Source organism: Triturus cristatus, chromosome 7 (assembly GCF_964204655.1).
Source record: "Triturus cristatus chromosome 7, aTriCri1.1, whole genome shotgun sequence".
In the NCBI taxonomy this organism is placed as follows: domain Eukaryota; kingdom Metazoa; phylum Chordata; class Amphibia; order Caudata; family Salamandridae; genus Triturus; species Triturus cristatus.
In genome coordinates, this window is record NC_140590.1 from 1,341,703,302 (window position 1) to 1,342,792,829 (window position 1,089,528).

The 1,089,528-nt window shown below is 47.6% G+C and overlaps 2 protein-coding genes, 1 non-coding gene and 19 pseudogenes across 10 annotated transcripts; 1 reads left to right on the forward strand and 21 right to left on the reverse strand.

The window, feature by feature from the left end:
- Positions 1-53,699: 53,699 nt before the first annotated feature.
- Positions 53,700-199,492, forward strand: PXMP4 (peroxisomal membrane protein 4). The gene is made up of 4 exons (XM_085618977.1): positions 53,700-53,869; positions 88,569-88,631; positions 120,353-120,551; positions 198,239-199,492. The coding sequence occupies exons 1-4, from the start codon at positions 53,757-53,759 to the stop codon at positions 198,500-198,502; spliced, it is 639 nt and encodes a 212-aa protein (XP_085475103.1). The 5' UTR covers positions 53,700-53,756; the 3' UTR covers positions 198,503-199,492.
- Positions 199,493-310,349: 110,857 nt separating this feature from the next.
- Positions 310,350-310,468, reverse strand: LOC146812003 (5S ribosomal RNA; annotated as a pseudogene).
- Positions 310,469-310,585: 117 nt separating this feature from the next.
- Positions 310,586-310,704, reverse strand: LOC146812004 (5S ribosomal RNA; annotated as a pseudogene).
- A 116-nt stretch (positions 310,705-310,820) lies between these two features.
- On the reverse strand, positions 310,821-310,939 carry LOC146812005 (5S ribosomal RNA; annotated as a pseudogene).
- A 115-nt stretch (positions 310,940-311,054) lies between these two features.
- On the reverse strand, positions 311,055-311,173 carry LOC146812006 (5S ribosomal RNA; annotated as a pseudogene).
- A 116-nt stretch (positions 311,174-311,289) lies between these two features.
- On the reverse strand, positions 311,290-311,398 carry LOC146812007 (5S ribosomal RNA; annotated as a pseudogene).
- Positions 311,399-311,514: 116 nt separating this feature from the next.
- LOC146812008 (5S ribosomal RNA) lies at positions 311,515-311,633 on the reverse strand (annotated as a pseudogene).
- A 116-nt stretch (positions 311,634-311,749) lies between these two features.
- Positions 311,750-311,868, reverse strand: LOC146812009 (5S ribosomal RNA; annotated as a pseudogene).
- Positions 311,869-312,005: 137 nt separating this feature from the next.
- LOC146812010 (5S ribosomal RNA) lies at positions 312,006-312,124 on the reverse strand (annotated as a pseudogene).
- Positions 312,125-312,240: 116 nt separating this feature from the next.
- On the reverse strand, positions 312,241-312,357 carry LOC146812011 (5S ribosomal RNA). Its single transcript, XR_014967151.1, has one exon. It is a non-coding gene; the product is annotated as a 5S ribosomal RNA (ribosomal RNA).
- A 1,335-nt stretch (positions 312,358-313,692) lies between these two features.
- Positions 313,693-313,812, reverse strand: LOC146812012 (5S ribosomal RNA; annotated as a pseudogene).
- A 116-nt stretch (positions 313,813-313,928) lies between these two features.
- On the reverse strand, positions 313,929-314,047 carry LOC146812013 (5S ribosomal RNA; annotated as a pseudogene).
- A 40-nt stretch (positions 314,048-314,087) lies between these two features.
- Positions 314,088-314,206, reverse strand: LOC146812014 (5S ribosomal RNA; annotated as a pseudogene).
- Positions 314,207-314,323: 117 nt separating this feature from the next.
- On the reverse strand, positions 314,324-314,442 carry LOC146812015 (5S ribosomal RNA; annotated as a pseudogene).
- A 116-nt stretch (positions 314,443-314,558) lies between these two features.
- On the reverse strand, positions 314,559-314,677 carry LOC146812016 (5S ribosomal RNA; annotated as a pseudogene).
- A 115-nt stretch (positions 314,678-314,792) lies between these two features.
- LOC146812017 (5S ribosomal RNA) lies at positions 314,793-314,911 on the reverse strand (annotated as a pseudogene).
- A 112-nt stretch (positions 314,912-315,023) lies between these two features.
- Positions 315,024-315,142, reverse strand: LOC146812018 (5S ribosomal RNA; annotated as a pseudogene).
- A 564-nt stretch (positions 315,143-315,706) lies between these two features.
- On the reverse strand, positions 315,707-315,825 carry LOC146812019 (5S ribosomal RNA; annotated as a pseudogene).
- A 116-nt stretch (positions 315,826-315,941) lies between these two features.
- LOC146812020 (5S ribosomal RNA) lies at positions 315,942-316,061 on the reverse strand (annotated as a pseudogene).
- A 116-nt stretch (positions 316,062-316,177) lies between these two features.
- Positions 316,178-316,296, reverse strand: LOC146812021 (5S ribosomal RNA; annotated as a pseudogene).
- A 113-nt stretch (positions 316,297-316,409) lies between these two features.
- On the reverse strand, positions 316,410-316,528 carry LOC146812022 (5S ribosomal RNA; annotated as a pseudogene).
- A 113,692-nt stretch (positions 316,529-430,220) lies between these two features.
- Positions 430,221-952,837, reverse strand: CBFA2T2 (CBFA2/RUNX1 partner transcriptional co-repressor 2). Of its 8 annotated transcripts, none has more exons than XM_085618982.1 (11): positions 952,224-952,837; positions 868,354-868,497; positions 796,946-797,187; positions 745,998-746,087; positions 709,323-709,498; positions 692,603-692,859; positions 631,373-631,458; positions 609,248-609,440; positions 593,860-593,928; positions 535,671-535,861; positions 430,221-431,448 (listed from the first exon to the last, which is right to left on the reverse strand). In XM_085618982.1, the coding sequence occupies exons 2-11, from the start codon at positions 868,469-868,471 to the stop codon at positions 431,170-431,172; spliced, it is 1,701 nt and encodes a 566-aa protein (XP_085475108.1). In that variant the 5' UTR covers positions 868,472-868,497; positions 952,224-952,837; the 3' UTR covers positions 430,221-431,169. The 8 variants fall into 8 exon arrangements, with proteins under 8 accessions (XP_085475108.1, XP_085475106.1, XP_085475109.1 ...); XM_085618980.1 differs by having other exon boundaries at positions 952,164-952,720; XM_085618983.1 differs by having other exon boundaries at positions 868,354-868,500; positions 952,224-952,655.
- Positions 952,838-1,089,528: the final 136,691 nt, after the last annotated feature.

The following is a 1,089,528-nucleotide window of genomic DNA, read 5'->3' on the forward strand; positions in this document are numbered from 1 at the left end:
ACGGAGAGAGTATCGCTCTCCGTGAATAAACCTCGTGAAATCTTTTCTTTGGTTCGCAATCTTGCTACTTCTGATCGCTCCACCCCCAGCCTGGTTCCCTCCCAACCCCTCTGTCTGTCACTTAATAACTTTTTTATTGACAAGATTGCGAAAATTAAAGCTGACATTCCTACTGTGCCTCAGCCTATCCTCACCAGCCCTGCTACCCTCCCTTCTTCTTCCCTCGACACTTTCCCCCCTATTTCCCTGGACTTGTTTCACAACTACCTGTCTAAAGTTAAATCTGGCTCTCCTTTGGACGGTGTCCCTGCACGGATCCTCAAAATCCTCTTCACTAATTGTTCTGGTCCCCCCCTCTCTTTTCTCAACTCCTCTCTGGCCTCCGGTGCTGTCCCTTCTTCCTTTAAATCTGCTGTTGTCCTCCCTATTCTGAAAAAACCTGGTCTAGATCCTTCCCTCCCAGCTAATTTCCGTCCCATTTCCCTTCTTCCCTACCTGGGTAAGATCCTAGAGACCCACGTTACCTCCTGCCTCTCCTCATACATCGAGGACAACGGCCTTTTAGCTTCTCACCAGGCGGGCTTCCGCCCTGGCCATTCTACAGAAGCGGTGGTTCTAGCGGTCTTGGATGAACTCAAGGGCAAGGCAGATGTTAACCTTCCCCAAGCCTTGGTGCTTCTCGATTTGTCCGCTGCGTTTGACACGGTCGACCATTCCATTCTTCTCGGCCGTGTCTGCGCAGCGGGCATTCGGGGCGCGGCCCTCTCCTGGCTAGCATCCTTCCTTCAGGATAGGCATCAGGCTGTTCATCTCTCCGGTTTCTCTGCCCCCTCCCGTTCGGTCACTTGTGGTGTTCCTCAGGGCTCTTCTCTTTCCCCTCTCCTCTTTAACCTGTATATCTGTCCTCTTGTTTCTTCCCTTCTCAAGCGGGGGGTCTCTGTATATAATTACGCAGATGACCTCCAGCTTGTCTTTGATCTGTCTTCTTCTCCTGATTCTATTCCCAAGTTCAGTTCCTCCCTTATCTTTATCTCGGAATGGATGAGCGCCAATCATCTTAAGCTTAACCCCGATAAGACGGAACTTGTCCTCACGGGTGGTCCCTCTAACCCCTGGTCCCCTGCACATTGGCCCCCCTCTTTTGGTCCCCCCCCCACGCCCTCTCCCTCTGTTCGTACCCTTGGCATCAAAGTCAGCTCTGACTTAACCATGCACAGCCAGATCAGCTCTGTTGTGTCTTCATGTTTCCTCTCCCTCCGTCTTATTCGGAAAATATCACGCTTTTTCACTACCGACGCGCTTAAATCCATAGTCTTGGCTTTAGTCATCTCACGCCTCGACTATGGCAATGGCCTGTACGTGGGTATCCCTTCCCACGAATCCCGACGTTTACAGGCCATCCAAAACCAGGCTGCCCGTCTCATTCTCTCCCTTCCCAAATCCTCGCACATTACCCCGGTTTTGAAATCCCTTCACTGGCTCCCCATCCGCTTCAGATCCCTTTTCAAACTTGCCTGCTTTGCTTTTCGCGCCCACTCCCGCTCTGCCCCTGCCTACATCACTTCCCTCATTTCTTCCTATGTTCCTAGTCGCACTCTCCGCTCTTCCTCTCTCTCCCTTCTTCATATTCCCCGCTTCCGCAAATCCAGATCCGGGGGCACTCGTCTGTCCGTCTTGGCTCCCCAGTTCTGGAATAGTCTCCCACTTCATCTTCGGTCCATTCCTATTTTCAGCCACTTTCGTAAAGCCTTAAAAACTTTTCTTTTCTCTTTGGCTTTCCCCCCCTAGGTTCCCTGTGTCTCCCTCTGTGATTTCTGCCCCAGGTCCCCCAGCGCCAGGAAGCCGCTTGGCAGCAGTGCGCTTTATTAAATATTGTTTTCATTTCATTTCATTTCATTTATCTTCTAAGTCAAAGGAGATTGGTGCTGATAAGGGGTTAGTGGAGGGCGTTCCATCGAAGCCTATTGAGGTTACATGTGAGCCAGACAAGGGTGCCCTAGGGATCAGTCGTTTTGATAACGCACTACGTGTCGCCCCAGTGTCTACCAGGAATGGAGATTTTGTGCCCAAGACCTTAGCAGTGACGTAAGGGCCTTGCTGGTCAACACGGAGTTCGACTGGATCCCTCCCTTGCCCCTGGCGGTCCTATGCGAAGTCATGGGTGCTTTCATAGTCGGACTGCTGACACTGGTTTTGTCGGGGGCGGTCAAAGGTGTTTGGTTTGCCCGGCCTGACGTTGGTTGCGTCGTTCGTGTGCCCTCGTCCCTGTCCTCTGTTTCTGGGGTCATATGCTGTGTCTCTGGGATCCCTATTTTTGTTTAGTTCCAGAAGGACCGGGCACTGGGATTTCCAGTGTCCGAACCCTCTACAGAACGCACATTGGTTCCCATCTAAGTCTCTCCGTCCGTTGTAGGGTGCAGGTGTATGGTCTCTAGGGGGTAGCTTTCTAGGGGCGGTTGGGTGGTAATTCTCTTTCGGGGGTTCCCTTCCTATGGTCACCCCTTGCAACTGTGCTATCATTACCCTCTCCTTCAGTTCCTTTTTCTTCTTCTCTGATGCCCTATCGTTCTCGTTTTTCTGATTTTCGTAGTATTGGGCCATCTGGAGAATCGCTGCGGGTTTGGAGGCTGCCCAGCTACTCTCGCTGGTCTGTAGTTTCTGGGAAATTTCTTGTGTCAGGCCCTTCACATAATTCTGGACAAAGAGGTGATGTCCGGTTGCGGTGGTCATGTCTTGGCCACTGTAATCGGAAAACACAGTCTTGAATCGGGAGAAGTATTCAGACACATCCTCCTGGGGTTTCTGGCGGCAAGCCGTTACTATCGACCAGTCTACCTTTCTTTCTGGGATTAGAGTCTTCAGTTTTAGTACAATCTTGTCTGGGAGCTCTAATATGGCTTTTGGGGGTTTCTGTCCTGGTTCTCGCTGCTTATCTATGGTATCGAGTTGTACCCAGGTATATCCGAACGGCTCAGCGTGGTCAACTTTCCGGATTTGTTTCCACACATCAGCCGGCAGACATAGCCCAAAGAACAAGTCGATATCTGCTAAAGTCATAATCGTAGAACCTAAGGCTGTACCCAGTTCAGTGTAGAAGGCAGTCGGGTTCTTTCTTAAGTCGGGTAGAGTTTTTCTAAAGGTCAAAATGTCTTGCCGGTCCCACGGCTGGTAGACCCAGTTATATACAACCCTTCCCTTCGCATCTTGGTGGTTGATGTCGTCATGTGTTCCCAGACCTCGTGGGGGGACCCAGTAGGGGGCAGCTTCTTTAATGGGCATCATGGCATCAGCCCTCCCTTCCTGGGGCTTAGTCGCTATGGGGGTTTCTGCTTTGGTGGTCTGTCCATGTTCTTTAAGGTGTCGGTAGACCTCGAGTGTACGAGTGAAGAGGTTCGTAACGTCGCCCTCTCTTTCCTCTCCGATGTCTACCTTCCTATATAGGGCTGCTAAGCCTTCGGGACCTTTATCGTGGTATCTTTCCTCATACGCATTCAGGGCGTGATAACAGAGCCGTACGACGAAGTGTCGTCTGCGGCTGTCGGCATACGAGTTATACACGTCTGTTATATACTCCTCACTTTCTTTTCGCTCCACCAGTGTCCCTACTATCTTATCAATTCCTGCTCGTTCATCCTTTGTTAATCGATTCATTCTGGTGGACTCTTTCTTTCCCATCTCATGGTCATCTAGCGTTGTAACCGACATTGGGTTCAGTACAAGAGGCTCAGCCGGCGCGGAGGCCGTGAGGACCGAGGCCCCTGTACTGCTTTCGCTCGTGTTCGGGGGTTGTAGGTGTTGCACTACTGACTGGGAGGGTGCATATGGAGGGGGCATGTAAATGATCGGGGGACCTAACAGTAATTCATCATTCGTTCGCTGCTTGGAGGACAACTCAGGGTAGAGCAAAGAAGGGGTCCTAACAGCGTACTGGCCTGAGGTTTCGGGCTCCTGTCTTAGTTTAGTTTCCCTTCTCTCCTTTATGTCTTCTTCTAACTTTCTAGCGGCAAGGTGAGCTGCCTTTCGTAATTCCTTTTCTGCTTTTACTTTTTCCCTCTTTTTCCGTTGCGTTGCTTCTTTGCGCCACATGCCAATACTGTCAAGCATAGTAGGCGTCGTCTTATTGCTACGCAGAGCTATTTCTAGCGCTTCTATCTTATGGTCGTCGAAGGATCCCATCAGTGGCCACTGACTCTCGGGGTCCTTCTTTGTATATTTATGCCATAGCTTGGTATAAGCTACGGCGACTAGTCCATATTTAGTGAACATGTCCTTATTAGGGGTGCCCTCCAGTGGAGCCGGATGGTTCACCTCTAATAAGCGGTCCGGGCAGAACCAACTACCAATCAGTGGGGAGAAGATAGGCATGACGGGTTTCAACGGGGACAAAAGTCAGCACTACCTATCTTTTCACTGCTTGCAAAGACTAGACAGAATATCTCTATTCCTCGTTATTTGTAAGCAGAGAATACCTCCAAAGAACCAATATCGAACAACTAGTGTTCGGACAATCAATCAATCAATCAATGGGAGATGAAGATAGGCATGACGGGTTTCAACGGGGACAAAAGTCAGCATTACCTACCCTTCCCTATTTGCAAAGACTAGACAGAATATTCCTATTCTACGTTATTTGCAAACAGAGAATATCTCAAAAAGCACTATTCTCCAAAACAATCAAAGTTCGGACAATCAATCAATGGGGAGATAAAGATAGGCACGACGGGTTTCAACGGGGACAAAAGTCTGCGTTACCTACCCTTCACTATCTGCAAAGGGAGAGAGAGAGAGTATTTCTACTCCTCCCCGTTTGTAGACAGCGAATATCTCAAAGAGAACAATCAATGAGCACAATCAATGAGCAATACTAGTATTTCCAAAGCTTTAAACAATCAATCAATTATTTCGCATTTTGTCGTGTATCACGACCTTACCCGGACCGCGTGGACAGTTTCTCGTCTTCCGCCTCCAGCGCCCGATCGTCCTCTACTCTCCGTATTTGCCGCGGCACTCCTGATGGTTCCCAGTCAGGACCGTAGATCACTCGAGAGAGGTCTGCTCGGAACCAGTGAAGTTCAGATGATCGGCTGCCAGACGAGGGTCTATTGGGCAGGAGCTCTCCCGATCGTTGCAGTCGTTCACTCTGTCGTCGGGACCTCTCCCACTGGATCCACGTGTCGCTGATGGGCCCCACGTTTGGGACGCCAATTGTTAAATGGTAGCGGCAGTTTCAGTCGATAACCTTTCAAGTATTTGCCCGGCGGTAATCGCCTCTTATACCACTCGATAATTTACCAATGAAAGAGGCAGGCGCCGGAGACTGGAAGGCAGGAAACAAAGTTTTATTCCGTCGGAGCAGAACACATCAGATCAGACAGCAAGGTATCGTCACGAGGTGCTCTAACTGCATCTCTGAGACCTGGTCTCTTATACACTGGTTTATTGCTTTATTACACATAGTACATTCTTGAGATTCCCTTGAAGTATGGGGGAATATCCCCTGAAGTCCTGGTTCAGATCCGATCCCACACATAGATACAGTAGAAGTTCCCACCCCACCCACAGTAGGAGATGGCTATTGCGCAGCAGAGTATTCCGTCAATTCCCGGGGGTGTGTGGGACCGGTCGGGTCTCAGGGGGTAGGGGCTTTGATCTACTGTAATCCCTTTGATGTGGGGTGTTTCCCTTACAGTAGGGGCAATAAACTGCATCCGCAGGGCTAGGTGATGGCCTGGGACCAGTTCAGACAATGGGGCGCAGAGGAAGGGGGTTATCAAAGGAGAGGCATGACCATGTATGGGTTGTCGGTCGGAAGTGGTTCCGTAGCAGGGTCGCGCAGAAGGAGAGGTTTTATGGCCTGTATGAGAGAGCGGGGGTGGCCAGCGCGCGGGGGATGCTCGCAGCGCCAGGGGAAAGCGCTGGCGATCGAGAGTGAGCGGGGAGAGAGAGTGGGGTGCCTAAAATGGCGGCCGTGCATTCGCTATGCGTGGCGCTGGGGAGAGGCAAGATGGCGCAGATAATGTTCAGTTTGCACGCTAAATTTCCACATACCCTGTCCAACTCTTTTTTCAATGGTTCTAGAAAAGCTCCCCTATCCTTGCGAAAATTATTATTGTAATGGTTTATTAGTACCAAATCCTTTTCGACAGGGAATGATAGTCGCAAAACTTGACTATGGATGTCAATAAAGGAGTAAGAAATAATTTTACATCCAATCAATTTAGTAGAAATTAGCAACAATAATCCACCCTTAGCTCTACCCATTAAAGAGGGTGTCGCATTAACACAATAAGAGGTGTAACCTTCCACTGCGACATAATCTGTACTCCATGTTTCTTGTAAACAAATTATGTCGCTTCCGCAGGTAATAAAATCTTGCCAAAAGGGTGTACCTAATTTATTCCCAAGACCTGCGATATTCCATGTTATTAGTGAATACCCTTCTTGTGTTTTAGCAGTTTTATCATTGTGCCAATTTGTAGGTACTTCTGTATTCATAGTAGGCTCTCTAGGTATACTAGCTGTTAAGTTGTCAGGCTCACTAGAGTCATTTGTGCCCAATAACCCATTCATCGTAGTGAGATCCTGATGATTATTAATTGCTTCACTATGCCTTATAATTATGTTGGAATTCGCCATATACCCTTTATCGATAATTCCCACTTTATTACCCACTATATTTCCATGTCAATCATTATCCTCCATTTGTGTCAGACATTGAAACCTATTGTAAAGTGGTAAGGGAGAGAACGCAGAACTGGCAGCCGGCTCCATAGGCAGCCAATTGTTCCTTACATGAGAAGCCCTATGCCCAATAACAGGGTTGTTAATCATAGGGTATTTGTAGAAATAGGCGAGTGGCAATAGGGTTGTGTTGTATTCCCAACAGGAGGGCGGGGGGGCTCTAGATAAAACTTTATGGACCCACGCTGGTGCGCCAAAATTAATTATGACGCAGTCCCCGTCAAAGCCTTTAGTTGTGGGACCTATCCAACCCACTCTTTGAGTAAGTAAGATCTGGTCTGCATCTAAAATTGAAAACCCACAATTTTTGCTTAACCAATAAAGGGTTTTATTTTTAAGAGAAACATTTGTTTCAAGTTGCCCTTTCCGTAATCTGGGGACATTACAAAGAACTGCAACATATGCTCCACATTCTGGTGGCAAGTTCATCACAGAAGGAACATTGTTGCTTTTAAAATCTTCAGATTGACATGTACCCCTTGGATGTTCTATCATTGGGCCTCCTTGCTTCCCAGTGCCTTCCTTTGAAATGGCAACTTTTTCCAGCAGAGCTATATCATTCCCCTCACGACTTCCCCCAGCAGTTGGATTACTACTGATATTATTGGCGTTATTAGGCAAAGTACTTGGAGCTGAATGATGTATGACTGGACCTCTTGACTTGTCCTTGGCACCCACAATCATGTGTGAATCAAATATAGACCCAGCATTATTTGGTATGGGTTCCGTTTGGGGGGCAACTAATAAAGATTGGGTAGGCTTGGTTAAATGGGGAATTTGTGTTATATATTGTTCAATAGAACCAACCCGCTCTTCTAAGTCACAAATATTCTCCATAATTGGCCCTATATGTGTCAATAAAAATGTTTCCATTTTCTCCCAGAAGCCATCCTTACCAACCACATGTACAGGATCATTACACTGAGCATCAGGAACATTAGACTGTACTTCACATAATTCCCCCTTGCGACCAAAAAGGTTAGCTGCCTTTTTATAATGAGTCCTACTGGTTTTTCCCTTATGTTTATATACAGTCTGCTCCTTATCAATATGCTTTTGCTTGCTTTTGGCCTTTTGCCCTCTTGTTCTGACCGGTGAGATAACAACATGAGTCATGGCCAGCTGTGGAACATTAGACGACAGATTAATATTATTGCCATCTAAATCAATAATGTCATTAGATAATTGAAGTCCTGTACTTGAGTCCTGCCCCTGGAGAACTGGTGTAGTCGAAAGTCTGCTTACCCGGGGCGACAAATCAGATTGTACAATGTGATTCAGTTTAGATGGCTCAGGAATTTTATCAGCACCTGGTAATCCGACGTATGATGTCAACAGCATGGAGTCGCAAGAATTAGCCATAGTAGTAGATGAATCAACCGACAATACAGGCAGGGCACAGCCAATAGGGAGTGAGAGGCGTCTTTCCGTGTTCTCTATTGCTGATGCGACAGCCCCAATGGTTTTTTGAAGCATGCGGTCTATGGCTGTTAGACTTGGAAGGGGAGTATTAATAGATGTATTCTGTCTGGTATTAGGACGAGAGGGTCCAGTAACAGTTACAGTTTTCCCCATCTTCCTTGCGAACTCAGAGGTCACGAACACAGTAGCAAATATGTATTTAACACGATGGGATTGACATTAACAGGTTTGTACCAATGAACGCAGCGCAACAACAGTTCTTACCTATATTACAAGTCCATGCGTTCAGGGGATCAAAGGTGGTGGGCCAGCCCAGCCTCGTACAGCCCCGGACAGCCACAGACGGCCCGCCCTTTGCCCGGGCTTAGCCCGGCGCTGCCCGCGCGCGTCCCGCGACGCGGGCAAATGAGCCGTTTTTCAAGCGCCACCAGGCGCGAAAGAGGTTGAGGCTGCTTCCGGTGTTAATGCGCCGGGGGACCTGGGTGTTGTAGTCCCTCCTCACTGCGGCCGCTAAGGACACAGACGCGGCGGCGGGACGGAGAATCACCAGGACAGAGGCACCGAGCACAATGGATCAGGAGGTATGCCACAAGCCAAATTAGGGCGCTAAAGCTGCTAACACCCGCTCCGCCGGGAAATGAGCCGTTTTTCAAGCGCCACCAGGCGCGAAAGAGGTTGAGGCTGCTTCCGGTGTTAATGCGCCGGGGGACCTGGGTGTTGTAGTCCCTCCTCACTGCGGCCGCTAAGGACACAGACGCGGCGGCGGGAGGGAGAATCACCAGGACAGAGGCACCGAGCACAATGGATCAGGAGGTATGCCACAAGCCAAATTAGGGCGCTAAAGCTGCTAACACCCGCTCCGCCGGGAAATGAGCCGTTTTTCAAGCGCCACCAGGCGCGAAAGAGGTTGAGGCTGCTTCCGGTGTTAATGCGCCGGGGGATCTGGGTGTTGTAGTCCCTCCTCACTGCGGCCGCTAAGGACACAGACGCGGCGGCGGGAGGGAGAATCACCAGGACAGAGGCACCGAGCACAATGGATCAGGAGGTATGCCACAAGCCAAATTAGGGCGCTAAAGCTGCTAACACCCGCTCCGCCGGGAAATGAGCCGTTTTTCAAGCGCCACCAGGCGCGAAAGAGGTTGAGGCTGCTTCCGGTGTTAATGCGCCGGGGGACCTGGGTGTTGTAGTCCCTCCTCACTGCGGCCGCTAAGGACACAGACGTGGCGGCGGGAGGGAGAATCACCAGGGCAGAGGCACCGAGCACAATGGATCAGGAGGTATGCCACAAGCCAAATTAGGGCGCTAAAGCTGCTAACACCCGCTCCGCCGGGAAATGAGCCGTTTTTCAAGTGCCACCAGGCGCGAAAGAGGTTGAGGCTGCTTCCGGTGTTAATGCGCCGGGGGACCTGGGTGTTGTAGTCCCTCCTCACTGCGGCCGCTAAGGACACAGACGCGGCGGCGGGAGGGAGAATCACCAGGACAGAGGCACCGAGCACAATGGATCAGGAGGTATGCCACAAGCCAAATTAGGGCGCTAAAGCTGCTAACACCCGCTCCGCCGGGAAATGAGCCGTTTTTCAAGCGCCACCAGGCACGAAAGAGGTTGAGGCTGCTTCCGGTGTTAATGCGCCGGGGGACCTGGGTGTTGTAGTCCCTCCTCACTGCGGCCGCTAAGGACACAGACGCGGCGGCGGGAGGGAGAATCACCAGGACAGAGGCACTGAGCACAATGGATCAGGAGGTATGCCACAAGCCAAATTAGGGTGCTAAAGCTGCTAACTTCATTTTGCTGGGGGACTTCAATTTTCATGGTGAAGTTGTGGATAACCCAGAAATGACCAACCTCTTAAATAGCCTAAATCAAATCGGGCTCTCCCTACTTTCAACGGCCCCCACACACAAGGCTGGCCACGCTCTTGACCTAATCTTTACCAATATTGGGCTTTTATTTGGGCTCTTACCCCTCCCCTTAACTTGGTCGGACCACTCCTTGGTCCCTTTCTCCTTACGACAACTGTCTACCGATCTATTACCGGGACCAAAAACTCACCCTTACCAACTTCACAGACCTTGGAACAACCTATCCTTAGAAGCCTTCGAGGCCACCTACAACGCTCTTCCACAGGCAGCCACACCGGCAGACCTTGACGTCTTGGGACGGTTGAAGACTTTCAACACCAGACTAACTTCAGTTTTTGATGTCCTAATTCCCGTCCTTCCAAACAGCGAAAATCAGCACTCTGGTATACGGGGGAGCTTAGCGTGGAGAAATCCAGATGTAAGGTTCTGGAGAGATGCTGGAGAACCAGTAAAACCTCTCTGGACCGATACACCTATAAACAATCCTTATCTAAATACCATCAAAACATAAAAACTGCAAGGAAATCCTTCATCCTAAAACAAATTGACCAAGCCACCAACTCGTCGAAAACATTATTTAATATAGTCAAAGACTTCGTCTCCCCTAAAGCCTGTCGACTGCCTCAAACAGAGTCACAGGAACTCTGCAACTCCCTTGCAGCCCACTTCGAGGAAAAAATCAGCTTAATTTACGCCAATTTTCCCTCTCCACCAGCTCAGTCCACAACCCCCCTCACGAATACTGGAGCAATCAACCAAAAGAGGCCTGGCAATTTCAAACACTTTGAGCCCCTTTCTATAACGGAAGTCAACACTTTGCTTCCATCGGCAAAATCGGGCTCCCCTAGTGATTTGTGCCCCCCGAGAACTATGGCTTCTTGCTGCGCCCCGGAAATTCGAGGGATCTTCAACAGCTCCATCAGGTCGGGCGTTATACCTTCCATCTGGAAGGAAGCATTTGTTCGCCCTATGCTGAAAAAACTTACGGCAGATCCCCACGTCCTCTGTAATTATCGTCCCATATCACTGCTACCGATGTTGGGTAAATTACTTGAATCCGCCATAAACAGGCATCTGAGTAATTACTTGGAATCTAACAATTTGCTAGATCCCTCGCAATCAGGCTTTCGTCCAGGATTCAGTACAGAAACTGCAATTCTGGCTGTAACCGACTCGTTGAGGCTAGAAATGGACGCAGGAGGATCAGCTATTCTGGTCCTCCTGGATCTCTCCGCAGCATTCGACACCATTTCCCACTCTAAGCTGTCGGAGAGACTGGGGTTCAGCGGCATCCAAGACCAAGCTTTGAATTGGTTACAAAATTTCCTATCGGATAGAAACCAAACAATTATGCTGGGACCTTATCGCTCAGACAAATGCCGTTTGGCCAAAGGCGTCCCACAGGGCTCATGTCTCAGCCCCACCTTGTTTAACTTGTACATGTCCCCTTTAGCAAAGATTGCAGAATCATGCGGGTTTTAGACAATCTCATATGCGGATGACACCCAGCTTATTTTCAAAATTAATCCTAACGCAACCACAGAACCTCTACGTTTCGCTTTCGGAATGATTGCCATTTCCAACTGGATGACAGATAACTTTCTCCAATTGAACCCCAGCAAATCGGAAATCCTGTTATTTGGGAAGGCTCCGCTTTTCTGGTCCGAGAAGTGGTGGCCGCCTGAGCTGGCACTGCACCAGTACCCAAACAAGTAGTGAAAAACCTGGGGTTTAAACTCGACCAGACCCTCTCCATGAAAGATCACGTTGCAGCAATCTCTAGCTCCTGTTTCTTTAGCCTTCGACTACTACGGAGGCTCCTCCCTTTTCTCCCCATCAAGCACCGTAGAACACTAGTCCAGGCCATGGTGATCTGCCGCCTCGATTATGGTAACGCTCTGCTGGCGGAACTTGGCCCGACACTGCTAAAAAAACTTCAGGTTATTCAAAATACCGCTGCCTGAATGAACCTAAATCACCCCGCAGGTACGCCATCAGCCCCGCTGCTTTTTGACCTACACTGGCTCCCTATTTCGAAACGAGCACACTTCAAGACCTGTTGCCTTACGTATAAGGCCTTAAACGGTAAAGGTCCCAAATACCTGGCAAATAAACTAATAAAAACTACCTCTACTCGTAACTTAAGATCAAATGCTCTGGAGCTCCTGAAGACCCCCCTCATCCGGCTTACCCGCTCTGGGGGCAGGGCCTTCTCATATCTTGCACCACGTTACTGGAACGCACTTCCCATCTGCATACGCACCTGCCCGTCCTTTGCTATTTTTAGGAAACAACTGAAAACCTTCCTATTCTGATCTCTTAGAGTTTCTACCTATTCTGACGTGTCTGTCCCCCTTCCCTTCTCAGTAGACCACTAGGTATAGCGCCGAGATGCCCCAGGGTGAGTCGCGCGCTCTATAAGTGCCCATAACATAACATAACATAAGTAGCGACAATCGGGAGATATGGGGACAGATAAAGATACTAGTGATATTGAAGTTACTATGAAACCCATGCGTGAAGCAGCACCTCTGTATGTTTCCCCAAAGGGAGATGGAAAGAATGATGATAAAGATTCAGATGATGCAAAGGGATATTTTGTTTATAATTGGGTCTACACTCCTTGGAGTAGAGCAGATGTGATGGCTCTTAAAGCTTCTTTGCCCGACCCACGGAAAAATCCGGCTGCTTTTTATGAAGAAGTGGAAGGAGCTATTAGCTCCTGTACTATGACTCTGCCAGATATTGACATGTTTTTTGGACTTATTTTGCCACCTGATATGTGGAGATCAATTCGGAAGGTAGATGATAATGTAGCCTATGGTGACACACTTGGGTGCATTTAGAGCGAATAGATGCAGCTAGAGAGCCTGCGCAGGAACCTCAACAGGAGATATTAGATCTTCCCAAAGCTATTGTGATTACATTGAAAACGCTTGTACCCCCTAAGAAAATAGATTGGACTACATTAGCGTCTTGTAAGCAGAAAGTGGATGAGTCCGTTTCTGATTTCTTTACATGATTCGAAGAGACATTCCATGACACGGGTACGCATCTGTTCGTCGACAAATTTGTCGCTAACATGTTGCCAGATATAGCTAGTCACCCAAAGGCCAGCGAGAGTTCATGGACTACGTCTTACCCCGTCTCCCTTTTGACTATGGCTCAGTATTATGAGCGACAGGAATTGGAAGAAAAAGGCAAGGAGGATAAATAGGTTAAGGATCTAAAAACAAAAGTTATGATGGCTCAAGTCTATGGTCCCTCATTTAGAGGTGGTGGTTGAGGTGGACGTGCAGTGTATCGCCCTGGTGTACCCCCTTTCCCTCGAGAAACTTTGTCTTCTGATCAGTGTGCTTATTGTAAAGAGATTGGACATTGGCGTTCTGAGTGCCCACTTTTGCAAGGTCAGCAGTATCAGCAAGGTAAAGGAAGCATGAGAGGCAGCCCAGGGAACTCAGAAAATAGGGGAGGCATGGATAATCGTACCAGATTTGAGGCAGTTGAACACAATCCAAATTCTTCTAATACCTTTGATAGACGAAACCAATACCAAATGTCTGAATATTCGGCTGATGGTCCTAAGGATTCTGATTATACATAGGAATGCCTAGGATGGGGTAAGGAACCGGTTGAGGTCCCAGTAGATTAGAGGGTCCCTATGTCGATGCAAACGTCTTGGGTTCTACTGATCAGTTTTTGGTTGATACAGGAGCTACTCGTTGTGCTCTGTCCAAACAATTGGTTCTTAGGGCTCCCCTGTCTGGCACAATGATAACATCAATAGGGTTCGAAGGGACACCTACACTTAGCCCACTGTCACAGCCACTTGCATTTAGTCTTGATAAATTCACTGCAGCATGTCCATTCCTGCTTTCCCCTAACACGCCGGATAACATTGTGGGTATTGATATCCTTAAACATTTTCGTGCTACAATACGTTGATCTCCAGAGGGTATGCGTGTTATCTTAAATGATAACTATCCAATGGTTGAGAGGTCGTGTCTCATTAAAGAGGATGTTGCTCTGGCATCGCTACCTAGTACTTTGTGGGCTACATCAGATACCGATGTGGGACAGATGGTTATCCCACCAGTACATATTCAAGTGAAGGAAGGTGTTTCGTTGCCTCGACTGCCCCAATATAAAATATCTCGTGAAGGCGAAGAAGCATTAATACATATTGTTCAGGATTTGATCAAGGTGGGGGTTGTGGAAGAAATCCCCTACAATACCTGTAATAGTCCTATTCTTTCTATTTTGAAAAAAGATACTGACACTAAAATTTACAGATTCATCATTGACTTACGAGAGGTCAACAAAATAGTGGTGCACCAATACCGGTAGTCTCTGACATCAAGACACTTCTTACTATGGTTCCTCCTACTGCCACTACATTTAGTGTGATCGATTTGAAGAATGCATTCTTTTCGATACCTATTCCTCCTGACAGCCGTTATTTGTTTGGCTTCACTTTGAATAATCAATCATTCAGATTTTGTAGAGCTCCACGGAGTATACAGAGAGTCCTAGCATTCATAGCCAGGCATTGAAAAGGCAGCTTGACTCTTTCCCTGTACCGAAAGGGGTGGTTCTTATTCAATATGTTGATGACATCTTGTTGGCTGCCAATACCCCTGATCAGTGTGAAGAAGAAACACTGTTATTGCTATCATTCCTTGCATCTCATCATCACAAAGTCTCTCTGAAGAAATTGCAATATTGTAGACAGCAGGTTACCTACTTAGGTCACCTCCTGTCTAAGGAGGGACGTGCACTCACACCAGACCGCATCCAAGCTATTTTAGACACGCCTGTGCCCCGTACTCAGAAGGATGTTCGTGCACCGATTGGCCTTACTTCTTTCTGTAGGCAGTGGATCACTAGCTTTTCTCACATTGTTAAACCCTTGTTGGCCCTTTTGACTAAAGACACACCGATGCCTCTCCCATGGACTACTGAATGCCAGCATACTTTCCAACAGTTACGTCAAGCTCTTTGTTCTGCACCAGTATTAGGAACTCCAGATTATATTAAGGCCTTTACACTCTATGTGTATGAGAGGGATGGTTGCGCTCTCTCAGTTTTAACACACGGTAATAAGCAGCGCCCTTGTGCATATTTCTCAGCTGTCCTTGATCCAGTCACTCGTGCGTTGCCCGGGTGTTTTCGAGCGGTGGCGGCGACGGCTGTGTCCATACGTCAAAGTGAGGGAATAGTCTTGTCACATAGATTTCTTGTGTTAGTACCCCATTCAGTTGATGCTCTTTTAAATCAAACGAAAACACAACTTTTGACAAGTGCCCGCTTGACAGGATATAAATTGACACTTTTGGCCTCTCATATCATACTGAAAAGATGTTCGACTCTGAATCCTGCTACGTTATTGCCATTTCCAGCCACTCAGTCCCAGTCACAAGAGTTACATGACTGTATATCCCTTACTGAAGAACAAACAAAGGGCCTTGTTGACCTACAAGATACACCCCTTTCTAGTGTTGATGAGGAACTCTGAGTTGATGGGGCCTGCTTGAAGTTGCCTGATGGTACGACATCTGCTGCTTATGCAATTGCAACACTTCAGACAGTAGTTGAGACAGATCGCATTTCACAGAAGTCAGCTCAAGCAGCCGAGTTGATATCACTGACAAGAGCATGCGAGCTTAGTACAGATCTACTTGTTAACATCTACATCGATAGCCGATATGCTTTTGGAGTTGCTCATGATTTTGGGCAACTCTGGAAGGAAAGAGCCTTTCTTACTTCACATGGGACACAAATAGTGCATGGGGAATTAGTACACAATCTCCTTACTGCCTTGACATATCCTAAGAAAGTGGAATTGTTAAGTGTAGTGCACACAAGAATGTGACTGATAAAATAGGAAAAGACTATGCCTTTGCAGATTGTACAGCTTGTGAGACTGCAATGCAGCGAAGTACTACACCCATGTATGTAGTTAAGTCACAGGCTAAACGTTGGCATGATGCCAGGCAAGAAGTACCGGATATCCAACGATCTGCTTCTGTTGATGAATTAGACCAATGGTCTAAGGAGGGAACACTGGATGATGAGGGCTGTTGGAGGAATAAAGAAATGCCAAAATCGAAGTTACCCACAGCCTATTTACATCCTATGATTTATATGGCACATGGGCCGGCACATATTGGAGCATCCTCAATGGCAAAGCAACTTATGCAAGTTTGGGATCATCCAGATATTGCCGGCACAGCTAAAAAGATAGTCCAGTCTTGTCTGCTCTGTCTCCAATATAATCCTGGAAAGGGAACACGAACTCCAGCAGGAAGGTTTGCCATACCTACTGCACCTTTTGAAGTCCTGCAAATGGATTATATCCAGCTTGAACGCTGTAATAATCTGAAGTATGTTCTGGTAGTGGTTTGTGCCTTTAGTAAATGGGTGGAGGCATACGCCCCGAAAGATAATACAGCTCTTACTACATCAAAGGTGCTCTTAAAGGAGTTCTTTCCCTAAATTGGCATTTGTCGAGTTTTGTGGAATGACAACGGACCCCATTTCATTGGGCAAGTTGTTGATTACCTCATGAAAGGATTGGGCACTAAGCAGAAGTTCCATGCTGCTTTTCACCCACAATCAGCAGGGCTAGTGGAACGATACAACTCTATCCTCAAACTAAAATTGGCCAAAATACAAGCTTCCACATCTTTGAAATGGCCTGATGCACTGCCATTAGCATTGATATCTATTAGATCGATACCACATACACGATCTGGCCTCACACCGTATGAGGTGGTTTTTGGAAGGCCAATGTTTATATGGGGGATTCCTAAGCCACACCCTATACATGATGTACCCTATGTATTGATGAACGACTATTTGTCTCAGTTGATTGACAGTTTGTCTTCTATTTATCAACAGGTTCGGGAGACTCTTCCAGACAGGTCACAGGGTGAGGGCCATAATCTATGGCTTGGGGACTTTGTCCTAACGAAGGCCTTCTAGAGAGCCAGCTCCCTGGCACTGAGGTGGCGTAGACCGGAGCAAGTCCTTCTTGCTACCAGGACTGCAGTGCAAGTGACCAACCGGAAGAACTGGGTGCACGCAACCCATTGTCGGAAGGTGTTGCAGGACCTAGTGAGCCCAGCTGTGTTGGCAGATCATCACGACATCCTGGACACAGAGAAAGGACAAGCTACGTCACCTGAAGGACCTGAGGAAGTCTTCCCGGACCACACGATCTTTGGTACATCTCGATATCAGCTGCGACCCCGGAATAAAGACACTTCGTTGCTGAAAAAGACTGTTTGAGCCACTGTCCTGGGTAGTGAAAGACTGAGTTACAAAGGGGGGTACTCTTTTTGTGGATGCTCGTCTCAACCTCAGCGAAGAAACCAACGTCTGCCCAGGACCTTAGGGCACCATCTGTTCTGTTGCTCAACGGCAAGATGAACATGTCTGCGGAGAAGAAATCAATTGCTGCACAAATCTGTGATCGAAAGAGTATGTTCATTATTGGACTTACTTCAATTATTGTTCTGATTGCTACAATAACATGGGTTGTAGAGGCTGTAACCAATCAGACATCCATGGCACTTGGAAACATCACGGAAGAACTACAAATTACGAGAAATGTGGTGCTCCAAAACAGGATGGTTTTGGATGTGATCCTGGCAGACCGAGGTGGAGCATGCCACATTATTGGGAGCAGCTGCTGTGTGTATATCCCTGACCCCGCCCCTTCAGTTTTTGAAGCAATTGCTAAGATACACAAGATAGCCACTGAAATCCATCAGGATCCAGGGACCTGGACTTTGACTGGATGGCTATGGACTATGTTTACTGTATGGGGCTGGAAAATATTGTCAGCCCTATGTATATTTTTTGCAATTCTTTTCACCTGTTGCCTATGTATCCAATGTGGTCCGATGCTCTGTTCCCTTTGTATTTCTACCTGTACCTCATGTATACCGACTAAACAAAATGCCAAGAATGTAAATACCCACCTAGCAATGGATCAGGAAATTAATAAATTTATGAGAATAGATGTGCAGGATAACTTCCATGCTCCTTCCAAATCGAAGAGATGTCTTTAGCTAATGCTAAAAGGGCCGTCTGTGGAAATCGAAGATAATTGCTGTTAGCATGAGCTGAAGCCATCTTGTTTGCAGCAACCATTATGTTAGCCTTGTGAGTCTGCCGTCTTCACTGTTGCCTGCTTTTGTATTCTACTTGAGCCATCAGCTGTAGTTAACTCCTTCTGTATTGAGCTGGAGCAATGTATGAGCTCAGAAAGGCCTGTAGCTGCAAAAATGCACCTGTTTGAGAATATAACTGTCCACCATGTCTTACTGATGTTAGCAGTTTTGTCTCCCCACCCACTTTGCTGACTAAGTGGTGTCCATCTGCCCATGTTAGTCGATAGCTATTCCTGTGTATGCTTGTACCTTCTATTTGAGTCTACATGCTTACTCTGCAACAAACTGTGTATAAAAGGCCCATGGTTTCTGTATTCCATGTACTATCTCCTACAGCGCCTGAGTGTGTTGTATTGGTGTAGTCCCACTCATGAGTGATTAATAAACTTGTTATTTTGAATTCCAGCTTCAGTGCCAATCTCTTCTTTGTTTGTTTAAGGACCCGTGGACAAGATAAGGGTGACACTCTGTACCGGTGTGCCCCTAGAAAGGCACATTTACACAATGGGAAGTGTAGTTTTTCTTAATGTAATATTTTGATTGGCTGCTGTGTTTTCTTTAGTAAAGAAAGAAAAGCATAATCCTTGCCTCCATGTCCTTAATAGAATTAAAAATTCTTGATGCAATAGCTAGAAAAAATGTTATTAACATATAAAGAGTGCGTGAAGCGCAAAAGCAGTCAACACAGTAAAACCATTAGACAACAAGCCACATTTACAAGCTTCAATGGCAATACATGAAGAGTGCACTTAACTGGCTGTGAAGAAAGAGGAAGTGCATGGTATGTTGAGGTGTTATATAGTGCTGGGTCTCTATGGTTGGCCATGGGACTGTATGGAGTCATGGGAAATGTAGTATTTAAAAAAACCTTATTGTGGTTGATCTTTTTGAAAGTAGTAAAAGAAAGAGAAGCACAATTGAAGCCTCCGGTCCTTACATAGAATGAAAATGTTCCTAGCTAACGAGAAGGAATGTTTCAATTCTATTAAGGACAAGGAGGCAAGGATTAATCATTTCTTTATTTCAACAGCAGCATTAAAATAACTCAACCAAAAACAGTAAAGCCTCACAACCTACAAATCCCATCAACCAGAGGGGAGGTAGTCCCCATGGTGGCCATAGTCCAGTTCAGTCCATCGCTAATAATCACATGACGTCCCTTACACTTTCTCATCTTCACTGGAGGATGTTAAGCTAGAGTCGCCATCCTATTCAAACTTCTGATCATTTCCTACAATATAGAGGTAACCCTGTTATCTTATTCTTCAAAATACTGATATGCCAACACTCTTCAAACCAACCTTATTCAGAAAACAATATTCAAAATGCATTTATGCCTTTGCAAATAATAACCTAACTAATAACCATTAATCATATTAGCATAATACTTTCTGTCAGCGAATCATCCGGAGAGGGATTAAGATAATAGGGATTTCTCAGGGCGGGATAATCCTCGGCTCCTTGTCCTTAATAGAATTGAAACTTTCCTTCTCGTTAGCTAGGATACTTGTCATTCTATGTCAGGACCGGAGGCGAGGATTATGCATGTTCAAAGCTTACTTACAACCAGGGGGCGCTAGGTGGAGCTGATCCAAGATGGCCGCACTACAGTGAGGCTCCTGCCCGACCGGGCACCTTCATCGTCCTTCATGCCATCCTGACCATACCACGCTTGAAACAAACCCCACCACTTGGTTCTGGAGAGGCTGCTGATTGCAGCGGTGTAAAAATCAACGCGCTCCTACGCTGGCGAGCGGCGCTTCCCACTGCGGCAATACCTTCCGAGGGCCGCTGCCTGTGCGAGACCCGACACCTGCCTGCTGTGCACACTAATTGACCCCCCGGCTCTGGGGCCTGCTCCGGACCGATGATACTGCGGCCTACGGGGGACTACGAGGCTCGGGGGTGAGTGCACCTGCCCTGCGATCGCTGGCGGACTGCGGGGGGGAGACAGACCTGGGACGGGGCGTGCCCCGAGGGCCCCCGGACGACCGATTCCTGCTGCCCATCGCTGAGGAGGCCTGATACTGTCGCCCCCCCCCCCCCGAGCTGCGGAAGCTGTGCGGGCCGGAGAGCCCCGTAGCCTGCCTCGCTGGGACCCCGGTGACTCTCGCTGCTCCTCCTTGCTCCGGGCTGCCCCTGGGCTCTGGGAGAACTGACCGCCCACCTGTCTTGACCTGGGGCCGGCTGTGGGGATGGCGGCATTACGGAGCTCCATGCGGGGTTGTGCCCGAGGCCTGAGGCGGACGCCGCGCTGCTGCTGCCATCTGGAGGTCCCACTGCCCGATTGGAGTCCTCTGTCGTCCTCTGTCACCCTCGATGTTGGGGGGGGATAGGTGCCATCCCTGCGACTGGAGGGTGGTTTGCGGCCTTCCCGGTGGCGGACTACGGGTGCACCTGGACCTGGCCTTGCTCCGGTGGTGGGGAAACTGTGGCGCCTACCACTGACCACTGCGGCCCCCCTCCCAGGCGTCTGGCGACCGGGCTGCCGCCCCCGCTGGGGTGCTTCTGCAACCTTTGGATCCCGGCCCTCTCCCCCCGCCGCCCTTGCTGCCTGTGCCGCTCGCGGCTTGCCTCTTGGCCTGCCACCAGAGATTGCTGAGGACAACGCTGGTCGATTCTGTGCCGCGTGTCCGGGGCGCCGAAGAGCCGGCTCCGCCGCGATCCTGTCGTCTGGCTGGTGGATGCCCCACTAGCCCCCACACCCCCACCTCCTTCCCGCGACCTCGCACTGCTCTACACCTTCCTGGTCGCCTGCTGGGGTGGCTACTGACCTGGGCTGGAGCCCGTCCTTTCGCCCGCCGGATATGGATTGGGGAGCGGAGTCCCTTCACACTCCGTCTGGTCATCCCTTCTGGTTGGTTTGCGGGCGTCGGGGTGGGCCCCCCCCCCTGGCCGCGCCATGGGTCGCAGCGACAACCGCCAGTCCAAGCTGCCATTTGAGACCAAGAAAACCCCCGCTCCCCCGCCGATGCCCGGTGCGGGTGGCGGACCTCCGGCCACCGAGACCCCTGATGAAGACTGGAAGTCCCTATTACTTGGCATGAAGCAAAGCCTCTCGACTATTGACTCCAAAATTGACACCATGAATGCCCGACTGGACGGGGTCGTCGCTAAACTAGATCAACACGACGTTCGGATTCAGGAGACTGAAGAGCGGATTTCTGCCCTGGAGGACGGCGCCACTTCCGCAGGCAAACAGATGACTCAAATGGACAGGCTCCTTAAAATAATTGCAGACAAAAACGAGGACCTAGAGGCCAGGTCCCGTCGCAATAACGTTCGCATTCTAGGCCTTGCGGAGTCCACCAATACGGGGAAAATGGAGGCCTTCATTGAGAAACTTGTGATTGAATTATTTGGGAGCGACTCCTTCTCCCCCCACCTAATCGTTGAAAGAGTGCACAGGTCCCTGGCTGCCCGCCCTCCTCCTGGGTCCCCACCAAGGCCCATCATTGCGTGATTCCTGAACTACAGGGATAGGGATGCTGTCCTACGTCGCGCACGCGAGATGGGTACAGTGTGACACGGCAATACAACGCTCTCCTTCTTCCCTGACTTCACTGCATCTGTACAGGAGTCTCGACGCAAATTCGCTGTCGTCAAAAAGAAATTACAAGCCCGGGAGATTCCTTATGCCATGCTCTACCCTGTGAAATTGAAAATATCTCACCAAGGCAAACAACTCTTTTTTTCAGCAGCCGCAGCAGGTGGAGGACTTCCTCAAACAGCATAGGAGGGAGGGGGCTCGAGAGACGGCGGCGTCTTCTCACTCTAGGCCGCCCTCACCGCTGGGACAGCAGGACTGACCGCACTTGCGATTGTTACATGGTCAAGAGCACATGCCGCTGCGGAACTTCGCCGATCAGGTTACTGCATTTTCCTGGTGAGGTAACCTTCTACTATTATGGATGTCTGAACTGGTAACTGTTTACTTCGGTGCTCAGTCACCCCTCTCCGTCCCACACTAAGAGGCCGGATGTGAAGTCTGGGCTCTGGTGGGTGAAAGAAAGGAGTTGGGTGGCAGGTTGGGCGCCCCTAGCTATTGTCCCCCCGATGGGTGAGCCCCTCTGCACCCCCCCCCTAGTGGGGTAGGGGTTGCTGTCTTACAGTTTTCAGGTTCTGGGTTGGTATTTATGGGGATGGGGAGGGACGGGTGGGATCAATATTCCCGGCCAGTTGGGGTAGCCGGTGTGGGAGGGCATAAGTTACATTGTTGTTATTCTCCAACCACTGAATATTACGTAACAAATGAGCGGAAAAGGACAATGGGACGGCTCCCCGGGGGGGTCCATCTGGGCTGCTACGCTGACTGCTTTGTACTGTACCATGCTGTTATTACCTGTAGAGCATTATTAGGTCGAGATCAATGGGAGACGTATGAGACACGGGTCCTGTGCAACAATTTCAGCTGGTCTCCTGGAATGTACGTGGGTTGAACGATCCGAGAAAGAGGCGACAGGTCTTGGGTTACCTAGAGAGGCATGGAGTTTCTATTGCCATGCTTCAGGAGACACATCTGCGGCCCGGGGGAGATCCCTCATTCGCATCACGCTGGGCCGCCTGCAGGGTGTTCTCGTCCTACTCAACTTATGCTAGGGGGGTGACTGTGCTGGTGCGGCGCGGGATGGGGTTTATACCGGCGGGAACCGAGGTGGGACCCTGTGGCAGATATTGCATGATCTGGGGGAAGCTTCACTCTCACATAATACTGTTTGCTCGCTATTATGGTCCCAATGTGGATGACCCGACAACTCTTCTGAACATGCGGGGGAAGATACAGACACTGGGCATCTCTCATGTCATCCTGGGAGGCGACTTCAACACCGCGCTTCGGCCGGGGGTGGACCGCTCGCATCCTCAGCCGTCTCATTACACTCATACCCAACGCACCCTGGTTAACATGACGGACGAGCATCAGCTGATCGATGCCTGGCGACATCTTCACCCCTCACTCAGGCAGGGCACACACCACTCCGCTGTACATTCCACATGGGCCCGCATCGACTATATATTTTTGTCAGGTGGCATTGCCCCATGGCTGGTCAAGGCGTGCCATGTGGCGCGCACATTTTCAGATCATTCCCCTGTGTTGCTGTCGCTGCGCGTTCCCCTTGATGTGTCCCCATACCTGAACTGGCGCCTCAACCCTGCGCACCTCACCGACTCAGTATTTCTGGCAGAATTGGAGGACGATATAACGGCCTTCTTTAACCGTAACACTGGCACAGTCTCCAAATTCACTACCGTATGGGAAGCCTTCAAAGTTACTGTGAGGGGGTTGTGCATAGCGAAAGGCGGGGGGGTCCTCAAATTCCTACGCGGGGACGTGCGCAGACGGGAGGCTGAACTGTTGTTATTAGAGCGCGAGCAGGCGCAACACACACATGATCGGGGGGTCGCAGCGTGTCTTCGGGAGAAATTGAATGAATATACAGACGCTGCCGCTAAGGAGTGCAAGTTCCTGGGGAAGCCTTATGTTGCGCGTCTATATGGCGAAGGTGACAGACCTGGAAAAGCATTGGCTTCGGCGGTACGGCCCCCTCGTTACCGAAATTATGTGTCCTCTCTGTTGGATGGACACGGAGTCCCACAGAGGGACACAGCGGCTCAGCTCCGAGTCCTTACTGATCATTACATCGATCTGTACACCTCCCGTAGGACGACTCCGCTGGCACTGCAGGAATATCTTGATGACACCGCAGTGGCCTGGTTGGGCCCATCCCAGCAAAAATTTCTGCATCACGAATTGGAACTTGATGAGATCAAAGACGCGATAATGTCAATGAAGTCGGGCAAGGCGCCGGGCTCAGACGGCTTGCCGATAGACTTCTATAAAGCCTTTATCCATGTCCTGGCCCCTATACTGAAGCAACTGTATTACTCTGCCCTGGAGGAAGGTATCCTGCCGGGGACGATGCGCGAGGCCCTCATCACATCTCTATTGAAGCCGGGTAAGCCCCCGGAGCACTGTGACTCGTACAGACCCCTCTCTCTGTTGAACACGGATAGTAAAATACTGGCGAAGGTCCTAGCGACGCGCCTTAATCTATTGATGGAGCGTCTCGTTCTTCCCGACCAGGCCGGGTTCATCCCGAATCGGGCGACTTCCCACAACCTGCGCACCCTTCAGGCCATGATCCAGGACATTGATCCCCGATGCGAGGCCGCGGCGGTTTTCCTGGACGCCACCAAGGCGTTCGACTCCCTTGAGTGGGATTACCTACTGGCCTTGTTGGAATGGATGGGACTACCCTTCAACTTCCTGGACTGGATCCGGCTGTTGTACTGCCGACCTCAAGCGGCGGTCCTGCTCAATGGGTCCCGCTCTGCCCCCTTTGTTATTCACAGGGGCACCCGTCAGGGATGTCCTCTCTCTCCAGTCCTATTCGCCCTCGCTATAGAGCCGCTTGCGGCCAAACTTCGGCAACACCACAAGCACCGATCCCTTATTTATCCGGAGCGCCAGCTTCTCATCGCGTTATATGCGGACGACATGACGCTGTACGTCCATAAGCCACAAGAGAATCTTAACCCCTTACTGCGGGAGGTGACTAAATTTGGCGCTATATCGGGCGTACAAATAAATTGGGCGAAGTCTGCTTTAGTCCCCCTGACTGACAATACTGCGCAGTTCCCACTAGATTACCCCTTGGTGTGGGAGGCGGACGAGATCACATACTTGGGGATCAGGGTGACCAGGAACCGGGAAGCTCTTATTAGAGCGAACAACGGGACTGTCATAGACAAGCTCTCCGAGAAAATCACGCAATGGAACCACCTTGCGCTGTCAATGGCGGGACGCATCTCCCTGATTAAGATGGTAGTACTTCCCAAATTGTTGTATCTCTTTACTAATATACCATACAGCCCAGGGGCATACTTCTTCCGGACCCTCGATTCCCAGCTGTCTCAACTTATATGGGGCGGAAAGCAAGCCAGGTTGGGACTACGGACGCTTATGCTGCCCTATCACCAGGGTGGGCTTGATGTCCCGAACTTTGGACGGTACTATGATTGCGCCCAGGGCCACTTTGCGGTGTACTGGTTCCCCCCCCCCCCCTTTATGGCTCACCTGGCAGTGGAAGATGGGTTTATGAGACCCGAGAGACCCTCCGGCTATCTGTACACAGCGGCTCGATTGGAGACCCGCGACCCCACTACGGTGGATTGCACCGTTCGAGCCTGGAAACGCATGGCAGATTGTATGGACGTGGGGTTTCTGTACTCTCCCCGCATGACGCTGGCACATGACCCCAGACTAAGTGTCACCCGCGAGGAGCTTGGACGCAAGCTGCTCGCGCGGCTAGCGGTCCACACATGGGGCGACCTGTATCACCAGGGGAGCTTTCGCGCTGCGTCCCACTTTTTTGGGGACACCGTCCCATCGGTGATGGATACCTTCCTTTACAATCGACTGTGGCAAAATATTAGGGCTATCACGCCTAACTTCCCTGGTGAGCCGGACACCATGGCACCTCTGCACGCCCTGCTCCAGACGCCCGCCCCGACGCATGTAGTATCGGTGTTATATAAACATGTGCAGGCGGCACCTTCCCCCCCCTCTCATAGGGCGCGGACTGACTGGGACAGCGATTTTGGTGCCCCAATGTCGGATGCCCAGTGGGAAGAAAGCTGCTGTCACACTACGGCAGTGACGGGCAATGCCCGCCTCCGCTTGGTACATTTTAAGTTCTTACATCGCCTTTACTTCACCCCGACTAAATTGTACCGCTTCGGACTCCGGGATGATGACCGCTGTCTGCGATGCCGTAGGCCGGGAGCGGACTTCATGCACTTGGCGTGGTCGTGTCGGGCGGTGGCGGAGTACTGGGTGGCGGTGTTCGCGGCCCTCTCTGTCATGGTCGGGGTGGACATACCTCCCTGCCCTATGATTGCCCTTCTGGGTCGCTCATGCCCCACGTTACAGGCGCATCGGAAATTCTTCGCGTTGGGGCTCTTACTGGCTAAGCGACATGTGGCGTGCCGGTGGGGGCGAGGGCGAGCGCCCAAGTTCAAGACCTGGTTAGCTACGATGACAACCTGGCAGGAACAACTTCACAGCTATGCTGACCTCTTGCCTCACAGATCCCACCCCAAAGACTTATGGGGTCCCCTCACTGCATACCTCCTGGGCTCTCCGGGCTCTGCGGAGGGAGGGAAGGAATTGCACGATGACTCGGAGAGGGACGGCCCGCCTGCTACACGCAGTCCTGCGGCTGCCCCCGCGGACGCCCACGCCTGAAGCATCTCCTAACCCCACTTGCACCTTCGCCTCTCAACGCATGCTGCGCACAGCGTTTCAGACTTGCCCTGACTTGCCGCACCCTTTCAGTTGTGCTTACACACCACGTGCCGGAGGCTCGAGTTGGGTGGCCGGTGGTTTCTTTGCTTCCCCCCTGACTCTCTAATGGCGCGTGCAGCGTAGCGTTCTAGATAGTAGCACCAAGTTCTAGGTCCCTGACGAGCTCATCTTACACCCTCCCAGCGCAATGGACTGGATGTCCGGGGCGGAGCTGTGCTGCCCCTTGCTCCTAATGCATACTACAGTGAGATTCGCCGTACGGCTGCTCCGCGCCGATCAATCCTTTCTGCCACATACTGTGTATGGTGGACGACTCCTGGGAGGGCTTCAATGTTTGATGTTCTGTGGTTCTCAGGTTGGTTAATACAGATAAACGAAACCTCAACTACCTGCTGTTGACTTTACGTTGCTCCGTCACTACGCATCGTAGCATATTTGTGCAGTTTGTGTTCTTACCCCGCTGCCGGCCCTTACGGGTTGTAGGCGTTTGAGCTGTGTTAATTGATGATCCTAGTTAGACACTGTTCATGGTACACGATACTGCATTGACGCTACCGGCCTGTTCACTCAGGTTGTAGGTGAAGAGCTGTGTAATAAATTGAGTATGACCAATAAAGGTTTTTAAAAAAAAAAAAAAAGCTTACTTACAACCAGAGAGGTAGCCTCCGAAATGGGTTTGAAGTAGAACTTCTTGAAGGTAGACTCAAGCGACCAATCAGCCTCACTCATAATATCTTCCTGCCTGCCACCTACCTGAATGGCCTTAGATACCATGGCCCCTCTTCTGGAGTGTGCACCAAATCTACGCACATCCACACCTGCTTCTGCCATAATCCACCGTACCCACCTGGAGATGGAAGGAGAAGAAACCGTTTTGAAAGGTTTCTGCATGGCGATAAGAAGCTGTCTTTCCCCAGGGGGTCTGATCTCTGAAGTCATATCCTGATATACATTAATAAACCTGACCACACATAACTTAGGATGCTCTGGAAAGGAAGGATAAGATACCGACCTGGTATTGGACTTAGTCCTTCTGAATAAAGTGAAAGTGACTCCCTCCGGAGTAAAAACTCTTGTGGAGATATCAAAGGTACTCCCATCCGAAATTCGTTTGGAGGAAATGAGACACAGCAGTTTAGCTAACTTTGCGTGAAGCTCCTTACGAGATAAATATTGGTTATCCTGCCAACCAAGAAGCAGTCTCTAAACCTCAGTAACATCACACAAACCAGAATATCTAGGCTCTGGAGGTTTAGATAGGCAGATACCCTTCATTAACTTACATACCCATGGGTGTTCCCCTGCTGGTTTACTGTCAATGTCACTGTGTCCCGCTGAAGTGGCTGACCGAAAAGATTTAACCGTTCGATAAGCTAGACCAGACTGAACTAATTCTGCTAGGAAGTTTAGGAAGTGAGTAACTTTTGCCCCCAGGAGATCCAAGTATTTCTCGAGACACCAATGATGACATTGTCTCCAAGCCAAGCGATACCTCTTGACTGTACCTGATGCTCATACCTGATGGATGAGGGTTGCAGCGTCTTTCGAAAGTTGTTCGTCCTCTCAGAATTCCCTGAAATCCTCCATGCCATGAGAGACAAGTGTCCCTGGAGGACCAGAGGATAAGAGCAGCCCAGAGGGTCCTTGAGAATTGAAGGGAATGAGGCCTGTTCCAAGATAGTTCCATCAGCGTTGGGAACCAAGCCTGGGATCTCCAAATCGGCATGATCATCACTAGGGAAACTATTGCCGCCGGACTTAAGCCACTACCCTGGGGATCCTCAAGAAAGGCAGAAAGGCATATGGGCGATCCTTCAACCAATCCTGGTGGATGGCATCCACTGCTTTGGTGTCTGGGTCCGGTCTCCAGCTCGCGTATCGTGGAAGTTGGCGGTTCAGTCAGGAGGTAAAGAGGTCCAAGTTGCAGGTGTCCCATCTGTCCATCAAAGTCAGGAGGAGTGCCCAATCCAGTTGCCAGCCACTGTAGTCTGAAAAGTTCCTGGATTTCCAATCCGCCACCATGTTTTGCAGGCCAGGAAGGTACTCCGTTGTCACTTAAATCTAACTCTGGAGGCAATAGTGCAAGAAGTCCTGTGCCAGGTTCGACAGTGTCTTTTAGCATGAGCATTTCTAGTTGGTTGATGTATTGGATCGCCGAGATGTTGGCCATCCAGGACGCAGTTTGCATTGCCAAGGAGGTATATTGCTGTCCGTGCCCCTACAGCGACTATGTCCATGGACATAGTGGTTTCTGAAGCCTTGGATCGCTCTGCTAGTTGTATGATCTGGGTTAGGGAGCCTACAACATCGAGGAGCTTACCCTGGCAATTTCTCCAGGACCGATCAATCCCCTTCTTGGGTCTCACATGTGTATGGAGAAAAAGGTGCACAGTTTCTAATCAATTTACGGCGTGATCACCAACTTCCCTCTTAGTGAAGGTCTGGGGCATTCATCCCGGAGCCTAGTCCTAACCTCTTTCTCTAAGGGTTGGTGGATTTTCCCCTCCACATATTACGGCAGGGTTGAACATGTCCGACTGGCCCCCATCCCTCACTGGGGTCTCCGAGGAATGGGAGCCCGAACTCCAGGGGTGGTCCGAGTCCCTGCCCTCGTCGGATGAGAAATCCTCCTCTGACTACCCTCCCCTCCAAAGAGAAACCTGCCATCAGGGTCTAAGTTTGGGGCGACTGTGTCGTACTCGTCTCCGGGTTCGCCTTCCTCCCGGCAGGGACATGTTTCAGCATTCAAGCACTTTTCTGGTAGGCTTTCCTGAGTCTATCAAGGCCTTTTAAGTGCCCCGCCTCATGCTTTGTGGCCTTTTTACTCTTTTACTCCCTACCTGGCAGCTGCTAGGTCCCATCTCCACCTGAGCAGGGTCCCTGAACACCCCCGGGATGCTCTTGGCCAACCTATCCATTTGTTCCCTTAGGTGGGCCAGTGCCCATGAAATGGCCAGTGATAGAGCCTGGCCTACCGCAGGCGGGAGGCGGTGGGAGGGGGGGGGCGCATTCCTCTTCTACCTCCTGGAAAGAGGAGTAAACGTGGTCCCCAGAAAAGGACATTTTAATTGAGGTGTGAGCACAGAAAACAAGCATTTGCAATGCAATAGGTCTCGCATTCGTTAAATAGAGAGCTATTGGCTTTGCAAATGGGATAGAAATGTGCAGTCCACCTGGTTTTGTTTTGAAATGTATTGACTCTTGTAGCAATAGCGGCACGCCTTAGATTTAGATGTTAAACGCTAAAGCGTGGTGTGTTGCCATTGCTATAAAAGTTACTAAATAGAAAGAAAGTTTGCGGCTAACGTATTTTTTTTCTATTTATTTACTATTGTAGCAATCATGGCACGCCGCGCTTTAGCTTAATATGTGTAAAGTAAAGCAATGCGTGCCGTGATTGCTATAAAAGTATATCAACGGACAACAATGCACCTTCCTCCCGCCTTTGTTTTTCTATTTATTGACTTTTGAAGCAATGACGGCATGCCGCGCTTTGGCTTCAGATGTTTAAAGCTAAAGGGCGGCGTGCCGCCATTGCCACAAAAGTCACTAAATAGAAAATAAAAGTTGTGCGCCTGCCATATTTATTTTTTATTTATTTACTTTTGTAGCGACCGCAGCAGATAATAGGAGGCATTGATGCGTCATGTTAAAAATTCATTTTGTGCTTTGGTCACGTCAGGTTTCAGCCGCAAAACGAATTTGCTGAACGATGTTGTCACGCAAGCTCCCAAGTTAAAGATAGGAAAGTAGACCTTATTTGGATATGCCATGGTGAGTGTTAGGAAATCTCACATGCTCCCCAATTTTACTGACCAGCTATGCCCGTTTGGATGTGAAGGCGGCAGTAGGGTTCTGAAGTTGAAGTAATGAAAGGGAGAAGGCTTTGGAGCAGGGTCAACATTGAGTTGAGGATTGTCTGGATGTATAAGGTGTAAGCCTGAAGCCATGGGAGCCGGTTTAGTTCAGGACACGAAAACACCTCTACGTGAACCATCCCGATGTGAAAAAAAACACACACACACCCCAGCAGATGTCAGAGTGCAATTTAAAAAAGCCTAGCAACCTGCATTGCCGAGGGTGTAAGAGTGGGAATAATATTCGCCTCTGCCTAAACAAGCACCACACACTTTATTCCCATTCAGTCACCCTGCTTCAGCCAGGACACCGGGGACAAACTTCCAGAGAGAGCTACAAAAGAGATGGGCCCCAAGTCAATTAGAGTGAACAACAGCACAGTCAGTCAGTATTGACAACTGTGGTTAAAGCGGTGCTAGGGACAAGATGGACAAGTGGCGCTGGCCTCTACAGGCCGGGAGGCTCTCGGTCACAAACGGCACAACTGACATTACTTCAGGGCGAAGTCCAGTCAATCAGACCGAAGTCCGCAAGTGTAGAAAACAGCTTACATCCCAGAATAGCCAACATATTATCCGCATATTGTGCCATCATAAGGAGGGTTGCTGACTCCAGAAACCTACCGGTGCCATCCACCAACATCGGAAGGGTCGGTGACATTGACCGAGCAAGAGACACCGAGAGGCCTGTATTCGTGGTGCATCCGGGAGCTAGTGATGAGTGCTCCCGCAGGCAATGTGCTAATGTCGGTAGCGCAGAGGAAATAGACCGCCACCCACATGGCGGCACCGGAACAAAGTGCCTCATCATCGGCTGCAAGCAGCGGGAACAGGGTCCCATTGGACAGGAACATGTCCTATAAGAGAGGGAGAGAGCCAGGTGTGGCTGACTCACTGGAGTGCCCGGCGATGTGGTGAGAAAAGTGAGAGACAGCTAATGTGGAGGTTTTTGAAGGCCGCCGGCAATGAAACTACATCGTAGCAGCCAGTGTGATCCGAGCGGCCAGAAGGAGAGCCCAAGCCACATCAGAAGGTAACCGAGGAGCGGCAGGGGCCTGCGCTGCTAGGGCCCGGGCAAGCAGGCCTCCTGGGTCATAGAGCGGCTGTGCAACATCTCCCCGGTGCGCCCATGACAATCCGCTCCACACCGACCCCAGATGCAGGCAGGGCTCGATAGACCCATATCCGACTACTGAGTGGAACAAGGAATAATACCAGCTCGCGCTTGGAGGATGCGGGCCTGTGTTCCAACCGAGGTCCCCATTCTCTGCCAGTTCTTTCCCCACAGGCTTCTCGAGCTCTCCTGCCTAGCCCAATTCGTCAAACCCCTGCTCAATCAGATGTTGGTATTTCTGGGCAGTGTCGTGACCTGTAGGACTCCTGTCCCATTCCTGCTGCTCCTCGTCTGTGGAAGGCTGACAGCCCGACCCCTGGGGGCGGGTGGGCGGGGATCCTACAGAAATCTCGTTCGAGCGACGGGGGGTCTGCTCATCACTGACAAATGGCGCAGTTAGAATAGGGGTGTGAGGAGGGAGAGGGGGTGTCTCCGTCCCAGGGAGAGAGACAGCATGGGCCTGTTAATTAATCGACGCTGCCAGGGTGTCAAGTCATTGACAACCTTTTCCAACCTAATGACAGGCAGCCCTGGGAGGGTGGGGGTCGGGGGTCATTGAGAGGAAGGGCCACCCGTTCAAACCTGTTGACAGAGGAGTCAAATGCTTCATCCTGCCGCCGCCAAATATTTCAGTCTGAGAGCACCGAAGACTTCACTGAGTGAGTGATAAACACTGCTCCCTGACAGCAGCAAATACTCTCCTTTAACAGCACATAATACTATTTTATGGCAGTGCTGCATTCTTCATGATGGCAGTTACAACAAGTAGTTCAGTAGTAGTTTCAAATACTGCTCTAGAGCAGCGCCGAATACTTCATCCTATCAGGCGCAAATGACCCTTCCCGCCAATGCCAAAAACCCATTCTGTATGCGACCAATACCTCACCTTCTCGGTGCCAGATAGCCCACCTTGTAGCGACAAATACCCCCGCCACCACCACGGTCGGTGGCAAATACGTCTTCCTGTCAGTGCCATTCACTTCATCAAATACCCATTCACGAGCGGGCCAGCCCTCTCTGCCAGCACCAAGTGCCCTGGAGCGAATTCGGCGCACTATCCTAACAGCAGCGAATCCTCCTCCACAACGGTGCCAGACATCTGTCCCCGAAACTGCTGAATTCACCCACAACTGGACTGCAACCCAAAATTCAGTCCAGGCAAAAACAAGACGTCAGCACTTCTTTCCTTCTGTTGCTTCCCTGAGAAATGGATCCAAAAATGAACCATCCCGCGAGTGGTGCGCGCGTGCCACAGCAAAGCGTGCTTTCAATTATCGCGCCCGTGTCTGGGCACGATAATTGAAACCACATGGCCTATTGTTGTCTATTACGTGCACCAAGCACGTAATAGACACCAATGGGCCGTGGGCGGAGCAACGTGCCCGCCTTTGGCCAATTGCATGCAGTCTTTTATAAAAAGACGCACGCCAAGGCAAGTGGGGTAGCACAAAAGGAATCGCACACGCACGAGCGTGTGCGATTCCTAGGTCAGTGCTAAATCCCCGTTTTTAACCTACTAAACGTCTCGCGCTGCGCGAGCAATGCTGCACAGTGCAATGCTAGGTGCGAGACCTAAAAATGAAACGCTCCTAGGAATTCACAGAGGGCAGACCCCTCGCCAGTGCTCGAAATCCAAAATGGCTGCAATATCAAAAAAGAAAAAAGTCCTGTTTCTCCAACCACATTGAGGGCTTCACTGCGTTGCAGTGTCAAGTCAGCAAGGGTTGGTCGGGTTAGGACCGAGTCACCTACTCAGGTTATGTGGTACTGTAAAAATCGGAACCGTGTAGGTGGCATGGTCCCACTATGCCAAGTTTGGTATCAGCGAACCGCAAATGAGCAATGCGGTATGTATGAGTGTTTTCGTCATGTTCCACTGATGAATTCACCGTGTATACGATACTACATATTGTATCCATGGGTTCCATTTTACAGTAGTAGCCATTTTGTGGTTGCCCTCACATAGGCTGCGCACTAAGGCCATGCCTAGGCTTAAAGGACACGTACACCTTCTGTGACTTCTCTCTGACCTGTGCAAGCCAACTCCGCTGCCCGAGGTCAATCCTGTTCGGCCGGTTCCTTTCTCGCAGCCTAATGTGATTAGCATCAGGGCTCGACCCATCATAAAACCCCTGTTCGCACACGATCCCTGACTAAGCTGTTTTCACACCTGACTCTGTTTCCTACTTTATGGCTTGTTTTACGAGCAGGAGGTGCCCGTTTTATTGGGGTCTGCTGCTATCTGATGAGGGTTCTGAGCCTTGCTGGGTACAATAACTGCATGCTTAATGAACTGAAATGTGGGATTGTCATTATGGCTCTGCTATTCCTTTGAAACTAAAATATGTGAATGACCACTTGTAAAACAGGGGCGGTGTTGCCCCCAAAGCGTAATTTTGTTTATATAAGTAAAGACTGTTTTTTGGTTCGGGAGCAGTCTCCTGAGAACATACATCGTGTTGTACTTCTCGGATATCTGTGATTGATCTGCAGCCAATAAAGACGTTCTTTGAACTCACCTAGAAGACTCTGTGTTTCTGTGGGTCTGAAACAGGAAGAATCCGAAGTCTTAGGGTGTGTTCCCCTGCACCGCTGGGTTCTAAAAACCAGGTACTTCAGTTGGCGCCCAACTCGGGGCGATTTCAGCGGTACCGGTCCAAGCCAGAGGTTCGTGAGGAGCTTCGTGTGGAAATTCTGGAGGAAGGCCGCCACTTCATCGACCCCTGCATGTCGACGTGGTCCGAAAGTCTTTTCTGCGAGGTTCTCCGCGTCCCGACGGCTACGAAGGACTGCTGCCCTGATTAATCGCCCTGTTTTGGACCCTTGACGATTTGGTAGAGCGAAACAATTGAGAGAGTCTTCTGGTGAAGTCATCGATACCTCAGTTAAGTATAAGTGGAGCGTCTCCCAGTTTGTTTGGTATCCTTCGGGATTTTGGTATCCTTCGGGATCGCTTTGATTTGGGTCTTGCAAGTGCCAAAGCCAGAGGACTCGTGTATTCACGAGACTATCGTATTCGATAATCCTTTGAAGTTTGAAACTAGACTAGTGAGCGAAGATGCCTGGTTCTAGTATATTTGGAAATTTGTTTTGTTTTGGTTGTAAAAGGGACTCCCGATTGGAGGATTCGTGTCCGGTTCCTCCAATTGGAACTCCAACTTATGAGCTTTATGTGAAACATGGCGTGGGCCCCATTACGTATAATGAAGTATGGGTCCGATACACCAGAAAGGATGGTGTTTTAAAATGGCCCCAAAATGGTAGTTTCGACACAGAGAGCCTAGATAATTTAGAAGTTAAATTGTTCAAGAAGAAAGCCCGGCCGGCGATGTTTGATTCCTTCCGCCTATGGCGAAAGGAAGCCAAACAAAAAGAAATTAAATTAGCGAAGAAAAATAAAAGAGAGAGAGGTATGTCGATAATGCAAGCAGCTTTGCAGTTTAAGGATAATGAAGAGGACCGAATGAATGAGCAGTCGCAAAGGCAACGCAAACTAGTCATTGATAAATGTTATCCAGTTTTGCCACCCCTTCACCAAGATGAGTCAAAAGAGAAAGAAAAAGATTCCCTGATGTCGCATTTGCTAAGTACGACACCCCCTTATGCGCAAAATGCTAGAGCGCCTCCACAACCCGTAAATGTGCGGCCTCCAGCTAATGCGCAGCAAGCTTTCCCGCAGCCGCCAGCTCCTCCTCAGCCGGCTCCTAACCTGGTAGCACAGCCTTCCCAAGGGCCGCCGATTCTGTTACCTACCACTTCTGCGTCCCCTGCGACTTTACTCAGCACATCAGCTGCCTCCCTTGGTGCCCTACTTGCTGCTACCCCTGTATCTGTATCTGCACCCGTTTTCCTTCCCTCTGTTTTTCCCCCGGTTCTTGCCTCGACTTCTCCTTCTGCACGACAGCGAATAGCTAGTGCAGTCACTAGTCTTATATCACCCCGCTTTGGGTCGTCTACTACGAACCCTGGTCCACAGCGTAAGCAGTTACGTCGCCAAATACCTGGTTCTAGAGAGAAAGAAGAACTGGACCGCATGGCACGTAGAGGGATTGTTTATCCTTCTAGATATGATGTAGAATCTGTTGTTAATGTTTTTCATCAGTGGGAAGCGCCACAACAGCGGTACGTTTTTGAGAAAATGTGTGAAATCCTATGTGAGGAATTGGAAGATAATGATTTAGACTCCAGTCCGCAAGAGTTCTGTCAAGTGCGATTTGAATTTGGAAAAGGTACGATTGTGGGCTCTGATGTTGAGAAAGCAGTTGTGACACTGCTGTCTTTCAGGAATGGGGATTGTCAGCAATCGCTGTTTGGACAGGAATTCCCTGAAGGGAAACAAGTAAAAGCGCGACAATATCCGATGCGTGAGGTTCCTCCAGTTTGGAGACCTGGTGATGCGAATGCTAATCCACCTGTTCTGCCACATTTTCAGCGTGTTTGGGTACATGTTCCCTGGAAACGATCTGAAGTTTTAGCCCTTAAGCAGACATTGCCTGACCCCCGTAAGAACCCTGCAGGATATTATAAGGAGTTATCACAGACTGCAGAATCATGTGTCATGAACCTGGCTGACATAGATATGTTGTTCGGAAATGTTGTTCCACAGCCTTTGTGGGGATTGATTCGTAATGCAGATCATGCTGCAGAACTAGGTGACACATGGGCTAATATCATTAATGTGGACAATGGACAGGTCGGTGGTGCCAAGCCTGAGCCCGTGGTAGCAGAACTCCCTGGTAGAATAATTAATTATATGAAAACTTTAATGCCCGCAATACGTGTAAATTGGGATAAATTATCCGCGTGCAAACAGAAGAAAGATGAAACAGTGTCCGATTTCTTCACTACGTTTGAAGAAACATTTATCGACCACAGTGGTCAGGACATGAGTACAGAAGGTGGCCAACGGTTATTTGTTGATAAATTTGTGCATAATTTGCTTCCAGAGTTGTGTAAGAAATTAAAAGATTCGGAGAGTTCTTGCGCCGTTTCCTCTTCAGCACAAATACTGGCTACTGCACAATATTATGAAAATAGGGATAAAGATGAGAAGGATAGTGCAGACAAGAAAACGAAAGAGTTGAAAACGAAGGTTCTTTTACAGCAGGCTTATCCGCCACGTGCAGGTCAGAATAATTATAGGCAAACCCAGGGTATCTATCAGCAACCCCAACAGTTCCAGAATAATCAGCAAATGTATGGGTATTATCAACCACGTGTCCCTATTGGTCCCAATCAATGTTCATATTGCAAGGAGGAGGGGCACCTTAAAAATAATTGTCTCAGATTGTTGGAACGCACAAATAATGCTTATGGCACAAGAGGTAGAGGTGGCCAGCAAACCCCAAGAGGTAGAGGGCGTGGAAATGTTCCCCAGAACGCGCGTCCTCTTCCGCCTCAAAATACGATGAATAGTTTTGATCAGCAAGCCAATGCGACTGGCAAGACAGCACAGTACTATAATAATGACTACTATGCAGAAGATGATAATACGGAAGGGAATGATTACTAGGGCAGCCATAGACAGAGAGAGGGAGTTGTTTCAGTGCCAGTGGATCAGAGCGGACCGTATGTTAAGGTGACTACAGCGGGTATAACAGAGCCCTTTCTGCTGGACACTGGTGCTGCAAAGAGTTCTATTATGCGCTCCAAACTCCCTGGCGCGCCTTTGTCTGGCGAAATGAATGTTTCCGTAGGTTTTTCTGGCGCCCCGGTTAGGAACCCGATCTCAAGTCCTATGGCCCTTTCTGTTGGACCTTGTGAGCTGAAAGCACCCCTCATCCTAACGACAGGATGTAATGAAAACTTGTTAGGATTGGACCTGTTGAAGAGATTACATGCGACATTATATTGTTCCCCCTCAGGAGTACAACTTACGCTGGGTAAGGAAGTGATTTCTCCCATGTATTTGTCAAAGAATGAACTACCAGCTGAATTGTCGTCTCTTCCTGATGCCCTTTGGGCCACTGGCCCTAATGATGTGGGCCTTTTGGAAATACCGCCTTATGTTGTCACTTTAAAAGCCAATGTTAAATTGCCCCGCATTCCCCAGTACAAGATCTCTAAGGAAGGTGAAAAAGCGTTGTTAGCAATTATCTATGATTTAATTGAGAAGGATTTCATTGAAGAGACAAGAGGCAACGTTTGCAATAGTCCGGTTCTGCCTGTTTTGAAATGTACTGACCCTTCGCAGCCACCTGTTTACAGATTGGTGATCGATCTTAGAGAGGTCAATAAGGTAGTTGTGCCACAGTTTCCAGTGGTCCCTGATATAACCTCCTTGTTGACTATGATCCCAGCTTCCGCTGCTTGGTTCTCAGTAATTGATTTAAAGAATGCTTTCTTAAGTATCCCGATTGCAGAGGAGAGCAGAGATATTTTTGGCTTTTGTTTAGGAGGTCGAAGCTTCCGTTTTAAACGCGCCCCACAGGGCTATTGTGAAAGCCCATCAATATACAGTCAGGCTTTAAAAGCACAGCTTGATGCCCTTGTTTTACCTAAAGGTGCTACCCTTATCCAGTATGTTGACGATTTACTAATCGCTGCAGATACTGAGGAGATTTGTAAAAGAGCCACATCATCATTGTTGCGTCATTTGTCTACCTTCCATCACAAAGTGTCTCTCTCCAAGCTGCAATATTGTCGACAAGAGGTGACCTATTTAGGTCATCTCTTCTCGAAGGAGGGAAGGAAGCTGACCCTAGAAAGAATCCAAGCCATTGCACAATTAAGCGTGCCAAAGACAAAGAGAGAAGTGCGTGCTTTCCTGGGCATCACTTCATATTGTAGGCACTGGATCCCGAGTTTTTCTTTATTGGCAAAACCATTGCTAGCATTAACATATAAAGATATACCAAATCCTGTCCCATGGTCTGAAAAGTGTCAGAAAAGTTTTGTGGAATTACGAGAGGCATTATGTTCAGCTCCTGTGTTGGGTACCCCCGACTATAGTAAGCCTTTTACCCTGTATGTTTATGAAAGAGACGGTTGTGCATTGTCAGTACTGACACAGCCTTTTGGAGACAGACCGCACCCATGCGCGTATTTTTCATCGACTTTGGACCCTGTAGCGAGGGCATTGCCAAGTTGTTTAAGAGCTACAGCGGCAGCAGCTGCGTCTATTCGACAGTCTGCTGGACTAGTGATGAATAACACATTGATTGTAATGGTTCCTCATGCAGTGGACACATTGTTAAATAGGACCAAGACACAGCATTTAACTAATGCTCGATTGTCAAGTTACGAGTTGATACTGCTAGCAAGTCATGTACACATAAAGAGGTGCAATACGTTGAATCCAGCCACATTACTGCCAATTTCAGCAGACACAGATGAGGTTGAACAGCATGATTGTCTGTTCAGAACAGAAGAAGAAACAAAAGGGAGAGTGGATCTTAAAGATACTCCCCTGGTTGAATGTGATGGTACCTTGTGGGTGGATGGTTCATGCTTCAAGCTTCCGAATGGTGATACGACTGCTGCGTATGCTGTCACGACTCTGCACACGATTGTTGAAACTGCACGCATACCACATAATTCAGCCCAAGCAGCAGAATTAATTGCACTCACAAGAGCATGTGTGTTGTCAAAAGGAATGAAAGTGAACATATATACTGACAGTCAGTACGCTTTTGGTGTGGCCCATAGTTTTGGGCGTTTGTGGAAAGAACGTGGGTTCCTGATTTCGCATGGAGCTAAGATTCAGAATGGTCAGTTAGTGAATGATCTCCTTGAGTTGCTGACCTTGCCATTACAAGTTGCGATTGTGAAATGCAGCGCACACAAGAAGGTTACCGATGATGTTGGGCGTGGTAATGCATTTGCTGACGAGACCGCGAAAGAAACAGCAAAAGATGTGACAACCCGAATGTATGTTGCAGGCCCTGCAAGATGGGTTGGTGATGTTGGAATGTGTGAAGACACGGTAGAGAGTGTGAAGTCCCTTCAAGCTGAAGCCACAGAGAAAGAATTGAGTATGTGGAAAGAGAGTAAGGGTAAATTAGATGAAAATGGTTGTTGGATTGATTTGTCAGAACACCGGCGATGGTTGTTACCTGATGCGTATGTGCTTCCAGTGGTTACGATGGCGCATGGAATGGCACATATCAGTGTGAAAGGGATTTGTAAGTTGTTGGCTCCAGTATGGCAGAATGCAGGAATCCCTAAATGTGCAGAGAATGTAGTCAAAAATTGTATGGTATGTCTGAAATACAATCCTGGTAGGGGAACCCCAACTCCACCTGGTCATTTTGCGCCTCCATCATATCCTTTTGAAGTTCTGCAACTAGACTTCATCCACATGGAAAGATGCAACAATTTGAAATATGTACTGGTTGTTGTTTGTGCCTTTTCAGAATGGATAGAAGCATATCCCCTAAAAGACAATACTGCCTTATCCACAGCTAAAGCCTTTGTCAAAGAATGTTTTTCTAGGTTCGGAATGCCAAGGATGGTATGGAGTGATAACAGGAGTGAATTTGTAGGCCAAGTGATGAAGAATGTGTGTGAGGGACTAGGCATTAAGCAAATGTTTCACGCTGCAAATCACCCCCAATCAGCTGGACTAGTAGAGTGCTACAATGGCACCTTGAAGCTTAAGTTGGCCAAAATTCAGGCGAGCTCAGGTCTTAAATGGCCTGACGCTCTGCCCTTAGCACTCCTATCAACAAGAATGACTGTACATTCACGAGTGGGACTTAGTCCATATGAGATAGTGTTTGGCCGTCCGGCCAATGTATGGGGAGTGCCAAGGCCGACAAAGTTCAGTGAAATCGAATATCCAGAACTGCTTGATTACCTGTATGAATTGACGGCTAAATTGCGTGTCTTACACCAACAGGTCCACGATACTCTGCCCCAGGCCTCTGAAGCTCCAGGACACCCTATTAATCCTGGAACGTGGGTGCTAGTTAAAAATTTTCAACGTGCAAAGAATGATGAGCCCCGTTGGATCGGCCCCTACCTAGTACTGCTATCGACAAGATCAGCAGTTCGAGTGAAAGGGAAAAAGAATTGGATTCACGGCATACAGTGTAAAAGGATCCCTTTTCCCCTACCGTATGACCGGTGGGCCCAGGAGGGGATCGCTGACTCCGAGGCTGAGACTGTGCCTCGTTTTGTGCCTTTTAGCGATGCCCGTGTAAAGGGGACAAATACAGAGCGAGAAAGTGACGACATTCTGCAGGAAGCTATATCGCCATCAATTCGATTGGATACCACAGAGCCTGAACTCTTGTTTCAAGACCAGACAGTGCCTGGCAGAAATAGGTATAATTTGAGACCAAGAACTATGGACAAATAAAAATTCTTCTTCTTTGATATCTTCAAAAGTGCAGCTCTATCACCTGAAGAACCTTTTTTGACTTTTTGTTTTTCGAACCACCATCCGGGTTCAGCTGCAGGGTCGCGGTGCCAAGACTTTGGGGTACAAGCCGAAGACGTTAGTTCAACGGTTCTGGTTGGTCTAGGGCGTTCCCTGAACTGACAGGTGTACTCCTTAGCAGAAGATACTCATCCGCCGCGAGCAGCACGATTAGAGGATGGAGTTTTTCAGGATGAAGAGGCCCACCGAGGAAATTAATTTCAAGAGCAGAATATGTAAAATAATGAATAGCAAATGTTTTGTAGTATTATGTCTGTTTGTACTCTCTAGCATAATAATGTTTTCTGTAGGTTGCGTATTATTGTCTTTCCAAGTGTCATTTGCACCCACTGTACAGCCCACACCTCTTCCTACTGTTTCTCAACATTCTTTCCACCATGTGCCAGAACACGAACAAGCTAGACGTGCTGAATTTGTAAACAATTCGTTCATTCAACTCCTGCACCAGCACCAACTAGTTATGAATACAACGAACTGCTGGGTGTGTGGTTTGATGCCGCACACCATTAATAAGGGCATCCCATATCTAGTACTGCCATTCAGCTATAATGGTTCATCATGGGCATTCCAGACCATGTTTCTTTTTGCGCTTGAAACCTACTCCCAGCGACCACCGCGCTCCATTAGACCTAACTCGAATAATAAAGCCTTGATGAAAGGAGTTGCAGATATGAGTAGGGATATCGATGCATATACATCTATTCCCAAGGATGAGTTGCGAGCTTACGTGGGTTGGAACGCGACTGGGTATAGCATCAGTTTGGGTGAAAAACAGCGCAAAAGTTAATCTCCGATTTGGGTCGTACCCCACATAGGTCGGTTCTGTCTACAAGGTAATGGTCAGAATCCAAGAGCTCAACCAGGGAAGAGTAACTGTACTGAGACATACACTTTTCCATCACAGTTTTCCCCTGCGTTTTTGGCTGCCAAGGGTACATACTTTGTCTGCAATGATCGAGCATATACATGGTTGCCCCCTGATTTCTCGGGCACATGCTATGTTGCGAATTTGCTACCGCCAACATTTACTGCCGCCTCTGATTACCACAAGACAAGAGTTGTGAGAGGCGTTGTTAGTAAGGAAGATACTGCCGGTCAGGAAGCGGGAGACTTTTTCCTGGGTTTCCTGCCATTTTGGGGACCAATGGTCAATAGTCGGAACCTGAGACAACTGACCCGTGTAGTTGAATGCACTGTTAATGTAACGGCCGGTGCCCTTGGTAACTTGACAGCTGAGCTTCAAGCGGATCGCCTGATGACGTTGCAGAACCGTATGGTTCTAAACGTCATACTTGCGGACCGTGGTGGGGTATGCAAGGTCATCCAATCAAGCTGTTGTATTTTCATACCGGATAACGCTCCGACAGTCTACCAGGCCATTTCCAAACTGCATAAGATTTCTGAATCCATTCACGTAGATAAAGGAGATTGGTCGCTGATGGGGTGGTTCTGGGGACTGATATCAGCTTGGGGATGGAAGATTTTAATAGTCATTGGAATGATCTTAGCCATTCTTTTCCTGTTCTGTTTATGTATACAGTGTGCCCCTGTAATGTGTAGCCTCTGTGTTACACCATGTGTAAGGAAACCTATATCGAAGGACGAGCTAAGCAATAGGATGATGCTACAGCAACATCTCCATGACTTCATGAATGTAGACTTGGACTCAGATTAGTATAGTTCTTGCCTATGTAAGGGCAAAAGGAAGGTCTGTGGTACTGTAAAAATCGGAACCGTGTAGGTGGCATGGTCCCACCATGCCAAGTTTGGTATCAGCGAACCGCAAATGAGCAACGCGGTATGTATGAGTGTTTTCGTCATGTTCCACTGATGAATTCACCGTGTATACGATACTACATATTGTATCCATGGGTTCCATTTTACAGTAGTAGCCATTTTGTGGTTGCCCTCACATAGGCTGCGCACTAAGGCCATGCCTAGGCTTAAAGGACACATACACCTTCTGTGACTTCTCTCTGACCTGTGCAAGCCGACTCCGCTGCCCGAGGTCAATCCTGTTCGGCCGGTTCCTTTCTCGCGGCCTAATGTGATTAGCATCAGGGCTCGACCCATCATAAAACCCCTGTTCGCACACGATCCCTGACTAAGCTGTTTTCACACCTGCCTCTGTTTCCTACTTTATGGCTTGTTTTACGAGCAGGAGGTGCCCGTTTTATTGGGGTCTGCTGCTATCTGATGAGGGTTCTGAGCCTTGCTGGGTACAATAACTGCATGCTTAATGAACTGAAATGTGGGATTGTCATTATGGCTCTGCTATTCCTTTGAAACTAAAATATGTGAATGACCACTTGTAAAACAGGGGCGGTGTTGCCCCCAAAGCGTAATTTTGTGTATATAAGTAAAGACTGGTTTTTGGTTCAGGAGCAGTCTCCTGAGAACATACATCGTGTTGTACTTCTCGGATATCTGTGATTGGTCTGCAGCCAATAAAGACGTTCTTTGAATTCACCTAGAAGACTCTGTGTTTCTGTGGGTCTGAAACAGGAAGAATCCGAAGTCTTAGGGTGTTTTCCCCTGCACCGCTGGGTTCTAAAAACCCGGTACTTCAGTTATCGGGGGGACAGAACAATGATCAAGTCAAAAAGCACAATAATCTCAATTGGCAAGTTAGATAAGACAGGAATGATAGGAATGCACTTAACTGACGAGCAGTGAAGAAAGAGCAAGCGGAAGGGACATCATGTGTTTATATGCGATGGACTGAACTGTGATTGGGCTATGGTTACCATGGTGACTACTCCCCCCCTATGATTGATGGGATTTGTAGTCTGTTACGCTTTATTGTTTTTGTTTAAGTTCTTTTAATGCTGTTGTTGAAATAAAGTGAAGACAGAAATGTATAATCCTAGCCTCCGGTCCTGACGTAGAATCTATGATATTGCTCGAATTTTCACAGGTAACCAATGGGAGGCAGGAGCCTATCAGCCAATCCCAGCCTTTGTCGCTTGGAAGGTGCAACACTGGGTAAACACACTCGAACCTGCGGTTATTTTCAGCTTTACTCAACTGTCACTTGACCGGTGTGCAGAGTCCTCAAGTAAGCTAAAACATCATTTTTTGAAGTTCAGCCTTTTATGCGCAGAGGCGACTCAGTCCTAGCTACCGATAAAGAGGCTGTGGTATGATGGCTTGTGACATCGCTGTTGGAATGTAGGTATATCAAGACTCGTCATGTAATTTATCTTTATTAGAATGTGGAACATGTCACCTGCTTTGTCATGTCGAATGTTGATGAGAGGAGACCGGTATCTGGTGACTGCTGGATGCGCTTTCATCTTTTGCGCCAGTAGGTCTTGACTTTGACACTTAAATAAAAACGTATTTATTTTATCGGCATTCGCTCTCGCTTCATTTCAATGGTGACGAGTTACTAGGGCCGGCCCACTGTGCATGGATTCTGTTTGGAGGAGAGTTCATGTATTTTGCCCTGACAATGTGGTTACTGATCGGAGAGGAAATTCCAGGAGTTGTGCCCTTCCAGCGTGATTACTCATCGTGCTGTACCAGTGAATGCCGTTCCAGGTTGCACTGATTTTATGGATGGTTTTGGTGTTTTCTATGGGGATTTCCGCTGGGCGCTTACCATTGGAGCCATTTAGCAGTGCACACGTGGATAGCCATTTGTGCTTTCTGGCTGATCCCTGAGACCCTTACGGGTGAGTAGTCGCGCTTTACAAACACCTGATTGATTGATTGATTGATTGATTGACCTTCATCTTCTCCATTTTCATGTGAAGTCTGAGGTTCCACGCCATCGCTTGGGGAAACAAGCTCCATCAACTATAAATGGAGCACGCAAACAACGCTCCTAGGTGCCCATCTTTAGTTCCCATCCGTTTGTGGCATATTACTTTGGTTTCGGCTGGATGCTTTGCGCGGAGTAGGTCATTGTGTGTAAGTGATACGCACACTTTTGGATTTCCTTTAAAATAAAATAAAAAAGCCTGTTTTGCTCTATTGAAGTTTGACACTTTGTGTTTCAGTTTGGTAAACTATTTACTTTCTGTTGTGATTACTCTGCGTGTCAGTGATACACACACTTCTTTCTCCACACAAGTCTGCAATTTTTGCTGTGATTACTTTGTGTCAGTGATACGTACACTTCTTTCTCCACACTAGTCAGCAATGTTAGTGCATATATTTTTTCTTTTTTTCTTTTTCATATCAGTGATGTACAAATTATATTTTTTATGTTATTCTCTCATGATTCAAGGTCGTTAACACTACATTTATATTTACATCTTGACTGTGCATGCTTAGGTGTAAATTATTATGTGCTAGTAGTTTGGCACACAATATATATTGTGCACCTTGGTTAGTTGTGGTGGAATTTTGCTGATGTATTCCCCATATGATTTCTTTTTTTTTTTAATTGTTATATTCAATACATAAGTTCTACATAATTGATTTTGATCCTGATATATGCGTACTAGACATTTTGGGTATTGTATTTCGTATTAGTCAGGATAATCCTGTCTTACATATAGCCTGTACAGCATGAGTATGAGGGAGACCAGAAGTAAAATCGTGACGGGGGGAAACAAGCTGACGGGAACATTAGATGATTTCATTGTACGTACTAATACCCTAATAGATCAAGGGATAGTACTAATGGAGAGAAGGGTATCCCAAGACCTAGCCCTTGCCAGGAGATCATCGATGGGTAACATAGCTATGGCACGTAGCCCTGAAAATACTCTGCTTGTTTCTTCTGTACTACAAGTACATCCGCAATTACATAACAGTGTTGATACTGATTCTCCTTCTCAAAACTCTACCATTATGGGTCTTGATCCATCTAATCCCCCGGGAGAATCTATACCAGCGGCTCACTCGGATACTGCGATTGAGATCGCAAACCCAACTCATACGGGAAAAAAGCAGGGAGCAATCCCAAAAAAGTGTACTAAAAATAAAAACTCAACCTGCAAAAAAGCTAAGATGAAAGTAAAAGTGTCTGAGAAGGGTGGTAGGAAAGATCCTATGATAAGAGAAATTGGGAATAGTCTTGAAAATGAAGCAGTTAACCAAAAGAAAGTCTCCCTGCCCATGATGGATGTTACTATATCAGATGAATCATTAGTTGATATCCTTCATGAGAGCATGATAACTAATGGTATAGATGGACATGCAGATAGGGAGGATTCTATGATATATACCTTGACAACATTAATAAAATCTTTACTCGCCCCTATACAAGATAGGCTATTTGGTATAGAAAGGCTACTTCAAACATTGCAGAAGGATATAAAGACTCATCCTCCTACCCTGGAAAAAAAGGCCAATAATGAGACCATATTGGTGGATAAATTGACGATTTTAAAAGATACCCGGCTGGAAGGGAAGAAAGGCACTCCTATGAATCCCTCATCTCAACCTATATTAAATACAAATGGCACCGCAGTGTGCATAAATACTCCCACACTAATCCCTGTTCCTGAAGTAACCACACCTATTACAATTCCGCCTCCTGCACTCACCCCTAATTCAGTTAAAATACAACAGGAGAAAATTGGAAAGCGCAGAATTATAAATTTGCCCCCAGATGCAAGTCCCTACGTGATAGTATTAACTGGGGTCCCTGAATTGGCTCCCCATATCATGGAACCCTTTGAAGCACTCAGAAATAAGGTGATTCACTGGTTAAACTTTAATTACCCTATACCTTCAAGTCTGGCCAGTAGAATCTTAATGGTCCAGAGGGTTCCATGGGTAGGCTATAATAGAAAGAAACTAAAGGGCGATTGTGTGGTTATAACTTTTGAAGACCCGCAAACAGTAGACTATATCTGTCAGGGGTCCCCCAGGAATCAGGATTTGTCGATCACAGCAAGATCCTTATCTTATTTTTATACTCCAATTGAACAACTAGAGGATAGATGGAGTGGGATTAGGAATGAAAACTGTGCTAGGGAAGGGAGGACATATTACGGAGATCCAACCTATAAAAGGCAAGGATGGAGGGAAGAAGACCACTGGACATTAGTACAGCGAAGAGCTGGGAGAAATCAAAAGGGAGGCTTGCAACACTGGGGAAATTGGCAAATGACACAGTTTGCTCCTTCCTCCCTCCCATGCTATAATAGATTCAGTCCACTGGATATGGTTGACTGACGCCTAGGGATTGAAGAATTTCCCGACTTGTCGTCATCTGTAAATACTACTTCAAACCTATTAGCGTTCAGTATTTCCAAGGAAAATTTTGACCTGATTAATGGTAATGAGTCTGATAAGATTATACCACTAAACCAAGAATCGAATAGTCTGATTAAACCTATGGTGCATGGGGACATAAAATGTAAAAAGGGATTACCCTATTATAGTAATCAAAACTTAACTAATGATAGAAAAGAACTTATGGGCGAACCCATAGTTGAAATAGCTAAGACGGATAGAGGTTATGCACCCATAGACGACGCAATAATATTTAGCCAAAACAAAAATTGTTCTGTGATGTTCTGGAACGTGGCAGGTTTAAAGAATAGAATTTCTAACCCATCATGGAAAACGGCCACGGATAGCATGGATATTATGGCCGTGCAAGAAACTTGGACCATAGACCCAATACATCTAACTGGCTATAAAACTTACTGTACTCCTGCAGTAGGAGGGACATATGGGAGACCGAAAGGTGGTATAATCACCTACCTTTCAAACACCTTAACATATGAGAGGGTCCGTTTTTATCAAAACTGTAGTTTCTATCATAAAGTAGTTATAGATACCAAATCGGGGATCAGCTTGGTCATTATTAATTTTTATAATAATATCCCATGCACTGCTGTTCAGAAGATTATGAAAAGCCTAAATGAGGATCTACAAGGGGAGATAGTCAGTAAGACAAGAGAAGTAATGGTTTTATGGGGGGGGGATTTTAATTGTCATCTTTGCAAAAAGGGTCAAAAAGGTTTCTGTGGTTTGATGTTAGAGCAAGACATTAACCTTACGCATTTTGACCATACTCTAACAGGTGATTCGCTGAACGAAATACTGTTCAACTGCGATTTGGGATATGCTAACGAACTGGCCACGCGCCCAACACCTTTTGTCCCAACCTTTATTGGGAGGGGTGCATCGACCACCATTGATTTTATTATCTGTTCAAATACCTCTGGTTTTAGGGACTCTAACTATAAGATTCTTGAATTACCACTGAGCGATCATTACCCACAAGTCCTTGAAATCGATATCCCATTCTCAGCATGCCAACAAAATAGCTTGCAGAGACAGGTAGCCCCGGATGTGCTGATGGGGAGACAAAATGGGTATTCCCTCAAGTGGAGCAAGGTGGTCCCGAATGAATTCTTAGCTAAACTAGTTGATATATGCACAGATAGTTTTAGAGTCTGTTTAGATGAAAACTCAAAGAGTGATAATATAATTGAACATTTTTATATCATAGCAGCCACCATTAAAGAAAACTTGAGGGTGGCTTCTAGAAAAAGACTCAAAAATGGTAGAAGATGGTTCGATAATGCATGTACTAAAGCCCTGACTGAGCTTAAACACGCTATACACCGGGAACCACGGAACCCCACCCAAATAAGAGATTTAAGGAACCGTTATAATCTTGCACTCCAAGAAAGAAAGAAAAACATAAAGAATTTGGCCTGGGAACAACTATGCGATGCCTCACAGGCTAAAGATTTATCGGCATTTTGGAGGGTGGTTAATGCCCCCCTTCTTTTTGATAATACTAAGGCTCGCATAGAAATTGCTATAAATGAGGATGACTGGGTTACACATTTTTCCACCCTATATATGTGCCTAGAACAGTCCCCACAAAAGGTTTCCCAGTCTTTATGCGAGAACGAGATAAATATACAAAATGTATCGGTTATACCATCGGAGGATTCTAGTGAGAAAGGGGGGGTCCGTGAAAAAATAGTGGTTACGCTGCCTGAAGTTTTATTGAGCTTAAAAGCCACAAAGGGTGGAAAAGCACCAGGACCGGATGGGATCCCAGCCGACCTGTATAAAGCTAACACTGACCTCTGGGGCCCCATTCTGGTTCAGCTTTTTAACGCAGCATTGGCCAAGGGCCTAAGCCCGTCATGGTTTACATCCATTATTGTTCCCATCTATAAAAAGGGAGACAGACAAAATTGCGCATGTTACAGGCCAATATCCCTACTTGATTCAACTATAAAAATCCTGGGTAGAGTTATTTTAGTTAAACTGCAAAACTGGGCGGAGGACAACGGGGTAATAAGTGACCTTCAGTTTGGTTTTCAAAGGGGTTTAGGAACTATAGAGCAATGCCTAAACCTATTTTTAATTCAGCAGAAGTATATAACGATAAAAAAAGAGCGCTTATACCTTGTATTTGTCGATCTAACTTCTGCTTTTGATTGCGTGTCTCATAGCAAATTATGGAAATTGATGCAAAGGTTGGGCGTGGACGATTCGATTCTTTGTTTTTTGAAGGAGTTGTATTCAGGGGCTACAGCAACTGTTCGTTATGGAAAAGGGGGGGAATGCAGTAGACCTTTTGGGATAGGGCGTGGAGTACGCCAGGGATGTGTCCTGGCCCCCTTCCTATTCCTGATTTACATAAATGGGCTGGAAGACCGTCTACTGCAGGAGGGCAGGGATGTCCCGGTTGTTGGTAATAGGCGTATCCCTACGCTCCTTTATGCGGACGACGCTGTTTTAATGGCGCGAACACCGAATGCCCTCCAAAACCTATTAACATCCTTCAATAAGTTCATGAACACTCTGGATTTAAAAATCAACTGTAGTAAAACTTTCACCATGAACTGTGGAACACGATCTAAAAACAAGATGAAAACTATTTTAATAAATAACGTTAGTTTAGAAAATACGCCTGCCTTCTCTTATTTAGGCATCCTATTTCATGAGACTGGTTCATGGACAAACGCGATCAAGGCAAGAACTCTTTTGTTCTCAAAGACAATAATGGCCTTAAAGAGTTTCATACAGAAACTGGGAAAAAAGCCTTTTAGGGAAATTTTAAGTGTTTATAACGCAACATGTATATCGGTGGCTGTCTATGGAGCAGGACTCTGGGGGTATGCAAATATTGATGCTATCCAAATAATTGAAAATAAATTTATGCGGTACATGCTGTCTGTGCCCGATAGCACTTCAACCGTTAATTGCCATGAGGAATTGGGGCAGCCGTACATTTCAGACATAATAAGAATTCAGCCCATATTACTATGGCATAGGGTCTGGACTGCTAATGAGTGTGTTATAAATCGTGCCACACTTCGGGATGTGTTATCACTTGAAAATGTAAATACATTTAAATGGTTAAATTATGTGAAGACCTCCTTAATAGAAATGTGCTTTCAACAATATTTTGAGGATCCACTATCCATGGTACACATCACAAGAAAATCATTGAAAAAAGCCTGTATGGAACATCTTAGGGAAAAAAGACTGTGTGTGGAAAAAAACAAAAAGACAGTGTGTTCCCACCAGTTGATATTAAATGGCGCTAGTCTACAACCATACTTACGCCTTTCCATGCCATCCTATGACAGGTTCTGCCTTACACGTTTTAGGTTTAATATTGTTTTTAGATTACTAACATTCCCAGTAATGAACTCTTGGTCTAATGAATTGTGTTTATGCCCATGTGACGAATTATCCACGCAATCTGATATTCATGTACTGTTCTTTTGTAGATTCTATACCCTGCCCCGCAGGAAATTTATAGTCCCACTTCTTAAAGAGTTGAAGGTAAACAGATGTCGCCCAGCATTTTTAGTATTGCAAAGAATGGACACTGTATTTATAGTTATTTCATTGATAGAATTTTTTAAAAATGTTTTTAAACTACGTAAATCAATGGACAGATAATTTTTAAAAATTCGATATAGAAATCCTGACATTTTCACTTGTAATAATAACTATGTATTGAACTATTTCTTCTTCTTAATTGTATATGTATTATTGATGCTTTTATGGTTACTGTTTTTTAACCGAATAAAGTACTTTTTGAACTTGAATGTGCTAGTATATTCACTTATTTTATATATACAATTATATATTATATTTTTTATTCATGTCTGTCTCCTTTTTTTCTTATTACTTTATCTTTCTTGTTTTTCCTCTCTTTTCTTTTACTTTTACAAGCTATTATGACAAATTCACAGTTACGCAATCAACCCGCAATATTATATTTTTACAAGTGCCAGGCAAGCCAGCATTAATTTGGAAAAAGTGGTTTAAGACCTTTCAGAACTATCTTCTTGCTACTGTTGGTAATGGCTTCTCCGCTAACAGGAAAAAGGCAATTTTGTTCAGTTTTTTAGGCACAGCAAGAATTGAAATCTTAGAAAACTTACCACCAGTGACGGCACCTAGGGGTCAAGGTGATGGTTGGAATATTTTCAAAGAAGCTGTGAAAAGACTTGAAAAGCAGTTTGTGGATGAACCAAATGTAATGATTGAATGGCATAGTTTTCACAAAAGGAAGCAATATCCTGAGGAATCGGTGGAAGAATATGTGGCAGCACTCGTAGCATCTAATTATGAATTTGGGGCTAATGCGGACAATTGCATTAGAGATCAATTTGTTTTCAATTGTGAATCTAAAAAGGTTCTAGAGAGGCTTTTAGCCTGTCGCAATCCAACCTGAGCTGAAGTGTTAGATCTGGCAAAAGGCATAGAAAGATCATTTCAGTCGGCTAAAGTGTTGACAGTGGAAGATGGTGCTTCTTATCCTGCGTTTTTAGTTCAATCAGTTAAGAAACATTTAAAATCTGGGGGATTTAAAGGTGGGAAACCTGCCTGCTATAGATGTGGATCTAAAATGCATCTTGCAAATTTTGTTGCTTGTCCTGCCTTAAGAAGAAAGTGCAATAAGTGCTGTAAGTATGGACACTTCCAACGTGTGTGCAAGGGAGTGAGGTCAGTATCCAATATATCTGTTAATGCTGTTACTGATGTGGGGAGTAGTTCAGAGAACTTGATAGTCACCTTGTATGATCCTGTGATACAATTTCATGTAAATAATATTGGGATGGCATTCAAAGCACCTTTGGGTGAAGTACACATTGGAAGTGTGGGTTTGGAAGCTATGGCAGACTCTGGCTCTTCTATCACAGTTATTTCAAAATTTGTTTTAGAGATAATTGGAGACAAATGGAGTTAACAATAACAATTTTTTATTTGTTGTCATTGACAATTTTTCCAAGTGGATGTATCACACCTTTGTGGAACATCCTAGTACTGAAGTGGTCATCACATGTTTGGGTGATATTTTTCAAGTAGAAGGTTTTCCCAGAGTACTTATGTCTGACAACGGAGTTCAATTTGTTTCTTCTAAAATGTTGTTGTTTCTCAAAAACTGTGGCATTGATTTAGAGAAAGCATGATTATATTGTCTGAAAGCAAATGCTTAAGTTAAGAGGGCAACAGATTCATTACGGAGGGCATTCAAACTGCATTGGAAAGTAAACTAGAAGTTTTTAAGTTCTTGAAAGAAAAATTGTGGAGTTATCACATCACTCCATATTCTGTTACGGGAGTGTCTCCCTGATTTCTGATGGGGGGTGAATGTATATCTGGAGTGACACCAAGCTTTGGGAGGCTCTCTGAGGAAATTACTCTTAGGGATGAAATTGTTAAAGCAAGAGTTAATTTAAGCAAAGATCAAGTTAAAGGAAAGGTGTATCATAATGCATGCCATAGAGCCAGATCCAAATTTATTAATGTTGGTAATTGGGTACGTATTGTAAAACCCACCTTGCGTACTAAAGGGAGGTCAACGTTTTCTAACTCAGTTCAGGTGGAAAGAGTTACTGATTCTGCTGTCTTGTTATGAAATAAGGGTTGGTGGAATAAAAGCTCTGTTGTAACACTCAAACCAGGTCAAAAGAGGATGTTTGCGGAGGAGGATGGTGGATGTGATGGTTTGGGTTTGAGTGATGTCACACATAAACAATTGGAACAGCAGGATCAGTCTAATGATGAACTGGATTTGGAAAGAACAAATGGTTCTGCGCAGAGAAGGGCAGTAAGATTACCCAAGAGATTAGAGGATTATATTTTGGAATAATTTAACTTTTTGCAGTATTTTCTCTACTCAATTATACTTGTATATACCTGTAAATGCATTCTGTTTGGTTATGTTAACTTTTGTTAACACACACACACAGACACACACTGTTGTGAATAATCAATGCTCCAACTCCAGAGTACCTTTAGGTAGTATATATTATGATGGTAAGTTAAAGAGTAGAAGTACAGAGAGCCCCACCAGGAGCAGCCTCCCTGCTGCTCAGCCCATACACCAACTGACAAGCTCACTCATCCCACATTCCACAGCATCTTCCACACCAACATTCCACACCACACTCACCATTGTTGAGTAGCAAGTATGACTGATAGACACACAAACGCACACACACACACACACTGTGGTATGATGGCTCATGAATTCGCTGTGGGAATCTAGGTATGTCATGAGTCGTCATGTAATGTATATGTATTAGAATGTGGAGAATTTCACCCGCTAAGTCATGTCGAATGTTGATAAGAAGCGACCGGTATCTGGTGACAGCTAGATGTTCTTCCATCTTCCGCACCAGTGGGCCTTCACTTTGACACTTAAATACAACTTATTTATTTTATCGGCTGTTGCTCTCGCTTCATTTCAGAGGCCTGTCCACATCTTAGTTGAAGTTGATAAACAACTCTTATTTCAATTGGACGTTTTCCATGTGTGACAGTTGTCGGGTCTATATGCCACAAATGTGTAATGTCAGTCTGTTTTCTTTGTCTATTACGTACGATTCTAGTCCATCCTCTGTGTCCATAATAACCTGCTCATTTACCATCTCTTCTATTATGCGCGCGCAGCCTACACCAGCTTCGTTCCGGACGGATTTGCAGCGGAGAAGTCATGTCTCTGCGGCAGCTCTGGAGTACATGTCTGTACACATTGAACACACTGCTGCAGCAGAAGAAATACCAAGCGGCGCTTGCTGTGATCAAGGGGTTCCGCAACGGAGCAGTGTAAGAACTGAGGGAGTGGAGAGCGAAGGACCGAGCAAGTCCCAATCATTTCCCCGCTGCCTCAGCACTGAACTTTATACCCCTTGAAACAGTGCTGCGTTTCAGCACAGCACTGTACCCCAGCGCTGCATTCAATATCGATTACAATTTGATCCTTTCAGTTTGTTCTGCGCCCTCCCAACTCCTTCGCCCAACAGTGCACACCCGCCTGAGCACAACTCCCTCGCCCAGCACTACACACCCAGCCTGACACAGCAATGAATTATGACTAGAATTGAGCGCAGCACCCATTTTTCTGCCCCATTGTTGCATTTTCCCCGAGGTTGTGTCGTCAATCCACCACTCCTGTCTAGCACACACCCCAGCGCTGCTTTAATTCGGACCTGCATCCTTTGTATTGCATCTCGGCTGTGCATATATTGCCAGCACTTGAGGTGACTGGGCGTCTCCGACTTTCTGGGACATTCCCTGTTTTCCTCCATCTGTTAGCACATTTAGCTCTTGTCTTTGTTTTAAGAGAGGATTGGCTGAAAACGAAGGGAGGTTGCTTTTTAGGTGCTCAAAGTCAGGAGGAGTTAGCAGCTCTTGTCAGAACACAATTTAACACCTATGAGGCAGCGTTTGAAAGGTGTTTTTGATCTTGTTTCTTAGTGCATTGCACTGTCATTTTAAGTCATTTAGGTGTCCCATGGCTGATGTAATAGCGTAGTGCTTATTGACGCTTTGCGAAATGTCCCTGTTTTTGGTTTTCAAAATCTGGTCACTCTACTAGAACGTCTAGGTATTCTGGCACTTTGCAGCAAGAATACACATTTGCATCTGAGCACTTGAAAACGCCCCCTTAAAACACAACTAACTAAATTAAATAGTGCCCCGTACTGCAGTTCTTTTAAAAATGTAAATCTTTTCTGTTTCTTAGTGTTTTATGTGGGCCTGTAGTCTTATTTATTTTTCTCAGCCTAATTGTTTTAACTTTCAAGAATAACACCAAACCCTTGGGATACATGAAGTCTGGGGATCAGTTAAAGTCCACTATTATCGTGCACATGTGAAACACAGGTGACCCATAGCTGCAAAGTTTTCATTTTGCATATGTTTGACATTTTGATGTTTTCAGGGTGCATATGTGAGACACGTCAACTTAAGTGTGACACTTTGAGTGACACTTTATTAGTGAGTAGATTTAAGTAGTTAAGTTCCTGTAATGATATAAATATCAGAAATTACCCCATTTACCGTATTGTAAGCGGTTTTAGATCGCTCAGCCCTCTAAATCTATTTGCCCACTAGCCATGGCGAGTCAGATAGCCAGATTTTATCAATCACACTATTTTTAGCACCCACTCGTCTGTTCTGGCGAGTGAACTTAAGCAGAAAGGAACAGGTGCTCTGTTCATTCTGAAAGTTAATGAGCAATAAAGATCTAGATCTTATTTTTATCTCAATGCATTTGCTGTCTGCTCAAGGACAGAGGTCAAATGTCAGTTTTTAGGTCTCGCTTAGTGTTGCTGCGCACATGCGCAGCTCACTCTGCGAGATTTAATGCAGATGAGTACTTTCTGAAAAGGGCTAGTAGCCCCACCCCTTATTCCCATTGGCTCGTGTCACTGTTAATGTTAAACGGTGTGCTGCCATTGGAAATGAGGATTCCGGGGTGCCCCCTTCTCGCTTTTTTGGCTAGCCCACCCGGACTGGCTCGCCTGCATTACTTCTGTTGTGACGAAGTTTCTAATCATAAGCTTTGTCACGCTGCCTTGCACGCGCCATTCCGGCTCTCTGATTGGGCTCGACAAAAAAGGAGACATGGCGCGGTGTGTTTACTTTTGCATCTCGCTTTCACTTTTGAAAGCGCAATGCAAAAATAAACGGCGGGAATGGCGATCGCTTTGTCATCATGACTGATTATATTAATAAAGCTGTGTGCGCCTCTCTGAGGGCGTGGCCGTGTCTGCAAACGCACGCAACAGTTGCACTTGCACCCCGAGTTTGCTTAGGATAATGTGTGCGTCGCCGCAGAGTGTGTCCGTGTGTACTCTGAGGGTGTGCCTGTCTGTCTGCGCCTGTGGTTTTTGACCACCTGGGTCTCTCGACAGCGGGCGTGAATGCTGGAATTGAACTCTCATAAGTCTGTGTGTGCAGAGTTCGTTTTCGTTGTGTCTGAAACTGTCTTCTCTAGGAGCTCCCTCCCGAGCACGTGAAACGCTTTAAAAACCTGCTGCTGTCTCTCAGCGCCCCAGGATGCCAAGAATATGAATGGGAGATCAGTCTGTCCAGCTAAAACTAACAGTTCAAGTCACAGAGCAAACACTTGGGAGTTCAGTCAGAGCTCATTTCGGAAACAAAGTCTGGGCGCTGCTGCCCTCCACTGTCTGATGTTCAAGAATAAAAATGCAAACCCCGGAGCTGATCCGGGTGCAGCCACCCCCTCTTCCTTTAACAAGCTACGCGCGCTGGCATCCTCGCACAGAGGTCCCTGCTTTCTCGACCACGACGCATTTTAAGCATGGCATACTCCGCCAGCACTCTTCATCGTGGCCCGAGATGCTCATGTGCCCAAGAAGACACAGTGCCTGTGAGAAGTTGGGATGGCATATGCTGTCTCTTAGTTATAGGGACACCTTGCACCAGTCCAATTCGACTCTTATTGATCATAGGTTTAAGACAACCTTTAAAGAAAGCTATCCTAGTGGTACCTGTGGAGAGCAGCCTTCAGGCTAAGTCTTGAAGGAGTGTTAAGGTTATTGTTTTACCATAATAACCTCTTGAATAACCAAATGAAAGAGTAGCCCACACAGGTGTGTGTATATATATATAAAATATATGTATTTATTCTAGACAGAATCCCACAGTCTCTTTGAGGCTAGTGGCAAAGTTACAATTCAAACAAGCATTTATAAACACAATAAATAGCACAGGAATCACTGGGCCCCAGGGGGGGACCAAACCATATATCAAAAAAGTGGTATAAGAACCACGACCATTCTACAGACAATGCCTAGGGCATTTAGGATCGCTGGCCCCTTAAGAATCCACCCCAGGTTATGAGGAAGGGGACCCACGGGAGGCGCGTGCAGTGGACGTAGCTGCTATCGGGATCTCTATTATAGTCTATGGAGAATGTCGCGGTTGAAATTACACGGATTAAAGTCACTTCTAGCAGGAGTACAAAGTTAAAACTTTAGACTTAAGCTTTTGAGGAGCCCACTTCCAAGAGAGTACCGAGGTACCACTGTTACCTGCCCCAGGGAAGCCGGGTGCATAGGTCGATTCTGGTGTCGGGTCGTGGGCGGATTTTCTATAGGAAAATGTTCAAAAGTGCTGCTAGCCAAAAGCGCTGATGGTGCCGTGAAGATCAAAGATGTGAAGATTGTAGAGAAGAACCTGAAAGCAGAGGAGACAGAGTCTGGGTCACGGCAAAGTGACCAGGAGGCTCAAAGCAAAGAGCCCTTAGATGTCGGGTGCTTCAGGTGCGAAGTGGTGTAGCTTGGATCTGCAGCCACGGGCTCCGGGAGGCTTCAAGGAAGGCCAGCTTCCGGAGGGCGACTGTCCCACGTCGGATGAGGGTCGCTGCGGTATTAGTGTCCGGATTGGATCCACTAAGCCTTGGCAACCGCAACTCACGAAGAATAAACAAATCGGCTACAGTGCAGACCCACGAGGTCTGGGAGAGGTCTCCTTTGGAGAGACTGTAGAGCAGGCCTGGAGCAACCAGAGGAACTCTTGATTGTAGAAAATAGACCTCCGCTAGGGCCCACAAGTCGAGAGACAAGGGAACGCTGGAGGCGGCAATTTGGAGTGCGTAAAAGGGCACCCACGGGCCACCGGAGGGGGCTAGGGCGCTGGTCTTTGGCACAATTGCTGTAGAGTGGTTGGCTCGAAAACGGGCCAAAGCACAACTTCCCCACTGGTCAGGGCCGTGTGCTGCGCAAGAGGTGGCCGGTGTCCTGGGGTATTGGGGATCTCGGCACCCACGCGGTCCACGGTGCCCAAACTCGTTGAGCACACTCACTGGCCTCTGGGATGCGCTGAAAACCCACCTCAAGGGTGCTGAAAGTCGTCGAAGTCCGGAGGAGCAGCGAGATTCCAACCGGGTCACTTGCAGTGTTTCAGGTGCCTGCCAAGCAGGGGGATAACTCCTTTATCCCAAGGGAGATTTCTTCCGTCAGCTGGGCAGCAGCAAGTCGAAGGTCAAGACTGTAAAGTTCAAGATTAATCTAAGGCTCTGGGGCCACGTTATTCACCTTTATCCCCAAGATTAGGGGAGTGTCCAGAGTAGCGTCCACCAATGAGTGGTGAGGCGGGAAAGGGTGGCTACACCCTCTCCCCTTTGTGTGTTTCCCGCCTGGGCGAGTGGCAGGATGCCCCTGAACCGGTTCCAAGCGGTGTATGCAGAATGAGGTCTCTGCAGCTGCCTACGTGCAACTCTGAAAGGACATTTGGTGCACCCACCCTGTTCCAATCCACAATATCCTGTCTGGGGAGATGCTAGCACCTCCCTGCCACAGGAGCCCGTCCTATTGTCCAGCTGGCGAGGCTGGGGTTTTCCCCAGCAACACCAGCCAGGGTCGTGTAGGTGGCGGGCAGTAGCCATTTTGTGATACTTGTGCACTTTTAAATTGGTGTGTCAATTCTGCCGCTTTTCCCATATCGCCCCTCTAGCAGGGGGGAATCGTACCCTCATGCCCATGGCTGGACTGGGGGTATGATTCCTACATGTTTGACACCAAACACGATATGGTTCTGTGTAGCCATTCTCAAGTTATCGCGATAGACTTATAATGCGGTTAAGAGTATATGGTAGGGCTACACTACAAACAACCCAGCAATGATTTTACAAGGGTTGCAGAGAGGCCCTACTCAGGTAGGGGTCCCCCCTCACACATATCTCAGCACCCTGCCCTGTAGGATTAGCAAGGCCTGCTATAGGGGCGACCTATGAGAATACATGTGTTGTAATGGGGTGGGATATAGGATACCAATATCCCTGTAAGGGGTGTTAGCACCACCTTACCCAGACTACAGTAGTGGTCTGGTGGTGTCAGTTTGTATGGCTGTCCCAGGGTGGCACAATAAGTGCTGCCTGGTAGGCCTACTGAGGGACCCATGCCCTGGGTACCATCTACAAGGGACTGTCAGGGCACCCTCAGCATCCAATTGGTTTGTACCTAGGGTACTTCACATTAGTTTTAGGGAGAAAGCAGATAGGCTGGGGTCCTGGATAGCAGGATCCCAGCCAGACTAGTCAAAAACCACTCAAATACCAGGCAAAAAGTTGGGGGCAACCATTAGTCAGATTCCACCTTCCTACAGTGCCATCGCAGCGTCATTTATTTGCCAGGTGGACTTGTTTTCCCAGATACAAATCTCTCGGCTGAGTCCAACCCCTTTATCCCTCCTTCCCTCTACAGCTCACCACAGCGCTTTGAAGGGGCCCTTGTGTGACGTGAGTGATACAAAGGTACCAAACATTACTTCTTTCTACTCTCTCTCGTCCGTGTCGGTCTCAGTCTCGCGCCTTTCCTCTTCCCTCCGTTTGGCGCTTTAAGGCAGCCTAGCCAACAAAGGCAAACAACCAACCACCGGCGGGTCCTCCACTCGACCAGGACCGACTGCCTCAGCACATCGGTGATTTGTCTGAAGATGGCACCAAGGTGGCACTAGTGCCAGATTCTAGGCACCCTCAGTATCACCACTGCCCTCATGTAGTACAAGGCCTAGCGCCTCCCACAGTGTAGGTCTGGGGTCTATGCCCACTGGGCCCTGTTACAAAAGACCTGTCCCATGCTTCGCGCATTGCAACAAGGCCCTGCACGTGCATAGTTACACGGCCTTGCCTACAGCTTCACAAAAGCGCCAATTCTAACATACACGACTGTGCTTTAAATGGAAGTAGAGGTGCTGGTACTTACTGTCCAGAGTACCTGCACAGTGCTTGCCACTCTCGCATTACACACATTGAAGCAGTGCTGAGAGGTGCAGGTGCTCTTTCTTCCAAATTAAAGAAGTGTGGGTACTCCGTACCGGACAGCACCTGCCCATTTAAAGCACGTGTAACACGGGCCACGATGCTGGATGCTTGTGAAACAGTGCGGTCTGGAGGGGGACTCATGGTGCCAGAGTAAGAATTTATAGAGAGTAAGAAATTGAGAGTAAATGTAAACATTCAAGAGCAAGATTTAAAATAGGATTCAGAGTAGGAATTTGAGACCGAGCATACAAAATCAAGAGTGAGTGCAAGAGACTAAAAAGCAAGACTCAAAAAAGTGAGAATTTGAAAGAGTGAGCAGAATAAATTGGCGCTGGGGAGCCGTCGGGGAGATTAAGTGAGCTATTGCCCAGAGTCACATGATGCTGAGCTGCTGCAGGGGAATGAACCGGAGCCCCGCGCTCCGGAGTCAGCCGCTCTGGCTGCTGCGCCACACCTCTCGCACAAACATGGACTCTTATTTGCCTAGCGGAGAGAGCGATCTATACATTGAGAGCATATATCCAGCAGACGCGTGTTGGCCCAACAGAAATAGGGATGTAATCCGATCCTGGATGCAAAATATTTACCAGCATTTACCAGATCCACTCAAAGTCACCTTAGTGAAAGAGGGAAGACAGAGCTTGATGCCAAGTAAACTATGCATGCGAGAGAGTGCCCAGTGTCGTCGAGTGACGGCTTGACCTGTACCAGATTTCAGGGGCATCGACATGGCCTACTTGTACATAAAATTAATCTGAAAGGGGTTCAGTCACATAGTTTGCTAATCTGGCATAGAGTCGACCTCGTAGACCAGCACGGGCAACCCTTTTCTGGGCCTGGAATTAAACCTGCTCCCCGGACATGCACTGACTTAGTCAATGCTGATATTGCAAACAAAAGGTGAAGTCATAAGCAGTAGAGTTTGACTACTAACTTTGTTTCAATTTATTTCTGTGTTTATGGGAGATCGTCACTAGAAGTTCTTTAAGTGCTCTGAGCATTCTGAACTAAAATGCTGTTCTACAAGTAAGCAAAACATTTCGTAAATTTTTTCAATTGTAACTTTATTGCACACACAGTCTTAGAACATTAAGACACTGTCTCGTTAATGCATCAGTAAGACGTTTAAATGGGTGCGTTTCACCGCGTCACCGACGATCGTTCGGAGTTAGGAAACACAAGAAAGCAATCCGGTAAGATCGCGAGTACCTTGCTGTATTTGCAAGTTTAAATCCCAAGCGCGTAGCGTCACCTAGCGTCTTGGCAGAGTTAGAAAACACCCATTAACTTTGTGTGCACCTCGCAATGTTTTGCATGTTTACGCCACTATCACCTAGTGCCTCGATAGCTCGGCTGGATTCTTTCCAGAGTTTGGTGGAAAGTTCAGTGTACCCTCGAGCCACGGCACGCCATTATCAGACACCGCTCATTTACACAGTTGCCTTTCACGTCACCGACTTTTATCACACGAATATCATGGCTCGTTTTTCCTTTTCTTCTACCTACATCTATCAGTGTCAATATCGACCGTGTAACTGCATGTTATTATTCAGTTGCTTCACTTTGCACAATGGGTTTATTCATTTTATTTCATTGGCAAGAATGGTTTCAGGCCTCTTTAATCTTTAAGAGTGACACTTTAAGCTATTTTTGTGTTATGGACTGGACGTTGAACTGCCTTCTGTTTCCTTTATATTATAGCATTGTAAGGAAGGACCCCTGGCTAAGGGTCACAGTTTGACCCGAAATGCATTGGGTTTTGGAAAATGTAATGGAGTAATACAGTCTACGAACACAATACTTGATGATTACATTGGACGGATTTGCATGGTGCTTAATGCATTTGAGTGACCAATAAATCATTTAACTAATGGACTAAACTCGCCTAAGAGTGGAAATTTTGGAAATTGCAAATCTAAATCAGTGGATAGCATTCATATGTTAATGAAATTATGCTCCCACCAGCCAGCAGGGTTGTCCTCTCTTGCACACTTGCCTGGCTTTCCTGTCTTTGCCTGGCTGTTGACTGTGCCTGCTATCTTTTGTCTCTTTGTACGACACACTCTACCTGCTGCTTTACCTGTCCCCCGTCTCTGCCTGCCACTATCCATCTGTCTCCTTTCCTGTCACTGCCTCTCTCCATGCGCTCTTCTGCTCTTCCTGTCAATTGTCTCCCTTTCACGTCCATTTGTCTCCCTCCCTGCTTCTGTCGCACTGCTATTGTCTCTTTTCATGGCTGTTGATTGCCTGGCGTGGATTGCTCCTTAACTTACTCTATTCATGACGCTAGTATTCCCCTATCTCATTTTATCTGTTTGTCTGTATCTCACTATCTTTCGTTCCTCGCGCTGTCGGCCCCATTCATCCCATTCGATCTCTGTCCTCCCCTCATCCCATCCCTGTCTTATCGTGTGGCTTTCGGTGATCTGATGCCTGCCTCTCTGCTCCACTGTCTCATCCTCTGGCTGCCTACAGTGGATGGCTCTCTTCTTCACTCACCTGTTAGTCCCCCAGTGCCTGTTGTTAGTATGCTGTGCTCTTCTCCTCTCTCCTAGGGCTCCATGGGATTAGCTGTCTGACACCCCCTCCCTTATGCGGCCTCTCCCCATCTCTCTCCCTGTATTAACATAGCTTTCTCCCCTTGCACTGTCCCTCCTTTCCCTACACAGATCTCATAATTTACTTTCATCAGTTGATCCCTTTCACCATCTTCCTCTCCCACGGTCTCCCTGTTAACATCCATTTCAACCCCGCCTCCATTAATGTGTGACTCATTTCTCTCAGCAATCTGCTCGATCCACTATTCCCTAGTCTCAACCACTCCCTTGGATCGCAGCGCACCCTCTAGTGTCCCTTCCCATGTCCTCTCCTCTGTTGAACCTCAAGCCTCCAGAGAGAAACGGGTCCTCTCCTTTATTCTCGCCCCTCGTCTCGGCCTCCCTCTTTGACGTTACTGTCCCTCTTCTTATGTTGCCGTTCCGACATGCTCGTTGTTGCTCCTTCCTTGGATCTAGTTGGAAAGCAAAATGCAGTTGTCAGATGTGAAAATGCAGCACGAATAAAAGTGTGAGGGGCCAAAGAAACAAAAAGCCTGAAATGCTCAGGAGTAATTGAAATTAGGTCAGAATAAACGTGCAGTTACAGATTAAGACACTCATTTAGACTCCAATGAAAACAAGCATTTGCAATGCAATAGCTCTCGCAGTTACGCGAGTTTGAGCTATTGAAATTGTAAATAACAAAGCCTTTTATTTATGTTTTTAAAAAGAAAACAAAAATAAAAGGCATTGCTATTTGCAATGTCAATAGCTCAAACTCGCGTCAATGCAAGACCTATTGCATTGCAAATGCTTGTTCTTTTTACTAATTGTTTCTCATCTTATCCTGGAGGTCTTTGTCAAGTGAGTTGTCTGACAATCATTGTGAAACAAAAGGCTGTAAGATGTCAGTTTTTTTCTAACACAACATTTAAACAGCTTGTAAATGACTAGTACAGGTATTTCAAAACATATCAGCAGGGCTTGAAAAATCATCCACGTTTTACCAGACCGGCAGGTCTAGTAACTAATAATCTACTCGACCTAACTGTATTGCACTTGACTCGTGAACTAGTCTAAAAATGTGTGATCTTAGGCACATTTTTTGTCTTATGGAGCCACCTTTTTCTTAGCAAATAAGAGTGCACCTTCAAATATGCAAGTTCACTATTTCTGCAGTACAAAAAACCTTTTTATTTACTAGACAAAATCTTTGCTCCGTGTAAAACAAGAATCGAGCCCATATATAGGGTACACACAATTCCTGGCTTGCCTCTTAGTTCACTAATAGCATTGTCATCTGGGCAGGAGCAGTAATTCCCAGTTCATGTTTAAAAACTCACTTTTCATAAATATATTACCAAAGCATGATGTGGTAGTGCATTGTCATTTACAGATAGCATATTTTTCATTGAAATGGCCATAACGCTTTCCCTCTAATATGTCGTTTTACTGATAATAGCACATAAACAACTTTTGGAAATTGGGTTTCAGCAAAAATATTTAAAATTTGTACATCACCAGTGTTCTAATTAGTTTTGATCCTATAAAATATTTTTTCACCACAGAATTACAAAAATGGGTCTTCATAACTAGTGAAATATATTTGAAATGTTGGAACAGTTCACTTAGCTATTTCAGTGTTAGAAAAAAGCCTGACATCGTACAGCCTTTCATTTAACATGCTTTGCACAGTTCAATTGTCACAGGGTTCACTTTACAAAATCTTTTAACTTAAGTCACAGAAGAAAAATAAATGTCATAAGATAAGCTGACTTTTGACCTCTGTTTCAGGATTACAAGATTTAATGGCATTTATATTGCTCTTCTACTTTGTGAGCAATAAAGATGCTTTTAAATCTTGTTATATTGTCACATTTGCCCTGCTTTCAGAGACAGAGGTCAAAAGTCAGTTTGACTTCCCTGAATTGGAGGATTTTCAACTTGCCTGAAAGGGTGAGTATTCCTTAAAATAGCTTGTCCTGAATAAATCTTGCTTGACAAGTGGATTTTTCAGCCCTGATCAGAAATTACATAAAACATTTTTTTGTATTTCAGAAGTCTGATGCAAACAAAGATTTAAGTAGGAGCAAAACAAATCAGAACGCTTTACTTGGTGATGTGCAAATGCCAAATATTTGCAGAAACTCATTCCAAACATTGTGCACTGTATCCTTTTATCAGTAAAACCACATCAGCGGGAAATGTGGCCATTTCAATGGAAAATCTGCTGATTGTAAATTAGTGCGCTACCACTTCATGCTTCTAGTATGTATTAAAAGTGACCGTTTTAAAACATGATTTGAGAAACATTCTTGCCCCCGCCCTGATGACAAGGTGATTAATGAACTAAGAGGCAAGCCAGTGGTCATATGTATACTGTATGTGGCTAGATTTGTAGTATATGAATTAAGTTTAGTCTAATAAATCAAACATGTTTTTTGTATAGCAGATATGCTGATCTCGTGTATTTGAAGGTGCTCTTCGAAGTGTTAAAGAAGAAAATGGCTCAGTGAATTAAAATATTTGCCCATGATCATATAATTTGAAACCAGTTTCTGGATCAAGAGCATTATAATAGGGTTGATTATTTAAGTCACTATACCTGCAGGTCTAGTAACATTTTATGATTTTTAGCAGCTTGTCACGGTAATGGTCTAGCAACTGCCACAGAAAATCTGCAACTCTACAAAAGTGCCTACCAGGCCACTAACCAATCCATTTTTAAACATGCACAAGACACATGGTGGCTACCATATCAAAATTTGTTCTTCCTGCTGTGTTACTCCAGCACTAGTGAAAGACTTAAGACCAAAATTGTGAATGTCAGTCACATTCTTTGCAAAATAAACGTACACATCTGCAGTAAACGACTTGACTGCTGTAGTGGGCCCTGGCATGTGCAGATGCACACCATTCCCCCATAGACTTTCAGCGGCTTGATGTCCGTGTTATGAGTACCTTCATCTCAACAGGCTTTCAAAGGTGATCCTTGGAGGTATGGGACATTATTTTGCTCCTGATGTAGGCAGGCCTAGGGTCTGATTTAGAACTGAACCTAAAAACAAAAAAAAACCTGGATGAAGCAACAAAACCAGAAGCCATAAACTCCCTAAGATGAAAGAAATTCCATTCCTTCAGATTAAGCACCTCCAGAAGAAGCTGGAGGATTCCCGACCACTGCACAGCTTCCAACCAGGTGCAAGATTGCTGGACTGCAAGAGCAATTGGGCAGCACTCTGACTTCACCAAGGTGGTAAGACAGGATTAGATGACTCTCTTGAAATGTATATTGACAAAATTGTGTGTATGAAGCCCTTTCACTCCCTCCCTTGTTACAGACCAGGAAGGATCTGATAGCTTCTTTCCCCCTTTTCTCTTCGATGTCCTTTAAACATCCCTCCCCACTTACGCTTCCCACCATCCTCCATTTACTTTCTCCCTCTCCGCACTTATGTCATGTTTCCACTCACCCCAATCTTTTTACTCTAGTTTTTTGCTAATTTTCCCTCTTTTCTTCCTCTCGCCATCAATGTGCTTGTCTCGATCTCTTCTCCCTTTCATCTTTCCAACCTTCTTCTGCTGTCCTTCTCTCAGCTTATCTTTTTGTAGCTATACTTTTCTCTCACTTTATTCCATTGCACCCCCTCTCAATCTCTTTCCTCCTCTCAGCTATCTCCTTTTTTAGATCGTGCCTGGGCAGTGCATGCCTTGCTCTGCGAGGCATGCTGTATTCAGGTAGGGACTTGAAGCTCCGCTCATTCTCTGCCCATATTTTTAATTGTCTTGTTTCATCGTCCACTGTAAACTGTGGCTGTTCATTGGTCTATATGCTTAACAGTCCCTCCTCGGTACCACCTTGTCTAATTTTGTAACCTCATATGGCGACACCCTGTTACGTGTGTTGTTACTCGGTAGGCTTTAATTACAGCCTCCGAGCACTATTTTCTCAAATCGCTTTGTCCATCCTGCAACGCTGTCTCCTAATGCTTTAAAAAAATAATTTTATAGCACGGGCACCAAACGCATTTACAATGCAATAGGTCTAGCATTTGCAAGAGTTTAAGCTTTTGGCATTGTAAATGACAATGTTTTATTTATTTGTTTTAAAAATAACACATAAATAAAAGGCATTGCCATTTATAATGGCAATAGCTCATACTCTCGTAAATGCGAGACCTATTGCATTGCAAATGCTGTTTTTCTTCGAGTGGATCTTTATTCGGTTTTATATCTTCGTAACGTTGAGATAATCTCCATCACTTACAGATTAAAATGGAACATATTTTACATCTCTAATTGTTTACACTGATCAATGTGAACCCTTATTGAACTTCAACTTGGCCAACGGGGCCCTACTTCGTGTATGATATTTCATTAAGCTGCTTAGCTGCTATGCCTGGCGGGTCCGATTTTGGAAGTTTTCTATGATGCTCGGGGGATCCTTTCGAGCTAATCCCCTGAAGAGAATGCATGTTCTGAGGTCTAATTTGTACGGCGCTCATCTGGTGTGCATCATCCAATAGGCTTTCACCTATCTCCTTCCTCCCCTTTTCTTTTTTTTTTTATTTTCTCTTTCTCCTTTCATTCTTCAAACTCACTCTGCCTTCCTCCCTTTGTCTCTCCCCATCAACGGTCCTTTTGTTTCTCCCTCTGTGTTCGAATTTCAATGTACTCCTTTACTGTCTCCCTTTCACTTTCCTTGAAATCTCTTATCCTCTTACCTCTGTTTGTCGCCTCCCTCTCTCCTCTAAAGCAAAACCAAAGGGGATTCTGGTCAGAGTGTTGAACATTGCAAGCACTCGCCCCCAGTCAACTGATCTGGTTTGAATCCATCATCATTCTTAAGCTCACTCCGCCACCCCAGTTCAGACATGGCCATATGCAAATCAGTCTGACCCTGTTCCTCATGGGAACAGTCCAGCCCGAACTGCCAAGCCATGTCTTCCCTGGACCGGAAATAAGCATCCTGGGACCGGTTTCTGTCTAATCAGCCGACATCAGCCAGGCTAGCTTGAATTCAGTGGCAAAGTGAGCAAGGGACCCACGTCTGGGCATACCCTGCCAACTTAGGGCGAACAAAGCAAAACCAAAAACAATGGATTTAGGCCCAGATCTCTGAACTGGCGTGAATGTATGACATTAATCTGCATTCTGTCCATCAACTGTTGTTTTTGCATTTGTCAACCCGAGTGGGATGGGTATGCCCAGACGTGGGTCCCGTGCTCTCCATGCCACTGGAATCAAGCTATCCTGGATGAAGAGGGGTGAAACCCCAAAACCGCTCCTAGGATGCTTGTTTCCAGTCCTGGGAGAGGACCTGGCTTGGCAGTTCGGGCTGGACTGTTCTCATGAGGCACAGGGACAAGACTGATTTGCATATGGCTTTGTTCAAACTGGAATGGCATGGTGAACAAAAAAAACCGATGGATTTAGGCCCAGATCTCTGTACTGGGGTGAATTTATGACATTGTTCTGCATTCTGTCCATCAACTGTTGTTTTTGCCACCCCTCTCTCCTCTATTCAGCTCCCCCATTGTCTTTCTTTTCTGTTGTTTCTATTCTTTTCCTCACCCCTCTCGCATCGCTCTCACTTCATTTCTCTTTCTAGTCTCCCTTCTTTGTTGGCAGCTAACTTCATATGACAACAAACATATTTGGACGGAGCGTTACTCATTTGAACTATTAATTTTGGTCAATTTTACTTCATAAATATAACTTGTTTGCACAAATAATGTTCATTTGTAAAAATAATTCTTGTTACTTCGAAAGAAATTTTTGGTATCCTTACCATATTAGTTTTGAAAAACTAAGGTCAGACCAAGAACGTTGCTGGTTTAGGACTGGAATACTTTTGAAAAAAAAGTCTTTATTTTGGTGTGTTATTTTAGCGACGGTTAGTGTTAAAGTGACTACTGTTATAATCCAGCTAGGCCCGCGTTTTCTCATGCCAGTAATAAATATACAACAGCCCTCTGAAAGCCTCCAGTGAGGCCACAGAGGAGGTTTAAATGCGTGACTAATGGATTACAGTGCGACTATGCAGGGACAAGCACTGAAATGCTTTGGTCTAACCCTTGATGTGTGCCACTTGGCAGGGTTGATGATGCTCTATGTCAAGCGGCCTTCGGCTCCCATTATACAGCACATGAGAGATGACATATCGCAGAAACATCTGATTTTACCATCTCAAGAAAAGTAACTGAAAAGCCATTCAACCAGAATATATACCTTAGTAGAGGTTTAATTTATTGTGTTTCTGCAGGAATGCTAGTCATAAATTTGGTGCGCAACATGCTAAAACACTGCAAGTGCCACACTTTTTCACATCTCTGAAGTGAAAAGACATGTGGCAAGTTTCAACAACGATACTGATATATCATAGACAGGGGCATCGAAAGTTCCCACGATACAAAAGGCAGCACTGGAGTCTCTCCTGTGGCAGTTTCCATGGTTCCGCCTACTCCCAGTCTCCTGAGGTGCTTGCAGAAGGCTTAGCCTGTTGCTATAATTACAAGGTATCAAACGAAGATCAAGAGGGCCCCTGTAATCCGATATACCAGCAGGTTCACAGGAAAAATACCAGTCAACAAAAACAGATCAAAAACCTGCCCGGTAACAAAATCATAGAATATATTGGATGATATGTTATAATGTGCAAAGCGTCACAAAAACAGCCCAAAGTAATTTTTTTTTTCTACTAGGATAGTTTGGCATTTTTTTTATTATTCATTAATTTTTTTTGAGTAACTTAGTAGCCTGTAATCAAAGTTGTCAGATAATACATGTCCAGTTGTCCTGGTCCATAAAGCGCCGACACACGTTTCGGTAGAGACCTCTCTCCGAGATCAACCTTCTTCAGCTGAGCTAAATAAAACTAAGCCCCACAAAGGGTAAAAGCTTTTTATCCAGGTGTAGCCAGGGGATACAGCGATAAAATAATAATAATAGCACTTATAAAGCGCATGGTTACACAAACTGGTGTGTCCCCGCGCTAAGGCAAAACTCTACAGGGAAAGAGGACAGATACCTAGAACAACTATGTTTTCAGTTTCTTCCGGAAGAGAGCCTCCGGAGATTTCGAGCAGAGGGAAAGAGGAAGGGTATTCTAATTTTTGGCTGCCAAATAGCTTTTTGTACTTTAGGGACCCTGACTAGATAGGTCCCAGTTGATCTGAGATGGCGTGTAGGATTATACAGAGTGAGTAAGCCATGCAGATAACTCTGACCTCAGCCCTGTAAGCTACGGTGACTAGTGCATAGAGCTCAAAACAGGACTCCTTTTATTTATTTATTTTTTATTTATTTTTTCCCCCAACTGGCAACCAGTCCAGGTCATCAAGAGACTTCCCTGTAGAGGCTCTCCTGGGCAGTTTCAGAACTAGGTGGCTGCCGTGTTCTGGATACATTGTAGTCTGTGAAGGCATTTTTTAGCTACCCCTAAGTAAAGAGCGTTTCCATAGTCCAGTTGAGATGTTGCCAAGGCATGGACCAGGGTTTTCCTAGCTGGGGCAGGATGAACTTCCAGAGTTTTTCGTAACATTCTCAAAATTCCGAAGCACTTCCCTGCCACCTTGCGGGTCTGTGCCTCAAGCGACAGATTGGAGTCCAACCACATTCCTAGGTTTTTAACCGGTTTATGTGGAGTAGGAGTAGGGCCCAATATCTGTGGCCACCATGCCAATGACCAAATGGAGGGGGATTTCCCCACCACCAAAATATGTTTTACTGCCATTAATTTTAAGGCAGTTGTTTAACATCCAGGAGGCCGAGTCCTTCAGGCACGAGGAGAACTTCATGGTTGCTCCGTCAGAGGTGTGTGACGTGACACCACCAATTGCGTGTCGTCTGCATATGACACAATGGTGATGCCCTGTCATTCCACAATCTCTGCCAGGGGTGCGACATACAGATTTAAAAGGGTAGGGCTCAAAATGGAGCCCTGAGGGACCCCTTGTGGCAGAGCTATGCTTTTGGAAATTTGTGGACGTTGTGCCACCTTAACACCGTTGTATATTTCTGTTTATTTAGGCGGCGAGGAGGTCCGGTCATTTGCGGTAAGGGAGGACAGTGGCAGTGTCTCCCGACTCCGCTTGGCGTCAGGTAAACCCTTGTCAGAGCGGAGCACTTGAGCAGTCAGCATATGTAGCGTGTTATTGGCATTGTTTAATACGATTTTAAAGTCACTTGCGGCGTTATTTTTAACTTGCACGCATAATTACAACCACTCTCATCTTGGGTTGTATTTTATCTAAGTTGACAGCCTATTGATCATTTCTGTACTGTAAGGGGCTCTGGGGGCCGGATTCTGTCTTAGCTCGGTGTTTCAGCCTGCCCACCCTGGTCCGACTCGGTAGCCAATACCGTTGAGCGGAGGGCGGGCAGACAAGAGCAAGACACGCCCAGGAACCCCGGAACAGTCGAGCGGTTAGCGCTCTAACAACACTCCACACAGGGCTATTTAGCCCCTCGGAGGTCATAGCGCGCAGCGGTTGCGCGCAGAGGGGCGCCATTGACGGCGCCATTGACGGCGCCATTGACGGCGCCATTGACGGCGCCGAAGACAAGCCAAAGACCTGCCCGTCTGCGCCCGTCCGCGACTGGACGGGGCTAGGGGCTATGGGGCCAAACAATATTGACCACCCATCTTCGCCTACTCCAAGGATGACCTATTCAGCACAGGTACTTCATGAGATAGGCGGAAAACAACATCAGTTACAAGAGTGTATGATGGGAAGGTGTCTCCAGTTAGACAGCCCATTTTCTTGCCGCTTTTGTCGAGCTCAGTTTGGCATATTTATTCATGAGACTTGTCCTAAAAAGAGCACCTACTCTGCTAGCGCTAATACGAATGGAAGTAAAACCGTTGTCGGAAGTAAAAACCTACTCTGTAATATTGGGTCTCTTCCCAAACACACGTCGGAAGTATGCGATTTAATTTCTACTAGTGAGCCGGATTTTTGTTTCCTCACAGAAACCTGGCTCAAACCCCATTCTAATCCAGCGATTACGTTAGCAATTCCCTCAGGCTACAAAATAATTAGGCTGGTTCGCCCTAGTAAAGCAGGAGGAGGGATAGCTATTGTCCATAAACAAGACATTCATTGTACCATCTTGGCTGAATTGAGCTCGCCAGTTCTTGAATTATTGGTTTTTAAATTTTATTATTCCCCTAAAAACATACAGATGGGTGCTTTAGTATATCGCCCCCCAGGACCATGCACTAATTTCTCTAATACGTTAATTGAGGTTCTTGCCCCTCATATTAGCATTGACAGGGACTTTTTAATGGTAGGGGATTTTAACATACACAGTGATCTGAAAGACTGCAAAGAGGCACAGTCTGTGCTAAATGATCTATCTCTACTTGGGCTAACCCAAAGGAACTCTGGGCCAACGCACCGGGCAGGACACACATTAGACCTGATTCTATCCAATTTTCCTGCAGTCACATGTTCTCCTCCCACTCAAGTAAGTTGGACTGACCATTCTATTATTGAATGTTATACTTCACACCCTAATAACACTTTGCACAGACCAATTTCTCTTCCTTGTCTTCGACGGCAGTGGCATAAAGTTAATAAAGAAGTCTTTACCAGTAATTTTATAGAGCCCTCTGTTACTATGTTAGAAAATGTTGAAAGTGCCCTAAAAAAGCTGGAAACAGCTACCATAGTAGCCATAGATAAGATAGCCCCCATAAAGAGTTTCAAATCTCGGCCTGCTAATAAACAGGAAATCTGGTTCTCTAAAGACCTTAAAACATTAAAACAAGCAGCCAGGAAGCTGGAGAAAATATGGAGGACCTCCCATTTGGAGAGTGATAGAAAGCACTATTGGGACTCACTATCCATCTATCATAAAGCAATCCGGAGTGCGAGAAAAATTCATATAACATCTCAAATTACGGCAGCAGGGAATTCTCCCAGGGTCCTTTACCAGGTGCTCAGCTCGTTTGTTAAACCAGTAGCATGTGAAAGCACCGAACTTGCGTCTCAACAGCTCTGTAATGGTATATCATCTTTTTTCTCCAATAAAATTGATACTATTTATGAGAAAATTGTGGAATCTAATAATGCCATGGCTACTGACACAGTTTCTGCCTTTCAAAACACAGAATTCAATCATGGCATAAATACTTTGGACACCTTTCCCCCCATTACTTATGAGGATCTATCTGTATTGGCCAAACAGATTAAAAGTGGTAGTCCAGACGATATTATTCCAGCCAGATTAATGCCCACTTTATTTGACACACTATGTCCTACGATCATAAAACTCGTTAATCTGTCCCTGAGCACAGGATCTGTCCCCAGAGAATGGAAACGTGCACTAGTCAGGCCTATCAGGAAAAATACCACCACTGCTTGGACCGAATTATCCAACCTAAGACCAATTTCACTGTTACCTTTTCTGGGAAAACTTACAGAAAAGTATGTTAATAGACTCCTTTCCAGCTTTATTGAAACTGTGGGCGGCCTTGACCATTCTCAATCTGGTTTCAGGCCAAAACACAGCACAGAGTCTACACTACTGTCTGTTATGGACGACCTGCACATGCTCCAAGATAAAGGCTATTCTGTGATCCTAGTCTTATTAGATCTATCAGCAGCGTTCGACACCGTGTCTCATAACATTCTTATTGACCGGTTGTCGAACGTGGGGGTTCAGAACAAAGCCCTGGCATGGCTGAGAAGCTTCCTTTCTGATCGCACCCAGACTGTCACCATGGGTACGTATCGCTCAGCAGAGGTAAAAGTCTTGAAAGGGGTACCACAGGGCTCTTGTCTAAGCCCAACGCTTTTCAACATCTATGTGGCTCCCCTGGCAAGAGTGATGCGTAAATTTGGCTTCATCCCCGTGTCATATGCTGATGACACGCAGCTCCTCTTCCCTTTTAAGACTCTTACCTCGGAATTGAGGAGCTCTTTCTCTGCAGGCATGGAAGCTGTAGCATGTTGGATGTCCACTAATTACTTACAGTGTAACGTTAGTAAAACGGAGGTCATGTTGTTCGGTGAAGCCAAAATACTCTGGACTCCAGACTGGTGGCCACCTGGTCTAGGCGTAGCACCTGAGCCCAAACAGATCGTTAAAAACTTGGGGATTCGCCTTGACCAGGATCTGTCACTAAAACAACATACGAACTATGTCGCAGGCGTATGTTTCCATACTATTAGCCTGCTACGTAAAGTCTTTCCATTACTGCCGGACCACTTCAGGAAGACGCTGGTGCAGGCCCTTGTTATGAGTCGGATCGACTACTGCAACGGTCTGTTGCTCTCTGCAAATGAGGGAGTATTGAATAGACTTCAGGTAATACAAAATACTGCGGCTCGCCTTGTTCTTAATGCCCCTCTAAGAACAGCATCAAAGCCACTTTTAGAAGAACTCCGCTGGCTCTCAATCCGCCAAAGGATACAATTTAAAACTTGCTGCCTAATACATAAGAGCCTAAATAGACAAGGTCCACTATATCTGGAAAAGAAATGTATTCCCTACATTCCATCCAGAATGCTCAGATCCAGCAATGGGCATTTACTGGTAGTACCGCGTGCCAAGAAGGCCAGGCACGGAAGTAAGGCACTATCAGTGTTGGGACCTAAATTGTGGAATTGTCTCCCTGTAGCTATTCGTTCCTGTTCCGAACACTTGATGTTTAGGAAACAACTTAAAACCTTGTTGTTCATAAATGCGATCTAGTGACTTCCGCTTGTTCTACTCTTGATAAAGGACTAACCCGCCAGAAGCGCAGAGATACTCCAGTTGGAGTCGATTCTAGCGCTATAAAAACCTGCAAATAAATAAATAAATAAGTCGTAATCCACACAGTCTCAAAACAAAGCAGACCGAAGGATTTTTTTCAATTCATGAGCAAGGTAAAGACTCCCAATGGTAATTAGTGAATCACCGCCTAATAGTCTCAAAATTGGGCCGAATCACCATGAAAAAGAGGATGTCGTGCTATGCTTCTTGATAAAGAGGAACACTCCTGTATCTGTTCTTAGGAGCATACAACTCTGACGTCCTTGCAAATCTGTAGATAGGCGTCCTCGCCGGAATCTTAAAGCACAGACACCACCCTTTGGGGCCCTGGTTGCAGTGCATTTAGTCTCCCAACAAATTCTCTCTTGATGTTACATGAGTAGATAAATAGATTATAGAGACGTGCGCTCCCTGTTTTCCTAAACTGATAATCTAGCAGGCTAGTGCCCCTGCTTCAGTCTGTGGCTGCGCAGGCTCAAATCTTGCAAATCAGCCTTTTCTTTCCGACATGAGTGGGACTGCAAGTGCCATCATAAAACTTTCATGTCCTGCAATTCATTGTAATAACTTTGAGCTGCTAGGTGTCCATGATCTGGATAGAAAACTTTATTTGGACTTCAGGTCTGTATGAGGTTTGGAGCATTTTGAAAGGTGAAATGCATTACTCACTTTAACTTGCACTTGTAAGTGTGCGTGTAGTAGTCTTTTTGCTTTAGAAGTTCTCAAAAACCAAGATCCACAGTTTTCACAATAGTGGCTCTAAAGGGCAACGAAAACAATAAAGAAAAGTCTATATTAACAAGAGAAAATAGGGATGGGGTACAGAGATGAAAAATGAAGGGTGTTCAGATAAGAGAATGAAGATTTAAAAAAGGATGAGGGAAAGGAAGAAGAGAAAGAAGGATAAGGTAAAAGAAAGTTAAGGATAGGTGTCTAAAACGAGAGTAAAAGAGCGAATGGAAAAGATGGGAATAAATATGACTATTAGCATTAGGAGGGTGATGGTTGTCATAATCGAGAACATGATGAAGATGGATTGTGAAGTGGGTGAAAGTAGTCTGAGAAAGTAGGATGATGGAGAAGGATGGTCAAAGTGGGTGATGGGAGTATGGCGAGTGGTAGAAGTGTCCTTAGAGGGAGCAAAAGAGGTATGTAGTGGTAGAGGAGTAGGTAAGAGTGGAGTATAATGATAAAGGAAGATAGTCAGAAAGGAGGGTGAGGGCCAAATCATAAGTGGTGTGGATGGGATATCGGAGTTTGAAGAGTCTAAAGGAGAGAGGTAGAACAGGAGAGCACAAAGAGAAATGGGTAGGGAAGGTAATGGTGATTGGGAGTAGGAGAGGCTACTGGGAGAGTGGGGAAAAAGAAGAAAACACACCAGCCACAATTTAGGAGAGAGTCCAGTTTTGGAGCACTCACTTAAGCTGTATTTTTGTTCCCCTTAAATACATCCTGCTCAAGGAACTGACCGCTAAATATTGGTTGAGAGACTAGCCAATTAATTAGAAGTCGAGTTGTCCATCTTGGAAGCTGAACTATTGGAAGACTGGGCAGCTAAGGGTATAAGCAGGCCGCATTTGTTATTTTGTCCATTCTGCTGGGTTTACAAACTTTGATTACTCTTGCAACTGCCCTACTAGGGCTGAATATACAATAGTAGGCACTGTCAACCAGTTTAGAAAGTTGCACAGCTTACTAATCACTCTTTAGAATGTGCATGCCACCAATGCCTTTTAGATCTAGTGTGTGCTCATGAGTATACTGTATAATCCAAACCTTGGTGCTGCCGCTGTCCAAAATGTTTGGAGCCACCAGTGAAAATAGGTGTAGGGCATCGTAGTGCAAGATCCGATTTTACGCACCCACATTTGCACAGCTACCTGTACGGTAGTAGTTCAAGCTTCCATTACATAGACAAAATTGCTACCCTGTAGGCAGCAGCAGTAAAGGTGATGCTCACAGAAAAGAGTCAGACGGAGAGTTGGGTAAGGTGAAGCAGAGAGGGATGAGAGCAATAGGTAGAAGAGTATGAGGGGGAGGGAAAAGGATGATACAGAGAGGGTGAATAGCACCAAATGGTGTGGGAGGACAATGAGGTGGAGACTAGGACGGCGAGACAGAGGGTGAATTGGAGTCAGATGGGTAAGTTGGAGAGAGATGGGTGAGGTTGGAGAAGAGTTAAAAAACATTTTTTTATACAAAGGATAATTAGATACAGCGATAGGCTGGTGAGGTGGAAAGAGAGGAGGGTGAGTTGAGAGAAAGATAACGTTGAGAAATAGAGAAGGTTGTGTCGGAGAGAGAGGAGTGTGAGGCGGAGAGAGAGAAGAGGGTGAGGCTGGAGAAAGCTGAGGGCTTGACGTATAGGAGAGCAGGATGAGGTGGAGCAAAAAGATGGGGGACTTGGAGAGAGAACAAGAGATAAAGTGCACAGGTACAAATCTCAGAAAGACTGAGTTAAAACTAGTAGGCACAACCTCAGCACTAGTTAGCTAATGCAGTTAATTCTCCTACAAGACTATTTTGCATGCCCAGACCCAGCTCTCAGACACCTGGGAGATGCTAAGCAACTCCATTCATCTTCATAGGTCCCTCCCAGCCTACCTTAAAATCAATCAATCAATCTGTCTGTCCTCTGCAGGAGTTTATATTTTAGTGGCAAGCATTACCTGATGGAACTCAAGGTTCAACAAATCCATATTGGTGGGAATATCTTCAGTTTGTCATGCCTGCTGCCTATAGGATACCCTGTCAATATAGATTTGTACTGTGGCCTTTTTGTTGTCCTGCAAGAAAATTTTAAAAGTGTAACTTGTTCAGCTTGTTATGCAGAGCTTGGATACTTACTGGTTGTCGGCTTTATAAGAGCTATAATGGTGACAGTGAAGGGCAATCTGGGATTCTCTAGTTGATGATTGCCTCCCTTTATCTGTTTTAGTAGAATTTTGATCCTGGTGTGTGTTGTTTTACTCTTCCTAGCAATCCCTCCCTTGAATTGATACTTGGCGCACTCAAAGCACCTGAATTTTAGTGTCATTTGAATTTTGGAAAAACTTGTTTCGAGGGCCGGTTTCCATGACCCATGTATCATTATCTGTAGAAATATATTTTTCTGCTACCGTGGATTTTTCAAGCCTTCCATGTTCATCGTGTGCTCACTGCTAAATGCAAGCGAAGTTAACATACAGATTGGCTGCTTATACATGATATTTAACTACTTTTATTTTGGTGAATATGATGGGCTATTTTAAGAGGGGAATGAATTTTATTTTTTCGCTTACTTGAACTGTTTTGGAAAAAGATGCATAAAATCAACACAAAGTGAGAATTTGTTTTCAGACTATTCTCTGCTATACACATTTTACAAATGGAGTCGCATACATCGATCTAAATAGTACTGGTTTGTATGTTTAATTAAAAAGGGGTGCAACACATGTTTTGCATATGTTATGGGCATACCATATTTTAATTTACTAGGACGGCAAGGACTTTGCAAAATCATTTACTTTGCAGAGTTCACATGAATTTTACATCTTCCCATATCAGGCTTGGACAGCTAATCTTGTCCTGATATTTTGGGTTTGCTTTATCTGACTTGCAATCCTGTTTTGTTTTATGAAAAGCAAACCAACAAGTATCATAATGCAAATAATTGCACAACTTGAAAAGGTTCTCACAAGTGTGATGCACTTGTCTAGTAGTGTTTTAAAGCCAAGATTACAACACAAGCTTACAGTTTCAAGCTCAAACCCATAATGAATCCCTCAGAACTAGAAGTTCCAAAATAAAAATTAGTATTGCTTCAAAAAGCCATTAGTCATGAGAGCAGTATCTGGTTTGTGGTTGAGGTCTGTGTGGCAGGGTGTGCTCCAGACAACCTGCCAAACATCTTTTCTTAGACTGCTGCCCATGTTGCCGGTTCCCTAGGTATTGCACTACTGGTCTGAGGAGCTTGCTCGTTTTTTGGCACTCCACTGACATAGATGGCTGCTACCAGAGCATGAGCTTCCTGTCTGAAGGCAGGATCATCAGGCTGAGCTTTGTCGGCGTGGAATCCACCTTTTATGAGAGGCCAGTGCTCCATTGGGGCTTGCACAGATTCTGTCTGCCATGACATCTAGATTGGGAGGGCAGTAGGAGGGACTGTAAAAGTTGTGCACAAAATCTATCGTTGGCACATAGGAAGGTTTGGGCCTACAGTAATGCCTTTTATGCACTTGCAATGGAAGGTTCATGGCTTAACCCACAGTGATTGAAGGCATCAAGAATGTTATGTATGTAATTGATGATAGAGTGGAGAAGTGTTAGACCTGCATTGACTAGGTGTAATCTGAATAGAACGATTTATGCTAGTCCTGAGAACTCGTAAGGCTCAATCTGCTCAGTAGTTACCACTTGCAAGAAACTTAACTGCTTCTAAAGAGACACCTGAATAAAATACCTGGTTGCAAGATGGGGACAAGGTGTAAGGACAATGAGCCATTCATCATGGGCTTTTTCTCCTCCATCCTAGGTGTGAAGACCCAGTGACGTGACTAGAAGGTTTGTGGGTAGAGTAAGTGAAGGGAGAGGGGCAAGGTCAAGCAGAGGTAACCAGCAATGTAAGGAAAGTCTTGCTAAATTTCATGATTTCAGAGTTAAAGAGAAGTGGCGCTGATCGAGGGACCAAAGGCTAAGGAAGTAAACGCTGAAGCATCTTCTGGATCCTTAGTATAGGATGTCTGTGGCAACTCTCAAGCAACAATGTTTTCCATATAATGGAGTTGCTGCACCAGGACATCACCCATTACAGAGGAATGTACTGGTTTAGAGTTAAGAGTCAAAATTGCTGTCATCAATGAGGCTACAAAACTACCGATTCCTCTCGAAGCTGATCATTCAGATGAAAGGAGTACAGACTGGGAATTCAAGGATCAGAAACTAAATACTTTATTGGAGGTTAGGTGAAGATGCCGGTGTGGAAATGGAAGAGATCGAGAGGCAATCGGTGACATTGTGGTGTTCAGTAAAAGACGATTTTATAGCATGGAAGAGAAATTGCTTTTGTATTCCTGAGAAAGCCGCATAGCCAAGACATGGGCTCCCATATATAGACGTTTACTGAATGGTTTTTCTTCAAACCATTTTGGAATCCAGAAGATTGTTTAGTCTACCTTGATTGCTTCACGTTGAACCATCAGGATAGTTTTAAGAGCCTTGCTTTGGTCATTGTACAATGAGCAGGGTTTAATGTAAAACATTTCATATAGGGTGTGTTTTTAGTTTGTTTAATTGTTCTTCTGACCTGGAAATTCGCTTAGAGCAAAGGGTTAATAAAGTGAAATTTGGACTCTACACATTGCAGTCTCTCTGCTCATATGGAGTGGTGAGCTTCCTTAGTCTTGTCCAGTGGTTTGAGGATTACAGCACTGGAGGTTTGCCCAATTCCTGTTTTTCAAATTACTGTAATAACCATAATGGCTTCAATCTCCTCCTCAACAAACTGCTGAAGGTGTGGAAGTGCCTTTTGGATTTCTAAACTGATATATATTTAGGGGGAGGCCACTTTAAATGCTATGATATTGGTAAATTTAGTACTTAAGCCCATCTTTTTCATACCCTCTCCGTTGCCCACAGAACGCAATGGATTGCTAACAGAAATACCCATTTCCTTGTTAAGGAGAAGTGGAAGAAACAAAATAGAAACTCTGAACAGCAGGGAAAGTATTGTTGCCATAATGTGTTGTCACAATGTTGTAATACAAATCAATATGTGCCGGCCGCACTCCGTGATAATCCAAGTTTCTGGTATTGAACAAATTAAATAGGTTAGGTGCTAGTGAGGGCCACCTCCTGATTGAGCGAGGTGTGTTGAGTATGCAGCAAAAACGTCCGACTACAAGGAAAAGACGAACTCGCGTCAGCACTCTGAGTGGGCGCCCTAGGCGCTTTGAAGTGTCTCTACGAAGTCAAAAGAAGATCAATAACTTGTTTTTCATTTTGCTTACATTAGCAATTTTAATGAGTTTTAATAAAGGTCTTCAGAAAACTGTTGCTCCTTCACATGATCAGCCTCATATTGAGCAACACATAGTGCCTAAGTCACCTTAAAGCAACAAAAAGTACCATCACTATGGTTTTTCATTGGTAACTGTAAACTAGCTCCTAATTAGGAAAGTTTCCACAAAACTTTCCTAATTAGGAATATATATAGATAAAGATATAGATATATAGATATTTTTACTGTTTCATGGAAAATGTGTTTCCTTCACCCACAAGAAGTAATACAAACTGGGTCCGCAAACAGAGCGCTCAGCTTCTTTCTTTGCTACTTACCTCTTAATGAATATATAGAGAATCAGTTTGAAGCATCGTACTTCTAGGCATCCCCCTATAAGGGGCAAGCCTGGATGGTATGGTGAAGCTGAGCTGATAAGCAATCTCTGAACCTCGTTTAAAAATAATAATAATAATAATTATATAAAATGAATGAATGGAAAGTACAAAAAAGAATTGATGCAGAGCTGCCATGAGCCTCTTAATGTCTCTTAACTACAAAACAAGCACTTTGACCCTTTACTACATATTGCGCCTCATCCAGAAAATGCAAAAATTAATTGAATACGAGCACGGTTCTTATATTATTTGGTAATGAGTAAATGGGTTTACTTGGGTTTTATTCGTGTGGCGCAGAGCTCTTTGTCCCACTAAGCCACTATTTCCATGATAATTGTCCCCAACTGAAACGGATCTTGTTGATGCCATCAAAGGTAATTATATAATGTCCTTTGATGCAATCCAAAATCACTAGTCCGTGGCATCGGAGGTTATATTGCCGCTGAATCCACCTGTCCCGTCTGCTATCTTGCGCCTCCTAACCCTCCCCCCCCCCCCCCCCCCCACACACATTTTTCTACCAACAGAAAATACCTATCAGACCGACGACCAAATATTGCTATATTACATGTGTAGTTCAAATATTCATTGTATGGCTTGTTAAAATTGTAAGGCTGCACTAATGTAGCGAGATGCAGTTGTGCTATAAAATAATATCTAATAATTCGGGAACTAATGCATGCTCAGTTGCAGATATAACCCGTTTTGAAATAATACAAAACAAGTCATATTTTGGATTTGGGGTTAAGGTTTTGGCTTAACGGCTAGGGCTGCCAACCTTGAAGCTGGGGAACCAGCTTCGAGTCTGGCAGGAGGCTCAAACATCCTGTGATTCTGGCCAAATCGCTTAATCTCCTTTTGCCTAAAAATGAATGCCTCTGTCTGCAATGCAACTGGTGTTTATGTAAAACGTCTGCCACCTTCGGGTCAAGTTCGCGCTTATAAAACTGCAAGAAAAAAGCCATAAGTTCCCATAAAGGCATGGTAATAATTACTTTAGCTTACTTCTGAGCTTGCTTACTGCTAGCTAATTATTCAATAACCATAAAATTACTGCCAAATATTTTAAACCAAAGAAAAACAAAATGAAAAGTCACACTAACTCTCTTAATGTTACTTCATAACTACTTCCAAGATGGTGAAATGCTTTAAAATTTTAAGCAAATAAAAAAATATTGTTTTCCATAACCTGGTTACACTGATTTCATTACAAGACCGGAGGCTACATTATGCATTAATCTTTTAATGCAGATCACAAGCAGCCACACTACATCACAAAGAAAACAGTTCTAGAATGCAGTGAGCACAAGGTATAAATGGCATGAGGGACAAACAGACTGCCTCTTTTAAATGCGGCTCGCAAGCAGATAAGTAACATCCCTTCTTCTTTAGACTTAGAAAAATGTTATGATCGATATGCCATACTTGTATATGCCATGTACTCATTGATTTGTTTCATACTTGTACCCTCTTAAACACGTCCGCGTTATCGGGCGCGGCATCCTTTCTTGCGGCATTAGCTTGGAGACTTGACTATGTCACCTTGTGCTGTGCCTGCCCTACATTACGTGAACACCCGCTGAGCTCTATTTTGGCTTCAGGGGTTTTTTAAGCAAGCTATGTGCATCTAAACGGACTTGTCTTGATCCTCAGCTTTTACAAATTACGATTTGGTTACATTACAAGCCTAACGGACTTATTATTGGCACGATTTGCCCAAACGGAAGACTCACTTATTGGATACGTTTTTATGGATCTTTAAATCATTAGCAACACTTATTGGATACTAGTTTATTTTGCATATACTCCACTCCTGCACATTGCCTTGAAAAAGTCGTTGTACTTACCTTGTACAGACGAAACACGTGTTGGCTGTTTCCCCTTTTTTCAACATGCCTTGAAGAACATTAAAATCAACAAATATACTCAGAATGTTGTTGGATCGTCATTTCATCATCCTTGAACTTTTCGGATATCCTGCAAGTTGCACAAGAACTTTGGATACAATAGCTATCATACTGCTACTGGTCTGTGACATATATGTAGTGTGAATGACCTAGCTTCTTATATATGGGAGTACTGTCTAAGCCAATTTTTCTAGATAATTTTCCGGCATTTTGTGGTCTCACTTTGCTTATGGCACTTTAAGGTAGTAAGTGTTTTTGGCTTATCAAGCACCCCTTGATACCTAGAGTTATGTTTTATAATATACGCCTTTACTTGACTGTTGTGACACTTGTTTGATGTGCGGTCCATTCCCAGCTTGGGAACACTACTACCTTTCTGCTTAATTTACCCTCTTAAACACGCTTTGCCTTCATGGCTTCTCGCTTTTATCTCGTGGGGTGATCCTGGGCTTACTCCCCCCCCCCCCCCCTTCTCAACCCCTCCCCACCGACTTCCTATTGTGGTCGTCGATCCTCACGCTCTCCCCTGCCCCTTAATTGGGAATTATCTTCAAAATTACGAGTTTAAGTATTTCGAGTTTACTTACCTTGACTCAGAAGCTTGGCTTCACTCGCGCTCTCCTTCCCTAATGTCAGTCTGTTCTCTCGAATCCCAATAATTTCTAACCCCGTTTTTGGGCATTTCAGCGACGCGCTCGCTCCGTCCTCGCGAGCGCGTCGAGTTATTAGACAAAGCACCTTAGCAACGGTGACGTTGCGTTGTGTTCCAGCCAATGAGCTTTCCTCTAATCCCCCTTCTCCGGCAGCAGCTGAGCTCGAGCTAGAGCTTCAGTTACTTCGCTCCCATCAGCTGCTGCAGGAGATCGCCTTTCTTTCCATAAAAAAAAAGAGAGAGTGAATTTTAAGAGATATTCACAAAGAACCTCAGGCGATAATTACAAGGAGCCCCAAACAATATATTAACCCTTGTTTTTTCAAGGAGAGTCAAATTAATATATTTACACTTGCCATCCACTGCATATTTATTTTGGGAGATTAGTTAAAAAACAAAAGGAGATATTAACCATTCCTTCAAGGGAAATTAACATTATTCCTTTCCAACATTAATAACTTCCCATTTACTGCTAACATGTCAGAATTTGACTCAGATGAAGCCACTGCCTGTTCCCCCAATCATAACAATGATTCATTTAAAGAATTTTTACAGAAAGAAATGAGATCTTGTATGTTATCTACTCTAAAAGAAGTCATGTCTTCTAAAAGATCTCTCTCCTTCGATCATGACGATCTCCACTACGAGCTCACACTTGGTGGCAAAAGGAGCAAAAAATCAAAAAATTGCGAACATCCTTCAGATTGCACTATGGGAGGTCCTAGCACCTCATTCATGATGGGAGGCCCTCGCGCCTCAAATGCTAGTGGTGTCCCTCGCGGCACAAATTTGATGGGTGTCCCTAGCGGCACAAATATGACCGGTGCCCCTCACGGCACAAATTCTAATAGTGCTCAGGATGACACAGACATTGATTCCGAGGAAGAACATTTTTATAATCCCTACGACGAATTTGTTCTGGATTTAGATGACCAAGACTTTAATAACCTTGGCGACTGAGAATCGCCTTCTTCCTCTGATAACGTTATCCTCAGCCCTTTAGGAGAAGAAATGTTCTCCCCCCTCAATATCTCCCACCCCAATAGCTCGAAATGTTTCCCTCAGGAACACGTTTCAAAATTTATGAAAAGATGGCTAAGAAACTCCCTCGAAAGAGAACCTAGGAACACTCTTAAATCAGAGTGCCCAAGACCCTCCATTCAAGATAAGGTTTCACAAACCCTTAACCTCGACCCTGATCTGATCAAATTTTTATTTAAACTGGGCAAAGACCCTAGAAAAGGTCTTAAGAGAGCGCTCAAGGGCTGCCAGGATCGTCTCCTTGACATCCTCGGCCCCCTCACCAGGATTCTGGACTTAGCTGAAGAATCCCACAAATCCGATACCCCCTCTTGACGTCAACCTCATTCGAGGATTGAGCCAAAGAGCCATCGTCCTCTGCGGAAATTCAAATTCAAGCCTCAACATTGAAAGAAGGAGAACCATCCTTACCAAGATCAACCCTAAACTGGGCGATCTAGCCGAGAAAGAACCATCTGATAACCCTAAGGGCCTCCTCTTTGGAGAAGACCTGATTAAATCAATAGGTAAATTTGTTGCCACCTTTACCGCCCTTGATAGGGCCCAAGCAAATATGAAGCGTGTCTTCAACACCAACCTTTTTGGACAGGCTGGAAGAAGGGGCCGATCTTCTGGCCGTGGTAACCAACGGCCCTTCTTATACTTCAGAGGTTCAGGTAGAGGCTTCTACCCATCCAACCAACAATTCTATCCTCAACGAGGCAGAGGACCACGTAACAGAGGCTACAGATCCCGTGGAAATCCCAACAACTCCAACCTTCCAAGTAAGTTTTCCTCTTCTTCTCAAGTAGGGGGCAGACTAAAAAACTTCTACCATATATGGGAATCCCTAACTCCAGACCCATGGGTTCTCGAGACCGTTCACGGTTTCAAAATAGACTTTATAGATATTCCCTTTCAATCTCATCTCCCAAAACCTCTAACACTTTCAGAAGATCATCAGAAGATTGTCGAAGAGGAAATCTCTTCAATGCTCCAAAAAGGAGCTATCATACAAGTACCATGGTCTTTAAAAACCTTTGTCAGGCAGTGATGGAGGAGGTTACAGGTGTGGCTCTGCTCCCTGAGGCTCGGCGATGTGTGTTGAATGTGTGGGAACCGACTGACTGCAATGCGGCACAAGAGCGCTGGGTGACTTTGGGCAACATGATCGCTAAAAGAGACATTGCACAACTCTGGGGTTCCGGTAGGCCTCCCGCAGTTTCGAAGTGGAAAGAGAATATGGATTGGTGCATGTTCCGAGAGAAGACTGTTTACGTGGCTAGACGCAAACCTAAGAAATGGAGTAAGATGTGGGGTCCGTGGAATTCCTACCGTGGGGATATATGCACTCCCCCCTTGGTGGTCGCACCAGACGTAACGATGTCCCCTTGACTTTGATGTTCCTGGTCTTTCTCCCTTTCGCATTGCAGAATTGATGACTGGTCTCTTCCCTGCCCCCCCCCCCCCCTGCCTTTCTTAACACGAGCTCATGTATAATGTGCTGCATTGTCGTTGTTGTCCCCCGCTCATGAGAGAGCAAGTTCCTGCTGATGGAGTTCCTATGCCTGGTCTAAGTTTCTTTTTGTTGTGCTTTTTTAAGAAAAAAAGTTAAATAAGAAACCTTTTTGTAGTGTTGGGTTAAGTTGTGGGCGTCTTCAGCCGTTACATGTGCAGTTTGCTCCTGTTCTCATGACGGCTGTATTATTGTTGTCCTCCTTCTTCTATGTTAGCGGCCGGCCCAGGCGGTTGTAGGCCCATGACTGTGAATATTTGATGTGTAAATAAAGGTTTTTAAAAAAAACAAAAAAAAAAAAACCTTTGTCAGCACTCTTTTCCTAGTTCAAAAAAAGAAAAAAAGGTGGAGACCGGTCATAATGGTTTTGTTGGTGCATGGAGAGGAACGTGGAGCCCTTGGAAGCTCCTATCGTCAATATAGTCAATTTCCTTGTCGAACAATTTGACAGGGGGTTATCTTATAGATCTATTAATTGCTACAGATCAGCAATCTCCGCTGGACATTCCCTTGTCAATGGTAAGACGGTAGGTAAGAACAATATTATAGAGTTATGAAAAGCATTAGACTAAAAAGACCTAGACCCAAATACCAGACCATGTGGGATGTTAAAGCTATCTTAGACCTTTTCTCTTCTTGGCCCGATAATGCTTATCTTAACAGAAAATGCCTCTCGCTTAAACTTGCTACTCTTTTATGTCTAATCTCTTGTCGTAGAGTTTCCGATGTCAAATGTCTGGATATTTCTTATAGATCTTATGATATGTTTGGGGTTAAATTTTATATTTTTAGACGGACTAAAACCACGTCAGACTCTATTTTTTATCCTCGTTTTGATCTTTGCAAAAGGCTGTGTCGTAGACTGTATGAGAGAATATGACTTGAGAATGAAGGATGTTTGCCCTTTTAGATGCTAAACAACTCCTTATCTCCTTTGTTAAACCCTTTAAACCAGTTGCTTCCTTCTCCATTGCTAGATGAGTCAAGTCAGTTATGAATCTAGCCGGAATTGACCTTTCTAAATTCCAAGCACATTTTCTCAGAGGTGCTATGGCAAGCAAATCCTTTTGGTCTGGCGGTAAGTTGAATGATATCCTTAAAGGGGCCGATTGGTCCAATGCTTCAACCTTCGCTCACCACTACTGGAAACCTATTGAGCATATGTCTGATTTTGTACTTCAGGGCTACCAACATGCATGATGTAGCCTCCGGTCTTGTAATGAAATTGCGATTCTCATATTAACATGACTAGAGAATCTGGATTTCATTAAAGACACGGAGTACTTCTTGCACTGTTATATTATACTACCGTATGCATTTGCTTATATTTTGCCTTTACTGGTAGCTCATGGCCTTCTTACCCTGTTCCTCTTTCTTTTCAGATAATCCCGCCTGATTACCTACTCTCATCTTTACCTCACTTCGGACTTCTCACTACCTTCAGTTTCAAGATCAAGTTGGATCTCATCTTTGTACTTTTATTGCTTCGTTTCATTTAAAAGAGGCAGTCTGTTTGTCCCTCATGCCGTTTATACCTTGTTCTCACTGCATTCTAGAACTGTGTTCTTTGTGATGTATGTGCGGCTGCTTGTGATCTGCATTAAAAGATAAATGCATAATGATAGCCTCCGTGTCTTTAATGAAATCCAGATTCTCTAGTCATGTTAATAGGAGAATCGAAATTTTCCATTATGAATATTTTTTGGAAATACTAGCATGCATAAACAGGTGTTACTAAATGATGCTGCAAAGGAATGGTACCTGAAATGTTACAGTAGTTTAGCAAAATGCTTTTTTCCTGCTTTCCTTTTGTTATGAACATTTTATTTTGAAAGCAAAGAATCCTTAATCTTCCTTTCAAGCTTCTGCAAATATTTGCATCAAATCGGAGAGCATTCTGGGAGCATTATACATAGCCTCATATTGCTAAACTTTGAAAACCTGTGTACACATTTTTATTCTGGAACCACGGTCAGTAGTGCAGTCCGAGCCTACAACTTTTACTTGGCGCGCGCACCCTAATAATAAAGGCTTTCAATTAATGAACCATAAATACAAGTTTGAACAGCATAAACATATGGGAAAAAATATTACCTTAACTAAAGACAGTGCCCTTCCCTGATCCATAATGTGGTCCTGCAAACTGGCAGCCAAAGGGTTTGTGCTGCAGGGGGTTGGGCCTACTTGTCCCAAGGAGAAAATACACATAAACTTGTTGCCCTTGACCCCAAACAATATGTCCAGGGCATCGGGCTATAGGAATTCCACAGCCCTTCTTAAGCTTGATTCCTGACCCAGAGACTAAGTGCCCTAAATACTCCATTATCTACCATTAAATGTGCACTTGTCTCCCCTCAGAGTGAGACCAGAATCAAGCAGCTTTCCCAACACTGCGGCCAATCTCTCATCATGTTCCTTGAGATTGACCCCATAAGCCAGGATATCATCTTGATAAACCTCAGAAATGAGACCAAAAGGCATCCTCCGAAATTTGAAGGTCCAAAATGTACGTTTATTGTATAGCATGTATTCGAGACCTCACCCACCGAGTAGCTACAACCAAATACTATGCTTCAATTGTAAACATTCTCCCTGAGGATGCCTACATTCTAGATGACTACCTCATTCCCTAGCAACAGGGATTCCTAGCTTAGATACATGCTTGGTAACACCACACAATCAATACAGAGTATAGGTATCAACATGTAGATGGCTTTTATTTTCATTTGTATGAGAGTTCCGTTTTGCTATGGGTAGGTTTTGAAAATTGATATTTGCTCCTTTTTTCTTGAGGCTTTATCGTGTTACAGATTTAATACAGTCAGAGCTGCACAACCAGGTCTATCCAGTTTGATTTATCCTAAGCTTAAGCAAGAATGAAAATCTAGCACTTTATTTACCCTTTTTCTTAAAAGTAACATTACTTGATGCTATTAACTGAAAATATTTTTGTTCTAGGTATGGAGCAAAAATTCGTGCACCCCATGCCCTGGTTATGACATTCCTGTTTAAAAGTGGAAGGTACAGTATTGTTCGTTATTTCGATCGAATATCTTCTCTCCAGTACTTTGGGCCCAATCACAAAGCTGTTTTCCACTGGTACTTGTGACTTGCTCCTCGATATTCAGGAGTAAGCAACACCTGCTCACCACCCAAAAATCTTTCAGACTTTGACCCTTTGTGTCTGCTTTGGTCTCTGCACTACTGCATATGCTTATAGTTCATACAGTCTGTACAGTGAACTAATTATTTGTATCAAGTTTATAGGCGCTTTTGTGAAATGACAATTATAAAGAATATAGTGCATTATAAAGTTAACTTACATTAATAGCAGAAGGATTTTTATTGATTTAGGGTTTTAGTAAAGCACTACAAGCCTCTGGGGTGGCCTCGAATGTGAACAAAAATGTGCTAATGGCAAGGGTAGCGTTGAACCAAGAGATCCAAGGTAGAATGTGTAAAAGCCTTGTGGAGCCAGCATATGGGCCTTGGGTGGGATGGCTGGTTTTAGGTTCATAACCAGTAACTCTGGTTACAAATGTCAAGCGGCTAATTGTCTGGGATTTTATGCAGCCTCCAGCTTGGCTCTTAGCCATAGGTTTGGCAGGAAAGATGAGTCTTTTTTTAAAAGCTTCCTGAATCTCAACATATTTATTGCCTGCCATTCTTGGATGAGATTTTTTTTATTTTCTTATTGTGCAGAGTTTTATATAGCACAAACTTGACCCGTATAGGGTATCGGAGCGCTTTACATAGCACCAGTTGCATTACATGAGGGCACATTCATTTTGTTAGGCACGATGGGAGAGGAGGTGCCTAATGGCTAGAACCGGAGACCTCGAAGCTGGGGAACCGGGTTAGAGTCTCGGTAGGGACGCTCAACGTCCTGTGATTCTGGGCATATCACTTAATCTTCCCATGCCTAACAAAAAATGAATGTGTCCGTCTGAAACGCAACTGGTGCTCATGAAAAGCATTCTGATACCTTTGGGATCTAGTTTGCTATATTAACCCACCCCCCCATACAAAAAAAAACAAGCATTTGCAATGCAATAGGTCTTGCAGTTAGAGTTTGAGCTATTGGCACTGTAAATGGCAATGCCTTTTATTTATGTGTTGGTTTTTAAAACGTAAATAAAAGGCATTGTCATTTACAATGCCAATAGGTTAAACTCTCGCAAATGCTTGACCTATTGCATTGCAAATGCTTGTTGTCTTTGCATTCTGGGATTTGTAGTCCTGTTGGCCCTGTGTTTAGATCCGGGCTGCAAGTGCCAGAATAGAAAAAAACACGACTGCATTAACTGTTCATGTAAACAAATGGAAAAGCTAAGAGCTCTGTGCGGGTACAATGAAAAGTCTGTATTTGACACCTTAAAAGAATCAGATTTTCCCTCAGCAAAGAGGAATCCTATGTATGTATGTAATCTCCCAGGTGCCTTCAGGCGGCAGGGATAACGTAATCAGCAAGGGTTTGCACTACACCTGGGTGCACAGCCGGGGCGCGCGCACTAGCACCACTTAAGAAGTCTGGCAGGAAAAGTATTTCTGGGTCATACACTTTCTCCCTCGCTCTGCGGGGAACCCAGACTCGGCCAAAAAAGTCATGCACGACAACAAAGACCAGTCCAAAACAAACCCACGAAACACACTTCGAGAAACCAAACAAAAGTACAAAAACATGTTAAAGGGTAAAACAATGACGAATCATTGCCTCACTGAATGTTTCTGTCCCATTTCATAGGACGACATTGATTTGAAACACATCACTGTATAAAATGCTATATGTGGCGAAGTAAATACAAAAAAAAAAAAAACATCGGCTCAGCTGTTTGAAGTGAGCATGAGAGCAGCCTGGTCAATTGGTAATAGAGTTCGAGCCTTGGCTCGCGCATCCATTCATCCTTCCGAGGTCGGAAAATAAGTACCAGTTTTTGTGGGTGGTAACTACTGTGCCACCGTATATCGCACAGACACCTATGACAAGGTATGAAGCGCTACAGAAGTAAAAGCCAACAAAGCAATAAAGAATAGTACGATTTTGCATCATGTCAGAAGTTTGTAGGGAGGGCTCTGTCTTTTTTGAGCCCTCCCGGTACTTATAGATTTACTTTCTTTGCTGCATAAGCAGGACTACATTACCCAGTATGCACCTCCACAAATATGACTGGATGATCTCTTCACACCTGTAAGGGTACATCTTGGGATCACTAATGCATTACGAATGTTATGAAAGTTCTCGGGTACAAACTGGTATGATTCAGATCTGCTGGGTCTTCTGTAATTTGTCCCCCAAGCTCCCCAGCGCTCTCCCATCCCCCAACCCTCACACAAACTCACCAGCATCCCCATCACATCGGTCCAGAGCCTGGAAATGCCATCGGACATGTCCGTCTCCTCCTGGGGCTCTGGACAGGCTGCTTGGTCCTCCTCCATAGCGGTACAAAAGGGGGTGGTGATGGACGGAGCATCAGAACCAATCAAACACTCGCACCCAGTCAACAGATCTGGGTTTGATCCATCACCGTTCTTTAGCCCACTCTGCCACCCCAGTTCAGACATGGCCATATGCAAATCAGTCTGACCCTGTGCCTCATGGGAACAGTCCAGCCCGAACTGCCAAGCCATGCCTTCCCTGGACCGGAAAAAAGCTTCCTAGGACCGGTTTCTGGCATTTCAGCCGTCTTCAGCCAGGCTTGCTTGAATCCAGTGGCAAAGTGAGCAAGGGACTCACGTCTGAGCATACCCTGCCAACTTATGGCAAACGAAGCGGTACAAAAGGGGGTGGTGATGGACGGAGCATCAGAACCAATCAAACACTCACACCCAGTCAACAGATCTGGGTTTGATCCATCACCGTTCTTTAGCCCACTCCATGGCTGCTCCCCCACCTCAGCAGTGCTTCAGCCCAGCTGGGTCAACAGCCCTTTGCCCCGGGCAGTACCCTGGGGTGCTTCGTTTTTTAAATACTTCCCCGCGGTCCCGGGCCAGCTTCGCCATGCTCTTCAATCTCTGCTTAACCTACCTCAAAGCGGAGCCCCTGAATTGTCCCTTGGGACGGTGGGTATTGGGCAGGTCAAGTCCCGTTTCCTCATTGCAAATCCCCCTGGGGTCTCCAGGTTCCTGCTGGCTGCCGAGCGCTGGACGGTGGAGTTGACATTCCTTCGAAAACTTTTCATAGCTAGACGAGGCTGCTACAGGCACACTCCAGCTGAAGCCTGCACTGCACCACAGAGGGGCGCACCAGGGGAGTCTTTAATGTTGCACACATGACTCATTCTCCTGGAAGGCTTTGCAGAACGCAACACCCCCCGAAAAAATATATATTTCACAACAGTCAGTTTTGCACAAGGAGTGCTGGCGAGATGAAAGCTAAGAGTTAGCAAGAAGCACAGAGGATCACTTAGAGATTCCCCTTTCTCCTGAAATGGACTCTCCCGAATTCACATGACTGCTCACACTGTCTGTCCACCAGCTAAGGCTTTCAGCAACAAAAGGTGCTGTGATGTCAGTCAGGCTCTGCGCATGGAAATGCGCTGCAGACAAGGGGAGTGATATACCTGTTGGAAGGGGGGACCCTAGCTGCTTTACCAGCATAAGGAGCCCCCGGCGGACACATGGTTTCAAACGTAGAGAACTGTTTACTGCAGAAATCGAGCTGAGTGAACAGAACAGGATGAAAGGGATCTCGTGAGGACATGTAATAGTTTGCCCCATGTCAGGTGCTAGTTGTTCGTTCACCCCCTCGTGCTTTTTTTATTGCATTTTGCATCTTTCTCGTTTTGATAGTTTAATTCAAAATGCACGAATACAAGTGCGGAACCCAAAAGTTAAAAAAAAAAAAAAAAAAGGAAATAAAATTAGTTACTCGAGCCTCTTCTGCCAGAAAGCAGCTCCACATCCGGGCTGGGGAGGAGACCTGGGAGGGCGAGGGCTGCCCGCACATGCGCTGTAACTGGTACTTTTGCGTGTTCTGCGGCTCGTGCCCGGTGGCGAGTGCGGCCTTCAAAAGCCGCCATACTTTAATGAGTGCTGCGTCGTGCGGCCCAGGGAGGGCGCCGCCAAAGCGCCCAAGGCAAAAAAAGAAAAGCAGAAGTCCGGCGGGAGCCCACCCCGCCTTCGTGAATGCCGCATGGTGCGGCCAAAGCAGGATTTCATGCGGGGCTCCTGTGAGCAAGACGGAGCCCCGCATAGTGCTGCAGTAAGCCGCTGAAGACACGAGACTAGCCGGAGTCTCCACAAGAGCTGGTAAGTGGGGCATGCTGTACATTTCAAGCGCACCACGCTTGGAGCGCGCGTGTGCATTTAAAAAAAAAAAGAAATTGCATGTTGTACATTTAAAGCGCCCCGCTCTAGGAGCTCGTGTGCGCACTTAAAAAAAAAAAAAAAAAAAGACATGAGGACGGAAGGGGGACAGGAGATGTGCACATCACGCGTGTTCACGGGCGCGTTCACAGGCTCCAATTGCCCTGCTCGTGCCCATCTCCTGTCCCACTTCCGAGGCAAGTCAGCAACAATAGATCTCGATGGCGACAGCGCTCTTGCGCTGCGTTCGCCAGGCGAGACCTAATAAGGATGATCCGTGTGTGTTAAGGAGTTGCTTTCAATCATCTTTAGGTAGAATGAGCGAATCAAGAGTATGTTCCGTTTCCTGGATTTTAGACTTCTGGGTGGATAGTATAGGGCAAATGTAGTAGACAAGTAGTTGTTACATGAGTGGCCTTATGAATGATGCAAAACAACTAGAGGTTTACTTTTTGTTGTAAAGCCAGTGGACTGCTTTCAAGGCAGGAATGATGTGGTCATTTTAATTAAGTCGAAATAGAAGGCAGGTTGAATGAGTTTGAACCACTTTTAGTTTAGTGGCTGGTTTGTTGGGCAGGCAGATGTGCACTCTGTTTTAGTAATCCATGCAGTAGACTACAAGACCTGTCATCCGGGAGGATTGCAGGAGTCATGTTGGTTGTATTGTTTTCATAATTTCCAGATTAATCTGCAACTTGGTCTTCATATTGCACCTCTTAAAATAGGCCGTTGTTAAGCAGGAAAGTAGGTTGCTTGAGGGTTATATAAGAAGTAGATTCTTGCTTCTAGTGGCATCAGTGTGAAACCATCAGTATGGACCCAGCTGATCTGGTTACTACATGTAGGGTAGCGTTAAATGAAAAACTGGAGCTTTTGGGGCAGACTGGTCAGGATAGAAATTTCAGTACAATGGCGAGACAGAACTAGCACTTTAATAACCCATCTAAAGTATTTCACATGATCATTGGTTTGATTAGTTGGTGCAACTTGTATTGTGCAAGTTTGGTTATTTTTGCAATAAAGGCCTATAGATTTAAGAGATGCTCTAGGTGAGCCAGTGGCTGAATAATTGGTGTTATTCATTTAGATTTTATCATTTCACACTTTTGTTTCGGATCTCTGCTGGATGCTCTGTCTCACAGAGTAGTGAAAATGCGGCCATTGCTTCCTTTAACTTCAACTATAATGAGACCATCCAGTTGTCTAGCATACGCCCGATTGTCACCACATCAAGTTTTTCCAGTAACATGGCCTTCACAGGGGTGTGGAATGTCACTGAGACGGGTTACTTCATAAATCTGTCTGTCCTGTTAAAAAAAATCAACAAAAAAGAAATCACTTGTCCTTTTGGTGCCACTTAGTGCCACAGCAGGTTATGGTAGCAATCTCATTATATATGAGAGCTCTGATTATAGTCTCTATGATTGTGCTGGGATTGAATACTAGCAGTTTCCTTATTTTGCCACATTTCCGCAGATCTACATACTGGGTCTGGAGGTATGGATAAGCAATAGTTCCAGGGTTGGAATGCCCTTGTGAGTCTGTGCAAACCTACTACCTTGCATGTTTTAGGGATTTTAACCAGCTCTTTTCTAATAGTTTCCCATACTGAGAGGTTGGAAATTTACTCCTGACTAGGGCAGAAATTAATCTTCTTCCAGGGTTGGGAAAAAGTAAATGGAGGGAAAATTAACTTGTATACGTTCAGCAGATGTTTGCATGAGCAACTCTACACACACCTCTCCTCTTGCTAAAATGCAGTTCACCAATATTTTCTAGGAGTACAATTTACTGGCCTACTTTCGTAAATGCTTGGCAATTCATGAAAGCCATAAATCTGCATTAATGCAAGGACATATTCCCAAAGGTGCGTTTTATTTGAGACTTTCTTAAAGAATTGGGTCCCTAATTGGGTCTGGCGTTAACAAGAAACTTCTGTGTATTAAAATTGTATCTATCAGCTGTCTTCATTGTAGTTGAGAGCATTCTTCACTTTCACAAAGAGCATATCGGCACACTAAGTAGTTTTGTTCAGTGCCAGTGACCACTGTGGCAATGGTGGGGTGTCTGAGTAGAGAAGCGAGGCCCTAATAAAGTTGGCCTCAGCTTCCTCAGATCACTGGTCACCATGGAGACCTTTCTTTCCATAACTGACTTGTATCTGGCGCTTAGGGTCAACCTCTGGCCGCCTACAGCTGGGGATTGGGTCCCTTTGGTTGGAACACTGGTGGGACATGGTAGGTTTGGAACCATTTGGTCCCAGGTTTGCCCTTGCCCAACAGAGTCCACCTGGGGGTGGTCCTTATTTAATGTTAAGAGGGATCCCTCTGTGTTGAGGAATTTTCACCTGGCTAGGGCTACTAGACTGGGTGCCCCTAATCTGTGGATGAGGGAGTTCCTCTGGACAGTGGGCCCTTGGGGGTCCACTGACCTCTGCAGCCCTAGGCTGATTGAGGTAGGGTAGAAAGGGGCAGGTTACCTGCTCCAGACTGGGTACCGCCTTGGAAGGGTCCCCTGCCATCCGGGGTGTTGCCAGGCCTGACCACCTCTGGGGCAGCTCCTTCACAAGGGGTAGGATCAGTTCCCTGAGGAAGCTGACCCTTACCTATAGTCTGGGGGGGGAGAAGACTTTTCTTCAACCCTTGTGCTCTCTTGTGGAGTAGAGTGGGCCATTCTTTGAAGCTCCATCACTCCAAAATTTCCCGGGGTTGGGCTATGGCCCTAAGAGCCCCACCAACTCTCCTGAAGAGCGGTTGGCAGAGGTTCCATAGCTATTGCAAACAGCAAAGGGAATCCCTGACTGGTACAAAAAGGGGGGAGGAACCGAGAGCTTTTTTCTTAGGTCCTGCACAATGCTCCAAACATATAATCAAACCGAAGGTGTGCAGTTCCTCAGGGAAGGGGAAGGGGGGGGAAGAGAAGAAAAGGGAGGGAGAGACGGGTCTCTTATAGAATGCCCTCACACCTTATAAGTGTTTAGCCATGCAACAGTTGATGTTGTTGCACCAAGGATATTGTGCTGGATAACTAAACACTTATAAGGTCCCAAAGGCGAGACCTATTGGCTATGCCACTGCTTGTTCTATTAGCCATTACCTCAGAAAGGTGTGTCAGTGAGTTGCAAGCATTGAGCGCTCATCCGCCTTTCACATCCTTATTCCTGGATAAATAATCCTTCAAAGTAAAGCAGCTTTGCTGCTGATGGTGGTGACCCTTTTCCATCTGGTGCAGTCAATTTCCCTTCCTATCTTCTATCCTCCCCTTCCTAAGTAGAAGGAGAGATTAAACAGCCTGGACCCCAAGTGGGCGGTCAGTGTTTTTATATTTACGGCACTAAAGAGATTCGGTCTGATGAGTTGTTCATGGGGTATGCTGGTAGCAAGAAAGGCGGGACATCTTCAAAAGACAATCTCCTATTGCTGACTAATACGCTGCATAAAGAAATGTTGTATCCTTGTCAAGAAGGCACCTCCGGATGGAATCCCTGCTCACTGTACGAGAGCAAAATCTTTGACATCTGCACTTGTCAGCGGTATTCCCATGGCTGTGATCTACCATGCTCTGTAATGTGCTTCCCTTCACTAAGTACTATTGCTTGGACTCTGAGGGGAAAAGGGACGGACGTTTTTTACACTCTGGGCAAGTTTTACTCATCTGACCGTGCCTTCAGACCCACTGCTATGGGAAAGTACTGCTTTAGAATCTATTAAACGGCAGAGGGAATCTACAGGTAGAAGGATCCATCAGCACAAAAAGTTACTTACCTTCTATAACAATCTTTGTAGTGGATACACCATCTACCTGCAGATCCTTCACTGTTCCCACCTGTTCTGAAGGATGTTGTTAGAACGGGCACGCTCAAATTGGCGGAGGCGAGGCCCTAGCCACGCAGAATCTACCACTCCCATCAGAGGTGGGTGATTACACTCCCTGCATAACCTGCGCTTACTCTAGAATAGCTTGTCACCGATTAGTCGGGCATATCGCAGAGGCAATGTGTAAAGCATTGGCACAGCACTCTCACACAATACACTGAGTCACAAAAGAGACTTCACACTTGGTGTATGTAAATAAAGTTTGTATTCCACACACACATTAAATAATACAACATGAACATCATGTATTTCTGACCATGAATCACATTCGCAAATATCACTAGCAGTACTAGGCTCAACCGTGTTAACATGACATCAATAATATGAACACTTGGGAAATAGCCTATCCCCCGCACCCTTCTGCGGTGTGAAACGTTATTAAAACAAGACCCACCCTGGCAATTATTATAAATCCATATCATACAGTTATAGGGTGCACCCCAGATCACAACGATATCAGAAATGTGTACACACATATAATTACTACCTTTTTAAACAGCACTGTGGGCTAAAGCCACACAGATAAAACCCAATCTCAAATATAGTATTCTTTTGGCAAGGAATCTGCGTGTAAAGCACCACCGATGTGCGGTGTAATTAATTAAAGGCAGTAACTCCCACACACTCACTCGTGCCACAGATATCAGGCGGGTCCGTATGGAGCGCACTCGCACGCATACTGCACCGTAATATGGTGCAACTGATATCCAGTAGGTCAGTTGATAATGCACATGCAGGCCCTGTGGCCCCAAGCCTTCCTCCACCCTTCAGCTAACCCCGACTACCCTACACGCCACATGCTGGCGATAAAGAAAACCTTCCCCCTAATACTAGGCTGATCGCGGCCGGAGTTGCACTTAGTCAGGGTTCCAGGGAAGAAGGTGGGGGTAGGCAGAAGGACTAATTGGGTGGCAGTCCACAAATTCGCCTTTTGCCACTACTCAGGAAGTTCACCCTCGGTATGTGGAGCAGAAGCAGGCTGAGGGCAATAGTCATTCAATCAAATTATTCCACACTGTGCCTTCCGGCACCAGCCCAGTTCTGCAAAGCACATGGGGGGGGGGGGGGGGGAGTTCACGCAGCATCTTCACCCAGCATCTTCACCCACTTCCGATTGCTCTTGGAAGCATTCTTTAGCCCAGTCAATTGCTCTTACCACCCAGGCCTGATCCAGGCAATACTCCCTTGCAACATGAAGTTGTCGGGCCGGGTAAGGAGAGGGCAGTTGGTCCGCTGCACTGAGGGCACAAAAATGAGCACTTGATGAATGGGGGATGAAGCAGGGAAGCTTCTCAGAAGAAGGAGGCCCCCGTTAAACGTTGATCAAAGTAGTGCCCAGGCAATCTGGGCACCTTGGAGTATGAATCCGCTCATTCTCGCCTCCCTGAAAAGGAGGCACAGTATCTGGTGCGTGTTGGTACAAGTCGCACCAGACTGGGTCGCACACAATCTAGAGTCGTAAACTCAGTACATTCCTGGAAAATGAGGCACATCGTCTGGCATGCATTGAGTTGTCGCACTAGACCATTCTGGTCACACACAACGAAACGTTGCAAATTCCGTACCTCCCGTAAATGAGACAATATTTGGTGTGCATGGATACAGGTCGCACCAGACAATTCTGATCACGCACACACGTGTCCAAGTTCAGCAGTGCCGCACTAGGTAGATTAAGGCACTACTACTGGTACGCCCTCACCTCCGAGGGTAGAAATCTGTGAATTGGACACCGCATGCAGTTAGCATGTAGTCGGTGTGTTGCATGGGAGAGATGTGGCATGATCAATGAAGGGGGCGATGCGGCGTCCCGCAACCGGTGAATCCGCTCACCACTAACATGACGCATATGCGTGTCGAGGCCCCACGATGCAGGGGCCGCACTCCTTGGATGCGGGCGGTACTTTTGGGGCTTTGCACCAGGCTATCCGGTCTTCAGGCACAATACGTAGTTCCACGCTCACACTACGTTACCAGTTGGGATCCAGCAGAAGATGTGGGTACCGCTCGCCAGGTGTTACAGGTAGACCATGGGGGTCCCTCACGGGAGGTCTTTGGTGTCCCTGAGATCTCAGAACAGGGTGCCTAGCAACAAGCCCTTCGAGAGCACACTTCAGGGTGCCACACAGAAGCAGGTAGTTAGCCCATTCCAGCCACTATTCAGGAAGGGTGCATGGTCCCTTTCAATGGCAGTAATTCTCCTTGTTCACAACAGATTCCTCTGGCAGTGTACATCACGCAATTCCAGGCTCTCCAGTCCCACGTCCCCACGAGTGTATCTCTACTCTGCTGAAGTATGGCACCAGTATTTGTACTGTAGTGTGCCTTTGAAGTTGGGGGTGGTTTAGAGGGTTTCCCTTTTAACCACAGATGTCTCCCCTAAATTTCAGTCCTGTCTGCTATGGGACTGTGGAGTGCAGATCTTAATCTTTAAGGGCATGATCTATTTCCCAGAGGCCAAGTGTCCAAACCCCTTCCTTCAATCTATCCAGCCAGGCCCTCAAATGGCAGAGGTCTGTCATTCCAGTTGCATGTGCAGTGTTTATAGCTGTCTCTGGGGAATGCGCATATGTGCTCCCCTAGCCTCCAGTATGGACTTAAGTGAAAATAAAAGGCACACAGAGTTTTAGAGCAGAGAAACTCCCACTTTCTAGAAGTGGCATTTCTAATCTATTGCTGCTTGCTGCCAGGGGCTGTTGTTGTCGTGCTGGGGAGAAGGAAGACAACACTCCCCAGCAACCCCCTACCACCTCAGGCGCAGGAGCGCCATAAAGTATCAGAAGGCGTCCCACAGCGCAGACTGGGCAGGCTAGTCTGCGCCTGTCTGCAGCCAAAGATGGCTAGGCTGGGCCATTCCTCTTGGTTTTTCAACGTGGATCTTTGGCTCTTTCTGCAAATTCCCCATACCCTCCTAAATACAAGGTAGGAACCATGGTGAAGAGGAAGTGTGCTATGCCTGCTATTAAGGATCGCCCATTGACTGCAACCATTACCCGCTTTCTCACCACGGCAGTGGGGGCAATTAATAATGAAATTGAATCTGTGGAAGAAAGGTTGGGGGCTACAAAAACGGCCCTGTTAATTAGACCCCATCGGGGGTAGCCAGTACTCAAGAAGTTTTATGCCCTGCAGGGGTTAACAAGCTCTCAGTGACTTCCTCAAACCCTTGTTTATCAGGGTAACCTAGAGATTGCCACTAACGAAGTGTGGGGGGGGCACACTGATTCATTATGCCCACCACCGTCAAAAAAGGCTATTGGATGTAGTAAACTTAACAGGAACCAAAAGCCACCTGTAGCTCGTAAAATAATAATTCCTGGCAAGGAGAATAAGGGAAAAGCCCTAGCAAAGGAACTAGTAAAGAAAACTATGGGGAAGCCCTTAACACCTACTCAGTTCCTTAGATAAAACTTTATAAACCTATTTGAATCCGCTTATGGGTATTCGTAATAGCATTGACACCTCATTGAAGACCTTTATTGCCTCAAGCTCGGCCAGTATAACTAGTGGTATCAAAAAGGCGGTTGCTCTGGAGCCTACATCAGTCTGGCAAAATCGTCCAGCCTCTCAGGGCTGGGAAAAGTTACAATCTCCGCAAGGGATTACTCAAAAACAATATTTTGGCCCATGATTCTCTGGCTTATCCCACTCAAAAGGGAGCAAATGGGGCCCAGAGCCTGGATCGCAGACCAGTGTCTGAGCACAAACTGACTTTGTATCTAATACTCCAGAGAAAGATGCCTTTCCTATCATCAGGCACCCAGTAATGAGAACAAGCTCTAACAGTCTCCTCCATCTTCTTCCAGAAGCCACCCTGCTACTCATAGTTTTGAGAAATGTTCCTGCACTACGGTCCAAGAGGGAAGAAGATGCATCACCGTTAAAAAAATTAAGTTGTTCATAGGCCATCAAGATAGATAAACCTGGGGCTGAATTGTGAGGGCTTATTTAGGAACATAAATAATGTGCAGAGTTTAATGGGTGAGCTCACAAGTAAAGGAGGACATTTGATTGTATCGTTATTAATTTTAAAAACGTGCATTTGGTCAGTTCTCTCTTCAAAAAAACTCTCTAGGCTTAGTACCTCAAGGGGGAATATCATGGCAGTACCCTTGGGCTATTTTTATAAGCAGAGTGTGCAATTAATTTCAAGGCCACTGTACTTTGACCACTGTGTATCTCAGCCTTTTGCTGTTTTAACTTTTAATTGTTTTTCTCCTCTTGAGCAAGTTGATTGACTGTATCTACAAGTGCTGACTGTTTTTCAGTCCTCTTTACCTGGGTGTATGGTGACAGATAACAATGAAAGTGTGTATACACCTGTGGTTAACTTTAACGTGGTTCCAGACAATATATCCCTACCAGGGCTAGAAATGATGGCAAATATTTCTCTCTTAAATACAGCTCCGGTACCCGCCGGTATCCTTAGAAACAGCGATTTCACAAGTAATGAAAGTGTGTATACCCCTGTGGGTGATGTCAATATGGTTCCAGAAAATATATCTTTATTAGGTCTAGAAACGGCAGTAAATATATTTCACTTAAACACAGCCCTGGGACCTGCCGGTAACCTTAGAAATAGTGATTCTACAAGCAGATATGTTGCATCTCTTAAAAATGTTTTTATTGTTTCTGATTGTCTGTTTTCGAATGTGGCAGGTCCATCGAACAAAGTGCAGAATGACGATTGGCTTGAGCTAGTGACGGGTTACACCGATATTTGTCTCCAAGTAACCTGGTCCAGGGAAGTTGTTTATGTTGATGGGTATGTCTCTATCCATACTGCAGCCAGGCAGGCACTAGGGGATCATCACAAGGGGGGGCTGCTTACCCTAATAGTGACCACTCTAGGAAATAAGGTCTGCAAGACACCGCTCGACTGTCCACATTTCCAAATTATTATTATGATCTGAAAGAAACACGTAGTGATAGATTCCTTACTATAGAATTACCCCCAGGCATCAGGCTGGATCCGGAAAGTTTTCGTCAGCAGTACTCCTGCGCGTCGGTAGGTGGAGTCGTGCGGCTCCGAGTTCGGCGTCGTGATCGCCGGGAGGACGTCGCGGGCAGAACTGAGACGCTCGCTGACGTCCGTTCTTTCTTTTTCCACGCCAGCAAGCGCAGATCCCGGAAGAGCTAGTACCCCCAGTCATTTTTCGACTGAGTTTTTTTTAGGCTTTTTGTCTCCTATTTTCAATCGACTCCTGGTGCTGTAGGGATGCTCTGGTTTAAGAACTGTGGGGACTGTCACCACATGGTGACGGACCCACACAGTGTGTGTCTCTACTGCCTGGGGCGCGACCACAACTCCAAGTCTTGGTTGCGCCCTTGGAGTCGTGGTTGCGCCCCGACTTCCAGACCATGGCGCCGAAAACTTGGCGGGAGTGGTCCAGAAAGTTGCTGGAAGTCCAGCAGTCGGCTCCGCGCTGTTCAAGGTCTCGGTCCCGTGGGAGGTCGAGGGACCGGTCGCGGAGTAGTCACCATCATTCTTCTGGATCTAAGTCTTCCCACTCTGGGTCAGGTAAGTCGAAGCATTCCAAGAAGAAGTCGAAGGGGCTCCTGTGGATAGGAACGTGGCCCAACTCCATCACCCGGCTCCGGGCGACCGCCTCTTTCTCTCTCAACACCCTACCCCTGAGAGCTTGGTTGTCCAGACCTCTGCGTCCCAGAGCGTTTGCCCTCCGCACCTCCGGATAGGCAATACAAGAAGCTGGAGCTGCTTGACAAGAAGCTGTTTTCATCAGCCAGCTTAGGGCTGCGGTAGGTGAACACCGCATGCCTCTTGGGCCGTTGTTCCCACTCTCTGTGGGACACGGTTGCGCAGGTGTTGCCTAGCTGTCCGGTGGAGGTCCAGACAGTATTCACCCAAGCTGTTTCTGCAAGGAGAGACGCAGCTAAGTTCACCATTCGTTGTGGGCTTGACACCGCCGACTCGCTGGGCAGGGCGATTTCCACGACGGTGGCGCTTAGGCACCCCGCCTGGCTGAGAACAACTGGCTTTTCGGGGGATGTTCAGAATACCCTGATGGACATGCCCTTTAATGGCATTCGCCTTTTTGGTAATAAGGCAGGACTCTCGGGCTACGGTGAAGTCCTTGGGCCTGTCGGCCACTCTGCCTCCTCCGCCTTCTGCCTTTCGCTCCTTTCGTGGCCGCGGAAGGGGTGCCCCACTACGTTCGCAGAGCCACAGGCCGGCACAGCCACAACCTTCGCGCGGACATGGGAACCGTCGAGGCGGTTCAGGGGGCCAGCAGGCGGATCAGTCCACCTCGACCCCCGCAGCATCCACTACTAAGCCTTCCTAGTCAGTCCTTTCAGGTCCATCAAACGCCAGTGGGTGGACGAATTGGCCTGGTGGTTCAACACCTGGCAGGTTCACTGAACACCAGGGCAGACGAGCTCAGCCGCAGGTGCATGATGGATCATGAATGGCATCTTCACTCGGAGGTGGCACAAGGTCTCTTTCAACAGTGGTGAGAGCCTTGGCTAGATCTATTCGCCAACGAAGAGAACGTGCAATGTCAGCAGTTCTGCGCGTTGGAATTTCCAAGGCGGCACTCGCTCGGAGACGCTATTTGTCGCGAGTGGAGTTGCGGTCTATTGTGCGCTTTTCCGTCTATACCACTTCTGCCCAGAGTGCTGAAGAAGATCAGACGTGACCGTTGCCAAGTCATTCTTTTGGCGCCGGACTGGGCTCGAAGAGTTTGGTATCCCTAGCTACTCAGTATGAGCATGGATCTCCCAGTTCGTCTGCCTCTTCGGCAGGATCTTCTGTCGCAGCAACAGGGGACGGTCCTGCATCTGAACCTGTCCAGGCTCCACCTCCTTGCGTGGAGATTGAGCGGCAGCAGTTGATTCCCTTTGACTTGCCTCCTGAAGTCTGTGATATCATTCTGGCAGCCAGGCGTCCCTCCACTAAAGTGGTATACGCCTGCAGGTGGAACAAATTTGTGGCATGGTGCACAGCAAAGGCTGTGGATCCCCTTTCTGCCCCTCTTTCCGAGGTCCTTTTGTTTGGCCCGGCAGGGCTCTGCTCTGGGCACTATTAAAGGCTAACTTTCCGCCATTTCGGCCTTTCTCAGACTACCTGATCACGCCCTCTCTTTTCAAGTCCCCTGTTGTAAATAGATTTCTCAAAGGCATTACACACCTTTTCCCTCCTATTCCGTTTGTGATGGCACAGTGGAACTTGAATCTAGTTCTAACTTATCTGATGTGCGCTCCTTTCGAGCCTCTTCACAACTGTCCTCTTCGTCTTTTGACTCTGAAGACTGCCTTCCTGGTTGCCATCACCTCCGCTAGGGGAGTGAGTGAGCTCCAGGCAGGCTCTTTCGTGTAAGCCTCCTTTCCTTTCCGTTCATCCGGACAAGGTGGTGCTCAGGCCCCGGCCTTCCTTATTGCTAAAAGTTGTCACTGCCTTTCATATTGGGCAGACTGTTACCTTGCCCACTTTCTTCCCGCCTCCACATCCTTCCAGAGAGGAAGAAATGCTCCACCATCTGAACCCAAACGTGCGCTTTTGTTTTACCTCAACCGCACACAACAGTTCCGGGTGGACGACCAACTCTTTGTTGGCTACGTTGGCACCAAGAAAGGTCGGGTGGTGCACAAGAGGACTATCTCCCGCTGGGTTGTCTTGTGCATCAAAGTCTGTTACTCATTGGCTAAAAAAGAGCCTCAGTTGGGGCTGCGTGCTCATTCCACTCGAGCAATTGCAGCCACTATTGCATTAGACTGGGTGTCCCCCTGCAAGACATCTGTCAGGCAGCTCCGTGGGCCTCGCTGCACACGTTTACGAAACATTATTGCCTGGACAGCCAAGTCCGGAGAGACGGCTTTTTTGGCCGTTCTGCTCTCCAGGACTTTCTGGTGTGATCTAGGTTCGCAGACCCACCACCGGGGTTTGTATTGCTGGGGTATCTATTCTAAGGTAAGGAACCTATCACTACGTGTTTCTTTCAGATGAACATGTTACTCCCCTTCGGTAACGATGTATCTGTAAGAAACATTAGTTGTGATAGATTCCTTACAGCCCCAACCATCCTCCCCGTTCTGCCAACTGATTTCTAGGGTTAAGGTCATCCCTTTCAGGGCCCTAGTTTCAAGGCACCAGTGGTCAGTATCTTGCATGGCTCTGCGTTCCTGGCGCGGAATGTCGTGTACAGAACGGACGTCAGCGCGCGTGGGCGGCGTAAGTACTGTCAGTGACTTCATCCCGGCGAGAGCCGCTTGATGCCACCTACTGATGTGCAGGGGTACTGCTGACAAACTTTCCGGATCCAGCCTGACACCTGGGGGCAATTCTAAGGTAAGGAATCTATCACTACTAATGTTTCTTACAGATACATCGTTACAGAAGGTGAGTAACTTGTTCTTTGAGCACAATGTCACATTGGTTGTTTATAATTTTTATTGTCATAATTCTGTTCATACAAACATTGAAATAGCTGAGAAGCTGAATTATTCCCTTCATGAACATATAAGTAACCTTAATACTGATTATATTCTCCTCTGGGGAAGAGATTTTAATTGTAGATTATACCCTTTATCCAAGTTGTCTGCTTGTAGCTTGGGGGCGGGAGAGTAAGGAAGTAAGTGCCATTTTGAACACAACTTTTTTAGGCAAATTTTTAACTCCTTTCTTTCCAAATTTTCCCTTTTCTTGACAGTTGACTTTTCATTGCAGTCGTCGCCAGACCAGATTAGAGGCCAAGGCAGTCTCATTAATTTTATTTCTCTCTCTGATTGTTATAAACCACAATCTGTGAGTTTTTCTATCCTCAAAGAATGTTTTAGCGATCACTTTCCATTATCCATTTTTTTTAAACCCTTTACAGAAAAACTATTGGGAAAATGTAACTACACCCCATATATCATCAGAATAATAAGGGTATGCTACGGAAATGGTCTACTGTAAACCCGGATATTATATTGGAACAGTTAATAAACACTAACAGGGCACAAATTCAGGAGTGCTTAAAGAGCCTTCTTGTTCCAAAATGTATGTTTGCAGCTTGTGCTGATATAACTCGGAAAATAAATGAAGCATTAACAGGGGGCCGAAGAGTAACACCCGAAGACCTTTTAAATGGTTCAACAGTAACTGCTCTCTGACCCACAATAATCTCATAATGGCTCTGTAACAAAAGCCCAGGGATAACCTTTTGGTAAGATCTTGTCGACATCAATACAAACAGGTACTCCTGACACGTAAGATGACTATTAAGATGCCTGGGAGAAACTCCAAGAATCTAGCGTTAACAAGGATCCCATTCTTTTCTGGAATACTGCTAATGCCCCTTTATTCCAAGAGAGCCAGAATAGCAGTATTGATGATGTAAGGCCTCCTGGGAAAGGGGTCGAGCATTTCTCCATGGTATTAAGGGGGGATGCTTCTTGGTCCCCAGAGTTTGTTGGTGATTATTTAGCTGTCACTATGCTGACGCTGGCGCATCCTACTTATGAGGAAGTCACAAAAGCGTGGATTAAAACCATAAGAAACAAAGCAGCTGGACCAGATGGTGTTCCTGACTATCTCTTCCTGGCCAATCCTGATCTTTGGATGATTCCAGTATTAACTAATATTTTAAGCTGTTTAGCACATTTGGGCCCGCTCTAATCCTGGTCCAATGTGATAATTGTACCCAGGGCCGGACTGGGACCCGAAACCGGCCTTGGCAAACTGCTCGTCCAGCCCCCGGGGAGGGGGAGGGGGGGGGGTGTGGCCGAACTGTTTGCTAGGGACGGTTTCGGACAATTGTGTTACAGGGGGACGATAGTGTCAGCCTCCGAAAACAAAAACTGGCCCTAGGGGCCCAAAACTGGCCCCCGACCTGGTGGCCCAGCGGGGAAACGCCCGGTGCCCGCTATGGCCAGTCCAGCCCTGATAGTATCTATTTTAAAAAAAGGAGATACAGCCGACCAAAAATGCTACCGCCAAATTTTGTTGATTGACTGCACATGCAAGTTAATGGGCGGTGTTCTATTGGATCGCTTAGAATCTTAATTAACCGAAAGAGGCAAACTCTGACATTCTGCTTAAGAAGAGTTTTGAGCACTGTTGAACAGAGCCTTTATCTTTACTTACTTATAAGCAAGTACACGCTAGCCAAGAATGGATCCCTCTACTTGGGATTTATGAATTTAACATCTGCTTTTGATTGGGTGAATAGAGGGAAACTGTGGCGGAAAATTTTAGACATGGGTATAGATGCATCCCTAGTTCACTTCGTAGCATAGATGCATCAAGATGTGAGTGGAAGAGTCGGATATAGAGCAGATGGCAAACTGTCCCCACCTATCAAAATTAATTGTGGAGTTCATCAAGGGTGTGTGCTAGCCCCTTTTTAAAATTTATTTTAAATATTAATAATCTGGAGAGCTATCTTAATCTGGGGCAGGCTGATGCCCCAAGGGTAGGTACCAGAAATCATTCAGCCTTGCTCAATGCTGATAATTGTGTGTAGTTTCCTAGAACTGGTGTGGGTCTGCAGATGCTTTTAAGTAGATTTCATTATTTTATGTGAGACCTTGGATTTAAGGCCAATACGGCCAAGCCTTATGCTATGGTGGTTGGGAACACCCCTCACCTCCTAAAATCCTGTTTTATCAATATTGATAAGCTGCTTTATGTCCCAACCGTCTCCTATTTAGCCATTCCTTTTGATCAGAAAGTAAGATGGCGACATCTTGTTGATATTAGGAAAGGTTGTTTGGATAAAAATTTGGAGGCACTGTGTCGGTTTGCGAAGAAGCTGGGTTCTAGACCAATTGCTCTGTTACCTTATACGGGGTGGGAGTGTGGGGCTTTTGAAATCCGACATGCCTACGGGCTGCAGACGTCTTTTGGCAGTCCCCACTAGCTTGCTGATCACACTATGCTACATGGAATTAGGCTTCACTCCTTTAATTCATCGCATAAAAACTGTACCAATAATGTTGTGGCACTCGTGGGTAAAAGAAGAGCCTGTGCTTAATCGTGCAATAATACTAGACTGTATGAGCTTAGACAATATTCAGAAAATACTGTGGCCCAGTTACATCAAAAGGCACCTCGAACAAGTTCGTCTTTATTTTCTTAGTCTGCACAATACACTTTATCCCTAACTTTGTGGTTTAAGTGCATCGTCACTGAACCAATATGATTATCTACTATTGGTAATCCCTGGTGGGTCTAATGAAATGTGTATACATATTATATACTGCTCCTTTTTTTTTATAGATTTTGATACAGAATGTACTTAACTGAACTTGAATTCTATTGGTAATATTTAATACACATCTGTGGTGTGCCTTATAGGAATTTATTAATGCTTGCACGTTGGCATGTTGGCACTTTGCTTCTTGACTCATTTTAACCATGTTGAGACTTATCTATAGTATCTATTTATTTTATTTGTATGTTCAATGTACTCTTTTATGGTTATGAAAATAAACCATGAATATTTGACTGACCGACTAACCCTTACTCGGGCCATTCTCAACTCACGAATAGGGAAACTCTTATCCCAGTTCAGCAAGGGTGCAAGCTTTCCAAACGCTGCTGCCTTTTTTTTTTTTTTTTTTTACCCTGATCATCAGGTAACCATCAGGGCTGTTATGCGCATGCTTTGCATGATGGCATCCTGCATTGCCATAGTTCTTCAAATGCGTCAGTTACAGCGGTGCCTAGCAGCACAGTCGTCTCAAGCAGAGAGTCATTGGAAAGGTCTATTGTTGATTGGGACCATACTCCTTGCTATCTGCAGTGGCAGAATGCAAATAATGCATTGCAGGAATGGCTCTTTCTCGTTCCAGTTACACGGACCATCACCATGGATGCCTCACTCACTGGCTGGGGGGCGCACCTACAGGACCCCACAATCCAAGAGGTGTGGACGCCTGCCCAGCAGAGTCTCCACATCAACCGCATATAGCTACTAGTTGTACAGCTGGTCCTCAGGGCGTTCCTGCCCCTCATCCAGCAGACTGTAGTTGGGGTCCGGTCGGACAGGACTTCTCTGTTTTACCCACAAAAGTGGGGGAGGGGGGCACACACTCACTCCCGTTGTCGGCTTTAGCCCAAAGCATTTGGTGATGTGCGATGCATCAAAGGGTACATCTGCTCATTCGGTACATTCCCAGAATAAACAATGACTTGGCAGACCACCTCAGCAGGATGCTTCAACAGGTCCACGAACGGGAACACCACTCCCAGGCACTACTCCCATTGTTGGAGGTTTCTGCAGATAGACCTGTTCCCCACTGCCAAAACGTAAAATATCAGAGCTTCGCCTCCAGGCTCCCAGACCCACGGTCCATGGGTAATGCACAACGGATGAATTGGTCCGGGATCTTTGCTTATGCTTTTCTGCCTCTCCCACTCCTCCCATGTGTGGTTTGGAAACTGAGGCAGACATCCCTCACTCTCATCCTAGTAGCTCCAACTTGGGCACGCCAGCCCTGGTTCACCCCCCCTGCTCCAACTCTAGTCCCTCACGAGAAGCTCCTCTACTGGCCGGACCGTCTTTCTCAAACCCAAGGTACTCAACATCCCAATCCCAACAGCTCAATCTTGCGATTGGCTCCTGGGTCTTAGAATTTGGCTACATTAACCTCCCTGTAGAGCGCAGGACCATTCTGAAGGAAGCACACAGGCCCACAACTAAATCCTACTGTGCGGCCAAGTGCAAACTACTTGTACACTACTATCTCCCGAGACGTATTGACCCTCTCACAGCCTCTGTGCAGGACATTGTCTGTTACTTTCTTCACCTAGAGAAGACGGGCCTTGCCTATACATCTATCAGACTCTGTTTAGCTGCTGTGGCTGCTTACCTACAACATTGACAACACACACTCACTTTTCAGAATCCCAGTCATTAAGGCTTTCATAGAGTGCCTCAATTGGGTTATCCCACCACGGATGCCGCATGCTCTTGTGTGGAACCTCAACATAGTACTCACTAGACTAATGGGCCCTCCTTTCGAATCACTTCACTTTTACCCATTCAAGTTTCTTTCTTAGAAGGTGGCTTTCCTTGTAGCCATAACTTCCCTCCATTGTGTCATTGAAATGCACTCTTACCTTGGAAGAACCTTTCTTCCAGGTGCATCAGGATAGGGTAGTCCTAAAAACCAACTTCAAATGTCTGCCTAAGGTAGTCTCTAGCTTTCATCTCAGCCAAACAATAGAACTTTAATTGTTTCCACATCCCCAGCGGAACACGCTTTGCATACTTTGTATGTCAAAAGAGAGCTCAAGTAACACATTGACAGAACAAAACCCTTCAGTAAGACACAATTATTTTTATCTTTCTCCAAACCACACAAAGGGCATGCTCTTTCTAAAGCAGGTGTTACACGCTGTTTTTTTTTAGGTGCATACAGACTTATTATGTAAAGTAACAACAAAAGAGGAAGGGTAATAACGCGACTAATCCCCTCAAGGGAAAGTATATAAACCAACGAAGTCAGTGTAGTCTCAAGAATGCACTAACCATCCAAGGAAGCACCGGTCTCCAAGGTCAGAACCTACCCAATCAATTACAGGGAGGAAAACAGACCTAAGGAGGTAATACAAGTTATGTATGGAAAGCCCTCACTCACCAACCTGGTTGGTGACATGCTTCATCATCGGGCTCCACCGGGCATGGCCGAATGCCATCTCAGTGTGCTGCAACGCCAGGTTACTGCGGAGCGGGGTTGTGTGTGGTGACAGTGAATTTAAAATTCCCAATTAAGTCAAAAAAGTAATTTATTCGTTTTGCTAATTGGAAAATTAAAACATAATAAAAAGGAGTGATGGTCAAAAAATAACAGACCGGGTTCACTCCATGGCGGTCAACATGTTTCTGCCTTTATGTGTGATCTACAGGCTTTCATCAGGACCAGAGTGGAAGTGTGGGTGCCCCGGTGGTGTGAACGCGCTAAGGTTCACCCTCCCGTGGGCTGCTGTGTAAAAAATAATATATAAACACAGGAAAAATACGCCAAAAAATATGATGGTGGAGAGAAACGAGTTTACTCTATAATGAAAAAAGAGACGTACATACACAAGACAAAACACAAAAGAATCGTAAATGTGCGTAGTCATGACATTATAAAGTGCCACAATTTTAGGCTCAAACATAGTGCATGGATGAGGACTGTGCCAATAATCAGTACCTCAGGTGCATAAAAGATGTGCTGTCAGTGCACCTAGAATTAGCCAGATACTGGTGTCAGGGAAGTAAAACAAGACTTCACCTGAATAGCGTGACTAGCGATGTATCACGGAATAAACGTGGAGTCTCAATGCTACGTGAGAGACTAAAACTAACGAGGGCCAGGAAACAAATGAACGCGGCCCGTGAAGCATTCCTGGTAGGTAGAAATGCCGAGGGGAGTAGAGAGGTTCTTACTGTGAGGCAAGACCGTTCGTCGCCTCAGGGATCCCGGGGTGGAGGTGCGAGCAAATATGGCACACCCTGGAAGGAAAAAGAAAGAAAGAACGGCCACGAGCGGCTAGATAGCAAAAACACAAGCCGAAAAGTACTGCAAACCTTACCATAAGGATACAGGAGCCAGAAGGTACACTTACGCCCTCGCTGCTCGGCACCCGTTAGGAACCTACACTGCCTCGAGCCACCGGGTCCAGGGAGAGAAGAGACCTGGGGCGAGGTACCTAAAAGCAAAAATGGGGAAAGGAAGCCCGTCAGTGATAGGGCAACACATCACATGCTGTGTGGTGATTGGATGAGCCCCAGCCAATAGGACGCGTGGAGGCAAAAGGCTCGTCCGCTTAATACCATTGACAGCTAGTCAGTAAAGGGACAAGACATCACATGCTGTGCAGTGATAGGTTGAGCCACAGCCAATAGGACGCGTGAATGAAGGGAGGCTCGTCCGCTGTTTTCATTGACAACTCGACAATGGAAACTTTATGCGGTACATAGCGAGTAAACATGAGCACGCTGGGCACATCAGAAACGTGTGTCTGGGTTGAGCACTAGATGCAGAATGGGAGGACGGTTTGTGAAACGCAAGTCCACAGGCTCATTCAGAGGAGAGTGCCAATGGTAATGTGGGAAACGATGTGTGAAGGGGACACTGCATGTCATGAACCCCTGGTTGTCGGTCAATGCTGATCGCGTAATGGGGTACAGCACAAGGGGGTCAGAACAGGACTATATACTGGGTGGACAATGGTAAAGTCACACAAGGTGACCCAACCCAGTAGATGTAAAGGTCACTGTTGGTTAGCGGTACCATAAAAGTAAATGCAAACATAAGAGCATACTTAGAGTATGTTGACCCAGGGTATATTGTCATTAAGACCCACAAGGTTGGTACCCAGACGGTACACCCATCTTTGTTCCTTCTCGAAAAGGATTTTTTGAGTGTTTCTGCGTGTTGTGACTTCTTCAATTACTGTCCAGTGCAGGTCATTGGTGGTATGGTTAACAGACAGGAAATGTTCACTAAGTTTAGTAGTGATTCTTTTGCACCTAATGTTGCTCCGATGTTCGCAAATGCGGAGTTTCACTTTCCTGGTGGTCATCCCTACATAGCGTAGACCACAGGGACAAGTGATGAGGTAGATAACATTAGGTGTGTTGCAGTTGGTGTGGCTATTTTGGGTCCAAATCTTGCCTGGTTCCAGATTAAGACTGGTAGTGTGAGAAGTCAGATGGCATATACTGCAATCCGAGCAAGGAAAATGACCCGTAACCTTGGGAAGACCCCATGCTTCTGTAATGGATCTCTGAGCAGTGTTAGGTCTGGTAATGGGACGTGTCTGTACTAGGCTGTTACGCAGGCTTTGAGCCCGTTTGAAGGAGAACAAAGGTTTTTCCCATCTCCGGTTATTACTGTTGATGATACGCCAATGTTTCGTGACAACTTTCTTCATGGCATTGGACAGGGTACTGTAAGTAGTGACGCATGTGAGTGGTATAGACATGACGTCTTTGACAGAGTCCTCCAGAAGGGCTTCTCTGGGTTGGTTTCTGGCCCGTTTGTAACTCCTTGAAAGGAGGGGGAGAGGGTACCCTCTAGCTGTCATTTTAGAAGTAAGATCACTAGACTGTGCCTTAAAATCTACCAGGGCGGTACAATTCCGTCGTAAACGGAGGAATTGCCCGTAAGGCAGATTCTCCCTCAGTGCACGAGGGTGGAAGCTTGTAAATTCAAGAAGGTTATTTCTAGAGGTAGGCTTGTAATGTGTCCTAGTGTGCAGAGATCCATGTTTGTTAGTGATAAAGACATCTAGGAATACGACTTCATGAAAGTCATAAGTGTAGGTGAATCTCAAATTTGGATCCAAGGTGTTGATCCACTGGAAGAAAGTTTCAAGGGCGTTGGTATCACCGTGCCATATGAGAAGCACGTCATCTATATATCGTCTCCATAGGCCTATGGAGAGAAGATGAGGATTGGTATCAGGGAGAATGTACTTCTGTTCGAAATCGTACACATATAGACCTGCTACACTCGGAGCAAAGGTACTCCCCATGGAAGTACCCATGGATTGCAGATATAGGTGTCCCTGATACTCGAAAAAGTTCCTTTTCAGTGCCAGAGTGGCACATTGGATAATGAAGTTCTTAGAAGTCCTATACTCCCAAGGATGGGAATTGAGAGATTCACCCAGGACCCGGATGGTCTCGTCCTGTGGGATACTGGTGTATAAGCTCTCAATATCCAATGTGACCAGGATTGTATTCTCTGAGCATTGAATACCATTCAGTAGTTTGAGCAGGTCCTTGGTATCTTTAAGATACGTCGATGATTGTTGGACCAGAGGCTTAAGGAAATGGTCGCAGAACCGTGATAATGGTTCCAGGAGGGAGCCAATCCCCGACACAATGGGGCGCCCAGGGGGAGGGAGTCTCCCCTTGTGGATTTTGGGGAGTGTATAGAAATATGGAATAGTCCCTTGGCTCTCGGTAAGGAAACGTGCTTCCGGTCTGGTGATGGTGCCTTCAGTTAGTGCTTCCTCGACTATCCTCTCGATCTGGATCTTAAGATCGTTAGAGGGGTCATTGGGAAGTGGTGTATAGTTCTTGCGGTCACTGAGGAGTCTACGGCACTCATGGTCGTAATCAGCAGTATTCATTAGGACCACTGCTCCGCCCTTGTCTGCCGGTTCCATACATAACTTGTATTACCTCCTTAGGTCTGTTTTCCTCCCTGTAATTGATTGGGTAGGTTCTGACCTTGGAGACCGGTGCTTCCTTGGATGGTTAGTGCATTCTTGAGACTACACTGACTTCGTTGGTTTATATACTTTCCCTTGAGGGGATTAGTCGTGTTATTACCCTTCCTCTTTTGTTGTTACTTTACATTTTGGCAGCGCACAGCTGTGAGAGCTCATTTGTCCTCCCTTATACTAAGGGGGCTCTTTTTTGATCTTGATTTGATCATTTCCCGGATACTGACAATATGGCCACTCTCGGTCTCACTTTTTCTGACTCTGAGGTCGATGCCATCCTAGCACGTCCTTCCCTATTTGCAGATCCCACTATCTCACAGACGGTTACATATGCCAGTGAATGGGAACAACTCTCGGAACTAAAGTAAAACCGTATACGCACGATACTACACGGCACAATCCTCACGGAATACTTGAGGACTAATACAGCCCCTAGGGGCCTACTAGTGACTAATGCGCCCCGTATCTTCCTCGAGGATGCCACCTTTAGAAAGGAATGGACCATGATTGCATGGCACTGCACTCGAGACTGGCTCGTCTTGATCATAAAAACAGCAGTACGATTATCAGAGGCAATCATGATTGAGATCACTCAAACAGAGACACAATTTAAGGCCACCTTAACGGGGTTCAAAAAACGGTTAGATGAACTTAACAAAGACATCAATGAATATAAGGAAAACCTAACTCAAAGTAAGGTGAACCAATTCCAAAAAGATCTTAAAAAGTTTGAATTCAATAAGATCTACCCTTACGCTGATCCCTCTTTCGTGGCATTGCGCAAAACTGAGACCTACACCTATGGCTCTGAGGATGAGTCATCAAATAGTAGCGGCTCAAGCAATAACAGCTTCAGGCAGGCAAGAAGGGGTAAACAAAGGGGTAGAACACGCCCCCCTTTCAATCAATCCCCTTGGCTGAACTTCCCTCCCCAACAAGGTATCATGGGGTCACATCCTATGCAGTTCCATTACCCATTCAATCCACAAATGGGTTGGAATCCTGCGTACACGGCCCCTATGTATCCACAAAACCACTTTACACCGCCTCCTTTTTTAGAGAGAGGCCAAAGGGGCAAAGGTCGGCGGAGAGGGCCCAATCAAAGGGTCCATTGGATACAAGACGACCCGGTGGGCAACCATACCCGGAGCAAACAACTACAGGACCAAGCGATCGCAGGCCCGAGCACCTCGACAGCCTAATTGTCAACCTATCTGACAAGATTCTAACTACCCAGGAGACAACAATACTGGAAAAAGGACTGGGGTTTATTCCGTCAGCCCGTCCCGACAAATTCCGTCTCCATTGTGAACTCTCGGCTTTCTTCAGAAAACTGAAATTGAAAGCCTTTTTTGAGGAACATTCTTCAGAGGTAGCAGACTCTGATGTAGGTGACACACCTCTACGACCCAAGTCAACGTTCACACCCCCCCCACACACTATACCAGTTGAGATCGTGACTTTTGAACGAGCTGTATTTACTGAGATTGAGAATATGGACCCCCCCTCCACTTTCAAAAATCTCAAAGCCGATGAATTCAGAGCCATCAATTCTTTACGACAGGACCCGAATCTCACCATCAAACCGGCAGACAAGGGCGGAGCAGTGGTCCTAATGAATACTGCTGATTACGACCATGAGTGCCGTAGACTCCTCAGTGACCGCAAGAACTATACACCACTTCCCAATGACCCCTCTAACGATCTTAAGATCCAGATCGAGAGGATAGTCGAGGAAGCACTAACTGAAGGCACCATCACCAGACCGGAAGCACGTTTCCTTACCGAGAGCCAAGGGACTATTCCATATTTCTATACACTCCCCAAAATCCACAAGGGGAGACTCCCTCCCCCTGGGCGCCCCATTGTGTCGGGGATTGGCTCCCTCCTGGAACCATTATCACGGTTCTGCGACCATTTCCTTAAGCCTCTGGTCCAACAATCATCGACGTATCTTAAAGATACCAAGGACCTGCTCAAACTACTGAATGGTATTCAATGCTCAGAGAATACAATCCTGGTCACATTGGATATTGAGAGCTTATACACCAGTATCCCACAGGACGAGACCATCCGGGTCCTGGGTGAATCTCTCAATTCCCATCCTTGGGAGTATAAGACTTCTAAGAACTTCATTATCCAATGTGCCACTCTGGCACTGAAAAGGAACTTTTTCGAGTATCAGGGACACCTATATCTGCAATCCATGGGTACTTCCATGGGGAGTACCTTTGCTCCGAGTGTAGCAGGTCTATATGTGTACGATTTCGAACAGAAGTACATTCTCCCTGATACCAATCCTCATCTTCTCTCCATAGGCCTATGGAGACGATATATAGATGACGTGCTTCTCATATGGCACGGTGATACCAACGCCCTTGAAACTTTCTTCCAGTGGATTAACACCTTGGATCCAAATTTGAGATTCACCTACACTTATGACTTTCATGAAGTCGTATTCCTAGATGTCTTGATCACTAACAAACATGGATCTCTGCACACTAGGACACATTACAAGCCTACCTCTAGAAATAACCTTCTTGAATTTACAAGCTTCCACCCTCGTGCACTGAGGGAGAATCTGCCTTACGGGCAATTCCTCCGTTTACGACGGAATTGTACCGCCCTGGTAGATTTTAAGGCACAGTCTAGTGATCTTACTTCTAAAATGACAGCTAGAGGGTACCCTCTCCCCCTCCTTTCAAGGAGTTACAAACGGGCCAGAAACCAACCCAGAGAAGCCCTTCTGGAGGACTCTGTCAAAGACGTCATGTCTATACCACTCACATGCGTCACTACTTACAGTACCCTGTCCAATGCCATGAAGAAAGTTGTCACGAAACATTGGCGTATCATCAACAGTAATAACCGGAGATGGGAAAAACCTTTGTTCTCCTTCAAACGGGCTCAAAGCCTGCGTAACAGCCTAGTACAGACACGTCCCATTACCAGACCTAACACTGCTCAGAGATCCATTACAGAAGCATGGGGTCTTCCCAAGGTTACGGGTCATTTTCCTTGCTCGGATTGCAGTATATGCCATCTGACTTCTCACACTACCAGTCTTAATCTGGAACCAGGCAAGATTTGGACCCAAAATAGCCACACCAACTGCAACACACCTAATGTTATCTACCTCATCACTTGTCCCTGTGGTCTACGCTATGTAGGGATGACCACCAGGAAAGTGAAACTCCGCATTTGCGAACATCGGAGCAACATTAGGTGCAAAAGAATCACTACTAAACTTAGTGAACATTTCCTGTCTGTTAACCATACCACCAATGACCTGCACTGGACAGTAATTGAAGAAGTCACAACACGCAGAAACACTCAAAAAATCCTTTTCGAGAAGGAACAAAGATGGGTGTACCGTCTGGGTACCAACCTTGTGGGTCTTAATGACAATATACCCTGGGTCAACATACTCTAAGTATGCTCTTATGTTTGCATTTACTTTTATGGTACCGCTAACCAACAGTGACCTTTACATCTACTGGGTTGGGTCACCTTGTGTGACTTTACCATTGTCCACCCAGTATATAGTCCTGTTCTGACCCCCTTGTGCTGTACCCCATTACGCGATCAGCATTGACCGACAACCAGGGGTTCATGACATGCAGTGTCCCCTTCACACATCGTTTCCCACATTACCATTGGCACTCTCCTCTGAATGAGCCTGTGGACTTGCGTTTCACAAACCGTCCTCCCATTCTGCATCTAGTGCTCAACCCAGACACACGTTTCTGATGTGCCCAGCGTGCTCATGTTTACTCGCTATGTACCGCATAAAGTTTCCATTGTCGAGTTGTCAATGAAAACAGCGGACGAGCCTCCCTTCATTCACGCGTCCTATTGGCTGTGGCTCAACCTATCACTGCACAGCATGTGATGTCTTGTCCCTTTACTGACTAGCTGTCAATGGTATTAAGCGGACGAGCCTTTTGCCTCCACGCGTCCTATTGGCTGGGGCTCATCCAATCACCACACAGCATGTGATGTGTTGCCCTATCACTGACGGGCTTCCTTTCCCCATTTTTGCTTTTAGGTACCTCGCCCCAGGTCTCTTCTCTCCCTGGACCCGGTGGCTCGAGGCAGTGTAGGTTCCTAACGGGTGCCGAGCAGCGAGGGCGTAAGTGTACCTTCTGGCTCCTGTATCCTTATGGTAAGGTTTGCAGTACTTTTCGGCTTGTGTTTTTGCTATCTAGCCGCTCGTGGCCGTTCTTTCTTTCTTTTTCCTTCCAGGGTGTGCCATATTTGCTCGCACCTCCACCCCGGGATCCCTGAGGCGACGAACGGTCTTGCCTCACAGTAAGAACCTCTCTACTCCCCTCGGCATTTCTACCTACCAGGAATGCTTCACGGGCCGCGTTCATTTGTTTCCTGGCCCTCGTTAGTTTTAGTCTCTCACGTAGCATTGAGACTCCACGTTTATTCCGTGATACATCGCTAGTCACGCTATTCAGGTGAAGTCTTGTTTTACTTCCCTGACACCAGTATCTGGCTAATTCTAGGTGCACTGACAGCACATCTTTTATGCACCTGAGGTACTGATTATTGGCACAGTCCTCATCCATGCACTATGTTTGAGCCTAAAATTGTGGCACTTTATAATGTCATGACTACGCACATTTACGATTCTTTTGTGTTTTGTCTTGTGTATGTACGTCTCTTTTTTCATTATAGAGTAAACTCGTTTCTCTCCACCATCATATTTTTTGGCGTATTTTTCCTGTGTTTATATATTATTTTTTACACAGCAGCCCACGGGAGGGTGAACCTTAGCGCGTTCACACCACCGGGGCACCCACACTTCCACTCTGGTCCTGATGAAAGCCTGTAGATCACACATAAAGGCAGAAACATGTTGACCGCCATGGAGTGAACCCGGTCTGTTATTTTTTGACCATCACTCCTTTTTATTATGTTTTAATTTTCCAATTAGCAAAACGAATAAATTACTTTTTTGACTTAATTGGGAATTTTAAATTCACTGTCACCACACACAACCCCGCTCCGCAGTAACCTGGCGTTGCAGCACACTGAGATGGCATTCGGCCATGCCCGGTGGAGCCCGATGATGAAGCATGTCACCAACCAGGTTGGTGAGTGAGGGCTTTCCATACATAACTTGTATTACCTCCTTAGGTCTGTTTTCCTCCCTGTAATTGATTGGGTAGGTTCTGACCTTGGAGACCGGTGCTTCCTTGGATGGTTAGTGCATTCTTGAGACTACACTGACTTCGTTGGTTTATATACAGACTTATTATGCCAAAGCCAAAAGACCCCTCCCTGTTCCTCCCAAACCCCACTCCACTTTTTTACGGAAAGGAACCTCCATGTCTTTTCTTGGTAACATTCCTTTAGCTGACCTCTACAAACCTACATGGTCATTTGTATCTACAGCTGCACATGTCACAAACGGGAAATGTTACCCTGTAAGCATCTGTTCGTAGCATGAAGTGCTGTAGATTCACATGCACCCACCCTCCTCCCTAGTCGCCTGAGACTGTTGCAGATGGTGTTCTCTTTTTACCTTTACTTTGCATGGTCATCGCTTCTGTATCTCAATGGTTCATCCTCACCCTTCGTGCAGAAAAAACAATCTAACAATGGATCGAATGGCCATGCGCAGTACCAGAGATGGGTGGAGTCAGTATACCTCATGACTCGAAGACCTCTTCGAACAAAAACAAGTAGTATACGTCCAAGTCCAACGTTAGAGGGCAAGAGTATGCACAGCATGTAAATCTACAGCACTTCATTCTACAAACAGATGCTTATAAGGTAAGTACACTTTTCCTTTAAAAGCAATAGCATTACATCAGTGTATACATGTAAAATCAAGTGAGAAATTCATTGTTAATAATGCACAAAAATATAAGCCAAAGTCCTGCCTTCTTACTCTTAATTCACTGAGTGCATAAAAACAGTGCCTCGTTGCTTTATTTAGTGTAGTTCCTATGTAAATATTTCCTAGGCATCATGTATTGATCAGACAAATACCCAGCCCAGAAGGCTGTTCTCGTTAAAAACATAACATTGGGCATGAAGTGGTAACTCGTGGGGTAGAGGCAACTTCATAGACATGAAATGTGCTTTCCAGCAGTAGTGCCTTTTTTATGATATTGTATTTTCTGAATATGCATTGTGATGTTTTCAATTAAATGCTTTTTTTCAATAGAGAGAAATAAGTATTTCAAGAGTGTTTACTGTCATTAGTCTAGACTGTCTACAGATGGGAATGGCCCCTTTACATACAGGTACCATGTGATGTACAAATACTGGGTTACCTCTCTAATACCTCCCCAGTATATAAAATTACGTTTCTGAAGTGGAAAGGTGAAAGCACGCACTTCAATTTCCTTTCGTGTTTATTTTTCTCTTTCTAGTTTGCAAGACAAACTGAAAGCCATTGCTCTGGCCACATATACCCATTCTCGAAACCTGGCTTATTTTGTCTTCACCTACAAGGGACTTCTTGCATTTCAGAAGTATTTGCAGGGGGAGCGTCTACAGATTCACTCATTTCTGGCGGCCTGTGTAGGTGGCTGGTTAGTGTTTGGAGAGAACAATCAGATCAACAGTCAGGTAAGTGAAACTTTAGCTGTCTGCACAACTCTATAAATTGGGGAGAGCATGTGGTGTAAAGGCCAGAGCTGCTGACTTTGGAGTTGGGGTAGCAGGTCCAGTCTCGGCATTAGCTCAACATTCTGTGATTCTTTCATCTCTCCATGCCTAACAAAAATAAATGTGTCCTTGTGTAATGTAACTGGTGCTCATGTAAAGCGCTTCAGTACCTTCAGGTCCAGTTCGTGCTATATAAAAAATGCAAAAACAAACAAACCACTGAGTCGCTCGTACAGCAGAAATTCTATTTTTAGTGTGTAAATCTTGGCATTTTTACTTTCATCATTGTGTTTATTTTATTTTCTCAGAAGACATTCTGAATCTGGTTTCTGCCTCCTATGTTATGCCGACCATCACCTGCTGCCTCTACAATTTGCTTGCGAGACAGCTGGCCAGTGAAGTGCACTTCTCCTCCATTCATGTAATTCAAATGCTTACCAGGCTGGGAAACCCCAAATTGAATTTATAGTAATTTTAGAGATCGCATTAAAATCGTAGGTCATCACCCTCCTTTTTTGGGTAGTTTTGTTTTCATACACTGGGTTTCGGTATCTGCCCTGAAGGTCTCGCGTATTATTTCAAATCCCGCTCAGCGAAAGACTATTTGAGAGCTCGCCCCACATTTATATACATAAATCTAAAAACATATTTTTTTTAGGTGGAGTCTAGGCAGCGCGCATGCTCTCTGCAAGACCTGCTGTATTCAGTAAAAAGGCTTTAATCCTGCCTGCTGCTTATCATAGTTTCACTCCTGAGTCGCTCTTCTTTGCGGTCTCCTAACTGGTTCTCAGAGCCTATATGTCACTTCCCTTCTTGGCTGAGGAGAACAGGCCACACAAAGTTTCCTTATATTGTTAATCTTTTGTTTGGGAGAAGTTATTTTTTTTTTTTTTTTTTTTTAACCTTTATAAAGATCTATATATTTTCTTGCCTCGGCTCCTGTTCTGATGGAGTCTCCCGTCCGCATTGGGAATGTTAATATGACAAAATTCAAAACAAAGAACACTTCACACAGCGATCAGTGCGGTGCCCGCTTCAGGGCCGCTGCGTTTCATCACAGTGACAGCACTTCATCCTGAATGTCTCTCCCGGTCCCCGCGGCCCGGGCATGTTGTCCCTTGGTGCATGCTGTATTTGTACAAACGCTGTCTCTACTGGTGCAGTTTTTCTTTGATGGCACAGCATCATATTATGGGGGCGACTCCTCCAATGATGCACATCACTGTATAAAAGGAAAGAATGATGGATGGAATGCTGAACAATGTAAACATTCACCACCAGTACATAGATCTCGGTTTAATCCATTGTTCTTTTGCTCACCACGCCACCCCAGGTTGGACCCAGCTATTTGCAAATCAGTCTTGACCCTGTACCTCATGAGAACATTCCGGCAGGAACTGCTAAACCAGGTCCTTCCTGGACCAGAAACCGGATAGACAGCGCTGTCTGTGTGTGTCTGAAAATCAAGTTTACCATGGCAGATGACACGCACATTCTAGAGCCCCGTTCTACTGTGGCGTTCTACAAAAGCTGCTACATATTTAATCTCTATTGCTGTCGCTGCGCTGTCCAATCTCCCTCCATTTCTCATTATTATAACAAAATGGAGCAACCCAATAAACCCTTGGAGGCTTGGGTGAATTACAATAATGAGTAAATGTGCCAACAAAGGGGATATTTTTATCTCTAGTTTTTGATGTTCTCATATATTTATAAAGTCCTAAAAAGTGACTTCCAACAAACAATTTTTTTAATTAAACATGTTATAAACCTGAATAGATCTCAAAACAAAAAGACGGGTGTATACTTTTTTCAGAAAAATATAAGTAATCAAAAGTGAAATGAGTTCAATTTTCATTATACACTAATCCATTTCTCATTGACACTTTGGTCAACACCTAATCCAAATCTTAGACAACATGGACAGCGTTGTTCAAAATACCATGAGTGCTACACAATTTATTTGTAAATGGGATTAGGTGAGCTTGGCGACGTTTCGTTCTATTTGTTCTCATCTTTTAGACCATCTTCAGGACTAGATTTCTATGTGGTGAACCAAAGACCCTATGTTATTTCCGCAAATCTAATCTGATTATTTGAAGACAGCAGGCTGAATGTTTATTTAAAATCAAATCCTTGACTGTGTGAGACCCGATCCGTGACGGCCTTCTCCTTCGATAGATGTCAAAGAAATGAGCAAAGGAGTGCATTAATCTGCACTACTACCAAGTGTGTGAAATCTTCAATGCGTCACCCAGGGACTTGCTATAAAAAAGGAAAATTGCTACGATTCACACAGTCATTGATTTTAAATAAACATTCAGGCTGCTGCCTTCAAATGTATAACAACACTCATGGTATTTCGAACAACGTTGTCCATGTTGTATAAGATTTGGACCCCAATAGGGGGTGTTTACATCTTTCCCGGAGTAGATGTATGCGTTACAGGCCAGTAGAGAGGGCGGATAATCCACTGCCTAGATCAACATTCCCTGTACTCTTAAGTCTCGACTGAAACACTACAGAAATTATTTCAGCAGCAAGGGCCTGCAAGATACTTTACAGATTTATTAGGCTAGCTGACAACATAATCACAAATAAAACTGCCAGATTATCAACATCATGATTACAAAACAGGGAGACAAGAAATACTCTGATGTATTTAAATAATACCACAAGTTCCCACAACCCTTCCCTCTGGCACCCCCAACAGCCCCCTTCTCCCCCTCCTCCATCTTGATTCAAGGAAGTCTGACCGAGCATGAAACTGGCTCCCTATTTGAGTTCTATTTTTATATGGAAAACAAGGATTGATTTCTCAACTGTGAACACTCGCAGCAATCCATGACTGCAATGGAGTCGCTGTTTACATAACATTTTGGCTCATCTTGCATTCCGTGATTTTTGTCTTTTTTCAAATGTTGGCTTTCCGTAGTTTTTAGGTCGAGCTTTCGTGGGTGCGTGTTCATCTTGAGCAGCAAGTAGCTGCTTGCATTTTATTGCAGCATTGTGTGCAGCCCTCACCCCTATCTGTTCCCCATGACACATAATTGCACTACACAAATGTACTCCACACAGTTCCATAATGAACAATTTCAATATGACCCACATAGTTCTTCTCCAATTCACATACACCCGCTACACTCCAAACTAAGACATATAGGTATAAGACATTGCTATTTACAGTGCCAATAGCTCTAACACTTGCAAACGTGAGCCCTATTGCAATGCAAATGCTTGTTTATTTTTTCTACTGTAGTTGCTGCAATCTTTTCTTTTTTCTTAGCTCTGCAGCTGGATTCGTTCCTAGGATTCTAACTGTGCTCTTATCTGAAGTTTTGTCTTGAGAAGATGACTGAGAAAATCACTTTTAGTCTAACATCATTATGGAGAAATTTGTTGAGTAACCACATATCGAGATTTCTGACGATTCTGGTGACACTTTCTTATATATAATGAGACCACTAAAAAAAGTAGCTTATATTTTCACAAGATCAATTGCAGAATGTGAAGCATATCATTTTAATTAATGATAATTGCTTTCCAGTCCCTCCTTCCATTCTGGGCAAAGTTTTTGTGCCATTTTTCTAGCCTGCTTGATTTGTGTGTAACCATTTGCACATTGGCGCCTGTCTCTTACAGCTCTGGAAAAATAGCCCACTCTTCAGCCTGCTCCGGAACATATATCTGGGAGAGCCAATCCGAAATACCCATGTTCTCCAAAGCTTCTGATGAAATCATTTCGTGAATTAATTGTATGTTCTTTGTGTCTTTTGAGACATACCACTCAAAAGAGGAGGGGCGTTATTAGAAGGAGATTAAGGCTGCAGGGATATGGCAGAAAAGTTTGCAGAAGGTGCAAAGGTTTGCAGAGCAGATAAATCAAATAAGGGTACGAACAATTAAACTTGTTGACAAAGTAGTAACATGCCTCAACTTGATGTCTAAGGCTACAGTAATTCCTGAACTTAACCAAAATGTAAGCATTTTTTAGGTCGAGCCTAGAGTCCACGTGCATGCTCTGCTCTGCGAGGCATGCTGTATCCCATACGAGGAGTTTGGTCACGCCCACTACTTCTAATTGGTTCCTTCCTGTGCCTTTGCAACTGCTTTACTTTTGTGTGGTGAACGGTGTCATTTGTCCTTCCTTTGGGTGTGCTTGTCACGCCCATGGCGACTGACCCTCTTAAATGGGTCATTTCGCTACAGACCATTGTTTTCTTGTGGCTCTCTTTTTTTTTTTTGTGTGTGTTTTTTTCAGTCACTATGCACTAGTGTTTTGTTTAACTTTTATTATGGGCCGGAACACTAGTGCTCGTAATTACCTTCTCCCTCCCTGTAATCCTTACATGCCCTCCACGGTTTGTCTGCGTCCTGTAGAAGACTAATGCATGTGGGTTATAGTGGCCCTAGACCTCAGAAGCTTCCTGGTAATATTACGGACACGCTCCTTCTATTGACCACTTCAAAGTCGATTTAAAGGGATGTTCAAAACTTCTCAATACATTTGTCTCTTTGACAAACCACTTCCTAAATAAAATTTTGGAGGCGACCAAAAAGGTAAAACTAATAAATCTTAACGTATAATGTATTTTTTAGGTCCGTTACGAAGCACAAGTTGGACTTAGAGCAGCGGGGACTGAAACACTGTGCCCATTGCACTAATTGTATTCTTTTTTTCTAAATTACTTCCTACTGGTTATTGGGCCACATGCACTTCATCTCTGCTTCGGCTTACTCATTCTTAGGAAATAAATCTACCTAATTAGGTTGAAATTAGACATTACACATTTGGTGTGCTAGAAACAAACAGACCGTTATTATAAAGGACTGGGAAAATCATTTTATTTCATAGGTAAGGCTTTATATTGTGAGGCTAATACAGCTCTGTTCCTACGCCAAGTCAAGACTGCCCGATGACCTGGAGTGGACATGCTTGTTAATTTGCAGCAGATATTTATCAAAAGGCTTTTGCAATCCAACAATTTACAAGGCAAACACAAATAATCGCTTTTGTTTGTTCAGTGCCTCTTATGATTATGCTAGAACTTGGTTGTTTTTTACTTGATGTTTTGAGTGTGTAGTAATTGTATAGCTCTTCAAACCCTGGCAGTCAGCAATCAGGATAATGTGCTGCACAGCTAAATGCTTCCAAGGGTGAGACCTATTGGCTATGCCAATGCTTGTGTGTGTGTGTGTGTGTGTATATGTATATATATATATATATATATAATCTCATCGGATGGAAGAAACTTTCAGAAATGGCCAGGTTTCATTCTGGGCTATAAAAATGCAATGTTTTGCCGCTTTTATCACGAAAGTCTCAGTCCAGACTAGGCATATGCGATCATTCAAAATGAGGTTGACTTCCCCCAGTTTCATTGCCATGTGTCTGAGGTTTGGCTGCACTTGATGTATGCGGTAGGAAGGGGAGAGGTGAAGTTTTTTTCTGACACAACATCCACTGCTCTGGCTTCAGTCATTAACTATCCCAAAAGGCTTCCTGGGCTAAATGTGAAGCAGGATAAATAAACTACTGCCTATCTTGCGTAGTGCCAAGAATAGAGAGCTATTGATCTTAAAACTGAGGGTCTACTAGTTGCTAATCCAGACAGTTATGGACATTTTGCTTTTGGTTTCAGGTTGCTAATCACTGTAGCATTCTTAACAAGCATTGGCAAATGCAATAGGGTTTGTTTATGTCTGTGGTTCCCAAACTGTGCACAGTTGATCCCTGGGGAGCCGTCGAACCTAGCCAGGGGAGCCGCACACCAAGCACTTTAATGCATTTAATGTTGGAGGGTCTGTTGGCTTCAGTTAAACTAATTAGACAATCGTATGATGTCGATGATTTGTAAGTGACATGCCTAAAGCTGTAAATGTAGTGCTTAATTGATAGCATGTCGAGGGAGATCACCGCCATATTTCAGTGGATCCCCATGTTCCAACATTCTCAAAGTAAGCGGAAGATGCCTGATTTATTTTGTTAGACTCGTTAATAGTTTTGTTTTTCAAAATGCATTTTACCCCAATGCAAGTTATCAGGAAAGTACAGTTGTCCTGTTTATTAAACACACTAAATATTATTACGTATTGACATTTGTACTTGAATCATAGGTACTTCCAGTACACATTCCTTTAAGTACACACACATTTCCAGACAGGCCTGCTCTCCCCTTGCGCACAAGGAAGTAAAACACCCTGGCATAATGCCAACATTTGGAAGCAAGAAAGAGGGACGTTTAAAAAAAAATCAATAAATAAAAATACAAAAAAACGAGGAATTTATTTCACTTGCATTGATTTGGAGGCAATTTTAGGGAGGAGACCTCAAAAAATGAAGCTGTATGTGGTTGAAAAAAATCGTGAGTCGCCCTGCTGAGAAAGGTGTGTTGGCACGTATGACATGGGTAGAAATGGACATGTATGTAAATATTCTTCAAGCACAAACACTTTGGCAATGGGGCCTACATGCATAGGGGTGTTATCTAGCACTGTAAGTAGGATAAAAAAGCTGGAGAGGGCACTCTAAAAAAGACATGGGCAAAGAAGTGTAACTAGGAATATTTTATTAGAGGCATCACCTTAGGAATTAATTCAAAACATCCTGCGTATGTGATTATAATACCTTCATCAGCTTCATCCCAATTATTTTCAGGGAGAAAAATACAAGTATTCCGGAGGCCGGACTTGCATCCACCCCACCCTTCAAAAAAACTAACAGTGGGGAGCCATGGGCAATGGCCAATGGGTCAAGGGAGCCGTGGGTCGAAAAGGTTTGGGAACCACTGGCCTATGTGATTAATCAGTTAATTTTTTTTTTCAAGTTTTAGCTTTGTGAGCAAAAATCAAATGCAGCCGACAACGTTCACCAACCATGTTGTAACCCTTTGATACATTTAAGCAAAGCGTGTTTTTGTGCAGTTGCGATTTGGAGGGTGGAAAGGATGTGTCCAATGTTATTTTAGCAATAGGAAATAGCATTCTGCGGAGGTAAACGTCCAACATACAGTAAATGTGTACCACCTCTGGGAAAGTAGATGAGCAGCGCAAGTCAAAACTTCAATCGTATGTAGCCATAAATAAAAAATCTCCGACGTACGGGAGTTCAACGGCCAATATTTAGTAAATATATTAGGTTAACGCAAAAAAATAAAAAGCAAATCTGTGCTTAAAATGTCCTTGTCGTTGCTGTACATGCCCACTGTGTAAGATTGTGATATACAGGAGTCAGATGTGCTACGTATGATAAGTACGGGCAGCCGTGTGTAGAATTGGTTATTTATCGATTTTTAGGTGTTCTTGTGTGAAGTAACTGGTGGTAAGGTGAAACATTTTAAAAGCTCAGGGTGGTGTTGTCAGTATATAAAACTGCACCAATGTTAAAAATATTGTGAAAAGCAGCGTTGTGAGGAGGGGATTTGACACTTGAATAAACATGTGACGAACATGTTTATATACTGTTATGATTTGGGGGGTAGAGCGGAAGTGTGCAATGTCCTATTACTTACCGGTAATCTTCATTACTCCGGGTCCCGTAGTCCTCGACACCGTCATGGACAAGTGAGATGTAACTATCTCACTGACAGAAAAAAGAACGCAGGAATGCTGGACCTATCCTCCCCCCTCCCCCCCCCCCTCCCACTGGGAGTACATAAGGAGTACCGGTCCCAGCATTCCTCCTGAAATACCAAGCCCCAATGAAGGCCGGCAGACAGGGAGGGAGGGAAGGAAGTCATGACGGTGTCGAGGACTACGGGACCCGGAGTAATGAAGATTACCGGTAAGTAATAGGACATTACCCCCAGGTCCCTCCGTCCTCGACACCGTCCTGGACAAGTGAGAAATACCAAAGCAAACACCGGCATTCATACCAGAAAACACAACAAACCACCAGGATAGCAAACAAACCCAGAGATTTATTGGAAATAAAGAAGAAAAAAACATCAGGAGCGAACAGAGCTCAACACCCCCAATGCAAAACCTCCATCATCCCCCCAACAGATTGAGGAGCCGATAATGCCTGATGAAAGTATTAGAAGAGGCCCACATGGCAGCTCTACAAATCTCAGAGAGAGGAACACCCTGAACCTCCGCCCAAGAGGCAGCCACCCCTCTCGTAGAACGAATCTGAACGCCCAAAGGAGGAGACCCAGACAGAGAGTAGGCCAAGGAAATGACTTGCTTCAGCCAACGGCCGATCGACACAGAAGAAGCCTTACTCCCAAGCGAAGCCGCCCCAAAGGAGACAAAAAGGGAGTCCGACTTGCGAAACACCGCCGTGCGGTCAAGATAAATGCGCAAAGCCCTGCACACATCCAACCAGGATCACTGGGGACCACCAGGAGAATCCAAAAGAGAGCCCAGGGCAGGCAACACCAACTCCTGGCACCTGAGAAATTGTGAAGAAACCTTCGGCACAAAAGAAGAATCAAGGCGGAGCACCACCCCACCCTCCGTGAAAGACAGAAAAGGAGCACGCGCCATCAAGGCCCCCAACTCCCCAAGACGACGAGCAGAGGTGACAGCCACCAGGAAAACCACCTTGAGAGTGAGAAATTTCAAATCCACCTTATCTAAAGGCTCAAAAGGAGGACCGATCAAAACCCGAAGGACTAAAGGCAAATCCCACAGGGGAAAAGAAGGACGAGGCACAGGCCGAGAAACAGTAAAACTGCGTAGAAGACGAGAGACCAAGTCCTCAATATCGGAAAGATTCCTCCACGGGGAACGAAATGCCCGAACAGCGGCCCACTGGGCACGCAGAGTAGACACAGCCAAACCCTTCTCGAAACCCTCCCACAAAAACTGAAGGACAACCTACAAGCAACAGAACAAAGGGGAGACGCCCAATGCCGAACACCAACGATCAAAATTACCCCAATGCCGATCATAAGCCTTGAGGGTAGAAGGCCGCCGGGAACGCTGAAGAGCCACCGCTAAATGTTCCAGGAAACCGTGCCGTCTCCAACCCTGCCTCTCAACTTCCACACCGACAACCGCAACCGGAGAAGAGACAGGGACGGGGAAGACCGAAGGGGAGACGGAGACAGGGGAAGAAACCAGTGACCCTGAACCGCCAAAAGGCGCACTGTCGGAAACCAGGACCTTCGAGGCCAAAACGGCAGGACCGCCACCACCTCCCGATCTTCCTGACACAGACGGGCCAGAAATCTGGTAACCAGAGCCAGGGGGGGAAAGGCATAGAGGAGACGCGACGGCCAAGGCATCGACAGCGCGTCCACCCCCCAGCAACCCTCCTGCAGAAACCGGGAGCAAAAATGGGGGAGCTGAGCATAGTGCCGGGAGGCAAAGAGGTCCAGAAAGTGACACCCAAACCTCCCGCACACAAGCCGAAACGCAACCGGGGTGAGAGACAACTCCAGAGAATCCGGAAAGCACCGACTCAGGACATCCGCCACACAGTTGTCCACAGTTGTCCACTCCCCGAAGATGAACCGCCATCAGAGACAGCAGATGGCTCTCCGCCCAACAAAACAGGGGGACCACCACCGCACGAATCCCCCTTGATGATTCAGATGCGCCACCGTCCCCATATTGTCGGACCGTACCAACACATTCCGATCGAGCAACAGTCCCCGAAAACCCATCACAGCCCGGGACACCGCCGTGAGCTCTCTCCAGTTGGATGACCTGCGACTCTCCAAGAGGGACCAACGACCCTGAAGGGTGCGAGACCCCAAGGCCGCACCCCAACCCAAGGCGCTGGCATCCGTCGTCAAGACCAGAGAAGGAGAAGACTGCAGGGGCAGACCCAATGACAGATGACCCCTCACAGACCACCAAAGAAGAACCGGGAGGACCACCAGAGACACAGGAACCAGAATATCCAAATCGTGGGACAGGGGATCCCAGCGAGATAAGAGGTACACCCAAAGGGGGCGCAGATGAAAACGCGCCCAGGCCACCGTAAAAACAGTCGCCGCCATCAGACCCATAAGACTCAACCAAAGGTGCACCGGAAAGGCACCCCCCACCCTGAAACGACGAGCAAGGGATACCAACGTCACAACCCGAGGCTCGGGGAGGAACACTCGGTTTAGATCCGAACAGAAGCGGGCCCCATTGAAAACCATGTCCTGAGACGGCGTCAGTTGACACTTGGGCAAGTTGATCAGGAAACCATGGGCCCGCAACGCCGAGCACACCACCTCCCTGGCCTCCAGCAACAGGACCCGAGATGGAGCATGGATCAACCAGTCGTCTAAGTATGGGTACACCATTACCCCTTGGAGATGAAGCCACGCGACCAAAGGCGCCACCACCTTTGTAAACACCCGCGGCGCCGACCGGAGACCGAATGGCAAAACCATGAATTGAAAATGACGCCTCAGAACACAAAACCGCAGAAACCTGCGGGACCGAGGATGGATCGGAACATGGTAATATGCATCTTGAAGATCCAGGGTACACATGAAGTGACCCGGCAGCACCAAAGGAATCACCCTTTGCAAAGTCTCCATGCGAAAGGGAATCCTGGTCACCCATTTGTTCATAACCCGTAGATCCAAAACCAAGCTGAAACCCCCCGTGTTTTTGGGAACCAGAAAGATCAGGGAATAAAAGCCCACCCCTCTCTCTGATGGAGGAACCTCCTGAATGGCACCCTTCCGAAGAAGTTCCAGAATCCCGTGGGAAAGATGAGACCGCTTCACATGACTCGAAGGCCAAGGAGTCGGACGAACACCGGAGTCCAGAGGAGGAGTCGTAAACTCCAGAACATAACCGTGGCGAATGATCTCCAACACCGAGACGTCGGAACAAGACTGAACCCAGGCATCCAGGAAGAAGCGCAGCCACCCTCCAACCAACAACCCGGGAACCACCGCCAGAGAATCATGAACGCGGCTTGGCAGGCGGAGGGAACTTAGCTTTACGGTCCCGACCACGGCCAGAAGCAAACCTACCCTGGCCCCTCACAAACTGTCTACGAGAAGCAGGGCGAAAGAAAGATTTGGATTTAGAAGGGACAGGAGCAGAAGCAGAGGCTTTGAAAGAAGAAGAATGCTTTTTCTCCTTAAATAACTTATGTAATTTGGTCTCCAACTCCCCCCCCCCCCCCCCACCCCAAAAACAACATAGTACCCTGAAAAGGCAACCTCAATGCGCAAGCCTTCTGCGCAGAGTCAGTTTTCCACTCCTTAAGGACAAGACTGCGACGTGCAGCCACACAAGCCCCTCCGGACAGAGCAGAAGCACGCACAACGTCAAAGGAGACATCAGACAGCAGCTCCACCTGACGCTCGATCTGCTCAAGCGAACCAGAACAGTCCGTGGCATTGTCCATAGACTGATAGAGCGACTTCAGGTCAGACAGCAGGGACTGCGAAACATAAGTCCCATAGATGCCAGCCCTCAAGGCCAGGTGGGACCCAGAATACACCTTATGGAGCGCAACATCCGCTTTCTTGTCAACAGGATCTTTCAGCACAGCGTCCTCAGCAAGGGGAGTGCGTCCCACCAAACTAGCCACAAAGGAGTCAATAGGAATCGAATCCGGAAGATCTGTAGCCATATCCTGCAGAGGATAAAGCCGAGCCATGAATCGCGGAATCAAAATGCGATCAGGATCAGCCCACTCGCGCTTCAAAACATCCTTAATGAAGGGATGGACAGGAACATAGACTGTGGCAGCACTCTGAAATTGTCGCAACAAAGGGCCCCTAGAGGTACTAGGTGCTTCCTCGTCAGGGAACCCCATGTTCTCCTTAACATGCTTCAGAATACTGGGCATAGCGTCTTTGTCCACATACTTGCCCTTCAACTCTCCGTCCCCCAACCACGCAGACTCATCGCCACTCGAGTCAGAAGAAACAGGAGCAGGGTACTTGCGACGGGACCCAACATCACCCATCTCGGTCAAAGTTTCCCTGATTAGGCGCTTAATGCGCGCATCACCACCAGCATCACGGCGCCTGGACCTGGCAGGGGAAGGAGACCTGGAAGCAGTGGATGAAGAGGAAAATGAAGACATCTCCCGGTGATGACGTTTCCTAGAATGCTTCCCGATCGCAGAGTAATACACCGAACACAGCCAAAACACAATAGCAAACAACCGCTATGCGGTACGCACCCCATCGGCTCGTTTAAACGAGCCTCCCACAGCCGGGAACCTCGAGGCGCCTGACTTCCGTCCCCACGTCCAAAAAACCGGAAGCCAGGCAGGACGAAACCCGGAAGGGAAAGGAGGCTGCAACCAATCACCGTGCAGCACACCGGCCGCGCCCCCTAGCAAGCCCGGCAGGCAGGAGGGGCGGCCATCGGGCAATGAATCAACCAACGCGGTATGACACCGCCGCGCGGCGAAGGATTCCAAGAAGCCCGCGCCACTCCCCCCAAGCCCGGCAGGGAGGGAGAGGCCAGCAACGAAGGGCCGCCGGCACCAGGTAGGAACCCGCAGCCACAACGTAAGATCCAGAAACAAGGCAGGAGCGCCCCCGCTCCTGCCGCGTCCTCACACTGTCAGGGTGACAGAAAAAAGAACAGGAGGAATGCTGGGACCGGTACTCCTTATGTACTCCCAGTGGGAGGGGGGAGGATCGGTCCAGCATTCCTGCGTTCTTTTTTCTGTCAGTGAGATAGTTACATCTCACTTGTCCATGACGGTGTCTAGGACGGAGGGACCTGGGGGTAATGGTAGTTTAGCAGTGGAAAACAGTAACCTGCGGGAGGAAGATGGGCAACATACAGTAAATGTGTGCAGCCATGCAGAGATTAGGTGAATTGTGGAGGACAGGAATTTTGTTATATGCAGAGCCCTAATTAACAAGTAATAAGTGTAGGAAGCTGGCTTTGTATATACTATACTAGTGATATATATTGTATGCACAGAGTCCAGTGGATCCCCAGAGGCTTACAGAGCCTTAAACAGATAATACTAAAAGCTCTATTTGTGGTAGTGTGGCGAGCAGTTGGGCTTATCAGAGGGCTGTGTTAAGCATTTGTTTAACACACTCTAGCAAGAAATGATTACACACATGCAAAGACTAAATCCAAGACCAATTATTTTGTATAAAAAGTTCATTACTTTGTTATTTTAGAACCAGAAAGAACTCAGTTGCCGGTAACAATTTTAAGAGTAGTAATACTTTTCAAAATGCAGTTGGGATGTTTTTGCAAGGCAGTAGATATGCTTTACAGTAATAGAATTCCTTTTTTATTGTCAATCAAAAACTGTAGGAATCTTAGCAGTTGTAAAATGTTGGATTGCATTTTCTCCTACTGCATTCTCCAATGGAAGGAAAACAGGTATATGCATTAACAGGTAAGTACACAACTTACTCTTCCAGTCTTCAGGAGGTTGGTCCAACACTGGGCAAGGTTCAGTTTAAGATGAGTACTGCACTACCAGCGGCACTGGGGTGTCGGGGTGTAGAGGTCAATAGGCCCAATGTTAGTCAATGGAGACCCGGGACACCCACAAGAGATGCTGGTTGCAGGTAGGTACCCACGGTTTCAGGGCACAGGGCCTTGGGTTAAAGTGAACCCAGGGAAGACCACAGGGCAGCACCAAAGTTACACCCACAGCGGCACAGGGGCGGCCTGGTGTAGGGTGCTAATCCGCGTTGGGGGCCCAATGCAAACTAATGTAGGATCTTGGTCGTACAAAGAGGCTGAAGTCTCGGACCAGGAGGCTGGATGAAGGTGCCCACTGGCTGGACAGGTAAATTGTTATGCAAGGCCTGGGCAGTCGGCTGGGCTCCCCAAGTGCGGGGGGGGGCTGAGGCTGCAGGGGTGGCTTTTGGTGTTGGATTTTCATTACCGGAGCCAGTCGCAGTCAGGACGACCCTTCATGTTGAGGCTGCAGGATACTTTGTGGGGTCCAGGAGAGGTTAACCACCGATAGTCGTGGTCTGGATTGCTGGGGAGAGGTCACTGGACAGGTAAACCACTCAGGCTCCGGCCGTGGGCATCTGGTGCAGAGTGGGTAGGAGTCCCAGATCCACCTGGATCCGGAGTCCTTGAAGTTTGATTTTCTGGACCGGCCGGTGTCCTTTGGAGATCTGGTCTTTGTTGAAGAGTGGCAGTCTTCCTGGGATTCTTGGAAGTCGCTGGCCACAGGACAGGCGTCTTCTTCACAGGCTCGTCAAGCTGGTGACAGACTGGTAGGGCTGGGGCGAAGTTCGTCGTAGTCTTCTAGCTTTGCTGCACGGCATCTTCTTCGTCCTCCTTAGGTTGCAGGAATCTTGAGGATCAAGGTCCAGGGGTTCCCCAAACTACTGAATTTAGGGATGTTACAGGTACTGGCAGCCAATAGGCTACTTGCCTTTAGGGTGACTACACCCTTTGTATGTCCCCTCCCTTAGGGAAGGCGGCATTCCCTAACCCAGTGGCCTTGAAACTTGTTAATGCCGAGCCCCTGGGGAACACATTTTTCACAGTTATTCTATTAAACTGCCAGTGTTAAGATATGTCTAGACTTATTTAAACATTGCAGTAAGTTCTATTACTGTTTTAAAAATGCAATCAAACACATGATTGCTAAACATACTATTCTGATTAGGCAGGCCTTACTAATAAGTATCCACACTCGGATCATTAGAAATGGTGGTGGGGGCGTTTTGAAGATAATTGGAGTCCCTTTCCTTTTGACACCTACTCCCAGCCTGGATATAAATGAAAAAAATATGTTGGTGATGGCCCATTACAGAGCAGCTTACTGCCGCTCATTTTTTTCAGCTGTAAACGAAGCACTGTTATCGGCATAATGCTTCTTTTGGCTAGAGCTCATGCAGCTATGCCTAACCTGTAGTATAGTGCACCCTGACCTAGGGCTGTGAGCCCTGCTAGAGGTGGGATGTGTGCGATATAGACATGTAAGTTTTGCTGTAACAAAACACGCATTCTGAATTGGCAGTGTGTATGTGTTAGGTGAGGGTTCTCTGGGGATGGCACAACACATGCTGTAGCCCTTTGAGGCCCTCTCTGATCATAATGCCCCTTGGTACCAGTGGTACCTTTTACAAGGGGCCTACATGTGGGCCAGAGGTGTGCAAGTTATAGAAACAAATGTACAATTTTGGGAAGGAAAACAGGCCCTAGGAACCTGATTGGGAAGGATCCAGGGCACATTTGGTCACCGTGCATCAGACATCTGGCAGAAGGTGTGTGTGTGTGTTTGTGTGTGGTGGGGGGTTAGTGGAACAGAAATCTACTTTCCTACAATGTCACTAACCATTCTCATAAGCATGTTCTACTGATTGAAAATTGTTTAACCCAAATTCGAAAGTTACCAATTATCTGTAAAGAACTAAGAATGTGTTTGTGGTTTGGATGGTCTTATTTTGAAGGAAAGGAGGTTGTTGTTGTGAAGGGCATGGTATCTGATTTTTAATTATGGAGGTTGACCAGAAGGCTTAAGTAAAGTATCCGTTACGGAAACGTTTGAGAGCGACAATTATATGGTCCTCTGACGTTGTGAAAACGCTATCATTATTTCTATATACTGATTGGTAAAATCAGTTGTATGTTTATTTCCCGTAGATTCCTGTGAAACTTCTGGGGGGGGGTCATAATTTGCTTTTATATTCTCTGTAAAATCTAGTGATTTAGAAAAATAAGCGTCCAGTCTGTGCTAAATGACAACACAATGAAATGTGGAAAAACGTGTACATTTGCATCACCATGTACGTCATTTTTCTAGTACTAAAAAAGTAAAGATTTGACCTTACCAGATGTAAAGTGGGCTCTAAATATACCTCTAAAGAAGAAACGCTCCTGGCACCTGCCTAATTACCGCTTTATCAAGAGAGGTAAATAGAGAAGTGCAATCAAGTACTGACTAATATATTTGTTTGTTTTTAGCATGCCTAGGGTGTCTCATGCACATAAATATGGCATCTCCGTATGCAACATGCACCTGCTCACATTGCGCATGCACGAGATGTTTGCATCCCCTCCACAAACATGCTACTTGAACGAATAGATACAAAAGTTCTCATGGAAGTGCTAGAAGAGTGGCGAAGGAGATGGAATGCAAGTGAGCTGTAGACTTGTGCGGCAGGCAGGCTGCCGGCATTTACCCATGTGCATATCTAAACTTGGATATGAGAGACTGAGGTGCAATCAATGAGACAGACCACCAGTAGATGCCCTTCTCCGCAGTTGTGTGTAGGAAGGAAAGATATTCTTTGGAATAGCATGCACCAGGCAGAGTACACATTTATATTTTTCAAATGCATTATTTTATAGCCATGTCGTGTAAGGGAAGTGGTAGAGGATTGGAAACCAGTGTGTGGTATATGTGACATCTCGGAACTGATGACTTTCTAGAGGGATAGGGCTGTGTGTGGATGCTGCTTTTCATATTGAAGTTATGGCCCATTGTACTGCTGCTATTTCTATAAAGGGCAATTGCGTTATTTAGGTGTAAAAAAAAACCACTACACTTCTTGTATCCGCAGATTACTCTAGAAATAGTCTAAAAATATGGCTTATATTTTATAAAGACTTCATCCTCTCACTGCATTATTAAAGGAAATATGGCGTTGGGCAGCCTACATGTTACCATACTAATCACACATGTAGAGGAGAAAAAGACCATGAATTCATCGCATGAAAGACAGTAAGCATATAAATATCATAAAATATACAGTAATACACTCTTGGTGGATCCCAGCCCAACAAAGAATCATATAAATAATGACATTCGAAGGCACATTTGAAGAGATTGTGTCTGAAACATTTGAAGTACATGCGCTGCTCAGTGCGTTCATATTACTACAACTTTAGGTATTTGCTCATATCATTTGCATCTAAATACATAGGACTCCTCCTGTGACAGCTGATAAGCGTGTTTGTCTCAGAGCAAAACAATAGAGTTTTTTTTTAGCTACCACTGTTTGAAGTCAAAGGAACGATCCCAGAGATTTCTTTAGGGCTTGTGCCACTTCCCAGACTGCTGTAAAATGAAAATTTGCCTGCCTGTAGTGAAGGTAAATTTCAATTCTATTATGGAGACCGAGGCAAGGATTATGCTTAATCCCACTTGGCTTTATTACAAAATTTCAAAACAGATGCCATTTTAAAAGTCAATAAGAAATCACGCCCAACTGGAGTCGTCATGTGTTTTGATCCATCATTTCGTAGGAAGAGAGGTAATCCGTAAATGACCATTTACAAGAAGTGTAAACATCTCTGACATACGTAGAGAACAAATTACCATAATCCGCATATAAACCATGTTTTTGAACTAAACAACGTAACTGCATTACTTGTGCACTTCATAATATGGAACGTAAGAGCATTACTTACTCTAAGTGGGGAGGGTAAGCATCCAATTTGACTGCCGGGTGGGATAATCCTCACCTCCGTGTCCTTAATAGAATTGAAGCTTACCTTTACTAGAGCTAGGCAAATTTTAATTCTATGTCCGGATCCGAGGCGAGGATTATGCTCATTTAAAGCTTGCTCACCACCAAATATGCCACATCCAGTACTGGCTTAAAGTAAAATCTCCTAAAGATGAAGTCTGAGGACAAATCAGCTGTACCTATTATGCACTCAAAGCGAGCTCCCAGGCAGGCCATCGCACCTCTCTCTAGATGTGCTCCAAGCTTCTTGGTATCAATACCGGTCTCCTGTATAGCTGTTTCCTTAAGGCCATAAGGAGTTGCCTTTCACATGCGGGACAAACCTCTTCCATCAATTCTTCATATGCCTTGAGGCATTGAACCACACACAATTTGGGTATGTCTGTAAAGGCTAGGTAGGAAATTACATGGGTATTAGACTTGGTCCGTCTAATTACTGTAAATGTCACCCCATGTGGGGAAAACTCTACCCGAGAGGTCCAGATCTCCCACATCTGACACCCGTTTGCATGAGACCAGACAAAGCAGCATTACCACTTGGCTGACAGTTCCTTCCAGGATAAAAAACCTATTCAGTTTCCAAGATAGAAAGGCGTTAAGGGCCTGATTGATGTCCCACAACTCTGAATAACAAGATTCCGGAGGAAGGGAGAGCCTTATTCCCCTAAGGAAGCTGCAGAAATAAGGATGCTCTCCTACCGGGCTGCTATCAACCGTAGCCAGCTCCGCTGAAATGGCGAACCTGAAGGCATTAATGGAACGGTAGGCCGACCCTCCTTCAGCCAGGTCAGTAAAAAACTTCAAGATATGGACTACTCCTGAACCCATGGGATCTAACCCCCGTCACAGAGCCGCGCGCACCCATCACGTTGTCCAAGCTTATCGGTAGCGCTTGGTTGTGCTATCTGCTCAGTCCTTAGAGAGGAGGAACTCTTCATGCTGCGAAAGCCCTGGAAAAGTCCAGCATTGTCTATAATCGGCCAGGCCATCAGCTGCATGGAACCCTCCTTCACCAACCTTTGTGGTGTATGATCCCGACTCTGCAGAATCTGAGGAAAGAGTGGGAGTCGGATTGGAGAATCCCAGGAAAGTTCCAGAAGAACCAGAAACCACACTTGAGATCTCCACAAGGATGTTACCAAGACCACCTCTGCCTTTGGATCATTGAAAATGGGAGAACTGCATATCCCTTCTCCTGGGACCAATCCTGGAGAAGAGCATCCGTTACCACTGCCTGAGGGTCTGGCCTCCAGCTGAAGAACCGGGGCAGCTGGGAATCAGGCCGAGATGCAAAAAGGTCGACCGAGAACTGGCCCCATCTGTCTGACAGTTGCAGGACACCTGCAGATCCAGTTTCAACAGACTTGCGTCATAGCAATTGAGAGTGCCTATCTGCAACCTAGTTTGATTGACCCAGAAGGTACTCTGCTGTCACGGAGACATGATTCTCCAGGCAAAAATGTCAAATGCTCTTCGCCAAGTCAGCCAACGCTCTGGTTCTGGTACTCACCAGGTGATTGTTATTTCTTACTATGGATACGTTGTCCACCTTCAAAGATCACAGGATAGAATCCTTACTTTTGTCTAACCGTGCACAGCAAACGAACCTGCTAGGAGCTCCAAACAGTTATAAAAACACGTTCATGTGGAGACCAACTTCCTCCTGTGGAGAATTCCACACACCAAGTGCCCCAACAGGACTGGCTTGTGTCGGACTCGATCACAAAATCGGAGTGGATCTGAAGATCGCGCTCCCATTCCAGGCATCCCTGTGTGCTAACCACCAATCGGTCTCTTCCTTTGTCTCGTCTGATAGTGAGACTGACACAGAATAGGTGAGACCCTTGCGCAGATCATGGGCCTTGAGGTTCTAGAGTGCTCTTTAGTGAAGAGTGTTGGGAAAGCTAGCTTGAATGGACTAAGATAGCAGACCTATCAGGTGCGCAATCTGTCTGAGAGGTCTGAGGCTTGGCCACGGTCTGGTGCAGTTCATGCCAAATCTTTGCCATCTTCCTAGATGGAAGGCTAAGGGTGGCTGTGATAGCCTATCTTGAAACCTAGAAAAAAATTTGTTAAGCCGGATACAGGAGTGACTTCTTTTCGTTTATCAAAAAGCCCAACCCCTGCAAGAGTTTTACTGTGGTTTGGAGCTGATGAGTAAACCTTTGAGGGCATTGGGCCAGTAGCATAATGTCGTCCAGGTAGATGAGCCTTGTTCCTTGGGCCTGAAGGAACTCGATCGCTGGTTTTAGCACCTTCATAAAACACGACAGGGCAGATGACAGCCCAAATGGAAGGGTGGTAAACTCGACCGTCTGAGCGTGCCAGACAAATTTGAGAACATGGTGGTGTGGCTGGAAGACGGGGATCGTTGGATAAGTGTCCTTCAAGTCGAGACGCACCATCCAGTCCATGGACAGAAGGACATCTTTGAGGAGGTCGATGTCCTCCATCTTGAAGTGAGGTTACACCAGCTACTCTTTGAAGTCTCTGAAATTTATCACTGGCCTCTGCCTGCCATCTTGTACACCTAAAGATGTTGCTGATGAAACCATTGGGGTGCGGAAGAGAACAGCAAATTACCTTTTTTGTAAGAGTTCCTCTACCTCCCTGTCTATGAGCCCCATGGCCTGCTGAAAGAAGCAAATGTGGTGAGGTTTGTTAGGGACCCTGTAGAACTCTATCTGGAATCCTTCCACTGTTTGCAACACCCATGCATCTGATGTAATGAAAGACCAAGCAAGCTGGGAGAAACTGTTCAGATGACCCCCCTACCCTGATCTGGGCAGAAGTAAGTACATGTTCGAGGCATATGAGCTGCAGATTGTACACTTAGCATAGGTCGCCATCTGGTGTTGGGCCCGGATGTTTGCAGTTTGTTTTTCTTCTTGGACAGTCTTTGGAAGTCACGAGTTTGGTGACTCCTCCTTCGGTCCGTACTGCGCATGGGCTTCGGCTCCATCCTCAGATTGTTTTTTTTCCGCCATCGGGCTCGGATGTGATACTTCGTGCTCCGGCTTCGAACTTCTACGGTTCCAGCCTCGACGGAAAATCCTCGATTCTTCGAGTTCCTTCATCATCTTCATCTCTCGAAGCGGCACTTTCTCCATCCCGTACATCGACACCGGCCTTCGGGCCCTCCGCGACTCCGGTCCCGGCCGATGGAAAGGACTCCGTTCAAAAAGTGCCCAAAATGTGGGTCTAAATTTCCCCACACCGACCTCCATCAGGTGTGTAACCTTTGCCTCTCTCCGGAACACGAGGCTAGAGACTGCCCCGCCTGCAAGTCTTTTCGATCGAAGAAGACCATCCGAGATCGAAGAGCTCGACGCACCATGGCGCACTCATCCTCTGCAGCTCCACCGGACATCTTCGGAGACGACGCCGAAGCTTCGGGGCAAACACACACCGAGCAGGAGGAAGACGTCGTCAGCGCTTCCGAGGCCGACGACTCCGACGTGGAGGACGTTACACCAGCGCAGCGGGCCGTGAGTACTATGCCCCCTCCCACCCCCGCGCCAAAAACCAAAGAGACTCAGGTTACTCCCTCGCCTGCCGGCCTGGGCAAAACCAAAACCAAAACTTCGATCACCCCACCTTCGGGCCCGGTGTCGAAGCCCCCAAAGTCTCATGGCAGCTCGGGATCGAGCCAGCCGACACCCGGTGCCGAAAAACAGCATCCGGCACCGAAGACTGCAAAATCCAGCTCGACTCCGAAACCACCGGTGCCGAAGCCTGGACACTCGGTGCCGACCAAACACAAACACAAATCTGTCGGCACCGACGCTCCGGCGCCGAAACATCATTCGACGCCGAAACACCCGGAGACCTCAAAAAAGCATGGCGCACACAGACCATCGAAACCCCCGGTTCCGAAATCACCGGTGCCGACAGACGACTCGACACCATTGGCTCTGTTTACACCAGACCCTTTACAAAAGACTTTGTCCAAAGATCCAAAGACTGGGCTTTTGACTTTAACTACCAAGAAAAGACGCCTTGATGCTCCGGCTCCTCCTCCTCCACCCAAAAGGAAGGACTCTGCTACTTCTCCCCTCAGAGTGCCCTCCCCACCACCGCCTCCCCTACCCCCTCCACCTCCTCCACCACCTCCACCTCACAGGTCTCCGCCACCTTTACCTCACTACGATCCGGCCCCATCCCCAGATCCGGATGATGGGGATCCGGACAATTACCCGGCGGACGCCCCAATGGATCCCACTCCACCAGGGACCCCAGATCCATGGGAGGATTACAATAACCCTGATATACCCAATGTACCTCAGGACGACCTATACCCATCAAGGCCGTCTCCTCCAGAGGACTCCTTAGGGTTTCATCATTTAGTGCAGAGAGCAGCACACTACCATGGGGTGGACATGCACAGTGAACCAGTAGAAGAAGACTTCCTACTGGATACATTTGATATACAAGACAAATCTACTTCCATTTTACCCATGCTTAAGGGTGTCACCAAGCACGCTACAGAGGTGTTCAAAGACCCTGTCAGAGCCAGAGTACTGAACCCTAGAATAGAGAAGAAGTACAAGGCGGCACCCACAGACCCTGCTTACATCAAGGGCCCTGCTCCCCTAGATTCCCTAGTTGTCTCCACAGCTAGAAAGCGGGCTAACTCCCAATCCTCAGGAGATGCCCCACCGCCAGACAAAGAATCTAAACTTCTGGACGCGTCTGGTAAACGCACCGCCTCCCAAGCTGCACACATGTGGCGCATTGCAAACACACAAGCACTGCTTGCGCGATATGATAGAGCACACTATGACGAACTAGAGGCTCTTATGCAGCACCTTCCAGAAAAATACAAGCACAAGGCTCATGACCTCATACAGGAGGGTAAACTAATTACAAACACCTCCATTAAGTGTGCCCTCGATGCAGCCGACACTGCTTCTAGGGCCATAAATACCAGTGTCCTGCTTCGTCGCCACGCCTGGCTCAGGATCTCAGGGTTCAAACCTGAAGTCCAGGCATCCATACTCAATCACCCCTTTCACCAGGAAACACTCTTTGGGCCAAAGGTAGACGAAGCGCTCGAAAAGATGAAGAAAGACACAGACACAGCAAAGTCTATGGGGCACTCCAAACACAAGCCTCCAAACGTTCCTTTCGACGCTCGTCCTTTCGTGGCACAGGCAGAGGCTCCTCCACCGATAACGCCTCTACCTCCTACAAGTCCCCTCCTCAAAATACCTTTTCAAAGGGCAATCGGAGAGGTGGTTACAGGGGTAACAACAATAAGGGCAGGGGCAAAACCAACAACACCCGTTCTGCCACCCCCCCCGCACAATGACTCCCCTCCGCTCCCCCCAGACCATTCCACTCCGGTCGGGGGCAGACTACAAAACTTTATCCACGTATGGGAGTCCATAACATCGGACAAATGGGTGACCCAAATCATTCGGTCAGGGTACTGTCTAGAGCTAACATCTACCCCACCCAATATCCCACCAAGGCACCGTCCAATGTCTCAAGAACATTCCACACTGCTCAAACAAGAGGTACTCTCACTCCTGCAAAAACACGCTATAGAGCAGGTCCCCGTCAATCAACGAAATCTAGGGGTCTACTCTCTATATTTCTTAATACCAAAGAAAGACGAGACCCTCAGACCCATTCTGGACCTACGGCCTCTAAATGCCTACATACATTCAGACCATTTTCACATGGTCACTCTACAACAAGTCCTCCCACTCCTCTGCCAGGGAGACTTTCTCACAACCTTGGATCTGAAAGACGCATACTTTCACATTCCAATACACCCCTCTCACAGGAAATACCTCAGGTTCGTGGTGGACGGGCAACATTACCAATTCACGGTTCTCCCCTTCGGGGTCACCACTGCACCACGAGTGTTTACCAAATGCCTAGCAGTAGTAGCAGCACACCTCAGACGTCAACACATTCACGTCTTCCCTTACTTAGACGACTGGCTGATAAAAGCCACGTCCTACCACCAATGTGTGCAACATACAAACAGCACCATCCAACTGCTCCACCAGCTAGGCTTCACGGTGAACTACCAAAAGTCCCACCTCATACCATCTCACACAAAGCAATATCTCGGGGCCACTATAGACACCTCCAAAGGTATTGCCTATCCAAACTCAGCCAGAATCACAAGCATTCAAGCCTTACGCAAAACATTCCTTCCCCAACACCCTCTTCCAGCAAGAGTGTTCATGAAGCTCATAGGAATGATGGCGTCTTGCATATTTATAGTGCCCCATGCAAGACTCCACATGCGTCCACTTCAAGAGTGCCTAGCACAACAGTGGAACCAGGCCCAGGGTCAGCTGACGGATCTGGTGTTGGTGGACGGCCGCACACATCACTCTCTGCAGTGGTGGAACACCACAAACCTTTCCAAAGGACGGCCGTTCCTGGACCCGGTTCCTCAGGTGATTCTAACAGCGGACGCATCGCTCTCCGGCTGGGGAGCGCACCTCCTACACCTCACAATGCAAGGTCTATGGACGCCACAGCAAAAATCGCTCCACATCAACCATCTGGAGCTCTTGGCGATCTTTCTAGCCCTAAAATCTTTCCAAAAACAAATTTCGGGCAAAGCAGTCCTCATTCGCACAGACAACATGACTGCGATGTATTATATACAAAAACAGGGGGGGACACACTCTCCCCAGCTCTCCCGCTTAGCCCAGAGCATATGGAGATGGGCAATTCCCCAAAACATCTTTCTCCTGGCACAGCACGTTCCAGGAGTACAAAACACCATAGCAGATCTGCTCAGCAGACAAACGCAACAACTACACGAATGGGAACTGCATCCACAAGTTCTTCACCCATTCTTCAAACAGTGGGGGCATCCTCAAATAGACCTCTTCGCCACCCACGAAAACAAAAAATGCCCAAGCTTCGCCGCCAGATACCCACACCCATTGTCCAAGGGCAATGCGATATGGATGAACTGGTCAGGCAGATTTGCATACGCCTTTCCACCTCTCCCACTAATTCCATTAGTGGTCAGGAAGCTACAACAGCACTCCCTCACACTCATTCTGGTAGCTCCAACGTGGGCCAGGCAGCCGTGGTACACCACGCTACTACAACTATCAGTGGTACCACATCAAAAACTGCACCTTTCCCCATGCCTCCTAACCCAGAACCATGGAGAAATCAGGCACCCGGACCCAGCTCAGCTCAACCTGGCGATCTGGCTCCTGAAATCTTAGAATTCGGATACCTTAACCTTCCCCCTGATTGCATGAACATCATCATGGAAGCCAGACGTCCTACCACTAGAGCATGCTATGCCGCAAAGTGGAAAAGATTTGTAATTTACTGCCGTAACAATACAATCAACCCCCTAGATGCATCCATACAGCACATCATATGCTATCTGCTCCATCTTCACAGGTGTAACCTGGCATATTCATCCATACGCCTACACCTAGCAGCGATCGCTGCTTATCTACAAAACAGGCAGCATTTATCACTCTTCAGAGTGCCCGCTATTAAAGCCTTCATGGAAGGCCTTAAACGAGTAATTCCTCCCAGGGCACCACCTTCCCCTGTATGGAATCTAAATTTAGTTCTTACACGACTAATGGGTCCGCCCTTCGAACCAATGCACAAATGTGAGCTACAGTTTCTCACCTGGAAAACAGCTTTCCTTGTAGCTATCACTTCCCTTAGAAGGGTTGGTGAAATACAAGCGTTCACCATACAGGAACCCTACATACAAATGCATCACAGCAAGGTCATACTTCGCACAAATCCGAAGTTTCTGCCCAAAGTCATTTCCCCCTTCCACCTCAATCAATCAGTGGAATTACCTGTCTTCTTTTCGCAACCCCAATCTGTTGCAGAAAGGGCCTTACACACACTTGATGTAAAAAGGGCGTTACTATACTACATACAAAGAACGCAACCCTTCAGGAAGACTAAACAATTGTTCGTTTCCTTCTCTCCACCACATAAAGGCAACCCCATTTCAAAATCAGGGATAGCTAGGTGGATTGTAAAATGCATACAAATTTGCTATCAAAAGGCAAAGAGAACATTATCTGTTCCCCCTAAAGCCCACTCTACAAGAAAGTTAGGGGCTTCTATGGCTTTTCTAGGGAATATACCCTTAGATGACATCTGCAAGGCAGCCACATGGTCTACACCGCACACCTTCACAAAACACTACTGTGTAGATGTGCATTCCAAGCAGCAAGCTAGGGTGGGCCAGGCTGTACTAAAGACACTTTTTCAAACAGCTGCAACGGATACCGGTGGTCGCCGCTAAGGTTGGGTACTGCTATATAATCTATGCTAAGTGTACAATCTGCAGCTCATATGCCTCGAACGGAATATGCTACTTACCAGTATGCATCTGTTCTTGGCATGTAGAGCTGCAGAGTTGTACACGCCGACCCGCCTCCCCGGCTACCTGTATCCGTTCCAGTACATCTTATTTAGATACAACACATGGGTTTCTCACTGTTATTACTACGCTCCATCATTTCCCTGTTGGCGAAAAACAATCTGAGGATGGAGCCGAAGCCCATGCGCAGTACGGACCGAAGGAGGAGTCACCAAACTTGTGACTTCCAAAGACTGTCCAAGAAGAAAAACAAACTGCAAACATCCGGGCCCAACACCAGATGGCGACCTATGCTAAGTGTACAACTCTGCAGCTCTACATGCCAAGAACAGATGCATACTGGTAAGTAGCATATTCCTTACTGTTGCTGGAGGCGTTGCCTGCCTGACCTCGTCCCCGGAATCGTTGACCTCTTGTGGGGTTGAAGTTTGTGTAGTGAGCATTCCCCCTTGGCCGACTGGCCCTGCCTCTGAGGAGGCTAGGTCGCCCACTTTAATAAGCAAAGAGCGGCGACGCTTGGTGGACATCGCTCAATTTGTATTTTCCAGAAATACGATTGCACGCTGGACCCATCCTGAGAGGACGACCGGAGGAATGAAGGAACTTGAGGGCTTATCCTCTTCCGCCATGTCAAGGGTTTTAGTCATGGCACCTATGGTGTCTAGGAGTTTGCCTTAGCATGACCGCCAAGAGCAGTCAGTACCCTTCTTGGGGTCTTTTATAAATTTGGCTCAAAAGGTGGCCATCGGCGGATCTATGTCTGGGGTAAGCGTAACTTTCCCCTCCAGCAAGGGTCGAGGGCACCCCGCTCGAAGGCGGTTGCGGGCATCTTTTTCCAAGGATTTACAGAGGCGTGCTGCCACGTATTTCACAACATTTTTCAACAGAACACAATTTGTTGACCTAGGGTGAAAGTCTTCTGGGTCAAGCATGTCTGAATCAACTTTATTATGAACTCCAGTGTACCCCAATATAGGCCTAGGTAGTTACACAACCTTTTACCTACATCTGTCCTACCATAATTCTACATACGGGTTTGACGCTGACCTTTTACCTAGTTAGGTGCTACATGACTGTCGTGTGGTTTTCTCAGAAAACTAGCTTCTTATATTACGCATGAAGATTCTCAGTATCACAGTAGGATTGTGGTAAATATTTCATTACCGGTACTATTTTTTATGCGGTAAAGTCTAGTAAGAATAACTCAGTAAATATAAGAGGCAGAATCCGTGGTATTAGAGGTTCTAAAAGGCTTTATTCCTCTACAAAGGAAATACAATTCGAATTGTAGGCTTCACACTCCATCACCATGAGGGTTCAGGAAGGAAGGGCCTACATTATTGACAGGTAATCACTTTTATAAGAAATGCATTATAGTGAAACAGATGCAGGAGGCGTAACATTTGATAAGAGAGATAAAATATGCATACGTAACCAAAAAGGCGGACATATAGGCGTAACTTAGAAAACGTCATTATACATGATGTCACAAGTGGGTGGATCCATAAGAGAATCCTGCAATGTCAGCAGAAATATTTGGCAGAGATGCGTGCGCAGCCACATGACGTGTGATTGACGTGCAACTAGAGGGTGAAGGGGACTTGACATTTAGCTCTACATGTGGAGACAGAAGTCTGAGGGGTCATGTCAACCTAATCCCAAATCATATCTAATATCTTATGTTTAAAGAACTGTATTATCCAAAAGGAAAGGTCTCTCGGACGGAATCTATTCTATACTGACTGTTAGTGCGTGTACGAGCGTCTAAGTGTCTACATGAGATGCGAGGGGGCAGGAATCTTCCATGGTAACAGGGGCTATGAATTACTTGCATGAGGACAGTGAGGCCTGGCCCCTTGCACGGTAGCTGGAGGAATGTTTACCTAAACTACTAGACAGGAATGCGTTAGATGAGGAGCGGAGCAGATAATCTTGAAGGTGAAATACAGTTTTTGGCAGGCAACCGGCTGGATCAGGCACCGTTAGCCGCTTAGGGAGTAGGACAAAGTTCATGGATACAGATGCAGGCTCGGACTGAAGCTTTCAGGGGCAGAAGGCAGGGAAAGGCTTGATGACAGAATTCAGGGCCTACTCGCCTGAATCTGTGAAATGTGGAAAGTGAACCTCATAAAGTCGGTGGCCTTTCATACCTAGGAATGGCAGATCTGACCCATTCATGGTGGATCTGATAGAGGACATGTTGACGGTGGACGCACATGTATTTGCGTCTTCAAAACTGGAACTGGAGGGAACATACATGTACTTATAGCATGCACATGGAGCCGTTGGGGTCTACGATAGGGGACATAACTGATCACAAAATTCATATTTCCTCAGGATTACCATCTTCTGCATAATAACTCTGTATGAGGGTCACCTCTTTCGTCATCCTTGCCCAACATGCCCACAGTACACTTCGTGGGAGAACCCCTGAGGGTACCTTTCAGGTATATAAGCACTATATCTTTGCTGGGCAAACCTAAGGAGAAAGACTTCCATGCCGACAAGAGACTCTGAGGTCCCTGCATGCAGACACTCCAGCACGCAGTGGTCTGACATCCCTTGCGGGGTGTCCTAATCGAGACTAAGACGGGGCCTTTGTTTTCTCACATCAGGTAATGGGGTTGGCTTTATGCTGAGGTGATTCTTGGCTATACACCTATATACATGCTAGGTACATCTAGGTAGGGTTTGCATCATAGGAGTACGCATTATTATTGTCATGTCTCTATATGCCTGCATATATCCATTGTTTGAGCACTTTGGTAGAATTCTACCTTTTCTTTACTCTGGTGGTGCTAATAACCGTATATATCCGTTTCTGTCTCATGGATGTTGCAGCACACACATTTTACACTAGAATGACGCAGGTTCAAGAAATGCTTATTGAAAAGTCCCCACCGTTTATTCTGTGTATCACTCCGAGACAAAGTGAGCACAAGTGAATGAGCGAAAAGTACTGTACTGTTTCCACAATCCCTGAGGGGTCAGGGTTGTCATGTTCAACAATTGCCAGAAACGATTTGCTCCTTAATAAGAGGGGCACATAGTGGCACTGTGAGCTAGCTGGACTAACATCCCTTGGGGGGTGTCTGGAATCAGTCTGGACACCAATCCCTCAGTTTATGTTGTCTAAACGCGCAGATCCTATATAGATTTGTAGGAACTACACAACCGTGTTTGTGTGCTGGTTCTGGGGAAGAGTGCTAGAGCCTGGAAGGGCTCGCCTCCTCCTTGTGTTCCTATGGGACTCCTCTAGGGCTGGTCGGCCATTACAACGCTGGCTAGTTGTCCGCTGGCTCCCCTAACTCATCAAGTGGGGACACCTGAGCGTGCAAACGGGTTGTGATCCACCTCTTCTTGACATTGCTTCTTTGGGGGAGGGGTGCCCTCAGAGAGGGCATCTCAGAGATAAGGGGAGGGGGTGGGGGGTTAGAATATGCCTGGGGTGGAGGCTGGTGAATTTTTGCACACTCAAACCCAGTTTTTCAAAGGCGCTGCTCAAGGGCCTCCATGGCTCCATTAACAGTCTACTAGATCGAGGTGTCTACAGCCTCTCAAAAATTGTTGTTCCATTGGAGGAAGGACAAGGAGTCCTCCTGGTAATGGTCTTCACAATCCATGGCACATAGGACTGTGTATTGCGCCCAGACTGCTATCAGGAGGCCCAAGGGAGGCCAGGTAAGTATATTGGGACATGCAAGGCATGAAATGTGGTTCTGGTAGTAGGCCCAGAGGTTATGGGTGGACAGAGGCTCACAATGGCTGGGTGCGAGCCCAGGGGGGGGGGGTGTAGGGGTAGGGGGGCACGTAGGGGTAGGGGGGCACTCCCAACTGATCGCTGGGGTCAGGAACTACCTGTAAAATGTTCCAGCCGGCCTTTATCTTCATAAAGCCATGTAAACTACAGACCCTGCATAGTGTTGCGAACAGGAGATATACGGAACCCAGTGGGGTTGTCTGAAGTACTTGTAGGGAAATACAGACCCTGAGGGTCATAGCAGGTGGCACCAACAGGCTGCGGTGTGACCAGGCTCCTGCGCGTGGGGGGTGACCTGACCTCAGGACACCGCCCCCCCACGCCGCACGGCTCGCCAGTGGTGCCCCCTCGCTGCTGCTCGTTGTCCCTGCTCCGTTTTTGGCCCCTTTTTCATGCTCACTGCTTCTTTTTCTGTACTTGCTCCCTTTTAGCCCGATTTTTCGTGCCCACTGTATCTTTCTTCCTGTACTTGTGTTTTTAACTCCTGCATTGTATTCATTTGTGCTTTTGTTTTGTTTAGCGTGCCTCGCTCATCCCTCTGGTGCCCCCACCCGCTTCCCGCCGCTGCTCCATCGCGGCCCCGCCCCCTTTTTCCTTCTGTACCCGATTGGCCGCCCCGCTCCCGCCTCCCAGCTGCTCCGCCCTCCCACTTTGCCTCATATGGAGCCCGCACAGCGGTCACGCCGATTGTGCGCCAAAGGCAAGCCCGTCTACGCCCATCCGCGCCTGGACCTCGCCCAGCGCCAGGACCCCTGGCCGCCGAAGATGCCAGCCCACATGACGGACTTACGACGCCGCCGCCACCCTCAACGCACTCCACGCCGGACGGAACCCCGCCTGCTACCGAGCCACCCCGAAACGCGCCCACGGACCCTTCACCTGCCAAACCTGCAAGTTCACCTGCCTCCGGACCTGCACCGCACCCGCCAAGCCGAACACCAGCAACAACCACCTCAAGTGCATCCTGCTCAACACCCGCTCCGTCCACAGACACACCGTCGAACTCTGGAACCTCCTCGACACAACATCGCCAGACGTCGCCTTCCTCACAGAAACCTGGATGAACGCCTCCTCAGCGCCCGACATCACCACAGCCATCCCGGACGGATCACCCGGAGGGACCGCGTCAACCAGACCGGAGGAGGCATCGCCATCGTACACAAGAACACCATCCGCATCACTGAGAGAGCAGTATTAAAAGATGAAGGATACAGAGAACATATGAGCATATGGATAGAGAGTTTCTGGGCAATAAATCGAGGAACAGCAGCCCCAGGAATGGTTTGGGATACGTTTAAAGCAGGTATTAGAGGGGAGACTCTTAGTTATACTGGTTATAAACGTAAGTTGGATAAAACGAGATTAGATGACTTGATTAAGGAGCTAGGGAATTTAGAGAATGAGCTGGTACAGGGAATTCGATTAAAATTACCTTTAGAGGATCTTCTGCTTAAAATCATGCTGATTAAATCCGAAACTATGGAGAGTATTGCAACAAAAACAGTAGTTAACTACTTAACAAGAAAAGAAAATTCATATGAATTAAGCGAGAAGGTGGGGCACATACTAGCTGTCCGTACAAGACAGAAAATAGCTGCGGCAGACATTAAGGAGATTATAGATGGGCAGGGTAATCTGGTCACAGATCCTGATGCCGTTAGAGAAGTCTTTAGGCAATTTTACTTAGATTTGTATTCACGAGAGGGTGGTACTCATTTAATTGATGTTGATGTTGAAGGGTATACTAGAAATATAGCTTCACCCAAACTACTGCTGGAAGAGAAAATGGCTTTAGACTTACCTTTACAGATGGATGAAGTGAAAATAGCACTGAATGAGCTACCTTCAGGTAAAGCAGCTGGTCCCGACCAAATCCCACTTGAGTTTTATAAGGTATTCCAACATATCATAATTAAGGATTTTTTTAATATTCTGAGGTTAGCACAGGGAGGGGAATCAATTCCGGATTCATGGGGGGGAGCAGATATTATAGTAATCCTGAAGAAAGGAAAGCCCTCGATACTCCCCGGTTCCTATAGACCAATCACGTTAATAAATGCAGACGTTAAGATATTTTCTAAGATTATGGCTAAAAGACTTGGTAGAGTTATTGAGAGTATAGTTAGTTCAACACAGCACGGGTTTATTCCGGGGAAAGGTACTACCCATCATATTAGGCGGTTGATCACACTATTTGATGCAACGGTCGTCCTGGGAAACCCTATGGCAGCCTTATTCTTAGACGCAGAGAAGGCGTTTGATAGGGTTTCCTGGGACTACCTTTGGGCAATCATGAGATGGTTTGATATAGGGGAGGGGTATATACGAGCAATACAGACATTATATAGGAACCCTAAAGCTAGGATAAGAGCCAATAGAGGGTACTCCTCAACATTTAGGATAAGCAGAGGGACGAGACAGGGTTGCCCGTCATCCCCATTATTATTTGCCCTTTTTATTGACCCATATTTACGTAAACTAGAGGCCAATGTTAAGATACCTGTAGTCTCAATAAATGGAAGAGCCTGTAAAATTTTGGCGTATGCAGACGATGTAGCCATCATAACATCTAATCCATCGGAGGCTATTAGGGAGGTGGACGCTGAGGCTCATTATTTTGGACAGCTGTCAGGATATAAAATTAACAGTACTAAGACACAGATTGTTAAAAATAAGTATACGCAATGTATGGACAATCGAGTTGTAAAATCAGCAGTATATCTTGGGGTTCAGATTTCTGCAGAGGTGGAGAATGTGGTAGAGCAGAATATGACCCCTCTTATGGCAACTGTACAAGTAGAACTGGAACGAATGAATAATCTTCATTTATCTTTGGTTGGGTGTACAAATGTTATTAAGATGTTAATATTGCCAAAATTTCTTTACTTTTTCAGATCCATACCTTTGTTTTTTGAAGTTAGGTGGTTTCATGCATTAGAGTTAATTTTGAATAGATTTATTTGGGCTCAGGGGAAAACACGTAGGGCTTATAAATTTATTTCTCTTCCTAGAGAAAGGGGCAGGTGGGGTGCACCAGATTTTAGGTTGTACTATTGGGCCGCAGCTTTACAATATATGCAGGGTCTAATTGGGGGTGGGTTACACGATTGTTGGGATATTAATAGCTCCATGGATATTTACGCAGTGGTTTTTGGCGAAGACGTTGGAAATTGTTTTTTGAACTGTATTGATTTTTCATATTACAAGAGGACTAGGTTTAAGACTGTTAGCGCAGTTATTAAGATTTGGAATGCATTTAGGAAAAAATTTGGTATGGGTAGGATAAACAGATATACTCGACTATATCGGAATAAATCGTTCCCGGAAATGATATTTGCAGATAATGTTATGGCAGAATGGACGAGTAAAGGGATAGTGCAGATAGGGGACATGATGGGACAAGAGGGCGTTGTACAGTTTGTGGTCTTAAGAACTAAGTACCAGTTGGATACTAGAATTTTTTTTAAATATCTCCAAATTAGGAGTTTTCTGAATACTAAGAAAGGGGGGCCAGCTGGGTTTGGGAATAATGTAATATTGGACAAAATAAGCAGGGGGCAGGGCTGTACAATACGTGGTTTTTATGCAACATTAGTAGAAACTAAAACAGATGATATCGATAAGTTTGCTAATAAATGGGTGGAGAAGCTCCCCATCGAGTCGGGATTTTTTCAGGAATCATTGACTTTGGGATATACCGTTTTGTGTTCAGCCCCACTTCAGGCCCAGCATTATAAAACAATATATGCTCTGTATTATACTCCTGCTAGAATTCAACAATGGGGAGGTACCAGTGGGACGAGCTGCGCAAGATGCAACTCCGTTGGAGCAGATATTATTCATATATTTGCATCTTGTCCTCAGCTATACACATTAAAACGGGATCTGGAAATGTTTTTAGCTACATACTTAGGCATCCGAGTTGCGCTTTCACCAACCTTAGTACTACTTGGGATTAGTACAGACCCATCGGTCCCACATCGGGAATTCCTCTTTATAGCAATGGCAGTATATAGATTAATGATTGCCAGGGCTTGGCTGGATGTAAGACCTCCGGACATGCGTCAGTGGTTGGCAAGTTTATTGTTTGCTTATAATATAGAAAAAGCAATCTATGCACGTAAGGGTAAAAAGAAGAGGCAGCTTGGATTAAAAATCTGGGAGCCTGTAAGAACATGGAAGCAGGGAATGGTGTTAATTTAAGGATGTTGGATTAATTGTTAGTTTAAATACCTTTATGATATAGTTGATCACATATATATGTAAAGAGATGTAATATAATGTGTTTATTGGTTGAATTAATATTGTTTGTAGGGTTACTTTTCAAAAAGTAATATACTGTATTATGCTGTGATAATGATGGATTATTGATGGATGTAAGGAAAAACTTTTGAAAAATTCAAAACACCATCCGCATCACGACCAACTCCGACTACACCTTCACCGCCGCCGAACACCTCCACTTCCAGATAAACACCGACCCCAAGACGACCCTCAGAGGCACCCTCATCTACAGACCCCACGTGACCACGCACACAATTCAGCGAAGACATCGCAGACTTCATCAGCCTGCACGCCCTCCCCTCCGCTGACTACATCCTCCTAGGGGACCTCAACTTCCACCTGGAGAACAACAAGGACTGCAACACCACCACCCTGCTGGCCAACCTCGGACTCAAGCAACTGGTGAACACCCCCACCCACTATGCCGGCCACACGCTTGACCCCGTCTTCTCTTCCAGCAAGCACATCTCCTTCAGCCACTCCACCCGACTTCATTGGACTGACCACAGCTGCGTCCACTTCAGCTTCAGAAGAACCACGACCCACCGCCACCCGCAACAGGTTCCTCGCCGGAGCTGGAGCAAGATCACCACTGAGCAGCTCACCACCTCCCTCATCCAGAACCCTCCTGCCAGCACAACGGACCCCAACGAAGCAGCCAGCAACCTCACACAGTGGCTGACCGCCTGCGCCGACGACCTTGCACCACTGAAGAACCCTCCCAGCAGACCCGGCAGCAAGAAAGCCCCCTGGTTCACCGACTAACTCAAGGACTCCAAGAACTGCCGCACCCTCGAGAAAGCCTGGCGCCACGACCAGACCACAGACAACATGACCGCCCTCAAGCACGCCACCCGCATGCACCACCAGCTGATCCGCACCACCAAGAAGACAGGTATTCAAAGAAAGACTGGACAACAACGCCCACAACAGCAAGGAACTCTTCAGCATCGTCAAAGAGCTCTCCAACCCCAGCGCCGGAAACAACGACATCACTCCTTTACAAGACCTCTGCGACTCACTCGCCTCGTTCTTCCACCGCAAGATCGCCGACATACACAACAGCGTCGGCGCACCAACCACGCACCCAACCGCCGAACCAACGCCCCCCCACCACCACCCTCTGCGCCTGGACCCCGGTCAGCACCGAAGACACCACCCGCACAATTAACACCATCCACTCCGGATCTCCAACTGACCCCTGCCCCCACCACGTCTTCAACAAGGCCGACTCCATCATTGCACCCCAACTCCGGGACATCATCAACACCTCCTTCCACGCCACCACCTTCCCGGAGAGCTGGAAGCACGCCGAGCTCAGCGCCCTCCTGAAGAAACCAACAGCAGACCCCACCGACCTCAAGAACTTCCGCCCAATCTCGCTCCTCCCTTTGCCAAAGTCATCAAGAAGACCGTCAACGGAGGAGCCTAGCGCGCATCCAAGATGGTCGAGTGAGCACAGGGCTCCCCGGACCCTCTCTGCTCCTCGGAATCTATCCTGAGAATATCCTGACGTGGCTTATGGAATCTGGGAGATAAAGACCAGCTGAGCATATATCTCTTTTCAAAACTCAAATCGGACCTGGGAATCCTGAGTAGTCGCCGTCGGAACTTTTGGGACCCACCCGACGGAGGTGACCGGGGTGAAGGTGACCCGAGGGGCCGGGCTGCAATTGAACAACAGCGGCTTCAGCGCGGTGCCAGCTGCCGATCCACCACTTTCGGTTTCGGTTTTGCACTTCAGGAGACCGGCAGGGGGGTGCGCTCGGGGTGGCGAGGTGCTTCCTGGGCCTCTGAATGAGGTTTTCTTTCACCTGCTACTAGCGTGCCTATCGCCTCGGACCCCCTATACCGACATTTTGTGGTCTTCTTGCTGGTGCCCTTACACCTCTTGATTGTGTGTCCCCTTGAGTGACCGTGTTCACATGGGGGGCAAAGGGGGCCCCGAGGGCCGCAAGACCAAGGCTTCCCTCCGCGGGGGAGCAGTCCAGAGCAATAACATGGACCGATACACCCAGGGCAGGGGGCCCTCTGGCGCTGCTGGCCCCCCCTCGGATACTGCGGAGGGAGGCGCGACCGTCTCTACGGAACTATCCTTGCAGGACATTATGGGCGCCATTGATGGCATTAGGGAAACCATCGCGACGCAATATGAGGCCCTGGCCCGTAAGATTGACACTGTCGCGATTGATGTCACCCTGATCCGGGCCGACCTCTCCAAAACTAACGAGAGGGTCCAGGCTCTCGACACACGGACCTCCACCCTCGGTGCGGAGGTGTCGGATCTGCGGGCCGCGCTTGGAGACATCAGGGTGGTCAACGATCATATGGCCCGGCGGCTTGAGGACTTCGAGGGACGGGCCCGACGCAACAACATCCGCGTCATAGGTGTACCGGAGTCCTCTGACGGCCGCCCGGTTGACCTCGTGGTCGAGGAACTTATCCTGAAACAGTTGTCCCCGGCTGGCCTAAGTAAGTTCTTTGCCGTGGAGCGGGCCCATCGAGTTCCGGGCGGTCGGCCACGGCCGGGGGCCCCCCCGAGGCCTATCGTGGCCAAACTGTTCTACTACAGGGACCGCGACGCTATTCTGCAGGCCTCACGGACCCACGGCCCGGTTCGCCATGAGAACTCGACCATCAATTTTTATCCGGACTTCACGCAACTGGTCCAGAAACAACGGATGGGATTCCAAGGGGTGAAGCGTCGTCTCCGCGAGCTGGGCCTAAAGTATTCGATGCTCTACCCTGCAAAACTCCGAGTGGAACATGGGGATCGGACAGCCTTTTTTGACTCTCCTGTGGCTGCAAGTGACTGGCTGGACTCTCTGCCGGACGGAGGTGGCCGTCCCGGACCCTCTGCGGGCACCGCGGGTGACGGGTCCCCTTTAGAATGACTTTTGGTCCTTGATTTTGCCGTTTTGCACTGTACAGTCGGGTCTTATTTCACTTGCATATTGTGTTTAACCAGGACCAGTGAGGGGGGCGGGCGGGGACGGGTCCCTTACCTCCTCTGGGGTCTTTTCGTAGAATGGGGTTAGAGGGGCGACAGGCACACTGCAAGTTGGGGGGGTTTTTTGGCCCGCAGGGGTGCAGGGTGGGGGGAGTTGGTCCTGGGGTGGGGTTGGGGGGGAGGTGGGGTTGTTTTGCTGTGTGTTTTTTGTTTACAGGGCGAGGTATTGATTTTTGTCCACATTGGGGAACTGTGCTGCAGGCTGGGGGACCCTTGATCTATTGGGGGGGATGGGGGGGACGGGTTGAGGCTTATGTCATGGAACGTCAATGGGTTGGGGGACCGTATCAAGCGGGGTGTAGTACTGCATTATTTGCGTCGTTTGACTCCTGATGTGGTGTTTCTCCAGGAGACGCATCTGGTTGGCAATGTTTGTCATGCAATGAACAGGGGGGGATACCGCCTCGTGGCCCATTCTGTTTTCACAACTGGTTCCAGGGGGGTGGGCATTCTCCTGCGAACCTCACTTCCGGTGGAGATCACTAAGATAGTCTCGGACGATAGAGGGCGCTATGTGTGCTTGATTGGGAGGTGGGAGGGGCAGCCCCTTGCCCTGGTTTCAGTTTACGTCCCCCCGGGCCTCCAGAACTCCACCTTCACTGACTTGGGTCGAATGCTGCTTGACCTTCCGGACAGCCTCCTGCTCATGGGCGGGGACTTTAATTCTGTGGTTTCGGGTGAACTGGATCGTCACCCACCAAGGACCCTCCCCGCTGCCCAGGCATGGCTGGGTGGGATGCTGGATACCTTCGGCCTGGTGGATAGTTGGAGATTAATGCATCCGACCCAATGTCAATTCACCTTTCACTCGGGGGCGCATGGGAGTCTCTCCAGGTTAGACTACTTCCTTATGCCCGCGGCGCAGACTGGTCGGATTCGTGAGGTCAGGCACCTGGCGCGGGGTATCTCCGACCATTCTCCGCTGTGGCTTCTTTTCGACACCGGGCCGCGGTCTGCAGGGCGGATCGCTCCCATTAACCCATGGTACCTGCGAGACCCTACGACTCGTGACAGCCTGGTCAAGGCTATGGACCAATACTTCCTGGATAACGAGGGGTCGGTGTCGTCTGCAATGTCCCTGTGGGAAGCCTTTAAAACCGTGATCCGCGGACACGCCCTTTCCCAGATAGTGGTGGCTAAGAGGGTCAAGAGTGAGGCAGTGGTGAGGCTGGAGACTGACATCTTGGGGCTGGAGTCGGCCTTGGAGGCGAATGTCACTCCGGACGGGCTCCATGCCCTCAGCCTGAAACAGTTTGAGTATAGGTCCCTGGTCACTGACGCGGCCAAAACTATGTATAGGGAGCAGCAGGGTCGACTGTACGATGCCGGGGACAAGGCGGGAAAGTTGATCGCGTGGCTGGACAGGAAGGAGAGAGTGAATCGTGTGGTCCCGGAGTTGCGTGCTGCGGATGGTGTGTGTGTGACGGAGCCTGACGAGATTGTGGAATGTTTTGCCGACCACCTCCGGGCTGTGTACTCCCCAGTGACTGACAGGGATGAGGACGACTCTCGCCTTCTTTTGAGGGATATCGCCTTGCCCGGCCTGTCCGTTGAGGACCGTGAGCGGCTGGACGCCCCCTTGTCGGCGGATGAAATAGCGACCGCGATCCGCTCCCTTCGCTCGGGCAAGGCTATGGGTCCCAACGGTCTGCCCATTGAGCTATATAAATTGCGCCCTGACAAGCTTGCGCCCTTCCTCAGTCGCATGTTCCGTGAGTCTCTGGCGGCGGGTTCCCTCCCGGCCGACCAGCGTTTGGCCACGATAGTCGTTATCCCCAAGGAGGACAAGCCGCGAGATCGCTGTACTTCTTACCGGCCTATTTCACTGCTAAATGCGGAGCCTAAGATCCTGGCGAAAGTCCTTGCCAATCGTCTGTTGAGCGTCGTGTGCGATCTTATTCATCCGGACCAATGCGGATTCATCCCGCATCGTAACACCGCTCTTAACTTGCGGCGTCTTCACGGCGCCCTTGCCAGGGCGGAGCTCCTCTCCGAACCGGCCGTGCTGGTTTCTTTGGATGCCACGATGGCTTTTGACACCATCGAGTGGCCATTCCTCTGGGCTGTCTTGGCTAAATTTGGCTTTGGGGAAGGATTTATTGGCTGGGTGAAGCTTCTTTACACGGGACCCATGGCTCAGGTGGTGGTGAATGGGCGGGTCTCTCGGCCCTTTGCCCTCGGCAGGGGCACGAGGCAGGGATGCCCGTTGTCCCCTTTGCTCTTTGCTCTCGCCCTGGAGCCACTCGCGGCTTGGCTCCGCTGGGAGCCCTCGCTTAGAGGGATCCGGTGGGCCCCGGGCTTTGAAGATCGGGTTTCGCTGTATGCGGACGATATTCTCCTATATCTCACCTCACCGCGGCAGTCGCTCAACGTCCTCTTTGACGTTTTGACTTCCTTTGGGAATAATTCGGGCCTCACGATCAATTGGTCTAAATCCTGCGTCTATCCGATCTCCGGTGGTCCTCCTCTCCTGCCGCCTCGGCTTCCGATCCAGGTATCTCTGAGCGGCTTTAAGTACCTGGGGATATACGTTTCGCTGGACCCGGTGGCTCGCTATGAGCAGAACCTCCTGCGTCCGCTCCGGCGATTGCGAGAGGACACGGCCCGGTGGTGCAGGCTGCCCCTGTCCCCGCTGGGTCGGGCCGCGCTGTTCAAAATGATGTCCCTTCCCAGGTTCCTCTATGCACTCCAGAATTCCTTCGACGTCATCCCAGTGGCCTACTTTCGGGAGGTGGAGAGCCTGCAGAGGAGACTGGTGTGGGACGGGCGGGCGCGTATTGCTCTTGCTAAGCTTACTCTCCCCTGGTACGACGGGGGCATCGCGCTTCCCGACATTCGCAGGTATTATTGGGCCGCGCAGCTTTCGGCCATCAACCATGCCACGTATGCGCCTGGCCTGAATCCGGCTTATGAGATGGACAAGTTCCTGCTTCCCGGCGGGGACTATAACAGGGCGCTTTACTCCCGCTCGGCTGGCCGGACCCTTACGGGTCCTACTAAGATTGCGGTGCGGACCTGGAGGGCTGCCACTGCGGCCACGGGCTGGAGTGAGCGACTGACATGTGCTACTCCTTTGTTTGCCTCCGATCGCCTGGGGAGCCTCTGGACTACGAAGGGGTTTGACCAGTGGGATACGATTGGTATCAGCAAAGTGGGAGACCTGTGGCATAAGGGCGCGGTTAAGACTTTCGCGGCTCTTCAGGCCGAATATGAGCTTACGGACAGGGAGTTCTTCCGCTATGCCCAAGTCCGACACGCCCTGCTTTCAGTCTTTGGAGAGGGGACCAAGATCCCGGTTTCTTCGCCCCTCGAGGACCGCATACTTGACGGACATGTCCCTGACAGTACTATTTCTTTAATTTATAAGAAACTGATTAATCATCGGGCTGACCTCTTGGTGCGCCTTCGGGAGGCTTGGACGGGGGATGGGGTGGAATTGGACGACGAGGACTGGCAGTCTGCACTGTCGTCCCCCAAGGAGGTCGCCATTCCGGCCCGTCTCCGGTTGGTACAGCTTAAGATTCTTCACCGGGTGTATGTGACGGGTCCTCGCTTAGTCTCGATGGGATATTCCGATGATGGGCTCTGTAAGCGGGGTTGTGGGCTCAGCGCCACCTTTCTCCATATCCTGTGGGAGTGCCGCGAGGTGGCGGACTACTGGCGCCGGGTACATACGGTTATGGGACAGGTCACTGGGGTTGTGCTGCTGCCGGAGGTGCGTCGCTGTGTCCTGAATGTGTGGGAGCCCAATGATTATAGCGCGGCTCAGACTCGGTGGGCGGCCCTGGGGAACATGATTGCCAAGAGAGATATAGCGCAGCTTTGGGGTGCCCAGCGGCCGCCCACCGTGTCAGTATGGAAGGAGAATATGGACTGGTGTATGTTCAGGGAGAAGACTGTGTATGTTGCCCGTGGTAAGCCGGGGGCATGGGGCAGAATCTGGGGGCAATGGAATGCATATCGCGGGGGTATCTGTACGCCCCCCCTGGTGGACACCGATATCGCCATGTCCCCCTGACCCTTGACGGTTCCGGGCACCTTTTGGAATGACTACATATGGGCGTTCATTTCCCTTGGCCCCCCCCCCCCCGTCCCCAGCCTCCCGGTACTCCTTCCTTTCGCGTGCTGCTTAATGGTCTGAACTGGAGTTCCCCGGAGGAAGCCTGACCTGCACTGTTTGTCTTTATGCCTCGCCTTTTGTTTTTCTTTTAGTTTTTTGTGTTTGTTGGACTTAAGTCTCCTGTTCCTTTAGAACTATCCGGAGTCACTACGGGGCCGAGCCCCGGGAACCGACTGCAGCTTTGATAAATGTGTATTTTATTCTGTACTTAGCGGCCGGCCCTGGTGGTTGTAGGCCCGTGCTTGTAATCGAATTATTGTGCAATAAAACTTTTAAAAAAAAAAAAAAAAAAAAAAAAGAAGACCGTCAACAGACAGCTCGGCGCCTTCCTCAAGACGAACGGATCCCTTGACCCCTCGCAGTCCGGTTTTCGAGCAAACCACAGCACCGAGACCGCACTGATCGCAGCCACCGATGACATCAGATCCCTGCTCGACAACGGAGAAACAGCGGCCCTCATCCTCCTGGACCTCTCTGCAGCGTTCGACACTGTCTGCCACCGCACCCTAGTACAGCGCCTCAGCAACATCGGGATCCAAGAGAAGGCACTGAAGTGGATCATCTCGTTCCTCACCGGAAGAACTCAGAGAGTCCGCCTCCCCCGTTCAGATCTGACGCCACCGAAGTCATCTGCGGCGTACCACAAGGATCAACACTCAGCCCAACCCTCTTCAACATCTACATGAGCCCCCTCGCAGCCATCGCACGCCAACACAACCTCAACATCATCTCCTACGCCGACGACACCCAGCAGATCCTCTCCCTCACCAACGATCCCGCCACCGCCAGAACCAGCCTCCAGGAAGGGATGAAAGACGTCGCTGAATGGATGAAGAACAGCCGCCTGAAACTGAACTCAGACAAGACGGAAGTCCTCATCCTGGGATCATCGCCCTCTGCCTGGGACGACTCCTGGTGGCCCCCTGCCCTGGGCACCACTCCCAAGCCAACGGACCACGCACGCAACCTGGGCTTCATCCTGGACTCCTCCCTCTCGATGACCAGACAAGTCAACGCCGTCTCATCATGCTTCAACACCCTGCGCATGCTCCGTAAGATCTCCCGATGGATCCCCACCGAAACCAGGAGGACGGTCACCCAGGCACTCGTCACCAGCCGACTGGACTACGGGAACACCCTCTACGGCGGAACCACAGCCAAACTTCAGAAAAGACTCCCAACGCATCCAGAACGCCTCCGCACGACACGTCCTGGACATCCCCCGACACAGCCACATCTCCGGCCACCTGAGAGACCTGCACTGGCTCCCCGTCAGCAAGAGGATCACGTTCAGGCTCCTCACCCACGCACACAAGGCTCTCCACGACCTGGGCCCCATGTACCTCAACAACCGCCTGACTTTCTACACGCCCACCCGCCAGCTACCATCGACCAGCCTCGCCCTCACCGCCGTACCACGCATCCGCAGAGCCACCGCCGGAAGAAGATCCTTCTCCTACCTGGAAGCCAAGACTTGGAACTCCCTCCCCATCCACCTTCGGCTGACCCAGGGCCATCTCTCCTTCAGGAAGCAACTCAAGACCTGGCTCTTCGAGCAGTAATGGACCCCTCTCCCCCAGCGCCTTGAGACCCTTCTGGGTGAGTAGCGCGCTATACAAATGCTATGATTGATTGATTGACAGTTCTGTGAGGAAACGTGATCCCGGAGCTGTTGATACACTCTGCATCCCCTAATGGGCGGCGGACCCCGACGTCCGTACTGGGAAACAGGTCACGTTAGCAGCACCAAGGCAGACCTGCAACAGAGAAGGGAACCTGCTATAAGAAATACAGGATTATCAGTGATAACAGCCAACAAACTGTATGTAACGACGCACATATGCCACAATCCAGTCAATCGTCACGGAGAAAGAGAAAAAGGCACTTAAATGGGCTGCTGAGCAGTGAAGAAAGAGGGAGCCCTGAAATAGAAAATGGACTATTATTGGCACCAGTTGTGTGGATTAAAAGAGGAACTTGACATGGTTCCCTAGTGTTTATGGGAACAGTAATTTTTTCTTGTTGACTTTGGAAATGGCTGCTGTTATGACATTTTGTGATGAAGCAAAATGAGAATAAGCATAATCCTCGCCTCTGGTTCTGACACAGAATCAAGCACAGTCATAAATACTAGGGCTAGGAGAGGCGTGTTTAAATTAATGTGGAAAACTCAAACTCCTTTATAGCAATTATTAAAATTAAATACTAGGTGTTAAAAATATACAGATAAATATGAATGCACTTTTTATCTGCGGAAAGATGAACGGCTAAATTCTCGCTATCAGGAAAGGACTCCAGCTTCAGTTTACAGCGTATCGTTCGGTTACCACGTTGCTTATTTGTACGCCAACCAGACAATACAGCAAACATTATGGCATGTTTTTCATGCCGGGATAATACAATCTGTACAGTAGAGGCCAATCCAGTGAAAAAGTGACACTTGCCACTATAACGCAAGCTGAATTGTTTTAGTGTTGGCGCATTGATGAGATGTTTTTGGTACTGGGACAATACAATATGTACAGTAAAGGTCCCTCTGGTAAACAAGTCGAACAGTGATGTCTTTCAAGGATTTCCAGCGGCCTCCATGGGATCCATTTTCCCCCCTTCCTTCGTGTCAGCCAGCAACATGTCTGAGCTTGGGATGAGTCTCCGGAGCCAGCTGGAAGTAAACCGTAATTAACGGAAGTGGAGCAGCCTGGCCCACAGATGTCCGAGTGGAGTACAGTGTGGCCAGCTTCACTCCATACGAGTTAAATGAATAAAAACAAGATGGCCTGCGCTGCTTTGGAACGCATAATGGTAATGAATTTTATTTGTGCATTCCAAAAGAGTGCCAGCCATCTTGTATGCTGGTCTTCTCCAGTCCTAATATAGAGCAGAGAACCTAGAGTAAGGGCTAGAGCGGCCGACCTTAACAGGGTTAGAGTCTCTGCAAAAGGCTTAGCGTATTGGGATTCTGGGCAAATCACTTTTAGTTAATATCTCTGTGCCTGTCTGTAATAGAACTGGTGCTTGTGTATCGCACCATGTAAAATTGCAACAACAACAAAAAAAACAAGCTCTGTGCAGGGGGAACCGGCAAAGAAAAGTTCTAAAAAAGCAGATGAACAGGTGTCCTTGGGCCATGGGACACTGATAAAAAGAACACACGAACAACCGGTAATGTGAATGCTACAACCAATATAAACGGAAGAAAAGTAAGTGGCAAGCACACAAATGAAAAGTAAGGGCAAGGATGTAAGCTCCTTTTAAGATTTATAATAAATACAATAGATTTCACAAACGGGTGAAACCTAAAAAGTCAAGGCTGGCTGAAATTCACCAGTATGTGCAAAAACTTTCCTAGAAAGATATTGCATCTCTAAACCAGAGGAGGCCTTTTAAACTATTTCAAGGGGCAAGACCGAGATTAAATAATGCACAAAGTATTTCCTCCACATAACTCAGTTACAATGGTGTGTGTTTAAAGTCATACTATTATTTGAGGGGACTACATCAGGATCACAAATTCCTCAGCAGAAAATGGCCACATTCTGATTCCACCAAACCTTATCCAAAAATCATGCATGACTTCTGACTTTACCCCATCCCCAGTCACAAGGAGTATCTTAAACTTTCAGTTAGTAGTAACTGATAACATGTTGGCCTTGTTATTGATGTTTGACTTGGCAAGTATCCAGCTAAAAAAAAACACTTACTTTAGAAAAAGTTAGCTATATTGAGGATTTATTTGAAATGTCTTCGAGCTTTTGAGTTGCTTTACTCACTTGGCTCAAATTTGGGTGTGCAGCGTTGTCCATATCACCAAAAGGGTTGGTCAGAAAAAGTCCTGAGACTATAGCCAAAAAATCTACCTGGCTACAACCTAGACAAGGCTTTTATAAATGTACCTCGTGTCGAGCCTGTAGATTTGGTGAAACAACTACCAAATATATGACCCCTTTCAGTCCCATTGAATACAAGATCAAAGGCAGCTATAACTGTAAAACCGAGTATGCAGTGTACATTCTGACATGCACCTGTGGCCTCAAATATGTAGGCAGCACAAAACTACAGGTGCATGTCAGGATCTTACAACACTTACGTGCCATTGTCAACAACGACGCAGCATACCCAGTCGCCCGGCATTTTAAAGCAGCACACGGAAATGATCTTAAATGTTTGAAATATTTTGTAATTGCTGCTATCCCAAACCTACCAAGAGGGGGGAATCGGGAAAGATTGCTGCGGCAATTAGAATCAAGACTGATTGTTGAACTTGATACAAAACATCCAAATGGGCTCAACAACACTGAAGATCTCCATAACTTTTTATAAATCTTTTGGCATGATGTTTTTATATGAAGATTTTTTTGTATTGACCTTTTATGATAATTCTTTTTATGAGAGTTTGTTATGGAGGGTCTTTATAGATGATTTTTATATTACATTCGCTTACGCCTTTTTGCACATACATATCCCCAGCTGCTAATACACATATCCTTCCCCCCCCCCCAGTTTTTAAATTTCCCCTTTTTTTTAGGCACCTATAATGTAATGATTTTATAAATAATTGCACTATTTGCACTACACTTTCAGCACCTTATATGACTTAGCGCCTATGCACTTTTTCAGCATACCCTAGATAATATGGGAGCTTCTAGTGGTTTACATATATGCGTAATTTTGCACAATTTTGACAGACAAGTGTTTTTTGCCCATGTCTTCATTTTATGAACTATATTTATACAAGTCATCCTCATATGCTATTGTTTGAGAATCAGCATTTATGCTGTTATAATCAATGCATTGATGGCCTAAATGGGCTTTTCTCGCAAGATATAGGATTTATCCTGTTTTCAGATATTTTAATGAGAAAAGAATATATAGAGGAACATACACAGCATTTATGCAATCATATAGCAATAATGTATGCAACTTGTAATTGTAATTTTTCACTGTCATACAATGTGTATTTGAATTTATATTCGCATATTGCACAAACCAAATGATAATGGAGTAGCGCTATCGAGGATGTTGTCTATGTCTATCATCACGTGACTTTGCACGCACACCTACACACACAAAAAAAAGCTATACGGGTATAAAAACTGTTGGCGGACTGCACTTCCGCATGTGAACAAGGATACTGTGATATCCGAAACGCGTCGAAAGCTGCAAACTTAAAATAAAGACCTGACTTTGCCACAAAGAAAACTGGTGTCCGTGACTCTCTCTTCGCTGTTTGCCGGATGGGAAGCGGGAAGAGTTGGGAAAGTGTTTCTGATCACCAAAAGGGTATGTACAAATGGGTTTATGTCAAGAGTGGTTTGGCACCACTGTTCTTCTCCATTTAAATTGCTAACAAGAACCCTTTTTGAGTCAACATAATGTCAAAATACGATGCTGTTGCTGTTTGTTGATACTTTAATCCTTATCCACACCTCAGTGGGCCTGCAGAGATCACTAGAGGTTTTATCAAATTGCACCACATAAAACCATTTAGTCGATGTAGGCAAAATGAAGATACAAGATCATGCATGGAGGAAAGTGAAACATTATTGGTGTGTGGCAGACGCCAAGGTTGAGGTATGGCAGGCATTTCTCGGTTTAATCTTATGCTACAAATTAAATGGATTCGTGTGACATGATCTGTATTTTATTAGGACTGTTCTAAATTCTGTTCTTGCAGGAAAGAAGATATGGCTTATTTAACATTTCGTAGCCACGACCTTCGCTTAAAAAACGAACCTCATTTATGCCCAAGTTATTCTGTTGAAAGAATATGTACAGAGTTATAAGTTTGGACCCTATAATTGTATAGCGTAGTAAAATATTTGATTTCTTTTATATTACTGATCCTATAAAAGAGTCGGCAATGTTGCATTCTTTTTGCACCACAGCATTAGTGCTGTAGGTAGTGGCTAGGCTGGCCAGCATGGTGACCGCCTATCCACTGTGCTCCAAGGACTGGGTTTATTAATCCATAATCATCGCCTGTGCTGGTCAAGCGAGAGGGCTCCCAGCTCTCACCCTGAGACACACAGCGAGGAGTGTGAGAGGCCTACCTCTGTCATCACTGGCTCTGTGAGGAGGGGCAGCCACTGATGGGGCCTGAGACTGCGCGCTGTGACTTTCTCTCCTGAACAGCCCCTGACGGGTACAGTGGATGAAGTCCTGCGTCGGAGGTAGAGTGCCTGGCAGGTTATCCCACGTGTCTGAGGCCTCCCCCCCCCCCCCCCCCCCCACACACACACACACACTCACACACTTCTACAGCGCAGAGTCAGGCCCCACTCGGAACACAGAAGTCGGTTTTGTTCGGCCACTCGTCCGGGCTCCCACCAATCATGATGAACATCCAGGTCGCAGTGGAGACGGAATAAGAGGTATGGGAATACACCCCGCCCCAAAAACGCCCCAACATACCTGATGTCCTTTGATCAGGGGAGCGCCAAGACGCATGGGGGCATCATAAGGAGGATTGAATAATCACCCACCATGCACTAATCCTGCCCCGCGGCTGCAATCGGATGTTGTAGAGCGAACCTCCTCATCTGACTCCACTTGAAACCCCTGCAGTGGAGACTAAGTAAGAGGTTGTTTGGGGTTTCTTGCCCCGGGGCCATCCACTACCTTCTTGTGTCAACATGCTTGAGAAACACCTAGTGGCCCACGAGAGGAGAAAGTCAAGCAAGTGAGGGCCTGAAGCATTGTCCGCCGTACACCACAGAGATGGAGAACAAAGTATGGGGAGAACCATTCTAGGGGCAACCAGGATGTCACTAAGATACTATGACCTAGAGAAGCCCACAGCCTGCGGGGGTTGACACCTCGGATTGAAGACCCAGGAGCTCCCCAGGTACATAACGCCTTCGCCCTCTGGCCGCCAGTCAGACATGAAGAAGTTGGTCTTTGTCTCCTGACCCTGAACACTGCCCCTGCTGCCTTCTACACCCGCGGTGATTGAAAGCCCCTGTGAGCCAGTGCTCTGTAGATGAATGAAGATACCACTTATGGAGAGCTGCTGGCCCCTGTGGCAAAGCTGAATACTGGCCCAACGCACCTAAAGGGGGTTGGGGTGCAGGTGCCTGGGGCTTTGCTGGTGCGGGGGCTCCATTTGGCTTCGCTCATAGGCCTATGCCGAACCCCTTAATTCAGCGAGCCCACAACGCCCAAACCCTTAATGGACTCTTGCACAATGATGTACTAAACCCCCTAAGCCTGACAAACCATCTCTCACCCCCATGGATCCAGCATATTCGACGACCGAATCAGCCAAACTGGATGCCATTCTCAAGGTGATCGAAATCTCTTCGCTCTCCCTCAAAGCTAAAATGGACCCAGTAGCAGTGGATTGGACCCTACTGCGGGATGTTAATTGCATGCTATCCGAACGAGTCACCGATAAGATAACCTTCTGGCCAACAACACCCCAAACCACTGACCTCAAAGCCCAGGTGACAGACTTCTGAGAGCGGGTTCTATTCTTGGAGACCCGAGCAGAGGATCTAAAGGCTGCTCCACCTGCAACTATATTAGAGTGGTGGGACTGGCGGAGTGCACCGCGTGCCAGTAAAAGGAGGACTTCTTGGAGACTTGGATCGGTGAGCTGGTCTGAAGTGAAGAGCTGATCCCATTCTTTTTGGTGGAATGAGCTCATAGAGTGTCCTCGCGGGCCCACCCACCCCGGTACCTATTGTGGTGAGGAACCTACACTACAAGGATCGGAACGATATCCTGTGATGTGCTAGGCAGCTGGACCATGTCCTTAAGGACAACCACTGACGTCTTGTTTTTTTTCCAGACTACGCTCTGGACCCAGAAGTCACTTAGGGATAGGGGAAAAAAACTGTGATGCTCCCTGGCACATCCTGAGACCTCTCCCCACGGTCACTTAGAGGCTGTGCACCAATACCCGAGGAACCCTGCGTGGATATCGTGGCTATCGGCTGCACCGCACCCAACCCAGGTATAGAATAGCCAATGCTTGGTCATGGATATTGCAGCAACATTCCATGACTCGCGATTGACTTCCTCTGGTCCTTCCGGAAAAGATTTTGGTAGTGGCTGACCATGGACGACAGCCTTCCCTGGCCCAGCTTTGTGAATGAGGTATTGGAGAGCACGTATTGCCTGGACTCCCAGGAATACATTGCTAGATCCCACTCAGACAGCCTTGTTGGCCAAAAATGAATTGCAACAACCCCCAATAAGGGACTTTGACAGACCGATGGCACCGTCCTCTACAATCAGGGGTACACTCATGAGGCCTTCGTAACCTTCCAAGCCTTAATTTACTCCCCACTCCAGAGTACCTTGGAGGCGGACGTACTGGGATACTTGGCTACGACTCCCTCCCAGCCCTCTCCACAATCAAGAGACTTGAGATTGATGCCCCTATGTGGACATCAAGGAGGCAAGAAGGGAAATGACGCCTGAGGAAAACCCCTGGGACTGACTGGCTCCCGGCAGAATTCTGTAAGCAATACGCCGATTAGTGAAACTGTTTGACTCTGTGTTGGACATCTCCTAGAGACTCTTCAAGAGGCATTACTGGTTTCTCTGCTGAAGCCAGGAAAAATCCATTAAACCAAATCTCCTGTCTTTATAAGATCCTCCGTAATATCCTAGCTTCTAGAATTCAGTGGGCTCGAAATCCACCCACCCCCCTAGCGGTTCACTTTGATCATTCAGTCGATCTGGTTTCTATAGTACAGATACTCATCCGTGAGGGTCTCAAGGCGCTGAGGGGGGGCTGCTGATTTGTCTGGGCTCAGGGCTTCAGTCGAAGAACCAGGTTTTGAGATCCTTCCTGAATTAGGTCAGCGACGGGGATTTCCTGAGGTGGAGAGACTGGGTGTTCCAGGTCTTGACGGCGAGGTGGGATAAGGATCTTCTCTGGTTTTGATCTTGTGATCTTCAAGAGCCAGTTGGGCGGGGCGAAGGTGTCTGGAGGGGGGGTACGTGGAATGAGGCGGTGGTTCAGATATGCTGGCCCTGCATCATGTAGAGTTTTGTAGGCGTGTGTGAGGAGCTTGAAGTGGATTCTTTTGTTGACCAAAAGCCAGTGGACTTCTTAAAGGTGTTCGATGATGTGGCTGCAGGGGGGGGGATTTTGAGGGCCAGTCTGGCTGCGGCATTTTGAACGTTCTGTAGTTTTCTGAGGAGTTTCTGGGTGACGCCGGCGTAGAGTCTGCTGCTGATGAGTGCGTGGGTGACCGTCCAGTATGATGCTGAGGTTACGTGTATAATCCGTGGGGGCAGGGAGGGGTTCCCAGTGCAGCGGGTCACCAGGAGTCGTCCCAGGATGAGTACTTCGGTCTTGTCAGAGTTGAGCTTGAGGCAGCTATCTTTCATCCAGGTGGCAATGGCCTTCATCCCGCTGTGGAAGTTGATTGACGGCTGTGGGTTCGTTGGTGAGGGAGAGGATCACCTGGGTGTCGTTGGTGTTGGAGACAACATTGAGTCTGTGGTACCTGAGGGTGGCAGTGAAGGGGGGGGGGCATGTATACGTTTAAGAGGGTGGGGCTCAGAGAGAAGCCCTGGGGCACTCCGCAGCTTATCTGTGTAGGTTCTGAAAGGAACGGAGGTCGTCTGACTCTCTGTGTTCGGCTGGTAAGAAGGGCGTGGATCCAGTACAGGGCCTTGTTGTGGTTGCTGGCGTCGTGGAGTCTCGTGATTAGGGTGCATTGGGAGACTGTATTGAAGGCGGACAAGAGGTCCAGTAGGATGAGGGCTGCGGTTTCACCTTTGAGGATGGTGAGGATGTCATTGGTGGTGGTGAGGGGTGTGGTCTCGGTGCTGTGGTTGCAGGATTGGGAAATGTCCAGGACGCGGTTCCCTTAAGTCATAGATCCTCATAAACCTTTTCTGAGGGGCCGCAAAGTATGGCCTTGTGGCTAGCCCGAGGGCTTCATTGATGCTAGCAGGATGGGTGTGGCTTTGTTGGTGGTTAAATGTTGCAGGATACTTTATTAGATTTATTTACAAGCTAACTGAAGGTAAGGAAAATAAAGGGTCCCCATATATTTAACTTCTTTCTGAATGTTAGTCCTCTCTGAAGTAAATTGCAGCCCAGTGCTGCTGTTACCCCAAGGCCTGCATGTGATGGTCAAGCAGGCCGCAGGCGACCCCCAGGCCGTACTTTGAGTATCACTGCCTTAAGTGAACTCGGGAGGATTGGGCGTTGATGGGCTTTTGAATGACCTTGGCTGGGAAGAGGAGTAGGGAGATGGGTCTGAAGTTCTTGAGGTCTTTCTGGTTCGGGGATGGCTTCTTTAGCACGGGGTTGATCTCGGCATGCTTCCAGTCGTCTGGGAAGGTGGCGGTCTCGATGGAGCAGTTGACGATGTGGCGTAACTCGGGGGGGCGATGGAGGTGGCTGCTGTATGGAAGATGTGATACGGGCAAGGGTTCGAGGGGGCTCCGGAAAAGAGGCTCTTCATGGTCGTGAGATCAGTGTGACTTCATCCCGAGCTGCAATATCGTGTTCAATATTTGACTCTCCTTTAGCATCATCGAAGGTGTGCAACCTCGTTTGCTCTTAGCGGCCCCCCTAGTCCTAGACCTGGAAAAGGTCTGCGATTCACTTGGTTGCAACTTCCTGGTTGCATTGCTGCGCGACTTCGGATTCGGAAACTGCACCTCGAAATCATTAAACTGCCCAAGGCGGCACCTATGATGCGGATTTGTACAGGAGGCCTTAAATCCCGGTGGGGAGAGGCGCCCGTCAGGTTAGACTGCTATCCCAGTTACTATTTTCCCTTTCATTGGACCCACTGGACACACACACACGCTCGGCAAGCAGGGAACCATTGGGGCAGCGCCCTGCCGGACCACACCCGCATAATTTCCCTCTGCGCTGATGACGTCTTGTTCTCTGTTAAGGATCTCTCAGCTGATCTCTTCAACATTGCTGATCTCCTGTCCATTTTTGGACATCTCTCGGGGCTCCAAGTGATCTGGGCGGAATCTTATGTTTATTCGCTGGCGCCCTATACCCCATTCATCATGGGTGGAATACCCCAATACAAATTGGGTTGAGTCCTTCAGTTTCCTTGGCTTCAACGTTTTTCATACCAACCCGGATCTTTTGGATGGCAGCCTGAAAATGGCAGTGTCCTCCCTTCAGGCCCTGGTCACCTTCTGGAAAACCCTTCCACTCTCTGAGAAAGGGTTCATAGCCCTTGTGAAGATAATGCTCCACACCTGTTATACTCTGTTAAGTTGTGTTAATTTATAACTCGCTCGTATCACCCTAGATCCCAGTAATTCATTGCTAGATGCTGTTTCAGGATCTACACCAACTGTTGGGGGATTTCATCTGGCAGCGCAATAGGTGAAGAGTGGCTCTTTGGGCAGAGGTTGAGGCTACAGCACTGCACAGGGAGGATGCCAGAAGCCTCCGTGGCCATCCTATAGCTCCACTATGGGCCAGGTGCTGTTACTTGGCTCTGACCATGAGAAATCCCCCCCCTTGACCTTGAATAGTGGATGTGCTCCCCCTGTCCCCCCAAAACTGCTTCCATATCTCCTTCCCAGCCTACTCTGGAGAACTCTTGCGCAAAGTCAGATTAGGCATGCTCCACTCGACTCCCATCGGACAGACTACTGCACCTCTCCAGCTAACGGCGCTGTAAGGGGGCATGGGCAAATGGAGGGTACTCACCTGAAGGAATTAAAGAGGATCCCCTAGAAAGGCCAAGCATTTGCAATGCAATAGGTCTTGAATTTGTGATAGATAGAGCTGTTGGCTTTGTAAATGACAATGTCTTTTATCCACGTGTTTGGTATGGGGTGTGGAGTGGAATTATCTGGGTTGGATTGGAATTGTGTGTGGGGGAATTGTGTGTGGGGGAATTGTGTGAGGGGGAATTGTGTGAAATGGGGATGTGTGTAGTGGAATTATGTGCTATAGTGTGCAGTGGAATTATGTGGATAGTAATAATGAGGTATTGAATGTACAGAAATTATGTGGAGTGGGATTGTGTGTCATGGAGTGTAATTATGTTTAATTGTATTTTGAGTTGGTGAGTGGTAAGTAGTGGAGTTCAATTATGTGGTGTACTGTTGAATTTTGTGACTATGTGGAATTATGTGTTGTGTAATTGGGTTGAGTTGAATTATGTGGTTTGTTGAATTATGTGGTTTGTTGAATTATGTGGTGTGGAATGGAAATGTGTACAGTGGAATTGTGTGGCGTGGAAGTGAGTGGTGTTCAGTTAAATTATGGTGATTGGCATTATGTGACATGGTGTGGAGTGTATTTGTGTGGATTGTTTTTTCAAAATTGCAGTCTGTAGTTCAGAGATGTAGAGTAAAAAAGAAACCACAGGGTGCAGTATTTAACTAGTCAGATAAACTCCGTATATTCCAGGTGAAATAGAGGAATTGCATGTTGAATTGCTGTTAGCAGAAAGGATGCAATGGAGTGTGTTGGCAACTCAGGTGGGGGTGCTTGAGCTTCGGGCAGTTCAGTGCCTTCAGAAAGAGCAGGTCCCCTGGTGGACACCTCCTGTAGGAGAGTGGCATAGACTGCATAGTTGCCCCCAACTTTTTGCTGATGTTTTGACTGTTTTTATGACTTTAGCCAGGCCGTGGCCCTGCTATCCAGGACCCCAGCCTATCTGCTTCCTCTGTTAAACGATGTGAGTACCCTAGGTACTAACCAATTGGATGCTGAGGGTCCCCTGACAGTCCCTTGTAGATTGTACTCCGGGCATGGGTCCCTCAGTAGGCCTACCAGGACTGCAGCACTTATTGTGCCACCCTGGGACAGCCATACAAACTGACACCACCAGACCACTACTGTAGTCTGGGTAAGGTGGTGCTAGCACCCCTTACAGGGATATAGGTACCCTATATCCCACCCCAATACAACACATGTACTCTCATGGGTCACCCCTATGGCAGGCCTTGCTAATCCTACAAGGCAGGGTGCTGAGGTATGTGTGAGGGGGGACCCCTACATGAGTAGGGCCTCCCTGCATCCTTCGTAAAATCATTGCTGGGTTGTTTGTAGTGTAGCCATACCATATACTCTTAACCGCATTATAAGTCTAACGTGATAACTTGAGAATGGCTACACAGAACCATATCGTGTTTGGTGTCAAACATGTAGGAATCATACCCCCAGTCCAGCCATGGGCATGAGTGTACGATTCCCCCCTGCTAGAGGGGCGATATGGGAAAAGCGGCAGAATTTAGACACCAGTTTAACAGTGCACATGTAGTACAAAATGGCTACTACCCGCCACCCACATGACTCTGGCTGGCTGTTGCTGGGGAAAACCCCAGCCTCGCCAGCTGGACAATAAGGCTCCTGTGGCAGGGAGGTGCTAGCATCTCCCCAGACAGGATAATGTGGATTGGAACAGGGTGGGTGCACCAAATGTCCTTTCAGAGTTGCACGTAGGCAGCTGCAGAGCCCTCATTCTGCATACACCGCTTGGAACCGGTTCAGGGGCATCCTGCCCCTCGCCCAGGCGGGAAACACACAAAGGGGAGAGGGTGTAGCCACCCTTTCCCGCCTCACCACTCATTGATGGACACTACTCTGGTCACTCCCCTAATCTTGGGGATAAAGGAGAATCACGTGGCCCCAGAGCCTCAGATTAATCTTGAATTTTACAGTCTTGACCTTCGACTTGCTGCTGCCCAGCTGACGGAAGAAATCTCCCTTGGGATAAAGGAGTTATCCCCCTGCTTGGCAGGTACCTGAGACACTGCAAGTGACCCGGTTGGAACCTCGCTGCTCCTACGGACTTCGACTTCCAGCACCCTTGAGGGGGGTTTCCTAAGCATCCCAGAGGCCAGTGAGTGTGCCCAGCAAACCTGTGTACCGTGGACCGCGTGGGTGCCGAGATTCCCAATACCCCAGGACACCGGCCACCTCTTGCGTAACACACGACCCTGACCAGTGGGGAAGTTGTGCTTAGGCCCATTATTGAGCCAACCACCAAGCAGCATCCGTGCCAAAGATCAGCGCCCTAGCCCCCTCCGGTGGCCCGTGGGCTCCCTTTTACGCACTCCATTTTGCTGCCTTCCGCGGTCCCTTGTCTCTCTACTTGTGGGCCCGAGCGGAGGACAATCTCGACAACTAAGAGTTCCCCTGGTTGCTCCAGGCCTGCTCTACAGTCTCTCCAAAGGAGACCTCTCGCAGACCTCGTGGGTCTGCACCAGTAGCTGATTTGTTCATCTTGCGTGGGTTGCGGTTGCCAAGGCTTAGTGGATCCAATCCGGACACTAACACCGCAGCGACCCTCATCCGACGTGGTACAGTCACCCTCCTGAAGCTGGCCTTCCTTGAAGCCTCCCGGAGCCCGTGGCTGCAGATCCAAGCTACACCTCTTTCCACTTGAAGCACCCGACATTGAAGGGCTCTTTGCTTTGAGCTCCCTGGTCACTGTGCCGTGACCCAGACTCTGTCCCCTCTGCTTTCAGGTTCTTCTCTTCAACTTCTACAACTTCAATCTGCACGGCATCATCAACGCTTTTGGCTAGCAGCACTTTTGAACATTTTCCCATTGAAAATCAGCCCGCGACCCGACATCGAAAACTACCTATGCACCCGGCTTCCCTGGGGCAGGTAACAGTGGTACCTCGGTACTCTCGTGGTAGTGGGCTCCTCAAAAGCTTAAGTCTAAAGTTTTAACTTTGTACCCCTGCTAGAAGTGACTTTAATCTGTGTAAATCAAACCGCGACATTCTCCATAGGCTTTAATAGAGATCCCGATAGCAGCTATTTCCACTGCACGCGCCTCCCGTGGGTCCCCTTCCTAATAACCTGGGGTGGATTCTTAAGGGGCCAGCGATCCTAAATGCCCTAGGCATTGTCTGTAGAATCCTCGTGGTTCTTATACCACTTTTTTGATATATGGTTTGGTCCCCCCCTGGGGCCCTGTGATTCCTGTGCTATTTATTGTGTTTATAAATGCTTGTTTGAATTGTAACTTTGCCACTAGCCTCATAAAGAGACTGTGGGATTCTGTCTAGAATAAATACATATATTTTATATATAGACCTGTGTGGGCTACTCTTTCATTCGGTTATTCAAGAGGTTATTATGGTAAACCAATAAGCTTAACACTCCTTCTAGACTTAGCCTGAAGGCTGCTCTCCACAGCTACCACTAGGATAGCTTTCTTTAAAGGTTGTATTAAACCTATCATCAATAAGAGTCGAATTGGACTGGTGCAAGGTGTCCCTATAACTAGGAGACAGCATATGCCAGGCCAACTTCTCACACCTCCCCACCACTTTGGGGCAGGTCTGGTGGCATGGTGCTGCCGACTGGTGTTGGGCAGAGAGGATGGAGGCTGAAAGGTCCACCCTCCCACGAAGATTGGTGAAAAACTAAATATCGGGAGAGATGGGCAGCGGAACTGAAGTGTCAAGTTGAACAGCTTAGACCTGTGGTCAGAACAGCACATGGATGGGCGAGGTGTTCGGCTGGTGCACAGGAAGGGTCATGAGCCTGGTGTTTGAGTAAAGCGCCTGGATCACAGGCCATCAGACAGTTGTTGGACTGTGTGGTGGACAGTGAAGATGGCGCTGAGAAACTGGGAGGGCCCTTTGATGGTCAAAAGTTTGAAGCCGGTGCTGGAGTCGAAACAGCACAAGTTGGAGGAGAGTTAGTTCACAGTGCCATTGGCGCAGAGAGCTGCCCCGCGGGGGAGCTAGCCTGGCTTCAGGGATGGAGCCGGAGCGAGGGTGGGCTGGCAGAGAAGTAAGGTCAGGCGCGGATCGTCCATTGGGGCGTTGGGGTGTAGCCCCCCCCCCCCCCCCCCCCGCGCACCCGCCCGCAGCTCCCTCGGTGTCTCTGAACTTAGTTTACTTAAGTTCAGAGACGCCGAGGGTGGGGAGAACTAACTGACAATGCATGTCAGCATGACGTCGGACCGTGGGCGGTCCGGCGTCATGTTGACTGACATGCATTGTCACAAGCCAGGGAAAGGCAGCACAAGCGCGCATGAGTGGGCATGGAGATTAATTTTTACTCCGTGCCCAGTCATGCGTACTTGTGTTTTTACTGCCTTGTGCATGCCCATTAGGAGCCCCTCGGTCTCCTAATGGGCAGGCGGCGGGCGTAGCGTAAGCTGTGCCCTCAGCCAATCCTGGCGCTGGCTGAGAGGGGTTGGCAGGCCCCTCCTCCAGTACCGTTAGTGTAGGCGCCCAGGGGATCAGAGGAGGTCTGAGAGCGAGGTGCCGTGGACCGGCTGTGAGGTAAGTTTTTTTAAAATAGATATTTCATGCCCCCCCCCCGTGCGTGAACCTCCAACCCCCCCCCCCCCCCCCTCCCCCCTGGCGAGCTGCGACTGAGCCCAAGTGCTGTGCCACGCTTCGAGGTTAATGCGGCGAGTGATCAGGAACAGTTATGAGACCAGCCCTGCAAAGACCACAATGTACAGGAAAAAGAGTTGGCAAATACTTGCACACCGATATACAAATTGCATGTTTTTAATGCGAAGTTTAAGCAGAATCCTTAAGATTCTACAAAATGTCTATTGTCAAAGTATTCATCAAGCAAAGTCCGAGTCCTCATGAGGCACGTTGTGGGTGGCAGGCATGCCCCCCCCCACCCCCCCCCCCCCATGTGGTGGGTGTCTCTGGGCAGGGCAGGGCACTACTCAGCTGTCACTCAGGCCATAAGTCAGGCTCGGGGTGAAGGCAGACTACGTTTTGCACTAATTGGATTTTACGAGTACACAGGGCCTGTGACAGGATGGGCAGTTTGTCAAGCAATCTGACTCTTCTTCTGAGCAGCTAACGATTAAAATGTTGCACACCCTGTCGAACCAGTCAGTGCTGTGCACAGTGTGGCACTTGAGAATGACACTTGCTTTGGTAGGCGCCTCCCACAGCATGCGGACCCTCTCAGTTTTGGTGAAAACTGTGCAAGGAAAAGGTAACATAAGAAACGCTCCAGCGCTTTTTGATTAGGTCACTTTTCTTAATGACAGTTTAAAGTACTAAATTTGTTGTGACCTTTAAAGTGAAGCGTAAATTAATACTTTGTTTGAAAGTTGTGCTCGGTAACATCATGGTATGTGTGCTACATGTGAATGAGCAAACTGACGCTTTGCAATTCAGTTAACAATTTAGTCAGTGGTGCCATCTAAAAACCTGGTTAATGCAACCCCCCCTCCTTGGTCATCTTTTCCACATCTTTGTACGTCATGCAGGCAGAACTTATGTTTTATTAATTTCCCCATATGCGTTTAATAGTTATTATTTTTCTGTTCCTTGTTTTGTTTAAACATCGTATGAAAAAAGATAGCACTGCCAGCTGGGCTGCGAGGTGCGTAAGTGGCCTCCTTTCATACCGACTTAGTTAATTGTGAACAAGGGGTGCCTTCCCCCCGATTTATGTACACTTATATCCCTGCCCTCAGTAGCACCAATTATTGTATTATTTTCCGTGTGTGTCTGTGTGTGTTTGTGAGTGTGGTGTGTGTGTTTGCATGTGTGTGTGAGAGAGAGAGAGAGTGTGGAGAGAGAGAAGTTATATTTTTTCAGTGATATGTATGCTCCGTCACAGTAGGGTTTCTGGTGACAAAGTTCACAAAGACTGCTTTTTGTATTTGTTATACTGCATGTTTATTTCAGGTGCTATTAGCTTTAATAACTTGTATGTGTCTTCTGGAGAATAATGTTTATTGAAAACACAGTATGTGAAACACTGCACAGTGCGGTTCGGTTGCAATTAGTAACAATACCAACAGTTATGTTAGTCACAAGGTGGATTTTTTCTGATAACTTTATGAGACACCCATCTGTAGAAGATGGAGCACTTCTGGCAGGCCTTTGTCACTGAGCAGGCACACTTGAAATGTTGTTCTTATGGGGGCAGTAAAACCACGGAAGACAGGATGCCTCCTCTGATTGCGTCGTTGTGCAGGTCAGGCGCAGCAATTTGTTCAGCCACTCATTGGTATTAACATTGGTGAGGTGAAAGTGGACATTTGCAAATTAGTCGAGAGGGGTTTCTGTGACCTCAAATTTGCTTGAAAATGAACCATTTGTCCACTCTTTTTTTCAAACTTTTCTCGCGGGGAGAACCCCCGAACCCTCCGGGGGTTGTTCGGGCTTGCACGCTTCGCACTCTCGCCACAGTGCAGTACCAAATTATTTTACGCCCCGCCACTTTCAAATGTCACCAGCCGCCCCTGAGTAAGGTAGACTGTAAACAACACTCCGGGGTGGGGGGCGGGGGGGGGTATTGGGGTGCTTGTCTGATGGAGATGAGAGCACTCCAAGAAACGAACTGGCGTAGCAGAAAAGATGAGAGGGGGTGGAATGCATTGGGAAGAAGTTAGCCCTGGGCCGTAAAGGGTTATGCTGGGCCAGGATCTAGAAATACTTCCAGATTAGTCTGATAAGGGTGGAGTGTGGGGCAGGCTTGGAAAGTTCGAGCCGATTTATGTGGGATTGAATAAAATAACGAGGGTAGGGGAGCTTAAAGCCTAGGGATGGCCAAGTAAATATATTAATGGGAGGGATACAGTTAATGTTAAAAAGCACAATAATAATTGTTTGTGCAGCTATCCTGACCCGTGTTTGTGAGCTTAACTTGCTCTCACGCCTTATCACATAACTCAAGTCAAGTCAAAAGAACTTTATTTCGGAGAATCTCTCCATAAAAGGTACATAAAATAAGGATATAAATACATTTAAAATCATACATTGAATAGTTAAAAAATGTTAAAAAGGTTGGAACATTCGAACACCAGGACAGCGATGTATCTGCTTATTACATACAATCATGTGCAATTTAACCCAGTACAAAGTTAATCAGGTTAGCATTTTCAGGTACCGCTTTCTCTTGTGCCAGAAAGCCCCCAGAAATTTGGCCACAGCAAACACAATGTAAGCAGCCATTTCACTCTTAAGAATTCTGAAGGCTTCGTGGCACCTGGTAAAGCCCAAATTTCTACAGACGGGAGTGATCCATTTTCTGCGCGCCTCACTATAGCCCGGACAAAAAAATATGATGTGCAGCTCAGTTTCATCGCATACTCTGCATGCCGGGCAGGTACTGGGTGCAGACACAGACCAGTGACTAGTGAGTGCACGTACTGGCAGGGACCCGTGCCTCCATTGTAGATAAAGCTTCCTAATTAGTACAGGGTAAATATTGTCCAGGATTAATTCAAAGCTGTAGGCATTTTTAATGCAAAGGAATTGGTGCGTTAGAGACCCTAGGGTTGTAGAAGGTCGGAATGTGGGAACCTTAGAATTATAATACTATTTGGTTAAAACTTTTTTAGGAAGCCTGGGGCAAGCATCCAGGGGGTCGTTCCAAAGAGCATCGAGACCTAGGCCCACCAGATTGTTCCTTACAAATTTAAACCAGGCAATGTTCCCCGAATTTGGAAGACTAAGAACTTCCTGCAAACCCTGTCTGTAATGGATCAATTCAGGTACAGCCCACAATCTACGCCAATAAATCAGTGGGTGAAGCGCCACTTCTTCTTCCAGGGGTCTGATGCCTAGGTCAAGTCTTAATGGCATTAAAGGTGTACTTTGAGGAAGGGCTACTAGGCACCTAAGAAACCTATTCTCCTCTTTAGTCAGACTAGCCAAGACTTTGTGACCCCACAATTCGCTGCCATAAATTACGGCTCCTCTGGCTTGCACCCTGTAGATGTGGAGCGGGGGGCCTATGGGTTTGAGGGTCGACCTATTCTTCCCCACCATCCTTAGTATCCCACCCACATGTTGCGCTAGTTTCAGCCTCGCTTTCTCCTGGTGCGAACCCCACCCCAATTCCTCGTTAAGGGTTACACCAAGATGTTCAAAGGTGTTGACTCGTTCTAGCATGTTGTTCCCTATGCGTGGGATACGGTGGAACCTGGGTGGCGGATTGAAGACCATAAATTTAGTCTTTAGAGTGTTAATCTCCAATCCGTGCTCTCTACAAAAGTCCCCAAAGCCGTCCAGCACACGCTGGATTCCCATCGGCGACTTGGAGAGAAGGAGGGTATCATCCGCGAACATAATTGCCGGAACCCTCCTTCCCGCCAGCTTTGGGACGTCGGAGTTGGGGACCCTATTGAGGTGATCGATAACCCCGTTGACAAAGAGGCAGAACAGGGTCGGTGCGAGTACACACCCCTGTCTTACCCCTCTGTCAACGGGGAACTTATTTGATAGGGCGCCATGCCTACCACACCTCACTTGAGCATAGGTGTTGGTGTGAAGGCGGATGATCATTGACAAAAGATCGCCAGGCACCCCTGCTCTAGCCAACACTTCCCACAGCTTACCACGTGGCACCAGGTCGAAGGCTGCCCTTAGGTCTACAAATACAGTATAGAGGCTGCCACCCTCCAACTGTATTGTTTTCCAGTATAAAAGGGACAGTCTAAAGACCTGGTCTATGGTGGAAGTCTTTTGCCGAAACCCCGCCTGGAGGGGGCTCAAAATATCCCTGTCTTCGATCCAGTCCAAGAGGCGATCCAACAGAAGCCTCGCAAAAAGCTTCTGAGGGACGTCTATCAGACTGATCGGTCTGTAATTAGCCGGGATTAAAGGTGAGCCCCTTTTAAAAATAGGCACGATCTCCGCCCCAAGCCAAGTGGGGGGAACCGCCATACCATGTACAATGGCGTTAAAGAGAACCAGAAGGTAGGGGGCCCAGATTCTGACCGCATGCTTTTAAAAGATCACCCGGAAGCTTATCGAGACCTGGCGCTTTTCCCGAGGAAAGGCGAGTAATTGCCATTTCCAATTCCTCCAAATTAAAGTCTCCCATCTCGGAAGAGTTATCAGTGGTTAGGGCGGCTAATGCCCCAACCTGGGTTCCTAGATGGTCCAGCCCAGCCGCACTGTAGAGCAATGAAAAATGTTCCTCCCACACTTCTGGCGCGATGTTTCCCTCTATAGCCAAAACAGGCTCAACTGAGCCATGTTTGACTATTTGCCAGAATTTCCTTGGGTCTCTGATTTTGAGTGCGGTTGTCATTTCTGACCAGTTCTCCCAGTCCCAGTCTATTTTGGCATTTTCAAGAAGGAGCTTATAAGCGGCCCGCTTTTCCCTAATTACCGATAAAGCCTCCTTATTTTTAAATGCCCGGAGAAGGTCTGCCTTGGCTTTCCTACAGCTGGCGTTGAACCATGAGGCTCTTTCTCTCCTCACTTTCCTGTCCCGAACCACAGGGTTCAATACCTCGGCAAGATTGTTACACAGGGTCTGGTGAATGTCCCCAAGGGAAATGCACCCGTCAGGCGAGGGCAATAGTGGGAGAAGTCTTCCCACCTTTTCGAGGGCTGATGCCACCAGCTCGTAGATTGTCCTGATACAGTTTGGTTTCTCTAGGAGCTTGTCCCACCTTATTCTTCGCCTATTGCTACATAAGGTTAAACTTGGGGCGCTTACTCTATTTTCTGGGACAGCAACATTCTGAAAGCCATCAACAGCCAGAGAGAGAATCAGGCCATTGTGGTCACTGTCGAACCTGGGGGCTATTTTAAAATCTAAAACTAGTTTCCAGTCCTGAAGTTTGATCATTATGTAGTCTATCCGGGACTCCTGACCTGGTCTATTAAAGGTTGGTTGCGGAGGTGTGTCCCCTTTAAACCTGCCATTGCAAGCTCTAAGTGAATTTGCAAGGGTCATTGTTATTACTTGGAGTAGGAGTGGTGAGGATGACCTAACTGGCGGACCCGCAATACTTGGAATATCCCAGAGATCATCCTCCTCACTACTAAGCCCATCCAGGTGATTCGGGAGTGGTTCGTACTGAATATTGAAGTCACCTCCAACCAAGAGTGTTGCTGAACCTGGGAGAGAGTCGAGGAATGTCACCAGGGCCTCCATTGTCCCTGAAGTGCCCGCGACTCCGACCGGTCTGGAGTATACGTTTACCAGAGTCAGGCCCATTCCAGTGGGCCAGCGTAGGACCACACACAGGATGTCGACTGAGTTGGTTTCTAGAATCTCGGCCTTGCATCCAAGGTGGGAGCCAATCCATATTGCCAAACCACCGGACGGACGACCCTTCCCTCCCCATCTGGCTAGAACATTAAAAGTTGCAAACCCAGGGTAACAATAGTTTTCTCTAGCCCACGTCTCCTGGAACATGCATATATCATGTTTCTTTATAAAGGTTGCCCATTCACTACAGTCTAACTTGTTGGGCAACCCAGCAATGTTCCAAGATAGGATTTCTAATGACCTCGAAACCGTGTCTGTACTTGTAACAATCTCATCGGGAGTACTTTGTGCTGGCACTGGGGGGGCGCGAACCCCGCTACCAGAGCGTTCCCTGGCTGGGACAACCTGTGTCGAGTGGATCTGTCTCAGCAAACCCCCACCCACCGCCTTTTTCCTCTCCGCCCCTAATACGGGACGGGGGGGGATGCGTAGCTGATTCCTCTACAGACACGAAAGTGTGTTCGTGGGGCGCTGCGTAGGGGTCAGACAAAGACGGGACTAACCCGAAAGGAGTGGTTTTTTTGCGGAAAACAAATCTGCGGTGGGGGAGTCAGATCAGGATCCACAACCTGGAACTCCACAGTATTGGGCCCTTTGTTAAGGAAACTCCTCTGTCAATCGCAATCATCAATGCGTGATAGGCCATCGAATCTATTTGCGACTTCCAGAGGGGTAAATGGCAATCTATAGTTCGCCCTCCTTAGGCCATGTCGGTGGCTCCCGGGGCGCACTGTAACCCAATCTAGTGCATTTTCATGAACCGCAGTAGTGGGTGCATAAGTGTGGCAGTGGTTATCAGTGGTTACAGGGAATGCAAAGGGATATGACGGCATTCGTGGTAGGGCCCTAGGGTATGCATTCGATAAGACTGGAGGTCTTGGATAAAAATATAACAATTCACGGGGATTAATGGACCCACTAGTGTTACCCAAAGGATAGTCGAGAATGTGGGTGACTGCTCTAGGGTCTCTAAAATTGATGATGATTATGTCCCCCTCAATATCCTTATTTCTACAGCCTAGCCAAGGGAGTCTCCGGACATGTAGAATCTCCCCGTTGACATTGAAGGGAAGGGGTCTATTTAACATGAGCCAGTGCATGGTTTTATTTTTAAGCTCATGAAAACCTTCTTTTTTACCCTTTTCCAGAATCGGGACTCTCGTAAGCACTACCACGTATGGGACTGCCTCTGGGGGTAGGTCAACTTGGTGCCTTGGTCGATCTCTTGCCCTAGCTAGGGAATGATTCCCACCCCTATCAATTGGAGTTATTCCTAGAGTAGGGTCTGGTACTTCCTTTATCGATTCACCCTCATCATTGTGTACTTTGCAGTGGTGGGCTATATTGGAAGATTTGACCAAAGACTGGCTATCAAGACCAGCCCTGTCGTTTTTCCTGGTATGAATAGGGGATGGGACTAGTGCCACAGGGGGGGGGCAAAACTGAATGTACATGGTCTTTAGGTACCCCCGCATATTTGGTGATAACTATTTCTAGATCCCCTAGGCGTTGCTCTATATTTTTTAATCTTTCGATTATGGGTAGAGCAAATGACCTTATCAATTGTTCGATGCCCTCGAGAGGGGCTGGGATCGGACCTTCATTAGGTAGGCACAGCGGGGGACAGATCGGGTCAGAAGAGGAGGGTTCGGAACGGGTGGCAGGTCTTGTGGCCATGGTGTTTACTATAGGTAAAGGAAGTGTTACCTTAGGCAAGGATACTTTTTCTAAGGTATGAATGGGTCCTTTGCCAAAGTCTGAGTGGTTAATCTTATCCCTTGGCAGATCGCCTAGCCTCTTTCTTCTTTTGGTGGGAGGGGGTCTTGGAGCTTTAGGCGCCGCAACCCTCCCCACCTTCTTAATAGTGGCTTTGACCTTAGATTGAGAAGGGATGGTAATCGTGTCAATTTCCTTAATAATAGTGCTGGAAGGGAGCAAATCAGCGGATTCATGCAAGCATTTGGATTTATCAGGCTCAGATTCTATGTCTCTTAGCAATACAGGAACATTGTCAGTGGCTAGTGCCTCCTGAGTAAAAGTAGGGGGACTTAGCTCAAAAGGGGTAATAGGAAGCGAGTTATCCATAAGCATCCTGTTTTTTATACATTCTATGGACCGGCGTCGCTCGGCCCTTCGTTCAGCTAGCATAGTCTCCTTTCCATTAGCCGCAGCAGCCTTAGTAAAATAATCAACCAATGTACCTTTGTTTGTACCACCAGTGGTTATGGGCGTGTTTGTGGAAAAAGTCTCAGCCATGATGAATAATGCAGTTCTCTGGGTCCAGACTTACGTTTGCTGGCAGGAAGACGGAATTCCCCCGGTCCGGTCGCCTCGGTCTCCTCGTGCCTCTGAGGGCCTCAGAGGGCCCGCTCTTTGCCCGGTCTTAGCCCTGTGCTGAGACCCGCGCGCGTCCCGCTAGCGCGTGTAGGCAGGGAGACGTACATATAATGAAGGGCAACGGTGTTGGGGGAGGAGTCAGGAAGAGGACCAGGTGCGGCTGATCTGCTTCCTGCACAGCACCCTGGTCCTCGCAGTCCTGAATACGCCGGTTCTTGCAGGGTCAGCACACCAACAAAGCCCCAAGTAAAAGCAGCAGAGTCCCGGTCCCTCGAGCGGCTCCCACAAAGCGGGGGCCGCGAGGCGCGGTGATAAATTCAAGGAAAAAAGCTGAAGTGGAAGTCCAAGGAATCCCTCCAATGGCCAGCAGCACCGGCCAAGTTCACAGACGGAGCCCACGATACGGGGGCTACACCGCCTGTTTAAGGTGTTGGGGGAGGAGTCAGAAAGAGGACCAGGTGCGGCTGATCTGCTTCGTGCACAGCACCCTGGTCCTCGCAGTCCTGAAAACGCCGGTTCTTGCAGGGTCAGCACACCAACAAAGCCCCAAGTAAAAGCAGAAGAGTCCCGGTCCCTCGAGCGGCTCCCGCAAAGCGGGGGCCGCGAGGCGCGGTGATAAATTCAAGGAAAAAAGCTGAAGTGGAAGTCCAAGGAATCCCTCCAATGGCCAGCAGCACCGGCCAAGTTCACAGACGGAGCCCACGATACGGGGGCTACACCGCCTGTTTAAGGTGTTGGGGGAGGAGTCAGGAAGAGGACCAGGTGCGGCTGATCTGCTTCGTGCACAGCACCCTGGTCCTCGCAGTCCTGAATACGCCGGTTCTTGCAGGGTCAGCACACCAACAAAGCCCCAAGTAAAAGCAGCAGAGTCCCGGTCCCTCGAGCGGCTCCCGCAAAGCGGGGGCCGCGAGGCGCGGTGATAAATTCAAGGAGAAAAGCTGAAGTGGAAGTCCAAGGAATCCCTCCAATGGCCAGCAGCACCGGCCAAGCTCACAGACGGAGCCCACAATACGGGGGCTACACCGCCTGTTTAAGGTGTTGGGGGAGGAGTCAGGAAGAGGACCAGGTGCGGCTGATCTGCTTCGTGCACAGCACCCTGGTCCTCGCAGTCCTGAATACGCCGGTTCTTGCAGGGTCAGCACACCAACAAAGCCCCAAGTAAAAGCAGCAGAGTCCCGGTCCCTCGAGCGGCTCCCGCGAAGCGGGGGCCGCGAGGCGCGGTGATAAATTCAAGGAAAAAAGCTGAAGTGGAAGTCCAAGGAATCCCTCCAATGGCCAGCAGCACCGGCCAAGTTCACAGACGGAGTAAAACGTGCCTTTTGTCTGTCCTTCCCCCAAACGTAACTGGTGCTCATGAAAAGCGCTCTGTAACTTTGAGGTCGATTTTGTGCTATATAAAACTCTAAAAAAATAAAAATTAAAAAAACCAATATGAATCTGACAACCGGGGTCTGCTTCAATGAAATAATGGGACATTGTTGAGCCTTTACGACTTTAAGAGGCACTTTCATTTCACTGCAAAAGGCATTTGTTTAGCTAATCTCCAGAGTAATGCCCTCCCTCATGGAAAATCAGATGGTACCTTCACACCTGGATCAACATACAGCTTTCATGCGCCTCCAAAGCAAACAGCCCAAGTTACATCATTTGCATAACTCTGGTTGAGTAATGTTCATGCCTCTGGGCTACTATTTTCCAGAATGCCCTTGTTGAGATACTGGTCTGCGAGGAGAGTCGCCATCTTCAGGTGACGCGGTTGCATCTGTTTCACAAAGTGAACATTGTGTAGCTGAAAGAGAAATGCGCACGGCCGCCATGAAGATCAAGCGTGGCGTTCCTCACTGTATAACAAAGTATAATTTTAATTCATAAATGATATGGCGAGCTGTGCTATAAGAAGGGCACGTGGCCGCCATTGTTCCAGCTCAAATGAGGAATGCAGTGTACTTCAAAAACTTTGGCTAGCCGACATTAGAAAACAAAAAAAAAAGGAGCAGGCACTATTGTTAAAGGTGAAGCAGGCGTGACCTTCTGCTTTGCTCGTATAAAGAAATTAGCAAAATAGTGCTTACAAATTGGAAAATAACTGACCTTGAGTAACAAAACATGCAACAGGGGCAGTCCCTATGGGAGTTTCAGCGAGAGAAAAGGCAGTAATAAGGGGAGACTAGTAAAGAGATTAACCAAAGAAACGCATTTGGAAAAGACAGTCAAAGGGGCCCATTAAAAACCTGGGCGGAGCTTAAAGCCCATATCCTGAACACAGCATGTCTCGAAGAGACCGCACAAGCGCTACCTTGGCGGTACCTAAAAAAACAGACACAGTCAGAAGGGTGGAGGAGGCAGGGAGGAGACAGCAAGAAAGTTGGAAAAGAAGGATGGACACACACAAGGGGAAATTGAGACAGAATGAGGAAGAGAGAGTAACGTCCCGATTCACGCAGGAGAGGAGCGGTGTGGTGTTGGGGCCCTAGGCCCTCATGCTGGTAATAACGGACGCAGACACATGGTATAAGGTAGTGGGTTAACTGGCCACGAGCACGTGCGCTCGGCCCTTTTATTAGCAGCGTCACCTGACCCAGTGACGTCTGTGGTGGGTGGGTGTATAGTGGGATACACACTGCTGAACACTAGAACGTGTCCATGCTAGGACACTACATTCCTCCCAATTTTTAATAACAAAACCCAGAGTCAATGTCCAACCAAGGGGAGAAAGAAATATGTATACAGATGTAATACAGTGACTAAACTTCTGCAGAGTCGCTCACGCTTCAGCAGCCTGGAGTCACAGACGATGTTCTTCCTGTCGCGGACGATGTTCTTCCTGTCGCGGACGATCACCAGTTCACTGTGGCACCAGTCATGCGTGCTCGATGGAGTTAGTCTGTTTGACGGCTCTGCCTTGAAGTTGCTCTCACAGTCTTTTCTTCGCTTTACTTTCTTGGCGACAAACGCAGTTGTTGAGTTCTTGTGGTTCACCGCTAGATGTTGCCGTTTATCTTTTAGTCCAGTCCTTTTCTTTATCTGTGGCGTGTGTTCTGTTTTGCAGAAAAGACGGGTCATTCGCAAGACACCCCTCTCACCAGGATGCCCCTCTCACAGGTGTTCCCCTGCCACGGGATATCCTTGAGGCCCTCTTCATCAGATCTGGCCTGGGTTAGGTGTCCTGTATCGTGTTACTCCCATGCCGATAAGTGCGGGTGCGGAGGAGACGACAGGTCTCACCTCAGATTCCGCAGTCAGACCTGGAGGGTGGCTGTTGGCTCCTGTCTTTAGCACGCGAAGCCTTCATCCTCCTGGGACCTTTGCTGAAGGGCGGCTGACGACCATCTCTCGTCGCGGGGATACTCTCTCTCACCGGCATCCCTGAGGCCTTTGCCCCTGAGTCACCACGGCTGGCATTGACCAGTGTCCGTGTAACCCCAAAGGTGGGTGTTTCGAATGGTCCGGCATGCTCACCTCTGCAGATCCCAGGTGTGCTGAAAGCATCATCAAACAGATGGTCTTTTCTCCGTGCCACGGGGGTTCTTCAGGACTTGCGCACTGTGTTCTGACGCTTGTCACCTTCTTTGTCTTTGAGGTGTGAGTAGTCTTGTCACCCTCTTCTCTCTGTCCTTTATTTCTTTCTCCGTGAGGATGTCATGTCACTCTGACTTCTTCTTTTGTTGCAGTGGCAACCGTGCCACTCAGATCTCTTCCTTTCCCCTTTTCTTTTGGTGGCAGACGTGCCACTCCGATGTCATCATTCTTCTTGTCTTGTAGTGGCAACCGTGCCACTGCGATATCTTCTTCCCTTCACGACCCACTCTGGACCATTTCTGTTCTCCTCTTGTCTGGCCAGGCTTCTCCATGCAGCGCGCGCACTCTGCACGTGTTGCCCCTGGTCTTGTCCTCGTCCGAGAACACTCTCTTCATCTTCCTCAGCATTCCGAGTTAGGGTCGTGACCTTCTCTTCATCTTCTCCTTTTCACCAGTTACTTTGGTTGAAGTTCGTGGGGCCGTACTCATGGTCCGCTTCGTTCTTCTCCTTTTCACCAGTTACTTTGGTTTTTCTTGAGCTTCTTGGACCACTTGACGGTCCGCGCTGCCGCTCACTGGCAGGATATCTTCGGTCTTGTCGTCAGACCTCTTGCTATGTAGCTTCATTGACCCGTGCGTCGGTCACCTCCTTTTGCAACTCCTGGCGAGTCGGCTTCTGCGGTGCGACCATTGGGCTGGTCGGCTTGACCGTTGTGGTGCGACCGTTTGGCGGGTCGGCTTGGCCTTTGTGGTGCGACCATTTGGCTGGTCGGCTTGACCTTTGTGGTGCGACCATTTGGCTGGTCGGCTTGGCCTTTGTGGTGCGACCATTTGGCTGGTCGGCTTGACCTTTGTGGTGCGACCGTTTGGCAGGTCGGCTTGGCCTTTGTGGTGCGACCGTTATTACCAGCATGAGGGCCTAGGGCCCCAACACACTACAGAGCGGAGTAAAATGGACAGAAAGCTGCAGGATGCTGAAGGAAACAGAGGAGGTGACTGGAGATGGGAGGGAGTAGCGAGAATTCTACGGAGGAGAAAAGGAGAGGACCGGAACAGCACTAGAGCCAAGTACCCAGAAAGTAGGAGAATCCATGGCAAGAAGGCGGCACAACGCGAAGAGGAGCCTAATGCTGAATTCCTGGAGGGAGCAGACGCTGAGTGTGACAGAAAGGAGGACGACCCTTGGACGGATGAATGGTAGATGCTACCAGTAGATGATGCCCACCACAACTCAGGAGAGTTGTGGCTACCCAAATGAGTAATTGTGAACCCGGTGGTGGGAGAAATTGTTTTTTTGTTTTCCCTTTTTCTTCTCTGCCCTTCTCTTTTCACTTTATGGCCAGTTTAAGTTTTTGTACACACTGGTGTGCTCGAGTGTTTACTTTTCACTCCCCTCTGGAGTTGGCACCATGGAGAGAACGGGCGTCATTGAAGACCAGATAAGGGAGGACTACACTCTGATACAGAAAGAGTGGCTTCTGGCCTCTCCCCCTTTTGTCCCCTTTAACCGGATGCTGTTAGTTCATTACTGCTATACCATGTTCCGGGAGATGCAATCATACTGCGATCCTCCGTCTTCTCGCACTCCCTTCACTATGCTTACTCCCCTCTGATCGGCTGCTATTCTTGGAACCAGTTTATTCGTACACTGGACTATTGCACATGTACTGTATCTCAAACATGTAACTTGTTCATCTATTTTTTGATCAAATCAATAAAAAAAATGTTTAAAAACAAATAGCAGTAGTGCTGTGATTAATTTTGCTTTCATATTCAGTGAAAATAGACCAAGACTGTACTGTCAGCTTTTCTTAAAACAAAATAAGACCAGAAATCAAAATGGTGTGTATCGTTACTTTTATAATATATTATTCATGTTGTCAAACATATGTGTTGCTTTACTGTTGTAAAGGATTTAACGTAATAATAAACATTTTGGCTTTGGCTCCTCAAAGAGAACATGACACATTCATTATTTTAATAGTGTTTGTGTAGTGCATTACGTGTTTTGTCCTGGTGGCTTTCCAGTATTGTTCCTGGTTTCCGTTCCAGACTGGAGATGATTCAGGTTACCACTGATTCCATTCTTGTATTTATTATTAACTCTAACCCGGAGCCAGGAGGAAGACTACACTCCACAAGTTCTGCTCCTTCCAGTCGTCCGCTACGCTCTCCCCGTTCTTCATGAGGATACAGTGTAAGACAAAACTAAGCCTGGGCAGAGTTCTGCTTTGCAGAACACCGCGAAGTGCAAGAAAAACCACCGCTGCGCTAGGCTGAGGTCCGCCAGCGGCGGAGTGCGTTTAGATAAATGCCGTTCACTGTGATTTTTCAGAACCAGGTATTTGTACGCACTGTGCAGTCAGTGCGAACAGCAGCATGGACAGCGCAAGTGGGCGCTGCTTCCTTTCTACAGCCCGAATAGATTTTTTTTTTTACACGAGCAGCTGCTCAACACGAACTGACGGTTTCTCAACGTAAGCTGTCGCAAGCATACACGACCACTCGCAATGAGAAATCTGACCACCAGTGTTGAGAAATCTGGCTGGGAGGTTGATTTTCCACGCTTGCGCTCACCAACTTGATGTTGACGAGCGCAAGCGAGGAAAAAAACTCTGCTTCGTGTAAAACGCGGAGTGCAGAAAACTCTGCGAGCGGAGCATAGTTCACCGTCCAGGGTTAGATGAAACCCAACATTCTACCAACTCCACACATCTCCACCCTTAAAACAAAAACAAAAAAACTCCTCACCCATCTTCCCCCTTTAAAACAAAGAACGTAACAAACAATATAAGGGTGGTATAATCACATTTTATGCTGATATAACATTTAGCATTGTATTTCCTTTTTATCCTTCTTTAATTGTATAATTCGACCTGCACACAGGTAATAAATCATTGAATTTCATCTGTGCCACTACTACCCTGCCGCCTCTCTTTTTTTGTGTGGCGTTTTACATTGCTCGAAGGTATCAGAGCGCTTTACATGAGCACCAGTTACGTTACAGACTGACACATTCATTTTTGTTAGGCACGGGGAAATTAAGTGATTTGCCCAGAATCACAGAAAGTTTAGCTTCCTTGCCGAGACTCGAACCCGGTTCCCCAGCTCCTAGTTCGACCACCCTAGTCGTTATGCCACACTCTCCCCAATCTTCTTGTAGATTTCCCTTCACCACCCTGTCTACTCTAACTGGTACTCTCCTCTGCGACACCCTTACTCACACAAGCTGAGCACCTGGTGCCACTCGTGGACGGTGCACAGTTCAGTTCTACAGTCTCTTCACTGTACCATTCATACAACTCTGCATCTTCAGTAGCGCTTCCATTCACACAAGAGCTTCTATCATCACTTCCGTCACACTCCCACAACCAATCCTTACTCCACACTACACTTCATTCTGCACACTAAGAAGTGTTGTATTTGGAAATTTTGCCCACATGCCACACTTCTCCATTACACAGCTCTACAGCGTTAGTGCTCAAATCCGCCAGCTTGAAGATGCCCCTGAATTTGGAACTACCATTACTTTGCAACCTTTGAACTTTGATCATGACAAAATCTTCGTTTTTTAGGTTAGAAGACTTTACGCCATGTTTAGCGTCATAGTACTTGTATGTACTCTGCGCCTTCATTATGTTTTTCTTTACCTCCTCCAGGGACCAGTTGTTTAACAATTTACTTTTAAGCTAAGTTGTCCTTCCCACACGGTTTTCTGCCTCTCAGAAACTTAAATGGGCAGTATCCAATATTCTTGTATCTATTAGCAACCCCAACCCGAAGCCAGGAGAAAGACAACTCTCCACAAGCTACGCTCCCTTCCAGCTGTCCTCTATGTTCTCCCAGTTCTACATATCTCGGCAAGGATGCAACATGAGGCTACCAACTCTGTTAGACTGCGTCGTTTGGACCTCAAATGTAACAACAGACAATTGTAACATGTTCAGTCTCTCTGGTGCTACTTCCTTTGAGGAGAGCGAGGGCTACTGTGGAACTTCACTTGGGCCAAAGAGCACAAAAAAGAGTAGGGGGGGGGGGGGTTCGGGCACCTTGAGAGGACAGTGACATGTATACAGGTGGATAGATAAAACAGGAATGGGAAGATATTTAGGCCATCTTACTTGTCTCCCTCCCCCCCCCCCCCCACATTCCTCCTCTCCCAAGACTCACACCAGACTGCAATCTAACTTTATTCGATCTAAAAGCAGTAGACCGTAAAAGTGCATAGAAAATATTACACATGGCAGTAAGCACTCCAGAAATTAAAATAATGTTACAGTAAAAACCAGTTAAAAATAAGTGCGAAAGAATTTACAAAGTTTAGGAACTCGCCGAGAAATGTGCCGGATATCCATACTTGGGATGAGCAAGGAGATACAAATTGAAAGTCAGGTTTCAATGTGCAGTATAATATTGTTGGCAGTAACTGCATTTAAAGCACATAAAGGGGAGATAGAAAGAGGACGAAAAACACAATATTGGGTCCGCCATGCACTCCCAATATCCCCCATTGATAAGCAGTATTTTTGCCTAAACTATATGAAAACCACACTATTCATAGCAATTCTGGCAAACTAGCCCAGCAGCATAACTCCCCTTTGCAATGCACTAAGCACAAAAAAAAACCTATGTAGTATGCTCGTATTAAGTTGTTTTTAAAAAAAAAAATTGAGAAATACAATCAGCTTGAATCATTAAGAGCTAAAACTAATTTATCAAAATAAAGTTTGACTATATGGAGAAGTATGACAGAAAAGAAATGCTTTTCTTTAATTTTTTGAAGTAACATGGTAATAAAAGTGCGTTAATAATGTGTCTACTTTGAATGGCACAGAATTAAAATAGTATAAATTGTTGCTCCTCTTTAAGTAATGCTCCGCTACACCCATGTTAATTAAATTATGGTTTCTTACACTGCCTTAAACATACCACAGGTTATTCCTCTTTGAAAATGTGTGGGAGCAGATGATGCAGACCGAATCATTGTTACTCATGACTGATGAGACCAAAGGTGCTGTATCACTAATAATTACTTGCATTTTTAATAAAGCTTGCTATTTTCGATGCAGTCTTCCAGTAGCTCTCCAAATCACATGTATTTTTATTTCCCAACTCTGTTATGGTTGGCTTACCGCCATCAGAAGGATGAAAAGCGGAGGCAGCCCTAGTTTTATGCGACACAATAGGCTTTCAAGCTACTGAGAAATCTTGACAGGTAGTACATTAACCCCGTGTGCTATCTAACAAGCTAGCTGTTGTAACAAAAAGCTATCAGAAGCTCTTACAGCTGAAGCAAGCTAGAAAACAGGTCCTGCTGTCTGTACCCAAACTTTGGCCAAGGCCTGCTAGAAGACGCATTCATATTTTTAGATCCTCCTGAGAAATGTGTGTCTGAGAAAAATAATATCTTTCCCTGCCACTGGTCTCAGCAAAGAGGCCAGGAACTTAAAGATCTTTAAGTCTGACATCCTGCCCACCAAAAAAAGTTATTAAAGATCACTATGTGAAGTTACAGTGACGTGCTCTGCTGCAGGGTATTTCATCTTCCGGTGCTCTCACAGTGGGGCCTTCGTTGGCCTTTAAATCCTTTTTTTGAATTCACCTGTAGGAGTATGAGCAGGAACCAGGCACATGGGGCAGGAAGCAAGCCCAGACTCTCAGAACTTGTGGGTCATGATTGTTGGCTTGCATTTTGCAATTGCAAAATATGTTAAAGTGGTTTCGTTCAAAGTGTGTGGCCCAGTTAAAACCGAACAAAAGCAATTCCCAGGGAAGGCATGGCTTGGCAGTTCGGGCTGGACTGTTCCCATGAGGCACAGGGTCAGACTGATTTGCATATGGCCGTGTCTGAACTGGGGTGGCAGAGTGGGCTAAAGAACGGTGATGGATCAAACCCAGATCTATTGACTGGGTGTGAGTGTTTGATTGGTTCTGATGCTCCGTCCATCACCACTCCCTTTTGTACCGATTTGTTCGCCATAGGTTGTAAACCGGTCCTAGGAAGCTTGTTTCCGGTCCAGGGAAGGCATGGCTTGGCAGTTCGGGCTGGACTGTTCCCATGAGGCACAGGGTCAGACTGATTTGCATATGGCCATGTCTGAACTGGGGTGGCAGAGTGGGCTAAAGAACGGTGATGGATCAAACCCAGATCTGTTGACTGGGTGTGAGTGTTTGATTGGTTCTGATGCTCCGTCCATCACCACTCCCTTTTGTACCGATTCATAACATGGGCTCGGCAGAAAGCAACTAAAATGTATCTCCTCTAATTCACGATGTGTGGATGTTGTGAGGGCTGGCATGGAGGGGCTCAGGAAGAGAGACTCTGGATCTAAGGCTCTTTAAATTTAGTGTGAAAGCGCTTGTTGTACACTTCTATGTAGTGAAGGGACCACACTTCCCATGCGCTCAGGGGGAGCTCAGGGAAGCAAAAGGGAGGAAGGGGTTAAGGGTACGTGCATGGTAGGAGGGTGACTTGGCGAGGGAAATGGAGATAAAGCCCCTAAAAATAAAGCATTTTGTCTTTAAGCTAGGAGGTGGCTTAACATCCAAAGCTGCTGACTTTAGAGCTGGGGAACTAGATTCGAGCCTCGGCGTCCGCTGTAATTATTAGCAAATCACTTAATCTCCTGCCTGGATCTATTAATTAAAAATAAATAAGTAAACCGCGATCTCAGAGGGGTGAGGAGAGACCAATGAAAAAACAAAAGCACACGATAGAGACGGCCACACGCTATAGCATCTGAAAAAAATAGTGCAGAGAACCATGCCGGAGCAATTCAAAGTAAACAAGCCGGTCACAAAGTAAGCATAACGCGGGAGGCGGAATTGCACGAACAGATAGATGCCCTTGTAATGCTGATGAGAATAAAACTAAGAAATACAAGTATAAAGTCTTAGGAAGCAGCCACTGCAATGGTGTCCCATGAGTGCTGTGAACATTAATTAAGTTAATAGTTATCTGAACTGCTAATGAAAGCTCCCGTGTTAGGACACAGGTAAAAGGGCCAGTCCTCATGGGAGGTAACAACAGAAGACAGGGAGGTACTAAGGAGGGACTAATAAGCCTATTAACGAATCAGAAGCCAACATTTACAATGCACAATTTCTCAAACCAATGGAAAATGTGGGCGGAGCTTCAAGTCCATACCTGAATACAGCATGTCTCGAAGAGACCGCGCAATCCCTGCCTAGGCAAGACCTTAAAAGAAAAGGGCATACTTTTTTTTTTTTAGAAGAGTTCCAGACCCAACCACTAGATGGTGGAATAATGCACAGCATGTGAATCTAAACATTCTTCAAGCTGCAAAACCACACCGACCGGTAAGAAGCTCTAATTTTCGAATCAGATCTGCCCCTTAGGCCATCCTTTTGTGTTACATCAAACAAATCTCAACAGTGCGTCCCGAGAGCAGGGTGTGCATGCTTTATTCAGCATTCTCTTTGAAGAAGGAACACCTAGCATTACCGGACTAGTGGGATTGCCAATTGGCTGATTTCAATACAAGCTGGGATCCCACTCAGCACTTTGAAGCCCTACTTCAACACAGACTTAACAGGACCTTGCTACAATGATTCCTGTATCTTAACCGGAGTGACCCAAGCTTCCTCAAACTGGGACTACTAAGCCTGATGCTCTCTGCTGGCCTGCCATGCTGCTGCTGACTTTGCGATGTGGAAGTCCCTGGCCAGCTCAGAGGTCCCGTAAATGGTGACCTAGAGTGTCAGGATGCCCTCTCTACTGCTTAACAGAGAATATGGATGGTGTCTCAATATCCATGTGTAAATACAAGTGAGTAAGCGCTGACTCTTCTGTTGAGTACTCTTTCCCCCTTTTTGTCCTTGTTTTGATTGCCCACCTATGTGGGGACCACCTTAAGCTCTGCACCCTTTCTGAGCACTTGATAGCCTGCCTTTGGCGCAGCTTTGAAAACAGGCCCATAACCACCCGTAGTGGCCTGAAAAAAATGTACTAGACACATTTGGAGAGCCCCTCGACCTTGTCTTGTAGAGCATAGGCAAAATATCCGAATGGCTTGCTCTCCAGCTAGACACAGAGCTTGTAGAAGGTTCAGATATTCTTGTGTGTGCCTGTGGGTCGACACCCCTATGTCCCCCATGTAGCATAGCCTTGGCTATCTCCCTTCAGTAGTAAGACCTGTCTCTTGTGCCTTTTAGAGATGGAGGTATTGACCCAATAGCACTAGTACTCTTGGGGTGGAATATATTCAACTTCATAGGTATTGGGAAATATAACCCAGGAGACACATTTCGTTCCTGCGTAAACATCTCTTAAGTGGCCACAGATGCTCTTTATTTTCACATGTTGGTCTTGTATTTCTCTTCAATCAGGTTTTGTTACATTGTGTTTTTCTTTTTTGCAGTTTTATACATCGTGGACTGAAGCAGATGGCATTGCATCACTTTATATGAGCACCAATTACATTATACAAAGAGTGTGTGTTTATTGAATTTTCAAAGCAGTAGTGATCAGCCAGCATAGCAGGAATACTGCATTACCACTGGAGAATTGATGCTCATTGTTTTGCAAATGTGTTATACTACACGTGGTCTCAAATTTCAGCAGGATGCAAGGAAGCCAAGCTTCCATTGCAACTCTTCAGTGCTCATCTTTCTGGGCACTAGAGAGCACCTGCAACTTTACATCAAACGTTGCTTAGTTGTTTCTGTAACTTTACGGACCAGGGGAAACGCCTGATGGATTCCCACAGGTATTTTGTATATATGCTTTAAAATATATCAAGCCAAATGGGGTATCTGAACAGCTTCCATTAGCCGTAGCTGTGCTCCACGCTTCCTCACTTCTATTCCAACCCCACTGTTATCCCCTTTACTCCCCTTCATTTTATCACGTTTTTACAACTTTGATGTTCTCTTTTTTGTGTGTCTCCTATGGGTTATAACGAATGGATTTACAGCTTTCCTATTGTCTTGTTTGTATTGTGCTTGCAGCATTCTTGCATAATCCATAATCCATCTGACTCTCCTCTTCCAGATAAACATGTACCTGCTGTCTCGTATCTTGTTTGGGTTGTCCCGGCTGGCAGTGCAGAAGGGCTACATCATGGAGCCTAAGCACGACCCCTTTCCCATCTTTTCGGCTGCTGTATGGGGCATCGTCCTGTGGCTTTTTGAGCACCACCGACAGACGCTGCAGCCCTCGCTACAGTCCTCCATGACATACCTGTATGACGATAGCAACGTGTGGCACGATGTCTCGGATTTCCTTATTCACAACAAATCCAGTGCGGGGAAGTAATGGTTCTTCCTGTTTCAACGAAAGGACTTTGTATTTGACACATTCCATGCTTAAGGGAAGGTGGTGGTGTGTCCTCCTTGGTTATCAATATACAAAAATGCCATTTTAAATGTTTATCAATTTTATTGCCTGTACTCGACCTTTCCTTTTTCCCATTCTTTTATTTAAGCAATGTCTACCTAGCTGTAGTTCGGTTTGCCTTTGTTTTATCTTTAGTTTGCTTTACATCTTTAACAATTTTCTCTTGCACACTTTTCTTCCTCGCCTTTTTCTCTGCCTCTTTTTCATGCTGTCCTGCCTCACTTCTTTTCTTTTCTTGCACACTTGTTAGCTGAGCATTCAGAAACGTTGTGAGATATTCCCAGATGCAAGCTTTTTCTTGTGCCAGCATAATCTCAGGTTGATCCTTGCACTACTGTCTCCACTTTATTAGTGGCTCTTCCAATCCAAGTAGCATCTCTGCAAAATGTGAAGAAGCCAAACAACATAGAGCAAGAATTGCATGTGATTGGCAATTACTTAATGATAAATCATGACCTATTTAATGGTCACTTCTGGGCAAAGGACTAAATGATGGCCCCATGGTAAATTAAGTAGGGCATTTACTGTTTCGACAATAATTGTTGTTACCTCTTATTTAGATGAAGGGCAATATTACTGTAATTTAACCTAAGAATGTGACAGGCTGTTAAATACGCTAAATTGATGTTTGACAGGAGATTACATTTATGGTGCAGGTTCCTGCTTTCTGCTGCCTGGAGTAGGTGTACACAAATGATTCTTAAACCTCCTTCGACCCATTCAGAAATTCAATTTAGTTGCGGTCTTGGGATGGCCGCCACATAGACAAAGAGTCAAGCAATCAATCAAAAATCTTTATTCGGCATCTAGAAAACACCATAAAAGCACATAGCAATAAAAAAATAAAAGATTTCATTAAAATCCATGCTGATATACATCAAATACAGTACTAATTTTTGCTTCAGCAAACCGCTCTTGTTTTCCTTATTTTTAAGGTCATCTTCAAGAAATTCACCACACAAAACAGAGTCTGAGAGTCATTTACCATTTGTAGGTGTAGCAAGGCGACCCTGGCCTGCTTGAATTTAGCCTGTTTTAAAATACCAACTAAAAATCGAAGTCTCGGCACTGAATAAAATGGGCATAACAATACAAAATGAAGGGTATCCTGAGGAGATCATAGATCGCAGCCACAGGGACCCTTCTGCTCAACCGAAACAGTAAAACCATGAGGCACAGATAACAAGTGATGTAAAAGATTGAGCCTAAAACGGATGATTAAAAACCTATCCTGAGCATTACACATAAGAGTCAAATACGGTTTCATCCCCACCACCGTTTTCAACATATTGTAAGCTATCACAGAGCTCTTTGTGCCCCTTCTTTTGTTTCTCTCTGCAATTGGACATAGTTAAAATATCTTTTCATCACCAATTTCCTGTCCAAACGGGTAATTACCATGGGGATACTAAAAACGTTTTTACAGCCAATAGACTCAAGAGAGGACTTTACATATCTCAGCCAAGGAATGGACAACCCTTTATCCCTACTGATGGTGTCTATAATTATTTGCCTGTTTAGTTCAGCCTCTGGGTTCGCTCATCTCCTAATCCAGGCCATAATCGGCTTCAAATCAACCACATCCTTTATATAAGCCAATCCTAGTTCCTCATGGGTGACATAAGACGAGGTACTTTGGGGGATGTTAAGTAGGGATCTGAGGTATTTATTCTACTCTGTCTGAAGCTGATGGACTTCTCTACAGCCCCAAAGTTCAGCTCCATATAACACCTTTGCACAGCAAATTGAGGTGTACAATCTTGCTATCTGCTCCGGGGACCACCGTCCCAGCCTACGTCCATAATTCATAATGGGACCTGTGGCCGAGACTAACTTTGTGCATCGTTCCTCTAGTAAAATTTTAAAATTTAAACGCCCATCAAATAAAATGCCTAGATATGAGAAATGTTGTACTTTCTCTATACTCTTGTCACCCATTTTATAAGTAAATTTCTTAATGGGTTTGCGTCCAACCTCCATGACAAAGGATTTAGAGAGATTGCCCGACAGATCCAACGTGTCCATGAAATTAACAAAACCGTCTATTAGACGCTGCAAGCCCCTGGGTGTGCGTGCTAGAAGTACCGCGTCATCTGCGTAAAGCAGAACCGGGATTGGCCTAGATCCTACCCTGGGGGAATGCACCTTTAGATCAAGTAATGCTTGCTCCAATCCATTAATATATAGGGAGAACAAAAAGGGGGCCAAAATGCACCCTTGTCTAACCCCACTGGTGTACGAGAACGATGCTGATAGGTTCCCCTCACGGTTATATCGGACTCTAGCAGCTGTGTTACAGTGTAGGTCCCTAAGTATATTTATAAGTCCCCCATCCACCCCCAGCCTACTTAAAAGGGCCCATAATTTCTCCCTGTTTACATGGTCAAATGCAGCCGTTAGGTCCATAAAGCCTAAATAAACCGACCCCTCACTTGCTAGTGTATATTTAGCCATTAGTAAATATAAATTTATACACTGGTCGGATGTAGATTTCCCCGGTCTAAAACCATATTGAACATCAGTAATGACCCGATTTTCCTCCGACCAATCCATCAATCGTGCTAAAATCACACGTCCCATAACTTTCGCTGTGACGTCGATCTAAGAGATCGGGCGATAACATTGAGGATTGTCCCTGTTCCCTTTTTTGAATATAGGGACAATTATCGCTGTGGACCACGAACTGGGACAACCAAACGTTACTGCAGCATTGATCACTCTTGTCAGTATGGGCGCCCACAACTCAATATTACTTAGAAAAAGATCCGGGGGAATGCCATCCGGTCCTGGCGCTTTATTAGGGGATAGACCCTGTATTCCCCCAATGATCTCCTCCAACGTAAACATAATTGCAGGTACCTCCCCTGCCTCCACCTCAGAGGGAATTGTACTATCCGCAACATTATTTTAAAGGCCTTTGAAATGAGCTACCCAATCTTCCGGCAAGATATTGGTGCCGAGTGCGGGAACACTGGCATCCTGGAAACATGGATAATTAATTATTTTCCAGAAAGCGGATGTGTCCCTCCTTAAGGCAGCCTCCCTTAGGTCTTCCCAGGCCTGTGTTTGAATGGCTCTTTTCCTGCATTTAACGGCCTGATTATATATCAGCCTTGACTCTTCTACTTTCAACTTATCCCTTGGTGAGATTTTTAAACAACTTTTTAAATTTTTAAGGGCTGAGGTGCAGGATTTGTGAAACCATCTTGGATTATCCATAGCTGGACCATGGTGGGTGGAGCATAACAACTTGTCCACTAAATGGGCAACTGCCTCAAAGCATTTAACTACTTCTGGACCCTCAACCACGGGGTCCAGGCACCTTTCTAGTTCTCTCTTGCCTTCTCTTATGAGTTTTTTATAAACAGTACATCCGTCCACTTTGGCCCATTTTAATCTTCTCCCCTGGTCTGTTATTTTCTCTATGCAAAGACAAAGAGTCTCTTCTGAAAGTTCACTGCATGTAAATTTGTGTTCCACAAATTCATTGTGGATGTACTGGAAACGTCACTGAGTATTACCGTTCTGTGGGTCAACAAGCCTGGTATTTACCCTGTAAATTGTTACAGATGTAGTAATAGCAGTCCTTATTGATATATGAATGATAGAAAGCACACCATCAGTTCAAATAGTTATACTTTACTAATGCTCAATGGCAAAGTATTTTTTAGTGTACTGGTGCATGTTCTGTCCAAGACATGCTAAACATTTACCTAAAGCTGGTGCCCACAGGGTGCATCAGTCCCAAGATGCACTACTTGTGCACATAGAGAAAAGCAGTCCAATTTAATCAGTTTAATCCCTACTCATCCGTGTTTTAAATGTCAATATTTTATTAGAAGAATGGTGATGCCATTTTTTACATTCACATAAACCATGACAAATGTTGCTCCCACATGTGATGTTTTGGAGATTCATAACCGCTATAATAGCATCAATCAACACAGTGCTTTTCAGGACGAAATTGTCAGGTGTAACTGATATGAAACCTAAATAGAGACCATAACATTGGGGCTGTTGCTATTTTCATTACACATAGAGTACGATTACCAAGCAGTATATTTAGCACTGAGCGCGAGTCACTGGGGGTTCTTTGTGGTTTAATGGGGGTTCATTATCCAATGAGGGTGCTATATGCATGTTATGTTCTTGGTTGGTTATTTTACAGGGCCATATTTATAGATCAATCTGGTGAATGACTGTGGTTCAGTGACGCTGGGCACTGAAATCGGATTATTCTTGCTGATTGACAACGCGTTTATTGCTCATGCTGCTGTGGTCTCTTTTTATGTTTCATATCAGTTACCCCTGACGAAGGAATTCATCCCAAAGTTAATTTGGTTGATGTCATTATCGCTGTTATGAATCTCCGAAATATCACATGTTGGAGCAACATTTGTCATGGTTTACGTGAATGTAAAATATGGAATCAACATGTTTCTAATAAAATATTGACGTTTAAAACCTGAATGAGTATGGACTAAACTGATTAAGTTGGACCGATTTTGTCTGTGTGCACAAGTAGTGCACCTTGAGACTGTTGCACCGTGTGCACACCAGCTTTAGGGAATAGTTGTCCTTGCTGCTTATGGGTCCTGTTAGTCTGAGCTTTGTGAGTTTTTTATATTGTTTGTATGTCACCACAATAGAAGAGCGCCTGCCTCATACTCTACTGCTAGGAGTGTGTTACCCCACTACTTTTCATGCTGGGGCCTCATCGTCCTCCACTGGAAATGACTCCAGCTCCTCCGTCTCCCCTCTACTCTTACTTGCCTTTATTGTTGTTTGCTTAAGTACTTGATCCAACATCTTTTTTGTGCTTTTACTATCTGTTGCGTCACAGCACGGCTTTCACTCTAGAAATATCAGTTCACAAATCGAGTGGCCTCTCAAGACTCTGAATGTATGCGCTGCCCGTTCATAGGGCCGTCAGAAAAGCTCAAAGTTCATTCACCAAGATCACATTGCGGAAAGCTGCATGTCTTGATCACATCTTTAAATCTCCGGAATAATGGTGAAGCATGTACCTCTGTGCTTATGACACCCTAACGTGAAGTTTTGGGAATCACCTATCGAAAGGCCTCTAAAGCCTATTTTGGTGCTACTGGGCATAGTAGTATTTGGTATCTTACACAGGTCACTTCAGACATGAAACTATACAGCATCACATTAGATTATAGATTGTTTTTGTTTTCTGCATCTTACTTTAATGTTATTGTGATAAACTAACCTAAAAGTATTGCTAGTTTAGAGATAAGTAAGTAACGATTTCAGGTTTGCGATCGTTTTCCCCTGAAAAGATGATAAAGAATCAGTCAATAGTGAGACAGAATAAGTGTAATCCAACGACAATAATGGGTACTGTATACATACATACATACATGTATGTACTATACGCAGAAAGGGAACGCGGTGGCAGAAGTCATGAATTGTTAGCAATACCTCAGAAGTCCTACATTTTGCAGTGGTTCGCTGTCGGTACATTAGACATCTCTGTCATGTACAGTGATTAATTCCAGGACAATATATTGGTATCACAGAGCACAGTTTATTGGCCTAGTGGAAGAAGGTATTTTTTTTGTGTGAGATGTATATTTTGTTTTTATAATTTAAAGACCATCAAACGCATACAATAAGCGTTGAGATGGATGCACGTATTCATAGCTGCCAAGTTTTCAGATTGCGGTTGTGTGACATTTCCTTTGTGTCAGTATACTTATGAGTGACATTCAACTGCCAATTGTGTGACACTTAAGAGTGTCACTTTTTCACGAATAAAACCAAGCATTTAAGTCTATGGAAAGAGCGAAATATCAGAAATAAGGCCCTTTTGGCCAATAAGAACCTATAAATGATCCAAACTGGTTCATTGTAAAGTGACTGGCCTACTGCCCCTTTCTAAGACAATAGACACAGGGAGGACTTCCAAGCAGTATTTCATGATGTCAAAAGACTTGACTTTTACAACTGCATAGGGCTTGAAACTGCCACACAGATGATCATTTGTCGCAATTGAAATGATTTACAATCATTAAATGCGAATTGTACTGCCCATGCTGCACACCAGGTTGCAGCTGCCCAGGGCAGTGATTATAGCTCGTTAGGTACGGCCTGCAGCTGATGATGAATCTTTATTTGCAGTGGGCCTTAATCTGCACCTTGGTGATCCTTCTATTCTCTATTCGTCTGCGGAGGGCCTCAATCGGCACCTTTGTGATCCTTCTATTCTTCTGCTGTGGGCCTCAATCGGCACCTTTGTGATCCTTTCATTCTTCTGCGGTGGGCCTCAATCGGCACCTTTGTGATCCTTCTATTCTTCTGCTGTGGGCCTCAATCGGCACCTTTGTCATCCTTCCATTCTTCTGCGGTGGGCCTCAATAGGCACCTTTGTCATCCTTCTATCCTTCTGTTGTGGGCCTCAATCGGCACCTTTGTGATCCTTCTATTCTTCTGCTGTGGGCCTCAATCGGCACCTTTGTGATCCTTCCATTTTTCTGCTGTGGGCCTCAATCGTCACCTTTGGGATCCTTACATTCTTCTGCGATGGGCCTTAATCGGCACCTTTGTGATCCTTCCATTCTTCTGCAGCCCGTGGTCCACTACTGTGGTCAGGGATAGCCGGGACTCCTTGCATTGTGCCAGTCTGTGGGGCGTATTTCATGCATGAGATGGCTGGCTCTGAGGGCGCTTTCCCAGAATATACAGCGTACCCGAGGGATGCCTTCTCATGGCGCACGTGGCAGTGCAGTTGTTGTTGGTTTAATTGGGGTGACAAAATGTCATTCCCAGGAGGCTGTAGGGTACACATTCTGCACTGTAAAGTGCCACGCAAACACTGCCGCTTCCTCCGACCACCACACATGACATCACTGAGGGCTTAACTGCGCCACTTGTCTGATGCCGCCCGAACCAATTATTAATCGGAAAACAGGAGGGCTCTGCCAGACCAAACGGAAGCTGGATAGACTCGCTGCACTCCTGTTATGGAGCAAAACAATGCTTAATTCTGTCACTGTGAGTGACTGATAACCCCTCTCCGAGGACCCAGATGAGGCATCCCAGAGAGCCTGTGTCTGTTAATAGATTTGTTTGCATGCTACCGTGGAAACAATATATTACCAGTCAAACTACTGGTGTGGCCACCGTAGCAACGAGTCCAGGCCAGCAGCGCCCAAGTAAATTCATTGTCTAGGGAAGGCTGCAGAACAGTGAAGCCGGGCTCCTTTTGTTCATTCCTGTAGTGCAGTCACAAGAGAACTGAAATGCCGGTCTCCTGCATTCTAGTGCGGTGATGCGAACACCAGCATTAAAATGTTATTCTAACTCCTGATGCGTAGTACTTGGTAGGGCTGCGTATTTATCAATTTATTCTGGAATTACTTTTGTTAAAATATAGATGTATGTCCTCTTATAACTTCTTCTGCCTCCGTCCTTCATAGTTGAGTTTATAATTTGGCTATCAAGCACTAGGAAGTGAACTGAGCAGGTAAGTGACTGCTCAAAACCTAACAGCCTCTCAAGGAAGAAGTATGCCCTTTTAGCTTACAAAGAGCACAGCAGTAGGGTACACCCTGTGTGCGACTGGCAGGTCTTAGCTAATGCCCATACCTTGTATTTCGGATGCTGCTGAACTCTGAAGACCCCTCCGTGTTATGATTGTGGAATAAGTAGGGCTTGGCCTCAGATATTTTTTTAAGTTTTGAGGCATAACAATAACATCACTGCAACTGGTTTTTATCTAGGAAATGTATAAGCTTTTTGTAGTTACATAACATGCATTGGTAAGGTATCTTAGTACAAAACCATAAAGTCCCTAAATTAGAGGTTTTCTTTAGTGTTTTTTATGATGTACAAAGTCTTCACTGAGGTTACGAGTATAAGCAATCCAAAAGAGCTCTTGCTGGGGCTTAACCAGTGGATGTGAGGTGCACTTTGATTTAGTGATGTAAGTAATTATTTATAAATAATCAATTCAAAGAAACTTTATTTGGTCAATAGACCATTGAAGTGCATATGCAGAATAACATTTCGTTAATACAGTAAAACACATCCTTAATAGCACCGGGTCGAACCCCCACAACCAAATGTATTAATACCGTCGTTTGGTGCCTGAGCCCCCAAACATTATACAACAATAAATACAAATTTAAATGTAAAAAAAATATGTGGCAAAACACAAATATTACAAAAGGATTTAAACCTTGGAAGTGGGGATAAATAAATGAAGCGAATCCAGTAAAAACATGGAAATATTGTCTTTAATCCATACATTGGCATTCAAAAACAACTTGTGTAGACACTACATGGAAAAACGTGACAACGCAAATGCAATAGGCAATTGTGTGTTGTATTTCAGCAGTCTGAATGCCTCTGCACAGTGCGGTGTGTCTAAGATTCTACATAGCTGTAGCAACCAGCGATGCCTAGTTTTCCTGTAACCAGCACAGAAAAAGAGTACATGGTATTCTGTCTCCTCTGCAGCACTGCATGCCAGGCAATCTAAAGAAATTGTGCCAGCCCATTTGTGTTTTTTTGATAATCAAGTTTTATTGGTTTTAAACACATAGAACAAATCAACAAGTACACAGAAGTCATTAAAAGAATTACATTCCCATGATCAATGCAACCCCCAATCACGACCCCCAAAAGTCCTACACAGGCATAATACAAAGGCAGGTTACCCAAAACCCTCAACATTACCCAACCACTTCCCCCATACTCTACAGTACTTCTTGCTTCACCCCTTGGCAATGTACAGGGCTTTCTCCTGGGTCGCGCACCAATCCACCCCCCTGCGCCACCTCCCCAGATCAGGTGGCTCGGGACTTATCCAAGCCGCCGCTATGTCTCGCTTGGCCACGACCAGGGCTGTATTAAAAAATAACGTATCATTCCTGGACCCATCCAGCCTGTCCGTGATTCCCAGCAGTGAGTGACGTGGGTCGTGCGGAACCTCCCAACCCAACACCTCTGCAAGATTCGACTCAATAGATCCCCAGAATTGCTCCAACCGGGGGCACGACCAAACCATATGGAAAAAGTCCACCGGGGTGTGGGCACATCTTGCGCAGGACGCATCCGGGCGCAAGCCCGCTCAGAAAAGGCGCAGGAGAGTGATATACGCAGCATGCAGGTAGTAGAGCTGAATCAATTTGAGTTTGGCGGAGACAGTGACTATCCTGGGGGCCATGAGAGCATCAAGCCAATCCACTTCATCGAGGGGGCCCACCCATTGCTCCATCAACTTATCTAAGGAGGCGGGTGTATTGTTAACTAAAGTGCGGTAAATACGAGAGACCCCTTACCCAAGTCCCCCATCATTATCTGGGCCTCAGTGGGGCTGTATTCGGGGAGCCTTGTGTCATCCGGGATGTGCGCGTGGACGGCGTGTCTCATCTGCAAATATTTATAAAATTGGGACGACTGTAGGGAATAGCCAGTCAGTCAGTCAGTCAAAGTTGGCTTTATTTCGATATAAAACATATCTTTAAAAGCAATACAATACATCTATTTTTAAAAAGAAAATAAAAGGCCAATTCATACGAAAACAATTATGCAGGTTCAAGATACGAATGGCATAGATAAATTACATAAAAATTCCAATTTTTAAAACCATAATTAAACAACATACAAAAGCCTTTTTGATCTGATCGACCATGCCCAATTTAAGAACTTCGCCATACCACAGGCGAATAAAGGGCGTGTGTCGGATTTTAAAATACGGAGAGCCTCACTACATTGTCTTGTGCCTAGCTCTTTACACAGGGGTTTCAGCCACCTGAGGCGAGGAGCTTTATATGCAGGACATTCAAATAAAAGGTGGGAAACCGACTCAATCTTGGTCTCACAGAAAGAGCAGAAAGGAGTAGTCTGTGCTGGTACCTTCCATCCTGCGGTCAACTCACACACAGGCAGCACACCTATCCTAAATTTAAAATATAAAGCCCTATCTCTAAATTTTGAAATGATATCGAGATAAGGCTCAAGTAGTGCCACCTCCTTTACTAATAGGAATTCAGCAGAACATCTACATAGATTGGGATTAGAGTTTCTGGAATCCATTACCCATTTCCAGTACAGTTTTTTCAGGACAGACTTGGATGGTGCGGTCCTGGACTGCCAGGCCCCTCCAAGACCCAACTCGCCCAGCAACCGCTTAACATCCCTCAACCATCCTATTTTATGCCAACCAGGCATTGATAAAACCTCATTTAGCCCCTCCGCATAACTAACAAGCTCCGGAACTCTCCATATGCGGGCCCAGAGGAGTAGAGGGCGCAACCTTGCCTGGTCTTTAATAGGACAGCAGCCCATGTCCAGGAGTAAGGGAAGGGTGGGGGTACTATAAGGGAGGCCCATTAAATCCTTCAAAAACGTATTTTCTGAACGGGTCAACTGATCCACATTCTGCGCCCCCCAAAGCTCTGCTCCGTAAAGCGCCGCACTCACCCCTCTTGCCTTGTAGATGTCAAGTACTGGGGCAATCGGTTTGAGGGTGGAGGACCGTTGTTCTTTGAGCAGTGCCCCCACCACCCTTTTATGACTTAACAGCATTTTGTGGAGATGACAATTCCACCTCATGGTGTCAGAGAGGCGGATTCCTAAATAGTCAAACTCCTTGACTCTTTCTAGGGACACTGAGTTCAGTGCAGGTGGCCTACCCCTTTTTTGGGGGGGATTCAAGACCAAATATTTGGTCTTTCCCGTGTTAATTTCTAATCCCCTCAAATTACAAAAAGTTTGGAACCTATCAAGGAGGCTCTGCAGTCCAACTGTGGTCTTGGAGATCAAGAGGGTGTCGTCTGCAAATAATAGAGTGGGTATTCTCCTGCCCGCCAGGGATGGAGCATCTGAAGGATTTTGTAAGAGATGCTCCACCACTCCATTGACGTACAATGAAAACAGAGTGGGGGCTAAAACACAGCCCTGACGGACACCTCTATTTACAGTTATTCGGGTGGTTTTTTGGCCCTGATTGCCCCACCGAACCTGTGCAAAGTTTTCTGCATGGAACTTAATTATCAAAGATAATAAGTACGGTGGCATACCTAAATCTGACAACACCCTCCATAGGCGGCTGCGGGGCACTAGGTCAAAGGCAGTCCGTAAATCTATAAAGGCAAGATACAGACTGCCTTTGCGAGTTTGGAGCTCCTGGAAGGTAAGTATATGGGCTTTAGCCCACACATCCCCAAGTTGTGAGATGCCAATAAGATCCCACGTTTTAAAACCTTGTAGTCCGCTAACCTCCCGGAGCCAGGTCCCATGCCAAAGGGGTGTACATTGAGTCAGTTTCTGGGTCCATCCGGTCTGACACGCCAGCCCATTTGTTAGTGAAGGCACGCAACGGGAGAACTCTGTGCCTGAATTACAAGTATAATTTCCTAGCTATGGCAGGTTGAATATCATCCAAGACAGGCTCTAAGCTGTACTGGTCTTTAACTCTCGGGAACACCGCAGTTAAAGAGCCTGTCTCTGGGCTCCCCTGTAGCTGTTTAAATTTACTCTCCGTATAGCTCCAGGCCAGTTCCTTCCTAGAAATCTGGGGACGGACTGCCTCTGCCTTATACCAAAGACTTGCTCTTCCCATGGCCAAAAGTGTGTCAAAGTAATTTTCCCGCACCATGTAGGCTCAGTACCTCCCTGAGCCTATTCTCCTCTCTGGACCCCATGGTCCATTAAAGATCACATGACTACAAATATTTTACCACAGCCTGATTTTTCAGTCAGTTGTACACTTTGCCGATCTACATATAATATTGCATCAGACCTCTCATGAGCCTTTGTGAGTTGTGCACTGAGCCTATTTAAATGAGCGATCACAGGAAAACACTCCCATCCCTCCAAAAAGGATTTTATTTTTCACGGTTCCTCATCTCATTTGGAGCATAAGGCAAAATGCCAGATATGATGCTGGAAACTTCATCTGCATCCCCATTGTAGCCATATATGCGGGTAAGGAACCAGCTGAAGCGGATTGAGAATTGGCTGCCCAATTTAGGTTAACCTGTCTGCCACCGTTTTGGTGCTTCACCTTTGTGACAGACCTTCATAAAAGCCTGTGGTGGCCTGTCATGGATGTGAGGCTAAGTTTATGGCATGCTGTTTGAAAAGAATTTACATTTAGTGCGGGGGCTGTCTGAGCAGGTGGCATCAAACACATACGTCCTGAGGGGCAGGACATGGAGGGAGTGTCTGGATGCTACAGACACCGGGGGGAGGGGTCTGGTGGCAAGGCGACAAAGTATCAGACTCGAGAAGTGTGAAAACGGTGACAAAAGAGAAGGAACCTGAAAAGCATCCAAAGGGGCAGGATAGGGTTGGTTACAAAAGCTAAAGCAAAGTTTCTTTCACCTACGTCCCTGCAAGCAGGTGACGGGAAAGGTACCAGCCAACGTGGTACATAGCTCCAGAGTCGGCTCCCTCCCCTTGGCCTGAACTGTTAAGGCAGGGCTGTCACTAGACCACCATAAGAGACAAATCTCCGTGGCGTCAGCCGTGTGCAGTGAGGGTTGGGTGCAGGGTGCCAACCCCTGCTTAGCATGCCCCTTGGCTGCCTGCATAACATTTCTCCTTTATTTTTCTTATTTTATGGGGAAACTATTTTCCATGTTTTCTCCTTTATTTTTTATTTAGTGGAAATTTGCGTTTTTAATTAAAAATGTGACTTTCTGCAAAAAAAGATGTATTTTTGTTGCTCACAAAATGGCAGCTACGAGATTGCAGTTTTCGTTAAAATCACAGTTTAATTGTAGTCAACCAGTTTTTTTGATAATTTTTTCCCCACGCCTCTGGGAGTCAACATGGGTGATAAAAAATCCTCTTGATCATCCAATCACATTTGAGAAAAAAGTATCTGGCGTAAATCCAACTAGAATTTTTGGCTGTAGGTTTGAGAAACATTTCCTATAGGAGATAAATTAGGAAAACTGTTTTTTTCACTGCCCCAGTAACGCTTTTCCTCTGCGCACACATACACACACTTTCATTTTTTTAAACATCTCTTTATTGGCATTTTATGGTATACATCACCATGACATGATCTCCGCACTTTACAGGATCCGCTTCAACAAGGTCCTAACATTGCAACAACTTGTGAAGAGTTGATATTGGGGCCACACATATGTACAGTGGGGTTAAAGTTACATTCCCCTATAAATCAAGTAATCATTCCATAATATCCACCCTGCCCTTCCCTACTGGAGTGGCCCGTTCACTTACCTGGATCATTTTGCATGTCGGCCCAAATACCCCTCTTGCTCAGCCGTCATGCCCTCACTGTCAACCTCACCTTCCACTACTGCTCCCAGGTCCTACCGCTGGGTATCTGCGGTGCGAGCAGGTCTCTCCCTGAACTCACAGTGCTTGTCAAAAGCTTTCAGATAGACATTTGTAGTGGCCATTATAAATGAACACAGAACAACAACCTAAACGTAACCGAACTGTCTTGGGAGTGTTGCCACTAATCAGTATAGGAGTCTGGCTCAAAGGCAGATCTCTCAGTCTCCCCCCCCCCCCACCTGCATAAGGGGATGTCCCTCAAAGGGGTGTGCCCAGGGACACATGGTGTACCATCAATGGGCGTGGGAGAGAACCCCAAGGTTATAGAAAGGGTGTTTTTTATCTCCCCAGGTACAAGGAAAGGCCCTCTGGTAAGTAGCTCCACGTCTCCTCTTTTTCGTATCCTCTGCAACCGTCGTGTGTTGCAGAGGATCTTCTCCCTTTATGCCGCCCCCCCTTAGTTTGCATGCCCTTCGGTGTCTTCAGCTGGGCTTTCCCGATTCCCAAGCACCTCTGACCACAATCCCGATATGGGGTGTATGTCCCTAGCAACTTTCCAAATGAGGGCCCTCTTCTCAGCTGTAGCCCAGATCGTGACATCTCTTACCCACACCTCTATCTTAGGCCCCATTTCCATGCTAGCACTATTAGTCGTTTGGCTAGGGTCAGTGCTAAATCTAGGAACTTGGTGCCTACCTTCTTCGCCTTAGGTCTAGGTAATAGTCCTAGAAGACCATATGCAGACAAGCGTGCGACTCAATGCAGTGTTCAGTGCATGTACTACTCCCTCCCAGAATGGCCTCAATCTGGGACAGCTCCAAGTCATATGCCAAAAAGTCTGCATTTGGAAGCTTGCATCTGGGACACGCCCACCATTAATGACCTGAATCCTGTGGGATGTTAAATAGGTCATATGTACATAAATACATTGGGTAAATTTCAGCCTCGTATTTGTTGATACCCATCTGGGATATGCTAGTACCCTAGCCCACTCTCTGTCCTATAGGTCTTGTTCCAGCAAAGCCCCTGCCCCCCGCTGTGCCATTTCTGATAGCGCTCTTAAAACTATTTCACCAGGTGGCGTGCAGTGCCCAGGATCAACAGGAGCTGAAGTATTGCAGGTGATTCGGGTCCTGTCTGCCACTGGACCACAAATCCCCGAATGATCGCGTCAATGCTTCATAAGTCAGGAACTGACCCGGATGTAGGTCATATTGTCCTCCAGTGGGATCAATGTTCCCAACTGCAAACAGTCACCCACTGTAATTAATTCTGTGTCCGTTTGTGAGAAGTTGGCCTGGCATATGCTGGTCACTAGTTATAGTGGCCACCTTGCACCAGTCCAATTTGACTCTTATGGTCGATAGGTTTAAGACAACCTTTTAAAGAAAGCTATCCTAGTGGTAGCTGTGGAGATCAGCCTTCAGGCTAAGTCTCAGAGGAATGTAAAGCAGCTTGTTTTACCTTATAATCTCTTGAATTACCAAATGTAAAGACACCACCCAGGTATATATATCAAATATATTTGATTTCCAAAGTCCTTGAAAATGCAAGATAATGCATAAAGCAGGAACAGACCACTCCGTGACTAGAAAATAAAGTGCTTTTTATTCTTCAAACAGCAGCATGACACGTTTCGACCGGGATATCAAAAATATATGTATTTATTTCTAGACACACTCTACTAATCTCTTTATGAGATTAGAAGACAGGAACACATTCAAATATCAACGTTTCACAATAACTTAAGCACAAATATGGCTGGGGCCCCAGGGGCGTACCAGACTATATACTAAAAAAGAGGTTTTGGAAAGTCGACTTGCGGAATGACAAGGACTAGGGCCTGTAGAATCGCTGGGGCTTCACTACTGCAGTGAAAGCAGGTAAGTAACAGACCCACGGGAGACGCATGCAGTGTGTGAACACAGCCGCGGGTTCCCTATTGATTATAATGGAGTAAGTCACGGTTTGATCTTTAAAGTTTTAGGGTACTTCGAGGAAGTCTACAAGCAAGCCACTTACAAGGTAAGTAATTCGAGGGCCAACACACACTAGGGCACTGGAGTGCACAAGTTACCTCACCCAGGGAAGCTGGGTGCATAGGTGTCATGGTGTCTGGTCGCGTCGCTATTTTCTATGGAGACCAAAGAAGATTTGCTGCTTGCGCCGACTGAAGAAGTGTCCGGTGGAATCCAAGGCTGGATTCGAGATGTAGATGACCTGAAAATTGAAGGGACAGTGTTCACAGTCACTTGCCAGTGACACGGGGCCAGGAAGATGGATGCCCACGGATGTCGGGTGATTTCAGGTGATCAAGGGTGTTTTGACTCTTCGCTCACGAGGTCCAGGAAGGATCGACGATGACCAGCAGCTGGATTCGGAGTGTCCCACGACGTCTGCAGCTGACTGCGGTGTTGGCAACCGGATTGGAGCCAACAAGCCTTGGCAACAGCAAGTCTTGTGAAGAAAGTCGATGGTGCAGACCAGCAAGGTCTGAGGGACTCACCCAGCGAGGGTGAGTGAGGGTAGGCCTGGAGCAACCAGGGGAGCGCTTTGAGTCAATAAGAAAGTCTTCGGGGGACCCACAAGCCAACGGGCAAGGGATCGCGAAGACGCCTCTTGAGGAAATGCTTCACAAGAGCCCACGGTCACTCGGGACGGGGTAGGCCTCTGATTTTCGCTGCAAAATCTGCTGGAGGCTTGGGCCACAAGTGGTCCAAAGCACAAGTTCGTAGATCGTCGTGAAGGGGTTGCACTCGACAATAGTGCGCGGTACCCGGGTATTGCTGTTCCTCGTCACTCGTGGGGTCCACTCGCCTCAGCTCTGCTGGGGACTCACAATGGCCGTCGAGAAGTCAGGAAATCCACTTCCGGGCTGCAGGGAGTTCAGACTCCGGCAGGAGCGGGAAAGTTTGCGACCGTTGATTCAAGTTTTTGGTGCCTGCCAAGCAGGGGAGTCACTCCTTGACTCCAAGGGAGATTCTTCTGTCTTCCAAAGGTAGTGGAACGTCGAAGGGCCAGGATTCTTCTTTGTAGAGCGTCGTCCAGGGTTATCTACTTAGCAATGGCAAGGTTTCCTGTCTTATACTGAAGATAGGGGAGGCACTAGCTCTAGGACCACTCCTCTGGGAGGGTCAGGGTAGGGGGTGGTTACACCCACTTCCCTTTGTCCAGTTTCATGCCAGAGCAGGGACAGGTAGCCCCTGAACCAGTTTGAGCTGGCATATGCACAGAGGAGCCTACTGCTCTCCCAGTGCAGAACTACAAAGCACTCTAGGAGTTCACCCACCCAGCCCCAATACACTAAATCCTGTCTGGAAGGTGGTGACGCCTCCCTGTGACAGGATGCCTATTGTTGGGCCTCCTCCACTGCGAGTTTCAGTCAGCAGCAGGAGGGCAGCCCAGTGTCTGTGCTGGTGGCATCCATTTTGTGATGCCAGGGCTCTTTCAGATTTCTACCGTGTTACCACAGTAGGTACATGTCGTCCGCTCTAGAAGGGTGGGTTCATACTCCCACACCAGTTACTGGTGTGGGGGTATGATTCCAAGTTGTTTGACACTAAACACGACATGTTTTGATGCAGTCATTCCAAAGTTAGCATTAACCGGGAGGTTATAATGCACTTAAGAGTATATGGTTTAACCGCATCCACAAACAGCCACAAGGAATAGACCCTGCCAGCTGCAGAGGGGCCCTGCTCAGGCAGAGGCACCCCCTCACATTGTAAACCAAGCACCCTGCCCCCAGGATTGATAGGGCCTGCCATAGGGGTGGCTGATAGGTTTATATGTGTGTGTATGGTGAGATATAGGAACCTATACCTCTGTGAGGAGTGCTAACACTACCTCACCCAGGCTGCAGTAGCAGGCCTGTGGTGTCAGATTTAGTCTGCTTCCCAGGGGTGGCATAATACATGCTTCAGCCCCTGGTAGGCCTGTGAGGTGCCTATGCCCTAGGTACCTAAGGTACCATATACTAGGGGCTCATAAGGTCCCACAGTATCCAATCACTAGTGCATCTAGTATGCACTCAAAGTTGTTTAGAGAGAACAGAGAGACTGGGGCCCTGATTAGCAGGGACCCAGCCAGACTATAGCCAGAAACCAGTGTATACATCAGGAAAAAAGTGGGGGCAACATAAGTGCAGATCCTACTCTCCTACACCGTTCATGCCGCAATCTGTGTGACTGTATAAAAGGTAAGCAGACCTCCATGGGGGAGTCCCACCAATGGCAATGCCGGAGCATAGAGTGGAGCCCCCGAAGTTCCTTGTAAGCATCTTCTCCAACACTTTAGTGCTACAGACAGCAGCACTCCTGGCCACAGAATCTCAACTTTCTGGGACAAGAGCTTTGCCAGCCAAACACCTTGATGGGCAGACCATTCCATATCACTCAGTTCCTCCTGATTGAGCTGTAGAGTAGAGCTCGAAATCAGAGGCCCCCAGGCCACCTTTATCAGGGGGATGCCTGAGAATCTCCAATGACACTCTGTGGTGGCAGCCATCCCACACAAGTTCCCTAAGCCGGGCAGCCGAGTGTTTAAACCAGGAGCCAGGAATTTTGACTGGGAGATTAGTAAAGAAATGTAACAACTGTGGCAACATGACCATCATAGACAGAGGAACCGGGCCATGACAGGTAATTTCAAGGAACGCCAAAAAGGTACACTAGATTTAAGCGACCAAAGAGCCCCCCGCCCCTCAAAATACCTAAATGCCGCCTTTGACCAACTCTGACCATGTGGCATATTAGCAGGTCTCAGGGCGTCAGCCATGACAGGAAATAGGCAGGTCTTAGTCTTATTGACTCAGAGGCCCGAATAGATTGTGAATTTCTCTAGTAAGGTCATCGCTTGCAGTGCCCCTGTCGAGCCGTCATCCAGGTAAAGCAGCAGGTTATCTGCATATAATCATATAATGTGTCCCCCACCCTCCACTTTCACTCCAGAGTCCGCACCCTCCTGACGTAAAAGTTCAGCTAAGTGGCTGTTTGGCAAAGGCAAACAAATGGGGCGACATCGGACATCTCGTGTCTAGTGCCTCTAAAAACAATATACTCTGCTGAGATGATGTGGCCCCTTCGCACACAATCAATCAATCAATCAGAATTTATAAAGTGCAGCTAATCACCCGATAGGTTATCCAGGCCCCGGAGGCTTATTTGAATAGCCAGTTCTTAAGGGCCATTCAAAATTCCAGAAGTGAGTTGATGGTCCAGAGGTACGTGGGGAGGCTTTTCAAGGTCTTTGCTGCAATGTGGGAGAAAGAGCGTCTTCCACTTCTGCTTCGGTAGATGCAGGAGTATGTTCAAGTGAAAGGGAGACGGAGCGTAGTGATGTGGGTGGAAGTGTAGGCGGTGGTTAATGTAGGTGGGTCCTTGGTTGTGTAGAGCCTTGTGTGCGTGGATCAGCAGCTTGAATTGGTATCTCTTCTTTAATGGGAGCCAGTGGAGTTTCCTGAGGTGGGGTGTGATGTGTGTTTCTCGGGGAAGGCCAAGGATGACTGGCTGTGGCATTCTGTATGGTCTGAAGTCGCTGTAGAAGGTGTGCGGCGATTCTAACGTGGAGGGCATTGCCATAGTCCAGTTGGCTGGTAATGAGGGCTTGCTACAGTGAGTGTTGTGTGTAGAGGAAGCCACTTGAAGATATTACATAGCATGTGCAGAGTGAGGAAGTAGGCAGAGGAGAGAGCGTTAATCTGTGATTTCAAGGTGAGATTGTTGTCAATGATGATTCTGAGATTGCTGGCGTGGTTGAAGGGAGTGGGTGCGGGTCTTAGGTCTGATGGCCACCAGGAGTCGTTCCATGTGTTGCTACTGTTGCCAAAGACCAGTATTTCCATCTTGTCTGTGTTCAGCTGCAGGTAGTTGTTCTTCATCCAGTCTGCAACATTTTTCCTGCATCTGTGGAATTTGGTTCTGGTTGTGGTGGGGTCGTTGGTGAGTGAGAGGATGAGTTGGGTGTCGTCTGCATAGGAAATTATGTTGAGACAGTGGGATCTGATGATGTTGGCCAGCTGAGTCATATATGCATTGAAGAGCGTGGGGCTGAGGGATGAGTCCTGGGGGAGCATTGGGTGAGGGATGAGCCCTGGCGGACACTGCAGGTGATCTCCTTGGGTTCAGAGGTGAAAGGTGAGAGGTGAATCCTCTGGGTTCTTCCGGTGAGGAAGGAGGTGATCCATCTCAGCGCATCCCCTTGGATGCTGATGTGGTGGATTCTTTCAATCAGTGTGTGGTGGGATACATTGTCAAAGGCTGGCGAGAGGTCAAGGATGATCAAAGCTACTGTTTCTCCTCGGTCAAGGAGGTTTCAGATGTCGTCGATGGCTGCGATTAGGGCGGTTTTGGTGCTGTGATCGCTGCAGAAGCCAGATTGGGAGGCGTTGAGTAGCTGGTTCTGCTTCAGGTGTGTCATGAGTTGATTGATGATCTTTTCCGGTACTTTCGCTGGGAATCGGAGCAGGGAGATTGGAAGGTAGTTTTTGTGTTTCCTGGGACCAGCAGAGGTTTTTTTTGAGTAGTTGTCTGACTTTGGCTTGTTTCCAGGTATAGGAAAATGTTGCAGTGGTGATAGAGGTGTTGAGTAGGGTGATGAGTTCTTGGCCAATCCTTTGGTTTCTGAGGTTGAAGATGTGCGGGCATGGGTCTGTGGGAGTGCCTGAGTCGATGGATTTCATGGTGGAGGTGGAGTCCAAGGTGGAGAGGATGTTCCAGGTGGTCAGTGTGTGGTTCGTGTTGGTTACAGTGGTGAGGAAGTCCATAGGTGTGGGTTGGGTTTCGAAGTTTCTGTATATGGTTGTGCTCTTGTCATGGAGTAAGTGGGCAAGGTTGTCGCACAGCTCCTGTGAGGGTGTGGTGTTTTCGCTGGCAGCCGGGTTGTAGAATTCCTTAACAATGTTGAAAAGTTCCTTGGGCTTGTTGGCTCTGGTTTCGATGTATGCGGCAATGGTTGTCGTCTTTGTTGCCCTCAGCAGGCAGTGATAGAGGATGAGGGAGGTCTTGAAGGCTGCTCTGTCGGAGGTGTCCTTGCTGGTACGCCATCTCCTCTCCAACTGTTTGCTGTCTCTTTTCACGGTCTTAAGTTCTGATCTTAAGTTCTTGGGTGCACCAGCCGGCCTTTTTAAAGGATTTTCTCTGGATGTTGATGGGGACGATGTCTGCGCAGTTGGTGATCAAGGCATTGACATTTTTCCTCCCTGTTCGGGGTTGGTGGCAGTAGCAGGGTTGGAGGTGTTGAGGGTGTTCGCCCAGCTGGTCTCTGAGATTTTAGTCTACCTCCGGTGTAGGGTCTTGTTAATCTTGGGGATGGCGGTCCAGGGGCTGGAGATGCTGAAGTGGACGATGGAGTGATCGGTCCGTGTGAGTTCTGTGACATGGCTGTATTTGACGCGGGTGCTGGAGGTGAAAATTGGGTCCAGCGTGTTTCCTGCAGTGTGTAGAGTTGTGAATGATCTGAGTCAATCCGAGTCTGCTCATACTGTTGAGGAGGTGTGCAGTGTTTTTGTCAGTGGGGGCGTCAATGTGGAAATTTAGGTCAGCGAGGAAGATGTAGCCCTTGGATTCTAAGGCTATGGGTGCAGTGAAGTATGCGATGGTGTTGCAGGAGCTGGAGCACAGGTCTGGGATTTCGGTAAGCAAAGGTCCCTCTGATGGTTATCTTGCCGTCCGTGTGGAGCTTGAAGTTGAGATGTTCCATGGGGGTGGTGGTACACTGTATGGTCTCTGTGGTTGATGGCTGTTTCTCCTCCCAGATTATTGCGGTCCTCATTAGTGATTTTATATCCGTCGGGGATTGCTGTGGGAATGTCTAGGGGGTTGAGCCAGATCTCAGTGAGGAAGACTGTCGGGTGCGAGGGTGGTGATGAGGTCTCATAACACACTATAATTATAGTCTTTAATTACACACTTTCATTATAGCCTTCTTGTAAATCCTTACATCTATTTTGCTACCTTGGAATTTTGGGGCCACTTATCCTCTTCCACCCCTCCTCTAGGCTGTGCTATATCATACTATCAGTTTTCTTTTCGTTAAGATTTTCCAACCCGTTTCATTTTTTTCTTTTCATTCTGGCACTAAACTGTTTTCAACGTGTGTGAGAAGACTGAGTCTCCAGGAGGGCGTTTTTATACCAAATACACTGGCTCTTCCCATTGCATAATGAGTTAGTTAAAGAGTTTATCAGTCTGGAAGTTAGGAAATCTACTTCCTGTTGTCCTTAAGAGTTTGATGTGTTATTTCTTGCAAGCAAATTTTAAAAATGTTTTCTTTTGCAGTAATTTTCCGTGTTAGAATCCACTGACACTGCTTTTGCTCAGCACTGCTGTAGCATACAATGAAATGGCAGGCCATACAGTTAAATAACATGTTGCCCTGGTAGAAAAGAGTATTGAAACATCACTCCAAAACATTGTAATTACTGTGTGTCTGAATCTCTCAGTGAGAGGATGACATGGGGGCAGAGGAAGACTTGTTGAATTGCCAAATGGTGGGTATGTCGTGTTGCATGTTTGTTAAAACTGGTGTAAAGATGTAAAAGACCCAGAAGAGTTTGTCTGTGTTCTAAACAGTCTTATAAGAGGGATAAGACTTGTTTCTTTTTCCGTATTCTATCCTATTTCTACACACACAAAATATAATACAGTGAGCTACAGCAACACAGCTAACTGTAGATCACAAATGAAGCCTTGTTTAAAACGGGTTGATGAAGGTCATCCGTGGTACCTCATGGGACATTCTACACGGAACCTTCTGCAGGTGTCTATCTAGAGCCAGCTGTCTTGGTGATGATGTGAATAGTTAATATTGCCTTTGAGATAGTTCCTCATTGAAAACAAACACCTAGATGTTTTCTGATTTTTGTGAAGACCTACCCGTGAAGTTCACCACCATTACCAGTAAATACAAGTTTTAGAAGTCGTAGGCAAGGTTTTGCATATATTCCCTTTGCAGATTGTTTGGTGGTATATTAAGCCATTCAGGTATTTTTTGTGAGGACTAAAGGCGTCTGGTACTGTGAATATAACCCCGTCTTTGCTAGACTAATGATTGTAGGACCCTTTCGGAACTGGTTGATGTATTAATATCTTGATTTATTACTATGGGCAAAATAATGGGACAACTGCAAGCGTATTTTGCACATTGCTGTACACTTAGAATGATCACTACATATGTAAATTAAAATAAAATTTGTACTGACTTACATTTTTCAGTTTTATTGTTGATGAATTTTTATTGATTTTTGAATTGTTACCAGGTTTATGAATTTTGAAATTCAGAATACATTTTTACTTGATATTGCGATCTAGTTTGAGGGGAATTATTGGATCATATTGCTTTTAGGTTAACACCCAACCCACTACAATGAGAATAGTTCTATGATCTCAAATGTTTTATCTGGTGTTAACATTTGGCACTAATTTTGTATTGTGTTTGTATTTGCATATAACCCCGTAAGATTATATAAAGTTCAGTCAATTTCTAAGATGCCATTAATATGCAGTCATTTCATGTAGCTCCTTCTTGAAGGTTAAGGTTCTCCATCTATTTATTGGACTTTTTTTTAATACTGTAAGATCATCTGCTCCAAAGAACTGAAAGTTGTATCTTCAACTTTAACCTCCTTCCCTTTGCCCCAAATAGTTTTTGTTTTTTTGTGTAAAATATTTGTATTTGTTTTTTCAGCAGCTCACAACTTTCCATCATCCATTGCGCATTAACATTATGCAATTGACCTTGTTGGCTAGAAAGAGTTGCACGCAGAGCAAATACAGGAGCAGCATTGTCAATCACTCGGACTCCCTTGCTGTGCTCCCCCCCCCCCCAGGGGTATCAAGAGTCAAATTCACATTCCCCAATCTGGGTGATCTACATGGGCATCTCTCAATCCCAAGGGTAACTCGGACAGTCTGGCCTCCCACTCCAGACCATAAAACTCCCTCTAGGCCCCCATATCTTCCCGAATTTCCCTGGGCAATCCCCTTGCTGCATACACTGCCCTTTCTGCCACTATGCAGTGGGTCATACCAATCGTCCACTGATCCTTGGTTGGAGGTGGGGGGATTCCCCATTTCCTGGCTATGTCTCACTTCGCCAGGATAAATCCCAATGAGCAGTAAAGTAATTGCTTCCTGGCCAGATCCATGTCACATGATATGCCCATTATGGCAAACTGCGGGTTGTCTGGGACCTGACCTCCAGGATCGTGGTAAGTTCTGCAATTAACCTTGCACCAATATGTTTTTACTTGGGAGCATTCCCATATCGTGTGTCAGAAGGAATTCTTCCCCTCTCCGCATCTAATGCAATTAGGAGTCTTGGACCTGCCCATCCGGAACAGCCTATTTCTTTTTTTTTTTTTTTTATTGTTTCCAAGACGGATTCACAAATGTAAACATACATGAATTGATGTAGCAGAGAGCAAAAAGAAAAAATAAAGAAAGAGAGCGAAGAAAAAAAACCAGATCGCACATACTACAATGTACCCATATCGTCGGACAGAAAATTCCTGAGGGTTCCCCAAATTAGAATACCTAAACGTTTCTTCCTGATTCCTTTTAGGGCATATAAATGCATTTCAATTTCATACATACGATACAACTTAGCTCTCCAAAATTCAAAAGTCGGAGCCTCAGGTGATAACCACTCTGTTGCAATACATAACCGGGCAACAGTCATTGCAAGAAAAAGAAAATAAGAATGTTCTTTTAAAACCTGATGGCTGTATATACTTTGACATCTTCCCAATATCATCAGTGACGGAGAAATCTTTAAGGGACAAACTAATACCAATGAAATAAATCTTTCAACCTCAGCAATAAAATGCGCCAGTTTTGTACAATTATAAAAGATATGTACCATGTCTGCTTCTTGTTCTCCACAACGAAAGCATTTACCATCGTATTTTTCGCCCCAAGTCGCCATGCGTTTAGAAGTATAGTATAACCTAAAAGTAGTTTTATAGACTTGGGCTTTTAAATTGGCTGCCAAGCAGATTTTCTTAGCGAGACATAGCGATTCCCCTATGTCAATTTGAGGGTCTTCCAATTGTATGGTCCAGTACTGGTTGTATTTTTGCATGTCATCACTTTTATATTCGTTTAAAATCGCATATAATGGACCAATCCTTTTCTGAAGCCGGATTCCCTCAATTAAGTCATTAGGAAGAGCCTCAATGTGATTTTTTAAACAAAAATCGCGAACTTGAAGATATTTAAAAAAAAAACACCGGTGAAAGCCGGAATTTGTCCGATAATTCTGCATATGTTGCAAATATAGCATTTTTATGATATAAATCCCCAATTCTTGAAATCCCTTTTTTAAGCCATATCTTAGCAATATCATCCCAGAACACCGAGGGGAGTATTTTGTATGCTTCAAAAGGAGTGTAATATGTAATTTTACCTAGTTTAATTATTCTCTTAACATTTCTCCACACTTTAAATGCTGAGGCAAGTATCTTAAATCGTGTATGTTTGTAATAATTGCCCTCTAATTCTTTTAATAAACAACCTTTTGCTTGTTCTCCTAGAAGTAAAAAGAAAATAGATGGGCTATCCGCCTCATTCTTTGGAGGTTCCCCTGTCAGTATATATCCCATTTTTTGTAAAAAACAGATATAATAATAAAAAAGAAAATCGGGTAGACCACGTCCTCCTCTTTCTTCCGGCAATGTAAGCCATTTCATGGCTCTGCGCGGTTTACCGGGAGCCCATACAAATTTCCCACAAATGTTTTGTAAATGCTGTATATGTTTAAGTGGAAATTCCAAGGGTATACTTCGAAATAAATACAAAATTTTGGCTAATATATTCATCTTGATTATATTCCCCCTTCCGATTATGGATAATTGAAGTCTACTCCATTTATCTAATGAGTGTTTAATTTGAGCTATGCTCGCTTCCCAATTACTCTCGACAATTTCTTGCATTTGGGTTTTGATTTGAATACCTAAATAGGTTACTTCGTTAGTAACCCGACAATCATTAAATTGTATATTCTTTGTACAAAGAATTTGGGTTTTTTCCGCGTTTAATTTGTATCCTGACATACTTCCAAAATCTTTGGCTAATGATTCGATCTCCACTATTGCCTCCCTGGGATCAGTAGTCACTATGGCTATATCATCTGCATATGCAAATACTGTAAATAAAATGTCAGCAACTGGAAAGGGTTTGATGCGTAAAGAATTCTGTAGGTTTATGATAAAAGGATGGATATATAAGGCAAAAAGTAAAGGGGAGCAAGGACACCCTTGTCTTGTTCCTCTAGTAATTTTGATCTCCTCTGACTTTAAGCCCATAGCTGAGATTCTGGCAGTTGGTGCACTATATAATACCTGAATTGCCTTTAAAAAAGCACTTCCAAAACCCATCCGTTTCATCACCTCCCACAGATAAACCCATTCCACACGATCAAAAGCTTTCTCAGCATCGAAGTATCAGAGCTAAGTCCTTTTTTTTCACATCAGCATAGTCAAATAAAGTAATGACTTTATTGATATGAGAGACCGTTCCTCTTTTAGGTATAAAGCCATGCTGATTTATAGTGACTAATGATGATATAACCTTAGACATACGATTGGCTAGCATTTTAGAGTATAGCTTACTGTCACAGTTAAGTAAAGATATTGGACGATATGATCCAGGTAATTCAGGAGGTTTCCCTTTTTTTACTAAAAACGATTATAGAAGCGTCGTTCCAAGTAACGGGTGCTATTCCCTTTTGTGCCATCCTAAATGTTGCTAACAGTACATTCTTTAGTGGTTCAAAGAAGCATTTATAGACTTCCCCCGGAACAAAGTCAGGGCCGGCAGCCTTCCCATTAGGTATTTGACTAACAGCCTCCTCTAATTCCTCCATAGTAAAGGGGCTATCTAAAATATCTGCTTCAATCTTATTTAATTGATTTATCACTGCACAATCAGGGATCTGAGCCGTAGTAAAGTTTGATTGCCGAGTATAAAGTTCCGAATAGAATTGATGAAATACTTCTAGGATCTCCGAGGGGGCTTCACGAACCACCCCGGCTTGATCCTGAACTCTTAAGATCACCCGAGAGGTGGACTTCATTTTTAATCTCAAAGCTAAAGAGCGGCCGATAGATTCCCCATATTCATAAATATGTCTTCTATTTGCTAAATATTTGCACGCTATCTCTTCGGCCCATACTCCTGTAATAGTAGCCTTACATTGTGCAATTTTTTCTTCCATAAGCAGTATCTGATTTAAGTTATTTTTTTTTGACAAAGCTGTAGCCAGACCCACTTCAGCTGCCTCTAATCGCTGATAGAACACTCTCATTTGTGCTCGTATTTTATTTTGATTGTATAATCCAAATTTTGTCGTTTCTCCTCTGAAGCAGGCCTTAAATGTATCCCAGACTATCGGGATATTAGCCGATTCTAAATCAGCCTATTTCTTTTGTAGTAAACTATGTGTAGGATTTTTAGTTGAATGAGCCTTGGGCTGGTTTTAATCGTTACCTCCCATGGGTGCATCAGTGCTGCCTCCAGGTTTATTTCTTCCTTGTGGCCCAAATCTGCCTTCCACGAGCTCGGAGTGGGCTCAGGTCATCTGGTATGTTTATTGAGTGTGTGGTGTGTATGAAGGACAGCCTGACAGATCATCTCACCCGTTAGTACTCAGGACAAACACATAAACAATTCTGGAAAAGGTCTTATAGCCTCACAGAAAAAAGAGTAATTCCTAGCTGTGGGGTGTTTAGTTCTCCACACATCCAGAAGGCCCAATGAGTATGTAAATTGTGCCAGTGGGGCCTGTGTGCAGGTGGGACTCACTCCTGGGAAGGATCTGTCCAGCATCCTGGCCATTATGTTTTTGAAGCCGCCACCTATGATATAAATATCAGCAGTGGAGTCTAGAAGCTTTGGACTCAGTGTGTCTATTATAGATTGTTGAAGTTTGGGTGGGGCATATAAACTAATGACCGCAACGACTTCCGTCCCCTTGATTCGAGCACCCCTGCAAAGTTGCTGATTAGATCCAACCACGTTTTCTTGATCTGAAGGGGGGGCGGGGGCGTTCTTCTTGCAGGTAGTGTAGCACCTCATCCCCGCGGTGCATAACTAGCATGTGCCAGGGCCACCTTTTGACCTCTGTTGAGGCAAGCGCAGTGGTTCCTGCCTACTTTTTCCTGCAGCAGTACCAAGTCTGGGGCTTGTCATCTAACGTATTGTATAACGACTCGCTTAAGCTTACTGACCAGGCCATTGAAATTCCATGACTGGGTGCTCAACTGGTCTGCATCAACAGGGGTGTCATGTATGCAGTATTTCACTGTGGTAGTTGTCCCCCTTTTTGCATTATTCGATGTTCATCCTCCCCAATTGATCGGGCAATGGCAAATCAATCCTATTTTAAACTGCCTAATCTGCATTACTCCATGACTCAGAAACTACTACAGTTGCCTTCCCCACCTGAAGGGGGCTCAACTTGCGGCCCACCCTTAAATTTACCCCCGCACCCCACTGTTCTGGAAAGGAAGCATCTGTCGCCTCTTAATTCAATAACCGTCAACGAATTTCAAGAAAAAAAAAGAAAAGCAGAGCAGTGTCTTACTCCCCAAGGCCCCAGTTACCAGTTACAGGCCTGAAATGGTGCAAGGGCACTGAGTGCTTCAGAGACCTGGATAAGGCCCCAGGCCATACTCTGCACACCATCCATTCATTTGTGGGTTGCGTGGCTGCGTCTTCCAGCATCAGAAGGCCACAGAGCATTTCAGTCCTCGAGGCCCTTGATGTGTCTGTCTTTGGAGAGGCCTCACTTTTAATTGGGGCCTCATGTTCGATGGACGAGGCAGAGCTAGTGGCATCTGAATGCTCTCCCTTGGATAAGGACAAGCTCCTCTTCCTGTCTGCTTCATCTGTAGGACACTGACCGGGTTCGACCATGATGTTTGTGGCATCTGGGCCTTGGTGTGGGAATCCAGGCGTCTGCTTCCCTGGCATGTTGGCTGCCTCCGGCGGCACTCAGTGGTGTCTCTTCTTGATCCATCTCCAGGTTGCTTCCACATCCTCAAAAAAGTGCTAAACTATTCAGAAAGAGACAATCCTTAAGGCAGCCCAGACTTGGCAAACAGTGATGCTGTAATCATTTAAAGGCATGAACTTCCCAGGTTATACATCGAGAGTCTAACAGAGATGAACATTTGCAGAGTTGAAAATTAAATTCAGAGCTACCAATGGGGGCATATTCTCAAGGGCTTATCGCCGAGTTATCGGCACTTTATCACAGCCAAAGTCGCAATAAATGTATTGCCCCATTCACAAGCTGGTGCTAACAGCCCATATCACCAGTTTACCCGCGATAGCGGCCGCAAAAAACATCGCCACAGATGACCCTGGCAACTAACGCTAATGAGATGCAGAGTATGCGTTCCCGTGCAAAAATGCTCAGCTCGTTGGTAAGTACCAACTGAACACACCACACCCCCCAACTCCACAATCATGCAACTTACAACTCTGGCAATGCACACGTTACAGACTCATACAACATGCCAAACAACATGCCCACCCACCAGACACGACAGCACAACTTACTGTGGCAACCTGGGCTAGCCATGTACATGAGCCATCAACGGCATGGCACCTCAGCCACACAATAGCGGAATGTGGGGAGAGTTGGGAACCAGGCATGTGCGAAGGAGGCAAGTGACCCATGAATGAGAATGTACACAATGCCAAGTGTGGCGGAGATGTGCCTGAAAGACATGCATACCACAGACATATCAATGTCTACATGTACTGCTGGTGTTTGGAGTGTAGTGGACAGGGCACACAACTATGTCACCCCAGCCAGTGGGGAAGATTGCGGAAATGTAGCTTGTGACGTTCCCCCACCTTGCAAGCATGTGCAGATTGGGCTGGCCTGGCATTCGCCAGGCCAGCGTAGGGATGTGAATAAAAAGCACGTAGCCCTGGGCATGGTTCTCTTTTGGAATGCCCAATGAGTCTGCCAGGGTGGCGCTTCCCACCCCGCAACGAGGCCGATGCCGTCGCCGTGAGCGGTGTTGTCTGCAATCCTGTGCGCCTACTGCACCCCGGGCCGCTGGTCCCCGAACCGGTCTTGCCCGGACCTGCGCACCCAGATCTCACTGCTGACACCGGCGTGTGTCAAAGAGGGCCCACCACGTGCCGGTGCAAGCTCCAAGCCCGAGGCCCGCGACCTTGGCAGCCTCCTCAGGCCATCACGGCCTCCGCAACATAGGCCCACAGTACTTCTTTCTCGTTGACGTACTCTACCGCTGCCTCCGGCCTACACTACGGTCAAGTTGGTCACACATTTGGAACTGAGTCTTGATATCCTGATGGCCGAGTTCATGTGTTCACGGGACATTTGATGTCACTGTACTCCCTTCGATGTGCTGCCACCAAGTCTGTGCATAGCATTCCAACCATACATGTCTGTGGTCCCTCGCTGACTACCACCTTTGGCCCCCACTGCGGGCTAGTAGGTCACACATTTGGAACTGAGTCTTGATTTCCCAATGGCAGAATTCATATCATTGTATGCCAGGAGAGGAGTAAGAAGAAGACGCGGTTCAGTCCTGAGCAAAAAAGGATCATCGTTACGGAGGTGTTCGAACACTACCGACAACTATTCTGGTGTCACTGACTCTGTTCCGCGTGAGCCAACGACACATGGCTGTGGGCCCCTGCTGACTGCTGCCTCGGGCCTACACTGCGGTCAAGTAGGTCACACTTTCGGCACTCAGTCTTGATTTATTTATGGCAGATTTGGTATCATTGTACAGGCCTCATCGCAGACTGCATACCCTTTCAGCTCCGGTGCCACTAAGTCTGTTCCCCGACATCCATGGACACTTTCTGGTTGAACTTTGGTGGCGACTTGAGCCTATGGACTGGGGGTTGTCTTCATCATCATGTCGGTGATACTGACTTGGTGGCAAAAACGAGGCTGTAGCATTCCACTCCTCCATTTGCCGCTTCCTGTCGGCTTCTGCCCTCTGCATCATGCCCTGGAGGGCAACTTCCACTGTCCCTTGCAACCCCTCCGCTACATTCACCTTCGATATCGACGAGGACCCGCTCAGCTCGCGTAGTCCTACCTCAGTGCACCGCAAGTCACCGTCCAAGGCGGGGTGCCTGTGCCGGCCGTAGTGCATCCGGGGCCACTAACTCTGTGCAGCTCAAGTCATGGACCCTGTCTGATAGAATATTGGATGGCCTCTGTGTCGATGGACTGGGGGTCATCAAGGCCATGTGCCTGTGGCCCTGCGCTGTCCGCTGCCTCCGGCCTCAACTGTAGCCCATCTGGACTCACACATCAAATCGAGTCCTGAACTGCCCGGAAGTCGCATCACCGCAGGATGCACACGCCACCACCGCCAGGACCAACTCCAAACAACAGGTGCCAGAGTCGGAAGTTTCTTACTGCCAGACTATCAGAGTTGCTCACACCTGTCGTGGGTGCCATCATCAGCTTGATACCCTGCTCAGCTCCTCAGATGCCACTAACTCAGTGCACCACAACTCATGGACCATTCTGGTTGCATATTGGGTGAACACTGTACTTTCTCCGGCTACCACCATGATGCTTCACAGTTGTTTCTGTTATGCTGGTGTTTACTGTTTCCGTTTTAATTGTGATCACTGTTCAAGTTGTTGCCAGCACCAACCACTCCGCGAGGGCTGGCTTACACTCACCCCACACACATCCAGCACAGGAGTCACTGTACATGTGACCCTGGTAATAAAGGTGTAGAGCGCACGTGCCCATAGCCAGTTCAACAAACCGAGTGTGTCCGTGTGCTCTTGATGTATGCATTCGGGCCCCGGGCCCTATAACATTACATTGTGCCATGTACAGCGGACGCAGCCATGTCACTGCAGGCAGCAGGTGAGACCTTGCACATGTAGCTTTGTCGTCCCCCACATGGGGGTGTGGATGATTGTCCCTTGGCTCTGAGCGTGGTTCAGTACTGGAAATGTGCATAGGCATGTGTCTCTGTCGCAGTGTGGGTCTCCGTTGGGGAGTGTAAGTGGTCCCTGATGGGACTTAGACATCCAAGTATGTGATCTAGTTCGGCTTCCATGAGGTCGAATACCACCGCACCTGTTCGGCCACGCCCTTCTAGCTTTCTGACACCTGGCCTTGGAATGCGATGTGTGCTTCGGTGGGCTGCTGGGAGCCAGCCGTGGTGGTGGGTGCGTCCAGCTGTGTGGTCTGTGCAGGGGGTGGGGTATCCTCGATGCAACTGGGCTGCCCTGCTCCTGGAGGTCGATTGCCTAAGATGTCCATGAACTGTTGTAGGGTGTCGAAAGTGTGGAGGTTCTCTTCAGCATCACTGTTGACTTGTCTGGTCTGCTTTGCTGGAGGTGTTGTTTGTCCTTCTGCAATATGAAGGGGAGATGCTTTTTGACATTGTGTTGGCATGTATGTTGACGCATTGTTCAAGTCTGCATACAGACTGCATGGCAATGTACATTGTGACTGTTTGGGAGGAGCGGACTATTTGATTCGGGACAGTGGACAGTTGGACTACATGACGTAGGTGAGGTTGTACACGTACATTTGCTTCTCACAGTTTCCTGCTATGTCAGATGTGATTGGCCATTTTCTACGCACAAGCGGACCCAGTTGTGTCCTCTGTTTTGCAGTGTAAGTGTTGCACTGTGTACCACATTGTCGTCAGTGTGGATGTGCTGTCATTGCTATGTGTGTGTGCTGGCTTGTGGGAGAGTCACCCCTGCAGCTGTGATTTTGCTGCCCCTTATCCCTTGTAGGCTTGTGCCTTTGACTTTTGTGCTTTTAAGGTGCTGTGATGTTGGCGACTTGGGTCATTTGTGCTCTTGGACGGTTTTTGTACACTTGTGCATTGCTTGTCTGCGGATGTATTGTTGACTTCAGTGGTTGTTTGTGCACGTGGATGTGTTCGTGTGTGACCTGCTCCTTTACGGATGTGGTCCACACTCAGCCACCTCAGTCTCGTGGCGTGCACAATGTCATGGTGATTGTACTCCAGCCATGCTGCTCGTCATGTAGTGTCACTTGCATTGTCAGTGTGGCTCACAAATACACATCTTTGCTGTTTGTGTTGTGGAATTGGTGATGTGTGGGGTGGGACCCCTTTGGGCACATGGTGTACGGGGGCCTACTTTATGCTTGTATGTGTGCTGCAGTGTGCCACGGGATGAGGGACATGATCCAGAGTTATTGTGGGTGTGCGGTGTACTACACATGTGTGCCATTGTGCCCGTCACCCCCGTCCCCCCAGTCCTTGGTTGTTACTCACCCTGTTGATGTTGTGTCAGGTCATGTCGGGCTGTGTCCGGACACCCGACTTCTTGCACACTGATGACTGTGGCCACCATTTGCTCCAGCTCCCCCTGTGGCGCAGGACTTCCACCTCCAGTCGCCGTTGCTGCCTTCCTGTTGGCAGCGGGTTTCTGCTTGGTTTGGCTTTTCCCATCATGCCAGTGCATCTTGACCTCCTCGACACTCCGACTGCATTCACGATGGAATGCCATTTTTCCATCTGTGTTGCCAATGACACGGTGTAGGTGATGGACAGTTGTTGTTAGTGTTCTGTCAACTCCGTGCCGACGATCTGGTTGTCATGCGGACTAAACCCAGTCTTCCTCTTCTCCATGGCCTTCCCCGACCCCGAGGTTCCTTGCTGGTGGTCTGTGGGGTTCGCGCTGGCCTGGGCACTCGGTCCGGGTGCATCCATGGGGCTACTCAGTTTATTTTTTTGCCTTTTTTTTGTTCTGCTTTTATAGTGCATTTTCCCCGCATGACGCGTGGGAATTGCAGGCCTGTCGCTGGTTATCGCTGATTTTTGTATCGTGATTGGCCTCATCGCAACTTTTTTGCGTCCGTGTTTCGCATTTTTGCGACGTTGCATTGATTTTAACGTGGTCATTTGACGCGTTATCGTCGCATGGTGCCACCGGGTTGAGAATACTGCGTTAACACGGCATTATTTTCCTGCGATAGACTGCGATATGCAAAGTTGCGTTAAGCTGATTGTGCGATGTTTATCACACGTTCTTGAGAATATCCCCCATGCAGTATAGTCTCTGTGGTGGAGGAGGACCAAACTGTTCACCGTACACAATACTATGAGTCTAATGGTAAACTTGCCAGATAACAGAAGTCCGGACAGTTTGTGTATATTTAGTCTTTCAGGGGATCTGTATACTCTGACACTATGGAACGCTGTCTAGGACCAGGAAGTGCCAATAATAGTAGCCAGAGTGCAGCCTTGTCTAACATTGTTCCACCAGATCATGTGGTACTGTAAATTTCGGAACCGTGTCGGAAGCATGGCCCTACCATGCCGACTTCAGTACCAGCGAACCGCAAATGTCAAATGCGGTATGTATAAGTGTTTTCGTCATGTTTCACTGATGAATTCACCGTGCATACGATACCACATATTGAACCCTTGGGTTCCATTTTAGAACAGTAGCCATTTTGTGGTTGCCCTCACATAGGCTGCGCACTAAGGCCATGCTTAGGCCTAAAGGACACCTACACCTTCTGTGACTTCTCTCTGTCCTGTGCAAACTGACTCCGCTGCCCGAGGTCAATCCTGTCCGGCCAGTTCCTTTTCTCGCGGCCTAATGTGATTAGCATCAGGGCTCGACCCATCATAAAGTCCTTGTTCGCACACGATCTCTGACTAAGCTATTTCACACCTGACTCTGTTTCCTACTTTATGGCTTGTTTTACGAGCAGGAGGTGCCCGTTTTATTGGGGTCCGCTGTTATCTGATGAGGGTTCTGAGCCTTGCTGGGTAAAATGACTGTATGCTTAATGAACTGAAATGTGGGATTGTCATTATGGCTCTGCTGTTTCTTTGAAACTAAAATATGTGAATGACCACTTGTAAAATAGGGGCGGTATTGCCCCCAAGCGTAGTTTTGTGTATATAAGTAAAGACTTGTTTTTGGTTCAGGAGCAGTCTCCTGAGAACATACATTGTGTTGTACTTCTCGGATACCTGTGATTGGTCTGCAGCCAATAAATACGATCTTTGATTTCATCTAGAAGACTCTATGTTTCTGTAGGTCTGAAACAGGAAGAACCCGAAGTCTTAGGGTGTGTTCCCCTGCACCGCTGTGTTCTAAAAACCCGGTACTTCAGTTGGCGCCCAACTCGGGGCGATTTCAGCGGTACTGGTCCAAGCCAGGGGTTCGTGGGGAGCTTCGTGTGGAAATTCTGGAGGATTGCCGCCACTTCATCGACCCCTGCATGTCGACGTGGTCCGAAAGTCTTTTCTGCGAGGTTCTCCGCGTCCCGACGGCTACGAAGGACTGCTGCCCTGACTATCGCCCTGTTTTGGACCCTTGACGATTTGGTAGAGCGAAACAATTGAGAGAGTCTTCTGGTGAAGTCATCCATACCTCAGTTAAGTATAAGTGGAGCGTCTCCCAGTTTGTTTGGTATCCTTCGGGATTTTGGTATCCTTCGGGATCGCTTTGATGTGGGACTTGCAAGTGCCAAAGCCAGAGGACTCGTGTATTCACGAGACTATCGTATTCGATAATCCTTTGAAGTTTGAAACTAGACTAGTGAGCTCCGCTGTGTGTCTGAGGCCGGGCTTGGCTCCGCCGACTTTCGTTGTGGCGTTGAGAGGGCCGGGCTTTGCTCCGCTGGTGGCCTGGCCGGGCTTGGCTCCGCCGGGCCACGTAGACTACAACCCCCAGCAGCCCCTTGCGGCAAGGACGCCACCGCGCAGGCAAACAGGAAGCGCCTGGGGCGCATAAAGGATCACTTGCTCCCTCGTCCCGCGGGACGCGCGCGGGAGCGCCCGGGAGAAGCCCGGGACAAGGGCGGGGCCGTCTGTGGCCGTCAGAGGCCATAGGAGGCTGGGCTGGGCCACGGACTTTGGCTCGCATTACTCGGATCCTGGACTTTTAGTAAGACACTACTTTTAATATTGGTTACTGTCTGTTTTATGTTTGTTGGCCCTATTGACATCATAGTTTTCTACAATAACTAGATAAGATACTGTTGTTCAAATTACTCTGTAGTTAGTACTTGCTGGTCCTATTATGTCCAAGCTTAGGTCTTCAAAACCAGCGGCAATCAATGACACAAGGACAATGGACAACTATCTTGTTAAGGTAGTCAGCAAGATTAATAAGGATAGGAGACTATCACTAAGCAGGGTAAGCCCAGAAATGTCACCTACAAGACTGAGTACGCCTACCACACCGTCGCCCCACCCAGACAGTGGCTTGGCTAACTCTAATAATGTTGACACAAATAACGATGTATCCATCATAGTGTCAACAGAAGAGCGGGAAATTTTAACTGAATCTATTCCAAGTCAGAGTCCGACACCCTCCTTAAGGCTCTCACCAACTCAATCTCCCGTACGGAGAATGGTGCGTGCATGTAGGAAGGCTCCTGTCAAAAGGGTGGTGGGACGGAAGACCAAAAAGGCAGGTACAACATTACTTAGCAGGGGAGACACTCCAGAGTCCATAAACAATGTCGAGGGAAGTACCCTGCATCCAGCCCATATTGAACTCTTGGCAACCATCCTTGAGTCCAAATTAGAGGCACTGATTAGACCATTGGTGGCAAAGTTAGAACTAGTTGCTCATGAGGTCACTAGACTGGAAGGTCTCCTAGATTCCCATATGACCCGGTCTTCCATCCTGACGAGCCCTCAACCTGGCCCATCGTGTCCTATGGGCAACAGTACAGCGGGACCCGTAGCATCTGTATCAGCTAGTACCAGGGTTAGTGGCACAGGGGCTATTGCTCAGGCTCCCTCAGTCGTAAACGCACTGAATATTCTACCTTCTAACCTACCACCAGTGGGAACTGCAATAGCACAAACATCAGTACAACCACAAATAGCACAAAAAGGCAGTCAGAATAACTTAGCAGGGGGGGATATTGCCGGGAGAAGTAGACCTAGGAGGAAAAACTTTGTCAACCTCCCACCGGAGTGTGTCCCATACACTGTGGTACTAACAAATGTCCCAGAGGTTGACTCTTGCCTGACTGATCCTAGGCTAGAAACCCATGCTGCCCTAAAAAATAAAACACTTGCCTGGCTGAATAGGAATTGTGGTTTTCCGCTTGCCTTTTCAAATGATATAATATCCACTCGTAGAGTCAGTTGGATTGGCAACGGAAGCAAAAATACAAGAGGGGATTGCATCATTGTAAATTTTAAACATCCACATGTTGCAACAGTCCTCCTTAGAGCCGCCTCTTTACCAACCCTGAAAAATTCTGTATGTGCTAGACCCCTTGGCTTCTTCTATAACCACCTGGATAACACCCAATACCGACCGCCTCATCAGCAAAGGTATCCTGTAAATGGGCATGGAAGGGGGATGGCTGGTTGTGTTCCGAATGTACCTCTGAATTTACCTCTGTATCAAAATAGTGGGGACTTATATCGTTATCAGTTAGCTAATAGGCAGTTTGATAATACTCTACCTCTTTACAATCGTTATACTGCTTTATCATCACTGGAGGAAAATGATTGACTGCCCGATGCCTCGGGGAATTCTATCCAGTTATCAGCATCGTTCCTTAAAATTGCTACATGGAACATTGCCGGTATAAAGAATAAAATTGGGAATGCTGAATGGCTAATGTCATTAAAATCTTTTGATATCATTGCCCTACAAGAGACTTGGGACCATACGAACAGCTTCTCTTTGGATGGCTATAGCCACTTTTGCAACCCAGCTATTAGTAGTGTGGCAGGAAGATCTAAGGGGGGCTTTCTAAGTCTATTTAAACTGGACATAAAAGGCACACTAACTCAGTGTTCTTCGGGTTCTGAAAACTGTTTGATTGTCGAACTTTCTTCTCAAGATAAGGCCAAGATTCTTTTTGTTAATTTTTATAATTCACATGCAAATGAGTGTACCAGTCAAAATTTGGAAGTACTGGATAAATGTTTGTCAGTATACAGTGTTAACGTAAATACTTTTGAATTAATATTATTAGGGGACTTCAATATACACCCATGCACCCTACCATGTATTAGCCAGGATGATGAAGGTCCCCCCCCCTCTCCTCATCTGTTCATCTGGAACATACCAGGCGTGGAGAGCATCTTGAAACCTTTCTTGCAAGATGGAACTTATATGAGTCAGGCTGCGGGGATGGAAAAAATAGGTCCCCTACGTTTAAGGGAAAAGATATGGGTACTATTATAGATTATATTTTTGTGTCTTCTTTTTTGTTAAATAATGTGATAAATTATTACACAGAGGTATCAGCTTTTAGCGATCATAATCCTGTTTTACTTGAAGTGAAGCATACAGATTTAATTTCCTTAAAAACAGTAAATGTTAGAGGGGGAGTAAACGTCACGGTAAAAGACCAGAACCGTAGGTTGAAATGGACAAAAATAGTCCCTGAAACCTTTCTTCAAGAGGTTTTGTCCAAAGTAGAGGATGAAGTTGTAATATGCTTAGCGAATAGAACACAATGCAAAGAGGTTATAGCGGCATTTGATAACATCTGCATAGAAATTAACCATAGTCTTCAGAATAAATCCAGGCAGAAGTCGCTAGTGGGCAAAAGATGGTTCGACAAGAAATGCTCAAAAGCGCATGGAGTACTACTAAAAGCCCTGAGAGCAACTCCCAAAATTCGTGCAGATATAGCTAGTGCAAGGATTGTGTACAAAAAAACTATCCTAGAAAGAAAGAGGGACCTGAAAGACAATGCTTTGGCCCAACTTCTTGAACCAGAAACTCTAAAAAATAGTGGCCTATTCTGGAAAATAATAAATCAGCCACTCTTTTCTGATGACCCAAACACCCCCTTAGAGGCATATATTTCAGATGAGGGCTGGATCAAACATTTTAGACAGATATATACAGAAACTAGCAGTGCTGCCACCTCTGCTGTCATTTCAGAAGTTGAGGTAGTGGAACTCTGTACTGCTGAGGCCGCCGTCACTTTTGTGGCAGCAGAGGTGGAAAGGGCAATAGATCTGACCCTGAAAAACAAAGCACTGGGCCCTGACGGGGTACCAGGGAATGTCTTCAAAAGTGCACCGAAATTTTGGTCTAAAGTCTTATGTAATGTTTTTAATGCTCTTACAAATGACAAAATCCCGGACTCCTGGAAAAAATCCATCATTATACCGGTCTTTAAAAAGGGTAACAGGCAAGACCCATCCTGTTACAGACCCATTTCATTGATTGACTCATCGGTGAAAATATTGGGCCGGGTTATTTTATCTAAACTGAATGATTGGAGGAGGAGCCTAGCGCGCATCCAAGATGGTCGCGTGAGCACAGGGCTCCCCGGACCCTCGCTGCTCCTCGGAATTTATCCTGACAATATCCTGATTTGGTTTATGGAATCTGGGAGATGACGACCGGCTGAGCACGTATCTCTTTTCAGAAATTTAATTGGACCCGGGAATCCTGAGCTATCGTTGTTTGAACTTTTGGGACCCACCCGACGGAGGTGCCCGGGGCGAAGGTGGGCCGTGGGGCCGTGTCGCAGTTGAACAACAACGGCTGCGGCGCGGTGCCAGGGGCCGATCGGCCACTTTCGGTTTCACTTTCAGACCTCAGGGGGCTGGCCGGTGGAGCGATTGAGGTGGCGGGGTGTTTCCCTGACCTCTGCACAAAGCTTTGTTACCACCTGCCACTAGAGTGCCTATCGCCTTGGGTCCCCCCGCACCGCCATATTGTGGCCTCGGGTGAGGCGCTGGTTTCCAGGGCCGGTATCCCAACTACTTTGATCGGCGGTCCCCCTCGGAGTCCGTGGCCGCATGGGGGGCAAGGGGGGCCCCGAGGGGCGCAAGACTAAATCCTCCCTCCGTGGAGGATCGGTCCAGACCAACAACATGGACCGCTACACTCAGGGCAGAGGCTCTCCTGGAACGGCCGGTCCCCCCTCCGACGTCTCCGGTGGTGGCACATCCGTCTCTTCGGAACTTTCCCTACAGGACATCATGGGCGCCATTGATGGCATCAGGGAGACCATCGCCACGCAATACGAGGCCCTGGCCCGCAAGATCGATACGGTGGCGATTGATGTCACCTTAATACGGGCGGACCTCTCCAAAACAAACGAGAGGGTTCAAACTCTCGATGCGCGGACCTCCACCCTGGGTGCGGATGTGTCGGACCTGCGGGCCGCGCTTGGCGACATCAAGGTGGTCAATGAGCAGATGGCCCGGCGGCTGGAGGACTTCGAGGGACGGGCCCGACGCAACAACATCCGTGTCATCGGCGTACCGGAGTCCTCCGACGACCGCCCGGTTGATCTCCTGGTCGAGGAACTCATCCTCCAACAGCTGACCCCTGCGGGCTTGAGTAAATTTTTTGCCGTTGAACGGGCTCATCGAGTTCCGGGCGGGCGGCCACGGCCAGGGGCCCCCCCGAGGCCTATCGTGGCCAAACTGTTCTACTACAGAGACCGGGATGCGATTCTGCAGGCCTCGCGGGTCCATGGCCCGGTTCGACATGAGAACTCATCCATTAACTTTTATCCGGACTTTACTCAACTTGTCCAGAAACAGCGGATGGGATTCCAGGGGGTGAAACGTCGTCTTCGTGAGCTGGGCCTAAAGTACTCTATGCTCTACCCTGCCAAACTCCGAGTGGAACATGAGGATCGGACTGCCTTCTTTGACTCTCCTGTGGCCGTGAGTGACTGGTTGGACTCGCTGCCGGACAGAGGTGGCCGTCCCGGGCCCTCTGCGGGTGCCAGCGGTGACGGGTCCCCTTTGGAGTGACTCTTGGTCCTTGATTTTGCCAATTTGCACTGCTCAGCTGGGTTGTACTTCTTTGGTTCAGTGTGTTTTGCTGGTACCTGTATGGGGGGCGGGCGGGGACGGGTCCCTTTCCTCCTCCGGGGTCTTTTTGTAGACTGGGGTTAGTTGGGCGACAGGCACACTGCAATTGGGGGGGGTTTTTTGGCCCGCAGGGGTGCAGGGTGGGGGGAGTTGGGTGTTGGGGGGGGTGGGGGGGAAGGAGGGGTTGTTTTGTAGTGTGGTTTTTGTTTGCAGGGCGAGGTATTGATTTTCTGCCACCTTTGGGACTTGTGCCACTTGCGGGGGGACCTCTGATCTATTGGAGGGGATGGGGGGGGACGGGTTGAAGCTGATGTCATGGAACGTCAATGGGTTGGGGGACCGTATCAAACGGGGTGTAGTTCTGCAGTATTTGCGTCGTCTGACTCCTGATGTGGTGTTTATCCAGGAGACGCATTTGGTTGGCAATGTCTGCCATGCAATGAACAGGGGGGGATACCGCCTCGTGGCTCACTCTGGTTTCACAACTGGCTCCAGGGGGGTGGGCATTCTCCTGCGATCCTCACTTCCGTTGGAGATCACGAGGGTGGTCTCAGATGACAGAGGGCGTTATGTTTGCCTGACTGGGAGGTGGGAGGGGCATCCCCTTGCCCTGGTCTCAATTTACGTCCCACCGGGCCTCCAGAACTCCACCTTCGCGGACTTGGGTCGAATGCTGCTTGAACTTCCGGATGGCCTTTTGCTTATGGGCGGGGATTTTAACTCGGTGGTTTCGGGTGACCTGGATCGTCACCCACCCAGGGCCCTCCCCGCTGCCCAGGCTTGGCTAGGTGGTCTGTTGGAGACCTTCGGCCTGGTGGATAGTTGGCGATTAATGCATCCGACCCAATGTCAGTACACCTTTCACTCTGGGGCACATGGGAGTCTTTCTAGGTTAGACTATTTCCTTATGCCCGCGGCGCAGACGGGTCGAATTCGAGAGGTCAGGCACCTGGCGAGGGGTATCTCCGATCATTCCCCGCTGTGGCTTCTCTTTGACACCGAGTCGCGGTCTGCAGGGCGGATCGCTCCCATTAACCCGTGGTACCTGCGAGACCCTACGACCCGCGAGAGTCTGGTTAAGGCTATGGACCAATACTTTCTTGAAAACGATGGGTCTGTGTTGTCTGCAATGTCCCTGTGGGAAGCCTTTAAAGCCGTAATCCGCGGGCACGCCCTCTCCCAGATAGTGGTGGCTAAGAAGCTCAGGAGTGAGGCGGTGGTGAAGCTGGAGACTGACATCTCGGGGCTGGAGTCGGCCTTGGAGGTGGGTGTCACTCCGGACGGGCTCCATGCCCTCAGCCTGAAACAGTTTGAATACAGATCTCTTGTCACCGACGCTGCCAAAACTATGTATAGGGAGCAGCAGGGTCGGTTGTATGATGCCGGGGACAAGGCGGGAAAGCTGCTTGCGTGGCTGGACAAGAAGGAGAGAGTGAATCGTGTGGTCCCGGAGTTGCGTGTCTCGGATGGAGTGTGTGTGACTGAGCCTGGTGAGATTGTGGAATGTTTTGCCGACCACCTCCGGACTGTGTACTCCCCGGTGACTGATAGGGATGAGGAAGATTCTCGCCTTCTCCTGAGGGACATTGCTTTGCCTGGCCTTTCTGCCGAGGACCGTGAGCAGCTGGACGCTCCCTTGTCGGTAGATGAAATCGCGACTGCGATTCGGTCCCTTCGCTCGGGCAAGGCCATGGGTCCCAACGGTCTACCTATCGAATTATATAAGTTGCGCCCGGATAAACTAGCGTCCTTCCTCCGTCGTATGTTTCAGGAGTCCCTTGAGGCTGGTTCCCTTCCGGTCGACCAGCGACTGGCCACGATAGTCGTGATCCCCAAGGACGGTAAGCCACGGGACCGCTGTGCCTCTTACAGGCCTATCTCACTGCTAAATGCAGAGCCTAAAATCCTGGCTAAAGTCCTTGCCAATCGTTTGTTGAGCGTCATCTGCGATCTGATTCATCCTGATCAATGCGGCTTCATCCCACATCGCAACACCGCCCTCAACTTGCGGCGTCTCCATGGCGCCCTCGCCAGGGCAGAGTACCTCTCCGAACCGGCCGTGCTGGTTTCTTTAGATGCCACGATGGCCTTTGACACCATCGAGTGGCCATTCCTCTGGGCTGTCTTGACCAAATTCGGCTTTGGGGAGGGATTTCTTGGCTGGGTGAAGCTTCTCTACACGGGACCCATGGCTCAGGTGGTGGTTAATGGGCGGGTCTCTCGGCCCTTCGCTCTCGGTAGGGGTACGAGGCAGGGGTGCCCGTTGTCCCCTCTGCTCTTTGCTCTCGCCCTGGAGCCACTCGCCGCTTGGCTCCGCTGGGAGCCCTCGATCAGGGGGATCCGGTGGGCCCCGGGCTTTGAGGATCGGGTCTCGTTATATGCTGACGATATCCTCCTGTATCTTACCTCGCCGCGGCAGTCGCTTAACGTTCTCTTCGATGTTCTGACTTCCTACGGGAGAAATTCGGGTCTCACGATTAACTGGTCTAAATCCTGTGTCTATCCTATCTCCGGTGGCCCCCCTCTCCTGCCGCCTCGGCTTCCGATCCAAATATCTCTGTCCGGCTTTAAATACCTGGGGATACACATCTCGTTGGACCCGGTAGCTCGATATGAGCACAATCTCCTGCTTCCACTTCGGCGTTTGAGGGAAGACACGGCTCGGTGGTGTAGGCTGCCCCTGTCCCCACTGGGTCGGGCCGCATTGTTTAAAATGATGTCCCTTCCCAGGTTCCTCTATGCACTTCAGAACTCCTTCGACATCATTCCAGTGGCCTACTTTCGGGAAGTAGAGAGCCTGCAGGGGAGACTGGTGTGGGACGGACGGGCGCGTATTGCCCTGGCCAAACTCACTCTCCCCTGGTACGACGGGGGCATCGCGCTTCCCGACATTCGCAGGTATTATTGGGCCTCACAGCTATCAGCCATTAACCATGCCACGTATGCGCCTGGCTTGAACCCGGCGTATGAGATGGATAAATTCCTGCTTCCCGGCGGTAACTATAACAGGGCGCTTTACTCCCGCTCGGCTGGACGGACCCTGACGGGCCCCACTAAGATCGCGGTACGGATTTGGAAGGCGGCCAATGTAGCCATGGGCTGGAGTGAGCGACTAACATGCGCTACTCCTTTATTTGCCTCCGACCGACTGGGAAGCCTCTGGACAACGAAGGGGTTTGACCGTTGGGACACGATTGGCATCAGTAGAGTGGGAGACTTATGGATGAAGGGCGCGGTTAAGACCTTCGCGGCGCTCCAGAGCGAATACGAACTCACGGAAAAGGAGTTCTTCCGATACGCCCAGGTTCGGCATGCCCTGCTCTCTGTCTTTGGGGAGGGGACCAAGATCCCGGCCTCTTCGCCCCTCGAGGACCGCATACTTGATGGTCATGTTCCCGACAGTACTATCTCCTTAATCTATAAAAAACTCATTAATAATCGGGCTGACCTATTGGTGCGCCTTCGGGAGATGTGGACGGGGGACGGGGTGGAATTAGACGACGAGGACTGGCAGTCCGCACTATCGTCCCCCAAGGAAGTCGCCATTCCAGCCCGTCTCCGCCTGGTCCAGTTAAAGATTCTCCACCGGGTGTATGTGACGGGCCCCCGTCTGGTCTCGATGGGATTCTCGGAAGATGGGCTCTGCAAGCGGGGGTGTGGGCTCAGTGCCACCTTTCTCCATATCCTTTGGGAGTGCCGGGAGGTGGCGGAATACTGGCGTCGGGTTCATGGGGTCATGGGACAAGTCACCGGGGTGGCGCTGCTGCCGGAGGTGCGTCGCTGTGTCTTGAATGTGTGGGAGCCCAATGATTATAACGCGGCGCAGACTCGGTGGGCGGCCCTGGGCTACATGATTGCTAAGAGGGATATAGCGCAGCTTTGGGGCTCCCAGCGGCCACCCACCGTGTCAGTATGGAAGGAAAACATGGACTGGTGTATGTTCAGGGAGAAGACTGTATATGTGGCCCGCGGTAAACCCGGGGCATGGGGTAGAATTTGGGGGCAATGGAACGTGTATCGTGGGAGTATCTGTACGCCCCCCCTAGTGGACACCGATATTGCCTTGTCCCCCTGACCCTTGATGGTTCCTTGCAACTGATTGTAATAATCGAATATAGATGTTCCTTTCCCGTTACCCCCCCCCCGATCTTTCAGTACTCCCTCCTGTTGATAGCTAATTGAAGGTTTAGAGTAAAGTCCCCCGGATGTGGCCTGACCCACGCTTTTTGCCCGTATGCCTCGCCTTTTGTTTTTTGTTGTTCTTTATGTTAAATGTATGTCTCCTGCTTCTCTCGAGCTATCCTGAGCCATTTCCGGGGCTGGGCCCCAGGTGTCGCCTACTGCTTTAACTAATGTACGATCCTTTCTGAGTCTAGCGGCCGGCCCTGGTGGTTGTAGGCCCATGCTTGTAACTGATTTATTGTTTTAATAAAATTTTTGAAAAAAAAAAAAAACAAAAAAAAAAATAAACTGAATGATTGGTTAACCGAGAAAGGGGTCCTATCAAACGTTCAGTATGGTTTTAGATCAAAAAGGAGCACAATAGATCAAGGCCTTAATTTGCACTTACTAGTAGAAAAATATACGAGGGCCAAGGAGGGGTCCATGTACTTGGGGTTCATGGACCTCTCGTCAGCTTTTGACCTTGTAAATCGTTCCAAACTATGGAAAATTTTGCTCGATATGGGACTGGACAGGGCCCTTGTTAGTCTTCTAGCAGACTTACATACCGATCTAATAGCTTCGGTTAGGGTTAACTCGGAGGGGCGTTGCACGAGTCATTTTAAATCAGAAAGGGGAGTTAGGCAGGGGTGCATTTTGGCACCCCTCCTATTTACTGTTTATATAAATGCCCTGGAACCTACCCTAAAAGAGGCAACCCTTGACATCCCACGTATAGGAGAACTTGGAATTCCAGTTCTTCTATACGCGGACGATGCCGTCTTGCTCTCACGTACTGGTGTTGGTCTTCAACGATTATTGGATGCTTTTGAGGACTTTATAGGTTCCTTGGACCTAAAGATTAATGTTAAAAAGTCTCAAATTATGATAATGGGCAAGGGCAAAAATAACAAGTTCTTAAAAATATTTACTTGTGGGAAACAAGAGCTTTGCAGAGTAGCTACTTTTCCCTACCTGGGGATCACTTTTGATGAGAGAGGCACCTGAGGTCCCCAGATAAAAAATAGAAACATCTCCCTTGCTAGATCATCTTCTGCACTCCAGGGTTTTACAAAAAAATTGGGAGCAAGGCCAATAGTAACTCTGCTAAAAATCTATAAAGCAAAATGTCTTGCTGTTGCTACATATGGAAGTGCTATTTGGGGTAACTGTTCTACGGAAAGTATACAGATCACTGAGAACAAATTTTTAAGATCTGTTCTCTCTGTACCACAGTCCACTTCAACATATATTGTTCACACTGAACTTGGTGTTGGATATATCTCAGACCTGATCAAAGTGGCCCCTGTTCTGGCTTGGCTAAAGACCTGGTTGAACCAAGAAATCCCCCTTAACCATATCATCCTAAAAGACTGCTTGCAGCTGGATAGAGTAAACAAAATACCGTGGCTAGTTTACATTAAAAACTGTCTTGTTAAGTTAGGGAGACCAGATCTCTTTTTTTCCCCGGCCTCGATAACTGCTAAAGACATTGTTCTGATTAAAGGTATGATGGGAGAATTGCTAAGTCTGGAAAGGGAACAAGTAGAACTTGAGAAACCAACGGTGCGGACTAGCATTATTTTGAGCACTCATGCAGGCCCTGAACTATACCTAACTACTGTAAACCAACTTTATCATCGTTTTCTTTTAACCCGTTTTCGGTTTAATTTGATCCATTTAACCCTTGGACACTTCCCAACCTGGTGTACTCCCGAAAATGCAATGCCGTGTAAGTGTGATAACTTTTCGACCCAGAACACATTGCACTTTTTGATGTTCTGTGATCACTACACGGCACTAAGAAGGAAATATTTGATCCCGATCCTAAAGGAGGCAGGGCTTATACAGGTTAAGCCAGCACTCCTGTTTTTACAGTTATTGCAGACCCCCAGGATTATGTTCCATGTTGCTAGTTTTCTAGTGGGGGCTGTTAGGATCAAGAAAAGGAAGTTGTCCAATAATCCAACTAATATGGTTCTATAATGGTTGAATTTTAATATTGTCCATATGAAATGCTTACTTCATGAAATTAATATACATACATGTAACATGCAAGTGATGTGAATAGATTGTTTTATCTAACTGACCTCTTTTTAATACATTTTTATAATTGAGTTTTTAAAAAGAACATATATTCTTTTTGTGTAAATAGATATAGTATGTAAATTTATCATGATTTGACTTTGTATTAATTATGAATTGATGATTGTGTGAAATTGTATTGTTCCTATGTCTTTTAATGATATTAATTTATCGAAATAAAGTGTTTTGACTGACTGACTGACTGACTAGTGAGCGAAGATGCCTGGTTCTAGTATATTTGGAAATTTGTTTTGTTTTGGTTGTAAAAGGGATTCCCGATTAGAGGATTCGTGTCCGGTTCCTCCAATTGGAACTCCAACTTATGAGCTTTATGTGAAACATGGCGTGGGCCCCATTACATATAATGAAGTATGGATCCGATACACCAGGAAGGATGGTGTTTTAAAATGGCCCCAAAATGGTAGTTTCGACACAGAAATCCTAGATAACCTAGAAGTTAAATTATTCAAGAAGAAAGCCCGGCCGGCGATGTTTGATTCTTTCCGCCTATGGCGAAAGGAAGCCAAACAAAAAGAAATTAAATTAGCAAAGAAAAATAAAAGAGAGAGAGGTATGTCGATAATGCAAGCAGCTTTGCAGTTTAAAGATAATGAAGAGGACCAAATGAATGAGCAGTTGCACAGGCAACGCAAACTAGTCATTGATAAATGTTACCCAGTTTTGCCGCCCCTTCAGCAAGATGCGTTAAAAGAAAAGGAGAAAGACCCCCTAATGTCGCATTTGCTAAGTTCGCCACCCCGTATGCGCAAAGTGCTACAGCACCTCCGCAACCCTTAAATATACAGCCTCCAGCTAATGCACCGCAAGCTTTCCCGCAGCCGCCAGCTCCTCCTCAGCCGGCTCCTATCCCTGCAGCGCAGCCTTCCCAAGGGACGCCGATTTTGCTACCTACCTTTTCTGCGCTCCCTACAACTTTACCTAGCACATCAGATGCCTCCCTTGGTGCCCTACCTGCTACTACTCCTGTATCTGTATCTACACCCGTTTTTCTTCCCTCTGTTTTTCCCCCGGTTCTTGCCTCAACTTCCCGTTCTGCACGACAACGAATAGCTAGTGCAGTAACTAGTCTTATATCACCCCTCTTTGGGCCATCTAGTACGACCCCTGGTTCACAACGTAAGCAGTTGCGTAGCCAGCTGCCTGGTTCTGGAGAGAAAGAAGTATTGGACCACATGGCACATAGGTGGATTATTTATCCTTCAAGATATGATGTAGAATCTGTTGTGAATGTTTTTCACCAGTGGGAAGCACCAAAACAGAGATACGTTTTTGAGAAAATGTGTGAATTCCTATGTGAGGAATTGGAAGATAATGATTTAGACCCAAGCCCGCAGGAGTTGTGTCAAGTGCGATTTGAATTTGGAAAAGGTACGATTGTGGGTCCCGATGTTAGGAAAGCAGTTGCGACATTGCTATCTTTTAGGATTGAGGATCCTTCTCAGTCACTGTTTGGGCTTGACTCCTCTGGTAAAAAGGTGAGACAGTACCCTATGAGAGAAGTCCCTCTGGTATGGAAGGAAGCTGTTGCGGCTGATGCCGCTAATGGTATTGCTGCTATGCCAGCTCATTTTCAGCGTGTTTGGGTACATGTTCCCTGGAAGCGATCTGAAGTTTTAGCGCTTAAGCAGACATTGCCTGACCCCCGTAAGAACCCCGCAGGATATTATAAGGAGTTATCACAGACTGCAGAATCATGTGTCATGAATCTAGCTGACATAGATATGTTGTTCGGGAATGTTGTTCCACAGCCTTTGTGGGGATTGATTCGTAATACAGATCATGTTGCAGAACTAGGTGACACATGGGCTAATATCATTAATGCAGACAATAGACAGGTTGGTGGTGCCAAGCCTGAACCCGCGGTAGCAGAACTCCCTGGTAGAATAATTAACTATATGAAAACTTTAATGCCCGCAATACGTGTACATTGGGATAAATTATCCGCATGCAAACAGAAGAAAGATGAAACAGTGTCCGATTTCTTCACCAGGTTTGAAGAAACATTTATCGACCACAGTGGTCAACACATGAGTACAGAAGGTGGTCAACGGTTATTTGTTGATAAATTTGTGCATAATTTGCTTCCAGAGTTGTGTAAAAAATTCAAAGATTCGGAGAGTTCTTGGGCCGTTTCCTCTTCAGCGCAAATACTGGCTACTGCACAGTATTACGAAAATAGGGATCAAGATGAGAAGGATAGAACAGACAAGAAAACGAAAGAATTGAAAACGAAGGTTCTTTTACAGCAGGCTTATCCGCCACATGGAGGTCAGAATAATTATAGGCAAACCCAGGGTATCTATCAGCAACCCCAACAGTTTCAGAATAATCAGCAAATGTATGGGTATTATCAACCACGTGTCCCTATAGGTCCCAATCAGTGTTCATATTGCAAGGAGGAAGGTCATTTTAAAAATAATTGTCTTAGATTGTTGCAGCGCACGAATAATGCTTATGGCGCACAAGGTAGAGGTGGCCAGCAAGCTCCAAGAGGTAGAGGGCGTGGAAATGTTCCCCAGAACGCGCGTCCTCTTCCGCCTCAGAATACGATAAATAGTTTTGATCAGCAAGCCAATGCAACTGGCAAGACAGCGCAGTACTATAATAATGACTATTATGTAGAAGACGATAATACGGAAGGTAATGATTACTAGGACAGCCATAGACAGAGAGAGGGAGTTGTTTCAGTGCCAGTGGATCAGAGCGGACCGTATGTTAAGGTGACTACAGCGGGTGTAACAGAGCCCTTTCTGCTGGATACTGGTGCTGCAAAGAGTTCTATTATGCGCTCAAAACTCCCTGGCGCGCCTTTGTCTGGCGAAATGAATGTTTCAGTAGGTTTTTCTGGCGCCCCGGTTAGGAACCCGATCACAAGTCCTATGGCCCTTTCTGTTGGACCTTGTGAGCTGAAAGCACCCCTTATCCTAACGACGGGATGTGGTGAAAACCTATTAGGATTGGATTTGTTAAAGAGATTACATGCGACATTATATTGTTCCCCCTCCGGAGTACAACTTACACTGGGTAGGGAAGTGATTTCTCCCATGTATTTGTCGAAGAATAAACTGCCAGCTGAATTGTCGTCTCTTCCTGATGCCCTTTGGGCCACTTGCCATAATGATGTGGGCCTTTTGGAAATACCGCCGTGTTGTCACTTTGAAAGCCAATGTTAAATTGCCACGCATTCCCCAGTACAAGATCTCTAATGAAGGTGAAAAAGCATTGTTAGCAATTATCTATGATTTAATTGAGAAGGATGTAATTGAAGAGACAAGAGGCAACTTTTGCAATAGTCCGGTTCTGCCCGTTTTAAAACGTACTGACCCTTCTCAGCCACCTGTTTACAGGTTTGTGATCGATCTTAGAGAGGTCAATAAGGTAGTTGTGCCACAATTTCCAGTCGTCCCTGATATAACTGCCTTGTTAACTATGATCCCAGCTTCCGCTGCTTGGTTCTCAGTGATCGATTTAAAGAATGCTTTCTTTAGTATCCCGATTGCAGAGGAGAGCAGGGATATTTTTGGCTTTTGTTTAGGAGGTCGAAGCTTCAGTTTTAAACGCGCTCCACAGGGCTACTGTGAAAGTCCATCAATATACAGTCAGGCTTTAAAAGCGCAGCTTGACGCACTTGTTTTACCTAGTGGTGCTACCCTTATTCAGTATGTTGACGACTTATTAATAGCCGCAGATACTGAGGAGATTTGTAAAGGAGCTACATCGTCATTGTTGCGTCACTTGTCTGCCTTTCATCACAAAGTGTCTCTCTCTAAACTGCAATATTGTCAACAAGAAGTGACCTATTTAGGTCATCTCTTATCGAAGGAGGGAAGGAAACTGACCCCAGAGAGAATTCAGGCCATTGCACAATTAAGCGTGCCAAGAACACAGAGAGAAGTGCGTGCTTTCTTAGGTATTACTTCATACTGTAGGCACTGGATCCCGAGTTTTTCTTTGCTGGCAAAACCGTTGATAGCATTAACATGTAAAGATACACCGAATCTTGTCCCATGGTCTGAAGAGTGTCAGAAAAGTTTTTGGGAATTACGCAAGGCATTATGTTTAGCTCCTGTGTTGGGTACCCCCGACTATAGTAAGCCTTTTACATTGTATGTTTATGAAAAGGACGGTTGCGCATTGTCAGTGTTAACACAGCCTTTTGGAGACAGACCGCGTCCATGCGCGTATTTTTCGTCGACTTTGGATCCGGTAGCGAGGGCATTGCCAAGTTGTTTAAGAGCCACAGCGGCAGCAGCTGTGTCTATTCGACAGTCTGCTGGATTAGTGATGAATAACACATTGATCGTAATGGTTCCCCATGCAGTGGAGACATTGTTAAACAGGACCAAGACACAGTACTTAACTAGTGCTCGATTGTCAGGGTATGAATTGACACTGTTAGCAAACCATGTGCACATAAAAAGGTGCAACACGCTGAATCCAGCTACATTATTGCCAATTTCAGCAGACACAGATGAGGTTGAACAGCATGATTGTCTGTTCAGAACAGAAGAAGAAACAAAAGGGAGAGTGGATCTTAAAGATACTCCCCTGGTTGAATGTGATGGTACTTTATGGGTGGATGGTTCGTGCTTCAAGCTTCCGAATGGTGATACAACTGCTGCATATGCTGTCACGACTTTGCACACGATTGTTGAAACTGCACGTGTACCACATAATGCAGCAGAATTGATTGCACTTACAAGAGCATGCGTGTTGTCGAAAGGAATGAAAGTGAACATATATACTGACAGTCAGTATGCCTTTGGCGTGGCCCATAGTTTTGGGCGTTTGTGGAAAGAACGTGGGTTCCTGACCTCGCATGGAGCTAAGATTCAGAATGGTCAGTTAGTGAATGATCTCCTTGAGTCACTGACCTTGCCGTTACAAGTCGCGATTGTGAAATGCAGCGCACACAAGAAGGTTACCGATGATGTTGGGCGTGGTAATGCATTTGCTGACGAAACCGCGAAAAGAAACAGCAAAAGATGTGACAACCCGACAGTATGTTGCAGGCCCTGCCAGATGGGTTGGTGATGTTGGAATGTGTGAAGACACGATAGAGAGTGTGAAGTCCCTTCAAGCTGAAGCCACAGAGAAAGAATTGAGTATGTGAAAAGAAAGTAAGGGTAAATTGGATGAAAATGGTTGTTGGGTTGATTTGTCAGAACACCGGCGATGGTTGTTACCTGATGCATATGTGCTTCCAGTGGTTACGATGGCACATGGAATGGCACATATCAGTGTGAAAGGGATTTGTAAGTTGTTGGCTCCAGTATGGCAGAATGCTGGAATTCCCAAGTGTTTGGAGAATGTGGTCAAAAATTGCATGGTATGTTTGAAATACAATCCTGGTAGGGGAACCCCAACTCCAGCTGGTCATTGTGCGCCTCCATCATATCCATTTGAGGTTCTGCAACTAGATTTCATCCACATGGAAAGGTGCTACAATTTGAAATATGTACTGGTTGTTGTTTGCCATTTTTCAAAATGGATAGAAGCATATCCCCTAAAAGACAATAAGGCCTTATTCACAGCTAAAGCCCTTGTCAAAGAATTTTTCCCTAGGTTCGGAATGCCAAGGATGGTATGGAGTGATAACGGGAGTGAATTTGTAGGTCGAGTGATGAAGGATGTGTGTGAGGGACTAGGCATTAAGCAGAAGTTCCACGCTGCAAATCACCCCCAATCAGCTGGATTAGTAGAGTGCTACAATGGCACTTTGAAACTTAAGTTGGCCAAAATTCGGGCGAGCTCCGGTCTTAAATGGCCTGACGCTCTGCCATTAGCACTCCTATCAACAAGAATGACTGTGCATTCGCGAGTGGGACTTAGTCCCTACGAAATAGTATTTGGCCGCCCGGCCAATGTATGGGGTGTGCCAAGACCATCAAAATTTAGTGAAATCGAACATCCAGTACTGCTTGATTATCTGTATGAATTGACGGCTAAATTGCGTGTCTTACACCAACAGGTTCACGATACTCTGCCCCAGGACTCTGAAGCTCCAGCACACCCTATTAATCCTGGATCGTGGGTGCTGATTAAAAATTTTCAACGTACGAAAAATGATGAGCCCCGTTGGATCGGCCCCCACCTCGTCCTTCTATCGACAAGATCAGCGGTTCGAGTGAAAGGGAAAAAGAATTGGATACACGGCATACATTGCAAGAGGATCCCTTTGCCCCTACCGTATGATCGGTGGGTCCAGGAGGGGATCGCTGACTCTGAGGCTGAGACTGTGCCTCGTTTTGTGCCTTTTAGCGATGCACGTGTAAAAGGAACAATTTCAGAGCAAGAAAGTGACGACATTCTGTAAGAAGCTATATCGCCATCAATTCGAGTGGACACCACAGAGCCTGAACTCTTGTTTCAAGACCAGACAGTACCTGGGAAAAACAGGTATAATTTGAGGCCAAGGACTATGGACAAATAAAAATTATTTTCCTTTGATATTTTTGGATAGCGCAGCTCTCTCATCTGAGAAACTTTTCTATTTTTTATTTTTTGAACCACCATCCGGGTTTAGCTGTAGGGTCGCGGCGCCAAGACTTTGGGGTACAAGCCGGAGACGTTAGGTCAACGGTTCTGGTTGGTCTAGGGCGTTCCCTGAACTGACAGGTGTACTCCTTAGCAGAAGATACTCATCCGCCGCGAACAGCACGATTAGAGGATGGAGTTTCTCGAGATGAAGAGACCCGCTGAGGAAATAAGTTTTAAGAGCAGAATATGTAAAATAATGAATAGCAAATGTTTTGTAGTATTATGTCTGTTTGTACTATCTAGCATAATGATGTTTTCTGTAGGTTGTGTATTATTGTCTTTCCAAGTGCCATTTGTACCCACTGTACAGCCCACACCTCCTCCTACTATTTTTCCACACTCTTTTCACCCTCTGCCTGAACACGAACAAGCTAGACGTTCTGAATTTGTAAACAATTCATTTGTTCAACTCCTGCACCAGCACCAACTAGTTATGAACACAACGAATTGCTGGGTGTGTGGTTTAATGCCGCATACCATTGATAAGGGTCCGCATACCATTGATAAGGGTATCCCATATCTAGTGCTGCCGTTTAGCTATAATGGTTCATCATGGGCATTCCAGACTGTTTCTTTTTGCGCTTGAAACCTACTCCCCGCGACCACCGCGTTCCACTAGACTTAACTCGAACAATAAAGCCTTGATGAGAGGAGTTGCAGATATGAGTAGCGATATCGATGCATATACATCTATTCCCAAGGATGAGTTGCGAGCTTATGTAGGTTGGAACGCGACGGGGTATAGCATTAGTTTGGGCGAAAAACAGCGCAAAAGTTCATCCCCAATTTGGGTTGTACCACACATGGGTCGCCTTTGTTTACAAGGCAATGGACAAAATCCAAGAGCTCAACTAGGGAAGAGTGACTGTACTGAAACGTACACTTTTCCATCACAGTTCTCCCCTGTGTTTTTGGCTGCCAAGGGTACATACTTTGTTTGCAATGATCGAGCATATACATGGTTGCCCCCTGATTTCTCGGACACGTGTTATGTTGCGAATTTCATACCGCCGACATTTACTGCTGCCTCTGATTATCACAAGACCAGAGTTGTGAGAGGCGTTGTTAGTAAGGAGGATACTGCCGGTCAGGAAGCAGGAGACTTTTTCTTGGGTTTCCTGCCGTTTTGGGGACCAATGGTCAATAGTAGGAACCTGAGACAACTGACTCGTGTAGTTGAATCCACTGTTAATGTAACGGCCGGTGCCCTTGGTAATTTGACAGCTGAGCTCCAAGCGGATTGCCTCATGACGTTGCAAAACCGTATGGTTCTAGATGTCATACTTGCAGATCGTGGTGGGGTATGTACTGTTATCCAATCAAGCTGTTGTATTTTCATACCAGATAACGCTCCGACAATCTATCTGGCCATCTCCAAACTGCATAAAATTTCCGAATCTATCCACGTGGATAAAGGAGATTGGTCGGTAATGGGGTGGTTCTGGGAACTGATATCAGCTTGGGGATGGAAGATTCTAATAGTCATTGGATCGATCTTAGCCATTCTTTTCCTGTTCTGTCTATGTATACAGTGTGCTCCTGTAATGTGTAGCCCCTGTATCAAGGGACGAGCTAAGCAATAGGATGATGCTACAGCAACATCTCCATGACTTTGTAGATATGGACCTGGACTCAGATTAATATGAGTATAGTTGTTGCCTATGTAAGGGCAAAAGGAGGGTCTGTGGTACTGTAAATTTCGGAACCGTGTTGGAAGCATGGCCCTACCATGCCGACTTCAGTACCAGCGAACCGCAAATGTCAAATGCGGTATGTATGAGTGTTTTCGTCATGTTTCACTGATGAATTCACCGTGCATACGATACCACATATTGAACCCTTGGGTTCCATTTTAGAACAGTAGCCATTTTGTGGTTGCCCTCACATAGGCTGCGCACTAAGGCCATGCTTAGGCCTAAAGGACACGTACACCTTCTGTGACTTCTCTCTGACCTGTGCAAACTGACTCCGCTGTCCGAGGTCAATCCTGTCCGGCCAGTTCCATTTCTCGCGGCCTAATGTGATTAGCATCAGGGCTCGACCCATCATAAAGTCCTTGTTCGCACACGATCTCTGACTAAGCTATTTCACAACTGACTCTGTTTCCTACTTTATGGCTTGTTTTACGAGCAGGAGGTGCCCGTTTTATTGGGGTCCGCTGTTATCTGATAAGGGTTCTGAGCCTTGCTGGGTAAAATGACTGTATGCTTAATGAACTGAAATGTGGGATTGTCATTATGGCTCTGCTGTTTCTTTGAAACTAAAATATGTGAATGACCACTTGTAAAATAGGGGCGGTATTGCCCCCAAGCGTAGTTTTGTGTATATAAGTAAAGACTTGTTTTTGGTTCAGGAGCAGTCTCCTGAGAACATACATCGTGTTGTACTTCTCGGATACCTGTGATTGGTCTGCAGCCAATAAATACGATCTTTGATTTCATCTAGAAGACTCTGTGTTTCTGTAGGTCTGAAACAGGAAGAACCCGAAGTCTTAAGGTGTGTTCCCCTGCACCGCTGGGTTCTAAAAACCCGGTACTTCAATCACCTCCGGGGTAATGCTCACTAGTGTGTGTATATAGGAATATAGTTGTTTAAGACCGAACCAGGGACCAGGACGAACACCCCCAGAAGACAAAAAAAAAAGAAGGAAACCGCGCAAAAGGAAAGCAAGGAGGGGCCAAGGAGGAAAAGGAAACAGAGAAGCCAGTGGGAAAGGAGTTCGGCAGAGCAAGAGAAAAAAATGATGGGTGAGCCAGCTTTAACGGTTATCAATCTATCTCCCCATACCCTTACTCGTGACGAACAATCACTATTGGAGTTAGGTCTCTCTTTTTGTCACATGAATGACTTTAATTATTCCCGAACACGCATCGACCTGTTTCTATTTGCTAGGAAACTACAATTGCTCAAAATCCATACTCTGAAAGGGCAAAGGGTTTTACCAGAAGTTTCCATGATGGGGTACGACTCTACCAACCTTGCATGCCCTCCAATCTGCTCTCTATTGGAGATATTGCCGATTTAGCTTATCTCAGGGAGTTGGAATTAGGCAATAGGGAAGTGGTCCACTGAGTGGGAACTATTGAGTCTCCTGGATCTGGAAACTGGTAAAAGAAGTCGTAGCAATTTTAAACCTAAATCAAGGTTAATCCAACACCCCACGCAACAACATTGACTCCTTCCAGGAAGCTGTGGTACGTGACATTTGTAAATTGGGTGTGAGCAATACGAAGCGTGCTGCTATGAATTTAACTAAAGCCCAACAAGCAGCACTGGCATCCCTGAAGCAAGCAAGTTCCTTTGTTATCATGCCCTCAGACAAAGGGGATAATGTTGTACTATGGGGCATCAAGAAGTATATGGCTGAAGCCAAGAGACCGCTTGACTTTTCTGGTAGCTATACCAAGATTAATGTTGGACAATATGTTGTCACTATTGATTGTGTTCATGATATGCTCTCTACATGGCACACTTTGGGGCTTCTAAATCAAGAGGAACTTTTGTTTTTAACAGCCAAGAAACCAGTGAGTCCCTGCTTTTATATGCTACCAAAAGTCCACGAGCACAGCACTAACCCACCGGTTAGGCCAATCATCTCAGCTAATGATAGTCTCTTGGAAAATGCTTCAATATATCTAGACCGTTTTCTATTCCCCTATGTCTGTAGCATACCCTCCTACTGCCACAATAGTATGGATTTCATATCCAAGGTCCCCGGCATACCATGGCAGTCTAACCACATTCTCAGTACGGTGCATATGGTCTCACTTTACACTTGCATCCAACATGATCTGGGGATTCAGGCTTGTAAAAAATATTTTAGGAACAGACCAATATCCACATATGACCACTCTAGCATGTTGCTCGAGATTCTCCAGTTTTGTCTGGAAAATACCTATTTTCTGTTCTACAAACTACAACTGACGGGGACTGCCATGGGCAGTTGCTTCGTGCCGAGCTACGCCTGTATGTTCATGGGGTGGTGGGAATCAGAATGTATGTGGTCTGAGGCCTAGTAAACCAAACATCTGGTCCTTTGGACCAGATACATCGATGATATTTTTCTCATCTGGGACGGGCCCCAACCCCTCTTAGATGAATTTCTGAATATCATTTCCAGCAATGACCTGAACCTCAAATTCACCAGCAAAACCAGCAGGATTGATTTCCTGGATGTTGTGGTTGAAGTGCTGTTTGGGGTTATAAAGACCTGTCCTCATAGGAAGGAGACTGCTGGTAACAGTTTTCTACATGCCAGAAGCCACCAACAACCCAAACTCAAATGCAGTATTCCCTATGGTGAACTCCTTAGAGCTAGGAGAAACTGCAGCACATTAGGGGCATATTATCAAGACAGGTGATAAAATTATCGCCGGTTTAGCGGCAGAAAACTGCCACTAAAACGGCGATAATGGGCTTGATAATATGCTCTATGGAATTCCAATTTAAGCCCATGTTAGAAACTGAGCTTCAATTGGAATTCCATAGAGCATATTATCAAGCCCATTATCGCCGTTTTAGCGGCAGTTTTCTGGCGATAATTTTATCACCTGTCTTGATAATATGCCCCTAGAAGCCTACTAGCTTGTAGAAATGGAGGATGGTTGAGAGATTCCTTCAGAAAGGATACACACGTAAGGTTCTGGAGCAAGCTAGACGCAAGGTAAGAAGAGTGGAGAGAGGAACTTTACTCAAACCAAAGCCACGTACGGATGTCAAACCTGATATCAGGCTCATAACTACATATAACTCGAGCTGTAGTGAGGTTCAGGCAATAGTGAGGAAACATTGGCAAGATGGACCATGCCATAGGCAAACTAGTCTATCCCAACCCACGAATCACATACCGCAGGAGTAACTCTTTGAAAGATATGCTGGTGCACACCTTGATTGAGCCAGGCCACTCCCAAAGCAGCACATGGTTGAGGGAACTCCCCGGCTTTTATAAATGTGGTACATGTAAGGCGTGCTCACACAGTACAAACATCAAGTCTGTTTCCTTACCCAGTGGCACACAACCTAAGATTAAGCCTTTAATTAATTGTAACAGTGACTGTGTTGTTTATGTGCTGATATGTGTGTGTGGCATGACATATGTGGGGAGCACAATCTTTCCCGTGAAGAAACAAGACCTAGAGCACCTCAGGGCAATTTGTAACAATGACAGGACAAATTCCATGGCTAGACACTGTAACACCTTTCATGTTTCCATTGATGCTGAGAATCTCAAAATGTCATTTTTTGAAATTGACAGGGTGCCGGACAATACCAGAGGAGGAGACAGGGAACGGGCCCTCAGAAGATTGGAATCCCGATACATAATCCGTCTCAGCAGTAAATGCCCAGGAGGCCTCGAGCAGGATGAGGAGCTTCATGTACATTTAGGATAGCTCTCCCCACCGTGATATTAGTCTTCTGTACCCCAGGGTCACCACTGCTGTTACACCGCCCACTAGATGTATTTCTCACTTACCTCACACTTTCAGTGGGTTGGAGCTCTGCTGTACCACAGTCCTGCACTTGCATAGAGAGTTGTTGGCTTGTGAGCCTTTACAGGGATGGGTGATTATAACCTCACTCAGGTTTCTACTGCCACTCTGAATAATCATCACCCCCCCTCCGCGAAGCAGTGCCCCCTCACCTCTCCCCCCCTCCCCCCACCCCCCACTGTCTTGTTCCCTAGGTCATTGGACCGTTACTCTCCTTCACTGGACTCAGGTCTGGGCACACCTGAGAGATACTGCTTTTCTAATGAGCACATGCACTTGCATGGGTTTGCATTTATTTTTTGAGTTTCAATTTGCTGCTTTCTCTTCTTTTTTTATAATTTGCTTTAACATCAATTTATACATGCATGATGAAATACCATGTTTATTTATTTTAAGGGAGGAAACATTGTTGTTTTTGTTGGACACATGAAGTCTGTTTCCTTAATACTGATGAGCACAACTTATGTAGGAGTGCTAAAGTATTTTTCCTATGTTTACTAATCATGCAACAGTGTCTCTGTGAGTATATAGAGAACACTGTCAGTAAAATAAAGAATTAGTTTGGACTAACCTGGAGTGGGGCTATTCATGCGTCACAGCGGCGTTAGCAAGGGATCTCTGGATGTATAATATATATATATATATCAGAGAAACTCCTTTTCTTTCACGGTTCAATTCTTGAGAAACTAGAAACAGGAACGGACTACTCTTATTTTGTGCAAATTATTTATTGCTTTGTGCGCTGGGCCGCCATGACACGTTTCGGCTTGTGCAGGCCTTGATCACATGTATGTATGTATATATATATATATATATATCTTGCGATATCCCTTGCTAAGGCCGCCGAGCCGCAAGAATAGCCCGCACTCCAGGTTAATCCAAATTAATTCTTTATTTTACTGATATACACCCTCCCGGACTTCAATGTATTTCATGTTTATTCAGCCACTTTTCACTAAGAGAACATGCAATTCATTCTTACCCACTGTGGGCATAGCATTGGCTCTCCAGGTGTAACTCCCACCATCAGCGCCCTCCAAAAATGCTTGTAGGAGCTGGCCACAGGCTTCTCTTGTTTCACCTGTTCTATTTAACGCATGTGCCCTATCCAATGTACAAACCTTGTAGGTATTGCAGTCTGTCAGGTTCCTGCATGTCGGAGATCAGTGTACATGAATGGGGCACCACACTTAGTCAGGGACTGCTGCTCCCTTTCACCACCCTACCGCGATAGTTCGGAACTGACCCTCATTCCAGACAGACGTGCCTTGCCTCTCGATGGTACAAGGAAGTGTGTGTGTGTGTGTGCACGTATATATGTGTGTGTCTGTGTGTGTGCATCCCTGTCTCTCCCCTGCAGTGGTAAGTTTCCACTACTGCCCAGGTCGGCCGGGGCGCTGTTGGGATAACCTCCTCACAGCATGGTGGTTAACTCTGTGCCCATCAACACACTACTTCTTATTGAATGTGGCGGAGAACAGCAATTGGCATTACCGCCCATCGGCTCACTGGCTCTACAATTTATGTTTAACTGTTGAAACGTAGATATGAACGTTGACACAAATCAACATTAAACATTATGAATCACCGGTGAAGTAATTGCTGTTCTTATAGAGACTGCTAGCCATATATTCCTCATCTATTGAAAATTCCCCAGGCGTCGGGCTTGATCTGAAAACTTTTCAGCAGTAGCTCTGTGCATCGGTGGGTGGTGCTGTGCAACTCCATCCGACGCTGTTCCGATCTGGAAATGATGTGCGAAGCCTATATTTAGGCGCCGCTTCCGTATGCTGACGTAAGTTCCTTTCTTTACATCCCTACTGACATGGGTCCCGAGCTTCCCCTGGTTTCTCAGAGACTTTTTACCTCGATATTTTGTATGAAATTCTGCAGTGTGCAAGTGATGTCTCCCCATAAAACAACAGGTGTTAAGCCTTTTATGGACTGTCTCAACCAGATGTCTGTGGCATATCTCCATCAAGTGGGCCCTGTGGTGTCTGGAGTCAAGTCACAACTCCAAGGCCTGTAACTATGCTTCAATAAATCCAAAGGTCATCCATTAAACTTTCACCAAGGTTAAGAAGACTCCTTGCAGAGACAGCTTTATGTCAAATTGCAAGTCCAAGGTTCGGTCCTGTTCATGCTCCAGGAGTCGCCAAAGCCACTATCGAGGCTGGTATTTATCACTATCCAAATCATCTGGTAAGTCTAAAAAGAAGCATAAGAAATCTCAATGCGACTCTGCCCACTCTCACCACTCACATTCACCATCAACTGGTTCTGGGACACAACCTGAGTTTCCGGGGCTGTCTGCCACCCTGCACCAAATCAAAGAGTTCCATTCAACCATGATCTGGCTCTTTACTGACTCATTCTGGTGCCTTCAGGCCCTAAGTCGCTGAGAGGCCCTCCATCTGGAGTACTGCCAGCAGGTAAGTCCTTGGCGCCAGCAAGACCCTCCAGGGCCGTCCTGACTCCTATGGCCCCAGTCTGGATCTCGCCTTGGATGCCATTGTCCATGCCAGTCCCTGACACCTCTGTGCCGATACAGAATCCATCGACACCGGATGAGGAGCTTCCAATAGTTCTGTCTGTCTCTAATATGTTACTAGTCTGACCTCACCTGATGATGTGCCCGGCAGCATTCAAAGTGTTGCTTGCTCCGCCACATTCACAAGGATGACAATACACTTAACATTCTCTTTTTGGTAGAGAATCAGACAATGAATATGATTCAGGTGATGAGTTCACTCAGCCTTTCACAATAAGTTGGTATGATCACTTGTAGGAGGCTAATGGCCTCAGCCTCCACTGCAATGGTCCTCCTGGATCAGCCACAGAGAAGTCCACTTCCTATGCCATTTTAATGCGTAGGGTGGCTGGAGTTCTTGACCTCCAACTCCACACCTTGGAGGTCAAGACTAACGTATTGACAGAAGTTCTCCAGTCAGGGGAAGCTTTTCCTAGCCCCTTCCGCCATTTAACAAGGCCTTAACAGACACCATTCTTGGGGCATGAGTCAAATCTTGCTCTGCACCACTGGTGAACCACCAAATTGTGTGAAGATTTGCTCTGCACTGGGTGATCCAACTTTCCTATCTCAGCACCCCTCCCCTGAAAGTTTGGTGGTGCAAAGTAAGACCAGTTCCAACACGTTACCAACTCCTCCCCACAGACAGAGAGACAAAACATATTGAAAACTTAGGCAAATGAGTCATCTTATCTACCAGCTTTGTGCTCGGGTCAGTGAATGCCAGCTGTCTTCTGAGGCACTATACCCATGGCCTTTGGGACTTGGTGGCTCAAATCCTCCCAGGTGTCCCCCAAAGACCTTTAACCAGTCCTTGCCTAAACCATTCAGGCACACTCCTAGGGCTTACCTGCCTGCCTTATCAGACACATCAGCCCTACCCGTCCTTTTGCAGTTTTGGCAGCGGTACCTCACACGGCCAGCCAATCCAGCTCCAACATAGCGCCCAGCAGGTTCACAGCCATGGTGCCCTCTGCTCCGGAGGCCAAGGTCAGCAGGCCGCCTAATCCGCTACCCCTCCTGCACCCCTACCCACAAAACCTCTTTAGCATGTACTTAGTGGTGCACAGCTACCTGGTGTGAAGGCAGGATCCAACGATTCTTGGCAGGTTGGCATGCCATTACAGAGAGACGGGCCCTACAGATTGTTTGGAAGGGCTATGACCTCCTCTTCCTTTTCATACTGCCGCACCTTCCACTGTTTCTTCAACGACTGACGGAAGGCCATCTTTTTGTTTTGTGGCAGGAAGTGCGGGCCCTTGTGCTCAAAGTATCTATGGAGAGGTTGCCTGTGCCAGAAATCGGGCGTGTTTGCTATTCCTGCTACTTCCGGGTGCCCTCTCATTGCCTTCCTCCAAAAGGAAAAAAAAATGCTCACATTGGCCCAGATATTGTCTGACCTTGGAGACTCGATGGTAGTGTTGGACCTGCAGGACGCATGTTTCCATATACCAGTCCTGCCAGCCCACCACTGTTACTTGTGGTTTGTGGTGGAGCTATAGTATTTTCAGTTTGTTTTACCCCCCCCCCCCCCCCCTCCCCCCCTTTGGTCTCACCAGTGTTCTTTGGGTGTTCATGAAAGTGATGATGGTGGTGGTGGCAGCACATCTTCGGAGGTCAAGAGTGCCAGCTCTCCCCTACCTGGATGAGAGGCTGCTGAAGGCCGGCTCCCTCTAGGCAGACATCAGCCACCTCCTGTCATCTTAGGGGTTCGCTATAAAGGTGCCAAAGTCACACCTCACTCATCAGGCTACCCCCTACATCGGAACCATTCTGGTTCAATTTTGTCCCTTTCCCCTTAAAATAAGAGAGTCTAGGACATTCAGGCTTTGATCCCAATCTTTCAGCCTCTATCCTGTTTTTCAGTTAGGTTACTGGGACTAATGGCCTCCTGCACCCTGGTGGTCAAGCACACCAGGTGGCATATGCTGGTTTTGCAGTGGGATCTGAAGTCTAAGTGGTCCCAACATCAAGGGAATCTCTCCGACCATGTTCAGATTTCAGAAGAGACTGCAAAGGATCTGCAGTGGTGATTACTGAACAGTGATTGAGTCAGCTGCAGACCTCTCTTCCTTTCTCCCACTTAAAGCTGACAGTATTGTCCGATGCCTCACTTCTGGGATGGGGCGCCCACCTAGGAGAGGTGGAGATCAGTGGCCTCTGGCCGCCAGCTGAGTCACAGCTCCATATCAAATGTCTAGAGATGAGGGCTATCCATTCAGCGCTGAGCCTTCCTTCTGTCCACCACCACAGCCATGTGCTACTGCAACAAACCGGGCGAGGTGGGGTCACGGACCCTTTGACAGGAGACATTGTGTCTCTGGAAGTGTCTGGACCTTCATAAAATTTTCATTATGGTGAGCCATGAGGCAGGATAATTGATCTAAGCCAGTGGCGCCTTGAAGATCATGCATGCCAGTACACCCAAAGCTGACATAAGGTCTCTTCTGCAAATGGGTAGAACCGTATCTCGATCTGTTTGCCACTGCCGAGAACGCACAATGTCAGCACTTCTGTTTTGGACATTCCAAGGTGTCTTTAGCTCAGAGATGCATTTCACCTCAAGTGGAACTTCAGCCTCCTGTATGCCTTTCTTACCCCCTTCTTCTGAGAACTTACTGTTGCAACAACAGGGGAGGATTCTGCATCTGGACCATCACAATCTCCACCTTCACGCATGGGGCTTGAGAAGCAATAGCTGAACACCTTTGATCTTCCACTGGATGCGGTTGATGTCATCTTTACAACCAGGTGTTCCTCAGCTAAAACTGTATATGCTTGTCGCTGAGACAAATTTTTGGCTTGGTGCAATTCTCAGCAGATTGACCCTCTTAAGGCCAACATCTTGTTTCTGTTGTCCTTAGCCCGGCAAGGCCTTGCACTGTGCACAGTTACAGGGTACCTTTTGGCTCTTTCAGTCATTCTGCTATTACTCGATAAGCCATCTTTGTTCCAAACCCAGGTGTTTATACCCTTTTGGAAATGGTTATATCACTTGTTTCCTCTTTCTCCCTTTGTCTTTCCTCAGTGGGACCTTAAACTTGGTCCTCATTTCTAATATGCACCCCATTTGAGTTGCTTCAGAGCTGTTCCTTGCATCTCCTCACCTTCAAGACTGTTCCTCATCACCATCACATCGGTGAAGCTCCTGAGTGAGCTTCAAGCTCTTTGTGGCAAACCACCATACAACAACTTTTTCCCAGACAAACTGGTTTTGCAGATGTGGGCATCCTTTCAGCTGAAAGTTGTGACAAAGTTCTGCGTCAATCAAACCATCACCTTGTCAGCTTCCTGTGCTCTGCCTCACCCCTCTAAGTAGGAGGAGAGACTCCACCTCTTGAACCACAAGAGAGTCGGGAGCTTCTACATAGATCGTACCAAAGAGCAATGGGTGGACTATACGCTCTTTGTGCAATTCTCATGAATGAAACAAACATTTTCAATGCATTAGGTCTCGCATTTAGGAGGGTTTGAGCTATTGGCATTGTAAATGACAATGACATTTATTTGTGTTTTGAAAAACTGCAAGTGGTGCATAACACACACTTTGTACTTATAGTCCTTGCTTACGAGAAGCAAAGCTGGCGTACCTTCACCTATTTTACTGCCTGCTTTGCTTCTCGTAAGCAAGGACTATAAGTACAAAGTGCGTGTTTACACACTGCTTGCAGGTTTTCAAAACATAAATAAAAGGCATTGTCATTTACAAGGCTAATGGCTCAAACTCTTGCAAATGTGAGAACTATTACATTGTAAATGCTTGTTGTAGGTTGCGACTTCTTGACACACATGCATAATGCAAACTAACTAGAGGTCACAGAATAAAAGAACTGGAATGTCTGAAGGCATCACGTGATGCGAAGCTGCTTCGCAGCGCTGGATGTTCACTCCACCTTTATTATGGCACGAGGTTCAGTAAGCAACCACTTCCAACATGTCTGCCTCGACAGCCCGCAGGACCGAGATACCTGCCTTCACAAACTGACTCCAGCAGCTGCCTATGGGTGCCACCGGTACAACATCTCTGTCAGCTGATAAACACCTGACTGTCTTTGAGTCACAAGTATTCTGTCTGACCCACAGGTGCCTGGGGATGTTTATCAGGTCGCAACAGAGGTTGCAGTCACCTGCCTCCCCCTGATGATCTCAGAACATCTTACTTCACCTGTGCCCCACCCCCCCCTTCTTGTGTACTCCGTACTCCACACCGCAGAGCACGATGCACACAGGAATAATAGGGTACATTATTCACCAGGAATCCTAGAGCCTTCAAAATATCAACAAAGCACTGAGTTCTAGCACAGCCAACTGTCGCCCAAGTACTTCAGAGTGAAGAACCCTCAAAACGTTACCCCTCCCCAGAAGAATCACAGGGTCCCCAGGTCCCCTCACTTGACCCCACCCCAAACTCCTCACATCAAACAGAGTATTGATGCTCTGCCTCTCACCCCGGTACCATATACCACTGTACCCTGAAAACATGCTTACCTATAGTGCTTTAAATGAGCCGTCACTCTCCGGCACGATTTAAGAGTCTTCCCACACTATAGTGCTTGGCTCATTGTATGCCCCCAATTCTGGGCAGGAGGCCTTCCTTAAGAGGGCTTTAACAGATGCACTGACTTCCCAGAATCGCATGACCCTCATCCGAGGGGACCTGAATCTAGTAATGGATTCGAGCAAAGATAGAACACAGTCCACATACTCCCAGAGCGGGGAGCTCTTGTGGATGGGAAACTTTGGCTGGGGGAGATGGGTCCAGTGGATCCCTGGTGAGAGACTCACCCGAATTCCTCCCAATACACCTTTTTCTCACATGCACATAAATCGAATGCGCGGCTTGACTACCTTCTCGGTACGAGGGAGATCGGTAGGGTGGTGGAGTCCGTGAACATTGAGCCGGCCGCATTATCGGACCATAAAGCAGTACCTGTGACCATGCTGTTGGAAATGGGGCCCCCGTCCGACTGGTCACTGGCGGCTCCGGGAAACGATGTTACATAGACAGGTGGTACAGCAACAACGTACTAAGTGCATACAGGACTATCTGGCCCTTAACGACACGCCAGATATAGCGCCCACGACTCTCTGGGCGGCGTTGAAAGTGGTAGTCCACGGTGAGCTGATCGCCATAGCGGCGGCTGACAACAAAGAGCGCAAGGAACTTCGTGCGGCGTTGTCCGATCAGGTGTGGGAGCTTGAACGGGTCCACAGCCGAGCTGGGGTGCCCCGAGTGTGGAGGCAACTGAAGGCCACCAGGGCACAACTGGCAGGGCTGGACCTCAATAGGACGGAGTATGCGGCAGTCAGATTGAAACACTCATATTATATTGGGGGAGATCGTACAGGTCGCCTTCTAATAGCCAGGCTCTGAGCCCAGAGACAGCGGACCCAGGTGCCTCGGGGGACCAAGACATCGCCAGGGCTTTTCGGGACTTTTATCAGACATTATACACGGCCGACACTGCCTCGGATCAGGCGTCATTGGAATACCTCAACTCAGTCGACTTATCCATACTCACGCCTGACCAGGCGGTGAAACTCGATGCCCCCATCTGGATTGAGGAGGTCGTCACAGCGATTTCACGACTTAAGTTGCTCAAGTCCCCCGTTCTGACGGGTTTCCCGCCCTTTACTATAAAAAATTCTGCCACATCCTGGCCCCGCTCCTGGTGAGACTGTTTAATTCCTTTGGAAAGGAAACTCCGATCCCCGCCACGATGCTGAGGGCGGCCATAGTGGTCTTGCCAAAGCCGGGCAAGGATCGCCAGCAATGTGGCTCATACCGCCCCCATATCGCTCCTCAACGTCGATTTTAAGATCTTTACCAGCATTCTTGCTGCTCGGCTGGGTCCGTGCATGCTCAGCCTGATAAAACCGGATCAGGCCGGGTTTAACCAATCTCGCCAATGCGGGGATAACACCAAGCGGATACTGCACCTCATTGATAAGGCCCACCAGATGAAAATGGATGCGATTCTACTGACGATAGACGCTGAAAAAGCGTTCGATCGTGTAGACTGGCGCTTTCTGGGACATACAATGACTAGCTTCGGCATGGGGGAGAGATTCAGGGAATGGGTGGGCTGCTGTCATAATGACCCTACTGCTGCCATCAGGGTAAATGGCTTATCATCACAGCCCTTTGCGATCCGGAGGGGAACCCGGCAGGAGTGCCCATTGTCCCCTCTTCTTTTCGCCTTGTACATCGAACCACTGGTGCAGAAAGTCCGAGCCATCAGGGGTATACCGTTTGGGGGAGAGACTCACCCAATCAGTCTCTACGCAGACGACGTTATAGCGGCGTTGGTGGAACCGAGGGTCTCTCTCCCGGCATTCAGGGAAGAGCTGGAGGCTTTTATAGGTGTGTCTGGCTTCCCGAGTCAATGTTGGGAAATCACTTATTTTAGATCTGAACCCGGCTTCTTCCTCGCTCCAACTACAGGATGGCTGCACGCACGGCATCCGCGTAGTGGACTCGATACCCTATCTAGTGTTGGATTTAGCGTCGTCAGTGAGCCAAACGGTCCGTCTGAACTACTCCAGACAGGCCCAGCAGGCGAAGCGGGACCTTGGCCCCTGGAGCAAACACCAGCTCTCCCTACTGGGGAGAATAGCAGCGGTCAAGATGTCCTTACTGCCCAAAGCGCTCTTTCTATTTCAGACTCTCCCAGCTCTGCCTCCCCCGGGGGCGATTACTTTGCTGCAACGCGACATCAACCAGTTAGTCTTGGCAGGGGCGAGACCCCGCATGAGCAAAGCACTGGGGTATAGGCGGCCCGAGCAGGGGGGGCTGGGGATACCAGATCTCCTAGTTTATTATAAGGCGGTCCAGCTGTGATATCTGGTGGAATGGGCTAGGCCAGAATCTGAAAAGAGGTGGCTCTTCCAGGACCGCGCTCTGGCTGGAATACCTCTTTGGAAGGTTCCCTTTTTAAGGAAGTCCCAGCGGCCTCCGGGCCTAATGAGATCTCCCATCACTAAATCAGTGATGTCTGTATGGGACGGGGTGGCGGTCTCTGGAAAGCTCACCACGTTCCCTTCCCCTCTGACTCCTCTGTTCGGGAACAGTGATTTTACGCCCGTCTGGTCGGACAAAACGTATACGGCGTGGCGAGACACCTCTTGTCGCTCAGTGGGACACCTTTTCGACCTTCCGGGGGTCCTCTCCTTTACCCAGCTGAAGCAGGAATACAGAATTCCGGAAACTGAACGGTTCCGCTACCTACAGCTACGACACTGGGTACTCCAACCAGAAATGAGGGAGAAGGAGGGACGCCGATTCACCAAGTATGAGAAATGGCTGATCACCAAGACCACTGACAAGGGTCTGATTTCTGACATGTACGAAATGCCCCGACATAACACACACCTGCAGGACACGCCAAGCAGGAGGAGGTCGGAACGGGAGCTGGGAGGTGCACTGACACCAAAAGACTGGGACGGGATCTACTACAGGGCGAAACATACGGCTCGAAATGTAGCTAGCATAGAATCTGCCATGAAAATTGCTACATATTGGTACCTTACCCCGGTGCGCCTTCACAGGGGCAATCCCCAGAGGAGCTCCGCCTGTTGGAGGGGCTGCGGCGGCGAAGGAACGCTCCTACACATCTTATGGGACTGCCCACTTCTCTCACCATACTGGGCCACGATCCTAGACACTGTGGACGAGCTCTTTGATACACAGATCCCGAGGCTCCCAGTATATGTTGTCCTGGGGCTTCCGAAACCCAAAACATACCCACTGAAGAGTATTAGGGGTCGGCAAATGGGGATGGCACTGGGGGCAGTGCTGCAAAATATATTGACGCATTGGGGTTCCTCCACCTTGCCCAACTACACGGGGTGGCTACACAGGATATGGTTCATTCTCGGCATGGAGCGCATCTCTGCCACACTGACTAATTCCACTACCTCCTTTCAGACAGTTTGGGCCTCCTTTCATCTGAATTTAATGAGATCACTCAGCCAAAATATTTACGGGTGTTACGACTCTCGGACATGTGGCAACCTCCACAGCCCTCTCCAACACTCTAACCATAATATAGCGACACCTGGCACAAAGAGATCTATTAGGGGAGCAGCGACTACCGGACGGGGTGGGGGGTGGAAGTTGCTGTTTTTGGTTTTCTACAGAGTATGCATTTTTGGGATGAATTCCGCATATTGGGGGGTACAAAAGTGCATTGTTTTAAGAGCACGCTACTCTCGACAGGCCCTCATGAGCTGTGATTACACCCGCAGCTAACCCAGATTCTTACAATGTCTATTCTCATGCTACCTCTGTATGTTGTGTTTTGTTCCATTGAAAACTTCAATAAACACATTTAAACATAAAAGAGACTTCCCACAAGGGGATTAATGGGAGAGTGCCTGCAATACTCAGTGGCAAACGGGTGCTCTGAGATAGTGGGTACCTGCACTTGCATATTTCTATTTCGAGCACGGTTTATAGCCTTTAAACATCCTAGGGTTCTGCCGTGAGACTGACCCCGACCCCCTGGTCACCCTCCGTGAGCACAGAGACAATCTTCCGTTATCTCCTCATCTACTAATAGAGCGCCCCAGTACTGAGGCACCCCCTCAGTTATCAGACAATCAAAGAGCACAGTGCTCCGACACCCTCACTGATCACACAGCACTTCGCTAAGCACCAACCACCTGCCCTATCCCACATTTAGTATCTTAGGACACAGTCATGACTTACCCTAGGCTCTGCCCATACTCCTCTGCTTCAGAATCAGCGAGGTTTCTACCACAGAGTGTCCCAGGTGGCCATCTCTCTCCTCTCTAATTACACCTATAAACTGTACTGTAAATGACACAGGGCAGGTGTCACAGACTTCTCTCTGGTAACTAGATACTTACCTGATTTGGGAGGTTTTTCAAACCAGTACTTTCTTCTCGCTCATCCTACCGTCCCGGATACCTCTGCCCCTGCAGCCTCTCACTTTGTTTTGTGTGCTCCGGCCCCTGTCCTCGCAGTCTCTCTCCCTCCTGCATTCCGCACTGGCTGCTGCTGTTTTTATCCGTCTCTGTGGCAGTGTCACTGCTCCCAGTTCCTGGTCTCGGTCACCTAACTCCCAGTTCGGCCCGCGCTCCCGTCACGCAGTGGGCGTACCCGGAACGCCGTGAGCATCAGACAGGGAGTTGCACAATGTGCTGAGACAGCGGCAAACCTCTGCAGTCTCATTCCCAGTCTCCAGAGACTGCACGCGGATGTGTGGGCATTTCCCTACCACAAAAGAGGAAATCAGCATGTGACCCTCTCCCCAGCGCCACTCCCTGCTCTTTAAGCTTCTTGCAACAACAACACAAGTGACACCCACTTAGTATACAGCTGAGCTGGCAAGTGGACCCGCTTAAAGCCAGTCCTAGCTTTGTAGTAAAATGTGTTGTGCATACTGGGACCATTGGAGTCACAGCTACGACAAACCCAATTCCTAACAAGCATTTGCAATGCAATAGGACTCGCATTTACGCAAGACCTATTGCATTAAAAATGGGCAGGCGGGGACAGGGGAGCGCGAAGCCACGAACAACGGGAGTGCTTGGGGGACGAGAAGGCACGGACTTTGGGACGGGGGGAGAAAATAGTACTCGAAGTAAAGGGGCCAGTAGCCATGTAAGGATACAAATGACGACATGGCCGTCATAGGGAGGGGCTAACTGGCCTATAAACCAATAGAAGGCAGCATTTAGTAAAGGACAAAGACACAAGCCAATGAAAAAAGATGGGCGGGGATGTGGGCATGGCTTTTCTCCCGTACTCAACTACCCCAGATCAACCCCAGAGCAGCGCTTGCGCGCTGGCTCAAGGCTCGACCTAAAAAGGCAAGGCTATGCAGAAGAGAACAACTCCTGCTGGATTGTGCTCAGCATTAAGATCTGCTACGCATTGAATAAAAGGCAGCCTCCTGAAGGACTGTATGCTTATTCTACCAGGGCCAAAGCTTATACCACTGCATTAGCGTGCAGAGTCCCTTTCCTAGACATTTGCTATGCAGTTAAGTGGGCATCCCTGCATATGTTTACGTAGCACTGTTGTCTGGATAGTCAGGTTCGCTGAGAGAGCAGCTTTGCCCATTTGGTCCTTCTTTCTGGTTTGAGTCCATGCACAAACCCACTTCCTACTAGGTACTGCTTTGGTATCTATTCGAAAGGTGAGGAATCTGCGGCTAGAAGTCTCTATCAGAAGAACAAGTTACCTTCTGTAATGCTCTTTCTGTTAGAGGCTCTATATAACTGGAGATTCGTCACCGACCCTCCGATCCTCTCCGTTCTTTGATTGGTCTCTATCCTTTGATAAGGTCCAAAGTCTATGAATAAGCACACTGGTCTACAAATTTGGGGCTCTGCGTCAGGGGGAATGGACAGTCGCAAAAGCAACTGATGTCAGCATGTGGAAATAGCGCCTATATAGGCTCAGCACATAATTTCCAGAGTGGAACGGTGTTGGTGCGGAGCCACATGACACCAGCTACAGGTGTGCAGAGGTACTGCTGAAAAGTTTCTAGATTCAGTCTGACGCCTGTGGAATATTGAAAGGTGTTAAATTTGTGGCTAGAGTCTTTATCAGAAGGAGTGTTATCAAAGGTAAGTAACTTGTTCACATCAAACTGAAGCAAATATAAAAGGGCATATTTGTGCAAACCAATTGAAGTTAAATGCAACTTGCATTTACAGTTGTAAAAAAGCAATTTAATAAAATAAATATGTTAAATTGTAGTGGGGAATTTTAAAGGAGAAAAAGCAAACATTACATCAGGGTAGGTGGCACAGCTTTTCAACATACATTGGTCCTGTTAAGTGAAAAGCACAGTTGCATATACAAAAGGCTTTAAAAAATGCACCTTTGCTTGATAGGAAAGCAATAAAGAGTGTCAAGGTGGAAAGAGATCCTAATTAATTTACTGAGATGCAGAATTTTGCACTGTTTAAAGGCTTTGTAGGCGATATCCAGAAGACCAACTAAAGGGAGTTGCATTAGTCTAAATGGTTTTTAATTAAGGCACTCAGTGTTCCGTTTTTACAGTTGTTTTCCTAAGCCTAGGCAGAGTTCGCGTAGCGGCGATACGTAGAACTCCGCGAAGCGGTAAAAAAACTCCACAGCTTTTGTAGGCGATATCCAGAAGACCAACTCAAGGGAGTTTCATTAGTCTAAATGGTTTATAATTAAGGCTCTCAGTGTTCCGTTTTTACAGTTGTTTTCCTAAGCCTGGCCAGAGTTCGCGTAGCGGCGATACGTAGAACTCCGCGAAGCGGTAAAAAAACTCCACAGCTCTACACGGAGTTCCGCAAGCGGGCTAAGTTGCTTGTTCTGCCTGTTCGTGAGACGTTTCTGACATTTGGCAACGCGGATTGCGTGTTCGGGGGGAAATATCGCACAAACTTCACCACGTGGTTGCACATGGGCACGGCCATCTTGTTTTTCTTGTCTGGTATGGTTCTGGGCTTGTTTTTGGATTCCTCCCTAAATCTGTGCAATCCTTAGTTTCTAAAAACTTTTTTTCTACTCTGTGAAAAGTTGGCCTGGCATATGCTGTTCCTAGTTATAGGGACACCTTGCACCAGTCCAATTTGACTCTTATTGATGATAGGTTTAAGACAACCTTTAAAGAGAGCTATCCTAGTGGTAGCTGTGGAGAGCAGCCTTCAGGCTAAGTCTTGAAGGAGTGTTAAGCTTATTGTTTTACCATAATAACCTCTTGAATAACCAAATGAAAGAGTAGCCCACACAGGTATATATATAAAATATATGTATTTATTCTAGACAGAATCCCACAGTCACTTTATGTGGCAAATTTACACTTCAATCAAGTATTTAAAAACACAATAAATAGCACAGAAATCAATGGGCCCCAGGGGGGGACCAAACCATATACTAAAATAGTGGTATGAGAACCACGACAATTCTACAGACAATGCCTAGGGCATTCAGGATCGCTTGCCCCTTCAGAATCCACCCACTGTTATGAGGAAGGGGACCCACGGGAGATGCGTGCAGCACAAGAAGTTGCTATCGGGATCTCAATGTTAGTCTATGGAGAATGTCGCGGTTGAATATTTAAAGATTAAAGACACTTCTAGCAGGAGTACAAAGTTAAGGCTTGAGACTTTAAGCTTTGGAGAGCCCACTACCACGGGAGTACCGAAGTACCACTGTTACCTGCCCCAGGGAAGCCGGGTGCATAGGTCGATTCTGGTGTCGGGTCGCGGGCTGATTTTTAATGGAAAAGTAGTCCAAACTGCTGCTAGCCAAAAGCGTCGATGATGTCGTGAAGATGTAGAAAATGTAGAGAAGAACCTGAAAGCAGAGGGGACAGAGTCTGGGTCACGGCACAGTGACCAGGGAGCTCACAGGAAGGAGCTCGTGGATGTCGGGTGCTTCAGGTAGAGATGGGTGCAGCTTGGCTCTGCAGTCACGGGCTCCGGGAGGCTTCAAGGAAGGCCAGCTTCAGGAGGGCGACTGTCCCACGTCGGATGAGGGTCGCTGCGGTGTTAGTGTCCGGATTGGATCCACTAAGCCTTGGCAACCGCAACCCACGCAAGATGAACAAAGCAGCTGCTGGTGCAGACCCACGAGGTCTGAGGGTGCTCTCCTTTGGAGAGAGCGTAGAGCAGGCCTGGAGCAACCAGGGGAACTCTCGCGTTCAAAGATAGACCTCCGCTAGGGCCCGCAAGTCGAGAGACAAGGGACCGCGGGAGGCGGCAATTTGGAGTGCGTAATAGGGCACCCACGGGCCACCGGAGGGGGCTAGGGCGCTGGTCTTTGGCACAATTGCTGTAGAGTGGTTGGCTCGTAAACGGGCCAAAGCACAACTTCCCCACTGGTCAGGGTTGTGTGCTATGCAAGTAGAGGCCGGGGTCCCGGGGTATTGGGGATCTCGGCACCCACGCGGTCCACGGTGCCCAAACTCGTTGAGCACACTCACTGGCCTCTGGGATGCGCTGGAAACCCACCTCAAGGGTTCTGGAAGTCGTCGAAGTTCGTGAGAGCAGCGAAGTTCCAACCGGGTCACTTGCAGTGTTTCAGGTGCCTGCCAAGCAGGGGGATAACTCCTTTATCCCAAGGGAGATTTCTTCAGTCAGCTGGGCAGCAGCTCGTCGAAGGTCGGTTCTGTAAAGTTTCAAAGTAATCTGAGGCTCTGGGGCCACGTTATTCACCTTTATCCCCAAGATTAGGGGAGTGTCCAGAGTAGTGTCCACCAATGGCTGGTGAGGCGGGAAAGGGTGGCTACACCCTCTCTCCTTTGTGTGTTTCCCGCCTGGGCGAGGGGCAGGATGCCCCTGAACTGGTTCCAAGCGGTGTATGTAGAATTAGGTCTCTGCAGCTGCCTACGTGCAATCTGAAAGGACATTTGGTGCACCCACCCTGTTCCAATCCACATTATCCTGTCTGGGGAGATGCTAGCACCTCCCTGCCACAGGAGCCCTATTGTCCAGCTGGCGAGGCTGGGGTTTTCCCCAGCAACAGCCAGCCGGTGGCGGGCAGTAGCCATTTTGTGTAGCTTGTGCACTTTTAAATTGGTGTCTAAATTCTACCGCTTTTCCCATATCGCCCTTCTAGCAAGGGGGAATCGTACCCTCATGCCCATGGCTGGACTGGGGGTATGATTCCTACATGTTTGACACCAAACACGATATGGTTCTGTGTAGCCATTCTCAAGTTATTGCGATGACGCGATTTACTTATAATGCGGTTAAGAGTATATGGTATGGCTACACTACAAACAACCCAGTATCTATTTTACGAAGGTTGCAGAGAGGCCCTACTCATGTAGGGGTCCCCCCTCACACATACCTCAGCACCCAGCCCTGTAGGATTACCAAGGCCTGCCATAGGGGTGACCTATGAGAGTATATGTGTTGTAATGGTGTGGGATATAGGGTACCTACATCCCTGTAAGGGGTGCTAGCACCACCTTACCCAGACTACAGTAGTGGTCTGGTGGTGTCAGTTTGTATGGCTGTCCCAGGGTGGCACAATAAGTGCTGCAGCCCTGGTAGGCCTACTGGGGGACCCATACCTAGGGTACCATCTACAAGGGACTGGTAGGGCATGCCCAGCATCCAATTAGGGTTGTACCTAGAGTACTCACATCAGTTTTAGGGAGAAAGCAGATAGGCTGGGGTCCTGGATAGCAGGATCCCAGCCAGACTAGTCAAAAACCACTCAAATACCAGGCAAAAAGTTGGGGGCAACCATTAGTCAGATTCCACTCTCCTACATACTCTTTTTTTATTTATTATCTATCCCTCTCTCTTCTTAAGTTTATATTTTGAATTTTTTCTACTCTTTGTGTTTTCAGTGCGTTTTTGTACCTTTTTCTAATACCTGCTTTTTTTTACTTCCTTTCTTCTTCTCCTCACTTAATTTTTTACCTTCTATGTTTTCTTTTCCGCCCCCCCCCCCCCACGAATCATGGTTAAGAACACAGCGTGCGAGTGCGACCCAGGGAAATAGAAGCCGCCTTCCTTGCGAAAGGCGACGCCTGGAAAGGGTGCAGCCCTGGGCCTTGTTTTCAGATGTGGAGGTGGCTGCAGCGCCACCTCCCCTCCACTCTGGCGGCAGGCCTGGGTCCGGGCCTTGAGAGCGCCAGGAGTGGTGGGTGAGAGTGCGCCGGGCAGTGTATCTCTGCTCCGGGGTCCGGCGCCCCTATAACCGTCGGACGCACCGATGGTCCGACATCCTTGACCGAGAGCAGGACCTGCTGGTCCTGCTAGGTTTTGAGGTCGCGGGGCTTGGTGAGTACTAGCTAATTATTATTGTGTGTTCTATGTTATTGCTAATATTATATTTTTCTCAAATAGCAAGAATGCCGCTGCTCACATGCTGGTAAGTTAGGTTTAAAAATCTTATATAATGTGATCGTTACTCTAGACCGGTGCTATGCGCTACCTAGTCATACTTGTTTGCAACTTTGTGTTCGCTTGTGCTGATTATGTAAGAGAACTTAAGTTAGGTAATGCAGATTAGAGACACTCCTTTCCTTTGTCCTGTCATTAAGATAGTGGTAGTTAGTTACTTAGTATTAGTTGGTAATGTAGTGGCCTGCGTGACTTCAGTCCTTGACTCCTTAGTCCTTTTAGTAGAACCTTTTGTAGTTCGTATAGTGAGTGAATAGCAGCCAGCCAATTTGGTGAATGCAATATGCATGTGTCTATCTATGCATTTAAGAAGACTAAATGCAGACTTAGTGAATAGGCCCTTCAAAGGGGGTTGAGATGATTGCGAATGAGATCAGCATTTGGAACATAGAAGCAAATATAATTTTTTTGCAATTCCTTCTAAAGTCTTTGGAACAGGTGGCCTAGGTAGCTTTAGGATTCAGGAATCAGAATGGAATTCTAGAATAGTAAAGATAGGACGGTCGGCAATCGATCTGATTTAGGAAAGGTCAATGTTATTGCAATTGCCGTTTCCTGTCAAAAAATCTTTTTGGAGCGACTATTTAATATTTATTTAACATCAATCATTTTTTGTCTCTTTAATTATGTCACACGATCAGCAGCCAGGGAAAAAAAGAAGACGGGCTCTTACAAGGTGGGGGTGGGAGCTAGAGGTGCCTCCCAGCAGGAACACCACTCCTCTGCATTTGGCTCTGCAGGCCCCAGTACTTGATGTGGCATTAGTTGGTCTTGGTAGGACTTGTCTGTGCCGGGAGCTTTATGACTGGGCGTGTCTTTGAGTGCAGCAATGATTTCGGTTGGGCGCAGTGGAGCCAGCAGTCTCTCTCTATGAGCGTGAGCTAGCCAGCTCATTTTGATATATGCTAGATAGTCTTCTGCTGATTTCTCTGAGCTTGAGGGGCGAGCTGTGTAGAGATATATGTAATATTCATAAAATTTGTCCACTATTTTTGACACATCGTGTATCAACACTCCATTACATCTCTTATTTCTATTACCTCATTTGCACCATTTACTGGCTGCGCCAGTGCAGCTAGCGTGGCACTAGGTCTATACCCTTCTCTGCACACCTTAGCAGTCGCATATTTACCCAGGTGAGTCACTTCAGTCAGTGCTATTTCATTATATTCATCTATCCTCGCCCTGATTAGGGCTAACACCTCTGGAGTAGAGCCTTTCAGAGATCTTTTCTCTAACTCGGCTAATTCAGTTTCCATTTTTTTTAATCTACCCCTAATGGAGCGAAGCAGCCCAGCGTGTTTGGATATAACCACCCCATGAATATAAACCCTAAATGCTTCCCAAATAGTGGCTATCTTGGGAACGCTACCCATGTTGCTATTAAAGTAATGATATATCTCCTTTGAGAGCTCTTCTCTGAATACTGTATCTAGCAACGAATACTGTAGAAAACACCATGCAGGCACCCTCATCTATTTTTATTTGTAATCTATCTAGGGAGTGATCTGAATATGTGCGCTGCAAGTGCTCACATTCTACTTTTAATGGGACCAGGTGTAGCAAAGCATACAAGTAGCGCGTATGTATGCCATATACTGAGTAATAATAAGTGTACTCTCTGCCTTGAGGGTAGTGATTATGCCATACATCTACTAATCCGTCTGCCTCCGCTATTGCAGCTATGGCCTTAGTTGCAGATGAGCATTGTCGTGTTGGACCTCTTGACCTATCTAGTTAAGGGGATTGTACAAATGTTAAAATCCCCCCCCCCCCAAAAGTGTAGGCATCACCGTATATGTAGCAATTTTGTTATGTAGTGCTCGATAAAATTGAGAGTCATAATTAGGTCCATATATCCCCACCAGATGTACATTGAAGGTATCCTTGCGGCAGTGTGCTACTATATAGCTACCCCCAGGGTCAATATCTAATGGCTGTATTTTAATGTTGGCGCCCTGTCTCACTCAAAACAATACTCAATGTGCGTGAGATGTGAATCCAGCTGCCACACATACCCCTTTCATTCTTCTCTGTGTTAATAAGCCTGTGTGAGATAGGTTTCCTGCAATATCACTACGTCTATTTGGTGTCTATGAAAATATGCTACCACCTTACGTATTTTTCGCAAATCATTAAGGCCTCTAACATTCCATGTTAAAAATTACAGTGAAGCACCACAGCGACCCGAAGTGTGATTACTGTCTTCATTCCCACTCATAATATGTAACTACTCTCACTGTGACTTTGCTGCTTCTCGAGTCGTTCGTAATTATATCAAATGGCCTCCTTCTACAACACAATTTCATAAATAACATGCACCTCTCCCACGTCATGTCTCCCGAACTACGACATGCTTTTATAACCCACCCTCGTACAACCCCTTTAAACATCCCAACTATCCCTCCCATTAAGGTGTGTGTTACACATGGGGGCGGTGAGTGCCCGACAACTTATTAGAGCTCCAGTTTCACCTCAACCGTTGATTACACTTATGTCACCTATCCATTACCTTTGCTTTAATTTAAACATTTACTATGAGGGTTCAAGGACCTAAACACTATGTTCGAGGCATATGAGCTGCAGATCACACACTGAGGATAAGATCGCCATCTGGTGTTGGGCTCGGATGATTGCAGGTTGTTGTTGTCTTCGGAAGAAGCCTTTGGTCACGAGGTTGGTGACTCCTCCCCTGGACAACAGTGCGCATGGGCATCCACTCCATCGGCAGATTGTTTTTTTCCGCCATTGGGTTCGGATGAACTTTTTTCCGCTCCAGCAGAAAACTTCCAGCAATCGATTTAACCCTTTAATCTTCATTTCATCGACGTCGACATCAACTCGGACCGGTTCCGGAAGCGGCTGATGGACAGGACACCCTTCAAAAAATGCCCCCAGTGTGGAGCGAAGTTCCCCCACAGTGACCACCACGAGGTTTGCAACCTCTGCCTGTCGCCGGAACACAACGAGTCCACCTGTCCAGCTTGTTCCGCTTTCCGTTCGAAGAAGACCCTCCGGGACCGAAGAGCTCGACGCCATATTATGACCAAACCAGCTCCAGAACCGGAGGACATCTTTGCTCAAGATGTTCCCGAAGACGACACCGAAGATCTCGAGATCGTGTCCGAGGCCGACGATTCCGATGACCTCATCACTCCAGGGCAGCGTGTGAGTACCATCCCCCCTGCCCCTGCCCCATCCAAAAAAGCATTGGTCAAGACTCCGCCAGCTGGGCCCAGTCGCGACCGGAAATCCTCTTCAGAAGCCCCGCCCTCGGGCCCGGCTCCGAAGACATCTAAGCCTGTGGGTGGCTCGGGCTCGAGCAAACCTCACCTGATTGTGCCTTTAACACCCTCCGCACCCAAACACCCACTGTCGGCACCGAAACAGGCTCCAAGACCGAAATCTCCTTCGGCACAGAAACGTTCCTCGGCACCGAAGTCTCCACCGGCACCGAGACGTTCTTTAACATCAATGCCTGAAAGTCCATCGGCACCGAAAACTCAGTCGGCACCGAAAACTCAGTCGGCACCGAAAACTCAGTCGGCACCGAAAAATCAGTCGGCACCGAAAACTCAGTCGGCACCGAAAACTCAGTCGGCTCCGAAAAATCCATCGGACCCGAAAAAATCATCGGCGCCAAAAACTGCGTCCCCGCCGAAAAAAGCTCATAAAGACCCGAAGCGGACACCACAGACACCACCTTCGGAGCCAGATGAACTTTTTTGACCAGATCCTACTCAGAAGCGGATCTACATTAATCCTAACACGGGACATGTGACTGCCATCCCATATAAAAAGCGGAAGCTGGACACTACACCTCCCCCAGCTCCCATACGGAAAAAGGACTGTGCTACTTCACCACTTCGTCCTTCCTCTCCTGTTTTACCTCCTAACCCGTCCCCCCCTCCTCCTCCTGATTCTCCTTTACCTTTACCTTTACCATCTCCCTATCATTCACCTCCTCCACAGGATGATAATGATGACTTAGGGGGAGGGGCGGACCCTGATTTATTTAATGATCCTGTTGATCCAAACGACCCTTTTACGTTCCCAGACCCAGCACCCATGGATGACTGGTCTTATCCTATACCTGACATGCCTGACCCCACTACCTACCCCTCCAAGCCCTCCCCTCCTGATGACCACCTAGGGTTCGGCCAACTTATAAATAGGGCAGCATCATTCCACGGCGTTACAATGCACACAGACGCCCTTGAAGAGGACTTTCTCCTTGATACCTTTGAGCAGTCACAAAAGACTGTTCACATACTGCCCATGATAAAAGGGGTTATAAAGCATGCTACTGAAGTCTTTAAGGACCCTGTTCGAGCTAGGGTTCTCAACCCACGCATCGAAAAAAAGTACCGACCAGCCCCGCAAGACCCTGCATACATTAAGGCCCAGCTCCCTTTAGACTCCCTAGTCGTATCAAATGCCAGGAAGCGCGCTAACTCACAGACAACTGGAGAAACGCCTCCCCCAGACAAAGAGTCTAAGCTTTTAGAAGCATCGGGCAAACGGGTCGCCGCGCAGGCGGCTAACCATTGGCGTATTGCGAATACCCAGGCCCTGTTAGCCAGGTATGATAGAGCGCATTATGACCAACTTGAGGACCTTATGCAACATCTGCCTGAACCTTTTAAGTCCCAGGCCTCTGACCTCATCCAAGAAGGCAAATTAATATCTAATGCCTCCATTAAATGCGCCTTAGATGCAGCGGACACTGCTTCTAGAGCGGTCAATACTAGCGTCTTACTCAGACGACATGCCTGGCTCCGTATTTCCGGTTTTAAACCGGAGGTTCAAACCGCAATTCTAGCTCAACCTTTCAACCAAGAGCAGCTATTTGGCCCTGCAGTAGATACTGCATTGGAAAAAATGAAAAAGGATAATGAAACTGCCAAGTCTATGGGAGCACTGCAGTCTCATCAAAACCGGGGTTCCTTTCGTCGCTCCTTTTATAGAGGAGGCTCCAAAAACACTTCAACTGAGACCACGTCCACCTTTAAAAATTCTGGACAAACATCCCCTAACAGAGGTTACTTCCGGGGAGGTTATAGGGGAAACAATAACAAAGGTCGAGGGCGGGGCAACAACAACAACACCCGCACCTCACCAGCCACCAAACAGTGACTTGCCACCACTCCCCCCAGACCATTCCACTCCGGTTGGGGGGCGACTCCAACAATTCCTGCCTGTCTGGACTTCCATCACCACAGACAGGTGGGTAAGACAAATTATCCAGTCTGGCTACTGCCTCGAACTCATACAATCCCCCCCAAACATACCGCCCAAACAACGTCCAATGTCCTCGCATCATCTCTCTCTCCTCAAACAAGAAGTTCAATCCCTGTTACAAAAACATGCGATAGAACCAGTCCCCCTTCAACATCAGGGAAAAGGGGTATATTCTCTATACTTCCTCATTCCCAAAAAGGACAAAACACTAAGGCCCATACTGGATCTCAGACTACTAAACCAGTATATACATTCGGATCATTTTCACATGACCACTCTCCAACAAGTCCTCCCACTTTTACAACAGGGAGACTTCCTCGCCACATTGGACCTCAAGGACGCATACTTTCACATCCCTATGCATCCCGCTCACAGAAAATATCTACGATTTGTGGTAGATGGGCAACACTATCAATTTACCGTTCTCCCATTCGGAGTAACAACAGCACCCAGAGTGTTCACCAAGTGCCTAGCAGTCGTGGCAGCGCATCTCAGAAGACAACAGATCCATGTCTTCCCCTATCTGGACGATTGGCTCATAAAAGCCAATACATACCAAAAATGCGTTCTCCACACTCATCGCACGATTCAAACTCTCCACGATTTGGGATTCACTATCAACTACCCCAAATCCCACCTACAACCTTCCCACTTACATCAGTATCTAGGAGCAACCATAGATACATCCAAAGCCATTGCCTATCCCAGCACAGCCAGGATAGCCAGTATACAAAATCTCATCTCTCAATTTCAAACTCATCCATCTCTTCCAGCAAGAGTGTTCATGCAGCTCCTAGGCATGATGGCGTCATGCATCTCCATAGTCCCACACGCACGACTTCAAATGCGTCCCTTACAGGAATGCTTAGCACAACAGTGGAACCAAGCTCACGGACAACTTACCGATCTGGTGTTGGTGGACAGTCGCTCACTTCGATCACTGAAATGGTGGAACACCATCAACCTGTCCAAAGGGAGACCGTTCTTAGAGCCTCTTCCACAAGTTGTGCTAACTACAGACGCATCTCTCACGGGGTGGGGAGCCCACCTCCTTCACCATACCACTCAGGGCAGATGGACCAGCCAACAAAAACTGCTCCACATCAACCACCTGGAACTCTTAGCAGTGTTCCTAGCACTAAAATCCTTTCAAATTCACCTAAAGAACAAAACTGTCCTCATACGCACAGACAACATGACGACAATGTATTATATACAGAAACAGGGAGGGACACACTCTCTCCAACTGTCCCAACTGGCACAGCAAATCTGGAGATGGGCAATTCCCCAAAACATCTACCTGTTAGCAGAACATCTCCCAGGGATCCACAATCAAGTGGCCGACCTCCTAAGTCGCCACACACAACAGATCCACGAATGGGAACTACACCCCAAGGTTCTACTCCCCTTCTTCCAAAAGTGGGGACAACCAGACATAGACCTGTTCGCCACTCCCGAAAACACAAAATGCCCAACCTTCGCCGCCAGGTTTCCACACCCACAGTCGAAGGGCAATGCCCTATGGATGAACTGGTCAGGCAGATTTGCGTACGCCTTTCCGCCTCTCCCACTAGTTCCATTTGTGGTACGCAAACTGAAACAACAGTCACTAACACTAATACTAGTGGCTCCCACTTGGGCACGTCAACCGTGGTTCACCACGCTTCTAGAACTATCCTTAGTTCCACATCAAAGGCTACGCCTCTCCCCGGATCTATTAACCCAGAACCATGGAGAAATCAGACACCCAGATCCTCAAACACTGAACCTAGCGATCTGGCTCCTGAGGTCTTAGAGTTCGGTTACCTCAATCTCCCTCCAGACTGTATGAATATCATAAAGGAAGCCAGACGACCTACTACTAGAGCGTGTTATGCCGCTAAATGGAAACGATTTGCCATCTACTGCGCTAATAATGACATACATCCATTGGATGCTTCCATCCAAAACATCATTTGCTATCTACTACACTTGCAAAGATGCAATCTAGCGTATTCCTCTATACGTTTACACCTAGCAGCCTTGGCAGCCTACTTACAAAATAGGCAACACCTGTCCCTTTTTAAGGTACCAGCCATCAAAGCGTTTATGGAAGGTCTCAAAAGAATTCTTCCCCCAAGATTGCCACCTGCACCAGTGTGGAATCTCAATGTGGTTCTAACAAGACTCATGGGTCCCCCATTTGAACCTATGCACAAATGTGAATTGCAATTCCTAACATGGAAGGTAGCCTTCCTTATCGCAATCACTTCCCTGCGCAGAGTAAGTGAAATACAAGCCCTTACACTTGAGGAACCTTTCTTACAACTACACCGTAACAAAGTGGTTCTTAGGACAAACCCTAAATTTCTCCCAAAAGTGATTTCCCCTTTCCACCTTAACCAATCAATAGAACTACCGGTCTTCTTCCCAAATCCAGACTCGGTAGCTGAAAGGGCCCTACATACCTTAGACGTTTTAAAGAGCCTTGCTTTATTACATCGACAGGACAAAACCTTTTCGAAAGACAAAACAACTCTTTGTTGCTTTCGCGCCACCACACAAAGGCAACCCGATCTCCAAATCAGGAATAGCCCGGTGGATAGTTAAATGCATCCAAATATGCTACCTCAAGGCTAAACGTACACTTACAGTTCCCCCTAGGGCGCACTCCACGCGTAAAATAGGGGCTTCTATGGCCTTCTTAGGCAATATTCCCTTAGAAGACATTTGCAAGGCAGCCACATGGTCTACCACGCATACCTTCACTAAACACTATTGTGTTGACGTGCAGGCCAAACAACAGGCCTCCGTGGGCCAAGCTGTCCTAAAAACTTTATTTCAAGCTGCTGCAACGGATACAGGCGACCACCGCTAAGGGGAGCACTGCTGTATAATCTATCCTCAGTGTGTGATCTGCAGCTCATATGCCTCGAACGGAATATGCTACTTACCAGTATGCATCTGTTCTTGGCATGTAGAGCTGCAGAGTCACACACGCCCGCCCGCCTCCCCGGGACCTGTATCTGTTCCAGCATCCGTCTTACTTAGACATTACACATGGACATCCTTTCTTTCTTTCTATATACTCCATCTTTTCCCATCATGGCGAAAAACAATCTGCCGATGGAGTGGATGCCCATGCGCACTGTTGTCCAGGGGAGGAGTCACCAACCTCGTGACCAAAGGCTTCTTCCGAAGACAACAACAACCTGCAATCATCCGAGCCCAACACCAGATGGCGATCTTATCCTCAGTGTGTGACTCTGCAGCTCTACATGCCAAGAACAGATGCATACTGGTAAGTAGCATATTCCATATAGTGCACCTCCATATTCTATCCTGAATGGAAGGTCATCCTGTGTTAGTACGCTTTAGTACTATCTCCAGTTGGTGCTAATATGTGTTAGACTTGTTGCATTAGTCTATGATGCCGCCATTGGTGTGAGATTATACAGATAACAATGCAATCCGTCAGCTACCTGCTGACTGTCAGTACCAATGGCAATTGTACAAACAAAAAAGGATCTGCCGTTCCATCTATCTTGGACTTGCCATCTAGTGTGATCTTTAGGCGTGCTGGGTAGAGCATTGCATAGTCGATTTTTAGGTCCCGCAGTTTCTGCTTCAAGGGACCAAGTTTCTGTCTCTCCTCTTGTACCTTTGGAGTAAAATCCAGATAAAGTACTATCTCTGCACCCTCATAGCGAAGTGTCTGTAACTCCCTTGCTTTCCTCAGAGCTGCATCCCCGTCCCTGTAATTTAGTATTCTGGCTATGAGTGGCCAAGGGGGTGCCCCTGGAGGTGGTCTAGGCGCCATGGACCGATGTGCCCGCTCCACAACAAATATTGCTGAAAAAGTATCTTGGCCCAGTAGCGTTATTAGTAACTTTTCCACAAACAGTTCCATATTCCCTGTCGATGTGGATACCGGCAGGCCGACTATGCGTAGGTTGTTGCGTCTAGAGCGCGCTTGAAGGTCCTCAGCTGTGGATTGCAGTGTGTCCATTAGTTTGCTAATTTGCTTCTGAGTATTTGTGGTTTCTACTTATTGATCCTCAGCGTCTAAAACTCTGCACTCCACCATGTCAATTCTTTCCGCATGTTTATCAAAACGTTCCGTCATGCAATCAATGCGGTACGAGAGATTCAATTTTCCCATCAATTGTGGAGAGGCTCTGCTGCATCGTTTCCAATATTTTGCATAAGTCACCCCCGAACTCCGAAGTGAGGCGCCTAGCTCTACCAGCTCAGTCTCTGCATCTTCATCTCTGGTTCTAACAGATTTGCGTTGTTCAAAATTGTAATTTAGACTGCGACTTATCAGGCTTCCCCATCTTTTCTCTTGAATATTCTGGAACATTTGCGGCCTGCATCAGTGTTCAGCGCAACCTCGTCAGCACCTATCCCAGGGAGCAGTGTTAACCCCACCAGGTGCTTGCCAAATTTTGTATCTGCAGTAGAGGTGTAGGGCGTGTGATCAGCAGATAGGCAGACCTCACTGTGCAGCCTGAATTGTCCCCAGTATCGATCTATGTAGGTTATGTGTCACACCAGCACCACAGTTCCAAGCCCTGTCAAGCTCCTCAATCCCTGTTGCTGCCAGTATTGAGGGGCAGACATAAACCAGTAAGGGGTGCGCTCAGCCTGTCGTGCAGTTAAGCCCAGGCAACACAATTAGCCCCCGATGGATGCACGCTTGCTACAAGGCCGGTACCCTCCTTGTGTCCGACTGCAAGGTCGCTGCAGGGAGAGCCTAGTGTCCCAGTCATGGGCTGTTCCTTATGCAGGTGCTGGGCGGGGAGGGGGGGGGGGGGGTGTGCCACGTCGTACGTGTTAGCAGACCTGTCCTAGTGCTGGGAGGCAGAGAATGTGAAACGCTCACTCACCGTCAGCAAGTCCTCGCACAACAGCGCCGCAGCCAGATCTCCGCTGCACCTCCAGAGTGTTCTCACACGTGTCTTCGGGCAGGCAGGCCACAGCTCAGCCTGCAGTGCCACATCATGTCCGGGCCTCGGATGTCACGGCCCGGCGATGCACCCCAGCAGCCGATACCAGGGAGGCCGCCGGTAATGCTGTCTCTGCTTCGGGGCTACCAGCACAGATGCCGGCTCAATGGGTGCCTGGATTGGTCACCACTCGCGGCCAGATCGATAATGCGCAGCCCTCGGCAACAGGTAGGCCGCACCGCCGCTCAATCAGCTTCGCCATGTAATACTGCTTCTCAGAGTGTCTCGTGCTCATAAGAGTATCTTTCCGCTTCAGCTGCTTTGCGTCAGTCAGTACACCTCCTTAGAGTATCGATCGTTAATGGATGACGAGGATTCCTGTTGGATTGTTGCAACGGTTTACAGAGCTTGCCTACTGTGCAGCCCTGTTGAGGCCCGGCGAGCTCCACCCACACCTACCAACTTAGTTATTTATATATTTCTAGTGTCTGTTTTTGTTTTTTTACATCAAATCAAACTGCCTCTGTGTTAGTCTGTCTGTAGCTTGCTTTCTTCTGGTTTATCAGTCAGCTTTCCCTCTCTCCTTATATATTTTGTGGACTGCCTAGTGGTGGTACTGTAAGACTCAGAGAACCCATTGTCCTTACTAGTATTAGTACTACTACACTGCTGTGCAGATTGCAGGTCCAAGTAAGGTATTATACGCATGTTTGTTGAGATGAGAAGGCTTTCTTTTCTTTTACTTTCTCATGTTCAATCAGTAAATGATGGTCATGTTGGACACCCTAAAATTGTGTATTTTACTTTTTCTCGTCCAGGTCTAGTACTATTTTTATTAGCAGCAGTTGATGGTAAACAACTTATTACTGTGCACCATGGCTGGAAGGACGTATGAGGAGGATGACGGCACCATTATATTTGCCAACCAAGAGACCTCATGTCCGATTGTCCGCCCAGTTGGCCACTCTTTTTCTTTTCAAGAACTCAGATTCACCAATAGCTCTAGCTACCGAGTCCAGCCCTTTGGGTGGTCTTCTTCTTGAGAGGCTTTCAAAAATTGCCACCAACAAAATGACAAACCGGATATTTAATTTGTTTTTGTTAGGACATACTTTCTACTCTACACTAGTACCCAAATTGTAGTTATGTGTGTGGTGTATGTATTGTATTTTCAATCTTCCTAGTGAAAAAATAAAAATAGGGGGAGGCGTATGTGGCATCTGAAAAATGTGAAATGTTTTTTCTAGACATACCGACCATCAGTGCCGGGGCCAGCGGCGAAGGCCATGCCAGCCAGGAGGGTGCTGATGTGGCAGCTGCAGGGGGTGAGCCAGCAGCAGTGGCGGGCAGTGGTTATTCCCTACTTATTGACAATACAATTGCTGCAAGGGTGTACACTGTACTGTTGAGACTAAGTTGTTGTGAGCAGTTGAAGAAGACACCCTATAACTAATGGCCTCTTCTATCTTTAACTCAGCAGAAAAAGTTTTATGAAGAAGACAGAGTCAGACGATCTTGATGGGTTGGCGGGAAAGGGAAAGAAGGATGGAAGGAGGAAGGACGCGTGGCATGTAATATATGACTGTCAGAGAAGGATGCATATAGGTGGCTGATATGATGCACGGGTGGTTGAAGGATAGGTGAAAGGTGAAAGAAAGGATGCCTGCCTGGGTGGGTAGGTGAAACTGTATAGGTGAAAGGAATCCTCCGGGGGGTTTGATGGGTCAAACTCAAAGGCAAGCAAGCAAGGATGCATGGGTGGTTAAATGACAAATGTATGTTGTTGGTGAAAGGTTTGTTGAGAATGATAGCCATGTTTGGATGGATGGATGCCTGGATGGTATCATAGGTGAAGACTGAATGAAGAGAATGTAAAATAAATTTAAAGATTGCCAGAGTAGCAAAGCCAAGGGTGAAGAATAAAAATAATGCTAGAAGAGCAATGCACTGATAAATGGAAATATCTCTGGGAATAAGAATAAACAAGGACTGTTTTATTTTCAAGGTTTTTGATTCAAAGGTTTGAGGTTGTATTTCAGAATTCTCCCTTGACTCACAGTAGTTTGCAAGCACAACATATATATTGTATATGTATCCACCCATCATCAATCGCCTCCCTCCAACTCCGAGGCCCACTCCTTCTCCCTACCCACATCACTTCAACCATGTTAGCCGTTAGTGGCCTATACCCGTCGGCTGTATGGTTAGGAGCAAACAATAGTAGTACCTCACGTCATGTGACGTATATCATCATTCATATTCAATTATGTAGTACAGCTGCCCCACCTGCAGACAGTAGTAAAGTAACTGTGACACAAGTATGTCTGTCTAGGGCGCTAGCTTACTAAGATGGCATTCCTACAAGATTAATTTAGCTAAACAAGACAGAAGAATACTGGTTACTCCATGGTGCCTAATGCCTGAAACTCTAATCACATCCAAATTGTAGGGGCTGAGGAAGTGAGGATACCACAAATGTTATGTACTGCTAGTGCTACTGTGCCACTAACATTTTATGTGTATAATTTTGTGTTACTGTTTTGCTAAGAGTATCGGTTACAATTGTCATTTTTCTTTCTTGATATAGCTACTCCTTCCCAACCCAACAGGCAGGAGTTAGCAGCCAAGACGCGGCAACGGAAGCTCGAGGCCATCAGAGATGAATATTGGCGTCTGGTGGCTCTGACGAAGGGGGAGGAGGATGAGGCATCTGCAGCCTCCAATGCCCAGGGCCCCAGCCAGGCTACCCCAGTGCCTCCGGTGGTACGGCGCCGTGGTCTGGTAGCTGCCCGCCGCTAGTCAACCACTGCTGCCCACCCCTGTTCCTGTAAAAACTTTCAGCGCTGCATGCTCCTCCGGATGGCACTCCTAGAGGGTAGGATGGAGGAGCCCTTCCACCTTCTTGAGCACAAGATTTGGCTAGCTACTGCTAGACCTCGGTCCGTTGCCCCTTTTTTATCTTTTTTTTTTGGTTGTTGGGACTTGTTGGGGAGAGGGTGGGAATGTGGGAGTTGGGGAAAACGTAGGTGTTTTTTTTTTTTAATGGACCTTTGCTTTTATGTACAATTTGTTTAGACTTGCGTTGCTTTACTGGACATTGGTTGGGTTTAGGGAGAGGGGTGGATCAGGTGTTGTGGGTTTCTTTCCTTGTAGTATATTTATGTTAGGGGTATAAATTATTTATAGTTTTACATATGATGTAAATCTTTTTTTGGGGGGTTACTCTTTTACTTCGCACCGTTGCCTTTACTGCAGTGCCGCAGCCAGTTTTTGAAATCTGCCGATAGTGTAACAGATAGATGCGATACTCTCTCTTGTCCTACTACTGTCAGTCTCTCCTCTTAGTCTATGCAGTCTGCAACTGAAACCCCTAGGGACGCGGAAGGGTGTGGGTGTGTGAATTAATTAATTTCCATAGTATATACATTATTGCATCCCCCATTCTTCTCTTACCTGTGATTGATGATTAGGTGAAGCAACGCCTGCATGGTGATTGTTTGGTTTTCCAAGGGGCCATGGTGGTGGTAGTAGTAGTAGAAGTAGTAGTAGACAGTAGCATTTGCAAAAAAAAGAAAATGAGACCGTCACCTGAGGGGGACTAGGGAATGACGAGTAGAAGTACAGTACACAAGAAGACTGCCAAACAAGAAACAATGATGATAAGCAATGCTAAAGTAAAATAAAACAGAATGGTGGGCTAGCCTAGTACAAGTTATTGCAAGCTGAAGTCAACTCGAGCTATGAAGTGGACAAGCGTAACCTTTAGTGCTGGAAGGATGATGATGGTGGCAATTAATTATGATGGATTATGTTCCTCTGGAATATCGAATACTGTGCATGGGTGGGCAATCTAATCTATATATTGCCAGTGTGGGCTATATATATACTTCAGAAGCAGATCCTCGCCCTGCCTTGAATTAGTGTTGTTTTCACCAAATCCACCCCAGCAAGTGTGTGATCAATTATTGGTGTAAATGTAATTTAGTCACACCTCAGTAAATCAGATCACACATCCCAGGGGAAGAGGGTTTTTGGGTTTGATGAATGGTTGGGAAGGGGGATTTGAGGGAAAGGTTTGACAAAGACAAACACTACACATGAACAACACATTCATCTTGGCAGCCGGCCATCATAAATCTGTTAAGGGAGAAAAAGGAAATGCATGCATGATGATGATGAGTAGTACTAGACTAGTATAGGGTAGTATATCAATTATGCAATTGTCTGTCTGCCCCCAGAGAGACCCAAGTTACATACATTATGTTCTGTTGTACCAGGCTTCCGTTGAAAGATGGCAAATAAAATTAAAATATCTGTAGGAGTCAAATATAAGCAAACATACACAACACACAGTCATTGTAATGATTGAAGAGAAAAAAAAAATTATGCTGCATCTCCAAATTGGGAGTTGCATCTCTGCAGTCCTCTTGGTCCTTCCTTTTCTGTCAGTCCGTCAATCTTGGGTGCCTAGCGGATGCGGTTTGGTAAAGTAAATGTGAGTTGTTTTTCTAGTATGGCGTAGGGTAAAGGGCCTGTAGATTGAAAAACAAAAAGGATATTGAAAAATCAAGGAGAAAAGTTAAACTGCATAATTAAGGAGGACTGCAACAAGAAGACTTTCAGATGTGGTATGGCTAAATCATGTCTGTTTCCGGCAGTTACCTCCAACAACAGGAACAAGCCTCCCCACCCAACTCCACTTAGCTTCGAATTTGAGCCAGACAGCACAGTGAGCACACAACAGGGAGCACACACACACACACACACACACACACACAGCAACAAAGTATTTTCAAATTAAGTAAAAAATCAATGCACCGCTGTCAGTCACACCACACCACACTCACGACCACCACTACACAGACATGTAGGTCTGGTGTTGTTTACCTTTAGGTCACTTCACGCCGTGAGTTATTCCATCAATCATCTATGATCCTTCTAACTCTGACTGAGAGTATGGTATCGTGTCTAACTCTGTACAAGCAGTGTCCCAAGTGAGTCCCAGACTCATCCTGGCACAAAAATGCAATGGATCGGCCTGCTGTAGTACAATTTTGTTATTGAACATCAAGAAGGGAAAGATTGACTTGAGTCACTTTTGTTATGCATAAAATAGTAGACATCATTCACAACAATCACTCAGCGTGCAATGCATGCCATCCTTTTCCTGTTCTTCCTGGGCAGTCCCTCTAGGCTAGGAAAGGATAGATATAATGTCAGGGTCCATGTTTGGAGGCAGGCACACATTTCACATTTGTTGTATTCTCCATCCAATGTCTGGCTTGAGGGAAATGGCTTTACTGCGAGTCAGGAGGATTGGACTTACTTCTTCACTGACTGCACACAGTTGAACTCCAATCCGGGAATAAAAGAGTAAGACGGTGGGGATTGACTTGTGTGCCAGAAATACAGTAACACACGCAAATAATAAAGTAAATAATATTCCTTAGCTATATCTTAGCTATATCTTTTATTGGGTCATCAAAGGAAGAAAGAAAGACACTCGAAAGCCTAGTTGTCAGGAAAGTAGAGCTTGTCCTCAAACTCTAGTGGTTCACCTAGAAGAAGGTCACCTAACATACTACTTCCATGACCTGAGTCGCCGTCATCATCTCCCTGCTGTGGTACTTCAGGTATGGTGTAATCCGGTGGTATAAAGTGCTGATTTATTTTGATCATGGTTAACATCTCCACGGTTTTGGGGTGAAAGACTGGTCCTTCTCACTGTCAGAACGGCACCAGCAGCGCTGAAAACACGCTCAGCAGAGACCACTTGCTACGGGGCTAGCCAGATAGTTTATCGCCAGCCTGCTGAGCACAGACCATTGGCGCCTTTTCCCATACAAAGACAGCAATTGGTTTTGATCAAAGTAGACCTCTGTTGGGTCATCCAGAAAGTCCTGGACCATCCGCTCAATGGTCATGCGTGCTCCGCTTTGCTCGTCTTCTTTTGCCTTTGTCTCAGCACTGGACCTAAGCCGTGCCTGTAGAAACCATTTCTGTGCCGACTTTGGGGCTGATACTCCTGTTTTTGTTGATGTTGTTCTTGGTGGTTTTGGCTGCTGCGAGCCATTCACACTGCCCTTAGGTACTGAAGTTGAACTTTAAGGCTGCCCTGCAGTACTTGTTATGCCCTGGAGGAGAGGGCCTCTAATTTCCAGCCATTCTTTTTCTAGCGGACTGGCTTGCACAGCTATCCAAGTTTGGGAGCTGGCAACATCCCATCTGAAAAAGGAATGAAAGTGTCCCGTAATGCTTTGTATCGTGGATCAATAATTTTCACACAAATGTAATGATTGGATGACACAATGCCTCTTTGCACCCTTGTATTTTCTGATAAGCAAATGGTTAAGCTCTCCACCAACTCATGCTTCTTTTTTGTGCTCCACATCTGCGTACATTGCAGACACCTCCTTTAGCTGGTCCTGTAGCATGTGCAACAATGGGATAGCTTGGCCCATGGTACAGTCCTTCTTGCTGACTTCACGTGTGAAGACCCCGAAAGGTAGCAATATCTCTGTCAGACATTTAACTAGGCCCCATTGGTCCATCTCAATGATCAAGCCTTTCATAGTAGCAAACCCTCTTTGCATGACAAATTCATTGATTGGTCTGTACTTCTCAAACAGACGTTCAAGCATGTAATAAGCTGGGGTCTAACGTGTGGGCACCTCCTGGATGAGTGCTTTAATAACTGGCATTATATTATCATGTTGAAGGATCCTCAGCTGCTTCCAGGCTTTAAAAGAATGGCTGAAATGTGTGCAGATTCTTCTGCAGGTGGTCAGTAGTTGCTGACTGTCTTCTTTTTTCAGAAAGTCTCGAACAATTATGTTAATGCGGTGCGCCAAACACAGGACCCTGAAATCAGCCACCATCGGCCATGGCCTTAACTATATAACTGCCATTGTCCATGGCAACAAAACCAATGTTAAGCCCTCTTTGTCGCAGCCATTTAAAGACCTTAGTGTTAAAGTCTTCCAAAATGTTTGCAGCAGTATGGGATTTCTCCATGACGAACATGGCTACTGTAGCATACTTCGAGCTCCATTAAAAATGTCAGCAGCCTCAACACCTGCAGATATCTTTTCTGTAACCCACACAAAATAGATCCAGTGTGCAGTGATTCACATGTTATGAGTGGCTTGGCAACTGGTCCATATGTCTGTTGTCAGGTGGATAGTGTGAACAGCACTCTGCTGCAAAGCTTGTCCAAGCAATTCCAGCACGTCATGATGTAGTGTTAGAACAGCAACTTTGGGGCTATAGGACTGGCTGGGAAACTTCTATTTCAGGCAGATGGCTGTCAAAAAGTCAAGAAACCCCACCCCTTCCACAAAAGAAAAAGGGAGGAGGTCCAGCGCTAACATTTTAGCCAGCTTCGTGTTGTACAAACGTGCCGTTTGGTGGATGCGTTCGTACTACCCCTTCGATCTAAACATGCTGAAAATGGTAGCCTGGATTTTTTTCTTTTCTGGTGCCACTGATGCAGGTGACTTCTTGACACCAGATGTTAGGCACAATGCACATTTTTTCATTGCTGTACTCTCTTGTCTTGGACCCCTTGGTGTCTCGGCCTGACTCGTGCCATTGCGATGTTGCTGATGATGATGTGGGCGGTACCACTGCACTGCTGGGGACAGGGCTGCTTTGTGTACCGGAGAAAATGTATCCCTCTTGTTCACCATCCACCCTGATCGGATCTTCTTCATCCCCTCCACCAACAACACTTGCAGTTTTTTGGCCGCTAAGGTGCGCCTCCCACTGGATCAAGTGGTGTTTTCTGAGATGGGTTGTTTGGCCTCTGGTACCATAGTTTGTACCAAGCTTACCCCGACTAACACTTACTCCAGAAATGGAGCATATAACAATGTTCACCTCCTTCCTGCTAACCGAAAAGAAGGCCCAAACTGGGAAGCTCAACTTTCTGATGCTGCTGGTGCCACTTGCAATGTCGGATGAACTGGTAGGTGGGTGTGACGTTTGACTCTACAATACCTACTTGTACTGAGGTGGTTGTGGTGGATATAGGGCACTGCTGAGACTTTGTAAATATGGCAGCTGGAGGTGGTGTTGGTGGTATCCCTGCCACATCCATCACAGCAATTTTGGGATGGGGTTAATGACGGTCTCCACTGGGACGTGGCTAATGACCATGATGACTGGCTCGTCATCATCCTCCTCTTCTACATCTACCTCCATAACTCAAATGCTTTCTGGAACCTTTCTTTTCCCTAGCCGTGTCTTCTGGCGTGTCTCTCTCTGACTGAGGTTGGATCCAAGTGGCGTCTAGATCATCAGAAGGGGGGCTTGCAGAAGAAGTTGATGGACTAACCCTCCTTTTCCTTGCTGGGGATCTGGAAGACAATAGATCTTGTGAAAGAGTGGCTTGCTTTTCTTCTTCCTCAGCAGGAAGCTCGATCTTATGAACTGCCCCTACTTCGGGAGGAACAACTACTATTAGGGGTGGTTGCAGCTCTTGTTGCTCACTTATCTGAGTTTTCTGCATTGATTGGGTACTACTTTAAAATAACGATAAGTCAATTTTCAACATTAATGCTTGTCAGAGTTGTCGTGATTAGACTGGCTGCCTCTGCGACAGAAATGGGCTTGGGCCCAGGTTGGTGGGGTGGGTCCACTGATGCGGGGGTGCGGCTCCCAGCTTGCTCCCCGGACACCGTTGCTGCAGGCACAATTTTTGGTTTCCCAAAAAAGGTCTTGGGCGACATACTGGTGGTGGTAAATGGCAGTACCTTCTTCTCCTCACTGGCAACTTTCTTGGTACTGGACCTGGTACCTTTCTTTGGGGCCATCTTAAAGATGTCAGTTAGCACGCACTAGCACAAGTTGAAGAAATGTCTGTGGTCACACGTGATGTAGTGCGCAGGCCTTCTGTCTGGCAGTACAATGGCTGATGTTGTCTCCTCCTCTTTTGTGCACCTAAAAGCAAAGAATCAAGAAGAACATCAGTGAAATGTGGCATGGTTGGGGTTCAATTACTAATACAAACAAATATAATATAGTTTAGTGTGTCGTCATACTTGTTAGTGTTATTAATATTATTACCACCTCAGGTATTAAAACAATTACCTGAAAGAGACTGTAGTTATAGATTCCTTACCTTAGAATTACACACAGGTGTCAGACTGGATCCGAAGAATTTATTTCTTAGCAGTAGCCCTGCGCATCGGTAGGTGGCGTCGGTTGACTCAGTCGTCGTGGTCACCGGTAAGGCGTCACGGTGTGTACTTAGATGCCACTGCTGCTCGCTGATGTCAGTTCTTTCTTTTTCCGCACCAGACAGCGCAGATCCGGAGAGAGCATGCCCCTTAGTCACTTTTTGACTAACCCTTTTTTAACTTTTGTCGACATCTTTTTGGAGTCTTTTGTCTCCTGGTGCACGAGGTATGTCCCATTGTTGGACCGGCTTCAAGCCTTGTGACTCCTGTCACATGCTGATGTCTGTCACAGATCTGCACTTCATGTGTCTTTGGTGCCTGGAGCGTGACCCGAAGTCTTTGCGGGAGCGGTCCTGAAAGCTTCTGGAGACCCGGCAGTTGACTCCGTGCCGCTCGAGGTCCCGGTCGAGAGGAAAGTCTCTGGACTGGTCGTGAAGCCGTCACCCAAGTCTTAGTCATCTGGTAAGTCAAAGCACAAGAAGAAGGCGAAGAAGCATCGTCGCTCTTCGCTTTCTCCCCGTCCTTCCGCCAAGGTGACGCTGGACCCGTAGCGTCATCACTTTCCGGCTCCGCCTTAGGAGCCCGCTTCTGGGACGGCCCCTCCCTTCCCTCATTTCCAGGAGCAGGAGCATTCCCTGCCCAGCTTCGAGCTTTTTACGAAGCGCTCCACGGCATCTTTGAGCAGCCCGACTCCGCCGGCACACCTTCAGGTCCCACAGACTCAGCTGGGGACCCTGGGTCTTTGTGGCCAGTGGCTTTATTTCCAGCGTCAGAGGGCCCCCAAGGATCCAGACCTGGATCTGGATTAGTGCCTGTCGACCTCGCAGTACCTTCCCTGGCACTCATTCTACTGACAACGCCCCCAATGCCGGCTGTGCCCCCGGCCGGTGTTGACCCCAGCCTCAACCCCGACTTGGACACGGAACCGGACCTGCGCCAACCGACTCCACTACCACCGCCGACCAGTACTTATGTACAACTGTTCTTTCGTGGCATCCCTTTCTGCCCTGACTGGTAGCCAGAAAGAGGTGAGGAGGACTGGGAGGGTTCTGTTGACCCTCTAGCAGACCAGCTGGAAGAGCCGGACTGGAAAGAGGAGTTGGGTGAAGCCAGTGGTCTGGATACTTCCCCAGACCTTGGTATGCTTTCTCCCCCTATCGTGGCTAAGGAGGAGGGAGCCTCCTTTGCTGTGGTGTTGCGTAGGATGGCTGGGCCTTGTGCTTCCTACGGCAGCAGTCAGGACTAACCTCCTGACTGAGGTGCTTTAGTCGGCAGCAGCCCCTTGGAGCCCCTTCTGCCTTTCTATGAGGCCCTCTGTGACATCCTCCTGGGCACTTAGTCCAAGCCCAGCACAGGGGCTCCTGTGGACAGCATGATTGCCCGAAGCCACTGCCCGGCTCCAGGCGACCCACTTTTCCTCTCCCAACACCCTACTCCAGAGACCTTGGTGGTCCAAGCCTTATCCTCAAAAGGTAGCGCATTGCCTACACCTTCCCAAGATAGAGAATCCAAGAAGCTGGACGATCTTGATAAGAAGATGTTTTCTTCTGCCACCTTAGGACTATAGTCAGTGAACAGCATGTCTCTTGGGCCGTTACACACACACAGTGTGGGACACAGTTGCGCAAGTGCTCCCACTGTGCCCACCCAAGCTGTTGCTGTGGGTCGAGACACAGCAAAGTTCACCATTCGGTGTGTGCTGGATACCCCCGACTCGCTGGGTAGAACAGCTTCCACGTCGGTAGCCCTGAGGCGCTACACCTGGCTGAGGACCACTGGCTTCTCTGGGGATGTCCAATCTACCCTTTCGGACATGCCCTTTGATGGCCGTCGCCTGTCTTGTGACAAGGTGGACAACGCGCTCGAGCATTTCAAGGACTCTAGGGCTATGGCCAGATACTTGGGCCTCGCAGTATCCTCTCGCCCCATGCTGTCTACCTTTTGCCTCTTTTGTGGCTACAGAAGGAATGCCCCACCACTTTCCACCCAGAGTCACAGGCCTTGCCAAGCTGCCCAGCCTTTGTGTGGACTGGGGACGTGGGACCCAGCGTTGTGGGCCAGAGGGCAGGCCAGTCCACCAATGTCCCCCATGCGGCAGCCTCCAAACACTCCTAGTCTGACCTTTCAGGGCCACCAGTTGCGAGTGGGCGGCAGGATTTGCCATCACCTCCTCCACTGACACAGCATCACGTCGGACAGGTGGGTTTTGCAGATAGTCCAAAGGGGCTGCTCCCTCTCCTTCGAGACTTCTCTTCCCTCCATGCCGCCAGCATTTCATTACATATTGGAGGATCATTTGGCCCTTCTCCGTCAGGAAGTTATGGCCCTCTTGGCCAAGGGGGCTATCGAATGCATCCCAGTACCAGAAGTAGGTCGTGGTTGTTGCTCCCACTACTTCCTGGTGCCCAAGAAGGACAAAGGCCTGAGTCCTATCTTAGACCTCAGGGACGTCAACCGCTTCCCCTCAAAGGAGAAGTTCAAAATGCTAACCTTGGCTCAGGTCTTGTCTGCCCTCGAACCTGAAGCTGGATGGTAGCATTGGACTTGCAGGACGCTTACTTTAACATCCCCGTCTTGCCTGACGGTTCACTGTAGGCCACAAACATTTCCAGTTTACTGTGCTCACCTTTGGCCTTACCAGCGCCCCTCGGGTGTTCACGAAAGTGATGGCGGTGGTCTCAGCTCATCTATGCAGATCAGGGGTTCCAGTCTTCCCCTATCTTGACGACTGGCTGTTGGTGGCGAGCTTGCACCAGGCTGTCGTCTCCCACCTCCAGACTATGGCAGACCTCTTCCTTTCGCTGGGGTTCACAGTCAACGTGCTGAAGTTGCACCTGAACCCTTCTCAGAAGCGCCTCTTCATCGGAGTAGTTCTGGACAGTTTCGGGTCTATCCTCCCGAGCAGCGAGTCTGGGATATTCGGGCTATGATACCGATGTTTCAGCCTTTATCCCGCATTTTGCTGAGAATGACCCTGAGGCTGCTGGGCCTCATGGCCCCCTGTATCCTGCTAGTGGATCATGCCTGGTGGCATATGCGGCCTCTGCAGTGGGACCTGAAGTTCCAGTGAGCGCAGCGTCAGGGGAATCTTTCCGATGTCCAGATCTCGGAGCGGACTGCACGCCAGTTGCAGTGGTGGCTCACGAACCAGGATTGGGTCAGCGGCAAATCCCTCTCCATTCTCCAACCAGTGGTGACAGATGTGTCACTCCTGGGATGGGGCGGCTACATGGGAGAAGTAGAGATCAGAGGCCTCTGGTCTCCGGCGGAGTCCAGGCTCCACATCACTCTTCTGGAGTTCCAGGCGATTCGTCTAGCACTGTAGGCATTACTTCCTTCTGCAGAAGAAAGAGTAGTGCAGGTGTTCACGGACAACACCACCGCCATGTGGTACTGCAACAAACAGGGCGGGGTGGGGTCGTGGGCCCTATGTCAAGAGGCCCTTCGCCTTTGGACATGGCTGGAACATCAGGGCATATCCCTGGTGGTTCAACACCTGGCAGGTTCTCTTAACGCCAGGGCAGACAAACTCAGCTGCCAGTGCGTGATGGATCACGAATGGCGTCTTCACTCTGAGGTGGTGCAAGGTCTCTTTCAGCAGTGGGGAGAGCCTTGGCTAGATCTGTTCGCCACCAAAGAGATCGTGTAATGTCAGTAGTTCTGAGCGTAAGAGTTTCCAAGGCGGCACTCACTCGCCGATGCCTTTTTGTAGTGAGTGGAATTGCTGCCTTCTTTATGCCTTTCTGTACGAAAGTGGCTCTGTATATACTGTTCCCAAATCAGTACAGTGTGCACAGAGTCCACAGTCCCCAGAGGTTTGGCAGAGGCTAAAGTTAGATATAACCTTACTCTCTAAAGTGGTAGCTTGGTCGAGCAGTAAGGCAGTATCAGAGGACAGTGTAAAGCATTTGTTGCACACACTCAGTCAGCAAATGGTCTCACACACTCAAGAACTGAACTCTAGGCCAATGGTTTTGTATAAAAATATATGGTTGTTTTATTTTAGAACCAACAATAGATTTTAAAATATACTTTCTCTGAATGAGAGGCTTAAGATAAATACTTTTCAATAGACAATAGACTTTTGAATATAATAGTTACAGTGGTTGCAATAGGCAACACAATTTCAAACACAATAATACATTGAGCTCAATGGGAATTTCTAGTTAAATGCAATTAGTTACTTTAAGGATTACTTTTCTAACCACAGGACTGGATCCTGGATTCAGTCCTGGGACATTTCCTATAAACAATTGAGTAAAAGTGTTTTGGTTACAGTAGTGATTTTTAAGCAATACTTTGGTATTTTAAAAGTTGACACTTTGAAACGTTTTCACACAGAATCACCAATGTTATCCTATGGGAGGAAATTCACTTAGCAGGTAAGTGGGGTTATTGTTACCTTTTCTAACTCAGTATTGGATCCTGGATCCAGCACTGGTGCATCACCTGTAAACAGTTGAAAGAATGGGTTTTGGTTATACAGGCGATTTTTAACGAATATTTGTAAGTTTGCAAAATCGACACTTCAAAACTTTTTCGGCAATAGCCAGGCAATGTTATCCTATGGAAGGAAAATCAAATTAAAGGTAAGGGGCCATATGTAGGAAACAGTTTTGCGATCGCAAACACTGCGAATCGCAGGAATCTGTGTGTTTGCTATCGCAAAACATACTTGACCGATGTAGGAAAGGTTTTCGCAGAATAAAAGTGCGAATCGCAAATTTAGCGATTAGCTAATTTGCGGAAACTTGATTCTGCGAATCCTTTTGCGTAATCGCAGTCTGCGTACCAGGAATTGCGGAAATCGCTGTTAACGAATTCGCATTTTGCGATATCGCAAAATGAGATGTTTAAAAAAGTCGCAATTAGCGAATCTTCAGAAATCGCAATTTTGCACTTACCAATTACCATTAACACTGAGCAGGTGGTAATCAACTGCAAACTATTTAAACAGGCCCACAATGCCACAGGGCCTTTCCACCATGGCTGGGCTGTACGTGATAGCCAGGAGGCTGCGAATCAGGGATGCCACACAGAGAAGGAGACGCCAGGAAAGGATCTACAGAGCACGCATCACCCTCTTGACTTGACTGACGAGGAGGAGATCCATGTGAACTACAGGCTGCACCCAGACAGCATCCTGGATTTAATAGCTGAGCTGACACCCATACTTGAACACCCCACACGCAGGGCACACTCCATTCCCACCCATGTTCAGGTGCTGTGCTCACTGCACCTCCTGGCATCAGGTAGTTTTCAGGGGGTCATTGCGACAGCAGGAGGTGTCTCGCAAAGTGCACTATCGCGCTTCCTCCACGCTTTACTTGATGCAATGGTACAGAGGCTGCATCACCACATACAATTTCCTAGCACACCACAGGCACTAGATCAGACCAAGCAGGAATTCTACCAAATTGCCCAATTCCCCCATGTCATTGGCTGCGTAGATGGGACCCATATCGCAATCTCACCCCCATCACATAATGAGTATGTATTTCGCAACAGAAAGTCATATCATTCCCTGAACGTCCAGGTAGTGTGCAATGCCCAACATATAATCACTGACATTGTGGCCAAATACCCTGGAAGCACACACGACTCATTCATGTTTCGCAACTGTGCGTTACATCGAAGACTCACAAATGGTGATTTTGGAGAGGGCTATCTGCTAGGTAAATGCATGGCAAACACACACAGAGGCAGTAGAGTGATGCAGTGGCAGGACACTATTGAACCAGAATCTGCTTATGCCCCGCAGGTGACAGTGCGTATGCTGTACGTGACTACATCCTCACACCGTACCTGAATCCAGCAACTGCAGGAGAGAGGAGGTACAACAGCGCGCACAGAGCCACACGCTGTGCCATTGAGAGGACCTTTGGAATCCTAAAGAGCCGTTTTCGATGTCTCCATAAGAGTGGAGGCGCGCTACAGTACAGCCCTGAGACGTGTTGCAAAATAGTGGTTGCCTGTGCAATGCTACACAACATCGCCACCAAAAAAGGAACCCCAGTGGACCTGACAGACTCTGAATCATCAGATGAGGATGGACCAGCACCACATCGCGCTCCGGCAGGAGGTGCTGGTGCGGCTGCCGGACGCATGAGACGTGATGAGATAACCCAAAACTACTTCTAAGTGAGTAATGATGACACAATGAAACTGATTGGTTAGTTACAGGGATGTTTATTTCTTTCTGATCATGCATTGAGGTATCTAACGTTGTGACTTCAAAGTCCCTGCATGCACATGTTTGTGTCACAGTGCAAAGAATAACAACAGCCACTGAGTCTACATGGACTGTGTTGCGTCACACATGCCCATTAGTCCCTTGTGTCCCTTCACCTCCTACGTGCACGGCCTGGTGCGCCTCGTTGTGTGTGCGCAGTGCCCTCCCTGGAGTCATCCTCCACTCTGCCCTGGCGTGAACTCCGGCATCTGTCCTGTGGAATTGGGGGAGTGATGCTGCTCCTGCTCGATTGTTCATCGGTGTCTATGGCAGCAAGTGCACCTATGCCACCTGTGGCAGTTGCGCGCATCTGGTCCACCGCATGTGTGACCTGCACCAAGACACTGCCGACATCCTGGCAGCAGTGGGCCATCTCGCGCTGCATGCTGACACATCTTCTGGCCAGCAGGGATGTGGCGGTTGACTGGCGGTTCACAGCCCTGGTGTATAGGTCCAGCCGTGTGTGTAGGCGATGTCTGTCCCGCCGCCGGGCTGCCCTGTCCCTCGCTATCTCCCTGCACAGTCCCTCCAATGCAGCAGTCATGCCCATTACTCCTTCGCGCAACTCCGTCATGTTGTGGTTATGTGCTACCAGTTGCCTTTGTATTGACCTGATTCCCTTCACTTGCAGGCGCTGCTGCTTGAGCATGCTGCCCTCCAGGCCCGAGAACACCGTGTCCTCTTCACCAGGAGCAGTGCTGGTGGACGCCCGTGCCCTGCCTCTCATCACTCTCCCTACTCTTGATTGTTCCGGGGACTGTATTTGGCGCTGTCCTGCACGCTGCCTGTGCACTAGCTGTTGCTCCTCTGCTGTGTCTGGTGCCTGTGCCTCCAACAGTGGTAGTGGTGGGACAATATTGTGGCGCCTGCATGGTGCTGTGTCGCCAGTTGTGGCTTCGCCCTGATCCTTCTGGCCTGCCTCGTGCTCCATCTCAGCTGTTGGCTCACATTCAGCCTCACTATCCTGTGTTGGTGGTGGTGCTGTGGATTAAATGACACACATTAGTACTGTGTCCTGTCTGGTATTTGTCATGCATTACTTTTAGTAAATAAATAAACATGGGCACTATCGGTCTTTTTCTAAATCTGCATGATGGAGTCCTTCCCATTCCACCTGTCTGTGTCTCACTGGCACAGTTATCAGTACATGTGACTACGTCTCCCATAATGCATTGCTGTGTGTGCTGTGTGACATTTACTGGAGTTGCAGTCAGGTTGCCTTTTGGGGGATGTGGGTGGTTTGGGGATGTGTCAGGGGGTTTTGCCATGCACCTTACCTTGTGTGGTGTCTCTGTGTTCCGAGCTGTCCAGGTCAGCCACTCCACTCACGCTCTCAGGCTGCAGTGTGCCCTCCACCAGCTCCTCCAGGGGCGTCGGTTTGGTTGCAGTGGAAGGTCCCCCACCGTTTTTTTTTGCCTCTGCCAGTCTTGTCGCCACCCTCTCCTTTGACCTCTGCCGCATGTCATACCATCTTTTACGTAGGTCCTCCACACTGCGGTGTGTGACACCAATGGCATTGACTTTCTCTTGGATGTCACTCCAAATCTTGCGCATCCTGGCCTCAGGCACTCTTAGGGAACTTTTCCCAAAAAGGAGATCATGGTTGGTGACCACCTCCTGTGTGAGGACCTCGAGCTCCCTGTCACTGAATTTCTGTTTTCTCTTCCTTGCTGGTTCCTCATGCTGCTTTTCACTCCCCTGGGAATCCATTTGGCTGGTTTCCAAATGCAGAGCTGCACTGTTCTCCTCTCCACTCAGGCTCTCAAACAGCTACTTGCTCACTCACAGCTGCTGGCAATCAGGTGCAGCATGGGCAGTCACACTTCCTGGTTGTGATGTCATCATTCTGCACCTGAATTGCAGATTCCAAGATTTGCGAATTAAGGAATCGCTATTAGGGTAATCGCAAAAATATTCTGCGATTTTTTGGTAATCGCTAAATATTCGCAGAATTCTACCTACACCGGACTTTGCGATGCGGAAAATGCGATTCGCGAAAAAACGCAATTTCCGATTCGCAAATTCTGTTCTACCTACATATGGCCCAAAGTATGTTCTCGTTACTTTTGTAATCCAGTGCTGGGCTCCTAGGTTCAGCACTGGGACATCTATCTAAAACAGGTAAATAATTACGTTTTCACAGTTGGTGTGATTTTTAAAGAATATTTGTTGTTTGCAAAAATCGACACAGAAGAAATTTCACAGAAAAACAGTGAATGGTTTCCTATGGGAGAAAATTTGGTTAGCGGCAAGTATGGTTGTACTTACTTTTCAGGGTTAGTGCTGGGCACCAAGATCCAGCACTGGGATCTCTCCTGATAGCAGGTGAGTATTTTCGTTTTCGTCACTCGGTTGATTTTAGGTGAATATTTCAAAGTTTAGAAACTCCACACTTAGAAGAATTTCCGAGTGAAACCAGTCAATGTTACCCTATGGAAGAAAAGAGAGTTATTGGCTTTTGGGTAAGTACTCGACTGGCAGAGTTAAGGTTCTGGGCATAGACTCAGGGGTCTCCCAGGGTCAGGTAAGTACAGTTGTTACACCCTCAGCGGTACAGGGGCAGACGGGTCCAGAGTGAGTTAGACCCAATGTTATCCTATGGGAGGCAGGGGGCCCTTGGTGGCCACGCGGCTGTGGGAGCTGGGCTCCTGGTCACTTGCTCAGTGCAAATGGGGAAGTAGAGTAGAGTAGAGATTGCCAGGGGCACTCGGGCGGCTGGGTGCAGGGTGCTTTTGAGCTGTCGGGTGCTCAATGGATTGCAATGGAGAAGCTCAAAAACGAACAAAGGCTGCAAGCTCGGGGACGAAGATTCTTCAGGTGTGACCACCACTTCGAGAGGTAAGTTGGGTAGTTGGAGGATAGGTAGGCACCCAGGCGTTGGGCACAGGGGGCTGCAGGGCGCCGGGTGCAGGGGTGCCTTTTGGCGTCGGGAAATCTTACACTCTGCTGGTCGCGGTTGGAGGGGTACCTGGTTCTGAGGATGCAGGCGTCGTCAGGAGCGTCGAGGTGGGTCCTTGGGTGCTGGATTCTGGGTCACAGTCGCCGGGGGGACGTCCTCTGGGTTTTTGTCCACTCCAGTGCAGGCCAGGCTTGGCCGGTGCAGAGTGTGCAGGGTTCGCGGTTCCTGGCTGATGCCAGGGGTCAGTTACTTGCTTTGAGCAGTACCACTGCTCATGGGAGTCCTAGTTGCTTAGAGTCACAAGGTAGCCAGGTCCTCTGGGGATTGTGAGGTTGCTGGCCACTGGAGATGCCGGGGTTTAGCAGGAGCAGGTTCGAAGGTCAACAGGCCGGTAGGGCTGGGGCCAAAGCAGTTGGTGTCTTCCTCTTGTTAGCAGCTGCGCAGCAGGTCTTCTTGTTTCTTGATCTTCTTTGCTGTTTCGGAATCTGGAACGAAGGAAGGTTCAGGGTGCCCCTAAATACAAAATTTAGGGGCGTTACAGGTAGGTAAAGGGCAAGGACCACTTGGTCCCTGCCCTGGGGTGGGTACACCCCCTATCCTGCCACTCTCCTGTGGGAGGGGGGCAGTAGCCTAGTCCTGATTGGGCAGGGCTTCCCATCTTCAAGATGGCGAGAGCCCGGAGATGTGCTTCACCTCGCCTCCCCCACCTGAGGGGTGGGGTTGGCAGAGGCTGGCACACCCCCTGTCCTTCCTTGCGGTTTCCGGCCAGACTTCCCGCCAGAGTGGGGGTCAGAACCGGTAGGGGCCAGTTGCTGAGTACAGCAAGTGGGCTGGAGAAGCTCACAAAGGCGGCATGCCTTAGTAGCTTCCCCTGCCCATCCTGGGGGAGGAGACCTAGGACCCTGCCCAGGATGTGCATTGTTGCAGGCCCAGGAGAGCGGATGGCTCTCTACCCAGGGGTCCAGCAACATGTCTGCTGTGTGGCAGCCTAGACAGCCCCTCAGACAAGACGTGGATTGTAGGTTAGGTTCAGGGGGCATCTCTAAGATGCCCTCTGTCGTGCATTGTACATTAAATCCCACACTGGCATCAGTGCGGGTTTAATGTGCTGAGAAGTTTGATACCAAACTTCTCAGTCTTCAGTGGAGCCATCATGGTGCTGTGGAGTTCGTGTTGACAATCTTCCAGCACTCACATACTCTTAAATGGCAGCACTGCACTTACAGTGCCCAGGAAAGGACCTGGGTACTGTAGGGGCACAGGGCTCATGCACCTGTACCCACACCACTGGCATAGGGCACCTAGCTAGAGGGGTGGCTGATGTATGCATGGGTAGTGTGTGTTGTGGGCATGGCCCACAGGGATGTGTGCCATGTCGACTCTGTTTTGTTCTGTACCCAGACACTCAGCCTGCAAGGGCAGTGTGTGAGTGTCAGGGTACAGGGCCTCTAAGGGTGGCACAATAAGTGCTGCAGCCCTTACGGGCCTTCCCTGGTCACAAGGCCCTGGGTACCTAGTGTACCATTTACCAGGGGCTGACATGTGGCCAGAGTTTGCCAATTTGGGTTTAGGTTTCAGCACCATTTTAGGGAAGGAACATAGGCCCTGGGTCCCTGATTAACAGGGAGCCCAGGGCACACTCAGTCAGAGTACATTCAGCAATTCAGCAAAAAGTGGGGGCATACCATGCAAGAAAGATGGCACTTTCTCACACTTTCCGCCTGTACTACTTCTACCCAGAGTGCTGAAGAAGATCAAGCGCGGCCGGTCCGAAGTCATTCTGTGGCCCCGGACTGGGCCCAAAGAGTCTGGTACCCCGTGCTCTTGAGCATGGCCATCGATCCTCTGATCAGACTGCCTCTACAGGAGAATCTTCTGTCGTAGCAGCAGGGGACGGTCATCTACCCGAACCTGTCCACCTTCTTGCGTGGAAATTGAGTGGCGACAGTTTACAGCTTTCGACCTTCTTCCTGAAGTCTGTAACGTTATATTGGCAGCCATGCGTCCCTCCACCAAAACGGTATACGCCTGTAGATGGAACAAAGTTGTGGCATGGTACACAGCAAAGGCTGTGGATACCCTTTCTGCCCCTTTTTCAGAGGTTCTTCTCTTCATTCTTTCTTTTGCCCAGCAGGGCTCTGCTCTGTGCACTCTTAAGGGCTATCTTTCTGACATTTCTGCCTTTCTTCGCTTTCCTTATCAGCCTTCTCTTTTCAAGTCCCCGATTGTTTACAGATTTCTGAAGGGCATTACTCATCTCTTCCCACTTTTCCTTTCGTAATTCCCCAGTGGGACTTGAACCTTGTGCTCACTTATCTTATGTGTGCTCCCTTTGAGCCACTACATAATTGTCCTCTTCGTCTCCTTACTTTGATGACTGCTTTCTTGCTTGCCATCACCGCTGCTGGCATGGTGTGTGAGCTTCAGGCTTTATTTTTCCAAACCTCCATTTCTTGCTATCCAGCCAGACAAAGTAGTCCAGCGTACTAGGCCTTCTTTTCTGCCCAAAGTGGTTACTTCCTTCCACATAGGTTAGACCATCACATTGCCCACCTTCTTCCTGCCTCCGTACCCCTCCAAAGAGGAGAGACTCCACCGTCTGGACCCAAAGCTTGCGCTGTCTTTCCACCTTGACCGCACAAAAGACTTGTGGGTGGTAGATCAACTCTTCGTGAGTTAAGTGGGCGCTAAGAAAGGTCAGGCAGTGCACAAACGTACCATCTCACGATTGGTGTCCTATGCATTAAGATCTGCTATTCTTTGGCTGAAAAGGAACCTCAAGTGGAACTCTACCAGGGCGGCGGCAGCCACTACTGCTTTGGGACGTGGAGTTCCCTTACTTGACATCTATCAGGCAGCCACGTAGGCATCCTTGCACATGTTTACCAAGCATAACTACCTGGAAGTCCAGAGAGACAGCTTTTTCGGCCGTTGTGTTCTCCAGGACTTCCTGGTGTGAACGTAGTTCACAGACCCATCTCTGGGATTGGCATTGCTGGGGTATCTATTCTGAGGTAAGGAATCTATAACTACAGTCTCTTTCAGATGAATTAGTCACTTACCCTCGGTAACAATTTATCTGTAAGAGACATATGTAGTTATAGATTCCTTACCGCCCCACCCATCCTCCCCGTTCTGCAAACTAACTTCGAGGGGTAGGGACTCCCTTCTAGGGCCCTAGTTTTGTGCACCAGTACTCAATGTCTTGCATGGCTCTGCGCTTCTGGCGTGGAAAGTTGTGTTAGAACTGACGTCAGTGCGCAGGGGTGGTGTCTAAGTACGCACCACAACGTCATCCCGATGACCACGACACCGACGACGGACGCAGTAGCGACAGACGCCACCTACCGATGCGCAGGGGTACTACTAAGATAAAAGTTCTCCGGATCCAGTCTGACGCCTGGGGGTAGTTCTAAGGTAAGGAATCTATAACTACATATGTCTCTTACAGATACATTGTTACCGAAAGGTAAGTAACTTGTTCAACAATACAGTCTTTGACAACAGCAAGGGCTTACATGGTGTACTGTACTGTACACTCAGGAAGGATAGGAAAGAAGAAGAACAAAAACAAAAATACAAGTGTAACGGTTTGGCATTGTGCATCACATGGGATGTAGCATTCAGGGAGCTACAGCTGACAAATGACAATGGATGGAAGCAATAACCAAGGGGAACAAAGGGAATACAGACATGCAGGCCTATGGCAAATGCACACTAACTGCATCAAAAAAAAGCCAGGCCTCAACAACAAGCTATAAGCCTACAAAGGGAAGACAATGCAGGCCTATGGCTGCATTCACAAAATGGCCACCAGCCACAAGGCCCGGCCACCACAACAAGAAGCAATAAGCCAAGAGGAACAAAGGGAAGACATGAGGCCTATGACAAAAGCACACTAACTGCCTCCACAAAAAGGTGAAATACCACAAAAAAACACGTTTTGTATTTCAATACAATGCCATCCATGCCCTAAATGATGTTTTAATTAAACAGACACCACAGAAACAGTTGCTGAGAAATGCCTATTTTTGGCAGACTATTGGGCTACATAGTGAACTAAATAAATATTGCAAATTCATTTCAAAACGTGGAGAAAAATGTAGTGAACTGTGCAACTTGTTTCCTTTATAAAAGAAGAAAAATAACTTACAAAGAAACAACTAGGCCCCTTACTGAAACTACAGGCCATCCACCACAATTTAAAAAAAAACGATGAAAAGTACAAATAAATATAGGTGCATGGCCCCAATCAAACAAACAACACCAATTTTCCAACTTACTTGTGAAATCTCAAATTCCTCAAATCCAATTATATATGTCATGCAGCAGACACAAAGAGTGATCCTTCCAGCTCCAAATCCAAATAAAAAGTGACCAGGAGATGGGCAAAGCACTAATAGAAGCCTGCTGGACAGGAAAGGAAGTTGGAAACTCTAGGGCACTTCCTTCCTCTTGGAAAAAAAAATGAAAAAGGACTCCATGCACAAAAAAGTTTAGCCAAATGGCAATTTGAGGAGGTTTTTTTTTTACTCTAAACCGTCATTTCGAGAAGGATTTGAAGCTGCACGGGGTCTCCAGATTGTAGTCGCGGTCGATCTGCACGTTCGGGATAGCGATCTTCAAAAAAACACCACCAGAACTCTACTGGCACGCTAGAAAGATGTGGTCGCGATCGCAAACTCTTGCTGGACCATGCGGCTGTCTAGCAAATCTTGTGGCGCTCATGAGCGGCTCAGGAAATCTCGTTGGCAATCACAGGCGCCTGGTAAGACGCTCCCGTGCGCGTGAAAACGCATTTTAGGCACGCGAACACAAAAAAACTCTGCTGCGTTGCTGAGGTTTTCAGCAACTTCGCATTCCACGTGGAACGTGGACTCGCCAAAACTCTGCAAACTCTACGAGTGGAGAGGAGTTTTACACCCAGCGTTACAGATAAATACAGACAGAAAACAATATGTTTTCTGTCTGTATTTATATTTAAAAGCGAAAAATACAGATAAGTGTGCTCCTTGTGAGTGACTTTCCATTCTGTCCTTTATGAATTCCAGGCCAACAGCTGAGCAGATAGAAAGCATGTCAAGTTAAAAAAACAGGATGAGATTTCCTTAAATACAGGCATTAGTTAACATACATTTATATATAATGCTTTATTTACATGTGGGTGTAAAGTTTTGTTATATTTGGCTGCCTAATTTGTTAAAACTCGACAGGCATCAAAGTATGAGTGATTGTTTATCAGTTAAATTAATGTGGACATATACCATTTTACAACTCTGTTTATTCTCAAGACGCAAAATTAATATGGATGAATACCAAAAGGATGACCCAAAAAGAAATCTGGATAAATACAGATGGAAATGTTAAAAAAATAAATACCATAAAACCGGGAGCCCTATTTATATTGAGTCATTGTATGGTGGTTTTGTGACAATTAGGTGGGAGAAAGTAGGAATTTTCCTAATTATTTTGAGAAGCAAAAATCTAATTCTATGTCAGGACCGGAGGCGAGTTTGTTTTACTTTGACTTTGAATGGCTGCTATTCAATAAACTTCCATTCCCATGGAACATTGGGAATAACAACAGTTTGAAACAATAGAGAGTCCATGGATAGAGTGTCCCGTCCATCTGCACCAATCATGGGGCTCGAGGGTCCTCATAGTCCTCTGTTACTGTCTATTCCTCCTCTTTCTTCGCTGCTTGCAGCCAGATAAGTCTTCTTTATTTCTCTCTGCTTGTAATTTCTTGACTGTACATGATAATGTCGTTTTATGCCTTAGGGCGTTAATGGTTTATGTTTTATACGCTCACTAGAGCTGCTTTGCATTCTGCGTCACATTTGTGCAGATTTTTACTCTCAGTCACAGCTGAGCGCGGACGCGCACGTCGAGCGATTTCAATCGCCAATGCGCATCTGGCTCAGGTTTGGCATCGCTCTGTTCTATTATCAGTTTTCTCAGGTTTTCCTTTCAGGGATCTCTCTCGAGTCACCCACTACTCAGTTGACTAGAGTCCGGCCGTGGGAGAACCTGAGCTCCCACGCGACTGCGTAACTCGGTGCGGGCTCGGCGGTGAACTCCTCCCAGTGCCAGAGGGCGCCTGTGCGTGTACTCAACCCGCGACTTGCAAGCTTTGGATTACGCGCATTCCTGGACCCAAGCCGCAACACTGCGGGGAGCCTTTTCTGCCTGCCTGTGAACACCTGCTCCATCGGGTCTGTAATCCCTGCCATTAGGCAGCGCTTCTTGGTGTTAAAACGCCCCCGTATATGCCCGCTTCCACACGGGTCTGTATTCTGCAATTAGGCAGATTTCCTTCGGCGTTTCTCGCCCCGTGGGTCAGTACCATTAGGCCTTCTCACGCTCTATCAGAGTCTGTACTGCAGGCCCTATTGACCTGCTGGGACCCTTGTTAGGCAGGCTGCCCTTCAATACTTGCACCAGGGCTGCTGGGTCCTGGGCTGCCAGCCGTATTAACTGTGAGCCTTGCCCACCCAAAGTAGAGGCTGAAAACCAGCCCCCCTCTCCCATATGACCTCACCTACCTGGTATAAGGCTATCTCTTCTCAGTACTATGGATACCTACCAGGACGATACCTACCAGGACGACTAGTGGGAGGAGGACCCACTGGTTGCGCTGCAGTGGGACGACTATTTCTATGATGCAGTAGATGCATCTATCCACAAGGCGGTCACACAAGCCATGGCACCCCTTGAGGATCGTCTGTCACATCAGATTGCGCAAGGCTGCAATAAGATCCCTTGCCAGCCACCCTTCCCTCTAGCGAACCCCACACTGACCAACAGCCTCCACCGGCCAAGCACGCCAGAGACGCTGGGGTGGACGCAGATGCATTCGACCGCCTCAAGCAGGCGTTTCTGGCAAGTACTGCCCCGCCAGCGACACCCGCTGCTCCAGGGGATGGCGACCAAAGGGACGCTGACGATGACGCAGGCCCGTCTCGCCCCTGGCGCCCCTCCCGGCCCTTGCCCACTTCATACGCGCAGGGTCTCTGTGCAGACATGCTAGCCCCAGATAAAATCCTCCACCCACTTCAAGATGGAGGGAATCCATCTCCTTCGCAATATCCTCACACCTCACGGCTGGATGGCGCGCCTAGATCTCAAGGACGCCTATCTTGCTATCCCCATTTTTTCCCCGCACCAGAGGTTCCTGCAGTTTCTCTGGAGAGACAGAACGTACGAATTCACCACTCTCCCGTTCGGCCTCTCCTCAGCACCTTGGTGCTGCACCTTGGTGCTTCACCAAGGTCCTCCAGCCAGTAATAGAATACCTGAGAGCGTCTGGAATGAGGCTCATTGTCTGGAATGAGGCTCATTGTGTACCTGGATGACATCCTGCTGATGGCCCAATGCCCCAGAACGCTCTCTCACCAACTTCATACCGCGGTCGATCTTCTTCAGAGCCTGTGCTTTGTAGTCAACTACAGTGCTGGCCATAGCAAACGAGACAAACCACCCTCATTCACCTAAAGCGAAACAAAAAAAGTACCTAAATGCCTAAAGCACCTGGTATCCCCAGGCGGTCTCCCATCCAGGTAGTAACCAGGCCCAATCCTGCTTAACTTCTGAGATCAGATGAGATTGTGTGCTTTCAGGGTGGTAAGGCCGTAGGTTCAAAGACCTCTGACTTTGGGACTCTTAGCTTTATTCGTTCGCCTTCATTGCTGGCCATAGCAAATGACACACACCACCTTCATTCACCTAAAGCGAAATAAAAAAAAGTACTAAAAAGCCTACAGCAACTGGTATTCCCAGGCAGTCTCCCATCCAGGTACTAACCGGGCCCGACGCTGCTTAACTTCTGAGATCAGGCAAAATCAGGTGCTTTCAGGGTGGTATAACCGTAGGGAGAAAGAGCTCTGACTTTGGGGCTCTTAGCTTTATTCATTCGTCTTCAGTGCTTGCCATAGCAAACAAGACAAACCACCCTCATTCACCTAAAGCGAAACAAAAAAAGTACCAAAAAGCCTACAGCACCTGGTATTCCAAGGCGGTCTCCCATCCAGGTAGTAACGAGGCCCAACCCTGCTTAACTTCTGAAATCAGACAAGATCAGGTGGTTTCAGGGCGGTATGACCATAGGCGCAAAGAAATCTGACTTTGGGGCTCTTAGCTTTATTTGATCGTCTTCAGTGCTGGCGATAGCAAATGAGACAAACCGCCCTCATTCACCTAAAGCGAAACAAAAGAGTACCAAAAAGCCTACAGCACCTGGTATTCCCAGGAGTTCTCCCATCCAGGTACTAATCATGCCCAACCCTGCTTAACTTCTGATATCAGACAAGATCCAGTGCTTTCAGGGTGGTATGGCCGTAGGAACAAAGAACTCTGACTTTGGGGCTCTTAGCTTTATACGTTCGTCTTCAGTGCTGGCCATAGCAAACGAGACAAACCACCCTCATTCACCTAAAGGGAAACAAAAAAAGTACCAAAAAGCCTACAGCACCTGGTATTCCAAGGCGGTCTCACATCCAGGTACTAACCAGGCCCAACCCTGCTTAACTTCTGAGATCAGGTGCTTTCAGGGTGGTATGGCTGTAGGCGCAAATAATTCTGACTTTGGGGTTATTAACTTTATTCGTTCGTATTCAGTGCTGGCCATAGCAAATGAGACAAACCACCCTCATTCACCTAAAGCAAAACAAAAAAAGTACCAAAAAGCCTGCAGCTCCTGGTATAGCCAGGCAGTCTCCCATCCAGGTACTAATCAGGCCTGACCCTGTTTAACTTCTGAGATCAGACGAGATCAGGTGCTTTGAGGGTGGTATGGCCGTAAGCACAAAGATCTCTGACTTTGGGGCTCTTAGCTTTATTCGTTCGTCTTCAGTGCTGGCCATAGCAAACGAGACAAACCACCCTCATTCACCTAAAGCATAACAAAAAAAGTACCAAAAAGCCTACAGCACCTGGTATAGCCAGGCAGTCTGCCATCCAGGTACTAATCAGGCCCGACCCTGCTTAATTTATGAGATCAGTTAAGATCAGGTGCTTTCAGGGTGGTATGGCCGTAAGCGCAAAGAAATCTGACTTTGGGGCTCTTAGCTTTATTCGTTCGTCTTCTGTGCTGGCCATAGCAAACGAGACAAACCACCCTCATTTACCTAAAAACCACCCTCATTTACCTAAATCGAAACAAAAAAATTACCAAAAAGCCTACAGCACCTGGTATTCCCAGGCTGTCTCCCATCCAGGTACTTACCAGGAACGACCCTGCTTAACTTCTGAGATCAGACGAGATCAGTTGCTTTCAGGGTGGTATGACTGTAGGTGCAAATAACTCTGACTTTGGGGCTCTTAGCTTTATTCGTTCGTCTTCTGTGCTGGCCATAACAAACGAGACGAACCACCCTCATTTACCTAAATCGAAAGAAAAAAAGTAGCAAAAAGCCTACAGCACCTGGTATTCCCAGGCGGTCTCCCATCCAGGTACTAATCAGGCCCAAACCTGCTTAACTTCTGAGATCAGACGAGATCAGGTGCTTTAAGGGTGGTAGCCGTAGGCTCAAAGAACTCTGACTTTGGGGCTCTTAGCTTTATTTGTTTGTCTTCAGTGCTGGCCATAGCAAACGAGACAAACCACCCTCATTCACTTAAGGCGAAACAAAAAAAGTAACAAAAAGCCTACAGCACCTGGTATCCCTTGGCGGTCTCCCATCAATCAATCAATCAATCAGGGTACTTGTAAAGCGCGCTACTTACCCGTGAGGGTCACAAGGCGCTGAGGGGAGGGGGGGGGGGGGCGCTACTGCTCGAAGAGCCAGGTCTTGAGAAGTCTTCTGAAGGCGAGTAGGTCTTGGGTCTGTTGTAGGTGGATTGGGAGGGTGTTCCAGGTTTTGGCGGCGAGGTAAGAGAAGGATCTGCCGCCGCCGGTCGTACGTTGGATGCGGGGGACATCTGCGAGGGCGAGGTTGGCGGGTGGGGGTGTAGAAGCTGAGTCTGCTGTTCAGGTAGGCTGGTCCGGCGTTGTGGAGTGCTTTGTGTGCGTGGGTGAGGAGCTTGAAGGTGATCCTCTTGTCGATGGGGAGCCAGTGCAGGTCTCTCAGGACGGCGGTGATGTGGCTGCGGCGGGGGGCGTTGACGATCAGTCGGGCGGAGGAGTTTTGGATGCGTTGTAGCCGCCGTTGGTGTTTGGCTGGGATTCCTGCGTAGAGTGCGTTGCCGTAGTCCAGTCTGCTGCTGACGAGGGCCTGTGTCACTGTTCTTCTTGTTTCGGTCGGGATCCATTTGTAGATCCGGCGGAGCATGCGTAGGGTGTTGTAGCAGGAGGAGGAGATGGCGTTGACTTGCTTGGACATGGAGAGGGAGGAGTCGAGGATGAATCCTAGGTTGCGTGTGTGGTCGGTGGGTGTTGGGGGTGTTCCTAGTGCAGTTGGTTTACCAGGAGTCGTCCCAGGCCGAGCGGGTGGATCCGAGGATGAGGACCTCCGTCTTGTCCGAGTTCAGTTTCAGTCGGAATCGGACAAGATCGGGTGGTTTCAGGGTGGTATGGGCATAGACATAAAGAACTCTGACTTTGGGGCTCTTAGCTTTATTCGTTCGTCTTCAGTGCTGGCCAAAGGAAACAAGACAAACCACCCTCATTCACCTAAAGTCAAACAAAAAAGTACCAAAAAGCCTACCGCACCTTGCATTCCCAGGCGGTCTCCCATTCAGGTACTAATCAGGCCCGACCCTGCGTAACTTCTGAGATCAGATGCTTTGAGGGTGGTATGGCCGTAGGCGCAAAGAACTCAGACTTTGGGACTCTTCGCTTTATTTGCTCGTCTTCAGTGCTGTCCATAGCAAACGAGACAAACCACCCTCATTCACCTAAAGCGAAACAAAAAAATTACCAAAAAGCCTACAGCACCTGGTATCCCCTGGGAAGTCTCCCATCCAGATACTAACCAGGCCCAACCCTGGTTAACTTCTGACATCAGACGAGATCATGTGCTTTCAGGGTGGTAAGGCCGTAGGTTCAAAGGCCTCTGACTTTGGGGCTCTTAGAGTTATTCGTTGGTCTTCAGTGCTGGCCATAGCAAACGACACAAACCTCTCTCATTCACCTGATGCGAAACAAAAAAAGAATAAAAATGCCTACAGAACCTGGTATTCCCAGGCGGTCTCCCATCCAGGTATCAACCAGGCCCGACCCTACTTAACTTCTGAGATCAGATGAGATCAGGTGCTTTGAGGGTGGTATGGCCATAACCACCCTCATTTACCTAAATCGAAAGAAAAAAAGTAGCAAAAAGCCTACAGCACCTGGTATTCCCAGGCGGTCTCCCATCCAGGTAGTAACCAGGCCCAATCCTGCTTAACTTCTGAGATCAGATGAGATTGTGTGCTTTCAGGGTGGTAAGGCCGTAGGTTCAAAGACCTCTGACTTTGGGGCTCTTAGCTTTATTCGTTCGCCTTCATTGCTGGCCATAGCAAACGACACACACCACCCTCATTCACCTAAAGCGAAATAAAAAAAAGTACTAAAAAGCCTACAGCAACTGGTATTCCCAGGCAGTCTCCCATCCAGATACTAACCAGGCCTGACGCTGCTTAACTTCTGAGATCAGGCAAAATCAGGTGCTTTCAGGGTGGTATAACCGTAGGGAGAAAGAGCTCTGACTTTGGGGCTCCTAGCTTTATTCATTCGTCTTCAGTGCTTGCCATAGCAAACAAGACAAACCACCCTCATTCACCTAAAGCAAAACAAAAAAAGTACCAAAAAGCCTACAGCACCTGGTATTCCAAGGCGGTCTCCCATCCAGGTAGTAACGAGGCCCAACCCTGCTTAACTTCTGAAATCAGACAAGATCAGGTGGTTTCAGGGCGGTATGACCATAGGCGCAAAGAAATCTGACTTTGGGGCTCTTAGCTTTATTTGATCGTCTTCAGTGCTGGCGATAGCAAATGAGACAAACTGCCCTCATTCACCTAAAGCGAAACAAAAAAGTACCAAAAAGCCTACAGCACCTGGTATTCCCAGGAGGTCTCCCATCCAGGTACTAATCATGCCCAACCCTGCTTAACTTCTGATATCAGACAAGTTCATGTGCTTTAAGGGTGGTATGTCCGTAGGCGCAAAGGTCTCTGACTTTTGGGCTCTTAGCTTTATTCGTTCGGCTTCAGTGCTGGCCATAGCAAACAACACAAACCACCCTCATTTACCTAAAGCGAAACAAAGAACAAAAAAGCCAACAGCACCTGGTATCCCAAGGTGGTCTCCCATCCAGGTACTAACAAGGCCCGACCCTGCTTAACCTCTGAGATCAGGTAAGATCAGGTGCTTTCAGGGTGGTATGGCCGTAAGCACAAATAATTCCGACTTTGGGGCTCTTAGCTTTATTCGTTCGTCTTCAGTGCTGGCCATAGCAAACGAGACAAACCACCCTCATTCACAAAGCGAAACAAAAAAAGTACCAAAAAGCCTATAGCACCTGGTATTCCCAGGGGGTCTCCCATCCACCTACTAACAAGGTCCGACTCTGCTTAACCTTTGAGATCAGACGCTTTCAGGGTGGTATGGCCGTAGGCGCAAAGAACTCTGACTTTGGGGCTCTTAGCTTTATTAGTTCGTCTTCAGTGCTGGCCATAGCAAACGAGACAAACTACCCTCATTCACCTAAAGCGAAACCAAAAAAAGTACCAAAAAGCCTACAGCACCTGGTATTCCAAGGTGGTCTCCCATCCAGGTAGTAACCAGGCCCAACCCTGAAATCAGACAAGATCAGATGGTTTCAGGGTAGTATGGCCATAGGCGCAAAAAACTCTGACTTTGGGGCTTTTAGCTTTATTCGTTCGTCTTCAGTGCTGGCCATAGCAAACAAGACAAACCACCCTCATTCACCTAAAGTGAAACAAAAAAAGTACCAAAAAGCCTACAGCACCTGGTATTCCCAGGTGGTTTCCCATCCAGGTACTAACCAGGCCTGACCATGCTTAACTTCTGAGATCAGACAAGATCCAGTGCTTTCAGGGTGGTATGGCCGCAGGAACAAAGAACTCTGACTTTGGGGCTCTTAGCTTTATTCGTTCGTCTTCAGTGCTGGCCATAGCAAACGAGACAAACCACCCTCATTCACCTAAAGCAAAACAAAGAAACTACCAAAAAGCCTACAGCACCTGGTATTCCCAGGCGGAGTCCCATCCAGGTACTAACCAGGCCCGACCTTGCTTAACTTCAGAGATCAAATGAGATCAGGGTCTTTTGCAGGTGGTATGGGTGTAAGCAGAAAGAACTCTGATATTGGGGCTCTTAGCTTTATTCGTTCTTCTTCAGTGCTGGCCATAGCAAACGAGACAAACCACCCTCATTCACCTAAAGCGAAACAAAAAAAGTACCAGAAATCCTACAGCACCTGGTATTCCCAGGCAATATCCCATCCAGGTACTAACCAGGCCCGACCCTGCTTAACGTCTGAGATCAGACGAGATCAAGTGCTTTCAGGGTGGTATGGCAGTAGGCGCAAATACCCCTGACTTTGGGGCTCTTAGCTTTATTCATTCGTATTCAGTGCTGGCCATAGCAAACGAGACAAACCACCCTCATTCACCTAAAGCGAAACAAAAAAATTAAAAAGCCTACAGCACCTGGTATTCCCAGGAGGTCTCCCTTCCACGTACTAACAAGGTCTGACCCTGCTTAACTTATGAGATCAGACGAGATCAGGTGCTTTCAGGGTGGTATGGCCGTAGGGGCAAAGAACTCTGACTTTGGGGCTTCTTAGTTTTATTCATTTGTTTTCAGTGCTGGCAATAGCTATGCCTCCAACTCTTTGGTCTTTTCTGTCTTTGTTGGTGATTGCAAAGCCTGGGGGAACAAGAGTATCCGAGAGTGGTAGGGAGGAGTCATTTAGCCAAGTCTTGGTGATGAATGCTATGTCTATGTCGTGGGTGAGGATGGATTCCGCCAGCTCTGTGGCATGTTTGGTGGCTGATCTGCAGTTTATGAGCATGCAGTTGGTGGGGGTTGTCTCTGTTTTGGGTTTCTTTGTACGGGAGGCCGTGGGGGATGATAGTGCGGGTGGCGGGGGGTCTCGGGGATTTCGGAAGGACCTGGTCTCTTCTCAGTCCGGTGATCACCTGAATGTTGGATTGAAGGGAGACAGTAATAGGATTGTTGAACGAGGAAGTGAGGTCTGCCGCTTCACTATCAGACATTGCATTTCTAGTTCTTTTGGGTCTCTGTGTCTGATTAGGGAGGGGGGTAGAGATCCATCTCTGGTGGGGCGCCTTGGGAGGTCTTTGTTGTTGGCGGGTAGGGAAGGAGGGAATGTGGTGTTTTATTGTATGTGGGTCTGGGGAGTTGGTTGGGGGTTATAGAGTGAGTGTCAAAGTCCTTCGAAGTCGGTAGGGGGGTTGTAGGGCAGGGGACAGGTAAGGGTGATCCCCGGAGGAGGGTAGTGGCATATGTTTACCCTTAGGTAGGTTGAGACAGTGCCAACATGTTTGGCATTCACACATACATTTGTCCTTTTGACACCTCTGGTGGTGGTGTTTGCCTACATGACATTACCACAGGCTTTGATTTCTTCACTTTTTAGCTTGGCTATTTGCTTAGTACATGTAGTGTTGTTGTTGTTTATATCTTTATTCGAATGTAATACAATACATCCATAAAAGTACATTTTAAAACATACAGACATAACATATTCCTTTCATATAAAGAGAAACCATCCATTTCATCAATAAAACGCAAGATAATATCCAAGAGTATTCTAAAACCAGGATAACACATATGATACAACAAGTTAAAAATATAAATAATTATACAGAGTTAAAAAGGGATAAAAATACAGCGATAGTAGCAGCATAAGTAACCTTCCATACTCTTCCTGAAGGTGATAGCAAGTTTCAGAAAACTGCATATAAACAAAGTATAATCACAATTCAGGAGTTGGAGGTAATAAAGTGCTGGTTTAATTTGGGTAAATTGTAAATCCTTTAAGCAAGGCTTCAAATACAATCTCCGAGGTACTAGATAATAAGGACAAACAAATAAAAAGTGTGCCAAATCTTGCGGAGACTTCCCGTCGCAGCCGCAAGCAGGTAACACTTGGCCTCGATGGGCTCCTTTTGGTACTGCCAACAGGAGATGAAATAAATCAAAACGGAACCTTATCAAGAGATAGCGTTCATACCCTGACATAGGCCAGGATAGGTATGGTTCCATTTGAAAACATGTCTTAAGTAGGGCGTGTTTCCTTACACTATCTTTCGTCAACTCGCCCTCCTCCCGGGCGAGATACCTAGTGGACATGAATGTCTTTTTCACAAAAATTATATCAGCTTTAGTTATAAAATTTGGGGATGAGAACAAATCCGGTCGCCCCATTTCAGTGAGGCGGTCGTTAATATACCTTAGCCATGGAACCTTAAACCTACCGTCCCAGATTAGAGCTTCTTCTAGTATAGCATGAGTGAGAGGTATATCATCATTTAGCCAGGAGTTCAGCCAACATAACAGGGGATTTGCTGCTATTCTGTCACTCAGGAATGGTACACCTAATTCCTCGTGTACCGAGAAATTTCCGGTGCCCCTTGGCAGCCTCAATACCTTCTTTAAGAAGTTGTTTTCTGTAACCTCCAGGGCTCGTGTCTGGCAGTAACCCCATATCTCACTGCCATAGCAGGCAATGGCAACACTTTTGGCTTGATATAGTTTGAGCAAAGCGGCCACCGGACTGTTGCCCATTTTTCTAGCAAAGCCAAGTATTGCTGCATTGACACGTATTACTTCGCCCTTTTTTTTAGCAATAGCTGGGCCCCACTCTAGTTGGTCGTCGAGAAGGACCCCGAGGTATGAGAAGGTTTTGGAGTTTGGAATTCTTTCCCCATTTGTATGAAAAGAGTTGTGTTTACCTGACCCCTGGCCCATTTTCATAGTGTAGGACTTTGAATTATTGATACTTAAGCCTCTGGACTCCATAAATTCATAAAAAGAATTTAGAAGTTTCTGGAGACCAATTGCGGTCCTTGAAATAAGGACAGCATCATCCGCATAGAGTAAGACTGGGATACCTTTTTTGCCTACGTAGGGGTAATCTGCACCTGTTCTCAACAGACAGTCCTCCAGCTCATTTATGTACAAATTGAAGAGAAATGGTGCTAGAATACATCCTTGACGGACGCCCCTATTAATTCTAATGTCCCCTGTCACCTTCAGGTCTTGTGAGTAACGGACGTTGGCTCTTGTGTCTGAGTGCAAATCGATCAGAACATAAACTAAGTTCTGATCAATGCCCATTTTCAACATAATGTCCCATAATTTACCTCTGTCCACACAGTCAAATGCGGACGATAGGTCCATAAAGGCCATGTGTATGGTTCCCTGGCGGGCCAAAGTGTATTTACTTACAATTAAATACAGGTTCAGACACTGGGTCACTGTTGAGTGGCCTGGTCTGAAACCATATTGTATTGAAGATAGAATATTTTTCTCTTTTGCCCATGTTGTAAGTCTGTTCAAAAGTACACCCCCTACCACTTTTGCTACAGAGTTGATTAAGGATATTGGTCTGTAGCATGTCGGGCTGCCACGATCACCCTTTTTAAACACGGGGACAATAGTTGATTGTCCCCAGGATTTTGGGCACCCAGATATTACAGCTGCATTTATTACATTTGTAAGGATAGGAGCCCATAACTGAATACTAGATTTAAAAAGATCCGGAGGAAGGCCATCCGGACCAGGTGCCTTATTGCTAGTTAAACCTTGGATTGCCTTTTCTACTTCGTTAATTGAGAAACAGGGTGGCTTCTCCTCTAAAATTAAGAGTTCATGATCTGAGAGTTGATCATGACTTTTAAAAATTGCACTAAAATGAGACACCCAATCTGCCTCTGGGATATTTGTGCCTATTGCAGTATCATTTGGGTTGTCAAACAAAGGTTTGTTGACAATCTCCCAGAATTTGCTGCTATTTCCCAGGACAGCTGGGTCAAGTAGGGACTCCCAAATACTGACCTTAATTTCCTTTTTCCGCTTGTTTAATGCTTTTTTATAGGTATAGCGGAGGATCCTAATTTTGCCTAGATCTCTAGGTTCGTTTTTTAACGCCATCCTTAAATTTCTATTTGCGACAGAGCATGCATGATCAAACCATTTAGGGTGACTATCAACTTGCCCATTTGCTGGAACCAGTAACATAGAGCTTACTATTAACGCTACACCTTCAAAAGTGACTAAAGTTTCCTTTGGAGACATAGAAGTTAAGGCACAGGTCGCTAATTCCTCACCACATAACTTATTAATATCATTATAAAAGTTTTCTTGATTTACCCTATGCCATTTCAAACGACGTTTACCGTTTATACATTGTAGAATTCCCCTGTCTTTACATTGTTTACGTAATTCAAATATACCACCATTCAAATTGATAGAAATGGGGTTATGATCACTGTAAATATTCATGTGAATAGTAAAGCAGGAGATCTGGTTTGCAAGGTCAGCAGATAATAATATATGGTCAATAAAAGACCCATGACGTGACCCTTTAAAAGTCGGAACATCAAAAACTTTGGATTCTGACACCAAAGACATGGCTACAAACAAGTTATATTCATTGAGTAAATCATTAAGGAGGGAACCGCGTCTAGTGTGGTCAAAGTGAAAACCATCCATGTTGTTACACCCAAGGGATCCCATTAGGGTATCTCTTGGGTTACCGCACGGATGTGCGTTAAAGTCACCTGCAATCAATATTTTACAAGGTAATAGGTCTGTTCCTTCTTTCAACATTTCCTTCAATAATAGAATGTTACACTCCCCTTGGCTAGATGTGGCGTTATAAAAATTGATTAAAGTCAAAGCATTTTTGCCTCTCTTCAATATAAGCACTTGAAGGTTACTATTTGCATGTTGGTGAATGGTTATATCACAGGACAAGGCCAAGTTTATAAAAATGGCCAAGCCCCCTTTTGCTCTGCCACTAGTAGAGGGGGATGCTGGCCTAAGGAAGCTTTGGTACCCTTCGATGAAGGCAGTATTTTCTTCTAACCATGTTTCTTGGAGACATATAATCGCATATTTTTTAACAAAAGCAAGCCAGGCAGGGTCACATATCTTGTCTGCCAAGCCTGCAATGTTCCAAGAAACTAAACTCATTTTACAACCATCATCATTCTGATTGCTTGGCATGGAAGAGCCTGTAGCCCCAGCATGAATCTCATAATTAATTAAGCCATGATTAAATGTTTCGTCAATACAGTCTCCTTGAGTAGTTAATTGTATACTACGAGCAAAATTAATTGGTACATTAATAGTAACACCAGCCAGGATGAAACCACTATTGGATATGGCTAAATCAGTGGATGAAGTCCTATCCAAAGTCTCAGCCATGCCCACTGGCTCCTCCCCGGGTGGCTGTAAACTTCAATCGCAGGTATCCAAACCACTAAGGATATTAAACCGGTTAGAAACTTCCAGTGGGGTGAAAGGTGCCGGGTAATCCCAGCTCCTATGTGCAGGGAAACCTGGCCTAGTTGGTGCCATATTCCACTCAGGGTCTTCTAACGTTATGGCTAAATTCCTGAGATTCGACGTATCAGGGAGTTTAATACTAGGTAATGTGAAACCCCTAGTCTGATGGGGAAATACAGCAGATCGTGGATAGAAATAGGTCAGGGGACGTGGAATAATGCAGCTACCTGAGTTGACCCCTGGCCAGCTCAAGACATGACGTACTGCATTTTGGTCTCTAAAGTTTATCACAACCACATCCCCCCTAATGTCCTTAGGTCTACCCCCCAACCATTGAAGCCGGCGTACATGAATTATTTCGCCGTTAATGTTACTAGTGATCGGCCTATGTAGTGCCAGCCAATGTACTATTTTATTCTTTAGTTGGAAGAAACCTTCTCTCTTATTTACTAAAAGCTCAGGTACCCCCGTTAGGATCACAACATAGGGAACAGCCTCAGGTGGAAGATCCGGTAAGGGTCCCCTGGGCTGATTCCCTTGAATCTGCCTCCTGCCATCCTCCTCGTGTCTCAGTAACCCATCTGAACATTTACCCATGTCGTTAGTAATATTATTTTCAGGGTATGTTGATTGGGAAGTAGTATTGACTGGTGCATTACGCACAGGAGGATTTGGCTGATTAGTAATACCATTACTTGGAGTAAGATTAGAGATCAGAACTGGCACTCCTGTTAAATTACTACCAGGGGACAGGTCGCCTAATGATGAATTAGTAGGAACTAAATTTACAACTATCCCCTTGTCAGTTAGTGGAGGTCGGTTTTTAACAACAGTATTCACCCCAGAAGAGTGAGCTTGGGCCTGATCAGGTTCTGATTGAGCCTTTAATTGAATAGGGCAAGACTTCCTATCAAGGTCTGCTTCAATTTTCCCTAGTCGATTCTCGATTTTTTCCAACCTTTCTACAATTGCTAGGGTATAAGAGCGCAATATCAGTTCGAAAGTGTCCACAAAGTTACTAGTAATTTTGATATTGGACCCATTATCTTTAGGACAATGTTCAGTGCTGTGTGCCACCTCCGTGTGTGCCGAGATCGGCACTGGTGTAAGAACAGTGTCTGGTCCGGGCACGCCCTTAGTAGTTACAGTGGGTATAGCTTTAGAACTGAAAGGGGTCACCTTCTTCCCAAAAGCTGAATGGCTCATCCTTTGTTTTACAAGTTCCACCCCTTTACATCTCCTTTTAGCAGGTGGTGGGAGTTGCCTTACTGCTTGTACAGCTTTCCTCGGTTTTTTAGACTTGTGGGAGGTAGGTGGCACAATTTTTGAGGTTCCTGGAGAACTGGATAAATCAAGTGACGAATCAATAATAACTGTTCCAATAGAGGGAGTACCGGGTGCTACACATTCTCTCAACAAGAGTGGTATACCTTCTGTGCTTAAGGTATCGTCAGCAAGGGCTGGTACAGGAATGCAATCATTTACAGGGGTAGCTGTGGAACTGAGCTCAGACAATGCCCTGGTTTTAATAATTTCGATAGAGCGTCTGCGCTCGAGTCGTCGTTCAGCTAAGGAGGACTCGGTTGTTCCTATGAATGGAGTCTTGATTAAATAATTATCCAAGGTACCGTTCATTACGGATCCCAGTCTATCAACCGTGACAGGAAGTGGGCTCGGCACACTTGTGGTCATAGTTATAACTATATCAGATGCTCAAATTGCCACGGTAATAATGTAGATGCAACTCACAGTAAGATGTCTTCCTAAGTTTCTGCGTCTGGGCAGGGTGCTGCGCCGGGGCCGGTCTCGGCGGTCCACGGAGGGCCACAGAGGGCCCGCCCTTTGCCCGGGCTTAGCCCGGCGTCGTCCCGCGCGCGTCCCGCGAAGCGGGTCTGCCTGTGCTTTATGGCGCCTCCTGGCGCTTGTTCCGCGTCAAATTGGTCGCGCCGCCGCTGAGGCTGCCGGGAGTTGTAGTCCCGGGGCGGCGACGCGGAAGAAGGAGCTCGGTGTCGTGCCCTGAAGACTCTTGGCGGTGGCGGCGATGGTGCCCTGTCTGTAGCGGCACTCGCAGGTAAGTGATAGCTCTAGTGGTCGTCCCCCCGCTCCGCCGGTCTGCCTGTGCTTTATGGCGCCTCCTGGCGCTTGTTCCGCGTCAAATTGGTCGCGCCGCCGCTGAGGCTGCCGGGAGTTGTAGTCCCGGGGCGGCGACGCGGAAGAAGGAGCTCGGTGTCGTGCCCTGAAGACTCTTGGCGGTGGCGGCGATGGTGCCCTGTCTGTAGCGGCACTCGCAGGTAAGTGATAGCTCATGTAGTGAATTTACAACATATATGGATCAACCACTCATTTATTATACCGTGGTGTAAGAAGTAGGCATCATGTGCAATCCCTGGATATTTGGCCAGCACATTGATAAACATTCCCTAGTGATCCACTATAGCCTTGACATTGATTAAGTGTGCTTCCAGTTTCTGAAAAGGTGGGATGTTGCAGTATAAGGCACCAATTGCACATGTGTGCAATTAGCTGTACCAAGTGGTAATCCAGCAATGGAATACATTCCTTGCTTGGTGCCCAGTTGTTGTTGAGTTCTGCAGAAGAGGAGATACATGGTTGTGAGTTTGATGATGGCATCCACGCCAGAGGGGAGGAACACAGAAGATACTCCCTGTGAAATTCCTGCCAATCTAGCTGTTGAGATCTGGAAGGAACCAGATTCCAGCATGTGGAGCTCAGCCATAGGTTTTGCATGTAGGAGAATGTTATTGGGCCTTGCAGTTGGTGGCTGGAGACCTAGCCCAAATGTATACAGCAATTGCATGATATTTTGTGGCCAACCAACAGATAATGCTTTTTGGAGGGCAAGGTGTCATGGTGATCTTAGATTGAAACACAGATATGTCAACGTAGGCCATCTTTTATATGGGACAAACTGTTGTAGATACAAGTGGCTTTCTATGGCAGACCTGGACAGAACACTTGTATATATTTGTGAGTTTGACTTGAATGGGATTTAGTACTAAGATGCCTTGATTATGACATCATTGAAGTGGCAAGAGAGTGTTGAGATTGGGATCCAGAGTAAACTGTGAGACCTTGCCTTGGTAGCATTTTTTCCTATGTTCGTTATTTGTGTATGACATGTTTGACCACATATTTATAGACTTTGTGACTCATAACTATTCATATGTTTGGACCTAGACTGTAAGAATAGCTGAGATGTATGCTTACTTTGTACTGTCGGTATCACATATGTACCAGGACTTGACATTACGCATGAATTAGGCCTACACTTACATTAAATGCCACACATGGAATTTACTACTACTTCTTCCGGTATTGCTCCAGATACTTTCGTCAAGATACAGGTTTACCGGCATTTGTGACTCATTTATTGTAGGACACAAGCTTTGTTAATACTACATTATTTGAGGGAAACTTTTTCTAATACCAAGACTAGGTACACCAATGAACATACACTCATCTCACACTTAGCTAATATATACCCTTTGTACTCTTACTGACTTTAGTGTACCACATGATTTATGTATTGATTAGTTGACCAGTGTAGAATATGTGGTTCTGTCCTTTCACACAGTGTGAGATGACACAATACTTCTCAAAGTTGTAATTTTGCTACTAACATTGCATGATTAGTGAGGGAATGACACAATGGAACAGCATTGTCTACATGCTGGAGTAAGTTGTTCCCATTATGTGCACATGACACAACCCCCATACACAAACACAGAGATGGCTATTATGTCATACATTACAGCTTGTTAGTTAGTATGATGTATATTTCTACTTTCCTTACCAATGAGGAGGCCATTCCCATATCTCTCATTCTGGAACCGCTCGTTTATCATACTGTGGTAGAAGATGTAGGCATCATATGCACTCCCTGGATATTTGGCCAGCACATTGATAAACATTCCCTGGTGATCCACTATAGCCTGGACCTTGATTGAATATGTGTGCTTCTGGTTTCTGAAAAGGTGGGATGTTGCAGTAGGGGGCACCAATTGCACATGTGCGCAATGAGTTGCACCAAGGATGTAGTAATCCAGCAATTGCGTAAAATCCTTGCTTGGTGCCCAGTTGTTGTTGAGTTCTGGGGAAGAGGAGATACTGGGTTGTGAGTCTAATGATGGCATTCAAGACAGTGGGGAGGAGCACAGAAAATGCTCCCTGTGAAACTCCTGCCAATCAGGCTGTTGAGATCTTGAAGGAAAAGGAGTCTAGCATGTGGAGCACAGCCATAAGTTCCGCATGTGGGAGAATGTTATTGGGCTTTTTAGTTGATGGCTGGAGACTTAGCCCAATCTTATACAGCAGTAGAATGATGGACTCCCTCCGGAGTCTGTAGAATTTTATTACCTCCTCCTCCCTGAGGTCAATGAGGTATATCTGCTGCCGGAAAAACAGTCCTTCCTCCTTCGCTGCCTACGTTGTGGTGGTCTCCTAATGACTCATAGTTGCAGGAGGACTACCTCCATGGTGTAGATGAGCTTCCCAAAATGCTTTGTAGGGTTGCTTTTTGTGCCACTGCATAATTTCTTACACCTGGGTTGCCAATGCGCAGCAATTCTGGTGCGTTTCAGGCTTTGTGATGCACTTCACAACAATGCGTGATGCATTGGCAAACCCATAAATATCACTGCATTACATTTATGTCGGATTTTGCAGGGGGAACGCCTACTTTGCATATGTTATATTGTGCATGGAGGAGATTGGTTCAGCGCAGCTTTTGCTGAACGCAAGCCTTTTAAAACGGCGCATTTTGGCAAATGCGTTGTTTTATAAATATGACTTACTGCTTGTGCTGCGTCACAATTCGTAGCACAGTGCCGGTGCAAACCTCTCAAAAAAAAGCCCCTAAGTTGATATCCTTATCTTGATTTGGGGAGCACTGCAAGTACAGCAAATGGAATCTACTATGGACGATTGGCAGCCTCAATTTGAAGCACTGGAATGCGCTGACAAGAGGAGAATATGCCTTAAGAGCAAAAAAAAAAAAGTGCAATGCTAGAGTCTAGCATATCACTTCATCTTTTAGAAATAAAGCTACATTTTGAAAATCTCCAATCTATGCATTAACATTTTAATTTTTGTATTTGGTGTGTGAATTAAATAAAATATTTCATAGATTCTGTATTTGTTTTCTATTTTTTTTTTTTTTGCAAGAACAATTTTTATTGCTTTACCCGATTACAATTGCCATCATCAAACATCATCACACCCCTGGTCATATCCAGCATGTAGGAACCAGTGCATAATACAGTCTAAACCACTTCCAGCTAGTAAGTCACTGTCCCCCAGCACTCCCATATGCAATTACACCCTCCCCCCACCCACATGTCAGTGTGCCATAACACCAGGTACCAGGAAAAGTCTCTCTTTTGAAGTAGCCGTGTTAGTGGCTGCAGGCCACTCCCCACCCCCATAGTCAGGCTCAGAGCAGTAAGGAGAAGGAAAGCCCTCCCGCGTGGTCTATCGAGTACCTCTCTACGATTACGCTTCTACAGGCTGCTCCTGCGCTTCAGTGCCCTCCTCCACATCTGCTCCCCACCCTCGGAGTTCAACCACTAGTGCTTCCCATGCATGTGCCATGGCCAGCGCCTTTTCATCGTTTCCCCGCAGCGCTAGCTGCAGCCGAAGTGTGCCCTCACTATCCGCCCATTTGGTGAAGGCCGCTCTCCATGTCGTAAAGCTGGGACCAGCTCCTGATTTCCAGTGCAGGGTGATTTCTCTTTTAGCCACAACCAGCCCTAGGTCGCAAAACTTGCTCGTGATTTTCGTGCGCGGCTTGTGGGGAAACCATAACAACAGACAAACTCCCATTTCCACCCTCAGTTCGCGCCCTGTCACTTGGGACAAGCAATCGATGACCTCCTCCCAGTAGCGTCTTACTGCTCCACAGGACCAAAACATGTGTTTGAAGTCAGCCCCCTCCTCCCCACAACGGGGGCATTGCGGTGTGGGGCCCCCAAAGTACTGAAATAATTTAACTGGCGTCAAGTATGCCCTATGCAAGATGAAGTACTGCACCAGTTGAAACCGGGCATTACGTGTGCTCTTCCAGGCCCGTCTCTGCAGCGTGGGCCACGTCAGAGCTGGGATGGGTTTCCCGATGTCCATTTCCCATTTGTCCTTCAATGCGGTCAGGGGGGCTAAATGTTCCATCGCCATTCTCTGGTATAGGCATGTGATAGCCTTAGTTGTGCCCGCCGCCATGACCACATACTGACAGCCGGCAGCCGTCTGGGGTTCGGAAAGTCCCGCATTCCAGTGCTTTTAGAGACCTGCCACCAGGGCTGCGTGGAGTAGATAGTCACCCCTCGGGATCCCAAAGGGGTCCTGCAGCCCCTGGAATGGCTGAAGCACTCCATTTAGGTACAGGTCCCCCACCATCTGTATCCCTAGGTCTTCCCAGTGAGCCAGCCCCGACCAATCCCCACCATGGGGGAGGGCCGTGCACATACCCAATGGGATCTCCGGGGCGTAGGGGTGAGCAATGCCAGCCTTTCGCAGGCTTCGGTTCCAACACAGCCGGAGCGTTTGCTCTTCAAGCGTTAGTTGTGAATGTATTTGTTTTCTATATACTTGTTTCTATATTTTTGTCTATAATTTAGAGGTTCAAATTGTAGAAATGCCTAGACCGGTATCCCGGCTTCCAGGAGAGACTCACTGGGGGTTCAGAGAGACTAAAGGTTAAGAACCAACGCGGTGTGGACTAGGAGGAACAAGTTAATTGGCTGCAGATGCTGCCTCAGTCTATTTTATGTAATTCAGCAGTGAGGAAAGAGGCCAGTCTGAGGTCCCCCGGACGTTTGCATTAGGAATTTGTAGGTGTTTTCTTAGAACTTGTGGGTATTTCTAATTTGTATGATTTTCATTTTCTAGAAAGTCATTCCTTACAGGACTTTCCCATGTTTGTTGTTCCAGTGACCAGGTGATTCATCCAGAGACACTATCCTGTATTAGCTATTTGCATTTGTGGTTGAAAGGTTCTTAAAGGTATTTTTTTTTTAAATTATATTGTTTGATTGCTCACTATGCAGAACTTGAATTGTGTTTCTGCACACTGCCTTGCAGATATTTGCTGGCTTGAAGCATATGACGTTAGATCAGCAATCCCTCTGACTAGTATTCATATTGCCCTTATAACCACAGAAGTCGGATGCTATTGCAAGCTCACTGAATGACAGTGTCCTCATGTTTGATTTTGATTTTCAGGGACTGCAGAGTCTAACATTCACGGAGTTTTCTTAGATGGTGATGTGTGGTAGAATGGCTAGGTATATTTACATGTCCCACTCGCAAATGTGATGACAAGTCAGCGTTGTTTCTTTTGAAAGAAGAACAGACTATTTGCATTAAAACTGATGGAGCCCAAAGATTAAATCTGCGGCTACTCCATAACAAGTAGAGATCAGGGCGCACACAGTGCATTGATCTCCCCAGACACAGACCTTTCAACTTCGACTGATTAAGCTGTCACGCTTGCTTAAGTTGTAACCTCTGCAGGAGGTACAAGGTAAAACAATACCATGGCGGAGGCTTACAGCGTCTCACACTTAAGGGCTTATTTACAGGGAGTTAACGCCACCGGAACGCCACTTTGTCTGATGTTCTGAGGGTGTTAAGTCCTTTTTCCTTATTCACAAGGCAGTGTTAAGCCAGTTAACGTGGCTTAACGCCGCCTTGTAAATAATGCCCCAATTCACACAGCACTTAGCGTGACTGCGATGATGGTAGGCCAGCTACAGGACTCATGCAGGTCCTGCTGAAAAAGAACCTTGGATGGAGGAAGCTTCGACGTTTAAGACTTGTTGCATTCGCATGTGACGCTGTTTCCCGCATGTGACGCTGTTTCCCGAGGCTAGGAGATGTCTGCTAAATGTGTGGGAGCCGACTGATTACACGGTGCCGCAGACGTGGTGGGTGACTCTGGGATATATGGTGGCCAAGCGTGACATAGCCCAATTGTGGGGCTCCCAGAGGTCACCAACGGTCTCGGTGTGGAAGGACAACATGGATTGGTGTATGTTTCGGGAGAAGGTAGTGTATGTGGCGAGAGGTAAGCCTGGGAAATGGGTGAAAGTGTGGGGCCCCTGGAACTCCTATCGTGGCGGGATTTGTACCCCGCCGCTGACGCCTGATTTGGCAGTGGCCCAGTCTCCCTAGTCTGCTTGTTACCTTGGTTCTGGGTATCGTTTTCTTTTTTTTTTTTTTTTTTGAAAACCTTTATTTCAAAATTCAGGACACAGCTATTCAGCCGACAGCCCGAAGGTTCGGCAGCATTGAGAGTTAGATACAGTGATGTGTCCCCAATACAGTTCAAAGAGTAATGCATAGGTCCAATTTTAAATAAACACAGAAAAAACTCACAACAAACCCCAGCAAGGCAGAACATTGAAAGCCCATGGCGAAAGCCCCCAGGGGAGGCCGGACCCCACTCATCTACTAGTTACAAGACTGTGTACGGAGGAAGAAGGGGGACAGCAGAGGCCCAAAACGGTTCCTAAAACCAAACTGTGCTGGAAAGTAGGTCAGGGGGAAAGCTGTTCCTCGGGAGGTTCCAGATCCGGGGCAAGACATATTCCCCCCCTGTATTGGTTCCACCGCCCCCAGATGGCGTGCCACTTCCGGGGGCGACCTCTAGAGCAGTAGACCGTCTTCTCCCTAAACATGCTCCAGTCCATGTTCTCCTTCCACGCGGTCAGTGTAGGGGGTCCCGAGGAGCCCCACAATCGCGCGATATCCCTTTTAGCTACCATGTTACCCAGAGTCACCCATTGGGTCTGCGCCTCATCGAGGTCAGTGGGCCCCCAGACGTTCAGGAGGCAACACCGCGCCTCCGGCTGTACCGCAGTGCCCGTCACCTCCCCCATAACTGCATGGACTATCCTCCAGAACTCCACAATGACACCACATTCCCAAATGATGTGCAGGAAAGTACCCACCATACCACATCCCCTTCTGCACAGGCCGTCCTCCGAGAATCCCATGTGGACCAGCCTTGGCCCCGTCACATACACCCGGTGCAGTATTTTAAGCTGCACCAGCCTCAGACGCGACGGGATCGCAACCTCCTTAGGAGAAGAAACCACTGACTGCCAGTCCTCATTATCCAACTCAAGGCCATCCCTAGTCCACTGTTCTCTCAGCCCCAAGAGCATATCTGCCCGGACGTTAATCAACTTCTTATATATGAGCGAGATCGTGCTCTCGGGCATATGACCATCAAGGACTCGGTCCTCAAGGGGAGAGGACTCCGGCACCTTCTCACCCTCCACGAGGACTGATCGGAGGGCGTGACGCAGCTGGATATACCTGAAATACTCTGAGGGCCCTAGCTCATACTCAGTCTGCAACTCCTCGAAGGACTTCACCCTCCCCTTATGCAGCACATCTCCCACCTTGGATATACCTATCAGGTCCCACTTATCAATGCCCTTCGTATGCCAGAGTCTTCCCAATCTCTCCGATTCAAACAATGGGGTAGCGAGGGTGAGCCTATCCTTCCAGCCCAACGAATCAGTCGCCATCTTCCATACACGCACCGCCACACCTGTGGGCCCCGTGAGGGACGAGTCTAAGGACCGCGAATACAACGCCCTGTAGTAGTTGCCGCCACGAAGCAGCCACCTATCCAGGGCATACCCAGGGCTGAGGGCAGGGCCATAAAACCCATGGTTGATCGCGCTCAGCTGCGTGGCCCAATAGTACCGTCGGATGTCTGGGAGCGCAATGCCCCAATCGTACCATGGTAGCGTCAACTTTGAAATAGCTATTCGCGGGGGGAGGAGCCAAGATGGCGACCGGAGCAGTCGCTTGAGCGCCCGGCTCCGTCGGCCCTTGGCCTCGGACTATCATCCTGATTCCTATCCTTGCCGATTTTCGAGGTGCAACGCGTGCGACGACGCGCTGACTGCGCCGCCGCTTTCCCGAAGTCTTAGCCCGCCCGGATGCCGGAGTTTTTGGTGCCTTTGTTCCCCGCCCTGGACCCTTGCTCTACTGTGGCCTCGGCCGGCCCCCTGGAAGCGTCGCAGTCACCGGACCCGCTGGTGCAAATCTGAGCCCGAGGTCCCGATCCCGCCTCACGCCACGTACGGTCGCCAGAAGAGCCGGGAGAGAGACGCCCGGACACCTCCTGTACCCTGCATCTGACGGGCTGGAGCCAGAGGGTAAGCCCCGGTGTGGCGGGTCTCCTACCCCGCTCTGTGGACCACGCCGTGGAAGGCTGCAGACCCCCTTCTTCTATGGTCTAGTCGGCTGCAAAGAGCGCCCGAGGGAGGGGAAGAGACTGCTGGCTTTCACCTGTTGCGGCGCAGACCTGTTGGGAATTGCCTCCTTGTCACGATCCCCCCCCCCTGGCCACGGTACCGTTCAACGGTAAAACATGGCGCTGATTGCCTGCTCGCTGCTGGGGGGTGATGCTCCGGTCTCGCCCGCTGCCCGCTTCGCCCTCCCTCTACCAGACTCCAGCTCCCCAGTGCCGTCCCGGATTGCTGCCGTTGGGGGGACGCAGCCTCCGCTGACATACGGCTCCGTTCTGGCTGCCCTGCGGGACTTTCGTCTGCAATTGTGTGTCGGCTTGCAAACGCTGAGTGAGCGGTTCGACTCTACACTGTCTGCTGCGGGCCGTGAGCGCCCCGTTTGTGATCAACAAGACGTGAGTCTGCCAGTGCTGTGGCCCTCCTGCGGGGAAGCAACGACTGGGTATAACGGTGCTACACTGGTGTCTGCATTTGGCTTTCCCGGCGCTCGGGATCAATCGCTCTCCTGCTCAATGGCAGATACTTTGTTTCCCCGGTCATTGCTGCCTGCTTTGTTGTTGCCTGCCTCACCGTGCCCGCAGGAGTTTCCAGCTGAACTACACCTGGCGACCTCGAGGAACCGTTCACGGTGGCCTATGACTCCTTTTATGTGGAACTCATGTACTTTACAAGCCAGGTCTGGATTTTATATGGTGTGCAAGGGGACCTCCATAGATGATCGGCGGCCATTTTGTGACTCTACTTCTCCATCTTCTCCCAAGTGGCCATATTGTCTTTGTCTGTTCGGGATGGGGGGCATTCAAGAGGGGGCGGGTCTAATCGTACGCCCGCGATCGGGCCAGGGCTAGATTACTTTCTATCATCATGGCTTCACGGCCGGGCTGGACTGGGGCTGGAATTGTCTACTTATGTTGTGCGCACTCGTCGCGATCTGTCTGCCTTCATTTCCGTGGTGTTACATGCTATCTTCCCACGACCGCCTTCGGGTGTAGTGGGGTTTCAGTGTGTGGAGGCTTGGTTGGCCGGTGGTGTCGGGCGCTCCTGAGGATACGTGGGCTCCTCCCCGCCTCCTTTCTTCTTTCTTCTCTTAGTTTCTTTACTCTATTCCTACTTTCTCTCTCGTCTATATTTCGGGTTCATTGGGCGACAGGCACTATGCTGGGGGGGGGGTAGGCCATAGCCTCCGCATTGGTGTAGGGTGGGGGGGTAATTTACTGTTTCTTCTTAGTTCTATGGGCCTCTTTCTTTCATGTCTCTGCGCTATACTTGTTTCGATTCGGGGTCCGGGTGTGGGGTGGATTGAGTGGGGGCGGCTTTTAGGGGGTGCGTATTTACTACTGTGATGATCCTGTTATCTAATTGCATCGCCTTACTGTATGAGATTTTCTATGGCTGTTTTAATGATGCTGCTGCTCTCCAGTGTATGAAGCCGACTTGCGGACTCGAATCTCCTTGTTTCTATCCTTTACTGACTTTATTCTCGATAAAAAATTTTTTTTTTTTTGAAAACCTTAAAATTAACCTTCACTTCTCCTTCCCCCGGTGTCAAGGATCCCTCCAGTGTATGAATCCTGAATCGTTGCTAATCTTGACCTTGCCGCACAGGGAATGTATTGTTTGCCTCTGTGCTCAACCGTATTGTGGCCGGCCTGATGGTTGTAGGCCCGTATTTGTTCTTTTACTCTGCACAAATAAAGGTTTTTAAAAAAAAAAAAAAAAAAAAAAAAGAAATAGCTATTCGCGGCCGCCCATCCCACAGCAACGTCCGTTGGAGGCCTTCGACCTCCCGAAAGTATTTGGCCGGTACCCAGTCCAAGGTGTTCTGGAGGGCATAGAGGAAGCGGGGAAGAGACATCATTTTAAACAGGGCCGCACGCCCAACAAGGGAGAGCGGCAGCCTCCGCCAACCTTCAACATCTCGCCTCAAGCGCGCCAAGGGGAGGAGCAGATTCCTCTCATAGCGCACAGCAGGATCCATGGATATAAAAATCCCCAAATACACGAAACCCTGCTGGGCAACCTGTATCGAACATGTTCTAGGGATCGGTGGGACCTCTCCACTAAGAACGTACAAGTACGATTTGCCCCAATTAATCACAAGCCCCGAGTTCCTACCGAACGATGCGAGTACGTCACAGACCACTATAAGTGACTTCTTAGGTGAGGCAAGATACAGTAGGATATCATCGGCATAAAGCGAAATACGGTCCTCGTGATCAGGCGACCACCGAAGGCCCCGTATATCCGGGTGCCAACGTATCCACGCAGCCAACGGTTCAAGGGCGAGGGCGAACAACAGAGGCGACAGGGGGCAACCCTGCCGAGTACCCCTACCAAGCTGAAACGGAGTAGATGCCCGACCATTCACCACAACATTCGCTAGTGGCCCCTCGTACAGCAACCGAACCCAACTCACAAAACCGCGACCGAAACCAAACTTGGCCAGCACGGCCCATAAGTATGCCCACTCCACCGTGTCAAAGGCCATCGTGGCATCAAGAGATGCCACAATAGCCGGTTCACGCAGCGTGCCCGCCCTGGCGATGACGCCATGAAGACGCCTAAGGTTTAATGCTGTGTTTCGGTGCGGGATGAAGCCAGATTGATCCGGGTGGACCAAGTCGCCAAGCACCCTACTCAAATGGGTAGCCAGGAGTTTGGCCAGAATTTTCGGCTCAGCGTTGAGGAGTGAAATGGGCCGATAGGAGGCGCACCTATCTCGGGGTTTACCTTCTTTATGTATTACCACGATCGACGCGAGCCGCTGATCCAACGGAAGGATCCCATCCCCCCGCGCCTCCAAAAACATGGCGCGCAGGTGAGGGGCGACCCTATCCGGGAACAGTTTATACAGGTCGATCGGCAGTCCATTCGGTCCAGAGGCCTTACCCGAGTTTAACGCGCGAATCGCCCCCGCCACCTCGTCAACCGTTATGTCACCATCCAAATCATCCCTATCTACGTCAGAGAGGCAGGGCAACTCGATATCACGGAGGAGCTCAGACGAGTCCTCGGGCGGCCTGTCCGACACAGAGGAATAAACCCTACGAAAATACTCGGCGAAACACTTCACAATCCCCTCAGGTTCCACGATCGCCTCTCCCCACTCTCCCGTCAACTCTGGCACCACTCTATTGACCCGTTCTTTCCTGTCCAACCACGCCAGGAGTTTCCCTGCCTTATCACCAACGTCATACAGGCGGCCCTGTTGTTCCCTACTGAGGGTCTTAGCGGCGTTCGTAACCAGGTCCCTATACTCCGCCTGCTTCAAGCAAAGCTCATGCAGTGAGGACTCTGTAACCTCCTCCTCCATAGCCCCCTCAAGGGCCGCGATCTCCTCCTCCACTTGCCGCACCTCGCCATCCCTCCGATTCTTGGCAGCCACCACCAGGGAGAGGGCTTCCCCCTGAAGCACGGTCTTAAAGGCTTCCCACAGCGACACCGCCGAGTCCACGGTTCCCAGATTGTCCTTAAAGTAATTATCCACTTTCTTTACCAGGGCGCTGCGCATCTTGGGGTCTCGGAAATACCATGGGTTGATGGGGGCCACCCTCCCTCCTCCCTCCCGACCTAGATCCAGCCGGATCCACACTGGCGAGTGGTCAGAGATACCGCGTGCCATGTGCCTCGCCTCGGATATCAACGAGGCATGTGCGGCCAGAGTGAGCAGGTAATCAATCCTGGAGAGGCTACCATGCGCCCCGGAGTGAAACGTGTATTGACTCTGCGTGGGGTGCCGGAGCCTCCAGCAGTCTATCAGACCAAACGTATCCAGGAAATCTGGAAGCCATTTCTGAGCCCCCCCTGTGTCCCTGGGCGGGTATCTATCCAACAGTCCGGAGCCCACAGCGTTGAAATCCCCTCCCACTACCAGCATTCCCCCCGGGAGAGTCAGCAAAGCCCTGCCCAGTTCGGCAAGTGTGGAGGCCTGCAGGGCCGGCGGGACATAAACCGAAACCAAAACCAAAATCCTTCCTTCCCACCTCCCCGCCACCGCCACAAACCTCCCCCTATCGTCAACAATGGTGGAGTCCACCTCAAAAGGCAACGATGCTCTAACAAGGATGCCCGCACCCCTGGACCCAGAGGAGAATCCCGAGTGTGCAATGAATTTATACCCCTTCCTATTCAAGGCATAGCACATATTACCTATGAGATGCGTCTCCTGCAGCAGGACAACATCTGGCATTGAGCGTTTCAAAAATTGCAAAACAATCCCCCTCTTGATGCGATCCCCCAAACCATTAACATTCCAGCTTATAACACTTAAGCCCCTACCCCCCATCCTCAAACGGAAAGAGGCCCACCCAACACCCGAGGAGCCACCATGGAACAGCCCTGAGGATAATCATCATGCCTTGCAGAAATAAACCCCCCAACAACAAACTCAAAATCCCCAAAACTCCCCCCACCCTGCACCCCTGCTGCAGCTTACAAAGCCCCCCCAACTTGCAGTGTGCCTGTCGCCCTACAAAAACAAAAAATCTACAAAAAGTACCCTAAGGGAGGAAAAGAGCACCCCTCGTCCTCCCGCAACCCTCCACAGTTACTGCACTCTGTTCGAATCTTCAATTATGGTCAAATCAAGTCAGGCCGGCTCTGAGATCTCAGCCCTGTCCATCCCGGCCACTGTCTCCATGCTCGGCTGTGTCATCCCCCGTCCGTCGCCGGGGCAAAGCGTCCAGCCATTCGTCGGCCATAACAGGAGAGTCAAAAAAGAATGTCCGATCTGCATGCACCACCCGTAGTCTGGCAGGGAAAAGCATGGCATACTTCAGATCCAGTTCCCGAAGTCTCCGCTTCACCCCCAGGAAGCTCTGTCTCTGTCTCTGCACCTGCTGGGTGAAGTCCGGATAAAAATTCACCGACGCATTCTGGAAGGGGACTGGGCCCGTCACCCTCGAAGCTTGCAGGATAGCGTCCCGATCTCGAAAATGAAAGAGCCGGGCGACAATCGGCCGCGGCGGGGCACCCGCCTTAGGCCGCCCGCCCGGCACCCTATGGGCCCTTTCCACCGCAAAAAACTTTCCAAGGCCCTTAGGCTGCAGATGATTGAGGACCAAATCCTCCACAAGCAGGTCCGCCGAAGCCTCATCCGAGGACTCCGGGACCCCGATGACGCGCACATTGTTGCGCCTGGCCCGGCTCTCGAAGTCCTCCAGCCGGCGGGCGGCGAGGTCACTCTCGGCCCTCAGCTTCCGAACCTCGGTCTGCAGATCCGCAACATCATCAGTGAGGCCCGTGGTCTTGTGGTCCAGGTTCTTAACTCGCTCGTTCGTCTTGCCCAGGTCCGAGCGGATCAGATTGACATCTACCAGGATGGCATCCACCTTATGCGCCAGGGCCTCGAACTGTCTCCCCATCGAGGTCTGCATCCCGTCGAGCGCGCCCATGACATCCTGTAGGGAGAGCTCCGGTGTCCCAGGCGAGTCCTCCTTCTGGGCATCCGGCGCCTGGCTCGATCCACTCGGCGATGCTTTCAGGAGGGCGTAGCGGTCCATACTGTTGACTTGGGAATACGTTCCCCGCCTGGTGGACTTAGTCTTCAGCCGATCCCCTTCTGCTTTGCCCGACATAATGGACTCCGGGCAGTCCAGTGCAGTTAAGACTGTTCCCTCTCAGCGAGAGGGATAAGGAGTGAGCAGCCCGCTGAGCGTCCTTGGGGTAATAAAACCACTCAGAGCTCTACAGTGTCCGGGCAGACAAAGGGAACGAAATCGAAAGTGAAAGTGCGAGGACCTCCGTCCGACAGTTCACACCTCGCCAGGCCATTGTTGATCAACTAGGAGTCGGGCATCCTGCCAACTCTAGCCCCTGGCATCCCCGGGAGTTAGGCCGCAATCTTCCGCCAGTCGTAAGTCCGGTTCCCGATGGGCGATCCGACCGCGGGTAGCATCAATCGCCTCCCTGACAACTCAGCAACACGGTGCCATGCATACCATCAGGATTAGAGACAGGATAGTCGACGGAGGGCGCGAGGGTCTCGGGAGCTCTAAGCTCACGCGGCCATCTTGGTCAAGCGCTAGGCTCCTCCGAGCTGGGTATCGTTTTCACTTTGTTTCTGTCCTGGCCCGTCCCCCCCCCCCTATTCCTGTGGATCGGTAGGGTCCTCCCCAGGGGAGCTCATAATGCTGCTTTGACTTTTGCTGCCTTGTGGATTTGTTTGTAGTTTCTTATAAAAAATGGAACCGCCATTTGGGGGCTCCGGACGGTGTGGCCGCCAACGCTTCCTTCGACTTCTGGGACCTTTATCACTTGCCGCTTGTGTTTAATAATTGTGTTTATGCTCCCACTGTTTGCTAGCGGCCGGCCTGAAAGTCACTGCGTCGATTTTGATGAATCTGCACGGCAGACACTCACTTTCAAAGGCCCAGGTCTGGATTGGCACCACTTGGCAGGGCAGGACTCACAGATGGCAGAGTGCAGGTGCTGTTGCATGGTTGATGGAAGTCATTGATGGCCCTGAGACCTCAGAACAGGGGACAAGCCAGCAAACCCTTGAAGTCACTCTGCGTTCAAGTAAGATGGGTCAAGTCCTAGTCAGGGCAGACAGGCAGGCAGCAGGGCAGCACAGCAAACCAGAAAAGCAGTTCTTCCAGAGCAACACTGAAGCAGAGTGTCACTCCTTGTAGCACAGCAGTCTTCACTCCTGGCAGAGTTCTTCACAGGTCCAGTAGTCTACTGTCTTGTTTTGGTCAGAGCCCCAATACTTATACCCTGATGTACCTTTGAAGTAGGGGTGATGTCACATAAGCGTCTTTGAAGTGCGCGCAGGTCCTTTCTTCCCATCCCTGGCTCCAGACTATCAATAGGGGGTGATCAGCCCCTTGTGTGTGAAACAGACCACTGTCTATTCAAGTGTGTCAGCTCCCTCCCACTTTTCCTGCCCAGGAGGAGCTATCAGAATGCATATGAGTTCACCGTCACATCCACCTTTCCGGTGTTTGTGGCTGTCTAGAGGGAATGCACAAAGTGTAGCTGTCATCCACCCCAGATGTGTATTGGAGACAGGATGCAGGCACACAGAGCAGTAAGAGCAGAGAAATTCCCATTTTCTAAAAGTGGCATTTCTAAATTGTAATGTTAAATCCAACCTTACCATTAAAGAGGATTTATCATTACCATTCCAAAGATATAAAACATGAGATAACTACTTTTGAGGAATTACAGCTTAAAAGTGTCTTAAGGAATTTCCAATGTTAGCCTATGCAAGGAGTAGGCTTCACAGTAGTGAGAAACTAATGTAGCTGTTTGTCACCACCAGGACATGCAGTACATATTCTACATTTTACTTACACAACACCCTGCCCTATGGGCTACCTTAGGAGTGACTTATGTGCTATAAAAGGGGAGTTTAAGGTTTGGCAAAGGGATTTAAATGCCAAGTCAAAGTGGCAGTAGACTGAACACACAGGTTCAGCAGTGGCAGGCAATTAAGGTTTGAAAGGCTACGTGTGTAGATGGCACAAATAGTGCTGCAGTCTCAGACGTGATTCCCGTGCTTTCCATGCCACTGGAATCAAGCTATCCTGGCTGAAGAGGGGTGAAACCCCGAAACCGGTCCTAGGATGCTTGTTTCCAGTCCAGGGAGAACCTGGCTTGGCAGTTCAGGCTGGACTGTTCCCATGAGGCACAGGGTCAAGACTGATTTGCATATGGCTGGGTTCAAACTGGAACGGCATGGTGAGCAAAAAAACGATGGCTTTAGGCCCAGATCTCTGTACTGAGGTGAATGTGACATTGTTCTGCATTCTGTCCATCACCTGTTGTTTTTGCATTTTTAACTTACTAAGTGGCAGAACATTTCTTTAATGTGTTGCTTTTGTTCTCACTGAAGTCATTCATTTCCTGTAAGACAGCTCACTGTTCACTGATATCTAAAAGTGTTTCTGCCACCATTGGGACAGGATTGTCTAGGTCAGGTACACACATTGGGACCCCAAACAAGACTTCATAAGGAGTCCGGCCACCCAAGGCAGATCATTTAAAGCTGTCTGAACCCCATATAGGTGATGCATCCAACCACGACCTGAACCTAATACTCTAGCTGTTAAAGACTGCTTTAAGTCACGGTTCTTCTTCTCCACAACAGAATTTTCCTCAGATGGTATGGGGAGGAGTGTATCCCGGTAGGCCATAGAGGCACACACGCATCCTTGGTCTGAATGGAATGCAGCTACTGGATATGTCTCGTTAAAGACTTGCAAATCTTTAATAAGAGTTTGAGGGCCAGCTGATCGCTGTGGTCATACCCATAGAAATCGAGAGCATGAATCCACTGCAAGTAGTAGGAATTTAAACCAGCCGTGTCTGTGGTGGACGTGCGACAGCGGAAACTTACACTTGCTGACAAATGTTACATTTAAGGACATAGGGACGGATTAAATGTTGGTGGGACTGCAACGGAGTGGGCTTTTTTGTCTTCCCACCCTCCTACCTGGAGGACTGTCTGCTCTATTACAATGCTGGTGGTTTGATGGAGTAAAGACTGTTGCTGTTGCTGTCCCACCAGGGATGTCCACGTCGATGGCACAAAGGGCCAAAGCAGCTGTTAGAGGGTGGACCGCCACATTCACCGCCGGGCCAATCACAATGTGCCTTCCTGTCGACGTGACTGTGGTGGTCAAGCCGACACACCTGAGTTGGGGGTTTTGGATGGAAATGAGGCACAAACTCATCGTTACTCACGTTTACTCTCCTTCACATCCATGAACCTGATCTACCAGTTGGTGCTCCTGATCCTGCTGATTGAGTATGAAGAAAATCAACACCGTCATGGACGGAATCGACGGTAAGCAACACCTTTGCTTTTTACCTTTTCAATTGCCACAGAATTGAAGTGCTGTAATATTGTTTTAGAAAATCGTACTTACAAGCAATAGCATACCAATGTGATATGCATATGTCTGAAAAGGGGATAATTATTAATTTAAGGAAACACACCCAAATCAGGACATTGGATATAAATATTTGGTGCAAGCTGCCTTCAAACAAATTTACACTTGCACAAAAAAGGATATCAAAAAAGGATATCAAACCAAAAACAAGAAAATAAATACATACAGGCATGTTTAAAAAAGTAAGAAAACTGTAACATCTAATACATATGCAACACACATTAGGAGAACTGCAATTTAACCTGGGGCCATATGTATCATTATTGGAAATAGTGATTACCTAATTGCAATTCCCTACGAATCGCAATTAAGTAATCGCTATTCCTAATGCATGAAACTCCATAAGTTTCATTTTGTGTTTCCTAGTGGGTCACAAATCGACCTACATCATGAATATTAATGAGGTAGGTCGCAATTTGTGACCCATTAGTAATCGCTAAAATCACAGAGATGGTGGCCTGTTGGGTTCTGTAGACGACCATGTCCGTGATTGCTTTTAAAGAAAGCTATAATTTTTTTTAAATGTAACCTGTTTTCCTTAAATGAAAACGGGTTGCATTTAAAAAAAGAAAAATGAAAAAAAAATTCTGTTCTTTTTTCCATGGGAATACTGCCTCCTCTGAAAAAACGTTTTCACAACCATTCCCAAAGGGGAAGGGGTCCTTTGGGGACCTCTTCCCTTTGTGAATAGGTTACCACCTACTTGTAGTAGGTGGTAAAATGGGAATGTCGCAAACTTTCTTACATACCGCTGCGTTTCGATATTAGGAGGGGACGTCCTAAACACGCCCTTCCTAATACCGAATTGGTATGTATTTGCAATTCCAAATTGCGATTCAGTAACATGTTACTGTATCGTAAATTGGAGTTCATGCATACCCAAATGCATTTTACCAGCTGCAAATGGCCCGATACGCAGAATCGGGCCGTTTGCGACCAGTAAAATGCATGATACATATGGCCCATCATGTACAAATTGCACTACACAAGCTGGAACCTTTACCTTATTCATTAGCACTAAAATCAATATCAGTTCCAATTTGGAAGTATCCATCATATACTTCCATGGAACTTTACCCTTTGTCAACTGCAAGTCCTGTACCATATCCAAATTCAACAGTCACAATGCTTGATAAGGTGTAATGCATATGTGCTCAGACTCAAACAAACACCTACAGTAACACATTATGAAAAACAAATGTTCAACATCAATTAGTTAATGCAAGTGGCCCTGACTAGGATGAAAGCCTGCAGCTACATCAAATGGCCATATCATACTATGCTAACCAGTGTATGCAATTAACCAACTACATATTAACTAATCTATCAAGAGTACATGCCACAATGGTAAAGAAAAAGAAGTAGGTCACATTTTTGTTAGAAACATTGCTAGGAATCAAACAATTGTGAATTAACATTATTGACACAACAAACTTGGGGGAAACAAAAAAATGTATCCGCAAAACTGAGATGATCCACTCAAAAACTGCCAATCCAAAATAGATAAGTTTCTCTTGCACTCCTGTGCATTGGCACAACAACTTGCCTCCTAAGGTTCTGCCGTGGGAACCTCCTTAGTAAGGGGCATCTATGTGGTTGGGCAGGCATCTCTAGATCTTACATGAGAGGGGGTTGTGTGGGGTCAGTAGGAAGGGTTTTGTGTTTAGTAGAAGAAGGGTTTTTTTATCAGAACTTTTAGCCTTGGGAGAGGAATGAGGGTTGGGTTTTGGCAGGGGTGCTTTTTTCCTTTTTTACCAGGACGTTTGGCCTGCGAAGGGAAAGGGGGGTTTGATTTTTTGAAGGGAGGGTTTCTGTTTTATAGGATTATTCTTGGGAGGGGGGTATGTTTGATTTGGGAGAGGGGTTTGGGACGAGGAGGGCATTAGGGCAAGGGTAAATAGGATATCTTTTTGGGGGAAAATGGGTGGGATGTTCGTGAGGGGTTGAAGTTTGGGAAGGGAAAGGAAGTGGATATGTCTGCTAAGACTGGTGACGGTGCAGGTGCCTGAAGGTTTGGTGTATGTGCTGTGTTTTTTTAGGTCTGTCGTTTGTTAGGTGTGTGTTGCATGGGTGAGTGTTGGCGTTTGTTTTTCTGAGGTGTGCTTCCTAATGTGTGTGCGGTGTTGTGGTGCAGGGTGTTGATGTGGTGCATGTAGATGGGGTGTGCTGCTGGTGTGTGCACTGGCAGTGGGTGTCAGTGGAGGGGGTGGTGAATGTGTCTGTATTGGTGGGTGCACTGTCAATGGGTATGTCAGAGGAGGGGTTGGTTGGTGTGTCCGTGGTGGTGGGTGTGGTGGGTGCATGTTTGTCAGTTCGCCACGGTTTCTTTTTTTCCCTGTGTGTGTGTGTGTGTGTGTGTGTGTGTGTGCGCGCTGCTTAGGTCGGTTGAAGTGTCTGCATGCAAATGTTTGAGTGTGCTTTGGACAGGGCTGGGCATGAGGACTGAGGATGGGAAGGGATGTGAGGTGGGGCAGGAGGGTCAGCAGATTTCAAGGCTGCGGTCAGGACAGAGGCTGGAGCCTGAAACGATTGCTGTAGGGCAGACATGCCACTGAATGCCTTCCATGAAAGCTGATATGTGCTGCATCTGAGAGCTAAGCCTCTGGGCGACAGGGGCAGGGCATGAGGTACCTAGGGCAAAGGAGACCACAATCTTTTTAGGAGTGCGGGGGTGGCCAAATGGGGGGGCAACGGGGAGGGTGGAGATGGGACTCGGTGTGGCGGACAAGGGTGCAGGTGTAACACATTCTGGTGGGTCCACCACCACTAGGGAATTCTCAGTGTTGAAGGCCTCCAAAGAGAATGAACTAGAGCTGGAGACATCCACAACACTCCCCTCACCTTCTTTGAGACTGGGTTGCGCCCTGTCACTGGTGTTGGCAGCACTGGAACCGCAGTAGCTAGCAGTTTCCCCACCTTCTTGGCCATGCTCTCCTTTGCCTTCTGTCAAAGATGCTGTGAAGACATATACAATAGATCAATGTAACTGTGTAAATGGAACTGATCATGAACTTAGATCACAATACATTTAACAAGATTTCCCATTACACATGCTTCAGACTCACCAACTTTGTTTAGACATAATCATGATTGCATGCATGTAGGCATAATTTCCTGAAATGTTTGGCCTTTGTTGAAAAGAATTATGAACTTAGTTCAGCATAGGGATATCAACCTCAAATACATTTAAACAGTGTATTTGCAAGCCCAAAAAATCTTCACCTTTAGCATTCACAAAAAGGGTATACACGTATCAATGTGTGTTAACAAATACTGCAATACTATACTAAAATTTCTATGCACTGAAAGCCTGCTTGCTTTGTGAGGGCCATTCACAATGCTAGCACTTTCTCCAAATTACTCAAGTATATGTCAAATGTCTAAATGGCTATATTTATCCTGTACTGAAATAGCTTATCAATGTGTCAAGCACTATGTTGATACATATGCTGTAGAAGATTTATTTGTAACACTCTGTAGGCTGGATTGTCCTTTAACCTCCATAGTATAAGTAAATAATAGGCCTTGATACACTGCTAATACACTTCAATACTTAACAAACATTTCACATTTGATTCATGAATCTCTCTAGTCATGAGTGGTCAAATGTTTACTGGTGTAAAAAATTTTGTCACGAAAAATGCTGGCTTGCACTTTAGGTGAAAATTGGTAGAACATCACAGTAAATAGTATGTACACTGATACATCATATATCATTATCACTTCTAAGAGACAAAGGTAACTCCCAAGATGCAGCATATTACACCTTGATAGATTTCTACTTTAGACTAACGAGTCATAACTTGGGCCTGATACTAAGTTTCCAAGATGGAAAATCCTTAAATACATGTGATGGAACGTTCAATCTACAAAATGCCTTGTAAGTATTCCCTTTGACTCCATCATAGTTTTAGCTTCTGGACACAAGGAAGGACAATGATAAATGGCTGTATCTGTTACTATGTTACCTATGTGTACACATTGCTGTCTGTGTTGTTCCTAAATGTGTATGCCTTTCACAGATTTTTATAAGGAACCAGACTGACTTACATCCACACTTGTAAAGGAGTAAGACATCACAAAAAACTGTCACATGTAATAGGAATTAAGATGTATTTATGATTTTCAGCACATTTTGAATATATATTGAACCTAAAATCGAGCCATTAAATCTGATGGCATAAAAAAAATTGTCTCACTTACTCACTCTTATGTGGGTATGAAACCAACCTACCAAGGCGACGTCTGGAACATCCACTGTATTATGATTGCATTTTATGCTATGTCACCGGGATTAGGGCTAAGCATAGATCATTCACAATAAGAAAGGATAATTGACCTGACACATTAAGAACTAGTGGCCTGTTAAGTGCAACTGTCCCTCTTACATTCAAACACTCATGAGTGTCTGTTGTTTAGGCAGGCATGTGTCTGTTGGTAGTGAACACAAAGTAGGGAGTATCCTTTTCCATAAATTCATGTACTAAACACTTTATCATACACCTTGTGCCAAACTTACGCCTTCAAAAACTCTTCTGCGTTAGACATGTGTCAACCTTCATGTAGATGTCAAAAATAGATGCTGTAACTAAAAATGGTTAACATTTTCAACTCAGACTACAACTTACCCCATCCCTCCCAACTGCCCATCATTGCCAGATAGGCTACTACAAGAATGTGGGCCATGAAGGGGGTCATTGTACGGTGCATGCACTTCCCACGTTGGGAGGACTGGCTGAGCTGAATTTCAGCTGACTTTCAGGTCCAGAGTCGTAGGTTCTCCCACCTCTTCCTGCAGTGAATGCTGCGCTGCTTGTAGACTTCCAGGGTCTGCACCTTCCTGGCAATGGCCTTCCAGATGTCCCACTTCTGATGGGCGGTGCCCTGTATGGATACAAGAAAAGAAAGTAAAAAGAATGGGTTTGTGACTTTTTGTTTGTCTAAAGTGGTCACACAATGTCTCTATACTTTCCCAAGCATGACTCATAAGTTAACATACCACATGTGCATCTTCACATGCTTACCAAAATAAATATCTACAACACACACTTTTGTAGTGACCTGTTGATTCTCCTCATCACCTGCCACTTTTTTACACTCACAAATCCAGCACAGTGACATCAAGTAGGCTAGTAACCCACATTTTCAGTGATGTGAGCTACTTCAGATCATTGCTAAAGATTTTAAGCTACTCACAGCCAGGCAACTTGTGCATTGTTGGCAGACTTTCTCATGGCTAGCTTTATTGATTTGACGCCCGAAGTCCATACAGTCAGATACTCTGGTTGGAAGTACATAATCTGACTAAGGAAGGGCACTATGAAAGGTCTGCCATGAGTGTCAGAGTGTGCTCTTTAGGGATGCATGTGTAGCTATGGGTGGGCTAACATTGTATGGATGACACGGTATGTGTGGTAAAATCTTGTGGCACAGGACACACTTTTTCCAATATGTCGTACTGTTACATGGATGACACAAACATACATGTGTATGTCTATTTGTTTTGGGGGAATGTGAAGGTACAGAAAATGGTTCCTTGTTAAGAAGTGTTTGAAAGCATTTTTCTCTGCATCATAATAGTTTCCCAATTCAAATGGTCATACAATTTTTTGTTTGTGTCAATCATATAACAATACAACATATGGGAAAAGGTGCCCCAAGACATTACAACACAGACTCACTGTCTGCACTGTCTGACTGCATCCCACTTCCTCCTAGAAGCCAGTATTCACTGTCTCGTCAGTACTAATGCAAGACGCAGCCCCTTTTTAGATGCAACATGTTTTAAAGTGCCAAAAAATGTACTATGATAACAAGTGTTTGCCTGAACATGTATCTGTACCTCATAAATGTCACATCTAACAAAGAGCTGTGTCGTACATTAGTATGTATGGCACAGTGAATACTAGCCACTTGGAGTAAGGGGCCTGCAGTTTGGAAAGGAAACACTTCTGAATGGGAGTCAAACTTAAGTGAAGTGTTTCCCCGAGAAGTCAGGTAACTCCATTTCATATGTCCTCCATTTCTTAGCATACAGGGGCATGCATTTTTTGCACACGCCTACAAATTTCTGTTGTCAAGGAACCAATTTGATGACACCAATACCTCAGTGCTTCAGTGCCTTGCGTTTGTGACTCAACCCCAACCTGGCACACGATTCTGACTGAACACTGCTCATTGTCAGGCCCTGATTTCTGCAGCATGTTGATCATGATGTCCCATGAACACAGCCTTCCCTTAACATTTATATTGAAAACTGACTTTGTGCCTATCTAATGACTTATGTGACGGCTGTGTGCCAATCTTGAGGGAGTCTGGGAGCTACTGGTAGCTCCCAAACTGCTGTTTTGAGACCCCTGATCTAGGCTGAGGTTCTTGTGGCACTGTACACATAGCAAACATACATTTCATGTGGAAGCTACAGAACCCCCAAACATTTACATGTACAGTTGTAAATACATTAAAATCTAATTTTCAAATGTAAATGTTTTGACATTAATGCTTTTCACCTGTGTTTAAAAACGTTATATGGATACATCTCTACATATACAGCAAAAATGATGTTGGGCTTTGAATACACAAACATATTATTAATGGGGCCTTTTGATTTTTATGGGAAAGTGCTTACAAATCCCTAAGATCATTATCCTATGTAAGGAACAAAATATATGACACTATCTAAGGGCCATACCCCACAGGAAAGTTACAGTGTCATCATTACTGGCTACCAGGCTGAGTGCGATGGCAGATCACCCTGCATGCCTTGGCATGACCGCCTACATATTGCTGATAGTAAGGTTGGGTAAAAACACCATAACTACAGTCTGGTTCACGGCAGTGTTGCTTGTGCATAGCAGTGGGTGTTCACACGCAATACTGCTGCACTGACAAAGTATAGTACACATTGTGTTATATGAGATCACCTAATGGATTGGACATGTGGATACAGGTATTGATGTAGCATATGTAGACTGTAGTTTTAGGACTGTGTTCCCAAGCACATTCTATGTAGAACACTTCAAAGTCATCATACTACAAGTGCCCTTCTACTATACATTTCCAAAAGACAGCCAGCAGTGGTGTTTCTGGATGGCACAGGTCAAATATCCCAATCTTATAGTTCTCTTATGCCCAATCCTGGAGTTCTGACTGCCAACAAAACTCAATCCTTGGTAAACGTCGGTGTCTTTTTCCAAAAAGTTATTTTTATTAAGTATCCAGTTCAATCACACTTAAATCAGACCCAGCCAACGCATTTCATCCCTTATAGGGACTTCATCATGGCAATTTGATTTATCGTGCTTTTAGAAATTCTTCTTTTTCATCCATTCCCCATTTAAATGTCTGGGCTCCTTTCGAGCAGCCTTTCGGCGTGTGTGTCCTAGTCCTATCTGATTGACAGCAACGTCTGAAAATTAATTGAAAAATGTAAAATGGAAAGTAATTGAAAACAAAAGAGAGATTACAGATAAATGCAATTCGAATTGGAAAGTTCAGGTTGTCCTCCTAATATTGTGAAAACATGCCCATCAACAATCATCCACAAGTTTGAGGCCGTACAAGTGGCTAACAGCAGGAGTGACTCGCACAGTCATTGCACACTTTCTACATTACCACACCATGTTAGTTGTGGTTAGAAATGGAGGACTATCTGCTACAGGTAGTTAGCATGCACACTATTTCATTTTATCCAGATGATGTGCAATACTGTTTGTTACACATAGCTACATACATTATCTGTGTGACAATTAGAAGCAGGACAAATTTGAATGTTTAGGTTTTACTGTGACTATGGATTCAAAATGCATACACAGTGATAGTGCTGAGACATGTATTTACCAATAGATGAACAATGTTTGATCTTTCATGATTGTTTGTTATCATGTTAAACAATCATGGCTTGGAGAAGAAATTATTTATGATGTTGTCCCTCTGCCGTGCTGCGGCAACTGATGGTCCGGGTTGATGAGACTCCTCATCTTCCTCCTCATTGTCCGGCATTTTCTGCTCCACATTTTCATTAGCACATGGCACATTTGTCCTGACACATATATTGTGCAATATGCAGCACACCAATATAATTGTACACACCATAGGTGCCAAGTATAGTAATCTGCACCCAGATGTGTCAAGGCTCCAGAAGCGGGATTTTAATACTCTAAATATCTGCTCAATGATGAACCTGGTGCTGTATAGGGCATGGTTGGTGGTCCGCTGGGCTTCTGTTTGTGGGTTATTCAAGGGAGTTATGACCCACGCCATCAGAGCATATCCTTGGTTCGCTGCAATGACAGAAGGTGTAGAATTAGTTAAGAGTCATGACAAGGGATGGTCCAACATTCATTTCCAATCTGTTGTGTGCCCTGATTGACTTATACACCTTGCTCACTGTAAAAGATGTGCTATTACATTGTGTGGCATACACACACATAGGGACTGGAAATGACTGACACTGTGCTACACATACAGTTGTGCACTTACTATTTGTCTCTTACCGATGAGTGCCAGTGTCATGCAGGTGATGATTTGCCACCAGTAAGGAAAGTCAATTTGCCATTAAGTAGACACATGTCTCACATTCATCTATTGTCTGTTATTGGCTACTATTGCCATTCCTGAACTGATACCGGTCTGATTTGACAACATGTAACAGGAGTAGGTGATGTGGAATATTGAGAGTTGGAGTAAATGTTGTTCAATGTGTTCCGCCATGGGAAGGATAGTGAGTGGATATCAATGTGTGACATGATAGTGTACACATAGCTGTGCACAGTGACCACTATGGTGACAGTACACAAGGGGTTATAGATATGTGTTAATCTTGCACTGCACAGTGCAACTTGTAGACTAACTACACGTCAGTGCCACACTGCTTGTGGACAGTGTAGGCTATATCTTCACCATGATTCCGTGGCCAGGGTTCTGTGCCTCCACTGGCACTGACTGTAGCATTGCTCCAAGACAGGCACATTATTTCCATGAGAACTGTATCCATGTTTGTCCACATACGCACCATCACATGATAGTAACTAGTGCCAACAATATCCCCCTTGCATCATGGTGCACGTGTGTCAGCTTAGTGTCCTAGCATGGCATCATGCTTTAAAGGACAGATCCCAGCACCTGTTATGTTTCATACAGGTACCCCAATATAGGCTCAGGTAGCAACGAAACCTTTCACCTATATTTCCAAAGCCATTACACTACGTGACAGTTCTTGGAACTGACCTTTTACCTAGTTACGGTACTGCTTACAGGACGTGGGGTTTTCCCTGAAAACTAGCCTCATTCATTATGCATGAGGATTCTTGGAAACTCAGCAGGACAACCATCTCCTGCATAATAACTATGTATAAGTGTCATTCCTTCCCTCATCCTAAGTCCGACATGACACAGCAAGGTAGATCCCATGAGGGTACCACTTGGGTATATAAACACCATATCTTTGCTGAGGCAAGGAGAGGAGAAAAAGGGCTTCCATGCTGACACACTGATGTGAGACGCTGAGGTTCCTGCACACAGACACTCCAGCTTGCAGTGGTCTGACATCCCTCGCGGGGTGTCCATCTTGAGACCAAGATGGGGTCCCACGGTCTCTCACTTCAGGTACTGGGGTCTACTTTATCCTAGAGGGATTCTTAGCTCTACACCTACATACATGCTAGGTACACTTAGGTACATGTAGTCAGGGTCGCATCGTAGGAGTACGCATTATGTATTTTTATACCTGCCTGTATTTATTGTTTTAGCACCATGGTAGAAATCTACCATCCTTTTACTCTGTTGGTGCTTATAATCATTTATATCTGTTTCTGTCTTATGGTTGTTTCAGCACACCTATTTTACTCAAGAAGGATGCAGGTTCAATAAATGCTTATTGAAAACTTCCACACCGTTTATTCTGTGTATCTCTCTAAGACACAGTGAACATGAGTGACTGAGCAAAAAGTATTGCACTGTTTCCACGATCCCTGATGAGACAGACTTGTCATGTTCGATAGTTGCCAAGAACTAGTCTCTCCTTAGTCAGAGGGATTTCTAGTGGCACTGTGAGCTAGCTGGCATACAGGAAAACATACCCGGTGAGGGTGTCTGGAATCAGTCTAGACACCAATCCTACAGTCTATGTTGTCTGAACGCGGAAATCCTATATACGTTTATAGGAACTACACAACATGGCGCCGCTAACGTTGGTTTGTTACTTATTTAACAGTCAAACCCGAGTAGTTCTAATCTCAAAGACCCCTACTCACATTTTTCCACAGACGTCCGGAGTGGGAAGGGAACAATCCGCCACAGTTTAGTAGGCATATCCTATTTATTCGCTGTAGGTTTATCAAGCTTGAAAGACAAATAGTTCCCTGTTGTGCATAAAATCTTATCTCAGATTCCTTGAAACTTGCTCTTTTTTCAATAATGGCTTACGAAGACGCCAATGCGCCAGCACAACATGCTGCAGCAAGGGAGGAAGAACAAGAAGGTGAAATAAACATTTCAGAAAATGTTAGAACTGCTCTTACTTTGAAACTAGCAGACTATGGAGTCACAGCTAGGGGTGGGACAGCAACATATGTGATTGAGGTGCACAAATCATATAGAACAGAAGTATTCTATTCATGGGTGAAATTCCCACAATCAGATGCACGCACAAATACATTTCAATCTTACTTTGAAGATGAGACACCAGACGAATACTGTCCGTATGAGGACATTGAAGTTCCGCTCACCTACCAGGAGCACATAAACTGGTTTAAAGGCGCCCTCCCACACACAAAAGAAAAAGTGAGACTTGGTCCGCTCGGAAGAGATAGAGCAACTTGGCCAGTTATAGCGGCTTACACACCGCATCCAGACATAGACACAATACCAGTGCAGACTTATGTCCACTTCATAAAGAAATAATAAAAATGTACAAAAACCTGACACAGTTTGTTATGAGAACACTCACACTTCAGCCAGCAAGGGCTACACAAGCAGGACAAATTCAGGGATCTACAACTAAAATAACACCTCAAACGCTACACGCAGTAATGGGTAAAATGCCCACCAAACGTGAGCAAATACCATTCTGGATAGCTAAAAATATAACACAGAGACTGTATTTCCACACACAAGCCCTCATTAAAAACACAGAATGCGAACAATCTGCTTGTCAATGGGGATAGCTCCCCAGATAGAGGATTGTACCTCTTGGGGTATAGTTTTCGCTGCCATATATACCGTAACTCACTGTATACCTCCAATAGCAGTAATACCAGATGTGTTAAGACAAATACAGAATGAGTATGGAGCAGAACCTGCTCTGAATTTAGGGATGAAATTATTAGGCACTTTTGCCCAGGTATCAGCTATTATATTAGCAAGCCTAAAAGGGGAGGCAGCAGCAGTGTCAATACGCCAGCGCCTGAGGGATTTGACTCCTTTACAACAGGAACGTGAATCGCCTAAAACTATCGAAGACACCTGTGCTGAATTAGGTAGATATAGTTTGGGAGCTAGAGCAACAAAACCTCAACTCATGGGTGGTCCTGAAAAGGAGAACACCAAGCAATTACCCGATTCTCCCAAGAAGAAATGGGATAATAATAAAAATACTATCAAAACCAAAAGAATAGAGAGAATAGATCACCATCCAGGAGTGGGTCTCCTAAACAGGAACCCTCAGAAAGGAGGTACAATCTTAGGAATCGTGATAACATTAAAACCTGACGGGTATCAGGATACTGATACACGTTCCTCTCGTACCTATCAGGGTTCATCAAAAAACTCTGAGAGGGAAGGATGGTCAGAACACAGACAGGAAGAGCGTACAAAGTACAGAGAGACAAAAGGCACTTCATATTATACTTCTAAAAAGAAGAGAAACCAAAATCAAAACCTCAATTTAAAAAGAAGAAGGAAGCAGGTCTTAAAGTTAGACATGCCCAGAATTCTGAGGAATCAACTTCTGAATGGGGATTGAGCTCTGACAATTCTAGACAGCGCAGCAGAAGTAACAATAGCTGACTAGAACCTGATGGAATGTCTGGTGACAGCGGAATTGAATGAACATATCACGGTGGAGACACCTGATACGAGGGTAACTGTCCCACATAAGTCACATGAGAACACTCCAAATGGAGGGGGCCAAAACCCAGAAAAATTAAAGGTCTCTTTTGGGAGAACCTGACTCATGGGTATGACATCCTTTTGGCTGAAATTGTTATGAATTGCCCACAGGTAGAAACAGTAATTTTACCTGCTTTTTCTGACCTCGTTCCTATATTCTTAAAACATACATACGCGCAGGAGTGGGCGATAGCATTTGCTCCAGCATTATATCTCAACCATGTTGGGTGCGATGCTGAGTCAGCACACCATGAAATCCCAATACAAACTGCTCCAACTCCACAGAGACAGTACCCAATAAAACAAGAAGCGAAAAAACAGGTCAGGGAGATCTTAGTTCAACTTGAAAACCAGGGTGTAATTGAAAGTTGCACCTCTTCAATGAATAATCCTTTTTTTCCGGTCATGAAACCCAGTAATTTATACCATCTAGTTTTAGACTACAGACATCTGAACACATGCACTAAAACATTAGCAGTACAGATTGCACATAGTGCCGCAGTAATGAATAACATTGTGCGGAAGAAATACAAACATTAGATATCTTAAATGTTTTTTTCTGCCAGAATATAGCACCTGAAAGCAAATATTTAACAGTGCTCGGTTTTCAGCTTCAATTTTGACAACTGCCCAAGGGTATAAGAACAGCCCTGGGTTGTTCTCTGCTAGGGTAACAGAGTTAATTCAGAATTTGAATGAAGAAGCATTGTCCTATGTAGATGATATTTGTCTGACGGATGATGATTTAAAGGATCACTTGACCAGGGTGAGCAACATCCTTTTGAGGTTTGCCTCTGAGGGCTAGAAATTTAATTTAAAAAAAAAAATAAAAAAAAAAAAATCGAAAATAGCCCACCTAAATGTCCTATTTTTTGGGATACGAGCTATCAAGTGAAGGGAAAAGCCTGGCAGCTAACTTTTTAGAAAAGTGTGCGCTGCTCCAACCTCCTGAATCGTTGCAGAATTTACAATCCATCCATGCTGGGATTCTTGAATTTTGGCAGAACATGCATTTTAGATTACGTAGAAAAAGTAAAACCTTTCTACGACCTGATTTTTCAGTTATGCATTGGACACAGGAACACACTGATATTCTTTGTTCCCTACAAGCTGACATGATAACTTCAAAACACCTACACATATATGTAAACACCACAAATTTGGTGTTCCGTGTTATAGCGGGTCAATCTGAGTATACTTACCTAACCTTCAATGAAGGCGAAACAGTACACATAGCATAGAAATCACACCTGTACGCAAACGCGGAAATGCGTTTTGCTTCTACAGCAAAAATTATACAGCAGTACAGACCACTGTAGTGAGAGAAAGAGCATTGGCTCAGGGGAAATAAATAATTGTCGTAACTGCAGTACCAGCCTTGGAGGCTGTTACAAAAACAAGCGTTCCACCTAAACCTTTACATCCAAGATGGATATAATGGGCTAATTCCCTTACTGCAACAGATGTAGATTACAAATTTGACTCTACACTAAAAACACAAGCTTTTCTGCAATATCAACAAGAATATCTTCTCCCGAATGAAATAATGCCTCTAGATCAGTATGAATACATTATTTACACTGGCGGTTATGCTCAGCCGGCCATAGGGAGTAAACAACAATACAGCGCCGCATGTGTGATTGTGAAGGGCCGTATGCAGGAAGGCAAGTTCCATCCTAGCTGTACGAAGACACAGTATCTAGGAGACTGCACGGTACAGCTGACAGAATTAAAAGCTCTGTTACTGGCACTAATAAATACGGATCGAGAATTCCCTACACTGATTGTGTGCGATTCATTTTACTGTGTCCAGTCATACAATGAATATCTTCACTACTGGAGTCAAAACGGGGTAAAAGACTCAAAAGTTTGCACACAAAAAAACATTAATTGCTATGGGAACAGGTAGCTGAGTTGAAAAATGAACTACAGAGCGCTCACGTGATACACACGCTGAGTCATAAACATGATGGCGTTCACGTTGAAGAGAATTCATTGGCTGATGAAGCTGCAAAAGGGGCAGTACGCACTGCTGCCGTAGCTGCAATCACTCATTCTAGTACAAGAATAGATGGACAAATAACAGTAGCTGTCATTGATTCACGCAAAAACAGCATAGCCTTACAGAAAGGTTTTCCACTCAAGTACTCCTACAAGTTAGATGCAAATAACATTCTGTATGCTCAAATTCCAGGAGTGGGGGATAGAGTAATACCAAACATGGATTGCAGATTAAGTTTAATTCTAGCTGCACACCAGGGTCTGGGTTCTGCACATGCGGGAGTTACCGCAACAGTTTCTTTACTGAAACAGCGCTATTAGTGAGCAGGACTAACTAAACAGACGAAGAATTTTGTCTTAAAGGGCGACATCGGTCAGCAGATGAAGGTTTCCACCATAGCACGCCCAGCACAGACACCACTATTGATATCAGACAGACAACTTGCTTGTGTCTATTTGGACCAATGCGGCACCCTACAATCAGATGGGGCTTATAAGTATTTCTTGGTGGCAGTGGATTCATGCTCTATATTCCAGTGGGTTTGGCCTCAGCGCTCAGCTTATGCTTGAACTGTTATAAAAGATTTGTGAGTCTTCATAGGGACATACGTAGTTGGCACATTACATTCTGACCGTGGACCTGCGTTTAGGTCTCGGGCTTACAAGGAAGCTATGGGAAGTTTGGGTGTTGCATTGCGGTACTCCTCTCCGTACCATCCTGAGGAAAATTCGGTAGCGGAGAGAAAAAACGGAGACTTAAAGCAATCTTTAACAGCAAGGGTATTTATTAAGTTCAGGTGGTAGTTGGGTCAATCACCTATATGGGGGTCCAGAGAGCCCTTAACAATATGCCAAGAAGTTCCCTAGGAGGTGTAACTCCTTACAAAGTCCTATTTGGGATAAGAATGTGGGTACCTGATCTCAACTATTAATGCACAGTGGCGAATGAAAAACTATTTGACATCAATAAACGTTTGGCAGTTTTACAAGATCTCAATGAATTCCAAGCACTACAAAGCAACGTGCAAGTGAAACGCACCACCATTGGGGAAGTCAAATCAGTCACGGCAAGACATGCCTGGATCCCTAAAGTCAGGGATCTGGTCAGAGAAATGATTGTGGACAAGAAAGAATTTGGGCCATCATACAGAAAGCCTGTACCTGTCCTAGCTGTTGAAGGAACAAGAACAGTACTTCTTCTGCCTCTTGCTGGAAAAAAGAAAAGAGATTTGTCTCCATCGATCTGATCAAACAACACTATGTGGCCGATGCTGAATAGTAGGCCTCGTGAGCTCCTGGGTGGCCAATGCTCTCCTCTCGCTACCATACAGGAAGTTCAGACAGAAAGACATAACTTTTGAAGAGTCACCAATACAAAGTAATGGACTTTCCAACAATGAAATGGAACTCGTTCACGTTGCAACAGAACATCAAAACACAAATGAAAGAAAAATATCAATACGGCCTAACACCGATATCTGCATCAATATGCCTCTACAAGAGATGTCTGCCACTTCAACTAAACCTCCTGAGCTACCAAAAATAGATCGGACTGCATCTGGCTACTTCATAGATTTTGATACATTCTCTCTGGATCCCAGTGAACCGGAAACAACGCCAGCTCAAGTTTCCCGTAAACAGCAACTTCATGATTTCTACATTTTTCTGAAAAAGACTTACCTAGTTTTCACCATGGCTAGAGCTCTGGATAATAACTGAAATATTGTTTTTTCTATTCTGGATTGGCCTAGTGACTGTCTTTTGCATACTCATGAATGGAAACTATCTCCCAGAACGCACTGCAGTAACAAACGTGAACTTGGTCCTGAAACTGCATACGTCATCTCATCGTTAACAAAGAGACTTGTCCTTCGTGAACATTACAGCTGTTCTAATTCCTGATGGTATGGTTTGGGACAGAGTTTCATATGATGTATTTGGTCCCATTGAACTTTTGAAAATACCTTATGTATTTAAAATTTCCCTAAATGATTGGCAGTCACCAAGGAGATGGAAAAAATGCTCCTAGAGCGCCAAAACCGCGAACTAAGCGAATCTTTGTTCCTTTCGTTTTCACCAGTCTGGATTGACTGTATTCTGCCTGTCCTCAAATTGCCTGTTCTGCGGACAAGAATGAGTGTTGGATCTCTAACACTTCTATCGGTTGCGTCACCGGACGTTGATGCTTTGCTAGACCCGATAACGGCCCATGTACTGCGTTGTCCTCAGCGTAGTCCCATGTTGATGTCTGCATTCTTAGAGCCACCACAGGATGCTTCAGCCTCTACTACCACTCAGGCCTTGGATGTCACACAGGCTTACCCAGCATCGGCTGTGGGCAATGCAGAAGATCATCTGTGCTTGATTGACCTGATCTGTGAGGTGCTGCAGGGACCATTGTCTGCGATGGCAAGCAATAGTGACGTTGTGTCTCCCAGCCAGGACACAAACATTTGGCTCATCGTGTGCTTGGAAAAAATTTGGACTTCTTCAAAACAACCAAATTTGGAATTTTAAACAACTACCACTATTCTTTTTACTGAACAGCATGGCTTTCGGACATTGATAGTTATTTGAACTATATAAACGAACATATTTTAGTAAGACTTCTACCGCTTAAAATACAATTTTGGGATTTTTACATTTTTTACACAATATTTTATGGACTAATTTGTTATTTGCGTACAATGCCTAGATGTACAGCAATACTGTGCCCCTGGACCAACCTAGCCCCTGGCCAGACCTCTGCACACCAACGTCCGTACCAAAACCATGTGTTCTTCCTGCGTTGGAGAAAATCTGCACCTGCCACACCATGTCCTCCGCAAGAAAATGAATGGAAACCCCATTGAAATTCTGCAAGAAAAACCTCCAAACTCCCGGATCGTATTTGTATTCTGTGATGCGGCAGAACAGCCTCGACATGGCGAAGCCCAACCTTCTACAAAATATCTGGCCACCCCGTACTACACTACAAGCAAATTTCAGGAAACCCAACAACTTCTGCAAAACCCCGAGTTCCAATGTCCTCACTCACACCACCTCTTCAAGGAAGGCATGGATCTCCAGCACCTTGACTCTGGGCAGCCGGTCCATTATGTGAACCATGTCCAACTCAAATTTCAAGAAAGTCATTCCTGTGGAGGTGTCCTCTATTTTCTCAGGCACAAAAGTGACCCCAAAAGACGCCGCCATGACCTCAAAATGCCTCAGTACCTGGGGCAGTCTCCTGACCCTGCTTTAAAACAGGTAGACATCCAGGTAGTGAGACACGCCACGATGTCCACTATCCCTCACAAAAACCCACAGCAGAAATGTACTGAAAGTCTCAAAGAAAGCACAGGAAATGGCACAACCCATGTGCAGCACTCTGTCTACGTAAATCTCCCCATTCAAATACATCCCCAATAAAGGGAAGTCCTCCGGGTGAATAGGCAAAAGCCAGAATGACGACTTGACGCCACATTTTGTCGGCTCTGACCCCCCACCACATGCTCTGATCATTCTAATTGCGTCGTCAACAGAAGCACACTCCACTCTTGTGTCCTCAGTGACAATAAGGTCATTCACTGAGGACACTTTCCCAGCTCATTTCTTGGGTACCACACCCAAAGGGGATACAATCAAATCAGACAATGGTCGGTCTTGGACAGGACCAACAATTCTGCCCTCAGCAATCTCCTTTTGCAACATGTCAATCACCACAACTGGGGCAATGTTGGCTGAATGCAAAGTGCCAGCCCACCTCCTAGCCCTGTGTCCCTGCTACCCCACACCCTGAAACCTTCCTGAAAGCCCCACTCCAATCTCAAAGCAGCTTCCTTGTTAGGATAAAGAGCCCGCTAATGCAGTAGCGCTTCCAGCCTAATTGGTGTAGGCACCCTTTGGACCAGTAGGGTCTTGAGATCCTTTTCCCCTGGACACCCTCCATTGTTCTGAGGGGCTCGCCAGGGTAAAACACTGTGTAATTGAGTGTCTACCGTCACATTTGGAAAACTCATGTTTAAACTTACACAGGTACCGGGAACAGAACCCCTTCTTAAAATTCCAACTGGCTCCAACATTCGTGCCCGGAGTCCTAGTGGCAGTGCCCGCCCCATGCTAGGCAGGACCGGACTAAAAGGGCTTGTATGTGATTGGCAGGCCACTCGCTGTGTACGTTGAGGCCATAGACTGGGTCAAGGACATCCATTGCATCCACAAGTCAGAATCTACATCCCTCCATGGTTTCTCTGGATTAAGGCTAACCCGAGCCCTAAACTCCTCATCGTAACTGAGCAAAGCGTACCCTCCGAAGTGCAGCTGCGCTTAGCGAATTATGTCCATGTATTTGAATAAGGCAATTGGCCTATCCGCATAGTTATCGCAATAAATGCTGGCAAAGATCAAGTAGGTCGACGTCCAATTATCCTTAGTAATGGACACCCTCTGCCTCCTAGCCAGTTCCCATTCCTCCTCTTTCGATTCCTCTTTGGCCTGAATGTCCCTATGCAGAAATCTGAACACGTCCACATACTTGTGTTTCCAAATCCGATTCTTATTCTTTTCTGAAACATGAGACCCCAGGGGTATCGCCAACCCCATATAGGGCAACCATTTTTTTCCTTTTTTTTGTATATATTTTATTGCATATTTGAAAAGGAATTACAGCCAAGCATATAAAGAGACTGAACATTAGTCTGTACTGGCAGGGCCAGCAATCATCAGCATGTTGAGGAAAGGCATCTAAATACTAACAATATACAATAATGGAATAAGAAAAAAAACAAAAACAAAAACGATTCGATACAAAGGAGCCTAACTTTAATCTGGTACAAATGGAAATGGCACAGTAAGTGGAAAGCAGCATTTATATACATACAATCAGAGCAATGTAGAGCGCATCTGGTATTATGAACTGTCCCAGCCAATACATGAAAAGAAAAAGAAGGGAAAGCCTAATCAGTAACGTGTGCGCACAGATCACATCCTTAGGGGTCAAAGGTATGGGACTACAGATAGTCTTTCAATCGTTGCCAAATATCAAGGGGGTGGGATTTAGCAGGTAGGAGTGTGGCATATATATCGCACATAGTGTAGCAAAAGGTAAGATCCTGAATCAAAGTCACCACTAATGGAGATTGTTGTCTGCCCCACAGTAGTGACACCTGGCGTTTAGCTATCAGCAGAGCCATCGCTGAGAACCTTCTAATGCTCCCCTTCAATGGCTTCACATATCCCAGAAAGGCCAACAAGGCGGAGGGGGACAATGGATGGCCAATCATAATAGACAACTGTTGGAAGACACTTTCCCAATATGTGTTTACTGACGTGCATTCCCACGCCAAGTGTATAAAATCTGCCCCGGGTGTACCGCATCTCGCACATTCACTGGAAACTGTAGGATTCATCCTTGCCATCAGGTTTGGGGGTCACATAGGTTCGATGGAGATATTTAAAATGCAATAACTTGTGCCTATAGTTGCCTGAGACATAGCGCATCTGGGAACAACAGTATTTCCAAATATCATCAGTGAGAGTGGTGCCGCTATCCCGTTCCCATGACGCTCGCACACTAGTGCCCACCGGTGGATGAAGTGAAAGCGATGAATGATAGAGGCGCTGTACCAAATGTGTGCTATCAGGGGAAGTGATGATGAGTGTGAGCATGGGAAATTCATCTGCTTCAGCTGCGGGGTCCGGTAAAGCTTTCAGTAATGAACAACGTGTTCTATGGAGTAAAAAGCGATCCATGTGGGTCGCTGAGACCCTCATAGCCAAGGCAGCAGTCGAGCACGGTGCAGATTCCTAAAATAAGTTTCCCAATTTTAGCAACCTATGCGATACTAGCGCCCTCTTGGTGAGTGCTTTGGTCGCAGGGGGTATCCACAGGTTATCAGCCAGTGGCAAATGTGGGGAATACAGAGAAGAATATTTTAGGTATTTACATAATTTCACCCATGCCCAGCATGTCGTGGAAACAGTTTGTATTTCTGTAGAGCATCGAGGAAGGCCCACAGGCAGTAACGTAGATAGGGATGGGGGTGTACCTGAGAACCATCGGGTTTAAGGTATTGAAGTCGGGCAATTCGGGTGGAACCAATAATAGGTCAAATGGACCTGGGACACAAGGTAGTATAAGTAGAAGTCTGGGACACCAAAGCCCCCTCTCTCGAATGGCATGGTCAGGGTGGCCCAGCTCACTCTTGGCTGCCTGCCCGCCCAAACCAGCTTGATCAAAAGCTACCACAGCGTGGTGAAAAAATGCACGTTAGTGGAATCGGGATGTTGAGGAAGAGATATAGGACACGGGGTAACACTACCATTTTAATGATGGCTATTCTACCCGCCATGGAAAGTGGGAGTTTCGTCCATTTGTTGATTTGTGTCTCAAGGCGGTCGACTGCTGGGCCATAATTTAGGCGGATGACTTCCGTTGCCTTACAATGCAGGTAAATACCCAAGTATTTAGGGGGATCAGTGCACCACTTCAAGGGCAATTCCATGTCACTCTGTGTCGCACTAGGGGTCAAAGGAAATATTTTGGACTTGGCCCAGTTAATAATCAGTCCCGAATGGATGCCGAAGCGGACTACCTCTTAATAGAGGGGGCAGATTTTTGGCGGGTTTGCGGACAAACAGCATCACGTCATCTGCATAGAATGAAGCTATGAGTGGGCCTGTGTGTGGTTGTAAGCTGCGGTGCAGGTGCCGTTCCTGAATGTATCGGGCCAATGGATCCACGGCTATTATGAAAAGCAATGGTGAGAGTGGGCACCTCTGTCTAGTGCCCCTAGTCAGGGGAAAAGATGATGAGGGAGTACCATTCATTTTTAACCATGTTGTAGGTCTGGAAAACAACAATTGGACAAGTTTCAAAAAGCCAAAGGGGATGCCCAGTTTTAGTATGACCGCTTACAGGAAGGACCATTCAAGGACTTTTCGGTGTCCAGGATAACTGCCACTGCTGGCAAGGTGGGCTCCATCTGGTTGAGAGCCGAAAACACTGTCCGAAGGTTTCGGGTGGTCAATCTGCCCGGGATGAATCCTGCCTGAAAGGGGCTTAGGGTGGTGTTAACAAGTAATGACAGTCTGGTAGCGAGAACTTTGGCTGGTATCTTATAGTCATGATTGAGCAGGGACAACGGCCTATAGGATTGACACTTATTGGGAGGTTTACCTGGTTTCAGTAGAAGTGTGACAATTGCTTCACGCATTGTGGGTGAAAAGGAACCGCTTTGCAGGGCTTCTTCGTACACCTCAAGGAGGTATGGAGTAAGTTTGTGTTGGTAGGCTTTATAGAAGGACAGTCCATCGGAACCCGGAGCACGGCTGCTGGCCAAGTCCCTAATGACCTGTTTCACCTCATCTGCGTCTATTGGGAAGGCCAGGAACTCCTGCTGCCCCTTTTCCAGCCAGACCATGGCGATTTTGTGCAAATAGTCAGCTATGGCAGAGCCCACAGGAGGGTGACGAGTTCGATAGAGTGTAGTGTAGTATTCTAGGAAGGCTGAGTTGATGGCCAAAGCGTCAGTGAGCGCATCACCGGAGTTAGTGACGAAAGTGGTTATATATGCCGCTTGCTATCGAGGTCGAAGCAGGTGTGCAAGCGTCCTGCTGGGTCACTCACCCTCACTGTATACCTGTGAGTGGGCGTATTTGACCAAGTACTTGACCTCTCGCGCAGCCGCGTCAGTGAATTCGGTTAGCAACCGGGCACGGTCTCTGAGTAGCCCCATAGATGGGGAGGTTTGCATGGCTGTGTCAATCTCCCCCAATTTGTTTTCCATGTGTTCCAGTTCCCCTCTAATAGACCTCAGCACCCCTGCTTGTTTGGAAATGAAAACCCCGCGAATATAGGTCTTAAATGCATCCCAAAGCATGAGTTGAGACTGGACCGAACCGTTATTGAGTTGAAAATAGTCTGTGATGGCTTCCCCCATTTCTTTGTGGAATACAGTCTAGCAGGGCATTAGCCGGAAATTGTCATAGGAGCAATTGCGCGGGTATCGAAGGGAGTTCAATTTCTAGTAGGACTGGGGGATGGTCAGAAACAGTACGGGGAAGATATTCATATTTTTGTACAGATAAGAGGAGTTGTAGTGTGAAGTACCAATGATCAATCCTAGATTAAGTGCCGTGTGGAGCTGAGTAGGAGTAGTTACGTGAATCGGGATAATGAGTGCACCAGGGGTCGGCGAGTAATGTAGTCTGTAGCAGAGAGAGGAGAACCCTAGTAGCCTGTGGTTTTGCCACTCGCCTTGGGCCCGTGGTGTAGGAAGCGGGGTCTAATGTGAGATTAAAGTCCCCTCCGAGCAGTATAGTATCTGTGTTTAGTCGATCTATGTGGGAAGCTATCGTGGAGGAAAAAATCAGAGGAGTCAACGTTTGAGGCATAGACATTTACCAGTAGCAACTGTGTCCCTCCCAGAGAACCCTGCACAAGGAGAAATCTGCCCTCTGGGTCTGGTAGCACTGAGAGTACCCTGAAGGGGAGAGAACGGTGCACTAGAACGCACACTTCCCGGGAATAGGTGCTATAGCTGGAAAAAAAGCGGTTCAGTCCCCATTTTGCTGCAAAGCTATGAGACATTAACGGTGCATAATGGGTCTCTTGTAAGAAAGCAATTTGAATGCTGTGTCGTGTTAAATAGGCCAACACCTGTCTGCTCTTCTTTGGGCAGGACAGGCCACGCACATTCCAAGATGAGCACCGCAGCCGCAGGTGCGTCAAATGCACTGGCCTAGCGTTCATGTGATTTGGTTTGCATATGTGTAGGATCGATCTGATGAGTTGGGCCATACCGTGTCTAGCTGCATACAGAAAGGTGCTCCAAAGTGGCGGAAACTCACAAAAAACTGGAAGTAATAAACAACTCTATGCAATCCCCCCACCACCCCCATCGGATACACAAATAAACGGCACCCGGTGAATCCCCACAAAAATACCAAAAATAAAGGGGAGAAGAAGGAAAGGGGGAGGGGAAGAGGGGGGAAGACAGACAGGAGAACATCCTAGGGGGGTGAGCAACACTCCAAAGGAGCCATCGTTAAAGCAAGCAGTCATTTGCAAACATAGATTTACCCTGTCTGGGTATTAAGAATAGTGGCAGGTCTATATATCATCGGCAATGAAAAAGGTCCAAAGGTTCAGATCCTAGAGATCAAAAAGAAAACTTCGGATAGTTCCGCTGCGGTTCAACACACCGGCGGTTCAGCACATCGAGCATGTGCGAATAACATGCTCATGGACTGTCTAATTCAACAGATCCTGGGAGAAGATTGTGGCAACTGCGTCACTCCTTCTCTTGTCGTTGTGGAGACTGTTGATGGCTTTTCCAAAATTTGGCCACTGCATCAGGAGTGTCAAAGATGTGGGATCTATTTCCAATCTGTACCTTGAGGCGTGCCGGGTACAACATTGCGTATTTCACATTCTGTTTCTGAAGCATGCGCTTCACATTGGAGTACTTGCGTCTGGCGTCTTGGACTAGAGGTATAAAGTCAGGGAACCGGGGAATGTTTGATCCTTGATAAGAAAGAGACCCCCTTTCGCGGGAAAGTCGGAGTGCAGTGTCTCTGTCAGCGTAATTAAGAAGCCTGGCGATAATGATACTAGGAGTCGCCACGGTGGGAGGGGGGGGGGGCAATGTTCGGTTTGCTCGCTCCACAGCAAACGTCAAACGTTGCTGAAAAGGATTCCCTGCCAAAGAGGTCCGCCAGGAGAGTTTAGATGAATTTGGGCATGGGGCCGGTATTGGTGGATTCCGCTATGCCAGCCACTCGCAGGTTATTTCTGCGCGAGCGCGCTTCTGAATCCTCGGCTTTGGTCACAGGCTGTTTGAGGAGACTATCGGCCGTGTCTAGGTGCTTCTGAGTCGTCGATTTAGTGTCCTTCAGTTCCGACACTCGTTGTTCCGCCCCGTCCAGTCTGCTGTCATGTGCATCCAGACGGCCAGTGATGTCGTCAAGGTGGTTATTCAAGGTGTCCAGCCGGGTGTCGATGGACTGAAAGCCCACTCTCAGCTCCGCCATGATGTCAGCAGCACCCTCCATCGGGGTCTGATCCCGATCGGCTGTTCTGTCGCTATCTTCTCGACGAGGGGTTTTGCCCCCGTGAAAAGTCAGTGGCCTCTGCTTGGGGTCGGAGCGGCCCATCGTTTCTGCACTGTCCAAGAGGGCACAATATGCCAGGGGAGTGTCGATTTGTGTGCACCCCGGGCAGGCAAGCAGCGCACTTTTATTTTGTTTTATTCCCCCCCCCCCACAGGTGAGGGCCGCAGCTGGAGACTGGTACAAGGCCAGCTCTAATCCGAGCGGGCAGCGCCTGAGGCCAACCAGGAAGAAGAGCTCCCAACGGTGCCGGCGATGAAGGGCCGTGTCCTGGACTACCCCTACCACAGGCAGAGCGAACAGGCACCAAGGTCTCCCACAGGGCACCACCCGTCTGGCAGCAGGTCCAGGATCCGGCGAGCACAGCAACGCGGCACGGAGTCTTACTGCCCGGATGGTCTAAAGGGCCGCTCTGGTCTGTCTCTGCCGCGGTGGAGTGTGCGATCACAGATCAAGGTCCGCAGAGGCATAAGAGCCGGTGAAAGAGATGATTGCAAAGTGCCGAGGCAAAGAGGCGTAATAGGGAGCAGCTCTGTGGCTCACCGGTATACTTTGGGCCCCACCCCCATGCTTATTCGAGTCCCCTGTCAACTCTGGGGCTACGGGGCCGCTGCAGGCTCAACACGGAATCTCCGTCTACCAGGCACATTTCGACTTCACAGTTGGGGGGGGGGGTGGGATCGCTAGACACCAAAATCAGGGCAGCCCCCCTGTGGTTCACGGGGCTGATGGACCCATTGGGGAGCGATCGGGTGAGGTTAACGCTGCGTCGGCCTCTGGAGCTCTCGAGTTAGACAGCATCTTGGTTGCCCGCTCGGCCACGCCCCCAGGGCCACCATTTCTTAAGCGTTTCCCCCTCTTCGTCATTCTTATACCCAGCCTCCGACTCCTTCTCAGTGGTTTGGGAAACCTCCAACCTTCCCTGTGTCCAGCCGTCCTTGGCAGCCACCACTTTACCATCACCTGCAACCCGACCGGGTCTGAACAGCCACCCTATCAATCTCCCATCACCCACCCGCACAGATTTACACTCCTTCACGGTTGAGCCTGCCTGCTGGGGGTCCCAGACAGTCCACCAGTCATCCTTACCTTTGGGTTACTGGCCGGGTCCCTTCTGTCTTTTGGAGCTTCCAGTGTTCGCCTCCTTCCACTGTCCGGCACAGGATGCAGGGTCTGCACTTGACATCTGTTACTGAAGAGAATGTTGCTTCACCGCTCCCCCTGCCCTGCGCCTCCAGCATCCTTCCATCCTCATCATCGCGCACTTCAACTTCCTCCCAATCATCACTACCTTCATAGTAATCGTACTTCAACACCACCGCCTGATCACACACCACAACCATGGATCGCTCTGCAGAAGATACACCTCATTCCAGCACGTGCTCCACCAGAAGCGGTGGGGGCTTCCTGTGTAAGGTATCTGATCCCTCGCTGTAGGGAAGGCTGCTGATGACCCCCTTATTGCTTTGGACCAATGTCCAGGAGTCGTCAGGCACCACATTGGGGTCTCCAACTGTCTGCCAGTCTCACCTGTTGGCATTTTCACTGCCCACCACCTGGCTGTTCCAACCCTGCGATCGCCTTGCGCTACCAGCCCCTCAGGCTGCAAAAGCCCCATCAAACTCTTGCCAAGGCTACTCCTCCCCAGGTACCCAAACCCAGCACCTACTCCATCTATCGCCCCAGGGGTACCCTTAACCTACTTCACCTGTACCCCATACTCCAAGGGGCCCCCCCTCTCCCTACACAACCTCTCCCACTGCTCCCCGGTTTCCTTGATCAGCCTGTGCGACTCCCTGATCCTTTCCTCCACATCGGCTCCCTGACACCTGCTCATCTGACCACTACCCAGCCCCACATGGGTGGCTACATCCTGAGGCCCCACTACCTTTGAAGCCTGGCTAAGGGCAGGAGTACTTGCCCTGAGGCCTGCATGGGGCACACCCCATGCCAGTATCAGCGCTCTCCGGGCTCCCAGCAAGGTACACCAACAAGACCTTTCTTTTGCCCTTTCCCTTGTGCCCCCTACTGGCTGCCACATCCTCCCTTGCTTGCCTAGAATGGTCTGGAGGCTCTTCCTGGCTGCCTAAGCAATCCTTGTCGGAGCCCCCATGATACAAAAGAGCAGTTGAACTCTATTTAGTCCCCCGCCCCGTCTATGTTTGGGCTTCTATGGGCCGCAGTTAAGCACGGTCTGTCAGGCATTTGCTGACAGGCTGCTCAGTCTCCCATGGAGCGGATATCTGAGGCAGCAGGAGATGCAATGTGTCCCCGCCTAAAACCTGCCCCTTTTTTGCAAAGTCCTTACCTTTGGGCGATGCCACTGCCTCAACGCCACCCAAGGCGGCCCTGGTAGGGCAGGACATGCCCACCTAGGCCTCCTCCAGTATGGCCAGCCGCAGCAAGTTCGCCCTTCCAGCCAAACCAAGTGTGCACAGCATGGCATGCACAGCTTCCGTACTCTCTGGTATTATTGGGCTATTAATAAAACCGCTCCCTAATTCCTGCAACAGTAAAGCCTGTTGCACAAGGGGCTTGAGCCAGAGAGAGAATGACACGATCTCTAAGGCTCATATATATTTCCTATCCTCCCACAAACCTCCTATCCTGTCCTGCCATGTTCCCTTCACGAAAGAGCCCATGGGAAGACTAGGCTGAGCCCTTGCTCCCCATTGGACCCTCCATAGCGCCTATGTCTCACTTTAGAATTGAGATCACCATAATCCCCCTTTCTTTAAATTTTCTGTGAAATATCTGTGTCATTTATTGGATCAGGAACCATGGGAATCTGTCTGCCCATCTCTCTCTTACCACTAGGCTGCTTGCCTCCCTGTGTATTCAAATTGGTACTACGTTTACAATCACACCTAGACTCACCCTACAAGCACCCACGGCCATGGGGCAGATTACTAGTTAGATTTACACTCACAAACTTAAGATATTCGGATAGCCTCATATACTTTAACTGCTGTACAGAATCACATTGGTCAGATGACATGGCATATAATAGCATAGCTTATGGAAGCTGCACATGCGTCTTGCAAGATACACTAGAGAAAATGGATACTCATTGTGTATGGAATTTTTTCAACATTTTGGAAATAAGCAATTTCAATTGCATCAAGTTTCTCATCTACTTCAACTAACAAAACCACAAAAACTCGCCAGTTATACATATCTGAAGTAACTATAACTAATTGATATTATAAAAAATGAGAGGCAAAATGAGAAACCGTCAAATTCAGATTTCCTTGTAAAGTACATGACAAGTCTATTTTTCCTTGATTGTTCTTTTATTGCTTTTCTTTCAACTGGAGGAAAGAATAAACACGCAGCCAATGTGTTTCGCCTAAGAATGGGCTTCTTCAGGGCAGTTATCAAGGCAGTACTGATGTAATCGAAACATATATTAAAGCTTGACAAGGGGAAACCCGTAAGGTAGGAAGGACCCAGGGTACTTACTAATTTGAAAAACAAGAGGTCCTTCAAAAACAATACAGCATGCGATAAATATAGACCAGAATCGGCTCTATATCACTTGTACAATGCCCAGCCGGACATTGAAGTTTTAATGATCAATAGAATTAATTTCTGACATACAATAGAATGTAGAGTGGGACACAGTCCTGTGTCCTTACCAACTGAACAAAAAGTACAGACAGTCAAACACAAGAAACATACATCAGGCTGAAGAATGAAGCTTATAGCCAGTACGAAATACAAGGGCAAGCTTTCTTAAAGGTACAATGTCATGCACAATTTTTAACAAATGCGTTTAAAATGCATGTTTGTACATGGGGTCGACGACGTTTCGATCTATTCAACCAATACATAGATCATCATCAGGACTAGAGAGAATAAAAGCCTGAATTTACAATTCCTGTAAGAATGGAAATGGGAGAAAATAAGAGAGAAGGGAGAGGTACATTAAAACCTAACAATACTGAGAAGAAACAGTGGTGCCAGTTACCATGCACGGCATGCCATACGTGAGAAACACACCAGACGGCTGGTTGTTGAAGCGAAGGAATTTGTATTTGTGAGAATGACCGGTGAATTAACCCGAACGATCGAGGCAAACACGCACGCTCAGACTGTGAGTTGAAAAAGTGCGCGTGAGCATGTGCAAGGGACTAACAATGCTCCGTAGTGGAGCGTGTGGTGAACCGCCAGGTAGTATCGTTGTTCGGTGAACTAGTGCATGATCTAGCTAGCGAACAGACAAGAGGACGTGAGGACTAAGGGTGAGCCGGTAACGTCGTGACTAGGAACGCAAGGAAGGCGGGAAACTAACCCATTTCGGAGACGAATCACTCCTTGAGTAATTGCACACAGTTCCAGGTAAGGAAGTGGTTGCGCGGATCAGCCGACCAGGACAATACCATGGAGGTTCAGCTGAAAACTAAGGACGGGAAAAATTACAACCGGAACAACCCGGGAAGGGAAGGGCGGAATGAAGGAAGGGGGACTCACCAATTATTCGCTGCAGCTTGTGGAGGGAATTAAGGGAACGACCAACTGCCCAGCAAGGCGGCCTGAGAATCCAAAGTCCGCCTGTGGAAAACCATAGCGCGGGAGTTAGGGGTGAAGGGAACAGGGTCGTGGAGAGAGAACACATACGAGCCGCCAAAGCACTTACCAGCATCAAGGGGAACTGCACGATCGCTAGTTGGTAGTGAATGGCTCGGCAAGTTGGTATAAGAAAGCCCCAGGAGTCACGTGACAACCGGACCAAAGTCATGTGACAGGAAGTACCGGCTGTGCTGGGACGTGATTACGTGAGTGAATGGACGGGGGACATGTTGGATCAGTGTTAGGTGATTAAGGTGAATGGGAAAACAGAACGAGGTTGAGTTAAAACAATACGAGGTTGAGTTAAAACAATACCGTAATTTCTACAATTGTTACAGGCAAGGAACAAGTCACAGAAATTTCTGAAAAATTACAGAAGGGTCTAAATGAGAGAAAGCCAATCCTCATTCCTGTTTAGACCATTGCGAATTGTGTCAAGTTGAATAATAAGTTTCAACTCTTCTTTATTCAGGATTTGTGCCAGATCGCCACCTCTTGGTGGCAGCTTGATGATTCGTAGAACAGTCCATTTAATCTCATTGTCCTGGTGATTAGCCTGTTTGAAATGTTCAACCAGTGGTGCGTTGGGGACATTACAGCGAATCCTGCTGCGGTGTTGACCGATCCTTGTTTTAATCTTCTGGGTAGTCTGCCCAATATAGTTTTTCTTGCACGGGCACTGAATCAAATAAATCACATTACATGTGTTGCAATTTGAAAAACCATTAGAATTAATGACAATGTCACCAAACGAAAAGGTTTTGCCTTCTAACGTCAGATCACATAAATTACAGTTGCCACATTTCGCGTGCCCCACCAGTGGCGTGAGACCCCAATATGAATTAAGAGTTGTGGGAGATGTTTTTTTGGGGATTGCAGCGCGCACTAGGTGGTCTTTTAGATTGCGGTTTTTGCGGAAGGCAAATAGTGGTCTTTCCAGATTGAGGCTGCCCGCATTCAATATGGGCCAGTGTTTCAGGACAGATTTACGCACCTGGTTGGAGATGACAGAGAAGGTGGTGACACATACAATTCTTTTGGTTTCTTTTTTGGGGTTGGGTGTGAGCAGTGCTTCCCTAGGGCAATACCAGGCCCGTTTCTGGGCGTTGCGAACAAGTCGCTTGGGGTAACCTCGAGCTTTAAGCTTTTCAGAAAGGACTGAGGCCTCGGTAAAGTAGTTTTCTTTTGAAAAACAGTTGCGCCGAATGCGCAAAAATTGAGAGTATGGTAAAGAGTCCCTCAAGGCCCTAGGGTGATTACTCTCATATCTAAGCAGTGTGTTCCGTTCGGTGGGCTTCCTGTAGAGTTTGGTGAGGAGCTCACCGTCAGAGTGGTATATGGTCAAATCAAGGAAGGGAATGGATGAGGAGTCGCTGGAGAGTGTGAACTGGAGACCTAAGCAGTTGTTGTTGAGCCAGTGCTGGAAATTGGTCAGTGAGTCAGTACTATTGTGCCAGATTAGAAAAACATCGTCAATATATCGACGCCATACTTTGACGCCAGATATAAAGGGGTTAGTGGGTGACAGAATGGTGGTAGTTTCAAGAAAATCCATGCACAAAATGGCCAAGTTCGGGGCAAAAATAGTGCCCATCGACGTGCCTTTAACCTGCTGGAAAAATATGTCATCAAAGCAGAAGAAATTCCTAGTGAGGCAAATTTCAAGTAATTTCAGAATAAATAACGTGGGGACTACATGTGGTCTCGGTCTAGAGTCAAGAGTTTGCTGGATAACTCTGAGGGCAAAGGGCTGTGGAATATTGGTATAAAGTGATTCCACGTCAAGGGTACAGAGGAGGTGCTCAGAAGGATCAAATGGAAGGTGTTCGATCAAATTGATCATGTCCATGCTATCTCGAATGTAGCATTGAGTCTGGGGTACGAAGTCTTTTATAAAATAGTTGACATACTGGCCTAGCGGTTCTAAAATAGAGCCGCAACCCGAGACTATAGGGCGGCCAGGGGGAGAGGTGAGGTGTTTGTGTATTTTTGGAAGAGTGTAAATTACCGGTGTTCTGGGTGATTTGGCATTGAGAAATTGGAATTCTTTAGAGCTAAGAAAACCTTCATCTCTTCCTTCAGTGGTAATTTGAAGTATAAGAGCCTGTAATTCACTTGTGGGGTCTCTAGGCAGTCTACAGTAGTGTTCAGTGTTGTGTAGTTGGCGGAATACCTCTGCTTTGTAATCAGTCAGTTCTTGTAAAACAATGCCACCGCCCTTATCTGCGGATTTAATGATAAGGGAGTTGTTACTTTTTAAGGATTCAATAGCTTTCTTTTCCTGAAGGGTTATGTTGAATGGAATAAACTTTTTTGTGTCTTTCAAAACGTTGAGGTCTTTGAGTACCATTTTTTCAAAGGTGACGATTTCCACCGGTACCATGTTTGACGTTGGAAAAAAGGTTGAAGGGGGGCGGAATGGTGTAAATGCAGTCGGTTGAGGTGTGGCATTATTCAAAAAATAGGCATACAGACGAAGGCGTCTGAAAAATCTAAGTAGCTCAGCATGAAGGTCAAGATAGTTGGGATGCGTGGTGGGGACAAAAGAGAGCCCTTTACTAAGCAGAGATAATTCAGTGTCGAGTAGGTTGTTTGATGACAGATTAAAAATGGGAATAGTTGCCAATTTTGGGGTGGCGGTCGTAGCGGAGTTTACCATTGGTAAAACTTCTGTCTGGTCTGACGTTCGCCGGGTTGGTTGTACCATCTCTGTGCCCGTTTGACTCGCCCTCGTCTCGATGGTTCTGTCTGGCCTCTGCCTAAAAAATTCTGGTTCCGGGAGGAAGTGCTGGGGCCCTCACCTGGGTCAGAGTTATCGGAGGATTCTGCTGAGGTGTCTGAGAAGCCTCCACGTTTTGAAAGACACAAAAAAGTTTATTCCATTCAACATAACCCTTCAGGAAAAGAAAGCTATTGAATCCTTAAAAAGTAACAACTCCCTTATCATTAAATCCGCAGATAAGGGCGGTGGCATTGTTTTACAAGAACTGACTGATTACAAAGCAGAGGTATTCCGCCAACTACACAACACTGAACACTACTGTAGACTGCCTAGAGACCCCACAAGTGAATTACAGGCTCTTATACTTCAAATTACCACTGAAGGAAGAGATGAAGGTTTTCTTAGCTCTAAAGAATTCCAATTTCTCAATGCCAAATCACCCAGAACACCGGTAATTTACACTCTTCCAAAAATACACAAACACCTCACCTCTCCCCCTGGCCGCCCTATAGTCTCGGGTTGCGGCTCTATTTTAGAACCGCTAGGCCAGTATGTCAACTATTTTATAAAAGACTTCGTACCCCAGACTCAATGCTACATTCGAGATAGCATGGACATGATCAATTTGATCGAACACCTTCCATTTGATCCTTCTGAGCACCTCCTCTGCACCCTTGACGTGGAATCACTTTATACCAATATTCCACAGCCCTTTGCCCTCAGAGTTATCCAGCAAACTCTTGACTCTAGACCGAGACCACATGTAGTCCCGACGTTATTTATTCTGAAATTACTTGAAATTTGCCTCACTAGGAATTTCTTCTGCTTTGATGACATATTTTTCCAGCAGGTTAAAGGCACGTCGATGGGCGCTATTTTTGCCCCGAACTTGGCCATTTTGTGCATGGATTTTCTTGAAACTACCACCATTCTGTCACCCACTAACCCCTTTTTATCTGGCGTCAAAGTATGGCGTCGATATATTGACGATGTTTTTCTAATCTGGCACAATAGTACTGACTCACTGACCAATTTCCAGCACTGGCTCAACAACAACTGCTTAGGTCTCCAGTTCACACTCTCCAGCGACTCCTCATCCATTCCCTTCCTTGATTTGACCATATACCACTCTGACGGTGAGCTCCTCACCAAACTCTACAGGAAGCCCACCGAACGGAACACACTGCTTAGATATGAGAGTAATCACCCTAGGGCCTTGAGGGACTCTTTACCATACTCTCAATTTTTGCGCATTCGGCGCAACTGTTTTTCAAAAGAAAACTACTTTACCGAGGCCTCAGTCCTTTCTGAAAAGCTTAAAGCTCGAGGTTACCCCAAGCGACTTGTTCGCAACGCCCAGAAATGGGCCTGGTATTGCCCTAGGGAAGCACTGCTCACACCCAACCCCAAAAAAGAAACCAAAAGAATTGTATGTGTCACCACCTTCTCTGTCATCTCCAACCAGGTGCGTAAATCTGTCCTGAAACACTGGCCCATATTGAATGCGGGCAGCCTCAATCTGGAAAGACCACTATTTGCCTTCCGCAAAAACCGCAATCTAAAAGACCACCTAGTGCGCGCTGCAATCCCCAAAAAAACATCTCCCACAACTCTTAATTCATATTGGGGTCTCACGCCACTGGTGGGGCACGCGAAATGTGGCAACTGTAATTTATGTGATCTGACGTTAGAAGGCAAAACCTTTTCGTTTGGTGACATTGTCATTAATTCTAATGGTTTTTCAAATTGCAACACATGTAATGTGATTTATTTGATTCAGTGCCCGTGCAAGAAAAACTATATTGGGCAGACTACCCAGAAGATTAAAACAAGGATCGGTCAACACCGCAGCAGGATTCGCTGTAATGTCCCCAACGCACCACTGATCGAACATTTCAAACAGGCTAATCACCAGGACAATGAGATTAAATGGACTGTTCTACGAATCATCAAGCTGCCACCAAGAGGTGGCGATCTGGCACAAATCCTGAATAAAGAAGAGTTGAAACTTATTATTCAACTTGACACAATTCGCAATGGTCTAAACAGGAATGAGGATTGGCTTTCTCTCATTTAGACCCTTCTGTAATTTTTCAGAAATTTCTGTGACTTGTTCCTTGCCTGTAACAATTGTAGAAATTACGGTATTGTTTTAACTCAACCTCGTATTGTTTTAACTCAACCTCGTTCTGTTTTCCCATTCACCTTAATCACCTAACACTGACCCAACATGTCCGCCGTCCATTCACTCACGTAATCACGTCCCAGCACAGCCGGTACTTCCTGTCACATGACTTTGGTCCGGTTGTCACGTGACTCCTGGGGCTTTCTTATACCAACTTGCCGAGCCATTCACTACCAACTAGCGATCGTGCAGTTCCCCTTGATGCTGGTAAGTGCTTTGGCGGCTCGTATGTGTTCTCTCTCCACGACCCTGCTCCCTTCACCCCTAACTCCCGCGCTATGGTTTTCCACAGGCGGACTTTGGATTCTCAGGCCGCCTTGCTGGGCAGTTGGTCGTTCCCTTAATTCCCTCCACAAGCTGCAGCGAATAATTGGTGAGTCCCCCTTCCCTCATTCCGCCCTTCCCTTCCCGGGTTGTTCCGGTTGTAATTTTTCCCATCCTTAGTTTTCAGCTGAACCTCCATGGTATTGTCCTGGTCGGCTGATCCGCGCAACCACTTCCTTACCTGGAACTGTGTGCAATTACTCAAGGAGTGATTCGTCTCCGAAATGGGTTAGTTTCCCGCCTTCCTTGCGTTCCTAGTCACGACGTTACCGGCTCACCCTTAGTCCTCACGTCCTCTTGACTGTTCGCTAGCTAGATCATGCACTAGTTCACCGAACAACGATACTACCTGGCGGTTCACCACACGCTCCACTACGGACCATTGTTAGTCCCTTGCATATGCTCACGCGCACTTTTTCAACTCACAGTCTGAGCGTGCGTGTTTGCCTCGATCGTTCGGGTTAATTCACCGGTCATTCTCACAAATACAAATTCCTTCGCTTCAACAACCAGCCGTCTGGTGTGTTTCTCACGTATGGCATGCCGTGCATGGTAACTGGCACCACTGTTTCTTCTCAGTATTGTTAGGTTTTAATGTACCTCTCCCTTCTCTCTTATTTTCTCCCATTTCCATTCTTACAGGAATTGTAAATTCAGGCTTTTATTCTCTCTAGTCCTGATGATGATCTATGTATTGGTTGAATAGATCGAAACGTCGTCGACCCCATGTACAAACATGCATTTTAAACGCATTTGTTAAAAATTGTGCATGACATTGTACCTTTAAGAAAGCTTGCCCTTGTATTTCGTACTGGCTATAAGCTTCATTCTTCAGCCTGATGTATGTTTCTTGTGTTTGACTGTCTGTACTTTTTGTTCAGTTGGTAAGGACACAGGACTGTGTCCCACTCTACATTCTATTGTATGTCAGAAATTAATTCTATTGATCATTAAAACTTCAATGTCCGGCTGGGCATTGTACAAGTGATATAGAGCCGATTCTGGTCTATATTTATCGCATGCTGTAATCGAAACATGGCAGCATCCTACCGGAGTCCTTTGTCATACATTCCACTTCATTGAAATACAAATAGAAGCTGGAGCAATCAGCAACACAAGATTATTTTCAGAGCCACAATTCCAAACAAACAGTCTTTAATTCGGGTATAATGATTCAGTTGGGTTAAGTATCATATTATCAGAAGCATCCGGCCCGTCATGTCCCAATCCATGAGTACAACTATATTTCATACCTTAAAGTAACTATAACTTGCACCCACGTCTCAGTATTATCAACAATAATGGCATTTCACACGTGATTAGGGATGTTATAAACGTAGCTAATGAATATGTCATGAGTGATTTAGTATGCAAGGGTAAAAGCAGTTCATGACGAGGGCACAAGTTACAGTTACTTTAGTGTATGAGTTATATTTAGATAACTATTACTGTTCAATTTCAGTGTTTTATGTGACATTTTCCCCTAACTATAACATTCCTTTATCCTTTGCTTTTTTCAGTGTATTTCTAGTTTGTTTTTTATGCAAAGTAGGATGTCCATTACAATGCACGACGGGGAGGGGTTGGACGCAGGGTCTGACCTGGCATTGTCCATTGTGCTGTCCCCATCCAAGCTTGCTGCCCCAGCACCCCTCCTCCTTGCCCTTAATCTTCCAAGTCCATACCCCTGCCCCCTCAATCAGCCCAGTGTAGCCGTTGTTCTGCCACTGCCCTTCCTGCCTACTTTGGAAAGTTAGTTTGCTGCCCCAAGCCACCTTCTCCCTGCCCTCTGTCAATCAATCAATCAATCAGTGTTTGTTAAGCGCGACTAACTACCCGCAAGGGTCTCAAGACACTGTGCGGGTGCAGGCCGCAGGTCCTGCTGGTGCCGAGGTTCAGTCGAAGAGCCAGTGTGAGAAAGTGCCCTCTTTCTGTATGGTTGCCCCCACTTTTTGCTGAATAGCTGATGTACTTTGACTGAGTGTGCCCTGAGCTCATGCTACTTAGGTACCCAGAGCTTATGTTCTTTCCCTAAAACTGCATTGAAGCCTAAAGCCAATTGGCATCTCTGGCCACAGGTCAGCCCCTGGTAAATGGTACCACAGGTACTCGGGGCTCTGTGACCTGCAGCACTTATTGTGCCATCCTTAGAGGTCCTGTACCCTGACACTCACACACTGCCTTTGCAGGCTGCGTGTCTTGGTGCAGAACAAAGTGAAGAGCCGACATAGCACACATCCCTGTGTGCCATGCCTACAACCCACTGCCCTGGCATAGATCAGTCACCCCTCTAGTTGGGTGAACTATACCAGTGGTGAGAGTACGGGTGCATAAGCCCTGAACCCCTACAGTGTCTAAGTCCATTCTTAGACATTGTAAGTGCAGTACTGCCATTAACAGCATATGGTGCTGAGAGTTTGTCATTACGAACTCCACAGCACCATGATGGCTACACAGAAAACTGAGAAGTTTGGTATCAAACTTCTCAGCACATTAAACCCACACTGATGCCAGTGTGGGATTTAATGAAAAATGCACACAGAGGGCATCTTAAGAGATGCCCCTTAAAACTAACCTACCACTTGTGTCCAGGCTGAGTGGCTGCTTTCAGCTGCCACCACCAGACATGTTTCTGGACCCCTGGGTCGAGGGCCTGCTGCTCTCTGGGGCAGTGGCGTAACGAGAGTTGAGGGGGCCCCCCTGCCACGTACAGGGAGGGGCCCCCACGCTGGATTTAATCTGGTGGTCTAGGGCCTGAGTACTGTGCTGAGGGGCCCCCCTGCAGCTCGGGGGCCCCCCGCACCACGGGGGCTGCAGGGGCCTGTGTTACACCCCTGCTCTGGGGTGTAACACATCCTGGGATGAGGTGCCAAGCCTCCTACCCCAGGATGGGCAGGGTTCACGAAGGGGAAGCTTCAAAGGCTTGCCATCTTTGTGAGCTTCCCCAGATCACTTGCCACTCTCAGCAACTGGTCCCCACTGGTTCTGACCCCCACTTTGGGGGGGGGACAACCGGTGGGAAAAACAAGTGAGGAAAAGCGGTGTGCCACCTCTGCCAACTCCACCCCTCAGGTGGGGGAGGTGAGGTGAAGCACAACTCTCAGTCCATGCCATCTTGAAGATGGGGGGACTTAGCCAACCAGGGACAGGCTCATGCCCCCTCCCACTGGAGGGTGGCATAATAGGGGGTGTACTCACCCTAGGGAAGGGACCCAATGGTCCTTGCCTTTTACCTACCAGTAACACCCCTAAATCTAGTATTTAGGGGCACCCCTGAACCTTGCTTCCTCAGACAAGAACCTGCAAGAAGAAGGACCGAACAGCCGTGCAGCAGCTAACCAGAGGAAGACGCCCATGGACTTGGCCCCAGCCCTACCGGCCTGTCTCCCCCTCGAACCTGCTCCTGCGAAATCCCGGTGTGTCCTGCAAGAAGCAACCTCAAAAACACCGGAGGACCTGCCTGCCTTCAAGCACAAAGACTTTGTCTCCCGTGAACACCGGATTTGTGCACCTGCAACCTCTGGCTCCAGCCGGACACGCAAATCCGCCCCACACTGCACCCGCCATCTACGGCCCGAGCTTGAGTGGGCAAACACCACGAGGAGGTCACTCCGGCGATCCTGACCCGAGATCCGGCAACGTCTCAAGTCTCCAGCTGACGCCTGCAGCCTAAATCCAGAAGGCCCCCTAACCACGACCAGAAGCTGGTAAGAAGATCTGACCCCAAAAGGCACCCCTGCACCCGACGCCCCACTGCCTTGTGTGCCCACACCGACAGTGACTAACCAACCCCTAATTTCCCAACTTAGCTCCCAAAGTGGTGGTCGCACCCAGAAGACCTTCGTCCCCAAGCCTGCAGTGTCTTTCCAAACCGGAGGTTCTCCATTGAAAACAACAGGGCGTCTGACGTCGAAACACCACTCTGCACCCGGCCGCCCTAGTGCCGCTGAGGGTGCACCTTTGGTGCTACTTTGTTACCCCATTTGCCCTGAGCTAAAATCCAGGAGCTTTGCTCCCATGGCCAAGTGGCCTGCTAGTCAGCAGCCACCAACCGGAGGAACCCTATCCCCCATTGGGTAACATTGGGCCTCAGCACTCTGCACCCGGCCGCCCTAGTGCCTCTGAGGGTGTAACTTGAGTGCATCCTTGACCCTGGGGAACCCCTGAATCTACCCCCAGAACCTCAACTCCCACTACCAAATACTTATCTCAAAACCGATAACACTATTTTCCTCCATTGGATAACATGACTGCTTTTCTGTGAAAAGTTTCTAAGTGTGGAGTTTGAGAAACTAAGGAAATTCTTTAAAATTGCATAATCTAACAAAAACGATTTTAGTTACCTGTTTTCAGAAAATGTCCCAGAGTAGTATCTAGGTATACTAGTCTGTGTAAGCCTAGTAATCTCAGAAGTTACTTACCTGCTATTTTACTAAAAGCCTATTGAAGTCTATGTACTATTTACTATGTATTGCATTTCTCTGCATCCATACTGTAAATCAAAACAAAGTGCATATACAATTATCATTTAAACTGTATTTCAATTACATCACTACTGTAAAATATTTATTGCTTACATGTGCCAGTCTTGATAGGTTCTAGAAAATAAAATAACTAAAAGAATATTTTTTGTTTCAAATCTGTTTATTGAAACTAACAGAGAATAACATACATTTAGAGACAATGCGCCCCCATCAACAAAGCACAAATGAAAACGATCAGCACTCAATGTGAGTGTCAAGACATTACAGATAGAGGAGGAGCAGTAGAACAAGCTTCAGGAGATAATACCTTTTCCTTTGCACCCATATCATGGAGGACGGGAAGTAATCCCAAGCTAGGAACCAGGCGGCTCACCCTTGAACCTCCTGGAGGAGACAGGCTAGTCCCCCCTTCCCCACCTTCTGTAAAAGGCAGATCGAATTGGAGGCGGATGGCATCATGAGAGGGTTGGAGAGACTTATCCAAAGCAATATTACTAAATAGTGCATATAATACAACATAATATATAACCTGCTACCCTGGTCACGCGATAAACAACTTGACACTTCAACTTGAGCGATTGCTGCAGCCCATCTCCCATATTAAACAAGAAAGAGGGGAGAGATAAAACGAGAAAGATAATAAAACAAGGAAGAAGCGAGGAAACAAAGAGGGGGGGAAATAGTGGCCAATCACATGCGCTTATTAGAGAGAACAGGAAGAAGCATTCTAACAGTATCTCGTGGCTGGGATGGGTTAGGGGATCTAGGATAGAGGAGTAGGGGAGTCTTTTCCTACGGGGACAATCAATCGGCGGTGTCTTGTCGGCGGCCCCTCACATAAGGGAGTAAGGCATCGTCAAACAGTTGCAAAGCTCGAAGTCTAAGAGGGACTAATCTAGAGTGCTCCATCTCAGAGAAGTGGTGTATGAGTGGTTGCCAAGTGCGAGTGAACTTAGCACCTGCCTGTTTAAGATGTGCAGTAAGCAATTCAAGGGCTAAAACCTGCCATAGGCGGAGGAACCAAGCGGCCACTGGGGAAGGGTAGGTGTTTCTTCCAAAACAACGCTACGGACTGCCTGGCTGCTCCCAGCATCTGTAGTATTAAACGTCAGTCTGAATACTTCATGGCTGTTAAGGTCGGCGGCCTAATGCCTAGCAGCGTAATCATCGGGGAAGCGGGGATAGGAAATCCCACCACGTCTTTTACATGGCGGAGAATCTCCTTCCAGAACATTTCCAAATTTAGGCAGGACCACCAGATGTGGAGGCAGTCTGCTCTGTCAGTCTGACATCTCCAGCACGTCAGGGGTAAATTTCAGCATCTGATGCAGGCGAACCAGGGTAAAGTACCAGCGCAACATGAGCTTGTAGGCTGATTCGCGTTGCGCAGTGCTGCAGTAAATTTTTGGTATTTCCTGCCATAGCCGTGCCCAACTCTCAGGGTCTATGTCCTCTCCCAAGTCCAAGTGCCATTGCTTTTGATAAGTGTGAGGTAGGGATTGTTGCGAGTGTTGCAAGACGGAATAGGTGCGTGAAATCAGTCCCCGCGACCCATCGAACCGGAGCACTAGAGCTTTCAAACGGCGTGAGCTGTCTAGTGTCTCCTTGAGTATATGCCGGCGCTAGCAGCCAATGACGTAGCTGGTAATACTGCATCCGAGCACCCTCAAGAAGGTGGGAGGATCGTTTGCATAGATCAAACTAAAGTAATTTGTCCTTTTGAAACATGACTTGGATAACGCGGCATTCACCATCAGACCACGCACTAAATGCCCGCAGTTGCAACGCGAGGGAAACATGGGATTACGCGCAATGGGGGTATTAGGAGAAGGGAAGGTTGTCAGGCCACGAGAGAAAGCCAGTTTGTCCCATATCTCCAGCTCTGTTTTAGTAGGGGTAGCAATATATGCATTACGGGGTTGTGTTCCACGAGAGAGCCAAGCTAAGTCACATAGGGGCCTGCAAGAGACAGCCCGATCCCTGTAAAACCAATGTTTCTCGCTCTCGCGAACCCCCCATTCTGAGATATACCGAAGAAGGCAGGCCCAATAATATTTCAACAGATTAGGGCACGCAAGATCTCCTCGATCCCGAGGCAGCATCAGAATCTTATTAGAGAAACGTGGGCGTGACCGCCCCCATATGAAGGAGGTAAAATCTCACTGAAGGGAGAGGATGTCAGCTTGGGGTATTGGGGTGGGGAGAGATTGAAATAGGTATAAGATCTTCGGAATAAGCAACGTATTTATAGCGTTAAAGCATCCCGGCCATGCAAGAGAAAGACCCCTCCAACTAGATAGTTCTTCCCGTATCGCCCCCTAAGTCTAGGCCAGTTAGCTGATGTCCAAGAAGAGAGAGAGGGGGTCAGATCTAACCCCAGATATCTAATTGACTTGTCCGACCATTGAAGGGGGAGCAAACCCTGAAGAGCTTGAATTTCCGAGGTCAAGAGGGTGAGATTAAGAGCATGAGATTTAGCAAGGTTTATCCGGAATCCCGAGTCCATCTCGAAGGATCGCAATAGCGGTCCAAGAGCTATAAGGGAGGAAGAAGGAGACGATAGAGAAAGCAAGAGGTCATCTGCAAAGAGAGAGACCTTATGATCATATCCCCCAAAAGGGATACCTCGGATCTCAGGACTCCGTCGAACAGCAATAGCAAGGGGTTCTACCACAAGGGCAAACAGCAGTGGAGACAATGGACAAGCCTGCCTAGTTCCCCGTTGAATTGCGATGGGGGCAGTGAGCTGTCCATTAAACTGAATGCAGGTGGTGGGATATGCATAAGATGCCATCAGCCTAGAGATCATCATAGGGCCCAAGCCCACCCTCTGTAGTACCTCCCGGAGAAAGTGCCAGTCCACACGATCGAAGGCTTTCGCAGCGTCCAAGGACACTAGACAAGCCGGTATGCCTCTAATCTGTCCGTTTTCCACTATATGGGCGATTCGGTGTATATTATCTGCTCCCTGCCGCTGATGGATAAAACCGACCTGATCCGGATCGATCAAACCCAGAAGATGAAGTACAAGCTGGTTCGCCAAGATCTTGGTGTAGACCTTAGCGTCAGTATTCAAGAGCGCAATAGGACAATATGATTGAGGAAGAGCTTGGTCCCTCCCAGGTTTAGGGACAAGAACTATCTCTGCTTCCGCCATAGTCGGAGTAAGCTGTTAAAAAGATGTAATAAATGTTCCCGCAGTTGTGGATAAAAAACCTGGTAGAAAGTCACCCGAAGGCCATCAGGTCCTGGGGTTTTCCCCACCGGAAGCTGCTTCAGAGCCTTCGCCAGTTCCTCCAGCATAATGGGCTCCTCCATCAAGTCCTTATAATGAGCACTAATAGTTTCTAACGGGCAAGAATCTAAGAACTCTGTGATTGCCTCTGGGGGGCATGGAGCACCCGCATAGAGTGTCCCATAAAAATCCAAGAGGACCACAGATTTATCCAGCTCAGAGATAGCCCAAGTACCATCTGGACGTTTGAGCTTGGCTATATGCGCCACCGCATTCCGAGCCCGGAGTCGCAATGCCAGACATTTCCCCACTTTGTCCCCACCCACGTAATATGTTTGTTTAAGGGCAAGTAACAGTCTCCCTGCCTTATTAGTATGATGAAGTCACAGTTGGCCCCATATCTCTGCAAGCAAACGTCTATTGCGGAGAGACAGATGCAGGTGATCCCGTCTTTCTAGAGCCTTGATCTCCACCACAAGCGTATTCTCTACGAGACGAGATTCACGAATCCTTGCAATGGAGATAGTGGAGATGATCCCCCTGCATGGTAGCTTTAAAAGCGTCCCACCTAGTAGCCTCAGAGGTGTCCGCGAGGTCGTTCACCTCCAAAAAAGCCTCGATATCTTTGCGAAAATTGGCCACATCCACAGGGTCCCGTAGCACTTGGGGTGGAAGTCTCCACCTGGGGACAGGTCCCGCCTGAGGCCTAGGGGATTGTAAAGAAATTGCTATATGTGCGTGGTCAGACAAGGATATGTTGGATATCTCGGCGACTGCTAGCATCTGCAACAGAGGCAATGACGGAAAAAAGTAGTCAATGCGGGAGTAGGAACGATGCACGTGGGAAAAGAAGGAGTAATCTTTAGAGTCAGGATGTAAATAGCGCAAATCCATCCATTAATCCCAGGTCCATGATATCGTGCTTTAGAGCAGCCGACATTGCCCCAGTCTGATGGCGAGTCAGGGCTGTGCAATACCATTCCGGACTCCATACCACGTTAAAGTCCCCCCCCCCCCCCAAGAACGATCGGTGTGGTGACTGAGTGAAGTAGGTCATGAAGGTGGGAGCAAAATAAGAATCTTGGTTCTGATTGGGGGCATATATATTCAGTAGGGTCAGGAGTCCCCTGCCCCAGGCACCTGAATTTTTAAAAAACCTCCCATTTCAGTCTTTCAACGCTTTAGTGTTTTGGACCCCGCAACCAGCTTTAAGAAAGATTGCCACACCACCTGTTTTAGTGGAGACGCAAGCCCAGAATTGTCGGGGATACTTAGGGTGGGACATAAGGCGGGTGTCAGAGGAGAGGAGAGGAGATGAATCTCCTGAAGGAAAATGTCAGGGTCTTGTTCTAGGAGATACCGCCACACCTGGCGTCTTTTATTGGGAGAATTAAGTCCCTTTACATTTAGTGAGAGGAATTTCACGGGGCTAGTCGAGTCCATACTAATAGGTCAGTCCATCTAGAGCAAGTGAATGGCCCGCGATGCGGGGTAAGGGGTTTCCCATAACCTCAGTACCCCACATCAACAAAGTCCATAGCAGCCCCACAGTCCCCATATTTACTGGATACTCCCTAGACACTCTCACACATTCAAAGGCGCCCCATAGCAATCCCCATTCCCCCAAGAGCAGCATAGCAGGGGGAAGAAAAAAGAAAATTAGAGTGGAAAAAGGAACAGAAAACATGTAAATACATGGCCAACTGGACCATAGTCCGTAGAACATGCCATTCTGGAAAGGTCACTCTCCAAATGGACTCCAGAAGAGAAGGGGGGGGCAGCAAGTAACAAACCTCCCGTGGGTCTCCGTGTCCCATGGTTTGCCAAAGTATACAATCAGTGTTAAAATCGCCCCCCTCCCGGGACACATTTAATAACAAGTGGAAACAGCTCTAAGGGTGTCATTGTTCAGCATAATTTCCCCGGTCTGGATGTATTTCTGGGGAAGAAGAGGTAGCATCTTCATATGTCACGTTTTACTCATTTAACAGCTAAGTAGAGCTGTCGACGGAAGATGGTGCCAGCCGAGCATCCAAAATCTTGGCGCCTCAATCGACCCCAAGACACCCAAGGAAGAAACATCCTCAAATTGTGTCAGCACTATTCCGAGTGGGCCGGTGAATGAGGTTGCGGGGAAGAGTCGCTCAGGGCTCTGATGTGACTAATAATTTCCTGCTTGGCTTGAGAGGAATCCTGCTCCTGAATACGTCGCCTATGCCACGCCGGCCCAACCATGGTCCATTCCGGGCACTAGGGCCCCCTGAGGCCCCTCCGAGGGGCAGGGGGGACCGGTTCCTCCAGTTCGGCCGGAAGATGCACGAGTTGTTTCGCCTCCATCAGGAAGCAGATAGCATGGCGCTTCCCCTCCCAAGTGAACAATAGAGCAAAAGGATGGCCCCACTGGTATTTAATGTTCAGATTTCGAAGCTTGTCTGTGACCACCTTAAATTCCCTTCGACTACGCAAGGTAGCTGGAGCCAAATACTGGAAAATCTGAATTGACTGGTCATTGTAGGAGATGTCTTTGGCCCCCTGGGTCTTCCTCAGGATAGCTTCCTTGTCCGCAAAGAAGTGGACCCATGTCCGGATGTCTGGGACAAAATCTGGTCTATTGTGAGGGCCCTGCAACCGATGAGCTCTGTCCAGCATAGGGTCTCTTCTCCTTCGCAGATCGCCTGCAGTAGGTCTGCTGTGTAGGCCATGATGTCATTTTCCTCCGCTCCCAGTGGAATCCCCCTAATGCGTAGCTTATTTCGCCTACTGTGATTTTCCAAATCCTCCTATTTCAGCTGCAGGCTGATATTCTGGTCCTCCAGCTCCGCCATCCTTTTCCACAGGCTCTCGTGATCCTCAGATCTAGCGTCCATAGTACGCTCAAGGTCATCCACCATTTCGGATATCTCTGTGACTTCCTTCCGAATGTCTTGAAGACCAGCCTTAAAATCCTGCCTAAGGGAGCCGATTTCATCTTTGATCTCCTGAAGGAAAGACAACATGAAGGCCTGTGTTATCTGGACCCCTTGTTCTGCATGATCTGGAGCAGATGCCGAAGGTGTAGGGGCGGTCTGTGTCTGCACACCAGTCTTGGACCACATAGATGTTACCGGATTATCCTTGGTCGTAGCCACGTCTGAGTCCTTGGTGGCCTTATTCTTGGGGGTATGGTTAGACTAAGCGGGGTGTCAATACCTCTGCGGAGTGTGAGATGTGCCCACAGCAGGTGCGCAGGCCTCGCAGCAGTCCCACACTTTCCAGGGATAGGCACTCCGCGGGAGGAGTGCTTGGGCAACCCGCCAATCCACCCCACACCTCCACAATCAATCTGGGGAAGCTCCTCTGCCTTATTCAGCGATGGATTCTATTTCGCCAGGTGTGTAGGGGAGATCCCACTCAGTCCCACAAGGTGACCACGAGGCACAAGTAGCCAAGGTCTGTTTGCTCCCTGCCCACCCCTAGGTTCAATGCAGGGCCAGTTGTCCTCACCAGGATCCAGAAACCGCAGTAGGAGGGCCTGCCACGTCCCACTCGGACCCTCAAGTCAGTTAGAGGAATCAGGGTGACCACTCCACCAAGGGGCCTGTTCGCGCACAGTCCTGCGACCTCCCCTAGCGGCGAGCAAAAGAATATTTTTATACAAAAACAATTGGTCTGAAGTTCAGTCTTTGAGTGTGTGAATTCATTTGCTGACTATGTGTACAACACATGCTTAACGCTGTCCTCTGATACTGCTTTACTGCTCGACCACACTACCACAAATATAGAGTGAGGTGATATTTAACTTTATCTCTGCCTACCATTTGGGATCCACTGGACTCTGTGCACACTATACCTCACTTTGGTATAGTAGTAGAAGCAATATAATTATTCGATTTTACATTAAAACCATAAAAGCACATCATATACAGTTCACTAAAAAGATTTTTTTTTTTATAAGAAGAGTTAATTAAGGAAAACTAGACCGTCTCTCTTCGGAATCTTGGTTTAATCACTACAATACATGTTGTGTATAGCGCCTCAATTCTAAGCATAAATCAAGGAAAGCATCCCCGAGCAGCTATGTTTAGTGTAACCAGGGACCATATAAAATAATTCCAGTAACAACCATACATATGTTAGAGTTTGATAAAGTGCCTAGTGCTGATATCATTTAACATCTAAAATCAAATTATACTAAAGTTAAAATATTTACAAGTATAACATTTCATTTATACTTCGCTTCGCTTTGAAGGTTGGGAGTCTACCATCTCCCATTCTGGGGACTATCTGGATTTTACCTGCCAAATCTTGAACTTGCCTCCACGTCTCGCGGCCCCCGCTGCGCGGGAGCCGCTCGAGGGACCAAGACTCTGCTCTCTACTTCTTTGGAGTCCCACCGGTGCTTTTGTTCTACGCTGCCCGGATTGCTGAATTTCACCCGAGATCGGCGAGGGAGCGTACCTGGACACTCTGTTCACTGTGAGTGCCCGGCGCATTTGGGACTGCGAGGACCAGGGTGCTGCGCGTGGCGCAGATCAGCTGCACCTGGTCCTCTTCCCGACTCCTCCCCCAACACCGTTTCCTTTTTCTTTAAGAACATAATCTTGCCTTCACGCGCTAGCGGGACGCGCGCGGGTCTTAACACGGGGCTAAGACCGGGCAAAGAGCGGGCCTTTTGAGGCCGTTAGAGAACGGAAGAGACCGGACCGGGCCATCCCCCTAACGCTCTTAACTCTTTGTGAACTGTGTACGTATTACTACATGTAATTTTATTATATTATTAGTGTATATTTATGTTTTAAAAGTTTGAGCATTCTCGATCAATACGTGCACTTAAATCCTCACCCATTTCCACTGGTATTCAGGAAATATGGTATTAACCAGAGGAAAAAAATCCAAAGTGAAGGGGGGCGGGGGGAAACTTTCAGGCCCCATGGATGATTTCATAGCCAAAGCAAATACATTTATTGACCAAAGTATCAGCTTAATAGAAGGTAGGCTGTCTTTGGATTTAGCTTTGGCTAAGAGATCGTCCATTGGTAACCTAAGGAATGCGAAAACCCCGGAAACTCTTAGCACCAATGGGCGCAGGTCACCCTGCGAGGGTAGGCGTAGCCTGCCAAACAACGTTGATCTATCGGCCTCTCAACTATCTGAGTTTCAGCTAAGTCTAGACTTAGAGAGGACACCAGAGATGATTCCTCAATTAACACCGGAAGATTTGAGACAATCAAGAGGGAGGAGAGAGGGCGCCATACGGAAACGAAAAAATAACTCTAAAAATTCTAGCTCTCGAGAAATTGCCGATCAGCGTAGTGGGGAAGAGATCGTACCTCACAGTGCAGAACAGTTAACTGACCCTATAGCGATAAATCAGTCTACGCATGATATTTTAGAATTAATAAGTGAGGAAGTTCCTATGCATCTACCATCTAGTAAAACAAGAAATGAGATTGAAAATTCACAATTGATTAACAATCTCACAGCCCTCCTAAAATCTTCCCTCGCTCCACTTGAATCAAGATTAATACAGATAGAGCACCAGCTATCGAACCTGACAAATGTTATGAAACTAAAGCAAGGCCCTGGGGACCATAGTAGGGAAAGAACTAAGATGCCCCCCCAAAAGCCAGTACACAGACAAAATAAAGTCTCAGAAACTTTACCTGTAAAAGTAACACCAAAATTACCACCTTCTAAAGTACGAAACATCAACAGAGTAGTGGAATCTACCCTAAATCCCGCGACAACTTCGCCTCAGAGCAATGCCCCGATAGAAAAAACCTCTGTCCCGATAACCCTGGCACCTAAAAAACTGATGCCTAACACAAAAACACTGTCCCCAAATAAAGCCCCCACAAAAACCGTGGCGCCTGACAGCAACAGAGGCGATTTAAGGAAGCCTCTTGAAACTAGTCTGGCTGTTGATTTGCCCCCAGAAGCAACTCCCTTCGTGGTTGTAATGACAGGTGTCCCTGAAATAGACAACCCAAATACAGAACCTACGTGGTCATTGAAAAATAAGGTCCAATACTGGCTAAATACTAATCGTCCTGTACCAGCAAATTGGACTTGTAGGATTCTGATGGTACGCAGGACCCCATGGGTGGGAAATAGTAGAAAAACTATACCAGGAGATTGCATTCTGATCACATTTGAGGACCCAAGAGTGGTAAATTATATTTGCTCCTGGGAATTCTCGAATGTAAATGAGGAAATAGGAACTAGGAGACTCTCCTTTTTCTATCCTTCCGGCCTCGATAAAGGGATCCCAAATCATTTTGCTCGCCCCTGGGAAGTAACAGCTTTACCTCATGGGAAACAATCTAATTATTGGCAAGTAGCGGGTTCCCGCCATTATGACCACGACGGCCCCTGGCATTCATCGGGGCCACAACATTGGGGAGGAGGACGGGAGGATTGGGGCACTCGTATGGCATACAGAGAGCCACCCCAAAGGGATTTTTGGTCCAGTATTCCGACGGCAAATAGGTACAGTGTCCTTGAATCAGTTGACTGACTAATAGAGTCGACAGAAACAACACGTCATCCAATGCCCAAGGAAAAAACAATCTGTCTAACCAATGAGCTTGTGACCTACCCTGAAATCATTAACTCCAAGATATGTTACCCAGAACCCAAAGGAAAAACGACTCATATTGCAAATGAAGCCCCGACTAATATAGAATCGCAGCCCTTACCTATCCTCTTTTGGAACGTAGCGGGCCTCCGCTCCAAAATTGATGATGGGACGGCTGTTACCTTCTTGGAGTTGGGGAAAATCATATGTCTTCAGGAGACATGGTCCATGACCGAGCTCCATCTTCAGGGCTATAAAACATTTTTCACTCCCGCCCTGGGTACTAATGTAGGCAGACCCAAGGGAGGGTTGATCACATACATCGCAAATACAGTCAACTTTTTGAAAGTATCTGTAGTAGTGTATGATCCAAATTTCCAGCTACTCTCCCTTGTGCAAAAAAACAAAGAGTCGATCCTATTGCTCAATTTTTATAACAACATAGAAGAGGACAAACTCTTGACTGTTCTCTCTAACATTAAGGAAAAGTTAATCCACAAATTAAGGATAGGAAAAGGGGCAGCCCATCTTCTATGGGGAGGAGATTTGAATCTACACCCATGCCCACATGTCGGGAAAAATCGTTGCGGGATTGTGGATGAAAATGACATTCCCCTCATGCACTTTTCTCATAGCAGGGGGGGGAACGCAATGAATAATGTTCTAGCAGACCTGGAACTTGTAATCGCTAATGAACCAAGTCCAGGTACAAATTCCCTGCAACCAACATACGTGGGCCGGGGCCACAAAACGACAGTAGATTATATCCTCTTATCAATAGGACTGTTGCCTCGAGTCAGGCTGTTTGAGGTCTTGACAAATGATTTAAGTGATCATTCTGCCCTTAGGATGGAGTGTCATGTAACTGATTGTCAATCTCCAACTGCTGTTATAGCGAAGACCCTCGCACAAAATAATCTTGAGCTAGGAAGCAAAATGGTTACACATTAAAATGGGGAAAAGTGAACCCAGAAGAAATCACAGGAAAATTGGTAAATGAGGCATATGCAAATATAATTAAGTGTTTGGATTTAGGAGTATCAGACGTAGAAGTCCTAAATAATTTTGTACAAATATTAGAGAAAATTAAGGGACTTCTCACAGTAACTTCAAACAATTCAAATCCAACTACTAAAGGGTGGTTTAACCATAGCTGTACTATGGCTTTAACTAAATTAAAGGAGGCGTTAAATAAAACTGATAGAGATCAGGCTCAGATCCAATCTCTGAGACATCAATATCGATGGGCACGTAAGCAAAGAATCAAAGATTTAAAAGAGAAACTTTGGAATGATTTACACTCCAGTGCCGTCTCCAATAACAGTGTCGCCTTTTGGAGAACTGTTAAAACCCCTTACTTACAAGATAAAGACGGCCCAAAGATAGAAGTTGCAATAGAGGAAGATGTCTGGGTGTCTCATTTTTCTAAGATCTTTAAAAATACAGCTACACCGGCAGGGACACAATCGCTCCTTCCAACAGTTGTATATCCAATTCCCCTGTACTTCGATATTTCTGAAGTTATAGTGGCCTTGGAAGCGAGCAAAAGTGGGAAAGCCCCAGGCCCAGATGGGGTTCCAGTGGATCTTTTGAAATTCAATTTAGATCTCTGGTCCCCCATTCTCACGAGAGTATGTACTGCAGCAGTGAAGTTGGGTCTGTTAAAATCCTGGACAAAATCGATTATGGTCCCCATTTTCAAAAAGGGTGATCGTCAAGACGTGAAATGCTATCGTCCGATCTCCTTATTAGACTCTTTGGGAAAGGTTGTTGGCAGAGTCGTGCTTGAACGACTCCGGAACTGGGCTGAGGAGGGAGATATCGTTTCAGATCTTCAATTTGGATTTCGGGAGGGTTTCGGAACTGTAGAGCAGGCTCTTAATCTCAGTTTGATAGTGGGCAAATATCTCCAAGCAAAGAAGGACACAGTTTACATGGTTTATGTGGACCTGTCCGCCGCGTTCGATTGCGTCTCGCACGCAAAACTTTGGATGATCTTGGCTCACATGGGAGTGGACCCCCCTCTCTTAGATTTTTTAAGAGAACTGTATTCAAACGCATCAGCAACGGTCCGTTTTGACACGAGGGGGGAGTTGACAGCACCATTTGCAGTAGAGCGTGGAATCAGGCAGGGATGTGTCCTGGCTCCCTTCCTCTTCTCTCTGTACACAAATGGACTAGAGGAGGAGATGTTGAGGGGGGCGCAGGACCTACCACGAGTAAAACAACGCCTGATTCCCGCCCTGCTCTATGCAGATGATGCTGTCATTTTGGCACGCACGCCGCGAGAACTACAAAGATCCCTGAACAGATATGTCGATTTCATGGGTGGGTTGGATCTACAAGTAAACGTTAAAAAAACGTTCATCATGGTAGCAGGTAGCGGGAAAAAACGCTTAAAGAATATTTACCTTAAAGATCAAAAACTGGAGCTAACCACTCAGTACTGCTACCTGGGCATCATGATTGATGAAAAACTTAATTGGAGACCAGCAATAGAGGCCAGATGTCATCTTCTCAAAAGAGCAATAACTTCCTTGATGAGTTTTTCTCAGAGACTGGGGAAAAGGCCCCCAGTGGAATTACTAAGAATATATATAGCCAAATGTCAGGCCATTGCACTCTATGGGGCGGGACTCTGGGGATACGCAGATGTTAGTGCCCTACAGGTGGTTGAAAACACCTTCCTTAGATTCCTCTTAGCAACACCGCGTAGTACTTCGACTTACGCTTCCCATTTAGAACTCGGAATCCCTTATTTAGAGGATCTACTAAAGATTCAACCACTATTGCTTTGGCGGCGCATTTGGACCTCTGATAAAAACATTTTAACTCAGGAAATTGTGGCAGATTCAATGATCCTTGACCAATCAGCAAAAATCAAATGGCTTCGGTACATCAGAAATTTCTTCAATGATCTCGGATTGGAGAAATATTATCTTGAACCTAAAAATATTATCGAAGTATCAAAGCGATCACTGAAACAACTGGCCCTGACACATCTAGAATCACTGAGGCTGACATCCGAGTGGACAAAACCCTCGGTTCTCCATGCCAATATGACCCAGCTCACGTTTTTTATTCAGCCCTGTCTTACATTACAGATTAGTACCTATGATAGAATGTTATTAACAAGATTCAGACTAGATCTTTTTCACAGATTAGTAGCATTCCCAGATAGAAAAAATTGGGATCCAATTCTCTCTACTTGTCCTTGTGATGAGGAATCAATACAGTCAAACCTACACACAATACTGTTTTGTAAATTCCACCATTCACATAGGAGGGTTTGGCTACTTCCCTTATTAAAGCAGTGGGGACTTAGACAATGTCGTCCAGCTATGTTACGTCTTCAACTGCTAGAATCTGAACTGGTCTGTTATTGTGTCCTTAATTTTTTTTAAATGTATCGTAAAGCATAGGAAAAATCTGTAAAAAACATGTTAGATGTACTCCCAAATACGGTATTGAAATCATAAGAATTGCTTTTTGTAAAACATTTGACTCTGGACTTGTGTAAATCTTATTTTATTATGATTTTCTGTTTTATTGTATATTTGTATTTTTCTGTGAAATGTACCTTTTATGGTTTTACAATTTGTAAAAACCGAATAAAGAAGTTTATTATTATTATTATATTGCAATGTCAATTTAACCTGAACATGCCATACATCTGTAGGCAGTTTATATTCTACCTTTAACATATTTGATCAAGTTAATAACAATCACATGTACATGATATAAATTCCATCAATTGTAATGCCATGTAAAATGCCTTCTACATTCTATTTTTGTGTTCCATTCACTATAATCCTTTCAGCCTGGCCTGCTACCTCACTTTCCACTGGTCCTGCGTATAGTCTTGAAAAATGATCCTCCCAAACCTGTGGAAGGATGTAGAAACTATCTTCCACAACTAAACTTTTTGTCCCTTTCGTGATTAAGTGCCAGAATTCTGTATAGTTTTTAGTGTCAGCCACAACAAGTAGATCTTCCCACTGCCCTATGTGCCAGTTCCTCTGTGCCACATGTTGGACATTTTTTATATGCCTTTCTATAGGTAATTATAAGTTCTCTTCGGCTAGACTTGATTGCACCCATCAGGGACTGGCATGCTAATTTGCAATTTTCATTAAACCATGCATTTGATTTGGACCTTGTAGTTTTATTCTTACTAGAGGTTTTGTGAAAAAATATATTTATGTAATTTAATAAAGTCCTAAATGCATCTACGGTCGCTTGCAACTCCATATTATCAGACCCTAAGGACATCAAGAAATAGGAAACAATGGTGTAGATTTTTGACAAGGTCTCAACATTGTTCTTCATTTGTGGCCACTTAATCCTTTTTTTTGTTATTGCTAGGAACAATATAGTTCAAGGGTTTACGTTCCCCGATAGACAACGGGAGCCAACTACCTCTTTTAATTCCAAGGAGAGAGCATTATGATCACTGTCTTGCCTCTCTATAACCCGCATGTCAACAAGGTTTGGCCATAATTGTATGTCAATCAGGAAGTAGTCTATTCTTGTTTTGGAGTTCACCCACTTATAGGTGTGGTGTAATCCAAGGTCTGAGATCGAGCGACCATTCACAGCTTGCAACCCATGTTTGTAGGTAAGGGAAGCGACTTGAAGAGCCACTCTCAAGTTCTTGGCTAGCTTCTCGTAGACCAAGGACGGGATGCCTAGTTCCATGTATTCTTCATCAGTGATGTTTTTGGTGACTTCTAGGGGCTTGAATGTTACATTGAAGTCCCCGGCTATGACTATGTGATAAGATGCCCTTTCCTTCTCAATTATTTTATCTAAGTATGTAATAGAGATTCATGGTGTTGTGAGGCAAGCCTGTTGTAGATATTCACCAATAGAAAGCACCTATTCGAGCTGGTGTCTAACATTCAGGGCCATTAAGTTAGGATTATCAAGTTGGATCTTTTTAATATGAATCCCCAAATTAACTTTAGTCCAGATTATTGATCCATCCGCTGGACGACCTTTTTTTGATGGAATAGCTTCTATACTATAATTGGTGAATCCCTCTCTATGAAATGTATTAATTGCCCATGTCTCCTGGAAGAGGCAGATATCATAGCTGTCTATCAGCCTCCCCCAGTCGTCACAAGCAATCTTCGACCTCAGTCCTGCTAGGTTCCAAGACAACAACCGGAGTCCCCCACCATTCTCTTTAATTGGTTGCTGGGCCCTTGCCTTGTTAAATGTCAATTAAGTTGCTAGGTAGGGTTGTTTGGTTACTTCATTCAGGGACTGTTCCCCCTCAAAGCTAGCCATATTAGCCCCTGATGAATCATTAGGGATACAATGAAGGTTGCCTTCGTGTCGCAGAGTTAAGATAGCGCTGTGTGGAAACCATCCCTCAACCAGTCAGATGGACCTGTTCACAGGGGCTACGTTGGTAGTAGCTTGGGCGTTGCTGTTAGTGATGTTAGTTGATGGATGCACCTGGCTTTGACCACTGCAGGGGGCACTTCTTGGAGGTGAGAACCTGAACTGGATTTCCAATTTAATTTGGGGCAGGGAGCATTGCTCCAAGTTAACCAATCCCATGACCAAGTCGTTAGAGACCAGGTCCAATTCTATGTGGTCAGTCTTGGTTTGTGGGGTAGCGCTTGGCGTTCTGGATATCAGATCTTATTATAAAGCGGCAATGCCTCACCTGCCTTATCCAGTGGATGGCTTTGTTCAACAAGGCGTGCCTTGATTCTCTTTGGTCATTGGTTAGTTTTGGTACATTTATCAAGTACACTCTACTGCTAGCCTCCTTGGGGGGACTTTTATTCTTACCCAAAGTCCCACCTCCCGTGATCCATCCCTCTCCTTTTCTATAACCAAAATCCCTATGTAAGAGGTTAAAGTCAGGATCCTTTGGCCCATTGTTAACGAATAAAGGAGACCTTGAGTTGGACGATTCTCCAAGAGTGCCTACCATTAGACCCATTTTGCCTCTAGTCCCAGACTTTCCCCCCCCCCTTCCCCCGGGCCATAGTGGCAGCCCACCTTAGATGGATTATAACGCATTGTGGCTTGGTCTAAGATGTTTCCTTGGAAAGGTAACAGGGACATAGGGGCTTGGTAGTACATTTGGGGATTGGGGTTATTTACCGTGTACTGTTGACAGTTTGGGGCTCTAAGATGCATAGTTTGGCTCCTGCTTCTTTCGCAACGAGTCTCCTCATTATTACTAAGGTGGTACATGTGATTAGGCTCAACGCCCTCGCCTACGCCTTGAGTTGTGCTATGGAGAATCATACTAGGATAAATCATACCAGGGTGCGCGCTATTAAGCTGATTTATTATGTCCCTAATGATTCCCCTAAGTACAGACACTTCAGATGTTAAGTCCTTGACATTAATCTTAAAGTCATGTAATTCGAAGCATAGGGCTTCAATGCCTCCATTCGACGGAACTGCCACTCCTCCCCCTTCAGACCTAGCCACAATGCAATCCATGGGAGGGCCTAGGACCAATTTATTGTTAGTGTCATTAGAATCTGTGTCTTCAGTAGCCAGGGGATCAAAGCAGTTAGAGCACGCAATGTTTACAGTTACAATTCCTTCTGCCGTGTTGTTGGGTGGGACAGGTGTTGGAGACTGAATCACTCAACTTGCTTAATGGTGAACTTGGTGGTTTGTATTACTAATAGGCACATGGCATGATACAATATCCTTTGGCAATGCACCAGAGTGTATAACTTTCCTCTTAGGGTAATTTTGTGAGAAGATGGATGCCATGTTGGTGCCTGCTTATAGATGCTTATTTTGGCCACTTAACAGACTCTCTACTTCCTCAATTAGTGAGTCTGTCGTCTGCTACACTGTTAGCAACAGCAGCGCTTGCTGGTGGTCTCTTAGCCTGTTTGGTCGCTCCATTTGGACTTCCTTTGGCCTTTCGTTTCCCCATTTTGCCATGCTCTCCCCGCTATGTCAGTACACACACTAGTAATTATTTGAGGCAAAAGACAGTACCTGTGTGGTGGCGGGTGCTCGTTTCCCTTGCACCGGCTCGTGGTCAGCAGCTCAGAGGGGTTGCCCAGCACTGCCTCTTCCTGGCTTTGATAGGCATGGCCCGCGCTATGGGACACCTGGCTGGTATTTATGCACCGCCTGGCGTGTAGAGATGCTGGGCAGGCAGTGCGACTACCACGATGGTCCCTGGGGGTTGAAGTACTCCCCTTCAGCAGGCACACATGGTCTCCCGTTCTGCGGGACACCTGGCTGGTATTCATGCTCCTCCTGGCGCGTAGAGAGGCTGGGCGGGTGGCGCGACTGCCGTGATGGTCCCTGGGGGGTTGAAGTCCTCCCCTTCAGCAGGCACAAACGGTCTGAAGTTCAGTCTTTGAGTGTGTGAATTCATTTGCTGACTGAGAGTGTAGAACAAATAACTTAACACTGTCCTCTGATACTGCCTTACTGCTCGACCACACTACCAGAAATAGAGAGTGAGGTGCAATCTAACTTTACCTCTGCCTACCTATGGGGATCCATTGGACTCTGTGCACACTATACCTCACTTTGGTATAATATATACAGAGCCAGCCTCCTACATTGGTGGATCAGCGGTGGGATATACAACTTTGCATTTGTTGGACTTCTTGGTTACCACCTAATGACACAACAAAACTCTTAAATTGTCTTTAGAATTCTGATTTTCTCAAATTGGCATTTTTGCAAAATTACTAAAAGTCTTGTTAGGGCCTTGGTTAAGACCCTTTAGAATTTTAGAAAACTAAAAGTCACTTTGTCTAGGGTTAGAAGTTTTTTAACAATGTCTCAAAACAAGAATCCAGCTGTTAGTGAAAATAACCACAATGACAGAGGACTTGGTTGAGGAGCTCAACCTCACCCCTTACCTTCACTTGTCTTTCAAGGAGGTAAGGTCCCTATGTAAACTTAAAAACATAGCCATGGGTCCCTATCCCACTAAACAAAAGCTCCAGGAGCTGTTGGCTGGGTATGCTAAGGAACACAATGAATACCAAGAAATCCTAGCGTCTAATCATATGTCACTAGTATATATGAAGCGTAAATACTCCTTAAATAAGAATGTATTAAACCAACAGAAAAATTATGCTCATAAAATCATCTAGGGGCAGATCCCTTTAAAGGACGTAATCCCTCACTCACCAAAGGTGACCTGCTTCATCATAGGGACTCTCCTCCCAAAGGAAATACCTAGTTCCTTTGAGGGCTACAACCCCCTCACTGTGAGGGAGGAGCTCAGGGATGTTGTAAAGGAGTATGTAGGGTATCCTAAACCCACCTGTGATGAGTCTAACGTGTGAGTGAGGTCGCAGCGCAAAATAATCTACAGTGTGAAAAGTAACGTGAATGAGTGAGTGAATGCTAAAACTGGCTAGTAGGCATCAAACAACAATTTTAATCAGAGTATGCCTACTGTCAGAATTAAAAAAGCAGTGCACCAGCGGTATGAATTAAACCGCTATGGTGTGATGATAATTGGTCGACAAGTTTCAGCCATAATGATCCTTAATCGGATCAGGCTTGCATCAGAACCTAAACGAATAATGCTGCTGCTCTCAAAAAGTGAATAACACAGAAATAAATTTCAACATCAAAGGATATTAGACCAAGACATAATCTTTGGTCTATCAGTAATAAGGTATCACCGTACCCGCTATCGCTGGGAGTAAAGCCTCACCTCTACCTGGCAACCGCTCAGGAAGGGAGCACCGCTCTATCCGTCGGTACTGCTTGGCATATATACTAGTGACATATGATTAGACCCTAGGATTTCTTGGTATTCATTGTGTTTTTTGGGGGATATAATCCTTTTCCCTTGGACCCTCCTTTTTGAACTGTTTTGTTTTTGAGTATGCTAAGGAACACCCATCTGAAAATGGTGAAGTCCAGTTAGATGGAGAAGGAGGGGAAGAGGATGACCTGGTAGATCAACCACCTCCACTTCCTAGGGAGAAAAGGGTCCAGGTACCCCTGCCTACAAGAATCAACCACTCAGTACCCAGATCACACACAGGTGGGTCAGGCACTACTGAGGACATTGAGGAAAGCCTCAATGAGGAGGACAGCCTTTTAGCAAGGCTGACCAAAAGACTGGATCTCGAGACCAGGTTGCTTGCTCTAGAAAGAGAGAGAGCGCAGAGATGGGCCTAGCACCAATCAGTGGTGGCAGCAATTTACTTAATAAGGATAAAGAGCAATCTCATGATCCTTAAATCCCCAAAGCGATTGTCCTTAAATATGAAGAGAGTGATATCACAAAATGGTTCACAGACTTTGAGAGGTCTTGTGAAATGAGAAAAGTGAAGTCACACTGGGGGGCACTCCTTTAGGGAACTGTTCTCTGGTAACTGCAGAGACAGACTCCTGACCCTTACAGGGGCAGATGTTGGGTCTTATGACGAGAACTCTGATTGAGGGATTTGGACTTACAACTGAGGAATACAGAATTCATTCATTTGATCTTTATTTCGACATTTTTCAGTCATAAAAGATTACAGTTAAAACAGTTAAAACATATATAAAACCACAGGAGATAAATAAACATTTCATAAAATCAGATTATCAAGCAGGGTATGCAATCATGATATACAATCACCCCTGGATGCCGCTGTAATGAGAGAACATCTCTTGGACCACATAGCTAGCAGGAACTTTGAGAGCGCGAAAACTATGTGCGGTGAAGTGTCAGTTTTAAGGACTCTCATTGCAACAAGACATTTATCAAAGCCCATGTTCTTGCAAAAGGGTACCAAACAGTACTTTCTGGCTTTACTGTAAGCAGGGCAGGGCATGTGTAGTTCATCTTCCTTAATCGCACCGCATCCAGGGCAAGAATTGCTCGTTGGTGTAGACCACTTACTTGTGAATGCCCTTAGTGGTAGTGTTGTGAATCTCCATTGAATATATAACTTCCTAGCTCCAACTGGGTAAATAAAATTCAAAAACTCCTCAAAAACATATGAATGTTTAAGTGTTAAAAAGGTCGTTGTCAGAGGGCCAGCTTTGGAGTCATGCAGCCATATATTTTGTTTGTAGTCCATAAAGGACTTCGCAAGCATTTTGCATGAAACCCCCCTGCATGCCTGTTCTGGCTCATACCAAAGGTCCGATAGTCCCATTTCCCCAGTTCCTTTTTCACAAATGCAAGCCAGGGGATTTTCGCTGCACTACCATGGTTCAGCACATCCTTTAATTCAAGCCTATAATTGGACAGTTCTGGAGTTATCCATAGCCTGCGCCAAAACCTAAGAGGTTTCAGAGCTAGCGCATCCTGGATAAAACTCAGTCTTAAGTCCAATCTCAGCGGAAGGAGGGGTGTGCTTGGGGGAGTGCAAGTAGCTGCCTCATAAACTTGTTTTCCACGTTAGGAATTTCGGGCCTACAGGTGTACCCCCAGAGTTCCCCACCATAAAGAGCCGATGCCCTCGCCTTCACTTTGTAAATCTCTAGTGCGGGGCTCACTGGCTTGATTGTAGATGTATTAGACATTTTGAGGATGCCGCCCACTAATTGGGAGAGTTTAAGTTGTGATTTAGCCTGTTGGGGGCCCCAGGAAAGATTTTCATTGATCGTTACCCCTAAATATTGGAAAGTCTGTACCCTCTCCAGTCTAACCGAACCCAGGATCGGTGTTGGGCGGGTCGATGCCGGGGGGCTGAAAATCATAAATTTGGTCTTATCAGCATTGATTTCCAGTCCGTGGCATCGGCAAAAGTCTGTAAAGCCGTCCAACTCGTAGGATCCCCGTGGGGGACTTGGAAAGCAGGAGGGTGTCATCAGCAAACATTATCGCCGGCACCCTCCTGCCTGCCAATCTGGGTGCATCGTTATTGGGAACCGCGTCCAGATGCGATATAACGCCATTCACATAGAGGCAGAACAGGGTTGGCGCCAGAACGCACCCCTGCCTGACCCCCCTGCAAACTGGAAACCGGGACGACAGCACCCCCTCCCTCCCACATCTGACCTGTGCGTAGTTTTGTGCATGCAACCTAATCAGCACCGTCAGTATTGCGTTGGGAACTCCCATTTCCAAGAGCACCGCCCACAGTTTGGCCCTGGGTACTAGATCGAACGCGGACCGGAGGTCCACAAAGACCATGTAGAGGCTGCCACCCTCTAGTGTTACCGTCTTCCAGAATAACATTATAAGACGACATATCTGGTCCATGGTCGATGTGTTCTTCCTAAATCCGGCCTGATAAGGACTGAGGATATCATACTCCTCAATCCATTCCTGTAAGCGATCCAGGATTAGACGGGAGAAGATTTTTTGGGGAACGTCAATGAGGCTAATGGGCCTGTAGTTGGTTGGAAGCAGAGGAGAGCCCTTCTTGAAGATTGGGACAATCTCTGCTTCCAACCAAGTACCCGGTACCTCCATACCTCGCAGAATTGCATTGAAAAGGGCACATAGGTAGGGGGCCCAGATCGCGGTTGATCCCTAAATAAATCACCGGGGAGTCTATCTAGGCCGGGAGCCTTGCCCGTGGCCAACTTCCCTATGGCAATGTAGACCTCCTCCACTGTACACTCATGATCATTTAGTACCCCCAGTCTAGGTGCAAGTGCCAGTGGACTTTCTAGACCTGTAACTGCCGCATACAAGGTCTTAAAATGGAGCTCCCAGACCCCCGCCTCAATATTGGGTTCTATTGCAGATCTAGGCTCTCCTGACCCCGTGCTAACTATTGCCCAGAATCTGCGTGCATCTCTCATTTCCAATGCGGAGGAAAGGTTGGACCATTTCTCCAAATCCCACTCCTCCCTAGCGAGGTTCATTGTTTCTTTATATTGTGATCTTAGGGTGCAAATTTTTTGTTTGTCTCTCCCATCTTTAAGGGCCACAATAAGCTCTGATTTTGCCTTCCTGCATGAGGCATTATACCATGTGGATACAGGCACCCTGCGCCTCCTATTAGAGCCAGGGGGTTAAAAAATTCCGCTAAACAGGCTACTACGTCCTGATGCACGCACTGCATGCTATCATTAAAGTCAAGTGCCAGAGGCTGGGAGATTAGGGAGCCCACCTTCGTAAAATAGGGTAAAATTGCGCTATATAATTTAGGCAGAGCATCTCGTGATACCACCAGTTTCTCCCACTTGACTCTACGTCTATTATTCGTTATGGTCAGCCCTTCGACCACGTCCGGGCCAAATTCCTTTTCATTCTCTATAGGCCGTGGGCACTCTATCCTCAGGCTTAGTGCATTATGGTCGCTGTCCACCCTAGGCATTACCTTGAAGTCAACAACCTTCGACCATAAGCATGTCTCCACCATAATGTAATCTAGTCTTGATTCGTGTCCCCTCTTATTGAAGGTACACTTTGACGGGGTATCAGATGGCGTCCGACCGTTACAGGCCCTAATAGAGTTGTTCAAAGTTAGGGTCGTGAGCTGGATGGCCAGTGGGGACCAGGACTTCGGATACGGGGACTGGCATGGTGGAAATCCCCAGTATTCGTCCTCGCCCGTTAGGACTCCCCTCATTTAAGCCACGAAGTGGCTCATAATGACAGTTTAGGTCCCCTGCGACCAAATAATGTATATCCCTGCTAAGGGAACCAAGGAAGGAGGACAACTCTTCAATTGTTTTGGACTCCTTTGCCACACTTGTCGGCCGTGAGTAGACATTCACGATGGCAAGTTTGTAGGGGGTTGGCCAGGACAAGAGAACGCACTGAATGTCATCAGAGTAAGTCGGGATGATCTCATCCGAGCAGCCCAGATGTAGCCCAACCCAGATTGTAAGGCCCCATGATGGGCATCCCTTTCCTCCCCACCGTGCGGCGATATTAAATGGCGCAAAGCCCACTCTGTGTTGGTCCTCCCTGGCCCAGGTTTCTTGGAATACACATATATCACTATTGTGCACAAAAATGCCCCACTCCGGACAAGCTAATTTATTTGGTAAGCCTGCCACATTCCATGACAATATAGACATGCATTTTGTGTTCCCCACACTAGGACATATACTGTCAGGCAAAATATCGTCTCTCCCTAGGTGATTATCGTAACTGGTGGTAGCTAAGGATGATACTGGTAGGTGATCATCGACTTCCCTGCCCAAAACAGGCATTACACCACTCCTAATGCTACCTATTAGGGGGCTCTGAGCTCCTGGCGGCTCACATGCCTGATCTCTCTCCACCACAGCCGGTCCATCCCCGGCAGCCTCATCATGAGTCAGGATCTCATCCTGCATATCCTGCCCAGCCAAAAACAGTCAATCGACCTGGTCCAGGAGGCTGAACCTATTGTAACATGGGATCTGATTCTGGGCAGACGGGTGGTGGCCATGCTAGTTCACTCCTCCCCTCCCCACTCGACGGTGTGATACGAGCGACCAGGCTTCGTCTGAGTCACTCAGTTGATTGCTAGAATAGAAATAGGAGAGAGGCCTAACTTCAATTTTTGTGCCTATGCTAGCTGAGCTCCATTTACATATGTGGTCTACAATATTTGGATCCCTAAAATTGACCAGTACACAATCGCCAGTTAAAGTTTTGGGTGTGCGCCCTACCCATCCCACCCTTCGGACCAAAGATATTTCAGTAGTCATGTGTGGGGGAAGAGGTCTATGCACGTTAAGCCAATGTATGGCTTTGTTTTTCAAAGAAATATAAGATTCAACATTCGGCATACTCATTTCTGGGACCCCTGTTAAAACAATTAGATAGGGACTCAATTCTGGTGGCAGTTCCACTGTGGGCTCAATACGAGGTCTCTTGCTTATACCTGTATCTGTACCTGTATCTGCAGTGGCCCGCCCTTCGTGTGAGGTAGTGCTGAATCGTGACCCTCCTGCTCTACTGGACACTGTATGCTGGGCAGCCCTGGGTCCCACCCTCAGTTTATAAAACAATACATTTGTTCCCCCCTGTAGATGAAGTGTGATTAGCAACAACTTGTTGTGTCACAGAGGTGGAAGGATTGTCGTACGTCACAGCCCCCCCAGCTAGGATCGACAAGTTCGATTTGCCCTGAGCCAATGCATTATTAGCCAGACTATTTAGGGTGCCCACTGTTACTTGTTCAAAGTTAGATAGTCGGCTTTCAATATTGGCAAGTCTCTCTTTTAGTGGACGTAGTGTGGCACTCAGGAGTGCGGTGATTTTCATGCATGTCGATGATTCTTCCCTGGATAGACCTGCGCCTGGCAGAGTATCACCTCCAGAGCTTCCCAAAAGCAGGGGTGATTTTGGTGCAACAACTGACATTTGTGCCTCAGCATCATTTGGGCTTGGCCTTGTGCTTGGTGGAATTACATTTTTGCTATGGCCTTTGGCTGCCCTAGCTCCCGCCTTATTTGTAGATGGCTGTTTCTTCTTAGGAATAGCACCCTGTTTGGATGTATGACGTTACAACGCATACATTTACATCGCGGTACACTACATCGCGGTTTTAACAACGCAAGTCGTTACAACGACTTGCGCTAGATGGCGCTCTAGGACAAGGAATAGGACTTAGGAGTAGTATAATTTACTATTCCAACTCCAGTCTACGTACAGTAGGGAAGGTGTTGGATAGTAAATTATGCTATTCCTTGTCCTAGAGCGCCATCTAGCGCAAGTCGTTGTAACGACTTGCGTTGTAAAAACCGCGATGTAATGGCATCGCGATGTAATCCCCGCGTTGTAAACGATGTTCCCCCCTGTTTCTTCTTAGGACTAGCACCCGTGCAATTGCCCTGATGCTGGCGGGTATTAGGTCTTTCTGGGGTTTTAATCAAAGTTGGGGCATCCAATTGCACTGAAAAGTCCTGTTGGATCAAATGAGTAGGGGGGGGGGGGGGAAGTTTCGACCGGACCCCATGTAGGTAATTGGTTTTGGACAGTCAATAAGGCGTTGTCAATATTCACATTCCTTGCAACCTCGGGTGTGCGAGCGTTCGCAAGATACCCCAGTGAAGATCTTTTGGCCATAGCAAGATCCTGCGACACCCTACGTTCCTTTAGCACAATACCCTGATCAATCACTGAATTGGCTCTCAAAATAAAATTGTTCAAAGTTCCTGTAAGTTTGCTGTTGTGGGCTTTGCTTCTAGACTCCCGTGCAGCCATATTACAATCGTACTTTAAGATGTAGAAACTGTAATCCCCCACCAAAGGTACTTACTAGTAGCTACAACTGGCTCCAAGGATGGTGAAAAAGGGGTGGCCCGGCCCGGTCCGGTCTCCACCGGGCTACAACTTTTGCCCGGCGCGTCCGCGCAGGACAGCCCCAGTAATGTAGAATGGTGGGGGGTGGGCGGGAAGAGGACGCAACATCGCCGCACGGGCTGCTGGTCCTCGCAGTCCCGCCGGTGTCTCAATACCAGTGCTTTCCCCCACAAAACCCTCCTGCCTCCTTAGCCCGCAAGTCTCCTGCTGCCTTGGCTTGCCTCCGAGCGGGGCAGTAGTTCTGCAATAGTATTGGACTTCCCTCCTCGGGCCCCGTTCTCTGCCCAGGGTCCCCCACTCCAGGCTTCCAAGGCTCCCTCTTCCCGGGCTCGACCGCCCTCAAACGCGCCGGTGCTCTTGTGCTGCTATGTGGCTCCGGATCGAGTTCTTTCTCGCATTAGTGCCGGCAGCAGGGGTGTGATGGCACTCCGGCACCCAGCACTGCCGCGGTTCTAGAGTGCTGCCTGCAGTGGGCGCTGCTCGGGGCTCCCGTGCCTGTCCTTGGACTCTCTCCCTGCTCTCGGCCGTCGACTATGCGGCCTGATCGTAAGACACTCCTATAAGAATACAGAATTCGATTCAGGGGGGCTCACAAGACCTAAAACCAATCCTGGATTGACTTTGTAGACTACTCAGTTAAACACTAGATGGTTGGTTAACGGGACACAATGTGCATGATTTCAATGGACTTTACAACCTGTGTATGAAAGAACATATTTTAAATAATTGCACTAATGAAAAGTTACATCAGCATTTGGTAGACCTAGGTCTATTTCCTCCCCAAGAATTGGGAAAGAAGGCAGACCACTGGGTCAAGACAAGGGTGACAAAAACAACCACTGGGCGTGACCAAAACAAAGGGGTTACAAAACCTCCCAGGGTAAAGGTGGTGAGAATCCCCAAGATAAAAAGCCTGAGCCTTAAAAACCCGCACAGGACGGTGGGTCCCAAAACTCTTCCAGTCCAATAATAGGTACAGGGGAAAGAACTTTAATCCTTTAAAGGCCTGGCACAACAACTGTAAGAAGTTGGGGCACTTAACTGGAGATGCTGCTTGCCCAAACAAGAAGGGCCCTAGTCCTACTACAGCTACTCCTGGGGTAGCAAGTCTCCAGACGGGATCAACAGTGTGCCAAGAGCAAATTGGGTTGCACACTGAAGCAGTTCTGTTTTCAGAAGGGGAATTTGAGTTTGCCACTGTAGCTAACTTAAAAAAAGAACTAGGATAGAAGCTCTGAGGGATACAGGTGCCAGTGTCACTATGCTGAGTCACACTCTGGTTTCCCCTGAGCAATACTTGATTGGGAGAACTTACCCAGTCACCAATGCGGATAGTGTTACCACTAACCATGCAATGGCTATGGTGACATTAGATGGGGGGAGGGGGGTTACTGGCCTGAAACAGGTAGGGGTCTCTCCAAGGCTACCAGCTGCATGTCTGCTCGGCAATGACCTGCAAACCTCAGCATGGGCTGAGGTTGAACTGAAAACCCATGCAGCAATGCTGGATATCCCCGAATTGGTGAGTGTAAACACATGAGCACAGGGCAAGAGACAGGGTGAAAAATAAGTGTTGGAGCCTAAAAGTATGACCCAACCTTCCAATAGAAAATGTAAGAAGACTGGGAAACCAGCTTCTGTTCAGCAAAGGATCAGGACCCCTCTCCTCAGGGAGAGGGCTTGGACACCCCAGAGGGATCTGGCCTATGGAGCTTGACCCTTATCAGGTTGAACTCTTGGGCCCAGGGGGACCCTCTAGGGAAGAGCTGTGCCAGGGGCAGCAAGACTGCCCCACTCTTGAAAGCATGAGGCAGCAAGCTGTTTCAGAAGCAAAGGGAGATGTCAGTGGTACCCACAGAGTTTATTGGGAAGAGGGATTACTGTACACTGAGGCAAGAGACCCCAATCCTGGAGCCACCAGGAGAGTGGTAGTGCCACAGAAGTACAGGGAGTTCCTCCTAACTTTAGCTCATGACATCCCCCTAACTGGACATCTGGGCCAAACCAAGACTTGGGAAAGGCTAGTTAGCCACTTTTACTGGCCCCAGATGTACCAAAAAGTAAAGGAGTTTGTTAGCTCCTGTGTCACTGGTCAGGCCAGTGGCAAGACAGGTGGCCCCTCAAAGGCACCCCTGATACCACTACCTGTGGTGGAGGTTCCCTTCGAAATGGTAGGTGTGGACATAGTGGGTCCACTTGAACCTCCCACAGCCTCAGGGAACACATTCATTCTAGTGGTAGTGAATCATGCCACTTGTAACCCTGAGGCAATTCCCCTTAGGACTACTACAGCTCCTGCAGTAGCCAAGGCCCTCATTGGTGTCTTCACCAGGGTAGGGTTTCCCAAGGAGGTGGATTCAGACAGAGGTTCCAACTTCACGACTGCTTACCTAAAACACATGCGGAAAGAGTGTGGAGTGCAGTACAAGTTTACTACACCCTATCACCCACAAACCAATGGCCTTGTTGAGAGATTCAACAAGACATTGAAAGGCACGATTACGGGGCTCCCTGAAAAACTCAAAAGGAGATGGGATGTCCTCTTACCCTGCCTGCTCCTCGCTTACAGAGTAGTGCCACAGAAGGGAGTAGAGTTTTCCTCCTTTGAACTTCTGTTTGGCCATTCTGTAAGTGGACCACTCTGTCTTGTAAAAGAGGGTTGGGAGAAGCCTCTCCAAGAACCCAAACAAGATATTGTGGACTATGTGCTTGGCCTAAGGTCCAGAATGGCTGAGTACATGGAAAAGGCATCCAAAAATATTGAGGCCAGCCAGGTTTTGGTTTGACCAAAACGTTGCACTGGTTGAATGCCAACCTGAGCAAAAGGTGTGGGTTTCGGAGCCAGTGGCACCAAGTGCATTCAAGGACAGATAGAGTGGCCCTTACCCTATCCTAAAGAAAAAGAGTGAGGTCATCTACTTGGTTGACCGGGGCACAGGCAGGACACCCAAAAGGGTTATCCATGTGAACCGCCTAAAGCTCTACCATGACGAGGCTGACATCACCATGCTGATGGTGACTGATGAGGATCAGGAGACAGAGAGTGAAACTCTCCCTGACCTCCTGTCATACAGCCCAACAGATGGGTCAGTGGATGGAGTTGTCTTTTCAGACACCCTCTCTGCCCAACAGCAGACTGATTGCAAGCAAGTCTTGCAGCAGTATGTTATGTTATGTTAAGGGCATTTTATAGAGCGCAACTGTTACCAAAAAGGTCTCCTGGTGCTTAGAGAAGGCCTAAAGAGGGATGGAGTCCAAGAGAGGGGATATGGGGGATCAATAATTGAAGAGAAATGTTTTCAATGTCTTTCGGAATGGAAGAAGAATGGTCGTACTTCTTAGAGATAGAGGAAGAGCATTCCATGCCTTGGCTGCATTGACCACAAAACTTCTACCACCCCAATTGGCCTTCTTCACCCTGGGAACTGTTACCAGTTTAGCATCCAAGGATCGTAAGGTTCTGCTGGGGGAGTACCAGTAAAGTTGCTGTATTAAGAATTCAGGCCCCATTCTATGAAGGGCCCTAAAAACCAGCGTCAGAGTCTTAAATTGAATGCGTTGCCTCACAGGTAACCAATGTGGAGCTTTGATTTGAGCAGAAACTGAGCCAGTCTTAGGCATACCTATAAGTAGTCTGGCAGCCGCATTCTGCAGAATCTGTAATTTATTTAGGGACCCTTCGTGTATCTTCAAATACAGACTATTACAATAGTCCAGTCTTGGCATAATAAGAGCAGTAACAACTGTTTGTTGTGCTGCTTTTGGAAGTAATGGCATAATTATTTTACAGGATTTAAGAATGTAAGTACTAGTAGTAGAGACAACTTTGTTCACCTGATCCCTGCCACTCAGTTTATCATCCAGCCACACTCCAAGATTTCTTACTTTCCCTACAGGGGTGGGGAGTTGGCCAAGATCTGTCGGCCAGCAGCTTGGTGTCCATAGGTTAGGGTTGTTGCCAAAAAGAATGACCTCCGTCTTGTTGGAGTTAAGCTTTAGGCAATTTTTTGCCATCCAGCCTCCCACAGCAGACATACAATTTTGTAGTCTTGGAGAAATATGCATAGAGTTTCCTGGGAGTAAGTTGACCACTATTTGGATATCATCAGCATATGAGGTTAGTGTGAACCCAAATGATTCAACAAGCGGTGCCAGAGAGGAAACGTATACATTAAAGAGAGTAGGGCTTAGTGAGGATCCCTGGGGAAACCCACAAGGCAGGGAAAATGATTCAGCTTGATACTCCTCCAATGTTACAGTTTGTACTCTGTCCGTCAGAAAAGATTTGAGGAGATTCCAAGCCAAGCCCTTAACTCCTATTTCCATAAGACGTTCCATTAGTATACCGTGACCCCTGGTCAGACAAACTGGTGTACCCATGATGTGGACACTGGTTACATTTCACCTGTCAAAAACAAAATCTATCGGCAGTCTGATCAAGTCAAAGAAAGCATCAGAGCTGAAGTCAGCAAGATGCTGGAGTTAGGGGTAATTGAGCCCTCTGAGAGCCCCTGGGCCAGCCCAGTGGTTCTAGTCCCCAAACCTCATCCACAGGGTGGAAAGAGATAAATGAGGCTCTGTGTGGGCTATAGAGGGCTTAACTCGGTCACCAAGACAGATGCTCACCCTATTCCAAGAGCAGATGAGTTGATAGACAAATTGGGTGCAGCCAAATGTCTAAGTACCTTTGACTTAACTGCATGGTACTGGCAAATTGGCATGGCCCCAGGAGCAAAAGAAAAGACCGCATTCTCCACACTTGATGGGCATTATCAGTTTACTGTTATGCCCTTTGGTTTAAAGAATGTGCCTGCCACCTTCCAGAGGTAGGTGAACCAAGTCCTTGCTGGATTGGAGTCCTTTGGTGCAGCTTATCTAGATGATATTGCTGTCTTTAGCTCCACCTGGCAGGATCACCTGATCCACCTTCGGAAGGTTTTAAATGCCCTGCAAACTGCAGGCCTAACTAGCAAGGCATCTAAATGCCAGACAGGGCAGTGAACAGTGGTGTACTTGGGCCACCATGTTGGTGGAGGCCAGGTGCAACCCTTGCAGCCCAAGAGCCAGGCCATCCTGGACAGTACAGCTCCAACAACCCAAACAAAGTCAGGGCATTCATTGGCTTGACTGGGTACTACAGGAGGTTTGTGAAGGGATATGGGTCCATTGTGGCTCCCCTCACAGAACTCACCTTCAAGAAGGTGCCCAGAAAGGTAAACTGAACAGTTAGTTGTCAAAAGGCTTTTGACACCCTATAGGAGGCTATGTGCTCAACACAAATTCTCAAAGCTCCAGACTATGCCAAGCAGTTCACTGTGCAGACTGATGTCTCTGAGGTAGGGATAAGAACAGTCCTATCCCAGAACAATGATGAAGGCCAAGATCAACCTGGTGCTTTTATAAGCAGAAGGCTTCTCCCAGGGAGCAGCGTTGGAGTGCCATAGAGAGGGAGGCCTTTGCTGTGGTTTGGTCCCTGAAGAAGCTGAGACCAAACTTGTTTGGTATTCACTTCCTAGTTCAAACTGTTCACACACCTCTCAGATGGCTAATGTAGATGAAACGTGGAAATCCTAAACTGCTGAGGTGGTCCATCTCCCTACAGGGAATGGACTTTGTACTGGAACACAGACCTGGGACTGCCCATGCCAATGTAGATTGACTTTCCAGGTTCTTCCACTTAGAAAATGAAGACTCTCTAGGGAAAGGTTAGTCTCATCCTCTTTCGTTTGGGTGTGTGTGAGAGAGAGATAGTGCCCTCTTTCTGCATGGTTCCCCCCATTTTTTGCTGAATTTCTGATGTACTTTAACTGAGCGTGCCCTGGGCTCCTGCTAATCAGTTACCAAGGCTTATGTTCTTTCCCTAAAACTGCATTGAAGCCTAAAGCCAATTGGCATCTCTGGCCACAGGTCAGCCCCTGGTAAATGGTACCACAGGTACCCAGGGCGCTGTGACCAGAGAAGGCCTCTAAGGGCTGCAGCACTTATTGTGCCATCCTTAGAGGTCCTGTACCCTGACACACACACACACTGCCTCTGCAGGCGGCGTGTCTTAGTGCAGAACAAAGTGGAGAGTCGACACGGCACACATCCCTGTGTGCCATGCCTACAACCCACTGCCCTAGCATAGATCAGTCACCCCTCTAGCTGGGTGCACTATACCAGTGGTGAGGGTGCAGGTGCATAAGCCCTGTACCCCCTACAGTGTCCAAGTCCATTCTTAGACATTGTAAGTACAGTGCTGCCATTAAGAGCATTTGGCGCTGGGAGTTTGTCATTACGAACTATTTACAGCACCGTAATGGCTACAATGAAAACTGAGAAGTTTGGTATCAAACTTCTCAGCACATTAAACCCACACTGATGCCAGTGTGGGATTTAATAAAAAATGCACACAGAGGGCATCTTAGAGATGCCCCCTGAAAACTAACTTACCACTAGTGTCCAGGCGTGAGTGGCTGCTTTCAGGGCCTGAAACAATGCACATCCTGTGATGGGGTGCCAAGCCTCCTCCCCCAGGATGGTTCATGAAGGGGAAGCTTTAAAGGCTTGCCACCTTTGTGAGCTTTCCCAGGCCACTTGCTGCTCTAAGCAACTGGTCCCTACTGGTTCTGACCCCCACTTTGGGGGGGGAGGGGGTGGGTCAACCGGCGGGAAAAACAAGTGAGGAAGAGAGGTGTGTCCACCTCTGCCAACTCCACCCTCAGGTGGGGGAGGCAAGGTGTAGCACAGCTCTCAGTCCATTTTGAAGATGGAGGGACTTAGCCGACCAGGGACAGGCTCATGCCCCCTCACACTAGAGGGTGGCATAATAGGGGGTGTACACACCTCAGGGAAGGGACCCATTGGTCCCTGTCTTTTACCTACCTGTAACGCCCCTAAATCTGGTATTTAGGGGCACCCCTGAACCTTGCTTCCTCAGACAAGAATCTGCAACTTGAAGAAGAAGGACCGAACAGCCGTGCAGCTGCTAACCAGAGGAAGACGCCCACTGACTTGGCCCCAGCCCTGCCGGCCTGTCTCCCCCTCGAACCTGCTCCTGCGAAATCCCAGTGTGTCCTGTAGGAAGCAACCTCAAAAACATCGGAGGACCTGCCTGCCTTCAAGCACAAAGACGTCTCCCGTGAACACCGGATTTGTTCACCTGCAACCTCTGGCTCCCGCCAGACACCGCAAATCTGCCCCACTCTGCACCCGCCATCCACGGCCCAGGTTCCAGTGGCAAACCTGACCCGAGATCCGGCGATGTCTCAAGTCTCCAGCTGACGCCTGCAGCCTAAATCCAGAAGGCCCCCCTAACTGCGACCAGGAGCTGGTAAGAAGATCCGACCCCAAAAGGCACCACTGCACCTGACGCCCCAAGGCCTTGTGTGCCCAAACCGACGGTGATTAACCAACCCCTAACTTCCCAACTTAGCTTTCAAAGTGGTGGTCGCACCCAGAAGACCTACGTCCCCAAGCCCGCAGTGTCTTTTCAAACCGGAGCTTCTCCATTGAAAACAGGGCATCTGACGTAGAGACAGCACTCTGCACCCGGCTGCCCTTTGGTGCTACTTTGTTTCCCCATTTGCCCTGAGCTAAAGTCCAGGAGCTTTGCTCCCACTCCAAGTGGCCTGCTAGTCAGCAGCCACCTACCGGAGGCCCCCTATCCCCCATTGGATAACATTGGGCCTCAGCACTCTGCACCCAGCCGCCCTAGTGCCTCTGAGGGTGTAACTGGAGTGCATCCTTGACCCTGGCGGACCCCTGAATCTACCCCCAGAATCTCAACTCCCACTACCAAATACTTACCTCAAAACCGATAACACCATTTTCCTCTTTACGATAACATGACTGTTTTTCTGTGAAAAGTTTCAAAGTGTGGAGTTTGAGAAACTAAAGAAATTCTTTAAAATTGCATAATCTAACAAAAACGATTTTACTTACCTGTTTTCGGGAAATGTCCCAGAGTAGTATCTAGGTATACTACTCTGTGTAAGCCTAGTAATCTCAAGAGTTACTTACCTGCTATTTTACTAAAATAGCCTATTAAAGTCTATGTACTGCATTGACTAAGTATTGCATTTCTCTGCATCCATACTGTAAATCAAAAAGTGCATATACAATCATCATTCAAACTGTATTCCAATTACATTACTACTGTAAAGTATTTATTGCTTACCTGTGCCAGACTTGCTTGGTTCTAGAAAATAAAATAACTAAAGGAATATTTTTATGCAAAAACAATTGGTCTGAAGTTCAGTCTTTGAGTGTGAATTCATTTGCTGACTGAGTGTGTACAACAAATGCTTAACTCTGTCCTTTGATACTGCCTTACTGCTTGACCACACTACCACAAATAGAGAGTGAGGTGCTATCTAACTTGACCTCTGCCTACCTTTGGGGATCCACTCGACTGTGCACACTATACTTCACTTTGGTATAGTACATACAGAGCCAGCTTCCTACATCCAGGTCATGAAATCCTTCCTGAATTGGGGCAACAACGGGGATAGCCTAAGGTGTCTCTGTTGTCCGAGTCTAAATAAATCTAAATCCGAAATTTGTAAAGCGTAAACTACTCAGGTCTTTAGGTGCTGGGGGCAGTCAGGGAGATTAAGTGAGCTATTGCCCAGAGTCACATGGTGCTGAGCTGAGCTGCTGCCGGGAGCCCTGCGATCTGGACTCAGTTGCCCTGGCCGCTGCGCCATACCCCTCCCTCCTTCCCTGAATGGTCCGATGTGTTCCCCCTGCCTTCCAATTAACTTGATATACTTGCCCTCTGTTGCCGGAGTCTATGCTCCTTTCATTGCCCTCCTGCTTAGCCTCCACGCTTAGCTTGCTGCTCCCTACCCTCCTTCCCTCTGCCCTTCGATGTCTGTGTGTATGCCCCTGCTCCCTCCCTTTTGCCCACCATGTTCCATGGAGTTGCCATTGCCCTTCCTGTCTACTTTGAGTGTTCTTTTGAGCGGCAGATGCCCCTCCCACCTGCCTAGAATGGTCAGGTGCTGCCACCTGTTTCAGCCTCCTCCACCCTGCCTTCCATTGTCCAAGTTCCATGCCCACATCCCCTCCCTCCGGTCCTCTATGGTTCTTTTTGCTGGCACTACCTTTAGCTTTCCATGCTCTGTTGTGCTGTAACTGCTCCTCCTGCGTGGTCTGTTTTGAAGCATCTGCCCCCTTTCCCTGCCCTCTCTTGTCTGTGTCCAGCCCCTACCCATCACTTCTGCCCTTCATGATCATCTGTGCATTCCACTTCCCCCTTGCCCACCAGGGCAATCGTGATGCCTCGAACCCTCCCACTGGCCATGCATGGTCTTTTGTGCCAACACTGTCCCCCCCCCCCCAGTCCAGTGTGGTCAGTTTGCAATGGCACTCTTGGAGTTTCATTACCATTCTTACTGTAAGAGGACAGCCCGTTTGAAAAAGAGGCAGCAGCTATTAGAATGCCATATCCGCTGCTCATTGAGGTATGCTTTCAGCCTAATGGCTTTCAGGATGGAGCCTAGAAAGGGTTAGATTAGTTTGGGTTGGAGGTGAAACTTTTTTCATTGATAGTGAACTCTAGATTGTGCAGTAGAGACACTGCCGTTTGAATGTGTACTAGCCATTGTTGCTAGCTGCAGCTCTTTATCAGCCAGCCATCTAAGCACAAAAAGAAGGGGATGGTGTTTTTGCACAGATGTGTGGCCACAACCACCAGGCACTCTGTAAACAACATTGTGGCCATAATGACTCAGAACGGCAAAACCTTGAACTGGCAGGATTGTCCACTTACCACAAAGCAAAGACACTAGTGGTGCACTGGCTGGATGGGGATATGGAAGCAGACATCTTTTAGGTCCAACGCTGTCAAAGTCTCCTTGTCAGAGCAGGAGAATTAAATCCTGGAGGATGGTTGTAAGGAAGTGGGTTTCTGTTGCAGTAACCCCTCACGTTTTTCCTGATATCTGATGCACTTTTCCTTGGTGTGCCCTGGGCTCCTGCCAATCAGGTGCCCAGGGCCTGTGTTGGTTTCCTAAAAACTGCCTAACAGCCAAAACCCAATTGGCATCTCTGGTCACATGTCAGCCCCTGGTAAATGGTACCCAGGGCCTTGTGACCAGAGAAGGGCCCAAGGGCAGCAGCACTTATTGCGCCACCCTTAGAGGCCCTGTACCCTGACACACACACTGCCTTTGTATGCTGAGTGTCTTGGTGCAGAACAAAAAGTCGACATGGCACACATCCCTGTGTGCCATGCCCACAACACACAATGCCCTGGCATACCTCAGTCACCTGGGTGTCCTATGCCAGTGGTGTGGGCACAGGTGCATGAGCCCTGTGCCCCTACAGTACCCAGGTCCATTACTGGGCACTGTAAGTGCAGTGCTGCCATTAAGAGTATATGGTGCTGGGAGGTTCTCAACACGAACTCCACAGCACCATGATGGCTACACTGAAGACTGAGAAGTTGGGTATCAAACTTCTCAGCACAGTAAACCCACACTGATGCCAGTGTGGGATTTACTGTAAGATGCACAACAGAGGGCAACTTAGAGTTGCCCCCTGAACCTAACCTACAATCCACGCCTTGTCTGAGGAGCTGCCTAGGCTTCCACACAGCAGACATGTTGCTGGACCCTGGGTAGAGAGCCATCCGCTCTCCTGGGCCTGCAACAATGCACATCCTGGGCGAGGTGCTAGGTCTCCTCCCCCAGGATGGGCAGGGGAAGTTTCAAAGGCATGCTGCCTTTGTGAGCTTCTCCAGGCCCCTAGCTGTACTCAGCAACTGGCCCCCACCGGTTCTGACCCCCTCTCTGGTGGGAAGATAGTCGGGAAAAGCTAAGTGAGGAAAGGGGGTGTGCCAGTCTCTGCCAACCCCACCCCTCAGGTGGGGGAGGCGAGGTGAAGCACATCCCCGGGCTCTCGCCATCTTGAAGATGGGGAGCCCTGCCCAATCAGGATTAGGCTACTGCCTCCCTCCCACAGGAGAGTGGCAGGATAGTGGGTGTACCCACCCCAGGGAAGGGACCCATTGGACCCTGCCCTTTACCTACCTGTAACGCCCCTAAATTTAGTATTTAGGGGCACCCTGAACCTTCCTTCCTCAGATCCAGATTCCGAAACAAGAAAGAAGAGCAAGGAACCAGAAGACATGCCGTTCAGCTGCTAACAAGAGGAAGACACCAACTGATTTGGCCCCAGCTCTACCAGCCTGTCGACCCTCGAACTTGCTCCAGCTAAACCCCGCCATCTCCAGTGGTCAGCAACCTCAAAAAACCCAGAGGACCTGACTGCCTTGTGACTAACTACCTGGGACTCCCACAAGCAGTGGTACTGCTCAAAGCAAGTAACTGATCCCTGGCACCAGCCAGGAACCGCGAACCCTGCACACTCTGCACCCGCCAAGCCTGGCCTGTGCTGGAGTGAACAAAGACCACAAGGACGTCGCCCCGGCGACTGTGACCCCGACTCCAGCACCCAAGGACCCACCTTGACGCTCCCGACGACACCTGCAGCCTCAGAACCAGGGACTCCTCCAACCGCAACAAGCAGAGGGTAAGATTTCCCAACACCAAAAGGCACTCCTGCACCCGACACCCTGCGCCCAACTCCTGGGTGCCTACCTATCCTTCAACTACCCAACTTACCGCTCAAAGTGGTGGTCGCACCTGAACAATCTTCGTCCCCGAGCTTGCAGCCTTTGTTCGTTCTTGAGCCTCTCCACTGAAATCCATTGAGCGCCCGACAGCTCAAAAGCACCCTGCAGCCAGCCGCCCAAGTGCCCCTGGCAGTGCAACTTCTACTCTAATCTACTTCCCCATTTGCCCTGAGCAAGCCACCAACCAAAGGCCCCCTGCCTCCCATAGGATAACATTGGGCCTAACTCACTCTGCACCCGGCTGCCCCTGTGCTGCTGAGGGTGTAACAACTGTACTTACCTGACCCTGGGAGACCCCTGAGTCGATGCCCAGAACCTTAACTCTGCCAGTCGAGTACTTACCCAAATGCCGATAACTCATTTTTTTTTCCCATAGGGTAACATTGACTGGTTTCACTTGGAAATTCTTCTTCTCTGCCAGTCGAGAACTTACCCAAAAGCAGATAACTCACTTTTCTTCCATAGGGTAACATTGACTGGTTTTACTTGGAAATTCTTCTAAGTGTCGAGTTTTGAAACTTTAAAATATTCATCTAAAATCAACCGAATTACAAAAACGAATTTACTCACCTGTTATCAGGGGAGATCCCAGTGCTGGATCTTGGTGCCCAGCACTGACCCTGAAAAGTAATTACAACCGTACTTACCTAACTTGATTTTCCTTCCAAAGGATAACATTGCCTGGTTTTCACCAGAAATTCTTCCAAGTGTCGATTTTGCAAACTTACAAATATTCGTTAAAAATCGCCTGTAAAACAAAAACACATTCTTTCAACTGTTTACAGGAGATGCCCCAGTGCTGGATCCAGGATCCAACCCTGAGTTACAAAAAGTAACCATAACCCCACTTACCTGCTAAGTGAATTTCCTCCCATAGGATAACATTGGTGATTCTATGTGAAAACGTTTCGAAGTGTCAACTTTTAAAATACAAAAATATTCCTTAAAAATCATAACTGTAACCAAAACGTTTTTACTCAACTGTTTACAGGAGATGTCCCAGGACTCAATCTAGGATCCAGTCCTGTGGTAAGAAAAGTAATTCAAAAAGTAATCTATTGCATTTAACTAGAAATTCCAATTGAGCTCAATGTTGTGTTTGAAATTGTGTTGCACATTACAACAGCTGTAATATTGCATTCAAAAGTCTATTGCCTATTGAAAAGTATTTATGTAAAGCATCTTATCCTGAGAAAGTAGATTTTGATACCTATTGTTGGTTCAAAAATAAAACAAGCATATATTTTTATATACAAACTATTGGCCTAGAGTTCAGTTCTTGAGTGTGTGAGACCATTTGCTGACTGAGTGTGTACAACAAATGCTTTACACTGTCCTCTGATACTGCCTTACTGCTCGACCAAGCTACCACTTTAGAGAGTAAGGTTATATCTAACTTTAGCCTCTGCCTAACATCTGGGGATTGTGGACTCTGTGCACACTGTACCTATTTGGGAACAGTATATACAGAGCCACTTTCTTACAATGGTCATGTGCAAGTGCTGCATCAGCACGTGGGGAGGGGGCAGTAGTCTTTTGTCGGCCAAAGGGAACTATCCTTTTTGGCAATCAAGAGATAACGGGAGTACACTTCTACACTCCTTGGCTTCCCTGGTGTGGACAGTTCTATGGCGTCCTTAGTGACTATAATACTATTTCAAGAAGTTGGAGGTGGTTTCGGCTGAGGATATGACATAGTGGTGGGGTGGGATGTTGGGGAGTAGCTGTGGAACTTGAAGCAGGAGCTCTGCCCTACCACGATGAGGACCTACTGATCCGATGTGATTTCATCCCAAAGTTAAAGGAAATCCTAGTCTCATGCCCACCTTTGCCCCCGTTTTGCCGTTCAAACTGCCCCTGATGTAGAATTTGCCTGTCTGGTAATCCTGAAAGGAATGCTGCTGGCGCTGGTAACCTTGCGCCTGACCAGATGGAGTGGTCTTCGCTTCACCTCAGAACTATTGTCTCCGAACTGCAGTTTAAAAAGTTAGTGACCTGGTGAGGATCCATAGACTGGGTGCCTTGACAGTCAGCTCCTCCTCGAAGGTGAGCCTGTGTTTCTTGGGTATGGTTGATGAGGATCTTGCTGGTGTCTGGATGAAGAAAGTCTTCCGTTTGGTAGCGGTAAGAAAATGGACTGAAGGTCGGCAGGTAACATGTGTTGGAGTCAGACCTGTAGGTCACAGCCTTTTCTGGTTCAGTTCAGAGCTCCACGCCAGACTCCTGTGGTCTAGGCATTCTTTTAGGAACAAAGACTCATTGGGCATCAGCATTTAAGTTGCAGACCTAGACATGGTTCTGGTTTGAGGGTCAAACAGTTTTGGAGCTGAAGTCTTAAATTTATCGCGCTTGCCATCAGAGGGGTTTGAGGAGATGGTCTCGGGCTGCATGTACCCTCTGCTAACGGAACGCCAGAGTGGGCTACTTCTTTTTCTCTGCCTCGACTGGATTATTTTTCCCCAAAGATGATGGGGGTCTCAAACGACTGTTGCCACTATTTCTTGTAATGCTCCGGTATCTCTCCCACGGTTACCTAATGGTGTTCTTGTAGTGGAAGACCGTACAGAAGTCGCAGGTGTCATCGTGGTCAAGGGAGAGGCAAAGTTTGAAGACAATTAAGACACCATGCTGGTCTTACTACGGGTATTTGGTATTGCACCTAGAGCAGATTCGTTCCATATCCTACAGGTTGCATGGTCTCGCACAAAGAGCATTTTCTGAAAGGATTTATTGCAGAATATGTTTAGAAAACATATTCGGCTTCACAAAAAATGGAGCATCTACATAAATTACAATGGAAGAAGGAATATGCTACTTACCAGTATGCATCTGTTCTTGGCATGTAAAGCTGCAGAGCCACACACTAAGGATAAGATCGCCATCTGGTGTTGGGCTCGGATGATTGCAGGTTGTTGTTGTCTTCGGAAGAAGTCTTTGGTCACGAGATAGGTGACTCCTCCTCTGGACAACAGTGCGCATGGGCATCCACTCCATCCTCAGATTGTTTTTCGTCATGATGGGAAATGATGGAGTGTATAAGAAGTAGAGAGAAAGGATGTCCATGTGTAGTGTCTAATTAAGACAATGCTGGAACAGATACAGGTCCCGGGGAGGCGGGTGGGCGTGTGTGGCTCTGCAGCTCTACATGCCAAGAACAGATGCATACTGGTAAGTAGCATATTCCATTCGAGGCATATGAGCTGCAGATCACACACTAAGGATAGACTATATAGCAGTGTCTCCCCTAGCGGTGGTCACCTGTATCAGTTGCAGCAGTTTGGAATAGAGTTTTTAGGACAGCTTGGCCTACTGAAGCTTGTTGTTTGGATTGCACATCGACACAGTAGTGCTTAGTGAAGGTGTGTGTAGTAGACCATGTGGCTGCTTTGCAAATATCTAAGGGGATGTTCCCTAAGAATGCCATAGAAGCCCCTATTTTACGCGTGGAGTGCGCCCTAGGGGGAACTGTAAGAGTACGTTTAGCTTTTTGGTAACATATTTGGATACATTTAACTATCCACCTGGCTATACCCGATTTGGAAATGGGGTTGCCCTTATGTGGTGGTGCGAAAGCAACAAACAGTTGCTTGGTTTTTCGAAAAGGTTTGGTTCTGTCGATGTAATAAAGCAAGGCTCTTTTAACATCTAAGGTATGAAGTGCCCTCTCAGCTACTGAGTCTGGATTAGGGAAGAAGACTGGCAGTTCGACTGACTGGTTTAGATGGAAAGGGGGGATGACTTTAGGGAGGAATTTTGGGTTTGTCCTAAGAACCACTTTGTTACGATGTAGTCGTAGGAAGGGTTCTTCAAGAGTTAAGGCTTGTATTTCACTTACTCTTCACAGGGATGTGATTGCGACAAGGAAAGCCACTTTCCATGTTAGGAACTGCAGTTCGCATTTGTGCATTGGTTCAAATGGGGGACCCATGAGCCTTGTTAGAACAATAGTAAGGTTCCACACTGGTGAAGGTGGTAATCTTGGAGGAATAATTCTTTTAAGACCTTCCATAAATGCTTTAATGGCTGGTACCTTAAAGAGGGACAGGTGTTGCCTATTTTGCAAGTAGGCTGCTAATGCCACTAGATGTAGACGTATAGAGGAATAAGCTAAATTGCATCTTTGCAAGTGTAGCAAGTAGCAAATGATGTTTTGGATGGACGCATCCAGTGGACGTATGTCATTGTTAGTGCAGTAAATGGCAAATCTTTTCCATTTTGCTGCATAACACGCCCTAGTAGTAGGTCTTCTGGCTTCTTTTATGATATTTATACAGTCTGGAGGGAGGTTGAGGTATCCGAATTCTAAGACTTCAGGAGCCAGATTGCCAACTTCAGAGTTTGAGGATCTGGGTGTCTGATTTCTCCATGGTTCTGGGTTAATAGAGCCGGGGAGAGACGCAATTTTTGATGTGGAACTAGAGATAGTTCCAGAAGTGTGGTGAACCAGGGATGGCGTGCCCAAGTGGGAGCTACTAGGATGAGCGTTAGCGACTGTTGTTTCAGTTTGTGTACTACAAATGGAATGAGTGGGAGAGGCGGAAAAGCGTACGCAAATCTGCCTGACCAGTTCATCCATATCGCATTGCCCTTTGACTGCGGGTGTGGAAACCTGGCGGCGAAGGTTGAGCATTTTGCGTTTTCTTGTGTGGCGAACAGGTCTATGTCTGGTTGTCCCCACTTTTGGAAGAATGGGAGTAGGACTTTGGGGTGTAATTCCCATTTGTGTATTTGCTGTGTGTGTCGACTTAGGAGGTCGGCCACCTGGTTCTGAACCCCTGGGAGGTGTTCTGCTAGCAGGTAGATGTTTTGGGGAATTGCCCATCTCTGGATTTGTTGTGCAAGTTGGGACAGTTGTAGAGAATGTGTCCCCCCCTGCTTCTGTATGTAATACATTGTGGTCATGTTGTCCGTGTGGATGCGGACAGTTTTGTTTTTTAGGTGCACTTGGAAGGATTTGAGTACTAGGAACACCGCTAGAAGTTCTAGGTGATTGATGTGGAGCTGTTTCTGTTGAGTAGTCCACCTGCCCTGAGGGGTGTGTTGAAGGAGGTGGGCTCCCCATCCTGAAAGAGATGCGTCGGTGGTCAGCACAATTTGTGGAAGAGGCTCTAAGAACGGCCGCAATTTGGACAGGTTGATGGTGTTCCACCACTTCAGTGAACGAAGTGAGCGGCTGTCCACCAACACCAGATCGGTAAGCTGTCCGTGGGCCTGGTTCCACTGTTGTGCTAGACATTCCTGTAGGGAACGCATTTGAAGGCGTGCATGGGGTACTATGGATTTGCATGACGCCATCATGCCTAAGAGTTGCATAAACACTTTTTTTTTTTAAACATTTTTTTATTATTTTCGTACCAACAGCACAATACAATTGCTAAACGACCTCTGCCCTTCCCCGGATAGTTGTACATTTAACCATACCACCAATTGTACAGCCGGAAAGTCGCCCATCCCGCGTGGAGCCCCCCCTCCCTCTCCCTCCCACAACCCATGTCAGTGTGCCCCCCTTTGCCTGCCCTCCTCCTGGCGCGAGGGCTGCGTGGAGAAGATAGTCGCCCCCCGCGGAAGCCCATAAGAGTCCTGCAAGTCCTGGAAGGGCAACAACACCCCCTCTCTGAATAAATCGCCCACTACTTGTACGCCCAGCTCCTCCCAAACGGCTAATCCCGACCAATCGCCCCCGTGCGGGAGCGCCGTGCACATGCCCAGGGGGATCTCCGGGGCATAAGGGTGGGCTATGGCGGCCCTCTTCTGACACCGATTCCAGCACAACCTGAGGGTGCGTTCCTCCAGAGTGAGCTGAGCAAGGTCCATCCTCTGCTGGAGGACTATGAAGGCAAGTACATGACGCGGAATCAGCCTGCCCTGCGGACCCTCCGGGCCTCTATAATCCCTGGCCACCGCCTGTGTGAGCCATTGGAGCTGTGCTGCCAGATAGTACCATTCAAAGTCAGGGACTGCCAGGCCCCCCTCTGCTCTCGGTCGCCGCAATGTGGTCAACGCCACCCGCCGCCGTCCCGAGCCCCAGATGAAGCCCATCGATAGCGCTCGAAGTCGCTCGAAACACGATGCCGGTATCCATATGGGCAGGGTGCGAAAAAAGTATAGGAGGCGTGGTAACACCACCATCTTCAGTAACGCTACCCTCCCAGCACACGAAAGGGGGAGCGTACTCCAAAAACCTATGTTACCACGCAAGCCCCGAATGGCCCTGCCGACATTCCCCTCCAGCAAGTCAGGCTGGGAGTGGTAGATATTAACCCCCAGATAACGCAAGCAGCGACCCTCCCATCGTATCGCTCCCAGCGACTGGGGGGCCCGTCCGCTAGGCAACAACGGGAACAAGCATGTCTTGCCCCAGTTGACCCTGAGCCCTGATAGGCGACCAAAGGCCTCCAATAAGGCGGTTGCTCCGCGCAGCGCGCCAGCTGCGTCTGCCAAGAACATCAGCAGATCATCCGCATAAAGGGATATATAGTGGGCTATCCTCCTCAGTTGCACTCCAGCGTAGGAGCGCCCCAGTCTGGCATGCGCCGCCAATGGTTCGATGGCCAAGGCGAACAACAATGGGGATAGCGAGCAGCCCTGCCTCGTCCCCCGCCGCACTCGATAGGGGGCCGATATAGTCGTCCCCGTTCTCACCCGGGCCGTGGCATCGCTATAGAGCAAGGTGGTCCAGCGCACAAAGCCGTCCCCTAGGCCAAATGCCTGCAACACTCGATACAGATATGGCCACTCTACACTGTCAAAGGCCTTTTCTATGTCGACCGATAGCGTTAAGGCCTCCGGGTACTCATCCCGGTCTACCTCCATCACCCGCAGCAAGCGTCGCACTGAGGTGGCCGTGCTACGCCGGGGAATAAAGCCCACCTGATCTGGATGGATCAGGGCAGTCATGTGGGTCAACAGGCGCGAAGCCAATACCTTACTCAGGATTTTGTAGTCCACCGTCAGCATGGAGAGCGGGCGGTACGCCGTGCGGGCACTAGCATCCCCTCCGGTTTTCAACAAAGGTACCACAATTGCCTCCCGGGCGGAAACGGGCAAACGCCCAACTCGCCACGCCTCGACGTAAAGGGCTTGCAACTGCGGAGCCAGCAACTCCGTGTACGCTGTATAAAACTCGACGGGCAGGCCATCCGCCCCCTGGGGTCTTTCGCCGGGCCATATGCTTGATCGCTGCGCGGATCTCGCCTAACGATATGGCGTCCCCTAGGTCTTTTCCATGCTCCGGGTCCAACCGGGGTAACCGAGCCGCCAATAAGAATTCATCCAAGCCGTCGGGTACCCCCTGCATGGTGCTATCGTACAACCCTGCATAATAACTAGAGAACTGCTTATTTATCTTTGTCTGGGAGTAGACCGGAGTCCCTCCGGCCTCGACCAGAGAGAGTATTGGGGCACCTCGGCCGTCGGGGTCGCCAACCAGGCCAGGAGGGATCCCACCTTATCTCGCTCCGCATGAGCCCAAGTGAGGTAGTCCTTATGGTCAAAGCAGCGAAGCTTCTCCACTCGCACGGCCACTCCCTCACGCGCCTCGACAACCGCGGCTAGCATGTCCTCTCCTGTCTGATGCGCGGGTTCGGACGTACGCAGTCGGGCCTCCGCTCCTTCTATGTCTTTGAGCAATGTCTTCCGCACTCCGGCGGTGGACGATATACAAACCCCCCGGACGACCGCCTTAAACGCATCCCATTCCATCGCCCGACTCGACGCCGTTTCCGAGTTATCCCCAAAGTACTGCTCTACGCAACCGCTAACCTCAGCCCGGAAGACCTGATCCTCCAGCAGCAAGGGGTTTAGACGCCAAGTAGGGATTGCCAGCCGCGGCCTGGACCATTGCAGCGCCCCCATGCAGGGGTTATGGTCAGAGATGGTCTTTGCCAGGTACTCGCTACGCCGCATCAATATTTGGGCATCCGGGGAACACAGTATACTATCCAGCCGGACATATAACTCGTGGGGGGCTGAGTAGAAGGAATAATCCCTATCTGTCGGATGATGAGTCCGCCAAGTGTCCACCAACCCCCAGGTGTCCTGCCAGGCCCGTCTACTGTTGGCCACCCGACGGACCACCGACTGAGCCAGGGGGGGGGGGGGGGGGGGGGGGGGTTGAGACCTGTCCAAATCAACGTCAATCACCGAGTTAAAGTCCCCTCCCAGCACCACCGTTCCCGTCAAGTAGGACGCCAGCCTCCCCGACAGTCGTGAGAAGAAGGCGGCCTTGTCTATATTAGGCGCATACACACTACATAAAGCCATGTCCCTCCCATCCAGTCGTCCCTGCACTGCTACAAACCGTCCTTCCGTGTCCACTAACGTCGTCAATGGTTGGAAAGGGACCCCCGCTCTCACCCAGATCAGGGCCCCCGTGCAAATTTCGAGAAGGTAGTATAGAACAATTGGCCCCGCCAGTGCCGATGTAGTGCCTTCCCCTCCTCTCGATCTAAGTGGGTTTCTTGAAGGAAGGCTACCTGGACCCCTCTCCGCACTAAGTAGGCGTGGACTTTATATCGCTTCGCCATAGAGGTGAGCCCCCTCACATTCCAGGTCAGAAATCTCCATTCAGGTGGGGTCCCCATCCCAGCGCCTGACCAAATACTGTCCATTCCCGGCCTTCCTAGGCACACTGACATTCCCCCAAAACCTTGTAACTACCCAACTCCCCGAACTCCCTCCCTCCCCCAGAACAGGTGCTAAACCGCAGTTACCCATCCAAATACCGCCCTAAAAAACAAAACACTCTGGTAGCCACCAGGGTCTCACAACGTCCGTGAGGGTGAGGTGGTGGCTCAGCGCCAGACGGGCTTGTCAACTGTCCCCTTTTATGCATCCATGCCCAGTCTCTATGAATCCTCCCCCGGTGTTCCTCGCCCCTCAGACCCCCCGCTCCCGCCTCCAGACCCCCCCAGCAGACCACACCCGCAAGCCGCCATCAATTACTGCCAGCACCTCCTGCATCACAAGGCAAGGCTAGGCCCCCCTCCCCAGACATCTCCTGCCCTACACATGTCCCCCTTACGGTATACAAGCGAAGCCCCGATCTTCAAGCGTCCAGCATCTCATCTGCCGTCCCCGGAGTAACATCAGGCAGCAACTCCGCGCCCCTCCCAGCGCCATCGGAGAGGGAAGTCTCAGATCCCTTCCGGGATCCCGAATCGTCACTGGGCCCGGAGGCCGCGGCCCCCGATATCACAGAGACGGCCCACAGCGCCGCCCGCCGCTCCAACGCCGTCTGGGACGCCCCCGGGGATCTGACCCCTGCCGTCCGTGTCCTGGTGCGCCGGCTACAACGGGCCCTCGCCGGAGTCCCCGATGATTCTCCTCCGTCCGCATGCGCCGCAGCTTTAGTACGGAATGATTCCAACCAACTCCAGGCTGCCGCGGGGTCATTGAAGAAGGATGTCTTACCGTCCAGCACAACTCGGAGGCGGGCCGGAAACAACAAGGAGTACTGCAGACCCTCGGCCCGCAGTGCCTTCTTCACTGCCTGAAAGGAAGAGCGCCGGCGCTGAACTTCCATGGAGTAGTCAGGGTAAATAGAGACTGGGACATTCTCCACTTGGTAGGGGCCCATTGTTCTAGCCTTCTGGAGGATAATATCGCGGTCCCTATAGTGCAACAGGCGTGCCACCACCGGTCTGGGAGGCCGGCCCGGGTCTGGGGGGCGAGCCGGGACCCTATGCGCCCGCTCCAAAGTGTAAAACTGCGTGAGCCCCCCCGGCGCCACTTCCTCCCGCAGCCAGGCCTCCAAATAGGTCGACATGTCTCCCCCTTCAATCTTCTCAGGCAGGCCCACTACGCGAATATTGTTGCGGCGGTTACGCCCTTCTGCGTCCTCGGCTCTCTTCTCCAGGAGCTGCACCCTCCGCAAAAGGTCCGCCGTCTGAGCCTCTGATGCTTTCTGCGCCGGGACCACCAGGTCCAACGTGTCCTCCGTCTGCTTGACCCTGTCGGCCAAGTTCCTGTGGTCTGCCCGAAGCAGTCCCAAGTCCGTAGACACCTGTGCGATGTCATTCTGCAGCGCTGTTCGTGTGTCCGATATGGCCTGCAGGATTTGGTCCAGCTGGCGTTGTTGGAGGCCCACTGCGGGTTCAGTGCGTGCCCCTCCGTCCCGACCACCAGCGGAGTCGGCCACGGGGTCCGTCGGGCTCGGCCCCGGCTTGGGCTGCGGCTTGCCCATGTTCCCAGGTAAGGATGGACACCAGGGGGCCGCAAGTCAACCGACCCCCAGGGCAATTCGCCGAAGCAGCGGTCACTACGGGGCACCGAGGTTCTCTCCGCCGTTCACAGGGCACAACGCACCCCTGCCACCGATCCGCGGCGGCGCCGGCGCCCCCGGCCTCCTCACTCCTCGTGGCTCCCAGGCGAAAAGGTCCCCACTCCTCTTTATGCAGGTCGTCCTTCAGGCTGTATGGTGCAATGGCAAGCAGCCCCACCTCAAACTGCCGAGTCCTCTCCTCACCGCTCTGCCAAAGCACTCACCGCCCCCCCGCTGTCCAGAAGGAGCCGCCGCTCCCCGCCGTCCCGGGAGGCGCAGGCGTGAAAACCAGTGTCCGGCCCCCCCCCTGCAATTCCAGCAGAGCAGGCTGTCCACCCACCGGCCACCGACCAGCGCCCAGGGGGCTCCCGCCCTCTCCTCGTCCTCCGGGCTGCCGCCCGCAACACTTCGGGCCGCACGTCGTTCCCTGGCAGCCGAGCGACCACAGCAGCAGAGTCAGCCTCCCGGTCGCCAGCCCGCGGGGTTCACCAGAGCTCCCAGCAGCTTCGTCCCAGCTGGGGTCCACGACACTCCGACGTCATCTGCGGGGGGACCGTCACTTCTGGCTCCTCCAGCCGGGTAGGCCCCACTTCCGGGCGGCCGCCGATCCACTGCGGGCCGCGGCTGCCCCGCTGCACATAGGCCGCACAAGATGGCCGGTGTCGGCCCGCACTCGCCGCAAGTCCGGCGGCAGGGTCAGCCCCCGCTACTTTGCGCTGTGCTTCCGCGCCGCTCTCGGGGTCCGCGCCGGGCAGGGACGTCCTCCGGGGGTCCCTGGAACACCGGGGCTTCAAGTTTGTCAGGATTTCGGCTGGGCTGGATGCGGAGCTCGTCGCTCACGCGCCCATGCCCGTCGGCTTCCAAGCCACGCCCCTTGCATAAATACTCTTGCTGGAAGAGAGTGGTGTGTTTGGAATTTTTTGATGAGATTTTGTATGTTGGCTATCCTGGCTCTGCTGGGATAAGCTATGGCCTTGGATGTATCTATGGTGGCTCCCAGGTATTGGTGTACGTGGGAGTGTTGTAGTAGAGATTTGGGATAGTTGATTGTAAATCCCAAGTCGTGTAGGGTTTGAATAGTGCGGTGAGTGTGGAGAACGCATTTGTTGAGAGTATTGGCTTTTATGAGCCACTCGTCCAGATAGGGGAAGACATGGATTTGTTGTCTCCTGAGATGCGCTGCCACTACTGCTAAGCATTTGGTGAATATCCTGGGTGCGGTTGTTACTCCGAATGGGAGAACTGTAAACTGATGGTGCTGACCGTCTACCACGAATCGTAGATACTTCCTGTGCGCAGGATGCATAGGAATGTGAAAATATGCGTCCTTGAGGTCCAATGTGGCAAGGAAGTCGCCTTGTTGAAGTAATGGAAGGACCTGCTGGAGAGTGATCATGTGGAAGTGGTCTGATTGTATATACTGGTTTAGTAGTCTGAGGTCTAGTATGGGTCTTAAGGTCTTGTCCTTTTTGGGAATGAGGAAGTATAGAGAATATACTCCTGTGCCCTGATGTTGGAGTGGAACTGGTTCTATTGCGTGTTTTTGAAGCAAAGACTGAATTTCCTGTTTGAGGAGCGTGAGGTGGTGAGACGACATGGGACGGTGTTTGGGTGGTATGTTTGGGGGGGTGTTTATGAGTTCGAGGCAGTAGCCAGACTGGATAATTTGTCTTACCCACCTGTCTGTTGTGATGGAATTCCAGACAGGTAGGAACTGTTGAAGTCTTCCCCCGACCGGAGTGGAATGGTCTGGGGGGAGTGGTGGTAAGTCACTGTTTAGTGGCTGTAGAGGTGCGGGTGTTGTTGTTGCCCCGCCCTCGGCCTTTGGTATTATTTCCCCTGTAACCTCCTCTAAAATATCCTCTGTTAGGGGATGTTTGACCTGATGTTTTGAAGGTGGAAGAGGTGTCTGTTCCCACATTTTTGGAGGCCCCTCTATAAAAGGAGCGACGAAAGGAGCCTCTGGCTTGAGGAGGATGTAATGCTCCCATTGATTTGGCAGTCTCATTATCTTTCTTCATTTTTTCTAATGCAGGGTCTACTGCGGGTCCGAATAGTTGCTCCTGATTAAAGGGTTGAGCAAGAATGGTGGTTTGTACTTCCGGCTTAAAGCCGGAAATGCGGAGCCATGCGTGGCGTCTAAGTAGTACGCTTGTGTTGACTGCCCTAGAGGCGGTGTCCGCTGCGTCTAATGCACATTTGATGGAGGCATTTGATATTAGTTTGCCCTCTTGGATGAGGTCATTGGCCTGTGATTTGTATTGATCAGGCAGGTGATGCAAAAGGTCCTCCAGTTGATCATAATGAGCCCTATCATAGCGAGCCAATAGATCTTGTGTATTGGCAATACGCCAGTGGTTAGCAGCTTGTGCGGCAACCCTTTTGCCGGAAGCTTCTAAGAGTTTAGACTCTTTGTCTGGGGGCGGTGTGTCTCCGCTTGTTTGGGAGTTCACCTGCTTTCTGGCATTTGACACGACTAAAGAGTCTAAGGGGAGTTGAGCTTTGATGTACGCAGGATCCTGTGGTGCCGGTCTGTATTTTTTTTCGATCCGGGGGTTAAGAACCCTGGCCCTAACAGGGTCTTTAAAAACCTCAGTGGCGTGCTTTATCACTCCCTTAATCATGGGTAGAATGTGAACGGTTTTTTGCGACTGCTCAAAGGTGTCGAGGAGAAAATCTTCCTCAGGTGTGTCTGTGTGCATGGTGACGCCATGGAACAGTACCGCCCTGTTTATAAGCTGACCAAACCCCAAATGGTCATCAGGAGGGGAGGGTTTTGAGGGGTATAGAGTGGGATCAGGCATGTCAGGCATAGGGTAAGCTCAGTCATCTATGGGTGCCGTGTCCGGGAGTGTAAAGGGATCATTAGGATCAGTGGGATCATTAAGGAAATCCGGGTCTCCCCCCTCCCCCTAAATCATCATCATCCTGTGGAGATGGTGTGTGATAAGGAGATGGTAAAGGAGAAGGCGGTGGAGGTGGGGGGGATGGGATAGGAGGTAAGATAGGAGAGGAAGGACGTATGGGTGAAGTGGCACAGTCCTTCTTTAGAGGAGCTGGAGGAGGTGGTGTGTCCAGCTTCCTTTTCTTGTATGGCACCGCTGTGACATGTCCGGTTTTAGGATTGATGTAAATTTGTTTTTGCATTGGATCTGGCCGAAAAAGTTCCTCAGTGTCCGAAGGTGGCTTTGGCGCCGACTTTTGGGTTCCGATCTGGTTTTTGTGAGATCGGCAGGTTCTTTGTGGACTTTTCTCGGCACCGAGGATGTTTTAGGTGCCGAAGAACTTTTCGGGTCCGATGGAGTTTTCGGTGCCGAAGAACCTTTCGGTGCCGAAGGACCTTTCGCTGCCGACGAACCTTTCGGTGCCGGTGGGGACCTCGGTGCCGAAGAACGTTTTTGTGCCGGTGGAGACGTCGGTGCCGAGTGACGTTTCGGTGCCGATGGAGATTTCGGCCTCGGAGCCTTCTTCGGTGCCGAAGGAATTGTAGGCACAATAATATGAGGTTTGCTTGAGCCCGAGCCACCTGCAGGCTTAGTTTTCTTCGGGGCTGGGGGCGGGGCTTCTGAAGACGATTTTGGATCGAGACTGGGCCCAGCTGGCAGAGTCTTGACCAATGTCTTTTTTGGTGGGGTTGGGGTAGGGGAGCTGGTACTCACGGGCTGCCCTGGATCAGAATAGTCGGCCTCGGACACGATCTGGAGGTCTTCGGAATCATCGTCAGGGACATCCTGTGCAAAGACGTCTTCTGGTTCCGGTACCGGTTTGGCCATGATATGGCGTCGAGCTCTTCGGTCCCGGATAGTTTTCTTCTAACGGAATGCGGCGCAGGCTGGACAGCTGGATTTGTTGTGGTCTGGTGAGAGGCACAAATTACAGACCTCGTGGTGATCACTGTGGGGGAACTTTGCTCCGCATTGGGGGCATTTTTTAAAGGGTGTCCTTTCCATCAGCCGCATCCGGAGCCGGTCCGATGGGATTTCGACGTCGAGTTATAAATTTTTGAGAGTTGTTGTGATTGCTAGAAGTTTCCTGCTGGAGCGGAAAAAAGGTCATCCAAACCCAATGGCGGAAAAAAACAATCTGAGGATGGAGTGGATGCCCATGCGCACTGTTGTACAGAGGAGGAGTCACCTATCTCGTGACCAAAGACTTCTTCTGTAGACGACAACAACCTGCAATCATCCGAGCCCAACACCAGATGGCGATCTTATCCTTAGTGTGTGATCTGCAGCTCATATGCCTCGAACCCTCAGTTCAGGACATTTGTATCAAGTACAATTACTGGAGGAACGTTTGGCAGGGTTCCTTGGAAATCAAAAACAATGCGACGGTAAAGGTGCAGAAAAGGAACTGAGCAGAAAATGCTTCTTAGGTTGATGCAGATGACCTACTTTATCATCATGTTAAAGAAATATGGAAGAAAATCTATGCCACTTACAATAAAGTCACACACAAACAACACAATTAAAAAAATATTTAATCAAAAATTGTAATTGTCAAGAAAACAATGTTTTTAAAAACAAATGTAAACCTTCAATTACTGCAAATACCTGGCTAATGCCAAAATGAATATGTTTAAGGGGACTATGACGAATATGCGGTGGAGCCAGAAGAGTGGGCAATAGAGTACCTACGCACCAGCAACAACAGGACAGTGAAATCTAAAAAGGGTCCTGTGCCCCCCAGGCGACTCTGTGGGATCTTAACAACAGAGGGGCAGAGCACTACTGAAATAAGGCGTGAGTGATATTAATGCTATACATATCAGGCAGTGCAGGGTAGACATATGGCTGTTGTATGAAAGTACCATCCTTTTTTCTTTGTCTACTTTCAGTTTATTTGAACCACATCTTGTGGCCTTTTAAAATGACTCCTGTCATCTTATCGGTGGCTTTCCACTGTATCACTTGACTGTGCATTAACACATTTGACAGAATATCATTGGTTTATTGGACTGTACGGTTACAACATGTCACCATATTATTACAATGCTTCACTTTAAAAGTATGATTGAATGCAGCTGTAATGAATTCAGGGGATGCCACATATCGCCTGCCAAAGAACAGTGCTGTGCTAAGGGATTTGTATGCAGCTGCTGTAATGAATTCTGGAGATTTCACACTGTCTGCCAAAGAACAGTGCTGTGCTAAGGGATTACCTACATACAACACAAACACTAAAGGAATTTCTATTTTAAAATAATTGTACATCTGTCTTATATTGCATCTCTTTTTTATTTCTCCCTGGAATTGTCTTCAAACGACGAGAGGTAGGATGATTCCTACTCCCCAATAAAATTCCCCGTTTCTACACAAGGCAGTCCACCTCCAAACCGGTTTGTTTAGCAGCTGTAACATACGGAAACTGACACGTAGGCTAACATATCCTCACTACGTTGCAGCTTCCCCTTAAAGAAGAGTGGTGTCGATGGAGGTCCCGGAGGCAGGGGTGGAGGAACGGGATGTGGATGTCTTCGCTAAGGGAGGGCTTGACACCTGCTCCAAGAGCTTCGAACCTTCCGATCTCCCGGTGTTCGCAGGGAGAACTTTGGTCAGGCCTTGCCAACCCTGCCCACAGATCCGATGATGCTTTTCCCAGTCTTTGTGCTGGCAGAATGAGCCACAGTATCTGGCAATGTTGCACCCACTGCATGTCTCGCTGGCCTTACGACCACAATTCCAGCAATTCTGAAACAGATTTAAATCAGCATAATTATTATATCAGTATGTAAATAGCTTGCACAGTTAGATAGTATATTCAATTTCAAAGGAAGCCTATCTCACGAGTCGGTGGGTTCCAAATAAGAATGAAGTAAGTTACTTACGTGGTAAACTAGCTTTGAGACTTGCTAGTAGTTGGTTTTAGATGGTTCTGTTTCAGAAATTATGGGCACTGACCATGGACTTCTATCTAAAATGACTTTACTACGATGCCTGCCAGAAACCAAAGTGTAATGCCACTGCAAAAACACTACCATGAAAACCCTAAAACTACTGGGGAAAGTGGTGCAGTTTGCATGGACACTAAATGGTTACTTACCAGTAGGAGCAGTTTTGTAGCTTGAAGAACTTTCTGAATTCATATTCTGTGCATTATTCCACCATCTAGTGGTTGGGTCCTGAATTATTTTGCTTGTCCTCTTTTTAGGTTCTGTCTGCACAGCACTTGTGAAAACTCTTGTAATGAAGAAGAAAAAAATCTTAAAAGTTCTTAGAGCCCACCCATTATTTACTTCTACTTATCAGTGGTTGGCTTTCAAGTCACTCTTGGTTCCTTTCTTCCTGATGGTCAGCACCTCCTACTACCGCCAGCTTTCTTACTTTCCAGAGTAGCACTCCATAACAGTGCATCGTTTTGCAGGCCTTCTCTATCCTCTGCATTTTGTTCATTGCTTACCTGTCCCTCCCACCACCTCTCACATCACTGCACGCCCCTTCCCCACCCCATTGCTAGTGATCTCCCCCTCTTACATCCAGCATAGCTTGTTTATATGGAGCAAAGTCTTGAAGCAATTTACATGAGCACCAGTTATATTACACCAGGACATACTCATTTTTGGTAGGCACGGGCAGATTAAGTGATTTTATCAGAATCACAGGATGTTGAGCTGATGCAGAGACTCACATCTGGCTCCTCAGCTCGAAAGTCGGCAGTTGTTGCCATTATATCACATCCTATCTTTGTTTACATGTTTTCAGGAGGGTGCCCTCTAGGTGTAGTCAGTAATGAACTGCGTGTCCGAGTTTAGAAGTAAAACAAACAAAAAAAGCATTGGCTAAGCCAATAGGTTTTGTCTATGCGAAATCTATTGGCTTTGTCAATGTGTTTTTACATGTTGCACAGCAATCTGACAACCTTGGAATAGTTTCCTCCAACTTTGTCTTCCAGACTCTTGCTTTTGCTGACTGCGTTTTTGCTGGCTTTAAGACTCACGCTCCAGCTGCAACATGCCTCTCACCGAGTGCGACGCATCTGTCTATGTGTTGCTCGTGTGGCGCACGATACGCGGTAGCCTCGCGTCAGCTCTCACTTGCAGGGTGGGTAAGTGCAGTCCGGGGGGACAATTCTGGTGGTGCAAGATGCACCATTCTTGATGGGTTCTTCGGTGTCCTAGAAAGGCAGTGCCATCTTGGTTTTTCCTTTTGACCAATCCAAGATGGAGCCTTTCCTATTTTGTTCTATGGGCGAATTCCCAATCCAAGATGACGGCCATTTGCTTCCTGTAGTTTGTTTCCTGTTCCTGGTAATTTTACAGTATACAAGGCTGTCAGACCTTGCCAGAAATGCATCCAGCCCTTCTGGAACCTTCTTGGAGATTTCTGTGCTTTTGACTTTTCCTCCCACAGAAGTGGTTCTTTTTCATGGGCATCTGCTAACCTGGGATATCATCCTGTTAGCAGGGTGGCTTCGAAAAGGGATCGCCCTTTCTTCAATGCAAAGGTCTCCAGGATCCAAAGTCGACAACCAGTACGACTGACAGGTTGCGACGCCAACGACAATCCATCCAGCCTGTGGTTATGGATCCAATGCAACAACTACAAGAGACCAGCCAACAACAACATTTGTCTTGTTGGTGATGCTGTTGCCTGGTGGATGCCTTTGGTCTCCTATTTGAATCCTTGTTTGGATAAATATGCATTGTTTCTGGAGACGTTTCGAAAAAGGTTGAGTTGCCCAAATTTAGAATACTCCGCTGACGATGCCCTATGCGATATTCAGCGGGTTCCCAAGATGTTATGGCATATGTAACTCGCTTCAGAACACTAGGGGCGGAAACTCAGTGAGCTGAGCTGTCCCTTCTCACCTTGTCTCAGCAGGGCCTAAAAGAAGAAGTGAAGGATGAGTTAGTACAAGTCCCTAGGCCAGCCTCTTTAAATAAGGGTATTGAAACAGCATTGTATATCAAAATTCGACTGAAGGAACGGAAAAGGGAGAGGCAGAATAAGCAAGGTGGTTACTCTTCTACCACGTCAAGACAGAGGTCTGCCACCCTTACAGAAGTGCTAAAGTCCACTGAGCCCCCAAAGGAACAAATGCTAATCAGATCTGTGCAGGGCACCTTGAAAGAAGAGGAAAAACAAAGGTGTCATCAAAGGAGTCTTTGCATATACTGTGGTGAACAAGGTCATCTTGTAAGAGAATGCCCAGTTCACCCACCCAAGTCATTGGGAAACGCCTAGGTACAACTCTGGAGAGGAAGGAGAGGTTGGATGTACAACATCTTCATATATCCGTCTCAAATTTTGTTCCAGAAACCGGGAGTTAGTTATACCATCTACCTATAATTTTACAATGGGACCCCGAAAGATCGGTATCAATGATGGCCTTGTTGGACTCAGGAGCCATGGCAATTTTGTAGACACAAGTTGGGCATCTGCTTATCAGATTCCTAGGAGGTAAAAGGATAAGTTTGAGATTATCCACATCATTGATGGCACTCATTTGATTTCAGGTCCAGTCACTGAATGTTCATCCAAGTTGCAGATGTTGATATTTAATCGTCAAGAACCAATACGTTTTGATATGATTATTTAACCTAATTATCCTGCCATTCTAGGTCTCCCCAGTTGTGCTTTCATAACCTTAAACTGAATTGGGCAAACTGTACCCTTTCCTTAATATTAATACATTCCAACAAGTACTGTTTGTAGGGATCTCAAGAACCAGTAGACTGTGTCATAACAAGCAAAGACAGGCAGACTCCCCTTGCGGCTACCGTAACAACTGTTCCAAAGCCCTATCAGGAGTTCCTTGGCATGTTTTTGTCACCCAAGACCAAAGAATTGCCTCCACATTGGCCGTATGACTATGCCATCGATCTAAAGCCGGGATTCCAGATTCCCTTTAGCTGTGAGTATTCTTTATCAGAATTATAAAGAGATGTTCTACGCCAGTATTTGAAGAAAGACCTAGAAAATTGACTCATCATGCCCTCTACCTCACCTGCAGGAACCCTTCTATTCTTTGTTCCCAAGAAAAAGGATCTTCGGCACTGTATAGACTTCTACAAATTAAACGAGATAACCATTAAGGATTGATATCCGCTTCTCAGAGGCGTTTTGGAAACTGTGGATCTTGAATATTCATCAAGTTGTATCTTAAATGGGTGTATCATATACTAAGGATAAAAGAGGGCGATGAATTAAATACAGCATTCTGTAACCCGTTTGGACACTATGCATACAGAGTGATTGATGCCTTTTGGACTCTATAACGTCCCTTTGGTATTTCAACAATTCATGGATAGTATTTTTGCAGACATACTTAATCTATTCGTCATAGTATATCTAGATGATATTCTGTTTTTTTCTAAAAGTCTATCTGACCATCGCCGTCATGTATTCGAGGTATTACACAGACTCCTATAAACCCAAACAGTGTACCTTTGAAGTGCCTTAACCCCTTCCCTGCGGGGGTAATTCCCCCACGGTGCGGGGATGGGGGGGGGGCGCCGTCGCTGTGCTTGTGACGAGCTGAGCTCGTCATGACTCGCAGTGGAGCTGTGTTCATGACAAGCTGAGCTCGTCACGGCCCCGCCCACGGATTAATTCTCCCGCACAGGCAGGGAATTTATCGCATGTGTGCGGTCCGCGGCCGTTATGACTAGCTCAGCTCGTCATGAGCACAGCTCCACTGTGACTCATGACGAGCTGAGCTCGTCATGAGCATGGAAGGGGTTAAGTAAAGTACTTGAGTTTTATCATAAATTCTACAGGGGTCGCCAAGGACCTAAGTAAAGACACAGCAGAACATGAATGGCCATCTCTATCCACCGTCAAAGAACATCAAACATTTTAGGGAATTTGCTAATTTCTATAGACAGATTATTGAGAATTTTTCAAACGACTCTTTCAAAATTTCTCGTCTCTTAAAGAAGGAACAGTTAGCTCAAGGGTTCCAATGGGAATCCAGGGCTGAAAAGGCTTTCCAGTTTCTCAAGAGGACGTTCACTTGTGCCCCAGTCCTTTGTCATCCGGAACCAAGGAAACTGTTTGTGATGGAAACAGACACCTCTGAGAATGCTTTATCGGTCCTCCTACAGGAACAAGATAATAATTCCCAGTGAGCATCCTGTTTTCTGCTATTCTCGTTCTTTGACAGCTGCAGAACAAAATTATTTAGTTTTGGAGCAAGAATTATTGGCTAAAAGAGGCATGCACTGAATGGAGACATCTATTTCTGAGGGCCAAGTACCCTTTTGAAATTAAAACAGCCCATCAAAGTCTACAGGCGTTAAAAACAATTCAATGTCGAAAAATAGTCGTCAAGCTTAATGGGCCTATTTCTTCTCTCAATTCGATTTTCACCTTATATATATAGCAGGAACTGCAAATAGAATTGCGGTTGCATAGTCTCTTGGATATCCTGAAGACAAAGCGATAACACAGCAAACAACCCTATCTCCCGGCAGGGTAATTATAAGCATAACCTCTTTCAATTAAAAGATGCATGTGTCAACAAGAACTTCCACCACAGGAAGTAAGTAAACTCCTTTTAAACATCAAAGATTTTATATATTTCCACAGGGATTGCCTTTTTTAACCCACTACAGACTTATAAAAGACTGTTCTTCAACTGTGTAATGGCACCAAATTCGAAGGTCACAGAGATGGCCCTCCACGGTACAGGATACCAACAGTTATGGTTCTTGTTCCCCTTTTTTGCGCATAAGCCAAGGTATCACATCAAAGACCACCAGGTTTGCTTCAACAGTTACCAGTTGCCTGGGGACCATGGCGTTCCACTGGGTTAGACTTCATTGTGGAACTACCCCTCTCTGAGGGAAAGACAACTGTCAAGGTTGTATTAGACTCTCTTTCCAGGATGACTCACTCATCTGCCTTACCTAAATCACCTAGTACTAAAGAAATAGCCAAATACTTCCTTAGGGATATATACAGGTTTCACGGCTGTCCATAAAAGATAACCTCAAATTGTGGACCACAGTTTGTGTCAAATTTTTTAAAGGTTTTTGCTTCGTCTTGGGAATAACCAGAGCCTTATCTTCTGGTTTTCACCCGCAGACCAATGGACTCACTGAGAGGACCAACGAAACCTTAGAACAATACTTAAGGTGTGTTTGCAGTGCCACTGGTGATAATTGGGTATTCCTCCTTCTCTTTTCTGAATTTGCCTTTAATAATAGTGTTCATAGTGCCACCAAGGTATCTCCCTTCTTTTCTTTACAGGTTTTCCATCAGAGATCATGCCCTGAGTTGGTGAAAGACCAAATAACTGTCCCTGCAGTTTCTGACTCGTTTAGCCTACAAGTCAAAACAAGCAGGTAGCTAAGAATCTACAAATGGCCCTGGAAAGGACGAAGAGGTATTCTGACAAAAATCGATGCCATGAGCCTGATTATCTGGTATGAGATCAGTTATGGTTCTCATCCCAGTTTCTAGCTATTAAATGTGGGAAATCTAAATTCAGTCCCTGATTTCTGAGTCCCTTTTCCATTACACAAAAAATGAATCCTGTCACTGTGTGTTTACTTCTTCCCAGTACTTGGAAGATCAATCCCACATTTCCAAATTGAAACCTTATGTGCCTGATGGGTTTTCAAGGGTTCCTCCAAACCCCTCCACTCATTTTGGTAAAAGGACAGCCTGAATTTGAGGTATCTGATATTATGGATTCCTGCATTTTCCAGGATAAATTACAATATCTTTTTAGGTGGAAAGGTGTATCCTGTTTCTGAACAGTCCAGGGAACCTGCCTCAGAAGTCCACCCTCCTGCTCTTATCTGTAGGCTCTATCTCCATCACCCCACCAAGCCTGGGCCTTCTGGGAAGGGGAATACTGTTGGGCATGCCGTGCTCCGGGTGCAACACACCTTGCATCAAGTGCCTCTGTCTACGCTCTGCTCGGGCAGCACACAAGATCGGTAGCTCCACTTTGGCTCTCATCTGAAGGGTGGATGGTCAGGGGGCTAAGTGCAGGCAGGGGGGACAATTCCGATGGTGCATGAGTCACCATTCTTGCTGGGTTCTTAGGCGTCCTGGGCTGACGGCGGAATCTTTATTTTATCTTTTGCCCAATCCAAGATGGCACCTTTCATATCATGTCCTATGGGCGAATTCCCAATCCAACATAGCACCATTTGCTTCCTGAATTTTGTTTCCTATTCCTGGTAATTTTACAGTATATAAGGCGGTCAGGCCTGGTCAGGAGTTTGTCACAAACGTCCTTGTTCGGTGTTCAAGCACCTAGTTAGTTACTTGAGTTCTTATTAGTAATTCAGCTTGTGTCCTTGCTCCAAGTTGGTCTTCTCAGTGTCTCCAGCCCCTCTGCATTCTTCTTGGAGGTTTTTTGCACGTTTGGCTTTTGATCCTTCAGAAGTGGTTCCTTTTCTTGGGCATCCGCTGACTTGGGATATCTCCTTGTTGGCAGGATGGCTTCAAGAAGGGATGGCCCTTTCTTCAATGCCAAGGTCTCCAGGTTCCGAAGTTGACCACCACGGCTGGCGATTTGAAAGCTAACCAGTGCTAAAGTGCTTGTGCTCTCTCCTTTAAACATGGTAACATTGGGTATATAGACGCTCCCTCCTTTTCTGTATTGATGAGTAGGGACCTTACCATTGTTAGCTTGAATGTGCGAGGGCTGAATAATCCGGTCAAGCGGTTAGCCATACTGTCCCTTTTAGAGAATACTGGGGGGGATATCTGTTTACTGCAAGAAACCCACCTTCTGCCTAAAGTTACCACGCGCATGCGGGACAGGCGCTTCCCACAGAAGTTTTGGTCCTCGGGCCAGTCCAAACACAATGGGGTGGGGATCCTTTTTAGTGCATGGTCACAATGCAAGTTGGTCTCTACGATAGCGGAGGTGAAGGGGCGGTTCCTGCCAGTCAGGGTGCAGTGGGGGGACATGCATTTTACGGTTGAGTCTTTATATGCCCCGAATGAACGTCAGGAGCCCTTCTTGCGCTCCGCCCTGTCTGAGGCTCTTGCTTCCCCGGATTCAGCGCTTCTGATTGGGGGCGACTTAAACCTGGTAATGGATCCGGAGGTCGATAGGTCGGGACTGCGGTCTAACCAAGCGGGGGCATTGTCAAGTGCTGGGAAACAGTGGCTTTCTGACTGCGGTTTAGGTGATGTGTCGCGCATCCAGCACCCGAAAGACCGCAACTATACCTACTTTTCTGCGGCACACAAAACATACGCACGTCTTGATCACTTTCTGGCCTCTGCATTACTTATCCCTCATTTGCGTGCTGCGACTATTACTCCCTGATCGCTCTCAGATCATGCCCCCCTCTCGGGTCCAATTACTGGCACGCTGTGCGCGTTCTACCCCTCCGGGCTGGCGCCTTCGTGATTCCCTGCTTCATTCTGATGACGTTATTCAAAGGATCCGAACCGTTATTAAGCACTATATCTCTGAGAATGCGCAAGATGGTATGCCCCTTGCGTCGTTCTGGGAAGCCCTAAAACTCGTAGTTGGTGGGGAATTTATTGCAGTTGCAACGTCTTTTACGCGACTCCGCAAACAAACGCGGGGAGCTCGAGGCGACGGTTGGGGAACTAGAAGCGGTTCACAAGCGCACTGGGGCGCCGAGGGTGTGGAGGGAGTTGGAAACTCGGCGCCGTATGCTGAAGCACTTGGATTTGGATAGGGCTGAATATGAGCTCCTGCGGCTGAGGCATAAATTCTACCTTAGTGGAGATAAGGGTGGGAGGATGCTGGCACATCGATTACGAGCGCGGGCGCAAATGTCTGCCATCCCTGTCATCCGGGGTTCGAATGCGGTGGAGCATAACACGGATGCACAGATTGCTGACACATTCCGTCAATTTTACCAGCACCGAGGAGGAGCCTAGCCTGCAGCCGAGATGGCCGCCTAGCTCTTCGGCTCCGCCGACCCTTGCGCCCTTCGTCGATATCCTGGCAAGAATCCTGTGCCTCCGAGCCCTACGCTTACCTGCGCCACGTTCCTGACCACGTTACTGTGACTCCGGTCGAGAACGGAGCTGCCCCGGCGGAGTTGAGCCCCGGTTTCCATTCCGGCCTTCCAAGCGGTCACAGCCGGGCCATTGTTTAGTGGGGACGGCCGGCGGCGACAACGATAGCAGCGGCCGCTGTGGAGAGGGAGGAGCCGGTGCACCGGACCTGGAGCGCGGCGCTGGGATTCTCACAGCCGCCTTTTCCATGCTCGGCTGCCCAGCGCGCCCCGCTCGCAACGTTGTATCCGGCTCTCGTATATTGTATCCCGGCCCAGCTGGGAGAGGGCCGGGATCGTTTCTTTGTTGCAGCCTACAGCAGCGGACGCCATCTTCCGCATCGGAAGCCCTGGTCTTGCCGGTGGGTTTCCCTGCGCCACAGATTCCCCTGTCCTTGAGGCCTCTCCACGACCGGCTGCCTCCACGTTTCCGGCACCACCAGGGCCCCGCAGAGAGCTCATCACTTTCCAGATACCGATGGTTGGTGAAGGGGGCTTGCTTCCCGGGGCGCTCGATGGTTGCTTGCCTAAGATGGCGGACGCAACAGCACCCTCCATCCTTGATCCACCGCTGGGGCTTCGCGACATCCTGGCAGCACTGGAGGACCTGCGGTTGGCCTTCCACGACTCTGCCACTGATTTGGAGGACCGGTTTGATTGTACTTTTTCAGCTGGCCATGATGATTCTCCAGTGCGGCATGTTAAGCCACATCTTCAGTCGACTGTCGGTGGATCACCCGAGTTGAGGTATGTGTCAGTGACGGGGGGACGTGTCACAGTGCCCGCTGCGGTACTCTTCGGCTCTGCCCTGGAGGAGTCTGACAATACTGCTCCCTTGGTATGGCCGGAGCTTGTGTCTCAGACGCCGTTTTGCCCATCTCTTTTGTCCTTTGGTGCCACGTTTTTGAGCGTCTTCCTGGACTTGCTTCCTGTACATCGGCCGGCCGCTACTCTGGAACTTATGCATCGTCCTGCTCCCTGTTGTACTAGCCACGGCATAGCAGTGGCGCATTCTGTGGTCCTTTACTATCGAGCTTCACTCCAGTTTGACTTGTCTCTTACACCTCGACTTCTGCAACGGACTCCATGGTGTCCCATCCCGTCCAGGTTGGCTGTACTGCAATTGGATTCTGTTGGACTGCAGATTCGAAGGGGCCAAGGCTGAGGAAGGGGGTTTTTCTTGTTGCACATTGATACGTATATGGCTGGGACTGGGACTTGTGACTGTTGGAGGTACATGTAGCATGGGTGTTGGGTCGGGGCCTGGGGTTGGGTGACCGCGGATAACGATTTTGCTTGCATTGAATAGATCCTTGGCCCTCCTCCGCTCAACCGCGACATTCTTTTTCTTTTTCTTCTCTTTCTCTTCTCCTACATTTCGGGTACTCTTTTGGGGCGACAGACACACTGCTAGGGGGGGTAGGCCGTAGCCTCTGCATGCGTGTAGGGTGGGGGGTATATTTCCTTGTTGTTTTTTTTTTTTTCTATGGGCCTCCTTTTTCTTTCTTTCTCTTCTCTTTTTCTCTTCTCCCTTTCTACTCTTTACCTTTCTCGCTTGCTCTTCCCTTTCTTCTTTCTTGGGTCGATGGGAGGATTGGGAACTCGTGGGTAGTGCTTGGGGATCGTCATATGATATGTTTCTTTTCTATCCTGATTTCATCGAGTGCGATTGATTACCTTACGGATAATGCTTGCTGACTCTTCTGATGATCGTTGCCCACTATAGTCCTAACTGCATTGCTTTGATTCGGATCCTTCCAGACCTGTTGCAATGGACTTATTTCAAAACTTTATAAAAATTAAACCTCATCATCCTGGCGCTCGGCGGCACAATTGTGTATAACGTGACCTGGTCTATTCGTGCTGGTACTGATATGCTGCTGAGTTGTATAATTGCTTGCTGATGTGCCCTTTATTGTCGAGGCCGGCCTGAGGGTTGTAGGCCCGTATTTGTCTGCACATACCGTTAAATAAAGGTTTTCCAAAAAAAAAAAAAAAAAAAATAATAATTTTACCAGCACCTTTACTCGACAGAAGATGCCCCTTTGCCTGATCTAAGCGAATATCTGTCTTCCAGTAATATCACTCCCTTACTTAAGTCATCGGCCGATGATCTAGACTCTCTTATCCGTCTTGAGGAGGTGATTTCAGCGATTGCGCAACTCAAAGTGGCTAAATCGCCAGGCCCGGATGGCTTTTCAGACTTATTCTATAAGCAGTTCTGTGTGGAACTGGCTCCGCTTCTAACAAAGCTTTTTAATTCCTTCCTCGATACCGGGGAGGTGACGCCTTCCATGTCTGAGGCGGCCATCTCTGTGCTTCTCAAACCTGGGAAGGATCCCAAGGTGTGCGGATCGTACCGGACGATTTCGCTCCTTAATATTGACGCGAAATTGTTCGCGGGTGTGTTAGCTTCCCGTCTTAACCCCCTCATGGATGCCATCATAGACCCGGACCAAGCAGGCTTTATACCCTCCAGACAAGGAGGGGATAACACCAAGAGGTTATTGCACCTCATCAATTTTGTCCATAGATCGTATACCCCGGCCTTCCTGCTGTCAATCGACACGGAGAAGGCCTTTGATCGGGTGGACTGGGATTACTTATTTGCGGTGCTCCGTGCATTCGGCTTCGGGGACAATTTCGATCGATGGGTGCGCTGCCTATACGCCTCCCCCAGAGCGGCGGTACGGGTTAATGGCTGCAAATCCGCCATGTTCCCTATTGCCCGGGGCAAGCGACAAGGCTGCCCCTTATCCCCCCTCCTGTTCGCGCTCTATATGGAGCCTTTTGCTCAGCACATTCGTTCCAATCCTGATGTGGTGGGTTTGAAGTTCGGAGCGGACACCCATAAAATTAGTATGTATGCTGATGACGTCATCCTCTCTCTTACTCAGCCGCGGACGGCTCTGCGGTACCTGACGACAGAGCTTTCTACCTTTAGACGGTTGGTGGGATTTAAGGTCAACTTCTCAAAGTCACAAATTCTTAATATTTCTATCCTGGAGACAGAGGTTCAGGACCTCCAGCAAGACTTTCACTGGGTATCCACGGATATTACCTATCTTGGCACTCGTTTGACCCCTTCTATTACTAAAACAGACGCTCTTAACTACTCTCTGTTGCTGGAACAGACGACCAAGGCCCTGGGGGCCTGGTCTTGTCTCAAGTTGGCATGGTTTGGCAGGCTGGCGGCAGCGGTGAAGATGACGGTTCTGCTGCGCATCCTCTATATCTTCCAAATGCTCCCTTTGAGCCCGCCGCCGGGTGCCCTTCGCAAACTCCAGGGGCTGCTTAATAGATTCCTGTGGGGCAATAAGAAACCACGCCTTGCGCTTGCTCATGTGACCTCCCCAAAAGCGCAGGGAGGGCTTGGCTTCCCGATCGTGCGCGCCTACTACCAGGCAACATGCTTTTGCTTCATCGCGGAGTGGAACAGACCGCTTTCCAGCAAGCACTGGAATTTTATGGATCAGACGGTGGCTGGCCGAAACATATGGCGGGAGCTCTGGCTTCCACGTTGGCACAGAGCGTGGGGGCTATACTCTTCTCCGATTACATCCCCGACTCTTAAGGTGTGGGACCGCCTTGCGGGCTCTAAGGGGTGGACGACGTTTCCCTCTCCCTTGTCCCCTATAGTCGATCACCCCGACTTTCCACCAGGGTGCGCATCCCAGATCTTCCAACGATAGAGGTAGGAGGGTTGTAAGCGGGTGGGTGCCCTGTTCGATCGCGGGGCTGTGATACCCTTTCCTCAATTATGCAGGGATCATACGTTGCTGGAGGCCGATGCCTTTCCCTACACGCAAGTTGTACATTGGGTTACGCAGACGGAGAATTTCGCGCGAATGTCCCGTCCCCTGACATCCTTCGAAAAATGGCTGGGGTGTAAAACGGATGCTCGTACACTCATCTCTGAACTCTATGCCCTAATCACCTCTCAAGCACAGCGGCGCAGCACCAAAGTGCAGGTTCGGTGGGAAACTGACCTGGAGAGGCCCTTGTCGCACAAGGAGTGGGGCCACATTTTTTATAGGGCACATCATACTGCTTCCAACACAGCAGGGGCCGAATCTGCCTATAAGGTGGTTACTCATTGGTGTTATACACCAGTGCGCATTAAGAGGTGGGACACATCCAAGTCCGATCTCTGCTGGCGAGGGTGTGGTTCTGTGGGCACTCTAGTGCATTTGCTTTGGCGCTGCCCCAAACTAGTGCGCTATTGAATTGCAATAATTGAGGATATTGATGTAGCTTTCCAGATCCTTTTGCCGCGTATGGCAGAGCACACCTTGCTAGGTCTTCCCCATCCTAAGTTCTTCCCGCTGAAATCGCTAAGAGGTAAACAAATAGTGATGGCTTTGCTGACAGCGCGACAGGTGGTCTTAGCGCATTGGGGGTCGCTGACGATTCCAGATCCTCGAGACTGGATCCAGAAGCTTTGGCAACTCTTAGCGATGGAGCGGATGTCCCTACGTGTGGAGGGGAAAGGCACAGACTTTCCAAAGCTATGGGCTCCCTTTTTGCAGATCCTCACTAAAGATATGAGGGAAGCTACGTGCCCGAAATATTTGCAAATCTTGCGCCTCGTACCTCTAGAGCCTCCAGGCGCAGTGGGAAGAGACTAACTGGTTCTGCGACCCCTAGGTGGAGACATGAATGACAGCCTCGTCTGATCTGAACTGATGCGGAGGGCGGGTGGGATAAGGTTATGGGTGGGGGGTTTGTTTCTTTATTCCTGTTTTTTGTTAGATAAAAGTGGTGCTTCCATTTGCGCCTACCTGGTTTACTTTGGCTTACTTTCACTGCGATGGCGGCCTCTGGGATGTAGACCTATACGCTGTGTCTATCTCTACAGATTTCGCTCTGCCGGCGCACAGATGTAGGCAGTATAGCTGTGTATCTGTTTTTTTGTGCCCACATAATAAACAGGATTCTTTCCTAAATATGGTAACATTGGCTTACGCCCAATTGGCACACGCCCAATTGGCACATTTAATTTACTTATAAGTCCCTAGTAATGTGGTATTACATATACCGAGGGCCTGTAAACTAAATGCTATTAGTGGGCTGCAGCACTCATTGTGCCACCCACTTATATGGCGCTTACTGACACATTTGCTGGGAGTGCTAAAGCGGCCACTTTTTACCTTGTAGAACGAGCTCTAGGCCTTGCTTCCAATTATGTGCCTGCTTCCTAGATTAAACCCAGATCAGTTGACTGGGGGTGAGTGTTTGATTTGCTCAAACGCTCTGTCCATTATCCCCTTTGGTATCGTTTTGTTCACCCTAAGTTGGCAGGGTATGCCCAGAAGTGGTTCCCTTGCTCACTTTGCCACTGGATTCAAGATAGCCTGGCTGATAAGCGTTATGAACCCAAAACCGGTCCCAGGATGCTTGTTTCCGGTCGGGCTGGACTGTTCCCATGAGGCACAGGGTCAGACTGATTTGCATATGGCCATGTCTGAACTGGGGTGGTGGAGTGAGCTAAAGAATGATGATGGATTAAACCCTGATCAGTTGACTGGGGGTGAGTGTTTGATTTGCTCAAACACTCTGTCCATTATCCCCTTTGGTATCGATTTGCTTCCTAGAAGCAGCGCTTTATGGTTTGTACTATCAATCTTGAAATGGTGCCTTTTGTTACAGACGATCCTTTGCTTGATTATGCAACTGATAGGAAGAACTGATTTACCTTTCTGATCTCCTTTGTTCTTTCCAGGTAATACATCACTTCGCTCAGCACGTCCACTGGGTGTAGGGCTCTTTTGGCCTCGCTTTTTGGCTGTTGGAAAAAGGCTGGGAGATGGATTGTTTAATTCAAGTGGAACTGTAATATCACTTTTGGGAGGAAGTGCAAGTTTCTATACATGACAATCCTGTCTTTGTTTATTTGTAGGTAGGGTTCCTGAGTGGATAGCGCTTGCAGCTCGCTCACCCCTCATTGATGATGTGATCGCAATTATGAAGGCGTTTTCTAAATCAGAAACCCAGTTCTGCCTTGTGCAGCGGTTCAAAGGGTGACTTCATTAGTTGTGTAAGTACCAGGATGAGGTTCCACATTGGTGTTGATTCTGACCTGGGGGAGCTAGTATCTTTGCCCCTTCTAGAAATGCTCTAATCACCAACGTTGTGAAGAGACTTCTTCCTAGGTGTCCTCTTGTGTAGGCTGCTATGGCCGCTAAGTGTACTTCTAGCGAGGCGTATGTTTAATTGTTGTCTAGTAGGTGTATGAGATATCTAACCACTTTGGTGTTCCTAGTTCTGTGTAACAATTAGTTCTGGTCTCTGCACCACAGTATGTATATCTGCCATTTTGCTGAGTAGCACCTTCTTGTACTTTACATTCTTGCTTCTTTTTGTGGTTTCCGTGTACCATTTAGAGAGATTTAAGTGGCCAGACTATGTCCTCAGAAGTCAGGCCACCAGGCTCAAGGTGCTTGCTTTTGGGTGGTGGACCCTTCTCCTTACATGGGGAAAAGGTTGTGCCTTGTTGGCAACTTTATTACATTCCCTTGTGCCATTTCCGTAAAATGGCAGAGATACATCCTGTGGTGCAGAGACCAGAACTAATTGTTACGTCAGCCTTTCGAGAGGGAAGAAAATTGTACTCTTCAAAAGAAACAAACATTTGTTATTCAGCGCCAAGATACCCTTATGGGTGAATTTGCGCTTTACAAATATACATGGTATGTTATGTTAAGAGAAGCAGGACCCCAAAATTAAACTTGAAAGACTCAGACCCTAAATCACATTTGGTTTTTGAAAATGAACTACAAGGTTGGGAGGTTGAAATCCCCAAATCTGTCATATGCCAAGCAGCTAGACGGGCTGTGTAGGAAAGGGAAGCTCTGCAAGACTTCTGCTTGTGACCAGGACTGGAAGCCTAGTCTCCCTGCTGCGTGAGGGCACATAATCTAGGGAATACCAAGACCACCAGCCCTGGAGCCTGGAGCACCAGTGCCTGCCTGCTTGCCAAGACCAGTGTATCCTGTGAGCAAGAGAAGAGCACTGGAGGGAGCGAGGTCCAGTGGGAAGCCCTACTGAGAGGGCTCCTTTTTGGAGGTTTGAGGATACAACTGTGCGCTGATAAGTGTTTTTACCCAGGTGTAGGATTGATTCAGCCACCCCCCGTATGTAAGGAGGGGGCTGCTGTGGACTGAGCCATGCATCAAGCGCTGTCCAGGTAGCGCCAAGCCCATTCTGCCTTGTTGTGATGATGCCAGATGGAGCCATCGTTGAAGTACTTGTGAGACCAGCACGCGAGGACTCGCGAATGTCTTAGTGGATATCCCGTATGCCAGGAGGAGCAGCTTTAGTGTGGGTGACATGCTGAACGCTTCAATACTGCAGGAGTGGGTGAGACTTGAATCTGGCTTGTTGGGCCACGAGGGACTCACTGCTGAAGGTGCTATGGCATCATACACACTTTTGACCACCAGTGAATGGGTAATAACCCCAACCACATTATAAGGAAAAGGTAGGGCTGAGATTTGCCTGACAACCACTAGAGCCCCCGACCTCAAGGGGATTGTCTTGTTGCTAACGAATGTCATTACTCCTTTACATGTGTAGAGTTAGAAATAAAATACCTATTTTTCATAAAAAAGCAAGTATTTGCCTGTACATTGATTTATTGATATTATTGAGTACACTTTGAGTCACGAGTTGTGTTCACTAATCTGTATCTACACCCTACCCCCACTCCACGAGGCAGCCATTGACTGCTAGCCACACCTACCACGGAGAGTCAAGTGCAGAAGAAGTACTTGGCCCAGTTGCTCAGGGTCTATAGTAGGTCGGGCCCGGGGCATCAGGAGTAAGATACCTCAAACACCACAGCTGGGCCCAGTAGCACCTGCTTGCCCCTTGACCCTCTGAAAGGGGTTTTGACAATAATTCTTCTCTGAATGGTCCATGCCCATAATTTCTGGACTAGTTTGGACAGCTGGTGTGCATTTGTTCCTCCTTGCTTGTTCAGGTAGAACGTTGTGGCTGTGTTGTCTGACTGTAGTTGCACTGTCTTCCCCTTCATCTTTGTCTGAAAGGCATTTAGGGCCAGGAAGACAGTCTTTAACTCCAGCATATTTATGTGTTAGATCGCTTCCCTCACTCTCCATAATCCTCTGATTTTTAGTTCCCCATGTGCGCTTCCCAGCCCTTGTGGGATGAGTCTGTGGTGATTGTCACAGCTGGATTTGGCTGTGTGAAGAGTCTGCCCACATTTATGTTGTTTGTGTTCCAACATTTCATCTCCACTTTCTGCATTACAACCAATAGGTCTTCCCAAATACCTTTTGACTGGGACCATAGGTTCTGGATCCACTTTAGAGGGGTCTTGTGTGTGGTATAAGGAGGATGCAGGAGGCCATTATGTCCATCATCTCCCTACCGTCCTCACTGTCAGAGACTGACCTTTACTGTAGCAGCGAGCTTGCTCCGTGATTGCGTCTAGCCGCCTGAGTGTTGGGGATGAATTCACTTCCACTTTATTGATCCTTGCACCTAGAAAGGTATTTTCCCTTTCCGGCTTCGTGGGCGACTACTCTAGGCTGATTGTGGAACCTAGCCTGTGAAGACTGTCCATAAACGTTCTGATGTTCTACTTGCCTTGGTAGAAGTAGTTTTCTTTTACTTGCCAGTCATCCAGTTATGGGTATAAGTGGATCCATTCCTTAGGTGGGCTGCCACTGTGGCTAGAAAATGTGTTAACATACTTAGGGCTGACATGAATCCGAAAGGGAGCACTCTGAACTGGTAGTTGTCTTGGCTGATGATTAACTGTGAGTATTTCTTGCGCTTGCTATTTACCGGTATGTATAGGTAGGCGTCCTTTAAGTTTATGTAGCCCTATGCCCCGCAGTAACAGGAGGACCTCTTGTAGTGTGCACATTTTGAATTTGTGTTTTTTACAAACTTGTTGAAGAAATGGAGATCTAGAATTGGTCTTAATGACATGTCTGGTTTTGCTACGGGCAAGTGTGCCAAGTAGTTTCCTTGGTTTATTTTTGCTGTTGGCACTTTCTCTAGTGCCCCGTTTCCAAAAGGTTCTCCACCTCGTGTTCTAGGCAATGCCTCTCTTCCCTCGAGTGTGCTCTCTTTCTTGGTTTGACTCCCGGAGGTGTCTTTACAAGTTCTATGCAGTATCCGTATTGGACGATTTTGAGGATCCATTTGTCTAATGTGACCCTTCTCCACTCCTGAAGGAAGGCCGCAGTTTTGAACTGCAAGCCCAACTTTGCCATTTAAAACCCATGGCAAAGTCTACTGTCCCCCTGAAAAATGTGGAAGTCCCATCTTTGGCAGGCCTAACGAGCCCTAAGGCTGGGTGCAGCATATTTCATGGGCAGAACCGGTATTTTAGATGTTCTGACAGTAAAAACACAAAACTGTTGTTTTACTGTTGAAAGACTTGGTCGTCCCATTGGCACGTGAAGGGTTACACGCTGACACCTCAGCTGTGCTAATTCCTGAAAGGTGTAACCAAACGTGATACTCAAAGGTATCAAACTACTCATTACATTAAGCCTGACATGGTTCTCAAATCGAAATTAATTTAACATGTTACAGTATGCAAATGTTAAATAGTTGCCACTTTGTTGCATTCAATCTCCTGTGCCCTTAAAGGTTGCACATGGAGCTTGAATCAGAGGCAGCAATCTGGCTCCAGGTGAGACGTACTAATGACTCCCGGGAAAGGAGATAATAGGTGCCTGCACTGAAGAGAGGGGTTACCTCCCTCCTGCAGGACGTCACATTGGAATCAGCCCAAAAGGTGAGCTTCAAAGCTGAAGCCGCCTTTGAAGGGTAAATAGGAAAACACAATTTGGAGAGGGGCAACCTGTTGTCAAACCAGTTTTCCAGGGGCCTAAAGCCCCCTTGGTAGCCACACTTTTGTGATGGGCTAGAGAGGGGTTCTGTCATCTTGGGAATGGGCAGAATGGTGCATCCTACAATGGCCAGAAGTCACACTTCCCAGGAAGTGGTCATCAGGAGGGAGGGAACCTGATAGCCCATTGGCTATCACCTGCATCCTACCTGAGAGGATTTTTGGTACATAAACAGGGCACCAGTGGCACCCAGAACTCTGATCTTGACTGGACTAGAAGGAGGACTGCCCTACTGACCCAAGTTCCCGGCGAAGAGAGGTTACACTGATGTGGACTGCACCCGCTGCTCCTGGTGGCTAGAAAAGAAGAGGGACTGTGCCTGCTCAAGGAGAAGTCGTCTACAGAGCCCACCCAAAGCACAGAGACTCCAATAGTCAGTCAACTGGCCTGCTGTTCGCAGCACAGGGACACAACACCTGAAGAAGCCTGCTAAGGGTGAGTGGAAGACCTGATCCTTGGATCGCCATTACCCGGTGTCGTGCTGGACCGGGGACCAGGACCCGATGTTCAGAAGTTGCACCCAGGTTTGCTGGACCCGGGAGAGTCAGAGTGCAGCTTAGACGCCCAGAAGGCAAGCTCCAGCCTGGAGAAGGACTTTGCTGTGACTGCGACACCGGATGACTGGTAGTCCAGTGGAGACTGGACGTCTGACAGACTAGAAAGCACCTCGTCAGACGTCGAAACCTGTGCTCAGGTTCCACTCATCTTTTTCTTGGACTGAGAAATACCTACTGGAAGACCACCATAGACTGCGTCGATCCACAGCATCCTTCAACATCCTGTAGCCTCAGCATCAGGACCACTCCATAGGAATCCACTGGACCTTGGATAAAGCATCTGGGGCCATATGTACGACCCTTCCATTTTGAGAGTGGCAAATTGCATTATTTTGTGACTTGCAAAATGGAATGTACAACAGTGTCTCAGACACTGTTTGCGATTCCAAATGAGTTCGCAAATGACCTGCCTCATCAATATTCATGAGGGAGGTCGCAATTTGCGACCCCATTGTGAATGGCCAGCACTCACAGGGATGGTTGCCTGATGGGGTCAGCAGACCACCATGTCTGTGACTGCTTTGCTGCTTTTTAAATAAAGCAGTTTTTTCAAAATGCAGCCTGTTTCTCTTAAAGGAAAACGGGATGCATTAAAAAAAAAATTAACGTTTCTGTTTTTTGAGTAGGGCAGTGGTCCGTGGGACCACTGCCTGCTCTTAAAAATAATTTTCGCTGCCAGTCACAAAGGACAAGGGGTCCTCAGGGGACACCTTCCTGTTTGTGAGTGGCTTACCACCTTTTTGAAATAGGTGGTAAACCGATTGTTTTGCAACCGCAATTGTAGTCGCAAAACAATTGTATATAGAGAGGGACTTGCTATTAGGAAGGGACACCTTACCGACTCGCAAGATAGGGTTTGTACATTGCACAGACCTATTTTGCATCTGGCCCCTGGAATTGTCTGAAGACTGCTTTTTGTGTGGAGGGCCTTGCTGGTCCCCCTGACTGGACCCTACTGGAGTTGGTTGCCTCAACTAACTCGAACCAAACCATTACAACGTACCCAACTTTTTTGCTCAAATAGTTCCAAGGAGCTTTTCTCAATTTTCCTGGTTGGGCCTGTTCCACCGTGTTGGGGCATTCACAAACCACGTGGTCACCCTTCCACGTGGTACACCTCCTTTTTGTGCTGGTCTGTGGTTTTTCTGGGTTTAGTCTTTTCTGCTACTCCGATGTGCCTTGTGGTGGATATTATCTCCCTCGGTCCTTAGCGATCCGTCGAAAAAGCTTTTCTTTTCTTCGGTGGTCGAGGAACTTTAGCTGATGCTTCCAAGCACAACGGCAGAAAAAAGAATCTGAAGGTGGCAAATATTGACAGTCGCTTCCGGGGAGCACGTCTGATGTCAGAGGGGGATGGATGGGAATGGCATCTAATGGCAACAGACAACGCCCGTCAAAAACAAAAACAAAAAAAGGGAAAGAAACTACAAACATTCATGCTACAAAATCTATAGCAGGCATAACGCTTAAAAGGGAAAGGCTTACTTGTTACAACAGTTTGCAGCTTGAGATTATTCAAGATGGATACACACTGCTTCATAAAGTGTGCATTATGCCACAATGCAGTGGCTGGGCTCTAATCTGCATCATGTTAAACTTAAATCAAAACTGTGGAAGTAGACCATAAACATTGCCGGAGAGACTCAGATATTGACACAAACTCCAAAATGCCCACAATGTAGGTTGTATCTTCAGATTGTAATTTCTTTGTCACTGTGTATTTGGCGAGGTAATAAACGTAAAATTATGAAGTACATAAAAAACAATGTAATATGCCACCTGTCCTCACATGTGAATGCAGAATAGTCTTACACTCCACATCAATTATTGGAGGTTAGCAATCGTTTTGTTCTGTGGTGTGAATCTGTTATAGACCCCTTACATATAGTGCACAAGTACTAGTACTCTAAGGAAAAAGAGGGAAATGTGATGGACAGCCAACATGCTCTATTAAAATGGTCTGCCCTAATGTTAACAGTAATGTTTTATGAATGTAAGGATAGAGGACCAAGTAGTGGTCCTGCATACTTCTACTGATTCAGCTTTCTTTACCATGGTGTAACGTTGTGTTTGCAGCAACAACTTGTAATCTAATTAATAGCACAACTCTACCCATTGAACAAATCCAGTGCACAATATGTGATTACTAACAAAATTGCTTTAATATTGTAGTGAAAAAGAAAGTTCCTCTCTCATTCTGAATGCCTTGATCTGGTCAATGTAATACTCGAGTGACCCTTCAAACAGTAAGTATGCATGTTGTGCCTTTTCAGTTGCAGATTTGGAATCAAGTAACACATGCAATACAACCTCGGCATAGTACCTGTCCATATGTGCTTTAGATGAAAGGCAATAATGATTGGCCAGCTGTGGGCTATGAGGGCATTCTTTACCTCAGATGGCCAACAGAAAAACCATGCATCATTAATAGCACAACTACTGCAAGGCCTGTTGCTACCAAAGAGAGTTTCAATTTTAGAATGTGCTGCACACACCACCTCCAAGGACTTTGTATCAAGAGGTAAAGCATTCATTGAAGCAGGAGGGAAAAAAAAAAAAAAAGAAAAAAGAAGAGCATTAAATGGCTGTGAGAAGACAATGGTTCAAATTGCTTCGACTGCCCATGATATCATGTATATTGCACAAAGGGCGGGTGTGGAAGACAAGGAAGAATGGAAAAGCGGCGGATGTAGGCAAACAGAAGAGGGAATATGGATAGGCTCAAATTGAAAAATATGTTTACCAACGATAATGCTTGCTCCCATGGCCTGACTTTTTCATGGTCCATCACATGTAGGACGTGATGGAATGGTCAGACTGTTTTCCTACTGCTGGTACAAGGGTAAAATTGGAAAGGGTACTTCCACTGCCCCAGGCCACTTCCCTTCCTCACATGAAATGGACGTCATCAACATGCCCCCCTACTCAAAAGTACAAGTACGTGTTGGTTATTGTGTGCATGTTCAGCAAATGGACTGAGGTATACCCATCCAAGAACTGCAATGCACAAACTGTTGCCAAATGCCTCCTGAAAGAGTTCATTCCACACTTTTAAGTGTCTATGCTTTTGGGTTCTGACAATGGTCCGGCGTTCATCTCACATGTGATTGAGGGGTTGTGCAAGGGGCTAGGAGCTACACAGAAACTACATTGTGCCTATCATCCACCAGCAGCGGGAGCTGTTGAGAGAAAGAACGGAGTGTTGAAAAATAAGACAAGGAAGATTTGTGCATCCACTGAACAGACCTGTATTGTTGCACTACCACTTGCTCTGTTGTCCATGAGAAGTATATCAGACAGAGTGACAAAGCTCAGCCCACATAAGATAGTGTTTGAACAGACAAAGAACATTTCAGGCCACACGTCTATTGTCCCTCTGTCCATACCGAATGACCTGCTTCTTCAATACTGCAAAAGAATAACATTGTCAGGTGCTGTAGGCCCTTCTTGAAGCAGAGACATCAGCAGCCCATGGCCTCCAGCCAGGGGATTGGGTTTGGATAAAAGCCCACACCAGACTGCACTGTCTCCGACATCGGTCGAAGGGGCCATATCCGGTCCTTTTGACAAGCAGTCAAGTGTGAAGGCCTGACTTCCTGGATCAGTGTCTCTCATACCAATAAAGCAGTGACTCCGCCGCCACCACAGGAGCCTCCAGTGCCTTCTCCTGCATCACATCAAGTACAACATCATTACAACACATGTCCCACGAAAGGCACCAAGTGAGAAAGGTATCCAAGCTCATCTTGAAGGGTTGTGCGTGCTGCACACAGCAGAGAAAGGAAGTGTGTGTACGCGGGCCCCAACGATACATCAGCTAAAGACGTCTGGAACATCAATAGCCCAACCCCTCAGTCTACAAGTCGTGAGAACAAGACATCTTTACTTTCCTCATCACTTTGTTTTCTTCATATTGAAAGTGCCCAACTTCTCAAATTACTTGAGGACAGGCACCAACGGTTATTTTTCTGTTTACAGGTATCATCATTGAGGCTATGCATCCTTCCTCAGCTAAGTTTTGAAAAGAGTGAAAGTGCAACAGAAGATAAGACATTATTCCAACTATTCACACTAGCCACACGTACCAACGAGTGGAACAATGCCTCAAGACTTTCAGAACAATAAGAGAAAATGACCATGGGTGCTACTAGTAGTATTGACCCCCATTGCTGCCATTACGACTACGCTCCTTATAATGTATTCTGTTCACAGTGCTATACCTAAGATATTGCTTATATGACAGAGATACTGTACCAAAATGAACAACTGGTGATTGATAAAGTTGGGGAAGGGGGACAGTTGGCAGGGCAGGAAAGAAATAGGAGAGCAAATTAGGAAAATACGCAGAAAACAAGTATGTTCAAAAGGTCAAGTTCAACGCATAAGAAATTAATGTGGTAAATTGTTATGTCTGCATATATCTGCCAACATCTTTTGGTAAGCAGAGAAAAATAGAAATTTTAAAATGTACGAGTATGCCTGAATATGCCATCATCATTGTTTATCAAAAGGGTGGGAATGTGAGAGTTAAGTTTAGATAACAATGGTGACATCCATTTTGTATAATTTGACATTGTGATCATTCAATGATGATGGGAATTATATACAAATATAATAACTGCTTAAAATCATGTGACAGCCTTAAATAAGAGTTAGAACTTTGGGTTTAGTAAGCTGCCTGTAACACGGCACATTGCAAGGCTTGCAAAAAGAGTACATTTCCATATTATTACATTTCTCCCTGCTTGCATTAGCAACAGGCCCTGTAGGCCTCAGAAGTGTATTCAGTCACATCAGCTAATGTAGACCATTGTGATTGCATTTAGGCGTAAATGTAATAGTCAACTGTCTGGCTTTAGATACAGGGGACTTGTCATGTGCACAAAGGGTGATTTCCACCGTATTTGTGTGTAACGATGTACTGTAAGTTTCCAAGCACAAAATGTTTCTTCACCACCTGCCAGGACATGAGGGCCTAGACATGAGGTGTTACGCAGACAAATTATAATGAAATGTTGTGTCTGTGTCTATACATGCTTGTGTTTTACTTCTGCTATTTGAGCACTCAGCACCCATCTGAGGCTCCCGGGCACGTTAAATAAATTATCTTTATCTTACTCAGGTGGTTGTGATTTCGGGTTCAACAGATCTTTTCAGTTTCCACACAAGGATGAATATGAAGCTGTCCAGCAGATATCATCTACCAGAAAACCTCTGAAGATAGCAGTGGAAGCAGCTATGATCTCAGACCAATGGACTTTGATGTCCTCCATAGGGTCTTTCTTGGCTAAAACATAACAGATCTTGATAAAGAGAATGACGCCATGAGAATTGGAGCACTTCGTCACCACCTTGCTTGACTTTTCCTGGTGAAGACAATCAAGTGATGATCATCCACTCTATACTGTTGAGTAAGATTTATGTAATAGGACAGGATATGTAGGAAACAATGTTTGTACCCACTCCAGGGTTTGACAGAGGTTTAAGTTAGATATAACCTTACTCTCTAAAGTAGTAGCTTGGTCGAGCAGTAAGGGAGTATCAGAGGACAGTGTAAAGCATTTGTTGTACCCACTCAGTCAGCAAATGGTCTCACACACTCAATAACTGAACTCTAGGGCAATGGTTTATATATAAAAAATATATGCTTGTTTTATTTTAGAACAAACACTTGGATTTATAATATACTTTCTCAGCATGAGATGTGTCATATAAATTCTTTTGCAATATGCAATAGACTTTTGTAAACAGTTACAAGTGGTTGCAGTAGGCAACGAAAAGTTTCTTACCTGTCGGTGTAGTTTTGCAGCTTGAAGATCTTTCTGGATTCACTATGCTGTGCATTATTCCGCGATCTTGTGGTTGGGTCCGGAGTCGTAGTCTTTTCTTTTTTTTTTTTTTTTTTTTTTTGTAGCCCAGGTGGGCGGCGACGACCACCATTTGGTGCACCTTCCGTGACGTCGTCGTGCTTCCTGCGGAAGTCCCACCTTTGGGGCGCCATCTTCGGGTTCTTTTTTCCCTCTTTTTTTTTTTTTTTACCCTAGGCGATTGCTTAATCCTTTTGTCCATTTTCTGAACGTTTCCATTTCTTTGATCTTTTCCATTTTACCCCCTCTTCCTCCAGCCTCATCTTCCTGGCGGAGGTGGGTGGGTTCGCTAGTGAATCCAGAAAGATCTTCAAGCTGCAAAACTACACCGACAGGTAAGAAACTTTTCGTTTTGCAGCGTGAATCTTTCTGGATTCACTATGCTGTGCATAGACTTTGTAGCGGTTTTCCTAATTTTGTGGTGGCTGGGTGGAAGATGATCGTTGGTCGTTGAAAATGTGTTGTAGCACCTTCTGTCCGACCTGTGCTTCCTTATTCATCTGAATGTCCACGCAGTAGTGTTTTGTGAACGTGTGCACAGATGCCCAAGTTGCAGCCAGACAAATGTCTTGGATGGGCGTGTTTGCCAGGAAGGCAACGGTGGCCCCCTTCTTCCTTGTGGAGTGAGCCTGGGGCCCCTCCGCTAGCTCCTGTCCAGCCTGTTTGTGACAGAATGGAATAGTGAGGGCAATCCACCTAGCGATGGTGCCCTTGGTCACTGGTCTACCCATGAAGCTAGTAGCAAAGGACACAAACAGCTGCTTCGACTTCCTGAGTTCCTTGGTTCTTTCAATGTAGTGCATCACCGCTCTCCTGGCATCGAGGGTGTGCAGTGCCTTTTCTGCGTTTGTAGTCGGGTTTTGGAAGAAACTTGGTATCTGGATACTCTGATTCATGTGGAACGCCGACACTACCTTGGGCATGAAGTGTGGGTCCGTCCTCAGGACTACCCTGTCTTTGTGAATTTGAATGTAGGGTTCCTGTAGCGTTAGTGCCTGAAGCTCGCTCACCCTGCGTAGTGAGGTTATGGCCACTAGGAAGGCAGTTTTCATCGTCAACATTTGCAGAGTGGCCTTGTGAATGGGTTCAAACGGCGCCTTCATGAGCTCCGTCAGAACCACGTTTAAATTCCATGCCGGCGGCGGCAACCTTTTCGGGGGGGGCCATTCTTTTGGCTCCCTCCATGAATCTCTTCACCACCTGCGAGGTGAAGAAACTCGTACCCTTCTCACCTCTGGTGTAGGCAACGATCGCTGCTAGGTGTACCCTTAGGGAGCTCGAGCAGAGGTTACTCTTTAGAAGGTGTGTGAGGTACCTCAGCACAGTTGAGTCTCTTGTCATTCTGTTTTGCAGGCCTTTTTTCCTGCACCACACCGTGAATCTTTTCCATTTTGCGCTGTAGCATTTTCTTGTAGTTGGTTTCCTTGCCTCCCGTAGCACTCGCATAGTGCTCTGAGGCAACCTTAGGTGCGCGAACTCTAGGTCTTCAGGAGCCATGCTGCCAGGTTGAGGGTCTCTGGCTCTGGGTGCAGGACCTCCCCGTTTTGCATTGAGAGCAGGTCTTTTCTCCTCTCGAACCTGTACGGATTGCCTTGCGCCATTTCTTGAATTTGTGAGAACCATGTCTGCCTCGCCCACTGCGGGGCCACTAGGATTAGAGTCATGTTGCTGGTCCTGCACTTGCTGAGCACTGTGTGCAACAGGGGTATCGGTGGAAAGGCGTAGGCAAATGTCCTCGACCAGCTTATCCATAGGGCATTCCCCTGGGATTGCTGATCTGGTTCCCTGGACGCGAAGCTTTGGCATTTTGCATTTTGGCGTGTTGCAAATAGGTCTATTGTGGGAGTTCCCCATCTCCGGAAAAGCTTCTTCGTTTCCTGGCCATTGAGCTCCCACTCGTGAGATGCAGAGGTCTGCCTGCTTAGCCAGTCTGCCTCCACATTGTCCTTCCCCGGTAGGTGAATTGCCAGTAGATCTATCCTGAGAGGTATGGCCCATCTCCAAATCTCCTGAGCCAGAGAGGAGAGAGGGAACGACTGTGTCCCCCCCTGCTTGTTGATGTAGAACATTGCCGTGGTGTTGTCCGTTTGAACCAACACCCTCTGGTTGTACAGGTGCCTCTGGAATGCCTTCAGGGCTAGTAGGATTGTCTTCAACTCGAGGTAATTGATATGGCGAACCGCATCTGCTGGAGCCCACAGACCCCTCACTCTGAGGTTGTCCATGTGTGCCCCCCATCCCTTAGGCGATGCGTCCGTGGTAATGGTCATTGTTGGGTTTGGTGGTGTCAGGCTTCTCCCTGCTGTCATGTTGTCTCTGTTCCACCAAGTTATCTCCTCCTGCACTGCGTGCGTAACAACCACTAGATCCTCCCAACTTCCGTTTGCTTGTGACCATTGCTGTTGTAGCCATTCCTGGAATGGTCTCATGTGCAAGCGTACATTCGGCACTAGCTGGATACACGACGCCATCATCCCCATCAATTTGCTCACCGCCCTCACTGTCAGAGCTCGCCCCTTCTGGTAGAGCCGCGTCTCCTTCAGTAGGGCATCTGTCCTCCTGTCGCTGGGCACCACGGTGCCGCACAGGGAGTTGATTTTTGCCCCCAGGAAAATCTTCACCTGCTCCGGTTCCATCGACGACTTCCCCCAGTGGATTGAGAACCCCAGGTTCGTGAGAGTGTCTGTTACGCGTTTTGCGTGCGCTGCGCACTTTTCGCGCGAGTTTGCCTTGACCAGCCAGTCGTCTAAGTAGGGGTAGACGTGTATCCCCTGTTTTCGTAGGTGGGCCGCGACCGCCGACAGGCATTTTGTAAAAACCCTTGGTGCTGATTTTAATCCGAATGCCAGGGTTGTGAACTGGTAGTGTTCCTGGTCGATGTTGAACCTTAGAAGTCCCTTGTGTCTTCTGTTTACTGGGATGTGCAGGTAGGCATCTTTGAGGTCCACGGTGACCATGAAGTCTCCGTGTCTTATTTGGAGCAGCACCTCCTGCAGCGAAGTCATCTTGAACCTTTGCGTTCTGACGAACTTGTTTAGGTATCGCAGGTCTAGGATGGGTCTGAGGCTCCCGTCTACCTTCGGGACCACGAAGTAGTTTGAGTAGACCCCCTTGTTGCGTTCTCTGAACGGCACTGGCTCTATGGCTTCCTTTTGTAGAAGCTTCCGTGTTTCTTCTCTGAGTAGGGTCAGTTCTTGTTCCGATCTTTGCCTTCCCCTTGGCTTCCTGTTTGGCGGTTTCCTTTCCAAATCTACGCAGTACCCGTACTGCATGATGTTCAGTATCCACTTGTCTGTGGTTATACGCTGCCACTCGTGAAGGTAGAGTCTCAGCCTTCCGCCTACTGGTGTTGTATGCTCGTAGGCTTCTGATCCTTCTCTCCCCCTCGATGTTACTGTTTCACGCCTCCCCCTTGGGGGCATGTCGAGGGTAGGCGTCCTCCTGCGTGCAGAGTCACTTTGATGAGGGCTGCTCCCCCCCTCTCCTTCTCTGGCCACGTCCGTTCCCTCTCCCGCGAAAGGACTGGCCCCGGGGCTGGTACTGCCAGTTTTGCTTCTGCTGACCCTGTCCGTGACCTTCACCCTGCTGACCCTGCTGGAACGTCTGGTGCGACGGGCCCTGCTGGTTTCCTCCCCTACCGTAGGGTCTCCTTGAGGGGTTGCCTCGCCTCATTCCTCTGTGCTGTAGGGCCCCCATGGACCTCGCCGTTTCGTTATCTCTTTTTAGCTGGGTGAGCTTCTCGTCAACTGTTGCTCCGAACAGTGTCTCTCCGTTGAAGGGGGTGCTAAGGATGTTGTTCTGCACCTCCGGTTTGAATCCCGAGATTCTTAACCATGCATGCCTTCTCTCGGTGACCCCTATGGCCATGAGTCTTGCTGAGGTCTCTGCCCCGTCCAACGCCGTCTTTATGCAGGAGTTGGCGATGTTTTTGACTTCATCAACTAGGTGTGAGGCTCTCTGGCGGTATTCTTCGGGGAGATGCTTTACTAACTCTCCCATCTCGTCCCAGTGCTGGTACTGGTGTCTATTGAGGAGAGCATTGGAATTCGCCATGCGCCAGTGCATAGCGGCGTTCCTCTCGACCTTTCTTCCTGTGAGGTCTATCCTCCTGCTCTCTTTATCAGGTGGTGGGCCCGAGGTTGCTGGTACGTTGGCCCTTCTCCTGGCCGTGGACGCTATGATGGAGTCTGCGGTCACGCTACCCTTGATGTAAGGGGGGTTGAGGGAAGAGTGCTTATACTTTTTCTCAGTCGTCGCTGGTTCCTTGAAGGCTTCTCTCCCCTGATTCATCACGCTTTGAAGCATGGGGAGGAACTGGCTCCTTGTCTGGATGGGGAGCAGGGTCTCGACGAGAAAATCGGCTTTCGGCTTCTCTTCGTCGAGTTTGACGCCGAAGGCTGTCGCTGCGCTCCTGACCACCATATTGTACACCCCGATGTCGTCGGGTGGCGAAGGCCTCGAAGGGTACGTGTCCACGGACTCCTCCGGGTTCTCGGTGTCGAGATCCTGCCATTCAATCTCCTGGCTGGTCGATGGTGCCGAGCCGTAGACCGACTGTTGGTCTTCTTCCTCGGCTTCCTCTTCATAGTAGGTATCGTCTTCCTCTTCGAGATCCCTCATCAGTCCCTCGGTGTCGAATTCTTCCTCGACCTCGACGACGTCCGCCGATGAAATCGTTGGAATCTTGAATTCCTTCATCTTGGCGTCAAACTCCTTCTTCCTTTGAAGGATGTTCTCCATTTCGGCCTCGAGCCGCCTTTTCTTTTTCTCCATCTCGGAGATGCTTTCGGCGTCGACCGCGGATCTTTTCGTCGAAACTTGCGTTGACGTCGACCGTTCTTTCAGCGTCGATCGGGCCGCTCCCTGGGTTGTCTTCGACGACCCTTGCCTTTCGGCGTCTTTCGGCACCAGGGAGTCCTTCTCTAAGGATCCGCTCGGCCTCTTGTCCATGGCTCCCCCTTTGGTCGTCGAAATTTTCGGCGCCGGGGCTCCCTTCGTGGACTTAGTCTCAGATTTTTTCGAGTCACCCTCGTGTTTTCGAGGTACTTTCTGTTTTTCGCTCGACGATTCTCTTACCTCGTCTTCTTTTTTCTTGTCGGTCTCTACGACCGTGAAGTTTTCGGCTGTCCCGGCGACGTTGTCCTCGTCGTCCGAGGAGAGGCCCAGAGCGTAGAGCGACGGGGCCTTATCCCTGCCATCCATGCTGGCGTTGGCTCTTCTCTGCCGATCTCTCACTCTGAGCGTCTTCGGCGCGAAGGCTGAGCAGGCGTTGCAGTCCTTACTCTGGTGTTCGACCGGTAGGCAGAGGTTGCAGACCGGATGCTGGTCCTTCTGCGCGAATTTGTGGTGGCAGTTTGGGCAGAACTTGAATGGCGTCTTGTCCATTGCGCTCAGGGCCTCTGAGTGCGCATTCTCCCAGGTCGTCGAAGAAAAAAGGGCGCTGAACCTCCTTTCTTCGCGCTGCTGATGAAATAACCTCCTTTCCTGTGAAACTCCGATGTATTTGTCGACGAAACTCGCTTTTCTTTCTTCTTTCTTCGGTTGTAACTCTGGAGCTTCTCGATGACGATCCAGACCCAACGGCGGAAAAAAGAATCTGAAGATGGCGCCCCAAAGGTGGGACTTCCGCAGGAAGCACGACGACGTCACGGAAGGTGCACCAAATGGTGGTCGTCGCCGCCCACCTGGGCTACAAAAAAAAAAAAAAAAAAAAAAACAAAGAAAAGACTACGAATCCGGACCCAACCACAAGATCGTGGAATAATGCACAGCATAGTGAATCCAGAAAGATTCACGCTGCAAAACTATTTTTAAACACAACAATGCATTGAGCTCAATGGTAAATTCAAGTTATTTGCAACAGATTACTTTTTAGATTACTTTTGTAATTCCAGGACTGAATCCTAGATTCAGTCCTGGGTCAGTACCCAGAATCAAGTGATCAAAGTCGACTTACTTACTGTAATCATTTTTAAACAATATTTAGCTATTTTAAAAGTTGACAGAAAATATTTCAAAGAAAACAGTCAATGATTCCCTATGGAAGAAAATTCAGGTTACAGGTACAGTATGTAAATGTATGTATGTGTCTTGTAAAGCGCACTGCTGCCCTGAGGCGTCCTGGCGCTGTAGACCGCTGGGGAACCCGTCCTGGCTATCCCTGTGAGATGGTCCCTCCAGGGTATCTCCAAGGTGAAACCAGGCATCCCCGGCGAATGTGGGGGGCTGTTGTGGAGATGAGGCAAGCTAATGCCCAGAGTTGCCGAGTGTGTTCCTGGTTAGAGTAGGTACCGAGGCGAGAATTATCGATTCCGTTTTGACCCTGGTCCACGACCCTACCGCGTCGGGAATTAAACCCTGGTCCCTGGCCGATTCTCTGCTTACGGATCTGCCGCCTCTAACCAGTGAGCCACACCTCTCCACTCTCGTTACTTTTGTAATCCAGTACTGGGTGCCTAGACTCAGTACTGGGACCTTTATCCAAAACAGGTAAGTAATTAAGTTTTCAGATATTATACGATTTTTGAAGAATATTTAAAGATTGCAGAAATCGACACTTAGAAGAAATTTCACAGAAAAACAGTCAATGATTTCCTATGGAAGAAAATTGAGTTAAGGGTAAGTACAGTTGTAAGTATTTTTCAGAGTCAGTGCTGGGCACCAAGATCCTGCACTGGGAGCTCACCTAAGAGCAGGTGAGTAATTTCGTTTTCGTTACTCGGCTGATTTTTGGTGAATATTTTAAGATTTGAAAAGTCCACACTTAGAAGAAATTTCAGGAGAAAGCCAGTCCATGTTACCCTAGGAGGAAAATAGAGTTTGCGGTTTAAGGGTAAGTACTCGACTGGCAGAGTTGAGGTTCTGGGCATAGACTTAGGGGTCCCCCAGGGTCAGGTAGGTACAGTTGGTTCACCCTCAGCATCTCTAGGGCGGCCGGGTGCAGAGAGAGTTAGGCCCAATGTTATCCTATGAGGGATAGGGGGGCCTTGGTTGGTGGCTGCTGACTGGCAAGCCATGCGGCTGTGGGAGCTGGGCTCCTGGTCACTTACTCTGGGCAAGTGGGGAAGTAGGTAGGTGTAGAGTTTTCACTGCCAGGGCCACTCGGGCGGCTGGGTGCAAAGTGCTTTTGAGCCTTCGGGCACACAATTGATTTCAATGGGAAATATCCGGTTTAGAAAAAGACTGCAAGCTTGGGAAATCTCTGGTTTAGAAAAAGACAGCAAGCTCGGGGACGAGGACTCTTCAGGTGCCACCACCACTTCGAGAGGTAAGTTGGGTAGTTGGAGGATAGGTAGGTACCCCGGGATTGGGCACAGGGGGCCGTGGGGCACCGCGTGCAGGGGTGCCTTTTGGTGTCGGGAAATCTTACCCTCTGTTGATCGCGGTTGGGGGGGGCACCTTGTTCTGAGGCTGCAGGCTTCTTCAGGACTGTCGAGGGAGGTCCTTGGGTGCCGGACTCGGGGTCACAGTCGCCGTGGGGTCGTCCTCAGGGTCTTTGTTCGCTCCGGCACTGGCCAGGCTCGGCTGGTGCAGAGTGCGCTGGGTTCGCGGTTCCGGGCTGCTGCCAGGGGTTAGAGATAGGTTTTGAGTAGAGCCTCTACTCATGGGAGTCCCAGGAGCCTAGAGCCAAAAGGTAGCCAGGTCCTCCGGGGTTGGTGAGGTTGCTGGCCACAAGAGATGCCGGGTTGGAGCAGGAGCAGGTTCGAGGGTCGACAGGCCGATAGGGCTGGGGCCAAAGCAGTTGGTGTCTTCCTCTTCTTAGCAGCTGCAGGGCAGGTCTTCTTTCTTCTTGCTCTTTGAAGTTTGGAATCTGGAATCTGGGGAAGGAAGGTTCAGGGTGCCCCTAAATACTAGATTTAGGGGCGTTACAGGTAGGTGAAGTGCAGGGACCAATGGGTCCCTGTCCTGGGGTGGGTACACCCCCTATCCTCCCTCTCTCCTGTGGGAGGGGGGCAGTAGCCTAGTCCTGATAGGGTAGGGCTCCCCATCTTCAAGATAGTGAGAGCCCGGAGATGTGCTTCACCTCGCCTCCCCCACCTGAGGGGTGGGGTTGGCAGGCTGGCACATCCCCTGTCCTTATTTGGGGTTTCCGGCCAAAGCTTCCCGCCAGAGTGGGGGGTTGCAGGGGCCAGGGGAAGCTCACAGAGGCAGCATGCCTTTGAAGCTTCCCCCTGCCCATCCTGGGGGAGGAGATTTAGCACCTCGCCGAGGATGTGCATTGTTGCATGCCCAGGAGAGCAGGGGCTCTCCTACCCAGGGGTCCAGCAACATGTCTGCTGGGTGGCAGCCTAGGCAGCCTCAGAGGAGACGTGGATTGTAGGTTAGGTTTAAGGGGGCACCTCTAAGATGCCCTCTGGGGTGCTGGGTACAATAAATCCCACACTGGCATCAGTGTGGGTTTAATGTGCTGAGAAGTTTGATACCAAACTTCTCAGTCTTTAGTGTTGCCATTATGGTGCTGTGGAGCTCGTGTTTGACGAGCTCCCAGCACCATGTACTCTTAAATGGCAGCACTGCACTTACAGGGCTCAGGAATGGACCTGGGCACTGTAGGGGCACAGGGCTCCTGCTCCTGTGCCCACACCATTGGCATAAGGCACCCAGCTAGAGGGGTGACTGATGTATGCCATGGCAGTGTAGGTGATGGGCATGGCACACAGGGATGTATGCCATGTCGACTTTGTTTTTGTCTTGCACCCAAACACTCAGCCTGCAAAGGCAGTGTGTGTGTGTGTAAGGGTACAGGGCCTCTAAGGGTGGCACAAGGAGTGCTGCAGCCCTTAGAGGCCTTCCCTGGTCACAAGGCCCTGGGTACCTAGGGTACCATTTACCAGGGGCTGACATGTGGCCAGGGTTTGCCAATTTGGGTTTGGCTTGTTTTAGGGAAGGAACATAGGCCCTGGGCACCTGATTGGCAGGAGTCCAGGGCACCCTCAGTCAAAGTACATTCAGCAATTCAGCAAAAAGTGGGGGCATACCATGCAAGAAAGATGGCACTTTCTCACAAGTGCGAAACAACCTTTGGTAGAAACTGGGGGTTTAGGCCTCATGACAACCCTCTGTCCTTATGAATCTGTAGGTAAGGCTCTTGTGTCATGAATTCCTGTAACTCACTGACCCTATGTAGTGAAGTAATGGCAATGAGAAAAGATGCCTTCAGTGTCTAGAATTTGAGTCCCACGTTATGCATGATTTTGAATGGTGGCCTCATGGTTAAGTCCCACATTGGTGAAGGTGTTAATCTTGGCCACACCACTCTTTTTGCTCTCTCTAGGAAACTTTTTATGAATGGTGTGATGAAGAAGCTTCTTCCTAAGATGCCTCTTATGTATGCCACTGTGGCTGATAGGTGCACTTTTAAGGACATGATGAAAGATTTTCAGCCAAAAGGTGCATTAGGTATCTGACAACAGTAGGGTCTTCCATCATGTTGTGCATAATTCTGTAGAAAAGGGGGGAGGATTTGTTTGGTAGAAGAAGACACCAGACGGGGCAGGGGTATTGACTAGCCTTTCAATTCCTTTATCTTATTTAATACTTTTGGTGGAGATGCCAGGGATTGAAAACAAAACAATTAGTCCGGAAAGTCTTTTCCTTGGATTCTTTTCTTGTCCCATGACGCTATACTCGGAGACTTTCCCTAGGATGTCTTCACGTCTTGGGGTCCAGGAAAAGCACAGCTTGTCTCTTGAGCCATGAGGGGACATAGGAAAAAGAAACTTAAACAAAAGCCTTGTTTTAACGAGGGATTCTCTACCTTATAATCGTAGTGCTACCTCCACCGGTTTTCGGTATGTGACGGAGGGGAAACGCGAGGATAATGCCCACAGTGTAGAACAAACAATAACACTTGTGCTCTAGCTACTTGTGTCTCTTCCCCCCCCCCCACCAGACCGGCCCTCTCAAAGGCACATGTGTTGTAATTATCCCTTAAAGTACTAATGATGCATCTAAGAGAATGTGAGATGCATCATCAGAACTCTGATATGGTTGTACTTGGGACCGTTATGAGATCTGTTGTTTGCCCGTTTCCTTTGGTGGTTGCCATTAAAGGACTTGCTCCTGTTACCCGAAGTGGTAGACTTCTTCATTTTGATATTGGTGACTAGTAGGCAGCCACCAATGAACCCTGCGTGCAAATATGAGACCGGGTGGTTGAAGTCGGCATGATTGGTAATCTCTAACCCAGGCGGGTGAGTTACCGAACAAGGTCAGTGGATGTCTTGGACACAGGACTTGAAAGACATGTATCCTGTTATTTATTTTATTTTGGATTCATGGCAAAGTAGTTTAGAGAGATTTACATCCCTGTAACAGTACATGTGTGAGCTCAATTCAAAAGAAAACTCACCGCGTGCTGCAACGTTCCGCTCGCGCTCTGCGCGGAGGTTCCTGCTGACGTCTCCCACTGCGGGCATGTTTGAAGAAAGCTGTGCCATTGTAAGCAGGCACGTATTGCGTCGTTACGTTCACACAGAGGAAGCGAGTAACCTACACTTCCTTTATCCTGTTTGCTTGTGAACAACTAGCATCTCTTTTTTTTTGTCATCTCTTCTTTCAATTGTCGATTGAATTGGCTTTGTGAAGAAGTTTGAAGATGCCAATTCTTCCGCTTTTCGATGGATCACCAACAGTAAGACCACCATTTTCTTTAATTAATTATTTTACCTTGTTATGTTAGATTGTTATTTGAAATTTTTTGTGTAAACGTATTGTATTAATTTGTTGTGTTCACTTTATATCTAACATGGCGTCAAGTGGCATGAGTCAGCCACCTCAATTTTTGTCAGAATGTAGAGAACCTGTTCTCCCTTGGAATAAATGGAAACCCCTTTTTGACTCCTATTTAATAGCCATAGGGGTTGAGGAATTTTCAGCTGCAAGGAAGCAAGCTATTTTGCTTCATAACCTTGGAATAGAAGGGAGGAACATTTATGATAGTTTGGACCCCATACCCATTGGTAGAGGAGCCGGAGAACCTGGAGACGTTTATGAGTCTGTTCTGTTACTTCAAAAACATTTTAGTTCCAGGATCAATGTTGCAATGGAAAGATACACATTCTTTATGCGAATTCAAGCTAAAGGAGAGAGGGTTGGGAACTATGTATCAGCACTTAAGTCAGCGGCTCAAACTTGTGAATTCGAACAATTGACTGATTCTTTTATCCGAGATCAATTAGTCCGCCGCACCACCAATTCTAGAGGTCAAGAAAAATTACTGGCAAAGCTCAAAGAGACGGTTAGCATTGTTGAAAGCATTGAAAATACCTCAAGTTGGGGGAAAGAAATGCAGAGTGCGATAACTCACAACGAGTCGGTAGCTGAAATGGTTCCAAATGAGTGTGGAAGCTCTGTTTCTGATTCACAAATAGCTGCTATTCAAAAAACGTTTAGCAAACAATACAAGATTCCAAAAAAGAACGAGAAACCCAAATGGAATACTTATCCCAGTAGAGATCCTAAAATGAAGTGTTCGAAATGTGGTAGCCAAAATCATGGTCCGAACTATCCTAATTGCTTTGCTAGAAGTGTGATATGTAGAAATTGTGGTAAGAGAGGGCATTACGCACGCATGTGTAAGAATACTAAAGAAAAAGGCCTTGATGAGGAGATAACCTATATTCAGCAAATCATTCACCACATTTCTCATTCTTGCAGTGTTACTATACACGATGTAGAGGGAGTTGATTCTGATGTGGTGACCATGCCTAAGTGTGAAATATACATCGGTACAAAACATTTTTCTGTTTTAGCGGATTCAGGCTCTCCATACACACTAATTAGTGACAAAGTCTGGGATTCCATCTGTGGTAAAGACAATTTAATTCTTCTTCCTCCCGACATTAACCCCGTGGGTTACGGTGGTCAGAGTATCGACTTAGTTGGATATTCCATCCAATCAATCACATTTAAAGACAGAGTAACTGTAGGGAAAGCTTACATTGCAAAAAGAGGTGACAACTTGCTTAGATGGCATCACCAAAGAGACCTTGGAATTATTTTAAATCCTAATGCTCGTGAGCAAGTTATGTTAGTTTAGCAGCAAGATGGAGACTTAGATATTTTAAAGAAATTTCCGTCCGTTTTTAGTCGCAATTAGGATTACTAAAAGGTTTTAAACATAAAATTATATTGAAGTCTAAGGCACAACCTTTAGTTCATAAAGAGAGAAAGGTGCCTAATTTGAGGATTACAAAATTACAAGAGAACTCGACAGATTACTTGAATCTTGACTAGAAGAGATAGGGCCCTCAAAATGGTTGGCCCCAATTGATTTGGTGCCCAAGGATAATGGTAAACAAATCAGAATGTGTGTTGATTTGAGAAGTCTGAATAATTGCATATGGGTAGACAGACAACCGTTACCCAATATCAACGGCAAAATTAAATAACGCTACTATTTTCAGTGTGATTGACTTATCAGCCATCACCAGGTTCTGTTACACGAGGACTCCAGAGCTTTAACCTCTTTCGTCACTCCTTTGGGAGCTTTCAGGTTTATCAGGATACCTTTTGGGCTAGATTCGGCTGCCGCAGGTTTACAGAGAGTGATGAAGGAGGTTTTAGTGGGAATCGACTCGGTCTTGTTCTTCCAAGAAGACATACTTGTTTTTGGAAAAGACAAGTCCGAGCATGACGTGACTCTGGACAAGGTTCTCTCGAGACTTAAAGAGTGTGGTTTGATCCTAAAAAAGGAAAAGTGTAAATTCTGTGTAGGTTCAGTGTCATATCTTGTTCATACCATCTCTAGTGAAGGTATTAGCCCAAAAATTAATTTAGCTGAAGCCATTTCTTTAGCCCCTATGCCTTTGAATAAAAACAAGATAAAGTCATTTCTTGGACTCTCTGAATATTACACTAAATTTGTCAGGAATTTTGCTAGTGTGGTACAACCCTTAAGATTGTTACTCAAAAAAGGTACTGATTTCATTTGGTCGGATGAGTGCAAGACTGCGTTCAATCAAGTGAAAGAGGAAATTTCCTGCATGCCAATGCTTGGACACTTTGATGTAACTAAGAAAAACATCCTAACCACCAACACAAGTATACGTGGTTTAGGTGCCGTTCTTTCCCAAATGTGTGATGGCCAAGAGAGTTGTTGGTTTCGCGTCACGTTCACTTAAGGGAGCTGAGGAACGTTACTACGTTATTGAACGGGAGGCGTTCGCTTGCATGTGGGCCATCAATCATTTCAGATTGTATTTCTGGGGTTTTCTTTTTTTGGTCAGGACTAATCACAAGCCCTTGGTCCACATGTTCGCATACAGGAAAGTAGAAAACACCATACCCAGGATCAAGAGGTGGATTGAAAGTTTGTGGGAATTCTGTGTTGTGGGTCAAAGAACCAGCTCTCAACAAGTCAGAGTGGGAGTTAAACATGGCTGAAGATTAATCAAGGAAATTAGTGATGGATTTTGTGGTAAATGGTTGGCCAGCTTTAAATCATGTTACCGAATGTGCTAAAAGTTTCTGGAGTGTTTGGGACAAACTGAGCATTTTTTAGAAGAATCTCTATAGAGGTGATCGATTAGTTCCACCTTCCAATTTATGTCAAAAACGTATCAATCTTGCACACAAAGGCCATCTAGGTTGCAGTTTAACCAAGTCCAGAGTCAGAGAATCCTATTGGTGGCCTGATCTTGATCGACATGTAGAGGATGTTGTTAGGGACTGCATTTCCTGTGCCAATAATGACAAATCAAAAAAAGATAAGAGCAACCCCTCTTTCACCAGTTGAGCTTCCAGAACGGCCTTGGACAAGACTTGCTTTGGACATTGTGGGTCCTTTTGATATTCTGGCACCTGACAAAAAGTTTGTAGTAGTTCTAGTGGATTACACATCCAAGTGGGTTTCTGCCTGTTGTGTGAGGTTGGTTGTCACCAAGAACATCATTGAGTTTTTAAAAGATGTTTTTGTATGGGAGGGTATTCCGGATGTAATTGTCACTGATAATGGTGTACAATTTACATCTTCAGAAATTGAATAATTTTGTTTAGAGATCTTTCTATTACACATCATCGCACTGCACTTTATTTCCCACAAGCCAACAGACTTGTGGAGAGCATGAATAGGTTGGTAAGAGCTAGTGCTCAATCTGCTGTGGAAATTAATGTTTCTTTAAAGTCAGTTTTGAGAAAAAAAACTGTGGGCACACAGGAATACCCCACACAATGTTTCTGGTGTGTCTCCTTTTAAAAGACTCAGAGGTAGATTAGATGGAACAATACTCACACCGCTATGGTTAGGTGAGAATAAAAGTTTGGTTTCTAACCAGAGAGTAAACAAGCATTTACAATGCAATGGTCTCGGCATTGGTAAAGTTAGAGCTATTGGCATTGCTCATGACATTATTTTTGTTTATGTATTTGTTTTTAAAACATTTAAAGAAACGGCATTGTCATGAGCAATGCCAATAGCTCTAACTTTAACAATGCCGAGACCGTTGCATTGTAAATGCTTGTTGTAGCTGCTGCCTGCTACATGTTGGAATGTGTGTTCCAGCAGTGAGGGTGCCAGCTGTGAGGGCCCCTCGGTGTCTGCCCTCAGGGCGGATAAAGATCCCTCCTTCCAGTGCCAGCACCCCCTTCCGGTGGCAGGCGTGCGGCATGTAAACAAAACATTAAGACAGCGAAAAATGCGATAAACGTAAACCCTCATTACAGGCTCCACCAGAGAGCCAGAGGTGGGGGCGGTTAACGCCCAGAGCTGCCACTGACCTGGATTTTGGGGTAGCCCCCACCCTCCCATTTATAATAGCATATTTATATGCCTGTACTAATCTAATCCTAATGTTTTTGTTGTGATTGCCACCTTTTATTTTATTTTACTTGTTTAGTATCCTGTTTGTATCTGTAACATGTAAGTTTGTAACTCTCCTCATGTAACGTACTCGCTTCTATTGTAAAGCGCTCTGACACCGTTTGGTAAAGTCTGCGCTATATAAAATGGCCTAAATAAATATTATCCCCACTGTGGACTCCTCCAGTGTCCCTTGAGGTCTTGCTATAGTGGGTGACGTATTCACCCACAGACCGCATTGAGGTGTGCGTGGTGTTTTCTCAGACCCTCGCTGAAGTGTGGGGCCTGGTTGGCATGTCCACATTAAAGCGCCATATGTCTGTTCATCAGCCCCTGTCCAGGTGCGTGCCACCCAATAGTGCCTTGCGAGGCTGGTGTACTATTTGGTGCTTGCCACACACAGACCTTCCAGGCTGTGGTGTCTTGGTGCCCACGGTTACAGTCACCCCTCATATAACGCCTGGCACAGACCGAGCTGTGTCTTGTTGCTGATACAAAATTACTGCAGCCATTCATTTGTTGACTTCGGAAGGCTAAAAGAGTGAGTTGGCCCTGCAGTTGCGCCTGTGCGACACGGCTGGGCTCTGCTGTGATAGAAGACGGTGTTTGTTTTTATAAGTGCACTACTGCCAGTGTAAACGGCCGCACAATCGTATTCTATATGCAGTCATCGTGTTTCCGAGCCCCGGGCCTCTCTTTGCGCTCTATGGCCTCAGGCGTGCTGTAATCATGCAGCGCTTCACAAGCCGAGCTGTGGTGAACTCACCCGTGTCAGGAATGCGCTGCTCGTGGCTTCCGTAAGGGCGGTGCCTGGCAGAGTATAGCGCCTCAGGTTACAACGCTTTGCTGCCCTCATGCGTGTGCTCTCTGCTGTCCCGTCCAAGACTCTGTGGTGTCTCACTGCAGGGAAAGAGCTGCGTGGAACAGGCTGTAGGGTCATTCTCAATAGTGCCTCGAAGACAGCCTTCCTTCCAGAGTTCAAAAGGCGCTGAGCTGGTGATTACTGTTTACTGGTGCTTAGAAACGTAGAAGTGAAAGCGGAGAGGGGCGGCCAGGCTCACACTGCTTCCTGCTCTTAACTCGGATACCTGCTTGGTCTCCAGCTCGCTTCCACTGTCCTCTTCACCGCCGACCTCCCCCGCTACTCCTGGGATGGGCATGCAGTGACTGTCCTCTGGGACAGAATGCTCTAGAATAGTTGCGCCTGTGCGACACGGCTGGGCTCTGCTGTGATAGAAGACGGTGTTTGTTTTTATATGTGCACTACTGCCAGTGTAAACGGCCGCACAATCGTATTCTATATGCAGTCATCGTGTTTCCGAGCCCCGGGCCTCGCTTTGCGCTCTATGGCCTCAGGCGTGCTGTAATCATGCAGCGCTTCACAAGCCGAGCTGTGGTGAACTCACCCGTATCAGGAATGCGCTGCTCGTGGCTTCCGTAAGGGCGGTGCCTGGCAGAGTATAGCGCCTCAGGTTACAACGCTTTGCTGCCCTCATGCGTGTGCTCTCTGCTGTCCCGTCCCAGACTCTGTGGTGTCTCACTGCAGCGAAAGAGCTGCGTGGAACAGGCTGTAGGGTCATTCTCAATAGTGCCTCGAAGACAGCCTTCCTTCCAGAGTTCAAAAGGCGCTGAGCTGGTGATTACTGTTTACTGGTGCTTAGAAACGTAGAAGTGAAAGCGGAGAGGGGCGGCCAGGCTCACACTGCTTCCTGCTCTTAACTCGGATACCTGCTTGGTCTCCAGCTCGCTTCCACTGTCCTCTTCACCGCCGACCTCCCCCGCTACTCCTGGGATGGGCATGCAGTGACTGTCCTCTGGGACAGAATGCTCTAGAATACAAGCATTTACTTAGGAGCCGGTGGCGGGCGAGATCTACTTCCGGTAAGGATGGCGGAGGAAGGCAATAGGCTGCCGGGCGAGCTGGGCCTAAACAGCAAGACCGGAGACACCACGCAGGAGCCAGCGTGGGAGTACGAAGGAGATCAGGTGAGGGAGCAACGCCGGGACACCACCGCCTTTCTCCGAGGCACAGCAGAAAATGCCTCGGAGAACGGGAGTGTCCTTTTCGGATTGGGGGGCGTGTTTTGCTGTTGTCTCCTCCCTGAGACTTCTCGCAAAAAACACGCCCCCCGATCCGAAAAGGACGGGGCAGGATTAGAGTGACGGGACCTCTTCTCCAATGGCTGGCCAGCATTTACTAGGCCAGCCAATGGAGAACAGGGAAGAAGAGGGGCGGGTTCAAGCCCCTCTTCACCCAAGTCATTATGTCTCGCGAGCGAGACTGCGCAAGCGCAGCCATCGCTAGCCGAGACCTAAAAATGATCAAACTATGTACAAACACAGATACGATGCAAGGTCTGGAGCGAAAGAGAATTCATGGAATGTGGGGGATTTTGTTTTTGTAAAAAAAAGCAACTTGGTCTCCCAAAGGTCAGTCAAATTATTTTGGTCCTAAACGCATCATCAAAGTAATGAAAAATGTTGTAATTTTAGAAGGTGGTGATGTTTGGAGTATGTCTAGACTGTCTAAGTGAAATGGTGGAGATTCCAGGAATGACACTACAGCTCGTGTCTATGTTAGTTCTAAGAAGAGTCAGTTTATACATAAAGATTCTCATGTTGAAACTCATTCTGAACATCTTCCTTTGGAGAAAAGGAGGCGGAAGTATCCTTCATATTTAAATGATTATATTTTCACCTGATGTCCATGTGGTTACTATGCTGTGATCTCATGTTACATTTTATCTTGATGGGATGATCTCATATTACTTTTTATCTTGATGTTCAAAATTGTTCTCTATAACTATATTTGGTTCATGCTTCATTGTGTTGATTTTTACTATAGCACTTTTATTTATCTTTTATTTTCTTGTTATCATTTGTATTATTTCTTCTTCCTTTACTTGCTGTTCTGTGAAGGGAAGATGTGTTGTAAGTATCCCTTTAAGTACTGATGATGCATCTAAGAGAATGTGAGGTGCATCATCAGAACTCTGAGATGGCTGTACCTGGGACCATTATGAGATCGGTTGTCTGCCCGTGTCCTCTGGTGGTTGCCATTAAAGGACTTGCTCCTGTTACCCGAAGTGGTCGACTTCTTCATTTTAATAACTTGCCTTGAGCCACGACCCATGTTCAGGGTCGTGGAGTTGGAACCCGGGGCGTCTGCTCCTCTGTTAGCTGCTGGTCTCAATCATCGTATATACTTGTCTCTGCTGGTTTTCCTCTCTTCCGCGATGTTCGGCACCCTCTTCCTTCTCCAATCGATCTCTCTCGTTGTCTCGTCCTTCTCTCCCGCTGTGCTTGTCTCCAGGTCTTCTGGGCTGAAGGACCCTCTTTCGAATGTAGAGTCCTTTTGCCTCCCTCAAATTTAGTCTGGCTACCAAGATAGTATTCTCTCTCCTTGGGCCCGGAAATGACTTTTCTAGGTTCAGAGAGAATCCCAATCTGTGAAGAATTTGCATCACTGTTTGTATGCTTTTCTGGCATTGTGTGAGAAAGTTTGCATTTACCAGTCAGTCATCTAAGTAGGTGTATACATGTCTCCGGCCAGCTCAAGTACACTGCCACTACTGCAAGGCACTTTGTAAAAAACCTCACTGTCAATTTTATTCCAAAGGGAAGTACCCTGATTTGAGAGTGTACCTTGTTCGCAATCAAACTAAGAAACTCTTGCATCTGTTGATCATCAGCACATGCATGTAAACATCTTAAGGTCTATAGTCACCATGTAGTCCCCTTTCCACAGGAGTGGAAGAATTTCTTGTAGTGTGGACATTTTTAACGTTTGTGTCCTGATGACTGTACTAAAAAAAAAACAAGGTCTGGGATGGGCCTCACTGTTTTGTCTGGTTTTGGCAACAGAAAGTAAAGAGAGTGGACTCGCTGGTTTATTGTCTTTCAAGACAATTTTTCTATTACCTCCTTGTAGGAAGAAGGCTCTGTATATACTATACCAAAATGAGGTATAGTGTGCACAGAGTCCAGTGGAACCCCAAAGGTAGGCAGAGGTAAAAGTAGATCGCACCTTACTCTCTATTTGTGGTAGTGTGGGCGAGCAGTAAGGCTTTACAAAGGCTAGTGTTAAGCATGTGTGGTACACATTCAGGCAAGAAATGATGTCACACACTCAAAGAGTGAACTCAGACCAATTTTGTTTGTATAAAAATATTATTTAGTTATTTTATTTCTAGAACCTAGCCAAGCCTGGTGCAGGTAAGTGAAATAATACTTTGCAAACTCTAATGCAGTGATTTAACGTTGAATGCAGGTTCAAATGCAGTTGGTTGATTCACAGGTAAGTCAACAGTTCGAAATTACTTTTTAGTTACTTTGTAGATTGCAGTACACGTTACTTATTGGATTACTTTTGAAGTTACTTTTGCTAATAAGTGTGATATGCCTAGATATCACATTGAAACCTTTCCTATACAAAAGGTAACTAATTCAGGTTTTACAGTTATGCAGTTATTTAATGTTTCATACGAGCCAACTCCACACTTAAAAGAATTCAAGAAAAAGCAGTCAATGCAATCCTATGGGAGGAAATGAAGTTAACGGTTTGCGGGTAAGTACTTATTTGTGGGAGTTGGTAACCTGGGGTTAGAACCAGGGTTCCTCCAGGGTCGAGGATGCACTCTCAGAACACACTCAGTGGCACTAGGACAGCCGGGTGCAGAGTGCTGAGACCCAATGCTATCCAATGAGGGATAGGGGGTCTCCGGTTGGTGGTTGCTCACGAGCAGGCCACAGGTTGTGGGAGCAAAGCTCCTGGTGTTGGGGGGGGGGGGGGGGGGGGTTCGGTTAAGCCCACAAAGTGCACCCGCAGCAGCAAAGGGGCAGCTGGGTGCAGGGTGCTGGTTTGGCATCAGGTGCCCTGTTTTCAATGGGGATTTTCCGGTTGCAACAAACACTGCATATTCAGGGACGAAGATCTTCTGGGGGTGACCACCGGTTAGAGAGGGAAGTTGAGATGCCTGGGGATGCTGGGACACCGTCGGTTGGACCATCCAGTGCCGTGGGACGTTAAGTGCAGGGGTGTCAGTAGGCGTCGGGTTTTCTTACCTGCTCCGGTCGCGGTCAGGGAATCCTCCAGAAAGGGGCTGCAGGCACCGTTTGGAGACTCGAGGCAGGTCAGAGATCACCAGTCCTCCTCGTGGTGTTAGGCCACTCGAACTCGGGCCGTGCGTGTTGGATGCAGAATGGTGCAGACTGAATATGCTACTTACCAGTATGCATCTGTTCTTGGCATATAGGGCTGCTGACATTCATATCTGTGCATAGATCGCCGCCTAGTGTTGGGTCCGGATGATTGCACATTGTTGTCCTGGAAGAGTCTTCGAAGTATCACGAGATAGGTGGCTCCTCCCCTGGACTACAGTGCGCATGGGCATCCTCTCCATCCTTAGATTGTTTTTTTCCGCCATTGGGTTCGGATGTGCTTATCTTAGCTCAAGTTCGTAAACTTTAGTTTAAGGCCAAAAGGCCTTTAGTTTTGTCGGTATTGTTCGCGTTCGGTATCGACCAGTTTATTTTCTGTTTTAGTAACTTCTTCACGCTTTTCGGATCCGCTTCGGTCCGAACATCGATCAACGCTCGACGATGGAATCGAGGACTCCTTTCAAGCGATGTCCTTTATGCCATGCGAAATACCCACACGTCGATGTCCATCCGGTGTGCAACAAATGTCTCTCACCGGATCATGATGAGTCGAAATATATGGCCTGCGCCCGGTTCCGCTCAAAGAAGACTCTGCGGAATCGACGGGCAGCGAGATTGGAGGCACAGCAATCGGCGCCTGCCCCGGTCAACATCTTCAGCACCGAGGATGAGGAAGCCGAGAGCGTAGACGACATAGACTCCAGCCATGCTTCCGAACGTGAATCCCGATCGGAAGACGATGATGAGGTGATCTTTGAGGACGAAGACGTCGTCGGAGAGGTAGGAGACTACGATGAGGCCCTTGGGGCCGAGGAAGATAGCTCCAGCGAAGAGCTAGGCCAACCCGTCGTTACGGAGGCCGAGAGACAAAGTCGTCATAAGGCTCAGGTCGAGGGATCGCCTGCGGGCCTTACCCAAGATCAGTCACACAGTTCTTCGGCCCCGCCTCAAGGCCCGGCCTCGAACATTTCACAGGAGCCATTATTATCGAAGACGACTGGATTTCATTCAGTGAAACCGAAACCATCCGTCGCACCGGTTACATCAAAACCGAAAGTGAAACCGGTTGCGATCGGATCGAAGGCCTCGACGCCCTCCACTCCTTCGACGCCGGCACAGGTCATCGGCACCGAACACACCAAAAGAGATTTCGGTGCCAAGCTCACCAAGACGGGTTCCGGCACCGAGCCAAAGAAGAAGGCCCTCGGTCCCCACAAGGCGCCTCGGCCTATGGCACCGAAGATTACAGCCCAACCCACCAAGGTCAAGGACTGGGAAAAAATCGGACACCGCTTCGACACCTGCCTCCAAGGTGCCTATCGGTTCCAAAGCGCCATCTGCGTTCACCTTGCAACAGGTCTCAGCGTCGTTGCAACGCATCAGGGACCGGGCAACCCTCGAGCCTACATCGGGTCCCGAAACTCACAAGGCCGCAAAAGCACACTCAGCGCCGGCGCACATCACATTTGGATTGCCGCCGCCCAAGGCACCGAAAATGTTCAAAATTCGGACACGTGTCCACCAAACACAGACACTATCCGCTGGACAAATCGATATCGAGCCTTCACAGGCACACTTTATCGACGCCGACACTGGTAGACTGCTGCTCCGCAAGCGGAAGATCACACCAGAGAAGGGATTGGACTCATACAAGATTCCTTTCAAACAAAAGCTGCCAGCAGGTTCCACACCAGTGCTTCACGAAACCTTTCAACCCTACCTTTAGGACCCACCGTCTTTTTTTCCTACGCATTTGGAGGCAGACGCCGGAGAGGACTATATAAGGGATGATACCGCTTACCCGGTGGATATCGATCCTGATGATCACATGCAAGACCCAGATCAGGCATGGGGAGACACCACCGACCAGGGTAACGCACCAAAAGCTCCTGACACGCAGCTTTGTAATATAAAGACATCTCCCACGGAGGACACTGCTGCCTTTAATGCCCTCATAGAACGGGCTGCTGCCAATTATGGAGTGGAACTCCATTCTGACGCTGTAGAGGAAGATTTCTTAGTGGACACGTTCGCCTCCTCTGAGAAAACCGTCAAAACTCTGCCAATGTTGAAGGGGGTTCTGAAACCTGCAAAAGAAATTTTTAAAGAAACAACCAGGGCACGGTGAGCAAATCCAGTGCTCACAGGAGACAAAGTCTTGGTTTTGGAAGGCAGGGCAGGTCCTTCTAGTTCTTGAGGGCTGCTGGCTGCAGGACACACCGGAATTTCGCGGGAGCAGGTTCAAGTTGCGGACAGGCCGGTAGGGCAGGGGCAGGGGCCAAGTCAGTGGGCGTCCTCTTCTTAGTTCAGCACGGCTTCTTCGGAACTTCTTCTGAGGAGGCAAGGTTCGGGGTTGCCCCTAAAAACTAGATTTAGGGGTGTAACAGGTAAGTAAAGGATGAGACCAATGGGTCCCTTTCTTGGGGTGAGTAACATCCCCTATTTTGCCACCCTCCAGTGAGAGGGGGCATATGCCTATCTCTGGTTGGCTGGGTCCCCCCCATCTGCAAGATAATAACTGGTGTATACACTGTAGGAGTACAGGACTCATGCACATGTACCCTCACAACTGGTATAGTGCACCCAGCTAGAGGGGTGGCTGACCTATACCAGGGTAGTGGGTTGTAGGCATGGCACACAGGGATATGTACCATATCGACTCTTCACTTTGTTCTGCACCAAAACACGTAGCCTGCAATGGCAGTGTGTGTGTGTGTGTGTATAAAGGTACAGGGCCTCTAAGGGTGGCACAGGAAGTGCTGCAGCCCCTAGAGCCCTTTCCTGGCCACAGTGCCCTTGGTATCTATGGTACCATTTACAAAGACTGATATGCGGCCAAAGAATGCCAATTGGGTTTTGTGTGAATTAAGTTTAGGGAAAGAACATAGGCCCTGGGTACCCGTTTTGCGGGAAACCAGGGCACACTCAGTCAAAGTACATCAACAATTTGGCAAAAAGTGGGAGAAACCATGCAAAAAGAGGGCACTTTCTTACACTCCTTTAGTAGGTTTTTCACTTCTTGTCACAGGCAAACTGATTATTCCTTGTAGCGCTTGTGTGCAGGCTCTTACTTTCGGTTTGACTGGTCTTTGTCAAGTTCTATGCAATACCCATGTTGTATGACATTGAGAATTAATTTGTTGGAGGTAATTGCTTCCCATTTCTGGAAGACACCTTCTACCCTACCCCCTGGTATTGTGTGTAGGGTTGGCCTCTTTCGGTAAGTCACATGACTGCAGTCCCCAACCCTCTTGGGACCAGGCCTCTTCCTCTGACCCTGCCCCAAAAAGGATTGGCACAGTGTTGTGTGTATGGCCACAGTGATGCTGTACTCTGTTCAGTGACCTGTGGTGCAAAAGTAGTGTGAAGTGCTGGGTTGAGATTCTCCTCTTTCCGGGGTGCTCTCACCAGGGCTGGCTCCTTTCCTTATTGAAAGTTTGAACAGCAAGGTCCCATTGCTTTAGCAGCTTTGTTGTCTTTTTTTTATTGGTTACAGCGAATGGTCTACTGCTACTCCATTGAGATTCTCCCCTGTGAGGAGCATGTTTATTCCCGCCAGCATCTCTGGTTTAAAACCAGAAATTTGTATCCAGGCATGTCTCCTCAGGGTGGCACCTGAGCACATCTGTCTGATGGCTGTGTCCCGCATATGCAGCTGCCGACTTTAGGCAGGTATTTGATATGGTCTTCCCTTCTATATCACCAGAATTGCTCTCTTTCTTGATTCCTCTGGGAGGTGCTCCATAAACTTCTCCATTTCCTCACACTTGATGATGCCCGTACCCGTTTAGCAGTGCCCTAGAATTGGCAATGCACAACTATTTAGTGGCTGCTATCTACATTTTTTGACCCACCATCTCTACCCTTTTGCTCTCCTTATCCAGTGGTGGTCCTACGGAAGTCACAAGCTCCACCTCTCTTCTTTGCCATGGTCATGATGATGGAGTCTGAATCGTCACTGCCCTTGATCTATATGGGGTCCTGAAAAGAGTGCTTATATTTCTTCTCTACCCAGGGCATTACTGATTTTGCAGAGGTCAGCTCCTTGGAGGCTTTCCTCCCCTTATCCAGAATTCTTGATAGCATATACAGGTTCTGTTGTTTTCCCCCAATAGGGGGAAGAATCACAAGATCCTCAGAGAGTGGCAATCATCACCTCCAAGTAGATTTTAAATATAATACTGCATGAATACTGCATAGAACTGTTAAGAACACCTTGGAACAGAAGACCAAGGTCACAAACATACTGCAATGAAGAGTGTGTGTTCCTATAGCAGGAGGTAAAGGATCTCCTCAACAAAAAACCTCAACCAAAAAGACAAAAGAAAAGGTACAGAGACTACAAATGGGACAAGGAGGGGACTATGTATTTCCTGATACCAAAGATGGACAACACCTGTGGGCCTATCCTAGATCTGCATACCTTGAACACATCCAAAAGGCTACAAAAATTCAAGATGGTAGCATTGCAGGAAGTCGCATCATGCTGCAGCATGGGGACTACGTGGCAACAATCCACTTTAAAGATGCATACCTCTATGTTCCAATTAACAAAAAACACAAGACATTCCTGAGGTTTGTGTACAAGGGGACGCATTACAGGTTCAAGGTGGTCTCATCTAACATAAAATCGGGATCAAAGGTTTTCACAAAGTTCCATGTGGTTGTCCCAGCATACCAACGAGGAATCTAGATCTACCCTTAGCTGGATGACTGGCTGGTAAAAGCGGTATCATTCAGCCAGTGCCAGAGGAACTTCAGGACATTTATGCAAACACTGCACAACCTGAGATTCACCATAAACCAAGATACATTATCACCAATGCCACAAAGGAAAAATACTTTCTTGGGTGCTACACTGAACTCAACCATAGCCAAGCCCTTCCCAACCAACAGGAGAGCACTGGCATTAATGACGCAAACTCGCCTCTATCAGAAGGGACGGTCTCCGACAGTGAGAACAGAGGAGAAAATAATGAGAATAATGGCATAATGCATCCCACTAGTACAATGTGCCTGACTACACAAGGCCTCTCCGCGAGTGCCTACAAGCACAACAGTCACAGGCAACTGAAAGTTGGGAGGATCTAGTGGTTGTAACTGCTAAGAAGGATATGGAGTGGTGGAAAACAAGAAACCTCACTGTGGGCAGACCCTTCAAAAATCCCAATCCCTCAGGGACTATCACAATGAATGCATCCCATGCGGGCTGGAAAGCACACATGGAGAAAATGAACATCCGAATCCCAGGAAACTCCGCGGAAGCAGTGAATCACAAACATTTTCTGGATCTAAAAAACAATTTTCCGGTCACAGAAGGCTTTCCAGAAACACATCCAAGAACAATCTGCCCAAATACAGACAGAAATCACTACAGCTAAGTTCTACCTCCACAAACAGGGGAGAACTAGGTCACACCCACTGTCCCAGATGCCGCACAACTCCTGGAGATGGGCCACCCAGTGGAAAATAAAGCTGACAGCCATCCACCTACCAAGAGTGCAGAACACAGAAGCAGACAAGTCAAGCAGGCAAGACAACTTCACGAATGGAAAATCAAACAAAAAAGAGTGGACAACATCTTCCACAGGTGGGGAACACCACACATAGACCTCTTTGCAACAAGAGAGAACGTAAAATGCCAAAGCTTCGGATACAGGTATGCACAACAGGGGTCAGAGGGGAATGCCCTGTCGACATACTGGTCAGGGAGATTTGTGTACACTTTTCACCACCGCCTCCAATACCAATGGAGCTGAATAGATGCTTACAAGCAGCCATGATCCTAATGCTGATCACATCACAGTTTGCCAGACAAAACCTGGTTTTCGGGTGCAAAACACAAGGAGACAAGGAAGGATTGGCACATGAGATCACAGTGGTGAAGTACCTCACCCATATTCTGGTTGCGGGTTTGTCAAACTTCTCACTTAAGGTGCACCTCACAACCTTAGTTGCCAAGACCAGAGGGACCACAGGCATAAGTTTCTTCAAAGTTCCGATCATTAAGCGGTTCCTAGAGAGGGCAAAAAGGATCGCCACACCAAGGAAGGTGCACGCACAATTATAGAGCCTAAATCTGGTACTAACAACTTATGGTTGGTCCTTTTGAGGAGTCAAAACTGATCTACAATAACTAATATTCAAGACTGCCTTAAGAAGGGTCTGAACTACAGACACTCACAACACAGAAACCTTAGTTGCAAATACACAAGGACAGAATGATAATGAGGGTACAAAACCACAGTTCTTACCAAAGGTAATCTTTCACTTCCACCAATCACTACAGCTACCAGCCTTTTTTCAAAACCTAAAAATACAAGCAAGCTGAGAGACCCTTCACGCCCTTGATGTCAGATGGGATGTTGTGTACTTCCTGCAGAGAGTAAAGGAAATCAGAAGACAAGCCAATTCTTTGTCTCCTTCACCCCAGAGGAGCTTCAATAACCAAAGGAACCATCGCAAGATGTACAGTACAAACATGCTACAAATCAGCAGGAATGCTACTAACACAAAGAGAAAGAGCACATTATCAAGGATAAAAATGGAGCCACATTACCCTTCATAGCCAACGTCTCCATCAAGGTTATCTGCATGGCAGCCACGTGGTCTTGCATACATACATTCACAAAGCATTACTGCATGGATGTACAAGTATATAAGGAAGAACAGGTCAGACAGAAGCCACTCAAACACCTGTTTTTCTCCTCAACATACATTTCCACACCAAACGGTCTACGCCCCCAACAGTACTTAAAAAAAAAAAAAAAAGACAATAGAACAATTCTGGACCCAAACAATAGATGGCGGAATAATGCAGAACATGTGAATTCTGAAAAATTATCAAGACTACTCCTATAGGTAGGTAACTATTTGTTCTATCCTCTGGTTGCAGCATTAAAGAAAATGTATAAAAGAAGGTTGAAATTGAAGTGAATTTAGCATTGTATGTGCTCCAACGGCTTAGACAGTGAAGCACTGGTCCACTAAAATTGCAAAGTATTTTTGTGGCCAGCTATATTTTATGCATTAAACACGTATAAATCTTCAATGGGCTTCTCAGTGTTACTTTTCATCCATTTGTTCCACTTTGTCCAGGTATAAAATTGGGAAACAGGTGGGCAAACTGAGAGAACCTGAAGTTCTCAGACCCCTACAAACTGAAAATAATACCGTCTTCAAAGTGAAACATTACACTGGCAACTGTGCTGTGGCTTGAATGGGGATGCAATTAAATCAGCATAAGATTAAAATCCCACTGAGGAACAACAAACCTGTGAGAAGAAAACAAGTAAAGTAAACCTTTTAGAACACATGTCAGCAGCGTCGACCTAAACACGAACGGTTGGTCAAGAAGACTAATTAAATCAGACAGGGGAGCCATATAACGCTTGAAAATAGTCACTGAGAAACCGCATCAATAGCAGTACATTGGAAATGCAGGATATAAAGATATCTAGACCTTTCCGACTTTGACTATTAAACAAAGCTGTTCCAGTGACTTCCATTAAATTATTTCGCAGCAGTTTTCCTGCCAGCTACAATGTCTGCAAATCCATCCAGAATGCAAAATCACTCTAGCGGTCACCACTCAATCATCTTGTGTGTAGCAGCAATAGTAAGGACAGCAGGTTCACTGCATGAAGGAAAGAATGAGATTGCCGAATCCTGAATGCCAAAATATAAGCACGTCAGATCTTCCTTGCTCGATCATCTCGCACCTTCTGCAGGACTTTTGCCAAAAGTACAACAGTTGGAAAGGCATACCGCAAGTCATGAGAACAGCGTAACATGATTGTGTCCCCCAGGAAACCAATTAAGAAGGAAGTGTGTGGCACAAAAACAAGGACACTTCGTGTTCTGGGCCTGGGGAAGACCTTTTTGCATAGACATTCCAATCTGGGGAAGATGATCTCCATTTCTGTGACCACAGTAGCCTGTGCTTTGGAAGGGCTGATAGATCAACCCGCTCTCAGGTTGGTGAGGCCCATGCACCAGTGCATGTACGGATGACCACCCTTGCCCAGTGTCGAGGCATCAGTCATGACCATGAGCTCTGTGCGAGGCATAGTGAACAATCTACCGCTGGTCAGACTGGCATCCACAAGTCGTTACACTGGCAACTGTACACTGACTGTAATGGGGATGCCATTAAGTGAGCACAAGATTAAAATCCCACTGAGGAACAGCAAACTGAGAGAAGGAAACAAGTAAAGTATACCTTTAGAACATGCCAGCAAAGTCGACCTAAACAAGAATGGTTGGTCAAGACGACACATTAAAGCAAACAGGGGAGTCATATAACCCTTGACAATTGCCACTGAGAGACAGTGTGAATAGCAGTACATTGGAATTGCAGGATATAAAGAGATCTAGGCCTTCCGACTTGGACTATTTAACAAAGTTGTTGTAGTGATTTCCATAAACTTATTTTACAGCAGTTTTCCTGGCTTTCAAACAAATGTCTGCAAATTCATCTGGAGGGCAAAAGCAATCTAGCTGACACCACTCAATCATCATGTGTGCAGCAGAAATGTTCTGGGCTGCCTAGTCTGAAATGCGGGTGTCATCCACAAGGCAACTCCAATGCTCCCACTGCAGAGCTAGAAAACAACACTGGGTGGTGGCTCAAACTACTCAGCTGAACTGAGCCAAAGATACAAGAAAACAGAACAAACAGTTCAAGCTGAGAATAACTCAACACAATCTTTTTGTAGCTCCTAAAAAGAAATGAAACTGAGAAGGAGGGATTTATGAATTTCCTTATTATTTGATGGAAATAATTCAAATTTATTTTATGATGCAAGAACAATTTTTGCGCAGAACCATTTCTTTTGTTGCGCTGAGGTCATATATACAAAATGTTACAAGGCATATATTACAATAACACATAACTAATATTCCCCTGGAAACACAAAAAGAAAATAAATGTCAACATTCATCAAACACTCATGGCCATTCCACTCATGCATTCACGGCATACATACAAAAACTGTCTAGAACTAGGTCCTTGTGGCGACCTTTCTTTCTTAGTACGATTGATTACATTGCGATTCAAATGTCAAAAAACATTTCATTATTATTTTGCGAAAATGAATATGACAAACATGTTTTTAAACTTCGCATAGGAATACAATTTTATGAAAGCGATGCGACACAAGGAAATGAAAAATGGTCCATCAAATAATAAGGAAATTCATAAATCCCTCCTTCTTAGTTCCCACTGCAGAGCTAGCATGTGCAAAAAGCTCACTTAATCTTCCCAACGGCCCCCAGCGCATTGAAACCTTAAGGGGTGATATGTTCGCACTTTACACATATGGATTATATTAATTATTAAATTGGCCACCGGGAACCTACAGAATGAATGAGGCAAGAAAACCAAGTAGCTGTAGACCCATCCATGCCACAATACAGATCTGACCCCCCAAAAATAGGTTCATAACATGAATGTCCCAGACTCACTGCAGAGGTAGAAAGGCATTGGAAGCCACTGTGTCTAGGATTGCTTCAATGAACAAAATCATCTGAGTTGGTTGTAGATGAGATGAGTCACTAGAAAAGAGTGTGACAATTGACTGAAGGTGGTCAGCGACTGACCAATACAATCCTGGTTTGACCAGCCAATTGTCGAGGTATGGGAGTAAAAGTATCTCTAACCTGCAAAGATGGGCTGCAAGCAATGCCTTCAACTTCATAAACACCCATTGTGTCCAAGGTGAAGCCAAAGGGAAGGACGGCAAAATGAAAGTATTTTGAACTTACCACTAACTGAAGGAGGGGTCTGTGGTATTGTAGGACAGGTACATGAAAGAACATATTCAGTAAGTACAAGGACACCATCAGGATCCAGGATAGAGAGGACCTAGGCTAGAGTGAGCATTTTGAACTTTTCCTTTGAAAGAGGGTTTTCAAGAACCAAAGACCAAGAATCAGTCTGAGCCTGACATCTTTGGGCACCAAAGAGTAGCAGGAACAACATCCCTGCTGACGTGTGGTTTCCACCCTACGGTAGGAACTGCACGTTTGTGGACAGCATAACCTCTGGGGATGGTGCCAGACTGATTTAATGCACCCCCTCAGGATAGGTTGTCCTATAGGCCAGCTAGCTCACAGTGCCACCATAAGCCCCCCTAACCCTAGGTGGGTAGCAAATGGTTCTGGCAACCTCTGAACAGGCAACCTTGATCCCTCAGGAATCATGGTAACAGCTCTACAACCCTTTTGCTCAATCACTCGTGCTCTCCTTCTCTCAGAGAAATATACATGGAATACAAAGTGGACGTTTTCAATGCTTATCGAACCAACGTGATTCTTGTATAAAATATATGAGCTACAATGATCAATAGACAGAAGCAAATGAAGGGTATTAGAAGTACTAGGACAGTGAACAGAATAAAAAGTTCCACCTTAGTGCTGACACAATGTATATATACGAGCATATAAGAACAATATAAAAATCTGGCGTACTTCCTACTACGTGTCCCCGAAACCTATGGGTCTAGGGAGTGTGTGTGTTCTGCCAAAAATCCCCATACTGGATGATCCAACTCCTGTTACCTGACAGGAAAGAATGTAAGTCCCCGTCGTGGTCACAAGCTGGACAACCTTCACAGAGATATCAGCAAGCAGCTGGGCCGAAGCTTCAGCGTGTAGAGACCTTGCCAATGACAGCAAACAGCAAAGCACTCCTCTAACCTAAGCCTGGAAATGCTAGTTTATTTATGAGTATCTTTGCGAGCCCTCAGTAAGGCAATCATTGTTAAGGTATATAGATAGCTGTGTCGCCGCATGGATGAAGTGAAGCAGTTTCAGAGAAACGAATCCAGCATTGTCACACCCGTAAATGTGTGTAAGAGATTATTGTGTGAAAGGGAAGGCAATTTAAGAAATGTGTACATGTTGAAAGTTGGCAGGGTTTCTTCATGGGCCTAAGACACATGGCACGGCACCTTGGGGGCTCTCTCTGCGGTCCCTTTGGCTAACAGTGGCTACCTTGAGTGAGAATGGAATCATGTGTGTCAAAATCTGAGAAGAAATGGGAGGAACATGGGAGGGCGGTGAAGAAGATGGGAATGGAAAAGCCTAATCTTGTTGAGCAATTTACAATTACCTCAGATTGGCAGGTTTTGCAAGTCAGCCGGGTAGAAAAAACGCATATCCTGTCCCCCTAGGGGCTTTAAACGACCATAGAAGGGTGAATCATCTTGGCTTAGTTATAGTTGCAGCATGGGACAAGGAAGATGATGAATGCTGTCCCTGCTATCACCATGTTTCATTCAGTGAATAAATTAATGAATTTGTTGTGTGGTTACTTAAAACCATTATAGTATACAACGTTAAAAACTTGTAGCAAAAAGAAAGTGCAAGTCATTATCAAAAATCAAAATTAAAAAAAGAAGCTCGTAATATTTAAGACTGAACAGTCAGTGATGTGTGAACAGGCGATATAGTCTTAATGTTAAAAGAGAAACATCAGAACAGAATTAGAGCTCAAAGGTCCCCATGATAAAATTAACTGTTTAGGGATGAAGTGGACCTCCGGGAGGGTAACTCTGGTATTGTGAAGCACCCAGGGTGTTCGTCAGACTCTGCTTGTACTGACTTGTCTTTCAAAAGCGTGCAAGTGTGGTGTACAATTTTGCCAAAGTTGGCCATGTTCTTCACAATAGTGTAAAGCTGACAGACGGCCTCCTTTGCTGTACGGGTGCCCAGGTGAAGAATGGGTCTGTGGCAAATTCTGCAGACTTGACGTAAGACTGGGCAGCATAACAAAGTGGGTGCAGGGGACTCGCTTTTACAATTATAAAGACGACACCCTGTAATGTCGGTCCGTGCTTTCCAAGATGGATATAGTTATTTTAAAGGGAACGGATGTAGTCTTGCTGCTACGATCCGATGTAATAGCCGTCTCCCCATGGCCTGCGTGAGGTAAGGCTTATGAGTATGCAAGATCTGAGGGAGATATAGGGTTTCATGAAAGTCTCTGGCTGTTAAGGATTACATGTCCAAATTGCGAGAGCGGGAGCGTAATTGCCTTTTTATTGTCGTTCTAATGGTTGTGTAGTTGATTATGTTGGGATCACAGTTCTATATCGCTAATTGAAGCAGACCAGGGATTACTCGGTTTTAAAAAGATTGATTTTATGAGGGCCTTCATCGAATTCTCAGGGGCTGTCGTTGTCAAGTAGAAGTATTTTGCCAAGGCGGCCAGCTCTTCTAGTTTTTGTTGGTTGATTTCGAATTCGAGGCGGATCAGCGTGTTTTTTGTACAGGCTGATAAGCGAAATATCTTTTTGTACGCTGTGCAGTGTATTTTTTCCAAGTGCTGTGCGAACATTTCCTGGAATTGCCTATTGCGCTTAATTGAGTGACAGTAGTAATTTGGCCCTCAATACCCTTTGAATTGCCGTGGTTGTTGAGCTGTCTAAAGTGGCATATAATTTGCACAGAGCATATATTACCATTTTCTCTTTCTGCCGCAGTTTTTGTAGGTGGGCCTGTGGGCGGCGGTCTCACTGAGCCAGGCCCCTAGATAGTTTTTTATAACTTTGTACACAGTCCAAAGTCAAGGGGCCCAGTCGCCACTTAATACATTTTTTTCTTCGGGTGGCAGCCAAAAATCACAATTTTGGACTTACTTGCATTTGCTACCAGCTCGTTCTTGGCATATTCCGACAAAGCGTGAGGGCTTTTTGAAGGCCTATTTTGGTGTGGTCCAAAAGAACGAGGTCATCGGCATACTGCATCAGATGGATCTTTCTGCAGCCAATTTTAGGCGTAGCTAGAGATGCTCCATGCAGTGTTAGGCCCAGGTCGGCGGTGTATAAATTAAAAAGCATGGGTGCCAGGACACATCACTGGTTTAGCCCCTGATCTGTGGCAATTTTCTTAGGGGCAAACTCCTTCGAGAGTTTAACCCTTACCCAGGTTCCAGAGCACAGGGATCTAATGGCTCATAGTAATTTCGGGCAGATGTTGCACCGTGCTAATTTCTGCCAGAGGATGCTGCGGACTACCCCATCGAAAGATGCAGAGTAGTCGATGAAACAGGCAAAGAGCGGAGGGGAGCGATGGGCTACTGCTTGTTGGGCTAAGTAGGACAGGGCTATGATGTTATCTACCGTTGAGCCCACTGGTCTGAACACTGGTGAAATGGCAGCAGACCTTCAGTGTGATCTCAATCAGCCAATTCCTGCACGAGTGTGCTCGCGTATGCCTTATCCTCGATGTCCAGCAGGGCAATCCTTCGGTAATTCTTAGGGTCGTTATTTGATCCTTTTTTGAAGATTGGTTGCAACAGTGAGCCCCTCCATGAATCAGGGACATCCTCCAGAAGCCTGCATTCTACATATGGCGATTAAAGATTTGAGGAGCAGAAATCTATATCCTCCCTGAGAAGGGGGCCGGGCAGGCCATTCGGGCCAAGAGCTCCATTTTGCCAAATCCTTTTTTAGGACGGCACAAACTACTGCCTCACTTGGAAGTGTAGAATCCACCGGTGGACAAAGGGCTCCACTCTGATGTTGTCTGCCTTACTCGGTGGGGTAGATCTGTTTAGAGAAATAGCTTTCTGGTCGAAGGTGTATAGAAACTTCATGTAGGCTTCCCAGGTATCCGCTGTGACTGAGTTCTCTCTGCTGGAGGTCCCACGAATTAAGTTATTTAAATATTACCAGAATTCTTGGGACTTGCATGGCGCCAGCAGCTCGAAGATGGTTAGCCATTTCACCTCTGTGGCTTCCCGTTTTAATTTCCAAACTAATTGTGTGTGGTTCTTTGCTGCTGATTTCAGCTGCTTTTTTGCAGCTTCCATGTTTCATGAAGTGTTGCATGGGCTGCTCTGGGTCATAAGCAATGCATCACAAGTACTCTCTGACATAGTTGATGGACAATAATCTCAACAAAGCACTCCAGGCCTGAATTGTTCTTTTCTCTATAACGTCTGAAACGGCCAAAAGGTATTGCCAAAAGAGATGAATGCATATCCACAGAAAATCATGTGGTCCACAATGTGTGACATTGGATCACAACATTAATGTCCACGGCAAGTCCCACGCAACCTATGGTCTCCAGTATGGTTCTTGATACCCATTTAACCTCATCCTGACCGTCATGGATTTACTATTCTTCAGGAACGTCTGCCAAGGTTTTCCTGGCCATACGCCAGAAGGCACATGTATAGTGCCCCAGGAAGCATACTGCATTCAGGGAACACAATACCATAAAACCTTCATGGGAAACAAAAAACTTCTTACAAAATGAGTCAATGCTGTTTGATTTCCTGTTCAGCAGGACCTTGGGAAACACATTAGCTTTGTCTTTGCTGGTAGAAACCTGAAACCTTAACCCCAAGTTCTAAGGGTTGGTACTAGGTCACAAAGGCAGGGCCTCCTGTAGAAAGCCTATAAGAAAGAGGGGGGGAGGTGGTAACCATGTCTTTTTCAAAGACTCCTTAAAAGGCAGCAAAAGCTCCTAAGACACAGTTCCAGGTTGCAAGATCTCAGCTAGTAGATTTGCCTTGGTTTCATCCTTGGCAGGTGAAGGTCCAGCACTTCTGCAGGCCTGCCAACTACCATTGCAAAAAAGGTACTCTTCAGCAGGGGGGACCCAGTGATGAGTCTGTCTCAGGGGATGTAGCAAGGCAACTTGCCCTTTGGTCCTGACAGCACCATAATCTGAACCAAAGATCGATCAATTCTTCAATAGTACTGGCTTTAAGGTAATCACACTGCCTGGGTATCATCTCCCTGTTTTCTTGTCTCCTAACAAGACATTGGTCGAGAGACTATTTCAGGTCTAAAACTGGTGGCAGGTTCAGTGGTGGAATCTGTCTCTGAAATAGACAATGGCACTGGAGTGGTAGGGACTAGCAGGGCCTTCCAGCACAAGTGTTGAGGTATGGGCTGGTGCAGGCTGGGGGCCAGGCAAGAGCCTAATGGGTGCCTGCCTGGCCCCAGGCTCAGGGAAAGGCCGGACTAAGCACCCTAGCAGATCCTTGAGGCCTGAAAGTGCTTTGGAGGGACCTGGAATCTTCCAAAACAGTACCAGCATTTCCTCTTTAAAGGCCTTAACTTGCATTAGGGTCAATGATGGCCAAGGCAACTCGAGATGCATTGGGACCAAATTTGGAATGGGGTCAGAGTTAGACAATTGGGGTGGAGTCAGGTCCTTCGAGTGTTGACTGCGCAACTTCTCTGGGAATGATGGAAAGGAGACTAATCTTGTTTAAGATTTCCTAAGTTTAGGACATGAATTGCCTTTCAACCTCATCATCCACTTACCGTGAGAATGGTGACGAAGCGGGACCTGTAGCAGGAATGAGTCACTTTGAGCAGAAACATGACTGAGACCTGAAGAGCTATCTGACTTGTTTTTTGTGCTCAGCAACGTACAGATTCACACCATGCTCTTTGATGGCCTTTGGGGGAATTAAGGAACATTTGTCAAAAGACTGACTCAGGGGCGTGATCTCGCTGCAGATGGAGTGAGACGCACGCTGTTGGAGCTCCGGTCCGCCTACGGTGAAATCAGCGTTTCCAAGCCATACAACAGCCCCGGGGGTGCCGTAGCTGGGGGCAACTGGCTGGCAAATTAGCTGGTAGCGGTGTATGCAGAGACGGAGGGCGAGCGCTCCAGCTCTCGGGAGCGCACTCACCATCTTGTGAAGCCCGACCCTGCGAGCTCTTGGGAGAGCGATTCCCTTTGTGGCCCTGGGATCACTGACAGGGGACCATCGGAGGAGAGGCGCCTGGGCCCCGGGAATCGCTGCGGGGGCTGAGACGGGCTGACTATGTTATCCCCCGCTTCCACTGGCAGCACCCTGGAGGGAGATAGACTGCACCGGCTGGCGGGAAAGTGACCGCCATCTTACAGATCCCGACCGGGTGAGCCCCCGAGTGAACCCCGGCTCTGATCAGTGACCCCAACCGGGGATTACATGCGACAGCAAGCCCGCAAGAAAAGCTAAGGTACTGGGGCTGGGGAGCATCGGCGGCAATAGTTGGGGAGTGCCTTACCGGACAGTAGCCTGCCTCGCCGCCATTTTAGGCCTCCATAGACAGGGTCCCACCCGCGGCCTAGCTGGATCTGCCTGCTCATCAGAGGAAGCACCTACCACTTGGCGGGACCCCCAGGCCCTCTCCGCTGCCCTGCGAGCTACTCTACAGGCTGAGTGGGTCCTACCTGTGGCCCCATGCGCCCGGACTGGGACCGCCCTTTGCTGACTCTCACCGCCCTCCCATTCTGGATTTGTGTTGGCCCGGGCACGCAGCCGCTGCGCCCCAGTGGGGCCGCTCTGACTGTGGTTGGACTCTGGGGCACCCCTACTGACTATCGGGGGCATCGAGAGCTGTTGAGACATTGCTGGGCTGCGCCGCGGCTGAGGCGCGGCGTTGGGCGACCCGGATCCCCGCAGACACTGGGAACTGATCAACGCCTCTGTTATCCTGTGTGGATCCCCCTGAACCTGGTTGCACCCTTGCGGCGTCCCGCTAACTTTATTGAGGACCTTGGCCTAACAGTGGCAGAGCGCGGGACACCACCACTCTGTGGTCAGTACGGAGGCGAAGTGTTGGCCACCTTGGGACTTCCTGGACTCTGAGGGGCACCTGGTAGATTGAGTTCCCTCCACACGGCTCACACACGGCGCTGGGGCACCTCTTGCCAAGTCGAAAGCCTGGATTGACGCCCGGAGGGTTGAGGCCCCTGTAGGTAGCCTCTCTAGAGTCCAGTTCCCGCCACAGCATTAGCCGCCAGTTACCAGACTGTGGACTGATACCCTGCCCTGCTGCTCCTCTGCTACGGCGGAGTGGCCCCGTCGGGATGTACCGGTGAGTAAACGCTGCGTATGGCTGCCCGCTGGTGCATTGGGTGAAGTAGACACCTTGACACGCAACGCCACAAGCACCCCTCTTGACCTTGGCAGACCTACGGGGATACCACTGGGCACCATCACCACTGCGGAAACAACTGCATGGCCGGAGTGGGTGACCCCCCCTTCTGCGCCCTGTTGGAGGGGGGGCGCTATCAACGCTTGCTGGGCCGGGTCCCTGCCCTCTCTTCGAACCAGTGCTGTTCATACTTCGCACCTTCCCAACAGCCTAGTGGAACACTTGGGGGGACCCGGAGGGACTGACCTTATGCCTTAGGGTCACCCCGACTGCGCCGGACTTCACTTCAACGACCTCCAGTCTCTGTAGCCAGGTTCGCCCCCCCCCTAGCTGGACCGGACGGCAACCAGTGCCTGTGTGGCGCCTAATCACTGGTGGTCTCCTGCTCGTGACATCACTTCTGGGGGGACAGGACTCGTTCACAGACTGGGAAGGAGCCTCAAGCAGCCCCTAAAGATAACCCAGTCACGGCTCTCTGGAACATGCCAGGACCAGCCTCAACAGCAGACATGGCATCAGCAGCCGGGGGATTCTCTGACCCGGTCAAGCAATCCTTTATGACCACCTTCATGCATGAACTCAAATCTGAAATTGGTTCTCTTCGAACGGAGGTTCAGGCATGCATCAAAGAACTCCGGAGAGACGTGGTGGAGCTAGGAGGGGAGAGTAGACTACCTCGAAAGCAGGAGGAATTGGAAAATAGGGGACGCCGAAACAACCTACGCTTGAGAGGGGTTCTGGTTGGGGCGAGACATTATGACTTTTGTGGCTGCTCTGTTTCAGGATATCAGGGGAGATGACTATGCATCTCCGCCAGCCTTGGACCGCCCCCATCGAGTCTCTGGCCCACCTGGACGACCGGGCCTCATCCCTGACATACTGGCCAGGGTCCATTTCTTTACTGAGAAAGAGGCCATCCTCAAAGCAGCCCGAGAAAAAACGGAGCTCACTTTCAAGGGTGCCCCTATCCAGCTGATCCAAGACCTTGCACCCACGACACTCCGCCGCCACAGGGATTTCCGGCCTATAACAGATAAACTACGGGAACTGGGTGTTGGCTACCAATGGGGACACCCGTTTGCACTTATCTTCCAGTGGGAATCCAAACGCCGGGTGCTAAGGTCCTTCCGAGAAGCTGCCCAACTACTCCAGATCCCCGACACGCCAACCACAAGCCCCTCACGCTTGCCTTCCAGGGCCCACGAACCGGCAAAACCCCAATGGATCAAGGTGCATAGCTTCAGACGTCCTTCCTCCCTGGGAGTCTACACGTCATCGCAAGAGAAACAGGACATCATACAGCATATCCGCTCCCTGGAGGGCGGACAGTCGCTGACAGGCTCCCAGCCGTTCGGACAAATAATTGGACAATGCACAGGCTGCCTGCCTGTTTTGCTTTTCTCTGCCCACTGAGCAGACCCCTTGTGGAAACTAGACCAACGCTCTGCCCTCTCAGGGTCACTCAGGGGTCATAGCTATCTTGTTCCTGAATTGCGCCCCGACGGCAGCTCTGGTCTACACTCCTAGAGTGTGATACGGCTCTCCGATGACCCGCCTCCTCCTCTATTCCTTGGAGAGTGACATCTCTGGGATGGCCTGTGTCCTGGTACCTGGCCAGTCTATGTCAGGCAGGTATCCACCATGGGGGACTCCAGAGTATTCAGTTGCAAAGATGGCAGATTTCTCAAAGTTATGGTCAAGATTGGGCACTGCACTCTCACCCTGTGCAACATTTACACACCGAATCAAGCTCAAGACTCGTTTGTGCGGGGGTTGATACGAGAGCACATAACACACGATGACCCTGATCTCATTTTGGGGGGGTGATTTCAATTTGGTATGGGAGGCGGGACTTGACCACAGCGAGGGCTCATTCCACGGGACGGGAGCCATGTCAGCGGCCTTGAAGCGGCAACTAACTGCACTAGGCCTTATAGACATCTGACGCTACAATTCCCCGGACACACGCGAGTACTCTCATGTCCATCGCTCCTATTCACGCATTGATTATCTCTTTGTCTCACACTCCCTCGTCAAGGACACCCTCTCGGCGTCTATGTCTGATATCTCGATCTCTGATCACGCTCATGTGGAACTCCTTATTCACAACAGTTTCTCTTGCCCCAAACATTCCTCCCAGTGGCGATTCCCCCCTCATATCCTCAGAGACCCCGTAGACGTGGCGGAGCTTCGAAAAGCTATCACATCCTACTTTGAGACCAACGATCTCCCAGAAACTCCACTCCCTGTACTCTGGGACGCGTTCAAGACCACGATTCGCGGTAGCATCACATCCATCGCTATTGCTCTGGCAGCTTGCTTGTTTGAAGACAATCTTTTTCGTGACATAAAGGCATTGGAGAGGCTAGATCAGGAGCGTCCTTTGGCGATACATAAGAGGCGCCTAGCCATGCTCCGAGGCCAGCTCCGTGCGCATAGAACCAACAAGGCCGAACACGCCCTTTTAGCCCTGCGACAGCAGTACTACGAGGGGGGGGGGGCAAGGTGGGCACACTTCTGGCACGCCGACTTTGAACGCATGCAGCCAATGCGCATATCGCTAAACTTAAAATGGGAAATGGTACTTGGGCCACTACTGAGACTGCTAAGCTCGAAGCCTTCCAGAATTATTACTCGTCACTCTATGCCCGGGAGTCGCTTGACTCGGACCAGGTATTGGCACCTTCGAGCCCTGTAGGTGGTCCCCGATCAGCAAGTATCACTCCCAACTGCTAGAGGAATCTATCACTCCAGAGGAGCTCGTCGGTGCTCTAAAAGATCTTCCAATCGGCAAAACCCCGGACCCGGACGGACTACCAGTCTCGTTCTGCCGCGCCTTTCTACCACAGCTTCAATCTCATATGCTTCGCCTCTTCAACTCTTTCTCAGATGAAGTAGGATGTTCAACGGATATGGCTATGGCCGAAATCGCCCTAATCCCCAAGCCGGGGAAAGACCTTATGCTATGCTCCTCCTTTCACCCCATTGCACTCCTAAACATAGATCTCAAAATTTACACTAAAATACTAGTTAAACGCCTCAGAGTACACCTCCCAGGCCTTATTGAGCCAGATCAGGTGGGCTTTATTCACCAACGCCAAGGAGCAGACAACGTATGCAGCACTGCACACTTGGTTGGAAAGGCTCACCATTGGAAGATACCCTCCTCCTTATTGTCGCTTGATGCTGAGAAAGCATTTGACCGAGTAGACTGGGTATTTCTCCGAGCGGTCCTAGAGAAAATAGGGTTAGGTCCGCAGATGATTGCTTGAATTATGGCTCCTTATATCTCCCCGCTTGCTCGGGTGTGGGTCAACAGCCAGCTCACATAACCCATCACCATACACAGGGGCACCAGACAGGGGTGGCCCTTATTGTCCCTCCTATTTGCTCTCGAAGTGGAACCACTGGCCATTATGATCTGCCAATCTCCTGACATTCATGGCATCAAACTTGGGGGCCTAGACCACAAAATAGCTTTGTTCGCGGACAACCTCCTTCTCACACTATAAAGCCCACTTTCCTCTCTGCCTGCCTTGCACGAGTTGCTCCAATCATTCGAACGGGTTTCGGGGCTTAAAATTAACCATGCAAAATCATGGGCTCTCAATCTCACGATCCCCGTGGAAGAGATCGTCGCGCTACAACTCTCGTGCCCTATCAATGGGCATCTCACTCTATTCGCTATGTGGGACTCAATCTGACCCCTAACCTGGCCACTTGGTCCAAAGCCAACTGGCAGGAGTGTAAAACTGCCGTAATAGCGGACTTAAGAGAGTGGAAGTCCCTACCACTTTCCTGGCTGGGGCGCTTGAACACGGTCAAAATGTCGATCCTTCCAAAGATACTCTACCTTTTCCAGATGCTACCCACGCCCATCCCGGAACATCAAATTCAGACCCTTCAGCGTGAGCTAACCGCGTTTATATGGGGAGGGAATAAGCCGCGTTTCTATAGTATAATACTCATGCTCCCACGTGACAGGGGAGGGTTGGCCTGCCCCAACCTGCTGGAATATCGCTTCATCTCGGAGTGGATGGCGTGGGAGAGCGAGAAAGTTTGGTTCCATATGGACAAGGCAGTGACCCGTCGTCCCATTTGGGACCTTGTGTGGCTCCCTTGTGATGCACGCTCCCGAAGCGCTTATATTGCGGTCCCTACCAAGACCTTGCTTGAGATATGGGATAAATTGGCAACACAGAAACGCCTCACATTCTTTTCGCCTCCGCACACTCCTATAGCTCGTAACTCTCAATTACCGCCGTCCCTCCACCCGCCCTATTTCTCAGACTGGACGGAAGGGGGATGTAGGACAATTTGTGATCTTTTCGAGGGGGATACCCTCAAAACTTTTGAACAATGCAAGCGGGACTTCCAGTTATTGGAGGGGGCGAGGTTTCAGTATATTCAACTTCGACACTGGGTACAAGCGTCTTCTCTGATGCGAGTGGCCACTCGACCTTTCACCTCGTTTGAACGGCTGGTACGTGCGTTCGATAACTCTAGGGGACTAATATCTCGTACACATCAAGTTCTCCAACAATCACAGCGAACCGCTCTGCACCCCTATCAGCTGCGGTGGCAGTCAGTACTTGACATAGATATAGTGCCCACCCAATGGGAACACTTGTGGCGCGACATCCCGAAGATCTTCCGTAGCATACCCCAACAGGAATGTGCCTATAATGTAATGACACAATGGTACTACACCCCTCACAGGCTGCATAAAATGTTCCCCACTTCTTCGCCTCTATGCTGGTGCTGCACCAGCGCACTGGGGGATTTCCTACACATTTGGTGGACGTGCCCACTCTTGACCATTTATTGGAAGGAAGTTCTCAGTCATATTCGACCGTGTTGGACCTGGCACCATTGGCTTGGGTCTCCCTTCCATTTTTCGCTGTTGCCTACTCTGTTTTTGATATGTTTTTGCTGGTTTAGATGTTTAGGGCACTGTGTCACTGCTATCCAATGCCACAGTGCAAGTGCTCCCTATGGTACATTGATGTATGAATTAGTGACTCCATGATTGGCTGATTGGTTTACTTGTTAGACCCTAGTATAGTGTACTACATGTGCCCAGGACTTGTAAATCCAATGCTGCTGGTGGGCTTGCAGCACTGCTTGTGCCACCCACAAAAGCAGCCTGTAAAGTGTGTCTCAGGCCTACCACTGCAGAGCCTGTGTGCACTCTGATACTGCCATGCTGACTGGGCAAGTGCACCCACTTGCCAGTACCTAAAACGTCCCTTTTCTGCATATTAGTCACCCCTATGGTAGGTCCAAGGGCAGGGTGCATTGTAGGTATAAGGAAGGAGAGTAGCAACCTTGTCAACAAAGTGCTCCAGGACTGCACAGAACTGGTTTGGACTGGGCACAGGCCCCTCTGCCCTCAGAGGACAAAGGACTTTGGGGTATAAGTATTGAGACCCCGATCCCAAGAATTTAGATCACTTCTGGAATTTCAAGACGAACCTCTATCGCGGAGAGTAACCAGAGAAGCTGAAGGAATTTGACTGCCCTGAGCCAGTGTGCTATTTTATGGGGTGGTCCTGCAGTTGTTACTGATTGCCAAGGAGAGGGGAAAGGAACTTTCTGTGTACTTTCATACCGCTTTAAGAAGAATCTCCATGGGCCTGAAGAGAGCTGGCCTCCTGTTATGGGAAACTCAGGGCTACAAAAGTTTCCTTGCAACATCTTTCAAGCCGCTGTGAAGCCGGCCCAACTGCAGAGTGTGTGCTCTGATTAATTATTGCCCCTCTGGTTCGGTGCGCTTAGGTCTGCAGTGCCAGCTGACTGAGTTTCACCGTCGCAGGCCTGTGGGCTACAGCGCTGCGTGTTCCCCCCGCTGCAGAGGGGGCTCTGATTACTTATTGCCCCTCCGGTTCGGTGCACGTGTCGGCGCACAGCTGTTGGCTGCCGTGAGGTCTGCAGCGTGTGGGCTCTGATTACTGATTGCCGATCACCGCTCCGGCCCAAGTTCTAGGAAGAGGAAGACCGCGTCTTAAGGAAGCCGTGCCGTTGCCTGGTGACCGAGGACGCCTCTGCAAGGGAGCGCCAGCAACGTTACACCCCGCCCAGCAGCACGTCGACAGCCGGAAGAGAAGCTGCGTGGAGAGGTGGAACAGGCTGTCCCGACCCCTCCGTGAGGTGCCGCCGAGGGAGGAGGAATCCAGTCTGCCAATCGCCCCGGCGGGGCCGCATTACCAGAACTGTTCCCCAGGTAATGAACTTCGACCCACATTGCCGCCTCGCATTGCCTTAGCGGGTTGGAAGTTGGCGCCCCTACCAAGGGGGAGCTTGTATGCGCAGTGATTGTGAGGCACCCTTGTTTTAATTGCGGGTCAGCCTCCGATCGTGCCAGCATCGGCTAAAGTAAGCTCCACGGCCCTCCCTATTGGTGCCCGAATTCACCGCGCATCGATAGCCCGTAACTGAGTGCTTGGGCTCATGCATTTGTGTTTACACAGCTGGAACAGTCTTCCCAAGAATAACCTTGACTCAGAGTACCGTATTCCTGATAAGACCATTTTTGCTTATGTTACTGGCCCCATACGTCTGGGACAGTTGTTCATTGTGCACACGGAATACAGAAGCCTGCAAGTTTGTTTTAGTAAGGATTTTACCAAAGAAGAAGATTTGTGTATGTGGAATTTTTGTCATTGGTCTTGTGATAAGTCTATATAAAAATATGTATTTTTCATACAACCTGTGTGGTGTCCACCTGTAGTTTTAACTGTGTTACTGTGTATATTCACAAATGCTTTACACACTGTCTCTGAGATAAGCCTGTCTGCTTGTATTATGTTACCACAGGGTGAGCAGGGGTTATCCAGGAGTGCAACTCCCTTGTCCTGACTAGAAGCAAGGGTCCCTATTTGGACAAAGGTGTAAACCATTGCCAGCTAGAGACCCCCATTTCTAACAGACAGGTATTAGGCTACCCGCTACCGGAGAACCCGCATACGATTGTCCTAGGCCTCCGACCGGTGAACCTGCGTGCCATGACTCGCCACGATCGGCACCTCAGCCTCCACATGCTTGGTGCTGCTAAACAAATCACTGCTCTTTACTGGAAAAAGGCAGAAACGCCGCCGATTAACGTATGGTTCATCCGCTTATGGCATACAGTGGGAATGGAGCAACTCACAGCACGCTTGCAATTCTAAGACACTAAATTTACTAAATTATGGAAAGCCCTGGTGGATTATCTAATCCGACTGGAATATGCTTGACTGCAACCACCGCGATTGCGGGCTCTACGCCTCTGAGGATGCAGTATACCCCCCAGACCCAGATGGTCTCTGGAAGCCCATAGAGGGACTAGTTCAAACGGAACGCTGGAAGTCCTCTCCCCCTCAGAGCCTGAGAGTTCTGACGCCCCCTTCGCCATAGTTGACCCTGCCTCTTACTCGCATGCCATTGGAGACAACCTGCGGCTCTAGCTGCTGTAGCGCCTGCACCTTTGTGAATCACCCCCTGGCAGTGTTTGACTCCCCTTGTCCCCCCTGCCACACCTCACAATCCCTTTTCCTTCCTTTCTGCTCTTTCTTACCTCCTCTCTCCTTACTTCATTGTTGTCACGATAGGCATTATGTTCTCAGTTGCAATTGCGATGCCCAAGTACAGATCCGAAATGTGTGCCTTCTAGGACTGACCCTCTATGGGTTGGAATCCAGTCTTGTGCATTGGTGGCTTAGTAAACGTCTCATGATAACTAATTTTAGGTTGTAAGCATGAGAGGCTCGCCCGCGAGATACTGTTTTTCCTTGCAATCGCTTCCCGTTGCAACAAGCAATGCTCCTACCACCGCGTTGGTTGAACTTGGCAGATGATAATAATGGGCATTGTATAATGGTCACAGATTTGTAGATTTGACTGATATGCTCTGATATAACGTGGTGGAAAATGGTTAACAGTAGTATTGAGAACTGCATTGTGTGCTTATTTTAAATTCTAATAAAAACAAGTTTACAAAATTAAAAGACTGACTCATTACGGAACCCCAGACAGATCTTGTGCAGGTCTGTGACTGAACCCAGTTTCCTGCAGTCAATGCACAGTTTCAATTCTGTATTCTTTGAGGGAGACATTTTCCAATCCCACTTCAAAAAGGAGAATTTCAGGGTCGGCAAGACACCAACAAAAGTTTGGGAGCAGAGCTCTATATAGGAGACAGAGGGCATGGAAAGAAAGGAACTGAAGTCTACGCACAGGGGTGGGATCTATATACAGCTCTGTGCCTTCACTTCCAGAGGTAGTATGATGTTGTCAAAGAGTAAAATTGTGCTACATCACCACACTGGAGCAACAGTTCCAGATCCAGCTTGCACCTGGGTAAATCAAAAGATGAGGAAAACGAGATTATATCCATTAGGACATTACTTGTTCCAACTATCACAACTTTGTTCAAATTGAGTTCTCTAGGTTCCCTTCACCCCTCCTCCTTCAAATCAATCTGCTGTGAGGCAGAAGGTGAGTAAGGCATGGAATGAAGTGCTAAAAAGATAACTATCATCCTGATTTGGATTTTCTCCAGTAACTTTTATACTCGGAGCTCTTACGAAATGGCCTCTTCAAATGTAATCTTTCTCTAGTTGTCCCAAAGAATTAGGAGTGCAAAGCTTGGTATCTTGTGATTTTGCTCTAATATGGGCTGTGTCTGGGTCAATATGTGTCTTCTTTTGACTAATGTCTCTCCTATCAGTTTTGACAGCTGCTGGTGAATTAAATGATTTTAGCATTGTATGCTTTTGTTTTGGCTTCAGTGGGTCTTTGTCTTTTAATGCCTGCTCCTCTGGCAGTGCTAAATCCGTTTTAGGGGCTTAGAGAGTTCTTAATACAATTATTAAAGTTGGTCTCAGAACTATGCATATTACCAATGCTGTTTGCCATCATTAACTTGATCCTCTTTTCAATGACAATTTCCAACTGAGGTCGATCTTTTCAAGGTAGTAAGGAGACTACACAGACAATCCTCTTTACACGATAGGTCTCCAAATCTAGTCTGATCTTTTCTTTTGTCTACAGCAGTTTGTAATGAATGCGCATTACTTAGATCTGGTATCTGACCTTTACTTTGTTTGTTTCTAGGGAGATTCAAGAGTTATATTTGCTCCAGCACTGGATGCCTCAGACTCAGAATTTCTCAGCTTTGATCCGATTCAACTTAGTACGTTACCCTGGATGGATCATATTTGTCCTCTTCTCGTGTTTCAGTGTCTTCCTCAATTATTGCAAATACTCAAAATACCTTCTTTATGATACTGTGGTGTAATATGCTCAGCAGATACCTCTCCTTCCCTAAATTGTATATTTGCTCCTAAACATTTGCAATGCCGAACACCTATATTGATGAAAACAAAAAAGTTGATGGCGGAAAGCTTGAATAACTTACAGTGCTAATTACTCGTGGCTGCATTCCATTTTTTGTTGGCCCACTTTACTCCTTCACATGGCAAATCAATCTTTGTCCTGCTCCAATAGAACATTACAGCCTAAAATGCCAGGCCAAAAGCCTGAAAAGGCTACCATGTTCAACTAAACCATGTTAAACTAAATCAGTTACTCAGGATGGATCATCGTCTTCCTCCCTTCCTGTTTCAAAGTCTTCCTCAAATGTTTCTAATACCCCTTGCAGTGACTCAACAGAAACGTTCTGTGACATTTTGGCCAACATCTAGCCCTCCTGTGCAAAACTGCCTATTAGCTCTCTAGAAACTTATCTAAACCCCTCAATGAACAGGTTACAGATGTTATAGAGGTATATGTCAGAATATTTTGTATTAGTCTTTCTCATAAGTGACATGACCTGGAACGTCAGTGCGGAAGTTGAACGCGGTGTTTAAAAACAATCTTTCAGAACAAGACATCTCCGGCTATGCAACTGCATGCAGTTGTCCATTTGTCAAAATTCTCCCTCTATGCTCTGTTTCTCAAGGAGCACCATTAAGCACTCTGAAAAAGATCATACATGCCAACAGACCCAATCCAGACAACCGATTTCAGATTTTAATTAGCAAAAAATGGCTACATTTTAGCTGTCTCCAGTCTGAATTTCCTTTTGCTTCAATGTACGTCAAGGGGAGAAATTAAGTCCCAAGTTTTTTTAAAAAAAATATCCCCGTCTTGATTTAACTGAATGCAGGATGCCAGAAAGAAACGGTCTATGGTGGAGCCAGTGTCCTAATGCATCGGGGATTTCAGGGAATACAGCCGTGAGTCATTCCATGCACAGTCAAACCTAAATAGACTTCGAAGATTAACAAATTACACTAATCATGACCCAACAATTTATGGCAGGAGTATATGCAGGATGTGATAACTAAAGAAGAACTGCTGCAAACATATCATTACTTCTTCTGAAATGTACTTCAGAATCTAATCAAGAAGAAAGGTCACCAAAAGCTCCTTTTTTTACCTGTGTATTAGTTAAAGGGTAGGTGTCTCCACTAACGCGGCTAAATCATAGGTGTCTCCACTAACGACAGAGAGCATTCCTCAGAAACCTTCTCATCTCTTCTGCCTTTGAGAGCAGAACTTGATCTTGATCGCACTGCCAGAGCAAAGAGCTCATTGACCGGTGGAACTGTAACTAAATATTCCTTTGCCAGCTATTTCTCAACTTGGAATGGGTATAACTTAGGAACATCTTGATCGACTAAATAAACCTTTCCAGGATTGAAAACAAGCGTACTAGCTCTTGGAGCTCAGATAGGGATGACAAGTGTCCACTCCAGGTGAAATGCCCAAGTTGTTCAGCTTGAAAGAAAGTCAAGAAACAAAGACTTTCAACATTTATTATCATTTTCGAGATTTAGCTTTGAATACACAGTAGAGAAAGTAAAGAAGCAATGAGGAGAAAAGTATAAAATCCTAACTTTCTCCTAAAAATAATTGGTGGAGCGTCAGGAAGGAGGTTGCACTCTAAAAGGGCTCCCAACCCCTTGGTCATCCACTCCATCTGCTTGCCACCAGGACAACCTTTCTTAATTAGAGATGCGGCCCCTGAACTGCCCTGATATTTGCCTGCCATCAGAGAGACTGCCTCCTATGGCCGCTGGGGGGCTGGTTTCTTCAAGATGAGTCCTATATGCAAGCAAGAGAGAAGGAACTCAGGGCCAACCTTCAAACCAATGAGGGCATGATCCGTTCAATCAGTACCTTATGGGCAGCCAGTAAGGATAATGTTACTTACCCAGTAAGCATCTGTACATGGCATCTAGAGCTGTAGATTCACAAGCTTTGCATACTCCTGCCATCTAGTGTTGGGTCCGGATGTTTGTAAGTTGTTTTTCTTCGAAGTCGTCTTTCCAGTCAAGAGGTAAGGTGACTTCTCCTTTCGGTGATAGTGCGCATGGACATCGACTCCATTGTTAGATTGTTTTCACGAAGAGGGTGAGAATGGAGTTAGTAAGTGTAGAATAGAGATGTTAATGCGTATGATTGGAAAGTAAGAATCTGCAACAGGTACAGGTACCCGGGGAGACGGGTGGGCACATGTGAATCTACAGCTCTACATGCCAAGTACAGATGCTTACTGGGTAAGTAACATTATCCGTTCGAGGCATGTGAGATCTAGATCATATGCTTTGCATAGACTATACAAAAGTATACACCCAAAGCGGTGGCAAACCTGTAGCCGTTGCAGTTGCTTGAAAAAGTGTTTTAAGTGATGCCTGGCCTACATTAGCTTGTTGCCCCGCTAACATATCTACACAATAGTGATTGGTGAATGTGTGAGGTGTAGACCATGTTGCTGCCTTACAGAGGTCAGCTAGGAGAATATTCCACAAGAAGGCCATAGTAGGTCCCATTTTGCGGGTGGAATGCGCTCTCAGGGGTATTATCAAGGTTCTTTTGCGTTCGCATAACATGTTTGGATACATTTCATGATCCATCTTGCAAGGGCTGATTTAGATATGGGATTGCCTTTATGTGGTGGTGAAAAAGCAACAAAAAGCTGTTTTGTTTTGCGAAATTCTTTTGTTCTTTCTACATAATATAGTAGAGCTCTTCTAACATCTAGTGTGTGTAGAGCTCGTTCTGCTATAGAATCAGGTTGAGGAAAGAACACAGGTAACTCAACTGATTGATTAATATGAAAAGCAGAAACTACTTTATTAAGAAATTTGAGGTTAGTTCGAAGAACCACTTTGTCAAGTTGAAATAAAGGCTCTTGTATAGTTAGTCCCTGAAGGTCACCAACTCTCCTTCGGAAGGTGATTGCAATGAGAAAAGCAACCTTCAATGAGAGGAATTGCAATTGACACTTGTGCCTTGGTTCAAATAGTGGACCCATTAGCCTTGTAAGGACTATGTTTAAGTTCCATAATGGGGCAGGTGGGACTCTTGGTGGTATCACTCTTTAATCCTTCCATGAAGGCCTCAATCACTGGTACTCTGAACAGAAATAAGTGTTGTCTGTTTTGCAAGTATGCAGCTACTGCTGCTAGTTGCAAGCAAATGGATGTGTAGGCTAGTCCAGATTGCTGTAAGCGTAAGAGATAACAGATGATGCTTTGCACCGAAGAATCAAGGGAATTGATATTGTTATTGTTGCAATAGATAAAGCGTTTCCATTTAGCTGCATAACATGCCCTATGGTAGGTTTTCTAGCCTTTTTTAGGATATTCATACAGTCTGGTGGCAATTGTAAATAACCAAACTCTAGGACTTCAGGAGCCAAATCGCTAGGATGAGTTCTTAGGGATTTGGGTGCTTGATGTCTCCAAGGCTCGGAGTGAGGAGACTAAAGTTGAGATGCAGCATTTGGTGTGGAACTATTAAGAGCTCCAGCAGGGTGGTGAACCAAGGTTGACGTGCCCATGTGGGAGCTATGAGAATCAGTTTGAGGGATGTTTGTCTGAGCTTCCGAACTACTAACAGAATGAGTGGGTGAGGCGGAAAAGCATAGGCAAATATCCCTGACCAGTTCATCCATAGGACATTGCCTTTGGAGAGCGGGTGTGGGGACCTGGAGGCAAAGCTTGGGCCTTTTGCGTTTTGAGCTGTGACAAACAGGTCTATGTAAGGAAATCCCCACTCCTGTAAGCAGGGGGGAGAATATGAGGATGAAGTTCCCACTCGTGGATTGCTGTCTCTGTCTCCTGAGAAGGTCAGCAATCTGATTGTTTACTCCTGGAAGATGTTCTGCCAGGAGATAAATCTTGTGGTGTATATCCCATTTCCAAATGGCCTGTGCTAGGCGGGACAGTTGGAGAGAGTGTGTCCCGCCCTGTTTCTGTATATAGTACATAGCTGTCATGTTGTCTGTGCGGACTAGGACAGCTTTGCCCATGAGGTGAGATTGAAAAGCTCTGAGCGCTAGAAACACTGCTAGTAGCTCGAGGTGATTTATATGGAGACTCGTGTACTTTAGACTCCATAACTCTTAGATTGTGTGATTTTGTAGGTAAACACCCCAACCTGTGGGCAATGCGTCTACTGTTAGCACTGTCTGTGGAATAGGGTCCAGAAAAGGCCGCCCATTGGATACATATTATGGGTTCCACCACTGCAGAGAGGGATGGGTGCGGCCATATACCAACACTAGATCGGTCAACTGACCCTGCGATTGGTTTCACTGACTTGCTAAGTATTCTTGAAGGGGACGCATGTGAAGTCTTGCGTGGGGAACAATTACGATGCAAGACTCCATCATCCCTAGCAGTGCATGAATACTCTTACTGGTAATGATTGGTTGGGCTGAAACTGAGTGAGAAGGGACTTAATCAGGAGCGGCTCCCCCCTGTGGGTGTTGGAGCACCGCCCCTATTTTAATTTTGATGTCCTTTTCTGCCTCAAATTAGAAAAACGTACGATTTAAAACACACAAACTTGCAATAGCACTGACTCGTGGCCTCAGACACTTCGAGTCACATACACACAAAGCAGACTCACCGGTTACAGTTATTCAACTATGGTGAAGTCCGTGGATTAACGCAGGTGCACTTTGCACAATCTGGCTGCAATCAGTGAAATTGCCGGGCTGACAATCTCTCATCCCTGAGGCCTGTGAGGTCATCAGCGTGGCAAATCGATAGCCTCCTGGGATGAGTTCCACCCCTTGATGACGTTTTCTTAAAGTTAGCCCGCGGGCACTTCAGGCTGAAGCCCTGCAGCGTCAGGAGCCTCACGTCAGTCAAGGAGTGAAACCATGCCACAGTCTACCCTTCCGTAACTCGTCACAGGGTGGGGTGGGGTCAGAGAGAATCAGGACCCCACCCTACTCTGTGACGACAAAGGGAAAGGTGGGTGTTGAGGCTGCAGTTAGGACGCTGAGCACTAGATTCTGCGCAGTGTATCAGCTCGACTTTCAGTGGCCCATTGCGCAGAATTCAGTTCACAGCTTCCCACTCTGCTACATCAAATGCAGCCTTTCACAGAATCCAGCTGGGCAGACACTGCAGAGCTCGGGAAAGCCTTTGAGTTTTCAGACCCTCCCGTGAACTTTCCTAGGCAGAGGAACAAGTGCATTATTGAGGTGGGTGAGCCATCAAACTGAAAGCCATAGGTCGATACTGGCTCAAATGACAGCGCACAAGGAACGGAGGAGGAGGGGGAAAAGTAAAAGCACAAGATAATTTTTTTAAATTCATCCCAAGCTTGCCATTCTTTCATTCTTTTTTGTTTTGGTGTGTATCTGTAAACAAACAAGCCAGTTTAAAAGTTTAGAGCGGGCCTGTTTAGGGTAATATTCTGCACGATCTATGCTTCCCACAGAACAGAGGAAGACTTGTGGGGTGAATGGAGTGAGCGCTCTCGTGTAGCATTATTTCTGCTTGCCAGGAATGCTTTGCTGCACTGCATCTTCCTGTTCACTTATCACAAAGTTAAAGGTTTTTAAAAAATTTGCAGAAATTATCCCACTGAACAAATGTGCAGGGGCTTTAATGGAAGGCAGGCAGACGTTTGGTCAGTATGATCATTGTTCATGTCTGTGTGCCATTTACTAAACAATTTAACATTATGGTGAATTAACATGATGCTGTGAGCAGATGTACCATCCATTGTGCGCCCTTGTAGTTTGCAATGTGGTGGTCTGTTTGAATGGGTTGAAGAAACTGTCACTGGCACCACAAGTTTTCCTCCCTCCTGCTGCAGTTATGGGGTTAAATCACTTTCCCCCACCAGGACTCTGTGTGCCCTAGGTCAGTATTAGTGTGGGTGTGTAGAGGTGCTTCTGTTGCCTCCCTGAGGCTGAGTGTAATCCGACACTGCAGCAACGGTTGGGGAAGGGAAAAGGGCGATATGCTATGCATAAAGGGGTTCAGCACGGCTTTAAATTTGTATTGTTCTGCACGGAGTATACTGTCCACGATTTAATCAGCAAGAAGCCAGGAGGAAGTGAATAAAGATAGAACTCTAGGTTTGAAGGCCCATGCTTGAGTTGCTCATCCAGTTCAGGTTTTCTACTTGCCTTCTTAAATTTGTAGTCCCATAATTTACCCAGTTATAAAATTGGAACTACAAGTCTGAGAATCCAAAGCGGGCCTTCTAAGTACCACAAGTGTGTTTCTTTCGATCAACCAAATATTCACAGGTTTTATGAACAACCCAGTGTATGAAATATGACCGGAATCTAACCCCTCTAATCAGGTCGGGTGAATGCCCAAACCAAGTAATACAACATGCACAACTCTTAAAGTGCATTGCCTTAAGCTTTCATTTGAACTGGCTGGATGTTTTGCTTTAAGACCCAAGTTTTTTGGATATCTCTCAGAACCATCCCTCAGTGTGTCTCAGGTTCTGAGACAGATCTGTGGATGTCTCGGTCTGAGTTATCACTATGCCTCATGCACAATTACAAAGGTGTCTTGAAAACAGATATGGATGGCTCGTTAATGTTAATGTTACTGGGTATTTATAGAGCGCGATGGCTACTCCCAGGAGTGTCCCGGCGCTAAAAGAAAAAAGACCAGTGACAAAACACAACTGTGGAGCCCCAAGGCTGCTGATCAATTATACAAACAGCCAAGTTTTGAGCTTGTGGCGAAAACTAAGAAGATCCACCTCCCGACGCAGATCAAGGCTATTCCAGAGCCAGGAGGCCGCTACTTGGAAGGAACGTCCACCCAATCGAGAGCGAACAAACCTTGGGATCTGTGACAAAAATGAATGAGAGGACCGCAGGTTTCGAGAGGGAACATACAGCTGACATCTATTTCTCAAATACGGAGCCCCAATGTTATGGATGGCCTTATAGGCCAACAGCAAAGCCTTGAAGTTCACCCTCTTGAGTACTGGGAGCCAGTGCAAGGACTTAAGGTGTGGGGTCATATGGGTCCTGAAGTCAACCATAAGTATGGCTCTAGCCGCGGCATTCTGTACCACCTGAAGGCGGTTGATCAGATAGTCCGGCAGGCCAAGGTAAAGAACGTTGACATAATCAAGACGCAACAAGATAAATGCTTGCACAACTATCTTCCTATGGGATACTGAAAGTAACGGGAGAAAATTGCGCATTATTTTCCATAGGCCGAAACAGGTGCCTGCTACCGTCTGGACTTGGGATTTCATGGACATATCCTTGTCCAGTTTGACCCCCAAATTCTTGACCGTAGTGGCTAAGGTAGTAGGAGGAGACATGTTTGATGGCCACCATTCACGCCACTCATCCCCAGGATTGCAGCCGAAGAAAATTATTTCAGATTTCTCAGAGTTGCAGAGAAGTTGGTTCTGTTTAAACCACCCGAATACTGTGGATAAACAGAGATTTATCATCCTCCCGTTGAGAGCTTTGCCCTTACCACATGTAAACAATAGTTGAGTATCGTCAGCGTAGGAGACGATCTTGGCGCCGAAGTGTTCAATCAATGGGGCCATAAACACATTGAATAGGGTTGGACTTAAAATAGATCCCTGAGGGACGCCAATATTCATGGGTAAAATAGATGCCGCGAAAGGAGGGGACCAGACTGTTTGCTGGCGATTTTCCAAATAGGATCTGAACCACTGAAGGAGCATGTCTCCGATATCGCATCCTTGAAGGTGACCCAAAAGTAGTTCATGAGGAACGGTATCGAAGGCCGCGGACAGGTCAAGAAGAATCAAGACTGCCTTCCCGCCTTTGTTCAATGTGGACTTAACTGATTTCTGATATCTCCAGGAGAGTTGTTTCCGTGCTGAAATTAGCACGGAAACCAGATTGGCACGGATGTAAAACACCATTGGTTTCGAAAAAAGCCCCCACGACCTGATTTACAAATTTCTCCAAAGCCTTGGAAAAAAACGGTAGACGCGAAATAGGTCTATAATTGCTGGCTATCGAAGGGTCAGCAGATAGTTTTTTTTTAAAAAAGTGGGAGAATTTTCCCGTGCTTCCAGCTATCAGGCACCACTACTTCAATTAATGATAGATTCAGAACCTTATTAACAGCCGGGTTTATCACCTCAGCAACAGACGCACGAACCTTCGCGGGACAGGGATCAGAGGGAGAGCCTGATTTCAGCGAGCGTAAAATATTTAAAGAGAGTTCCAGCGTAATCGTAGGGAATTTCAATAGAAACCCCCCAGCCTTGAGTGAGAGAGGCGGGGTGTTATCCAGGTTGCCTACTCAAAAATAAAGATGCAACTCCAAATGAAGCTTGTATTGTAGAGATTTTCATATAAAAATAATGCGCAATACTTGCTGTCCGTTCATCTGTGGGGGTGAAAGGATTCTTTGTTGCACACGGGGCCGCAAAGTTTTTGACAATTTTAAAAAGATCCTTGCTTTTATTGCCTGCCTTCTCTACTTTTAAATTTAAAAAGTTCTTTTTTTCCAGGCGAACTTTGGCATTATGGGCTTTTAATGCCATCTTATAAGTTTGCTTATCCGCGGGCTTAAAATCCTTCCTCCAAATTCTCTCCAGACGTTTGCGAAGACTTCTACTTTTCCTGAGAGCCTCCGTGAACCAAGGGGCTGATGCTCTGCCCCCATTGGCAACACAGAGTTTAGGAGGGGCAAGCTCATTCGCGCAGGTTTCCAACCAGCTCTCTAATGCAAAAACATAATGCGTTAGGCTCTCTTTAAAGCAAATCGGATAAGTTTTAAGAACATTTCCTAGTGCCACGAAGTCATCAGATTAAAAGGTCTAAAACTACTGATACGCTCCATGCAATGCTTATAAGACTGAACAAGTATTTTCTTTATTTTGAAAGTGAGTAGGCAGTGGTCTGACCATACAATAGAGCGGGGCAGATCCATTTAAATCTTGTCAGTAGAAAAAACCTGATCAAGAATATGACCCCTTTCATGCGCGGGGGAGGAAACATAGGGAATGAAGTTTAACATATTCAAAGATTCATAAAGTTTCAAGGAGTCGTGATCCAAGCCCTGGTCCATATGAATGTTAAAATCACCTAATACCAAAAATTGTTTGTATTTTGCAGTTAAAGGAGCGATGACATTGTCTAATGTTTCGAAACAGCTTTTCACATGACCAGGAGGCCGGTATACTAATATACCGGCAATTGACTGGTGAGCCGATACTTTTAACAAAAAACCTAGGCTTTCAGCATCCACCAAGTCATAATTAGGTGATATAGTACAGGTAAATGAACTTTTATAAATAATAGCAACTCCTCCACCGCATCCAGCTTGTTGATCTTTCCTCAATATTAGGTAGCTCGGGGAGATCGCGTTAGCAATAGTTGGATTAGAGCCCTCATGAAGCCATGTTTCTGTTAAAAACAAGACATCAGCCATCGTGCAGCCATCTGCAGAAGTCCAACTCCCAGGCTCAGTCCTACAGGAATCTCATTTTCCGACATTCCTGTGGTGTTGTAGTTTGAGTCCTCAGGGTGCCGTTGAGCATCTCAGGCACAGTCTGTTAGAGTCGGGGATCTCTGGTTGGCGCAAGGTTGCCCTTGTGTCAAGCAGGAACTCTCTCCTCCACGTCAGGGCGCAGGATAACCCCTCGCGAATGACCCTTGCTCACCCTCTAGGTGCGTGGCGTGAGCAGCCAAGGCGATTCCTCAGGCGTTGTTGGTTAAGCACTTACAATCGTACACACAGTAAATACATCAATCCCCCCAGAAACGGACACCAGACTTGGATATATATAAAAATACGATTCTTTATGTAAAAATAAGGTATATATATCTCAGCAGACTTATCACAAGACCAACAACGTTTTCGCTATGCCACCAGGTTATACAGCAGGCAAATGTTCTGGGTTCGTAGTTTCAAATGGATAGTTCGTAGTCTCTTTACTTGTAGTTCCAGTACTCACAGAGATCGGTTCCTGCGAACGGGGAAATAAGGCGTTGCGGGCCCCGAGCCCGATACTGGAACTTCTTTCGTGATGTGGAGAGCCGGCACAGGTCGGTGCGACTCTCAGCTTGGGAAGTGTTCTTGGGTCCTCAATCAGCAGGTGTGGGCACGTAGGCAGGCGCGGCCAGCGACCCTCTAGCACGGCGGTGCAGGAGGGTCTCCACAGCGGGGGCGGCGCGGCCTGAGATGTCCGGGGATAGCGAAGCGGGGTCACAGGGCACGGTCAGTGCAGCTGGATGACCCGGCGTAGATCACAGTCGTCGGACGGCTTCCGGCAGGAGGGGTGATAGCGCGGTCAGCGCGCTCCAGTAGCAGGCGGTGACAGGGATGCAGGCGGCCTGGCCCGGGGACAGAGAGCGGCTCGGGACGGAGCGGGGCTCTCACGGGTCTGAGGCAGGCGAGCTTCTGAGTGTCACGGCCCTAGGAGGGGCGATGAGGGGCGCCGTCTCTTTTCCAGCGGGATGCCCACACGGCTCGAATTGGAGGATGAGCAAGAAGCACAGAGAACCCACTGTTCCTGGGGTTCAGTTCAGGGGGCAAGCTCGGATCAAGCCCTTGGAGAATGTTCAAGCACAAAGTAGCAAAGTCTTTTCAGTAAGTCTCTTCCTCTCCTTTCTCAGCAAGGCAAGCAGCAGGCCAGCTCATCCGGCGTCTTCTTCTCCTTCTAGTCGGGCAGAGGTTCTTTGTGGTAAACAGGATTCTGATTTCTTAGGAGCCAGGCTCCTACTTTTATACCATGATTCTTTTGTTCTTTAGCGCCAGGGGGCCTAGGCCTGGCTCAGTCCAGTTCTGGAGCACTTTGTTATGGTGACTCTGCACTTTCCTTTCAGCAGCAGGGCAGAGACATCAGCCGCCCCACAGGGGGTGGCGCCGGCTTTGTGGTGGCAGAGCACAGGTCTATTCAAGAGTCAAGGTGTACTCCTCCCACCCATCCAGGTGTAATCTCTCTACCCACCACCTGGCAGCCAACCTGTCTCTGGGGATCCCCCCACCCTGCTCCTTACTGTTGCTAGGCAGAACACACACACACACAGCAGAGGCGGACTGAGATGGTCAGGTCAGTAAATACTAACTTTCTAAAAGTAGTATTTACAAACCCAGGATATTAAAATAAACTTGACTACAAGAAGTATTTTATCATCCTGAGTTCAGGCATACTAAACTTGACACTTCTACCATGCTCTCTGAGTCCACTGGGGTCACAGCGTTGGCGTGATCCCGGCAGCCCATTCTGGCCTATGGAGAGCAGGTAGCCTTCAATAGTGAAAAACGACAAGGGCTGTAATTCACTACTAAGACATGCCACACACATCAGGGCATGTCCTACCTTATGCCTACAATGCACCCTGCCCTTGGGCCTACCAGAGGGGTGGCTAATATGTAGGTAAGGGAAGGTTTAGGGACTGGCAAGTGGGGGCACTTGCGCAGTCAGCGCGACGGTCCCGGACCGCGCACAGGGTCTGCGGTGGCAGACCCTAGACACATTTTACAGGGCCGCTTTCTGTGGGTGGCGCAACCAGCGCTGCAAGCCCACCAGCAGCATTGGCATTCACAAGCCCTGGCACCCCTGGTGCACTTTACTGGGGACTGACAGCGAATCCAATAAACCAATCATGAACATCAATTACAGGTACACTTTACCTAGGGAGCACTTGCACTGCGGCACGGATTAGCCGTGGCGCAGTGCCCTGAGCGGACAACACCAGCAAAACAATCGAGGCACACCATCAAAAAGTGGAAGGGAAACTCACGCCAAGGTGCCAGGTCTAACACGTGTCCCCTCCAGCTGAAATGTGGGGGGAACTACCCTTGCCCAGGGGGTTCCTCGTCACTAAGGTGGAAATACCTGGACAGACCGTCAGCGTTGGCGTGATCTGTACCAGGACGGTGTTCCACCGTAAAGTCCATACCCTGTAGGGAGATGGACCACCTCAACAGCTTCGGGTTTTCACCCCTCATTTGCATCAACCATCTGAGGGGCCTGTGGTCCGTCTGAACCCGGAAGTGAGACCCAAACAAGTAGGGTCTTAGCTTCTTCAGCGCCCAGACCACAGCAAATGCTTCTCGCTCAATTGCACTCCACCTACTTTCCCGTGGAAGTAACCTCCTACTGATGAAGGCTACGGGTTGGTCCCAGCCCTCCTCAGTCATCTGTGAGAGAACAGCCCCTACACCATGCTCTGAAGCGTCTGTCTGTACTAGGAATTCCTTGGAGAAGTCAGGGGCCAAGAGCACGGGCGCCGTGCACATGGCCGTCTTCAGGGTGTCGAAAGCTTTCTGACAGGTGTCAGTCCAAATCACGTTCCTGGGCTGCTTCTTCGAAGTCAGCTCTGTCAAGGGGGCAACGATCGTTCCATAGCCCTTGACAAACCTCCTGTAGTACCCAGTGAGCCCCAGGAAGGCCCTCACTGCGGTCTGCGTCTTGGGGGGTTCCCAAGCCAGGATGGTTTCAATTTTGGGTTGCAAGGGTGCCACCTTGCCACTCCCCACTTGGTGTCCCAAGTACACCACGGAACCCTGCCCGATCTGGCACTTGCTTGCCTTGATCGTGAGGCCTGCTCGGCGCAGAGCCATCAACACTTCCCAGAGGTGGCGCAGGTGTTCGGGCCAGGTGGCGCTGAACACTGCGATGTCATCCAGGTAGGCGGCACTGAACGCATCCAGCCCAACCAGTACCTGGTTGACCAACCTCTGAAAGGTGGCAGGGGCATTCTTCATCCCAAATGGTATGACTCGGAACTGGAAGTGCCCATCTGGTGTAGAGAATGCTGACCTCTCTTTGGCCCCATCGGTCAAGGCGATCTGCCAGTACCCAGACGTTAGATCAAACGTACTGAGGAACCGGGCAGCCCCCAGCCGATCAATGAGCTCATCAGCTCTGGGGATGGGGTGCGTGTCAGTCTTCGTGACTGAATTGAGTCCTCTGTAGTCCACACAGAACCGGAGTTCCGGTGTGGCTCCCGGCGCAGCAGCCTTTGGGACCAAGACCACGGGGCTGGACCAAGGACTGCTGGAGGACTCAACCACCCCTAGCGCAAGCATTTTGGAGACCTCCTCCTTGATGCAAGCTCTGACCCTGTCAGTTACCCTGTAAGCCTTGTGCTTCACAGGTAAGCTGTCTCCTGTGTCCACATCATGGACGCACCAATCTGTGACACCAGGAACCAGGGAGAATCGGTCGGAAAATTGTCCCAGCAAGTGGCGGCAATCTTCCTGTTGTTCGGGCGTCAGGGTGGGTGAGAGGTTAACTCCATCCACTGACCCATCTTTCTCAGAGGCCACTAAGAGGTCAGGAAGGGGCTCGGTCTCCTCTTCCATTCCATCATCAGTGGCCAGCAGCATGCCCACTTCGGTCCTCTCTAAGTGGGGCTTAAGGCGGTTAACATGTAGGACCCTCAAAGGGTTCCTGGGAGTCTGCATGTCCACCAAGTAGGTGATAGGACTTTTGCGCTCCACAACCTCAAATGGACCTGTCCACTTATCCTGAAGTGCACAAGGCTCCACTGGGGCCAAGACCCACACCTTTTGTCCAGGTTGAAGCTCTACCAGAGTGGCATTCCGGTCGTACCACCGCTTCATCTCCTCCTGGCTGGCTTCCAGATTTGCCTCAGCAAGTTGCCTGAAATGCCGAGTCTGGTTTCGGAAGGCCAGCATGTAACTATATATATTCTGGGGAGGTTTCCTGGGAGATTGCTCCCAGCCTTCCTTTACCAAACTCAGAGGTCCTCTTACCGGGTGACCATACAGAAGCTCAAAGGGGCTGAATCCTAGAGACTTCTGTGGCACCTCTCGGTAAGCGAAGAGCAGGCATGGCAAGAGGACGTCCCACTTACGCCTCATTGGACCGTCCAGGCCCATGATCATGCCTTTGAGGGTTCGGTTGAATCTCTCAACCAACCCATTTCCTTGGGGGTGGTAAGGAGTGGTGAACTTGTAAGTTACCCCACACTCCTTCCACAGGGATTTCATATACGTGGATATGAAATTGGTCCCCCTGTCGCTCACCACCTCTAGAGGGAATCCCACTCGGGAGAAAATTCCCATCAGTGCCCGTCCCACCACGGGGGCCGTCACTGTCCTCAGAGGGATGGCTTCAGGGTACCGGGTGGCATGGTCCACCAAGACCAGGATGAACCTGTTGCCCAGGGCTGTCTTGGGGTCCAGAGGCCCCACAATATCAATACCCACTCGTTGGAATGGCGTACCGACCACAGGGAAAGGTTGCAGAGGAGCCTTGTGCTTCCCTCCGCTCTTACCACTTGCCTGGCAAGTCTGACAGGTTCTGCAGTAGGAATCTGAATTCTTATGCATTTGGGGCCAGTAAAAGTGGGTGACAAGCCTGTCATAGGTCTTGTCCATCCCCAAATGTCCTGCTAACGGCACATCGTGAGCCAGCCCCAGTAGGAAGGGTCTGAACTTCTGGGGTACCACCAGCACACGGGCTGACCCAGGTTCAACAGCCTTAGGCTCGGAATACAGGAGGTCACTCTCCCAGTACACGTAGTGTGTTTTGGCCTGAACACCATTGGCCTGGTCTGCAGCCTGTTGCCGCATACCCACGAGAGAAGGGCATTCTTTCTGCTCCCTGCAGAATTCCTCCCTGGAGGGACCTCCTTCTTGCTGCCAATGGGTCAGCTCAGGCAGATCTCCCAGTTCGGCAATCTGTTCCCCGGTAGGCTCCAGAGTATCCCCCTCAGGGTCTACTTCCTCCTGGGCCGTGGGAACTTCGGGGGCCGGTTTCCCGCGCCTCCTGCGCCTTCTCCCTAAGGCCGGTTCCTGGACCTCTCCCTCAGGCTCCAGGACCCTCTCAACACCCCTACTGGCTGCCATGGACCGGGTGGTCACGCACGCCCAGTCGGGTAGACCCACCATCCTCAGATGCGTGGTCTTCTCCACCTTTTCCCAAGGGGAGCTCTCCAGGTCGTTCCCTAGCAGACAGTCTACAGGCATGTCAGTTCTCACAGCGACTTGTAGAGTACCAGAGACCTCCCCCCACTCAAAGGGAACTTGAGCCATTGGACAACGGCTCTCTATGTTGTCAGCATTGACAACCCTACAGTAGGCATTGGGTACAATTTGCTCTTGAGACACCAGGTGTTGCCTCACCGAGGTCACGCTGGCTCCTGTATCTCTAAGAGCCTCAACCTTCTTTCCATTGATGGTCACTACTTGCCCATATTTCTTAGTGTTAGAGGGCAGGTAGGTTACAGGGACCATCTCACTGTCTCCTAGCGAGACTAGGGTCATCTGCCCGGGACCCCCACCCTCCTGGACTGCTACCTCCTCCCCAAAGTTAACACTAGCTACTTGCCGGGGTGGAGCACCAGTGGGTGCGGTCTTACCAAACAGGCGACACTTAGGATCAGAGGCAATGTGACCCGGGTCACCACACCTATAACAATTGAAGGGCCCCTTTGGAACAGGTCTACCTGTCGGGGCCCCGTTCTGCTGCGGGGGTGGGGGAGGCTGAGAACCCTTCTGCTGGTTCCCTTGGGGATTACTTTGGGGGCCTTTTTGGAACCCCTTCTGTTTACCCTTGTCCCCCCCACTCTTCTGCTGGGGACCCTGCCCACCTTTGGCGGAGTCTCCCACTTGACCCTTGTGGACCCTGGTGCTGAGCCAGCGGTCCGCCTCCTCAGCAAGCTTCCTCGGGTTGGACAGCTTGCTATCTATCAGGTGCTGGCGTAGCTCAGGAAAACATTGACTGGACAAGTGCTCCCATGCAATTAAATCAAGCAGCCCTTGATAATCATTCACTTTGCTACCCTTCACCCAACCATCCAGCGCTCTGCAGAAAAAGGTCACATATTCCACATACGTACTCTCAGGGATCTTCTTCGTCTCCCTGAACCGCTGTCTATATAGCTCAGGAGTTAACCCATACCTGGTCATTAAAGCTTCCTTCATATGGGGGTATGAGGTCTGGACTTCTAAGGGCAAATCTAACAGTGTGTCCCGCCCTTCCGCAAGGAACCTTCCCCACAACCCCGCTCCCCAGTCTTTCTCAGGGACCCAGTGTGAGGACATGGCCACCTCGTAGGCCCTAAACCACTGCCCTATGTCATCCTTTCTGAAATACTCCTTTACTACATCTTTGGGGATGTACACCTTGGACTCTACCTGCGCTGGTGGAGTGCTGCCACCAGAAGGAGCGGTGTCCAAACTTTTCGCCTTCAGCTCCAACTCCTTCAATCTGATATCATGATTCATTTGGCGTTGTTGTGCCTCCAGGGCCAACTTCTGCTTTTCCATTTCCATTTGTCCTGCCAACTTTGCCATCTCCATTGCATGCGCCCTGTCGGCTGCCCTGTCTGCCAGCTCCTCTGGCGACCGGACTCTGCTGGGCTCCTCAAGGTTGACGGGTGGAACGATGTCCCCCGCATTCCGTGGGTCTCGTGACTCCTTCCAGGCTCTCAACGCCTTGGCGTACTGGACCCTCCTCTTGAATCCAGCATGGGGGACTCGGAATTTTACACTGTAGCCTTTCAATTGCTCCATCGAGTAGCCTTCCAGTCTCTCCCAATCCACCTCATCTATTCCAGAAATCACAGAGAGTGCTCTTCCAGCGGAGTGCGAGCCAGGCATGGTTGCAGTAATGGCAGATGTCTCAACAAAGTTCAACAATTACAAACCTGTGGCTGCGTTATTTGGTCTGCTCTCACTATCTGGTGATTAATAATTCACTGTATGCAAATTACAAGTGCAAATCCGAAATCCCAGCCGCTGCCAACAATGTTAGAGTCGGGGATCTCTGGTTGGCGCAAGGTTGCCCTTGTGTCAAGCAGGAACCCTCTCCTCCACGTCAGGGCGCAGGATAACCCCTCGCGAATGACCCTTGCTCACCCTCTAGGTGCGTGGCGTGAGCAGCCAAGGCGATTCCTCAGGCGTTGTTGGTTAAGCACTTACAATCGTACACACAGTAAATACATCAATCCCCCCAGAAACGGACACCAGACTTGGATATATATAAAAATACGATTCTTTATGTAAAAATAAGGTATATATATCTCAGCAGACTTATCACAAGACCAACAACGTTTTCGCTATGCCACCAGGTTATACAGCAGGCAAATGTTCTGGGTTCGTAGTTTCAAATGGATAGTTCGTAGTCTCTTTACTTGTAGTTCCGGTACTCACAGAGATCGGTTCCTGCGAACGGGGAAATAAGGCGTTGCGGGCCCCGAGCCCGATACTGGAACTTCTTTCGTGATGTGGAGAGCCGGCACAGGTCGGTGCGACTCTCAGCTTGGGAAGTGTTCTTGGGTCCTCAATCAGCAGGTGTGGGCACGTAGGCAGGCGCGGCCAGCGACCCTCTAGCACGGCGGTGCAGGAGGGTCTCCACAGCGGGGGCGGCGCGGCCTGAGATGTCCGGGGATAGCGAAGCGGGGTCACAGGGCACGGTCAGTGCAGCTGGATGACCCGGCGTAGATCACAGTCGTCGGACGGCTTCCGGCAGGAGGGGTGATAGCGCGGTCAGCGCGCTCCAGTAGCAGGCGGTGACAGGGATGCAGGCGGCCTGGCCCGGGGACAGAGAGCGGCTCGGGACGGAGCGGGGCTCTCACGGGTCTGAGGCAGGCGAGCTTCTGAGTGTCACGGCCCTAGGAGGGGCGCCGTCTCTTTTCCAGCGGGATGCCCACACGGCTCGAATTGGAGGATGAGCAAGAAGCACAGAGAACCCACTGTTCCTGGGGTTCAGTTCAGGGGGCAAGCTCGGATCAAGCCCTTGGAGAATGTTCAAGCACAAAGTAGCAAAGTCTTTTCAGTAAGTCTCTTCCTCTCCTTTCTCAGCAAGGCAAGCAGCAGGCCAGCTCATCCGGCGTCTTCTTCTCCTTCTAGTCGGGCAGAGGTTCTTTGTGGTAAACAGGATTCTGATTTCTTAGGAGCCAGGCTCCTACTTTTATACCATGATTCTTTTGTTCTTTAGCGCCAGGGGGCCTAGGCCTGGCTCAGTCCAGTTCTGGAGCACTTTGTTATGGTGACTCTGCACTTTCCTTTCAGCAGCAGGGCAGAGACATCAGCCGCCCCACAGGGGGTGGCGCCGGCTTTGTGGTGGCAGAGCACAGGTCTATTCAAGAGTCAAGGTGTACTCCTCCCACCCATCCAGGTGTAATCTCTCTACCCACCACCTGGCAGCCAACCTGTCTCTGGGGATCCCCCCACCCTGCTCCTTACTGTTGCTAGGCAGAACACACACACACACACAGCAGAGGCGGACTGAGATGGTCAGGTCAGTAAATACTAACTTTCTAAAAGTAGTATTTACAAACCCAGGATATTAAAATAAACTTGACTACAAGAAGTATTTTATCATCCTGAGTTCAGGCATACTAAACTTGACACTTCTACCATGCTCTCTGAGTCCACTGGGGTCACAGCGTTGGCGTGATCCCGGCAGCCCATTCTGGCCTATGGAGAGCAGGTAGCCTTCAATAGTGAAAAACGACAAGGGCTGTAATTCACTACTAAGACATGCCACACACATCAGGGCATGTCCTACCTTATGCCTACAATGCACCCTGCCCTTGGGCCTACCAGAGGGGTGGCTAATATGTAGGTAAGGGAAGGTTTAGGGACTGGCAAGTGGGGGCACTTGCGCAGTCAGCGCGACGGTCCCGGACCGCGCACAGGGTCTGCGGTGGCAGACCCTAGACACATTTTACAGGGCCGCTTTCTGTGGGTGGCGCAACCAGCGCTGCAAGCCCACCAGCAGCATTGGCATTCACAAGCCCTGGCACCCCTGGTGCACTTTACTGGGGACTGACAGCGAATCCAATAAACCAATCATGAACATCAATTACAGGTACACTTTACCTAGGGAGCACTTGCACTGCGGCACGGATTAGCCGTGGCGCAGTGCCCTGAGCGGACAACACCAGCAAAACAATCGAGGCACACCATCAAAAAGTGGAAGGGAAACTCACGCCAAGGTGCCAGGTCTAACACAGTCCCTCTGGTAGTCCCATTCTGAGTCCTCGTGGTGTCTCAGATGCAGTCACCAGCATATCAGGCCTTGGTGTCCCAGGCACACTTGGCTTCCGGATATCTCACGAGGAGTGATAAACTCAGCCTCATGCACAATCCTTTGGGTAACTCACTTGCACCCATTATGGGAGTGTCTTTGTTTGAGACCTGTCTCAGACATGATTACCAGGGTGGCTCAGAAACAGTCCTGGATTTCTCAGGCACAGCCATACTCTTTGTTCTCACTTTGAGGCACTATACTTAGGGTAACTGTCATGCTTTACCCGTCTGTGTTGGCAAGGGAAAGTGTCAGGTAGTTCTATATATATATATAAATATATATTTATTTAGTATCTCTTGCAACCCCTTTCATCCCCTTCAAAGAAATCTTGTGGCAGCTGTGCTCAGTCATGCAGGCAAATTTAGGATTGCATCTTAGCATGAACACCTTCAAAGTTGACCAGCCGCCACTGGACTTAATACTGAGAATTCTAGCTGTACTGGGAGAGGCTAGAGCTTTTTGAGCCTCTATTACGGCTCCCAGATAGGTTTGTGTGTTGGAAGGCTGTAGATGAAACTTCAAAGCCTTCACTGTAAACCCTAGTTGGTGTAGTAAGTGAATAGTGGCTTGAGTGTGTTGGAGACACATTTGGTAAGTGCTGCTTTGATGAGCCAGTTGTCCAGGTATGGAAAGATGTGGATGTGCAGTCTTCTCAAATGGGCTGTGACTACTGCAAGGCATTTGGTAAATACCCTGGGAGCAGTGGTGACTCCAAACGGTAGCACTTTGAATTGGTAATGATGACCCGCCATCATTAATCGGAGGTATCTGCGATGAGCGGGATGAATTGGAATGTGGAAATATCCGTCCTTTAAGTCTAGAGTAGACATAAAGTCACCCAGCTGTAGAAGTGGGAGCACTTGTTGAAGTGTCACCATGTGGAAATGCTCTGACAGTATGTAGTGATTTAGATGTCTGAGGTCTAGAAAACGTCTCAAGGAGCCATCCTTTTTGGGAATTAGAAAATACAGGGAGTACATGCCTGATCCTTGATATTGTAACAGAACAGGCTCTATGGTGCCTTCTAACAAGAGGGACTGGATTTCCTGTTCGAGTAGGTGTACATGTCTGGTGACATTTTTGTGAGAGCGTGGTGGAATGTTTGGAGGATTGTTGGTAAGCTCCAGACAATAACCATGTTTGATAATTCCTAACACCCATTTGTCTGTGGTGATAAATTGCCAAATGGGGAGGAATTGTAGAAGACGTCCCCCAACAGGTGTTAAATGATCAGGGGGAAGTGCAGGCAAGTCACTGCTTGTTAGGTTCTCCTTGCGCAATTTTCTCAAAACTCCAGACGGTACAGAACTGGGCTGCCAGAATACTTCTGGATATTCCAAAACATCAATCGGCTAAACCTGCACTGAAATCCCTCCATTGGCTCCCCATTGTGGTGAGAGTCACTTTTAAGGCTATGTGCATCGCTCATAAGACGTTAGCCGGAATTGGCCCATCTATCAATCATTCTATTGTTCGACCCTACCATCCCAAAGGATGCCTTATATCTTGCCGCAGTTCCTAGGATTAGCAAAGCTAAATGCGGGGGCCGTTTGTTCTCCTATAATGCCGCTAGGCTCTGGAATTCTCTCCCTCTCCATCTACGCAAGGAACCTAACCATCTTGTCTTTCGCAAATTGCTAAAAACCTGGCTCTTCACTTAGTCCGGCTGATCCTCTACTGCTTGCCGTTACCAGCCCTGGGATGCCCACGGTTAGCCATGCGCTTAACAAGTGCATTTTTAATTTCATTTCATAGGGGAGGGGTAATTACGTGATGTGGAGCCTCTACCCCTACTTTTGCCGTCGTTTCCTCTGTATCCTCCTCTAAAACAGCCTTTTGTAGAGGAATGTTGATTGTTGCCTTTGTACGAGGCGGATGTATTATCGGAGGACATGGTTTTTGACCCTCCACAACAGAAGGAGCTACGAAAGGAGCCACGATTAGAAGGAGACTGTAGAGCTCCCATAGACTAGGCCACTTCTGTTATCTTTTTTCATTTTTTCCAATGATTTATCCACTTCGGGCCTGAAGAGATGCTCCTTGTCAAATGGAGTATTTGAAATAGACTTTCGGACTTCTGGTCTGAAACCCAAAATCCTCAACCTTGCTTGCCTCCTTAATAACACACTAGTATTGCTCTCTCTAGCTGCGGAGTCAGCTGCATCTAAAGCACATCTAATTGATGAATTGGAGATGAGCTTCCCTTCCTGCACTAAATCATGAGCTTTTGCTTTGTGCTCATCTGGGAGATATTGGAGCAATCGCTCCATTTCGTCCCAGTGTGCTGCATCATATCTGGCTAGTAGAGCCCGAGCGTTGGCAATGCGCCAATGATTTGCTGTTTGGGCAGCTACGCTTTTACCAGAGGCGTTTAACAGTTTTGATTCTTTGTCTAGAGGCGGAGCATCCCCTGTAGTTTGTGAATTGGCCGGTGTACGGGCATTTAAGACAACCAGAGAGTCTAGTGGTATCTGCCATTTAATGAAAGCTGGATCAGAGGGAGTAGGCTTTGTTTTTTTCGTCAATTCTGGGGGTGAGAATACGAGTGCACACAGGGTCTTTAAAAATGTCATTGGCATGTCTCATCATAACTTTGAGCATAGGTAGAGTCTGGCTAGCCCTCTGTGTTGTACTGAGCGTTTCAAATAAGAAATATTCCACTAGAGATTCCTTGTGTAACTGTACTCCATGATATTCTGCAGCTCTAGCAAGTAATTCTAGATATCCCACATAATCTGCAGGAGGGGGACGCTTTGCAGGGTAAAGATCTGGGTAGTTATCCGTGGGTGAATCAGTGTTGTAATCCTTTCAGGGATCTATTTGTAAAATGTTGTCTCCCCTATCTCCAGCATCATCATAATCATCAGGTGGTGGAGAGTTAGTTTGTTTAATGAGTAGATGCTCTAATGTTGGGGAAGGTGGTGCAGGGGAATGTTTTTCGGTTTCGGCACCATGGATTTAGGTGCTGGAATGGACTGATTTTTCAAGGCGTTGGTTTCGGTTCCGAAGCAGTCTTTGGTTTCAGTGTCAAGGATTTCGGTTCCAAATCGATTTTTGGCTTTGAGCATGAATGTTTCGGCTCAGTGCCTGACTTTGGCAAGCAAGAGCAGGAAGGCATAGCAACTTGTTTCAGAGCCGAGCCGAGGCGTCAAACATGTTCTCGGTGCTGACTGTGACCCGAAGGTAGGTGTGGAACCAAGCCTTTTGTTTGGGTTTATTTGGATTTTGGGACACGGGGTGCTCGGTACTCACAGGACGCTGACCTTGTGTTCAGTCTTCTTCCATCTCGGAGTCAGTTTCCGGAATAGATGCAAGTTCTTCTTATTTTTCCTTGGCCCCTTGTGTGTCGAATTCGTGCTTGGATCCTTTACTGAAGATATCCGGCGAGCATTCGACGTTTCAACTCTGCATTTCGCGACATCCATCGCGGAGCGTTTTCTTCAAAAGGATCGTTAAGCGTCGCAGTCCTGTTCATTGTGCTCCGGAGACCAGCACAAGTTGCACACTTCGTGAGAGCCGGTGCGTGGATACTTCACGTGGCACAGAGGGCAACATTTGAATGGAGTCTGTTCCATTGACTGCGAGGTGGACCGACGCGGTCAGGCCGGAAGGCCTTCTCGAAGTTTTTCGATCGAAATAGAGGTTTTTTTCCTCAACTGATACAATACGCAGAGAAGTGGGATACGCTTGTGAAACAATACTGATGCGGGTAGAGTGGATTGCGCACCGAGGGGAACCAGAAGAATGGTTTCAAACCAGAGCAAAGAAATAAACGTCAAAACCTGATGGTGAAAAAAACCAATCCAACAATGGAGTCGATGCCCATGCGCATTATCACCGAAAGGAGGAGTCACCTTCCCTCATGAATGCAAAGACTTCTTCGAAGAAAAACAACTTGAAAACATCCAGACCCACACTAGATGGCAGTATGCAAAGCATGTGATCTACAGCTCACATGCCTCGAACAGCTACCATTAGGGGCTACGCCAGGAGCCAAATTAGGGAGATGGAACAGAATCATTCCCAACAATTAGCTTGCTTGGTAGCACGGGCACCTTCAGTTGGAAAAATACCTTGCTGCTGATCCTGTGGGAGAGACACCCCAGCAATCAGCCGGTGCGTGAGGAGATTTGCCTTCAGTAATCCAAAAGGGGGGAAAAGGGGCTTTATTTAAGGAGGTCCAATGTACGTGCCCCAAAAGTCTATATCCAAAACGGGGTACAGAGTTCCTCAAGTACACGAGAGAAGAGATGAAGTAATCAGTGGACGGCCAGGGAAATTTCCCTTGGTGGAACTAATGCTCTCACACACCCAGCAAGCTAGGTGTCATGCTTCATCATATGAGCATTGCCCCTCGTCAAGTCGGCGCTGCAATCCTTGACGGGCTCCCGAAACCGGGGCTCTTTGTCGGGGATCTTTTGTTCCTGCCGATATATGCTTGGGTGTGAGGGGCCTAGTTGAATGAATGTAGCAGAATATGGAAGTAAAAAGGGTTGGTCAGTCTTAAAAATGTTTTATTCAAAAGGTAGACTACCCTGTTAAAAATGGTGTAGAGTGGCTAAGTCCTAGAAATTAGATGTCTAGACGTAAAGCCCTACTCTAGAATGATCGACATGTTTCTTGCCATATGCGTCAGGAGGATCAGGGCAATTCATCAGGATCGGGGACTGTCTACATAAAAAGTGGTAATGTGTATTCTACATACCACGTCCTAGGCTGCTGGCCTAATGCCGGACTCTGACGGCTTGGGTAGGTCTAAAGGAGAAGCGTCCGTTGACACTGGACCCAATTGGTGTCCTTTATAGCCGCCAGCTCCGTTGCTAGCTCATCTAGTTAACGCATTAGGCCAGCAGCCTAGGACGTGGTATGTAGAATACACATTACCACTTTTTATGTAGACAGTCCCCGATCCTGATGAATTGCCCTGATCCTCCTGACGCATATGGCAAGAAACATGTCTATCATTCTAGAGTAGGGCTTTACGTCTAGACATCTAATTTCTAGGACTTAGCCACTCTACACCATTTTTAACAGGGTAGTCTACCTTTTGAATAAAACATTTTTAGGACTGACCAACCCTTTTTACTTCCATATTCTGCTACATTCATTCAACTAGGCCCCTCACACCCAAGCGGGTCCTCTACATTCTAATACACGCCTACACCAGTGCAGCTTTACGCCGGCCAGAAGCACGAGACACTGTCTTTGGTGGCTCCACATTGCTCTGACCCACCGTCACTTGCTTTCCTCTAAGCTAGCTTTACTCCTTATTGGCTGTGAGAAGGCGTTTGACACAGTGGACTGGGCATACCTGGAGCATGTGTTGCAGAGAGCTGGCATCAGAGATCGCTTCTGTGGATTCGCCAGTGCACTGTACTCCAACCCTACTGCACAGGTCCAGATAAACAATGTGTTTTCCATTGCAATTCCTATCAGTAGGAGGACTCAACGGGGTTGCCCCGTCCCCCCTCCCTTTTGCATTGGCAATTGAGCTGCTGGCCCGCCTCCTCTGCTGTGACGCCTAGATGCGGCGGTGGCAGTGGGAGCAAGGACATGAAGATCGCATTGCGCTTTACGCAGACGATGTCCTGCTCTTCCTAGCAGACCCTGTAACAAGCGGACCCCCCTGTCTCCAAATTCTCCAGCTCCTTGACGAAGCCTCAGGTCTCTACGTTAACCTGGCAAGTCAGTCCTAGTGCCCCTGGATACGGCCAGGGACTGCGTAGCCTGGCAGATTGACATCCCAGTGCATCGCCTTTGTTTCAAATATTTAGAAATTTGGGTAGCGCTTCACTTTGAACCCACTTGGTCCCTTAATCTTGTACCCATTAACATAGAAAGCTAAGCAAGGCCTCGGTAGGTGGCAATCCCTTCCATTTTACGTGATGGGTAGGATAGCTCTTTATAAAATGATGGTGTTGCCAAGGTTCCTTTATGCCTTCCAGAATCTCTCAATCCATTTGCCTCGATGATGGTTCCAAGAGATGGACACATTGGCATCCTCGTTCCCCTGCCCTAAGTCTAGGCCTCGCTTGGCTATAGCCAGCAGGCCCATACGAGGGAGGCCTGGGGATAGCCAACCTTTACCTCTATTACCAAGCTGCTCAGCTATTGGTGATCAACTATTGGCTTACAGGGGGATGGTCTGACACGCCTACCAGCTGGAATTGACATCCCTGGGGTTTCCACGGATAATGGCTATGCTTTATTGCTCCCCGGTCCATGTCATCAGTCCAGTGGTGACTAGAATGGGTTCTCTCGCTTGGAGGGCTCTGACACACCAAATGGGAAAACAAAATCATGCTTCAATCATCTGTGAGAAAGTGGCTCTGTATATACTATTCCTTAATAGGTACAGGGTGTACAGAGTCCACAGACCCCAAGGGTTTAACAGAGGTTAAAGTTAGATATAACCTTACTCTCCAAAGTGGTAGCCTGGTCGAGCAGTAAGGCAGTATCAGAGGACAGTGTAAAGCATATGTTGTACACACTCAGTCAGCAAATAGTTCCACACACTCAATAACTGAACTCTAGGCCAATGGTTTGTATATACAAAATATATGCTTGTTTTATTTTAGAACCAACACTTGGAATTAAAATATACTTTCTCGACAGGAGATGTTTCATAAAAATACTTTTGTATATGCAATAGACTTTTTAGTAAACAGTTACAAGTAGTTGCAGTAGGCAACTCCATTTCTAAACACAATACATAGAGCTCAATGATAAATTCAAGTTATATGCAACAGATTACTTTTTAGATTACTTTTGTAATTCCAGGCCTGGATCCTAGATCCAGTCCTGGGTCAGTTCTCAGAATCAGCTGTTGAAAGTCGACTTTGGTACTGTAATGATTTTTAACTAATATTTAGCTATTTCAAAAGTTAGCACTTAGAAAATATTTCAGAGCAAACAATCAATGATTCCCTATTGAAGAAAATGTAGGTTACAGGTACAGTAGGTTATCGTTACTTTTGTAATCCAGTACTGGGTGCCTAGACTCAGTACTGGGACCTTTATCTAAAACAGGTAAGTTATTACGTTTTCAGATGATATACGATTTTTGACGAATATTTAGAAATTGCAGAAATCAACACTTAGAAGAAATTTCACAGAAAAGCAGTCAATGGTTTCCTATGGAAGAAAAATGAGTTAAAAGGTAAGTATAGTTGTGGGTACTTTTCAGAGTCAGTGCTGGGCACCAAGATCCAGCACTGGGAGCTCACCAAAGAGCAGGTGAGTAAATTCGTTTTTGTCACTCGGGTGATTTTTGGTGATTATTTGAAGATTTGAAAAGTCCACACTTAGAAGAAATTTCAGGAAAAAGCCAGCCAATGTTACCCTATGAGGAAAATAGAGTTTGCGGTTTAAGGGTAAGTACTCGACTGGCAGTGTTGAGGTTCTGGGCACAGACTCAGGGGTCTCCCAGAGTCAGGTAGGTATAGTTGTTTCACCCTCAGCGGCTCTAGGGCGGCCGGGTGCAGAGAGAGTTAGGCCCAATGTTATCCTATGAGGGATAGGGGGGCCTGGGTTGGTGGCTGCTGTCGGGCAAGCCACGCGGCTGTGGGAGCTGGGCTCCTGGTCACTTACTCAGGGCAAGTGGGGTGTGGTACTGTAAATTTGGAACCGTGTAGGTGGCATGGTCCCACCAAGTCAATTTTGGTATCAGCGAACCGCAAATGAGTAACGCGGTATGCATGAGTATTTTCGGCATGTTTCACTAATGAATTCACCGTCCATATGGTACCACATAGTGAACCCTTTGGGTTCCATTTTAGAACAGTAGCCATTTTGTGGTTGCCCTCACATAGGCTGCGCACTAAGGCCATGCCTAGGCCTAAAGGACACGTACACCTTCTGTGACTTCTCTCTGACCTGTGCAAGCCGACTCCGCTGCCCGAGGTCAATCCTGCCCGGCCGGTTCCTTTCTCGCGGCCTAATGTGATTAGCATCAGGGCTTGACCCATCATAAAGCCCCTGTTCGCACACGATCTCTGACTAAGCTGCTTTCACACCTGACTCAATTTCCTACTTTATGGCTTGTTTTAAGAGCAGGAGGTGCCCATTTTATTGGGGTCTGCTGTTATCTGATGAGGGTTCTGAGCCTCGCTGGGTACAATGACTGCATGCTTAATGAACTGAAATGTGGGATTGTCATTATGGCTCTGCTGTTCCTTTGAAACTAAAATATGTGAATGACCACTTGTAAAACAGGGGCGGTGTTGCCCCCAAAGCGTAATTTTGTGTATATAAGTAAAGACTGGTTTTTGGTTCGGGAGCAGTCTCCTGAGAACATACATCGTGTTGTACTTCTCGGATACCTGTGATTGGTCTGCAGCCAATAAAGACGATCTTTGATTTCACCTAGAAGACTCTGTGTTTCTGTGGGTCTGAAACAGGAAGAATCCGAAGTCTTAGGGTGTGTTCCCCTGCACCGCTGGGTTCTAAAAGTCCAGTACTTCAGGGGAAGTAGGTTAGAGTAGAGTTTTCACTGCCAGGGCCACTCGGGCGGCTGGGTGCAGGGTGCTTTTGAGCCGTCGGGCGCTCAATTGATTTCTATGGGAAATCTCCGGTTTGGAAAAAGACTGCAGGCTCGGGGACGACGACTCTTCAGGTGCCACCACCACTTCGAGGGGTAAGTTGGGTAGTTGGAGGATAGGTAGGTACCCCGGGATTGGACACAGAGGGCCGTTGGGCGCCGGGTGCAGGGGTGCCTTTTGATGTCGGAAATCTTACCCTCTGTTGATCGCGGTTGGGGGGGCACCTTGTTCTGAGGCTGCAGGCTTCTTCAGGAGTGTCGAGGGAGGTCCTTGGATGCCGGACTCGGGGTCACAGTCGCCGTGGGGTCGTCCTCAGGGTCTTTGTTCGCTCCGGCACTGGCCAGGCTTGGCGGGTGCAGAGTGGGCTGGGATCGCGGTTCCGGGCTGCTGCCAGGGGTGAAAGGTAGGTTCTGAGTAGAGCCTCTACTGCTTTTGAGCCGTCGGGCGCTCAATTGATTTCTATGGGAAATCTCCGGTTTGGAAAAAGACTGCAGGCTCGGGGACGACGACTCTTCAGGTGCCACCACCACTTTGAGGGGTAAGTTGGGTAGTTGGAGGATAGGTAGGTACCCCGGGATTGGACACAGAGGGCCGTTGGGCGCCGGGTGCAGGGGTGCCTTTTGATGTCAGAAATCTTACCCTCTGTTGATCGCGGTTGGGGTGGCACTCTGTTCTGAGGCTGCAGGCTTCTTCAGGATAGTCGAGAGGAGTCCTTGGGTGCCGGACTCGGGGTCACAGTCGCCGTGGGGTCGTCCTCGTGGGTTTAGTTCACTTCGGCACCGGCCAGGCTTGGCGGGTGCAGAGTGGGCTGGGATCGCGGTTCCGGGCTGCTGCCAGGGGTGAAAGGTAGGTTCTGAGTAGAGCCTCTACTCATGGGAGTCCCAGGGGATCAGAGTTCAAAGGTGGCCAGGTCCTCCGGGGTTTTTGAGGTTGCTGCCCACAAGAGATGCCGGGTTTGGAGCAGGAGCAAGTCCGAGGTCGACAGGCCGGTAGGGCTGGGGCCAAAGCAGTTGGTGTCTCCCTCTCCTTCGCAGCTGCAGGGCAGGTCTTCTTTTCTTCTCGCTCTTCTTGTAGTTTCGGAATCTGGAATCTGGGGAAGGAAGGTTCAGGGTGCCCCTAAATACTATATTTAGGGGCGTTACAGGTAGGTGAAGGCCAGGGACCAATGGGTCCTTGTCCTGGGGTGGGTACACCCCCTATCCTGCCTCTCTCCTGTGGGAGGGGGGCAGTAGCCTAATCCTGATAGGGTAGGGCCTCCCATCTTCAAGATGGCGAGAGCCCGGAGATGTGCTTCACCTCGCCTCCCCCACCTGAGGGGTGGGGTGGGCAGGCTGGCACATCCCCTGTCCTTGTATGGGGTTTCCGGCCAAGCTTCCCGCCAGAGTGGGGGGTTGCAGTGGCCTGGGGAAACTCCTAGAGGCGGCAGGCCTTTGAAGCGTCCCTTTGCTCATCCTGGGGGAGGAGATCTATCACCTCACCCAGGATGTGCATTGTTGCAGGCCTAGGAGAGCAGGGGCTCTCCCACCCAGGGGTCCAGCAACGTGTCTGCTGTGCGGCAGCCTGGGCAGCCTCAGAACAGACGTGGATTGTAGGTTAGTGGTAAGGGGGCATCTCTAAGATGCCCTCTGGGGTGCTTGGTACATTAAATCCCACACTGGCATCAGTGTGGGTTTAATGTGCTGAGAAGTTGGATACCAAACTTCCCAGTCTTTAGTGTTGCCATTATGGTGCTGTGGAGTTCGTGTTTGACGAGCTCTCAGCATCATGTACTCTTAAATGGCAGCACTGCACTTACAGTGCCCGGGAATGGACCCGGGTACTGTAGGGGCACAGGGCTCCTGCTCCTGTGCCCACACCATGGGCATAAGGCACCCAGCCAGAGGGGTGACTGACATATGCCTTAGCAGTGTGGGTGTTGGGCATGGCACACAGAGATGTGTGCCATGTCGACTCTTCATTTTGTCCTGCACCCAGACACTCAGCCTGCAAAGGCAGTGTGTGTGTGTAAGGGTACAGGGTCCCTAAGGGTGGCACAATGAGTGCTGCAGCCCTTAGGGGTCTTCCCTGGTCACAAGGCCCTGGGTACCCAGGGTACCATTTACCAGGGGCTGACATGTGGCCAGGGTTTGCCAATTTGGAGTTTGAGTGTTTTAAGGAAGGAACATAGGCCCTGGGCACCTGATTGGCAGGAGTCCAGGGTACACTCAGTCAAAGTACATTCAGCAATTTAGCAAAAAGTGGGGGCATACCATGCAAGAAAGAGGGCACTTTCTCACAACATCTTAATGCCACGGTACATGGTTGCATGAAGTGTCGACATTGGAAGGGTTTAGGAAATGTGACCTTATTGGTAGAACGCAAATGAATGACAAATGGACTGGGACCCACATGCACTGCTTCCAAGAGCTACAGGACACCCATGCCCTCACACAATTACATAAATACCTGCAGCTATGTCAACTCTCTATGCCCATATGTCACACAACACCTCTCTCCCCGAATTCAGTCCTTTAGAGGCTAAACTCTTCATAGGGGCCCTAAACAGGGGCGGCATCTCCCAGATCTATCGCACCCTCATCATTAACGCCCCTGGTACACTGGATCATCTTAGGACCCGTTGGTAGGGGTGGCTGGGTCCCCTTGAAGAGGACAGCTGGCGAGACGCAATGATGGCACCTCTTTTTATAACAATTTCATCCAGACTGCACCTGATTCAGACCTACTATCTTTACTGTGCCTACCTCACTCCCACCAGACTTCATTAAGCCGGCCATCTCCTCACCCCTACATGTCCCCGCTATTTGTGAGCTTGTGCCTTCTTCTACCATATGGTATGTTTGTGCCCGTTGATTCAGAAATACTAGTCTACTGTGGTGTGAGAACTATAGGATGTGATGGGACGGGAACTTTTGCCTTTGATGCTGTTGCTAAGGGTTCTGGAGGGATTTGGGGGTTCAAGGGCTGATCAGGCACTGTTGGGAACTGCTACAAGGGTGGCGAATGGTGACATTGCAGCCCAGGCGAAAGCTCCTACTTCCCTACATTAACGCAGTGGTGGTGCAATGTAGACTGGTGTGCATAACAGGAGAGGCCCTTCGAAGCACAAATGTAAATGGGGAAGGTGGTTGGACCAGTTGGAATAGCTCTACACCGGATGGGAATGCTTGCCTCCGTCTTCTTTGTTGGACATTTGCCCTGTGCTTTCTTGGACATGTCCTATCATGTGTCATTTGAGTGCTTGATTACCATGCGAAAACTCAAAGTTGTTTATCCAAAAAAATAAAATAATAAGTAAGCAATCTGGTACCAAAAACCTGTTGATGGAACAGTGTTTCCTTGATCTCTGCACGTAGAGAAAAGAAAAGCTGGTAGGACCTAGCTAAGTGATAAAGGTATGGAATCGGGGAATAGGAAAAGGGACTAATAATCAGGCTTCTAATGCTTAGCTTTCAAAGCTGTTAAAGCGCAAAGCACCTGCACCAGCACGGTCCTTTTGGAGGACCTCCGATTTGTAGTGCTCAAAGGACAGGGGCTAGGGAAAAGGAATGATTAGCTTGTGCTGCACAGTGCAGAGCACTTGTTAAGTATGATGTAAATGGAGGATGGTGCTGGAATGGACTGAATTGGATTGGGCCTTGTTTAGGGTTCCTGCCATCAATACAGAGATTGCTGCTGGGCAGTCTGCCATCCCCTTTAGCTTTTTCTCTGGGTCCAAGGGATTAAGCTGGTGGAGATCTATTGGCTCAATATCAAGGTAAAGGATGTATGGTAGGTAGCCTCAGTCAGTGTTTCGAGAGGGCACTGCACAGGGAAGACAGAAGGGTAATGCTGAGCAAACAGCATAGATGACTTTCTGAAGTGCAAGACTCTTTCACTCGCAGGTACAGGACAATATGCAGCCTCCAACTCTTCCCTGTTCACTTGAGCATACAGTATGGCAGTGCTACTTTAGACTGATGTGAAGTTGCGCTTAGAATCTGCTAGCATTACATTTTGCCATGTTCTTCATTATGAACTACATTAACGACAAAGCTTCATCCAGAGACATATGAATCAAGCATTTGTCTGGACTCTGGAATATAAGACACCTGGGGGCTTGAGTAAGGCACGTCTCAAATTTTGAAAGGGGTTACCATAATGAACACTCCTTTGGTACACCTGCTGCACTCAGAATCAAATTTAACACGCATTGGCATAGCCAATAGGTCTTGCCTTTGGGACCTTATAAGTGTTTAGTTATCCAGCACAATATTCTTGGTGCAAAAATATCAACTGTTGCATGGCTAAACACTTATAAGGTCCCAAAGGCGAGACCTATTGTCTATGCCAATGCTGGTCCATGAAGACTTGTTGCTTTTAATCATGCCTTGGCCCCCTGATACCGCCATGAGCACCCCAGCCGTTGCCAAAATGCAGCAAATTTCTGAAATATGTACAAACTTCACCATTTCCCAAACTTGTATACTCTCCACAGCATTTGTCGCTGGAAATAAATATTTGCATAGGTTTAATAGATGCCAATGCACTCAAGATCATTTCTCAGGTCCCTTGAAAAATCTTAATGTAATCAAGATCACGGCGGCCACTTATACCCAAAAACATGAAGGACATTTTAGAGTTATCTGGACATAAAATAACGCCTGAGAAAAAGAAAAAGGTAATATTTTTAGAGGAGCATGGAGCTATCTCTTTATTAAGTGGCAACCCTACCTCAGATAGGGTGGCCAGACGTCCTGGATTTCTCCGAATAGTCCCGGTTTTCAGAGGACTGTCCCGGCGCTTTTGTTAATTTTAAATACATGTCTCAGTTTTTGGGACAGAGGTCAGATCAACCTGTGAATCAGAAGTAAAAGGTATGCTCTCCTTTCCTTTCACATGCACCTCTAAAGTCTTAAACAGTGCTTGAAATGGAAAAATAGAAGTGCAGGTACTCTGTACCAGTGGAAGTGGAGGGCGGGGAGCCAGTGACAACAAAGGAAGAGTGTGGAGAGACGGTGCGGGAGCAGCTGATGCTGTAGAGGGAGGGTTGCGGGAGGGGAGCAACCCTTGAGTTGAGGGAGGAGCAGGCTCGTGCAGTGACTGGAGAGGGCTGAGTCCAGAAACGGGTTGCCCCGCTGTCTGCAGACATGGTGCACCTCAACTACACATGGGAACCGGTGCCCGAGTCTGTGAACACCGATATGCAGAATCTAAGCCACCTCACCGCCGAGGTGAGGCGAATGAGGTCCCCGGAAAGGGCACTGGAAGAGAGGGTTCATGGGATGTGAGGGGCAGCAGGAGCGTTGAGGGAGTCGGGGAGACGAGGGTAAATATGGATGAAGAAGAAGAAAGGGGTGTAATATTGATGGCTTGGAGTAAAGTGGATGTGGGAAATGCGGAAGACAAGGCAGCGCGAAGGTGGAGCGTGAGAGGGGTTGTTTTGAACCTTCCCTCACACTAAACGACTAGTGGAATAGGGGAAATTCTAGAGCAACGAGATGTTAGAGAGGCAATAGCAACCTGAGGAAGGGAGGCTGTGGGGCATAGAGGCTTGAAGGGTATGGCATGGTGGCACTGAATGGTATGGTTTGGTGTGATGATGCTTTGTATGCAGTAATGATGTATAGTGTGCGGTACATATGAGGGTGTACTAAGTGGTGGTGGTTGTATGGTCAAATGTGGAGTTTAGTGTAATTTTGTGGTAGGGTGTGCTAAGGTGTGAAGTGATAATCTGCACAAAAAAACAAGCAAAAGCCGAACGTGTAACCTGAAAATGAAGCACGTTCAGAAAAGAAAGCCACGGCAAGACAAGCAGTTCAGAAGGGGAAAAAAAGCACGGTCTTCGCTTTTCAAGCACTTGCACTCATGCTTTTGGCAGCATCCACCTTGCGGGAGCGAGCAGCAGTCACATGTTTGTAATTACCGTGGCCGTGTTCTGTTGCTAAAGCCAATGCCTCAACAAATTATCCATCATCTAAAGGCATGGGAATCCAATAGCACATACCTCCGTAGACTCCTCCTGCTCGTTTATGATTATGAAGGCATTCTCAGTGGCCTGCCGCTTTGCATCTGCAATGGTCTGCTCCATCCTAGCCCTTTCAGAGGCGATCATTTCAAATGCCTTCTGCTCTGCCTCCCCCACAGCCCTCTGCACCTCGGACAATGCCTGGCGCTTTACATCATTAACAGCTTCCTCTGCAAAAAAAAAAAGAACAAGCAAACTTAAGAAAGACAGAACAAGATACATTTTTATTCAAGTTTTTCAAAAGATAGCTCTCAATTTATGTGCATGCCTTCTGCCTCCGTTACCTGCCAAGGTGCACACCTGCAGGCTTTGTGTCTCACTACAAGGCAGATCTGCTGGCTTCTGCATTATTCTACCATCTAGCGTCTGAAAACAAATTAATCTCACGAAGTGTCAAAAATAGCCCAATGAGTGCCAAATGAAGAGTATGTCCAAAGAGCTATTTGTTACAGTATATGCTTAACTGTTGCATGGTACAAAGTGAGCAATTTGTGCTTTAATGAAATATGGGAAGTTGCTCTGTTTTCTGGAGCACTGTGCCGATGATTCACTGCACCAACAAGGTGATTCAGCTCATCAGCTATATGATTTTCTTGCATATTGGGATAAATACACCTAAGCAGTATATTAATTCTGAGGATATGTAAAAATACAATATGCTTATACCATGGAAATCTACACAAAAGTAGGAATTTATTTCACACAGGATTTAGAATACCACATGTTGAAAAATGCCCTTTTTGCATGGTTACCCCCTAATTTTATTTCCAGATACCTGATGCAAACTTGAGTGAGTGCTGGGATGCTGCTAACCAGGCCCCAGCACCTGTGTTCTTCCCCAAAACTGTACCTATGTTACCCACAATTAGCACACCTCAGGGCCACCTGTAAGTCCATTGTAAAAGGTACCCCTTTTACCAAGGGCCTTGTGATCATAAGGGTCTCGGAGGACTGCAGTATGAATTGTGCCACCCTCAGAGACCCCTCACCTTAACACCCACACACTATCATTGCAGGCTGCGTGTTTTGGAGCAGACCAAACTGTAGGGTCTACATGGCACATACCCATGCCACAGGCAATGTAATAGGCACATAGGGATAAGTCACCCATCTAGCAGGCCTTAAAGCCCTAAAGGTAGGGTGCATCATTCCACAGGGGAGGACATAGTTGCATGAGCAATATGCCCCTACAGTGTCTGTGCCATTCACAGACATTGTAAGTGCAGTGAAGACATTTTGAGTACATGGGCTGGGAGTTTGGCGACACAAACTCCACAGCTCCAAGATCCGTTTACTGAAGTCTGGGAAGTTTGGTATCAAATGTCCCAGCACATTAAACCTACATTGATGCCAGTGTTGGATTTAATGAAAAATGCAAACAGAGAGCACCTTAAAGATGCCCCCTGGAAATGACCAACTCTGGTGTGGTTCTTGACTGGCTCCCAGCCATCTGCCACCACCAGACAGGTTTCCATCAATACGGCACATAGATTCAGAGTAGCCCATGGTTCTGGTCCATCAATTCAAAGTTACTCCTAAGCAGCCGTTTAGGAGCTCCAAAACCTTTACCAAGGAACTCAGCACAGTAGCCACTCCCATTCTCTGTAAGGAGCAGAACCACTATTGCCATCTCCCAATGGGAGATGGCAATATAGGTTCCATTAGAGATTCATTAAAAGGCACCAATGGCTCTAATGAGGATGGATCAGAGTAGGGGATTTCCATTAAGAAATTAAACCTCTATCATGAGTATTGGAAAATCCAGGAATTATGCAGTCTTACCTTAATAAGGCTCATTAAAAAAGGAAATGTATTAAAAAAAAAATACTAGGGGCCCATTTAAGGTCCACCTCAGGATCTCATACACTGGCACCATGAAAGGCCCAATAGAAACCTCAAACAACCCAGAAAAGATGCGCAAAATGCCTCCTTGATGCCATCAACATCCCCGACACCATTATGGAGTAAGCAGGAGACCTAGAAGATCAAGCAGAGTCTACAGGTTTCTAAGACTGTGATCATGAGGAACAGGGTTACACAGTGCCAGGATCTGGCTGATGGAAAGACCAGGAGATGGCCCAGCATCAACACCAGCCACTGCGCCATGAACAGTATCGACAGTAAAGAAATTGAAAGGGCCTTTGGCGGTAGAGTGAAACATGCTGATGCTGAGATGGAGCCTACCAGCTGTTTGAATTGGACTGGCAACAGGGGAGAGACAGACAACAGCGGGGCATTCAAATGGCCCAGAAGCTCCATGTGGCCCGAAAGCATGAAAGTGGAAGTCCAAGGGGACCATAGCCTAGTCAGCAAAGGCTGGATGAAGGCTGCCATTTAAGCTGGGTAGGCATCAGATGCTGGGAAAGCCAGGAGTGGATCTGGCAGCACCAGGGATGGTTTAAGAACTAAGCCGGGTACCAGGCCTCTGCCTAACTGGGTAGAAGCCAAATCCAAAGAGAATGTCCAGGTAGGAATTAAGATGTGGCACCCAACAACTGACTTTTCACAAAGTCAGGAGTGACATCAGACAGAAGCAACATTCCTCTCAACCAGAACAAACCATTTTTGGGCAGGGGAGGGGGAGAGAGATCAAAGGATAGCGACGCTGTCAAGTATTGTTCCTTGAAATTGCTTCAGGAGCTGGATGCACAGTGGGGTCTGGTATGACGTCACCCTCACTGCCTAAGTGGCCACGGGAGAACACCTGTGAAGATGAACACCTAAACCACAGAGGTTCCAGGATGGCTACAAACACAGAATCCCACAGGATAAAGATACTGGAGTGGTGAGAGACTGAAAGGGAGCTCGAACAGCCAAAAGCAGGATCTACAGCACTGTAAAATCCATTAGAACAGAAGAAACTTTCAAAGAAAGCATACTGGATCCACATCAAAGGATGTGGAAAAAAGGAACCAACTTCAGAGCACCAGGTAGCAACATATAGGCTCCATGACTTCACATCTAGGGAGGAATCAGAGCCAAATTGGAGCTCCTATGCCATTGGTAGGTGCAGGAGAGCTAATGAAAGTGTTTCCCAATCCATTCTGGAACCTAGTGCTAGAGAACATTCATGACGTGAGCAATCAAAAGATAAAAGAATTAACCTGGTCAGATCACTGCTACATCCCTTTCGAACTCCTAGGAATTATGAAACATAGACCACGGACGAAGCCTTGCATCCCTCAGGGCGGGTCCCACTGGAAGAACCTGATAGAAAACCCGGGTCTTCTAACCAAGGCACTTGAAACTAGACCATCAGTAGTTGGGAACCCTGAGAAGGACAGTCAGTCCTTCAGGAAATGGATGGATGCTCTAGCTATGGAAAATGATAAAATAAAACCAAGTGTAAGACGTAATAATAAGCATAGAACCTCTGCCCCTTGGTTTTCTCAAAGACTAAAGGAAGAACAGAGGAAAGTTAGAGCATTGGAACGGACCTGGCGCACAAAATATAATATAACTGACCAGACCAAGTATAAAATAGCCCGCCGACACTACCATGGGATGATAAAAACAGCCAAAAAGGTATTTTTTACTGATGCCATAATTAACAGTAATAATAAACAAAAAGATATCTTTAATATTGTTAATTCTTTTATAAATCCAAAGAACATGCAGAGAGATATTCCCCCCTCGCAAACCCTATGTAATAATATCGCGGACTATTTCCACGAGAAAATACAAACGATCATCAAAGACTTCCCAGATCCCCTCTCCCTGAATGAGTTACAGAATAAAAATAATCACACAATAAGCCAGTTACCTTTCTTTCAGGAAGTCAGCCTTGAAGAATCCAAGAGCCAAATTCTTAAAATCAAATCTGGTTCTCCTTTTGATCCCTGCCCCCCCTACGTCCTCCACACCATGGTGGAGATCGTAAATCCGATCATTAATAATATCATTAACTCCTCACTTTCCCAGGGAGTAGTCCCTGAAGAATGGAAAGTTGCAGCAGTGAGACCCCTACAGAAAAAGCCATTATCAGACCCCGCCATTCTTACCAATCTACGACCAATTTCATTACTCCCTACTTTCTGTAAACTTACAGAAAAGGAAGTAAATAAACAGCTCACTTCTTTTTTAGAGGCAAATAACATCTGGCACCCGAACCAAGCTGGCTTCAGAGCAAAACATTCGACTGAATCGGCTCTAAATTTCTCTGTGGAAACAATTAGAACAGCACTAGACCAGGGAAAAAAAGCTGTCCTCATACTTTTAGACCTATCCGCGGCTTTCGACACGGTGTCGCATACCATCTTGATAGACCGACTAACCGCGGCAGGAATAACGGGCAAGGTACTGAGCTGGCTAAAGAGTTTTTTGACAAACAGAAGACAAGTGGTTACCTTGGGCCAATTTAGATCAGCAGAAATCCCACTGAATTCAGGTGTGCCACAGGGCTCGTGTTTGAGTCCGACACTTTTCAATGTGTATATGGCTCCCCTGATTGCCCTCATATCATCCTTCGGCATAGCTACCATCGCATATGCAGATGATACACAACTCATCCTAGTGATGGAGGATGAATCCAGCCAAGCAGAAGCCAGACTCCAGAACTGTTTGAAGGCTACTTTCCACTGGATGAGCACAAATCATCTTAAATGCAATTCAGGGAAAACTGAGATCCTACCTGTTGGAAAAAACAACTCCTTCAATCCAACTCTATGGTGGCCAGAAGACGCCACCGTCCCTCCCAATACAGCAAATGCAGTTCGTAATCTGGGAATAAAATTTGACCCTTCTCTGAGCTTTAAACAACAAGCAAATGCCGTGGCAGGGATCTGCTTCGGCATAATAAAGGGACTTAGGAAATTTTTCGATCTGATCCCTTTTGCAGCAAGGAAGACGGTGGCGGTTGCCCTTATCACGTCCCGCATTGACTACTGTAATAGTATATATGCGGGAACAAATAGGACAGTATGCCATAAACTGCAAATTGTACAACATGCAGCGGCCAGATTAGTGCTGGGCTGGAAAAGAAGGACCTCAGCTTCAACAGCTCTGAACATACTGCATTGGCTGCCAATACACAAAAGGGTGTTGTTTAAAATCCTGCTAATTACCTATAGAGCATTTAACAAAACAGGACCCAAATACATTGAAAACATGTTCCAACACTATGCCCCTGTACGATGTCTGAGATCTCAAAATGAGAATCTTCTCACTATCCCTAAGTTCAGACTTAAAACCAAAGGAGGCAAGTCCCTGGCAGTTTTGGGATCCAAAGCCTGGAACTCTCTGCCGTCCTCCCTTCGGCAAATTTCCACAGAAATTTCTTTCAGAAGCACCCTCAAAACCTGGATCTATACGTTATCTGACACAAAATGTAAAAATCTGATATAACACTTCATCTCCGAAACATCATAAGAATCTTTTTATCAGATCCTGTCTCGTACTCAGAAGCGCAAAGATGCTCCATGGAGTGCAACCAGCGCTATACAAAACCGAATTACATTACATTACATTACATTACAAAAGTATCAATAAGAACGGTGTCATTTAATGTATCAGTGTGCATGACCTCCACCATGCTACCTCTCACCAGTCTTCCACCGCAACACAACCCAATACTAACAACCACTTCTGTGGCATTGAAAATGGCCCACAACCTTATAGGAATCAATCCCCACCTCCACAATGCGGCACCAGTGTGGCGCAATGTCACCCTCTGCACTGCAGGAGACCTTTTCTACTGAGTGAGCGGGAACACGCATGGGGTGCTGCAGATCAACTAATTTCTTGGTGAGGGTACTCTCAAACCATTCCCAATACTCAAGAGTTTAACCTCACCCAAGCAGACTATTGAACACACCACCAGCTATACCATTGCCATTGATCTGTACTAGCCCCCACCCAACCCTCATCCCCCCCCACTCTCCCACCAGACTGGGCGAATTTGCACTGCCCCCATGATAGAGTCCTTCAGGGGTGCCGCCTCAAATTCTTATATTTGAAGATAGTGCAATATTGGTACTTGTAGGAAAGTGCCCTAATTTTGCATAGTTGCCCCCACTTTTTGCTAAACTGCTGAAGGACTTTGAGTGCCCTGTGTTCCTGCCAAACAGGTGCCCAGGGCCTATGTTCTTTACCTAAAACTGCATTAAAAACAAAACCCAACTGGCACTCTTTGACCACAGGTCAAGTCCCTAGTAAATGGTTTCACAGGGAAGGCCTTTAAGGGCTGCAGCACTTTTTGTGTCACCCGTAGAGGGCCTGTACCTACCTACCTACCTACCTACACACACACACACACACGCACCCCCCCCCCCTTTGCAGGCTGCGTGTTTCGGTGCAGAACAAAGTGAAGAGTCGACATGGCACACATCCCTGTGTGCCATGCCTAGAATCCACTGCCCTGGCATAGGTCAGCCACCCCTCTAGCTGGGTGCACTATACCAGTGGTGAGGGTACAGGTGCATGAGTCCTGCACCCCTACAGCGTGTAAGTCAATTCTTAGACATTGTAAGTGCAGTAATGCCATTAAGAGAATATGCTGCTGGAAGTTATTCATTACGAACTCCACAGTAAGATAATGGCTTTACTGAAAACTGAGAAGTTTGGTATCGAACTTCTCAGCACATTAAACCCACACTGATGCCAGTGTGGGATTTAATGAATATTGCACTCAGAGGGCACATTAGAGATGCCCCCTGAAAAAACGACCTAACACTAGTGTCCAAGCGGAGTGGCTATTCGCCATCTGCCACCACCAGACATGTTTCTGGACCCCTGGGTCGAGAGCCTGCTGCTCTCGGGGGTCTGAAACAATGCACATCCTGGGACAAGGTGCCAAGCCTTCTCCTCCAGAATGGGCAGGGTCCACAAACGGGAAGCTTCAAAGGCTTGCCGTCTTTGTGAGCTACTCCAGCTCCTTGCTGCTTCCAGCAACTGGCTCCCACCAGTTCTGACCCCCACTTTGGGTGGGAGAATTGGCGGCAAAACCAAGCGAGGAAGGGAGGTGTGCCAATCTTTGCCAACCTCATCCCTCAGGTGGGGGAAGCGAGGTGAAGCACAACTCTCAGTCCCACCCATCTCGCAGATGGGGGGACCCAGCCAACCAGCACGAGGCATATGCCCCCCTCCCACTGGAGGGTGGCATAATAGGGGGTGTACCCACCCCAAGGAAGGGATCCATTGGTCCCAACCTCTACTTACCTGTAACGCCCCTAAATGTAGTATTTAGGGGCAACCCTGAACCTTGCCTCCTCAGACAAGAACCGGCCAGAACAAAAGAAGAAGGACCGAAGGTGCCGTACTAGAACTAAGAAGAGGAGGATGCCCACTGACCTGGCCCCAGCCCTACCGGCCTGTCCGCACCTCGAACCTGCTCCAGCAAAATCCTGGTGTGTCCTGCAGCCAGCAGCCTCAAGAACCCGAAGGACCTGCTCTGCCTTCCAAACCAAAGACTGTCTTCCGTGAGCACTGGATTTGCTCACCAACAGACTCAGACTCCAGCCAAAACCGTGTGCCTGCTCCACTCTGCACCCGATGCCACGGCCCAAGTTCAAGTAGCCCAACACCACGAAGAGGTCTCCCCGGCAATCCTGACCCGAAATCTGGTGATCTATGACCTGCCTCAAAACTCCAAGCAAAGCTTGCAGCCACTTTCCAGAGGATCCCCACTGACCGCGACTGGAGCTGGTAAGAAAACCTGACGCCTAAAGACACTCCTGCACCCAACGGCCCACGGCCTTGTGTGGCCCAACCGACGGTGTCCCAGCATCTCAACTTACCTCTCCAGCCGGTGGTCACCTCCAGAAGATCTTTGTCCCCAAGCCTGCAGTCTTTGTTGCAACTGGAGAATCCTTATTAAAACAGGGCGCCTGATGCCAAAACGGCACCCTGCACCCAGCCCCCATGCGCTGCTGTGGGTGTACTTTGGGTGCTATCTGAGGAAGGAAGGTTCAGGGTGCCCCTAATACTAAATTTAGGGGCGTTACAGGTAGATAAAGGGCAGGGACCAATGGATCCCTGTCCTGGGGTGGGTACACCCCCTATCCTGCCTCTCTCCTGTGGGAGGGGGGCAATAGCCTAGTCCTGATAGGGTAGGGCTCCCCATCTTCAAGATGGCGAGAGCCCGGAGATGTGCTTCACCTCGCCTCCCCCACCTGAGGGGTGGGGTTGGCAGGCTGGCACATCCCCTGTCCTTATTTGGGGTTTCCGGCCAAATCTTCCCTCCAGAGTGGGGGGTTGCAGTGGCCTGGGGAAGCTCAGAGGCGGCATGCCTTTGAAGCTTCCCCCTGCCCATCCTGGGAGAGGAGATTTAGCACCTCGCCCAGGATGTGCATCGTTGCAGGCCCAGAAGAGCAGGGGCTCTCCTACCCAGGGGTCCAGCAACATATCTGCTGGGTGGCAGCCTAGGCTGCCTCAGAGCAGACGTGGATTGTAGGATAGGTTTAAGGGGGCACCTCTAAGATGCCCTCTGGGGTGCTTGGTACATTAAACCCACACTGATGCCAGTGTGGGATTTAATGTGCTGAGAAGGATTAGTTACTTACCTGTAATCCTAGTTCTCTTCCAGGGGTATCCTCATCAAAGTCATAAGCATTAGAATATTCCCGCCCATGTGCGGGATCCCGGAACAGTATATTATATGTGCCCCACATATATATATCCATACATATATACCTATATGTATACACAAGCAATTGCAGCCCATAAACCCTAGAGCTGAACCATGCTGCAAGGAATTTCCACTACACATAAGAAAATAGCATTATAAACATGAGAAACAACATTATAACTTGTTTGGAAACTGTTTTAATGCTTAGAAAACAGCAGAAATTCTTAGAAAACACTGAAAGCATAGGAAGCTCCCAGGCTGCATTGCAAATACCCAGTCTAAAAAGACTGAAAAGCTAACTAATAGCTGCATAGCAAAAATCTGACACCGTGCCTTTAAGGCACACCTGACCCCCACCTTCCCATCATGCCTCAGGGGTGGCAGTTAGGTCAGTTGTTCTTTGCGGAGACTGAAAAGTCATGGCACAAAGAAGTAATAACCTCTGAAACATATCACACCTTTGCCCGGGGAGGCGGGAGGGTTGCTTATGACTTTGATGAGGATACCCCTGGAAGAGAACTAGGATTACAGGTAAGTAACTAATCCTTCTCTTCCAGGGGATCCTCATCAATAGTCATAAACATTAGAATAGAATAACGAGCCTCACCTCATCCCCCTGCGGGCAAAGGAAAGAAAAACAGAGAAGGAACAGTATGCTTAGATAGACCCAGCTACCCAAACAGGTTCCTCAAGGAGGCTTGGCCTACTTGGGCATCCGCCCTGGAATCGGATTCGAGGCAGTAGTGCCTGGTAAAGGTGTGAACCGATTTCCAAGTGGCCGCCTTGCAGATCTCTGCCATTGGAACGTCATGCAAGAAAGCTACTGTGGCCGCTTTCCCCCTAGTAGAATGAGCCTTAGGGGCCAAAGGTAAGGGCCTTTTCGCCAGCTGGTAGGCTAGGGTAATGCAGGAAACAATCCATCTGGAAATGGATCGTTTAGCTGCTGGGAAGCCTGTTCTCATGGCGCCATAGTTGACAAACAGCTGATCCGTCTTCCTAATGCCTCTGGTACTTGCCAGGTAGAATTTAAGTACCCACTTGAGGTCTAAGGAGTGGAGCGACCGCTCAGCCGGGGTCGCTGGATTCGGGAAGAAGGAGGGCAGAGAAATGGACTGATTAATATGAAAATCAGACACTACCTTAGGGAGAAAAGATGGATGTGCCCTTAAGACCACTTTGTGCTGGTGAAAAACTGTGTACGGCTCTTTAGTACAGAGAGCCTGGATTTCGCTAACTCTGCGCGCCGATGTAATGGCTACCAGAAAAGCGGCCTTCCACGACAGATGCTGTAAAGAAGCTTTGTGGATCGGCTCAAAAGGTGGGCCCATCAACTTGGACAACACTAAGTTCAACTCCCACGGAGGAGAAGGGTTTCGAACAGGGGGGTAAACTTTTTTCAACCCCTGCAAGAAGTCCTTGACCACCTGCATCTGGAAAAAAGAAGGTTGACTGGGAGACCTCCTGAAAGCTGTAATGGCAGACAAATGGACCGTGATGGATGCATACTTCAAGCCTGATCTAGCTAAGTGAAGGAGGTACGGAAGGATGACGTCCTCCTGCCCCTTTGTAGGATCAAGGTGATTCTCCCTACACCAAATGAAGAACCTCTTCCACTTAAACGCATAAGACGCTCTCGTGGAGGGTCGCTTCGCTTCTTTGAGAATATGCATGCAGTCAGGTGGTAGACCTAAATGTCCGTATTGCAGGACCTCAGGAGCCATGCTGTTAAGTTCAGTGAGGGAAGGTTGGGATGTAGAATCCTCCCGCCCATCTTGGACAGCAGGTCCGGCCTGCAAGGCAGTCGCCTGTGAGGTCGCACTGAGAGATGGAGAAGGTCCGGGTACCACCACTGGCGCGGCCAGTCCGGAGCTATGAGGATCATCTTCATGTCGGATCTGAGCAGCTTGGATACCACCTTCGGAATCAGAGGCAGGGGCGGAAAGGCGTAGGCAAATGTCCCGGACCAGTCCATCAAAAGAGCATTCCCCCTGGTCCCTGGACGGTGGAATCTGGACGCGAAGGCGTGGCATTTTGAATTTTCGTCGTCTGCAAACAGATCGATGTCTGGACGACCCCAACAACGGAACAGGTCTGCCACCACGTCGTCGTGCAGCACCCAGTCGGGCTGATCTTCGAAGTGCCTGCTGAGTGCGTCTGCCTTGATATTCAACTCCCCTGGAAGGTGCACTGCCACTACCGAGAGGTTCCGGGCGAGCAGCCAGTGCCAGATCGCCTGCGCCTCCAGGGAGAGGGGGCGTGACCGAGTCCCGCCCTGTTTGTTCAGGTAAAACGTGGTCGTGGTGTTGTCGGTCTGCACCAGGACTGAGTCGGCCTTGATTGCTGGGAGGAACGCCTTTAGAGCAAGGTGGACTGCCCGAAGCTCTAGCATATTTATGTGGTAGCCCTGTTCTTTTGCAGACCACCGACCTTGTATTTGGAGGCACCCCATGTGGGCCCCCCAACCTTGCAGCGATGCATCTGTCACCACCGATTGCACCGGAAGTGAGTGGTCAAACGGGACTCCCACCAACAGATTGTCCTGACGAGTCCACCATGCTAGGGAAGATTTCGCCACCTGGGAGAGAGAGATTCGATCTCCCCAACGGCCTGTGGACTGATCCCATTGGTCCTCCAGGGCCTGCTGCAAAGGTATCATTCGCAGTCTGGCGTTGGGAATGAGAAAAATGCAGGACGCCATGGATCCCAGCAGAGATGCTACCTGCCGGGCTGACGGCCTCTGCATCTGCTGCAAAAGCCTGCATTTCCTCTTCATTGAAGACAGTCTCTCCCCCGAAGGATACGCTCTTCCCACGCTTGTGTCCAGAACGGAGCCAAGGTAGTGGATGGACTGAGTGGGCTGCTGCACGGACTTTGCCATGTTGACGTGAAGGCCGAGAGCGTGCAACTGTCTCAGACAGATTTGGAAGTCTTTCTTCACCTGCTGCTGGGATGGAGCCTTCAGCAACCAGTCGTCTAAGTACGGGTAGACGAAGAGACCCTGCTTGTGTAGGCAGGCCGCCACCACTGCCATACATTTGGTGAAGACTCGCGGAGCCGACTTGAGTCCGAATGGAAGGACTTTGTACTGATAATGCTTGCTTCCAACCACAAACCGCAGGTACCTGCGGTGATGTTTCGCGATTGTAATGTGAAAGTACGCATCTTGGAGGTCCACCGAACACATCCAATCCCCGACTTGCAGATGTGGACATATTTGGTGAAGCGCCAACATACGGAACTTCTCCGTGACGATGACTTTGTTTAGGAGACGAAGGTCCAGAATCGGCCGAAACTTGTGCTCTTGATCTTTTTTGGGCACAAGGAAGTACCGGGAGTACACTCCTTTTCCGACCTGCGAAGGAGGAACTTTTTCTATGGCCTGTTTTTGCAGAAGGGCCCTCACCTCCTTTTGGAGTAGTTTTAAGTGGTGAGGACGGGACCTTTTTGGCGGGATGTCTCTCGGACGCGCTCGAAAACGTAGCGCATATCCATTTCGCAGTATATTCAGCACCCAGCGATCTTTTGTGATGCTGTCCCACTCTGCTAGATGTTGTGACGCACTTCCTCCCACTGGAGTGGGCAACGGTCGTAGAGGAAGCCACAGATCATGACTTTCCTCCTCTTGTGGTAGTGGAGGACTGTTGCTGGTGTCCACCTCTGCCCCTGCCGGACTTTCCGCCTCGAAACTGCGATTTTCCTTGGGGTTTACTCGGAGACCACTGAGGGGTTTGAACCCTCTGTTGAGGCCCCTTGCGTTGGGTGGGTCGAAAACGGCGCTTGAATTCCTTTTTCTTCTCCAAGCCCACAGCTTTGAGGGTGTCTAGCTCAGTTTTCATGCGCCCCATCTCCTCATCCGTGTGAGTGCCAAAGAGGGAGTTGCCAGAGAACGGGAGGTTTAAAATCCGTTACTGTGCGTCTGGCTTGAGCCCTGTCAGCCGCAACCAGGACGACCTCCTGGCGCACACGCCGTGTGTGTAAGAGTGGGCTGAGAGTAGCGCACCATCCGCCGCTGTGCTAAATCGACTGATTAGCCACCAGAGCCCCTTCAGTAACAATCTCCTCAAAGTCCTTTTGGTCCTCCTTGGGGAGCTTGGACTTGAATCGTTCCATCGAGTCCCAGAGAGCCCTATCGTATCTGCCCAGAAGCGCCGCCGCGCTGGAGATTTTGAGGGACGCCGCCGCGGAAGAGCAGGCCCTGCGTCCCCAGGAGTCCTGGGTTCTGCTCTCCTTATCTGGAGGGACGGAAGAGGAGGCAGACGCCGTCTGACCCTTTCTTGCAGCTGCCACTATGACGGAGTCCGCAGGCAGGTCCATCTTCACAAAGACGGGGTCAGAGGTAGCTGGCTTGTATTTTTTTAGGATACGAGCCGGAACCGCTTTGACGGTCGCCGGGGTGAGAAAGGTGTCCATGACTGGTTCCATGATTCCTGGGACCAAAGGCAGCAGTGGACGAGAGGCAGACTTCTGGTGAAGTGTTTCAAAAATCACCGACGTGGTGACTTGGGGGACTGACATCTCAATCCCCAGCTTCTGCGCTCCACGCTGCAACACCTCCTGGTAGGTGTTGATGTCGTCTATGGGCGAGACCCTGGAGACTGGGATGCCCGATAGCGTGGGTGAATAGTCCCTGATGGAGGACCTGGTGGACGAGGAAGAGGACGATGATGGAGTCCTCCGCTTCCGGCGATGATCACGAGCCCGTGATCCAGATGAACGCCCCTCCCGTATGGGGGAGCGCGATCTGCGTCGCTTGTCGTCCGGCGACTTCGGACGTGCTGGCCTGGGGGGACTAGCTCTGTCCACAGCCGCCACCAGCCGTTGCAGCGGAGAGTCATGCACTGGACTGACGTATTCCCGCAGCCTCCTTGTAGCCCCTGAGTCCTGCCAATGATGTGCTGGCAGCAGCCATCTGTGCGACAGAGAAATGGTCCCTTGAGTCTGAGGGGGAAGACCTACGGGGTTGGCCGGCAGGCTCTTGTGGAATTGCCGGTCGTGGAGATGCCCCTGAGTGAGAGGAGGAATGGCGCGACGCCAACTCTGTCACCAGGACCACCGACCTTTCCGAGGCCTGTCTCGATGTCGAGCGTGGTCTTGACGTCGATCCGTGGCGTCGTCTCCTGTCTCGCCGGGACTCCTCTCTCGACGTCGAACGACGCCTCGATGCGGACCGGCGGCCATGTTCAGTGGGCGAAGAATGCCGCCTCAACGTCGAACAGCGATGAGAAGCCGACGACGGAGGCCCTCTCTCCCTCGACGCCGAACGCCGTGGGGACGCCAGCGGAGATGCTGCCACTCTCGACGTCGACGCAGATGTCAACCTCGACGCCGAACGCCGGCTGGGTGACGACGGCGGAGGATCCTGCTGTCTCGACGTCGAACGCTGATGGAGCCTCGACGACGGAGGGGATCGTGCCCTCGACGACGGAGGGGTGACACTCCTCGACGCCGATCGTCGCCTGGTTGACGACGGCGGAGGGTCCAGGCTCCTCGACGCCGATCGCCGCTGGGTTGGCGACGGCGGAGGTTCTCTGCTCCTCGACGCCGTTCGTCGCCTGGTTGACGACGGCGGAGGTTCCCTGCTCCTCGACGCCGATCGTCGTCGGGTTGACGACGGTGGAGGGGTGGTGTCTCTCGACGCCGATCGTCGCCGGGTTGACGACGGCGGAGAGGCTCTAGATCTCGACGCCGATCATCGCAGAGTTGACAATGGCGGTCTGGACTTCGACGTCGACGACGTACCTGCTCTCGACGGCGAGCCTGCTGCCGAAAGTCTCTTCTTGGAAACACGACCTACCGGAACATCTTTCCTCAGCGCCGAGCCCGACGCTGAGGCGGAAGGACGAGAGGACTTGCTCCTAGATGAATCTCTAGGCCTCTTGGAGCCCTTCCTCACCGGAGATCGGCCTCTGGATGGTTGTACCAGGCCATAAATGCGAATTCGCTCTCTGTCCTTCAAAGTTCTTTTGGACAGGCTCTGGCAGTGAGTACATGTCTTGGAATCATGATCCTCCGGTAGACACAGGATACAGACCCTATGAGAGTCAGTCCTGGCCTTCTTCTTGCCACAAGCAGGGCAAGGATCGAAAAGAGAAGGCATTTCAAGTTGGAAAAAATGCCCAAAACTGCCTAAAAAAGACAGCCTCTTACTGACTTAGATGTAAAACGTTGAAGTAAGGGAAAAAACCGTTGAAAAATAGACAATATTTTCTGACAAACTCAGAAAAAAGTGGAGCTCTGTTGCCAGGATCCTTCCAGAAGGAGCCGGAAAGAACAACTGACCTAACTGCCACCCCTGAGGCATGATGGGAAGGTGGGGGTCAGATGTGCCTTAAAGGCACGGTGTCAGTTTTTTGCTATGCAGCTATTAGTTAGCTTTTCAGTCTTTTTAGACTGGGTATTTGCAATGCAGCCTGGGAGCTTCCTATGCTTTCAGTGTTTTCTAAGAATTTCTGCTGTTTTCTAAGCATTAAAACAGTTTCCAAACAAGTTATAATGTTGTTTCTCATGTTTATAATGCTATTTTCTTATGTGTAGTGGAAATTCCTTACAGCATGGTTCAGCTCTAGGGTTTATGGGCTGCAATTGCTTGTGTATACATATAGGTATATATGTATGGATATATATATGTGGGGCACATATAATATACTGTTCCGGGATCCCGCACATGGGCGGGAATATTCTAATGCTTATGACTTTGATGAGGATCCCCTGGAAGAGAAGTTTGATACCAAACTTCTCAGTCTTTAGTGTTGCCATTATGGTGCTATGGAGCTCGTGTTTGACGAGCTCTCAGCACCATGTACTCTTAAATGGCAGCACTGCACTTACAGGGCCCAGGAATGGACCTGGGTACTGTAGGGGCACAGGGCTCCTGCTCCTGTGCCCACACCATTGGCATAAGGCACCCTGACACTGCAACAAACGTAGATTAGACTGTCAAGAACTTCTCTGCTTGGATCACCAACTCGACGACAGACTCAAGAGATCCACCCAACAGACTTGTTGGTATAACACAGAAGTGAGAACCTCGAAACAACTGCAAATGATTAGAAAGGAAATAGCACACCAGCAAGGATACCACAGACCGAGCCACCTTCAAGACAACTGTCAACCAATACAACCAACTCCAGAAAGACAAGAAAAAGAGCACCCTGGCTGACCGCATCAAAGCCAGTTCTAACCACAGCAAAGATCTCTTCAACATCGTCTAAGAGTTCTCCAACCCCTCAACCACTGAAAACACAATCACCTCTTCCCAGAAACTTTGCAACACCCTTACAGACTTCTTCCATGACAAGATCTCCAATATCTACAAAGCCTTCGAACCCCAAAACCAACCTCTACTGCCTCCTCACACCAAAAGATGCAAACCCCGACCACTTACTCACCACCAGGGACCAGCTCACCACACAGAACACCACAGCGATCATGAACTCTATCCACTTTTTTAACCTCTGGAGCACGAAGACCAGCAGCAAGCTTACCTCCATTTTCAACGCATCAATCACCATGGCCACCTTTCACGAAGAATGGAAACACACAGAGGTCAAACATTTTCTCAAGAAAACATCTGCCGATCTCAGCAAATTTACAAACTACAGCCTCATCTCGCTGCTCCCATTTCCAGCCAAAGTCCTCACAAAATCAGCTGGACACCTCCCAATCCAGGTTCCGCACCAATGACAGTACGGAAACTGCCCTGATAGCTGCCACAGACAACATCAGAGCCCTCCTTGACTGGGGAGTAATGGCAGCCAAGATCCTCCTCGACTTGTCAACAGCATTCTACACCTTATCCCACAACGAATAGTTTCTTACCTGTCGGTGTAGTTTTGCAGCTTGAAGATCTTTCTGGATTCACTATGCTGTGCATTATTCCGCGATCTTGTGGTTGGGTCCGGATTCGTAGTCTTTTCTTTGTTTTTTTTTTTTTTTTGTTTTTTTGTAGCCCAGGTGGGCGTCGACGTCCACCATTTGGTGCACCTCCCGTGACGTCGTCGTGCTTCCTGCGGAAGTCCCACCTTTGGGGCGCCATCTTCGGGTTCTTTTTTCCTTTCTTTTTTTTTTTTTTTTTTTAACCCTAGGCAATTGATTAATCCTTCATGTCCATTTTTCTGTACGTTTTCATTCTTTCTGATCTTTTCCATTTTACCCCCTCTTCCTCCAGCCTCATCTTCCTGGCGGAGGTGGGTGGGTTCGCTAGTCAATCCAGAAAGATCTTCAAGCTGCAAAACTACACCGACAGGTAAGAAACTATTCGTTTTGCAGCGTGAACCTTTCTGGATTCACTATGCCGTGCATAGACTTTGTAGCGGTTTTCCTAATTTTGTGGCGGCTGGGTGGTAGATGAGCGTTGGTCGTTGAAAATGTGTTGAAGCACCTTCTGTCCAACCTGTGCTTCCTTGTTCATCTGAATGTCCACGCAGTAGTGTTTCGTGAACGTGTGCACAGATGCCCAAGTTGCCGCTAGACATATGTCCTGAATGGGCGTGTTCGCCAGGAAGTCAACGGTTGCCCCCTTCTTCCTTGTGGAGTGAGCCTGAGGCCCCTCTGCTAGCTCCTGTCCAGCCTGTTTGTGGCAGAATTGAATAGTGAGGGCAATCCATCTAGCGATGGTGCCCTTAGTCACTGGTCTACCCATGAAGCTAGTAGCAAAGGACACAAACAACTGCTTTGATTTTATGAGTTCCTTGGTTCTCTCAATGTAGTGCATCACCGCTCTTCTAGCGTCAAGAGTGTGTAGAGCCTTTTCTGCGTTCGAAGTCGGGTTTTGGAAGAAACTCGGTATCTGAATACTCTGGTTCATGTGGAACGCCGACACCACCTTGGGCATGAAGTGTGGGTCTGTTCTCAGGACTACCCTGTCCTTGTGAATCTGAATGTAGGGTTCCTGTAGCGTTAGTGCTTAAAGCTCGCTCACCCTGCGTAGAGAGGTTATGGCCACCAGAAAGTCATAGTCAACATTTGCAGTGAGGCCTTGTGAATGGGTTCAAACGGTGCCTTCATGAGCTCCGTCAGTACCACGTTGAGATTCCATGCTGGCGGCGGCAACCTTTTAGGAGGGGCAATTCTTTTGGCTCCTTCCATGAATCTCTTCACAACCTGCGATGTGAAGAAACTTCCACCCTTCTCTCCTCTGGCGTAGGCTACGATCGCCGCTAGGTGTACCCTTAGGGAGCTCGAGCAGAGGTTACTCTTTAGAAGGTGTGTGAGGTACCTCAGTACTGTTGAGTCTCTTGTACCACATAGTAAATCTCTGCCATTTCGCGCTGTAGCATTTGCGTGTAGTTGGTTTTCTTGCCTCCCGCAGCACCCGCATAGTGCTTGGAGGTAATCTAAGGTGAGCGAACTCTAGGTCTTCAGGAGCCATGCCGCCAGGTTGAGGCTCTCTGGCTCCGGATGCAGGACCTCTCCGTTTTGCATGGAGAGCAGGTCCCTTCTTCTCGTGAACCTGTGGGGATTGCCCTGTGCCATTTCTTGAATTTGTGAGAACCATGTCTGCCTTGCCCACTGCGGAGCCACTAGGATCAGAGTCATGTTGCTGGTTCTGCACTTGTCGAGCACTCTGTGCAACAGGGGTATCGGTGGAAAGGCGTAGGTAAATGTCCTCGACCAGCTTATCCATAGGGCATTCCCTTGGGATTGCTGATCTGGTTGCCTGGACGCGAAGCTTTGGCATTTTGCATTTTGGCGTGTTGCAAACAGGTCTATTGTGGGAGTTCCCCATCTCTGGAAAAGCTTCTCCGTTTCCTGGCCATTGAGCTCCCACTCGTGCGATGCCGAGGTCTGCCTGCTTAGCCAGTCTGCCTCCACATTGTCCTTCCCTGGAAGGTGAATTGCCAGTAGGTCTATCCTGAGAGGTATGGCCCATCTCCAAATCTCCTGTGCCAGAGAGGAGAGGGGGAACGACTGTGTCCCCCCTGCTTGTTGATATAGAACATTGCCGTGGTGTTGTCTGTTTGAACCAACACCCTCTGGTTGTACAGGTGTCTCTGGAATGCCTTCAGGGCTAGCAGGATGGTTTTCAATTTGAGGTAATTGATATGGCGTACCGCATCTGCTGGAGCCCACAGACCCCTCACTCAGATTGTCCATGTGCGCTCCCCATCCCTTTTGAGATGCGTCCGTGGTAATGGTCATTGTTGGGTTTGGTGGTGTCAGGCTCCTCCCTGCTGTCATGTTGTCTCTGTTCCACCAAGTCATCTCCTCCTGCACTGCGTGCGTAACAACCACTAGATCCTCCCAACTTCTGCTTGCTTGTGACCATTGCTGTTGTAGCCATTCTTGGAATGGCCTCATGTGCAGGAGTACATTCGGCACCAGCTGGATACACGACGCCATCATCCCCATCATCTTGCTCACTGACCTCACTGTCAGAGCTCGCCCCTTATGGTAGAGACTCGTCTCCTTCAATAGGGCATCTGTTCTCCTGTCGCTGGGCACCACTGTGCTGTTTAGGGTGTTGATTTTTGCTCCCAGGAAAATCTTCACCTGCTCCGGTTCCAGCGATGACTTCCCCCAGTGTATCGAGAACCCCAGGTTCGTCAGAGTGTCTGTCACGCGTGCTGCGTGTCTCTCGCACTTCTCGCGTGTTTGCCTTGACCAGCCAGTCGTCTAGGTAGGGGTAGACATGGATCCCCTGCCTTCGTAGGTGGGCTGCGACTGCCGACAGGCATTTTGTAAAAACCCTTGGCGCCGATTTTAGCCCGAAGGCCAGGGTTGTGAACTGGTAGTGCTCCTGGTCGATGTTGAACCTTAGAAGGCCCTTGTGTCTTCTGTTTATTGGAATGTGCAGGTAGGCATCCTTGAGGTCCACGGTGACCATGAAGTCCCCGTCTCTTATTTGGGGCAGGACCTCCTGCAGCGAAGTCATTTTGAACTTCTGCGTTCTGATGAACTTGTTTAGGTATCACAGGTCCAGGATGGGTCTGAGGTTTCCGTCTACTTTCGGGACCACGAAGTAGTTAGAGTAGACCCCCTTGTTCCGTTCTCTGAACGGCACTGCCTCTATGGCTATTTTTTCTCTTAGTTTCAGCGTTTCTTCTCTGAGTAGGGCAAGTTCTTGAGCCGATCTCTGCCTTCTTTTTGGTTTTCTGTTTGGAGGTCTTTTCTCCAAATCCACGCAGTATCCGTATTGCATGACGTTCAGTATCCACTTGTCTGTGGTTATACGCCGCCACTCCTGAAGGTAGAAACTCAATCTTCCGCCTACTGGTGTTGGATGCTCATAGGCTTTTGATTCTTCTCTCCCCCCTGATGTTACTGTATTGCGCCTCACCCTTGGGGGTATGTCGTGGGTAGGCGTCCTCCTGCGTGCTGAGTCACTTTGATGAGGGTTGGTCACCCCCTATCCTCCTCTGGCCACGTCCGTTCCCTCTCCCGCGAAAGGACTGGCCCCGAGGTTGGTACTGCCAGTTTTGCTTCTGTTGACCTTGTTGTCCGTGACCATCACCCTGCTGACCCTGCTGGAACGTCTGGTGCGACGCTCCCTGCTGGCTTCCTCCCCGACCGTAGGGTCTCCTAGAGGGATTGCCTCTCCTCATCCCCCTGAGCTGTAGGGCCCCCATGGGCCTCGCCGTTTCATTTTCTTTTTTCAGCTGGGTGAGTTTCTCGTCTACTGTTGCTCCGAACAGTGTCTCCCCATTGAAGGGGGTGCTAAGAATTTTGTTCTGCACCTCCGGTTTGAATCCAGAGATTCTTAGCCATGCATGTCTTCTCTCGGTGACCCCTATGGCCATTAGTCTTGCCGAAGTCTCTGCCCCGTCCAACGCCGTCTTTATACAAGAGTTGGCGATGTTTTTACCTTCTTCCACCAGGTGGGAGGCTCTTTGGCGGTATTCTTCGGGGAGGTGTTTTACTAGCTCCCCCATCTCGTCCCAGTGCTGGTACTGGTGCCTATTGAGAAGTGCATTGAATTCGCCATGCGCCAGTGCATTGCGGCGTTCCTCTCGACCTTTCTTCCTGTGAGGTCTATCCTCCTGCTTTCTTTATCGGGTGGTGGCCCCGAAGTCGCTGGCATGTTGGCCCTTCTCCTGGCCGTGGAAGCTATGATGGAGTCGGCAGTGATACTACCCTTGATGTAAGGGGGGTCCAGAGAAGAGTGCTTATACTTCTTCTCCGTCCTGGGCGTGATCGAACGGCAAGTCGCTGGTTCCTTAAAGGCCTCTCTTCCCTGATTCATCACACTTTGTAGCATGGGAAGGAATTGGCTCCTCGTCTGGATGGGGAGCAGGGTCTCGAGGAGGAAATCAGCTTTCGGCCTCTCCTCGTCCAGTTTCACGCCGAAGGCTGTCGCTGCGCTCCTGACCACCATATTGTAGACCCCGATGTCGTCAGGCGGCGAAGGCCTCGAAGGGTACGTGTCCACGGGCTCCTCGGGGTTTTCGGTGTCGAGATCCTGCCATTCGATCTCGTGGCTGGTTGATGGCGCCGAGCTGTAGAACGACTGCTGGTCTTCTTCCTCGGCTTCGCCCTCATAATAGGTCTCGTCTTCCTCTTCGAGATCTCTCAGCAGCCCCTCGGTGTCGAAATAGTCCTCGATTTCGACGACGTTCGTCAGTGGAGCCGTTGGAATTTTGAATTCCTTCATCTTGGCATCGAACTCCTTCTTCCTTTGAAGGATGCTCTCCATTTCGGCCTCGAGCCGCCTCTTCTTTTTCTCCATCTCGGAGATGCTTTCGGCGTCGACCGCGGGCCTCTTCGACGGAACTTGCGTCGACACCGGCCTGTCCTTCTGCGTCGAGCGCCCCGTTTCATGGGTTGTCTTCGACGAACCTAGCCTTTCGGCGTCTTTCGGCACCAGGGAGTCCTTTTCGAAGGATCCGCTCGGCCTCTTGTCTATGGCTTCCCCCTTGGTCGTCGAAGTTTTCGGCGCCGGGGCTCCCTTTGTGGACTTTGACTCAGATTTTCTCGAGTCACCCTCGGGTTTTCGAGGCATTTTCGGGTGTTTTGAGCTCGACGATTCGCTTACCTCGTCTTCATTTTTCTTGTCGGTCTCTACGACCGTGAAGTTTTCGGGTCCCTCGGCGACGTTGTCCTCATCGTCTGTGGAGAGGCCCAGATCGTAGAGCGACGGGGCCTTACCCTTGCCATCCATGCTGGCGTTGGCTCTTCTCTGACGTTCTCTCACCCGGAGCGTCTTTGGCGCGAAGGCTGAGCAGGCGTTGCAGTCCTTGCTCTGGTGGTCGACCGGTAGGCAGAGGTTGCAGACCGGATGCTGGTCCTTCTGCGCGAACTTGTGGTGGCAGTTAGGGCAGAACTTGAATGGCGTCTTGTCCATTGCTCTCAGGGCCTCGGAGTGCGCATTCTCCAAGGGCGTCGAAGAAAAAGGCGGAACACTTCCTTCTTCGCGCTCCTGATGTAATATATTCCTTTCCTGTGATATCTTCGTAGTTATTTATCGACGAAACTCGCTTTTCCTTCTTCTTCCTTCGATTGTAATTCTGGAGCTTCCCGATGACGATCCAGACCCAACGGCGGAAAAAAGAATCTGAAGATGGCGCCCCAAAGGTGGGACTTCCGCAGGAAGCACGACGACGTCACGGGAGGTGCACCAAATGGTGGGTCGTCGCCGCCCACCTGGGCTACAAAAAAAAACAACAACAAAAAAAACAAAGAAAAGACTACGAATCCGGACCCAACCACAAGATCGCGGAATAATGCTCAGCATAGTGAATCCAGAAAGATTCACGCTGCAAAACACCCTTATCAAGAGGCTTCATTACATTGGAATCCTTTGAGACGCCCTCAACTGCATCGCCTCCTTCCTCACATGAAGAACCCAGAGAATCTGACTACCACCGTTCACCTTGTAACTGAAGAGCATCATCTGCAGCGTCCCTGAATGCTCATTCTTCAGCCCCACACTATTCAACACATACATGATCCACTTGGCCATCATCGCCAGAATCCATGGATTAAACATCATATCCTACACAGACGACACCCAGCTCATCCTCTCACTATAAGAAAACCACTCCACCACAAGGGCCAACTTTCATAGGTGTATGACAAGCGTCGCCGACTGGATGACAAACAACTGCCTGAAACTTAACAGAGACAAAACGGAAGTGCTGATCTTCGGTAACAACACCTCCCTGTGGAATGACTCCTGGTGACCCTCCGAACTAGAACCCTCACCGACACCGACAGACCATGCCTGTAGGCATGACATCATCCTGGACAGCAAGCTCACTATCAAAAACCAGATCAATGCAGTCTCTTTCACCCGCTTCCTCACTCTACACATGCTATGGAAAATCTTCAAATGACTCCGCGTCAACAACAGACAAACTGTCACTCAAGCCCTAGTTACCAGCCAGCTAGACTACGGCAACACAGTCTACGTAGGAATCACCACTCACCTCCTGAAGGGACTGCGGACCATACAGAACTCAGTGACCAGATTTATCCTCGACCTCCCCAAAACGGACCCACGTCACCCCCTTCTCAAGAAGTTCCACTGGCTCCTCACTCAGAAGAAATGCCAATCCAAGATGCTGATCCACACCTACAAAGCCCCTCAGGATCAATGACCAGCATACTTCAATCACCACATGAACTTCCACCAACCCTCCAGACACCTGTGCTCTGCCTCCCTCGCTCACACCCCTGCCTGCTCTGAAGCAACAGAGTGGAGGTTGCTCCTTCTCCCACCTTGCTGCTAAGTCCTGGAACTGTCTTCCCCTGCACCGCCGAACCTCTCTTCTAGAATTCAGGAAGAGACTCAAAACCTGGCTGTTCAACTGAACTCACCCTAAGCAGCAAGGGCTTCAGCACCCGGATACCTTCATGGGTAATCAGCCGCGCTTTACAAATCCTGATTGATGCTCTCACTGACACACATGGTAGCCCTGTCATAGTTCCCCTCGTCAAAGTATTTTGTTCAAACCATAGTATCGGACTCCAAGGACATAAGCCCTTAAAGTCAGTGAAGCTGGGCATGAGGGGGTTTGGTAACAATGTGTGAGTTGCTTAGCATTTAGTAGCTCACAATGATTTTCACTGATCAGAAGTAGCTCTCGCTACAGAAAAGGCTGGAGACCCCTGACCTAGAGGTGCATGCCTAACCAAATGACCACATTGTTTTAGAGCTTTTCATTCTGACTGCCAATCAACAAGATTATTTAAACGATTTAATCTACTGTCTTTGCCTATCCCAAGTAATCATTATTATAGCCTACTTACAAACATATTCAGTCAATATTACACTGCCTGTTTCTGCACATTAAGAGGGTGTGTCACACGACTGAGGAGTTAAATGATATCTGAAAGAATGAGGCCCTGGACGAATCCAGCATGCTTTTGCTGAATTTCATGTAAAGAGGTATAACGTGACATGTTGTAGTTACAGGTAGTTTTATCCCAGATATCGGTCTCGCTCTCTCACAAGTGAACTCTTCACTCATCAATGCATCGGATTCAAGACTGGCCATTTGCGCACTCTAGCATTTCCTTAGTAGGCTTCAATGTAGATGGAATTAAAGTTTGGATGGTCTGCCTTGACTTAACAACAATGAATGTGCTTAGCTAATATTTTGAAAAACAAGCACTGGCATAGCCAATAGGTCTTACCTTTGGGACCTCATAAGGTTTTAGACAGAGATATTGGCTATGCCAATGTCTTTAAGCTATGTTGTAGAGCATTGTGGCTGCTACCACAGCATATTTAAAAGTTATAATTAAAAAAGTGTTAGAAGCATTTTTGTCATCTTATATATAACCAAGAAGACATTATGTATAACTGAACGACCCTATGAAAAACAGAACTAACACAAAAAATGTGTTCCCGTTTTTTAGGTCTCGCCTGACCCAGCGCTTGCCCTGGTCTGGCGAGACTTTAAGTAAGGGCTTCAAAAAATGCTACCGCCGGCTACAGCTTGCAGTGCATGTGCGCGGGCTTGAGCAGAGGCGCCATATGACGCGATTACTGCTGCGCGGGCACCACTCGCGCACATGCACTGCAAGCTGTGGCCGGCGGTAGCATTTTTCCCCCTCCACGGCAGTCATTTCTCGAAGCGGGCGCTTGCTTTTTTTTCTGTTTATTACTTCTAATGTAGTAATGGCGGCACCCGTGCTTTAGCTTAAACATCGGCTAAAGTCGGGTGCTGAGATTGCTTCAAAAGTAAAGAAATAGACAAGCGCCACAACCTATTCTGCGTATGCATGAGGGGCGTTGATCTGTGTGCGACCAGGAACTCCCTTCCAGGAGCTTCGGAGGGTGGTCGACAAAGAAGTTAGATATGCACTGCTGGAGGGTCTGTTGGACTGGCAGGTAGTGCTCCTCGGTAGCATTTACGCCCCTAATGTAGAACAAGACAAGTTTTGGGACCATCTCACAGGGGTCCTTGCCCCATTTGCTTCCATACCATGGGTTCTGGGAGGAGACTATAACTGCACGCTCGACTTGAACCTTGACCGCTCACACCCTCCTCCACCGCACTCCCCGGCGCCTAAGCAAACTGATAGATTCCGGGCTTGGATTACACACTGGTCGCTCACCGATGCTTGGCGAATGCGCCACCCCCTGGCCCGATTGTATTCCTTTCACTCCATACCACTCAATTTGCGCGTCCGTCTTGACCGCTTTTTATGCTCGGCGACTATATTGCCCAAGATTACCCATCACGATGCTCTCATTCTCCAGTTACACTGGCGGCCCCCACACCCGCTGGTCCCCACGTGGCGCTTGCCGCGGGACTGTCTATCGGACCAAGTCTTTCGGCACGATCAGGAGAGTAGCATCCAAGACTATTTCACACGCAATTCGGGTACAGCGTCATCCAAGTTGGTGGAATGGGATGCGTTTAAGGTGGTGGCCCGGGGAGAGTGCTTGAAGCAAATAACGGGAGTTAAACGCGTACTAGAACAGGCTCTCACCACTGCGGAGCACCGCTTGGCGACCCTCACCAAACGGGATGTCACATCCGAAGGGGAGACGCGGCGTATAGCCGAGGCAAAAACTGCCTATCAAGCTGCCTCCGCGGATTTACGCAAGTACAACTTCCGATCATACGCTACACGGATGCATAGAGAGAGAGACAAGACGGGCACTCTACTGGCGTGGCTGGCCAGGTAGGACACGGACGTCAAGCCCATTACCGAGATACTGGACCCTGGGGGGGTGTTAGTGCGTTCCCAGGCGGGGATTCTTGGGGCTTTTCGCGACTACTATGCAGAGACATATAGCGACCCCGCCTCTACCCCGCAAACTGTAGTGAATCGATTTCTCGATCCTCTACCTATCCCAACAATCACAAGGACAGAGAGGGAGGCTTTAGACGCCGTAATAGTCTCGGCGGATGTGACACGGGCCCTGCATGCCCTGGCCCGTAATAAGGCTCCGGGACTGGATGGGTTCCCCTTAGAATATTACACGACATTCGCGGTGCACGTAGTCCCTCGATTGGTAGAGGTGTTCGCGGCAGCGCTGTAGAAGGGAGAACCGCCGAAATCCATGCGAGAATCCGTGATTGTGACGTTCCTGAAACCACATAGGGACCCACAGCAAATGGCCTCCTATCGCCCCATATCGCTGTTGTCCGCCGATTGCAAACTCCTCGGGAAGACACTGGCGGATAGATACGTACAAATCATACGCTCCCTGGTCCACCCGGATCAGTGCGGATTTATACCTGGCAGATGCACGTCCCAGAACATACGTCGGGTCTTCCACATTCAGGATCAGGTAAGGGGGATATACCCTCGAGCGGCCTGTCTCATTCTAGATCTTGAGAAGGCCTTCGATTCCCTCACATGGCAGTTTTTGTTTTCGGTACTGCAGCGAGCAGGCATTGGGCCCACCCTCCTGGCTTATACGCGCCTACTGTACACCGGGCTGACCTCGCGGGTACGCCTAGGCCGGTACATATCGACGGAGTTTGCGGTTCAGAGGGGCACGCGACAGGGCTGCCTGTTATCCCCTCTGCTTTTTGCTCTGGCGGTGGAGCCTCTCGCCATATGACTCCGGAGGGAAGGGGAAAGCTGGGGCATCCCGATAGCAGGCACAATGCATAGTGTTTCCTTATACGCTGATGACTTGCTGATTTATGTGCGGGACATTACGGACGACCTGACCCCCCTCTGGGAAACTTTGACGGAATTTACCGCGGCCTCGGGACTACGGGTGAATTGGGATAAATCCACGATATATCTGCTGCAGCCGGAACTGCCCCCACAGGAGGTTCGCCTGGGGGCTCAGCGGGTGCCCTGGAGCACGGAGCCCCCCCGATACCTCGGGATCCGTCTTTACCACTCCTCCGCAGATATGTTCGAGGGTAACCACAGCAGGGCATTGGCGAGTATTAGGGCCACGGTCGGATTTTGGAAGAGCCTTCCATTGGCTCCAATTGGGAGAGTGGCATTGGCCAAAATGATCATGGTTCCAAGATTGCTGTATTTCTTTACCAATCTGCCAGTAATCCCGCCCAGAGCCTTTTTTCGGGACCTAGACTCCCTCCTCAGTGCGCTCATTTGGGGGTCCGCCAGACACAGAATAGCCCTGACCAAACTGCAGCTGCCCACCACACAGGGTGGCTTGGGAGCCCCCTCATTCGAGGCCTACTTCTTGGCAACACAACTGCAATGGCTGTCTCATTGAACGGCAGACAGGTATAATGTGGAAACTCATACCGTCGCAGGACGGATATCCGTTCCGGAGATCCGTTGCCTGCTCCTCCCTGGCACTAAACCAAAACGCACATACCCTCTACAGGTGTTAGTGGCACGCAGGTGCATGCTACGAATACACCGCATGTCTCCGGGGACTCCGTTGTACTCCCCTCTACTCACTCTGGTGGGATGGCCCAAACAGGAACACTATTACACAAATAGCGCGCTTCGCATATGGACATCGTGTGGCTTAACGGAGGTAGAGTCCCTTTTCGAGGACGGGCAACTAAGACCGTTCCATAGCCTGGTGGAGGAGTACGAACTTCCCCCAGGACAATTCCTGCTTCACCGCCAACTCCTAGATAGCTACCGACCGTACCAGGACCTAATCAAAGGGGAACCGCACACACATCCAGTTAGTCACACGATTCTACACATGGGAGCAGGACGCCATCTAACTACATGGCTTTATAAAGCCATACGGGAACTGACTAATAAGCCACTGGAGACCCTCCGAGCCACCTGGGAGGCTGAAATCGGGCGGGCGCTCCTTGAGGGGGAGTGGGAGAGAGCTCTGAAGTACCCTAAGAAGGTCTCTAGAAACGCACGCTTTAAAAACATTCAATATTACATCCTGCACAGGGCCTATCTAACACCTGCACGCCTCCAACGATTCTACCCTGACACTCAGTTCCTATGCCCCAGATGTCATGAGCGGAATGCAGACTTCCGACATATGTTTTGGAATTGCTCCGTTATTAAAATTTTCTGGCACCACATTCACACTGCTTTGGGTACCCTAACTGGGCTAACTTGTATGAACACTTGGGAGGCCAGTGCCATAGGCATCTTTCGCGCAGGTAAGCAGCACAGGGTGCAGACTCGCTTCCTCTCCCTTGCGGTGCTCTTGGCCAAGCGCAGCATCTCCATGCATTGGCGTTCCCCCACCGGTCCACCGTTGGCGGCGTGGGTGGGAGCCACAAACAAATGGGCGGCGGCGGAGGAGGCGTCATTGCGGGAGGAGGAGGTGAAAGGGACCCGCAGGCACCCTATATCAATGGAATGGGCCACGTTATTATATCAGTTTAGGCAGCTCTCCCCGGGAGCAGACCCAACAGACAGCCCACCTACATCGTCAGTCCCGCACACACAGTCACCGACCCTACCCAACTGGTGTGAGAAAGTGGCTCTGTATATACTGTTCCCTAATAGGTACAGGGTGTACAGAGTCCACAGTCCCCCAGAGGCTGATATAGGTCAAAGTTAGGTATGACCTTACTCTCAAAAGTGGTAGCTTGGTCGAGCAGTAAGGCAGTACCAGAGGACAGTGTAAAGCATTTATTGTACACACTCAGTCAGCAAATGGTTTCACACACTCAATAACTGAACTCTAGGCCAATGATTTGTATATATAAAATATATGCTTGTTTTATTTTTAGAACCACAAGGGGGTAAAAGGAATATGCTACTTACCAGTATGCATCTGTTCTTGGCATGTAGAGCTGCAGAGTTGTACACTTAGCATAGGTCGCCATCTGGTGTTGGGCCCGGATGTTTGCAGTTTGTTTTTCTTCTTGGACAGTCTTTGGAAGTCACGAGTTTGGTGACTCCTCCTTCGGTCCGTACTGCGCATGGGCTTCGGCTCCATCCTCAGATTGTTTTTCGCCAACAGGGAAATGATGGAGCGTAGTAATAACAGTGAGAAACCCATGTGTTGTATCTAAATAAGATGTACTGGAACGGATACAGGTAGCCGGGGAGGCGGGTGGGCGTGTACAACTCTGCAGCTCTACATGCCAAGAACAGATGCATACTGGTAAGTAGCATATTCCGTACGAGGCATATGAGCTGCAGATTGTACACTTAGCATAGATTATATAGCAGTACCCAACCTTAGCGGCGACCACCGGTATCCGTTGCAGCTGTTTGAAAAAGTGTCTTTAGTACAGCCTGGCCCACCCTAGGTTGCTGCTTGGAATGCACATCTACACAGTAGTGTTTTGTGAAGGTGTGCGGTGTAGACCATGTGGCTGCCTTGCAGATGTCATCTAAGGGTATATTCCCTAGAAAAGCCATAGAAGCCCCTAACTTTCTTGTAGAGTGGGCTTTAGGGGGAACAGATAATGTTCTCTTTGCCTTTTGATAGCAAATTTGTATGCATTTTACAATCCACCTAGCTATCCCTGATTTTGAAATGGGGTTGCCTTTATGTGGTGGAGAGAAGGAAACGAACAATTGTTTAGTCTTCCTGAAGGGTTGCGTTCTTTGTATGTAGTATAGTAACGCCCTTTTTACATCAAGTGTGTGTAAGGCCCTTTCTGCAACAGATTGGGGTTGCGAAAAGAAGACAGGTAATTCCACTGATTGATTGAGGTGGAAGGGGGAAATGACTTTGGGCAGAAACTTCGGATTTGTGCGAAGTATGACCTTGCTGTGATGCATTTGTATGTAGGGTTCCTGTATGGTGAACGCTTGTATTTCACCAACCCTTCTAAGGGAAGTGATAGCTACAAGGAAAGCTGTTTTCCAGGTGAGAAACTGTAGCTCACATTTGTGCATTGGTTCGAAGGGCGGACCCATTAGTCGTGTAAGAACTAAATTTAGATTCCATACAGGGGAAGGTGGTGCCCTGGGAGGAATTACTCGTTTAAGGCCTTCCATGAAGGCTTTAATAGCGGGCACTCTGAAGAGTGATAAATGCTGCCTGTTTTGTAGATAAGCAGCGATCGCTGCTAGGTGTAGGCGTATGGATGAATATGCCAGGTTACACCTGTGAAGATGGAGCAGATAGCATATGATGTGCTGTATGGATGCATCTAGGGGGTTGATTGTATTGTTACGGCAGTAAATTACAAATCTTTTCCACTTTGCGGCATAGCATGCTCTAGTGGTAGGACGTCTGGCTTCCATGATGATGTTCATGCAATCAGGGGGAAGGTTAAGGTATCCGAATTCTAAGATTTCAGGAGCCAGATCGCCAGGTTGAGCTGAGCTGGGTCCGGGTGCCTGATTTCTCCATGGTTCTGGGTTAGGAGGTATGGGGAAAGGTGCAGTTTTTGATGTGGTACCACTGATAGTTGTAGTAGCGTGGTGTACCACGGCTGCCTGGCCCACGTTGGAGCTACCAGAATGAGTGTGAGGGAGTGCTGTTGTAGCTTCCTGACCACTAGTGGGAGAGGTGGAAAGGCGTATGCAAATCTGCCCGACCAGTTCATCCATATCGCATTGCCCTTGGACAATGGGTGTGGGTATCTGGCGGCGAAGCTTGGGCATTTTTTGTTTTCGTGGGTGGCGAAGAGGTCTATTTGAGGCTGCCCCCACTGTTTGAAGAATGGGTGAAGAACTTGTGGATGCAGTTCCCATTCGTGTAGTTGTTGCGTTTGTCTGCTGAGCAGATCTGCTATGGTGTTTTGTACTCCTGGAACGTGCTGTGCCAGGAGAAAGATGTTTTGGGGAATTGCCCATCTCCATATGCTCTGGGCTAAGCGGGAGAGCTGGGGAGAGTGCGTCCCCCCCTGTTTTTGTATATAATACATCGCAGTCATGTTGTCTGTGCGAATGAGGACTGCTTTGCCCGAAATTTGTTTTTGGAAAGATTTTAGGGCTAGAAAGATCGCCAAGAGCTCCAGATGGTTGATGTGGAGCGATTTTTGCTGTGGCGTCCATAGACCTTGCATTGTGAGGTGTAGGAGGTGCGCTCCCCAGCCGGAGAGCGATGCGTCCGCTGTTAGAATCACCTGAGGAACCGGGTCCAGGAACGGCCGTCCTTTGGAAAGGTTTGTGGTGTTCCACCACTGCAGAGAGTGATGTGTGCGGCCGTCCACCAACACCAGATCCGTCAGCTGACCCTGGGCCTGGTTCCACTGTTGTGCTAGGCACTCTTGAAGTGGACGCATGTGGAGTCTTGCATGGGGCACTATAAATATGCAAGACGCCATCATTCCTATGAGCTTCATGAACACTCTTGCTGGAAGAGAGTGCTGGGGAAGGAATGTTTTGCGTAAGGCTTGAATGCTTGTGATTCTGGCTGAGTTTGGATAGGCAATACCTTTGGAGGTGTCTATAGTGGCCCCGAGATATTGCTTTGTGTGAGATGGTATGAGGTGGGACTTTTGGTAGTTCACCGTGAAGCCTAGCTGGTGGAGCAGTTGGATGGTGCTGTTTGTATGTTGCACACATTGGTGGTAGGACGTGGCTTTTATGAGCCAGTCGTCTAAGTAAGGGAAGACGTGAATGTGTTGACGTCTGAGGTGTGCTGCTACTACTGCTAGGCATTTGGTAAACACTCGTGGTGCAGTGGTGACCCCGAAGGGGAGAACCGTGAATTGGTAATGTTGCCCGTCCACCACGAACCTGAGGTATTTCCTGTGAGAGGGGTGTATTGGAATGTGAAAGTATGCGTCTTTCAGATCCAAGGTTGTGAGAAAGTCTCCCTGGCAGAGGAGTGGGAGGACTTGTTGTAGAGTGACCATGTGAAAATGGTCTGAGTGTATGTAGGCATTTAGAGGCCGGAGGTCCAGAATGGGTCTGAGGGTCTCGTCTCTCTTTGGTATTAAGAAATATAGAGAGTAGACCCCTAGATTTCGTTGGTTGACGGGGACCTGCTCTATAGCATGTTTTTGCAGGAGTGAAAGTACCTCTTGTTTGAGCAGTGTGGAATGTTCTTGAGACATTGGACGGTGCCTTGGTGGGATATTGGGTGGGGTAGATGTTAGCTCTAGACAGTACCCTGACCGAATGATTTGAGTCACCCATTTGTCCGATGTTATGGACTCCCATACGTGGATAAAGTTTTGTAGTCTGCCCCCGACCGGAGTGGAATGGTCTGGGGGGAGCGGAGGGGAGTCATTGTGCGGGGGGGGTGGCAGAACGGGTGTTGTTGGTTTTGCCCCTGCCCTTATTGTTGTTACCCCTGTAACCACCTCTCTGATTGCCCTTTGAAAAGGTATTTTGAGGAGGGGACTTGTAGGAGGTAGAGGCGTTATCGGTGGAGGAGCCTCTGCCTGTGCCACGAAAGGACGAGCGTCGAAAGGAACGTTTGGAGGCTTGTGTTTGGAGTGCCCCCATAGACTTTGCTGTGTCTGTGTCTTTCTTCATCTTTTCGAGCGCTTCGTCTACCTTTGGCCCAAAGAGTGTTTCCTGGTCAAAGGGGTGATTGAGTATGGATGCCTGGACTTCAGGCTTGAACCCTGAGATCCTGAGCCAGGCGTGGCGGCGAAGCAGGACACTGGTATTTATGGCCCTAGAAGCAGTGTCGGCTGCATCGAGGGCACACTTAATGGAGGTGTTTGTAATTAGTTTACCCTCCTGTATGAGGTCATGAGCCTTGTGCTTGTATTTTTCTGGAAGGTGCTGCATAAGAGCCTCTAGTTCGTCATAGTGTGCTCTATCATATCGCGCAAGCAGTGCTTGTGTGTTTGCAATGCGCCACATGTTTGCAGCTTGGGAGGCGGTGCGTTTACCAGACGCGTCCAGAAGTTTAGATTCCTTGTCTGGCGGTGGGGCATCTCCTGAGGATTGGGAGTTAGCCCGCTTTCTAGCTGTGGAGACAACTAGGGAATCTAGGGGAGCAGGGCCCTTGATGTAAGCAGGGTCTGTGGGTGCCGCCTTGTACTTCTTCTCTATTCTAGGGTTCAGTACTCTGGCTCTGACAGGGTCTTTGAACACCTCTGTAGCGTGCTTGGTGACACCCTTAAGCATGGGTAAAATGGAAGTAGATTTGTCTTGTATATCAAATGTATGCAGTAGGAAGTCTTCTTCTACTGGTTCACTGTGCATGTCCACCCCATGGTAGTGTGCTGCTCTCTGCACTAAATGATGAAACCCTAAGGAGTCCTCTGGAGGAGACGGCCTTGATGGGTATAGGTCGTCCTGAGGTACATTGGGTATATCAGGGTTATTGTAATCCTCCCATGGATCTGGGGTCCCTGGTGGAGTGGGATCCATTGGGGCGTCCGCCGGGTAATTGTCCGGGTCCCCATCATCCGGATCTGGGGATGGGGCCGGATCGTAGTGAGGTAAAGGTGGCGGAGACCTGTGAGGTGGAGGCGGTGGAGGAGGTGGAGGGGGTAGGGGAGGCGGTGGTGGGGAGGGCACTCTGAGGGGAGAAGTAGCAGAGTCCTTCCTTTTGGGTGGAGGAGGAGGAGCCGGAGCATCAAGGCGTCTTTTCTTGGTAGTTAAAGTCAAAAGCCCAGTCTTTGGATCTTTGGACAAAGTCTTTTGTAAAGGGTCTGGTGTAAACAGAGCCAACGGTGTCGAGTCGTCTGTCGGCACCGGTGATTTCGGAACCGGGGGTTTCGATGGTCTGTGTGCGCCATGCTTTTTTGAGGTCTCCGGGTGTTTCGGCGTCGAATGATGTTTCGGCGCCGGAGCGTCGGTGCCGACAGATTTGTGTTTGTGTTTGGTCGGCACCGAGTGTCCAGGCTTCGGCACCGGTGGTTTCGGAGTCGAGCTGGATTTTGCAGTCTTCGGTGCCGGATGCTGTTTTTCGGCACCGGGTGTCGGCTGGCTCGATCCCGAGCTGCCATGAGACTTTGGGTGCTTCGACACCGGGCCCGAAGGTGGGGTGATCGAAGTTTTGGTTTTGGTTTTGCCCAGGCCGGCAGGCGAGGGAGTAACCTGAGTCTCTTTGGTTTTCGGCGCGGGGGTGGGAGGGGGCATAGTACTCACGGCCCGCTGCGCTGGTGTAACGTCCTCCACGTCGGAGTCGTCGGCCTCGGAAGCGCTGACGACGTCTTCCTCCTGCTCGGTGTGTGTTTGCCCCGAAGCTTCGGCGTCGTCTCCGAAGATGTCCGGTGGAGCTGCAGAGGATGAGTGCGCCATGGTGCGTCGAGCTCTTCGATCTCGGATGGTCTTCTTCGATCGAAAAGACTTGCAGGCGGGGCAGTCTCTAGCCTCGTGTTCCGGAGAGAGGCAAAGGTTACACACCTGATGGAGGTCGGTGTGGGGAAATTTAGACCCACATTTTGGGCACTTTTTGAACGGAGTCCTTTCCATCGGCCGGGACCGGAGTCGCGGAGGGCCCGAAGGCCGGTGTCGATGTACGGGATGGAGAAAGTGCCGCTTCGAGAGATGAAGATGATGAAGGAACTCGAAGAATCGAGGATTTTCCGTCGAGGCTGGAACCGTAGAAGTTCGAAGCCGGAGCACGAAGTATCACATCCGAGCCCGATGGCGGAAAAAAACAATCTGAGGATGGAGCCGAAGCCCATGCGCAGTACGGACCGAAGGAGGAGTCACCAAACTCGTGACTTCCAAAGACTGTCCAAGAAGAAAAACAAACTGCAAACATCCGGGCCCAACACCAGATGGCGACCTATGCTAAGTGTACAATCTGCAGCTCATATGCCTCGAACATATACTTTCTCAGAATGAGAGGTTGAATATAAATACTTTTGTTTCAAGCAATAACTTTGTGTAAACAGTCACAGTTGGTTGCAATAAACAATCCTATTTCCTAAACATAACAATGCATTGAGCTCAATGGTAAATTCAGGTTATTTGTAATAAATTACTTTTCAGATTACTTTTGGAATTCCAGGTCTGGATCCTAGAACCAGCCTGGGGTCAGTATTCAGAATCAAGTGATGAAAGTCGACTTAATAACTGTAATGATTTTTAAATATTATTTAGCTATTTCAAAAGTTAGCACTTAGAAAATATTTCACAGAAAACATTCAATGGATCTCTATGGCAAGAAATTCAAATTGCAGGTAGAGTACTTTATCGTTACTTTAGTAATCCAGGACTGGGTGCCTAGACCCAGGACTGGGGTCCTTATCAAAAGCAGGTAAGTAATTTCGTTTGCAGAAATGGTACGATTTTAAAAGAATATTTAAAATTTGCAAAAGTAGACACTTAGAAAAAATTTCACAGAAAAGCAGACAATGGTTTCCTATGGGAGAAAAATGAGTTAGAAGTAAGTATAGTTGTGAACACTTTTCAGAGTCAGGGCTGGGCACCAAGATCCAGCACTGGGAGCTCACCTAGGAGCAGGTGAGTAAATTCGTTTTTGTCACTTGGCTGATTTTTGGTGAATTTTTGCAGTTTTGAAAAGTTCACACTTAGAAGATTTTTGAAGAAAAAGCCAGTCAATGTTACCCTATGAGGAAAATGAAGTTAGCGGTTTAAGGGTAAGTACTCGACTGGTAGTGTTGAAATTCCGGGCATGGACTCAGGGGTCCCCCAGTGTCAGGTAGGTACAGTTGGTTCACCCTCAGCGGTTTCAGGACGGCCGGGTGCAGAGAGAGTTGGGCCCAATGTTATCCTATGAGGGATAGGGGGGCCTTGGTTGGTGGCTGCTGTCTGGCAAGCCACGCGGCTGTGGGAGCTGGGCTCCTGGTCACTTACTCAGGGCAAGTGGGGAAGTAGGTTAGTGGCACTGCCAGGGCCACTCGGGCGGCTGGGTGCAGGGTGCTTTTGAGCCTTAGGGCGCTCAATGGAAATCAATGGGAATGTTCCGGTTTGGAAAGAGGCTGCAGGCTCGGGGACGAGGATGTTTCAGGTGCCACCACCACTTCGAGAGGTAAGTTGGGTAGTTGTAGGTTAGGTGGGTACCCCGGGATTGGGCACAGGGGGTCGCAGGGCGCCGGGTGCAGGGGTGCCTTTTGACGTCGGGAATCTTACCCTCTGGTTGATCGCGGCTGGGGTGGCACTTGGTTCTGAGGCTGCAGGCTTCTTCCGGGATGTCGAGGGGGGTCCTTGGGTGCCGGACTCTGGGTCACAGTCGCCGTGGGGTCGTCCTCTGGGTCTTTGTCCACTCCGGCACTGGCCAGGCTTGGCTGGTGCAGAGTGTGTTGGGTCCGCGGTCCCGGGCTGGTGCCAGGGATAGCAAGTAGGTTTCTTGAGTAGAGCCTCTACTCGTGGGAGTCCCAGGGGCTTAGAGCTAAAAGGTAGCCAGGTCCTCCGGGGTTGGTGAGGTTGCTGGCCACGTGGGATGCCGCGCTGGTGCAGGTTCGAGAGTCGACAGGCCGGTAGGGCTGGGGCCAAAGCAGTTGGTGTCTTCTTCTCTTTTTAGCAGCTGCAGGGCAGGTCTTTGTTCTTCTTGCTCTTCTTGTCGTTTTTCTATCTGGAATCTGAGGAAGGAAGGTTCAGGGGGCCCCTAAATACTAGATTTAGGGGCGTTACAGGTAGGTGAAGGCCAGGGACCAATGGGTCCTTGTCCTGGGGTGGGTACACCCCCTATCCTGCCTCTCTCCTGTGGGAGGGGGGCAGTAGCCTAATCCTGATAGGGTAGGGCCTCCCATCTTCAAGATGGCGAGAGCCCGGAGATGTGCTTCACCTCGCCTCCCCCACCTGAGGGGTGGGGTGGGCAGGCTGGCACATCCCCTGTCCTTGTATGGGGTTTCCGGCCAAGCTTCCCGCCAGAGTGGGAGGTTGCAGTGGCCTGGGGAAACTCCAACTGGCGGCATGCCTTTGAAGCTTCCCTTTGCTCATCCTGGGGGAGGAGATTTCTCACCTCACCCAGGATGTGCATTGTTGCAGGCCCGGGAGAGCAGGGGCTCTCCCACCCAGGGGTCCAGCAACGTGTCTGCTGTGTGGCAGCCTGGGCAGCCTCAGAGCAGACGTGGATTGCAAGTTAGCTGTAAGGGGGCATCTTCTAAGATGCCCTCTGGGGTGCTTAGTACATTAAATCCTACACTGGCATCAGTGTGGGTTCAATGTGCTGAGAAGTTTGATACCAAACTTCCCAGGCTTCAGTGTTGCCAATATGGTGCTGTGGAGCTCGTGTTTGACAAGCTCTCAGCACCATGTATTCTTAAATGACAGCACTGCACTTACAGTGCCCAGGAATGGACCTGGGTACTGTAGGGGCACAGGGCTCCTGCTCCTGTGCCCACACCATAGGCGTAATGCACCCAGCTAGAGGGGTGGCTGACATATGCCTTGGCAGTGTAGGTGATGGGCATGGTACACAGTGATGTGTGCCATGTCGACTCTTTGTTTTGTCCTGCACCCAGACACTCAGCCTGCAAGGGCAGTGTGTGTGTGTAAGGGTACAGGGCCTCTGAGGGTGGCACAATGAGTGCTGCAGCCCTTAGAGGCCTTCCCTGGTCACAAGGCCCTGGGTACCTAGGGTACCATTTACTAGGGGCTGACATGTGGCTAGGGTTTGCCAATTTGGGGTTTGTGTGGTTTAAGGAAGGAACATAGGCCCTGGGCACCTGATTGGCAGGAACCCAGGGTACACTCAATCGAAGTACATTCAGCAATTTAGCAAAAAGTGGGGGCATACCATGCAAGAAAGATGGCACTTTCTCACAACTGGTTTTTCGGAATCCCGACCACGCGAGCTCATAACAAGCCCTAGCATCTGGTATACTATCGCAGTTCTCGGTCGAACCAACTAGGATAGGCAAACATGAGTCACAGAGGTGCCTTACCCACACGACGCTGCATACCCTCACTAGTGTAAATGGATATGTTCTTCAATGCCCGTCCCCTAGTTTATGCCTGTGTTACACCCCAGTTCCTATGCCATATCTGGAACCCGAGACAACAGGGTCTAAACATCATGATATCTCTGTACATTGTTTATGCTCCCCGATGACGAATCATCAGTATATACAGTGGCTATGTACCATTACTGGATGTATAATCTGATATGACTATTTGAAAGTTATGTATGATGCACAATGCGTGAAATATGAAAATGGCAATAAAAATAAGTTAAATTTTTTTTTTTTTAAAGTAAAGAAATAGACAATTCTTTACTTTTGAAGCAATCTCGGTACCAGACTTTAGCTTAAGATGTTTAAGCTAAAGCACGGGTGCCGCCATTACTACAGAGCAGTAATAAACAGAAAAAAGCATTGGCACAGCCAATAGGTCTCGCTTTTGGGACCTTATAAGTATTTAGTTATGCAACTGTTGCATGGCTAAACACTCTTATAAGGTCCCAAAGGCGAGACCTATTGGTAATGCCAATGCTTCTTTGTCCTAGCAATGCTGGCAACTTTTCCCTGCCCATTTTAATGCTAGTTTGTTTTCACGTTTTTTGTTATGGGTGAAGGGGCACAAACAATGGGAAGGTGGAGGTTGGGAAATAGTACCTGAATTACAACACGAGCAGCAGACAGATACTAGGGGATAATCAACAGATGCCGGATCCCGGGGGCAGACTAAGGTAGTGCTAGGTGATGGTGCACTGGTGAGGAGGTGATGTTGAATGATAATCAGGTGGTGCAGGTGGTGCTGGGTGATGCCCAGGAGATGCTCAGGAGATACTAAGTGATACTAAGGTGGTGCGGAGTCATGCTGAGGTGGTGCTGAGTGATGCTGTGTGAGTCATGCTGAGGTGGTGGTGCTGCACTGGTGCTCAGGTGGTGCTGAGCGATGATGACTTGGAGCTGTGCTGAGGTGATGCTGTACTGATGCGGAGGTGATGCTGTGCTATTGGAATGAATGCTGTGCTGTGTTTTTACATTATCTATGTTTAAACATTAGGCAATTCCGACCAGTGGAATCCTGACTGAGTGGCATACCAGTTCAACCACTGGTTTTGTATTTTATCATGTATTTATTTATATTTTTTCTTTGTTACACATGTTACCTACACTTGCAGTAACATTCAGGAGGTCCTGAAGAAGGCTGCCACACCTCCCATGAGGGTATTCGGCTGAAACATGTCAACCCATGACCACTAGTGCACTCTATGACAGATCTAATTTCTCTCGGTCATAGCCTATCTTTTAATCCTGGTGGGGGGGAACGCTTGAATAAACTGGAGTGCGTACCTCTGAACTAGTTTTAACTCACTTTTATTGATCATTTCTTCACTTCCCTCACAACACTCATCGCACATAAGGTATTTAGTATACCTCTTCCAAACAAATAAAACATCCCTGAGCTCCTCCCTCTCAGTGAGGGGGTTGTTGCCCACACTGACTAGGTTCATAATGCGAGGAGGTTACCCTATGAAGAAGCATGCCACCTTCGGGTGGGTGGAGGAAACCGTCCTATAAAAAGGACACCCCATTAGCACCAGAATTCTTCCTTTGTTCTATACCCAGGATTCCTGTCGTGGTCTTTAATCCCCCATTGGCCCCTTTTTTTATGCTTGAATGTACCAATTGATTCATTTTGTTTAAAATCCTTCTACTGCTTTTGCAGTGTTTGAGGTACTATTTTCTTTCTTCTTCCCATATGTAACTTCTTTCTTCCTACTCTGTGTTACTGCTTCCGATGTTGCTTCTTCCCTGTTACCCCGTTGTCTGTACTGCTTTTTTCCTCCCACCCTCTTGTCTGCGTTGCTTCTTCCCTCCCACCGCCACCCTTCCATTCCCGATGTTGTGTCTTCCCTCTCACCCTCTACTGTATAACAAAATAGTTTACCTGTAGGTGGACTTTTTCAGCTTGAAGAATGTTCTTGATTTACATGGTGTGCATTATTCCACTATTGAGTAGTTGGGTCCAGAATTCTCTATTTTCTTGTGGTCCTATTTTTGTTTTTTTATTGTTGTTGGGTGTCGATGGATCCCCCATTTGGTGCTTCCCGTGACGTTGTACGCCCTCTCCCGGAAACTTCCACCCTTGGTCACCATCTTCAGATTCTTTTTGTTTTGCCTTTGTCAATTTTCTGCTTCCATCTTCTAGGTGAAAGTGGGTGGGTCTCTTGTGAATCCACAAAATTCTTCAGCTGCAAAACTACACCTACAGGTAAGAAACTATTTAGTTTTGCAGCGTGAATCTTTTCTGGATTCACATGCTGTGCATAGATTTTGTAGTGGTTTTGTTAGTTATGCGGTGGTTGTGTTGAAAATGAGCTTAAATGTGTAAATAGATGTTTTAACACCTTTTGTCCCACTTGAAGTTCCTTGTTCATTTGAAGGTCTATGCAGTAGTGTTTTGTGAACATGTATACTGATGATCATGTTGCTGCCATACAGTTGTCCTGCAAGAGTATATTTGCTAGAAAGGTAATGGTAGCTCCTTTTTTCCTTGTTGAGTGCAGTTTTACCCCTGCACTTGCACGGCAAAGTTGAACGGCTAGTGAGATCCATCTGTCAACTGTGCCCTAGTTACTGGTTTTCTTATATTGTTGTCTACAAAGGGAACAAATAGTTACTTTGTTTTCCCGTTTGTTTTTGTCTTCTCAATATAGTGCATTATTGCTAGTCTTGCATCCAGCGTGTCTAACGCTCTCTCCGCTTGATTCTTTGGCTTTTGGAAAAAGGTTGGACTTTGTATTGTTTGATGTATGTGGAAGTTTGAAACTACATTTGGTAAGAACTGTGGGTCTGTCCTCATGACTATTCTGTCCTTGAGGACCTGTAAATATGGTACTTGAATTGTGATTGCTTGTCTTTCCCTTACCCTGTGAAGTGATGTTATAGCCACTAGAAATGCTGTCTTTAGTTTGAGCATCTTTAATGTGGCCTTGTGTAAAGGCTCGAAGGGTGTCTTCATTAGTTCAGTTAGAACTACATTTAGATTCCATGTGGGTGCTGGTATTCTTCTTGGTGGTACAATTCTTTTTGCTCTGACTAAAAAAAACTCCTTATTACTGAAGTTGTGAAGAAACTTCTTCCTGTGTGACCTCCTGGGTAGGCCACAATTGTGGCTCAATGTACCTTCAAGAATGCATACGTCAGTTTGCAGTCTAGTAGGTGTGTAATTGACAGCAGGTCTTGCTGTCTTGGCAATTTCAGAATGTTGCCCTGTGCCATTTCTATTAGTTCTGAAAACCACATTAGTCATGCCCACTGAGGGGCAATTCGTATTAGTCCTTTTGCTCCTTTTGCATCTGGTGATCAGTCTATCGCCAGAGCATTCCCTAGGGATTGGTAGTGTGACTATCTGGATGCAAAGTTTTGGCATTTTGCGTTCTTTGGAGTTGCGAATAGGTCTACATTTGGAGTTTCCCAATTCCAGAAAATCTGTTTTGAGTACCACTTGACTGTGTTCTCATTCGTACGAGCACAATGCTCGTCTGCTCTGTCTATCCGCTTCTACATTTTTCTTCCCTGGTAGATGGGCTGCTGTTATATCGGTCTCTGCACTGCCCACTTTAAAATGTATTAGGCTAGCTTCGATAGGGCAAAGGATTGAGTCCCCACCCACGCTTGTGGATGTAGAACATTGTAGTCGTATTGTCTGTTTGGGTTAATATTGTTCTCCCTAAGAGCTCTTTCTGCTAGCAACACTGGTTTAACTTCTAAGACATTGATATCTTGTTCCTTCCAAACCCCTCTGACTTTGAGCGAGCCTTTGTGAGCTCCCCAGCCCATATGAGAGGCATCTGTTGAAATGGTTACAGTTGGAGCTGGTTGTGCAAATTTCCTTCCTTCTGTTATATGTGATCTGTTCCACCACTCCATTCCCTCCTGTAGTTTCTGTGTGAAAACCACTAGATCTTCCCAACTCCCTGTTGCTTGTGCCCATTGGTTTTGAAGCCATTCCTGAATTTGTCTTGTGCGTAATCTTGCCTATGGAATCAAACGGATGCATGAAGCCATCTGCCCCAACAATTTCCCCACAGTCCTCACTGTTAGAGATGGCCCCTTCTGGTAAAGACGTGTTTTCTGAAGTAGTGACACTAGTCTCTTCTCGCTGAGATATACCTTCCCTAGTATCGATTTGATTCTTGCTCCTAGAAACAATTCTTCTTGTTCCGGGTTTGGAGACAACTGTTTTGTGTTTATAGAGAAACCCAGTAAACCCAGTGTGAAGAGTGTCCTCTTCACCTGTTGTCTTTAATTTTTGCATTTATTGCAGGAGTCTGCTCTTAATAACAGTCGTCCAGATAGGGATAAGCATGCATCACTTGTCTTCTTAAGTGTGCTGCCTTCTGCTAGACACTTTGTAAATACTCTTGCAGTTGATTTTATTCCAAAAGCTAATACTCTGAACTTGTAGTCAGCCTAGTTCCACAAATTTCATGAATTTCTTGTATTTTGTGTTCCATGAGATGTGCAAGTAAGCGTCTTTTAAATCTATAGTTGGCATGTAATCCCCTTTTTGTAATTGTAGAATGACTTCGAGTAAAGCTCTCACCTTGAATCCTTGTGGCTTTATAAACTGGTTTATAAATCTGAGGTCTAGAATTCGGCATAGAGACCCATCAACCTTTGGGATTAGAAAATATGTTGAGTAATTTCCTGTCTTGATCTCCAGCTATTCCTCTGCCTCTTTGAGAAGATATGATGTTTCCTCGTTTGAATGGACCTTTTCCTTTAGCCTCCTTGCTGGTGGACAATTCTATACAATATCTACTGTTTACTACTTTTAATATCCAGTTGCCTGACGTTATCTCCCTTCACTCCTGAAGGAAGTTCTTTATTATGCCTCCTACTGGTGTCGTGTGTGAGAGGCTGTTTCTGTAGAGCACATCACTGGTTTGATGGGATTGTACCTCCCCTGTGAGGGTGCCCCCTCCCATGTGATCTTCTCAAAAGGATTGGCACCCTTGTTGCTGGTATTGCTAGTGCTGCTAGGGTGCTAATGATTGGCTACTACTTTGGAAGCCCTGATGTGTTGTGCTAGTTTGGAAACTGCCTCTTTCTGTAGGCCTACATGTTCATGCCACACCTCTTCTTATGTTCGCCTAAATTGCAAGGCGTCCATGGATTTTGCAGTCTTTTTTTTTTTTTTTTGAAAAACCTTTATTGACATTTCAATCAATAACAAGTATGGGCCTACAACCCCCCGGGGCCGGCCGCTAAGCAATCAGAGCAACAAAGATCAAATGTGAACACAGGCAGCACCTCGGGGAGCAGAATCATCATGCTAATATCGTCTGGCCGGTGAACAGCGCAGGTAGGACACCAGGATAAAAAGGGTTTTCATTTTATAATGGAAAAAGACAGAAGGATCAGGTGCCGAACAATTTCCCAACAGCGATAAGAGGCAGGCAGAATAATGACGTAAGCAATAATCAGCAATCTATTGGATCAATGGCGCAGACACAGGAAATTCAGGATGGGGAAGAATATCATGAGCAGTTGCGCCTGCAGTCCCCTGCCCTAAAGCCCAGGGAACACCCCGGAAATTGTGGCACACATGAAAAGGCGACGATTCACAACAAAGGAGGTGTACCACGCTGATCCCAGAAAAGAAAAAACAAGAAGAATCAGAGAAGAAAAAGGAGGCCATAGAAAAAGGAGATGAAAGACTAAAGAATCCCCTCCCCCAACCCCCCACCCTGCACCTCTGCAGAGGAGTACGGCCCCCCCCTCCCAGCAGTGTGCCTGTCGCCCCGGAACCAGACCCGAAATAGAGAAGAAACAGGGAAAAAAGGAGTAAGAAAAGAACCCCACCAGACGGGGGGGTAGAGAAAGTGTTAATAAACTGGAGGAGGGCCTTCAAAACATACCCCCGGCTTCCCCCTCCCGCACGGTAAGTTTTCCCCAAAGCAAACAGTAAGCAGCACAAAATCAACCATATCAAAGAAAGATGGGGAGCATTATGCACCTATTATGTTAATAGCTATGCCATGAGAGCACGCAACCCCTGAGCCCGCCCGTCTACTAGATGACCACCCCTGAAGGATCAGCCTTATCCTTGACCACTCTTTGCAATTCTGCCCATGCCTACCCCTCGACCCAGCGCCATGTCCGATGTTCCAAGGTAAAGGAGTGTCCAAAAACGACCGGGAAGCGACGCACACAGGTGGGGTGGAAGTCTCTGAATACCAACACAGTCCACCTCATGGGGGGACGGCCTTCCCAGTGCTGCCCCAGAGTCTGCACTGCACACAAGGTCCAGGAAGGCGGAAGCAGCCAAAGTAGACAACTGTTGCTTGAATTGTCCCTGGGTCGCCGGAGGCCGTGCACGGAACGAGGCCACCACCTCCCACTCAGGTCCAATACCTCCGGAACAGATCAGACCCACAGCCAGCCGATCACACTGTAGCATACTGTCCGGAGTGTCCAACTGTGCACTAATCTAAGGGGTGGCCGCGACTTTGTCCTCCGGTGTGCAGTGTGGGAAGTCCCTGTGTACCTGAGGACAGGAAGGCCGCCACTGTCCCAACGCTGATGCCACACCATCGAGCTTACTCCCCAAGACCCCGACGCCATGAACCAAGGAGGAATGAAGGGCACCGAGGGCCTCGAGGAGATCGCCGTACCCCAGCACAGCTCTCTGCGATCGCTCCGCCACACTCCCAAAAGTCACACACTCCCAATCCTGCTGCGACCCAGTGGACAGGATGGTAGGCTTCATCGCCACAAAATGGCCGCCGGGTAGGCCCGACCCGTATGGGGGCCAGGACCCCGGGACAAGCGCCTCGAGGCCCACGGCGCTGGAGACAGGGTCCGGGGGCAGGCAAAAATTTATCCGTTGCGTGGTCACGGGCAACAGTCGTCCCCACCACGGACCAGCTCTCGCGAAAATCCAGGAGCTGCCCGCAAGAATCAGGGCGAGTTACGGGCGGCGTCCGGGCAGCTCACCGTCAAAGGCAGGGGCAATCACCGGGGAATCTGAGAATTGCACCCCCGGGCAGGCACTCGGTCCGCCTCGCTTAGCGGCAGGAACAACCACGGCGAAATGTAGGCCGAGGTTGGCACCGCTCCGGTGGACCGACTCCACCCAGTCACCACAGGCCGCTGCCGTTGAACTGCCACCCGGCCAAGGCGTCCACTCGAGGTCCTGGCTCCAGGGCTGCACGGGCCGCAAATTTCAAATGCACATTTCTCCGGCGGTACCGCAGCCAGAAACCTCGGAGTCACACGATCGGTTGCCACTCTCATTCACAAACACGATCGCATCGCGCAGGCTGAGGATCTCATGCAGGATATCCGTGCGGGATGCGGAGGTTCATGGAGCCGGGAGTCTACGCTGCCGTCTCGGTCGCCATCTTGGCTCCTCCTCGGATTTTGCAGTCTTGTTGTCTTTTTTGAACGATTGCAGCATTTCATCAATAGTGCCTCCGAACAGTTGTTCCCCTTTGATGGGTGAACTTGTGTGAGAAAGTGGCTCTGTATATACTGTTCCTTAATAGGTACAGGGTGTACAGAGTCCACAGTCCCCCAGGGTTTGACAGAAGTTAAAGTTAGATATAACCTTACTCACCAAAGTGGCAGCTTGGTCGAGCAGTAAGGCAGTATCAGAGGACAGTGTAAAGCATTTGTTGCACACACGCAGTCAGCAAATGGTCTCACACACTCAATAACTGAACTCTAGGCCAATGGTTTATATACAAAAAAAATATATGCTTGTTTTATTTTAGAACCAACAATAGGTATTAAAATATACTTTCTCAGATTGAGATGCTTTATATAAATACTTTTGCAATATGCAATTGGCTTTTGTAGAAAGTTACAAGTGGTTGAAATAGGCAACACAATTTTAAACACAATAATGCATGGAGTTCAATGGAAGTTTCAAGTTATTTGCAATAGATTACTTTTCGGATTACTTTTGGAATTCCAGGACTGGATCCTAGATTCAGTCCTGGGTCAGTACTTAGAAACAAGTGATAAAAGTCGACTTAGTTACGGTTATGATTTTTAGACAATATTTTGCTATTTTAAAAGTTGACACTTAGAAAATATTTCATAGAAAACAGTCAGTGATTCCCTAAGGAAGAAAATTCAAGTTGCAGGTATAGTATGTTCTCGCTACTTTTGTAATCCAGTACTAGGTGCCTAGACTCAGTACTGGGACCTTTATCCAAAACAGGTAAGTAATTACGTTTTCACAATTTGCACGATTATTAAAGAATAGTTAAAGTTTGCAGAAATCGACACTTAGAAGAAATTTCACAGAAAAACAGTCAATGGTTTCCCAAGGAAGAAAATTGGGTTACTGGTAAGTACGGTTGTGAATATTTTTCAGAGTCAGTGCTGGGCACCAAGATCCAGCACTGTGGGCTCACCTAATAGCAGGTGAGTATTTTCGTTTTCATTACTCGGCTGCCTTTTGGTGAATATTTTAGGTTTTGAAAAGTCCACACTAGTCAATGTTACCCTATGGAGAAAATTGAATTATCGGCTTTAAGGTAAGTACTCGACTGGCAGAGTTAAGGTTCTGGGCATAGACTCGGGGGTCTCCCAGGGTCAGGTAGGTACAGTTGTTACACCCTCAGCGGCACAGGGGCAGCCGGGTGCAGAGAGAGTTAGGCCCAATGTTATCCTATGGGAGGCAGGGGGGTCTTGGTTGGTGGCTGCTGACTAGCAGGCCACTTGGTTGTGGGAGCTGGGCTCCTGGTCACTTGCTCAGGGCAAATGGGGAAGTAGATAGGTGTAGAGGTTACACTGCCAGGGCCACTCGGGCGGCTGGGTGCAGGGTGCTTTTGAGCCTTCGGGTGCTCAATTGATTTCAATGGGAAAGCTCAGGTTTAGAAAAAGACTGCAAGCTCGGGGACGAAGATTCTTTAGGTGCCACCACCACTTCGAGAGGTAAGTTGAGTAGTTGGAGGATAGGTTGGTACCCCGGAGTTGGTGTCGGGAAATCTTACCCTCTGTTGATCGCGGTTGGGGGGGCACCTGGTTCTGAGGATGCAGGCGTCGTCAGGAGCGTCGAGGGAAGTCCTTGGGTGCCGGCATCGGGGTCACAGTCGCCGTGGGGTCGTCCTCGTGGTCTTTGTTCACTCCAGCACAGGCCAGGCTTGGCGGGTGCAGAGTGTGAAGGGTTCGCGGTTCCGGGCTGATGTCAGGGTTTAGAAGCAGATTTTGAGTAGAGCCTCTACTCACGTGAGTCCCAGGGGCTTAGAGCCAAAAGGTAGCCAGGTCCTCCGGGGTTTGTGAGGTTGCTGGCCACAAGAGATGCCGGGTTGGAGCAGGAGCAGGTTCGAGGGTCGACTGGCCGGTAGGGCTGGGGTCAAAGCAGTTGGTGTCTTCCTCTTCTTAGTATCTGCACGGCAAGGCTTCTATGTTCTTGATCTTCTTTGCTGTTTTGGAATCTGGAATCTAAGGAAGGAAGATTCAGGGTGCCCTTAAATACTAAATTTAGGGGCGTTACAGGTAGGTAAAGGGCAGGGACCAATGGGTCCCTGCCCTGGGGTGGGTACACCCCCTATCCTGCCACTCTCCTGTAGGAGGGGGGCAGAGGCCTAGTCCTGATTGGGCAGGGCTCCCCATCTTCAAGATGGCGAGAGCCTGGGGATGCGTTTGACCTTGCCTCCCCCACCTGAGGGGTGGGGTTGGCAGAGGCTGGCACACCCCTTGTCCTTCTTTGGGGTTTCCGGCCAGTCTCCCCGCCAGAGTGGGGGTTTAGAACCGGTAGGGGCCAGTTGCTGAGTAAAGCAAGTGGCCTGGAGAAGCTCACAAAGGCAGCATGCCTTTGAAGCTTCCCCTGCCCATCCTGGGGGAGGAGACCTAGCACCTCACCCAGGGTGTGCATTGTTGCAGGCCCAGGAGAGCGGATGGCTCTCTACCCAGGGGTCAAGCCACATGTTTGCTGTGTGGCAGCCTAGGCAGCCCATCAGACCAGACGTGGATTGTAAGTTAGGTTCAGGGGGCATCTCTAAGATGCCCTCTGTCGTACATATACTCTTAAATGGCAGCACTGCACTTACAGTGCCCAGGAATGGACCTGGGTACTGTAGGGGCACAGGGCTCATGCTCCTGTGCCCACACCACTGGCATAGGGCACCCAGCTAGAGGGGTGGCTGATGTATGCCAGGGCAGTGTAGGTTGTGGGCATGACACACAGGGATGTGTGCCATGTCGACTCTCTGTTTTGTCCTGTACCCAGACACTCAGCCTGCAAGGTCAGTGTGTTTGTGTTATGGTACAGGGCCTCTAAGGCTGGCACAATAAGTGCTGCAGCCCTTAGAGGCCTTCCCTGGTCACAAGGCCCTGGGTACCTAGGGTACCATTTACCAGGGGCTGACATGTGGCCAGGGTTTGCCATTTTGGGTTTTAGGGAAGGAACATAGGCCCTGGGCACCTGATTGGCAGGAGTCCAGAGCACACTCAGTCAAAGTACATTCAGCAATTCAGCAAAAAGTGGGGGCATACCATGCAAGAAAGATGGCACTTTCTCACACAGACTGATTTGCATATGGCCATGTCTGAACTGGGGTGGTGGAGTGAGCTAAAGAATGATGATGGATTAAACCCAGATCAGTTGACTGGGGGTGAGTGTTTGATTTGCTCAAATGCTCCGTCCATCATCCCCTTTGGTATCGCTTTGTTCACCCTAAGTTGGCAGGGTATGCCCAGACGTGGGTCCCTTGCTCACTTTACCACTGGATTCAAGATAGCCTGGTTGATGAGGGTTATGAACCCGAAACCGGTCCCAGAATGTTTGTTTCCGGTCCAGGGAAGGCATGGCTTGGCAGTTCGGGATGGACTGTTCCCATGAGGCACAGGGTCAGACTGATTTGCATATGGCCATGTCTGAACTCGGGTGGTGGAGTGAGCTAAAGAATGATGATGGATTAAACCCAGATCAGTTGACTGGGGGTGAGTGTTTGATTTGCTCAAACGCTCTGTCCATCATCCCCTTTGGTATCGATATAACCTTACTCTCTAAAGTGGTAGCTTGGTCGAGCAGTAAGGCAGTATCAGAGGACAGTGTAAAGCATTTGTTGTACACACTCAGTCAGCAAATGGTCTCACACACTCAATAACTGAACTCTAGGCCAATGATTTATATATAAAATACATGCTTGTTTTATTTTAGAACCAACACTTGGATTTAAAATATACTTTCTCAGAATGAGATGTTTCATATAAATACTTCTGCAATATGCAGTTGACTTTTGTAAACAGTTACAAGTGGTTGGAATAGGCAACTCTATTTTAAACACAACAATGCATTGAGCTCAATGGAAAATTCAAGTTATTTGCAACAGATTACTTTTTAGATTACTTTTGGAATTCCAGGACTGGATCCTAGATTCAGTCCTGGGTCAGTACTCAGAATCAAGTGATGAAAGTCGACTTACTTACTGTAATGATTTTTAAACAATATTTAGCTATTCTAAAAGTCGACAAATATTTCAAATAAAACAGTCAATGATTCCCTATGGAAGAAAATACAAGTTGCAGGTACAGTATGTTCTCGTTACTTTTGTAATCCAGTACTGGGTGCCTAGACTCAGTACTGGGACCTTTATCCAAAAAGGGTAAGTAATGACGTTTTCAGATATTATACGATTTTTAAAGAATATTTAAAGATTGCAGAAATCGACACTTAGAAGAAATTTCACAGAAAAACAGTCAATGATTTCCTATGGAAGAAAATTGGGTTACGGGTAAGTACTGTTATAAGTATTTTTCAGAGTCAGTGCTGGGCACCAAGATCCAGCACTGGGAGCTCACCTAAGAGCAGGTGAGTAATTTCTTTTTTGTTACTCGGCTGATTTTTGGTGAATATTTTAAGATTTGAAAAGTCCACACTTAGAAGAAATTTCAGGAAAAAGCCAGTCAATGTTACCCTATGAGGAAAATAGAGTTATCGGTTTAAGGGTAAGTACTCGACTGGCAGAGTTGAGGTTCTGGGCATAGACTCAGGGGTCCCCCAGGGTCAGGTAGGTACAGTTGGTTCACCCTCAGCGACTCTAGGGCGGCCGGGTGCAGAGAGAGTTAGGCCCAATGTTATCCCATGAGGGATAGGGGGCCTTGGTTGGTGGCTGCTGACTGGCAAGCCACACGGCTGTGGGAGCTGGGCTCCTGGTCACTTACTCAGGGCAAGTGGGGAAGTAGGTAGGTGTAGAGTTTTCACTGCCAGGGCCACTCGGGCGGCTGGGTGCAGGGTGCTTTTGAGCCTTCGGGCACTCAATTGATTTCAATGGGAAATCTCCGGTTTAGAAAAAGACTGCCAGCTCGGGGACGAGGACTCTTCAGGTGCCACCACCACTTCGAGAGGTAAGTTGGGTAGTTGGAGGATAGGTAGGTACCCCGGGATTGGACACAGGGGGCCGCGGGGCGCCGCGTGCAGGGGTGCCTTTTGGTGTAGGGAAATCTTACCCTCTGTTGATCGCGGTAGGGGGGCACCTTGTTCTGAGGCTGCAGGCTTCTTCAGGAGTGTCGAGGGGGGTCCTTGGGTGCTGGACTCGGGGTCACAGTCACCGTGGGGTCGTCCTCGGGTCTTTGTTCACTCCGGCACTGGCCAGGCTTGGCTGGTGCAGAGTGTGCTGGGTTCGCGGTTCCGGGCTGCTGCCAGGGACTAGAGGTAGGTTTTGAGTAGAGCCTCTACTCATGGGAGTCCCAGGGGCTTAGAGCCAAAAGGTAGCCAGGTCCTCCGGGGTTTGTGAGGTTGCTGGCCACAAGAGATGCCGGGTTGGAGCAGGAGCAGGTTCGAGGGCCGACAGGCCGGTAGGGCTGGGGCCAAAGCAGTTGGTGTCTTCCTCTTTTTAGCAGCTGCAGGGCAGGTCTTCTTTCTTCTTGCTCTTCTTTGTAGTTTTGAATCTGGAATCTGGGGAAGGAAGGTTCAGGGTGCCCCTATATACTATATTTAGGGGCGTTACAGGTAGGTGAAGGGCAGGGACCAATGGGTCCCTGTCCTGGGGTGGGTACACCCCTATCCTGCCTCTCTCCTGTGGGAGGGGGGCAGTAGCCTAGTCCTGATAGGGTAGGGCTCCCCATCTTCAAGATGGCGAGAGCCCGGAGATGTGCTTCACCTCACCTCCCCCACCTGAGGGGTGGGGTTGGCAGGCTGGCACATCCCCTGTCCTTATTTGGGGTTTCTGCCCAAAGCTTCCCACCAGAGTGGGGGGTTGCAGTGGCCTGGGGAAGCTCACAGAGGCGGCATGCCTTTGAAGCTTCCCCCTGCCCATCTCGGGGGAGGAGATTTAGCACCTCGCCCAGGATGTGCATTGTTGCAGGCCCAGGAGAGCAGGGGCTCTCCTACCCAGGGGTCCAGCAACATGTCTGCTGGGTGGCAGCCTAGGCAGCCTCAGAGCAGACGTGGATTGTAGGTTAGGTTTAAGGGGGCACCTCTAAGATGCCCTCTGGGGTGCTGGGTACATTAAATCCTACACTGCCATCAGTGTGGGTTTAATGTGCTGAGAAGTTTGATACCAAACTTCTCAGTCTTTAGTGTTGCCATTATGTTGCTGTGGAGCTCGTGTTTGACGAGCTCTCAGCACCATGTACTCTTAAATGGCAGCACTGCACTTACAGTGCTCAGGAATGGACCTGGGCACTGTAGGGGCACAGGGCTCCTGCTCCTGTGCCCACACCATTTGCATAAGGCACCCAGCTAGAGGGGTGGCTGATGTATGCCATGGCAGTGTAGGTGATGGGCATGGCACACAGGGATGTGTGTCATGTCGACTTTGTTTTTGTCTTGCACCCAATCACTCAGCCTGCAAAGGCAGTGTGTGTGTGTAAGGGTACAGGGCCTCTAAGGGTGGCACAAGGAGTGCTGCAGCCCTTAGAGGCCTTCCCTGGTCACAAGGCCCTGGGTACCTAGGGTACCATTTACCAGGGGCTGACATGTGGCCAGGGTTTGCCAATTTGGGTTTGGTTTGTTTTAGGGAAGGAACATAGGCCCTGGGCACCTGATTGGCAGGAGTCCAGGGCACACTCAGTCAAAGTACATTCAGCAATTCAGCACAAAGTGGGGGCATACCATGCAAGAAAGATGGCACTTTCTCACAGGAAGGACCTGGCTTGGCAGTTCGGTCAGAACTGTTCCCATGAGGCACAGGGTCATATGGCTGGGTCTAAAATGGGGTGGCATGGTGAGCGAAACAACAATGGATTTAACCCAGATCTCGACTGGGAGTAAATGTATGATTAATTCAGCATTCCGTCCATCATTTGTTTGCGTAGCATCTGGAGATAAAAGACTCGACGGATAACAATCTACCACTTCTTCAGGGGAATCTGCCTCTGTCTCATGCCATTGAGTTTCTGCATATTCAGAGTCTTCTCACGCCTGAAACATTCCCAGGCCTTCTTGTTCTTCCTCTTCATAGACAGATTCCTCCTCCTGAGGTTATGTTGTCATGGAAGGGTCCATTTCCTCAACCTCCTGCTCCTCTTGGTCTTTCAGCGTGGGAATATTATGAGGAATCCAAATTCCTTCAGAGAGGTGTTGAAATCCTACTTCTAAAATTAACGCTGCCATTTCATCTTCAAGGCACAGCTTCTTGCTCTCGATCTCTGCCGAGCGTTCTTCGGGATCAGGCGCCAACGTCGATTTTTATTTCGACGTTAAAGAATCCTTCGATGATGTGTCGCTAGTTGAGCTTTTTGTTTCCTCTCGAGATCGTTCTCATTTCGACATTGAACGTCTTTCAACAATTTTGTGTTTTTGGGAGACTTGCCTCCTGTGGCTCCCTTTAGAGTGATCCGAGGGTTTCCTTGTCCATGGGCTTGTCTTCAATCAACTATATTTTTTACGTTTAGGCTCCCCTTTAGTGCCTTAGAGACTGATTTTCAAGACTCCGGCAAGGGCAGTTTTTTCAGTATTACCTGTGGTCTTTTGTCTTTGGTCTTGAGTGGTTCCCCTTCGACCTTGATTCTCAGGTCGGCGTCCGAAGCTTCTCCCTTGGCACCTTCGGCGATGTTCTTGTTGTAGTCACTCGACAGACCCAGGTCTCTTAGGGATGGTGTAGGTCTCTAGCCCTGCATGGTGAAGTGCGCCTGTCTCTGCTTCTCTCTTGCCTTCAGCATCTTCCAACTTGAACCCGTCGCAGGCGTCGCTTCGAATGGCAGACAGAAGTTGCAGACCTGGTGTTGATCCTTCTGTGCGAAATTATGATGGAAATTCGGGCGGAACTGCAACAGAGTCTTCTCTATCACGCAGAACAGGGAGGCCCCTGTTCTGGCATTCTCTAATCAGCAAAGAAACTTGCCGTCATGCCAGCAATCTTCCCCGGTACCTCTTATTCAATGATCTTCTTCCGAATTTCTTCGATGAACTTCTTCTGAACTTTTTATCAGTCTTCAGCAAAGCATCCAGATCGAATGGTGGAAAAAAAGAATCTAAAGATGGTGACCAAGAGTGGGAGCTTTCAGTGGAAGCACCAAATGGAGGATTTGTCGACGCCCAAAAACAAAAAATAGAAGAAATACTACAATAAAGTGGAGCATTCCGGACCCACCCAATAAATGGCGGAATAATGCACAGCATGTTAATCTAGAAAAAATTCACTCAACAAAAAATGACTGAAAGACATGGTCAAAGACAATAGCTCTCGCATAGGCAAGACTTATTGGCTTTGACAATGCTTGTTTCTTGGTTTGGATTCTAATGGCTTTCATTTCCTGGTGATACTACATGACCGCACTCCATACGTCTAGTGTGTGTAGGGCTCTTTCAGCGTGCATCTTTGGCTCTGGGATGAAAGCTGGTAGATGTATAGTTTGGCTAATATGGAATTGTGACACCACTTTAGAGACAAACTGAGGGTTAGTCCTCATGAGCACTCTGTTCTTATGGATTTGTAAGGAAGGTTATAGGATGGCGAGTGCTTGACATTTGCTGACTCTACGTAGTGAAGTGATGATTGTTAGAAAGGCTGTCTTGAATGTTAGGTATTTGAGTTCAGGCTTGTGCATAGGCTGGAATGGCTCCTTGGGCGAGATTATGTTCCACCTGGGTATGGGTGCCGCCTTTGGCGGGGCTATCCTTTTTGCTCCATCTAGGAATCTTTTTATAACCGATAGGATAAAGAGACTACACCCCGTGAGTCCTCTACTGTAAGCTACAACAGCAGCCAGTAGAACTTGAGCTCTGCTTACGTTTAACTACAATCTAGTAAAGAGGGTTAGGTATGTTAGTACTGTGGGGCTTTTGTCGAGGAGACCTTATTTTTTTGCACCAATGGATATATTGATTCCACTTTGCACTGCATCACTTGTGTGTGCTTGGTCTTCTTGCATCCTTGAAGATCTCCATGGTTCTGTGTGGGAGGTGACCGAATTCAAGGTACTCAGGAGCCAGGCCGCCAAGCTTACAGTGGTTGTTTCAGGTTGGAAAAACCGTCCTCTATACCCCTCGCATTGTATGTCTTACTCTGCTGGGAGGCTTATCTTTTCTCCTTGCAGGATCTCCATTATCTCTGAGAACAGCTTCTGCCTGGTCCCCTGTACGGCTATCAGAATACAGCTTATATCCTAGTGGCTGAACTGGTCCATTACCACTTTGATCAGTGGGTCGTGGTAAAGCGTATGCAAATGTCCCTGACCTCTTGGATCGATTGTGTGGATACCTGAACGCAAAGTTTCAGCATGTTGTGTTCTTGGGGCTTACAAATAGATCTATGTCTGGGGTGTCCCATATGTGGAAAATTTTGTCTAGTGTTTTTGATTCATCTCACACTCACAGGATGCATTTGCCTGTCTGTTTCAATGTTTTCAATGCCTGGTACATGCACCGCTACCAGATTTGTTTTTCTTTGAAGTGCCCATTTCCATGTGTCTTGGGCTTATTTAGACACCTAGTAAGACCTACCTGTTGATGTATAGCATTGTAGTTGTATTGTTTGTTTGGATCAGCACTGTTTCGCCCTTTGCTTATGCTTGGAAGGCCTTCATGGCAAAGAACACAGTCTTGAGTTTGAACAGATTTATGTATTTGACTGTCTCTTCGAACTTCATAGGCATCTGATTTTGAGGTTCCATGTGTACGCCATCATCCTGTGAAATGGTCACTATTGCAGTTGGTAGCTTGAAAGGTCTTCCTACGGTAACGTGCTCTGTGCTTCACTACTTTAACACCTTTTAAATCCCTTCTGTGACAACCACTAGATCTTCCCAACTCCCCGTTTGTTGTAAAACCATTCCTGGATTGGGCGCATGCGTCGCCTGGCTTGTGGAAACATTGGGATGCACGTTGTCATCAAACCCATCAGTTTCATTATTGTCATCATTGTCAGAGACAGCCTCTAAGGAAGGGCCTCGCTGTTCTCGAATTTAGTGTCGCTCCCAAGAACACCTTCTTTTGTTCTAGAAATGGAGAGGATTTTTCTGGGTTTACTGAGAATCTTAGTCTGTATGTTCATCGCAGTACGCATGTTCTGCTGACGTAGCCGCTTCAAACACTTTCACCAGCCAATCACCTAGGTAAAAACAAAAATGTATGTAAACCTCCCAAGGTGTTCGGCAAACGCCGATAGGCATTTCGTTAAAAAAAACGGTGTCGCGGAGTTTATGCCAAAGGGTAACACTTTCAACCGTCAGTGTACCTTGGTTATGATTAATCGCCTGTGCTTCTGATTCATTATGGTGTGTAGGCAGGCATCGTTCAGGTCTACCATAACCATGTAATTCTCTACGTTTAGGAGTAGAATGATTTCTTGTAATGTTGTAATTTTGAAATATTGAGTTCAAAGGCACTAGTTTAGTTGTCAGATGTCAAGGATGGGTCTCAAAGTCTGATCTTGCTTTGGCACAAGAAAGTATGATAAGTATAGCTTATTTTGAGTTCCCTTAGGGGAACTCTTTCTATGGCTTGATTTTTGAGGAGTTTTTACTTCCTATTGCAGTTGGAGTAACTCTTCCCTTGTAAGTGACCTTTCCCTTGGTATTGAAGGAGGCTTTTTGAGATGTTTGATACAGTAGCCATGCTTTATTAAGTTTAGTATCCATTTTTCAGTGGTGATTGACCCCCATTTGTGAAGTAATCCTGCCCCACAAGGTTGTTTTGCGCTGGAGGTATGATTCATAGGAGTCACTTGTTTGCTGGCTCCTCTCTCCTTGGGGCTTGACTTCTTCCTCTGCCTCTCCACCAAAAGGGATGCCTTGGAGGATACTGCCGTGGTTCTGTTGCAGCCAGTGGTGCTGCTGATTTGCTAAACCCCACTTGTTGTCAGGCTGATCCGTGCTGGAAACCCTCTCTGCTTGACGGTCTTATGGCCAGCATGGCTCACCTCTCGAAGAACACTTAAAACTCCAATGCTCCCAGTGCTTTGGCCATCTCATTGTCCGCTTTTATCTTTTGCAGTACCTCATCCACTTCTGGACTGAAGAGGGCATCGCCTGTGAGGGGCATGTTACTGAACCCAGAGATTCTCAGGGTAGCCTTCACAAGGTTGTTCCTGTGCAAATTTGCCTGCTGGCTGTTTTCGCATCATCGAGGACTGGCTTGAGCCAGGCGTTAGAGATGGATTTAACCTTCTATACCCCCTTCTTTCATTGCATGAGCTTTCAACTGTGTCCCACTGGTGATGGCCATAGTGGTTGATTACGGCATTTGAGTTTGAAATTCCATCTTTCTGTCCATCATTCCCATACATTTATTCTCCTTGTCTTGTGGGGTCCTGGTTGATGTTACCTCTCTTCTTTGAGATTGCTATGATGATTGAATCCACAGCTACAATTCCTTAATGTAGATGGAATCTTGTGAGCAATGTCTGTACTACTTCTCAACTTGCGAAGTTCCAGCCTTCAAGAAGGTGGCTTGCTCTCGAATGACCTCCATCCTCCAGTTGATTATGTCCAGAAGCATGGGCAAGTCCTGGTTCCTCTTCTGCGAAGGCATCAGTGTCTCAAGCAGAAAGCATGATTCTACTTGCTGTTCCTGGAGGTGCACTCAGTAGGTATCTGCTACCCTCTTTAGGACTGCATTGTAGAATAGCAAGTCAGGTGGCGAAGTCCTCGTCAGATGTGTGTCAACATCTTCCTGGAGAGGGTCGGCAATTAAGTTTCACAAGGCATCCTCCTGTGTCTCCTGTTCTCCAGTGACAGTGGTGTCTTTGTAGCTGAAAAACTCCTCCTGTTCCTGCTCATGAAGCTCCAGCTTTGAGGGTGCCTCAATATCTGCCTCCTCGTCCTCAACTGTTTGACTCAGACCGTCTAGCTTTAATCCTAAATTCCTTTAATAAGTCAGTCTTTCTTCCGCTGGAGGAGTGCTGCCATCGATACGGTGATTCTTTCGCTCTACCTCAAGCTCTCATAGTTCAACATCGGGTGTCTGCAGATTCTTTTTGGAGTAGGTGGTTTTTAGCCTTAGGATCCTTTTTCTTTACCCTTTCTTGAAGATTGTCCCGAAGGTTTGCCCCATCGGTGTCCTTGTGCTTGTGCAGCTCCTACTGTTTCTGCAGTCCTTCAACTGTTTCAACTAAGGCGGTTTTCAAGAACTGAGAATCCGTGCCTTTGACTGAATAATTACCTTCTGCCATTTCTTTTAATCGTCTTCCTTCGATGTTCTTGTAATGGCTGCCAGCCTCTTGACGTCGATCATCATTTCTTCCGCAACCAACTTTTCTCCCTGTGCCAGCCCGGTGACCTCGATGTTTTCTTAGTCACTGGACAGGTACAGCTCCTTGAGTGAGAGCTTCTTATTATAGACCATGGCATAATCGGCCCAATGTTGTCTCTGGCTCACCTTTAGTGTCTTGGACTGAAATTCTGCACAGGCCTCGCATCCTCCGGCGCAGTGTTTTCTAGGGAGGCAGAGGTTGCAGATTTTGTGCGTCTCTTTGCAAACTTGTTGTGGTACTTCAGGCAGAATTTAAGGGGGGTATTCTCCATTTCCAGTCACTGCCTCATCTCTGCATTCTCTGGCCACATGCTTTTGATCCTGAAGAGACCCACTTGGAGTAAAAAAGGGACTGGTCATGGCTTCCTTTTGGTGTCTTGTCCTCTGGCGGTATTCAGCGCATTCAACCAGTGGTTTTTCAATGATTTCATTGGGGATTCATTGAGTGTTTAGGGGATTGTTTGAAAACTTCTCTGTCCTTCCAGACCCAATGGTGGAAAAAAGAATCTTAAGATAGCAAACCAGTGCCGGAACTTCCAGGAGCATGTCTGATGTCACAAGGGGACAGACATACCACCAAATGGTGGTTGACGATGCCCACAAAAAGCCCCCAGTGGAAATAGCAAGAAGACAATTCCGGACATAACCTCAAGATGGCAGAGTAATTCACAGCATGTGTAACCATAAAAGATTCATGCTGCAAAACTGTAAATTATCTATTGCTAGATAACAACCCATCACCTCACATTTAACATGGCTCACTGATGGAGGTAAGCAGTGTACAGTGTAAAGAACCTCCAGCCCCTATGATGAGCACAGTAAACTAGCATCAAGGGTCGTCCTCTTTCTCTTGGATGTTTCCTTCATAGTAGTTCCCAGTGACAAGAATCAGCCAATACACCAGCTTCCTATAGGGGATTCACATAAAAATGACAGTAATCTTATCCTTACCAGCCTTCTTCCAGATCTCCTCTGTGACGTAGCCACTTCCGGGCCTACTGCTGAACTCCCGCTGGGAATCTGCAGAAATAAGGCACAGGATCTTTTTTAAACACTAGGCACCCCAAATAGGCATTCCTTTTTCACTCAGTTAGAAGTTTCATTAGGTGTCCTATAACAAGGCACTAGTTGTCTCTCTTCAAACATATTGCACCATCTGTTGTCTCAGAAGGAAGGTGACAAAATCTACCACAAAACCGGACACCATACTGTTCTGCTACCAAATATTGATGCTGTAGTGTGAAACCATGCATCATCATTATTAATTACAGACTTGCAAATCCCATGGAGGGAGAGTTGAATACTGAGGGAGTATTTTTTATTTTATAGCACAGGCTACAAACTGCAACTTTCGACACTAGAGAGAATTCAAAGTGTGGCGTTGGTACTGTTGAGAGGGGAAGGAAGGAGGGCAGTGCAGGCCAACGTCTTCCAGAGCACTTGGAACTTTTCAACCACCTGCATGAGCACATCAAAACTGTTCAGAGGGACAGGGAAGAGGTGGCGAGTGGTGTGAAGTAGGTGTTCAGGCTCACTCCTAACACCAGTATCCTGTCACTTGTGTGATACCAACAAGTGTTTTGAAGTTAAAGGGAAGAGCTGGAGATACTGTAGTAATCAAATGAAACAATGTAATGCAGAGAGACAGAGTAACAGCTTCACCGTATAGGGACTGAAGAAGAGAAGCGGACGTAAAGGGTGCATCTCTTGTTCATTTATTGCAGTTAGCATGAAGGACCAGTTTAGAAACAAGAGGCAGAGAGAATAGGATGAACGAGCAGAGTACACATGTTTAAAAACACCTGTGGTGCTTTAGAGGTGCAGTTGTCGGTGTTCTGAGGCTCAGGCACGCGTAGAGCTTAAACAGTGTTTGGATGGCACTGCAAGAGGGTGGGTTTTGGAGCTACATCTGGCACATGGTTACATAAGCAAGGACAGTAGCATGTGCCCAATTTCACTTTAACACTGTCTTAGGAAAAATGTTTTGGGAATCAGCCTAATTGCATAGTCTCCTACTTTTAGGTGCATCGAAGTTGGCTAGTTGGACATCATTAACAATTGTGTATTCAGGAATAAAATCCACTAGAGGAGACACATCCATCACATTAACTTGCCATTTCTTTTCACACATGGAGAGGTGTTGGCAGTCATTGTCCTGAGTGAGGCCGCTATGCAAGCTGCCACACTCAAACTTCTTCAGTCAAGCGGTATTATCATCATTGACTTGAGAATGGGTCATCTTCCATATGGTGGGAAAGTTACTGAGCTTGAAGAACGTGCAAGTTTCATTCAGCGCTATCTAGAAATACTCAATCCTGTATTTACATGACCACGAATACACAAGAGCTCATAGGAGAAAACAACTGACCACTCCAATGGTATTTAGGTGGAAGCACTGGAAAAACTTTAACAAACTTTTTTTTAAACTCACGAGTAGGATGCAAAACAGATTTTTGAAAGCTAACAGAGAAGTCCCCAACACTCCAACTGAGAAAAGGCTATACAGGCTCTTAGTAACCAGAATCAAGTTCAAAATGCTTTTGCATAATATGCAACAGAGTTGCTCTATATTCATATGAGGCACAGTTTGGTTTTTGGATATACACCTTGCATGCTCGTAATATTAATCATAGGCTCCTGTGTCTCTTTCTTATTTCCTTGAGCCTACGAGATCCAAACTATTAATTTCAAACTGAAGAACACGCATTGTTAAAGTTGTCAACAATGTTTATTTTAAGTAATTTGTACCTCTAACTCAAGTATTGGCTTCAAGAGCTTCAGAGTATGGATGGGAGATATGCGACGACTTTCAGTTTAATGCCAAGGACAAATTGGCACAATAACAGATAGCAACTAATGCTATCAATTACTTTCTTTGGCCAATGGTGTTGAATAGTGTAAGAAAGTGGCTCTGTATAAACGGTTACCAAATAGGTACAGTGTGCACAGAGTCCACAGTCCCCAGAGGTTTGGCAGAGGCTAAAGTTAGATATAACCTTACTCTCTAAAGTGGTAGCTTGGTCCAGCAGTAAGGCAGTATCAGAGGACAGTGTAAAGCATCTATTATACACACTCAGTCAGCAAATGGTCTCACACACAAGAACTGAACTCTAGGTCAATGGTTTTGTATACAAATATATACTTGTTTTATTTTAGAACCAACAATAGGTATCAAAATATATTTTCTCAGAATGAGATGCTATAGATAAATACTTTCAATAGGCAATAGACTTTTGGATGCAATCGATACAGTTGTTGCAATAGGCAACACAATTTCAAACACAATTATACATTGAGCTCAGTGGGAATTTCTAGTTAAATGCAATAGATTACTTTTTTAACCACAAGACTGGATCCTAGATTAAGTCCTGGGACATCTCCTGTAAACAGTCAAGTAAAAACATTTTGGTTACAGTTGTGATTTTTTAGGAATATTATTGTATTTTAAAAGTTGACACTTAAAAATACTAATGTTATCCTATGGGAGGAAATTCACTTAGCAGGTAAGTGGGGTGTGAGAAAGTGGCTCTGTATATACTGTTCCCCAATAGGTACAGTGTGTACAGAGTCCACAGTCCCCCAGGGTTTGACAGAAGTTAAAGTTAGATATAACCTTACTCTCCAAAGTGGCAGCTTGGTCGAGCAGTAAGGCAGTATCAGAGGACAGTGTAAAGCATTTGTTGCACACACGCAGTCAGCAAATGGTCTCACACACTCAATAACTGAACTCTAGGCCAATGGTTTATATACAAAAAAAATATATGCTTGTTTTATTTTAGAACCAACAATAGGTATTAAAATATACTTTCTCAGATTGAGATGCTTTATATAAATACTTTTGCAATATGCAATTGGCTTTTGTAGAAAGTTACAAGTGGTTGAAATAGGCAACACAATTTTAAACACAATAATGCATGGAGTTCAATGGAAGTTTCAAGTTATTTGCAATAGATTACTTTTCGGATTACTTTTGGAATTCCAGGACTGGATCCTAGATTCAGTCCTGGGTCAGTACTTAGAAACAAGTGATAAAAGTCGACTTAGTTACGGTTATGATTTTTAGACAATATTTTGCTATTTTAAAAGTTGACACTTAGAAAATATTTCATAGAAAACAGTCAGTGATTCCCTAAGGAAGAAAATTCAAGTTGCAGGTATAGTATGTTCTCGCTACTTTTGTAATCCAGTACTAGGTGCCTAGACTCAGTACTGGGACCTTTATCCAAAACAGGTAAGTAATTACGTTTTCACAATTTGCACGATTATTAAAGAATAGTTAAAGTTTGCAGAAATCGACACTTAGAAGAAATTTCACAGAAAAACAGTCAATGGTTTCCCAAGGAAGAAAATTGGGTTACTGGTAAGTACGGTTGTGAATATTTTTCAGAGTCAGTGCTGGGCACCAAGATCCAGCACTGTGGGCTCACCTAATAGCAGGTGAGTATTTTCGTTTTCATTACTCGGCTGCCTTTTGGTGAATATTTTAGGTTTTGAAAAGTCCACACTAGTCAATGTTACCCTATGGAGAAAATTGAATTATCGGCTTTAAGGTAAGTACTCGACTGGCAGAGTTAAGGTTCTGGGCATAGACTCGGGGGTCTCCCAGGGTCAGGTAGGTACAGTTGTTACACCCTCAGCGGCACAGGGGCAGCCGGGTGCAGAGAGAGTTAGGCCCAATGTTATCCTATGGGAGGCAGGGGGGTCTTGGTTGGTGGCTGCTGACTAGCAGGCCACTTGGTTGTGGGAGCTGGGCTCCTGGTCACTTGCTCAGGGCAAATGGGGAAGTAGATAGGTGTAGAGGTTACACTGCCAGGGCCACTCGGGCGGCTGGGTGCAGGGTGCTTTTGAGCCTTCGGGTGCTCAATTGATTTCAATGGGAAAGCTCAGGTTTAGAAAAAGACTGCAAGCTCGGGGACGAAGATTCTTTAGGTGCCACCACCACTTCGAGAGGTAAGTTGAGTAGTTGGAGGATAGGTTGGTACCCCGGAGTTGGTGTCGGGAAATCTTACCCTCTGTTGATCGCGGTTGGGGGGGCACCTGGTTCTGAGGATGCAGGCGTCGTCAGGAGCGTCGAGGGAAGTCCTTGGGTGCCGGCATCGGGGTCACAGTCGCCGTGGGGTCGTCCTCGTGGTCTTTGTTCACTCCAGCACAGGCCAGGCTTGGCGGGTGCAGAGTGTGAAGGGTTCGCGGTTCCGGGCTGATGCCAGGGTTTAGAAGCAGATTTTGAGTAGAGCCTCTACTCACGTGAGTCCCAGGGGCTTAGAGCCAAAAGGTAGCCAGGTCCTCCGGGGTTTGTGAGGTTGCTGGCCACAAGAGATGCCGGGTTGGAGCAGGAGCAGGTTCGAGGGTCGACTGGCCGGTAGGGCTGGGGTCAAAGCAGTTGGTGTCTTCCTCTTCTTAGTATCTGCACGGCAAGGCTTCTATGTTATTGATCTTCTTTGCTGTTTTGGAATCTGGAATCTAAGGAAGGAAGATTCAGGGTGCCCTTAAATACTAAATTTAGGGGCGTTACAGGTAGGTAAAGGGCAGGGACCAATGGGTCCCTGCCCTGGGGTGGGTACACCCCCTATCCTGCCACTCTCCTGTAGGAGGGGGGCAGAGGCCTAGTCCTGATTGGGCAGGGCTCCCCATCTTCAAGATGGCGAGAGCCTGGGGATGCGTTTGACCTTGCCTCCCCCACCTGAGGGGTGGGGTTGGCAGAGGCTGGCACACCCCTTGTCCTTCTTTGGGGTTTCCGGCCAGTCTCCCCGCCAGAGTGGGGGTTTAGAACCGGTAGGGGCCAGTTGCTGAGTAAAGCAAGTGGCCTGGAGAAGCTCACAAAGGCAGCATGCCTTTGAAGCTTCCCCTGCCCATCCTGGGGGAGGAGACCTAGCACCTCACCCAGGGTGTGCATTGTTGCAGGCCCAGGAGAGCGGATGGCTCTCTACCCAGGGGTCAAGCCACATGTTTGCTGTGTGGCAGCCTAGGCAGCCCATCAGACCAGACGTGGATTGTAAGTTAGGTTCAGGGGGCATCTCTAAGATGCCCTCTGTCGTACATATACTCTTAAATGGCAGCACTGCACTTACAGTGCCCAGGAATGGACCTGGGTACTGTAGGGGCACAGGGCTCATGCTCCTGTGCCCACACCACTGGCATAGGGCACCCAGCTAGAGGGGTGGCTGATGTATGCCAGGGCAGTGTAGGTTGTGGGCATGACACACAGGGATGTGTGCCATGTCGACTCTCTGTTTTGTCCTGTACCCAGACACTCAGCCTGCAAGGTCAGTGTGTTTGTGTTATGGTACAGGGCCTCTAAGGCTGGCACAATAAGTGCTGCAGCCCTTAGAGGCCTTCCCTGGTCACAAGGCCCTGGGTACCTAGGGTACCATTTACCAGGGGCTGACATGTGGCCAGGGTTTGCCATTTTGGGTTTTAGGGAAGGAACATAGGCCCTGGGCACCTGATTGGCAGGAGTCCAGAGCACACTCAGTCAAAGTACATTCAGCAATTCAGCAAAAAGTGGGGGCATACCATGCAAGAAAGATGGCACTTTCTCACACAGACTGATTTGCATATGGCCATGTCTGAACTGGGGTGGTGGAGTGAGCTAAAGAATGATGATGGATTAAACCCAGATCAGTTGACTGGGGGTGAGTGTTTGATTTGCTCAAATGCTCCGTCCATCATCCCCTTTGGTATCGCTTTGTTCACCCTAAGTTGGCAGGGTATGCCCAGACGTGGGTCCCTTGCTCACTTTACCACTGGATTCAAGATAGCCTGGTTGATGAGGGTTATGAACCAGAAACCGGTCCCAGAATGTTTGTTTCCGGTCCAGGGAAGGCATGGCTTGGCAGTTCGGGATGGACTGTTCCCATGAGGCACAGGGTCAGACTGATTTGCATATGGCCATGTCTGAACTCGGGTGGTGGAGTGAGCTAAAGAATGATGATGGATTAAACCCAGATCAGTTGACTGGGGGTGAGTGTTTGATTTGCTCAAACGCTCCGTCCATCATCCCCTTTGGTATCGCAATATACTAACGCCAGCATGCTACAACATGCTGGTGTATGCTTACTACAATAAGAATTATAGCTACTTAAGCTCTACAAGATACAGCTTGCCACTGTCATAGTGCTTTTCATAGGGCTTGTGAAAGTGTCTGCCACTACGGTGCATCGGAGTGATAAAGAAATGAGTGGCTACACAGAAGCGGCATATGAATGCATTTTTCTTTGCTTTCAGGTGAGAGGTCAACTGCTGTATCTCTGTCGCAGCAATATTCCGGCTCAGCGTAAGGATCCGTGAAGGGGTCACTCTGGATTTAAAAAAAAAAATTATATGTAAGTCAGCTAGCTTTTTTGGGTTCAATTTAGTCTTGATGCACCATTAGTACAATGACCGATGGGCACAACTGTTATTGCCATTTTAAATATTGTGTGCATTCAGTGTGCACTTTACCTTATGCATGGAGACGCGTGGACCAACTGCGAGATCTTCTGTGACGTCGTCCTTTCTGTACGGCTTCCGAGTTGCTGCAAGACGCTTTGCAGCACGGTCCAACTCAGAGCCACCCATCTTTTTTTTGTAAGATGCAATCAAGTCCTGAAATGTATAATACCCGCAATTCTCAGCCCGGAGATTATCGCTTATAACAACCGGTGGAACTAACCAATGGTCTTGATTAAAGAGGTTGGTGGTCCATCTAATCCTTTCAGGTCTGTTTCACAAGTACCCACTGGAGCGGCTTCTTGGTTTGCACTCTTTAGCGGAGCATTCACAATACAGGTTGATGAGTCAATTTCCCTTTGTGCTAATTGATCATTACTACACACCGGCTCCACACTACTCGTGTGGTTATAGAGTGTGATTTCTGAGGCTCACGGAAATGTACATGGTTCTATAGTGTTTGTTTCAGCCTGCCACTGAACATGTTATCAAGCTGCAGTTTAATGTCACAATGTTTTTGACGTGCTGTGTTAGTTGTGCAAATGGACGCAAGCACTTTGCTTGCACTTGAGTGGTTGTCCAATTTGGTGATGTCTTCTGACAGCAAATCCAGAGTGACTTTAAACGGCCTCTTTAGTAACACTCAAGTTGATCATGCCATGTAATGAGGTTTTTGGTACAGTCCTTTTGGGGTCACTAGACTTGGTCAGATCACTCTACTTCACCAGACTAGAGTGTGCCCAGACTAGTATGACTTGGGTGAGAGGTCGCTCACTGGTGAAGTGTTTTCTGGCCACCAATTCATCGTTTAAAGTAATTGTTCTTTATCTTTGCCTGTTATATTGTTGATTTCGGAGCTATGTTCATGACTGGCATATTTGTCTTTGCAATGTCAATCTACTACATTTGTTTTAGGTCAAACCTTATGGAGGTACAGCAAGCAGAGAACTCCATATTCTACAGACTGTGGCGACTTATTTGTGTGGTTTTACTAGTCATCCATTACTTTTGCGTAGTTGACATACTTGCTGTGCGTTTCACTTCACTTTACACCTTACTCTACATTTTCTAATTGGAATGTTACTTTTCTCTTACTTGTGGTTGTGCTATGGGTGTGTTGTGCCTATTTCTGTGATTAGTCTAGGTACCCTTATACTAGGGTGTCCTAGGGTCTGAGTGGGTGTTTTTCACCCATTCTCAGCTTACTGGTTACAAACCCCTTACATGAGGACGGGCTTAATGTTCTTGTGGGTGGTGGTCACCCATCTCTAGGTGTGTAGTTACCTTTCCTGGAGGATCGTCATAGGTCGATCCGGCCTGTATTTGCATTGCACGTTTACCTCCCTTACATGAGGGACGGTAACGGGTCGTAGTCCTATTTCTCGCATTACATCACATGACCCTTACATGAGGGGTGGCTCTTTGGATGTCCCATTTACACAATTTACTCTAAAAAGCCTTACACAGGTAATGTCATTATGGGCTCTGCTTCACATGGATGCTAACCTAGGACTAAGATCTAATAGAAAAACGACTAAGATACTCCTCGGACTCATTTGGTACATCACAACAAAGTGGTTTTCTTTCTTTGTAATGTTATTTACCCTTATCGTTGACTTTTCCCCAATGCCCTGCCCTGCCCTTTCCTGCACCGGCCACTCTTGTTTGAAGGGGCTGCCCACTGTAGTGTTCCTTATGTTCCACCACTCCAGCTCCTTCTATACCTCTGCAGTTACAAACACTAGACCCTCTCAACTTCCAGTTGCCTGAGACCATGGTGGTTGTAGCCACTCCGGGGTGGGGTTGGGGAGGAGGGTTCATGTATAGTCAGGCATATGGTACTAGTGGAATGCAAAATGCCATCATTGCCATTATTTTCCCCACTGTCCTCACGATCATAGACAGTCCCTTCTGGTAGAGGTGAGCTTGCTGCATTAGTGCCAGTGCTCTCCTGTCGGTTGGGAATACCTTGGCGGTGCTCAATGTATCACCCATGAAGGACTTTTCCTTTTGTGGCATTGGAGATTACTTTTTTGGGGGGTTTATAGTGAAGCCCAGGTTGCGCTGTGCTTGTATAACTGTCCTTACATTCCTCTGGCACTGGCCGAACTAATCCGCTTTTACCAGCTAGTCCTCCAGGTAAAGGTACACATGGATTCTTCAATTCCTACGTGTGCCGGCACAATCGCTAGGCACTTTGTGAACACCCTTCGTGTGGATTTTATGCAGAATGGAAGCACCTTGAACTGGTAAATCGCCCTGCAACCACAAACCTCAGGACCTTTTTGTGTTTGTTGCTCATGGAGGTATGCATCTTTTAGGCCTTTTGTTGCTCTGTAGTTCCCTTGCTTCAGGCACAGTATAACTTCCTGCAATGTTACCATCTTGAATTTTTGTGTCTTTATGAACTTATTTAAGGTGTGCAAATCTAAGATATGTCTTAAGGTGTTGTCCACCTTCGGTACCAGGAAAAATGCGGAGTACACTCATTATCCCCTTTGTAGCCTTGGTACCTTTTCTATTGTGTTTTTTTAGGAGGTCCTTTATTTGCTGCAGTAGTCACACTCCCTCTTCCTTGCTGCTAAGTTCTAGACCTTGGTCTTATGTTCGGAGGTGTTCTTAACAGTTCTTTGCAGTATCCATGCTGTATTATGTTTAAAACTTTTCTGAGGTGATTTTTGCCATTCTCGGAGTAATTCTCTGATTTTGCCACCTACTGATATTCTGTGAAGGTGAGCCAGAGACATGGAGTCACTTCAATTTGTGTGTTGTTCCTCTTAGTGGGGTGCCCCTGCCTCGAAAGGTCTGTCTGTGATCTGGTGTACTGCCTCTGTGGTGTGAGGAGTTGGGGGATGGGTTGGGTAGAAGGGTGTCTGCGCTAAAAAGTGGTGGGTAGTTTATTTATTTATTTGAGGTTTATATAGCGTGAACATGACCCGTTAGGGTATCAGAGCACTTTACAGGGATAAACACATTGCGTACAGTATAGGCATAGGCATAGGCAAAATACAAGGATGGGGTTAGGGAATTGACTAAAGGTGTGGCGCCGCGGCCAGGGCGACTGACTCCGGAATCTGGGGATCACTGTTCGATCCCCGGCACCGGCGACAGATTAGCCCAGCACCATGTGACTCTGGGCAATGGCTTGCTTAATCTTCCCGACGGCCCCCAGCGCCTAGAGACCCTAACGGGTGATTGTTCGCGCTTTATAAATGTGGATTATTATTATTACAGTAGAATAAAAGTCAGAGCTACATACAATAAACAGTACAGTACCCAAATCAGCGAGCGCCATGTAGTTGGTCGTGATCCCACCTTTCTTTCTGTTTTCCTCCATTTTGCCTGTCCTCCTCTGAAGGTCCCTTTGAACTGGAGTGCCCCCATCACCTTCATTATGCCACTGTTTTTTCATTTTTAGTAGTAACTCATCCATTGCCATTTTAAAGAGGTCGCCTCCTGTGAAGGTTATGATTAGTACATCTGTTTATACTTCCTGCTTAAAGCCGGAGAACCTGAGCCATGCAAGTGTCCTTAGTGTTGAGGCCCCCATAGCTGCCTGCTGGCCATGTCGGCAGCATCCAAGGCTGATTTAAAACAGGTGTTAGCAATGTTGTTGTCTTCCTCCGCTACGGTCATCCCTCTTGCTTGGTAATGCTGTGGGGTGTGCTAAATGAGCACCTCCATTTCTTCCCACTGCTGCTGTTGAAAACAGTTTAGGGCCTTCGAGATGGCAATGTGCCACTGTGTTGCTGCTGATCACTCTGCCTTCCGACCCACCATTTCTATTCTCTTGCTCTCTCAGTCAGGGTTGGATTGGGATTAAAAATTGGCCCGGGCACGCTAAAAAAAAGTGGCCCACATTTGCATATTTCCTTTCCGCAAAACACTGCTTCGGCGAAATTTTATAAAAAAGGTGGGGGAGCGTTAAAAAAAAAAAAAAAGCATGGATTTATTCACACTGGTGAAACACACCTAAAAACAAGTGAGGCCACTTCTGCTCAGGCCCCCTGCTCCTGCTCAGTAGGCACACATTAATGGGCCAGCCCGGCGAGAGAAAGGGAATGACACCTCTGCTGTTGATAAAAGGGCGGTAATGGATGCCCATCTGTCTCCAGAAAGGCCACTCAGGCACCCACTGGGCCGCTGGCAGCATTGAACAACGCAGAAACCACCCAAATCGGCCCTCCAGGCTGCTCAAAAAAGCAGCCCACAGCTGGAACTGGGCACCGGCCCCTCGGGCATTGCTCGAGTGCCCACGTTACCAATCAGACGCTGCTCTCAGTCGGGTAGGGGGTCTGTGGTCGTGGGTGCATTCACCCTCTTTCATGCCATTGCCATGATGATGGTGTCTACCCCCATCTTACCCCTACTGTATCGTGGATCTTTCACCATGTGTTTATATTTTTTCTCCACTAGGGGTGTAACGGCCTTCGCCGTGGCTGGCTCTTTGAAGACCTCTCAACCCTGGTCTAAGACACTTGGGAGCATGAGCAGAAACTGGTTCATCCTTCCCATGGGTAGTAGCACCACTAACAACTAGTAGGACCATCTGCTCCTCCAGCTGAACCCCATAGGTGCTGGCATCTTTATTAGCGTATTGTACGTGGCAATATCAACTGATGGGGATGCTCTGGTTGGATAGGTGTCCACTCCCTCCAAAGGGAAGTCTGTCTCCAAATTCTGCCACCCCTCCTTGGAGGAAACCTTGGTCAAATTGGTCTTGCTCCTCTTCCAAGAAGATGTCCTCCTCTTCTTCCTGTGGTTCTGGAGCTGTTGGGGGTTACAGCTCTATCACATTAGTTTCTCTCTCTGTCTGTGGTTTCAGAGAATTTCTGAATTCCTTCAAGGATTCGTCGATATCCCTTTTCCCTCTTAGTAGGCCTCCATTTCGGCCACGAGCCTCTGTCTCTTCCTCTCGATGTCAAGTGTCTTTTGGTTGACGTTGTAGCCTTTCTGTTCAGCGCTGAGGCTTCCTTCCCTCGAGGCTCTTGATCGGTTTTCTACAACAAGACCAGATTTGAAGGTCAACCGCCAACACTATCTTTCAGCTTCGACCAGTGCGGTTCCCTATGTTTTAACCTTCTCTCGCTCACCATTGGTTTTGGTTTAGAATCTAGAGATGGTGACCAAACAAACGGGCTTCCGGGGCAGGCGGCCCACGTCACTGGGGAAGTACCTAGAACATAAAATGGTCGACTGACACTGTCTAACAGAAAAAAAAAGAAAACAAAGGAAAAAAAAAGCGGAAAGAAGAATTACGAGCCCCACCAATACAATTTCTAAAGCGCAAACTCCTGCCCGATGGCGTCTTGGTGCCACTCGATGGCGGAATAATGCACAATTTATGAATCCAGAAACATTTGACGCTGCAAAACAGCTATTTACAGAATGCATTTTAGTTCATCTGGCATAATTATCAATAATAATAGAACAAAAGAATTAATACTTATAATAATGAAGATGAAATTCTAATGAAGACATGTGCATGACCCAAAGAAAGCAGATTCCTGACAATTCTGGAGTTGGATTTGTTTACATGTTTGAAATCCAGCATGTGTGTCTGTCAGAAAATAAGTGATCATGCCTGTACCACCTTAAATGATGCCTGAGCTGGTGGTAATTCCTATTTAGGAAGTCAAATTGTGCACAGAGTACTCTTCGTGGCACTGACATAACTGTTTCTATGGGCCATACGACCAAGCTCCTAGCATCCGGTGTTTGACTTAGGCCTGGCCTGGACTAGCCCCTAAAAGAATGTGGCACGGCACAGCAAGACCCCGCCCCACACCATTCACTGCGCATGTAGTCTGCTCTCTAACCAGCCGGCATAACCAGGTGTTTATTTAAGCAATTTGTAGAGCGCGCAAATACCCTTGGGTTTTATGTGGAGTTAGTAAGGCCTGTCCAGCCCTGCGCCCTAACACGAGCTGTGCATGCAGGTTATACCCAGTCGCAACACACACACACACACAATCCACTGTGTGCACATTCTGAAGCCCTGCACCTAGTTCGTACAATCAGGTGTCTCGGAACTTCCTTAGGCCTGTCCCAGCCTTGCACCCCAACAGACGATGTGCATGCAGCCTGAGGCCAGTCCCAGCACCACGCAAATTCACTGTGTGTACATTCTGATGCCTTGCGCCCAGATCACACAGCCCCACATCTCTGTAGTCCATGAAGCCTGTCCCAGCTGCACACGCACAGTATACAGGCTGAAGTCAATCCAAGCCCCACACAGCCCACTGGGTGCACATTCTGAAGCCTTGCACCTAGTTCGTACAACCAGATGTCTCTATACTTCCTTTGGCCTGTCCCAGCTCTGCACCCCAACACACGATGTGCATGCATCTGAGGCCAGTCCCAGCACCACATAAATCCAGTGTGTGCACATTCTGCAGACTTGACCCCCTAACACAGCCTGTTGCCTCTGTGTTTCCTCAGGCCTGTCTCAGCCCTGCACTTCAACACGAGCTGTGCATGCAGACTGAGGCCAGTCCCAGCCCTGCACCAGTCCAACACCATCCACTGTCTGCGTACTCTGAATCCTTGTAACTGGCTCACACGAAAAGGTGCGTCTGCTTATAAGATCTGCCCCAGTCTGCAGCCCATCACAAGCTGGATGTGCCGACTGAGGACAGTCAGTCTACCCTGGGAACTTTCTGAAGCTTTGCGGCGAGCTCACACAGCCAGGGGCCTCTATCTTCACAAGGCTTGTTCCACCCCTGGACTCCAACACGGTGTGTGCGCACACTGGGACCAGTCCCATTAATGCCCCAGTCCCACATTATCTACTTTGTGTGCAGTCTGACGCCTTGCACCCAGCTCACATGAAAAAGTACTTCTCGTTATAAAGGCATGTACTGCCCACCAACATTAGCTGCATGTGCAGACGGGGGCCAGTCCCAGCACCGCACCTGTCCCACACTATTTACTGGGTGTGCAGTCTGAAGCCATTCAACAATCCCACATCTAGGCCCCGCTGTGGTAAATAAGGCCAGTCCCTATCCTCAAACACGAGCCGTGTGTGAAGACTGACGCCAGTCTGATGCCCGTAAGTGGGCTCTATGACTCTCCACCCCTTTCACAAACTCTTGTTGGCACATAGAGCTCTTTCTTACTGACCATTTCATTTCTTACCACGTCTGTGCCATACATGCATGCACAGTGACAAAGATAGTTGCTCCATGAATTGGGATGCAGCAGACCTATGGCCACCTGTGGTTGCGTTGTGTGGGGCTATAAAGAGGTCATTGAACTGCAGGCGGCTGAGAATACATTTCTCTGCAGACTACTCGCTGTCCCCACTTGTAACCCCCCCTCTCTTATGATACATGAGGAGCTGGGACAGGCTTACAATTCTGACTTCATAGCAGTGGCCCTTTTAATGCGGTGGCTTAAAATCTGGTCAAGCCCCTTTCCTACCCTAAATCTGTGTGTTTTGGAGGACTGCATGGGGCTTGAACTTTCCTTGGCTGGGCTACGTTCTGGAACAGCTAAAGAGTTTAGGGCGCCCTGAGCTGTTCACGTACCATAGGCAGCTTTGCCCTAGAGAGATGAGTGATGTTAAACGTATGTTCTTGGCTAGGAGGGTGGGAGCAAGGGAAGATAAGGAATTTACGAAGCCTACAATAAGATAATAGATAATATTGAGTGCAGGGTCCTCGGGCCAACCCTATTGGTGTTCTATTAATAATCCCCACCATTGTTTCCTCTTAACTGGATTTAGATGTAACTTTATTCATTGGTGCCTAGCGGTCCCCAGAGGTTTTGCAAAGCCAGGTGTCCTACAGCCCTGCCCCCTGTGAATATTGTTCAGAACAAGATGCTCTACATTTTATTTTCATCTGTGATTTTTACCGTTATCCGTGAAAACAATATATTCTCCGGGCCCAGTGGCGTAACAAAACTTGAGGGGGGCCCCCCTGCAGGGTACGCCGTGAGGCTCCCTCCAGACTCAAATCTGGAGCTCTCCCGCCTTAGTGCGGTGCTGAGGGGCCACCCTGGAATTTATGCCCACCCCCCCCCCCCCCCCACGGCGCTGGGGGGGCCTGTGTTACGCCCCTCACTCTGACTGCTAAAGAATTGCAATTTTGCACAAGTGAGGCCCGCCCTCATATACCTACAAATGTTGTCTTCGCCCTTGATCTGTTTTGGAGTTGCCAACTCCTTTACTGGAGCACTTGGACACAGGAAGAAGCTGTTTAAGGATCAATGTGCCCCCTTCTGTTTCTATGCTGACAGGAACTATATATGTATTAATCATGGGTTGTTCATAGAGATTTGTATTTAATGGCTCTGCACATAACTACTTGAACTTTACATGCTTCTTGCACAACTCAGAATTTGCATTCTTGGTGCATTATAATTTATGCCCTGTTCGATCGCTTTTACCGAAGGTTTTAGACAGTAATATGGAACTTGTATAGGGAATGCTGGTTTGTTCTATTTAACCCTCAGGCACTGATGGTGGTTTTAGTATTTACCTTTTTTATGTGGTTTTATGGCCTTTGTTGGCCAAATAAAGATTGATTGATTGAGATGCAGCAGAGGTCTTTACATGGTGTCGGGGTGGAGCTCAAGGAAGCACCACACTGACCTTAGGACTATGAGGACAGTTGGTACGGTCCATCCCAGCTTTGAGCTGAAGCCACAAGCTGTTCTCTGGAGAGGGGTTATGGTGCAGTTTGGTGGCTGAGGGTGGAATCCGTTGCAGAGGCAGTGAAGTTCCGGCAATAGTTGTGGGACACTATACAGGAATCCTGCACCAACATGTTATCAGCAGAGATCAGCTAGAGACTTAACCTGCGACACACAACTGATGTCCTGATCTGATCGAGTCGCTAATGGACAATGATGTGTAGCATGGTAGCTGTAACCTAGACAGACGCTTCGAGGGCTGCCTTTCACTTACCGCTGCTGAGTGAATCCGAGCTCGCCGGGCTATGCTGTCGTACGAGGAGCTCGCCACCCTTCCTCGCCTCAGCACTCTCGCTGCACCGCCGCTTCCAATGTGTGAGCTCCTCGCGGTCCGACTCCTGGCAGCGACGCAGGGCAGCCATAGAGCGTCTCGTCTTCTCCACCATTTCCAAGATGCAGTTCAGCGCCTGTGTGCAATCAATACATGGGAGACGTATGAACATGTTTTGCCTCTGCTCACTGAGAGAAAAGTTCAGATTCAACATCTAAATACTCTGCATTTCTGTGGCTTATGGGGAAAAGCAGAACTCAAGACCCAAAAAAACAGAGCTTACTTTCTCTCTCGTACTATTCCCTAACCCTGGGACTCAGAGACGTTTTAATGCATGGGCAAAGTGTGCTCTGGCCCAGGGCCCCAGCCTTTCAGGGGGCCCCTTGACAGAGTCAGCTCTGTTCTCCAGAGTTTTGCCCCAATGACCTTGAATATTTCTTAAACAGATTGTTTTAAATACTGTTTTCCTTTAATTTATTATTTATGTACCTGATGTGTGAGAGTCTAGTGCAGCCATTTTGCAGAGGAATGTTGTGTTTATGTTTCAAGCGATATACATAAAAAAAAGTTTATTTTAGATCAAACAAGCCCTGACATATAAGAAATGGGAGGGTTTCACAGAGATTATTTGCAGTAATATTGGTGAGCTGCTGCTGTGTTACAATATTGAAAAGACACATAACTATCCCTGAATATTAGATGTAAACACATTTAGGGCCTTATTTATGAGAAGTGATGCATCGCTGTGTGAAAACAGAGATGAGTCACTTCTTAGTGCGCCCTCCTTGCGACATGATGGATGCGTCATATTTACTGTATGACGCAACATGTCGCATGGAGTTACAAATATGTCAGTATTTCTGACGTATCTGTAGGCGCAAAAGTGATGCATTGCTGGGGTGTGTCTGAAAATAGATGCAACTCCAGCAGTGTGTCATTTCACTTGGAGTAAGCCCCATGTGACACATGGGGCAAGCCCCATGTGAAAGGGCCTGCATCAGTCTTAAGCCTGCAGTGAGGCAGGTGTAAGATATTGACGCAATGGCGTCCTAGAAGTGGCACACTGAGTTCTCATAGATTTCAAACTGCAACTTCTACAAGGCTTCTTGCGGGGGAACACCCACCCTGCATACATTACACCTGGCGCAGGTATAATGTGGTGCAGGGGTTTACAAAGTGACGCATCTGCCTAGAAGCGTCACTTTGTAAATACGGCGCAACATGGCACATTTTTTATGCTGCTGGTGCGTCACAAAAAGTGACGCACCGGCGGCATAAAAGTGAAGTAAGGCCTCATAAATATGGCCGCTAAAAATTGGACGAGTGTCCCTTTGCACTGTCAGGGACCTAATGAAATGAAATAGTGTATTTAATAAAGCGTGCAGCTACTCGAGTGTCCTGGCGCATGACAGCGGGAGGAAAACGTGCGTAAAAGACCCATCAGTTACTAAAAAGCCAGGTTTTTAAGTTCTTCCTAAAAGAGAGTAGGTCTGTGGTTAGTCTCTGAGACTCAGGGAGTCTATTCCACAATTTTGCGCCTAGAAATCTGAGGGATATGCCTCCAGTGCGGGCACGGCATATTTTAGGCACGATGGCCAGGTTGGCATTGGAAGATCTTAGGGGTCTAGATGTTGTGTAGCAATTAACAAGCTTATTTAGGTAGCTGGCTCCTAAGCCATGGAAAGCTTTAAAGAAGATGGTCATCGCTTTGAAGTCGATCCGTTCTTTTCTGCGGAGCCAGTGTAGAGACTTAAGAATAGGGGTCATACTAGATCTGGGTTTAGTTCTCAGGATGGCTCTGGCCGCTGTGATTTGTACCACTTGTAGGCACTGGATAAGGGATTTGGGAAGACCAAGGTACAAACTGTTGACATAGTCAAGCTTTGATGTCACTAGAACCTACACCACAATCTTTCTGCTCTCAAGTGGTAACAGTGGCAGCATTTATATTTGCATCCGGAGTATGCCAAAGCAAGCGCCAGTTAGATTTTGGATTTGAAGGCGCATGGAGAGGGTCTTGTCTATGACAATTCCTATGTTCTTTACTTTCTCCTTTTCTGCTGGCTGGGGCGGCAGATCTTTTGGCCACCAAGAGCTCCAGTGAGGCCAAAGCAAACAACTTCAGTTTTGTCAGGATTGCACTTCAGCTGATTGATCTTAAGCCAGTTAAAAACCTTTGTGAGGCAAGACCTAATCTTTGCCCCTTCAAAGTCGGTTCCTTTTTCCCGTGTAAAAATCAGCAGAGTGTCATCAGCATAGGAAACAATTTTGGCTCCCTCGTCCTCTACCAGAAATGCAAGGGGGGATAGATCTATATTAAAGAGGGTAGGACTGAGAATGGAGCCCTGAGCGAAATCTACATTCATGGCCGGAACCGGGGATGAGAAATGGTGGGGGGCAGATGTCCTGAGATCTATTTGCCAAGAAGGATGACATCCATGTTAAGGCGATCCCCGCCCAGGCCAATGTTAGCAAGTCTCTCCAGGAGTCTCATGTGGGAGCATATCAAAGGCCGCCGACAGATCGAGCAGTATCAGAACAGCCTTGCCTCTCTGGTCCAGCTTACCCTTGAGAAATTCAGTCACTTCCAGCAGAGCGGACTCTGGACTGTAGTTAGCCCTAAAACCAGATTGGGACTCATGAAGGAGCTTCCCATCTTCAATGTGCTTTTGGAGGGCCTTGTTTACATGCTTCTCTAATATTTTGGAGAGGGCTGGAAGAAGGGACATTGGCCTGTAGTTGGCAGGGTCCGTCGGTTTGGCGTTAGCCTTTTTTATCAGTGGAAGAATCTTAGCATTCTTCCATGATTTCGGCATGTTGCCTGAGGAGAGGGAAGCATTTAAGAGCTGGTTTACCCTGGGGTCTATGGTGAGAGCTAATAGGTTCAGGATATTCACTGGACATGGGTCTGTAGGAGAGCCAGACGTAATGCTTTGGAGAAGGGTCAGTGACTCTTCAAGCTGAAACTCAGGGAAAGCTAGTAAAGATGGCAGATCCAAGAGGTGACATTTGCTATTAGAACTAAGGTAGAAGGTCAGTTCTTCCTCTGAGATGTTAGTGAAGGCTTGTTGAATCTCGGAGATCTTTTTGTGGAAGAATTAAGCTATTTGCTTAGACAATTCTTCCGTGCATGGCCCTTACTTTGTGCCGGATTTAACTATGCTAAAGATTTCCTTACTCTCATTTTGGGCATTTTCTATTTTTGATTGAAAGACGTTTTTCTTGGCTGCCTTCACGAGAATGTAATGAGCTTTTAAGGTGTCTTTATACACCTTCCTGTCCTCAGGTAGATAGGATTTACACCATTTCCATTCCATTTTTCTGCAACTTCTTATGCTAGATCTGAGGGAATCGTTAAACCATGGAGCTGATGGGGCCAACCTCTTTGAGGAGCGGGAAACAACCGGTACCTCTGCACCAATGTTGGTTCGGAGCCATGAATCTACTGAGAGGGCATCTGAGTCAGGGCAGCCAGACAGCTCCGGTGAGGAACGACCGAGGACGTCTGCTAACATCGGGATGGATATTTTATGGAACGTCCTGTAATTAGGTACCCTCTGTCCTGCGTTAGTCCAAGGGGCTGTGGCAGAGTTGGGAATGACGAATTTTAATAGGAGGTGGTCAGACCAGGTAATGGGAAGAGGTAGGCTTACTGATATGTCAAAAGATTTGGTCCCTCTCATGGGTGGCAGATGAAATAGATGGAAACATGTTGCAGGCCTACAGCGTCTACAACAAGGAAATTGTTTGATGTTCTTTTCCATAGTCCATATGTATATTAAAATCTCCTAGAGTAAGGCAGTTGTTGTATTTTAAGTCCAGGGAGCAGGTGGCTGTATTAAGCATAGTAATAACATTTCCAATTGCACCGCGAGGTCTGAAAATCAGAAAAACACCTATGCTATGATGGGGGGCTTAAGGTACAGCGGAAGCCTAACAACTCTGCGCCCTCGATAATTTCCACTGGGATGGGAAAGCAGTTTAGTTTTTTATTGTAAATTATGGCAATACCACCCCCCTTCCCACTCGGTCGGTCCCTCCTAAGGATTTTATAACCCGTAGGGATGGCCGAGGTGATAGTAGGGTTGGAGGCTTCAGACAGACAGGTCTCAGTGAGAAATAAAAGATCAGGCAGTTCGTCTAAAAGTAGGTCATAAATGTGCGGTTCATGCTTTTGCATAGAGCGACAATTTAAAAGGGTGGCCTTTAAGTCCTAAGTTTTCTTATTGTTTTTACACTTATTGTTGCGTGGGAGGATCTTGGGTGCGAGTTACCTGGGCTGTAGGAGAGACAAGTTGCACTTATTGCATCGAAAGTCTACCTCCAAGCTCGGATCAGCCACTGTACAATGACATAATGGTAGCCGCCTAAGGCTAAGCAGTTTTTCGCTATTGTAATATAGTGGAAGAAACTCACCAGAGGGGAACTGTGCAGCATCGCCGGCGCCGGACGCCTCCGGGACGCTGACGGGGGCAGACGGGCTTGCCTTTGGCATGCCAGCGATGCGCCCGCTGCGCCCGTCCGTTTGCATTGAGAATATATAGGCTAATGCCTATGATGCAAACTGGATCGCTAACGAAGCGGAAACTGCGTGGGCGGAAGTGAGGAGCCCGATAGTAGACCTAGCCCTCCGCACAATCGGTGTATCAGCCGCAGCAGACCAGTACTGGAGGAAAAGCGAGATGCGAATCGGAGCAGCTAAGGATGTGTAGGCAAGCAGAATCAAGCCAAGTGCAAGTGCGCGTAGCTAGGAGAAATTGTTAAAAAGCACAAAGTAATTCAGCCACACATACAATTTAAAAAAAGTATTAAAACCTAGTAGCAGGGCAGGAAACACTAAATCCTACCGCTGCCAGCTGCGCACGTCTGTTTGCATTAGGAATATATAGGCTAATGCCTATTATGCAAACTGGATTGCTAACACAGTAGAGGAAGCGGAAACTGTGTGGGCTTAAGTGAGGAGCTCGATAGTAGCCCCAACCCTCCGCACAATCGGCGTATCAGCCGCGGCGGACCAGGACCGATGGAAAAGCGAGAAGCGAATCGGAGTAGCTAAGGAGGTGTAGTCAAGCAAAATCAAGTAAAGTGCAAGTGCGCGTAGGTAGGAGAAATTGTTAAAAAGCACACAGTAATTCAGCCACACATATACAATTTAAAAAGTATTAAAAACCTAGTAGCAGGGTAGAAAACACTAAATCCTACCGCTTTCATCTGCGCACGTCTATTTACATCGGGAATATAAAGGCTAATGCCTATGATGCAAACTGGATCGCTAACACAGCTGAGGAAGCGGAAAAAGCGTGGGAAACAGGGTGCTCAAATTGGATCAAATTCAAAGCTGTTTTGAACAGGGGCCCCCAAAATATGTTTGGCCCGGGGCCCCCAAAAACCTTAAGATGTCCCTGCTGGGACTACCTGCACATCTCCGAAGACATCAGCTCCTTGAGTACCGCCACAACAAACATGCTGCTAATCCATACAATCCACTGGATTGCCACCCAAACTCTCGAACATGCATACATCAGACACCCATGCAACCTAGAATTTACACAGCTGGAAGGACAGTGTGTGTGTAAACTACTACAGGTTTAAACTATATGTAATTCAGCATCATTAAGTAACTGCAGTTAAACGTCAAGGGGGAGGGCACTTGTGTTTTCAAAGGGGGCCCAACTTGGTCCAGGATATACCATTGCCTCACGTTGCGTGATGTAGATGCATGGACGCTCACTGCCACCCACTTGGCCCGGTCTCTCTCTGACCATGCGCCAGTGCTATGAAACTCATAGTGCCGGATGCAGCGCATAGGCCCTTTAGCTGGAGACTCCCCCCGGTGTGTGTTCCTGGACCAGGTTTTTAGAGAATCAATCCGTGCTAATATCATAAAATACTTTGAATTAAACAGTGGGACTGTGGATTTGCCCTCAGTATTATGGGAAGCCTTCAAGGCGGTAATTAGGGGCAAGTGCATAGCTAAGCAGGCAGGGGTACTGCGCTCCCTCAAGGGAGACCTCCGGCGTTTGGAGGGGGATTTTTTAGTTTTTTTTAAATAAAATAAAAATTAAAAATAAAACGTTAAGGGGAGTTCATTGAAATTCACAAATTCTACAGTGTTTTTGTGAGTGGGCAATCACTTGGCTGGATTAATATTAAAATATCGAAACAAGCATGTTTTGCAAATTCAGCATTGTCTGCTGCAACCCACAGAAACATGTTTTCATGATAGCAGTTGTCCTGCCCCAATAGATCCCAAAGGGCAAGAAGAACAGGGTAAATCCTTCCACTTTTAAAGTTTGGATTCCATAGAGTTTAAATGGATAGTAAATACAACGGAACTTACATCACTAATGGGCGTCTGTGCAGACTACAATGAATGCACACTAGTAAGCGTACCTGCACACTAACTACTAAGCATGCTACATAGCTTACTGAACACCAATGTGACTCATCATGCACATCTGGATTGGCATTCAAGAAAAAACCCTGGGATTGGGACAGCCATCAATTGGCGCTGCCATAAATGCATCTGGACAGGCATCGTTGCTCACTAGCGACCACTGCTGGATGGAGACCCTTGAACATGAGAAACGTGTTACATACCTCTAACAATAGTTTTGAAAGTTTTCTAGATTCACATGATGTAATATACTGAGCACCATTTCACAATCCTGTGTTTGGGTTCTCAGTTGTATCTAAATTACTGAGGTATAGTGTACACAGAGTCCAGTGGAACCACAAAGGTAGGCAGAGGTAAAAGTAAATAGCACCTTACTCTATTTGTGGTAGTATGGGCGAGCAGTAAGGCTTTATCAGAGGGTAGTGTTAAGCATTTGTTGTACACACGCAATCAGAAAATGATGTCACACACTTAAAGACTGCACTCAGACCTATTTGATTTGTATAAAAATATTATTTAGTTATATTTATTCTGGTATAGATAAGTGTAAATGGTACTTTTCAAAGCAGGTTAAACAATCCAAGAAAGCTGAATGAAAATGACTTTGTTACAGGTTTGTAAATGCTTTCAATACAGTGGAAATTACTGTTAGATTACTTTACAGATCACTTAATTGATTACTTTTTCTACACAGTGTGATATGCTTAGATATCATACTGGGACATTTCCAAGAGAAAAGGTAGGTAAAGCAGTTTTTAGTTATTTGCAGTTTTTCAAAGTTTCATACAAAACCAACTCCACACTTAAAAAGTTTTTATGAAAAAGCAGTCTATGCAATCCTATGGAAGAAAATAGAGTTATCAGTTTAAAGGTAAGAACAAGTTTGTGTTCTGGGGTAAGAACCAGGGTTCTCCCAGGGTCAGGGATGCACTCTCAAAGCAACCCTCAGCGGCACTAGGGCGGCCGGGTGCAGAGTGCTGAGGCCCAATGTTATCTAAGATTGGATGGGGGCCTCTGGTTGGTGGCTGCTCACGAGCAGGCCACAAGGTTGCGAGAGCAAAGCTTCTGGAGTTAGGCTCAGGAAAAGGGGGGTCCGAGTTAGCACACAAGATGCACCCATAGCGGCGCAGGGGCGGGTGGGTGCAGAGTGTGGTTTTGGCGTCTGGTGCCCTGTTTTCATTGGGGATTCTCGGTTTTGGTTTTTAGCTGCAGGTTCGGTCCAGGAAGACTTCTGGGAGTAACCAACAGCTGGGTAGGTATGTTGGAGGGCTCGGGGTGTAGGTGCACCTCGGGTTCTTTTCTTCAGGGTGCAGGACGGCAGGATGCAGGGGTGTCTTTTGAGGTTGGATTTCACCTTACTGGGCCACTCACGGGGGGGGGGGTCTCCGTGCAAGGGATGCAGGCGACATCGGGGGGGAGTTCTGGAGGGGTCAACCTACGGTGGGCTCTGAAGTGCTGGGGGACCTCGCTGGGACCGGTGGGCCTCTCAAACTCGGGCCATAGGCGACAGGTGCGGTGGTGGTTCCAGGCGTCAGTTTCTTTGTCCTCAGCAGGCTTGGAGTCTTTCTTGGCTGTTTCTTTTGAACAGAGCTGCTGTTCACAAGAGATCCGGTTTTTGCTGAAGGCAGTCAATCCTACCAGAGGTTCTGGAGGACACTGGCTGCAGGACAAGGCAACTTTTGGTGCAGGATCTCTGGAAACTGCAGACGAGCCTGGGGCCAAGTCAGTTTTTCTCTGCAGTCTCCTCTGCTGGGCGTCTTCTTTTGTCCTTCTTCTTAGGTTGCAGGAATCTTTCTTCTTGGTTCAGGGCTACCCCCTAAATACTGTATTTTCTTTTTTTTAGGGGTCTTGAGGTCAGTAGCCAATGTTCTACAGACTTTAGGGTTACTGCACCCTTAGTATGCTCACCCCACATGGAGGAGTGGGCACAATCCCTAGTCCTGATTGGAGAGTGCCTGCCATCTGCAAGATGGCTGGCACTTGTCACTGAAGATGGGGCTCCACCTCGCCTCCTCCTCCTGAAGGGTGGGGTTGGCAGAGGTGGGCACACCTTCTAGGCTGTGATAATTTTTCCCATCTGTTTTCCTGTCAGAAAGGAGGGGAGGGCAGGAAGGGGGCCTGCTCCTTATAGCAGAAGAAGCTGTGGGTCGCATTACAAAGGCGGCTAGGCCTTTGAAGCTCCACTGCCACAGATGGCTCTTCTTGGCCTGGGGGAGGTATGACCACCTCTGCCCGGGAAAGGCTTTGTTTCTGGGCTTGCGAGCGAAGGCTCCCACACCAGGGGTCCAGAAACATGTCTTATGGTGGCAGGCCGGTGTGTACCAGTCAGGGAACCCACCAGAGGCTGGTCGTTTTTCTGGGGGGCATCTCTAAGATGGCCTCGGAGATCATTTTTCATTAAAATCACTCACTGGCATCAGTGTGGGTTTAATGTGCGGAGAAGCTGGATACCAAATTTCCTGGTTTTCAGTAAAGCCATTATGGTGCTGTGGAGTTTGTAATGATAAACTCCCAGCACCACATACTCTTTATGACATTACTGCACTCACAGTGTCTAAGAATTGGTCTAGACACTGTAGGGGTACAGGGCGCATGCACCTGAACCCTCACCACTGGTATAGTGTACCAAGCTAGAGGGGTGGCTGACCTATGCAGGGGCAGAGGTTGGTAGGCAGGGCACACAGGGATGTGAGACATGGCAACTCTTCACTTTGTTCTGCACCAAAACATGCAGCCTGCAATGGCAGTGTGCACATGTACAGGTACAGGGCCTCTAAGAATGGCAGTGCTGCAGCCCTTAAGACGCGTTCCCTGGCCACAGTGCTCTTGGTACCCATGGTACCTTTTACAAGGGACTGACATGTGGTCAGAGAGGTGCCAACTGGGGGTACAAGGTACCGTTTTGGGAAAGAACACAGGCCCTGTGAACCTGATTGGCAGGGACCCAGGGCACAACAAGTCAAAGTGCATCAGAAATATGGCAAAAAGTGGAGGGTTACTGCAACAGAAGCCTAGCTTCCTACAGTGGCACATTCCTATTCCTATTGGGTCTAATTCTCCAATTCAAGATGGATAATTTCTAAGAGCGGGGTTCACTTCAGCGCCTGGCCACCATAGGGGTGTGCCAGGCTAAGCAGGGCACTCCTACTCTGCTTACTAATCTTCCCGCCTGTCCTGCTGCTAAAAGTGGGGCTGGGGTAGGGGGGTATGCATCTCCACAAGTTGGAGCTGCCCAAATCAGCATAACACAAGGTGAGTGCCTTTGAGGCCCACCACCAAGTGTTGCTGTCCCTGCAAGAGGGAGGTGTGAAGCACCTCCACCCAATGCAGTCTTTGTTTCTGAATTCTGAGAGCACAAAGGCTCTCACCCCGTGGTGTTAGAAACCGGTCAGTTGGTGCCTGGCTGGAAGGGACCAAAGTCAATACATTAGTAGTTGGTCATTTTTCAGGGGCATCTCTAAGATGCCCTCCAAGTGCATTATATAATACATTCATCCCTGACATCAGTGTGGGTTTATTATGCTGTGAAGTTTGATACCAAACTTCTCAGCCTTCAGTAAGACCATAATGGAGCTGGGAAGTTCGTGCTGACAAACTCCCAGCTCATGTACTCGTAATGGCTTAACTGTACTTACAATGTCTGTGAATGGCACAGACATTGCAGGGGCATACTGCTCATGCAGCTATACCCTAAACTGTGGTATGGTGCACCCTGCCTTAGGGCTGTGAGGCCTGCTACAGGGGTGACTTATCCATGCCACAGGCAGTGAGGTGTAGGGATGGCACCTAAGAAAGTGTGCCATGTCGAATTAGTTTAGCCACACCACAACACATAGCCAGCAATGGCATTGTGTATGTGTTAGGTGTGGGGTCCTTTAGGGTGGTACAATGCATGCTGCAGCCCTAAAGGACCCTTGCTGGTCACAAGGCCCTGGATACCACTAGCACCTTTTACAAGGGCCAGAGGTGTGCCAATTGTGGAAACAATGGTACAGTTTAGGGATAGAACACAGGCACTGAGAACCTGATCATCAGGGTCCCAGTGCACACTCAGTCCAAGTGCATCAGAATTATGGCAAAAGTGGGGGGTTACTACAACAGAAACCCACTTTCCTACACCCCTAAATTTTAATGCTTCAGTAGCTCTGGTTGTTTCATTTGTTTTCATCAACTTTTCAAGGTTGTAATGAACCAGCAGCCCACACAAATGCTCTCCTTTAAGAGGCATGTGAATAATGTTGAACTAAATCTCAGGTTTTAAACTGGAAAAACACAACCAAGGCATGCCTACGTAACAGAGTAAAAGAGAATGTATGCCAGCTGTCTCCGCTGAATCTAATGAAGACTTGAGTATTAGTTATCGTTTTCCATTCTTCTACGACACCTGTAGTTTATTTCCTAAATTCTTCAGGAAGTTGTTGTGCTAACTCTAAAGTTAGCTTTGCACCTTTCTGTGATGGTCACCACTTCAACCAAATTCTAATATTTTACTGTCTGTCAGATAGTGGGCCTGTGGAGGAATTATTAAAAACAGCTGTCTTGCTGTAGCCACAACTGTGTACACTTCCTTATGTCCCTTAATGAAGAGTAGGTTTAGTGGAGGTCTAGATTTCTTTTCAAAACGTGGAGTCACAAGCTTTTCTGTCATTTTTTCAAATCTTCCCATCTTTGCTGAATAATACTGGAAAGCAGAGGTCGGAACTGAATTCTGCTGTAGATAGGGTTTAAGTCTCTTTTAAGAAACCTAAATCCTTGTGTTCAACTAATGTGCAACTCCACTAGGTTTCAGTTGCTCTTTTAATCTCCCCATGTTATGAAATGAAATCAAATGCAGAAGACTATGAAGGATATAAGTCTAGACCCTGTTGTGGAGAGTATTCCAACAGTTATAGTTTACTGTTGTCAACTGCAGCTGGTATTTCAAAAGCTCAATTTTTCTAAAAAAAAAAAAACAAATATCAATCTCCTCCTCCCTCCCTTATGTTCTACAATGGAAAGCAGGTGTGTAAGGAATTGCATTATTATTTGAGGTGGAAGACTACCCACCTTAAGGAATATTAACAAACCTTCCGAGATAGTATACAGCAGGTAGGAATCTGCGCTCAGGCTACGCAAAAAAATCTGGTGGTTCCACCTTTCAAGCGTATCTTTTATGACAAGAAAAGATTCTTCAGGTCTGCCGCATTACACTGGAACCACCTGCCACTGGAGCTGAAATCAGGTCAGTCGCTTGTCTTGTTCAGAAAGGGCCTGAAAACCTGGCTCTTTGCACAGAGTTAGGAAGCTATGGGTCACCTACTCTCAGTCTTACATAGCGCCTAGATAGCTCCAGGTTGTGGTTTGTGCTTAATAACATTTTCATTCATTCAACCCCTTTCAGGGTGCACCCCGGTAGTCACTAAATTGATCTGAGCTCAATTTCCTGGTAGCTATGGCACAGAGCAGACAGGGCAATGTGTAAAATATTTATGCAGAACCATAATAGTAATGAAGTTAAAATACAAAACAATAAAAATCCCAAACCAAATTAAAAAATAGAGTAAAATTTAATAGTAAACGAAATGGCCAAAATTCAATAAAGGGGAGTGGAGATATGAATTTTAGGAGGTTTAAATAGAAAAAGCACCAAAAAGCACAAAGCGTCAATGGTTGCAGTAACCCAGGACCTAGGAGAAATTTAAGGCTGACCGAGATGATACACTAACCAGGTTAGTCCTGGTCAAAGATTTTACCTTCTGACTTAGTTTTAAAGTCCCAATCCACCACAGGACTATACTTCTAAAGCCCCCCAGGATCTCAGGAGAGGCACTTAGAGACGCACAGAATGTCAGACAGTGGCCATCAGAAGAGTCTAGTCTAGTACCAGTTGTCCTTGATCAGCTAGGTACTTTAGGAAAAGGCCTCTTGTAGCTTGTTGTATCCATGTAGCTTGAACAGGAGGTCAGCGTTATGACCCTTGGAGTCCACTTCTTTGTCTCTTTGTCCTGGGTACAAGAGCAAGCAGGTCCAGTCCTTCAGAGCTCCTCTTAGCTCTCTGACAGCAAAAAGAGTCCTCTTCTAATCTTCTGCAGGCGCAGGAATTGTTCTGAAGTGGGTGCCTGAAGGTACCACTTTCAGGTCTGACACTAGCTAGGTGTCTGATACCTTGGCACATTCAAACCAATGAGGTAAAAGTTCAGGGCATTTTAGATATTTTTAACATGGCAAAAGTCTTCAGCCACACTAAACTTGTGTGGGGAGTGTTCTATGGTAATCCTAGTGTCCTCCCACATCAAACACTACTGTACCCATAATAAACCAAAAGACATAAGTCTGGTATGGCGAAAGCAGAGTCCTTCAGCTACCAGTCAGTGGATCTGCAAGAATTGTCTTGGCAACCTGTTCTCTCCTCTCTCAAGTGTGCCCCAGGTGTTATACATAAACCCTGAGACACAAGTCTGGCAGAACAAAAGCAGTGTCCTTCAGCAACCAGACAGTGGATCCCAAAGCATTATTTTGACATCCTGTTCTCCCCCCTTTTAAGTGCGCCCCATGGATTATAAGCAAACTCAGAAGATCTATCGAGCAGGATTTGACACTCAGGCGGGATTTGACACTGTAGTGTCAAAAGGATGCCCACAGCTCCAACCATGAATATTCTGTGAGGTAATTTCAGGCCAGCCTATTTTTGCTCCTGGGAGGCATTTCACAACTGTTCACACTGATACGAGGCTAATTACTAGTGGAGAACTAGCAGAGGCTTATGTTAATTAGCCTTCTGACAGCTCAGGAATGTAAGGGGTACATTTCTAAAAGTTACTTTTCCTTTATATTTATTAAAAATCCGACGTCATCATTGAATTTGATTCTTAAAAACTATTAAACATAGCTGTTAAATTATTTTTCTAGCTGGCCCCTTTACAGAGATAAAAAATTTGTATTTTAATCTGTACTCTGGTTTTCTAAATAGGACAACTAGGCTTGCCACAAACATTTTTGGGTGCTAGTCACGATATGGACATGTTCACATAAACTTTTGACATATACTACATAAAAAAAAAAAGCATGCACCCTGCCTGTGATAGAACTCTGTAAACTTTAAACTTGTACTGCGGCAAGTGCCTATGCTCCCCCTTTAAACACGATTGAACTGGCATACTCCTACTTGGTATACTTTACTTGATAAGTCCCTAGTATATCGTGCAAAAAGTATCCTAATGGCCTGGAAGTTCAATACCACTACTGGATTAAAGCACTTATTCCCATCCACTATAGTGCCAGTACATACATGGCTTCAGGCCTACCACTTTAGTCTGACTGTAAAGGTGCAAAACATGCACTGTGACCTGTTAAGATAAACCCTTTCTGCCTTTCCGCAAGACCAGCTCCCTTGTTAAAGGCCCGAGCCGAAGATCCTTTAATGGCTGGTAGAGCCCGCTACGTCAGGCTCTAAGGCCATAATAAGTCACCCCTATTTAGGCTTTGAAGCCCACAAGAAAAAGTTGATTACCTTCTGTAACACTCTTTCTGATATAGACTCAATCTAATCGCAGTTTACTCACCTTTCCAATATTCCCAAAGCGTCCGACTGAAAGCAGAAACATTTTCAGCAGTACCTCTGCATGCCAGTAGGTGACGCCGTGCTGCTCCACACTGACACTTTCCTACTCAGAAAATGATGTGCGGGACCCATATACACTCCACTTAAGCATGCGGTCAGACCCTTTTTTCTGCACCACTAACGGATCTAGAACTACCTTTCATCTCCTAGAGACACTTTACCCCATAAAAAATAAGTGTGCATGTGAAAGGTTTCCTCCCAAGGTGACAGGTCTTGAGCTCTATAGACTGTCGCAAACATTTTTTTGTGATAGATACTCATCAGGTTTGCCTGTTGTGTCTGGGGCAAGCTAGGACTCTAAGGCCTGCAGTGACTGCGTTGCGATAATTCTGAAGGCTATTTGAGACCATGAGGCGAAACTATGTTGCCAAGCAATGTACTCCGGGGCGAGACAACTCCGAATAAAAGGGTTGGTTCCCAGTCCAAAAGTCTTTCCGGAGGTCAGTCATCATCAAGGTCCAAGTCTTTGGGTAAGTTGAAGAAAAAAACATTTACAAAAAAGATTTAAAAATATCGAAGCAGGACTTGGGCCTTTCCTGGCACTCTATTTTTCTGAGATGGTGCGACGGCGTCACCATGCCTATTGATTTCATTCTTGAAGTGGGTCGACCTCAGAGCCCATCCCACAACTTGTTATGGCACAACCAGAGTTCACAGGGCCGTCTGGGACTCTGAAGCAGTTCGAAGAGTTTCTCGAAGCCATGCTCCATCTTTTCAGGTCCATATCGACGCCCTCCGGAACATCTACGGGCTCCAAGCAGCTGACAGGCCCTCTATCTGTTACACTGCCTTCTGGTTTATCTAAGGTTCCAGTCGGACCCTTCTAATCCACAAATTCCCCTGGCTCCTGTACCGACTCTGCCGCCTTACTCTATGCCTGTTCTCAGAGCCTCCATCGATGTCAGAGGGCACAGATGGAGTCTGAGAGCACTATTGTGCTGTCCGACTCTGGGTCGTCACTGCTAGAATGCTGCCCAAGGCCGTTCTCTACTTTTATCAAGGTGCCACCCCCACTTGACTTACCACCTTCACAAGGAAGAACACAAGTTGCATTGCTTTTTTGTTACAGATTCAGACAACGACTATGATGTGGGTTACTTACCAATAGGAGTAGCTTTGTTGTGCATTATTCCACCATCTAGTGGTTGTGTCCGGAATGCAGTTTTTTATTACGTCATTGATCATTTGGCTGTAGGTTACACTTTGATGATGTCAGACATACCTTCTAGAATCTTCTGTGCTAGCTATTTTCAGATTCTTTTTTTTTCTTCTTCTTCTTCTCCGGTCCCTGTTGCATGGTCTCTAATTTTGGGGAGGTGTGCAGGTCACATGTGAATCTAGAAACTCATCAAGATGCAAAACTAATCTTACTGTTAAGTAACCATTACATTTTGCAGTGTGAATAATTTTTGGGTTAACATGCTGTGAATTGACCTTGTAACTGTTTTGTGTGTTTTATTGGGAGTTTGCATGAGCTGTGTAAGTACAATGTTGAAATTCCACATAGGTGTAAGAACTGATCTTGGTGGTGCTATTCTCTTTGCTCCTCCTATGAATCTTTTGATGACCGGGGTTTGAAAGAAACGTCTGCCTATTACTCCTCTGGATTATGCTGCCATAGCGGATAGGTGCACCTCGAGTGAGGTGTATGGTAATCCTTTGTCGAGTAGATGGGTGAGTTATTCTTCCACGGTTGTCCGTGTGCCCAGTTGCGATAAGGTGTCATTGTGAGGTGCCATTGTTAGAACAATTTCCATTTTGCATTGTAGCACCGCCTTGTGGACTGTCTTCTGGCTTCCCATAGCACTGCCATGGTCCTTTCTGTTATCTTATGTTACAATGATTTGTATACCGCACTAATTACCCAAGAGGTTGTCCAGGTTTTGGGCAAGGTGTGTGGTTCGAAGGTGTTTATATGAAGAGTTTGGTCTTCAGTTTCTTGCAGAACTCACGAAGTGAGGACGAGGCTCAGATGGTTTTTTTTTTTTACACAAGAAAGAGGCAACGAACACAAAGAGTATGAAAAAATATCCTAAATCAAAACTCACCAAAGTCACAGTGGTAGATTTTTCTTATTTATTTAAATTTCTTCAACTACACTATAAACACGCACCCAATGCATTTCGCCTTACAAAGGCTTGATCAAGGTAACAGCAGTTCACCACTGTCAATTGTAGATCTATTTCAGTCAGAACGTCCCATTGTGGCATTCTTAGACATCTCAGAGTCCAACACCGCACCGGGATCCCACGGTCAATCCTCACTAGCAATCATTAAATGTATTCGAAAAATGGGGGAATTTCTACAGTTGAGAACAATTGAATACGACGAGCAGCACCTCAAATCAAGGCCCGATAGATCATCAAATGGCTGTGTACGGCTTCAACTGGATTTTGTCCCACTGTCTTTTACCATGGTAGGAAAGAGCTCTGATCTGTTGAGGTAGGTTGTTCCATATCTTGGGTGCGATACAGTTTTGCAGAAGCACGGTATGTGTAAGTGAGGCAGAGCATAGGTGTCTGGTGGGTTGGTGAAGGTGTATGCAGCTGTCTAGCTATTCTGGTCCTGTTTTTGTGTAGGGCTTTGTATGTGTGCGCGAGAAGATTGAATTGGCTATGCTTGTGAATGGAGAGCCAGAGAAGCTTCCGGAGGTGAAGTGTGATGTGGGTGCGGCGTGGGAGGTAGAGTACGAGTCTTTCAGCTGCGTTCTAGATGGTCTGGAGTCTGTGCAGGAGTTTTTGGGAGATTCCGGCGTAGAAAGTGTTGCCATAGTCCAGGATGCTGGTGATGAGTGCTTGTGTGATGGTACATTTGGTTTCCTGAGGCAACCATTTGAAGACCTTTCGCAGCATGCATAAGACGTGAGCCGCCATGTGAAGCTTGTCATTTAGCATGATCCATAGATTTCTTGCGTGGTCTGTGGGTGTGGGTGTTGGTCCTAGCTCTGACGGCCACCAGGTGGAATCCTATGGGTTGGTCTTGTTGCTGAAGACCAGTACGTCTTGTTGTAGTTGAGCTTCAGGCAGTTGATTCGCGTCCATTCTACTACCATGGTCATGCAGTTAATGAAGATAGTTCTGGTGGTGTTTGTCTTGTACATCAGGGAGAGAATCAGTCGGTGTCAATGGCATAGGAGAGGACAATGATGTCTTGTGATTGCATATTGTCGGTGAACGATGTAATGTATATGTTGAAAAGAGTGGGGCTGAGGGATGCTCCCTGTTGGACACCGCATATCAGTTTCTTGGTCTCTGATGTGAAGGGTGGTAGACTGATCCATTTGAGAGCAGATCCTTGTATGCCAATCTCATATTCAAAAGGTGTGGAATCTACAGATAGATTGAGTCTCTACCAGAAAGAGCGTTATCTAAAGTAAGTAACTTGTTCTTATGGGCTACAAGGCCTAAATAGGAGGTGTAAGAAAGTGGCTCTGTATATACTGTTCCTTAATAGGTACAGGGTGTACAGAGTCCACAGTCCCCCAGGGTTTGACAGAGGTTAAAGTTATATATAACCTTACTCTCTAAAGTGGTAGCTTGGTCGAGCAGTAAGGCAGTATCAGAGGACAGTGTAAAGCATTTGTTGTCCACACTCAGTCAGCAAACGGTCTCACACACTCAAGAACTGAACTCTAGGCCAATGGTTTGTATATAAATATATATGATTGTTTTATTTTAGAACCAACAATAGGTATCAAAATATATTTTCTCAGAATGAGATGCTTTAGATAAATACTTTCAATAGGCAATAGACTTTTGAATGCAATAGTTACAGTTGTTGCAATAGGCAACACAATTTCAAACACAATATAACATTGAGCTCAATGGGAATTTCTAGTTAAATGCAATTGATTACTTTTTAGATTACTTTTCTTACCACAGGACTGGATCCTAGATTCAGTCCTGGGACATCTCCTGTAAACAGTTGAGTAAAAACGTTTTGGTTAAAATTGTTGTTAATTTTAAGGAATATTATTTTAAAAGTTGACACAAACTTTTTCACATTGAATCACCAATGTTATCCTATGGGAGGAAATTCACTTAGCAGGTAAGTAGGGTTATCGTTACTTTTTTTTACTCAGTGTTGGATCCTGAATCAGCACTGGTGCATCTCCTGTAAACAGTTGAAAGAATGCGTTTTTGTTGTACAGGCGATTTTTAACGAATATTTGTAAGTTTCCAAAAAAAATTCTGGCAAAAACCAGGCAATGTTATCCTATGGAGGAAAATCAAGTTAGCGGTAAGTACGGTTGTAATTACTTTGCAGGATCAGTGCTGGGCACCAAGATAAAGCACTGGGATCTCTCCTGATAACAGGTGAGTAAATTCGTTTTCGTAATTCGGCTGATTTTAGGTGAATATTTTAAAGTTTCAAAACTCGACACTTAGAAGAATTTCCAAGTGAAACCAGTCAATGTTACCCTATGTAAGAAAAATGAGTTATCGGCTTATGGGTAAGTACTCTACTGGCAGAGTTAAGGTTCTGGGCATAGACTCAGGGGTCTCCCAGGGTCAGGTAGGTACAGTTGTTACACCCTCAGCGGCACAGGGGCAGCCGGGTGCAGAGAGAGTTAGGCCCAATGTTATCCTATGGGAGGCAGGGGGTCCTTGGTTGGGGGCTGCTGGCTAGCAGGTCACGCGGCTGTGGGAGCTGGGCTCCTGGTCACTTGCTCAGGGCAAATGGGGAAGTAGATTAGAGTAGAGGTTGCACTGCCAGGGGCACTCGGGCGGCTGGGTGCAGGGGGCTTTTGAGCCGTCGGGCGCTCAATGGATTGCAATGGAAAACCTCAAGGACGAACAAAGGCTGCAAGCTCGGGGACGAAGATTCTTCAGGTGTGACTACCACTTCGAGAGGTACGTTGGGTAGTTGGAGGATAGGTAGGCATCCAGGAGTTGGGCACAGGGGGCCGCAGGGGTGACTTTTGGCGTCGGGAAATCTTACCCTCTGCTGGTCGCGGTTGGAGGGGTCCCTGGTTCTGAGGCAGCAGGCGTCATCAGGAGCGTCGAGGTGGGTCCTTGGGTGCTGGATTCGGGGTCACAGATGCCGGGGGGACGTCCTCGTGGTCTTTGTCCACTCCGGCACAGACCAGGCTTGGTGGGTGCAGAGTGTGCAGGAGTCGCGGTTCCTGGCTGATGTCAGGGGCTTGTTACTTGCTTTGAGCAGTACCACTGCTCGTGGGAGTCCCAGTTAGTTAGAGTCACAAGGCAGTCAGATCCTCCGGGGTTTTTGAGGTTGCTGACCACTGGAGACGCCGGGGTTTAGCAGGAGCAAATTCGAGCGTTGACAGGCCTGTAGGGCTGGGGCCAAATCAGTTGGTGTCTTCCTCTTGTTAGCAGCTGCATGGTAGGTCTTTCTCGTTTCGGAATCTGGATCTAAGGAAGGTTCAGGGTGCCCCTAAATACTAAATTTAGGGGCGATACAGGTAGGTTAAGGGCAGGGACCAATGGGTCCCTTCCCTGGGGTGGGTACATGCCCTATCCTGCCACTCTCCTGTGGGAGTGGGGCAGTAGCCTAGTCCTGATTGGGCAGGGCTCCCCATCTTCAAGATGGCGAGAGCCCGGTGATGTGCTTCACCTCGCCTCCCCCACCTGAGGGGTGGGGTTGGCAGAGGCTGGCACACCCCTTTTCCTTCCTTGGGGTTTCCCACCAGTCTTCCCGCCAGGGTGGGGGTAAGAACCGGTAGGGACCAGTTGCTGATTACAGCAAGTGGCCTGGAGAAGCTCAAAAAGGCGGCATGCCTTTGAAGCTTCCCCTGCCAATCCTGTGGGAGGAGACCTAGCACCTCGCCAGGATGTGCATTGTTACGGGCCCAGGAGAGTGGATGGCTCTCTACCCAGGGGTCCAGCAACATGTCTCCTGTGTGGCAGCCTAGGCAACCCCTCAGACAGGACGTGGATTGTAGGTTAGGTTCAGGGGGCATCTCTAAGATGCCCTCTGTTGTGCATCTTACATTAAATCCCACACTGGCATCATTGCGGGTTTAATGTGCTGAGAAGTTTGATAGCAAACATCTCAGTCTTCAGTGCAGCCATCATGGTGCTGTGGAGTTCGTGTTGACGACCTCCCAGCACCATATACTCTTAATGGCAGCACAGCACTTACAGTGCCCAGGAATTGACCTGGGTACTGTAGGGGCACAGGGCTCATGCACCTGTACCCACACCACTGACATAGGGCACCCAGCTAGAGGGGTGACTGAGGTATGCCAGGGCAGTGTGTGTTGTAGGCATGGTACACATAGATGTGTGCCATGTCGACTCTCTGTTTAGTTCTGCACCAAGACACTCAGCCTGCAAAGGCAGTGTGTGTGTGTCAGGGTACAGGGCCTCTAAGGGTGGCACAATAAGTGCTGCAGCCCTTAGAGGCCTTCTCTGGTCACAAGGCCCTGGGGGTCTGACATGTGGCCAGAGATGCCAATTGGATTTAGGCTGTCATGCAGTTTTAGGGAAGGAACACAGGCCCTTGGTACCTGATTGGCAGGAGCCCAGGGCACACTCAGACAAAGTACATCAGTAATTCAACAAAAAGTGGGGGCATACCATGCAAGAAAGATGGCACTTCCTCGCAGGAGGGACCATTTAATATTTACAAGGGAGGTAGGTTTTTACCTTGTGACAGGTCGCTGAACATATTTTGCACCGTTACAGTCAGGCTAAAATGATAGCCTGATGCCATGTTTGTACTGCCACTATATTGGATGGCAATAGGTGTTGCAGTCAGCTAGTGGCTTTGAACATCCAGGCCACTGGGATACATTTTGTACCATATACTAGGGACTTACAGGCAAGTTAAGTATACCAAGTAGGAGAATGCCAATTCTACCATGTTTAAAGGGGGAGCTCAGGCATTTTGCCATTGTACAAGGTTAAAGTGCACAGAATTCTAAATCCCGCAAAAATATAGGATCCACCAAAAGACAAAAAAACTGAAGTGACCACAGAGAGGCAGATTTCCTACAAGGTACATGTATTATTTCCTTACTTCTTTATGTTGTTTGAGCCTGATGAAAGGATAGTTCTTTTATTCTTGTATAAGGACACTATGTCTGTTTATAGCTACTTTTTTTTCTTTGTTGTTTCAACATCTTTCAGTGCGTTTTTGGCACCGACGGCCTTCAAAGGCTTTCAGAGCTTTTCAACTTTTCAGAGACTTTACGAACCTTCTACTTCCCAGTAATTTTTCCAATATAGTGCTTAGATGTCTGGTTGATGTATTTGGGAATGGTTTTTGTTACAACTCTTAGGCTGATGAGTGTTTGATGCTGGAGGTTTCTCCTTTGACTTGGAAGACTCCTTTTTGGGCTCTAATAGTAGATAAGTTTGATGCATTGACGGCTTACAGTCTACTGAGGGCTTAGTGAGAAATTTTTCTTGTGGCATATTACATGAATTTAGTTCCTTAACATTTTTAATGCTGTAGGTGTGAAAACATATACAAGCATAATCTTCAAATGGGGATTCTTGAGAAAATAAAGCAAAAATAAAAGGATATTCATCTGTAGCTGTGAGCATGCAACAACAACTAGGGAAGAATTTGAATGAAGTATTCTCCATTTCCACTACTAAGATGTCGACCAATCAGTCTCTGATGCTGTAAACAGATGCCAATGTTGCTCTCATCAACAAACATTGTCTCACTTAGTTTTCTACTCCGTGTTGTAGTCAAATACTATTAAATCTCTGCATCTCATCCTCTTGCTTCCGACCATCAGATGGGAAAAAAAATAACCTGAACTGCAGGTCACACATTGGGGCATCATGGGCTTACAGTTGACATCACAGTGGATCATCATGACTCCACATAAGATTGATGCCTATAGTTAAAACTTTAAGAAATGTAGATGCAAGTCCGGACTCCCCACTAGAAGGAGGAATAATGCACAGCTTGTGAATCTAGAATTGGTTCATACTGCAAAACCATGCACATGCTCAAGGGGCTCCAATAAGCACCAAAAGGACGTGTAGTTGCTGGACATGCACAGTATCATACTTGACTTTCAATGAGCATGCGTGCACACTATAAGGCTTCGCTTTCTAGAGAGAGTTGCCCTAGATAGAAAACGGACTCTTACGTGATCTAGATGCTTCCATTCGTCTGCCCATTCGCGCTCTGTGAGACGATGATCCACAGGCTCATCCTGGTAGCTTTCATTCACTCCTGAAAGAAAATGATTCATGCATTAGATACCAGACCAACTTCCTTCATTCTAAAGGACCCCCTCTCTCCAATTAGGTAGCAACCCATCACAGATGCTTGCATTTAGCAGATTACGGATTTGCGAGCCTTTGTTGTCTATGCCATAATAAAATAACCCACTCGCATCACATCATTACCTTGTGGAGAAGGTCATTGAATAATCTATGGTAGATGTCAAACAGCATAGTCGGTGTTAAAAGAGTCAAGCAACTATATTGTAGCATGCATTTATTATAGATTGATAAAATCTTTCATGCAGGGGCATAGCTTTATCAATAATATTAGGTGGGTGTGGGTACAATAATTCCCAACAAGCGACACAGTGTACCAAATTGACATGGGTTGGGCAAAGTTAAGGAAATTGGTTTGGAGCTTAGAAAATTAAGGAATATTTTTGGTAGCGCAAATGCATAGATAGAATCATCCATTGGCAACAACAATAACTTTGCACACCCCTAAGTAATAACATGCTACAAAACCTAGTTGCATAATGAACAAATGCTAGACCATACAATACGCCAAGCACGTGACAGTGTTTTATATTTTGCACTATTTTTTTTGTATAAAATGTGTGCTCAAGTCAAAAATTGACATAGGGACGCATATCGTGATAAAATGTAGTGCAAAATAGCGGATCTGCCTTTCGCCTTGTTTCTCCCAAAATGTAATGTAATTATGCAAAAGCAAATTATGTGGATTCCGCACCCCCTAACTTTGGCATACACACAGGTACTCTACCAATGCACATAAAACCCATCGTGGAGAAGCCATTCATTTAGCTAGTTGTGAATGACAAACTAATGCTTTGGTCAATGAACTCAATTTGAAATGCTGGTTGGTGCTTCAACCATTGTGACACAAACCGACACAGATGCTTGTGCACATACATACAGATACAACACTTGTGTACATGCACACGCACACATAATATGCGTGTGTATGAAAGAGCAAGTTCACCATTTGGGATATCTTGCTACAGTGCAACGAAATAGTTCTTACCAGTAGGAGTAATTTTGCAGCTGGAAGAGATCTCTAGATTCACATGCTATGCATTATTCTGTCATCTAGTGGTTGGGCCTGGAATTGTTTTGGTTTCTTTTTTTTTCTTAATTTCGTGGGCCTCGTCGACCCCCATTTGGCGCTAGGTCAATTGCTTTTGTGATGTAAAATGGCGCCCCAGAAGTTTCTGTGCTGGTAGCCATCTTCAGATTCTTTTTTCTTTTATTTCTTTTGTAAATAAGGGTATGTCTTTACTTTTCTTGTTTTAAGTTCTTTCGTTTCTTTTACTTGATCTATTCTCCCACTTGTTTGCTTTCCTCATCTCTGAGAACATAGGTGGGTCGCATGTGAACCCAGAAAACTCTTCAAGCTGCAAAACTACTCCTACTGGTAAGTAACCCTTTTGTTTTGCAGCATTAATCCAGGTCTGGATTCACATGCTGTCCATTAAACATCTGTTATTCAGCGCCTAGATGCCTACGGGTGAACGTGCGTTTTACAAATACATATTATGTTATGTTTATGTTATTAGATTATGTAGCGGTTTCCCCTTCCTTGGGATGGTTGGGGTAAGATGTGGAAGACTTTGCGAACAGGTGTTGGTACGCTTTGTCCCACCTGAGCTTCCTTTGTCATCTGTATATCCACACAAGAATGCTTGGTAGAGGTGAGTGGAGAAGGCCATGTAGCAGCTGGACATACACTGTCTATTGGTATATTGGCCATAAACGCTAGGTTTGCCCCTTTTGTTTCCTTATTGAGTGAGCTTTTGGCCGGGAGCTTAATGTTTTTCCTGCTGTGGAATAGCATACCTGAATTGCCTCTACAATCCAACGTGCAATTGTCCCCTTTGTCTCAGGTGCACCTTTACGTAATTATTTTGTTCCCTGCAGATAGTAAAGTAAGGCTCTTCTTACATCTAGGGAATGAAGCCTTCTTTCTAATCGTGTCTGTGGGTTTTTGAAGAAAACTGCTAGTTGAATACTTTGATTAATGTGGAATTTGCTAACTACCTTAGGAAGGAACTGAGGGTTGGTCCTTAGGACAATTTTGTCCTTGTGGATTTGCATGTATGGTTCCTCAATATTTAGTGGTTGTAGTTCACTTACTCGCCATAGAGATGTTATAGCAATTAAGAATGCACTCTTTTCATATAAAATAAAAAACAGTTATATATATATATAAAAATAAAAAAAAGAACGCAGTCTTTTTGGTGATATACTGGAGTTCTGCTTTGTGCATAGGTTTGAATGGTTCTGTCATTAGCTGTGTTAGAACTGTGTTCACGTTCAACATAGGGACAAAAGCTTTCCTTGGGGGGTGCAATTCTTATGTAACCTTCTAGGAACCTTTTGATGACTGGTGATGTGAAAAAACGTTTACATGATGCTCCCCTGGTGTAAGCTACAATCGCTGCTAAGTGCACCTCGGGGCTTGAGTAGTTTATTTTACTGTCTAGCAAGTGGGTAAGATATATTCACACTATTTCCTGTGTAGATATTGAACTTAGGGTATTGTTCTCCGTACACCACGAGGTACCTTTTCCAATTAGCTGCAATTAGCTGCATAGCATTGTCTTGTGGTTGGCTTACTTGCCTCTTTTAGTATCTCCATTGTTCATTGTGGTAAGTTCAAATGTCCAAACTCTATGTACTCAAGTACAGGCTGCATGTTGCTGGTTTCGTTTGAAATACTTGACCCCTTTACATTATGAGAAGCTTCTTTTCTGCCTTGAATTTCATTATCTGCCCTTTGGACAGTTCGAGTAGACTAGAGTACCAGGTTTGCCTTGCCTATTGAGGGCTATGAGAATTTAGTTTGTTCCTGGTTGTCTGATCTTCTCCAGTACCCTTTGTAGTAGAGGAAAAGCATATACAAATGTCCCTAACCAGTTTAGCGACGGGGCATTCCTTTTTGATAGGTAGTGTTGAAACCTGGAGGTAAAAAATTGGCAATTCTTATTCTCCACTGTTGTGAATAGGTCTATTATTGGTGTCCCCCAGCGGCTGAAAACCTTTTGCAGAGTTGTAGGAAAGTGGCTTTGTATATACGGTTTCCAAATAGGTACAGTGTGTACAGAGTCCCCAGTGGATTGACAGAGGCTTAAGTTAGATATAACCTTACTCTCTAAAGTGGTAGCTTGGTCAAGCAATAAGGCAGTATCAGAGGACAGTGTAAAGCATTTATTGTACACAGTCAGCAAATGGTCTCACACACTCAAGAACTGAACTCTAGGCCAATGGTTTGTATAAAATATATGTTTTTTTTATTTTAGAACCAACAATAGGTATTAAAATATACTTTCTCAGAATGAGATGCTTTAGTTAAATACTTTGCAATAGGCAATTGACTTTTGAATGCAATAGTTACAGTTTGCTGCAATAGACAACACAATTTCAAACACAATAATACTTTGAGCTCAATGGGAATTCTAAGTTATATGCAATTGATTACTTTCAGGATTACTTTCCTAAATCCAGGACTGGACCGTAGGTTCAGTCCGGGGACAGTTCTTGGAAACAAGTGAGTAAATACGTTTTGGTTACTGTTGTGATTCTTAAGCAATATTTTGGTATTTTAAAAGTTGACACTTAGAAACTTTTTCTAATCAAATTATCAATGTTATCCTATGGGAGGAATTTCACTTAGCAGATAAGTGGGGTTATGGTTACTTTTTCGGGTTCAGTGTTGGATCCTGGATCCAGCAATAGTATACCACCTGTAAGCAGTTGATAGAATGTGTTTAGGTTATACAGGCGATTTTTAACGAATATTTGTAAGTTTGCAAAATCGACAGAAGAAATTTCAAAGAAAAACAGTCAATGGTTTCCTACGGGAGAAAGTTCAAGTTACCGGTAAAGTATGTTCTCGTTACTTTTGTAATCCAGTGCTGGGCTCCTAGGCTCAGTACTGGGACATCTATCTAAAACAGGTAAGTAATTACGTTTTCACAGTTGGTATGATTTTTAAAGAATATTTGTAGTTTGCAAAAATCAACACTTAGAGAAATTTCACAGAAAAGAAATTTGAGTTAGCGGTAAGTATGGTTTGTATTACTTTTCAGGGTCAGTGCTGGGCACCAAGATCCAGCACTGGGATCTCTCCTAATAGCAGGTGAGTATTTCCGTTTTCGTTACTCGGTTGATTTTAGGTGAATATTTTAAAGTTTAGAAACTCCACACTTAGAAGAAATTTCAAGTGAAACCAGTCAATGTTACCCTTTGGAAGAAAAGTGAGTTATCGCCTTTTGGGTAAGTACTCGACTGGCAGAGTTAAGGTTCTGGGCATAGACTCAGGTGTCTCCTAGGGTTACACCCTCAGCGGCACAGGGGCAGCCGGGTGCAGAGTGAGTTAGGCTCAACGTTATCCTATGGAAGGCAGGGGGCCCTTGGTTGGTGGCTGCTGACTAACAGACCACGCGACTGTGGGAGCTGGGCTCCTGGTCACTTGCTCAGGGCAAATGGGGAAGTAGGTAGGAGTAGAGGTTGCACAGCCAGGGTCACTCGGGCGGCTGGGTGCAGGGTGCTTTTGAGCCTTCGGGCGCTCAATGGATTGCAATGGAGAAGCTCAAGATCGAACAAAGGCTGCAAGCTCGGGGACGAAGATACTTCAGGTGCGACCACCACTTCGAGAGGTAAGTTGGGTAGTTGGAGGATAGGTAGATACCCAGGAGTTGGGCACAAGGGGCCGCTGTGAGAAAGTGCCATCTTTCTTGCATGGTATGCCCCCACTTTTTGCTGAATTGCTGAATGTACTTTGACTGAGTGTGCCCTGGACTCCTGCCAATCAGGTGCCCAGGGCCTGTGTTCCTTCCCTAAAACAAACAAAACCCAAATTGGCAAACCCTGGCCACATGTCAGCCCCCGGTAAATGGTACCCTAGGTACCCAGGGCCTTGTGACCAGCGAAGGCCTCTAAGGGCTGCAGTAGAGCCTCTACTCATGGGAGTCCCAGGGGCTTAGAGCCAAAAGGTAGCCAGGTCCTCCAGGGTTTGTGAGGTTGCTGGCCACAAGAGATGCTGGGTTGGAGCAGGTTCGAGGGTCGACGGGCCGGTAGGGCTGGGGCCAAAGCAGTTGGTGTCTTCCTCTTAGCAGCTGTAGGGCAGGTCTTCTTTCTTCTTGCTCTTATTTGTAGTTTTGAATATGGAATCTGGGCAAGGAAGGTTCAGGGTGCCCCTAAATACTAGATTTAGGGGTGTTACAGGTAGGTGAAGGGCAGGGACCAATGGCTCCCTGTCCTGGGGTGGGTACACCCCCTATCCTGCCTCTCTCCTGTGGGAGGGGGGCAGTAGCCTAGTCCTGATAGGGTAGGGCTTCCCATCTTCAAGATGGCGAGAGCCCGGAGATGTGCTTCACCTCGCCTCCCCCACCTGAGGGGTGGGATTGGCAGGCTGGCACATCCCCTGTCCTTATTTGGGGTTTCCGGCCAAAAGCTTCCCGCCAGAGTGGGGGGTTGCAGGGGCCTGGGGAAGCTCACAAAGGCGGCATGCCTTTGAAGCTTCCCCTGCCCATCCTGGGGGAGGAGACCTAGCACCTCGCCCAGGATGTGCATTGTTGCAGGCCCAGGAGAGCGGATGGCTCTCTACCCAGGTGTCCAGCAACATGTCTGCTGTGTGGCAGTCTAGGCAACCCCTCAGACCAGACGTGGATTGTAGGTTAGGGTCAGAGGGCATCTCTAAGATGCCCTCTGTCGTGCATTGTACATTAAATCCTGCACTGGCATCAGTGCGGGTTTAATGTGCTGAGAAGTTTGATACCAAACTTCTCAGTCTTCAGTGGAGCCATCATGATGCTGTGAAGTTTGTGTTTGACGATCCCCCAGCACCATACACTCTTAGATGGCAGCACTGCACTTACAGTGCCCAGGAACGGACCTGGGTACTGTAGGGGCACAGGGCTCATGCTCCTGTACCCACACAACAGGCATAGGGCACCCAGCTAGAGGGGTGGCTGATGTATGTCAGGGCAGTGTATGTTGTGGGCATGGCACACAGGGATGTGTGCAATGTCGACTCTGTTTTGTCCTATACCCAGACACTCAGCCTGCAAGGGCAGTGTGTTTGTGTCAGGGTACAGGGCCTCTAAGGGTGGCACAATAAGTGCTGCAGCCCTTAGAGGCCTTCCCTGGTCACAAGGCCCTGGGTACCTAGTGTACCATTTACCAGAAGCCGACATGTGGCCAGGGTTTGCCAATTTGGGTTTTAGGTTCAGCACAGTTTTTAGGGAAGTAACATAGGCCCTGGGCAGGAGCCCAGGGCACACTCAGTGAAAGTACATTCAGCAATTCAGTAAAAAGTGGGGGCATACCATGCAAGAAAGATGGCACTTTCTCACAAGAGTCCTTTGCTTTATCTCCCATTTGTGTGAGCTGCTGTTCTGCCTGTTGAGATGATCTGCTTCTGTTTTGTCTGCAGATTGATGCTGTTTGGTATAGCCCATTGCCATATTTTCTGAGCTAGGTTGCTTAGGGTAAATTTTTTGTTCCTCCCAATTTGTTGAGGTAAAACATTGTTGTAGTATTGTCCGTTTGGTTTAATATGGTCTTACCCACTATGTGGGCTTGAAATGCTTTTAGTGCAAGAAACAGTCTTCATCACTAGGAAGTTGATAAGTTTTATGGAGTTTGCATAGTTCCATTGACCCCCATATCTTTAAGTTTCCTGAATGCGCTCCCAAACCCTTGGGGGACGCATCTGTTGTGTTATGTTCCTAGATGCCCATCATTGCATCTCCTTCTGTACCCTGTCTGTTACAACCACAAAGCCCCTCCCAACTCTCTGTGATTTGTGACCACCTGGTGCATAGCCATTCCTGTACAGGGTACATGTGTAGACGTGCATAGGTAAAGAGGGGGATGCATGATGTCAATTAGTTTCATACCTATCCTCACTGTCAGAGACTGTTCCTTCTGGTATAGGCGAGTTTGCTCTTTTGCTCGGATTGCTTGTACCCTTCCTTTGGGTCGGGTATGCCCGTGATATTTTGGAGTTTAATCTTGATCTTTGTTTTGAATTTGCCTTAACCAACCAGTCGTATAGATAGGGATAGAGATGGGTTCCCCTCAGTCTTAGGGATGCTGCTACTGCTGCTAAGCACTTTGTGAAAACTCTTGGTGCCGATTTTATTCCAAAAGGCAAGACCTTGAACTGGTAGTGAGTTTTCCTTGTGGATGAACCCAAGGTATCTTTTTTGCGCTTGATTCATGGGGATGTGGAGAAAGGAGTCTTTAAGTCTATTGTAGCCATGTAGTCCCCTTATTAGGTCTCACCTGAGCCAGCGCGCATGCGCTGCACGACATTTATTAAGGGCTTTTAAATTCCAAACACCCTCGTGCGTGCGCTTTTTCTTTTTATCACTTGCTATTGGGCTTTGCCTGCTGTCTTTCTAAGAAAGACAGCACGCAATTGGCCCCAAGGGGGGTGCATGTCAAGCATTCTCTGTTCTGTGGCCTAGGGTGCTCAGGAGCGAGCATGAGCGCCATCTGTTTCCAATTATCGCAATTGGAAACAGACGGGGTTAGTCTGGTCGCGCACCAGCTCGTCTGCGCGCGTGCACCACTGGCAGGACTTCCGGCCTATGCGCGCGATGGACGCTGCAGCTGCTTTCATTTCAGCGCGCGCCTCATCAGCTAGCCCTGTGATCTTGTTTTATTATCTGTGACCAACATGTTCCCAATGTCACATGCCAGCATTTTCTTTTAAAGACGCTGCTCGTTGCTGTGTTTTGATACATTTTTCCTTTATTACTAAAATCCTTTCACCCCATAATTCGACTCCGGAGGTCTGTCATGTGTGCCGCGAAGCCGTGTCCGAGGAGCTGTGGCCCGGTGTGGACCGCTCCCTATGGGGTCTTTGGGCATTGGGGTCGCCCCAGGGCAACCCTGCTTGTGCACCCCTCTCCATGCCATCTGCTCCCTCACCGCTGTTCCGCTCCTTGCTTCGTACCCCCTTTCTGAGAACAGGCAGCATCCCCATCCCTCGCACCCCTGCTCGAAAGGCGCATCTGGTCTCCGAGCGAGGCGCTGCCTCTCCTGTGCAGTCAAACTCGCATTCTAAAGAGAGAGGTTGTAGCTACCATGAGTGACATCGCAGTATTTTGCACAGCCCTCTGTAGCCCAGTTCGCAAGCTGAGCACTGAGTCCAAGGCCCCTTTCGACCCCCTCCTTCCCTCACTTCCACTTTCACTTCCACTTCGCAGTAGTGGGAGTTACCAGCCTGCGGCAGGGGGCCTTCCTGTACCTCAGCCAGCGCGGCAATCAGGGGCTCTGAACCCCTCCCGCAGAGCAACCTACCCTCCTACTGCAGCCTGCTGCTTCCCATGCCTGCCCAGGCCTCACATACTCCCTGCTCCAGCCAGCGGCAGAGAGATCCCACTGGGAGAATGGGCTCCCACACCGAAGCCATGCAGCTGAAAGGTAGGCACGCGGGCGAGAGGACTTGGACTCGCTGGAGGAGGAAGAGGTACGGGGATGGAGGGAGCGGGAGCCGGGGGATGGTGGTGGACAAGATCCGGGGGATGGTGGTGGACGAGATCCAGTGCATGGTGGAACAGGAGCCAGGGCGTGGGAAGAGGCATGTATTTATACGGCTAATCTCCCTTTAGACATCTGATCGCATTCCCAAAGTAGCTTCTTTGTTTACAAAAACGGTCCCTTTGCCAGTGAGAGGCGAGCTCCGGCACCAGACACACTTGTGGGTGGTGGATATTGGCACACCGGCTGCGAGAAAGAAAGAGCTGGCTTGAAGCTATTATGAAATTCACAGGTGAAGCACCCCCTCGCAGACACATTTCGGGTAGAGGATGGTCTGTGTGATGATGAGCGCGCTAGACAGTCCGTGTACACAGCCGGAGCTCCGTGCACTGGTTACCCCGCTGCCAGTAAACTACACCCTCTCCGGGACACCTGCACGAGCGCCGTCACACTAGTGGCAGCTGGCCCTCTGTGCCCAGCGGGCAGGACCATCTTTGTCTCGCCGTACAATAGCTTTTATTGTCTGAGCCTTGAGGTGTTTTCTTTTCCGCCACTGTGTATGGCAGAAGTCTGCACCTGACGACACCGGTGTTTTGCCACAGATGTCTGGTAACCGCTCAGCACACACTGCCTGCAGTGCCGGGCATGTATTTATGTATTTTCTCATAAGTTAGAGCATGAGGACCCCACTGTGACACGTTCCAGGCGTTGGATTTGCGCACGCACACACCCATCTCCCCTCACCTTCACTCAACTCTTTTAAACTTGTTTGGCTTCTCTACTGTGGCCATGACTGCATGAAATACGGGAATTCTGCCTGCTCAGCTACCATTATTCATCTGCATCCGGGATTCAGTCCGGTCACTGGGAAATGTGCTAACTTTGTCCCGGTGTAACTTGAAGACACTGGAACAGATCCAGCAGCAAGGACGGGTTCACAACAACAATCACAGTGGATATGCAACTAAAAACAATCAAAGTGGATGAGAGAGGTTTCTGTAGTATTCTCATGTTATGTTCACATTCACCTTATCTCTAGCTGCTCAGCCAGTGTGAATGTTCCATGTAGAATGTTGGTGTGAGTGACATGAGTGGAATGCTTGTGTGCCTGCTGTGTGACTGTCAGTTGGAAGATGGGCTGAGCAGCTAGGAGGCTGCTCCTGGTGGGGCTTGTTCTAGCTTGCTGTAACTTCTACTTATGGACTAAAACTACATAAAATCACCTTGGCTACGTCTACTTCATCACCTGAAAACGTGGAGCCAGACCACTACAGTTTATCATTTCATTTTTAGCTGGTTGCAACTTGCAACGCAAATGCCTCACTTAAATGGTAATCTGTAATCCTCTTGTTCCTTTAGGCTAGGAGCTAGCTGTAGCCTTGAGGCCAATGTCTTGGAGGAAAGCAATGACACTCACATACTGTCTCTTCACAAGTGCTTAAGAGACAACTTATGATTGGGAGTCAGGTTTTTGACTTGCCAACCACTCCGTATACATGTAAAAGGTATTCATGCACTGTAAGTCATTGAGGCATACACGGTGTAGGAGCCTCATCTCATACATGTTAATATGGCATGGATTGGAGAAACAGTTAGGATTTAGAATGTCTGTGGGTTCTACAGAATATAGTGATTGCAATTGCCTTCACTCAGTGCTTTAAATGGACTGTTACTGTCCGGAACGGTTTGCCGGCACTTTTTTATTTTGAGAGGGAGAGTACCGGCACTTTTCAAGAGAAATGCTATACTTTTAATTTTAGAGTACTGACACTACTCAGAAACAAGCAGGTACTCTGGTACATAGTACCTGCACTTCTATTTTTCCTTTTCAAGTACTGCCTATACTAAAATCTATATACCTACTCAAAGCAGCCATTTTTTTGCAACCTTGGAGTAATGAAAGTATTCGAAAAAAGTACAATCCTTACTTGTAGTTTGCATTTAGCTCATTGATGTCTGTTCATAACTCAGTGTGCTATATATATTACACGGATAATAAATTATAAAGTCTGGGTAACACAAGGGACTCTGTGACAAAAGGAGTAACCCTGTAGCTATCTACATAAATTACAAATCAGTGTCATACATGTTACACATTGTCCTTATACTGTTTTGGTGTGAGTCAAACCTGTACTACAACCACACATAGATCTCTCCAGCAAGTGAGTTATCCATCAAAGTTATCATACTGTTACTATACCCTGTAAATAGAAGGGTACAAAAAACTTTCAGCAGCAGGTGCCTTAACCCGATAAGCTATTTTAAAATGCAGCCTGCTTGTAAGAAATTAAGTAAGCCAAAACAGATTTACTGTCACATTTGTCTTCCTTGTCAATTTTTGTGTGGCAGAGTTATTTTAGTTAGATAAATGTATATTGACTATCAGACTGCGACCCTCGTGACTTTGCCCCCCTTTATGCGGTCACACCTTGAACCTAAATTTATACAATACCAGAGTACTTTTTTTTCATTTCCGGCACTGGTGTTCGTATATGACACACTGTTAGAAGCCCAAGACATGTACAGCCGTGCTCTAGCATGATCACAGGGTTAACTTTTAGCTTTACACTGTACAAAGAAAAGCTCACTGCACATAGCAAAACAACTGGGCCTATACTCAGAAGGCCTAAAGAGTTCACGGACATAGCCCCTTCTCACTGAATACCCTGGTTTCGGAATGATGGGCCGGAAAGAAACAGCATGGCTTAAACCATGTATGTAGTCTTTGTCGACGCAGTTTACTACTATTTTCAGGTAGGGGGCATCGCGGCTGGCTCAAGCAGCTACAAATATACCACATTATTCTATATGTACAGCTGTTATTTAAAATGAAGAAGTGTATATTGGTGTGAATAAGAATATATGCCATAAACTCGTGCTGTTGTGGCAAAGATGCGTAATTAATGTGACCATAGTATGACAATCTGACACATACAGTGTTTGCATTGGTATTAAGTGTAAGCCCATACATGTGGTGGGTGGGGTTGGGGTAAAAGGCTGTCGTACCATAACTGAGCTGTGCCGTAATTGATGCGTTCATGTGCCAACAGATAGTGTAATGCAGATGTGTGTCTAGTTTGGCAAAGGCAATCAAGCACTCAGTAACTAACAGCCACATAATTACACTCTACTCACTGCAACATACACTCCAAATACCACTCAGTGCCACATAATTACATAATTACACACCACATAAATACTCTACTCAATGCAACATAAATACACTCCACATAAATGCACTCTATACCACATACCACCAATCAACATAAATGCACTCCACACCATAACACAATTTCACTAAGCATAATTTCACTCAACACCACAGTTCCAGGCCACACAATTCAACGCCACACATTTCCAATACACACCGCATAATTACACACCAAACAACATATTTCAACTCCACAATCCACAACGTCCCTCCAATACACACCATATAGTGTCACCACCTGAGCACCAAACATTATTCACCACCACCATTTTGCATCAGCGCACCACCTAAGCATCACGTCAGTCTGCCCTTGGAATCTGGCATCTGTTGATTCTCCCCTAGTGTCCGTCCGCTGCTCGTGTTCTAATAGCTCCACTCCCCCGTTATTTATGTCCCGCTCCCCCATAACAAAAAAAATGATAACAAACAAGCATGAGAACAGGCAGGAAGAAGTTGCCAGCAGTGCAATACAAAGAAACTAGAAGACATTTTTTACGTTAAAATCTTTTTTTAATCAGGTTTTTCAGTTGTATATAATGTCGTCTTCGTTTGCATAAAGGTAACAAAAATGCTTAATACTTTTTATTATAACTTTTCAACATAATGCACAGCAGCCACAATGCTCTACAGCATAGCCAAAAGTTCTGGCTAAACACATAAGGTCCCAAAGGTGAGACCTATTGGCTAATCCAATGCTTGTTGTAATTGTGGGATTACTTCTAGTAGGGGTGACATCCTGAAAAGCTGCGTGCAAACGCAATTGTTTATGAATCTGTGATCTAAGATTGGTCTTAACGGGAGATCTTACTTTGATACCAAGAAGTAAGGTGAATAGTTTTCTTTGTTGTGCTCTCTTGTTGGAACTTTCTCTATTGCTGGTTTTCCTACGAGTTCCTTTATTTCCTCCAATTTTAAGAGTCTTGTTTTCTGGAACTTTTTCTACGTTGGTGGAGTTTTCGTTGTTAGTTCTATCTAGCCTGGCTGATGAGGGGTAATACCCCGAAACCAGTCTCAGGATGCTTGTTTCCGGTCCAGGGAGGACCTGGCTTGGCAGTTCGGTCGGGACAGTTCCCATGAGGCACAGGGTCAAGACTGATTTGCATATGGCTGGGTCTAAACCGGGGTGGCATGGTGAGCAAAAGAACGATGGATTTAACCCAGATCTCTTGACTGGGGGTGAATGTACGATTCATTCAGCATTCCGCCCATCATTTGTTTGCGTAGCACTGTTCGCCCCAAGTGGGATGGGTATGCACAGATGTGGGTCCCTTGCTCACTGTATTCAAACTAGCCTGGCTGATATGGGGTAATACCCCTTAACCGGTCCCAGGATGCTTGTTTCCGGTCAAGGGAGGACCTGGCTTGGCACTGTTCCCGTGAGACACAGGGTCAAGACTGATTTGTATATGGCTGGGTCTAAACTGGGGTGGCATGGTAAGCAAAAGTACAATGGATTCAACCCAGATCTCTTGACTGGGGGTGAATGTATGATTCATTCAGCTGTCCGTCCATCATTTGTTTGCGTAGCACAAGGGCAAATTAAGTAGTAGACTGCAAAATCCGAATTGAAATTAAGCAATTTGTTTATTTTTCGCTTCTCTTTTTTGCCTGGTACTTCATAGTCTTTGACCTTGCTACTATTTCTGCACGCTTAACATTTGGTGTAGGGATAGAAACCGTTGATTTCTGCCTTTTTCATAGGCCTGTCCACATGACTGTGGACCAAGATTTCTTTCAAGGACACACTCTTCCTATGTGTTACATCAGGTTTGCTTGGTAGCACATTCCCTAATGTCACATCTGTTTGGCGAATGCTCCAATGTTTCTGAATAGCTCCACAAATCTGATTAGACTCAGTGGAGAAACTGATTATCATCCTTACTTTTCCATCTACAACGTCTCCTCCGCACTTCTTTGTTTGACAGTTAGGAGATCTAGTCTTTCTTTCTTATGGACTTTCTCACTAGCATCCTTCAATACTGTACTCGAGAATCCTCTTTCCCTGAATCTCATAAGACCCTCCCTTTCTGCTACGATGTAATCTGTTAATAAAGAGAAGTTGCGCTTGATTCGTAGGAGCTCTCCAAATGGAATGCCGATAATGAGACTGCGTGGGTGTTGACTTTGCACGTGCAATACTGTGTTACCGGCTGTGAGTTATCTAAACAACCTGATACATTATCTGTTGTTGGAGATAACCAACGTAAGATCTAACAAGCATTGGCATAGCCAATCGGTCTCGCCATTGGAACGTTATAAGTATTTAGCCATACAGCACATTCACCTCGGTAGTGTGTCACCTCGAATCGAAGAACTATACAATTGCGTCACACTGTGTACCCTTTATAAACAGTGGCCATCTGCATCTGGTCTGAATTACCAATGAAGTTCGAGACAGATGGTACTGTAAACCAGTATGATACACAGTCTACACACCTGACAATGACACAGGTTGGGTTGGAAGATTCTACTCTCTCCTTTTACAAAATACCTCGGTAAAGGAAATACATTGTGTGAGAATCTTGAATTACAACTGTAGTATGACGTCTGCACAAATTGGCATATACATAAGAGTGGCTAGAAGCTGTTCAATAACGAATAGCCAGACTTTTTCAATAAGATCTTGTGACTTTTGAAGAAAGGACCAGTTAAACATATTTACGATATGAAAGGGACAATTCTATGGGGTGAATTATATTGCACCCAAGAAGAGAGAAGGCCACGCCATACCAACAGTGCTCAGTCTCGAATGTATGCTCAGGAAAGAGATGCCAAGCCCCTTGTTTTAGCCAAACCTACGTATACTGTGTATTCCATTAAAGGTGGTACAATATCAGCATTTGCCAAGGGTCTCACTTTGTCAGATCATCAGCAGATCACACTGCCTTCTTTATTGTATGGAGTACAGGAAAGCACATACTGTGTACAATAAGATAAAGGCATTTAAAAAATTGTGCTCACCCACTGTAAATACAACATACCAAGTAACAACACAGTAAAAGGTCCAGTCATCATGGGAGCTTACAAGTGCAGACAGAACGTACTAAGGAGGGTCTACTAAGCCTATTCACAAATCAAAAATTCCATTTAGGAAGGACAGTAACAGGAGCCAATTGAATACACTTTTCTTTGTAGGGTGGCGCCTCTAAGTGGTCCCTTTAAATGATATGCCTAAGATCAGATATTGTAATGCTGCGAGAATGCAGAGCCATGTTTATTTTTATTTTTTTTAAAGTCTGCCTTCAAGGATCTGCAATGCCAAAAGAAAATGGAAATCTCAGAAGTCTGAAACAAATCGAATTTCACTTTCTTAATTGATGGGAAGTTAAGCGCTAGACGAAGGCAAAATATACATAAAAGTGAAATCGCTGTACAAGTTTCTATTAATTTAATTGGGAGGTTTTGTAACACACTACAATCCACCATAAGGAGGCCACATAGCTCCTAAAATGTATTTCTATCAGTCTGTGGCTTTCTAGAAACCCACTCACTATTGAACGCACTTAACAGAGTGGATTAGACTTCTCCTGCTACCAATGCATTTAGATTAATTCAAGAGATTCAGTGCCACAAACCCCGCCCACCCCATGACGAAGTTGATGATTCACCCGCATGGATTAAAATAATTATTGCAAAATGTTGATATCATGTTCATATCAATAACTTAACTTTTCAAACAGAAGGAATTGTGGCCATGAATTATGCTGAAAAAGCGTGATAAGAAGCTACTTAAAATTCTACAAGGTTCAGAGCTATGCCCACATGCCGGTCCCGTGGATCTGTGCATGGCCATGCTTGTTAAAGAAAGGAAGGCACACGCATGGAATAAATTACTACGATATCGTTCTATTAGAAATATTTGCTAAAATCATCGGGATGTTTACCATAAAAGTAAAAAACTAACGAGCACCGCTATACTTCTAGTATACTCGCATTCATTTTCATAATCTATTTTTATAAAGTTTTTACTGTGGTTGTTCCCAGATTTGCTTTACATGCAAAACTGTGCCTTTCTGGTGGACATGGTCAAGTGCTTAGACACACAACGATCACTAGTGCACGCAAAGCAACTAAGTGCAAAGAAGCGTGAATTTGTTTCCAATGGCGTGTCAAACATGCAAAAGGGAAAACGAGCAGCAGCAGGACTAAAGCAACCAGCACAGCGCGAACCTCATTTGCACTAGCGATTCATTATCTTGTAGCCTTTATCAGTGCGCTACAATTACTCAATTTCAGCATCACCTCCAAGCCACTGAATAAAGCCGCTCTGCTCCAGATCCTAAACAAGGACACGAGTCCCTGTGTTTTTCAACTGATAGCACAAATCCATTGATTCCATCCATTTCCAGCAATAGATTTGTGCAATGCGATGAAAAAACATAGGTAAAACACTAACGCGCACCGCTATACCACTAGTATACTGGCATTCATTTCCGTAATCTATTTTTATAACGTTTTTAGTGTGGTTGCTCCCATATTTGCACTACATGCAAAACAGTGCATTTCTGGCAAACAGGATCATGTGCTTAGACACAGAACGTGCACAGTGAAAACCAACCACAGCCATAGTTTTGTGTTGCAAACCCCAGACAACTAAGAAATAGAAGCAGTTGGAAATCAAATCAAACCATGTTAAACCTGGGTGGCTTCTTGAGAGAATGTTTTAAGAAAGTGAACAGAGCTGTTCTTTTTGTTACAAAAGTATCATTTTCCTCACAGTCTAGTTGGGTTTCGGAATGTAACAAGTGGGCAGCCTCCCTTCTGAATAGTTTTCTGGTGTTATCACTGGCTCTCGCTGCTGAGCGGTAAACCGAGCCTAGGGGGTAGGGGGGTGCAAAGCAGCTGCTTAGGGCTTTAACAGCAGGGACAAAAGGCTCATGTACTCTGTAGTAACTCAGCTCACTTCGGCTCCAGAGAACGGAGTCCCCAGAGGCCCCTGGCAGAGATAAATTGGCCCGTGTGTCAGCCATGACTTTATCAATGTGGGATGTTGTTGTCCCGAGCCAGGGGATTAGCTGCTGTCGCCACTCAAGCCCTTTCGTGCAACCAAGCCTAAATGTTGCTCATCCCAATGAGCCCAATACAAGGCAGAAACCCTGTCCCGAGTTATCAGCATCCCCGCCCTGCCCACACAGGCTTGTCGTATCTGTGCCAGCTGCCATGATTTGTTGTGGTACAATGAGCTGAAAGCCAGTCCCGGGGCTAAGTGAGAGTACAATAATTGATTTTTGCACATTGGAAGGGCGTGCGCATGATGTCTCGGTTTTGAAGATAATGGAACGTCTTTGTTTCCACCTGAGCATCTAACAGGGTAATAGCAATGAAGTGCCCTACGAATGGTGTAAGAGAGAAGGCAGCCTGCTCTATGGAAACAAGCGTTTGCGAATATCCCAGCAGCTTATAAAGTTAAAGCGCACTGAATATAAACAAAACACTTCATCCTGCCCGAACTAGGACAAACTCAATAAAGAAAATAGTGCTTACAACACTAAAAATAACACGTACCATGTAAGAACCGAAGCAAAAGGACCAGTAGCCATTGGAGGTTACAAATGACAACACGGTGCTACTAAGGAGGGACAAACACGCCTATTAAGGAATCAGAATCCAGTCTTTACGAAGGACAAAGACACAAGCCAATGAAAAATATGGGCGAGGCTTCTCCTCCGTACTCTACCTACAACAGATAGCCAGAGCAGCGCTTGCGCACTGGCTCAGGCTCCACCTAAAAATGGCACCTCAGTTTTGCTCATTTGCCTAGTAAATTTCAAGTTCAAATCATTCTTATTCAAAATTGATATATATTCTTCATCCTCCAAACGGGATGCCTCGATACACACTAAAAAGATCGTCAATGTATCTCGCCCAAAGGGCTATTTTCTCTACCACTTCTCATAGGGCTCTGCCCAGGCCAAGTGCTTTTCCCACCAGCCTACAAAAAGATGTGCATAACTGGTGGCGAAGCACGTGCCCATGGCAGTCCCCTGTGTTTGCAAAAACAGTTGCCCAGAAAACAAAAAGATGTTATTATTCAAGCAAAAGTTAGCAAATTGTCGCAACATCACATTGTGTTAAGGTAGCAAACTGTAGCAACATCACATTTTATTCCCGATACTTTAGCGGCCTGCTTTAAAAAAAATATTTCAATGCTGAAAGCCCTTTTTCATGTATTATAAATGTGTGTAAGCTAGTAATGCCAAAACGTAGTCTTCCCACTGAATGCCCTGTATTACTTGTATTATTCTGATGAAATCTGTAGTGTCCTGAATAAAGGAACTCAGGTCATTGACCATAGGGGACAGGAAGGAGTCCACCTAGATAGAAGCTTTTTTCAGGAGACTTCCTTTCAATGATACTACATGATGTCCCAGAGATCTATCCCAGTCTTAATGCAGCTTGGGCAGATGAGAAAAAGTAGGTAAAACTGCATGGTCAACTTTGATTAATTCATACTCATCTTGTTCCAAAATGCCTTTTGCTCTCCAACTACTCAGTAACTTATGGAAGGCTACAATGCTTGCACTGTATGGTGCTCCCTTGATCCGTATCTAACTTTGTGAGTCTCCCAAAAGTTGTAGTGCTTCCTCTTGATATGCCCGACTACATTTTCAACCTTGTCTGAGGGTTTAATGACCAAGGATGCGTCATTTTGGAGCGACATAATTGCTTCCCATTGCTCCGTAGTAAGGTTGTTTTCGATTGTTTAGTTGGCCTCATTTTATCCAATTCTCTTATCACTGTCTCGTGAAAGCAATTAATAGTATCAAAGGGAGTTCTGGGGATGAATCTAGATTTAGCTTTGAACATACCTTTCCCGCTTTTCTGTTCAATGCCCATCTGGTCAAGGAATGTTGACATATTGCCAGCATCCTGTTCCTGCAAGAGTGTTGATAATTCCTGAAACTCATGCAATGTCTGTAGTGATTCCACGGAGTCTAATCAGATTTGTGGAGTTATTTAGAAACATTAGAGCATTCTCCAAACAGATGTGACCTTCGGGAATGTGCTACCAAACAAACCCGATATAACACATAGGAAGAGTGTGTCCTTCAAAGACATCTTGGTCCACAGTCATTATGTGGACAGACCTATGAAAAAAGGCAAAAATAACCGGTTTCTATCCCTGCACCAAATATAAAGCGAGCAGGAATAGTACCAAGGTGAAAGACTATGAAGTTCCAGGCACAAAGAGAAGCGAAAAATAAACAAATTGCTTAAATGCAATTCAGATTTTGTGGTCTACTGCTTAATACGCCCTTGTGGTAAGAAATATATTGGCAGCACAGAACATCAGGCCAAGAAACAGGTTCTGGAGCATACCAGGGCCATCACTAATCAGGACAGCACCTATCCAATAGCAAGGCACTTTGCAGAGAAGCATCAAAACAGAAGTCATAGATTAGGTTTCTTTTGCATTGATCAGATCACATACAAAGACAAGGGTGGAGACAGAATCAGATTCTTGAGACAGATGGAATCTAGGTAAATAGTAGAATTGAAAACTAGGGCACCAATGGGTCTCAACAGTGAATAACTATGGACACAAAGGATAAGAGCAGTCCACATCTACAGCACCTTAACAAACATGCTGAGCTATCCAAGAATACAGCATGATTGTGCACCCATAGTCCAGACTGGAGATAACCAAATATCCTTTTTTTGATTTACGTCCATGATCGCTGATGTGAGGTATAGACGTTGCAACTTTTTGATGTCATTTTATATTGACAGCCAAGGGTGACCATGGAATGGGGTTGTGATCTTTAACAAATGAATTATGGTTTAGAGTCCCAAAGTAATATGTATCTTAGGAGTGGTTTCACAAATAATTGAACATTATCATTAGGGAATTTGGAAGACTGATTGCAAAGTCAATTTTGATTATCAATCCACAAGATCAGGAGCCTGAAGAACATAATGTCTTTCATATGTATATACGAATCTGAAAATAATTTTTAATTGACATTTTTTTTCATTTTTCTATCATTAATTGTTAGGTCAATGAATCTACATGCTCTTTCACATATGTTTATTTATCAAATCTATTATGAGACTATAAGTCCAAGGTGGATGTCTCCAATTATTAACAACTGGAAATTACTTTGATATATGTGCAATAAAATTCACTAATTTGCATGTTACAAAATGGCTGCCAAGGTTGCCACAAAAACAGTGGCATATATGTGCTGAGCCCCTTTTCAATATTTAGAACGACTCACTGCCTAATGAAGGCCAGGGGGCCGAAACGAGTTTGTCAGTTTTCTTTCATCGATGGTTGAACAACGAATAAAGTAATTAATACATTTTCAAGCCTGTAGGGCCCGGGGCTTTTCTTTTTGATGTAAACACACACACACACACACACACACACACAGACACACACGCAGTCCGTGACTACACGGGGAGGCGCGGTCACTGTATCAGCGTCTCACGGCCCAGCGGACTTTTGCAATTGGGACAGGACGTTGGAGACCCAAGGAAGTCCAGGACATTCAAAAATTTGGGTTTTCACCATCTACACACAAACCCCTCTGTTAAAAAACAATAATGCTCTGCCTGCTGGGAGTTGCAGTCCACAATCAAAAAATGCAGCTGAGACTCGAGTCAAGGAAGTGGGGCCAGCTGAACTGCCACCAATGGGAGTGTCACAGGATATACATAAGGAGGGTGGGGTTGTATTCCCGATGTCAGAGGCATCTGAGGAAGGCACACTTCGCCAAAATGTATTATGCCAGAGCGGTCATTAAAGTTGACTTCCTGAAGCTCCTTGCTGTGTCCTCTGATTACTTATAATGAAGTGGTCTTTGAGTGAAAATATGTACAGGGATATGCCCATACAGAGGACATTGAATTGAACGTTGGAGGCAGGATATGCCTTATTTCCCTCATGCGCTTTACCGGACTCATAATCCCAGAATGCAACATGGGGATTGGAAATTGGTCTCGAGAAAGCAGTCCTCTTTCACTGTTAAGTTTCCACATCCAATCATGATAGGCTTACCTGTTGAAAACCAACATCACGATAGAACGTGCAAGTGTTTTAACAAGCTGATGAAGGCAACACGCTGAAAATGCGTTCCTTGTCAATAAAACACTTCTGATGGGGTCCCGTGAGTGGAGTTTTTGATATATAAATATATAACCACAATCCTGATTGAATCCAGTCCAACGGAAATCAGGTACGGACCACAGCGTGCTTGGCTATGAGAGTGCTTTATTGCAAAAAATTCACAGCATGACGTGTTTCGACCGGGTCTCCCCGGTCTTGATCACATGACGTGCTCGAACCTGTAGCAGTGTTTTATAGTGACAGTGATTATTTAGACCCTCCATCTGACACGATAAAGCTAAACAAAATACTATATGTGTGCATACATTGATAATCAACTCAATACAGACAGATAGATGCAGCAGCTACCAGCATAAATTGTATAGAACATTTATGTTTTTATATACAAAGCCAAGTTGCTAAATGCGGTAGTGTACTGTCAGAGCATAATACCAACACTGAAAGAACTGTAATTAATTTAAAAACAGTCATCCATAGTTTAGCAAATATCGCATAAGGGGAAAAAAATTAGTGTATAATGGTTAAAGTGCTAGTGCTTGAAAAAGTGCTTGTGTCATAAGTAAGACCAGCTATTATATTCATCATAGCTAAAAATTTTATACAAATACATGGATAGCCGTGCTATCCATGTACACATATATTCAGTTTTAAAAAAGTGCTTGTGCAAATATAAATAGAACATAGTGCAAAGAACGGACATCAATGATTACCATTGTATACGGCAACAAAATTAATTCTCCGCTAGCAGATAAATGAGGTGCAGATTTAAGGATTGATAACCGCTTAATGTGCAAATAGGCAGCGCAAATAAGCAAATGTCAGACCTTAATACTAATTAGTGAAGATAATACAGTACATCGATAATTGGGGAATCATACAGTTTTCTAAAACCGATTAAAAACGCCAGGTAAAACCCTGTATAAACCAAGTAAAACCGATACAACTCAGGTAAAACCAGGTAAAAACTGGGTTAAAACAAGGCTAAAATCAACCGCATAAAAAACTGAAATATACAGATCACCACAATTCATATACAGAGGGAAACGAATGCAGAGCCATGTATACAATAGGCTGAAAGAAATTATGCAGATCCTCTTCCGTATTGAGACCATTTGGCATCTTTGTGTCAAGTTGTCGAATATATTGTGTTTCCAACTGACGCAATTTCTTTTCTCTATTGCCTCCCCTTATTGACCTTGGTACTGCATCTATTACAAAATAGCTCAAATCATTCAGGTTGTTGTTGTGAACAAGCTTCAAATGTCGTGCAACAGGATAGCTGGGGTCTGAATTGACTATTGCACGTAAGAGTTGCAAAATGCGATTGAACTCCTGCAGCTTAGTGCTGCCTACGTATTGTAAATGACAGGAACATTCAAGTATATACACCGCAAAATCCGTTCTGCAAGTGAACATCCCTTTGATCTTGGAGGGAGTATGTTCAAATGCATCGGTGTATTCCTGTTTGTTGACCCCACATTTGCACGCAAGACATGAGCTACACTTGTAAAAACCGGTCCTATTAGATAGCCAGTTTCTGGGAGCAAGTACCTCAGGGCTGGTTTTAACCAGTATAGCCCTCATTGAGGGTGCCCTTCTGAAAGTAATCTAGGGCAATTGTGGCAAGATTCATGATAGTTATGTCTGTTCTTACTATCGGCCAGTTTTTATAGATAATGCTCCTTACTTGTTTTTCCTGGCGGCTATAAGTGGTTATTAATCTAATCGTGTCACTGTTTTTGTCTGGGTTGACATTCATCTCAATTCTATTGGGAGTTGTTTCTTGGACAGCATTAGGTAAACATGTCTCACTGTTAGTGTTGTTAGCCCTAAGTAATGCTGTGTTCAAGTCTTATTTTATATCCCAGTGTTAAAACTCTCTGTAGTGCTTCTGCTTGGCATTTGGTAAAGTCTGTGTTTGAACTGCAGATTATTTTAATTCTTAAGACTTCTCCATATGGGATACTCTTTATAAGATGTCTAGGGTGGGAGCTGCTAGCATGTAATATTGAGTTTCCTGCTGTGCTTTTTCTGTGAAGTTTCGTCTGTATGACATTCTCAATATATATCTCTACATTAAGAAACTCAACTCGCTGGTTGCTTATGTGGGCTTTAAATCATTGTTAATAGCATTAAAAAAATCTTGTGCAGACTCCCTTGATCCCTGCCAAATCACACAGACATCATCTATGAAACGCCACCATTGGCGTACATGGGTGTCAAACAGTTCCTTGTGAGTGTGCCTGAGGACATGCTCTTCCCACCAACCTACGTGCAAGCACGCATAGCTGGGAGAGAAGCATTTCCCCATGGCCACCCCGCGCAACTGCTGGTAGACCTCTTTGATAAAAAGTAATTGTTCAATAAGCACAGTTAAATCTTTTTCAATAACATAGCGTTGTGTTGGAAGAATTGTATGTTACTTTTAGCTAAAAAAATATTTTACAGCTTCCAAACCATTGGTATGATGTATACTGGTATACAAGGAACATATATCCATGACTATAAAATGGTAGTCCTGATTCCAGGTAACTGACTGTAGTTTTGAAAGGAAGTGTCCTGTGTCTTTAATAAAAGAGGGAAGGTTTTCCACAAAGTCATGTAAAAAAAATCCACATACTTGGACATAGCTTCAAGAAGGCTTTTCGGAGCAGAAATGATGGGTCTCCCAAGTATTGGAGTGACTTTTTTGTGGACCTTAGGAATAAAATATAAGGTCAGAGTAATGGGATGATCATTTTTGAGACAGTTATACTCATTTTTACTTAACAGTCCTTATCTTTTCCACTGGGCTAGTTCCTTGAAGACTAGCTCTTTAATTAGTTTTAAATCCTGAAATTATACCTTTCTATAGCATGATACATCATTTAGATGTCGTTCTGCTTCCTTCATATATGACTCATAGGGCCACAACACTATGAGATATATATATATTTACACACACCCTGGTAATGTAGTTTCTCCATCCACTCATAGCCTCTAGTGTAACAATCCACTATTGATGTACTAGTACAGCAATTCTCTGAATGACTCGCCAGCATAAATGGACCCGAGATGGTATAATATAAAAAACAAACTTGTCTTTGTGGCTCACCAAACCTACTAAGATAAAAACAGACAAGCAAAATATATTTTTTCATAGAGTTGCAGTGAGCTCTACAGTTGAGGCTGCCGTAGGCCCATGGGGGAAGGATGAGCAGTAAATGCCTGTAGCAACACTCTCTTAATAAAGCTAAATGAACAGGAACAGTGCAGATTAGAGGGCATTCCTGCAGTGAAAAAACATGAAAAAGTGAACAAAATACCCCTTTGAAACAGAAGCATGTAGTGCACAGGCGGGTTATACAGAAGTGCTTAAATGAGTGACTTGTAAACTGCATGCTTTGAAAAAGCTTTGGCAGTGTAAAGCTTTTTAAAAAGAACCCTGCAAAAGATAATAGATGTTGAATATGCTACTTACCAGTGTGCATCTGTTCTTGGCATGTAGGGCTGCTGACATTCATATCTGTGCATAGATCGCCGCCTAGTGTTGGGTCCGGATGTTTGCACGTTGTTGTCCTGGAAGAGTCTTCGAAGTATCCTGGGATAGGTGACTCCTCCCCTGGACTACAGTGCGCATGGGCATCCTCTCCATCCTCAGATTGTTTTTCGCCATTGTGGCAGTGATGGAGTAGATACAGAAAGTGATGACCATGCTTACAGTAATTCTGAGAGCTGCAGCTGCTACAGGCGCCGGGGAGGAGGGAGGGCGATATGAATGTCAGCAGCCCTACATGCCAAGAACAGATGCACACTGGTAAGTAGCATATTCAGTTCGAGGCATGTGGGCTGCTGAATTCATATCTGTGCATAGAATACATAGCAGTACCCCCTATTAGCGGCGGCCTCCAGTGCCAGCTGCAGCGGTCTGAAAAAGAGTTTTGAGAACAGCCTGTCCTACAGCTGCCTGCTGTTTTGATTGCACATCTACACAATAGTGTTTGGTAAATGTGAGTGTGGACCAGGTGGCTGCTCTACATATATCATGCAAAGGAATGTTTCCCAGGAAAGCCATGGATGCCCCTAACTTACGTGTTGAGTGGGCTCGTGGGGGAATCGTTAATGTGCGTTTAGCTTTTTGATAGCAAATTTGAATACATTTAACGATCCATCTGGCTATACCTGCTTTGGAGATAACGTTACCTTTGTGGTGTGGGGCAAAGGCAACGAAAAGTTGTTTAGTCTTCCTAAAGACCTTAGTCCTGTCGATATAGTACATGAGGGCTCTCTTCACATCTAGTGTATGGAGTGCTCTTTCTGCGACAGTTTGTGGGTTTTGAAAGAAAACAGGCAGTTCAATAGTTTGATTCATGTGGAACTGCGATATCACCTTGGGCATGAATTTGGGGTTGGTACGTAGTACGACCCGGTTGGCGTGAACCTGTATAAATGGCTCTTGAACGGTTAGTGCCTGGAGTTCACTAACTCTCCTTAAAGAAGTGATTGCTACTAGGAAAGATACTTTCCAGGTGAGGAATTGGATCTCGCATGAGTGTAGAGGTTCGAAGGGTGGACCCATCAGGCGTGTGAGGACCAAGTTGAGGTTCCACATTGGAGCTGGTGGGTGGCTTGGAGGAATTACTCGTTTGAGTCCTTCCAAGAATGCTTTGATGGCCGGCACTCTGAATAAAGAGAGGTGCTGCCTGTTCTGGAGATAGGCTGATATTGCGGTCAAATGGACACGTATTGAGGTGTATGCCAGATTGCATCGGTATAGGTGTAACAGGTAACAAATTATGTTTTGGACGGATGCGTCTAGCGGGTTAATGTCATTATTATTGCAATAAATGACGAATCTTTTCCATTTGGCTGCATAGCAAGCTCTGGTAGTGGGTTTCCTGGCCTCCTTAATGATGTCCATACAGTCAGGTGGCAGGTTTAGGTAGCCAAACTCTAGGACTTCAGGAGCCAGATTGCCAGGTTCAGCTGTTGCGGATCTGGGTGCTGAATCTCTCCATGGTTCTGCGTCAAATGCGCGGGTTTGATCCGCAGCCTTTGATGCGGCACCACGGAAAGGTCGAGAAAGGTGGTGTACCATGGCTGGCGTGCCCACGTTGGAGCAACCAGGACGAGCGTCAGTGAGTGTTGTCTGAGTTTGCGAGCCACCAGCGGTATTAACGGCGCTGGGGGAAAAGCGTACGCAAATCTGCCGGACCAGTTCATCCATATCGCATTGCCCTGTGATTGCGGATGTGGGAACCTGGCGGCAAAGCTTTGGCATTTTGCGTTTTCGCTTGTGGCGAATAGGTCTATCTCTGGATGACCCCACTGCTGGAAGTACGGTTGGAGTACTGATGGGTGTAACTCCCACTCGTGCATCTGGTGGCTGTGTCTGCTGAGCAGATCCGCCATCTGGTTTTCCTTGCCGGGGAGGTGTTCCGCCATGAGGAACATGTTCCTCTGAATGGCCCACTTCCACATGCTCTGAGCCAGATGAGACAACTGTGGAGAGTGTGTTCCTCCCTGCTTCTGTATGTAGTACATGGCGGTCATGTTGTCCGTCCGGATCAACACGACTTTGTTGCACAAGTGTACTTTGAATGCTTTCATAGCCAGGAAGATTGCCATCAGTTCTAGAAGGTTGATGTGCATCTTCTTTTGTTGTGTTGTCCATAGTCCCTGCACTGTGTAAGTGAGTACATGAGCTCCCCATCCCTGGAGAGACGCGTCCGCTGTCAGTATTATCTGTGGAACAGGCTCTTGGAACGGTCGGCCCTTGCAAAGGTTTTGTGGATTCCACCAATGCAGAGAGTTGTATGCCCGACCGCTCACCAACACTAGGTCTTTTAGTTGTCCTTGAGCCCGATTCCATTGACGTGCTAAGCACTCCTGAAGCGGGCGCATATGTAGTCTCGCGTGTGGGACTATGAAAATGCAGGAGGCCATCATGCCTATCAACTGCATGAACACTTGCGCGGGAAGGGAGTGTTGGGGTTTGAACTTGGAAATCAGCATTTGCATGCTGTTGATTCTCACTAAATTCGGCTGAGCTGTGGCCGTCAGAGTGTCTATGGTCGCACCTAGGTACTGTTGTACGTGTGCGGGTTGGAGATGGGATTTTGGGTAATTTAGTGAGAACCCCAGACTGTGAAGAAGGTGAATGGAGCGGGACATGTGGCTGGCACATTGCTGGGCTGACTTTGCCTGAACAAGCCAGTCGTCCAGGTAGGGGTAGACATGAATGTGTTGCCTCCGTAAATGTGCGGCCACAGTAGCCAGGCACTTTGTGAAAACTCTGGGCGCTGTTGTCACGCCAAAGGGAAGAACCTTGAATTGGTAGTGCTGCCCTTGAATAGTGAACCTGAGATATTTCCTGTGTGATGGGTGAATGGGTATGTGGAAATACGCATCTTTGAGGTCTAGCATGGCTAGGAAGTCTCCCTGTTTGAGCAGTGGTAGGACTTGTTGCAGGGTGAGCATGTGGAAATGCTCCGAGAGAATGTAGCGGTTGAGGGGTCTCAGGTCTAGTATAGGTCTGAGTGACCCGTCCTTTTTCGGTATTAAAAAGTACAGGGAGTACACCCCCGTCCGTACCTTGCTCGTGGACGGGTACGACCTCTATTGCGCCTTTTTGTAGCATACTTAGCACTTCCTGCGGTAATAGCGTTAAGTGCTCCGAGGACATAGGACGGTGTTTTGGGGGTATTGTGGGTGGAGGTGAGGTTAATTCTAGGCAGTAACCGTGTTTGATAATATCTTTGACCCACCTGTCCGTGGTGATGGAGTTCCACGTGGACAGGAACCTTTGTAGCCTTCCCCCGACAGGTGTTATGTGGTCGGGAGGAAGGGAGAGGGCATCACTGTTTGTTCTTGGGGGAGGACCTGGTGTTGCCGTATCCGCGTCCTCTGCCCTTTGTGCTTGAGCCACGATATCCACCCCGGGTGTTTTTATCGTAGGAACTTTGTGTGTTTCCCTTGTTGTAGGTTTGCTGTGACCCCTGTCCTCTACCTGCTCCTCTATTTCCGGGGTGACGAAAGGAGCCGCTCCGAAAGGTCTGCGTTTGGAGAGCCCCCATGGACTTTGCAGTGTCTGTGTCCTTTTTTATTTTTTCTAGGGTGGTGTCAACCTCCGGCCCGAATAAGTAGTCTGGGTTAACCGGCTGATTGAGGATGTTATTTTGCACCTCAGGTTTGAATCCAGAGATTCGTAACCATGCGTGTCTTCGCAACATGACGCTAGTGTTTATGGCTCTGGCAGCTGTATCTGCGGCATCCAGTGCACACTTAATGGATGCGTTCGTGAGGAGTTATCCCTCCCTGATGAGGATCTCTGCTCCCTCTTTGTATTGGTCAGGGAGATGTTGGAGTAATGTTTCTAATGTCTCATAATGTGCGCGATCGTAGCGAGCTAGGAGCGCCTGAGTATTGGCAATTCGCCATATGTTAGCTGCTTGGGCTGCAACCCGTTTGCCGGAGGTCTCTAGCACCTTGGACTCTTTGTCCGGGGGAGGAGCATCCCCGGTCGTCTGCGAGTGCGCCCGTTTGCGAGCATTCGCGACTACTATGGAATCCAGAGGCAACTGGCCTCTAATGTAGGTAGGGTCCCCAGGCGCCGACCTATATTTCTTGTCGATCCTGGGGTTTATTACTCTTGCCCTGGTGGGTTCTTTGAAAATGTCCTTTGCTGGTTTGAGGACACCTTTCAACATGGGTAGAGTTTTGATATTTCTTTCTGAGGATGCGAAAGTATCCATGAGAAAATCGTCCTCGATGGTGGAGTTGCACACCATGATTGGCCGCCGCACGTTCAATGAGGGCGTTGAATGCGGCAGTGTCCTCTGTGGGAGACGTTTTTGCGCCATATAGCTGCGTGTCCTGTGTATCCATAGGTGCACCCGGGTCTACAGGGTCATCCCAAGCCTGGTCAGGGTCCTGTTGGCCTTCAGGGTCCATCTCTCCGGGGTAGGGGACGTGGTCACCCATGTAGTCCTCCAAAACGTCGGTTTCGGAGTGTGGCGGAGAGAAGGACTGTGGATCTTGGTAAAAGGTATGGAGAGGTTCGTAAAGAACTGGTTCCGAATCCACTGGCAGCTTTTTCTTTAGCGGGATCCGGTAGGAGTCCAAAGCTGGCTCGGAAGTTATTCTCCTCTTGTGGAGCATCATTCTGCCGGTGTCGGCATCGATGTGTGATGGTGACGTCTCCGCAGGAGAGCGTTCGGCAGGTGTGATCCTGGTGTGGGTGACACGTGTTCTGATTTCGAACATTTTTGGGGCCGTGGATGGCGGCAGGCCAAAAGTGATGTTGGCCGGCGCCGGAGAAGCCTTTTGAGCTTTTTTCTGCTCGGAGCCTGACGTGTCCTGGAGGGCTGCCTTGTCTTTGATGCGTTGCAAGGACGCTGCAACTTGCCGCACCTGGAGCGCCGACGGTTCTTTGGCGCCGACCTGTTCTGTAGAGGCAGCCGCGGACTTCTTCGGCGCCACTGGGTCATCGAGTCGAGGAGAGGTAGTAGCCGTCGACGGCGTCGATGATTGTGCCTTTGGTGCTGCTTTCGAAGCGGTGTGAGACGCAGCAGCCAGTTTGACCTTTGTGGCCGTAGCCGATTGTTTCGGTGCCGGGAGCCGAGGCGGTTTGTCGGTACCGATGGTCTTTTTCCGCGTGTCGGCGCCGACGTCGGCTGCTGCAAGCTCGGCACCGAAGTCCCGTTTGGTGCGGTCGGTGCCGACTGGTTTGGCTGGCGTCGAAGGCGTGGTGGGCTTCGATCCAACCAGTTTCACTTTCAGTTTCGGTTTCTGATGAACCAATACGGCTTTCGGTTTCGATGAAGGGAAACGAAAAGTTTCTTACCTGTCGGTGTAGTTTTGCAGCTTGAAGATCTTTCTGGATTCACTATGCTGTGCATTATTCCGCGATCTTGTGGTTGGGTCCGGATTCGTAGTCTTTTCTTTGTTTTTTTTTTTTTTTTTTTGTAGCCCAGGTGGGCGTCGACGTCCACCATTTGGTGCACCTCCCGTGACGTCGTCGTGCTTCCTGCGGAAGTCCCACCTTTGGGGCGCCATCTTCGGGTTCTTTTTTCCCTTTTTTTTTTTTTTTTTTTTTTAACCCTAGGCGATTGATTAATCCTTTTGTCCATATTTCTGTACGTTTCCACTTCTTTGATCCTATCCATTTCACCCCCTCTTCCTCCAGCCTCATCTTCCTGGCGGAGGTGGGTGGGTTCGCTAGTGAATCCAGAAAGATCTTCAAGCTGCAAAACTACACCGACAGGTAAGAAACTTTTCGTTTTGCAGCGTGAATCTTTCTGGATTCACTATGCTGTGCATAGACTTTGTAGCGGTTTTCCTATTTTTGTGGTGGCTGGGTGGAAGATGATCGCTGGTCGTTGAAAATGTGTTGTAGCACCTTCTGTCCGACCTGTGCTTCCTTATTCATTTGAATGTCCACGCAGTAGTGCTTTGTGAACGTGTGCACAGATGCCCAAGTTGCTGCGAGACAAATGTCTTGGATGGGCGTGTTTGCCAGGAAGGCAACTGTGGCCCCCTTCTTCCTTGTGGAGTGAGCTTGGGGCCCCTCCGTTAGCTCCTGTCCAGCCTGTTTGTGACAGAATTGAATAGTGAGGGCAATCCACCTAGCGATGGTGCCCTTGGTCACTGGTCTACCCATGAAGCTAGTAGCAAAGGACACAAACAGCTGCTTCGACTTCCTGAGTTCCTTGGTTCTTTCAATGTAGTGCATCACCGCTCTTCTGGCATCGAGGGTGTGCAGGGCCTTTTCTGCGTTTGTAGTCGGGTTTTGGAAGAAACTCGGTATCTGGATACTCTGATTCATGTGGAACGCCGACACTACCTTGGGCATGAAGTGTGGGTCCATCCTCAGGACTACCCTGTCTTTGTGAATTTGAATGTAGGGCTCCTGTAGCGTTAGTGCTTGAAGCTCGCTCACCCTGCGTAGTGAGGTTATGGCCACTAGAAAGGCAGTTTTCATCGTCAACATTTGTAGAGTGGCCTTGTGAATGGGTTCAAACGGCGCCTTCATGAGCTCCGTCAGAACCACGTTTAAATTCCATGCCGGCGGCGGCAACCTTTTCGGGGGTGCCATTCTTTTGGCTCCCTCCATGAATCTCTTCACCACCTGCGAGGTGAAGAAACTTCCACCCTTCTCACCTCTGGTGTAGGCAACGATCTCTGCTAGGTGTACCCTTAGGGAGCTCGAGCAGAGGTTACTCTTTAGAAGGTGTGTGAGGTACCTCAGCACAGTTGAGTCTCTTGTCATTCTGTTTTGCAGGCCCTTTTTCCTGCACCACACCGTGAATCTCTTCCACTTTGCGCTGTAGCACTTTCTTGTAGTAGGTTTCCTTGCCTCCCGTAGCACTCGCATAGTGCTCTGAGGTAACCTTAGGTGTGCGAACTCTAGGTCTTCAGGAGCCATGCTGCTAGGTTGAGTGTCTCTGGCTCTGGGTGCAGGACCTCCCCGTTTTGCATTGAGAGCAGGTCTTTTCTCCTCTCGAACCTGTACGGATTGCCTTGCGCCATTTCTTGAATCTGTGAGAACCATGTCTGCCTCGCCCACTGTGGAGCCACCAGGATCAGAGTCATGTTGCTGGTTCTGCACTTGTCGAGCACTCTGTGCAACAGGGGTATCGGTGGAAAGGCGTAGGCAAATGTCCTCCACCAGCTTATCCATAGGGCATTTCCCTTGGATTGCTGATCTGGTTGCCTGGACGCGAAGCTTTGGCATTTTGCATTGTGGCGTGTTGCAAATAGGTCTATTGTGGGAGTCCCCCATCTCTGGAAGATTTTCTCCGTTTCCTGGCCATTGAGCTCTCACTCGTGCGATGCTGAGGTCTGTCTGCTCAGCCAGTCTGCCTCCACATTGTCCTTCCCTGGTAGGTGAATTGCCAGTAGATCTATCTTGAGAGGTATGGCCCATCTCCAAATCTCCTGAGCTAGGGATGAGAGGGGAAACGACTGTGTCCCCCCTTGTTTGTTGATGTAGAACATCGCCGTGGTGTTGTCTGTCTGTACCAACACCCTCTGGCCGAACAGGTGTCTCTGGAATGCATTCAGGGCTAACAGTATCGTTTTCAACTCGAGGTAGTTGATGTGGCGGACCGCGTCTGCTGGAGCCCATAGACCCCTTCACTCTGAGGTTGTCCATGTGCGCTCCCCATCCCTTCTGCGATGCGTCCGTGGTAATGGTCATTGTTGGGCTTGGTGGTGTCAGGCTTCTCCCCGTTGTTATGTTGTCTCTGTTCCACCAAGTTATCTCCTCCTGCACTGCGTGCGTAACAACCACTAGATCCTCCCAACTCCCGTTTGCTTGTGACCATTGCTGTTGCAGCCATTCCTGGAATGGTCTCATGTGCAGGCGTACATTCGGCACCAGCTGGATACAGGACGCCATCATCCCCATCATCTTGCTCACCGCCCTCACTGTCAGAGCTCGCCCCTTCTGGTAGAGCTGCGTCTCCTTCAGTAGAGCATCTGTCCTCCTGTCGCTGGGCACTACTGTACTGTTGAGGGAGTTGATCTTTGCCCCCAGGAAAATCTTTACCTGTTCCGGTTCCAGCGATGATTTTCCCCAGTGGATGGAAAATCCCAGATTTGTGAGGGTGTCTGTTACGCGTTTCGCGTGCCTCTCGCACTTCTCGCGTGAGTTTGCCTTGACCAGCCAGTCGTCCAAGTAGGGGTATACGTGTATTCCCTGCTTTCGTAGGTGTGCCGCTACCGCCGACAGGCATTTTGTAAAGACCCTTGGCGCTGATTTTAATCCGAAGGCCAGGGTTGTGAACTGGTAGTGTTCCTGTTCGATGTTGAATCTTAGAAGGCCCTTGTGCCTTCTGTTTATAGGGATGTGAAGGTAGGCATCCTTGAGGTCCACGGTGACCATGAAGTCCCCTTCTCTTATCTGTGGCAGTACCTCCTGCAGTGAAGTCATTTTGAACCTTTGCGTTCTGATGAACTTGTTTAGGTAACGGAGGTCCAGTATGGGTCTGAGGTCTCCGTCTACCTTCGGAACCACGAAGTAGTTTGAGTAGACCCCTTTGTTGCGTTCCCTGAACGGCACTGTCTCTATGGCTCCCTTTTGTAGGAGTTTCCGCGTTTCTTCTCTGAGTATTGCCAGTTCTTGGGCCGATCTCGGTCTTCCCTTCGGCTTCCTGTTTGGAGGTCTTTTTTCCAAGTCTACGCAGTATCCGTACTGCACGATGTTCCTTATCCACCACTTGTCTGTGGTTATACGCCGCCACTCCTGAAGGTAGAACCTCAGCCTTCCGCCTACTGGTGACGTATGCTCGTAGGCTCTTGAATCTTCTCTTCCCCCTGATGACACTTTTTTGCGCCTCACCCTTGGGGACCTTACGAGGGTAGGCGTCTTCTTGCGTGCTGAGTCACTTCGAGGAGGGCTGATCGCCCCCTCTCCTCCTTTGGCCACGTCCGTTCCCTCTCCCGCGAAAGGACTGGCCCCGAGGTTGATATTGCCAGCTTTGCTTCTGCTGACTTTGTCCGTGACCTTCGCCCTGCTGACTTTGTTGGAACGCCTGGTGCGACGTCCCCTGTTGGCTTCCACCCCTACCGTAGGGTCTCCTCGAGGGATTTCCTCGTCTCATTCCCCTCAGCTGTAGGGCCCCCATGGACCTCGCTGTCTCGTTTTCCTTCTTGAGCTGGGTGAGCTTTTCGTCCACCGTTGCTCCGAACAGTGTCTCTCCGTTGAAGGGGGTGCCAAGGATGTTGTTCTGCACTTCCGGTTTGAATCCCGAGATTCTTAGCCATGCATGCCTCCTCTCTGTGACCCCTATGGCCATGAGTCTTGCTGAAGTCTCTGCCCCATCCAACGCCGTCTTTATACAGGAGTTGGCGATGTTCTTGCCTTCATCCACCAGGTGAGAGGCTCTCTGGCGGTATTCTTCGGGGAGGTGCTTTACTAGCTCCCCCATCTCATCCCAGTGTTGGTATTGGTGTCTATTGAGGAGTGCATTCGAATTCGCCATGCGCCAGTGCATTGCGGCGTTCCTCTCGACCTTTCTGCCTGTGAGGTCGATCCTCCTGCTCTCTTTATCCGGAGGTGGGCCCGAAGTTGCTGGAACGTTGGCCCTTCTCCTGGCCGTGGAGGCTATGATGGAGTCTGCGGTGACGCTACCCTTGATGTAAGGTGGGTCCAGGGAGGAGTGCTTATATTTCTTCTCTGTCCTGGGCGTGATCGACCGGCAGGTGGCAGGCTCCTTGAAGGCTTCTCTCCCCTGGTTCATCACGCTTTGTAGCATGGGGAGGAACTGACTCCTAGTCTGGATGGGGAGCAGTGTTTCGACGAGAAAATCGGCTTTCGGCCTCTCCTCGTCGAGTTTGACGCCGAAGGCCATTGCTGCGCTCTTCACCACCATATTGTACACCCCGATGTCGTCGGGTGGCGAAGGCCTCGAGGGGTACGTGTCCACGGCCTCCTCCGGGTTTTCGGTGTCGAGATCGTGCCACTCGACGTCGTTGCTGGCAGATGCCGCCGATTCGTAGAACGACTGTTGGTCTTCTTCCTCGGCTTCTTCCTCATAATAGGGCTCCTCTTCTTCCTCGAGATCCCTTGTCAGCCCTTCGGCGTCGAACTCGTCTTCGACCTCGACGACGTCCGCCGATGAAACCGTTGGAATCTTGAATTCCTTCATCCTGGCGTCGAACTCCTTCTTCCTTTGAAGGATGTTCTCCATTTCGGCCTCGAGCCGCCTCTTCTTTTTCTCCATTTCGGAGATGCTTTCGGCGTCGACCGCGGGTCTTTTCGATGAAACTTGCGTCGACGTCGAACGTTCTTTCTGCGTCGATCGGCCAGTTTCATGGGATGATTTCGACGACCCTTGCCTTTCGGCGTCTTTCTGCACCAGGGAGTCCTTTTGTAAGGATCCGCTGGGCCTTTTGTCCGAAGTTCCCCCTTTGGACGTCGAAGTTTTCGGCGCCGGGGCTCCCTTCGTGGACCTTGACTCAGTTTTTCTCGAGTCACCCTCGTGTTTTCGAGGTGTTTTTTGATTTGCGCTCGACGATTCTCTTACCTCGTCTTCTTTTTTCTTGTCGGTCTCTACGACCGTGAAGTTTTCGGCTGTCTCGGCGACGTTGTCCTCGTCGTCCGTGTCGAGGCCCAGCTCGTAGAGTGTCGGGGGTTTCCCTTTGCCATCCATGTTGGCGTTGGCTCTTCTCTGCCTCTCTCTCACCCTGAGTGTCTTCGGCGCGAAGGCTGAGCAGGCGTTGCAGTCGATACTCTGGTGATCCACCGGTAGGCAGAGGTTGCAGACCGGATGCTGGTCTTTCTGCGCGAACTTGTGGTGGCAGTTTGGGCAGAACTTGAATGGCGTCTTGTCCATTTCGCTCAGGGTCTCTGAGCGTGCATTCTCCAAGGCTGTCGAAGAAAAAGGTTCGCTGGTCCTCTTTCTTCGCGCTCCTGATGAAATCTGTTCTATTCCTGATGTCTTCTCTTGATTCTATCGATGAAACTCGCTTTTCTTCCTTCTTCCTCCGAGTGAATTTCTGGAGCTTCCCGATGACGATCCAGACCCAACGGCGGAAAAAAGAATCTGAAGATGGCGCCCCAAAGGTGGGACTTCCGCAGGAAGCACGACGACGTCACGGGAGGTGCACCAAATGGTGGACGTCGACGCCCACCTGGGCTACAAAAAAAAAAAAAAAAAAAAAAAAAACAAAGAAAAGACTACGAATCCGGACCCAACCACAAGATCGCGGAATAATGCACAGCATAGTGAATCCAGAAAGATTCACGCTGCAAAACCAGTCGTTTTGGGTAGTAATGGCTGCCGCTGAATGTCCGAGGCCGGGCCAGAGGGCGGGGCCGAAGAACTGCGGGATAGGTCTTGGGTAAGGCCCGAAGGCGATCCCTCGACCGGAGCCATAGACTGACGCACTGGGATATCCTCAGTCTGTACGGGTAGGCCTTGCTCGTCATCGGAGCTACTCTCTTCAGCCCCTAAGGCCTCATCGTAGTCTCCTACCTCGGTGTTGGCTTCGTCTCTGTGAAAGAGTTGTTCTTCGATGTCTTCCGATCCGGAGTCGTGTTCGGAAGCGGGACTGGAGGGTAGGTTCTCCACGTCTTCGACATCTTCGTCCTCGGCGCTGAAGATGTTGGTCGGGGCCAGTGCCGCTTGCTGCGCTTCAAGTCTCGCTGCTCGTCGATTCCGGAGAGTCTTCTTGGATCGGAATCGGGCACAGGCCATACATGTGGACTAGTCGTGATCCTGTGAAAGGCATTTGTTGCACACCGGGTGGACGTCGACATGGGGATATTTCGCATTGCATACAGGACACCGCTTGAATGGTGTCCTAGATTCCATCGTCGATGTCGAGTCGACGGTCGGGTATGATGCGAAAAAGTTGTTCTTGAAATTATTAAACTAACAAATAACTATCGATACCGATCGGGAACTGTACCGACGCGAACTAAAGGCCTTTTGGCCTGTAAAACGTTTTTCCTAACTTGAGTCAAGATAAGCACATCCGAACCCAATGGCGGAAAAAAACAATCTGAGGATGGAGAGGATGCCCATGCGCACTGTAGTCCAGGGGAGGAGTCACCTATCCCAGGATACTTCGAAGACTCTTCCAGGACAACAACGTGCAAACATCCGGACCCAACACTAGGCGGCGATCTATGCACAGATATGAATTCAGCAGCCCACATGCCTCGAACTCATATACTCCTTGTTATAAGATGTGGTGACCTGTAAATATCCCAACCCCTAAAACAATGCTCCACGCTTGAGAATTCTCACTCTGGTAAGGATTCATTTTTGAGTCAAAAGTCCTTTACAGACCTTTTGACAGATGCATTCATCTGTGTGACATTTTATCCACTATCCGCCTTTATGTGGCTTTGCCAGAAAAGACAGTTTGAACATCTCCATGCAATATCCATTGTGGGGTACAGACTGTCACATGAGGTATCACAAACAATGCAATATCTCCATCAGCGATAGACCTAAGGCAAGGATAAGGAATTCACAGTTAGCAACAACCAAAGAGTTTCTTTTCTTCAGGTTATGTAGAATACCATTGCACACATGGCTATCCAGAGAGTGGAAAGGATGAGGACAGTGTAGTCAGACCTTTTTGGAGAAAACAAATAAATTTGGCTAACAAAATGACGCAGAGGACAATTTGTTTCTCAAAAGCATGTTGCAGTGAATGCCGATATCTAGTTTTGCCAAAAAACCAAGACTGCCTAGTCTGGATTCTATTGCATGCTTTGATTTCAACACCCTATATTTCCTGGCGATCTCAAATCTTTTAGCCATTTTTTTAATAGCTGGCTTCCCCCTTTGTCACTCTTTTCCCACCGTTTCTATCTGCTTTCTTTCTCCATTATTTGCATTTCTCACTATTACTGTGGGTCAAAGCCTGATGAAAGATTTGAGTCTCCAAATGAGTGCTAGTGTCTACCACTTGTAACCACTGGTGCAAATTAAGCAATGTCAATGTACCCCCAAGAACAACTGAACCAGACTTCGCAGACATCATCACCTATCACAACCTTGACACCTTCTACATCACAGAAGGAATATGCTACTTACCAGTATGCATCTGTTCTTGGTATGTAGAGCTCCAGAGATATACACTGTGCATAGATCGCCATCTGGTGTTGGGCCCGGATGTTTGCACTTGTTTTTGTCTTGGAAAGTCTTTGGAAGTCACAAGGTATGTGACTCCTCCTTTGAGTCATAGTGCGCATGGGCTTCGGCTCCATCCTCAGATTGTTTTTCGCCAGCAGGGAAATGATGGAGCTTAGTAAGAAACAGGAAAGAAGCCCATGTGTGGTATATCTAAGTAAGAGAATACTGGAACAGATAAAGGTAGCCGGGGAGGCGGGTGGGCGTGTGTAGATCTGCAGCTCTACATGCCAAGAACAGATGCATACTGGTAAGTAGCATATTCCGTTCAAGGGATATGAGCTGCAGATTACACACTGTGCACAGATTGTAAAGCAGTATCCACCCCTAGCGGCGACCACCAGTATCTGCTGCAGTAGTTTGAAATAGTGTTTTGAGTACAGCCTGGCCCACACTAGCCTGTTGTTTAGTTTGCACATCAACACAGTAGTGTTTAGTGAATGTGTGTGGTGTAGACCATGTAGCTGCTCTGCAGATATCATCTAAAGGAATGTTTCCTAAAAATGCCATTGAAGCCCCTATCTTTCATGTAGAATGGGCTTTAGGAGGAACAGAATGTACTTTTTGCTTTATGGTAACAAATCTGTATGCATTTGACAATCCACCTAGCTATCTCAGATTTTGATATGGGGTTGCTTTTGTGTGGTGGTGAGAAAGACACGAATAATTGTTTGTCTTATAAAAGGGTTTTGTTCTCTCTATGTAGTATAGAAGTGCTCTTTTGACATCTAAGTTGTGAAGAGCTCTTTCTGCAACTGTTTGTGGCTGCGAGAAGAATACAGGCAGCTCTACAGATTGATTGAGGTGGAAGGGAGCAATGACTTTAGGGAGGAATTTAGGATTGGTCCGGAGAACAACTTTATTAAGATGCATCTGGAGAAAGGGTTCTTGAATGGTTAGTGCTTGTAGTTCACTAACTCTTCATAGAGAAGTAATGGCTACGAGGAAAGCAGTTTTCCATGTTGAGAATTGTAGCTCACATTTATGTAGAGGTTCAAATGGAGGCCCCATTAGTCTTGTGAGAACGATGTTCAAATTCCACACAGGGGAAGGAGGTACTCTGGGGGGAATTATTCTTTTGAGTCCTTCCATAAAGGCCTTTATGGCAAATACTCTGAAAAGTGAGAGGTGTTGTCTATTTTGTAGATATGCTGCTATGGCATCCAGATGCAATCGGATGGCGGTATAAGCTAGGTTGCATCTTTGGAGGTGTAGTAAGTAGCCTATGATGTGATGGATATACGCATCTAGGGGATTAGTGTTATTGTTATGGCAGTATACCACAAATCTTTTCCATTTGGCTGCATAGCATGCTCTAGTGGTAGGCCATCTAGCTTCTTCGATGACGTTCATACAGTCAGGAGGAAGGTTAAGGTAACCGAATTCTAGGATTTCAGGAGCCTGATCGTTAGGTTGAGCTGAGCTGGGTTTGGGTGTTGGATCTCTCCATGGTTCTGGGTTAAGAGGCGTGGAGAGAGGTGTAGTTTTTGGTGCGGAACTACTGAGAGTTCCAGCAGTGTGGTGTACCATGGCTGTCTGACCCAAGTTGGAGCAACTAGGATGAGCGTTAATGAGTGTTGCTGTAGTTTGCGCACCACTAGTGGATTGAGTGGGAGAGGCGGAAACGCGTATGCAAATCTGCCTGACCAGTTCTTCCATATCGCATTGCCTTTGGACAATGGGTGAGGATACCTGGCGGCGAAGTTTGGGCATTTGGCGTTTTCTTGGGTGGCGAAAAGGTCTATCTGTGATTGCCCCCAAGTCTGAAAAAACGGTTGAAGAACATGTGGATGAAGTTCCCACTCGTGGATTTGTTCTGTTTAACGACTAAAGAGGTTGGCTATTGTGTTTTGGACTCCCGGGACATGTTGGGCTAGGAGAAAAATGTTCTGAGGTATAGCCCACCTCCATATGCTCTGTGCAAGTTGAGAGAGCTGCAGAGTGTGTCCCGCCTTGTTTCTGGATGTAATACATGGCTGTCATGTTGTCGGTGCGGACTAAGACAGTCTTGCCTGATATATGTTTTTGAAATGCTTTTAGGGCTAGGAAGATGGCGAGTAACTCCAAATGGTTGATGTGGAGTAGTTTTTGTTGAGGTGTCCACCTGCCCTGCATGGTGTGATGTAGTAGGTGAGCTCCCCAGCCGGAGAGCGATGCGTCCGCTGTCATGACTATTTGAGGAACTGTCTCGAGGAACGGTCGCTCTTTGGATAGGTTCTTGGTGTTCCACCACTGCAGAGAGCGATGGGTACGACCGTCTACCAACACCAGATCTGTTAGTTGACCTTGAGCCTGGTTCCATTGGCGTGCTAAGCACTCTTGGAGAGGACGCATCATGAGTCTTGCATGAGGCACTATGAATATGCAAGAGGCCATCATTCCTATAAGTTGCATGAACACTCGAGTTGGAAGAGAGTGTTGCAGTTGGAATCTGGTGAGAAGAGCTTGGACGCTTGCTATCCTGGCAGGACTGGGATAGGCGAGCGCTCTTGAGGTGTCTATTGTGGCACCGAGGTATTGTTGCGTGTTGGACGGTTGGAGCTGGGACTTGGCGTGATTTATTGTGAATCCCAGGTTGTGAAGTTATTGAATAGTGGCGTAAGTGTGTTGTACATACTGATTGTACAATTTGGCTTTTATGAGCCAGTCGTCTAGGTATGGGAAGACATGTATGTTTTGTCTTCTTAGATGTGCTGCCACTACGGCTAGGCACTTGGTGAACACTCTTGGTGCTGTGGTGAGTCCGAATGGGAGCACCTTGAATTCATAGTGCTGACCGTCCACTACGAATCTTAGATATTTTCTGTGAGCGCTGTGAATAGGAATGTGGAAATAGGCGTCCTTGAGGTCTAGAGTAGCAAGGAAGTCGCCCTGGGAAAGCAGAGGGAGGACCTGCTGAAGTGTGACAATGTAGAAATGGTCTGAATGTATGTATATGTTTAGAGGTCTGAGGTCTAAAATAGGCCTTAGAGATCCATCCTTTTTTGGTATGAGGAAATAGAGGGAGTAGACTCCCTTGTTTTGTTGGTGCAGGGGAACTGGTTCTATTGCACTCTTTTGTAGGAGGGAGATTACCTCCCGCTTTAAAAGAGACAGATGTTGTAACATTGGACGGTGTTTGGGTGGGATGTTTGGGGGGGTAGATGTTAGTTCGAGACAGTAGCCTGATTTAATTATTTCGTGGACCCACCTGTCTGAAGTGATGTTTATCCAGGCAGGAAGAAATTGGTGGAGTCTTCCCCTGAGTGGAGTGGAATAGTCTGGGGGAAGTGGAGGGAAGTCATGGGGTAGGTGGGGAGGCAGAGCGGGAGTTGTTATTTTTGCCTCTGCCTTTGCTGTTATTCCCCCTGTAACCACCCCTTTGGTAACCTCTAGCAAAGGTGGATTGTGCGGGAGCTTTGTAAGAGGTGGAAGGGCTATCCGAGGAGTAGCCTCGATGGGTGCTTCTGAAGGATGAACGACGTAAGGATCGTCTGGGAGCTTGCGATTGCAAGGCTCCCATAGATTTGGCGGGGTCTATATCCTTTTTCATTTTTTCGAGGGATACGTCTACGTTGGGCCCAAATAAGTGTTGCTCATCAAAAGGTTGATTGAGTATAGAGCTCTGTACTTCTGGTTTAAAACCTGATATCCGTAACCAGGCATGCCTGCGTAGAAGGACACTGGTGTTGATTGCCCTTGAGGCGGTATCTGCTGCATCTAGGGCACAGCGAATGGAGGTATTGGTGATGATCTTACCCTCATGGATTAGTTCACTGGCCCTGTTTTTGTATTTGTCAGGGAGGTGCTGCATTATGGACTCAAGTTCGTCATAATGTGCCCTGTCATATCTGGCTAGGAGCGCTTGGGTTTTAGCAATGCGTCAAATATTTGCTGCCTGTGACGCTGTGCGTTTGCTAGAGGCGTCTAGGAGTTTGGATTCCTTGTCTGGTGGTGGTGCGTCACCCGACGCTTGGGAATTTGCCCTCTTCCTGGCGTTAGTGACTACTAAGGAGTCCAGTGGTGCGGGCCCTTAATGTATACTGGGTCAGTAGGGGCAGCTTTATATTTCTTCTCTATTCTTGAGTTAATGACGCGAGCCCTGACTGGGTCTTTAAATATTTTTGTTGCGTGCTTAATGACCCCTTTAAGCATGGGCAGTGTTATGGTGGACCTTTGTGTGGTGTCAAAGGTATCCATAAGGAAATCCTCCTCTACTGGTTCTGTATGCAAGGCCACCCCTTGGCATTGGGCAGCTCGTTGAAGGAGCTGGTTGAACCCGATATTGTACTCTTGGGGGGGGGGGAAGGCCTGGAGGGGTAAATATCATCTTGTGGGGTGTAAGGGACATCTGGGACACTATAATCATCCCAGGGGTCAGGGGAGCCAGTAGGGGTAGGGTCCCCAAGGGGTTGATCATCCGCACCTCCTTCTCCATCGTCTGATGTGTTCTCATCATCATCATCTATTGGAGTAGGTGATGGTGTGGGAGAGCGGTGTGGTGGGAGAGGAGGAGGAAGAGGAGGAGAAGGAATCCTTAATGGAGATGTGGCAAAGTCTCTCTTCTTTGGTGGTGGACCAGGCGCAGGCATGTGTAGTGGTCTTTTTTTGATACTGAGCATTAAATGACCAGTCTTAGGATTCTTCATTAGAGTCTTTTGTATTGGATCTGGTCGAAACTGTTCATCTGTGGGAGACAGATCCGTCAGTGCCGAGGGCTTCGGTGCCATAAGTTTTTCGGGCGTCGCCTCGGTAGCGGTTCTAGGCTTGGAACCGTGTGGTTTTGAAGTGTCTTTGGGAGTTGGAACTGGGTGCTGTTTTTTCGGTTCTGAGGTTTTCGGTTTGGAAGTATCGGGGCCTTTCGGTGGGCAGCTTTTAGCCGGCTCCGAGGGTGTTGTCGGTGCCGAAGATCTGGTGCTGACCTTCGATGCAGAGTGCTTAGATGTGGGAGCAGCAGTCAGCGTGGATGATGTCGAAGACGCATTTTTCTTCGGTGCCGGAGTTGGCTTGTCGGTACCGAGGGTAGGCTGACTAGAGCCCGAGTCGCCTAAAGGCTTTGCAGGCTTCTTTACCGGGCCCGAAGCCGGGGCATGGGAAGCAGTGTCTCGGCATGCACCTGGGCCCGAAGGTGGAGGTGGTACCGAAGCCTTTTTTGACAGTGTGGAGGGGGTGGGTGGGTTGGTCTCGACGTCTGTACTCACGGCCCTTTGAGCTGGAGTGATGTCTTCGACGTCTGAATCGTCTTCTTCGGAGGCGCAGATGATGGCTTCCGCGACTCGACCCTGCTCCGGAACATCGACGCCCTCTTAAAAGATGTCGTCGGGGACCGAAGATGACGAGCGCGCCATTGTTCTTCGCGCTCGTCGGTCCCGGATGGTCTTTTTGGAGCGGAAGGAGGAACAAGCTGGACAGTCCCTGGCCTCGTGCTCCGGTGAGAGGCAGACGTTGCACACCTCATGTAGGTCGGTGTGGGGAAACTTCGACCCACATCGAGGACACTTTTTAAATGGCGTCCTTTCCATGAGCCGGAGATGAGGCCCTGGTAGGCCCGAAGGCCTTCGTTGACGACCGGAATCGAAGACTTCGAGTGGAAGGGCGCGTGTGGTTGGAATCGCGATCGAAACAATACCGTTGAGATGGGAAGGATTGCACGTCGAAGAGAAACCGTTAACGGTTCCGAGCTGGAACACGAGAACACATCCGAGCCCGATGGCGGAAAAAAACAATCTGAGTATGCAGCCGAAGCCCATGCGCACTATGATCCAAAGAAGGAGTTATATACTGTGAGGAAGTGGCTCTGTATATACTGTTCCCCAATAGGTACAGGGTGTACAGAGTCCACAGTCCTCAGATGTTTGGCAGAGGCTAAAGTTAGATATAACATTACTCTCTAAAGTGGTAGCTTGGTCGAGCAGTAAGGCAGTATCAGAGGACAGTGTAAAGCATTTGTTGCACACACTCAGCCAGCAAATGGTCTCACACACTCAATAACTGAACTCTAGGCCAATGGTTTATATATAAAAAATATATGCTTGTTTTATTTTAGAACCAACAATAGGCATTAAAATATACTTTCTCAGAATGAGATGCTTTATATAAATACTTTTGCAATATGCAATTGACTATTGTAGACAGTTACAAGTGGTTGCAATAGGCAACACAATTCTAAACACAATAATGCATTGAGTTCAATGGAAGTTTCAAGTTATTTGCCACAGATCACTTTTAGGATTACTTTTGGAATTCCAGGACTGGATCCTAGATTCAGTCCTGGGTCATTACTTGGAATCAAGTGATAAAAGTCGACTTAATTACTGTGATGATTTTTAGACAATATTTAGCCATTTTAAAAGTTGACACTTAGAAAATATTTCATAGAAAACAGTCAATGATTCCCTATGGCAGAATATTCAAGTTGCAGGTATAGTATGTTCTCGTTACTTTTGTAATCCAGTACTGGGTGCCTAGACTCAGTACTGGGACCTTTATCCAAAACAGGTAAGTAATTACGTTTTCAGATATTATACGATTTTTAAAGAATATTTAAAGATTGCAGAAATTGACACTTAGAAGAAATTTCACAGAAAAATAGTCAATGATTTCCTATGGAAGAAAATTGGGTTACTGGTAAGTACAGTTGTAAGTATTTTTCAGAGTCAGTGCTGGGCACCAAGATCCAGCACTGGGAGCTCACCTGAGAGCAGGTGAGTATTTTTGTTTTCGTTACTCGGCTGATTTTTGGTGAATATTTTAAGTTTTGAAAAGTCCACACTTGGAAGAAATTTCAGGAAAAGACAGTCAATGTTACCCTCTGGAGAAAATGGAGTTATAGGTTTAAAGGTAAGTACTCGACTGGCAGAGTTAAGGTTCTGGGCATAGACTCAGGGGTCTCCCAGGGTCAGGTAGGTACAGTTGGTTCACCCTCAGCAGCACAAGGGCGGCCGGGTGCAGAGAGAGTTAGGCCCAATGTTATCCTATGAGAGGTAGGGGAGGCTTGGTTGGTGGCTGCTGACTAACAGGCCACGCGGCTGTGGGAGCTGGGCTCCTGGTCACTTACTCAGGGCAAGTGGGGAAGTAGATCGGTGTAGAGGTTGCACTGCCAGGGCCACTCGGGCGGCTGGGTGCAGGGTGCTTATGAGCCTTCGGGCGCTCAATTGATTTCAATGGGAAATCTCCGGTTTAGAAAAAGACTGCAAGCTCGGGGACGAAGATTTTTCAGGTGCCACCACCACTTCGAGAGGTAAGTTGGGTAGTTGGAGGATAGGTAGGTACCCCGGGATTGGGCACAGGGGGCCGCGGGGCAGCGGGTGCAGGGGTGCCTTTTGGTGTCGGGAAATCTTACCCTCTGTTGATCGCGGTTGGGGGGGCACCTTGTTCTAAGGCTGCAGGCTTCTTCAGGAGTGTCGAGGGAGGTCCTTGGGTGCCGGACTCGGTGTCACAGTCGCCGTGGGGTCGTCCTCATGGTCTTTGTTCACTTCGGCACAGGCCAGGCTTGACTGGTGCAGAGTGTGCTGGGTTTGCGGTTCCGGGCTGCTGCCAGGGATTAGAAGTAGATTTTGAGTGGAGCCTCTACTCATGGGAGTCCCAGGGGTTTAGAGTCAAAAGGTAGCCAGGTCCTCCAGGGTTTGTGAGGTTGCTGGCCACAAGAAATGCCGGGTTGGAGCAGGAGCAGGTTCGAGGGTCGACAGGCAGGTAGGGCTGGGGCCAAAGCAGTTGGTGTCTTCCTCTTCTTAGCAACTGCAGGGCATGTCTTCTTTCTTCTAGTTCTTCCTCGGATTTTGGAATCTGGCATCTGGGGAAGGAGGGTGCAGGGTGCCCCTAAATACTAGATTTAGGGGCATTACAGGTAGGTGAAGGGCAGGGACCAATGGGTCCCTGTCCTGGGGTGGGTAAACCCCCTATCCTGCCTCTCTCCTGTGGGAGGGGGGGAAGTAGCCTAATCCTGATTGGGCAGGGCTCCCCATCTTCAAGATGGCGAGAGCCCGGGGATGTGCTTCACCTCGCCTCCCCCACCTGAGGGGTGGAGTGGGCAGGCTGGCACATCCCCTGTCCTTATTTGGGGTTTCCAGCAAAGCTTCCGGCCAGTGTGGGGGGTTGCAGTGGCCTGGGGGAGCTCACAGGAGGCAGCATGCCTTTGAAGCTTCCCCCTGCCCATCCTGGGGGAGGAGATTTAGCACCACACCCAGGATGTGCATTGTTGCAGACCCAGGAGAGCAGGGGCTCTCCTACCCAGGGGTCCAGTAACATTTCTGCTGTGTGGCAGCCTAGGCAGCCTCAGAACAGACGTGGATTGTAGGTTAGGTTTCAGGGGGCCCCTCTAAGATGCCCTCTGTGGTGCTTGGTACATTAAATCCCACACTGGTATCAGTGTGGATTTAAAGTGCTGAGCAGTTTGATACCAAACTTCTGAGTCTTCAGTGCTGCCATTATGGTGCTGTGGAGTTCGTGTATGACAAGCTCCCAGCACCATGTACTCTTAAATGGCAGCACTGCACTTACAGGGCCCAGGAATGGACCTGGGTACTGTAGAGGCACAGGGCTCCTGCCTCTGTGCCCACACCACTGGCATAGGGCACCCAGCTAGAGGGGTGGCTGATGTATGCCAGGGCAGTGTAGGTTGTGGGCATGGCACACAGGGATGTGTGCCATGTCGTCTCTCTGTTTTGTCTTGTACCCAGACACTCAGCCTGCCAGGGCAGTGTGTGTGTGTTAGGGTACAGGGCCTCTAAGGGTGGCACAATGAGTGCTGCAACCCTTAGAGGCCTTCCCTGGTCACAAGGCCCGGGGTACCTAGGCTACCACTTACCATGGGCTGACATGTGGCCAGGGTTTGCCAATTTGGTTTTGAGGTTTTTGTCTAGGGAAGAAACATAGGCCCTGGGCACCTGATTGGCAGGAGTCCAGGGCACACTCAGTCAAAGTACATTCAGCAATTCAGCAAAAAGTGGGGGCATACCATGCAAGAAAGATGGCACTTTCTCACACAACCCCCCCCCCCCCCGCCCCCCACCCCCAAACGAAAGGTGATGAGACTAACCTTGCCCTATGGAGTCTTCATTGTCTAAGTGGAAGAACCTGGAAAGTCCATCTGCATTGGCATGGGCAGTCCCTGGTCTGTGTTCCACTTCAAAGTCCATTTCCTGTAGGGAGATGGACCACCTTAGTAGTTTGGGGTTTTCCCCTTTCATCTACATTAGCCATCTGAGAGGTCTGTGGTCAGTTTGAACCAGGAAGTGAGTACCAAACAAGTATGGCCTCAACTTCCTCAGGGACCAAACCACAGCAAATGCCTCCCTCTCAATGGCACTCCAACACTGCTCTCTGGGGAGTAGCCTCCTGCTTATAAAAGCAACAGGTTGGTCTTGGTCTTCATCATTGGTCTGGGATAGGACCGCTCCTATCCCTAGCCTAGAGGCATCAGTCTGCACTATGAACTGCTTGGCATAATCTGGAACTTTTAGAATTGGTGCCAAGCACATTGCTTCTTTTAGGGTGTCAAAAGCCTTTTGGCAACTAACTGTCCAGTTAACCTTCTTGGGCATCTTCTTGGAGGGGAGTTCTGTGAGGGGGGTCACAATGGACCCATATCCCTTCACAAACCTCCTGTAGTACCCAGTCAAGCCAAGGAATGCCCTGACTTGGGTCTGGGTTGTTGGAGCTATCCAGTCCATGATGGCCTGGATCTTGGGTTGTAAGGGTTGTACCTGGCCTCCACCTACAAGGTGGCCCAAGTACACCACAGTGCCCTGCCCTATCTGGCATTTGGATGCCTTGATAGTGAGACCTGCATTTTGCAGAGCCTCTAAAACTTTCCCAAGGTGGATCAGGTGATCCTGCCTGGTGGAGCTAAAGACAGAAATATCATCAAGATAAGCTGCACTAAAGGAATCCAGCCCAGCCAGGACATGGCTCACCAACCTCTGGAAAGTGGCAGGGGCATTCTTTAACCCAAAGGTCATTACAGTAAACTGATAATGCCCATCAGGGGTGGAGAATGCTGTCTTTTCATTTCCTCCTGGGGCCATGCCAATCTGCCAGTACCCTGCAGTTAAGTCAAAGGTACTGAGGAATTGGGCAGCCCCTAATTTATCTATCAGCTCATCTGCTCTTGGGATAGGGTGAGCATCTGTCTTGGTGACAGAGTTGAGCCCTCTATAGTCCACACAGAACCTCATCTCTCTCTTTTCATCTTGTTGATGAGGTTTGGGGACCGGAACCACTGGGCTAGCCCAGGGGCTCTCAGAGGGTTCAATGACCCCTAACTCCAGCATCTTGCTGACCTCAGCTTTGATGCTTTCCTTAACTTGGTCTGACTGTTGATAGATTTTGTTCTTGACAGGTGCACTGTCACCAGTGTCCACATCATGGGAACACCAGTTTGTCAGACCAGGGGTCAGGGCTAGCATACTGTTGCAAGACTTGCTTGCAGTCAGTCTGCTGTTGGGCAGAGAGGGTGTCTGAGAAGATCACACCATCTACTGACCCATCTTGTGGGGTGTAGGAGAAGAGGTCAGGGAGAGGTTCACTCTCTGCTTCCGGTTCCTCATCAGTCACCATCAGCATGGTGATGTCAGCCCTGTCATTGTAGCGCTTAAGGCGGTTCACATGGATGACCCTTTTGGGTGTCCTGCTAATGCCCAGGTCAACTAGATAGGTGACGTCACTCTTTCTTTCTAGGATAGGGTAAGGGCCACTCCATTTATCTTTGAGAGCCCTTGGTGCCACTGGCTCCAAAACCCACACCTGTTGCCCAGGATGAAATTCAACCAGTGCAGCTTTTTGGTCATACCAGTGCTTCTGGAGCTCCTGGCTGGCCTCAAGGTTCTTGGATGCTTTTTCCATGTACTCAGCCATTCTGGACCTTAGGCCAAGCACATAGTCCACTATTTCTTGTTTGGGCTCTTGAAGAGGCCTCTCCCAGCCCTCTTTTACAAGACAAAGTGGTCCCCTCAAAGGGTGAGAAACCTACACCCTTCTGTGGTACTTCCCTGTAAGCGAAAAGCAGGCATGGTAACAGGACATCCCATCTCCATTTGAGTTTTTCAGGGAGACCCATGATCATACCTTTCAATGTCTTGTTGAATCTCTCAACAAGGGCATTGGTTTGTGGGTGGTAGGGTGTAGTAAACTTGTACTGCACTCCACAATCCTTCCACATGTGTGTTAGGTAAGCAGCCATGAAGTTGGAACCTCTGTCTGAAACCACCTCCTTAGGAAACCCTACCCTGGTGAAGACACCCAGGAGGGCCTTGGCTACTGCAGGAGCTGTAGTAGCCTTAAGTGGAATTGCTTCAGGGTACCTAGTAGCATGATCCACTACCATCCACTACTACTAGAATACATTTGTTCCCTGAGGCTGTGGGAGGTTCAAGTGGACCCACAATGTCCACTCCTACCCTTTCAAAGGGTACCCCCGCCACTCGTAGTAGGATGAGGGGGGCCTTTGGGTGGCTACCTGTCTTGCCACCGGCTTGACAGGTAACACAGGAGCTGACAAACTCCTTCATCTTTTGGTGCATCTGGGGCCAGTAAAAGTGACTCACTAGTTTTGGATTGCCCCAGATGTCCAGCTAGGTGGATGTCATGAGCCAAAGTTAGGAGGAAGGAGTAGTTTCTTTTCTGTAACTCCAGTTCTGTAGTAGGGGTATCTCTGTTCTAGTCATAATCTAGTGAATAGTCCCGCCCATGTGCGTGGACCCCGGAGCAATAAAAATAATCTCTTAAATTGTCAAGCCATGCAGACCTGCATCTACACTTAAGAGAGAATTCAAAGACCGATAATGCAGCCTATATCCACAGGCTACACTGTCCAGTACTTCAACTAGAAAATTCCACCAACATCCACAAACAGCACTGCCTGCCCAGCTTTTTCCACAGAGAAAAACCTGCCTCTACCAGCAAAAGCCTCTGGAATGATAGAGAGGGAGGAATGGACAGACAAGCCCCATAGGCTGCCATTATGTGGCTCAGAACAGGATACTGTGCCTTTAAGAAAACTTTTCCAGTATCCCAGAATGCACAGCAGGTCCCTTTTACTTTCAGTTCTTTTTGAAGGCGTAACACGCCAGACCTGTAGCATTCCTTACATTAACATTTATCTCTCCACCGGGGAGGGCGGGCGCTTATGACTATAACAGATACCCCTACTACAGAACTGGAGTTACAGAAAAGAAACTACTCCTTCTGTAGTAGGGGATCTCTGTGTATAGTCATAATCTAGTGAATAGAATGGCAAGCCCATCCCCACACCAAAACGGCGGTGGAGAAGACTACAAAATAATACCACTACTGTGCGAACAAATTTCGCAGCGAAGCCTGCCCAACCTGAGCATCTGCCCTGGCATTCGTGTCCAGACAGTAATGCTCAGCAAAGGTATGGACCGACCTCCAAGTGGCCGCCTTGCAGATTTCTGCAATCGGAACATTACGCAGCAAAGCAGTCGTGGCAGCTTTGCCCCTGGTGGAATGAGCCTTAGGTTTACCCCCTAAGGTCTTATCAGCCTTTTGATAACACAATTGTATACAGGACACAATCCACTGAGAGATGGACTGTTTGGAGGTAGCAAGACCGGTCCTGACTGATCCATAATTGATAAACAATTGGTCTGACCTACGAATATCATTTGTCTTATCAAGATAAAACTTCAACACCCTCCTCACGTCCAGGGAATGTAGAGACCTTTCCGCTGGAGAAGAGGGATTCTGAAAAAACGTAGGTAAAGTTATGGTCTGGTTGACATGAAAATCAGATATAACCTTAGGAAGAAATTTAGGGTGAGTACGCATAACAACCTTAGCAGCATGAAATACCGTATAAGGTTCTTGGCAACACAACGCCTGAATTTCACTCACCCTGCGGGCCGATGTAATGGCCACTAGGAACGCCGCCTTCCAAGACAGGTGCTGCAACGAAGCCTTGTGAATAGGTTCAAAAGGCTCCTTCATCAATCTGGACAGCACCACATTCAATTCCCATGAAGGCGAGGGAAGTCTGACAGGAGGCAACACTTTCTTCAAGCCTTCCAAAAAATCCTTGATCACAGTGATCTGAAAGAAGGAAGTCTGTGAAGGGCATTTCCTGTAAGCAGTCAAAGCAGCGAGATGAACCTTAATGGAATGGAAATTAAGGCCAGACGGCGCCAAATGCAAAAGGTACGGAAGGATGACATCTTCCTTACATGTCGTCGGGTCAAAGTGCTTGGACTTGCACCAGATGCAGAATCTCTTCCACTTGTAAGCATATGACGTCCTAGTGGAAGGTCGCTTAGCCTCCTTCAGTATATCCATACAATCTGCTGGCAGATTCAAATGGCCATATTGCACTATCTCAGAAGCCATGCCGCCAAACTCAAAGACGAGAGGTTGGGGTGCACCAACTGCCCCCCGAACTTCGTGAGAAGGTCCGGCCTGCACGGCAGCCGTATGTGAGGAAGGAGAGACCGGTGAAGCAGGTCCGTGAACCACCACTGTATGGGCCATTCCGGGGCAATCGGGATCATCCGCGCCCCGGACTGGGACAGCTTGATGAGCACCGCCAGAATCAGGGGAATGGGTGGAAAAGCGTACAGAAAGCTGTTCGACCAGTTGATCCATAGAGCATTCCCCAGCGTCCCCCGCTGGTAGTACCTGGATGCGAAGTCTCGGCATTTGCTGTTTTCGGCGGTGGCGAACAGATCTACGTCTGGAGTCCCTCACCTTGCGAAGGTCCCCTAGTACTTCGTCGTTTATGACCCATTCGTGGTTTTCCTGAATCAGTCTGCTCAGTGTGTCCGCCTGAACATTCTGCACACCTGGCAGATGCGTGGCCGTAATCGTCAGTCCTCGGGCCAGAAGCCAGTGCCAGATCGACTGCGCCTCCTGCGACCGAGTGCATGATCTCAACCCCCCCTGCTTGTTGAGGTAATACATCGTGGTTGTATTGTCCATCTGTACAAGCAGAGAGTTGGTCTGGAAGTTGATGTGGTACGTCGACTCCAACGGGGACCACTTTCCTTGTATCTGTTAAGTCTCCGGAATGCGCTCCCCAGCCTTGGAGAGACGCATCAGTCACGATACTCTTCGTGGGAATGTCCTTGTGGAAGGGAACCCCCCTGAGGAAATTTTCCGCCGAACACCACCACTTCAGCGACTGAAGAGCATGCAGAGACAGCCGTATCTTGTCGTCCCAAGAACCTGTCCTCTGATCCCACTGATCCTCCAAGCACTCCTGCAGTGATCTCATGTGCAGCCGTGCGTGAGGCGTGAGGAAGATACATGAGGCCATCGATCCCAGCAGCGAAGACACCTTCCTCACTGTCGTCAATGGAGCGGACATAAGAGCCTGAGCCTTCCGAAGGAGTGATAACCGTCTCTCCTCCGAAGGAGACACGCTTGCCGACGGAGGCCCCCAAGTACTGTATGCACTGGACCGGCGTCGGGACAGACTTGGACATGTTGACGTGCAACCCCAGCTTGTTCAAGAGAACGCACGTCTTCTGGAAGTGCGCTTGTGCTTCCGAGAAGGAGAAGGCATTGATCAACCAATCGTCCAGGTACGGGTAGACAAACACCTTGTTCCTCCGCAGGTGTGCAGCTACCACTGCCATGCACTTCGAGAAGGTCCTGGGCGCAGACTTTAGCCCGAATGGCAGTACTGTGTATTGATAATGATTGGCGCCGACTTGGAATCGCAGGAACTTCCTGTGTTTCTGTGCAATGGGCACATGGAAGTACGCATCCTGTAGGTCTATGGCACAGAGCCAGTCTCCCCGTTGCAGCTGAGGGTAAATCTGATGCAACGATAGCATGCGGAATTTCTCTCTGCGAATCCATTTGTTTGCTTGCCGCAAATCCAGAATGGGCCTGAACTCGTTCTTGTCCTTCTTGCGAACCAGGAAGAACCGAGAGTACAGACCTCTTCCCCTTTGAGACAGAGGTACGTCTTCCACGCCTTTTTCCTCAACAGGATGTCTGCCTCTGCCTGGAGCTCTCGCAGTTGATACTGTGAGCTTACCGGCGGAATCGCTGGAGGCGGGCTGATGAACCGAAGACTGTATCCATTGCAAACAATATTCAGCTCCCACTTGTCCTGAGTAATTTTCTCCACTCTGCCAGAAAAGATTGAACGCTTCCCCCCACTGGAGTGGGTAACGGTTGCAGGGGAAGTAATCGCTCAGGGCCGAGACCCAGCCGGGCCCTTGGTCGCTGTAGCGGACTGCTGGCCTCCTCTATCTTTCTGGCGCCTCTGGAAGGGTTTCTGGAACTGCTGCTGCTGTTGTTGCTGCTGTCCCGAGGCCTGCCCCCGCCCTCTGCCTGCAGCCCCGAACCGTCTCTGGAACGGGCGCTTTTTCTTCTCGGGCTTCTCTAACCCGACAGGGTCTCTGCCTCCGTCTTCATGCGGGCCATTTTGTCGTCCGCATGCTTGCCGAACAGGGTTTCCCCCGAGAAAGGCAGGTTGGCCACTCTTTGTTGTGCCTCCGGTTTGAGTGAGGTAAGGCGAAGCCAAGCGCGACGCCGCTGGTTGATGCCATGACAATATCCATGTGCTGCCAACAGAGACACATCCGCGGCCGCGCTGATAATCTGATTTGACACCAGCATCCCCTCACGCAAAGTCTCTAGAAAGTCCTCCTTCTTGTCGCGAGGCAGCAGCTCCGCGTACTGCTGGAGAGACTCCCATAGGGCACGGTCGTAGCGCCCCAACAGAGCCCCGGCACTTGCCGCCTTCATGATGGTAGAAGCCGTCCCACAGACCTTTCTGCCCGCCGAGTCTAGCCAACGCCTAACCTTATCAGGCGGCACTGTCGAGGAAGGAGTGGTAGCATGCTGCTTCCTTGCCGCCGTCACAATGACCGAGTCCATCCTCAGAAAGGTCGGGTCCGATTCCCGTGCCCGATACTTCTTCAGGAGCCGTGAGGGGGCTGGTTTAGTCACCGCCGGAGTGAGGAACAACTCCGTAGCGGGCTCCACCAATCCCGGCACTAGTGGCAGCAGGGGGCGAGGCAGGTGCTTCTTGTGCAGCATCTCGAAGATCACGGACGTCGTAGGTGTTGGCACCGTCACCGTGATCCCTAGCTTGGCCGCACCCCTCAGTAGCACCTCCTGGAAGGAGACTATATCGTCGACAGACGATACTCCCGTCCCTGGCGAGTCCGACAGCGTCGGCGAGCAGTCCCTGGCAGACGATAGGGTGCGGGATCTGGCTCTGCGCCTCCTGCGGCGTCGCTCAGATGTCGTTGACGACCGTCCACGGCTCCGTGATCTTCCTCTCCGTCCGGAGCGGGAGCGCGATCTGGGCTTAACCTGGTGCCACGGCCTCGGAGTTCTCTTCGGAGGCGTCGGATACCTAGGCAACGACACTGACCGTGGCGGGGCCACAGGTGAGCCCGACGGTGTGTCAGGCGGAATGGTATGAGGAGGAGGTGGCGTAGGGATCCGTGTTAAGGGCTCCCGTGACAAAGGAGGAAAGGGTGGCGACCTAGGCTTAGGAGGTGTATACACCACTGAGTACACCGAGCCCGGTGACTCCGTTCTCTTCCTTTGTGACCCCGAGGAACTCCTGGCGTCAGGACTCCTCCTGCGCTGCCTCGGTGTTGATGAACGCCTCCTCGACGGCGAACGCCTCCTCGACGGCGAACGCCTGGGACAGGTCCTCGACGTCGGGGATCCCCTCGACGGTGACCGTCTCCTCTTTGCCGACGGCGAACGGAGACCTCACCTCGACGGCGAGCGCCTACACCGGGACTGTTCTCGACGCCGATAACTCGACGGAGAAGGCGACGGTGTCGACGAAGATGCTGTCGTCGTCGACGGCGGACTGCTCAGCTCCCTCGACGTCGATGCCGTTTCTCCCCAGAGCCCTGGGGAGACGGTGAGCAGACTGCAGCCATCCCCCTCGACGCCGTAGTCGACGTCGACGGAGAATGGGGACGTTTGCTGGGCTTCCTGCCCCTGGGGAGCCCCCCAGGGGCCTCAGCATGGGGAGAATCAGCCCGTCCTGACCCACCTTGCGCCCTCAGCCTTCTGTCCTCCAGGCCCAGGAGCCTGATCTTCTCAGGGTCCTGGCTGAGAAAGATTGGCAAATGTTACACTCCTCTGGAACATGGGACTGGGGAAGACAGACGATGCACACCCTGTGTGGGTCCGACTTGGCCTTCTTTCTCTCGCACTCTGGGCACTTGTCAAACAAGCCAGGCATGTTGACCACACAGAGCACACACAAAAAGGAAGGCAACAAGGTACTTAATAGGCACTTGAAAAGTGAACAATATCCAAATAAACCCTTGAAAAGGGAGAGCTCAATGCTCCAGGGTCCTGCTAGCAGGAGCCGGAAAAAAAAACTGAAAGTAAAAGGGACCTGCTGTGCATTCTGGGATACTGGAAAAGTTTTCTTAAAGGCACAGTATCCTGTTCTGAGCCACATAATGGCAGCCTATGGGGCTTGTCTGTCCATTCCTCCCTCTCTATCATTCCAGAGGCTTTTGCTGGTAGAGGCAGGTTTTTCTCTGTGGAAAAAGCTGGGCAGGCAGTGCTGTTTGTGGATGTTGGTGGAATTTTCTAGTTGAAGTACTGGACAGTGTAGCCTGTGGATATAGGCTGCATTATCTGTCTTTGAATTCTCTCTTAAGTGTAGATGCAGGTCTGCATGGCTTGACAACTTAAGAGATTATTTTTATTGCTCCGGGGTCCACGTACATGGGCGGGACTATTCACTAGATTATGACTATACACAGAGATCCCCTACTACAGAACTCCCTGTACTTCTGTGGCAATACCACCCTCCTGGTGGTTCCAGGAGTGGGGTTTCTTGCCTCAGCATACAGTAATCCCTCTTCCCAATAAGCTCTGTGGGTACCACTGACATCTCCCTTTGCTTCTGAAACAGCTTGTTGTCTCAGGCTTTCAAGAGTGGGACAGTCTCGCTGACCTTGGCACAGCTCTTCCCTAGAGGGTCCCCCTGGGCCCAAGAGTTTGACCTGGTAAGGTCAAGCTCCATGGACTCAGTTTCCTCAGGGGTATCTAAATCCTCTCCCTGTGGAGAGGGGTCCTGGATGTTTTGCTGTACAGAAGCTGGTTCCCCAGTCTTCTTACCTTTTCTCTTGGTTGGTTGGGCCATTATTTCAGGCTCCAGACCTACTTTTTTCACCCTTCCTCTTGCTCTGTGCTCTGGTTTGCACACACACCAATTCAGGGATGCCCAGCATGGCTGCATGGGCCTTTAGGTCAACCTCAGCCCAGGCTGAGGTTTCCAGATCATTTTCAAGCAGACATGCAGCTGGCACTTTGAGAGACCACTACCTGTTTCAGGCCAGTAACCCCCTACAGCCTAATGTCGCCATGGCCATGGGATGACTAGTGGTGACACTGTCAGCGTTGGTGACTTGGTAAGACTTCCCAATCAAATATTGCTCAGGGGAAACCAGCATGTCTTTCACCATAGTGACACTGGCACCTGTAGCCCTTAGAGCTTCTACCCTAGTTCCATTCACCCAGGGGTACTGTAAGTATTTCTTTAAATTGGGTGGCCACACAGCTACAGTGGCAAACTCCACTTCTCCCAGGGAGACTAAACTAGCTTCAGTGTGTTCCCAGATTTGCTCAGGGTACACCTCTGAGCCCATGTGTATACTTGCTGCCCCAGGAGTAGCTGTACTGGGTGCCTTAGGGGCTTTGTTTTGGGGGCAAGCTACAGTTAGGTGTCCTGACTTCTTACAGTTATTACACCAGGCCTTTAAGGGATCAAAGTTCTTCCCCCTATAGGGTTGAGGCACATAGGGAGTAGTTTGGGTCCCACCCACCTGAACAGGTTTTTGGGGCCCTTTGGAAGACTCAGGCTTTTTATCTTGGGGATTTTCACCACCTTTCCCCTGGGGAGGCTTTGTGACCACTTTCTTTTGGGCACCCCCAATGGTTGTCCTTGTCACCCTAGTCTTGACCCAGAGGTCTGCCTTCTTTCCCAATTCTTGGGGAGAAATTAGACCTAGGTCTACCAAATGCTGTGCAACTTTTCATTTGTGCAGTTACTTAATATATGTTCCTTCATGAATAAATTGTACAATCCAGTAAAATCCTGCACACCATGTCTAGCTAACCAACCATCCAGTGTCTTTACTGAGAAGTCTACAAAGTCAATCCAGGACTGGTTCTGGGTTTTGTGAGCTCCCCTGAATCTAATTCTATACTCCTCAGTAGTGAATCCAAATCCCTCAATCAGAGCTTTCTTCATGAGGTCATAGGATCCTGCTTCTGGCCTAGAGAGGGTCAGAAGCCTGTCTCTGCAGTTACCAGAGAACAGTTCCCACAGGAGTGCCCCCCAGAGAGGTTTCTTTACTTTTCTGATGTCTCAAGCCCTCTCAAAGGCTGTGAAACATTTGGTGATGTCACCACCTTCCTCAAATTTAGGGACAATCCCTTTGGGGATTTTAAGGTCAGAAGTTTCCTCCCTATCCTTATTTTTATTATTGCTGACACCATTGATGGGTGCTAAACCCATCTCTCTCTCCTTTCTTTTTCTAGAGCCAGGAGCATGGACTCTAGCTCTAATCTTTTGGCCAGCCTTACAAGGCTGTCCTCTTCACTGGTGGGTCCCCCAGTGATCTCTCTGGTACCTGTGTGATCTCTAGGTCCCCAGATGCTGATTCTTGGATTGAAGGGTATGGGTGCCCTCTCCTCCCTAGGGGTAGGTATGGGGGGTTATTATCCACCTCCTCTTCTTCCCCTTCCTCATCTGACTGGCCATCACCTTGTTCAGATGGGTGGTCCTTAGCAAACTCAGCCAAGAGCTCCTGGAGCCCTAGTTTGGTTGGATGCAGGCCCATTGGTATATTTTTAAGTTTGCATAGAGACCTCAATTCCTTGAAAGACAAAGTGCAAGTAAGGTGTGAGGTTGAGCTCCTCCACCAGGTCCATGTTATTATTTTCACTAATAGCTGGGTTTGTTTGAGTCATTCTAACCTGACAGTTCTAATCCTCTACCCTGACTATAGTGACTTTTTTTTCTAAAATTCTAATGGGACTTAAGCAAGGCCCTAGCAAGACTTTTAGTATTTTTGGAAAAGACCAATCAGAATTCTAACGGCAATTTTAAGAGTTCTGTTGTGTGATCAGATGGTAACCAAATAGTCCAACAAATGCAAGTTTGTATCCCACTGCTGATCCACCAATGTGAGAAAGTGGCTCTGTATATACTGTTCCCCAATAGGTACAGGGTGTACAGAGTCCACAGTCCCCAGAGATTTGGCAGAGGCTAAAGTTAGATAGGTGTAGAGGTTGCACTGCCAGGGCCACTCGGGCGGCTGGGTGCAGGGTGCTTTTGAGCCTTCGGGCGCTCAATTGATTTCAATGGGAAATCTCCGGTTTAGAAAAAGACTGCAAGCTCGGGGACGAAGATTCTTCAGGTGCCACCACCACTTCGAGAGGGATTGGGCACAGGGGGCTGCCGGGTGCAGGGGTGCCTTTTGGTGTCGGGAAATCTTACCCTCTGTTGATCGCGGTTGGGGGGGCATCTTGTTCTGAGGCTGCAGGCGTCTTCAGGAGTGTCAAGGGAGGTCCTTGGGTGCCGGAATCAGGGTCACAGTCGCCGTGGGGTCGTCCTCGTGGTCTTTGTTCACTCCGGCACAGGCCAGGCTTGACTGGTGCAGAGTGTGCTGGGTTCGCGGTTCCGGGCTGCTGCCAGGGATTAGAAGTAGATTTTGAGTAGAGCCTCTACTCATGGGAGTCCCAGGGGTTTAGCGTCAAAAGGTAGCCAGGTCCTCCGGGGTTTGTGAGGTTGATGGCCACAAGAGATGCTGGGTTGGAGCAGGAGCAGGTTCGATGGTCGACAGGCCGGTAGGGCTGGGGCCAAAGCAGTTGGTGTCTTCCTCTTCTTAGCAGCTGCAGGGCAGGACTTCTTTCTTCTAGCTCTTCTTCGGATTTTGGAATCTGGGGAAGGAAGGTTCAGGGTGCCCCTAAATACTAGATTTAGGGGCGTTACAGGTAGGTGAAGGGCAGGGACCAATGGCTCCCTGTCCTGGGGTGGGTACACCCCCTATCCTGCCTCTCTCCTGTGGGAGGGGGGCAGTAGCCTAGTCCTGATAGGGTAGGGGTTCCCATCTTCAAGATGGCGAGAGCCCAGAGATGTGCTTCACCTCGCCTCCCCCCACCTGAGGGGTGGGATTGGCAGGCTGGCACATCCCCTGTCCTTATTTGGGGTTTCCGGCCAAAGCTTCCCGCCAGAGTGGGGGGTTGCAGGGGCCTGGGGAAGCTCACAAAGGCGGCATGACTTTGAAGCTTCCCCTGCCCATCCTGGGGGAGGAGACCTAGCACCTCGCCCAGGATGTGCATTGTTGCAGGCCCAGGAGCGCGGATGGCTCTCTACCCAGGTGTCCAGCAACATGTCTGCTGTGTGGCAGCCTAGGCAACCCCTCAGACCAGACGTGGATTGTAGGTTAGGGTCAGGGGGCATCTCTAAGATGCCCTCTGTCGTGCATTGTACATTACATCCTGCACTGGCATCAGTGCAGGTTTAATGTGCTGAGAAGTTTGATACCAAACTTCTCAGTCTTCAGTGGAGCCATCATGATGCTGTGAAGTTTGTGTTTGACGATCCCCCAGCACCATACACTCTTAGATGGCAGCACTGCACTTACAGTGCCCAGGAACGGACCTGGGTACTGTAGGGGCACAGGGCTCATGCTCCTGTACCCACACAACAGGCATAGGGCACCCAGCTAGAGGGGTGGCTGATGTATGTCAGGGCAGTGTATGTTGTGGGCATGGCACACAGGGATGTGTGCAATGTCGACTCTGTTTTGTCCTATACCCAGACACTCAGCCTGCAAGGGCAGTGTGTTTGTGTCAGGGTACAGGGCCTCTAAGGGTGGCACAATAAGTGCTGCAGCCCTTAGAGGCCTTCCCTGGTCACAAGGCCCTGGGTACCTAGGGTACCATTTACCAGGGGCTGACATGTGGCCAGGGTTTGCCAATTTGGTTTTGAGGTTTTTGTCTAGGGAAGGAACATAGGCCCTGGGCACCTGATTGGCAGGAGTCCAGGGCACACTCAGTCAAAGTACTTTCAGCAATTCAGCAAAAAGTGGGGGCATACCATGCAAGAAAGATGGCACTTTCTCACACATACCTCGTGACTTCCAAAGACTTTCCAAGACAAAAACAAGTGCAAACATCCGGGCCCAACACCAGATGGCGATCTATGCAAAGTGTGTAATCTGCAGCTCATATGCCTCGAACACAAGGTTTCACGTCTTTGCACATCCTAGATGTTAGTCTGTTGCCAAAATACTGCAAATTTTGCTTTATTTGGCTGCAATTTTCTCTATTTTGAGGCCTCGAAATTTAGCAAACACTGTCCAGGGGTGTGATTGGCTCCCATTGCCAGCTTGCACCACCTTCAATAACAGCTGTATCATTTACAAAGCTATTATGACCAGCACAACTGCTCATCTTGCAGACAAGCTCACCATCTCTGACAGGTCTCGGGACATCCTCAGCAAGTACACCAAACTGCAGACCATGAAGTGCAAATAAAAAATGAACAAAAGACAAGACCTTTTCCATCTTTGCAGGTTCTAGAACAACGTCCCTGTATCAATCTCAATCAGGACCCTGCTAATGCTGCGGTAATTTAGGAAAGAGTTGAAGACTCACATCTTTAAATTACACTATATCACAATGCATTAACCGTCCATAGTACAGCTTCCTCTCCTCTTACTTCTTGACTTTATGCTCATCTTCAACCATGAAGAGCACTCCACTGATTTTTTGCTAGTTAGCAATATAGAAATATCAGATATATACATGCACACATCTAAATAAATCTTAAGTATTAGAAGCATAGTGCTGTGTTTGTGAACACTCAGCACAGCATGAAGTACTGGGAGTACTCCCCAAAGGAGTGGGAAACAGTGGCAGCATCTGCTCTGCCACCAGCCTAAGCAATCTCTCCAACACTTAAGCAGTGTTACTAAAACCCTATTAGAACGCCTTGCACCACCAAAACAGTGGAAGCAACCCACAATGCAAGCAACAGCTGTATTATCAAAAGCCTCCCCAGCACTACCAAAACAGTGCAAGCATCCCCAGCACTAAGCATATTTGTGAAAGCTTCCCCAGCACTACCAAACCATGCAAGAACCCTTTGCATTACCAACAGTGCAAACCTCCCCTTAATCCAGAGTGCAAACACCATCTGCACTACAAATACCATACAGGCATCAACTGAACTACCAATAAAGGGTAAACATGCCCTCCACCACGCTATTGGACAAGCTTCCCCAGCATCACCACAGTTCAAGCACCTCCTGCACTACCAACACAGTTTAAGAATCCTTTGCACTACTAAAATAGTACAAGCAACCGCTGCACTACCATCCACGCACAAGTAAGCACAGCAGCACCAGCACTGTGCAAACAACCCCTATACTACCAACACAGTGCAAGCAACTACTGCACTACCAAAGCAGCACCAGCATTTCCTAAACTGCCAACACAGATCAAGCATTCCATGAGCTACCGAAACAGAGCAAGCATCCTGTACCACCAACCAAGTGGAAGCAAACACTGCACTAACACAAGCATCCCCAACGTAGAACAAGTATCCCATACACTGCCTACCCTGTGCAAGTATTCCTCTGCACTGCTGCCACAGTGCAAGTATCCACTTTTGAGCACCTTAGTGTACAAACCAATGAATGAAGCTGTACAGTAAGCTCATTCCACCCCACTCATGATTTGCCTACATCACAACTTACTGGCCTACCCCCAATGGACTTACCCAGGTGAGGGTGCTTGTCACACAGCTCCCGATTCTCCAGCATCTTGTTGGAGTCTCTGTATAGCTGCGAGGCTGTGAGATCCTCCAGGCTGTAGTGCTGCAGTGGAGGTGGTGTGGGATTGTAGTGTGCCCCAGGGTTCAAGAGGGGAAGAATGAGGGCTGGGCTGTGTCGTGGAGCAGGACTGATGGTGCATACAAGCTTGGCTGGAGGCTCCAATGGCATGGAGCTTTGCTCAAAATTGCTCTCTTCCATTTGGCTAAAAAACAAAAAGGTATTATTCGTGTTACTCTTGGCAGACCAAGAATGTTAATGCAAAGAACCACACATGCATTGATCAGCGCAAGACTGCTTATCATGTCTATTCTCAGCACTAGAATTCCATGAAAGAAATACTCAGACTAGTTAACAAAATGCATGAGCACCTATCCCCTGGTAAGCTACTGCAGCATAGCAGGACCCATATTGAGCATCTAACTACATCCATTTAACTATTCATCGGAGGGTTACACCATAAGCTAAATGGAATCTTTCCCAAGTGTACTTATGCAGTTTCTCTTGCAGCTTCTATGCCCCTGAAGCCCTTGTATTTATAGTACAAACTTTCGAGCAAGTCCCTTAATGACTGTAGAACATCGCTGGAACAGAAATGCTGAGGTGTTTGCACACAGTCACTCATGAAGGTACCAGAAATAACTAATGGGCGCACATTCTGTGGCAAAATGTGGGTAAATGGGTCATACTGTGCTGTAACTGCAACCCATTCACTTCTCAATGCAACCCCTTGTAGGAAGCCGGCTCTGTTTGATATTATCACTAGGTGGTAATACCGTGCGCATGTTCCAGGGGTTCCCCAAAAGTGTACAAGGCTCAATTCAAATCTCAAAGAGCTCTATTAGTGGTAGTGTTGGCGAACAGCCGTAGGCCTAACACAGAGGAGTGTTAAACATTTATTGCACACACATGATCACTATTGGACACACGACTCAAGAAGGCAATCCAGAACAATTTTATAAAATTATATTTTGTTTGTACTTTATTTTAAGATCCAGGTCTTCGTAATAAGGTAAGTATGTTTTTAATTAAAAAGACTTTTCACTTTGGAAAAAATCGACACAAACTTTTTCACACAGTCCAATGTTATCCTATGGGGAAAACAATATCGCGGTTAAACAGGTAGGTATTGAACTTACAATTTCAGTCTTTGGAGCCAAAAGTCAGCAAGGGCCAGGGGTCAGGTAGGTATCAAAACTGCACCATCAGAGGTATAGGGGCAGCCGGGTCCAGAAGTCAAAATAGAAGTTCAACCCAATGCTTTCCAATGGAGACAGGGGGCGCTTGGAGCCACACTGCTTGCAGGTAAGTAGCTCAGTTGCAGGGGCTAAGCTTTGCAGTTTAGGTCAAGCACAAGGGGGGCCACAAAGCAGCACCATACACCACCAGCGGCAGCAGAGTGTCAGCCGGGTGCAAATTCGACATCTGGCGCCCAATGCTTTTTAATGAGGATTTTCCTAATGGCAAAGAGGCTTCATGGGTGGCACCGGAGGTTGCAGAACAAAGACCAAACAGCAGAGGTAAGTTGGGATGTAGGGGGGTCATAGGGGCACCGTCGGTTAAGTTCACCAAGGTCCAGGGGCTTTGAGTGCAGAGGAGCCTTTCGACATCAGATTCTTCTTACCAGAGCCGGTTGCGGTCGGCGGGAGCCTCTAGATTCAAACTGCAGGAGACGTCGTGGAGGGCAGAAGAGGTCAGCCAATGCTGGAAGCGAGGTCAGGATCGCCAGGGTGACTAACTTGCACAGGTGATCCACTCAGACTGTGGTCGCCTGGAGCAGAGTGGGCTGGGGACGTGGACCTGTCTGGATCTGGAGTCTTTAGTCAGTTTCTTCTGGACAGGTCCGTTGTCCCCGGGAGACTGTAGTCTTTATTGAATACAACAGTCCTCCAACGGGTTTTAGAGGTCGCTGTTACAAAAAAGGTCGCAGGTCATCGAACCTGGACACAGGCGGGCAGGGCTGGGGCCAAGACAGTTGCAGTTTTCTGGCTTCTGCTGCAGGGCGTCTTCTTTCTTCTCAGGTCGTCGCAGATTTGAGGTCCAGGTCTGGGAGAGCCACCTAAATACTACATTTTGGAGGAGTCTTAGGAGAGTAGCAGTTAGGGCCAGTAGGTGCCTTACCTGGGGTGACTACATTCCTATTATGCCACCCTCTTATGGAGGGGGCAAAGACCTAATCCTGATTGGAGGGGTCTCCCTATCTTCAAGATGGCAGGGACTGAAATTTGTGCTTCACCTCGCTCTCCGACACCTTAGGGGTGGAGTTGGCAGAGGAGGGCACACCTCCAAGCTTTTTGAATTTTCCCACCGGTTTCCCTCCCAAAGGGGGGTGGAAACCAGGGGCTGCCATCTGCTGCTAGCAGAAGAGGGTGGTAATTACACTATAAAGGCGGCAGGCCTTTGAAGCTTCCCTCTTAGAGCTCTGGCCCATCCTAGGGGGAGGAGGCATGACACGTCTGCCCAGCATAAGAATTGTTTTTGGTCCCAGAGAGCATGGTGCTATCTACCCACGGGTCCAGAAACAAGTGTGGTGGTGGCTGGCTGCCCACAGCCAGTCAGAGACCACACCAGAGTTGGTAGGGATTCAGGGGGCACCTCTGGGTTGCCATCTGGGTACATGGTACAGTAAATCCCACATTGGCATCAGCGTGGATTTATTAACAGGAGTAGTTTGGTACCAAACACTCATATATTCAGTAAAGCCAACATGGTGCTGTGGAACTCGAGTTGTCGAGTTCCCAGCCCGTGTACTTTCTATGGCTTCACTGGCACTTACAATAATGGGAAATGGTGCCCAATATTGTAGGGGCACATTTGCTCATGCAGATATTCCCTCACCTGGAGTATAGTTCACCCTGCCTTAGGGCGGTGAGGTCTGTTTCAGGACTGACTCTCCTAGACGGTCAGGCAGTGCTAGCTGGAATGGCAACCACGCAGGGTGCTGTGTCGACTTTGCTGTTTTCTTCCTCACAGGGGTATGCAGGCTGCAAGGGAAGTGGCATTGTCTAAGTGAGGAGGGTCCCAAGGGGCCCTCTTCAGCTTCCAGGCCCTAGGAACCCAGGGTACCATTTATTAGGAACTTACAGGAGGCAGCAGTACCATTTGGGGGGTTTTGTTTTAGAGAAGGAGCACTGACACAGGAGACCTTGATGGCAGGGACCCTGTGCACTACATTTGAAAAAAAAGTGGGGTGCTAACCATTCAAAAGAGGTACTTTCTCACATGACCCCCTACACCCCTAACGAAAGAGGATTAAACTGATATTCCCCGGACAGTCTTCATCTTCTAAGTGAAAGAACCTGAAAAGGCCATATGCATTGGAAAACCCAGGTCTGTGTTCCACTGTAAACTCCATTCCCTGTAAGGATAGGGATCACCTTAGAAGTTTGGGGTTCTCACCTTTCATCTGTTGTAACCACTTGAGAGGCCTGTGGTCTGTCTGAACTAGGAAGTGAGTGCCTAACAGGTATGGCCTCAACTTCCTCAGGGCCCAGACCACAGCAAAGGCTTCCCTATCTATGACACTCCAACACTGTTGATATGTGTTATTACCCTTTTGTGGTATTTGCAACTGCTCAGGTCCACCAGATAGGTGACTCCCCTTTTCTTTTAAGGACAGGGTAGGGCCAACTCCACTTGACTCATACTATAACAGATAAAACTAACATTACAGCATACAGTTGTGTATAAACGTCTTGGGTACGGTTCTCCAAAGCGGAGCTCGACATGTGTTTTTTTAGAATCCACAGTAAGATTAGCCAATAGGGTCTCATCATACAGGACAACCCTAATGACATTTGCCCAGGGGCCAGCAATCTTTGCATCTCTCCACTCTTGCCCTCCCTCCCTTGGTGCTCCTCTCATGTGGGGTCACTTCCGCTGCTCTCAGAGGCAGTTTGCTCCGTTTCTCCCTCCCCGGATGCAAGCCCTGAGCTGCACAGTTCACTTCATTCCGTAAGGTCCGCCTGCAGCCCTTCGTCCTTGCGTGTTTCCTAGGCTAATGCCCACTCTCTGACATCTCTGGGCCATGTAGCTATGTCCGGGCTCCTCTGTCCCATCCACGTTATGGCTAACATCCGTCTGGCCAGGACAAGCATTAGCTGAAGTAATTTATAAGGCAGCTTCCGCTTTTTGGGCCTGCGTATGTGTGCCAGCAGGCATTGCAGCGGCCCTCCCTTAGCGAAAGACCTGTGGTTGTGCATATCTTCGCAGACACCCTTGTCCAGAACTGTCTGACCTTCGGACACTCCCACGTCAGGTGGATAAAGACTACGCTCTCAGATGCGCACCTGGAACATTTATCATCATTGTTATTGAAAATTCATCTCAACTTCACTGGTGTGAAGTAAGTGCAAAGCAAAAAGTTATAGTGAATCAGTTTGAACCTCGCATTACAGGAGACTGTATGTGTGACTTTACTAATGGCCATCAAAGTCCTTTCGTCGAGTTGGGTGTTGAGCTCCCTCTTCCAAGCAGCCTTTAACCGTGGTGGCGGGGCAGAAGAGTCCTGCTTCATGGCTTTGTAGGGTATTGTGGCAAACTGACTGACTACTTCCTGGATTCCCTGGTATTGCAAATAATGACCCTGCCTAAGTGCCAAACAAATGGTTACTTACCAGTAGGAGTAGTTTTGCAGCTTGAAGAATTTCTGTATTCACATGCTATGCATTATTCCGCCATCTAGTGGTTAAGTACGGAATTGTCTGTTTTTTTTCTCTTGTTTTGGTCGCTGTCGACCACCAATTGGTGCCAGGTACGTCCCCTGTGTGATATCAGACAGTATCCTGGAGGTCAACATGCGTGGTGGCCCTCTTCGGATTCTTTTTTCTGTTATTTCTATTTTGTAGTCCCCGAGATGGTTCTTAAATAACCGATGTAATCATTTGCTTCCCCACCTGTTTGTTTTCCTTGTAGGAGAGGCCGGGAGGGTCACATGTGAATCCAGAAAATTCTTCAAGTTACAAAACTACTTCTACTGTTAAGTAACCATTTCGTTTTGCAGCGCGAATCCTTTTCTGGATTCACATGCTGTGCAATAGATAACGTAGCTGTTTCTCCCGTGCTTGGGAGGCTGTGGTGAGAGGAAGACCTTGCAAACAGGTGTTGAAGCATCTTTTGTCCAATTTCAGCTTCCTTACTCATTTGTATGTCCACACAGTAATGTTTTGTATAAGTGTGTTGTGATGCCCACGTTGCTGCTGCACAAATAGTGTCAATGGGTACACTGACCATGAAAGCTAGGGTTGCTCCCTTCATTCTAGTGGAGTGAGCAGTTGGTCGCATTGTTAGCTTTTTAAGGGAACCTCTCTGCTGTAGGGCTCCCATCGCCCTCCGAGTCGCATTGTCCTTTTCAATCTGCTGAAGGGATTCATCCACTTCTTTCCCAAAAAAGTGCATCCCCAGTGAATGGTCTATAATGGTCTGCAGCTGAGCAGCATAATAGTACAGGTCAAAGAGCGGTGCCTCCAGCCCCCTCTCCTCATATCTACGTGTCACGGTGTTGAGGGCTACTCTGCTCCGCTTCCCCGCCCCCCCTAGAGTAATGAGGTTAGGATCGTGTTCAGCTGCTTGAATACCCGTGGCGGGATCAGGCAGAGCGAATTTTGAAGTGCGTAAAGGCAGCTAGGGAGCATTAACATTTTTGCGATAGCAAGTCTGCCCATTAAGGACAACAACAGGGTGTTCCAGAAATTCACCGAGCCCTGCAGGGCCTCAAAGGTCCTGTCCAAGTTTAGGGCTATTGACTGCACACCAGTCAGCGCAATCTGGATCCCCAGATACCTGAAGCTGGACCGTTCCCATCTGAGTTCTAAGTCTGGGAGGGACCCCAGGGGCACAGCAGACATGCCCGCCAGTGGGAATATCAATGATTTGTTGTGGTTGAGTCTCAAGCCAGAGACGTCCCCGAATATGTCCAAGTAGTGCAGAAAACTAGGTACAGGCACCCAGGGATACACTAAGTAGAAGAGCGTATTGTCCGTGTATAGGGAGATGATATGGTTCGTGTCTCCTACCCGAATACCCCACTGGTCCAATTCCGCTCTCATCCGCACCACCAACGGCTCAATGGCCAGGGCGAGAGCGAGCACAACTGGAGATCTTTTTAGAAGCTGGTCCCCCAGTCTTCTTGCCCTTTCCCTTGGAGGGCTGGTCCATTATTCCAGGATCCAGCACCTCTTTTTCACTCACTATGCTCTGTGCTCTGGTTGTAACGCAACCCCATCCTGAGAGATCAACCATGATGGTATGGGTCCTCAGTTAGACTTCAGTCCAAGGAGAAGCCTCCAAGTCATTTCCAAGCAGAAAATTACCTGGAACATCAGGGGACACAGCCACCTATTGCTGTCCAACTACTACTCCCCCCCCCCCCCCCCCCCCAGTCCGAAGTGACCATAGCCATGGGATGGACTGTGGTGGCATTGTTAGCATTGGTGACTGGATAGGACCTTCCAATCAGGTACTGATCTGAGTGACCTAGCTGCTGGGGTCACCATTGTGACATTAGCCGCAAGGCCTCTATCCTGGACCCATTAACCTTGAGAAACGGACGGTATTTTTTCATGTTATCTAGCCAGGCAGCACAGATTAAGTCTATCTATCCCTCAAAGACTAATGTTGCCTCAGTGGGGTTACACCTGGGATCCCATCTGGATGTTGGCAACTGCTGGTGCTGCAGGTAGACTAGAGGCATTGTTCTTTGTTTTACAGCTAAGAACTCTAGTTTGGTGTCCCTGTGCTTTACACCAAGTGACACCTAGCCTTGTTGGGTACCTGGGTAAGATATGGGGTCCCACCATTAGACTGTGTAGAGACTCTGAGCCCACCCCACTGAGAAGGTTTTTGTGGGCCTGCAGAAGACTCTTGACTATTTGTAGGGTTACTTGCTTTCCCTTGGGAAGGGCTTTTTGGCCTCTTTCTTTTGGTCTCTCCCACCAGTGATAGTTTTGGTGACCCTTGTTCTGACTCAGTGGTCTGCCTTCTTTCCCAATTCTTGAGAAGAAAGTGGACCTATGTCTACCAGGAATTGATGTAGTTTCTCTTTGTGACAATTACTTAAAAGGCCAGCTTCATAACTAAATTATATAGCCCTTCATATTCAGGTACATTGTTCCCACTCAACCAATCTCCCAGTGTTTTCACTGAAAAATCTACCCAGGATTTGGCCCTGGGTTTTCTTGGCCTCCCTGAACTTGAGCCTATTTTCCTCAGAGCTAAACCCAAAGTCCTCAATCAGGGTACCCTTCATCCGGTCATAGGCTGTAGCATCTTTCTCAGTTAGTGGCAGGAGTCTTTTATCCCTGCACTTGTCTGAGAACATTTCCCACAGGATAGCATTAAACAGCTTCCTGTGGACTAGTCTACTAAAGACAGGCTTTCTTAAAAGCAATAAACCATTTAGTGATATCATCACCCTCAAAATATTTAGGGACAATCCCTTTGGGGATTTTGGAGTCTGTAGAATCTGCCTCCCTATTTATTATTTTGCTTCCACCAGAGAGGGGTCCTAAGCCCATCTCAGCTCTTTATTTTTCTATGGCTAGGAGTTTAACTTCTAGAGTTATCATCCTTGTCAGTTTCTGCATGGTCAGTGCCCGATTCTTCTGGGACACTACGGGGGTCACTCCTACCAGAAGACTTGATATATTCTTCATCTTTTTCTACTTCTTTAAAGTCTTTTGAGTTTACTAGGAACTTGCAGGATGCAGAGGAACCAATTGGGGGTTTGTTTTTATGGAAGGAGCACTGGCACAGGAGACCTGGCGGGCAGGGACTGCACTGCACTACATTCAAAACCACATTAAAACCAGGCAAAAAGTAGGGGGCTAGCAATGCAAAAGAGGCACTTTCTCACACCCCTCTTCCCTTTTTATCAGATTGAACAAGATTATGATTTTATTTATCATGTTAACACTTAATGTCATTTTTTTTAGGGTCAGGGACTGTGTTATGCCACTTCTTGTGTAATCAGAGTCAAACATCATAGCCGCATCACTTATGGAGATGTCAGTGTGTACAAACATGCAATCCGACTTCTGCCATTATATGCTTGGTGAAGTGATGCCTGTGAGTGTGAGAAAGTGCCATCTTTCCTGCATGGTATGAACCCACTTTTTACTGAATTGCTGAATGTACTTTGAGTGTGCCCTGGACTCCTGCCAATCAGGTGCCCAGGGCCTATGCTCCTTCCCTAAAACCTAAATTGGCAAACTCTGGCCACATGTCAGCCCCTGGTAAATGGTACCCTAGGTACCCAGGGTCTTGTGACCAGGGAAGGCCTCTAAGGGCTGCAGCACTTATTGTGCCACCCTTAGAGCCATGTACCCTGACACACACACACTGCCTTTGCAGGCTGAGTGTCTTGGTGCAGAACTAAACAGAGAGTCGACATGGCACACATCCCTGTGTGCCATGCCCACAACCTACACCCCTGGCATACATCAGCCACCCCTCTAGCTGGGTGCCCTATGCCAGTGGTGGGGGCACAGGAGCATGAGCCCTGTGCCCCAAAAGTACCCAGGTCCATTCCTGGGCACTGTAAGTGCAGTGCTGCCATTTAAGAGTATATGGTGCTGGGAGCTTGTCAAACACAAACTTCACAGCATCATGATGGCTCCACTGAAGACTGAGAAGTTTAGTATCAAACTTCTCAGCACATTAAACCTGCACTGATGCCAGTGTGGGATTTAATGTATAAAGCACTACAGAGGGCATCTTAGAGATGCCCCCTGAAACCTAACCTACAATCCACGTCTTGTCTGAGAGGCTGCCTAGGCTGCCACACAGCAGACATGTTGCTGGACCCCTGGGTGGAGAGACCCCGCTCTCCTGGGCCTGCAACAATGCACATCCTGGGCGAGGTGCTAGGTCTCCTCCCCCAGGATGGGCAGGGGGAAGCTTCAAAGGCATGCCGCCTTTGTGAGCTTCTCCAGGCCACTTGCTGTACTCAACAACTGGCCCCCACCGGTTCTGACCTCCACTCTGGCGGGAAGACTGGCCGGAAACTCCAAGTAAGGACAGGGGATGTGCCAGCCCTGCCAACCCCACCCCTCAGGTGGGGGAGGCGAGGTGAAGCACATCTCCGGGCCCTCGCCATCTTGAAGATAGGGAGGCCTACCCAATCAGGACTAGGCCATTGCCCCCCTCCCACAGGACAGAGGCAGGATAGGGGGTGTACCCACCCCAGGACAGGGATCCAGTGGTCCCTGCCCTTTACCAACCTGTAGTGCCCCTAAATTTAGTATTTAGGGGCACCCTGAACCTTCCTTCCTCGGATTTCAGATTCTAAAACAGCAAAGAAGATCAAGAAGAAAGAAGACCTGCCGTGCAGCTGCTAAGAAGAGGAAGACACCAACTGCTTTGTCCAGGCCTACCAGGGCTACCGGCCTGTCGACCCTCGAACCTGCTCCTTCTAAATCCCGGCACCTCCTGTGGCCAGCAACCTCACAAACCCCTGAGGACCTGGCTACCTTGTGACTCTGAGTACCTGGGACTCCCACAAGCAGTGGCTCTGCTCAAAGAAAGTATCTAACCCCTGGCATCAGCCCTGAACCGTGAACCCTGCACACTCTGCACCCGCCAAGCCTGGCCTGTGCCGGAGTGGACAAAGACCCCAAGGACGTTCCCCGTCGACTGTGACCCCGAATCCGGCACCCAAGGACCCACCTCGACGCTCCAGACGACGCCTGCAGCCTCAGAACCAGGGACCCCCCCAACCGCGATCAACAGAGGGTAAGATTTCCCGACACCAAGTGTCAACTTTTAAAATAGCAAAATATTGCTTAAAAATCACAACAGTAATTAAAACTAATTTACTCACTTGTTTCCAAGAACTGTCCCAGGACTGAATCTAGGATCCAGTCCTGGAGTTAGAAAAGTAATCCTGAAAGTAATCAATTGCACATAAGTTAAAATTCCCGTTGAGCTCAATGTATTATTGTGTGTGGAACTGTGTTGCCTATTGCAACAAACTGTAACTATTACCTGCAAAAGTCAATTGCCTATTGCAAAGTATTTAACTAAAGCATCTCATTCTGAGAAAGTATATTTTGATACCTATTGTTGGTTCTAAAATAAAACAACCATATATTTTTTTATACAAACCATTGGCCTAGAGTTCAGTTCTTGAGTGTGTGAGACCATTTGCTGACTGAGTGTGTACAACAAATGCTTTACACTGTCCTCTGATACTGCCTTACTGCTCGACCAAGCTACCACTTTAGAAAGTAAGGTTATATCCAACTTTAACTTCTGTGAAACCTCTGGTGACTGTGGACTCTGTACACACTGTACCTATTTGGGAACAGTATATACAGAGTAACTTTCTTACAGTGAGGCACTTCCTTGTTTGATTGAGCAATTTTCCACAGGCAACCATAAGCCAAAACCTGCCCTGCCTCTCAGAATGTGCCCTTTTACTTTGTTCGCAATGCGTTGTGACCATCCTATTCATTGGGTTATGGTATGCTAATGCTCCATTCTCAACCAGACTCATCCTACTTGTTGTGGTGTGCTGGGTTCCACCACAACTTATCTTAATGTAAGCTCGTGGGCGAAAGGAATATGCTACTTACCAGTATGCATCTGTTCTTGGCATGTAGAGCTGCAGAGCCACACACTTAGGATAGTAGATCACCATCTGGTGTTGGGCTCGGATGCTTGCAGGTTGTTGTTGTCTTCGGAAGAAGTCTTTGGTCACGAGATAGGTGACCCCTCCCTTGGACTACAGTGCGCATGGGCATCCACTCCATCCTCAGACTGTTTTTCGCCATGATGGGAAATGATGGAGTTTGTAAAAAGAGAGAGATGTCCATGTGTAATGTCTAAGTAAGACGATGCTGGAACAGATACAGGTCCCGGGGAGGTGGGTGGGCGTGTGTGGCTCTGCAGCTCTACATACCAAGAACAGATGCATACTGGTAAGTAGCATATTCCGTTCGAGGCATATGAGCTGCAGATCACACACTTAGGATAGACTATATAGCAGTGTCTCCCCTAGCGGCGGTCACCTGTATCGGTTGCAGCAGTTTGGAATAAGGTTTTAAGGACAGCCTGACCTACAGAAGCTTGTTGTTTTGCTTGCACGTCAACACAGTAGTGTTTAGTGAAGGTGTGTGTTGTAGACCATGTGGCTGCCTTACAAATATCTTCTAAGGGAATGTTTCCTAAGAATGCCATGGAAGCCCCTATTTTGCGTGTGGAATGTGCTCTAGGGGAAACTGATAGTGTGCGTTTAGCCTTGTGGTAGCATATTTGGATACATTTAACTATCCACCTGGCTATCCCGGATTTGGAAATGGGGTTGCCTTTATGTGGTGGAGAGAAAGCAACAAACAATTGTTTGGTTTTGCTGAATCATTTGGTTCTGTCAATGTAGTAAAGCAGGGCTCTTTTAACGTCTAAGGTATGAAGAGCTCTTTCAGCTACCGAGTTTGGGAAGAACACTGGTAGCTCAACTGATTGGTTAAGATGGAACGGAGATATGACTTTTGGCAGGAATTTCGGATTTGTTCTAAGAACCACTTTGTTGCGGTGTAATTGTAGGAATGGTTCTTGTATGGTTAAAGCCTGAATTTCACTTACTCTTCTAAGGGATGTGATAGCAATAAGGAAAGCCACTTTCCATGTGAGGAACTGCAGTTCGCATTTATGCATAGGTTCAAACGGGGGTCCCATGAGCCTTGTAAGAACAATGTTTAGATTCCACACTGGAGAGGGTGGTAATCTGGGCGGAATAATTCTCTTAAGGCCTTCCATGAAGGCTTTAATCGCAGGTACTTTAAATAGTGACAAGTGTTGTCGATTTTGTAAGTAGGCTGCTAATGCTGCTAGGTGGAGACGTATGGATGAGTACGATAAATTACATCTTTGCAAGTGTAGTAAGTAGCAAATTATGTTCTGGATGGATGCATCCAGTGGGCGTATATCATTGTTAGTGCAGTAAATGGCAAATCTTTTCCATTTTGCAGCGTAGCAGGCTCTAGTGGTAGGTCGTCTGGCCTCTTTTATAATATTCATGCAGTCTGGTGGTAGGTTGAGGTAACCGAACTCTAGGACTTCAGGAGCCAGATCGCTAGATTCAGTTGTCCTGGATCTGGGTGTCTGATTTCTCCATGGTTCTGGGTTAATAAGGACGGGGAGAGGCACAGTTTTTGGTGTGGAACTAGAGAGAGTTCCAGCAGTGTTGTGAACCAGGGCTGGCGTGCCCATGTGGGAGCTACTAGGATCAGTTTGAGAGACTGTTGCCAGAGCTTGCGTACCACGAATGGAATGAGTGGGAGAGGCAGAAAAGCGTATGCAAATCTGCCTGACCAGTTCATCCATATCGCATTGCCCTTCGACTGTGGGTGGGGAAACCTGGTGGCGAAGGTTGGGCATTTTGCGTTTTCGTGTGTGGCGAATAGATCTATGTCTGGTTGGCCCCATTGTTGGAAAAAGCGGAGTAGGACTTGTGGATGTAATTCCCATTCGTGGATCTGTTGAGTTGGACGACTTAACAGGTCGGCAATCTGATTGTGAACCCCTGGAAGGTGTTCTGCAAGTAGGTATATGTTCTGGGGAACGGCCCATCTCCAAATGTTCTGTGCGAGCTGGGACAGCTGGAGAGAATGTGTGCCTCCTTGTTTTTATCTATAATACATGGCTGTCATGTTGTCCGCACGGATGAGGACAGTTTTGTTCTGGAGATGTATTTGGAATGATTTTAGTGCTAGGAATATTGCCAGTAGTTCCAGGTAATTGATATGGAGCACTTTCTGTTGAGTGGTCCATTTGCCCTGAGCGGTGTGTCCTAGGAGATGGGCTCCTCATCCCGTGAGTGATGCGTCCGTTGTTAGCACTATTTGTGGAAGAGGCTCGAGGAACAGCCGCCCTTTGGACAGGTTTATTGTGTTCCACCATTTTAGAGAGCGATGTGAGCGGCTGTCCACCAACACCAGATCTGTTAGTTGTCCGTGAGCCCGATTCCACTGACGTGCTAGACACTCTTGCAAGGGAAGCATTTGTAGTCTTGCATAAGGCACAATGAAGATGCATGACGCCATCATGCCTATGAGTTGCATGAAGACTCTTGCTTTAAGAGTGTGTTGCGTTTGAAATTTTGCGATCAGAGCTTGTATATTGGCTATCTTGGCTGGGCTGGGATATGCTAGGGCTTTGGAGGTATTTATGGTGGCTCCCAGATATTGATGTATGTGGGAGGGTTGGAGATGAGATTTGGGATAGTTTATTGTGAATCCCAAGCTGTGTAAGAGTTGAATAGTTTGGGGAGTGTGTAGAACGCATTTGTTGAATGAGCAAGTCGTCTAGATACGGGAAGACATTAATTTGTTGTCTTCTGAGATGCGCTGCTACAACTGCTAGACACTTGGTGAATACTCTGGGCGCAGTTGTCACCCCGAATGGAAGGACTGTAAACTGATAGTGTTGTCCGTCCACCACAAACCTTAGGTACTTCCTGTGAGCAGGATGTAAGGGAATGTGAAAATAAGCGTCCTTGAGATCTAGTGTGGTAAGGAAATCCCCTTGTTGTAGTAGTGGGAGCACTTGTTGAAGAGTGATCATATGGAAATGATCTGAGTTTGTATACAGATTTAGGGGTCTGTGGTCAAGTATTGGTCTTAGAGTCCCGTCCTTTTTGGGGATTAGGAAGTACAGTGAGTATACCCCTGTACCCTGATGTTGTAAGGGAACTCGTTCTATTGCGTGTTTTTGAAGCAATGAGAGAACCTCTTGTTTGAGGAGCGCAAGATGGTCTGGTGACATGGGACGCTGCTTGGGAGGTACGTGTGGGGGGGAGGGAGTAGTGGTGAGTTCCAGGCAGTAACCATACTGGATAATTTGTCTTACCCACTTGTCTGTTGTGATGGAGTTCCAGACAGGTAGGAACTGTTTGAGTCTTCCCCCGACTGGAGTGGAATGGTCTGGGGGGAGTGGAGGAAAGTCACTGTTTTGTGGCAGGGGAGGTACGAGTGTTGGTATTGCCTTGACCTCGTCCCTTGGTGTTGTTTCCTCTATATCCTCCTCTAAAATATCCTCTGCTTGGGGATGTTTGTTGAGAGGTTTTGAAGGTAGAGGAGGCGTCTGCTCCCATATTCTTGGAGGCTCCTCTGTAGAAGGAGCGCCGAAAGGAGACGCGTGTTTGTGGAGACTGCAATTGTCCCACGGACTTAGCAGTCTCGGTGTCTTTTTTCATTTTTTCGAGTGCAGTGTCTACTGCTGGCCCAAATAGCTGTTCTTGGTTAAATGGTTGGCTGAGTATGGTACTCTGTACTTCTGCCTTAAAGCCTGAAATGCGTAGCCAGGCATGGCGTCTGAGGAGTACACTTGTGTTTATTGCTCTTGAGGAGATGTCTGCGGCGTCAAGTGCGCATTTAATTGACGCATTTGAGATGAGTTTTCCCTCTTGTATAAGGTCATTTGCCTGGGTCTTGTATTGGTCTGGCAGGTGTTGTAGCAGATTCTCCAACTGATCGTAGTGAGCCCTATCATAGCATGCTAGTAGGGCTTGGGTGTTGGCAATACGCCAATGATTAGCAGCTTGTGCTGCTACTCGTTGGCCCGAGGCTTCTAATAGTTTAGATTCTTTGTCGGGGTGGTGCATCTCCCGTGGTTTGGGAGTTGGCGCGTTTCCTTGCGTTGGAAACGACCAAAGAATCTAGAGGGAGCTGTCCTTTGATGTAACAAGGATCTTCTGGGGCAGCCTGGCACGGACGGGGTCTTTAAATACCTCTGTGGCGTGTTTTGTGACACCTTTAATCATAGGTAGAATTTGTACTGTTTTCTGAGACTGTTCAAACGTGTCTAAGAGGAAATCTTCCTCGGGTGCATCGGAGTGCATGGTGACGCCATGGTAAAGTGCTGCCCTGTTTACTAGTTGTCCAAACCCCAGGTGGTCATCTGGAGGTGATGGTTTGGAGGGATATGGTGTAGGGTCAGGTATATCTGGTAGATGGTATGCCCAATCATCCAATGGTGCGGTATCTGGATCCGTGAACGGATCATTAGGATCACCAGGTATGTGATGAGATGGTAGAGGTAAGGGTGGTGTAGGCAGAGGGGATGGGGTAGAAGGTTGTATGGGAGAGGAAGGAGGAATAGGTGATGTTGCAGAGTCCTTTTTTATAGGAACTGGGGCAGGTGTTGTGTCCAGTTTCCGTTTCTTATATGGCACTGCAGTGACATGTCCAGTCTTTGGATTAATATAGATCCTTTTTTGTGTTGGATCTGGATGGAAAAGTTCTTGTTCTTCAGGAACAGATTTTGGCGCCGATTTTTTCGGTTCCGATCGAGGTTTTGGTTGATCGGTCGAGTCTTTGGCTTTAGGAGGTGTATTATAGTCCTTAGCCGGTGGTTTCGGTGCCGATGAAGGTTTCGGTGCCGATGAAGGTTTCGGTGCCGAAGTTAAGTCTTTCGGCTTGGAAAGTTTCGGTGCCGGTTTATCTATGGGCCTCTATGTTTTCGGTGCCGAGGGTGTCGGATCCGATTTCGGTGCCGAGGGTGTCGGATCCGATTTCGGTGCCGAGGGGTCTTTTGTCTTCGGTGCCGAAGGTGCCGGGGGTACCATTACATGCGGCTTGCTCGGACCCGAGCCACCGGAAGGCTTATGTTTCTTCGGAGCAGAGTCCGGAGGCGGGGCTTCTGAAGGGTGTTTTCGGTCTCGACTGAGGCCAACTGGCGAAGTCTTGACCAATGCCTTTGGTTTTGGAGGGGTTGGGGCAGGGGCAGTGGCACTCACACGTTGCCCAGGAGTAATGGGGTCATCTGAGTCGTCTGCTTCTGAGATGATTTGAAGTTCCTCGGAATCTTCTTCCGGGACATCGGGACCCTCATCAAAGAGGTTTTCTGGTTCCGGGGCTGGTTTGTGTGCCATGATATGGCGTCGAGCTCTTCGATCCCGAATGGTCTTTTTGGATCGAAACGCTGTGCAGGCTGGACAGCTGGCTTTGTCGTGTTCCGGTGATAGGCACAGGTTGCAGAGTTTGTGATGGTCACGGTGCGGAAATTTAGCTCCACACTGGGGGCATTTTTTAAACGGCGTCCTTTCCATGAGCCGTAGGCCTCACGGCGTGGATAGGACCAGCAGCCCGCGTCAACGTCCGGAATCGAGCCGATGAATTCGATGGCGAGTGAAAGTGCTTCGATGTAGTTGTTAGAAGTTTTTTCGCTTCGAAAAGCTTGTATTTGAGATTTTCAACCGGAGTGGAAAAGTTACATCCGAACCCAATGGCGGAAAAAAACAATCTGAGGATGGAGTGGATGCCCATGCGCACTGTAGTCCAAGGGAAGGGTCACCTATCTCGTGACCAAAGACTTCTTCCGAAGACAACAACAACCTGCAAGCATCCGAGCCCAACACCAGATGGCGATCTACTATCCTAAGTGTGTGATCTGCAGCTCATATGCCTCGAACACCATTATACCTGTTAAGCATCTGTCTACATGTAGGACTTCCCCAAACTCCAGTCTCCAGATGAGACCATGAGTGAAGACCATCCTACCGGTCAGGCGGTGCTTTGCTTCACTCTCACTCAGAGAAAAAGACTCTCTAGGCATGCTGGGACGGGAGGGATTTTCAATGTCCTTGATGTATCATTGAGTTGACTGGTCGGATTATGCTGGGCTACATTGGTACTTTTCTGAAGTAAAAAAATAAATGAATACTCTCCCTACCTATCAGGGCTGCACCGCTTTCCATAGCCATTCACCTCCATGAGCAACTCTGAGGAGTCGGTGGGGGATGTTGTGTTCAGCAGCAGGTGCTCGTGCTGGGCCAGGTACTGAGCGGGAGTCTGCTTAGCTGCACGCGCACAGTGAATGAGCTCTCTCTGTAATAATGGCAAGTTGGCCTGCAAGAAAGCATCAGACAGGAAAATCACTAGACAAAGAATGCAGTAAAATGACAGCAAATAGAGAGATGAGATTGCACAAAGAAATGATGTGCAACATTCAACAGTTAATTAAAATCAGGCAGCGGAAGAGTTCAGCATATGCTCAGATGGCAAAAAGAGAAGAGAATACTGGATAGCAGCTCCTCATATTCTGAATTAAGAGAAGGTCTGGAAGGAAAAGAGCGTAACATACACAAAGGTATCTTTAACCAAACTAATAGGTGAGTCAGCGAGGCACAGCTACATCACAGATACAGCAAAATGTGATTTCAGTGCTTCCTTAGTTCACACCAGCATTTGGTGGTTTTCCAATACAGCAACAAATCTGCAGGTGGTGGTTTTGGATGGAAAGTGACTCAAAATAGCACACCCACACAAAAAATGAATGCCATCCAAACGGATGATTTATAGAAAAGGAATATGCTACTTACCAGTATGCATCTGTTCTTGGCATGTAGAGCTGCAGATCTATACACTGTGCATAGCTCGCCATCTGGTGTTGGGCCCGGATGTTTGCAGTTTGTTTTTCCTCTTGGAAAGTCTTTGGAAGTCACGAGTTCGGTGACTCCTCCTTTGGTTCGTATTGCGCATGGGCTTCGGCTCCATCCTCAGATTGTTTTTCGCCAGCAGGGAAAGATGGAGCATAGTAGTAACAGTAAAGAAACCCATGTGTATTGTATCTAAATAAGATAAGACTGGAACGGATACAGGTAGCCGGGGTGGCGGGTGGGCGTGTATATATCTGCAGCTCTACATGCCAAGAACAGATGCATACCGGTAAGTAGCATATTCCGTTCGAGGCATATGAGCTGCAGATTATACACTGTACATAGATTATATAGCAGTACCCAACCCTAGCGGCGACCACCGGCATCCGTTGCAGTTGTTTGAAACAGTGTTTTTAGTACAGCTTGGCACACACTAGCTTGTTTTGCACATCTGCACAGTAATGTTTTGTGAAGGTGTGAGGTGTTGACCATGTCGCTGCTTTGCAGATGTCATCTAGTGGTATGTTCCCTAGGAAAGCCATAGAAGCCCCTATCTTCCTTGTAGAGTGGGCTTTAGGGGAACAGATAGCGTTCGTTTTGCCTTGTGGTAGCAAATCTGTATGCATTTTACAATCCACCGAGCTATCCCTGATTTAGAAATAGGGTTGCCTTTGTGTGGTGGGGAGAAGGAGACAAATAGCTGTTTGGTTTTCCTGAAAGGTTGTGTCCTTTGGATGTAGTAAAGTAAAGCCCTTTTAACATCCAGTGTGTGTAAAGCCCTTTCCGCAACAGTTTGGGGTTGCGAGAAAAAGACTGGTACTTCTACCGACTGGTTTAGATGGAATGGAGAAATGACTTTGGGTAGAAATTTGGGGTTGGTACGGAGTACAACCTTGTTCTGGTGCATTTGGAGAAAAGGTTCCTGTATAGTGAGTGCTTGTATTTCACTAACCCTTCTGAGGGAAGTGATGGCCACTAGAAAAGCTGTTTTCCATGTGAGAAATTGCAGCTCACATTTATGTAATGGTTCGAAAGGGGGTCCCATTAACCGTGTGAGGACTATATTCAAGTTCCAGACAGGTGAGGGTGGTACTCTGGGTGGAATTACTCTTTTGAGGCCTTCCATAAAGGCTTTGATGGCAGGCACTTTGAAAAGTGAGAGGTGCTGCCTGTTCTGTAAATAAGCAGCAATTGCAGCGAGGTGTAACCGAATGGAAGTATATGCTAGGTTACACCTTTGTAAATGGAGTAAATAACATATAATGTGCTGTATGGACACATTTAAAGGATTGATTGTGTTGTTGTGGCAGTAAACAACAAATCTTTTCCACTTTGCCGCATAGCACGCTCTAGTAGTAGGGCGTCTTGCTTCCCTGATAATATTCATGCAATCGGGGGGGAAGGTTAAGGTATCCGAATTCTAGGACCTCAGGAGCCAGATCGCAAGGTTGAGCTGAGCTGGGTCCGGGTGCCTGATCTCTCCATGGTTCTGGGTTAGGAGGCATGGTGAGAGGTGTAGCTTTTGGTGTGGTACTACTGAGAGTTCCAGCAGTGTGGTGTACCACGGTTGTCTGGCCCATGTTGGAGCTACTAGGATCAGCGTTAGGGAATGCTGTTGTAGCTTCCGCACCACTAATGGAATTAGTGGGAGAGGTGGAAAAGCGTATGCAAATTTGTTTGACCAGTTCATTCATATCGCATTGCCTTTGGACAATGGGTGTGGATATCTGGCGGCGAAGCTTGGGCATTTTTTGTTTTCGTGGGTGGTGAATAGGTCTATGTGTGGATGCCCCCACTTCTGAAAGAACGGGTGAAGAACTTGTGGGTGAAGTTCCCACTCGTGGATCTGCTGTGTCTGCCTGCTGAGCAGATCTGCCACGGTGTTTTGGACTCCTGGGACGTGTTGGGCTAGGAGAAAAATCTTTTGTGGAATTGCCCATCTCCATATGCTCTGTGCTAATTGAGAGAGCTGTGGAGAGTGTGTGCCCCCCTGTTTTTGAATGTAGTACATGGCAGTCATGTTGTCTGTGCGAATGAGGACTGCCTTGCCTGAAATCTGCGTCTGGAAGGATTTTAGGGCGAGGAAGATCGCCAGTAACTCCAGATGGTTGATGTGGAGTAACTTCTGTTGCGGCGTCCATGTGCCTTGTGCTGTGAGATGTAACAGATGAGCTCCCCAGCCGGAGAGTGATGCATCTGTTAGGATTATTTGTGGGACCGGGCCCAGGAACGGTCGACCTCTGGAAAGGTTTGTGGTGTTCCACCACTGCAGAGAGCGATGGGTGCGACCGTCTACCAACACCAGATCTGTCAGTTGTCCCTGGGCCTGGTTCCACTGGCGCGCTAAGCACTCTTGGAGTGGACGCATTTGGAGTCTTGCATGGGGCACTATAAAGATGCAAGAGGCCATCATCCCTATGAGCTGCATAAACACTCTTGCTGGGAGAGAGGAACAAGTTACTTACCTTCGGTAACGATGTATCTGTAAGAAACATTAGTTTGTTAGATTCCTCACCTTAGAATATCCCCAGGCGTCAGACTGGATCCGGAAGGTTTTGTAGCAATACCCCTTGCGCGTCGCTAGGCGTCGTCTGCGGCTCCGTGTCCGTCGTTGGTGTTGTGCGCCGGAATGACGTCGTCGGAGTACTTAGACGCCGCCCTCGCGCGCTGACGTCCGTTCTTGTACATAGCTTTCCGCGCCAGGAACGCAGAGCCATGCAAGAGACCGACACTGGTGCCAAAATATCTAGGGCCCTGAAAAGGATAGCCTTAACCCTAGATGTCAGTTCGCAGAACGGGGAGGATGGGTGGGTCGGTGAGGAATCTAACTAACTAATGTTTCTTACAGATACATCGTTACCGCAGGTAAGTAACTTGTTCATCTGAAAGAAACACGTTAGTTAGATTCCTCACCTTAGAATAGATACCCAAGCAATACCAACCCCGGTGGTGGGTCTGCGAACCAAGATCACACCAGAAAGTCCTGGAGGACAGAACGGCCAAAGATGCTATCCCTCCGGACTTGGCTGTCTAGACAATAGTGCCTGGCAAACGTGTGCAGCGAAGCCCACGTAGCCGCCTGACAGATGTCCTGCAAAGGGACTCCCCGTCCCAAAGCAGTAGTAGCCGCCGTGGCCCGAGTAGAATGGGCTCGCAGCCCAACAGGAGGGTCCTTCTTTGCCAAGGAATAACAGATTTTTATACACAAAACGACCCACCGGGAGATGGTCCGTTTGTGCACAGCTTTTCCCTTCTTTGCACCCACGTAGCCAACGAAAAGCTGGTCGTCCACTCGGAACTGTTTTGTGCGGTCCAAATAAAAGGAGAGCGCACGTTTTGGGTCCAGACGGTGGAGCCGCTCTTCCTCTTTGGAAGGATGCAGAGGCGGAAAGAAGGTGGGCAAGGTGACAGATTGCCCAAGATGAAAGGGGGTCACCACTTTTGGTAGAAAGGAAGGACGAGGCCGAAGGACAACCTTGTCCGGATGAACAGATAGAAAAGGAGGCTTGGACGATAGAGCCTGGAGCTCACTCACCCGTCTAGCCGAGGTGATGGCTACCAGGAAAGCAGTCTTAAGCATCAGCAGACGAAGAGGACAATTGTGAAGAGGCTCAAAGGGAGCGCACATCAGAAATGTTAGGACAAGATTCAAGTCCCACTGAGGCATTACGAAAGGGACAGGAGGGAACGTGTGAGTAATGCCTTTAAGAAAGCGTGACACTACAGGGGACTTGAAAAGAGAGGGCTGATCAGGAAGCCGTAAGAAGGCAGAGATGGCAGCAAGATAACCTTTCAAGGTGCCCAGGGCAGAGCCCTGCTGGGCCAAAGAAAGAAGAAAGAGGAGAACCTCAGAAAGAGGGGCGGAAAGGGGATCCACAGCCTTTGCTGTGCACCATGCCACAAATTTGTTCCACTGGCAGGCGTATACCGTCTTTGTGGAGGGACGCCTGGCTGCCAGAATGATATCACAGACTTCAGGAGGCAAGGCAAATGGCATCAACTGCCGCCGCTCAATCTCCACGCATGGAGGTGGAGGCTGGACAGGTTCGGGTGGAGGACCGTCCCCTGCTGCTGCGACAGAAGATCCGCCCGAAGGGGCAGACGTATCGGAGGATCGGTCAACATACTGAGTAGCTCGGGATACCAGTACCTTCGTGCCCAATCCGGAGCCACCAAGATGACTTGGGCCCGGTCGCGCCTGATCTTCTTCAGCACTCTGGGCAGAAGTGGTATAGGCGGAAAGGCGTACAACAGACCGCAACTCCACTCGCGACGAAAAGCGTCGCCGAGCGAGTGCCGCCTTGGAAATTCCAACGCGCAGAACTGCTGACATTGCGCGTTCTCGTCGGTGGCGAATAGATCTAACCAAGGCTCTCCCCACTGCTGAAAGAGACCTTGCGCCACCTCGGAGTTCAGACGCCATTCGTGATCCATCATGCACCGGCGGCTGAGTTCGTCTGCTCTGGCGTTCAGAGAGCCCGCCAGATGTTGAACCACCAGGGTGATGCCCTGGTGTTCCAGCCATGTCCAGAGGCGCAGAGCCTCCTGACAAAGGGTCCACGAACCCACCCCGCCCTGTTTGTTGCAATACCACATGGCGGTGGTGTTGTCCGTGAACACCTGCACGACACTTCCCCGGACAGAGGGAAGGAAGGCTTTCAGTGCAAGTCGGATCGCTCTCAGCTCCAACAAGTTGATGTGGAGGCGAGACTCCGCCGGAGACCAGAGGCCTCTGATCTCCGCCTCTCCCATATGGCCACCCCATCCCAGGAGGGACGCATCCGTCACTACGACATGCTCCGGTAGGGGTAGGCTCTTGCCCGTGACCCAATCGCCGTCCGTGAGCCACCACTGCAACTGCTGTGCAGTGCCCTCCGAGATCAAGACATGGTCGGACAGGTTGCCGTGATGCTGGGCCCACTGAAACTTCAGGTCCCACTGCAGAGCCCGCATGCGCCGCCTGGCGTGATGCACTAGTAGGATGCAGGAGGCCATCAGTAGCTTCTAACTTCCAATCTGGCATGAAAGCAATAAGCTCCTGGATGTCATCAAACTGCCTTAAGCTGAATTCTGATAAAACAGAAGTGATGACATTCGGGAGACTACAACCAATCTGGTCTCCACAATGGTGGCCCCAACGAATGGGACAACCACCAGAACCAGTAGTTAAGGTACGAAATCTGGGGGTTGTCTTTGACAACAAATTGTCCTTCCAGCAGCATGCAAATTCAGTGGTTTCATCCTCCTTTTACACCTTAAAAAAGATCAAAAAACTCATTCCGTACTTACCATCTTCGGCAGGCAAAACTTTAGTCAGCACGCTAGTCTTTTCTAAAACAGACTATTGTAATGCCTTGCTTCTAAATGCACAACATAAGGTCCTCAACAAACTACAGACTGTACAGAATGCAGCAGCCAGGATCCTGCTACCCATTCCCAAATTTGCATCTGTCTCCCCTTACATCCAACAGCTACACTGGCTGCCGGTGAGAAGCCGCATCAAATTTAAAGCCTTGTGCATAGCCTACAAGGCGATCCACAACTATGGCCCTCTATTCCTAAAACAAGCCTTTCACCGGCCAGAACAGCGAAGAACACTGCGTTCATCCTCAGCCCATTTGCTAACAGTCCCCCGTACAAGAAAGGCTAACTGGGGAGACAAACGCTTCACCGTTGGCACAGCTAGACTGTGGAACACTCTCCCTCTTCATATCAAATGTGCACCGACTTTGCTCAATTTCAGAAAGAAATTGAAAACATGGCTGTTCCAAGCCTAATCCCCCCTTCCCCTACAGAGAGTTCTGTGACAATAGCACCGAGACACCCTCGGGTAATTGCGCGCTCTAAAAATCGCCATAAATAAATAAATAATAAATCAGCCCCAGAAGCCGCAACACTAGCCTGACCGAAACCCAGGATAGAGGCCGAAAGATGGGAATCAGGGCCTGTATATCCCGGACCCGCTGTTCCGGCGGATGAACCCGGAACTGCGCCGAATCGAGAACCGCTCCGATGAAGAGGAGCTTCTGAGAGGGGCTCAGGTGTGACTTAGGCACGTTGATGGAAAACCCCAGCAAATGCAGGAGATCTGCCGTAGTCTGGAGGTGGGAGACGACTGCCTGGGGCGAGCCCACCTACAACAACCAGACGTCGAGATAGGGGAAGACTGGAACCCCTGATCTGCGCAGATGAGCTGCGACCACCGCCATCACTTTCGTGAACACCCGAGGGGCACTGGTAAGGCCGAAGGGGAGCACGGTGAACTGAAAGTGCTCCTGACCCACCGTGAACCGCAGGTAACGCCGGTGATGTGGAAATATGCGTCCTGCAAGTCCAACGCTACCATCCAGTCTCCAGGGTCTAGGGCAGCTAGAACCTGAGCCAAAGTCAACATTTTGAACCGTTCCTTCCGGAGGAAGGCATTGACGTTCCAGAGGTCCAAGATAGGGCGTAGGCCCCCTTTGCCCTTCTTGGGAACCAGAAAGTAGTGGGAATAACAACCACGACCTACTTCTGGGATCGGAACGCGCTCGACGGCCTCTTTGGCCAAGAGGGCCGAAACTTCCTCTCGCAGAAGATTCAAATGATCCTCCGAGATACGGTGGTGCTGTGGTGGCATGGCTGGAGGGGTCGTCTCGGACGATTTGCAGCACCCACCTGTCCGAAGTGATGGTACGCCAGTGGAGCAGGTGATGGCGAACCCGGCCCCCCACTGGCGAGGAATGGGCATGAAAGCTCGAGCTAGGATGGCTTTGAGGCGGATACTGCCCAGGGTGGATGTGGACTGACCGCGTTGTCCTCCAGTACCGCCTCGGCGGAAACCACGTCCGCGTGCAGGTTGGTTCGGCGGCCGGTGGCTAGGCGGATGTGAGGAGGTGCCCCTTCCTTGGCCACGAAAGGAGCGAAAAGTGGAAGTTTGTGGCCGCGGGGCCGAGAGGCCCAAGGACTTGGCCGTAGCCCGGGAGTCCTTGAAGCGAGCCAGCGCACTGTCCGCTTTCTCACCAAAAAGGCGAGTGCCATCAAAAGGCATGTCCATGAGAGTGCTCTGGACATCCCCTGAAAAGGACGTGGACCGTAGCCAGGCGTGACGTCGAAGGGCCACCGTGGTAGAAATCGCCCTACCCAGCGAGTCCGTAGTGTCGAGTCCACATCGGATGGCATGGCGCGCTGCATCCCTCCCATCGGCCAGAGCCGAGGAAAGCCGTGCCCGGGCCACCTCCGGGCACAGGGGCAGCACGTCCTCCACCGTATCCCACAGAGAGTGGGAATAACGGTCCAAGAGACAGGCGGTGTTCAAAGACCGCAGCCCCAAACTAAGGGAGGAGAACAGCTTTTTACCGAACTGTTCCAGTCTCTTGGAATCCCGGTCCTATGGAGCGGACGGGAAGGAGGATTGGGAGGTAGAGGCCTGGATAACCAGACTCTCGGGGGTGGGGTGTTGGGACAGAAAACTGGGGTCGCCCGGAGCAGGGCGGTGGTGACTGGCAACGTTCCTATCCACAGGAGGGACTGTGGAGGGCTTGGACCAGGTGCCCTGTAGAACGTCTATGAGGGCCTCATTGAACTGCAGCAGAGGCTCAGTGGAGCATGCGGCAGAGTGAAGCACCTCAGTGAGGATGTTAGTCCTCACAGCCACGGCAGGCAGCTCAAGCCCAAGGGCCGCAGCCGCCTTGCGCAGCACCACAGAAAAAGCTGCACCCTCCTCCGAAGCCACAGTCGGAGGAGAGATGAATCCAGTGTCCGGTGAGGTATCAAAACCACTGGCCTCCCCCAGTTCATCTGCCCAGTCCTGTGCAAGTGGGCCCTGAAGGGCCAAATGGTCCTCGGACCCCTCCCAGTCGCCCCAGTCTTCCGATTCCTGGTAAACAGGAGGAAGGATCGGAGCCGGTCGATAGACATGATGTGTCTCTAGAGGCGTCAGATGCGGCGTCGGGCGGCGCCGCATCGGCGTCGGGACCGGACAGGGGCTGAACCGGGGATCGACGTCGACCGGAGTCTGCGTCGGAGGTGGCACCGGAGTCGACGCCGGCGGAGGTGGCGTGACGAGGTCGACCGGCGTCGACGGGGCCCCAGGCTCGGGCCCCTTGGGGACCTGCGGCGTCGGGGCCGGAGCCTCCAACGGCGCCGGGGTCGGAGCCGCCGGCGCGCAAGGTCGCCCAGTCGAGTCCGCGGGTCCCGAAGGCGCGCCAGCAGTAGTCGACGGCGGGGCCAGGCGCCTCATGGCCGAGAGGAAGGCACTGACCTCCGCCGGCGTCGCGTCAGTCCCAGGGACCGGCGGGTATGGGGACGTGCGCGGCGCCTGCGGCTCCGGCGGAGCCGCGGGGGTGGAACCACCCTGACCCTCGGCCGAGTCGCGCGACCGGCGAGGGGAGTCCGAAGAGCGGTGTCGCCTCTTGGACTTCTTGGAGCGCTTCAACTTACCCGAAGACTTCGAGCCAGACGAGCGACTATGTCGAGTGCGGCTCCGCGACCGATCCTTGGACCTCCTCCTGGACCGGGATCGAGAGGGGCGCGGAGCCGAGTGGCGAAGCTCGAGAAGCTTGCGGGACCGCTCCCGTCTAGCTTGCGAGGTCAGGGCCATACAATCGGAGCACGACTCCGCGTCGTGGTCGAGGCCCAAGCAGTACAGGCACCAGCGGTGATGATCGGTCACCGACATCAGTCGGTGACAGTCGTCGCAGGCCTTGAAACCAGGCATCCTACCGGCACCAGAGTCGAGAAAGTGACCAAAAAGAGTCAAAAAAGTTAGTCAAAAAATGACTAAAGGGGTAGCTCTCCCGGATCGGCGCTTACTGGCGCAGAAAAAAGAAGAACTGACGTCAGCGCGCAAGGGTGGCGTCTAAGTACTCCGACGACGTCATTCCGGCGCACGACGCCAACGACGGACGAGGCGCCGCAGACGACCCCTAGCGACGCGCAAGGGGTATTGCTACAAAAATCTTCCAGATCCAGTCTGACACCTGGGGATATTCTAAGGTGAGGAATCTAACTAACGTGTTTCTTTCAGATTGTTGACATAGGAATTTTTGACGTAGAGCCTGTATTTTTGCAATCCTGGCAGGATTGGGATAGGCTATGGCTTTTGAGGTGTCTATGGTGGCTCCGAGGTATTGTTTTGTGTGTGATAGAACCAGGTGGGATTTTTGATGGTTCACCGTGAAACCTAGCTGGTGAAGTAGTTGGACCGTAGCGGCGGTATGTTGCAGACATTGTTGGTAGGAAGTGGCTTTTATTAGCCAGTCGTCCAGATACGGGAAGACGTGAATGTGCTGTCTTCTGAGGTGTGCAGCCACTACTGCTAGGCACTTGGTCAAAACCCTTGGTGCTGTTGTTACCCCAAACGGGAGCACCTTGAACTGGTAGTGTTGTCCGTCCACCACAAATCTGAGGTACTTTCTGTGAGACTGGTGTACTGGGATGTGAAAGTATGCGTCTTTCAAATCCAGAGTGGTGAGAAAATCGTTCTGGGAGAGGAGCGGAAGAACCTGTTGAATGGTTACCATGTGAAAATGGTCTGAATGTATGTAAGTGTTTAGAGGTCTGAGATCTAGGATAGGTGGTAGAGTCTCGTCCGTCTTTGGAATCAGAAAGTACAGGGAGTAGACCCCTAAATTTTGTTGATTTATGGGGACCTGCTCTATTGCTCCTTTTTGCAGGAGGGGGATCACCTCTTGTGTTAGTAGCGCAGTATGTTCTTGAGACATAGGGCGGTGCCTGGGTGGAATGTTTGGGGGGGTAGATGGTAATTCTAGGCAATACCCTGACTGAATAATTTGTGTCACCCATCTGTCTGAGGTGATTGTCTCCCAGACGTGAAGGAAATGTTGTATTCTGCCTCCGACCGGAGTGGAATGGTCTGGAGGGAGCGGGGGGAAAGTCATTGGGCAGGAGGTGTGGCAGGGCGGGCGGTATTTGTTTTGCCTCTGCCCTTATTATTATTGCCTCTGTATCCGCCTCTTTGATAACCCTTTGTGAAGGTAGATTGAGGAGGGGATTTGTATGACGTGGATGCACTATCCGAGGAGTAGCCTCTGCCCGTGCCCCGAAAGGAAGAGCAGCGAAAGGAGTGCCTGGGGGTATGTGACTGCAGGGCTCCCATGGATTTCGCCGTGTCTGTATCTTTTTTCATCTTTTCGAGGGCTTCGTCTACTTTGGGGACAAATAGATGATCTTGGTCGAATGGGTGGTTTAATATAGAGGCTTGTACCTCCGGTTTAAACCCTGAAACTCTGAGCCAGGCATGGCGACGAAAAAGGACACTGGTGTTTATGGCCCTGGAGGCTGTATCTGCTGCATCTAGGGCACAGCGTATCGAGGTATTAGTTATCCTTTTTCCCTCTTGAATTAGTTCATTAGCCCTAGTCTTGTACTTATCAGGGAGATGGTGCATGATGGTCTCTAGCTCATCATAATACGCCCTGTCGTATCGGGCCAACAGTGCTTGCGTATTGGCGATACGCCATATATTGGCAGCTTGTGATGCAGTGCGCTTCCCTGACGCGTCTAGGAGCTTGGACTCTATGTCAGGTGGTGGTGCTTCGCCTGACGCCTGAGAATTTGAGCGCTTCCTAGCTGTAGATACCACTAGGGAATCCAATGGTGCAGGGCCTTTAATGTATGGAGGGTCTGTGGAGGCGGCTTTGTATTTCTTCTCTATACAAGGGTTTAGGACCCTGGCCCTGACTGGGTCTTTAAAAACCTCAGGTGCATGTTTAATTACACCCTTTAACATAGGTAGAATGGCAGTAGACCTATGTGCATCGTCAAATGTGTCCAGGAGAAAATCTTCCTCCATTGGGTCAGTATGTAACTCCACCCCGTGGTAGTGTGCCGCCCTTTGTCACAAATGGTGAAAGCCCAAGGAATCTTCAGGTGGGGATGGCCTGGATGGGTAAAGGTCATCCTGTGGGACATCTGGGATGTCCGGATTGTTATAATCATCCCATGGGTCTGGAGATCCAGTAGGGGTGGGGTCTTGTGGCACATCTGCTGGATCATAATAAGGGTCACCCAAATCATCTGGGACAGGAGACAAGGTGGGGGAACGATGAGGTGGAGGCGGCGGGGGTGGAGGAGGTGGGGAAGGCACCCTGAAAGGAGAGGTAGCTATGTCCTTTCTCTTTGGAGGTGGAGGTGGAGCTGGTTTGTCCAAGTGTCTCTTTTTTTAAGACAATGTCAAGTGTCCAGCTTTTGGATCCTTGGTGAGTGTTTTTTGCAGAGGATCCGGTGTTCCTGCGACACTGGTTGTCCTTCGGCGCCAAAGTTTTCGGGGCCGACGGCTTTTTAGGCTTATCGAAGCCGTGCTTCTTTGGAACCTCCGATTTTTGGGTCGGTGCCGAAGAAGGCCTCGGCACGGGAGTGTCGGCGCCGAGGGTCTTGTGATGTTTGGTCGGCGCCGAAGGAGCAGGTTTCGACACCGAAGACTTCGGTGCCGGGTTCGGTGTGGAGGTGGAAGTCGATTTTTTCTTCGGTGACGAAGGGTGTTTTTCGGCACCGATGGTCGGCTGGCTCGAGCCCGAGCTGCCGGAAGGCTTAATAGGCTTCTTTACCGGGCACGAAGGTGGGGTGTGAGAAGCAGTGTCCTTGGTCTTGCCTAGGCCCGGAGGCGAAGGTGTGACCGAAGCCTTTTTGGGTATCGGCGTGGGCGTGGGAGGGGGTATTGTACTCACGACCCGCTGCGCCGGGGTGATGTCCTCCACATCTGAGTCGTCGGCCTCGGAAGCGCTGACGAGGTAGTCGTCCTCCTGTTCGATGTCCTGCTGTCCCGGAGCTTCGACGTCGTCCCTGAAGATGTCGACTGGAGCGGAGGTCGAGGAGTGCGCCATGTTGCGCCTAGCCCGTCGATCTCGAATGGTCTTTTTAGAGCAAAAAGACTTGCAGGCGGGACAGTCTCGGGCCTCGTGTTCTGGGGAGAGGCAGAGGTTGCACATCTCATGAAGATCGGTGTGGGGAAACTTAGACCCACATCGAGGGCACTTCGTGAAGGGAGTTCTTTCCATCAGCCAAAACCGGAGCCGGAATAGGCCCGAAGGCCGCCGTCGACGACCGGAATCGAAGAAGTGGTGAGTAAGATGATTTATTATCTGAAGAAGCTCGATGAGCGAGGATTTTTGCGTCGATCGTTGAACTGGGAAGTTCGGAACCGGAGCGCGAAGTATTACATCCGAGCCCGATGGCGGAAAAAAACAATCTGAGGATGGAGCCGAAGCCCATGCGCAATACGAACCAAAGGAGGAGTCACCGAACTCGTGACTTCCAAAGACTTTCCGAGAGGAAAAACAAACTGCAAACATCCGGGCCCAACACCAGATGGCAAGCTATGCACAGTGTATAATCTGCAGCTCATATGCCTCGAACAAGTTATTTTGATCAAAGATGAAAAAGATATCTACCTTTGGTAATGCTGTTTCTGGTGGATAATCCAACTGCAGATTCCTCATCTTGGAAGACACCAGGAGCCATACTGGATCTGGAGATTTTTTCCTCAGCAGTTTCCTCGCGCACCAGTAGGTGGTGTCGTGCAACTTCACCTCAGGTCTGTCCCACCCAGGAAGTGAGGTTGGGGCTGCAATATAAATGCAACCTCCGTGTGCCAAACTAAGTTTCTTCTTGATATCTGTGTGCACTATTGGACGAGGAGCCTTCAATAATCAAGTGTGCCAGTGTGCAGACCTCTAAATGTAGTCTTTTTAAATATAGTTCAAAGGAGTACATTCCACATGGGAAAGTGAGGAATCTGTGGTAAAAGTAGCCAGAAGAAAGAGCATTACAGAAGGTAAGTAATTTGTTCTTCAGATGGATCCTTCTAAGCGCAGATTCAGCATTTTGTGAATAGATACCAACGCAGTACCTCCCCAGGTGGTGAGTCTGGAGTGGCTCAGACCAGAAAATCCTGCAGGACTGAACGTCCCTCCCGCCAGACCTGGATATCTAAGCAGTAGTGCTTAGTGGATTTTGTGGGCAGACAACCACATGCCTGTGAGATGTCCAAGATCGGCACTTTTGTGCCAGAACAATGGCTGCAGTCTTAGCTCTGGTGGAATGAGCCTATGGCTTTTCCAGAGGCCGTTTCTTGACCAATCCATAGCAGATTTTTATACAAACGACAATCTATCTGGGTAGAAGTCTATTTTTGCACTGCCCTTCGATTCTTTGCTCCAGACAACCTAATGAAGAGCATACCGTCCACCCGGTGATGTGTGGTGAGATCAAAGTCAAAGCTTGGAGCTCTGAGGGTATAGGAGATTGAGTTCTCTCCATTGATGGAAGATGCCCTGCGCCGTTACTGAGAGTAGCCGCAATTTGTGATTCGCTAGGCACCACCGGCTGACTTCATCCACCATGGTGTGCAAAGATCATGCCTGGTGTTGTATGCCCAGGGAGATGCCCTGATGACTCAGCCTGTTCCAGAGGCATACAACCTGTTGGCAAAGGACCCACAACCCCACCCCACCCCGCTTGTTGCAGTGCTACGCGGTAGTGGTGTGGTCTATACGAACCTGGCAACCCATTCCCCCTTTATGGGTGGGAGGAAGGCCTTTTTTAGTGTCAAGCGAATTATCCCCTGGTTGAACCACCGCTGCACTTTCCTTAGACACCTGGATATAATCCAAGAGGTTCCCTTGGTGCTGAGCCCACAGACTTCAGAACCCATTGCAGAGCAGAGCATGTATGTGACACCTGACGTGGTCCACTAGCAGGATACAGGAGACCAAGAAGCTAAGAAAACTCAGAATCCCTCTCATCGAGACCCAGGTATAGGGTTGAAACCTGGGATCATAAATAACTCTAATATCATGGACTCGTTGAGGCAGAGAGAAGGCTCAAAACAGCACCTTTGTTCGGCATTGCTCCAAAGAAAGATGGCTTCTGTGAAGGGGTCAGGTGTGACTTTGGCACACTTCTCCAATAAACCCACGGATGCCCCAATGTTGGGCGGTTCCAAAATACCGCTCCTTATGTTTGCGGACGACACCCTACTCCTCTCACAAACTTTGTCCGGGTTGCAGTCGGCTCTGAATGTATTTTCTACTTTCTGTTCCGACTAGGACCTGTCAGTTAACATCTCAAAAACCAAATATATGGTTTTTAACAAAGGGAAACCTGTGAAGGGCCAGGTGTCCATGAACAACGACATTTTGGAACGCACAAATGTTATGACCTACCTGGGGGTTGTATTCGAAAATAAGTTGAACTGGAGGCCCCAAATTGACGTTCTTTCTCTTAAATTTGCTAAACTATCGGGCAGCTTGATCAAGGAACAAAAACAATCCCAGTCAAAAATGATAAGTCCCCCTATCAAAATCTTCGAAGCTAGGATCACATCAGCGATTTTGTATGGCGCTTATCTCTGGGGTTTCGCTGATCTTTCCCCCTTGGTCAAAGCACAAAGCAAATTTTTTAGAAAGTTAACGGGACTTCCCTGTTCGACCCCAGTGAAACCGCTTTTGTTAGACCTTGGATGTCATTTCTTTGATGACATCGCTAGGTTTAAACCTCTGGCTTTCTGGAGGAGATTATGGACAGTACCAGAACTAGGTCCTTACGCCAAGGCATTTATGGATGTTCGCTGCATTCTGGGGGCGGGTGACATCCCCTGGTGTAAGCATGTTAGATTACTATTGGAATCCATGGGTTTAGGTATATTGTGGACTGACCCAGTTAACAACTCTTTTCCACCCAAAAAATACTTTAAAAACCTTTATTGGTCAATGATATCCCAAAAACATATCTCCTCTGTTTCCCCTGAGTCATTGTCTGGCAGGTTCTTTGGACATAAACAATCCCCCGCATTCGAAGAATATTGGGACATCATTACCAGGCCTAGTGATAGGAAACTTTACCACCAATTCAGGGTCGGCTCCCTACCTACCAATTCATTCACAAAAAAATGGAAGGGTGGATCATGCGATACCTGTAGTTGGTGTTCTGATTGTGTCGACTCAGCTGGACACATATTTTTTGTTTGCCCGGCGTACGCTGCACCTCGGGCCAAATGGCTTAAACCTTTATGTCGTAATATGGGTACCCGGCAGGGTTTTGTTGCACTTAACATCTTGCGTTTTGACACTAGCGAAAGCGTTGTAATCGCTGTGGCCAAATTTCTAGGCTGGGTCTGGATCATACGAAATAGGAATTAACAGTTTACTTGAGTGATGTTGTGATTGCCATCTCTATCTTTGTGTTTTAAAGTTTATGTTTCTTTTCTTCAGTTTTATCTGAATTTGTATTTTTATTATGGCTGTAAAACGTCTTTTATGATGAAATTTTATCGAAATAAAGACTAAATACATGAAATGACTTTGGCACATTGATGGGAAACCTCAGGGATTTCAACAGGTCGTCAAATGTCTTGTGGTGATTGCCATCTGTTTGGGGTGAGCCCTCCTCAAACAACCATTCATCGAGGTACGAGAAGACTGGTACTCCCAGCTGTAAGAAGCTGGCTCTGTATATACAATACCAAAGTAAGGTATAGTGTACACAAGAGTCCAGTGGAACATCAAAGGTAGGCAGAGGTAAAAGTAGATAATACTTTACTCTCTATTTGTGGTATTGTGGGTGAGCAGTAAGGCTTAATCAGAGGGTAGTGTTAAGCATTTATTGTACACACTCAGGCAAGAAATTATGTCACACACTCAAAGACTGAACTCAGATCAATTTAATTTGTATAAAAATATTATTTAGTTATTTTATTTCTAGAACCAAGCCAGACCTGGTGCAGGTAAGTGAAATAATACTTTGCAGGTATATCGCACTTAAAATACAATTGAAATGCAGTTGGATGCTATTGGTTTGTTTATAGGTAAGTCAACAATTAATTACTTTACAGTTACTTTTGAGATTACTTTGTACATTACTTTTCAGATTCCTTTTTAAGTAACTTTTTCTACTCGGTGTGATGTGCCTAGATATCACACTGGGACATTTCCTGGAGAAAAGGTAAGTGAATCAGTTTTTGGACATTTGCAGTTTTTCAAGGTTTCATACAAACCAACTCCACACTTGGAAGAATTTTCAAAGAGAAGCAGTCAATGTAATCCTATGGGTGAAAATGAAGTTATCGGGTTGCAGGTAAGTACTTGGTTGTGGGAGTTGGGTTTCACAGGTTAGAACCAGGGTCCCCCCAGGGTTCACTCAGGGTCAAGGATGCACTTTCAAAGCACCCTCAGCGGCACTAGGGCGGCCAAGTGCAGAGTGCTGAGGACCAATGTTATCCAATGGGGGAGAGGGGGCCTCCGGTTGGTGGCTGCTCACGAGCAGGCCACAAGGTTGTGGGAGCAAAGCTCCTCGTGTTAGGCTCAGGGTAAAGGGAATCCGAGTTAGCACACAAGGTATACCCACAGCGGCACAAGGGCAGTCGGGTGCATGGTGCTGTTTTGGCATCAGGTGCCCTGTTATTTTCTATGGGGATTGCCGGTTTGGTTTTTGACTGCAGGCTCGGTCCAGGAACACTACTGGGAGGAACCAACAGCTGGGCAGCTAATATGGAGGGCTCAGGACGTGGGGGAACCTCTGGTTCTCTTCTCCAGGGCGGCTAGATACCGGGGTGTCTTTTGAGGTCGGATTTCACCTTACCAGGCCACTCGCGGTTGGGGAGGGTCACCGTGCAGAGACTGCAGGTGATGTCGGGGAGTCCTGGAGGGGTCAACCCACGGTGGACTCTGATTCTGGAGTGCTGGGGAACCTCACTGGGACCGGTGGGCCACCCGGAATCGCGCCATAGGGGTCTGGTGTAGTGGTGGTTCCAGGCATCGGGTTTCTTTGGCCTCAGCAGGCTCAGAGTCTGTTTTGGGAGTTTCTTTTGAATAGAGCTGCTTGTTCACAGGATCACAGGAGATACAGTCTTTGTTGAAGGCAGTCAGTCCACCCAGGGGTTCTGGAGGTCGCTGGCTGCAGGACAAGGTGACTTTTGGCACAGGATCTCTGGATACTGCAGACGGTAGGTAGGGCTAGGGCCAAGTCAGTTCTTCTCTGCAGTCTACTCTGAATCTTCTTTTGTCCTTCTTCGTAAGTTGCGGGAATCTTCCTTCTTGGTTCAGGGCTGCCCCCTAAATACTGGGGGTGTTTTAGGGGCCTTGAGGTCAGTAGCCAATGGGCTACTTACCTTAGGGTGACTACACCCTTGGTGTGCTAGCCCCACAAGGGGGAGTGGGCACAATCCCTAGTCCTGATTGGAGAGTGCCTACCATCTGCAAGATGGTGGGCACTGAAGAGTGGGCTTCACCTCGCCTCCCCACATGAGGGGTGGGGTTGGCAGAGGTGGGAACACCTACTGGGCTGTGCTAATTTTTCCCGCCTGTCTTCCCACCGAAAAAGAAGGGAGACAGAAAGGGGGCCTGCTCCTAATAGCATGAGAGGCTGGGGGTCGCTTTACAAAGGTGGCAAGACCTTTGAAGCTCCCCTGCCACAAATGGGTCTTCCTGGCCTGGGGGAGGTGTGACCACCACCACCCATGAAAGGGTTTGTTTCTGGGATCACGGAGTGAAGGCTCCCATCCCAGGGGTCCAGAAACATGTCTCGTGGTGGCAGGTTGGTGTGTACCAGTCAGGGAACCCGCCAGAGGCTGGTCGTTTTCTGGGGGCATCTCTAAGATGCCGTCTGAGTGCATTGTATAATAAATCACACACTGGCATCAGTGTGGTTTTATTATGCTGAGAAGTTTGATACCAAACTTCCCAGAATTCAGCAAAGCCATTATAGTTCTGTGTAGTTCGTAATGACAAACTCCCAGACCATATACTCTTGTATGGCTTTACTGCACTTACAATGTCTAAGAATGAACTGAGAAACTGTAGGGGTACAGTGATCATGCAACTGTACCCTCACTAGTGGTATAGTGCACCCAGCTGGAGGGGTGTCTTACCTATACCATAGACAGTGGGTTGCAGGCATGGCACACAGGTATGTGTGCCATGTTGACTATACTTTTCTCTGCACCAAAACACGGAGCCTGCAATGGCAGTGTGTGTGTGTTAAGGTACATGACCTCTAAGGGTGGCACAATATGTTCTGCAGCCCTTACAGGCCTTCCCTGATCACAGTGCCCTTGGTGCCCATGGTACCTTTTACAAGGGACTTTCAAGTGGCCAGAGAGGTGCCAATTGGGGGTACAAAGGTACAGTTTTGGGAAAGAACACAGGCCCAGGCAACCTCATTGGCAGGGATCCAGGGCACATCAAGTCAAAGTGCATCAGAAATCTAGCAAAAAGTGTGTGTGGGGGGGTTAATACAACAGAAAGCCAGCTTCCTACACCAGCCTCCTCAGGTAGGAGGCAGCCATCGCCATCACCCACATGAACACCCAAGAGGGCAGGTTATTACTGCAGGCACACGGTCAGGACCCAGTTTAAGTGTAGGACTACACTGGTATACTCCGGTATGCTACAAGATTTAATGTATTTACTAAACTGCGTCTCGTCAACGCTTAATCCTGAAACAATTTCAGGCTTATAGGCTGGACGCGTGCTGAGTTTCCGCATCCTACGGGGGCCCTACAAAATTACAAAAGAGGTAAGTGTAGGAAGCTGGCTCTGTAAATACTATACCAAAGGTATAGTGTGCACAGAGTCTATTGGGTACCCAAATGCTTCAGAGAGGCTAAAGTAGATAATACTAATGCTCTCTTTTGTGGTAGTGTGGGCGAGAATTAGGCTCATCAGAGTGCTGTGTTAAGCATTTGTTGTACACATTCAGGCAAGAAATTATTATATACACTCAATAAGTAAATCCGGGGTCAATTGCTTCTAAAAATATTACTTTTTGTATGTTTATTACTTAGAACCAAAGATATGTTGTTGCAGTAAAATATGTTTTGCAATATCACAGTTTTTCAGTATAGAAAGCGGACACTGCATTTTTCAAGCAGCTCTATGTTAACCTATGGAAGGAAAACAATAATACAATTTCACAGGTAAGTACACGACTTACAATTCTAGTCTTTGGGATTTATGATCAACACTAGCTAAGGGTCGGGTAAGTGTAGAGACTGCCCCCCCAGCTGCACTGGGGCAGCCAGGTGGAGAGGTCAAATTCGGTTTCTGGGCCCAATGTTAATCAATGGAGACTGGGGGTACTCAAAGAGGTGCCAGATGAAGGTAACTAAAATTAGAGTTAGGAGTCAATCTCTTAAATCGACTGCCATCTTGAGATCATGCAACTGATGTGAGCATCCCTGTATCGGTGACTGGCGGCTCCCAGGGGTCCCAAAAGCTGATATGGGGAGGGCCTCATCTAGGGCTGCCGCTGCCCAGTTCATCTCGGGCCCCAGGGGTGTAAAAACTCAGGAACATAACACTCACTCCTCATACTAAAGGTCGATGTATAAAAGCTATCGAAAAAAGCAAACGGGCTATAATTGAATTTTTTTTTTTTAAAGGTTAAGAAAACTACTTTTAAAATCATCTAAAAGCAAGCTTGCCTTTAAAATATTCTACTATTATTCTACTATTTGAAATTCCAAGCACTCAAAGCCATAGTGCCTAGTAAAAGCAAAAAGTTGGTTTGATTCATTTGGTTCAAAAAGCAGTCCAATTGTTCACACACGGAAAAAGACAATTGTTTATGTGTTCCGAGTGGTAGACACAACATTGCTGTTGCCCACAACCGCAGAAGTTGGTCCCAGAAGTGGACCTTAAAGTAGATTTATGGAGCAAAGGTGATTCCATCCAGTTCTCACAGCAGCCGCTGGAGGGTGGGACTGCATCCTGCAAGTGTATTGTAGAGCCGGTTTCCGTTTTACAAGGAACCAAAGCATCCCTGGGTGGCTTAAAGAATGCATTAATCAGCAATGAAATACGCTGGGGACAATAATACCAACGAGCCTGTAAGGGGTCCATCAATACTTCAATGTCCAGTGGTGCAACCAATTGTGATCCTAGGCATAGATCGAAAACGCATTCGTAGCTGAACAGCAGGCAATGGAATACAGGTGTACGAATTGAAGCCAAACAGGCCTGAAGGACAAGAACCAGTGCTCATTTAGTTCTCAAAGTGGAGGTATGCCAAAGCAGTGTCCCATGCTCTCACGGCATTGCAGCACAAGCAGTGCTGTCACCATTCCGGGTTGAACTAGGACATCTATTGCGGAGCAGAAAATCTAAAATCAGGATTCACACCACAAGTAGCAGGACAAGCAGGAGCCCTTCAAAAGCGGTTACCAGCACGGACTGAAAGATGGTATAACTCTAAAAATCCTCTGAAAGGTGCTAACCAGTCCAGAGCGGATACATTTAAAAAAGCGCACTATTCTCTTCGTATTAGACATAGTAAGGATACAGTAAACCAGCCCCCCAAAAGGCAGCGGGAAGTTAGTGTGGAGTAGTGTCTGTATCTCAGATGAGGACCTTGCATCCTGGAGATCACTCTGGCCTCTCTGGCTAAAGTTAAGGCCACATCCTTTTGAAAAAGCATTACTTACAGTTTGCTCAGCGTATCAAAGTGTATGTTGGAAACATTTATTGAAAGCCATAGCGTTGCTCCCCTAACTGTGCGGGCATGCGGAAACAGTACTTCTGTTCAACACTATGGGATTAATAGTCACCAGAGAAGCAATGCCTGGTTCCATTCCACAGCAACCTTGATCATTCAGCATCAAATATCTCCCATTCGAGAGCAGCTTGAAGAGTGGATGAAACACGGCAGCAGGGGGGGACCTTCAGATGACAGTACAAATTCGTAACAGAAGCACTGCACGCCCCATGAATAGAAAAGCCCTTGCAAACTAGGGACCCGCTTAGAGCTTCCTCACAGTCTGAACCACAAAGGAAAGATTCTGTGTCTCCATTCCTGCATCTAAACCTGAATGGTAACTCAGTACTCATGCACAAAACCTTCCCTTAGCATTTCATATATGCCTACCTGCAGGTATTGGAGACAATATTGGAACTGGAAAGTCGTAACCAGTAGGGTGATATAACCATGGATTATCCAGTCTATGGATAGTGTTTCTGCCAAGATGAAAGGTAATTGGTCTAACTTTTCAATGTGCAACATCGTATATTTCGCATCTCTGCATGCCATTACTTTCTGTCTTTCTGTTAGATCGTATGCAGAAAACACACTTGTACTATTGATGTAACGCCATGGCAATTGGCCAGAACGTAGTGTTTGCAACATCAAGCTCAGTAGTACAATGAACCGTAATTGTGATTGTCCATGCTGTAAAATAGACATGTCTTGCTGTATAATGTCAGTTACAGAAGGCACTATGTTACCCAGTGAATAAATACTAGATGACACTGTGGTCAAAGTCTTTTCTAAATTAACCCTGCCGTTCTTGCATAATATCTCAGCAGATTCCTGTTGAGAAATTTTACACAGCTCGTTGTATAGTCTGTACACGCGCTTTCGACGTGGGTTTTTGACCTAATAGAAAATCCCTGAGATCCATGTCATCAGAAAGAAGGGACAAGTGTTGCTTCACCTGAGAGAGTGTTAACGTGTTAAGCCAATAAAGTCGCAACTTCCCAACACTATATGATGTCACCACCCCAGAGTGTTCTGTTTTTACATCTCGCTGATCAGTCCTATTGATCCTAAAACCTTCAATGTTGGCCAGGAATACAGATTGACACCCATTTATGTCCACAACCCAAACCAACCATTCCTTCCAATTGGGGTCTGATGAATTAAAAGAACCATTACGTATCATGGTGTCTAATGTATCCTCACTGTAGTGTGTGAAGTGCTGCCAATTCTCAAAGCGTGAGAACACGGGAATGCAAGGAGTGTTCAAATCCCTCATTTTGGCTATCCCAAGACAGGAAGTTTGTTGCACTGTCTTATTCACGAAATGTATTTGATGTGGTATGAGGCATGCTCTTTTCCCTGAGCCTGCCAATCATTTGTCCCCCAGACAGATTTGGGGTCTATAATGTCTTTCCAAAAGTCACAACTGTGAACAGGCAGTTGAGAAATAAAGGAAGCAGAGTATATCAGCTTGGATTTCTGTTAGCATATTTTTCTTCAAAGGTTCAAGCCTATAATAATAAGAGACTTAGTCTGATGTATCAAAACCAGAAAAAAAGCAAACTTTTATGCAAACGATTTAGAACTACTTTAGGCTTTGCTGGGTTGTGTTCCCCTTTGAGTGCAATTGTATACGGCATGTGGGATACTAGCTTTGTGTACAAAATGGTGACCATAATGTTGATAACAGAACATGTCGCCAAAATTAGATGTACTATCATGCAATTCATCATTTGAAATTGCAGCTGATAGCTCCAGTTCTGCAAGCAAATAATGCACAGTTTCAATGTCCCAATCATCAGAGAAAGTACTAGAGGTGATGATATCACTTAAGGAAATGTTAAACAAATATGGTATTTTTGTCAAAGTTCAGTAGGACCATATACATCATCAGATACCCTATTCCATACTACTCCTTCCGGAATTAGAACTGCTGTAATGTTCACCAGGGACAGGTGTATTGTGTAATGATGCATGTGGTTTCAGAACCAAGTTTATTAGTTGTACTGCAGAGTGTCCTGGGAGTGTCCGTCCAGGAGTAGAAAAAAGACAGTTACCACACCAATCCATAGGACCAAGAAAAGTAATCCAATTGTAATCCACAGGTGTATCCAAGGAGCAACAAAGTCAATCAATCAATCATAGGCATTTGTATAGCGCACTGCTCACCCGGAGGGTCTCAAGGCGCTGGGGGGGAGGGGGGGGGGGGGGTAACGCTACTGCTCGAACAGCCAGGTCTTGAGTTGCTTCCTGAAGGCGAGATGGTCTTGCGTTGACCGGAGGTGGATGGGGAGGGAGTTCCATGTCTTGGCTGCCAGGTAGGAGAAGGATCTTCCTCCGGCGGTGGCTCTGCGGATGCGGGGGACGGTGGCGAGAGCGAGGCTGGCAGAGCGGAGCTGGCGGGTGGGCTTGTGGAAGGTCAGGCGGCTGTTGAGGAACTTGGGGCCCAGGTCGTGGAGGGCCTTGTGTGCGTGGGTGAGGAGTCGGAACGTGATTCTTTTGTTGACGGGGAGCCAGTGCAGGTCTCTCAGGTGTCCGGAGATGTGGCTGTGTCGGGGGATGTCCAGGATGAGTCGTGCTGAGGCGTTCTGGATCCGTTGGAGTTTCTTCTGGAGTTTGGCGGCGGTGCCGGCGTAGAGGGCGTTCCCGTAGTCCAGCCGACTGGTGACGAGGGCCTGGGTGACCGTCTTCCTGGTCTCGGTGGGGATCCACCGGAAGATCTTTCGAAGCATGCGCAGGGTGTTGAAGCATGAAGACGAGACGGCGTTGACTTGTCTGGTCATCGAGAGGGAGGAGTCCAGGATGAAGCCTAGGTTGCGTGCGTGGTCCGTTGGCTTGGGGGTGGCTCCCAGGGCGGGGGGCCACCAGGAGTCATTCCAGGCGACTTCAGTTTCAGGCGGCTGTTCTTCAGCCATTCGGCGACGTCTTTCATCCCTTCGTGTAGGCTGGCTCTGGCGGCGTCCGGGTCGCTAGTGAGGGAGAGGATCAGCTGGGTGTCGTCGGCGTAGGTGATGATCTTGAGGTTGTGTTGACGTGCGATGGTTGCGAGGGGGCTCATGTAGACGTTGAAGAGGGTGGGGCTGAGCGATGACCCTTGTGGAACGCCGCAGATGACTTCGGTGGCCGCTGACCGGAACGGGGGGAGGCGGACTCTCTGGGTTCTTCCGGCGAGGGATGAGGTGATCCACTCCAGGGCCTTCTCCTGGATGCCGGTGTTGTTCAGGCGCTGTACCAGGGTGCGGTGGCAGACAGTGTCGAACGCTGCGGAGAGGTCCAGGAGGATGAGGGCCGCAGATTCCCCGTTGTCCATTAGGGATCTGATGTCGTCTGTGGCTGCGATGAGGGCGGTCTCCGTGCTGTGGTTGGCTCGGAAGCCGGATTGCGAGTGGTCGAGGGATCCGTTGGTCTCGAGGAAGGCGGCTAGCGGTCTGTTGACGGTCTTCTCGATGACTTTGGCAGGATACGGGAGGAGCGAGATGGGGCGGTAGTTCTTGAGGTCGGAGGGGTCTGCAGTTGGTTTCTTCAGCAGGGCACTGATCTCGGCGTGTTTCCAGCACTCCGGGAAGGTGGCGGTGTTGAAGGAGGCGTTGATGATGTCGCGGAGGTGGGGTGCGATGATGTGGTCGGCCGTGTTGAAGATGTGGTGTGGGCAGGGGTCCGTAGGGGCTCCGGAGTGCATGGTGTTCATTGTGCGTGTTGTGTCTTCGGTGCTGACTGGGGCATCGGTTCGGTGGTGGGGTTCGTAGTTGGTGGGCCGAAGCTGTTGTGAATGTTGGCGATCTTGTCGTGGAAGAAGGCTGCGAGGGAGTCGCAGAGGTCTTGCGAGGGAGTGATGTCATTGTTTCCGGCGTCGGGGTTGGAGAGCTCTTTGACGATGCTGAAGAGTTCCTTGCTGTTGTGGGTGTTGTTGTCCAGTCGTTCCTTGAAGGCTGTCTTCTTTGTGGCGCGGATCAGTTGGTGGTGTTTGCGGGTGGAGTGTTTGAGGGCCGTCATGTTGTCTGTGGTCTGGTTGGTGCGCCAGGTGTTCTCCAGGGAGCGGCAGTTCTTCTTGGAGGTGATGAGCTCGTCGGTGAACCAGGAGGCTTTCTTGCTGCCGCGTCTGCTGGGGGGGGGGGTTCTTCTTCAGTGGTGCGAGGGCGTCTGCGCAGTTGGTGATCCACTGTGTGAGGTTGTTGGCGGCTTCGTTGGGGTCCGTTGAGCTGGTGGGGGGGTTCTGGCTGAGGAAGGTGGTGAGCTGGTCGCCGGTGATCTTATTCCAGCTCCTGCGGGGGGGCTTGTTGAGGGTGGTGGTGGGTCGTCGTTTTACTGAAGCTGAAGTGGACGCAGCTGTGGTCAGTCCACTGGAGATTGGTGGAGTGGCTGAAGGTGACGTATTTGCTGGATGAGAAGACTGGGTCAAGCGTGTGGCCGGCGTAGTGGGTGGGGGTGGTTACCAGTTGCTTGAGTCCGAGGTGGGCCAGGTTGGCCAGCAGAGCAGTGGTGTTGCGGTCCTTGTTGTCCTCCAGGTGGAAGTTGAGGTCCCCCAGGAGGATGTAGTTGGTGGAATTGATGGCGTGCGGGCTGACGAAGTCTGTGATGTCTTCGCTGAACTGTGTGCGTGGTCCCGGTGGTCTGTAGACGAGGGTGCCTCTGAGCGTGGTCTTGGGGTCGGTGTGTATCTGGAAGTGGAGGTGTTCGGCGGAGGTGAAGGTGTCATCGGAGTCGGTCGTGATGCGGATGGTGTTCTTGTGGATGATGGCGATGCCTCCTCCTGTCTGGTTGACGCGGTCCTTCCTGGTGATTTTGTAGCCTTCCGGGACGGCGATGGCGACGTCGGGCGCTGAGGAGGCGTTCATCCAGGTTTCCGTCAGGAAGGCGATGTCTAGTGCTGTCGAGTCGAGGAGGTTCCAGAGTTCGACGGCATGCCTGTGAACGGAGCGGGTGTTGAGCAGGATGCACATCAGGTGTTCGTTGCTGGGGCTCGGTTTAGCAGGTGCGGTGTTGGGTCGGAGGCCGGTGAAGCGGCAGGTCAGGCAGGTGAAGGGTCCGTGGGTGCGTCTCGGGGTGGCTCGGTAGCAGGCGGTGTTTCGGCCGGCGTTGAGTGCGTGGAGGGTTTTGGCATCGTAGATGTGCAGGGTGTGCTGGCGGGGGCGAGGACCAGGGGGTCTGGCACTGGGCACGGTCCAGGCGCGGACGGGCGCAGACGGGCTTACCTTCGGCGCACCTTTGGCGCACCTTTGGCGCACCTTTGGCGCTCAATCGGCGCTCCCGCTGCGCGCGTCCACTGCGCGGTCGCTCTGGGGGCGTCATAAGTAAGGAGCCGGGAGGGAGGAGCAGCTGGGTGGCGGGAGCGGGGCGGCGAATGGAATCACAGGGGGGCGGGGCCGCAGGGAGGCAGCGGCGGGAAATTCCAAGAAGCAGCGGGCAGCGGGAAATTCCCAGGAGCAGCGGGCAGCGAGCGAAGGAATCTGCAGGCAGGAGGCGGCAAAGGCAGGCAGGAGCGGCAGCAGTGAGTGGGGCAACCAAGCCCTGTGGAGGGCTTGGTCGGCCAAAGATAAAGAGTACACACTTGTAGCCTGAAAGGGAAAGGCAGTGATGGCAGCTCAGGTTCAGTTGAATCCAATGAGAAGTCACCATAATGCACGAAGTAGCAAGGCGCCATCCGGTCTATTTTTAACAGATCAACAGGTTTTGTAGAACTGGGAGATGACTCAATCTGTGGCATATTCACATAGATGTCGTAAATTTTTCTAATTGAGACTTCTGTACTTGTTGACTGTACAGTAGTTGTTGTTTTAACAGTAAGAAGTTTCACTTCATTGTTGTTTATAGCTTCTCTTTGCAGAGGGAAATCTTGTGTTGTTATTAAAGCTTTCATCTGAACTTCCTCAATGGTAGCGAGAGGAGTGCAGGGGTTACTTAGGAGCCCACGCAGACTACTGTAGAGAATAACCCACAAAGTGTGGTTTGATCAGATCAATAGAGACAAACCTTTTGTCTCTGCGACCGGCAAGGGGTGGAATAAGTACAGTTCTGGTACCTTCAACAGCCGGGACAGGTACAGGCACTTTGTAAGATGGACCAAATTCTTTCTTGTACACACTTTTTTCTCTGACTAGGTTCCCAATCTTCTGCAGCCCAGGCTGATCTTGCCGGGACTACCTTCACTTCTCCAATGGCGCTGCATTTTAGTTGGAGTGGAAAACCTTTCAGCAGGTGAGTATTCTTGCGAGCAGCATTGACCACCACCATGATGTATCTGCCTATTCTTGGACTTGAACCAGTGATTGCAGCAAAAGCAGCAGTGCGAACTGTTGCATTAGTGGCCTCGTCGGCCATGGAATTCCCTTCAACGTAAAGGTCAACACGCTGATGACTCAATGTGTAAATACAATGAGCCTGTGGCAAGTATTCTTTCAGCTTTGCCACCTGTTCCCAAAGCATCTTGTGCTTGATTATGCAACCCTTGGAATATCGAAATACATTCTGGGCCCAATAGTGAAGATATTCATTAAAGGACTGAACACAGCAGTATGAATCACACTTCGAGTGTGGGGAATTTGGGGATCGGTACTTTGTAGCGCCAGTATAAGGGCTTTTGGTTCTGCCAGCTGTGCTGTACAGTCCCCTAAGGACAGTGTGTGTGTTTTTTCAGTTTGGAACTTTCCATCATACAGGCGCCCCATTAGGATTGCACGTGCCAGGGAATATTGGTGTCATGTCCCTACGGCAGGCTGAGCAGATCCATCGGTATAAATTATGTATTCCTATTGATCTAGAGGCATTATTTCATTCAGCAGAGGATATTCGTGTTCATACTGCAGGAATGCTTGTGTTTGTAATGTAGAATTGTGAGAAAGTGCCCTCTTTCTGCATGGTTGCCCTCACTTTTTGCTGAACTGCTGATTTGCTTTGACTGGTATACAGGGTCTATGTTCTGTCCCTAAACCTGCATTAAAAACCAAACCCAATTGGCATCTCTGGCCACAGGTCAGCCCTTGGTAAATGGTAACACAGGTACCCAGGGCACTGTGACCAGGGAAGGCCTCTAAGGGCTGCAGCACTTATTGTGCCACCCTTAGAGCTGTACCTTTACACTCACACACTGCCTTTGCAGGCTGCGTGTCTTGGTGCAGAACAAAGTGAAGAGTCGACATGGCACACATCCCTGTGTGCCATGCCAACAACCCACTGCCCTGGAATATATCAGCCACCCCTCTAGCTGGGTGCACTATAGCAGTTGTGTGGGTACAGGTGCCTGAGCCCTGTACCCTTGCAGTGTCCAAGTCCATTCTTAGACATTGAAAGTGCAGTGCTACCATTAAGAGTATTTGGTGCTGAGAGTTTGTCATCACGCACTCCACAGCCCCATATTGGCTACACTGAAAACTGAGAAGTTTCGTATCAAGCTTCTCAGCACATTAAATCCACACTGATGCCAGTGTGGGATTTAATGAAAAATGCACACAGAGGCCATCTTAGAGATGCCCCCTGAAAAACGACCTGTCACTAGTGTCCAGGCTGAGTGCCTGCTTTCAGCTGCCACCACCAGACATGTTTCTGGACCCCTGTGTCGAGAGCCTGCTGCTCTCGGGGACTTGAAAAAATGCACATCCTGGGACGAGGTGCCAAGCCTCCTCCCTCCACGATGGGCAGGGTCCACGAAGGGGAAGTTTCAAAGGCTTGCCGCCTTTGTGAGCTTCCCCAGGCCCCTTGCTGCTTTCAGCAACTGGTCCCCACTGGTTCTCACCCCCACTTTGGACGGGAGAACTGGCAGGAAAAACAAATGAGGAAGAGAGGTGTGCCCACCTATGCCAACTCCACCCCTCAGGTGGGGGAGGCGAGGTGAAGCACAACTCTCAGTCCCCGCCATCTTGCAGATGGGGGGACCCAGCCAACCAGGGTGAGGCATATGTCCCCCTCCCACTGGAGGGTGGCATTATAGGGTGTGTATTCACTCGAGAGAAGGAACCTATTGGTCCCAACCTTTTACCTACCTGTAACGCCCCATAATCTAGTATTTAGGGGCACCCCTGAACCTTTCTTCCTCAGGCAAGAAACCAGAAGAAGAAAAGAAGAAGGATCGAACAGCTGTGCCGAAGCTAACAAGAGGAGGACGCCCACTGACTTGGCCCCAGCCATACCGGCTTGTCCCCACCTCGAACCCACTCCAGCGCAATCCCGGTGTATCCTGCAGCCAGCAGCCTTGTGAAACCCGGAGGGCCTGCCTGGCTTCCATCCCATTTGTGCAACAACAGACTGCAGCGCTGCAAGGATCCGCAAGTTTCCACCACTCTGCACCCGACGCCCACGGCCCGAGTATGAGTGGCCAAACACCAAGAGGAAGTCTCCCCGGCGATTCTGAACCAAGATCCGGCAACCCCTGACCTGCCTCAAGCCTCCATCACATGCCTGCAGCCTCAAACTGGAACGTCCCCACAACCGCGACCAGGGGCTGGAAAGAAGATCCGACTCTAAAGGGCACCCCTGCACCTGACGCCCCACAACCTTAGATGGCCCAACCGACGGGGCCTAACCAACCCCAAACATCCCAACTTACCTCTCCAAGTGGTGTCGAACCCAGAAGACCTTAGGCCCGAGCCTGCAGTCTGTTTGCAAACCGAGACTCCCCATTGAAAGCCACAGGGCACCAGATGCCAAAACAGCACTCTGCACCCGGCCATCCCAGTGCCGCTGAGGGTGCATCTTTTTTACTGGTCTAAAACGCCTTTCGCCGTGAGCTTATGTCCAGGAGCTTTGCTCCCACAACCCAGTGGCTTGTTCATCAACAGCCACAAACCGGAGGCCCCCTATCCCCCATTGAATTACATTGGGCCTCAGCACTCTGCACCCGGCCGCCCCAATGCCTCTGAGGGTGTAACAAGAGGGCATCCTTGACCCTGGGGGACCCCCGAGTCTAACCCCAGAATACCAACTCCCACAACAAAGCATTTACCTGTTAATTGATAACACTTTTTTCCTCCATAGGATAACACTGACTGTTTTTCTATGAAAAAGATTCCAAGTGTGGAGTTTGAAACTCTATGAAAACCTGTTACAACTGTACTAAATAACAAAAATGCTTTTACTTACCTGTTTACAGGAAATGTCCCAGTGGAGTATCCAGGTATACTACACTGTGTAAGAAAAGTAATCTGAAAGTAATGTACTGGTCATTTTACTAAAAAGCCCTTTCAAAGTACATGTACTGTATTTCCAAAGCATTGCATTTCTCAGTAACAGTATTGTAAATCAAAACAAAGTTCATATACAGTTGCAATCCAAACTGTGTTACAACTGCATTATTACTGTAAAGTATTTATTGCTTAACTGTGCCAGGCTTGCTAGGTTCTAGAAAATAAAATAACTAAAAAGAGTATTTTTATACAAAAACAATTGGTCTGAAATTCAGTCTTTGAGTGTGTGAATTCATTTGCTGACAGTGTGTGCACTCTAATAAAGCCTCACTACTCGACCACACTACTACAAATAGAGAGTGAGGTGCTATCTACTCTACCTCTGCCTACATTCTGGGTTCCACTGGACTCTGTGCAAACTATAACTCATGGTATAAATAGAGCCAGCTTCCTACAAGAGTCGAATCTATAATCTACATCTGCTGCAGTGAGAGAGTTAGCCCATTAAATCCAACGTGGATGTAATGCTTTGTCATTTGGAACGCTTGCTCCAGTAACGGCCTCTTAAGGTCGGTTCTGGGGTAAGGAAAAATATGAACTTACCCAGAGCCAGTGCTCTCTCTCACTACAGCAGTCTGTACCGCTGTGAGAATTTTTCCAGTGGGTGCAAAAAGCATTTCAGCGTTTGTGTACAATGTATGCAATGGGTACCAGATCACCTTCATTGAAATTTTTATAGCTGTACCCGGTGGGTCCAGCGACTACCAGGTTAGGTGTATTTACACATGTATGGAAATGTTCGGAAGCTATCATATCAGTTTGTACGGAACGTAAAATCTTTGTGTGCGACTAATGGTTGATTGAAAAATTAGATCTTCTAAATCGTAGAACATGTTTAACTCGTTCTGCATAATCTAAAATGTATGTTCTGCCAAAATGTAAAAATTCTAAAATGGATTGTAGTCTCTTCAGAGTCGTTGGAGGTTGGAGCAATGCGCATTTAAAAAAAAAAAATAATAATTGTGCCAATAGGTTTTTGCCTTCACTTTACAACTCCTATCCTAGAAACAGGACATTGAGATGGGCAATTTTAGATTTTTTGAAACTGAATTTGTAACCAAGGTAATGGAACACAAGAATTATGTGGTTCACTCTAGCCAAGTGTTGCATTAATTCACAGTCCGTCAAATAAATATCATCTACGTAGGACAATGCCTCCTCATCAAAAATTTGAAGTAACTCTGTTACCCTGGCTGAGAACTGCCCAGGGCTGTTCTTATACCGTTAAAGTAAATGACAAAATTGACGCTGCAAACCTAGCACTGAAAATGCGGTCAAATATCTGCTTCCAGGCGCTATATTATGGCAGAAAAATCCATTAGAGTTATCTAGGGTTTTGTATTTCTTTTGCACAGTGTTATTCATTAGTGCGGCACTATGTGAATTTTGTGCTGCAAATGTGCGTGTGGAAGAGTTTAAATGTCTGTAGTCTAAGACTAGACGGTATGAATTATCCGGTTTCATTACGACAAACATGGGATTATTCATGGATGAGGTGCAATTCTCTATTACACCATGGCACTCAGTTGTTCTTGGATTTCCCGAACTTATTTTTTAGCTTCATATTTTACTGGGTACTGTCTCTGGGGAGTTTATTTTAATGAGATTTCGTGATGAGGTGACTCATCGTCCCATCCAACATGATAGCGGTAAAGTGCAGGTGCTAGCACTAACGCACACTCCTGCACATATAACAGTTTAATTGATTCTGGAACGAGGTCAGAGAAAGCAGGTAAAATGACGGTCTCTCCCAGTGGGCACTGCATTACGAACTCAGGTGGCCAATCCTTTTCAGCCAAAAGAATGTCTTAACCCTATGTCAGGCTCTCCCGGAAGAGAGCCTTAATGTTTCTGGGTATGTCCCCCTCCATTTGGAGGGTTATTTTGTATAAACAATGTGGGACACTTACCCTTGTATCTGGTGTTTCCGCTGTGATATGCTCATTCAGCACCACCACCGGATAATCCATTAGGTTCCGGCGAGCTATTGTGACTTCTGCTGCGCTGTCCAGCATCGTCACTGCACACTCCCCATTCAGAAGCAGAGTCCTCTGTAGTCTGGGCATGTCTTATTTTAATGTCTTGTACCTTATTTTTGAATTGAGGTTTTTGAGTCAAATAACTCATTTACCTGGCGGGAGAGAATAAAGGACCCCGTCTTGGTCACATATTGGACATCCCTCACAGAGTTGACAGTCAACCTTCTGTATCAACCCCTTTCTGCCTCAACTTTTCATTGTTAAGCCCTCCTCTTGTACAGCACTGTGCTGCACTATAAAGTCAGTTCAGCTACATGATTTGCATAAATCCATTCATAAAATTTCAAAAAGACACTACATACCACCTATCAAAGTCCACACCCCAGAGCACAATTAATACAAAGTTTAAAAATAACAAAACTTGTCAGGAAAAAGAAGAAGAAAGAAATTAAAGATTATGTAGATTCAACAGAATTTTTCACCTCCATGCAGTTTTTGAAGGTGGCCGCGAAGGGCCTCAATTAAGTCCCTACCACGAAATGATCTTCTTCAAGAACACCACAGGAACAAAAAGGACCTAAAACATAAGGGACTGTATCACAGTAGCCTCACTGTATGCATTTCCAGAATGAGCTCAGACAGGGAAGCAGAGAATCACAATCTACGGATCTTTCAGAAAGGGGCTCACAGGGCCTCCCCGTATTAATATACAGACTGGCATAATGCACAGAATCACCAAGAATCTACAGTACCTTCATGAATGTAGAGCTAGAGGCACTCTTGTGGTCTGACACCCTGTGATGACCTTTGACTACCATTATTTTAATTGACTTTGGTGTGTTATTTTATCCTAGCCTGAATGTACGACGTCCTGCATCTGCCTTGCTTCTCTTAAAGGTTTATTTCTTGTAATCTTGCAGTCTTTCAGTGGGAGCTGTCACGGAGTAGAACAGCCTTGCCAAGAACAGAACGTGTGTGATGTGCATTTAAAAGCATGAGAGAGAGAGGTGTGGAATGTACTTTTTGGTCTCGAAGTGCAGTGTAGTGAGCAGTGGTGCACAAATGTGCATTGTGTTGTACATTGGTAGAATTATGAAGTTCTTACTATTGGCTTTGACATGGCCTCATGTCATCCTGAATTCTAACTCTGCCTGGCATGAGCTTTATCTGCGTGGACAGCCACACTTGCAAGTTGTTTGGGTTAATCACGTTCAAGGATTGTTTTTGAGAGAGATAGTTTAATGTACCCAGGAAGGCTTTAGTGAGCTTCGTCAAGATAAAAGCTGGAACATGCGAGATTGCAGAGGGAACGTGTGAACTCCTTCCTGCCATTTAATGCTTGCTTGGAAGCTGGCCAATCCTGGTAAGATTCCTCTGGCGCGGGGGTCAGGTTTCTCGAACCTTTTAGTGTGAGTTTTGAGACAGGATTCCCCAGTGAAGTGGCAAATGTTACTGCAAAGCGCAGCTACTGTGTATGCTCATGGTCCTATACATTCACTAGATAGAACCTTTAATTCCCTTACAGATGAAAAGGCTAAAATCTTGGAGACAGAGGTGGTGACACGATTCAGATTTGGTGTGCATGACTAAGTGCGAGCACCTAGGAGAGAAAGACCATACAAACAGGTGGGCAGAGAATGAAGGGCTGCATATCTCCCTAGGCTTACTTAGAACTGTGATTCCTATGTGTCAATATGCACAGCGCAGACCAGTCCCACAGAAGGTGAGGGGCAAGTTGAAGAAAGGAAAATTACCAGAGCAGATGGATCGCCTTGGGCTTATGCCAATTGATAAAGGGTGCACATATTCAGCAGTGAGTGGAAATATAGTCAGGATGGAGACTGCCCCAGCACTTCTTACTGTGCAAGGAAAAGGAGAATTTCACTCCATTACCAAGAATTCAGAGGCTATAGTGTGGATAGAATTCTCAGATAATTCCCCAGAGCCAGCAGAGAACCTTGCAGACAGGAATGATAATGAGAAGAGTGATGCTGGTTTCTTTTCCAAATCATACTGTGACATGTTGATGTCCCTATCCTGTGAGTGAGTGCCTTGGTCTGACTGTGCCCCGTGTGGGTGTGGGACCCCCCCCCCCCCCCCCCCCAAAACCCTGGAGTGATCACCGGACTATACAAGCTGACATCCTGTGGCTGAACAAACCAGACAAACTAGCCAAGCGACTGACCACGAACTGACATCATAAACATGAAGTAAAACGTACACAGTTATAATTTTAAATGCAAGAAGGCTGTCTGTCTTTCACACAGAAGGACATTATTTGTTCAGCAAATGCTGGTCAATTTGATGAGAAAAGAAAATGTTGTGAAATCGAAATTGAAGAAGATGTTTTTCAGTTTAAAGATGATGATGTTGCCTTTATTTAAGCACAAAATAAATAGGTTTGGCTGCTTCAACAGTAGAAGTTCCAGTATTGGCCAATTGTGACATTAGGAGCATTACTGAGTTCATATGCTTGATTCTTTTTTGTGCATTCATTTTGTGTATCCATCATACATTTATTTTTGCTAAGTATCTAGATATGCATGAGCTATTTTACATGCTTTGAAATAATTACATGCTTTTATGATTTCACTGTTTTCATGTGTGCTTCAATTATATTTGTGCTTTCAGTTCAGCACACGTCTATAATGTCATTGTTTTAACATGTGCTTCAATCATAGTTGTGCTTTCAGTTAAGAAGTTCAGTTGTTGATATATGTATGTTATGATAGTCAAAGGTCATGGGGTGGAATGTAGTGCTAGAGGCACTCGTTGTCTGACACCCTGTGAAGACCTTTGACTACCATTATTTTAATTGACTTTGGTGTGTTAGTTTATCATATCCTGAATGTACAATGTCCTGCATATGCCTTGCTTCTCTTAAAAGTTTATTTCTCGTAATTTTACAGTATTTCAGTGGGAGCTGTCACAGATGAGAACAGCCTTGCCAAGAACAGAACTTGCGGGATGTGCATTTGAAAGCATGAGAGAGATAGGGGTGTGGAATGTACTTTTTGGTCTCGAAGTGCAGTGTTGTGAGCAGTGGTGCACAAATGTGCACTATGTTGTACATTGAGAGATGAAGTATGTGATGCTATATGCAGTGGTTCAGAAATGTGCATTGCATTGTGTTGTACATGGGTAGAATGATGAAGTTCTTACTATTGGCTTTGACATGGCCTCAGGTCATCCTGAATTCTGACTCTGCCTGGCTTGAGCTTTATCTGCCTGCACAGCCATGCTTGCAAGTTGTTTGGGTTAATCACGTTCAAGGATTGTTTTTGTGAGATATTGTTTAATGTACCCTGGAAGGCTTTCGTGAGCTTCGTCAAGATAAAGGCTGGAATATGCGAGATTGTAGAGGGAACGTGGGAACTCCTTCCGGACATGGAATGCTTGCTTGAAAGCTGGCCAATCCTAGTAAGATTCCTCTGGCGCGGGAGGAAAGTTTCTCGAACCTTCTAGTGCGAGTTTTGAGACTATAAAGCTGGTGTTTGCTGACAGTTGGGTTGGGTGCTCACTTACAGAGTAGACGTTCTGCTGTAAGACAAACAGAACTTGAGTACCGATCGGGAGTCCAAGCCAGCTGTGAACGGGCCCCCCATAGAGAATTGGCAAGGATGTCGAGTGAACGATCGGGTGAGGTGATTTGTTTCTGACTAGTGCCATTGTGATGCGTGGTTCCAGTGGCTGTGGTCATTTGAGGTGTTTGAGCTTTGATTATTGCCATTGTGATATGTGGCCTGTGGCTTTGATCATTTGAGGTGTTTTCTTTGTGATGTGTGACTGAGTGAGGTGCACATCCAAAGAAAGAATTTGATGTATCTAGTGTATATTTATCTTTCTGATCTCTTTCAGGACATCCAGCATATTATGTTTTCTTGAGTGTTATCTCATATTATTTGCTGCTCGTTTAATCATGCATTTAACTGTTGCATTTACCAAGTGTATTATTAGTGCTTGCATATTATATATATATATATTTGAATGTTCTGCATTTGGCATCTGGGAAAGCCTTTCTGTTAGAGAGCATTATGTAGAATAAAACCCCAAGCCTTATTCTTAAAAGAGAATCTTTGCATTTTGTAAAATTAAACCCTTTTCTAAAGGTGTTATTGTGTTATGTCTCCGAGTGTTGAGCCACCGTGTGGGAGATTCTGTATTATCTGAAAGGCGAAGCAAGACAATGAAGGAGATCACAATGGGCCTGACTATATGAATATCCAGACTGGGATCAAATTAAAAGAACACTACCTTCAGAAGTGCATCAGAAAGGGCCTCATTGTAACTGTATCCAGAATGAGATCAGACAGGGAAGCACAGGATAACAAACAATCTACAGTACCTTCAGGAAGGGGATCACGAAGGGCCGCAGAGGAAAGTTTGTGGACTCCTGCAGCTTGCAGTGGAACTCTTCAATTGTAACTTGGGAATTCTGAAAGAGAAATTTGCAAGTTTTAGAAATCAAAACTGCCAGACTATCACAGCACCTAAACGTATATGCAATGGCAGTGAAGGCTAAATACAAGGGTGCACTGGTGTGTTATCCAGACAAGTTAAGTTCTCACACCTCCATGCTACAACTTTAGGTGGCCCCACCGCACTTGGGCCACGTTTCATATAAAGAAGCATGTCCAATCAGTCTCTTGTGTTCGGACATCATCGGGGTGTCAGTTAGCAGGAGCACACTGCGCATGGAACGCAGCATGTCATGCTGACACAATGATGCGTTCCCAGGATGCTTAGAGCATGTTCCTCCTATACGCGCTCCTCTAACCAAATACTCTTGTGTCTGCTGTACGCTGCCTATGCACTCAAACATATCCATCTAACTGTACTCCATGCACAGTGTGCTCCCGCTAACTGAGACCCTGATGATGTCCGCATGGACGAAACGCGTTGGCTGGGCAAAGCGGATTGCTTGTGACGAATAATACTGATTGAATAAACTATTTGGATTGAATTGAGCACAAGACTCCCAAGTGATTATTTGGATGAAAACAAGTCTTGGAGTAAAGATAATTAATTTTGGAATCATGAAAAATGTAAAAAGAGACTGATTGGACACACTCCTTTTTTTGGAAAGTTGGACTATCACAGCACCTACATTGTAACATTTCATCCACCAACAACGAAAGACAATTACAAGTTACTTTTCTTAAAGCTGCAGGATTTTTAGCATTCACTTGAAGAGGTCATCTAGCGGCACCGTTTTAACATCATTATGTACGCAGATGATGCTCGACTCATGTAAGAAACTGCCTCTATATATACTGCACCAAAGTGAGGTACAGTGTGTATAGAGTCCAAGGGTCTCCAGAGGTAGGCAGAGGTTAAAGTTAGATAGAACCTTACTCTCCAAAGTGGTAGCTTGGTCAAGCAGTAAGGCAGTATCAGAGGACAGTGTTAAGCATTTGATGTACCCACTCAGTCAGCAAATGAATTCATACACTCAAGAACTGAACTCTAGGCCAATTGTTTTTGTATAAAAAATATACTGTTTATTTTTAGAACCAAGCAAGCCTGAAACAGGTAAGCATTATTTACTTTTCAGTAATACGTTACTGGATATAGAACTGTTAGAAAATGCAATAGGAATGGTACTTTGCTTGATTTACAGGGGAGTAGTATGCAACACTTAGCAAATACAGTACATTGGAATGAATAGGCTTTTTCAATAAATTGCAGGTAAGTTACTTTTCGGATTACTTTTTCTAACAGTGCTGGATACTAGATTCAGCACTGGGACATTTCCTGAAAACATTTGAGAAAATGCGTTTTAGTTGGATGTACGATTTTTAAAGAATATTCTTGTATTTCAAAAGGTGACACTTAGAAACTTTTTCACAGAGAACCACCAATGTTACCCTATGGAAGGAAATTCAATTCACAGGTAAGTTACTTTTCCTACTCAGTGCTGGATACCTAGATTCAGCACTGGAACATTTCCTGAAAACAGTTGAGAAAATGCGTTTGGTTATTTGTGAGTATATTCTTAGTTTTCAAAAGTCGACACTGACACTTTTCCTCCCAAAAAGTTTCTATGTTATCCTATGAGGAAAAACAGGTTATCGGTTTCGAGGTAAGTACTCAGTCTTTGGAGTTGGGGTTAGACTCAGGGGTCTCCCAGGGTCAGTGATGCACTGTTGTAACCTCAGCGGCACTAGGGTGGCCGGGTGCAGAGTGTTGAGGCCCAATGTTATCCTATGGAGGATAGGTGGCTCCGGTTGGTGGCTGCTGACAAGCAGGCCACAGGGTGTGGGAGCAAAGCTCCTAGGGTTTAACCCAGGGCAAGTCGGGGACCAAAGTATCACCAAAGGTGCACCCTCAGCGACACTTGGGCGGCCGGGTGCAGGGTGCTGTTTTGAGGTCAGGTGCCCTATTGATTTCAATTGAGATTCTCCGGGACAAAGAAACACTGCAGGCTCAGGGACGAGGATCTTCCAGGAGCGACCACCACTTCGAGGGGTAAGCTGGAATGTTGTGGGTTGGTTAGGCACCGTTGGTCTGGGCACACAAGGCCATGGGGCGTCGGGTGCAGGGGTGTCTTGGGACGTCGGATTTTCTTACCCGCTCTGGTCGCGGTGGGGGGGGGGGGGGGTCCTCTGGATTGAGGCTGCAGGCGTCGTCAGGAGGGTTGAGGCAGGTCTGGGGTCGCCGGATCTCGGGTCAAGATCACCGGGAGGCCCTCTTCGTGGTGGTTTTCCACTCGAGCTCGGCCCAGGTTCGGCGGGTGCAGAGTGGGCAGGATTCGCGGTTCCTGGCTGGCACCAGAAGCTGCAGTTTAAACACGTCCGGTGTTCACGGGAGAAACAGTCTGGAAAGTGAAGGCAGGCAGGTCCTCCGGGGTTTGTAAGGTTGCTGGCTGCTGGACAGGTTGGAATTTCTCAGGAGCAGGTTCGAGGGGAGACAGGCCTGTAGGGCTGGGGCCAAGTAAGTGGACGTTGTCCTCTTGTTAGCTCTGGACGGCTTTTCGTCCTTCTTCTTATCTTGTATTCTTGTTGTTGCTGGATCTGAGGAAGGAAGGTTCAGGGTGCTTCTAAATACTAACTTTAGGGGTGTTACAGGTAGGTAGAGGGCAGGGACCAATGGGTCCCTTCTCTGGGGTGGGTACACCCCCTATTCTGCCACTCTCCAGTGGGAGGGGTGCAGGAGCCTGTCCCTGGTTGGCTGGGTCCCCCCATCCTCAAGATGGCGGGGACTCAAGGTTGGGCTTCACCTCGCCTCCCCCACTGTTTTTCCCGCCAGTTTTCCCGCCCAAAGTGGGGGGTAGAACCAGTGGGGACCAGTTGCTGAAAGCAACAAATGGTCTGGAGAGGCTCACAAAGGCGGCATTCCTTTGAAGCTTCTCCTGCGTGAACCCTGCCCATCCTGGGGGAGGAGGCTTGGCACCTCGTCCCAGGATGTGCATTGTTTCAGGCCCCATTCATGAATGCTTAATAAATGACCTATGGTTTGACTTCGCTCCAGTGTCGATTCCTCCTTATTTGTTAAGAACCTGTGGTGACCCTTCACGATAATTAATCTGCTCCACAAATTGCCACCAAACGTGGGGCCCCATCAAGAGCCTGCAGTTGGACCGGGGAAGGAGATCGGGTCGGTAAGACTAACTTCGCTGAGGGGTGCCCCACCTGAAGAAACTAGTGGTGCTTGTTGTCCAAGGTGATTTTTCAGCTTTTCGACTCTGATCTTCCTGGCGGATGCTTGCCTTGACTGGGGCCTTCAACGGGTATTTCTTTGGATCAGGGAGGATCGACAAGTGGGAGTCGAAGACTACGCATGAGGCAAATCTGTATTGAACCGGTTCATTTGTTCATCCGGTTATTATTTGTTTGATATTTGCTTAACTTGGTATTCGTCTTGACTTGGTATTTGCTTGGTAATCCGTTTGGAATTGGTAATCCTTTCGGAATCGGTTTGGAATGTGAACCTAGGATCGGTTTGGTATTTTGAAACTTGAACGCTGTTTTGAGACTTGCTATTTGTTTTGACTAACATTTTTTCTTACAGGTAAATGTGAAATATTTTTTATTTCCCTCTGTTTAAAAGTTTTTTATCTTATATAATATGCCTGTACTCAGTACCCTTTGGAAATTTTGTTGTTGCTGCTGCGATAAGCAGAGCATTTTGAAAGCAAGTCAGCCGGCGCCACCAGAAGGTACGCCGAATTTTGAGATGTACATCAAATATGGTATTTGTCCCATCATGTATAATGCATTGTGGAACACATATACGAAAGGGGATCCATAGTTACAATGGCCGTTAGAGGGAACCATGGACCCTCACAAACTCGAGTATGTAGAGAAAGGAATATGCTACTTACCAGTATGCATCTGTTCTTGGCATGTAGAGCTGCAGATCTATACACTGTGCACAGCTCGCCATCTGGTGTTCGGCCCGGATGTTTGCAGTTTGTTTTTCCTCTTGGAAAGTCTTTGGAAGTCACGAGTTCGGTGACTCCTCCTTTGGTTCGTATTGCGCATGGGCTTCGGCTCCATCCTCAGATTGTTTTTCGCCAGCAGGGAAAGATGGAGCGTAGTAGTAACAGTAAAGAAACCCATGTGTATTGTATCTAAATAAGATAAGACTGGAACGGATACACGTAGCCGGGGAGGCGGGTGGGCGTGTGGGCGTGTATAGATCTGCAGCTCTACATGCCAAGAACAGATGCATACTGGTAAGTAGCATATTCCGTTCGAGGCATACGAGCTGCAGATTATACACTGTGCATAGATTATATAGCAGTACCCAACCCTAGCGGCGACCACGGTCATCCGTTGCAGTTGTTTGAAACAGTGTTTTTAGTACAGCTTGGCCCACACTAGCTTGTTGCCTGGTTTGCACATCTACACAGTAATGTTTTGTGAAGGTGTGCGGTGTTGACCATGTCGCTGCTTTGCAGATGTCATCTAGTGGTATGTTCCCTAGGAAAGCCATAGAAGCCCCTATCTTCCTTGTAGAGTGGGCTTTAGGGGGAACAGATAGCGTTCGTTTTGCTTTGTGGTAGCAAATCTGTATGCATTTTACAATCCACCTAGCTATCCCTGATTTAGAAATAGGGTTGCCTTTGTGTGGTGGGGAGAAGGAGACAAATAGCTGTTTGGTTTTCCTGAAAGGTTGTGTCCTTTGGATGTAGTAAAGTAAAGCCCTTTTAACATCCAGTGTGTGTAAAGCCCTTTCCGCAACGGTTTGGGGTTGCGAGAAAAAGACTGGTAATTCTACCGACTGGTTTAGATGGAATGGAGAAATGACTTTGGGTAGAAATTTGGGGTTGGTGCGGAGTACAACCTTGTTCTGATGCATTTGGAGAAAAGGTTCCTGTATAGTGAGTGCTTGTATTTCACTAACCCTTCTGAGGGAAGTGATGGCCACTAGAAAAGCTGTTTTCCATGTGAGAAATTGCAACTCACATTTATGTAATGGTTCGAAAGGGGGTCCCATTAACCGTGTGAGGACTATATTCGAGTTCCAGACAGGTGAGGGTGGTACTCTGGGTGGAATTACTCTTTTAAGGCCTTCCATAAAGGCTTTGATGGAAGGCACTTTGAAAAGTGAGAGGTGCTGCCTGTTTTGTAAATAAGCAGCAATTGCAGCGAGGTGTAACCGAATGGCAGTATATGCTAGGTTACACCTTTGTAAATGGAGTAAATAACATATAATGTGCTGTATGGATACATTTAAAGGATTGATTGTGTTGTTGTGGCAGTAAACAACAAATCTTTTCCACTTTGCCGCATAGCACGCTCTAGTAGTAGGGCATCTAGCTTCCATGATAATGTTCATGCAATCAGGGGGAAGGTTAAGGTATCCGAATTCTAGGACCTCAGGAGCCAGATCGCAAGGTTGAGCTGAGCTGGGTCCGGGTGCCTGATCTCTCCATGGTTCTGGGTTAGGAGGCATGGTGAGAGGTGTAGCTTTGGTGTAGTACTACTGAGAGTTCCAGCAGTGTGGTGTACCATGGTTGTCTGGCCCATTTTGGAGCTACTAGGATCAGCGTTAGGGAATGCTGTAGTAGCTTTCGCACCACTAATGGAATTTGTTTGACCAGTTCATCCATATCGCATTGCCTTTGGACAATGGGTGTGGATATCTGACGGCGAAGCTTGGGCATTTTTTGTTTTCAAGGGTGGCGAATAGGCCTATGTGTGGAAGCCCCCACTTCTGAAAGAACGGGTGAAGAACTTGTGGGTGAAGTTCCCACTCGTGGATCTGCTGTGTCTGCCTGCTGAGCAGATCTGCCACGGTGTTTTGGACTCCTGGGACGTGTTGGGCCAGGAGAAAAATCTTTTGTGGAATTGCCCATCTCCATATGCTCTGTGCTAATTGAGAGAGCTGTGGAGAGTGTGTGCCCCCCTGTTTTTGAATGCAGTACATGGCAGTCATGTTGTCTGTGCGAATGAGGACTGCCTTGCCTGAAATCTGCGGCTGGAAGGATTTTAGGGCGAGGAAGATCGCCAGTAACTCCAGATGGTTGATGTGGAGTAACTTCTGTTGCGGCGTCCATGTGCCTTGTGCTGTGAGATGTAACAGATGAGCTCAACAGCCGGAGAGCGATGCATCTGTTAGGATTATTTGTGGGACCGGGTCCAGGAACGGTCGACCTCTGGAAAGGTTTGTGGTGTTCCACCACTGCAGAGAGCGATGGGTGCGACCGTCTACCAACACCAGATCTGTCATTTGTCCCTGGGCCTGGTTCCACTGGTGCGCTAAGCACTCTTGGAGTGGACGCATTTGAAGTCTTGCATGGGGCACTATAAAGATTGAAGAGGCCATCATCCCTATGAGCTGCATAAACACTCTTGCTGGGAGAGAGTGTTGACATAGGAATTTTTGACGCAGAGCCTGTATTTTTGCAATCCTGGCAGGATTGGGATAGGCTATGGCTTTTGAGGTGTCTATGGTGGCTCCAAGGTATTGTTTTGTGTGTGATGGTACCAGGTGGGATTTTTGATGGTTCACCATGAAACCTAGCTGGTGAAGTAGTTGGACCGTAGCGGCGGTATGTTGCACACATTGTTGGTAGGACGTGGCTTTTATTAGCCAGTCGTCCAGATACGGGAAGACGTGAATGTGCTGTCTTCTGAGGTATGCAGCCACTACTGCTAGGCACTTGGTGAAAACCCTTGGTGCTGTTGTTACCCCGAACTGGTAGTGTTGTCCACCACAAATCTGAGGTACTTTCTGTGAGACTGGTGTACTGGGATGTGAAAGTATGCGTCTTTCAAATCCAGAGTGGTGAGAAAATCGTTCTGGGAGAGGAGTGGAAGAACCTGTTGAAGGGTTACCATGTGAAAATGGTCTGAATGTATGTAAGTGTTTAGAGGTCTGAGATCTAGGATAGGTCGTAGAGTCTTGTCCATCTTTGGAATCAGAAAGTACAGGGAGTAGACCCCTAGATTTTGTTGATTTATGGGGACCTGCTCTATTGCTCCTTTTTGCAGGAGGGAGATCACCTCTTGTGTTAGTAGCGCAGTATGTTCTTGAGACATAGGGCGGTGCCTGGGTGGAATGTTTGGGGGGGTAGATGTTAATTCTAGGCAATACCCTGACTGAATAATTTGTGTCACCCATCTGTCTGAGGTGATTGTCTCCCAGACGTGAAGGAAATGTTGTATTCTGCCTCCGACCGGAGTGGAATGGTCTGGAGGGAGCGGGGGAAAGTCATTGGGCAGGAGGTGTGGCAGAGAGGGCGGTATTTGTTTTGCCTCTGCCCTTATTATTATTGCCTCTGTATCCGTCTCTTTGATAACCCTTTGTGAAGGTAGATTGAGGAGGGGATTTGTAGGACGTGGATGCACTATCCGAGGAGTAACCTCTGCCCGTGCCCCGAAAGGAAGAGCGGTGAAAGGAGCGCCTGGGAGTATGTGACTGCAGGACTCCCATGGATTTCGCCGTGTCTGTATCTTTTTTCATCTTTTCGAGGGCTTCGTCTACTTTGGGGCCAAATAGATGATCTTGGTCGAATGGGTGGTTTAATATAGAGGCTTGTACCTCCGGTTTAAACCCCGACACTCTGAGCCAAGCATGGCGACGGAGAAGGACACTGGTGTTTATGGCCCTGGAGGCTGTATCTGCTGCATCTAGGGCACAGCGTATCGAGGTATTAGTTATTGTTTTTCCCTCTTGAATCAGTTCATTAGCCCTAGTCTTGTACTTTTCAGGGAGATGATGCATGATGGTCTCTAGCTCATCATAATGCGCCCTGTCGTATCGGGCCAACAGTGCTTGCGTATTGGCGATACGCCATATATTGGCAGCTTGTGACGCAGTGCGCTTCCCTGACGCGTCTAGGAGCTTGGACTCTTTGTCAGGTGGTGGTGCTTCGCCTGATGCCTGAGAATTTGAGCACTTCCTAGTTGTAGATACCACTAGGGAATCCAATGGTGCAGGGCCTTTAATGTAAGAAGGGTCTGTGGGGGCGGCTTTGTATTTCTTCTCTATACGAGGGTTTAGGACCCTGGCCCTGACTGGGTCTTTAAAAACCTCAGGTGCATGTTTAATTACACCCTTTAACATAGGTAGAATGGCAGTAGACCTATGTGCATCGTCAAAGGTGTCTAGGAGAAAATCTTCCTCCACTGGGTCAGTATGTAACTCCACCCCGTGGTAGTGTGCCGCCCTTTGTCACAAATGGTGAAAGCCCAAGGAATCTTCAGGTGGGGATGGCCTAGATGGGTAAAGGTCATCCTGTGGGACATCTGGGATGTCCAGATTGTTATAATCATCCCATGGGTCTGGAGATCCAGTAGGGGTGGGGTCTTGTGGCACATCTGCTGGATCATAATAAGGGTCTCCCAAATCGTCTGGGACAGGAGACAAGGTGGGGGAACGATGAGGTGGAGGTGGAGAGGGTGGAGGAAGTAGAGGAGGTGGGGAAGGCACCCTGAAAGGAGAGGTAGCAATGTCCTTTCTCTTTGGAGGTGGAGGTGGAGCTGGTTTGTCCAAGTGTCTCTTTTTTTAAGACAATGTCAAGTGTCCAGTTTTTGGATCCTTGGTGAGTGTTTTTTGCAGAGGATCCGGTGTGAAAAGTTCCTGCGACACTGGTTGTTCGGTCGGCCCCGAAGTTTTCAGGGCCGACGGCTTTTTAGGCTTATCGAAGCTGTGCTTCTTTGGAACCTCGATTTTTTGGTCGGTGCCGAAGAAGGCCTCGGCACGGGAGTGTCGGTGCCGAGGGTCTTGTGATGTTTGGTCGGCGCCGGAGGAGCAGGTTTCGACACCGAAGACTTCGGTGCCGTGTTCGGTGTGGAGGTGGAGGCCGATTTTTTCTTCAGTGCCGAAGGGTGTTTTTCGGCACCGGTGGTCGGCTGGCTCGAGCTCGAGCTGCCGGGAGGCTTAATAGGCTTCTTTACCGGGCCCGAAGGTGGGGTGTGAGAAGCAGTGTCCTTGGTCTTGCCTAGGCCCGGAGGCGAAGGTGTGACCGAAGCCTTTTTGGGTATCGGCGTGGGCGTGGGAGGGGGTATTGTACTCACGACCCGCTGCGCCGGGGTGATGTCCTCCACATGAGTCGTCGGCCTCGGAAGCGCTGACGAGGTCGTTGTCCTCCTGTTCGATGTCCTGCTGTCCCGGAGCTTCGACGTCGTCCCCGAAGATGTCAACTGGAGCGGAGGTCGAGGAGTGCGCCATGTTGCGTCTAGCCCGTCGATCTCGAATGGTCTTTTTAGAGCGAAAAGACTTGCAGGCGGGACAGTCTCGGGCCTCGTGTTCTGGGGAGAGGCAGAGGTTGCACACCTCATGAAGATCGGTGTGCGGAATCTTGGACCCACATCGAGGGCACTTCTTGAAGGGAGTTCTTTCCATCAGCCGAGACCGGAGCCGGAATAGGCCCAAAGGCCGCCGTCGACGACCGGAATCGAAGAAGTGCCGAAGAGAAGGTGAGTAAGATGATTTATTATCTGAAGAAGCTCGATGAGCGAGGATTTTTGCGTCGATCGTTGAACTGGGAAGTTCGGAACCCGAGCGCGAAGTATTACATCCGAGCCCGATGGCGGAAAAAAACAATCTGAGGATGGAGCCGAAGCCCATGCGCAATACGAACCAAAGGAGGAGTCACCGAACTCGTGACTTCCAAAGACTTTCCAAGAGGAAAAACAAACTGCAAACATCCGGGCCCAACACCAGATGGCGAGCTATGCAGTGTATAATCTGCAGCTCATATGCCTCGAACCTATTGTTTTTAAAGAAAGTTAGGCCAGCTATGTTTGACAGTTTGCGTATGTGGAGGAAAGATGTGAAGGAGCGGCAGCTCAAGGCAGAGAAGGTACAAAGGAAACAGGAAAGGAAAACCGTATCAGAAGTATAAGGAATTGAAGGATAAGGAAGTTCAGGAGAAAAAGGAATGTATAGATAGAGAGCATAGATTATTAACATCTAAGGAATATATAGTTAGACCAACCGTAGCAGTTCAGGTCCACCAAGAAGATGTGGACTCAGATATTGATGGGTTGTTGATAGAACGACCCCCACCCCCATATGTACCTTTAAAACCTCTTCCTTCTGGACCACTAAATGTTATCCCCCTGTACCTCCGGCTCCCCACTCTTTTGCCCGCAGTTGCCCAGCTCCCCATTTTCCAACCAGTACCGGTACATTCTTTACCCCCTCCTACCCAGGCCACTGCACCCCCACCCCAAGCCTCTGCACCTCCACCTCAGGCCACTGCATTTGAAAGGACTAATGATTCTGTACTTCCTGCATCTGTCCTGACCCCTCGAGTTCTTCGCTCTACTGTATCTCAATCATGTCAGGATGCGATAAGATTGATGGTATTAAATTGGTTAAGTGATCTAGAAATAGAAGTAGAAGAAATGCTAGATCAGATACAGGATTTCTCTGAGGGCGAGCTTTTTGTCTCATAAATAAGCTTTCTCATCAACTTATGTTTTAATGGGAAATGACTACAGGACAAAATGGCCCAGATGATGTTAGAGCTATCAATCGACAATGTCAGATAGGAGCCTTCCCTGTAAGTAGAGTTATTAATGCCATAGCAAAGATAATTGGATACCGTAATGAACTCTCCTCCTCTCCCCGAATCAGACATATGAGGGAAGCTGCGGCACAGTTAATTCCTGGAAGAGGGAATGCAGACAATGATGACCCAAATAGCGCGGATTCTAGAGCCAATTTTTTGTATAATTGGATATATACGCCTTGGAAAAGGACGATGTACTCACTCTAAAAGCCTCCGTACCAGACATACGGAAAAATTCCAGAGTATTTTATGATGATGTACAGGCAGCCATTGTGAGAAAGTGCCATCTTTCTTGCATGGTATGCCCCCACTTTTTGCTAAATTGCTGAATGTACTTCGATTGAGTGTACCCTGGGTTCCTGCCAATCAGGTGCCCAGGGCCTATGTTCCTTCCTTAAACCACACAAACTCCAAATTGGCAAACCCTAGCCACATGTTAGCCCCTAGTAAATGGTACCCTAGGTACCCAGGGCCTTGTGACCAGGGAAGGCCTCTAAGGGCTGCAGCACTCATTGTGCCACCCTCAGAGGCCCTGTACCCTTACACACACACTGCCCTTGCAAGCTGAGTGTCTGGGTGCAGGACAAAACCAAGAGTCGACATGGCACACATCACTGTGTGCCATGCCCATCCCCTACACTGCCAAGGCATATGTCAGCCACCCCTCTAGCTGGGTGCATTACGCCTATGGTGTGGGCACAGGAGCAGGAGCCCTGGGCCCCTACAGTACCCGGGTCCATTCCTGGGCACTGTAAGTGCAGTGCTGTCATTTAAGAATACATGGTGCTGAGAGCTTGTCAAACACGAGCTCCACAGCACCATATTGGCAACACTGAAGCCTGGGAAGTTTGGTATCAAACTTCTCAGCACATTGAACCCACACTGATGCCAGTGTAGGATTTAATGTACTAAGCACCCCAGAGGGCATCTTAGAAGATGCCCCCTTACAGCTAACTTACAATCAACGTCTGCTCTGAGGCTGCCCAGGCTGCCACACAGCAGACACGTTGCTGGACCCCTGGGTGGGAGAGCCCCTGCTCTCCCGGGCCTGCAACAATGCACATCCTGGGTGAGGTGAGAAATCTCCTCCCCCAGGATGAGCAAAGGGAAGCTTCAAAGGCATGCCGCCATTTGGAGTTTCCCCAGGCCACTGCAACCCCCCACTCTGGCGGGAAGCTTGGCCGGAAACCCCATACAAGGACAGGGGATGTGCCAACCTGCCCACCCCACCCCTCAGGTGGGGGAGGCGAGGTGAAGCACATCTCCGGGCTCTCGCCATCTTGAAGATGGGAGGCCCTACCCTATCAGGATTAGGCTACTGCCCCCCTCCCACAGGAGAGAGGCAGGATAGGGGGTGTACCCACCCCAGGACAAGGACCCATTGGTCCCTGGCCTTCACCTACCTGTAACGCCCCTAAATCTAGTATTTAGGGGCACCCTGAACTTTCCTTCCTTAGATTCCAGATAGAAAACGACAAGAAGAGCAAGAAGAACAAAGACCTGCCCTGCAGCTGCTAAAAAGAGAAGAAGACACCAACTGCTTTGGCCCCAGCCCTACCGGCCTGTCGACTCTCGAACCTGCACCAGCGCGGCTTCCCTCGTGGCCAGCAACCTCACCAACCCTGGAGGACCTGGCTACCTTTTAGCTCTAAGCCCCTGGGACTCCCACGAGTAGAGGCTCTACTCAAGAAACCTATTTGCTATCCCTGGCACCAGCCCGGGACCGCGGACCCAACACACTCTGCACCAGCCAAGCCTGGCCAGTGCCGGAGTGGACAAAGACCCAGAGAACGACCCCACGGCGACTGTGACCCAGAGTCCGGCACCCAAGGACCCCCCTCGACATCCCGGAAGAAGCCTGCAGCCTCAGAACCAAGTGCCACCCCAGCCGCGATCAACCAGAGGGTAAGATTCCCGACGTCAAAAGGCACCCCTGCACCCGGCGCCCTGCAACCCCCTGTGCCCAATCCCGGGGTACCCACCTAACCTACAACTACCCAACTTACCTCTCGAAGTGGTGGTGGCACCTGAAATATCCTCGTCCCCGAGCCTGCAGCCTCTTTTCAAACCGGAACATTCCCATTGATTTCCATTGAGCGCCCTAAGGCTCAAAAGCACCCTGCACCCAGCCGCCCGAGTGGCCCTGGCAGTGCCCTCTCTACACTAACCTACTTCCCCACTTGCCCTGAGTAAGTGATCAGGAGCCCAGCTCCCACAGCCGCGTGGCTTGCCAGACAGCAGTCACCAACCAAGGCCCCCCTATCCCTCATAGGATAACATTGGGCCCAACTCTCTCTGCACCCGGCCGTCCTGAAACCGCTGAGGGTGATCCAACTGTACCTACCTGACACTGGGGGACCCCTGAGTCCATGCCCGGAATTTCAACACTACCAGTCGAGTACTTACCCTTAAACCGCTAACTTCATTTTCCTCATAGGGTAACATTGACTGGCTTTTTCTTCAAAAATCTTCTAAGTGTGAACTTTTCAAAACTGCAAAAATTCACCAAAAATCAGCCAAGTGACAAAAACGAATTTACTCGCCTGCTCCTAGGTGAGCTCCCAGTGCTGGATCTTGGTGCCCAGCCCTGACTCTGAAAAGTGTTCACAACTATACTTACCTCTAACTCATTTTTCTCCCATAGGAAACCATTGTCTGCTTTTCTGTGAAATTTCTTCTAAGTGTCTACTTTTGCAAATTTGAAATATTCTTTTAAAATCGTACCATTTCTGCAAACGAAATTACTTACCTGCTTTTGATAAGGACCCCAGTCCTGGGTCTAGGCACCCAGTCCTGGATTACTAAAGTAACGATAAAGTACTCTACCTGCAATTTGAATTTCTTGCCATAGAGATCCATTGAATGTTTTCTGTGAAATATTTTCTAAGTGCTAACTTTTGAAATAGCTAAATATTATTTAAAAATCATTACAGTTATTTAGTCGACTTTCATCACTTGATTCTGAATACTGACCCCAGGCTGGTTCTAGGAGCCAGACCTGGAATTCCAAAAGTAATCTGAAAAGTAATTTATTACAAATAACCTGAATTTACCATTGAGCTCAATGCATTGTTATGTTTAGGAAATAGGATTGTTTATTGCAACCAACTGTGACTGTTTACACAAATGTATTGCTTAAAACAAAAGTATTTATATTCAACCTCTCATTCTGAGAAAGTATATTTTTACCCCCTTTGTGGTTCTAAAAATAAAACAAGCATATATTTTATATATACAAACCATTGGCCTAGAGTTCAGTTATTGAGTGTGTGAAACCATTTGCTGACTGAGTATGTACAATAAATGCTTTACACTGTCCTCTGGTACTGCCTTACTGCTCGACCAAGCTACCACTTTTGAGAGTAAGGTCATACCTAACTTTGACCTCTATCAGCCTCTGGGGGACTGTGGACTCTGTACACCCTGTACCTATTAGGGAACAGTATATACAGAGCCACTTTCTCACAGCCATTGATTCTTGTATTATGACCTTAGCGGATATTGATTTGTTTTTTGGTATGATCCTACCACCAGACATGTGGCGACTTACACGGAAACAGGATCATACTGTTGATTTGAAAGGAGATTGGGCTGCCATAATAGTAGCTGATAGGGGTAGGAAACCTGGTCAGAAACCTAGTCAGCTCATATTGGATTTGCCTGGTAACATAATTACTTGTATAAAAACGATGGTTCCAGCTAGGAAAATAGACTGGGCATTCCTTACTGCTTGTAAACAAAAGCAGGGAGAGGCCGTCCCTGAATTCTTTACTCGCTTTGAGGAAGTGCTCCACGATTTTAGTGGACAAGATACATCTACACCTACGGGTGCACATTTATTTGTAGACCGATTTGTAGGAAATTTGCTTCCTGAGATATCGGTTCGCTTAAAAAACTCTGAGAGTACATGGGCTTCAGTAACCCCGAAAGCTATATTAGATATGGCTCAGTACTATCAGAATCAGGTTACCACTGAGCAAGAACGAAAAGAATGAAAACTAAAAGAATTAAAAACTAAGGTAATGATGGTTCAGGCCTATGGACCCCAAGGTCGAGGCCGTGGCCAAAATTATGGTCAGAATTATAGACAAGCACCTCCAATAGGGCCACCGCGTAGACAAACTTCGCTATGGTTAGATCAATGTGCTTATTGCAAGGAGAAAGGACATTGGCGTTCTAAATGTCCTGTTGTAGCTGCTGGTGGAAGGGGACAAGTCAACAGTAATCGAGGGACTTCAGCTCCCCGACCGCAGCCACAGCAGGTTCAAGCTCCAGAGAGAAATAAGTCAGGAAATTATTTTGATCAAAGAAATAATCAATATTCTATGGAAGATTGGGAACCAGAGGAAACTGTGGGAACACAGTTTGCCTAGGACAGCGTAGGACCAGGAGGACCAGTTGAGATACCTGTAGATCAGTCAGGGTCATATGTAACAACAACCATACTTGGGCAGGAACAGAAGTTTTTAGTGGATACAGGGGCAACACATAGTGCAATATCTCAGAAACTGGTCCTGGGACACCCTTGTCTGGCCAAGTGATCACATCGATAGGGTTTGATGGAACACCAACTCCTAGCCCTATGTCCCAAAAACTACCCTTGCAGGTTGAGAATTTCATCACTACAGCCCCCTTTTTACTTCCCCCACATGCTCCAGATAATCTTTTGGGGGGACTTTGATCTTTTGAAATATTTCCATGCTACTATACATTGTTCCCCATCTGGAGTACGTGTCATTTTTGGGAAAAAGACATTGCTTAAACAATACAACTTTTCTTTATGTTTGGACCTTGACTCTGTCCCTGCATGTGTTTGGGCAACTGCTGATACAGATGTGGGAAAAATGGACATTTCCCCAGTACATATACAGGTTCGGGAGGATGCTTCCTTACCAAGGATCCTGCAATATAAAATATCAAAAGAAGGCGAAGATGACAACATGATACGTACAGGAGTTGTTGAGGAAGTTTCCTCTAATGTATGCAATACCCCCATTCTAAAACGGGGCAATGGAACAGGGTATAAGATTTACAGTTTTGTGATTGATTTGAGAGAAGTCAATAAAATAGTGAAGCCTCAATATCCTGTCTCTGATATTACGACTTTGTTGACATTAATTCCACCTACAGCTACTGTATTCTCGGTTATCGACCTCAAGAATGCCTTTTTCTCTATTCCTATACATGAAAACAGTAGATATCTTTTGGGGTTTTCATTACGAGGTCGCTCATTTAGATTTTGTAGAGCTACACAAGGTTATACAGAAAGCCCTAGCATTTACAGTCAGGCACTTGGGATACAGTTGAATGAACTTCTTTTGCCACCAGGAGTTACACTTGTGCAATATGTCGATGATATTTTCCTAGCCGCAGACACAGTTGAGCATTGTAAAGAAGCCACTCTCTCTCTCTCTCTCTTGCAACACCTTGCTGCTAAGGGACAAAGTCTCTAAGAATAAGTAACAATATTGTCAGTCTGAGATCACTTATTTAGGTCACCTCTTGTCTAAGGAAGGCCACACTCTGACTAAAGACAGGATTCAAACTATCCTAAAAATTCCTATTCCAAGTACCCAAAAGAAGTCAGGGCACTTATTGGTATTACTTCCTACTGTAGACAGTGGATCCCAAATTTCTCCGTTATTATCAAATCTCTTTAGTCCCTTGTTACTAAAGACACTCCCTCTCCTCTAACATGGACATTTGAATGTCAGGAAGCATATCAGCAGTCTTTTAGAAAAAGACTGCAAGCTCGGGGACGAGGATTCTTCAGGTGCCACCACCACTTCGAGAGGTAAGTTGGGTAGTTGGAGGATAGGTAGGTACCCCGGGATTGGGCACAGGGGGGCGCGGGGCGCCGCGTGCAGGGGTGCCTTTTGATGTCAGGAAATCTTACCCTCTGATGATCGCTGTAGGGTGGGGGCACCTTGTTCTGAGGCTGCAGGCTTCTTCAGGAAGGTCGAGGGAGGTCCTTGGGTGCCGGACTCGGGGTCACAGTCGCCGTGGGGTCGTCTTCGTGGTCTTTGTTCACTCCGGCACTGGCCAGGCTTGGCTGGTGCAGAGTGTGCTGTGTTCGCGGTTCCGGGCTGCTGCCAGGGATTAGGAGTAGGTTTTGAGTAGAGCCTCTACTCATGGGAGTCCCAGGGGCTTAGAGCCAAAAGGTAGCCAGGTCCTCCAGGGTTTGTGAGGTTGCTGGCCACAAGAGATGCCGGGTCGGAGCAGGAGCAGGTTCGAGGGTTGACAGGCCGGTAGGGCTGGGGCCAAAGCAGTTGGTGTCTTTCTCTTCTTAGCAGCTGCAGGGCAGGTCTTCTTTCTTCTTGCTCTTCTTTGTATTCTTGGAATCTGGAATCTGGTGAAGGAAGGTTCAGGGTGCCCCTAAATACTAGATTTAGGGGCGTTACAGGTAGGTGAAGGGCAGGGGCCAATGGGTCCCTGTCCTGGGGTGGGTACACCCCCTATCCTGCCTATCTCCTGTGGGAGGGGGGCAGGAGCCTAGTCCTGATTGGGCAGGGCTTCCCATCTTCAAGATGGCGAGAGCCCGGAGATGTGCTTCACCTCGCCTCCCCCACCTGAGGGGTGGGGTGGGCAGGCTGGCACATCCCCTGTCCTTGTATGGGGTTTCCGGCCAAGCTTCCCGCCAGAGTGGGGGGTTGCAGTGGCCTGGGGAAGCTCACAGAGGCGGCATGCCTTTGAAGCTTTCCCCTGCCCATCCTGGGGGAGGAGATTTAGCACCTCGCCCAGGATGTGCATTGTTGCAGGACCAGGAGAGCAGGGGCTCTCCTACCCAGGGGTCCAGCAACATGTCTGCTTTGTGGCAGCCTAAGAGCAGACGTGGATTTGTAGGTTAGGTTTATGGGGCACCTCCAAGATGCCCTCTGGGGTGCTGGGTACATTAAATCCCACACTGGCATCAGTGTGGGTTTAATGTGCTGAGAAGTTTGATACCAAACTTCTCAGTCTTTAGTGTTGCCATTATGGTGCTGTGGAGCTCGTGTTTGACGAGCTCTCAGCACCATGTACTCTTAAATGGCAGCACTGCACTTGCAGGGCTTAGGAATGGACCTGGGCATTGTAGGGGCACAGGGCTCCTGCTCCTGTGCCCACACCATTGGCATAAGGCACCCAGCTAGAGGGGTGACTGATGTATGCCATGGCAGTGTATGTGATGGGCATGGCACACAGGGATGTGTGCCATGTCGACTTTGTTTTTGTCTTGCACCCAAACACTCAGCCTGCAAAGGCAGTGTGTGTGTGCGTAAGGGTACAGGGCCTCTAAGGGTGGCACAAGGAGTGCTGCAGCTCTTAGAGGCCTTCCTTGGTCACAAAGCCCTGGGTACTTAGGGTACCATTTACCAGGGGCTGATATGTGGCCAGGGTTTGCCAATTTGGGTTTGGTTTGTTTTAGGGAAGGAACATAGGCCCTGGGCACCTGAGTGGCAGGAGTCCAGGGCACGCTCAGTCAAAGTACATTCAGCAATTCAGCAAAAAGTGGGGGCATACCATGCAAGAAAGATGGCACTTTCTCACACTGAGCTGCCTGTTTGTGGAGAGCAGAATGGTTTGTGCAATCCATCGTTCAATGGTATTTTTGGTAACAGGTCGTCCCAAAAAACTGCTGGCGAAGGATACCAAAAATTGCTTTGTTTTTCTGCACTCTTTTGTCCTTTCCATATAGTGCATCACTGCCCTCCTGGCGTCCAGTGTGTGTAAGGCCCTTTCTGTGCTCGTGGACGGTTTTTGGGAAAAACTTGGTATTTGAACTGTCTGGTTGATGTGGAACTTAGACACCACCTTTGGCATTAAATGCGGGTCCGTTCTCATGACAATCCTATCACTGTGTATTTGCATGTAGGGTTCTTGGAGTGTTATCGCTTGCAATTAATTCACTTACTCTTCGCAGTGATGTGATAGTCACTAGGAAGGCTGTCTTTAGTGTGAACATATGCAGTGTAGCTTTGTGAATAGGCTCAAATGGTGCCTTAAACAGTTGTGTTAGCACTACATTGAGGTTCCATGCTGGTGCTGGCATTCTGCCTGGAAGTGCGATCCTTCTTGCACCTTCTAGGAATCTTTTTACCACCTGTGATGTGAAGAAACTTTTCACCGTTTCCCCTCTTGTGTAAGCCACAATTGCCGCTAAGTGGACCCTTAGGGATGTGTAGCCTAGTTTATTCTGCAGTAGATGCGTCAAGTATCTTAGTACTGTTGATTCCTTAGTAATTTTTGTTTGCAGATTCTCTCTAATGCACCATTCGGTGAATCTCTTCCACTTTGCTACGTAGCACTTTCTTGCGGTCGGTCTTCTTGCCTCTCCGAGTACCGCCATCGTACTTGCCGGTAATTTGAGGTGTGCGAACTCTAGGTCCTCAGGAGCCATGCAGCTAGGCTGAGGCTTTCTGGTTCTGGGTGTAGTACTCTTCCGTTTTGCATCGTTAGCAGGTCCTTCCTGGCAGGGAACCTGTGTGCGTGCGTTTGTGACATCTCCATGATTTGTGAGAACCATGTTTATCTGGCCCATTGGGGTGCTATCAGGATGAGCGTCATGCTGCTGAACCTGCACTTGTTCAGCAGTCTGTGTAGTAACGGTATTGGTGGAAAAGCGTAGGCAAATGTCCCTGACCAGCTTATCCATAGCGCATTCCCCAGGGACTGTTTGCACGGTACTCTGGATTCGAAGTTTTGGCATTTTGGTGTGTTGCAAAGAAGTCTATTTGTGGAGTCCCCCATTTCTGGAATACCTTCTGGATTTCCTGTTGGTTGATCTCCCATTCGTGGGATGCTGACGTCTCTCTGCTGAGCCAGTCTACCTCTACATTGTCCTTCCCTGGTAGATGCATTGCTAACAGGTCTATTTTTCTGGGGATTGCCCATCTCCATATTTCTTGCGCTAGCCGGGAGAGTGTCACTGAATGTGTCCCTCCTTGCTTGTTGATGTAGAACATGGTAGTTGTATTGTCTGTTTGTATCAGTTCTAGGTAGTTGATGTGCTTTATGGCATCTTGAAGTCCCCACAACCCCCTTTCTTTGAGGTTGTTTGTGTGCGCTCCCCACCCCTTCTGGGAGGCGTCTGTTGTAATGGTTACAGTTGGAATTGGTTGTGTGAATGGTCTCCCCTGTGCCAAGTTCTTCTGGTTCCACCATGCCATTTCTTGCTGTACTGTCAGTGTTACAACCACTAGATCCTCCCAACTCCCTGTTGCTTGTGACCATTGCTGCTGGATCTATTCTTGGAATGGTCTCATGTGTAGGCGAATATTCTGTACCAAATGTATGCATGATGCCATCATCCCTATCAGTTTGCTCACAGTCCTTACTGTCAGAGCTTGTCCCCTGCGGTAAAGACGAGTCTCCTTGCATATAGCCAGAGTCCTCTGTGCACATGTTATCACCGTGCTCTGTATGGTGTTGATCTCTGCTCCTAAGAACCTCTTCAGTTGTTCTAGTTCTACTGAGGTCTTCTCCCAATGGATCGAAAACCCCAGTTGGGCAAGCGTCTGTATCACTATCTCTATGTGCTTCCTGCACCTGTGGTATGAGCTTGCTTTTACCAGCCAGTCATCGAGGTATGGGTATACATGTATCCCCTTCCTCCTTAAGTGTGCTGCTACTGCCGCCAGACATTTTGTGAAGACTCTCGGTGCTGATTTTAGTCCGAAAGCTAGCACTGTGAACTGGTAGTGATTTGTGCCTATTGTAAACCTGAGGAGGTGTTTGCGTTTGCTGTTGATGGGGATGTGCAAGTAGGCGTCCTTTAAGTCTATAGTTGCCATGTAGTCTCCGTTTTGTAGTTGAGGTATGACCTCTTGGAGCGAGGTCATCTTGAACTTTTAAGTCTTTATGAACCTGTTTAGGAATCTTAGGTCTAGAATTGGACGTAATGTTCCGTCTGCCTTTGGTATGAGGAAGTAGGTTGAGTATACCCCTCTGTTTCGCTGTTTTTGTGGCACAATTTCTATGGCTCTTTTCTTTAGCAGTTCTCTTGCTTCCTCCCTCAAGTGTGTCAGCTCTTCTGTTGTGCGCACTCTGACCCTTGGCCTTCTGTTTTGCGGTGGCCTTTCCAGGTCTATACAGTACCCATATGTATGAGGTTCAATATCCATTTGTCTGATGTTATTTTCCTCCACTCCTGGAAGAAGTGTCTTAATCTGCCTCCTACCGGTGATGTGTGTTAGAGGAGCTGTTGAAGATTTTGATTTTTTGCTGGTTTTTGTCTTGGCTCTTTCTGCACTTCCTGAGGTCTCATCCAGGAGTGCGTTGTTTTTGCTGGTGAGTCACTTTCCTGTGGGAGGCTGACTTTCCCTCTGGCCGTTACCCATTCCTCAGCCGCGCCCTCGAAAGGATTGTCCTCGGGGCTGGTACTGCCAGTTCTGCTGATGCTATCCCTGGTTACCCCCTTGATAACTTTGCTGGGTAGTTTGGTGTGTTGCCCCAGGCTGATGATTTCCTGTTGGTCTCCTGGAAGGTGTTCCTCTTCTCATACCTCGGAACTACAGCGCCCCCATAGATCTAGCCGTTTCGTTATCTTTTTTCAGCTGGTTCAATTTTTCATCTACTGGTGCTCCAAACAGTTGTTCCCTGTTGAAGGGTGTGTTGAGGATGTTTAGGACCTCATTCTTGAAATCTGAAATTCTTAACTAGGCCTGCCTCCCTTCTGTGATCCCCAGCATCATTTGTTTGCTAGATGTCTCTGCTGCGTCTAGGGCTGACTTTAAACATGTATTAGCCATGTTCTTCCCCTCTTCTACCAGATGGCTTGCCCTTCTCTGGTATTGTTCTGGTACGTACTTGAGGAGTTCTCCCACTTCTTCCCAGTGCTGGTATGCGTGTCTGTTGATGAGTGCATTGGAGTTGGCGATGCGCCATTGTATAGCTGCACTCCTTTCCATCTTCCTACCTATCATGTCCATCCTCTTGCTTTCTTTGTCTGGTGGAGGGCCAGAGTTTGTGGGTATATTTGCTCTTTTCCGAGCCGTGGATGTAATGATGGAGTCGGCTGGTACTGACCCTCTGATGTACATGGGGTCCTTCGAAGAATGTTTATATTTTTTCTCTGCTCGTGGAGTCACAGCTCTACACATGGCAGGCTCTTTGAATGCCTCCTTCCCCTGGTCCAGAACACTTGGGAGCATGGGCAGGAACTGGCTTTTAGTCTGGGAAGGCAACAAGGTCTCCAAAATGAAGCAAGACTGGGGTTTCTCTTCCTCTAACTGCACTCCATACGTGTCAGCAGCCTTTTTGATGACTTGATTGTAGATCCCTATGTCGTCCGGCGGCGAAGGCCTCGACGGATATGAATATACGCCCTCTTCTGGTGATTCGACGTCAAGATCTTCCCACGGCAAGTCGTGAGCCTCTGAAGAAGTCTTTGACGGTATGCTGTAGAATTTTAGCTTTTCGTCGAAGTCTTTCTTGCGTTGCAAGATATTAGCCATTTCGGCCTCTTTCTTTTCTTTTCCATCTCTGCCGCATGATCGGCTTCGATGGCCTCGACCTTCGCAGTTGTCGACGTCGAAACCTGTCTCGGGCCTTTGCCTTTCGACGTCGAGGCCTCTTTTTCGTGGCTGCTCTTTGGCGTCTTTCCCTTGTCTTGGGATTTCACCGTCTGGGGGTCCTTCTCAGAGGATCCGACGGTCTGCTTGTCCCTGGATGCAGTAGTCGACGTCGAGTGCTTCGAGGGCCCTGCTCCTTTCGAGGACTTTGGCTCGCTTTTGCGAGTATCAGTGGAGAGTTTAGGGTTCGACGATGCTCTTACCTCCTTCGACATTTTCTTTTCGACCTCGACGACCACGACGTCTTCTGGTCCTTCTGCTACATTGTCCTCCTCTCCGCTGGAGAGTCCCAAATCTCGTAGCGATGGGGGCGTCCCCTGCCCCTGCATGTTGTAGTTTGCTCTTCTCTGTCTCTCCCTTACTCTGAGAGTCTTCGGGGTGAACGCTGCACAGGCGTTGCAGTCCTCGCTTCGATGGTCGAGCGGCAAGCAGAGATTGCAAACCGGGTGTTGGTCCTTTTGCGCGTACTTGTGGTGGCAGTTTGCGCAAAATTTGAACGGAGTCTTGTCCATCACCGCACCCAGGGAGCCCCCTGTATGCGCATTCTCCTTCGAAAAACGTCGAATTCTTCGATGTTCTCAGAACTGTTGTCGAGTTTCTTCTTTACTTGATCTCCGGTGTCTTCCCCGGTGATATATTTCAATATTCTTCTCTCTTTCGTCGATTCTTCTCTCCAAAGTTCTTGGAGCTCCTTCCTGTTGATCCAGACCCAACGGCGGAAAAAAGAATCTGAAGATGGCGACCAAAGGTGGGAGCTTCCGGAGGAAGCGCGTCGACGTCACGAAGGACACCAAATGGTGGTATATCGACGCTTACCTGGGCCACGGAAAAAAAAAAAAAAAAAAAGAGAAGAAATACTACAATTCCGGACCCAACCACTAGATGGCAGAATAATGCACAGCATAGTGAATCCAGAAAGATTCACGCTGCAAAACCATTGCAGCAGCTATACACTAACAGGGTCAACAGTGTCTACTGTCCACTAGCCGCTATAAAGAAGAGACACAGTTACCAACCGTCCATGGTCTTAGTGGAGAAGATGGCAGACAAAGCAGAGCTTCTTTCAAGAAAGTAAAACCAGAACCATCCACCTCAGACTTGCCAATCAAAGCCAAACCGGACCTTAGCAGCGCAATAGATATGATACTAAAAAAACTAGCGGAGGTCCATGACTTGGCGAAGTCTACAGAACAGAATACGGACTCCATGCAACTGGAACTCACAGCAATTCGCGCAGATATGAATACTATGAATACGAAAATTTATGATGCGGAGCAAAGAATAAGCGACGTTGAAGATGTGACCACCAAGGCTAGCAAAGAAATTAAACACCTCCATAAAGTCACTAGTGAGCTCAAGAAACAAAACGCAGAATTAGAGGACCGAAATAGAAGAGGAAATGTACGCATTTTTGGAAAACCGGGAAGGCTCAGAGGCGGATGCGGGGTAATGTGTGGCCTTCCTGGAGTCTTGGATACCCATGGTAACTGGGATAAAGTTCCACCACGGCTTAGAGCTAGATAGAGGTCACAGAATACCATGGTTTAAACCTTCAAATAGAAAAAGTACCCGCCCCATGATATGCAAACCACTTCGATACCTGCACACGGAAGCAATCCTAAGTTTCGCCAGGAAAAACCACCAAGTAACCTGGGAAGGCCAGCGGGTAACCTTTACACAAGACTACTCTAAGGACACTGTCGATACCAGGAAAGGCTTCCTTCAATTGCGCAACAGGTTGAGGGAGAAAACCGTTCAGTTTTCATTTACATGTCCCTCGAAGTTTAGATTTGTGGAAAACGGCAAACGGAAGAAACTCCTACCGAAGAGATAGATCTCTCCGCGGGGTCCTCCAACAAACGAAAGACTTAGTATCCTTTGATCTGTGTCTTATGGGTCTTTTCAAATTCACTTACGGCAGTTTCCTTTTTGTTTTTATTCTATGTACGTCCATTTTGTCATTTACTCTATGTTGTAGCATTACGTATACTCCATGCTGAACATTTGCTCTGGGGCAGATCGAACTCTGACACAAATGCGAGAAATGCTCTCCAAAAGTTGTCGACCTTGACCCTAGTTACACGACACAGTCACCATACACATGCTCGGTGCTCCAGCGTCCAAGTAAACATCCACCACAAGGTCAACCAATCACATAGTGACCTCTAGTCTCTAAATGGCTCAAAATAAAACTCTAGCAGAGGACCTTAGCATTGTTTCTCTGAATGTTAAAGGACTCAATCACCCGGTGAAACGCAGAAAAATCTTTGAGTATTTGGCCAAAACTAAGGGAGACCTTATTTTTCTCCAAGAAACGAAACTGTCAGAAGAAGATGTAGGCCTTATCAAACACAACTGGATCTCTCATATCTCATGCTCACCGGCAGACCACAAGAAAAAAGGTGTCATTACCCTTATTGCCAAAAAATTCAATATCACCTCTATCTTGCACACACATGATGAAGATGGGAGACTATTAGTCACACATCTACAGAGAGGGGACGACCCCATCCATGTGGTTACATCTATGGCCCCAACTCCGATGAGCCCAGTTTCTGGAAAAAGGTCTCAAATTCAATCGAGAGCTTACCTCAAGATGATCTCATCATAGTAGGCGGTGACTTTAATTTGCCATTAGATCCCCTTATAGACCGCCAATCGAAATACAAATATCAACCCACCCGCTCACACGAGGTGCTCCACAGAATTTGTTCCAAGATTAACTTAAGACTCATGGCGCCTCCAACACCCAGATACAAGAGACTACACATTTTACTCAGCCCCACACAACTCCTACTCTAGAATCGACTACATCCTAATCTCAAGTATCTTTACACACCTCATAGACCAAACAGACATAGCCCCTAAATTAATCTCTCTCACAAAAATAAGACTTATTTTTGTGAGAGAGATGTTTTAAAAACAAAAACAAAAATAATGTCATGAGCAATGCCAATAGCTCTAACTTTAACAATGCCGAGACCATTGCATTGTAAATGCTTGTTATATTTCTCAATGACCAAAATACATTTCTACTTGGAGATCCCACTTCACCCATTAATCTGCAGACGGACCCTTCCGAGCATCACCATGGAAACACGTTAAATGTGCGTGTGTTTTACCAGGTTGACAGAGACATTTCTAGGTATGAGCAAAGTGGGCATTGGACTCTGTGCTGCTTTAAAAAACATACACGTTTTACAGCTGGAAAAACACCAGGGAGGGCAGACATTGCCACCAAGTGGGCACTCTCTTTTTATGAATCTGTCACCACCTCCTTTGAGTAACTGGTAACTGTATAATGATTTGCGACCACACTGTAGTCGTAAAGCATTGGTAGATTGCACACCGAAGCACAATTTGGAAGAAACACCTATTTTACGCCCCTTCCAAATTGCAGTTTCCTGTGGGTCTCAAAACCTATTTCACGAGTTGGAAAATATTTTCCGACTCGTAAAATGGATTTCATACATTACAAAAAGCAATTTTGCGAACGTAAACCCAATGACTTAGGAAATGAAGGGTTTACAATGGCAAAATCTTTTAGTATGTCTGGCCCTAACTCTGGAACTGCAAATCCTCATTCTTTGACGGAGGAGTGGGAATTTCTATGCACGAAATAAAGTGAGCCCATGGAGACAACATAAGTACGCAAAATCGTGTGAATCACTTCTGTGTGTCAGAACACGAAGCCCCACATTTGTGATGGGGAAAGACAAAGCTGCGAGCGGGTGGCATCAGAAAGACGGGCACTTTTTCAGACAAAGGCTCGAGGCACTGACAGACAGACATCCATCAGCACTTTTTGTGTGCACGAGAGGGCAGGATTCCCAGGCCTCGGTGAAGCCAGACAGTGGTTTTAAGGAACACCCTGTTTTCATTAGGGGATCCCAGTGTAAACCAGACCTCCAGTAGCGCCTCAAAGGCACGGGCCCCTAAGAGCTGTGGGCGGGAGGCCGGGATTAGGGCTCAGGAGAGGCGAGGCCCTTCTCACCTGCACACTTGTCTTCAATAGTGAACGATAATGCCTGTAATGCTTCAAGGGGCTGCTGAAGGTGAGAAGAGAGGGGCCCATAGATTGAAGCTTCGCAGCGCGCTCTCTACTACAAGTTTACGTTTAGGTGTATGTCTCTTTGGCATATTTACACCATTCCCAAAGGCAGGGAGTGCAGCGGGCACGCTTTTTACATAGAAGCGTGGACTTAAGAGTGTGCAAATGATCGAGCGACAGGGAGAGGACATGAGTCATCACCCTTCTGCCCAGAGCCCCAAGCAAAACCAGTCTCTGTACCCCAATCATTCTCACCTTAGCAATAAGCACAGCCATCTGAGTAGCGATCTGAGGCACCGGCTCGTCCAGGATGAGAGCAAAAAGGCCAGCCCGAAGCACTGCTTTCTCGTCCTCAGGCAGGGCGTTAGGGGCAGTGACGCGCCAGTACCGATCAACACCATGCTTGAGGTATAGCGCAGCCAGCCAGCGCACGTTGAGAGGCAAGCCGCGCTCCGCGCACAGAGCCAATAGCGTTGGGTAGAAGCCGGACTGGGTCTCCCAGCCCTTAAGCTGCTCCTCTGCTGGCTTCAGCACCGCCGAGTCCTGGCTGGAAGCCCGCGTCAGTGCTTCCAGATCTGCGGAGGCGCCTTGAAGATCCATGGGGTCGGAACTGCCCAAGGAACGGAGTGAGCCCAGGGGCCGTTACGGGGCGACCGCCATCTGTTAACTGGCCGCGAGGCACTTCGGCGATCGGGCATGGGTTTGTTGCGGCTCGTGTCGTGTAGGACGTGACGTTGCCCCTGAAAATGTAGTTTATTCTTTCGCGCTCCGGAATAACGTCACTGTGGATATCAGAAACACTAGACCGCTGCGTTTTGTTTTTTGGGAGGCCGTGTTGGCCACTCATAAAACTCGATAATATCAATAAGGTGTAAGAAAGTAAAACCCTGCCGCTCTTTGATAATCCTGTCCATTGCTTTCACCTTCGACGCGAGCCGCTTTCTGGACGAACGAATTTGGCCACCAAATAGTACATGCCTGTCTGCCGATAGGCATCAATTATGTAACTGTAGTAATTCTAATTAGAGGTGCTCGAACTGAAAGGAAGAATCGAGCCAGGGGTCCGGCTTGGCTGTGAGACCGTATACGAGCCGAACATTAAAACAAGCACACCACTGCCTTTCTCTGAGGCGAAGCAGAAATGCCTCGGAGAAAGGCAGGGACGGTTTCGGGGGCGTGTTCTCCTCTTGCCATTGGCTGGAGGAGATAATTGGAAAAGTAGCAAAAAACACGCCCCCGAATCCGAAAAGGACGGGGCCTGTTCGGAGAGACAAACCTCTTCTCCAATGGCTGGCCAGCATTCAAGAGGCCAGCCAATGGAGAAGAGGGGAGAAGAGGGGCGGGTTCAAGCCCCTCTTCTCCAAGTCATTAAATCTCGCGAGCGAGACTGCGCAGGCGCAGCCTTCGCTAGTCGAGACCTAAAAAGCTAGAATTAGTATGAAAGAACACAGACTAAACAAATCCTTGGGAGGGGTCAATCTAGCGGATTTTAAACTATACCAGACGGGTTTCTTAGCAAAACAAGGCTCATACTAGCTTGCCCCACCAGAAGGATACACCCCAGTATGACTGGAAATTGAAAAATCGCTACTCAAGAATCTCGCCCCAGCAGCCCTACTTACCACAAACCTCAACAAGGTCACCTGCTCAAAGCCCATATTCAAAACCACAAGATCCGCCGTGCTGAAAATAGACAAACTGTTAGACATCAGCATCAGACAGTCGAATCGGTAACAATTCTATATAAAGAGAATACGCTACATAACGAATCATGGATTAACAAGGGTATCTATTTTCCCCAGCAACTCTAGAACGGAGCCCACTCACCAACTTTTAAGGAAATACAGGCTAATTACAACCTAGATCCAATAGAATTCTACAACTTCCTAAAAATAAAGGTTGCTTTAACTAAAGCGAAACTATCAACCCTACCCCCTTCCCTCCTACAATATCTGTCAAAGCTACACAGTTTAGGCCACCAGGTCTCCTGGATCTATAAATTAATACGCCCACAGCGGTCTACTCTCAATAAGAAGCTCACATCCTTCTGGGAGTTACACTCCTCCTACCCAATCTTGGAGACGGACTGGTCCAAAACTTGGAACTCAGTCATGAGGAACAAAATCAGCCCTACACTCTCCCAGACGAAGTTCTGGTTACTGCGTAATGTCTACTTGACACCAGCCCGTTTACACACACAAAATTCGTGAAGATCCCATCTGCTAGAATTTAACGATAAAATAGGTGATCTGGAACACTTACTAATTCTGTGCGATTGTGTTGTACCCTTTTGGGATAAGGTCTTCGAACTCATATCTAAACTCTTCTCTTACTCCCCTAATAGAGATCTATCGACACTGGTATTCGGTCACCTCCAAGCCGAGTCATTTAGTGAAGAGGATAGGACGCTGCTGGACCTACTTCTAACAGCAGCAGTTAAGATCATACTTAACAACTGGAAAGATACACGCAAAGCATCCTTTAATTGCTGGTTAAACTGGGTCACCAACCTAAGGGGGGCTGACAACATAGCGCTCCAGAACTCTCCATGGAAAGCCCCTATTAGACGCATGCGGGACACTCTTGATCTCTATTTTAACTCACACAGACCGCCATGAATCACAACATACCTGATAACCTAATCTCCCCACATCATACTCGCTCTAGAGTTAGTTCCGCCTGACTGTGGGCACCACCCCGTAGATCATTGTTCCACACCGATACCAGAGTCGTTCTATTCCCTGAGCGAAGACACTTCTTGCTGGTTATGTAGTCACATTATGTGAAATTGTTAATCTACTTAGTGGCTGGATAGCACTAGCCAAGCAATACTTGTGTAAAAAACATGATATTCATACACACCTACCGGATTACTTAATGCCTTTGTGTTTTAGTTTGTTACTTTGCTTACTTTTTTTTTTCCGCATGTCTAGTCCTTATGTCCTCTTATTTGATGTACTGTATGTATTGCTTTATTTGTAAACAACCAATAAAATACTTTAAAATAAAAAAATGTTTATGATTTGCTTACAGCATAATCCTGGGAAGGGAGCATCAACCCCTACTGGTGGATTTTCACCGCCTCAAGTGCCCTTCGAAGCACTCCAGATGGGACTACATCCAATTGGAGCGCTGTAATAATTTAAAATATGTATTAGTTGCGGTTTGTTTCTTTAGTAAGTGGGTTGAAGCTTATCCCACTTAAGACAACACAGCCTTGACAACAGCTAAAGTTCTGTTAAAAGAGTTCTTCCCCAGTTTTGGGGTTTGTAGAGCTTTATGGAGTGATAACGGTCCCCACTTCACTAGCCAAATAATAGAGTACCTGATGAAAGGTTTAGGGGTAAAGCAGAAGTTTCATGCTGCTAATTATCCTCAGGCAGCAGGCTTGGTAGAAAGGTACAACACAACGTTGAAACTAAAATTAGCGAAGATCCAGGCAACAACGGGCCTTAGTTGGCCAGATGCCCTGCCACTCGCCTTACTATCTGTTCGTTCCATCCCACACAGTAAGATTGGACTTTCTCCCTATGAAATAGTCTTTGGTAGGCCTATGAATGTATGGGGACCCATAAGAGCAAAGATGATTAAAGAAATACAGTATCCTGTTTTGAGTGATTATCTTAGAAACTTGACTGAAAAACTGTTTCTGATTTATCAGCAGGTGCGTGAAGCTATTCCAGATAAATCAGAGGGTCCGGCCCATGGTCTTCAACCCGGAGAGTTCGTGATTTTCAGAAATTTCCAACGTTCTAAGAATCTGGAACCTCGTTGGGAGAACGTCGAGCAAGTGTTGCTGGCAACCCGAACTGCTGCCCGTGTCACCAACAGACGCCACTGGATCCATGCAAGGCACTGCAAACAAATCTCAGCAACTGTTCTCCAGCCAGAAACGATCTGAAGGAGATCTTGCAGACTCAGCTAAGTGATGCTCCTCTGAATGAAGATACTTTGTATCCTGATCAAACTACGCCTTCAGTAACAAGGTACGATTTAAGGCCAAGGAAGGGAAGGAGCAGAGAGAGATACCGGAGGACCGTTTCAATTAGTGGAACGGTTCGGCTGCGACACTGTGGGATCACAGAATCGGCTGAACTAGGTTCAGAGGGGGTTGTGATACGTGTTTAGTGGAGCCTGGATCTCTCTCCGACCTGTGATTGTATCGATACCGAGAAGGAGAAATGCAGAAATTGGGATCTAAATTGCAGTTGCGAAACAAAGATAAGACTCTGTGTATGGCGACTCTGATCATACTCTTGATAATTTTGGCAGCACTTTTTTGGACAATGGAGAAAGTGATTCCGGCCCGAACCCTATTGCCCGCTACTACTCCTGTCCCCACAGAACACGTGTACTATACTCTTCTCTACCATGAGCAAAATCATCGCATGTCCTACCTCAATAGCACTTTCATACAAGTGCTACATCATACCCACAATGCTACGAACACTACCAACTGCTCGGTGTGTGGAATGATGCCAGCTCAGCAGAAAAAGGGAGGAACGCCTTTTATCCCCTTGCCATTCTCACATAATGGCTCCTGTAGAGCCTGGTTTGCATTGTTGTGGGCCTCTGAAATAAGTCACAAGGTTTTTGCAGATGTGGGTAGACTCAATGCCCAGCTCAACAAGGTTTGTTACCCCGATGAAGAAGGAGATCCCCAAGCCAAAGGAATTGTTTGGGAAAAGGAGGAATATCGCAGAGGGAATTCCTCCACCAGATATGTTTTCCCCAACACCCGAACAGCCAAGGGTAATGGACCTCCAGTTATCGCTGTAACCAGAGCCCGAGCAGAACTTTGTGTGAGCAGTATTGGCAGAATTCCTGTGGGAAAAAGTGACTGTACCCTTGTTTTAAATATCACTGGAACGAACAATAGCACTTTTCTATCTTCCCATAACACTTACTTCATTTGTGGAAACAAGGGTTACTATCATCTACCAGTCAGTTGGTCCGGTATCTGCTATGTGTCTTTCTTGCTTCCCTCTGTGTTCTTAGCACCTGCCTCTTATCACATAGACCTGAAATTGTTTAATTAATTTTTTTTTTTTAAATAGATACAAACGGACTATAAATAGTGATGAAGTAGATCAGACTGATACAGCTTTACAGCAATGCGTTGATTTTAATGTAGGACTTTTTCCTTCGCTGGTGCAGCCCTAAACAGTAGAAAAATTAGACGCCTGACCAGAGCAGTCGAAGCAGTAACTAATCCGACAGCAATGGCTCTAGGAAATATTACAAAAGAGCTCCAGATTACAAGAATTGTAACTTCAAAATAGAATGGTACTTGATGTAGTGCTTGCCGATCGTGGTGGAGCATGACGCATCATCGGCAGTAGCGGCTGCGTGTTCATGCCTGACCACCCCTCTTCTGTCTACAACGCCATTTCCAAATTACATAAAATATCTGCAGAAATACATCAAGACCAAGAAACCTGGTCCTGGTCCAAGTGGTTACAGGGACTTATCTCCACTTGGGATTGGAAGTTATTAATGGGAATAGTAATCATAGGAGCCATCTTTCTCACATGTTGCTGCTGCCTTCAATGTGCCCCTATGATATGCACCACTTGTATAAATGTCTGTAGTTGTATCAAACCCTCCCCAGTCAACGTTCATGAATTAAATAGACAAATGATTATGCGTACCGAAATTCATGAACTAATGAATATTAATGTACACAATTAATACATGTACCTTCTAGAATAGATTCAGCACAGCTGAAAAGGAAGGACTGCGTAAACAAAATCTGAATCTCTTGTTTTTTAATTCAGCTGTGCCTCATCCATGCTCACCTCGGTCCTGTTTTCAGCCTGACTCTATCCTTGACACCACACCTGCATTAACATTAGGGAACGAATCTAAATTGAGCCATTGTAGGCTGCGTAAACATGCAAAGTCAGCACAAATGAACAGCTGATGTCTGCACTGGGTTTCGTGTGTTTGTTAAACAATGGTAAAGCCTTAGATAAAGTTTGCTCAGATAGCCTATCTTGTTGTGCAGCTTCAGGACAGGACAGTTACACAAGGCATCAAGGTTGTTGATGCTTACCGATTGTCTCATTTATGTGTTCTTCTCAAAGCTGTATTTACCTCTGAGCGTTCCTTGCCTGTGATTTTTTGCTATATAAACTTATGTAACCATCATTCAGTGTGCTTTCTCCTTGGGTATCTTGATGGTACTTGTCGGATGGGGACCCATTCATGAATGCTTAATAAATGACCTATGGTTTGACATCGACCAGTGTCGATTCCTCCTTACTTGTTAAGAACCCGTGGCGAAGTAGTGACCCTGCACCAGCAGATTATTAATTAATCTGCTCCACAGGTTAGTGTGCAATAAAGGCTCGTATTCTGGGTAAGGTGGAAAAGTTGGAGTACTGGCGGGTGGATTGATGGTTCAGCCAGGGGCAACAGGGGTTTTTGTGGGATGGTTCCGATGGGGGTCTCTGTAGCGGGTATAAAGACCACTGGGTTCAGATAGGTGTTGACAATTTGCAGGCCGGGAAAGAACACAGACAGGCAGTGCAGGACGAGGTGAACATGGAGGTTGTGGATGGCAGGACGACTGGCTTTTGGGGGCTTTGATTGTGTCACCAATGGGAATGGTGCCCTGGAAGGACAAAGGGCAGTTTCGGATGATACAGCAATTATCTCGGCCAGAAGAGGGGCCAGCAAATACCTTCATTTTTGGAGGACATGGCATCTGTGTCATATTCCCCAGTGGACATGTCCATGTCAAAGGGTGGGGACAGTGGGCCCAGGAGCACAAATGGTCAACAGGGGGGTGTGGCCATGTCATTGGTGGTAATGGCGGGCCCCAGAGCAAAATGGCAAAGTGAGAGGTGGCCGAGTCACTTGTGGTAACGGCAAACTCAAGAGCACCAATGGCAAAATGAGGTGCGATTATGTCACAGGCGTCGACGGAGGGCCCAGGAGAAAAATGGCAAAGTGAGGGTGGCCATGTCACTGGTGGTGACAGTGGGCCCAGGAGCACAAATGGCAAAGTGTGAGATGAATAACAGGGGTGTGGCCATGTCGAACAAGTTACTTACCTTCGGTAACGATGTAGCTGTAAGAGACATATTAGTTATAGATTCCTCACCTTAGAATTAACCCCAGGCGTCAGACTGGATGCGGAGAATTTTTTTCGTAGCAGTACCCTTGCTTGTCGGTATGTGGCGTCGGGTTCGACTCCGTGTTCGTCGTCTGCGCTGTGGTCACCAGGATGACGTCGCGGTGTCTACTTAAACGCCGCCCCTGTGCGCTGATGTCAGTTATTGCACGGCTTTCCACGCCAGAAGCACAGAGCCATGCAAGACACTGACCACTGGTGCACAAAACTAGGGCCCTGTAAGGGAGTCCCTATCCATAAAAGTCAGTTCGCAGAACGTGGAGGATGGGTAGGGCGGTAAGGAATCAATAACTAATGTCTCTTACAGATACATTGTTACCGAAGGTAAGTAACATGTTCATCTGAAAAAGAATATTAGTTACAGATTCCTTACCTTAGAATAGATACCCCAGCAATACCAACCCCTTTGGTGGGACGGCAAACTAAGTTCACACCAGGAAGTCCTGGAGAACAGAACAGCCGAAAAAGCGGTCTCTCTGGCTATCCAGTAATGCTTTGTAAACATGTGCAAGGATGCACACGTGGCTGCCTGGCAGATGTCAAGTAAGAGAGCTCCACGTCCCAAAGCAGTTGTGTCTTCCGTCGCCCTGGCAGAGTGAACGCACAGTCCCACTGGAGGTTCCTTTATTTGCAAAAGAATAGCAGCTTTTAATGCACAAGACAACCCATCAAGAGATGGTACGTTTGTGCACTGCCTGACCTTTCTTGGCACCCACATAACCCACGAAGAGTTGATCGTCCACCCGAAAGTCTTTAGTGTGGTCAAGATAGAAAGACAGCGCACGTTAGAGGTCCAGACAGTGGAGTCTCTCCTCCTCTTTGGAAAGGTGCAGAGGTGGGAAGAAGGTAGGAAATGTGATGGTCTGACCTATGTATAAAGAGGTAACCACTTTGGGCAGAAAAGAGGGTCTAGTACGGAGGACTACTTTGTCCGGATGGACAGCGAGAAAGGGAGGCCTGGAAGATCAGGCCTGGAGCTCACTCGCCCTGTGAGCAGAGGTGATGGCAAGCAAGAAAGCAGTCTTCAAAGAAAGGAGGCGAAGAGGACAATTATGTAGTGGCTCGAAGAGAGCACACATAAGATGAGTGAGAACAAGTTTTAAGTCCCATTGGGGCATTACGAAAGGAGGAGGAAAGAGATGAGTAATGCCCTTCAGAAATCTGTTAACTATTGGGGACTTGAAAAGAGAAGGTTGACCATGAAGGCGAAGAAAGGCTGAAATGGTCGAAAGATAGCCTTTAAGCGTGCCCAGAGCAGAGCCCTGCTGGGCCAAAGAAAGAACGAAGAGGAGAACCTCTAAAAGAGGGGCAGAAAGGGGATCCACAGCCTTTGCGTGCACAATCTACAAGCATATACCATTTTAGTGGACGCCTTGCTGCCAAGATGCCATTAAAGACTTTGGAAGGAAGGTCAAATGCGGTCAACTGTTGCCGCTCAATCTCCACGCAAGGAGGTGGAGGCTGGAAAGTTTCGGGTGGAGGACCGTCCCCTGCTGCTGCAACAGAAGATCCTCGTGAAGAGGCAGTCTGATCGAAGGATCAATGGCCATGCTCAAGAACTCAGGTACCAGACTCTTCGTGCCCAGTCCGGAGCCACAATAGTGACTTGGGCCCAGTTGCGCTTGATCTTCTTCAGCGCTCTGGGTAGAAGTGGTACATGCGGAAAGGCGTACAGGAGGCAGTTACTCCACTCGCAACGAAAAGCGTCGCCGAGCGAGTGCCGCCTTGGAAACTCCAACTCGCAGAACTGCTGACATTGGGCATTCTCTACAGTGGCGAATAGATCTAACCAAGGCTCTCCCCACTGCTGAAAGAGACCTTGCACCAACTCTGAGTTAAGAGGCCATTCGTGATCCATCATACACCGGCAGCTGAGTTTGTCCACCCTGGCGTTCAGGGAACCTGCCAGGTGTTGAAGCCAGGTGTTGAACCACCAGAGATATGCCCTGATGATCCAGACATGTCCAAGGGCGAAGAGCCTCTTGACATAGGGTTCACAATCCCACCCCACCCTGTTTGTTGCAGTACCACATGGTGGTGGTGTTGTCCGTGAACACCTGCACTACTCTTACTTTGACAGAAGGAAGGAATACCTTCAGTGCAAGACGAATTGCCTGGAGCTCCAGAAGGTTGATGTGGAGGCCAGACTCCGCAGGAGACCAAAGACCTCTGATCTTCGCCTCTCTCATGTGGCCGCTCCATCCCACCTGGCATGATCCATCAGCAGGATGCAGGATGTCATGAGCCCCAGCAGCCTCAGGGTCAGTCTCACCAATATCCGGATAGAGGATGAAACATGAGTATCATAGCCCGAATATCCCGGGCTCGCTGCTCGGGAGGATAAACCCGAAACTGAGCTGTATCCAGAACTGCTCCGATGAAAAGGAGCTTCTGAGAGGGAATCGGCACGTTGATAGTGAACCCCTGTGAATGCAGGAGATCCGCCGCAGTCTGGAGGTGGAAGACGACAGTCTGGGGCGAACTCGCCAGTTGTCGAGGTGGGGGAAGACAGGAACCCCTGATCTGTGCAGATGAGCTGCGACCACCACCATCACTTTCGTGAACACCGAGGGGTGCTTGTAGGGTTAAAGGGGAGCACGGTAATCTGAACATGCTCGTGGCCTAATGAGAACCGTTGGTAACGCCGGTGGGCAGGCAAGACAGGGATGTGAAAATAAGCGTCCTGTAAGTCCAACGCTACCATCCAGTGTCCAGGGCTGACAAGACCTGAGCTTAAGTTAAAGTTAACATTTTGAACTTCTCCTTCCGGAGGAAATGGTTGATGTCCCTGAGGTCTAAGATAGGGCGTAGCCCTTTGTCCTTCTTGGGTACCAGGAAGTAGATTGGAGTAGCAACCACGAGCTACTTCTGGCACAGGGATTCGTTTGATAGCTCCCTCGGCCAAGAGAGCCACAACTTCCTGGCGGAGAAGGGCCAAGTGATCCTCCGACATGCAATGCCTTGTTGGTGGCATGGAGGGAGGGGTAGTCTTGAAGTGGAGGGAGTAGCCCCTTTGGACAATTTGGAAAACCCAGCTGTTCGACGTGATATTGCGCCAGTGGGGGAGGTGATGGCGAATCCTGCCGCCCACTGGCAACTGGAGGTGTGGAAGGTCGGACTAGGAAGGTTTGGAGGCTGCTGCAGGGGTGGGACTGGTGGACTGACCCGTCCGCTGGCCCCCAAACTCACGACACTGGGTCCAACATACCCAGCCGTGCAGAGGCCGGGTAGCTTGCGCAGGCCTGTGGCTCTGGGTGGAACGTGGTGGGGCACCCCTTCTGTAGCCACGAACGGGTCGAAAGGCAGACTTCAAGGGGCAAGAGGTGGCAGCGAGGCCCAAGGATCTGGCCGTAGCCCCAGAGTCCTTGAAAAGCTCAAGCGCGTTGTCCGCCTTGTTGCCAAACAGGCGACGGACATCAAAGGGCATGTCCAAATGTGTTGATTGGACATCACCAGAGAAGCCAAAAGGACCTCAGCCAGGCGTAGCGCCTCAGGGCTACTTACGTTGAAATCGTCCAACCCAGCGAGTCAGCGGTATCCAGCCCACACAGGATGGCAAACTTTGCTGCGTCTCTACCCTCGGGACAGCGCGGGTGAGCACAGCCTGGGCCTCCTCTGGGCAATGTGGCAGCACTTGCGCAACTGTGTTGTCCCACACGGAGTGTGGGAAACGGCCCTAGAGACATGCGGTGTTCACCGACCGCAGTTCTAAGCTGGCGGAAAAAACATCTTCCCAAGATGGTCCATCTTCTTGGATTCCCTATCTGGGGGAGCAGTATGGAATGCACCTTTGGATGTTGTGGCTTGGACCACTCGGAGGTCGGGTGTTGGGAGAGGAAAAATGGGTCACCAGGGGCCTTGCGGTAGCGTCGGGCAATCATCCTATCCACAGGAGCTCCTGTTTTGGGCTTGGACTAAGTGCCTCCGAAGAGGCCACTGCCGGCTGAAGCACCTCAGTCAGGAGGTTAGTCCTGACTGCCACCGTAGGAAGCTCAAGTGCCCAGGCCTCAGCCACCCTACGCAACACCACACCATAGGAGGCTCCCTCCTCCATGGCCACAGTAGGGGGAGAAAGCATACCAAGGTCTGGGGAGGACTCCAGACAACTGGCATCACCCAACTCCTCTCGCCAGTCCGGCTCCTCAAGTTGGTCTGTTAGAGCGTCATCAGACACCTCCCAGTCCTCCTCACCCTTCTCTGGCTGCCACTCAGGGCGGTAGGGAATGCCAGGGATGAACAGAGGTACAAAAATACCCTCCGGCACCGTGTCCAAGTCGGGGGTGATGTTGGGGTCGATGCCGACTGGGGGCACAGCTGACATTGGCGGCGTCGCCACTGGGATCTACCGTGGGAAGGTACCGTGAGGTCGACCGGCACCGATCCAGATCCCGGCCTGGATCTATGGGGACCCTGCGGCGCCAAGGCCAGAGTCGCCGGCATCAAAGGCCTAGAGCCCTCAGCCGAGTTGGCGGGGCCCGAAGGTGCGCCGGCGGAGTCGGGCTGCCCAAAGATGGAGTGGAAGGCTTCGTAAAAGACACAAAGCTAGGCAGGGGACGCTCCAGTTCCCGGAAAGGGAGGGAAGCGTGTAGCCATCCCAGCGGGGGAGTGGCGACGCTTCGGGTCCCACATCGCGTCAGCCGACGGACTGGGAGAAGGCAAAGAGCGACGATGCATGTTTGCCTCCTTCTTGTGCTTCAACTTAACCGATGAGTGCGGAGGCTTCGACGACAAACGGTGATGGCTCCGCGACCAGTCCCGTGACCTTCCCCTCGACCGGGACCACGAGCGGCCCGGAGTGGACTCCTGTCAGGGATCAGGCCCAGCGGCGCCTACATTGCGGAATCCCTAGTACAAAAACTACACCTCCCATGATGCCTAACGGGGGTGAAGGGATAAAGGCGCTCTAACCGCGTGAGCCGGCGCGCTTAATTCTAACGTCGATTCCGTCCTCGACTGGTATGGGATTTACGGGCTGATTCAGACAGCCCTGACCTGGCCACGCGGAGATCCGGAGAAGGTTTCAGGGACCGGAGAGAAGCCGCGTTTGAACAGTGAGTAACCTCGTGTGTGGGCTGCTGACTCTCACTGGGTTTTCTGGACTTCTTGTTGAAGGTTCACCGAGCAGAATACGGCGGGCGGTTGCCGCGTAAGGAGAAAGAGACACTGTGCTCCTTACGCCTTCCATTCTTTTCTTTTCTTTTCATGGCACAGCGGAGTACAGCGGTGAATAGGAACCGCGTACTACCTTGGGTGTACTGTGACTATTAGACGGAACTGCTTAGGTACCGGAGAGACATCAAGCGGTAAAGGCACCGCGGACTTTCATGGTGGTGTACAGAGTCAGCATCCTCTAAATCTCAGGGGAATCAAAGCGGAGTACAGCGGTGAAGGAACCGCGTACTGCCGTGTATGCTGGGGGCACCTTTCTGTTGCGACCCATTTCGGCTCTCCCAAGACGTTTTAAGGATGTGAGCAGCACCATAGTAGATACCTTGGTTTGATTTATCACGCTCCCGCTGATTTGTTAGAGGGCAACGTGGGGCGAGCAGTACGAGGGGCGAAAACCTGCTTTGAGTTCTGGGGGACTCTCCCATTGTCGATGGCCGGCAGGGTCGCCTTGGTGAAAATGGTCATTTTGCCCAGATTTCTTTATTACTTTGGGACTCTCCCAGTCTGGATTCCGGGAAAGCTCTTTGCACAGTTGAACACTTTGATCACAGGGTTCATCTGGGGTGCAGGGAGGCGGAGGGTAGCGCTGCTTACTCTACAGCGACCCAGGAGTGAGGGAGGCCTTGCGTTGCCGGACCTGGAGTCCTATTACCACGCTGCGCAGCTCCAGTGGTTCACAAAGTGGGTGGCGGGTCACAACAGGCACCCAGAAAAACAAAGGGGGTCGGATCCGAGCTGGTCCCAATTATCTTGTGTGTTGCTCCGGGTGCCGGTGAGAGAAGCCTCACTGCCTCCGGACTTGAGGGTGGTTCGGCAGTGTTGGGCGCGGTTGGCTAGGAGGGCGCGTGTTGTCATTCCCTACGCGCCCGAGATCCCTCTACGAATGTGTGAGGCGTTACCCCACGGGGGAGACTGGAGCCGGTTGTTGGCATGGGAGGAGGCGGGAGTTATGACACTGGGCGACCTATATGAGGATGGTAATCTGCTCCCCTTTGACGACTTTCGGGAGCGGCATGATCTCCCGCAGGGGGACTTCCTCTTATATGCAGCCTTGACTGCGGCCGTCAGGAAGCACTGGCGGAAGGGGATGGTCGAGCCGGACACCTCTCTTGCCTGTCAGTATGTAGTGATGGCGGTGGGTAACTTTAAGGCGGTGACTTGTCTCTACAGGCGGATTACTGGGGATATGCGGCAACCCCTGGCTGCGCTGCGCGTCAAGTGGGAGGCGGACCTGGGGGCGCCTATTGCGGACAAAAACTGGGAAGAAATCACGGAGCGCCCTTGGAAGTGTACACGAAATGCACGTTTCCAGCTCATTCAGTTTTATGTTTTCCATAGGGCATATCTTACACCTAGCAAAATAGCTGAGTACTTTGGGGGGGCCGGATGCTTGCCCCCGATGTGGCCATGTTGGGGCGACTTTTCTTCACATGTTCTGGGACTGTTCACAGGTGAAAGGATTTTGGCAAGAAGTGGCGACGTTACTCCTGACGGTGACAGAGAGGGATTTGGAGGTGGGCCCAGGGGTATGTTTGCTACATGGGTTTCCGCATACTGCAAAGACTAAGGTCACCAGTAGGTTTATTGACTTGGGGCTGGTCCTGGCCAAGCGGGAGATTACTTCCCATTGGAAGGCGAGGCAGGGACCTAATTTCTTGCGGTGGGCTAGGGAAATGGAGAAATGGGCGGGAAGTGAGGGGACTTATAGATTGTGTCTGGCTAGACGTAGTGAAAATGAAAGATCGCACGAATGGGCCCGGGCATGGTTGGCGCTCCTGGAATTGTTCAAGCGCTCGGCTGTGGGAGATGGGGGAGATCCGGTGGAGGATGATGGAGCCCCTGTTCCGTGAGCACCCTGTAACAGGCTTCCCCCTATGCTCTTGAGGCACTCTCTGCTGGGATAGCTGGGAGGCGGATCCGACGAGTGGTAGGTGAGGCTTTGATGCACATGTAATTATGATAGATACTGGCGACATGCTTGGGTGGGTGGGTAGGTGGGGGTTACGTTGTGGGGGCTGTTGGGGGATGGGGCGGGGGGCATATTGGTTTTATCGCACATTCATTGTGGATTAATCCTGTGGATGACCTACCTCGTAGCATAGACGCTGTTGGGGTGAATGTTGTACAGTTGTGATCAGTTTGGTGGACTGGTCACTGCACCACGTTCTGATTTGGCTGGAGGGCGGAGTACGGGGGAAAGGGATTGACTGCATTTTGTTTTGTGACCTAATAAAGTCTGTTTTAAAAAAAAAAAAAAAAAAAAAATAGTAGATACCTTGGTTTCTTGACCCGTGGAGCCAGAGGCTGGAGAGGGAAAGCAGCTTGTCTTCCCTGCTCTCAGACAGTCGGGTATTACTCCAGCTGTATAAAGGAGAGCCTCGGCAGAGGGGCTTGCTTCTTTGAATCCGCACCTTCATTTGCTGCAGAGGAGTTAGTGCCTGGGGTACGTGTATATGAGTAATTGTTGGTGCAAGAGTGCATGGCTTGGGGAAACACCATTAATGCTTGTATTGTCTCGTTGCAGATATGGTTTTCATCGACGGATGTTGGAGGCACTCCGTTGGATGGTAGACAGCTTTGTCCATTCCCAGGTACGGCAGACTTCTTTTAGCGAGACGAAATGAGAGTAGAACTATCTTCATAATTCTTATACCTGTGTTCTTTTTTGTTACAGGTTCTAATTCCCTTGCTGTTCCCTTCCCTATCCTTTACCTCGCCTGATCCCTCGAACACCCTGTTTGCTACACAGGGGTGTTGGTGATATCAGGAGGTGGACCTTATTCTACTGCCGCTGGATTCTGTGGAGCGTATCCTGACAGAATTACGCGCCCACGTATTTAGCTCTGCCCGATCCAGGGGTGGTGGAAAATGGCTTCCATGGACGACGTCCTTCAGGCGTTGTTGGCGGTACAGCAGGAATTCGCTGCCTCAAAGGCAGAGACAGCCACCTTAAGGGATAAAGTGGAGAGGTTGTCTCGGAACCCCTTTGACGCCTCTACGGTAGCTTCACAGATACAGGTTACGGTGCCTCCTCCTATCCATTTGGCTAGTCCGGAGAGATATGCGGGAGACCCGTTGAAAATTCAGGTATTTCTGACACAGATAATGCTGCACTTTTCTTGCAAGCCGGCCTCGTTTCCCACCCATCATTCGCGAGTCGCTTTTGCAATTTCCTATCTCCTATGGGATGCGGCAAATTGGGCCGTCCCGTTGGAACGGAATAATGATGCGGTCCTTTCCGATTGGGTGGCATTTCGGGCGGAATTCGAAAGGGTTTTCGACCGGAGGGCCACCACTTTTAGCGCAGACAGGGAACTCTTGGACCTTAAGCAAGGGAAGAACTAGTTGGTAACGTATCGGACTACTTTCAACCGGCTAGTGGCCGAGACGGCTTGGCCAGAGGAAAAAAGGATGTTGTTGTTCTATCAGGGATTAAGGGACGAGTTAAAGGATGTGTTGGCCCAAATATATCCCCAACCCGCTACGTGTACCGAGATGATTAATCTGACCGTAAGGTTGGATGGCAGAATGTCCGAGAGAGGGGGCGAAAGAAAGCGGTGGGACAGAGGATCCGGCCGATCTGATAGGCCCCCTCGTCGACCGGTAGAAACTCCGATGCCAGGGTCGGAGCCCATGGAGATAGGGGCGGTTCGAACACCTTTAACAAGGGAAGAAAGGGAAAACCGACGCGTGCATGGGTTGTGTATGTATTGCGGCAAAGGTGGACATTACATGAGGGAATGTCCTTCCAAACCAAAAAATACAGGGGCCTGGTCAAGGAATAAGAGTGCGGCTGCGTCCATCGCGCATCCAATAGGACCTGCAGTAGACTCTCAGGGAGAAGGGGTGGCAGGGAAAGGATGGAAGATCCCTTCCTTAGCGACCACGGGCTTACAGGATATTGAGTCTCACATAGTGCTCCCTATGAGCCTAGAGAGTAAGGAACAGAGTCACTCAGTAAAGGTGATGATAGACTCCAGGTCTACAGGAAACTTCATTCATGATGGTCTGGTAAAGACCCTTAACTTACAAAGACTATTGAGAGAGACGCAAGAAGAGGTACTGGCGGTGGACGGTAAACCGTTGAATTCTGGCCTGATTATAGAGCAAACGGAATCTGTCTGTTTGGCTCTCCGGGTCAATAATGAGAAGCACATTGATGAGTTGTCTTTGAACATCATTGAGGCCCCGCAATACGAGGTTATTTTGGGCATGCCTTGGCTGCGATACCATAATCCCACCATAGACAGGAGAACTAAGACCATTCGGTTTCTGTCGGAGGACTGCAAAAGTCATCTGGTGCCTCTTGATCTCTCCGCGGCTACGGAGTTGACGCGTCAGCAAGTAGTCGCCACCGCGGCAGAGAAAGAGATCCTGTTGCCCCCGGAATATACCCAGTTCAGTGACGTGTTCAGTGAGAGCAACGCTGAACAACTGCCCCCGCACAGAGAGTATGACTGCCGCATTGACCTAGTGGAGGGAGCCACGATTCCGGCGTGCAGGGTGTACGCGTTGTCTGTACCAGAAACCAAGCATTTAAGAGAATATTTGGATCATTATGTAAAAATAGGCTTTATTAGGCCTTTAAGGTCTCCGGCGGTTTCTTCAATGTTTTTATAGCCAAGGCCAATGGTGATCTGAGGGCCTGTGTGGATTATCGCCAATTAAATAAAAACACCGTGAGAAATAGATACCCGTTGCCCCTCATTTCAGACTTGCTTGACCAGGTGAGGGAGGCCTCTGTTTACACAAGGTTAGACCTGAGAGGAGCGTACCATTTGGTACGCGTTCGGGAGGGGGACGAGTGGAAGACGGCGTTGTTTGAGTATGCCGTTATGCCGTTCGGCCTCTGTAACGCCCCGGCGGCATTTCAGTATTTTTTTAAACGACGTCCTGAAGGAATATGTGGACCTATTTGTTGTCGTGTATATAGATGACATCCTCATCTATTCCAAGAAGGTGGATGAACATGTAAGCCAGGTTTGCAAGGTGCTGTCTCGACTGCGTGCGCATGGGCTCTTCTGTAAATTGAGCAAATGCGAATTTGGGGTGGAGAGAGTAGAATTCCTGGGGTTATGCTGTGTCCAGAAGGTCTACACATGGCAGAGAGGAAAGTCCAGGCAGTGCAAGAATGGCCCACTCCCACGAGCATCCGTGATGTGCAATGCTTCCTGGGCTTTGCTAATTATTACCGGAGGTTCATCCTTCAGTTCTCCAAACTCGCCGCCCCCATAACTCGACTCCTACGGAAGGGTGCATCATTCCACTGGTCCGGCGAAGCTGAAGCAGCCTTCAACTCTCTGAAAAAGGCTTTAACCACAGCCCCCGTGCTTGCACACCCCAGGCCAGAATATCCGTTTATTGTGGAGGCGGATGCCTCGGATGAAGCCATAGGGGCGGTCTTGTCGCAAAGGAATTAACTCACAGGACAACTGCACCCGGTGGCCTATCTGTCAAAGAAACTGAACCCGGCCGAGAGGAATAACACCATTGCAGAGAAAAACTGTTGGCTATAAAGAAAGAGTTTCAAGAATGGAGACACTACCTGTGGGGGGTTAGTCAACCCACCACAGTATACTCGGACCACAGGAATCTGCAATACATGAAGACCGCTCGGCATTTATCACAGCACCAGATGAGATGGATGCTGTTTTTTGCAGGCTACGATTTCATGATCACGTACAGACCTGGGGTGGAGAACCGCAAAGCCGATTCTTTGTCTCGGCAGGACTCTACGGGTAACCCCGAACAACCCATGACTCCGGACTCCATAATAGACCCATCCAAAGTGTTTTGTGCTGTTACGATAGAAAACTTCCTAGAAAAGGTGCGGGAACATGCCACCAGCGCTGCTTGGCAGGTGTGGGCCCAGAAGGAAGCGGGGCGTACAGTACAGAACCGGTTACCCTTTTGTAGGAACCAGCTTTACCTTCCCACAAAGGAACTCCGACAGAAGGCTTTTGCATGGTGTCACGAATCCCTTTTGGCTGGTCATCCCGGAATCCAAAAAACCTTACAGTTGATCTAACGCCGTTTCTGGTGGAAGTTCTTGAACAGAGACGTGACATCTTGGGTGGTCAGATGTGAGGACTGCGCCAGAGCCAAGACTGAGAACACCCACAGGAAGGGGAAGCTCATGCCTTTGCCAACCCCAAGGCGACCCTGGCAAAGCATCAGTCTCGACTTCGTCACTGGACTACCGCTAGAGAAGGGGTATTCCGCCATAATGGTTGTTGTGGATGGGCTCACTAAGATGGGGCATTTCGTTCCTTGTGGTAATCTACCCACAGCAGGTCAGACAGCCCAGTTGCTACTCAGTAACGTCATCAGAGTTCACGGACTACCAGAAGTGATTGTGTTCGATAGGGGACCCCAGTTTATCGCCCGGTTCTGGAAAATGTGGTGCAAGGCCTTGCATATAGAATCCGCCGTATTCACAGGCTTTCATCCACAGACCGACGGCCAGACGGAACGGCTGAACCAAACGCAAAACAATATGTCAGGTGTTATGCGAAGGAAGCACAGGACTCCTGGGTTGACCTGTTGTGGATGGCAGATCTGGCATATAACAATGCCAGGCACAGCTCTATAGGTGATTCTCCGTTCCATGCTAACTTCGGGTACGATGCCCGCATCCTACCAATTACGATCCCTGAAGTGGTGGCTAGTCAGCCGTCTGTGGCGTCTCAGGTGAGGAAACTACACGCAGTACAACGCAAGGTAGCGGCACATCTGGTGCAGGCCAAAATAACCTATAAAAAATGGGAAGATAGACATCGGAGCGAGGGGCCTCGGTACCAGGTGGGGGATAAGGTATGGTTATCCACCAAGAACATCATGTTCAAGCTGAGGAGTATATTCCATCCGAGATTCATCGGCCCTTATGCCATTGTGCGGCAGATCAATCCAGTGGCCTACAAACTGAAGCTGCCTGGTTCTTTGCGCATCCACCCGGTGTTCCACTGCCAGCTCCTGAAGCCTGCTGCGGGTGCACGTAGGAGGGCGCCACCGCCCGTGTTGCGTGATGGGGGATTGGAGTACGAAGTCAAGGGCATTAAGGACTCCAAGTGGAAACGGGGAGTGCTGTGGTATCTGGTGTCGTGGAAGGGCAACACGGCAGAAAACGACTCCTGGGAACCCTGCCGCAACGTACATGCTCCGGCTGCCGTTTGTGCGTTCCACCGGCGGTTTCCAGGCAAGCCCGGGCCTAGAAGGCGCTAGGTGAGGGGGATCTACTGTCAGGGATGAGGCCCAGCGGCGCCTACATTGCGGAATCCCTAGTACAAAAACTAGACCTCCCATGATGCTTAACGGGGGAGAAGGGATAAAGGCGCTCTGACCGCGTGAGCCGGCGCGCGTAATTCTGACGTCGTTTCCGTCCTCGACTGGTATGGGATTTACGGGCTGATTCAGACAGCCCTGACCTGGCCGCGCGGAGATCCGGAGAAGGTTTCAGGGACCGGAGAGAAGCCGCGTTTGAACAGTGAGTAACCTCGTGTGTGGGCTGCGGACTCTCACGGGGTTTTCTGGACTTCTTGTTGAAGGTTCACCAAGCGGAATACGGCGGGGGGCTGCCACGTAAGGAGAAAGAGACACTGTGCTCCTTACACCTTCCATTCTTTTCTTTTCATGGCACAGCGGAGTACAGCGGTGAATAGGAACCGCGTACTACCGTGGGTGTACTGTGACTATTAGACGGATCTGCTTAGGTACCGGAGAGACATCAAGCGGTAAAGGCACCGCGGACTTTCATGGTGGTGTACAGAGTCAGCATCCTCCAAATCTCAGAGGAATTGTAGCGGAGTACAGCGGTGAAGGAACCACGTACTGCCGTGTATGCTGGGGGCACCTTTCTGTTGCGAACCATTTCGGCTCTCCCAAGACGTTTTAAGGATGTGAGCGGCACCATAGTAGATACCTTGGTTTCTTGACCCGTGGAGCCAGAGGCTGGAGAGAAAAAGCAGCTTGTCTTCCCTGCTCTCAGACAGTCGGGTATTACTCCACCTGTATAAAGGAGAGCCTCAGCAGAGGGGCTTACTTCTTTGAATCCGCACCTTCATTTGCTGCAGAGGAGTTAGTGCCTGGGGTATGTGTGTATGAGTAATTGTTGGTGCAAGAGTGCATGGCTTGGGGAAACCCCATTAATGCTTGTAGTGTCTCGTTGCAGATATGGTTTTCATCGACGGATGTTGGAGGCACTCCGTTGGATGGTAGACAGCTTTGTCCATTTCCAGGTACGGCAGACTTCTTTTAGCGAGACCGAATGAGAGTAGAACTATCTGCATAATTCTTATACCTGTGTTCTTTTTTGTTACAGGTTCTAATTCCCCTGCTGTTCCCTTCCCTAGCCTTTCCCTCGCCTGATCCCTCGAACACCTTGTTTGCTACACAGGGGTGATGGTGATATCAGGAGGTGGACCTTTTTCTACTGCCGCTGGATTCTGTGGAGCGTATCCTGACAACTCCCGCAAAGACTTCGGGTTCAGGGCACAACAGTCTGAGCACAACTTTGGGTCGTGGTGGCGCTCCAGGCACCAAAGGCATACAAGGTGCGGATCGTGTACCGACATCAACTTGTGACAGGAGTCACAGGGCTTTAAACCGGGCCGATGGCTGGACATCCCTCGTGCAACAGGCGTTGTTGGACTAAAAAAAGGGGTCGACAAAAGTCGAAAAATAATTACTCAAAAAGTCACTAAGGGCACGCTCTCTCTGGACCTGCGCTGGCTGGCACGGAAAAGGAAGAACTGACGTCAGCACGCAGGGGCGGCAACTAAGTAGACACCGCGGCGTCACCCCGGCGACCACAATGCCGAAAGCGGATGCGAGTCGACCAACGACACCTACCGATGTACAAGGATACTGCTACGAAAACATTTCTCCGGATCCAGTCTGACGCCTGGGGGTAATTCTAAGGTAAGGAATCTATAACTTATAGTCTTTTTCAGATACTTGTGGTGACAGCGGGATCATGAGCACAATTAGCAAAATGAGGTGTGGCCAAGTCACCGGTGGTGACAGCGGGCCCAGGAGCACAAAAGGCAAAGCATGATGGGAAGTCAGCTTTTCAGCTGCTTCCAGTATATCCAAAAGGTTTTCTGCTATTAGACATACAATTTGAACAATACAATTGTACATGGATGAGACACTACCGACGGGATGCTACGGTAAGGTGCGGTGTTTAGTCTTTCACTTCATTCATACCGAGGATTTTGTAGGGAGTTCGGGCCATAAGCTGCGGATACACTACTTGGAGGATTTCCTTTTGTGAGGGAACCCAACTCAGTGGACTGTCAGCAGATGCTGGTAATTGTTCTAGAGCTCATAGGTGACAGTGGGGGTTCCTTTAGGTCCAGCGAATATCTGGCATAATATGGTCCACACTGAGATTGTAACAGATCAGCAAAGAAAGGTGGAGAGTGCCACAGGACAAAAGGGAGGAGAGGTAGGCATCGCTAGCTAGCAGGTTGGTGAAGGTGAAGTTGGAGAAGATTTAAGGGTTGCTGAAGGACATAAAAACTAGCAGGGGGTATGGGAAGGGAGAACATTTGTAGGAGACTAGGTGGGCGCTTTTGGGTTGATCGTTGCTACCTCATCATGTGCGCATATCTGCGGGGGTTAAAGAAGATTCCAGGTTGGGGAGGTTTTTCTCGAATGCCTTCAAGGGGCTTCCGTTGGCCAAGCAGGATGATCTAACTTGGGTCATTTAGATGTTCTCTGAGGCGGAAGAAGGTGTTGGATTTGGCTTGCCTTGGCAAGGGTAGTGGAAGGCAAGGGGTAGCTTTGGTGGTTATCAGAATGTGCAGAGCAGAGTTGGCGCCCTAGAAGGTGCGTTTCGGGGTGGCAAACATAATGTGGCACAGGTCATTAATAGTCAGTATGCGAGGGCAGAGCCATCGAGAAGAGCTTATGGACTGGCCTGGGCGGACTTCTTAGCGCTGGCGCGCAGCGCAGGTCGTCATGGGTCGGGCCACAGCGCTTTGGGAGGATGTCACGAGGAGGGCGGGAATTATGGATTTGTGGTGCAAAGTCTGACCAGAGGGCCCGAGGGAACAGTGTGTTTATAGTATCTGCTGTTGCCTGGCTAGTGCACAGTGGTATGGGGTAAAAGCTGGGCAGCGTACCGCCAGGGTATCAGCAGAAAAGTTTTTTCAGAGACCGCCTGGGTCGGAGGTACGGCTTTTTCCAGCTGCTCGCACTATAGCTTCAGGGGTCAGGGTCCCCACCGCGAGTAGGGTACATATTTCTGATGCACTAACGCTACGACTTAAACTGACAGTAGGTCCTGGGCGCACTACAGTAGCATAGGCATAGTGTACTGGATGTTTGAGTGTTTCAGTGATATGTGTGCCTTTCTGGGGCAGAGGCAGGTACTGGGGGGCCATTATGAATCTTGACTGCTGTTTCAAGTCTGTTGCTCGCCCTGCGGCAAAAGAAGTGGCCATTTGGGTGGTGAGCCACTCGTTTAACTCAAGAGGGGAGAGCGGCAGGCGACGCAGAGGGGTTATGGGGAAAAGTTTAGATCTGACCAGCGACTGTTTTTCAGTACTGTGGCGGAAAAAAGAGAGGTTGTAATGGCGTGAATTGATAGTGTTTTAATGGAATGTTGCGCGGCTGGGGGGACGAGGTCCAGATGTTGTGAATATACATTTGCAGGAAAATGACTTGTGCCTATAAATTGTGGTGGCTAAGGGCTAGGAGGACTGAAGGATAGCGGATAAAGGTCCAGTGAGCTGGTTGCTTTACTGTCTAGACAGGGGCTATGACAAGGAGGAATTACAGTGGGGGCCAGCAATCCCTAATTGATTGATAGGGCACGTAGGGAGCTGAACAGGAAATTGGGTACGTTTTTGTAGGTGCCACACGGGTATTATATTCAACAACATGGAATTTGTCAGGGGAGATGGTGCACCTCCCGAGGGTAGGTCAGGATGTGTACTGGTTGGAAATGACAGGAGTTTTGGCAAAGACTGAATATTATTAGGCAGGGATCAGGACCTAAATAGGATAGCCTGGGGTGGGGGCTGCAGAAAAAGTCAACTGATGGCCTTTTTCTGGGTGACCTGGAAAGTTTTGCATGAGTTTACAGAAGTTTGATTGGCATTGCCATTGGTGAACCACGTGGAAAGGCAGGAAGTTTAAGATTAAATTTAAGTATAGTAAGTTTGGTTGCTCACAGGTTAATACATGCTGTCATAGGCTGTAGGGGAAAGTTAACGTTTCTAAATGTTTCAATGCACTACAATACAAAGGAGATAGTTGCATGGTGAAGTATGTGGGTGGGACAGTATGGATGGGGATAGGATATTGGATAGTTCATTTGATGGATAGCAAGGTACTAGTTTTGTAAGGCGAATTACCCAGGTAAATTTTGTGATGTCGACCAGTTTCAATAAAGCGGCCTTTTGTACACAACACAAATGGTCTGTGGTTCGTGCTCCGCCTTTTCCTCCAAGGGGGGGGGGCTTTGGGGGGTAGCGGACCGCAAAGAGTTCTGCCACCCGGGGTGATTGGGAGGGTGGTGAGGCCCAGGGCTACCATTTTGTATTTGGCCTATTTTGTAGAGCCCATTCGTAGCCCAAATGCTATATGTGGAGCGTTTTTGGGCTTCCTGCCACCATTTTAGGTACAGGTGAAATGGTGACAAAGAGTCTCCGTGGTTATCTTTCTTGCCTGCCTACCAGTGCCCAAATCTTTAGCTTTCAGGGGATTTGGTTGGTTATTCGGTCTTATTGTTGGGACAGGTGCGCAAGGGAGGGTCATTATTGTGCGGTCGTTGCTTGAGACAGGTGCTTGGCGGTGGCCTTGAAAGTTTTGCATGAGTTTACAGAGGTTTGATTGCCGTTGCCATTGGTGAACGGGAGGGTAGACGGGAAGTTCAAGGTTAAGTATAGGAAACTGGGTTGCTTTGAGGTTAATACATGCAGTCATAGGCTATAGGGGAAAGTTAAAGTTGCTTAATGTTTCAATGCACTGAATACGAATGAGTTAGTTGCGGGATGGGGAATGTGGGTGGGATAGTAGGGATGGGGGTAGGATATTGGATAGTTCATTTGATGTATAGCGAGGTAGTTGTTTTGTAGGCGGATTGCCCAGGTAAAGTTTATGATGTGCACCTGTTTCACTAAAGCAGGCTTTTCACACAATACAAATGGTCTGTGCTGCACCCATACCTCACAAAGGCACACAGCCATCCAGGAACAGCATGTAGACCCCTACGTAGTCCAGGCAAACAACTGAAAAAAATGGGAGGGGAGATGCAGGGTACCAAAGAACCAATAAATATAAAATATTTCTTTCTGCGAAGGATTTCACCTATTGGCAATGTGCACATTTTAATATGAGAGCTAAATCATGTTTTAAAGCTCTGGTAAATGCGAAAAAGATTTGCGTACACAAAAACTGCCTTACTTACCACCAGCGCTAGAACTAGGGTGCGCACCTTCTCCCCAATCTCAGGAGAGATGTCATTTCCGAACTGTTGCAGGGTGGTGAGGAAGCGCTTCAGCTTGCTGAGCTGCCGGGCCCCACAGGTGGCGGGGAGCTGTTGATTTGTCACCATGCAAGATGAGGCCTGTCCGTTGCTGACGCGCTGTGGTGGCGAGGGAGCTCCATTCAGTGTGGGAGGGGAATGGTTAATGCCATTCCCATTGGACACTAGATGGAATTAGAAAAGGGAGAGAGTAAAGCCATGGCAGGCAGTGTACATTTATAAAATAGTGAGAAATTAGGGAACCTCTGACTGAGAAATGCTGGGATCCAAGCTTTTCACAAGGACCACTCCACAGCACTTAACTATGCCTAGTGAGTCTTCACAAGCCATCCCAACACATCTAATGTTTACTCTTGCTAGTCCATCCTAGCTCCATACCCATCTAAGGCAAACCCAACAAACCGTACAGCTAGCCATATCAATAGTGAACACTGAGGCGCACGCCTATCTCATCCAGTCTACCGTGCACCTGCCCCACATCTTCCCGTGACTCAAGACCTTTACCACCTCGTCCCGTTCAGCATGTACTGTTCTTAAAGCCCAACCAACATTACACCAAGTAAAGTCCAATGCCTGCTCCAGTCCCACCCCAGGAACTAGTCCCACATGCATAATCCATCCAGGCCCATATACAGTTTATTCTTACACTACTTCACTACCTGTATCGTCCCTATAATACCAGAGTCCCCTGCAGTTGCTTGTGTAGAAGCACAATTTCTATTTCTTTATGTCATTTATGTTTTTTACTTATGTTTGATTTTGTACCATACAGGAAACATACACTGTAAGAAATTAGTACTGCAGGATGTGAGGCTAGTGCAAGTAATCAGTAAAACATTTCCCCTTAATGGAAACAAAGCACCCCATTGTAACACTACGTATGGGCTAGTATAATAAAGCAACCAGGCCTACTGGCATTGTCAGGAGGTCATCACAACAACATACAATGCCCACCTATTGGCTTTGCCTATGGATCATCACAATAAAAAGACCAAAAGCAACATGTTAAAACCACCATCAATTTTACTGTAATCAATAACCATGTGTAAATGCAATCATTAATGTCAATAAAGCGTTTCAACATTGATCAAAATACACTGTCAGCATCATACTATCAATAATGCATTTGAAACAAACATAACATGTCTTGGTCTTATATATACCTTCAGGTAACATGAAATGCAGCCACAGGACCAACCCCTAGAGAGTGCTGCACTACCAGGTGAAGAGCCAAAGATCTAGCCTTAGCAATGCTTCAAAAACGAGTGAATACGACGGGTGATGGATATGTAGGCTCGGGTGTAATTGTATGACAGTTTCACTAAATGTCAGAAATTGATTAATATGATAACAAACTGTACCACACGGATGCAATATGTACTGACGAAAGGTGTACTTTTGTTCTCTGTTTGTCTTAATAAAAATTGTTTTAAAAAAACAAACAAAAAAAAACGAGTGAATATCCTGGGAGGGGGTGGGGGGATTCATAATTTCCTTGACCCCGCAAACGAAGGGTAACTTACCAAAATTGCTTCTTTGGGAGCTGCTGCAACTCCTACAGTCCCCCTCAACACTTAAGTTCGTCGGTGGTGCCCCTGTCCATTGCAAACAGCAACATTTATGCAAATGAGAAAAGCCCCAAAAGGCATTATGGGGTGCTCCCTTGAGGAGCTGTGAGCATTCTATGAGAAGCTCTACTGCAGCTTCAGGAGAGCGGCAATCCTTTTTCTTTTGTTTTCTTCTTTTGTTTTCTTGTTTTTAATCCCGGGTGTATCCTGTGTTGGGAAAACACTGGGAGTCCACTACCAGCTCCCCCATCCAGCACTCCTTGTTCCCAGCACGGAAGTTGGCAGCGGTCTTCTCCCTGCCTACTCTGTGCAGGCAGGGCAGTGGCATAGCCCCAACCGCTCCTACCTGCACTGTCATGAGGGCCGGTAAAAGCAGGGTCCCCCCCCCCCCCTGCTCTTACATGCAGCCGCAACGGGCGGAAAACACAGAGGAGGGTAAAGGGGGTTGGCCTAACAGCTAGGGCGGTTGACCTCAAATCTAGGGAACTGGGTTTGAGTCTCGGCAATGACACAACATCCTGTGGTTCTGGGCAAATCACGTAATCTTCCCGTGCCTAACAAAAATGAATGTGTCCTCATGTAATGCAATTGGTGCTATGTAAAGCGCTCCGATACCCGATTCGGGTAAAGTTCGTGCTATATAAAACTCTGTAAAATAAAATTTAAATAAAAAAATAAAAGGACTAGCTACACCACGGAGGCAGGGTGTTGCCTTTCTAGTGACCGCGGAGTCCCATGCATTTCATTTTCTCCCAGGGGTCAAGGGTCAAAGGTCAAATCCTTTAAAAGGCAATAACTCTAGCCCCGTTGGGCCGATTTAGATGAGCCTGGTCTCATTTTACTCCTGGTGGGAGCAGTTTAGCAGGGCTCCTGGCCTCAGCTTTGAAGAGAGCTGGTTCTACTGGCTCCCTGCACCAGTCGTTGTCTCTGGTGCTTCTCTCCTCCTTCTGGGACACAGAAGTCCAGATCTTCGCCCAACTGGTCCTTAAGGAGTTGAAAGGAACCAGCTTCCCTAGTCCAGGAAGGACCCACTGGTCATGGGGTCAACCGTGGGCAGTCCATAGTCCATTAGGGATACAGGGACTTTGCCCTTCTGGCTTTCAATGCTGTTGCCTCTGTTGCAGTCCAGTTCCAGAGTTAAACCTCAACAATTCTTTTTCTCTCTTATACAAGAGTTTTTAAATGGGGTGGAACGTTCTAGAAGCCAGACAACCGTGGTTAATCCTAGGGTGCTACATCAACCCTCTACCCCCATCCAAACCCTCCTGCACAGCATGCTGGGATAATTCGTGATGGCACCTTCAACAAGTCACTGTTCACATCTCATCTGGGAGCTTCAGCGCCACCGCTATCTGACATCACGGTCAACGACTTTCAAACTAAAACTTCAAAGGAGAGCCCCCTCCTGTGTTGGCTCCAATTGTCTGAGCTGCCTTCTTTATTCAGGGGGCTTGGGCGGTCTCTACCCTGGTACAGTGTGACAGCTAATTAACAGCTGCAGATATTCTTACCCACACCTTCATCGAGTGCTGATTGAAGTACTGGTAATTGCTCATTTTGTGTGGGGAGACCTTTGTTCCCTATGCTAGTGAGCAGGATAATTAACTTGGCCCAGAAGGGTGACAAAAGGCTTCAGACCCTGATGTACATAGCTGCATGGGGAGTACTGTCACACTCCCCCGAGTGCAGGAGGGATCCAGATACCAATTCCAGGCCCTGGAAGCAAAGAGGAGGACGAAGAAGCACCGCCACGCTCCCCCAACAGCGTTGAGCTGACCGCTTCTAGTGCCAGTGTCTGCGGGAAGCGGGTGGCAACCACCAATGCGAGCTCCCTACCCGCAGGAGCACTGTGGGCATTTTCCTGAAAGGCTGAAATACTTTATTAATGATAATGGGAGAACGGACTGCAATGCTTTCATATTCATAACAAGGGCAGAAGAGTATGTCATGCTTTATTAATGATAATCTGAGCATGTTTGCAATGCTTGATTATTAACAAAAAGTGCAGAGGGATTATGGTTACTGAAGTCAGTCATGGACTGAAGTAATACCATGAAATTTGATTCGGATCTTGAAGGGTGGTGACATTGACCTGATGTAAACGGACACCCTCATATACATTTATGTGCTGTACTGTACATGGAGGGGGGTACTTTCAAATGTAATGTTGCCAAAGGTATTTCTACCAGCCTTATGTAAATGTGTAAACTGCTGCGTAGTATTAAGTAGTATGTGCATAGTAAATGTACTTTTCCTTTTTCTAAAGAAAAAGCACTAACTGGACAATGATTTACTGCATGCCAGCAAATGGTGATTACTAGCCCTCACCGCCTTCCTTGAGTAGGCCTTGGACGGCAATGCTACGCTACCCTGAGAGAGTGAAGCACAACATTGCAGCGTTTGGTTCCCAGTGGAATGGTTCATATGGACCCACTATTTGTGCAGGCCACACAACTAATGGCCACGCATCCTCACACTTAGCATTTGTGGTGGTTAATCTAACACATTCCTAGTTCTAATCCTCTGTAGAAAGTCCCAGCTATAGCACCATTTTATGGCACCAGTTGTTATAAGGGATGGGAACCGAACAATTCAAAGATTATTACTGCACTAGAGAAAGAAGCCTTGAGCTTCCCAAGTCGCCATCCATGCATACAGCATATGTTTATAGGAGGATCTAATAAGTGCTGACAGCAGCAAAGACAACCGGCCACTGGTAAGACCAGAAAGCAGAGAAATATCAGAAAAAAGAAGCATGAACATAGTAAATGGGAATAATTGATCATGGGTTAAGCCTGTCCTTGTTGCTATTTGGTCCTACAGAATGTACCTTGCTACAGGAGAAGAAACTGTAGGACTAAAAAAAAAAGTTGATCTCGTGATCAAACATCAATCAATCCCCTTGAAACATGCACAGGATGCAAGCTAAACTGCAAGGTGACAGTGTGGATTTGGTCCACACTGTGCAACAAATATTAAGGGTGGGTGAAATTGTGTACATTTTTCCTGCTGAATTCCGAGAAATATCATCAAAATTTTGCAAATTTAAGATTTTAAAGCAAAATGCCGCTTGCCAGTATGTCACATGAAAGTTTTATGTGAGTGCACACTTCAGGCAAAAAATGTCTTGCAAGATACCAGATGGAGACTGGTTTAAGTAAAAACAATTATCTTTGTGAACTATTTCTATGTGAACAAGTCTCTTGCGTGTAAAACTTGTGCACAATTTTGTAATGCGAAATTTCAACTCGTTTTGGGATTGCACGCAATGTGAAATTCAGGATTTACTCAAATTTCACAAGTGTAATTAAAAATTCTCCCAGGTCTACTAGTTTTAGAGCAGCTAACAGTCTTTAGATCTGGCTTCATGGAACTGCGGTTGTAGGACCTTATGTGAACAACAGAAAAAGAGCTTTAATAAGATGCACTAAGAAAGGAGCTTAGGCCCCACCCACGTCATCGCTACAAGCTTTTGATTGGGCAGAAGGCAAGTTACTTCACTGAAAAAGACTGCTTGATTTGCCTTTTGAGAAAACTTAGGGGCCGATTACGATGTCAGTCAGAAAGCCTCCAACCACTAGTCGGAAGCTTTCCGACAGCAGTCGGAAGCATGCCAACCGACACGGTCGGTTTGCGGTCCGACCACCCAACTATGATGTCAGCGGTTGGAATGTAAACTGGCCAGTCATCCCGACTCGGTTCTGACCGGCTCTCCGAGTCTTCCAGTCGGTCAATACTGAACCGTAATCCCCTATGAACAGTGTTTCAGTCATCGGGATTGCAATGTCAGTTTCCCACAGCCTTTCCGTAGAAATGCTGTCGGAAAGTGACTTTGAGGTCCCCTAGAAGGGCCCCATTCTCCCTGTGACCTACGGTTGGTGTTCGAGAGGGTACCGGGGTAACCCCCTGTAAAACCGTGCACTGTGTGGCAGGAACATGGGGTCCCTGCCACAGGGCGCAGGGTTTTACACACACCCTCATTTCTCCATAGAAGCCTGTATTAGAGAGTTTACAGTCGTGACACAAGCTCCCATAGAGAAAAGTGAGTATGCGACCTAACAGTGTTCGTCGCATCTTAATCAGGCAGTCCGAACCACCGATCTAAGCTTGTCGGTCCAGAGATAAAGACGGTGTCAGTCAGAGGTATCTCCGACCGACATCGTAATAAGCCCCTTAATTCTCAACACACTAGACCCAAGCTGGTTGTGCTGGCATAACAATGATCAAGGCTTAAGTCTGAATGGTCTACACTGCATTGTAGCATTTACATTGTGCTTCATGCCCCTATGTGGGGATGTAAAAGTGCGTTTTTGTGTAGGTAGCACACTACATTATGGCAGATTTTTTGATTTGTTGGGATTCCCTTGTAGAAAGCATTTTCGTATTAGGCGTAAGTGACCAGAGAGGTGGTATTATCCTATCTTGTCTTGAAGAGCAGCACTTTACAGTCTGACAACAAAGGTGGTGTGAGGAATAGGCGTACAAATAATAATTATATGTTGGACTAACACAAATAGGCAGCTACAAAGCACTGACCTAGCCAGAGCTGTGTGCATGCACACCCGAAAAGGTATCGTAATCCATATGGCAACACGAGATAATGTCAACAAAGTAAAATGATGCTGAATAGGCAAGATTGGGAGTTGAAGACATGAGCAGTAGCTTGCAACTTTTTTAAAGGCCGAGGTATGGCTTACTAATGTATACAGATACACCTCACAAATGAGTAAGCAAGTGGAAGAGGACAAGGTCTCCAGCTTGGCAACCTGAACTAAAGGTACGCAATCCTTAAAGGCCCAGATTTCACTTACTGCCCCCCTCCACCCTCACAGGCCCAACATAAATTCTAATCACCTACTAACAAATAAGGTGTGCAACCCTCTGCTTATTCAAAAAACCAAAGGGGGAACCCAGCTGTCTAAAATACTAGCATAGTTCACATGTACTTTATACAACTTCCTTTTGCAGAATGTAGTTTTTTTCAACCGTACCCAGTGCGAATCAAGCATAGCTGACAAAATGAAGTACATTTACATATGTACATAGTGCAAGGTAAGAGTTTTAGGCAAGATAAAGTTGATTTAACTAGGTACACAGTGCAAGACGCAGGCTGTTAGCAAAACGATGACTTAAATACACATCAAGTGTGAGGCACAAGTTGTGGGCAAAATGGAGGTAGTTTAAGTAAGCAATTAAGGTCTCGCACATGATGTTGGCAAAAATGAAGTTGATTTAAATATGCACTCTAAGCTCCCCACAAGTATGTTTCCAGTGATAGGCATTATTTGTAAGCAAAATAATATTGATTTAAATATGCACAAAGTGCCAGAATCAAGTTTTAGGCAAAACTAAATTGTTTTAAAGAACCACACAGTGCGAGACACAAGTTGAAGGCAACATGAAGTTGAAGTTAATATGTACCCAATGCTAGTTATGAGAAAGGCAGCAGCTAGGACTTAGCCAACATGTCTTTAAATTGTACATTATTACTACACTGTGTAAAATACTTTAAACAATTTGCCCACACCAATCGATTTAGGACCCTTGCATCCACATCAGATGTTGAGTTACTCCCAGATAGTAGAGTCTCTCATCCTGAAGTCATGGGCGGCGGCCAATGCGATTGATTGCAGATTTATTCCCACACGTGAGAGATTGATGGACATTTTGCCACACACGAGCGGTTTCCCTTCCGGATTACACACAACGTGTTCTGTCCCTCAAGTGCTCAACATCACACTGTCCTGAAGAAGACCCCGACGTGAGGACGCAAGTCACCCTCTCCATCTGGGGTCGAAACGTAGACTACTCACAAACCTCCACACAAGCTCAATGAACTAAATGTGACAATTAACATGTACAATTGAGCATTGTTCAGATAATATGACCTATTGACCTTTGTCAGGCTGAAAAAGGTTCTATTTCATGCGCTAAAATGTATACATGTCACCTTACCTTTTTCTTGTCCCTCACTCACTGATTCAACACTCCCTATCCCACTCTTTTCTTTTTTCTAACTCCGAGAGCACTCATTAATATTGCTATTATTCTTGGGAGCAACTGTGTTGCCACTAGAAAATTTGAATTTGCATACAATGCTTATTAGAGATCTTTGAATTAAATATGACTAAAGCATTTAAGAAAAATGAATGGTGAATGCCATGTTTCATTGATCCATATAACGAATGTGTTACCATGACCAATTTTTCATTATGTTTTCTCTGGGCAGTTTCCATACAAAAATCCTCTTCCAACATACAGTTTTCAAACAACAAAGGCATACTTCTAAAACGCGAAAAGGTCGATCCCGGGGAATTTTAGCTGACCTAATCGCTGCTCAATATGACAATTTTGATGCGTCTAGATGAGGAGGCCCAAGCCGGGGATATAGTGGTCAGTTTAGAATGGTTAAAGAGCTCACTTATAACGACCCTTGCCCATATAAATAGTTCAACTCAGCGTGTACACTCGCGCTCATCAGTTAAAGGAAGCACTCAAGACATGAAATAGGAAAATGTACATTTTTATATAAGACTTCCCTGGAGATCAGAAAACAGGATACAAGAACTCAAGCATGGGAAAATCGCCAAGTCACCGCTACTCTGATAGACTCTAGGGCGTTTTGGGACGCCATAAACCAGACCAAATTTTGTGGATCACAATCAACCAAATATTGAATGTCACATTCCACCTGGAGATTGCGTGGGTCATTTTTCACAGATTTTTCTCTCCGGAAGGTCCGCAACAAGCTTTACAGAGCTAATTTCCCCAACAAAGGCTGAAATTTTAGTCTTTAGTAATTCCATAGAAGTCGATGCAGTAGCAAGGGCTAGTTCAAAGTCAACCTCAGGGAAGGCCCCAGGCCCCAAAGGTGTGCCAGTTGATATGTAGAGAAAAAATCCAGCACTTTGGGCACCTCTTTTAACCAATGTTTTCCATGCGGCAGTTAAAAGGAGAAATTCTCCATTCCTGGAAGGAGTCCACACTCGTTCCTACATTTAAAAAGGGAAACAAAATCCTTCCTTCATATTATCGGCCCATCTCCCTTTTGGGCTCGTCGTCAAAGATATTAGGCTGGGTCCTTTTAGAGACCCTGGAGTGCTAGGCACTTGAAAGTACCTTTTTCTCCGATATAAATATGGCTTCAGGTCGGGGGTCGGGACAGTTTAGAGCAGAGTCTAAATCCTCTTTTAATCCCAGGGAAATATGTCCAAGCAATGGGAGGGGCCCTTCACTTGACCTTTATGGACCTCTCCAGTGCCTTTGACATGGTCAATAGGGGCACGTTATGATCCATGAAGTCTAGTGCAGGGATTGAACCGGCCCTAGCCGACTTTGTAGCACATCTGCACAGTGATAATAAGGTCCACGTTTGTTATAAGCAAAATGGAGACTGTACTACACCTTTTTTATTCAACCAAGGGGTAAGACATGGTTGCGTTTTGAAGGGCCTAACCGGGTGTGTAGATCTGGGATTCACACTACCGTTTTAGAGACCCAATGTGGGGGTGGTACACGCCTCACAAATGGCTACAGCCAAAAGAGATTGGAAAAAGGATAATTCAAGTTGTCGTTGGAGGTCTGTACCCCTTAATCCTGATTTAATTTCCGGAATAATGATTTCCAAGAGTTACATCTCATTAGGCAGAGGTTGCCATTTCTTTATTGTTTCTTTTCAACATTGATAATGTATGCAAAAACAACAACAGCCGACACGTGTTTCACCCAGTGGCCGGTTGGCCGAGGGCTTTTTCAAGGCTATGTGCAAAAACCAACAAGGATAAGTGGTACATACATACACACAAGGATATCAAAAGGACATAATAAACCAAAAACAAGTGAACCCAAATGCATTGAAATTAAATAAATAGATAGGCTTTGAGTAAAATAGTGAGAACAAGAATGAGAAGTGATGAGACAGACAAAAGAGACCAAATGAGAGGTAGAGAAAGGAGGCAGGAAAGGCAAAAGAAAGGGGAAAAATCAACAGTAAAAATGTGATAGAAAAGTACAAAAATTGTCAGTTTATTCCATATAATTATCACATCGCAATTTTCATTATACTTAAAATCGTGTCATGGCTCAGAGAGTTACCTAGTATGTAATTGTTAAACTCACAAATTAAGGGAGAGAGACACACATATACATGTAGCAGTATGCTATAACTCAGCAGGGTTTCCTCATAGTAGTCAGCATGTGAACGTCCTAGTTACCCTTGTATCGACCCAATGGTCTGCCTTCTTTCCCAATTCTTGGGGAGAAATTGGACCTAGGTATACCAGATAGTGATGCAACTTTTCATCAATGCAATTACTTAATATGTGTTCTTTCATAAACAAATTATAAAGTTCATCATAATCTTGCACTTTGCTTCCAGTCAACCAGCCATCTAGGGTCTTAACTGAGTAGACAACAAATTCCACCCAGGGCTGACTCGGTTTTCTGAACCCCCCTGAATCTAATTTTATACTCCTCAGTTGTGAGTCCAAATCCCTCAGAGTTCTCTTCATGAGGTCATAAGACCCAGCATTTGCCCCACCAAGGGACAAAAGTCTGTCTCTTCACTTACCAGAGAACAGTTCCCAAAGGAGCGCCCCCCCCAGTGAGTTTTCTTCACCATTCTGGCTTCACAAGCCCTTTCAAAGGCTGTGAACCATTTGGTGATATATCACCCTCCTCAAATTTAGGGACAATCCCTTTGGGGATCTTTTTTTAGATTGCTGCCACCTTTGATGGGTCCTAAGCCCATCTCTGCTCTTTCTTTTTCCAGAGCCAGGAGTCTGGTCTCGAGGTCTAATCTTTTGGTCAGCCTGGCTACCTGGACGGCCTTCTCGTTAAAGCTTTCCTCAATGTCCTCAGTGGTACCGGATCCACCTGTGTGGGATCTAGGTACTGAGAGGTTTACTCTTGGAGTCAAGGGCACTTGGGCCCTTTTCTCCCTATGAAGTGGAGGGGGTTGATCTACCTGGTCATCCCCTTCCTCTTCTTCCTCATCTGACTAGTCTTCACCATTTTCAGATGGGTTGTCCTTAGCATACCCAGCCAACCGTTCCTGGAGCCTTTGTTTGGTGGGATGGGACCCCATGGTTATATTTTTAAGTTTGCATAGGAACCTTATCTCCTTGAAAGACAAGTGAAGATAAGGGGGAGGTTGAGCTCCTCAACCATGTCATCTATGGCATTGTGGTTATTTTCACTAACAGCTGTATTCTTGTTTTGAGACATTGTTAAAAATAAAAGAAATATTTCTAACCCCTCTAACCTTAGCTAAAGCGACTTTTAATTTTTCTAAAATTCTACAGAGACTTAACCAAGGCCCTAGCAAGACTTTTAGTAACCTTGCAAAAATGCCAATTTGAAAAATCAGAATTCTAAAGACAATTTAAGAGCTCTGTCGTGTTATCAGGTGGGTAACCAAATGCAAAGTTGTATATCCCACTGCTGAACCACCAATGTAGGAAGCTGGCTCTGTATATACTATACCAAAGTGAGGTATAGTGTGCACAGAGTCCAGTGGATCCCCAAAGGTAGGCAGAGGTAAAGTTAGATAGCACTTCACTCTCTATTTGTGGTAGTGTGGTCGAGCAGTAAGGCAGTATCAGAGGACAGTGATAAGCATTTCTTGAACACACAGTCAGCAAATGATTTCACACACTCAAAAACTGAACTTCAGACCAATTGTTTTGTATCAAAAGTATTCTTTTAGGTATTTTATTTCCTAGAACCAAGCAAGCCTGGCACAGGTAAGTGAGGAGTACTTTGCAGTAAATATACAGATTGTAACACAGTTTGGATTGCAATTATAAATATACTTTGAGTTGATTACAGCAGTGTTCCTGATAATACAAAACGTTTCAAAATACAGTGCATATACTTTGAATGGGATTTTCAGTAGGATTATAGTTCAGTTACTTTTGGATTACTTTTCTTACTCAGAGTAGTATACCTGGATACTACTCTGGGACATTTCCTGTAAACAGGTAAGTAAAATCGTTTTTGTTAAACAGTACAATTTTAAAGAAATTCTTTAGATTTTCAAACTCCACACTTAAAAACTTTTCACAGAAAAACAGTCAATGTTATCCTCTGGAGGAAATTAGTTTTATCGGTTTTAAGGTAAGTATTTGGTAGTGGGAGTTGAGGTTCTGGGGGTAGACTTAGGGGTCCCCCAGGGTCAAGGATGCACTCTAGTTACACCCTCAGCGGCACTAAGGCGGCTGGGTGCAGAGAGCTGAGGCCCAATGTTATCCAAAGGGGGATAGGGGGCCTCCGGTTGGTGGCTGCTGACTAGCAGGCCACTTGGTTGTGGGAGCCAAGCTCCTGGTGTTAGGCTCAGGGCGACAGAGAATCCGGTTTAGCACACAAAGTGCACCTGCAGCGGCACAGGGTGGCCTGGGTGCCGGGTGCGGTTTCAGAGTCAGGTGCCCTGTTGTTTTCAATGGGGATTTTCGATTTTGGTTTTTAGCTGCAGGCTGTCCAGGAAGACGTCCGGAAGGAATCAACAGCTGGGCAGGTAAGTTGGAGGGCTCGGGTCGTAGGTGCACCATGGGTTCTTTTCTCCAACGCGCAGGGCGGCTGGATTCAGGGGTATCTTGTGAGGTCGGATTTCACCTTACCAGTCCACAGCCGGTTTGAGGGCGGGGGGGGGGGGGGGGGGGGGGGGGGGGGAGGGGGAGTGTCTCCGTGCAGAGGCTTCAGGCGATGTTGCGGAGTCCTGGAGGGGTCAACCCACGGTGAACTTGGACTCTGGAGCACCTCACGGGTGCAGTGGTAGTTACAGGCGTCTGGTTCCTTTGTCCTCAGCAGGCTCAGAGTCTGTTTTCGGAGTTTCTTTTGAACAGGGCTGCTGTTCACAGGAGATCCAGTCTTTGTCGAAGGCAGTCAGCCCTCCCAGGGGGTTCTGGAGGTTGCTGGCTGCAGGAAAATATTATTTTTGGTGCAGGATCTCCAGAAACTGCAGACGGGCCGAAAGGGCTAGGGCCAAGTCAGCTGTTCTCTGCAGTCTCCTCTGCTGGGCGTCTTCTTTCGTCCTTTTTCTTCTTAGGTTGTGGGAATCTGAGTTCTTTGTTCATGGCTGTCGCCTAAATACTGTATTTAGGGGGTGTTTTAGGGATCCCGAGGTCAGCAGCCAATGGGCTACTAAACTTAGGGTGACTACACCCTTGGTGTGCTCAGCCCAATTGGGGGAGTGAGGACAATCCCTAATTCTTATTGAGGAGTACCTGCCATCTGCAAGATTCTCAGTTTTCAGTGTAGCCATTATGGTGCTGTGGAGTTCGTAATGACAAACTCCAAGCACCATATACTCTTAACCCCTTTACCGCGGGGGTAATTCCCCTGCGGCGCGGGGAGGAGGGGGCGGCGGCGGCGCTGGTGCTGTGCTCGTGACAAGCCCAGCTCGTCATGAGGCACAGTAGAGCTGTGCTCATGACGAGCTGAGCTCGTCACGACTCCGCCCACTAATTTATTCACCCGCACAGGCGGGGAAATCAATCGCACGTGGGCGGAGCGCGACCGTTATGACGAGCCCAGCACGTCATGAGCACAGCTCCACTGTGCCTCATGACGAGCTGGGTTTGTCATAAGCACACAACGGGTTAATGGCAACACTGCACTTACAATGTCTAAGAATGGACTTAGACACTGTAGGGGTACAGGGCTCATGCACCTGTACCCTCACCACTGGTATAGGGCACCCAGCTAGAGGGGTGACCGATCTATGCCAGGGCAGTGGGTTGTAGGCATGGCACACAGGGCTGGGTGCCATGTCGACTTTTCACTTTGTTTTGCACCAAAACACGCAGCCTGCAATGGCAGTGTGTGGGTAAAGGTACAGGGCCTCTGAGGGTGACCCAATAAGTGCTGCAGCCCTTAGAGGTCTTCCCAGGTCACAGTGTCCTGAGCACCTGTGTTACCATTTACCAGGGGCTGACCTGTGGCCAGAGATGCCAATTGGGTTTGGAACAGTTTTGGGGAAGGAACACAGGCCCTGGGAACCTGATTGACTTGATATGCTCTGGGTCCCTGCCAAAGTGCATCAGTAGTTCTGGCAAAAGGTGTGTGTGTGGGGGGGTGTTACTGCAACAGAAACCCACTTTCCTACACAAGCCCCCCCAGCCCAAAGGCCAGGAGACTCAGCCAAAGCTGGGAGAGTCTGCCTAGTCTTTCAGGAGAGGAAGAGTAGAGGCAGTGGTCTGCCTTACATCCTTCTGTCCAGGTAAGTCCCTCTGGGGAGCTGGCCTACCGCAACAGTTTCAGGACCTAATTCCCAATGCTCTTTTCCTAGCTCTTTACCCCATCTTTTTAGTTTGGGTTCAGAGGTGTTTTACATTTGTAAAAGCTATTAAGCCTTTTCAAACAAACCAGGGAACACCAGCTGCAGCTAGCTATTATTAACAGCATGTAATATGGTCAAAGGTCAGGGTACAAGGCGTTTGTTCATTCATAAGTGCTGGAAGGAATGATATACAAGTGATACCGGTATGTGCTAGTCAAGAGAGGTGTGCTGTGGCAGGAATCCTGAAAGTCACTCCTCCCAAAGGCAGTCTTACAGGTCGTGGCGGGGTGGTATGGCTTGATCAGTGAAACTGTAACGCTGGGTGGATAGTGTATTGGCGGGGAAGCCGTAGCTTTTCGGTGACTAGATTATTTATCTTGATAATGTCAAAGACCTATAAACTGTGGTCGTAGTTTCCTTGGGCAATCTAGCTGTAGGCGTCGTGTTGATAACCATACCGTCTCCTTCCTAGTATGTAGGAGCTAGGGTTTTATGCTTGTCACCTTATGTCTCCATGACCAATTTGGCTTTTGCTAAACATGTCCAAGTGTGTTTTTGAATCTCTTGCAGTTGTCCTAATCTTTCTGTGATTGAAGGTAGTGTAGTAGAAACTCCTAATAAATCAATAGGAAAGGGCAGAGGATGTTGTCCTGACATGAAGAAGAAAGGTGTGTGGTTTGTGGCTGAGTGGGTGCAGTTATTATAAGTGAATTCAGCTAGGGTTAAGGCCTGATCCCATTGTCCTGTGTATGTGGATAATAAGCATCTTAGTGTAGTTTCTAGGGATTGGTTGACCCGTTCAGTTTGCCTGTCGGTGTGTGGGTGGAAGGCAGATGGCAAGGCTACCTCTATTCTTAACTTATCACGGAGTGTTCTCCAAAATGCAAATGTGAACTGAACTAGAGACACACTGCCTGGGATTTAGCTGGGTTCCCAGAGGAACCAACTGACTTCTCCCCATTGCCTGCTATTATACAAACCATGGATGCTACACGCTGAGTTTCCAGACTATACACGACTTGTGATTCATAGCACAGAAGGCTGGAATGAGAAAACGTTATAGAAACCATCATTTTTAAGGCACAGCGGCACTACTGTTGCACACAAACTAAACTAGTTATCCTAAACCATTGCCACAAACGTCTCAACTTAACATTTCTACATCAGGCTTATTCCACACCTGCTAAACGTGCAAGGATAGACAATAGTAGACCAAAATGCTACCACAGATGTGGCCACGACCGTGCAGACTTTATACACCTAGCTTGGTACCGTCATGCTATACAAGCATTTTGGAGAGAAATGGTTGACACGTTGTCCGATATCCTGGATTACCGTACTGAACTTTACCCACTAATAGTAATATTGGGCTATGCAGACATTCCACTAAGGGCGTGTAGACTGGCATCGCTAGCTTTAATCCTCACGAGACATAGTCGCAACAAACTAAGAAAGTACAAATTTATCTCGGAAAAGGAAATGGCTTGCCAACCTTGCCTTCTGCAGCACTAAATTTGAACTATATGCGGACATGCAGCTACCAACGTCTAGGCCCAAGACGTTTGGTGTTCATTACACACCTATCTGACCGGTACCACAGCGGGCACTGAGATCGCAGCATTGCTCACCCCCCAACCCCAGGCCGGATGGCAAGCCAGACTGAACTACCCAGAATTTGATGAGTTATCAAATGGTAGCTCCCCTTCTATCTCTCCGCCCCTTCCCTGTTGGGCAACACATCGTTGATGCAACCCCCTATGTATCTACTCATGACCCCTCACACCTAAAGCAATCTGCAAGTGTATGGTATGCCGCTTTTTAAATTTTTTCCTCCTCACCTTCATACGGTGTACTCGCAATGCTCTATATCATTATGTATATGGTGTGATGACATATGCTGATCAGACTCTTGCCTTTTCGTTGTGTTGTTACAGTTTGGAAAATAGAATACAGAAAAAAGAAAGGAATCTATCAGCACTTGGAACATGCTCAATAGAAGAAAATAAACCCACACAAATTAGTTTGTTTTTTAATAGAAACAATAGATCGCCGTAGGCGACAACACAATCTGTTCTTGGCATATAGAGCTGTAGATTCATATGCTTTAGCATAGATCACTATCTGGTGTTGGGTTCGGATGTTTGCACTTTGGTTTTTTTTTAAGAAGTCTTTCCAGTCACAGGGTAGATGACTCCTCCTTTTGGTGATAGTGCGCATGGGCATCGACTCCATCCCCAGATTGTTTTGCCATAAGGGTGTTGATGGAGTTAGTAAGAGTAGTAAAGAGATGTCCATGTATAACGTATCGAAGTAAGATCATACTGCAACAGATAAAAGGTTCCCAGGGAGGCGGGTGGGCGCATATGAATCTCAGCTCTATATGCCAAGAACAGATGCATACTGTGGTAAGTAGCATTTTCTGTTCGAGGCATATGAGCTGTAGATCATATGCCTTAGCATAGACTATACAGCAGTTATCTCCCAAGCGGTGGCTAACCTGTGGCTGTTGCAGTGGTTTGGAATAGTGTTCGTAAAACTGCCTGGCCCACACTAGCTTGTTGTCTTGCTAACACATCTACACAATAGTGCTTTGTTAATGTGTGTGGTGTAGACCATGTTGCAGCTCTGCAGATGTCATCTAATGGTATATTCCGTAAGAATGCTATAGAAGCCCCCAGCTTGCATGTAGAATGTGCTCTGGGGGAATTGTTAATGTGCGTTTAGCTTCAATCCACTGTGCAATACCTGCCTTTCATATGGGATTGACTTTATGCGGTGGTGCAAAAGCAACAAAAAGTTGTTTTGCTTTCCTAAAGGGTTTAGTTATTTCAATTTAATATAGTATGGCTCTTTTGACATCTAATGTGTGAAGAGCACGTTCTGCCACTAAGTCTGGTTGAGGGAAGAACATAGGTAACTCAACGGACTGATTGATATGAAAGGCAGAGACTACCTTTGGATTAGTCCTAAGAACCACTTTGCTTTGGTGTATTTGCAAAAATGGTTCTTGTATGGTTAATGCCTGAAGCTCACCAACTCTTCTAAGAGATGTGATGGCTATAAGGAAGGCAACCTTCCAGGTGAGAAATTGTAGGTCACATTTGTGTAAAGGTTCAAATGGCGGACCCATTAGTCTTGTAAGAACTATATTAAGATTCCAGACTGGGGAAGGCGGAAGTCTAGGAGGAATGATTCTTTTGAGTCCTTTCATAAAAGCTTTGATAGCGGGTATTTGAAACAAAGACAAGTGCTGTCTGTTTTGTAGGCAAGCAGCTATTGCAGCCAGATGTAAGCGTATGGATGTATACGCTAAATTAGAATGCTGTTGGTGTATTAGATAGCAAATGATGCTTTGGATTGAAGCCTCTAGTGGATTGATTTGGTCGTTTGTACAGTAAATTACAAACTGGTTCCACTTAGCTGCATCGCTTGCTCTTGTGGTAGGATGTCTAGCCTCTTTAATGACGTTCATACAGTCAGTGGGAAGATTGAGGTAACCAAACTCTAGGATTTCAGATGCCAGATCGCAAGGTTGAGATGACTGGGATCTGGATGTCTTATCTTTCCATGGTTCTGAGTGAGAAGCTTGGGGTTAGAGGTGTAATTTTGGTGGGGAACTACTGAAAGTTCCAGCAGGGTTGTGAAACAGGGTTGTTCGAGCCCATGTGGGAGCAATTAGGATCATTGTCATGGAATGTTGTTTGAGTTTCTGAACCACTAATGGAATTAGCGGGAGAGGCGGAAAAGCGTAAGCAAATTTTCTTGACCAGTTCATCCATAGCGCATTGCCTTCGGACAATGGGTGAGGATACCTGGACGTGAAGTTTGGGCATTTTGCGTTGAGGTGAGTGGTGAAGAGATCTATTTCTGGGTAACCCCACATTTGGAAGAAAGGGATGAGAACCTGCGGATGTAGTTCTCATTCGTGGATCTGTTGTCTTGGACGACTGAGCAGATCTGCAATCTGGTTGTTTACTGCTGGGAGGGGTTCTGCAAGGCGATGTATCTTTTGAGGAATAGCCCATCTCCATATGCTTTGAGCTAGATGTGAAAGCTGTGGAGAGTGTGCCCCCCCCCGTTTTTGTATGTAGTACCATGTTGCCTAAACGAACTAGGACAACTTTGCCTACTAGATGCTTTTGAACGGCTTTTAATGCGGGAAAAATTGCTAGAAGCTCCAATTGGTTTATGTGGAGCTGTTTTTGTTGCAGGGTCCACATGTCCTGAATGGTATGTTTTTGAAGGTGAGCCCCACAACCAGTGAGTGATGAGTCTGCTGTTAGCACGGTCTGTGGACCCAGGTCGACGAATGGCCGCCCCTTCGAAACGTTTTGTGTATTCCACCACTGCAGAGAGCGATGTGTGTGCGGCCGTCTACCAACACCAGATCGGTTAGCTGACCTTGAGCCTGGTTCCACTGATGTGCTAAGCATTCCTGTAGGGGACGTATTTGTAGTCTTGCAAGTGGAACAATTAAAATGCAAGAAGCCATCATTCCGATTAATTGCATGAACACTCGGGCTGGTAATGAGTGTTGAGGCTTAAATTGTGATATCAGGGTTTGCATGTTGCGTATCTTGATTGGGTTGGGGTATGCTAGAGCTTTGCAAGTGTCTATTATGGCTCCCACGTACTCTTGCACGTTCAAGGGTTGGAGGTTAGACTTGGTGAGGTTCACAGTGAATCCTAAGGCGTGAAGCAGCTGAACGGTTTTGTGAGTGTGGTGTATGCAGCTGTGTTGTGACTTTGCTTTTATTAGCCAGTCGTCAAAATAAGGGAAGAGATGAATGTGTTGTCTTCGTAAATGAGCTGCAAGTACTGCCAAACACTTGGTGAAGACTCTGGGTGCTGTGGTTATCCCGAACGGGAGAACCTTGAATTGGTAATGTTGCCCGTCCACCACAAACCTGAGATATTTTCTGTGAGCCGGGTGAATGGGAATATGGAAGTATGCGTCCTTTAAATTTAGAGAGGAAAGAAAGTCGCCTTGCGGAAGCAATGGGAGCACCTGTGGTAGTGTGACCATGTTAAAGTGGTCTGATTGAATATAGAGGTTTAGCGGTCTGAGATCTAGTATGGGTCTGAGAAATCCGTTCTTCTTTGGAATCAAAAAGTATAGGGAGTATACTCCAGTCCCTTGATGTAATGGGACTGGTTCTAATGCATGTTTTTATAATAGAGAGAGAACCTCTAGTTTCAAGAGGGTGAGATGTTCTGGTGACATTGCACGTTCTCTTGGAAGGACAGTTGGGGGGAATGCTGGTACGTTCCAGGCAATAACCATACTGGATAGTTTGTAATACCCACTTGTCTGAGGTGATTGAATTCCAGATTGGTAGGCACTGTGAGAGACGTACCCAGACAGGTGTGGGATGATCGGGGGGTAGTGGAGGTAAGTAATTGTTTATTAGCAGGGGAAGAGTGGGTGGAGTTACCTCTGCCTCTTCCTTTATTATTATTCCCTCTGTAGTTTCCTCAAAAATATCCTCTTGAGGAGGTAGATTGGTTGTTATTTTTATAAGAGGAGGAGGGATTCTCTGATGACACTGTTTGAGCCACCCCTGTAAAAGGAGCGGCGAAAGGAACCTCTGTTAAAAGGTAATTGTAAGGTCCCCATGGACTTAGCAGTTTCGGAGTCTTTCTTAATTTTTTCTAGTGAAGTATCAACTGTTGGTCCCAAAAGATACTCCTTATCAAAGGGTTGATTAAGTATGGAGGATTGGACCTCCTCCTTGAATCCTTAGATTCGAAGCCAAGCGTGCATGCGCAGCAGTATGCTAGTGTTGACGGCACGAGATGCTGTGTCTGCTGTATCTAGTGCACATTTTATGGAAGTGTTGGTGATAAGCTTACCTTCCTGAATGAGGTCGTTAGCTTTTGTTTTATACTCCTCAGGCAAGTGTTGCATGAGTTTTTCCAACTCATAGTGAGCTCCATCGTAGCGTGCTAACAGTGCCTGAGCGTTGGCAATACGCCAATGGTTAGCAGCCTGCGAAGCGACTCGTTTCCCTGAGGCATCGATGAGCTTAGCCTCCTTGTCAGGGGAGGGGCGTCACCTGTAGTTTGAGAGTTCGCTCTCTTGCGGGCGTTAGATATAACACGAGAGTCTAAGGGCAATTAACCTTTTATGTATACAGGGTCTGTAGGAGCGGGCTTGTATTTTTTATCCACTCTAGGTGTGAGTATTCTGGATCTAACTGGGTCTTTGAATACCTAGTCCATGTGTTTTAACAGGCCCTTGAGCATTGGTAAAGTATTAATAGATCTTTGCGAGTGCATAAATGTCTCCACAAGGAAATCCTCTTCTAGAGCGTCTGTATGGAGCTCCACCCTGTGGTATTGAGCATCTCTGTTGATAAGCTGCGCAAAACCAATGTTGTCATCAGGTGGAGAGGGTCTGGAGGGATACAGGTCAGGGTCATTATTTTGATCTGGATCCTTATTATAATCTTCCCAGGGATCAGTGTCTTGTAGTATGTCTTTGTCGTCTGGTATATTTTGATCTTCATCCCCATAATCTTCATCCTGTGGGTCAGGGGAAAGTAGAAGTGGTGGTGAATGTGATGGTGTAATCAGTATATTGGGATTAACAGGAGGAGAGGGAGGTATGTAAGGGTGAGAAGGGTTAGTACCCATGTCCTCCTTCAGAGGTATAGCAGAATCCTCAGAGATCTAGTTTCCATTTTTTAGGAAGAGTGGCCCAAAGGCGTCCTGTTTCAGGGTCAATAGTAATTCTCTTCTGTTTTGGATCCAAAACTGTGTCTTCAGATGGAAGCTCCTTTGAAGGAGTATCTCTCATTAGCAGTTGATTTCAGAGTGGAAGATTTGGGCTGAGAGTCTTTGTGGGTCGAATGTTTCAAATCGGAGTGTTTAGTTTTAGCCTGTTTAGGGTCTGAAGGTTTCACAGTGGCATGTTGTTTCGACTCCGAATTCTTCGGCGAGGAGGGTATCGGCTCCGAGCTTTTAGGCGTGGAGGATTTTGGTTTGGACGATTCCGGTTCCGGAACTTTGGCTTTGAAAGATTTCGGATCCGAGGCCTTCGGTGTGGAAACTGTTTTCGGTGCCGACGTTGTAGGGAGTGGCACATGTTTTTTTCTTATGCTGGGGTGCCAAAGGTGTTGGTTCGGCACCGGATTGGTGCTGGCTCAAGCCAGAGCCAGAAGGCTTGTCCTTATGTTTCATAGCCGGGCTGCAGGGCGGGGCATCAGAAACGTTTTCTCGGTGTTAACACGAGCCAGAGGGTGGGGATGATACCGGAGCCTTAGATTTTGATTGCGTGGGCATATGGGGAGTTGTACTCCCGGTACGTAGACCCGGAGTGACGTTCAGGTCTTCCTCCATGTCGGAGTCAGCTTTGGACACAGACACTAGTTCTTCTTCCTTGGCTTCTGTGGCTGGACGGTGGATTTCTAAATCTTCGCCGAAGATGTCCGGTACGGAGCCGCTCCCACGTTGCATCTCGTGGCGTCGAGCCCGGCGATCACGAATGGTCTTTTTCACAGTCCTTCTCGTTGTGCTCCGGGGATAAGCAGAGGTTGCAGACCTCATGTAAATCTGTGCATGGAAATTTTGCAGGACACCGGGGACATACCTTGAATGGAGTCCGTTTCATCGACTGCGGACGTGGTAAGCACGACGGCCTGCCTCGAAGTTCCCAATCGAAGGTTTCACAATTTACACGATGCACATCGAATGGGAAATTGCGATCGGTAGACAATACCATCAAGGGTAGAGGATTGGGCGTCAAAGGGGTTCGAAAACTATACCGGAGCGCAGCAATACACATCCAAACCAGATTGTGGAAAAAAACAATCTGGGAATGGAGTCGATGCCCATGCGCATTATCACCAAAAGGAGGAGTCACCAACCTCGTGACTGGAAAGACTTCTACGAAGAAAAACAAAGTGCAAACATCCGGACACAACCCATAGATGGCGATCTATGCTAAATCATATGATCTACAGCTCAAATGCCTCGAACATAACTTTATTGTGTCTGGCAATACCGTGTCCTGTTGTACCGAGCAATCAGTCAACAAAGTAGCTGTACTCAATACCTGACATCACCATAGAGATGATTACAGTTTGCGCTCGAATGAGAAAGCTGAAGTTGCCCCCCCCCCCCGAGAAATCAAAATCATGTACTTTGTGCCTTAATGTCAAAAAGTTTTATGAATGCCCTGTTACATAGGTATGCCTTAAAAAGCACTAATATATTGCATGGTTGAATCTTAATGTTGCTCTTATATTAATCCAAAGTACCCTTTATACTTAGGTTGTCCGTAACGTTTCATATTTCGCTGAGGTTTAGAAGCTCTATTATTCAACATTCTATAACTGCATATTTTCCCTGCAGTTTCCCTGTAGTTTGTGTAGCCTCGCTTTGAATATTAGCAATGAAAAGCATACATTTCTGAAAGTAGTGAGCTTAGCATTCTGTGCATGTAGCACCATCTACCTTCCAAGGTCTTCTTGCATTCCTTCCTGAAAAGAAGATCCTGTGTCCCGCTCATTAGCTAGTTTGTTACAAGTTTCTATCACATACGCACTTTTCCATTGATGTGCATTAGGGGAAGAGTGCATAAGCATACACCGGAAATGTATGGATCTTAGCACTATATGCTCCAGCTGGATTTTGAGTGGATTGTCTGGTCTGTTGAAATGACATATGTCAACGAAATGGTTACTTACCAGTCGCAGTAGTTTTGCAGCTTGAAGAGTTTTTTAATTCACATGCTGTGCATTATTCCACCAACTAGTGGTTGGTTCCGGAATTGTCTTTGTTTCTCTTTCATGGGCGTCGACCACCATTTGTTGCTAGGTCCGTCCCTTGTGTGACTTCAAGCGGCACCCGGAAGTTCCTGTGCGTGGTAGCCACCTTCAATTTTTTTTTTTCTTCTCTCGTGATTAAGGATATTCATTTACTTTTTCTGTTTTCTGTTTCTTCTCTACCTCTTATATGAAATTCTTCCCACCTGTTTGGTTTCCTCAATTCCGGGGAGGCGGGTGGGTCGCATGTGAATCTCAAAAACTTTTCAAGCTGCAAAACTACTCCTACTGGTAAGTAACCATTTCGTTGACATATGTGTCATTTCAACAGACCAGACAATTCACTGAAAATCCATTCCGTTTTGCAGCGGGAATCCTTTTCTGAATTCACACGCTGTGCATTAGATTTAAGTAACCATTTTATTTTGCAGCATGAATCATTTTCCGGATTCACATGCTGTGCATTAGATTATGTCGTAGTTTCCCCCTCCTTGGGATGGCAGAGGTGAGATGAGGATCAATTTGCAAACAGGTTTTCAAGTACTTTCTGTCCCACCAAAGCTTCCTTTGTCATCTGTATATCCACACAATAATGTTTGGTAAAAGTATATGGGGATGCTCATGTTGTGGCTGCACATATAGTCTCTACTGGCACATTTGCCATAAAGGCTAGAGTTGCACCATTTTTCCTTGTTGAATGTGCTTTTGGTCATAAGGTTAGTGTTTTTACTGCTGAGTAGCATCATGTCTGAATTGCCTCCACAATCCATTGTGCAACTGTACCTTTTGTAACAGGTGGACTTTCCATGCAAGATGAACAATTAATTCCCCTTACCAAACTGTTTTGTCTCCTGTAGATAATACAGCAATACTCTCCTTACTTCCAGAGTATGTAGGCTTCTTTCCAGCTGTGTTTGAGGATTTTTACAGAAAACTGGTAACTGAATGCTTTGAGTCAGATGAAATTAGCTCACCGCCTTGGGTAGGAATTGGGGATTAGTTCTAAGAACCATTTTGCCCTTGTGGATTTGCATATATTGTTCCTCAATAGTTAACGCTTGGAGTTCACTTACTCTCCGTAGTGATGTTATCACTATTAAGAAGGCAGTTTTAACTGTGATATGCCGGAGTTCTGCTTTATGCATAGGTTTGAAAGGTTCCGTCATAAGCTGTGATAGTACAGTGTTCAAACTCCACATAGGAGGAGAAGTCTACCTTGGAGGATCTATCCTTTTGGAATCTTCTAGGAACCTTTTGATGACTGGTGATGTGAAAAAGCTTTTAAATAATGCTCCCCTGGTGTATGAGACACGGGCCACTAGGTGCACCTTGAGGGTGGACTAGTTAACTGCACTGTCCAGCAAGTGGGTGAGATAGAATATCGCTGTCTTCTGCATAGAAATTGAATCTAGGACATTGTTGCCTTTGCACCAATGGAGATACCTTCTCCACTTAGCTGTGTAGCATTGTCTCGTTGTTTATTTTCTTGCCTCCCTTAGTACCTGGATTGTTCTTTGGGGTAAGCTCAGGTATCCAAATTCTATGTACTCAGGACCCAGGCTGCTAGTCTGGGTGTTGCTGGATCATATCACCCATGTTAGGACTGTCCTGGAACACTTGTCCCCTTTACTTTGTGAGGTCTTGCTCTTCCTTGATGCTGACCATCTTTCCCTTGGACAGTTCGAGCAGGTTTGGGTACCAGGTTTGTCTCGCGTATTGAGGGGCTATGAGGATTAGGTTGTTCCTGGTTGTCTGACATTCTCCAGTACCTTGTATAGAAGAGGTTATGGGGGGGGGGGGGGCGTAAGCAAATCTCCCTGACCAATTTAGCGACAGGGCATCCATCTCCTTCTGACTGGTGGTGTTGAAACCTGGAGAAGAAAAGTTGGCAGTTGCGAACAGGTCTATTGTTGGGGTTACCATGAACCTGAAAAATGTTGTCCAGGCTCTTTTGTTTTATTTCCCATTCGTAGGAGCTTCTGTTCTGTCTGCTGAATTGATGTGCTTCTGTGGGGTCTTTCCCTAGTAGATGGATTGTTTGCAGGTTGATCCTTCATGTATAGCCTATTGCCATATCTCTTGTGCTAGTTTGCTTAGGGTAAATGTATTTGTTCATCCTGGTTTCCTCAGGTAAAAAGTTGGTGTATTGTCTGTTTGGATCAATCCTCCCTGTAATGTGAGCTTGAAAAGCTTTCCGCACTAGTAGCACTGTTTTCATCTCAAGGTAATTGATGTGCTTGATGGAGTGAGAGCTGTTACTCTGACCCCTAATTTTTAAGTTTCCTGTATGCGCTCCCCATTCTTTGTGAGATGCATCTGTTTTGATGTCACAGAGGGAGTTGTCATCTTGAAAGGTCTGCCTAGGGTTCTGTTTTTGGATGTCCATCATTGTATCTCCTTTTGTACCTTTCCTGTTACAAAATTAAATGAAACTAGCATTTGCAAAGCAATAGGTCTCGCATTTTTGAAAGTTAGAGCAATTCGTGTTATTAATCTACTTAAGAAATAGAAGCTGTATTTTCAGAAGCGTTGTTTGTGCACGGTGTGAGAGGCTGGCCTGGTATATGCTGTCCACTAATGTAAGAGGGCCCCTTGCACCAGTCCAGACGACCCTTATGGTGATTTAAGAGGCCTTGGACAACCTTAGAAAGCTCTCGAAGTGGTAACGTATAGTTTCTTACCATTCGGTGTAGTTTTGCAGCTTGAAGACTTTCTGGATTCTCTATGCTGTGCATTATTACGCCATCTAGTGGTTGGGTCCGTAATCGTAGTCTTTTTCTTTTTGCGTGGCCCTGGTGGGCATCGACATACTGTCGCGATTTGCACAGTACCTCTCGCATCCAGCGCGCTGTCCGGTATGCATGGCGCATAAAGGGAGGCTGTGGGATTTACAAACACCCGGCACTACAAATCCCGTCAGGCACACGGCCGGCGGCACGGAAGCAGTTCCCGGCTGTTCCGCCGGAATCACAATAAAGCCCTTCCCATGTCCAGGAATCGGGGCTTGTCAATCCATTTCCTGCTTCATGCGCGGACGGTATTCCCCGCGGTATAAGCACCACCCGAAGGATTAAGAGCCGGATTTACCTAGTTGAAAAACCCCAGACGTCTGGCAGCACCAAAGAGGAACCAATCGCGTTGCTGCTCCAGGACCCGGAAGGGAGTCCTCCGCCGGCGCGCCCCGCTATGAACTCCCCTCCTGGTGAATTAGAGTGAGTAGTGACTCTTAACAATACTCAGAACTGCGCTTACCTGCTTCACCCCAATATTCATTGATTCACTAAAGACTCCAGGCGCACTCCGGACAGTTGATAAACCCTGACTGTGATGTAACAGTGTGGGGGGAGGCGATACACTGGCTCTGTTATTGCTGAATTCTCAAGGCATTTCTTCACGCGCAACATCGGCGGCATAACGCAGAAACCCTTTGACAGTTCTACAGAAATTCCTTGCGCATGCTGCTCATCTCCCTAGTGAGTATTTGTGACTGGGTGGGGAACGTAGCCTGGTGTGTGTGAGTGGAGTGGGGGTTGGGAGCGCTTACTCACCACTCTTTGTTTGTATTCCCTCTGTAGTTCATCCCTGGGAGGTTCCTCTGCCTTGGCGCACACACCCCCACCACAGACGCAGGACCAGAGGCACCTCGCTGTTCAGCAGCGTTTTCTTATTTTATCCACTTCCCTTTTCCCCGGGGGGCTTTCCCACGCAGCAGTGTTCCCATCGCTCTGCGAAGGTCTGTGCCTCGGGGTCGAGGGGAGATAAACCACGCTCCATCGCTCCCGACGGCCATCTTCAGAGGTTAGTGGCATCTTGTGTAACATAGCCACTGACGTCACGACAGATTGACAAGCCCAAGGAATTGGCCGGCCGGAGCGATGGACACCGCAGCGGTCATGTCCACTCTGTTGGAGAGTATAAATGCTCTCCAGCAAGAAGTACAGCCCTCCCGTAGAGAGACCCAGGAGCTCAGGAACGAAATGGGAACCATACGTAGGGAGGTAGCAGGGCTCTCAAGAACCAGTACCCCCGTAACCACAGGGAGGGGCTCCTATATTAAGGACTGGACATTACCACCACCCGTATCATCCCTAGGAGAAGGGCCCAAGGGAACCGGTTTATTTTCAACCCCATCAGCCTCCTCGCCTGCTACAGGCATCATCCCTACGGTCCATGTGATACAGAACCCTGGTATTCCGCTAGCCCCCCCAGAACGTTTCTATGGAGATCTGAAAAAATTCGAAACCTTCCTACACCAATGCCGACTCCATTTTCTGTGCAAACCCGCAGTGTTCCAGGATGATGCCTCCAAAACGTCATTTATGATGTCCTATATGGGAGGCAATGCATCAAATTGGACCATTCCCTTAATGGAAAGAAACGATCCCGTGCTTCACAACTTCCAAGACTTCTGTGGGGAACTGAGAAAACTGTTCGACAGAAAAACCCACATGCTTTCTCTGGATAGAGAACTTATGACACTCCGACAAGGATCGCAAGACCTCCTTACGTACATAACGACCTTTAATCGGCTCCTGGTGGAAACAACCTGGCCGCAAGAAAAGCGTACCTCATTATTCTACCAGGGACTTCGGGGAGAACTGAAGGACGTTCTTTCCCAAGTCGTACAGCTTCTGCAGACGTGTGAAGAACTAATTGAGCTCACTGTTCAATTAGATCATAGGTTGCAGGAGAGGAAGGGGGATAAAAGCAGAGGAGAACCCAGTTTTGTTGCGCCTCGACTTCGACCGTCTGTGGACGAACACCCCAAAGCAGCAGACGGGTCTGAACCCATGCAAATCGGAGGACTCCGTGGTCCTCTGACCACAGACGAAAGAGAGAAAAGAAGACAACAGAATCTATGCCTATACTGTGGAAAAGGGGGACACTTTATACGGGAATGCAGGGCCAGAACCAAAGGTCCAGAGAGGGGATCCGTTCTTAGGACCCAAGCGGCCACTCAACAGGAAGCGGAAAACTAAGAAACCCAAGTCAGGACGGGATCTCCGTCTTGGGTTCTGAAGTGCTCACGATCCCTTCTGTTTTGGCTAACACCATCCAACCCTCTGTGGCCCACCTAAACGTTGACGTCACACTTTGGGTAACATCAGACTCACCCATAAGAGTGCCCGCTCTGCTCGATTCAGGAGCCACGGGCAATTTCATAGACCAGCAATATGCCAGGAACATAGGAGTCCCCTATGTCCAGAAGACGTCTCCTACCTTGGTACGGGCAGTAGATGGGAAGGCATTGACTTCGGGACCCATCCGATACCAGACCATTCCACTGGTGATGAAGATTACCGAGGAGCATTACGAAACTATAAGCTTCGATCTCATTGACGCCCCTCATTTCCGCCTGATTTTGGGTATGCCCTGGCTAACGTTGCATGACCCTGTCATACGGTGGACGCTTCGTACTATATCCTTGTCTTCCGAGTTCTGCAGAAACCATTGCACGAAGCAAGCCACCCTCCTGGAACCAACTATCCATACTCAAGCCGAGTTCCTTGCGTCTGGAGTGGAAACTATCGAACTGTGTTGTTCTACCCAGCTTCCGGAAGAATACCTGTCCTTTCTGCCGGTCTTTGATAAACATAAGGCGACCCAACTACCACCACATCGGCCATATGATTGCCGTATCGACTTACTGCCCGGGGCCGACATCCCCTGTAGCCGAGTATACGCCCTCACTGAACCCGAAAACCGGTATCTCAAGAACTACTTGGACGATAACCTAGCGTCTGGATTCATACGACACTCCTCATCTCCCGCCTCGTCCCCTCTCTTTTTCAGCACTAAAAAAAGATTGTGACGAGTTGAGGACGTGTATAGATTATAGAGCCCTCAACAAAATCACCATAAAAAACAGGTACCCGTTACCCTTGATACCGGTATTGTTGGATCAATTAAAAGGGGCTCAGGTCTACACCAAACTGGACCTCCGAGGGGCATATCACTTGGTACGGGTAAGAACAGGAGACAAATGGAAAACCGCTTTTCGAACTAAGTACGGGCTCTTCGAGTACCAAGTGATGCCCTTTGGATTGTGCAATGCACCAGCAGCGTTCCAGTTTCTTATGGACGAGGTGTTGCGCGGATTGCTGGATTCCATATGCATCGTCTACATTGACGATATTCTCATCTATTCCACAAACCTCCCAGATAATATCACCCATGTAAGGACTGTCCTGGAACGCCTGCAACAACACTCTCTCTACGCCAAACTTGAGAAATGTATTTTTCATGTGCAAGAAATAGCCTTTTTGGGATACGTAATCAACGCACGAGGCTTCCAAATGGATACGGAAAAGGTCTCAGCTATAATACAATGGAGGGCACCTTTCAACGTGAAGTCCGTGCAGAGCTTTCTTGGTTTCGCCAACTATTATCGGAGGTTCATCAAAGACTTCTCCAAAGTTATCCACCCCATAACCCGTCTACTGAGAAAGAATGTCCCCTTCTTGTGGAACAACGAGGCGGATCAAGCATTTGAAGAATTAAAGCACAGGTTCACCCACGCTCCCATCCTGCGTCATCCGGATCCTCGCTTGCCATTCATCCTGGAAACAGATGCCTCACAACATGCACTGGGAGGGGTGTTGTCGCAACGGCATCCTACCACCGAGCAAATCCACCCAGTTGCTTTCTATTCCAAAAAACTCACCCCCAGCGAGGTGAATTATTCGATCTCGGACAAAGAGCTCTTAGCAATAAAAAGGGCCTGCGAAGAATGGAGGCATTACCTCCTGGGAGCTCACCATACTGTTGAGATCTATACTGATCATAGAAACCCGCTATTCCTCAAAACCGCCAAGGCTCTGACACCACGACAACTCCGATGGTCTCTTTTCTTTTCGGATTATGACTTTATCATTAAATATAAACCCGGTCTCCAGAATGGTAAAGCAGACGCCCTGTCAAGAAAGGACGAACCAGCAGAAACTCTGGCGAACGAAGCGACGGAAGTTCCCTCCATATTACCCAGCAGTGCCTTCTCAGAGAACACCATAGCGCTACTCATGTCCCAGAACTTTCTTGAGGACGTCAAGACAGCCATGACCGACCTGAACAACCAACAGTGGTTAGACGAAGATCCCGAAAAGCGAATAACCAACGAACACCTGGCGTATCACAACCATGCCTTGTACGTCCCCTTGGTCGCCCTCCAAAAGCAAGTGTTGGCTTGGGCTCACGATTCCACCCTCGGAGGTCACCTGGTAGAGCATAAAACCATTGCTGCAATAGAGAGATCCTTTTGGTGGCCCACACTCCGTAAAGACACTCAAGACTACCTACGTACTTGTGCGGTGTGTGCTCAAAGCAAGGCAAGTCATTCTAAGCCCACAGGACTCCTACGGCCCATTCCCATTCCTCCGTTCCCCTGGCATACAGTCTCAATGGATTTTATTGTTGAGAATACCCCCTGTGAAGGTTATACAAACAGTGACACTTCAATCAGTGACACTTGTAAAGCGCGCTACATACCCGTAGGGTCTCAAGGCGCTTGGGGGGGGGGGGGGTGCCGCTACTGCTCGAACAGCCAGGTCTTTAGCTTCTTCCTGAAGGAGAGGTGGTCTTGGGTCAGGCGCAGGTCGGACGGGAGGGAGTTCCAGGTCTTGGCGGCCAGGTAGGAGAAGGACCTTCCTCCTGTAGTCGCTCTTCGGATGCGGGGGACGGCGGCGAGGGCGTGGTTGGCTGATCGGAGGTGGCGTTTGGGAGCGTAGAAGTTGACTCGGCTGTTGAGGTAGCTCGGGCCTTGGTCGTGTAGGGCTTTGTGTGCGTGGGTGAGGAGGCGGAAGGTGATTCTCTTGTTGATGGGGAGCCAGTGAAGGTCTCTCAGATGTCCGGAGATGTGGCTGGATCGTGGGATGTCGAGGATGAGTCTGGCTGAGGCGTTTTGGATCCGCTGGAGTCTCTTCTGGAGCTTGGCGGTGGTCCCGGCGTAGAGGGCGTTGCCGTAGTCCAGTCGGCTGGTGACGAGGGCCTGGGTGACGGTCTTCCTGGTCTCTGTGGGGATCCACCAGAACATCTTTCGTAGCATGCGTAGGATGTTGAAGCACGCCGAGGAGACGCTGTTGACTTGCCTGGTCATGGAGAGGGAGGAGTCCACGATGAAGCCCAGGTTTCGTGCATGGTCTGTCGGTTTGGGTGCGGTGCCCAGGGCGGGAGGCCACCAGGAGTCGTCCCAGGCGGAGGGTGAGGAGCCCAGGATGAGGACCTCCGTCTTGTCCGAGTTCAGTTTCAGGCGGCTGGTCGTCATCCACTCGGCTACCTCTCTCATCCCTTCGTGCAGGTTGGCTCTGGCGGCGGCGGGGTCGTTGGTCAGGGAGAGGATCAGCTGGGTGTCGTCGGCGTAGGAGATGATGCTGAGGTGGTGTTTGCGTACGATGGCCGCGAGGGGGCTCATGTAGACGTTGAAGAGGGTTGGGCTCAGGGATGATCCTTGGGGGACGCCGCAGATGACTTCGGAGGCCTCTGACTTGTACGGTGGTAGGCGGACTCGCTGTGTTCTTCCGTCGAGGAAGGAGATGATCCATTCCAGCGCCTTGTCCTGGATTCCGATGTTGCTGAGGCGCTGTATTAGGGTGCGGTGGCAGGCCGTGTCGAATGCCGCGGAGAGGTCTAGGAGGATGAGGGCCGCTGTTTCTCCCTTGTCCATCAGGGCTCGGATGTCATCGGTGGCGGCGATGAGGGCGGTCTCGGTGCTGTGTTTGGCTCGGAAGCCGGACTGTGAGGGGTCGAGGGATCCGTTCGTCTCGAGGAAGGCGGCCATCTGCTTGTTGACGGTCTTCTCGATGACTTTGGCTGGAAACGGGAGAAGCGAGATGGGGCGGTAATTCTTGAGGTCGGTGGGGTCCGCTGTTGGTTTCTTGAGTAGAGCGCTGAGTTCGGCGTGTTTCCAGCTTTCGGGGAAGATGGCGGTGTCGAAGGATGTGTTGATGATTTCTCGCAGGTGGGGTGCGATGATAGTGTCGGCCTTGTTGAAGACGTGGTGAGGGCAGGGGTCGGTCGGTGATCCGGAGTGGATGGAGTTCATCGTGCGGATGGTGTCTTCGGTGCTGATCGGGGTCCAGGCGTGGAGGGTGGTGGTGGGGGGGGGTGGCTGGTCGGTCGTGGTGTGCGTTGGTTGGTTGTTGAAACTGCTGTGTATGTCCGTGATCTTGTTGTGGAAGTATGAGGCGAGGGAGTTGCAGAGGTCTTGCGATGGGGTGATATCGTTGTTTCCTGCGCTGGGGTTGGAGAGCTCTTTCACGATGTTGAAGAGTTCCTTGCTGTTGTGTGCGTTGTTGTCCAACCGGTCCTTGTATGCTGTTCTCTTGGCGGCGCGGATCAGCTGGTGGTGTTTCCGGGTGGCAAGTTTGTAGGAGGTCCTGTTGTCCGGTGTCGGTTCCCTTTTCCAGACTTTCGAGGGCTCGGCAGTTCTTCTTGGAGCTCTTGAGTTCGTCGGTGAACCATGGGGCCTTCTTGCTGCCGGGTCTGCTAGGCGGGGTCCTCAGCGGGGCGAGTTTGTCCGCGCAGTCGCTGATCCACTTCGTGATGTTCTCGGCGGCCTGGCTGGGGTTCGCTGAGCTGGCAGGAGGGTGTTGGCTCAGGGAGGTGGCGAGCTGGTCTGCTGTGATCTTGTTCCAGCTTCTGCGGGCGGTGTGTTGCTGGTGTTGGTGGGTCGTCGTTCTCTTGAAGGTGAAGTGGACGCAGCTGTGGTCCGTCCATTGAAGCTCTGTGGCGTGGCTGAAGTCGATGTCTGTGCTGGATGAGAAGACGGCGTCGAGTGTGTGTCCGGCGAGGTGGGTGGGGGTGGACACCAGTTGCTTGAGTCCCAGGTTGGCGAGGTTGTCGAGCAGGGTGCTGGTGCTGTGGTCGTTGTTGTTCTCCAGATGGAAGTTGAGGTCTCCCAGGAGGATGTAGTCAGCGGAGGGGAGGGCATGCGGGCTGATGAAGTCGGCGATGTCCTCGCTGAATTGCATGCGTGGTCCAGGGGGTCGGTAGATCAGGGTGCCTCTGAGGGTGGTGTTCGGGTTGGTGTGGATCTGGAAATGCAGGTGTTCGGCGCTGGTCAGGGTGTTGTCGGTGCTGGTCGTGAGACGGATGGTGTTCCTGTGGATGATGGCGATGCCTCCTCCCATCTGGTTGGCGTTGCGGTCCCTCCGGACGATCTTGTAGCCCTCTGGGATGGCGATGGCGATGTCGGGAGCTGAAGAGGCGTTCATCCAGGTCTCCGTGAGGAAGGCAACGTCAGGGGCTGTGGCGTCTAGAAGGTTCCAGAGTTCGATGGCGTGTCTGTGGACGGAGCGGGTGTTGAGCAGGATGCACTTGAGGTGGGTGCTGCTGGAGTTCGCCTTGGCGGGTGCTGGTGCGGGGCTGGTCCGGATGCAGGAGAACTTGCAGGCCTGGCAGCTGAACGGGCCTTGGGTGCGTCTTGGAGTGGCTTGATGGCATTCTGGGAGTCGGCCGGTGTGGAGTGCGGTGAGGGTGGCGGCGGAGTACGTCAGGCGGGTCGGTCGGGGTCTTCGTGGGCCATCATACCACCATTCTAGTGATCATAGACCACTTGACAAAGATGGGCCACTTCGTTCCTTTGAAAAGACTTCCACCGTCCTCCGAGCTAGCGGTCACATTCCTGCAGCATGTTGTGCGCGCCCATGGAATCCCCAGGGTCCTCATCACCGACCGTGGTAGTCAGTTAACCTCTCGCTTCTGGAAGGCGCTTTGCTCCACCATGAGGGTAGACGCCCGATTATCCACCAGTTACCACCCTCAAACAGACGGAAAGACGGAACGTCTAAACCAATCCTTGGAACAATACCTTCGATGTTTCACTCTGCACAACTCTTCCGAATGGTACCCGTTGATTTGGGCAGCGGAATTCGCTTACAACAACGCGGAACATACCACTTTGGGATATTCACCCTTCTTCTGTCTTTCAGGGTTTCATGCAAATATGCTTCCCTTTGAATGGCCTGTGGTTTCCAAACATCCCACTATCCAGGAACATCACGCCCATATTCGAACCGTGTTGAAAGAAGCAAAGAAACAACTACTGAAAGCTCAAAACGCCCACAAACGCTTCGCAGATACGAAGAGAAATCCTGAACCTATCTATCAAGTGGGAGACTGGGTGTGGCTGGCTACAAAAAACCTACATCTGAAGGGAGGGGGTAAGCTTTCACCCAAATACATAGGGCCTTACAAAGTGGTTGAAGTCATTAACCCTGTCGCTCTAAAACTATTACTTCCCCCAGCCTGGCACATCCATCCAGTATTTCATGTTTCTTTACTGAAAAGCTGTCCTGATTCTATGAGACTACCCTCTAGGCCCGTCCCTATTGATATAGACGGACAGGAAGAATATGAAGTACGAGAAGTACTAGACTCCCTTTTAGTCAGAGGGCGCGTACAGTACCTGATAGATTGGGTAGGATACGGGGTAGAAGACCGTACTTGGGAACCCGCTGGTAACCTCCACTGCCCTCTTCTCGTTGCACGATTTCATGCTCGAAATCCCGGAAAGCCAGGACGACCGCCGGGATGGCAGTCCTTACGAGGGGGCTCTGTCGCGATTTGCACAGTACAAGGTCAGGGCGCGGCGCGCAACATACACTACCCCCCCGGTACCTCTCCCATCCAGCGTGCTGTCCGGTATGCATGGCTCGTAAGGGGAAGCTGTGGGATTTACAAACACCCGGCACTACAAATCCCGTCAGGCCCACGGCCGGCGGCCCGGAAGCAGTTCCCGGCTGTTCCGCCGGAATCACAATAAAGCCCTTCCCATGTCCAGGGATCGGGGCTTGTCAATCCATTTCCTGCTTCATGCGCTGACTGTATTCCCCGCGGGATAAGCACCACCCGAAGGATTAAGAGCCAGATTTACCTCGTTGAAAAACCCCAGACGTCTGGCAGCACCAAAGAGGAACCAATCGCGTTGCTGCTCCAGGACCCGGAAGTGAGTCCTCCGCCGGCGCGCCCCGCTATGAACTCCCCTCCTGGTGAATTTGAGTGAGTAGTGACTCTTAACAATACTCAGAACTGCGCTTACCTGCTTCACCCCAATATTCATTGATTCACTAAAGACTCCAGGCGCACTCCGGACAGTTGATAAACCCTGACTGTGATGTAACCGTGTGGGGGGAGGCGATACACTGTCTCTGTTATTGCTGAATACACTTCTGTTATTGCTGAATTCTCAAGGCATTTCTTCACGTGCAACATCGGCGTCATAACGCAGAAACCCTTTGACAGTTCTACAGAAATTCCTTGCGCATGCTGCTCATCTCCCTAGTGAGTATTTGTGACTGGGTGGGGAACGTAGCCTGGTGTTTGTGAGTGGAGTGGGGGTGGGGAGCGCTTACTCACCACTCTGTTTGTATTCCCTATGTAGTTCATCCCTGGGAGGTTCCTCTGCCTTGGCACACACCCCCACCACAGACACAGGACCAGAGGCACCTCGCTGTTCAGCAGCGTTTTCTTATTTTATCCACTTCCCTTTTCCCCGGGGGGCTTTCCCGCGCAGCAGTGTTCCCATCGCTCTGCGAGGGTCTGCGCCTCGGGGTCGAGGGGGGATAAACCACGCTCCATCGCTCCCGACGGCCATCTTTAGAGGTTAGTGGCATCTTGTGTAACATAGCCACTGACGTCACGACACATACCACCATTTGGTGTCCTTCGTGACGTTGACGCGCTTCCTCCGGAAGCACCCACCTTTGGTCGCCATCTTCAGATTCTTCTTTTCTTGTTTTGTGTTACTCTCTCTCTCTCTCTTCTGCTACCTTTAAAGTCTTTTTCCTGTTTTAATCCTTTTCCTCCTGTCTCATCCTTCTGTTGGAGGAGAGTGAGATCGCTAGTGAATCCAAAAAGTCTTCAAGCTGCAAAACTACACCGACAGGTAAGAAACTATACGTTTGGCAGGGTGAATCTTTCTGGATTCACTATGTCGTGCATGGACTTAGTAGCGATTTGTCCTTATTGTGGTGGTTGGGTGGAAGATGAGCATTGGTTACTGAAAATGTGTTGCAAGACCTTCTGTCCCACTTGCGCTTCCTTGTTCGTTTGAATATCCACACAGTAGTGCTTAGTGAATGTATGCACTGAAGACCATGTTGCAGCTGGGCAAATGTCTTGAATAGGTGTGTTCGCTAGAAACGCAATTGTTGCTCCTTTCTTCCTTGTGGAGTAAGCTTGAGCTGCTCCTTGTAACGGTTGTCCTGCCTGCTTGTGGCAGAGTAGAATTGTTTGTGCAATCCACCGCGCAATTGTATTCTTGGTGACTGGTTGTCCCAGAAAACTGCTGGCAAAGGAGACGGAGAACTGTTTTGTTTTACTGCACTCCTTGGTCCTTTCCATGTAGTGCATTACAACCCTTCTGGTGTCTAGTGTGTGTAGCGCCCTTTCTGTTTTTGTGGTAGGTTTTTGGAAAAAAACTTGGTATTTGGATTGTTTGGTTAATGTGGAACCGAGACACCATCTTTGGCATGAAGTGTGGGTCCATTCTCATTACAATCCTGTCATTGTGTATTTGCAAGTAGGGCTCTTGGAGTGTTTGCGCTTGCAACTCACTCACTCTTCGTAGTGACGTGATAGCCACTAAGAAGGCTGTCTTTAGTGTCAGCATGTGCAGTGTAGCCTTGTGAATAGGTTCCAAGGGTGCCTTCATCAATTGAGTTAGCACTATGTTGAGGTTCCATGCTGGCATCCTCTTTGGGGGTGTGATTCTTTTCGTTCCTTCCAGAAATCTTTTCACAACTTGGGAGGTGAAGAAACTTTTCCCCGTTTCTCCTCTTGTGTAGGCCACTATCGCCGCTAAGTGCACCCTTAGGTATGTGTAGCTTAATTTGCTTTGCAGCACGTGTGTTAAGTATTTTAGTACTGTTGATTCCCTTGTGATCTTCCATTGTAGTTTCTCCTTGATGCACCATTGGGAGAACCTTTTCCATTTTGCTATGTAGCACTTTCTTGTGGTAGGCCTCCTTGCCTCACTGAGTACTGCCATAGTACTTGTTGGTAGGTTGAGGTGTGCAGATTCTAGGTCCTCAGGAGCCATGCTGCTAGGCTGAGGCTCTCTGGCTCTGGGTGTAGCAGGTTTCCGTTCTGCATCGTTAGCAGGTCCCTTCTTCTTGGGAAACTGTGTGCTGGTTCTTGTGCCATTTCCACTATCTGTGAGAACCAGGACTGTCTGGCCCACTGAGGTGCTCTCAGTATTAGTGTCATGTTGATGATTCTGCATTTGTTGAGTACCCTGTGTATCAGTGGTATCGGGGGAAAAGCGTATGCAAATGTCTTTGACCAACTTATCCATAGTGCATTTCCTAGTGACCGATGGTCTGGTTGTCTGGATGCGAAGTGTTGGCATTTTGCATTCTGGTGTGTTGCAGATAGGTCTATTTGGGGTGTTCCCCACTTCTGGAATATCTTTTCTAATTACTGCTGGTTGATCTCCCATTCGTGGGATGCTGACGTCTGCCTGCTGAGTCGGTCTGCTTCCACATTGTCCTTCCCTGGGAGATGTATTGCTAGTAGGTCTATCCTTAGTGGAATGGCCCATGTCCATATTTCCTGTGCTAGCCCTGACAGTGCTACCAATTGTGTTCCACTCTGCTTGCTGATGTAGAACATGGTAGTTGTGTTGTCTGTTTGGATCAACACCCTGTTTCCGTAAAGCTGCTTCTGAAATGCTTTTAAGGCTAGGAACACAGTCTTTAGTTCCAGGTAGTTGATGTGTCTGACCGCATCTTGCTGCGACCGTAGACCCCTCATCTTGAGTTTGTTCATGTGTGCGCCCCACCCCAGCTGTGAGGCGTCTGTTGTGATGGTCACTGTTGGAGTTGGTTGTGTGAATGGTTTCCCCTGTGATAGGTTTTCTTTGTTCCACCACGCCATTTCCTGATGCACTGCGTGTGTGACAACCACTAGATCTTCCCAACTTCCTGTTGCCTGTGACCATTGCTGCTGTATCCATTCCTGGAATGGTCTCATGTGTAGTCGATTGTTTGGGACCAGGTAGATGCATGACGCCATCATTCCCATTAGCTTGCTCACCGTCCTCACTGTCAGAACTTGTCCCTTGCGGTAAGGACGCGTTTCCTTCAGTATCGCCAATGTTCTCCTCCTGCTGGGGAACACTTTGGCCTGTATTGTGTTGATCTCGGCCTCCAAGAATATTTTGATCTGCTCCGGCTCGGTTGAGGATTTTTCCCAATGAATTGAGAACCCCAGTTGGCTCAGTGTTAGTATGACCTGCTGGATGTGTTCTTTACAGTCACTGTATGATCTTGCCTTTACGAGCCAGTCGTCGAGGTAGGGATATACGTGTTTTCCTCGTCTTCATAGATGCGCTGCTACTGCTGCTAGGCATTTTGTAAACACCCTTGGTGCGGATTTGAGTCCGAATGCCAGTACTGTGAACGGCGAGTGTTTCGGCGGCAATGTTCCCTTTGAGGACTTTGCTTCACTCCTACGAGTGTCGCTCGGGGCTTTAGCTTCACCCTTTCGAGTGTCGCTGGAGTGTTTGGGGGTCGATGACTCCCATACCTCCTTCGACGTCTTCTTCTGGACCTCGACGACCGTGCAGTCCTCTGGTCCTTTGGCGATATTGTCCTTCTCTCCACTGGAGAGGCCCAAGTATCGGAGCGATGGAGGTGGCCCCTGCATGGTGTATTTCGCCCTTCTCTGCCTCGCTCTTACTCTGAGGGTCTTGGGTGTGAACGCCGAGCACGTGTTGCAGTTCTCGCTGTTGTGGTCGAGCGGCAGGCAGAGGTTACAGACTGGGTGCTGGTCTTTCTGGGCGTATTTGTGGTGGCAATTTGGTGCTAAACTTGAAAGGGGTTTTATCCATCCCAGTGCTCAGGGAGCCCCCTGCGAGCGCATTCTCCGTTGAACGTCCAGTTCTCGATCAAAAACCTTCTCCCTCGTCGTCCCGGTTACCTGACCTGTAGTGTGGTGTTGCTGAAAACTTTGATTTTCGTCGATTTTCTTCTCTTTGCGCTGATTCCTCTTCCAAAACTCAGGAACTCTTTGGTAACTATGCAGACCCAACGGCAGAAAAATTAATCTGAAGATGGCGACCAAAGGTGGGAGCTTTCGGAGGAAGCGCATCGACGTCACGAAGGATACCAAATGGTGTTATGTCGACGCCCACTTGGGCCACGAAAAAAAAAAAAAAAAGACTACGATTCCGGACACAACCACTAGATGGCGGAATAATGCAAAGCATAGTGAATCCAGAAAGATTCACGCTGCAAAACTGGGGAGAGCAGCCTTCGGGCTTATTCCAGAAGGAGTGTAAAGCAGCTTGTTTTACCAGAATGCAATCTTATAGTATAAAATTAAGTGAAAAGAACCACACCAAGTATTTATAAAAAAATATGTATTTATTATATAATACTCTCTAGAATGTTCAAGTATCTTCAACACAGAGATAAACACAATTCACACAAAACTTTAGCAAAGAAACACAGTAAATTGCATGAAATACACAGTGGCTCCAGGGGACCCCAAACCATATACTCAGGAAGATATCAAGAGGACGTAGAATTGCTGGGGACCCACAGACCCACCCAAGGTAAGTAGATAGGGACCCCACGGAGAGCATGTGCAGTGTGGGAACACGACTGCGTGCTCCGTACAAGTCTATGCGCAAGTCACGGTTGGATTTTTAAAGATTAAGGATCCTTCCCAGTGGACCCTGAAGAAACCCAGTGGATAACAGAAGGTTGAAGATCCACCCCACCTGTGGAATCCCTAGTACCCACGTTACCTACACCAGGGAAGCCGGGTGCATACGTGTGAAGTGGTGTCGGAAACTGCTGTCAAACCCAATGGAGGACTTCAGGAAAGTGCCGCTGCTGGTAGAGGAGAAAGTGTCCGTGGGAATCCAAACGTGGATTGTTGAAGAAGAGTATCTGAAAGCAGAGGGGACAGAGTCTGTTACTCAGGGATGACCAGGAGACTAGGAAGACAAATGCCCTCCAAGGTCAGGTGCTTCAGGAAAGATGATGATGACCTTGACTCTACAGCTGCGAGGACCAGGTGACGCTGAGGAAGACCAAGACCCAGATACGAGCTGTCCCACAAAGCATGTCGAGTGCTGAGGGGGGTCGGTGTCTGGCGGGAGCACCAACAGGCCTTGGCAAAGGCAAGCCGCGCAGGAATCAAAGAAGGTGCAACATCGGGACCAGCAAGGTCCAGGGGACTCACCAAAGGCAGGGGAGTCAGAGCAGGCCCCGAGCAATCAGGGGAGCCTAAAAGAAACATGTGTGACCCTCAAGTTGACCCACAGGCCGGAGGAACTGGAGTCGTGAGAGGACCTGAAGCAGCTCACCAAAAGATGCAGGCCACGGTGCAGACGATGCGTTGTGGATGAAGATTCTGGTCACAGGAGATGCTCAAGGTTGGGGCTACTTGGAGCCCGAAGATCTTTATAGAAAGAAGCCAACAAGCCTATGGAACTGTAAGTTGAATACGGTACACAGGGGTTCGGTTATTGCAACCCCCACAAGGAATACTAGCCTTAAACCCGGTGAGAGAGTAGATCAGGCCTCGGGAGCTGTGGAAAACCACCACCTGTGTTGTAGAGCCCTACGGAGTCCAGAGGAGCACAGAATCTGAAGACCGGTCAACTTAGTTGCAGTGCCTGCAAATGCAGGGGAGTGACGCCTTCACTCCAAGGGAGATTACTTCAGTTGTCTTTGATGCTGAACAGGCCTTGAAGGTTCCTGTATGATGCACAGGCACAGATAATGCAGCAGACTGGAAGGGAGACTAAGTCAGGCCCCAGCAAAGTCCAGGGTGCCCAGATGGTAGAAGTGCAGTGGTTTTTTATCTGAATCTTATCCCTCAACGAATCTAGGGACCTACACCCAAGTAAGCCCTTAAGTACCCTAGGGAGCGGGTTGGGAAGATTCAGGGGACCCTTCCAGGGGAGGGTCTGGACAGGTGGGAGGTTACTCCCATGTCCTTTGCCAAGTTGTGCCAGCTGCAGGTCTGCTTGGAAATTATCTGGAAACCTCAGCCTGGGCTGAGGTTGAGCTAAAGGCCCATGCAGCCATGCTGGGCATCCCTGAATTGGTGTGTGTGCAAACCAGAGCACAGAGCAAGAGAAAGGGTGAAAAAGTAGGTCTGGAGCCTGAAATAATGGCCCAACCAACCAAGAGAAAAGGTAAGAAGACTGGCGAACCAGCTTCTGTACAGCAAAACATTCAGGACCCTTCTCCACAGGGAGAGGATTTGGATACCCCTGAGGGAACTGAGTCCATGGAGTTTGACCCTTACCAGGTTGATCTTTTGGGCCCAGGGGTACCCTCTAGGGAAGAGCTGTGCCCGGGTCAGCGAGACTGTCCCACTCTTGAAAGCCTGAGGCAGCAAGCTGTTTCAGAAGCAAAGGGAGATGACAGTGGTACCCACCGAGCTTATTTGGAAACGGTATTACTGTATGCTGAGGTAAGAAACCCCACTCCTGGAGCCACCAGGAGGGTGGTAGTGCCCCAGACATACAGGGAGTTCCTCCTAACTTTGGCTCATGACATCCCCCTAGCTGGACATCTGGGGCAATCCAAAACTTGGGAAAGGCTAGTGAGTCACTTTTACTGGCCCCAGATGCACCAAAAGATGAAGGAGTTTGTCAGCTCCTGTGTTACCTGTCAAGCCAGTGGCAAGACAGGTGGCCACCCAAAGGCCCCCCTCATCCCACTACCAGTGGAGGGGGTACCCTTTGAAAGGGTAGGAGTGGACATTGTGGGTCCACTTGAACCTCCCACAGCCTCAGGGAACAAATGTATTCTAGTAGTAGTGGTTCATGCTACTAGGTACCCTGAAGCAATTCCACTTAGGACTACTACAGCTCCTGCAGTAGCCAAGGCCCTCCTGGGTGTCTTCACCAGGGTAGGGTTTCCTAAGGAGGTGGTTTCAGACAGAGGTTCCAACTTCATGTCTGCTTACCCAACACACATGTGGAAGGAGTGTGGAGTGCAGTACAAGTTTACTACGCCTTACCACCACAAAACAATGGCCTTGTTGAGAGATTCAATAAGACATTGAAAGGTATGATCATGGGTCTCCCTGAAAAACTCAAATGGAGATGGGATGTCCTGTTACCACGCCTGCTTTTTGCTTACAGGGAAGTACCGCAGAAGGGAGTAGGTTTCTCACCCTTTGAACTTCTGTTTGGTCATCCTGTAAGGGACCACTTTGTCTTGTAAAAGAGGGCAGGGAGAGGCCTCTTTAAGAGCCCAAACAAGACATAGTGGACTATGTGCTTGGCCTAAGGTCCAGAATGGCTGAGTACATGGAAAAAGCATCCAAGAACCTTGAGGCCAGCCAGGAGCTCCAGAAGCACTGGTATGACCAAAAAGCTGCACTGGTTGAATTTCAACCTGGGCAAAAGGTGTGGGGTTTGGAGCCAGTGGCACCAAGGGCTCTCCAAGATAAATAGAGTGGCCCTTACTCTATCCTAGAAAGAAAGAGTGAGGTCACCTATTTAGTTGACCTGGGCACTAGCAGGACACCCAAAAGGGTCATCCATGTGAACCGCCTTAAGCTCTACAATGACAGGGCTGACATCACCATGCTGATGGTGACTGATGAGGAACAGGAAGCAGAGAGTGAACCTCTCCCTGACCTCCTCTCCTACAGCACAAAGAGGGGTCAGTAGATGGTGTGATCTTCTCAGACACCCTCTCTGCCCAACAGCAGACTGACTGCAAGCAAGTCTTGCAACAGTATGCTAGCCTCTTTTCTCTGACCCCTGGTCTGACAAACTGGTGTACCCATGATGTGGACACTGGTGACAGTGCAACTGTCAAGAACACAATCTATTGACAGTCAGACCAAGTTAAGGAAAGCATCAAAGCTGAGGTCAGTAAGATGCTGGAGTTAGGGGTCACTGAACCCTCTGAGAGCCCCTGGGCTAGCCCAGTGGTTCTGGTCCCCAAACCTCATCAACAAGGTGAAAAGAGAGAGAGATTAGGTTCTGTGTGGACTATAGAGGGCTCAACTCTGTCACTGAGACAGATGCTCACCCTATTCCAAGAGCAGATGAGCTGATAGATAAATTAGGGGCTGCCCAATTCCTCAGTACATTTGACTTAACTGCAGGGTACTGGCAGATTGGCATGGCCCCAGGAGCAAAAGAAAAGACAGCATTCTCCACCCCTGATGGGCATTATCAGTTTATTGTGATGCCCTTTGGGTTAAAGAATGCCCCTGCCACTTTCCAGAGGTTGGTGAACCATGTCCTGGCTGGGCTGGAGTCCTTTAGTGCAGCTTATCTTGATGATATTGCTGTCTTTAGCTCCACCTGGCAGGATTACCTGATACACCTTGGGAAAGTTTTAGAGGCTCTGCAAAATGCAGGTCTCACTATCAAGGCATCTAAATGCCAGATAGGGCAGGGCACTGTGGTGTACTTGGGCCACCTTGCAGGTGGAGGCCAGGTACAACCCTTACAACCCAAGATCCAGGCCTTCATGGACTGGATAGCTCCAACAACCCAGACCCAAGTCAGGGCATTCCTTGGCTTGACTGGGTACTACAGGAGGTTTGTGAAGGGATATGGGTCCATTGTGACCCCCCTCACAGAACTCACCTCCAAGAAGATGCCCAAGAAGGTTAACTGGACAGTTATTTGCCAAAAGGCTTTTGACACCCTAAAAGAAGCAATGTGCTCAGCACCAATTCTAAAAGCTCCAGATTATGCCAAGCAGTTCATAATGCAGACTGATGCCTCTGAGCTAAGGATAGGAGCGGTCCTATCCCAGACCAATGATGAAGACCAAGACCAACCTTTTGCTTTTATAAGCAGGAGGCTACTCCCCAGAGAGCAACGTTGGAGTGCCATTTAGAGGGAGGCCTTTGCTGTGGTTTGGTCCCTGAAGAAGTTGAGACCATACTTTTTTGGTACTCACTTCCTGGTTCAAACTGACCACAGACCTCTCAGATGGCTAATGCAGATGAAAGGGGAAAATCCAAAACTACTAAGGTGGTCCATCTCCCTACAGGGAATGGACTTTGAAGTGGAACACAGACTAGGGACTGCCCATGCCAATGCAGATGGACTTTCCAGGTTCTTCCACTTAGACAATGAAGACTCCATAGGGCAAGGTTAGTCTCATCCCCTTTCGTTTGGGGGGGGGGGGGGGGGGGGGGGGTGCTGAATGTACTTTGACTGAGTGTGCCCTGGACTCCTGCCAATCAGGTGCCCAGGGCCTATGTTCCTTCCCTAAAATGAAACCTCAAAACCAAATTGGCAAACCCTGGCCACATGTAAGCCCCTGGTAAGTGGTACCCTAGGGGACGCGCTAATAGCCGGAATTCTGCCAGCTCACTTACCTGTTTGTCATTGCCGTGAGGGGAACGGCCAACGAGAGTCCCTGCAGCCCCTTCCTGCACTTTTCATCCCGCCGTGAGGGCAACGGCCAACAAGAACTACCCTACCCAGCGGTCAGTGCTCACCCCAGGCGCGTGCCATTGACGTCAGCAGGCAGCGCCGGGGGAGCATATAGCCGTGTCTGGTGCTCCGCAGCGCGGGACGTGCGCGGGCGGCGCCCGGGCGAAGCCCGGGCGAAGCCCGGGACAAGCCCGGGACAAGGGCGGGACAAGGGCGGGACAAGGGCGGGACAAGGGCGGGACAAGGGCGGGACAAGGGCGGGACAAGGGCGGGACAAGGGCGGGACAAGGGCGGGACAAGGGCGGGACAAGGGCGGGACAAGGGCGGGACAAGGGCGGGACAAGGGCGGGACAAGGGCGGGACAAGGGCGGGACAAGGGCGGGACAAGGGCGGGACCGTCTGTGGCCGTCCGGGGCCGCAGGAGGCCGGGCTGGGCCGCATCTCTTAGTCGTGGACATCGGGTCAGTGTGGACTATTATTCATTGGTCATTGACACTTTATGGAGCATTCAGCCATAAGCTGTGCATAGAGTGTGTATTCTTTTAATATATACTGTTTAGTTTTTAGCTATTTGTGTATAGGGGTTCCCTATTGTAATATATTAGCTGTTTGGTTTCACCTGAACTATGGGGAAACATTCTAAACCTACAGCGAGTCGCCCTATGACTAGACAGCTAGCCAATTCCAATCCGCCGATCCCTAGTCTTACAGCGATAGATAAAATGCTGCAGAAAACAATTGGGGTGGTGGCTACAGCCATTGAAAATACGGAAAGACTGTTGTCCATCACCCCGGCATTTACTATGGGCCCCCCTTCTGATGGATTGGCTGATTCGTCTTCATATCAGGTGGATATGGAAGCTATGTCATCTATGTTGCCCTCCTTTACCCATTTACCGTGTGCTCAGGCATTACTGGACGAGTCTGAGCAAGAGGAAGCTGGCCCATTATTATTATTATTATTATTATTATTATTATTATTATTATTATTAAGGATTTGTAGAGCGCCTGGTGACCCGAAGGCATCCCCGCGCTGTGAACTGTAGGATGGCTCAGAAGGGGGAGGGTGGAGTTGGACTCACTAATTGGGGAATAGCAGCGTTTTAAGTTGTTTGCGGAAGGCCAAATAGGAGGATTCCATTCGCAATCTGCGGGGGAGCTGGTTCCACCGAGTGGCAGTTTTAACAGGGAAGCGACGGCCTCCGGTACGTGATCTCCTAAACTTAGGGACGTTCGCCAGATGTTCGTTGTCCGACCTTAGGGATCTCAAAGCTTTATACGGGGTGACCATTTCTTTAAGCATGGCTGGGCCTTGTCCGTTCATGAGCTTATGGGCGATACACATAGCCTTGAACTCTATTCTCTCCCGCACTGGTAGCCAGTGGAGTGTTTTAAGGGCAGGTTTTGCAGAAGACCTAGAGGGGAGACCAAGCAGCAGTCGAGCGGCCGCGTTTTGAGTTCGTTGCAACTTTCCCAGGGTAGATTCCGGGGCTCCCAGGTAGAGAGCGTTACTATAGTCCAGGCGGGCCAAAACCAGTCCTTGGATCAGTAGCTTCCTGGAAAGGGGGGGAAGGAGGGGGAGAATCTTGCGGACCGACCGCATAAGTCCAAAACAGGTGCCGGCGGTTTTAGTGGCCTGTGTTTTCAAGGTGAGGTCTGGTTCAAGCCAGACCCCTAGGCTCTTGAGTTCCTTCTTTGGGGTGGGAACCTCGCCCAGGGAGTCGGGCCAGACAGATGGTGGAATGGATGTCCATTTTTTTCCCATCAGCATGACCTCTGTCTTGGACCCATTTAGCTTGAGCGAGGATTCGCACATCCAGTGATGGATCTTCTGGAGGCAGTGCAGAAGGCTGTCTGGATGTTGGTCTAGGTGAGATAAAGAGACGAACAGTTGCGTGTCGTCCGCGTAGCTAACGATCTTGAAATCAAAAGGGGCAACTACCTCTTCCAATGGAGCCATATAGGCATTAAAAAGGGTAGGGCTCAAGGAGGAGCCCTGAGGAACCCCGTTTACCAGAGGAAGAGGGTCAGATCGTGAACAGCCATCCCAGACCTGAAAGGAGCGGCCCGAAAGAAAAGACTCCAGCCAGGCCAGCGCTGTGCCCCCGAGTCCCGCCTCAGCCAGCCGCTGGAGCAAGACACGGTGATCCACCGTGTCAAAGGCAGCACTGAGGTCCAGGAGGATCACTGCCACTGATCCTCCCGAATCCAAAATGCACCTTGCTTCCTCTATGACAGCGAGGAGGGCGGTGTCCGTGCCCTGGCCTGGGCGGAACCCCGTTTGGGACTGGCGGAGCAGATGGTTAGATTCTAGGAACTGGGATAGCTGCGCATTGACCAGTTTCTCTGCAATTTTGCTAATGCCGGGAAGCAGCGAGATTGGTCTATAATTCGCTAGGTTTGATGGATCTAGTTGGGGTTTCTTTAACAGGGCTTTAACTACCGCTCCCTTCCAGCTAGGGGGAACTGTACCTTGGGCCAGTGAGGTATTGATCAGATCTGTGATAAGAGGAGCAATTACCGGGGCAACTTGTTTGAGGAATCTTATAGGAGCGGGATCGAGGGGGGAGCCACTTTTCATTTTGGCCAGGGTCGTTTCGACGTCATCCAGCGTGACTGCTCTAAAAGCCTTCAGAGACGGGCCAGGGGTATTTTCGGGGCCGATAGTAGACGGGACAGGGTCCCGACATGTTGGCTGACTCGACTGCGGAAGTGAGTCGAGGATAGTGGTAATTTTAGAGTCGAAGAATGTGGCGAGTTTTTTGCTCCTGTCCGGGGAGGTGTTGGACATTGAGGGGGGCTGAGGGATCTTAAGGAGTTCTTTGACTATGAGGTGGGATTCTCTGGCGGAATTGGAGGCATTCTTTATTCTTTCGTCAAAGTGAAAGGCTTTAGCAGTTTTCAAAGCTGCTTTGTAGGTTCTAACAGTCTTCCGATAAGCCTCTTTATCGGAGTGACGCCAGTCCTTCCTCCATAGTCGCTCGGCTTTTTTGCAGGCTTTGCGGAGACCTCTCAGTTCTGTATTGTACCAAGGGGCTGACCCTAACTTTCCGCTTTTGTCTTCCCGGTTTTTCATAGGAATGATGGAGTCAAGAGAGTCCGAGATCCATTTTCTGAAGTTAATATCGGCTATGATCGGGTTCCTGGAGGGGCAGGGGGTTGATAATTCAAGAGCATTGGCCCAGTCCTTGATAGGGAGTCTGGACCAAGCCCTGTCTCGGGTGTAGGTGGTAGGTTTAAGAGGCTTCCTAAGTTCTCCTGATAAAACGAGCGGAACCAGGAAGTGGTCTGTCCAAGGAAGAGGGCATACACTTTTGGCCGAAAGGGTCTGAATATTGGAGAAGACTGGATCTAGTAGGTGGCCCTTAATATGGGTGGCACCGGTGTTAGCTAGTTGGAGACCATAAGCTGCTAGATCTTGCATCAGGTCGGCAGCCCCTGTGTCTAGGGGGTCATCAAAATGTATATTGAGGTCCCCTAGCACAGTAAAGTTTGAGGCAGATGGGGCTAGGACTGATATGGAGTCTAGGAGGGCACTAGCGAATGGGCCAAAACGGCCCGGGGGGCGATAAACCAGGATGCCTGTTAGTGAGGTAACTGGGGAAACACAGATGTAAAAATGGCAGCTCTCTGAGTCCTTGATGTAGGCATCGCTGATTCTGCATGATAGATGTTCCCGGTGCAGAATAGCCAAGCCACCTCCTCTGCCACGGGGCCGAGGTTGGGATTGGATGAGGAATCCCGGGGGTAAGGCTATAACTACATCTGAGTCAGAGTGCGGTGTCAGCCAAGTTTCTGTTAAGAACAGAACGTCCAGTTCATGGTCCTCAAGAAGATGATTGATGAGCAGGGCATGCATGGGGAGCGACCTGCAGTTTAGTACTGCTAGCTTCAGGCCGGAGTGAGTCCGGGGCCCTTGCGCCAGGTGTAATTTGGCCGGGGAGCAGATGACACAGCTCGTGAAGCTTCCACCTGAGTCATGAAGATAGTTACATTGGGGGCTTTTGGTGGGTCTAAGGGACAAAAGGTCTCGACCAGAGTAGCTCACCCTCTTGGTGGGTCCGTCAGGCAGGGGGTATGGCCCTAGGCCCGTGCGTGCGCGGACGGGCGCAGACGGGCTTGCCTTAAGCGCGCCTTCGGCGCGCATTCGTCGCGCCCGCTGCGCTCGTCCGCTGCGCGTCCTGGTCATGCACATAATTTATACTGCTTCCGGGGGGGGGGGAGGGGTGTGGCCTGCAAGTGGGCGTGGCCTCGGTATCAGCGCGCTGGTGCTGGCGCCAAACAACGGTCCCTGGCGGTCTACCAGCAGCTCCAAATCAGCTGCTTTCAACCCCAGTATGTGGCAAGTGAGTGAGTTTTTTTTTAAAACAACAAGTTAATGGGTGACACAAAAAAGTATTAAAATTGTCCCAGAGCTTCGCTCCCGGCTTCCGCCTCAGGAGCAGCAACCCACAGTTACCTGGCGCCTTCAGGTGGCGTCTTAAGAAGGGAGTGTGCGGGGGGCGTGGCCTGCAAGTGGGCGTGGCCTCGGTATCAGCGCGCTGGTGCTGGCGCCAAACAACGGTCCCTGGCGGTCTACCAGCAGCTCCAAATCAGCTGCTTTCAACCCCAGTATGTGGCAAGTGAGTGAGTTTTTTTTAAAAACAACAAGTTAATGGGTGACACAAAAAAGTATTGAAATTGTCCCAGAGCTTTGCTCCCGGCTTCCGCCTCAGGAGCAGCAACCCACAGTTACCTGGCGCCTTCAGGTGGCGTCTTAAGAAGGGAGTGTGCGGGGGGCGTGGCCTGCAAGTGGGCGTGGCCTCGGTATCAGCGCGCTGGTGCTGGCGCCAAACAACGGTCCCTGGCGGTCTACCAGCAGCTCCAAATCAGCTGCTTTCAACCCCAGTATGTGGCAAGTGAGTGAGTTTTTTTTAAAAACAACAAGTTAATGGGTGACACAAAAAAGTATTAAAATTGTCCCAGAGCTTCGCTCCCGGCTTCCGCCTCAGGAGCAGCAACCCACAGTTACCTGGCGCCTTCAGGTGGCGTCTTAAGAAGGGAGTGTGCGGGGGGCGTGGCCTGCAAGTGGGCGTGGCCTCGGTATCAGCGCGCTGGTGCTGGCGCCAAACAACGGTCCCTGGCGGTCTACCAGCAGCTCCAAATCAGCTGCTTTCAACCCCAGTATGTGGCAAGTGAGTGAGTTTTTTTTAAAAACAACAAGTTAATGGGTGACACAAAAAAGTATCAAAATTGTCCCAGAGCTTCGCTCCCGGCTTCCGCCTCAGGAGCAGCAACCCACAGTTACCTGGCGCCTTCAGGTGGCGTCTTAAGAAGGGAGTGTGCGGGGGGCGTGGCCTGCAAGTGGGCGTGGCCTCGGTATCAGCGCGCTGGTGCTGGCGCCAAACAACGGTCCCTGGCGGTCTACCAGCAGCTCCAAATCAGCTGCTTTCAACCCCAGTATGTGGCAAGTGAGTGAGTTTTTTTTAAAAACAACAAGTTATCATCTTCTTTTGTTTCTATAGTGGTCCCCAAGAAGCAGGTTAAGCCAAGGAAAAAAAACCAGAAATCTAGAAAAAGGAGTTTACTTCCTGCCCCCCCTTCAGCTGGCCCTGCCCCTCCAGTCTTGGCCCATCACCCTCCCATTTCTAACCCACCGACTTGGGCTTCTAATTTATTAATAGACCTACAGTCACATATAGATCATTCCCTAAACCTCCTTTTAAAAACCCTGTCATCTAAAATCGACAGGCTGGTATCTTTAATCAATACCAAAGGTATTGGGAAGAAGCAGTTAAATCATAATCTATTGCACAACTCTGGTAGTACGGAGGGTGTTGGTACCCAAGCCACGATTAACAACCCTACCCCACAAGGCCAGTCAAATTTACCCTTGCACCATACTCCTTCTGTTCTAGCCCAGCCACCCCTGGTGCTGCTAACTGCCCCTTCTCTCCCTGCTGGTCTCCTTATGCCCCCGACCTTTCCTCGAGTTCCTATTGTTTCATCATCACGGGATCAGCCCCATAGCAGTAGGGACTTACCTCTACGGAGCCCTGGTGGGGGCAGGATCATCTCTTCTGTGGGTGGGAACAAAGCCCTACGGAGCCCGGTCGGTTCCCTTCCTCTTGTACAGCTTCCCCCCGAGGCAGCACCCTACGTGATTGTGCTCACTGGAGTTCCTCCACTAACAAACGTTAAGGGGGAATCTTACTTTGAATTAAAAAATAAAGTCATCCACTGGTTGTCTAAAAATAGACCATTGGATGGAGTAGGGAGAGGGGAGATCCTCTTTGTTCGCAGGGTTAGCTGGCTAGGGACTCGACCAAAGGATATTGGTGGGGATTGTGTCCTGATCAATTTTAGGGACCCTAGAGTAGTCGGACATATACTGGATCTGGGCGGGAAGTTTAAACCAGGATCTATTGACATCTCATTTGGGGTATTTTTACTCCCTCCCCAATGTTCTGAACCCGGTGGAACTACCCTACTTCCATCAAGCCTCTCATAATGCCTACTTTAATATTCCGGTCGAAAACCGCTTTGATGTGCTCAGCTCTGTGGATTGACCATCACCCCTGAGGCTTATCAAGGGAAGGCACATGCATACGGGGGGGGGTGCTTGGGTAGGGATGACCATGGTGCGGAGATGGGTCTCCCCCTGGCCGTACTTGGTACGGAGAGAGGACTCGGGCCCACCCCTTCTTCGCCTTTGAACTCCAGCTCCATGGAAGGCCGACCCGAGTTGGGCCCCCTTGAGCATTTTGCTTCCCACTGCTCCCCCTCCTCTCTACCCCTGGCAGTAAGTCCTCCCCGCACACTCACACGAAGACCTCTAGTAGGGTCTTGGAATGTGGCTGGATTGGAGTCCAAACTCTCTGACCCTGAGTGGGGAGAGTTAATGGACAATTACGATATTTGCATATTCCAAGAAACATGGCTATGGTACATCCCACGGAGGGTGGGCTACGCATCTTTTTCGGTCCCTGCGGTCCAAGGGGCTAGGGGCAGACCATCGGGGGGGTTAGTTGTTTGGGTTGCAACTCATTTAGGTTGCTCTGTAAAGCCCATAGATTCAAAGTCCTCCGACATTTTGTGTCTGATACTTACTTTCCCTGCTAGTTATTCGCTGGTAGTAATAAATGTCTACCTGCGTCCGTACCCGGTACAGTTGGGCCTGTCGATTTTGGGCGCCCTAGATGATGTATTACATTCCCTTCCACCTGCGTCCCATAAATTAATAGGCGCAGATTTTAACTGTCATTTCGAACCCCTTCTTGGGATCCCCTCCCCTACCTGTGATGAGGACGAAAATTATAAAATCCCAGATCCTATTATTTATCCTGCCAAATGTCTCCTCCCATTAGCCCTCGAGATTAACAAGCTTGCCATTGCACATTCCTTGAGGGCTTGCAATGGCAGACTTTGTCCGGGCGTGCCGGGGTCTTTTACTTTTAATAGACCCGGGAGTTGTTCGACTATCGACTACTTCCTGGTGAACGTGGAATTTTGGGGCTATTTAGCAGCCTTCTCTGTTATTCCGCGGGTCGATAGTGATCACAACCTACTGTCACTGGAATTGGTAAACAATATTGGTGGCAGTGGAATCCATAAGCGCCTAATACCATTAAGTAGCGAGAACTTGGTGCTAGCTGCAGGAGGTAGACGGATTAGGTGGGCAAGGGTTGTGACCGATGAACTAAAGCTTGCAGCATTATATAGCAGTGTTACTCGCTCCTTGGAGGCAGTTTCCTACCTTCTGAGCCCCAATGGGGACATCTCGCAGAACCGTCTCCTAGATTTCCAGAACATCCATAAGGAACTCCTCGGCAGCCTGGCTGGCTTCTTTTACAGTTCTACTGCCTCAAGACCAAGGCCTGTAAGGCCTGAGCACTGGTTTAAGGGCTCTTGTAGGCGGGCCAAGACCGCCCTGATAAAAGAGGTAAAAAAGGGCACACAGTCTAGTATCCAGGCTGTGAGGGCCTTTTATAAAAATCTGATTAGGGAGGCAAAATCCGAGTGGGAGGATCAAAGGTGGCAAAATTTGATGCAAGCATTAGCAGACCGCGACTCGAGGGCGTTTTGGAACATTGTTCGAACTGGTACGGTAGCCTGCAGCCCCGCTATTATTCCTAATCTCAGCGAGGATGTCTGGCTTTCCCACTTTAAACCCCTCTTCTCTGTCAGTAAATCCAGGGGAGGACCCGATCCGGGCACCCCGCCTAATGATACTGTAACGAACCAGTTGGGCAAGGAAGAATTAGCGAGCCGATCCTTCTCCCTCCCAGAAATAGAATTGGCCCTCAACACCCTATCAGTAGGGAAAGCCCCAGGGCTCGACAGGATCCCTGGTGACCTGTACAGAAGCGATCCAAAAATTTGGGCCCCTTATATGTGTGTATACTTTAACGCCATTTTGCAGGGCGTTAGAATCCCGGATACCTGGTTGGGTGCAGAAATTATACCCATTTATAAAAAATCTTCCCCTTTGGATCCAGCCAATTACCGCCCCATAAGTTTGATTGATGTCCTACAGAAGCTGTTTGCCCGTGTCCTTTTAACCAGACTGCAGACCTGGATGGAGGATCACCAAATTCTAACCTCCCTCCAGGCGGGGTTTCGTGCAAAGGTTTCTACCATTGATCAATTATTTAGATTACAGTTGATCTATTGGAAGTCAGTCAGCATGGGTGCAGGCAATCTTTATCTGATCTTTGTGGACCTTCGGTCCGCATTTGATATGGTTCAAAGGGAAAAATTATGGGTTCTTTTATTAGAGATGGGTGTTCCCCCCTACCTTTGCCATTTATTCAAACGTCTCCACGCAGGCACTTATGCAAGGGTAAGATATGGGAGATGCGGGGAAATTTCAGGGCCATTTCCGGTTGAAAAGGGTGTGAGGCAGGGCTGCGTCCTGGCCCCCACTCTTTTCTCCCTTTTTATCAATGTGTTGATTGAGTATCTCTTGTGCACCGCTAATCTGGATTCCCCTATCCTGGCGGGGCGTAAGGTTCCGGCCCTAATGTTCGCGGATGACACGCTCCTGTTGTCTAAATCTTACATGGGCATCCAGCGTACATTAGAGGCCTTTTGCTCTTTCTGCAAAAAAAGGGATTTGGAACTGAATCTATCCAAAACAAAATTTATGGTTTTCGGCTCCAATTCATTCAACTGTCCCCACCCTAAGATGGGAGATGTAGAGCTGGATAGGGTCTCCACTTTTGATTATTTGGGGGTGACCCTCAATGACAAAATGAAATGGGGATCCCATTTGGCGAAGGCAAACATGAAGCTAGCTCAATCAGTGGGCGGTATCCTGAAGGTGTTTAATAACACCTCTTTTAAACCTCTGGGCCCCCCCATGGAAATCTACAAATCCCAAGCTAGAGGGGGTGCGCTTTATGGCGCCGAACTCTGGGGATACTGTATTCCCGCTTCCCTATCTTCAATTGAGAATTCTTTTATTAGGAGACTGCTGAAATTACCTGTAAGTACTCCTTTAACTCCTTTGAGATGGGATTTGGGCCTGGTTCCCATAGAAGAGATTGCCCTGAATCGCCCTCTCCAGTTCTGGAGACGACTTTGGTCAACGCCCGAGCTGGCAAGCTATAGGTATGATCTTGGCGATATACTGTCAAGGGGAAAACTGGATAAAATCCCTTGGTTAACCTATGTAAAGAACCTCTGTTACTCCATAGGGATGGAGAACCTATGGTCCGCCCCGGAAGAGACAAGCTGTGCACTTTCTAAGAAATCATTGCGGGAGGTTTTGCAATTGTATCGGAAGGAAAAGCTACTGCACTCCTCTTTGGGTAGGCTTACCGACACCTTCCTGGATATTAAAATTAGTCCCCAGTTTGAAGTTTTTTTGGATGCCATCCAACCACCTCTGGCAAAGAAACTTTACATCCAGTTTAGACACGGCTCGTTACCGCTGAGGGATTTTACTCACAGATGGTCTAATGTTTCGGACCCCTTAAGCACGTGTCCTGTATGTACTGATACTTGTGAAACAGAGCTGCATGTTGTCCTTTTCTGCCCCTTATATAACAAGGCAAGAAAAAAGTGAATCGTTCAGCTATGCAAGTCTAGGGGTCTTAGGGACTACTAGGAGGTGTTTAGAATTTTGAAGTATGATACTACCCCATTGATAGTGTTCGCAATGGCCAAATATCTTCTTTCTATGTGGTTCACTAGGTCCAAAATTATGAGTTCTGCCACATAATTCCCTTGATTCTAGTATTGTCATCATTGCTACCATAGAACCCTGCGGTGTAGTGAGTACATTTATGCCCTTGGATATAGTTTTAATAATTTGTTTCTTTGTGGAATAATTTTGCTCCTTCGTTTGTGTATTTCTTTCATTCAAAAATGTTAATGCTTCAATGGATTATACTCTATGCAATGTCTATTTAATCATGTTTTATTGTATATAATTATTTATGTCTTTTTATGGTATTTTACCGAAATAAAAGCTTTGACTGGTACCCTAGGTACTCCGGGCCTTGTGACCAGGGAAGGCCTCTAAGGGAAACACACACACACACACACACACACACACACACACAGCCCTGGCAGGCTGAGTGTCTGGGTACAAGACAAAACAGAGAGACGACATGGCACACTTCCCTGTGTGCCATGCCCACAACCTACAATGCCCTGGCATACATCAGCCACCCCTCTAGCTGGGTTCCCTATGCCAGTGGTGTGGGCACAGGAGCAGGAGCCCTGTGCCCCTACAGTACCCAGGTCCATTCCTGGGCCCCGTAAGTGAAATGCTGCCATTTAAGAGTACATGGTGCTGGGAGCTTGTTAAACACGAACTCCACAGCACCATAATGCACATTAAATCCACACTGATGCCAGTGTGGGATTTAATGTACCATGCACCACAGAGGGCATCTTAGTGAGGCCCCCTGAAACCTAACCTACAATCCACGTCTGTTCTGAGGCTGCCTAGGCTGCCACACAGCAGACATGTTGCTGGACCCCTGGGTAGGAGAGCCCCTGCTCTCCTGGGTCTGCAACAATGCACATCCTGGGCGAGGTGCTAAATCTCCTCCCCCAGGATGGGCAGGGGGAAGCTTCAAAGGCATGCCGCCTCTGTGAGCTTCCCCAGGCCACTGCAACCTCCCCACTCTGGCGGGAAGCTTGGCCGGAAACCCCAAATAAGGACAGGGGATGTGCGAGCTTGCCCATCCCACCCCTCAGGTGGGGGAGGCGAGGTGAAGCACATCCCCGGGCTCTCGCCATCTTGAAGATTGGTAGCCCTGCCCAATCAGGATTAGGCTACTGCCCCCCTCCCACAGGAGAGAGGCAGGATAGGGGGTGTACCCACCCCAGGACAGTGACCCATTGGTCCCTGTCCTTCACCTACCTGTAACGCCCCTAAATCTAGTATTTAGGGGCACCCTGAACCTTCCTTCCCCAATTTCCAGATTCCGAAATCCGAAGAAAAGCTAGAAGAAAAAAAGACCTGCCCTGCAGCTGCAAAGAAGAGGAAGACATCAACTGCTTTGGCCCCAGCCCTACCGGCCTGTCGACCCTCTAACCTGCTCCTGCTCCAACCCGGCATCTCTTGTGGCCGGCAACCTCAAAACCCCGGAGGACCTGGCTACCTTTTGACTCTAAGCCCCCTGGGACTCCCATGAGTAGAGGCTGTACTCAAAATCTACTTTTAATCCCTGGCAGCAGCCCGGAACCGCGAGCCCAGCACACTCTGCACCAGCCAAGCCTAGCCTGTGCCGGAGTGAACAAAGACCAAGAGGACGACCCCACGGCGACTGTGACCCCGAGTCCGGCACTCAAGGACCTCCCTCGACACTCCTGAAGAAGCCTGCAGCCTCAGAAACAGGTGCCCCCCCCAACCACGATCAACAGAGGGCAAAATTTCCCGACACCAAAAGGCACCCCTGCACCCGGCGCCCCGCGGCCCCCTTTGCCCAATCCCGGGGTACCTACCTATCCTCCAACTACCCAACTTACCTCTCGAAGTGGTGGTGGCACCTGAAGAATCTTCGTCCCCGAGCTTGCAGTCTTTTTCTAAACCGGAGATTTCAGATTGAAATCAATTGAGCGCCCGAAGGCTCAAAAGCACCCTGCCGCCCGAGTGGCCCTGGCAGTGCAATCTCTACACCTACCTACTTCCCCACTTGCCCTGATTAAGTAAGTGACCAGGAGCCCAGCTCCCACAGCCGCGTGGCCTGCTAGTCAGCACCCACCAACAAAGGCCCCCCTATCTCTCATAGGATATCATTGGGCCTAACTCTCTCTGCACCAGGCCGCCCTTGTGCCGCTGAGGGTGAACCAACTGTACCTACCTGACCCTGGGAGACCCCCGAGTCTATGCCCAGAACCTTAACTCTGCCAGTCGAGTACTTACCTTTAAATCGATAACTCAATTTTCTTCATAGGGTAACATTGACTGGTTTTTCCTGAAATTTCTTCTAAGTGTGGGCTTTTCAAAACTTAAAATATTCACCAAAAATCAGCCGAGTAACGAAAATACTCACCTGCTATTAGGTGAGCTCCCAGCGCTGCATCTTGGTGCCCAGCACTGACTCTGAAAAATACTTACCATTGTACTTACCAGTAACATACTATACATGCAACTTGAATTTTCTTCCATAGGGAATCATTGACTGTTTTCTTTGAAATATTTTCTAAGTGTCAACTTTTAAAATAGCACTTGATTCGAAGTACTGATCCAGTCCTGGAATTCCAAAAGTAATCCTAAAAGTAATCTGTTGCAAATAACTTGAAACTTCCATTGAACTCAATGCATTATTGTGTTTAAAATTGTGTTGCCTATTGCAACCACTTGTAACTTTCTACAAAAGTCAATTGCATATTGCAAAAGTATTTATATAAACCATCCCATTCTGAGAAACGAATAGTTTCTTACCTGTCGGTGTAGTTTTGCAGCTTGAAGATCTTTCTGGATTCACTATGCTGTGCATTATTCCGCGATCTTGTGGTTGGGTCCGGATTCGTAGTCTTTTCTTTCTTTCTTTTTTTTTTTTTTTTTTTTTTTTTGTAGCCCAGGTGGGCAGCGATGACCACCATTTGGTGCACCTTCCGTGACGTCGTCGTGCTTCCTGCGGAAGTCCCACCTTTGGGGCGCCATCTTCGGGTTCTTTTTTCCCTTTCTTTTTTTTTTTTTTTTAACCCTAGGCGATTGCTTAATCCTTCTTGTCCATCTTTCTGTACGTTTTTATTTCTTGATCTTTTCCATTTCACCCCCTCTTCCTCCAGCCTCATCTTTCTGGCGGAGGTGGGTGGGTTCGCTAGTGAATCCAGAAAGATCTTCAAGCTGCAAAACTACACCGACAGGTAAGAAACTATTCGTTTTGCAGCGTGAATCTTTCTGGATTCACTATGCTGTGCATAGACTTTGTAGCGGTTTTCCTAATTTTGTGGCGGCTGGGTGGAAGATGAGCGTTGGTCGTTGAAAATGTGTTGAAGCACCTTCTGTCCAACCTGTGCTTCCTTATTCATCTGAATGTCCACGCAGTAGTGTTTCGTGAACGTGTGCACAGATGCCCAAGTTGCCGCGAGACAAATGTCCTGGATGGGCGTGTTCGCCAGGAAGGCAACAGTGGCCCCCTTCTTCCTTGTGGAGTGAGCCTGGGGCCCCTCCGCTAGCTCCTGTCCAGCCTGTTTGTGGCAGAATTGAATAGTGAGGGCAATCCACCTCGCGATGGTGCCCTTAGTCACTGGCCTACCCATGAAGCTAGTAGCAAAGGACACAAACAGCTGCTTCGACTTCCTGAGTTCCTTGGTTCTCTCAATGTAGTGCATCACCGCTCTTCTGGCATCGAGGGTGTGCAGAGCCTTTTCTGCGTTTGTAGTCGGGTTTTGGAAGAAACTTGGTATCTGAATGCTCTGATTCATGTGGAACGCCGACACCACCTTGGGCATGAAGTGCGGGTCCGTCCTCAGGACTACCCTGTCCTTGTGAATTTGAATGTAGGTTTTCTGTAGCGTCAGCGCTTGAAGCTCGCTCACCCTGCGTAGTGAGGTTATGGCCACTAGAAAGGCCGTCTTCATCGTCAACATTTGCAGTGTGGCCTTGTGAATGGGTTCAAACGGCGCCTTCATGAGTTCCGTCAGAACCACGTTTAGATTCCATGCCGGTGGCGGCAACCTTTTCGGCGAGCCATTCTTTTGGCTCCCTCCATGAATCTCTTCACCACCTGCGAGGTGAAGAAACTTCCACCCTTTTCACCTCTGATGTAGGCAACGATCGCCGCTAGGTGTACCCTTAGGGAGCTCGAGCAGAGGTTACTCTTTAGAAGGTGTGTGAGGTACCTCAGTACTGTTGAGTCCCTTGTCATTCTGTTTTGCAGGCCTTTCTTCCTGCACCACACAGTGAATCTCTTCCATTTTGCGCTGTAGCATTTTCGTGTAGTTGGCTTCCTTGCCTCCCGTAGCACTCGCATAGTGCTGTGAGGCAATCTTAGGTGTGCGAACTCTAGGTCTTCAGGAGCCATGCCGCCAGGTTGAGGGTCTCTGGCTCTGGATGCAGGACCTCTCCGTTTTGCATTGAGAGCAGGTCTTTTCTCCTCTCGAACCTGTATGGATTGCCTTGTGCCATTTCTTGAATTTGTGAGAACCATGTCTGCCTTGCCAACTGCGGAGCCACTAGGATCAGAGTCATGTTGCTGGTTCTGCACTTGTCGAGCACTCTGTGCAACAGGGGTATCGGTGGAAAGGCGTAGGCAAATGTCCTCGACCAGCTTATCCATAGGGCATTTCCCTTGGATTGCTGATCTGGTTGCCTGGATGCGAAGCTTTGGCATTTTGCATTTTGGCGTGTTGCAAATAGGTCTATTGTGGGAGTTCCCCATCTCCGGAAAAGCTTCTCCGCTTCCTGGCCATTGAGCTCCCACTCGTGCGATGCCGAGGTCTGCCTGCTTAGCCAGTCTGCATCCACATTGTCCTTCCCCGGTAGGTGAATTGCCAGTAGATCTATCCTGAGAGGTATGGCCCATCTCCAAATCTCCTGCGCCAGAGAGGAGAGAGGGAACGACTGTGTCCCCCCCTGCTTGTTGATGTAGAACATTGCCGTGGTGTTGTCTGTTTGAACCAACACCCTCTGGTTGTACAGGTGCCTCTGGAAAGCCTTCAGGGCTAGCAGGATTGTTTTCAACTCGAGGTAATTGATATGGCGAACCGCATCTGCTGGAGCCCACAGACCCCTCACTCCGAGGTTGTACATGTGCGCTCCCCATCCCTTTTGCGATGCGTCCGTGGTAATGGTCATTGTTGGGTTTGGTGGTGTCAGGCTTCTCCCTGTTGTCATGTTGTCTCTGTTCCACCAAGTTATCTCCTCCTGCACTGCGTGCGTAACAACCACTAGATCCTCCCAACTCCCGTTTGCTTGTGACCATTGCTGTTGTAGCCATTCCTGGAATGGTCTCATGTGCAGGCGTACATTCGGCACCAGCTGGATACACGACGCCATCATCCCCATCATCTTGCTCACTGACCTCACTGTCAGAGCTCGCCCCTTCTGGTAGAGTCGCGTCTCCTTCAGTAGGGCATCTGTCCTCCTGTCGCTGGGCACCACTGTACTGTTCAGGGTGTTGATTTTTGCCCCCAGGAAAATCTTCACCTGCTCCGGTTCCAGTGATGACTTCCCCCAGTGAATCGAGAACCCCAGACTCGTGAGAGTGTCTGTTACGCTTTTTGCGTGCTTCTCGCACTTCTCGCGTGAGTTTGCCTTGACCAGCCAGTCGTCTAAGTAGGGGTAGACGTGTATCCCCTGCCTTCGTAGGTGGGCCGCGACCGCCGACAGGCATTTTGTAAAAACCCTCGGCGCCGATTTTAATCCGAAGGCCAGGGTTGTGAACTGGTAGTGTTCCTGGTCGATGTTGAACCTTAGAAGTCCCTTGTGTCTTCGGTTTATTGGGATGTGCAGGTAGGCATCCTTGAGGTCCACGGTTACCATGAAGTCTCCGTGTCTTATTTGGGGCAGTACCTCCTGCAGCGAGGTCATCTTGAACCTTTGTGTTCTGATGAACTTGTTTAAGTATCGCAGGTCCAGGATGGGTCTGAGGTTTCCGTCTACTTTCGGCACCACGAAGTAGTTTGAGTAGACCCCTTTGTTGCGTTCCCTGAACGGCACTGCCTCTATGGCTCCCTTTTCTAGGAGCTTCCGTGTTTCTTCTCTGAGTAGGGTCAGTTCTTGAGCCGATCTTTGCCTTCCCTTTGGCTTCCTGTTTGGCGGTTTTTTCTCCAAATCTACACAGTATCCGTACTGCATGATGTTCAGTATCCACTTGTCTGTGGTTATACGGCGCCACTCGTGAAGGTAGAACCTCAGCCTTCCGCCTACTGGTGTTGTATGCTCGTAGGCCTTTGATCTTTCTCTCCCCCTCGATGTTACGGTTTCGCGCCTCACCCCTGGGGGCATGTCGAGGGTAGGCGTCTTCCTGCGTGTTGAGTCACTTTGATGAGGGATGTTCCCCCCCTCTCCTTCTCTGGCCACGTCCGTTCCCTCTCCCGCGAAAGGACTGGCCCCGAGGTTGGTACTGCCAGTTTTGCTTCTGTTGACCCTGTCCGTGACTTTCACCCTGCTGACCCTGCTGGAACGTCTGGTGCGACGGCCCCTGCTGGTTTCCTCCCCTACCGTAGGGTCTCCTTGAGGGATTGCCTCGCCTCATTCCCCTCAGCTGTAGGGCCCCCATGGACCTCGCCGTTTCGTTCTCCTTTTTCAGCTGGGTGAGCTTCTCGTCAACTGTTGCTCCGAACAGTGTCTCTCCGTTGAAGGGGGTGCTAAGGATGTTATTCTGCACCTCCGGTTTGAATCCCGAGATTCGTAGCCATGCATGCCTTCTCTCGGTGACCCCTATGGCCATGAGTCTTGCTGAAGTCTCTGCCCCGTCCAACGCCGTCTTTATGCAGGAGTTGGCGATGTTTTTGCCTTCATCTACCAGGTGTGAGGCTCTCTGGCGGTATTCTTCGGGGAGGTGCTTTACTAGCTCCCCCATTTCGTCCCAGTGCTGGTACTGGTGTCTATTGAGGAGTGCATTGGAATTCGCCATGCGCCAGTGCATTGCGGCGTTCCTCTCGACCTTTCTTCCTGTGAGGTCTATCCTCCTGCTCTCTTTATCAGGTGGTGGTCCCGAGGTCGCTGTTACGTTGGCCCTTGTCCTGGCCGTGGAAGCTATGATGGAGTCGGCGGTCACGCTACCCTTGATGTAAGGGGGGTCCAGGGAAGAGTGCTTATATTTCTTCTCAGTCCTGGGCGTGATCGACCGGCAGGTCGCTGGTTCCTTGAAGGCTTCTCTCCCCTGATTCATCACACTTTGTAGCATGGGGAGGAACTGGCTCCTCGTTTGGATGGGGAGCAGGGTCTCGAGGAGAAAATCGGCTTTCGGCTTCTCTTCGTCGAGTTTGACGCCGAAGGCTGTCGCTGCGCTCCTGACCACCATATTGTACACCCCGATGTCGTCGGGTGGTGAAGGCCTCGAAGGGTACGTGTCCACGGGCTCCTCCGGGTTTTCGGTGTCGAGATCATGCCATTCGATCTCGTGGCTGGTCGACGGTGCCGAGCCATAGATCGACTGATGGTCTTCTTCCTCTGCTTCCTCGTCATAATAGGTCTCGTCTTCCTCCTCGAGATCCCTCGTCAGGCCCTCGGTGTCGAATTCGTCCTCGACCTCGACAACGTCCATCGATGAAACTGTTGGAATCTTGAATTCCTTCATCTTTGCGTCGAACTCCTTCTTCCTTTGAAGGTTGTTCTCCATTTCGGCCTCGAGCCGCCTCTTCTTTTTCTCCATCTCGGAGATGCTTTCGGCGTCGACCGCGGGTCTTTTTCGTCGAAACTTGCGTCGACGTGGACCGTTCTTTCTGCGTCGTTCGCCCTGAATCCTGGGTTGTCCTCGACGACCCTTGCTTTTCGGCGTCTTTCGGCACCAGGGAGTCCTTTTCAAAGGATCCGCTCGGCCTCTTGTCCATGGTTCCCCCTTTGGTCGTCGAAGTTTTCGGCGCCGGGGCTCCCTTCGTGGACTTTGACTCTGATTTTTTCGAGTCACCCTCGTGTCTTCGAGGTATTTTCTGTTTTGCGCTCGACGATTCTCTTACCTCATCTTCTTTTTTCTTGTCGGTCTCTACGACCGTGAAGTTTTCGGCTGTCTCAGCGATGTTGTCCTCCTCGTCCGTGGAGAGGCCCAGATCGTAGAGAGACTGGGCCTTACCCTTGGCATCCATGCTGGCGTTGGCTCTTCTCTGCCACTCCCTCACCCGGAGCGTCTTCGGCACGAAGGCTGAGCAGGCGTTGCAGTCCTTACTCTGGTGTTCGACTGGCAGGCAGAGGTTACAGACTGGATGCTGGTCCTTCTGCGCGAACTTGTGGCGGCAGTTTGGGCAGAACTTGAATGGCGTCTTGTCCATTGCGCTCAGGCCCTCTGAGTGCGCATTCTCCAAGGTCGAAGAAAAGGGGGCTGAACCTCCTTTCCTCGCGCTCCTGATGAAATATCTTCCTTTCCTGTGATATCTCTGCAGTATTTGTCGACGAAACTCGCTTTTCTTTCTTCTTCCTTCGGTTGTAACTCTGGAGCTTCTCGATGACGATCCAGACCCAACGGCGGAAAAAAGAATCTGAAGATGCCGCCCCAAAGGTGGGACTTCCGCAGGAAGCACGACGACGTCACGGAAGGTGCACCAAATGGTGGTCGTCGCCGCCCACCTGGGCTACAAAAAAAAAAAAAAAAAAAGAAAGAAAGAAAAGACTACGAATCCGGACCCAACCACAAGATCGCGGAATAATGCACAGCATAGTGAATCCAGAAAGATTCACGCTGCAAAAGTATATTTTAATACCTATTGGTGGTTCTAAAATAAAACAAGCATATATTTTTTATATATAAACAATTGGCCTAGAGTTCAGTTATTGAGTGTGTGAGACCATTTGCTGACTGAGTGTGTGCAACAAATGCTTTACACTGTCCTCTGATACTGCCTTACTGCTCGACCAAGCTACCACTTTAGAGAGTAAGGTTATATCTAACTTTAGCCTCTGCCAAACCTTTGGGGACTCTGGACTCTGTACACCCTGTACCTATTTGGGAACAGTATATACAGAGCCACTTTCCCACAGGCAGCAATCATTTTGTGCAGTCCAGGTCTAGAAGGCTGGCACCGGGAACACGGAGAGCCTAACAGAGGGCTCTTCCAGTGCTTGGAATCATACCTCCCACACAGTTTACGGTGTGGGAGTACGATTACAACATGTTTGATACCAAACACAATAGAATTTGTTGCATCCGTTTTCGAGATGGTCATCGCGTAATTATGCGGTGCCTCTTTATATATAGTATATGGCTGCTTTATTGACAACTCGGGACAATGGACTCCGTAGGCTGCAGGGGTGTCGTGCTCATGCAGGGGCACCCTCTCCCTTAGAACCAAGCACCGTGCCTCAGGATTGCAAAGGCTTGCTATAGGGGTGACTTATAGGTTTTAAGTGCAGTGACCCAAGATATAGTAAACCTATATCTTTAGTAAGTGGTGCATACACCAACTTACAAAGGCTGCAATGGCAGGCCTGTGGTTCCATGTTGTATGTTCTCTCATGGGTGGCATAATACATGCTTCAGACAACGGGAGACCTCTGGGGTACCTATGCCCAGAGTACCTTAGTACCATATACTAGGGACTTTTAAGGGAACCCCAGAATCCAATCTGGGATGTACCTAAGTACTTGTCACAAGTTAAGGGAGAAAGCAGAGAGACTGGGGCCCTGATTCGCAGGATCCCAGTCAGACTAGGCCAAAAACAACCTAGCACAGGCAAAGTGGGGATAACCATGCAGAAGGATCCTACCTTCCTACACACAGTCAGCTAAAATAAGAATTGATCTGCCCTCCTTTTACTGTGATGCCCCTGCTTCCTGTCGGGCTACACTTTTCATTTTGTTATAGGACTGCAACTGTGCACCTGCACCGGGTGTGTAATGTGCAAGCGTTAATGCACAAGCATAACAACAGGCCGGGGGCGGTTTAGTTGGAGAGCTGGAAGAATACAGGGTTTGTGTTACACTTATAGATCCTATGTAGCTGTGATTAACAAAAGCTAACTTGGAACCGAAATCGAATGCACTAAAATAATGAAACAGTATAACAAGAACTCATTAACATGTAACGTTTTTTTTATTTTTAAGATGTGCAATGTTTACCTAGGAAAACAGTGGGTGACAGGATGACAGCTTGTTGACTTGAATCTCAACGGATCTGAATGAGAAAATCATCAACGAATCACCCTGAGCTCGACAAAAGCACATTTTTGACCCATAGCCACACCTACCCACCCCGAACTGCTCAGCTTGGAACATTTCTAACCTGTGGGTAATAAGACTTCACCTTCCTTACAAATAGTATTGAATAAAGATATGTTTGGATTCCAAGTTGTAAAATTAAACTCTAATGGCATTCACAAACTTGCATTTAAGTTCCAAAGCATACATCTCTGTGCGCAATCGAACTCCACGCCAGATAAATGCATTAATACAAATGGCAGGGAAGTTTGCAGCCATTTATATTTCTACGGTATTTGACTTAACAGAGAGTTATGACCAAGGACAGCACAGTGATGTATTGACCCATTTTATGGTAGAGCCACTCTGAACAGGAGGCCCTCTACGTAAAAACTATGACATGTCTGTTTGAGACAAGATTACAGAAAACGGAATGCATTAAGAGAGCTAGCGGGACTAGAACTACGGTCGCCATTGGTACAGATAAAGCGCGGCATGTCGCGCTCCAAACAAATTTCAAAATAATTTGTTGGGCGAGCCACACACAACAAAAGAAAAGCAGCGCGACCGCCATTGATAAAGATGAAGAGTGGCATGCCGCACTCCCAAAAAAAATAGAAAACAGAGTTAAAGATCAAGTGAGGCATGCCGCACTTGGAAAAAAAATCTGTTACCTTGCACGTTAATGTGTGTAGCTCTTGTGCCTGCAAAGGCAGCCACACCGAAGAAGTCAATAACAAAAGAGTGCTAACAAACTGTAAATGAAACATACCGAGTAACACATGTAATAGGGGCAGTCAATATGGGAGTGGGAGGTTACAAGAGTAGATAAGGAGAGACTAGTAAACGAAGTAAGCAAACCCAATAAAGCATTTAGAAAGGACAGTCCCAACACAAGAGCCAATTGAAAACATGGCCGGGCAATGGGCATAGCTTCAAGCCCATATCCTGAACACAGCATGCCTCAAAGAGAAAGCGTAGGCTCTGCCTAGGTGAGACCTAAAAAGAGGGGGAACCAGGAGTGATAAAGGCCCAGTATACATGCTCCTTATCATAATCAAATTATAAATAGAGTATGCAGTTCCTAGTATGAGAGGGTTAAGACAGATGAGTCCATGGAAAAGAGAATGCTCCAATAGGAGCACGGACGCTCACACACTCGAATGAGTGTCATGCTTCATCATTTGGCTAGCTCCTTGTTGGACCAGAGCTGGAATGCCCAAAGGGCACCCACAAGGGGACACTTTGCCAGAGATCTTTTCAAAATACCTGTATGATGAAGTGGGGGATGTGGGCTATAAATAAGGTGTAGATTGGTGAGAAATGTGAATTAAAATAGGTGAGTGATGCTTGAAAAACCATCTATTTAATGAATGAGATCACTGGCCAATTTAAAATCTAGTAAGCTACCTCGGGATATAATGATCCTAGACAGTCTGGTGGAGTTATTTGGTAAAGCTAACCCGGGATATAATGATCCTGAAAAATCTAGTAAGTTATCTGGTCCGTATGTTTCTCACCTAATTATGTCAGGAGTGATCAAGAAGCCAGTCAGTCATAAACTTTATTTCGGTCTTATGAACATAAAAGTTAAAATACAAACATTTCATTGAAACAAAGTTATTAGATACATGTTGAAAAGTCAAATTAGTGCTAAAAATACAAGTGGTACAAAGCAGTTTAGCACAAAAATACAGCAGGCCATAATGACAAATTATTAAATAGCAAGGCCCATCGTAAAACAGTTAATTCATTATTTCTAAAATTGTAAAGACCATAGACATGACTTGCACATTAAAACACGAAATAGATATGTAAAAATGTAAGAACATTAAAAAGGTACATTAAAAAAAGGAATATCTTAACAATATCCAGAATTTTAATGTTGTAGCTTCAGGACAGACCTTATAGACCACATGGTGCCAAGGAACTTTGCTACAGCACGTCAGATTTTAAGATGCGCAGCGCCTCTAGATGGCACCGGATACCAAAGTGTTTGCATGTGGGAGCTAACCACTTGGCTCTCGGCCATTTGTACAGAGGACAAGCAAAAAATATATGACCTATCGATTCCACAGCAGGAGGACAGCCTGGACAATACGGTAAATCAGTGGAAACATGGGTGCCAGGAAGCTATAAAAGCGTTCATTGGGGAGCAAACCAAATCTAAATTGGATAAACAGCTTCCTGTCCTGAGGAATCGTAATAGCATCCAATAATATTCATATGAAGCAATCTGTTTGAACTCCATGAACTCAGTCGTTATGCAGCCCCAGGACAAATATGAAAGGGAAGACTGGGCCACCCAATGCCAATAATATTTCTTAAGTAATTACTTGGTGGGCAGCCCTACTACATCCCTGGATTCCCACAGTCCCTCTAGGCCAATAGCAGTGATCAGGGATTTCACTTCCTGCAGCCAGGGGATCTTCTTGAATTGATCAAGTGCCTGGACTTCGTAAAGGACAGCCACATAGGAAGACAACTCTGGAGTGGATTTTGAACAGAGCTAGAATAACAAAGGGCGTAACTTAGCCTTTGACAAGGATAGCTCGTACAATATCCAGCCTTAGCGGATGGAGAGGAATGCTCTGCAGGAGCGAAACTAAGGCCCTCAGAAGCTTGTTCTCTATTGTCAGCAAACCTTTCATCTTCTCAAATCCCCACAGTTACGCTCCATACAATGCTGAACTTATTGCCTTGCAGTAGTATATATGGAGAGGAGCTGCTACCGGTTTACTGAGAGGACCTATGCTCGTTAATCAAGGCCGTCGTTATCGGTCTATGCTGCAGAGTGAGTTTCAGTATCTGGGGCTTCCCGGACATGTCATCGGAGAGAGTGATCATTAGATAATCAACGGTGCTCACTCTCTCTAACGAGACTTTGCCCAGTGTTAACTTACCTTTATATGGCTTGTGTGTGTTCAACATTAGCTTTGTCTTTGATGTATTGATCTACAGGCCCGAGAGTCACAAAGGGCCTTGAATCGGTCTAGAAGCAATTGCAAGCCTCTGGGAGTCTTAGAAACTAGAAGAGTGTTGTCCTCAAACAGCAAGGTAACCACTTTATCACCTCCTAGAGATGGGCCATCTGCAGGGACCTCAGAGAGGTACTGGACAACCCCATTTATGAATAGTGAAAAGTGTGGGCGCCAGTATACAAACTTGCTGGACACCCCTGTTAACTTTAATTTGGTGAGTAAGTTGCCCTCGGTTGCCCCAGTGAACCCTTGCATAGTTAGGCGAATGACTAGTGCTACAATCATGGGAGGAAGGTCCATCTCTTTGAGAGTAGTCCAAAAGCTTATCTTGGTGTACAAAGTCAAAAGGTGGACCTTAAATCAATAAAAGATACATAAAGACTACCAAGCCCGATGGTCACAGTTTTCCAGGTCAGTAAAAGAAAACAAAATGCCTGGTCAATAGTGCTTGTTTTTTGCCCGAGCCCAGCTTGGGCCCCTGCTGCTATCCCGTTGGCTTGTGCCAAGAAGTAAGCTGCCCAATTCTCCAGGTCATTGACAAAAACATCACCTGGGATACCATCCGGGCCGGGGGCTTTGGACCCGACGATAGAGTTCACACTGGAAATAATTTCATCTATTGTGAAGAAGTCGGTGGCAGTGGGATAGATTCTATTGTTGGTAGTATCATCTAGGTCAGTGGTGCAAGACCCAGAGATGAGTGATGAGAAATGGTCAACCCATGCCGATGTTGGGATGTGATTAGTCGGCGGGAGTGGTCTACTAGCATCCTCTCTGGTTACAAGGAGCCAACATTTTTTTAATCTTTATTAGTGCTGAAGAAGAGATTCTGGTTGTTGCTGATGCTGCTCTGCATAGAAATAATCACAAGAATGTGATAAGGAGCACAAATGCTGGACCTTTATCGCTACTGGATCCCCCCTTTTTTGGCCTTGCCTAGACAGTGCTTGCGTCACCCCAAGGGTGGTGTCACCTTTCGGCGTAGATAGAGGTCGGGGATGTGGAGGTGTGTATGTTTGCAAGCTGTGTGAATGCAAGGGGGTATCAGCGCTACATCCCCCACAATCCATGGGGGGGGCCTCAACTGGCTTTGTATCTGGGTCATACATAAGCACCGCCTGCAGGGGGCTCGGTGCTTGTCAATCACGAAAGCAGTACCCGGACGTTTGCTATGCTTTAGGGTAAACCAGTCCGGTAACCAGGTTTTCACCTGCTAATGCTACATTTTGCAAGACTTGCCTTCCTGAACGTTGGGGAAGCGCTGCTCTGAAAAAACGGATGCACCTGCATACCCGTGCTCTTTTTGGATTCGAATGCGCCGTGCGCATCCTGGAGCTGTTACTCGGCTCGGAAAAGCATCCACCGAAACCCTCCTCATATCTGCGACCAGTTAACACGCGCGCTACTGCGCATCTCATAAGCCACCTGAAAGGCTCGGATCGGGTCTTCAAAACTGTTTGCTACGCATTTGTTTAATTCAGAAACCCGCGCTGGAGCGCGTCTCATGAGCCGCCTGAAAGGCTTGGATTAGGTAGAGACTTATTTTTGTTCAAGTGAAACACACAAGCGGGAGCGCGTTTCAGAGCCGCCAGGGCGGCTCGAGTTTTTTGGTGTCCTCCAAGTTCCTTTTTGTACATTCGGGCTGAAGCGCTCCTCGAGCTTCCATGAGGCTTTACCAACTCGGCTGCTTTGTCTTAGTTAACAGCAGTTCAGCCAGCGTGACTTGCAAGGCATAACCTGGATTGTTCTTATGGGTTTGAGCGCCTGGACTAACCTACAGCAGAGTGTACATCTTCTGTCCTGAGCTAAGTATTTCCTTACATACTGTATTGAAGGCAATAGTGTTGTGGGATTAAGCGAAAGCTCAACACTTCCAAGGAAGATCAGAGTATTTATTTTATGTTTTATTTTTGGCTTTTGTGAGTTTTTCATTAGCAAATGCGGCATGATGGATACGTAAGTGTTTACACATACTCATTATAGTCTTTACACTCAAATACACTCTGTGGCTGTTATACGTATATGTTGTGCTTTTATGTCATTATAGGGAACACGGGGCTAGACAGACGAAGTGACAGAACAGGAGAATGGTCTAAACTTCCTAACGCAGTCCCATTGTGTGATTTAGCGGCCGCAACTTTGCTTCCTTTGTCCCTTTTTTCCCCTTTCCCCTGTTATGGTCTTGTCTGTTGAGTGATATCTCTATACTCACAGGTCACTCCATATTGGGGATAGGGTTACACAGCATCATTCATCGCTCCCGCTGTATCTGACAGGTGGAGAATAAATTCAGACACTCTTCAAAGGACCCCAAGTACAACCCTCTTCATAGGACCCCAAGTACATACAGGGGAAAACAGTGGCAGATTCCATCATTGTCACCACAGCAATAAGAGGGAGAAATACTCATTCTTCCACTTGTCCACCCTCCGACAGGAAAAGCAAAAGAAAATGTATGATGGGTAGGAAGATGGAGAGAGGGGCAGCAACGCAATTGCACATTGCGAATTCTGATGCTCTCCTCTATAGATATTGTCACCAATAGCGAGTCGAGATCAAGGAGTTAATGAAAGAACTTCCAGAGGATGACAAGAAAAGAGCAAAGTCAATCATTTAAGAGGGAAAAAATATTGCAAACACGTGCTAAAAGTCAGTCATAAATGCGGCCGATACAGCGAGTAGACAAATGTGTAGAGGCACAACCCTCAGAAGACACACCTGGCTGAGGATTTCGGGCTTTAAACAGGAAATCACAACCACAATAATGAATAAGCCTTTTACAGGAGACGCTTTGTTCAGCCAAGAAGTAGAAGAGTCCTTACAACAGATAAAACAAGCATTTACAATGCAATAGGTCTCGCATTTGAGAGTTTGAGCTATTGGCCTTGTAAATAACAATGTCTTTTACCCATGTGTTTTTGTTTGGAGTGGAGTTGAGGCATATGGTGTGGAGTGGAATTTTGTGGGTTGAATTGGAATTGTTAGTTATGGAATTGTGTGAAGTATAGCACATTTGTGTAGAGGAATTATTGGTATGGTTAATAGAAAGGGGTGAGAGATGCACAGAATAGACAGAATGGAGGATAGAAAGGGATAGGTAGCTTGTGCACAAAGTGGTGAATAAACTCCAGTCAGAGGAGCAGAAAGAGTTTGTGAGAAAGAGAGAAAGGACAGCAGGCCATAGGCACATAAAGAGGGAGTGCCTGTGTACGAGAAGAGGAGGAGAGCGTGTTTGACCTGAAGTGAGCCACATGATAAGCAGGAAGAGTGCATGAGAGATTGAGAGAAAGGTGTAAGAACAGAGTGGAATAGAGAGAGAGGGAAGAGTGGGAGGGGCACCCAGGTGGTAGGTGGAGGCGAGAGGTGGACCAGTGCACAGCACAAGGAGGTATAGGAAGGTAAAATGTGTGAGCAGGTAGCATAGAGAGGAGACAGATAGTTGAAACTTACAGTAAAATAAATTAATAATTTATTTTACTCCGGCTGCCATCAATTTTACGCAATCCTGGTAAAAAAGAAATTTTGGCTTATTTATTATTATTTTTTTTAAACTTTTTCAGGAGAGGCAACTAAGCCCCCTAGTCTTGTAATGGCAGCCTCAACATTCCTTTTCATGTTGCGGAGACATCTTACAGGTTCGTTTTTGACAATTGTAACAGGTTTAAGCTCTATGGTAGATCTTCTAGTTTCTTTCCTCTGGTGAGAACAGAAGTCTGTCGCAAAGAAAATACACAAGTCTCTCGACGGGAGGCAGTTACTTAGCATCAATGGATTTGTTTGTGTAGTGTCATGAGATATCAGGGCGTTGTTCAAATACTGCAATTCAAATATAACATTCACATGGCCTTTATTATAGGGAGAAAAAGAAGGGTTAAATATACTGCAGGCAGAAAAAAAGAAATTTAAAACTTCTTAAAACATCTAAATTGTTCTGCAGACCAGGGGGGGGCTGAACGAGGATGCCACTTCTCACTGTTCTTTTCTTCATCTTGGTACCGTGTATGGGGACGAATTCCCCGGTGTCCTTACAAATGCCAATAAAGTTTGTTGTCAAAAAAAAAACATCTAAATTAACTCACTTAGCAACGCAATTACCAACAATACACAGAGCAGGAACTTACCAGCAGCAGCAGGGAAGGAAACTGGCCGAGGGCCGCTGAGATGGGCTGGTGGAGGAGGTGGCATACTTGTAGGAATGGACCGAGTATGTCTCTTTACCTCCACGGGGGGTCCTGGCATCACTAGCACCTTCTTCTCACAGGAAGCTGCTGATAAAAATAAAACCATATATGGCTAAAACTGAGGTGTGAACAAATATCAGTGCACAGCAGTCATATTATAATATGCTATAAAGGGACAGGGAGAAGAACAGTTACCACAAGCACAGTTACCAAATGGGTAAACCCCTAGCGCTAACAGCTGGGAATATCTTGTTCCCAGACATTCGGGTCCTGCACACCCCACTCACGCCCCTTTGCCTACAGGGACTTTAGCCTTATTGGGTTCTGTATCATGATCAATGATGTCATCAGAACAACTAGATTGTAATAATGGATCATATTGTACAGTTACCCAATATGTATCCTATAATGATAAATAGAAATTTCCATACAATTTAATGAGATTGACATAAAAAAAACAGTCAAGATGCAGACAAATGAAGATATAACAATGAATATTAAATACACACACAATGTTGCTATTTTCTAGTGGATTTGGCAGCATGCTCAGAGCATGAGTCATTTAACTTTTTATAGATAAAAGTATACTTCATATTGGGTTTCCCAGTTGACTCCCATTAATGACTGGATCTTTGGAGGCTGAGATAACCCAGCAATCAGAATAGAAATTGTCTTGCTGGATAAATGTGGGCTATAGTCCATACTATATGTGTCAAGAGGTCCCAGGGCATTGTCCCCGGTGGCAGCCATGCTCATAGAATGCTGGTACTTCGCTCTGAGATGTATGGGCTGGCTGCACGTTCATCCCAGGGAATGACATGGACAATGGGACTCAGACGCTTGCCATTCAAGCACTGCACAATCTACAAAGAAACATGCATGAAGAGGGATGTGCCCCATAGCAACAGTGGTTTTCAAATAGGTTCTCATGGCTCCCACGATGGATATCCGGTTTATGTAAATCACTGTTGCCAATTATCATTATGTTGCTATTGGTATGCGGGGTTATACAATTGTGGATCACCTGCTGTAAAAACGCAGTCCTCAAACTTGGAAGAATTCAGGTAATTAGGAAGGTAGCTTTTGTCAGAAGCAAGCATAAGGAACAACAGGCCCCAAATAAAGTAATTGTCCAAATGCACAAGTTAGGTCAATCAGTGATCTTATAAAGCGCAAACTACTCACCCGTGAGGGTCTCAATGCGCTGGGGTCTGTGGTTCAGTCGAAAAGCCAGGTCTTGAGGTCCTTCCTGAATTGCAGCAGCGATGGTGATTGCCTGAGGTGCAGAGGCAGGGAGTTCCAGGCATTTGCAGCAAGGTAGGAGAAGGATCTTCCTCCAACTGTCAACTCGTGGATCCATGGGATGGTGACCAGGGCCAGTTGGGCGAAGCAGAGATATCTGGTGGGAGTGTAGACGGAAAGGAGGTGGTTGAGGTATGCAGGTCAGGCATTGCGGAGGGCTTTGTAGGCATGTGCGAGAAGCTTGAAGGTTATTCTTTTGTTGACAGGTAGCCAGTGAAAATCTGGGGTGGCCAGTGATGTGGTTGCAGTGTGGGATGTTCAGGATGAGTCTGGCGGCGGCGTTCTGGACAGTCTGCAGTTTTATTTTGAGTTTCTAGGTGGTACCGGCGTACAGTGTGTTGCCGTAGTAGAGTCTGCTGCTGACAAGTGCATGGGTGACCGCTTTCCTGGAATCGGTAGGTATCCATTCCAAGATCTTACAAAGGAGGTAGTGTGCGAGGAGGACGAGACGACGTTGACTTTGCGGTTCATTGAGAGTGAGGAGTCCGGGATGATGCCGAAGTTTTGTGCATGGTCCGTGGGTGTGGGAGGGTTCTTTCTGAGTGCTGCAGGCCACCAAGAGTCGTCCCAGGCAGAGAGGGCGGGGCCCAAGATGAGGACTTTGGTCTTGTCAGAGTTAAGCTTGAGGCACCTGTCCTTCATCAAGTTGTTTACTGTCCTCATCCCGTCGTGGAAGTTGCTCCTGGCAGCTATGGGTTGGTCTGTGAGGGAGAGAATCAGCTGGGTGTCATCGGCATAGTCGACGATGTTGAGTCCGTGACTTCTGACGATGGCTGCAAGCAGGTCCATGTAGTTGTTGAAAAGGGTGGGGTTCAGGGAGGATCCTTGAGGCACTCCGCAGCAGATCTCTGTGGGTTCTAAGTAGAATGGTGTGAGTGACTACCTGCGCTTGGCCGAGGAGGAATGAGCGGATCCATTCTTCGGTTTTGTCGCAGATGCCAGAGTTGTGGACTCTTGCGCCGACGGTGTGGTGGGAGACGGTGTCAAAGGTGGCGGAGAGGTCCAGGAGGATAAGGGCTGTGGTCCCGCCTCTGTCGAGGAGGATGCGGATGTCATCTGAGGAGGCGGTTGTTTCTGAATCCAGATTGGGAGTGGTGCAGGATGTTTTTTGTTTAGATGAACTCTGAGAGTTGGGCATTGATGGCCTTCTTAAGGACTTTGGCTGAGAAGAGGAGCAGAGAGATGGGTCTGTAGTTCTTGAGGTCCGGGGGTCAGCTGAAGGTTTCTTCAGCAGGGGGTTGATCTCTGCATGCTTCCAGTCTTCCGGGAAGGTTGCAGACTCGATGGAGCAGTTGGTGGTGCAGGAGAGTTCGAGTGCAATGGAGGTGCTGACTCTGTTGAAGACGTGGTGAGGGCAGGGATCCGAGGGGGCTCCGAAGTTGATTCCCTTCATGAACCTGAAGGTGTAGTCAGAGGTGTGGGTAGTCCAGTTGGTCAAGGTCTGCTGGCAGCTGGAGCCATTGGGTGCGGTGGTTACGGGTAGGGTGGGTGAGTCTTGGGTTAGGTAGGTAGTGTAGTTGAAGAATCAACTAGAGGATGAAATGTTAGTATGTAAATAGATACATTCATGGATAAAAAGGAAATCTCCTCCTTAATACCAGAACCGCATGTTGGACTCCACATCAACCTCGACTCGCAAAATGGGCAACAGTGGTGGAAGCTCCCCTAACTGAAAAAGATTTTATCAAAATACATGACGGGGTTTAACGGGTTAGCTCGAATACGCAGTTTAATACTAGTACAATACAATTTTGTGCATCAAACCTATCTTGCCCCAAAAACAAAATATATCCAGATAGGTCGAGACAATGTCTCCGCTGTGATGAAAGGGAAGCAAATTTTACACATAGGACATGGGCCTGCTCAAATTTGGTCTCTTACTAGACAGGAATTTTGTGCCCAAAAAAATAAAAAAAATAGAATCAACCTTGGCTCGCAAATATGTTGTCAAGCAGGCCCCAAGACCCAGCCCTGGGATTGCTGATTGATAGGCCACAGGTGGGAGGGTGCGTAGCTGTCAAACGAACACTCAGGCAGGAGATTTTCGATCAATCCCAAGATAGGCGCAGCGGCATTACAATGGTAAACAAAGATTGCTCAAATAAAGCTCACATGGCCGGAGGGGGTACGCGGGCTCCTAAAAACACCCTAAAAAGTCAGAAGCCACATGAATTAGGAACACAGAGCCAATCAGGACCTAGCATACGTAGTGATCACGCGCTCCCCATGCCGGACATCTGAAAACATTATCCACTGACCACATTGTGTCAATGCACAGTCGAGATTCACTTATAGTAATCATTAGACAATTAACTTATGACTCCAAAAGCAGCAAACAATATTCCTCACCATATATGGTACGCCGGAAACTTTAACAATCCATTATGTTTTGTATAAAAGAAGGACATATACTGATTGTAAAATGAGACAGTCCTCAGACCTCGTGCCCGTAACTGTTCTCCGTGCCGTGATGTTTAATTAAACAAATTTTTCTGTTTTGCCAAACGCCTCTTGTCTTCTGTTTTTAAAGGATTTCAAACTCAAAAAACACTAGTATGGGTAAAGACAAATTCATAGATGTACAAACAGCCACTGCTCCTAAACTCCAGATCTTGTGCCCATTTAAGAAATGCATAGGTTTCCATGATACCCACCTTTTACCCTATTTATTTCACCATATGAATTGGTCTACACTCGGTACTCTATGTATAACCGTTCTATGGTGCAGGTCAGTTGTTGGCTCTGGGTACCTTGGGTTCTTTGAGAACCTACAAACCCTGTACATCCACGAAACCAGAAGTAGGACATATAAAGGTTTTGTGTTCCAAAAGTTCTTACAGTGAAAAAGCCTTAACTCAGCGGGGGTGGCAGGAAGGGACTAGATATCTTAGTTTTCACGCCGTCGGGAGAGGCGCAGGCATCAGCATACGCCCCGACCGCAGCGAAAGCGATTTTAAGAGAACCATCTTCCCCGCAGCGATGGACGATTAACAGTGGGGGCAGCATGAAGGGATTACATAGACCAGTATGAACGTGCCAGGAGAGGTGCTGATGCTAGCATCTGCCCCACCCACAGCAGTAGCACTTTTAAGCACACCAACGTTCCTGCAGCGCAGGACACGCATAGGTGGTGCACGGACCTATCCACGTCTGTCGGAGGCCAGAGGAATCTGGGCTGGGCCACTCCTCTAACATCTGCATAAAGCCACAGACATTGTCTTCGTGCTTCCCTCTATAGTGTCCATGCCACTAAGTACTCACTGACCTATGGATTGATTGACCGGAAGCGTCATTTGGATTACTACAATCTTATCTTTTTAGTCTTTTATGGGCTGTGTAGGCTATATCTGGTTTTAATTGATTACGGTCAGATACCCCGGTCAGCTGGATATTTGCATTAGGAGTTATAGTGCCATTTTTTTTTCTTTTTCCCCTTTGAAGTAGCAGGAGAGCGTCCGAATCTGTTGTGGCAGGTCCAGCCCTTCCATTGTGGTTGCTAAGCAATTAAGATGGAAAAAGAAAGGCACCTAGTGTTGCTGTTGGTTCTACCGTAGCTAAAGTCTGTAGTGGAAAATTGTGTGAAGAGTAGCATTGACAATTTATTGGAGGAAGTTAAAGAAATCTTAAAACTTACTGTCCCCACAGTTATATACTCTATAAATCAATGATAAAATGCGACATTAAAGAAACAGACCTTGACAAATGTGAGGGGATCTTTTTTACGCTTTCAATAGCAGTTAACGATTTACCGTCCTCCAGGGCCAGAAACACAATTCGTAACCAACTTAGGTGAAAAAAATCATACACACAGCCATACGTCACAGCAAACTCCTCATTCTAGGGGACCTTAATATACACTTTGATGAAACTACTAGACCAGAGGCACAAACTGTGTGTAAAGACCTCATGATCTTCAACCTGGTTTAAAATGTTAACGCACCTACACACCAAGCAGGACACATTTTAGATCCTATTTTCACTAACATAACTGACAAAGAAGTGGGAGCATCTTGGCAAATCCCATGGTCCGATCACCACATAATCCCGTTTCAGATCCCACACACAAACACACGAATCCGCTTACCTAAAAAGTCAGTAACCCGTAGGAAACGGGAGAAGTTTAATCCTGGCTCGAGGATATTAACCTAGCCAACAGACAAATGGGATCATGGATAACCGAAGCGCTGAATGAAATAGCGTCCTGGACGACCAAAAATACAAGAAGGGGAAGCATCTCGGCTCCATGGTTCAATGACACCTTAATGAAGGCAAAACAAAAGTGCAAACAGCTGGAACGCAGGTGGCGTAAGAACTACTGCGCAAACATTAAAGGAGAATATAAACAACAACAAAAAACATACTACGCTCTGATAAAAAAAAAAAACTCGTTGCCAGTTCTACACTAGAAAAATTTAAATGGCCAAAAACTCCTCAAAAGAGATGTTTTCCATATTAAAATCCCTACAGTCAGCAGATAGATTAACAGAGCTCCTCTTCACATCGGAGGAATGCTGCAATAGAATTGCAGAGAAAGTGACAAAGATCTATGATACTTTCCCTAGAGAAGCACGCCAGGCCACTAACTCCAAAGACACTACATCCACAGTAGTCAAAGATGCAACCCTAGAGGAATTTATAATGCCAGAGCCAGATGTAACAAGGAAATCAAATCAGGTTCACCTAGGGACCCAGCCCATCTCAAAATCTTATTACAAGGAGCAAAATGTATTGTACCTTTCACATCAGAACTTATCTCCCGCTCCTTCCAATCAGGAGAAGTTCCCTATAAATGGAAGCAAGCTATGGTCCGCACATTAAGGAAAAAAACACAAATTGATTATAAAGGTACTAGATAATCTATGTCCCATCTCGCTCATACCTTTCTTTGCTAAAATCGCAGAAAAAAATAGTTAACACTCAGCTCACAAAACACAGCGATAGTAATGACCTACTACACTGCTCACAATCAGGTTTCCGTGCCGCACATTCCACTGAAACCGCCTTGCTCCTGGCCACAGAAACCCTAAGACAACGGGCGGACGCACAGCTGCACTGATCCTATTGGACCTCAGTGCAGCATTTGATACAGTCTCCCATGGCGGCCTCCTACAGACGTTAGAATCTTGTGGAATCAGGGGTATGGCTCTGAGCTGGATGAAATCCTTCCTGGCGGAAAGGGGTTTCCAGGATACACAAGACACATTCACTTCCAAGAGATCTCCCCTATTACAAGGAGTTCCCCAGAGGTCAATACTGAGCCCCACTTTGTTCGACCTATATATGGGACCCCTTGCTAATAAAGTGGAAGGCCACAAAGTGTCCATTGTATCATACGCTGAAGATACTCAGCTTATCGTCACACTATCGCAAAACCCAGAACATAATGCACATCAATTTTCCCAATGTATGGAGGAAGTAACAGCATAGATGGCACACCACTGCTTAAAACTTGATGGCAGTAAGGCAGAAGTGATGGTAATGGGAAGAGCGCCTTCTATCTAGACATCAGCTTAGTGGCCAGAAGCACTTGGCCAGCTCCCAACTCCTTAAACCGAAGTGACATATGAAAATCAAATCCGAAAAATAACAGGCAAATGTTTCGGAATGCTGAAAACCCTACGGAAAGCCATTGACCTACTACCGGTTCAAGCCAGAAAAACTATAATACATGCAGTGGTCACCTCTCAGATTGACTACGGCAATGTTCTATACCTAGGTGTAGCTAAAAAAAAGGCTGATGAAGCTACAATCAGTCCAAAACGCCGCTGCCTGGCTAGTACTGAATCTACCTAGAGGATCATCCAACACAAAGGCCCTGGCCAAATTGCATTGGTTGCCAGTGGGCAAGAGGATCCTGTTCAAGGCAATGTGCTTCTGCCATCGTATCCTAGCAAATAAAGGCCCAAGTTATCTACAAGACATGAATACACATTACACCCCCAATAGAAGCCTAAGATCTGAAGGAAAATCATTGGTAATAGTACCCAGATTTAGGAAGGCCAGGCTAGGAAGCTGCTCTTTCAAATACCTGGCAGCCAAACATTGGAATTCACTACCAATGTATTTGAGGAAAGAGCCATGGGAAGCTGCCTTTAGGAAAAGACTGAAAACTTGGCTTTTTTCCACCTATAAACCAGAATAGACATTGAAACATGACAGATAGGGCTCACCTACCTATCTCGTGTCATTTCAGAGATTCTGCTCAGCGCGGGGACACACCGTTCGTGTAACCTGGCGCTCTACAAATGCTGCTAATGATGATGATGATATTTAGGGAAAAAACTGGTGGCCCACTGATTGTGAACAACCTGGTGGACGTTAGACTTGGTTTAAGGGGGGGGCATGGCCACGACTGCCACCAAGATGGACGCACTCTTGTGAGGCTCTGGCGGCGCTGTTGCTAATTTACCTTTAGTTACCACCATCATCATCTCATGTTGTAACTTCTTGATCCCAGTGGCGATTTCAGAGGTCAGAGGCTGCTACAGAGTGGTGGCACCCCGCCCGGAAAGAGATCTGGACTCCTGAGGGTTGACGCTGCCCAGCGCTGCCTCAAGAGGCCCCCGTGAAAGAGGCAGCAGGTGAGGCGGAGGTAGAGTCCCCCCAGAATCACTGGGACCGCGCCCCCCCTCTTTGACCTGCTTAAATTCCTGTTGGCTGACCAGAGAGTTCAAGGGCTGTAGTTGGTGCAGGCCCTTATGTGCCTACGGGCTCTGGGGCTGTGGTGCTGCCAGCGGTGGCCCGCTTCAGTGCTTGCGGTTCCCTCGCCACCCCCCCCGGCGATCTAGACGGCTGCCGCATCCTTGCTGACTCCTGCCCTGCGGTGGATCGTCAGGTGGTGGAGGCTGTAGTGTCTGCATCTGTGGCAGTTATTGTGGGGAGGGGCTCTTTATTCCCCTGCTCTTCCTCCTGCTGGTAATTCCTGGCAGAGAAAAGCTTGTACAGAAAATGTTACCTCGGCATAACCTTGTTACCCTGGGGTATTTATTCCCAGGCGGTCATGTGGTGCAGCTGACTGCGCATCCTCCTTCACATAACACACCCTTTCTGGACTCAAGAATACATTAAGCTCTGGCTCCCCACTTTCCCGCTCTCCCCCGGCGATTCCCCCTCTTGTTGCATTTAATTGGGATGGTGCTCAATTAGTCTCATGACTATATCACATTTGCATTTCACTCAAGCCATATACCACCGTCAGGGTTCAAGGGGTGTGGGCTGAGGTGCTGGGAGTCCCCCTCACAGACAAAATATGAACACATTGCTGCGCACAAATTAAGAATATTTCCTGCAATCAGACACAAATTATTGCATTTTAAATTTCTCCACTGCACCTGCCTTTCGCCCTCGGACATCACCAGATTTGACTCCTCCAGATCCGACGCATGTGTCATATGCCTCACACCTGGTGCAGACTTTGCACATCTAGCTTGGAGCTGCCCTGTCATATACACATACTGGACCTCTGTTTTCGCGTACATCTCTACAATGGCTAACATGTTGCTATCCCCGGACCCCTTCTTGCACTTTTGGGCTACACCAAAGACATACCATGTTCCCTAATCCGCATTTGTTTCTATGCATTTCCATGCATTTCCTTTTGCCTAAACGGGAGACAGCATTTCACTGGGGCGGCCCTGTGGCGTCCTCCACTCCTGCCTGGCTCAAAAGCATGTCATTTTGTGAAACTGTTAGTGAAGACAATGCAGACTTGCAACCTCACTCTTTCCGCCCCAAAGATATTACCTTTGCACATTCCTCTTCTTGAAGCATAACTCTCCATGTTTCCTATACTCCTATCCCTCAATTTATGCTCATTGTTTCAGTGCTTTTAACTATCTTGATTATAATTCCTGTACATTCGTGATTGATGACACCTTGGTATTTGTGTATACCAGCAGTGTATTTCCATCACTTTGTTTTTTTGCTTTGTTTTTCTTGAAAATCAATAAAAAGATCCGCAAAAAAAAAAAACTTTGTTTCAGGGATGAGGTCCATGATCTTAAGAAGGCCATAAATGCTCTGTAGGGAAAACCTGAAAAGCATTGGGACTAAATAAATCTAGGCAGGATGGGCTGGTAATTATGGTGATCTGCAGTATTGCCTCAGAAAGGCATCATAGTGAAAATTCGGCCCAAGGCCCTTATGCATTCCAACCCCTGTCCCAGAAACAGTACACATTCCCAAACCTTAAAAGGCTGATGGGAGCCATCTTGTAAGCAGTCTGAGGTACCTAGGAGGGGCTGAAGGAAAGAAACTCCTCAAGGTGGAACACAAGGCCTGAAGCACTTATGGGGTTGGAAACCCACAGTGGGGAAACAAGAGATACCTGGCCCATTCCTGTAATACTTAATTTACACTGCTTTCAATTGCATCCATTCAGAAGGAGAGAGCAAAAGGGAACATATATACGGGTTTCGGCTATACCGAAACAAAGGCAAATTATTCTAACAAAGGTCCCAAAGATCACATCTGGTGTAAGGGAAGGTCAGGACTCCCTAATAAACAACGTTACTCATGGGTTTCGGAATGTCAGTAATTGCTGTTCGATTACAAGGAGCAATATCTTAAGCGCTAAGAGGACTGAAACTCCCGGAGACCCCTATGACTCGGTGAGAGTTGTTTTTATGCATAAAGACTTGGTGGATGGCCTTTTGTCTATTGATGAGCATAAAACCCCAAACACAGATCAAATATAAAATTCAAGCCCAGGAACCATCTCAGGGAGAACATATGCAGGCTATAAACCAAGACGATCAGAGGTTATCCAGGACTAGGGGGCTCAGTGATACTGACTGACTGTGTGTAGATAGTGAATTCACAGAGAATATGGATAGGAGCAGTACTGGAGATTTTCCAAAGGATAGAGATCCTGATGCTAGGAGTAGGTCTTAGGTAATACACAGGGAACCTAAGTACTACTTTTGACAAAAAAAGAGGGAGAAGTAAATTCCCTTATGAATGATGATGAGGAATACCTTTTGGCGAAGGTTAACAGGGTAATTGGCAGTGATGGTTTATGTGGGGCTTCTATTTTAAGCGACCCTTTCATGCCAATAGGCAGCCTGTCTAAAAACATCAAAGTTCTGTCCTGGAATGTGGCCAGGATTAGCTAGAAGCTGACTGAATCTGAATGGGGGCTGCTCATATATGGCCACGGCATATGTCTTTTTCAGGAGTATAGTTCCTATATTCAGGAATGGGTTTACATCATATTACATAAATGCTGCTCAGCTAGGAAGGAGAAGACCATCTAGGGCTCTAGCGATTTGTATCAAGACAGAACTCCAATGTTATTTAAGACCTATCCCTGTTGACTCTCTAGATGTACTAGTGGTTTGAGTGGACCTCCTTTCAGGCAACTCCGTCTATTTTTAATAAATACAACAGGGAGGATGCTTGTATTCTTGAGTCCAAGGTTATCAACGTGCTCGAGAACACGATCCTTGAACTAATTGGGATGGGAACCTAAAAGTAACAGGAGATTTAAATTCGACTATTGAACCCCTGGTGGCTGTCCCCTAAGACTTTACATCTGATCAAGATATTCAGTGGAGAATCCCTCTGTTATAGCTGCCTTCAGTGAAATGGAAGCCACTTAAATACATCATGTGTTACACATATAGCCATCCACCATTAATGAATTGTGCATGTGGTTTAATGAATTATTAGCAAAGTGACCACATAGGTTTTCCATTGCAAAATTTCATTTTTCATTGTTTTTCAGACTTCGAAATGAGTCCTTTCCTCCGTGGAGTGACATAGGTCACCCCACCTAGTGGCATCTTATCACCACAAGGCTGGTAAGAACGGAGCCCTTCATTCATTTTAGGTCCTGATGAATGCCACAGACCCGATTGGGTCACAAGGCAGAAACATGTCGACCGCACCTATAACGGTGAGGGGGACAGTAATTTCCGCACTGCACCGTTCACTTGTTTTTAATACCATATAGCTGCCTTTCACATTAAAACTAATTTGGTAACTATAATGGTTTTTAAATTTCACTCACTTGTCACGGGCCCCCGCTTAGTTTAGAAGTGCATCCCTGTCGTCAGGTGTGTGGCCGCCCTCCACCAAACAGTTTCTGGAGGGCGAGGATTGGTCAAGGATGAAGCATGACACCAAGTGGTGTGTGAGACCAGTCCATCACATTTTGTGAGATGCCCACACTCAACTTAAGCTTCACCTAGGTCACTACCCTGGGAGCGGCCCCATTTTGTGTTGAACATAATTAAGAAAATCACACAGAAAGTTGAGGCTAGACCTTTAATTTATTGGCCCGTTAATGGACCTCAACTGCTCTAGGAGTATATAGAGAGGGTCTAAGGGATCTAATGTCCCCTGCTTGTGTTTGGAAAATATAACGGTTGAGCTTCGTTAAGGTTTATTAGGAAAATTGGGCCTGGAGAGATTCTTGGTTTCCCCAGAGGAATTAAGTACTCGCTCGAATGTAGCTTTAAAAGTATTGCACTGGGAATATTTGTCGGGTCAAAATATTCTCAGCTGCATAGATTCACTGACAATGGCGTTTGTTGATTTTAAACTGTTTCCTGTGTATGAGAGTACTATTGATTAAAAGGACTCCTTCATTTGCTTGTAAACTGTATATGCAATCTAGATACAAATGCCTTCCCAGAAGAGCCTTCTGCAGCAAGTGGGCCGATGTCTGACCTATGGGTTATGATTGTCCCTCTTGTGAAGGAGTACCAGAGTCAATAATCCATCCATTATGCTTTTGTCCGGCTTATGGATACTAAAAAGCAAAATGGACAGCTCTCCGGTGTAGGAAATCTGGCAGAAGTCAGCATATTGAGACCTATAGAATTCTCAGCACTGACACTACTAGAACTGTGGTATATTTTCTCTTGAGATTCCTTATGTCAACTAGGATTCTGCGAAGCAAGTGTATTCAAGCTAGAGACTAGCTAATGGTATTATTTCGATTATAAAAGTGTTTTGAACTCTGATTTTGCATATATGGTTTGGTTCGAAATGAACTGGCAATTTGAGCCGTTATAAAAAATTGCACTTTATTGATAACCTATTGTCATCTTGCACTTGTTTTCAAGCTAGAGTGTAGCTAATGTCGCTATTTTTTATCGTTGCATGCCCAACTCAAAAAACTAAAACGAGCACGCCGCTCTGACACACACACAGATGGTTCTCTGATGAACTAAGAGAACAAAAACTGGCCCTTCTCCAAAAAGAAAGGAGATGGAGACTGAAATATTCCCTAGAAGAAAAATACCACTATTTGGAAGCACGGAAAGAATATAAAAAAGCTATCACTGCAGCCAAGGCTGCTCATTTTTCCTCTAGAATTTTAAATTCTATCAATAGATTGAAGGAAATCTTCTCTATTGTTAAGGAAATCTTCTCTATTGTTAATGAACTATCTAACGCAGAGAGTCCTACCCAAACCCACACCTACCCAAGCACTTTGCGACTCCCTGAAAAACTATTTTGTTGAAAAGATCTCTATTATTAAAGCTAGCATTCCAATACACATCTCCAGTGAGACACCCCTCGCTACGCAGAGGAACCCTTTTACCATGGATCATTTCCCGGCCATTAGCACCCAGACTTTCCTGGACTTGCTGTCCAGAGTAAAATCCGGATCCCCCACGGACTGCTGCCCACCTCATGTTTTAAAAGATACCCTCTCCACCCTTCCGAGCTCCGCCATTACCCTCCTGAATGAGTCAGTCTCTCAGGGCCGCGTCCCTAAAGGGTTCAAAGAAGCAATCGTGGTTCCTCTCTTTAAAAAACCTGGAGCGGACCCTCAAAATCTGTCAAACTATAGCTCCATCTCTCTGCTCCCTTACCTGGCCAATGTACTGGAGGCCCGCGTGGCGAAGTGTCTGTCCAACTTCATGGAACATTCGAACTATCTAGACCCACACCAAGCGGGATTTCGCCCCGCACACTCTAGGGAGACGGTGATATTGGCAGTCTTGGACACCTTACGAGATAAAGCTGATAGAGGTATCCCACAGGCCCTGGTGCGATTAGATCTCTCGGCCACCTTTGACACAGTCGATCACGGCATTTTGAATGGCTGTGTCAGGCAGGCTGGCATCCAGGGCTCAGCCTTTAGCTGGATCAGCTCTTTTCTCGAAGACCGCTCTCAAGCGGTCCGCATAGCCTCATTCGCAGCACCCAAGCTAAAAACCAACATGTGGGGTCCCACAGGGATCCTCACTATCCCCCCTTCTGTTTAATCTTTACCTTTTACCTCTGATTCAGTCCCTGAAGGAAAGGAATGTGACCACTTTCAATTATGCCGATGACCTACAGTTAATGTTTACAATCGACAACTCACCTAACTCAGTTCTTGATTTCCAGGCCACCATGCTGCACATTCGCCACTGGATGGACCATAATCATTTAAAACTCAACCCAGGCAAGACTGAATTAGTCCTGACAGGGAGCAGTCAAAACTTCTGGGGCCCACACTACTGGCCTACAGAGCTTGGACCCCCCCCCCCCTTCCAACCTCTGTCAAGAGCCTTGGGGTCACTATAAATAATGACCTGTCATTAAAATCACAAGTCGGTGTGGTGATCTCGACCAGTTTCTTTCAGCTGCGAAAGATCAGAAAGATCAGCCGACTGCTCACACACGCAGCTCTGATACAGGTTGTGATAGCTATGGTGCTATCACACTTAGACTACGCAAATTCAGTCTACTTGGGCATGCCACTTTTCCTAATCAAGTGGCTTCAGATGGTTCGGAACCAAGCAGCGAGATTGATTTACCAGCAACCCAGATGGCAATCTGCCACCCCTTTTTAAGAAAACTACACTGGTTCCCTATTTCCCAAAACTCTGCCTTTAAGACTGGATGTCTAATTTTAAAGTCTCTACAGGGTAGTAGCCCCAAATTCATTAACAGCCTTTTACCAAGGTACACTCCCTTTCGCAACCTACGCTCAGTACATCTCCAGCTACTGACTAGCCCTGCCTTTAAGTTAAAACGTCAGGTTGGATGTAGGTTTGCTTCCTTCGCACCAAGATTGTGGAACTCCTTCCCTCTGGAGATTCGGTCATGTACTGATCTTCTGCGCTTTAGGAAAATGCTCAAGACATGGCTGTTTGTGGAGGCCCACGAATAATTCCCTCCACTGGATTCGGCAAATTCTAGAATTAGCGCCATGAAACCTATTGGTGTACGTGCGCTGTATACATTTTTTATAACATAACAGATGCTGGAAGGGATTAAGATTACCATAGTACACTCGCCACACATACCCCCAGCACTCTGAGCCCAATTTTAGTGTGGCCAAAGACTTTTGCCATTCCTAAAATGCCCAAAGTGGTATTGTTTTTTCAGAGAACTTTTACTCCATTGGTTAGGGTGTACCCAGGGGTCATTCCCACCCACTAGCTTGTGCCAGGCATAAATGTTGCATCTTCAGGCACCCACTTCAGAACGCTCCTAGACCTATGAAAGATCAAAAGAAGACTGAACGTGCTGTCTGACACCTCCTGCACAGAGGACAAAGAAGTGGATTCCAAGGGTCATAAGGCTGATCTCCTGTTAAAGCCACAGGGACACAACAAGCTGCAAGAGAACTTTGCCTGAAACTGTCCACCTGATCAGTGGCAAATGGACCAGAACTGGGCCCTACTGGTTGGCCACTGCCTGCCTCCCTGTGGTCTTTAAGTGCCTCCGCTGAGGCCCTGGGGACTTTAGAACTGTCCATTTGTGGTGGATTAGGAATTAAATGACTTAAATCAAAGGTAAAATATTTTGCCTAATTCGGATGTTTCTGACCCTTGCTCCTTGTCAAACTGTGCCTAGGTCCTGTTCTATCACAACCATAGACTATCATTACACTTTCTGCTTCTTGGCGCAATTTCCATTTAAATCTTTAAAAATTCATTTCTTTGGTTTCCCTTACTGTTTTTTTTGTTATTTTAATGTCATTTTGTTTATTAAATCTTTCCAATTTGTTTTGGGATGTTTATTGTTTTGCATTTCGCTTGATCACGGTTCTTGTACACATCGTCTCCAAGATAAGCCAGTCTGCTCTGTGCCATAACTATCAGGAGGCGAAGATCAGGTAACTTGGTGACTTTGAGGGTTCACCCAGAAAAGGATTGTGGCGATTACTTGAGGTGGGTCCCTACCCCCCTCAAAGAATAACCCAATTTCTAACATTAGTGTTCAGTGGTGGTACTTGCGTTGTGCAGTACCACTCAGTGAATTAAGTTAAAACCAAAAACATCCCTTTTTATAATCTGACATAATTGATTTTTGATTTTTAAATTCTCCTCTTATTTATAATTGGTTATTTTTAGATTTGTCCTAAATTCTATTCCTACCAATCTATTTTGCACCTGTAATTTTTGAAAGAATGGAGGTGGATCTCAGCAATATGGAGAGCTTGGGCATAGCAGAGCGGATTAAGCTGTGCAAAGAGATGGCTGAAGCCAACCAAGGGATCCAAGAAAGAGGACTACTAGATAGCCCACAGAGCTTGTGAGGAAGTTTGCAACCTGTAGTCAATCAGTTAGTCAAACTGTATTCAGCAATACTGCCCAAAAACTACATCATAGGGGCATGGCCAGGCAAGATGGCCGGGAGGACGTAGCTCGCCTTGGCTCCGTCGTCCCCGTAGCCGTCTTCGGTGCTTCTGTTAACAAAATCGCACCAGGAAGAGCCGATTTGTGGGAAGTGAGGTGCGGAATGTGTGGAGTCTCGGAGGCTTGAGGGTGCGGGCTGCTCTCCGTCCCCAAGAGGCTGCGAAGATCGCTATGAAAAGGAGCGGCCTGCACCCAAGATGCTGGCAATACCCTGAAATTCCGTGCAGCCCCAGAGAAACTTCAAGCGGGCCGTGCGTTTGGAAACTGCGTACGGGGCTAAATGCAGCTGCGGCCTCCGAGGAAGCGGTTGCACTCTGCATGAGGTGGGAGAGCGGAGGGTGCCCTGAACACGAGGTGGGACAGCCGGCTCGATGACCGAGACCCGCTCCCGCGACGTGCCCCGATTTCACACAAAGTAGGAGGCACTTGCTTGTGGTGGTTGGGGCCCCCCACTGGCCAAGGAGATTCCGCCAATACAGCAGAAAATGGCCCCCTGAAACGCCCTGAATGCCAGGATTTAACGTGGGGCCAACCGGGTGCCTGATGCTTGACCTTAAGGTGGCGGCCATTGCTGCATTTTCATGCCTGCTTAAGTGAGACTGCAAGGATTCATTATAGATTGAAAGAGGTGATCCGCCCTAAGAAAAATGTCCAAAGGGTTACAATTAAGCGGCCTGCCACACCAGTAGAGACAGTTTAGAACTATAGCAACCCTGGATTTTTGCGAGGTGCCCAGAGACCCTGAGTAAGCTAGAGGGGTAACAGTTCTCTCTTACAGTTTGGAGCCTTCTGAAGGAGCACTCAACCGTGCAGCCCCAAGGAATCGAGTTGCGGTTGACCAGAAGAGGGCCGCCCACGACAGCACTTATGCCACCAAATAGGGGCCGGCTAAGGTATCCAAATAATTCGCTACATCAGTGAGAAAGCAAGTGCAGGATCAGGGAGCAAACGCGAACACCAGGGCTCTCACGAAAGAGGATCTCTTGGCATCTCTCAAGGAGTTTAAATCAGAGCTCCTGGAAAACAGATCACAACAGGATAATATTAGAATTAGGGACCTTGAGGAAGGCGTGGAAGGCCCAGACCTGGAGGTGTTCGTGGAGGGGCTTTTTGCAGCAGTTCTGGGGTCCAACCAAACGAAGATCAAGATTGAGAGAGTTCACCTCGTGGGGGCCCAACCAGGAGGAGAGCGGTGACACACCTACGACGTCCTTGTTAAATTGCACTCCTTGAAAGCCAAAGAGGCCATTCTTCAAGCTGTTAGAAAGAAAAAAAAAGCATTGGCATAGCCAATAGGTCTCGCCTTTGGGACCTTATAAGTGTTTTGCCATGCAACAGTTGTTGTTGCACCAAGGATATTGTGCTGTATAACTAAATACTTATAAGGTCCCAAAAGCGAGACCTATTGGCTATGCTAATGCTTGCTGTTTAAGTTTCCAGTCGGTCATCACATCCTGTTCACGGTTCCTCCTGGACACAGATACGCATTTCATGTTTTCGGGGTGCTCAAAACAACGGCGGTGATATGACCATCCACGTCGTTATTTTAAAGAGGGGGCTCATTCAAGCCCTTTTCCACAGGCCAAGGGCCACAGCATAACCGGTTTTAAAAAAACGCATTCCTGTACATGTTCCTGCTTCACCTTGCACTCCTACTTCCTCCTGCCTTTTGGGGCCAAAGTGTCATGCCATCCCTCGAGAATACCACAATGTCCAACGGTAACGCTAAACCTCTAACTTATGGTAATCTCTTCTTATTGTGGATTTTTCATGGCAGTAAAATACATCTGTGGTTATAAATGCACAAGATGCATCTTCTCTGCAAAAATGAACGCAGGGCTTTAAATGGAATTTTTAAACAAGCAGGAGTGGGATAAGGGAGGGGGGTAGGGCACGTTGCGCGCACTAAGGCGGAGAGAGGCACGCAGGCTGGCAAATGGTGTGCACTTTCGCCGCCGCTTTGATGTTCTCAGTGGCAGCATGGCTCACTGAGAACATCAAAGTGGCAGCGAAAGTGATCACGCAGGCTGACAAATGGTGCGCGCGCCCGGCGCACATGCACTGTAGCTGGAGGCCTGAAAAAAGACACGTTAGCACTTCCAAAACCCGCTTACTAAAACTCTCGCCAGAGAAGCGCTAAAGCGCTGGCTCAGTCGAGACCTAAAAATGAGATATCCTTCCAGGGCTTTCGTTGTAGCCTCTTTCAGGACCTGGCACCGGCGACTCTACTAAGAAGACAGCAGTTTAGGCCCATCACTACGAAGCTTAGAGAAGAGAATATTAAGTACAGATGGAAATTTCCCTTCGGGGTGGCCTTTGATCTGAACCACAAAACAAAACATATCACTGAGTTGAAAGATGGTCTGAGGCTGCTGGGCCTCTCTGCCAGGGCAGAGGAACATACAGAGTCTACTTCAAAGGGGAAGGACAGTGAGAACTGCTCACGGTGGCGCGCAAGCGCAAAGGGAAGGCACTCAAAAGACTAGTCTGCACCACATTGAGATCTAGGACTGTAAAGCGCCCTTTTGTTGAGTTCAAGCCCCAACTAACACAAGAGATGCAATAGGAGAGAGGTTCACTCCCGTGCGCCCTAAGCGGGGGCATGGTGAATGCTCGACCATCCACGTTTCCCACACTGGACATTACAATTGAATGTCTTGATGAAGCGATGACTATATAGGAAAGCCAGCCGTGGAAGCGGATCTGTGCCGTTAACCCCATGTCATGAACTCCTTACACGAGGCTGAGCGCCCCGGCTCAGGTTTTGCTTATAAATGTTTTCAATGTTGGGGGGGTCCCGGGAGGCGGAAGTAGCACAAGTAGAGGCTTTCAATTCATGTTCATGATGGCTCAGATTTTGTGTCAGTACATTGATCATGCTGGGTGTTCTCTTTTGATAGATGGCATTAGCTTGAGAGAGATGGGCTTTATACAGGAGCCGATGATGAGGGTGAAAGGTACTCTAGGATTATACTAATATCTATAGCTTCTTGGAACGTAAAGGGGCTGAATAAGCCCCATAAAAGGCAGAAAGTCTGGAAATATTTGTAAGACCAGGACTTTGGAGTTGTGGCACTGCAGAAAACACATCTAAAGAGAGCGGAGGAGCTCCGGCTGCGCCACAAAAAGTATGCATTAATCTATAGCGACCACCAAACACACAGGGATGGCTCTCATGTTTCACAATTCCCTGAAATTCCAACCTGAAGATAAAGATATTCAGTCCGACAAGGAAGGCAGGGTTATTATGGTGAAAGGGAAAGTAAGAGGGAGGCTTTATACATTCATATCTGTGTATACGCATAACACAGGTCAGTCCACTTTTCTCACAACCTTGCTTACCATGATTGGGGGTTATGCAGAAGGCCCGGTGATACTGATGCGAGACTTAAACCTTACATGGGACGGGGACATGGATAGTACACACCCTCACAGGTCTCCTACAGGTAGCTTCGCAAAGTGGTGTAAACAGTAATTACAAACATTAGGCTTGGTTGATGCTTGGCGACATCTTTACCACAACTCTAAGGACTAAACATTCTTTTCCCATCTCCACCAAACATATTCGAGACTCTTCAGGATGCGAAAATTCTCCCAATCTCTATTTCAGATCACAACCTGGTTAAGATTTGTATGCCATGGGTGGGGGTCTCCCCCCATGGCGCCAAGATGGTATTTTCCGGTCTCTCTAACGAGAGACAAAGTACTAAGAGATGAACTACGTGGGGCCACCGCAGAGTTCTTTCACTTAAACCAGACACAGGACACCTCACCCCGGACTAATTGGGATGCTTTTAAAGCTGTGATAAGGGGATGATGCACAGAACTCAATTCTGCTTTAAAACAACAAAGAGCCAAAGAAAGGGAAGCACTAGAAAAATCCCTGGGGGATATTGAAAGGGAACACAAAAAGAAGCCTTGCGCACAGTTTTGCATCAGATGAGAGCAATCACGGGTAAACTCACAGCGATATACTCGAACAGGGCGGAACATACCCTTCTTTGATTGCACCACATCTCTTATGCAGAGGGGAACAAGATCGGCTCACACCTAGCTAGACAGCTACGGGAAAAGAGGGAGAAAGAATTTATTGTGGCCATTTTAGATGCAGCGGGGCACACCTCCCATGAAGATAACGCTAAAGCAAATGCTTTTGGGGCTTTCTATTCGGGTCTGTATTCTAGAGATTCCCTAGATGCCTGCAGGGCAACACCAATACTTACAATCTCCAGAACTACCACAGGTCTCGCAGGACTGGAATGAAAGACTAAACGCTCCCATCACGGGGGAAGAAAATCACAGCTCTCAAGCCTAAGAAGTTGCCGGGGCCCGATGGCTTGACAGCCCGTTTTTACAAAACCTTTGCATCATCCCACATCTAACATACCTCTTTAATGCGATAGTGGAAGGTCAGACCGTCTCTCAATCAATGGCAGAGGCCGTCATTACAGTTATTGACAAACCCGGGAAAAATCCTCAAGAATGTGCCTCTTACAGGCCAATCGCTCTTATGAACCTAGTTGCCAAACTCTATTCTTCAATGCTGACAGCGCGACTTGGGGACCGGATGCCAAACCTAATCCACCCTGATCAATCGGGTTCATAAAAGGCAGACAGATCCACGACAATATTCGAAGAACCATTCACCTGATTGAGAAGGCGACCAAATTTAAGATACTTGCAGTACTAATGGGTCTAGACACTTAAAAAGGCGTTTGACAGGGTGGATTGGATATTCCTTTTTAGCACATTCGAACACTTTGGGTTTGGTAAACCATTTATAGATATGATTAAAGCTAATTATGCACGCCCACGCTCCAGAGTCCAGGTTAACGGATCCAGCCCAATCCTCTTTCCCTTAGAGAGAGAGGCTCAAGGCAGGGTTGTCCACTCTCACCACAACTTTTTGCTTTATGCATTGAGCTGCTGGCCCAATGGATTCGTAAGGCAGCAGAAATCCGAGGCATTCCATTTGGGGAGGCGGAGCTTAAAATACTGCTTTTAGCTGACAACGTGCTGCTATCGCTCACCTCTCCCGATCAGTCTCTACGGGTGCTGCAGGACGAACTGAGGACTTTTGAAAACGTTTTGGGTTTTAAAGTAAATCTTACGAAATCTTTCATCCTGAATCTCACACTGTCAAAAGGAGGCCGTGGGTAGATTGTGTAACTGTACCCCCTCTCAATGGGCTAAACATACACTCAAATACCTGGGTATTAACCTGACCTCCACGCTGGAAGGCCTGTTTAGGGCTAACTTTCAACCATTGCTGCTCCAAATTCAGCAGGATCTTAAAAGTTGGAAACCTCTCCATCTAATGGCTAGGGTGCATACATGCGATAAAAATGACCACTTTACCTAAATTATTATACCAGTTTCAGGCCCTCCCGTTAGACCGAGACAGGGATTACCTGCCTAAATTGCGGTCTCTCTTCGCTCAGTACATCTGGCAGAATGGTAGAGCGCAACTTCCCTTTCACACTCTTCGTCGGGCAAGATGTGACGGAGGGTGGCACTACCGGACCTCCACTTATATTTTAAAGCAGCCCAGCTCCATATTTTGGCTGAGTGGTCAAAGAGAGAATCAGATAAACATTGGCTGCATATTGTCAAGGTGGTGGTGGGAAGAACAATTTGGGATTTGATATGGAAACCTAAGAAAGATAAGCCACTAAATGTGTACATTAGCACTCCCACGCGCACCACACTTAAAGTTTGGGAGGAAGTGTCTAGAGGACTAGAGTAGTCTACTTTCCCTTCACCCTATACACCTATTCATTTTAATCCGGAATTCCCTCCAGCGCTCCGAGAGGGTCCATTTGACTTATGCGGGGGGGGGGGGGCTGATGCTATCTGATCTGTTTCATAATTACGACATTATTACCTTTGCCAGCTGCCAAAGGGACTTCAAGGTGCCGCTCAGCGAACACTTCCATTATCTCCAACTCAAACATTGGCCCCTATAGCCGAAGGTCAGGGAGGCTGCGACACAGGAAAAGACGCTAATGGAAAAATTTGTGCAGAAGGTGAGGTCCATGAGGTGGGTGATCTCCTTTTTTTTAATAACCTTTTTCTCTCTACTTCACACATGCCGAGGCATTGTTACATGCAGACATGGGAACAGTGGACAGGGAGAGAGGTCTCAGATACAGAATGGAAACATCTGTGGAGGGATATTGTTAAAGATAACCACTCACTAGATCTATGGGAGGCGCATTATAAGATTCTTTGATTGGTACTTATACCCAACGAAACTCAAAAAGATCTTCCCAGAGTCTTCTGACTTAAGTTGGAGAGGGTGTGGCCTTTTAGGGAACTTTAGTCATATATGGTGGGACTGCCCCTCAATTCAACCCCTTTGGGAGGAGATTGTGTCTCTTATGAAATATATCCTGGGCTACCCTATCCCTGCCACCAAGGAAGGGATACTCTTAGAATTGAGAGGTGAAAGACACTTGGCCAACCAGCCTGACAGCGGCAGTCTACATAATGATAACAGCCAAACAGAGCTGGACCTCGAGTCCAGCAATAGCCTCGTTTAAGGACTGCCTTCTGGTAGTTAAGTTATATTGCGGGGTGGGTTAAGGGGGGGAGGTGGGGTGTTTACAAATTCTAGGTCTCTTATGATGTACCATCTGAATCAGACAGGATGTGCTGGCGAGAGTGAAAAGGTGGAAGTGTACTCCCCGTTTTCTAGTGAAACTGTGACCTCGTTAGATAATTTGTTAGAGGAGGGGATTGCTGCGCCAGGTTTTTTTTTTATGTGATGTACAATAATTCTGTGTAATGCTAATGTGCCTAATAAAAAGAAGTTTGATAAAAAAACGACATCATAGAAAATTCCAAACAATCAGTGCAAACCACGATTAAAATATATAAAATCACAAAAATGGCTAGATAAAAACACTCAAATCCCAATTAAAGCGTCTTAAAAAAACTTGTCGCTAAAGCTATAAGGTAGAAATAGATAATAGTCAAGACAAAGTTTGACAGGCGCTGGTTAAGAATATCTTTTTCCGAGGGTAAGTGACCCTCTAATAAAACGAATTAAGGCGCTGCATACTTTCGACAAACCAAGTTGCAGTAAATACTGGAAGCCCTTTTCATAAAAATTGGCATTTAAAGGACGAAAGACTGGGATTAGAAAAGGGTTCGCACGGACTGTTAAATGAGTAAAAAGAATAAACTGGACTGTACTTTGTTGTGAACAGTTATTACAGGGGCATGTAGGGAAGTTTTTGAACCATGCACCTTGTTGAGGAAAGGCTAAAAGAAAGCAGAACAAGCCCAAGTATAACATGGTTAAAAATAGTCTGTTCTGGGTATTGCCTGCATAAGTTAGATAAAACTGTAGTTGATATCTAGGGGGTAGGGCATGGTAATTTTTCCAAGGAAGACAACTGGAGGGCCTTGGTTCAGTGCACATTGGTCATAAAAGAGGAATCTTATTCAGAAGACCCGAATAGTGCGAGTTGGAGAAATACTCTGGTACCCCCAATCTTACAAAAGTGCTCTTGACATAAGCTAACCAGAAGCATAGTTTTAGTAAGGCCTAACTCAGGAATGGGCAAATTTTCAACCATAGAAGGAGGAGGGCCAGCCCTAGAAGATCTTCCAAATAAGTCAAACCTAGAATTGCAAAAGAAAATAGGCATCCCAGGATGGACTGCTAATAATCCAAGCATAAATCTATGGCTTTTAGAGACTATCATGGTGGCAATCCCACCACACTGCAGCCCCATAAATGGAAACCGAAATGGATTTAAACGTATGAAGAGTTACTATCTCATTCACTGGCCTGCAACCCAGTTTGAACGCAAAATGGAAAACTGCTTCAGCCGTACTAGAAGGTTGTTGTGCTATCAGCACCAGCAACGGGCCCCAGTTTTGCGGAGAATCAAAAGGGATGCCTAGATAATTGAAGCTATATACTCTGGAGACAGAAACTCCATCGATATACTGGGTTTTAGTTTTGATGCCTTTACGCCCACAGACCATTATGAAAGACTTCGAACATTTTACCTTTAAATCTAGAGAAGCCATGAACTCCGAAAATGCATCCATTAACCTATGTGGGCCGTTTGCAGTCCTTGGTACGAGGACTGGGTTGTCAGCAAAAAGAAGAGTAGAAATGTACCTTCGGGTTGTCTAGCTTTATATTAAAGTAAGTGCCCTTCGAGACCGTTTATATAAATGAAAAATAAAAACCTATGCTAAGATGCAACCGTGGCATACTCCCAGGTTTCTGCATAGAGATGATGTGCATCCCCACTTAGGCTGAAACAGATTTTAGCCAAAGAGTCCAAATGGAGGAGGCTTAGAAGAGTAACTAAAGCTTTTTCTACAGCAGGATTTCTAAAATTGCCCCAAATTCAGAAAGGTTCAGATGTCGAAAGTGCATGACAAACCCATAAAAGCTAAATGCCATGAGCTTTTCTTTGCTTGGATTTACTTGCCAATTAGAAGAGAGGTTCAAACTTTGTTCAACAGTGCCAGTTCCTTGTCTAAAACCATACTGAACCTCTGAGAGAATATTATTTTTCTCAGACCAATCCTCCAATCTCGCACGAAGAAGCCTACCCAAGATCTTGACCGTGGAGTCCTACAGGGATATTGGGCAGTAGCATGCTGGGCTATTTCTATCGCCTTTGTTGAAGATTGGAATGATAATTGCTTCATTCCATGTCAGAATTAAAGGGCCAGTGATCGATGTTCTAAAAACAATTGAGAGCGGGGGAACCACAGATCGGTTGTTCGCTTTAAAAATATCCAGAGGGACTATGTCCGGGCCTGGTGTCTTGCCACCTTGGCTCTCTTGATAGCTACAGTGATGTACTTGACCCCAATGATATTACTGAACTCCAGGTCCGACTTCCTATCGAGTGTTAGTAATTTTCTGTCATCTTGATCTATACGAGGTAGGCTGTCAGATATGAGCACTTGGTTAAAACTTGAGAGACAAGAGTCAGCTGAAATTGAAACAAGCCATCTTCAAGGGAGGCCCTTCTGTAAATAAGGGGCTTTTTACCACCTTTAAAAAAAAGTCTGGGGTCCCTAGAGCTCCCTGCCGCTAGTAGGTCGGCCCAAGCTAGATTTCGAAGTTCTAACTTATTGTCCATGAGCACAGCTTTATAAATCTTGTGTACCGATTTTAACATTCGCCCAGTTTTTAAGGAGGCAATTTAACAATCATCCTAAACTGTTTATAAGCTTCAGAACAACCTGTGTTGAACCAGTGCTAAGGGAGGGGGGGGGGGCTAGGTGTCCTGCATTTTGATGTTAATGTTTAGGAGATAGTGTGACAGATGGTAACAAACTATCCATTATGGAGCGATGTGATGTGTTGGTGGATAAGCACCTATTAACTGCATCAAGGTTTTGAGACACTAAGGTTGCTGTAAATTTTATCGGATCAACAGAATCCCACCTAATTCAGAGGCCCTTACTTGCAGAAAAGGCAACTGGGGCCAATTTCAGATTAACCTTCACCGTATACTGATCAACATGCAAAAAGAAAGCCAGGGGATTGTGATCCCTAATATAATACAACTAGGGGCAATTATAAAATTCAGAAGTAAGAAATTGAATTCCTTTGAGATCATTATACAATAAATTGTACTAAGATTACTCCTCCTATGAAAGTTGGGTGGATCTTTAAAGGGGCCGTACCACACTCGCTCACAAAAATAAGATCATTTTTAAGAGCCATTGTGTTCAGGGCATCCCCATATTCTGTATACTTAAAGTGAACCATTTTCTGGCCATCTGTAGCCTCTAACCCACAACCCTGTATCCCGCTAAAAGTACATAAGGCACAGTCTACTACTCCTAAAAGACAACATGCACTTTTTTTAATTTCAATTTTGCAACAGAATCATCTAACATGTCCACACCATCCGAGCAGTGATGATCCAATAGGTTATGATAATAGTTGATAATCAACAAATCAATAGGCCCTGCTCCGGACAATGAGTGACTATAGAGGGGGCTTTGCATTCTAACTGCTCCAATCCGTTTGCCACATTTTGAGAAACAGAAGGGATGAAGGGGGGCAATGTGGCTAATGTGCAAGCTGTATTTTCTTTAATGTACTGATGTTTGATGATGTGTGTACTACTTATCTGCTAATGTTATGGGATTTGTAAAGCGCATGGCTGCCCCAGCAACGGGGTGTCCCAGCGCTGATCCCAGAGACCAACAGACAGAAAAGAAGGCGACAGGGGTAAGAGGAGGGATTAACTTGGAAAGAGATAGGTCTTTATTGCCTTCCGGAAAGCCCATGATTTTGAACGCTTTTGATGTTGCCCGGGAGGGTATTCCAGATTGTGAGGGCGAGGGCACGGAAAGAGCGACCTCCGGCCCATGCTCTTTTGACACAAGGGACACATGCTAAGTGTTGGTCAGAGGAGCCCAGCAAGCGATTCCGGATGTAAGGAGTAAGGAGATCGGCTAAGAAGGCGGGTGCTTGGTCGTTCAGAATTCTGTGGGAAATGCACAGTACCTTGAAGTTGATTCTTTTCTCCACCGGAAGCCAATGAAGCCTTCGGAGTAGGTTGGAAACTGTACAAGATTTGGGAAGGCCGGGGGAGGAGCCTAGCGCGCAACCAAGATGGCCGCGTAGGTGCGAGGCTCCCGAGGACCTCCGCGACCTCCTGCATAAATCCTGACAGAATCCTTTCCCAGATGAGGGGACTGTATTTGTGAGCCCGTGCAGAGGTGACGCCCGTTTTCCGTTTTTAAATCGGACCTCGGACACCGGCAGGAGCATCGATTGAGGTTTGCGGCCTTCTCCACGCCGGCCCCCCGTATTAGAGTTGTGGGGCGATCCGGACACAAAGTGAACAACAGCGGCGGGCAAGGCTGGGTGACTCGCGTACCCCGCACTTTCACTTTCGCTTTTGCGCCCTCCTTGCTGCCAGGCGAGGTTGGGTTGCGGGGCGGTGTGCGGTGCTGTGGCCTCGTTGGGCTGCCCTGCCGGCCCGCCGGCTGCGATCCGCCCTGAGGAGCGGTGGTCGCCCCCCCCCGGAGCCTTTGAACGGGATTGTCTGCCCCCTTTCTGAGGAGATTGGCTCGATTTGAGGATTGCGACCATGGCCACAAAACAAGATGGCGACCGGGCCAAGGTGAAGTCGACCCGTCGTGGCACGGCCCAACAATCCAATAACATGGACCGCTACACCCTCCAGAAGGGATCTCCAGAGGTGCTGCGTAGGTCCCCCACGGGCCCGACTGATGCTCCTGCTCCGCCCTTGGACCTGACCCTCCGGGACGTCATGGGCGCCATCGCCGAGATGAAGGCCTCGGTGGACCAGCGCTTTGACACTCTGGCGCAGAAGATCGACTCGGTCCTCGTGGACGTGGGCCTCGTGAGAGCCGATTTGTCTAAAACAAATGACCGGGTCGATTCTTTGGCCCACTCTACCTCGGGCCTCACAACTGACGTGGCGGCCCTCCAACAGGAGGTGCGCAGGCTTGGCCAGGCGAGCGCCCTGATGAATCGTCGACTGGAGGATTCCGAGGGTCGGGCCCGGAGAAACAACGTCCGCATTATCGGGGTGCCGGAGGGACGAGAGGCGGAGGCAGCGGATCTGTTCGTGGAGGACCTGGTCCTCACCCACCTACAGCCTCGGGGGCTGAGCAAATTCTTTGCAGTGGAGCGGGCCCATAGGGTCCCCGGGGGTAGGCCTAAGATCGGCGCCCCTCCGAGGCCTCTCATCGCCCGGATCTTCAACTTTAGGGACAGAGACGCTATCCTGCAGACATCCAGGCTCCAAGGGCCAGTCAGACTTGATAACACGGATATTAATTTCTATCCTGACTTTACCCCGGCGGTCCAAAAACAGAGACTAAGCTTTCTGGGTGTCAAACGTCGCCTACGAGACCTGAATCTCAAATATTCTATGCTTTTCCCAGCTAAGCTGAGGGTGGAGGTAGATGGCCGCACGCACTTTTTTGATCGTCCCGAGGCGGCTGGGGACTGGCTGGACACTTTGCCCGGAGATCGGGGCCGGGGGGGCGGGGGGGGAGCGGTTGGTGGGGAGGGCCCGCCGGATCAGGACTAAGGGACTAATGGTAGGCCTTGCTCCGAGCTGTGTTATTGCCACCATTGACTGTTAGGGTAAGTTCCCCTCCTGTGGAGGTCGTGCGGGGTCTCTTGTGGGCTCTCCCTCCTCCTCTGGGGGACTAGTTAGTTTTCTTCTATGGGGCGACAGGCACACTGCACTTTGGGGGGGCTGTTTGGGCTCATGCAGGGGTGCAGGGTGGGGGGAGTTCTGTTGGGATGGGTGGGTTGGGGTGGGGTGTGGTTCGTTTCTACCGCAAGGCAATCCCTATATTGTACTGGTGTTTTTGAGTTGCTCTCGGGGGGACAAATGATGGCTTCTGTATATGATGGGGGGTAGGGACCTGACTTTGTTGTCCTGGAACGTTAACGGGCTGGGGGATAGGATTAAGCGAGGTGTGGTCCTGCAGTATCTGAAACGGATTTCGCCTGATGTGGTCTTTCTGCAGGAGACACACCTTATTGGTAACTCCTTTTGTGCCATGAATCGACGTGGTTATCGTTTGGTGGCCCACTCGGGCTTTACGTCAGGCTCACGAGGGGTGGGCATTATGATCAAGACCTCGCTCCCGCTAGAAATAGACGAGGTGCGCCATGATGAGAGGGGACGCTACACTGTTTTGGTGGGGAGAATGGAGGGCAAAGTAGTCGTCTTTGTCTCGGTGTACGTCCCACCGGGGTTACAGACCACCACCTTTGCGGACCTGGGGCGCCTCCTTCTTGACCTTCCGGGGGGGCTTCTGGTGGTTGGGGGGGGACTTCAACGCGGTGGTTTCTGGGACTATGGATCGTTATCCCCCTAGGGACCTCCCCCGGGCACAGGCGTGGCTGTCGGGCCTTTTGGACACACTGGGATTGGTAGACTGCTGGCGTTTAAAGCATCCCACTCAGCTGCAGTACACCTTCCATTCGGGTGCCCATGGTAGCCTTTCGCGGCTTGATCATATCCTTGTCCCTGCGGCCTATGCCGGGAGGGTGGGGGAGGTGCGCCATCTGGCGAGGGGCATTTCAGATCACTCCCCGCTCCTGATGCACTTGGATGTCTTCCCGAGGGGGGAGGGCAGGGTAGCTCCAATCAACGCTTGGTACCTGCGCGACCCCACTATTCGCGCTGACTTGATTAAATCCTTGCAACGGTATTTCGAGGAGAATGTGGGGTCAGTTCTGTCGGCTATCTCCCTGTGGGAGGCGTTCAAGACAGTGCTGAGAAGGGAGGCCCTCTCCTTTATTTCCCATGCCCGGAGGCGCGCACAGGAGGAGGTGACCCGGGTGGAGGCCGAAATTACTGAATTGGAGGGTGATCTGGGGAGTGGGGTGACTGACGCTGCGCTCCACGTTTTGCACCTTAAGCAGGCGGCCTATAGGGCCCTCGTCACGGAGGCGGCCAGGGGCCTCAGCAGAGAGCAACAGGGGCGATTGTATGATGTGGGTGATATAGGCGGGCAAGTTGATTGCGTGGCTGGATAAGAAGGAGAGAGCGAGTCGTGTGGTCCCGCTGATTGAGAGGACGGATGGCGTGCGTGTCATTGAGCCGGAAGGCATCGTTTCTTGCTTCGCGGACTATTTCCGCGAGGTATATTCCCCGGTCTCTCCCTGCTCGGAGGAGGATTCCCATGCCCTGCTGCGTGACATAGCGCTCCCCTCCCTTTCTGTGGAGGACAGGGAGTCGCTGGATGCCGCCCCCACCTCGGACGAAATAGCCCGGTGGCCCGCTACGAGCGAAATTTGCTTCCCCCCCTCCAGCGCTTGAAGGAGGACGTCGCGCGCTGGCGGCGCTTGCCACTTTCGCCGCTCGGTCGGGCGGCGTTGTTCAAGATGATGTCACTGCCGCGCTTCCTGTACGCTCTCCAGAACACTATGGACCTGGTCCCAGCGCGCTACTTCCGTGAAGTGGAAGGTCTACAGCGCCGCCTGTTCTGGGATGGGAGGCCGCGTATAGCCTTGGCGAAGTTGACGCTCCCGTGGTACGACGGAGGGATTGCCCTCCCGGATATTAAACGGTATTACTGGGCCTCCCAGTTAGCTGCAATTAATCAGGGCCTCTATGGGCCCGCCCTAAACCCGGCATTTGAAATGGACAAGATGCTCCTGCCCGGTGGCGACTACAATCGAGCGCTCTACGCTAGTGTGCCCGATTCCCGCTTGACGGGACCCACGCGTGTCATGGTGCGAGTATGGCACGCGGCTAATGCAGCTATGGGCTGGAAGGACCGTTTGACCCGGGCGTCACCGCTGTATGCATCTGAGAGGTTGGGCTCTCTGTGGACCTCGAAGGGCTTTGAGCAGTGGGACACTATAGGCATCAGTACAGTGGGGGATCTCTGGACGAGGGGAGGATTTAAAACATTCGAGACGTTGCAGGCGGAGTTTCAGCTGCGGGGTAGTGAATACTTTTGGTACCTGCAGGTCCGACACGCGCTGGGCTCCGTCTTCCCAGACGTGGCCTCCATCCCGGAGTCCTCCCCCCTGGAGGATCGAGTGCTAGACGGCCATGTTCCGGACAGCACGATCTCCCTCATTTACAAGAAATTGATAAATGATCGCTCGGGCTTACTGACTGGCCTCCGCGAGGCCTGGGTTGCCGATGGGCTGGAGTTGGACGACGAGGACTGGATTTCCGCGGTGGCCTCTCCGAAGGAGGTGGCCATCCCGGCTCGCCTTCGCTTCGTCCAGCTTAAGATACTCCACCGGGTGTACATGACGGGGCCAAGGCTTCTGCGTATGGGCTATGCTGAGGACGGATTGTGTAAGCGTGGGTGTGGTGCTTTGGCGACCTTTTTGCACATTTTGTGGGAATGCCCGAGGGTGGAGCGATTCTGGCGTGGTGTGCATGAGGTCCTGCGAGCGGTTACGCATGTCGCGCTCTTGCCTGAAGCGAGGAGATGTTTGCTGAATGTGTGGGAACCGACCGATTACTCGGTTCCGCAGACGCGATGGGTGACTCTGGGCTATATGGTGGCTAAACGGGACGTTGCACAGCTGTGGGGATCCCAGAGGTCCCCGGCGGTGTCGGCCTGGAAAGAACACATGGATTGGTGCATGTTCCGAGAGAAGGTGGTGTATGTGGCGCGGGGTAAGCCTGGGGCATGGGTGAAGATATGGGGCCCCTGGAACGCCTACCGAGGGGATATCTGCGAGCCGCCGTTGCTGCCTCCCGCTTCCCCAGCTCCATCCCCCTAGTTTACTCCCTCCCTCAGTTCCGAGCACAGTATTCTCCCAGTCCCGGACCTGTTTCCCTTCCCCTCCCGGGGGTTTTCAGTGGATGGTTTGGGGTCCCCCATTTGAGGAGCACGTGCTGCCACTTTTGATCGTGGGTTGCCTTGCGGGTGTGTGTTTATTTATGTTGTTGTGTTGTATAAAATGAAACCGTATTGTGGGCTCAGAGCCATATGGCCCGCGTTGTGGATACCTCCTGCCTTAATGTCTCTGTAACGCTAAGTGCCTTATTGTATGTATGTCATTTGTTATCGTCGCTTTAGCGGCCGGCCGGAAGGTTGTAGGCCCATACCTGTATATATTTGAGATTGCAATAAACGGTTTCAAAAAAAAAAAAAAAAAAAAAAAAAAGGATTTGGGAAGGCCAAAGAGCATCCGAGCAGCAGCATCTTGTGCCCTTTGTAGGCGATAAATCCCTGCTTTGTTGGCGCCCAAATACAGAGAACTGGAATAGTCCAGTCTCGTAAGTATGGTAGACTGGATGATGACCTGCCGGGTGTGGGCTTCGAAGAATTTGCATTGTTTGCAATGTTGACAATAACAAGATCTTTATTTTAAAAAAAACTATTTTTAAAATAGTTGAAACCAGGGAGAGGCGCATAGGGGCTTTACTTTAAGGCAGGGGAACGTACCAGAGATCAGAATAGCCAGGCTGCTTCTTGACCTCCCGTAAGAAGATGGAATTGCTGGGTTTCAGAATGATCAAAAACCATCTAAACTGAAATCACCCATGGATCAAGTTCCTTCAAGGCAAATCATATCAAAGTCTTTTACACATAATAGCCAGTCTTCGTTGGGCAATTTATGTGTTCCTGCAATGTTCCAAGATAACAAGTTAGCGGCCAAGGCGAAGAATGGGATCCGTGGTTTAGCCTTAAGTTTAGAGAGGGCCCCATGCGCAGTCCTAAGGTGGTCGGTGAATGATCAAGTCAAGTCAAAACCACTTTATTCGATTTGTTAAAATCATAAAAGTATGCTAAAACAGATATATATATAAAATTTCACAAATCACAGTTATACAATTAAAAATATTTCCATAAAATTTCATCATCGACCATAATCAACTTGGTTACTTAAAGCAGAAATAGTTTCCTAGTGTTGGATGAGATCCACGTCTTGTGATAGTTTTAGTCTAGCCCTTCTATCTCTAACAGCGGCTACTAAAAAACTAGCAACACAAAACATAATTAATGGACATTCAAGCAGGCTTAAAAACAGTAAAGCTGGCTTATACTGAGTAAAATTCCTACTTTTTAACAAAGGAATGATAAACTTTTTCCTGGCAGATTTGAAAAACGGACAAAAAAGCATAAAGTGCGTAGTGTCTTGTGGCGAAAGATCGTCACACTTACAAGGGGCAACATCTTCTAATCTATGCCAACCAACCACATCCCAGAGAACTAAATGTAGCTGTTTGAACCGCAATTTGGTCAACAGCCATCTATGAAAAGGGTTGGATACTATTGAAAGATATGGTGACAACCCTGAGGACTGGGATAACAGGACGTGTTCCCTTACTGAGGATTTATGGAGTTCATCTTCCTCACGCTTGGCCTCCCTGAGTTTCATAAAATTGGTTTTTACCCACTCAAGATCTGCCTTACATAGAGTTTCAGGGTTTAAAAAGATTTCTGGTCTCCCAATGTAGGCAGATAACGACTCTATATTAGACAACCAAGGAATTTTATTCATGTTGTCAAGTCGAGTACAGTCCTTTAAGATTTTTTGATTTAGAGTAAGGTTTGGGTTTAGCCATATTTTAATCCATAGCAGCAGAGGGGCTAATTTAATCATGTCTGCTATATAGCCAATCCCAAGTTCCAAATGGACTGAGTAAGAAGCGGTTGATTGGGGGAGGCCAAGGAGGGAGCGCAAGAATTTTGTTTTCCTCCGTTTGGATCACGTCATGTTTAATGTAACCCCAGATTGACGCCCCGTACCTTGCAATAGAAATAGTTTTGGCTTTATAGATAGTTAGTATTGCCTCTATCGGCTTTCCTCCCAGCCTTTTAGCAAAGCCAAGTACTGCCGCAGAAGAATTTCTCACGGAGTTTACCTTAATGGAGAGCTGGGGGGCCCATGAGCCTTTGTCATCAAAGACAACTCCCAAGTAAGTGAAAACCTTCACTCTTGAGATTACAGCTCCCCTACAGAAAAAAGGCTTTACTTTATTTTTTGCTTGTCTTAACGACATAACATGGGATTTGCCGTTATTAACCACCAAGTCCAAGCTATGCATGAAGTCCCCAAATGAGTCCAGCAATCGTTGCAAAGCCGGGGGGGTCCTGGCCAACAAGACAGCATCATCCGCGTAAAGGAGGACCGGAATCGGGGTACCTCCCATACGCGGAACATCCTGTGTTGCTGTCAGCAAGTCTTGCTCCAAGGCATTTATGTATAGGGAAAACAGCATGGGAGCTAAGATGCATCCCTGACGTACCCCTCTACTAGACTTAAAGCTGGACGTACACTTTCCTTCGGTCGTCATCCTTATCGAGGCATTCAGATCTTTGTGGAGCTCTGAGAGAAAATACACGAGGGGTGGGTCAAGTCCCATCTCTAGGAGCATTGACCACAGCTTTGACCTGTTAACAAGATCAAAAGCCGTGGACAAATCCATGAATCCCAGATAGATGGACCCCCCAGTCGCCCCGGTGTATTTAGCTATTGTTAAGAGGAGGTTCAAACATTGATCCTCCGTGCTCCGACCGGCTCTAAACCCATATTGTACGTCTGACAGAATGTTATTATCAGAAGCCCAGTTCGTAATCCGAGCTAGTGCAACCTTCCCCAAGATTTTTACGGAGGAATCTATCAGGAATATGGGCCTGTAGCATCTGGGGTCAGCTCGTTGACCTTTCTTGAATACCGGGATTATAGTAGAGCGAGACCAGGATTTAGGAAAACCCACGCATGCCGAGGTGTTAAATACATTAGTCAATATGTTGGCCCAGAACACCGGATTGGCCTTGTACAAATCGGTGGGAACTCCGTCAGGGCCAGGAGCCTTCTTTCCAGCCGAGTCTTCAATTGCTTTAGTAACCTCTCCTATGTGAAACTTAACTGGAGACAGGGAGGAGACCAAGGCTTGCCCAGAAAAAGATTCTAGATCGAGGTGGCTACCATATATATTTTTAAAATGACTCAACCAGTCCTCCTCTGCAATATTAGTTTCCAACACATTATTATTAACGTTGGAAAAAAGAGCAGTATTAATAATTGACCAGAATTTCGCACTGTCTTTTAAGGTTGCTTTGTCCATAAGATCGGCCCAGGCGTTTTGTTTAATTTCTTTTTTCCGGGCCAGCAGTGCTTTTTTGTAATTACTTCTTAACTGCGATACCAGGGTTTTATTCCTCGGATAGGCCAGAAGCGCCTTTTTAAGATTATTATGGGCTTTGCTACAATTATGGTCAAACCAGCCAGAAGCTACATTCTTAGGAGCTGGTCTACTTTTGCTAGTCAGGTCCTTAGCCACTATAGTGCAAATAGCTTCAAACGAGGAGATAACTTTCTTCCCCGTGGAATGTTGGTCGCCACAGATTTCCAGGTCCAGGGCCGCCTTTAGCCTAATTAATTCAAAAAACTCCTCCGGAATTACCTTAGACCAGTTTAGCCTCCTCCCCTGGTCCTTTGCCTTAACTTCAATGACCGTCATATGTGGGGTTGAGATGTTTAGGAAGGAAAAACCATCCAACAATTCAATTACCACTGGATTATGATCGCTAAATAAAGACTCTATAGCATTATAAAAACATACATATTTTAAAAGACCAGAAGAAAGAAATATGTAGTCAATTATTGTGTTACTGTCCCTTCCTGTAAATGTGGGAACCCGTGAATTTAGATCATAGAAGCCTGGATCATACAATTGATTTTCGGATAAAAGTTGTTCCAGTGCTTCCCCCTTACTTGAGTGCTCAAAATGTTGGGGGGATGTTAGATCTGGACCATCAATATCATTTAGGCAACAGTCATGACTACATAAGTGTACATTAAAATCACCTAACAGTATAATATGACAAAAAGTGGTTTGCTTCAAATTATAAGTTTTTAAAAAGTCAGTCAGCCATAACAAATGAACATTCGGCGAATCACCTTGCTGAGAATTATAACAATTTACCATTAGTAATTTCGTATTATTGGTAAGTTTAAATTCCAAAATTAGGAAGTTGTTACTTGGGCAGGTTATCCTGCTAACTGTTCCATTTAGTGTCACCGAAAGCAAAATCATTAAACCCCCTATAGCCCTTCCAGATGGTGATTTTAGAGCTGGCACAAAAAAGGACATATAACCGTCTAACCAAAAGTCACAATCAATTTCCCAGGTCTCTTGGAAAGCCAGAATGTCATAATCTTTCAAAAAAGTTAACCAGGATGTGTGGTCTCTCTTGGAGCGTAAGCCGGCAATGTTCCACGTTAACATTTTAATAGAAACCCCCTTACAGTTGTCAGCAATCAAGTGATTTACATTAGTACATACAGGGGGATCTAGAGGTTGATTTTCCTCATTAGAGTCCTGAACGGGGGATAACGCATCCCCCCCACAACTACCCACCTCCTGTCAATCACACGTATCCAATAGAGAGAGTGCCTCAAATCGATTACGCGTAGGGATATGAAACCCACCCATGGACTGATAATCAACTCCTGCACCCTGAAGGGGAAACGGAGCCAATTCTGTCACTGGAAAGTGGTTTCTCCGGTTTATCAGGTGAAAGCTATCTCTAGATGGGGGGTGGGGGTAAAAGTAGCCCAGAGGACGCGCCTGGATGTTATTTACGTCTTGTGGCAAGGATGCAGCCCTCAGTAGGACAGTAGCCGCATGTTGAGTGTGTCTAAAATTGACTATGACACACTCACCAATAGATGTTTTTATGGAAGGCCCGATCCAATTTACTCTTCGAGTACTTAGGATATCATTAGCAAAATTAAGAGGGAACCCACACTTCCTATGTAACCACGAGACTGCTTTTTGCTTGAGGGAGTCATGCGATTCCTTTTGCAAAGGAACTAAAAGCCTGTCCTGGGGTGGTACATTGGTTAGAATCACGACATAAGGGGAACATGCCGGAGGTAGATTTATAGTTCTTCTTTTCATTTCCACCTCATCTTTATGCACCAGGACCGACTCCTTTACTACGGGGATTACTGGTTTTGGGGCTAAAGTGGTCACTGGGAAAGTTGGCGTAACTATATCGTTGGTATTAGAGGGCTGAGATGGTGACTGTTGAGATTCAACTCTATCTGTGTTCTTTTGTCCAACTACACTCTGGGCCTTCCTTTTATTATAGTCTACCCAGTTAGAATGATTTGTTAATAATCCACCCAACCTCTTAACCTCATCAGCGACCTTGTCTAATTTCTGTACTAGAGGTTGCATTAGTAGTTCCAATTTAGTGTCAAGTAAAACCTCAAAGGAGCTGAGTAATAGAGAAAGTTGGTCAGGGGGTAATAGGGTCTTTGCAACGCAGCTGCTGTTTAGAGGCTCGTCTAAATCAATCTGTACATTTTCCAGAGTCTCGACCCTTTTTTTATCCTTTGTATAAGCCCCCCCTTTTTACATTGTTGCTTTCTACAATTCCTGACGGGTCTGGAAACAGGAAAAACCTAGTCAATATCTTCACCCGCCATATTTGAGTCTGAGGCCAAAGAATCCATGTGAACCTGAACGGAGGCCTTGACCGTTGCATTGACAGGGGGGGGGGGGGGGGGTCACAAGTACCTTCGACCGACGTACCCATCACTGCATTAGAGGGGTTTAGGAGACTATCTTGGGGGCTATCCATCCCCAAAGAGGCCCTTCGATCGCTATTGATTTTGTTGATCTTTTTCACGAGGTAATTATCGAGAGGTCCAATCCCCGAAACACTTAGTTCCTTCTGGCTTGTGGACATTTTTAAAAGCAATCACAGAATTACAACTCTCGATACCAACGGGTTAATCACTAGTTTGGTAACAGTACTGTGCAAAATACCAGAATATCAAATTTACCAGTGTGGATGGCTTCGCGGCCCTAGTGATCCTGAACACGGTTGTAAGGGGTATGGCCCAGCCCAGCCTCAGACAGTCCCGGACTCCGCCCTTTGTCCGGGCTTCGTCCGGCGCGTACCGCGTAGCGGATGGCGCTATCGCTTAAGTAGGGCGTTTTTCACCGGTCAGGGGCTGGTGGGCGGGACGAAGCACAGGTGCAGCTCCACACGGACTCCTGGGATACGGAGTCCCGTGTAGTTCCTTTGACCCGCGGTGGCGCCTCCAGGCGCAGCAGGGATACAGACGACCCCCTCCTTAGGTGGTGACAGGCGAGGAAACCAACGAGAAATCACCAGGCAGGACTTGCGGCGATGCGGGACTATCGGTGGTCGGTGAATGATCACAAACCATCTAAACTGAAATCACCCATGGATCAAGTTCCTTCAAGGCAAATCATATCAAAGTCTTTTACACATAATAGCCAGTCTTCGTTGGGCAATTTATGCGTTCCTGCAATGTTCCAAGATAACAAGTTAGCGGCCAAGGCGAAGAATGGGATCCGTGGTTTAGCCTTAAGTTTAGAGAGGGCCCCATGCGCAGTCCTAAGGTGGTCGGTGAGATCCAACAAGCTGTCGCCATTGTGATAAAAAGATAGTGCTCACCGTCTAAACAAGCACCGGTTTGCGGTGGTGGGACACGACGGAAGCCTCTCAGAGAAGGGGGGCTCGAGTGTGAGGCAAGGGCACACCGCAGGCATGATGAGCAACAGACGGGTGGGCGGGGCCTAAGGGAGTCGGGGCGTGCACCAACCCCACTTCCAAAGAAGCCCGACAGAAAACCCACGACAATGGATCTCACAAGCAGGCAGCACATGCGCAGCAACGCTGGCGAGACCTAAAAAGGGGGGTGGGTGAGGACTAGAGATTAGGTTGGCACAAAGCGTCAGTCAATATACGGAAGAATGCCCCCTTCTTGGGTGCGCGTTTGATGCCCTGGCCTGGGTAATTCGATTGACCCCCTTGAGACTTGCATTGGGTGGCCTTCTAGAAAAACTCCAAGCGGAAGGCTCTTATTCGGCCTTGAGAGCCAGCCAGGAGGTTCAAAGCTGCATGTAATTTTTCCACCAGCAAGGACCTTCTACAGTTAATGACAACACAATCGCCAGTTGAGGATTTTGGTTCTCGGCCCACCCATGACACTCTCCTCACTGTCAGGATCCCACTAGAGAGACCACCTGTCCACCCTGAACTTGCCTTAATCCAATTGATTGTTTTGTGTTTCAAGTCCAACCAACTCTCCCTCTTGTTGCTGCATTCAACCCCACAGGAGCAAGGGGACGATCAGGAGGAGGGGGAAAAGTTGAAGGGAAAAGGAGAGAATAATCTTGCAGTACCCCAGAGTCAGATGAGGAGGAGGAGGTGCCCCTAGAAAGGAGGCCACCTATATTGTCCAGAGCAGGAAGCTGTGTGTCCTCCTTCACATTGACCCAGATGGAGGGCAGACAAGCGGAGAGGGCCCTAATGTTGCAACTAACTACCTTGGCTACAACTACTGAGGAGAGGAAGGCAGCAACCACTCTGGTCCTGGAGGAGAAAAGGTTGGCACTGGAGGAAAAGAAGATTCTGCTGGCCCATGAGAGGAGCTGGACTTGAAGGCAAAGAAGTCTTGGGAGTCCAGTGATGATGGTGGCAGCAACAGCGCAGTGTCTAGGAGAGGTAAAAGAGCCCATACCCCCAAAGACCGGATGCCTAGCTTTGTGGATGGGATGACGCTGATAAGTATTTTGCAGCATATGAGGTGGTCCTGTGTATTCAAAGAGTCCCAGAGGAGGATTGGGGAGTTAGTCAGTGGAAGCACTTGCCAGCTGCTTGGAGGATACTAGAGGTACCTGATCAAAAGAGATATGCCCCATGAGCAAAACACTTTTTATTGTGTTTTGCTTGACTTCAGAGAAGTACCGCCTGAAGTTCAGGGCAAGGCAGACGCGGTCACACCAGTCATGGGTCGATTTATGGATTCTTACTTTTTTTTTTTTAAACACACTTTATTGATGACTTCTTTGAATTGTACATAACAGAAATCTTTAAGCTTAGTCATTTTAAACTTTAAGCAAATAGACCGAAGCAGAGTACAGGTATTATGACACTTACTTTCCTGGAACAGGCATAACCTATTTCCGCGTGTATCAGAATACAAATATTACCTATGCAATTATTGTTACAGTATCTGAATTGAGTATTTAGTACAATAATTTGTATGACGAAGAACAGCAATATCGATCCACTCCCCAAACTATCCCCCCCTCCCTAACCCTCCCATTCCCTCTCCTGGTCGTGTCTACACTGAAAACAGGTAAATCAAGTAGGTTACCATTAGTCGTATGGCCTCGAAAGATATACCCTCCGGTTGAGTTGTTCTGAAGATATCTCCAGTGACACATGTCAAAAATAAGGGGAAAAAAGGGGGGCGGGGGGGGGGAGTCAGATCTGAGCCAACCCTGTTTGTCATTGGGTTTGGGTCTCCCGCGTTATCGTAAAGTCCAAGGAGGCCAGTTGTTGTATCATGGCTTCCCATTCTATCGAGATGGGTTTCTTACGGTGTTCCCTATCTTCCTCTCGGCGCAGAGCGATCCCCTCTGCCCGTCCCCACTGGAATAGCTCCGTTTCCTATACAGACATTGTCGGGCATCTGGGGGATTTCCATCTAGTGGTCAAAGCCCTGGTCGCCAGTATAAAAGCCAGATCTAGGAATTTTAACTGTACCTTTTGTGTACCTGATCTTTTGCGTAATCCAACAAGGCAGTGTAGTACGTCAGTGAGAACAGGGAGATGAGTGATTGTATGTAAAGTTTGGCAGACCTCCCCCCAGTAATTTGTCAGACGGGGACATGACCACATTATGTGCAGAAAGTCAGCTTCATCCTCTTTGCGGCGCGGGCAGCAGTGCGGGGAATGAGGGAACATGCAATGGAGTCTCTTGGGAGTAAGGTATGCTCTATGGGGGATCATGGATTGGATAAATTTTAGCTTTGCATTCCGTGACACTCGTTTCGGATCTTCAAGCATACAGTCCCATGCTTTATCAGTCAGGTCAGTATGGGCGTCTACCGAACAGCGTGTTCTAAGAGTTGTGAGGGAAGTCGCTGCATGTGTGCGGATACCGGTATAAAGCCACTGTACTAAGTGTCCCCCAGAGCCCATGTAGTATAGAAGGTGTACTGGGCTATGCTGCGGCGGCTCTACGCGTTGCGACGCCCAGGTATTTTTAATAAAGTGTGTCACCGTGGCATGTTGGAAATACAGTTGGGGTGGAGTCTCGGTGGCTTGTATAAACGAGGCCCTTCCTCAAAAAATGTCCCGATCTCCTCCACTCCACAGTCTGCCCACCCTATCGTTCTGGCCTTAGTAACCCTGTGGGGTTGGGATACCCAATAGAGGAATATTAGGAGAATAAGGCGCTATAATGGAAGTGTACGTTAGTGCTCTCTTCCAACAATGGAGGGCGACCTTTAACAGAGGGGGGCAGTCCCTAGGGATTTTGGCTTTAGGTAGCAGCAGCGTATGTAGTCCGCCCCTGTCCACTCTGTACGGTGTAGACCCTATTTCTTGTAGGTTCCGTCCCGCAACCCAGTAGGACAGCCATTGGAGCTGGCTCACCAAGTAATATCCCCGGAAATCGGGCACTTCCAAACCCCCCCCCTCTGGGTCCCCAACTGTAACTTCTGTAGACCAACCAGTCGACGTCCCGCTCCCCAAATAAGGTATATAAGAAGGGTGTTAAGTGTATTGAAAATGTGCTGTGGGAGGACCACTGGTAAATTCACGAAATAGTAAAGCACGCGGGGTAACATTACCATCTTAGAGATGGCAATCCAGCCTATGATCGATAGAGGTAAGGAGGTCCAAAATGTAATACTGGCTCTCATGATGTTGCCCTCAAACTGATCCGCTTGTGTCCTGTATATGTATACACCCAGATATTTAAAGGTGACAGGGGCCACCGGCAGCGTGTATTCTCCGAACCGCAGTTGGGAAGTGTCCGGGGTGTCGTGAAAGAAATAGGCTGTCGACTTCCCAGGGTTTATGGTTAAACCAAATAGGCGTGCAAATGTATCGAATATCTCAGGGAGTGGGGCGTTATCAGCCGAAAGGTTCCGTAGGAACAACAAAATGTCGTCCGCATATAAGGACAACAAATGGTCCTTGCCCTCCAACGGAATGCCCAGTTTGTCCGCTGAGCACCTCAGCGCCAACGCCAGTGGCGCCAGAGCCAGCACGAACAAGAGGGGGGAGAGGCGGCACCCCCGTCTTGTGCCCCTATGGATAGCATATTCATCCGAAATGTGCTGGTCGGCAGTGGGCAGCGTATAAAGTAGCCTCACCCATTTGAGGAAGGAGTCCGGGAACCCGAATCGCTTCAATACGGAGAACAGGAAGTCCCAGGAAAGTGAATCAAAAGCCTGTCGAAGGTCTAGCGCTATACAGCCGGCCAAGGGACAGTCAGCGGGAGTGGCAGTCATGACATAGTGCAGTCTTCTGATGTTCAGGGAGGTGCTTCGATTCGGTAAGAAGCCGCATTGATCGCAATGTATGAGCTTATGAATGAATGGTTGGATCCGATTAGCCAGAGCTTTGCTCAGAATTTTGTCTTTTGTTGCCAGCAAGGACAGGGGCCTATAATTCGCCATTTCAGTACTATCCCGGCCTGGCTTCGGTATGGACGTAACCAGCGCTTGCATAGTAGATCGCGGTAGGCGGCCAGTCTTAAAAGCCGTTTTATATACAGAGTCAAGCATGGGCACCAGGGACTCCGAGTAGGTCTGATAGAATTCAGTCCGTCAATTCCGGGCGCTTTATTACGGTTTAGGCCTTTAATTGCCGCTCTTATTTCCATTTGGGTAATGGGACCATCAATAGTAGCGCGTATATCATTTGAGATAACGGGAAAGGGAAGATCTCGCAAGAAGTCCGCAAGTAAGTGTTCCTCTACCGATGGCGGTGCGGCATAGAGTGTTGTAAGGTAGGAGTGAAAAGCGACATTGATTTCTTGTTGCGTATGCACTAGTCGGCCCTCGGGTGTACGGACACTAGTGATAACCGGCGTTTCTGGTTTGTCCCTAATCAATCGAGCTAATAAAGTTCCGGATCTGTCCGCCTCAGAGTGTTTACGGTTAATAAATGAGCTGTAGTCTATTGTTCTCAGGGATTCCAGGGTTGACGCATGATCTATAGGAGCCTCCTGTAGCGCCGCACGTTTATCCGGATCAGTCACGGCCTCCTTCTCTAACCTATTCAGGCGTTGTTCTATTTCCATTAACCGTTGGTGTATCTCCTGTCTGGCTACCACCAGTTGCCCAATGGCCGCCCCCCGTATTACTACTTTCACGGCGTACCAGTCAATCAGATTTGAGGAGGCTGTATTCCAATTTTCGGCTCGGTAGTTAGTGAGGGCGGTAGCAAGGTGTGTACGAAAGGGAGCATCCTCCAGAAGCTGTGGACGCAGCGACCAGGTGGGGACTGGGGTGGGCACCCTTCCCCAAGCTAGCGTCAGTGTAAGAGGGCAGTGGTCCGAGAAGGTTTTGGATAAGTAAGTGGAGTATATATCACACTAGAGGGTTCTCAAGGTGGAGTAAGACAAAGCATTAAACATCACTAACTCCAAATGAATGCAACTCACAAAAAGTGATGGAATGCTACTATACTAGAAGGGCAAGTCAGCGTGTGTGAAAAAGGGAGGGGAGGGGGAAGAAAACTTTTCTTTTAAAGACGAGAACCCTCACTCACCCGAAGGTGACATGCTTCATCATTGGGTCCCCTCTTGCACACAGCAACCGCAAGGTATACAGTGTGGGCTACAACTCTCAGAGAAGCAAGGAGAGGAGCATGAGGTGTTTTATGAGGTTGCCAATTTAGGCAGGGGAGTAAGGAGCAGAGTGTAAATCAAAAAAATTGTGAATAGGTAAAACTAGCTACAGGGTAACAGAATTTACTTTACTAGTAGTTCCCATCAGCTAGGGTTAAAACGAGGTGATATAGGATTGAAATAATATCCTAGTTCTCAGTGGTCGACATGTTTCTGCCAGGTGACTACTCGTTCGCGGCATTCATCAGGACCTCTCAGTAATATCACTCTGCTACAAAAATAATGGAATAAAAACCATACTCAATAATGAGGTATTTGTAACAACAGAACCAGCTGCAGTCCGGTCCAGTGTTTCTAAAAATGAAAACAGTTATCAAATTAATCATCAAAACGTCATGGTCTCCCACCACACACCAAGACAGACACCACATTACACACGTGGTTAGGAAAGGGACAAACAACTTTGAGGTAAGTATACATAATAGACTCACCTAGGGGTAATGTTAATTTACCTCTACCTTTCGAGGAGTGATGCCTCAGATCACTAATTACTAACAAGCATTTACAATGCAACGGTCTCGGCATTGTTAAAGTTAGAGCTATTGGCATTGCTCGTGACATTATTTTTGTTTGTTTTTAAAACATTTAAAGAAACGGCATTGTTATTTACAATGTCAATAGCTTAATCACTCTCAAAAGCGAGATTTATTATGCGAGCATTATTTGGGAAGTTTGGCAAATCCATAATTATGAGGAAAACGCTGCAGCATCGCAAAATGCCAGTGGCCCAGACTAATATGCATGATTAGTATGTGGATTCCATGCCCATTCCATCTTTGTCCTCTCTGCTGAAACTGCTGTCTGAAGTGTCAAATTTTATTAATACTAAACAAAAATCGCACTACCGTGCCAGGGCCAGACTTGGCGTTTATAATGATTGTTTGAAAAGGGAACTTTGAAAGGATACGAACTTGACCAATTCTGGTTTCAAAATATAAGAGAACACTGTAGAGACATGCGTCTACCGACTGTTATATATAATTTGGGATATATTTCTTAATCTGTCGAGTTCAGCCACTGCATGATTATATTGTTGTCTCTTTTTGAAACTCATGAGCAGTAACATTGTCGTGGTGTCACTAGGGCTTCAAGTGGATTCTTTTTCAATATTATATACAAGCCACAGTTACTGCTAATTTATCTTATGCAACTAACAACGATTGACAAAGCCAATAGTCCTAACTTGTTGTAGGTATCATGTTACTTGTTGTATCATTATGCCTGGATGCAATGACAAAAGAGACAGCAAAATACAAGTCGTATAGACCCCGCGCAACACCACCCCCCACCCCCACCCATTTGTTTGTATCCCACTTAAAGCCCTGGGTAGGATACTCAACAACAGGGCCGAACTGGAACCCCAAAGTAGGCCTGGCAATTATGTCGGACCAGCTGGAGGGTCATGGGGGAGGTTAACTGTGAAGCACTTTTGCTACAGGAAACGCCCGATGCCCGGGCAAGCCAGCCCGGCCCTGCTCAACAACCCCGTTCTCTCCCGCATTTACCTGTGATCAGGCGCGCAACAACCATTGAACTCAAAGGGCTTCAGCCCCCCCCCCCCCCCGTCGTGTGTGGCAGCCCGGGATGAGACCGCTTCCCGGGCAGACACAAAGCCGCGCCTGAGCAGTTCACAGGTCTTTAAAAAGACCATTTGCATGTTAATGAGGCCTCGCTGTTGCTTCACCCCTTCTAAGAACCCCCGCAGCTCCACTCTGCCTAGATTCAGCCCCCCCCCACCCCCGAAATCAGCGCCACTCTGCCTACTGTTAAAAGATTCAGCGCCCCCCCCCCCGAAATTTTCGCTTATCTCCCCCCCCCCCCCCGAACATTAACTAGCAAGTGATTTCGCTGGTCGCTTTTTCACAAGCTCTGAACTTTGGCAGTGATGTTTCCCCTTGATAGAGAAGTTTCAGTTTCTGTATTTGGATTCCATGCCCATTCCTGCTTTGTCCTCTCTGCTGAAACTGCTGTCTGAAGTGTCACATTTTATTAATACTAAACAAAAATCGCACTACCGTGCCAGGGCCAGACTTGGCGTTGATAATGATTGTTTGAAAAGGGAACTTTGAAAGGATACGAACTTGCGAGTGCTTGCGGCCTGAAACAACAAGCGAAGTACCAGCAGCAACCCCAGAGGACCGAAGTTGCTGCGGGACCTGGAGAGCAAATTACCCGAGTCACCTCGAGGTGCAGGCATTCAACGCTGACTCTACAGCCTCGAACGGCCGAATGTAAAGCTATCGGCTGGGCCTGCCGATTCCGGACCCGGACTGCGGAGCTTGTCGGATCCGCACTGAAGTGCACTAGGGGAAAGTGCGGGGACGTGCTGGTCCCGAGTCATGTAATAACCCGGACGGATTGGCCATTGCACTCAGAGGCTGTGGTGGAAGTACGCGGTTCGTCGCAAAATGGCAGACGAGCCATGGCTGTGATTGTCGACATAGGACGGCTTGACACGGCCGTAATCTTTGGTTATTTGCCTATGTGGGATCTCCGCAGGAGCACAAAGCGGGATAGTGTAAAACAAGCCCAGGGCACCGGAAGACACCACCGCAGCATCGCAAAATGCCAGTGGCCCAGACTAATATGCATGATTACTATTTGGATTCCATGCCCATTCCATCTTTGTCCTCTCTGCTGAAACTGCTGTCTGAAGTGTCAAATTTTATTAATACTAAACAAAAATCGCACTACCGTGCCAGGGCCAGACTTGGCGTTGATTATGATTGTTTGAAAAGGGAACTTTGAAAGGATACGAACTTGACCAATTCCGGTTTCAAAATATAAGAGAACACTGTAGAGGCATGCGTCTACCGACTGTTATATATTATTTGGGATATATTTCTTAATCTGTCGAGTTGGAGTGGTGAATGTTCCATGCCACATTTTGCCATCAAAATTCATTTCGACGCAAAACTAGAACCGGAAATGAGGCAAGACGCCGAGTTGTAGCACCACAACATAAAAGGAAGTTAAGGAGGTCGAAGTACTGTTTGCCAGAGCGGAGACCATAGTCCAAGCACGGTTCATTGTGGCAGAGAAACCAGAGTTCTATAAAATAAATGTTCGTGAGGGAGGGGGTGGTTTTCGTAAAACGTGCCTGGCGCTCGGTAAAACAGCTTGAATTGTGTAACGATGACCCGCGAGCCGAGAGAGCGTGCACAAATGTTGATGTGAGAGACTGAAGACATTGAGAGTTAAAATCTGCAAGCGACAATTACTTTTATTTTCTTTGCTACATAAATGATCGAATTTAATGGAGGGCACCGAAAGACACCACCGCCTTTCTCCGAGGCACAGCAGAAATGCCTCGGAGAAAGGGAGCGTCCTTTTCGGATTCGGGAGCGTGTTTTGCTGTTGTCTCCTCCCTGAGACTTTTCGCAAAAAACACGCCCCCCGATCCGAAAAGGACGGGGCATGATTGGAGTGACGGGACCTCTTCTCCAATGGCTGGCCAGCATTTACTAGGCCAGCCAATGGAGAACAGGGTAGAAGAGGGGCGGGTTCAAGCCCCTCTTCTCCCAAGACATTATCTCTCGCGAGCGAGACTGCGCAAGCGCAGCCATCGCTAGCCGAGACCTAAAAAAACAGACAAAAGAACGGCTCAAAATGGTTCACCCACGTTGCACATAACAGGACAAATAGAATTAACGTCTAGCACTTCTCTAGTTAATATTGCTACAGACAGACCAAAGTCTGTTAAATTCATCAATAAGGAGTGTTTCAAAACTATAATTAGAGGTGATAACTCCATAGCTCACACATCTCGAAAAACAGGTGTCACAGACTCATTCGATATGAGCACCCCGCTATGACAATGTCAAGCGTGTACTAGAAGGTATCGGCAGGGCAATGTAGGGACCTACGGTGTATCAAGTATAAATACAACCCATCTCAGCAACGCACATATCAAATGGCGGCCAAACATACTACGCCTACAGTACCTTATGTTGATCTGTGTCCTTGCGTGCATGACACCAACCGAAGGGGGAGAGACAGCGCGTCTCCAAATGCTTTTAACTCCCCGCAAGTAACTCCATGAGTGCGTCTACCCGGAAGTCAACAATAGACGTCCGGTTCACAAGGAATCATGGGAGATGTAGTTCTAACATGCAGGGATGGTAAAACACTATAGAAAGGCTGTCGAAAATAGCGTGAACATGCTCCTATATTACGGGTTCATGTGTAGATAGCCACCACATTGGCATTGAAGCGGTATGGCTACAGTGTACTGAGATCTAGCGATTTTGAAAATGTGAGCTCAACAGGGATAAGTAAAATCGCTCCTGCACGACTCAGCATAGTCGTGTATCCAGACAAATGAAGAAGGAAATAAACATATAGTTCAGTGCATAGAGAAAAACCAGCGACACACTATTGTAAGATGGTGCACAATGCATAATAAAGTGATAGTGTCTCTGATGTATCTGGAAATCTATGACCAACATGTGTCTCGAACAAGAAAATAATTATGCATATATTGTTATGTATAGCTTCATGAGGGCACATAACCTTCAGGCAAGGTTACCTGGCACTAATCCCACCAGAAGTAACAGAGTATGTCATAGTGTCACCCACAATATATGACTGTGTCGTTAATCCTATACGTCTGATGGTACTCAATAGGAGCTGTGAGGGACAAGGCAAAATTAAACAGAGCCCCAGGGGATGACTTTTGATGCGAAACACCCAACGTTGTTCACAACGAAATAGGACCTTTTCCAAAGGTCCCATGTTAACATCATAATGGGGTTTATCAATAATGACCCATTGCAGGTCGTTTTCTGTGTGACCCTTTTCAAGATAATGTCTTGTCATGCGTGTATTTGATTTCTTGCACCGAAAGGTGCTACGATGTTCAGTGATTCTTTGACGTACTTTACGACGGGTCATTCCAATGTAATTCAATGAGCAGGGGCACGTGATCATATATATCACCCCGCTGGTATTACAATTGGTGTGGCTATTCAATTTCCAAGGTCTCCCTGGTAAAATATCAATCTCTGTTACATGGCTTGTAAAGGGACAACATGAACAGGAGCCACAAGGAAAATGTCCAGTCACAGGATTAGTGTTCCACAATGTTGGTTGGCGATTGGTATGTAAGGTGGTCCTTGGTCGTGTATGTACCATAAGGTCCTGTAGATTACTGCTACGTTTCAATGCAAATAGGGGCGTGTCTAATGTGAGCTTTCCTGTGTTGAGTATGTGCCAATTCTTATTGATGGCCCTTTTAACACTCGTAGTTAGATTACTGAAAGTAGTCACACATACCAATCTATCTGATCTTGGTTTGGTATATGTTTCCAGGAGAGCCCCCCTATCGTTGTTACGAGCTCTTTTCGCAGCTTTTTTTATCAGTTGTATCGGATAAGTAAGTGGAGTGCCGTGCTCGAGCGAGGACAGAGCTAGAGCCCAGGAACCTATCGATCCTTGTATGTAGGTCGTGTATATGTGAATAGAAGGAGTATTCCCTGTAAGTAGGGTAGAGACGGCGCCAAATATCGACCAGAGTCCACACCACGACCCATGTCTGGAACTGTGTAGCCACCCTATGCGTGCTAGCGCCTGGCAGGGGGGGGGGGGGGGGGTGTGATCTATCTAAGGCAGTGTCTAACACGGCATTCCAGTCTCCTCCTAGTATCCAAGGGATACCATCCCAATCCATCAGTGCCACCCCCAGCCGTTGAAAAAAACAGCTCCGGTTCAAAATTTGGGCCGTAGATGCTGCCCAAAACTAATGGGGAGCCATCAAGGGTGCCTTTTACTAGCATGTATCGTCCCTGATCATCCATCCTACGCTCAACTTCCAGAAACGGAACCCCATGTCTGACCCAGATAGTGGCGCCTCTGGCAAAAGCAGAATAAGTAGTATAATTGTCCCCTCCATTTCTTGCGTAGTTTTTGAGTTTCGGACTCAACAAGGTGGAATTCTTGTATAAATGCAATGTGGATTTTGTGACGAAGGAGGTATGCGTGGGTGCGGTGACGCTTCTGTATTGCTCCCAGCCCTCGCACATTCCAAGTGAGCAACGTGTAGTTCCCTATATTATGAGTAGATTTCGACATATGTGTTGTATTACTGTTCTATATGTTTGACCGACCAGGAGACCCATATCCCCAACCTAACAACAAACCATGGCGCAGCGCCAGAACCACGCTGTGCCCAACTATAAAACAAACAATAAAAAACATATCACGGTGCATACGTGGTTGGGGAGATAGCTGACCCCCATCCAGATCTTAAATAGAAGCTGGCGGTTACTCCAGCGGCTCAACGGTATTGTACCCCCGGGGGAAGGACTAAGTGGCAAAATAAGTAAATGTCGTGCAGCCAACCCTCAGACCTTTAGCATGAAGAAACAACTGCAGACCATATTAGCAATAAGGTAGACCCATCCAGACCCACAAAGCCCGCCCTCAGCAAAATTATAGAGTCAGAGTATCACCCAGTGTCTTAGGTGAGCCCGCAGAACAGGGTTAAAAGTATGATCCCAAGTATCTCAGCATACAGAATGACATGGCCGATTTTATGCGGGAAGCCAAGTTCCACTTCTAGGCGGAAGTTCGAGCAGCACCAATCAAGGATAATACAGAATTTGCCAAATTTTAACATTACGGTTTCAGGCGTCCAGGACGTCGTCCGCAGTGCGAGGGGTCACTGATGGGAACAAGTTCAGGCTATGCTCAGAGTCTGAGTGGTGCACACTGTCGTCAGTGTCAGTGTGCAGCTTGTTAAAGTCTTCACGGAACGTTCCCACCATAGCAACCGCATCGTCTTGGTCCCGTCGTTGCTGCTCACACGTAGGTCATGCACTGCCATCACTCCGTGGAGACAGCTGGGGTCTGGGTGAACCACTTACTGAACGTAGGTCCGAATGTTGCAGAGGATTGTTCGATCTGCTGCATTGGCTGGGGCCAATTGCCATCACCTCCAACCACTCCTCGGCATCCGCTGGGCTCTCGAAAAAGTGGGACTTGCCGTCGTGGACAATTTTCAGTCGGGCAGGAAACAGAAGTGCGTATTTGAGGTGCGCCTTTGGTAGTTTCCTTTTTACCGCTTGATACGATGATCTTCGACGTTGTACCATAACCGTGTAATCTGGATAAAGCGATATGCGTTGGTTCTCAAAATACACGGTTGATTTTTCTCTGGCCTTTTGTAAGAGTAGATCACGATCGCGGTAATTAAGGATTTTGACTATCAGAGGGCGAGGCGATGCTCCAGGTCTAGGCAATCCAGTCGGGATCCGGTGGGCGCGTTCCACGCAGAAGAAATCCGAAAGTCCCGTCGGTGCAATATGGTCTCTGAACCATGTCTCCATAAATTCACCTGCCTTACCCCCTTCGCTGCGTTCCGGCAGACAATAACGCGTATATTATTGCGTCGGCTGCGGCTTTCCGCATCCTCCACACAATCTTGTAGTCTCGACATTTGTTGTTGTAGGTCTTTAATAGTAGAGGAATGGGTTTCAACCTTCGGAGTAAGGTCCAGAAGTGTCCTGTCCTGATCTTTGACCTTATCAGACAGTGTGCCATGATCCGCTCGCAGGAGAGTAAGGCCGGTGGTGAGGGTTCCAATTTGTGTCTCTAGAGCCATTCTAGCGTCCCGAATTTCCTTCAGGATAAGGTCTAGATTATCCGGGGCCCCTGCCGTTTGCTCTCCCACAGTCCCCAGTCCAGGAGTCCCGCTGACGTGTGACAGCATGGGTACCGACTGGTCCTGGTCTCGGTGCTCCACTGGTGGTTTAGTCCGGTTGCTGCCCATGTTATAGCTGCTGGACTCAGGGCCAGACTGCTCCCACTGCGCCCACAAGGCGGTCCCAGGGTTCTTCTGGTGTTGTCAGCGCTACGCCCCCGTAGACCCCTCCGGGTTCCAGGCGAGCCACCCCAGGCACAGGTACTTCCAACCAGCGAATAGTCGGTTCCGACAACAGCAGGGCGGCCCCAGTGAGCGCTCAAGAGAAGTCTGGAATCTTCACATTCGGGGGCAGAGGGGGAGCCCAGGTATAGTCCACACACGTCTGCTAGCTACGTCTGGGCAGTTAGAATGCCTCCACCGCTCCAGGAGGGGGAGGGAGGGGACCGCGAAATCGCCCCAAAGACTGTCTTTCACCTGAAGCCGTACTCTCACCACTCCTCACGTAGCACGGCAGCGCCCCCAGGTCACATAACTTCCGTGGGCTCACACAGCGGCCTCACATGCAGGATCGGATAGAGACCAAGCCCAGGGGCAGGGGGCTCTCCGTCTTTACTCCAGGGTCACCTCACCAGCGTCGTCTCAGCCTAATCATATGTACCGGCGTACCTTCGAGTAGGTTCCGGACGGTCCGCTGGACTGTGCGTGGCACCTCCGAGCAGCCCTCCCCCACACACTTCAAAATGGAGACGGGCAGGCAATTCCGTCTTCCACCGATCCAGCTCAGCTCCCGGGCACCCGCGCCGCACCGCGGCTGGTGGTAACAGGGAGAACCAAGGAGGTCGTACGTGTCAGCCAGGGGCCCGCCCCGCGTCAGGGTCAGACTCACTCTGCTCCACAGCCCGTCCGGCACCCGAGCCGCCGCATCAATCCAGCTCGCGGCTTCCACTGTCCTCCAGGCCCCACGGCTCCGCAGTCGTCCTCGGGGGTCGTTTCATGCCCTCTAAGCGGCAGTTAGGTTCCGGAGGGGCTCCTTTCCTCGGGGTCATCGTGTAAGGTCGTCGTGGCAGCCGCACGGCAAAGTTATTTCTTCCATTTCCCCCGGGAGGACCGGAGCTCCACTAGATCACGTCCGCCATTTTGGGCGGTTAGCCACGCCCCCCCCCATGGATTCTTACCTTAAGGCACTGGATGGCTGGGTGAAGGGCAGCAAAGTGAATGATTATGATGGGCTTCATAATTTGATGATGAAGAAGCACATTTCTGAGAAACTGTTATACAAAGTTGTGCCAGCACTTAACTGATTCCAAGCTCACTGTACCCAGAGAGCTTGGGAAGGAAGCAGACCTCTGTCCAAAATAGTAATTGGGAGGGACACCAAGAAGGCTGGTTTAGATTCCCCTCAGAAGAAGGAGGGGAAGGTCCAGGATAAAACTGAGAAGTTTCCCAAAAGGGCCCTGAAACGTTTGGAGGGCAAGAATTCTCAGAACACTTGTGAGCACATGGGGGAGGTTCTCATTGTCAGAAGCCCAGGGTGGCCTTTTTTCCCACCTAAGTGTTATGGCTGTTACCAATCATTTCACAAGTGAGGGAAATTCACTTGTCCCAAGAAACCACTCACAGGTATACACTCTCAGGTGGACTCGAGAGGCGATGGTTCCCATGAGGAGGGTAGATGGTGAGCCACTGAAAACTCGGGCTAGGCTCGAACCTAAATCCTGGCTCTGCTCGAGGTCTTGTTGTAATCTTGTCTGCCATAATAAGCCAAGCTTTTATGTGGCTTCTGCCAGCCACCTTCTCCCTACCCAAGATGTGGCCTTATAGCCAGATCTGGCGACTTTGGAACTGGGGTAACAGGTTTGAGTCTCGCCGTCGGCTCAGCATCCTGAGAGCCTGGGCAAATCACAATTTCCCCATGCTTATAAGCAATACATGTGTCCTTGTGTAATGTAAGAGGGGCTCATGTAAAGTGCTACAATACCTTTGGGTCGAGTTTGTGCTCTATTTTTAAAAAACTGCAGAAAAAAAGGCATGAAGAGGTAAAAAAAAAAAGTCTTAACATATGGAAAGACAAACGGATATTTATCCACAGGCTGATTTGTACAAAGTAAAACCAGAAAATCTGGATAAATCGCATCTTCCTGCGTAAATGTTAAAGAAATATAGTTTTTTTTAATTTTGAGTAGACTTTGCTGGTCTTATGTGATGTTTGTTGTAGGATATATATAGCAAATATTTCCAGGGCTGGACGCGAGCATGGGCCGAGCCAGACCCTTGGCTTGGCTCAGCTCTTCAGGTTAATTTGTTGGCTTGCCCACCTCTGGTATAACATCCCCTAGTGCCTATTAGTTGGGAGGTGGACCCAGAAGGTAAGCTGGTGGGACCCGATGATGGGAGCTGTGACTTTTACCAGGTCACAGTGAATGGATGTGCCTGTCGGACACAACAAGCTACGGTAGGCCTTTCTTGCAACTTCTCAGCTGACCAGTGGTGACTGGACCTGAACTGGACCCTGCAGCTTGGCCTCTGCCGGCTACCCTGTGAGTCTCCAAGTTTCTCCCCAGAATTTATAGGGGCTTTAGAAGTGTACTCCTCTAGTGGTATGGGACTTAAAAGGATTTTATTCTGAATGTTAGATGTATTTGCCCCAAGCAAACCTAGTTGGTGGTTCTGACATGCAATCTATACAGCAACCATTGACTATCATTAGCCCTTCATGTTTCTTGGTACCATTTCCACTTAAACTTTTTCAAATTCACATCTCCAGTTCCCCCTATTGGCTTTTTGTCATTTTGATTATTAAACTTTAATCTATGTTCCTAATTCATTTTGAGATCTTTATGGTTTGCTTTCCGGCTTTATTACTGTTTTAGTACTGCATAAATACTTTAAATATTGCCTCCAAGTTAAGCCTGTCTGCCCTTTGCCATAGCTATCAGCGGTTTGATCTCGGGAAAAATAGTGATTTTAGGGGGGGGGGGGGGGGAGGGGGGCCGGGGGGGGGGGGGAAATCACCCGGACAAGGATTGTCATCATTACCGGAGGTATGTACCGACCCCTCAACTAATGACCCAATTTCTTACAATAATCATCTAAAAAATTAAAATACTCTTTGTAGTTGCCTCTGTAAGGGTGGAGTTTACACTGCTGCAGTTAAATGTTGAGAAGAGATTAACACAGTTTACATTACAACTGGGGATTGGGTGGGTTACATCACATTTAGAGCGGGGATGGCTTAGTTGCACATAAAGCTACCACGTTAAACAATCTCACGTGAGATACCCTCAGCTAGTTCCGATTTTTTTTTTTAGTAACAACACGCAACATGCTGGAACTTGTACTCTTCGATAATTACAGGTATGAGTTTAGAAAGCCCAGCAAGGACAATGCTGGTAGCTGATAAAACAGAAATGGCTGGACGTGCCACACAAATCAATTTGATTCAATATTTGTAACTCACTTCTTCACAAATTAGGTAGAGGGGATACCCCGCTCTGTCTGTGAGAATGTGGGCAAGAAGGTGCTTTCTTTCATATCCTATAGGCGTGCCTATCAATATAACTTCTGGGCGAGTGTCTTACAGGTTACGACCGATGTCCTGGGCCAGGTAGTTCCCCTGGATGCCAAACTGCTCATTTTAAATGTTTCAGGCGGAAGAGGTGCAGGCAAGATATCAGGGGATCTGGTTGGTAACTACTGCAATTGTGGCCAAGTGCAACATAGAGCACGCCTGGGGTGCAGGATCCCCTCTCCGGTTGGAGGAGTGGAAGCCCAACCTGTAACTGGAGTCAGAGGGCTGAACGAATGGTCTATCAAAGTAGAGGCTGCTCGAAAAAAATGGGACATGGTGTGGGGCAATCGGTGCACCTATCGTGGCAAATGTACGGGAAGGGGGACGGGAGGGGAGCAGGTAAATTTGGTGCAACTGTCCAGATTTATTTGGTTAGTCTGCTACTGTCCGAAAAAAATGCCTTCATTTTTAAGAGAAAATGGAGATTGCAGAGACTCGGCAGCCATCTTATTAGATTTTCAAAACATCTGCCTCAAAATACGACGGCAAGGAAAGTGGAGTGCAAACAAATAATGCATGATTAAAATCATGCACACCTTCCCAAGAACCAGCCGCCCTCTCCTAGATGTGCGGACTATCGTCCGATTTCTCTTATCAATACGGAGATAAAAATATACACCACGGTCCTAGCCCAGCGACTTCATCCCTTTCTCCACAAGATGATCCATGCGAATCAGTGTGGCTTCATGTCAGTGCGGAGCATCAGACACTGCCTACGATGACTCCATCTGGCCCTGGCAGGTCGTCAGAGCCTCACACCCTATCTTGCGCTCCTCCTTGTCAACTTTGAAAAAGCCTCTGACACAGTGGACTGGCGCTACCTGGAGGACTTTCTGCAGCTGATGAGTCTTGGACAACAATTCCGACGCCTTGTCTGGGTCCTCTACTCCAACCCCAGCACCAGGGTGCTGACCAACAGAACCCTCTCCAGGGCGTTCCCAATCCAGAGGGGCATGAGGCAGGGCTATCCCCTTTTGCCCCTTTTATTTGCGCTGGCAATGGAGCCCTTGGCCTGCCTCATCCGAACCGATCACCGGGTCCAGGGTTGGTCTTGGGGAACCCAACACACCGACAAAATCTCTTTTTTTTTTTTTTTTAAACCGTTTATTACAGAATCCAAAAAATATACAAAGATGGGCCTACAACCTTCAGGCCGGCCGCTAGCAAGCAGGAGGAGCATGTGATACAGACAATAGCACGCATGCTGCGGCAGAGGGAAATTCACAGGAGTTGAAAGAAGCGTTGGCAGCCACACCATCCGGACCCCACATAACGGTTTCATTTTAGTAGAAATAACAACAAAAAACAAATCCACAAGGCAACCCACAATCGGAATCAGCAGCATGTGCTCCCCTAGCGGGGGGACCCCACCAATCCATAGGAGTATCGAGGGGGGGAAAAGGTCAGGACGGGGACTAAGTAGACTCAGTGCCCAGAACCGGGAAGAGAAACTGGCTAAGGAGACGGGGCCGGTGACGGATCGGGCAATAACGGCGGGGTACAGATTCCCCCACGGTAGGCGTTCCAGGGGCCCCATACTTTCACCCATGTCCCAGGCTTACCTCTCGCAACATACACCACCTTTTCCCGAAACATGCACCAATCCATGTTATCCTTCCATGCCGAGACAGTCGGCGACCTCTGGGAACCCCACAGTTGAGCAATGTCACGTTTGGCCACCATATATCCCAGAGTCGCCCACCACGTTTGCGGCACCGAGTAGTCGGTTGGCTCCCACACATTCAGAAGACATCTCCTCGCCTCGGGCAGCAGCGGCACACGCGTAACTACCCGCAGAACCTCATGCACACCACGCCAGAATCGCGCCACATCCGGGCATTCCCACAAAATATGGAGAAAGGTCCCCAAAGAACCACACCCACGCTTACACAACCCGTCCACAGCATAGCCCATACGCATCAGCCTCGGCCCCGTAACATAGACCCTATGGAGTATCTTGAGCTGGACGAAGCGAAGGCGGGCCGGTATGGCCACCTCTTTCGGGGAGGCCACCGCAGACACCCAGTCCTCGTCATCCAGCTCCAATCCATCGGCAACCCATGCCTCACGAAGGTTAGTCAGCAGTCCCGAACGGTCATGACAAAATCTCTTTTTACGCGGACAATGTCCTGCTTTACATGTCGGACCCAGCCAACGTCTCCGACCTAAGACTCAACCCGGCGAAATCAACACTGGTGCCCCTCCACCTCTCTAGGGAGTGCTTCGACTGGCAGTCCACCATCCCCATCAGGAGACAGTCCTTCAAATATTTAGGGGTGTGGGCCTCTCCGCTTCCTGAGCTGTAATGGGCAATGAACATTGCCCCGCTGGACCGTACAGCCAAAGCAGACCTCAAGCGCTGACAATCCCTGCCGCTTAATCCTCTTGGGAGAATAGTGCTATTCAAAATGATGATCCTCCCACGTTTCTTGTACACCATTCAGAACACTAGCTTTCACCTCCCGCGCTGCTGGTTTAAGGAGTTAGATGGGGTAATCACGAGATTCCTTTATGGAGGGGTGAGACCCCAGGTTGCTCTCAATGGAGGCATGGGCATGACCTATCTCCATCTATACTACCTGGCCACCAAGATTCTTGTTATCCACGACTGGTTCACCGGGGAATGGTCTGACCCGGCCTACATGACAGAACTCAGAAACATGGAACTCCCTCAAATACAAGCATATCTATATGGGTGTCCCATTCCCAAAACGATCCCGCCGATAACCAGGGCAGTCCTGGTGGCGTGGAGTATGGCTCTGAGACACACGCGATGGGATAACCGACTGACCCAACACACACCTCCCTGGCAGGGCACATGGCTTTGGGAGGTGGCAGCACTCTCAGGGTTCAAACAATGGGACCACATAGGGATCTCTCTGCTGGGCGACGTTTGGGTTGGCGACCACATTAGGACATTCCAGGACCTACAGGGGCGTTATGCCCTCCACGCTTCACAGTTTTATAAATACCTACAACTCCGTCATGCCCTCAGCATACATATGCCCACAGGCTCGTCTCTTGCCAAATTCAGCCCGTTAGAAGCTCAGGTTATGATGGGGAACCTGGGGAGGGGTGCGGTCTCCTGAATATACTGTACCCTTGTTAACAAACGGACCGGCAACTCTCGACCCACTCGGACCCGCTGGGAGGGGTGGGTGGGTCCTCTGGAGGAAGAAGATTGGCGTGACACCCTTACGGCCCCTAAAACCATCACGACCTCAGCCAGACTCCGCCTTATTCAATTATACTACCTCCAGGCGGCCTACATCACCCAGCTCGCTTACACAGAGCAGGGTTACGTCCCTTCCCTAGCTGCGCATGCTGCGGCCACGCACCAGCGGACTTCTACCACATTATTTGCACATGCCTTTGCCTTGCCCCGTATTGGTTAGGAATAGAGTCAGAACTTACGCAGGACCTAGGTTGGCCAGTACCCCTTGATCCGTGGGTCTCCTCTTAGGGGTGATGGATGGCCTAGATGGTTCAAGAGCAGAGAAAACATTTCTTGGGACAGCACTCACAGTGGCCAAGCGAGACATGGCAGCTAGCTGGGCGCAAGCCAAACCTCCAACCATGGCACAGTGGCGCCGGGGAGTAGATTGGTGTGCCACACAGGAGAAACCCTTATTTGAAGCCCTGGTATGCCCAACCAAATAAAACAGTGTCTGGGGCAAATGGCTGAAACTGCTGTACAGAAATCCCCCCCTTTTTTTCTCACACCCTGGTGTAATGCTAAAGTGTCATGTTGGTGCTGCCATCTTCTATGCTGTATGTACCCACAATTGTAATTGCGGTAAATGCTGGCATTAGTTATCGCATATCTTGCGCTGTTAACGTGTTTGATCTTAAAATCAATAAAGTTGATTATCAACAAAAAAAAAATCCTGCACACCGATATTACCAAAATTACACAGTTTATCCTTAGCTTTAGAGTTGGACCAGTTGGTGGTTAAAACATTTAGAGGAATTAAATTCTTGTGTAATAATGCCCAAAAACAACGGATTCCATGCTCTAGGTTCCAAGACAGATACTGTTGAGCTTCCCATAACTGACAAGAGGCTGTTATCACCTCACATTTCCCCTTTAATTCGCTGTATTTTACATCTAACCGCTGACTTATAATACTGGACAAATGCTTTTAAGTTGAATATAGGAGAAAGAGTCAAGCAATTCCAGCTTTAAATCAAATTGTATTTAGCGCATATTTAAAATCCCTAAAAAAATATATATATTTTCATAGTATTTCCATGCACATAAGACCCCTCAATGAATTCTCCTAACCCATACTTCATAAGCTGGTAACCTCACTGGATCACACTAGCCAAGCCTTGCACATGACAAGCCAGCTTCCAATTTTAAGAGCAAGTACAGGGACAGACTAATTAAAGTTGTATAACTTATTGAAGATTTGGCCTTCCATCTTCTCTATGAAATCACACTTTAGCATGTTGATGGATTCTAGGGCGTACAGTAAAGTCATGGGAAGAATTTACCTTATATACCTATAACAAATGTAAGAAATGCCCACATTATTAAATGCTCTTAAACCATTAGCATGAAACAAGGCCTTGGTTGAACAATGGTTGATGTGGTCCTTCTTGTTCATACTGCCAGACATAATTTTCCTTAGATAAGGATCATATTTGACTACCTCCAGTTTCTCTGAACCCAGAAACCAACAGTAGTTACAATACTTCATAACATTGCTTCCTTTTGAGGGGGGCGGAGTCGAGGCTCCTAGATTGGAGCTTTACTATTATGCTGCTCAACTACAACATGACACTAGATGGTTCTCTGAGGGGAACAACTGGGAGAAACACCTACTGCAGAGTCTAGTCCCAGTTACCGACCTGCCGTCACTACTCATGGAGGGAGCGGGCGTCGCTGACAAAGTAACGTACGAGACTGGGCAGACCTCGCGCATCTGCCAATTATTCGTGGAGCGAATCTTGAAGCACGCTCCGTTTCACCGGGAACTGTCGGTGTGGGGTCTTGCACCGGTAAGGAGGGTGATGGCAAACATGTCCTTTCGGGCATGGCAGGAGGGGGGGTGCCATATGCTTGCTGATCTGTACCCGGGCGAGAGCTTGAACACATTTGAACAGGCCTGTGGGGACTTTGGGCTAGGGCAGGGACAATATTTACAATACGCCGCCTTAGTCAATATATTTAAAGAAATATGGCCTTCGTATCCATCGATCCCACACCTCACACAGACATTAGACATACTACTTGTGTGCTGGTGATGCAGGCATACTAACTCGCTTCCGTAAAGAGCAATGAGGGCGGTCTCCGGTACTCCCTCCCCCTCCCCCGTGGCATTCGCAGCCTGGAATGCAAATCTGGAGGAGCCGTTGGACAACAAGGTCTGGAGGTTGGTGGGCACCCTCACACATACAATCTCCTGCAATGCCCGCTTCCGGTTAATACACTATAATTACGCACACCGCACATACATGACTCTAGAGAGAGTACATCGCATGGCCCCTAGTAGGCCCAACGTATGCCCCAGGTGTTACAAAGCAGGGGCCAATTTCCTCCATTTGGCATGGGCATGCCCTGAAGGTAGTAGTTTCTGGTTGGAGGTGGTGGAGCAGATTAAAGGCAGTGTGAGCAGCAGAGTGCAACTGACACCCAACCACTGTATTAGGGTTGATCCGTAAACCCCGAAAAGCAGAGCAAGATGGGGTATAGGCTCCTGCAACTTCTCTTGGTGCTGGTGAGGCGTAAAATTGCCATCGTGTGGATGGGTGTGAGCGTTCCGAAGATATCAGCATGGATTCGGGATATGCACAAATGGACATTAGCGGAGGAGGAACACATGAAGAGGTGTCGCAGGGATGAGGAACTAGATGATGATTTAAGGCTCTGGAGAGAGCTCGGTCACTACTTTTTGGCCGAAGATTATCAGACGGGTTCCCAGAGAGACATCACTGGGGAAGTGATGGGCATTCTGAAGAGGAAGGGGTTTGAATGCTTCTGATGCCCAAATACGGGCTGCGGGGTGGAGGGGAGCTGTGGAGGGTCCGTTGTCTTGAACTCTAATCATTGTGATGTATTGCTATTGGATTCCTTTGATGGCTATTGCTAGTAGACCGATGTTAATTTTTTTATGAAAAAACTTTAAATAAAGTTTAGTTTAAAAAAACATTCCCGTCTTTCAAAATCTAAACATTGCTTTTTGAAAAATTGATTTTCAAAAAAATGGGGGATTACTAACTACTGTAGTGAGGCCAGCCGATTATTCAGAACCTTGGGAGTCCAATTCAAAATGACAATATCATCAGTATACATCAAACATAGGATAGAGCAGCCACAAATACCGGGAAACTCCCCCTTACTATTGAAACAAGCATTAAAAATGCAATAGGTCTCGCCTTTCATTAAGTTAAAGCCATTTGCTTTACAATACCATTAGCAAAGCAAATGGCTTTAACTTAATGAAAGGCGAGACCTATTGAATTTTCAATGCTTGTTTCCATTTTTTAATAGGGTTGCATGTGGACCATGTACCCCAACCACAATCCAGCCCCAGAAACGTACATTCCTAAACGCTGCCGGCTCTCTCGGCAGACATGATAAAATGCGGAGCAATCTGGCACGAACCCTGGCGCCAAGACAAAGAACCAAAGGGAAGATATTGAAAGCAGAGTGTCACTTCTTCCCCGAGATCTCATGAACAAAACTAATTACACACAAGGACACTGACAAAAGGCAAGTATCAGCTCATTATAGCACACTACAGATAAACACAAGAGAACATGTCTTTAAGAGAGGTACACAAGTATAAAACACCAACAATAAATCGGGCATTGGGAGTGCACAAGGGGGTGTTTCACGCTTGTAGGGCCTCAAAGTAGTGTACTAGAAGAGTTTCCCTTTATTGAAAGTAGTGTGTATTAACCTATAAAATATGTGTTAATAATTTCTCAGAATGTATCTATTTAGAAGTTTTTGGGGATATGCAACATGTTGCCTTGCCAGTGCGCTGAAGGTGATAATAAAAACACAGCTTCAGGAGCTTAAACATGAAGTTAGGGTGCACTGGAAAGGAGGGAACCTTGTCTGACATTTTTCAATTCTGAACTCTGGTCCGTTTGGCGTTTAGCATAAAACAAGACGAAATTGATTCGTTTTTAGAAGTAATATGCAACAAACAAAGGATTATCATTTTCAGATAATTATAATTTTGTTTATTACAATTTCAAGATCTGTTTGTTCTATTTGGCACTTTAATAATTCTGTTTAAGGCAGTTTTCAACCGAGTTTACTCGGTAAAAAAGACATTGATGAGTTTTGCTAGGTAAAACTCTGAAAGTGTTTTGGTATAGATGTGTCCAAAGAACAAACAAGCACTGGGAATGCCGATAGATTAGTCAGTGATAAGTTTAGGCACTCAATAATTCATCACAGAGACACGGTCATCCTTCTAACAATAAATACAAAATAAACAAGCTCTCAGCATTGCGCAAAGGCAGCCGCTTGTTTATAACTGCATCGCGCTTTCACTTTAAGTGAAAGCGCGATGCAAAAATAAACACGCGGCTGCCTCTTGCGGCCCGTCATGGGACGTGAACTGCTCTTTACAGGGAGGACAGAAAATGTGCACGCGGGGACTGGCTTTACTGGCGGCGAAAAAAAAGTCCCCAGTGTATCACGCCGCCAGTAAAGCATCCAATCCCTGCGTGCACATCTTCTCTCGTTTGTCTCCCCGCGTGCACGCTGGAATCGTATCGATTCCAAAAGGCCTCTGCATGGCAGAGCAGCACATGCGCTGCTTTTGCCAGGCCGAGACCTAAAACAAAAGGAGGTCTGAAACAAAACGAGAAAAGAATAAGAGTCAACAGGCAACCTTGTTTCAAACCATTTTTAGTTGGAATTATAGAGAGCCCTGATATCTGCACAATAACATCTGATACCAAGTGGAGGAGTAGAGGGCAATGATTAATGTAAGAGGAATTTCAGGCATGCTTAGCTTCTTCAATTCTTTCCACTAAGTTTGGCAATCCACTCTATGAAACGCTGCGGAAAGATCTGTGAAAGCAGCATATACATGGAGTCCTCATATAGACACATACCTTTCCACAATTACCTTCAGCATAAAGATGTTGTCTAGCGTGCTACGATTCCTCCAAAAACCTGCTTGTTCTATAGAGAGAATCGTGTCCTACTCAACCCACACTGAAAGGTGATCGAGCATACTTCTGGCAAATATATTTCCTACTGCATCAAGTAGGGCAATTTGAGGGGAGATTTCGGGGTCCCTTTTTAGGTCTCGGTTAACGTAGGCTGCGCACATGCGGAGTCTCGCTAGCGAGATTTTATGTTTTTGGGTAGCTTTCACTAGTGGGGTTTAAGCCCCGCCCCTCTTTTCCATTGGCTGGCGTCACCGTTTATGCTAAACGGTGGCCAGCCATTGGAAAAGAGCTTACAGTGACGTACACTTTTCTCTTGTAGAGCCGTCCTACTTGGACTGGCTCGTCTGACTTCCTGCTGGCGTAAAAGGTTTCTAATCTTGGGGCAAAACAGATGGCCCCGTAAAGAAGATAATGAACCTTTTACGCCAGCAGGGCAGTCCGTCCAAGTGTCTCTGTCGAGGACAGGCACGCGCAGCAAACTCCATCCTGGGCGTCCTCGTCGACTTTCACCTCGGTCATTCGGAAATTGCAGTGCAGTGAGGCGCGAAAGCCCACGGCTTCACTTTTTCTTTTTTGCGCATTTGGTTCTCACTCACTGAATCTGCAAAAGTCATATCTCTAACGTTTCCTTTCCAAACTGAAATAAGGAATGAGATGTAAACGTGCCTTCCCGTATGATGGAGTCCTCCCCCCCCCCCCTTCCCCCCGCTCAGTGTTAAAGTTAGAAAATAAATGATCGCGGTGTCCTGCAAGAGAAACTTTAATTTCTTTGGCGCGGCATGTTGCGGCTTGAGCTTCACAATCAAACCCCCCACGTCTCCCCCTCCCTCGACCACAGCACCCCAGCACAAGCCTGGCAGGCCTTTCAAAGGCTCCGGAGCGGGCACCAGCCCATGGGGGTCCTACCCCATGTGCTGAAACAGCTGCTCCGAGGCAGCTGGGCAGACGCAGGCCCAAACACAGGGAGGAAAGAGGGTGAAAACAACACACACACGGCCCCCTCCCAGGCCGAGCTGCTGTTCACCCCCGTCCAGGGGCGCTTCAACGCCCTTCATTGGAATCTCAAAATAGCCCCCCAAACAAAACAAGCAGCAAAAAACATATAGCCCGAAAACTCTCAGCGAATATCACACGCTCCGGCGGGCCGTAATGCCCCACTAAAGCCTGACCCGGGAATAATTATCAAGGTGCAGTTTAGCCTGGTTTGGAGGGGTGGAGATGTCTCTCCCCCTTTTTTTAATTAAACAAAGTAACTTTCCCAGCGGATTAGGGGAAAGTATAAAGGTGTGATAACATTTTAGGAAATCGTTACCCTACCTGAAAAATACTTTTCTTCCCGGAGAGTGGGGGAAACATCAAGGGGCTGTCTTCTGTAAACACCCCCCTGCGGGTGACGTGGCCTTTCCAGCTGGCTGGCTCTTTCGAGTAGTGCATGGTTCTCATAGTGCAGCATGGCCACCCCCAACGTTGTAAGAAGTGTTCCCTCGGAGGACGAGGTGTCCCCTCCGGCCAACAACAGAGGCGAGCGTTTGCTGGTTTGTTTCTTGTATTAGTTAATTACCACAATCCTTATTGATTGATTGACTGATTAGTAATGCCTGCCGGTCAGAGTCAATCAAGGCAGCGGTAAAGCTAAATATGCACTTGAGACAATCTAAGGTTGGGCGGCCAAAACGGGGCACTTTGTATTTAAGGTCACCGGATAACTTCATGTTCCCCACTCTTACATTGTTTTAAGTTGCCGATTTGTTTCTGCTGAAATTAATCTAGTCTGAACTCCCAGAATTTGAGGATGTGGCCTAATGGCCAGAGTTGGGGGAACAAGGATCGAGCATCGACGTTGTTTCAACATCCCGTGATTCTGGGCAAATCACTTAATCTCCCTACCAACAAACATTAAAAATGCAATAGGTCTCCCCTTTGATTAAGTTAAAGCCATTTGCTTTGCTATAGAATACCATTAGCAAAGCAAATGGCTTTAACTTAATCAAAGGCGAGACCTATTGTATCTTCAATGCTAGTTATGTACAGGAACTAAAATACTCCCAAGATCAGGAAATGGGATAACGCCAGGGTGGTAATAGTGTATAAAAACAGTTGTGCTAAAAATAGCTCATAGTGAGTCCTCTCTCAATTACGGAGATGGAAATCTAATCATACCCCATCACTCCAGAGGCTCTAATTCTCCGAGCAATAGCCTGGATCTCCTTCATGGATGGAGGGCCACATACTGATGGTGAAGAAAGGTAGAGAACCAGTGGAACCATAGGCAACTCTACACCATCATTGGGTGCACAAAGATCCCTAATGTAATTGCTCCATTCATCTTCCTTACTTCGCATTGGAAGGGATTTTTTTCTACAAACACTGCTGTTGGAAATAATCTCCCAAAACCTCTCTGCGTCCTTTCGGGATGCAGTTTCTTTTAGCTTAAACCATTTATGATCATACTCCTCCTTGAGTGCAACTTTTAATCTCTGCCTTCTTTTCAGGAGATTAACTAATTTGTCTCCTTCCACAGAGAAAGAAGCACATTGGCGTCTCACTAATCTATTTATCTACCTATTTAACTAGACAACAGGATTATAATCTAGTATCCTTGGAGAAACCAAAGTGTTTAATTTTGTTTTAGCCCCCAGGGACTTCATACAGCTTTCATAAGTAAATAGTGAGTCTGGGTACAGAAAATGGGACTCCACAGTTAATGCAGTTGAAAGGAATCAAAACCCTAATTTAGATTTAGGCCCCAATCATTCTGTTTATTATTCGGTTTTACCTGTCACTTGCCCACAAACTGTGAAACATTATCACTGTGTAAAGAAATATATTTTATATGATGCGGTTTAAATGTGTAGTTAAAAGTGCAGGTTTAAGTTGCACATTTTATCTGGTAATAACCTACAGCCTGCTTTCAAAAAAAGGTCTAAATACGGTCTGACTTAAGTATTTTTTCCTCCCATTGTATGTTTGCTGGGAAACTTCCTGACTTGAATATGTTGCAAGAAATTCAGAGCAGCAGAGGATGTTCCAATTATAGTCTGCATAGGTTGCGTGACTTCTAGAAGTCACAATCACAGGAAAAGGCTGCGTTTTAAGGAAATGTATGCAATCTGGGTGGGACATAATGGAAAAGCAGGAAGCTTTTTCTATTGTTAACATTGAATTGAAATTATGGCTGTTTGCCAAAATTAGTATTATAATAATTGACTCGCAGCCTGTGTAATATGAGACTAACTTGTGCTACTCTCATAGTACGGTCACTCTCCCAGCTGTTTTAGTCTGAGCATATGCAATAAACCTGTTTGTACTCCCTTTGTTGCAGATGTGGTGATTAAATGATTTTAGCTGCTCAAAGGATTTCCCTTCACAGCCTTTCTTTATTTGCGAAATGGTGCTCCTCTCAAAACCAAAAGGGGATGATGGATGAGTGTTGAACATTGCAAGCACTCACCCCCAGTCAAAATATCTGGGTTTAATCCATCATTCTTTAGCTCACTCCGCCACCCCAGTTCAGACATTGCCATATGCAGCTTTTTGATTCACCATGTTTCTATATTATATATATTTCTTCCTGTATGGTATAGCTTCCGAGTTTTGAACTGGAAGAATTTACATAGACATGACAAGGACGTGTCAAATTGATAAGTGAAGAGTACAGCTGCATAGGCCATAGACGCCTTCTCCGATTGCCTGTTGTCGGAGATACAGATTGGTGAGGAGCAAGCTTGCTCCTACTTTTATTCAATATCGGCCTGAAAGTAGAGACACTAGGCTTTACAGGAGGAAGATTTCTTCACCTCCGACATATTTTTGGTGTCCTGTCCTGGTTGTACTGCAATTGACCATGCAGGTTTCAAGCTTCAAACAGAGTGGAGGCTCTTTAATCTTAGTCGAAGGCTTACACAACTGTTCAACTGTCCTGATGAAGACCCTACAGTGATGTCGTTGATATACACACCATTTTAGGGGTCAAAGCGTCGACGTTCACTAATAAGCGTAAGTGCCCAGCCAGACTCAACAATAAAGGAGGTCTGGCTAGGGCTCATGATATTCTGTGTATAACGCTACTCGAAAATAATTGATGTTACATGTGTTTGGATTATTTGTTGGTATCGTTGATATATATATATACAGTCACTGTCTATTGCCTTTTATATGTCACCATTGTAGATAAGCACTTAGGTTTGTTGTGTAGGTTTTGATATTTGTCCAGTTTTGTCATTTTCTGAAAATATATGATTTGTTTCAAACACCCAAGTTTATTCTTTGTATTGAAAATATCAGTGGTGTGCTTTTGTATATTATTGTTAATCATTCCTACTTTTTAGGGGGACACAAAATGAAATGTATTAATGTGGCAGAATCACTGTTCGCATAACGTACTTATCCCCAGGTTCTGCACGTTACTGGGTTACCCCATTGAGATTATCTGTCTATGTTCCATGGCAACATTTGGATGATGAAGGAAAAAAAAAGGGCCTGCCTCCATTACACTAGGGAGCAGGGAAATGAATAAAAGCATTTGAAAATGCAACAGCTGGGATACCTTTAGCTCTTGGGCATGAAAAGAGCCTGTTGAGCTCCATAGTAGGGGAGGAAGTGGACAGTATAACGAGAAGTGCAGGGATACAAGGAGTAACTATTATTAAAGGAACACATAATGGGTCTGCTTTTGGAGCAGTGCGCTCTAGGGTGTGGACTGAATTAAGGAATAGGTACCCAGACCGACCAGACATTGATGACACAAACTATGTCTCCATCACAGTCCTGTGCAGACTACATAACAATGATGAAGAAAAACTGGGAAGCAGATGTAGGACCTGTAGACATGGGAGGTAGACAACTATCTCCCATGTCTACAGGTCCTACATCTGCTCTAGACCCAGAGGAAGAACCAATGGTAGAAATAATTATAATGGGAAGGAGACATGCTTCCTTGGTCCAAACAAAATCTTGCCTCTCAGAAGGAAATGTTCCATTGTTCTCTGCCACCATGGATACGCAGGACTTCTCTGGTGAAGTACAGCGCATTCCATACACAACACATGTGCCCATAGAGATGGCAGTAGTGCAAACGCAGGAGCATCTCCTTTATTCTCCAAACTCACCAGCAAATTTATTAGGAAGGGATATCATGTCTAATTTAGACATGACAATAAGGTTTTCCCCTGATGGATCCATGACATGTGAAATACCAGGTCAAGCGAAATGTGGGATACATCTGCTAAGCATACCAAAGGAAAATGTGGTTGGAAAGGCAGAGCCAGTGCATTATAAATTGCTAGCAGATGCAGTACTTACAGTTCTGAAGACAAGAGGGAATACTTTTAGGGGGATATGGATGGAATTGCCACCTAGACTAATTTTAAGGAGGCAAGCTGGTGGTGATGAACTGGGACAAGGGAATACCCTTTGCCTTAAGTGCATGGAAATAACCAGTAGGTGGGGCGCCCTGGTGGCTTCAGATAATGATAGAGGAATTTGGAAGGTCCTGATTGTTCTTATACCTGGTCTGAAACCACAGGATATTTCTGACTCAAAACTCTTTTCAGACAATCCCACCAGGTCTGAGATAGTTTATACAACACACTGCACCCTTGTTAGTGCATGTTTACTGTTCACAGACCACGTTACCAGTTGTGCCATCCCTTTCCCATGATATTGAAGTGCTTGCAGCAGTCCTGCCTTGTCTCTAGACATCAGCTCCAGATAAGGTAGGTCTGATAGTATCTGCAGAACCATTTTAGGTAAAGTTGAAGCGAGGTGCACAATTGCCCCGTGTAAAACAGTATCCACTGTCCAAAGAAGTAAAAGATACTAGAGGAACAATACAAAGACTGAAGGATCAGGGAGTCCCGTATTCCTGTCCATCACCTTCTAACACCGCAATTCATCCTGTAAAAAAAAAAAAAAAAAAACTACAGGCAATACTTAGGAGGATGGTTCAGGATTTTCACCCTTTAATGCCATAGTATTAGCAGAGTACCCCATAGTGCCAGACCTATCTGTGATATCGACTAAAATACCAAGCGACAGCAAATGGTTTTCTGTAGTGGATCTAAAGAATGCTTTTTTAGCATACCTTTGCATCCTGACCATCATCATTTGACAGCCTTCAGTTTTGATGGTGATCAAATCCCATACTCTAGACTCCCACAAGGCTATTGTGAGTCTCCATCTGTTTTTAATAGAGTATTGAGAGATGATTTGTTAAATTTCCAGTCAGACAGTACAGTCTTGCAATATGTAGATGATTTACTAATATGTAGTAAAACAGAATCTGAATGCGTTTTGGACACTGTCAATTTCTTAACGCTACTTTGCTATTAAGGGATACAAAGTGAAAGGGAAAAATTACAGTTTGTGCAACAGGAAATGCTGTATTAGTGCCAATTGTTGTCTGCAGAAGGCAAAAATATAGCAGGTTCTAGAAAACAAACTATACATGATCAGCCTCAGCCCAAGACAGTAAAAGACATGCACAAACTTGTAGGCCTTTGTAATTTTGTACGTAAGTGGGTATTTGATTATGCTACCATCTTCCATCCACTATTATATGCAATGAAGCAAGCTAAAACTGACAACACGGGCATACAGTAGACTGGATGAAAGTGTAAGTGCATTTCAGACATTGAAAGAAGAAATAGCTTCAGCCCCAGTGCTAGCAAATCCAGACTATACCAAGAGATATGTTCTGTTTTCCGCTTCCACAGAGGATTCCATGTCAGTCCTTACTTAAAAATACCCAATGGGTCACTAACCCGTTGCCTATTTAGTGGACTATTAGATCGAGTAATTAAAGGTCACTTTCCTTGTGAGCGAGCACTTGCAGCAACATCTTTTGCAGTAGAAAAGAGTAGAACTATTACAGCAGGATGCCCTGTAAACACTATATGTTCAGCACTCTCCATTTGCTGTGCTGCAGAAAAGTAAAAGTACACTGACCACTCAAAGAACGATAGGTTATCAAGTAATACTGTTAAACCCTTCTAGCTGCATTGAGCGAGTACACGCAATCAATCCTGCAACTTTTTTATGACCCCACTAGAGCCCACTGATCAGGACTGTAGTGTAACATTGGAGGAGGACAATCGCCTGGCACATGAGGACCCCTTGTCTGATGACCGACAATTGTTTATTGATGGTTCCTCATGGATAGACCAGGAGACAGGCAAAAGGCATACAGGTGCAGCTGTTGTTGGGGCTATTGGTACAGCTACAGATTATACCTTACACACATTGCACCTCTTGCCCTTGCCATCCCAAGACTCATCCCAAGACTCAGCCCAAGTGGCTGAATTAAAAGCATTGATAACAGCCCTACAGGCTTGTCAGGGTCAGCCAGTAATGATATACACCGATTCAGCATATGTAGCTTCCGCAGTTTATTCAGGGCTGAAGATATTGGAACGACAAGGATTTCTTAAATCTGATGGGACACCAGTAGCGCACCAACATCTCTTAGCTGACCTTATTGCTGCATTGCAAATAACATGTCAAGTAGCAGTGGTTAAGTGCCAGGCACACATAAAAGGAACAGATTTGGTGTCTAAGGGAAATAAAGCTGCTGACACAGCAGCGGGGGAAGTTAGTTTATAGGCAATGAAAACATGCAGTATGCACACTCTAGATGCAAATGATGAAGCTGAGATAAAACACTATGAGAATATTTCTACATAGGCATTATTAGACATTCAAAATGCAGCACCACAACATGACAGAGATCTCTGGAAATAAGGGGGGGGGGGGTGACTGGATTTCCAGATCTACATTAAAGATCAGCAACTTCAGGTAGAGTTATAATACCCAGTCACTACTTATAACAGTCCCTCGTCAACTTCATTTACCAACACATAATTCTAAAAGAGTAATGACGGATGAATTAAATAAAAGCTGGTTTATCCCTAATCTAGGACCATTATTTGATGTATTCTTAGCTTCATGGCATGCGTGTTATCAGTACTCCAAGAAGAGATCACCAAAATACCTTAATCCTCCATTCCAAGACCAACAGGTCCTTTCATAGAGATACACAGACTTTGTAGATATGATACAAAAATGTAACGGATATAGGTACTTGTTAGCAGTGGTGTGTCCATTTTCATGAAGGATTGAAGCAGGACCCTGCTCCAGGTGTGATGCTGACCAGGCAGCCAAATTCCTGGTGACAGAGGTCATACCAAGGTGGTGGGTTCCAGCAGCAATACACCGATAATGGCAAACACTTAGCTAACACAGTATTTCAGCAAATTACTAAACTATTAGGAGTAGAACACCAGTTTACCACTCCGAGAGTAATTGAATAGTTGAGAGGATGAATGGCTTATTAAGAAGCAACGTGTCAAATATTTGTGAGACACTGAAAAATAATTGGCTTTACTGCCTTCCCCTTGCTCTGTATGCATTGAGAAATGCCCCTGCAAAGGATCATCATTTGACCCCTCACTAAGTGGTAACAGGTAGGCATTCTAATTTTTCCTTTAAACAAAATCAAATGATTCGTTCCGATACGAAGTCTGCACCATAAAGTGTTTGGCAAGAAATGAATGCATACATGTCTGCCTTAACAAAAGCTGTACAGGTTTATTCTAAACAGGTTCAGCTGCAACAGGCTGACAGTTCTGAACAACACCTGCCTTTATCTACAGCCATCAGCATCGGTTTCTGGGTCTTCGTACGCAACTAACATGGAACGACCCCAAGTTTCTAGGCCCCTACCAATTAAAACAGAGCACGCCAACAGCAGTAAAAGTGTAGAGGATGAGGAACTAGGTGCAAGTAACAGACCTTATTCCATTTTTGGCCTCACTGCCGCAGAGAGGGGAGGAGGCAATGGTTCCAGAATAAATGACACAATGAAGAGACAGTTAAATGATATTTTTCATAGTATAACAATGAGTTCAGTGGTTATGAGGATTACTCTGATAATTTGCTATTGTATTATGTAGATGCAAAAGACCCCACCCATAGGGAAGAATTATTACGTTTTCGTAGAGCTGTTTTCAATTAAACAGATATGCATCCTTTGCATGATTCTTTACCTGATCATTTCTGGTATAAAAATATGTAGGATATAGGTACCAATACACAAAATGAGTTGTAACATTTGTTCTCTTATTCCCCATGCCATAGAAACAGAACCTTTAGTGTGTCCTAAAGAAGTGCCTGTTAATATAACAAAGTGTTTATTGCACCTTTTCTTGTGTAAGATAAAAGCACAGTTACAACCAACTCATGTTAGTCCTATGACTGCCTGAGTTAATACAACTAGATTTGATAAAACCCCTGAAATTTTACAAATTTTGGCAGATAATGAAAGAGATATCCAGAATGAAGTGAGCAGGGCAGAAATATAGTTATGTAAATTGGGAGGAAGCAGTATTGGAACAAGGTATTCTAGGGAGATCTGAGCCACCATCCACCTGTAATAATTATTCTGCCAAACCACTGCCCCCGGATTGAGCAGCCATGCCCCGTATGAAGTATTGAAGCATTAGTATATGCCAATAATAAATGGTTTACTGGAGCTAGGTTTTCATGTAGGGCCATAACTTTATGGAATGGCACAGAAACAAAAAGTCTTTTGATATTTGATGATATAAAAGCAGCAAGTATGGGATGAAAACACAGATATACATGGACTGGAACTAAACGTCATCCTCAGCTGGCTGTGAAACTAATGAGATTTTCTATTTTCTTTCAGGGAAATGGGATTGTTGAAGCAGGACGGACTCAATTGTAGCTCAACTATTTACAATGATATGCAGGGCGGTACCTCCAGCCTTATGGATTTTTTCTGGCAGTGTGGCGCTCGAATATACACTTGACTACCCCGCGACTAGAGCGGAATCTGTGCTCTGGTGACTTTGCATACCCCATCTACGGTAATAGCAGCAAAATAAATAAAAGATTTGCATTCCATGAGTAAAGCATCAACTTCGCTGTATCATCACAGAATACAAAGGATGCCCGAGTTGTGGGTGGGGTGCTACTGGGAAGATTATCCTCCTGGGCGGCAGAGAATAAGATAATCTCTGAAAATCAGAACGGGTTTCGACCAGGGCGGTCCACCATGGCTCAGTGCCTTAACCTGTATATGATCCTGGGGAAGTACACAATTGCCCGTCAAGGTACGATCTACATGGCCTTCATGGATCTTTCCTCTGCTTTTGATTGTGTTAATCGGGGGAAATTGTGGCAATCCATAAAGGCCATGGGGGTGGAGGCTAACTTGGTTGACTTCCTGGAGGATCTACATAGGGATACCAAGGCCAACATTAGATTTGCCAAGGATCTTCGAGTATCCAGGGATTTTAAAACAAAGAGGGGGGGTTAGGCAGGGTTGTATCCTGGCCCCCTTTCTATTTAACTTATATATTAATGACCTGGAAAAAACTCTGGTAAATACAGGGGCCGATTTCCCTTACGTAGGGCGACGAGGTCTGCCCGTCCTGCTATATGCGGACGACGCAGTCGTGGTCGCCAGGACGGCAAGGGGATTACAGGCCCTACTTGATACATTCCGGAGTTTTATGGAAGATCGTGACCTTGCAGTCAACAACTCTAAATCTTATATAATGCAGGTCGGGATTCGCCCGAAGAAACAGTACCCTTTTAAAGTGGGTAATGAGAATGTTCCGGTGATCACGTTATTCTTTTACCTGGGTGTCTTGGTAGATGATCGGTTAAGCTGGGGGCCCTTGATTAAGAGGAAAAAAGGGGAGGTAACAAGGGCGAACGCCGCGATTTTTTAACTTTGCCGCAAAGATGGGTAAGCGCCCAATAGCGGCAATGGTGAAAATATATCAGGTCAAAAGTGTTGCCATTGACAGCTATGGGAGTGAAATCTGTGGCTATGTATCAACTGACGCTTTTAGGAGTGCCCAGCGGAACATCAAATCCGGTGGTACACGAAGAATTGGGGTTGCCATTTATAGGGGATACCTTGGCTATGCGTCCAATGTTGCTTTGGCTCAATTGTTGGTTAAATAAAGATCTAGGTCTCAATCACCAGATATTAATAGAAATCATGAGCCTCGACCATATGATACGCATCCCATGGTTAAAATACATTAAGGACTGCTTGAAGAGCTGGGACGGCCAGACCTTTTTACAAACCCTGATTCTATAACATCGAAGGATGTGGAATTTGTAAAGTATACCTTCACTACTCTGAAAAGGTTCGGTAGAGATGCTACAGAAATTGGAAAATAGAGTGTACGCAAACATATGGTGCTCAAAACATCGCCATCCATTGAGCCCTATCTTTTGTGGCCACTTTCTTCTCAGGTTTTTATTGGTCAGGTTTCGTTTAGATTGTTTTCATTTGCTGCTTGCTGCCCCAAAAGGGAGCTGCAGAGGTCCGGTTTTAGCATCCTGTGGCTGCGACGGAGTGTCTCCTCAGGACTTGCTACACTTTATGTTCTTTTGTAAATTTTATGAAGTACCTCGCAGATATTTTTTAAAACCTCTTAAAAAAGTTGCATTTTATCCAGGTCCGCCCAGCTCTTTTTTATTTACAATTGTTGAAACCAGAATGTGTATCTTTCATAGTAGGCTTTCTGAAATCTTCATTGAGATCTAGGATCTGTAAGGAGAGCTAGTAAATCTTTAATGTTGGTAGGCACCCTTCATTGTGTACTTTTTCCACTTGATTAATTATTTGCACAAAATGTACATATTGTTGCTTTTTCTTTAGGATCAATTCCCCTTGTTTTTATTGCCATCTATTGTATTGTATGGAATTGTGTAACTTTTAAGGTTTTAACTCTAAAGCCGAATAAAGTATATTTTGATTTGATTTGAATTGGATGCCTGAGTACTTTGGAACTTCAGTGTGGCAGGATGTGCCCCAGAGAATAGGTTGTTCAACGATGCCCAAACATTTTTGGGGAGTCTGTTGTCTATGTTTCAAGTAAAAGCCACTACTCTCTGGGTTCAAATCAACCGGTGGGAGCTCATGAAGACCATTAATGCAACTGAAGAGGGCTTTAATGCCAATAAAGAACAACTGCGTTCAATCAGACTTATGGTAATGGAACGCATATGTTTTGGACTTGATTACGGCAATCGATGAAGGGTTATGTAGTAAGATTAATTCCGCATGCTGCACTTTTATACGAGCAAAAGATGAAGATGAAGGAAACCAGACTAAGGCCATATTCACTTTGCATACGCAGATGAAGAAAGAAGGGGGCGCTCCAGATGAGTGGTTCACGGGCTGGTTTGATTGGGTGCCGTCCTGGATGTCGGGTTGTCTAAGGCCTTGTTGCCAATAATAGTTCTGTTGTTATTGATGTGCCTAGTATTTCAGATTATCTTAGCATGTTGCAAGAGGGTTACAGCTAATGTGGAAGGTAGGTTTCCCATAATAAGAAACAAAGAGATGCAAAATACACAACTAGGAGAAATGTACAGGGGTAGTGAAGAAATAGTCGAAGAATCAACAGAGAGGTGAATGAAAGGAATCAAAACCCTAATTTAGATTTAAGGCCCTAATCATTCTGTTCATTATTTGGTTTTACCTGTCACTTGACTACAAACTGTGAAACATTATTATCGTGTAAAGGAAGACATTTTGTATGATGCGGTTTAAATGTATGGTAAAAAGTGCATTTTTAAGCTGCACATTTTATCTGATAACCTACAGCCTGCTTTAAAAAAAAAAAAAAGGTCTAAATACGGTCTGACTTGAGTGTTTTTTCTTCCTATTGTATGTTTGTGGTTTTCTGACTTGAATATGTTGCAGGAAATTCGGAGCGGCAGAGGATGTTCCAATTATAGTCTGTATAGGTAGCATGACTTCTAGAAGTCACGAACACAGGAAAAAGCTGTATTTAAGGAAATGTATGCAATCTGGGTGGGACAAAATGTAAAAGCAGGAAGCTTTTTCTATTGTTAACATTGTACTAAAGTTATGGCTGTTTGCCAAAATTAGTTTTATAATAATTCTAAAACTCGCAGCCTGCGTAATTTGAGACTGACTTGTGCTTCTCTCATAGTACGGTCACTCTCCCAGCTGTTTTACTCTGAGCATATGCAATATACCTGTTTGTACTCCCTTTGTTGCAGATGTTGTGATTAAATGATTTCAGCTGCTTAAAGGATTTTTTTTTCCCCTGACAGTCAAAGATTCTTTCAGTTGAACGGTTACCGAAGGAGAGGTAATAAACACCTTTCCTCTGTCATTTAGGATTTTCTATTGATAAAAGTCAGAAGAGTAGGACGACAGACCCGTCCAAGAACTAGAAGGTAGGAACACAAACGGGGGGGGGGGGGGCTTTAAAATAGTTTTGAGACAAAGAGAAAATGTACTTTATATAACTGAACAATCGATAGAGTTAAATATATTATTTCCCTCTTTTACTTAGGTTTTTTAGTTTACAAAAGAATTAGCCACGCTTCCAGATAATATTAAGGAAACAGGACTCAAATAAAAGGATAAACATCATTTGAATTATAACGTACATGAAACGTTTGCTCTTTCAACATTACGGATAACTGAATGTATGAAAACTGATGAGGGAGACATATGGACAATAGATAAAAAGTATCAAAATGAACTAGCTTGAATCTTCCTCTATTTCATATTTCCCGCAGGGTCCATTCTTCATTGGGGCCATATGCGAGTACAAGAGCACGTGACTAAATTGCACGTGTAGACCCAATATTGAAAAGTGGGTGCTTACCATTTTATATTCGAATTTCAATTGAAACGTGAGGTTTAAGACCCTTTGGGAGACTCTCTCTATTTTATTACGTTCCCAGGAGTTTTTTTTTTACAATTACTATCCTCATCTTCAAATTAAGGAATGTGTGATGAGTGAAGTAGATACAAGTAAAGTGTCATGAATGGACGATTGTGATCACAGATGTGTGAATTGTATGAAACCCCTGATACACGAATGTGGGAAAACCAATTAGAGTATAGTGGGATATTAGGATGTAATAGGAGGGAAAAAAGTAAATTTATGGAATTTAATGAGACTTTTGAGCTATAAGGTTGAAATTAGATATTACGATAAAACGAAATGTGGAGGAGAGAATTTTTTTTTTTTTTTTTAAACAATGTACATTTGTATGTAGGAATATATTAAGTATTTTATTTGCTTTTATGTTTCTTTATAAAGGCAAATTTGTTTTTAATTAGACTGTGGGAGAAATCTATTTATCCTGAAGGTGACCTTGAGTACTGAGTACCCACCGAAACGCATTGATGCACATTTAACACCAAATCTGGAAGACTTGGAAAAACACAGTATATATTAATGATTTGATGAAACTCTTTGACGCAAACAATGATCTAGAAAAATTGGTGACTGTAAAGACATATGCGACTGTCTACTGTACTCTTCTTCTCTATATCTATATGTTTGTGTTATGAGCCATTTTGTACTGTAAAATAGAGCTCCGCCCTTTTGCTAGAAAGGAGTACACAATGAAGGATTCTTAAATGTTTTTATTTATTTTAATTACTAAAGAGTCAGATGAAGAGTTCCTTACTTGAATCCACATGTTCGACAACCAGTTCTTGAGAAACAGCAAATTTTCTATTTGGGGTTGGAGGCGGAGATGTAGTTTTAACCAATGATACCTTTTCATCCTGGGTGAAGGAAGTTAATATGGTCAGGAGAGAGCCTAAAATATGGACTGAATTGTTAATGGATTTCTCCAAAAAATGCAAAATAGAGGACAAGATTGTCTCAAACACTACAATGATTTAGCGTACTGTGCGCAGGTCCCAGGGAGATTACATGATGAATGTAGATTTAGTTCCAATTCTGGAGTGTCAGATGTCCTAGAAGTGGTAAAAAGATTATTACTAGGAGTACTGCTAAAGAGCTGCATCCTACTTTGCTGGAAGTAGCTAGAAGAAGGGCCTTCACCGGGAAGAGTGCCCCCCACTCTTCCCGGTGAAGGTCCTTCTTCTGAACTGTGTTGTGGACAATCAGCTTCAGAGCTGTGCCTGCTGTGGCAGACCTCTTTTATTAAGGAAGATGAAAAGGAGAAATGACAATTCAAATGAAGCAGAAGCCCAACTTAAAATTCAATAACCCAGACCCTAAATTATATTTGGTGTCTGGAAAAGAACTATACAAAGGAGAGATTGAGTCCCCAAAAAACAGTCACCTGCCAAGCAGCTAGTTTGGCTGTGTGAGAAGGAGAAGCTCTGAAAGAGTTATGCCTGTGACCGGGACTAGGGGCCAAAGCCTGCTAGTCTCCCTGCTAAGTGAAGAGGTATAACCCAGGGAAACCAAGATTACCTGTCCTAAAGCATGGAGCACCATTGCCTGTTTGCTTACAAAGACATGTTTGCCCTGTGAGGAAGAGGACATCGTTGTAGGGAATGACGTCCAGTGGTGAGCCCTAGCGAGAGGAATCCCTGAGCAAGGTGTGAAGAGAGTGGCTGAGCATCGATCAGGTTCTTGCCGTGTGCAGGAACAGTCCGACAACTCCCATACTCAAGGAAAAACAATCTGCTCTACCTATCTACTTTAAAGAACACAAATATGTAATTGTATAAATATGCCACTCTTGCTAGGCCATGCGTTCAAACACTTACATCTTGGCGCTTTAATCTCACATGTCCCCTACATATATTCTTTACTGATTGATATATGTGAAGAGGAATAAGTGTTTATTTAATCAATATATGTAAAAGAAAAGTTTCTTTTTTATGTTCTTGATTTATAATGTTATATGTCTTGAACTGTAAACTAGCAAATTGACTGCCCTATGAGAAAAAAAAAATGTCATTGATGCTGTATATGTATAGGGGCTTTTTAACTATAATTTTTTATGATTTGTGATGAATGTCAGGTGTGTTTTCACGGTTTGAATGGGTATTTCTGAGCATGAGAATGTATGAATGTTATGTGTGAAAGATAGTCCATGGGAATCACTATGATTTAAGCTTAAAAAAAAAAAAAAAAAGTTGTATATATTTTATTGTGGAAACACACGATTCATGCACTTATTTATTAGTCTTGAATAATATGAAAACAAAAATAAAATGTTGTTTAAATAATTTGATTGATGTAAGTGTTTGAACGCATGGTCTAGCAAGAGTGGCATATTTACAAAACAACATAATTGCGTTCTTTAAAGTAGATAGGTAGAGCAAATTGTTTTTCCTTGAGATTTACTGATTTTCCCCTATTGCTCTACCTACATTCATTCAGGGGTTCCCCTATTACTTAGTGGTCGACGACTCCCATACGCCAGAAGAGGGCCACCATGGTCTCAGCCATGTGAAGTGCCCTCTGCGGGAAGCACCATGCCCCCTAATGCCAAAAGGGGAAACCGGTGAACTTAATTGGGCCATAGCAGGAGACGTTTGTACGCCATATTGAGGTTGTTCGCACCGAAGAATCTGTGCCTGATAGTGAGCAAAGCAGCAACCCCTTATGCCAGAAGGGGCTGCCAGTATCACTGTGGTCAAATGTTCAGGTGTGGCCCAGGTGAGAGGATTAATGCTGTGACCCGCGTATCTAAACTGCACCTGGCTGTTTCCCCATAGATTGCAGGATGCCGCATCCTCACCGGAGCTCCAGTCAGTAGCTGCAGAATCCCCCCTCCCCTTTTTGTTAGGGGAAGAGTAACTTACCTTTGGTGACCGCCAAGCACGAGCCGTTCTGATCACTAGAAACTGACCGGCAGTGCTGCTCTACTGGAAGATCCTGCGCTACCGGGTGCTGCAACGTTCATCACTAGCGGCCTGACTTTGTAGTACAGGATCTGGACTTGGGAGCCCTCGAGAAGAGGGTACTCCCTGCACCGCTGAACACTGCCACAACGAGTAAGGCCGAAACAGGGATTTGGGGGGCCCAGGGTACTGGCTGCAAATGGTGCTGCAGCACCATAGACACTTTTGACTAAGCTCCTAAAAGGTCAAAAGGGAGAACTCTTGAGTACAGCCTAATAGTTTGCATCCCCTAATGCGCTCACTAGTGAATGGGAAATAACCTTAAACGCGTTACACGAAGAGTGAGACAGGGCTACACTATTAGAGACCTGACCTCAAGGGGGATTGAGTTGTAGCATATGAATGTCGTATTTCTTTGCAGGTGTAGAGATAGAAATAAAATACTACTTTTTCTTATAAAAGCAAGCATTTGGCTGGACATTGATTTATTGGTCATACTGTTTGCACTTCGAGTTAGCAGTCGTGTTCGCTGACCTGCATCTACATTGCAGACCACACCCACCTCCTCTGCCAACCCCTGAGGGACCGATGACTGCTTGACCACAGCTACCACTGAGACACAAGTGCAGAAGGAGTACTTGGCCTAGTTCAGCAGGAACCATAGGTCGGGCTCTAGAACAGCGGGAGTAAAAGGCCTCAACTACAACGGTTGGGCCCAGTAACCCCTAAGTGCCCCGTGGGCCTCTGAAAGGGGCTCTGATAGGGCACCTTGTCAGGTATGGGTCCACGTCATTTGCAGGCACTGGTCAAAGTGGGTGGGATTGGCAGGGCACGGCGTGCCCCTAATTTTTCAATTTAATAGAATGTGTTCACCTACTTTTTTTATTTTAAAAATGTGTCCCAGGACAGCAGAAATAGCCGAGGCCTATAGATAAGGCTTGGCCATTTGGGGACAACCAGGTGGACAGACCAGGAAAAGCACTTTGTCTCTTCTTTCTTGCCCAGAGAACACAAGGACAGTGTACTCTTTTCCTGCTCTATGGCAGTCAGCTGCCCCCCTCTTCTCTTTCTTCCTCTCATTATGTCTGTCTCGCTCCTCTCCACTTGCTGAATGAAAACAGTGAATACGAAAAATAACTAAATATAGCAAAGGAGAGTGGTCGCAAAGCGGCCAGATTGGTTTAATTCACATCTAAACCCACTAGCGCCTCTTTACCGTAGTGAAGCACTACTTTTGTTTTCTCGTCTTTCTTTGAACTGCATTTTTTCCCGGGTGGGGAAGTTCACCATTCCTGGATATACTGTAATACCTGGTTGATGCGTGGCGTGGAAAACGTTTAATGTGATCCTTATCAGCTGTTTTCCTTATTTTAGTTTATAAAATGTATACTGCATCTCTACGTTCAGGGATATTTTTGTTTTTTTTTTTAAAACCACACTGCTTACGTTCTGTAATTACATAAGGAATGGACATCGAAATTAGGCAAAACACTAATTGGTTTCTGAATAAGGAGTGTAAAAGCATTAAGGTAACCATGATGTTCCTGCTTACAATTTGATGGAGCAAGGTTTTGTATGAAAAGAAACTTGCTCGTATGCAATGTTCTCGAATAACCTGTAACATTATAATCAACATGTTTGTGAGTACTAATTTTGCATCACATTTTACATATTGTATCTAGGGGAAGCTTTTCTATGTGCTTCACTAATGAATAACCCGAGTGGCCTTAAAATGGCCGCCAAAAATGTGGGAACTCTTCTGCGCATGCGTCTACTACATCCAAGTAGTATGACGTCTCCTCTAGCTTGGTGGGAAATCTTTGCAGCTGCGCAATAGCTTTTAACATGGCTACTCGAAAACCTCGCGTTAACGCACATGCCATGCTGAAACTAACCTATGCAAGTTTTACTAAGCCACTAATGCAAAAGAAATATTAAAGTAAACGGGGTTAGAGTAGCAGTAAGTGGTATACAGCGAATTCATTTAATTTTGTATTCTAACATGTTCTTCTCTGACTTTATTAATAGCTCGCATTTGGGCCTTGGATGGTGACCGATGTCCCTATCCTGTGCAACAACTTCGCATGCGTGCAACCTCCTTGTTCTGAAACTAATGAAGTCATTTGAATGGCTGCCAATCCATGTGCTCAGCAAGGACATGGGAAGATCAACTTCTGACCCTACAAGAGGAAGAACCCGAAACATTGTATTACAGATTTATCGATCCACATATGAAATGCTTGTGGGAATAAAGCTTGTGGGTACTAAAATTAAGAGGCAGGGAATTAGACAATAGAACTAATGAAGATTATTGCACTTAGTATGGTGTGATGTCCTCACCCCACTGCCTGGCCCAATCAAACTGAGGGGTGTACATAGAATTGAAACATTTGGGGGTGGATCATACATTTGAATTGGTATAACAGAGATAAGTTCTAGATAGTTAGACACACTTGACCCAATTGATGCCGATGCTATGCTGAGATGCTGCCCGATTTTGCTGCAATCCGATTGAAGAATCCAACACTAGGGAAAGATCGCGGAACAACCGAGGAGGCACATCTAGGAAGGGGTCCGGACGAGCCTGAGCGAGTAACACCAGAGTGGGGTGTAACGCTGGTGTTACACTAGAAGAGATCACCTTCCCGGTCCTGAACATGTCCTGAATCCTTGATACTCTGAGGTCTAGGTCCTCACACCATTCTAGGTAAATATAGCTCTGTGGGGTTATGTTACGTATTTGCTCTCTATTCCTTCTCTCCTCAGGTGCTGTCATCACAAGAATTTACTTAATGTGTATTGAATTAAAGTTAACTGTACTACTTTTACCTGTACTACTTTTACCTGATGGAGGATTGTGGTGTATCTACCTGTATCTTGATTTGAATAACAAAATTATTAATTCAGATAAAACCTTGAAACTCCTTCCGGGTCTGTGGTTCTTTGAATAAAAGTTAAATGTATTTTCATTACTATTATCATTTCCTACCTATTCTAATCTACTACTAGATCTTTGGACACGTACATTTACTTAGGAGCCAGGGTTGGTAAGAACACTGGTATAAAGGTCCTCTAAGGTAAGTCAAAATTGATGACCAGCGGATATTTGCTAGCTCATTGAACGTATGAATGTATATGGGCCCAAATGAGTGCTGTGTGTGTGTGTGTGTGTATGTATAGCGCTGGTAAACTCTGCTGCATCAATTTCACAGCTTTACCTTAATCTTGCATTCCCTACTAGTGTTTGCTCATCCCAGGATGTTACTGTTTTTTCCAGGCACAATATTACTCTTTTCTAGTGCATAATTTGAATTGAGTCGCTTCCAGCATATCTGCAAAGATTTTGCCTCTTTAGTACCAGTGTAATATGCAAATGCAGCAGTGAGAAAGGTGACCAGTCAACCTTTGCAAAGGGCCCTCCGCTTAGCAGCAACACTAATCACATTTTTTTTAGTAGCATTTCATCCGTTTGAGCTACAATTTGTTTGTTAAAACTGTCAGATTAAGCAGCAGATGATGTATTTATTATGTGGCAGAGCCAGAATTATGCTAAAAACGATTGCGAACAAGGATATTTTGCCATTAGTGTTTGAACTGCACTTGTGTAAAAAGGGAGAAGTACTGAAGACAGAAAATGCATGGCTCTGATACAAATGGCTTGTGATTCCACCTTTAGAGTATTCGGGGCATTATGTGATTGAAAACATATCCCACTTTGTGATTGTATTTTATTGTCAATCATTCATATTAAACCTTAAATAAACAAGTGTATGCATTGGTTGAATTAAATAACTCCGTGAAATGCCAAACAATTTAAAATTGGGAGGTTTTGTTCTTACTGGCCACACCTCTGACCCCGCCCACTGACCCAATTTTTAAGTTATTCTGCACTCTGATTCTCCGCCCACAGTTCCACTATGTTTTTCCCCCACCCACTTCGACCGCTGTTTACAGGGTGCCTGCTCCCAAAACGCATGGTGGATAACTGCACAGAGCATAACGGCCAATACTGGAGAATCTTACACTCCCCGCGTTTCACTGCACGAAAAGGGCGTTGGCTTTACTTACTTCTGGGTTGGCACTCCACTTTCGAAGATGCTTTCAATACCTGCACTGCAAGGGGTTGCTCATAGCCCAAACGCCGTAAGAGGGGCGTGCCTACGTTGCCACGGGAGATGTACGCTGACCGAGATGCCCGCGGGGGAGCGATAGGTAGAAGGCGTACACTGATATGTGGTACAATCAATCGCTTGTGGTTTTCATTGCGTTAACAGCATTGCCCACACTGAACGGGGAGGTCACACTGCATTAGGGGAGGGGGTTTGTGCGCTGTCCGCGAGACCCATGGGGAGAGGGGGGCTACCCTTCTCATACTGCATTGATGGATTTACAGCACATCTAGTTGTGTATGTCAATACAATGCACTGGGAGAATCACACTGCACGAACCCTCAGAATGACCGCAATGAAATGGCGATGGGCAATCTAGGGGGCATGGGGAAAGCCCACTACGCATTTAAGGCTTCGGTATATGTGATTTAACTCTAAATGCAGACATAAAAAACACTCGGCCTTTACAATCAATCACAAACACAGACGGGAGAACAACTCGAGTACACAAACTAGCATACCAAACTACCAGAGACATGCAAGGTATATATATGTTCATTGTTCGTAGGACCACGAGCTCACCAGTGAAAGGTTCACGGGCAAGGCTGGTTGATTCATTCACGACTTTCACCAGTAGCTCACCTACTTCCGCTATCTATCCTCAAACCGGAACCAGTAGTGATAGATGGTCCGCTCCGGTGCTGGGGAAGAAATCGCTCGCAGACTCCTCAATGTCGACGAAGGATAACTCCACGGACCCTCGGAGGCCACGAACGCTTTATTATCTCCAAGCCCCGGAGCGCCAGAGAAGGGTGATGTTCCGAGTCCTCAGTGTCGAAGAACTGTTAATGCCGGACTCTTCGTGCTGGAGAACGGCTTAGCTCAAAAATCTCAGGACTGTAGAAAAAAAGCCAGTTCACAGACTATTCTCTTTTTCAGTGTCTGTTACCGCTGTTCCACGCTCCTTTCAAACTGGTACTTCACTTCTTTGCCTGCAGAATCTCTTTCACCGACCAGGCTCCCACCGTCCGTCCCCCTTTCCTTGGCAGAGCTCTCTTAAAGCCCTCCCCCCTCCAACCGCCCTTCTCACTTGGACTCTCCTCCATCTGCGCCCTCCCCCAGTCCGGCCGGTTCCTGGTAAGCACAGATGGCTCCCAGATGGGAGCGAGCTGCAAAAGAGCTACCCTACCCCACCCCCACATTAGACCCCCGCTCTGTTACTAAGGCGCCATGCTAGTTGATGTCACTGCGCGTGTACTCGCACCAATACGGCCATCCACGCCCTCCCGTCTACAGAACCCACCTGCATGCAACTCTTGCATACTGCAAGGCCTCTCTACCGTGTTCACCGTTTATCGCCGAAGCTTTTTGGCTAAGTCTACTGTTTTCGTATGTCACCAATTTCATTGCAAAATATTTAGGGATTTTTTTTTCTTCCCAAAACATTCCAGGATTTGAATTCGAGTAGACAAGAAGTCTCCTGGCTTATTTAGAGGAAAGTTTTATTTACTTCCTGGGACTGTAATTAGTAACATTATCCCTCCCGGCGTCCACAAACCCTGCTGCCAGGCAAGTCAAACTGGGGAACATTTTGATCAATTGTCAAAACCATTGGGCACTTAGGGGTTACTAGGCCCAACTGAGGTGGTTTATTTATTTATGCAATTTTATATAGCGCGGACTTTACCCAAGGTGTCAGAGCGCTTTACAATAGAGTCAAGTACGTTACATGAGGAGATTTACAAACGGGAAAATTGAAAAAATAAAATAAGAGATGGCAATCACAGCAATAAAACAAAACAAAAACATTGGGATTAGATTAGCACAAGTATAGAAAACATATTTACAGCATTGTAAGAACTTGGAACATCAAGAGAATGCAAAGCGGCCTTGAGGGCATGCAAAGGCATGTATTAGTTCTGGAAGTGTCTTTGGAAGAGAAGAGATTTGAGGTCCGTTTTGAAAGTCCGGGTAGAGGTGGTGGTACGGAGAAATGGAGGAAGCGAGTTCCAGATTCTAACTGCAGTGTCTGAGAAGGATTGAGCCATATATCTTTCTTTTTTGAAGGTATGGGGCTCAAGCAGTACGTTTTCAGCATTACGTGAAGGTCTAGAACCTCCAGAGATTTTAACTTTATTCGCCAGGTATCGTGGGAGGAGAAGAGTGCAGGGCTTTGTGGGTGATACAGGCAGTCTTGTAGATTGACCTTGCTTCAATGGGAAGCCATCGAAGAAAAAACAGTATGGGTGTGATGTGATCACTTCTTTTTGCCCCAAAAACAAAACGAGCCGCTGAATGGAGTACGGGATTTGAGAGGGGAGAGGTGGGATTTGGGGAGTCCAGCAAGGAGAGAATTTCAATAGTCCAATCTAGAGAGAACCAGAGATTGGACCAAGGTTTTTTGGTCTTGCTCCTTAAAGAAACATCGAATCCCCCAGAGAAGGAGCAGTTGGTAACATGCATTCTTTGCAATGGAATTTATGTGGGAGTGTAGATTGAGCCTTTTGTCTAGTATGACACCAAGAGATTTAGCGCTGTCGACAACAATAGGTTTGTTGTCGAGTAAATTCAGCCTATCCATCCAATATTGAACAGGGGGAGGAAAAAGTGAGGTAGAGAGACGGAGGGATTCAGTTTTGAAAAGATTCAGAATGAGTTGTTGAGCTGACATCCAGTTTTGGATAGAGTTGAGAGTAGTGTTGAGGATTGAGATGTCGTGTGCGGAAGACACCTTAAGGTAGATTTGGGTGTCATCAGCATAGAGGTGGTAATGGATCCCAGATTTACTAAGGAGATTTCCCAAAGGTTCCAAATAAAGATTGAACAAAGTGGTTGCAGCCTTTTACTCTTGATGACCAGCCGTCGCTGCCAAGGTTTCATATTGTTTATGTGTAACATTTTTATAGTTTCAGTGTACTTCTGAGTGACCTTCAAATCCAAATGTGTGACACTTAGGGTGACACTTTCTCACAAGCAAAATCAAGCAATGATGGCCATGGACACCGATAAATATCGCTTAGCTTCCAAGTTCTAGATCTGATTATGTGTGACATTTTCATGTTTTTAGGATGCTGATGTGTGATGAGGGACATTTCAGCTATTGCTACCTAAAGTGAAATCTTGTGCTTTAGATATGGACTTAAAATAGCAACAGGCTCCGGAACTAGTTACGCAGGATCACTTGCCTATGTTCTTTCCTTTCAAATACTATGTAGTAATAGAACGCTTGCCCGGCCGGTTCCTCTCTTCCGCAGACATTAGGAAGACCGGACCAGGTAAGATACATTTCGTTGACTTTTATGTCTTTACGTATTGGTTACTTTTGCTGAGACCTTACTTTTTGATTATCGCTTGACTCCCATGGTCTGCCGTAGCTTTCTGACTTCTAGCTATACACGCCCTTTAAGTCTGGCTGACTTTGACATAAAAATCTGTTGTTACTATGGTCTTCGGCCTATGTTATTTTAATTACCACTTTTTCTAATTACTACTTTTTCTGCAATGAATCGACTTGTTCAAATTTACATGTTCCTCCTGTCATATGACAGATAACCCATTAAAAACAACACGTTCGAATTACCAATTTATAAACATTATATATACCTTATTCAGTTTACTCTACGGTCATATTATAGACAGGAGCTTACTATGGACTAGCTTCCTGGACCTAATATTTCTGAAATTCTTCTGTGATATTTAATTCCTTTAGGTATGATTCCCCCAATGATTTACATGTATGTTGGCACTATGTTGCATCTACTCTAGTATGTAGCCATCCACTCATTATTGATTCTCCTGTGAAGACTCACTCACTTGTTGGTTAACTTTTTGCCCTCATTTCCGCAACTGCATGATATGATATACACATGAGGCCAATTCTTCCTTAAACTGAGCTCTACAATGTCGCCCCGGCTGATAAACTTCACGTTTTCGTTTTTAGAATGTTGCTTTATTGGATCATAGACTCCATGTTTTCACTTTTCCAAGGGGCAGTCCCCCATTTCATTACTGAAAAATGTGTCCATATTTTAAATTACTCTTCTTTCTCAATAGACACGCCTGACCCGTTACAGGCAACATTCGTCTTCCCATACATTTGCATCGTATTCTAAGGGTACGATTTAAGGTTCATCCCAACTTATGATCTATGCTCTTACAGGTTATTGTCCTCACACAGAAAATATTGATTGGGCGTGTATTATGAGTTTTTTTTCTTTTTCCTGTACTAGTACAGCCCTATGAGATTATATTTCATGTGGAAATACCTGTCTTGGTTGGGAAGACACTATAGCAAAACGAAATACCTTTGGGGGCTTGTTGAAACTACTCAGGACTCTCACAGGTGATCAAATTAAGAGGTTGGTCTCTTGATAAAAATTGTTGGTCCCTTGACAATAATCTTCACTTAGAGGAGTGTAAAATGTAATCTTTTGGACCTGGTCAACCTTGGGACTGCTTCCTGATCATTATAGATAATCACACTATACCCACAGGATACATCCTGTTCCCTATGAGGTGCGAAAACCAAACCACTACTACCCCATTGAGCTTCTTATCCCTTTTTAACATAATCATTGTGCCTCTCCTCTGCACTCCGGGACGCTGGAGCTTATACTTCATTTTATAATGAATTTAGTTAGGAGACAATTGGATAGTACAGGCCAGTGAAGAGGCCATGCTTGTTTATAGTGGGTACTCGTCCCTCTGGCTAAAACTTTGGGCCAAGGACGGGAATTCATTAAATAAAGCAATTCTTAAAGATTGCTTGGCTTTGGAATATGCTCCCAGGGTACCATGGCTAAAATATATATAGAGGAGTCTCATGAGCTAGGGAAGAGGAGATTTTTTTTCTAACCCCGATGTAACGCAAAAGGAAGACTTAGCCCTCCTTAACAAGGCGTTTATTGCACGCCAGACCTTGGCAAGGGATGAGAGGGAGTTTGCGAAGCTCAGCGTACGTTGCTTCGTCATGTTAAGGACATTAGTGATGGTGGGGCCGTACCTACTGGGGTTCGCGAACTCTTATGACCGATTCCTCCTGACCAGGTTCTGGCTTGATCTCTTTTATCTTCTCCTCGCCCACCCTAGAGGTATGAATAAAGGGCAATCTCTTTCGTTCTGCGGCTGCGATGGTACATCTCCGCAGGACATGGGTCACTTCACAGTGTTTTGCCCATTTAATGATGCATCCAGAAAATCCTTCTTAATCCCCATCTTGAAACAGGCAAATTTTAGACAAGTTCGGCACGCTTTTATATTTCTTCGGATGTTGACGGGTAATACCGTTTTTACGTATTAAACTTTTTTTAATCTGTCATTAGACTTAGGGCGAGCTGTGACTAACACCCTTGTATCTCATCTCTATCTCAGGGGTTCATGCACCCTATTTTGCTAATTGTCCATTGAATAAATTAGGGTTTTGATGTATTATCCTGTTTTTACTGATCTCTTTTTAGTGGGAGTATATGGTTTGTCTTAGGAGACCGGATTATTCGTTGCAATTAGTATGTTCGCAATTATTTGTAGAGATGCTAATATTGGGTTGTTCCAGTCTGGTCTGCTTATACTGTATTATATTTTAACCTGTATTTGATATTGTGCTTTTATGGTTTTTCACATGAAACCAAATAAAGATATTTGATGATGAAGTAGCGGGGACTGGCAAAGATACTGGTGTGGAGAAGAAGCACATTAACTTTTAATGATGCTAATAAGCATGAATCCGATCATATTCAGTGAGATGGTCCGAAATCAGCAGATACCACCCATAAAGCCTTAATTCAGCTAGTTGAAGTTTAGTGCCCAGTCTTTTCATGTCATAAATGGAATTATAAGTCCCAGCAAATTGGTTTCGGATAAAAAGCCATGACTGGTCACAGGTGTCAATAACTTAAGACACACAAACTGTGCAGCCATTTCACTGGCTCCCATCACACACAATGCATTTAAATTAAGTATTAACATTGAAATATGTTCCCAGTTCATAGCATAAAATAATCTAACATTTACAACTTATTATAATTACTTAAAGTATGTTAACCAACAGTTGGACCTGTAGAGAAAATGTTTCCTACTCCTCACTTAAAAGTCGTTTTCTACTTTTAGCATGATTGAACTCACAAATAGGACATGCAGGACGCAAGTCAGTTGCTTGGAACTCATGGCTGTAGATCAGAATTAAGCCATGTCAAGACAGGTGAATGGCTTTTCAAAAGTAGCCCTATAATATGTGACATTTTCAGCCAATTATGACACTTCTTATCCAATATAAAGTTGCATTCTGTGACTTGTACTTTAACTTTTCTGTGTACTGTTGACTAAAAAGCCAGACCTCACTGAAGATGGTTTTTTTGTAAACTTTTTATTATATATGTTGTCAGATCTACAATTGCAAGTCTTCTTGAATGATCATTACATTGACTTAGTCTCAAAAAACAGTATCGTACATATCGATATAGAATTACATGCATTTGTGATTCTTTAGTTCTCCTCATCTGAGTATTGGTCTATGACAGGGGGTGAACATATGAGTCCTCTATAAATGTTCCACTTGCTGTCGGGTTCCTCAGCTCCTCAGGATCGGAACAATGCTCGTTATGGTCCACCTCTCGATAGCTCCAAGTCTGATGGCTATTATAGCGCAGATCATTGAAGTGATCGAGCAAGGAAAGGGTGGGGACAGCAGGGAAGGAGACCTGAAAAGATACAAGAACAGCACGTTATAAACACTCTGCCTCCTCCCACCACTCTGCCCTCCTAGGTTGTATGTGAAGGTGTGTCGCTACTAACAAGGATCTACCTGTAAAGAAAAATAACGAGGTACGAATTTCATCATGTGCGACCTTTGGCCGTTCACCTCCCAGCTCGAGGGTCCTTAGGACAAGGCTTGTTTGATCAAGAAACTATATGTTCCACTATGAAAAAGATGACAAGAATTAATCACACGCCAATACTACACTCAGGTTTTTTTCGCTAGGCAGGCATACCGCTTTTTATCCACACGTACCCAAAATGTCATTGATCATTGCATCGCAGAGGAAGTATGAGTTCCTCGTGACTCAACCACAATCCCCTGCTAGGGAAATATAATCGGAACAGTTTATTCGCGAATCAAGTTCTTCGCGTGATACAAAGTAATAGAGGAACCAAAACAAATTCCACAAATCACACACACGTGTGAGGATTGATGTAGAACAAATGTTCCGTGTTGTACTCCACACGGTCTCACTGTAGTTCTAGTAGGGACATAAATGCCCTATTCCTGGATATCTTTCCGCCACCGGTATTCCTACCACTCGCATGAGCCTACAAACGTTTGGCTCTCCAACGAGGAGGAACACCCGGTGTGGATTATCCACGTAAAGCCCAGGGGGCACTGATCACCTCCAAAAGCAATTAGGCAGTCTTAATTGGTATCGATAGCCAAGCAGCAGTGGAAGTAGAAAACGGGGTGGTGCACTGCACCCTTACCACAACAGCCACTCGTATCACCCAACAGAAGAACAGGACTCGAACACTCCGTTGAGCGTTCACCCACCGATAACGCTACTGCATAGCGAGGAACTAAGACTGAAAGGGATTCTCTGCGCTGCTCCGTCTCCTAAATAATGTTGTAGAACGGAACGAACTTCCGCCAGCCAAATGAGGGCCGCAACCAAGATGCGCTGCTCCCTCTAAGTTCCCAGGATAATCGGCAAAGACGCCAGCGCGGATGCGCTCTATTAAGCCTTCCGCGTCTGCGCGCACATGCCGGATGTGCAAAGGCTCATGGGACTCGTAGTCTCACGAGCGAAGTACGCGGTAGCGCGGAATGTGCCTAGTTCGTCGGCTTGGCAGTGCTTGGCAGTGCGTGTCCCTGACAGTACACCCCTCTTAGGCGGCTTCCCGCCAGGGGTTTGGTAGAGGGTGTTGCTTGTGGAAGGCGGCGAGCAAACTGGGTGCGTGTATGGCCGTAGCGGGTTCCCAGGACCTGTCTTCCGGCCCATACCCCTTACATGCTATTAAATACCATTGTTTCCTTCCTCTTGTCTTAGTGTCTAATATCTTTGCTATCTCATATTCTCGTTCACTGTTTACCCATATGGGATTTGGCTTCTTTTTTATTGGGGTGACGGAAGGTTTGAGGAGGGAGACATGGAACACAGAATGGATGTGTAGAGACAATGGTAAAGCGAGTTTCACTGTTACGGGACTCAGAATTTTTAAGATCTTATAGGGCACAATATATTTAGGGTTGAAAATGGACCTCTTTTTGAAGTGTATATTCTTTGTGGACAACCATACCATATCACCTCGTCTATACTGGGGACCTACCCTACGATGTTTATTGGCCTCTCGTTTGTATCTTTCTTTTGCCTTTTGTAGGTGGGTTTGAGTTCTTTTTAGTGTTCTCTGTATGTGTTTAACCCTGTTGTGTACCTCGGGAAGATCATTTCCTACTTCGGGGTGTAGAAAGGGAAGGAACCTAGGGTGGAAGCCATACGTGTTGTAAAAAGGGGTAGATTTTGTGGAGCTATGTAAGGCGCTACTTCTGCTACCCACAACTGATCTACCCATGCCTCTGTCGTGGAGTCCACATAACACCTCCGGTACTGTTTGAGAGTTTGGTTAACCCTTTCTGTCTGCCCATCTGTCTGGGGGTGGAAACTTGTGGACAAGGCTACCTGAATATGTAGGGCCGCACACCATACTTTCCAGAATCTGGCAGTGAATTGTGTCCCCCTGTCTGACACTATGCGATGGGGCAATCCGTGAAGTCGTACGACATGGGTTAGTAATAGTTTGGCTAGTTGCCCAGATGTGGGTATTTGCCTACAAGCAACGAAATGCCCCAGTTTTGTGAGGTAATCGACCACGACCATGATAGTGTCGCAACCTTGGTCTTTGGGTAGTCCCTTGATAAAGTCAATAGAAATGTATTTCCATGGAACTGTGGGTGTCGGTAAGGGTTGAAGCAACCCCTGCTGTTTCAAGTGATCTGTCTTCATGCGTGCACATGTCTCGCATTCTTTTATCCATAGAGCCACATCCTTGCGAACATTGGAACACCAGAACTGTCTCCCTATGCACTCTAGAGTCTTGCACACGCCGTTGTGCCCTGCACTAGGTACGTCATGGCACCATTGGAATACTTGTTTCTGTAGGTTCTTGGAAGGTATTAACATCACTCGGTTATGCATGAACAGGCCTTGTTTTTCCTTCCACTCCAGGTGGTTCCGGAACCATGTTCTCCATTTGCATGTTTGGCTTCCTTTGGCTACTTTCTGCAGGAAATCATCGGTTTGAATAGCACAAACCACTTTATGAGGGGGAATGATAGCATGCTCTGTGGTTTCTTCTTCTTCTCGAATAGATTCCGGTCGGGTAAGTGCGTCTGCTTTTTTGTTGTCCTTCCCAGGTCTGAATGTTACTACAAAGTTGAATTCTTCAAAAAAGAGCATCCACCTGAGTTGTCTGGGGGTTAAATGCCTAGCAGAGCGCATAAACTGTAAGTTCCTATGGTCTGTATATACTGTCACTTTTTCTTTGGCTCCCAGCAAGAAGTGCCTCCATTCGGTAAACGCTGTTTTGATCGCCAGCAGCTCTTTTTCCACAATGGTGTAGTTTCTTTCAGCCTCATTTAACTTCTGGGACATGGAACGCAATGGGATGTAATTGTCCCGTAGCATCGTTTCGTTGTGACAAGACCGCTCCTATGGCGGCCTCCGAGGCATCGGCTTCCACTATGTAAGGTCTTTCCGGATTGGGGTGTGCCAATATGGGGGCCGTAATAAAGGCTGTTTTTAAGTCGTCAAAGGCTAGTTGGGCTTCTGCGGACCATTGAAAGGTAGTCCCTTATCTTAGCAACCTGGTAATGGGGGTCACTGTTTTGGAAACGTGGTTGATGAAGCGCCGGTAAAAATTGGCGAAGCCCAAAAAACATTGCACATCGCGAACGTTCTGGGGCTCTGGCCAGTCTTTGACTGCTTGCACTTTTCTTTCTGCCATCACCTGCCCTCTTGGAGTAAGCATTATTCCCAAGAACTCAACCACAGTCACATGAAACTCGCATTTGCTGAGTTTACAATATAAGTTGTTCCTGCGTAGAACCTGTAACACCGAGCTCACGTGTTGGACATGTTGTTCTTCAGACGAGGAATAAACCAAAATATCGTCTATATAGACGACTACGAATCTATCCATGAATTCACGTAACGCCTCATTCAGAAAAAACTGAAATGACGCAGGGGCGTTGCAAAGGCCGAAGGGCATCACTCGGTATTCGTATAGCCCATATCTTGTTTTGAAAGCAGTCTTTCATTCGTCCCCAGCTCGCATTCTAACAAGGTGGTAAGCTCCTTTGAGGTCTAATTTGGTGTAGATCGTTGCTGTTTTCACTTGTTCCAATAGAACCGGGATCAAGGGAAGGGGATAGCGATTCTTAACTGTGATGTCATTCAATGCCCTGTAATCGATGCATGAGCGAAGCTCTCCGTTAGCTTTTGGAATAAAAAACAAGGGCGAAGCAGCGGGTGACTTGGACGGGCGGATAAATCCCAACTCCAAATATTTGTCCAAATCCTGCCTCAAATGCTCGTTCTCCTTTTCTGTGAGAGCGTAAATGCGACCGCAAGGTACCACTGCCCCAGCTACCAGATCTATCTGACAATCCTATTGTCGGTGTGGTGGCAGGGTTTCTGCCCGGATTTCGTTGAAGACATCGCGGAATCCCTCATAACGGGTTGGTAAGATGATGTTTTTTTCTGCCGCCGTCGCGATCCACTGCTGTGAAGATAGGGCCTGTGAGGGTGTAGTCGACGGCCTAAAGCAATGCTGGTTACAATATTCTGAATCGAAGTGGATAGTCTTCGTTTTCCAACTGATATGAGGATCATGCTTTTGGAGCCATGGAAGTCCCAAGATAATACCATGTTGGGGGGACCGGATTATGTTAAATTCTAGGGTTTCTTCATGTCGGGGAGTATATCTGACCTCTACCTTGTTAGTCACAAAGCAGATAGGACCAGAGTCTAGCACACGTCCGTCAACCGCTACCACGGCTTCGGGTATAGCTTTCTTCAGGAGGCTTACCCCCAGCTGTACGGCTACTGCTTCATCCATAAACGTGCCTGTGGCACCGGAATCCACCAGCGCTTGAGCCTCTTTCCACTCTTCTCCGCTCTGGATTTCTAGGGTGATATAAAAGAACCGTTTCATGTCCGCCGCATTTAAAGAGGGCAAATAGGTAGCGCTCGTGTGTTCCCCTCCTTGTTTTCTCGAGCGATCTAGTTTTCCGACTCCTTTTTGGTGTAGGCGTTTGCCTCCTTTCCCACGGTGCCCCGGGTGGTCTGAGGTCTTTGAAGACAATCTCTAACAAAATTTCCTCTTTTACCACAATAGAGGCATAGCCCATTCTTCCTTCTCGTATTTCTCTCTTCGCTGGTTAGCGGAGCTCTTACTGCTCCTATCTCCATGGGTTTGACGGGATTCGGTGGTGACTCTCTTGCACGGACCCTGTCTTAACGCAGGGGTACTCGTTCCTTTCTCCGGGTGTCGCTCTTTCTATCACCTAACCGGTGTTCTAGTCGCAGGGTTAGGTTGATGAGTTCCTTACATGATGTCGGTTGGGGGTCGATCTGTGCAATGATGTCTTTGAGTTCGTCCCTTAACCCCTGATAATAGATCGCGAATTGTTTCTCCTCGGGCCATTTGGTTTCAGCTACCAGACGCCTGAATGTAGTAAGGTAGACCACCAGTTCTTTACTACCTTGCCTTAATTCCAATAGTTCTCGGTCGGCCAAAAGGGTATGAGACCGACGGTCAAAGATGTTCTCGAACTCTTCTTTGAAACCGTCCCAATCGTAAAGGAGTGGGTCGTCTCTCTGCACCAAGGGGACGGCCCACAGTGCTGCGTCCCCTGCTAAATAGGATATAAGGAACGCTACCCTGGCTTGATTCGTAGCGAAAGCCTTAGCCTTACAATTAAAATGTAGCATAACTTGTGTTAGGAACACCTGTATCTTATTTTCGTCGCCGTAATACCTTTCTGGGGGTGCTCGGGGTATAGGCGTGGGTACTTCCACCGTAATGGGATGCGGATGAGACCCTGCAAACCCCCCTGCGTCGAACTGGTTCCTCTGTAAACGTTCTACCTTGGCCTCTAAATTGGCTGTCTCTAGTCTGGAGACCGCCAATTCCTGCTGTACTACTTGTAGGGCGGCCACCACGTCCTCAAGGGTAGCCATACTAGAGTAGAGGATCCGATCAGGAGGAGCTAATGCCGTAGGCCGATTATTCTGTCGGGTTCCTCAGCTCCTCAGGATCGGAACGATGCTAGTTATGGTCCACCTCTCGATAGCTCCAAGTCTGATGGCTATTATAGCGCAGATCATTGAAGTGATCGAGCGAGGGAAGGAAAGGGTGGGGACAGCAGGGAAGGAGACCTGAAACGATACAAGAACAGCACGTTATAAACACTCTGCCTCCTCCCACCACTCTGCCCTCCTAGGTTGTATGTGAAGGTGTCGCTACTAACAAGGATCTACCTGTAAAGAAAAATAACGAGGTACGAATTTTATCATGTGCGACCTTTGGCCGTTCACCCCCCAGCTCGAGGGTCCTTAGGACAAGGCTTGTTTGATCAAGAAACTATATGTTCCACTATGAAAAAGATTACAAGAATTAATCACACGCCAATACTACACTCAGGTTTTTCTCTCTAGGCAGGCATACCGCTTTTTATCCACACGTACCCAAAAGGTCATTGATCATTGCATCGCAGAGGAAGTATGAGTTCTTCGTGACCCAACCACAATCCCCTGCTAGGGAAACATAATCAGAACAGTTTATTCGCGAATCAAGTTCTTCGCGTGATACAAAGTAATAGAGGAACCAAAACAAATTCCACAAATCACACACACGTGTGAGGATTGATGTAGAACAAATGTTCCGTGTTGTACTCCACACGGTCTCACTGTAATTCTAGTAGGGACATAAATGCCCTATTCCTGGATATCTTTCCGCCACCGGTATTCCTACCACTCGCATGAGCCTACAAACGTTTGGCTCTCCAACGAGGAGGAACACCCGGTGTGGATTATCCACGTAAAGCCCAGGGGGCACTGATCACCTCCAAAAGCAATTAGGCAGTCTTAATTGGTATCGATAGCCAAGCAGCAGTGGAAGTAGAAAACGGGGTGGTGCACTGCACCCTTACCACAACAGCCACTCGTATCACCCAACAGAAGAACAGGACTCGAACACTCCGTTGAGCGTTCACCCACCGATAACGCTACTGCATAGCGAGGAACTAAGACTGAAAGGGATTCTCTGCGCTGCTCCGTCTCCTAAATAATGTTGTAGAACGGAACGAACTTCCGCCAGCCAAATGAGGGCCGCAACCAAGATGCGCTGCTCCCTCTAAGTTCCCAGGATAATCGGCAAAGACGCCAGCGCGGATGCGCTCTATTAAGCCTTCCGCGTCTGCGCGCACATGCCGGATGTGCAAAGGCTCATGGGACTCGTAGTCTCACGAGCGAAGTACGCGGTAGCGCGGAATGTGCCTAGTTCGTCGGCTTGGCAGTGCTTGGCAGTGCGTGTCCCTGACAGTACACCCCTCTTAGGCGGCTTCCCGCCAGGGGTTTGGTAGAGGGTGTTGCTTGTGGAAGGCGGCGAGCAAACTGGGTGCGTGTATGGCCGTAGCGGGTTCCCAGGACCTGTCTTCCGGCCCATACCCCTTACATGCTATTAAATACCATTGTTTCCTTCCTCTTGTCTTAGTGTCTAATATCTTTGCTATCTCATATTCTCGTTCACTGTTTACCCATATGGGATTTGGCTTCTTTTTTATTGGGGTGACGGAAGGTTTGAGGAGGGAGACATGGAACACAGAATGGATGTGTAGAGACAATGGTAAAGCGAGTTTCACTGTTACGGGACTCAGAATTTTTAAGATCTTATAGGGCACAATATATTTAGGGTTGAAAATGGACCTCTTTTTGAAGTGTATATTCTTTGTGGACAACCATACCATATCACCTCGTCTATACTGGGGACCTACCCTACGATGTTTATTGGCCTCTCGTTTGTATCTTTCTTTTGCCTTTTGTAGGTGGGTTTGAGTTCTTTTTAGTGTTCTCTGTATGTGTTTAACCCTGTTGTGTACCTCGGGAAGATCATTTCCTACTTCGGGGTGTAGAAAGGGAAGGAACCTAGGGTGGAAGCCATACGTGTTGTAAAAAGGGGTAGATTTTGTGGAGCTATGTAAGGCGCTACTTCTGCTACCCACAACTGATCTACCCATGCCTCTGTCGTGGAGTCCACATAACACCTCCGGTACTGTTTGAGAGTTTGGTTAACCCTTTCTGTCTGCCCATCTGTCTGGGGGTGGAAACTTGTGGACAAGGCTACCTGAATATGTAGGGCCGCACACCATACTTTCCAGAATCTGGCAGTGAATTGTGTCCCCCTGTCTGACACTATGCGATGGGGCAATCCGTGAAGTCGTACGACATGGGTTAGTAATAGTTTGGCTAGTTGCCCAGATGTGGGTATTTGCCTACAAGCAACGAAATGCCCCAGTTTTGTGAGGTAATCGACCACGACCATGATAGTGTCGCAACCTTGGTCTTTGGGTAGTCCCTTGATAAAGTCAATAGAAATGTATTTCCATGGAACTGTGGGTGTCGGTAAGGGTTGAAGCAACCCCTGCTGTTTCAAGTGATCTGTCTTCATGCGTGCACATGTCTCGCATTCTTTTATCCATAGAGCCACATCCTTGCGAACATTGGAACACCAGAACTGTCTCCCTATGCACTCTAGAGTCTTGCACACGCCGTTGTGCCCTGCACTAGGTACGTCATGGCACCATTGGAATACTTGTTTCTGTAGGTTCTTGGAAGGTATTAACATCACTCGGTTATGCATGAACAGGCCTTGTTTTTCCTTCCACTCCAGGTGGTTCCGGAACCATGTTCTCCATTTGCATGTTTGGCTTCCTTTGGCTACTTTCTGCAGGAAATCATCGGTTTGAATAGCACAAACCACTTTATGAGGGGGAATGATAGCATGCTCTGTGGTTTCTTCTTCTTCTCGAATAGATTCCGGTCGGGTAAGTGCGTCTGCTTTTTTGTTGTCCTTCCCAGGTCTGAATGTTACTACAAAGTTGAATTCTTCAAAAAAGAGCATCCACCTGAGTTGTCTGGGGGTTAAATGCCTAGCAGAGCGCATAAACTGTAAGTTCCTATGGTCTGTATATACTGTCACTTTTTCTTTGGCTCCCAGCAAGAAGTGCCTCCATTCGGTAAACGCTGTTTTGATCGCCAGCAGCTCTTTTTCCACAATGGTGTAGTTTCTTTCAGCCTCATTTAACTTCTGGGACATGGAACGCAATGGGATGTAATTGTCCCGTAGCATCGTTTCGTTGTGACAAGACCGCTCCTATGGCGGCCTCCGAGGCATCGGCTTCCACTATGTAAGGTCTTTCCGGATTGGGGTGTGCCAATATGGGGGCCGTAATAAAGGCTGTTTTTAAGTCGTCAAAGGCTAGTTGGGCTTCTGCGGACCATTGAAAGGTAGTCCCTTATCTTAGCAACCTGGTAATGGGGGTCACTGTTTTGGAAACGTGGTTGATGAAGCGCCGGTAAAAATTGGCGAAGCCCAAAAAACATTGCACATCGCGAACGTTCTGGGGCTCTGGCCAGTCTTTGACTGCTTGCACTTTTCTTTCTGCCATCACCTGCCCTCTTGGAGTAAGCATTATTCCCAAGAACTCAACCACAGTCACATGAAACTCGCATTTGCTGAGTTTACAATATAAGTTGTTCCTGCGTAGAACCTGTAACACCGAGCTCACGTGTTGGACATGTTGTTCTTCAGACGAGGAATAAACCAAAATATCGTCTATATAGACGACTACGAATCTATCCATGAATTCACGTAACGCCTCATTCAGAAAAAACTGAAATGACGCAGGGGCGTTGCAAAGGCCGAAGGGCATCACTCGGTATTCGTATAGCCCATATCTTGTTTTGAAAGCAGTCTTTCATTCGTCCCCAGCTCGCATTCTAACAAGGTGGTAAGCTCCTTTGAGGTCTAATTTGGTGTAGATCGTTGCTGTTTTCACTTGTTCCAATAGAACCGGGATCAAGGGAAGGGGATAGCGATTCTTAACTGTGATGTCATTCAATGCCCTGTAATCGATGCATGAGCGAAGCTCTCCGTTAGCTTTTGGAATAAAAAACAAGGGCGAAGCAGCGGGTGACTTGGACGGGCGGATAAATCCCAACTCCAAATATTTGTCCAAATCCTGCCTCAAATGCTCGTTCTCCTTTTCTGTGAGAGCGTAAATGCGACCGCAAGGTACCACTGCCCCAGCTACCAGATCTATCTGACAATCCTATTGTCGGTGTGGTGGCAGGGTTTCTGCCCGGATTTCGTTGAAGACATCGCGGAATCCCTCATAACGGGTTGGTAAGATGATGTTTTTTTCTGCCGCCGTCGCGATCCACTGCTGTGAAGATAGGGCCTGTGAGGGTGTAGTCGACGGCCTAAAGCAATGCTGGTTACAATATTCTGAATCGAAGTGGATAGTCTTCGTTTTCCAACTGATATGAGGATCATGCTTTTGGAGCCATGGAAGTCCCAAGATAATACCATGTTGGGGGGACCGGATTATGTTAAATTCTAGGGTTTCTTCATGTCGGGGAGTATATCTGACCTCTACCTTGTTAGTCACAAAGCAGATAGGACCAGAGTCTAGCACACGTCCGTCAACCGCTACCACGGCTTCGGGTATAGCTTTCTTCAGGAGGCTTACCCCCAGCTGTACGGCTACTGCTTCATCCATAAACGTGCCTGTGGCACCGGAATCCACCAGCGCTTGAGCCTCTTTCCACTCTTCTCCGCTCTGGATTTCTAGGGTGATATAAAAGAACCGTTTCATGTCCGCCGCATTTAAAGAGGGCAAATAGGTAGCGCTCGTGTGTTCCCCTCCTTGTTTTCTCGAGCGATCTAGTTTTCCGACTCCTTTTTGGTGTAGGCGTTTGCCTCCTTTCCCACGGTGCCCCGGGTGGTCTGAGGTCTTTGAAGACAATCTCTAACAAAATTTCCTCTTTTACCACAATAGAGGCATAGCCCATTCTTCCTTCTCGTATTTCTCTCTTCGCTGGTTAGCGGAGCTCTTACTGCTCCTATCTCCATGGGTTTGACGGGATTCGGTGGTGACTCTCTTGCACGGACCCTGTCTTAACGCAGGGGTACTCGTTCCTTTCTCCGGGTGTCGCTCTTTCTATCACCTAACCGGTGTTCTAGTCGCAGGGTTAGGTTGATGAGTTCCTTACATGATGTCGGTTGGGGGTCGATCTGTGCAATGATGTCTTTGAGTTCGTCCCTTAACCCCTGATAATAGATCGCGAATTGTTTCTCCTCGGGCCATTTGGTTTCAGCTACCAGACGCCTGAATGTAGTAAGGTAGACCACCAGTTCTTTACTACCTTGCCTTAATTCCAATAGTTCTCGGTCGGCCAAAAGGGTATGAGACCGACGGTCAAAGATGTTCTCGAACTCTTCTTTGAAACCGTCCCAATCGTAAAGGAGTGGGTCGTCTCTCTGCACCAAGGGGACGGCCCACAGTGCTGCGTCCCCTGCTAAATAGGATATAAGGAACGCTACCCTGGCTTGATTCGTAGCGAAAGCCTTAGCCTTACAATTAAAATGTAGCATAACTTGTGTTAGGAACACCTGTATCTTATTTTCGTCGCCGTAATACCTTTCTGGGGGTGCTCGGGGTATAGGCGTGGGTACTTCCACCGTAATGGGATGCGGATGAGACCCTGCAAACCCCCCTGCGTCGAACTGGTTCCTCTGTAAACGTTCTACCTTGGCCTCTAAATTGGCTGTCTCTAGTCTGGAGACCGCCAATTCCTGCTGTACTACTTGTAGGGCGGCCACCACGTCCTCAAGGGTAGCCATACTAGAGTAGAGGATCCGATCAGGAGGAGCTAATGCCGTAGGCCGATTATTCTGTCGGGTTCCTCAGCTCCTCAGGATCGGAACGATGCTAGTTATGGTCCACCTCTCGATAGCTCCAAGTCTGATGGCTATTATAGCGCAGATCATTGAAGTGATCGAGCGAGGGAAGGAAAGGGTGGGGACAGCAGGGAAGGAGACCTGAAACGATACAAGAACAGCACGTTATAAACACTCTGCCTCCTCCCACCACTCTGCCCTCCTAGGTTGTATGTGAAGGTGTCGCTACTAACAAGGATCTACCTGTAAAGAAAAATAACGAGGTACGAATTTTATCATGTGCGACCTTTGGCCGTTCACCCCCCAGCTCGAGGGTCCTTAGGACAAGGCTTGTTTGATCAAGAAACTATATGTTCCACTATGAAAAAGATTACAAGAATTAATCACACGCCAATACTACACTCAGGTTTTTCTCTCTAGGCAGGCATACCGCTTTTTATCCACACGTACCCAAAAGGTCATTGATCATTGCATCGCAGAGGAAGTATGAGTTCTTCGTGACCCAACCACAATCCCCTGCTAGGGAAACATAATCAGAACAGTTTATTCGCGAATCAAGTTCTTCGCGTGATACAAAGTAATAGAGGAACCAAAACAAATTCCACAAATCACACACACGTGTGAGGATTGATGTAGAACAAATGTTCCGTGTTGTACTCCACACGGTCTCACTGTAATTCTAGTAGGGACATAAATGCCCTATTCCTGGATATCTTTCCACCACCGGTATTCCTACCACTCGCATGAGCCTACAAACGTTTGGCTCTCCAACGAGGAGGAACACCCGGTGTGGATTATCCACGTAAAGCCCAGGGGGCACTGATCACCTCCAAAAGCAATTAGGCAGTCTTAATTGGTATCGATAGCCAAGCAGCAGTGGAAGTAGAAAACGGGGTGGTGCACTGCACCCTTACCACAACAGCCACTCGTATCACCCAACAGAAGAACAGGACTCGAACACTCCGTCGAGCGTTCACCCACCGATAACGCTACTGCATAGCGAGGAACTAAGACTGAAAGGGATTCTCTGCGCTGCTCCGTCTCCTAAATTATGTTGTAGAACGGAGCGAACTTCCGCCAGCCAAATGAGGGCCGCAACCAAGACGCGCTGCTCCCTCTAAGTTCCCAGGATAATCGGCAAAGACGCCAGCACGGAAGCGCTCTATTAAGCCTTCCGCGTCTGCGCGCGCATGCCGGATGTGCAAAGGCTCATGGGACTCGTAGTCTCACGAGCGAAGTACGCGGTAGCGCGGAATGTGCCTAGTTCGTCGGCTTGGCAGTGCGTGGCAGTGCGTGTCCCTGACACTTGCCCCATACTTTTTCCCATTTCTCGGGGCACCCCCTGTGAACGTACGTAGCTTTTTCGGCCACCATAATAATGTCCATGTCTTTGCACCATTCTACCAGGGTCAGGGCGTGCTCCGCCCCCCCATCTTTGAGCTATATTCCGTATGGCTATCATCATCCCTGTGTTGCCCAATTACGGTCCTTGTGGTTGGGTCCGTTGGTTCTCATATATTCAATAGACAACACTTGGGGTCATTCGGGACTGGGTATTTACTGACCTCTGAGATAGTGTTCAATACTGCTGTCCAGTATGGTGTAATCAGTGGACATTCCCATATAGTGTGATAGAAGGTGCCCAATTTGTCACACTGACGCACACAGTGCGGATCTGAGGCTCTACCAATCTTATGCATTGTTACCCCCTTGTGTAGTAGGTCCTGTGTAGTATTTTGAGTTGTATCAAGCACAGTCTTGAGGAGACCGCTACCTCCATGGGTGATGCAATCGCCTCCTGCCAGTCGGTATCGTCCAAGTCTCCCACCTCTGCCTGCCACAAAGCCCGGAGTCGCACCAGTGGGTCCGCCTGATTGTTAATAATTTTCCGGCATGTAAGAGATATTGCTTTTTTGTGTAAGTGATCTGTCAACAGCTGGTCCTCCAAAGGGGATGACTCAGGGAGTATCTCTTCTGCTGGAATGGCTGCGTCCAGGGCGTGTTTAACCTGTATATACCGGAACATTTTAACGGGGGCCATTTCGTAATGTTCCTGCAGGTAGGCGAAGGTGACCACTCTCCCTTCCTTCCATAAATCACCCAGTCGTGAGATTCCTATCGAGTCCCACTTATGAAACCCTTTGCCCCTTCCTAGTGTGCCTAGGCTGCTGGTGTCCCATATTGGGGTGTGTTGTGTAAGCTTGCCTGCCCAACCCAGGCGCCGTGTCGCAGTGTGCCAGATATGAGCTGTGTGTTCTGTTGGGCCCAGGAGGCCAAGTAATTTTGGTTTATTGTATAGTGCCCTGTTGACTCCTCCCGTTCCCAGAGCTACCCTGTCTAAGCGATACACATGGTCAGTGTCAGACACGTGAGTCCACTGGATAATGACTGCCAATTGTGAGGCCCAGTAATCTGCCCGGATGTCGAGTAGAGCGATACCCCCATCGTACCAACTTCTAGTTAATTTACTCGCGGCTATTCTTGCCGGTTTGCCGTCCCAGAGGAGGGTAGTGACGTCCGAGTTTATTGCTCTAAAATAGGAATCAGGGACCCGATAGGGCGTGTTGTGTAGGGCATACAGAAATCTGGGCAACGCCTTCATTTTAAAGAGGACTGCTCTACCCAGTAAAGTGAGTGGTAACGCCTTCCAGTGTTTGATATCTCGCCTCAGCCTCTGCATCGGTGCTAGAAGGTTGAGCGCATGGAAGTCAGTCGGATCTGACGTCACATATATCCCTAGGTATTTAAAGTTGTCTGCTACTACCTTGATCGCGCAGCCCCTAGGCAGTTTGGGATGTGGTCCATGTAGAATGTATAATACAGACTTTCCCCAATTAATCGTATACCCTAACACCGTTCCAAACACTTCACAAATTCTCAACAGTGCATGAATGGATCATGTGGGGAAAGACACATATACCAGTACATCATCTGCATAGAGGGAGATGCGATCCTCCCACCCTTCCGTCCATCTCAGGCCCCAGATTATTGGGTCCGTCCTAATCCATGCAGCTAGTGGTTCCAGGACTAGTGCAAATAGAAGTGGTGATAGTGGACAGCCTTGCCGCGTCCCGCGTCTCAGAGGGAGTTCTTATCACTGAAGATGTTTGATATGATAGATTGGGTAAAAGTTCCTTTAAAGACAGGAACACATAGAATGTATTCTGTTATTAAAACCAGATGCTACGCACTTTGTGCAGTCAATCAGAGAGCCCATTTGTACATGTTGATGACACCATGCGTGCAGGGCCACTATACGTGTTCAGGGCCCGCAGACAGTTTCCGGTTACTAACACAGTCCCTGTTCTGCACACTTTGAAGGGCGGGAGCACCCTTGCATGGCCATGCCTGCCAAGCATGCAAGGTTATTGTCTGCTGAGAGCACCATGTTGCAATGTGCCTACTGGCAAGGCCTGGGCAAAATGAAAAGTGAAAGCAGCCTTAAGCAAAGCATAAGAAAACATCATGCGGTCTATTAGTAAACAAAATAAATTACCAACAGCGTATATAACATTGGAGCATTCTAAAGATCTGTTGACAACAGCTTCCGCTCGCTCCGAGGCTCAAAAAAGCTCAGTTTGCACTGCAAGCAACATTGTGAAGAAAATGCCTGACCAGCTGTAATAACAGTCTGCCCAAGGAGTGAGTGCACACTCCAGAAAGTCTGTAATTTGTCTCTTAACGCCCTGAGACTGGGGCTGGAACAATACTTGAATACAGTTTTGCTGAGGAGCTAAGAACTCTGTTGATTTATAGTGTGCACGTGGGATGGCTCCCACCTGACTCCTCCAATACTCACTTTGCCTTAGATCCTTATATAGATATTGTCAAAAGTGAGATAAGTACTTGGCAATGAAGAGTTGGTTAGATATGAGGATGAGGAGGATGAACCCTATTACGATGGACAGCAGGAGACTGTGCTGGAAGATAATATTGTTGATGCTCTGGATGCATCGGTCCAGCAGTCTGTCAACAGGGCAATTGAAAGTATGGTACCTAACACTATGCAGCAAGCCTTGGCAGCAGCATTAAAACCTATCACCAGGCAGCTGGAAAACTTCGCAAAGCGTCACGGTTTTCAGAACCCGCTTGAACCCCAAGAAGACACCCCCGCAGGCAAAAGTAAATCGAAGTCAGGGCCATGGCCCCATGCAGGTGCATTAGCTAGCTTGCCACAGACGACTACAGATGAACATGGTTATTCCACACTATCGGCCACTGAAGGTCGAAAAGTAAAACACAAGCAGAAAATATACATTGACACTTACTCCACGGACAATGAGCGACCTCCTAAGTAGAAAGCTAGGAAGGCAGTCATCCTAGTGCCTGATATGACACCTTAAAATCCGAATACCCCTTTTACCTTCAACCCGGTGGACATTGTTCACCCCCGTTCCTCAGATTGGGCTCCAGCCCCTGAGGTGGTGGAGTACCTCCATGACAACCTTAGAAAAGGCTTTGACAAAGAAGTGTGAAACACGTTACAGTCAGAGTGCCCTCAACCAGACATCCCAGACAAGGTCGCAGAGACACCTGATATCGATGCCAGTCTTTTAACCTTCCTCAAGATTTTCACTAATGACCCCAAAAAAGGGTATCGACCGCGCATGGCGGGGCTGCCAAGACAAATTCCTGGATGTGACAGGACCCTTAGCCAAGATTCTGGAGATGGCCCTTGTGGTAAAAGAATCAGCCAGTACCGTGGACCCAGACATTCTAGCCTGCTGGACACAAAAAGCGATATGCCTCCTAGGGAATGCAAATTGTGCCATCTCGACGTAGAGACGCAAATCGCTTCCGATGAGGATGGAGTTCAACCTTAAAGAGTTAGCCTTGGCCAAACCAGGCCCCTTTGCAGAGGGCAATCTCTTCGGTGAGAGATTTGTTAAGGATGTCTCGAAGTACGTGGATACCTTTACGTCTTTGGACAAGGCTCAATCAGGGATAAAAAGAATGTTTCAGGCTGGCCTTTTTAACAGGTCTGGGCGAGGCAGGGGGCACTTGCCAGGCCTTCAATACTACCAAGGTCCTCCTGGAGGACACTACGGATGCGGTAGAGGTGACTGGGAGTCTTCCAGAGGCGGAGCCTTTTTACCCAACATGACAAAGATTCAACAAGCGTCGATTCAACAGAGGTGGCCACAGAGCAGGATTTCAGTCCCAAAATTCCACAGGTAAGAGTTACAGAAATATCTCATTTACCCTGGGGGGTGGGGGGTCGTACTCAGTTCTTCATACACAATTGTTGTCACGGGCTGCATGGATTATTCTGATCATTCAAGGGTTTCACCTACAATTCTATCAAACTTCATTTCAAGACAACTACCAGAGACAGCTCAGTTTTTCCCAACAAGAATGCGCTATTATAGACGCAGAGATAGAGGAATTGCTGCAGAAGCGAGCAATTGCTTAATGTGACTACGTGGCTTGCGGTTTCTGCAGCAATATCTTCCTGGTGCAGAAGAAGGGTAGTGGCCACTGGTTGGTGTTACATCTGAGAGAATTCAACCACTATATGGTTTACAATCATTTCAAGATGGAGGGTATCCATCTCTTAGCAGATCCACTAAAAAAGTGAGATTGGATGTTCCGGCTTGACCTAAAGAATGCTTACCTGATGATTCCTATATTCCTCCCCCATCTGCATTTTCTGCAGTTTCAATGGAGAAACCGGTGGTTGGAATACTTGGCCCTTCCTTTCGGGCTTTTTTCGTCTCCATGGTGTTTCACCAAAGTAATTAATCCGGTGATAGCCTATGTCCAAGAACAGGGCATTCGCATGATAGTGTATCTAGACAATATACTTATCATGGCTCAGACGCAATCCCTAGCCAGTCTTCATTTACAGGCGACAATGTCCCTTCTGCAAAAGTTGGAATTTGTAATCAATGAACCCAAATCGTCCCTATGTTCCTCTCAGATGATGGACTTCCTAGGTATTGTAATAGACTCACAGACAGCTCAGCTGAGTCTTCCCCAGTCGAAACTACGAGATCTCAAGAAAGAGTTCACATCAGTGTTAGCCAAACAGATGGTCTCACTCAGGACAATTGCCAGAATAGGGGGGTTGCTGGCATTCTCTATACAAGCTATTTTCCCGGGCCCTCTTCATTACCAGGCCCTTCGGAGACTAAAAATTCAACACCTGCAAAAGGGTCTGTCTTATACGTTTCTGGTCCCTCTGACACAAGAAGTGAGGGAAGAGATGCAATGGTGGTTGGGCCATGTAGAGGTGTGGGATGGCAGATCTAGCTTAATCTCTCAACGGGAAGTCGTTATAGAATCAGACGTCAGCCATTGGGGCTAAGGAGCACGCTGCGGAGATATATTCACAGGAGGAAGATGGTCTCTTCAAGAACAATCCCTCAACCTCAAATGTCTGGAGTTGTTGGTAGGGTCATTTGCAATACGGACGCTCTCTCCCATACAGGTCTCGTGTTGCATCCTTCTCAGGATGAACAATATCTCAGCAGGGAAATAAATCAACAAGTTGGGAGGTACGAGGTCGTCCCTGCTAGCGGAGATAGCAAAAGATTTTTGGCACTATTGCCTGAGTCACCAGATATCGGTGATAGCGGAATACATTCCGGGACAGTCTAACATTGTCACAGATTGGAATTCGAGGTATCTAAAGGATTACAGCGATCGGCAACTCCAACCTCAACTGTTCCAATGGCTACAGACAGTGTGGGGTCCTTGCAAGATAGACCTTTTCCGCATCCAGACTGAACCGGCAACTGCAGACGTTCTTCAGCTGGAGGCCGGACCCATTAGCGAGAGCGACAGCCGCATTCTCCCAAAATTGGTCAATGAATCTGAATTATGCCTCCCCCCCCCCCTTTCATTCTAATCCCCAGTCATGACCCAGATAGCCCGACAGCAAGCAGAGGTGATTTTGGTGACCCCCTGTGGAAGTCGCAGCCCTGCTTCCCGATACTATTAGAGATTAGTTGCGACTTCCCCAGCTCTCTCCCTTGGTCTCAGATAATGCTCTAGGGCCCTCACGGAGAACAGCACCCAATGGTGACATCGGGGCAGTTGTCCCTGATGGCATGGAGGCTTTCCATAAACAATGGGAAATGCCAGGAATTTCTAACAAAGCTTCCAAATTCATTAAGCAAGTCTGGGCCCCTTCCACACGGAAGAGATATTCATCAGCTTGGAAATGCTGGGTACGTTGGTGCTTGGAAGGGCACTTGGATCCCATGGGGGCAGAGTTACCCCATATTGTAAATTTCCTGTCTGAGAAAGCTTTACAAGGTTTATCATATCGGTCAGTAAATAATTTCAGATCAGCCATATCTGCAGGACATGCACAGGTGGACAGAAAAACTGTAGGTATGCACCCAGTGGTGTGTAAGTTACTTAAATGAATTAGTATGGCTAATCCTCCGAAACTGAAATATTCATGTTTGGGGGAGGTATCACTGGTCATATCCCTGTTTGACAAATGGCTGAATAATACTTTGCTATCCAGGAAGCAGCTATCAGCTAAACTACCATGCTTTTGTGCTTATCTGCCTGCAGACGCTCTTCAGATGTGAGAGTTCTGGACATTACATGTAGAGTATTCACTCCGGAAGGGGTTTCCTTTAACATTACTGGAAGGATGGGACTGCATGGCGGTATACACATACTGGAAAGAGATCCTCAGTGTGAGAAGTTGGCCTGGTATATGCTGTTCACTAGTTAAAGTGACCACCTTGTACATGCCAAGCAACCCTTATGGTGTGGTTGTAAATCAACCTTTTCGGACTAGCTGCCCTAGTGGTAGCGTAGGCTAAGCAGTCTTTGAGGCTAAACTCGTTAAAGCGTGTTAAGCCAGCTGTTTTACCATATGTAACCCCCCTTTATACCAATGAAAGGACACCACACAGATATATATTCAAAATATATATGTATTTATTACTCAAAGTATCCCCTAGACTCTTTATGAGCACAGGAGCACAAATCGTTAAACAAGAAAGTATTACAATATACAGAAGTTGCACTTTATATGGATGGGCCCTGGTGGCCACTCAAACCATATACTAAAATAGTGGTATAAGTACCACGAACAGGAAAGGGAAAAGGCCTAGGGCCTCTAGAATCGCTGGGCCTACAAGGAGCTAACTTCAGTTAGTGACCAGGAGGTCCACGGGTCGCGTGTGCAGTGAGGAAAGTTACACGCGGGCTCCCATAGGTTTTCAATGGGTGCGTAAAAGTTCAAAAGTTACTGCTAGAATGGTCTTCTGAATGGACTACGAACTTAAGACTTACAACACAGACACTAGAGATGTTTCTCTACACTTGGGCACCGTAGTGCCAGCTTTACCTCACCCACTGGAAGCGGGTGCATAGGTCTCGAAGTGCGTCGGGTTTCGTCTATCTGTTCAATGGAGCCTGATGACAAAGATGCTGCAGGCGGTCGGTCCAGAAGAGATGCGGTGGATCCAAGGGTGGATCGGAGTTGTAGAAGACCTGAAAGCAGAGGGGACAGTGTTTACAGTCACTAGCGAGTGACCGGCGTGGCACCAGGTAGGTACCAGGCGATGTCGGGTGCAAACAGGTGATGAGGTGTAGCTTGTCTCCGCAGCCACGTGGTCCCTGAAGGTCGACGACGTCCAGGAGTCGGTTCACGAGCTGTCCCACGCAGGCTCTCGCTGTCGGCGGTGTCGGCGACTCGAAGGAAGCAAACAAGCCTTGGCAAAAGCAGGAGTCGTGAAGAATGAAGAAAGCTGATTATTCTGACCAGCAAGGTCAGAGGGGCTGCTCCTTTGGAGGGCAGCAGGGGCCAGTCTGGGGCAACCAGACCAGCGTCGTAGTTTTCAAGGTTCGTCGCCAAAATGGCCACTAGCCAACGGGCCAGGGACCGGGCAGGCGCGTCGAGATGCAAAGTGCAGAGGGGCCCCACGCAGATCGTGGAGATGCTGGAGGGCTCACCTTTGGTGCAGATGCTGCTCGGATGTTGGGCTTCTCAGGACCCAAAGCACAACTTGGAGGGAGCCTCTGTTATCGCGCTTGCAGCTTGTCGTGGGTCTTTCAAGATGGCTGGCTCCACGTGTCTCGGTGCCTCCACGGGTTCCTTCTTTTCAGGGACTGTGGATCGGGCGGTGAGAGGTCTGGAGGTCCAGGTCTTGTCGGGCTCTGGGCTCGGGCTCCGGCAGGAGGCGGCGGCAAAGCAGACGTCGAGTAGCTGGTTGGTGCTTGCATTAGCAAGATGGTCACTCCCTGACCATAGGGGAGATTTTCTTCTGTCCTCTGTGCAGCAGAGCGTCGAAGTTCCCGTCTTCTTCTTTGTAGTAAGTTGATTCCAGGATGTCTGAAGTCTTAGGACACAGCTCCTACCTTTAAGCGTATTCTAGGGGCCGGACTACCTGCTAGGTCCCTCCCTAAGTGTGGGACCAGGAAGGGGGGTGTTACACCCCCAATCCTTTGTCCAGCTCGCCCCAGGTCCGGGGCTGGTGTGCCCCAGGACCGGTTTGAACTGGCATATGCACCGAGGCTCCTTGTGAGCCTCAGGCATGTCTGATTCCATTCAAGCCCTACCTGACCAATACACAAAATCCTGTCTGGGGTGGTGCTCGCACCTCCCCTGGCAGGAAACCCTTTGTCCACGTCTCCCAAGCTGGAAGGACTCCCAGCAGCAGGAGGGCAGACTTGTGTCGGTGGTGGCAGCGTCCATTTTGTGGAGCTGAGGCTATGTCTGATTTTACCCGGGTTTCAGGTGCTGTACATGTCGGGTCCCTCTAGAAGGGTGGAATGCTAACCCCGTCGCCAGAAGTGGCGAGGGGTTAGTATTCCAATTCGTATGACGCCTTACTCGACATGTTTTGGTAAAGCCAAACCAAAGATAGCATTTAACCGCGAGGTTCATAATGCACTTAAGAGTATATGGTATGACGATATCTGGAAACGGTAGAAGGAAGTTGTTCCGACCACTGCAGACAGGCTCAGCTCATGCCAGAGCACCATCTCACATGGAACCAAGCACTCTGCCTTCAGGATTGTTAAGGCCTGCCATAGGAGTGACTTATAGGTTAACATGTGTCCCATTTAAGGTTAGGTATAGGTATACTACACCTAAGTAAGAGGTGGTTACACCAACTTACCCCAGCTGAGTGATCAGCCAGTTGTGTCAAAGTGCTAGGCCAGGCCAGGGGTGGCATAATACATGCTTCAGCCCCTGGTAGGCCTTAGATACACCCATGCCCTGGGTACCTAGTGTACACTGGTACAGGGGGCTCACAGGGTGATCTAGTTCCAATTGGTTATGCACCTAGAGTGCATAGTGTCAATTTAGTAGAGAGAACAGCAGGCTGGGGGTCTGATTAGCAGGCACACAGCCTCAATATGTCAAAAACCAGTGAAGCAAAAAGCAAAAATTTGTGGTGACCATAGGATAGCAGACCCTACTCTCCTACACAACCCCCCCCCCCCCCCCCCAACGCAGGGACATTAAACTAGCCTTGACCAGTCTCGTCTTCATGTCCTAAGTGGAAGTACCTGGAGAGACCATCTGCATTCCCATGGTCTGTACCTGGCCGGTGCTCCACTGTAAAGTCCATCCCTTGTAGGGAAATGGACCACCTAAGCAGTTTGGGGTTTTCACCCTTCATCTGATTTAGCCACAAGAGGGGCTTATGGTCGGTCTGAATCTTGAAGTGAGTGCCAAACAAGTATGGCCTCAGCTTCTTCAGGGCCCACACCACAGCAAAGGCCTCCCTCTCAATAGCTGATCAATTCTTCTCTCTGGGGGTCAACCTTCTGCTAATAAAAGCAATGGGTTGGTCTTGACCATCTACATTAAGTTGTGACAGCACAGCTCCCACACCCAACTCAAAAGCATCTGTTTGGACAATAAACTCTTTGGAGTAGTCAGGACTTTTCAGGATAGGTGCAGAGCACATGGCCTTCTTCAGGTCATCAAATGCCTTTTGAAAGCTTACTGTCCACTGAACCTTTTTGGGCATCTTTTTGGATGTCAGATCCTTAAGAGGAGTCACAATGGACCCATAGTTCTTAACAAACTTCCTATAGTACCCAGTCAAGCCCAAGAAAGCTCGAACTTGAGTCTGGGTGGTTGGAGGAGACCAGTCCTTGATGGATTGTATCTTACTCTCCGGTGGTTGAACTTGGCCTCCACCTACAAGGTGGCCCAAGTACACAACCTTACTCTTCTCTATCTGGCACTTAGTAGCCTTGATAGTGAGGCCTGCCTTTTGCAGAGCCTCAAGTACCTTCTTCAGGTGGATCAGGTGATCCTCCCAGGTGGAGCTAAAGACAGCAATGTCATCAAGATATGTTGCACAAAAGTCATCCAACCCAGTAAGGACTTGATTCACCAACCTTTGGAAGGTGGCAGGTGCATTCTTCAGACCAAAAGGCATCACCAAAAATTGATAATGTCCACCTGGGGTTGAAAATGCTATTTTGGCCTTAGACTCCTCAGCTAATCTGATTTGCCAATAGCCAGCTGTCAAATCAAATGTGCTCAAAAACGTAGCAAAAGCCAGTTTATCTATGAGCTCATCTGCCCTTGGAATAGGATGTGCATCTGTCCTAGTGACAGCATTGAGTCCTCTGTAATCCACACAGAACCTCATCTCTCTCTTGCCATCTTTGGTGTGAGGTTTGGGGACCAGAACCACTGGGCTAGCCCAGGGGCTCTCTGAGGGCTCAATGACACCCAGTTCCAGCATTTTGTGTACCTCAGTCTTTATACAGTCCCTGACATGGTCAGGTTGTCTGTAAAGTTTGTTCTTTACAGGAAGACTGTCACCAGTGTCCACCACATGGGTACACCAGTCAGTTTAACTAGGTATCAGTGAAAACATATGCTGAAATGATTGTAGAACTTGTCTACATTCAATCTGCTGATGATCAGTGAGGTTGCCTCCAAGGGTCACTCCTTCAACTGAACCATCTTCAGGGTTCTGAGACAACAGGTCTGGGAGAGGGTCACTCTCTTCCTCCTGTCCCTCATCTGTAGCCATGAGCAAGCCCATGTCTGCCCTGTCAACATATGCTTTTAACCTGTTAACATGGAGTACCCTGTGGGGACTCCTGGGAGTTCCTAGGTCCACCAAGTAGGTAACCTCTCCCTTCTTTTCCAGGATTGTATGGGGTCCAGACCATTTGTCTTGGAGTGCTGCTGGGGCCACTGGCTCCAACACCCATACCTTCTGTCCTGGCTGAAACTAAACCAAGACAGCCTTTTGGTCATGCCAAGCTTTCTGTAAGGACTGGCTTGCCTCAAGGTTTTTGGATGCCTTCTCCATATACTCAGCCATCCTGGAGCGGAGACCAAGTACATAGTCCACTATGTCTTGTTTAGGCTTTTTGAGAGGTAACTCCCATCCTTCCTTCACTAAACACAGTGGGCCTCTTACAGGGTGCCCAAACAACAATTCAAAGGGGCTGTAGCCAACTCCTTTTTGTGGGACCTCTCTGTAAGCAAACAGAAGGCAGGGTAGAAGGATGTCCCATCTTCGCCTGAGCTTTTCAGGTAATCCTTTGATCATACCCTCTAGGGTCTTGTTGAATCTCTCAACAAGCCCATTGCATTGTGGGTGATAAGGGGTGGTGAACTTGTAGTTGACACCACATTTCTTCCACACAGCTGTCAAGTATCCTGACATGAAGTTGGTACCTCTGTCAGAAACCACCTCCTTAGGAAACCCCACTCTGGAGAATACTCCCAGCAGGGCCCTGGCCACAACAGGAGCTGTTGTGGTCCTAAGGGGAATTTCCTCTGGATACCTGGTGGCATGATCCACTACCACCAGTATAAATCTGTGCCCAGATGCAGTGCCATGGGACCCACTATATCTATTCCCACTCTTTCAAAGGGAACCCCCACCACAGGTAGTGGTATTAGGGGGGCCTTTGTTGTGCCACCTGATTTGCCACTGGCTTGGCAGGTCACACAGGAGCGACAAAACTCCTTGGTATCTTCATTCATGTGAGGCCATTGAAAGTGAGGGACAAGCCTGTCCCAAGCCTTGTTCTGGCCTAAGTGTCCTGCTAGAGGAATATCATGGGCCAAGGTAAGAAGGAAGCCCCTAAATTGCAGAGGTATAACCAACCTCCTGGTTGCACCATGTTTTGGGTCTCTAGCCTCTGAATAAAGGAGCCCATCATCCCAATACACTTTATGGGTACCTTGAGCATTCCCAGCAGCCTCAGCAGCAGCCAGCTGTTTGAGGGGTTCAAGAGATGGACAGGATAACTGAGCCTGCCCCAAGTCAGCCCTGGAAGGTCCCCCTGTCCCCAGAAACTCAACCGGATCAGGTTCAAGCTCTTCAGGGACAGTTCCTTCAGGGTTCTCTAGATCATCTTCCTGGGAAGGCTGATCATCACTTGGAGGCAGGGGGGAAGGCACAGCCTTAACCCTCTTGTTCTTCTTCTTGGTAGGTGCTTGGTCCATGGTTCCAGGATCCAAGACCTGTGGTTCAGTAAGGCACTTTTTGGCCTGTGACCTGGTCACAGCAAGGACATGTGGTGATATACCTAACATCTCTGCATGTGTCCTGTACTCCACTTCTGACCATAGAGAACTCTCTAGGTCATTGCCCAACAAACATTCTACTGGGAGTTCTGCACTAACCACAACCCTTTTGAGGCCAGTTACCCCTCCCCATGAGAAGTTAACAACTGCCACACTATGCGAAGTAGTGGCATTGCTGGCATTGGTCACCAGGTAGTTCTCACCTGGTATGTACTGTCCAGGGTCCACAAAGCCTGGTGTCACCATAGTGACACTGGCACATGTGTCCCTGTAGGCTTGAGCCACTTTTTCATTTATTAAAGGAGTCTGTCTGTACTTGCCCAGGTTACTGGGGCTCACAGTCAGGGACAAATCCATGTCCCCATCGCAGATCAAGACTGCCTGTGTCGGGGAGGAGCCAAGATGGCCGACGGGACGGACGCTTGAGCTCCCGGCTCCGTGGACCGTCTGGCTTCCTTTGTTAATCCTGATCAATTCTCCTGACCTGCGCCGCTCTACCGCCGCGGATTACCGGCACTGAAGTGACTGGCGTTCTCCTGACACCTTTGTCGGCGGGTTTGGTAGCAGACTCGGTGTTTACTTCGACCTCCGGCGCTCCCCCTGGTCCCTGCGTAGATGGCCGCCGCTAGACGCCGAGGGATGTGGACGGGGTGCTGAGCTGGAATACTGCGGGTGGTCGCGGGGGTGAAAACGCTGGCTGTGCGACTGGAGTCGGACCCTTACGTCCGGGTCGGACTCCCCCTCGCGCCGGCAGTGGTGTGGACGACGTTGGAGCCCCCTAATACTGGCTCTCCTCCGCCACCCTGAAGAAAAGCGAGTGGACTCCATCTTGAAGTGTCTTCCTGCGGCGAACGGCCGGTCCTCACGGCAACCGTGGGGCGCTCTCGCCCTGTGCAGTTCCCGAGTGGAGCACGAAGCTTTTCCGGTGTCTACATCCTCGGATCTCCGGTATACATAGTCACTTTTGTCCCGCCACTAATTGCCTGCAGTGGAGATGACAATGGCGCCTGCTCTTCTGGCTGAGACGCTGGCTGACCCTGGACTCGCAGTGTATGCGCGCCCATGTGCCCCGGAGCTGATTGCTGCATCGGAGGAGCAGCGGGATAGTGCGGACCGATGCTTGGTACAGAGCGACCCGACCTGTGGGGATGTATTGGCCGCCCTCGTGGCGTTAAAAGTGGCAATGCTGGGTACTTGCCGGGCGCTGACCCGGAGACTCGATGGGGCACTGTTTGCAACGGGACGTTCCCGGCTGGAGGATCCCCCGCCGCCCATGTTTTCTCCTGGAGGTGAAACAATGTTGCAGAGCGGAGGGACGGTGGCGCGGAGTCCTCCTGGCTACAATGTAACGCGTCAACCCATCGACACGGATACAGTTGCAGGGACACCCTTCACTTTGAACGATGTGACTCTGCCTACGAACTACCTGTTGAGACCTAGCCTTTCACTTCCCTTGCCAGATGTTACCCTGAATGCACCTATCGCTGGAGCTTCTGTGGCATGTTACTGTTGCGTTTGGGACCCTGCGGTACGATACGTCTTCATTGTCCCCTTTCCTCGAGAGCGGCCATCTTGTCTCTTTGTCCTGGCTGAAGGTGACTCGCAGCGATGGACGGGCCTGAACCACATCTGCCGGTCCGGACAGGGGTGATGGCATGCTCGTTGTCGCTTTGGTTGGATCGGCGGACGGGGACCTGGACTGATACACGTTTTGCAATATTGGCTGAGTAGTTTTTAATGACCTGTTTTTTGCTACATGTCGCTGTGATTTCGCCTCCTGTTTCCTTCTTCTGCCGGGGGGAGGACTTGTGAAGTGCTGAAGTGCTGGGTGGTATTGATTCGGGACCACCGGGTTTACGTGAGTCCTTTGATACTGTGCTGTACATGGCGCAGGAGGTATGGGCGGCGCGGGAGTCCGGGAGTTCGGCAGTGGGGTGGGCTCCTCCCCGCTTTCCCTTTCCCTGGGAGTAGTAGGGTAGTGCACTCTTCTTTTTCTCCCTGGGTTCAACCGTGACTTTATGGTCCTTTTTCCTTTCTTCTTTCCTTAATTCTACATTTCGGGTTCCTATGGGGCGACAGACACGTAGCTAGGGGGGGGGTAGGCCATAGCCTCGGCATGCGTGTAGGGTGGGGGGGTCTTCTTCGGTACGTTTTTTGTTTCTATGGGCCTTCTTTTTCTTTTTTCTGTCCTTTTCTTACGTCTTTTTCTAGGGTCAGTGGGGGGGACTGGTGTTAGGAGGGTAGCGGCTGGGAGGCACACTTCGCTGCGTATCTATATCCTGGTATTATAGTTTCGTGCCGCCATTTCAGATGTGTTCATTGTTAGTTGACTCTCCTGTTGGCTGTTACCCATTTATCATATGATCGTCTGTTCTGTACACTGATCCGTTCTAGCTTCTGTATCTCCTTCCATAAAATTTTTTAAAATTAACCTTACTGTCTCCTGCCACTCGGTGCACGTGGATTTATTGTAACATAGGTCGTATGCTTTTATGTGCTGCCGTGCCACCGAGTGGACGTATACTTTGCTATCAAGCTTCAGAAGTGTCGAGGCCGGCCGGATGGTTGTAGGCCCGTATTTGTCTTGTACACAGTGCTAAATAAAGGTTTTAAAAAAAAAAAAAAAAGACTGCCTGTGTCAGGGTTCTGTCTAAGTCAGAATCTCCTTCAGTTCCCATAGTGATTCCCACTACACCCTTTGTCTGGGGACCAACACTGCTAACAGTAGTACTGGGAGCAGGTGCCTTAGGGGCAACAGTGTTGGGGGCTTCACCGTTCTTACAATCACTAGTCCAGTGAGTTGTATTCTTGCAAGATTTGCACCAGGGTTTCTTTGGACCTTCTTTCTTCTTCCCTTTAGGTTGTTGGGACCCACCCTCGTTAGTACTAGTTTGGGGCCCTGTTGAAGACTTCTGGTCTTTAGATTTCTGATCTCCACCCTTTTGGTCTGTTTTCTTCTGATCACCCCCTTGGCCCTGGTTCTTTTGCTTAACCCTGGTTCTGACCCATTTGTCCCAATTCTTGGGGAGAGGTCAGATCTGAGTCAACCAAGTGTTGATGCAGTTGCTGGTTCTGACAGTTATTTAAAATCTGTTCTCTCATCATCAAATTGTACAATCCTGTATAATCAGATACCTTACTTCCCAGCAACCAACCCTCCAAAGCCTTAGTGGCACATTCAATGTATTCAGACCAGTCCTGAGTCTGTGTCTTCTGGATATCTCTGAACATTAACCTGTACTGTTCAGTGGTTAAGCCTAACCCATCAACTAGGACACTATTCAGGGCTCTGTAGTTTCTGACATCCTCCTCCCTAACAGTGAGGAGTCTATCTCTGCCTCTACCTTCAAAGGAGAGCCATAAGATTGCTGCCCACTGGTCTTCAGGAACCTGCTGCACTTTGCAGGCTCTCTCAAGAGCAGTCATCCACTTGTGGATATCATCCCCACTTTTGTAGGGGGGCACAACCTTGGACCGGTTCCTATTGTCAAAGACCCTATCTTTGTCCTTAGGGACAATGCTGCCACCAGTGGGTATAGACCCACTCTCTCTAGGTTGCCTATCCTTGTTCAGTTTCTCTTCCATCAGGGCTACTTCTAGCTCCTGATCCTCAGCTGAGCTTCCTTCATTCTGGCCTCATGCTCCCTCCTCTGAGGGCTGGTCATCACCCTTCTGGAGCGACCTTGAGAGCCTCTAGAGGCATGAGAAGCATTAGAGTCACCTGAGTGATTCCTCTGCCTCCCAAACCCCTGGTTAAGTCCACTAGGGAGATCCAATGGGGTGATCCCATTGTCAGTCCCCAGTAGCCTTAAGTTAGCTGGGCCACGTATAACACTTGGCACTGGGCTAGTTCTCCCTTCATCCCCACTACCATCTGTATCAGTACCTTTATCACTTTCATCCTCTGTAGTGTGATTCTCATCTAAGGGGTGACTATTGGAAAGGGGTACTTCAGTAGCATCTTCATAAGGGGGGCCTCCTGTTCCAGTCCCTAAGGGGCCTAACTGGGAGGCTTTCTTGAGAGCTCTCTGATCTTCATCAGCTTGTAAGAGTTCTCTGAGTTCAGCAGAGGTAGGGTTCCTGGGCTGTTTAAGGCCCCTGATATTTGCCAACTGCCTGAGCTCATTTTGATTTAGGGTAGCAAAGATGGTTGGTGCCCTCTGGGGGTCACTCTCGACAGAGATGGGTACATTGGACCCCTCTGCCCCAGCCATTGCTCTTAAGTGTGGGTGGATGTGTTGCAACTACCTACACTTGGGTTTTCCTACTAAACCTATCTAGTAGTTGTAGTCAGGGTGTGCTACTCCCTTTGCTCTACAACAACTAAGTTCAGTAGAACTTAAGTATCTCTAATCTTGTTTTATATGTACCTAAAGGTACCTGTATGATCTTTCAATTGATAACAAAGAGATTACGGAGGTAACACACAGCAAGCTCAAATCCAACCGCTGCTCACCAAGTTGGCCTGGTATAGGCTGTTCACTAGTTAAAGTGACCACCTTGTACCATGCCAAGCAACCCTTATGGTGTGGTTGTAAGTCAACCTTTTCGGACTAGCTGCCTGTTCTGCTTGGGTTTTCGGATCAGGTGGAACCCGCTCAACAGAGCCCTTCTAACCCAAACCAGAACGTTACCCCCTCCCTAGGGCCTTTTTACACCTAAATAACCACATATATATGTACCACCTAAGGACAGGGAATTCCTATTATATATATATATATAATACCTCACAGTCTCGCGGTCTCAGGCAGACCCAGAATCTCCTACCCAGACGGCAGCCACACACAGTCTCGCGGTCTCAGGCAGACCCAGAATCTCCTACCCAGACGGCAGCCACACACAGTCTCGCGGTCTCAGGCAGACCCAGAATCTCCTACCCAGACGGCAGCCATACACAGTCTCGCGGTCTCAGGCAGACCCAGAATCTCCTACCCAGACGGCAGCCACACACAGTCTCGCGGTCTCAGGCAGACCCAGAATCTCCTACCCAGACGGCAGCCACACACAGTCTCGCGGTCTCAGGCAGACCCAGAATCTCCTACCCCGACGGCAGCCATACACAGTCTCGCGGTCTCAGGCAGACCCAGAATCTCCTACCCAGACGGCAGCCACACACAGTCTCGCGGTCTCAGTCAGACCCGGAATCTCCTACCCAGACGGCAGCCACACACAGTCTCGCGGTCTCAGGCAGACCCAGAATCTCCTACCCCGACGGCAGCCTTAGCACGAGCTCATCCTATTATTACCGTAGTACACGACAGGGGAATCGGGATTACTATATATCAGATCACACAAAGACTATTAGTTGAGCACAACCTGTTCTCTAGTTCGAGGGACTCGTTTCCCCCTCATTCAGTTACCACTTACCTGACCAGGATTAACATCTGTTCATGTCAAGTTAACTCTGACTAGAAGAATAGGCTATCCTCCTATACAAAGATACACAACACATGCTAACTCACGACAAGCTAAATACTTTATTTAAATGCCACATGCACATTCACAGAATACATCATATATACAACCTGCAAGGAAAGTAAAAGGTTAAGTTACACACTTCAATAGAAAGGGGTCGACATCACCTTAGTCGTATGTAGCCTGTGCTCAATGGTCATCTAGGTTCCCTTCTCGTCTGTGCCTCGGCTTCGCCTGGAAGTCACACCTCCGCAGTCGCGGATCTACTCCCTTCTCCCTCTCCGAGTCACTGGAACCTCTTCCTCATCGGCTACTCTCTCCTCTTTAGATTCAAGTTCGTCATCTGTCTTCCCTGGAATAAGTAGTAGCTTTTCTGCTAACGGCCAGATGCCGCCTATGGTCTAGAAGCAAGTGCCCATATCTAACTCAGACTTTCACTAATATAGAGGTGCATTCTCTCATGGAAATTTCCAGCTCGAAACCTGCCGCCCACCAAATTCCTGTACCTCCCCGTGCCAAGGACACGTTCCCAGCCGGCCGGCCTGATGTAGTGTCTTCGGCAGGGGAAAAATACACTCCTTCGATAAGGGCCGGCCTGAACCAGTTCTCTCCGAGCGAATAACACCTCATAACTAAAACATCACCCTTCGTCTAGAAATGTCCCAAGCTGCCGGAGCAGAAAGAAAGATGGAGTCTCTCCTGTCTGAGGCCTACCAGGCCTGAATTCAGCACGACTCCATGAAATACCCTCACTATAGGGCAGGTTATCCTTAATGCTAACGAATCTATCCCCTAGGCTATGTATGTAGGCCCTGATCTATGGGTAGGAGCACGGGATCGTGTCAAAGTGTCTAATAAATAGGCTCTATTCACTACTCTAATCCTTAGACTTGGATGGAAAGAGACTGAAGTCATATTGATCGCTCTACAACACAAGAAGGCCGGGAAAATCGAGCAGTACATTTCACCCTTGACTTCAGTCTATTATACATCCATTAAACAGAACTAACATCGGTGGAAGAATAATATGAAACAAAATTAACTGATCTATGTCTAGTGCCAGGTGTGCAGAATTGAAGCAGTGAAGGGATACACTGAATAAAGCAACAGATAGAAATCAAAACAGCGATAGCAATCAAAATGCCACCTAATGTGTGGCGTAACATATGCACGTCCGGTAACCAATTAAAGAGCCAGTCAAACCAGCCCTGATCAATGTGTTTTCTAACTTCATCTGTTAAGTCATGCAACTTATCTAGGTTTGCACGAATGGATTGTGTATGATCAGATAAGTTAAAACAGCAGAGGCCTTCAAAGTCCGAGCAACCATGTCCATGTTTAAGCAAAAGATAATCAATGGCTGCTCTATTTTGCAAAATGGCCCTACGTTCACCCTGGGCGTCTAACAGCAAGTCAGACAAGACTGTAGAAGTATGATTAATAGATTTCACCATCCAGCAAGCCATTTTCCCAATGGATTTGGCATTGTAAACCGCCAAAGCAGGAACACCAATAATTGAAACAGCTAGGCTAAGATATTCAGACTTGGAATATAAATGCAAAGATGAGTCACAATCCTCCTGTAACATCATAGTATCTCGAAGCACACGAGAGTTGGCATTTGGATGTGATGAAAACATTAATAAACTCAGTCTAGTAATGGCACACGGGCCTCCGGAAATGTTTGCAGGGACATATGGCCAGGAAGTATTACCACATGAGAAAAGCCATCCGGCAGGTAGCAACATCGCATGATAGTGACTGGGAGTAACTACCAAACTATTGCAAGTCATATTGTTCTGGACTGAGACACATGTGGTCGGTGTCCTCTGAAAACACAAAGTCCGTTCGTGAGGTGTAAATGAAGTGGCACCTCTTAACTTGAGGAGTAGGCATTCAGAAATTGCATTAGGATTACATGTAAGAAAGAAGCATAGGTCACCTTGTGTGATATTATACGTAATTATTTGGGACTGGATGGGGAGTTGGTCATTCGGCAGTTCAATACACAAAGGACAATATACATGGGTAGCAAAATCACCCAGGATAATATTCGGACGAGCCTTCGAAATGTTAAAAATACTGACTAAAGTCTCCAGTGAGGCGGGGACAGCAACTAGGCAAGTCGCAAGAATGTCGTGCACAGATCTCATCGGTGTCAAGCAGAAGTGAGGGGCATCAGTCACTCTCTTGGCCAGTAATGTCCAAAAGTTCGATGACGAATCCCACGCATTGAAGGAACGCAACACTCGAGTTCTCAATTCATCCCGGGTTGACGGGATCCCTTCTCTTTCGCCGAACCAATCCGAAAGGAGTCCGGTCCCGACACATCCTGCAGCAACAATCCAAAGAATGATCTGAAAAAGAACCAAATACAGGCATTAATCATTCTCGTAAATAACATTTATCAGCTGGGACAGCTTCCCAGCTATCTCTCCCTGGCCTCATAACCAAAATGGTATTGTCCTGACCGGTGGCAATAACCTCTGCTTGTTCAGGGGGATTCTTAGGCGATTGCACCCAAACCCTGGCCCCAGGGTTATCCGTAGAGCCAAAGCCTTTCTGGCCACGTACAGTTAGCAAAGTTGGGGCAGTGCCTTTCATTATTTCACCACTGAAAACAGGCATAATGAGTAATTGAGCCACTCGGTCAGTGCGGTGTATCAGTAAGTCAACCTCGCTGCTATTTAGCAGGAGTACCTTAATCTCTCCCTGATAGTCACTGTCGATAACACCTCCAAGTACCTGGATGCCTTTTACAGCCAGCCCTGATCTAGGGGCGATCAATCCAAAATTCCCAGGTGGTATATGAATACCAACACCAGTAGCAATGATGACCCGATTCTTACTCTCAAACGGTGTCATCCATGGCGTGCAAGTCTAGACCTGCCGACCCTGGGGTTGCTCTGCATGGAGCCAGAGCTCCGGGGGTAATTTCCCAATACATCACAGTTTCACTGATTACATTAGGCATAGTCTCAACATTTGGGGGAAACAAACGCATAAGTGGAGATTCAGCATTTAAAAAAGGACGATTATTCAGAATCAATAGTGCTTGGGGTAAAAAGTCTCGCCAATTTTTATACTTGTCATCTGTTAATTTACGCAGCTGATCCTTTAGCAGGCCATTCAACCTTTCCACAAGACCTGAGGCCTGTGGATAATAGGGTATATGAAATATCCATTCAATATTATTCTCCACACAGAATTCCTGTACCAATCTTCCACGAAAATGGGATGCATTATCAGATTGAATTTGGAATGGCACACCATAATACATCATAATCAATTCTAATGTTTTTATGGTATTCAATTGGGTGGCTTGCTTACATGGGAGAGCTACCAGCAGGCCACTATATGTATCGACAATTGTGCAAACATATTGACAATTCCTACTCATGGGAAGGGGTCCGATGTAATCAATCTGCCAAATTTGAGCGGGCAGTTTCCCGCGATGTAAATGGCCTCTAACAATTTGGGGTACCTTACGCTGTCTGATATGTTGACAGACGGGACAATGTAAGATAACATTTTTGATTAGATCCAGGGGAATATAAATTCCTCTATCAGCAGCCCACCTGCTAGTGGCCTTCTCTCCAAAGTGTCCTGCCTTCTGGTGTGCCCATTTCGCCAATCCCGCAATATCGGGATCTTGTCTGTCCACCACTGCCTCAGCAATTTTAGATTTTTCATCTGCAATGTTATGAAAAAATTTGTCAAGGGAGTCTATTGGGGTGTGAGCATCCACATGAAAGATTGTAACAGTACTCTGTGGGAGCATCTCCCAAATCTCCTGCCATAACTCTTTTCCCCACAATTCCTTGGAGTGTAACCTCCAATTATGGGAATGCCAAGTCGGCAACCAAACAGCCAGTCCATTGGCAGTGGACCAGGAGTCGGTGAAAATATGACATGTACCAGGTAACTCTTGTTTCAAAACTTGGTAAACAGCGTAAAGCTCGGCAAATTGGCTACTCTTCCCTTCACCAGTTGTGCTCAACAGTTTCTGTGTGACCGGATTATAAGACACCGCCTTCCAGTGCCGTGTCGTCCCAATAAACTTCGCTGACCCATCTGTGAACCAAACATGGTTTCTGTCCTCAGCGGACAAATCATCAAAAGGTCTACCCCATTTGACAGGAGACTCCTGTTCTAAAGGTACGGAACACTCACTCTCAGTCTCAGTCGACGGTGCTTGCGCCACTTGCTCATGTAAAAACGCAACTCCTTTCGGGCCCACACGTGCCCTGTCTTGTATATACCATTTCCATTTAATCACACTCGCCTCCTGAGCATGCCCAATTCGATGAGTTTTCGGTGAACTCAAAACCCATTGCATAATAGGAATTTCAGGACGCAAGAATATATCATGTCCCAAAGTCAATTGCTCGGTATCCACCAAAGCCCAATAACAAGCAAGTAACTGTTTCTCAAAGGGTGTATAACGCTCACCAGCATCAGGTAGCTTTTTGGTCCAAAACCCTAACGGTACCTTACTCCTGCCTTGTTTCTGCCATAGACTCCAATTTGCATAAGGGCCTTGCACAGACACATTCAAATCCACATCACCATCACGTACAGGCCATAGATCCATAGCATGTTGAATTGCCTCTTTCGCCAGACTAAATGCATCTTGCTGTTGCTTATCCCATTCGAATGCATTCTTTTTACGTGTAATTCGATACAAAGGGGCCAATATTTGACTCAAATGAGGAATATGCTGGCGCCAAAAACCAAATAAGCCAATGAAGCTCTGGGCTTCCTTCCTATTCCTCGGAACCGAAAAATCAAGAATCTTCTGTTTAACTTGAGGGATCACCTCGCGGTGTCCCTCATGCCAATTAATACCTAAAAATTTTACAGCTTGAGATGGACCTTGTAATTTATCCGGATTGATCTCCCAACCTTTCTCACGCAGACACTCAATGACTCTATCTAATTGTGTCTGAACATCCTCTTGTGTTTCGCCTTGGATCAAAACATCATCAATATAATGACATATCTGAATTTTGGGATGAACTGGTACCTCAGCCAAGTGTTCTGCCACCAGCCGGTGACAAATTGTAGGACTATGCACATAGCCCTGAGGAAGACTTCTGAACGTCATCTGACGCCCGTTCCACGTAAAACTGAACTGTTCCTGACACTCAGGGGCAATTGGAATAGAAAAGAAAGCATTAGCAATATCGATGGACGCATACCATGTACCTGGATGTGTTTGGATTCTTTCAATCAGGGTGATAACATCCGGTACTGCAACAGTCAAAGAGGGCGTGTGTTTGTTCAATTCTCGATAATCAACAGTCATGCGCCAAGAATTATCACTCTTACGCACCGGCCAAACAGGATTATTCCAAGCAGAAGTAACTGGAGTTATAACGCCTGCATTAACCAACTCCTGAATGGTGGTACTAATCTCTTCATGACCACCCGGAATACGATACTGCTTCTGACAAACCACTGTGGTCGCCTGGGGAACTTGTATGGGGGGCATCCTTAAACAACCAACCCGTATAGGTCTGGACGAGATATAATGCGTCGTTACAAATTGGTAACACCCATCATCAAGATGCAACGTCATTCCCTTCAAAATATCAATTCCAATTATGAATTCTAAGAGTGGCACCACTAATACAGAATATTCCTTTCTAGGGATTCTACCTATTCTCATTTCAAGTAAAGTTTGAACTGCAGGGGTCTCTTTTCCTCCTAATCCGGTAATAGTAAAAGGCTGCCCTGTAAATTTCTTTGATTTTCCATGAATAAGAGTGGCCTCCGCTCCTGTATCAACTAATGCTCGGGCCCTTTGGATATTACGATGTCTCCAATAAATATCAATATCTACATAGGGTCTATTATCTCTATGAGCCCATCTGTGTACCGGAGCTTGACCTATTTCCTAGTCATTCTTACTGCATTCTGTGTACCAGGACAAATCAGGATAAAGACTCTCACGTTTCTTAGGTATCGGTACCTCCTGTTCATATCCATTCCCCGTACGGAACGGATTCAAGTCTTCAGTATTATACCGTGGGTTACGATCAACCAAGCTGTGACGATTCTCTCTCCTCCTCAACTCAGGAGATTGATCCCTATCATCTCTACGCCTGCTGTAAGCATGATCATTTCTCCCCCTTTCCTTTTCCCCCTCTCTCTCCCTGTCCCGCTCTCGACGGGGGGACAGATCACGTACAGGACGCCGATCATCACGACGATCAGAGCGCCCACGGCGATCGTCATCACCGCTACCATCAGAACAACCACGATCACACTCAGTCGTTCGAACACGCCGGGCACCCTCCTTCCGATCCAAGCCCCGTTTGCGAAACAACTCCCACAAACGAGCAGTAGTCTCACCATCAATGTCCTCCCGACGCACACCATCAGCCAAAAGACCAGTAAAGATATCACGTCTAGTAAATTTATATTCACCAGGAGTACGAGTGTCAGACCGGGACTGACGTTCAGGTTTAAACCACTCACCGAGTTGGCGTACCGATTCCAACACCGTAGATAGTACATTACCAGTCTGGTTAATCAACAAAGTCATCATGACCTGCTTGTAGGCAACAGGAGAAGAGCGAATGATACGATTCCGCACAGAAGAAGTCAACATCCCATCAAGCAACCTGTCAGCAGTGCCCAGAAAAATAGCCGTTTTCATCACTTCCTCCTTAAGACGTTGCGCAGCATCACGCAAGGTATACCACGGCTTGTCATTGACAGGCCAGTCAGATTCAGTAGGATACTTCAAATTACAACCCTCAGTCGCCAATTGGAGCAAAGAAATTTGACCACCACCATTATAGTTACGAAAATGATCTTGCACAGTAGAATCCAAACTCAAAGAACAAAATTTCAAACAGTCGCCAGTATCCAGCATAATACCAGCAGCGCCTAGTTCATAAAGGCGCATCATCCATGTGAGCAAGGCCTCACCAGTCCGCTGCCGAAAGCGCTGCAAAATATCACTAATTTCTTGTTGAGTAAAATCTTCTAAACAGTCCAAAGAAACACCCTGCGGAGCATTAGGAGATTGCTGCAACTTCCGACGAAAAACCGGATGCGCAGAGACCACGGGACGAGCATCACAAGGAGCCCGAGCAGTACTAGTAGAGGGACAATCAGTGTAAGAAGCATCGATCCCGCCCGAAGAACGAGCGTAATCACGGGGTGCACCATCAGAGGTGCGAGAAGCAGACTTACATTCATGACGGGAACGAGAAAACTCGTGCGTAACAGACTCCTCACCCGAGGAACAAGATGTACTCGAGTCCCAGATATTACCATCCCATTCATCAGGGTTCCAATCTAGTCCAGCTTTCGCCACGACCAGACGCACCTTACGCGTCGAAACTCGACCACGCCTGTTCTTGTACTTATAACGAGCAATCCGCACAGCCGCCCTTTCGGCAACCGTTTGGTAAGTGTCAAGTTTGTCAGAAAGCAACTTATTTTGACACCGCAATAGAGTATTAGAATTCTGAATCTCAACAAAGTGTGCCTCCACATCCTTAAGAGAGATCTGTAATTTCAACAATCTCTCATGCAGAATCCGATACGCAGACAGAATAACCCAACCTCTGCGCCCCAAAGCGGGAACCTCCTCACCCTTCAAGACGGGTGCCGTCTGCAAACAAGTAATCACGTCAGCCGGTTCCGCCGACTCCAAAGAAGAGTTCCAATTTTCACTCAGACCAGTAGAGTCAGCCCACTCACGGGCTAAAGCTCCATAAGGCGTTGAATCCCATCCGGGAATATCAACGGACAATTTAAGAGTAGATTTAGATTTCTTAGAAAACATCGCGAAAAAGAAAGAAAAAAGAAACGCAGAGAAAAGAAAGGAAGAGAGAGAAAGAGAGAGAAAAAAAAACTATACACGCAAATATATAAAAAAGAATGCAAAGAAAACCACGCACACGCCGAAAGCAAACACAAGACAATCACAACGCACACAGGTTTCGTAAACAGTTCGTGACGCCAAATGTTCTGCTTGGGTTTTCGGATCAGGTGGAACCCGCTCAACAGAGCCCTTCTAACCCAAACCAGAACGTTACCCCCTCCCTAGGGCCTTTTTACACCTAAATAACCACATATATATGTACCACCTAAGGACAGGGAATTCCTATTATATATATATATATATAATACCTCACAGTCTCGCGGTCTCAGGCAGACCCAGAATCTCCTACCCAGACGGCAGCCACACACAGTCTCGCGGTCTCAGGCAGACCCAGAATCTCCTACCCAGACGGCAGCCACACACAGTCTCGCGGTCTCAGGCAGACCCAGAATCTCCTACCCAGACGGCAGCCATACACAGTCTCGCGGTCTCAGGCAGACCCAGAATCTCCTACCCAGACGGCAGCCACACACAGTCTCGCGGTCTCAGGCAGACCCAGAATCTCCTACCCAGACGGCAGCCACACACAGTCTCGCGGTCTCAGGCAGACCCAGAATCTCCTACCCCGACGGCAGCCATACACAGTCTCGCGGTCTCAGGCAGACCCAGAATCTCCTACCCAGACGGCAGCCACACACAGTCTCGCGGTCTCAGTCAGACCCAGAATCTCCTACCCAGACGGCAGCCACACACAGTCTCGCGGTCTCAGGCAGACCCAGAATCTCCTACCCCGACGGCAGCCTTAGCACGAGCTCATCCTATTATTACCGTAGTACACGACAGGGGAATCGGGATTACTATATATCAGATCACACAAAGACTATTAGTTGAGCACAACCTGTTCTCTAGTTCGAGGGACTCGTTTCCCCCTCATTCAGTTACCACTTACCTGACCAGGATTAACATCTGTTCATGTCAAGTTAACTCTGACTAGAAGAATAGGCTATCCTCCTATACAAAGATACACAACACATGCTAACTCACGACAAGCTAAATACTTTATTTAAATGCCACATGCACATTCACAGAATACATCATATATACAACCTGCAAGGAAACTAAAAGGTTAAGTTACAAACTTCAATAGAAAGGGGTCGACATCACCTTAGTCGTATGTAGCCTGTGCTCAATGGTCATCTAGGTTCCCTTCTCGTCTGTGCCTCGGCTTCGCCTGGAAGTCACACCTCCGCAGTCGCGGATCTACTCCCTTCTCCCTCTCCGAGTCACTGGAACCTCTTCCTCATCGGCTACTCTCTCCTCTTTAGATTCAAGTTCGTCATCTGTCTTCCCTGGAATAAGTAGTAGCTTTTCTGCTAACGGCCAGATGCCGCCTATGGTCTAGAAGCAAGTGCCCATATCTAACTCAGACTTTCACTAATATAGAGGTGCATTCTCTCATGGAAATTTCCAGCTCGAAACCTGCCGCCCACCAAATTCCTGTACCTCCCCGTGCCAAGGACACGTTCCCAGCCGGCCGGCCTGATGTAGTGTCTTCGGCAGGGGAAAAATACACTCCTTCGATAAGGGCCGGCCTGAACCGGTTCTCTCCGAGCGAATAACACCTCATAACTAAAACATCACCCTTCGTCTAGAAATGTCCCAAGCTGCCGGAGCAGAAAGAAAGATGGAGTCTCTCCTGTCTGAGGCCTACCAGGCCTGAATTCAGCACGACTCCATGAAATACCCTCACTATAGGGCAGGTTATCCTTAATGCTAACGAATCTATCCCCTAGGCTATGTATGTAGGCCCTGATCTATGGGTAGGAGCACGGGATCGTGTCAAATAAATAGGCTCTATTCACTACTCTAATCCTTAGACTTGGATGGAAAGAGACTGAAGTCATATTGATCGCTCTACAACACAAGAAGGCCGGGAAAATCGAGCAGTACACTGCCCTAGTGGTAGCGTAGGCTAAGCAGTCTTTGAGGCTAAACTCGTTAAAGCGTGTTAAGCCAGCTGTTTTACCATATGTAACCCCCCTTTATACCAATGAAAGGACACCACACAGATATGTATTTATTACTCAAAGTATCCCCTAGACTCTTTATGAGCACAGGAGCACAAATCGTTAAACAAGAAAGTATTACAATATACAGAAGTTGCACTTTATATGGATGGGCCCTGGTGGCCACTCAAACCATATACTAAAATAGTGGTATAAGTACCACGAACAGGAAAGGGAAAAGGCCTAGGGCCTCTAGAATCGCTGGGCCTACAAGGAGCTAACTTCAGTTAGTGACCAGGAGGTCCACGGGTCGCGTGTGCAGTGAGGAAAGTTACACGCGGGCTCCCATGGGTTTTCAATGGGTGCCTAAAAGTTCAAAAGTTACTGCTAGAAGGGTCTTCTGAATGGACTACGAACTTAAGACTTAAAACACAGACACTAGAGATGTTTCTCTACACTTGGGCACCAGAGTGCCAGCTTTACCTCACCCACAGGAAGCGGGTGCATAGGTCTCGAAGTGCGCCGGGTTTCGTCTATCTGTTCAATGGAGCCTGATGACAAAGATGCTGCAGGCGGTCGGTCCAGAAGAGATGCGGTGGATCCAAGGGTGGATCGGAGTTGTAGAAGACCTGAAAGCAGAGGGGACAGTGTTCACAGTCACTAGCCAGTGACCGGCGTGGCACCAGGTAGGTACCAGGCGATGTCGGGTGCAAACAGGTGATGAGGTGTAGCGTGTCTCCGCAGCCACGTGGTCCCTGAAGGCCGACGACGTCCAGGAGTCGGTTCACGAGCTGTCCCACGCAGGCTCTCGCTGTCGGCGGTGTCGGCGACTTGAAGGAAGCAAACAAGCCTTGGCAAAAGCAGGAGTCGTGAAGAATGAAGAAAGCTGATTGTTCTGACCAGCAAGGTCAGAGGGGCTGCTCCTTTGGAGGGCAGCAGGGGCCAGTCTGGGGCAACCAGACCAGCATCGTAGTTTTCAAGGTTCGTCGCCAAAATGGCCACTAGCCAACGGGCCAGGGACAGGGCAGGCGCGTCGTGATGCAAAGTGCAGAGGGGGCCCACGCAGATCGTGGAGATGCTGGAGGGCTCACCTTTGGTGCAGATGCTGCTCGGATGTTGGGCTTCTCAGGACCCAAAGCACAACTTGGAGGGAGCCTCTGTTGTCGCGCTTGCAGCTTGTCGTGGGTCTTTCAAGATGGCTGGCTCCACGTGTCTCGGTGCCTCCACGGGTTCCTTCTTTTCAGGGACTGTGGATCGGGCGGTGAGAGGTCTGGAGGTCCAGGTCTTGTCGGGCTCTGGGCTCGGGTTCCGGCAGGAGGCGGCGGCAAAGCGGGTTGGTGCTTGCGTTAGCAAGATGGTCACTCCCTGACCATAGGGGAGATTTTCTTCTGTCCTCTGTGCAGCAGAGCGTTGAAGTTCCCGTCTTCTTCTTTGTAGTAAGTTGATTCCAGGATGTCTGAAGTCTTAGGACACAGCTCCTACCATTAAGCGTATTCTAGGGGCCGGACTACCTGCTAGGTCCCTCCCTAAGGGTGGGACCAGGAAGGGGGGTGGTTACACCCCCAATCCTTTGTCCATCTCGCCCCAGGTCCGGGGCTGGTGTGCCCCAGGACCGGTTTGAACTGGCATATGCACCGAGGCTTCTTGTGAGCCTCAGGCATGTCTGATTCCATTCAAGCCCTACCTGACCAATACACAAAATCCTGTCTGGGGTGGTGCTCGCACCTCCCCTGGCAGGAAACCCTTTGTCCACGTCTCCCAAGCTGGAAGGACTCCCAGCAGCAGGAGGGCAGACTTGTGTCGGTGGTGGCAGCGTCTATTTTGTGGAGCTGAGGCTATGTCTGATTTTACCCGGGTTTCAGGTGCTGTACATGTCGTGTCCCTCTAGAAGGGTGGAATGCTAACCCCGTCGCCAGAATTGGCGAGGGGTTAGTATTCCAATTCGTATGACACCTTACTCGACATGTTTTGGTAAAGCCAAACCAAAGATAGCATTTAACCGCGAGGCTCATAATGCACTTAAGAGTATATGGTATGACGATACCTGGAAACGATAGAAGGAAGTTGTTCCGACCACTGCAGACAGGCTCAGCTCATGCCAGAGCACCATCTCACATGGAACCAAGCACTCTGCCTTCAGGATTGTTAAGGCCTGCCATAGGAGTGACTTGTAGGTTAACATGTGTCCCATTTAAGGTTAGGTATAGGTATACTACACCTAAGTAAGAGGTGGTTACACCAACTTACCCCAGCTGAGTGATCAGCCAGTTGTGTCAAAGTGCTAGGCCAGGCCAGGGGTGGCATAATACATGCTTCAGCCCCTGGTAGGCCTTAGATACACCCATGCCCTGGATACCTAGTGTACACTGGTACAGGGGGCTCACAGGGTGATCTAGTTCCAATTGGTTATGCACCTAGAGTGCATAGTGTCAATTTAGTAGAGAGAACAGCAGGCTGGGGGTCTGATTAGCAGGCCCACAGCCTCAATATGTCAAAAACCAGTGAAGCAAAAAGCAAAAATTTGGGGTGACCATAGGATAGCAGACCCTACTCTCCTACACTCCGTCATATACGTGAGATGACGGGGGCTCTGACACACTGCACGGCAGCGGCGTGCTTGCTCTGTCATGTACCACATATAAAGGGGGTGCTAGGGAGATTTATTCGCGTTGCTCTTTTATTGGCTAAAAGGCGTATCGCTATGTCCTGGGATGGTCGTCTCTGCCCTCGGATATCAGTCTGGATTAAGGATTTAATATACTGTAAGGAAACTCTTAAAACCTACGCAGAGGAATTACCCTCCGCGTCAAGGCCTAACTATATTTGGGAGCTGCTTAGACAGTATTTGCAAGATTCCACCACCACTGGGGACACTGTCTCTTAAAATGTTAATGATTGTTTGCTCTGCCCATGAGTCTTGTCGAGTCTGGCCGAATGACAGGGTTGGTACTGTGGATAGAGAGTAGAAGATGTGTGGTTGCGATATCTACACTGTGCACGCATCGTTCACCTGGAAATGTTTCCTTTGCTTTCTTTTATTCTCTTTTCATATCATGATATGCGCCCTGCGTGGCGCACATGTGTGCTGCTTTCATTGTTTACTTTTGAAATTTAATAAAAAAATTACTGGAAGGACAAAAACATTGTCACGTACTATTGAATATAATGCTTTCCCCAGTAATGCTAAGTTGCGTGTGGTGCAATGCCTAAAAGCCTTTTGAAGAATTTACACGGTCCTTGCCTCCAGAGGGTTCAACACAACTCTTGTTTGCTTTGCAAAAACCGTTTAAGCCAGTATCTGCAGCTACCATAGCCAGATGGTCAAAGTCCGTTATGAATGAAGCTGGTATTGATACCCAGATATTTGGGGCACATTCTGTTCATGGTGCCATGGTATCCAAAACATTTATGTTGGGTTCAACTATTCAAGACGTTGTGAAGTCTGCTGATTGGTCATCAAAGTCTACGTTTAAACAATGTTCTTATAAACCGGTGGGTGATATAACTACTGTGGTATTTGATAAGCGTTAAACGAGTAATAATCCGAAGCCTCCGGTCCTGTAATAGAATAAAAAATGTGCTAGCATTCGCACCAAGAATTTTCAATTCTATTAAGGGCACGGAGGCGAGGATTATCCCACCCGGTTGTATTTCAATAATTCTTGCAATAAAGTACCCACCCATATGTAATATGGATTCTGTTCAACAGAGATTACAGGTTTTTTCTGTTTCATTTATTTCAGGTTCTAAAAAGAAAGCAGAATAAGAGTTCTTCTGGTTGAAGAGGTTGGGCGACGTCCCAGTTCTTGGTTAAAGTTCTTACACATTGGAGGATAAGGCTAGTGGATTTTGAATTAATGTTCGCACTTGGTATAAAAAACTCGAGCAAAGAAAGAGGCTCATGGGAAGGAGATGATGGCTCTTATGGGGTTGTCTGGGACATGATTGGTGAAAGAGCATCATGGGAAATGTAGTTATGTTGAAACATTTTTTCATTGGCTGCGGTGATTTTAACAGCAAAGAAAGAGAAGCAATAATCCTCGCCTCCGTGTCGTTAATGAAATTGAAAATTCTTGGCGCAAATGCTAGCACATTTTTTATTCCTAGCCAGCCAGGCTCTCCCCTTTCCTCTTGCTTTTACTTTTGAGAGCTTTCTAAGCGCTAGCCACAGCCTGTAACCATGGCAACCACCACCCCATGCCTTTCCAGCAGCAGCTAAATGCTAATCAAGCTCACCACAGGATTAATTTAACCAAGGAGGAGCCAACACAGGCCTACATCCACTTTTAAGTGTCTTTATCAATCAGCCGGTCCTTGTAAGAAAGACTTTAATATGCGTGACAATTCTGTCAACTGCGGGGATGCAGGAAAAATCCTAAATTGTCGTTAGTCCAACACCTGATAAATGATGCTTCGCAGGATTGTGGATCATGTGCAACTGGCAGCTTGGCAGGATATGGATCCTGTGCAACTGGGCCCAATTCTCCTTCTGAATAGTGGTAGCTGTGAAAGAGCAGTCAAAGACTCTCTCAAGGAGGAAGTGTGAATACACAAGTCAGTGAATATAACTCAAGGAGCGCACAGCAGTGTCAATTAATCAATGTCCAGTCAAATATTTATTTTTATAATAAAAAGAAGCATTTATCCCACCCACTCTTCATAATGTGGTTGAGTTATTACCTATTCACTGATAACTGCATCCTGGAAATGCTCACTGGTAGGCCTTAACTCAAGAGCCTACTCTGACTTTTAGAAAATTGTCAAAAGTATTTTGGTGCCACAGCACTCTTAGTAGCGACTCACGGAGGCCTGGTAGGCCCATAACCAGATTTATCAGCTCCAGCATTGAGGAAGTGTGCAGCATTGTAGAAGGGGCCAGTTGTAAAGGATATCAGCGAGACCATTTATTAAAACTTTGAATGAGCTTTCAGCAAGTGTTCAGAAAGTGGTTTTGAGGGGTTATCGCCTTGTACTCCCTTTTGAGATGAAAATGCAATTACTTTATTTAGCCCATGAGGGTCATTTGGGGGCAGTTCCTAACAAAAAAAGATTGAAGAGTGAGTTTTGGTGCCCTGGACTAGATGATCAAGTCAATATGAAGGTAGAACGGTGTGTTTGCCTCTTCCCTTTGTGATGCGTGCCTCTACTTGCTCTGCATGAGTTCAGAGATCCTCCCAGACGAATGCCGACATGATCGGATGGCCTCTCCACTTCTCCCCTTTGATCACCTGGGTGTGTCCTGACCTTTCATTTTAAGTCCCCTAATCGTCGCCAATGATGACTGATACAGAAATCTGTATATTAATGTAGTTTACTGCAGCACACAACTGGGCGTGATCCTTCCTAGACAGTCAGGACGCAACTGACAGTCCTGGAATTAGCAACACCCACTATTCTTACTTTAGAATTATGATAACAAATGACATCATAACAGTGTCCTATCCGCGGGCACTAGCAAGGCTTTCGTCCTGTTCGGTGAGTTGCCTGCACGCAAGAGATGCAGCAGCACCAGGCACCCACAGGCTCTCCTTTGAGCTTATGCAGTTGGCTCCTGAAGAGATCAGAGGTGCTCCAGTGGTCCTTCTGCCCCCCTCAACGGGGAAGTGGGATTGGATTGTGATGCTCCCCATCTGGGTCCCTGTGATGTGACGACGCACTTACGGCGTTGCCCTCAGGTCACAGGGGCAGCTGCTGGTGCAATCCTCGATGCTTCCTTTTGACCAGCACGTCACACAACTTCACAGTTCTCAGGTGGTGGCCCGATCCTCATAGCTCTGTTAATACCAGCAGCCCCTTCTAGCATACATGGTTGCCGCAACACTACCAACCAGGGTTCTGACCTCACCACACAGCATTTTGTACCACTGCAGCCCCTCCTGGCATACGTGGTCACCGCTAAGGTTCCACACAGGCTTTGGCGCTTGTTAGCCAGCAGTATCCTCCCAACATCAGCTAAAAGTGACATTTATTTTCCAGCTGCTGAATTTAGAACTTGGGAAACGGGTGTCAGCTCAACATCCTGTGATTCTGGGCAAATCAGTCAGTCAGTAAAAAAACTTTATTCGTTACTCTTCAGTAACACAAAAGTACTTCAAAGCATAAAATCACATGAAAGAATAAACCACTACAGCAGAAAAACTTGCAGAATAAAAACCTTAAAGTATTCATTCATTTCATTTAGACGAGGTCCAGCCTCACACTCTTCCTCATTCTTTTTAATCTGCCATATGTAAGAGGCCATAGCACAGCAGATTATTCAATTGTTGAAAGAACAATAAAGCTTCTCTACAGTTTCTTAAATTCAATATTTTAGAGTACACAATTTCTTCTTGTCAAATGATAGGAAGGACAAAAAAGTACAATATGCATGTTAATTTGAGTGGAAACACCATCACAAAGGTATGGGGTGAGACCGGAGACAGAATGGAAATTTGCGGGATAACCCACCATCAAAGGCAAGAGATTGACCACAAATCTGGTAAAAACAAATTGGTGCTGAACATTCTGAACCAGGGTCAGGTAGGAATGCCAGCCCTCTTGGAGAGATGTAAGCAGCAACGATTGTCTTGATACTCTCAATGTCCGATCTTTTCCTCTGTGCCTTTACCTGGACCAGGTGTTTCAGCTAGCCCTTCCCAAGCGTTCTACAGGAATCAAGTTTAATAAAGAGATCTGGGTGACCGATCTCTTCACAACAGGTTTTTACATGTCTCAACCACGGAATCTCTAAAGCATGATATAAGGTCAAACTATCTCTAAGTAGCGCTTTATTCAAGCCTGCTTCCTTTCATGACCATATATAAGCCAGAGTCAAATTGGGACCATCTTGATCTTAGCTGTGATATATGGGGTCCCCAGTTCAGAATACCAAATACAATTAGAGCAGTTTGAGGGAACTGCTAAAAAGGTTTTTCATAACTGCATTTTCCACCCTTTTAATGCTCGGAGTATTAGACATACCCCCTACACCTGCATCATAGGATGCCACTGCCACACATTTACTCTCATAAATCGTCAAGAGTTCCCTCACTGGCTTTGCATCCAGTTTTTTGTTAAGGAGTAAACTCCATTAATGGATTTCTGCATCATGGTGAACCTACTTGGTTCCATGGGAAACAAAGAGTAGCTACTGTCAAACGTCACTGCCAGGTAGGAGAAGGATAGAACTTCACTGATTTTTTTGCCTCTTCGACATAAAAAATGTTTTTTTGTAGGTCTAACCCCACAAATCATGACATAGGTCTTGGCGCCATTGACTCTTAAGTTCAGCCCGACATAAAGGAGATGTAATCATCGATAAGGCCTTGAAGCTCTCTCCCTGTTTTAGCAATCAACACTGTATAATCTGCACAGTGTGGAACAGGGAGGGGACGCAAACCAATATAGGGCGTATTTCTCACCGTGTCCTTAGGGCTAACTCCACCTGGTTAATGTACAGGGAAAACAAGAAGCGGGCTAAAATGCACCCTTGCCAAAACCATCTCTTGAAATTAAAACTACCCATACATTCACCATCTCTGCCAAAATGTATGAGGGCAGTTTTGGTCACTTTGTACTTCCCAAATATTATACTCAAATTCAAACATTGCTGAAGTGTGCTTCGCCCCTTTCTAAACCCATATTATGCATTTACCAATATATTGTTGGCAGTGGCCCAGTCCTCCAACCTATGCAATATTATACGCCCCATAACCTTTGCAGTAGTATCCAAAAGAATGGGGCAGTAAATTTGCGGTAGCGCTTTATCACATTAAAAAAAATTGGGATGGTGATGAAAGTATTCCATGAAATAGAGGGGCCTGACTGCCCAATTGCATTAAAAACATGAATAAGTAGCGGAACTTATAATTCTTGCTGATCACAAAACAAATACAGTGGCATCCCATCTGTTCCTGGTGCCTTCCCTCTGCTGTTTTCAGCCAAAGCCCTTTTCACCTCACTCAGACGGAATGACAATGGATTGAGCTGTGAATTTCTGGCCTCAGGGAAAGGTGGTACCCTGAGAGTAATGTGAGGGCCAGACTGTACATTAGGGTTGGTCTGATCTGCATACATAGTAGAGAAGTAGCCAATCCATTCATCTTCTGCTATATGTATATCCGTTGAGGGGTTATTAGAATCTCTAAAGTATTCATTGTTCTCCAAAAGGACCTGCTGTCTTTAAGGGCACTAGCATGTACCAATGCCTCCAACGCAGTGTCTTTTATCACTTTTTTCCTAAGGGCTATAGCTTGCTTAAAATGTACACATGCCTGTGTTATTAGTACCACGTCTTCGTTAAGCCCTAGGTGCCTGAATACTACGGCTCAGAGCCTGTTTTACATGTGACACTATAACCGTAAAAGCTGCGATAATCTTCGTGGCTTCCACCTCAGAGTCTCAGCATACGTTAACCTTTGCCAGGATGTGAACACAAGTTGGTCGCACACTGCTCGTCACACCAGCAAGTTGCCCCAAAGGACTGTGGTGAATGTAGTGGCGGCGGCGGGTACGCCTATGCCACGATGTGTAAAAAGAAAACAGTATGTGTTGCATTTAGCCATCCCTGGACACGTGTTTCGAGGTAGTTGCCTCTCGTCAGCAGGGAGCAGGACAATGTAAAGGGGTGCCGAGTGGACTGCCAAAATGTAATTAAAACAGGTCAAATACCTCTCATGGCGCGCAGGTGCAGAACCAGGGCTCGTCAGCCCGTTAGCTCACGGGAGCCGTAATAATTTGAACACAAGTTGGTCGCACACTGCTCGTCACACCAGCAAGTTGCCCCAAAGGACTGTGGTGAATGTAGTGGCGGCGGCGGGTACGCCTATGCCACGATGTGTAAAAAGAAAACAGTATGTGTTGCATTTAGCCATCCCTGGACACATGTTTCGAGGTAGTTGCCTCTCGTCAGCAGGGAGCAGGACAATGTAAAGGGGTGCCGAGTGGACTGCCAAAATGTAATTAAAACAGGTCAAATACCTCTCATGGCGCGCAGGTGCAGAACCAGGGCTCGTCAGCCCGTTAGCTCACGGGAGCCGTAATAATTTGAACACAAGTTGGTCGCGCACTGCTCGTCACACCAGCAAGTTGCCAGGATGTGCTTCGAAATAGCAGGAAGGAAAGATGCATGGTTGACTCTTCCCCATTTAATAGAAATAGCCATTTTTGGTGGCCAAAATTGGTATAAAGCCTATTTTCTGAGAATTATTTGACTTCCTTGCTAAGCATATCCTAACCTTCAAGAGTGTGTGGTCACTATATACAGATATATAGGACTCAAAACACCTCATGACAGTATCTAACTATTCAGACACCATAATATACTCCGTGATGGAGAGATAATCGTTTCTAACAAACGTGTGCGCTAAGCTCCCTATCATCATCCCTTTGTGTGTTCATCATCTTAAGGTGAAGCTTCATCATTAGATAATTCAGGGCTATACCATTACCAACATGTTTAAATGGGTCTGGGCTTCCCCAGATACACCTACAATCCCACACATTGGTTTAACAAGGAAAGGGCAATAGAGCGCAATAAAATCTCCTATCCAAAAAATCCTCAGTAGTTTGTGATGCAAAGACAATACAGACTGAATAGATAAGTCATTGTCTGCAACTGCATGGGTTCTCGGATTATCAAAATAATTATTATAGAAGTTAATTAGGAGTAGGTCCCATGTCTTGCCCACCTCACAAACCAGAATGTGAAAAAAGTGAGTTTTTTTCCAGGGAAGTGAACTTAAAACATAAGTCATTAAACCCTTAGCCTTCCCACAGATGACAGGTGGGAGTATGAAATGCCCTATAACCATATATAGGATTAACCGCCATCTCCGATGGTTCCTGAAGGAAGATAAGATTTGCACCATAAACCAACTTATTTCAATCGGGTAAATCAATCGTATTTCTGAAGCCTGCTACATTCCACATGAGCCCCAACCCCTGGTTGTTACAATTGTGGGTACCATCCATGCTTCCTGCATTATTATAAACCCCTCTTGTGGGTTGTCAATGTTAAGATATGAACTGCCAAGCCAGGTCCTCCCTGGACTGGAAACAAGCATCCTAGGACCGGTTTCGGGGTTTCACCCCTCTTCAGCCAGGATAGCTTGATTCCAGTGGCCTCGAGAGCACGGGACTCACGTCTGAGCATATCCGTCCCACTCGGGGTGACAAATGCAAAAACAACAGTTGATGGACAGAATGCAAAACAATGTCATACATTCACCCCAGTACAGATATCTGGGCCTAAATCCATCGTTGTTTTGCTCACCATGCCATTCCAGTTTGAACCCAGCCATATGCAAACCAGTCTTGACCCTGTGCCTCATGGGAACAGTCCAGCCCGAACTGCCAAGCCAGGTCCTCCCTGGACTGGAAACAAGCATCCTAGGACCGGTTTCGGGGTTTCACCCCTCTTCAGCCAGGATAGCTTGATTCCAGTGGCATGGAGAGCACGGGACTCACGTCTGAGCATACCCGTCCCACTCGGGGTGACAAATGCAAAAACAACAGTTGATGGACAGAATGCAGAACAATGTCATACATTCATCCAGTACAGAGATCTGGGCCTAAATCCATCTTTTTTTGCTCACCATACCATTCCAGTTTGAACCCAGCCATATGCAAATCAGTCTTGGCCCTGTGCCTCATGGGAACAGTCCAGCCCGAACTGCCAAGCCAGGTCCTCCCTGCACTGGAAACAAGCATCCTAGGACCGGTTTCGGGGTTTCACCCCTCTTCAGCCAGGATAGCTTTTTTCCAGTGGCATGGAGAGCACGGGACTCACGTCTGAGGATACCTGTCCCACTCGGGGTGACAGATGCAAAAACAACAGTTGATGGACAGAATGCAGAACAATGTCATACATTCACCCCAGTACAGAGATCTGGGCCTAAATCCATCGTTTTTTTGCTCACCATGCCATTCCAGTTTGAACCCAGCCATATGCAAATCAGTCTTGACCCTGTGCCTCATGGGAACAGTCCAGCCCGAACTGCCAAGCCAGGTCCTCCCTGGACTGGAAACAAGCATCCTAGGACCGGTTTCGGGGTTTCACCCCTCTTCAGCCCGGATAGCTTGATTCCAGTGGCATGGAGAGCACGGGACTCACGTCTGAGCATACCCGTCTCACTCGGGGTGACAAATGCAAAAACAACAGTTGATGGACAGAATGCAGAACAATGTCATACATTCACCCCAGTACAGAGATCTGGGCCTAAATCCATCGTTTTTTTGCTCACTATGCCATTCCAGGTTGAACCCAGCCATATGCAAGTCAGTCTTGACCCTGTGTCTCATGGGAACAGTCCAGCCCGAACTGCCAAGCCAGGTCCTCCCTGGACTGGAAACAAGCATCCTAGGACCGGTTTCAGGGTTTCACCCCTCTTCAGTCAGGATAGCTTGATTCCAGTGGCATGGAGAGCACGGGACTCGCGTCTGAGCATACCCGTTCCACTCGGGGTGACAAATGCAAAAACAACAGTTGATGGACAGAATGCAAAACAATGTCATACATTCACCTCAGTACAGAGATCTGGGCCTAAATCCATCTTAATTTTTGCTCACCATGCCATTCCAGTTTGAACCCAGCCATATGCAAATCAGTCTTGACCCTGTGCCTCATGGGAACAGTCCAGCCCGAACTGCCAAGCCAGGTCCTCCCTGGACTGGAAACAAGCATCCTAGAACCAGTTTCGGGGTATCACCCCTCTTCAGCCAGGATAGCTTGATTCCAGTGGCATGGAGAGCACGGGACTCACGTCTGAGCATACCCGTCCCACTCGGGGTAACAAATGCAAAAAGAACAGTTGATGGACAGAATGCAGAACAATGTCATACATTCACCCCAGTACAGAGATCTAGACCTAAATCCATCGTTTTTTTGCTCAGTTAAGATACATCTTGTTGTCCAGGGGGGATATGCCCAAAACGTGGCAACTGCATATTTACAGGTATTCTGGCCATTCTTAGAGACAGAACTACCCGAGTCTACTCCAAGTCAGTCTTGACAATCGAATTCAGAAAGGCACTCATACCTGTTCTTCCCCCTCCAAGCATGCCACGAGCTGCCGGGTAGATCTGGCTGGCGCAAGCAATTAGTACTACCTACCCCACAGCGGCTCTCCCCAGCAGGTGTAGACGGACAAATAACCTTCCATGAGACAGTACAGGACAGATACACGTTGGTCCTCCAGTGGGCAAGTAAAGTTGAAGTTCATCCCCAGGCAAAAAGTGACCATTTACAGCAGATTATACCTTTACTGCCGGTAGGTAGCAGTGAATGTCAGTGCATTTTACTGTAAAATTAACTACAAGTCTCACATCTTTTGCGTTTTACTCCTCTTCCCCCTCAGTCATACCCCCGCTAGTGTCTGACTTATTCGGTTCACTAGCATCTGGTTTCGGGATTCAAGAAGGCCTCACAAAACTCCCACCATTCTCTAAGATCCTCTTGCTACTTATCTCTACGGCTTACATTCATATGGGCTACTCCCGCCAGTGTCCATTCGCGCATGTCCCTATACCATGCATCCACATCCGGGGCATGCTGTCCCATCCATGATATGGTGACCCTAGGCCTTTTCAGCCCTACCAGTAACTGAAAAACTTGTAAGCTGTTTTGCATTTCTTGGGTTTCCTGATGTGTCTCAATACATAGTGTAGTGGTGACTCCTCAACATAAAAACCCGTGCTCCTTCGTACAGTCCCCACCCACCACATGGAAACAGAACTGGCTCTCCCTGGGGTATCTCCATGCTAAGTTTAGAAAATCAACCCCTGCCTTAAAATACTGTGGGCAAGCATCTGAGCGGGCCAGGGTAATTCTGTGAAGTTTCACTGGTGTTAAACAGGTGCGACGTATGACATTGTTGTAAATGTAACTAAAATGTCCAGTATTTAAGCACAAACAATTACCCGAAGGTGTCAAGGCACTAGGGGCCGTCGGGAAGATTAAGCGAGCTATTGCGAAGAGTCACATGGTGCTGGGCTGAGCTGCTGCTGACACCGGGGATCGAACCGTGAGCCCCGGGTTCCAGAGTCAGTCGCCCTGGCTGCTGCGTCACACCTCTTCCAATTTTAAACGTGCATTACAGGATACTGGATGGGTAAGCACACTTATGGCTGTCCATGTCTTGTAACCCAGGGGCTCGGCTAAGTCGGCGTTCCACCCCGCCCTTTCCCAGGAGTGGGGCAGTTGAATCCGTCCTCATTGCATTGTATAGGAGGGAGATCAGTCTGCGCCCAGAGCCACAGTTGAGTAGGGTGTGGATTGTCTGCGGGATATCAGGGTATGTGAGTCAGGTCACTTTGGCTATTTCTGTCAGACCAGCATAGTGTAGATAGTGGCCCTAATCCAGCTCAAAGTCCTCACACACCTACTCATATGTGATAAATGTTTCATCTGGGTAAAGGTCGGCTAACACTTCCCAGCCCCCCTCCCTCGAAGTCTGAAATGACACATGAGTCATCATTTCCCACACCAGGGCAAGTATCCATATCGGAAGTTCCCAATGAAACTGGATGTGTTGCAGGACCATCTTCACGTACAGCTGCCAAATACTCGCATTTGTACTATAATGTAGTGCATGTCATCCAAGACCCCCGTACGCTCCATCAATGCCACCGAAAGTTTATCAGAGTGGATTCGTCCAGCCAGCAGTCTTTTCTTCCAGTTGTCCCCATTGTCCAGCCAATGGGTCATGTGCTGTAAGTGTGCCGCATAATAAAAGTCCAGTCTTGGTGCCTCCATGCCTCCCTCCTCATACCGTCGGGTCAGGGTACTCAAGAACACCCTGCTGCAATGTCCTGCCCACATCAATTACACAAGCACAGAGTTCAGTTGCTTAAAAACCCTTTTGGGAACAGAGCATAATGAGTTTTGTAGCATATAGAGGCAACGCTGTACCACTGCCATTTTGGACACCGCGCTGACTACGAACGCGCCCAGAAGACTGTTTGTTTACTCCTGAGGCGGAAGCCGGGAGATTGCTTGTTTTTAAAAATTGGAGTCACTTGCTACTGTGTGTTTTAACTCACTCGCCTATCTCCCTGAGCACCCCCACGCAGCGGACCCTAGCGCTGACGTAGGGAAAATTGCCTAATTGACGACACCTGGTCGAGCACTCAGGCCACGCCCACCTCGCTGACCACACCCCCCCTCTCTACTAAAATGTGTCTATTCAGGAAGCGCAGCGGACGAGCGCAGCGGGAGCGCCTAAGGCAAGCCCGTCTGCGCCCGTCCGCGCCAGACCGCGCCCAGAGCCCAGACCCCTGGTTCGCCCTCCCCAGGCCACCACTTACTCCAGGGACACCTTGCTGGAACTCCGAATTCCCCTAACCCCCCCCCTGCAGCAACTCGATCTCGCTCGCTGAAGGGAACTCTTGCTGTCGTTCATGCTCGTACAGTTTCCACCTAGAGCCAACGTTGAAACCCATCACCCTCAATATGGCCCTGCTTAACTGCAGATCCCTCCCAAAGCATCAAACGGAAATTAATCTGCTCCTGAAAGACTCCGACATCGAAATCCTATTCCTAACGGAAACATGGCTCGCAGCAGGATCAGAGCCAGATATCGTTCAGTCACTCCCACCGGAATACCTGATTAAATTCCACAACAGACCCGTAGGCATCGGCGGAGGAATCGCTGTTATTTACAGAGACTACTTCGCATGTCAATTCAGAGATAGTCCCATACTGGACTGCGAAAACATCCTCTTCTCAGTGAGTCGCCCACCATCGCTCACACTCTCGGGACTATTAGTTTAACGTCCCCCTGGACCAATTCGTCACTTTTGCGAGTCACTCATTGACTCTGTCTCCTCACTGGCCTGTACTACGCCGAATTTTACGATACTGGGAGATTTAAATCTCCATCTCGACGACCCCTCCAACAAACCGGCGATGGACCTCAAAGCCGACCTAGGTTCACTCAGCCTCGAATTACTCAATAACCTCCCTACTCACATCAAAGGTCACCTGTTGGATCCCGTGTTCTCCAACCTCCCCCGTCTCACAGCTAGGCCCCCTATCCCCAATCCATGGTCAGACCACTTCTTGGTCCCATTCGAGCTACTGCTATCCACCGAACCTCTGGGTAAACCCCCTCCCCAACCCCCGGATCGCCCGTGGAAAAAACTGAACAACAGCGCCTGGGCCCAGGCTCTATCCTCCACCTCCCCCCTCCTGGACGAAGACCCGTCCTTAGCAGAAATTCAGCTAAAGGATTGGATCCATCAATCCCTAGATACCATTCTGCCACCCAAACCAATGCCTAGCAGGAACAAATCGACTAACTCTCCCTGGTACACCCAGGAACTCCGTTCCCTAAAAAAGAGCTGCAAAAAATTAGAACGCGCCTGGAGGAAAAACTGGTCCACAGCCTCCAAAATCGAATACAGAAGCGCTATCAAGCTCTACAAAGCCGCAATTAAATCCACCCAGGCCACCTTCTTCGAAGGAAAGATTGCGGCAGCAGCTAACTCAGCGAAGGAAACATACCGCATAGTTCGGCTCCTCACCAAAATCCAGGACCCTCCCCCCCCCCCTGACCCTGAAGGTGTGAGATGCAATCAAATGGCCAACTTCTTCTCCGCAAAAATTGACAAAATACTCACCTCACTCCCCGCACCCTCCGCTTCTCTCCATCCTATTGCATCCCCCCTTCAGCCGGAGGCTCCTTGCCTGCGAGCCTTTGATCAGATCTCCACGGAAGCTTTTTTAGAAACCCTGAAAGCTGTAAAAAGTGGCTCACCAGCGGACCCTGCTCCCATCAGTAAGATGAAACTGGTCGCCCCCACCATTGCCCAACCCTTCACCTATCTAATAAACGCCTCCTTCAGGAGTGGCACCGTGCCAGCCAACTGGAAAAAGGCTACGGTCAAAGCCCTCCTAAAGAAACCCCACCTGGACCCTCTAGACCCCTCCAACTTCAGGCCGATTTCACTTCTCCCAGGGATTAGTAAAGTGGCTGAACGAATAGCTAACAAACAGCTATCCTCCTTTTTGGAGTCCAATCACTTACTACGCGACTCCCAGACCGGCTTTAGACCGGGCCAAGGCACCGACACCGCCTTGCTCGCAGTTGTCGAAGAGGCGAGAGCCATCATAGACGCAGGAGGATCAGTGGCAGTGATCCTCCTCGATCTAAGTGCCGCCTTCGACACGGTGGACCACTCCATCTTGGTCCACCGGCTGAGCCAAGTGGGAATCACTGACTCAGCCCTCGCATGGATTAATTCCTTCCTCGAGGGAAGATCATTTCAGGTTTCAGACGGCTTTTCCACGTCTAAACCCCTGCCTATGCAGTGTGGGGTCCCTCAGGGCTCCTCCCTTAGCCCCACACTTTTTAATGTCTATATGGCCCCCCTCGAAGACATCATCACTCCCTTCGGTGTCAAGTCAGTGATGTACGCTGACGACACCCAGTTGGTGGTGTCCATTAACCACTCTGACTCTAGCTTAGGAAACCTGGCCAGTTGCCTAGAAGGGATCTCACAATGGATGTCGGACTCTAGACTCAAGCTCAACGGCGACAAATCCGAAATCCTCCTACTGGGCAATCAACACAAATTACCCGTAAACCTTTCCTGGCCAGCCTGCATGGGCACCTACCCTACTCCCAAAACAGAAGTCAAAAGTCTAGGCATCTGGCTTGACCAGGACCTTAACTTCAAAACCCAGGCTAGGAAAACATCAGGGACCTGCTTCGGCCTAATCCGTATGGCCCGTAAGATCCTCCACCTGATCCCTTTCCATTCCAGGAAATTACTGATGCAGGGACTGGTCAACTCAAGACTTGATTATGGTAACATCCTATACTTGGGAGCCCCTGCATCAGTCACTCAAAAACTCCAGGTGGCCCAAAACGCCGCAGCTAGAGTCCTCACGGGAACCAAAGCACGGAACTCGGCGAAACCTACCCTCAAGAGCCTACATTGGCTCCCAGTAAAAGAGCGCATTACGTTCAAAACGCTCTGCATAGCGCACAAAATTCTGCAAGATAAAGGCCCCCCAATACTCAGATCCCTGATGAAACCTCACAAAGCTAGCCGTCATCTAAGATCTGATTCACTTGTACTGGCATCCATCCCGAGAATAAAAAAGGCAAGATCGGGCGGCCGCAGGTTCGCCTATAACGCGCCTAAGCTATGGAACTCCCTCCCACTACCCATGAGGAGTGAGCAGAATTTACTAGCATTCCGAAAAAAATTAAAAACCTGGCTCTTCCCCTAAACATTTTTCTGCACCAACCCCACTTGGAATAAACTAGGTCCTCTTAGCGCTGGGATGCCCAAGGGTAGCTATGCGCTCTATAAATCCACATCCAAATCCAAATCCAAATCCAGCCTACCCATCAGTGAGAGTGACAACGAATTCCAAAAGGTCACCGAATGCCACAATGTGGCCACAACCCTGTCCACGCTGAGTTGCCACAACTGGGTATCCTCAAGGGCCACCTCCACTCCCAGATATCGAAAATGCGTCTGTTCCCTGTTTAACTCCAGATTAGAGAGGTGCTCCAAGGGGAGGGTGGCCATACGAGCCAAAGGGAAGAGCAGGGATATGTGCCGATTGAGATGCAGACCAGAGCAGTCCCCAAAATCCTCCAGGAGCTGTAGAAGCCTAGGTAACGCCACACAAAGTGAGGCTATATAGAAAAGGGCATCGTACGCATTCAGATATTTCGTGAAGTGTCTCGCCTATCCGGATTCCCCATTCCTCAAGGTCCCTCCACACCCAGACCGGCAGCGGTTCAATAGCAAGGGCAAAGAGCAACGGCGAAAGCGGGCACCCCTGATTAGTTCCCCGCTCTAACGACCACACTCCGGATTGGTTTGGTATGTATTTTAACCCAGCGACAAAACTGTGGCCCAAATTGCACCATCCTCAGTACTTCCAGCAGGTATCCCCAGTCTACGGTGTTGAAGGTTTTTTGAAGGTCTATCGACACCAAGGCCAGTTCCTCGTCTCTGTGCTTCACCTCGTGCGTAATGTGAGTTAACTGTCTCAAGTTCATGCCAGTAAGGCGGCGCCAGAGAGCCCACGGAAAGATGGCTGCACATTAGTGCTGCTCTGCTGGCCAGGTTCTAATTATCCGTTCATAATTAAGCAATCCTCCACCATCTGGGGCGAAACTCAACCCCTGTGCTGGCCTGAGCGGACTGGAAAATCCCAGCAAGCGGTAAACCCGCTGGGCAGAGCGGAACGCACTTGAGTGGAAGCGGAGGGCACGGAGCGGCCGGGATCAGGCCTAGTCTGACTGCGCCCTCGGACTGAGTAACTGAGCTACATCCAGACTGTTGGGTAAAGCAGAGGAGTGTAGCGCGGAGTGAAGTCATGTGCAGAAATTGACGCAGGAAATTAAGCAAAGGTCGTCCCAGCACTCCACCAACGGCACACCGAGGGAGCTGCTAAATCAAGGCCGCGGCGTACAGATGCACACGTCGTGGAGGGCGGGGCCGGCCAGCGATCCTAGACCGCGCCGTAGGAAAAGAGAAGGCACTATGGGGCAGGGTGCCCTGGCTTGTGGTGCATAAGGGGACGAGACCGGGCGGGTCGATTGCGACCAGCCGAGAGCGGCACCACTTCCAATGCCAGGGACCTGGTAAGACAGTGTGTCTGCGTGCCTGAAATTGCTTGCTGGTGGGACCGCGGGGCATGCTGCACCATCCCGTGGGAGCCTTTAGTCCTCGAACTGGAGCCAAATAGCCGGCGGGCCAGTTAGTGACTGGGCATTAAGATTGGAAATATTGTGAGGCTGCTCACTCCCTATATATTGAGCCACTGTCTATTGATCCAACACCAATAACGTGGAGCACGAGGTTCCCTCTTGAATGCGGATCTCACATTGAAGACATTGCCAATACGGATAGGACAGTTGGTGGCTTATACACGCCTGTAACACAACCAGATTGGGGAAAATAATAGCAGATAGCACGTGGCACTCACCCGGGGTTTGATCAAGTAGATAATATAAAATACCACCAGCTGACCGCGCCACTCACGTCCTCCCATAGTCACAGATTGGGCTGGAGGATCTGTGGCCTTGTGATGGTAGGGGAGGCGAAGCTAAGCTGCACAGTGCCACCATGGGGAAAGAAGATAAGACACAGGCGAGACTCACATTTGAAACAAGAGGCTCTACGAAACAGGTGCTGAGGGAGGACAGCTCACAGGAACGGCGGAGGGCAGTGCAGTTGAAGCAACGCGCATGGCAATGTAGAGCAGTCTTCATATGCTCAATATAAGGATGGACACGATGGCGGCAAAAATGGATAAGCAGTCCGCGTGCATTGCTGAGTCAGAACAGGAGAATTTCAAAGGTCGAGGGTGAGATGCAAACGATGAGCTCGAAAACCCTGAACATTGAGCGGGTCCTGGCAGTCATTCAGGCTAAGAACGAGGACTTAGAGGTGCGCTCTTGTTGCAACAGCTTATAAATAATAGGCATCCCAGAATCTGCAAACACAGGGAAAATAGAGCCCTACATTGAGAGCATGCTGTCGAGAGTGTTTGGTGCTGAACACTTCTCCCAACTACTAGTGGTGGAACAAGCCCATCGAGCGCTCATGACAAGACCACCGCCTGGGGTGCCCCGAGGCCTATCATAGCAAGACTATTGAATTACAGCGACAGAGACACAGTCCTACGGCTTGCTAGAGAAAAAGGAGAAGTCCACTACTAAGGAAATCAGGTCGCATTTTACCCGGACTTCATCGTTGCGGTGCAGACGGCTCGGTGAGAGTTTCTGACAGTCAAGCGCCAACTACAAAAAGCGAATATATCATATGCTATGTTGTGCCCAGCGAGCATTCGTGTTGAATACCGTGGTCAACAACATTTTTTCACAACTTCTAAAGTGGCTAAAGAATATTTAAAGATGCTTTCACCTGGTAAACAGACGCGCAATGCATCGGATGCTGAAGATGGAGAACACTAATAATGGAGTCTGACCCGAGGACCTCCCTTGTGAGAATGAACAGAAACTCTGCGTATAGCGTAGGCCATGGTGGCTGCTAAGTTGACACTGGAGATTGTTAAATATACCCAGTTGGTTGGAAAGGGCAAACATTGCTCCTATGGACCCCGCCACCTCCGTACACCTGGAGGAGAACTGGGACCCTGGTGGATACCTGCGAGGGAGCACCCCAGAAGAGTCTAGCACGCAAGTGCTGTAAATTCATGTTATGTCACTGGTAGAAGAATGCATGTTCCTTGTTCATTGGGGATGTGTTCAGCTAGTTGGGGTTGCTGAAGTTGGTGGGGGTGGAAGTTGGGAAATAGGGGTGTTACATACACATGCATGACAAACATTATTCCCTGCCACGCACCGATACCATACCACACATTGAATACAATATCATTATGGTGTGAAGAGATAAGATGACCCGACCAGGTTATAGTCTTAATTTTATTACATGGAATGTTCGTGGCCTCAACGATCCCTGTAAGGGCAGGCTGGTGCTTCGGTTCTTAAACAGACATAATAGTCATGCCACTCTGCTGCAGGAAACACATCTGGATGGGCGCTCAGAGTGCACAATGGGCACTTGATGGGCGGCGTTTCGGCTCGCCTCCTTCTACTCCACATATTCAAGGGGGGTTCTATTATGGAATAAATGAGGAGTCCCCTTTACACTTGCAACACTTCATGTTGACGATCTGGGTAGACTCCTCATAGTGAAAGGGTCGCTTGCAGGCATTGTGGTCACATTGGTAAACACCTATGCACCAAATATAGGTGGCCCAGAGTATTTCACAATCACATGGAGACAATTACATGCCGAAATATCGCCACATGTCATTTGGGGAGGGGATCTAAATACATATCTAAACCTGAAGGTTGATTGCTCGGCAGACACTGTGTGGCATGGGAAACAAGCCACCAAGGTATTACAAAGCGGGATGGAGGAGTTTGGGCTGGTGGATGCCTGACGATTGAGACACCCCACACAGAAAGAGGGCACATTCATATCCTCGGTCCACGGTGCATGGTCTAGACTAGATTATTGCTTATCTCTGCTGAGGTGTGCCCTTGGATCGAGGAGGTATGGCATCTCCCCAGGACATTGTCCGACCATGCACCAGTCATGCTGCGTTTAAAAATGCCAAATGGGGGGCGTGGCCATGATGGTGGAGAGGTAGGACTCTCCAGCTTGTCGCCGGCCTAATCACTGTGCCCCGGGCCCTAGCTGCCGTCCAGGACCTGCCAAGCGAGCAAGTGTAACCCGAGTACGGCTAGGAGCATGGGGAGCCCCAAGGAGCTTGCTTGCGGTGGGCCCGGAGGGAGGAGATCTGAGCACCCGCGAGGTGACCAGGCCGAGAATCCGGCCCAGCGGGCGAGGCTGGCGGCCTAGGCCCTGAGGCTAGCTGGCGCTGCGGCGCCTAATAGGGAGCAGCCAAAGCGGAGTGCTGTGGGAGAGGGCCGCCTTCGAAAGAAGCGTGATTGGCCTGCAGGAGCACCCAGCAACTGCGCAGAGGTGAGGAGGGGCTCTGTGGTGGGACCGGGGGCCTGGATCAAGGTGCCTCCCACAAAAGCAAAGTGTCGTTCGTAGGCTGCATCAGGAGGGGTCGGTGGGGGCCAGAGGAGGCCCCACCCTACCACGCTTCCTAATCATCGGCCCGGGTGGACGGTGAAGGGAGAGCGCCCCCGGTCGAGCGCGGGGCCCCGGGAAAGTAGCATTGTATCGTGGTATGCCAGCCCCCCTCGCCCAAGAGTCCTGCAAGCCAGAGCTGGCAGAGCCCCGGAGGGAGCAACCTGAGCAGCGTGGCCGGTGGAGGGCAAGTGTCCCTTGGTGCAGGAGGGGTCCCCCCGAGAGACCTGGGCCAGAGACTAAGCGAGTGCAGCCCCACCCACCCGCCCATCCCCACAGAGCAGACTGGTTGTGGCTCACCACAGGAGTAGTGTGGGAGTACGATGGAGGCTCTGGAGCGGTTGGGGCCTGGACACACTGAGAAGAGCGGCACACCTGCGCTGAAAGCCACAGCGAACTACCTACCAGAAGACTACCGAGAGTGAGGAGAAAGCTCGTGGGAGAGTCGAGAGGCCCAGAAAGAAACGGTGGTCACGACGGCCTGAGCCTCATAATAACAGCAGATCACTTGGGGTCCCTGAGCCGCAAACTCAGCACTTGCAGGAGGGGGGTTCCATCGCCGCCGCTCTGGTGGGCCACCACTTAACAGCATCAAAGTACATCAGGGGCGAGGGGGAGACAACGGGCCCCGATCTGTGATGCCCCATTCCGGGCCGGACGTCTAGTAGGACAACAATATCCCCACGGAGTTCGGGCCAAATGGCGACCGGCCACCCCAAAAAAGACCGCACACTTAAGGAGATGCTCTCCCGCCCAGGGCTGCCCGAGGGCACTACCCAGCAGCCAGATCCAGTGGGAACCTGAGCTGATCAGTCCCTGTAGGTGCCTGTGACCCGCACATTTATGGAGGCGCTCTTCACATCCCTCAGGGATAATCTCCAATCTTTAAAGCGCAAACTTTCTCAAGACATTAACGAGACCTGGAGGGACATGGACACACTTGGAGAGCGAGAATCGGAACTGGAGGTCAAACAAGGGGGCCGGGAAGAGGAAACAGAAGCGCTCCAACAGGAGGTCCTCTATCTCTGTGAGCAGCATATTGATTTGTTATCACACCTAGAGGACTTGGAAAACAGATCACGGTGGAATAACGTACGCAAAAGGGGTGTGACGTCAGAGGGGGATGACATTTTGGCTTAGTTCGAAACCTCTTTCATCATATTTTGGGGGGTCCTCCTGAGTCTAGCATCCAACTGGACTGAGCCCACAGAGTAGGGCCCCACCCCAGACAAAATGCCTCCAACCAACCAGACATCATGGTCTATGTGCATGGCTTTCAAGTCAAAGAAGAGATCTTACGAAAGGCGTGCAACATGCACCCCATCACTTTCTAGGGATACTCCCCAACCCTCTTCCAGGACCTTGCAGCCCTCACACTCCAGAAGCGGCGAACATTCCGCCCAGCAACAGCACACCTTCGCAACCATGGGATTCCTTACTCTTGGGGCCACCCCTTCCGCCTGATCTTCCGCTGGGAGGGAAGGCTTCATCAATTGCGTTCACTAACAGAGACTTGCAGAGTGCTGGGAATCGAGCCCCCAGATGAACAACGGACAGAGAGGTCCCCGCCTCCCTCCCAGAGAGTGTGAAAAACCGGATGGCAAAGAGTGGGTCGACACGGTACAGTGAATATCCGGACCCAGAGGAGATCGCCAAAGGCCAGCAAGCAGCTCTGGAGGCATAGCGAAACTTGAAGGGCCTTGGGTACGGGGTCATATACCAGCACTAAATAAAGAACCTGGGCCGGGCGGGGGGGGGGAGAGGGGAGTCGAAACCATTGGCCACATCCAAAACCCAGCTGGACACACTATGCAACCACTTCTGGCCGCAGGGTTATCCTTAAGACAAAGATTTTGGTTTTACATTAATGTTGTTAACTTGTTTTGGTTGGGCTTTGTTTGGGGAAAAAACTCACCTGCACCAGGAATGCATCATCATATAGATGACTGGATAGCAATGAGTTCATCACTGCTGATCACTACCGGGGGGGGGATGCAGACAGGGGTTGGTAACACCTCTTAGGATTTATGGCAGGTAACCCTCTTAGAATCCTCACACTCAATGTGCGCAGCCTCAACAATCCAATTAAGCAAAGGGCAATACTTAACTACCTGGAATCCACACAGGCGGACATTTGCCTCCTACAGGAGACCCGCCTCCTGGCCGGGGACTGTCACAAGCTGAGGTAAAAGGCCTTTCCACAGCAATGTTTGTCATCCTCCCCTTGCAAATCAGCAGGCTGGACTACTTCCTGGGCACACTGGAGACCCAGCCGCTCACAAGAGACATTGAAATTCACACAGCCACGCTGTCAAACCACGGGGCAGTCACGATCTTCCTGTCCCTCACTCCAGTGACCCCCCCACACAGGACACTGGCGCTTACGCGACACCAGGTTGCACCATCAAGAGGTCATAAAGCAAATCCATCAATCACTTAAAGACTTCCTTACACATAACGACACCCCAGAGACATCACCTGCAGTTCTGTGGGAAACGCTCAAAGCAGTCATTAGGTGCGAATTTATTGCAATTGCGTCAGCATATAACAATATCCACAGGAAGAAAAGAGAAGATCTCACCAAATGAACCAAAGAGCTTTAACGCATTCACCAACGCAAGGGCGTTCCTAGAGTATGGTGCCAACTTGCCAACATTTGCGCTCAACTGGCAGCGATATACACTGACAGGGAAGAATACGCAGCTCTTCACTTGCGCCACTCATAGCCTTTTTAGGACTCACAGGGTACTATAGGAGGTTTGTCAAGGGGTATGGCAACATTGTTGCATCCTTGACAGAGCTGACTTCCAGGAAGCAGCCCAAGAAAGTGATTTGGACTGACACCTGTCAGAAAGCTTTTGAGGCCATGAAAGCTGCCATGTGCACGGCGCCCGTGCTCCTGGCACCCAACTTCTCCAAAGAATTTATCGTTCAGACAGACGCTTCAGAGCATGGTGTGGTGGCTGTTTTGTCGTAGATGAATGAGGAGGGCCTATATCAACCTGTAGCCTTCATCAGTAGGAGGCTACTTCCACGGGAACAGAGGTGGAGTGCTATTGAGCGCGAGGCATTTGCTGTGGTCTGGGCACTGAAGAAGCTGAGACCATACCTGTTTGGGACTCACTTCCGGATTCAGACAGACCACAGGCCCCTCAGATGGTTAATGCAGATGAGGGGTGAGAATCCAAAGCTGTTGAGGTGGTCCATTTCCCTACAGGGTATGAACTTTACGGTGGAACACCGCCCTGGTACAGAACACGCCAACACTGATGGTCTGTCCAGACTTTTCCGCCTTAGTGACTGGGAGATAGGGTAGTTCTCCCCACATTTCAGCTGGAGGGGACACGTGTTAGACCTGGCATCATTGGCGTGGGTCTCCCTTCCTTTTTTGCTGTTGTCTCATGTATTTTTGCTGGTATTAGATGCTTTGGGCACTGTGCCACTGCTGTCCAGTGCCACAGTGCAAGTGCTCTCTACTGTAAATGAATGTATTGATTAGTGATTCCATGATTGACTGATTTGGTTTACTTGTCAGACCCTAGTATAGTGCACCGAGTGTGCCCAGGGCTTGTAAATCCAAATGCTGCTGGTGGGCTTGCAGCACTGGTTGTGCCACCCACAGAAGCAGCCTTGTAAAATGTGTCTAAGGTCTGCCATTGCAGAGCTTGTATGCAGTCTGGTACTGTCATGCTGACTGGGCAAGTGCACCCACTTGCCAGTCCCTAAACCTTTCCTTCTCTTCATATCAGGCACCCCTATGGTAGGCCCAAGGGCAGGGTGCATTGTAAGGATGAGGTAACATGCCCTAGTGTGTGTGGCATGTTCTAATAGTGAAATACAGCCATTTTCGTTTTTCACTATTGCAAGGTTACCTGTTCTCCATAGGCCAGAACGGGCAGTTTGGTTACTACATTTTTATAATCCTAAACTGACTCAGGGAACATGGTAGAAATTCGAATTTAGTATGCCTGAACTCAGAATGATAAAATACATCTTTTAGTGAAGTTGGTTTTAACATTCTGTGTTTGAAAATACCACTTTTAGAAAGTTTTTTTTTTTTGTCTAACCATTCAAACCTGCCTCTGCTAGGCTGTGTATTCCCTGTCTGGAGTTTGAGTGACCTTGCTGGGGAATTCCAGGAATATTCAAACAAACAATGGGGTAACCCAGTATCCCTCAGAACCTGGGCAGTAAGTTTATAAGGTAACAGTGGTTCTGTTGGGTGAAAGTATTGCTTTGCGCATTAGGTTTAGTCACGCGTTATTCCAACAATGTACATTAATTAGACTTTAAGCAACACACAAGACAGTTCAAATGCAACAAAAAATTCTTTATATATGAATTGCGTCATTCATATATGCATACATCAATATTTTCACGAGTGGCCGTCAGGCAATAATGTGTTGACAGAAGTGACACAGTGAGAAATAAGTGCTCGGTGACAATGTGCGTGATATGTACAGTAGTTTAAAAGCGAATTTTTTCGAAAGTGGCCAGGGTGTGTCGAATAGTAAAACTGCGCTATGGAAGAGTTCTTTTTTGGCACAGGTTCTATACGAAGGTCCACAAATTAGTCGACGTTTCAACCCTAGTACTGCCCTCTTGATAGGTCAGTGCGGGTCTTCATCAGGACTTGAATTTAAGCGTGACGGCCTGTGAGTAAAAGAAGACTAAGTCAGGTGTGTTGTCACTAGAACAAGGATGATCTATGTGCTAAGGATGGTAGCTTAAAATATTACTCATATTCACAATGTTTGTAACTACTTCACAGGCCCATCAATAGGATAAACCATTGGAGTGAACCCCATCCTGACATTAACGCCGGATATTTACCTACTCCATAGACTTAGACTATTCCAAGGTGAGTCAGCTACCATCCTTAGCACATAGATCATCCTTGTTCTAGTGACAACACACCTGACTTAGTCTTCTTTTACTCACAGGCCGTCACGCTTAAATTCAAGTCCTGATGAAGACCCGCACTGACCTATCAAGAGGGCAGTACTAGGGTTGAAACGTCGACTAATTTGTGGACCTTCGTATAGAACCTGTGCCAAAAAAGAACTCTTCCATAGCGCAGTTTTACTATTCGACACACCCTGGCCACTTTCGAAAAAATTCGCTTTTAAACTACTGTACATATCACGCACATTGTCACCGAGCACTTATTTCTCACTGTGTCACTTCTGTCAACACATTATTGCCTGACGGCCACTCGTGAAAATATTGATGTATGCATGACGCAATTCATATATAAAGAATTTTTTGTTGCATTTGAACTGTCTTGTGTGTTGCTTAAAGTCTAATTAATGTACATTGTTGGAATAACGCGTGACTAAACCTAATGCGCAAAGCAATACTTTCACCCAACAGAACCACTGTTACCTTATAAAAAAAAAAAAAAAAGGGGAATTCCAGGAGACAGGGTGAGGTGTCCCAGTGGTGAATAGAGAGATCTGCATCTAGATGGGAGGAGTTGCACCTGGGACCTGAATAGGACAAGAAAAGCATCCCTCTGTCCATCAAAAACCTGAAACGGAAGCACAGGAAAAAGAAAACTAAGTGCTGGCTCCACCCTCTGTGGTGCGTCTGATGTCTCTGCCCTGCACTGTGAAAGGACAGAAGGAATCATGTCAACAAAGTGCTCCAGGGCTGGGTTTTCCCTCCTCAATGCTGGGTCCACCTCATGTGGGGCGTCTGATGTTTCTGCCCTGCACTGTGAAAGGAAAGAAGGAGCCATGTAAACAGAGTGCTCCAGAACTGGTTTGGACTGGGCAAAGGCCCCTCTCCCCTCAGAGAACAAAGGATTTTGGGGTACAAGTAGTGGGACCCTGATCCCAAGAATTTAGATCACTTTTGGAACAAGAAGAAACCTTTACTGAGGAGCGGAACCTGAAGAAACTGAGGAGAGACTATCCCTAACCTGAAGTGCTGCTTGGGGGATTGGCCTGCAGTGGTTTGCCTGACTGCCAAAGGAAGGAGAAGAGACTTTGTGTGCTTATTCCAACTTGTAAGGATCTCCAAGGGCTTGGAACAGAGCTTGCCTCTTGCTGAAGTCTCAGGGACAACAGACTTCAACCCACAGCTCCCCAGAGTTCTTTGGAAGTGCCTGCTGCTGTTTTGGACCTTCTGAGGGACTGCATGTCGCAAGGAGTTGGAAGCACGACTCAACGAAGTCGAAGCGTGTCGCCGTCGCTGCTGCCGTCGCACTTCTGAACCACGGTGTCGCCGCTGGAGTTGTCGCACTGCACCATATCGAGAGAAGCGTCTCGCAACGAGGAAGAAGCGTGTCGCTGTTGCTGCCATCGCACTTCTTTACAAGGGTGTCGCCGCTGGAACTGTCGCATTGCACCGCATCAAGGAAAGCGGCTCGCATCCCAAGAGAAGCGCGCCGCCGTCGGAGCTGCTGCCATCGCATTTCTGAACAAGGATGTTGCCGCTGTAGTTGTCGCATTGTGTGGAAGCTTCACGCAAACTGGGAGAAGAGTGTCGCAGCTGAAGCTGTTGCCGTCACACTTCTGAACAAGGGTGTGGCCGCTGCAGTCCACGCATCGAACCGAGAACTTCTTGCATCCCCGGAGAAGCGCGCCGCATCTTCATGTCTTTATTTCTTTGCACCAGAACTTTGCCGCATTTCCATCGCTGCGACATTGCTTGTCGTGGAAGCGCAACGCATCGTAAGGTACATTGACGCAAAGTGTTGCATCTTAAGAACTGAACTAAGCTAAAAACTACCATCTTTAAGTAATAGTATTGTGTATTTTTGTCGTTTATGGTCTTGTGGTAAATCTATATAAAGTATACTTATTTTTGATATAAAACCTGTGTGGTGTCCATTTGTATTGTTGTCACTGGATTAGTGTATGTGGTCACAAATGCTTTACACACTGCCTCTGAGATAAGCCTGTCTGCTCGTGCCAAGCTACCAAGGGGCTGAGCTGGGGTTATTGTAGGAGTGTACTCCCTTACCCTGACTAGAGGCAAGGGTCCCTATTTGTCACAAGTACCTACCTGTGCCAACTAGAGACCCCCAAATCTAACAGCTTCCATTAAACTCCCTGAACTATTGGTACCTGAGCTGAAGGAGATGCCTGCCTTTGCTCCCCCTTGTTGATCTGCTGTGACATAGCGGTCACATAGTCACCCATGGCGGGGGCTGTGAATTCTGCAGACTTCGGAGGAGGGCAGAACCCTTGGCTGCCCTTCTCTGATTGATAATATCATATACCCACCGGACCTCAGTGGTGACTCTCACTTGGAGCTGCGGTGTACTGAGGCAGAGACCCGGGGCTCCATCAACCAAACTTAGTGACTTGGGATATTTGACTGGCCCCACTGGCTTGGCATTTCAACAATCAACATTTCCCAGTGGAGCTGGGGGCTGGTGCTCTCGTGTCCCAGCTGCAGACATCACATCAACAATCCTTGCAACACTAGACACCCCAGACCTGAACCCCACCGGGGACCCCTGAACGCACGGGGACCAAGGTCGACAGCACCAAGGCAGGCACCCCTATTGGCTGATCCACCAACCATTAAATTGGACACCCCCATGCCAGGAGACGCACAGCACTCTCTTGCACCCAGGATCCTTCTACGGGCCGTTCATGCTATCAGACCGTATTTTGCTTCTCTTCCAGCTGATTTGCATCTTATACTCCCGACTGACTTGAGGCGGCGGTTGAGACATACAATCAATTATATAAAGCCTTTAACATCTCTATATCGGCAGCAAGGCACGTTTATACTGTTTAGATTGAGGATCATCCATTCTTTCGTATACTTTTCTGAATGTTCTGCATTCCCTAAATCGACAGTCACCATTGGATTTGTCTGTATGGGGTGCTTCACACATAGGTACCCGTACTTCCTGTCTGATCTACATTCATTTGTGAACAACTAGTAGCCGCTTACTCCTCAAGCTGATTCTGTATGAGTATACAGTGTGCTACCAAGGAGCCCCTTCACCTCGCAGTCTCAATTTATTAAAGAGACTCATTAGATGGGAATTTTGACCATTTTATGATTACCTCCTACTGGGCCCTGACGAAGGAATTGGTGGACTTCGAGGTCCACTCCGAAACGCGCGTCGTCGCTTTGGCTGTTCATTGGTCGATATGAATAATTTGTGTTATTGTGTATTTTTGTATTTCTCCCTTTAGCAGCATTTATGTGACATACACATGTTTTTTTGTTGCGTTTTCTATGTATTTTGCCCTATTCACATGTCTGTGTTGTTTTATTGTGTTATGTGAGGTTCTATCTTATGTTACATCATTATCGTTGTTTCCTGTATGTGGGCTCGCTTTGGTACTTTGCTAGTACAAATTATTGAAACTGTGTAAATTGAATTGTCTTTTTTATATTATTGTTCATATAAAAATAAATCCTAAATAAAGAATTATACTCTATTTCTGTGATTCAATGAGGCTCTAATCATTTGTGGGATGTATCACCAATTAAGAATTTTATAGGGGGAGGTTTTGTTGTTAGTAGCTCTCTTGCACCCACAACAGACAAACTGGACAAGGTCTTTGCAGCCATAGAAAGTATCCAGATTTCCATGGAGACCAAGCTCGGTTCCTTGGTAGCTGAGTTGAGTTTCTTATGTGAAGACCACTTAAAACTTGCAGACAGGGTCACCGATGGGGAGAAAACATTGGCCTTGTTACAACCCCTAACCATGGACAATCAGCGTGCCCTTCAGGACCTCCAGGGTCAGTACAGACACTTGAGGAGAAGGCGGAAGACGCCAAAGGATGTTCCTGCAGAAGCAACATTTGGATCCTGGGCCTACCAGAAGGAGTCAAAGACCACAATCCACTTTTCTAGTGAACTGGTTCAGATCCTTTGTTTCCAAGTTGGACCTTACCGCATTCTTCTCACTGGAGAGGGCCACCGGGTGCCTCCATCCCCCGGGGTACCTCTGCATCCAATGTTGGTCAATCTGCTCTGTTTCAAAGATCGCAATGCCTTTCTAAGAGCCGCCAGAGTGGCTGAACCTTTGAACTTTGAAGACAAAACCATCATGTTGTTCCTGGACTACACCCAAGCGGCACCTCCTTTTTGACGGTCAAGAGGCGGCGCTGGCAGATGAGCGTCCAATACTTTTTCCTGTTCCCACCCCACCTCAAGATTCATGTGGATGGCGACTCCCTATTTTCCACTGATCCTAAAGACACATGGGACTGGACCGACAAACACCACAATGCAACCTCTGACGGGATCGCGGGGGGGGGGGGGCACCCGCCCTTTCCAGACGAGGCAAGAACAATAGTGTTGCCCACGATGGGGCCCCTCTCCAAAGTCCCCTCCAACAAAGTCCCCCACCCTGGAACAAATTAGAGGAACACAGACAGGCCCTCCATGCGATGGCTTCCTTGGGAATTGGAACTGGGGTCTCAGACATTGATGGAGGCCTGGACTTTATTTACGTGGATGAAGACTCTATCTTGACAGATGACTTAAACTGGGGGTACAGGTCCCCGCCTTTGGTGACTCCTCAGACTGCAGACAGTATAATTTAGTCTTGTTCCCAGTGACTGGACACAGGAGGCAGGTGTACCTGTTCCCCCATCTACATCGCAATTCTACGTCTTCAGACTGGCTACCACTCGAAGACAGTAAGACTATGATCTCACGGCCCAGAGGAGCAGGGACGCTGCCACCCTTCTTCTCATCTCTTCACAGCCAAGCCCAGCACAGTTGACAGACAGGGCAATCACATCCATGGAACTTGCACCAGGTTGTTTGGCCACCACCCCACATTACTCTATGGTTGAACATTGCAATCAGTTTTGGTGTACCATCATTTGAGGTAGGCTCCATGTGTTGTCATTTTTACTTGTTGACATTCTCCCATGAGTCCTCCCCCCTACGATTCAGCCAGGTAGGTTATCGCATGCTACAATCAGATAGGGCAGCTGAGCCACAGCACACAGAGGAGACCCCTGGAGGTCATCCCCCACTTAAGATGAGCATCCAACACCTTGTGCGCCATGACTCTGCTCAGTAATACATGATTCCTCAACCTGAATGTCTGTAGCTTGCACACAGCGAAAAAACGCTACTCAGTATGCTCCTACATAAAGCGACAACATAGACACATAATATTCCTCCAGGAAATGCACACCACAGCTGGGGAGCTACAGTGAATACAAAAAAGGTGCCACCACTTACTCAGCATATGCTCGAGGTGCCATGGTTTGGATCCGCCCAGGGGTACCCTTCCAGGTGCTTGACACAGTAGTAGACCGGGAAGGGCAATTCGTGCTGATTGAGGGAAGACTCAACGGCCCACACATCCTCATAGGGAGCTTCTATGCCCCAAATAAAGTCCAAGGGGCCTTCTGGGCCACGCTCTCAGCGGTGCTTGCACATAGAACTCAGATGCCATTGGTGCTTGGCAGCGACTACAACTGAGTGCTCGATACTCGACTCTACCGTTCTCACCCACGGCTCCCTCGCTCCCTGCAATCAGCGAGCTTCGCGGGGTGGTTCAATCAGTAGGCCCTCGTGGATGTATATAGGGCCATGCACCTGAACTCCCTGACTACTTCTACTCTGTGCCAAACAACCTGCACATGGGCTTGGATCACAGTTTATGCTATATGAACGTACTAACCACAATCTGAAATGCTGACTTTCTTAGTTGCATTATGTCAGACCATGACGCATATGTAGTAGACCTCTCCCCCTCACGCCTATATGATTCTGTCTGGAGGACAGTCTTTTGCAAGATACAAGAATCCCACATAGGCCATTATTTCACTGAGAACCATAAATCAGCATCTACCAGGGGGATGTAGTGGGAAGCCTTTAAGATCGTCACAAGGGGTGTCGCAGGACGCTGGACAGGGATACAGAAGAGGCTGAATTGCTCCTGCCATTGCTGGAGAAAGCACTAGAACGAGATGTCTCTAAAGGCCTGCGCTGGCTGAGGGCAAGATCCACCATGCAACCCTTCTAGAGCACCTGTGTTGCTTTAACTTTGGTGCATATGTAGCCAAAACACTTCGGGAAGGTGACAAATCGAACTGCCTCCTTGTCTAGCTGTTTCGACAAGAAGCCCGCTTGGGCCTCATACTGGAAATTGTCTTGCACACTGGCGATACCCTCTATGCGCAACACAAAATCATACAGGTGTTTTTCAGTTACTACTTCACCATTTATGAGACGATCTCTCCATCAACTGCAGGCGAGGTGGGTGCCTTCCTATTTGGTCTCACCCTCCCCTGAATTCCTGACGTCACTAGGGTAAACCAAGATGCTGTGACAGAAAATGAATGTTAAACAGGCCATCCGGTACCTCGCAAAGAATAAAACCCCAGGCCTAGACGGGCTACCAATAGAATACTATAGCACCTTCTCCACAAACCTTGCACCTCAATTAGCAGAGATGTTTAATGATGCCTTTAAATCTGGGGAGCTACCTCCATCTCTACATGAATCCCTCTTAGTAGTATCTATCCTCAAGCCTGACAGAGATCCCTCTAGCCTATCCTAGCACAGGTCGATTACCATTCTTGAAGCAGCTTACAAGATCCTGGTGAAAATACTGGCAAACAGGTACAGTCATACGCTTCCTGAGCTTATCCATTCAGACCAAAACGGCTTTGTCCGGGGTCGTAACACATCTCAACACATCAGATGCCTATTTATGTACAGGATCAAGTCCAGAAGCGCTTCCAGTACGCAGCTTGCCTAATACTAGACCTAGAAAAGTTGTTCGATTCACTTGCTTGGGACTACTTTTTCCAGGTGCTGGACAGAATGGGGATGGCCAAGCACCTACTGGCATATACAAAACTATTGTACACAAATCCCACCTCCTGGATTTGCTTAGGTCAACTCATCTCACCCCCCTTCTGGGTGGGTCGGGGAACTAGGCAAGGGTGCCCTTTATCCCAACAACATCAACATCAACATCAACAACATCAACATCAACAACATCAGTGGTTGGATGTCTGAAAACCACCTTAGACTCAATGCAGACAAGACAGAGGTGCTGTTCTTTAACCAGAAAAATTCCATCCCTTCTTCCTGGTGGTGGCCCACGGCACTTGATCCCGCTCCCTCTCCCGTCCACTCTGCTCGTAACCTGGGTTTCCAGTTTGACGATTCCCTTTCATGCAAAACTCAGGTCAATAAAGTGACCTCTGCCTGCTTCCTGAAGTTGCGCATGATCAAAAAGATACTCCCCTATCTCCCTCTGGATTCCCGCCGTACAGTTACCCATGCCCTCATCACGTCCCACCTGGACTATGCTAATAGCCTCTATGCTGGTGCCGCCCAATATCTGATTGACCGGCTTCAGATTGTCCAGAATGCGGCGGCCAGACTGATTGGCAATATTCCCTACCGTCAATCAGTATCCGCATATCGTAAGGAACTTCACTGGCTACCTGTGGCCAGCCGTATCCAGTTCAAGATCCTTACCCTGACCTACCGAGCCATCAACGACCTCGGACCCAACTACCTGAAAAAACGTGTCTCAATATCCCGTTCCTTCAGATCTTTGAGATCCAATGACCTCCGCCTTCTGATCTCTCCCCGTTTCAGACTCTCCAGAATGGGTGGCAGAGGGTTTAGTGTTATTGCGGCAAAACTGTGGAACACTATGCCAATCGACCTCAGATTCTGTCCCTCCGAATCCATCATCCGGGCCAGACTCAAAACTTGGCTCTTCTCTGGACCCTGATCTACTCCGCTGTGTTCCCTCCTTGCTCCTCTCCTCTCCTTTGGAGGTTCAGGTTCTAGCGCCGGGACACCCCTTCGGGGGTAGCTGTGCGCTCTACAAACTACATAAATAAATAAATAAATAAAAAATCCCCCTTGCTATTCACAATGCAAATGGAGCTTCTCGCCATTCTGCTTGGCAGGGAGGGGCAGAACTGTGTTATCCCCCTAGATGACAAGACACATGCAGTATCCCTATATGCCGATGATCTACTCCTGTATCTCCATGACGTCCGTTCCGACCTCTCCCCCATACACGTCATGCTTCACGGATTTGCTTGCGCAGCCGGTCTCCAGATCATTGGGGTAAGTCATCCTTGTATCCACTATGTCTCAGAGTAATGCCACTGGAGGTGCGACTCGGGGGAATCCAACTCAACTGGCAGAGACCACAGTTCAGTACCTTGAAATACATCTCTTGCACTCCCCGGCCGACCTCTGCGAGGCAACCTGAGGGAAAGCCCTCTCCGTGTTCAAATTTCAAGTACACTTCTGGAAGAATCTTCCTTTAGCTACTACTGGAAAAATAGCTTTGTCGAAAATGGTAATCCTACCCTTGCTCCCAGGGGCGGCTGGTGACATTTGAAAGAGGTGAGGCGTAAAATGATTGGCATACTGCACCGTAGCAAGCGAGCGTAGCGAGCGTGCCTGAATTACCTAAGAAGGGTTCGGGGGGGGGGGGGTTCTCCTCCCGGGAAAATTTTGAAAAAAAGAGAGGAAAATGGTGCATTTTCAAGCAAATTTGAGAAAGCAGGAAGGTTAATAAAGCAATTGTGAAAGTGCAGTTATTACATTAATAAAGAGATGTCATATAACATAGGTAGCTGCTTATTCAGTATAACCACAGAGCTTCATAACAGACTTCGAGATACAATGCATTTCTGAATACCTCACTTACAGATGTCCTTTATTTAACATCTGCTATTGTTAAAGACATTCCTTCTTCACCGAAGTTAGATTTTTATTGGACCTGTCCAGGATTATGAGTTAAACACTAGGTACTAAAATCTGTGTCAGTGGTTTGAATCACCGCAGGTTGGTCAAATCATTCATCTTTCTGAGGCCGTTTACATGAGTCCATTTTGGCATCCGCTGTGAGTATAGCAGGGCCATATTGTCAAGGCCTGCCGCCTCTTCAATGGCTTCCTTCGGAATTTCAAATTGTATTAAAAGCGTGTGTCTTATTTTCAGATTCAGGGTTCTTTTCCAAGACTTGGTATAGAATGTTAAAACTCTTGTCCTCTTTAGCGGCAGTTGGTTACCAGAGGTCTGAGCTCTGGCTTCGATGCCTCGCACTTCCCTAGAACATCAGCTATAAATAGATTTTTTTTGCAGTTTAACCTCCACTTTGTGAAGTGTATTTAACCTTGGACAAACAAAACTGTTTTTACATTTGGGATCAATGTTAGCGATATTGATTTACAAATATCTGAGAGATTAACAAGCTCGCACCCACCTCCCATTTTGAGAAAGCACTCTTATGATTACCCTGTTCTTGGCCTCGGCACGTCTGAGATTTAATCCCCATTTTTGCATGTGGTCAAAAGTTTTATAATCAGGGTCTCCGTATCTTCAAATGTGTGTAATGTAACAGGTATTTGCAGTAAAAAAATAAGACTGCAATATGTGTTATATAGCGCTGCCCCAATTACACTTTGTTTTCTCCCTTCCCTCCTCTTTTTTTTTTTTTTTTTGGAAAACCTTTATTGTTCACAGTGGTATCCTTACATAGTGTACATGCACCATCCATGGTATCAAATCAGTTATGCAATAGGTGAGCGCTTGTTTAACAATATGACACAGCCATTCAGCCGACAACCCTGGGGTCCGGCGGCGTTGTACATGGTGGCATTGTTGTAGCCCTTGGACGCGCACCTGAGCAAGTGATAGGTCTATTTGGTTGTGTGCGTGTGCTTGGTGTACCTGATTCGCAGTGGTGTCAGCAAGGATGGCGTTGCGTCCCAGCCCGCGCTGCAGCCACCGCCCAGACCCCAGTTAAAGTCGCGCAGAGCTTCATTAAAAACCTCAGGCTTAGGGGTCCCTAGTCGGTACAGCACCAGCGTCATGTCCGCAGCGCGGGCCGGGCGCGGTGCTGCTGCTTCAGCATAGCTCACTACGACATAAAGGAAGAGTCTTGCATTTAAATCAAGCAATTCTAGTCTGTACTGCCGTATTCGGGCCCATGTGTGTGTTGTGTGGTGCGCGCCCAGTCCCCGAGCGCTGTATCTCTCAATCCGTTGGCCATCGGGGCATGCCCAGCTCTCAACCCTACGCGCCCTCGACAAGAGGTTGCCGCAATCTTCGGACACTCCCATCCCTGGCAGGACAGATAGGTCATCGCCGCTCCACCGTCAGAAAGCAGGGCACGCAAAGTAGGGCAGCGCTCCGGGGATGCTAGACAGCGCAGCCACCGTGTGTTATCTGCGACAAATCAGGAATCTAGTCGGGAAACACAGCCGATAATTATGCGGCAATAGGGGCAATAGGGATGAGGGTTATTAACTCAAACAGGGTCAAGGGGGGGGTGAGGGAGGAGATCATTTTGCGCCAGTGCGGAGAGGTCAACTTCTCCCTTCCCTCCTCGTCACGTTTTATTTACCCCCCGACACCAGACCCAGATAGTATGGTCCTGTGTCCGACACCTTGCCCTTGAGATGCTCTGGTCACAATGAGACTTTAAACGATGGCCCTACACTGTGATGAAGCAGAACTCTGCAGCAGGCGCGTGTTATCCCCCTGGGCTATTTTACCAGAACAAGGGATGGGATTGGGAAATGTGTCTTATCATGAAGTTTCTTACAAGAAGAACACAAAGGTGACAAGCACCACAGTCTGAAGAACGTCGTGGTCGTGGATGATCAGGATCTCAATCGGATTCGTCACACTGTCTCGACTCACTCACACTGACTCTCTACGCACAGAAAGTCAGTACGCACTCTGGTGTCGACTCATCGTGTGGGTGGCACTGGCGCGGTTATGCGTGACGGCCCGGATTCATTCTGGCCAATCACAGTGTGGCTGCTGCGGCAGTGCCACCCACCCACGAGCAGCACCCAATGTAATTGCCTGCCCAGGCTCAGGCTCCGCGGTCACTCTGCCAATCCAGACGCTGCATTAGCAGCACCAGGATTGGCTAGGGCACGGAGACGGCCCGCCCACTAGAGACCGGGGGCTGCTGCATGAAGCAACCCTCGGCCTCTCGGGTCCCGACTCCCACCTCGTTCTCGGCTCTTCTGGATGGTAGAACTGAGGTGAGGTGAGGTGGCTGGCTGTAGTGCACATGTTCGGGCTAGTCCAAAAATCGAGCATGCGCACTCAGCGCTGCAGTCAGTCTTCCTTGCAGTTGCTGCCGCAGCCAGCCCCGCCCCACTCCCCTTCAGCACTGATGATTCAGCCTGACTGATGACAGTGACGAGCGGTGCGAGTAGTTTGTTTATTTTTTGCGAGTCGACTGCTGCGTGCGTGTGACTTACTACTGCATGAATGCGGAAGTGAGGGCCATGTGGCTAGGTGGGGCAACGTCCCAGCGCCACAAACGACGCACCGCCCCTGCTGGCTCCTCTACTGCTCTGCAAACCTCCCTATCATCCCTCCATGGCGTTTCTTCCGTGACCTGAACACTCTGGTAGGCGACCTCATTTGGCAAAACAAACACCACCGAAAAGCACTGAAAAAACTGCAACTGCTGGTTGGCAGAGGTGGACTTGAGCTCCGTCCTTCAAAGCCTACTACTTTGCTGCACAGTTGAATGGGTATCACGTTGGCTAGCAGGACGCTACCTGGGAGAGGCATGTCATGGGCCAGGCCCCCTAATACAGGCCAAGATAGTCCCTAGGGTCACACCAACATCCACTTGGTCTCTACAGGTGTCAGTGGCTCACAGGTATATGGCCAGAGTTCACCTCTTCACACGCCATACCCCTCTGTATGCCCCTGAGATGCCACTACTAGGCCTCCCATGTTTCCCCAGCTCTTACACCGTCCCAGACCTGAAGTGCTGACAAGACCACAATCGGCGACATCTTTTCTAACATCTCCTTACCTTTTAACAACATTTCTCTAAGACATGCCACCGGGACAGTTTCTGACCAACAAACAAATACACTGGTCCTCTGGTCCACACATGACAAAGAGCCCAAGACCCATGCAGTCATACAAACAATACTTCACATGGAGTCGGGACGACAGCTCATTACATGGATTTATAAAGCGATACGGGAGCACAACTGTACTCCCATGAACTCCCTGCAAGGCAGGTGGGAGAACAACTTTGGGAGGGCATTGCATGATACTGAGTGGGAGCAGGGTTTGGTGTTCCCTCAGCGGCTATCTAGAAATGCACAATTCAAAAGCATACCATTCTCTATCCTCCACTGAGCCATCTGAACAGCTCAGCCACTACTTCCCTGTGCTGCCTCCGTTGTCACTCAGCTACCGCCAATAGGCATACATGCTGTGGTCCTGCCTGGCTCTTACGGTGTATTGGTGGGTGGTCCACAACACCCTGTGAGAGGTCACGAAACTCCGACATTTACTCTTGGGAGGCCTGTGCCCTAGGCATCTTTAAACGGAGGAAGCGCTGCAAGGTAAAGACATGCTTTGTGGAAGAGGTGTGGCGCAGCAGCCCGGGTGCCTGACTCCGGACCATGGGGTTCACGGTTCGATCCCCGGTGCTGGCAGCAGGTTAGCCCAGCACCATGTGACTGGGCAATAGCTCGCTTAATCTTCCCGAGGGCCCCCAGCGCCGGGACACCTCTCTGGAGGTAACTATGCGCTTCACAAATGCTAGTATTTCATGGCACTTTTACTAGCTAAGAGAACTCTTACTCTGCAGTGGAGGGTGTCATCCGCATTGCTGCTGGTGGCATGGCATGGGACAATGCAAAAAGGGGGGAAAGCAGAGGAAGAAGCCCTGTGTTATGAAGATGTCCGCCACCTCTGCAAATATCCATTCTCTCAGGAATAGGGCACTCTCAATGGGGTACTCTCCTTACCCAGTTCCTACAGCATAAACGATGACCTCCCCTTGTGAACTTCACCAGACCTTCTTAGACTTCCATCAGCACCCACGCATGTCCACACTGGACACTACCCCACTCCCCATCCAGCCCCCCACCCCAGCTGTACGATTACACAAACTCTCCCCTCATTGCTTCAGCGGATAGGCCCAGCACACAGTTAACTTACTGCATCATCATTGCTGCGGCTGGAGATCACCCCTATAGATATCCTGCAATCGCCTCTAACTGCATGCCAGCCTACCTCTAAACCCAAATCTCTCCTCCCACTTCCTCGGTTTTGGGGTTACACCCCTGTTAGGCAGATAGCTCTACTGTTCTACAACTATTTTATATTAATGCACCAATAGCCCCTTTTGGGAAGATACACACATTTGCTGCTCTCGACGTACAGCCTTGAACGCTAGTAATCACTTTTCATTAGAATGTACTGTGGTGTCGGAAAACACTGCTCTCCTCCTTCTTCGGGGTGTGTAGTGCTGTATGTAAAACCCTAATAAGAACAGTTTTATAAAAATATGGTATGGCCTTTTATTGTATAGTATGTTATGGGCTGTCACTGTATAGTATGGTATGGCATGGCTTGTCATTGCATAGTATGATATGATAAGACCTGTCATTGTATGGTATTGTATGGTATGGTATGGTATGGTATGGCAGTAAAAGGCTGTTGTCATTTTTCAGCTCTGCGTGGATGGCATTTGCTAATCCTATGCTTTAAGGCCCTGTTGTAGCAATGGAAAAAGGCATGGTAACTCTCTAGATCTGCATGGATGACACTCTGCTGATCCTATGCTTATAAACTCTGCAAGAGCAAAAATACATTTGAGGTGAGCAGATTGAGAATGTCGGTGGTGTTGTTGGTTGCTCCATATAAAGGAGCTGCTCTCCATCTAAACTTAGAAACTAACTAGAGTTCCCTGCATCCTTTCTGCATAATGTATGCTGCACTCCAAGCCTGAAAGGGTATTGTTTTGACTTATACTGGGTGCTCCCTAGTGACTGGACAAAGCTATACCTATTTGATGTATGGTGTAACCTGTCTCATTGTATAATATGGTATTGCCAGTCATTGTATAGTATTTTATTGTATGGCCTGTCATTGCATAGTATGTTATGTTATAGCCTGTCATTGTAGTGTATGGTATGGCCAGTCACTCTATAATATGGTATTGTATGGCCTGTCATTGTAGAGTATGGTGTGGCCTATCATTATATAGCATGAGATGGTGTGGCCTATCATTGTATAGTATGAGATGGTATGTATGGTATGGTATGTGAGAGTATGGTATTGTATGGCCTCCCATTGTATAGTATGGTATGACCTGTCATTCTATAGTATAGTATGGCCGTCATTGTACAGTATTTATTGTATGACCTGTCATTGTGTAGTATTGTGTGGCCTGTCATTGTATAGTATAGTATAGTATGGTATCAATTGGTATGTCCAGCTATTGCATAGGATGGGATGTGTGGCCTGTCTTTGTATAGTATAGTACGGTTTGGCCTGTCATTGTATACTATGGTGTTGTATGACCTGTCATTGTATAGAACCATAAAGCTTGTTGTATAGTATTATACCTGATGACCTGACCTGTCATCATACAGTATGGTATGACCTGTCATTGTATAGAATGCAGTGGTATAGCCTGACATTCTAGAGTATGGCATGGTATGGCCTGGTATGGTATGGTATGGTATGGTATGGTATGGTATGGTATGGTAGGGCCGTAAAAGGCTTATGTCCTTTTTCTGCTCGGTGTGGATGGCATTTGCTAATCCTAAGCTTGGTAACAATGGCAAAAGGCTTTGTCACTCTCTAGCTTGGCATGGATGGTATTGTGCTAATCCTATGTTTATAAACTCTGCTAGAGAAATAGACATTTGAGGTGAGCAGATTTAGAGTGTCGGTGCTTTTGTAGGGTGCTCTATATAAAGGAGTTGCTATCCACCTAAACGTGGGAGCTACCCAGAGTTCCATGCATCCTTTTTTGTATAATGTATGCAGCACTCTAAGCCTGAAAGGGTATTGTCTTGACTTATACTGGGTGCACCCCTGTGACTGGAAAAAGCTATAACTCACTGATGAGATCTAACTAGAGTGAAACATATGTCAGGTTATGCTTTTATTCATTCCAAGTTGGCCTGGATGGTATTTCACCAATCCAAAGCTGAAATGCTGTGCCTGGAGTGGTAAAATTCTTTTTTTTTTGTTTTTTTTTAGCTCAGCGTGGATGGCATTTGCTAATCTTATGCTTATAATCTCTGCTAGAGAAACAGAATTTTGAGGTGAGCAGATTCAGAGTGTCTGTCATAGGGTTGGCCTGTCATTGTATAGCATGGTATGGCCTGTCATTGTATAGTATGGTACGGTATGATCTGTCATTGTATAGTAGGGTATGGCTTGTCATTGTATAGTAATATATAGTATGATATGCTATTGGTATGGTCTGTCATTGTAATGTATGATATGACATGTCTTTGTATAGTATGATATGGCCTGTGATTGTATAGTATGGTATGACAATGCTATGGCCTGTCATTGTATAGAATTGTATGATATAGTGTGGTATGGCTTGTATAGTATGGTATGGTATGGTATGGTATGGTATGGCCTGCCATTGTATCGTATGGCATGGTATAACATGTCATTGTGTATTATGGTATGGCCCTACATTGTATAATATAGTATGGACTGTTATTGCATAGCATGTTATGGTATGGCCTGACATTGTATAGTATGGTATGGACTGTCATTGCATAGTATGTTATGGTATGGACTGTCATTGTGTGGTGTGGCCTGTTTTTGTATTGTATGATATGGTATGGTATGCCCTGTCATTGTATAGTATGGTATGTTATGGTAATTGTTATTTTTGCTCTATAAGGTTCTATCAACCCGGAATTGTGCAAACATAAACCAATTTAAAACACATCCTGTTTTCTGCATAAAACATTATAATCATAGCCAAGACATCTCATAAATCAAGAAACATGTCCCAGAAAAAAACACTTTGTTACAAACTGAACAAGAGATTACTTAATAGCCATAGTGCAAAGTCAATAAAGTAATATGAAATAATTGTTAAAGGTGATGTTAACTACCTATGGCATGCTGGAGTTGTTATGGTCCACTAAAGAGTAGAAGGGGAGACAATGAAAAGTAAAAGGGAATGAACACGAGTGATAAAAGCAACCACGCAGAGCAAAACCACGAGCAAGACGTTCTAAAAACACATACACTCTTAAGAAGCATTGCAAGTAAAAGACAAAAATAAGCTAAGACAGAAAGAGGAAGTAGCGGAAGGACACTGCCCCCCAAAAAAAGGAGCCATGCTTCAAGTATGAGGGAAACCCATGAACAGAAAGTAAAGCCAAAGTGAAGCCAGCATGCGCTGACCAAAGAGGAGCCAGCAAATAAGACTAACAATGAAGCCAACAAATGATAAGCAGTGGGCAGGCTCTAAGCCCCCTATATGTTTCCCACCCAACAGTGCATGTGCTGTCTTAGGCAAGACCTAATAGGTGGCCATATATGGGTATTATGAAACTATATGGAGCATGCTTTGACAATGACAAAGGAGAACATTGGAAAGGGGAGTTCATGGATATTTTTTAACTGCTTCGCCAGGAGGTTAGGGGACAAATGAGTTTGAAACAACAGGAATGCGAGCTGGCCTGACTAGGATGCCAGAGTGCAGGTGAAAATAGGAGAACAGAAACTTGTTCTTCAGCATTTTTTGTTATTCCAGTGTACACTGTGAAGAGCACTGGAGCAGTGCATTGCTCTGTTAAAATATATGGCTATCACAAGGAAATCTCATGTGAAATTTGGGGGATTGGCCTGCGCTGTATTTGATGAGGAGTTTAGGGTGAGAACGGGGATGCGTACGTGGTATGGAAGGAGCTGGATCAGGACCTGTGACAGCAGTGTTAGGCATGTATATAGTGAGTTGTTCACCATTGCCTTCTTGGTTCTTGTGGCATGTCCCACTCAATGAGGGGAGCGGTTTGAAAAGAAAGCCCCCAATTGCTGGAAGTGGCCCAGTGGGGGCCTGTTGGGCATATACCAGAGGCATGTGCACTAGAACATTTTGTAGGTTTAGGCATGAATGTTCCATGTGTGGGGCTAGATACTACATGGTTCTGTGTGGAGGGGTGTTGGGGGCAATAACACAAGGATACAGTGGTAGAGGGATGGGTGGTAACACTATTTGTTTTCAACAGCTCCTACTCTGGTAGGCAGCAAAAGCTGGGTGCCTGGTTTGTAAACTAAGGGGAAGCAGCCAAGGTTTGAAGGGGGCATTTGTTTGGGGTTTTAGGCTAGGGTATAGGCCTTTAGAACTAGACCGTTCTACTGTTTGTCTATCTCATATCTGCTGAGGTATAATCAATTCAGACTAATAAACTCGCGCCATCCTTCTAGACTATTTAGTCGAATTGTTACATTTATCAATCCATTTACATTCTAGAGTCTGCAAAATCAAGGATATATCTCCACCTCTATGGGGCAATTTTGGCTTTTTCGAGGATCCGCCAACGCAATTCGTCGGCTGTGTGGAGTTGTTCTTTGTAATGTTGTACCAGTGGGGCATTTTCTAAGTCATCATATTCTACTCCTGTGCTGGCCTAAATGTGCTTTAACTGGTTGTGATGTCTGGCCTATGTATATTAGGTTACACTGACACCAAATGCTTCATAGTGTACAATGTGTGCCAATGACGCTTAATGGTTTTAGCAATTTGTGTACTGTGTGGGCAAAAAGTAGTCACACAAATATTTTTGTTACAGGGGGTCTTCTGTTTTTGTTTGAGTATCTCCTCTCATGGGCTGTACCAGGCCCTTTTCATAGATGTTTTGACTAGCCTTTTTGGGTATCCTCTTTCGCTAAGTTTCCCGCTTAATATGCTCCCTTCTCAAAATAAATCTTCCTTTTCAGTGCAATTTCTACGCAATCTCAAAATTTGGCTGTAGGGGAGTCCCCCCTTTAGGGCTCGAGGGTGGAAACGTTTATATTGTAGCTGTGTATTTCGTTCTGTGGGTTTCCTGTATAGGCTCACAATCAATTTGTTGTTTTTATTCCTTATTTCAAGATCCAGAAATGGAATCCTTTCTCTGTTGACATTGTAAGTAAAGGTGAGGGAAGTTTGACAACTATGGAAATAGGCTATGAATAGTTTGAGTTTGTCTTCCGGGCCTTTCCAGATCAAATAAATGTTGTCAATGTAACGCTTCCAACATTTGATGTTCTCACGGAATGGGTTATCTCCAGTAGTGATATATTTTTGCTCTAGGTTAACATACAAACTAGCTATAATTGGAGCAAAAATGGCCCACATAGATGTTCCTGAGCACTGCTGATAGTATGTTGAGTTGAAAATGAAGTAATTGGTGGTTAGAGCAATATCTAGGAGATCAGTGATAAATGTGGTGGGAACATGGCAGGGTGCCGGATGTGAATCAAGGACTCCTTTTATTACCTCAATGCTTTTCCTTTGGGGAATGTTCGTGTACAGGGATTCTATATCAAGTGTTACTAACAAATCCTCGGTGGGATTGTATTCTGATCATTCAATGAGGTTGATCATGTATGTACTGCCTCTAACATATGTGTCTAGAGCAGGAACAAATTCCTTGGTAAAACAGTTTATGTATTCACGAAAGGGGGGAGGGGGAAAAACTGTCAATGTTGGACGGAGGTGGGAGAGGGGGTCTGTACTTACTTGAATCAAAAAGCCGTCGCAGAGTTACTATCGGCAATTTCTGCGGAGAGTCAGTGCTCCGATCTGTTCTGTACGCTCTTTCCATGATTAAAAAAATAGAGGAAGGAGACGCTCCGTACAAACCACATGCACGTGGGGGTGTTAGAATACTGGGATGGTCGCCCAATGCATAATGGCGGCCTTTCGATGTTTTAATCACAACATTATGCTCCATAGATTGGTCATTCATGAGCTTTTGCTTCGCCGGATCGGCGGCAAGCTATCATAAAGTACTCCCCACGTTGGATCTTACAAGTGAAGGGAAGTTGCCATTGATGCATGCATAGGACCGGATCGGTTCTCATCCAGAGGCGTACCTGATTACTGTTGTTACATGGTGAGTTTTAAAACCCCTGCTGTCATCGAGAGTGATAAACTGTCCCGATCGGACAAGCTAATTAATAAATACCGTCTCCTGTTTTTAGGTATTGGAATCTATGAAATTACACACACCTGACTTACACCAGACAAATTCCTGCCCTAGAGCACATCTTGGAAGGCGGCTCAAACATTGATAAATCATTCTGCATGGTGAGTGTAAATTCCTCCCCCGTCACCATGCTTACTTTTTTCAATCAGACGGACGAGCATACCCTAACTGCCTCTATCACCCCGTCTCTAGGTACTGAACCTATTGCAATTAGTTTACCCGGATTCATGAATAAAGGGTGTGGATTATTGATTAATTGGAAGACGAATGCCACTAGTGAATCGGCGCTTACGACAGGGGCTTAAGTTTCCTTAGGTAAGCACTTCTCTTACATATCATTCCTCAAGCAGCCCTCACACAACTCCCTATCCATCACTAATGCCATTTCAATACTTCACAGTCTCCAGAATTCTCCGTCCTGAAGAGACCCCCATATCAATAGTTGGGTCGAAACGTCGTCAGCAACCAATAAGGATAGTCTTGAGAGCACTAGACAAGACTCTAGTCTCTGATCTGAAACATTCAATCAGAATCACAAAAGACATCCTTCCAACTCCAATAACCTGTTTTTTAACTCAATACAGTCACTTCACGTTTTAATACAAGCTGGCATGGTCACTTCACTGGGGTCACAAATGTCACTTAATTACTATTCCTCAATTATTGCGTAAGCATTAAAATAGATGTTGTGTTGTGTGAGTATGTGTTTTTTATAAAGTTCTCTGTAATTACAAATAAATATATCACTCACTTCGGCTGAAGTGAGTATTAATCAATATACTTCTCGGGCTACTTCCTTAAAATGTATTAGGTACATACTACTAATGTTGAACTAATCTAGACATGTAGATTATATTACTCTTTTTTTTGAGGCTCATGAATGCTCATGAATGCAAACAATTATATACCTGCAATAATGATAAATATTTTCTTGAAATGAGTTCCTTGTGAACAATTGTTCCTAGCCAAAAAGTGAAATTGAAGTCCGCTTTTTGGTTAATGCCGCTTCATCCAGATAACTTTCAGTGACTAGACATGCAGTGTGAAGAAAGAATGTATGTTGAGAAGTTGCTACCAATGGAGTGTTCAGTGACAGCTGCACTTTATAAGAAGTTTACCACCTTTGTGGAATGGGTGTGCGGTGGAAATTTGCCCTTACTGCAGGGTCATCCTGCAGGGTCATCCTGCAGGGTCATCCTGAATTGTCTTGCCCTTTTACTGAGCCCTATTTTTGCTAGCTATAGAACTCTGTGTACTCTACTCCTTATAACCAATGGCAAAGTGCCTGTGCTCCTACTTTCAACATGATGAAATTGGTATACACCTGCATTTTTAACTTACATATAGGTCCCTAGTATATGGTACCAAGGTGTACCCAGGGCCTGTATGTTAAATGTCATGAGTGGACTGCAGTACCTATTGTGCCATCCACTACAGTGGCAAAGTAATCATGACTGCAGGCCTGCCACCAGCAGCCTGACTGTGCAAGCTCTCGCTGCAAAGTCAACCTTTCAAAATAAACCTTTCCGACAGGCCTAAACCTTCCTTTTAAATATGAATAAGCCACCATTAAATAGGCCTTATTGCCGTAAGGCAGGGTGCATGGTATTTAAAGGTAGGACTTGTAAAATATAAATGTTAACATGTCCTTACAGGTAAAAAGCCCTGAAAGCTATTTTCACCTTTGGAGAAAGCTATTCCGTAGGAAAAAAATTAAGATACAATATTAAGTTTAAGAAAAGTTATTGCTGCCTAGTAACCAGCTAATTGAATTTTTGGTCTCTTTGAAATATTTACTACACGCCCATTCACCTGTGAAGTTAGATTTATAATAAGTATTTTGGAATGCTGACTTTTAAATAATTACCTTTGCCCGGCATGAAGTACCTGGAAGCAAAATGTGCATTTTGTTCCCCACTTCTGCCAGCCATTAAATTAGTAATTCAATAGGCGTGAACGCTGTTTGAATCTGCTAGCAGGATATGGACAAAAGACTTTGGCGGTCAGTAGAGGGAGCAATAGAGCAGCAGTAGAGCGGCGGAGAGCAGAGGAGCAGTCGTTCGTGGCTGTGAATCGCCCGAGGCAGTGAGCCTCTGTGCACGGCAGCACTTAGCAGCACGTAGCAGCCGGGAGCCGTGAGAGCCGTGAGCAGAGCTGGGCACAGAGCAGGACACAGAGAGGAGAGCAGAGGAGAGCCGTGCCGTGTTGTCGGCCTGGCGGCCTGGCGAGGGAGGTCCGAGGGAGGTCCGATTCTGTCCGAACTACTGTCAGGTCCAAGCACAGTCACAGTCGCGGCCATGCCAGAGGAGGTGGAGGTAGGATTACAGCTGGTGGCCACGAGCGGGGCGTCAGCAGTGGGGCAAAGCAGCGAGGAGCCTGCAGAGAGCTCTGCTGCCTCATCGCCGTACCACACTAGACTGCACTAGATTGCAGAGCCCGCAAGCTTCAGCCGCGTCCTACTGCTCCCCTTACCCTTCCCGCCGCAGTGACCTCGGTGCTCTCTACTACAGCTGGCGGAGAGGGGAGACGTGAGGGAAGTGAATAGGGTGAGGGGAGTGTTTAACCTCCTGCACGGCTCCCCACAGCACCTTAGCCTGGTGTGCAGCCGGCGAAGCAAGCACCTGCGACCTGCGACCTGTAACAAGTGGCCAGAGACAAGTGGCAGAAAGGAAGCAGAAGTAGAGCCGAAGTGTGGGTAGGGGGTCTCGTGCTCTCGCCCGCCCTCGCCCGCCCTCCTGCCACACTCTCCTGTCACACCCAGTCTACCCGAGATGAGATCTGGCAAAGTGAGGGCTTTGGACCCACAAAAGAAAAAGAAAAGCAGAGGGAAAACAACGATTGTAAACACAGACTCTGAGCCTGTACCTAATCTGCTGTCGTGTGATTCTGAACCCACAACTGCTAGCACGCCCCAATCCACCTGCAAGGACCCTGACAGGACGGCCTGCAAACCTTTCAGCAACCAGCCAAAGATAACGTCAAAATTCACCTACTTAAAAGACGCCGGCTCAGCGATCTTCTCAAGTAACATGAACATCGCTGGCCTTCCAACCCCCCTAAGTCCCCTAGTGACAGTCATCAAGGGCAACTCAGCGGCGAATGGGGGGATTTGGACCTCCCGAAGCAGTCACACGTCAGCCAGCGTTACTACCAAGCCACCAGAGGACGCAATCAAGTCCTCCCCAATCGAGCAAGTGCGTCAACACAACTTAGCACTATCCTACGTCGCCAAACCCAACGCTGCACATAAGCCACTGGACTTACAAGTAGAACCAATTGGAGAAAAAACAAGTAATTTGGACAATTTAAACGACTTAAGTGATTTGCAAAATAAAGTCAGTTTCAGCATTCCGTGCAGCCAAAATGGCGAATTTTCAAACTATCCCAAAATGGCTAGCCCTGCGGTTTCGAGGACGGAAGGAGTACTCACCATCCTTGGGGACGGCGCAATAGACTCAGCTAAACAGGAACAACATAGAGCGAGGAAACCGGACCACACTGAAATTATAGAGGACGCAGTTGAGGCAGACGGCAGCACGAAAGAATTCTCCTACTTCGAGTCAAAGGAATGGGAAAATATGCTGCATTCATACGGGAATACCACCTTTGGACACCCGCTGCCACCAGCGCCACCAAGGCAGGACAAAAGCGCGGGCCCTTCACAAGAGATGGCATGGGCCACGGCCCTTGATATTCTTCAAAAGTCAGCTGACGCTATGACTTATCAGGCGAACAAAATGGATATCCAAATCAGCCTTCTAAACACGCTTGCCGTGTATGTAGTCAAAATTGACGACAGGATCTCAAACTTAAACAGCTTGATCAGACGAGCCCAAGAAGAGGCAGACCGCCCGCAACAAGGATGTGACTGCACACCAATAGTGGAGAAACTCAGCTTTCTCCCAGGGATAATGGAAAAGCTAGTGGTAGACCTTAAAGAAATAGCAAAAGTCAAACCCATCCCCGGAAAAGGCAGTGACGTCGACTTAGGAGACCCATGCGAAGATCCTCAAGTAACAACAGCTCCTAACTCAAGGCCAAGAGGGGCTGAAGGGATCAACTCACCTCAACCCCAAGATCTATCTGGGCTTGCGAGCCGCAAGAGGGAACAGCAATCATCTCCGGTAAACAGCAGAGCAAACTCTACCTGCCTCACTTCAACAGAACAAGAGCAGGGAGTATCATCGGGGAAGGGGAAAAGACAAAGGAAGCGGAAAGGACGAAATAAAATGAGAAGGGGAAAACAAGACCTAAGCCTCTACCCGATGTTCAATACCCTCAGACGTCCAGCAGCCACAGGGGTCGACGATCTAATAAACTCTGCCGTGCCACCAATCATAAGGGAAGAACAACCAACTACGCAAGATAGCGAAAAAAGGAAGAGTGGCTTCAGCCCTCCGTCAACGGAAAAGGACCCAGCAATGGCACCTTCAGGAAAAAGGGCACACAGTGGGACAAAAGAGCTAACCACAAGCACCCACCTGGCTCCTCCAAACACACCTATTATGCAGAACATCACGACCCAGAGCCAATCATCCTGCTCCATGACAAATCATCTCGGTGGTACCATGACCTCAAATCAGGCATTTACAATTAGCCGTGCCAATAACCAACTGGGCGCAATTCCAGCTAGTAGCAAAGGGACTGTGGGACAAGGGCTAAATGAAAAGCTCGTTGGAGCGCTGAATGAAGACCAAGCCACGGGCCCTCTGCCAAAAGTAGCTCACACATCTAAGGCACAAAGAACAGAGGCAACTCCAAGGATGCTAAGTACAGCAATGAGTGGGGACGCCCGCTTTACCTACTTCTATCCAGAATACCAGTCAAAAGGCAGCCATGACGTTCTAAATCGTGGCAACATCATAAAGCTGATTCAAGCATCAGGTCTGTCAAACCAAATAACCACACAAGACTCAACATCGATAGAATTCATTGCACCGTGTCAGGGCCAAACAAACGAAACAACAAAGGTCACCTGGAGCTCAGTAGAGGCAATGAACAACATCCTAGGGCAAACTGACACCTTTAAGAAATGGGGTATACAGATAAAACCGGGCAGGGAACCGGGTTATCCACACATTCTGCAGGCAAGCCCTGGCGAGGATCACAGACTACCAGGGAGGGATGCAGTGTATTCGGTCCTCAGGGGTGCTTGCAATAAAACCCCCACTCCTGTTCACAAACAGAGGGAACCAAGAGAAGATGGTATCACATCACTTAGGGATCTGGAAGAGGCCGGATCATGGTCATGGTTGGCAGGCACCCTGAACACAACTCGACTTTTACGATGACAGCCCAACAGGGAAAACCGCCACGAAACGCCTCCCTTCAAGATCTGTTCATGGAACATCAATGGCCTAACAAGCAAACTTGAGGATAATGCCACAATTTCTTACTTCCAGGAATTCGATATACTACTACTACAAGAGACATGGCTCTTTGAACCGCAGCACATAGAAGGTTTTAAAACCCATCACATTCCAACCCATAAATTGAATCGGCCGGGAAGAGGAAGCGGCGGCCTCGCAATCTACATGTCAACTAAAAACGCAGTTACCTCTTGGAATCTTCTGGGCTCACCACACTGTCTCCAATGTGTGGGAACTTCTTACACCCCTAGAAAAGGTCAACGCTGGATCTTGATCTTAATGAACGCCTATGTCCGCCCAACTACAGCATCAAGGCAATCCTTTATAGAAGAAGCGATTGCGACAGTAGTGAGAGTGAAAACTGGACCCCTTGATCCAGAAATCTTACTAACCGGTGACTTCAATATGTGGCTAATGTCAGACTTAGAGAAAAACGAGGTCACCAAATAACATGACAGCACTTGGGAGAAACCACCGCTGGTCCGCCCAGGATGGCATAAGAACGATCCAAAGGGACGTTCCCTTCAAGGCAATCTTGAAAATCTGGGCCTCAGAGCCCTTAACGGACGCTTTCCCTCAGACAAGCCCCCTCGCTTCTCCTACATATCGAAAAAAGGCACTTCACTAATAGACTACACATTCGCCAGTCTCTCTCTTTTCCATCAAATAATAGATTTCAGTCTAGGGAGCAGAACTGAAAGTGACCATTGTCCCCAAGAAATATCGTTGAGGACCAGTGTCATGCAACTTGACGAAGGAAGGGCACTGCCATCCGAGAGTTTCACAATCAATCTAAAATGAATCAAATGCTCCTTCAATAATCTCCAACAAGTAGCAATAGAGGCTAAAGGACTTATCGAGCGCCACAGCAGATGCCCGGATGACACAATCTCCAACTGGACAATATTTGCAACTGATCTCTCCGACAAATACGAGCAACCAGTAAAGCATGCGATCCAGACTGGGCGGAAGCAGACGCCCAGCTTGAATCTTGAGATACAAGCTGCAACAAGATCCATGAACCGGACTTGGCGGGCGCTAAAAAGAGATCCAACGGACCCTACAAAAATAACAAAATTGAGAGCGGCCCGCAGCCATCTTAAGAAAGCCAAAAGAGAGCTACGCAGTAATCAATGGAACTCGTTCTGGGCGAAACTACAGCATGACATTAAAACGAACAACTCCGCAAGGTTTTGGAGGACAATTAACAGTGCATCTGGGCGCGCATCGAAAGTCGCTTCATCAAGCATATTGGAGTCAGAATGGGCGGTGTTCCTCCATCTCCACTTCAACGATCGGGATGCAAATATTCAAAATCAGAGGCTCCAAGTCGAAGACAAATCGGCACATAAAGTAGCCGACTGGGCACTTGTTTCGAACATCACAAATCCGCCAATGAAAGTATGCCGGAACGACGAACCAAAAACGAAAATAACAAAAGAGAGCCCTCTGCCTCAAAGCAGTATTGAAACTACAACAATCCAGAAGGCAGATATTGAAAAACTGATTAAAAAGGGACGGAAGGACGGGGCCCCAGGTCCAGGAGGAATCCCTCAAGCCTTGATCAAGGAAGATGCATCTTTCTGGGCTGGGAAGCTAAGCACCTTATTCAATTCAATTTGTCAGAACAACATCATACCGCCCTCTTGGCGGGGATCTATTCTCGTACCAATCTTCAAAGGTGGGGAAAAACAATCCCCGAGGAATTATCGCCTCATTGCCCTCATCGACAACGAAGCTAAGTACTTTGCGGGAGTTTTGCTTAACTCACTCAGGGCATGGGCGGATGACAACTCTGTTATTCCCCCGAATCAGACTGGGTTTACAAGCAATACAGGCACATCCGTCAATCTCATGACCCTCTCCTGTCTGATTGACCAAGCAAAGGTTAGCTCCTGCCCACTCTACATGGGATTTATCGACTTCCAAGCGGCCTTCGATAACGTGAACAGATCAAAGCTCTGGCAGAAGTTGTCCAGCCTCAACATTCCAACCGACCTCCTAAGAGCTATACAACTTTTATATCAGGACACATGGGTCAGGATCAAGGTCGGGGGCGGCTCAAAATTATCCCGCCCAATTCCAACGGGAAAAGGACTAAAACAGGGCTGTGTCCTGGCCCTGACACTCTTTAACTTATTTCTATCCGATCTTCCAGAAGCTCTAAATAAGGTCAATTCTCATGCTCCCAAAGTAACAGGCCTGTTGTTGTCAAACCTTCTATACGCCGACGTCGTGGTCCTTCTGAGCAAAACAAAGATCGGAATGCAAAGGCTCCTGGACGCCACTCTTGAATATTCAAACAAGAACGAGCTTGTGATCAACAACAAGAAGACCAAAATCCTGGCAGTTCGTCCAGGGAAAGCCAAGACTTTGTCCTGGACCCTGAATAAGGAAAGCATCGTCGAATCCAACTGCCACAAGTACCTTGGAGTCACATACAACAATAATGACAAATACAAATCCCACTTAGAAGAACAAAAAAGGAAGGGTGCTGCACTTGCTTTTGCAATTGGCTCAATCCAAAAGAAACTACAAGGTCCAACTCTCGCACCTACATTACAGGTCGCGCAGGCGAAAATCATCCCTACCCTAACTTATGGCAGCGAAGTCCTTAAAGGACTAGACAGCTGCCAATTGGACAAAATAATTTCAAAGATCTACAGATCAGTGTTCAAGCTACCAACCCAAACATCACCGGCACAAATCAGGTTGGAACTTGGAATTTGCCAGCAATCACTTGCCAGAGCTTTGACTTTTCTCGTGTGCTGCCACAAACTAAGGTCATCTAAGGAGGGAAGTCTAGGCAACCACCTGTGGGCCAGTCTCGACACAAACACATGGCGAGCAGGTCACAACTATATGGTAAAAGGCTTAACAACTTTAGGCCTAAACGATCTCTGGAGCATGCACATAAGCCAGAAGGAATTCAAACGGGTAGCGAAAACAAGCACAAAACAACTTTCAACAGTGGAAGACAAGGCTTGCCTAGCCAAAAGAAGTCACGGGTGGCTGACGCTGCAATCCTACGCCTCGCTGATCCCACAGCATTACCTAACTGTACCCTTTACTGCACGAACAAAACTAAGTTTCTTAAAATTGAGACTGGGCGTCATTAACTTGCTGGTTCATTTGCTAAAATGGAAAAGAGAGCATGGACAAGATCTCTGCCGACTTTGTGGGGATCAAAAAGAAGACATTATACACATCATATGTCTATGCCCAAAACTACTGACTAAAAGACGGGCCATCCTTAAGCACCACTGGAACACAAAAAAGATTAGAACTTGTAGAGCAGCAGTCTTGGCCTGCTTTGATCCTAAGAACACTAAATTAAACTGTGCTCTAGTAAGGTTCATGGCTCACGCAGAAAAAAAACTCTGAGGGACCCTTAGTCAGCGATCCTCCGTCGGCATAACGTTTTGGCAGGCTCCACCCGACAGCCCTACTTTTACTGGACTAAATTAGTCCTATTTTAAATGAATTTTCGATATTTTAATTTTTGTACTTGCAATGGTTTTTTTTAATCACGCAATAAAGTATTATTAAAAAAAAAAAGACAAAAGACCTTGGGTGTGGGGAGGAGTTGTTGTGGCCATATCACGATGGCCTGTGGGCTGGGCCCAAGGACTTAATTAACTTCAAAGAGGCCTACTCTGTCACAAGCAGATGTAGCTAACACCCAGGCCTCCTCCCTTCTTTTGTTCTCCCCAGCCATACCGGCATCGCAGTGTCAGATCCTGCTGGAGTGTCAAGACCTGTTTGACAGGTATGCAGAGTTTTTCATACAACATTAGGGGTGCACTTCAAAGGAGGGAAACAGAATGCCAACACAATTTGTGTGGATCCATTGTCTGGGTGTTGAAAGCTCCACTTTGTTCTAGCAGATTACTGTCTCTGAGTTTGTTGGGAGTACAGCAACAGCCTTAAATTGAATTTCAGTGTTAGATGTGTGAGGACACCAGGATTGCCATAGTATGCTCCCCCCACACATTCCCCGCCCTTGGAGCCCAGGTTTAGTGTGGCAGAAGACCTGCATCTTTGTGAAAATGCCTAAAGTCCGTAGGGCTGGCCTTGGAAACGCAAACCCTGGAGTCATTCCCACCAACTAGCTCATGCTAGGCCTTAAGGTGGCATCTCCAGTCACCCATTACAGAGCACTCCTGGACCCGAGGAAGAACAGAAGAGGACTGGGCCTGATTTCTATGACTTGAGAGGAGCCCTGAAGGTCTGGACCTGCTCCCTCTTTTACCCAGGACAAAGAAATGGACTCCAAGGTTTATAAGGCTGATATTGTGTTCAATATACAGGATACAACAAGCTACAAGAGGCCTTTCCTGCAAGTGCCCACTTGTTCACTGGCCACTGCATCTGGATTGGACTGCTATTGGCCTTGGCCTGATACCTTCAATCAATCAATCATAGCATTTGTAACGCGCACTACTTACCCGTGAGGGTCTCAAGGCGATGGGGGGTGGGGAATGCTGCTACTGCTCGAAAAGCCAGGTCTTGAGGAGTCTTCTGAAGGTCAGCATGTTTTTGGTCTGCCGTAGGTGGGTGGGGAGGGTGGTCCAGGTCTTGGCGGCGAGGTGGGAGAATGATCTGCCACCAGCAGTCGCTCTTCGGATGCGGGGGACTGTGGCGAGGGCGAGGTCGGCGGAGCGGAGCTGGCGAGTGGGGGTGTAGAGGCTGAGTCGTCTGTTGAGGTACGCTGGTCCGGTGTTGTGGAGTGCCTTGTGTGCATGGGTGAGGAGCTTGAAGGTTATCCTCTTGTTGACGGGTAGCCAGTGCAGGTCTCTCAGGTGGGGTGTGATGTGGCTGAGGCGAGGGATGTAGAGGATCAGGCATGCAGAGGCATTCTGGATGCATTGAAGCCATTTCAGGAGTTTGGCCGAGGCTCCTGCGTAGAGGGCGTCTCCGTAGTCCAACCTGCTGCTGACTAGGGCCTGGGTGACCGTTCTTGTTTCGGTGGGGATCGACTTGTAGATCTTGCGGAGCATGCGGAGGGTGTTGAAGCAGGAGGAAGAGGCGGCGTTGACCTGCTTAGCCATGGAGAGGGTGGAGTCGAGGATGACCCCTAGGTTGCGTGCGTGGTCGGTCGGTGTTGGAGCTGTTCACAGTGCGGTCGGCCACCAGGAGTCGTCCCAGGCCGAAGGGTTGGATCCAAGGATGAGTACCTCCATCTTGTCCGAGTTCAGCTTCAGTTGGCTGTTCCTCATCCATTTGGCGACGGCCTTCATTCCTTCGTGGAGGTTGGTTTTGGCGGTGTGGGGGTCCTTGGTGAGGGAGAGGATCAGCTGGGTGTCATCGGCATAAGAGATGATGTTGAGGTCGTGCAATCGGGCGAGCGGTGCCATGTAGATGTTAAACAACGTTGGGCTGAGGGATGAGCACTGGGGTACGCTGCAGATGATCTCGGTGGCTTCGGAGCGGAAGGGGAGGAGGCGGACACTCTGTGTTCTGCCGGAGAGGAAGGAGGTGGTCCAGTCCAGGGCCTTTCCTTGGATCCCGGCGTCGTGGAGGCGTGTGCGTAGTGTGCGCTGGCAAACCGTGTCAAAGGCGGCTGACAGGTGAAGGAGGATGAGGGCTGCAGTTTCTCCGTTGTCTAGCAGGGTCCTGATGTCGTCGGTGGCTGCGATGAGGGCCGTTTAGGTGCTGTGGTTGCTGCGGAACCCGGACGGGGACGGGTCCAGGAGGCTGTTCTCCTCGAGGTAGCGGGTCAGTTGATTGTTGACCGTCTTCTCGATGACCTTCGCCGGGAACGGGAGCAGGGAGATGGGCCGGAAGTTCTTGAGGTCCTTGGGGTCTGCCTTGGGTTTCTTGTGTCAGGCGTTGATCTCGGCGTGCTTCCTGCTCCACGGGAAGGTTGCTGTCTCGAAGGAAATGTTGATGGCTTTCCGAAGATGGGGTGCAATGGCGGTGCTGGCTTTGTTGAAGAAGTGGTGTGGGCATGGGTCTGACGGGGTTCCAAAGTGGATGGTGTTCATGATCTTGATGGTGTCGTCGTCGTTAATGTTGGTCCAGGAGATCAGGTGGTTGGTGCGGGTGGTGGTCGTGGGGGCGGTGGTCTCAGTGGTTGTCAGGGTGGTCGTGGCATTGAAGCTGTCGTGGATGTCTGCGATCTTGCGATGGAAGAAGTCTTTAAGTGCCTCCCCTGAGGTGCTGGGGGGCTTTAGAAGTGTACTCCTGTGGTGGATTCGGATTTAAAAGACCAAAGTCAGAAGGTAAAATCTTTGACCAGGATGAACCTGGTTGGTGTATCTGATCTGCACTCCATCGCAGTCAGTGTCAAATTGAGACTAGATGCCTCATTGCGATGTCGGTCGGAAATGCTCCGAACGGCATTCAGATTTTCCTAACCCGAGTCAGAACCCATGTTTCTGATTCACTCGGAAACATTTCCGACCGACCAGTTACAATGGAAGGAAACCGTTCGGTCCGTCCGACATGGTTTTGACCGGCATTCAGAGACTCTGAGTCGGTCGGAGCCAAATCATACAGGCCAACGGACTGCATTTCCAACCAACGTATTACAATGTTGGATTCGGACAGCCTTTCTGACTCTGTCGGTCTGACACAAAAAGGCTGTCTGAAACTGACTTTGGGGTCCGTAGCAGGCCCCTTCTTCACCCAGAGGCCTCTGGTTGGGGCCCTTGGGGGTACCCATGGGACCCCTCTTTACAACGATGTACAGTGTGGCAGGCACTATGAGGGGCCCACCACAAGGTGAAAGGTTTTCTGCAACCACCCCTTTCTTCAATGAGACCCTGTGTTGTTGGTCGGAACTCAGGGTCACATTGAAGTCAATGGGAATCCGACCGAGCTGTGTTTGGAACCATCGTAATCGGTCAGTCGGACTCCCCGAACCTTTAGTCGGTTGGAAACGATTCCGACAAGGAGTCGGTCGGAATGCTTTCCAACCGATATCGTAATGAGGCCCTAGCTTACAGTCTACTGTGACCATTGACTGTCATAGATAGGCACTTTGTGCTTCATCGTGCTATTCCTATTTAAAATGTTAAATATTCATAGCTCCAGTTCTCCTTATAGGATTATTGTCATTTCAGTGTCATTTTGTTGGTGTTTAGACAAAATCTTGAGTTAAAATATCGGGAGACAAATATCGGAAATTAAATATTGTGACACACAAATATCGTTGACAAGAATATTGTTTTTTGAGATAAGTAATATCATTTTAAAGAATATTAGTATTTTGAATATAGTTAAAAATACAGTTTGTTAATTATTTTAGTGTAGTTTAGTGGATTTATTAATTGTGTGTGTTACATTCGCCCTACTGTTGCAAAAACTACAGTGGGAATAGTATATTTAATATTCTTAGTCCGGTAGTTTTCATAATATAAGTTAAATAGATTTTATCGCATTTATAGCAATAATTCTTTTATTTTAAATATTTTAGACTTTGTTTTTATCTTTAAATTTATTTTAAAGTATTTTAATAAATGTGCTTATTCGGGTTTTACTATTTTATGTATTGACTAAAATATTTAATATATTTTTGTATTGAATTGTTTATTTTTTGTAGTTTTATTGTGTATGTGTGTATGTATGTGTATATATATATATATATATATATATATATACACTTTCATAGTAATAAAGTTAAAATGTTTAAAAATATTATAATGTAACCATATAAACACAAACACACATATAAGTTTGTGTGTTTATGTAAGTATATAATTATATATAATATTAAATGGTAGTGGAAAATATCAAATTTACATTATATTACATTTATCATTTAAAATATTGAACAATTAATACTTTAAACTGTATATTTAAAAAAATCAATATTCTTGAATATGTTTGGTCAATATTAATTGTCAATTATATATTTTTCCTATATTGTATTACTTACCATTATAAGTTTAGGAGCACGATAGTGTGGTAAACAATATTTTCAACACTATACTTTTGTCAACCATATTGTTTACCACAATATTGTGTCAGTGATCCATTTTGTTTATTAAATTTGACTCTATTTTTCTAACCCAGTTTTTGATTTTTATTGTCTAGCATTGTGACTTTATAACTGCTTTGGTACTGCATAAATATTCTTCACTTTGCCCTAAGTTAAGCCTCCCTGCTCTGTGCCATAGATACCAGTAGGTTAAACCAGTAACTTTAAGGGTTCACCCCGGCTAGAGTTTTGATTATTCCTTGAGGTGGATGGTCGGCCACTCCAATTTTGTACAGTGCATGTGCCACTATATACTGTGGACTGTAGCTCTTTAGGGGACATGGGTGGGTAGAAGGTACTGGAGTGGGAGAGCGTAGTGCCTTCTGAAGAACTCAACCAAGGAAAACAACCCATATTTGCTTACCATAATTATCATTTGTAGTATCTGATTCAGTTGGGTGAATAACGTATTTGTTCGTACTAAAAAACAAACTCAGAGCTGGATAGTAAGTTATTGTGTTTGTTGGTTGATTGTTGAGTGCTTGCCATCCACACTCCCTCCCTGAGAAGTTTGTACCTGGTTAATTTTGCCCAGCCATAATAGAATGGACCCCATGACACCAGTGGCATATAAACTCAACCACCACGTTTGTGGCCCGGTAGATCATGCCTGCCCTATGCCCTCCCAAAGGGGATCTGACAGTTACACTGTCCTTTATTTGGGATGGTGATGTGGCATAAAGTAGTCCTTTTTATTAGACTCCAGATGCAACATAATATGTAGCTTGAAATTTGGGCCACTGAGTTTTTTTTTACTATTTAAATTGTCTTTATTAGATTTTCAGGTAGCACGGAACATATAACAATTGCATAATGTCAAAAATCACATCACCAAGTCACAATGAATAAACATTGTTACAGATTTGTTTTTTCATAACATAAAGATAGCGGAACAACATGGCGTGGAGATTGGGGAACATGAACGGCTGGGTGCCTAGATATAGGCTATCTACCAGTGGACATAATGTAAAGAGATGTCAGTCAGCAGTGACTTCTTCAATAGTGTGGAGATATGTATGGAAGGGCAGCCAAATATTTTTGGGGCCGTAGGTGGGCATACACTCTCACATCGACTCATACTCTCCAGCCACTCTGAAGAAGTAAGCGGCCTGGCACTTCGCCAATGCAGGTCAATTTCCCACTTGCCCAGCAGCAACGCCAGGGAAGTGAAGCGACGGAAAGGGCGGGTACAGGTTGGTTATAGCCCAGGAGTGCAATTAGGGGATCTGGAGACAGTTCAGTTTCAATCATGTCAGATATGTGCACGAAGACAGCTACCCAGTAGGCAGCCACCATGGGCATGTTCAAGTTAAAATTGCAAAATCTACCCCTGGTGCATGGCACTTCACACATCTATCAGATCTGGTATCATCGAATTTGGAAATCTCAAGTGGGGAGAGGTAGAATCGGTGTATGAATTAAAAATGTAATAACTTATGCCTTCGGCTGATAGAGATACATTGTATTTGCGCACAGCAACAGGTCAATACCTTTTCAGTGAGTGGTATCCTTAGCTCCGTTGCCCAAACCTCCTGCACCTGCGCAGTGGTGTCCGGTTTCAGGGCAATGCATGAACGGTATATTATAGACGTCATGTGGACCGCTTTCTCAGGGGTGGGAAATCCTCAGGGGGCAGCGGATAGGAGGGCATAAGTAATCGCAAATTATTCTGGCATAGCTGGAAAACAAAAAGATCTCTATATGTGATGCCCAAGTCTGTGAGTCTTCAGTCAGGTTAAGGAAGTGGCTGTCTGGGAACAGGTCACCCATGGTGAATAGTTTATGCCGGCATAGTGTACGTTGGACTAATTTTTCCCATGTTAGTGGGACACATGGGTTGTCATGGAGGGGGAGGGCATTAGAGTAGAGGGGACCTTCACCTAGCATGTTTCGTAGCTTGCGCCAGGCCCAGCATGTTGTAGATACTGTCTGGATGTCCTTGACATCCAACAGCATGCCATTGAGCAGTATCTGTGAGTGTAGAAGTCCATCCAGTTGAGCACGTTCAGTATGGAGATACAGGACGCAGGCATCTGGATTGTACCAGCGATGTGTGGAGTGGCACTGAGCGGCCAAATAATATAGACAGAAATTGGGAACCCCAACGCCACCATGTTTGTAGGGTAGAGTAAGGGTGTCCCAGCAGACCCGGGGGCGAGCTCCCACCCAGACAAGTCGTATAAGATGCCGCGTAGAGTATGAAAGAAGGATTGTGGCAGGGGGGATGGGGATGTTAGATAGAAGATATAAAAAGTGGGAAATCACGACCATCTTGATAATGGCCCCGCAGCCAGCTATCGAGAGGGGCAGACGATCCACCTGTGCAGTGAGGACTGCCACTGACGGGCTGTAGTTATGCTGTAAAATATGTTCTCTATCTCTATGGAGATGGGTACCCAGGTATTTGGTGCCTTTCATAGCCCATTGTAATGTAATGTAATGTAATGTAAAAACAATTTATAAAGCGCAGCTAACACCAGACTGTTTCTTGGCGCTGGGGGCAAAGAGAAAGAAAACAAAACAGTCCAGGGGGCTAAGGAGATACTAGTTGTAAGCTATACAGAACAAATGGGTTTTCAAGAGAGACCTGAAATGGATTAAAGGGGAGGCCAGTCTCAGACTTAATGGAAGGGCGTTCCAGAAGGAGGGGGCAAGGAATGAGAACCTTAGTCCTCCATGTTTTTTACATTTGAAAGTGGGGATTTGAAGTAGAGCCAGGTAAGAAGAACAAAGGTTGCGGGAAGGGACATATGGGTGCAGAAGTGAAGAAATAAACAAGGGTCCTGTACCAACAAGGGACTTAAAAATAATACAGCCCAGTTTAAATTTGCACCGCTCAGTGATAGGGAGCCAGTGGAGAGATTTCAGAAGAGGGCGTACATGCTGATTTTTGGGTTGGTGGTAAATAAGCCGTGCTTCCTGGTTCTGGACCAGTTGGAGCCTCTTTAGTTGGTATACAGGTAGACCAACATAGAGAGAGTTGGCGTAATCCAACCTGGAGATAACAAGTGCCAGCAGAACCAGGGTAAGGGCCTCGGTGGCCAGGAAGCGGGCAATCTTACGGATTTTTCTCAGTTGAAAGAAGCTAGAGGACACCACCACACTGATCTGTGATTTCATTGAGAGATCATCGCGGATGATAATCCCGAGGCTCTTCACTGAGCTGACGGGGTTAGGGGGGGTGCCCAGCCTGGAGGGCCAAAAGGTGGAATTCCAAGGGTTAGCTATACCCCCGACAAGCAGAAGTTCAGTCTTGTTGGGGTTGAGCTTCAAATGGTTCACCCCCATCCAGTCGCTGATGTGACAAATAGTGGATTGAAAGTTATCGATGGACTGGGTCGTAGAGTTGATGTTGAAAACCAGCTGGATGTCATCTGCGTAATTAAACGCGGTGACACCACTGCCTTGTAGCGAGCGGATAAGGGGGGTGAGATATAAATTAAAAAGGAGAGGGGATAAGGAAGATCCCTGCGGAACGCCACAGGTTAGCTTAACCTCATCCGCAGAAAACTGAGAGAGCCGGACCGCCTGATGGCGATTGCTCAGAAAGGAGCGGATCCAGGCCAACGCAGCACCCCGGATGCCGGCCTCCCCAACACGGCCGACCAGAATATCATGGTCGACCGTGTCGAAGGCGGCCGACAAATCCAGGAGCACCAGGACCTGACTGATGTTAGAGTCCGCCCCTCTCCGTAGTTCCTCCATCACTGAAAGTATGACAGATTCTGTGGAATGGTTGGGTCTAAATCTAGCCTGTTGGTGGTCGAGGAACTGAGAGTCCTCGATGAAAGTGCTCAAAATGTTGGTCACATGGGCCTCAATGACTTTGCTAAGATAAGGGAGAAGGGAGATGGGTCGAAAGTTGCTCATAATTGTGGGTCTGCTGTAGGTTTTTTAAGGATAGGCGTGACCTCAGCTCGTTTGAATGATCCGGGAACAGTGCCAGAGGAAAGAGAATTATTCAGCAGTGCCAGAGGAGGAGAGGGGCAAGCTGTAAAAGCCTCACGGAGGACTGAGGGGGGGCAGCAGTCAGTAGGGGATCCTGATGCGACCTTCTTAAGAAGGGCTAAGAATTCTATCTCAGAGATTAGAGGGATCTGGGTCAGCTGCCTAGGATTGAGAAAACGCAAAGAGGGCTCAGGGCCATGATGGTAGGAGAAGGCTGAAGATAGAATACTGTTCTTAATGTTAGCTATCTTTTCAACAAAAAAGAGATTTAAAGAGTCACAGAGTGCCTGGGATGGGAGGGGTTTAGGGGTGATCCTGTCTGGGTTTGACAGCTCCTCGACAATAGAGAAGATGTCCTTGGTTTTAGTGGCGGGGCTGGCAATCTTATTTGAGAAATACATAGATTTAGTTCGCAAGACTGCTAGTTTATAGTCTTTGAGCAGAGTGGCAAAATGTAGTTTCTTGTCAAGGGCGTAGCCTCGTCGCCACTGGCGCTCAGCCTGCCTAAGGCCCAACTTCAAGGCTTTGAGATCGTCCGTAAACCATTTTTGGGCGTCGTGGGGGCGTCTAAGTTTTAGTTGTCTATGAGGGGCCACGATTTCGCTAGCTGACTCCAACCATTGTATAAGGGCGGAGGCTTGGGTGTCCATGGATCCCGAACTGGAGGGGGTAGAGGTTTTAAGTAAGGTGGCGAGATCGTTAAAATTAGCCCTGTTCCAGTTTCGAGCCAAGAGGTTTCCTTCCTTGGGTCTACTGGGACTGGGGATAACTATGATAGAGAAGGAGATTATAAAATGATCTGACCAAAGACAGGGGAAAATAAGGGGGGTAGAGATGTCCAGGTTGGATGTCCAAACCTGATCCAAAATGTGGCCCTTGACGTGAGTGGCTGTTTGTATGTGTGAGGTACAATTCAAGCTGAACAGGAGCTCAGTAAATGATATGGAGCAAGTGTTCTCCTTAGCATGAGAGGGCCAGTAGTTAAAATCGCCCAGGACCAAAATTCTGGAATTATTTATGATGAGTTGGGATAACATATCGCCGAACAACAGAGGGAAATTCTGCATGGGTTGAGGGGGGCGGTAGACTAACACACAGATAAGTGGGGTGGTAGGGGATTCCAGTCTAGCCGTGAGGAATTCAACTGAGGGGATACCGATTAAGGTCAGAGCAGAGAATCGAATGGGCTTTTTAATGATTGCTGCTACCCCACCTCCCGGCCTTCCAGAGGCTCTGTTTACATGGAGGATGTAGTAACCAGCAGGGATTGCAGCGAGTAGATCAGGAGCAGAGTCATCATTCAACCAAGTCTCTGTGAGCAGGAGTATATCTGGCTGCTCAGAGTCTAACAACGCAAAAATTTCCAGCTGATGCTTTACCAGTGATCGAGTGTTAAGGTAGATCACGGTCAGCTGATTAGGTGAAGTCTGATTATTAGATAGGGGGCGAGTGTTAGGAGTGTTAGGGGAAGAAGTTGAGTGTGAACCTGTTATCTCGGGAAAAATGTCTCTGGTGCAAAGAAATCCCAGTGACTCAAAGTTTGATAGGGTAAGAGGAGGGGGGGCCCTATATGAATGAAGTCGGACCAAGTCCCTGGAGGAGTATTTCCTCAGACCAGCAGGGGGACGTGCCCCGTGCCCCGGCCGGCTGCGGACGGGCGCAGACGGGCTTGCCTTAGGCGCGCAGACGGCGCGCCCGCTGCGCTCGTCCGCTGCGCGTCCGGCCGAGGCACATCCTTTATGGTGATGAGGGGGGGGTGTGGCCTCCCAGTGGTGGGCGTGGCCTCGCTTCAGGCTATGGCGGCGAAGGCAAGGCGACAGCGTTGATCAGCTGTGCGGTGGAATCTAGGGCGAGTATTCCAAATAAGAGAGAATGCCCAAGGGAGATATAGCGGTAAGTAGTGCCACAAAGTAAAAGTCAATAACAGTTTTAAAAGCGCTAAAATATCTCCCGGCTTCCGCCTCAGGAGCAATTTGTTTCTGTCTCAATGTGCCTGGGGGAGAAAACACGCGCCTAAAATGCTTTCCGGAGGGGGCGTGGCCTCGCAGTGGTGGGCGTGGCCTCGCTTCAGGCTATGGCGGCGAAGGCAAGGCAACAGCGTTGATCAGCTGTGCGGTGGAATCTAGGGCGAGTATTCCAAAAAAGAGAGAATGCCTAAGGGAGATATAGCGGTAAGTAGTGCCACAAAGTAAAAGTCAATAACAGTTTTAAAAGCGCTAAACTATCTCCCGGCTTCCGCCTCAGGAGCGATTTGTTTCTGTCTCAATGTCCCATTTGAGGGGATAGTCCGCAGGCGGTGATTGGGAAGTGTCTGTCAAGGGGAAGAACTCTGATTTTGCCCAGTTGATATGTAGTCCGGAAAGGTGCCCGTAGCGTGCAATCTTCTGCATGAGTGGAGGCAGATTGTCTTGAGGATGTCTAATGATGAGCAGAATGTCATCTGCATAGAAAGAAAGCAACAGGGGACCGTGAGTAAATTGCAACCCGCGGTGTGAGTGGTGATCTTGCAAAACACGGACCAGTGGGTCCATCGCAATTATAAAGAGTAGGGGGGATAGCAGGCCGCCCTGCCAGGCACCACGCAGTATAGGGAATGCATCAGAAAGTGCACCATTGATTGGTAGACGAGTCGTCGGGTTAGTATATAAGAGGATGATCAGGGAGAAGAACGGGAGGCGAATGCCATGTTTACCGAGGAAAGCCGGGAGAAAGGGCCATTTGAGAGGATTGAATGCCTTTTTTACTTCTAAAAGGGCTACAACTGCTGGTGTGGTGGGGGAGACTTTGTTGAGTATAGGCAATATAGTTTGGAGGGTGAGCAAGGTCAAGCAATGTCGTACAAAGCCGGATTGGGCTGGGGAGATATTTGCTCCATCAATAGAGCTAGCCTAGTGACAAGTATTTTTGCCAGTATCTTATTATCTAATTTAGCAATGATAGAGGTGGGCAGGAGGCGCAGCAACTTTGGTCTTTGCCAAGCTTTAGTAATATTGTCAGGACCACTTCACGGCAGCATGCCAGTTGTTAATGATTTGTTATACAGTGCAAGTAGTTGTTGGGCGAGTTGTTGCTTAAAAGCTTTGTAGAAAGCTCCGGTTAATCCGTCCAGCCCCGGCGCCTTGCATGGATCCAGAGCATCGATGGCCTGTGTTACCTCCTCTAATGTGAGAGGTTCACTGAGAAATTGCCCCTTGCCTCTCGTGAGCCAGACCATCGTGAGCTCCTCAAGGTAGGAGGATATCTCAGAAGATGCACCAGAGGCATAGGAAGCGTAGAGCTCCTGATAGTAATACCGAAATTCAGCCAGGATACACTCTCCACCTGTGACAGTAGCTCCCGAGCCCATTCGGAGTTCGGCTCTGTAATTTTGCAGCCAGTCCGGAAGTAGTAAATGGGCAAGGATGCGGCCAGGTAGTTTCCCCTCCCCATAGCGGTGGACCTTGGCATGTTATCCCAGAAATGCAATCTCCCTATCTGCGAGTTCCCAGAACTCCACCAGCAGGACTGAGCGTTGGTGTAATCTGGCTTCTCCATCTGCTACCGCCGCATGCACTAAGTCTTGTAGTGTGCTCTCAACTTGTTGTATCTGGGCGTGAATGTCACGGAAGAAGCCTGTGTGCCTGGAAATGCACACTCAGCGGATATACGCCTTGAATGCCTCCCACAGAGTGGCATGGGTAGAGACTGTTCCTTTGTTTAATGGGAAATAAGAGAGTAAAGAAAGTCGCTACAAAACTCTTGATCATGGAGAGCTTCACTGTGGAATCGCCAGCTGTGTTCAAGGCTGCATCTATATAGAATTCGTAATTTAAGCAAAACAGGACTGTGGTCCAAGAGCGTCCGGGGAGAACAGCAACTTCAGAGATCCACAAGTGGACACTGGCTGAAAGGAACCAAACGGAGTGGGGCGCAGAGTAAAATGTGAATCCTGGGGTGGATGGGTAGTGAGTGCGCCAAGCGTCTAGCAGTGAATATGCATCAGTGATTAGACGGAATATCTCCCGAACACTGGGGCTTGTCAGCGGGTTGTGTGCTAGTAAAATCTGTTTGCAAGCAGTGTGGCATATTAAGGGTGCCAGCCAGTATTAAATTGTCTACCTGAAAGCCGTCCAGGCTAGAATAAAAGTCAGGTTCGTCAAAGTTTGGGGTATATATGTTTACTAATTTAATATTTTTGTCTGCTTGGGTACCCTGTAGGAGCAAGTAAAGGCCATCCGGGTCTGAGGTACAAGTGTGGCAGAGGAATGGAGCACTTTTATGGATCAGAATATAGGTGCCTCGAGAATAGGAGCTATAACATGAGAAATACCGATGTTTGCCCCAACTCTTGGCAAAAGCATGGAATGTGCGGGGAGAGAGGTCGGTCTCTTGTAGGATAGCAATTTTAATTTCATGCCTATTCAAGTATGACAGCACCGGTTTCCCTTCCCGTGGATGTTAATACCACGAAATGACGGACAAAGAACATGTGATGATACGCACCTGGTGAAGTTTGATGTAGCATGCAACAATAAAAGACAATCTAACTTTAACAAAAATCAACCACTCGTGTCCCCCTCCCCCCACCCACACCAGCTTAAGAGACAACCAGCGAATCCCAAGTATAAAAGTTAAAAATTAAGAAAAAAACACAATGCGCAAAATTTGGTGATCACCCTGGGGGCGTAACAACAACTCAGCCACTGACAGCCCATCATAAGAACAGTTATGCAATACAGATATTAATTAACCACTAGTAGAGAACAGTAGTAGGAACTAAATATAATACTGTAAATGTTGATGTCCGACAGCAGAAGACCTGGCTATAATGGCGTGAGGGTCCACAGAGATTGAAGCTGATAACCATCACATTGAGGCATCACTGGAAGCGGAGGGTGACTGCCTGGAATGTTTCTGGCCCAGGATGAGCAGGTGATGATCATCAAGATGTGGGGAAACCTGCACAAATGTTTTCACAGAATGCAGCCCCATCTGCAGAGATATCTAAAATGTTATGTCTGTTATGTTCCACTCGCAGGCGGGTACAATGATAGGTTGGCACCCTGGTGCCAGAGGGGTCCCTTCACATGTGCCAAGCGAAGAGCGACACTATTAGCGATCGTGGCAGGGCACCCTCCAGATGGCGAGGGCCCAGAAAGCGATATGCTCGCTCTACAGCAAAAGTAGTAGAGTAGCTGGAGAAATCAAAGAGGTCTGACAGAAGTTGTTCCACGAAGACTTTGGGATGCCCCAAGTTGGTAGTCTCCCCTATTCCCAAGACACGTATGTTGTTCTGGTGGGACCGGGCTTCAAGGTCCTCATTTTTGATGGCTACTTGTTTTAATGTACGTTCTAGCTTTGTCCAGTTGCTTCTGCATTGTGGTGGTGGTATCCTCCAGGCCGGAGATCCTCCCCTCCACGCCCTCTATTCTGGCCCCATGTCTATCGAGCTGCTCCCCCAGTTTGTCTGTGCAGCAGGCGAAGTGTGTCAAAGCGTGCATCCATTGCGCTGAAGCCCGCTTGGAGTTTGGCCATTATAGTTGACATGTTTCTAGGAGTGGCCACATCTAGGCCGTAATCTGTAGGTTCATCCGTATCTAAGTGGGAGCTTCGGCCCCGGCAGATTGTGTTGTCGAACGTGAGCTGTAGTTGCTTGGGGTCTGTGCGTCCATGATGTGAAACTGGTACACAGTAGCATCAGCAGCAAGGGACACAGTATCCTGTTTCGCAGCAGTGGTGCAGCAGAGGAGTGGTAATCCACCTGGGAGTCAGATATTGGTCTCCCCACCGCAGGTCGAGTGCATGGCCGCAGCATTAAGGATGGAGGGGAATAGAATGACTCTTTTAAGAGGTGCTTAAGAGGCCACTGTCCCTTTTAGGGGGGGGGGGGGTCAAAGAGTAATGCGGCCGTGGAAGGCACAGAGCAGGCGGGGCAGTGTCAAGAAGCAGGTAAATGGTGAGACAGTTCCTGAGGGAGGCCTCCTAGTGAAGCAATGGCCCAGCAATCCACCTGCAGGCCGCAGGATTTTCAACCAGCAACGGCTACAGTAGGGGCCTCCCAGGTGCCACCGGTCTCCACCCCCTAAAAGGGAGTTTCCTATGCTCCAGCGAGGCATGAGGACAAGTACCCCTTCGCCCCCAAAGGCCCAACCAGCACCTAGGCCGGATGTAGAGTCTCATGCGGGGCCAGCACTCACCACCTTAGCCCCAGTCTGATGTCCCACCTCCACTTGTGGGCGATCCCAAGCCCAGCGCCTCCAGAGCCACACCAGCGGGAACGCCCCGGCCGCTGCGATCCCAGAAATACCAAGAGGGATCCACGACTCGAACGCAGCACAGCCCGGCCCACAGCAGCGCCCAACCAGAAGGAACGCACCAGGCTCCAGCAGCGTCTGTCGGTCAGGCCCCACAGGACATCCTAGGCTGGCAGTCGTCCGCACCAGGGAAGGCATCCGGACAGCTGATTCCACCAGCCTCGGTGTCTGATCTCCGCCTCGGTGATATGAACTGGGGGAGAGAGCGGAGTGGAGCTCACACGTGCCACCGACTGGATCAGGTGATTCCGGCCTCAGGTCTCCTCAGCAGCCCCTGTTGCCGCGGGCCCGTCGAGGCGGCGACTGCCGCACTGCTCCTCCCCCGCTGTGGCAGTGATGTTTGAGCCCTTGCCTTGCGGTGATGTAGATCCTCCGATCCGCCAGTTCTCCAGCAATCTCAGCGGGGCTCACACTTTCTTCCCTGAACGGTATTGGCGGCGGTCGCAGTCGAATATAGGCCACTGGTGCCAGAGCCTCACAAGAGTGCGGCCATCTTGGTGGCTATCATGGCCACGCCCCCACTGTATGTTCTTTTAGTTGTTTACTTTCACACAGCAGTATCTTAATAGTTGGTTCATGGATTTTTTATAAGATGCACTCTGTTTAAAAGCTACAGCCCTCCATAAAGACAGTGCTATTCAGTAATCCCTAACAGTGATCATTTGTTTTACTTTGGTGTCATGACAATAAGTTGGATTTATAGCTTTTTTGGTCACAAAGACGTTTGTGCACACAGGCTTTCTTAAAGATAAAATGAAATGCCGGCACTTTGTTAAAAGTATTTAATAAGCTGTGTACTAGGTCACCACTTACAAAGCAAGCATCATCTTTCAACTCGTCAAAAAACGTTTTTGAGGGGGCTGCTTATCTGCGCTAATGCAGTCTATTCAGCATAAGCTCTTCTTATTTTTGAAGTAAACCAAAGCACCTAAATAAAACTGTATTAATAAACCATTCTTTTTCATTGATTTAAATGGCACTTTCTGTAGAAATTGTACATGTAATACTACCTTGGCTGTTGATTACCATTGTAACATAAAACACAACACTTTGGAATGCCCACAAGTCTAACATATGTCTAATACCACAATAGTCAATATGCCACCCAAATTATACATGAAAATTGTAATTTCAACAAACCAGAACATCCGCTAAAACTCAAGTTGTTAATCATAAAATCCATACATTTACGACTCATTTTTCAGATTTATAACTTATTACTTCCACAAAACCTGCTAATGAGCAGAAGGCAGGATCCACTCACGATAAAGAATGCAAGAAGGCCTTGAGGAGAGATACAACTACACCAACAAATGTTGTGTTCACTACTTTTCAGAACTTCACGCTTCTAGCTGCTAATCTTCATGACAGAATGCGTTTCTGGTCAAGGAAAGACCTCGCTTGGCAGTTGAGGGTGTACTGTTCCCATGAGGAATAGGGTCAAGACTGATTTGCATATGGTTGGGTCTAAACTGGGGTGGCATGGTGAGCATAAGAACGATGGATTTAACCCAGATGTCTTGACTGGGGATGAATGTTTTATTTGCTCTGCATTGCGTCCATCATCTGTGTGCCTTTTGCTTTTTCGCCCTAAGAGTGCCGGGTATGCCCATACATGGGTCACAGGCTCCCTGTGCCACAGGATTCAAGCTAGACTGGCTGATGAGTGGTGATGCCCTAAACCGGTTCCAGGATGCTTGTTTCCGGTCCAGGGAGGACCTGGCTTGGCAGTTCAGGCTGGGCTGTTCCCATGAGGCGCTGGGTCAAGACTAACTTGCATGTGGCTGGGTCTAAACTAGGGTGGCATGGTGAGCAAAAGAACGATGGATTTAACCCAGATCTCTTGACTTGGGGTGAGTGTTTGATTTGCTCTGGATTCCATCCATCACTTGTGTGTCTTTTGTCTTCATAACAAGGCTACACTTACTACACAGTGCAGGAAAATGTGCATTTGTACAACACTGAATGAAAGGCTTCTAGACCTACAAAATACATGAAGCATTGCAAACATATCAAAGTTAATAAGCACTTCAGATTAATATAAAAATTATATTGAAATTCAATTATATAAAATATTACTTCATGGGAGGGAGAACATGGCAGCCGGCGAGTAGCGGGTCGCGGAGGCTCCCGCAGGTCAGAAGCTGAATTGCCTGAAAAATACACCAGAGGGTTAAGAATGCAGTAATTACGCCCCAGAACTGAACTTACCGAACGGTGGAGACTGCGATACCCCAGACCCCTGAATTTAGACCCCTTTAGTATTTTGTGAGTGTCGACTTACATGCCTGCCGTCGCTGTGCCTGCAGATCGGCGTCTGTGTGGCGAAAGCCGCTGGGGGTCTCAGCGCAAATCAACGGAGCTGGAGGCGGCGATTATCGGCGTCCCAGGACCGCAGACGAAGGGATTCTGCCAGAAGAAACCACCGGGTTCACACGCAGCTTGGGAGCTGCTCTGGGCGCATGCAGCTCGGGAACTAGACCGGGGAAGGAGGGCCGTGGCTGTGCTTCCCTTCCAGGGCGGGAGAGGCAGGGGCAGCACAGTTACGGCGCCGGAAAAAAAACATCTTCAGTGCCTGAGCCGGGACTAGAGGAAGCGGCTGCAAGAGGTGAGAGCCACGGAGGGAGGGTCAGGAGTAGAGAACCTGTGTAGAGTCCCTGGAGTGAGTAAAGGAGGAAAGATTCAGCAGCGAACGGCTACAGACGAAGAATTAGGCTGCATGTCAACAAATTCAGGGTGGGTGCAATCCAGATATTCTCTTAGGAGGCCAAAACTGAGTACACATATGGTGGATTCTCAAGAAGGCGAAGATATATAAAATCTTGGAGTACAACAACCTAGAATTAGCAAAAAAACACCAATACAAAATAAATTAACGAAGAAAGATTTAGGGGCAGCCAAACCTAAGGCTAACTGTAAAAAGAAGAGTATTCCTTTGACTAAACAGACCCCCAAATTAACACCTTCTTTGAGAAGTTACTTTAAAGTTACCCCTAATACGCTAATATTAAAACCAGTAGAAGAGACCACCTTTAATAGTTTTCATCCACTAATGGATGAGGGAGAACTACTGATAGAGGATAGCTTACAGGCTCTACAGGATTCAGAAATGGCTGACAAAGCAGATAATACCATGGTGGCAGCAGAGGTGGGAAAAAGCCACATGGCCAGCCCCATAAAAGCATCCGTAACACAATATTCCTTAGATAAAACTCAAGTCCGGCCAACCAGAGACAACTCGGAAGAACCTGAGTGAGCACAAGCGCAGATTAGTGAAACTATAAGCTGTGATACTGCGAGTGAAAATCAGTCAAAATCAATGTGTGATTTACTACAAGCCCTTGCAAAAGAAATGAGGGATAGATTCTCGACATCGGAAAACAATCAAGTGGACATTAGAAGCTCGTGTGAGAAACTAGAATTTAAGATAGATTCACTTGCTGCCAGGAGCACGGCCCTGGATCTCACTGTAACCGAGTTAACAACCCAGATGGAAGATAATACAACGAATATAGCAGCATTAAAAGAGTAAGAGCTGAAAATACAAGATAAACTAGAGACATTAGAGAATTCTCAAAGGAGAAACAACATCCACTTGCTTAAGGTACCAGAAGGAGCAGAGGAGAGTAAAGTAAAAGAATTTGTAGTAAAGTTAATAAAACAAGCGACACATGTTGAGTGCTCGGAGGAGGCTCTGATGGCAGACATACAAAGAGTACATAGAGATCCTTTTAAGCTCAATCCCAATAAAACGAGACCAAGAAAAATCCTAGTGCACTTTCTAACATACAGCTTAAAAAAAGAAATTCTTAATAAAGCTTTAAAATTAAACTCTTTAATTGCAGAAGATATAACTTTCCAGATAAGATCAGATGTCTCAGCAATTACAGCTTCTAGACAATGGGAATTGGGAAAATTATTGGATCCCTAAAAAAAAAAAGGTTGCAACAGCACAATTAAAATTCCCAGAATCATTGAAAGTAATGTATAACAATAAAATGAGGATATTCAGAAGAGTGGAAGATGCTGAGAGTTTTTTACAGTCCATATCAGGCTGGGGTGCAGGGACAATAGGAATGGAAAAGTCGAAAAGTAGTAACCCCCGGGGGTACGAAAGATTGTAACTTTAGTACTAAGCTCCTGACCTAGGTTGAGGCCATGGAGGAGGAAAGGGGGGGGGGGGTGTTCTCCTGGGAAGGGTTCACTAGAGGGGGTGAGGGGGGGAGCAGAGGGTGGGGAGCAGTGGGAAAAATGAAAAGAATATATGTCCAAATCGCCAAATTGCTATATTAGAATGTTTTAACCAGAGAAGAGATCAGGGAAATGGCTTGTTCATTGGATAATCAGAATTTTGGGTTAAAGGTGCTTTCCTGGATCCTTAATGGTCTGAGGACAAGATAGAGGATGGAAAGAAAAATTCAGTACTTGAGGGATACTTTGGAACAGATTCTTATATTACAAGAGACACATTTGTTAGAAAGTGAGCTAAAATCTCTATGCAAATCTAGAAAGTGGATTCAGAATATAATCTGTACTACGCAACAACTCTCAACAAAGGGAGTTGCTATAATTATATTTAAAAAATCCAGCCATCTCTCGAATCCAGCACGGTGGATAGAATGGGGAGATGGGTTATAGCGAAGGTTAAATGCCATACATTCAAGTTAACGGTGGCAGGATATTACGGCCCGAACACTGACAACCCAGGTCCATTTAAAAATGTACTGTCTGAATTGTTAAATTACACAGATCCATTAATATTGTCTGGAGATTTTAATGTGGTCTTAGACCATGTACTAGATAAATCACAGAGAAATAGAGCTATTCAAAACTATAAAATGACTGCATTGATTAAAAATGCGATGAAACAGCTTGCTTGGTATGACATGTGGAGGAGTAAAATGGGCAAGAAAATAGGTTATACCTTCCACAATAAAAAATGCAATCATAAGTCTAGATTAGACTACTTCCTCTTGAGTACAGTTTTAAAGAAAAGGGTTCAAGATGTTAACCATGTAGGGGAACATCTTTCTGACCATTCAGCTGTGACGGTATCCCTTAAGGTACCAGTTAGACCGACCCCCAGGATATGGACCTTGGAGCGTTCCATTCTTTTGGAAGAAGATATAATTGAGAAGTTAACGTCAGAACCAGAGGCCTTTTTTCAAATTAACCTAGGTACTGCCTCGATACATATGGTTTGGGATGCGTATAAGGCTTTTTTAAGGGGTTTAATAACCTCTCTACAACACGCTAGACATAAAAAGTATAAAAACCATGCGCTCCACCTGATTGTCTCGCTACCCACACTTGTCTACGGGCCAATAATAATTATAATTGTGAATCTAGCTGCCCGATGAGTGGAAAAAATTCCCTCAAGTGCATTTTGCTGAACACTAGATCCATGGTCAAACATAAACATGAAATATCTGCTCTCATTGTAGACCATGCTATTGACCTAATGTTTTTAACAGAAACATGGGCATCTGAGACCTCAGGACCAGACTGGAATGATGCAGTCCCTGAAGGGTACCTGGTAGAATTTGTCAATCAGTCAGGAGTAGTGGGGGGTGGCATTGGGATCATTTATAAATCCCATCTAAAAGTACTCTCACTACCTGAAATGGGTCTACAAGCAGAAGCCATGAGCCTTAAAATTAAAAACAATAATTGTCTAATATTTACAGGCCTCCTTGTGTATCGCCCCCCCGGCTTAAGACTGCCATTCATTAGAGTACTACTCACTTTTCTAGAATCCACATCTGACTCTGCTTCCTACACCATCCTGGGTGACTTTAACTTTCATTTAGAAGCAAACAATGATCCTGATTCAGCCACTCTAACGGACAACTTTCTTAGCTTTGGCATGACTCAGCTAATATCTAGCCCTACCCATACTGCGGGTCATACACTTGATGGCATCTTTACCAACAATAGCCACATTAATGTTACCTCGATCCAAGCAGTCCCCTGGTCTGATCATAGTGCCATCTTTTTTAATCTGCCTCAGAACAATCTGGCTAATCACCGTAGAGGCCTCTTACTTCCTGAAAAAACACGTCCCTGGAACAAACTTGAACCTATCAGTTTGGCTGACTCACTTACAAATAACCCTCCTGCCCTTGGAACTGGCAACACTAACAGGGGAGCGATTAAATTTCAAAATTGGATCAGGCAGGCAGTCAATCAACTGGCGCCTGTCGAAATAAAAAAAATAGCTAGAAGGCGATCTGTAACTGCGCTGTGGTATTCCGCAGATGTGAAGCACATTAAAATGAAATGTCCGACGACTTGAGCGGTTGTGGCGTTCGGATTATAGTGCTCTAAATAAATCAGTATATACCAAAGCCCTACAGGAGTATAAGATAGCAATAGTTCAGGCCAAATCAGCATATTTCACACATAAAATTCAGGCTGCCTCTAATACTACCAGAGAGCTATTCAAAACTGTCACTCTTTTGACTAAGAGCCCCCGCGATACTGTTTTCAGTCCTGATCAGAACCTCGTGACTAATATTGCAACCTTTTTTCAGCAAAAGGTTCAGAATGTGTACGATGATCTTAGTTCATCTGCACTAACTTTGCCCAATAATCACAATGACACTGCCCCCCTGACGAGGTCTAGCTATCCCTGCTTCCCGTTGTTAGAGGAGATACAGGTGGCTGACCTAATTGTACAGATGAAGTCAGGGTCCCCATTAGATCCATGTCCGCCACACATCTTACATATGTTTCCACAGACGGTGGCAGCTGTCCTGACCCCTCTGCTAAATAATATTATCACGTCCGGTGACTTCCCTAGCTGCTGGAAAAAAGCTTGCATTCGACCGATCCTCAAGAAGGACTCGTTAGATCCAACGGTACTCAAGCACTACCGACCAATATCCTGCCTACCCTTGCCAGCTAAAATTCTCGAAAAAGCCATAAACCAAGAAATGATGAGGTATGTTGACCACAACAAGCTTCTAGACCCTTCTCAGCATGGCTTTCGCCCCTTTCATTCAACAGAGTCCGCCCTGATCATGGCAACTGAAAACATCTGAAGGAAAATGGACGAGGGTGGCAGAACAGCTCTGATCTTATTAGATCTTACGGCGGCGTTCGATACCGTGAACCATTCGATCCTATTAAACAGACTAAAAACTCTAGGCCTTACTGGTACTGCACTAACTTTACTAACATCCTTCTTGGAATCTCGAATCCAACAAGTACACTGGGAAGGTTTTCAATCTGATGAATTCTCCCTCCCAGGCGGGGTCCCTCAGGGCTCGGCGTAATTGCCCACCCTGTTTAACTTATCTGTTACTCCCTTAGCTGCCTTAATTCAATCTCATGGCCTACAATTAGTGTCTTATGCCGATGACACTCAAATTATAGTGTCAGTATCCCAGACCATTGAAGCCACAGCAGAGCGTTTTAAAAACGCTTTCAAAATGCCGCAGCTAGGGTTCTGCTAAATCTTCCCTACCGTCACCCAACGTCCAAAGCCATCAAGGAACTTCACTGGCTTCCAGTTAGAGCCAGAATACAATTTAAGGCCCTCTGTCTGGTCCATAAAGCCTTGTAAGGCATGGGACCAGACGACTTGTCCAAACTTCTCCCTCGCTATGTGCCATCGCGTACATTAAGATCAGCCAATCATGATCTAATATGCCAGCCAAGAATAAGAAGAATGCGATGGGGCGGTAGGTCCTTCTCGTACCAAGCCTCTAGACTATAGAACTCTCTGCCCTCTGACTTGCGCTCACAAAAATCCAAACAATGTTTTAGAAAGTCACTAAAAACCTGGCTTTTCTCCTCACACTAAGATCTGCTTTCCACCGCTCTCTTCTGTCACTGTAGCGCCAAGACGCCTCGGCATTCGAGCGCTTTACAAATACTTCAGTATTCAGTATTCAGTAAGCAGAAGTCAAGGGGATAGAAAAAGAAATACAAGTAATAGAGAAATACATCATTACACATCAGAGTAACCCCTCGGATATGAACATGTCAGCAAGGTTAGAATCTCTTAAATGAGACTTGGCGGCTGTCCTTGACTCAAGGTTGAAAAAGAAGTGGCAAGCCAGTAAATTAGCCAATTTTGAGTATGGGGAGAGCTGTGGGAAGCTTCTAGCATGGAAGACCAAGCAAGACCTGGCCAGAGGTACAATTAATGAGTTGAACTCTGCTGTCCCGGGTGATATACTCAAGACCCCAGATGAAATCGAAAAGGCCTTTCAGTTATATTTTGAGGAAGTCTATCATGAAGACTTAAATGTCCAAGAAGGAGAAATAAGAAAGTGGCTGTGTCAGACCCCCCCTAAATAGGATTGCCGAAGATAAATCTCACCGTATGGGCATGCCGATTTCAAGTGTTGAGATCAGAAAAGCCATTGATTTGGGTATATCTGGGAAAGGTGCAGGCCCAGATGGGTTACCTGCGGAACTATACAAAGTTCTAAGGGATGTTCTGGTTCCGGTTTTGATGATATTATTTGCTCCCATCTTTGAAGAGGGCGGGGATATTCCACCCTCTTGGAACGAAGCAACGGTTTTGTTAATCCTCACACCTTCCAAATCACCAAGATCATGTGATTCATATCGGCCTATCTCTCTGCTCAATATTGATTATAAGATCTTTGCAAAAATATTGGCAGAGAGGTTGAATGGAGTAACAGAGTGCCTTCTCCATAGGGACCAAAAGGGATTCGTTAGAGGGAGAGGAATAAGGGAGCTCACCTATAACTTGATCGGGAGGTTGATATAGCCACCTTATACAAAACCCTGCTAGCTATAATAACTATAGATGCTACAAAGGCTTTCGATAGAGTAAACTGGGCCTACTTAAAATATATATTAAAAGAATTTAACTTAGGAAAAAACTGTTGTAGGTCAGTTTCTTTGATATATCAAGACCCCATAGCAAGAATTCTAGTAAATGGTAATCTATCTGCTCCTGTCAAAATCCAGAGAGGGACCAGGCAGGGCTGCCCATTATCCCCAATGCTTTTTAACTTATACATTGAGCCTCTGGCTGAAAAGATCAGACAACACCCAGGTATACAGCCTTTTACATTAAAGGATTGGGAAAAGAAGGTGGCGTTATACGCCAATGATTTAATGATTTATACATCGGACTTGAATGTCACAATCCCGTTAATATATGAATAGGCAAAGAGTTTTGGGAGTGTTTCGGGATATGAAATAAATGCAAATAAAACTGAATGTATGGCATGGAATTTGGGCGCCTGTGCTTATCCAACAAAAAAAGCGATTAGGTATTTGGTAATACTGATTACCCAAAATATTGACAATATTGCAGAAACGAACCTTCAAAAAAATCACGCAAGAAATATACAACTCTTTAATGGGTTGGGTTTACTTACCTCTGACTCCGATTGGTAGCGTGAATCTAATAAAAATGATACTGCTGCCCTAGTTAATTTTCATACTACAGAACATTCCACTAGTATTCAATGAAAAAAGCTTGAGGACTCTCCAGTCGAAACTAAATACCTTTATCTGGGCCTCAAAAGGGATTAGAATATCGTGGAAGAAGCTGCGTAGAAAAAAAACAAGGAGGGGGGGGGGGGGGGGTTATGCCTACCTGATCTAGTTCTCTACGCAAGGACATTTTCATTGAGGGCAGGTAAAATGCTCATGGACGTACCAGATGGCTCGGATGTAGGTGTGATGTTCAAGGAGATGCTCACGGATGTTGAGAGTGGAAGTCAGGGTTTTCTATATAAATATGGAGATCCGAGATATTTTAAGAAAGTTTGCCTAAAAATACTAAGTGGCTTGGCTGGCACTTGAGCTAAGATTAAGAAGACCTTGAACATTAGTTATTTTAGTGCTCTTACTCCCATCTGGAATGCTCCAGGGTCACCAGGGTGGACCAGAGATTCTTTGTCAATTCCTTTGATAGAGGCAGGTATTTTGCGCTGGGAACAGATCATATCGGAGGGGTCTCTGCTATCCTGGGATGAGATTAACTCACTTACAAACAACAGGCTCTCTAAATTTAAGTACTGGCAATTAAAAAGTTGGTATCAAACCGTCGGGACTGAAGTGGGCTTGTCCAATAAACTGGAAAAGGCACTATGGAGAAAACTGCAAAAAAGAAGGAAGTAGCGACGTTTTATTGGTTACTGCTGGACCTGGAAGAGGGAGTGTTTAAACTACCGACAGAGCTGTGGGGAGAGAGCTTACCTGGCAGTCATCTTGAAGATTTATGGCAAGTATCTCATGACATCTTGTATACTACAGTATAACCTGCAAATTTAAGAAGGAATCATATCTTTTGTATTCACAGGGTGTATTGGTCTCCCCTTAAGCTCTCAAAATTCTCGAAAGGTCCAGCGCCAAAGTGTCTCCAGGTTAATGCGGATTATGTCCATATGGTTTTTTTTTTTTTTTGTTTTGTTTTTTTGAAACCGTTTATTACAAGACTCAAAAAATGATACAAATATGGGCCTACAACCTTCCGGCCGGCCGCTAGCAATAAAAGGAGCATACGATATACATTTATAAAACACATGGTGCTGCGGCCGAGCATGTACAGGAGGTAACATCGTTGCGCGCCACACTATCCAGACCCCATTATACGGTTCCATTTTAAATTTAAAGAACAACAAACACAAACAAACCCACAAGGCAATCCTCAATCGGAATAGCAACACGTGCTCCCCTAGAGGGGGGATCCTAGCCATCCATAGGAATCTCAAGAGGGGGGGGGAGAGATCAGAACTAGGGTTGGGGACACCTAATGCCCAGGTACCGGGGGGATGAGTTGGCTAAGGGGACGGGGCCGGCGACGGATCGGGCAATAACGGTGGAGCACAGATTCCCCCGCGGTAGGCGTTCCAGGGGCCCCACACTTTCACCCATGTCGCAGGCTTACCTCTCGCCACATACACCACCTTTTCCCGAAACATGCACCAATCCATATGTTCCTTCCAGGCCGAGACAGTCGGGGGCCTCTGGGATCCCCACAGCTGGGCAATATCACGCTTGGCAACCATATACCCCAGAGTCACCCACCACGTCTGCGGCACCGTCCATATGATTTTAATTTGTCCAAAGCTATGTCAATTCTGGGCAGAGGTAAATAGAGGTATGGAAGATATTTTTGGTGTAAGCATTCAGGTAAGCACAGCTTTAGTTTTCTTTGGCTTGTTTCCAGATTATAAGTCTATGTCCAGGTGGGAAAATAAGTTATGTTTACATCTGATTTTGCTTGAACGAAGAGAAATTTGCAAAAGGTGGATAAAGGATACTTCCCCAACTTTTTTAGACTGGGTGATCTCCATTAAATACACAATGAAGATGGATAGAGTTAAATTAAAAAAATATAAAAATAATAAGGACAATAGAAAAGATTTTTTGGGGTCCACGTGAGGAATGGTTGGGCACTCTTGATCAATAGGAAAAAAATAAGTCCAATGATTAAGCCTTTACACTTTTTACTTCATCTCTCTGGTTTCTGTGAGGCGCCCAGAATTATACAGAACAAACATGTAGAGAGGCTCTGTGTAAAGCATATCCATCTAGATACAGAGCTCTCCAGTTGGTGCTATTTGATTGGGGGGCCACAGGAGTAAATTCAACAGCTCTGAACTATCTGATGGCGAATGAGGCCTAACAAAAACATATATATATATTAGTACATGGTAAGGTGTACATGTTCCTATTAAAGCAGTTGGTGTTAAAGCACGAAATATGTGATTTTGCTTTCTCAAAATAAACACTATGCAGTCAGTGATTTGAATGAGGTACTCTTTATCCCTTGACAGGTGCTTCCTGTTAACAATGCTACATTAACGGACATTTGTAAATAGATTAAACATGCTATCCAACTACAGTTAGCCTCCTCAAGGTGATTATTTCTTATTTAATTCCAAGAGCAACTTTTATAAAGGTTTATTGCTCTGCTTGCTGTCAGATGCCAAAAGTAACAGATTCACAAGATATTACTTTTGAGTACCCTATATTTAATTGTACCCCCACTGTGGCAATAAAAATGATGCCTTTCATTTTCATTTATGTTAAAAACTAGTGTATGTGACTGTTTCTGTTGAACAGCTAAGGACCATGCTTCCGATAACTCCAGAACTGATCTATGTGGATCAGTCTGAGTTTTCACCAGAACAACTCACTGGTCTCAGTCTGCATCATTTGTACAATTGTCTTTTGTATGTAAAAGGAGGTAGGGAACCCACATCCATAGTAGCAATGCTGAGAAGGCATTTGACTCGATTGAATGGCCATTTCTATTCTTATTGCTAGAAAAAACAAGATTAGGTCCAAACTTTGTCTTTTGTAAGACGTTTGAATGGAAACTCATTTTCTAATTTTACAAAAAAATGTACACAATCAAGGACATTTAAAATCTGTAGGGGAACAAGGTAGGGATGCCCACTTTCCACAATTTTGTTTACAATTGTGGTGGAACCCTTGATCCCCTGGACACACAGACATGCACTAGTCCGAGGATAGAGATAAAGTAGAGAATGAGATTACCTATCTTATTGCATGCTCATGAAATCCTCTTGTATTTGACTGATCCGAAAAACTCCTTGCCAAGGCGAACATATATCTTTAAGTGAATGGTTGTTATTCTGGGTTTCACATTGAGTAAATCACTGTTGTATCGTGTAGCTGACTAGTCTCAACTGCTGAGTTTATTTAGTTTTATTAATTTGTTTATTAGGGACATCAAAATAAAATTTCGATCAGAAATGTTGCACTTAACACCTGAGATAGTACATAGATCAAGAAAGTTCAGATTTGTTTTTTACAGACACATTTATATCGGTCATGATGCAGTACGCCATTACCTTGGTGTGATTGGCAAGGGCAGCATGTAGGACGAGGACACTTATAATGATGGATACATAAGGAGAGATCTAAGTTCTAGATGAGATGCTACACACAGATGTACAGTAAAGTAGGCAGTTCTTATTCACAAAGATAAACTTACACTTTTGTGTGAGTTTACATTTGTTTTGGAATTCACATTAAAAAAATAGGCATGTCGTATCTTTTAAAGGGTGGAGTTCTCCGCTCCAACTGCTGGGCCTCCACAGTTGTGAACTTTTTATTAAATCAGAGACAGACATAAACTTACACAAAAGTGTAAGTTTACTCTTGTGAATCAGGCTCTCAGTTTGCATCTTTTGTTATACTTGGCATTCTGTCAGTGCAGGTTTAAACTGCATGAGCGAGTTTGAAGCCAGAATGATAGAAAGGAATATAGTGCGCCTTGCAGGTGAAAGGGACGGAAGACTAGAAGCGGTACAAAGTGGCTAAGGTGTAGTGGGTAGGTCGAAGCTTACGTAATGGTAGGTAGTTGGAAGGGTGCTTGCAAGATTACTGAGGCATGGTTGTTAATTTGTTTGTTCATTAGTATTAGTGATTTACATAATGTCCTTTAGCCATCTTGCTTGGTGACTGCATGTGCAATTGGTGGTATACCTGGGTAGATTAAATAATGTTTAGAATGCATGGTTTAAATAAACCCTTATCAAGGGGAGAGTAGGAGTAGGTATTACGGTCATCCTAGTGCAGTAATCCAGTCTGACGAAAATCAATGAGTTGATAAGTGATTTTGGAGTGTTGAACAGGACCAGGTAGTGAATTTTACATATGTTAAGTAGCTGGAACCATGCTGCTGTGTTAAAGGCCTCTAACTCCATTGATAAGATCAAAAGAATGCCTGAGGTTCGAAGCTGATATTGCGAATTTTAGTAAGTCAGGGGAAATAAGACCGAGTTGGCCAGAGAGGAAGGCAGAAGGGAGGAGGGGAAGAATAGCACTTTAGTTTTGGAAGAATTTGACATCAACAATTGTAGTGCCTTCCAGTGTCAAATTGCTGCTGGGACATTTGGAGATACATGCTTGAAGACCAGGTGTGAACTCTGGAATGGAGAAGAAAATCTGGGTATCATCAGCATAAAGGTGTTATGAGGAATGTACGATCTTTAAACGATAGCCACTAGGCCGACGGCTACGATAAAGGCAGCGTTAGTTAGAAGCTACCATTTTCACGCCAGTTTGTAGTACGAATTTCAAACTCACGCTTGCACGTAGTGTGCTTAAAAGCAGACAAAAACAAATGATTTAAGTACGCTTTTCTTTTAATGATTTTTGTTTTAAATATACATATATATATATATTTTATTAAACATTTTACTCACTTTCAAGTTGGTTCATTCTTTTTTGTGTGTAATGTCGCTTGCTGCTTTGATGGTCTGGAATAAGTTCAAAGACCGATCTCCTTTCCTCTGGTGGGTACACCCTCTTTGGTTCTGCCCCCACATTTAGTTGAGTTAGGTCACTTATTCTTTTGGTCGTGAAAGTGTCGATGATGATAGAGTGAGCACACTGGTGAGTACCTACCAGCAGTTCTATGGTGGTTACTTATGTGAGGCACTTTCTGACCTACCTTTTTTCCACATTGTTTTACACTGTGCAAGACTTATGTGCCAGTATTATCTGTAATGTTTTGGGAATACTGTGGCATGGCTGTGGTTGTTTGTTTTATATACTGTTTTAAATAATCATACACATACGTATGACTGAAACAGTATAAGCGTACCCTTTCTAGGAGGTACAGTCGATACCAATGGATTTAAGAATAGAATAAGTTTCTGTGTATGCATCAAAATCAGGCCTGTGTGTTGAGTAACTGTATGAGTAGAGGGCGGCCTGGTTTTGTAACGCTCCTTTGCTCCTTATTTAAAGAATTGACCTTTTGGTCTTTCCCAAGTCAGCTACTTGATGTGTGAGGGGCTGCGCTTGCCATTCTTTGTTCTTTGCTACCCAGTCCCAGGTCGCCTAATGTGTTTCAAAGAAAAACAATTTGGTTTTAAGAAAAAATTATTTACCTGTGTTAACTATCTTTCTGGTGGATACTCTATCTACCTACAGATTCCTAAGGTGCCAGACTGGATCTGGAAAACTTCAAAGCTGTAAGATCGCTGGTAGAGGGCACTGGACCCGGTTGACACCGGAAGGGGCATCAGGTGACGTCAACAAGGCCATAAATCGCCCGCCCCAGCGCTCTGATGTAAGTTTCCCTCCATTTTTACCAATCCTTCAGAGCGAGAGGGCAGATTGACAATGATGAAGAACTAAAGTATCTAAATATAGAACATGGAATCTTATTAACTTTCCATATAACTCATCCATCTAAGGGGGAGGCGGCTGGGTGAGTGAGAAATCTGCAGGTAGAGTATCCACCAGAAAGACCATTACTGGAGATAAGTAACTTTTCTTTCTGATGGATAGTTTTACTGCCACATTACTCACCTGTAGAACAGAATTCACAGCAATACCATGTGTAGGAGGAAGGTTGATGAATGATGAGATGACGAAATCTGAAAGATGGACCTAGCAATTTGTCCATTCCTGTGCACCTCTGAATCCAAGCAGTAGTGTTTTGTAAAAGCGTGGCAAGGAAGTCAACATTGCCACCTTACGGATATTTGCAATTGGGACTCCTCTGGCAAGTGCAGAAATGTTGGATTTACCCCTGGTGGAATGGCCTCTGATCCCTTCAGGAGGCTCTTTCTTGGCCATTGTTTAGCAGGTCTTAATGCAGAGGATGATCCACAGAGATAGAGTTCTCTTTTGTATCGCCTTACCTTTTTTTTGGCACAAAGTATCCAACAAAGAGAAGGCCGTCTGAGTGGAAATCCTTGGTGCGGTCCAGGTAGTAGTTAACCGCCCGGCTAGGATCCAACCAACGGAACCATTCCTCCTCCTTAGTCGGATGACAGGAGGGTAGAAGGTAGGAAGGGTGATGGATTGACCAAGATGGAAGGGAGTCACCTCCGTAGAAAGGAAAGCAGCCCTGATTTGCCACACCAACCTCTCCAGAAAGTAGTGAGGGGTGGGTGACAGCTTAGGGCTGAAGCTCACTAACTATTCTAGTAGAATTGATAGCAACCAAAAACACAGTTTTGAGGGTTAACAACTGTGAAGGATCTCAAACAGAGCCCCCACCAAAAATGTGAGAACTAGACGCAAATCCCACTGGGGAACCAGAAAAGGAGTGGGAGGAAACCTATTTGTTAAACCTTTCAGGAAGCGCATCACAACACATTATTTAAACAGGAACAGTTGGTCCGGTAGACAGAGAAATGCAGACACAGCATCAATAGCACAACCCCTATAAGCAAGCAAAAGTGCAAATTGGAGTACCTGCAGCAACTTGGCATGCAAAGGGTCAACACCATTGTCAGCACACCATACAACAAAGAGTTTCCCCATTTACCGGAATAGACAGATTTAGTGGAAGGGTGACGAATTGACAAGATTATTTTGAATACCTCCAGTGGCAGCTGGTAGGAACCCAGCAGTCCCTGCTCAATCTCCAAGCGTGGAGGTCTCCGATATTGGGGTGTAGAACCATGCCTCTCGACAGGGAGAGCAGTTCCGGCTTGAACGGAAGGTGAAGCGCATAAGGTCCGCATACTGCACCCTTCTTGATCATTCTGGGGCAATAGGAATGACTTGAGCCCAGTCTTGGGTGAATTTCCTGAGAACTTGAGGAATCAAGGGTAAAGGGGAAATGCATAATGCAGCTGAAAGTTCCACCTCAACTGAAACAAGTCCTCCAAGGCTTCCTTCAATGGATAGGCACAGAACTGCTCAGACTGATCATTTTCTGAGGAAGACAATATGTATACATGAGGAGTGACCCACTGGGGGAAGATATCATGGACTGCCTCCAGCAGAAGACTCCACTTGTGATACGCAGGGTAACGCCAGCTCAGGCTGTCTGCTTTGATATTTAGACACTCTGCTAGGTGATTGGCAGTGAGCCAGATCCCTTGGCGATGTGAGCAAGATCACAGTCTCAGAGATTCCCGGCAAAGGAGGTTAGACCCTACTGCCCCTTGTTCTCTTACCACATCGCAGTCATATTGTTCGTCAAGATCTAGACGGACCGACCTAAGTTAGAGGGGAGGAAGGCCTAGCGTGTTAACTGGATTATCCGCATTCCAGAGGTTGATGTGCAGAACTGCATCTTCTGGAGATCAGAGGCGCTGACCTCCAGATGAGCTTCCACCCTAGAGTGGAGGCTTCCATCACTACTGTATCACGGGTTGTGGGGGAGTAAAGGTCATCCCACAAGTCAGATTTGCCTTGTTCTCCACCAAGCCACTTCCACTGCAGCTCTGGGGGAGATAATGATGGAGCACAACAGGTCTCCTCTGTACTGGAGCCACTGCCTGCGGAGGCCCCACTGCAGTGCCCTCATGTGCCAGCATGCGTGATGACTAGGATAATGCAGGAAGCAAGTAGACCTAGGTATCTTAGGACTCTCAGGACTGGGACTCTAGAGCCATGCTGGAAAAATTGAATAATATTTTTAATATCTCTGATCCTTTGTGACAGCGAAAAGGCGTGGAGAAGGAAGGTGTCCATCACCGACTCGATGAACTAGAGTCGCTGGTAGGGCCACAGATAAGTTCTGGTCTGATAGATCAAAATGCCCAGGTCGAACAGCAGGGATGTTGTTGATTGCAGATACCGTGCCACGATCTCCAGCGAACTGGCCTTGATGAACCAGTCACCCAGGTACGGGAAAATGAGGATGCCCAATCGTCAAAGATTAGAAGCAATCACTACCATCACCATTGTTAAGACTCAAGGTGCCGATGTCAAGCCAAAGTGTAGTATTGCAAATTGGTCGTGTGTAGAACCCACCACAAATCGCAAGTACTATCGGTGTGACCACAGGATGAGATGTGAAAGTTGGCGTCCTGCAGGTCGAGTGGCACCATCCAGTCTTCATGTCCAACACCAGTAAAACTTGAGCTAGGGTCAGCATCTTGAATTTTTCCTTTTTGAGTAAGAAGTTCAGATTCCTGAGGTCCAGGATCAGACGTAGACTGCGTCCTTCTTGGGCACCAGGCGGTAAAGCGCATAACAACCTTGGCCCTTTTCCCAGTCTGGCACCAACTCCACAGCTCCTTTGAGGAGGATAGCTGCCACCTCCTGCGTAAGAGTGCCAATATGGTTTGAAGGTGGAGAGGAGGGAGAGAGTAGGATGGGGCAGAACCTGAAAGAAGGGAAGGGGGGAGATCCTGTCTATTATTTGAAGGACCCACTGATCCAAAGAAATGGCCTTCCAGGCCATAAGAAAGCAAAACAGCTGCCCTCCCACAAACTCCATGTGTGGTTGGGGAAGCAAACTACACCTGCTTTGCTAGTGGTGTGGGGAGGAGGAACAGAAAGAGATGGAAGGTTGAAAAGTGGATCTACTGCCTTTTCCTCTGCTTCCTCCTCTATCCTGCCTGATGAGGGGGCTGTTGCTGCAGAGCTGGTTGATTCTGTCTTGGATGAAAGGAAGATCCTCTTACAAAGCTGCTTAAACAACAAAGTGGCCGGTGGTCCTTGGTCGGAGGCAGAATTAGTAGGCCAAGGGATTGGGCTGTGGACTTGCAGGTATTACACCGCTCTGGGGCTGAGAATGCTTTGTCTTCAAAAACTACGCAACCCCATTATAAGCAAGGTCCATTCAGTTGTCTTAGATAGTGCAGAAACTGGAAGTTCAAAGCCAAGCATGTCTCCTGACGGTAGAGGAAGTGCGATTGCGAGTATCACGAAATTCGCTGTGTCAAGTTCTGACTTTATGAGATGGCGGGAGGTATTTTGACCATCAGCAATAATTTCTTGATAGTGGTCCTTCATGTTCGCTGGTATGTGTGGTAGGAGCATTTTGGCCATGTCCCATAGGGCGTTCTTGTATCTTGCCAAGACGATTGGCATTAGGAAATTAGAGGGCCATACTGCATGTAGAAAAAAGCCTTCTTACCCAAAGCCTCAGGCCATTTTGATTACCTGTCAGATGTGGCTGTAGAAAAGGCACCTCCAGATTGTAAGCCAGAACAGGACACCTGAATGACAAGCCTCTCCGAAGATGGATGGGTCAATACAAAGGCTGAGTCACCAGGAACCATTCAACAGGGTTGACCTATGAGACGATTTACTGCTGGGGTAGACAAGGGTTTCTCTCATGCTGCCAGAATAGGTTCTGGTAGCGCCTCGATAAAAGGAAGAAGTGATTCCGATGAGGCTGAAGAGGGCAGGATGACTTCAGTAAGGACATTAGTCTTAGTTTCCGTCGTAGGTAATTTCAAATCTTTGTACTTTTCAACAGTTAGTACCATGAGTACAAATTATACTCGAGACAACTTCAGGGGGTTGACAGGAGCCTGGGTAATAGAGTAGGCCTCAACTAGTACTAACATACAACAAAGTGTACAGTAACATTGACAGCGTTATCTCCTACCATTAATATTTGCAATCGAACAAGGTTACAGAATTTGTGAGAAATTAGAATACAAATCTTCAGCAGTACCGAGAAGATAACCGATATATATGCTGTAGATGAAAACAGTTGGGGTTCACACTGAAATATGAAGAATAAGGTTTGTCTTTACCTGCGTGACTTGCTCTATAACAAATGTACACTTCTTCAATGGTAAACCCTTACGTGGATACAAATGAATAAACGTACACTTACAAAGGTATAGTTTAGTCCATCATTTTGGAAGCTACTGTCAATGCAAATACGTCTGCCTTTAATGTGTTGCATCCTGCATTCACCAAAGTATCCAGCTCACTTTGCATTAACGCAGGCACATCGCTCACCCTTTACTCACACATCTCTCCCCAGCACTTACTTTGCAGTCATACACTATGTATACTACAAATACACCACACACTATACAAACCCACCACTCAACGACCTCTCATTCTGCACCGAAACCAGACACTATTCACTCATCACCAACGATTCAACACACCACTAAGACACCACTTACGCTGACCGCTTACTTTTCACTCAACCACACCTTGCTCCCCCTGCACCCACTCTACGCGCACAGCGCTAACTTGCACTCATCCATCTGCTCACATACCTTTCACACACCACTTGCACAGACCATTCACTGAGGATTGCACACCACCCGCACGGATGGCTCACCCAAACTCTCACATCATTCATCCTGCACACACATCGCTCACATTGCACTCAACACCTCTCACTCTGCACACTCACCCTGCACTGACATCTCTCAACCAAAATTAATGCACCATTCAAACTGCACTTGTGCTGCTAACTCTGCACTCACCTTGCACTCATATCTCTCACCCTGCACAATTTCACCACTCTTACACCTCATCTAGTGCTTACCCACTGTTCCCCTTGCAGTCATACACCACACTATGCACTCACACCACTCTGCTCCCACAGACCGCTCACCCTGCACTTGCGCACCACTAAAACATTGCTCACGCTGACCGGTCACCCTGAACTCACACCACACTCAACCTGCAGCAAAACACTTTCATCCTGCACTCAGACCCACCTCATCCTGTACAGTCACACTGCACTCACATTGCTCAATCAGCACTCATGCACCATGCAGACTATGCTCATGCTGCATACACACTGCTCACCCTGGACACTCACATCTCTAAGTCGCACACTGTTCACCCTGCGCACACACACACACTGTGGACCTCATACACTGCTCACTCTGTGCTCAGATGCTGCCCATTCTGCACACAGAGGCCACTTGTGCTGCAATCACACACTACTTTCCCTCACTGACTGCTCACTTACCTCTCACCCTATACTCACACACCACTAAAACGCAACCCTGCACTCACACCTCACCCTGCACACTCATGCACTACTCACCCGCACATTCATTGCTTATCATGCAGAGAAACACTTTCAGCCTGCACTCAGACACCTCTCAGTCTGCACACTCACACTACATTGACAATACAATGCTCCCTTAATCAAGGCACCGCTCACCCTGCAAGGACATACCTCTTACCATGCACTCGCACACCACTTAAACATTACTCACTCTTGACCACTCACCCTACAAACCCTCACACCTGTCACCGTGCACTCATTTGATGCTCAAGTGCACTTTCATGCACTGCTCCCTATACACATTCACTACTCACACTGCACGCACACACACACAGCTACACCTGCTTCAAGGCACTTTCAGCCTGCCCTAAAACTCCTGACTTCCTGCACACACACATTGCACTAAGACATAGGTCACCTAGCACTCATTCACCGCTCACCATGCACAGACTGCGCTCACACCACTCAACTTGCACTCACACATTTTTCACCTTGCAGTCACACACTTGTTTCCCTGTGTTTTCCACCACTCACCCTGTACTCATTCACTACACATTGCTCTCACACACCACTCTCCCTGCACACACACCACTCATTCTGCTCACACACCAATCACCTTGCACACACACCACGCACCCTGCACACCAATCACCCTGAGGTCAGGCATGACTCTACACACAAATAGCTCACTGTACACTCATACACTGCTCACAACTCACTCTGCACTGACATTGCTTACATTGCTCTCAGATGCGCCCATTCTGCATACAGATATTGCATGTGCTGCACATCCTGCTAACATCTCTCGCTTTCTAATGCACTCCGCTAAAAGATCACTCCAGTTGACCGCTCACTCTGCACTCACACACTACTCAAACAACTCTCACCTAGCAGTCACTCACCACTCACTGAACACTCATTCACTGTTCACTTTCCCATTGGTCATGCATCTGAAGGCTTAAAAAATATATATATATTGGAGCATTTTACACTTCAAGCTACAGGCAACACGGCATGGAATCAAATAAAGACATTCATTCTAGAAAGAAAAAACGCCTTCCTCCCAAAGAGTGCCATGGTAATGCATGGGAAAATGTAAGTAGATTAACATAGCTTCGGGCATCCAATACTGGTCTCAAACATGCAACTGCACTTTGAAGTTGATGATGGGAAGGGAGGAGGGGCTGGAGCTGCAATGCCGCAACATATTTCTCATGACTGTGTGCCTCTCATCTGTGCTGCTGCTGGAGAAAAGTCACCATAATTACCTTTTTATCTAGGAGACATAGCGTGACAGTGGCATGTGTTACCTGTGGCAAGCTTTAGCCTTTTGGTGTTAGTTAGACTTCTCTAGCGAGAAAAAGAAAGCTGTCGGCTTATGGAGCGTAGTAAACAAACACAAAAA

Coding starts and splice junctions, on each gene's coding strand:
- PXMP4 (XM_085618977.1), top strand. CDS start 53,757: ATGTCTCTGCGGCAGCTCTGGAGTACATGTCTGTACACATTGAACACA. Junction 53,870..88,568: donor GGGTTCCGCAACGGAGCAGT/GTAAGAACTGAG, acceptor TTTTTGTTCTAG/GTATGGAGCAAAAATTCGTG. Junction 120,552..198,238: donor ACAATCAGATCAACAGTCAG/GTAAGTGAAACT, acceptor CTCCTCTTCCAG/ATAAACATGTACCTGCTGTC.
- CBFA2T2 (XM_085618982.1), bottom strand. CDS start 868,471: ATGCCAGGACCCCCCGTGGAGGTAAAGAGACATACTCGGTCCATTCCT. Junction 709,499..745,997: donor TCGTGATCCCCTTCCTGAAG/GTACTGTAGATT, acceptor GCTTTCTTGCAG/GCCAACTTGCCATTATTACA. Junction 431,449..535,670: donor AGCAGGAGGAGTCTACGGAG/GTATGTGCTATT, acceptor AATCTGTTTCAG/AATTGCTGGAATTGTGGTCG.